Consider the following 1,153,433-nt stretch of genomic DNA (forward strand, 5'->3'; position numbering starts at 1 on the left):
TGTGATCCCTTTTTTCCCACTCTCCATTTCTAAGCTGCTTTGGTGCCCAGTTTCTCTTCCTGTGGCCTATATTCTTAAAGCACTTAAATGAGCTATCTTGTTGTGTAATGGTCATTCCATCCTCTCACTCTGTCCAATTACTACTTTATACAAAATCCCCGCCAGAGGTACTTTGTGTTCATTTTTGCCTCTTTCTACCTGTTAATTTTTTTCAAAAGATTAAGGATTATCAGGTGTCAACATCATTTTCTCTCCTTTGGCAGTTTGTCTGATGTGTTTTTCTGAGCATTTATTGGCTTTTTCTTTTCTAAGTGCATAATTTTCCTCTCTCCTCTCTTACATAGTCATTATTGTTCAAGTTGGTTTAACACACACACAGGCACCAGACAACTCAAAATCAAAATAATTCTAGTGAAGTCAATGCAAATTTTTCTTGAGAAAAGAGAGCAGAATTCAGCCCTAAATATTATCTTTATTCAATTCCACTGCTAGTTTATTTTCCATCCTACTCTGAGTTGTATGTTTCTAACACTTTCACTGAACTGACTGATAATGTAAGATGTTCTCATTCGCTCCCCTTTTCACAGAGCTGTGGTCATTAGGCCTGAATTATTCTACATATGTTAAACTCTTATATCAAAATGTTCTCTTCGTCTTCAATTACAATTGCAGACAGAATGTTCAGGAGGGTTTGAAAATTTTCTCCAGGTTACTTCACTTGGGGAATGTAAACAGAATGTGATCCTACCCTGAACAGCTACTTTCCAAAACTGACATTGGGGGTGGGGGTCCTATATACAGTGTGGTGTTGCTTTACATATCAGATTTATTCTGCTTTAAAAATGAAAAGTTTTCTGTTTAAATCGACAGTCATCAAGTCCTGTATTCACCTTCGCCCCGCATCCCCCACCTCATACAGAAGTAGTGGCTTTGCATGTGAGATTAGACCTTCAACTTCATTGACTGCACCACAATTAAAGGGAGGGCAGAATTTGTCTGGGCTTACTCAAAGAAGGGTAGCTCTGCTTTTGCGGGGGAGGGGGAGGGAGAAGAAGTTCAGAAACTGCTGTAAAAAAGGTGCTCGATGGTCAGCTTTGCAGCAGTGACTCACCCCCCTGCCCCCAGGAATGTGTATAAAGGTGCGGGGGCGGGGGGGAAGGTTTCCTCCCCTTCCTTCCACATTGGGAGGAAGCCAGCAGTAATCAGGATTAAGCAGCATGGCTCTAGAGGCACGGAGAAAGGCGAGCTCAGGAAAACAGGGGGCTGTTCCCCCCCCCCCAGCCCCAGAGGCAGGAAAGGTCAGGCAGAGAAATTTTACAAGTGGGGGGGTGATTTAGCAAGTAGAGCTTGGCTGCTGCAGTCAGGAGACAGCCTGGCTTCAGGCTTTCAGCATGGGAAACAATCAATGTGCATTGGGAAGGGGAGGCAAAGGCAAAGAAATTTATGGGATGACAGTAATGCTGATCCCAGGGCGAGTGTCATCTAAACCACACAGAAGTAGGTTGGGAGTATGGGTGGCAGAGGTGGTATATGGCCTCCCAGCCTAGCAAGGGGTGGCAGTTGCAGAGGCCACAGCGAGGTGCAGGGACAGTGCTCAACCAGTCACTCAGTGAGTTCACCTGAGGGGGCCAGGAGTGAGCCTAGCGGGGTAGTAAATACTCTGGGCCCAGGAGTGGGAGGTCCAGAAGCCTGGGCAGACCTACCTAGGGGTGGCACCTTCAGTGGGAGCACTGATGGTATTACACAGCTGCTGCAAGCTAATTTGCAATTACTGCAGCAGCTTCAGGCAGCTAGCTGTGTGGGGTCTGCACAGGGTGACAGGGTAGGCCCAGCATGGGCTCAAGTTTGGGCAGCAAGACAGGGGCCCCCAGCAAGGGTAGCGAAGCCCGTGTTGTGAACGAACCCCCTGGGGACATGGGGACTCATCGGCCATCAGGGCATGTAACCTCATGGGACAGAGGAGAGACTCCCAGGGGGTCTGTGGGGGAGCAGAGCTCTGCAGAACTCCCTCCATGCAGGCCTGAGTATGGTTATGCCGGGGTGGCTGACCTGATGGGAGTTCACCTACTCAGAACAACTAAATATAAAAATCCTGAGAGGCAAATACGTGGATATATTGTCCCTAGTGCACAGGGAGGTGTTGACAGACAGTAAACATGGGCAAGGCAAGCAAAACAGCGAGCAGCCCAAGAGACTGAGGGTGCCTAGAATATGGGAAAATTGGGATGCTGTCTTCCTCATCTATGCGGGTGTTATAGTACAGGCCTACCCAGAGAGGAGCCCTGCCTTGGTTAAGTATATGGATATAATTAGGCGTGCTCACATTATGTTTGGAGGCATGTCCTCGTTTAATTATGATGAGCAGTTTTGATTAAGGGCAGCAACGCAAACTGGGATAAGGTGAGACATACCTCATCACACACTGTGGTTGCAGTGGATGACACCAAGGGCTCCAGGGGTTTGTTCATACCTCAACAAGCTCGGGAGGGGCCAGGGCATGTAATAGTATTTGCTGGGCATTTAATGATGGTGGTTTTTTTCGCAACCCCTGTAGATACAGGCATGTTTGCGAGATATGTTTTGGGACCCATTCAGCCCGTGGTTGCCAGAGCGGAAAGGGAAGATCTCACAGAGGAAACAGGAATGGGGATGGCACAAGCCTCAACCGCAGGTTTGGCGCGGGTGGAACAGGGTCTGGGACACAGAGCACAAGCCGGGGAGGGGAACAAGTCGGGGTGGTGCAATCAGCACAGGCCCCAACACCAGTTAGGCCGGATGTGTTCTTCTATGGGATTACCTTAACAGGGCAGATGGGGCATATTTGTGGCAGAGGTTTACAGCAGGATTTCGGATCCCTTCTGTGGGAAATAGAATTCATTTGATGTCAAAAAAATTAAAGTCAGTAGCTGGGATGGGACATATTGTTCAAAAAAAAAAAGATTGCACAAGAATTAAAGGAGAGCAGGATAGCTGGGCCATTTAATCTATTGTCTATAGTACATTTCAGAGTTTCTCCCCTGGGGTTGGTCCCCAAGAAGACCCCGGGGACATACCGATTAATTCATTACCTGTCATACCCACAAGGTGGCTCTGTTAATGATGGAATAGACCCGGCACTATGTTCCATACACTATTCTTCCATTGATGAAGCCGTTCATATTGTTAGGGTATGTGTACCCTGGGGCGCTAATGGCTAAATGTGATATCAAGTCTGCTTTCCGACTCCTGACGGTGCACCCATTGGACTTTGACCTGCTGGGTTTCTGTTTTGAGGGGTAATTTTACTTTGACAAGGCTATGACCATGGGCTGTTCAGTCTCCTGTGCAATTTTTGAGAAATTCAGTACAATGTTGCACTGGGCAGTGGTGCGATCAGCGAGACTAAACCACATGGTGCATTACTTGGATGATTTTTTTGTTTGCAGGGCAAGCTGGATCAAATGAGTGTGTTCACCTATTGCACATATTTCAGGCCCTGGCTAAAGAGTTGGGGGTACCCCTAGTGGAGGAGAAAACCGAAGGCCCTTCCACTACATTGACCTACCTGGGCAGTGAGCTGGATACCAGGGACGGTGTATCTCGGCTCCCTCATGATAAGCTTCAGGAGCTATCAAGGTTGCTCCAGAGAGGGCTAAAAAACTCAGGCTGCAGGAACTGCAATCTATTCTAGGGCACCTGAACTTTGCTTGCAGGGTTGTTGTCTTGGGGCAGGCGTTTTGTGCCCGGCTGGCAGCAGCAATGGCTGGCATAGCCAGGCCACATCATTACATACAAGTCACTAGAGAGATGAAGGAAGACTTGGGGGTGTGGGAAAGTTTTCTGAGTCGGTTTAATGCGGTATCATTGTGGAGGGAGGAATGGTTATTACAAAGGGGGATAAAAATCCACTCGGATGCGGCAGGGGGCACATGTTTTGGGGTGTTTTATCAAGGCAAATGGCGTGCACAAAAATGGCCCACTGCCTGGACACAAAACAGGGTTGTGTGTGACATGACGTTCTTGGTATTTTTCCCCATTTTAGTGGTGATTTGGGGATTGGAGCTGGCTGATAAAAGTGTGTGCTTCTGGTGCGACAACATGGCAGTAGTACAGGTTATCAATCTCCAAACTTCCAGATCGCACAGGGCTATGAAAAAAGAAGAACAGGAGTACTTGTGGCACCTTAGAGACTAACAAATTTATTAGAGCATAAGCTTTCGTGGACTACAGCCCACTTCTTCGGATGCATATAGCTATGAAGTTGCTAAGGGTGTTTGTTCTACAATGCTTAACCTTCAACATCTGTTTTTCTTCAAAGCATGTGCCAGGCATGGATAATGGCATAGCAGATACCTTGTCTCGTTTCCGGTTTGACAGATTTTGTAAGCATGCACCAGGGGCTAGCAGTGAACTTGAGCAGATGCTCTCTGGAACCTCGGAATATGATGTGGCGGTGGAAGGGAGATTTTTGGCTCCAGCTTACAAGTTGTTTATTTTACTTTCTTTTAAGAAGGCTTGTCAATTCCAGGATCCAGAGAATGAGTCGCCTATGTGGCCTCCGTGGAGGGCGGTTGTTGCAGTACCGGGTCAAGGACAATGCAGATGTTGGTGCCCCTTGACAAACACACATGGGACAATGGGTTCTTTCTCTCCAGTAGGGCTGCTAGGCAACAGGCCATTTGGAAATGTTTGGGAACCCGGCAGGGTTGTGGGGGACAGCCAAGCAAATAGCTGGTGCCTCCTTGTGGCGGATGTTCAGTGCAGGTACTCCATAGGGAGGGCAGCCAGTGACCAGATAAATGGCCCCTTAAAAGGAGGTACTGGATAAACAAACAGAAGGGGGGAGGGGTTTCGGGGACTCCATTGATTGGTACGGCAGGAAGCCAACCCTCCTCCCTCTCCCATTCTCAGAGCCTTCCTTAACCCTCTTATGAGGCTGGTGGATGGTAAGGTCCAAGCCATGGGTCAGCTGGGGGACCTGGATGGAAACAAAGGGGGACTGGTGGAAGCCCTGGAGAATTGATTTGAATAAGCATGGATTTGCCTGCACTGTACACTTTATCTGCCAGCTAGTCCCAGACATCTATATAATAAAGTTGTGGCCTGATTAAAACCCACAACAAGTCTCCTGTCCTTCTTGCGGTGTACCCAGACAATAGATGAAGTTATGGAGTCACTGGGAATTTTGGCGGTAGCTTCAACTGAGTGAAATTTTCACCAAGTGCCTTTATATAATGTCAGGGGTATTTGTACAAGAGTCATATTCTGAAGACAGTGGTTCTCATTCTCCATTCAGTTTGGGATTGATCTTGCAAGGTGCTGAGCACTCCAGCCCCAATTCAGTTAATCACTTAAGTACACACTCAACTTTGTAAATTGACTTTAATGTTTTATGATTAAATTTATGCATCTGATAAGGTACCTTGATGAATCAGCACCCAAACCCAGTTAAAACCAGTGGAGTTACACTGGTCAATAAAAAAATAAGTGAAAGGAAAATTAGGTTTTATCTGATAGCCTAAACTGGATTACTGAGTCTCTGTTGCAGGAGATAGAGAAACCCAACTTTCAGAAACCAGGGTGAGGGCTGCAGAGCTGGCAGACAGAAGAAACATCTTTTTACATGTGCATTGAGTAAGTGTGATGTAGAAAAAAAGATCACAAGGAATCTAAAACCCGTCAACATCATTTTTACAAAGTCAGATTAAGGTAGACTCATACTTTAAAGCTGATTATTGAAGTAGGTCCTGTGTATTAGGCAGAATTCTCTGGGGCAGCATCTCTTCCAGCTATTAAAATGGATATTCTGTTGAAAAAGGAAAGTGATGTTGCAACAACTGTGAAGGGATTAAAGAATGGTATGACTTTTACACTGTCTTAACATTAAATGGAAAAAGACACTCACTTTGTTTGGATAATTAGTGCAGAGAGACTTTTTTCCTTCCAACAAACAAATAGTCTGTTAATACGAAACCAAGTGTCTGTTTGTACATTTTTCAGCTACTGTACAGCTTTTACATTCAATTTAAATAGAAGTGAAAGGACTTTTTATTTTTTTTTTAGTTTATAGGTTGTGGACTGCGATTTTCTGCATGAACATTGGTTTAAATTCCATTTATGTAGACTTTAAAATTATTAAATATTTGAGCCTTGATTTAAATCTCAAGAATTTAATATTCTAAATGCTTTGGATTTAGAATATATTTTACAGGACAGAGTTTCTATAGACAGGGGGAAAAAATTATCTGAGGCCCTGGTGTCTAATGTAGAGCAAGGTATTTTTGTATCTGAAGAAGTGCTTAACTTTAGTCGTTATTTTATTATTTTGAAAGTAGTCTCATACATTTCCTAAGTTTGCAGCTCTCTTTACGCCCCTTTTATTCTTATGACAAAAAACTGCATTAAGACAGAGTTAAGGTTGCTTGGTGGCATATTCTCCCTTTTGCAGAATTGAGCAAAACTCAGACTTCTGAAAACCAGGAAATACATAGTTAAGGTGGACCATGCAAGTCAAGACTGCCCTTTTTCATATACACCTCATTACACTCATACCTTCTACTCTACCAACCCGAGTTTCTAAAATGCTTTTATAACCCATTCACATTCACCCACAAGATCCCAGATGCACTACCCTGTGGCTATTCTCTGCTCCCCAGGGGCCCGTGGATGAGGCAGAGTACAAGTTAGAGTGGCCTTGAGGCTATTCTCCCCAATACTGGTGTCTGGAGAATTTCCCCCCTCAGTGCTACAGTATGCCCTTCTCCCCACTCAGCTTGGGACACTGACCCTTAGCCTGTGTCTTATAGTAAAGAATTTAATCTCCATCTTCTGGTAGTTCCTCATTTTTGAGAAGGTGAGAGCTTCAATACCAGTCACTTATTTTGTTAATCACAGAGCTCATCAAACCACCTGTTATTCATGGATCAATTCTTTTTTGGTATATAGAATGCAGGGGTGAAAAGAAGTTCTAGTCCTACAGCCACCATCTGTCCTTTAAACCCAGTTTCTCCTGTATGTGTGTGCTCTCTTCCTACTACACCTCCCATAATGATCTGCTTCGTGGACAATTGCAGTGCCGCCCAGAGGATTCAGGGGGCTTGGGGCAAAGCAATTTCGGGCCCCTTCCATACAAAAAAAGTTGCAATACTATAGCATACTATATCTCGTGGGGGCCCCTGCGGGACCCGGGGCCTGGGGCAAATTGCCCCATTTGCCCCCCGTCGGGGCAGTCCTGGACAATTGAGATCATTGGGCCTGCTTGATCTATCCAAAAGTAATTCTAACAGTTGGTTGAAGTCCCCCACTATAATCAAATTTTCCAGGGATGTGTCAATTAATCTAGAAAATAATTGATTGAAAGAGGATTGTAAATACTCATTTTTGCTGAGGGCCTAGAAGTTTACAAGAGTGTATGTAATATATTGATTATATGAACTTTAAGAACTAGCAATCTTCTCTCTGTGTCTTTATCAGTTGACAGAATTTGTGTGTTTGTTTTTTTTATTGAACAGGCTTGACATGCGCTTAGCCTTGCCCAAGTAATTACTAAAATTATCACCAATCCAGCCTTTTTTTAAGCTTTCCAGCCTTAGACTAAATGAGATGGTTTTCCTGTAGAATATTATATCAACTTTCAGCTTAATGGAGATAATTTTTTCCCCATTTTTACAGACTTACCGATTCCTTTTATGTTCCAGAAAACACCTGTACGTACCACAGGCACTCACAAGCTAGACATTCCAACAAGCATCTCATGCCGTGCCTGCTGAGACCCAGGGATATGGGTAGGATGAGGAGCCTACCCTTCGTGCTTCTGGACACCAGACTCTCAGTTTTTCCCTCTGGCCTGCCATGGACCCTGACCTTCTGGTATCTGACCTCACCTGGCCTGACCCGTGCTCTGACCACTAGGTCAGACTGCCCATGTCCTGGTCATAACAATATGGCCCTCTGCCAGCCGGCTGTTTAAAGGCCCATAAGAATTGAAATATTGCCCTGATTCCTGGGTATGTCACCTGGTATTTACTAGCTACAACTGAAACCGAATATATTAAAGTCACTGTAAGTAAGGCAATGAGACAGCAAACCTCCCCCCTCCACCAAACGAATTAATCAAAAATAATACCATAATCATTATTAGAAAGGGATTTAGGAGATCCGGATTAAGAGATGACCAACACCAGTTCATATAGTTTGTTAGGCAAATCAATCACACAACTTGATTGTTGTTCAGGTGAGAGTACAGAATATAGTTACTGTCTTTGCTGAAGCCAGGCTTGTCTGGGTTCTTGATCAGCAGGATGTGGTATGTTGATTTGAGACTGTGAATGTCTAATGATTCCATTTAGCTTTAAATACTTAGCAGGAAAATAAAAAGCAAACACAGTAAACATTGAGAAAAGAAATAATTTTGAAAAAATGGACTTTGATTTCAGAATCCCCAGTGAGCTCACAGCAGGGGTTATAGCTGGGTCATGTTGTGTGCACAGACATGCAAGCTTACATGGGGTCAGCTCATGAACACAGTCATTCCATGTGTGTTCAGCAGCAGTTCTGTCTAGCAGATCCCTAGGGCACCTAAGCAACCTGATATGGCTCCCCCAACAGCAGGAGGACTAAAATGAGTTCTAGTGTCTGCCCTCAAGCTCAAGACGGAGTCTCAACAGAAAAAAATGGGAGTGGGGGAGTATGAGAGAGAACCAAGCTAGACACACCGAGCAAGATGGTGGATATGGAGGGGGGTACGTCTTCAGATTCCTTTACCTCCAGTGACAACAACAACCGAACAATATAATTGTTGGATATAGAGGCGATGTAGTTTTCTGCTTTTCAGGTTTCCAGAAGCTAAGGAGTTGGCCATCCTGCTTGACTGTAAAAATAGCCAGGTAGGCTAGAAAGTAGGTCAGTCCATTCTCCTTGGCCAACTTTCTTGCCATTTTGAACAGGGCTTTTTTTTTTCAGGTACATCCTGACTGTACTTGAGAAATATCAGTATTTTATGCCCATTTCTCCTCAGGTTTCTTTTTTTTTTTTTTTTTTTTTGGTGTGGGCTTTTCAAAGGATTGATTCATTTACATTGTGTTTTAGGAATTTAAATATAAATACCTTGGGCTTGAGCATTATCCGAGGATTTTAAACGAAACTTCTATTGGCCTGCCCTCTTCAACATCCTCAGGAACCTGACCACTCCCAGATTATTTCTTCTAGATGGGCCCTCCAGGTCATTGATTTTATCTTGCAGCTTTTGGATCAGATTACATTGCTGGTCTGTAGTGATCCTAACAGAGCTCACATTGTCATGTAAGGTAGATATTCTAGTTTCTGCCTCCCCAGTCCTGGAAGATAGCTCCTGCAAACTGACCTGGTGTGCTGCAGTCGTGGCTTTAATTGCAGCGATATCTTCTGTTTTCTTAATCAGGATTTGCTCTTGTAGTATCTGTTTTGGCATTTTATAGACTTGCTCCAGACCTATCAAGGTCTCCTCCTTGAGCGGCGCCCTGCATAAGACTGATGGAGAACCTCTACTTCTTCATAGTATGTGGAGAGTCTGGGTAGGAAGGCAGCGTGTGTCCAAAACCGGCTCCATCTGTACTAAGATGTTGAAGAGCAGGATGACACACCCAGAGATAGAAACTATGGTCTTAGTATAGTGGATGTGGATGGATTTTAGTGGGGCTGAGCAGGAGCTCTAAGTCTAGGCAACCATCTACCACTGCTGTCTCCTGGAAGTCCAGAGGGGAGGGTATTTTGAGGATGAGAGTACACTTGGAGAGTGTGACAAGTTGGGAGGCAGGAGAGAGAGATTACTGAGCTGGGGACTGGTCTTAGGAACCACTGGAGGGGAGTGAAGGAGAAGATAGCTGAGGTCTGGCTGGAGGAAGTCAAGGCAATGAATTCCTGGGGAAGGAAATACATGAATTCATCAGGCATCACAGGCAAGGCAGGTGGTCTCATAGCAGGTAGGCTAGGGAAGGCAGTGGTGGGCAGTGCTTAAAGTGGTCTGAAAAAAAGTGTGTGTGCGGTCTCTCATCCTTCCATATCAATTGTTCTCCCAAATTAGATCTGTTGCCTCAGTTTCACCCGCGCTCTGCCTGCAGCTCCTAGGGCTCTTCCCCTGCCACTTCCCTTTCCAGGACTGGGGAAACTGTAGCAGGGTCCCTGCTCCCCCTACCCAGGCTGGGTGTTGCAGAAAGGGAGGAGGAGGAACAGAAGAGTAATCCTGTTGCTCAGGGAGGGGGAGCAGAATATCTCTGAGTTGGTGAACTTTCTCTGCTCCTCCCACTCTTTCTGTGTCGCTCCTTAGCCTGATTGGCTGCTTTCCCCACTTGCCACCTGTGGAAGACCAGCCAATCAAATGGTTCCCCTGTCCCATCCAGGCAGTTCTCAGAATGCAAACTCATCAGCACCTGGACTGCCTCTTGGAAAATTTTATTTCTCAGTTCTGTGACCAGATGCAACCTGGCTCATTTTAAATGGTGCAGATGGGTTTGTTTCTGATGGTGGGGGGGCATCGAAAAAAGAAGTCACTCCTTCCCTTTCCAGCCACAGCTAGTAAGATACACTGCAACTGCTCAGCTTTGATTGGGAAGGCTGATTTTATAGCCCTGAATTGAGAGCTGCTTTTAGCCTTTCAGCTCTCAAGAACATAGGAGAGAAAAGAGCAAGGGTCAGGGGGATGACAGCTTTAAACTGTCAAGGTGAGTGGGGCACATGACTTATGAGGAGAGGCTGAGGGAACTGGGGTTATTTAGTCTGCAGAAGAGAAGAGTAAGGTGGGATTTGATAGCAGCCTGTAGGGGGGTTCCAAAGAGGATAGAGCTTGGCTGTTCTCAGTGATGGCAGATGACAGAACAAGGATCTATGGTCTCAAGTTGCAGTGTGGGAGGTCTAGGTTGGATATTAGGAAACAGTATTTCACTAGGAGGGTGGTGAAGCACTGGAATGGGTTACCTAGGGAGGTGGTGGAATCTCCATTCTTAGAGGTTTTTAAGGCCTGGCTTGACAAAGCCCTGGCTAAGATGATTTAGTTGGTGTTGATTCTGCTTTGAGCAGGGGGACTAGATGACCTCCTGAGGTCTCTTCCAACCCTAATCTTCTATGATTCTATGAAACTGCCTTCCTCATTTTGATTGTGGCCCCTGCCAGCTAGTCCAGTGTCTCAGGTGACAGCAATCTGTGATATAATGCTGAAGTTTCATGATTCAGATCCCACTGATGATTTATGGGGGAGCTGTTGGTTATACATATACCTCTACCCCCATGTAACGCTGTCCTCAGGAGCCAAAAAAAGGTATCGTGTTATAGGTGAAACTTGCTTTGATCCACCAGAGTGTGCACTGCTTTACCATGTTATATCTGAATTCGTGTTATATCGGGTCGCATTATATCGGGGTAGAGGTGTAATAGAATTTTTTTTAAAAAACAAACCAGCCATAACAACCAAGAAACCCTAGGAAATCACCCTCCAATACACACAGACACACATTAAAGGAACAGTACTTAGGATACAAAACGAGAAGTTAGGAAACACAAAAATAAGGTTGCCTTTGCAACCTTAATACAGGCCCTGGCTGTGTATGCCTTATGATCCTGTCTTTAATGGTGTAACAGTATTTTTTCCACAGGATCAGGCACCATTTGGTGCACAGAATGGTTTCACGGGTGGGCAGAATGAAGGTTGTACAGGCAGCTGTAAATCTGTCATTTTCTAACTTTTGAGTGCTTGACTTGGAAGCCCAATAATGCTCTTTTAACATGGAAGTGGGATTTTATGTGTGTATGTGATATGTATAAACAGAAATCTTGACTAGAACTGTGTGAAATATCTCAAATTTAACTAGGGGAGTTCAGTCAGTACCTCTTTATATTTGCTTGGGAGCTGAGGAATTGTGCAAGCTACAAAAGCAGTTAGCAAATCTCACCAACTTCCATGGGACACAGTCCCTTAACAGTCTCTAAGCCCACTAAATTACTGCTTCCTGTTGCAAGTTTTTTGGAAGAAATGAGCTGTTAGGGTTCATACCCCTTCCGTCCTAATGGTTTTGAGGTAAGGCAGAGTGTTTATTTTTCCCAGGTGCCATCTTTTGGCAGTTAGGATGATGAAAAGAGACCCAATGTACCTCCAGAGTAGTGAGCCTTCTTGCCTTTCTGGCTATTCAGCATCATTTGGGAAAGAAACTCCCCTGGCTCCAATTTCTGCTGCTAGACCAAGCCTACTCTCATGAGATCTTGGTATGAGTTGCTCCAGACTGCAGCAAGTGGAACTTAGAGATAACTCAGGGCAATAGTAGCAATGGCATTTTCTCAATTATCTAGCCACTAGAAGGGAGAGATTTAAAATTTGTATTAAAGCTAATGTTAAAAAATTATATAGTACACAGGTTAAGAAAAAAGTATCTGTACATCTGGGTATAGTACTTAGAGTATCCACAAATACAAAAGTTTGTTTTAAATGTAATAAGATACATATAGTGCATAATCAACAATAACCCAAATTTAGGTGAATAAATTTAACAATACAGTTTAGATATTAGAATCCAAATACTTGGGTACATCACTCATGAAAAGTTGTACAGAGAGTTAGTTGTGGAAAGCAAAATATATCAATGAGTGAAGATTGTCCCTCAGTAATTGAGAATTAGGTAGGTTGTCCATTTAGAAAATACAATCCATGAGGAAAGTATTTCAGTTACTCTCCCCACTGTGCTTCTCATCAGCACTCTAACTCATCCCTCCTGGTATTGCCGATGTCCCTCGACCACCTGATGGTGTCCGATACCATGAGTTGCTGGATCAGTCGAACGTAGTGTTGACCAATTCCGTATTCTCTCAACACTTGCTTGTTACTGGGGTCCCATGCGCCCAGGGCTCCAATGATCAGCGCATCTGTCTGAACCTGGTAACCCTTAGCTCTCAAGGTGTTGGCCAAAGGCACATATTTCTCCACCTTTCGAGCTCGGGCACTGCAGAAGGCCGGGGTCCTGTTCTTGAAGGGCACTGTGACGTCCACCATGGTGATCTTCTACACACTAAGTAATTCCAAGTTTCTAGTGATTAAACAACCTAATAAAGTTTTGATCTGGTAGGCACATATCCTATTCCTAATTCATGCATGAAGTCAAGGAGAATTTCATGGAAAAATTGCAGGCAATATATGGTAGAATCATCATCTTACAATTCACAAGTAATCATAGTTTTTAAATATGTCATATATACATAATAGAATAATATATAAAGGCACAAATGTAACTTCAGATAATGAATATATTCAGAGGTAAATCCCTCTATTTCTTTCATTTATAATCTTTTGTCCTATACTAATTATACTGTTTTTCCTGAGTACACATACCTATTATTTCAGATGTATTAGCCTTTGTTTTCTAAATATTCTTTTTTTTTAATCAGCCTTCTTTTGCTACTAGTTTTTTGTCTCGTGAATTTTTGGACCCACCTATTTTTGGTTGATTCTGTCCCTGCCTGTGATTATATTCTTGTTACTTCAAAATCTTACTTCTGTTAAATTCCTTAGCTATTTTTCTCTCTCCCTCTCCCATCCCTCTCCTCTTCCCCCCCCCCCCACCATTCCCTGGGGGGGAAGGGGGATGCTTTCCAATGAACCTCTTAAGTCCCTCCTTAAACGAATTCCTGGCCTGGCAGTTTCTGCTGTCGTACTTATTTATTTTCTTCGCCTCTCATACTTCCTCAAATCTTGACCCATTATACTAATTACTCCTTAATTAGTTCTTGTGATTATTTACTGGTCTTTAACTCTAAAACTTGCTGCACATTTGTTTAGTAGAATGTAGCCAATCTTTCCCATGGCAACTATTCCTTCAGCATAAAGAGTTCAAAACAGATTCCCTACTGAGTGTTATCTTAATCAGGAAGGTAGCACTGCAGGGCTTGCTCTCAGCTAAGAAGTCCCACTGCGCAGCATGTCTCTTTTAGTCTTTGCTGTAAAATTAGGAGTAAAACATTAATCTAAAAGTTGGGAGACTTGCTAATCAATTAAAATGTTAGAAATTTCAGGGTTTAACCATTTTATGGGCATTGCCCTGTACGTATTTTAAATATTGAAAAGTTTCTGCTATTTAACTGCATTCAGGCCTGGAAATTGATTAAGGGCTACTGTTAGCGTTAACAACTGCAAAAACACAATCCAGGTAATATAGGAATGACTACAGGTTTAAGTAGCCAATAGCAATTTGTACTTTCTTGAAATACATAAACAAAAGCTTTCTAAAAAGTGAAAGTAACATGAAAATCCTTTCCATTTAATAGGAGGTAGGAGTGGAAAATATCCATTGACCGTTACGAGAATAAATAGCCCATCTAACTTCCCAATGTTTATCCTGTAGTATTTAATATATGTTTAGAGTAAAGCTAGTCAAAAATGTCCACTGATATTTCCATTGGAAAATGCCATTTCATCAAAAGCATTTTTGATTAAATTGAATTCATTTGACAAATTTCCTGTGAACTTCTTTCAAAATGAAAAAAAAAATTGGGGGGAAAAAAATGAAATTGTGTATAAAAATATTCATTTTTATGACTTCATGGCACATCAGTAATAGTAGCAGTGCTCGATTCATAAAGGAATTTAGGCATGCTGATATTTAGGACTAGTCTACACTACAGAGTCAGGTCAAAGGAACCCACCTTAAGTCGACCTGTTAATGTATGGGGTGTCTACACTACCAAGTCCTTTACATCGACCTAAGTCTTCTCTGATGTCGACTTCTGTAATCCATGTCTGTGAGAGGTGTAGTGCTTAGTTCGATTTTCATGGGCCAACTGAGAGGTAGTGCAGACACAGCATTATGTAATTTGACTTACTTGGACTCCAGGTGACCACTCTGGAGATCATTCTCAACTCTGCTGCACTGCAGCCAGGTACACGGGAAACAGCCCCTCCCCTGCTAAAGCCCGGGGAACTTTTGATTTCCCATTTCCTGTTTGATCAGCATCGAGAGCATGCCAGCTTGAGCACAGCTGATCATGGAGACTACACGCCCCAAATGCGCTCCAGCCTGGTCTGCACAGCAGGTGGTGGATCTCATCGCTGTATGGGGAGAAGAGTCTGTGCAGGTAGAGCTCCGATCCAGCAGAAGAAACACCAACATCTGTGCAAAGATTGCTCGGGGAATGGGGGAGAAGGGTTACACGGGGGACACACAGCAGCACCGTGTGAAAATAAAAGAACTTCGCCAAGCATACCAGAAGGCAAGGGAGGCAAACAGTCGTTCTGGTGCTGAACCCCTACACAGGCTGGTTCTACAATGAGCTGCATGCAATTCTTGGGGGTGATCCTACCAGCACCCCCACAAGCAATGTGAACACCTCACAAGTGTGTGAATCCAGGGACAACAAGGAGGATGATATGGTGGACGAGGAAGAGGAGGAGGAGAATGGGAGACAGGAGAGTGGTGGATCCATTCTCTCCGAGAGCCAGGAAATATTTTTAACCTGGGAACCCTGTGGGTTGCAGGACATCATGGTAGCTGACCATGATGCCGGGGAAGGCACCTCTGGTGGGTATACAATTACAATGAAAGTCCAGTTAAACTTTAGCGGGCACACACATTTGGTGGTATTGCATGTTTACTGTGCAGAAAAAATGAGGTGCTGTGGTTCTATGCTTACAAGAGGCCGCTCCAGCTTAGCAGAGGGTGGCCCCTGGAAAAGACACATTATGTGGACTGGGATAGCCCGGAAATCCTCCATGGATATCTCTAGGAAACTTTCCTGGATGTACTCTGCAATCCTTTGCAAAAGGTTTCTGGGCAGGGCAGTCTTATTTCTTCCACCATGGTAGGACACTTTCCCATGCAACTCCTGAATTAATTCTGCTGGCATCATTGCGGTACACAGCATAGCGGCATAAGGACTGGGTCTATACCCAAACACTTGCAGCATCTCCTTCCTTTCTGTCTGTTACCCTCAGGAGGCTGATATCACATAGGGTGGCCTAGGGGAAATGGGGGAAGCTCTCATTAAAAGTGCTCTTACATGGAAAAAAAGGGCATGTAGACACACACACCCCTGCATTCCGGAACGCTAAACCATGCGGCCACTAATGTGCCTTTATTGTGCTCGGCATGGGTTGGCAAGAAGTTTAAATTGGCTGATAGGAGACTGGGGCCCCACATGAGAGATTTCCTCAATTTTGGAGTGAAAACGTTCCCTCCCCGCCCCGTTCATAGCACCACGGGAAGCTGTTTATGGGGAAGGGTCATTGTTTGACTAGCTACCTCTGTTCCCAACGTGACCCTGCCATAAACTTCATTAAAAATTCAGTCACCCATGGCCCGGGTTGGGGGGGAAACATACTCACCATGGCTGGAGAAGCAAAATGGCACAGTGAACGGTTATGGATTCTGATTATGTTATGGCTTGCACCTAGTGTAATAAGGGTTTTTGTTTATGAAAATGACCTTGTTATGGAAACATTTTATTCATGTACAATGGCTCCTTTATTTTTTCCCCTGACTGACAGCTGGAAATGTGTCCTTCGGCATGTCATCAATACCTGAAAGCAGACTTTCAGTGATTAGAAGGAGGAGAAAGAGAATGCTGCAGTACATGTTCACCGAGATAATGAATGCCTCCAGGACAGCGGACACAGAGCTGAGCGCGTGGAGGATTTCACTGTCCAAGAAGTTAGACATGGACATGGAGAGCAGGAAAGTTTCCAATGAGTGAGAGCGTTCGGCGCAGGATGCGATGCTTTGGATTATGAAGGACCAAGCAGACATGTTGAGGCGTCTGGTTGAACTGCAGGAACAGAAGCAGGAGGATAGAGTCCCTCTGCAGACCCTTGTGGACAGCCAGCCAGCATCACCTGGCACAGAATCACCCTCCCCCAAGCGTTCTATGTGGTATGGGCAAAAAGTCTATTATCCCTTTCACTTAACTCGGGGGAGGGGGTGGGAGGGTACAAGGAACAGAAAGCGCCCATTCACAGACCTTTGATGGTCTGTAATGCGGTGTTATGTTACTCCCGTTCCAACTTTACAACCCCTTACCCCCACGGTTACCTTTTTTTTCTGTTCTCCCTCTTTACTTATGTTTGTTAATAAAGTAAATGGATTTGAGAAATAAATGTTCTTTATTGAGTAGAAGCAGTGGGCTTGGATTGAGGGTTGGTGTAGCAGGGTGGCTTCCCCGCTCCTAAAATCGAAGGGGTTGAAAGCAGCCCTGGAGAGGGCTGTGGCTGGGGACAGCTGATTGGGGAAGCAGCCGCAGCTGGGCCACGCCCCAATCAGGCCACAGCTGGCCTGTATAAAAAGGCTGTGAGCCAGAGACCCAGGAGAAGTCTCTCTCCAGGCTGGGAGAGAGCCGGCCCTGCAGAAAGGGTACTGGGAGTGAAGCAGGGCTGGGGAGAGCCAGAGGAGCCGGGGAGCTCCAGGCTGGCAACTGCCCAGGCTGCTGGGCCTGCTCCATGGCCCATAGAGGTACTGGGAGGCAGAGGAAGGCAGCAGGTCCGAACCCCCTTGCCTATGATGAGTAGGCTGTGTGACAGACCCAGACCAGTGGGGTACAGGAGTCTGGTAGAGGGCAAATATACTGGTCACTGGATGAGTATTTTCTGTTCCCTGAGTGACCAGAGCAGGGGCTGCACTAGTGTAATCAGGAACCTGCTAGAACCAGTTAAGACAGGCAGGATAATTAAGACACCTGGTGCCAATTAAGAAACTGCTAGAATCAATTAGGACAAGCTAGCTAATCAGGGCACCTGGGTTTAAAAAGGACCTCACTTCAGTTTGTGGCGTGCATGCGAGGAGCAGGGAGCAAGAGGCACAAGGAGCTGAGAGTGAGAAGACATATTGCTGGAAGACTGAGGAGTACAAGCATTATCAAACACCAGGAGAAAGGTCCTGTGGTGAGAGTAAAGAAGGTGTTGGGAGGAGGCCATGGGGAAGTAGCCCAGGGAGTTGTAGCTGTCACGCAACTGTACCAGGAGGCACTCTAGACAGCTGCAGTCCACAGGGCCCTGGGCTGGAACCCGAGTAGAGGGCGGCCCCGGGTTCCCCCCAAACCTCCCAACTCCTGATCAGACACAGGAGGAATTGACCTGGACTGTGGCTTCTACCAGAGGGGAAGGTCTCTGAGCTGTTACCTGACCTACATGGTGAATCTGTGAGGCGAGCAAATCCGCCAATAAGCACAGGACCCACCAAGGTAGAGGAGGAACTTTGTCACAGCTTATACTGCAGTCTGCCCCAGGGCGCAGGGGCTAGACAATGACTGGCAGTAGCCTTACACTGAGGTGAGCTGGGGATAGCTAATTCTCTGAGACGACCAGCAGGAGGCACCACAGGGGTGAGTCCCGCACGTTTACAGTTGGCTTTACAGGGACAGTGATACAAGCCAGGTGAAGGTTTCGGAAATCACATTGCAGACAAGCAGCTCACATTATTGTGACTCATTATTGAAACAGCCTTTCGGATACAGAGCGCCCCTTGCTATGCTATTCTTATTGCCCTGGTGTCTGGCTGCTCAAAAATGGCTACCATGTGACCTGTCTCAACTGACCACCCCTGCAGAAAATTTCCCCCCTTTTTTTCACAGATATTATGGAGCACACAGCAGGCAGCTATAACCATGGGGATATTCTCCTCACTAAGGTCCAACCTTGTTAGTAGACTTCTCCAGAGCCCTTTCAAATGACCAAAGGTACATTCAACCATCATTCTGCACTTGCTGAGCCTATAGTTGAACCGTTCCTTACTGCTGTCCAGATGGGTGGTGTATGGCTTCACGAGCCATGGGAGTAAGGGGTAGGCACTTTCACAGACCTTGGGAGGCAGGCCAGTCCTCGCCCACAGACAACCTGCCAACCTTAAGCATATTCTCACCAGCAACCACGCATCGCACCATAACAACTCTAACTCAGGAACCAACCCATGCAACAAACCTCGATGCCAACTCTGCCCACATATCTACACCAGCAACACCATCACTGGACCTAACCAGATCAGCTACAACATCACCGGCTCATTCACCTGCACGTCCACCAATGTTATATATGCCATCATATGCCAGCAATGCCCCTCTGCTATGTACATTGGCCAAACTGGACAGTCACTACGCAAGAGGATAAATGGACACAAGTCAGATATCAGGAATGGCAATATACAAAAACCTGTAGGAGAACACTTCAACCTCCCTGGCCACACAATAGCAGATGTTAAGGTAGCCATCTTACAGCAAAAAAACTTCAGGACCAGACTCCAAAGAGAAACTGCTGAGCTTCAGTTCATCTGCAAATTTGACACCATCAGATCAGGATTAAACAAAGACTGTGAATGGCTATCCAACTACAGAAACAGTTTCTCCTCCCTTGGTGTTCACACCTCAACTGCTAGCAGAGCACCTCACCCTCCCTGATTGAACTAACCTCGTTATCTCCACACTGATATATACCTGCCTCTGGAGATTTCCATTACTTGCATCTGAAGAAGTGAGGTTCTGACCCACGAAAGCTTATGCTCCCAGTACTTCTGTTAGTCTCAAAGGTGCCACAGGACCCTCTGTTGCTTTATGCTTGAAAAGTATCCCTATTGGTTTATGTACTCCTTGGCAAGGTGGTCAGGTGCAAAGATGGGGATATGCGTGCTATCTATTGCCCCCCTGCAATTAGGGAACCTCATCATGGCAAAAACATCCACTATGTCCTGCACATTTCCTAGACTCATACCCTTCGTAGCAGAAGTCGATTAATGGCCCTGCAAGCTTGGAGCAACTCCCACGGTTGATTTACCTACTCCAAATTGATTCCCCACTGACCGGTAACTGTCTGGCGTTGCAAGTTTCCAAATAGCAATCACAGCGTGCTTCTCCACTGTCAGAGCAGCTCTCATTTTTGTGTTGCTGAACTGCAGAGTAGGGGAAAGCTCTGCACAAAGTTCCTAGAAGGTGGCCTTCCACATTTCAAAGTTCTGCAGCCACTGCTCGTCATCCCATACCTGCAAAACGATGCAGTCCCACCAGTCAGTGTTGTTTCAGAGGAAACAGTGCTCTACAGAGTGCAGCTGCTCTGTGACTGCCAGCAGCAACTGTGCATTGTTTTTTTTTTTTCAATGGCTTGCAGCAGGGCTGCTTGCAGGAAATCGGTATGTTCTGCATGGCGAGCCTTACTTCGGCTCTAGAAATACTGCAGGAGAAGGTGTGAGGTGTTTGAGATGCTCACAACAACAGTGCACAACTGAGCAGGCTCCATGCTTCTGGGGTTATGGAGTACGTGCGGCGGTTTTAAGGCGTGAAAACCTCTGGGTTGTTTGGCGTTGATATGAGGGAGGGTGGGAGCACAGTGCATCATGGGATGCCAACGCAATGTTCCCATTCTCCCCTACGACAATGTTTTGGTCCCGTGAAGCATTGCACAAACTTCCCAAAACAAACTGCGGCAAGTTGCACTTTGGGATAGCTACCCACAGTGCACTGCTTTGTACATCAATGCAGGCGCAGCTAGTGAGGACCCACTCCATCGAGACAATGAACATTGTGTGGCCACGCACAATCGACTTCATTAATTCAGGGGCTCAAGGTCAAATTAAAGTCAACTTAATTTTGTAGTGTAAACAAGCCCTGAGTGTCATGCTTAATTTTTAGAAGCCTAGAAATCAGTGGGATTCACAGCCTGAATTCAGTGTCTAGGCCAGTGGTGGGCAACCTGCGTGGCCCATCAGGGTAATCTGCTGGCAGGCTGCCAGACAGTTTGTTTACATTTGCATGGCCCCCCGCTGCTCCCAGTGGCCACGGTTTGCCGTGCCCAGCCAATGGAAGCTGCGGGAAGCAGCGTGGGCAGCAGAGACTTGCTAGCCACCGCTTCCCACAGCTCCCTTTGGCCAGGAACAGCGAACCGCAGCCACTGGGAGCTGCAGGTGGCTGTGCAAATGTAAACAAACTGTCTGGCAGCCTGCCAGCAGATTACGGGCCACATGCAGCTCACGGACTGCAGGTTGCCCACCACTGGCCTAGGCTCCCTATACAATGAAAGGATAGTGTAGTGGGGTAGTAACCCCGCTCCTGCCTGAAGGGGATAAAGCAGCCCTGGAGAGGGCTGCAGAGGGAAAAGCTAGACTGATTGGGAAAGCTGCCACAGCTGTGGTCAGCTTAATCAGGGACCAGCTGTCCCTTATAAGAGGGCTGTGGGCCAGAAGCTGAAAAGAGACACGCTCTCTCTAGCTTTCAGAGAGAGAAGGATCTGGCTACCTGGAAGCTGGGAAGGGTATCTAGGGTGGAGCAGTACTGGGGAAGGGCAGAGGAAGCTGGGGAGCTCCAGCCTAGAAAAGCCCCAGGCTGCGTAAAAGGTCCACAAAAGGGTACTAGGGCTGCAGAGGGGCAGCCCAGGAATAGGCAGAGGCAGCTGGTCCAACCCACCTTGCTGATTATGAGTGGTTCACAGACTTCTGTCTGCATCAGTGAGCAGGAGCTAGATGATGACTGACAGTAGCCAATGAGGCGAAGTGGGGATAGGGAGTTGGGGGTTCCCCTGGGAGGGGAAACCCAGACAGAGGGGGTACTACGGTGGGAAAAACCCCTGGGGGGAAAGGGCACCGGGGTCTGGGAGGGACACGGGGCCAGCGGCAGGAGAGACACCAGCCGGCAGAGGGTGCTCCGGAGCTGGAAAAGAGCTGATTCCCTGGACAACCAGCAGGAGGCACCACATGGGTAAGTCATCTCCCCGCCACAGATAGAGATTAAGCATTGCAGAAGGGGATTCACAAAAGTCATCATGCTAAGTAGCTCCCTGCCCAACTTAGCCAATGGGAGATATTGGAGTGTGTATTAAATTCTTCCCCTCTCAGGGACTGTGACTCTGTAGCCTGGTGGGTAGTGCACTCATCTGCGAGTTGGGAGTCCCAGGATCCTGTGAAATTGTTTTTTTAACATTATTTATCCACTGTGAATCCTAGTGTCTTTTCTACAGTGTCACCACAAGCAAGTTTCTTTGTGAATCTAGTCCTCAGTGTACTATCATATCCTATTATAATACATGAATTGACTGTGATATGACTACTACTGACATGTCATAAAATGTAAAATGAAAATACACAAAATAAATTTTTTAAAACAAAAATTGTTTTTGAAACAAAAGTTTGATTTTTTTTTTTAAATGGAATTGTTCTGAAATTTCATTTTGTGGGAAATTTTGAAAATATTTCTTTTCGTTCTGATTCAGAATAAAAACAAATTTCAAAATGTTGACCTGTCCCACAAAACAAATTCTGAATGTATAAAGCAAGTTACATAAGAATGATGGTTATCAGCAAATTTAAGGAAAAGCATATTGTGATAGAAGAAAAAGCAAATTACATAAATGAAAAACAAAACTGAGGCTTGATTCTGCTCCCATTCAATGCAGCAGAAATTTTGATCTTAACTTTAGTGAAAGCAGGGTCATTGTTTTTATATACATATAATGTAGTGTAATCTTGCTAGCTTATATTAGACCATTTTATAGATGTTTTGATTCTGTTTAAAGCAAAATTATGGATCAGTTGATCTCTTGCACAGGCAAGATAATTTAAGGTAGGAATGTTTTAAAAATTCACAACTATTTAACTTCAAGGCTGAAAGTGATATGTTTCAGTGGAGTCTAGGTCACACCTTGACACGGTGATCTTACAAAATATTTGTCTTTTCAAAAATGAAATTATTTGAATGAAAAAAGGAAGTGATCCAGCCAATTCTTCAGGGGTGTAACCTCATTCATCACTCGCTCTCCCCTTGCATGAGATACTCTGCCCATCCATTCTTAATGTTGCTGCCTTGTTTAATTCTATAGTGGAAATATAAGGCTAGATGAATACTGTCATATTTATATATTCTTTGTTAAAATATGTAGTGAAGACTTCAAAAGGGATGTAGTCCAATGATGCATTAAGTCAATATACCTGTGTACTAGGAAACCTCACAGTGTGAAATGTTGCTGAAATAGAATATTTTTCATGAATAGAATTGGAATACTTAATCTGTGTAGGGTTATGAAATATGTTGCTTATATAGTAGTGAAATGAAGGGAAGATAGCATCAGCTTTAAATATGGAGTGGCTACTACCAGTTCATGATACTGTATCACACTAGCGACCCACTACCCAGTGTTTCAGCCAACATTTCATGACATAAAAGAAAAATGGCAAACTACAATGCCCTATTATTCTTTCTCCCTAGTAGCAAAGTTTGGAGCACAAATGTTTGTTTTCATGCACAAAGAAAACTTAATTATGCAGTACAGGCATTTGGGTTCCAGACGTATACTTAATTGTATGCTTTCCTTAAATAAAGTGTAATTTAATGGCGCCGTTTGTTTAATACTTTGAAAACACATAAAACCTGTTTGGAAAAAAAAGAATCAGCAGTTGGCAAGACCTCTGCCTGAAATGCTATTTATTAAGGAGTGGAAATGAGGACAGAGTCTGTACTGAAATGCAGTTTACCCATGCTGTGATGCTGAAGCTGAATTGCAACAATTTAGTTACTGCAAGCCTTTTGTTCTGTACTTGGGTTGGTTGTTCCCTTAATTCATGAACCAATGTACAGTATTCAGTAATTACAATCTGTGTCTAGTACAATTGCTTCAGGAGCCTGCTGTGATCAATAACTTTCTACCCTGCACCTCTCTAAATAAATATTCCTTTCAACTCTCATAAAAATCATGTAAATAATAGATAGATGATGGAGGGGTTGAAAACCAAAATCAGTACTAAATAAAAATATCAAAACAGAAGGACATTTTGGGTATCAAATCTCATAAATTATCCTGCTTCTATCCCATTTTATAATACATTAGTTTTCTATTTATTTGTTTGAGATTTATAAAAATACCAAAAAGCACACTTAGTCATAAGCTCCATGTGCCCTTAGCACATCACAGATAATACTCCAATTGAACTAGAGTGAAGCAGCACAACTGAGTATAATCCTTCCAGCAGTGTAAAGCTCTAATCCCTTTCACCTCCCATAATTAATGATCCATTAACATAGTATAGTCACCCTGTGTGGATCAAAAAGGATGTTTTTTTTGTCAGTTCACCATTGTAAAGTTGAATATTTTCCACTGTGGGTGACATTTCTATTTCTAAAATTGCAGTGATATAGTGTATGAGGGTCGGTGTCATGATAGATATGCCATTTTGATAATTTTACAATTGATTTTGCTACTGAAAGCCTAGGTCACATTTGCAATAGGGACAAGCACTTAGTTCTTAAGTTTCATTACTTAGGCGCCTAGTGCCTTATTATCTTTTGAAAATGATACTTAGGCTCCTATATCACTTCGGTGCTTTAGAAAATTTTACTCACTATACCTAAAAAAGAAGTAAAGCAGTGGAAATTATGGGGCCAAACTCTGCCTTCATTGATACCCATGTATCCCCACTGAAGTCAGCATACACGCTGACTTCCACTGTTCCCGGTGGGTGCTCGACCCCATCCCTGACCCCATTCTACCCCTTCCCCAAAGTCTCCGCCCCCTTCCTCGCCTCCTCCCCTGAGCACTCCACGTCCCCGCTCCTCCCCTTCCCTCCTGGAAAGTCCTGTTTGGTGGCGGGAAGTGCTGGGAGGTAGGCAGAGGCGCAGGGACACAGCGTGCTCAGTGGGGGCAGGAGGAGGGGTGGAAGGGAAGTTGCAGAGCACCCACTAATTTTTGCCCGTGGGTGTTCCAGCCCCAGAGCACCCACGGAGTTGGTACCTAGGGAACTCAATGAGATTATATGTCTCTAGGTATAAATTTTAGCTATGATATTTAGCTATATACCCAAGAGTAACAATGCATTTACAATTAATTTTGTAGTATTTTAAATGTATTTGCTTTATTTAACAGGACTAAAAAGACTTTTTAAATGTGAAATGGCTCCTTTTGTCACAGCAGATTTGTCTACAATACCATATAAAGACCCAATTCATGAGTAACTTTATGTATGTCTACTCAATGGGATTAGTCACGTGTATAAGGCTACTCATGTGCCTACGCATTTGAAGGATTGGAGTGAGAGTTTTTACACTCTGTTTATTGAAACCATTATTCAATGTTCCAGAGTTAAGCTAGGATTCACTTTGGTAATATTAGCACTTGAACGATGCTTTAAAATTAATAAAAAGGGCTATGTATTAAAATTGTGTAAATCAACTTTCATCTGCCCTCCCAAACCTGAATAAGCTCCTTGTAACCTTAATTTCAGATCTATTACACCTGAAGGGAATATAAAAATTGACCATAACCCAAAACTAGGAATTCCTTAACAAAAAACAAACCTCCCAATCTAACTGTCCACACAATATGATTATTTTAATCCATTTAGTGGCTTACAATGTACAGTACTGCATAGGCTCAACCTATATACAGCTGTTTAACAGCCATATAGTGCCCTTGTTGTACATGTGCCATTTTCTTTGACAGCAGTGTTTGCAGATTAAGGGCAGTATATGGCCCAAAGAACTAATATTAATGCTCTTGGAATAGTCTTTTCTCTTCTGAATTTCTTTAGCTCTAAATTTAATACTTTTCTTTGTTTTGTAACCAAATGTGTAAATAATTTACAGTTTGCCTAAAGTCAGATAATCCTGCCATTATTTAATCTTATTTAGTCTCAGCCAAATATTTAGCTCTTTTGTGATGGAGGAAAAAAGCTGTGTATTCAACAGTGCTAAAAAGCCAAAGAAATATATGTTTTTAGTTACTTCCAGATACATGAAATTAATTATTTTCAGTCCTGCTAAATCAAGCAGAGGAGGAAAGGAGATTTGTCATGAATCAAATCCAATGTATTTTAGGGGGGATAGACATTTTTCTCTAAAATATTGTGCTTGAAGTGAGCTTACACAAACTGAAATAGCAGCAAAGAGTCCTGTGGCACCTTATAGACTAACAGACGTATAGGAGCATGAGCTTTCGTGGGTGAATACCCACTTCTTCGGATGCCCGTCATGACATGCGTCTGAAGAAGTGGGTATTCACCCACGAAAGCTCATGCTCCTATACGTCTGTTAGTCTATAAGGTGCCACAGGACACTTTGCTGCTTTTACAGATCCAGACTAACCTGGCTACCCCTCTGATATTTGACAAACTGAAATGTAACTCTGTAAAATTGGCACCTTCTTACTCAATAGATCTATTTTCTGTGTGTATTTAGCATCTTATCTGCTTATTTTAGTGACATATTTTTATGCTGCTTTCTACTCCATTTCACACTGTAGAGCCAACCCAACTAAGAGAGAGTGAGCTGTGTTCGATTCCCCCTTGTGCATCAGTGCAATTGTTTACTAAGGGATAGATTGTCACAGCCCTTATTTGGCCACACAGGAGAATGTGGAGGAGTAAAACGCCTTAGCCCTCTGCCTGGTGCTACTTAGGTTGTGACTCTGGCCATGGAGAGGAGAGCAGGGGCTCTTTGCTGGATTCTCCCAATTGTGAAGCTGTGGCCAGTGAGAGGGTAAAGAGGGGTGACTGGGGATAATGGAGCCCTGGTTCCCTTCTCCTTTGTTTGATGACTAGAGTAGCTGGCTGGGAGTAAGCTGCTCTGTGGAAAGAAGTGAAGTAACTTACTCCCTCAGCCCCAGAGCATGGGGTGAACAGGTGAAATGTAATCCGATGAGTCACAATTTGTTCTCTGGTCTCCTCCTGAGGAAGTGCAGCTACCCTGCTGCCCCTTTTATTAGGTTGATTATAACTCTACTGTCTAGACCTAAATTGTCAGTTGTCCTTTCATTGATTTCTATAGGGTATAGAGATGTCACTGAGAGCATAGTTTGACAGCAGAACCATTATTACTAATGGTGAAACAAAGAACCCAGCTTGACTCTGAGATTCCAGGTTGAGTTTGCAGGGCTGGCAACAAGAAAAACCCTCTTATTATTTGTAAACTGTGCACATTTAATACAGATTCTCTGGCAAATAATAAACCTGGAACCCCCAATGTTAGATTTACACAGTCACTTTTCAGAGCTGAGGGAGGGGTAATTATCAGTTGCTTGTGTAATAATCATTTTTATACTCTGAATATTTCATTATGATTAGTGGGCAAACACTCATCTTGGAGAAGCCAAGTCTGGGCATTTTCACTGTGTAGATTTGATCCAGTGCTGACAAGCTGGGGCAGGACAAATGTTGTTAATGTGTAATAAAGTGGCTGCTGACAGGGCCGGCTCCAGTGTTTTTGCCGCCCCAAGCAGCGGGTGAAAAATAAAAAAGCCATGATCAGCGGCACTTCGGCGGCAGCTCTACCGCCCCACCATTTCATTCTTCGGCGGCAACCGCTGCCGAATTGCCGCCGAAGAGCCGGACGTGCCATCCCGTCCATTGGCCGCCCCAAGCACCTGCTTGCTGAGCTGGTGCCTGAGCTTTTTCAGAGAATCTTTGGCCCTGTTTATAATTTGAGGTACTTTATGCGTATGAGAAGTCCCATTGAACTACTGGCATTTCAACATTTTTTTTAAAAAAAAAGAACATGGAAATATGTCATGAGAAGGTGTCATAGCACTGGTGATAGTGTTTTATTTCTCTTTTAGAAAGGATGAAAAGCTGAATGTCAGAAGGATTAATAATTTTCAGGAGCAGGGCCTCTGGGTGAAGTCACTGCAGTTGCACTGGTATAAGTGAGAGAGGATTTGGACCTTTATGTATGTAGTTGGACTGAACATTTATGAAGTTACTTGAACAGCAGAGGACAAATAAATCATATTTCTAAAAATCTAAGGTTTCTGCTACTCTTGTTCCAGCTCTACTGGTAACATTCTTAAATCTTAGTAACTATTCTGATAATCTGGTTTCTTTGTTTATGGAAATCATTATCGGGTGTGTTTTTGTTTTGTTTTTGTTTTTTAGCAGATGATCATATCACTGGAAAATTTGTCATAGGCAGCAAGATGTAAGAAAACATTTTTTATTATTAGTGCATTCCATGCTTTCCACCTACTGTTCTCTGGAATCATAGGAAATAGAGCATTGCAGGTATACTGAGCTTCAGGAAAGATCCTACAAAACATGATTCTAAGTTAAGGTCCTGGGGGAGGCAAGTGAAAATGTGTAGTGCAGAAAACCTGCTTCTCAGTTATGTTCTTGTTACAATTTTAATTTGCTGTGCTGTGATTTAACATAAACAATTAACCTGATGGGTGTTTGGATGGTCTGATTTTTTTTAATTGACACTCAGCACCTTTGAAAATCAGGCCCCAGGAATGTCATATTGGCCATTCAGAAATCAGAGCATTCAAAATTAGTGGCCCCTTTTGAAAATGTTGGCCTTAAAATTTTTGATCAGTATCATACTGTTATCTAAGAAATGTGGTACTAGTTCATAGGATAGCTGAGGCCACATCATATTTGGCTCCTCATATAAAAGGCACTGTGTAAGTGCAAAGTATTACTATTACTTAATCTAAAAATATTGGAAAGCTCCAATCCTGTAAAACTGCTACACATAGGCAGATCCTTACACCAGTGCACAGCAGCCTGAAGAATTGAGGCATAAGTTAGGAGTTACAATGATTCTGTCTGTAACCTTTACATGTTTTTGTCAAGTCCATCTAATCATCAGTATACTACCACAACAATAATTAAATAAAGCTCCTGTAGACTATTTTTCAGATTTGATTGTGGGACATCTGTGATCACTAAAATCAATAGTACTGTGATCACAGTGGGCATGAGCTTTATAAAAATTATTTTCAGTAGGAAAGGAATCACATTTTAGGATATTGCAACAATCTGTCAGCAGAAAAATAATTAATGATACAAAAATCCTCCGCAAGATAAAAAGAAATGGAAACACCATATAGCTCAGTAATCACATTGATATTTAGTGCTTCAGACTGGAAAGATTATTTTTAATGTATCATGTTGCTAAAATGCAATGGTAGCTTACGTGTGTGTGTGTGCGTGCGCGCACAGATCTATGCGATATATATAATAAATGACTGATATATTTTTAACTAGCAGTAGGTAAACATAGAACCATTCTTTTCAGGAAATAGGAAGGTAACTTGGTATGTTACCCCAGCAAATTGTTACTTAAAACACTCAGATATTATATCTACTATTTTAATAATAGATCATAATTGATTTTAGAATAGAATATGGTAATTTTAAAATAGTGATTAACATAACTGATTAACATAAGGTCAATTAGTAAAACAGCACATCTTCATAATTTATGTAACTATGTTCCTTTATCTAAACAAATTTAAAATAAAAATAATCTGATGATAAAATTTAATGTGAATAATTAAGGGAGAGAATCCTGCAAGTACTAAAATTATTATTTTTGTCAGAAAATCAGCAGATCACTTCTTTTAGCATACAACTGATTATTAATAAGAAATAAACCAAAAAGAGAAAGCTAAATCTATTATTAATATGTTTTAAGTCAATAGCATATTGAAAATGGATAAGAATTAAACTAAGAGGAGACACTGAAAGCAAGCAAACTAAGATGACCACATTAGCATGCTGCAGGCACCAGTAAACTGGTGGCATTATCTATAAACTCTAAACAGTTGTTAAAGTTGTAGAATGAGATTCTGAAATATAACTCCGCTTTCATAAATTTTTATGGTGTCATGAAACAATGATATCACTATAGCTCAAAACCCTTGCTTTAAAGGGGATATATTTCTGTGGAGAATGGAGATGACCTTGATATTTTCTGCAAGATTTTGTAATGGTTAAACCATTTTTCCTGCCTCCATATGTAATCTTATGGAAAATGACAAAAGTAGAAAACATGAGGTAGCTAAAGACTAAATGAGGCATATTTATAGGACATAGCATGGCCTTTTCCATCAGAAGGTTTTAGATGGATGTAGAAATGTTGTCAGGTTTCCTTGAACAGTTTCTCGGCAATATATAAAAACAGATTATTCATTGTAGTGAAGTTATGTATCTGGACTCCAAGTATCTCAGAGCTGGATTTGCCACTGACTTTTGTAGTAATTTCCCCACGTGCAAAATGGGTGTGAAACACTAGCAAATCAGAATGGTGGCATTGTTCATCTAGTTTGCACAGATATAGATGACTACTCAAGAGGCAAGGAGTAAAGAATCAGGCCTTCTATCTATAGATAACAGAAAAATCCCCCAAATTTTTAACACACATTCAACATAGCTAATGGCATGTCTACACATAGAATTAGTCAGGAATAACTAATCAGACATACACCTCTACCTTGATATAACGCTGTCCTCGGGACCCAAAAAATCTTACCACATTATAGGTGAAACAGCATTATATCGAACTTGCTTTGATCCACCGGAGTGCACAGTCCCGCCCCCCCCCCCCCCCCCCCCCGGAGTACTGCTTTACCGCGGTGTATCAGAATTCGTGTTATATCCGGTCACGTTATATTGGGCTAGAGGTGTAGTTATTCCTGAATAACTGCATGGGAGGACACTCTTAGGGTACGTCTTCACTTACTGGAGGTCTGGCGGCAGGCAATCGATGTTCTGGGATCGATTTATCGCGTCTGGTTTAGACGCGATAAATCGATCCCGGATCGATCCCGGAAGTGCTCGCCGTCGACGCTGGTACTCCAGCTCGGCGAGAGGAGTACGCGGCATCGACGGGGGAGTCTCCCTGCCGTGTCTGGACCCAGGGTAAGTTCGGACTAAGGTACTTCGAATTCAGCTACGTTATTAACTGAAGTTACCCCTGGGCTAAGAAGTGAATCCCATATCCATAGATCCCCCGAATCTTCACAGGATAAATACAAAATTCAGACAATCAATGGGTATATATTAGTTTATTAACAGACCACATGTAGTGTATGCAGGGCCGGCTCCAGGCACCAGCCCCCCAAGCTTGTTCTTGGGGTGGCACCTGGAGGGGGGCGGCACGGCGCAGTGCTCCGGCTCCGGCCGCCAGGGAGAGCGGGGCTGCGACTGGGCTCGCCACCCTCCCTGTGGTGCTCTGGCCGCTGGGGAGAGCGGGGCTGCGACTGGGCTCGCCGCCCTCCCTGCGATGCTCTGGCCGCTGGGGAGAGCGGGGCCGCGACTGGGCTCGCCGCCCTCCCTGCGATGCTCTGGCCGCCAGGGAGAGCGGAGCCCGGCCGGGCTCTCTGCCCTCCTCCCGGGGCTCCAGCCACCAGCGGAGCCGCGGTGGGCTCGCCGCCCTCCCCCCAGCGCTCCGGCCGGTCGGGGAGAGCGTTCCGTGGCCAGGCTTGGCCGCCCTCCCCTGCCGCGCTGGGGTGGGGGCGACGGGAGGCTTTTTTGCCTGGGGCAGCAAAAAAGCCAGAGCCGGCCCTGAGTGTATGCCTTGGATTGCAGTAGAGACAGTCAGCAGTGATGACAGCCTGTCTTTACACAGCAGTAACCAACAACTTATTAGTAAAATACTAGAGCTTCAGGGCTTGTCTACACTTAAAATGCTACAGCAGACAGCTGCACGGTTGCAGCTGTGCTGCTGTAACGCTTCATTGTAGACTACCTACAATGACAGGAGGGGTTCTCCCTCTCCATCTCCCTGAGAGGTGGTAGCTAGATCAATGCAAGAATTCTTTTGTTGACGTAGCTTCGTCTATAAGTCAGCTTAACTATACCGCTCAGCAGTGTGGATTTTTCACTCCCCTGACCGACATAGTTATTTTCTAGTGTAGGCCAGACCTTAGGGACTGCTTTTATTTGTTCTGAAGTTGCAATTATTGGTAGTTTGTATAGTGAATTTCTCTAATTTCAAATTTGGATGCATGTGGGTGAAAATATGCTAGAAAGAATCTTGGTTTTGTTTATCACTAGTTTTGACATTGTTTAGCAAAAGGATACTACAACTGCTGTTGTCTTCAAATTTCCCACAACATATTGCAAATAGATTATTTAAATCCTTTGATCTTAAGTGACTTCCTTTGTTGGAGCAGATATGCTTAAATGTGTCATCAACATTGTCAAATATCAGACTTGGCAGAAAGATGACAAGTTTGCTCTGATACAATAATGTTGTCTCAGTCTCAGTAATATACGATTAAAACATATGATGTTTTTATTCGAAATGTGCCTGCAGGCTAGAAATAGGAACATCTTAAAAATAGAAAGTAAATGAATAAAATGAGTGAATGAATGCTACCCAACATTATCTATTGAAAGGAGAGTAATGCCCACTAAGCATCCATTAACATCTGGGAAGTAAATAATGCCAAATCTTAGTTAAATTGTTTCCTGTTTAACACACACAACTGGACATAAGCATTGAAATACTGTAGTACAGTGATTTGGGTTATATAAGCACCTAGATAAGAAGAAAGATGTGCTGTGAACAAGTACTTATTGGATCAAACAGTACTGCCTAAGTTTTGTTATGTGAAATACAGAGTACTTCATTAATAATCTCTTACATATCACTCTAGAGTACAACACCCCTCATTGGAGCCAGGAGTCTATTTTTCTTGAGTCAATGAGCACCTGATGAATTTGGCTTCTCCTTTCAACCTATTAAATGTGTTTGAAATGCATCCATAACTTTAGTGTCTAGGCACCAACATGTCAGTTTATTAACATTAAGTACATCATTTGGTCTTATCTCTCCATCTTCTCCCCATTCCAGCAGTCTTTGCTTTTCTTTCCCACTTTCTTTTTCCTCTTCTCATTTTAATATCCCTTGTCATCCTTGTCAGATGTTAGTCAGGGCGGTGGTGTTATTGGAGGAAGACTTGTCCCCAGGGCCTGAGAGTCTGAACCTGGATCTCTTCTAGTTGAACAGCCTTTGAGAAGATCAACTACATTGAGGGCTTCAGATCATGACACTGAATCTGAATATTAGGACCCAGCCATCTCATAGACAATGTTCTCTAGTTTAGGACCAGGAATTTTAAATCAATCCAGAAGTGAAACAGGAGCCAGTGGAGTGAGCTGTCTTTGCTGCTTAAGAGAATAACCACTATGTGCAGAATGAGTTATAGTTTCTACATAGTACTCAGATTCACCCCGTACAGAGCTGCAGTAACCTAACCTAGCATTAATGAAGGCATGGATGAGAATTTCTGGCAAGATCCTCATCAAAGAGGGAAGGATGTAATCTCTTGGCCAGCCATTGTGGTAGAATTCAGTGCTTGCAATGTGGCATTCTATATAAAAACTCCACATGTGAAGTGTTTAGCATAATCTTAAGGCTGCTTGCACCTTGACACTGTGAGGCTCTGTGACTTTAACCAGTGGTATTTCAGCTACCTGTCAAGCTCCTCAAAATGTTTCCCTCTACGAAGTTACCACAGTGAGTAACCAATACAAAGTAAGCATTGTTTACAGAGACTAAACAGAGGAAGGGATTTTTGTTTCTCATTTAATACAACATTCTATAGTAACAGGAAGCTTAACAAGGAACAGATTGGAAGGATGGCCACTGTTCTCACCACAGCTGCTGCTACACCATGATGCATATTGCATCTGAAATGAAAATGCAATCAATTTCTGCTGTTCATGTTTGATGAAAGTGTCTCCTTTGATAAATCTGTCAGAGTGCTAGTTTTTGAAAAACTAGAAGTAAAAATGCTAACACTGTTTTCTGAGTCTTCAAGGGACTAAGACAAAGATGGTAGTTGACCTTGTTCTGGAGGTTTTTTGACATTAAACAAATGCCAAACACCCAACAAAACTTTTAAATTGGCAACAGATAACATATCACAGGTAACAACCAGACTTTGTACTAAGAGAACATATTTAAAACATAATTCCCATAAATACCCCTGATGACATACTAAATTTAGCCAATTTTAAGAGTTCATGTTCAGAACAGTGTGTTCTATTTTGTTTATTTAACTTTCATGTTTAAGAAATTACTTTTCTGTCAAGTAATATTTGTAATGGCAACACGGGATATTTGTAATCTAATCCACATATTGGGTGCTGCTCTCACTTGACATTTTTTCCCACTCAGACACTGCCTGCCTGCCTGTGCCTCTACTCACCACGGTCTCCCTTGTTCCTCACAAAACCCTTTTTTAACATTTTTATTTAGAGAGAGAAATCTAAGCCTTGAACATTTACCCTCTATTTGTATTGAACATGCCTCATATGATAGAAGTGCCTCTTACTCTTCTGAGTGGGTCTGCTCTAACAATGCTAGGGTTAGGTTTTTCCATTGCCGTATGTGCTAAAGGATAGAATAGGAAGTAGGGAGGAGTAGAACACTGGTTAGAAAGTTTTCAGAGCTGAATAGCAGCACAAAGTACCACTTTCAACAGTTTAGTTTTAAAAGATTTCAGGCTTTCTGATGCATATTCCTATCCTTTAAAAGAAGCATCAGTTGTAGGAGCTAGACAAGGATTTAGTACTGTGAAGACAGAGAACTGGGCCCTTGGGTCCATTACTTGGTGTTAAACGAATGGTCTTCATGTCTTCCTAACAGAAACTAATTTGATAAATATTTTTATTTTATAATATGGGTGACTGTGACAAGCCAGTCAAAGCAATAATGGATTCTACATGCCTAAACGGAGTTTAAATACCTCTGAGCTACTTTATATGAAAGTTGAAGCATGAAGAATTTCCTACCCCTTTAAGAGAGAGGCTCAAAATAATTGGAATTGTTGATCTTGAAATCATTTACTTAAGTTTTTTCATCACAAAAAGATGCTAATTTTCTAAGCAATATTGACTCCTGGATACATGGACTTGTTTTCCTGTGCACTCACTGTATTTCCTGGACAACAAGAAATGGAGATTTCTGGGAGTTATTTTTTCCCACTCGACTTAATGCAGAAATATATCTAATTCTGCTGGAGCTGTATTGTTTTTCCTGTAAACACAGACTGTAATTGCAATCCCCATAAGTGGACCCTTCTTGTACCTTCCAAGGGAGCTATATGAGTTTGGGTCTTGTTACTACTTTAACTAGGTAGCTATGTGCCCAGATCCATGTAAATATAGAGAAAATTGAATTATTCATCTGAAAATTCCAAGTAACTACATGACAACAGTGAGAAGATAGTTAAAGGTACTCCATTCCCCACACACAAACACAGAGTAACGGGGTCCAATTACAGATGTAAGTACATAGATCAGTTAGTAATTATCCGGGAATAAAGGTTCACTTTAAACATAATTTGGACATGCAGATAAAGATATGAATGTAAGATTCTGTGATAATTCATGAAGCGAATAGTGTAACTTCAGAGCAATTACAATATAGCTACCATGTATTTAATGTACCAGAATTCTAAATATATACATGTGTTAAGTATGAGACTAAGGAATAATTACTAATTCAGGCATTACATTAAGCGTCTAGTTATTTGATTAATGGTAATTACACAAATAAAAAAATAGAATGGCTTTGTAACTATGCTGTAATATATCTGTATTATAGAGAAATGGCAAGCAAAAAATCTAATACAATTAATCCTCCTGAGAAGCTTCACTGAGTGTGAAGTAGGCGAAAGTGGTAAGAACTCAAAAGACAGATCATCTGTCTCACCCACCGACAGATCATGGATAGAAGCACATTGATAATTCTGATTGCAAATCATCATGAGAACGCCTAAGCAAAGAACAGATGCATTTCCTCTCTATGTTTGATCAGTTAACTTCTGTATTTCAGAATCATGAAGCACCAATGTGCATAGTGAATGTTTAATTTGTATTTAAAATACAGGGGGGGGAAATCCAGAGAGAGCCATGCAGCAGTCGAATGCTTGGCAGGCAGCATGTATTTCCTGCAGCTCTCTCAAGCTGGGCTTCTACACAACTCTGTCTCCAGTCTGATCAAACAGATGTAGGATAGACTATTAGTAGCAACAATGTGCCAATTTAAGTTGTTCCAGACATTTCTATCCAATAGGATCACAGCAATTTACATGGATGCCATCCTAATACATGGATAAATACTGAGGTAACTAATCCCTTAGTTACTGGATTAGAGAGGTACTTGGCATAATGTTTTAACAAGCCTCATGGTGATCAGTCTGTTTTCCTTTCTGTGTCATTGCCACTATTCTCTTGAAATGTGTCAAATGGACACTGGAGAAAATTATATTGCATCTAGTTTGTTGGGTTTGCCCAATCAAAGTGTTAGTAGAAAGAGGATATGTTAGAAATTTGGCTCCTAAATCACTCAGCAGTAGTCAAAACCAAGGAAACTCAGTCATGCACCACAAATCAAATGTAGAGCTCTGGCTTTGTTTAATTAAACCCCAATGTATTAATGTTTAGCAGCCTGCTGGTTTATTACAGAATAAAAATTAAAATCCAAACTTTAGTACTTTCCTTCCTAAGCATTTTTTCTTTTTCTTTTCTATAAAATCATCTTAATACAGTTTAAAAAGCAGAAAGAAAATATGCTTGTTTTGTACTGCTGTTCCAGTAGCAATGCATAAATGGGGAAAATTTAACTGAATGCTGTGCTGTATTATTTATTACTATCATTGTAGTAATTGTGACTGCCTGTAGAGAGAACTGCATGGCACCACTTTGTATTCTACTACCTAGTAGTGATTTCTGTGGGCAAATACATCACTATGCGCAGATTGCTATGTTGTTGCAAACTGTCCTATGCAAGGTGGAAAATAAGTGTGTTTAATCTCAATAGAATGCACTGTTGTATAACACTTAAACACAACATCTTTACTGGACTTTAGGGCAACAGAAATTATTTTTTACAAATTGTATATTATTTACTTTTATATAAAAACATTTTTTCCTTTTTTATTCCTTCACTACCAAAAATATCTTCACCACCTGCCCTTACCCTCCGGAAGTTGAGAATTTTATTAATTAAGGGAAAGTTCTTTTAGACTTCAAGAAGAGCAAAATATTCTTCTCGGATCTAGAATGTATCTCAGCTCTGGTATTATTCTGTTACATGCATGTGATCCTTGCTGACAGCAGTTGAAGTTCTGTGTGCGTAAAGAGCATGAGTGTGTTAGAGCAGAGGTCTGCAATATAGATCTATAAAGATTTTTATCTTAGAGAAGGGTGTCATTTATGACTGGGATCTTGGGAAAGATTTTAGATCCGTTTTGCCCTTTCTAAATCAGTCAATTGTCAGTGGGGTGATTCAGCTTCAAAGTTTTGTACCCTTGGCTCTTTTGTAATTTGTCTCGGGCCCTAATCTTGCATTGAGCCCCATGCACACAGCCCCTTATACCTCAGTGAAACCCCATTGAGGACAATGTGATTGCACACAGATGCGGGCATCCACTTGAATGGAGCTCATGGCAGACAGAGCCTTAGAGTTTTATAGTTTATTTTCCCTCCCTAGAATAAAATACCTTTAAAGAAAGTTTGTAGTTTTCTTCAAGCAAATTTAAATTTGACTAAGTTCAAGGTGAACATTCAAGTACAAGCACCACAAGCAATATTTTTGGAGCAGAACTGTGTAGTTACAAGTATGTGTAAGCTATCTGCATTTGTACTGTAGACATCACCAAGAGTGGAGGATAACTTTAAGATATGGGGAGAATGTTATTTATTTTATTAAAACTAGTTTTTGTATTTAATAATATTTAAATTCCAAAACCAGGACGAGTGCAAAATTAAAAAACATAAAATACACCATCCCACGTTTTTGAACTTCAAAGATTAAGCCATGTTTCTTTTTGAGTTTTAACGTGTACTAGCTCACTTTTATCCATACTATCATTTGACGATCCTTATGTAGTAATGTTTTTTTTATAGGGTTTAAAAGTGAAGGAGTTTCAAGTCCTTGGATGTAAGATTATTGCTGATTATGTAACAAGGTGTTTACTCCTCATAAACCAACTTTTATTTTGACATACTGTGCCTGCAATTTGTCAACAAGTGCAATTAAAAAAGAGCTGTCTTAATCAATGAGTTTAAACCTCCCCTAAGACCTTCATATCACCTTAGAACTGTCACACTACTTCTTTTTTCCAGAGCTATGGAATAGCTCTGGGCCATGTTTGAGCTTTGTCAGTAATTTCTGTGCTTTGCAAGTTGGTGCTTTTGATGCAGTCAACACTGAATCTTGCTCTGCTTTCAATGATTCTTGCTAGTGTGTTGATGACATCGAGTCACATCATGTGCTATTTACAATTCTATTGTTAATTTCATAACATTTCTTATGCTGAAGTCCTTGAAATTTTATTCTGGTTTTGTCATGAGTTACTGGAAGGCAGGACAATGACTCAGGAGGGATCCTATTATTCTGAAGGTTCCACAGCTAATATAGCATTTTACCCATAGTGTTAAAATGTTTCTCATTCTGTCAAAAGAATGATAAAAAAATAGACTGGCAGACATTACATTATTTCTACCTAATCATGTATTACAGAAATAAGACACTTCGGGGCCTGAATTGCTGTCCTCTGTTCATATACCTCATGTATAATATGAAGCAAAAGGCCAAAGGCCAAGTGTTTTCATCCATTCAGGAAGTGCAAATTATAGAACAATACTGCTACACTGGAATACATTTTTGCTATGATAGACTTATTCTGTATTGTTTTACAGCAAGTAGAAAATACACTGGCAAAGAATCTTAAAATTTCAAAGTCAGTATTCTGACAGCTGGGGTCATGACGAGGTCATATCTGGGGGATGGCAGTATTGCAATCACACAACTGTGATTTCAGCAAATCAGATTACCTACTTCCTAATTCCACTTTATAGTAAGACTTAATAGTACATCCTCCAAATGAACATCTTGGAGGCATTGTTTTTGTGGCTTCAAACAGCAGAGATGTGTATCAATGAACCAATAAACATGCTTTGGTGATTGTCTGTCTGTTCTCCAATTTTAGTGAACCTAAATGAACATTCTAAACCTGCTTACTTGGGGCTGATTCATTTAGTTTCCCCCTTCAGATAACATCTTTAACAGAAGTAGGATAGAATATTAGAAGTAGCAATGGCCCAGCTTCCGTTTTTCCTTTTTTAAAAAACAAAAACAAAAGCCAACTGGAGACTTTCAAAAACTGTCCAAAATGCTCTGTCCATTTCTGTGTGTGTAATATTATACACTTTGTTGCATGTGGATACTGTGCATATGCATCTGGTACATCTGGATGAGCTACAGACCATCACAAAAAAAGCTTTCTCCAAATCATGAGAGTTAGAGTCCAGAATAAATCCTAAATGTGGATATTTGTTTCTCAGTTTTAAAACTGTCTGTTAAACAAAGCTGGGAATGCCTTGTTTGCCTCTGAAAGAGTTTTTCACTTAAGTACTAACAAATTTTTAGCTTACTTGTGCAAAGCAGTTGCAAACTAAACTGAGTTTCACCATGCATTATTGTAGGGTTACCATACGTCCGGATTTTCCCGGACATGTCCGGCTTTTGGGGGCTCAAATCCCCGTCCGGGGGGAAATCCCCAAAAGCCGGGCATGTCCGGGAAAATCGGGAGGCTCGGCCCGGGCCTCTTTGTCCAGGGCCGGGGGCATGGTGCCGGGCTGGGTGCGGGGCCGGGGTCCGGGCCGGGAGCCGGGCCCGCAGGGCCGGGAGCGTGGTGCCGGTCCGGGCCCGCAGGGCCGGGCCGGGGAGCCGGGCCGGGCCCGCGGAGCCGGGAGCCGGGGGGTGTGCCGGGCCCGCGGGGCTGGGAGCCGGGGTCAGGGAGCCGGGGGGTGCGCCGGGGTCGGGGAGCCGGGGAGTGCGCCGGGAGCCGGGCCCGCGGGGCTGGGAGCCGGGGGGTGCGCCGGGCCCGTGGGGGGTGGTCGGTCGAGGCCGGCACCCCAGGGCCCGAGCCGACCCAGGCTGGAGCCGCCGGGGGGGCCAGCCTGGGCCGCGCCTCCTCCCCCCCCCGCCCCCCTTACCTGCTTCAGGCTTCCCACGAATTAAATGTTCGCGGGAAGCAGGGGAGGGGGCGGAGACTTTGGGAGGGGGCGGAGTTGGGGCGGGGGCATAGGCGGGGCTGGGGCGGGGCCCCGGGGAGTGTCCTCCATTTGGAGGCACAAAATATGGTAACCCTACATTATTGGCAAGACTTTAACACAGTCACAGCACTGAAATTGCTCTGTTCAGGATAAGCTGTGTACAGACCTGCTGTTGACCTGTCTTGTACTCTGGGATACACACATGAAATGGACTGTATACAGTTAAACTGGATTATAACTTTTCAAATCTGCCTAATTGCAGGATGTCTTTTTTGTCTAGTCTAAAATGTCTTTATAGTAGTAGAATTGGAAACAAACAAACAACCCCTCCCCCCAAGTTTTCCAAAGAGGGATCTGTGATTTGGACTTGCTCCAGACTTGGCAAAGATATTTTTGAAATGACAAGCAACAGAGGGTCCTGTGGCACCTTTGAGACTAACAGAAGTACTGGGAGCATAAGCTTTCGTGGGTAAGAACCTCACTTCTTCAGATGCATGACTTGCATCTGAAGAAGTGAGGTTCTTACCCACGAAAGCTTATGCTTGCATCTGAATAAGTGAGGTTCTTACCCACGAAAGCTTATGCTCCCAGTACTTCTGTTAGTCTCAAAGGTGCCACAGGACTCTCTGTTGCTTTTTACAGATTCAGACTAACACGGCTACCCCTCTGATTTTTGAAATGACTTCACTCTGTCATAAATAGAAAAGTAATAAGTGAGGGAACATTACATAAAGATTGTGTCTTTAGTATCCTATTCCTTGTCCTATGACTTATTTATTTAGGGATTTTTTTGTTATAACTACATCTTTTGAGAGGAGAGTAAATGTATGTTTTGTGTGAATACACATCTCTCCCCAGTCAGAAATCCTGGGGTGAATTCTCGGCACCACTGAAGTCAATGGATAACACTTGTTGTATCTGTAATGGGAGCATTTTGCCACCAAATGCAATGCACTACAATTATAGTGCTTCTTTCAGCTACATATGCTCTTTGCAAGCAAGACTACAGTATTGTCATTTTCGGACATGATTAAGGCCCTCTACTCCAGCATTAGACATAGAAGAGGTAAATAACAGTCTTCTAACTTTATCATTCACATTTATAAATATTTTGGTTTCATTGTAGAAAATTCTTAGAAGTCTAAATCTGCGGTGTTTACCACTGACTCCTTATTAGGAGCCTTTGCACCACCACAGGAGAAAGTAAAGATATCCCCCGTTATGTGGGGCATAAGGGCTGGCCACAGTTGCGGCCCTGATTCCCCAAGAAAATGTAAGACCCGCACTCTGGATGTTTCCCTCTGATAACTATTGGATGGGGATAGGGTAAATATCCCATGCCAGACAACTGAGCTGGGTTGCATATTCATGAAGCTGTTCAGGGAAGTATGTTGTACCACATAAAGCGGTGTCACAACCCCCAATCCGTCCACCCAATTCTGAAGCTCAATGCCTCCTGGTCCTTCCTTTACCCCTCTGGCAACATATCTGTGCACCACCCATGTAGCATCCATGCAAATAGCATGATCTTGTCTTAGGATAGATCAAAGAAATACATTTTGTTTACATTTCTACAGATTATAGGGGTCTGATCCTGCAGTTTCTATTTTATCAGAATTCAGTGTGAATTTTCCTTGCATATGGACTGTAGGATCTAGGCCCAAATTATTTAAGGCTTCATTCTGCCAATCTTACCTGCATGGAAAAATACTATATTCCACCAGCAGTCCCAACGGGGCCTTTAGCTGTTTGTACTACACAACAGCTATCTATTTAGTCTTTGTGGTAGTGGCCTCTCTAAACTATGGTTGCATTTTCTGCCATCAGAGTACCTTCCTCATTTTAACTCTTCTAAGGCCTAGTCTTCACTTACAGGCTGGTCCGGAGGCACGCCATCGATGTTCTGGGATCGATTTATCGCGTCTGGTTAAGATGCGATAAATCGATCCCGGATCGATCCCGGAAGTGCTCACAATCGACGCCGGTACTCCAGCTCGCCGAGAGGAGTACGCGGCGTCGACGGGGGGAGACTTCTGGCCGCGTCTGGACCGCGGTAAGTCCGGAGTAAGGTACTTCGAATTCAGCTACGTTATTAACGTAGCTGAATTTGCGTACCTTAGTCCGAAGTCCGGACTAAGTGTAGACCAGCCCTTAGTTATAAAAGTGATCTGTGAGGCACAATAGAAGCTGTACTTATTTTTGTATTTTTTAAATATTTTATCTCACTGCAGCATTAACAGTTTTACTTTATGTGCAGTGCTATCATTCAAGGCACAACTGTTTGAAAATGCTGAACATGATACATTAAAAATTTGTTTTTCTAAAATTCCACTCCATATTGGGAAAAGAATTACTTTGGAAATCATCTTCAGAACTCCTGTTTTTCAGCTATTTTGCATCCTTGCTGTGTAACTATACTTTTTAAATATTTATATGCACTCTTCAGTGGAATCTGACTGGGAAAAGGAGGGAGCTGTAAAGCAGTGGTGAGGATAAGCTATGCTTGTACTTTCATTTGTATATTTTAAAGGAAATAAATAAACTGTGTGAGGCCTATGTTTATATCTTCATTTTGGATGAATAGTAGGATGTTTTTGTATATGAAATTAGCTCACAGGGACACAATTGAAAATGTTGTGCCAGACTTTATTGAAAGGACACTCCTTAGTAGTGTTTATTATTGTCTCTTTAATGTGACTATTCTGATTCACAAATGCTTTTTTGTTAAGATGTGGGTACATCAATGAACACGAAGTGTAGAAAGAATTTGTTGTCTGTCACAGTCAAAGTGCAAATAGCTGATGACCCAAATATCTCTGTTTTGAGATGCAATTTTTAGCCTTGTCTTTATTTGAATTCAATTAATGTTTCTGTGTGAACTTACAATGGGTTCAGCTCCTGTTGCTACAATTTCCAAATCAATATGGTGAAAGTTACCTTTTATGATTCTCTCAGATGGGAGACTCCTAGGAGTACATGAAAAACTAATACACTGACCACAAACACAGTTACAAGTAAACAGTCTTGTTTATATTAAAGTTGTACATTACACTCACCTACAAATCTCCCTTGCTGACAGAGTCCACGCAATAGCCAATACTGTATTCATACTCACTTCCCCAAAGATATTATAGAGTCTGGTGGCTCTTTCAACAGGTAATCATCAATAGTGGGGTGGTTCCTGCTGAGTTCTTTCCACTTTTACCCAACCAGAGAAACTCTTGTATATTGTTGTTCTGACCATGCCTAACACATTATGCACATGCATAAGGATTCCAACCTCTTTTTTCCTAATTTATATTTCCACACCCCATACATTTTGGGGTGGCCCACTTTCTATAGATCATGTTCTCTTAGTCCCCCTTTTCCTTATTAGTATCTTATTAACATTTATTAACAGGTTAACCCTGTGGTCAGAACAGAACCTTCTGTGATGTTACAATCAGGTGTTTTGTGCTCTATTGCCATATTTTTTTTCCATAACATCACCTATTGGCACATCTTTTCAGTAATCTTGTGGTCTTATTGGCATAGAGTCAGTTTTAGGAAACTCACTCATGTCAAATCTCCTTAAGCCTGCAGCCTAGTGTGGTTAATTTAAAATCTTACAGGCCTCAGCTTATAGGCCTTGCTTTACCTTACTTATATCCTTTTATTATAAGAGCATAATTTTCAGTAGGTTTTTTTTTAAATTTCCATAGAAATTATAAAACTATTCTTTCTTGCATTTACTAGAATGGTTTCATGAAACTTACTTCCGTTCATACTCACTCATTTTCCACCTCATATCCTATATGAATTATAAAAGTAAATTTTACTTAAGACAAAGAAACCTAGTGAAATTAGAAACAAGGGATCACATTCTCTTCTGATGTAATTCTATCGAAGCCAGTGTAGTTACTCCAGCAGAGAATTTGGTCCATAGAAACAATAATAAATACGGGCTCCACATTGAAATACAACCTCTTAAATCTCAGAAGAAAAAATACACAATGCATATATTAATGGGCGGAAAAAACCTGGGAAATGATCATAGAAGAGTAATGAACAGCAGTGGGTGACATTGGACAGCAAATATACTCTTTTTTCTAATGAGAGATGGTTGCAAAAACAACCAAGAGCAGGTCCAAGACCAGGAGGATTTGCACACACCAGACAAGGCAGAATTCATACCATTTCTTTATTTACACAAACGACAAAATCTATTACCTACTGCTGATGCTAACATTATTATATAATTAATTTGTTGATTTAAAATAACTAGATCAATACACATAAATTGTAAATATAAAAATGTATAATCATAATTCTTTCATATTTCTTTGCTACTTATTGAGTTTTCTGGTGCATAGGTAAAAGCAATAAAATAATGCCTAATGATGCATTTAAAATTGTTAATGCATTTTTTAATGGACTGCCTAAATACAAATTTATCTGCATAGTAGAGTCATGCTCACTATGCAGGGGCTTGTCTTTAATGAACAAATGTATCTGGATGATGATCTGCAGTGATATGTTTGACTACTCAAGTAACTCTTTCAATGTTTCTTATCAGTTTGCATTTCAAACATTATCAGTTATGAAGCAACCCTGTGCAGCGCCCTGAATCCCTGTACAGTTTTATAGCAACTGGTTGTTACAGGGGAGTAGGATATGTGGCCCTTTGCAGTGCTCCTTTGTTGACCTATCTTGTTAGCAGGAATTAGTGTCCTGCATAAGGCTGTTGAGTAAATTCTGTATTCTCATTGTGGCAAATGTGGCCTGTTAACATCACTATATAAAAGGTAGGTTTGATCCTCTGCTCAGAGAGAACTCTGGGTAGCCAAAGGGAGTCAAACCTCTACAAACAGTCCAATTTGGAGAGAAAGCTTAAACTGAAGATTATCTTCTGTTTGAGTTACTGATACAGCCAAAAGCCAGGAAGGGATAAGTATGACCTTATCTAATTGGCCAGATTACCATTGGCCCTAATTGAGTTGTGTAACAGGGAGTAAGACCCCACCCCAGACCCCTGTGTGGATACATTAGGGATCTCTTACAGCAAAGCACTGAAACAAGGGCTTAACGCTCAATCAGTAATCCCATTGGAGTAAATGGATAACTTATATAGAATCACAGAAATGTAGGGCTGGAAGGGGCCTTGAGAAATCATCTAGTCCATCCTTCTGTGCTGAGGCAGGACCAGCATATACCTATACATACCTGAAATGGAACACCTACTTAAGTTCTTTGCTAGAATAAGACTTAAGGCTCCCTGCAACCCAGATCCTGGTGTGGGAGGGAGAGCAGGCGCTACATGCTTGACACTCCGTGACTTTACCCAGGGTACGATCTGGACTGTTGAACAGCTGTGTCTCCTCAATTCTCTAACCTGGGGTGCCTTTTACACTGCTTTGCTGTGAGAGCTCCACTGCTGGTCCTTTCACACACACAGCCTCCAGCATGTAAATCACTCCCAGCTATACTGTATGAGTGCTATGACCAGCCACTCTTGCATTACACTGGAGAGAAACACCAGCAAATTCCCAGTTAAAGACTTTTCCCCAGACATGAGTCTTGTACTCCCAACCCTTTCCTGGGCAACTCAAGCTCATCTAAAGTCCATGATTTTATTAATAGAAAAGTATATGCAGAAATCCTGTTGTCTCAAATGGAATTTCCCAAACAGTTCAATCCAAGTACACTGGTCTAGATGAAAGAATAAAACAAGTTTATTAACTACAGAAAGATAGATTTCAAGTGATTACAAGTAATGAAGCATAAAAATCAGAATTGTTTACAAAGAAATACAAAGTATAACACAACTAACACCTAACTTAACAAGCTAAGTGAACTCAAAGCAAAAGTCTCTCTCACCACATGTTCTAGTAGTCTTACTGGCTGAATTCCTTTCTGCCAAGATCCCGTCCCAGTCCAATGATGCATCCTTTGTCCTTCAAGTGTTGTCGATGCCATGAATAGAGATGAAGGGAGAGATATCTTGGATCATCTGTTCCCCATTCATATACCTTTTCTTCTTTAGGGTATGTCTACACTGGCAAGTTTCTGTGCAACAAGTTATAGCATTTTTATTAAAATGCTGGAATTAAACTGCTGTTGCGTGTCCACCCTGTGCTCCTTGTGATGGTGGAGCGCATCCAAATTAGCAGTTCTTGCAATGGCAAAGAGAGCAGTGCATTGTGGTAGCTATCCCACTGTGCAACTGGCTGCAGGGTGCTTTGGGAAGGGTTTGCAATGCCTCCTGGGGCAGGCTCAGCGTCACATGATGCAGGTTTCCCAATCCCATTGTTCCATGGGCATCCTACTACATTGCCAGCTGCTTTTCAACTGAAATGTGTGTGTCAGTGGGCAGAGTGTGTGACAGGGAGCGTGTGTGTGTGTGTATCGAGGGGGGGAAGAGAGACAGTGTGTTTTGGGGGACAGAGTGTGTCAGCATGCTGTCTTGTAAGTTCAGACAGCGGCAGGAAGCAATCAGTCCTGAGGCAGGGGGATTTTGAACGGGGAGGGGCACATGTCTCCAGGGCAGCCAAGTTCAAAACAATGAGCAGAGCGGCCACTTGAGGGATTATGAGACACTCCCGGAGGCCAATTGATTGCTTTCTGTGCTGTAATGCGTTTACGCTGACAATACAGCGCTGGACCCTCTACGCTGTAAGGCTTACGATTCCTGTTGAGGTGGGTTTTTTGCAACTCTGCAACTGAGAAGTTTCTGCTCACTAAATGGCTTGGCAGTGTGTACATCTCGGAAGTTACACTGCATACTGCTTTACTGCACAGTCACTTGCCAGTGTAGACAAGGCCTGAGAATCATCTCCAGCTGGGGTACAGGAGACAGAAAGTCTGTGGGGATGGGAACCTCCAGCTGTTTCTTTGGCCAAGATGTAAATTTCTCGCTCACACCCCCTTTCCTGCCAAAGAATGGCCAAAGAGGTGTTGGTCCATTTGATTTCATTAACATTCGGCTGAGGCATCAGTTTGCCTTTTGTTCCTGAGGAATTAGTTTGTGGCTGCTTCCCCAGGTTTGGAATATGTCTTAGTAACATCATACAGTAGAATCTTACATAAGAACATAAGAAAGGCCGTACCGGGTCAGACCAAAGGTCCATCTAGCCCAGTATCCTGTCTACCAACAGTGGCCAATGCCAGGTGCCCCAGAGGGAGTGAACCTAACAGGCAATGATCAAGTGATCTCTCTCCTGCCATCCATCTCCATCCTCTGACAGACAGAGGCTAGGGACACCATTCCTTACCCGTCCTGGCTATTAGCCATTAATGGACTTAACCACCATGAATGTATCCAGTTCTCTTTTAAACTCTGTTATAGTCCTAGCCTTCACAACCTTCTCAGGTAAGGAGTTCCACAAGTTGACTGTGCGCTGCGTAAAGAACTTCCTTTTATTTCTTTTAAACCTGCTGCCTATTAATTTCAATTGATGACCCCTAGTTCTTGTATTATGGGAATAAGTAAATAACTTTTCCTTATCCACTTTCTCCACATCACTCATGATTTTATATACCTCTATCATATCCCCCCTTAGTCTCCTCTTTTCCAAGCTGAAGAGTCCTAGCCTCTTTAATCTCTCCTCATATGGGACCCGTTCCAAATCCCTAATCATTTTAGTTGCCCTTTTCTGAACCTTTTCTAATGCCAGTATATCTTTTTTGAGATGAGGAGACCACATCTGTACGCAGTATTCGAGATGAGGGCGTACCATCGATTTATATAAGAGCAATAATATATTCTCAGTCTTATTCTCTATCCCCTTTTTAATGATTCCTAACATCCTGTTTGCTTTTTTGACCACCTCTGCACACTGTGTGGACATTTTCAGAGAACTATCCACGATGACTCCAAGATCTTTTTCCTGACTTGTTGTAGCTAAATTAGCCCCCATCATATTGTATGTATAGTTGGGGTTATTTTTTCCAATGTGCATTACTTTACATTTATCCACATTAAATTTCATTTGCCATTTTGTTGCCCAATCACTTAGTTTTGTGAGATCTTTTTGAAGTTCTTCACAGTCTGCTTTGGACTTAAATATCTTTAGCAGTTTAGTATCATCTGCAAACTTTGCCACCTCACTGTTTACCCCTTTCTCCAGATCATTTATGAATAAGTTGAATAGGATCGGTCCGAGGACTGACCCTTGGGGAACACCACTAGTTACCCCTCTCCATTCTGAGAATTTACCATTTATTCCTACCCTTTGTTCCCTCTCTTTTAACCAGTTCTCAATCCATGAAAGGACCTTCCCTTTTATCCCATGGCAGCTTAATTTACATAAGAGCCTTTGGTGAGGGACCTTGTCAAAGGCTTTCTGGAAATCTAAGTACACTATGTCCACTGGATCCCCTTTGTCCATATGTTTGTTGACCCCTTTAAAGAATTCTAATAGATTAGTAAGACACGATTTCCCTTTACAGAAACCATGTTGACTATTGCTCAACAGTTTATGTTTTTCTATGTGTCGGACAATTTTATTCTTAACTATTGTTTCGACTAATTTGCCTGGTACAGACGTTAGACTTACTGGTCTGTAATTGCCGGGATCACCTCTAGAGCCCTTTTTAAATATTGGCGTTACATTAGCTAACTTCCAGTCATTGGGTACAGACGCCGATTTAAAGGACAGGTTACAAACCTTAGTTAACAGTTCTGCAACTTCACATTTGAGTTCTTTCAGAACTCTTGGGTGAATGCCATCTGGTCCTGGTGACTTGTTAATATTAAGTTTATCAATTAATTCCAAAACCTCCTCTCGTGACACTTCAATCCGTGACAGTTCCTCAGATTTGTCACCTACAAAAGTCAGCTCAGGTTTGGGAATCTTCCTAACATCCTCAGTCGTGAAGACTAAAGCAAAGAATCCATTTAGTTTCTCCGCAATGACTTTATCGTCTTTAAGCGCTCCTTTTGTATCTCGATCATCAAGGGGCCCCACTGGTTGTTTAGCAGGCTTCCTGCTTCTGATGTACTTAAAAAACATTTTGTTATTACCTTTGGAGTTTTTGGCTAGCCGTTCTTCAAACTCCTCTTTGGCTTTTCTTATTACATTCTTGCACTTAATTTGGCAGCGTTTATGCTCCTTTCTATTTGCCTCACTAGGATTTGACTTCCACTTTTTAAAGGAAGTCTTTTTATCTCTCACTGCTTCTTTTACATGGTTGTTAAGCCACGGTGGCTCTCTTCTAGTTCTTTTACTGTGTTTCTTAATTTGGGGTATACATTGAAGTTGGGCCTCTATTATGGTGTCTTTAAAAAGCGCCCATGCAGCTTGCAGGGATTTCACTTTAGTCACTGTACCTTTTAACTTCTGTTTAACTAACCCCCTCATTTTTGCATAGTTTCCCCCTTTTGAAATTAAATGCCACAGTGCTGGGCTGTTGAGATGTTCTTCCCACCACAGGGATGTTGAATGCTATTGTATTATGGTCACTATTTCCAAGCGGTCCTGCTATAGTTACCTCTTGGACCAGCTCCTGCGCTCCACTCAGGACTAAATCTAGAGTTGCCTCTCCCCTTGTGGGTTCCCGTACCAGCTGCTCCATGAAGCAGTCATTTAAAGTATCGAGAAATTTTATCTCTGCATTTCGTCCTGAAGTGAAGTGTTCCCAGTCAATATGGGGATAATTGAAATCCCCCACTATTATTGAGTTCTTAATTTTGATAGCCTCTCTAATTTCCCTTAGCATTTCATCATCACTATCACCATCCTGGTCAGGTGGTCGATAATAGATCCCTAATGTTATATTCTTATTAGAGCATGAAATTTCTATCCATAGAGATTCTATGGAACATACGGATTTGCTTAAGATTTTTACTTCATTTGATTGTACATTTTCTTTCACATATAGTGCCAACGCCCCCCCCCCCCCCGCACAACCTGTTCTGTCCTTCCGATATATTTTGTACCCCAGAATGATTGTGTCCCATTGATTGCTCTCAGTCCACCAGGTTTCTGTGATGCCTATTATATCAATATCCTCCTTTATCACAAGGCACTCTAGTTCACCCATCTTATTATTTAGACTTCTAGCATTTGTGTACAAGCACTTTAAAAACTTGTCACTGTTTATTTGTCTGCCCTTTTCTGATATATCAGATTCTTTTTTATGTGAATGTTTATCATCTGATCTGGCCCCTACTTTATCCTCTTCCATCCTCGGCTCCTGACTATAACCTGGAGATTCTCTATCATTAGACTCTCCCCTAAGAGAAGTCTCTGTCCGAGCCACATGCTCCTCTGCAGCAGTTGGCTTTCCCCCATCTCCTAGTTTAAAAACTGCTCTACAACCTTTTTAATGTTTAGTGCCAGCAGTCTGGTTCCACTTTGGTTTAAGTGGAGCCCATCCTTTTTGTATAGGCTCCCCCCATTCCAGAAGTTTCCCCAGTTCCTAATGAATGTAAACCCCTCCTCTCTACACCATCTTCTCATCCACGCATTGAGACTCTGAAGCTCTGCCTGCCTACCTGGCCCTGCGCATGGAACTGGGAGCATTTTTGAGAATGTCACCATAGAGGTCCTGGATTTCAGTCTCTTCCTTGCTTCCTAAATTTGGCCTCCAGGACATCTCTCCTACCCTTCCCTATGTCATTGGTACCTACATGTACCACGACCACCGGCTCCTCCCCAGCACTACACATACGTCTGTCTAGATGCCTCGAGAGATCCGCAACCTTCGCACCAGGCAGGCAAGTCACCATACGGTTCTCCTGGTCATCACAAACCCAGCTATCTACGTTTCTAATGATCGAATCTCCCAGTACTAATACCTGCCTTTTCCTAGCAACTGGAGTTCCCTCCCCCGGAGAGGTAACCTCAGTGCGAGAGGCAACCCCAGCACCGTCTGGAAGGAGGGTCCCAACTATGGGAAAGTTTCCCTCTGCTTCTGTAGACTGCTCTGCTTCCCTGGGCCTTTCATCCTCCTCAGCAGCGCAGGGGCTGTCTGACCAGAGGTGGGACAATTCTACAGTGTCCCGGAAAGCCTCATCAACATACCTCTCTGCCTCCCTTAGCTCCTCCAGTTCTGCCACCCTTGCCTCCAGAGTCCGTACATGGTCTCTAAGGGCCAGGAGCTCCTTGCATCGAATGCACACATACGCCACCCTCCCACGGGGCAGGTAATCATACGTGCTACACTCAGTGCAATAAACTGGATAGCCCCCACTCTGCAGCTGGGCTTCTGCCTGCATTTTCTCCTAGTTTATGAAGGGGTTGTTTAAAGCAAGAAGATTTGAATGTAGTTTGGGCTATAGGTTTTAAGGGGAATAAAGGGAAAACAGAACCAGCAAGGGACCCTCGCCCCCTTCCTGCTCCCCTTCCCAACTCCCTTGCGAAACTCCCTGTTAGCAGCCCCTGTTCGCAAAAGCTTATAACTTTACATACAATGTTGCCATACATATTTTACCAGGACAATAAAGATCAGTAAAGTTTTCAGTAAGAGTTTTCAGATGATACCTTACAAGGATAGTTTGTACAACATATATTGTAGTCTTGGAAAAGTGGTGGACATAGGGATACAGATTGTCACACACTCGCCTCCCCTCTTCCCCCCCCCCCACCCCGCTTCATGCTGCAGGTGGGGAATGGGGTGAAAGGAACAAAAAATGCATGATACTTTGTCTTGGATGTGCCCAACATGCTGGCCAGTGAGCTCAGCTGGCACCAGATGGAAGCAAATGTCACCCTTCTCAGTGCTTCAGTAACTTACTTCACACTTAAGCAAGTGGGGATCAGGGAAGGAATTGTGGCTCTGCTGTGTATCACACTTTGCACAGGGCCTTATGGATTGCTCTAATTAAATTTATGTGCTTTATTTGGAGCAGGGTGGGAATGCCACCTTCTTAATGACTTTCAATGGAAAAGTGTACAACTCTGTAAATCATGCTATGCAAGTGATCTAGACACATGATCTTATTTGGCAGTTGTGCTTTAAGAAAAATTAAATACTGTTTTGCTTTCAGTCACTTGTATCCTTTCTTCCCTGACCTTTTAAGGATGTTCTTTTACTTCTCCCACCATAGGATATAATAGGGATGTTCTGTTTGAAGACACTTTTTATTCCATTTCTTAGTAAAAAAATTTTTTTTTCTTTTACTGTGATCAAAATCTCTTTGGCCGTTTGAGATGAATAAGTGTTTGTTTGTTTTTGTTTGTAAAAGTAATATTCAAATTTAAAATATTTCATTTAAAGTCAAGGCTACAGTAAAGACATCTATAGTTTAAAAAAGTGGCATTGGCAGCCCTCATGAAAGTTAATATCCTTGATTGGTTTAAAAAAAATGGTTTTCATTTATATATGTTTATAGCAGTTGAAAAGCTGTATAATGATCAATGGTCTTCCTGTTCATTTCAATTCCACATGAATGAGAAAACTGACTCTTATTTGTTACTTCTATTCATTATTAAGTGTCTGTACTTAAAAAAAAATCCATAAATAATTTGCTATAGTGTGGATGTCTCATGAAGATAGTAATAAGCCAACAACCTTTCAGTTACCGGTGCCTGGCACACCTCCTACCCAGGTCACTAGTGGCTGACATTTGGTAATGCTGATGGCCATTTGACAAGCCATTTGAAGTGAGTTGTTGTTTTGAGCCCAGTTCTGGGTAGACCAGTGAAAAATCTTGCTCATCATATTCATCATTCTTCATGACAATCTGGAAGAAGTTAAGGATGGGCGAGGAATAAGGAACAAACGGTTACCTCTAGAGAGATTGTTTTTGAGGACAGCTGAGTGATATGTATGGCTCAGTCCTGCAAGATGCTGAGCACTCCGGTCCTCATCCCTCAAAGCACTTAGGCAGATACTCAACTTTAAGCACATATATATTCCCACTGAAGTCAAAGTTAAATACCTACTTAAGTTGCTGGTTGGATCAGGGCCAGAGTGTTCCATGCCCTGCAGGATGAATCCGTAGTAATGGAGATAAAGGCTACAATCTAAGAAAAGATTTTCATTGACCTTCTGTATACTTTAAAAAAAAAAAAAAAGTCCATAGGATGCTCCTGGCAGCATTGCAAATAAATTTGGCATGAATTCCCAGTGATGAGTCACTCTGATACAGAAACATGACAAGTATGAAATATTGTTTTGCTCTTAAATAGCCCCTGTCATCCAAGGATCTCAAAGTGTTAAACAAACATTAAGCCTCACAACACTTCATTATCCACATTTTACAGAGGAGGAAACTGAGATGCAGAGGTTAAGTAACTTGTCTAAGTTAGCTGCAGAGGAACAAATCATACAAGTATCCTGATTCCTAGTCCAGTACTTTAACTAGTAGATCACACTCCCTCTTCCTAAAGATAGCCATAGTCATTCTGTGCTTTCCTTATAGACTAAAGACTCCCCGGTCGTATCTATATATTGTTGTCATGTGTTTGGGGTACATTATAAATGTAGATGACTTTAGTACTGATACTGTAGTTGTCAACTGATCATTTTGAATAGATACTTCAAATATGTCTGTATGATTTACTTCTGGTTTTATACATGAAGGACCAACCGATTTTTTTTTTTTTTTAAACCAGTTTTTCCTGCTTTTGCCTTAGGCCATTTTCAAACTGGGTCATTTCAAGAACCTGCTCAGATTCTGAGCCAGGAGACTCCTGTGGGGGAGAGAATGGTTCTCAAAGACTTTGTATATAGTAGCACCCCTGCAGTGATTAATATCTGAAGTTTATAGAAGTATGATTTCAATTTTCCCCTTAAAATGTGGATCGAGCAATTTTGCCAGAATATATTCTTCTTTGTCAAACATTTCACTTATTGTAGGCTTTGGAGACAGCTTGAGAGCTATGTCTATTGCCAGCGTTTTTGCAGCTGTGTGCCTTTGATAATCAAAAAGGGGTTGGATTTGCTCCAGCACAATGCATAGATACTGTGTACTTTACCTGATTAGTAAAAGTATCTAGCGAAGTTAAAAGACACATCCCATGGGACCCAAGGAACAAGAGAGGCAACCATGCTGCCTGTCAGATTCCAAAACTACAGATTAATATAACATCCCTGCAGCCTCTTTTTACATGGCAAGTTCCTCGGTGCCAGATGTACATGTGACAATTTTGGGGGTACCCCATACTGAGAGTCACATTGTTACTCCCCTGACTCCAGAGAGAGAGAGACTTGCTACTGCTTAACTGGGTATCAGTTCCCTGATACCTCCAGTCAGTTAGTCACTCAAAATATCTCCTCTGGATGATGTGAGCCTTTACTTTGACTTGCAGGTTAACAATATTTGCACCCCAGTCCCTGAGGCTTTGAAGCATCCCCTCTGTAATGTTAAGCTCCTTATCCACTGAACCCTCACAGTAATTCCAGGTATCCTGTCTCGAAGAGAACAATGTCCACACCAACTTGAATGATTCAGTTTAGGATCAGCTCATTGTACAGAAACAAGATATATTTATAGTGAAGAAAATCATAAGTTTATTAACAAAGATCAAGATTCAAGAGATAGAGTAAGGATAATGAAACAGAAGGGTTACATATAAAACAAAATTGTTACACACTGTCTAGAGAACAGTTAGCATAGTAAATCACAAAATGTATATTCAATGTATTTAAATTAAAATTTAAAAGAATAAAAAGCACAAGAGGAAGAAAATTCAGAGAACCATCTACCATTTATGTATGTGATAAATGAAGGGGGGCGGAGAAGGGGATGCTCCCTTTTATGGACACCCAGCCAGCCAGTAGCTGTAAAATCCCTCTTAGTAGCTGTTCTCTAAGCACGCTACCTGTAAAGGGTTAAAAAGTCTCACTGCTATTCATAGGTAAAAGGAAGTAAGTGGACACCTGGCCAAAAGAGCCAATGGAAAGGCTAGAACTTATTAAAATAGAGAAAAGACTCTCTTTTTGTCTGTTTGTAGTTGTTCTCCCATGGAGAGGCGGACAGGGCAGCAGCTCTGCTGTAATAAGTTTGGGCCAGGTATGAAAAATCATCAGTATGATACCTAGAAACTACACATTTAAAACCCCAGATATGTAAATAGGTCAGGAAATGTCTAGGAAGACGCAATTAGGTTTATTTCTTTATGACTTGTGGATTCCTCTGTGCTAACCCCACATGCTTTTGTTTTGCTTGTATCCTTTAAGCTGGACCTCAAGAAAGCTATTCTTGGTGCTTAATCCTTGTAGTTGCTCTTTTAAAATCTAGCATTAGCTTGAATTCCCAGATGTATTTTCTTTCTTTTTTTAAAAAATAAAATTTACACTTTTTAAGGACAGGTTTGGATTTTTGTGTCTTAAGAGGTTTGTGCACATGTTGTTTAATTAGCTGGTGGCAACTCTTGATTTCCTTTGTTTTCTTTCTCATCTCTTCCCCTGAGCGGGTGAGGAGATAGGGCTTGAGGGTACCCCACAGGAAGGAATTCCCAAGTGCGCCTTCCTGGGCTCTCAAAGGGGTTCTGCACTTGGGTGGTGGCGGCATCTACCAATGCAAGATCAGAGGAAAGCTGTAACCTTGGGAGTTTAATACAAGCCTGGAGTGGCCAGAATTAATTTTTAGAATGCTTGAGGGCCCCCACCTTCTGCATTCGAAGTGCCAGAGTGGGGAATTAGTCTTGACAATGTAAATTGTCTTGTGCCCCCCCCCCCACAAGTTCACATAGCTCACCACACTGGGGGACTAGGAAGGGAGGTAGAGTTCAAATTCAGCTTGTTGTATTACTCGATGGTGTTTGGAATGATACCTTGGTGATTAGCAACGCAAAAGACTTTGCAGATTGGACTGGAGTGGAGGAGAGGGCGAAGCAGGACTAACTGTACCATTGCTGAGGAACCTGGAAATAACACCAGCAGCATGGTAGGGATTTTTTTTCTCTCTCCAGGAACAGAACAGAAGAAAACTAATCTGCTGTTTGTGAGTGTCAGTAGATGGAAGGAGAGTACACAAAGAACATCGGTTCTTAGAAGTCACTTGACAAAATAACTTTGCACTTGCTTGGGAGAAATATCTGCACAGCTAACAGGCATTAAGCAGTGTACTATGAGGGAGGAAGGAAGGAGGAGGGACTATTCAAGCAATACTGTTAGTAAGTCATAAATAATGAAATATCATAACATCCAATGTTCCTTTGCCACGTTCATCAGTGTTGTGATAGGCAGGGTGGTGAATAGGCAGAGTTCCCTGGTGAACTTACATGCAACTGTTGTAGAAACATTTAAAAGAGCAGCAAAAACAGGAAGAAACACTTCTTTTATAGCTTCTGCTAATTTCTTGAGTGTGATGGTTTCCTGGAACTCATAAAAAATGCACAGCACACTGTCTTTTCTACCAAGGGAGATGCATTGTTTTAAAACCCTTGGTCATGACCGCTTATAGAATGAAACAGATGCATCTTGCCACTTATATATGGACAGATGAATGCATGTACTTTACTGTACATTATCTTGTTTCTATTCAGCTCAGGAAAGGCAATCATTCCTTGCCTATTGATTATATTCTATTAATATTTGTGAAGTGTTCTTAGATTCCAGGTTAGAAGGTGCTATAGAAATGCTAAGTGGTATTATTGGGAAATAATTAGTTCTGCAATTTTTTAAAAAAAACATCCACTCAGCAATGCATTGTGTATTTTGCAGAAGTTTTCTATTTTAAATATATGTCACTTGACATTATTAATTATAGTTAAGGTTCTGTTGGGGCTTTCATTATAACACCATTTTCATATGATCAGAACTTTCTGAAAAAATCTTATATGGGACTGAAACATGATCTCCATCCAGAAGTTTTTTTGTTTTATTTTATTTTATTTTATTTATTTTTGAGTTTTCTTTTTCTTATTTCTTTACAATGTGAGGACACTTCTATCAGTTGTTTGAAAACACACTTTTTCAACACAATGACTTTAATGGCCAATAACAAAAATGGCCAAGCCTTTCCAAACCTTATTGAAGAAATCTTTGCTAGCTTTGGGGGTAGGAAGGGAATTAAAAATCAGAAAGTGTAAGTGATTGCAAAATCCATTTTGAACCCTATTGTATTTCTGCTATTGCATTGTCCAATGTCTCAGTTGCAGATAAGACAAGTTCAATTTGCTCATATCTCATTGAAACACACCTTGTAATTCTCCAAAAACAGCAATCTGTTGTTGCTTCCCTCATCTGTTGCTTTTACAGCAGTACTGTATCCAAGATGTTTTCAGTACAGACTTGAGACCTTTTGAGGAGGGCACAGAACAGAAGTAAGAGGTGGGAGGACACTGGCCTTAGCTAGATTGTACCTCTGATTTTTCTGTCCTGTTTTTATAGGTTAGTTCAGTCACTTGCTTAGATTATTGGAACTGGGTTATTTCAGGAACTTGTTTAGATTTTGAGTAAAAAAACCCACCTAAGTTATACTGGGAAGTGATATGTTCTGCTCCAAGGAGAAATGTAGTGATTGAAAGAGCATTTTGAAGTGAGTCGGTATCCTTGTGGACTGCTTATCTTTTGCAATGCTCTTAACTGTGGAAAATATTTTGGTTTTCAGTGTGTGTGCCCATGCAAATATATAATATGGCAGTTGTTCATACATAATATTTTTAAGCACCTAACTAGCGTGACTGGAAGAGCTTGGGGCCTTCAGATCAAAAGCAGGGTTACCTTATGGGTCCAACACACTGGAGAACAAATTAAGGTGATGATGCTGTACCTCTTAAGAATCATAGTGGTCCTTCTTTGCTGTTTGTTTTTAAATTCTAAATTCAAGGTCACTATGCTTACTTTACTCCCCGTGGGTGCATCCACATTCATATGCAACAGACAGACATTCTTTCAGATAAGGTTGCCAGCTGCATGAGAGATTATTAGTAAGAAGACTGATAATATCCCCATCTAGCAACATCTATTACTGTTATTTATTTTTTATTTGTATAGCTCGAAGCATGCACATATCTTTTCATAGACATAAAAAAACAAAGTAGGTTTATTTTGGTACTAAGGACTATAAGAGACCAAAATGCAGACAGAAAATAAAAACGATTGTCCTCAGCATGCTTCTATTAGTCTGAGTTTGTCATTCAGTTCAATTTGGCTAATTAATCCATTAAAATGAGAGTACCTCAGAAATTATGGTTCACTTATGGAAATTCATTTGTTTTGTTTTTTTAATCCCTCTTTCCTAATTTTTTAACCTTTTTCTTCCTTTTTTCTTTTGTAAACCATCCCATTTGGATTATAATAATTCAGTATAAATTTGATGAGATTTGCCAAGAAATATATGATATAAAGTTAGCAGCTATAAATGGTAGAGGAACAAGGATCTGAATTATCATCCATCTTCTCCTAAATATTACAGTGTCATCATAAGCCTGGATAAATAGATGAGTTTAAAAGGCTTGAACTGAAAGTAACACAGTAAGTAACAAGTCAAAAACTGAATATTGAATGTGCCAGTGACCAATTGCATGTGAACATTTATTACAGGGAAGAAAAAATCCTCTTTACTTTCTCTGTATGGTTTACTTGATGGAAAAATATTAATTCTAGAAGGAGCAGCAGTAACCACTATAATTAAGGTTGGATAAGTGTTTCCAGTCTGACCCTCCATTTCTAGTTACAACTTACCAAAACTTCATGTTTTGAGCTTTGCTTTTTCTTGATACCTACATTTGACTTTTTAAAAAACTTTGAATGGAATAAAATTTACTCACTTTTACATTCAAGGAAATAAAGGCACTTTCCCTCTTTTGGGGGCGAAATTATTTGACTTTTTTGAACCATTCCAGTTCTGAAATATTATGGTAAAAGACTCTCTGTAACATACCCAGTAGCAGCAAGGGAGTCATCTTATCTGTTTTGGTCAACTCAGCAATTGCAGCCTGACATTCTTTGTATTTGGTGATTTCCCCCCTTCACCCCCCCCCCCAGCCCCTTCCCTCTCTCCCATGAATGGAAGTAATTTGCATTTGTCTCCTGCTTAAAGGTAAATCCAGTATTCCATAATGTGGTGTGTATCCATTATTAAGAATCTTATTAAAAGTTCCATCAGTCCTGAGTGCCAGAGCCTGACAGCATTTGGGGGATTGGGTCACTGCTTGACAGTGCAAACAGGCTGCTCAAGGGGTAACAATGTTCTCTGTTTTTGTAGCATTTTGTAAATTTATGTAGCCTGGCTGGCCTCAGCGTAGGTGTGTACCACAATAGTCAGCATAAGTGGGAACAACAGCCTTAGTCTGTCCCTGGGTAAACTGTTGTTGTGGCTTTTTTCCTGACAACTGCAACAAAGAATTGATACAAGCAAATGAATAAAGTAGACTGTCTGTTTTTGGTGATATCTTCAGTGGTCAGCTGGAATTCCCAGCCATGGTGGCTAGGGTTCCTAGAGCTATGGTTAATTTCACAACAACTAGTAGAACATGTGTCTGGCTCTCCTCAGCTCCTCATTGAACATAAGAATGGCCATACTGGTTCAGACCAAAGGTCCATCTAGTCCAGTATCCTGTCTTTGGACAGGGGCCAATGCCACGTGCTTCAGAGGGAAAAATTATGGATCACTCACTGATTTTTCTAATTTTAGCTTGTACCTCTGGAACACCATCACGTTTCCATGACCATCCATGTCCTGGATATCCGATGCTCTGATTAATATCAAGTCTTCCTCTCTTTAATCTGCTTCAGATGGACCAACTGCAGCATCACTGCTCATTCTTCTCAGCTCAGTCCCTGTGTGCCAACGATTCCTCGAGGTCACTCCTAACTCATCCTTTCACACATCTCACCTCCCAAAAAAATGGCTCAAATGTAAGTGGTATATGTGGGGTTTCATAGCCACTCTGGCACAGATATGTGGTGACTTAGAGGCTTAGATGCTAATTGGAGACATGAGGCCAGATTCCTTGATACACCAAAGAAGGGCTCAGAATGCCAGAAGGGGAATGGCTTTATGCCACCAGTCTCTCCCTTGTTCCAGGAGACACTCTGCTGGACCAGATTCCCCAGAACTGCTGATGCTCCATCCTTGTCCCCTCCTCTTGTCTGCCTTGGAACATCCCCTGTGTTGAGGGTTGGGAGAGGAGGGAGAAAGTTGAGTCTTCTTTAAACAAAGGCAATCCTCTGCTCCTGAGTTAAAGCTACTAAATTCCCCTCTGTGCTGAGTGGTTGAGGATCTCGCCCATTCTCAACATGCAGCTGCCAATATAACACTGAGCTTGTATGACCCAAGCTGACCTAATCATGCTCCCTGCAATTCTAAAAATTAGTGATACGAGTTTGCTTCCACAACCATTAACTATTTGCACATTCCAATCCTTCAGGTGCATAAACATTCTGCATGCATCTACCAAACTCCTCTGAAAATCTTGTGTGTGAATATTACCTGCTTTCACTCTGGAAGAATTGCACCCTTAAAATGTTGTGCCTTAGTTTAGTATAAAATTAGTGTACCTTAATTTAGAGAGCAATCTATTAAATAATTTTTAAAAGTTGTTTTGCATAGCTGAGGGAAAAACTTAGGAGATGCTTATGAGGAGATTTTGAGAGTTACTAGACTGACTAAACAACACCCCCGGGTTACGCAAACCCGACTTACACAAATCCACACTTACGGAAAAAATTCCGTAAGCTACAAATAGGAAGTTCCCCCTCCCCACCCCCATAATTGTCGGGTATATGTTTCCGACTTACACAAAATTCGAGTTATGCAAGGCATTCTGGAACAGAACGCTGGCGTAAGTCGGGGAGCATTTGTATAATGCTACTCTAGTTTTATAAATTCTTATTTTAAGACAGATTTATTTATCAATGTATTTGTTAATCCTACTGCCAAGGCCACATAGCCCATAAGCAGCAAACTATTGGTTTTAGAATGTGGTTCATTCAGCCAATACCAATGAGACCACTCTATCCAATTTTACTCCAAATGCTTATGTTTACTCCAAATGCTAAACTTTCAAGGTAATCACATGATGCCTAATTTAGGAATAATGGGCCACACATTACAATAACTCAGTGACATTTGTGCTAGCTGGATTCTAAATTGGGCTAACAGAATCATTTATTTGTATAAAAAATCATAAAGCGAATTTATAATCCTAAAATAAAGGTAGAAAATGTAATATTTGAATTACTTGCCAGTTCCCACAATATGCAGCTGATGTATCTTATTTCTAAGGTTCTAAATCCTATATGCCTTACTCTTTCTTTTAGTGTCATTTTCAAACATAAGACTTAGCTCAGGGCACTCGGTCAGACACTCATTTAATAGAGAGAAGTCTTTTCAGCATCCCCTTATTGATCTAACCATAATTGCAATAAGGATATCCAATAATTCTTAAATAGTTTCCATTGCCACTTGGGAAGGCTTCAAACTTCATTATAAAAATATAGCTTAATTCACATCAATTTTCACTATTTTCTTGAGACCAAAATTGTCAACGTCAGATGGAGTTTTACCTCTGTAATAACTTCAGGATCTGGCCTCAGTTCTAAGTTCAGAACTTCCCCTCCCTTTTATCACAGTCCCTCTTTCCCCCCAGTTATAATGTAATAACACAGAAAGATCCAATTCTCAATTAAACTTTTGAATTACATGGCCAAGCTCCAGAGTGATCCACAAGGCAAGGGTGGATAGACATTTCCCTGCCTATCTTGCCCTCAGGATCCATTCTGGTAGGTGTGCTCAAAGCATGGCCATTGAATCGGGTCCCATTAAAAAAATACAGCTGGAAGAGGTGGTGGTACTTCCCCTATAACTTTTTGCCCAGTGGTTACAACACTTGCCTGCAAAACCTGGGTCCAATTCCCCATTCTGCCTGGAGGGAGAAAGGAATGGTTAAGGCACTCTCCTGAGAGGTGAGAAATCCCTGTTCAAATCCTAAGTCCCTTTGTAGGTCTAGGCCTGAGAGGCAGGTTATTTTTAATGTATCGTTCCATATGCATGGATGGCACTTTACAGAAAAGGGCCCAAATCCTCAGAGGTATTTAGGCACCTAACTCCCATTGATTTCACTGACCTTCAAGGATCTAGACCAGGGGTCGGCAACGTTCGGCATGCGGCTCGCCAGGATAAGCACCCTAGCAGGCCGGGCCAGTTTATTTACCTGCTGACGTGGCAGGTTCGGCCGATCGCGGCCCCCATTGGCCACGGTTCGCCGTCCCGGGCCAAAGGGGGTGGCGGGAAGCTACGGCCAGCACATCCCTCGGCCCACGCCGCTTCCCGCTGCCCCCATTGGCCCGGGATGGTGAACCGCAGCGAGTGGAGGCCGCAATCGGCCAAACCTGCTGCATCAGAGGTAAATAAACTGGCCCGGCCTGCTAGGGTGCTTACCCTGGCGAGCCACGTGCCGAACGTTGCCAACCCCTGATCTAGACCAAGGTCCCTTCCCCAAGAAGATTACATGAAAATTTTAACTGATTACGTCATGACAGGGGTTACCAGATGATGAAGAAAGGATGAAAAGAAAGAACCAAAATAAAGGGAGAGGAAAAAATGCTCTTCGAAAAGATTTATTTATGGCATTCTGATTGTATACATATTTTCCGAGTTCCTGTTATAAGATAGGCATCGTTGATGGTGTGTGTGTGTGCGAATATCATTAGAGTATTAAGATCACTTATTAATCTTAAATATCTTCTAGCTAGCTCTTTCTTGAGTTTTGACTTCTTACTGTGATCTTTTAAGCTAACCAAGCAAAGAAGAAAGGTCAAATCAAGTAGTGAAATACAATTGTATGAAGTTCATACAGTAAAATATAAAACTGTTACTGATACATTTTCTGTTAGAAGTTATACATTTGTACATTTTCTTTTCCATGAGCATATGACAGCAATTCTGAGGGATGGCTGAAGATTGGATTCATTCCTAAGCTAAGAGTTAGTTAGAACCATTGACTGAATTTTTTTTCTAGTTCTCTTTCTTTCAGTGCCATTTTCAAACATACAGCTTAGCTCAGGGCATTCGGTCAGACACTCATTTAGTAGAGCGAAGTCTTTTCAGCATCCCCTTATTGATCTAACCATAATTGCAATAAGAATATCCAATAATTCTTAGATAGTTCCCATTGCCACTTGGGAAGGCTACAAACTTTATTGTAAAAATATAGCTTAATTCACATCAATTTTCACTATTTTCTTGAGACCAAAATTGTTTATGAATCAAACTACATTCAAAGATATGACCTGCCTAAGTACTGTGGTGGAGTTCTTCAGTTTAGCTCTAGAAAATCATAAAGATTTAAATGCTATTTTAAATAATGAAATAAAAAACATGGGTTGTGGAAAATGATTGGCCCTTTAGAGATCCAGATATTAGCGAACTCTTGCTTAGGGATAGTGATGTTTAAATTAAGATCCTAAGATTGCATGACTCCTGCATGTTCTGTGTTGTCTGCTACAAGTAGGACTTTGAAAATAAAATTTGGACTATGATATTTTTTATGCAAGAGGCAATAAGGTCATCTTGACCTGTATTAATGATCCTGTCTTTACTAAATGAAGATAAACAACTACATACTTGCAATTGCTTATGTGTGAAATCCCAATGTTTTTTGATGTTTCTTTGAAAGTCAATAGTTTGTCTTTAATTAAAGTATCATAGATTTTCTTAATTCTCTTGCCAGGAACTACTACACCTCTACCCCAATATAATGCAACCCAATATAACACGAATTCGGATATAACATGGTAAAGCAGTGCTTGGGGGGGAGGGGCAGGGCTGCGCAGTTTCACCTATAACACGGTAAGATTTTTTGGCTCCCGAGGACAGCATTATATCGGGGTAGAGGTGTACTTCCAATGAAAAGGTTTCTTATCTGTTTTAAACATAGTGGTATTCCAAATTGTTGCATTCTTGAAACAAGAAACTTAATGGTGTTGGAGTTGTTCAGTCTCTTAAACTTGATGTGGTTGTTTTCAGCACCTCAGGCAATGAATGAGAAGCTCAATAGAACTTACAAGATTCTAATCAGCTTCATGGGTGCATAGAACAATGAGGCTAAAGCTTACCCTGATAAAACTAACCAAAAACTTTGTAGTTTCACTCTGCTGCTGCCTACAGACACCCACAGGTCACAGAAAGCTTCCTACTGGTCACAGACAAATGCATTTTTTTCAAGCCAGGGGTGGTATTTCTGAAAACTGAAGCTATTCAGTCCACCATTCATTTATCTTTATATTACTTGATTTTGATGCCCTCGTGCTTCTGCTTACTGATAAAGGACCTGACTTTCAGAGTGTTATGAGGTCTACTAGCCTTCTGGGTCCTGTGGAGTAGGAGAGTGACCTAGTCAGAAAACCTTGGAGCTCCAGATTGGATAGGCAAAGGCGAAATTAGAAGAGAAGGAAATAGTTGGAGCCTTTCCTGGAGCACAGAAGAGGGAAGTACAAGCCAATAGTGAGGGGCCAGGGGTGGCTGAGCAGTGGCTAGAATGGAGACGACTTCATCATGGGAGTACTTTTCACCTTATTATAAGCCTGCTTGACTTAGAAACTGTGCTTCTGTTGGACAGTTTAAGGGATTTTCAGTTCCCCCTAAAGGAAGAAAGAGTCCAAAAATCTGTTTTTCAACTTGTTTATGACTTTCTCTTTCCCTGCCTGGGGCAGAAGGAGAAAATCCATTTTACTCAGTACGGCAGTGGAGGCAGTAGACTCACAAAGGCTGGAGAGTCAGTAGAGAAAACCCAGACTGTTAATTTGAAATCAGGACCTGAGCTGGACGTATATGATGGGTTGCCCTTCCCGGTCCCTTGCGTGCTTGCTGTAGAACTATTACAATGGGAGGTTACACAGATGTTCTGAGCACCTCCAGTGCCTACTGACTTCATTTGTGCTCTTCCTCTCCAGTTATCTGTGCCCCTTGTAACTTGCTCATGCTCCACCCTCCTTTCTACATTCCCAGCTTAGCTGGAGACTTGTCTGGGGTAGGGGTTTCTTGTAGCTCCCTTCTTCCTGGTGGCTGCAGTCTAGAAGGGGACCGTCTATTTGTGCTACTAGAAACTCCATAGGCCTAGGCAGAATGAATGGAGCGTTTCTTGTTCGCAGGCATGCTTCTCATTGTGTGGAAGGGGAGCAGTGAGAGCTAATCTTTTTCTACGTCATATTCCTCCTACCCCTCTGTATTGCGATAGCTGACTAGCAGGAGTGCTCCTGACCAATTTCAGCTGGGAAAGAGATGGAACAGCTGCTGGAAAGTGCACTCCTGAATCACACAAGTACTAGCTGCAGACAAAACAGTGAGTGGGGAAGTGATACCTCATGCAGCTTCCTTGAGCAACAGACCTGGCTGGAGGTCTGTTAGACAGACAGTAGCTATTGAGTAGGAGCGCTTGAAACTTTAAACAATGATACAGTGATTACTGGCCCAGTGTGGGGACTTGATCCATGCTTGTGCTCCCAATAATACCAACAAATTGACTAAGAAGAGTAGCTGTGGGATTGAGGCATTCAGGTGCAAGATATAACATGGTAGTATTGAGGTTTTTAATGTGTTTTGTTTTCAGGTATTATTGTGAATGGTACCAGTGTAAGTTGTAAGTGTACATGAGAGAGTGGATATTCTCTTCTGTATAGAAATTTGAGGCACTTACACACACACACACACACACACACACACACACACACACACACACACACACACACACACACACATATATATGCATAAGATTAGTCACGTGATAATGACTTGTGGGCCAGGTATTTCTTGGCTATTTATGACTGGCTGAGTATAGGGCCCTCATTTCAGTCCAGCAAATATCCCATAACATGCCTGACTCTGACCCAAAGAATATTATAGATATTTAATGTGTGACAATATAAAATACAGCAAAACTTGAGCTGCATCATTGCCTTGTATTCAGTGTTTTGTTTATAGGCTTGTTTTTAGTAGTTAGACTACTCAGTAAACCAATGGAAAAGCTGTTCCATTTTACTTATTATTGAACTATGGGGCCTGAGTGGGCTATAAGAAATCAGTAGCCTATTGGGCACATCTTTATTGAAATGATAAAAGAGCACTACGGAGCGCTATCTCACCATTATAAAATTATTTTTTAAAAAATAAAGGGAGACAGTTTTGAATAGACCATGGTGAGCAAGATCTCATTCATCTCCACTACTCCTTAATCCAACAGAAAAATTCATGTTGGTGGCTTGGTTATACTAGTAGCCATATCTATCAGCATCTAGTCAGTCAGTCAGAACAGTGAGAGTTAGACCCCAAGGTTCCAAAGTGTTTAATGTACAGTAACAAGAGAAATGTAGTTGTTTTTCCTGAAGCAAAATCATTGTGGTGTGTTAAACATGCACTCCCCCTAATCTCCACAGAATGCCTTCTAGGCATCAGGAAGATGGAGATGGTATCAAATTGGATGATTTTTGCATGGAATCCTGAAATTATCTAGCTTTTAAAAACCTTACTTGATGGTGGGGTGTCAAATCTGGAGTTACTTGCTCATGACTCATTGCTAAGATGTTTGATATGATAGTATCAAATTTATCATCTTTGACAAGTCTAGAAATCCTTACTCCCACAAATTCCCCTTTGACTTTAGAATATGACTATTCATAACAGAAGTGATTCTATAATTCTCACAAAGAGTTGGATCACTGTTTTTGCTCAAAACACTGTTAAGTCTCCCAGATATTTACAATGTTTTTTACTGGTAATTTATTTTGGAAGGGATAAAAATAAGACACAATTAGACAGCTGTATTTGATGTAAAGTTCAAATGTAAGAGCCATCAGAGTCTGCAGGTTCCCCTTCTCTCAGCCCCCATATTGTACCTGATCTTGCACCCATTGAAGTTGATGCCAAATCTCCATTGATTTTAATAGGTGTATGATTAGAGATTTTAATTCTTCCAGTTTTGTCTCTTCACTTGTGACTTGCTCATCCACTTTCTGTCTTTAGTTCATTTAACACTGGTCTACAGAAGTGTGGTTCTCACTTTTTCTATGTAAAATACTAAGGGCAGTCCTGCAGGCAGTTATTACTAAGCATAGAAACTATTTTTTATGAGCTGTTCCACCTAAATCAATGGGAATAATCACAAAAATAAGCTGTGCTCAGCATTGTGTTTGCAGGACAGTGTCCATGTTTTGTGTATTGTATCTAGGACATTTTTTTCCATGCTGTCTGTGTGGATTAGAGGCACAATTTCAATCAACAATGATGGGAGTTGTCTCTTTTTTTATGTATAAGTAGTTATATATGTTACTGTGTACATTTTCAGTGTCACACAGTAGCAAATACAACCACAGATTTTTTTAAAATACCTTTTAAAGAGGAACTTGAATGCTGACCAGAAAAAAAGATTTGCAAGATACTAACAAAAAATCCACAAGGATTTGGATGGCTGTAACCTTTATTCTTAAATACATATTTTTAGTAGGATTATAGGAGTCAGTGAGAGAGAGAAAGCATAACACAATAAATGATGACAGTACTGCCAGCACTGCATTACCTGAAAATTGTGGTTCACAGTAAAAAATAGCAGAGTATCACACCGAACGTGCTGGCCTGGCAGCCCCTTGACAGGTATGATGTAGGAATATAAGCAGTGCTGAAAGTTCCTGCTTCCAGCTAACAGCAAATCACCATAGCAACTATAGTCCTCAGAATTTTGTAGTAACACTAGCTGTTCAAATTGACTTGCAAGGCATTTTTAAGAGAAATATATCTTATAAACATCCGTTTTTTGTCAGAGCAGGCTGTGTTGGATCTTAATTTATATTTTCCCTTTAGGATATTTAGACAAACTGGTCACCAAAGTGGGAAATATGATTTCATACTACTGCTCTGTATTCTACACATCCGGCATATACTATATTAGTTGATAGCAGTCTGTACTTTGGGTTGACATGGCTATGAGCCTTAGCATCTGCAGTGCACTTGCTGTGCCTATGACTATTAGATGCAGTGGAATAATTTAGTTTCATTGTTTCAACTGGAACATGTGGCCTGTGTTGCATGAAAATGGATCTTAATCATCAATCCCGATTCACGAATATGCAGCTTATCCCACCTTCTGGTGATAATATAACTAATGTATAGCTAAAATGGAATGAAGTAATTGCACTAAAGTTTAAAACACTGTGAAACTGGCAAAGAGGTTCACTGATATCAAAACAACATTTGCTAACATTTCTTTAAAGTATTGGAAGTGTTCTATTGGCAGTGTGGGAGATGAGGTCACTTTCTTTTTATACCAATGGCTTCACTAACACACAGTTGCCCATGAGCAAATGCATTAGCAACATGTGATGTTGAAATTAATGATAGTGTGCAATCACAGAAATGTAGGGTTGGAAAAGATATCAAGGAGTCATGAGGTCTGGCTCCGGACACTGAGGCAGGATAAAGTATACCTAGACCATTCCAGACAAGTGTTTGTCCAACCGGTTCTTAAAAACCTCCAAGGATGGAGATTTCACAACCTCCCTTGGAAAACTATTCGAGAGTTTAACTACCCTCATGGTTATAAAGATTTTCCTAATATCTAGCCTAAATTAGATACTTTGCACCCCTCTCAGCTTGGTGTCATCTGAATATTGTACAAATATACTCCCCACACCATTATCCAAATCATTAATGAAATTATTGAATAATACCAGACCCAGACCATACCTTTGCAGGACCCCACAAAATATGTTCTCCTGGTTTGACAGTGAACTACTGAATAAGTACTCTGAGTATATTTTTTCAACCAGTTTTGCACCTGCTTTATAAGTATTTTTTTCTAGAACACATTTCCTTAGTTTGCTTATGAAAAAGTAATGGGGGACTATGTCAAAAACCTTACTAAAATCAAGATATATCACATCTACAGCTTTCCCTGCTATCTACTAGTCAAATAACCCTGTCAAAGCAGGAATTTAGGTTGGTTTGTCATGATTTGCTCTTGACAAATCCAGGCTGGCTATTCCTTATAACCCTATTATCCTCTAAGTCAGTGGTGGGCAACCTGCGGGCCGCGAGCCGCATGCAGCCCCTCAGGGTAATCTGCTGGTGGGCCGTGAGACAGTGTTTACACTGATTGTCCGCAGGCATGGTTGCCCGCACTCCCAGGGGCCGCGGTTCACCATTCCTGGCTAATGGGAGCTGTGGGAAGCGGCAGCCAGCACGTCCCTGCGGCCCACGCCGATTCTCGCAGCTCCCATTGGCCAGGAATGGTGAACCGTGGCCACTGAAAGCTGTGGGCGCCGTGCCTGTGGACGGTCAATGTGAATACTGTCTCGCGGCCCACTAGTAGATTACCCTGATGGGCCACAGGTTTCCCACCACTGATCTAAAGTGTTGAGACAATCACCCCATTATTTAGTGAGCATAGCTAGTCAGAGAAAAATCTGTGAGATCCGATAGTTATTTTATATGATATGTACACCATATACCAATCTTACTATTGCAATTAACAGCTCAATTTGTTCTCCCATGTACTATATATATAAAGGAGGCAAAGCTTCAAAACAGAACAGATTATCAGAGTTTGCCCTGACTTTCACATTCATCTGTTAGGAGACCTGTTTTATTGAAACAAAGTGTTTTAAAGGAAGTGTGCAGCTTGCGTCTCAACTATGGTGTCAGTGGAACAAATGGAAACTACCAGAACATGTCTAATAGCCCGCTATCAGTTTAGCCCAATATGCAGTAAGGGTTTCAATTTTACTTATTATCTGAATAGTAACAATGCGTGCACAATTTAGGAAGGTGAAAGAAAAATAGTAAAAGAATTATAAGTACTGTGATCCTTTCCTATCCTGACCTGCACAACTGGTATAGTGCAGCAGCAGAGAACAAACTCAGGGAGTTATACTTTATATGAAGATTTTTATATTAAGAATACCCTTCCCCAGACAGCTAGTACTACATGTTCATTATTGCAAGGACATTGTGTGCATTCTCTGCTCGTATTCATTTCAAAACTACAACTGAACTGAAAGCCCTGCCATTTAAACAAGATGTACACTTGAAAACTTCTTTTTAAAATCCACCAAGTTTAATTGCAGGGTTTCTTACAAAAAAAAAAAATCATAAGGGAGCTGCACAATACCCATTGTGACAAGAGGTATAATTACTTCATGCATACCAATTAAATTGTGATTGACAAATGCAGTGATATGAAACATGTTGTAGTTAAATAATGTGCTTTAAAGCTTCCCTTGAAAGAAAGAAAGCTGAAAACAACATATCAAGCAATTGTAACAGTACAATAGTTTTAACAGGTTGAGAAATCTTTCCTGCGGTGCAAATTAGAAATGTGGTTTATTACCTATGGCAGTAGTGCTCAAACTTTTTCTGTTGTGCCCCATGCCCTTCCCAGTAAATGAATCTGTCTGCACCGCCACTCCCCCCCATTACTGCACGGCCAAGGCTTCCTCAGCAGTGGAGCTTGGACTGAAGAAGGAGCTGGGGGTGGAACTGGAGATGGGGGTTGTGACAGGTTGGACCCCTCCTTCCAGGGTGCAACCTGATGGGCTGGGGTCCCACTTAGCCCATCCGTTCCACCAGCCTGGGCTCCCTCACTCTGTCCTGCTGCACACACAGGTAGGGATGCACCTAGCTGTAGAATTACACAGAGTCTGCAATCAGCTCTGTGTGGGAAGACTCAGCTCTGGGAATTGCTCAGCACTCTGGTGCACACACCCTCTGAAGTGTAAACCCAAAATTATATTGTCTTGCATTGTATAGAGATCTATACAGTGTAAACTCATGAAATTTGCCCTCTCCCTCAATGTGGAGTAAGATATTCAGTTTTTTGCCTCCCCCAATTATGAATAGCACAAACTGGGTTTTAAAATAAACAAAAAACAAGTTTATTAACTACAGAAGGTAAAATTTAAGTGATTATAAGGGATAGCAAACAGAACAAAGCAGATTACTGAGCAAATAAAACAAAACACACAAACTAGGCTTAATACATTAAAGAAATTGGCTACAAATAGCAATTTCTCAGCCTAAATGTTGTTTTATGGAGGTTGCAGAGTTTCTTGAAGGTAAACTGCACTGCTTGCAGCTTAAATCTCCAGATATCCCCTTCACAGGCTGACCTTTCTTGCCTGGGCTCAGTCCCTGCTTCCCCCAGCTTAGTTCCTTTGTTTCTTCAGTTGTTTTCAGCAGTCTTCCTTCTTGGGTAGGGAAGCAGTGGAAGAGAGCCAAGATTAACTCACTTCCTAGTCTTAAATAGGATTTGCATAAGGCAGGAATCCTTTGTTTCTCAGTTTGATCCCCAACTTCTTCCCGTGGAAAAGTACCAGCATTTCAAGATGGTGACATGATCACACAACCCTGCAGTGTTAAAGCAGCATCCCAGGAAACTTCTCAGGAAGGAGGGAGATTAGTATCTTCAAAGTCCTATTGTCCTTCCTAATGGCCCATCCACACTGTTTGCATACTGTCTGGTGGGTGTTCCCCAGGTGAAAACACAGTTGTAATTTTTACATAGTCAATATTTCTAACTTCAGATACAGAAAATGATACATGCATACAAATTGGATAATCACATTCAGTAAATCATAACCTTTCCAATGATACCTCACATGACCCATCTTGCATAAAATATATCTTAGTTATGTCATATTCATATCATAACAATTTTTCTATGAAGAATATGGGGCATAATGTCACAGACAGTGGTGCCAGGCATCTGGTTTTAGACTAGGATGCTCAGCCAAAAAGGGACCTTGGCGGCTTCGGCCAAGACCGCCGATGGGGCTGTTAAAAGTCCACTCAGCAGTGCATTGGGGGACTAAGGCAGGCTCCCTGCCTGCCCTGGCTCCGTGCAGTTCCTGGGAGCAGCCGTCAGGTCCCTGCAGCCCCTAGGCACATAGGTGGCCAGGGAGGCTCCACATGCTGCCTGTGCCCTGATTGCCAACTAAGCAGCTCCCATTGGTCAGGAACCGTGACCAATGGGAGCTGTGAGGATGGCATCTGCAGGTGTGAGGGAAGCACGCAGAGACTAACTGGCTGCCCCTGCACTTAGGGGCCACAGGGACCTGGCAGCCGCTTCCTGTGAGCTGCAGAAAGTGCTGCAGGGACCCCCACGCCCACCCGCACCCTAACCCCCTGTCCTAGCCAGTCCCTTCCTGCACCCGAACTCCCACCTGAAGCCCACACCCGGCAATCCCCCTCACTCCCCAACCCATGCCCGAGCCCTCTCCTGCACACCAAACCCCTCATCCCCAGCCCCACCCCAGAGCCCACATCCCCTGCCACAGCCTGGAGCCCTCTCCACCACTGAAAACCCCTCATCCATGGCCTCACCCCAGAGCCCACACCCCCAGCTGGAGCCCTCACCCACCTCCCATACCCCAACTCCCTACCCCAGCCTACTGAAAGTGAGTGAGGGTGGGGCAGAGTGAGCAGTGGAGGGGGGATGGAGCAAGCAGGGGGTGGGGCCTCAGAGAAGGAGCGGGGCGGGAGTGTTCAATTTTGTGCAATTAGAAAGTAGGTAACCCTAGATGGGGCAGGAGCTGGGGCTAGAGGCAGAGCAGGAATGAGGGCAGAGCCCAGCTGGAAGAGGGCCAGAAGGCAGAGTGGAGCAGTGGCTGGGGTTGGAGATGGAGTGAGAGGACAGAGCTGGGTCTGGATATGGAGCAGGACTGGGAGATGAATGGGATTGGAAATGGAGCTGGTCTGGGGGAGAGCAGGGCTAAAAGTGTGGCACTCCCTCCCTGCACCCCAGGGGGGCTGGCCCCAGCCCTGCCATGCACTCCCCCCAAACATTCTTCTGCATCCCTCTAGGGGTTGTGCCCCACAGTTTGAGAACCACTGACCTATGGCAATAAATTGATAACAAAACAAAACCTGCATCTATTTGACTTTCCCACATCTTCCTTTTAAATGTTCAGAAGATATTTGAATCAATAAATAAACCTTAGCAGAAGTCTGTAATTCACCACAATTCCACTGAGATACTGTTCACTAAAAACTGACCCTAATAACTATTAAAGTCCACACTTTTCTCTCCTACCTTCAAACTTCATTTTTTAAGAAACTCACTAGATTTTAAATACCAAGACATCAATTATTGTAACACTATAGAGGATACATTTAGTCAGGTCCAGTAAAATGCACAGCTCCTATTTTGTGTTTAAACACATTTTTTCAAAGAAAATGAAAGATCAGTTTTGTTTTTAAGAGGAGAAAAAAAAATCATTACAGGAAGATCAAAATCAATGCTTCTGTGATAATGGCCCACACTGTACTGGACTAAGCTTAGAGCACCTTTAAGTTTATTAACATTGGAGGTACTATATTACTCGTTATTTACATTTTTGGTAGGTTTCAGAGATATTTATCTTCAGCTGTGGGAAAACAAATGTAGAGAACTTCAGTTACCTTGATGGAGTTGCTTTACCGAGGGCCTGGTGGTTGTCACCTACTTCAAGGGTGCAAAAAGAACCAACCAACATCATCTGTGGGCTGCTACCCATTAGTGGGGCATAATTATAGATCCTGTACCCAAAGCAGAGGGACCTCTCCCTCCTTGTACCCCCTGAGGTGAAAGAGACTCCAACAAAGAGTTTGGAGAGCAACAAAGGTGGCCAGGCATGGATTCCTTCAGGCAGATTTCCCAGATCTCATGATGCAATGTGAATAAACACTGGCCCTCAACACAGAGCTGGGCCTAAAAGATACTATTGAGCTCACATTAAATACAGTTTCTAAAATGTAGATGCTTGTAAAAGATCATTCACCAACACAGTTAGTTGTCATGTCCTTACTGAACTACAGTCTTGAAATCTGGTACACTCATTCATTACTATATTATCTCATAAATGACATCATGTGATTATTATGGGCTGCTAAAAAGGAAACAATTCTCTAATTTGAGTAAGCCATCAAAGTGTCTCCTATTGAAGTTGTTTTACTTTGTGTCAATGATTAAATATTCATTTAGTAGGAAAGAGATAATGACTGTCTAGACCAGTGGTCAGGGCACTCACATGTGCAGTCAGAAATCTTTATTTAAGTCCCTGATCCAAATCAGTCAGGGAGGGATTTGAACCTGCCTTCCACATTTCAGGTAACTATTTGAATATAAAAGAGTGTGGTGTTTGTTGTACTACTATTACCACCACCCCTCCTTGCTAACTTAGGGCTGAGGATTCCACTGGGTGACAGGAAGCTTTAAAGTGAGTCACTGCAATGCCTAAGGGCTAGAGTCACAAAGGGATTTAGTTGCCTAACTACCATTTAGACACCTAAATCCAAGAATCAGGCTCCACTAGTATTCATAAAAACCCCACCCAGCTGCCACTGAACCCTGTAGGCACCTAAACTCACTCAGTTCCTAAGGTTTTGTAGAAAAAGCTCCCTAGACACCCATGTTTCTGATTCAGAACATGCACACTGCTGCCCTCCAGATACCTAAGCCCCAGTGCAATGCGCAAATGGGAGGAAGATAGGTAATTATCCACCTAACTCAGTGGGGCAGAGCCACTAAGCATCTCTGAGCCTGCTTATCAGATTGGGCTCAGCATGTGAGCTCACTAGGAGCAGCAGCAGAAGCTCCCTCATAAATTTTAGCCTGGGTACTCACTTGGGATGTAGGAGAATGAAACAGTCCCTGGGTCAGAGAGAGAGTGAGCATACAGGCATGAGACTGATTCAGTAGCCTGATGGTTAGCACACTGAGGTGGGAGACCCTGGGTTCAGTCTCCCTGCTCTAATTACTCTTTCCTTATTTAGCCAAAGTGGAACAGCTTTAACAGGAGAGATTGAGCAAGCCCCAGCTCAGAATATTCCCTAACTCAGTGGTTTGAGCACACAGGTGATAGGTGGCTGATCCCTGTTCAGATTCCGTCTCCTCCCTCTCTCCCTCATCCCAGGTGAAAGGGAAACTCAAATTGGGGATCTCCCACATCCCAGTAACCTAACCGCGAAGCTAAAAGTTTTGAGGAAGCACCTCCTCCCGTCCACCCCAACAGTGTAGGTACCTAACTCAGAGAGAGAGGCTTTGCTGCTTATGGAGGTGGAGTTATTAACTTGGCGTAGCAGGGCAGCTACATCACAGGGAGTGAAACTTAAGTGTAGACACTCCCATAGTTAGGTCAATGTAAGCTGCCTTCCATTGACCTAACTCTGAGGTGTAAATCACGCCTAAGAATCTCAAGCAGAGGGGGGCACCTACCTCCAGCCTGGCCTTGGTAAACTGAACTCGCTGAGAGTGGTGGGATGTAGGACATACCCCTTGCCTGGGCATCTTCCATTGGCTATGTTAGACAGAGAGCTGCCTAGCAGGCTGACTTTTATGAATCCCACTCTTAGGCCTTGTCTACACTTGTGACAGCATGTAGGGGATGTGTAGCTACACACCACAGTGAAAAGCAGGCTGCATCCACACTCACTGTAGTGTGTAGCTACATGTCTCAGTGAAAGCAGTGTGGAAAGGGTCTGGCAGCAGGACACTATACAGCTAAAAATAGCAATGTAGATATGGGAGGTACTGCATGGGTATATAAAGAGCAATGTAGGATGTGACAGGTTGGATCACAGAACCCACCTTGGGAGCTGCCACCTGATGTGCCAAGACTACTTCTGCCCCTGCTTTCTTGCCCTGTCAGCTTGGGACTTCAGTGCCCTGCCTGGTTTGAGCCAGACTTGCTAGCCTGCTGCAAACCCAGACCCAGGTCTGAATCACGTCCCCTAACAGCTGTAGGCTTACCTGAAAGCAGCTTACAGAAGTGTTCTTATCTTTAACACTCAGATGCCCAACTCCCAGTGGGGTCTAAACCTCAAATAAATCCATTTTACCCTGTATAAAGCTTAAACAGAGTAAACTCATAAATTGTTTGCCCTCTATAACACTGATAGGGAGATATGCACAGCTGTTTGCCCACCCAGGTATTAGCACATACTCTGAGTTAATAAGTAAAAAGCAATTTTATTAAATAGTAAGTAGGATTTAAGTGGTTCCAAGTAGTAACAGATAGAACAAAGTAAGTCACCAAGCGAAATAAAATAAAACATGCAAATCTATGTCTAGTCAAACTGAATACAGATAATATCACCCTTAGAGATGCTTCAGTAATTTTTTTTCCTCAGACTGGACACCTTCAAGGCCTGGGCACAATTCTTTCCCCTGGTACAGCTCTTGTTCCAGCTCAGGTGGTAGCTAGGGGATTCTTCATGATGGCTCTCCCCTTTGTTCTGTTCCACCCATTTATATATCTTTTGCATAAGGCGGGAATCCTTTGTGTCCCTCTCTGGGTTCCCACCCCCTCTTTTTCAATGGAAAGACACCAGGTTAAAGATGGATTCCAGTTCAGGTGACATGATCACATGTCACTGTAAGACTTCAAGCCTTCATTCTTCTCAGCCTGACGCACAGGAAGGCTTGCCTGCAAACAGAGCCATCCACAGTCAATTGTCCTGGTTGATGGGAGCCATCAAGATTCCAAACCACCATTAATGGCCCACACTTTGCATAATTACAATAGGCCCTCAGAGTTATATTTCATATTTCTAGTTTCAGATACAAGAGTGATACATTTATACAAATAGGATGACCACACTCAGTAGATTATAAGCTTTGTAATGATACCTTACAAGAGACCTTTTGCATGAAGCATATTCCAGTTACATTATATTCACTCATTAGCATATATTTATAAAATCATATAGAGTGCAACAGCACATAGGGTAAATGACCTAAGGTTCTGGTATGTCTGTATGCTACTTGCCTAAGCAATGCCTCACACTCTGCTATTTATACTCATACTGGCTGGACATACAATGTGTATGCTTTATATGCTGCCATAAGTGTAGATCTAGCCTTAGGCATCTATCTTCCTCCATTGATTGTATAGGAAACCTGAGCACCTAATGCAGGCTTTGTGAATCCTAGTGATTTTGTAGGAACCTACGTTCCTTTCTGAGCCTAGCTCTAAGTGCCCATCTATCAATACAACAACAAAAAGAATGCACACTTCACAGAGGCACTGGTGCAGGACTTAAAAATGCACAATCAAATAAATATCTGTGCCCCAGGAAATTCACACCTATGCAATCTAGTGATGACTTTTTAATTTAGAAAAATAGTTTGTTCACAGCCTTGTCATGCAATGTATGAAATACGCACAGTAAAAACTAGAGAAGGTAGGAAATGCAACTTGACTACATTCCCAAATATAACAACTCCTAATCCTGTTTTTGTCGTTAAATATATTAGGAGCAGATCTCGCAAGCATATGAGTTACTTTACACACAAGTATATTCATAGATTCCAAGGCCAGAAGGGTCCATTGTGATCAGCTAGTCTGACCTTGTGTATAACACAGGCCATTGAACTTCCCCAGAATCATTCCTAAAGCATATCTTTTAGAAAAGCTTCCATTCTTCATTTCAAAATTGCCAGTTATGTGAATTCACCATGACTCTTGGTAAATTGTTCCAATGGTTAATTACCCTCGGTGTTAAAAATGTATGCCTTATTTCCAGTCTGAAATCATCTAGCTCATTGACTTCAGTGAAACTACTTGCAACAAACTACTCACGTGTTCTAATATTTTCCAGACTAGGCCTATCCTCTTTAGTTTGGAAAATATATTGCATCACGTTTATATGATATGAAATGGGAGTGATACGATACTGAGGAAGGAATCTTAACTTTTCCCCTTTTTGATTTTTAAAAATCTTAATTGTGCAGCTATAAGTATAGCCGTCCTATATTTAAAGGGATGCCTTGCATTTACAAAATCACAGTTCTATTTGAAAGGGTGTTTTTTTAACCAACAAGAAATACGTAAGATTATTGTAGATGAAATAAATAGTATTGCCAACCCCATCAGTATGTCAGCCCCTCCCCCATCATGAAATTAGCTTAGTGTTCAAGTGAGTCATGTTTTCAAGCTTTTTTCCTAGAAACTTATTTTTGTTTTAAATAAAAGCTCACCTAATCTACATGCCTCCAGAAAACAATGCTTTACGAAAAACACCAAATATCACCATGCTCAAGATAAATCATGGGAGTTAGCAATACTGACAAATTAGAGGCAAACAACATCTTGTTGTATTATCATAAGGACCAGGACCCCATGGCACTGTATAAAGACAGAACTAAAAGTCCCTGCTCCAAGGAACTTACAGTCTTAAGTATAAGACAAGAGACAGATGGGGGGAGTACAAGGAAACAAAGAGACAATATTGATCAGCCTGATAGCTTAAATAACTGGAGCGGAATAAGCCTATGTCTGCACTTGGTGCTGGGTATGATTCCCAGCTCAAGTAGCTATACCTGCACTAGCTCTCATTAAGCTAGTGTCCTAAAAATAGTAATGTAGCTGCAGTAGCACAGGCAGTGTGAGCAGCAGTACAGGCTAGCTGCCCTGAGTACAAACACACCTGGACCCCATGGGTATGTACTCAGCACAGCTAGCACGTGCTGCTGCTCACCACTGCCTATGCTACTGTGGCTACACTACTGTTTTTAGCACACTAGCTTGATGAGAGTTAGCGCAACTATATCTGCCTTAGCTGGGAATCACACACCCGGCCCCAAGTGTAGCTTAGCCTTACTATATGCATTTAGGTGCTGTCATAACTATAAAGGGAAGGGTAACAGCTCTCCTGTGTACAGTACTATAAAATCCCTCCTGGCCAGAGACTCCAAAATCCTTTTACCTGTAAAGGGTTAAGAAGCTCGGGTAACCTGGCTGACACCTGACCCAAAGGACCAATAAGGGGACAAGATACTTTCAAATCTTGAGGGGGGAAGGTTTTTGTTTGTGCTCTTTGTTTGGGAGTTGGCTTGCTCTTGGGACTGAGAGGGACCAGACATCAATCCAGGTTCTCCCCATCTTTCTAAACAAGTCTCTCATATTTCAAACTTGTAAGTAAAAAGCCAGGCAAGGCGTCTTAGTTTTACTTTGTTTTTCTCAACTTGTAAATGTACCTTTTACTAGAGTGTTTATCTTTGTTTGCTGTACTTTGAACCTGAGGCTAGAGGGAGGTCCTCTGAGCTCTATAAGTTTGATTACCCTGTAAAGTTATTTTCCATACTGATTTTACAGAGATGATTTTTACCTTTTTCTTTAATTAAAAACCTACTTTTTAAGAACCTGATTGATTTTTCCCTGTTTTAGATCCAAGGGGGTTGGATCTGTATTCACCAGGAGTTGGTGGGAGAAAGAAGGGGGGGATGGTTAATTTCTCCTTGTTTTAAGATCCAAGGGGTTTGGATCTGTATTCACCAGGAAATTGGTGAAAGGTTTCTCAAGGCTTCCCAGGGGGGGAATCCATTGAAAATGGTGGCAGCGAACCAGAGCTAAGCTGGTAGTTAAGCTTAGAAGTCTTCATGCAGGCCCCCACATTTGTACCCTAAAGTTCAAAGTGGGGAAGCTGCCTTGACAGGTGCAAATTGTATATAGTCAGTTTTGCTGTAGTGTTTCTCCTGTGGAATGATCTCCCCCAGTTCTGCAGAGTGATGCCTGCAGCAAGACCCTTTTTCCTGTGTGGAGTTGTATTAATTTAACTGGGATTCTGAATGAATACAAGCTGCCATCTGCAGGCAGCACTCTGCAGTGTGTGGGCCATAGATTCCTATTCTGGAAGCAGTGGCCTATGTGTTGAACTTTATATAAGCGAGTAGTCTCACTGACCTCAATGGATAAAGTGAAAAATGTGTATAAGAGTTTGCAAGGTTAGGACTTTGTTCAATTACCTCTTTGTGGAAGAATGACAGCAAACAGCAATAGTAAAAAGAGAACCATTTAAAAAAACAGGAAAATGTGATTGTAAAACCACAAATATTGTCAGAGAGACTCGGAGCTGGTAAAGTCCCTGAAACTAATACACTTTTTAATTGACTAGATGTCAAGTGGATGGTGTTCCTCCAGTGTATAATGTATGTATATCAGGTATCTATTATATACATTGATTGGTTCAGAGGGCAATAGAAGTAAGATATTACCTGAAGGGAAAAATATTTCTGAGATGTGTGTATATTGCCTGAAGCTGAAGCTTGGGAGCAATATGTATAATCAAAGGAACCAGTTTTACCAGAAGGCATTTTTTGGTTGGTTCACTCCTATCATATTGATGACATCCAGAAATTGCGGGAGGTGGTTAACACCCTTGATTACTGCTTTTGGCATAAGTTGAGCCAATGGAGGGTCATTGGCAGAAGGAGTATTCCTGAAGAAGACTAGGCGTGGAGATTTTTTCCCACATGGCAGAGCTAGTTCTCCTGGATGCAGGGAGATGCACCACAAGGTGTCCCCTTCTTTCCTTCCTCATCTCCCCAGTTCCTGCTCTTTCAACTCCTTGTTATCCCAAGCCTTTCTTCCTACGTCCCTTCTCTGCCGTCTCATTACCTGCAAGAGTAACATATTTTTGTTGCTCTTTAGCCACATGGTACAACTAAGTTATAACAAAAGTAGCTCTTTGCTAAATTGGTTACTTTTCTTTTTCTGGGCTTTTCCTTTTATTTTCTAAAGGAGAAAATAAATTAAAATGCAACACTACATTAAGCTTGCACAGATAAGCACCCAATAGTCTGGCAACCCCAAAATTAAGGTTGAGTACATAGCCTTTTTCAAATGCATTATGATAACCTGTGATCACACAACTAAAGACTATCACAATGTAATACGTGCAAAAGGGCAGAGTTAAGATTGTATGTTCAACTCTGACATTCACATTTCGTGACTTTTCATTGCTTAACTGTACAACCTTGACATTGCATTAGTTTTGGATTTAATACCTTTCAGATTTGGTCTGTTGGACAAGAAGCTGTGTCAAAGCAATTTGGTGGTGCTATGTTTATATATAAATGAGTTGTGTGCCTGATCATGAAAGTGTATAATTATTGTGAATTGTGAATTAAGTAGTTAATGGAATACTAAGTGGATCAGAGTTGTGTTCTGTATATGGCATGTCTCTCAGCTTCAAAGTATGTGTTACTGTTTATAATGGGCATCTCTTACAATGTTTGAGGGCTCCATAAGCACTCCCAAAGTGTGTAGGCTTATTCAAAGCTAATCCAAATCTCTAGAGCCTGCAAATGTCCCAAGAGTAGGCTCTTCCAAGATGTCTGGTACTTATGTTTGGGCCAGAATTAAACAAAAGGGAAAACCTATCACAATCTGGCTATTTCAGTTCAAGCAGAAAAGCTAAAACCACAACATGGGAAAGTTAAAACTACTTGGTTGGGGAAATAGGGAGAAGTTAACCGAACAGGTACAGACAAGGGCTAATAGGATGATCAGGGGTATGGAAATCCTACCTTACCGGAGGAGACTAAAAGAGCTTGGCTTGCTTAGCCTAATAAAATGAAACCTAAGAGGGAGATCAGGTGCTCTACACCTGGGAGGAAGAAGAGCTAATTAAGCTAAAGACAATGTTGGTACAAGCACAAATAGGTATCATCTGGCAATGAATAAAGTTAGACTGGAAATTAGAAAAAGGTTTCTAACTGTCAGTGGAGTGAGGTTGTGGAACAGCCTTCCAGTTAGGAGTAGTCCTGTTGGTATCCAGGAAGTGAGAGGGCAAAGCCCCCCTTCTGCTAAAGGACCTCCTCCCAGCCAAAGGGGAGGATCCACAAGTCCGTGATACCAAATAATTGCAGGGAACAACTAATGAAATAACAGGAACGGGAGTGAGGTCACAGGGCTAAACGAAGGGAACCTGATGGGGACACCGAGCAGAGAACCACGTCCAGTTAGGAGTAAAGGAAGGTAAAAAAACCTAACTAGTTTTAAAATGGAGCCTGATGAGTTTAAGGATGGGTTTGTAGATTGGGGGTGCCTGTGACGTCAGGCAACTGAATTCAGTGACCCAGGAATTTCCTTCCACTCCTGTGTTCCTTTATTGGGGAGCAGGATAGGTTATGGGTGATCTGCTTATTTGAAAGGACGATACAGAAACTGGCTGGGGCAGATATGTGCCGACTGGCCTGTGAAATGCAGCCTCTGAGCATGGTAGTTAAACATCTGAAAGCGAGTTATTAATCATCATTAAGAGTCTTTGTGTCCTTAATGGACCATCTCTTGGAGAAAGCAGCAAGTCCAAATGTAAGGTGTCTGGAGAAAACTGGTTTGGAATGTAAGGTGGAGGCATGTCTGGATATGCAAGCTAACCTTGCTAAGGTGTTTCATAACAGCGAATTCTTGACATGGCAAGGGGTTAGTATCTAATTAGTAAGGGAAGCTGATTGGTCAATCTGTGTGGCCAGAGAGGACATCACTGCTGCAAGATGTAAGATTATTCTCTCTGTGATAAGTTGAGAATGCCTTATCTAGTTTAGTTGTTTACAGTGTTGCTGTAGCCATGCTGGTCCTAGGATATGAGTGAGACAAGATAGGTGAGGTAATGTCTTCTGATGGTGGAAGGGATAAGCTTCCAAGCTTCACAGAGCTCTTTGAGTCCGGAGAAGGTAACCAGAGTGTGTCAGCTAAATTCAAAGTGGGACAGCTTGTTACATATAAGGGGCTCACACATGTTGTAGGAGACCACTTATAATGAAGTGGGCACGGAGCACCTCTGCAGTCATAGGACAAAGATTTTTGCCACTTTTTGAAGTCTTGAAGCTCTCCAGTTTCCCAGTGAAATTGCTAACAGTTTCACTGCAAACCTTGAGACATGTCAAGTTAAACCTGGGCTGCCTGAGATACTGAGAGCAGGAACTCTAATAATTGGTTTGGATAGTGATGTGTGATGGGGAGTGGGAATCACATATTCTGGCATTGCTTGGTATTTTGGGAGGAAAGTCACAGAGTTTATATAGCTGATTTATGAAGTGTCTTTGCAGTACTGCAGCTGCCACAACCTTTGCAGATTCTGAAGCAAGGAAGCAGCTCTAAAGAAGAGGCAACAGCTGTTCTCTAGTGCCCTCCTTCCTGGGCTCCCATTGCTTCAGTGCTAAATTGGCAGACATCGGAGGCCTGATCCAAAGTCCACTGAAGTCAATAGAAAGACTTCAATGGGCTTTGGATCTGGCCCTTGGTTAGCAGAAATAAATTAATTCAACTAACTTGTTACGCTGGTTTAAAACATTTAATAACACTTTTGTTGCAGAACTAAAGAATATTTTTAGATTTAATCATGTGATCTTTTGATTTCTGGCATTTTTTATTATTAACTCGGACTTTGCCTCCCTACTCATTACCACGTCCCTCTGACCAGACAATGCTTTTCATGACATTTACTGTGACAAACCATAGTGCCAAAAACATTAAAAAGCAGCATGGCACAATGGAGCAGGAGCAATAATTCATGAATCTCCCACTGAAATGAATGGGGCATTTGTACCATCTTTGTAGTCTTTGAGCCCCTGACTCTTTCTAGCAGGTGGCAGTGTAAGGGTATATTTGACAGAGTGTAATTAATGCTGTATTGTTCATGTATAAATGTGTAAGTACTGTATTTTATTCCATGCTACCAGTGTGTGATCTATGTACCTGTGTGGGAATATTTTTGTATGTGAATAACAACGATGAGAAAACGGAGTATATTATTTGACTACTGTAATAATAGGAACGTACAGTAATTTAAAAATATTGTACTGTGATTGAAAATGTGGTTAATATTACTTGATTACTGGTGTAAGTGGATAGTAACCATGATAGAATGGTTATGGGTATATAGGGTACCTAGTTACAGAACAACTGACTATGGACATTAGGGTAATTGCAAAATCATGAGGATATACATTCAGAGTGCTTGAGAATCACATATGTACAGATGCAATGGGACTTTCATTCTAAAAGCTGTACACCTAGATACTCTGATCTCAGGTAATTAGTTTAATATGAATATTAGTGAAAGTGCTCTGCAGATTTAGAGATGTAACATCACTATGTACGTCTGCAGTGAATGGTCGGAAAGGGGTTCCTCTCTCCCTTCTCCCAGTGTATACTGGGTTTTGTTTTGTTTTGTTGTTGGCTCCTTCCTCTGAAGCATGAGAGATGGCCAAAGATGGAGATGGGACATTGGATGGATTCTCTCTCTCAAGTGCTTGGCCAGCTGATTTTTGCTGACATGCTCAGGGTCTAAGCAATTACCATATGTGGGTTGAGAAGAAATTACCCCCGGTTAGATTGGCAGTGAGCTTGGGGGGTTTTTTTACCCTTCCTCTGCAGCATGGAGTGTGGTTCACTTAGCAGGATCATCTGGGTATAACTCACTTAATTAATTCCCTGCCACTGCAGGGACCTTGGGCATCGGTGCACCTTGGTCCCCTCCCATTCTATACCTGTGGCACATAATAATTTTGTCACCTGTGGGCTGTTATATTATGGTTTAATTTCAACTGTTGGGTTTAGTGTGCAGATGCTGCATGGTTTTGGTGGCCTGTGGTATACAGGAGGACAGACTAGAGCAGTGGTTCTCAAACAGGGGTTGCCACTTGCATAAGGAAAGCCCCTGGTGGGCCGGGCTGGTTTGTTTACCTGCCCCGTCTGCAGGTCTGGCGATCGCAGCTCCCACTGGCCGCGGTTCGCTGCTCCGGGCCAATGGGAGCTGCTGGAAGCAGCAGCCAGCATATCCCTCATCCCGTGCCGCTTCCAGCAGCTCCCATTGGCCTGGAGCAGCGAACTGCGGCCAGTGGGAGCCACTATAGGCCGGACCTGCGGACAGGGCAGGTAAACAAACCAACCTGGCCCGCCAGGGGCTTTCCCTACACAAGCGGCGACCCCTGTTTGAGAAACCCTGGACTAGATGATCTGGTGTCCTCAAACTCTGTACGTATGTTTGTTAAGACCTTATGTTTCTCTATACACTCTGCTGCTATGTAACATGTAGGAAAACAAATTAGTTTGTTCTGTTATCAAAGATTTCCTGTGTGAAATCATTAAAATAAAAAAACATATTTTGCTATCAGATTTATGCACTGATTTCAGTGGGAATTTCATGTGCTTATCTGACGCAGAATTTGGCCCAGAAGCTTTATGTTTATTAAGCTAGACCTGTTCAGAAGCAGATCTAAATTTCATGCCTATTTGTGTGGAAACTCATGTGTTGGGGGAAGGGTAGGATTTTTGGGGGGAGAGGGGTTGGAAGAGGAGAATTTGAGGAGCTTGCTATCCTGATGTTTTCCTTACTTGTATTTTCTGAGCTGTGTATATCACTCATATCTATTTAATTCTCTGACGTGCAATATTTTTGGAAAGTTAGAAATGTTCACATTTTCAATTAAACTCCGTCAAAACCACACACAAGCCTCTGAAAATCATCTGCATTATGGAAAAGTCTGAGATACATATTGGGTAAATAATAGTAGACTAGGACTTGTTTTGCAAGGGTTTGAAGACCAATATATATATATATTGGAGCCTATTCTAACCTCAGGAACAGACATGCACTTTCTATGGACTCCAATGGGAGTTACACAAGAGCTTCCAAGGACAGAGTTTACCTCATAGCCTCAGTCCGTTAATGGACTAATGTAGTTGCTGGGACTCAAAAACATCTGCTCATTTCATTGGGAACAGGGGAAGAGAAGGAGATGATGCACCAATTATGCAGAATGGAGACCTAATTCTACAATTAGAAATGATGCTATCCCTGAGCTAAAGTCTACCCTGAGATACACGTGTGCTAATCTCAGCCCTCTAGTGTTGAATAAAATGCATGGAGCTTGAGTTTTGGAAATCTCTCTATCTATAAGGTTTTCAATACTAGTCTGAGTTTGTGAAGCTTTTTCTCCTGGGGCCCATTGAAGTTAATGGAAGTTGCATGTGTGCAATTGACAGGATGATCCGGCCCTTGTAAACCTATATCTCTTCCCCCCCTAAGGGGGAATCATTTTTTTTAAAAGCCTTTCTAGCTAAAAGGAAACCTATGCTTACTGTTAGGCATAGAAGTTAGCTATTCCGGCACAAGTGGGATGCTGTATATACAGTAACTATATTACATTCATTTTTAATTAGAAGTTGCATCCTTCTGCTCCTTAAAAAATTATACTTTTTTTTCTTTTCTGACAGCTGCCTGATTCACTTCTTCCCCATTGCCTGTTTTCTTACTTTCTCCTGAACAGAATGTGAACCCCATAACATTAGGAGTATTCCCTCATTTCCTTGTCAGGTCAAAATGTTACCTTTCATGGAGTAGAATATTCTGTAGTTTTTTAAATAGTTAAGAGAGGGATTATGTTTAAAAGCAAAGTCTAAAGCAAGTATAATAAGTACATTTTTATATACTAGCTTATGCTCTCTCTGGGCAGTAAAAGTCAATCCGAGATTTCTTTAGGAAGAACTATAAAAATGTAAATTACTGAGATCTGATTTGCTCTTATTGCCTTAGCTCAGTTCTAACACTTAAACTTAGAATATATAGCTGCTGGAGATAATTAATACTGGGTGATTTACATATTCAGAAGACATCCTATAGTACTCTTTTTCTCCCAACTAATACGAAATAAATGATCAAAAGCTCCTGAAGATACTTAAGTAGGGTTCTGTATTTGAAAATGTTGCCATCATTTAAATCTTCAGAATTCCTCCTAAAAATGGCATAAAATTTAAGTTGTCATATTTCCCTTGTTTTTATAATAGGACATAGGGAGTAAGACACACCATTTTATTTTTATCTCAACAATAAATGTTTATAGAGATATCAATATCTAAAGGAAACTGGAGTAATTAAAACATAATAAAGTTTGATGTAGAGGTTCTACCCTAATAAAATTTGCAATATACAGTTTTATATCAAGAGACAAACATGTACATATGCAAAAATGTCATTCTTCATTATGGGAGGACATTTGCAAAACAGCAAAGAGCAGACTAGAAGCGTAAACTAGTTAAGAAGAAAAAAATATTGTCCATTTTATATTAACTATATTTTATTAGTTACTGATCCAGCAAAGTGCTTAAGCATATGATTAACTTTAAGCACGTGAGTAGTCTCCACTGAAGGAAAATGGGATTACTTGCATGCATAACATTAAGAACATGCTTAGTGCTTTAAGATCTGTCTGCTTTGAATTTTCACATTCATCTTTTGCATGGTGCTGTCATATGGCCCAGTTACAACAGAATATAAATTGTAATGTTTGTTGGCCTATGGAAAATACCGAATAATATTGAAATACTGAGTCTTTATAAGCTGGATGTTGACGTACCGTAATGATTTAATGCAAGTATAAGGGAGATGTTGTTGTACAGCATATAAAATAATGCAGAGAGCTGTCAGGCATTTCTGTTTATCCTTCCTATTTACTGGTGTCAACACTTCAAGAAGGATGTTGATAAACTGGAAAGGGTTAAGAGAAGAGCCACAAGATTGATTAAAGGACTGGAAAACATGTCTTATAGTGATAGGTTCAAGGAACTCAATCTATTTAGAGAAGAATAAGGGAATGACTTGATCACAGTCTATAAGTACCTACATAGGAAACAAATATTTGATGATGGATTCTTCAGTGTAGCAGACAAAGGTATAATAAGATCCAATGGCTGGAAGTTGAAGCTAGACAAATTCAGACTGGAAATAAGGTGTATCAGTCCTTGTTGAACCTCCTCAGGTTTCTTTTGGCCCAATCCTCTAATTTGTCTAGGTCCCTCTGTATCCTATCCCTACCCTCCAGCATATCTACCACTCCTCCCAGACATTTGTATAAATAGCAACTACAGTCAGACTAACTAAGGCAAATTATAAATACTACCAAACATCAGAAACCGATTGCCAGCTGCATTCAGTGGTATAGTTTGGTAATTGTTGAAGATTCATCAAGCATAAATCCACAAGTGATCATTATGATCATCTAGTCTAACTCCTTGCATAGTACAGGCCATATAATTTCACCAAGTCCATAGCTTCTGGCTGAGCTACTGATATCTTTGAGAAAGATATCCAGCCTTGATTTAAAGTGACAGAGAATCCTTTACATCCCTAAGAGAATCCACTGGTTTGCTCCAGATTGGTAATTCCTATTCCATATTTAAACATATTAAAATCTTTTACTTGAATTTTCTCTGATAGGTAAGTAATAGTGATGAGGTAGGTATTTGACATTAAAATATCTCTGGTCTCTTAAATGGCAGATGTCTTTACTATAGTTGCCCTGTTTGTTGAGATCATAGAATCATAGAATATCAGGGTTGGAAGGGACCTCAGAAGGTCATCTAGTCCAACCCCCTGCTCAAAGCAGGACCAATTCCCAACTAAATCATCCCAGCCAGGGCTTTGTCAAGCCTGACCTTAAAAACCTCTAAGGAAGGAGATTCCACCACCTCCCTAGGTAACCCATTCCGGTGCTTCACCACCCTCCTAGTGAAAAAGTTTTTCCTAATATCCAACCTAAACCTCCCCCACTGCAACTTGAGACCATTACTCCTTGTTCTGTCATCTGGTACCACTGAGAACAGTCTAGATCCATCCTCTTTGGAACCCCCTTTCAGGTAGTTGAAAGCAGCTATCAAATCCCCCCTCATTCTTCTCTTCTGCAGACTAAACAATCCCAGTTCTCTCAGCCTCTCCTCATAAGTCGTGTGCTCCAGCCCCCTAATCATTTTTGTTGCCCTCCGCTGGACTCTTTCCAATTTTTCCACATCCTTCTTGTAGTGTGGGGCCCAAAACTGGACACAGTACTCCAGATGAGGCCTCACCAATGTCGAATAGAGGGGAATGATCACGTCCCTCGATCTGCTGGCAATGCCCCTACTTATACAGCCCAAAATGTCATTAGCCTTCTTGGCAACAAGGGCACACTGACTCATATCCAGCTTCTCGTCCACTGTAACCCCTAGGTCCTTTTCTGCAGAACTGCTTCCTAGCCATTCAGTCCCGAGTCTGTAACAGTGAATGGGATTCTTCCGTCCTAAGTGCAGGACTCTGCACTTGTCCTTGTTGAACCTCATCAGGTTTCTTTTGGCCCAATCCTCTAATTTGCCTAGGTCCCTCTGTATCCTATCCCTACCCTCCAGCATATCTACCACTCCTCCCAGTTTAGTGTCCACCCTATGATTAGCTGAGTAGTTTATAGATATCACTTCTGTTTGCATGTAGCTAGATATCAACAAGGTAATTTCTGAAAATACAAGGACATACACCAACTTTTGGTGCTCATCTGATCTCTCTTTTTTTAAAAAAAATATTTTTTCCAAATGTTTGGTAATATCACACTAATTTTTTTTCCACAAGATTCCAAGCTTTTATTTTTAGACAAACCTATCTTTTGCAATATGACACAAATCATGATATGAGTAACATTTGTATACTGTTGTTTATAATAAGTTTATAAGGTCTGCAGAGTTCACAAGCATGATTAAACTACAAATTGTGGTCCAGATCCTGCAATCTCTCTGCATAGTCATTGGAACTTCTGCAAAGCAGGTCCCAGAAAGACTGCAAGGTAGGGCCCCATATATGGAACTGACATTTAAAGTTAGAAGTACATAGACACTGAACAAAATGTAATGTATATAACATTCATATTTGTATGCATAAAAGTGACAGAATAATCTGAGATATGTCATTAACAGAGAGAGAGAGGAATGAAAGTATCCAGAATAAAATACTTTCCTCCTTTACATAAAATCTTAATAATTTTAAAAGGGGATATTATTACATTTCATCATTTTAAAAGTAATCTGAAATAACAAATCATTTTCCTTCTTAGTTCAGATTTATGCTACTTAGTCATTTGCTCATCTCTACTATGCTATAAAGCGGATGGCTATTTGGAAAATTGATATAGGGGGAGAAAAAGAAATAGTGATGATTTAAGTATTTCTGTTATACATAAATACATACATTTCTGTTATATATAAATAGTGATGATTTAAGTATTTCTGTATTCCCACTCCATGGATATGATACATTTCTACAGTTCCATTAGTCAAGGTCAGGCAACATATACTTTGTTATAGTAAGTTACATCAAGGGGGTCTTTTTTAATGGCCTCAAATTTTTGTTTGGGGGAAAAAGTAGCAATCATGGTCTCTGTCAGAAATACAGAAAAAAAATGGGATTCCCATGAGCCACTCTGAAACCTACATATTACTGACAGCAAGATTATTGCAGGTGGTTTAATATGTTCATTTTTATACACAGAAACAAAAGTGTCTGCTTGTCACACAAAGGTCACTTGACTAAAGAAGGTTTTGGCTAAAGGGCCCTTCATTTCCTATTAGAATCTGTGGTAACATGGATATATCTCATTTTGACACTTTAATTAGAAATGTATTCTTAAGAACACATCAACATTATCGCTTCCATTGTGTGATAAATGAGCAAGTAAAGGTGTAGTGCCAGATTTGTACATGTATTTAGGCACCTAAAGATGCAGATACGTGCCCAATGAAGTTTTCAAAAACCCACCTGAAATCAATGGGAGTTAGGCACATAGACACTTTTGAAAATCTCACTGGGTGTCTACCTTTAAAATTCTGGCCTGGTTATGATAATTGGTCCTGCAAATTTACCCTAATTGTGAACACAAACATGAGAAGTGTGTGAAAGTTCATAAAATGTCTCAAAAACTTATATTACAAATGTTGATTGGAAAAGTTGCAAAAAGGAGGAGACAAAGACCAAATTAATATAAAAAGGGTTTTATGGATATTACTCAAGGACTGTGTTACGATTATGACTGGCAAACAAGAGAAGTACAGGACCAGAAATTGATAAACCAAACTTTGGTGTTTCAGAAATTAGGCCTATTGGTAGATAAAATAATGAGAAGATGGACTCTTCTTCTCAACATTCCCTTTTTGGGTTCTTTAAAATAAAACTTTTGGGAAAAATTACCAGAAGCAGCAGGTATCTGCCAATAATCGTTGCTGCATGCTTTATCATCATGGCTATCACTCCCACCATCTCCTAGGACCTTCAACCTTCTTTGTCCTAATCCAGAGAGATGTTTTCACCAAATCAGGCCAGAGAGAGGAACCCAGGTGATGCCAGCACCTCCACCAGCTCTAGCTAAATCCCGGAATCCACCTGATATGTGAGATTTTGTCTCCTCCCCCTTCACCTGTGTGACCTTTTCTTTCCCTAACTTATTTTTCCCCCTCTCTCTCCTTTTGCCTTCTGCTTAATAAAAGTTAGTCTTAGTTAGCAGATACTTTATATTTAGTAACACTGCAGTGAGTCTGTGACCAGAGAGAAAACTAAAATCAGTGCCCTAAAGATCCTGGATGCTGGAACAAGCTGGCCAGGTCCCAGAGTTGCTGATAAGCTGGGCTTGTGTTTTTCCAGCAGTGAGGTTGCAAATGAAAGTCAACACTAGAGTCAACATAAGCTACATTTTCTATCTTTGCTTTTCTTTTTCTCTCCCCTTTTGAGTGTTTGCTTTCTTGGGAAATGTGATTGGACTTTCACAACAGCAATAACTGCAACTCCAGCCCGTGTTGGCTAAGTTCTTCTGTTTTCACCAAAGGGACAGTGTAAGCAGAGTCTGAATGAGCTTTCCCATGACATCTAGTGATGAGCTGTGGAAAATAACTTCAGGAGCTGATCTCGTTTGCATGGGAACACCCACCCTGCCTAGGTGCTCAGCATGATGGGATTGCTTGCCCAAATGGTCACTTTTGGCTGGTGTGGGATCCCCAGTCTCCTTGTTATTGGGGCAGGAGTAATAAACCAGTGTTTCTCAAACTGGGGCTGCCGCTTGTGTAGGGAAAGCCCCTGGCAGGCTGGGCTGGTTTGTTTACCTGCCCCGTCCGCAGGTCCGGCCGATCGCCGCTCCCACTGGCCGCGATTCGCCACTCCAGGCCAATGGGAGCTGCTGGAAGTGGCGGCCAGTATGTCCCTCGGCCCGCGCCACTTCCAGCAGCCCCCATTGGCCTGGAGCGGCGAACTGTGGCCATTGGGAGCCGCGATCTGCCGGACCTGCTGACGGGGCAGGTAAACAAACTGGCCCAGCCCGCCAGGGGCTTTCCCTACACAAGCGGCGGCCACAGTTTGAGAAACATTGTAATAAACCTAAACCTCCCTTGCTTCATTTTAAGCCCATTGCTTCTTGTTCTATCCTCAGAGGTTAAAGAGAACATTTTTTCTCTCTTCTCCTTGTAATAACCTTTTATGTACTTGAAAACTGTTATCATGTCCTTCCTCAGTTTTCTCTTCTCTTCTCCAGACTAAACAAACCCAATTTTTTCAATCTTCCCTCATAGGTCATGTTTTCTAGACCTTTAATCACTATTGTTGCTCCTCTCTGCACTTTCTCCAATTTGTCCACATCTTTCCTGAAATTTGGCATCCAGAACTGGACACAATACTCCAGTTGAGGCCTAATGAGTGTGAAATAGAGCAGAAGAATTACTTCTCATGTCTGGCTTACAACACTCCTGCTACTACATGATGAGGCATTAGGACAAATAACAGAAATATCCAATGCACAAGACCTGGTAGCAAAGGGGGATTTAGCCAGACATCTGTTTGAAAAGTAATATGGAAAAACACAATTTTTCCAATATTTTCTTGGATTATGTTGAGGACATTTTGGAAGTGGAAGAACAGCCATTTTATGGGTTCAGCCACTTTAGACTTGATTCTGACCAACAGGGAGGAATTGGTAGAGAATCTGAAGGTGGAAGGCAATTTGGCCAAAAGTGACAGTGAAATCATATATTTAATTATTTTAAAGAAAGAAAGAATTAAGAACAGCAGAATAAGGACAATGGACATCAAAAAATCAGACTTCAACAAACTAAAAGAACTGGTAGGTAAGGTCCCATGGGAAAAAAATCCAAGGGGGGAAAAAAAGGGGTTCAGGAGACATGGTAGTTTCTCAAGGAGACAGTTTTCAGTTGTGCCTTTAATATTATCCTGATGCAAAGGAAAGATAGGAAGAATAGTAAGAGGCCAATCTGGCGCTCTTTAATGACCTACAAAATGCATAGGCAACAAAGGCAGCTGCGTAGGGCATCTGAAAATTTGGGGCACCACTGGGTCTTAGCGTCCACCTCCTGATTTCCTTTCCCTGTTCTGACCCTTCCTGCAGGCTCCAACAGCTGGCTGCTGCAGCCTGGTGAGTCTTCCTTGGGAGGGAATCTAGTAGTTAAAAGTGAAAAAGCTTCCAGCCTGCCAGACCTATTAGCACAACATTGAAACCTGTTAAAGAGCCATTCAAGGGGTAATGAAGCCATTTAACAGGCATTTGCCAAACCCCAGGTATATATTGAAAGGTTTCAGGGTGGTAGCCTGTTAGTCTGTATCAGCAAAAACATTGAGGAATCCTTGTGGCACCTTAGAGACTAACAAATTTATTTGGGCATAAGCTTTCATGGGCTAGAACCCACTTCATCAGATGCCCACGAAAGCTTATGCCCAAATAAATGTGTTAGTCTCTAAGATGCCACAAGGACTCCTCGTTGTTTTTGCAGGTATATACTGGCCGTTTCTGAATTTACTGACAAAAACAGTGAACTGAGGGGTGAAAACATTATTTACTCATAACATGTCAGTCTACAAGACCTTAGTTTAAAATTTGCTTTAAAAATATTTCATTAGTGAGTTGGTGAAGATTATAAAATCACATCTCTAAAAAAATCCTTGCATAGATTTTTAGACTTTTAGATGCACAATCATTTTTAGCCTTAAATGCTTGGCTCTTCAGACATATATCGTTTTTTAAGTAAATCCTTCAAAAGACCACCCTTATCTAAAATACACAAATTAATTACTATAGTAAAAAAAAAAAACAAAAAAAAAAAACAAAAAAACCTTGCTTCCAAATCTTCCTGTCCGTTCTGTCCATCCCTTTCTCACCCCCTCGCCTTCCACACCCCATTGAAGAGAGCCCTTAAAGGGACAACAGCCCTTCCCTTCCAGATAGTTGGACAAAGAGTTTCCCTTTCTTTACTTCTGACTATCTGATGAACTAGTTTTAAGAGAACTCTCCAGCAAAATCAGTACCTTAGTAAGATATAAAATTCTTTGTTATAGCTAAAATCTTTGGAAACGTATTTTTAAAAGTTGGTGAAATTTCATAAACATGTCTATTGTTATGGAGATCACACAAAGTAAATTAGTGTTCCTTTTTTCTAAAAGCAATGAACATTGTTATGAACACACCAAACTTCTGTGACTGATTAATTTAAAATAATGTCCTTGTTTCAGTGTGTTAAATCTGTAGTAATCTGGAATGATTACTTTAGGAAGGCTTAAGAGTACATTTAAAATATAAATTCAGCTTAGAAATACTGATTAAGAAAATGTAAAACAGAAGAGATGCATCATGTATTCCATTATATTTAATGTTGTATTGAGCATGACAGCTGACTCACCCTTACTACAAAGTTTTTGCAAATAAATCTCTGACAAACTTCAGGGCATATCAAAAAACCTGTGACTGACATTTTTTATTTCCGAGTTTAGTGCTTTTAATTAGGTACCTTCTTCATGTCCATTCTGCATGATGGAGAGGGTATGGGGGTCTCTGCGGGGAACTGTGACTCTCCGCCACCATGAGGCGGGCCGGGCATCTCGTTATCCTTTGCTGTCTCATCCCTCCTCCCCCTGCCCCATTGGGCTGTGAGCTCGAGCTGCTGTCGGGCATAGGGGCACCAGTTTAATAATACTGTGTAGGGCCCCATAAATCCTAAGGATGGCCCTGAGTGGAAACATGGACAAATTGCTAAGGAGGAGTGCAAAAGAATACCACAAGCACATAGGTTCCTTATATACATTAGGAACAAAAGAAAGATGAAGAAAAGCATAGGTCTTTTACTGAGCAGGAAAGGAGAGCTAATAATGGCATCAAGAAAGCCGAGGTGTTTAGTGACTATTATGAGTCAGTCTTCACTAAAAAGGATAATGGTGACCTGATACTCAACATAATTACTATTAACAACAGGGAAGGAATGCAAGCCAAAATAGGGAAAGAACAGGTTAAGAATATTTAGATAAGTTAGATCTATTCAAGTTAGCTGGGCCTGATGAAATTCACCCTAGGGTAATTAAGGGGTTACTATCCTAGTGGATGGGGTGAAGCAGTAGACGTTATATGTCTGGATTTTAGTAAGGCTTTGCATGTAGTTCCACATGACATTGTCATAAGCAAACTAAGGGAATGTGGTCTAGATGAAATTACTATAATGTGGATGCACAATTGGTTCAAAGACTATACTCAAAGAGTATTTATAAATGGTTCACTGTGTAACTGGTAGGGTATATCTAGTAGGGTTCTGCAGGAGTGAGTTCCTGGTCCAGTACTATTCAATATTTTCATTAATGACTTGTATAATGGAATGGAGAGTATGCTTATATAATTTGCAGATGACAGGAAGCTGGGAGGGTTTGCAAGCAATTTGGTGGACAGGATTACAATTCAAAACAACCTTGACAAATTGGTCTGAGTTCAACAAGATGAAATTCAATAAAGATAAGGAAGGAGACATCAAATACACAACTACAAAATGGGGACTTACTGGTTAGGTGGCAGTATTTTAAAAAGGATCTGGGGGTCATAGTGGATCACAAACTGAATATGAGTCAACAATGTGATGCAGTTACAAAAAAGGCTAATATTCTGCGGTATGCTACAGGTGTGTTGTATGTAAGACACGGGAGGTAGTTGTCCCCCTCTACTCAGCATTTCTGAGGCCTCAGCTGGAGTACCAAGTCCAATTCTGGGCCCCACACTTTTGGAAAAACGTGGATAATTTGGAGAGAGTCCAGAAGAGAGCAACAAAAAAGTACAAAAGGTTTAACAAACCTGACCTTTATGGAAAGGTTAAAAAACTGGTCCTGTATAGTCTTGAGAAAAGAAAATCGGGGGAAGGGGACCTGATAACAACTTTAAAATATGGTGACGACTGTTCTCCATGTCCATTGAAGGAAGGACAGTGAGTAATGGGCTTAGTCTGCAGAGTAGAGATTTAGGTATTAGATATTAGAAAAATCTTTCTAATGATAATGGTAGTTAAACTCTAGAATAGGCTTCCAAAGGAAGTTGTGGAATTCCCATCATTAGAGGTTGTTAAGAATAGTTTGGACAAACACCAATCAGATTTTTGGGCTTCCTGAGGTCTCTTCCAGCCCTACATTTCTATAATTCTATGGTATGAAGGTCTGAGGGGAAATATTTGCCAACAACTGCTAGGTGTGTCATCCATTACTTTCATTAGAATCTTCTGCAGCACTGGGGGAAAAGATTAAAAAATTGTGGATCTGTCCGGAGAACTGAGACTGGACAATTCATTAAACAATGTGACTGGCAATCTATCATGTGCAATGCATGAGACAGCCCAGCAGAGATGGAGACTTGCTCTGTCTCCAGGCAGCAGGTGGATAATCCACAAAAGAGGCTGGAATGCATAGTATGCAAGAAAATCTTTCTGGTAAGAAGGATTATAGTTTGGGGCATAGTTGTGCGATGGCCCTTAATTCCTGCCACATGCCTGGTATCTGTTGAACTGGCAGGTGGGGTTGTATAAAAGTGTATAAACAAATTCAGCAAACATTAATAATAAAGCTTCATTGCTTTGTTGTAGGTATTATGGCACAAAAGATTAACACCTCCTGAGTCTACAGAGCAAAAATCATGAGATAAGATGTAACCCGAGAGACAAAACACATTTCAGAACTAGTGAGTTGCTATTAGAGTGTGATGAAATATGGGTATGGATATAGCTAGTATTCTGCTACCTGCCTTTATGTATAAAGTTTATACCACAGGGATTTTGGAAAGATGAATGACAAGAATGTCTGAAGAAAATGTAACTTATTTACATTTGTCCTGGGTTTGCCTCGGCAGCTGCTGTCTGTTGCTTCAGCAGCTTGGTTTCATGTAAGTGACAGGCTGTCAGATATTGAGTTTATTTCTTAGGGATTTTTATTTGTTTGTTCTTTCATTTGTGGCTTATCATTTTAAGGAGAGGAGTACTTATATTTCTTTGCCAGAAGTTATTGTAACAGGGTAGCTGGCCCATTAAATGAAGCTGGGCTCAGCACTCCTGTTCCAATCCAGGTGTTCCCAGTTCCTTCAATAAAGAGGGTGGGGCAGCAGCTGGGAGGCTATAAAAGATCAGGCAGGAGATGTTAATTATCAGAGCTAGAGGGTGGTTCCTAGCAGAAGGTTGAAGTCAGGAGAGAAGAAAGAGGGGTTTGCTGGCTGGCTGGCAGCCTCAAGCCGGAGAGTGAGGGCTGAAGGCGGCAGTGGGAGGTACCTGCTGGTGGTAATCTGAAGAGCCAGAGCCAAGGCCCAGAAACGGCTGAAGGAAGGGGACCAGCAGAAGGGCTTATGCGTTGATGTCTCCTTGCTGAAGAGTTAGAGTGATGCTCCCACCAGAAAGACTGTGGGAGCTCCTGCTCGGAAGAGTGGGGTTGCACCCCAGAAGCATGGGTGGCACACATAAGAGCTTGGGGGAAGGCTAAGCCTCCCCCAAAAAAGGCTGGCCATGCAGGGGGCAAATGTATAAAGTTTATACCACAGGGATTTTGGAAAGATGAATGGCCCGCCGCCTTTGGAGCACTGAACAAAGCTCCCTACAAGTGTATGGGGGCCACCGGCACCTGGACCGTGGCTGTGCCCTGAGGTCCCGCCCCTGCTCAGGTTATCAAGAGGGAAACTAAAGTGACGGCCCACTTGCAGGATTGCCCTGAGGCCATGAGAGGGTGCCTGGGAGGAGGACACTTGTTTACTGTTGTCATTTAAGGGTGGGTTTGTTTGTTTAGGACAAAAGTCTGTCATAAGGTAACAAAATGCTTGGACATCTCTGTTCCTCTTTTTCCCAAGCTACTGCCTTTTGCGGAGGGTTTCTGCCACCATGGACCTCTCTGTAGTACTATAAGGGGAATGTTATTGCTACCTAGTCTCTAAACTCTAGGTTTCACAGCTACTAGGTATCTGGCTGTGAAGTGCCAACAAACATGCTCCCTCTGACTGCTGAAAAGTTGAAACATTGAAAAAAGATGAAAACTGCCTCTGTTCTTCCTTCGCACCTTGGCTGCTCCTAAAGTGGTAGAAATGGGCCTAGGTGTATGGATTTTCCAGACACTGATTATAACAGTCTTTTTAGTGTTATCCATGGATTGCAGGAGTGAGGAGGAAAGTGAGATTTTTTTTTGTGGGGGGGAGGAGAGGGTGGAGTGGGAGGGAATGCTTTGGTATACAGACCCACTTGTTGCGTCTTTTTATCTGACATTAGCACACCCTAGATTGGCATATTTTATATACCTATAGTATAAGTGTATGTACTGTACCATAACTGTGTCCATTGATCAGTCATTACACTGCGTTTAATGTGCAGATGCTGGCTGGTGGTGGTGGCCTGTGACATGCAGGAGGTCAGACTAGATGATCTGGTGGTCCTTTTTGGCCTGGCATTCTATGGCATGCTCAGTATATTGACCTCAGTATATTGACTAATGAAGATGCACCTGGGATTATGCTGTTCCACTTTCTAAAAGGTTTAGTTTTTTAATTAAATGGTTCATTATTAGACAGCAAAGTTCACACAGGCATATAGTGGTTACAAAAAAAAATCCCTATATAAAACTGTCTGAGCTAGATCCTCAGCTGCTGTGAAGTGGTGTACCTCCATTGAAGACAATAAGGCTATAGTGATCTATACCAGATCAGGTTCTGATCCTCTAATATTTAACCTCTATAGATTTAGTTCTTAAATACACAATTTTAGCTACCTGTTTCTGGTTATTTTTTTTTAATTATTCCTCTTCTGCCCCTCACCCCCACAGAGCTGCTGTAATAATGATGCCACTTCATGTAACATGGGTAGGGGCTAGGAAGAATCTTTTGCTTATCTCAGTAAGAGAGTCCTGCTTTCAACCTAGACCGCCCCCAGCTCATGCTTGTCATCTTGCTTTCTCTCCTGCTCCTCAATTCTGGTTCCCTTCCCTTCCCCATATGTATCTCTTTGGCAAGCTGCCTGTGTCCTAGCCTCAAACTCTGGTGCTCACACCCCTCTACTGCTTCTGGGCTCTGTGATATGTCTGCACAGAAGCAGCAATGCAAAGAAGAAATCATTAAGTTCTTGTTTGCTTTAGAGTAGCTCTGCTCTAAATAGCTAAAGTTACATTTTTAATATCCCCCAATGGGAATTGGTCTTCATTGCTGTTGGCCCTAGTTACATCAGTATCAGAGATTGTTAATCATTGCTGGTGATGCAGGGCCAGCTCTAGGCACCAGCAAAACAAGCTCCCCACCAAAAATTTTCACAGCAAGGAGGCTGTCCCTTCTCTTCCTGAGCACAAACCTTCCCATAACAGTGTATGTCTGTCTCCTCCAGACATGACTGCTGCATTTATTCAAACTGAGGAATTTTGTGAAAGTCATGTGGTAATGTCAGCTTGGCCAATACGCAGCAACTTTTCTCCTGTAACAGATGAGATCATATCACAACAGTATTCCACGACCCTTGCTGGCTCCCCCCTGAACTGCAGATCAGCTCTGTGATACTGAACCTCATCTTCAGAGATCAGCTGCTCTTTCCAAACCACACCATAAATCCTATAATTAACAGTGCACAGGATGCAGCTCTTGGGTGCTGGAAATGGTTTTGGGTGGATGACCCATGGTTTGGGCATTTTCCTACCATTGAAGAGCAGAATGAATTTGTATCTTGTCTTCTCATTTGATTCTATCCAGGTTTTTGTAACACACCCATTCCTTCAGCATTTGAATTTATTTTCCAGTTCAAAATCAAGGCATGCATCTAGCTGTGGAAAGGGGTATCTTTCCTTCCTTTAGATATCTTCTACCTGTAATAACACATGGAAATATGACCCAAATGATGGAGGATCAGCTAGTAATCTAACAGCAGTTATATTTATACTCCTTGGAGGAGGGATAGCTCAGTGGTTTGAGCACTGGCCTACTAAACCCAGGGTTATGAGTTCAATCGTTGAGGGGGCCATCTGGGGATTGCTCCTGCTTTGAGCTGGGGGTGTTGGATAGATGACCTCCTGAGGTCCCTTCCAACCCTGACATTCTATGATTTTTTGAATTTGGTTCTTCAATACTCTTGTGACAGGTGCATTAAGACAATGTAGATAGGGAAAGAATGTAATATGAAATGCTACAATGTCACCTTTGCAGACACATTTCCTTGTATAAAAGTGCTTTTATGTTTGGGGATTTTGTGATGTCAGTTATAAACTGAATGAAATTAAACAAAGAAAAAATAGGCTGAATAGTAATACAAAAATCCAAAATGCATTTGGAGCTATTAGATTTTGTAATAGTCTCCCAAAGGGAGGGATGGAAGCTCCATTACTTTAGACACTTAAAAGTAGACATTACAAAATGCTAGAAAATATATTGTAGAAAAGAACCACCTACCTTGGTAAAATAATGGACTACATTACCTGTTAGATCTTTTCCAATTTTTATTGCCTATGATTCACCTCATACAGTCATTTGGCTAAAGGAAATGAGAGTTATGTGAATCTCACAGTAATTAAGTTGTCCTGAACTGGTGAACTAGTGCATCAAGAGATAAAATAACCACAAAATAAAATGCATTCAGCTCTAAAACTACTTTATTTATATTTGTAATGTAGAGCAAGAATTCTGCTAAATTAAAATATTTTCTTGAATAAATTTAATCAGTGTGCACACAGTCTGGTACTGTTCATTTTCAGATCCTTCACCCATTGTTGTGGCCATTCATTTTTTTTTTTTTAAATCTCTTTACTGTCCACTATCATCTCTAACTTCTGGCACTGCATTTATGAAGAATGGCCACTAGAGTGCTGCAGGTATCCACTCAAGTTGAGCTTCTGTACCTTCACAGTCATTTTATCGGCTGTAGATAAGCAGCCATACATTTTACATAGGGAGTTGATTGCCTGCAAACTATATATATGTAAATAGTTTATGGCAGCTGTGTATCTATTAAGCCAGCTAATACCTGAAATCAGTGTGAGTGCAGGAAAAAAAATCTGGTCACTTCATTTACTGGGATGCCTGGAAACTGCACAGTGAATTAGGGGAAGGACAAATACATCATCATCCCAGTGTGCTGAAAAAGATTATGAAGTAAGCATTTTTTAATCTCTGTGAGCGCCCTATCTATAACTCTATTGGTAAAGCTATCAATAATTGATGGTGAGTGTTTTATTAGTTAGCTACCATAGAGGCACGGTAGACATTGTGCAAATAATGGGGCAGCAACACTGAGTCGCCAATCAGAGATGACTCAGGTAATATGCTCCTTGTTTTGAAATGAAATGTAAGGTACTTAGATGCCATGGCTGTAAGCCCAGCATCAATTTCTGAATGAATAAAAATAAAACTACAGAGTAGAACCTGACCGATTCAGTCTGCACACATGAAAATCTGCATTAAGGGCCCAATTTTGCTCCCCCTGAAGGCAGTGATAAAGGTTCCAATGACTTCTGTGGGGCAGGATTTGGCTCGAAAGTCAGATTTCCAGGTGTGTAGTTTAGGGGGAACAGATCCATAATATGATGTGGCTGTGCAATGTGCTGAGCCAGAGGAGGTGATATCCAGGTTCCCAGAGGTAGTCCCAAGTCACCCTATGGCCCCACATGCAACAGTGGCTAACTCTTGAGACAGGATAACTTATGATGTGTCTTCCTTCCCAGTGTTTGTTCCTCTTTCCTTATTAAAAGGACATACCTGGTTTTCAGCTGGAACTGGACACCGAGTTCCTTCCAACTTCAAGGCAGCTTTAGGGGTGTCGTTCGGAGAGCAGTGAGTCTGACTCTGGCTCCCCATCTCATTAACAGTAGGGAGGAGCAGAACTGGTTAGTGATCCTGTGTCAAGACCCAACACATGCTGCGGAGAAGCCCGGACGTGATACTATGCTTCCTCATTCCCCTAGAGAGAGCACATCTCCTGTGCTGGCTCTGTCCCGTTACTCACTACAGTGCAAACCTCTTCAGTAGGGGCAGGCTGAGTCAGAAATGGGTTGTAAGGCAAGTGTGGCAAAGATATTCCTGTTCCCAGTCTGTTGGGTTTGAGTGACTGTAAAAGAGCTATTTAAAAAAATCGTTCTCAAGCTAACTTACTGAGGGGGGTGGAAAGGAGACTGAAGGAAGCTTTGTCAGATAGAAACCATTACCATGGTGAAGAGGAAAAGGTAACTGCTCCAAGCTTGCTCCGGGGATTCTGTCAGTTACAGCACCACAAAAGGAAAGGGCTGTTGGGACAAACAGTCCCTTCACCATCATTGCATTTCTTAATGTAACTCAGTGAGAAGAGCTGGCATTGCAAAGAACCATTGCAAGCGTAAGCTAAGAAATCCTTGTAAACCCCTGGAAGAGGAGGAGACCTGAGGTCACTGTAGCTATGACTAGCAGCAAGATGGACAGAAAAGAGGAATAGCAAAAGAAAACTGAAACAAGAATAATCTCACACATGCACATGCTTTCTGTGCAGCCAGGAAAAAAGGAAAGAGTCGAAAAGGGAGAAATAACAATTTCAGTTTAAGTAGGGAAAGGCTGTAATTCTCTTGCCTTTCTCCTTGGCCTGCTATTAAATTCCTTTTTATTTCATACTCCTGTATCCCACATCAGCAGTGTCAAACTGTGTTGTAAAGTTAATGAAGAATGTGGTTTTAAGGGGTTTGATCTTTAACAATCTTCTAAAGACTTTTATATGCCAGGAATTTCTAATCAAATTGATAAGTCTTTTATCAACCTTCCAATTTTTTTCAACCCTTGCCTCTTTTACGAAGCTGAGTCTGTATGCCAAAATCAAAGACCAGTCTTGGAAAGTTTCAGAAATTCCATAGAGCTATCTCAAATACATGGATTAATACAGGGTTTACCTAATCACCCATCTGGAATTAATCCATGGAAACCTGAGAGAAAATGCTGGCAAACAAAGTAAACCAGAATGCCAAATTCTGCCCTCATGTAGGTGTATATAAACCGATTATCTACATAAATGTCACCATAACAAGTGATTCATAAATATTTATTGTTAGAATTTGGCCACAGTTTTGGATTTTCAACGGTTTCATATTTCTGGGCATTAAAAAAATATTGTTGACAGACAAATCACTTTACATTCCAAAGAACAATCAAAGGCCCTGATCTTGTCATGGAATGTGCACAGGTGGATATCATATGCACACACAGTCACTCTGAAGTCAGTGGGATATCATGTAGGTATAAGGGTCCAGGTCTGTGGATTTCTTTGCAGGGTGAGGGTTTAAATGAGGACCAACTCACTTACTGCTGCATTGAATAAAGTTTTGGGTGTTGTGGCTGATTGAAATTGTATTTAATTTTGCTGATCACTTCCATCCTAGACACTCTAAGCCAGTGTTTCTCAAACTGGGGTCGCTGCTTATGTAGGGAAAGCCCCTGGTGAGCTGGGCCAGTTTGTTTACCTGCACCGTCAGCAGGTCCGGCCAATCGTGGCTCCCACTGGCCGCGGTTCGCCGCTCCAGGCCAATAGGAGCTGCTGGAAGCGGCAGCCAGTACGTCCCTCAGCCCGCGTCACTTCCAGCAGCCCCCATTGGCATGGAGCGGTGAATCCCAGCGAGTGGGAGCCGCAATTGGCCAGACCTGTGCACAGGGCAGGTAAACAAACCGGCTCGGCCCACCAGGGGCTTTCCCTACACAAGCGGCAGCCCCAGTTTGAGAAACACTGCTCTAAGCAAACCTCTCACTGGCAAACCCACTATTAGGCAACCTGAGAATCAGAGCTACTTCACTACGAAGCTTGAAGGTGGTGGAGGGGCATGGATAGAAGTAGCAAGAAAGTTCACAGTAGAATCTCATGTCTTTTTAAAAACTTCAGCCAGGACCAGGCCTCACTGAATTTTTATTCTGATAGCTGGATAAGCGACTGTGGGTTCGACCATGCATGTACAATATTTACTTTTGTGAAATGTCATATTATGAAAATATATGACTTTGCCTGCTATAACTTTAAGTGCCTGGACAATCTACTGTCCTGCAGGATGGAGCAGCATTCAGAGAAATCTATTTGTCATCAGTTAAACATTTCAAGTGTATGTGCTATGCCTGTGTCAGTGGAGTGGGGCAAGCTTATCTTTTGGGCTGTATCTGTTGCTAGAATTGGGATTAGTTTTGATCTGTGTTGTACCTTTTTATAATTAAAGAAGATTGGTGTATAAAGTGAGGGAGGGCTGAAAAGATTAGGGCTTGGGCATAGGAAGGCCTCCTCCATCAGCAATTGAGATTGTAATTTGATGCATGTTTGGAATCAGATGCCTTTAAAATATCTTTCTTCAAAACTTTATTTTCTTCTGTGCATTTGGAAGCTTTTGGAATTTGAAATTCTCAGCCCCCTGAAAAAAACAGAAGCTAGCCCAGATTTGTTACTTCTAAATGCTGTGTGTGTGAGCAAGCTTCTGATTATATGCATTTGGCAAACTAAAGCTAACCCTGAAAAGTAACACACTATGTAGTACGTCTGTTACCGTACACCAAATGGGAGAAAGAACAACTTCCTCAGCAAGGGTGAAATTCTCCCCTGTGCAGAGGACCAATTTGAGGCCTATGCCCTACTTAAGCTCTCAAAATAGGACTAAAGTGGTGCACTGACCTTTTAGTGGCTCTCTACACAGGGGAGAATTTTGCTCTAATCACAGTAGCAAGTAGGAAGTGCACGGGGGAAAACTGTTGCATGAACTGAGAAGGTGCCTTGAGGAAAAGAGAAATACCAAGAGTCAGTTTTGATTTTTGAGATAACTGGAGTTGTTAAGACATCCAAAGGAAAATTGGCAGATGTTAGAAAGATTTAAAATTAAAATGGGACCTTGTGGGGCCACAATTCTATTTGTTTTGTTTTTTCCTGGGGGGAGGGGAAGGGAACTGAAAATCATGTTCAAATTCAACTACCACTTCGGTGCTGATGAGTCACAGATCAGCCTCTCTATTCCAGAACTGTCTTAGATTTCTGTCCAAAGTAAAATCTCAGCCAGTCTCTCTGACATCTCATGGATGTCTAGCCATCAGCTCAAGCTCAACCTGGTTAAAAGACAACTCTTTATCTTTCTCCCAAGCACTCCCCACTCCTCCTTTCTCAATCATGATGGACAACACCACCATCCTGCCTGTCACTCAGGCCTGTAACCTGGGTATCAACTTCAGCATGGACATTTCTCTCTAGGTTTCACATCCAGGCTATATCAGAAATTGCAAGATTCTTTCTACATAACATTTCTAAGGCATGGCCATTCCTATACATCTATACAGCTAACACTCTTGTCCAAGGTCTCCTCATCTTGCGTCTCAATTACTGCAACATCCTTCTCTCTGCCCTCGACAAATAAATTCATGTTCTGCTCATACTCATTCAGAATTCTGCTGCGAAGATAATTTTTGTAGCCCACTGCTTTGACCATGTCTCCACTCTTTTTGCATATCTCCACTGTCTTCCCCTTCCCTACTGCATAAAACATAAACTGCTTGCCTTCACTTTCAAGGTACTTAATGACCTATCCCCACTGTACCTCTCATTCACTGTTGGAATGTCATCTCCTGCCTACAATTGTGATTCCAGCCTCCTTCACCTCTTTGTTAAGTTTCAAACAAACACCTTCATGCTTTTGCCCAAGCTTCCCCTCATGCTTGGGGAGGAGCTCCCTGTAAACATTCACAAAGCTACCATATTATACATCTCCAAATCCCTCCTTAAAACTTTCCTTGCCGTGATGCCTACAAAAACATAATAGTTATACTACTGGTGTGCTGAGACCACTGCTTGTCATGCTGACCAATAATGTCTTCTTGTTTTCCTTGTACAAATAATACAGATATTATGCTTATTATTATTTATGTGCAGATACTCCTATGTTCTCTGAGCAAAGAAATGGTCAGTTCCTAAGACGCAATGTTCGTAGCTAAGCATTTGTGTGGTGAATACAAAACTACACTTGCTTTGAAAAATGTGCATCATTCATCAATGAATAATACCAGCAATACCTTCGGTTTGGCAGAGTTTATGCTTCACCTCTTGTGCTGGTGAGATACATGCAACACAGTCATCTTGGGATGCCAAAAGTGTTGAGTAATTTTTATCAGGGGAATATATTGGGCCTAAACGGAGTGTGTTTTTAAACTAATACGGTTCAACCTTGAGTGGTCCTAAAGATGTAAGTGTGATGATTAGCTTGTACAATGGCAGGTTCATAATTTGTTTTTGTTCTAAACTGTGGAAGGAACAAGAGCCAGGATTCTGTCAAACATCTATAGCTGTGGTACAGTAATTACAGAGAAGGCCTGTTGGAGCATTGACCAGCATCTAACCTGTTAACATCTTGTACAAAAATAATTTATTTGGTCTTGAATTGGCTCCCATTGAAACCAGCTCAGCTTGGGAAGGATTCAGTCTCTTGTTCACAGGTATTTGACTGATGTGGATGGTTGGCAGTGAGCTATTTTATTTATCCATTCTGAAAGAGGCAGATTTGTATGCATTTTTGTTACATTATACACAGATGCCCCAAATGATGAGAGAAATAAATAATTTTCATATTTTTTTAAATATATAAATAAAATGCTGAATGAATAATTAGGACACCATTAGAAGAGAACTTAAAGGGAGATAACAAAATCTAAGCCAGAGGTCAGCAACATTCGGCACGCGGCTCGCCAGGGTAAGCACCCTGGCAGGCCGGGCCAGTTTTATTTACCTGCTGACGCGGCAGGTTCGGCTGATCGCGGCCCCCACTGGCCGCGGTTCGCTGTCCCGGTCCAATGGGGGCGGTGAGAAGCGGCGCGGGTGAGCAACGTGCTAACCGCGGCTTCTCGCCGCCCCCATTGGCCCGAGACGGCGAACCGCGGCCAATGGGGGCCGCAATCGGCCGAACCTGCCACGTCAGCAGGTAAATAAAACTGGCCCGGCCCACCAGGGTGCTTACCCTGGCGAGCCGCATGCCGAACGTTGCCGACCCTTGATCTAAGTCCTCAAAACTTGCAAGTGTTAGAATAGGCTCTTGTGAGAGATGGCCTTTTCTTTTTCTTCAGTTTTCCTATTGTCTTTAATGAGATTTAATTTGAAGACCCAGGCCAAGAGTTTAGGGCAGAGATTTTCCTTCAATCTTAACTTTTTTTGTTTTTTAAAAGGTTGCAAATGAAAACATGATTGTAAACCGGCCAACAAGCTGTATTGAATGTGGATTTCCTGTTTGGAAAGGAACAAGATTGAATCAAACTCTGATCCAATCCTAACCTTTTCCGGCTGCCAGCCAGTCCCTGTCTCATTTTCTATCCCTCTGCTCCTATTAGTGCTTTCTTCTGTACCAACAGGCCCGATATAATTCTTAACTGGTTCAATACCCTCTGCTGATTCCCATGATTTAATTCCTGAACTAATTGTACTCTGTTTGGTTACGCCGGTCTCCCTAATATTCGAGCACCTATACGTCCAGTGAGCCTCACACTCATTGTAGCTCCTGAAATCCTAATTATATTTTCACTTAAACCAGTTTGCATCTGTTTACTTCCATTAGCTTCAGCTGAGTTACTCCAGACTTAAACCAGCCTAAGTGAAGGCAGATTGAAGACTTGGGTCCCTACATCAGAGTGAAATCAAAATTCCATTTCAAATACTAGAGTAAATATGTAGATGCTTATATCAGCATGTCCAGATAACTTGTATCCAAGAGTTTTAAAAGATATGTCTTAGAAGGTCACTGGACCATTTATATTGAGCACTGCAGAAGTTCCAGAAGACTGGGAGAAAGTTAATGTTGTACCAAGTTTTTAAAAAAAGGAATCTGGATGACCCAGGTAATTATAGTCCTTGGCATCGATCCCAGGCAAGATAATTGAGTGGATGATGAAGGACTTGATTAATAAAGAAATAAAGGAGGGTAACGTTAACGCAAATTAACATGAGTTTATTGCTAAATGGATCCTATCAAACTAACTTTATCAACCAGATTTATAATCTTATCAAAAAAGTATAAAGATAAGTGTTGATTAAATATACTTAGACTTCTGTAAGCTTTTTGACTTGGTTCCGCATGATTTTTGGATTAAAAAAACCTAGAATGATATCCCTGAGTTCCCAGTGTGATTCTGTGGCCAAAGGGTACATGGGATCCTGGGTTATATTAACAGGGGAATCTCGAGTAAGAGCAGAGAGGTTATTATCACCTCTGTATTTGGCATTGGTGCGACAGCTGCTGGAATCCTGTGTCCAAATCTGGTGTCCACAATTCAAGAAGGATGTTAATAAACTGGAGCCAAAAGAATGACTGAAAGATTTAAAAACATGCCTTACTGTGATAGACTCAAGGAGTTCTATCTATGTAGCTTAACAAAGAAAAGGTGAAAGGGTGTCTTGATTACAGTCTATAAGTACCTACACAGGACCCAAATATTTAATATTCAATTTAGCAGAGAAAGATGTAACAAGATCCAGTAGCTGGAAGTTGAAGCTAGAGAAATTCAGCCGGGAAATAAGGCATATATTTTAACGGTGAGAGTCATTAGCCATTGGAACAATTTACCAAGGGTTGTGGTAGATTCTCCTTTACTGGCCATTTCAAATTGAACTTTAATGTTTTTGAAAAAGCTATGCTCTAGGAATTACTTTAGGGAAGTTCTGTGGCCTGTGTTATACAGAAGGTCACAGTAGATGAGCACAATGGTCCCTTCTGGCCTTGGAATCTATAAAGTTTTTTGACAATAGTGATGAAAATTGGAACAGGCACGATGCCAACATATTCCTAAATTGCCTTTTCAGCTTCCTGCCTATGAAAGGCAATTGGTGATCCAGGCCTCAAGTCAGTAAAACATTTAATCATCTTCTTAATGCTTAGTTTTAAGCATGTGCTTAAGATCTTTGTGATTCTGGGACCTAAAAGAAAATATATATTGCAAGTAAAATAACTGAAATATTTTCTGTCCTGTTGTTGGATATGTGATTTTTTTCCATTCTGAGGCATTCTAGGAAGCTCTTTGCTCCAAAGGAGAATGGGTTTGATAAGCTCTGCTGACCTAGTGAATAGAAATGAGAGGTTCAGCTACTACCTGCAGAGGCAACAGCATTTTCATAATCTGACAATAACAGTTGATCATGCAGTCACCTCCCCAGGCTGGTGGTTGGTATGCAAGGTCAGAAGAGCTTACTGTTCACAATAAACTCTTTTCCTGACTTTCCTTCTGCCATTCTAGAGAGCTTGAGCCCAATTCAGTGTTGTCATAGCACCCCTTTGCACCAGCCTATTTGGTGCCACAGGGCAGATGGAATCCTCTTCCCCTCAGACATACTCCTGGTAAAGAGAGAACTCTTACAGGCACAGAGCCACGGCTGCCTGCACAGCAGATCCAAGCAAATAAAGTGTTCTGAGGATTAGGCAGGGTAGCGGTGGGCTAGAAGGCTGTTGGAGCCATTCAAATCTCACAGGAACCTCTGAAACAGGTACACCATGGGCCACACGAGCCCCACAGGCCTTGTACAAGGGATGTGTACGCTGCTTTCCTTCTCTTTCTACCTGGTGCCAGAGCAGGAATGAATGTGGCTCTTAGATCATGTCTACACTTGCCTTAAATCAAAGCCATGTGTAGGGTAGGTGAAACTACATGGCACATCAACACTCTCTGCTGTGTGTAGCTACACATGGCAGTGAAAAGCTCCAGCAGTGAGGCGGCAGTAGAGAACGGCTTCAGCAGCACTTCATTGTCACTAGAGAAGGACACCACACTGTTAAAAATAGCAGTGTAGACATGGGAGTTACTGCTTTGGCATGTAGAGAGCTGTGCAGGGTATATATGCATGTAGGGTGCCCTGTTCTACTTGCTTAAGCAGTGCCTCACCATCTACACTGCTATCACTGGTCTACAATTTTTGAGAAGTTGTCTGCTTCAGAGATAAATAGTGCTATTTATTATGTATTTTGATGTGCTGAATTCAAATATGACAATTAAAACAACTGATTGGCTTCTGTTTCTAAGATATTTAAGTTTTTACATTTTATGTCTATGTATATTGTGTAGATAGTAGAGTTTTAATCATAAATTGTAAACCTAGGTCTTTTCATGTGTTTATGGTTGCTTTACATGATAATATTTCACCTGTCCTGTTTATGTAACACTTTAAAAATCAGCAAAAGGGTTATATAAATAATAAATTTTATGAAACAAAAGGCAAAAAACTATTCTGTACATAGTTTAGTCCTATTCAGTATCTACTCGGCGCTTCTTGGCTTGTCTCTTGTATTCATTAAATGGAGCATCTCTTGTCACTGTCCAGCAATAGTCTGCAAACATTGATGGGCTCCATTTGCCCTGATAGCGTTTCTCCATTGTTGCAATATCCTGGTGAAATCGCTCGCCGTGCTCGTCGCTCACTGCTCCGCAGTTCGGTGGGAAAAAAAGCTAGATGAAAGTGCGAAAAATGTATCTTTAGTGACATGTTGCAACCAAGGCTTTTGTATGCCTTGCGGAGGTTTTCCACCAACTACCTGTAGTTGTCTGCCTTGTTGTTTCCAAGAAAATTTATTGCCACTAACTGGAAGGCTTTCCATGCTGTCTTTTCCTTGCCACGCAGTGCATGGTCAAATGCATCATCTCGAAGAAGTTCACAAATCTGAGGACCAACAAAGACACCTTCCTTTATCTTAGCTTCACTTAACCTTGGAAATTTTCCATGGAGGTACTTGAAAGCTGCTTGTGTTTTGTCAATGGCTTTGACAAAGTTCTTCATCAGACCCAGCTTGATGTGTAAGGATGGTAACAAAATCTTCCTTGAATCAACAAGTGGTGGATGCTGAACACTTTTCCCTCCCAGGCTCCAATGACTGTCGGAGTGGCCAATCTTTCTTGATGTAGTGGGAATCTCTTGCACGACTATCCCATTCGCAGAGAAAACAGCAGTACTTTGTGTATCCAGTCTGCAGACCAAGCAAGAGAGCAACAACCTTCAAATCGCCACAAAGCTGCCACTGATGTTGGTCATAGTTTATGCACCTCAAAAGTTGTTTCATGTTGTCATAGGTTTCCTTCAAATGGACTGCATGACCAACTGGAATTGATGGCAAAACATTGCCATTATGCAGTAAAACAGCTTTAAGATTCGTCTTCGATGAATCAATGAACAGTCTCCACTCATCTGGATCGTGAACGATGTGGAGGGCTGCCATCACACCATCGATGTTGTTGCAGGCTACAAGATCACCTTCCATGAAGAAGGATGGGACAAGATCCTTTTGACGGTCACGGAACATGGAAACCCTAACATCACCTGCCAGGTGATTCCACTGCTGTAGTCTGGAGCCCAACAGCTCTGCCTTACTCTTGGGTAGTTCCAAATCCCTGACAAGGTCGTTCAGTTCACCTTGTGTTATGAGGTGTGGTTCAGAGGAGGAGGATGGGAGAAAATACGGGTCCTGTGACATTGATGGTTCAGGACCAGAAGTTTCATCTTCTTCCTCTCCCTCGTCTGACTCAAGTGAGAATGATTCTGGTGCATCAGGAACCGACAGTCCTTCTCCGTGGGGTACTGGGAGTATAGCTGATGGAATGTTTGGATAATGCACAGTCCACTTTTTCTTCTTTGACACACCTTTCCCAACTGGAGGCACCATGCAGAAGTAACAATTGCTGGTATGATCTGTTGGCTCTCTCCAAATCATTGGCACTGCAAAAAGCATAGATTTCCTTTTCCTGTTCAACCACTGGCGAAGATATGTTGCACAAGTGTTGCAGCATATGTGTGGGGCCCACCTCTTGTCCTGATCTCCAATTTTGCAGCCAAAATAAAGGTGATAGGCTTTCTTAACCATAGTGGTTATACTGTGCTTTTGTAATGCAAAAGTCACTTCTCAAACATAGCAGAAGTTATCTGCACTGTTCACACAAGTATGAGGCATCTCTGTTCACTTTGGCTAAACAGAGATGTGTCCCTTTGCAAAATCAAACACTGACAAATAAGAGAGCACGACACTGTATGACTTCTAGAGCTGATAGAGGGCAATTTGTTCAGCAGAGTGATGTAAGCTTCGTTATGATTGCATCATCCATGACTTCTAGGAATAACATGATGCAATTCATATCATGTACGACGCAATACCAGCTTCAGATTGCATCATTCATTGTTTTGCCTAAAAAGCAAGTACTGTCCAAACCCAGTCCTAGATTTATTCATAGATCCAGTCAAAGATGTATTTTAGTCATTTCTGGTTTAAATTTAGATCCCTTCCCTTTATAACTCACTTATCCTCCGCCATTCCAAAGTCAAGGGTCGTATACTGACCCAATAGCATATCTTGAAAACTAGAGCCAATCAACAATTTTAAGCATCATTTTCGTTCTCAGTGACCCAGAATTAGTAAAGTTTGACTACATTTATTTCAGAAGCATTTTGGCTGGGCGTGCAGTGTCTGTATTCCACACGCCACCATAAGTGTAGACCTACCTTTAGTTTTTTTTATTCCATTAGCAATCATGTCATCAGGCTTGGAGATAAAAGAAAACCCCCCAGAGAGTCAAAGGAGAATAAAACAAGCAAACAGCTTGAAAGAGACCTGGACCTGTAAGGAGGGAGATTCTCTGAGACCCCAGCTGGGGAATGTTGCTGCCTCCTGAGCTCTTCCAAGCTAGGGAGAAAGGACTAAGGTAAAAATGGGCCAGTTGGGGTAATTGGTGAACAGTTGAACTGAATTAATGGTCAACAAGAGGAGCTGTGGGTTTGCCGTCCTGAGGAAGAAGAAACCTGTCAGGAAATTCTCTTAGGTAGTACAGCCTGGCTCTGCAGTCATCCACCCACATTTCTCTCAGAGTTCAGAAAACTCCCCTTTAGGTTCAAGGCTCCTGCCAGGCCTTATGACTATTACCTCTAAACATTGCAATCGTTAGTCAGCTGCTTTCTAATAGGTGTTATGGTAGAAGTGGGTCTTCAGAGATTTCAGTGAAGAAAAGGGGAATCAACTGAGTTAATCACTGAGGTAATTGATGTGTCATGCATTTGCTTATGTAACTAAGAATATGTGCATGAAGACTGGCATAAAGAACTCAGCAGTAATAAAACAGGAAGTTTTGTAGCACTAACCTATGGTAACAGAGTACCTTATGCTGGCAATGTTTTGATGGTGATAAAATGCTGATCTGCTGAATAAAAAGAGGGCTAGAAAACAATAAGTTTCTTTGCAGATGTGTCTGACATAAAATGCATTTCACTGAACCGCAAACTTTGCAGCCTGCTTTTATTCAATCTATTCCTGGGGCCACCTGGAGGCAACAAATCTTTGGAGAGTTTTGTAGAACCAGTTATTGCACTTGTAAAAGCCGTCACTGTTTCTACAAGTGATGCCTGTTTATCTGAAACTAGGACCAATCTCCTAACAGGACACTTTTGCAAGTTTATGATGAAATATTTTTAAATAATTTAAAAGATTTCAGAGACTGAAATTTGACAGGGTATTTGACTGTTGACTTCCCTTGGCAGCAGGAGGGAAGGGGAGGGGGACATGACATTCTTGGCAACCCTTCTCCCTCCACTAATGTGAGGAGGGGAGACAACAGCAGTCCCTTAAGGCTATTCTGAGAATACAGGGTCTGCAAAGATGGCTTCAAACTGCTTCTGCTCCCTCCTTTCCGATTCTGTGGGGAAGGATTCAGAATGGGGCGTATTGTTTTTTGGTTACACCTAAAACTTAGGGCCTTAATATTCAGAATTAAATCTATATTTTTGCTCCAAAATCAGTAGCTTGATGGTCTTTCCTCCCTTCCCCCTGGGTGCTTAATCAGCCACAACTCCTGTTGATGTCAATAGTTCCTGTGGTTATGGGTGAAAATCAGGCCATTTACTTAGGCAGCCAAGTTTGAAAATATTGGACTGATCAGATATGTTTAGCTATAAATCTATATGTAGATCTCTATGTATTTCCAAGGTGGAAAATTAACTACAAAATTAGGAAATAACTAAGTTTTTCCTAATGTCCAACCTAAATCACCCTTGATACAATTTAAGCCCATTGCTTCTTGTCCTATCCTCAGAGGTTAAGAAGAACAAATTTTCTCCCTCCTCCTTGTAACAACCTTTTATGTACTTGAAAACTGTTATCATGTCCCCCCTCAGTCTTCTCTTCTCCAGACTAAACAAACCCAATTTTTTCAATCTTCCCTCATCGGTCATGTTTTCTAGACCTTTAATCATTTTTGTTGCTCTTCTCTGGACTTTCTCCAATTGGTCCACATCTTTCCTGAAATGTGGTGCCCAGAAGTGGACATAATACTCCAGTTGGGGCCTAATCAGCACGGAGTAGAGCAGAAGAATTACTTCTCGTATCTTGCTTACAACACTCCTGATAATACATCCCAGAATGATGTTTGCTTTTTTTGCAACAGTTACACTGTTGACTGATATTTAGCTTGTGATCCACCATGACACCCAGATCCCTTTCCGCACTACTCCTTCCTAGGCAGTTATTTCCCATTTTGGATGTGTGCAACTGATTGTTCCTTCCTAAGTGGAGTACTTTGCATTTCTATTAATAAAGTCATTTATTAATAGAAACCGTTAATAAATAAAATATTAAGTATTAATAGATTCATTTATTAATGAATAATTAATAATTGATATTAAATAGTGATCAATAAGGTCATTTTTAATAAAAGTCACTTGGCATTTCTATTAATAAAGTCAAAATGTATTAGTGAGGCTAATATTCTTCCATATTATTATGGTCCCCCTTGAATAGCAATACATTATCATTATGTTTGCCTGAATTTCACTTATAAAAACCTTTTTATGGGGGTCTTTATCTTGGCCACAAAATTTTGCTGTCACTAAAGGAGGGAAGTTTGTTTCCATTAAAAAAATATGTAAATGATAGAAAAACAAATAAAACTTTGTGATGCAAGGGAGTAAGAGGTTTATGGAGTTTGGTTAAGTGCTTGTTTTAGTTCTTCCATGTCATAGTGCCCATGTGGACTCCTTGTCTGACTGAATTGAAGAAGAATTTTTTAAGGGATTTCAAGGGGCTATGGGCCCATCTCCACTTATGACACAATTAGCTTGCCTTCTCAGGTGGGGAGAGTGAGTCACATGACCATCAATCAGGCCTCTACCTTATTTAGCTTAGAGGTCTGGGGAAAAAAGCTGCAGAGTGAAAGCAGAGTCCTGTAGAAGACTTGGAGATAGCAGGAGAAAAAAGGACTCCCACTAAATAGGGCTGGGAGGGTCTTTCCAAGGTAGACGAGAGACTGGAGTCCAGGAAAAGCCCTGATGGTTAGGGAATGGTTAGTTCTCTGGTAAAGAATAAGAAAATCTTTGTATAAGTAGAATGAAGTCCAGGAGGGGTGGAGGACCATTTTGCCTACTTGGACTCCCCAAGGGGAAAAGCCTGGAAAGTAAGCCCTGGAAACAGAGCTGTGGAGTTCCCTTCTTCAAGAGAGAGGTTTTGGGGCCTAAGTGGACACTGAGAACTGTGTGAAAGATTACCCCAGAGGGGGTGAATCTCATTTTTATTACCTTGGACTGTGGAGGTTTTAAGGAGACTAAGAAGGGGAAACTGAGGCAGGGCTGCTGTGAGGGGGGGCACTAGAAACAGTGACTTGTAATAGAGCTTAAGTTCCACTTGTATTGGGTTCCCAGTAAACAAGCAGCAAACAAGGCTCATGCAACCCCTACCTTCATAATACACAAATATATTATTGAAGTAGAGAGAGTCCCGCCTCCCCTTGGCCCCCGGACTCTAACAATGGAAAAGAGCTTCTTACATAATGCCATTTTGGGGAAGAATGGCCACTCTTTTCAAACCACACAATGACAATGAGAGGGTATCACCTTGAGCATTCATTACTACCAAGGAAAAATATTAAATATGTGGTGTTGCTCATGCTAAGCTGAGATAGTGCTATGCTTTTCCCTTCCTTAGGCTGCAGAGGGAGCTACTCCATTCCTGTGGCTGATGGCACTAGGCAGAAAGGAATGCACATGAGGAAAAAGAGGATTATGAAGAATAAGAAGGTGTTTATTTTAGGTACTTTCTATGATGAGGGGAACATATGTTTGACCACCTCACCATCTTCAATGTATTTATCCCCACAACAGCCTTGTGAAGTAGGGAAATACTATTATCTCCATTCCAGGTGCTCAGTCTAGTTATCTTAACAAAGGGAGGGTTAATGGGCAAATTGATCAGAGTTTATAAGCACCTGCAAGGGGAACAAATATGTGATCAGCTTGTCAATCTAGCAAACAAAGGCATGACAAGATCCAATGGCTGGAAGCTGAAGCTAGATGCCTAAACTCACTCAGCACCTATTTTTTCGGAAAAAAGTTCCCTTTGCACCTATGTTTCTGCCTCTGTGCTCATATCCTACTGCCTCCCTCTAGGTGTCCGGACACCTATCTCCCAGGTATGCCCCAATGCATTTCACAAACGAGGCAAAGCTAGGTGTTCAGCCATCTAAGAGGCATGTGGGGCCTGATCTGGTAGGCCTTCTCAGAGGCTGCCTACTGGATTGGGTCATATTAAAAATCTGGTAGGAGGAGGAAGTGGTGCTGTCTTTTATCTTACAGCTCCCAGTGGCTGGAGCACTCACCTGGGCTATGAGAGATCTGGTTTAATTTCCCTTTCCTTCCCTGCCTGAGTAAGGAGAAGGAAGATGCCTGCTTAAATCCTGCCTCTCAGGAAAGCACTCTGACCATGGAGCTATGGGATATTTTATAGGGCTGCCTCAGTCTCTCTCATTATTTATCTAGTGGAACAGCTTCAACAGAAGAGTGGTTGGAGCAGGGGTCTGGACCACCTGAGCGGTAGGTTCCCTAACCACTGGACACATTGCAGTGACTTGCATGCTGGGATAGCTGCTCATAATGCACCGCTCCCAATGCCGCTACAAGTGTCACAAATGTGGCCACGCCCATGCGCTTGAAGCTGTTAGTGTGGACACACTGCAGCGCTTTCCCTACTGCACTCTCCGAAGGCTGGTTTAACTCAAAGAACTCTACATCTGCGAGTGTAGCCGTGCCCTATAGTCTATTTGGCCTTGTACCTGCCCTCTGCCAAGGGGAGAATTTCTTATCTCAAAGCACTGACCCCCTTTCTCTTGTAGCCTGGCTGTATATATCTTAGTTTCATAGAGTTTTCTGTTTTACCTTCTATATTTCAAAGATCTTTCTTCCCTTGCTGGGTAGGGCTGACGATATCTGCCACCTGCTAAGGTTCGTGGAGCTCAGAAGGCTACAAATATATGGTAGTCTAATGACTTGGCCTCTAAGTATTACATATTCTGCAGACAGTGGAAAAGAAGCAAGAGAAAACTTATCTTGCTAACACATTCAGGCTTGCATATCTTGCTTGTAATTCAGACCTCTGAATTCCTGCTAAAACACTCTATACTTGTTTACAGCAGTTTCTGTATGATGCTAGCTAATTGGTACCATCAGTAGGGCATGTAACAATTATTTACGGTTTCTGTCTGTTGATTTCAGTGGAAACAGAAGTTGTTCATGCTGAGGTTTTACTGCTGGCTGTCAAAATATAGTATGATATTAAAAGAGCAAAGGTTAATTATGCATTCTTTTGAATCAGGTGCTCATAGTAGTTAGACATGTAGTTTGCAGACATAGCCCAAGCAAAGTAGTATAATATCACAGTATGAAATCGTCTTGTAAAATTCCATGTTTTTTTTGTTTTTTAAGTAAGTCTGATACCAGTCTAAGAAATTACAGGACCAAAAAATAAAATTATTTAACTTACAGACTTGAAACTGGTTTTCTGCTTCTAACAATTAAATTGAATCTTTTAGGAGAAAAAAACATGAATGGCCATCAGCTCTGTTTTGTGGGGTATATTCATGGCATCCCACCCTGGAACAAGAAAGTAAGATTCTCTCTCTTTACTTTTCTGGTGGAATATCATGTAGATATTGCATTCAATGCTGGGCATTGAAATACCAGAAAGATGTACACCAAATGGCGGAATTTCAAAGACCAACAAAAATTGATGTATGCAGAGAACATTAAAACCCCAGACCCTAAATAAGTCTTGGATAAATTATGATTAATGCTAAAACCCTTGCTTACTTAAAATGTCATGGATTTTGAGTAGCCACTGTGCCAGACTACTGGTCACAAATGAGGAAAACATGAGCCTGATTTTTTTCCAAGTCAGTAAAACATTTCCCCCCCTAAATCTAGCAGAAGTTTGTGGGAAGTGCAATTTCCAGGAACTCTGAAAAGCAGGCTTAAGCCTTTAGTGTTTGAAGGTAGTAAATACTGTGGAATTGTTAATTAAACTGGACCATAACTAGGAGTAATAGGATTAAACTAAGAAAAGGCAAATTTAGCTGGAATGTCAGAAATTAACATCCCAGTTGTGAAATCTGCCTTTAATAATATTCAAGGAATTATTGCTATTCCTTTTCACAGCTTGCCATGTTTTTCACCTGTCTTTAGTCTTTTACTATCTTTTCTAATACTAGATTGGTAAACACTTGAGGACATACTGTAAAGAACAATTCTGAGTTGGCATCAAATGGACAAGATAATCTATAAAGCCCCAATCCTGTAAAATACTCCATGTAATGGACCCCTTCCCTTGTGTGAAGTCCCATTAAAGTCCAGCCATGTACAGGATCAGAGTCTTAATCTGTTCTATGGCTAACTTTGATGGTGCTCTGAATTACAGTTAAAGAGCCTGGGGCTTCATGCTGTGTATTCACAAAACTCTGTGTAGTCCATGTAGACTAGGGATTTAAAATGTTATCAGACTCTTCTCTCAGTTGTTCCTCTGGACAAATTCTCCCTCATCCTGATTGGTGATTTACTTCAACCCACACCTATCACTTCATAAGAGTGAATTATTTCACCTTCATTCCACCTGCCTTCCACACTCCACTCCTTCCTCCTTTTCTCTCCTTGCTTATCTCCCTTGTCTCCCAACCTTCAGTGCTCCTTCACTTCCATTTAGTTAATCCAACAAAGCACTCAAAATTTAAAATAACAACACAAAACACAGCATAACAAAAATATTGTGAGACTGGCATGATATTTGCCACCCATTGCAGTGATTGTTGTGCTTGTATTTTCTATCCCTTTTCCTCTCCACTCTCTTTTTGTCTTTTCTAGTTGGAGTGTAATCTCAGGGAAGGGGCAGTCTCTTGTATGGTGCATAATGGGCTCTGATCTCAAAGCTCCAATGTGCAACAAATAGTTAAGAGCACTAGCGCTATAAAAATCTTGATCTAAATCCATTATAGAAACACAATCATGGGAGTCAGTTTGGCCATGAAGGTAGTCTTAGAAATACAATAAAGTTTTTGGGTAACTATCTAGCACACTTCTAGTGCAACATAAATAACTCTATATGGGGAGACTTTCAAAGGCACAACTGGCAGTTAGCTACCCAAATCCAATTGAAAGTTAATGCTTAAATGTCATTTGTGCCTCTGAAAATCTCTCTCTGAGCTCTCATGTTCTCATGCAATTCTTCTACAATCCAAAATCTACTAATTTTCCCAATTCTGATTATTTCAAGTCAAAAACCAATCACTTATTGTTTGAAACATTTTAAATGGGCTCAGAAGTGATAGTTTATATGGAGACTTCAGTAAAGAATGTTTTGTTTTTTGACTTTCAAAAGTATCATTGTGTAGATGAGTATCTTAATATATTTTTGTTCATATTCCAAAGTAAAGAAGCTGTCTCATATTCCTCCTGGACCATTTTTTAGTTATATGGTTGACATTTCAGCATAAATAAAATATGAAAAGGAACATGAAAGGTGCAAATTAGGATCTATAATAGCGCCAACAAATACATTAATATAATATTCTAACATTATTATTCTATATGAAAATCTCTTGAAGATAAAAAGCGTTCGGTCTATAATATAAAATATAGACATCTTACAATTGCTTAATATAACATGATGCTTAAAATGAGTGCTCTCTATGTGAACGCTTCAAAAGTAACAACTAACTAAGAAATACTTTAAATGCAGAAAATCTAAAAGTTTATTCATTCTATTACAAATCCTCACATGAATAAATCATACAAATAGTTAAACAAAGCAGAAGTGTTTTGAAGTTTAAATGGTCTCAGCTTAAAATTGTAGGTCCCACCTAACTTTTTTCAAGAAGCTCTCAACAATTAAGTGCATTAAGTTTCGTTGTTTGTAGTATTTCTGAGCATGAATTTGTGTAAGGGAAAAGGATGGCTCTTAATGAAATGATTTTCCCACTTTCCCCCCCTGCAGCATCTTATGTCCTAACAGCAGCCCGGGTCACTCATGTATGAAAGGTGACATCCTGGCCCCACTGGAGTCAATGGGAGTGTTGCTATTGGCTTCAATAGGATCAGGATTTCACCTGCAGTGTTTGTTTCATAGAACTGGCTTAAGCAGCAATCGGGTCTGAGAGCCTGTAAGGATTGTTAACAGAGATTTTTCTTGGTGTTTGAGACGCAGGTTTGATAATCTACACATGAATGTTATTTGCTGTCTAATGTCTAAGGCAGGGATCGGCAGTCTTTGGCATGTGGCCTGCCAGGGTAAGCACCATGGCAAGGAATGTGCTGGCCACCGCTTCCTGCCACCCCCATTGGCCTGGGACAGCGAACCGCGGCCAGTGGGAGCTGCGATCGGCTGAACCTGTGGACGTGGCAGGTAAACAAACTGGCCCAGCCCGCCAGGGTGCTTACCCTGGTGAGCCACATGCCAAAGGTTGCTGATCCCTGGTCTAAGGGTATGTCTACATACATAAGGCGCAGCTGCAGGGGTTCTTCCATTGCTGTAGTAAATCCACTTCTCTCAGAGGCAGTACTAAGTCAACAGAAGAATTCTTCTGTCAGCCTAGCAGTGTGTACATTGAGGCTTAGGCCGGCTTAACTACGTCTCTCTCAGGGGAATGAATTGTTCACACCCTGAGTGATGTCATTTGCTTGACCGACCTTTGTAATGTAGACCAGCCTTACATATGCTGTTGGTCTCTGATAGATGGAATGCCACCTTCTGGTGATTGGTCCACAAAAGATATAAACATTATTGCAAGTAACAAAGCTTCCCTGTTAGCTCACCAAATGGAATCAAAGGCCTAGCCTACATTAAAAAGTTAGGTCAACCCAACTATGTCGCTCAGGGGTGTGAAAAATTCACACCCTTGAGCAACATGGTTAAGCTGACCTAACCCCAGCATAGCCACACTAGATCGATAAAATAATTCTATCAACCTTGCGTACACCTCTTGGGAAGTGGAGAACCTACACCAATGGGAGAATCCCTCCCATCACTGTAAGTTCTTTCTATGCTGAAGCCCTACAGTGGCACAGCTGGAGCTGTTCTGCTGTAGCATTTAAAGTGTAGACAAAGTGTTAGGCTTTGTCTACACTGGAACTTCGTTGGCAAATTTTTGTCATTCAGGGATGTTAAAAAAACACCATCCCAAACGACAAAAGTTTTACCAACAAAAAATGCCAGTGTGAACAGTGCTTTGTCGGCAGGAGCGCTCTCTTCTGCTGGCAAACAGCAGCTACACTGCACGCCTTTTAATGGCACAGCTGTAGCGGCACAGCTGTTTTGCTAAAAGGTGGGTAGTGTAGACAAAGCCTTAGTGTCAGTCTATTTGAGCAGCCCTGTAAAAGAGCTCTGTAAATGCAAAACTCCTGGGGGGTTTTTAGAAGCAGCAGGCAGATCAAGTCAAGTCTCTCATTCCTAAAAAAGCTTTCAGGAAATCAAATATTTTTACTTGTATTTGGTTCAATACTAAAACCAGATATACCTTTCTGTTTGATATTAAAAGAATAGAATGTTTCTCATTTCCTTTTCCATTCTGTTAACAACTAACTTCAAAAGTTTCATGTGACTGGGTTTCATATATATGATACTGAATTTGGAGAAGATGGTAATTATTTGATTCATATACTAATTCCGAGCAGGCAGCTCACTATGAAGTTAATCTTCCAAGGTACAGATTAATCCTGTTTTTTGTGACCCACCTGGGAGTATAGTATGACTGCTATCTATATTTCTGCTTGAATTGTAAGAGTATATTCATATTGATTTGCAACAGTCAAAACCATGGTAACATATCAGTGTTCACCCTTTTGTATAAAACAATTACATTTAGAAATAATCTTTTGAGAAAACTGGAAGGCATTCAGGTGAATTCATCTGAGTGTAACGTGCTAATGGAAAAAAGAGCTAGAGTCACAAAGGAACTTCAGTGTGGTGCTGCTGAGCATTGTCACGCCTAACTTTCATGCACCCAGAAAACACTGGGCCTCACAAAGCCTGAATTCGGTGTCTACGCTCCCCATACACTGAATGGAGGGACACAGGTACCTCAAAATGGAATACACAAAAGCCAGCACACTAGGGGGTGCCTCACCTAAGCTAGCCAATGGGCTATATCTAGGAGATGATTTGTCCTAAGACCTGCCCCTCTTAAGTAGTATGATACATCCCTGCAGCCAAGAATCTGCTTGAATTTTCAGCTGCAAACCCTCTCTAGGAGTTAGGTGCCTACATAGAGGTGGTGGGGGGAACTTAACTTTTAGTCCAGTGGTTAGGCTACTCACCTGGGATGTGAGACATCTTCCTTGGTTCAAGCCCTCCCTCTGCCTGAGGGAGAGAAAGGACTGAACATGGGTCTCCTACCTCTCAGGTGAGTGTCCTAACCACTAGGTTATTTATTTCCTGTTGAAGCTGTTCCACTATAAGTTAATGAATCATTGGAATCTTCATTGTCACAAGTAGGTCTTCTGATAAGAAATCTAACAGTCTCCTTTCTTATTGTCCTACTTGTGCTCTCAAACCACAAAAAATGTAGGCAGATACTTGTCAAAAGAATGTTTCTGCCACTGCTGACAAAAAAAACATCATTCTAGGTTTCATTTATGACCTAGAAACTTTTGTGTGTGTGTTACATCATCTTATATTTCATACACAGCATTTCACATAATCTGTGATCTCTCTGAACACATATAAACCTTTACAGTGCTTTAATGCTGTAGGGTTGTCATTCAGCCCCACTTCCACACCGAATGACTGATCAAATGAATGGCATATCGGGAAATACCCACTAGGTTCACAAATACTTAAGATGCCGTTTCCTGTACATACTTAGTGTATTATTGTACACAATTCAGCATAGAACAAGTTATATTGTTATCTCTAAGAAACAAGCACTCAGATCACAGGGAGATTTGATTTACATTCCCAAAGCTACAGCAATTTCTAAAGCTTTTCTCCTAAGAAATGAACATAAATCACTTAGCAAAGAATGTGAACTTTAATAAGTAGCTTTTAAGTCTTTATAAATACCATAACTGAATTTCACAATTGCAAAGATTTGGGTTTTTTCACACAATGTTTATGGTTGCATCCCAATTACTATATCTGAGTGCCTTGCCTTGCAGGAGTATATGGGCTGGGAGTTGAAAATTCTTCTCCTTCTACCGTCTAGATAATATACTCAGTCATTTTATAGTTGTTCTTATAAAGGATCTGTTATTTGTGGCTAATGCTACTCCATTTTGTCAGTAGGTGGTAGTCATGCAGTGACTGTTTGCCTCTAGTCTTCCAAGTTTTCATGGCACTTAAACTTCATTGTTGGGAGCCTCCCCTCCCCCCCCCCGCCAAAAAAAATAAAAATAAGAGAAGGCCAAGGATACTTATCTATTCACATCCCTGTCTGCACTGCTGCCTCAATACCATTAGTTCAGCTTAAAATCTTTACTAGATATTTTTTAATTTGCTTGTACATACTTAAGGAACATCACTATCTATCTAGGTAGATATTGATGTCCCTCAAGTACGAACAGGCAAATTTAAAAAATACACCTCTACCCCAATATAACACGATCCTCAGGAGATAAAAAATCTCACCGCGTTATAGGTCAGACTGCTTTATATCGAACTTGCTTTGGCCACCCCGTTCCTTGTTCCCTGACCACCCCCTCCAGAGACCCCTGTCCCTAATCACCTCCAGGACTCCACCCTATACCCAACCCCCCTGCTCCCTGTCCCCTGACTGCTCCAACCCCTATCCACATCCCCCGTCCTGTGACAGGCACTCACTGGCAGCGGCGGGAAGCAGAGCAACGTGGCTCCAGCCCGCTCCACTCTGCCACCTCCCAGCCGTGGCGCTCCACTTCCCGCCACCGGTGAGTGCAGGGAGATTGGGGAAAGGACGTCCCCCACACTCACCTGTGGCGGGAAGCAGAGCGATGCAGCCCCAACCGGGGGGGGGGGTGCTCGGGAAAGGTTCTGCACTCACCTGTGGAGCGGGAAGCGGAGCGCCGCGGCTTGGAGCTGGCGGAATGGAGCGGGCTGGGGCTGGGCTGCTCAGGTTCCCACTACCAATGAGTGTGGGGAGGTTGAGGAAAGGACGCCCTGTGCACTCATCGGCAGCGGGAAGCAGAGTGATACGGCCCCAGCCCACTCTGCTTTCCTTACCCCAGCCCCAGCCATGTCACTGAGAGGGGTGGGGGTTGGGGGTTGGGGAAAGGTCCTGCATTCACCTGCAGTGGGAAGCAGAGTGCCATGGCTGGAACTGGCGGAGAGGAGCAGGCTGGGGCTGGGCTGCTCCGCTTTTGCCGCTGCTGGTGAGTGGGGGGGATCCCTTCCCCCAAGCTCCCTCCCCCGTGTGACACGACTGGAGCAGGGGTGAGGGAAGCGGAGTGGGCTGCTCCCAGCCCCCCGCTAATCCCCCGGCCACTCTGGGACTGTGGGGCCCCCAAAATTGCCCCCCCCACAGCTCTTGCCTCCTAGACCCTGTGGCAGGAGCCCCTGACCGCCCCTGAGACCCTCTGCCCCTTATCCAACCAGGGGTGGCTCTATGTTTTTTGCTTCCCCAAGTACGGGAGGCAGGCGGCTTTCAGTGGCACGCCTGCGGGCGGTCCGCTGGTCATGCAGATTCGGCGGCATGCCTGCGGGAGGTCTGTCGGTGCCGCACCATCGGCGTCCCCACTGCCGAATTGCCACCGAAGCCACGGGACCGGCGGACGTCCCACAGGCATGCCGCTGAAAGCCGCCTGCCTGCTGCCCTCACAGCGATCGGCAGGCCGCCCCCTGCGGCTTCCCGCCCCAGGTACGTGCTTGCTGCGCTGGTGCCTGGAGCCACCCCTGTATCCAACCCCTTGGCCCCGGCCTGGCCCGGCACCCTTAACATGCTGCTCAGAGCAGCGTGTCAGAGCTTTACCACATTGTATGCGAACCCCTGTTATATCAGGTCGCGTTATATAGGGGTTGAGGTGTATTAAAATATTTAAGCTGACCTAATGATCTAGGTGTACAACCTGTAGGAAGAGGGCCTGAAACATAAGCCCTTGTATCAGAGGTCTGGGCTAAAGTAGTGGTCAAAGCTTTGCCTATATAAGGCAAAGTCAGGCGGTGAGCTAGGCAGGGCCTGCTCACAGAATCTGACAAGAACAGGACTGATATTGCAAAAACACACATTTCTAAGAAGTGCTGAGCACAGGGTATGCACACAAACACATTCCAGAGGCGTGGTACCAGAACACCTTGCTACCAACACATTCCCCAAAAGATAACAAGAGCATGCTGACCCATCTTAAAGATAAGGCAAGGATAACAACATGATGGATAGTGATGTTTTGATTGAACCAACAGATACAAGGTAATGGGTGGTGGTTAGTTACGTCATAGGGTTGCCAGAGTTGCCATCTCTGACTGAAGCTATTCCGGGAGATTTTTTCCCCCCAATATGACATAATGTCATTTTCTTAAAATATCCTATTCAAATCTCCTGGACTGCTTTCAATAGTCACCGGGAGATCAATGATGATTCTGGGAGACTCCAGGCCAAACCTAGAGGGTTGGCAACCCTACTACGTCAGATGGTGGTAATAGGTACATCAGAGGGCAGTAACTAGCCACGTCAAGGGGGCAACACGTAACTTGTTTGTATATGTGTATAAAGATGTATCTCAGAGGGAATGTCTTTGTATGGCCGAGGGGAGAAGGGAAAGTCCTGCCATTCATTGAGCCAGTCCGTTATCACAAGGATACATGTGTTAGTGTACCTGTAACCATGGAGTCAAGGCATTAGCACCATGCTTTGTCAGCAATAAACCTGACCAAGTTCCATGGCTGAAAACTGAGTCTGTGGATTTATTGGGCAGTTCAATCAAAGTCTGCTGTCTCCACTATCTGTGCAGAGTGAGGCAGCATACAGAGCAAACACACACACATGAAGCCAAACATCCATCAACACAACTGTTCATGGATTTTATCCTTTATATATTTTTCATGTAAATTAAATGCATGTGAAAGAGTTAGCTTTAACAGCCCTGGCATCTAAAGTCTCTAGTCACAAACCATGGAAAGCTGTAAAGTGTCTTCCACTGTGCCATCAGAGTGTGCCAGCCATAAAATGGTGCAACTAGCTGCAAGGATAAGCAGTAGTGGTCAATTTCCTTGGTCATTTAGAGACAGATTTTTTTTAAAGATATCTAGGCACCTAAGGATGCAGATGTGCCCCTTGTGAGATTTTCCAAAGCTGTTTTTGAAATCCCACTAGTCACTTAGGGTAAGACTATACTTGCGGTAAGCAATCGATCTTCTGGGATCGATTTATCGTGTCTTGTCTAGACTTGATAAATCGATCCCGGATCAATCCCAGAAGTGCTCGCCATCGACGCCGGTACTCCTGCTCCGCGAGAGGAGTACGCGGAGTCGACGGGGGAGCCTGCCTGCCGCGTGTGGACCCGCGGTAAGTTCGAACTAAGATACTTCGACTTCAGCTACGTTATTCATGTAGCTGAAGTTGCGTATCTTAGTTCGAAGTGGGGGGTTAGTGTGGACCAGCCCTTAGCTGCATCCTTAGATGCCTAAACACCTTTACAAATCTGTTCCTGAATCCTATACCGTTCTACTGTGAAAGTCATATAAGGCAGTGGTTCTCAAAGTTGGGCCGCCGCTTGTGCAGGGAAAGCCCCTGGCAGTCTGGGCTGGTTTGTTTACCTGCTGTGAGAGATGTGCTGGCCACCCTTCTCGCAGCCCCCATTGGCCTGGGACAGCAAACCGTGGCCAGTGGGAGCCACGATCGGCCGAACCTGTGAATGCGTCAGGTAAACAAACTGGCCTGGACCGCCAGGGGCTTTCCCTGAACAAGCGGCGGACCGGCTTTGAGAAGCACTGCTTTAAGGTACCAATTAATGCCTGTTGTATTGTTCTCCAGTGTGGACATCTGTACATTTTAAAGTGAACTGCTTAATAGCAAATTCATTTCACATAGGCTGAAAAACATCTCTAAGAAGATTGAATCTGGTTCAAGTTGCTAACTAGTGAGCAGGAGGCAAAATATTGCACTGCCAATCATCTGGGCCATCCAGTGTCCTGTGGTTTCATTTTCTGATAGTTATTAAAAAAAGAAGGAAAAATGTACATTACCTCTCGTGTAAGTTCACATAGAACTTTGTAAATCTAAAAGAAGTACAAAGTCATCACTTTCCTGTAACACTTCAACCACCATCATGTCTGATCCTTAATGACTGAAGCAGGGTCACATAGACAGGATTGTACTTCTGTTGGCAGCACTCATTGCTGTACAAGTTGAGTTCAAGGGGTTCCAACTACTGAATGAAATTTTATGCAAGAGATCAGTCTAGATGACCATAATGGTCCCTTCTGACTTAATGTGTTAATCAATTTATAATCCTTAAGTGGCATAGTGATATAGCTATAGTGTTGGTCTGAATTTCTATTCTTTAGGACAGTGGTTTTCAGCCTTCTCTATACTGCTCACTTGTCAATACCAGGGCCCCTTGAACTTCCCGCCCAGCTATATGAGATCCAGTTCCCATTCAGCATAGCAGTATGGGATGGGTAATGTGGTCACAACTCCCTGAGACCTGTTTGTGACCCTCATGGTTCTTGTTTTGGAAAAAAAATATTTTCCCTCTTTTTTTCCCCAGATCTATTTAAGATAACATTGTGATATTAATCATTTTGTTCTCCCTCCAAAATCCTCATTTATTTCTGTTTAACGATGAATGACATTAGAAGTACCTCAAAATAAAATAGGACACTTTAAGAAAAAAATCTGAAAGTTTGATTTTAAGTTCCTCATGCTTTATAAAAATCCATCTTAAAGATACATTTTTCTGGCTAAATGATGGCTGATAATTTACATCTAGTTCATGAAGGTAAATGTAGAATCCAGTTCTATAAATCTTTAAATCAAAATAATTGGAAGAAATACAGTAGAGTACATTTCATCTTATTAATGGACAATGATTCTCTTTTATACTAGATCCGAATTTCTTATTAAACAACAAAATAGGAGACTTTCTTCAAAAAACTATGAAATAGAACCTAGTATTTTCCCCCTTTCTGTTGCACTATATCGTGTATATCAAATTTCCAGTTTCACATACTTGTTTTATGCATATGATCTGCAACATTTGCACAAACACTGCTGATATAGTTTTCTATCTACTGAAACTTTTCATAAATTAGGTTAAGTATTTGTAATACTTTCTGTATATTAAATATCTGTGTTATCAGTATTATTTTCCAGAGCTGTTAACATCTTATGGAAGTTACATGAGCTGATGGTCTCTATCACAGGGTGCATTGGCCTTTTCATGGGGTTGGGGCTCATTTTCATCTGTGACAGGTTTATGCTGTCTCCACTGGTCCATGGAATGAGAGAGAACCTGCCTTCAGATGGGTAAGGCTCTGGGGAAAGAGCTGTGTCACAGGGTGAGATAACCCTTTGAGGTCCTAGATTTACTTCACCCATAAGTAGGTTCTTTCTTAGTCCAGGGGTTACATGGAAGAATGTGGTCTGCCTAAGGGGTGTGCATACTTCGTGAGTTTATTCAAGGAAGAGACTCATAGAAGCAGAGGGTGTGTAAGCAGCTCCATACAGAGACGCTCTGTGGTTCCCAGGGAAAGGGCCTGGGGAACACAAGCATGTAGGAAGGAGGGAGGAGTAGGAGACTATTAAAAGGTAAGTCTCATCTGGGACAGGACTAAGAACCCTGCACCAAAGCTGTGAGTCAGCTAGGAGAGAAGCATGGAAGATGTTAATGAACCAAACTACCTAACAGGGAGGGATATAGAGATTCACTGGAGGTGAAGAGGAAAGTGAGAGCCTGAATCAGGCAAAGCCCTGCTACAGTCTGCATCTTCTAAGTGGACACACATCATTAACCACCAACACTGACATCTTTGGTTGTTAATCTCATCAGAGAGACCATAGATTGAAATGGTATTGTCTAGTCTTCTGAACAGTCAGAGACAATTTGTATTCCAGGGCTGGATTATTTTCTCATCAGGGCTCCAATTCAGCAGAACACAGTACTGACATTAATGGACTTGCATCAGTTGAGGATCTCACTTGTTAAAATAATAAAAAAGAATCAAAGGCATGCCAATACCTTCTTAGGTTTTTAATGAACCACAAGGGTTTCAATACACATAGAGCAGGGGTATAGTAAACACTATCAGAGTTAGCAAGTCCTTACAGAATTCTTCTTTTATATTATGTACATAATGCAGAGGCAGTTGTTGTCAGTGTATGACAGGAGAATTTTCCCTCAAGCACTTTGGTCCTCTGATACTTCCACCCCAAAATATCACTCTGTCATTGGTGATAGTTCAGAGAGGATGCTGGGTAATTTATGATGAGATGAGTAAAATCAATTTAAATCTTAAGGGTACAGGTCACAGTTCCTGCTCAGAGGCTAGAATAACATGCTTGACTGCTATAAAAATTTCCATTCCTGAATCATCACTCTTAGCTTGATTGTGTGAGTTATACCTGTTTTTTTCCATTCTTCATTTCCTTACAATCATGAATTTTCTCCAAATTATACATTAACAGGATTGGCTGAGATTACTGTTGTTTCATTGCATTGTGCAGTGAAACATTTGTGGTAAGTTAAAAACCCAGCAAAGTACTGTTATGTCCCAAGGCAAATAAATACTTACAACATTTTATAAAAATGTAGCACTCCTCTCTTGATGCAGAAAGTATTTACATACAAAAGATGTCTGTGTTCTTTTTAATTAACAGATCCTAAATCTTCACAGAGGTCATTGCTGCTCCATTAACTATTCCCTGCCCGAAACACTTCATTGATGCAAAGTTAAGGTTGACTTTGACTGGCACCTTTCCAGAACATTGGGTGGACCTATAATTAAACCTCTGAAAACCAGGAAATGAAGGGGAGCCCCAGACTCTGTACTCTACTTTGGCAGCTAGGGGAGAGGGACGAGGCTTTGCAGTAAAGAAGGGTTTGAAGTAGAGTGAAGTGAAGTAGAGATTTGAAGTGACCCATTCATCTCAAAGGTAGGGTTTCCAAAGACTCAAATATCCCATAAAGATGATGAATATAGCCAGACATAATAGCTGTGAGGAGAGTGAATTGATCCATTCCTCTCGGTGGGTATTTTTCTCCCTATTTTGCAAAGTTTACCTCAGCCCATTGTGGAACACTAATTTTCAAGACAATCTCACTATCTATGTAAGTTTTTAGAGCAAATTGAATATTAAAATCAGCTCCTTGTTTGGGGGCTGTATCTGAAGAATCATTTGGCTATCTGACTCTAAATTACCATCAAGAAATATTCCCATGCACCTGTTGTGGCATACCAGTATTCAAGAGGATCTCACATGAATTTTAAAGCATTTTGAAAATTAAAAGTAGCTCATAATGGGGGCAGGAGACAAAGATCAGAAAGTCCTTAAATAAATGACCCTAAATTTGCAACACAAACTCTACTTTAGCCCCTCTTTTGGCACACCAGTTTCAAGACAATCTCCCTGTGCCTGTTGACTACTAAAATATCTCTTCATTGGAAGGCCTGTGTCAGACAAACCCTTTGACCAAATGGCTACAACTTGCCCCACTAACTTGACCGCTGGCCCTAATGTGGCACAGCATCGTTTTGCTGGGATGGTAGCATCATTACAGTCACAAATGCCCCATGATTCTTATTTAACAGGGGTAAAAAGGTTGACAAATTCTGTCTTTTGTGTTAGAGAATAATTGTTAAATGTTTATAGTAGGGTTATTTTTTTACGGGAATATAATTTGAGGTGTTATGACACTTTAGCAAAGGGTCATGGGATTAATTTGACTAGTGTGATATTTCCATCTGACTCCTTTTTCTAAGGAAGCACAGCACTTTGAGGAGTGACAGGTAAGTAGTCATAGAATAAGAGAGGAGGTCCTCTCATGGATCGGTAATGAGTTAAAAGATAGACAAAGGGTAGGAATAAATGGTAAGTTTTCAGAATGAAGAGCGGTAAATAACTGGGTGCTCCTAGGATCTGTCCTGGGACCAGTGCTGTTGAACATATTAATAAATGATCTGGAAAAGGTAGTATACAGTGAGGTAAAATTTGCAGATAATACAGAATTATGCAAGATAGTTAAGTCCAAAACAGAGTTGCGAAGAGTTACAATATGATTTCTCAAAACTGGGTAACTGGGCAACAAAATGGCAGATAAAATTCAGTGTTGATAAATGCAAAGTAATACATATTAGAAAATATAATCCCAACTATACATAAAAAATGATGGAGTCTAAATTAGTTGTTACCCCTCAAGAAAGAGATGTTGGAGTCATTGTGGCTAGTTCACTGAAAACATCCACAAGAGCAGATAAAAAAACTAACAGAATGTTAGGAACCATTAGGAAATGGATAGATAAGACTGTAAATAGCATAATACTACTGTATTAGCACATGGTACGCTCACACCTTAAATACTGTGTGCAGTCCTGGTCATCCCAGCTCAAAAAAAGATATATTAGAACTGGAAAAGGCACAAAAATTGGAGAATGGCAACAAAAATGATTAGAGGCATGGAACAGCTTCCATGTGAGGAAGCGATACAAAAGACTGGGACTGTTCAGCTTAGAAAAGAGATGATTGGGAGGGGATATGATAGAGATGTATGCAATCATAAATGTTGTGGAGGAAAGGAATAGGGAAGTGTTATTTACCCCTTCACATCACCCAAGAACTAAGGGTTACCCAATGAAATTAATAAGCAGCAGGTTTAAAATAAACATAAGGAAGTACTTCACAGAATGCACAGTCAACCCGTGGAACTCATTGCCAATGGATGTTGTGAAGGCCAAAAGTGTGACTGGGTTCAAAAAAATTAGATAAGTTCATGGAGTATAGGTCCATCAGTGGCCATTAGTCAAGATGGCCAGGGATGCAACCCCATGTTCCAGTTATCCCTAAACCTCAGACTTCCAGAAGTTGGGACTAGATGGCAGGGGATGGATCACTCGATAATAGCAGTGCTCTGTTCAATCACTCTGAAACATCTGGCATTGCCCAGTGTCAAAGACAGGATACTGGGCTAGATGGGCCATTCTTATGATAGATGTGAACCCTTGAGTAGTGTAGGCTGGATAAACTATTGTAGAAAGTTGAAATATGTTTTGTATTAATTCTTCATAATAAACATATTGCTGTTTTGACTGACAACACTATCCTGGCTCTATCTTAGTTAATGTCAACCTTAAGCCAGTCCTCAGAAAAGTGTTCTCTCTGATGGATGCTCAGCACCCTATTGGAGAATGGTAACAATGATGAGAATTGCGACTATTTGCTTTTCCTTGATTATACTCATTCCCAATGTTCAGGAAATGAGTGAGGGACATGCGGCATGATTACATTACACTAATACTGCTGCTTTCTAGAAACTTTCACCTTCCCTCTACTTAATTAACATCATTTTCCTTAACAATATTTCTTAAGTAAAATTGGAGTTAGCATGTGGATTTTAGATTTTAGAAGTATTGGTTCTTAAACAAGAAGCTTTGCTTTCAGGGCAAAATTTCCAAAAGGAGCCCTAGCAGAAGAGCAGCTAATATACATTCACAGAAAGATGCCATGGATTTTTACCCAGAGTAACTTTTGTGATATTGCTTGCCTAAAGGGGCCCTGGGTGCTGGATACTAGCTGAAATCAATCCTGAGCAGGCGATATCAACTCGGCAAAGTTCAAACCCATAGTGTGAGTCCCAGGTGTGTGCAAAAAAAATGTAAGAACAGTAACATTTACTGCTCTTATTTTTTAGGGTTGCCATATCTCAGGTACCCCTAACTCAAGCAATTTCAAATTTACAGCACTAACCCTATTGCAGATCCCGATGAATTAAAGCAAGTTTCAAGATAATCTTAGTAAGCATCTGGATTTTAATTGACATTATACAATTGGCTGTTGAACAGGAAGCTCAAATGTAACTATATTAGTGACACTGTCCCACTATAATGTAATGGCTAAATGTCAAGAAATATCTTCTTAAATCAGACTCCTCTTGTGACATTATAGGCAGAGGTGGCCTCAATGCCAATAGTTAAGGTTGCTTAATATGTTCCATTATAAAACCCTATTTTCAGTTGCTTGTAACTTTGCCAAACAGTTTGGGCTCAAATTATTCATGCTGGGTGTCTGCTTTTTTTTTTTAAAATTCAGGAAAAGCAGTTCAGTCATTGTGTTGCCAATGCTAAGCAATTCTTACAATCATTTCTCTTAAAGATCTAGCACCTCCACACTTTGGAGCATTGACTTGGAATTTGACAGGGGTAGCCTTGACTTCAAGAGCTATTCCTATGAAAATCCACCCATGTGTGACCAGGGTACTAAACCAGTTATAAGGTTTCACAGGCAATCTTAATTCAGAAATGTAATAACTTGATTTTACAACCTTAACAAATTACAGTAATAGAAAGTTATGTAATATAATAAACAAGACTTGCCCAGCATGAACATGAATCCAATTTTTTTTACATCCATCTCATGCTAGTGTTGGCACACAGCATAGAATTTAGTCTTTTCCAGCCCTCTCTGTCATTTGTGGCTGCTTCCATCTGCTGTGTTGAGATCGACTGCTCTGCCCTCCTTACTGATGGTTCTTCATACGGTTTCTCCTAGACACTCTCGTTTCCTCACACTAGCTGACTTCCACTTGAAAGCTTCATGTGGGAGTCTGTGTGTTGGCATATAGAGTACGTGCCCCACATATGTTCAGCACATTCTTCCGAGTCTAATGGAGATGAGTTGCTAGTTGGTGATTTCTTGGATCTCTTTGTTGGTGAGGAAGTATTTCCAACCAATGGATCTTTCATAGGCACTTTATTTTAGAAGGTGTCTAGTTTTCTGTCTAACTTTTTGGTAGCTCTTCAGCTCTTGCAGCCATATTTTAGCACTGAGATTGTTTGAATTGAAAATTTCAGTTTTATTCTGGCACTGTGAATCTTTGATTTCCATGCATTGTTCAATTTAGTGAATACAGTGAATGCCTTTCTTATCCTTTGTCACTTCCTTTTTGAGATCTTCATTTGTCAATATGGTGTGCACTTTTTAGATCAATCTCATCATCTCCTCACACACACCCCACTCTGGGTCAATTCCTTCCATCTATATTCAGTCCAAATTCCTGCTGAAGTCAGTGGGAGCATTGCCTGTGTGAGATTTGAAGGGTGTGGGACATTGTTTATGTTCTGTTTTGTGTTTTACTGTACTGTTTTCACTTATACTACTTAGAGCACATTACTTCAATGATTAAGGGCTCAGTTCACATGGAGCTCATTACAGAATTGGGTCTTTCATGTGTTCCTTATGGCAGGAACCTGTTAATGTTTGTACAACTTTCCCACTGTACAGCCCCAGATACACTTATGTTACTAAAATAATTATAATGGGACAAAGTCTACTCTCAAATTTGGTCATTTTTTCAGTGGAGCCATTCTGGATGAGTGAGATTGAGATAAGAATTTGGCCAAGTTTAACTATTATTTAAAGAAATGTACAACAAACAATACCAATATTTGAAATTTTATAGTAATTTTGAGAATAAAAATATAAGCAGCTAAAATAGCTTCCCTGTTTTTAATTATTCACAGAGCTACAAAATCCAATCACATTTTACTTCTTTTGATCCTTGTCCGACTTTTTGTCTTTCAAAAAAACACAAACTCCACTGACTCCAGTTAGGAGTGAAAAAAGTGGACATCTGTTTAGGGATCAAAGTTCATGTTCATGTTTTTGTTCAGACCTTCTTTTGTTCAGAAGACCTTGGATTTTGAAGTCAATGAGACTACTCATGTAGGCTAAGCAAGTGCTTATGTACATTGCTGAATTAAAGCCTCTAAGGAGGTATAAAATCACAGCTTGCATGATTTCTGAAAAACTGGTGCTAAATTGGTAAACCTCTTGTTTGCATGGGGTCAGAGACTTCTAATTGTTACTGCAAATCAGATGATACATGAACCCAGAATTTCTGTGTGTTTTTTAAATATTTCTGTGCTATGTCCCCAAAGTCGTCTATTTCAATTTTACATTCATTACACACTTTAGAATTGCTGCAGTTAATCTTACCATTTTTTCTAAAATGATTTATAGTGTGCTCCATGCAGAGAAACTAATGTTTTGCTGACTCAGAAGATTCCTACAAAGAGTTTTTTTCTTTATCTTTGGAAGAACAGTGCAAGTCTAACAAAGGCCACAAAAACAACAAGGAGTCTGGTGGCACCTTAAAGACTAACAGATTTATTTGGGCATAAGCTTTCGTGAGTAAAAACCTCACTTCTTCGGATGCATAGAGTGAAAGTTACAGATGCAGGCATTATATACAGACACATGGAGAGCAGGGAGTTACTTCACAAGTGGAGAACCAGTGTTGACAGGGCCAATTCAATCAGGGTGGATGTAGTCCACTCCCAATAATAGATGAGGAGGTGTCAATTCCAGGAGAGGAAAAGCTGCTTCTGTAGTGAGCCAGCCACTCCCAGTCCCTATTCAAGCCCAGATTAATGGTGTTGAATTTGCAAATGAATTTTAGTTCTGCTGTTTCTCTTTGAAGTCTGTTTCTGAAGTTTTTTTGTTCAATGATAGTGACTTTTAAATCTGTAATAGAATGACCAGGGAGATTGAAGTGTTCACTTACTGGCTTATGTATGTTACCATTCCTGATGTCCGATTTGTGTCCATTTATTCTTTTGCGGAGGGACTGTCCCGTTTGGCCAATGTACATGGTAGAGGGGCATTGCTGGCACATGATGGCATATATGACATTAGAGGATGTGCAGGTGAATGAGCCCCTGATGGTGTGGCTGATGTGGTTGGGTCCTCTGATGCTGTTGCCAGAGTAGATATGGGGACAACTCACCAGCAACTACACACCACACCACAGAAACACCAACCCAGGAACCTATCCCTGTAGCAAACCTCGTTGCCTACTCTGTCCCCATATCTACTCTGGCAACAGCATCAGAGGACCCAACCACATCAGCCACACCATCAGGGGCTCATTCACCTGCACATCCTCTAATGTCATATATGCCATCATGTGCCAGCAATGCCCCTCTGCCATGTACATTGGCCAAACGGGACAGTCCCTCCGCAAAAGAATAAATGGACACAAATCGGACATCAGGAATGGTAACATACATAAGCCAGTAAGTGAACACTTCAATCTCCCTGGTCATTCTATTACAGATTTAAAAGTCACTATCATTGAACAAAAAAACTTCAGAAACAGACTTCAAAGAGAAACAGCAGAACTAAAATTCATTTGCAAATTCAACACCATTAATCTGGGCTTGAATAGGGACTGGGAGTGGCTGGCTCACTACAGAAGCAGCTTTTCCTCTCCTGGAATTGACACCTCCTCATCTATTATTGGGAGTGGACTACATCCACCCTGATTGAATTGGCCCTGTCAACACTGGTTCTCCACTTGTGAAGTAACTCCCTGCTCTCCATGTGTCTGTATATAATGCCTGCATCTGTAACTTTCACTCTATGCATCCGAAGAAGTGAGGTTTTTACTCACGAAAGCTTATGCCCAAATAAATCTGTTAGTCTTTAAGGTGCCACCAGACTCCTTGTTGTTTTTGTAGATACAGACTAACACGGCTACCCCCTGATACTTGACACCATGCAAAGTCCACAAGTGTCAATTTAGTCCTGACTTGGTGATACCTAAATGCAATTGCACAACTCAAAGAGGGCAGAAGAACTGAGAACTGGAGCTAATCTGAATAATGTAGTCTCTCTCATCTAAAGAAAGGTTCTTGAAAGTATTTGCATGGGTCATTGGATACACTGTGTTAAAAGAACTTACATTGCTTCTGATTTTACTGTGGCTAGCTTAAAGTCACACAGTTTCAATTCCAAGGTTTCTGGAGATATTCTCTGAATTTGTGCATGCCCCATGGACCAATTCAGTTTTGGTATTATCAGTTGGCTAAAGTTGAGGAGAGTACATGTTTTTATTTCAAAAAAGTGTGTGTGTGCATATATACATACATATGCATTTAGTACATAATTAATACATTACATGAGTATGGTAAAATGTATTTATGGGTTTTGTGAATACCACTTGTGGTGCAAAAATATAAATAACTAGGAAAACATTGTCAGGTTAAAATGATATATCAGAAGCATGCATGACATAACTAAACTCAATAAGGGAATGTATTTGATTGACCCTGCAAAGGAAAAGACTCTGAAATGTATCCTGTCACCAATTAAAGACAAGCTTTCCATTTGTGTTGCCTAGACAGTCTGTCACCATGTTCTAATCAATCTTGGTTAGTCAAAGCATACAACAAAACTATTGATTTGTATTCATTCTGCTACAAATAGTGACTAGATTCCAGCACTAATAGATAGTTCTGTTGTATGCTTTTGAATGATTACTGTGAAAAGTAAGAATATTTAACAGATGTAGAGTATTTTATTGTATCTGCAGTTAACCAGGCATTCAAATAAAATGTTATGGTATAGTGCTTCCTTAATGTGATTATTACATTCTTAGTAATTAGTGTTCACAGTACTTCATTTGAAAGCAATATGCATGGAGAGACTTCTAACACCATTATATGTCAGTGCTAATTTATCTAGAACGATTGAGGGTTTTTTACACTATATTTGATTTAAATAAAACCAATTTCGTTTTCACTAAACCACAGGTTTAAAGAACTTGGAAAACAGAGTAGCTAGATTAGGTGTTTCCCTAGCTAAGCTTTTGCTATAACATCCACCCAATGCATAGCCTTAAAATCAAGGAAAAGCCCAGATTTGGGACACTTCTTAGACATACCAAACACCTACATAGCATGTTTCTACACACAGTGACACGCTTCTATAAGAAACTCCCTTCTGCCTCCTACTCGTAAGGAGAAACATTACATACAACACCCTAATCTCCCTCACTGTATAACCCAAATGTTAACCTTATGGTTGCTTAACCTCAGGAACCCTAGTAAATATTGAATTATGCAAAAAAGGTTGTGTGTGTGGCATACTATGTGTTTGTGAAGGAAGTATGAGGTCAGAATTAAGGTTTTGCATTGCACTGAGAGGAAGGCTAATGTGTTGCATGTACTGTATGGGTTTCAGAACTAAAAACCCACTCTTTCATAGCTATAATAATCCACCTACAGTACTAAAAGTAATTTAGGAGTCTGGAGACAATATTCAGTCTATATAAGCAGTGAATTAGGATAATTACTTCTGATCGGTATAACAGGGCTTCTCAAAGGCAAACAAATGAAGGATCTCATTGCTCATCTATATCAATATATAGCTCTCCTCTTCTGGAAACTGTTGGTTTGATCCCAGGCAACATAGTTGATCTATGAGGCATACATAATCCTAAATAAGAAACAAATAAGAATGTTCAGGACCAATAGCTCTGAACTTTTTCTTCTATAACAACACATTCAAAGCCCACTAGGCATATTCTTCTGTACTTCTTTTGATGTGCTTCTAAATATCCCAAATGTTTAGATTTGCTTCTAAAATAGTCTCTCCCCACACCTTGAAGATGCAAGGTTTCATCTTTAGAAGAATAACATCTTTACCACTTTGGCTTCCTAACTGCAGAAAAATACTGCTAATATGAAAAGAATTAAAAGCACATAGGCATTAGGAGGGTTAACTAATAATTAAATTGAGGGGACAAGCTCTTCATATATGAAATATTTGTACTAAACAAAGTAGGGTTCATTCTTTATTACAATATATACTATTTGTATGGGGTTTACTTCTTAAAGAGACAACATTTAACAGTGGAATACTTTACCAATGATTATATCTGTTGTGCTTCCTTTGACCAATAAGATGTCAGAATAGTGAAAATCCAGGTTTATTAGTGTGCCAGTCATACTTCTATGTGTGATAACACTGTCAATTTCATAGAAGTAATGTCTCAGGTTGAAGCTAGTAATGAAATTTGCCAAAGGGGAAAAAGACGCAGGCCATGCAATCCGTGACAAAGTGCTTGAAAACAGTAGTTGTACCAGCACTCTGATCACTGGATTACCAATTAAATCACCCACAGTAAATTTGAGAGGCAAAGCTGTGCCTAATTGATAGATTGGGGATGGGTGGGAGACAGAAGCCATTAGCCCTGGAAGTAGAAAGGCACAGAAAGGAAGTGCTCAAGGGAAGGAGAGAGATTTGTATGCTATTGAGAGTCAGAGCCTGGAGAGCTCTCTCAGAGGGAAGTTATCTTGGCTGAATGAGCTAAGGAGTGTATGCTGTTGTGTATATATTGAGCTGCACACATTTGCAAAGGTTGTGTGTGTGTGGGGGGGAGGGGGGGGGAAACACAGTAAATAAATTGCATAAGGTGTTTAGCCAAAAAAAAGGTCTCCAGTTTGTGACTAGAAAAGAGATAGGAGCGAGGCAATCCCCTGTCACACAGTTCCTTTCTGCAAGGTTCCGTTCCTATGAGATGCTCAGCACCTTCAACTCCCATTGAGGATTGAAATCAATAGGAGTTGAGGGTGCTCATTACCTTTCAGGAATCACTCAGCACCTTGCATAAGTGGGCCACTACAAAAGACAGTGTTGAAGCTTCTTGCCTGAAACATTCCATAAGAACAGAGTGACTGCCCTTCAAGTAGAATGAAATGAGAAGGGGAAGAATCATCAGATAAATGGGGTGGGACATTAACAACCCACAGAAAGACAGTCTAAGTAATGCTTTCATGAAAACACTACAGACAGTACATTAGGTCTGATTTTTCAAATGTCTTATGGCATGCAAATTCCAATGAGCACATGGTATAATTATCATACACACGTACAAATAAGCTTTTGCAATTCAGAGGATATGTACACGTATCAGAATTCAAGTGTGCATGCACTTTGGCACAATTGAAAATCTGTCAATTTCTGTCCTGCAAGTGTTTCCCAATTTGCCAAGTATACCTGCCAGCGTTAATATTCTATTTGTTTGAATGGATGTTGCGGTCATAGGGCGAGCTGTGGTTTAGACCCCTTTCTGACTCTTGTAAGTCCCCTCACCTTCCTCCCCTTAGATGACAATCCTAGCTTCTTCCATCAATCTCAAGGGAAAAACCACATCTTTCAACCTCTTTGGAATTGCAGCTCTGGGTGGCAGCGCCTCTTTTTCCCAATCATGGCAACATGATAAGGCCCCAATGTTGTTTTGCACCAGTGACAGCAGCTAATTAATAGGTTTCAGAGTAACAGCCGTGTTAGTCTGTATCCGCAAAAAGAAGAACAGGAGTACTTGTGGCACCTTAGAGACTAACAAATTTATTAGAGCATAAGCTTTCGTGGACTACAGCCCACTTCCGAAGAAAGCTTATGCTCTAATAAATTTGTTAGTCTCTAAGGTGCCACAAGTACTCCTGTTCTTCTTTTTGCAGCTAATTAATGTGACTCAAAACAAAGCATTATATATTAATTAATTCTCCCAAAGGTACATAGCAATCTGAGTCAAGGAGAAAAACAATAAAGACCTGTTTGTATATTTTCTTACAAGCTTTGGTAAATTCCATTCAGCGCACTTACCCACATCTCTAGGCTCTGAGAAGCAGACAGTCCTGCTGTATTCTCTTCCTCCTATCATATGTCCTGTCAGCATCTTCACCCTGGACTGCTGCTCACACTCAACCCCCCTTCTTCCTTGGGCCATCATCTTTAAGGTTTTAGTATCTGCTTTGATCCTAGGTTCAGGTCTGGGAAGAATTAAACATAGCTAACATAGCGGGAGCCAGGCAGGGGTTATTTCCTAATTAATAGCTTCCCCATGATTTCCTCAAGGACCCTTGCTATCCCCTGGTCTGTACCTTATCTCTGTCACTGTTTCATTTCCTGTTTGCTTTCCCTGTAACAGCCTCCTTTGATTTAACTCCTTGCAGGCAGGCAGGATTATAGCAAATAAGCAAATTGAAGTTCACCTAATGTAAAAATAATAAACTCCCACTTTCTCCACAGTACCTTAGACACACAAGATTATGGGTAAAATCTTGAGTCCCATTGACTTCAGTAGGGCTAGGATTTCACTCTATGTGCTATGGGGAAGGGTTTAAACACATAAAGTGTATTGACATTCTTATTTAAGATATGGATGAGTTCTTTTTATTTAATATTAGAAGAACCAGAGTGCAGAATAGTCCAACTGACTCAAAGTTCCACTAGTTCTATTAGAGTATAACTTCCACCTGATTACTCCCTCCATTCTTACTCATACGAGTAGTCTCAGGAACATGATTTCCACATTAGAGATCAGGACTGTGATTAACAATCATTAAGTAAAAAAAAAATCACCACTTAAATTACATTTATAGCTAAACACAAATTATACTTTAACTTAGAACATGATAGGTGACAATCTTTTTAGGAATAAGTTAATTACTGAACTAGAGCACAACATTATCAAGGGATACGTTTTTAATTACACAGACATCTATCAAGGGGTTCTTTTAAACAATCTGATTATTAACAGGCCAAGCAAGTGAATATGTATTAACTGTAGCCTTTTTGTGGGTGAAAGAAAAGAAAGTGAAATGGAGAAGTAGATAAAGTTGAGTTTTCTCATAGGACAACAAAATCAGAATTAACAAAAGTATTTTAAATTATTTTCAAGTAAAGTAGAAAAAGAAGGAAAAATAGTTACTTGTAGTTTTCCTGTTAAATTATTGTTTTCAGACATCCACAATCTATGTTCTTTTCCTGTGCATCTGGACCCAATGAAACTCTAAATTTCAAGCAGGGAAAGTACATGAATCAAATCACTTGACCGTCTCCCTGTAGTGTGATTTTCTGCCATTGCAAGTTATTTTGGATGACAGTAAAATCCAAAGGTATCAGGTGAGGTTGAAGGAAGATTGTGGATCTGGTGATGACCAACTAAGAACTTAATTTTTGCTTTCTCTGCAGTGGAAACTCCTCTTCCTAGTCTCACTTTATGGAGGCTGTGAACAGATGGTGTTTTAGGTACGGTAGGACTAAAGACATTTGAATCTAAATATTAAGGGAATGGCCATGTGACCCTTACTCATATGATTAGTCCCATTGAAGTCAATGTAACTGTAATATACACATTTTCTGGGTGTGGTGTTCTGTCCCATCTAGTGGCACCAAGACCACTTAGAGAGAGAGAGTTAAATGAGTCTGCTCTACAGCCTTAGCTAACAGCCAGTTGGCTTTTAACTCATGCGGTAGAGGCTTATGCACTGAGATCCAGGTTCGATCCCGCCCGCTGACAACCGGGGTCTGTCGGTGTTACATAACCACTCACACAAGGAAGAACTCACCAGCATGTATGTATCTCATCCATCCTTCCTTCCCACCAGCACTTTCAGCCCTACGAGGCCCCCACCAGCATGAGTAACAGTTACACAGGTGAACATAATGCTTCAAATATATGTAGAAACAAAACAAGGCTGCAATCCTACAAAGACTTGAGCACATCTTTACTTTGTTATCATAAATAGCAATGGGTCTTCACTTCCAGTTAAACTGCTCATGTGAACAAAATTTATCATGCGCAGTATCAAGGCTTAAATTATACAAAGAGGGAAGACTGACTGGAAATGCTAAAATTTGTCTCGGGCAGTATGAGTCTTCAAGCCCACAGAAATTGTAATAAAACCTTTTGACAATAAGTAGAAGATTTCTTCACTTCTATATTTCCAGACAAGCACTCAGTAAATGGAACCAAATGTTACTACACACCTTTGTAGGATCCCAATGTTTACATCTTTGATTAAAATCGGATCAAGTCTCTGATGTATTGACATTTAGGACACTTCCTTTTGGTCCTTATCTTATCTCACTGCTTCCTGCTTCTTTCAAAAAAGAGTCCAGGGAAAAAGGTTTCCCCCCCCCCAAAAGGTCACTTTCATTTCTAACATGACTATTTTTTTGATGTATGTATCTCATCCATCCCTCCCATCAGCACTTTTAGCCCTATGAGACCCTCTCAGCTTGTTAAATTTCTATTTTAAGAGGATGGGTTTTATTATTTTGTTTGGTATTCCAAGTACTTCAAAGGGGGAGAGAAGACTACATAAGGCTTATAAGATTTTGATTAGTAACATTTTATAAAATACAATATGTAATTATATTACACATTGTCTACATGTCTGCAAAATTGTATTTTTTAAAATGACACCCTTCAGGACAGCAAATGTTATATTCTAAATTAAATATAAATATAAATCAAGTATAATGCAAACCAGTATGGTAAAATCTTCCCTACACAACTTTGTGACTAATGATATTCTAGGCCAGATTCTCAGGTGGTGTTAAATCCATGGGAATATGCTTATTTACACCAGTTGAGGATCTGGCCTCCATTCCTGCAGAAGCTGATTGTATCAATAATTTGTGTGGTGTTTTAGTAAAGTTGACCTCTATCTACCATGAAAAGAATGAAAATTGGCACATTATGTTATGAAGGGAAGTAGTAGATTTGCAACCTCTTGATGTCTTCAGATCAAGACTGGATTCCTTTCTAGTGGATATGCTTCAGTCAAGCACTAGTTACTGGGCTCAGTACAGGGCAGGGATTGGCGAGTTTTGGCACGCGGCCAGCCAAGGTAAGCACCCTGGTGGGCCAGGCCAGTTTGTTTACCTACCGCATCCGCAGGTTCGGCCACTTGCCGCTCCCACTGGCTGCAGTTCACCGGCCCAGGCCAATGGGGACTGCAGGAAGCGGGCCAAGGGATGTACTGGCCGCCACTTCCTGCAGCCCCTATTGGCCTGGGACCCATAATCGGCCGAACCTGCGGATGTGGCAGGTAAACAAACCGGCCTGGCCCACCAAGGTGCTTACCCTGGCAGGCCACGTGCCAAAGCTTGCCAATCTCTGGTATAGGGTAACTGGATGAAATTCTTTGGCCTGCGTTACATAGGAAGGCGATATAATGATTCCTTATGGCCTTAAAATCGGTGACTTTATGAAAATTAGTCTAGCAAAACTGCTCATTCTGTAACTAACTTTTAAAAAGAAATGTATGATATTCCTGCTTTCAGTATCAAATTATTTTTAAACTGTTTATAGTAACTGTTCAAAAAAAGAGGAGGTGAATAATAGAAATACATATACATTGCATTAGTGGACACCCTTCAAAAATACAAATAAGTGACAAGTCATAGTGCTAAGCACTACTAATTTGCCACATATGCTCCACAGGTGGACTTCAATTTACAAGGGGCCAAGGTGATGTAACCTTATGCATCTTGCTATTAAAGATTATAGGACATAGAAGCTTAAAATGTGGAAATTATTTCAGGTCACAACATATTTGGAGCAAATTTAATACATGCAAATTGCTTGAGTATTTGAAAGCTCCCAAATTTTGACCTCAATGGGACTAGATCAATAGTAGTCAAGGGGAGGCCACTACTCTGTTTCCCCTCTGGACCAGATGTTTCATTTTTTGCCAGTCCAGTTTCTGTCAATCCGGACTGGGGTTGGCCTTATTAAAGCCAGCTTGATGAAGGCCTATACAAGAAAAAGTGGTAAGATTACTTAAATATATAGGAAATGTTCTCATGGCCCTTCACAGCTAACTGTGCTTCATCCATAGATGTCTTTTGAATAAATAAATACATACAAAGATCAATGGGATATCAGCAAACTATGCTAGGACTAGCCAGGTAAGCACCAATAACTATTAAAAATGTTATCTGAAACAACTTCCCTGACTTCTTTCTCCAGCCTCAGAAAGAAAAGCTCTTGGGCTTTGTGAATGTTTGATTTTCAAGCACATTCTATGCACTGCAGAGCACCTGCAATTTCCACCAAAGCAATGATAATATAGTACTCAATAAGCTTCAATATTTATTATTTGATTCTCACATGTCTTTTTGTATCTTAAGCATCAAAGAATGGCACAAAGAAGCAAAAGCAATGTCTGTAGATCCTTAAGATGGGGAGGATCACTTAATAGGGATTTTCTATATCCTAGTAAAGAGGAGAGGATAGAAGTTGATAAAGTACAGGTGAGAACTGAGGAGAAACAGAAAAATAAAGAAAATTCCACTCAATTACATCACGTGAAGGCAGACAACTAAATATTGACAAACTTTATAAGTGTTTATATACAAATGCTAGAAGTCTAAATAATAGGATGGGTAAACTTGAGTGCCTGATATTAAATGAAGATATTGATATAATAGCCATCACAAAAACTTGGTGGAACTATGATAATTAGTGGGACATGGTAATACCAGGGTACAAAATATATAGGAATGACAGAGTAGGCCGTGCTGGGGGTTGGGGTTGGGGTTGGGGGAGTGGGGAGAGGAAGTGTCACTATATGTGAAAGAAAGCATAGAGTCCAATATAGTAAAAACTCTTAAAAGAATCAAAGTGTACCATAGAATCTCTGAGATGGGGAGAAATGCTTGAATAATAAGACTATAGCAGTAGGAATATATTACCAACCACCCGACCAGCATGAAATGCTCCAGTAGATAAGAAAGGATATAAAAATAGAAAACTCAATAATATAATGGGGGATTTCAACTATCCCCATATTGACTGGGTACGTGTCACCTCAGGATGGGAGACAGATACAATTTCTAGACACCATTAATGACTGCTTCTTGGGGCAGCTAGTCCTGGAACCCACAAAGGGAGAGACAATTCTTGATTTAGTTGTAAGTGGAGCACAGGAGCTGGTCCAAGAGGTGAATATAGCTGAACTACTCGGTAATAGCAACCATAATGTAATTACATTTAACATCCTTCTGGGGACAAAAATACCAAAGAAAACCACCCCAGTAGCATTTAACTTCAAGAAGGGGAACTACACAAAAATGAGGTTAGTTAAATGGAAATTAAAAGGAACAGTCATAAGAGTCAAATGCCTGCAAGCTGCATGGAAACTTCTTAAAACATCATACTAGAAGCTCAAATTTTAATGTATACCCCAAAATAATAATTAAAAAAAACAGTAGCAGGTCCAAAAAAAAACATAAGTAGGGCTAAACAACAAAGTAAAAGAGGCAGTTAGAAGCAAAAAGATTTGTTTTAAAAACTGAAAGTCAAATCCTATTAAAGAAAATAGAAAGGAACATAAACTCTGGCAAGTCAAATGTAAAGGTACAATTAGGAAGGCCAAAAAAGAATTTGAAGAGGAACTAGCAAAAGACACACATATTCACAGCAAAAAATACTTCAAGTACATCAGAAGCAGGAACTTGCCAAACAATAAGTGGGGCCACTGGATGATCAAGGTGCTAAAAGAGCACTAAAGGATGATAAGGCCATTGCGGAGAAGTTAAATGAAATTCTTTGCATCAGTCTTTACTGCAGAGGACATGAGGGAGATTCACATATCTGAACTATTCTTTTTAGGTGACAAATCTGAGGAACTGTCCCAGATTCAGGTGTCAATAGAGGAGGTTTTGAAACAAATTGATAAATTAAACAATAATAAGTTGCCAGGGCCAGATGACATTCATCCAAGAGTGCTGAAAGAACTCAAATATGAAATTGCAGAACTACTATTTGTGGTGTGTACTGATCACTAAAATCAGCTTCTGTACCAGATTACTGGGGGATAGCTAATGTCATGCCAATTTTAAAAAAGGCTCCAGAAGCGATCCTGGGAATTATACTGGTAAGCCTAACTTCATTAGAGGGCAAATTGATTGAAACAGCAGTAAAGAACAGAATTATAAGACACATAGATGAACACAGTTTGTTGGGAAAAAGTCAACATAGCTTTCATAAAGGAAAATCATGCCTCACCAATCTATTACAAGTCTTTGAGGGGGTCAGCAAACATGTGGACAAGAGTGATCCAGGGGTTATAGTGTACTTGGACTTTCAGAAAGCCTTTCACAAAAGTCTTTCACCAAAGGCTCTTAAGCAAACTAAGCTATCATGGGATAAGAAGGAAGGTCCTCTCATGGATCTCATGTGGTTAAAAGAGAGGAAACAAAGGATAGGAATAAATAGTCAGTTTTCAGAATGGAGAGAGGTATAGTGAGGACCCCCAGGGATTTGTACTGGGACCAGTGCTGTTCAACATATTCATAAATGATCTTGAAAAGGGGGTAAACAGTGAGGTAGCAAAGTTTGCAGAGGATTCAAAATAGTTAAGTTCAAAGCAGACTGCAAAGAGGTACAGAGGGATCTCAGAAAATTGGGTGATTGAACAACAAAACGGCACATAAAATTCAATGTTGATGAATGCAAATTTATGCACATTGGAAAATATAATCCCAACTATACATACAAAATGATGGTGTTTAATTAGCTGTTATGACTCAAGAAAAGGATCTTGGAGTCATGGTGAATAGTTCTTTGAAAACATCTGCTTGATGTGGGGTATGGAATGGCTGCCATATGAGGAGATTAATAAGACTGGGACTATTCATCTTGAAAAAGACATGACTAAGGGGGGATATGATAGAAGTCTATAAAATCATGACTGGTGTGGAGAAAGTAAATAAGGAAGTGTCATTTACTCCTTCTCATAACACAAGAACTAGGGGTCACTAAATTAAATTAATAGGCAGCAGGTTTAAAACAAACAAAAGGAAGTATTTTTTCACACAACACACAGTCAACCTGTGGAACTCCTTGCCAAAGGATGTTGTGAAGGCCAAGACTATATCAGGGTTCAAAAAAGAACTAGGTAAGTTCATGGAGGATAGGTCCATCAATGGCTATTAGCCAGGATGGACAGGGATGGTGTCCCTAGCTTCTGTTTGCCAGAAGCAGGGAATGGGCGACATGGGATGTATCACTTGATAATTACCTGTGCTGTTCATTCCCTCTGGGGCATCTGGCATTGGCCATCATCAGAAGACAGGATACTGGCTAGATGGACCTTTGGTCTGACCCAGTATGGCCATTCTTATGTTCTTATGTGCAGTGGCAGTCAAAAAAGCTAACAGAATGATAGGAACCAGAAGGAAAGGGATAGATAATAAGACTGTAAATACCATGTTGCCACTATAGAAATTCATGTGTGCAGTTCTGGTTACCTCCATCTCAAAAAAATATATTAGAAACAGGGAAACATACAGAGAAGGGCAACAAAAATTATTAGGTGTATGGAACAGCTTCAACATGAGAAAGATATTCAAAAGACTGGAACTGTTCAGCTCGCAAAAGATGACTGGAAGGATATCTGATAGAGATCTATAAAATCATGAATGGTGTGGAGAAAGTGAATAGGAAAGTGTTATTTACCTCTTCACATCACACAAGAACTAAGGGTCTCCCAATTAAATTAACGGGCAATAATAGGAGTTAAAATAAACATAAGGAAGTACGTCACACAATGCACAGTCAAATTGTGGAACTCATTGCCAGGAGATGTTGTGAAGGCCAAAAGTGTAATTGGGATCACAAAGAATTAAATAAGTTGATGGAGGTCTATCAATGGCTATTAGACAAGATGGTCAGTGATGCAACCCCATGCTCCAGGTATCCCTAAACCTCTGAGTGCTGGGACTGCATGATACGGGATGGATCATGCAATAATGGCGGTGCTCTATTCATGCCCTCTGAAATATCTGGCATTGGCCACTGTCAAAGACAGGATACTGAGCTTGATGGACCATTGGTCTGACCAAGTATGACCATTTTTATGTTAAAAATTTGAAGATGTTCATTTTTTAAACCATATTTAATTAATTTATGGTGTGAAGGTTGAGGTAGTTCTAGTGTTACGCACAATACTGGGCATGCTCACCTTCTTCCTGTATAAAAGAGTTTGTGACCATGTGTGATGGCAAGTGCATACCCTGCACTGGACAAGATGGGTGGTGGAAATCCTACCCCTCAGACTGTACTGGGCATGCTCCAACTGCTGCCTCAGTATGACAGGGAGCAGCCTACCTCATTCTAGGCTGACCACCATGGGGAGAAGACACTTGGTGGAGGCTCCAGGCCAGGAGCTGCTTCAGCCACAGACTGCGGGAACCAGAGAATCCGGGGCCCAGACTGGTGAACTGCTATCTCCAGCAGACAGCCAGGAGTTGGACTCCCAGGGAGTTACCCCCTCCAGGGAACCTGGAGACCCCTATGCTGTATGAACTGCTACCTCACGAAATGGATTAGGAAGTGGCCCAGAGAGGCGAAGGGAGTGGTATCTACTACCTGAGCAGGTCAGCGTCTTGCGGTAGGTTTCCCTGCTGACTGGGTGATGACCACTCCCATCACCAATAGGGCCCTGGGCTGGGACCCAGTGGACAGGGAGTGTTGCCTATCAGCTCTGTGTTCTTGTGGAACTGGGGTGCAGTATCCAGCCTGTCTGACTCACGAAGGACACCCCCTACCCCAGCCTCTGCTTGAACCAAAACCAATCAGAAGAAAGACTTACAAAATGTAACGAAAAGGCAGTGGGAGACGCACGTAAACCCCTCTGGACAAGGGTGACAGGATTAAGGCAGTTCCCCTAGCCTCATTTGCATCGAAGATGGTACAAGGAGGCATCTCCATTAGCATACAGAATGGAGAACAAAGATTCCACACTGAACTCTGGGACCAGAAAAGCATGATGGGGGATCTCTGCTCCAGATGTTAATGAACCCATGCCTGCACACACCCAGCTCAGTAGTTATCAGACCAATTCTAGTAATAAATCCTTTATTGGTATCCAAAATACAGAAGTTGCCTAATTGCATTGTAAGCTCCCTCAAAGGAAGGAATGATCAGTTCCTATTGTCTAGCCAGAACAAAACAACTTTGGTATATTCCCTGGAACCATCAGTTTAGCCATAACCAAATCTAGTCTTCTCTCTTGAACCATTTTTGTTTCCCTACCAAAAAACCCTACCCACGCTCAAGTAAGTCTTCTGATGCCTGGATCCAAAATCTGCGTCAGTTCCTTTGGGACTTCATCTTCTCCTGACTGATTGTGCTGGAGGCTCTGCCTGTCTCCAGCACTCCGGACTCTCAACTACCACCACCACCTGGGAACCCTACTGGTTCAAGCTTCACAGAGTGGTGAAACCCAACTCTCTCTCCCTCTCTCTTTCTCACTCTGTTTTTTTTCTACTCTAGGTATAGCTTTCTAACCCTGACTTGTGCGATCAGTTATAGTTATATAGTTAATAGTAGTGTTTGCATAATCCTTCATAACAAAAAAATGTATTATATTTTAAAACCCATTTAAAATCCATCAAACCTTGTATTTTTGTATGTCTGAAAAGCAAATGAAATTATAAACTTTTAATTACAATTAAGTAGATGATGTTAGTGTAGTCTGGAAAATATCATTGCACTGTAGACTTCCCATGCATATATAATCCCTATTTTGCTTCAGTCTTCACTAAAAAGGTAAATTGTGGCTGGATATTTACCACAATTAATATTAACAAGGGAGAAGAAACGCAACGCAAAATAGGGAAAGAACAGTGTAGTGAGTCGGTGTGGCTCCCCTCCTGCCCAGCAGAGGGAGTGCCCTTACAGACACCCAAGTGGGCAGAGCCTCCGCCGCCTGTTCCTGCCCCCCAGAAGTCAAGGGGCGGGACAGGAAGTATAAAAGCTGGCCGCCAGAGCTCAGTGAGGCCCCAGCCACCACAGGGAGCAGACGTGTGGCGGGAAGCTCGCGGCCGGGAGACCTCCGAGGCCCGAGGCCATGGCCCTGACTGGCCGGAGCTGCCCCGAGCCCACTACGAGGAGGAACCACCGGAGCCCGTCCGCTCCCGTCATTGGGAGGAGCTGTTGGAACTCCCCCACACCAACCCCGAAGGCGAGATGCCACCAGGGCCCTTCTGCCCCTGCTGTTACCCAGAGGAGCTGCCTGAGTCCACACCGGACTTCCCCGAGGAGCTGCCAGACCTGCCACCAAGCCCCGGCTGGGAGGAACCCAGGATGATGGACTGGACTGGGCCCGGTGCCACGGACAAGGTAGGCCCTGAGTGGGAACCTCGAAGTAGCCCGGGACTACCCGACCCCGGTCAGGCTGTAGACACATATGAGCCGATGTCAGTGTGTTTCGGTCAGGATACCCCACTGACTCGCAGTGGCAGCAGCCGCTGTTAGGGCCCCGGGCTGGGACGCAGTGGAGTGAGTGGGCCTGCGTCCCCCCCTGCCACCCCGCTCATGGGTGGCAGGCTTCCCCCTCACCCAACGCTCAGGTATAGGGCCTTGGGCCTAGCCTAACTGTTATATTGTTGCTCAGCCCCTGCACCAAAGGGCCTGAGCTTCCCCAAACTGTTATATTGTTGCTCAGCCCCTGCACCAAAGGGCCTGAGCTTCCCCAAACTGTTATATTGTTGCTCAGCCGCTGCACCAAAGGGCCTGAGCCCCCTAACTGTTTGTTTGCTCAGTCCCTGCCTGAGGGCCTGAGCCCTGAACTGACTGTTTGTTTGCTCAGCCCCTGCCTGAGGGCCTGAGACCCCGAACTAACTGTTTGCTTGTTCCACCAGTAGTGAGTCGGTGTGGCTCCCCTCCTGCCCAGGAGGGTCGAGCCCCGGCACGAACCTTCTACAAACAGGTTTAAAGAATATTTAGATGAGCTAGATATATTCAAGCTGGCAGGTCCTGATAAAATTCATCTTCTGTACTTGCGGAACTAGCTGAAGCAATTTCTGAACCATTAGCATTCATCTTTGAGAACTCATGGAGGATAGATGAGGTCCTAAAGGACTGGAGAAAGGCAAACATATTACCTATTTTTAAGAAAAGGGAACAAAGAGGATCTGGGGAATTATAGACCAGTCAGCCTAATTTGATACCTGGAATGATACTTGAACAAATTATTAAACAATCAGTTTGTAAGCACCTAGAGCAGGGGTGGCCAACCTGAGCCTGAGAAGGAGCCAGAATTTACCAATGTATGTTGCCAAAGAGCCACAGTAATACATCAGCAGCCCCCCATCAGTTCCCGCATCTCATTGCCAGCACCTCCTACACACCGGCAGCCCCGCTGATCAGCGCCTTCCCCTCCCTCCCCGCACCTTCCGAACAGCTGTTTTGTGGTGTGCAGAAGGCTCTGTGGGGAGGGTGGAGAGGGAGAAGCACGGCATTGCAGGCTCAGGGGAAGGCACCGGAAGGGGTGGAGTGGGGGCAGGGCCTGTGGCAGAGCCTGGGATTGAGCAATGAGCACCCCCCGGCACATTGGAAAGTTGGCGCCTGTAGCTCCAGCCCCAGAGTCAGTGCCTATACAAGGAGCCGCATATTAACTTTGGCAGAACCACATGTGGCTCCAGAGCCACAGGTTGGCCCCAGAGCCACAGGTTGACCACCCCTGACCTAGAGGATAATAAGGTTATAAGTAACTCCTCACTTAAAGTCGTCCCGGTTAACGTCATTTCGTTGTTACATTGCTGATCAATTAGAGAACATGCTCTCCATAGAGCGGGGGGGTGGAGGGGAGAAACACGACAAGGCTCAGGAGGGAGGGAGCCTGCTGGCAGCAGCTGCTGTCTCAACTTGCTGATCTACTTAAAAAGGCAACCTACTTAGAGTAGGGTCAGCGTACTTAAAGGGGCAGTGCACATCTCTCTCACACACACATAGCGTGTGTGTCTCTGTCTCTGTCTGCCATGCTGTCTCCCCTCCCTCCATTTGTGCTGCCTTGTAGAGTGTGAGGCTACATTAACAATGATGTGTTAACCCTTGAGGGCTCAACTGTTCTAGTTCATCATTTAGCAGTAAGGCATTCCCTGGGAAATATCCCACCCTCTTCCACCCTCTGACTTCACCACCTCAACCAAGCTTCACAATCATCATAGCTGTGTACAGTATTAAATTGTTTGTTTAAAACGTATACTGTGTGTGTGTGTGTGTGTGTGTGTGTGTGTATATATATATATATATAGTCTTTTGTCTGGTGAAAAAAATTTCCCTGGAACCTAACGCCCCCTATTTACATTAATTCTTATGGGGAAATTCGATTTGCTTAGCATCGTTTCCCTTAAAGTTGCATTTTTCAGGAACATAACTACAACATTAAGCGAGAAGTTACTGTAATAGCCAACATGGATTTGACAAGAACAAATCTTGCGAAACCAACTTGACAGGGTAACTGGCATAGAGGATAGAGGGCAGACTGTAGATGTGATATATCTTGATTTTAGTAAGGCTTTTGACATAGTCCCACATTACATTTTTGTAAGCAAACTAGGGAATTGTGGTCTATATGAAATTACTATAGGGTAGGTACAAAACTAGTTGAAAAATTGCTCGTTTTACCATATACTTATAAAATAAATCAATTGGAATATAAATATTATACTTATATTTCAGTGTATAGTATATAAAGCAGTATAAACAAGTCATTGTCTGTATGAAATTTTAGTTTGTACTGACTTCACTAGTGCTTTTTATGTAGTCTATTGTAAAACTAGGCAAATACTAGATGAGTTGTTGTACCCCTTGGAGGACCTCTGTACTCCCAGGGGTATGTGTACCCCTGGTTGAGAACCACTGGTTTTAAATATTATTAAAAAAAACCTTTCTGACTATAAGGATAGTTAAGCACTAAAATAGGTTTCCAAGGGATGCTGTGGAATTGCCATCATTGGAGGTTTTTAAGAACAGGTTGGACAAACACCTGTCAGGGATGGTCTAGATTTATTTGGTCCTATCTCGGCATAGGGCGCTGGACTAGATGATCTCCCAAGGTCTCTTCAAGCCCTATATATCTATGATTCTATGATAAATGTGTGCTAAATTATATAAATACTAATTAGAAATATTTTGTAATTTGTAATTCTGCAATGCTTTTTCTATTTGACATCCACAAAAATTTCCCATTAAATCTGAATTCTGTAAAACTAAGGCCATATTGTGATATCACTACTCTACAAGCAGTTGACCTTAGTGGGACAACTCATTGTGTAAAATACTTTTCAACATGTCAAAATGCCCTACATTTCCACCCTGCCCCCCGCTCAAAATCTGTAAGCATGGAGTTCATAGCACTGTAGAATTATTTCCTATAAACAACAGTAAGATATTGCACTTAACTCCCTAACCAGAAAAAGAATGGCTCAACATCCACTAACTCCATGCAGTTGTTGAAGCTGTAATTCAACACACCTCTCAGAATAAAGCAAATCTATTTGCTGTGATACAAATGAAAAGCCACTAGATGACTTAATTCACAGTGCTGTCAGCTTATTAAAAAAATCTTGTTGTGTTGCTGCCAGACCAAAGATGAAAACCTAATTAATGAACTGCATGGAAGAGGCAACTGAATTGATCCCACCCCCACTATGTCTCTGTTGGGACAGCCTCCTACATCCTGCCAAAATGGAAAACTCTATCTCTATCACCCCAGCTCCTTAGTGAAAAATATTGCAAATATTGTTGTGAGAGTTATATGGGAATGTGACATCAGATAGAAATTACAGACTCATGGAGGACAGGTATTCTTAGCAATAACTAAAAAACAACTGTAGACTTTTTATGTCAGGCCATTCAGCAAAAAATTCTGCAGACAGGAATCCAGTACAGCTTCACAATTAACTTTGCAAAATTGGTTGTTTGCTATGTGATAAAAAACCCTGAAATAGATATTGCAACTGGAATTAATCTAATCTTAAAATAGAACCTCTGGCTTTACTTTTAGATGGTTGTTTTGGATAAAATAGGTGACTAAAACTTGATAATCATGGAAAGTTATATTTCTGAGAGACCTGAGAGACAGGTGCTAAAAATCTCATTCTCACTAGGTGAAAGTGATTATCTTGAATGTAACACACTGCTGCAATCAATATTTTGGGAGTTTAAAAATGCTAACACAATCCCTTTTTCTCCAGCAAATAAGCTTCAGTATTATGAGCAGATTTAACAGCATTTGCTGAGTTTGAAAATGTCTTTATTGCTTTATTTATTGTTGAGGTTGGTCAGAAAATGGAAAAAATATTTTTTCACAAACTTTCTGAAACTTTCGTTTGTCTTTCTTTGAAACATGATTTTCTTTGAAATTTTCCAACCATCTTGGTTTGTTATGCACATCTCTAAGAGGCTTGTCACCATAATACAGTATCTAGGCACCACTGAATATTAAAGAGTTCTCCAGAAACAAATTGCTGAGAACATTTAACAGGGAGGGAGGTGAATGCTCACCAAAAGATTTGACACTACTTTTAATCTGAAGGATGAAAGATTGGGTTCACCCTAACTTCTGGTGGTAGCAAATTTCATAGGTGAGAGTCCTTTCCAGAAAATACTGAGCCAGTTGGCTTCTGATAAATCAGTTTATCAGATAGCTAGGCCCTACCCATTTAGGGCTTTGAAGATAAGGACCAGGACCTTGAACTGAAGCCAGAATTGCGAGTAGTAGCAATTATAAGCACAGAGTATTGGCTTGCTGCATTACTGTCAGTCTACTCCACTTAGTAGGTAGACTGCTGCATGTTAAACCATGTGAAGTTTGTGGGTAGTTGTCTAGGTCAAACCAAGGTATTGCACAATAGTAGTTCAGTACTAGAAAGTATGGATCACTATGGCTAGCTTTATATCTGAGAGGAACTACTTGAGTAAACTGGCCAGTCAAAAGTGAAGAGATGGATTTGTGGCCACTGCTGCTAACTGGGTACCAAAGGAAGATTCCATTAGGACCTTGGACCACATGGCAATCAGAAGGCAATACTACCTCAGTACAGGGTGAAGTCACATTTTTTGCTAGTTCTACCAACTGTTCCCACCCTCTCATTTTTGGGGAAATATGGATCGTTTTGAAAGGGGAGCAAGTGCTCATCACAAGCCTCTGCAATCTGAGATTTCTAAAGGAACAAATTTATCTTAATGAAACTTCATCCCTCTGTTCTAGTTCCCATACCAGGTTCAGCAGCATTTCCTGAGCAATGGAAGACAAGGTTGCCACTAAGGCTAACAGCACTAATATGAATCTGTCCAAAGGTCTGAGGAGTGCCATCTGTGAAACTAGCACTGTTACTATGTCAAATCCAGGTAAGAAGCCATATTGGAAGAAGTCGAAGATATGGCTAGCCGCCACCACCTCAAAGCTCTTACCCAGGAAAGGAAGGTGACAGATTGTGAGTAAAATGTTTTCTTAACCATGGTTTCAAACTATAGAGTAATTCAGGATTGTGTGGAGCTCACATTCTCTGAGGGAAGCATCTGATATCTATCAGTTGCTGCCCTAGGTATTCCCTGACTGGCTTACATTAGCCATGGTGGACAAGCATCCATTTTGTATGTTTTCTTTACTTTCAATTTTTGTTTGCTTTTGAACATTCCTTTGCAATGTTGACAATGCAAGCATTATACTAGTGTAACACCGACAGACCCCGGTCATCATTGACCCTGGGACCTCTGGAGCTTAATGCATGAGCCTCTACAGCATGAGCTAAAAGCCATGTGGCTCTCAGATAAGACTGTAGAGCAAACTCATCTCTCTCTCTCTCTCTCTCTCTGTGTCAGTGGTCTGGGTGTCACTAGATGGGACAGAACAGCACACCCAGGAGGTGTGTGGGTTACACTAGGGCATAAGAGAAGGTTACTCACCTGGTGCAGTAACTGAGGTTCTTCGAGATGTGTGTCCCTGTGGGTGCTCCACTTTAGGTGTTTGTGTGTCCCTGCGCTCGTAGTTGGAGACTTTTAGTAGCAGTGCCCTATTGGGTTGCATATGCGTGGTCCCTGCCTCGTGCTGCTTCAGACAGTTAACCAATGCTGTGTGACCAACCCCCACTCCGTTCCTTCTCTACTGCAGAGACTAATAAGGAAACTCCAAAGTAGAGGGGAGGAGGGAGGGTAGTGGAGCACGCACAGGGACACACATCTCGAACAACCTCCATTTCTGCACAAGGTGAATAACCTCTTCTTCTTCGAGTGCTGTCCCTGTGGGTGCTCCATTTTAGGTTACTTCAGAGCAGTGCCCTCTAATGGAAGGAGGGGCTTCGGAGTTGAAGTCGTGACCTCCAATAGTAGAGAGCATCCGAAGGAGGTGTCCAATGTTGCCTGTTGCTCTAAGGCATAGTGCTGTCTAAAGGTATGGGCTCAGGCCCAGGCAGCAACTATACAAATGTCCACGATAGGTACATTGTGCAGGGAAGCCGTGGAGGCTGATAAGGCTCTAGTTGGATGTGAGTGAATCCCCATGAGGGATTGGCAGTCACACTGATGATAGCAGAGTTTTGTGTGATTATGGATCTACATGGAAAGTCTTTGTTTAGAGATGATGCTCCCTTCGGAGCATTCAGTGATGGATAGAAACAGTCTGGGTGATTTATGGGATGGTTTAGTCCTGTCTGTGTAAGCAGCCCTCTGAACATCAAGATTATGAAATGTTTAATGTGTTCTATCTGTGTGGGGTTTAGGGGTGTTGTCTGAGGGAGGTTTTTTCCTCAAAGAAGACCATGTATGGGGGTTCCGCCATGAAAGCCCACAGTTCTCCCACATGTCTGACAAATGTCATTGCCACAAGAAATGCTACTTTCATAGAACGGTATAGCAGTGATTATGTCATTCTGGGTTCAAACGGGGAAGAGGTGATGATCCGAATGACCAGGTTCAGGTCCCATGGTGTAGTAGGCTCATGTAGTTCAGGGTAGGCATTATTGAATCCTCTAGGGAAACATTAGGTCAGTAGATGGGTAAAGACGGGATGGCAATCCACCTTGAGGTGGAATGTTGTGATGGTAGGTAGATGGACTTTTATTGAGCTCATGGATAGGTCTGACCGTTTGAGTTCTAATAGGTAATGCAGTATAGAAGGTAATGTCACTGGGATGGAAGTCATCCATTTTTGTTGGCACCAGGCCTTAACTCGTCTCCCTTTCAGAGTGTATGGGTGACAGTTCATTTCTGTTCAACTGTGTAACTATATTTTGTACCACATCTGAATAGGTCAGCTCAGATTCCGTGAGCCATGGAGGAGCCAGGCTCTGAGATGGAATTTCTATGGATGCAGGACACGGCCTGAGTCCTGGGACAGTGGGTGAGACAGAGTGGGAGTGTGATTCATGGATGCATGGTTATGCTGAGGGTAAGGATACCATGGTTTGGTGAGACCATGACAGTAAAATTACTGTGGTACATCCAGCCTGATTTTGTGAATCACTCAATTCAAGAGAGGAATAGGAGGGAAGGCATAGAGAAGGGGAGCATTCCACTCAAGGAGGAATGCATCGCCTAATGACTGCACATCGAGACCTGCACTGGAACAAAAATGAGGGTGTTTGGTATTTTCTGCAGTTAATAAAAGATCTACTGTGGGGAAATCCCAGTGTTAAAATACATGCAGGAGTACTGTGTTGTCGAGCTCCCTTCGCGGTCTTGAGAAATTTGTCTACTGAGTGTATCTGCTGTGGTGGTGTGGATATTGTGTCTGATGCACCATCGTCATTGTTTTATGGCTTACACACAGAGGCACTGTGAATGTGCTCCCCCTTGTCTGTATATATAATACATACAAGCAAAGACTTCAAATAGCCTTGTCCTTGATGAGTGGCAGTAACTGGGAGCAAGCGTTGCGGACAGCTTGAAGTTCCAATAGGTTTATATGTCAAAGGGATTCTGCAGGGGACCAGCGGCCCTATATAGAATGTGGGTGCAGGTGTGCGCCACATCCCAGGAGTGAGGCATTTGTGATCTGAATGAAGGGTGCCCCCATGCATACATTGGTCAATTTTCTCACCAGAGAAGTGGGTCCTTTATTTTGCCCGATATCGTGGGGTGCTTGTTTATGTCGTGCCTGTGTGGAACAAAGTTGATATGTAGCCTTCCTTGTAGGCAACGGATGTTTAAACTGGTGTGTCTGACAGCAAATGTTGTGGCTGCCATGTGGTCAAGGAATTGGGGGCAAGTCCTGGCAGATACCTTTGGGCTATTTCATGCTGTGGGTATGAGGCTGGTGAGAGCGAAAGAACATTGTCTCAGTAGTAAGGCGATAGCCTCGATAGAGTTGAGGTGGGCTCCAATGAAGTCCAGCTCTTGCACTGTTGTTGGAGTGAGCTGATTGGTATTTATTAGAAAGCCCAGATTCGTGAAGAGGGTTACCACCTCTTCGGTGGCTTGCAATGCTGTCTGCTGGGTTGATGCTTTTAGCAGGAAGTCGCTTATAGTGTATAGTGACCATCTTGAATCGTTGTGTCTCTGACCAACTTGTTGAATTATTGGAGGTCAAGCATTGGTCTCCATCCACCAGAGTTCTTGTTAGGGGAAGTTGATTATTGGGATGCAGCAACTTGAGAAGTAGATTGTTGTCCCCTCAGGGCCTGTGACTGCGACCCTGTGAATCAAATCACTGCTGTTGTTGTTTGAATACATTGGCCAGTGGTATCATTGGGATGTAAAGTAATTCCTCTGTTTCCTCCTCAGTTTGGGGTTGTAGATTCCCAAGGATCGGAGAATCGCTCATGAGTCCATCAGTGAGTGAGTGGAATGAGTCGTCTGCCTTTTTGGCAAATAATTTGGACTGGCAAGTCTTCCACCGTGGATTGCACTTCTTCGGAGAAGACAGAAAGATAGAGCCTTCTCATTACAACACCCTCGACACAGATGTTGCAGCCCTGTCCTCAGAATCAAGTGCTGCAAATTGTTCTCCCTTGTCCTTGGCAATAAAATTAAACAATTCGGACATTTTTGTGTAGTTTGTATAGTTGTATTTTGTTAGTAATGTCACATAGTTGGCTATGCGGAAGTGAGGGGTAGCCACGGAGTAAGCCTTATTGCCAAAACTGATCAAGTCTTTTCCAGTATCATGAGTTGTGTTTCAGGGCTGTTGTTGCATGCCACGTTGCTGGACTGCATGTATCACTAAGAAATTAGGTGCTGGATGCGAAGTCCATGCCCTTTGTTGGTACACACCTCCTGTCGGATCTCCTGCTGGCTGGAGGGTCAGCCACAGGGGTCCACAGAATGACCGTTACAGGGTCCATCAGTGCCTCATTCATATGAAAGGCAATTTTTTTTTTTAAACGAAGTGGATGTATGCAAAAAGTCCACTAGGCTGTATCATAGGAACCTCCTCAAGGGAGATATCCAGAGACGGCCACCCTCTCAAATAAGCTATATTAGGGGGAGGAGGCATAAAGCTGTCCTCTGTGGACAATGATGGCAAGTGGATGGTTCTTCCTCCTCTTCCCCTGGTACCACTGAGGGTGCTGGTACAGAAGCTGTGGGGAATTACTGTGTGCTGGGTCTGGCTGTTGCCTGCAGTCCCCCCTTGTGTGGGGCATATTACCCATGGAGTCTAGTATGCCCATTGGGATGGGAGCGGCATGGGGGTCCCCATACCACTGTAAGTACCCGGGAACTGGCCGTGGGGAAGTTCAGGCTTGAAATTAGACGAAGGTTTCTGACCGTCAGAGGGGTGAAATATTGGAACGGCCTTCTGAGGGAAACGGTGGGGGCGACGGACCTGTCTGGTTTTAAGATTAAGTTGGATAAGTTTATGGAGGGAATGGTTTAATGGTAAAACATAGTAGCCAAGGAAAACCAAGCAATGGTACGTAAATAGCATAATGGCCAACAAGGGTCAGGCTAGAGACTCTTGCCTACATGCTCGGGGTATTACTGATCACCATATTTGGGGTCAGGGAGGAATTTTCCTCCAGGGTAGATTGGCTGAGCCTCTGGAGGTTTTTCGCCTTCCTCCGCAGCATGGGGCAGGGATCACTAGCAGGAGGGTCTCTGCCGATTGAAGTCACTAAAACACAGGATTGGGGACTTCAACGGCAGAGTCCAGGGAAGGGTCTTGAGGCCTGCAGCATGCAGGGGGTCAGACCAGATGATCATAATGGTCCCTTCTGACCTTAAAGTCTATGAGTCTATGAGTCTATGAACAGCATAATATGCCCCAGGAAAGACTCCTGGATTGACTGACTCCTGATGGATAGGAGCCGATGAGGGAATAGCTCCCTGTTCTTCCTCATCTTCCTCCTTCAAATAAGGAGCGAGACAATGAGTGATGTTGGGGTTCGCAGGGAGACTTGGTGCCGAGGGTATCATTCTTGTATTAGTACCACAAATAGGGGGAGCAGGGGCAGAGCTGAATACCAGATGCCTGCCCGCAGAAGGAACATACATCACAGTGCAGAGGCACAGGGTTTTGATTTCCCCTTAGTGCCTGCATAAGAGCCTGCTCCTGTAGAGTCTCTGGCTCCAGCAGTGCAAGGGTTTTCCACCACCTCAGCTCCCAGCGCTGAGAGCACAGGCGGTGTCGGTACTGGATGCCTGCCGGCGCAGCGGCTGTAGATTGTGGCGTGGAGGCATGGGGCTCCAACCTCCACTCAGTGCTTGCACCAGAGCCATTCCCCGAAGTCTCTGTCTGCAGCTGGTGCTATTATTATCTGCGGGACGGCTGTGGGTTTGGGTTTTTTCCCTGCGGTGGGGACCCAGGTGCTTCCTTGAGTGATGCCCGGCGGGGCACTCCGATGTGGGGTTGGAGAAAGCATTTCTGTCCGAAGCCAAGGCTGGCAAAGTGAAGGGGCTGGAGTCCCGAGTTGTCAGGGAGAGCAGGAGCAGAAGTAGTCTTGACACATCAGGTAGTGGCTCCCAAGGGGGTTTCTGAGATTCAACCTGTGATGTTGTGCAGGCTATATGGTTTTATAAAATCATGATAATAAGTGACTATAATGTAACTGGGATAGTTTTAGAAAAATATGGTAATAAGTGAATATAACGTAACTGGGATATGCTTCATGCAAAAGGTCTCTTGTAAGGTATCATTACAAAGCTTATAATCTACTGAGTATGATCATCTGATTTGTATAAATGCACCACTCTTGTATCTAAAACTAGAAATATAAAATGTAACTCTGAGGGCCTATTGTAATTATGTAAAGTGTGGGCCATTAATGATGGTTTGGAATCTTGATGACTCCCATTAACAAGGACCATTATCCGCAGATGGCTGTGTTTACCTGTGAGTCTTCCTGTATATGTGTGTGCTGGCAGAGTGGGCAAAGAAGTCTTGCAGTGACATGTGATCATGTCACCTGAACTGGAATCCATCTTTAACCTGGTGCTTTTCCAGTGGGGGGAGGGTGGAAACCCAGAGGGACAAAGGGTTCCTGCCTTATGCAAAAGATATATAAAGGGGTGGAACGGAACAAAGGGAGGGAGGAGCCATCATGAAGAATCCCCTAGCTATCACCTGAGCTGGAACAAGAGCTGTACCAGGGGAAAGAATTGTGCCCAGGCCTGGAAGGTGTCCAGTCTGAGAAAAACTTACTGAAGCATCTCTGACGGTGAGATTATCTGTATTTAGTTTGATTAGACATAGATTTGCGCATTTTGTTTTATTTTACTTGGTGACTTACTTTGTTCTGTCTGTTACTGCTTGGAACCACTTATATCCTACTGTCTGTATTTAATAAAATCACTTTTTATTTAGTAATTTACTCAGAGTATGTATTAATACCTGAGGGAGCAAACAACTGTGCATATCTCTCTATCAGTGTTATAGAGGGCGAACAATTTATGAGTTTGCCCTGCATAAGCTTTATGCAGGGTAAAACGGATTTATCTGGGTTTAGACCCCATTGGGAGTTGGGCATCTGAGTGCTAAAGACAAGCACACTTCTGTGAGGTGTTTTCAGGTAAACTTGCAGCTTTGGGACAAGTGATTCAGACCCTGGGTCTGTGTTGGGGCAGACAGGAGTGTCTGGCTCAGCAAGACAGGGTGCTGGAGTCCTGAGCTGGCAGCGAAAACAGGAGCAGGGGTAGTCTTTGCACATCGGGTGGCAGCTCCCAAGGGGGTTTCTGTGATCGAACCCGTCACACAACCCATCACAATTGGATCACAAGTTAGTGTGGGTATCAATGAGATTGAGCCTGAGAACAATCGAATAAGTGCCAAGGACTAGGATCTATGAGATGGGCAAATTGAAAGAGCTGGATATCAGGAAAGAATACAAAAAAGCCATGCAGACAAACATCAGGTCTCTGGTGCAAGAAGAAATTAACAGTGCAGAGATATGGAACAGTGTAAATAATGGGATTACAAAAGCAGCTAACAAGTGTAGGGCTACAAGGCCAAAATGAAGAAACCGAGGTGGATAATGGATGAAATGCTGCACTTGAGTGACAAGTATAGGAAACTGAAGGAAAATAAAAATGAGTACATAAATCTAAGAGCTGAGTACAGAGAGCTAAAAACAAAAAGTGAAGAAAGACAGGAACAATTGAATAAGCAAATAATGTAAAGAAGCAAAAGAATACGTGAAGAGAAGTGTGACACAAAGGTTGTATTTCAAGATACGAGAACTGAGGGGGACATATGAGTTGAAGATGGTCGTGATGAAAGGCAAGTATGAACAAATAATTGAGGATGAACAAGCAATTGAAAGATTTTTTTTTAAACTTTATTAAGGCAAAGTTACATTAAAAATTAACATATTGCATCATACATTACTTATTACTTATTCAGGATCAGATTAGTATTCAAAGAATCTGTCTAAAGATTCTGGCTTGCTGGTTGGCAAGCCTTCCTCCATTTGAGTATGCTAAAAAGGGTGAACAAATTTCTAATTACCTATCCTCTTTTTGGCACTTCTCTGATGTACATACTTGCTGTGAAAGCTTTCCATTGTAAGGACAGTCCATATTTTACTATACTACAACTCCATAGGAGGAGAAGTCATACTTTTCCCCCCAATAATGTGCAATACAATACAGTAGATTCTGAAGAGCTGTACACAGTAGATGAAATAATCCTGGAAAATGAGGGAGAGCAGATGCCAGAATTTTTAGAAGGAGTAGTAAAGATCTTAATAGAAAGCTTGAAAAAGAAAGTCACTGGGAAATGACACCGTAATAACAGAGTTGCTGCAAGCAGGAGAGCGACACACAGTAAAGGTAATGCATAAGCTATTTAATAAGATTCACAAACAAGAACAAGTGCCAAGCAAATGGAGGAAAGTGATAATAGTACCAACCTATAAAAAGGGAGATAAGAGTGAGTCCAAGGACTAGAAAAGAATCAGCTTATTGAATGTGCTAGGAAAAGCATTTACTAAGATGTTGTAGCAGAGGAGAATAAAGAGGTATGTGGAAGTGATGCTTGCAGAGGAACAGGCTGAATTTAGACCAGGATGAAATACAATAGAACAGAATGAAGTACAATAGATCAGTTATTTTGTGATAAGACAGGCATAAGAGAAGTGCATAGAACACAAGTGAACCTGTTACAACACCTTTATAGACTTCAAACAGGCTTTTGATAGCATTTGGCAGAAAGGGTTATGGCAAGTTATGCAAATGTATGGCATGCCTGAAAAACATTTATTAGAAGTTGAGAGTGATGAGAGTAAACAAGAAGCTGATAGAATGGTTCAGGATGACTGTAGCTGTGAGATAAAGTTGCACGCTATCCCCAGATTTGTTCAATGTGGTACTTGAAGCAATAAGTGATGTAGTGCTGATAGATGAAATGGGAGGAGTCAAGTTATCTGGTAAGATAACGCAAACCTTAGATTCATGGATGTTATTGACCAAGGAAGATTGACAAAGAGTAAGTAACAAGGTAGACCAGCTAATAAGCGATGGTCACATAAATACCACCCTATACCGGAAACCTACTGACCGCTACACTTACCTACATGCCTCCAGCTTCCATCCAGGACACACCACACGATCCATTGTCTACAGCCAAGCTCTAAGATATAACCGCATTTGCTCCAATCCCTCAGATAGAGACGAGCACCTACAAGATCTCTATCAAGCATTCTTAAAACTACAATACCCACCTGCTGAAGTGAAAAAACAGATTGACAGAGCCAGACGAGTACCCAGAAGTCACCTCCTACAAGACAGGCCCAACAAAGAAAATAACAGAACACCACTAGCTGTCACCTTCAGCCCCCAACTAAAACCTCTCCAGTGCATCATCAGAGATCTACAACCTATCCTGAAAGATGATCCTTTACTCTCACAGATCTTGGGAGACAGACCTGTCCTCGCTTACAGACACCCCCCCAACCTAAAACAAATACTCACCAGCAACCACACATCACTGAACAAAACCACTGACCCAGGAACCTATCCTTGTAACAAACCCCGATGCCAACTCTGTCCACATATCTATTCAAGTGACATCATCATAGGACCTAATCACATCAGCCATACCATCAAGGGCTCGTTCACCTGCACATCTACCAATGTGATATATGCCATCATGTGCCAGCAATGCCCCTCTGCCATGTACATTGGCCAAACCGGTCAGTCTCTACACAAAAGAATTAATGGACACAAATCTGACATCAGGAATCATAATACTCAAAAACCAGCGGGAGAACACTTTAACCTGTCTGGTCATTCAATGACAGACATGCGGGTGGCTATATTACAACAGAAAAACTTCAAAAACAGACTCCAACGAGAGACTGCTGAGCTGGAATTGATATGCAAACTAGACACAATCAACTCAGGATTAAATAAGGACTGGGAATGGCTGAGCCATTACAAACATTGAATCTATCTCCCCTTGTAAGTATTCTCACACTTCTTATCAAACTGTCTGTACTGGGCTATCTTGATTATCACTTCCAAAGTTTTTTTTCTCTTAATTGGCCTCTCAGAGTTGGTAAGACAACTCCCACCTGTTTATGCTCTCTGTATGTGTGTGTATATATCTCCTCAATATATGTTTCACTCTATATGCATCCGAAGAAGTGGGCTGTAGTCCACGAAAGCTTATGCTCTAATAAATTTGTTAGTCTCTAAGGTGCCACAAGTACTCCTGTTCTTTTTAAGGTAGACCAGGACAGCAAAAAATTAAAATTGAAGATCAGCATGGAGAAGACAACAGTTATGGCAAGGAGAAGACAAGAAAGAGAGGTAAAGATCCAACTCTGAGAGAGAGAACTTGAACAAGTGTAAAATCATGCTGTACCTTGGAGGACTAGTATAGAAGAATGGGAATTGTTAAGATGACAGACAAAGATGAATCAAAGTAGCCGCTACTGCACCCAGAAAACTCTGCAAGATCTGGAAAGCACAAGACATTTTGCTAAAAAGAAAAATCAGCGTATATGAGACGACTGTCATGACACTACTGCTCTATGGGTCAGAATGCTGGAGTATGAGCAAAGATGATGAACAAAAGATTTTGGCTGCAGAAATGAACTGGCAGAGGGGAATACTGAGAGTTTCAAGACTGAGAAAATAAAAAAAATGAAGAGAGAAAACAGCTTACGCAAGAAATAACAAGAAAGATGACTGCAATAGTTTGGACACCTGTGAAGAATGGGTCTGAAAAGGATACCATATATGGGGATACATACCAGAGTGCAAGGAACTAGAAACAAAGGAAGAACAAAGAATGACAAAACAAAAAGTATTGAAGATAAACAAAGCCATGAAGCTGGTACAAGATAGAAGGAAAGTGGTGGAAAGACTTCATGTCCCTTAGTTGCTGATGAGCTGACAGATGGGAATCAAAGACAAGAAGAGAGTGGTGGGTGCAGAGGGCTGGGACTCAGATAACTGAAATTCTACTGTTGTGACTCGACTTCTGTCTTGCTGTTTGGATGCTTTTTCCATCCCTCATTTAGGGATGAGGTTTATTTACCTTGGAATAGTGCTAGTAGATTCCTGGGTAAAAGAAAATAATTAGGAAATATTACTCTTTCCAGACTTCTTCCTTGAACAGAATGCTCGCTCGCCCCCCCTCCCCGCCCCAGTTCCATTATCCTCTGCCTAACCAACCTGATTATTACTACTATTTCCTGCCCATAACTCTTATCTTTCTATTAACTTTAGAGGTGTACTTAAGCCAAATGTTTCATTTCAGACTCTACTAGGATGGCTTGCCCCTTATGGGCTGGAGGCAGGGCCGGCTCCAGGCACCAGCAAACCAAGCACGTGCTTGGGGCAGCACATTTTCAGGGGTGGCATTCTGGCCATCCTTTTTTTTTTCTTTTTTTTTTTTTTGCTTGGGGCGGCAGCGCGTCCTCCATGGGGGGCGCCCTGGAGCCGCTGTGGTTCATGTCGGGGAGCAGCGCCGGCACCGTATGGCCGGGCAGGCTCCGAGCACGGGACACTTGGGCTGGGGGCTGCCCCGCAGGGCACACGGAGCCACCTGCAGGTGCTGCAGGGCAGCTGCCTGCCCCCCAGCGCCGCAGCAGGGGCTGGGCGAAGCGGCTGAGCCACCCAGGGGCTGTGGCAGGGTGGCCAGGAGCAGCAGTGGGGCCGTAGAGGGGACTGGTGCCCGGGGCGCTGTTGTGTGGGGCCCGTGTCCTGCTCTCTGGGGCTCCGCTCCCTCTGGGGCTGCCCTGCCCCGGCTCCTTAGCCCCCTCCCGGGGCAGTCCCCCAGCTCTGTCCTCATGGGTCCAGGCTGGTCCTGGAGGCGGGAGCCCAGGCTGGAGGGACCCTAGGCTGAGGTGCGGCCCGGGACCCCCGCTGCTTTCCCCGACCCTGCCAGCGCCAGACTGGCTGGAGGTGAGGGGGGAGTGGGTGGAGTCAGCACTGGTGTGAGGGAGCCCAGCGCTGGGGCGGCAGGGGGTGGGGTGGAGAGCCCAGGGTTGGGGCGGCAGGGAGTGCAGGTGAGAGTCCAGGGTTGGGGCAGCAATGAGGTGCGGGGGGAGCCCAGGGCTGGGGTGGGGGGCAGCCAAAAATCTTTTTGCTTGGGGCGGCAAAAAACCTAGAGCCGGCCCTGGCTGGAGGGCTGAGACTAGGCAACTCTGTTTTACTTAAGAGGCAAACCTGGGGTGGATCAGAGGATTCCTTTACAAAGAGCAGCAGGAAGCTACAGTGTGTGGCTGACAGGAGAAGAAAATTAGGGCCAGAAGGTTAGCCAGAACCGGCTGTAACTGGTGTCTTTGTGTGAAGCAGATTGGGACAGAGGAAAAGCTTTGTGGCAGAAGAATTAGAGTTGACTGTTGTGTAACAGACTTTATTTTGGGGACTCTGAGGATTGTTTGAACCTTTTCTTTTGTTAAACGAGCTGTAGATGGGCATGCTGTTAGCTGCAAAAAAGATGATGGGGAGTTCTTAAGGGACCTGCAAGAGGAGTCTAACGGGGCAGGGTGCCTGCAAAGTAACCCCTGCCCACGAGGAGGTGCTCACTAAGTGGCCTACACAACACAGACATGCCTGCCAGAAAAGAATCAAGCCCAGGCTTCCAGAGCTATGATGTTGCTCAATTAATAGCAGGAATTAAATAGCCAAAAAACAAACAAACCTGCACACACCAAAAAAACCTCCCACAACTTTTTGTCAGTAAACAGATATGAATACACATAGGAAACAGATCTGCTTACTAAAAAGCCATTTTATATACCTGCCCTGAACAGTTTACAGTTTAAAAATAAACAGTAGATAGGCACATAAAGCATCAGGTATCCAAAAAATGTCACCATGCCACTGTGCTCATAACAGAGGAGTACAGGCTTATATATACAAAGGCCTGGTCTACACTAGGAGGTTATGTCGAATTTAGCAGCGTTAAATCTAATTGACCCTGCACCCATCCACACAACGAAGCTATTTAGTTGGACATAGAGATCTCTTAAATTCGATTTCTGTACTCCTCCCCAACGAGGGGAGTAGCGCGAAATTCAACATGGCCATGTCGAATTAGGGTAGGTGTGGATGGAAATCGATGCTAATAGCTCCGGGAGCTAACCCACAGTGCACCACTCTGTTGACTCTCTGAACAGCAGTCCGAGCTTGGATGCTCTGACCAGCCACACAGGAAAAGCCCCGGGAAAATTTGAATTCCTTTTCCTTTCTGGCCAGTTTGAATCTCATTTCCTGTTTGGACATCGTGGCGAGCTCAGCAGCACTGGCAACTATGCAGAGTTCTCCAGCAGAGGTGACCATGCAATCTCAGCATGGACTGATCGGGAAGTCTTGGATCTGATCGCTGTGTGGGGCAATGAGTCCGTGCTTTCGGAGCTGCGATCAAAAAGACAGAATGCAAAGATCTATGAGAAGATCTCAAAAGCCATGACAGAGAGGATACAGCCGGGATGCAACGCAGTGCCGCGTGAAAATCAAGGAGCTGAGACAAGCGAACCAGAAGACCAAAGAGTCAAACAGACGCTCCGGTTCCCAGCCCCAGACATGCCGTTTCTACGAGGCACCGCATTCCATTCTAGGTGCGGCCGTCACCACTACCCCACCACTGACCGTGGACTCTGAGGATGGGATATTGTTAACGGCCGCTTCCTTGGAGATGTTAGCAGACGGGGAAGATGAGGAAGGTGAGGAGGAGGACGAGGCAGTTGACAGCGCTTACAACACTGATTTCCCAGACAGCCAGGATCTCTTCATCACCCTCACAGAGATCCCCTACCAACCGTCCTCAGGCGTTAACCCGGACCCTGAATCAGGGGAAGGATCAGTCGATAAGTGTTTTAAACATGTAAACATTTATTTTGAACAGAACAGGAATATTAACAATGGGTTTTTCATGATTTGTTTGCCCTAGGCGCTCTACTTTTTAGTTCTTGCCAGTGCAGCTACTGGAAAAGAAGGTCTATATGTCCGGGGATAGAGCTGAAATCCTCGTGGGACATCTCCACGAAGCTCTCCTGGAGGTATTTGGAAAGCTTTTCCATGAGGTTCCTGGGGAGAGCGGCCTTATTGTGTCCTCCGTGGTAGGAAACTTTTCCTCGCCAGGCTATCATCAAGTACTCTGGGATCATTGCCTTGCAGAGCATGGCGGCATACGGCCCTGGTTTTTGCTGACTTTCACACAGCATGCGTTCTTTCTCAGTCTCAGAAATTCTCAGCAGAGTGATGTCGCTCATGGTGACCTGCTTAGAATTAGGGGAATGTTACTATTGGGGCTGCTTGCCTGTTCCTTTACAGAACTGTCACCGGCGGTGTAGAGCCACGCGGTGGAGACGGGAGAGGGGCAGCATACAGGGATCTTTCCTGGGGACAGCCACAAGGGGGTGGGACAGGGGCAGAGTTCATGCTTGCCGGATTGCCGGCAGGAGGAACTGGCCAACAATAGGAGCATTGCTTTGAACGTGAAAGGAGGGCACTTCTATAATTTAAGTTTTAAGCAGCCAAAAGTCTACGGCTTACCATGTCAGCCTGCTACCCGAATTCCGCTGTCGTGCCCCGCTTGTCTGATCTCCACTGCAAGACCCCAGGCACTGAATGCGAAGGCCGAAAATTTGACCTTGTCCTGAGTGCGCATGTGATAGGTGCTGTGCATGGTCTTGTTCACAGAGAGAGACTATGTTCATTGTTCACAAAAAATTATCTTTGGGAGGAATTCACTCCCTTTTCCCCATCCCACAGCTGCGAATGTCTCCCAACCTACCCTGGTATCCCCCTCGCAGAGGCTGGCGCAGATTAGACGGAGAAAGAAAAGGACACGAGATGACATGTTCTCAGAACTTATGGGCTGCTCCCGAGCCGATAGGGCCCAGCAGACCCAGTGGAGGGAAAACATGTTGCAATACCAGCGAGCACACAGCGAACGGGAGGAGAGGTGGCGGCAGGAAGACCAGCAGGCGACTCAAACACTGCTTGGACTAATGAGGGAGCAAACGGACACGCTCCGGTGCCTTGTGGATGTTCTGCAGGACCGGAGGCAGGAGGACAGAGCTCCGCTGCAGTCTATCTCTAACTGCCCTCCCCCACCACAAACTCCCATAACCCCCTCACCCAAAGTCCCAAGAAGGAGGGGCGGCAGGGGCCGTGAAAACTGTCACTCCACCCCTGCAGATTGCTCAAGTACCAGAAGGTTCTCATTCCCAAAAAATTGATAAGTCCTTTCCTTCCTGCTTCACCCAAGCCCCCGTCCCAGTTTCATCCCCTAACTGTGTAGTTGCTAATAAAAGATACGTTTCTGTTAATTACTGTATCCATCATGTTCTTTTAGGGGAGAGTGTGTTTGAAGGTGGGGAAGGGAGTTGGTAATTGGAGAGGACAGTCACCTTTACCAGGGTACAGACACGGGGGCAGGTTCAGCAGAAGGTCACACACACATTGCAGTCACTAGGCACCCTGGTCAGTCTGGGAGGTGGTTTTCATGTTCTGTGGGGGGGGGGGCATGTGACTTTGTGGCGGGGGAGGGTGGATAGAGATCTTTATCCTTTATCCAGCGGTCCTTATCCTGGATCACAGAGCCATGCAGCAGGGGATCTGTAACCGTCCTCCCCCGCCACAAAGTCACATAGCCCCCACACACAGAGTCCCGAAAAGGAGGGGTGGCAGGCTCCATTGAAACAACCAGTCCACCACTGCGGACCGTTCTAGGAGCAGGAGCCTGTCATTCCTTGAGTTTAGAAGCGTTCTTTCCATCACTACGCCCGCTCCCCACCACAGTCTGCATCCTAGTTTCAACACTTTACTGCAAAATCCGTAATAAAGAAAACGGTGTTCATTAACAAAGTTCCATTTATTTTATTTTTAAACGTGTGTTGGAAGGGGGGGACGGGGTGAATGGGGTATGTAGCTGGAGAGGATAGTCAACAGTAAGTGGGTAAAGAAACGGGGGCAGGTTCAGCTTCTCTTTAAACAAACTTAATAGTCACAGGTTACCCTGCTCACTGAGGAACCTAACTTTCAAAGCCTCCCGGATGCACAGCGCATCCCGCTGGGCTCTTCTAATCGCACGGCTGTCTGGCTGGGCGTAATCAGCAGCCAGGCTATTCGCCTCAACCTCCCACCCCGCCATAAAGGTCTCCCCCTTGCTCTCACAGAGATTGTGGAGCACACAGCAAGCTGCAGTAACAATGGGGATATTGGTTTCACTGAGATCAGAGCGAGTCAGTAAGCTTCTCCATCTCCCCTTGAGACGTCCAAAAGCACACTCCACCACCATTCTGCACTTGCTCAGACAGTAGTTGAAGAGTTATTTTTCAGTGTCCAGGGCGCCTGTATAGGGCTTCATGAGCCAGGGCATTAGTGGGTAGGCTGGGTCCTCGAGGATCACTATAGGCATCTCCACATCCCCAACAGTTACTTTCTGGTCCAGGAAGTAAATACCTTCCTGCAGCCATCTAAACAGACCAGAGTTCCTGAAAACACGAGCGTCACGAACCTTGCCTGGCCATCCTACGTTGACGTTTGTAAAACATACCCTACGGTCCACCAGTGCTTGCAGCACCATTGAAAAGTAGCCCTTTCGGTTAATGTACTGGCTGGCCTGGTGGTCCGGTCCCAGGATAGAGATGTGAGTTCCATCTATAGCCCCACCGCAGTTTGGGAATCCCATCGTGGCGAAGCCATCTATGATGACCTGCACGTTTCCAAGGGTCACTACCTTTGACAGCAGTAGCTCAACGATTGCGTTGGCTACTTGCATCACAGCAACCCCCACGGTAGATTTGCCGATACCAAAGTGATTCGCGACTGACCGGTAGCTGTCTGGCGTTGCAAGCTTCCAGAGGGCTATGGCCACTCGCTTCTGGACAGTCAGGGCTGCTCGCATCCGGGTGTCCTTGCGCTTCAGGGCAGGGGACAGGAACTCATAAAGTTCCAGGAAAGTTCCCTTCCGCATCCGAAAGTTTCGCAGCCACTGTGATTCATCCCAGACCTGCAGCACTATGCGGTCCCACCAGTCCGTGCTTGTTTCCCAGGCCCAGAATCGCCATTCCACAGTATCAACATGACCCATTGCCACCATGATGTTCACCGCATGGGGTCCCGTGCTTTGTGAGAGGTCTGTGCCCCTCTCAGACTTCATGTCCTCACCGCGTTGCCGTAGCCTCCTCGCCCGATTTCTCAGCATCTGCCTCTGGAAAAGGTGGATGATAAGGTGCGAGGTGTTGACAACGGCCATAACTGCAGCGATGGTCGCAGCGGGCTCCATGCTCACAGTGCTGTGGCGTCCGCACTGTCACTCACCAGAAAAGTGCGTGAACTGATTGCCCACCGGTGCTTTCAGGGAGGGAGGGTGGGAGTGACGGTTGGATGACAACAGTTACCCAAAACCACCCTTGACACATTTTTTTCCCCAGCAGGCATTGGGGGCTCGACCCAGAATTCCAATGGGCAGCGGGGACTGCGGGAACTGTGGGATAGCTGCCCACAGTGCACCGCTCCCAATGTCGATGCTTGCCCCGTTAGTGTGGACTCACAAAGTCGAATTACTGTCCTTAGTGTGGATACACACGTTCGACTTTGTAATATAGATTCCACATATTCGATTTAAGTAGAATCGAACTACTCTCGTAGTGTAGACATACCAAAAGAGTCATGTGACACCTTAAAGACTAACAGATGTATTGGAGCATAAGGTTTCGTGGGTGACAAAGTGGGCATTCACCCACGAAAGCTTATGCTCCAATACAGCTGTTGGTCTTTAAGGTGCCACAGGACTCTTTGTTGCTTTTTACAGATCCAGACTAACACGGCTAGTCCTCTGATACTTGAGGCTTATATATGTTCAGGTTATTAGATAATAGGACTTAATTGGGATTTTGACTGTCATTATTTATGAAGAATTTGGTGTTGAAGAGGAATTTAACCAGAGAGAGTGGTTTTCACACTGAGATAGAATGCAAATGTAAGCAGCACCTGGAAGAAAGTAGAAAAAAGATATAAAAGCAATCATTGGACATAATGTGTGAAGTGAGTGAGAAGAAAAATGGAAAGACATAAGAGCAGAGATGTGGGCTGGAAAAGAATAGTACAGAACCTTGGAGGTAAGGATGAGAAGAATGAAATTGATGTAGGAATCTAGAAGGAGCCAGTGGAGGTAAAGGTGGAGAGTGTGATATGGTCAAAAGATATACAATGAAGATTCCAATAGCAGCAGTTTGGCAGTTTTCAAGAGATTAGGTGGGAATAAAGGTGGTCAGCAAGAACAAGGTTGTAATAGTTTAGCTGAGAGATGGCAGAGATAGAAAGGAAAATGCAACTTTGAGAATGAACAAGCAAGGAGTAGGATTTGGTGACCGGCTGTTTGTGGTGAGAAATGGAGAGAGTTGTGTCAAAAATTAGATTGTCTTCTCTACAGGCTGACAATGGTGGAATCATCAGTGTGATGGAGGAGGGAGAGAGAGAATAGGCATTCTGGACTGTTATTTTTTTATTTTTCTCTGTGTTTTTAGCCTTTCTAGCTTGCGGTCTAATTAATTTTATTTAATGATTTTCTACCTTTTATTGGTGACTTACTATTTGGCTTTGGGATTTAAAAAATCAAAACTCATTTGGCTTCATTTATGTTATGGATTGTTGCTTTTATGTGCCTTGCAGAGAAGTTGTTTTTCCATTAATTGTGCCTATGATGGGTCATCCATTCAGTTATTTCTTCATTTCAGCATATTAAGCACTATAAATGTTAAATAGATTTGTACTGTAGATAATTTCATTTGATGCATGTTTTTGGTATAGTGGGAACTTGTGACATAGGTCACATGAATTAAGTAACACCATGATCCTGCATTCTGGTACACACCTGGAACTCCCATCAAATTCCACTGGAGTTGTGGGCACATAAGGAATATTCCAAGTGTGACAGGGCACTACTTGTAGCACTCTAGTCACTGAGCTTGGGTCACTGTGAAGAGTGCAGGCTTAAGTGAAGATAATTAATCAACTTCTTCTGGGGATTACTGGGCTAATTTGGTGGAGATTGCTGAGCTAATGGGGCGATTGGCTCTGTGATTGGGAGGATATAAAATGGAGGAACAGCAAAGAGGGGGCAGGCTCAGAGGGTGATCCTAGGCTGAGGAGTGAAGGCTGTGTGGAAGCTGTCAGGGTAGTGACCAAGGTGCCTGGTGACATCAAGGAATATGGCATTAGCTGATGTGGTGAGAATCAGAAAAGTACCTGTGGTGGGGCGGCTGCCCCACGCCCAGAGAGGGCGGGCTGCGGCAGGCCTAGGTGCCTGTGTAGATGTGCAGCCAATCAGAGAAGGGCTTACTGGGAGCCAATCGGAGGGCAGATTGGGGCTAGCCAATCAGGGCCCGGCTTAGCCATATAAAAGGCTGCTCAGAGTGCGAGTAGTCAGTCTGTCCCAGGCCTTCAGAGGGGAAGGTCTGTCTCCAGAGCTGGGAGGCCAGCACCATGGACAGTGCAGAACAGGCAAGCTTGAGAGAGTGGGAGAAAGCCCTACTCCATAGCCTGCCAGGCGGGGGCTGTTGGGGAAGCTGTCCAGAGGAGTAGTCAGAGGAGGAAGGAGAAGGAAGACAGTGAGACTGTTGTCAGAGGGCCTCTGGACCGGGACTCAGAGTAGTGGGTGGGCCTGAGTTTCCCTCCCCCCCTTTTCCCTTTTGTGTTCTGTGGTGCCATACACACAGCCATAGGCTGCAGGGAGCGGCCGGCCGGAATCCTGCCAGATCCGTGACTGCAAGGATCGGGCTTGAAGGTGTGGGGCTGTTGATTACCACCACCCCACCCGGAAGGGGGTGTGAATGGACAAGGGGACACTGTCGGAGGACAGTGTTCCAGAAGAGGATGCTGTATGTTGGGAGCAACGCAAGTCTGCGCACCTAACAAAGGCGAGATGACAGGCGGGACGCCACCCGAAGGGGGCGCTCTACTGGTTCAAACTAATTCCCTGAGATGACCAGGAGGAGGCGCCGCAGGGGTGAGCTACCACCCTGTCACAGTACCAAATAATGATACACTTTTTAATGAGGCTGTTCTATATCTCTGATTTTTCACTGTTTAAGATAGTAAGGAGCAGATCCAAAATCCACTGAAGTCAATTGGTGTCTTTCTATTGAGTTTAATGTGCTTTGAATCGGGCCCTATAAAAACAAAGAGAGCAGCTCCCAGACTGAAGAGATTATATGAGCCACTAGTGAAGAATCAGGTAGGAGGCGGGGGGTGGGGGAGATTGGCAAGGCACCTTGCTCCCACCTGTAGTGCTGCCCCACTCCCCCTTGATCCCAAATCTAGGAACAAAAAATTGAGGCCATGCTTACAGGATGGGAGATTCTACCCTGGGAGGCATTGATTCTGAAAAAAATATAGGGGTCATGATTCACCTACCAAATTCACGGCTATGAAAAACATGTCACGGAGTATAAAGTCTGGTCTCCCCCAGGAAATCTGGTCTTTTGTGTGTGTTTATCCTATACTATACAGATTTCACAGGGGAGACCAGCATTTCTCAAATTGGGGATCCTTCTCCAAAAGGGAGTTGCAGGGGGGTCATGGTATTGCCACCCTTACTTCTGCTCTGCCTTCAGAGCTGGGAAGCTGGAGCGTGGCAGTTGTTGGCTGGGTGCCCAGCTCTGAAGGCAGCATTCCACCAGCAGTGGCACAGAAGTAAGGGTGGCAATACCATACCATGCCACCCTTACTTCTGTGCTGCTACTGGTGGTGGCTCTGCCTTCAGAGCTGGGCTCCCGGCCAGCAGCCCCCCCTCTTCAGCTGCCCAACTCTGAAGGCAGAGCCACCAAAATCAGCAGTGCAGAAGTAAGGGTAGCAGTACCGCAACCCCCCTAAAATAATCGTGTGATCCCTCTACAACTCCTTTTGGGGTCAGGACCAGTACAATTACAACATCATGAAATTTCAGATTTAAATAGCTAAAATCATGAAAATTATTATTTTTAAAATCCTATGACTGTGAAATTGATCAAAATGGACCATGAATTTGGTAGGGTCCTAGTCATGATGAGGAATCAGGTGAATATGAGCTCCCAGTGCAACACTGTGGCCAAAGGAGTTAATGCAATCCTGGGATGCATAAATAGGGGAATTTTGAATATGAGCAGAGAACTTATTTTACCTCTGTATTTGGCACTAGTGTGACTACTGATGGAGTACTGTGTCCAGTTCTGCTGCCCACAATTCAAGAGGGATGTTGATAAACTGGGGAGGGTTCAGAGAAGAGTCACAAGAATGATTAAAGGATTTAGAAAACATGCCTTATAGTGACTAATCAAGATCAATCTGCTTATTTTAAAGAGAAGGTTAAGGGGTGACTTCATCAGTCTATAAGTACCTACATGGAGAACAAATATTTAATAATGGGCTCTTCAGTCTAATAGAGAAAGATATGACATGATCCAATGGCTTTAATGTGACTAAATAACAAATAACTTGTATGCACAACTAGGCCTGTACATTTTCTCAGATACATAAGTAAGTGTACATTTTGGCTCTAAACTTTGACACCCAGAAATGGAGGCCATCGATTAAAAACTCTTTTTTTCCTAATGACAATCTAATTAGGTAGCTAATGCTACTACATATTATTAGTGGAATTGTGGGACTTTAATTATAATTTTTAAAATATTATGTAACCAGAAGCTTTGGAGACATGCAGACATATACATACCTATGCTGCCCTTTGAGTTCAAGAATTGGGGCCCAGAGGCAGGAAACAGTACAGGGGTAGGTGTGCCAAGGATCAATCAGTGTCATCACAGTTTTACTCTGGAATAATGCTACTTGCTAAGAGTAAGTGGATAACGTTTATCTCTAGCTGTAATCGTTCAAATGATTCCCCTTTTATACAGTTTCTTGACATTAAACTGCAAGTAGGTAACCCTTTTTTTCCATATCTAAGAAGAATGTATACTTTTAATACTGACCCCCCCTATAACTCCCTACCTCCCTCCCAAAAACCCCCATGAGGGCAGATGGAAACTTTTTATGATTTAATTAGATTTTTTTTAATGTTTTTGTCATTTATAGGTAATCATAAACCTTTCATCAGTAAGGATGGTGGTTTAACATTCTCTCATCAATACAAGAGTGTAAGGGGGATAGTAAATCCATGCACTGTGTTCAAAGTATTAAACTATTGTTGCTGATCTTTTAGAGCCTCTGCTTCTTTCAGAACTGGTCTATTGTGATCTCTCCTTTATTAGACTTATTAAAAAAAAAACACAAACACTTCACTTAAGCTGAAACATAAAATCAAATAATGTAAAATACATTTTTTATTTTTAGTGGATATAGCGAATATCCAAGCTCCACACTAGCAAAGCAGTCACACCTCATGATTAAAATGTCATCTGAAATCTGTATTTCATGTCTGACAGACTTTTATGAAATATTTTTTTTAAATGAGATTTAAAGTACAATTTTCAGAAGCCTCTAAGTGACTTAGCAATTTTACATATCATTGAAAATTAATGTGACTTAAGCTCTTCTGGTCTCAAGTCACTTTTGAAAATGGGACTGTAGAACATCTTACCCCTGGCCACTTTGAGATATATATATACCTATTCTGTACTCCCTACATGGACACAAGTGTTAATGAATACAATTCTTTCTACTGCACAGGTTCCTTAAACGTGTGTGTGTGTGTGTGTGTGTGTGTGTGTGTAATAAATATATAAATATTTAATTGTATGTAGAGTGGTATAAAAGTTCAAAAGAGTAATCTCATCAAGGCTTTGGGTGCCCTTCCATAAATTACATGGAACAAGTAAAATTGAACAGCCAGCAGAACACAACTCCTCTGCATCACAGATCAAATTCCCAACAAAACTTACCCTCTGCAGCAGCCCACTGCCTATGTCACTCCTGCAGTGTGTCCTGAAGGCTAAAAGACCAGGACTATTTCGGAGTGGGGAGGACATAGGTTAGTGCTGAAGGCCCCCTGCTATCACCCTCTTTCTCTCTCTTGAATCAGGAGAATCCGGCTTGAGCTTTTCCAATGAATGTGAAGGTGGCAGTGGCATGAGGAGAAAGATGGTCTCTCATTAGGATAGGTCTAAGCCAGGGGTTGTCAATTATTTTTTATCAAGGTATAGTCAAAGTCCAGACATTAGAAAAAAGAAAAAAAATAACAATGATAACAATAAATGCAGGATGCAATCAAAAGCATCTGGTGGTATGGATTTGGCCTGTGGCCCACCTATTTATTGACTAGCCCAGTTCTAAGCGATTTAAGGCCTTCTAGCTATACATACTGTGTGACATTCTAAGCCCTCATCTACACTACGAGTTTAGGTTGAATTTAGCAGTGTTAGATCGATTTAACCCTGCACCCGTCCACATGACAAAGCCAATTTTTGTCGACTTAAAGGGCTCTTAAAATTGCCTGAACCAGGTTACTGTGTCACATGCCCTCCGCGCTGTGTCAGTCTTGGGCAGGGGCATGACCGCTTTGTGAGCAGGAAGGCCATAGATATAAACATTGCATTAGGTAGCTTCTGTAGCTAGAGAAAACAGTCCTGTGCATTCAGCTAAGTCTGTGGCAAAAAAGAGAAGCCCCATAGTGTAGTGGTTATCACATTCACCAAACACACAAAAGCCCCATAGTGTAGTAGTTATCATGTTCACCTAACATGTGAAACGTCCCTGGTTTGAAACTGGGTGGAAACAGCTCACTGTTCCTTTTTCTGACTCCCCTCCTACATTTTTAGTCTTAGAACAGACCACCCTGTAAAATTTTACTTTGAATTATATCAATTATGAGTTAAATAATATGGAAGCTCTCTCTAAGTTACAGTCCTGGGTTCCTTACCCTTTCAGCTGCTCTGATAAATTAACAGTTTTGTTAGGGGCGGTGGAAAATGTTCATGAAGCCTTTTATAGGGACTAAATGCTATCTAGGACTCTGAAATAATCTTAACGTGGCCCATAGAGTGCATTCCTTTGTTCTGGATTTGTCATTCCACAAATTGAACTGCCCCTTACTACTGTCCAGGCTTCATGAGCCACGGGAGCAAGGGGCAGGCTGGGGTAGGTGTGACTACATGGTGCTGCCAGCTGGGAGAGCAGCCTGAGGCAGAAGCCTCCAGCTCGCATGATATTCCAGGAAGGACTGAATCTCCATGAGACAAAACTTAAAGAAGAGAAAGAGCTAGAGTCACGCCCATTTGGTGCTCTAAGAGGAGGATAGCTGTGTCTGTCTAGGCACCCCTGATCGACCTCACTGAGGTCTGCCAGCTGAGCGGGGCTGAGCAGGACCCCGGCTGGCAGGAGCCAGCGGATGGAGCCCCAGACCGGCAGCGGGCTGAGCCGCTTAGCCCGCTGCCAGTCTGGGGCTCCGTCCACCAGCCCCTCTCAGCCCGCTGCCTGCGTGGGGTTCCAATCATCCAGGCAGGCAGCGGGCTGAGCGGGTCCGGTGGATGGGACCCCAGAAAAAAGGTGCGAAATGATTGTCTGCCATTGCTTTCATGGAAGGGGAGGGATCTGACATGTACCCCAAACCACTTGTGACAAAGTTTTTGACCCATCAGGTATTGGGAGCTTAACCCAGAATTCCAATTGGCAGCAGAGACTGCGGGAACTGTGGGATAGCTACCCACAGTGCACCGCTCTGTAAGTCGATGCTACCCATGGTAGTGAGGACACACTCCGCCAGCTTAATGCGCTTGGTGTGTACATACACAATAGACTGTATAAAATTGAATTCTAAAAAATCGACTACTATAAAATCAACCTAATTTCATAGTGTAGACATACCCTTAGATAAAGCATTAACCCTGTAATGCTATCTTCCATAAGTCTACTTTTTTGGGTAAATAGTGACTAACAGAAGCAAATGGCTCACAATTTAGTTCTAAGCTGTTGTTGTTATTATTTATTTATTCTTTTTTAAAAAGAGAAGAACTCATTTTCTATTCCCCCTCCTTTTTTTTTCAATATGAAATAGTCTGATTGGATCACTCACCCTGGTTGACACAGTCCTATTATCAGTGAATTACCTGTTTCATAAGTGTTTTGAATCAAACTCTGTGTGGATGGGGGGGGGGAGGAGTCGTGTTCTATAAATGAACATTTTCAAGAAGACTCTCGAAACAATAACGCATGGGCCACAGAGACATTTTGAATATATTCTTGTAAACAGGTGTAATCCCTCAACTATGAACACACAGCAAGGAAGGTGTGGAAACGCCCTTTGCATCTGTCTTCCGGTATAGATGCCATCATAACTCAAGTTTCTCGCTCATGGTGGTTATAATGGCTCCAGGACCCGTTGGGATATGCTAATAGAAGTACAGTCCATACTTTTACATTTGCTTCCTCTTTCTCTCACTCCACAACAGGCTTAGTACATCCAGGCTGTTTGGTCACTTGACTGATATAATTTGAATATTTTAAGTCAAAAGTAGAGAGAGCTACACCTAGAAACTGACCAAAAGGCGACCCAGGAGTGTTGAGAAAATGTCATTTCTTGCAATTTACATTCAAATTGCCCCGGGAATCTTTGTCCATGCGTTAACATGTTTTGATTCTACGATTAATATTTTTGGAGGGGGTGAATAACTATACACTCTAGTCACTGTTTACTTCAAGTTCAGCTCTAATGACAATACATTCCGTTTTATTTACTCTTGCTGCAGCTACTTTATTCGCAGAGCAGCTTTAAGTCTCGGAGGCGAGAGCTTTAGGGGCCGCTGTCAGGGAAGCGTCGCCCTTCCCTTTCCCTGCTCGCCGCGGGGTATCCCCGGAGCTTTGTCCCTCCCGCTGTGCTCACAAGACGCCGCTGGTTTTGCCCTGTTCAAGCAGCCGCGCGCGCCCTGCTCCTGACACGCCGCTCGCAGTCTCGGGGGAGTTGCTCTCGCCCAGGTTACAGCTACCCAAACCGCCTTCTCTTCCCTCGGGGAGGGCGCTGCGCCCTCCCCCTTCCCTGCGCAAGGCTAAGCCCAGCTGGGCCAGGTAAAGCATCCCCTTGGCACCCGCAAAAAGTTCCTGGGAGAAGAGGGCGGCCGGGTTCAGTCAAACTTCCCCGTCCCTCCTGTGACTCTGCGCATCGCCCCGCGCCCGTGCGGGACTAAAGGTCGGGGTAGGGAGCGCTTTTGCTGCTGTAAATCCTCTCGCCGCCCCCGCTTGGCCACCTACCACCCGGGCTCCCCCAGAGGGCAGGGGCGACACGGGGCTTCAGTGGGACAACTGGGAATCGTCCTATGTCGCCCTGCGGGGGTGAGGGAGCCGCAGGAAGCCTCGCTCGCTCCTCGGCCCTGCCCCCCTCCCGCGGCCGCCCCGGCTTCTGGGTGCTGCTGCCCCAGCGCCTGGCCCAGGCTGCTCCGTCCTCCCCGCTGCTTCAGCACCTCGGCCAGCGAGCGTAGCCTGCGCACCCCGCCCGCCGCCCAAGCAGCGGGGGCCGGAGCCAGCAGCAACGCACCGCCGCCTTGCGGGTCTCCGCCCTCCAGCGCGCAGCCACCAATGAGCGGGGTGGGGAGGTGGGGGGCCCCTTCTTCCCGCCTCTCTAGTTAAGGCCGCGGGGACCAGGCTGTAGCTCAGTGGAAGGGGCAGAGGCACGCACGGAGCGAGCGGTGGCTGCGAGGGGCAGCGCAGGGCAGGGCACCCCGCTGGAGTTCAGGCCAGCTCCGTGCCGGCGGAGCGGAGAGACCCCAGGTGTACACAGAGGGGGAGGGAATTAGGCAACAATAAGCAGCCGGCCGGCCAAGCCACCACGCCACTGCATCCGAGCAGCACCTAGGGCAGGCGGACGGTCCCAAGTGCAGAGCAGCAGCAGCGATACTATGGAGCAGGAGAAATATTTGCCCGAGCTGATGGCAGAGAAGGACAGCCTGGACCCGTCCTTTGTTCATGCAATGCGCCTCCTGGCTGAAGGTAAGACTTCGCTCCTCCTGGCGTGTGTCTTGCCTCTTTCACGCTGCCTTGGTGTGTTCTTTGCCAGGGGACGTGTGCTGCCATGTACAAGCAACCGGAATCCTGCGCCTTGCCTTGGACTCAGCCAAGGCATTCCGCGCCCTAGAGCAGGCATGCAGATGACCCCCCCCCCCTTTTTTGGAGGGACCAAACCTCTCAGATGGGCGAGATACCAGCAAAGATTCTTGAGACTTGCTATCGGGACGAGGAATGACTAATCGGCTTAGCCATCGCAGGCAGTGGCATGAGCAAGAAAGTGCAGCGTTCACGGAAATGCCCACTTCTGAAGTGGGTAGATGGGGGAGGGCGCAAAGTAAATTGTGATCAGCACATTGCTAGTGAGAGAGTGTGTGTATAGGAACAATATAGTCTGTATTTCTGCAGCCTTTCTCAAGTGCAGAGTTGCTGTTTAAGCACGTCACTCACAGGTTTCTGTAGAAATATTGAACACAAGAAAGGAAATCAGAATTTCATCGCTGACGATGAAACACTATGGAAGATGTTATTCCCTCTCTTGTGTCTACTGTACATGGAAATAATCAACGATCAGTTGCTTTGCAAAGTATGGATTGTGTTTTATATGTTTGTTGTAGTAAGGCAGAGAACATTTATTATATAGGGAGATGCATATTGTCCCCCAGCTCTATTAGCAATAGTTTTCCAAGCTTGTTCACGAATAGCTCCTGCTAGCCATTGTATGGAGTAATTTATAACATTAATTTAGCAAATATCAGCTTTGAGAATTGTATTTGTATATAGTAAAAATGTATATTTTATTTTTCAGTACTGGAAATGCCTGTCTTGTCATGATTTGTCATTAAAATGATTTATTTAATTGAGAAAATTAAGTATTGCAATTGGGTAGGTTCTTTAGGTAGGGCTTTTATATGGTTCCTGATTTTATTTACACAAAGACAGATGCTAGGTTCTCATTAAACTCATTACATATTGTTTTTCATGTTTAAGTATCATGTTTTGGTTTATATGATAACAGCTAAATCCACTACTATATCTATAATGCAGCATTTTGTCAGTTGACTTTTCTGTTTTGTGTATTCACTGGAAATGGCATATCAATTTCATGACATCATTTCAATAAGGACTTGATGCATTTCTCTTAGGTTTGTACTGTGATCTAAAGAATTGTCTTGTCACAAATTGGTCTTCATTATATCATCAGTGCTTGTGATTTAACTACATTTTGTGCATTTTGAGACAGCTAAATTACTTAATTAGGAAGACTTTAAAAAACTTTATCTTTCTTACTACACTATGTTGTTAGTTATTGACTACAGGCCTTATTGTACAGAACTTCAAGTACAGAAGTAGTACAATCAATTAAAATCTCCTTATGCTTTCTGTTGCTTTTTCTTGTGTATGTTGTTGATTCTTTAAAAGATTGTCTAAATTGGATACAAATGTAAAAGAGAAGTAGTGACAATGAAGCATAAATCAAAATTCTGTATCCAAATCTGAAATGAAACTAAGACAAAGAAACCTGTAATGAGCTCATAAAAATATTACATCACAAATGTAAACTACCCTAAAATCTAGGAAAGTGAATAATTTCCCAAAGTTCCATATGTCTTTAAGCAAATTCATAACCATTTAAAACTTTTTATGCTAGCACTTAAAACAATTCTTAGGTCAGCAGCCTTCATATTGTCTTTCTTAAATACATGGTTTATTGACTGAGAAGAAAGTTACTGAATCTAGATTTTTCAGAGTGCTTCTCTCTGATAATGGGAAGTCCAGCATGAATAATGACACACATTTAATATACTTATAATACCTATCTTGCTGCTGCAGAGATAATCACAATAGTTTTTACATCTGGTATACTAATTTGCAGATGATGAACCTAAATTCCTTATTGCTCAAAGGGGCATATTTCTTGCACCCTGCAATTTGATCTTTTCCCAGCAGGGGGAAGTATCTACTGAAAGAGTGCATTTGAGAGAGAACACATGAAATCAATAATTGAAAGTGTGGAAAGTATAGTCAAATAAAAACTGGATTTGCAGTTTGTGCAAAGGTAGCATTTCAGACAACTTTTGAGATTGAGTAAATTAATACTTTACTGGTTTCTTTTGAGTGTAACTGGCGCTGAGTGTACCTGAATATTTAAAAAGACAACAGTAAGTTGTCTCTGGAAGCTGTAGAGAATACTAATATAGGATTCACACCAGATACCTGATATTAACCTTCAAAACACTATCTGTCAAATTTTCTAGAGATCCATTTTAGATTTTTACATAAAATGAGTATTGAAACAGTTTAATTAAAGTATGAGAGCAACTAGTTAAAGCAACAGGAACAAATGTACTTGTTACTACTGGCTATAAATAACAGTGCCAGAGATTTTTCCTTTAGAAGGGAAGTATGTACAGTAGATATACATCTGGATGCCTCACAGGTAGAACAACACTGGATAACTGTAAAAGGTTTCCTACACCTCTGAGTTTCTATGGGATGTCTATATTAAAGCCATAGACTCAGATTCCAGATTTTGACTGTATGAAAAATAATTTATGAAAATCTTCATAGCAGCCAGCTACTCTTTTTAATTACTGTTTATCATGCCTCTTGATTGTCAATTGATTTCAATTAAATGCACAGTACTGCAATGTTCTCTTTTTTTCTTCTTCAGAGTTGAGAGCCTATTGCATTCACTCTGACTTGAAAGTGCTGTGATTTTTTGATGTCACTTGCTAACACCTGGATGTGAGAGTAGATAATATTATGGAATCCTTAGAAAGGCATACAGGAGATAAACACTCCATAAATACAATTTCAATTTAGGGCACCTTATTGCATTATAAAGATTATTCTGTTTCTTCAACAACTTTAATAAAGAACATTACATATCTTTTTCATTGTGTATAACTTATTTAAAATGTGACTATATATTTTCCCCCAATGTCTTTTTCCATAGGTAGAGAAGGGGTTTGTGCATATGTAGTTAAAGTCTGGGGACTAGATAGTTAGTGCTAAGCACACTCAAACTGCATTTAACTTAGCAAAGATTGAGGGCAATCAGCACCCAACAAAAGTACAGAGCACTATTATTATACTGCTGGAACCCCAACCATTGTGGTAGACACTGAGATAAAAATAGTAAGAGACAATCCCTGCATTAAAGAACTTATATTCTTAACAGACAAAGGAAGTATTTTCTCAATTTTTGAGATGTGGCACAGAGCAATTAAGTGACTTGCCCAAAATCACATAGGATATATGTAGCACAGTCTAGAATAGAACTGAGGTGTCCTAATGCCCAGTCCAGCGCTTTCACCACAATACAGTCCTTCCTCAGTATCATTACCCTGCTCCTGTAGAGATGACCCCTATATCAGACTGGAAATAAGACATACCTTTTTCACAAAAAGAAGAACAGGAGTACTTGTGGCACCTTAGAGACTAACAAGTGGGCTGTAGTCCACGAAAGCTTATGCTCTAATAAATTTGTTAGTCTCTAAGGTGCCACAAGTACTCCTGTTCTTCTTTTTGCGGATACAGACTAACACGGCTGTTACTCTGAAACTTGTCATACCTTTTTCAGTGGGAGTAATTAGCCATACGTACAAGGAGAACAAAAATTTAGTAGTGGGCTCTTCACTCTAGCAGAGAAGAATATAACACATTCCAATGGCTGGAAATTGAAGCTAGACAAATTCAGATTGAAAACCAGGTATAAATTTTCAACAGTGAGAATAATTAACCATCAAAACAATTTTTCAAGGGTCACAGTGGACTTTCCATCACTGTCAACTTTTAAATCAAGATTGGATGTTCGTGTAAAATGTATGCTCTAAGAGTTATTTAGGGGCAGTTCTATGCCCCGTGTGATACAGGAGGTCAAACTAGATGATCACAATTGTCCATTCTGGCCTTGGAATCTATGAATCATGATCACACCATTAGAGATGGGGAAACTATTCACAAATACTTTATTAGAAAAACTTGTGAAATATGAATATTCAGGTCTGTAATAGTTTATTCAATATATTTCCCCCCAAATTCAAATAATTTATTAAAATAATATCATCCAATCAGCTTTAAATATAGTGAAACCTCTGCTAATTGTGGCTGCTTATCCTGGTCTATCAGCCAGTAAAATCCAAGTCCCTGAGAGAAGGTTTCTCTTTATTAATTATACTTGATTATGCAGCCACCTATTAAAAAAGTCAGAATAATAACAAGTTCTTTGATGGCTCGTATTGACAGATTGCACTGTAAATTGGTTGTAGTTTAACTTTTTTTTTTACTGATAAATAAGATACTACTGCGTCTAGTAATATTCCCCATTAGTATATAGGAATAGTTAATACTTGTTCTAAACAAGTAATATCTTACCTATCAATAAAACAGTAAGAAAATGTTTTGAGCTGTACCCTGCACCTTCCATATATAATATTTGTTTGTATGCCAGTAGCACGAGGGCCCCATGTGACAGGTGCTGCACAGAGTCTAGGTGAGCACATGATGTGATTTATGTGGTTTTTTTTAAAAAACTTTTTGCATGAGTCTAAACAAACATGAAGATGATTAAAATATCTATGAATATGTATGAAAACATGCTTGTGTGATTCATGATGTGTAAATGTAGGTGACCTATAGCAACCTACAAGCTACTAAATCATCTTTTGCTTTTTTTAAAACTTCTGTCTTACAACAGTATTATCAATATTTTTAGTAAGAGAGTGTCAGCAACTGGACATTCAGTTAGACCATCATTGTAGAGACAAATAAAAATTGCCTGCAGATAACTCAAATATTGCATGGACTATGCATGTATGATTGTGAAAATATCTTGCAAGATGTGATGTAAAAGACACTTGCATGCTCACCTCTTCTAGCACAAAGAGTACAAAGACCCAAGGGAAGAAAACCCAGTCAAAACCAAAATACCTGCCCCCAATGGAAATTTCTATATAATATATAGAATGATAGTGCTATATTTCATGACAATACAGTTAGCCTCAGATTTTCAAATGATGCCCTGAAGCCAGTGGGGATACAACAATTTTTCATGAGACAAAGATGCTGTCAGCTTGTCCCCTAGGTGCACAATCCTGTGTGTCTCTTTTCAACCCCAGATATATCAACACAATCCTTTGATCTTTATTAATAAACCATAAACCCTCCCGCTGTGTGTTTCTTCCCATAGATTTCATGATCTGTTGTTTATTTTGCCATCTTGTTTAGCTAGTAACTTCATATGCAAATAGCCTTAGATTGTGAGACACACAATACACAATAAGAGATATACACATCTGGTACCCTCCTCCCACCCTGTCTGAACAGAACCTGTCAGAGGCATGTCACTTCCTGGTGACCTGTCTTTAACTTCAAGGATTTAAGAACATCATTTCCAGTATAGATGCATAACTTCTTAAATATTATCTATTCATACATTTTACTATGATTATGATGGCCAGTGGGCTCTTGGCAGAGCCCTTACATGCCACCCTGGCATGAATTATTGTGCATATAGGTGATCCAGGGGATACCTGTAAAACTCTATGCCTCCTGTGCCCTCTGCCAGTTGTCACAAAGAGGTTCCTGGGTTACACTGACCTCCATGTAAGTCTTGATGTAGGCCCCATTTCTGCAAATTGTTCTATGGGGGCAGACCTTGAGTTTGCCCAGAGCCCCATTCAAATAAATTGGGCTCCATATAGGCTCACTCTCATCAAGCTCTTTGGAGGACCAGGGCCATTCATTCAACAGTTATGAAGTCATACGGCCTCCAAATCCCTTTAGCCTTACTGCATTGACACAAGCCTGCAGTAATTGCTCTAGCCAGCATCACAATTATTGGCTCAGTATATTTGCATTTTGCCTCCTACCAGATTAATGTACTGGGTCTACTGTACAACTAACAGTATTTTATTTTTAGACCCCCTGGAATTTAATTTGCTTTTTATATAACAAGGTGGTTTAGGATCATTAATATATATTTCTAATATGAATCTTGGGGCAATAATAAGGGCACTGCATGCAAATTACTTTCCCTTGTAATGTCTATTGATATGAAGATCATATCTTTATCGAAGATGTGAAAGATTATTGGTTAATTCTGTGATTTACTTTAGTTAGGCCTCAGACACTTCTGTAATTTTTATTTAGTAGTATATAATAGGCTATTAGTCAAATGATATCTTCAGTCTTAGCAGCAATGAGAGTTTATTAGTTCACATTGTCTAAATATAGTTTTAACTTAAAATGAGATCAATATAAATGTTAAAGCAAACTCATACGTTAATATAATCTACAGTCAATTTTTCTGCTATTGTGCTCCTTTTTTGTGTTTTGTGGGTTTTGTTTGTGTGTGTGTGTGTGTGTGTGGGTTTTGCTGATGTTTACATCAGGTGAGAGGATATCTGAGTTGACAAAGAAGGAAGATTGTATTAATCATCATGTATTTTGTTGTCCCTGGAAACAGAGTAAATAATTAGAACATTGACTTAAGAAACCATGCAAATTCTCCTTAGCATTTTAAAAGTTTTGTTTCATTGCAAACAATGATTTTAGGTCAGTCTTTAACATTTTGCCTAAGCTCATGATTGATCTACATTTTTGTTTTTATTAAATGAAAAGAAACAAGTAGAGGTAGTGCATGTTAAATACTATCATTATGTATTATTTTCTAAAGTGTACTACTGTGCTAGGCATTATGGGCCTGATCCAAAACCCATTGAAGTCAGTGGGAGTTTTTCCTTCATAGCCTTTAATGGGCTATGAATCAATTGCTATACAAATATCCTATGCTATTGGCTGAGAAAATTAAATATAATGGTTAGAATAATAAACAAGGTAAATGGAAGTACTTTTATACTGTAGCATGGGTTTTTTTAATGGGATAGATCAGTTGGACTACTTAGCTATTCAAAACAGGATGAACATTACCAAACATTATATACTTAGAAGTTTAACAGTTTCAGAAAGTATTTTCGTCTTTTGCTGTATAATGCAAGGAGTGCCCTGAACATACGTCACTTCAGGGAGTACTAAATAGACTACAACCGTTAAAGAATGACACAGGTGAAGCTGCCTCTGAAGCTGTCTCCCTCGGCCCACGCCACTTCCCGCAGCCCCCATTGGCCTGGAGCGGCAAACTGCGGCCAGTGGAAACTGCGATCAGCTGAACCTGCGGACGCGGCAGGTAAACAAACCGGCCCGGCCTGCCAGGGTGCTTACCCTGGCGGGCTGCATGCCAAAGGTTAATAATATAATCAATACATTATAATATATGGAGATATACCTATCTCCTAGAACTGGAAGGGACTCTGCAAGGTCATTGAGTCCAGCCCCCTGCCTTCACTAGCAGGACCAAGTTCTGATTTTGCCCCAGATCCTTAAGTGGCCCCCTCATGGATTGAACTCATAACCGTGGGTTTAACAGGCCAATGCTCAAACCACTGAGTTATCCCTTCCCCTTCAGGTTGTTGATCCCTATTATAATGCATAAATGTGGAAATGTTGGATAATTTCATGACTAATCTTTATTAAAATGCTAACACAGTATATGCAATTTGTGCTCCCAGCAGCAGTACCCTAGGCTGAGCATACTGACTGGGTAAAATACTATTTTTAAAAAATATAACAGCCATTATATTGAAATGAAATGAAATTATCCCAACCGCAGTCCAGAGGAAGGCTAAGTCTTCCGCACAAAGTGAGTGATTTTTAACTGTATTCAATTTCAAAGCTCATTCCCTCTCCCTCAGTTAATGGCACTAATAGGGAGAAGAGTTTAGTGCTTCCCCTAGCCCCTAACCCCCTTCATCTACTCATTCATTTTGTAGAGATATGAAAAGTAAAAACTTTTTTGAAAGAAGGGAAAGGAATGGGAGGGGACTTACTAAAGTGTAGGAGTACTTGTGGCACCTTAGAGACTAACAAATTTATTAGAGCATAAGCTTTCGTGGACTACAGCCCACTTCTTCGGTGTATCATGTAAAATATTTGGCCTAAGGGTGAGGAATATAATGTAGCCACCAGGGAGCAGAACTGATTCTACAATGCATTCCTTAGGAGGCTAAATATATCATGGAGCTTTGTGGTCTGGCCAGACAAACTGGGAGTTTGAGATAAAGTTTGAAGTGCATAGTACAGGGAGGGGCCTGGCCTGGATCCTTCATAATACTAAACAGCTTGATCAAATCCCCTTTAACACTTTTACCATAAGTTCCATACAAAATAATCCTAGATATTACCATGTCCTTTAAATCATAGAACCATAAGACTGGAAAGGATCTTGAGAGGTCTTCTAGTCCAGTCTCCTGCACTCAGTGTACTATTAAGTATTTTCTGGACCATCCCTGACAGGTGTTTGTCTAACCTTCTCTTAAAAATCTCCAATGATGGAAATTCCACAACGTCCCTAGGCAATTTATTCCAGTGTTTAATCACCCTGACAGTTAAGAAGTTTTTCCTAATGTTCAACCTAAACTGTCCTTACTGCAATTTAAGCCCACTGCTTCTTGTCCTATCCTCGGAGGTTAAAGAGAACAATTTTTCTCCCTCCTCCTTTTAAAAATCTTGAATGTACTTGAAACTATTATGTCCCCCCTCAGTCTTCTCTTGTCCAGACTAAACAAACCCAATTTTTTTCAATCTTCCCTCATAGGTCATGTTTTCTAGATATTTAATCATTTTTGTTGCTCTTCTCTGGATTTTCTCCATAGCCACCAACGGCTATTAGCCAAGACAATCAGGTATGCAACCCCATGCTCTGGGTGTCCCTATACCTCTGACTGCCAGATGCTGGGACTGGACCACAGGGGATGGGTCACGTGATAATTGCCCTGTTCTGTTCATTATCTCTGAAGCATTTGGCATTGGCCACTGTCAGAAGACAGGATACTGGGCTAGAAGGACCATTGGTCTGACCCTGTGTGGCTGGGTTCCTATGATGAAATACCAGTACCAAATAGCAGTACCAAATTGTTTTAAATGACTTGCCTTTCTGAATTCCTGAATTTTGACATTGTGGGTGCTAAATAAATTATGATAAAGGTAAGGATAATTTTAACAGGTATTCCTCCATCTCAATCTTCATACAACTTTTCAGCATGAAAGAGAAGAATAATGTTGGATATGTAATATTTATTTTTCTCATATATGTACAGCACAAAAGAACTACCAAGCAATTTAGGCTCCCCAAAAGTGTATGCAATTATCTCCCCAATGTTGGTATTTAAATTATTAGGGGTTATTAAAACGGGAAGGCATATCCCCCTGATGGTTTGTGTCTGGATTTAGGCATATATGTGCAATGTGTGTGCAGATGCTCATGTACCTTTCTGTGTTCAAAGGCTCTTGGCAATTATTCTTGTCCTTCTGTGGTCAGATTTTTTCCCCCCTTCTCTTCCCCACTCTCATTTTCACTGCAATGGTTTGTTTGGTGTTCAGATAGGCTATTACTACTGCAAAGTGACCTCTGTTTTGCATTTTTTTTATTCAGTTTTGTTTTGTGGTGCTTCTTCTGAATTATTGTTAATATTAGTGTTTGGAGTTTTTTGCTTACCTCCATCCAAATTTTGGAGCAATTTGCAGAAACAGCCTGTGAGGAATAAGTTTGTGATCTAGGGTAAAAGAACAAGGAGCACTGAAAGTTACAATGTCAACAAGGAAAGTGAACAAAGAGGCATGCAGGCTATACTTTGAGTTCCTAGTTCCCCTTCTAGAAGAATTAAATTGCCAAGTAGACCATGGTATTGTAGTATGTACACCCAATACCAATCTGTGGCACTACAAACTATCTATGGCACAGTTAAAAACACTGTTGGTGCTTAAAAAGTATGAGTCATCTGAAATAATGTGTCTGGAGTAAAAAAACAGTGACAGCAGAAGAGTGAGGTTCTGGCTGTTTTTTCATTCTTACCGAAGTTATGAGATAGCACATTTCTACAGTTAACCATTTGTACTGTTAACTCAAGTAGAAAGTTTCTGCAGTAAGAGAGGAAAGAGAAATCTAATTAGAGAAAAAGCAGAGAGGAATGAGTTTGAAATACACCCAGGACAATGAGTTTAATGTGATTCTGCAGCTATATCAAACCCAACAAAATCTAGAGCTGGAGATGGAAATTAATTATAAACCAGTAGTAATGCTCCATGGCTTCTTCCTTCTTCTTGATCTATTCCTCTCCCTATTTCTCACAACCTTTAGTTATTTGGAAGATATTTTACTAGGTACCAGTAACAAATATGTTTAAAAGGGAGGTGGGTGGGGAAAGGAACAGAAAAACGAAGGAGAAGGTAGATAAAAAGTGAAGGAGAATGCAAGGGTGAGAGAGGAGGAATTAATATAAAAAAAGAGGATGGAGATAATGACTCAAAGAAGGAGGTGGAGAGAAAGCTAAGGGAGAATTGAATAAGAAGTGCAGGGAATTAGACAAATCCCAATTTAAGAGGTGTAATAGATTCAATCACCCCCACCTCAGGAACTGATGAAAGCCAGAAATTTCCAACCTTTCCATTATTTTAATTTGCAAGTTTAATAGGGAGGTCTGAAAGCTTACAATTAAGTTTTGGTTAATTAAAATGAATAGATAAAAGCAGCTGCTAAGCAATTTATATGAACTGCATTTATTTTAATATAAAATAAGGAAAGAAGGTTCAAAGTCCTATTTTAACCTTCTGCAAACATTCCATGAACAATTATGACTTTGAAGTTAGTGTATTTGGCTGTGGGTTAGGGGACATGTTATAGGTATCTGTACTATGCATGTATATTCTTATGATTACTTATACACACACACACACACACACACACACACACACTTCCAACCATAAAGATGCTGCCAAAGCTGTACAAATTAGCCACAGAAATCTCTCCCTTGTAACAGAAGTTATAAACCTTTTGAAATATTATGGTTAGACAGGTGACAGTCACTATATTTGGGTATTATATTTTAAAAGCTATTACTGAAACACTGATTCACTTTTTATTTAAATTCCTTTAATGTGTAAATTAGAATTCCTTAATCTTCATTGTAGATTTTAGTTACACAGTTTGAGATTGCTTCTTTTTTCTCTTAATGAACCCTTTCAATTTTGCATGAGACTATATCAGTATTATGAACAAAGTGACCTGGGAAGGGCCTTATTTATTTATTTATATCAATAGTCTTCATAACAGAGATCAGAATGCTTGTCTAGGCTCTGATCATCATTTCCTCTTTGTTCCTCCAACTTCTTCCTTCTACACTGCCCTCCTCCAGCTTGTTCAGAACACAGCTGCCAAAATCATCTTCCTAATCAGTCACTAAGACCATATCACTCCCTTCTTTCATTGACTCCCTATGATGGGTTTACAGTACTGGGCTAGGGAGACCTCACCCCTCAGCAGCTGCAAGGTATGATCCTGGTGGAAGGAAAGTTTAAATGGACCCTGGTACCCCAAGGGAAGGATCTACAGATTGAGCCAGGAAGTGAGGCTGATGTCTGAAGCTGTGAGGAGAATGACAGTATCATTGCTAAGGCTACTCTGGAAGCAGTGATACAGAGTCCCCTACCCCGACATATCTTTGGGAGCTGGAAACTCACAAAAGACTGCAAAGAATCAGACACTGTCCTACTGAAAAAGTGGGTATTCCTTAGCCTGTGACCACACCCCAAATAGAGGAGCTGTAGCCCAGTAGGAAGTGACCTAGGGGGGAGTATAATTTGGGGTGGACCCACAAGTAGTCTGGTTAGTGTGACACCTTTCCAGGGCCCTCACTTGGGATGTGATGGAGTGGGAAGGGCTGGGTCTCCCTACCTTCCTCCCCTGTACCTCTACCATGATAGAACCCAAAGGGGTGTGGAAGAAAGACTCAGGAGGAACTGAGGCTTGCCACATATGACTTGGCCAAAGCTCCCTCTGGAATAATCAGGCCAGAAAGAGCTGTGAAGCCACTGACAGGCAGCTGGCTATCAGACTGATCCAGACTCCCCCTTAAGAACTGTATCACATTTTATACTTCTTGTCCTCGCCTTCAAAACTCTTAACTACTCCCCTCTTGAACACAGACCTTTCCTCTCACTGAGTTCCCTTCAACTCTTCTGTTCCACCAAGTATGCAAGTCTTGATGCCTTGTCAGCTTTCTCCTCCCTTTCCTATCTCAAATGTACTTTTCCATGCTACTCTCTCTATATGAAATACCATCCCAGTTTTCTCAAGTCCTTAAAAATATGCTTTTCCCATAAAAGCCTTCAAGTAGTGAGTTTTATCCTCACTTCTGGACTTCCCAGTGTGTCTCATCTTCTAAAGGTCTAAACTAAACTTGTTGGGGAAAGCATTCATTATATTTTATGTATAGCATATTGCCAAGAACACTGTTGTTATATAGGGTTACCATACGTCCTCTTTTTCCCGGACATGTCCGGCTTTTCGGCAGTCAAACCCCCGTCCGGGGGGAATTGCCAAAAAGCAGAACATGTCCGGGAAAATGGCGGCTCTGTTTAAGAGCCCGGCTGCCTGAACGCTACCGGCTTCGGGCAGCCCCGTGCCTGGAGACCCTGCGCCGCTGGAGCCCGGGAGGGGAAGTGCCCGGCTGGGGGCGCAGGGTCTGGAGGCACGGGGCTGCCCGAAGCCGGTAGCGCTCCGGCAGCCTGGCTCTTAAATAGAGCCACGGGGACTGGAGCCTCCAGCCGCCGGGGCTGTGTGTAACTGTCAGTTACACAGAGCCCCAGCCGCTGGAGGCTCTGTTTAAGAGCCGGGCTGCCCGAGCGCTACCGGCTTCGGGCAGCCCCGTGCCTGGAGACCCTGCGCCCCCAGCCGGGCACTTCCCCTCCCGGGCTCCGGCGGCGCAGGGTCTCCAGGCACGGGGCTGCCCGAAGCCGGTAGCGCTCGGGCAGCCCGGCTCTTAAACAGAGCCTCCAGCGGCTGGGGCTCTGTGTAACTGACAGTTACACACAGCCCCGGCGGCTGGAGGCTCCAGTCCCCGCGTCTCTATTTAAGAGCCGGGCTGCCCGAGCGCTACCGGCTTCGGGCAGCCCCGTGCCTCCGGACCCTGCGCCGCCGGAGCCCGGGAGGGGAAGTGCCCGGCTGGGGGCGCAGGGTCTGGAGGCACGGGGCTGCCCGAAGCCGGTAGCGCTTGGGCAGCCCAGCTCTTAAACAGAGCGGGGGCGGCTGGAGCCTCCAGCCCCCGGGGCTGTGTGTAACTGACCCAGTGTCAGTTACACAGAGCCAAAGAGGAGAAAAGCCTCCAGCCCCCGGGGCTCTGTGTAACTGACACAGTGTCAGTTACACAGAGCCCCAGCCGCTGGAGGCTCTGTTTAAGAACCGGGCTGCCCGAGAGCTACCGGCTTCGGGCAGCCCCCTTGCCTCCGGACCCTGCGCCCCCAGCCGGGCACTTCCCCTCCCGGGCTCCGGCGGCGCAGGGTCCGGAGGCACGGGGGCTGCCCAAAGCCGGTAGCGCTGGGGCAGCTCGGCTCTTAAACAGAGCCTAAGAGGAGCAGAGCCTCCAGCTGCGGGGGCTCTGCTCCTCTTCGGCTCTGTGTAACTTATACAGTGTAAGTTACGCAGAGCCGCCGGAGCCCCGGAGGGGAAGTGCCCGGCTGGGGGCACAGGGTCCGGAGGCATGGGGGCTGCCCAAAGCCCGAGCGCTACCGGCCATGGCCCGTGGAGGGTCCTCTTTTTTTATTTATGAGATATGGTAACCCTATGTTATATCAATTAGACCCTACTTTTCAATAACAATAACATTTTATATTATTATTTATTGATTGATTTTATAATATTTGATTTTTGAAAAGCAAACAACATACATTTATTATGCTTGCATACAGGCAAGGTTTATGTGAACAATTGAGTTTTCATTATTAGTAGATTTGAATTGCAGATATGTGATTCATTTGCTGTGGACATTATGAAATTCATCTTAGGTGGTTAGAAGTATTTAAATCACCAGCTTAGAATAGAGTTTCACACTTGTATAGGTCAGTGGTTCCTAAACTGGTTTGTGGACCATTTATGGTCCACGGAATGCTTGATCTCTTCATTTTCTTCAGCTGCATTTATAGATGCCCCGGGTCATTTTTGCAAAGAGGAGGCTGCCTGTGAAAACAGCTAAAAATGAAGAGAAGGAGCTAGCCTAGTTGTTTTTACTGTAAAGGAGGAGAAGGGGGAAAGGAATGGTTCTTGTGGACTGGAACAACTAATGGAAATGGACCTGCCAGCTAGAGCAGGAGAGGAATGTCATGGAGAGCTGCAGAAACAGGAAGAAGTCAGTGGTAGAAGAAGACCAGGTGACTGTGTAGTGTATTCCAAGTGGACAAGGAAACCAGGTGACTGGAAGGAATGTGTAGAGGAGTAGTGTGGGAGGTAGGAACAGAACCTTTGTGAGAGGGAGACAAATGAAAATTAAAATGATGTTGTGATTTCCTTTTTCCAAAAACAGCATAACACTTATTGCATTAAAGACAGTACACAATCCTAAATACTTCCCAATTATTATGTTTTCCATGTAAACAGTTGTTGTATATGCTACATGTGCTGTGTGTTTACAAGAGGTCTGTTCAATGGCAAATGATAAGGTTGGAGATCCTCAAGACAATCTCTCTAATAAGGCATAGTGTACACTATGGAAAAGGTTGTCATCTCTGCAGGCTATCCCTTTTGTCCATACTCATATCCCTAATGTGGGACTGGATGATTTTAGATAACAGAGCTGATACCATATTAAAATAGAATATAAATGGATCCATCCCAAAGCCCTGATTCATTGGCTTGGTTGTACAGTATGGTGTTGAGTATGTGCTCCATCATATCTGACCCCTCATAAGTACTCCGTGAACTTGGCACTTCCTATGTCCATAAGAGTGGGTCTGACCAGGTCTTTGAACATTGTGCCTCTTGATTAAAGGAAAACTTAAAAACATTTTGATCTGTCCTCTGAATTAGAGTTGCTATTATTCTAACTAAAATGGTCAAACTACCATCACAATTGGCACTACCTTTCTGGCAGGGTCAGAGAGCTCAAGGAGTGATTGAGGTTGAAAATTCAACTATTCTATCTCATCTATGATATAAGGGTCATTCCAGAAAAGGAATCAGATATGTTGAGAACATCTTGGAAAGCACGTTCAGTTGTTGTATTTTTTATGGCTAAACAATGAATTACAGTCTCCAGTATTCAATATGGTACATTTCATATATAGCGAACTTTCATATATATTTTTAAAAATAACTTCTATATTATCCACAAATTATATTAGTTTCTAAGCTGCACATTTGCCAAAAGTCCACTTCAAACTGTAAAGGGAAATGAACTAAAAAGAGGTAACAAAATGTCTCTCAATTGAGAATTCTGAGGGGGTAAGACTGGTTTGATTCACTATCAGATCTTGAATCTTATTAGTGACATGCATAGTAAAATATTGATATAACTGAAATGAGCCTGCTAAATGGGGCATTTAAAATTAGAATAAAGATTAGTTTTCTCATTTATTTTATATAATAAATACAGTGATTAAAAAAATATTGTAAAACATTTTAAAGCAAGGTCATCATTTATTTACTTCAGAGATTTTTTGGCCGGTTTGACGATATTTTACCATTTATACTAGTGTCCAGTAAAAGGCAGGACAGGAGAATCAACCTGAATATTGATAGGTAAAGGTATATATTGATCATAGAATCACAGAAATGTAGGTCTGGAAGGCACCTTGAGCAATCATCAAATCCAGCCCCCTGCACCGAGGCAGGACCACTCTGACAGGTGTTTGTCAAACCTGTTCTTAAAAATCTCCAGTGATGTTGGTTCCACAGCCTGCCTTAGAAGTCTGTTCCAGATCTTAACTACCCTTATCATTAGAAAGTATTTCCTAATATCTAAGATAAATCTCTGTTGCTGCAGATTAAGTCCATTACTTCTTTTCTTATTTTTAGTGGACATTGAGAACAATTAGTCACAGTCCTCTTTATAACAGCCCTTAATGTATTTGAAGACTTTTATCACATCCTCCTCAGCCTTCTTTTCTCAGGACTTAACATGCCCAGTTTTATTAGTGTTTACTCAGAGATCAGGGTTTCTGAATTTTGTATAATTTTTGTTGCTCTCCTCTGGACTCTCTCCAATTTGGCCACGTCTTTTCTAACGTGTGGTGCCCAGAACTGGACAGAGTAGTCCAGCTGAGTCCTCCCCAGTGCTGAGTACAGTGTGACAATTACCTGTGTCTTACGTACAATTATCCTAATAATAAATCTCAGCATGATATTAATCTTGTTCACATGAATCACATTGTTGACTCATATTCAATTTGTGATCCACTATAACCCCAGATCCTTTTCAGCCAGTGGTATAGTTTATACAATTTTATAATTGTGCATTTTATTTTTCCTTTCTAAGAGGAGTACTTTTAAATTATCTTTACTGAATTTCATCTTGTTGATTTCAGAGCAATTCTTCAATTTGTCCACATTGCTTTGAATTCTAATCCTGTTTTCCAAAGTGCTTTCAACCCCTACCAGTTTGTCATCTGCAGATTTTATAAGCATACTCTCCACTCCGTTATCCAAGTCATTAATGAAAATATTGAAAATACTGGACTGAGGACTCAGTCCTACAGAATTCTACCAGATAAATCCTCCTAGTTCAATAGCGAACCATTGATAGCTATTCTTTGAGTATGATCTTTGAACCAGTTGCTTCCACCTTATAGTAATTTCATCTAGACCAGTGGTTTTCAAAGCTGGTCCATTGCTTGTTCAGGGAAAGCCGCTGGCGGGCCGGGCCTGTTTGTTTACCTGCCGCATCTGCAGGTTCGGCCGATGGCAGCTCCCACTGTCAGCGGTTCACCACTCCAGGCCAATGGGGGCTGCGGAAAGGGTGGTCAGCACATCCCTCGGCCCGCGCCACTTCCCGCAGGCCCCATTGGTCTGGAGCAGCGAACCGCGACCAGTGAGAGCTGCAATCGGCCGAACCTGAGAATGCGGCAGGTAAACAAACTGGCCCGGCCCACCAGGGGCTTTCCCTGAACAAGTGGTGGGCCGGCGTTGGGAACCACTGATCTAGACCACATTTACCTAGTTTGTTTATGAGAATGTCATGTGGGATTGTGTCAAAAGCCTTACTAAAATCATGATGTATCACAGGGATCGGCAACCTTTGGCACGTGGCCAAACTGGCAGGGGTTGCAAGTCTCCATACAGTTCCCTTTCTAATTCTTGAAAAGATGGTGGATCTGATTCTGAACTTACTCTTGTACAAGCAAGAGCAGAATTTAGCTCCACATTATTTTTAAAACTAAGAACTGTAGATAAAAGGTGAAGTCTGGTTCCATGTTCATATTTAATAGATTCATAGATTCTAGGACTGGAAGGGATCTCGAGAGGTCATCGAGTCCAGTCCCCTGCCCTCATGGCAGGACCAAATACTGTCTAAACCATCCCTGATAGACATTTATCTAACCTACTCTTAAATATCTCCAGAGATGGAGATTCCACAACCTCCCTAGGCAATTTATTCCAGTGTTTAACCACTCTGACAGTTAGGAACTTTTTCCTAATGTCCAACCTAAACCTCCCTGCTGCAGTTTAAGCCCATTGCTTCTTGTTCTATCCTTAGAGGCTAAGGTGAACAAGTTTTCTCCCTCCTCCTTATGACACCCTTTTAGATACCTAAAAACTGCTATCATGTCCCCTCTCAGTCTTTTCCAAACTAAACAAACCCAGTTCTTTCAGCCTTCCTTCATAGGTCATGTTCTCAAGACCTTTAATCATTCTTGTTGCTCTTCTCTGGACCCTCTCCAATTTCTCCACATCTTTCTTGAAATGCGGTGCTGTAGCAGGGTGAACACCCGCTCTGGCCCTAGAGGGGTTGGAAAAGTCCTGCAGAGGGCTGGGGCTGGGCAAGGTAAAACCCTGGCTGATTGGGGGAAGTGGCTGCAGCTGGGCCACGCCCCAATCAGGCCACAGCTGGCCTGTATAAGAAGGCTGGGCGCCAGGAGCCCAAACAATCTCTCTCTGTGTTCAGAGAGAGAAGGGCCTGGCTGCAGCAAGCTAGAGACAGGGTACTTGAGAGGAGCAGGGCTGGGGACAGGCTGGGGAGCTCCAGCCTGGAAAGCCCGAGGCTGCGGCCTAGCGGAAGGCCAAGGGGTACAGCAGGTCCAAACCCAACCTTGCCAATGATGAGTGGCTAGATGGTGACTGGCAGTGCCTTATTCTGAGGTGAGGTAGGGATAGTGGGTGGGGGTTCCCCGGAAAGGGGAGACCCTTGTACTGAGGGGGTACTGCCAGGGGGCAGCATCCCAGTAAGAGGGGCACCAGGTCCTGGGAGGGACACAGGGGCCAGAAGAGGACAGGTGGATCACCGACCTGCAGAGGGTGCTCCGGCGGCTGGCTCGAGCTAATTCCCTGAGAGACCAGCAGGAGGCACCGCAGGGGTGAGTCCGCTCCTCTACAGGTGCCCAGAACTGGACACAGTACTCCAGTTGAGACCTAACCAGGGCAGAGTAGAATGGAAGAATGACTTCTCGTGTCTTGCTCACAACACACCAGTTAATGCATCCCAAATGCATGTTTGCTTTTTTTGAAACAGCATCACACTGTTGACTCATATTTAGCCTGTGGTCCACTATAACCCCTAGATCCCTTTCTGCCATACTCCTTCCTAGAAAGTCTCTTCCCATTCTATATGTGTGAAACTGATTTTTCCTTCCTAAGTGGAGCACTTTGCATTTGTCTTTGTTAAACTTCATCCTGTTTACCTCAGACCATTTCTCCAATTTGTCCAGATCATTTTGAATTACGACCCTGTCCTCCAAAGCAGTTGCAATCCCTCCCAGTTTGGTATCATCTGCACACTTAATAAGCGTACTTTCTATGCCAATATCTAAGTAGTTGATGAAGATATTGAACAGAGCCGGTCCCAAAACAGACCCCTGTGGAACCCCACTTGTTATACCTTTCCAGCAGGTTTGGGAACCATTTGGGAACCAACTCTCTGAGTACAGTTATCCAGCCAGTTATGCACCCACCTTATAGTAGCCCCATCTAAATTGTATTTGCCTAGTTTATCGAGAAGAATATCATGTGAGACCGTATCAAATGCCTTAATAAAGTCTAGGTATACCACATCCACCGCTTCTCCCTTATCCACAAGACACGTTATCCTATCAAAGAAAGCTATCAGATTGGTTTGAGACAATTTGTTCTTTACAAATCCATGCTGGCTATTCCCTATCACCTTACCACCTTCCAAGTGTTTGCAGATGATTTCCTTAATTACTTGCTCCATTATCTTCCCTGGCATAGAAGTTAAACTAACTGGTCCGTAGTTTCCTGCGTTGTTTTTATTTCCCTATGTCCATCTCCACCTCAGTCCAAGTGTGTACATTTTTAATATATAAGGCAACACCTCCTCCCTTTTTCCCCTGTCTATCCTTCCTGAGCAAGCTGTACCCATCCACACCAACATTCCAATCATGTGGGTATTATCCCACCAAGTTTCAGTGATGCCAACAATGTCATAGTTGTATTTATTTATTAGCACTTCCAGTTCTTCCTGCTTATTACCCATACTTCTCGTATTTGTATATAGGTATCTAAGATACTAGTTTGATCTTTCCTCCCAGTTTTGCCCTCACCCACCTTTCTCTCTGCCATTATAGCCCACGCTCCCTCTTGTTTCCGACCCATCTCCCAGGTCTCCATGTTTCCCACTTACCTGTGGGCTTTGCTCACCTGTCCCCGTTGAACCTAATTTAAAGCCCTCCTCACTAGGTTAGCCAGTCTGTGTCCAAATAGGGTCTTTTCCCTCCTCGAAAGGTGAACGCCATCTCTGCCTAGAAGTCCTTCCTCGAATAGCATCCTGTGATTGAGGAAGCCAGAGCTCTCCTGGCGACACCATCTTCGCAGCCAGGCATTCACCTCCATGATGCATCTGTCTCTGCCCAGCCCCCTACCTTTGACAGGAAGAATCAAAGAGAATACCACCTGCGCTCCAAACTCCTTCACCCGTACTCCCACAGCCCTGTAGTCACTCTTGATCCGCTTAGTGTCACACCTCGCAGCATCATTTGTGCCCACACGGATGAGTAGCATGGGGTAGTAGTCAGAGGGCTGGATAATCCTCGACAATGCCTCCGTAACATTTCGGATACGGGCCCCCGGAAGGCAGCATACCTCCCGAGATGAAATGTCAGGGCGACAGATGGGCACCTCCGTGCCCCTCAGCAGAGAGTCTCCGACCACCACTACCCTACGTTTCCTATTCGCAGTGGTGGCAGCAGACCTCCCAGCCTTAGGGGTACGAGGCTTCTCCTCCTTTACTGTAGGGGGTGATTCCTTCTCTCCTGTATCAAGAAGAGCATAATGGTTACCTATTACCACGGCGGGAGGGTTTGGAGCAGGAGTGGAGCACTGCCTGCTGCCAGAAGTAACCAGCTGCCAGTGTCCACCCTGAGCCATCTCCTCCTCCACCAGTGGTGTGTCAGCAGTCCTGTGTACTGGGACAGCTACCTCAGCTGTCTCCACATGGACGCTGTCCAGGAATTGCTCATCGATTCGGATGCTCCTCAACCTAGCCACCTCCTCCTGTAGCTCTCCCACCTGCTGCCTGAGAGATTCCACCAGCAGGCACCTTTCACATTGGATGCCCCCCCCCAAGCCTGGATATCAGTAAGTGGAAATTGCAAGTTACAGTCCCTGCAAAACCACACCAGGATCTGGGTAGAAGCATCCATGCTCAGGCGCTCTGTCTGGCTACGGGCGCAGGTGGAGGAGACAGAAGCAGTGCTGGCACAGGTGTTGCAGGTCTTCCTAACCATCGTAAGCCTCCCTCTGTCAAACTTCCTCTCAAACTCCCCTGTCTGCAGCCCCCTGTCCGCTATTTTAATTTATTTTACTGAAACAGAATTAGCCTACAGATTTTCTGTTTGAATTTACTCATTGTTTTGAGATAAGAACACTCCGTAGCTGCTGTACAGATGGGAATTTACAGAAATATTGCTTGTATAATTTCCCACCCCCCCTCCCAAAAAATAGCAGTTCCATGTTTGACACACACACATACAAAGTAAGACAGTTCCTGCCCACAAAATATTTGCAATGGAGAACTGAAGCACACAGAATTTAAATTAATTTGCCCACAGTCACAGAGGGAGTTTGTGGCAGAGCTGAGAACTGAATCCAGATCTCGTGAGTCCCACTCTAGTACCTTAACTACATGACCATCCTTCCTCTCCATGATGGAGGGTAGCCAATGAATTAACATAGTGAAGGATTTTTCCCTTTTCCCTCATCTCCCCAAAAATCTTGTGTGCTGTTCTGTACCTAGACATTAGTAGAATAGGAACAGTCATCCCCCTACATAAGATCGCACAAACCTGCTTCCTTCTATTTGCACCAGTTCTGATGGGTCAAGCTCTCCATCGGCACATATATATGGACAGGATTTGGTACTGAGTTCAGAACTGCAAAGAATGCTGCTTACTTACACCTCAAACTGTACTGTCCATCTCACTGCTGTCATGGCTTTTATTTTTTGCATTCATATATAGTTTTTTATGCAAAAGGAGGAAATCTTCTGATAACAAATAGCACTAGAAAGCAGGAGAAAAGAATGAAGGAAATGGAGTATGGAATATTTTCTAGGTTTTGATATTTTCTTTGTCAAATATTGAATCTGTGAATTGCAGAAAGAGAGTGAGGCTTATAGTTAAACTATAGTAATTCCACAGTGAAAGCAACAGAGAGTAAAAACTAACTAATAATGCTATGGACCCAAAGCTAATCACAAGGGGAAACATGATGATACTATATACAGCCATTTGAATAATATTGATTGCACTGAAGATGCACTACGCATTATTAAATTTAATTTTGCAATATCTCTCTGATCTTTTATTTTTGAAGGTTAAACGTATTACTCCAATGTTTTGTTTGAACTGCATTATAGCACGGGTTGTCTCCAGATGCTTAAATTCTAAGGAAGGGAATTCAAAAAGAAAACACACTTTGTGACTGAAGAGAGGAAGTGACTGATGCATTTTCCCCAGGGTTTTCCTGTTTGCTATTCATAGGAAAGTGACATGCTTTCTTCAGTTTTTCACCAAAGATACGTTCCTAACTCGATGATTTAATTTCTGTGAAGTGCTTTATGCTAGCCTAGATTCTTAGGCTCTGTCAGCAGGGGGAGACAAACTTTAATTCCCATCTTTCATATTTAAAAATACTTGCCAGAGACCACAGTGAACTCCTTTTTCAGAATGTTTAACTTCCAAATAAATTTTGATATTTATATCAAAGTTCTAATCTAGAAAGCTTCCTAAATGCTTATACATACATATTATACATCATAGAGCTTTTGTTTAGCAGCACACAATGCTACACAGCATCTTAGGACAGGAAATAAAGAATCCTAAACATATAATTGAAATGGTAAAGGGAAGTTAAGTGATCAGACTATTACCAGCAACTACACTCTGGCCAGCATGCTGGAGCTGATACTGAAGAGCCTTGAGAATTTGAATGGCTACCAGTGGGGATATGCGGGGTCTTACATCAAAACGGTGAAATTTCTAGCAGCATTTTCTCCATTAGTTCAGTAGTGACTCATGGGAACTCATCCACTGAGTCCCAACACAACTTCCTATATTATCCTAGTTTTTCTCTGGATAACTAGCCCTGGTCCTACTTAGAACTGATGAGATCATAGATGCATGAGTTTTGCAGGTAATTAATTATCATGACCCCCAAATGTTTTTCAGAATCACTGCTTCCTAGGATAGAGTCTCCCATCTTGTAAAAATGATCTACATTCTTTGATCCTAGATGTATACATTTACATTTAGCTGTATTAAAACACATATTGCTTACCAAGCAATCCAGATTTCTCTGTATCCTCCCTGTGAATGAAGGTTACCAACAACAACAATATGCTTATACAACAAGTCTCTGTAGTGCTGAATGTCCATGGCCACATTGTATGGCTTTATTCTAAAAGCTCCACAGGGTTATTATTGATTTGGTGCAGCCAGGTTAATTGAAGAAGACCAGATGGCTGCTGCCAGTCCCCTTTTGATCTCAAGTCTGATCTTCAGGGCTTGATGTGCAGGGACTTTATTTCTGAGGCTGGCTATATAACCAAAAAGTGCCAGCTGGTGGTGAACAATGAAGACTTAAATCCTCTTGAGGCTAGTTCTCAATAAAACATCATTATTACTGATAAAATCAAACCATCCCAAACCATCCCAAGAATTGCTTCTGGAAACCCATATGTAATGCTTTTACCCGCCTTCTGTCTTGATTAAGCATTATCCATGTTTCGGGTCTGTATAAAAGGATTGGAAGTACACAGGTTTGATAAATCCATACTTTTGTATATTATTTCACCTTCTTTCCACTCCAGATCCTATGCAGGTCCTTCATGGCTGAGGGTGCTAAACCGATTCTCCTTAGGATGTCTTGCTGGCTGAGCCTATTTGATGACAACTTACTACCTAGATAGATGAAATCATCCACTACTTCTATGGTTTGCCCAGCAGCACAAATGTTTTGCATCACATTTTATTTATTAATCAAAAAAGAATAGAATTACTTGGCTAACATCCTAAACAAAAAGTTACCAAATTTCTTCATGTAACTTCCACTTCTTTCTTTCCTTGGAACAAGTTCATTTATAGAGAGAAAATTATCTAAATACATGCAGAGAACTTTCTTTGCTTACATATTTCCCTAATGCACCCCTTGATCTTTCTGATAAAAAGCATTCTGTCAGTTAATCCTTCATTTGAATACTGAGCAGTGTGAATGTCATAACAAGTCCCTGACCTCTGAATACTAAAAACCGCCCTTAGATTGAATTGTTGAAGTTTTGTAACCTAAGGCACATTGAAAAAAACATTTGCTGGTTCAGTGGCTCATCATGGTATTGTCCAGGTAGTGGCCTTATCTTGATATAAGTATTTATCCTCAAAGATGGTTACTGAATTTCTCCCATGAGGATTTCTGTGAGACCATGCCAGTGCATTGGTGATAAATAACCAATATTAGGTGTGGTTGGAGGCTAGAAATGTAAATTACTGAAATAATCTGAGGGGTAGATCCAAAAAGGAACTTACGTGTTGCAATGCCTAACTTTTAGGCATGTTGCCACCCAGTGGAATCCACAGCTTTGAGTTATTTATTAATTATTACTTATAATTTGTATTACCTTTGTACCTAGGAGCGCCAGTTGTGGCCCAGGACCCCATGGTACTAGGTGCTGTACAACCACAGAACAAAAAAGACAGCTCCTGCCCCAAAGAGTTTACAATCTAAGTATATGACAAGAGAAAATGGATGGTTACAGACAGATGGAGGAATAAAAGGAAGCAATGAGACAATACTATCTAATAAGACAAGACAGACATAGAGCAAGGAAAATGGGTATAACACACAAGTAGAGTGAACAATAGTGGTGGCATACACCACTATTTAATTATTCCAGCTAAATGGAAGGGAAAGAGGTGAGGGGGGCAGGGCAGAGGAGGAGAGGGTAAAGTGGTAGGTGTGGAGTGAAGCTGAGGTGAAGAAATTGTGAGGGAAGGGGAGGATTGGAGCAATCAGCACTGGGTAGAGAAAATCAGAGAACATGCAACAGCTTTGACTGGAATGTCAAAAGGTCTCAGCTGCTACTGGTCCTATCTCTGGAGTCTTTCACTGGTGGCTCTCTGAAGTTCTCCCCCAAGGCCATGTGGCAGGAGGAGGGAAAGCACCACCTGAACCTAGTGCCCCCAGAGTGTGTGTGAGTCTCTCCTGCACAGTTCTGGGTGCAGGGAGTGTTGTGGGGAGGGCTCCCTATACTCTGCAACAGGAGAGTTAGGCACCAAAGAATGGCATCCACAAAAGCCAGCACACTGAGAGGGCATCTGCCTAAGCTAACCAGTAGAAAATGCTGAGGAGAGGGGTGTGGAGCTACCCTTCTCAGGGAGTTACACACAAAAGGTCTGGTGTGGAGGGAGGTGCCTCTCTCTGCTTGGGATTCTTAGCTATGAATCCTCTCCTAGAGTTATGCACTTAAGCACTTTTTCTGCCACCTCCCCAACAAATAGACAGGGGAGGCCTCCTTGTTAATCCTTATCCCAGTGGTTAGAGCACTCACCCAGGATGTAGGAGACACCGGTTTATTTCCCTATTTGGCTGATGTGAAGCAGGGATTTGACCCTGCATTTCCCACCTTGGTCTGTAGTGTCATTCTCACTTTTTCTTTGGCCCAATGCATATTTAAATATTTATACCCATTAGAGCCACTTTAATAGGAGAGATAGAGAGAGAACCCCCCTCTATCCCGTTGCCATCAAAATATCCCCAAGCCCAGAAGTTAGCACATTCACTTGAGAGGTGGGCAGCCCAAGTTCAAATCTCTTGTCCCACTTAGGGAAAAGGTGAGCCCAGGGTCTCCCACAGCACAGATGTATCCTTACCACGGAGATACACATTATAAAGGCGGAGGGGGCTGCTGCCTCTCTTTTCCCGTCCCAGCTGTTTTATGTGCCTTTAGGTGCACTCTGAGAAAATCTATTGGATCAGACCTTGAAGGCCAGATAGCCCGGGCAGTGCCTAGTTTGAAGATCCTGCTGGGGCATAGATGTGAGCTGGGCACCTAAACTGAGGCAGCTATGTACATGCTTGCTGTCACAAACTTAGGCATCTATGAATTTTAGGGGCCTCCTGGGCTATGCAGCAGCTGAGTAAGGGTTTTGAGAATCTCAGTTACACCTACATGTTGGGCTTAGGTACCTAAGTTCTTTTGTGGATCTAGCTCTGAGTGCCTTGTTTTATAAACTTGACTGCTGGATTCCTAACTGCATAGGTGTTATAATATTATGTTTTAGGGAGAGAAATCTGAAAATGGGAGAAGAAGCAGGACTTTCTGTATCTGGTTGGATAACTTATAAAGGAATATCTTCCAGTAGTTTTGTGGAGCTTTACTAGCATTCCACCTACACTAGTAGGTGGAATAGATGGATGCTTGTGGTTGAGCAACAAAGAATTAAAATTTATTTTTAAGGATGATTCTTATCCTGTGCCCAAGCAATTTTATACATTAGGTTCAAGTTGATAGCTATATGTGTCTGCAGAAAGAGCATTGTTAATCATTTAGGGCTGTTTCTATTCTATGACAGGTTTGGGGAACATATCCCTGCCCTCTATTTACCCTTTTTTTCCATTTGGAAATTATTACACCACTAGACATATGAAGATCAAATTTGATTCCAGTTGCACACATCTTTTTTCCTGGACTTTAACTTAATCTTTCCTATTAATAGTTCATGGTCACCGCCACACTCGGTACTTCTGTACATCCAGCAGTGGCCTTTTATGCCGTTTGCTGATAGTAAGTCTGTTTTTTGGTTTGGCCATTGTTGAGTTCAAGTCACCTATACAGGTCTTTGTGAGAAAACCAAATATTGCCAGTAATTAGATTGTGCATCTCAGAGTAAGTTCTTAACCTTATCCTCATTATCATTTGCTGTCCCAATGCAATATGGTCCAACCCTGATCATTTTCTTACCATCTCCACTACCAACCTTTGCATCCATATCTCCCATTATCCGAATTATATCATGATTAGGAATTTCATATACAATGCTACCCAGCTGTTCTCTTTTCTTCTGCTGCTTCTGTTGCCATGTAACACCAGATCACAGTTATACATAGCTTATTGTTGGAAGTAGGAATCCTTGCTATGGCAAATTGATCACACACCATCGGTTTCTAGTTGTTCATTGAAATAACTGTTCTCCTTTAACAACGGTGAATCCTTGTGGCACCTTAGAGACTAACAAATTTATTTGGGCATAAGCTTTCGTGGGCTAAAACCCACTTCTTCAGATGCATGGAATGAAAAATACAGTAATCAGTATATATATACAGCACATGAAAAGATGGGACTTGCCTTACCAAGTGGGGGCGTCAGTGCTAACGAGGCAAATTCAATGAAGTTGGTAGTGGCCTATTCTCAACAGTTGCCAAGAAGGGGTGAATATCAAGATAGGGAAAATTATTTTGTAGTGCTAACGAGGCCAATGCAATCAAGATAGATATCGGCCATTTCCAACAATTGACAAGAAGGTGTGAGTATTAGCAGAGGGGAAAATTAATTTTTGTAGTGACCCATCTACTCCCGGTCTATATTCAGGCCTAATTTGATGGTGTCCAGTTTGTAAATTAACTCCAGTTCTGCAGTTTCTCGTTGAAATCTGTTTTTGAAGTTTTTGTTGTTGAAGAATTGCCACTTTTAAGTCTGTTATTGAGTGTCCAGGGAGATTGAAGTGCTCTCCTACTGGTTTTTGAATGTTATAATTCTTGATGTCTGATTTGTGTCCATTTATTCTTTTGCATAGAGACTGTCTGGTTTGTCCAAAGTACATAGCAGAAGGGCATTGCTGGCACATGATGGCATATATCACATTGGTAGATGTGCAGGTGAACGAGCCCCTGATGGTGTGGCTGATGTGGTTATGTCCTATAATGGGTCCCTTGAATAGATATGAGGACATAGTTGGCAACAGGGTTTGTTGCAGGGGTTGGTTCCTGGGTTAATGTTTTTGTTGTGTGGTGTGTAGTTGCTGGTGAGTATTTGCTTCAGGTTTGGGGGCTGTCTGTGAGGACTGACCTGTCTCCCAACATCTGTGAGAGTCAGGGATCATCCTTCAGGATAGGTTGTAGATCGTTTATGATGCACTGGAGAGGTTTTAGTTGGGGGCTGTAGGTGAGTGCTAGTTGCGTTCTGTTACTTTTTTTGTTGGGCCTGTCCTGTAGTAGGTGACTTCTGGGTACCCTTCTGGCTCTGTCAGTCTGTTTCTTCACTTCACCAGGTGGGTATTGTAGTTTTAAGAATGCTTGATAGAGATCCTGTAGGTGTTTGTCTCTGTCTGAGGGATTAGAGCAAGTGCGGTTGTATCTTAGCGCTTGGCTGTAGACAATGGATCATGTGAAAGTTGGAGGCATGTAGGTAAGTATAGCGGTCAGTAGGTTTCCGGTATAGGGTGGTGTTTATATGACCATCGTTATTTGCACTGTAGTGTCCAGGAAGTGGATCTCTTGTGTGGACTGGTCCAGGCTCAGGTTGATGGTGGGGTGGAAATTGTTGAAATCCTGGTGGAATTCCTCAAGGGCCTCCGTCCCATGGGTCCCGATGAAGAAGATGTCATCAATGTAGCACAAGTAGAGTAAGGGCGCTAGGGGATGAGAGCTGAGGAAGCGTTGTTCTAAGTCAGTCATAAAAATGTTGGCATACTGTGGGGGCCATGAGGATACCCATAGTAGTGCCGCTGACTTGAAGGTATAAATTGTCCCCAAATCTGAAATAGTTGTGGGTGAAGAGAAAGTCACAAATTTCAGCCAGCAGGAACAGTATCCCCGATAATGTCACAGCAAACCTCAGCTCTTGTCCCTACTCTACTTGCGCTACATTGATGACATCTTCCTCTCAGGACCCATGGCCTTTGAGGAATCCCACCAGGACACTGCAGAAGACAAACAAATAATAGAATGCTAAAGAAAATAATCCAAACACAACCAAAGTCAGTCCTACCTAGAGGCTGACCACCAACTAGATGGATGGACATTGTATTCAGGACATGACCAGGCGGGACTTACTAGAGGAACAAGCCATGGACAAGAATGAATGGTGATACTGTGCTGTTTCCTGTGTCTGCAAAGATGCTCCAGGATGAATAGAAGACACCACTAGAAGGGGAGGAGGATACAATCTGTACCCCCTTCTGTGCACAGGACCTGTGTTTATGGCTGGCCCTTACATGGGCTCCAGAAAGGGTGAGGTTTTTAAAGGGCCACTTGTATGTACTCCCCAACCCTTTGCTCCTGTGTAAGTCTGAATCTGAGTCTCGCCCTCCATGTAGTGAGAATCTTGTATCTAAAGGCTCATTTTTATGTGTATCAACTCCTTTAATCTTTACTAAGTTTGGTAAGGGATTCTGTATTTTCCGGTTTAGTCTGAAATTTGACCCTTCACTGAGGAATATACTTCCCTGATTGATAGGGCGGTGAACATGAGAGAGGGGAAAGGAATGAGGGGAAAGTAGTTGTCTTTCACTTATGTATTCTGTTATTGTTCAGAAACCTTTAAAAAAAACACTGGGACACATTTTGCCATGACTTGCATCTACATGGACTTCAATAGCTTGCACAGGGTGTAGAGCAGTTACAATCTTTGGAGTTGTGATGGGGTTTACAGACCCCACACTAAACCAGAGCAGGTCCTGGGGCAGTACTGGGCCCTGGAGGCCCTGCCTCTCAGCAGCTTCGGGGCATGCTCCAGGTGGAGGGGCAGTTCAAAGAGTCACTGGTAGGCCAGGGACAGGGTAGAAGGCGTTACAGGAAAGTGAGGCTGATGGAGGAGTGGGAAGAGTGACTATAGCATTAGAAAGGCCACTCTGGAAGCAGCAATCCATATTCTTCCTCTTTTGGAGTTGGAAACCCAAGAGAGTCCCTGAAGGAAGGGAGCTTATACCCTTGGCAGACTATGTTGATACTGCTAACACTGTTACCATACCACAAACAGAGGAGCCACAGAAGGAAATTACCTGGGTGGGAGTGTAACTTGGGATGAACCGCTGAGTGGTCTGGACACTGCAACAACCCTTTGGGACCCTGGGTTGGGACCTCCTGGAGTGAGAGGGCACAGGTCCAATTCCCCTATGTTATGAGAGAACCCCAAAGAGAAAGAGGGACACATGAGAGGGACTGAGGCCTGTTGTATGTGACCTGGCAGGGCCCCCTCCAGGATAAGTAGACTGGGGACAACTGTGGACCCGCTGCCTGAACACTAGGCCAGCTGGCTGTTAGACTGACCCACTACAGGAGTCCTATAAAAAGAAGGGTTCTGTGAGACTGCAAGTATATATGCACTTTACATATAGGATAAAGCTCTTCTCAAAGCTTCTTCTCTGCTTTTGTTTTCAACCATTCACAGAAGAGAAATTCAACTACTGTATAAACTACTGATGTGATGAAGGAGAAATCTACCACACCTGTACTTCTACTAAACCTAGCTTTCCTTCCTAAGGACACAATTTGCAGATTTCATAAAAAGAAAGAAGCCATTCAAAAATATACCCTTGCACTATGAAAGTCTTCAAAATTGGAGGATTCAAATTCCTCCCTAGAGTGTGCTGAACCACAAACTTCTATAACAGAAATAGGTTCCTCAGGGGATGAAGAAGTGCAAAGATGCTGTAGGCTACTTTAATTACGTTTGCCAATTCTTGGGTCAGTGAAAAAGGAAAGTAAAAGTTTAAAGTCTAGTGACTTAAGTTGCTATTAAATCATTCCCATTTAGACAGTACTTTATGATATTTTTAAAACCACGCTATCAGGAAATCGTGTGCAAGCCAATGTTAAAAAAGCTAGTTAAAATTGAATCAAACAAAACATGCTCAAGAAAACCCCTGCCTTTCTGAATGCTATGTATACATTTGAGAGAAATACATTTTAAATTAAAGCAGCTGGAACAGCTGAATTTAAAAACAACTTTGCTATAATCAAAACCATAGGGTTTTTAATTGTCTGGGTTCATTCTGGCAATGAATCCTTTTAAGATCAAAATTCTAAGATCATTTTGCAATTCAGTGGTACAGGTTACCTTGAGCAAGATAACTGGTATGTTTGTTAGACTCTATCTCTTCGGAATAGTCTCTCAGGGAAGTGGTGGCAACCATGTGACTTGGGACATTTAAAACTAGACTTGACAAAATACTAGTAAACATACCTTAGGGAACAACCCTTATGAACAGAGCATAGAGATGGGCTTTTATTCTGGCAAAAACTCCAATGCTCTTTAGATTTCCTAGTACCTTTTTATTTGATGTTCTGGGTTTGTATTCAAATTTCATAGGATATGAAGGATTTCATACTTTCCAGTTTACCCCAGCTGACTTATGATGTTATCAAGGTAAAATCATCTCCTTTCCCCCTTAAATCATCCTTCACCTGCTCCAAAGACTATGAGGAAAATATCTATAGATAACATATTTTAATTCTAAACTCATCCCAACATTGCAAACCTATATACTGTATATGAGTATGTCATTAGCCAGAACCACCCACTACAGCCAAAATATGCATAGAAGCAAAGAGGAAACTAGCCCCACTTTTTCCTAAATGTACATGACAGCATATGTTATAGAGTTTAAGGCCAGATTGTCCTTTCTGATGACCTGCTATAGCATCTGACTTTGGCCACGTCAGAAGACATGACCAAGTGTACCCATTCTTATGTTCTTATGTTAGATGCATATTTTATAACACAGGGATTCTATGTGTAACACCCTTTTGAGATTCTCATATCTTGTTATTTCTACTTGCTCTTTCAGTGGAAAAAGATGAAATGGAGGGGTATTTTCCCTGTGACATTCAATAGTATTGCTGATTTTGCTAAGGTTGTTCTCTAAGAGATGGTGTTGTTTTATCAGAAAATGTCCTGTTGACACTGAAGTTAGGAGCAAGATAGTAGCAACAATATTGCGCCTCTAACTGGAACTTTCGATGGTTTTACAGAGCATGCAGAGAACTGTGGGAATAGGGTCCATATTAGTGTTTGGGAACATTAACTTCTCTCTTGGGATCTTCTTTTGTTATTATGTTTGACATTGAGCTTTCTCCTAGACTTCTACTGTACAATAGTGAAATGAGGAGAGGAGTCTTTCATGAGATATATTGAGAGCACACACACACACATTTTGTGATAAGAATAAGAAAGGCTGAGCCATGTTGGTGATTTGTGATGCAGTAAAATAAAATCCTTTCCCAAAGAGTACAAATGCAATATTGTTTGCTGAGCTATGAGCATCCTTATTTCAGAAACTTCAAGAATAGCCAGTTTCAGGGATCTGAGGAAGTCTTCGGGGGACGAGGAGTGTTTATGGTTGCTGGGGAGGAATAAAGCTCGGCTATCCTATCCTATGCAAATCCTCACCTGCGGCAGAATCTTCCTTCTCCTCCTGACCCTCTTTCTTTCTCTATCTAACCTCCTACTATTGCCAGTCCCTGCTTCACTTAATGAAACAATAGTGAATGGATATCTGAAAGATGAGCCAGTTGCTGCAAACAAAGCAGAAAAGCTATGGAGCCAACAAATAGCTTTGTGCTTAGAGGTCAGCTGGTGGGCAGAGTAGAAGGCCTGATTCAGATCCCACTGACTTCAATGGGAATTGGATCAGACTTCTAAATGACACCCATCATCCCTCTGTGTTTGTACAAATAACACCTAAAAAGCAACATCCGAAGGATAGTATTATACAGGGGCGGTTAGGGAGTAATTAGTTTGATTTACAAAAGTGTAAGGAAAAAGAAATGATGAATTAGTCAGTGTGCACCTGAAAAATGTTATGTTAAGGTTTATTTTTAAATTTTAAATGTTATTATTTAAAGAGAAAAGTTCAAATGAATAGTAATGATCAGACCGATATTAAATAATTACATATCAGTTCAAAATCTTAAAATCTATGTTTCTGATGAAGATTGTATACAATTAATAATTTATTTCAACTTTATAATCCATATCTGATTACATCTGTTTCTAACATGACATAAAATTACTTTGTATTTCACAGAATTTTTCTAAGAAACTCTATTAGATGACAAAATAGCACCTGTAGGCTGGCTTCCATTTATTATTATAAATGATAAGAGTGTGTTTTCTTCCCATTCAATTCCATGCCTCAAGTGCCAGAACAGTATGCCACAGTTAATAAAAAATAATTAAGAACTACCACGGGGAAAAATGGTTTCCTCAATGGCCCTTCTGCGAGACCTTGACTAAATGATTGATCGTTTTAGTAATTTGAAACAATGCCATGATTTCTTTATGGTAGTGTTCTGCATAGCCTTGATGGTAGGATCATATTAAAACCATTTCTTTTCATAAAATAAATGCAGTTCCTCTGAATTTTCTATTTGTGTTTCAAAGAAGCGTTCCTGTTGACAGTCTTTCAGGTTATTATGGGATGGTTACCAGGTCCTTTTTTACATTTCGTGTACAGGGCTGTAAGTTATACAGATGTCCTTCTGATAAACCAATGAGCACTTTCTAGTATTGGTTGTAAGACATGACTAAAGTTTAAAAATGTGTTCTATAAAATCTATACAGATTCATCAAATATATAGTTATCTAAATAAATAAATCCCTAGTGTTAGTTATATATGGTACTGGAATTGATTTGAAGACACAGTTTTTCATATGCACAGATAAAATGCCAAAATGGGAAAACCAGTCTGACTGGTATTTATATATCTATAGTAGCATCTGAGGCAGAAGAATATTTGGAGGAGGATGGAACAAAAGGCACATTTCAAAAATCTTGTAAAAGATTATTTCAAGGCAGTGAGTTGTAAAAGATTTACATGATACGTTATTTTCTCCTGAGTAATTTATATAAAATAGCTAAAATATTAAATCACTTTGAAGAGTAACATCTCAGGACAGAAGAAGGTCATGTGATTTGCAGGGATCAGTGCTTGGTTCTGTCTTGTACAACATTATGAAAGATCTAGAAAGAGAATATTAGTAACATTTGCTGATGATGCTAACTTGGAAGATGTTTTGATACGAGGTAAAATAACTAGCATCTTTAAGGGTCAGGGGAATATTAGAAATATGGACAGGAAACAACAAATTGAGACACATATTTCCTTATTACAGATGGATTTCAAAAGAATTACTTTTGATAGACACTACTAGAGCTGAGGAGAATTTGGCCCATTGTGTCTCAGCCAATACATCATGATGAAAATAATAATAATCGAGATACTCAAAAAGAGAGAGATCCAAAATCCATGCAGATCAGCAAAAAGGCTTCCATAGGCTTTGGATCTGGTATTAAAAGGAAAAGGCTGGAAAGCACAAACGTTGCAATGGAGAGCCAATAGAGGCCAACACATTCGATAAAAATATGCAATATGATATGACAAGAAGGAATAATTAGGGGTCTGGATGAGATAATCATATAATAAAGAATAATTAAGGGGCCTAGTCCAATTAAGGGGCCTAGGATAGTGATGAGTCCAGTCAACTCCTGTTGAGAGTGGTTAGTTGACCTGTTTGAAAGTGTTTACATTTTCAAAACTTTGAATATTTGTTTGCAATTTAAAGATATATAGATAGATGATAATTTGCTCCTTTTCCACTACATGACAATCAGTGGAACATATAGTAATTGAAGTGTGTTAAGAGAAGGTTAATTTTGGGGATGACATATGGGTGTAACTAGAAATAATTGGATAACATTAAGAATGGTAGAAATGCAGGTGAATATCATGAAAAAATTCCTGTCAGCAAAAGTTATCAGATTATGGAATAGCATCCCATGGGATGTGGGGGAAGCTCCAGCACTTAAGGTTTTTACATCAAGAATAGATAAAACTGTAGGGAATAATGTTGTGTTGGTATGGTAAAAGACTAGAAGCAAAATCTTGCTCTCTGTATTTGTGAGTGGTCCCCTGGGAGTTAATGGAGCTATATGCATGAGTATGGCAAGCAGGATAGTGTGTGTGTGTGTGTGTGTGTGTGTGTGTGTGTGTGTGTGTGTGTGTGTGTGTGTGTGTTGGTATAATTTCTATAATTCTGTAACCCACATTTTAGTCCTTGCACCTATCTGTCTAGACTGTAATGTGTTTTCTTCTACAGTAACTCTTCTTTAATATGTTCAGTTGCAGTTTCCACTGGTGACTTTGGTATGTTCTACATGCTAATTACTCTGTGTACTATAAAGTTTCTCCTGAATTCCTTTAACAGCTGGTCTGGTCTTAATTTCAGTATTTCAGTTAGTGCCCTCTTGTTTTTGGATCTTATTCTTTTTTATATCACACAAAATCATATTTTCCTCTGAAGACCTGGGAAGTTTTGCTATTGACTTCAGTGGTGCCAGGATTCCACTCTTGATTTTGTGAAGTGCTGAGTGCCCTCAACTACCACTGACTTTATCTAAATCTTTTATTTCCTAATTAAGATAAATATAAAAGTTTTCCTTTGCCACCCTAGGATAATTATAGTTTGCAGAAAAAAATAACAGGTGTAACAAGTTCTTTTCCATAATTCAATCAGTTTTATTCTGGAATATTAAACTTGCAGTATTTGTTTTCCATTTGTAAAAATAGTTTTCAGAATCTTTGTTTATATCAGAAGTGTAGCTGCTGGCTACCATGCTGTATGTAGACTATTTTATCTGTGATTGAAAACAGGGCTTCAGTGTTCTGTTGCTTCATGATTTCTGGTGGGCACTGGAGTGCCAGTTTCAAAGAACTGAAACTGTGATGGGGGAAGAGAATAAATAGGAAGAGAAAGATAAGTAAGACATCAGCCTTTTGTAATTGAAGGAAAGTAAAGGTTTAGGGCCAGCTTATGTGCAAAAGGGCCACCAATGGATATGCAGAACACAATGGGACACAGTGGTCATAATACGCCATTATTATAGTCTTTTTGAAACCATCTTTCTTTCTTTCTTTCTTTCTTTCTTTCTTTCTTTCTTTCTTTCTTTCTTTCTTTCTTTCTTCAGCTGCAGGAAATAGTAGATAGTAGTGTTTATGCAGAAATGTTGGATAGCTGAGAACCAGCCTATATACTGGCATTAGGAGTTATTATTACTGAAACTTGTTCAACCATATCTAATAGCCTGGAGCTCAGCTGCATTGGAATAGTCTTCATACTTCTCTTCAAAGAGCTCAAAGTAGGAATTTATCCTTAATAACTAGTGTATGTCTCATAAATTTTTTGAACCTTAACTGTTAGCTTTAATTTTTCCTTCCCAGAAGTGTAAGATTGGCAGCAATAGATTAGAAATTGTGAAGCTATTGTTAAACTCTATTAATGTATGTTTTTGATTTCCCACATTGGAAACAATTGTGTTAGAAATCTGTACTATAAAATCTGTTTAAATATCTTACACCTGAACAAACTGTTCATGCTGTCTTCCCTGTACTTTTATTTTTTATTAAATCAGAGCTTAAACATGATACTACATTCTTTCAGTCGTTGTTAAGCAAATTTGCTTTGTTAAATATAGTTTTGGCTTCCGTGTTTTTTTTTTTTCCAGGTTTAGAACTCCTTAATGAATTACTCAAGATGTAAATCAGGAGGGCACACTGGAAGGGAAGAAATTTTATTAAAGTGAATGTTCAGAATTAAATATACATGAGTTAAGAGGGAAGGTACTGTACATCTGGAGTCAGGCTTGGGTTATGAGGGATTACAGGTATCGGTTGCAAGGGTGGAGAGATACAGACATATCACATAACCGGCATAGACCCAGATTGGGGTGCAAGAGTTTTAAAGTGTCAGTGGATAAGTGGGCTCGGGTACGCCACCCATGGAATGAATAAAGAGTCCAAGTCAGTATTGGTGTAGCGGATAAGTACATGGGTGGGGTGCGTCCCTTGGTCCGTCAGGGAAGGAAGTGGGTTATTTCCCTAGTCGGCGGTCTCGGTTACTCAGTGTGGTATTGACGGTGTCCTGTGATGTGTTCCGTATAAATGTCTCTGGACCACCTGATGGTGTCGGACCCCATGAGCTGTCTCATGAGCTGGGCATAGCGTCGACCGACTCCGCACGCTTTCAGAACCAGCTCGTTGTGAGGGTCCCACGAGCCCAGGGCTCCCACGATCAGGGTGTGTATCTGGACCTCGTAGCCCTGGGCTCTCAGGATCTTGGCCAGCAGGGTGTACTTCGACGCCTTCCGTGCTCAGGCCTCGTGGAGGGCCTGTGACCGGTTTTCAAAAGGCACCGTGATATCTACAATGAGGACCTTTTTCTTTTCTGCGTCCATCACAATGATGTCGGGTCGCAGTCTGCTATCTGTCCCGGGGATGGCGGAGTCGAGGGTGATCTTCCCCAGGGACGGCGGGATGGCTTTCACCAGCCAGTTCTGGATGGCGTTGTGGTGGTGCTGCCAGGCTCCAGAATGCTGTTTGCATCCACACAGGACGTGGGGCGGGGTCTCGTTTGCATAGCCGCACTTCCTGCAGCGCTTGTCCCGGTTGCCGTGGCGGATGGCCCCCTTGAGGGGGATGCAGTTGAGTCGGGCCCTGTGGATGAACCACCAGTCGGCGAACCTGGTGAAGCTGCCCCCGGGGAGCTTGCTGGACACCTCGAACACCTTGCCCTGGTCCGGCTTCTGCTTGAGATTCTCGGCATAGTGGCAGCGGATGGTGTCCTTCAGGGTCTTTTCCAGCATAGCTCTGGCGGTCGGGGTGACGATGGTGTTGTCCGGGGTCTTTAAGCATGGTACCAGTACTCCCAGTTCCCAGCACTCCTCGCACTACTTCCAGCAGCAGTCGATCCTCTTACCCAGGCGTCTCGAGGCATTCTGGGCGCGGGACCAGAGAGAGGATAGATCTCCACATTCTCTCCCAAACTCAGCCTCCAGGGAGCCGCTGAGGTAAGTGGCAATGTTCTGCTCGGAGGGGGCCCTGGCGATGTGTTTCCTGACGACGGCCCGTACGGCTTCCTGCGCGATGCTCCTCACCGTCGGGTCTGGGCATGTCAGGAGGCGGAAGGCGTGGGTCATCACCGCCACATCGCACAGGTCACCCATCCGAGGTACGTTGGCGCCGCCCTGCCTGTAGGAAATGTAGATGATGTCCGTGCTGGCCTTCTGGGGAAGGTAGAGCCACTTCTTCACCAGCTGCCTGATGGTGCTGTCGGCCTTGTTCAGGGGCACCGTGGCTACGGCCGATCCCCTGAGGACAAAGGAGATGCAGGGGATCAGGAAGGTGTTGAGGGCGTTGATCTTTTGCCGGGGGGCGAGCAGGGAGGAGTCGATTTGGACCACGTCTCACAGGATCTCCGCGATGGTGTCTTCGGGAGTGTGTCAGACGCGGACTCCTGTGGGTGTGCCGAGGTGTTGGTATACCTCTCCCTCTTCGAGGGAGGCCATGGGCTCGCCCTGGACCAGGAATTGTGATGGCCGGACCAGCGCCCTGGTGCTACTGTCGACATGGAGGGAGGTACAGTTTTTGGGGTTGAAGCGGAGGCCCATCCACTCGGCGGTTTGGCTGGTGACGTCGAGCATTTGCTGGAGGCTTTCCGAGCTGTTGGCGACCAGGGCCAGATCGTCTGCGTAGGCCAGAATGCTGATTTTCTTGCCGTGCAGGTCAAAGCTGGTCGGGCTGCTGGAGATGGCTCAGATGAGCGGTTCCATGGCCAGGTTGAAGATGATGGGGCTGAGGGGGCATCCTTGTTTCACGCCGCGGCAGATGGGGATGGTGTCCGTCTCTCCGTCTGTGGTGCGGATGGTGGTGGTGCAGTCTTTGTAGAGATCCCGGAGAATCTGGATGAAGGTTTCTGGCATCCCGAACTCTCCCAGGGTGGCAAAAATGTGATGGTGGGCTATGGACCTGAAGGCGTTGGTCAGGTCAAGCCATGCTACGGCGCACTGCCTCTTGGGCCTCCTGGCTCCCCGGATGGCCATCTGAAGGAGGAAGTTATGCTCGTAGCATCCCTCGCAGGACATGAAACCCTTCTGTACTGAGCTGATGGCGTTCCCACACACTGACCACTCTGTGATCCTTGCCGCGAGGCAGCTGGCATACAGCTTGTAGATGGTGGAACAGAGTTGCCGGGGTTGTCTCATTCGCCTTTTTGTGGATGAGCACGGTCATGGACTTTTTCCAGGAGTGGGGAATGCGATGAAACTGCTTGCATTTGGTGAAGATGGCAGCGAGCACCAGGCAGCCAGGGTCTCGCTTCTTCAGCAGGTGGTAGTGGATGCCATCTTTTCCAGGGGTGGTGTTTTTGGTCAGTCTCGCCTGCACCTCCTGCAGGGAAAAATCTCACTCCAGGTCCTCCGTGAGTTCGATCCGGGGTAGCGGGAGAAGGCACTCTGGGCATCGCAAGTTGGTCTGGGACTTGTGATCGAACACATCCTTGAAGTAGGAGTAGAGTCTCTCGGGCTGGATGGCACAGTAGGAGGAGGTCCCATCGAGGATCTCCATCATGACTTTCATCCTGTATAGTTCGTCCTGTATAGTTTCTGAATACAGGATGCAGCCACTGGATCATAGCGGCGGCTGACGTCCCCTCTCCTGCCTTCTCTGGCGTTGTTGTTACAGGTCAGCGCAGGGAATCTGCGCGTGGCCTGTGGGGCCTCCTAGGGTTCCGTCCTTCTGGCTGTAATTTCCGCAGACAGTTCTGTGGTCAGTCTGTCCATCAGGGTGTCGAAGGTCTCGAAGTCCTCAGCCTTTGCCAGCTCCTCCATCCAGGCAGATTGCCACGGCGTGGCGACCCTCGCTCGCGGCCGTCGCTCCTCCTGCTGCGTTGTCTCCACGGGTTCAGGTGCTGCGGAGACAGTTTGCAGCCTCGTTGTTCCTCGGACTGGGGAGTGGTGTTCAGGTGGCTCTCGAGGCGGGGGTCCTGGTGCGGTGGGGGGGGGGCAGCTCTCGGTGGCTCTGAGGCAGCGCTGGATCTTCCGAGAGGGAGTGGTGTTCTAGAAGCACTGATGCTGGGCTTTGTGGGGGCATGGTCGTGTTTGGAAGTGCTGAGGATGGTTCTGGTTCTTCTGTGGGCGGTATCTGGCTGGGGAGTCCTCGGTGGGGCATGGGGTTTTTGGCGGTCAGCGACTCGTTGGGTAACCTTAGAGGAGATATTGGGTCTCCCGGGGGTGGGGTCCGGCCGTGGGATCCGGGGGCTGCGGGAGGCTCCTCCGTTGGCTGGGTCTTGCCGTGCAGCCTGGGGGGGAAGTGCTAGTTGCTCCTACAGCATGAGGTGACCTGTGGGGGAGCGCTGCACCATCTCGTATCCGTGTGAGATGGTTTTTATGAGGTCGCTGAGGCGTCTGGTGAGGTTGTTGACCTGGGAGGTGGCGGTGATCCCCCTCACAGCGGGGTCCAGCTTGGGGATTCTGGAGACGGGACTGGTCCTTTTGGTGGCATCGTCAGTCCTCGAGGCGGGGGTCGTGCTTCCCTCAGTTGGTGGTTGGTCCCCCCCTTACCTGCTGTAACTCTGGGGATGCTGGCTGGGGTGCTGAAGCCAGACCATCGGTGCGGGTTGGGGTTGGAACCCATAGGATGTCAGTGGGATTCACCTTCGTGGTTGTGAGGGGTCCCTTGCATGTGGCATGATGGGACTTGCATTTCTTTTGAGTCTCGAATGGTTCATTGCAGCGGCTACACCGGAAAGCAATCCGTTTGTTGTAGGTTTTACGAAAGTGTTTGCTGAGGGCCCCGAGGGTCTGGACTCCATGTACAGGGAGGCAGAAGGGGCAGAGGAGGAGACCTGTAGGGAGCGGGTACTGGAGGTAGATGCAGTTGCCTTCCCCTGCCTCACCCTCTATGGGGCGGACCTCTGTTGTGCCTGCCGACTCACCAGGTGATTCCTCTGGGTCTGGTAGAGAAGCGTGAGGAGGTGAAGTCGCTCCTGGGGGGCTGCTGGACTCACTGGCCACGATGTCTCTTTGCCTGGAAGGACAGCATGCGCATCGAGATCCAGGGCTCTGGAGCGCATTCCCCTTCGAGTGGCCTTCCTCCGGACAGGCGGGTGGTAAGTGGTTTCGGGGTCTGGGGTTGAGGAGACGGTTCCTTCTGGAGTATCCTTCTTGGGAGCAGCAGGGGGGCGGTCAGCAACCTGGTCCCGGGTCATCGGGGGGGGCTCCTCCGGCAGCATCCTTCCCAGCAGGGCAGTGATCAACATCCTGGTCCCGGGTTGTCAGGGGGGCTCCTCCGGTGGCATCCTTCTCAGTGGGGCAGCCATCAGCATCCTGGTCCCGGGTCATCGGGGGGCACCTCTGGTGACATCCTTCTCAGCAGGGCAGCCATCAGTATCCTGGTCCTGGATCGTCGGGGGGGCTCCTCTGGTAACAGCCTTCTCAGGAGTAGCAGAGATTCTCCGGGGGTTCTCCTCCTGAAGAGTTGTTGAGTATTCTTGCTCCTGGATGGGTGGTCCCGAGGAACTGTCTTCTGGTGCTAGTTCTCCCTGCAGAGATATCCACGGGGGTTTTCTTCGGCCAGCTCCTGATTTTTCCATCCTTGCTGGTGGTCTGGGTCTTCCATGAGGCAGCAAGGGTGGTCTTCGGGATACGCTTCCGCTGAGCTTTCTGGGAATTAGAGAACTCAGGAGCATCAGCAGTCGACGAGCGTGTATCTGAAAGCGAGAAAGAGAGAGAATTTTCCTCCAAGGTAGCAGCAGTGGAGTGCATATGCAAATCAGCAGCAGTGGAGTATATCTGTAAAGCAGCATCAATTTTTTCAAAAATGGCTGTAGGAGATTCCATCTTCAGGACGGGTGTTTGCAGATGTCCATCAGAAGAAATTAAACTGATAAGAACAGATAGTAGATAATGTTTTCACCCCTCAGCTCACAGAGAGCCGCAAAGATGTAAATCAGGAGGGCACACTTGAAGGGAAGAAATACTATAAACCATTCTAAGCCAATGTACTAGTAGAACTTCAGGACTCCTTCTGAACCTCACTGAGGGTGACAATCACATATGGGGTAGATGAAGCCAGTTCTAAGACTTTGGCACTGTTTAAGCCTTGTTGTAGGGATTATATAGGCTATTAGTGTACCCCATATGTGCCACTGACAGGATCTTTATGTTGACCCCACACAGAAAGGAAAAGTTCAAACTGTCCACACTTACACAGATCCAGGGGTCCCAACACCAAAGGGTTGTGATTGTTATTCCAGTCCATAGACTGGAACAGCAACTATGCCCTGGAGGTATACACACCAGCCTTCGTTCTCTTGCCCTGTGTTGTGGATTTTGTTTCCTCAACTTTCCTGCACTTTGCTTACATAGAGCCAGATTATTCAGTCTCTAATGTGGTTGAAGTATATATCACCTGAGAGAGTTAACACAATTTTAGTCAAAGCACAATCCTCAAATTCTATCTATCTATCCGGACTGTCAAGAGATTTAAAAATTGCAATTAATCATGTGATTAATAAAATTAATCACAATTAGTCACATGATTAATTGCACTGTTAAACAATAATAGAATACTATTTATTTAAATAATTTTGGATATTTTCTGCATTTTCAAACATATGGATTTCAATTACAAAACAGAATACGAGTTTACAGTGCTCACTTTTCATTTATTTTATTACAAATATTTGCACTGTAAAAATGAAAGAAATAGTATTTTTCAATTCATTTAATACAAGTACTGTAGTGCAATCTCTTTATCATGAAAGTTGAACTTACAAATGTAGAATTATGTACAAAAAAACCTGCATTCAAAAATAAAATGATGTAAAACTACTTCAGAGCCTACAAGTCCACTCAGTCTTATTTCTTGTTCAGCCAATCGCTGAGACAAACAAGTTTGTTTACATTTGCAGGAGATAATGCTGCCTGCTTCTTGTTTACAATATCACCTGAAAGTGAGAATAGGCATTCACATGGCACTGTTGTAGCCAGTGTTGCAAGATATTTGTGTGCCAGATGCACTAAAGATTCATATGTCCCTTCATGCTTCAACCACTGTTCTAGAGGACATGTGTCTATGCTGATAACGGGTTCTGCTCGATAACCATCCAAAGCAGTATGGACTGAAACATGTTCATTTTCATTATCTGAGTTAGATGTCACCAGCAGAAAGGTTGATTTTCTTTTTTGATGGTTCGGGTTCTGTAGTTTCCGAATTGGCGTGTTGCTTTTTAAGCACTTCTGAAAGCATGCTGTACACCTCATCCCTCTCAGATTTTGGAGGGCACTTCAGATTCTTAAACCTTGGATCAAGTTATGTAGCTATCTTTAGAAATCTCAGATTGGTACTTTCTTTGTGTTTTGTCAAATCGGCAGCGAAAGTGTTCTTAAAATGAACAACAAGTGCTGGGTCATCATCCAAGACTGCTATAATATGAAATAAATGGCATAATGCGGGTAAAGCAGAGCAGGGGACATAGAATTCTCCTCCAAGGAATTCAGTCACAAATTTAAATAATGCATTATTTTTTTAACAAGCATCATTAGCGTGGAAGCATGTCCTCTGGAATGGTGGCCGAAGCATGAAGGGGCATATGAATGTTTAGCATACCTGGCATGTAAATACCTTGCAATGCTGGCTACAAAAGTGCCATGCAAACACCTGTTCTCACTTTCAGGTGACATAGCAAATAAGAAGCAGCCAGCATTATCTCCTGTAAATGTAAACAAACTTATTTGTCTTAGCAATTGGCTGAACAAGAAATAGGACTGAGTGGACTTGTAGGCTCTAAACTTTTACATTATTTTGTTTTTGAGAGCAGTTATGTAACACAGGGATTGGCAACCTTTGGCACACAGCCCGTCAGGGAAATTTGCTGGCGGGCTGGGATGGTTTGTTTACCTGCAGCATCTGCAGGTTCGGCCGATCACAACTCCCACTGGCCGCGGTTTGCCGTACCAGGCCAATGGGGGCTGTGGGAAGTGGTGGCCAGCACCTCCCTCGGCTCGCGCCGCTTCCTGCAGCCTTCATTGGCCTGGAACGGTGAACCAAAGCCAGTGGGAGCTGTGATCAGCTGAACCTATGGATGCTGCAGGTAAACAAACTGTCCCAGTCTGCCAGAGGATTTCCCTGACAGGCCGTGTGCCAAAGGTTGCTGATCCGTGATGTAAGGTAAAAGCGGCATTTGTAAGTTTCACTTACGCAATAAAGAGATTACACTACAGTACTTGTATGAAGTGAATTGAAAAATACTATTTCTTTTGTTTGCCATTTTAAAGTGCAAATATTTATAATAAAAATAATAATATAAAGTGAGCACTGTCAACTTTGTATACTGTGTTGTAACTGAAATCAATATATTTAAAAATGTAGAAAAACATTCAAAATATTTAATAAATTTCAATTGGTATTTATTTTTGAACAGTGCAATTAAAACTGTGATTAATCGCAATTCACTGTTTTAATTGCAATTAATTTTTTGAGTTAATCTTGTGAGTTAAATGCCACTATCGACAGCCCTACTATCTATCTATCCTCCTGGGAATAGAGTGGGATGGGAAAAGCTAATACTGTAGCTGCCTGCTGACATGAGCCATGTTGTTTAAGTATATCTCTGCACCACTAGCTCTTTCTCAAGATATAGCAAGGCTAAATATTAACCCAATGTGAATGTTTAAAAATAGCTTCACATTAAAATTAATACAGCTTGGAGCTGTACTAATCTCTAGCAATGATCACATTTGCCAGCTGGGTGCCTGTTCCTGCTTGGCATAAGTGTCCTTCATATTCAGTATGTATTTTCCCCCCCAACAATATCTCTACTCCTGTATGTTGGAGTTCTTTCCTTGCAGGAAAGAGGCCAGCATTTCATCTCTAGAGCTTCATTTGAAAAATGTATTATATCTTTTAAGGCATGATGGGCTGCAGGCAGTGATTAAACTGCCACTCGCCAAGTCACATTTTGCTAATCATTTATACATTTAGGTCAGATCATAAAATTGCTACTGGAACTGCTTGCAGTTGGCAAAGGAAAGAAAATCAAATGCAATTATCTCTGTGACACCAATAAATATGGGCTCATGAACCTGAGCTTTCAAAGCATACCAACCATAAGCCCAAATTCATAGCAGTTGAGAAGATAATTGCATTTGAACAACAGTCAAAATGTCTGTTCTACTGTATTACAACCTGCAGTGCTAAAGATTTGTTTGATCTGCAGTCTTTAAATGGCAAAAGCCGCCATAGAAAAAATCAGCATTAAGGCTTCCAGGTAATGGAAAATTATAATTAGAAGATGAAATTGCAAGGAAACAATATGGAAATATGGTTTTAAAAGTATGGCACTTAAAAAAAATCTTAATAAAAACTGCACTTTTTTTGTAACTTCTTGGGTTCAATTTAAATAAAACATAACTTAAAAAACCCTGTCATTCTTCTAAAAAGTTTTGATAGCTATTACCCGAATGCTGTAGGTACACTTAATTTAATCTTTAGCCCTGTGTATATTCTTGATAGAGTTCTTGTTTTAGCCAAAGTAAGTGGATCACTGGGTCTATACATGCACTGTATAATTTCTGTTTTCTTAGTGTCTTGTACTCAGTTCAATCCTATTACTCCACTTTTAGTTAAACGGATCCATTAATTTTATCAATAGTTAAAAAATAGCCTATACTAATAGATTCAATAGAACAAACATGCCTGGTAACATCTAGTTAGAGAGTCCACTGCATTGATAGTGCATATTAGAACCAAGCCAGTGTCAAATAACTTGTGTATCGTATACTCAGTACAGATGTACATTATTCATCTTAAATGTATATATTATTACAAAAGTTGAATATTGTTCAATGGTATTTGGAGATTTGAAAATGTAAGTTACATTTAAAATGTGTATTGTATGTTATAAAATCATACATTTTAAACAGATTAGCTTGCATATTTGATCTAAGTGAAGGTAAACCATGTAATTTAAATGTAAATAGGCTGAGAAGCTTAATTTTGGTACTGTGTGAAGTTCTGTAATTCTAGCTTTAACTGTGTGTGTCTGTATTATTGACCACAAAGATCAATAAAAATAGATTGAGTTGTTTGAAGAGCCCAGATACAATCTGTGTGCCCATAGTATTCTAGTGCTTAATGGGTAAGAGAAGGCTAATTTTGCAAGAAGGTTCAACGGTCCTACTAGCATGAAGCCAGCATGAGTTAGGGTTGCAGTACCAGGCTTTAAGCATTTAATTGCATTTTTCTCTTGTTCTGGTCATAATAAGACATAAAATCTCCTCTTCCTCACATAACAACATTAAAAGAAATCCAAAATATAATTTCACATAGTAAGAGAAGTGTTCATAAAATTCATGCAAATTTTCAAAACTCCTGCAATCAGATCTGGTGGGTAGATCCCTGCTGATGGGTTTCAACATGGATACAGGGGTCTGCGTGCTTGGATATGAGTTTAGAATCAGGGCATTAGATGTAATACCTAAAAAGTATATTCTGATGTACAGCATATAGAATGCTTCCCCTTGGTATAACAGAATTACACCCTAGTACACGGTTCAGCAACCTTTGGCACGTGGCCCATAAAGGAAATCTGCTGGCGGGCCGGGACAGTTTGTTTACCTGCAATGTCCGCAGGTTTGGCCGAACGCAGCTCCCACTGTCCGTGGTACACCGTTTCAGGCCAATGGGGGCTGCGGGAAGTGGCACAGGCCAAGCAGGGGCGGCTCCAGGCACCAGCGCAGCAAGCGCGTGCCTGGGGCGGCAAGCTGTGGGGGCGGCAGTCAGGCAGCCTTCGGCGGCATGCCTGCGGGAGGTCCGCCGGTCCTGCGGTTTTGGTGGCAATTCTGCGGCAGGTACGCCGAAGCCGCGGGACAGGTAGATCACCCACAGAAACGCCGCCAAATCTGTGTGACCGCGGACCACCCGCAGGCATGCTGCTGAAGGCTGCCTGACTGCCGTGCTTGGGGCGGCAAAAAACATAGAGCCGCCCCTGGGGCCAAGGAATGTGCTGGCCCGCGCTGCTTCCCGCAGCTCCCATTGGCCTGGAACAGCGAACCATGGCCAGTGGGAGCTGCGATCAGTTGAACCTGTGGACGCTGCAGGTAAACAAACCATCCCAACCTGCCAGTGGATTTCCCTGATGAGCCGTGCGCCAAAGGTTGCCGATCCCTGCCCTAGCATAACGTTAAAACAAAAAGAAACAATAAAAATCCTACTAAATTAACTAATTGGATATTTAATTACTTAGGGCCTGATTCAAAGCCCAGGGACATCAGTGGAAAAACCTCCGTGAGATTCAGGGCCTTAGTTTCTGCTACTCTGAGTTTTGGATAGTCCTACTTAGCTAAACATCAGCTTAATACTCAAAGTGTGGCTTGGTTTGTTGCACTAAGAATATAAGAAGTAGCAAAGGAATTGCTAATCAAACAAACCTTGCTACCATACATAGTGAGTAGTCCCAGTGATCTCATTGTTGCATACAAGGGCACATTAATAAATTTTTTATTTTACTGATAATTGTATTCTTTAAGGCACAGTCACTCAGTTATCTTGAAACTTGTTGTTGTTTTTTTAATTGTAAAATGAAAAGTGGCAAAAAACAATCCAGCAAAATATGTTTAAAGCAGTTTAATTTGTTTTGTTTCAGGTGATTTTGCATGCTTGACATTTTTACTTTTCTGTGAAATGCTACAGTTGCTTGAAATGTGAGCATAAAATTTCAAGAAGATGTGGTATAATAGTTAGTTCTCATGTATTTATTTATTTTACAATGAGGTTGAAAGAGAAATCTATTGTTCTGATGAAGCTATTTACCCCCTGTTCCCTGTCCAGGTTGTCTCCTCTAAAGTTGACACAGTGAATGCTCACATTTATATACAGGAACCAGTGATGAGGTCACTGATCCACATGTTTGTTGGTGAGGTGAATTGTCTTATACCATGGAGATCCTCCAGTCAACAAGTGAAGATGACAATAAAAAGTCCAAGCTTTGCATTTAACAATAGTATAGAGTATATATGACTGAATGTAGACAAGACAGACAAAATGCAGAGAGATCACCATAATTTATGAGCAGACAAGTTGTAATGTGGTCCCAAGATCAGTGTTTACATAGAGAAAGTATGATGTGCAACTACAAAAAAACAGCAGGTGTGGACACACTTGTTTCTTTGTTCCTCACTAGGAACCAAAATAACTCAAAGCATTGATGATTAATCAGTTACAGGAGTAGAGATGGTAAGCCATAATATGATAAAAACTTGGGTGATAAGAAAAGAGTTAGAGCCAGGGCCGCCCGGGAAAGGGGGGGGGGTGGCAAGCGGGGCAATTTGCCCCAGGCCCCACAGGGGCCCCCACGAGAATATAGTATTCTACAGTATTGCAACTTTTTTAATGGAAGGGGCCCCTGAAATTGCTTTGCCCCAAGCCCCCTGAATCCTCTGGGCGGCCCTGGACAGATCTTTTGTCCCAGTCCCCCTCCAGGATTCCTTCCTAGTTGTAAATATGTTACCAAAGGGTCTTACCCATATGCTCAGCTGTACATTGAACTAAACACACTAGAGGGCTACCGGTATATAGATTTCACACAGGCATTTGTGGTAACCCCAGATGCAGTTTTTCTCTGCTTAATTGTTAATCCCAAAGTAAAATAATTATTTCCTTTTCCAGTTTAAATAATTTGTGCCCTAGTTCTGGGACTACGTGGGAACTAAAAGAAGGGGAAAAAAATAAAGCAAAGTGTAAAAAAAAAAAAAAGCCAGGCATATGGTATCATAGTCAAACAATCAATAAGTGTGTAAATTATACTAGCCCTCCTGAATACAGTGGAGCAGATGGTGTAAATTGGCATAGCTTCTGCCCAGTATGCATAAATCTAGTTACAGAGGACCCCCCAAAATGTGGAATTGAGTTCTGATAAGCGTCCAAAATATTACATAACTATAAAGGTGCTGCAGTTTTCTATCCCCACACAATCTGTCCCCAACTCTCACACTATCTGTGTTGTTTTCTTAAAGGTTTGACTGTTGGCTTGTTACTTCCTCAAGTGCCTTTGGTGGATTGCAGCTCATTTCCCTCCTGGTGTTTTCAGAGATGGTTGCTAGACCAGGCCAAGCTCCATGATGACTGTCAGTGGAGTCAGTAGACCTACCTCCAACAACATTCTCTGTCTCTTCCCCCTCACCTCCAAACACCATCACTTGTCAGAGAGCATCAGAGACTCCCTGTGACAAAACAAGCCAAAATATTTGTGCTTAGCCAGAGAACCAGAAAAAATATTGTCTGACATCAGCCAGGTGTTTTCCAACATGTAATCAATCCCATAGTTATTAATATTTGAACTGTGCCACTAAAACCTGCCTTTAAATGTAGTGTAAAAATGTTTGCACCTTGCTTTGACTACACATTTTACTGACATGAAAAGTTTCACATGAAACATTGAATGTTCACAAATTATAACAAAGGCACATTTTAAGTGTTTTATTATATTTCAAATACTTCACAAATCTTTAAGATGACAGCTATTTCCTATTTTGGAAAAAGATTTTGGTGGTATATTTATATGTATGAGTAGTTAGGTTTTTAATACTGCCTATTTTATTCTGTTTTACATCCATTCTTTCATGATGCCAAAGTAGAAGTTTCATCCCCAAACCAGTATACCATTTCAAAAAGATATTCCTTTGATGTTTGATGGATGTCCATATCATATACACCTACAAACATCAGATTAAATAAAATATAAACCAAATTAGAACTGGATAGTATTCCTCTAATTATATATATATTAATTATATAATAAATTTCACAAGCCAGGGACCTTGTCTTTTCTGCATTTGTAAAGAACTGTGGATGGGATTCACAAGGGGAATATAGGTACTTCACTGACACTTTAGACATCTAAGTCCAATATTTAGGCGCCATTCTTCTTCTTCCTTGCATTGATCCCATCAAATGGGGACTGCTCTATGAATCCTCTCCCTCTAAAATGTTCTGTTCAGTGCCAAGTCCTCTATCATACCACACGCTAACACAGAATCATGGAATCAGAGGGTTAGAAGGGACTGTAAGGTCATCTACTCTATCCCTCTGCCAAGATGCAGGAGTTCTTGTGTCTAAACAATCCAAGACATGGCTATCCAGCCTCCTTTTGAAAATCTCCAGTGAAGAAGCTTCCACAAACTTACTAGGCAGTATGTTCCATTGTCCTACTGTTCTTACAGGTAGGAAGTTTTTTCCTGAGATTTAATGTAGATCTGCTACGCTGTAGTTTGAACCCCTTGCCTCTTGTCCTGCCCTCTGTGGCAAAAGAGAACAACTTTTCTCCATCTTTTTTGTGTCAGTCTTTCAAGTATCTGAAGATTACTATCATGTCCCCCCTTAATTTCCTCTTTTCCAAACTAAATATACCCAGTTTGTTCAGCCTTTACTCATATGGCTTGTATTCCATCTCTTTGATCATCTTTGTCAGTCACCACTGGATCCTTTCCAGTTTCTCTACATCCTTTCTATACATTGGTGACCAAAATCAGACACAGTACTCCAGCTGAGGCCTAACCAACACTGAGTAGTGTGGTACTATCACCTCTCATGACTTGCATGCTATGCTTCTATTGATGCAACCTAAAATTGCGTTTGCTTTTTTTGTAACATCCATTGCTGACTCCTGTTGAGGCTGCGATCCACCACAACTCCCAGATCCTTCTCAGCAGTGCTGCTGCCAAGCCAGTTTTCCCCCATTCTGTATTTGTGCATTTAGTTTTTCTTCCCTAAGTGTAGCACCTTACATTTGTCTTTGTTTAATTTCATTTTGTTCTCTATAGCTCGTTTCTCCAATTTATCAAGATCCCTCTGAATTTTACCTCTGTCTTCCAAAGTATTGGCATCACTCTCTAGCTTTGTGTCATCTGCAAACTTGATAAGTATGCTGTCTATACCCACATTCAGGTATTTAATAATGATGTTCAACAAGACTGGATCCAAAACAAATCCCTGTGGAACCTCAATTGAGACCTCCCTCCAATCTGACATCATCCCATTAATAGTTATTCTTTGCTTGTGGTTGTTTAACCAATTATCTATCCACTTAATGGTAGTTTTGTCAAGCCTGCATTTCTCCAGCTTACTTATCAGAATGTCATGTGGGACTGGGTCAAAAGCCTTGCTGAAGTCCAGGTATATTATGTCCACCGCATTCCCCCCTACCCACCAAATCAATTATCCTATCGAAGAAGAAAATCAGGCTGGTTTGGCATGAACATATCTTCCTTTATGACATTTGACCATTTTTTCTAGGGACAGCCTCTCTGTCTTTTTCCTTCAGTCTTGATCTGTTGGACTCTTATCCATATAGTTTTCTGGACTGCATTTTACATGACCAACTATCTGAGCCCACACTCTCTGATTCGTTTTGTTTGTTTGTTACTTTGAACATGTGGTCTTCCTTGGTTATACCACTTATCCAGCTCAACATTTGCATTTCTGTGGAACAGATCATTTGCTCAGGTGTCTTCTTTGTTGTCCAATACTCAGTGTCATATATTAAAAATGGACAGAATTATTTTACAGACTTTCCCTTTTAATCTTAGTGGTATCTTCCTGTGACATACTACACTACTTATCTCTCTCCATTTCAGCTAAACATTTATTATTCTAGCTCTAATTTAGTCCTCCATTTTCCTGTATTCTGGACCTCAGATACTTGAAACTGCATTTTTGATATTGTTTGCCTATTTAATTTCAAGGATAAGTCTTCAGTATTCACATCATTGATATTACATAGCATATACTCAGTTTTTCCTCAGCTTATTTTGAGCCCAGGTCTCTCCAACACATCTGTCCATTTATCAAGATCCTCTTCTAGACTATCTTTCTTTTCACTGCAGAGAATTTATGCACTCCTGACATTCACAAAATCCCTGCGCAGCTGCAGCCTAAACCTGTAGGCACCTACAATCCCTAAGGTTTTCTGTACACTGCAATTAAACATGCATGGCTGGCCCATGTCAGTTGACTTGGGCTTATGGGGCTCAGGCTATGGGACTTTTTAATTGCAGTGTAGACGTTTGGGTTCAGGCTAGAGCCGAGGCTCTGTGATCCTGTGAGCAGGGAGGGGATGAAACTGAGTGGTATAGATGCCTAATTCCAGGATGTAAATCTGTGAATCCTAAATGGAGATAGGTGCCTCTCTGTCGCCAGAACTTAGGTGCCTAAATCCCTTTGAGGGATGATGGTTAGGCCACACCACTCACCATTTCTTATTGGCTATCTTAGGTGGTTGCCTGCACAGCGTGCTGGCTTCTGTGAACCCCATTCTTAGATATCTAACTCGGGGTTGTGAAATCCAGTAGGCAGTAGGGCACCTAAAAGTTAGGGCTGCAATAGTGGGCATTATGGAACCTGATTCCCTCTTGTGAATCCCCACCCCCCATGTACCTTTAGAGTATTATGAGAATATTTGAAAGAGTGCAGGGATGTGAACAGGTGAGGCTACACTCTGATCACTCAGATGTTAATTAGTTCCCCTTGAGAAGGCTGACAGGTGTAATTAGACAACCAGGCAGGCTAGCTGGCTGGGATAAGAAGCTAATTGGCCCAAGGCTGATAAAGAGGCAGGAAGGAAGGGCCAGGACTCCACTCCCTATCTAAGCCTCCTTGCCTCTTGTCCCCTGACTGCCCCAACCCTTATCCACACCCCCACCCCCAGACAGACCCCTGGGACTCCCACGCCCCATCCAACCACTCCCCACCCCCTGACAGCCCCCCCCAGAACTCCCAACCCATCTAAACCCCTCTGCTCCCTGTCCCCTGACTGCTCTGATCCCTCTCCCCACTCCTGCCCCCTGACAGCTCCCCCCCAAAACTCCCAGCCCCCCACCCCCCCACTCCTTGTCCCCTGACTGCCCCCTCCTGGGACCCCTGTTCCTAACTGCCCTCCAGAACCCCACCCCCTACCTAAGACTCCCTGTTCCTTGTCCCCTAACTGCCCCCTCCTAAGACCCCCCCCAACTGCCCCCCAGGACCCTACCCCCTACCTGTACCCTGACTGCCCAAAACTTTTTCCACTCCCCCCAAAAAGCCCCCCCCCCGTTTCTTGACTGCCCCCTCCAGAACCTCCCTGGCCCCCTTACCCTGCTGCTCAGAACAGGGTGTTGGGCTCTGTGCCAGCCGGACACATGGCTGAGCTCCCCAGCACAACAAAACCCGATCCCTGGCCCTGCACAGTGCTGCCGGACCGGGCTGCAGGAGGAGGAGCTGCCGGCCGGCTCAGAATGCAGGGAGGAGGAAGCTGCTCCGGAGTCCAGCCCGGGACTTTCCTGCAGCCCTCCCAGCCGCTCGCTCTGCTCTGCCCTGCCGGGGGAGGGGGGAAATCCCGGACATTGTGAGTGCTTTACAAATTCCCCCCCGAACGCTATTTTTAGCACGAAAAGGAGGACATGTCCGGGTAAATCCGGACGAATGGTAACCCTAACTAATGTGGTGACTCTCTAACAAAAGAAGCCAAAGGAAATCCTAGGAATTACAGACCAGGGTGCTTCACTACCATTTCCGGGAAATTGATTGAAACTTTAATTAAGGGCAGAATAGTAGAGCACTTGTATAAATATAATCTAATAGGGTCAAAGCAGCACAGATTCTGTAAGGGAAAATTGTGCCTCTTTAGCCTGCCAGAGTTCTTTGAAAAAAGTTAATAAAAGTAGATAAAGATGACCAGCTGGATATAATGTACTTGGATTTTCATAAAGCTTTTGATAGGCTTCCTTATACTAGACTACAAAGAAAATGAATAACCACAGAATAAGGAGCAAAGTATAGTTATGGGTTACATTGATAGGAAACAGTCACAGTGTATGTCTGCTTCTCTAAGTGGAAAGGGCCAGCACTGGGGCCAGAGTTATTTAACAATAAGGATTCTGAGGAGGAAGTTGGCAATGCTTTGGCAAACTTTTTGATGCTGTAAATTGTAACTATTAAACGCTGTGCAGATTGTGAGAAACGCCAGACAGACTGAAACACATTGTGGGGAAATGGGCTGCACAATGACAGCGTATATTTAATTTGGACAAATAAATATATATTGATGGTTAAGTTCCTTTGAGCAGGGTCTGCCACTTACTATGCCTATCTATGATACAATATCTACCACAAAGAGGACTTAATCTAATCTAGGCTTCTAAGTGCTACCACAAAACAAATAATAATAATTAATAATGTTGATTGGTAAATTAATCAAAATTTGTATATGCCAAATATTACATAACAAGAAATGGGATAACTTTACTGGAACTACTATGTGAACAGTTAGTCACTTCAATGGTATATTGAAGACTTTCATAGATAACTATGGCAGAGCTGACACATAATGAGAATTTGCAAAAACAAGGATTATTTATCTTGGAGAGGAGATTATGGATATGCTCAATTGAGATGTAACAGCTGCCGGATGAACTGCGCTTTAGATCTCTTTTAGTCCCTCTCAAGTGCACCCTTTAGGTGGCCAAACTAGCTTCTGCACCTCACTCGGGGTGCAACCATGTAGGCCAGCCACTCACAGACTAGATCTCTGGACTGCAACTCCCTTGGTTCCCAACCATGTTAAGGACAAAAGCCCAACTCAGATTGGGCACGTGTAAAAATTTCCCATCAGGAGCCTCTGACAGCATATGTTTTTAGTGAGCTAGAAACAGCATCTTGAAGCAAAACATTATTTATTCATTCCTCAAAGGTACAAAGCATATAAAGTAAACAGTAAAATCAGCAAAAGGCTACACTCATGCATATTCCTTATACCTTAGTAAATTCCTTCAGCTCAGCTAACTCCATATCTGGCAGGAAGAAAGCAGACTGATCCTGCTGCACTCTGAGCACTGGATAGGCCTTCCTACCTCACCCAAACCCTTTTCCTTCTCTAGGGTCTTTGAGGTTTTAGATCCCCTTGGATCTCAGTCTTTAAGGTCTGGTCTATACTACCCGCCTGAATCGGCGGGTAGAAATCGACCTCTCGGGGATCGATTTATCGCGTCCCGTCGGGACGCGACAATCGATCCCCAAATCGGCGCTCTAACTCCACCAGCAGAGGTGGTAGTAAGCGCCGCCGACAAAAAGCGGCAGAAGTCGATTTTGCCGCCGTCCTCACAACGGGGTAAGTCGGCTGCAATACGTCGAATTCAGCTACGCTATTCATGTAGCTGAATTTGCGTATCTTAAATCGACTCCCCGCTGTAGTGTAGATGTACCCTTAGACTTGGGAAGAATGAACCATTCTAACCTGGATGGAGCCAAACAGGTTTTTTTTTTTCCATTGATGGCTCAGCCATTGTTATCTAATCTGCTTTGGAGATGTGTACCTGAGGATGTCTTATCTTTGCCATTATTTCATTTCTTATTGGATTTGCCCTTGATAGTCTCTTCCAGTTTAAGCAGGTTAATATCAAACAATCCGAGGGGCATACAATACTTAAAATATACTACACATAACTTCTTAATTCTCTACATGAGGTACTCAGGAAAATTAATGAGTCCACCTCTTTACCTTCTCCCTAATACAAAACCAAGGGGATATTTTTGTAAAATCAAAGCAGAGTGTATTTAAAACCTGTAAAATGAAATACTGCTCTATGAAGTCTATAGTCAACCCAGGGCACTAATTGCTTCTACAGGACATTGAATCAAATACTCAGTCTTGTTTTTTTAATGGGCTGAATACATAGCAATAAATAAATATTAAGAGAGTAGAACAGAGGTCTCAAACTCAATTTGCCGTAGGGTCAGTGCCAGTCCTCAAATCCTCCCAGTGGGTCAATAATGTCACTGAAGATGGTATTCATAAAAGAAAATGTTTATATTGTATTTTTTATTTTGAATTTCTTAGAAATAATAAAGCTATCATACAACTTTATATAATTCTTCGCCTGCCAGAGAGTTTTTAGTGTTTGCCAGACACCTGGCAATGCTTCAGTTCTGTCAGTTTGTTGATGTTTGGCTTCCATGACTGAGCAGTTGAAACCTTCAGGATTGCAGCAAGGTGTGCATTAGATAGTTGTGTTCGGTATTTTGACTTGTTTATATTCATTGTGGAAAAAAGTGATGCTGTCTCCATGGCTGACTCTGCCCAGCAACTATGATGATATCTCTGTCCCTCTCCCCCAGTCAATGGGAGCTATGGGGGGCGGAGCCTACAGCAGACATTGCCAGCAGCGTCTGCCTGCATCTCTCCTCCCGTCTCTCCTCTGTGGGCCGCAGTGGGGAGTTTCTTGGGCTGCAGATGGCCCGCGGGCCGGGAGTTTGAGACCCCTGGATTAGAGGAAGGGCACTTGATTCACCATTGCCCTGCACCTTGTGTGTTCTTTTTAACCTTGTAAAGTGGGCATAAAATGATACCAAATCAGAAAAGTAGCAGTTTACACTAATTTTTCATGTATAAATGTCAACACACAGTGTAGGGCAATGGAGAATCAGGCCTTGGATGCCTATATACTAGTCAAAAGAAGGGAATGGGACACCTTGATTTTTTATTTCCAGCTCTGCTGCTGATCAGTGGCTTTGGTCAAGTTACTTAAGTGCACCTCATGGCCACCCTGGTCTCAACATTTCACTGTCTTTCCCCAGTCACTGTGTGTGCTACACTGAGATGCTTCAGGACCTGTAGCAGAGAGGAGGCTCTGGGCAGTTTGTGCTGCTGTGCCCTCCATCTTCTGACAGTTGGAGGCCACAGACTAGGTTCTAAGCTAGTGGAACCAATGGAATGATTCTCTAGCCCAATGTCTGTAGATATCCATTCTAGCCTAGTCAGTTCTGATATGTTTTAACAAAAAAAAAAAATATTCTTAGCACTTACATAGTATGAATTCCAGGAGTGGTTTTCAATAGAACATCTATTCAGATGAATAAATGCTTAACAGGCAGCATGATTTCTACTAAAGTCAGCTCAGGACTGGGAACCAGAAACTCCTGAATTGTAATCCTGGCTTTACCATGGGCTTGCTGTGTGACCTTGGTCAAGTTACTTAAAACAAAAGTTTTCAAGGTAGGAGGCCTAAAGCCAGAAAATAACATGTTGAAGCAAAACATTATTTATTAATTCCTCAAAGGTACAAAGCATGTAATGCAATAAAAGGACTAGACCAGGAGTCAGCAACGTTCGGCACACGGCTCGCCAGGGTAAGCACCCTAGTGGGCCGGGCCAGTTTATTTACCTGCTGACGCAGCAGGTTCGGCCAATTGCAGCCCCCACTCACTGTGGTTCACCGTCCCGGGCCAATGGGGGTGACGGGAAGCGGAGTGGGCCGAGGGATGTGCTGGCCGCGGCTTCCCACCGCCCCCATTGGCCCAGGACGGCGAACCGCAGCCAGTGGGGGCCGCAATTGGCTGAACCTGCAGCGTCAGCAGGTAAATAAACTGGCCCGGCCCGCTAGGGTGCTTACCCTGGCAAGCCGCATGCCGAACATTGCCGACCCCTGGCCTAGACGCATGGGTATTCCTTATACCTTTGTAAATTTTCAAAATTGACCCCTGAACTCTGGACATCTAATTAAGGTACCTGAATCCATATTTAGGTATCTAGCTTTTTGAAAGATAGGACCTAAAATTCTGAGTCTGAGCTTCCCCTGCCACTAGGTACTACCAACATTTGAAAGATTGAGGCACAAAGATTTATTTTTATATCTTGAAATGGAATTTAGATTTTAAATATCTTGGGGGAAAGTTGAGAGGAGGAGAGCTTGTGTTTGTTTTTTGCACATAGCACTGATGGAAATTCATCACCCCAGCTGTGTTCCCAGTGACCCACCACACAGCTGGTCTCAACTCAGATCTAGTTGTAATATGAAGATGTTATGTGCACAATCCTCTGAGGCCACTGACAGTGCTGTTCTGTAGGTAGGTCTGCAGAAGCTGCTGAAGAGTAATGTAGTCATCACCAGTCCCTGTTATTGTTGTATAAATCCAAGACAGAGAGTGAAGACTGTCCCTGCCATGAGGATCTTGCAAGCTAAAGAATAGACACAGAGAAGACCAGATGAACTAGAAAACCCAGAGGAGAAACAATAGGTTGGGAATGGGGGTGGAGTGAGAGGTAGAGGTGTTGCGTGGTTTATTATTTAAAAAAAAAGGTTTTTACAATTTTAGTTGCCCCTTCTTATGAGCAACAGAGAAGAAATGAGATTTTAGGAAGGTTTTAAATAAAGATAGGGTGTGGCAGTTTGGAGAGAGCATTCCATGTAAGCGGCAGCCTCAAAAAAGTGCAGAGACTGAAGTAGGAGAAAGAGATGAATGGGGCAAAAGGTTGTCATTAGGGGAGTGGAGAGGGATGGGGCTGAGATGAGAGATGAAGTCTGGACCTGTGGAGGGAGTTTAGAGTAAGAACACAAAGTTTTGAAGTTCATGTAGATGTAACCTATATGCATTATACGGCAGCATTTGACTTTGTTTCTCCCAAAGAAAGGAAGAGAGCCAGTGGGGAGGAGAAATGGATTATAGCTGGATACTCTGTGTCTTTGTAAGAGCGGGGCAGCTCAGCTAGAATGGCCCAGAATCATCCAGAAATGGGATGTGGCAGTTACTATACATGTTCAGTAGCTGTTTATGAAGCTGTATAGGAAGTGTTCATTGTGGGCAACCCCCCTATGAGTTATCCCTAGTCACCCTCTGAGAGTTGAGACATGGGAAAGATTATAAATATAGGAGTTAAAGACAGCCCTGTTGGCTAGGGGCTGAATTATGCAGGACCAGGAAACGTGTTTGTTGTGATGGCTGGTTCCCAATCCCTTTACCACTCTGAATACAGGTCAGTGCCATTCTAGCTTTACTTACTTGGGAAGCCCACCATTAGGATAATGTTTGGCCCACCCCAGTGTGTTTGGTGGACCTAAAGAGGGAGAGCTGGATAGAGAGGGGGGAGAGCAATTGTAACTTGCAGGGACTACAGAGCTTATGGAATTTACCTTTAGTTATCAGCTAACTTCTTTAAACTGGGATTCTGCCTCAGTTAAAGAGAGAATGGAGCAGAGCTGAGGGAGATGAGGGTTTCTTCATTCTTAACTGATTTAGTTGAATTTATGGGGAAAGGATAGTGCCTTTTGCAATGAAAGCCTTGTAGAGACCCAGGGAGCAGATATTCAAATGCTGATCCCAACACACCTACCACTTTGGATACAGACTACAGACTTCTGTTTCACCAGTAACTAGGAGACAGTCATCTATTAAGCTGCTATCTGTGGAGATCCTCAGACTGTTCGTTTGCTGACAAGGTTCTGAAGTGTTTGAAAGACTGAGATGCTGCCATTTTCATTGTTCTGAAAAGTCCAGGTGACACACACTGCATATTATAATCTCACCATAAATACTGAGAATTCATCTCTGAGAGAAGATCAGAGGGCAATAAGTTTTAATTTGTGTGCTCTAAAATATAGAGTTGTAGATGTTATGTTGAAACCTTGTAAATAAATGTAATAGCAACAAAGTGGGGTATAAGGAACACCAGTACATTAACTATTTAATAACTTTTGTTTAAAAGATATTTGTAGTATTCCAAATAGTGTTTTCAATGTTTTCTACTATTTACACTGTTTGTTTTCTGTGAGCCTTAAATCTTTGTTTTACTAAGAAAGTGTATGGAATTCTCTCTATGAAATTGACTGGGAAATTATTAACATCCATTTATCAAGGTTTTACCTACAATAGCCCTGAGGTATAGCTCTGAAGAATGCTTTGAGAAAAGTCCTTAAAAGACAGAACTCTGTGATTTGGCAAAGAGTTAAGATAAGGTGCAAGAAGAATGGGAGGCAGGGAGTATAACAGTTACACTTAATATTACCTCAGCATCTTCCTATATAGAGGTCCAGAGGGAAGCGATAGAAAGATTCACATAAGAGGGTGACAAGTTCTAGGAAACACTATGGGCTGTTGGCTGCATCAGTGTCACTTGTAAACCTCCTCACACTGTAGTACTAGCTGTTCTGCCTGGCTGTAGTACTTTAGGACTGGTGCCTTTTCCTTCTCTTTCAGATCCCTGTTTTTAGCTCTCTGTCCATTCCCACACTGCATCATGGAGTGCTCTGTTCAGAGCTTTAAGGAGATCCTCCGTTTACCTGAAGGTTTTTCACCAGTACTTGGTGAATAGCAATTCTGTGCTATTTTCAATGGGTGTAATGATGCCTCATTGTAGGATTTCCAGTTCCTTCTTCAATGTCCCCACCAGAGCTGATGGAACTCTGTCTCATGGGCTGCTGTTGGGGTTCTATTTCCAACTTCAGTTTTCTCTCTCAGTGTCCATTTCCTTGAAACATGTCCTTATAGTCTCTTAGAATGGCGGGCAGGAATGACCGTGACTGTTCTCCTTCATCTCTCATGTTGAGGATATTCTGTGGTTGCAATCAAATCCATGACTTGCACTGCCCTGCTCCCTGGCAGTGAGTGGTACTCCTTTGCATAAACTACTATAACCTCAAATTATAAACATCTCTTGTTTAATGGGTTTCTTATTGACAGCCTTTATTTCTCTACTGACCTGGTTGTATTGTACAGCATTAGCACGTGGACACATTTCTCCAGTCTAATATGGCTGCTTAACAGTGTTGCTGGGATTATATTACGGCTGGTCCACAATCCATCTGGAATTGAATTGTTTTTTGATCTAATACCATAGTTGCAAATATGACAGTAGAATGGCTGGCCCTCTTTTACTATGTATATACCCTTTTGGATGAGCTAAAGTCATGCTGCATATTTTTTTCTCCTCATTTGGAAGTCTCCACATCCTCAATCACTGCATACACTGCTGATCTTTTAATTCCCTGGGGTATCTGCAGCATTGGGACATCCAGTGGTTCTGTTTCCCACAACTCTTACACTGTTGCCCAAAGGCTGGGCATTTTTCTTTCTGCCTTTTATGTTGCTTTCTCCTGTATATACACTGAATCATGATGCATGCATTCTTAGCTTGAATGAGCTTGTGAATTGGAGTATCAGAAATAGGATGAAATTTAATAGTGAAAAGTGTAAGGTGATGCATTTAGGGATGACTAACAACAATTTTAGTTACAAGCTGGGGATGCATTGGTTAGAAGTAACGGAAGAGGAGAAGGACTTAGGGGTTCTTGTAGACCAGAGGATGACTATGAGTCGACAATGTGACGTGGCGGTGAAAAAAGCCAATGCGGTCTTGGGATGCATTAGGCGAGGTATATCTAGTAGGGATAAGGAGGTGCTGCTTCCGTTGTATAAGGCGCTGGTGAGACCTCATTTGGAGTACTGTGTGCAGTTCTGGTCTCCCATGTTTAAAAAAGATGAACTCAAATTGGAACGGGTGCAGAGAAGGGCCACTAGGATGATCAGAGGAATGGAAAGCCTGTCGTATGAAAGGAGACTAGAGGAGCTCGGGTTGTTTAGTCTGACAAAATGAAGGCTGAGGGGGGATATGATTGCTCTCTTTAAATATATCAGAGGGATAAATACCAGGGAGGGAGAGGAATTATTCCAGCTTAGTACTAATGTGGACACGAGAACGAATGGATATAAACTGGCAGTGGGGAAGTTTAGGCTTGAAATTAGACGAAGGTTTCTGACCATCAGAGGGGTGAAATATTGGAACGGCCTTCCGAGGGAAACGGTGGGGGCGAGGGACCTGTCTGGTTTTAAGATTAAATTAGATAAGTTTATGGAGGGAATGGTTTAATGGTGAAACACATTAGCTGAGGAATACCGAGCAATAGCAGGTAAATAGTATAATGGCTAACAAGGGTCAGGCTGGAGACTCTTTCCTACATGCTCGGGGTCTTACTGATCGCCATATTTGGGGTCGGGAAGGAATTTTCCTCCAGGGTAGATTGGCTGAGCCTCTGGAGGTTTTTCGCCTTCCTCCGCAGGATGGGGCAGGGATCGCTAGCAGGAGGGTTCTCTGCCAATTGAAGTCACCAAGACACAGAATTTGGGGACTTCATCAGCAGAGTCAAGGGAAGGGTGGGGACGGTTTTGTGGCCTGCAGCATGCAGGGGGTCAGACCAGATGATCATAATGGTCCCTTCTGACCTTAAAGTCTATGAGTCTATGAGCCAATCTGTTACTGTCCTGATCCTGGATTCCTTTGGCTTGAGACTGTGCACTTATTCTGCAGTAACAATTGTTATTGTTTTGATCCATTTCCTGGACAGGTCATCTGTCCTTGCTGTTTGAAGGCCTTTCTCTAGGGTTAGATGTGTTTCTTTCAACAACCTCTCCTATACACTGGAATCCTTTCTTTAATATGGGAATCTTTAATGTCTCCAGAATTACATGTGGTTGCCAGAGTTCTCAGCTCTGGAAAGTAAGTATCTATTCCCCTTTCTGCTTGGTTTCAGGGGGAAAAAAACAATATCACTCTACAGTCTCATTCTGTCTGGGGTCACAGTACTCATCAAACACCTGGATCTGCTGTTCCAATATTTTAGGCATTATTCATGGCAACCATGTCTGTCGTGTCTGTCTCATTTCTCACCCTTTTTTCCCCAGTGAAATAATGAAAATCTTTACCATCATTTTCTCATCTTTACACAGCTGGCCATGGGGGGAATACAGACTCAATTCTTGCTTCCATGCTTGTTCAAGATGGTTTTACATATATAAATCAGTCTACTTACCTGTATAGAAATCCAGCATTCCTTTCTCCGAATCCCTTCATGCTGTCTGTTTGCTGTGTTTCTTGGTACTACTTTGCTTGTCTGTCAATCACACACAGTCTTCTTTAATATGGGTTTCAGTAGCCTGACAACAACCACCATGTTTCATGTACTTCATTCTGAGTAGTAACTTGAGAGGACTCCATGCTTGTAAAAATAAATTGGCTCTCTAATAAGAGTACTAGTTAAAGAGATCCTGCAACTGCACATAGCATGCTAGCTATGTGTATTTACACTAAGTTCCTGCTACTACCTCCAAATTCTTTCTTTCTGGTCCTCCTTCCAAGTTTCATGCAGGTTGCTGTACAAACAGATCTTTGATTCTTTGTTGCAAAGGGAATAGATAGAAAAAACCTAGGATATCTTGAAGAGCCTAAGAAGCTGAAGCCATAAATAAAATCTTTTCCTCCCTGACAGTACCTGAAAGTCTTAAAAAAAAAAAAAAGAGTACTAAAAATTCCCCAAAGAATCTCAACAAGCAACTGAAAGAACTCTCCAGAATGACCTATATTGCTATGAGACACTGCTGATAAGGAGTGATATAGAAGTGCATTTAGATAAGGTCTAGTAATTGTTTGGTTAATGAAAGTTGTTTTGATCTATTTTACCTGTATAAATAAAGTGTTTTCCTTTGCTTATAGTGTGTATATAGGTCACTCTTGTTTTCATAACCACCCTGGATTTTTTTGTATATATTTAGTTTTTAGTATGTTGCTAGACTTAAGAACAAACTTTTTTTTTTTTGTAACTCTTCTGCACCTTCTCTAAATTAATTTTTAGCACATCGGCATTGAGGGCCAGTGCCAGGTAATTGATTATTAAAGTCAATGGTATTATGCCAGTAAGGAATTTGACACCTTGTGTCTGCTGCTCATGTCTATGAGGAAGATTAATTGAGAGGAGAAGGCTCTCTAATGTTATTACCCTTGATTCTTGCTACCATAATATAGAGAGACATGGATGATAACACTGAGAACTATATACCAGTCAATAGGGATTATTTGGTGGCAGTGTAATTCATTAAAATTTTCAACTAAAAGTAATGCATTAAATTCCCTTGTTTATGGTTGGCTTTGGGGGCAGCAGGAGTCAACAACAACAAACTTGGATATGAGATAAGAAGCACTGCACAGATGTGACTTGATTGCAATGCAGAATTGTGGTTTTCCCAAATACTCAAAGGCTCCAGATAGATTTTCACAGCCTCTCCAACACATTCACATTGATACAACATTTACTTGAAAAGATAGGTATGGTTTGACTTAAAGAGTAATATATGGCTCACTAATAATTATCGTATTATGCTGAAGTTTGTGAAAATGAAGGCCACGTCTTAAGAAAAAGTTACTACTACTGTGAGGTCTAGTAACTGCTGCTTCATAGACTCTACTGATGTGGAAATTCTAGGTTGCTGAGTGAGCATATCTGCACAAACACACAGGCTTACCAGTGTTAAAGTCTGAAAATAAATTTTAGTGATCAAGAGGATCATCTCAAATATGGATACTCCCTGGAGGAGATATCCTCAAATATTTGCATGGAAATCAAATTGGTATCTTGTGAAAGAGACAGTCTCACTCCAATATATTTCATTTGAAATTAAAATACCAGTGATCCTCACATCAACACGCAGACATAGGGTTACCATACGTCCGGTTTTTCCTGGACATGTCCGGCTTTTTGGTAATCAAACCCCCGTCCGGGGAGAATTGCCAAAAAGCCGAACATATCCGGGAAAAATACCGCCGGCCGGGCACTTCCCCTCCCGCGGCTGCTGTGCTCCCTACCTTGACTCTTCGGCTCTGTTTGAGCCGAGCTGCCCGAGCGCTACCGGCTTAGGGCAGCCCCCATGCCTCTGGACACTGAGCCACTGGCCGGGCACTTCCCCTCCCGGGCTCCAGGGGCGCAGGGTCCAGAGGCATGGGGGCTGCCCGAAGCCGGTAGTGCTCGGGCAGCTCGGCGCTTACAGAGCCCAGGAGTTCAGGGAACACAGCAGCTGCCGGAGCCCGGGAGGGGAAGCGCCCGGCTGGGGGCACAGGGTCCGGAGGCATGGGGGCTGCCCAAAACCCGAGCGCTACCGGCTTTACGGTTTGCCGGGCAGCCCCCAGACCCTGCGCCCCCTCCCGGGCTCCAGCTGCGCTGGGGAAGCGCCGGCCGGGGGCGCAGGGTCTGGGGGCTGCCCAGCAAACCGTGAAGCCGGTAGCGCTCCGGCAGCCCTTTTCACGTGGCTGGGAGGGAGGAGGGGGATTTAGGGCAGGGACTTTGGGGAAGGGGCGGGGAATGGGCGGAGTTGGGGCGGGAAGGGGCGGAGTTGGGGCGGGACCGGGGGTGGGAAAGGAGCGGGGCCAGGGGCCCGTGGAGTGTCCTATTTTTTTATTTTTTAAATATGGTAACCCTAGCAGACATCCACTGATAAAAATGACTGTGAACTCCCTCTCAGTTATTGGCAACTCAGTAAAGAGCTAAATGGAGACAGTAATTTGTGGGCAGCCACTAACTACTATGTGCAAGGAGGTGGCAGAATGCATACTCAGAGGCAGAAACATAGGTGCCTACAGAACTTCTACTGCAAAAACTTAGGTGCTGTCATAACTATAAAGGGAAGGGTAACAGCCCTCCTGTGTACCATACTATAATCCCTCCTGGCCAGAGACACCAAAATCCTTTTACCTGTAAAGGGTTAAGAAGCTCAGGTAACCTGGCTGACACCTGACCCAAAGGACCAATAAGGGGACAAGATACTTTCAAATCTTGGGATGGGGGGAAGGCTTTTGTTTGTGCTCTTTGTTTTGGTGGTTGTTCGCTCTTGGGACAGAGAGGGACCAGACATCAATCCAGGCTCTCCAAATCTTTCTGAACAAGTCTCTCATATTTCAAACTTGTAAGTAAACAGCCAGGCAAGGCGTGTTAGTTGTATCTTTGTTTTCTCAACTTGTAAATGTACCTTTTGCTACAGTGTTTATCTCTGCTTGCTGTAATTTTGAACTTAAGGCTAGAGGGGGATCCTCTGGGCTCGTTGAATCTGTTTACCCTGTAAAGTTATTTTCCATCCTGATTTTACAGGTGCTGAGTGAGTTTAGGTGCCTACAGGGTTTCAGCAGGAGATTTGTGCATTCCTCTGGAACCTAAAACTGGGACTTAAGCACCTTTTGTGCATCAGCGCTTTAATGTCTCAATTCCCCATCTGCAAAGTGGGGACGAAAATACACTCTTTCTGTCTTGTCTATTTAGAGTGTAAGCTCTTCAGGATAGTAATTCTTTTACTATGTGTCTGTAGGGCATCTATTACAATGGATCCTACTAGGAGCTACTTTAATATACATAATAAATAATGCTTATATACATTAATAGCATAATTGAAGTAAGATAAATAATATTTGGTCATCTCCCTGCCAGTGAAGATTCATATCGTAAAACTCTTCGCAACTGGCTAGACTGAAATTGTTAACATTAGGGATGTGCTGGTGCTGTTCAGTATTCCAGCAGTGTATTCAATCTGCTCTCAGCTGTTCATTTTTTTTCACCTAATGTTTTTATACCCTCTGCTGTTTATACAGACAATTTACTTGTGAATCTTATTTTGCATCTGAGACTGAATTAATAAATTTGGTTACCAGGTTTTTAAAAGCATTATTTCACTTAAAATCTCCTTGAAGAAATAATGCATGTTTCACAAAATAAAATATTTGAAAATGTAGTGCCATTTTCATATTTAAGAATTTTACGAAGTGTCTATTTTATTCAAAATATAATACTTACCTGCCACGAATATAAAACTTATACATATGGCTATATCTTCACATGGTGTAAATTGGCACAGCTCCATTGACCAGCTGAGGAATTGTCCCATATACATTTCTATAATATGTTTTATACTAAAATACTATTTACGTCTGTTTTTCATTTTTTTTACTGGGAGTGGCTTTAACATAAAATATCAAGTTTTATAACAAAAATCTCTATTTAAAATATATATGTGGCTCACAGATAAGCAAAATTACTACCAAACAGTTTAGTTTAGGAGAGATCAACAAGCTTTATTAACACTAAAGCACAAGAAGCATCTTTCTCATTGTAAAGACCATGATGACTGATTTTGCAATTAGAATAATTGAGATTAACATTTCTGAACCTGATGATTAATTTTGCTTTCTTCTACACTGCTCCATAGACGTGAAATAATCTGTGTGTATTCACCTCATGCATGCTATCAACTGTTCTTTTAAAAACAGTTATAATTTCATTAAGTGGCAATATACTAGTGAACTGTGGAGATAGGCAGGGCCGGTGCAAGGAAGTTTCATGCCCTAGGCAAAACTTCCACCTTGCACCCCCCCCCCGGCCCTGCGGCAGCTCCCCCTGAGGCGGGAGAAATGGAGCAGCGACGGCGTGCTCGGGGTGGGGGCGTAGCAGAAGTGAGCTGGGGTGGGGAGCCCCACGGCAGCTCCCCCACCCCGCCCTGAGGCACCCCAGCGGCAGCTCCCCACCTCCCCGGGCCAGGGAGCCATGTGGCAGCTCCCCACCTCTGCTCCGCCTCCTCCCCGAGCACGCCGCCCCCACTCTAATTCTCCTCCCCTCCCAGGCTTGCAGCACCAAACAGCTGATTGGCGCTGCAAGCCTAGGAGGCGGGAGAAGTGGAGCAGCGACCACGCACTCGGGGAGGGGGTGTAGAAACGCTGTAAAAAAAATTGAGGGCACTGCTTTTTGGCACCCCCAAATCTTGGCTCCCTAGGCAACCACCTAGTTTGCCTTAATGGTAGCACCAGCCCTGGAGATAAGAGCTATTAAATTGCCCTGTTTAAGAAAAAGTTGAACTAATTCTCATTGCACTCTACCTCAACATTGGTTAAAACTTTAGAGTTATCCCATATTTTGTAATGGCACATGGAAAATGAAAATGTAAGCCTGTGATTTGGTTCAGGATGTGCTATTGTGAGAATATGACATCAGTTCAGCTCCATTCATAAATACAACTTTACCAGTCAATCCTGATCATCAACAGAACAATGACTCTTAAACTCTTGTTTTCAGTCACCAATGGTACTCAGACAGACCCTCAGCACAGAGAATTGCTCCTTTTGCAACATACTCAGAAATTTCTTGCACGTAAATAAGTAATAAAATAGTGGTTGGTTTGTTGACATAACATATTAGCAAAATTTCCATGATCATGAAAAGAGGTATGAAAAGTCCACAGAGAATTCTGGTATACCATTGTAGCATGAACCCCATGCTACTCCCTACGTATATGAAAATATTGAATGATATCAATGTGTTTAAAAATAAACATGCGAAAATGTCATCCTTAGCTCAAGCCATTATAACTGCAGGTTCTGCAAAAGTGTGGGGGAAGATGCCTGTTCTTTTTCTAAAACTGCCCTGCCTTACCACCTGCTAGATGGCTGTTTAAAATATTTTGTTGCTATATGAAAAGAAGTCACAGCAATGACCTGCCTTTAGCTACTGGATTCTCTGTACCATTTTCCAAAATTATATGTTCACAGTCCAGATGAAAAATTCTATCCATGGTTAATGGTTGCAATAGCATTAATGATAGAACAAAAGTCTTGGACCCAATAATTCAGCTGCAATGTTGGCTTGAATCTTAAGACTGCCTAGTCAGTAATGTCACTGTTTGTACTTTCAACATCTACCTGATCAGACTATATAAAATGGACAGTTGTATGACAGAAGAGAGGGGCACTATGATTTGTGTAATTAATTAATTATTTCCATAGCACGTTGTGTCTTATTTAAAGTTTTGCGAGGCACTGTCCTTCTCCTGAAGTGTTTTACAATTTAAAGAGATCAAAACCAATATGGGACAGGGTATGGAGAAAGTTTTGGAGACACTGTTGCTAAAACTAGGTAGGAGGATTTTGTGGAAGAAGTGTGTTTGATGAAAGGATCTGACCAGAGGGAATGGAGAGATGGTATGATGGTCACAGAGAAGGGGATGAGTTTTCCCAGGAACAGGTAATCTGCCAAGAACTGCTAGTGAGCTCCAGTAATAAGGAGAGCTCAGTCTGAGGCAGTTACTAACCTTTTTCTTCACCTCCCCCCACCAAACCCCCATTTCCTGGTTAAGGCAGACACACACCACTTTTTTCAGTATGGGTGAAGGCCCTCGAGGGCTACTTCTAGCCAGTGACCTGTGGTGGGTCCTGGGGAACGCTGACAGGGATAGAGACAAGGGGACTATAAACGGGGCTTTGAAAAGACCCGAGACATTACTTGAACGTGTACTGGGACCAATAAGATTGCCCAGGAGTGGGAGCTCCTCTAGGGAGGGGCAAGACTCAAAAATACTCTGGCTCGAGCCCAAGCTAAAGGTTAGCTGACTACAAATGGACATGAAGTGAGAGGTTAACCATGTATCGAATATAGTAGGAGTGAGAGAAGGAGCAGCACAGGGGGAGTGGAACATGGCAAAGAATCTGCCTCATGATCTTCCTAGGTTGTTGGTCTGATCCCATCCTCTCCATCTTTGATGCTTTCCCCAATACTCCTTTTCTTTACCACTTAGGCCCCAATTCAGCAAGTTAATTAAGCATGTTTCTGACTTAAAACTTGGGAGTAGTTCCACCGAAGTCAAGGGAACTGCTTGCATGCTTAAAGTTGTAGGCATGCTTTAAGTCACTCTCTGAGTGGTGCTTTTGATACTTCTTGAAAACCCCATTCTTTCACAATGCCCACAATAAGTGAGTTGTTAATATTCACCATTTTTATTTCTCTTTCTTTAATAAAATAAACAAAACTAACACATTAACTCAGCTAGCAAGATGTGCATACATTGTGCATAGATATGCGGTTATTGTGTTGCTGTAACCCTTATTGCTCCAACCTCATCTCCTCAACAGGGCCGCCCAGAGGGGCCCCTGGAGCGGGGTCCTTCACTCGCTCCGGGAGCCCTGGAAAACTGTCGCGGGGGACCCTGGAGCTTCTTCCGCTCCGGGTCTTTGGTGGCAATTCGGCGGCGGGGGGTCCCTCCGCTCTGGGACCCGCCGCCGAAGTGCCCCGAAGACCCACGGCGGGGGGTCCTTCCGCCCCGGGACCCGCAGTCGAAGTGCCGGTCCGAATCCCAGGCCCCCAGAATCCTCTGGGCGGCCCTACTCCTCAAATATGTGTTATGTCTGAAACTTAGAATTTAATCTCCTTGTGGGGGGAACAGTGTTTTTCATTGTTTTCTGAAAAGCACCCACCATAAAATAATATAATAGTTAATGCACTGGAGCAGCAAAGATCTGTGTCCACCTGGAAAGCTGGCCAGGAAGGGAAACTCTCAGGGTATGTCTACACTATGAAATTAGGTCTATAAGGTGGATAGAAAGCTGGCTAGACCGTCGGGTTCAATGGGTAGTGATCAACGGCTCCATGTCTAGTTGGCAGCTGGTTTCAAGTGGAGTGCCCCAGGGGTCGGTCCTGGGGCTGGTTTTGTTCAATATCTTCATTAATGATCTGGAGGATGGCGTGGACTGCACTCTCAGCAAGTTTGCAGATGACACTAAACTGGGAGGAGTGGTAGATACGCTGGAGGGTAGGGACAGGATACAGAGGGACCTAGACAAATAAGAGGATTGGGCCAAAAGAAACCTGATGAGGTTCAACAAGGACAAGTGCAGAGTCCTGCACTTAGGACGGAAGAATCCCATGCACTGTTACAGACTAGGGACTGAATGGTGGGGTGGGAGGTTGAGGCAAATTGCCTGGCTGCTGATTACGCGCAGCCAGACACCAGGGCGGTTAGAAGAGTACAGCAGGGCGTGGTGCGCATCAGAGAAGCTTTGAAAACCAGTTTTGTGACTGGCCAGCAGGGACGGCTCTAGGCACCAGCAAAGCAAGCACGTGCTTGGGGCAGCCCATTTGCAGGGGCGGCAGGGATCCAGCATGGGAGCTGAGAACCACCAGGGGCCCCTGGGAGCTGTAGTTCCTTGGTTAGCTCCCTGCCTATAGAGCCAGCCCTGGAGCAGGGAAAGAACTGCATTTCCCAGCATTCCCTTGGCCACTACCAACAGGAAAGACGGGGAGGGAGTGAGGAAGCTGAGACCTCACGCTGCAGCCTGCTATGAATGGAGAGTTGCACTGTGAAGGGTAGGGATACCATATTTTAACATTCAAAAAATAGGACACTCCACAGGGAGGGAGGGTAGCCCCACCCTGCCACCATCCACCCCCTCCGACTGCCCCCCACAGAAACCCCAACCCATCCAACCTCCCTGTCCCCTGATCACCCCCTCCTGGGACCCCTGCCCCTAATTGCCCCCCAGGAGCCCATCCCCTATCTAAGCCTCCCTTCTCCTTGTCCCCAATTGCCCCCTCCTGAGACCGCCCCAACTTCCCCCCTAAGACGTCACCCCCTACCTGTCCCCTGACAAATCCCCGGGACTCCCATGCCTATCCATCTGCTGCCTGTCCCCTGACTGCCCCCCAACCCCCTGACCCATCTAACCCCCCCTTCTCCCTGCCCCTGACTGCCCCCCCGAACCTCCGCCCCATCCAACCCCCCAGCCCCCTTACCGTGCCACTCAGACCAGCATGTCTGGCTCCATGCAGCGCCAGACACACTGCTGCATACATGCTGCCATGCTCCCCCGCGGAGCCACAGCCTCCTTGCCCCGCCCAGTCCCCAGCACCTGCCTTCCAGATTTGAACACCTCAAAATTCAGGAGTGCTCAAGCTCAGTTTGGACAGCTGTTACTTCATTTCTCCCAGATCAAATATACTGATCCACTGTAACTTGCTGTAGAAAAAGTAGGATAAAATTGAGCAAGAAATGCTTCCCAGTGGTTATTAGGACTGGAATTGCTATTTTCAACAGCCATTGCCTTTTTGTTTGTTTGTTTGTTTGTTTAAAAGGAAGACAGTGATATTGCATTGGCAAATTCCCCATAGAAAGAAAGAGTGGAAGAAAAGAATAATAAAGGCACCTCAACTTTTCCTCATTTATGTAGGACAGTCTTATCATCCAGATATCCTCCAATCACACAAGCTGAAAATTGTTCCACTTTACTGCAGTTCTGTAACCGTATGGGAACTAATCCTGTCTGTGTTCTGTGCACATCTAAAATTCCTGCTTAATGACCTGCCATGGGAGCGAGTTACCAGTGACCCAGGGCTGCGGTGGAAGGAGGGTGCAGGTGTGGGAGGGGGTGAGAGAGCCCAGGGCTGGGGCGGCAGGAGGTGTGTGTGTGGGGCAATGGTGGGGGAGAATGAGGGAGCCCAGGGCTGGGGCAGCAGGGTGGTGCGGCGAGGAGCCCAGGGCTGGGACGGAGGGCAGCCAAAAATTTTTTCGCTTGGGGCGGCAAAAAACCTAGAGCCGGCCCTGCTGGCCAGGCTACGGTGTGAAACTTCTGTTTGTTTCTCCTTGATGAACCCGCCCCCACCTCCCCGGTTCATTCTACTTCCCTGTAAGCTAACGACCCTCCCCTCCCCCCTTCGAGCACCGCTTGCAGAGGCAATAAAGTTATTGTTACTCCACATTCATGCATTCTTTATTAATTCATCACACAACTAGGGGGATAACTGCCAAGGTAGCCCAGGAGGGGTGGGGGAGAAGTGAAGGACAAGGACACACTGCAGTTTAAAACTTTAAAACTTTAACTCTTATTGAAGGCCAGCCTTATGATGCTTGGGCAACCATCTGGGGTGGAGTGGCTGGGTGGCCGGAGGCCCCCCCACCGCGTTCTTAGACATCTGGGTGAGGAGGCTATGGAACTTGGGGAGGAGGGCTGTTGGTTACAGAGGGGCTGTAGCGGCGGTCTCTGCTCCCACTGCCTTTTTTGCAGCTCAACCATACGCTGGAGCATATCAGTCTGATGCTCCAGCAGCCGGAGCATCGACTCTTGCCTTCTGTCAGCAATCTGATGCCACCTAGCCTCTTCAGTCCGCCACTTGCTCTCTTCAGCCCGCGATTCAGCCCACCATCTTTCCTCTCATTCATATTGTGCTTTTCTGCACTTTGACATTGACTGCCTCCACGCATTCTGTTGTGCTTTGTCAGCGTGGGAGGACATCTGGAGCTCCGAGAACATATCATCCCGAGTCCACTGTTTTCTCCTTCTAATCTTCACTAGCCTCTGCCAAGGAGAAACATTTGCAGCTGGTGGAGGAGAAAGGAGAGGTGGTTAAAAAAGACACATTTTAGAGAACAATGGGTACACTCTTTCACGTTAAATTTTGCTGTTCACATTACACAGCACATGTGCTTTCGTTACAAGGCCGCATTTTTCCTCTTATATTGAGGGCCTGCCAGTTTGGTGTGAGTGATCTCTCACACCAGTGACAGGCAGCAGAATTCGGCTTGCAGGCAGCCATGGTAAGCCACAGTCTTTTGGCTTTTTTAACCTTCATAACATGTGGGAATGATTTCAAACAGTAGTGCCCTCATTTCCCATACCAAGCACCCGTTGGGTTGGCCATTTAAAATGGGTTTGCAATGTAAAAGGAGGAGCTGCGGTTTCCGGGTTAACATGCAGCACAAACCCAACTAATCCCCCCCCCCCCCAATTCTCTGGGATGATCACTTCACCCCTCCCCCCACCGTGTAGCTAACAGTAGGGAATATTTCTGTTCAGCCGAGCAGGAATGGGCACCTCTGAATGTCCCCTTAATAAAATCACCCCATTTCAACCAGGTGACCGTGAATGATATCACTCTCCTGAGGATAACAAAGAGAGATAAGGAATGGATGTTGTCTGCATGCCAGCAAACACCGGGACCATACGCTGCCATGCTTTGTTATGCAATGATTCCAAACTATGTGCTACTGGCCTGGCATGGTAAAGTGTCCTACCATGGCGGACGGGATAAGGCAGCCCTCCCCAGAAACCTTTTGCAAAGGCTTTGGGAGTACATGAAGGAGAGCTTTCTGGAGATGTCCCTGGAGGATTTCCGCTCCATGCCCATACACGTTAACAGACTTTTCCAGTAGCTGTACTGGCCGCGATTGCCAGGGCAAATTTATCATTAATCCATTAAACACGCTTGCTTTTAAATCATGTGTAATATTTACAAAGGTACACTCACCAGAGGTCCCTTGTGCACCCTCAGGGTCTGGGAGCACACCTTGGGTGAGTTCAGGGATTACTGGTTCCAGGTCCTGGGTGATAAACATATCCTGGCTGTTGGGGAAACCGGTTTCTCCGCTTCCTTGCTGTGAGCTATCTTCATTGTCTTCATCATCATCTTCCTCGTACCCCGAACCCGCTTCCCTGTTGCGTGCTTCTCCATTAATGGAGTCAAAGCACACGGTTGGGGTAGTGGTGACTGCACCCCCTAGCATGGCATGCAGTTCTGCGTAGAAGCGGCATGTCTGCGGCTCTGCCCCGGACCTTCTGTTTGCCTCTCTGGCTTTGTGGTAGGCTTGCCTTAGCACCTTAATTTTCACACGGCACTGCTGTGCATCCCTGTTATGGCCTCTGTCCTTCATGGCCTTTGAGACTTTTTCTAATATTTTGCCATTTCGTGTACTGCAACGGAGTTCAGCTAGCACTGATTCGTCTCCCCATATGGCGAGCAGAGCGTACCTCCCGTTCGGTCCATGCTGGAGCTCTTTTGCGATCTGGGACTCCATCATGGTTACCTGCGCTGATGAGCTCTGTGTGGTCACCTGTGCTCTCCACGCTAGGCAAACAGGAAATGAAATTCAAAAGTTCACGGGGCTTTTCCTGTCTACCTGGTCAGTGCATCTGAGTTGAGAGTGCTGTCCAGAGCGGTCACAATGAAGCACTCTGGAATAGCTCCAGAGGCCAATACCGTTGAATTCCGTCCACACTACCCCAAATCTGACCCGGAAAGGCCGATTTCAGCGCTAATCCCCGCATTGGAGGTGGAGTAAAGAAACTGGTTTAAAGGGCCCTTTAAGTCGAAAAAAAGGGCTTCGTCGTGTGGACGTGTCCAGGCTTAATTCGATTTAACCCTGCTAAATTCGACCTAAACTCATAGTGTAGACCAGGCCTCAGAGATGAGAATACCGCCCCGCCCCCTTCTTTGTAGTAGCCAGGATGGTAGGAAGTAGAGAAAGTAGATGTGTCAAATGGAGTTGTAGAGAGGCATAGAACCATCATAGAGCCAGGGTCTGGAATTTGTATCACTGAACTAAAATGTGATATTGTGTTGCGCGGCTGTGATGCATTTGGATGCAGTGTCAGGGCATCATGCCTGTGTATATTTTGTGTCTGACTGCAGCTCCTTGCAGTGACTAATTAGCTCTCCATCAGCTCTCAGGTACTGCTGTTTTCGATGTTTACTAGCTAAGATTTTTAAAAAACTATTTTTATTAATTCTGTCCCCTCAAGAAAGTATAGCACACAGACTTACTGAACTTTTTACTTTTTTATTTTAAAAGCTTAACAAGGAGGTCTTATAGTATTTTAATATATTAATATACAATTTAAATAAAATTATAAGTAGCTTTGGATAAGCCTTATTGAAATTCATAGCAGACCTAATTATTTTTTTAATTAAAAATACATATTGAGATTAAAGTCAAATTTCAACATTCTACATACATTAGAGAGACAAGGTGTGTAAGGTAGTATCTTTTACTGGACCAACTTTTGTTGGTGAGAGACACAAGCTTTCAAGCTCCTCTTCAGGTCTGGAAAAGGTACTAAGAGAACAGTGGTGCCATTGGGTTAGATTTTACACTGTTTGTTTGGGATAATGGAGGGACAGCCAAAACTGGTAGGATTACATCTATTTCTCACCCACAATGGATTTTGCATATTATTTGAACCACAGAAATATCACAATGAAAACATCTATGAGAAGTGGCCTAAGATATCTCCCAACTCTGCTGCTTATGTTGACACTGAAAATCTGCAAACTTACAAGTCTATTGTTACCATGCAAATCAGATTACATAAGGCTGTTTCTCTCTCCTTTTTGCTTGGTGTCAACAAACAGGTCCAAAAGGTGATTGCAGGCTTCTATAACTATCTCAGAACTGGGTAATTCTGCTGCCTCTCAGTATAGCATCATATTCTATTATCATTCAGGACACTACTCTCTGGCACCAACATGCAGTAGTAGTAATAATTAATACAGTGGTTGCCATTACAAAATCAACACTGACTAGAACTTATCACACCGTGGAGTGCGAGATATTGTAGGCTTCTTTCTGTAGTTACAAAAGGAAAAACATTTCAGTATCTAAAATACAACAGTTCATAAATGTAAACTTTTTAATAACCATCACTGTATGTTTACAGCTCTCTATATAGTGTATTGCCCTAAGGATTGCAAAGTTCTTTACAATAATACATTAAATAACAACAATCTGTGGTAAGTCATTTTTTCCCCATTTTATTCAAGAGGAAAATGAATACTTGAATGAATTGCCCATACAGCCAGTTACTGATAATGCTGAGAGAAGAATCCAGATCCTCTGATTCCAAGTCCTGTGCTCTAACCACTAAGCCACACTCCCTAGATCAGGGATAGGCAACCTTTGGCATGAGGCCCGTCAGGGAAATCCACTGGCGGGCCAGGCCGGTTTATTTATCTGCAGTGTCCACAGGTTTGGCCAATCGCAGCTCCCATTGGCCGCGATTCGCTTTTCCAGGCCAATGGGGCCCGCTTCCCTGTACCTCTAAGCAACATCCTTTGCTGGTGAGTAGTCAACAGGTATATCAATCTCTGTGTAATGTAGCATTTCCAAATACATCTTTAAATATACAGTAATTTTTCTTTAGTTTTTATTTAGGCTTCCTTGTCATACCACTGGTAGACTGAAATAGTAGCTCAGATTTACTTTATCTATGAACTGTCACTCATGGCAATGTTACATGTTACATGCTTCAATTAAATCTCTTCTAAATCCTATTAGTGCCAAGAGTAAATGCCTCAGAGCAATCAGGTTTTTTTTTAAGCAAACAAAATGCAAGCATCCTACTCCAGAACAAATTACACTGTGAAGGTTGATCATTGCAAAGATTGATCATGTGAAAGATATAATTTTTCAGAGTTTTATGAGGAGAAGGGAAGAGGGTAATCTTTCAAGTTGTAGCATGAGATTAACCTTTTATTCTCCATCTACATTTTTTTTTAAGAGCCACTGCTTTGGGAGAAATATTAAGGGCTGATCGTTCATCAGAAAAGTTAATAGGAGTTTAAAGAAATAACTAGTTGTCATAGGTTTCAATGGAAGGAGGATTAGCCTTTTATACTACACAGGAAACGTACAAAGTGAACTCTACTCCCTGCCTTGTTGTGCCTTGTTTTATAGAGACAATACATACTATCATCTATATATTTAATTTAACTTCATATTTATCACACATTCATTCTACAAAACATAAACTTTGTCCATTACAGAACCCAGAAGTAGTGTAATATGAACAGAAACATACATGCTGAACTTTTCACTCTGATATTTTCAGTTCCTTTTTCTAATGCACTTAAATTTAGGCATTGAAAGAAATAGCATTCTGGAGGCACATCACGGTATGCTGTTGCTATAGTTCACACAGGACTATGGCATCTAAATTTAGCGCTGCACAATCTTGAGGCTTCCATTTTAGGAGGGCAGCTACAGTAAGAACCTACAGTCCCAAACACTTGATATTTGTATATGGCCTTTTCCTCCCCTTTTCATAGATTTACTGCTTTAAAAGAATTGCCTACACAGTTAAATTAGAGCAGTTTATTTACTTTGTTGTTCAGGCTTTGGCCTTGCATTTTATTCCTTGAGAAGTGTAGTTTTTAGAAGATTATATTATAAAGTCACACTTGTCTGTCATATCTACACTGCATCTCCAAAATTTATAAAATATCATGCATTCAGGGGGTTTACAGCAGTCTCTACACCAAACCTTTGAACTATTGATATTCTACTGCCCTTCAAAACTTGTGGGTGCTCAGATCTGTATGTGAGCCATATTTGGAAGGCAGATCGCAGTAAGGGTATGTGATTAAAAAAAAGGCTTTTTTAGCAAAACAAATACATTTTTCTTATTTTGTTTGCTCATCAGGTTGACTGTGGAAGTAATTTAGGCCCCAATTTGCAAATATTTAGCCACATGCTTAACTTTCTGCCTGGGAGTAATTCTGTTCATTTTACATAGTAAATGTTTTATTCGATTGGAACTATTGGGGCATATACTTACATGCTTTGATGGATTGCTCTACCCAGCTCAGACTTAGCTTTTTAGATCAATAGGCAATGCATCCATAAAGGCTGCACATGATTCTGAGGTGATATTTCCCTGGCAATAGTGAATGTCAAAACTTGTATTACATATCTGCCCAAGCCTGACCCCTTACTAGGAAAAGAGTTACAGTCTCTTGGCATCACAATTGACACATGAGACAGATATTAGTCTGATTTATAGGAAATGAATTGTTGGGTATATCCTAACAAAAGGGAACAGTTAATCCTTGACTGATGGACAATTGGGCAGCCAGGAAAGAAAATCTAAAAATGCCACTTGGCCCTAACAGAAAGTTTCACTGGTTGACAGCTCTTTTATAGAATTCAGTTAAGGAGAGCCACATCAGGCTGCAGATTATTTATGATTAATAATGGTCGGTGCACATTGGTCCACCCTGCAATGGGAGGAACTCACACTTTATGTTGGAGAAGTTATCCCTCTCTTGCCTTTCTCCTCATTCCACTGATGTCAGAAGTCAGTTGCCCCATTCCATTCACTCCTCCATTCCTTTTAATGAAAGATTATATTTTTCAATACAAAAGAGTTGCATGGGCTCATCACGTCCTGACTGTGTGAGGTCCACTTAAGCTGTACAGTAGTGTAAAGGTGGTGGGGAACTGATTTACATGAAGATCCCCTATTCCTGAGTGACTATGGAGCTGCAATGATTTTTTTCCCATTCTCTTGGATAGATCAGTCTCCTATGCAGTCATCTGCAAACTCGGGGGGACTTGGCTGGCACTGAAAGCCATTTTTGTTGTTGTTTTTCTTTTTGTTTTTTTGACTGGCTAGGGGCTTTTTTATATAGAATAACTTTACACTCTTGAGTCTCCTCAGATCTGAGTCCAGTAGGAAGCTGTCTAGGTTTTATACATTTTAACTAAATAATAGATTTAATACTTGGGATTATCATGCAGATGTTTGGCAATCCCTGGAGGTTTTGGGGTCCAGAAATCAATGAATGGAGTGTGATATATGTACTATATTTTTAGCACCTGTGAGCAAATTGAGTATTTCTACTGATAGTGAAAATAGTCGTTTTACTCCATTGTTGCTCAATATTATGCATGAGAGAATGGAAGAGAATGACATATGCTCTTGCAAAATGTGAGAAGAAATTGGAGTATTTTGTGATATGTCAGAAGGATCAAATGTGCTGTATTGCTGGGGTTTTGGTTGTGGTCAAGGCTGACATTCATCGTGACATTTATTGTACCGAGAGACATGCTTTGAAGTATTGCAACCCCGGTGCAAATTGTTGTATTATTGCTAAGATATAGAGATACTATTTGTAGAGATAGATATTGTGATCTTAATGACGCAGATTTAAATATATATTAAATAAACTGTTTGGCTCCTATTGTTGTTTATTCCTCAGATCACACTGATCAATTATGCCAATGGCCTCCTCCATTAAAGAAATCCCAGGGAAGCCCATACTGGAGTGGACAGATGGGCATGTATGGTTGAAATGCATGAAATACAAAACATACATCTGCAAAAATCAGAGGTGTAATTTGTTTTTTTCTGGTGATGAACAGTGAACCAGTGCAATTTGCAAGTGAAGCATACAAATCTTCAAATGGCAGAATTTGTTCCTGAGTTTGTTGCTGGAAATGTTGTAATTTAGTATAAAAATACTATCTCTGTGGGTGAAAAAATGAAACTCAATACAGTTCTTGCTAATTTGCACGTTCCCAAATGAGGGTCTGATGGGCAAGAATAGCTAGCAGAAGCTTTCTATTGCTTGTATGGGTTATTTCAAGTTGTCTGTTATAGTTTTATACCAGTTTTTGTGTGTGTGTGTGTGTGTATTGTGTTGTGTTGTGTTGGATATATTTGTCAAAACTTCAAAATTACTCATGACACGCATCTCTGGGGATACTGTGTAGGGGTTTAATTGTTACAGGGACAGAAGTAGCGTAGATTTTTGTATTGTCATTACATGGAATAAGTTTAAGATTTTTTGTTTCTTACAGAATAAATCTGCTCTGGTGTTCTGTCTGATAGTTTTGAGAGACAGTGAGAAGTAGATTGTTCCTGGAATTTTATGGATTTTTTTTTTTTGGCTGTACCTGAGCAAGACTTTTTTACTCCTTGTTTTGTGTTTCGCCTAGTTTATTTTAAAGAAAAATGCCTATAGAAAAAGTTCCTGCTTGATTAGCATTCAGGAGTCTCAGAAAGGACTTACTGTTTTGGCTTTTTGTCTAAGAATATGTTTCATAGCATACATGAATCTCTAATTGTTTTGAAAACAATGACTGTAGAAATAGTATTATAACATACATATAGGCCAATTTACCCAGTGACAACTAGAAATTAATATGTTTTCCCATATTCTTGGATTAGTAACTGTCATGAATTAATCAACACCAGTTCTTGAAATCTCAGTGCTTAACTGCAAAGTGTAAGTGTGTAGCTCACTGGGGCTTTTAGCAATTTGCACTTAATGGGTGGCTTTTTCTCTTCTGAGAGCACAGGTCACTATCTTCTCCAGGGTGTATAGCTTTAGAAATAGTGACTTCTGGGCATCACTTTATGCTAGTTTTACTTTTGCACTCATAATAGAGTAGTAATCAGAAAAGCTGCTAATGCTAACAAAGCCTGTGGCAAAGCTGCGTCCTAGGTTTTAGTCACAACATTATCAAAGCCTGAAGCACTTATCTGGGCTACCTCTGAATTTATCCAGTACAACCAAATGGAGTAATATGGAGTGATGTTTTCAGTTTTTCCACATATAAGGGAAAATGAGCAAATGTCATTTTTAGAACATTTTTGTTTTCTAAGGAAAACAAGTAGATTAACTAGATTCTAAAATTCACTAGACTCTTATGCTATTTAAAGCTATCAGTCACATTGGACTTTTCATGCTTGCTATTATGTTAATTAGTTTTGGCTAATTAAAATATTTTTGTGAAGAAATAATGTTTCTTCATAGTTCATCACTTCTTGCTATTTGATGTTGTAGCGATGACATAACGCTAAACTTGTCACATCTTAATAATTTCTTTGATGAAGAACTGTGTGATGTTGGAATGTGATTTCAGGAATCAGATTGTTATGAGGTTTCCAAGCTGCTTTTATACATATAGTTTTAATGCAAGTGTCAAAGGTAATTACACTGATTACAATATTAAATGCGCACTTTGGGGGATATGAACTGGGAACTCAAGGCAAAATCTCAAATACTTAAATTTTCAAGAAAACTTCTTTGAAAATTGGTTAACATAGCCTCCCTATGTAATTTTATAAAATCATAATGAGCTTAATAACTGAGATCTTTAATTTGTATACTGTCGTAACAGTCAAAAACTGAAAAGACTTTCAAACTGGAAGAAGGCATGATAATTTTTTAAAGGTTTTAATGCTATTTTGGTCTGGGAATTAGTTTTCTAATCTATCTGATATTTCAGTGCCTCTTATCCAGACTTATAGTAAATGCCAGTCCTTGCTTTCCTTATCTCTTTGATACGAAGTACCAAACAGGGCTGACCTTTTCCCCACTTACTATTTGTTCGGACTCTAGAACTCATCACGGTGATATTTCTGAAGAAATTTAAGAGAGTCTCTTGATCATCATAAAATTTAAGGTGGCTGAAAACATAAACAACATAAGTTAGTAAAACATTATACTTAATCATTCATTGTACAACTCCATTGCTCTTTTCCAAGAATCACATTTGCTTTGACAGTTTTCTAAGCTTTAGAACACAATTTTGGTAATACTGTGGATGTGTCCTCCATCGGATATGAAATTGGGTGATTAACTTTGTTTCCTCACTTTCCGTTTTGGGAAGAAATGCCCAAAGGGCTTACTTGATACTATCTGGGTCTCAAAATCACTTTAAATGGACATACTATAGTATACAGTGTTGTTGTAGCCATGTCAGTTCCAGGATATTAGAGAGACAAGGTGGGTGAGGTAATATCTTTTACTGGACCAACTTTCAAGCTACACAGAGCTGGGCTGACCTGAAGAAGTGCTCTGGGTAGCTGGAAGGCTTGTCTCTCTCACCAAGAGAAGTTGGTCCAGTAGCTGTTACCTAACCCACCTTGTACATATTGTAGTATGTATTTTACAGTTACAAATATGTGTTTATGCTTTACTAATACACTTTTGGAAGCTTGAAATATTTACCAACTTTTACGTTTTTCCAGTTTGGAAGCATGAGCCTTTTCCATGCATATCCTAATGGAGTTTGAAATTAAAATTTTTATGTCATTTCTTATGTGTACACAATTATCATTAAGCCATGATGTTGGCATATCTCTGGGAACAGTATTTGTTAGTTATCTGTTGCTGCTGCAAAACCAGTAGAATGTGCGCAAGACAAAAGTACAGCATATTATATTTGAGTGGGTCTTACATAATCTTTGGCTATTTAAAAATGTCTAATAGCATCAAATTATATGATGGAACTCCCTTGATGGGATTACTCCTATGCTTAAAACTTGATACATTATTCAAGACCATTGATGAATCGTGGACATATTTAGGATTCAGAGAAAACTACATATAACATAATTTACCATAACTTTAAAACAAATCACATTTGGAGCTAAACAAAGTAGCTGTATGTCTTTAAATCCACCTATAATTACATTGTTTTCCTGTTGCTAAGATGAGATCAGACTTGTTTGAAGGCAGATGGTAGGGGTGTTGGATTTCTTGATTGGTTTCTGAAATATTTGATTAAAACAATACTGTTATTACACATTTTAAACCATTTAACATTTTCTTCTTTGTAGTTTTCTGGTGTTTATTTTATGAGATCATATGTATATTAAGAAATTATTAGTTAAATATTTCTCTCTCATAAGTAAACAAACAGTTTGCATGATTTATGTCTATTTTGTGTAAGTGGAGCTGCCTGGCTTCCCAATACTGACTGACTGGCACCTTCCCATCCACCAGTTTCTGCATTCTCATCTGCTGAATATGCAGCTCTTCCTGCTTCTTCCTATCTGCTTCCCTTCTAAGTATCTTGAACCTCCCCACTCCCTTCCACTGACTTATTCCAATCCATTCTGTCCTTGCTCCACTGAATTAGTGGTTCCTTTCTTATCCCACTTATTGCCTCACACACCCTCCCTTTGAGTCAGTGTTTACCATCCCCTTCGCCCACCCTATACTCAGTGGCGTCCAACTGCTTTCCTATGGCTAGAAGGGGGGGCACCTATCCTCTCCTAGCTTGCAGAAGGAAGGGTTAAAGGCTCACTAACCCCACATTATGGAGCAAGGCACCTAATTTTTATGTCATGTCAATACTGAGTTTAGCAGAAAACTGGAAATTAATCGTCATCCAGCACTTGTCAAGTTGACTAAATCTTCCACTCCAGTCATCTGGACTTGAGTTCATATGTTCTTGTAGAGAGGATGCACGTAGTTACACCTTTGTGAGGATGCTACCAAATAATAATGTTTCCTCTTCATATGATACTTCCTCCCCAGTTCCACTTGAATTCCACACCCTTGATTCCCTGCCTGACCCATGCTCCCTCACAGTACAAAGGTGAGCATAGGAACCTGTGATTCTATTCTCCAAAGCCTGCACTAATTAAGGTAGGGTTACCATTCGTCCGGATTTACCGGGACATGTCCTCCTTTTTGTTCTAAAAATAGCGTCCGGGGGGAATTTGTAAAACACTCAAAATGTCCGGGATTCCCCCCCTCCCCCGGCAGAGCAGAGCGAGCAGCTGGGAGGGCTGCAGGAAAGTCCCGGGCTGGACTCTGGAGCAGCTGTAGAGGAGCCGGATCCGCCCTGCATTCTGAGCCGGCAGCTCTCCCCTGCAGCCCGGTCCAGCAGCACTGTGCAGGGCCAGGGACCGGGTTTTGTTGTGCTGGGGAGCGCAGCCATGTGTCCGGCTCGGCTCGCACAGAGCCCAACACCCTGTTCTGAGCAGCAGGGTAAGGGGGCCAGGGAGGTTCTGGAGGGGGCAGTCAAGAAACGGGGGGGGGGGGGCTTTTTGGGGGAGTGGAGAAAGTTTTGGGCAGTCAGGGTACAGGTAGGGGGTAGGGTCCTGGGGGGCAGTTGGGGGGGTCTTAGGAGGGGGCAGTTAGGGGACAAGGAACAGGGAGTCTTAGGTAGGGGGTGGGGTTCTGGAGGGCAGTTAGGAGCAGGGGTCCCAGGAGGGGGCAGTCAGGGGACAAGGAGCGGGAGGGTGGGGAGCTGGGAGTTCGGGGGGGGGGGGGCTGTCAGGGGGCAGGAGTGGGGAGAGGGATCGGAGCAGTCAGGGGACAGGGAGCAGAGGGGTTTAGATGGGTTGGGAGTTCTCGGGGGGGCTGTCAGGGGGCAGGAGTGCGGAGAGGGATCGGAGCAGTCAGGGGACAGGGAGCAGAGGGGTTTAGATGGGTTGGGAGTTCTGGGGGGGTGGGCTGTCAGGGGGTGGGGAGTGGTTGGATGGGGCGTGGGAGTCCCAGGGGTCTGTCTGGGTGTGGAGGTGTGGATAAGGGTTGGGGCAGTCAGGGGACAAGAGGCAGGGAGGCTTAGATAGGGAGTGGAGTCCTGGGGGGCAGTTAGGGGCAGGGGTCCCAGGAGGGGGCAGTCAGGGGACAAGGAACGGGGGGAGGGTTGGGGGGTTCTGGGGGGGCGGGAAGTGGGAGGGGCAGGGGCGGGGCTAGGGCGGGGCTCCTCCCGTCCTCTTTTTTGCTTGCTGAAATATGGTAACCCTAATTAAGGGCTAGCTCAGGTGAAACATTATTCCACTCTTTTGGTGGGATAACTGATGCATACTCCCTGGATGTGAAGTCATTAACCAAATGGCTGGATACACATACTGTCATGCACATATCTGCTAATGAAAATGTCCCATTGCAAACACTGTCAATCAAGAAAATTATGTGGATTTGAGACACCCTTGGGAGAACTTTAATTCCATAAAACAAATTGGTAGTTTGTGATGTATATAATCCTACTCCCATAAGTTTCAAACAAGGGAAACAGTACACATTTTGTTCCAACCAGCATACTGAAATTTCAGTTAATTTTAGCATGAACAAATTCAAATGTGCTGCACATGAAAATTAATTTAAAAGCATCCTTTAAAAACTCTAAAATGAACCAGGTGAGTACAGTCTTATACTAAATTTAATCATCACACAACAAGCTTTGAGATGGAGTTGCAACATTTTGTAGAATGTGGGTGTGACAGCTTAACACGCCTTCTTTGCCCCCTGCTGGAGGCATTGGCACCTTGACACCTCCTGTTCAAGGTAAACCATTCAGAGTGGGCTACTGCAAGACAATCTTCCAGAGGCCTAGAAGGGTCAGGAGGAAACACTGACCATGTGACAGCCAGCAGGCTAGTTAAGAAGGCATATCTGCTTTTTTTTCAGGAGCAGAGTTGGGTAAGACTAGTATGGAGGAGGAGCTACTCCTCAGTGCTAGCCCTCTCAGAGCCCTTGCCTTCTAGCACTCTAGCTAAGTGCTTGTGTTTGAGGTTTTGTTTCTTTATTTAAAGACACTATGACAGGGTGTACAAACCTCACACTGGGCAACAAGGGGTTAAGGGATTATTTTGGGCCCAGCCAGCCCTGCCCTGCCACATCTGGGGCAAATGCTCCATTTGGTGGAGGAATTAAAAGACAGGGAAACAGCTTATTTGGTGGCAGACCTGGAAGAAAACTAAAAAGTCTATGCCAGAGGACCTGTGTCATTGTGATCAGCTCACCACCCCCCTCCTCCTGTTTGCCATTCGGGAAGTCCCACAATTCTCTACTGGCTTCTCCCCGTTTGAGCTCTTATATCATAGAATCATAGAATATCAGAGTTGGAAGGGACCTCAAGAGGTCATCTAGTCCAACCCCCTGCTCAAAGCAGGACCAATTCCCAGCTAAATCATCCCAGCCAGGGCTTTGTCAAGCCGGGCCTTAAAAACCTCCAAGGAAGGAGACTCCACCACCTCCCTAGGTAACGCATTCCAGTGTTTCACCACCCTCCTAGTGAAATAGTTTTTCCTGATATCCAACCTGGACCTCCCCCACTGCAACTTGAGACCATTGCTCCTTGTTCTGTCATCTGCCACCACTGAGAACAGCCGAGCTCCATCCTCTTTGGAACCCCCCTTCAGGTAGTTGAAGGCTGCTATCAAATCCCCCCTCATTCTTCTCTTCTGGAGACTAAACAATCCCAGTTCTCTCAGCCTCTCCTCATAAGTCATGTGCTCCAGACCCCTAATCATTTTTGTTGCCCTCCGCTGGACTCTTTCCAATTTTTCCACATCCTTCTTGTAGTGTGGGGCCCAAAACTGGACACAGTATTCCAGATGAGGCCTCACCAATGTCGAATAAAGGGGAACGATCACGTTCCTCGATCTGCTGGCAATGCCCCTACTTATACAGCCCAAAAAGAGATGATCCCCGGAAATCCTCAACGTGGTCCAGGAGATGTGGGAATGACAAACTCCTAGAACTGAGAGTGTCCTACAATATGTGGTGAGACTCAGGAAGAGACTTGAGACTGGGAACTTTGGCTAAAGAAAACCTCCTCACCATCCAGTAGACTCAGGAACGCTCCTATAACAAGGGGGCACAGGTACGCACTTTTAGGCCAAGCGATCAGGTACTCCTTCTACTCCAGAGTACAGAACCTAAACTACTCGCCAAGTGGCAGTGGCCCAACGAAATTGTGCATCAAGTAGGGTCAGTCAATTATGAGGTTAGAGAGCCCAACAAATGGAAGCCCACCCAGATCTATCACATCAACCTGCTAAAGGGGTGGAAAGAACGAGAGCCTATTCATCACCCCATCTCCCCCTGAACCAGAACTAGGGCCACAAGTGCCTTAGACCCTGTCCCCAGATGCTATACAGGTGATAAGGGCCCTGGTGAGGAGCCTCATGAAAGCCTTCCCAACAGTGTTCTTCTCCCAGCCAGGAAGGACCCATCTCACACACCACAACATCCAGACCGAACCTAGACAGCTCATCTGGGAGAACATCTGACCACTTCCCAGGAAAGCGTGTGAGGCTGTAAAATAGGAAGTCCAGACCACGTTGGAGTTTGGGGGTCACTGAGGAATCCCACAGCGAGTGGTAAAGCCCTGTCATATTAGTCCCAAAGCCAGATGGCACTGTCTGGTTTTGCATCAACTTGAGGAAGTCAATGCAATCTCCAAATTTGACACCTACCCCTGCGTGGATGAACTGCTAGACCAGCTGGGCGAGGCTCAGTATATCACCACATTAGACTTAATGAAGGGGTATTGCCAAATCCCACCCACACCAGACTCGTAAGAAAAAAATGGCTTTGCAACTCCATTCGGTCTCCACCAGTCTTGAACTATGCCCTTTGGGCTCTATGGGGTCCTTATGACATTCAACGCCTTATGGATCAGGTTTTGCAGCCACATAACTCACAAGCCACAGCCTATTTAGATGATGTAGTCATCTACAGCCCAAACTGGGAAGAACATCTGGCACAAGTTGCGGCCATGCTCCAGTCCCTATTCGCAGGCTGGACTAACAGCGAACCCTGCCAAATGTAAAATAGGGAAAGAAGAAACCACCTAGCTGGGATACATTTTGGGAAAAGGACGTATCTGGCCCCTTATAGATAAAGTTCTGGCCCTCTAGGCAACCCCACACACTTCCACCAAGCACAGGTCAGGAGTTTTTGGGACTCGCTGGCTACTACTGCCGGTTTGTACTGAGGTTTTTTGATGATCGCAGCCCCTCTCACAGATCTAATCATGAACAACAGCCCCAAAAAGGTACACTGGTCCGAGGCCTGTGAAAAGTTCTTTCAAAAATTGAAAGAACTCCTATGTAAAGAACCAGTCCTATTCAGTCCACACTTCTCCAAATAATTTATTTTACAGGCGGATGCTTCAGATGTGGAACTGGGTGCTATCTTATCTTAGGAAATAAAGAGGGAGGTTTGGTCCAGGCTCTGTTTGAGCCACAAACTGTTCCCATGAAAATGGGCCTACTCTGTCATAGAAGGAAGGCCTGGAGGTAAAATGGCCTATAGATTTGCTCCAGTATTATCTCTGTATCAGTGGCCTGTCCTCTCCACTACTCAATTTTTGTGTTGTCTGCAAACTTTATCAGTGATGATTCTGTGGTTGCTTCCAGCTCACTGATAAAAATGTTAAATAGCGTGAGGCCAAGAACCGATCACAGCAGGAGCCCACTAGAAACATATCCGTTAGATGATTCCCCATTTACAGTTGCAATTTGAAACCTCTCAGGTACCCATCTTTTAATCTCTTTACTATGTGTCATATTAATTTTATATCATTCTAGTTTTTTAATCAAAATGTCATGCAATATCAGGTCAAAGTATACTACATCAACACTATTATCTTTATCAGCCAAACTGTAATCTTATAAAAAAATATCAGGTTAGGTTGGCAAGATATATTTTCCATAGACTCATGTCTAATGATTTGCATTAATTATATTTCCCTCCTTTCATAAAGAATTAATCAAATCCGGTATCAACTGCTCCATTATCTTGCCAGGATCGATATCAGACTGGCAGTCTTATAATTACATGAATCCTCACATTTACCCTTTGTAAATATTGGCACAATGTTAGCTTTCTTTCAGTCTTCTGGAACTTCCCCAATATCCCAGGACTTATTGGAAATCAACATTAATGGTCCAGTAAGCTCCTTTGCCAGCTCTTTGAAAACTCCTAAATGCAAGTTATCCAGACCTACTAATTTTAAAAATATCTAACTTTAGTAACTGCTATTTTCCATCCTTCTGAGATATTAGTGGAATGATAAGATTGTTATCATATGATATGACTGCATCATCTGTTTTTCCCAAATACAGAACAGAAATATTTATTGAACACTTCTACCTTTTCTGTAGTATTATTGATAATTCTACCATTTCCATCTAGTAAAGGAACAATACCACTGTTAGAGTTATTTTTGTCCCTAATATACTTAAAAACCTCCTTATTGTCCTTAACTCTGCTGGTTATAGAGTTCTCCTTATGACCCTTTGCTTCCCTTATCAATTTTCCACAAGTCCTAGCTTATGATTTATATTGATTCCTATCAACCTCCCCTTTCTTTCATTTGTTACATATATAAATAAAAATATTTGCTGCCTTCACTTTCCCAGTAAACCAGGTCAGGTTTTTCATCAATATAGCCTTCTTCCTCTGTTGTGAGATGGTGTCTTTTTAGATTTATGGTAAAATGCTCTTAAACAATTCCCATCTATCATTCACATTGTCAGGCTTAAATTAAATCCTTCTTCCCAGCTGATTTGGCTCATTATTGTTTTAATCTTTGTGAAATTGTCCATTTTAAAGCACCAAGGAAATACATAAGAATTTACACACGTGTGCGTGTGGGCGCGCGCGCACACACACATACACACTATATCAGTGTTTCTGCCCTTAATTTCATCTATGCCACTCCACTGCTTGTGATAGCAGTCAAGGTGGCATATCCAATGACCACTGAAAAACAGTTATATGACATTCCTTTCCATTTCTTGCCTTACTTGGCATATTCCACAAAATACTCCATATTGTTGAACACATGCCTTTTCATGTCTAGTGACAGTAAATATATCTTAACAGCAAATCAAGCACATGATTCTTCGTCTTTTTGTATTTTTGTGGTTAAGGCACTGTACTGAAATTCTAGTGAGCTGGATTTTGTTTCTGGCTCTGCCACAGACTTCCTCTGTGACCTAAAGAAAGTAATTTAATCTCTCTCTCTCTCTCTCTCTCTGAGTTCCTGTAGTGGGGTGGCTGCCCCACTCCCTGAGAGTATGGGCTGCAGCAGGCCAGTGGGCCTGCGCAGACAGGGAGCCAATGGGAGAAAAGCTTATTGAGAACCAATCGGGGCCCAGATTGGAGGCAGCCAATCAGGGCCCAGCTCAGCCCTATAAGAAGGCTGATCAGGGAGAGGAGAGTCAGTCTGTCCCAGGCCTTTGACAGGGGAAGGTCTGTCTCTAGAGGTGGCAGACTAGCACCGCGGACAGCGCAGTGCAGGCCAGGCTCTGGGAGCAAAAGGGAGCTCTAGCCTGAGGCCATAGATTGCCCACACTGGCCTAGTGCAATGGTCTCTCAATATCTGATGGGGGGCCTCTAGGCACTACTATAATTCAAATGATGATAAATTATTTTTTAGGGGAGGAGGAGAGGGAATGTTGAAGCAATCATTTTGTTATGACTCCAATCTTCCAATACAAACATAATTGATACAATTAGTCATAGCTAGGCCATTATTCAGTATAAATTCAGACTGGAGATTAATTGACAAAATTCTGAAATTGGCAGCTGGAACAAAGAGCACTGCACAAAAACATGCATGCATATGACCAGTGAGCATACAGAAAAACATGCAAGAGCCAGATTGTCACAACTTGCATTAGCACTGATTGCAAGATTTCCACTGCCCAGGTTGACTGTAAAGAAAAATACAGATATTTGGGAGATCTGCTAATGGATCATGTCTTTAGAAAGCAACAAAGAGTCCTGTGGCGCCTTAAAGACTAACAGATGTATTGGAGCATAAGCTTTTGTGGGTGAATACCCACTTCGTCAGATGCATGTAATGGAAATTTCCAGAGGCAGGTATAAATATGCAGGCAAGAATCAGTCTGGAGATAACAAAATTAGTTCAATCTGGGAGGGTGAGGCCCTCTTCTAGCAGTTGAGGTGTTGTGACGTTATTGATATACTCTGGGACCATATAGATCATTGTTGCAACCAAGGTCCTGTAGTGGCACCCAGATCTTGTATAAAGGGGGTCAAATGGGGTGTCTAAGACAAGGTTATGGTTTGCTGGTTATGATTATGCTGTATCAATTTTGTAGTTGAAGTTAGGAATATTGGCTCTATACTGTCTGTATTTCAAACTTAGGCTATGCTGCTGGGTGACATCCCAGACAACATGGTGTTAGCTCTGCCTAGCCTGCTTGATGGCCCATTAAGGACCATCAGCTATACAATGGACCCATTGAGAGAAGGCAGATACGCCTTGTAACTCAGCAAAGTATGCAGGAACTAGCCCATGTGACTCCAGACTCCATTTTGCGGTGATTTTCCATGGTAAGAACAAAGGTGTTCTTACACCTGGAAAGGACTATATAAGGCTGATGCCTCATCTCCATCTGGTCTTCAATCCTGCTTCATACCTCTGGGGGAACTTTGCTACAAACTGAAGCTCTGAACAAAGGACTGAGGACCCATCCCAGCGGGGGATGTATTCCAGAGACTTGATTTGAACCTGCAGTTTATTCCATCGCTGCTGCAAGCCTGAACCAAGAACTTTGCCATTACTGTATGTAATTGATTCCATTTAACCAATTCTAACTCTCATCTCTATCTTTTTCCTTTTATGAATAAACCTTTAGATTTTAGATTCTAAAGGATTGGCAACAGCGTGATTTGTGGGTAAGATCTGATTTGTATATTGACCTGGGTCTGGGGCTTGGTCCTTTGGGATCAGGAGAACCTTTTTCTTTTACTGGGGTATTGGTTTTCATAACCATTTGTCCCCATAACGAATGGCACTGGTGGTAGTACTGGGAAACTGGGGTGTCTAAGGAGATTGCTTGTGAGACTTGCGGTTAGCCAGGGGGTAAAACCGAAGTCCTCCTAGTCTGGCTGGTTTGGTTTGCCTTAGAGGTGAAAAAACCCCAGCCTTGGGCTGTAACTGCCCTGTTTGAGCAATTTGTCCTGAGTTGGCACTCTCAGTTGGGTTCCACCAGAACCGCATTGTTACAGTGGCGTAGTCGTGCTTGGATCCACAGAACCAGGTCAATTAAGCTTTGGGTCAGAACCCCACGCTATCCAAATCTGAATTTTGGGATTGAGAGTTTTGTTGGTTAAAGAGCTGCTGCAATGGCTGAGCAAAGAGCATATGAGGGACTTGGCAAAAAAGCCCTGGAAAATTTGTGTTCAGAAAAGAGGATAAGCTTTAGAAAAAAAGCTACAAATCAAGAACTGAGAAATCTGTTAATAGCCAGTGATCAGGGGGCAAGAGCACAGCCCTTACCTGAGGCTGCAGAAGAGGCAGAAAAAATTAGAATGCAAAGGGTGACAAGTAAACTGCAATTTGAGCTTGAACAGAAGCTAGCAGATCTTCGATTGCTGGAGAAGCAAAAAATAGCAGAATTAGAAAGAGAGAGAGAGAAAGAGGCTGCTGAGAGAGAGAAAGAAGCTGATCAAAGAAAGAAGGAGGCTGATGAGAGAGAAGAGAGAGCTCGTAAGGGACGTCTAGAGCTGCTCGCTGCTGAGCAGGAGACTCACAAGATGGAACAGGAGACGGCCAGACTTCAGCTCCAAGTACTGGAAGAGCGGAGAAAGTCATCCCCACCTGGTACTCCACTTCCCCCACGCCATGAGAAAAACTGGGAAAGGATGTGTCCCATGTACAACGATACTGAGGATATAGAGGAGTTTTTGTCTACCTTTGAACGCCTCTGCAATCTGTACCAGATCCCCGAGGGTCAGCGAATGCCTGTCCTGCTGACCAGACTGACTGGAAAAGCCAGGGAGGTATTTAATGACTTGGGGGAACAAGAAGCCTTGGATTATGGGCAGTTTAAAGATTCTGTGTTAAGGCGATTCAAGGTTACTCCTGAATCTTACAGAGTTAAGTTTAGAGAGTTTAAAATGCCTAAGGATTGTACTTTTGTAGAATGTGCTCATAAGCTGATGGGTTTTGTTAAAAAGTGGGTTGTGGGAGCCAAGGCGCATGGGAGTTTTGAAAAATTGCTGGATTTAATAACTTTGGAGCAATTCTTAGATATTGTGCCTGACCATGTGAGAGCAGCTGTGTGTGACAGGGACCCTGAATCAGTCCTACGGGCAGCAGAGATTGCGGATGCCCATACCCAAAACAGGGCTCGAGAAGGGTGTAAAACCCCGGGGAAAACTAATCACCATTCTCCCCAGTTCAAGAGGAGGGAGGGATTTAAAAGTAAATCTGTCCCTGACTCTTCTAGAGGAGTTCAAGGGGGCCCGGAGGGTAGGAACTCACATCCCAGGACAGAACAGATTACATGCTATCACTGTGGTATGCCGGGCCACATGAGACCAGACTGCCCGACACTGAAGGGCGGCCCAAAGCCAGCAACCCCAAATGCCACGATAAATGCCAACTCCATTACCCTGAGCACTCAGGCTGAACCAAGCCACAACAGCTCCACCTTAAGTTCAGGTGCAAGCACAGCAGTAGCTAATGTTAACCCCATCGTCTCCAGTGGCATGGGAGGAGGTGATAAGCTCACCAGTTATGTCAGGACTGAGGCATGGCAGGGGAGTGAGAGGTTTATCATGGAGGCAAAGGTCAATGATGTTGAATGCACGGGATGGCGAGACACTGGCTCGGATGTAACTATAGTCAAGGGACATCTGGTGAAGCCGGAGGACATGCTGCCGGGGGAGTATGTGACGGTAGTGGCGTTATCCGAGTATTCTGTGAACCTGCCGATGGCTAGAATCCACCTGGAGTGGGATGGCTTTAAAGGGGATGTGAAGGCTGCTGTCCGGGATTTGATTCCGGCTGATGTCTTGGTAGGAAATAACATATTGAGGGCGCCTGACCAAGTGAATGTAGTGACCAGGTCTCAGAAAGAATTTGGGGCTGTGGCAGATACCCTGACTGATGGCAGTGAGGGGGGCAGCAAACAGACAGAGAGTGCCTCTCAAGATGGATCAGGTGAGGGTTTGTCTGAAATATCAGAGATGATTCTGAATCCAAACAAAACCCAGAGTGAATTCATTGTGGCTCAGCAGAGTGATGTATCTCTAGAGAGGGCCAGAAATAATGCTCAGAGTCAGGTCCCAGCCTGTGAAGAGAGAGGCAGGTTTTTTATGCAGGATGGGCTGTTGTATAGGGAACCACCTAGGGGAAGGAAGAATTCCCAAGCAGCAGCTCACAAACAGCTTGTGGTACCTGAGAGTTACCGCAATGATTTGTTGAAGTTGGCTCATGATAGTCCCTTTGCAGGACATCTGGGGATAGGCAAAACGTGTGACAGGCTAGAGCAGAATTTCTACTGGCCTCACCTTTTTGGGTCAGTGAGAGATTACTGCAGGAGCTGTGAGCTGTGCCAGAAGCGTAAGGGGTTAAGGGGGCCTAGCAAGGTGCCCCTCCAGCCTCTGCCCATTATTGGGGAAGCTTTTGCCAGAGTAGCTGTGGATATTGTGGGGCCACTCCCAAAACCTTCCAGAAATGGGAAGAAGTACATCCTGGTGTTGGTAGATTTTGCTACCAGATATCCGGAGGCTGTAGCCTTGGCTAATATCGAGGCAGAGACAGTGGCAGTGGCCTTGTTCTCTATTTTTAGCAGAGTGGGTTTTCCCAAGGAAATATTGTCTGACCGTGGGTCTAACTTTATGTCTGTGGTTTTCAAACAGTTGTGGGAGTTATGTGGGGTGAAGCACCTGAAAGCCGCTCCCTACCACCCCCAGACTAATGGTCTAGTGGAGAGGTTCAATGGAACCCTGAAGTCTATGTTGAAAATGTATGTGGATAAACGCCAGAATGACTGGGATGTTATGCTGCCGTATCTATTGTATGCATACAGGAGTGTGCCCCAAGAGTCTACAGGGTTTGCTCCCTTTGAACTGCTCTATGGGAGGCAGGTCCGGGGGCCCCTAGATTTGGTTCATGACTCGTGGGAAGGTAATGTGGAGGAGGCAGAGCAGCCGGTGGCCGAGTATGTGGCTCAATTCAAGGAGAGTTTGCAGGAGATGATAAAGTTGGTTGAGCAGAATCTGAAAAAGAGCCAGGATACGCAGAAAGCCTGGTATGACAGAGATGCTAAAGAGAGAGCGTTTGAAATAGGGGACATGGTGTTGGTGCTAAATCCTGTCAGGAAGAACAAAATGAAAGATGTTTGGTCTGGACCCATGGAGGTAGTGGAAAGGATTAATGAGGTTACCTATGATGTGAGGAAGCCCCAGGTCCAGGGAAGTGTGCAGACGGTGCATGTGAACAGAATGAAGGCCTACCATGCAAGGGAGGTAAATGTGAACACAATCTGTTATGCTGAGGAAGAGGCAGGATCTGCCCCTTTAATTGACATGGTTGCTGAAAGCCAGGAGGAAACGCCTCTTGAGAGCATTGAGATGGGGGAGGATTTAACCCCCCCTCAAAGAAAGGAACTGCTGATGCTGTTAAGACACCATAAGCGAACATTCTCCAATAGGCCAGGGCTCACTGATAGGATGACACACTCCATTCAGACGGTGGGTCCCCGCCCAGCCCCTAGCAGAGCTTACAGGGCCAAGGGAGAAATGCAAAGACAAATCCAGGAAGAGGTGGAAAGCATGTTGACAATGGGAATAATCACCAGATCCCAGAGCCCCTGGGCCTCTCCCATTGTGATGGTGCCAAAAAAGGATAAGACCATGAGGTTTTGTGTGGATTACAGGAAGCTAAATGCTATCACCCAGCCTGACCCTTACCCCACACCCAAAATAGAGGATCTACTGGATACGCTGGGAGGGGCAAGGTTTATAAGCACCCTGGACCTGACTAAGGGGTACTGGCAAATACCCCTAGATGCCGAGGCACAAGGAAAATCCGCTTTCATAGTGGAATCAGGCCTATATGAGTTCAAAGTGCTGCCCTTTGGGATGCGAAATTCAGGGGCTACGTTCATGAGACTTATAAATGAGGTCCTACGGGGATTAGAATCTTTTGCGAGGGCCTATATAGACGACCTGGCTGTATTCAGCAGTTCGTGGCAAGATCACCTGAACCACATAGGAATTGTGCTGCACCGGCTCAGGGAGGCCAATCTAACGGTTAAGGTTTCTAAATGCAGAATGGGAGCTGCTGAGGTGACCTACCTGGGGCACAGGGTGGGCAATGGGCGACTGCGCCCAGAGCCTGTAAAGGTAGAGGCCATTAAAAACTGGCCAACCCCTAGAACTAAAAAGCAGGTCCAATCCTTCATTGGTCTGGCCAACTATTACAGGAGATTTGTGCAGGGATTCAGCGACATTGTGGCTCCCATCACAGACCTGACGAAAAAGGAAAAACCAGACCGGGTGCTGTGGACGGAGGCCTGTGAGCAGGGTTTTCAAAGCATAAAGAGCGCTTTGGCCAAAGAGCCTGTTTTGGCCAGCCCAGATTTTGAAAAGCCTTTTTTACTATGTACAGATGCTTCCAATATTGGGCTGGGGGCAGTGCTAATGCAAGAGGGGGAAGGAGGGAAGAGACATCCCGTGGCATATCTAAGTAAGAAATTGTCCCTCACTGAGCAAAATTACGCTACCATTGAAAAGGAATGTTATGCCATTGTCTGGGCTGTCAAGCAACTTAAGCCCTATTTGTACAATAAAAAATTCACTGTGTTGAGTGATCATGCCCCTCTGGTCTGGCTGCACAGGGCCAAGGGCAACAACTCCAGGTTGCTGCGTTGGAGTTTAGCCCTTCAGGAGTATGAAATGGATATAGTCCACATAAGGGGAAAGGAAAATATTGTAGCTGACGCATTGTCCAGAGTGGAGAGCTCTTAGGATGCAGTCAGTGATGTTTGTGACATCCCTTCCTGCATCAATTTTGCGTTGGGGGTGTGACGTTATTGATATACTCTGGGACCATATAGATCATTGTTGCAACCAAGGTCCTGTAGTGGCACCCAGATCTTGTATAAAGGGGGTCAAATGGGGTGTCTAAGACAAGGTTATGGTTTGCTGGTTATGATTATGCTGTATCAATTTTGTAGTTGAAGTTAGGAATATTGGCTCTATACTGTCTGTATTTCAAACTTAGGCTATGCTGCTGGGTGACATCCCAGACAACATGGTGTTAGCTCTGCCTAGCCTGCTTGATGGCCCATTAAGGACCATCAGCTATACAATGGACCCATTGAGAGAAGGCAGATACGCCTTGTAACTCAGCAAAGTATGCAGGAACTAGCCCATGTGACTCCAGACTCCATTTTGCGGTGATTTTCCATGGTAAGAACAAAGGTGTTCTTACACCTGGAAAGGACTATATAAGGCTGATGCCTCATCTCCATCTGGTCTTCAATCCTGCTTCATACCTCTGGGGGAACTTTGCTACAAACTGAAGCTCTGAACAAAGGACTGAGGACCCATCCCAGCGGGGGATGTATTCCAGAGACTTGATTTGAACCTGCAGTTTATTCCATCGCTGCTGCAAGCCTGAACCAAGAACTTTGCCATTACTGTATGTAATTGATTCCATTTAACCAATTCTAACTCTCATCTCTATCTTTTTCCTTTTATGAATAAACCTTTAGATTTTAGATTCTAAAGGATTGGCAACAGCGTGATTTGTGGGTAAGATCTGATTTGTATATTGACCTGGGTCTGGGGCTTGGTCCTTTGGGATCAGGAGAACCTTTTTCTTTTACTGGGGTATTGGTTTTCATAACCATTTGTCCCCATAACGAATGGCACTGGTGGTAGTACTGGGAAACTGGGGTGTCTAAGGAAATTGCTTATGAGACTTGCGGTTAGCCAGGGGGTAAAACCGAAGTCCTCCTAGTCTGGCTGGTTTGGTTTGCCTTAGAGGTGAAAAAACCCCAGCCTTGGGCTGTAACTGCCCTGTTTGAGCAATTTGTCCTGAGTTGGCACTCTCAGTTGGGTTCCACCAGAACCGCATTGTTACAGGTGTGAACACCAGGAGAGGAGAAACTGCTTTTGTAGTTGGCTAGCCATTCACAGTCTTTGTTTAATCCTGATTTGATGGTGTCAAATTTGCAAATGAACTGAAGCTCAGCAGTTTCTCTTTGAAGTCTGGTCCTGAAGTTTTTTTGCTGTAAGATGGCTACCTTTACATCTGCTATTGTGTGGCCAGGGAGGTTGAAGTGTTCTCCTACAGGTTTTTGTATATTGCCATTCCTGATATCTGACTTGTGTCCATTTATCCTTTTATGTAGGGACTGTCCAGTTTGGCCGATGTACATAGCAGAGGGGCATTGCTGGCACATGATGGCGTATATAACATTGGTGGACGTGCAGGTGAATGAACCGGTGATGTTGTAGCTGATCTGGTTAGGTCCTGTGATGGTGTTGCTGGTGTAGATATGTGGGCAGAGTTGGCATCAAGGTTTGTTGCATGGATTGGTTCCTGAGTAAGAGTTGTTATGGTGCGGTGTGTGGTTGCTGGTGAGAATATGCTTAAGGTTGGTGGGTTGTCTGTGGGAGAGGACTGGCCTGCCTCCCAAGGTCTGTGAAAGTGAGGGATCATTGTCCAGGATGGGTTGCAGATCACTGATGATGCGTTGGAGAGGTTTAAGCTGAGGACTGTAGGTGATGGCCAGTGGAGTTCTGTTGGTTTCTCTCTTGGGATTGTCTTGTAGCAGGAGGCTTCTGAGTACATGTCTGGCTCTGTTGACTTTGTTTCCTTATTTCCTCGTGCGGGTATCGTAGTTTTGAGAATGCTTGGTGAAGATCTTGTAGGTGTTGGTCTCTGTCTGAGGGGTTGGAGCAAATACGGTTATACCTCAGGGCTTGGCTGTAAAGGATGGGATCATGTGGTGTGTCCAGGGTGGAAGCTGGAGGCATGAAGGTAGACATAGTGGTTGGTGGGTTTTCAGTATAGGGTGGTGTTAATGTGACCATCACTTATTTGTACTGTGGTGTCTAGGAAGCGGACCTCCCGTGTAGATTGGTCCAGGCTGAGGTTGATGGTGGGGTGGAAGCTGTTGAAATCATGGTGGAATTCTTCCAGAGTCTCCTTCCCATGGGTCCAGATGATGAAGATGTTGTCAACGTAGCATAGGTAGAGAAGGGGCGTGAGTGGACGAGAGCTGAGGAAGCGTTGTTCCAGGTCAGACATAAAAATGTTGGCATATTGTGGGGCCATGCGGGTGCCCATGGCGGTGCCACTGGTCTGGAGGTATATATACAAGACTTTCTTGTTTTTTACAGATCCAGACTAACATGGCTACCCCTCTGATACATGTCTTTAGAGTGTCTTAGCCCAAAGGCTCTCAAACTGAGGAGAGGCCCCACTGGGGACAGGGGCATGGAATATATTTTGGGTGTGTGAGAGAAGCTTTAGGGGGGAAACTTACTGCGCACATTTTACCCACAGCAATAAATAACTAGCAAAGCAGATTCCTCTGGACATATCTCTGGTCCTCAGATGCACAGTGCATTTTGACAGATTTCTGTTAAGCTTACATAGCCTTAGACAAAGTTGTTACCATCTGTATGTTAATCCATTTGCTATGACGCGGTGTGCACATTTAATTGTAAGCATCAACCACAATCACAGTTTTGCTTTTGCTCTTATTGCAATGGATTATTGGCTCTGTTTGAATCAGTGCCTTACAGTTTTTAATATTTTTGAGAGCTGCATGTTGTTGTTTTTTTTTAATTGGTATATGTACTTGTGTGTGTGGGGAGGAAACTAAAACACAAAGAAGGGGGGCCCTATCCAATAAACTTGCAAACTAGTGTCTTAGCCCATGAATCAGAATGCCAGAGACATTACAACTCTTTTTCAGTTCAACTGCTGGCTAAAGAATCATGTACTGCATTAGCAGTCTAACAAACCTCCCCCATTTTTGTTTAAATAGTAGAGTTATGTAATATTATGGAGTTGCCAGTCACAACTCTAAGATTAAGGTTACATTGAATTTTGAATGTAAAGCTGGGAATCAACCTCTTTGTGATGTATGGTGAATACAGCGTATCCTCTCCAGTTGCAGCACTTACTCTTTGAACACTGAATGCATTGTCTGAGAATATAAAGTAAAGCAGCTGATTGGTTTCCAATCTAAAATTAATTTTAAATGGAGATATTTGGAAATTTAGCGCTGGAGTTGGAGCCATCCTCCTCCCCCTAAAAGATCTTCATAATGGAATAAAACACTATATATGGTTAAAACTAATTGAAATCTTATGTATAGGCAACCAGTGAAGAAATTATTAACCTAAATTGTTAACAATTGTTGTATACAACTGTTAACAGCCCAAGTCATTCTTCACTAGAACCATTGTAACATGAAATGTAACTCAGACAATTATTAGAATCATAGAAGATTAGTCTCCTTTGACATTCTCACATCCCCACTAACTCGTATGCCCTCCTCACCCATAGCCACTTTCCTTGGTTCCCCACTTTGCTGCTTTCTGAGGGTAGGAAAGTCAGGGTGGGATAGATAGCTCAGTGGTTTGAGTTTTGGCCTGCTAAACCCAGGGTTGTGAGTTCAATCCTTGAGGTGGCCATTTAGGGATCTGGGGCAAAAATCTCTCAGGGATTGGATGACTTTTCAAGGTCCCTTCCAGTTCTGAGATAGGTATATCTCCATTGGTGGGGAGGATTGTAAGGAGAGAGGGGCAGAAGAGAAAGTGGTGACATGATAGGATAAAAGACTATAGGTGTGGGGAAAGCTAGGTCCATAGAAGGGACCAGGTTAGGAAGATTAGTGTTGTGCAAAGGGGTCAAGGGTAGAAGACCAATCCCAGAATGTTGATATCTCTGTGCTTTTTAAGGATTTCCCCTTGTGTTCCTGCCTCAGCTTGCTAGCTTTGCTCTTTCAGTGGCATGGTGAGCTTTCAAGCACTGATGCTTTGTCCAGAGAAATTGGGCTGTCTAACACAGACCCATGCCTGTTGAACAGACCCAGTCTCTCCAGCACAGGAACCCCCAGCACATAACTCTCTTTCCTCTCACGTCGATCCATTTCTATTCACTCATGTTGACCCTCTCACATAACTCCTTTCCCAAGCATCTCAAGCCTATACCACTCAAACAGCACTGCTCTCACTCTTCTCATCCCGTGCCCTGTCTCCCTCCGCTGTCTAGTCTGCCTTCAGGATTTCATAGATGGTTACATTTATCTTGTAGTGACACTATGAGAAGAAGTATGAAAACAAATGTCTTCAAAAATAAATGCAATCTGGGATGACAAATCCTAAAATGCCTTAATCATTAAATCATAATAGCTATTGCATGATATTATTACAGGGCAGAGGCAAGGTTGTATGAGTACCCTAACACTGCATTTCCGTATCTTAGATTAGCCTTCATTCTGAAATTCTAGATTTTGTATGCTTGTTTTGGGGATAATTATAAAATTCTTGCCACTTTTGTTACCGTTAAATTACTGGAAACTGCTAGAAACATATGTGGGACTAACTTCTACTAATTTTCATTATGCTTTATTATATTTACCATTCTTATAAATCAATTATTATTTTGATTGTGGGATTGTCTGCATTTAATTTTATTTATTGTTTGTTCCTCCCTTTTTTTCTTGATGATCATTATTTGTATTACATTATTAATGATATTATAGTTATCCGTTCCCATTATGTTACTTTTACATTTAAATAATATTTTAAAATCCTATATTGTGGGGGCTACATTGTGTCCTCAATTCTCTTCATGTCAGTGGGACCTGCACTTGAATAAATAAAAAGAGAATTTTGTCCATATGGATATTCAATTTGTATGTATTGTGACAGACCCAGACCAGTGGGGTACAGGAGTCTGGTAGAGGGAAAATATACTAGTCACTGGATGAGTAGTTCTCTGTTACGTGAGTGACCAGAGAAGGGGCTGCATTAGAGTAATCAGGAACCTGCTAGAACCAAGGCAGGCAGGCTAATTAGGACACCTGGAGCCAATTAAGAAGCTGCTAGAATCAATTAAGGCAGGCTAATCAGGGCACCTGGGTTTTAAAAGGAGCTCACTTCAGTTTGTGGTGTGAGTGTGAGGAGCTGGGAGCAAGAGGTGCAAGTCGCTGAGAGTGAGAGGGTGTGCTGCTGGAGGACTGAGGAGCACAAGTGTTATCAGACACCAGGTGGAAGGTTCTGTGGTGAGAATAAGGAAGGTGTTTGGAGGAGGCCATGGGGAAGTAGCCCAGGGAGTTGTAGCTGTCATGCAGTTGTTACAGGAGCCACTATAGACAGCTGCAGTCCACAAGGCCCTGGGCTGGAACTTGGAGTAGAGGGCGGGCCCAGGTTCCCCCCAAATCTCCCAATTGACCTGGACTGTGGGTTCTTCCAGAGGGGAAGGTCTCTGGGCGGTTCCCCAACCCACATGGTGAATCTCTGAGGCAAGAAAATCCGCCAATAAGCGCAGGACCCACCAAGATAGAGGAGGAATTTTGTCACAGTATTTTTACAGCCTTACAAAATAATTTGAAATAAGTTAAAAGCAAATATTTTTCTATTTCTTAATGGTATCATTCTTTGTCTGGAAAAATAAGGATAGGATGACCTCAGATGTATAACATACCCAAGATTTAGTACCTTTGGTCTCTGATTTAGCAATTGGTCACATTTGAGAGGGAAGAGATTTCAAAACATATTAATCTATTCAACAATGCATTTATTCATTATGAAAAAATGGCATATTAATGTTTATAAGAAATATTTATAACATTGCACTGTAAAGAATTCATCAGAAGGCAATCAAGACAGATTAGTGGCTCAGAGGTACATTAAAATAGCAATGTAATTTATTTCAGCCTTATCACTAATAAACACGAGTAAATGCATTTTTAATAAAACATAGACCTGCTGCCATTTAGAAAGAGAAAAACATACAGTAGCTAAATTACATTCATTGAAGTTGCTCGATCTGATATTCAGAACTGAGAAGAAAATTAAGAAGCGATCAAAGTTGAAGATTCTAAGTTATGAAGCTTGCACAGACACTTCATTAATGATTTCTGTTTCTTATTATTTTGCAGATGGTACAGTTGAGATGCTTGCAAGATATACATAATTTATAAACTAAGATGAAGTGGGCTTTAAGTCACTGATTTGACATTTCTTGCTAATACTTTGATACTAGGGTTTTTCTTTCTTAAAGAAACTTTTTCATATGAACCAAATGGATTTGTATTAAACACAAGGTCTTTAAAATTTTATTTCATTTTATGAATGTCTAGATTCACAGGAAGACCTCTAACAGTAAGATCACATGGTACCTAAACCACTTAGCTACCCCAATGAGCCTAAAAAATGGCCAGGAGCTGAAGCAGCCTCCTGTATTAGTTAGAGTAGCCTGAGGGCAGGTTCCAACTTGAACCAACCTTTGGGGTCTATTACATTTCCAAGAATCATAGAATATCAGGGTTGGAAAGGACCTCAGGAAGTCATCTAGTCCAACCCCCTGCTCAAAGCAGGACTAATCTCCAGACAGATCTTTGCCCCAGGTCCCTGAATGGCCCCCTCAAGGATTGAACTCACAACCATGGGTTTAGCAGGCCAATGCTCAAACCACTGAGCTATCCCTCCCTGATCAGCTGAGCACACTATATTTCAGCTTTGCCACTAAACACCACTCTTTGGTCCAATGTCCTCCTGCCTCCATGCCTAGAGGGGGTCGGAGGGGAGGTATAACAGTATGTCAGCTGAGATCCCTTCATGAAGAGGAAATCCTCAGACGATTTACACCTGCTGCAAATGGACTCTGGCATGCGCCAGGATCTGGCTCCAGTATTCTGGTAGCAGATATTTGAGGAACTCAGCCCTTTCTGTTTTTTTTGTTTTCTTTATCTGTTTTTGCCTGAAAACAAACTACAGATAAAGATGGTGAATGTAATTGTTGATCAATTTAATAGTCCATTGCTTAAAGGTATCTTAAAGACAGATTCAAATTATTATTTTTTTGAAAGAGAGACTGCCAACGACTTTAAAAATAGTCTATGTGGTGATAGAATCAATACTGAAAAAATAGCAGCATTCAGATTTTGCAGTCATTGTAGATAAATTCAAGTGATATGGCACATGTATTGAATGGATGTGGCCGTACCAGTAACATCATCACAGTACTGCCCTTAGGACTAGTTATGTTGCCAGCTGGTAACTCTGGAAATTGAGGCTTATTCAGTGGAAGGGTCCTGTTTATTTCAACTGCCTTAGTATGTAACAAGGCTACTACAAGGGTAATAATTGACTTAACTCCTTTAAAGATGAATTTGACTTAAGAAAATGTGGTTAACAGTAAAAGCACTTATATGTCCATATACATCCATCAAAGTTTATTTAACATATTCACAGTGGGAAAACCGGATTCGGTATAATATTTGTTTAGCTCAACCGAATGCATAAATGAAGCTGATTGCATGGGATAAATGCATTTCCTGAATGTACTCACAGGAAATACTTTTATCTGGCTGCATCCTCACATTTCATTGATTGGAATGGATGTTCTATTGTAATTATCCTAAAATGTACATTTAAAAGAATAGGAGTTAAAAGTTCATAAAAATAACAGGAATATCTTTAATCTCAAATGAAATTTAAGCATAATGTTCATGAACAATTCATCCACTTTTGAAATTTCATTATGTGCTTATTCAAAAGAAAGCTGCTTTTATTTTGCTATGAACAATCATCAAGAGAGCATTAGGGTTTTGATGTCAAGCATTCAAAGTCAGGGAAACTCCCTCTGCGTCTCTGAAGGCCAGATATTTTATTATATATATTAATAAAATCACAAATCATAGTCCACATCTTTAGCTAGTGTAAATCTAGGGTTACCATACGTCCAGTTTTTCCCATGTCCGGCTTTTTGGTAATCAAACCCCTGTCCAGGGGGAATTGCCAAAAAGCCAAACATGTACAGGAAAAATATCGTGGGCCGGGCACTTCCCCTCCCGGACTCCGGCAGCTGCTGTGCTCCCTATCCTGACTCTTCGGCTCTGCTTAAGAGCCAAGCTGCCCGAGCACTATCAGCTTCGGGCAGCCCCCATGCCTCCGGACCCTGCGCCCCCGGAGACCGGGAGGGGAAGTGCCCGGCCGGCGGCACAGGGTCCGGAGGCATGGGGGCTGCCCGAAGCCAGTAGCGCTCGGGCAGCTCGGCTCTTAAACAGAGCCGAAGAGTCAGGGAGCAGCAGCAGTCGCCGGAGCCCGCTCTAAGGTAAGCCAGGGATGCCGGCAAAGCTGGGAGTACCATGCGCTGCTGATTGCACAGGTAGGGGGCAGCGCTGGGGGAGCTGGTCCAGGGAGTCCCCAAGAAGCACTGACTGTGGTGGGGGAGAAGGGGAGGGCAGTGTAAAAAAGGCAGGAGCATGCAGAGGGATCAGAGCTCTGGCTGCGATGGGCATCGGGCTGCTTTGCCTGCAAGTGGATCGGAGCTCCTGGGGCTGGGGCGTGCTGTATGGCACTCAGCTCCCCATTTGTGATGAGACACAGCAGTGTGGTGGATCACTGCGAAATACCTGCCCAATCAGAGCTGCGGGGGCAGAGCTTGCAGGTGCTGGCTCCAACAGCTCCCATTGGAGCTTTTCCCAGCCATATGGAGCCACTGAGCTTGGCTTGTGGCAGGCCCAGCACATGGAGACCCTGGCTGCCCCTGATCCTAGGAGCAAACACAATGCCAAAACGAAAGTGTAAATTCACTGCAGAACTAAAGACGAAGTTCCCGTGTTTTCGAAGTGGTAGAGACGAATGGGAAGCTGAGTGCATGGTATGTAGACCTGGTACTTACATCTCTGTGGAAAAATAAAGGTGCTAATGATTTACAAACTCATGTGGACTCAGACAAGCACAAAAAAGCAGTTCTAGGAGAGAGCTCATCAACAAAATTGAAAGATTATTTTGTAAAACCAGGCAGCGAATCAGAGGATGCTATTACTGCAGCAGAGGGTGTGTTTGCATTTCACACTCTTAACCATCATAAAACTTTGTCAATGGATTGCACATCTGTCTTGTTGAAGAAGACATTCCCTAATTCTGAAGTGGCACCGAAATTTTCAAGTGCTAGAACCAAGACAGAAGCAATTGTTATCTCTGTGCTTGCACCGCATTCTGTTGATGTTGTTCTGAAAATGTTTGAAGAAAATGACATAGCTTACTGTGGAGTTGCTACAGATGGAAGCAATCATAGTTCAGTGAAAATATTTCCAGTAATTATTCAATACTTCAACTGGAAGAATGGCAGTTTGCAGTCAAAATTGAGGTCCAGAACACACCTAATGAGACTGCTGACACAATTGCTCATTATGTAAAAGAAACGCTTGAAAAAATGCTTTGTTTGAAAAGTGCATTGCATTTACAGGTGACACCTGCAATACAATATTTGGAGGACTCCGGCGTGATGAAGATGGAAAGAACGTGTTTGCAAACTTAAAGAAGTTGTTGCAGAAGATGACATTAATTGGTGTGGGTTGCCCAGCACACATTTTGAACAACTGTGTTCACCCTGCAGCAGAAAGAATGAACATTGACATTGAGACCATTATTTTTAAAATTTACCAGTACTTTCATATCTACATTGTCCGAACTGAGCGGTTGAAGGAGTACTGTGAGTTTGTTGATGTTGAATACAGAAAGCTGCTTTCTCATAGCAAGACATGATGGCTGTCATTATTTCCAGGCATTACAAGGCTGATACAGATGTTTCCGGCCTTGAAGTCATTCTTTCTGTCACAGGACATACCACCCATAGTGCTTAATTCATTTTTTTGAGTATGAATTAAGTGACATTTACCTCTGGCACATGCATTCACTCATGAGTGAATGCATTCCAAACTTACATCCAAGAAATCGAAAGGGAAAGCAATTCTGTCGTGGAAGTGCTGAACAGTTTGAACTTGGTTTAGACTATCCTGCTTGAATGGAAGACTCACAACTTTATGTCCCTGAAAGTTAAGGGACTACTGGCACAAAAGCGCATGGAAGGAATTGATGAAGAATGTGACAAATTCTGTGCTGAAGTAAATAATATGTACAGCAGATGCTTAGAATATTTGGAGATGTGGCTTAGACCCCTGGAAGACTTCTCTTGTTTCGGGTGGATTACCCTGAGTGAGACACCGAATTGGAGTGATGTGGAACCTTGTATCAAGTATCTGATCAATAAGGGGATGCAAATTGATGACATGAAGTGTTTTGATCAGTTCAGCAACCTGAAGAAGTTTACAGAAAGTTGCAACAGTGATGAAGAGTTCAATAATTTGCTAGCACATCAGAAGTGGACCAAATATTTTGAGAAATCCAAAAAATTGAGTGTCATTCAGAACTGTTAAAGATTGCACAGTTCTTCTTTGCTATTCCTTCTCAAAATGCAAATGTAGAGCGAATTTTTTTCACTGATGCAAAGCCAGTGTACCAAGGAAAGGACCAACTTGAATGTTGAGTTGTTGAAAGGAATTCTACTTGTACAGTACAACTTCAGACAAACTTCTTGTAAAGACTTTCATGCCTTCTTAAAGAGCAATCAACCACTACTGAGAAAAATGCGATCTGCAGAGAAGTATGCGTGGGCACATGAGGAGAAAGAAAACTGAAGAACTGGTGAAAGGAAAGGACTCACTACGTATAAAGAATTATATCCGGGAGGAATTTTTAAATAGCTCAAAATGTCCGGGATTTTACCAGGTGGGGAGGAGAACTGGGTGCTCCAAGGCATCTGGGGAGCTGGGAAGCAGAACAGTGTGAGCTGCGTGTCCTGACTGCTCCCGAAAACTGAGCGCCGGGGCAGATCCTCCACTGGTGTAAACTGAACAGCTTCATTAAAGTCATGGGAGTCTACACTAGTGGAGTGCCTGACTCTAGAATTTGTGCAGCTGTTTCGTGTGGCTGAGAGGGAGGAGGGGGAGTTGGAGTGGGGACTTTGGTGAAGGGGTTGGAATGGGAGCAGGGAAGGGGTGGAGTTGAGCGGGGCTAGGGGAAGGGGTGGGGCCGGGGCGGGGAAGGGAAGGGATGGAGTTGGGGCGGGGCCGAGGCCCCATGGAGTGTCCTTTTTTTTTTCAATGTTCAAATATGGTAACCCTATGTAAATCAGTATAGGTCCATTTAAATCAATGCGGTTAACTGAGGATTTTGGCTGAGGATTTTGCCCATTGAGGATTTTCTTTAGCTGAGGATTTTGCCCAGTAAGCCAAAGTTAAACTTTAACAAGAAAAGAGGAATTACAAATATTAGACATGTATGGTGTGGCTGATGTTTTTGCATTTTATTTCCTCTACTTTTTAAGGGGAAGAAAAGAGAGATCACATTATTTAGCTTTTTCAGTTTACAATTCTGTTGGCCTCACCTACAGAGCTTTTTAAAGTCACATGCTATGACACTAATGAGCCAAAATGTTCCTGTAAAGCCCCTTAGTCAAGAGATAAGTGACTTGCTGACTTTGCAAGATCCATCTCTTGCTCTGAAGTTGTTATGCATCCAGAAGTTACACTTGCTGTAAATTCCTGTAACCAAACAGCTGTATAGTTAACCACCTGTGCAGTACATCAGTCTTTAAGTGAGTAGTTAAATATTTCTTTTGCCAATGTTCCATCCAGCATTTTCAAACTCAAAATGACTTAAATATAAAGCCATATTTTCCATTGTCCATAATGCATTATGACCTGTCTACATTTATAATCTAAATGTGAATGTACAAAATTCAACTCTTTTGAGTTTTCATTATAGAAACTGTAGTAAGGTGTTTTTCCTAATGGGGGGGGGGAAGCATTGCTCTTCTAACTCTTGTAATAGGTGAGGAGATTTTGTCAGTCTTTCCAGAATATTTTGTCTTCAGGAAGGAACAAACATGGAAAAGTTCAGCCCTAAAAGATGACTTTCTATACAGTTGTCAGCATGTGAAAAGAGGGTATTAGAATGAAACCTTCTGCAACCTTCACTATAGCGGTTGCAGCTGGTACAACTGATATAACTAGCAGGTTATGAATGCGTGTAAACTTGTCCTAATAAAGGGCCCAATTCTTCTATGAAAGGATGTGACAGGCTTTCATTGACTTATATGGGAATTACTTGTAGCCTGTAGTGGGAGAATATGATCCAAAAAACTAGTTTTTTTTCATGTAAATATTACTGACTAGTGATCAGAATGCTTTTTCTTGTAACATGGTTGCAATAAGGACTAGACATCCTGTGCCAAATGCTATCTTGAAACCAGTGTTTTCAGTACCAGTTGACTTGAACAGGAGTCAGCACATGTGCACCAGAGGATAGAATTTTATGCTTTTATAGCAGTACCTTAAGAAGAGTTGGCTAGCTTGAAGATCAGTGAGTGAAGAGAATTCCAAATTGGTAGCTCAAAAAATGGTTACTCTTCTTAATTGCCCCTTTTGCATATCAATATATATTTCTTGTTTTCAGCTGAAGGTACATAACAAAGACATTTTCATAACCTATTGTGAACTTCAAATTAATAGGCTAAGTATTAGTTGTAGAAAATTAACTTAATTAAAATGGTAAACATTAGCTGATGGTATTGTTTCCCACAAAGAAACAGATCCGTATGAAAAAGTGCTATATTCATTGGAGGGATGTATAGGATAGCAATTGTGCTGACTTCAACGAGCATCACTAAAAGCTAGCACCACCTTAACTGATAAAGCATAAAGTTAAATTAGTGCACTTAGTAGTGAAAAATAAAAAAATACCACATTTCCCTAAAAAACATTCAACCAGTTAACAGTTCTATTACCTTAAGTTCCAATTGCAGTGACAAATTTTGACCCATCTTCTCTATGCAACCCAATCTGCCTTCAGTTACTACACCTATGCAATCCTATTAATAGTCTTCAGTGGGACTCCACACATGTAAGGGCTAGGTCATGCGCTGTATACTGTTAGCAGTACTGGAAGGGATGCACGAGGACATGCAGCACCTGGAGTTCTCTGGAAGAATTCTCGCTGACTCAACCAAAATTTCTCCTAGAGAGTCTCAGACACTGCACATCGATGCTTGCTGCATCACTCTTGAAAAGGTTATATTATACTTTTGACTCATTGCCAAGCTAGGGTAGAAGGTGAAGGTCCCTTCCCTTTAGGTATCTAGTGCCTGAAGATGTAGAAAAAATAGAGGATATGTTCCCTATCATGATTCTAACCAGCTCCCGTGCAGGAGTGCTAGCAGGAGGAACTCTCCTTGCACTTTCTATTCATTTCTGCACCCATGTAGGGGCTTACCAGAATCTGATCCAGAATTTGGCCATGCAATTTGAAATCAATGAACAGTGTGGAAGATTCATACTGTGAGAATCCATTTCACTGTTGCATAACTGCTGTCTGTGCAGTGCCAAGAGGAGAAAAACAAGGGAAAGATCTGGGAGTAAGTTAATACCATTTGTGCAGACCAGTACCGGTTTTTAAAAAGTTTTGGAGGCAAAATAAGAAACCACCAGGACATAAGGTATGACTAAACTTGGAGCTGCAGGTGTGATTCTCAGCTGGAGGAGACATACTCGTACTAGCTCTCATCAAGCTAGCAGGCTAAAAATAGAATATAGCCACGGCAGCGTGATGAGCTACTGCCCAGAGTTTGTGACCATCAGAGACCCTAGGCACTTTTTTGAAGCAACTAGCCCATACTGCCACTCAAACGGCTGCAGCTACATTCTGCTTTTAGTATGCTACCTTGATTAGAGCTAGTATGTGTATGTCTCCTCGAGCAGGAATGTAGGCATACACCTAGGTAGAGCATTGGGTAAAGTGTGAAGCTAAGCTAAAACAAAAATATATTCAGAAGTTTGGTAGGTTATTAAGGGAAAAAACAGATATTACTTTTGTTGAATTTTCATTGGTTGTGATATGATTACCATCTTATTCTATACAAATTATTATTTGGCTCCCATCACTGTGGTATCTGAGTGCATTCTAGAAGTGTAATTTAGTAATGGGACTAGCATCTGTTGTGAAGTTTTTTTTCCTTCTTCCTCCCTTTACTATGACTTCTCAATGATTTTTCCCAAACTTGATGATGACAAACCTAGGCCAGAATAATTCATTGCTGAGTTTGTAAGTCTGACAGCTATAGCAGTCACGTTATTGTCTTTGTAGCTTATTTATTTATCTCTCAATGCTAATGATTAAAATGCTTCCTTCAAGTGGCTCATTTACAAATAAAGCACTGCTAATGTAAATATACTATCAGGCAAAGATTTCTCTGCTGCTACTAGCCCAAGAGCTTATTTTCCATTTGAATCTGCTCCATTCTTTAATTTCCATTCAAGTTTAATATGAACACTTATCATTCATTTTTCTGCTATAGTTCAATATGAACTCATAGCCATTTGTACTCAGTGAGAAAAAGGACTAATTCATATTCATCAACAGTCTTGGAGCAAAAATGCAAATATTTGACAGTGACCCTAGGCCATGGACTTCTCTGATGAAATGGTAAAAACGTATCAGAACATTCATGATCTGTTCAAGAACATTCGCTATTAGTCACAAAGTCAGACATTCCACTGAGCCTTGGTGACCTTTTTGTGTTTAAAATCCCCCAAAACATTCACAGCAGGTAGTGTATGCTGAAGACACATTGGGTTTTGGTCTGCCTCTTTCTCTACTTGTTCCCTGTATGCACATTGTCTTATACACATCCATGATATACAACATAGTTTTCAATATACACCACTACCTCGATATAACATGACCCGCTATAACACAAATTCGGATATAACGTGGTAAAGCAGTGCTCTGGGGGGGGGGGGGGGGGGCGGGGCTGCACCATCCAGTGGATCAATGCAAGTTCAATATAACGTGGTTTCACCTATAATGCGGTAAGATTTTTTTTTGGCTCCCGAAGACAGCATTATATCAAGGTAGAGGTGTATCATGCTTTCAAAGTCGAGGATTCTGTACATTATTGTTAATCATGGTTCAGAGTTACCTTTAGCCAGTATTTTGTCAGATTGAAGAAATCAGGTGTTTGTGGGTGTTTTTTAAATCTTACTTCCTCTGTTTGTCTGCCATAACCACCTTAAAAAAACAAGGTGGGTGAGGTAATATCTCTTATTTACCAACTTCTGTTCGTGAGAGAGACAAGCTTTCGAGCCACAAAGATCTCTTCTTCAGATCTGGAAAAGGTACTTCCAGCATCACAACTAAATGAAAGGTGGAACAGAGAGCACATATTCTAAGGGTATGTCTACACTACGAAATTAGTTCGAATTGATAGAAGCCGGTTTTATAGAAATCGGTTGTATACAGCCGATTGTGTGTGTCCCCACATAAAATGCTCTAAGTGCTCTAGTCGGCGGACCGCGTCCACAGTACCGAGGCTAGCGTCGACTTCCGGATCATTGCACTATGGGTAGCTATCCCACAGCTATCCCACAGTTCCCGCAGTCTCCGCCGCCCATTGGAATTCTGGGTTGAGATCCCAATGCCCGGATGATGCAAAACAGTGTCGCGGGAGGTTCTGGGTACATGTCGTCAGGCCCCTCCCCCTCCGTCACAGCAACGGCAGACAATAGATTCACACCTTTTTCCTGGGTTACCTGTGCAGACAACATACCACGGCAAGCATGGAGCCCGCTCAGCTCAGCTGAGCTCACAGTCACCATATGTCCTCTGGGTGCCGGCAGACGTGGGACTGCATTGCTACACAGCAGCAGTAGCTACCTGCCTTTTGGTGGTAGACGGTGCAGTAGACTGGTAGCCTTCATCGGCGATCTGGGTGCTGGCAGCCGTGGGGCTGCATTGCACCAGCCCCTTGCCTTTTGGCAGTAGATGGTGTATTACAACTGGTAACCGTCCTATTACAAGTTGGATCATCGCACATTAGCAGAATCTTCCCTGAGCAGCAGATTGTGCAATAGGCCTGAAGGCCATCGTAATACACTAACTGCCAAGCGCCCAGTATTTGCTGCCAAGCACCCAGAAAGATGCCGAGGGCTATCAGTCACGCTGCACCATCGTCTTAAGATGTAAAAAATAGATTTGCTCTGTATTCATTTGCTTCCCCCTCCCTCCATCAAATCAACGGCCTGCTAAACCCAGGGTTTTCAGTTTAATCTTTGGGGGGACCATTCTGTGTGACAGTTGTTTGTGTTTCTCCCTGATGCACAGCCACTGTTCTTGATTTTAATTCCCTGTACCTGTACGCCATGTCGTCACTCGGCCCGCCCTCCCTCCTTCCCCTAGTCCGTCAGATACTAGTTTCGCGCCTTTTTTTGGAATTCTGGGTTGAGATCCCAATGCCCGGATGATGCAAAACAGTGTCGCGGGAGGTTCTGGGTACATGTCGTCAGGCCCCTCCCCCTCCGTCACAGCAACGGCAGACAATAGATTCGCGCCTTTTTACCTGGGTTACCTGTGCAGACAACATACCACGGCAAGCATGGAGCCCGCTCAGCTCAGCTGAGCTCACCGTCACCATATGTCCTCTGGGTGCCGGCAGATGTGGGACTGCATTGCTACACAGCAGCAGCAGCTAACTGCCTTTTGGCGGTAGACGGTGTAGCATGACTAATAGCCGTGGGGCTGGCAGCCGTAGGGCTGCATTGCACCAGCCCCTTGCCCTTTGGTAGAAGATGGTATATTACGACTGGTATCCGTCGTCGTCATACTGCAGTGGCTGTCAATCATGCGCACCTGGGCAGACATGCTACTGTCTCGATGATGATGGCTATCAGTCGTAGTATACTATTTTCTGCCAATTGCCCAGTATTGTCTGCTAAGCACCCAGAAGAGGCCGAGGGCGATCTGGGTGCTGGCAGACATGGGGCTGGCAGACGTGGGGCTGCATTGCTACATAGCAGCAGCCCCTTGCCTTTTGGTAGAAGATGGTATATTACGATTGGTATCCGTCGTCATCGTACTGCAGAGGCTATCAGTCATGCTGCACCGTCGGCTGCCAGCTTAAGATGTAAAAAATAGATTTGTTCTGTATTCATTTGCTTCCCCTTCCTCCGTGAAATCAACGGCCTGCTAAGCCCAGGGTTTTCAGTTTAATCTTTGGGGGGACCATTCTGTGTGACAGTTGTTTGTGTTTCTCCCTGATGCACAGCCACCTTTCTTGATTTTAATTCCCTTTTCCTGTACGCCATGTCGTCACTCGGCCCACCCTCCCTCCTTCCCCTAGTCCGTCAGATACTAGTTTCGCGCCTTTTTTCTGACCAGGCGCCATAGCTAGCACTGGGATCATGGAGCCTGCTCAGATCACCGTGGCAATTATGAGCACTATGAACACCACGCGCATTGTCCTGGAGTATATGCAGAGCCAGGACATGCCAAGGCGAAACCCGGATCAGCCGAGGAGGCGATTGCAGCGCGGCGAAGAGAGTGATGAGGAAATTGACATGGACATAGACCTCTCACAAGGCACAGGCCCCAGCAATGTGGAAATCATGGTGTCACTGGGGCAGGTTCATGCTGTGGAACACCGATTCTGGGCCCGGGAAACAAGCACAGACATGTGGGACCGCATCGTGCTGCAGGTGTGGGACGATTCCCAGTGGCTGCGAAACTTTCGCATGCGTAAGGGCACTTTCATGGAACTTTGTGACTTGCTTTCCCTGCCCTGAAATGCCAGGATACCAAGATGAGAGCAGCCCTCACTGTTGAGAAGCGAGTGGCGATAGCCCTGTGGAAGCTTGCAACGCCAGACAGCTACCGGTCAGTCGGGAATCAATTTGGAGTGGGCAAATCTACGGTGGGGGCTGCTGTGATCCAATTTGCCAGGGCAATGAAAGACCTGGTGATATCAAGGGTATTGACTCTGGGCAACGTGCAGGCAATAGTGGATGGTTTTGCTGAAATGGGATTCCCAAACTGTGGTGGGGCCATAGACGGAACCCATATCCCTATCTTGGCACCGGAGCACCAAGCCACCGACTACGTAAACTGCAAGGGGTACTTTTCAATGCTGCTGCAAGCCCTGGTGGATCACAAGGAACGTTTCACCAACATCAACATGGGATGGCTGGGAAAGGTACATGATGCTCGCGTCTTCAGGAACTCTGGTCTGTTTCAAAAGCTGGAGGAAGGGACTTTCTTCCCGGACCAGAAAGTAACCGTTGGGGATGTTGAAATGCCTATCGTGATCCTTGGGGACCCAGCCTACCCCTTAATGCCATGGCTCATGAAGCCGTACACAGGCAGCCTGGACAGTAGTCAGGACCTGTTCAACTATAGGCTGAGCAAGTCCCGAATGGTGGTGGAATGTGCATTTGGACATTTAAAAGCGCGCTGGCGCAGGTTACTGACTCGCTCAGACCTCAGCGAAAAGAATATCCCTATTGTTATTGCTGCTTGCTGTGCGCTCCACAATATCTGTGAGAGTAAGGGGGAGACATTTATGGCGGGGTGGAAGGTTGAGGCAACTCGCCTGGCCGCTGATTACGCGCAGCCAGACACCAGGGCGGTTAGAGGAGCACAGCAGGGCGCGGTGCGCATCAGAGAAGCTTTGAAAACGAGTTTTGTGACTGGCCAGGCTACTGTGTGAAACTTCTGTTTGTTTCTCCTTGATGAACCCTCCAAACCCCCCCCCCGACCCGGTTCACTCTACTTCCCTGTAAACCAACCACCCCACCCCACCCTCCCCTCCCCAATTCGAGCACCGCTTGCAGAGGCAATAAAGTCATTGTTTTTTCACATTCATGCATTCTTTATTAATTCCTCACAGAAGTAGGGGGATAATTGCCAAGGTAGCCTGGGATGGGTGGGGGAGGAGGGATGGAAAAGGACACAGTGCATTTTAAAACTTTAACTCTTATTGAAGGCCAGCCTTCTGATGCTTGAGCGATCATCTGGGGTGGAGTGACTGGGTGGCCGGAGGCCCCCCCACCGTGTTCTTGGGCGTCTGGGTGAGGAGGCTATGGAACTTGGGGAGGAGGGCTGTTGGTTAAACAGGGGCTGTAGCGGCGGTCTCTGCTCCTGCTGCCTTTCCTGCAGCTCAACCATACGCTCGAGCATATCAGTTTGATGCTCCAGCAGATGGAGCATTGACTCTTACCGTCTGTCTGCAAGCTGACGCCACCTATCGTCTTCAGCCCGCCACTTGCTCTTTTCATCCCGCCATTCAGCCCGCCACCTCTCCTCTCGTTCATATTGTGCTTTTCTCATGTCCGACATTGACTGCCTCCACGCATTCTGCTGTGCTCTATCAGCGTGGGAGGACATCTGCAGCTCTGTGAACATATCATCCCGCGTCCTCCGTTTTCTCTTTCTAATGTTCACTAGCCTCTGCGAAGGAGAAACATTTGCAGCTGGTGGAGGAGAAGGGAGAGTTGGTTAAAAAAGACACATTTTAGAGAACAATGGGTACACTCTTTCATTACAAGGTCGCATTTTTCCTCTGCCTGCCGGTTTGGTATGAGAGATCACTCACGCAGTGCCCCAGGCAACATATTTCGGCTTGCAGGCAGCCATGGTAGGCCACAGTCTTTTGGCTTTTTTAACCTTCTTAACATGTGGGAAAGGTTTCAAACAGCAGCGCATTTCCCATGTCAAGGATGAATTGGGTTGGCCATTGAAAATGGGTTTTCAATGTAAAAGGAGGGGCTGCGGTTTCAGGGTTAACATGTGGCACAAACCCAAGTAAACTACCCCCACCACACACACACACGATTCTCTGGGATGATCACTTCACCCCTCCCCCCACCGCGTGGTTAACAGCGGGGAACATTTCTGTTCAGAAGAGCAGGAACGGGCACCTCTGAATGTCCCCTTAATAAAATCACCCCATTTCAACCAGGTGACCGTGAAACATATCACTCTCCTGAGGATAACAAAGAGAGATAAGGAATGGATATTGTCTGCATGCCAGCAAACACCGGGACCATACGCTGCCATGCTTTGTTATGCAATGATTCCAGACTACGTGCTACTGGCCTGGAGTACATGAAGGAGAGCTTTCTGGAGATGTCCCTGGAGGATTTCCGCTCCATCCCCATACACGTTAACAGACTTTTCCAGTAGATGTACTGGCCGCGATTGCTAGGGCAAATTAATCATTAAACACGCTTGCTTTTAAACCATGTGTAATGTTTTCAAATATTTACAAAGGTACACTCACCAGAGGTCTCCTGTGTGCCCCGAGGGTCTTGGGTGAGTTCGGGGGTTACTGGTTCCAGGTCCAGGGTCACAAACATATCCTGGCTGTTGGGGAAACCGGTTTCTCCGCTTCCTTGCTGCTGTGAGCTACCTACAGTACCTCCATCCTCATCTTCCTCGTTCCCCGAACCGTCTTCCCTGTGTGTTTCTCCATTGACGGAGTCATAGCACACGGTTGGGGTAGTGGTGGCTGCACCCCCTAGAATGGCATGCAGCTCCGTGTAGAAGCGACAAGTTTGCGGCTCTGCCCCGGACCTTCCGTTTGCTTCTCTGGCTTTGTGGTAGGCTTGCCGTAGCTCCTTAATTTTCACGCGGCACTGCTGTGTGTCCCTGTTATGGCCTCGGTCCTTCATGGCCTTGGAGACCTTTTCTAATACTTTGCCATTTCTTTTACTGCTACGGAGTTCAGCTAGCACTGATTCATCTCCCCATATGGCGAGCAGATCCCGTACCTCCCGTTCGGTCCATGCTGGAGCTCTTTTGCGATCCTGGGACTCCATCACGGTTACCTGTGCTGATGAGCTCTGCGTGGTCACCTGTGCTCTCCACGCTGAGCAAACAGGAAATGAAATTCAAACGTTCGCGGGTCTTTTCCTGTCTACCTGGTCAGTGCATCTGAGTTGAGAGCGCTATCCAGAGCGGTCACAATGAAGCACTGTGGGATAGCTCCCGGAGGCCAATAACGTCGAATTCCGTCCACACTACCCCAATTCCGACCCACAAAGGCCGATTTTATCGCTAATCCCCTCGTCGAAGGTGGTGTAAAGAAACCGGTTTAAAGGACCCTTTAAGTCGAAAGAAAGGGCTTCGTCGTGTGGACGTGTCCAGGCTTAATTCGATTTAAAGCTGCTAAAGTCGACCTAAACCCGTAGTGTAGACCAGGCCTAAGGGACCATTCAAGGTAGAGTAGCTCATTAACACCTCTGCCTTCATAGGACAAAGGGAGGGGGTTAGTTACAGTTTGTAATAAACTATAAATCCAGTGCCTCTGTTCAGGCCGTGATTTTTAGTGTCTAGCAGAATTATTAATTTAAGCTCCCAGGCTCATCTTTTGAAAGTGTTGTGCAGGTTTCCCTTGAGGTTAAGGTCCGATAAGTCAGATATAGCGTGATCACTTTGGGAAAGGTGTTCACCCACAGGTGATAGGGTGTTTTTTGTCTGTTGTTATTTTCCTGTGTGAGTTCATATTGCATTATGTTAAGGTACAGAGGATATACAAATCTGCTAAAAGAAGGGAAACAAAATTTGAAATAAAATGTGTGAAACATAAACAAAACTGAATAACTGCATTACCTGATTCAACTTGGTTATTTAAAATATTGCTGTCAGAAGGTGTGTTTTGTAGCCATCCATATTTCAGACTTCAATTCAAAGATGGGAGAAAAATGTTGTGCAGCATCATTCTGAATGGAATGTGTGACATTCACTGGTAATGAGTATTGCCGTGCAAGATTAATGTCTATCAGTTGGTAATGGTACCAGGCCCGATCTAGTGTGCATTGAATTCAACGGAGAACCTCCCAGTAATTTTAATGGATTTTTGTATCGGGCCTAGATGCATGTATAGGGTCACTACCTTGATCCCTAATGAATCAGGAGTGAACACTAGCCCAACTTTCCCCTCCCCTAGTAGAGGTGCTCAAGGGAGAGCTTAAGACAGGTCTCTTCCATCCACTCAGACAGCTAAAACTCCTATTCAAATTCTCATCATTTCAAGTCTTGATTACAGCAACATCCTTCTCTCCTATCATTGACAAATACAATCTTGCCCTACTCATATCCACTCAGAATGCTGCTGCAAAGATCATTTTACTAGCCCATCTCTTTGACAATGCTACCCCTCTCTTTGGACCCCTCCACTGTCTGCCCTTCTCTGTTGGATCAAACCTGAGAGGCTTGTCTTCACTTTTAAGGCTCTTTACAACCTATGCCTAAATTGCCCATCTACCTATCATTTCTCATTCACTATTGATATGTTAACTCCTGCCTCTGATAAGCATATGATGCCAGTTCTTTTGCCCACTTGTTAAATTTTCAAACAATTACCATCATGCTTTCTCCCAGGCTGCCCCTCAAACTTGGGAGTAGTTCCCTATTAGTTTTGCAGATGTTAACTCATTGTCCTCCTTAACTCTCATTTGCTTTGATGCCAACAAAAAAATCCTTTGATAAGGATTAGGCTGCTGGTGTGCTGCTGGTGGTTTCCTTATATTTCCCCATCTAAACGTCTTTTCCAACTGTCTATTATTTTATAATTAGATGGTATGCTTTTGGGGAACGGAGCATCTTCTTGTTCTATTTGTACAGAGCATAGCAACTTGGGCTCCTGGTCCACAACTAGGGCTTCTAGGTGCTATAGTAATAAAAATAATAATGAGAGCAACTGCTCTGCAGAAAGCAGGGACAGAAGGAAGAATTTCTTTGAGAGAGTAGGGCTCCATATCCAGGGCCATAGGACTGCACTGAGAACCAGGTTGGAGAGTGTTCTGTTTACTGTTTCTACTTAAGATAGCAAAATAAGTTTAACCTTTTATAAGCTTTATTCCTTAAGGAAGAGACCTCGCTGACAGTGATTGTGTTCTCTGGAACCATTTCATGCAATGCTGATAACAAAAGAATTGTTTAAATACAAAATAATCATCTTTATTTTTCATCTTTGCTAACATTTAAAAACACTGAAACAGAAAATGAAATTAAATTTGATAATTTTTAAATGTCAATTACATTTATAATTCAGAAACAGCACTGGAAAAAGTTGAAATAAAAAAAGTGTGTGTGTGTATCTCTATAGATACACATTTTCAGTATATATCTATATAACATTTCCCACTCAGATGATACACAATAGAATTTTCCCACTGGTGAAGAGTTTTACACCCAGATCTTACATAGTATGCTCATACACCCTTATTCCTGGCTAAATTCCACATGTCAGATCCACAACAAACAAACTTAGGTGTCAAACAAAGGAGAATTCCAAATGAGTATGTAAGATCACAAGGTAATTGGAAGACCCATGTATATCACATAAAGAAATGGAACTTTTATCACATCAATCTATTTTATTATACTAAGCAAAATTAAGAAGTAACTCAAAAGAAATATTTAGTTTTCTTGTAATTGATAAGAGTAGTAACAAATCTTAGTGGATACATGTACATAGTCCAAATATCATTGCTACTGTTGGAATCTTTCTTTGAAGAGAAATCAAGAAACAAGAGCCAGATTTTTTCCATCTTTATTCAAGTCGAGTAATACATTGCTCTTCGAGTAGCCCCATTGATTTCACACTGGCGGATGAAGGTACGGTACGGTACTTCTCATCCTTAATAAGTTTGGTAGAATCTGGTCCTAAATATTCATGGAGAATGACTAACCATTTATCATGGAAATGGGCCTATTTAAGTCCATGTTGAATTGGCACATTGGTAGGGACAGCATGGGGAAGTTTGCATTGCTGATGTTTGTACAGTAGCTGTTCAGTGGACAAAAAACTTCAGTTTCAAGTGCTGTCCATCAAGCACCATTTATAAAGACTAAATTTATTTTTCCATAAACAAGGTAGTTTTAGAATATATCTAACCAATGCTCAGCCAGCAGTAAACCATTTTATATTACTCTCTAATTTAGGACTTCCACAATGGGTGTTATAATAGAAGTCCACATGGCATGATTTGCTATAAGAACTTTTGTCATATCACTATATAATTCTCCCACTGAATGCTTCCTCCTTTACAGTGTCATTTGTTTAACCCATTCTGCATTGCTGATGTTTGAGCGTGTCATTTTAGCATTTTTAGCAACTCGTCATTGTAGCCTCCTCAGACTGTTGATCGATTAATAAAAGCAATAATCTGTGCTGTAGCATTTCTTTTCAGATGCTTAGAAATTGCCTTTATTAAATACTTTCTATGCAGTTCAAGAGACAAAGGATTCATGGAAGACAATACCCAAAGTACAGTATGTATCATAAAGAAATAGCTGTGCAATTTCTGTTACTTGGCAGATGACCTGCATACATTGCACATACAGCCTGTTTTGACACATTGTATTATGCCAAGAGATTCAATTAAATGAATAAATAATTGAGGCATTTTTAGACTGGACATAATGGACATCATATTTATTTTGCAGCAATCAACCTGATCCTCTTTTCTTTGTGTCCTATAGTGTGATGGCTGAAATAAGGGTGCTGGCTCGTAGTGTGCATGTGATGTCTTCTGAGACATGTAGCAATTGAGTGCTCAGTTATCATAGTGCTCACATTAGCCACATCATTTTCTAAGGAAAAAAAATAGAGAACACAATACAAAAAGAATAATAAGTCTGATATCTGATAGGTGGGGGACAAGAGAGGTGGCAAAATTTGGAGATGAGACATAAATGCTTAGATTCGTTGACTCGAGAAGACTGAGAGGAACTTATGGGTTAGATAGTGGCTGGCTTCAACCTGAACATGTAGGGGCCCCCTCTGTTTCCACTTTGTTCAGCTTCCTAGTATCTTGAGCTCAAGAGGAGGGGGGAGAAGGTAGTGGGAGGAGACTGCGAGGAATTTTCAATACCCTAACTCGCTGGTCAGTGGATCTCAACCAGGGCAAGGGGAGTATGTTACACCTGGTAAAGGACTATAGCAAACTGATCTACCCCTCTCAAGAGCAGGGAAGGAACTGTGACACTCTGAATCTCATTCCTCCCCGGACCTCCTCCCAGGATAACTCATCTATGTGTAAAGGCTCAGTATAACCCTAAGAAAACTGACTGTACAACACAGTGGCAGGTGAAATTCAATGCACACTGGTGCAGACTAATGTGCATCTTAACAAACAACTTAATTAAATTCCTCATAAACATGTGGTCAGTTCTAAGTTTGTCCTCTCCCTTTCAATCTTCCTCTCAATCTTCCATCTTTTTCTTTCATGCCAGCGCCTATAACCCAGACATCTATTTTCCACCTTTGACTCACTTCTCAAGTCTACACCCTTTATTACCCACTTTTTACGCAGGATCTTGCTGACTTCTTCAAAGAGAAAGCTGCCACTATCTGACATGACCCTTTCCCCATCACCTCCTTCTCTCTCTCCCCCCAGTTGTTCATCCTTATGTCTCTTGCCCTGCTCTCTGCTTCTAATTCACCCACCCGTCCCTTAACTCCATCTACTTCAAACTTCCAACCTTCCCTGCCCCTACCTTCCAACTTCACTCTGAATCTCATCTCGTCCAGGAACTCCTTAAACTGAAGTGTGTGTGTGTGTGTGTGTGTGTAATAGCCCAAATTTACATCACCTGTAAATAGCTTGCTAGCTGTAAAGGTGCTTCACTTTCCTTTCTATGCTGACATTAAACAAACAAACAAATGAAAAACAGCCTTCACTGCCAAGGAAGAAGGAACATTTAAACTATTGGAGGACTGTGACAAGACAGAAGAAAATAAAAATACACAGAAGATTGCATTCCTCTTGTAAAGTACATGTCCTTTCTTTTCACTAATGCATTGTTCTTTTAATTATTTAGCTATTTTTTACTTACAGCCCTATTCTCACTTTCCACTTGTGGTACTGCATTAACAAAGCTTTACTCCTATCAGGAGTCTCCTTTTAAGTGACTGAAACTGGAATGAACATTAATATTGACCTCAGTCATCAAGATGGGCGGTCTGTAGGACTAACTCTCATAGAGGTGAACGAAAATTCAACTTCTCCAGGACTGAGATTGCTGGCTATTTCCCAGCAAAAGAACAGTTTGGACTTCTATTTTTTAACCCTATAGAAATGAAAAGATGAATCTGCACATTCTGCCAACTGTTGTTGGTGATATGAGTTCATCCAGCCCACACCAAAAGACTTGAGAAAAGTAATGTAATTTTTATTTTCATTTCTAAAATGTCAGTTTATTTATCAAATGTTACTAGGGTATTTTAGGAAAAAAACATATAACTAGTTGAAAGAAATATTCCTAAAATAACAATGACTTTTTTGTTAGTCTAGCATCAGATTAAAGTTCTTGTGTTGACTGGAGCATAAGCAGAACTAGAACTGATTTGACTTGCAACATAGAACTCTCCTGGAAATGTTCTTCTTCTTCTTTAAGAATGAGTCCTTGGCATTCTCTAAGCCCAAGAGGCTATTTCCTGTGCTAATCTACGCATCTGACAAATTCTTCAGTGTGCTTGAATCAATATAGGTTTGCCCAAGTTCCCTTTCTGTTCTGAACGTTCTTAGAAACAGATTGACAGATGTTCCTTTTGACCAGCTGCTAAGATTTGCAGAGACAGATGTGTAAGTAGATGAAAGGCAGTTAGTTTAAGAAATAAAATGCATGCAGTCTGAACAATTTGTTTCAACATTTTCATTGTGGGTTATACATTTTCTTGTATATTAAATATTTCATGACACATACGCTATTACAGTATAAGCCATTTCATCAGGGCATGGTTAACTGGGATGTCTGATTTCAAAGAGGGCATTTCTTAAATCTGGGCAACCTTATATACCATACTGTTGCTTCAGCTGGGATGCTGGAAACAAGGGAGATTTATTTTCAGTCCCATTATTTACCAGTAATGGTCAGGTTACTTACAATGACGAGGTGTGAAAGTGGGGAAGTAGGCTGGGGCAAAAGTTACAGGTGAAGTTCTGAGTGTTAATGGACCTGCATAAAATATAATAGAATTTTCAAGCTAAGGAAAATATCATGTAAGGCAGTAGTTCCTTCTTACATTTAAAATCAACAATTCAACTCCTTATTTAACTGTTGAATACTGGTGGGGTGAAAAAAAAACCAAAAAATGTTTTTATGGCTGAGTATGATGTGTTCCAGTTCTGTGTGGCCAGTTTATGTGCAAATGTGCAATAATAAAAATGATGAGAAAGTACTCCTGTGATATATGAAATTTACTTTTATGTTTGTATTAATTTAAAATACAGAAAATTATTTATTTTCACTGTTTTAAATGGATTCCTGTAACCCATCAGTAGCAGGAATTGAATCAGGGTGTTTAGCTAAATGGGACAGTCTCTTTGTCCTCAATACATTTTAATTAAGTAGCCTGACCTCTGTAATAAAAACAAGTATTCCTAATGTAAGGTGCTCAACTGCAAGATAACAGAGGCCTATGAATGAATATGCATATAGGTCTCCACCAGAAGCTGGTGAACCACTGCTCTAGAGATTTACTTCTGCTCATCATTAGACTGGAGTAGTGAAATCACACTACTCTTGGGCTAGCACAGAGAGGTAACACTATTTCTCCTTGTGAATACAAGTTCTCCCACTTATAATTTACTTATTCAGAGTTTCGGTGTCATCTTTACACTGGTCAGAGAGTTTTTATCCTCAGAATGCTTTGTTTCCAATCAAAACTCAGGGCTCCATTTTTGAACTTCCACTGCATTTTTTGTTTGTAGGTGTCTAATTTAGATTGAGTTTTTGGAATTATTTGTTTATGAACATGGCAGATAATACTGAAGGCCCTGCTCTGGCCAGATGCTGAGCATCTCATGTGCTATATGGAGTGCCCTTTTTCCCCATAATTGAATAGGAGATGAAGACACTGAGTATTACTCAACATATATAAAGCAGAGGTGTGCAAACTACGGCCCGCGGGACCCTCCTGCTTGGCCCCTGAGTTCCTGGCCTGGGAGGCTAGGCCCCAGCCCCATCCCTGCTGTTCCCCCTCCCCTGCAGCCTCAGCTCACTGCGCCGTTGGTGCAATGCTCTGGGCAGCAGGGTGGGGCTGTGAAGTCTTGCTGGGCAGTGCAGCTGCAGAACCGCAGCCTGACCCTGTGCTGTGTGGTGGCGTGGCTGGCTCCAGCCAGGCGGCACGGCTACCTGTCTTGGTGCTCTGAGCCACGCCGCCAGCCACTGGTGCTCCAGGCAGCGCAATAAGAGGGCTGGGAGTGGGGGGAGGGAGCGTGGTTTGGACACAGGGCAGGGGAGTTCGGGGTGGTGGAGGCAGGGGTGTGGAACAGGAGGGTGGAATGGGGGCAAGGATTCTGAGGGGGGGGGCAGTTGGATGGGGTAAGAGTCCTAGGGGGCAGTCAGGAATGAGAGGAGGGGTTGGATGGGGTTGTGGGGGGCAGTCAGGGGCAGGGTGTCTGGGGACGATCAGGGGACAAGGAGGGGTGGATGGGGCAGGAGTCCTGGGGGGGCCGTCAGGGGACAGGGAACGGGAGGGGTGGGGCAGGAATCCCATGGGGGCAGCCAGGGGGTGAGATGTGGGGGGTCAGATAGGGAGTGGGGGCCGGGCCATGTCTGGCTGTTTGGGGAGGCACAGCCTCCCCTAACCGGCCCTCCATACAATTTCGGAAACCTGATGTGGCCCTCAGGCCAAAAAGTTTGCCCACCCCTGTATAAGAGGAATAAAAAACAAGGTATCATGCTTGTAGAACTACCTGTTGCAAATAGTATTTGTTATTAATTTTTGAAATTACTCTGAATTCATACCCACGTAACTAAGAGCAGAAATTGGCTGTAAAGGTCTCAAATGGTTTAATTTACATGAAAAAGGATAAAAAGGAAGCTTGAGTTACTTATATTCTTTAAATTCACTTAGCCCCACACCCACAAAGGGATTAAGGTATCTAAACCCAAGCTTTTAGTACCTGTGTCCCAGTGTTTAGTACCTGTGACCCTGGGCTCCACAAAACGCTTGTGTGGTTGCCCCCGAACTCTGTAGCTGCCTAAATTCACTCTGCCCACATTTCCACAGTAATAGTTTCTTTGGTGCTTATGTTTCTGCCGCTAGATAAGTGCACTGCTGCCTCACTCTAGCTGTCCAGATCCCTATCTCCTGTCTAAGACCCTGCACAGTCCTCAAAAGAGGAGAAGATGAGATCTCTTTCTCCTGTCTTGCTGGCAGGGCTCAAATGAGTACCTTAACCACTGGATCATAGAGGGAATCTCAGAATGTCTCTGGTCTAATTAATATTTAATTTTTCAACATGTGAGACAGAGTGACTCTCATCAAAATATCCTATAGTCCAGTGCACTCACCTGAGAGATAGGCGACCCCTATTCAAATCCGATCAGGTAGAGGGGGGAATTAAACTGGGATTGCCTATATTTTGGATAACTGATCTAACCACAAGGCTAAGCCCTCCACCTCCAGCTGTTTGCATGGAGTTAGCCAGGAGCCTCATTCATTATCACAATAAACAGTTTAGGTGTCTAAAATGCATGATTCTAGCATGCAGGGGTCCCCAGCAATGGATTGCTAGCACAGATAGGTGCCTCCGTGCAGCATGGACTTAGGTGCTGAACTCTGTGAGGGGATGAGGCTTAGGACACACTCATTTCTATTGGCATCTCTCTCTCCCCATTCATTGTATAGGGAGCCTTGGCCTGAGACCTTTTAATTTAGCCCAATGTGTATTCTGTTTACTGTAGTGACAAAAATATGTTTCTATTTCTTTTTACTCCTGTTACCCTTGCAGAGTGAGAGGAGATAGTGAGCTGGGTACTACTACCACTTGTACATCATCAACAGAATTGTAACTGATTGGCACTCAGTACACATTTGTACAAGCTGTTTGAGGGCAATGAGACTGCACAGATGTCAATAAGGCTGTAGTTTACCCTGCACAACTCTTATTACTGGTGATATACCTGAGAAAAGTGGGGTGGGAAGGTTGAGAGGGGATTGGAGTGTTAGACTCTCTGAGTCCAGGCTGAGTTTCTAGGAATGGAAGTTAAGAAAATGTTTTCTCATAACCTGAGCCATTTTTTTAAATAAACTGAGAGAAAATAAATGTATCTCCACAGTGCCATATCTATAGAGTTACTTTTCAATAATGGAAATGAAATTAATGAATGGTCAGGTCTTAAAAATGTTATGGAGAAACAAATGACAAAATGTGGACACAACCTAGACATGAGAAGTGAGGGAGAGGAAGGAATCAAAAATAACTCTCAAGTTCTGAGCTTGAATGAAAGGGAGGTTGGTGCTCTCAAAAGTGGCAAGGCATGCGAGAGGGAGGTGGCTTATGACGGAATTGAGGAGTAAAGGAACGTCAATCTTTCATGTGTGGCCATTGCATTTTTTCCAGTTGTTTCCATCTAAGAATATTGTTTTTACCCTTTAATGTTATTGTAGAGAATTCACATAACTACTCATTGCATGAAGGAAAAGTTTCAAATTACTGTGTCGTCATGATAGTGAAAATCATATGTCTTTATCAGTTTTTGTTCAGTCCCAAAGTAATTCAAGAGTATTTGCGAGTCAAGTTTTCACACTTATTATTTAGCCCTATGACTCTTTCTGCTACGAAGTGTCTACACTGTGATAAAAAAAAAAAAATATAGCACTTAATCTCAGAGCCCAGATCAGCTGACTTGGGCCCTGGTGCTCAGGCTCTGGGGCTCTGGGCTATACAATTGTAATGTAGACGGGGCTCAGGCTGGATGCCAACCGCAGCCTGAACATCTACACTGCAATTTGATAGTGAGGCAGCACAAGTCAGCTGACCCGGGCCAGCCACGGCCCATTTACTGTAGTATAGACATAACCTTAAACCTGGGGTGAGCAAACTACTGCCCATGGGCCGGATCTGGCCCGCAAGCCATTTTAAGCTGGCCTGCGAGCTCCCACTGGGGAGCGGGGTCTAGGGATTGCCCTACTCTGGCGCTCATGCGGGGTGCTGGGTCGGGGACTGCACCATGCGGCTCGGCCCTGCTCTTGCGCTCCGTCCGGGATGCTAGGTTGGGGGCCGCTTCGGCACTCCAGCTGGGGCACTGGCCGCTCCATGCAGTTCCTCAAAGCCATGGCATGGCCTGATCTGGCTCCCAAGTGCTCCTATGGGAGCTGCAGGGGAGGTGCCTGCTGACAGGGCAGCATGCAAAGCTGCCTGGCCGCACCTCCGGGTAGGAACCAGAGAGGGGACATGCCACTACTTCTGGGAGCCACTTGAGATAAGTGCTGCTCAGAGCCTACAACTCCGGCCCCAGCCCTGATCCCCTTCCCGCTCTTCAAACCCCTCAATCCCAGCCCAGACCACCCAAAATCCTCATCCCCAGCCCCACCCCAGAGCCCACAGTCCCAGCCAAGGCCCTCACCCCCTCCCTCATCCGAACCCCAATTTTGTGTGCATTCATGCCCACCATACAATTTCTATTCCCTAATGTGGCCCTCAGGCCAAAAAGTTTGCCCACTCCTGCCTTAGACAGATATAGTCTAAAAGTATTTAAGTGACTTAGGAGGTTAAGTCCCACCCTTAAAATGTATGTAGGTGCTTAGGACTAGACTTTTAAATGTATGTGCCTAACTCCCATTGAAATTAATCGGAGTTAGGCACCTAAATACCTTTGCTTTGGTCTTTGGGATCCTGACTTTCAGTGAGACTTGGGTGCCAAAGTGCTTTAGTGCTATTCTATTCAATAGATTGTGTATAAGATCCATAGTCACCCATTTTATTAGATTTTATTAATGATTGAATATCCTTAATAGACAAGCAAGCAAGCGAGAAGACAAGCAAAATTATGGTTGAATTACCTTTTAAACAAAACAAACAAACAAAAACAAAATATTTTTATATTTTGGTGATCTAATGTCATGTGTCAATATGAGTGCTTATAATGAAGGTGCTAGTAACAAGAGATGAAAGAGTGCATGCATGTCAGGGAAAAATCTGAGTTCCATCATTTTCCATGAAAATCCTACAAAAATGTTCAGTATTCATCACACATTCAAAAAAAAAAGAGAACAGGAGTACTTGTGGCACCTCAGAGACTAACACATTTATTTGAGCATAAGCTTTCGTGGGCTACAGCCCACTTCATCAGATGCATAGAATGGAACATATGGTAGTGTGTGTATATATATACACACTACCATATATATATATATATATATATATATATATATATATATATATATATATATATATATATATACACACACTACCATATGTGTATATATATATATATATATATATATATACACACATACAGAACATGAAAAGGTGGAAGTAGCCATATCAACTCTAAGAGGCTAATTAATTAAGATGAGCTATTATCAGCAGGAGAAAAAAAAAAACCTTTTGTCGTGATAATCAAGATGGCCCATTCCAGACAGTTGGCAAGAAGCTGTGACGATACTTAACATGGGTACATAGGTTCTACAAAAGTCGTTTTTCTCCTGCTGATAATAGCTCATCTTAATTAATTAGCCTCTTAGAGTTTTCTCTTTTCATGTTCTCTCTTGTATAATTATCTTCTTACTATATGTTCCATTCTGTGCATCTGATGAAGTGGGCTGTAGCCTCTAAGAGTATGTCTACACTACGAGAGTAGTTCGATTTTACTTAAATCGAATTTGTGGAACCGATATTACAAAGTCGAACGTGTGTATCCACACTAAGGACAGTAATTCGACTTTGTGAGTACACACTAACGGGGCAAGCGTCGACATTGTAAGTGGTGCACTGTTGGCAGCTATCCCGCAGTCCCCGCTGCCCATTGGAATTCTGGGTCGAGCCCCCAATGCCTGCTGGGGAAAAAATGTGTCGAGGGTGGTTTTGGGTAACTGTCGTCATCCAACCGTCACTCCCGCCCTCCCTCCCTGAAAGCACCGGCGGGAAATCAGTTCATGCACTTTTCTGGTGAGTGACAGCACAGACGCCACAGCACTGCGAGCATTGAGCCCGCTGCGACCATCGCTGCAGTTATGGCCTTTGTCAACACCTCGCACCTTATCATCCATCTTTTCCAGAGGCAGAAATTGGGCGAGGAGGCGGTGAGGACATTAAGTCTGAGAGGTGCACAGACCTCTCACAAAGCACGGGACCCCGCGCCGTGAACATCATGGTGGCAATGGGTCATGTTGATGCTGTGGAACGGCGATTCTGGGCCCAGGAAACAAGCACGGACTGGTGGGACCGCATAGTGCTGCAGGTCTGGGATGAATCACAGTGGCTGCGAAACTTTCGGATGAGGAAGGGAACTTTCCTGGAACTTTGTGAGTTGCTGTCCCCTGCCCTGAAGCGCAAGGACACCCGGATGCAAGCAGCCCTGACTGTCCAGAAGCAAGTGGCCATAGCCCTCTGGAAGCTTGCAACGCCAGACAGCTACCAGTCAGTCACGAACCACTTTGCCGTGGGCAAATCTACCGTGGGGGTTGCTGTTATACAAGTAGCCAACGCAATCGTTGAGCTACTGCTGTCAAAGGCAGTGACCCTTGGAAACGTGCAGGTCATCATAGATGGCTTCGGCGCAATGGGATTCCCAAACTGCAGTGGGGCTATAGATGGAACTCACATCCCTATCCTGGGACCGGACCACCAGGCCAGCCAGTACATTAACAGAAAGGGCTACTTTTCAATGGTGCTGCAAGCACTGGTGGACCATAGGGGACGTTTTACCAACATCAACGTCGGATGGCCAGGCAAGGTTAATGACGCTCGTGTTTTCAGGAACTCTGGTCTGTTTAGACGGCTGCAGGAAGGTATTTACTTCCCGGACCACAAAATAACTGTTGGGGATGTGGAGATGCCTATAGTGATCCTCGAGGACCCAGCCTACCCACTAATGCCCTGGTTCATGAAGTCCTATACAGGCGCCCTGGACACTGAAAAAGAACTCTTCAACTACCATCTGAGCAAGTGCAGAATGGTGGTGGAGTGTGCTTTTGGACATCTCAAGGGGAGATGGAGAAGCTTACTGACTTGCTCTGATCTCAGTGAAACCAATATCCCCATTGTTATTGTAGCTTGCTGTGTGCTCCACAATCTCTGTGAGAGCAAGGGGGAGACCTTTATGGCGGGGTGGAAGGTTGAGGCAAATAGCCTGGCTGCTGATTACGCCCAGCCAGACAGCTGTGCAATTAGAAGAGCACAGCGGGACGCACTGTGCATCCTGGAGTCTTTGAAAGCTAGGTTCCTCAGTGAGCAGGGTAACTTGTGACTATTAAGTTTGTTTAAAGAGAAGCTGAACCTGCCCCTGTTTCTTTACCCAGTTAATGTTGACTATCCTCTCCAGTTACATACCCAGTTCACCCCATTCCCCCCCTTCCAACACACGTTTAAAAATCAAATAAATGGAACTTTGTTAATGAACACCATTTTCTTTATTACTTTTCGGGACTCTGTGTGTGGGGGCTATGTGACTTTGTGGCAGGGGAGGACGGTTACAGATCCCCTGCTGCGTGGCTCTGTGATCCAGGCTAAGGACCGCTGCATAAGATCTCTAACCGCCCGCCCCTGCCACAAAGTCACATAGCCCCCCCCACACACACACACAGAACATGAAAACCACCTCCCAGACTGACCAGGGTGCCTGGTGACTGCAATGGGTGTGTGACCTTCTACTGTACCTGCCCCCGTGTCTGTACCCTGGTAAAGGTGACTGTCCTCTCCAATTACCAACCCCCTTCCCCCTCTTCAAACACACTCTCCTCTAAAAGAACATGACGGAAACAGTAATGAACAGAAACGTATTCTTTATTAGCAACTACACAGGGGATGACACTGGGACGGGGGCTTGGGTGAGGTGCTTTTGGAGTGAAGGAAAGGACTTATCAAAACTTTGGGAATGACAGCCGTCTGGTACTTGAGCAGTCTGCAGGGGTGGAGTGACAGTTTTCACGGCCCCTGCCGCCCCTCCTTCTTGGGACTTTGTGGCAGGGGAGGGCGGTTAGAGATAGACTGCAGCGGGGCTCTGTCCTCCTGCCTCCGGTCCTGCAGAACTTCCACAAGGCGCCGGAGCGTGTCCGTTTGCTTCCTCATTAGTCCAAGCAGTGTTTGAGTCGCCTGCTGGTCTTCCTGCCGCCACCTCTCCTCCCATTCGCTGTGTGCTCGCTGGTATTGCGACATGTTCTCCCTCCACTGGGTCTGCTGGGCCGCCTCAGCTTGGGAGCAGCCCATAAATTCTGAGAACATGTCATCTCGTGTCCTTTTCTTTCTCTGCCTAATCTGCGCCAGCCTCTGGGAGGGGGATGCCGGGGTAGGTCGGGAGACAGTCGCAGCTGTGGGATGGGAAAAAGGAAGTGAATTCCTCACAAAGATAAATTTTTGTGATCAATGAACATAGTCTGTGAACAAGACCATACACAGCACCTATCACATGCACACTCAGGACAATGTTGAATTTTCGGCCTTTGCATTCAGTGCCTGGGGTCTTGCAGTGGAGATTACAGAAACGGGGCAGGACAGCGGAATTCGGGTAGCAGGCTGACATGGTAAGCCGTAGACTTTTGGCTGCTTAAAACTTAAATTATAGAAGTGCCCTCCTTTCACGTTCAAAGCAATGCTCCTAGAATTGGCCAGTTCCTGTTGCCGGTAATCCGGCAAGCATGAACTCTGCCCCTGTCGCACCCCTTCGTGGCTGTCCCTGGGAGCGATCCCTGTATGCTGCCCCTCTCCCGTCTCCATCGCGTGGCTGTAAACCGCCGGTTACAGTTATGTAAAGGAGCAGGCAAGCAGCCCCAATACTAACATTCCCCTAATTCAAAGCAGGTCACCATGAGCGACATCACTCTGCTGAGGATTTCTGAAACAGAGAAAGATCGCATGCTGCGTGAAAGTCAGCAAAAACCAGGGCCGTATGCCGCCATGCTCTGTAAGGCAATGATCCCAGAGTACTTGATGATAGCCTGGCGCGGAAAAGTTTCCTACCACGGAGGACACAATAAGGCTGCTCTCTCCAGGAACCTCATGCAAAGGCTTTCCAATTACCTGCAGGACAGCTTCGTGGAGATGTCCCATGAGGATTTCAGCTCTATCCCCGGACATATAGACCATATTTTCCAGTAGCTGCACTGGCAAGGACTAAAAATTAGAGCGCCTGGGGCAAAGTAATCATGATAAGCCGGACATTGTTAGATTCTTTTGCAGTAGTTGCACTGCCAAGGACTACAACGTTAAGTGCTTAGGGCAAACTAATCATGAAAAACCCATTGTTAATGTTCCTGTTCTGTTCAAAATAAATGTTTACATGTTTAACACACCACTGATCCTTCCCCTGATTCAGGGTCCGGTTAATGCGTGGGGAGGGTTGGTAGGGGATCTCTGTGAGGGTGATGAAGAGATCCTGGCTGTCAGGGAAATCAGTGTTGTAAGCGCAGTCGACTGCCTCGTCCTCCTCATCTCCTTCCTCATCTTCCCTGTCCGCTAACATCTCCGAGGAAGCGGCCATCGACAATATCCCATCCTCAGAGTCCACGGTCAGTGGTGGTGGCCGCACCTAGAATGGAATGCAGTGCCTCATAGAAACGGCATGTCTGGGGCTGGGATCCGGAGCATCCGTTTGACTCTTTGGTCTTCTGGTACCCTTGTCTCAGCTCCTTGATTTTCATACGGCACTGTGTTGCATCCCGGCTGTATCCTCTCTCTGTCATGGCTTTTGAGATCTTCTCGTAGATCTTCGCATTCCGTTTCTTGGAGCATAGCTCCGAAAGCACGGACTCATCGCCCCACACAGTGATCAGATCCAAGACTTCCCAATCAGTCCATGCTGGAGCCCTCTTTCTATTCTGCGATTGCATGGTCACCTCTGCTGGAGAGCTCTGCATCGTTGCCAGTGCTGCTGAGCTCGCCACGATGTCCAAACAGGAAATGAGATTCAAACTGGCCAGACAGGAAAAGGAATTCAAATTTTCCCGGGGCTTTTCCTGGGCTCGGACTGCTGTCCAGAGCGTCAACAGAGTGGTGCACTGTGGGATAGTTCCCGGAGCTATTAGCGTCAAATTCCATCCACTCCTACCCTAATTCGACATGGCCATGTCGAATTTAGTGCTACTCCCCTCGTCGGGGAGGAGTACAGAAATCGAATTTAAGAGACCTCTATGTCGAACTAAATCGCTTCGTTGTGTGGACGGGTGCAGGGTTAGTTTGATTTAATGCTGCTAAATTCGACATAACCTCCTTGTGTAGACCAGGCCTAAGGTGCCACAAGTAATCCTGTTCTTTTTGCGGATACAGACTAACACGGCTGCTACTCTGAAACATTCAAAAAAGAAAAAAACAACCCAAAAAACTCCAAACAAACCTGGACTTATGTAGCCAGTTAAACAAAATATCTTGTTTTATTGAAATTTTCACACCATTTGGCAAGCAGTACAGGAAGCTAAGTGACTTCCAAATGTGCACCATGGATCCGATCCTGCAAGAGTCCTCCTGCATGCTCATTAGGACTGGGGTTTTTGTGTGGTGTTCAGTGGAGTTTATAGACCTTAAGGTCTTTCTAATGTAAAATGTTTATTTACTCCTTAAATTAAAAGTTTAATTTACCCAGAGGGAATTATCTGAGTCCTCACATTCTAAGTAGTGTTTAAATGTTTTAAAAACTGGGTAAATTAAAACAAATAAAAACTATAAATCCTCCTATAAACAAGTTAATAGTCTTTCTTTATAATGAAAAATTGTGTAATCTTTTGGATGAATAATGAATTCCTAGAAATGTGTACTTATTCAATGACCCTCTTCAAACTGTGAGACCTGAATTTTACCATAATAAAGCCTAATGTGCATGTTGGTGATATATGTATTAATAACGAGTGGAGTGATTAATGCTGAGGAATCAAAGCTGCTTAGAATGCTTACTAAACAATAAATCACTGTCTTACTAGTTTGGAAGAACTTATTCAATGAAACAGTGAGAGGAGATGGGACACACTGAATGCAATAAACAATGACATTTTTTGAGAGATATTGGCACAATTTTGGGTGTTGGGTTGAATTAATAACATTTCACCTTTTTCAGTTCAGTGGAATTGATTCTTAACTATAAAAAGTACGCAAAATGTGATTTGATTTCTGAGATTCTTGGAAATAAATTAAAACAACTTCGAATGCACCTGGAAGCAGAATTTCAATAAGGATAGCTCTTTAGTCAGTGTGAATAAACAATGACTGTTTATCAGGTGACTTCAGAGGAAATCTTCTCATGGAATTATATAAAGTGATATTGTAGCACTATGGTTATCATAATGTTGCTTCTTCAAATTGAATTATTGTTTATTGCACTTTGTTCAACTAAAAGATAATTTGTTTATGCAATTTATTGGAGTATTATGTCAGCCTTATTCTTCCGCTTACCTGTGGACTGGTAGAAATTTACTTTAATGTGAGACAAATTTATATTAGTGTTAGCTACTTGAATTACCACTTAATCAGAAACTTTCTCTGAGAACTCTTAAACCGTCCACCATTAAAAATTTACAAGAACGGTTTTTATATGGCAGCTTGGAGGGGCTCCATGCAGTATGGGGAATGGAATGGGATACCTGAGAAAAGGCTGTAGTTGGATTAAACCACACTGTAATGGAAGATAATCTGTAACAGAATGATTTAATGAGAGCTGAGTTACATACTGATACTTGCATCTGAAAAAGTGAGGTTCTTACCCACGAAAGCTTATGCTCCCAATACTTCTGTTAGTCTTAAAGGTGCCACAGGACCCTCTGTTGCTTTTTATAGATTCAGACTAACACGGCTACCCGTCTGATACTGTACAATTTGCTTTTCTTCCTCTTTTGAAGATTGCTCCCTAGTCATTATAAATAGTTTACAAACTACATAGTAAATTCCTGTCCCTATGTTGCTCAGCACTGAAATTACATAAGTGTTAGGAAACATATGTTAGAAACAAAGGTCCTAATCCTGAGAAGTTCTGGATATCCTCAACTCTCAGTGATTCCCCACAGTTGTTTGCTGGTATGGATGGGATGCGATCTATCAGCTCTTTCCTACTGAGCTGCACCTTGCAATCACTTTTTCACATATGACATACGTTTTGAGCCCAGGAACTGAAAAGAACTTGAGAGACCACATTTTAAGTATTTGTAGACTCCACTCATAGACTTTGAGGATGGATTTTTGGTCAGAAACCTGTAACTTTCTTATATGCTGGCTAACTAGAAAACCAAAGAACCTGCAATCCAAGCAAGAATTCAAAATCATTCTGAATCTCAGCATCTCATCTTAGGCTTCAGTAACGTGCATAGCTTCAATTTCTGATGTCATTTTCATTCCGTAACTTCTAAGCAAATCTGTGAGTAGCAGAGGGAGATAATGAATTATTCATAATGAAGAAGGACCATAAAAAATGCTGGATAACAGCATCAAAGTCCATCTCCACCCACTCTGTTGATCCCTAAGGTGTAGAATAGCAGACATCTTTGAATCAGCCAAAAAGTTTTAGGCATGGGAAAGAGTGAGCAGCTGCAAGGGGACTGTAAGGATTCACGTATTATTAGGGTACTGTAACCTTAAATTTGTGTTCCCAATTAGTAATTTTTTAAAAAGGAATAAAACCAAACTAAATTTGATCCTCCAGGACAATCATAGATCACTTAATTTAATGGAGGACTGTGAATGACATAATAAATGAAAAAAATTAAAAACTTTACTTAATGTAAAATAGTTGGTTAAGCAAACAGGCATTACAGGATAACCATAGACTGCATTTATACTGATACACCAAGTGAAATGATGCATTTAGGGATGATCAGTCCCTAAATGAGGAGAATTGGTATAATCCATTCTCCAGCAGTGCCTTGATGGTGGATGGGAGCACCTAATCTAAATTTAGCATGCTACTCTTTATAATCAATTATAATAATTCCCTTAATTAATTTACATTAAATCCACCTTTTTACCATTATTACATATTTTCTATGTTGGCTATTTAACATTAAAAATTAATTAGCATCCTTGTCAATACCATACCAATAACTATCAAAATATTAAAATTATATCTAAAACACTTGTAAAAACCGGTTAGGACCAAAATATGCTTACAACATAATCTGTGTTTATGCCCTAATTTATCTCCAACTTGCTCCTGAATGGTCTCACTTTACTTTACAGTACTACAATAGTACATAAATATTTGCAGTTTTAATACATCAGGTTCTTAAAATACTTAAACTTAATTCAATAAGATTTGTCAAGCCTATTTTTAGGAAATAGATTTTTGGACCTTCTTACATTTCAACACATTTCTATATAAACATAAGTAAGCATAATCTCTATAGGCTTTAGTACATAAGAACGGCCATACCATGTCAGACCAATGGTCTATGTAGCCCAATATCCTGTCTTCCGACAGTCACCAATGCAAGGGGCTTCAGAGGGAATGAACAGAACAGGTAATCATCAAGTGATCCATCTCCTGTAATCCATGCACAGCATCTGGCAATAGAGTGACCAGATGTCCCAATTTTATAGGGACAGTCCCAATTTTTGGTCTTATTCTTATATAGGCTTCTATTACTCCCCACCTCCTGTTCCGATTTTTCACATTTGATATTTGGTCACCCTATCTGGCAAACAGAGGCTAGGGAACTTCTGAGCATGGTTTCGTATCTCTGCCCATCCTAGCTAATAGCCATTGATGGACCTATCCTTCATGAACTTATCTAGTTCTTTTTTTTAACCCTGTTATAGTGTTGGCCTTCACAATATGCTCTGGCAAGGAGTTCCACAGTTTGACTTTGCATTATGTGAAGAAATACTTCCTTTTGTTTGTTTTAAACCTGTTGCCTATTAATTTCTTTTGGTGCCCCTAGTTCTTGTCTTATGAGAAGGAGTAAATAACACTTCCTTGTTTATTGTCTCCACACCAGTCATGATTTTATAGACCTCTATCATAGCTCCCTTAGTCCTCTCTTTTCCAAGCTGAAAAGTTCCAGTATTATTAATCTCTCCTAATAAGGAAGCTGTTCCGTGCCCCTAATAATTTTTGTTGCCCTTTTCTGTATCTTTTCAAATTCGAGAATGTATTTTTTTTAGATGGGGTGATGAGATCTGCATGCAGTATTCAAGATATGGGTGCACCATGGATTTATATAGAGGCAATATGATATTTTTTGTCTTATTATCTATCACTTTCCTAATGATTTCCAACATTCTGTTAGCTTTTTTGACTGCCGCTTTTTAAAGGATGCCTTTTTGCCTCAAACTGCTTCCTTTACTTTGTTGCTTAGCCATGGTGGCACTTTTTGGTCCTCTTTCCGTGTTTTTTTTTTTTTAATTTGGCATATACATTTAAGTTGAGCCTCTATTACGGTGCCTTTAAAAAGTTTCCATTCAGCTTGCAGGGATCTCACTTTTGGCACCGTGCCTTTTAATTTCTGTTTAACTAACTCACTAATTTTTGTGTAGTTCCCCTTTCTGAAATTAAATGCTACTGTGGTGGACTGCTTTGGTCCCGTCCCCTCCCTCCCCGGATGTTAAATTTTATTATGTTATGGTCACTATTACCAAGCGGCTCATCTTGGACCAGATCCAGTGCTACACTTAGAACTAAATCAAGAATTGCCTTGTGGGTTCCAGGACTAGCTGCTCCAAGAAACAGTCATTTAAGGTATGTTTATTTAAGGTAAATAAGAAATGAATTGAATGAGACTCTTTTTCATTTGACTTTTTCTCATCAGATCCTACCAGTATTTTATCATCTTCCATCCTCTCCTCCTTACTAGGATATAGAGAATCTCCATTAATAGATCCTCCCCTAACGGCTGTCTCTGTCTGAACCACGTGCTCCTCCATACCTGCCAGCTTTCCCCCTTAGTTTAAAAACTGCTCTATGACCTTTTAAATGTTATGTGCCAGCAATCCAGTTCCATTTTGGTTTGGTTCTTTCCTGTATAGACTCCCCCTTTCCCAAAAGATTCCTCAGTCCCTAATAAATCTAAACCCTCCTCCCTACATCATCATCTCATCCACACACTGAGACCCTGCAGTTCTGCCTGTCTATCTGGCCCTGCAGGTGGAACTGGAAGCATTTCAGAGAATTCTATCATGGAGGTCCTGGACTTCAATCTCTTATCTAGCTGCCTAAATTTGGCCTCCAGGACTTCTCTCCTATCCTTCTCTATGTTGTTGGCATCTATGTGTACCACGACCACCAGTTTCTGCCTAGCACTACTGTCATAGGTTTCACCCCTACTCTGAACTGTAGGGTACAGATGTGGGGAACTGCATGAGAACTCCTAAGCTTAATTATCAGCTTAGTATGCTGCCACCACCAAATCATTTATGAGTCATTTGGAAACTCTGTCTTCCCCCACCAAATATCTCCCTCCCAAGTACTATAACCCTTCCCTGGGTAGCCTTGAGAGACTCCACCAATTTCCTGGTGAACACCGATCCAAACCCTTGGATCTTAAAACAAGGAGAAATTAATCATCCCCCCCCCTTTCCTGGCAGGATTTGAGTTTAATTTCCCTTTCCCCCACCAATTCCTGGTGAGTCCAGATCCAACCCCCTTGGATCTTAAAACAAGGAAAAATCAAACAGGTTCTTAAAAGAAGACTTTTAATTAAAGAAAAAGGGTGAAAGAAAAACCTCTGGGAGATTAGCATGCATGCTATTCTCACAGACAACAGATTCAAAACACAGAGGAGTCCCCCCTGGGCAAAACCTTAAAGTTACACAAACGAAAAACCTAATTTAAATCTCTCTCTTATGAAAAAAGAGAAGTCACAAAAGAAAACAAACAAGCTAATTCATTCCTTCTCTAATACTCACTACACTGATGGGAGGCTGATTCCTGGATCTTTTCTCTCCAGCACAAAACTTAATGAACTGACTGAACAAATTTCAGAGTAGCAGCCGTGTTAGTCTGTATCCGCAAAAAGAACAGGAGTACTTGTGGCACCTTAGAGACTAACAAATTTATTAGAGCATAAGCTTTCGTGGGCTACTGCCCACTTCTTCGGATGCATATAGAGTGGAACCTATATTGAGGAGATATATATTGCTGGCACATGATGGCATATATCACTTTGGTAGATGTGCAGGTGAATGAACCCCTGATGTGATTAGGTCCTATGATGTCACTTGAATAGATATGTGGACAGAGTTGGTATCGCCATCATGTGCCAGCAATGCCCCTCTGCCATGTACATTGGCCAAACCAGACAGTCTCTACGCAAAAGAATTAATGGACACAAATCTGACATCAGGAATCATAATACTCAAAAACCAGTGGGAGAACACTTTAACCTGTCTGGCCATTCAATGACAGACCTGCGGGTGGCTATCTTACAACAGAAAAACTTCAAAAACAGACTCCAACGAGAGACTGCTGAGCTGGAATTGATATGCAAACTAGATACAATCAACTCAGGATTGATTAAGGACTGGGAATGGCTGAGCCATTACAAACATTGAATCTATCTCCCCTGGTAAGTATTCTCACACTTCTTATCAAACTGTCTGTACTGAGCTATCTTGATTATCACTTCAGAAGTTTTTTTTCTCTTACTTAATTGGCCTCTCAGAGTTGGTAAGACAACTCCCACCTGTTCATGCTCTCTGTATGTGTGTATATATATCTCCTCAATATATGTTCTACTCTATATGCATCCAAAGAAGTGGGTTGTAGCCCACGAAAGCTTATGCTCTAATAAATTCGTTAGTCTCTAAGGTGCCACAAGAACTCCTGTTCTTTTTGACTGAACAAAGGACTCTTCCCTCCTTCCTGGTTGAAAAATCTTGTCGCCCCATTGGTTCTTCTGGTCAGGTGTCAGCTAGGCTAGGTGAATGTCTTAACCCTTTACCAGTAAAAGAGGCTTTAACCCTTAACTGTCTGTTTATGACAACTACACATAAGCCTGTCTAGCTGTCTTGAGGAATTCACAACTATCACACCTGGCAGGCAAATCACCATGCCAAGTCTGCCACTCCATGCAGATGGCAATTTCCTGCTGTATCCTGGACAAACTTTATTGAATTAAGTTTAAGTATTTTAGGAGCCCAAATTATTAAAAATGCAAATGTTTATGTGCTAATGTGGGACTGAATGGAACTTCTTTAGGACGAAGACTGGAATCTCTAGGAAGCATTATAAACTTCAGATACTGTTTAGGACAATGAATGAAACATGAGTTTCTAGAAAGTACTCAGGAGGAAGAAAATGCAAATTCTCATCTATGAAGCCAGCCTTTTAAAGCTATGTCGTGGACAGAGAAAATGATTACTTGCTCCTGGAAACTCCAGTTCAAAGACCTCTGAACTATATCGAGGCTGGTCCACTAAATTTTCATGTAGGCTTATTCTGAGCTGAGGCTGTTATGGACTTGTGATCACAGAAGAGACCCCTTTAAGGGGTTTAAAGGATTAATCACCCTACCCAAGCTCATGCTGTTGTTAGGGTGATCTCTGATAAGCTTATTATGAACATTTGTGTAGATTCTTGTATTGTTTTAATGTTTTCTCTTTATTACTTTTACCTTAAGAATAAAATGGACTTGCTTAGAAGGAGTTGTGTGGTAACTTATGACTGCAGCAATTACATGGTATACCATATCTGAGGAGAGAAGTGAAGCAGGTCTGCTTAGGCAGACTGCCATTTTTGCTGGGAGTGACATGGTGAAGGAAGGGAACTGGTCAGCCTATCAAGAGGGAGAGAGACACAGGTGTCCATCCAAGAAAGGCAATGTCTGGGGAGCCAGAAGCCTGACAGTGGGTGCCTTTGCTGGACAATAGATGGGGAACTTGCCTTGAACTGTGGCACATATGAGCTAGATGCCAAAAGAGGCAGCCCTCTAGCAGAGTCTAGAGAGAGCACCCTGTTGAGAATCTCAGCACTCTCCTCCACTTTCCAGAATCTGGGAAAGAGTACTGGGCATCTCATCAGGGCACTACCTATGGGCTTTATTGGTGTCACCCTCTCAATCCCTGATCTTTCATACCTACCAATGAAATGGCTAGTAGGTGTATGCCTCTGGCAAGGAGAGGTCTAGTAAATTTTGCAAGCCCTGTACAGGTATTTCTATTTCTTTATACATGCAGATGCAAAACATCCCCCAGAACATTTTTTCTGCAAATCCCTTTGTGCCAGAAGTATACCAAACATACCAAAATCCAGATAGAACTAAACAGAACAGAAAGTATTATGTCCTGTAAAGTAGATCTTATAAATCATAAAGTATAAGATATGCATCATTAGTATTTTCACTACAGCCTAATACAGCCAGGCACTTAAACTTGTGTTTAAGTGCCTTGCTGGATAGACCTTACGGTGGTGGATGTTAGAGAAATCCCAGTTGATAATTAACTCTTTTCTCTCAATCATCAGAATCAGAGTTCTCCAAGGCTAGAGAAAACTGGGGAGACAGTTCTACAAAAGAAATGCACTTTAAAATGGCTTACTGTTTTTGTGTGGTTTTCCTTTCTTTTTGTTCTGGACTCAATCAGTAAATCTCTATATCCGACAACTCACTTTTCCCTGACTGATTTTTTCAGATAAAAGAAACGTTGAATCAAATATAATAAATATTAGCAGCTTTCAAACTTGCCTTTCTTCTAACTGGCAGCATATTCATAAGGCTTTCTAAGATGCTCTAGGGGGTTTGTTCATTGAAGTCCAACTGGCTAGCAAACAGCACACTACAGTTCTGCCAATACAACAGTTGTGACATCAAGCCTTCATTGTGGTCCATGCAGACTGTCTCCCCAGTGAGGGATACATATGACTTCAAAGACACTTTACAAGAATGTCAGTCTCTAAAATTTTACCTGTGGCTTTCTTTCTCCCTTTGGAAGAATTTCACGACAGGCATATTTAATGTATGATATAACTTCTCGACTTTTTAATAGCAATATTCTCCCAAAAGCAATGAAGATTTTTAATATCTTTTAGCTAGCATTACTTTGAATCCTTGACTAAATCAAGGTGCTGTATTTTACTGGGTCACCACTCCCACTTGCCATCAATTCCAAATCTTTTCTATATATTTCACACTCTAGTGCTGGCATCAAATAACTGTTCTCATTCTTAACTAGGAGACAAAGGCCCCATCAACAGCTTTCACTTATCCTTTGGCTGGCTCACTTAATCATAAACTGCCCGTATTTCATGTGGTCATATTTAGTATAGACCTATTATTGCATGGAGTATTTTATTATGAAACTTATTGGCAAATTTATCCCCAGGAATCGTATTCTCTGAGCTGGTGCTAATATTCTTAAATGTAGCAAGAATAGACCTTTCTACTTGCAACCCTCAACAGCTATTTAAAACTATTATTATCTCTAGATCCTGTTTAATCTACCACTGATCTAACTATGAATTGACATTACAGACTCACAGCTCCAGTAATATTATAATTTGAAGGTAATATAGCTTCTTGGTCCCAACACCAAGGGAATCTATTGATGTTAACACTGTAACATTCAATTCTTATTAGAATGATTTTTTTGGTAAAAATTTAAATATTAACGTGTTGATGCATGTCCATGTTGTGCATGCCCAATTCTGATTCATGATGCTGAGGAATGGAGTGATTTATCCCCTGCTTTCTCTTATTTTCTTCCTCTGATAGAGCTACTTTGCTTCCTTAATAAGCCTTTCCAGCATTTACTGAATCTGGTATCCAAATGTCCTTCAGGGTGTTTGTATCTTCCCTATTTTTGTTGCTGCTTTCTTTTTATTTTAATTATATTTTAATTTAATTTTATTTTAAAGAGCTTGGATTTGGAGCTCTTTAAATAATGTATTGAATTTTGTTTGATTTCCAAACAATGGCAAAAACATTGTCCTTATGGTTATGCAATATTGCTATGGGTGGTAATTGAATGAAGTTTGAAATTCCTCAAGTGAACCATACACTATTTATTCAGAGATTCTAGCCAGTCTTTCCTTTTTGCTGTTTCCTAGAGAACAGATTTTATTTCCATTAGGAGGCTAATTGATTTTAAGGACAGTCTTGTCAGGGCCATTTGCCTTTATCCTATATGACTCAGCATAAATTTTTAATTTTTTTCAGTGTGAAAGGATCAGCTAATATATAGTTCTCACCACAATAAGTATATCCAGTAACCAAGCAATGAAACCCAACCTGTGTTTTTCCCTATTTGCATCCTTTTTGTGCAGCTGGAGTGAAATCCGGGATTTTCCATGCGTCTTACAGGTTTATGGTCTAGGATGAGGCTAGCTTACACAAATGTGACTCTTGGGCAGCAGGCTCTGTTTTGAACTTGAAAGGTCGTATATATTTTTTACTGACAAGCTAAGGGCCAGATTACACCACCCTTAGTCATGTTTAATCAGTAGAGCCACTTGTAGTGTAAGTCACTACTCAGTGTGAGTCTGGCAAAGTCCATCCATTAGTCTTTTTCTTCTGAAGTTAATGTCTAATATTGCGCCTTACAATGTGCTGTTAAATTGTAACAGTCACCCTAAGGAACACTTTTCTTACACTGACTCATTTGGTTTTTCTGATTATTTTCTAATCTGTGTCAAATACAAAGCTATTTGGTTTGTTTTTTCAGTTTTACTATTGTGTATTTTATAATAGATTTTATACTCTAGTCTTATAATATCAAGCAAATGTTAGTTCTTGTCTTGGAACTGGAATGTTGGAATTGTTTACAACTTTTCTACCTCTATGTGAATAAACGTGTATTCTAAATTTCTCTACAGATACAAAAATTATGTTACATCGTGTTCCTTTTTATTGTACACTGTGTATCCTTGTATGCTTGAAAAAGCAACATGCAGTGATGAATGACTCGTTTATAATTATTTAACTTATTAGAACATTGATTAATTAAAAAAAAAACTTATTTTGTATGAAATGAAGGATCCTGGAATTATTTGGAATAGTCTGCATGTTTTAATAATCATCACTATGGATATGTGGAAATGTCCTTATGCAGTATTAATTATTATTTTTAATATTTATTTATCATTATTATATTATTGCTGACAGTGCCCCCAATTTTGCAATTGAATCTGCATGGACAGACCCCTGTGCCTCCACAGAGCTCCACTGGTCAGTGAGCTAGTACATTGGCACATGGGACTACTTGCATAGAGTCAGTTGCAGAATTTGGGCCAATGTACTCAGCACTGTTCAAGATAAAAAGATAAAATCAGTCTCTGGTGTTAAGAGATTACAGTGTAAAAGATGGACAGGATGCACCAGACTTCAGAAAACAAACAAACAGAAAACCCCATCAGAATTCAGCACTCATGTATTTCCACATGGGAGCTTTTGGATGCAGAGTTCTTTTTAAAATCTACCTCTAAAAAGATACGATATAATAACTTGGATGTTTTTATATATTTTAATGGATTATAATCATTATGAATTCTGTTTTTGCACAAATGAGATATAGTTTCATCACAAATAGTTGCCATAGGCACTTACTATTTTTTTTAATCAGAGCCTTCAATTTCAGTCTTAGTGAAGTCTTTTTGCGTATCATCTCTTTAAAAGCTATGTGGCAAATTTAATCTGTGTTTTCCTGGACGCTGTGATCTTTCAGTTTCGATGGCACTGAACCAGAATTATGCATACCTTTTGCTTACTCCAGATTGGATTGTTGTGATGTACTCTCTATGGAGTTACACTTGAAGATCACTACTGAGAAACTGCATCTAGTGTAGAATGCAGTGGAACAGCTGCTTGCAGGAGTCCATTTGCAGAGAGCACACAAAACCTCTGCTTCACAGTTTGCACTGGTTTCCAGCTCATTTCTGGGTGTAACTCCAGGTGTTGCTTTTCACTTCTAAAGATTCAATATGGCTTGGGACTTGGCTGCACGAGAAATTACATCTATCTTCAGGTTATACTGTGATAGTTGAAACCTGTGGAGTTGCTCAAGCTAGTAGTTTTTTCCGTCATGGTCCCTTTACTCTTGATCTTACTTCCCCACATTTAAGATCCCAGATCTATCAAGTTTCAGAGTAGCAGCTGTGTTAGTCTGTATCCGCAAAAAGAACAGGAGTACTTGTGGCACCTTAGAGACTAACAAATTTATTAGAGCATAAGCTTTCGTGGGCTACTGCCCACTTCTGCATCCGAAGAAGTGGGCAGTAGCCCACGAAAGCTTATGCTCTAATAAATTTGTTAGTCTCTAAGGTGCCACAAGTACTCCTGTTCTTTTTACAGATCTATCAACTTACTGAATATCCTGAAAGACCTACCTATATATTAAGTAGGGCTGTCAAGCGATTAAAAAAAAATAATTGTGATTAATTACACAATTAATTGCACTGTTAAAGAATAACGGAATACCATGTATTTAAATATTTTGGATGTTTTCTACATTTTCAAATATATTGATTTTAATTACCACTCAGAATTCAAAATGTACAGTGCTCACTTTATATTATTTTTGATTACAAATATTTGCACAATAAAAAACAAAAGAAATAGTATTTTTCAATTTACCTAATACAAATAATGTACTGCAATCTTTTTATCGTGAAAGTTGAACTTACAAATGTAGAATTAGGTACAAAAAAAACTGCATTCAAAAATAAAATAATGTAAAACTTTAGAGTCTACAACTCCACTCCATCCTACTTCTTGTTCAGCCAGGCAGTGGGGGAAGGAACAGCTGAACTGCCGGCAATTGATATAGTGCTGGCCGGCTGCTGCACAGGGAACATAGAGGAGCGGGGAGCTGAGAGCAGGGCTGCCGGTCCACCCTTGTTCCAAGCCCCCACCAGCTAGCTCCAATGGGCTGCTCTTCCTGCAAGTAGTGGACAAAGCTGGCGGCTGCCAAACAACATTATAAGGGAGCACTGGGCAACTTTAAACGAGCATGTTCCCTAATTGAGCAGCAACATAACAACGAAACAACATTAACCTTGACGACTTTAAGTGAGGAGTTACTGCATCACCTGAAAGTGAGAACAGGCATTTACATGGCATTGTTGTAGCCGGCGTTGCAAGATATTTATGTGCCAGATGTGTTACCTGGGGTTCTTTCAACCCAAAGCTCTTGGTAACTTTTATTCCGTGCGAGGTGGTGTCAGGAAATAAATCAGGGGAGACACGGCCGTCCGACCGATAGATGGCTGGCACAAACAGGACAACACAATAGTGCTTTCACTTAAAGCTAAACTTTACTTAGTCTCAAGCACTTACACACAGCCGCAACAGGTTAGTAAAACACCCCCAACTCTCAATAATTACCGAAGCTGAGTATGGCTCTCGAGTGGCACAGCGGAAGCCCGTCTGCCAGTGGGGAACACAAGATGCAATCGGAGGAAGAGACCAGTCCCGAAGAGTCCCACACCCTCAAACTTTTCTCCCTTATTTTATACATTAGTAACACAATGACATGTTCCTTAAAGAAAACTTGTTAAGCAAACAGTTTCAATGGTCAAGCAAGAGGTTTCCTTCTGATTACTGATTAACCAGGTGTGGATTTTCCCCAGAGTTTGCAGCTTTGAGGCCCCAATAGACATTCCTGAGGGCACATCCTGCTCTTCTAAAATGCATGTATCAGCAACTTCAACGCAATTCTTATTAGTAAGGACGCGGGGTCAAGCTACCCTTTCTGTGGCACCCAAAACCCCCTCCCCTCCTGCCTTGGTCAAGCAGAGGCTGCTGCATGGCCACTTTATGGCCTGCTGACTTGGCTGCTTTTAGCAATAAGCCATAGTGGTTTCAGGCACTTTACTGGTTTGCCAAAATCTCCCCGTACAGATGCACTAAAGATTCATATGTCCCTTCATACTTCAACCACCGTTCTAGAGAACATGTGTCTATGCCGATAACAGGTTCTGCTCAATAACCATCCAAAGCAGTGTGGACCGATACATATTCATTTTCATCATCTGATGCCACCGGCAGAAGGTTAATTTTCTTTTTTGGTGGTTTAGTTCTATAGTTTCCTCATCAGAGTGTTGCTCTTTTAAGACTTCTGAAAGCATGCTCCACACTTTGTCCCTCTCAGATTTTGGAAGGCACTTCAGATTCTGAAACCTTGGGTCAAATGCTGTAGTTATCTTTAGAAATCTCACAGTCGTACCTTCTTTTGTCAGATCTGAAGTGAAAGTGTTCTTAAAATGAATGTGTGCTGAATGATCATCCGAGACTTCTATAATATGAAATATATGGCAGATTTCGAGTAAAACAAAGCAGGAGACATACAATTCTCCCCCAAGGAGATCAGTCTCAAATTTAATTAACAATTATTTTTTTAATGAGCGTCACCAGCATGGAAGCATGTCCTCTGGAATGGTGGCTGAAGCATGAAGGGCCATACAAATGTTTAGCATATCTGGCACGTAAATACCATGCAACAGCAGCTACAAAAGTGCCATGCAAACACCTGTTCTCACTTTCGGGTGACATTGTAAATAAGAAACGGGCAGCATTATGTCCTGTAAATGTAAACAAACTTGTTTGTCTTAGTGATTGGCTGAATAAGAAGTAGGACTGAGTGGACTTGTAGGCTCTAAAGTTTTATACTGTTTTGGTTTTGAGTGCAGTTATATAACAAAAAAAATCTACATTTGTAAGTTGCACTTTCACGATAAAGAGATTGCACTTCAGTATCTGTATGAGGTGAATTAAAAATACTGTTTCTTTGTTTATCATTTTTACAGTGCAAATAATTGTAATCAAAATAATAATATAAAGTGAGCACTGTACCCTTTGTATTGTGTTGTAATTGAAATCAGTATATTTGAAAATGTAGAAAAACATCCATAAATATTTAATAAATTACAGTGGGTATTTTATTAACATTGCAATTAAAAGTGAGATTAATTGTGATTAATTTTTAATTGCGGTTAATTTTTTAAAATTAATCGCATGAGTTAACTGTGATTGATCAACAGGCCTAGTTTTAAGGCTTTCTTCCTGAAGGATTAGTGTCAGGTGCTTTGTTGTTATTGGGTTTTTGTTTCGTTTTTCCCTTTAAGAGCACAGAGTTGGATTCTTCTGTAGACTTTGAGTCAATTTGTAAACAATTATTGGTTTTAATTACTGCACATGCACTAAGAATATATATAGATTCAAGCACTTTACAGCTCTTCATACCTATCCATCACTGCTCTCCCCCACAATACTGTACCCTTGTTCCAAATTGTCATTTGAGTTGATTATGGCATTGACATACCTCCTTCAAATATGTGTGAGATTTTACCTGTCTCGGAATACTGTTTAATTTTGAATCCCGCAGACCAGGTCTTTCTCACCTTGGAACCCGCTCATGCATGAAGAGTGTAGTGCAAATAGTATTAGCTGTTTTGGTGTCATCTTCCCCTTTGGAGTGAAGCAGATCCTGGAGTTGCTCAAACTCTGGTCCTCTGCCCTGACCACTTGTATATGGCCTAGCAGGTAAGACTGGTAGTCAGACTTCTAATTCAGTTGTATCCCTCTGGTCACAGAGTTTCATCTCCTTTCCTCTTTGTTCTCATTGCCCGGACTCACTGTCAGGTGTACTCTCTCTCTTGCTTGCTCTCTCTTTATCTCATGATTCCAGCTTGTGGCAGGGTGTGTGGGTAGCAGATGCAGGTCACTGTTGGGTTGGTGGATCCAGCCATTGACAGATTTTCCTGGGACTGTGGCTGGTTGTCCTGGCCCAGTAACTCCTTCTAACTCCCACTGGCTGTCCAGATTTGATTATTTGGGTTAGTCCATCATATGGGGTCCTATTGGTCCTTTTTTCTCTCTTGATAGGTTCCCTATTCAGGGATTCCAGGCAATCAGTTTACTTTCATTTACCCAGTTGTTGCTATTGGAGCTATTTAGTGTTTGCTTTCAACCCACAGAATTATTGGGAGATACATTTACAATTTAAACTGTAAAGACTTTGGGGCAGGAAATCCACCTTTATCTATTATGCACACTGTTGGTGCTATATATAAAATAGTAATAATAACGTCATTAATAAAATAGAATCTTCAGTGATATGGCAAAGTCATTACACAAAAGTACTTATAAACATCATACATTCACTCTCTTCTCATTCAAATACTTTCACCCAAACACTTCCACTCACCTAGAAGTTATGTATGTAGAGCACCAAACATATGTCTCCTAACACTAGATACACATTGCTATTTGTATTATTAGGTACATGCAAGAGCTGGGGGATATAATTCACAGATGAAATGAAAATTTCTCCCAGTTGGAAATAGACCATTCTTGAAAATAGTCTCATTGAGCAAATTGTGTTTTTTTTAATGAAGAAATGCTGCCACTTGCAATGCCATATAATAAACTGAAAAGCTAGCTCCGCAAGAAGAAGCTAGGTAAGTGCTGGCATAATTCCTCTAAATGGGAAGCAAATGGTGACAGATTAAGGAGGTGTTTGTAGATTCCATTTTATGGTAGGTTGGACAGGCTGACAAGAAGAACATTATTTTTTGATGAGTTTTGACATGACTCTACATATAGCAAGGGGATGTTTTTACTATGGGATGCCTATTTTTAATAGAAAAACTATATTCATGACACAAGTTTTGTAATAGATGTCAAGTACAGTGAAGTGAACTATAATTAACATAATTTTATTCGCATTGTAAAAGTAAAGCAGATAGTTTGTAAAGAATAAGAGCAACTCTCTCTTTCTGGTGTGTTTTTTCCCCACCTTGTAATAGATCAGGCAGATAAAGGATAAAGGTAATTTCCTCCCCTGTGAAATTCATAGGGAACACTGGGGCACTATAGAATATTATATCTTCATGCTTTCTCAGATATACATTATAATATGTAATATATGTATAACATTATAGATATAGATATAGATAGTTCTCTTACACTTTCCTTCTGTACAATATAATACATATTCATGTTATCTCTCTTAATTGGAAGAGAGCATACACACCACAGTCACACCTGGGGTCAGGTCAAAACCAAAGAAGAGTTGTTCGATTAGAGAAATCCCTTACATTTTAGGAGACATATTTTTGACCAAAGATAAATTATTTTTTATATAAATTATATATAAATAATTTCTCTTTGGGGAAAAATATGTCTTCTAAAATGTAAGGGATTTCTCTAACCCAGCAACTCTTCTTTGGTTTTGACCTGACCCCTGGTGTGACTGTGATGTGTGTGCTCTCTTCCAATTAAGAGAGATAAGATGACTGTATATTGTACAGAAGGAAAGTGTAAGAGAACTATATGTGTTGCTGATGAAAGGCAAGAATGAAGTGTGCTTGAGGATTGACAGGTACTGTAGGAGGTAATTGAATGGCTATCTGTCTTCTTGCTTTAATTCAGTTAACTTGGAGGAAAAGTGGGTGGAAAATGTGTGAAGTTTTCCTCAAGAGCTGCTTTCTTTCCTCTTTTTCCTTTTCTTGTAGGATCAGTGTTGGTGAAAACATTCCACTTGATTTCCTGTTTTTCTTCTTGTTGGATCAATGTTGATGCTCATTGACCTGCTCTCTTAACTCTTCTCAAATCTCATAGTATCTCTGGCCTTTAGCAAAAACAAAACATCTAATAGTTGTATTGATAAAAATAAAAGAAATACGGTTTTAAAAACTAAAGTTGTTGAGTGTATTTTCATAATGTATGTTGCAACGAGGGTGGGTTTTCTGTTGTTGATGGGGTTAGATAGGGAATGTGTATTATGTTTTTTTTTAAAGTGAGTGAGCAGATAGGTTTGTGCTGCTCACTTCCCCCATATTTACATTATATCTTAGTTTCATCATGAATGTATTGTATTTCCTCTGAGAACTGGCACATCTTCCCCTTCCTTGTTCTAATTCCAGAACTCTTTAGACGTTTTAGTAGCCCTCCTGTGTCAAGCAGTTGCTCATAAAAGGTCTGATCCAAAGCCAGTTGAAATCAATGGGAGTCTCTCCATTGACTTCAGCAGTTATTTGATCTTGTCTAAGGGCCTATGCATCATCTAAATCCTACTTAAACCATAAGTGGTGCATAGGCTTTATGCTGGCCATTTGTTCATGGCTAAATTTCATTATAAGGGAAGGAGGTTTCATAGCCAGGCCCGAGGTCTAGTATCAGGGACTTGCCTGCCATGAAGAATTCAGGACCCAAACCTAATCACTGAAACAGCAGCATGATCAGCCCTGTAGTGATGGGGCAGAGTGTAAGTGCATCCCTCTGAGCTCTATGGCTGGTTCAAGGAAAAGCATAATAAGCACCAGTGGGAGCTCATGCCTGTCAATGATGTGGGCCCTTTGAAGGTGTGGTGGAATAAAAAGAACTGTGGAATTTTACAAGATGTTCTGATAAACCCCTAAGATAAGGATGTGGGTATGGAGAGAAAATTTCTTCTTTAAGTAATTGTTCAAATTTGCACACTACTGAAATACAGTGCACAGAAAAAAGTCCTTTCTATACCAAATGGTGTGTATGGTTTTCTGTGGAAGAGCCATATACTGTAAACCAAAATATATCAGAATTCACTGAATACCAGCCCAATGGAAAAAGGAAAGCCATATCTATAACTGTTAAGTTAAGAAAAAAACAACCTCTTATATTTTACCTTTTTTACTTTTTACAGACCTGGGGCTGAAATCCAGGTTCCATTGAAGTGAATGTGAGTTTTGCCGTTAGCTTCAGTAGGACCAGGATTTCACCCTGATGCTGATCAGTGCAATAAAGCAAAGACACATTATAAGTGATCAAGGAAATAGCTAATTTTTGCTAATTCAGTGCGTTCTGAAGGTCCTAATGATGACAAGAATTTTTCAACCATGTCCATGTGGCAGGAAGTGTATCAGAAAATGAAGGTCAAATTTTTCATTCACTTTTATCTCTGTAAATCTGGATTGATGACTCCTGGGAAGTTAATATGAGGGTGCAAGGAGTCCAGGAGAGCTGGCTGTATTTTAAAGAAGCCTTATTGAGGGTGCAGGAACAAACCATCCCGAAGTGCAGAAAGAATAGCAAATATGGCAGGCAACCAGCTTGGCTTAACAGTGAAATCTTCAGTGAGCTTAAACTCAAAAAGGAAGCTTACAAGAAGTGGAAATTTGGACAGATGACTAGGGAGGAATATAAAAATATTGCTTGAGCATGCAGGGATGTAATCAGGAAGGCCAAGGCACAATTGGAGTTGCAGCTAGCAAGGGATGTGAAGGGTAACAAGAAAGGTTTCTACAGGTGTGTTAGCAACAAGAAGGTGGTCAGGGAAAGTGTGGGACCCTTACTGAATGGTGGAGGCAACATAGTGACAGATGATGTGGAAAAAGCTGAAGTACTCAATGCTTTTTTTGCCTCGGTCTTTACAGAGAAGGTCAGCTCCCAGACTGCTGCACTGGGCAACACAGTATGGGGAGGAGGTGAGCAACCCTTAGTGGTGAAAGAACAGGTTAAGGATTATTTAGAAAAGCTGGATGTGCACAAGCCCATGGGTCCAGATCTAATGCATCCAAGGGTGCTGAGGGAGTTGGCTGATGTGATTGCAGAGCCATTGGCCATTATCGTTGAAAATTTGTGGCAATGGGGAAAGGTCCCGGATGATTGGAAAAAAGCAAATATAGTGCCCATATTTTAAAAAGGGAAGACAGAGAACCCAGGGAACTACATACCTCACTTCAGTCCCCGGCAAAATCCTCAAGGAATCCATTCTGAAGCACTTGGAGGAAAGGAAGGTGATCAGGAACAGTCAACATGGATTCACCAAGTGCAAGTCATGCCTGACCAACCTGATTGCCTTCTATGATGAAATAACTGGCTCTGTGGATATAGGGAAAGCAGTGGATGTGATATATCTTCACTTTAGCAAAGCTTTTGATACAGTCTCCCACAGTATTCTTGCCAGCAAGTTAAAAAAGTATGGATTGGATGAATGGGCTATAAGGTGGATAGAAAGCTGGCTAGATTGTCGGGCTCAATGGGTAGTGATCAATGGCTCCACGTCTAGTTAGCAGCCGGTATCAAGCAGAGTGCCCCAGGGATCGGTCCTGGGGATGGTTTTGTTCAACATCTTTATTAATGATCTGGATGATGGGATTAATTGCACCCTCAGCAAGTCCGCAGATGACACTAAACTGGGGGGAGAGGTAGATATGCTAGTGGGTAGGGATAGAGTCCAGAGGGGCCTAGACAAATTGGAGGATTGGGCCAAAAGAAATCTGATGAGGTACAACAAGGACAAGTGCAGAGTCCTGCACTTAGGAAGGAAGAATCCCATGCACTGCTTCAGGCTCGGGACCGACTAGCTAAGCAGCAGTTCTGCAGAAAAGGACCTGGGGATTACAGTGGATGAGAAGCTGGAAACGAGTCAGCAGTGTGCCTTAGTTGCCAAGAAGGCGAATGGCACATTGGGCTATATTAGTAGGAGCATTGCCAGCAGATCGAGGGAAGTGATTATTTCCCTCTATTCGGCATTGGTGAGGCCACACCTGGAGTACTGCATCCAGTTTTGGTACCCCCACTGCAGAAGGGATGCGAACAAATTGGAGAGAGTTCAGCGGAGGGCAACGAAAATGATTAGGGGGCTGGGGCACATGACTTACGAGGAGAGGCTGGGGGAACTGGGGTTATTTAGTCTACAGAAGAGAAGAGTGAGGGGGGATTTGATAGCAGCCTTCAACTACCCAAAGGGGGGTTCCAAAGAGGATGGAGTTAGGCTGTTCTCAGTGGTGGTAGATGACAGAACAAGAAGCAATGGTCTCAAGTAGCAGTTGGGGAGGTCTAGGTTGGATATTAGGAAACACTATTTCACTAGGAGGGTGGTGAAGCACTGGAATGGGTTACCTGGGGGAGGGCGCAGAATCTCCATCCTTAGAGTTTTTTAAGGCCCGGCTTGACAAAGCCCTGGCTGGGATGATTTAGTTTGGTTGCTTTGAGCAGGGGATTGGACTAGATGACCACCTGAGGTCTCTTCCAACCCTAATATTCTATGATTTAAATTGCAAGAGTCACTTATGATTTTCACTGGTGTACTGTCACAGAGATCAGATTTTTGGGAAGTTTTCTGATGAAAATTGGCATTATTGATCCTATTATTGGTAGCAACAATTTTGATGTAAAACAATATCATTTTTACACTAGTGGTAGGCAATACAGTTCAATAAATGGTGTATCTACTCTTGCACTGGTTTAACAGTCAGTATCTGCACTTTAATAATGTTTAATGTTGGTCCAAAGAAATAAATCTAACTGGTTAACCTATATTTCAGCAAGATTGCAATTGGTTTAACTATACAACCACTGAGTAAAATGTCCACTGCCAGCAGTAGGGGACAAAATAAACTTGTTCAGTTAAACTGATTATTTTCAAAAACATTTTGTAGTTCATAGAGGGTGAGAAATGTTTCTCAGTATGTGAATGTTCAGACTTATGCAGTGAAGAAAATGGGTGCAGCAATTTAAAAAAAAACATATTCTAAAAGAGAGACTACTTGCTATGATTATAGTGAGGAGATTTCGGAGAAAACAGGGGGTTAATGGGACTTATCGATATTTATCTCCTCTGAAAATCATGTAGCTCAGGGATCGGCAACCTTAGGCACGTGGCACACCAGGGTAAGGACCCTGGCGGGCCGGGCCGGTTTGTTTACCTGCTGCGTCCGCAGGTTCGGCCAATTGCAGCTCCCACTGGCTGCGATTCCCCGCTCCAGACCAATGAGGGCTGCGGGAAGCAGCGCGGGCCGCAGGATGTGCTGGCCACTGCTTCCTGCAGCCCTCATTGGCCTGGAGCGGCAAACCACGGCCAGTGGGAGCCATGATCGGCCGAACCTGCAAACGCGGCAGGTAAACAAACCAGCCCGGCCCACCAGGGTCCTTACCCTGGTGGGCTGCGTGCCAAAAGTTGCCGATCCCTGAGGTAACTTATTTGAGTGCCTAAATATAAACACTTGGATTTAAAAATATTGCCCCATGTGACTTGCCAAAGGCTACATTTTACTGTTTATGAAATAATAATTTTCCTTTAATTACCACACGGGGATATTATGAGAATAACATAACGTTAAAGCCTCAGTTCAGGTAATCATCCCTATTCAAGACAGCCCTTAGCTTTTGCTTAAGTCCCATTAAAATCAAAATTAAAGTTAAGTACATGCTTAAGTGCCTTCCTAAATTGGGATCTATAAAAGTACTTTGAAGACGAAAAGTGCCACTGTAAACTATAGATTCATTGATTTTTAGCGATGGGCTAGACATGTCAGTCCATCTCCCCTGCTGGTTCAAAATTACCCATGTTGTACATTTACATTTGCTTTGCCCAGTCTCATTTGTATATCCATAGTGACCAGCCTTTCCCCACTTTCCTTAGAAATATTTCATAGTCTAATCGTTCTCCCTGCCAGGAAGTATCTCCAGGTTCACAGTCTAAATAGTCCCTTTCTTAATTTGATCCCATTACTCCTATTTATGATTCTGTGCACCACTCTAAATAATACATCTCCCTTCTTGCAGTTTGGTCATCTTAATCAACTTTCAAACAAGCTATGTTTTCTTAACCCCCTCAGGAGTTTGTCCATTGTTCTGATCATGAAAATCCACAAATTGAATATTCCCTGTATGGCTGCATTAGAACTATGTATGAGAATACCTATTTACCAACCCACTGTAGAATGCACTGGCTATTTTTGCCGCCATACATTGCTGTGTAAACTCATGCCTAATTAACTGTCCACTATCACTCATACTGTTTCAGCCATGCTGCTTTCCTGAATTCTCCTTCACATTGAATATTGTGTATCACATTTGTTTTCCCCAAGTATATTAGACTGCATTTTTCCAAACTGGAATTCATTTTTGGAAATAATTTTATTTCTTTTAGTATTGATGAGTCAATTTCCTTGTCTTGAATAATATTTTTGTCTCTCTTTCAAATTAGTATCATCTGAAAAATTTAATTACTCATCGTTTCCTCCCTATTTGAGATCCATTCTATGTCTGTGTATGTCTATCACTGTGACATTTAAGTGCTGATCAATAATGAAGGTTTTAAGTAAGGCTGGACCTAGAGTAGTAAATGTTAAAAGATCAACATTTATCCACAGATACTGGAGATGGTGGTAGCTTTGTCAGCACCAGGACAGAGGTGTGTCTGAGTAATTGCATATACGTTGCTAATTATTGTTCCCCTTCCACTCATCTCTGGTTATCTGCCTCTGCTTTGTGATTGCAAGTGCCTCAGGAATGCCCCTTCTGGAATGTTTGTTTGGAAAGCAGCTATAATATCCTGGGCGCGACACTTAATAAAGAGAAATAATGATATTGCTAGAAATATTGAATTTGTAATCATGCCCTCTGATATCACTAAGCTCTTTCACTAGACCTATCTCCTCAAAGTGATATGTTGCTGTTTATCATTAGTCTTTGCTGACAGTGTTACTACCAGTTGTCAATGTATGTGACATTGTTCATAACTAAGTGAATTTGAATACATTTTTAGGGTGATTTTGTGAGACTGTTAAGTGCTTTTAAGTATCATTATTCCTGTGTATATTGAACTATGTCACCTAACAGCCCTGATCTTAGTTCAGAAAAGATATTATGTAGTGTAACAGTTGAATTTGTCACTTGATTTAATTTTACATATCAAGTAAATAAAGGGGGCAAATTAGTTAATACTTACTTTAAAATAGTTTAAGAAAAGAATTGCTGGTCCTGAACTGCTAACTGCTAACTACTAACTACAGTACAATAAGTAGCTCATTAATCCCAATTTTTCATAAGATCTAAATTAAAAAGTCAACTGGATATTTTATTATTGCATGATCAGCAGATTAAAACTGTTTGTTTTAACAGTAGCCACTCTAAAAAATACACACAGATGTGTGCGTGCACACACACACACACATACACGCACACATAAGAAAGTGATCTTATTTGGAAAAGTGACCTGAACATCATTTATGACTTCTATGAAAATCACACTTGAATGGAAAATGTCAGTAGAGTAATGACAAGATGATTCTTTCATTCTTGAATGCTTTCACTGTAAGCTAAACAATTACAAGCCGAATCTTACTGACTGTGGCAGGTCTCATTTACAGAGGTCCATCAAGCATAGCCAAAATGCTTCTTTTCTCAGATTTGGTTAACTAAATGGAATCTTTGGTAAAGGTTTAAAGGGGAGGTTTTCAAAAATGTTCAGCATTGGTCTATTTCTTCCCCCCATTGAAATCAGTAGGGTTCTACCATCAACATCAGCAGAAGCAGAATTAAACAATGCTGAGTGCTTTAAACCTCCCTCCCTAAAAACCACTCTTTGTATCAAATCCTAGTTTCACTGGAATTAATGGTGCAGGATTATAAAAATATGATGTAATTGGACAAAAAAACAAGCAGTTGTAAATTGACTTAAGTAAGACCAGACAACACAAAATTTACAACTGGTTGGTTTTTTTGTCCAATTACATCATGTTTTTTATAAATAGAAAAAAAAAAAAGGCATATTAAGTCTAGTAGAATTTCTGAGGATGACATATATCATCTCACTGATTGCTTTCTTTTTGTTAAATTTTTCAGAAATTGAAAAATTTCAGGGTTCTGATGGGAAAAAGGAAGATGAAGAAAAGAAATACCTTGATGTCATCAGCAACAAAAACATAAAGCTGTCAGAAAGAGTACTGATCCCTGTCAAACAGTATCCCAAGGTACTGTAACTATAATTTAATATACTGTTAGTGTTTCACAGCAGAGAAGTGGAAAAATCATATGCTTAATTATTTTGTTTCTTGACTTTAGAAACACTATGCAGGGCTTCAGGATATTTAAAAGTTAGGATGACAGTTTCATTCTTAGATTTTGCTGTAATTAGATAGTCTGATCCAAACTGTAACTTGTGGCCTTATTCAAAAGCCATTGAAGTCAATGGAAGTCTTTACATTTGGATCAGGTCCTTAATCAGGCAAAAGTTTCATTGATTTGACATAGGAGTTTCTTCTTAATAAAGACTGCAGTATTTGTCCTTGTCGTTGTATAAACTTAATGACCACATTTAGAACAGAATATAATTTCACAGCAAGAACATAAAGGCAAGTCCAATAATTGTGAAAAGTCAGCTCAAATGTGCTGCAGCGTCTTCACATTTGTTATACTAATTTAACGGAATAGTCGTTGGATAACTATGAGCAGTGACTAACAATATACATGCCTTCCTGCAAAATTCACTCAGCTTTGGCCACAGTTTCTTCTAATTTAGTAGTTTGGTCTCTTTCGCATTATATGTCATGATAAATGAAAATTATCATTAGCCCACAATTATCAGACGTGTAGGTTCTTAAGCTGAAAATGCCTCTCCATAGCTCTGTATAATAAAGAGCCAAGACATGTTGTAGTATTTTTACATAAAAGAAGAGAATGCGATTCTCTTTGTACAGCCTTGTATTTTACATAAACAGTTGTTGTAACAGTTTTCAACCTGAAATAGTAAACCTCTCAATTTGTCTCTAAAGCATTTTTTCTTGCTAATTTATTATCACATGGTATTTGGTTCACCATTAGCCTTGATTATACTCTCAGTTTTTTAGTTTTATACTTTCATCAGTAATAGCAATAAATTACAATGGGTAAAAAGCCTATCAACCAAAATGAAAGGTGTAAAAAATTGAGATTCAGTGATTCAAGATGACATTTACCTCCTGAATAGTGAATATAAAACTGACATAATGTAATCATCCAAATGGTAAAGACCTTAGAAATGCACACAGTGATATAAAGAATTACTTTCTTGCTTCATAGCCTGAGGTACTTTGCCTAGATTTGTAAAATTTTGTATAAATGCTGTAGTGACCTGAAATTCTTAATAAGAATACAGTAATACTATATCTTTATAAAAGCTATTTCTGATATTCTAATTATTCAGAATACTGTTTAATGAGGATAGAAGAATGAAAGACAAACTATTTAATAGATAAATGCAATAATCTATTCAAATACCTGTGTATGATTAAATTAACCTTCATTTGCTTTAATTAGCTTGTTATGTTAATGAGAAATGTAAGTTATAAAATATTTCTGGATGTTTTGAGCAGTCAAATAAATTATCTGTACTGTAGGTAAGGAATTTTTTTCATTAATATAAAATAGACTCAGAAAATTTCTGTTATTGATTTCCTGCCAACATTGTCTTCAGACTGTATAGTTCTCAAATCTTCATGTATTTTGCTTCTATCTGTTATCTTCAAACATAGGATTTACCATTTTGGATCAGACTATTGGTCAGTTTGATCCAGCGCTCTTTCTTTGGTGGTAAGCATCATCAATTACATTTGGGGAAAGTGAAAATCTTCCAAATCATTGCTAGCCAGTTCTGTAGTGCTGTACATGGAGATTGGTGGATATTTCTTCCTGACACACAAACTAGAGCTCAGTCTACAAACAGAAACATTAGAATTGATTGCTTAGCAAGAATTTAGAATGTAATCTACAGCAGAAGCCAGGAAGTTTCAAGATTTGGGAAGAATCAAGGATTCATTAAATAGGTCAAATATGTAAGAATAAAGTATTAATGAGTTATCATCAAACCAGAGCTAAGTTTGGCAGCCCAGGATTACCTTTTATAAATGTCTGTACTGCTTAGATAGTATGTTAACTCATCAGAGATTCCAACACTATGTTATTCTAGAAAACATACAATGTGTAAATTGGGCAACAAGGGCATAATTTCGTGCATTTATCAGATCATGGCAATAGGAGCCCTTCATTAGAGTGAAACCTACATTTCTGGAAAGATAGGAAAAGGATATGCCATAAAAAATGTAAACCAAATGGTATATTATTTGGCCAGATAGACCTGCTTCTTCTATGTGCTGTATTCTACGAGAAAATTATTTTAGTGATCAGCAATCACTGATAAACTATTACAAAATTAAAATTCCTAATGAGCACTGTTGGAGGGAATCTGAAAAGAAGGGGAAGAGCTATACATGTCTGCTGGGTGTGCCCGGGAGCACAAATCTTTGGATCAAAACACCTGACCAGATTGGGGGAAGAAAATACATTGCATGTTGCCTAAAGATTCCCCAGATATTTAATTAGGGCTGCCAATCAACAAATAAGCTTTCTGGATGCAATTTGCCCCTGTCAAGGCTTCTGCACGTCTGAATTTTATACTGAGTAAGGGATTATAAAGTGCTACAACCCAGCTCTAGATACACAGGTTGAGGATCACTATCCAGAGTATAACAGGAATAGACTAGCTAAAGTCAGTTTCAGAAGCAGATGGCTAGACCTGATTAAAATTAACCTGAACACACAACAGGCTTCTAGTATCTAAACAGCTCTTCAAGCTGCAGAATGAGTGTTTTAAATTTATCTGCACTCATGTGTCTATCATTTGATTCCTGAAGTTGCTGCTTGGAGGCAGCAGAAAAAACATCAGAGATCATGATTAGTGATGATTATCTAATATTATGTCAGGTAAAGGCAAAAACCTATTTTCCTTTAAGCAAGGAAGGATCCTTGAGCCTAAAGTTTCCAACTTAGACAAATCGGCTGAAATACTAAGGTGATAGTACTGGGTTTTGAACTTGCAACTTTGTTTAACTCTGCAACTTAAAAAAAATGTGTCAAAATGCAAAGAGGTGTGTTTACAAAGATTTTATATTATATTTCAAGTAACATTACATTCTGGAAAGATTTAACTCTTTCACTCTTTCCAAGGAGAAGATGTCAAAATGCCTCTGCTGATAAAGAGTGTTGGTCTAAATCAGAAGTGATGTGTTGGGTAGTATCTTGCACTCATTCACTCATAGATCTGATATGTAAGGGAATCTAATTTACTGTAAGGACTTGAAACCAAAATAACTAAATTGGTTTAATTCAGAACATCAGTTATTTTGTTGCAAGTCTGTGTTTGTTGATGCTCTCATTCCAGAATAAAAGTGTTCTATTTATGTGTAACTCACAGCACATTGGAATAGAACACTTTTATTTTAAAAGCAAAGTATCAACACACAGACTTTCACCAAAATAATTGAAGGTGTGAATTACACCCAGTTTGATTATTTCAATCTCTGTGTAGAGAAACCCTAATTTACACCTTCTCACAACTGTTTCCTGGCTAAGTTTAAACAGAAGTCTTTAATTTACATGTTCTTATGCCTAGGGTTACCATATTTCAACAAGCAAAAAAGAGGACGGGAGGAGCCCCGCCCTAGCTCCGCCCCTGCCCCTCCCACTTCCCGCCCCCCCAGAACCTCCAACCCTCCCCCCGTTCCTTGTCCCCTGACTGCCCCCTCCTGGGACCCCTGCCCCTAACTGCCCCCCAGGACTCCACTCCCTATCTAAGCCTCCTTGCCTCTTGTCCCCTGACTGCCCCAACCCTTATCCACACCCCCACCCCCAGACAGACCCCTGGGACTCCCACGCCCCATCCAACCACTCCCCACCTCCTGACAGCCCCCCCCAGAACTCCCAACCCATCTAAACCCCTCTGCTCCCTGTCCCCTGACTGCTCCGATCCCTCTCCCCACCCCTGCCCCCTGACAGCCCCCCCCAGAACGCCCAACCCATCTAAACCCCTCTGCTCCCTGTCCCCTGACTGCTCCGATCCCTCTCCCCACTCCTGCCCCCTGACAGCCCCCCCCAGAACTCCCAGCCCCCTACCCCCCGCTCCTTGTCCCCTGACTGCCCCCTCCTGGGACCCCTGCTCCTAACTGCCCTCCAGAACCCCACCCCCTACCTAAGACTCCCTGTTCCTTGTCCCCTAACTGCCCCCTCCTAAGACCCCCCCCCAACTGCCCCCCAGGACCCTACCCCCTACCTGTACCCTGACTGCCCAAAACTTTCTCCACTCCCCTCCAAAAGCCCCCCCCCCCGTTTCTTGACTGCCCCCTCCAGAACCTTCCTGTCCCTTCTCCTGCCCCCCCTTACCCTGCTGCTCAGAACAGGGTGTTGGGCTCTGTGCCAGCCGGACACATGGCTGAGCTCCCCAGCACAACACAAAACCCGGTCCCTGGCCCTGCACAGGGCTGCCGGAGCGGGCTGCAGGAGGAGGAGCTGCCGGCCGGCTCAGAATGCAGGGAGGGGGGGGTGGGAGGAGGAAGCTGCTCCGGAGTCCAGCCCGGGACTTTCCTGCAGCCCTCCCAGCCGCTCGCTCTGCTCTGCCAGGGGAGGGGGAAATCCCAGACATTGTGAGTGCTTTACAAATTCCCCCTGGATGCTATTTTTAGCACACAAAAGGAGGACATGTCCGGGTAAATCCGGATGAATGGTAACCCTACTTATGCCCCCCTGTTAGCTGCTTTTTCTGCACTACTCTTTTCTTCTAGTCCACAGGCATGGAAGTTAGTATAACTCACAACTCCCTTAGTCTTTTGGGCTTGTCTACACTTCAAAGGCTGCAGTGGTGTAGTTGCACTGATTAAGCTGTGCCAATGTAGCACTTTAGTGAAGATGCTATGTATGCCGACAGGAGGGCTTCTCCAATCAGTGTGGGTACTCCACCTCCCCGAGAGATAATAGCTATGTCAATGGGAGAAGCTCTCCCGTTAACCTAGCATTGACTACACTGGGATTAAGGTTGGTTTAACTGCATTGCTCAGGGATACAGAAAATCTACACTCCTGAGCAATGTAGTTATACCAACATAAATTGCTAGTGTAGGCCAAGCCTTAGTTTGATTCAGTGTGACAAACTTGGAGCTGATATGTAAGGGAGGAATGTAAATTACATATTATATGAGTTTGAGTTGTAAAGAGCCTAAGTCCAGCTGTAGTCTATATTAGGATAATTCCAGCCAGACCTCAAACATCTACACCTCAGTTTTAAAACCCTGCAGCCTGAGTCAACTGTGTGTGTTTAATTGCTGTACAGACATACGCTTAGAATATGTATATATAGGAAAGAGCAAAGAGGGATGTTGGGCAACCGAAAGGAATGTAATTGCAGGAGACAATGAAGAATAAGAGGAAAACACATGTTTCTTTGCAAAGAAAAAGAAAAGAGAGGCAAGAAAAAGACATAAAATAATAATTTAAAACAATTGATAAGAATGAGAAAAGAAAAAAGTGGCATGACAATAATAGAGAGACAGCCAAGAGTCATGGGAAAATTGAAGGGAAAACAGACAACTTTTAAACTTGTGACTTTCTTACTGAAGTCCTTATATTTTATTGGCAGCTTCCTTGTACCTCAGAAAGTTTCTGGGTTAGAGATGGGATGTCTATTTTGAGCATGTATGTTCTAGGAGTGTTGTTAGCTGCCTATCTACTCTGGATACTATAAGTGAATAGCATGCTGTTCATTTGGTTGCTAGTTACTTTTCGCTGGATTTTATAGTTAAATATGGATTGTTATCTAACTTTTGTGTGCAGCGGTCTCTTGTATCATCACTCACTTTCCCCTTCAAGATATGCCTTCACTTACTGAGGTAATACCTGGGCCCTAGGTATAGGCTAGTACTGGAGTTAACTTAGTCAAAACCTTGTATAAACAGTATGCAATAGATAAATAGAGAGGGTTTTTTTGAAGCCAGCATATAACTTGGTTCATCCAAGGATTTTTGGCCATGTTTAAATATGGCCCTGCTTCAGGTGGCTGCACTATTAGTGTAGGAAGAACTATAGATGATCTGCTCACTTTCCTGAAGTCCAGCTTTGTTCTGCAAATCAGATATACCTCTTATGGGGGACAGATTTTTAGTTTAAAATTTTATATACTACAAGAGGGCTCAAAATGAGGTAGGAATTTTGGCAATGCCCCTGATGACATCTCAGGCAATCCCTGCCTGTAATGGAGCAAGTGTTCTCTCTGACTCATTCCCTTTCTATCTATGTGTACTTCAGTCATTCCTTTCCAGATATATCTTATTTCTGGGGCTCATAAAAATATTTCTGAATGGCACATTTTACCTCTTGTGGAGGGCAGCACATTGCACACAATGGCAAGTATTTTTTTTTTAATGGCTAAGGGGAGATTATCCTAAAGTCCCCTAACAAGGTTTTCATACCCTTCTTCAAATCACAGAAATGATTGCAGTCCTTTACTATTGATATACCTAGCTGACTTATATGGAACACTTTTTTAACCATTTCAAATAAAGTGCACAGCCTATAATCTTTTTGCCAAGTAATAGTGTTTCCCTTCTTGAGTGTGTTTAATTCAACTGAAATAGCGAGTAATACTATAGATTCCTCAGTCCCTTACTCTTCCCATCTGCAGGCACACACACAGCTCCCTCTCCTCCTATTGAATGGCTAAGGGGAAGATGCCGTTGGAACCCTTTGTTGTAGCTGTCTATGCTTTTATAAGGTGTGGTAGTTCAGCACCTTCCACATTTTATTGTTAAAACAGTGGCAGAAGATCAGCAAAATACACAAGTCTTTATGTGTAATACATTGTGGCAAGGTGCCCCTTTTCTCTTGTCAGACTTAGTGCTTCTCCCTCTGGTGATGGTGGGCCTGGGGTAATCAGCCCCACTCAGGCAGGGTTTGCCTTCCCCCTTCTGTGCTCCCTTGGTCGTATTTTCATGGTAGGCCTGAGGGTCAACCTAAGGGGTGATCCTCCACCAAACAAAAAGAAACAGTCTCAAACAAAAACCCAGGGGGGTACCTTTCGCTGCCCCCCTAACTGGGGCAAGGTGTTGCCCGGCTGGTTGCCCTGGGGTGTCAGTCCTTCCCCTTACAGACACTGGAGAGGGCTGTGGCTGGGGAAGCAGCCGCAGCTGGGCCACGCCCCAATCAGGCCACAGCTGGCCTGTATAAAAAGGCTGTGAGCCAGAGAGCTGGGCCTGGCTGCCTGCAGAAAGGGTACTGGGAGTGAAGTAGGGCTGGGGAGAGCCAGGGGAGTTCCAGGCTGGCAACTCCCCAGGCTGCAGGGCCTGGTCCAAGGCCCATAGAGGTACTGGGAAGCAGAGGAAGGCAGCGGGTCTGAATCCCTTTGCCTATGATAAGTGGCTTTTACACTGCCGTCTGCCCCAGGGAGTGGGGGTTCAGTGATGAATGGCAGTAGCCGAGACTGAGGCCAGATGGGGATTAGAAGGTTGGGGTCTTCCCAGAAAGGGGAGACCCATAGAGACTGGTGGGGGTTTTGCCAGGCGGCAGCCCCTGGGTAAAGGGGCACTGGGATCCTGAGAGGGACATAGGGGGGCAGCGGGACACCGGCCTGCAGAGGGCGTGCCGAGGGCTGGAGAGCTAATTCCTTGAGACGACCAGCAGGAGGTGCTGCAGGGGTGAGTCCCACACAAGTTCTCAAACTATTTTGTAGTGTAGAACACATTTTATTACAGACTTTATCCCTATGGCAATATGTGTAAGGAGAACAAGGGATTAGAGTAGAGATGGACCATTAAGATCTAAGAATGTTTTTCCCTAACTTCCGTATGTATGCATTTTCTTCAAATACATCAAAAATCCATTTGCCCATCCATAATCACGCCTTACTTTTTATGCTTTATTTTGAAGAAAGACAAAAACTTCCTTTTGAAATAACATTAAGTTCATCCTAGTATGCAATTTTTCTAATTAGTATATTGCTGCATCCACTTCGTTAAATGAAGTGCGTCACATAAATCTGCTCTGTCCATAATGTAGATGTTTTTCCATTTAGTAGCAGTTAATTTTTGTTATGTCAATTCCTATTCTCATTTTACTGTAGCATACATATAAAAAGTATAGCATTTAAGCCTTGCTTTGTCAATTTGCTCCTTTGTACCATAAAAGGTTTGCAAATTTGGACATGTGTATAATGCACAATATCAACCACAAGATTGTTTAATTTGGGGGAAGCCCTGACCCCATTCAAGTGAGTGGAAGTTTTTCCTTTGATTTCAATAAAGCCAAGATTTCACCATTGTGTGAAAACTGGATTTGTTCATTGTTTCTGCTTTGTGTAAGCAGTAATTTATAAAATGCATGAACAACCTAGGGAATAATATACGCTAAGTATAAATAATTTGTTTTCTTTAATATTACATTTATTCTATAAAATTTTGTCACTGTATTGAATAATGTTTGTATCTTCTCAGATTTCATAAACTTTCATGGTCACTCATCAGAGCCACAGAATTTATTCTGAAGGCTAGGGTTTCCTGCCCTTCTTCTGTCACAGAAGCACAACTCCGCTAGAGAAGGTGGTGATTTTATTTTCTTAGCCTCCTCTTCCTTTTATATGTTACTCCCCTGGGAGCCTGACAGCTATCTCTCCAGCTTTCACAGCAACTCCTGCTATGTCAAGCATCTCCAGGTGATTTGTGTGTTTGGAACCCTTTTTAAGTAAGTGAGTGGAAGGAGCAATAGGCAGTGATTGGTTAGTGTGAAAGGATATTAGAATTGCAGAGGAAACAGAGTATGAACTGGCAGTATTGCTGTAACCAGAAATGAAGAGGCCCTTGTTGACATGTATGGAAGCAGGAGAGTTTGATATGTCACTCAAGCAAGGAAAAGTTCCCGGGGATTGGATGAAGGTTGATATTCCTTATAAAGGAAACAGAAGCTAAAAGGCTAATTATAGATTGGGGACTTCAACTTTTACCTTCCGAGAAGTGAAAAGACTACATACTTGGCAAAATATTGGAAACTAAGTTATCAACAACGTGGATCGGAAGAATAGGTCTTGTCTAGCTAAGCTGATGGAATTTTTTAGAAGAGTAGCTCAAAATGAAAGAGGGGGCAATGATGTATTTGGTTCCATTGTGCTACATTATAAAGGGGGTACTGACTTAGGCCTTGGCTACACTTACCAGGTAGTTCGACGGCTGGAAATCGAAGTTCTGGGTTCGACTTATCGCGTCTAGTCTGGACGCGATAAGTCGAACCCGGAAGTGCTCGCCGTCGACTGCGGTACTCCAGCTCGGCGAGAGGAGTACCGCGGAGTCGACGGGGGAGCCTGCCTGCCGCGTGTGGACCAAGGTAAGTTCGAACTAAGGTACTTCGACTTCAGCTACGTTATTCACGTAGCTGAAGTTGCGTACCTTAGTTCGAATTGGGGGGGGTAGTGTAGACCAAGCCTTAATTATTTAAGTAAAAGGTTCTTTATCGTACACCCAAAAAGTTTGCACTCTACCAGCAATTGATAGGTAGCAGAGTCACTGAACTGACAACTTTTTCACACAGGTCTCATTTTTAGTTTAGTTTTAGTTTAGATTTATAAACTGATACCAAGTTTCTTTATCGGTCAGGAAATAGCCCCTCCACCACGTTTAATATTTACCCAGAACCGTTGGCACAAGTCACAGCATAAATATTAGAAAAAGCAGTGTTGCCAACTCTTTCAATTTTATGAGTTTCATGATAGCTGATGCTTTTCTTAAAGCCCCAAATCCTGAATTCTTGTGATTACATGAGAATTTCAGCTTTTATTTTAAAAAATGCCCCCCATGATTGCAAGGAAAAGCCTGATAATATGACCCCTAATGGCTATTATATCATTGGACAATTGAGAAGATGCATATGGTATTTTTAAAAAGAAGAACAGGAGTACTTGTGGCACCTTAGAGACTAACAAATTTATTAGAGCATAAGCTTTCGTGGACTACAGCCCACTTCTTCGGATGCATATATGCATCCGAAGAAGTGGGCTGTAGTCCACGAAAGCTTATGCTCTAATAAATTTGTTAGTCTCTAAGGTGCCACAAGTACTCCTGTTCTTCTTTTTGCGGATACAGACTAACACGGCTGTTACTCTGAAACTTGTCATGGTATTTTTAAAAGCTCATGATTGGAAGGGCTGGACTCATGATTGTTGAATGCTTGAGGTTGGAATTCTATCCCAGGAGGACGTAATGTTTAATACAGGAGCTCTTAGGAAGAATTTGGGGTGGGGGAGGGAAGAAGGGGAGACAGTTGAGTTAAATAACAGGGAGGATGTTGCCTTACAACTTTTCCCTCTCTTCAGTGTACTGAGACACTTGATTTTGCTTTTTAAAGTTACTTGGACACCATGAATTATGGGAAAATACTTTTAAAGGAGATATCTGGTTACTGAAATAACCAATGGAAAAAAGAGTCCACAATTCAGAGAAAACACAAGCAGAGAATCCAGAAGTCTGCCAATTTTAAAAAAATCTAAGCTGGTCAGAAAATGCAGATGAATGTTGTATTTCAGTAAAAATAGAAATGAAACGTTACTTTAATTGTAACTATATTATTAATTATTAGTATTTTTACTTATTTTATTTTCTTAACAGCTCTGTTAGGACCTCATCTTTGACCACTGACATTAATGTTAGCTCTAAAAGTGGTAGTGCACCATCAGGAGTCCAAATGTTAAGACCCAAGATTATGAAATGGCTGGCATGGAACAACTACCTTAGCTCCTTCCTTTCCATGATCAGCTGCAGGCTGAGGGAATTTTGCTCAGTGCCTGGAGAATTTAATTTGGCCATAATGGTTTTAATATTTTAACAGCATTTCTATTAAAATCCACTCCCATTGTACTAGCTAACTTCTATGGGGTACTAAAGTATTTTACTCTTTGCAGGTTCCTTTTAGAGAGACACTCTCATCAAATTGTTCCTTATTGCAAAGAATGACAACGTCTTCCAGATGAACTTTTAGATCCTTGATTCCCTTTGTTTCATTTTACTATCCAGGGCTATATAAATCTTCAACAGCATAATTAAAAAGACAGACACGTAATTAAAAGCCAGTAGCACAAAAGCAGGCCCATAATTAGAGATTTTTTTTCCTTGACAACAAAATCATGTAAAAATTCTTTTTACAATAGTATAGATTTCTTTTCTTTTATATCCCTCCACCTCCAACTTTTATATCCTGTCCCTTGAACTCATCCTCCTTACAATTACAAACTGGGGAGCTAAATTACAGTCATTTGATTTACATTGACTTTCTCCTTTTATGAATTCAGTATTGTCCACAACATTTCAAGACACACTTTAAGAACAATTACTGTCATTTAACATTTATGTTGCATCAGCACCCAAAGGCCCCAAAAAAGTTGGGCCCTGTTGCACTAGGCGCTGTACAAAGATACAATAAATAAAAGCCTCTGCTCTGAAATAAACATAATTGGTGAATGACACAAATAAGAAGGTTGCATGGGGGAGAGTGGATAGCAAATATAATAGGATATGCATAATTCTAGCTATTATCAGGTTTCCTGTTTGAATTACAGCCAAGTTATGTTTTGAGGAAGGGCTTGAAGGTGATGGCTTTTTCCGCTTAATGGAAATTAAAACAGCAGTATCAAAAAAATTTGCTATTTCCCTAATGAAAATGAAATTATCAGGGAAATAGTGGATCTTTTTGATACTTCTGTGTTAATTCAGCTACCTTTGTTGCAAAAAAGGCTGCATTTCTGTTCTTCATAAGCAAAATATTTCTAGGTACATTTTAAAATATTGCACTTGGTTTTATAGATATGATTTCATCAGAGATCCAAGTTAAAGTTTCTGCAGTGCTTTATAAATGTAGGCCTTCGTTTTATCTCAGTCTAATAACGTGAATGTGGGTTTTGCTGTGTTTATCATAACGATTGTTATATATTCTAATGCACACTCTCACACACAAACTCATAATACAGGATCAAAATTTTGTTTGGAAAGGGAGAACAGGCCTCCAAATATAGGAAAACCTTGACAAGCATTTTTCACCTTTACCCTTGCTTTTTGATGAAATGTGAGTTTGTTTTGCATAAAGACAAAAAGTAAAATATTTATCGATGGAGGTGTCATACAGTTGAAGTAGGCTTTTCCATTTGAAACACTGCCAACATACAGAATAAGAGATCTGTTCTTTCTTTTAAGTGTGGGGGAGTTGCATTTATAACTTCCATTAATAATAATGTATTCAAATTGGGAAGTTTGAAATGGCACAGAAGCATCAGACAATAATATAAATGTTTTATTCCAATTATTTCATAATGGAATCAATTTTCCTCTACAACATCCAACCCTCATATTTGGGGGTTTAGCAGAATACTAAAGAACATTATACTAATCTTCCCATGAAGTTATGTGGTTATATTCTATGCCTCATTATGAGAAACTATATGGAACAGATATCCCATCAGCTTATGGGGATCTAGAATTTTTAGTAGCCATTTTATAATTTATATTTAATGCCCAGATCTTAGTAATTGTAAAGCAAGGCAGGTAAATGTGGCATCTTTTCCTAAATCATTAAGGTTTATTTGTAATCCATATAAAACATGTTAAAGTAAGGATGTGGTACGGGACTATGTGTTTGGAAGTAGGATTTAAGAATTAAATGTTCAGGAAAAAGATCAGATTAAATGGTGTGGAGGGGTAGGGCTAAATGTTCCAACATTGTGGGTTATATTGTGTACTGCAATTGATTTCATGAGGCAATGAATATTTGTGTACTTAACTCACAGCCTGAAGAAGTCAATTGGATTGCTCAGAGTGTACATCATCAGAAAATTTGTTCCAGTGTCTTTTAATCCTAGACTCATTGTAAGCAAAATCAAAATATGCACTTTAACTGTTACTGCAACCTATAATTGGTCCGAATTTTTTCTTATTCCTATGCTGTTCTAGTCTAGACTGGTCAGATGTACTACTAATTCAGAATCTGCAAAAGCTAATCAGTTCCTGACTGCGATCTGGATATTGTACTTGCCACAAAACCATATTAAAATTTTGTCAATGTAGAAGGTCTTTTTCCTCCTTTGACATCTCAGAACAAAATCTGATATTCTGTTGTATGTGAGTCTGAAATGGACTACAAAATAGTCATCTATGTTAATTTTTGTATCCAGCTTTGGCAAAGAGTTATTATAAATTCTGAAAGTCAGTCATCAAGTAAAACATTAACACACTAGCTGTGCACCAGGAGTCTAATCAAACTCAAAGTTTTTCGTAGGCCTCAGAGCAAATTAGATTTTTAAGGAGGGATTTGGAGGAGGAGGAGGAGTTAGTTTTGCAGAGGTTTACATAGAGCTTCTTTCATACTGAATGAAAGATGATTGATGTAGGGTAGGGATAGGTTGGGCAGGTCCTTGCAGGTGAAGACAAAGTAGCTTATGTTTGATACAATAAAGGGGGAGCCAGTAAAGAGGTGCAGAGAAAGATTTGACGTGGTCAAAGCACCTAAGGCTAGGAAAATTATCTTTTTAGCAGCATTTTGATTGGATATCACAAAACTGCATTTATCAAGGACAGTTGTAATCAAAATGTGAGATGATGAGAGACTGCATGAGAGTTTTAGCTGTGTGGATGAATAGAAATGGCCATATCTTAGCGATGTCATGCAGAAAGAATCTGCAAGACTTAGGCATACTCTGGATGTGAAGACCTAGAGAGAAATCCATAATGAGTATGATGCCCAGGTTACAGGTCTAAGTCATGGGCAGGATGGTGGTGTAGTCCACAGTGATCAAGAAAGAAGTTACCTCAGAGGGTGTGGGGAGAAGATTAAGAGTTCTGTTTCAGCCATGTAGATCCTGGTCTGGCAGCTAGACATCTATGAGGTGATGTCAGAGAAACAGACTGAGATTTTTGTTTGGGCAGAAGCAAACCGGTCTGGAGTAGAGAGGTAGATCTGTGAATCCGCGACAGAGATGGTAGTTGAATTTGTGTTTATGGATTAGATTACCCAGTGATAAGGTGTAGAGGGAGAAGAAAAGAGAACCAAGTTCAGATACTTGTGGAACCCCCACAGAAAGCCGGAGGGAAGAGAGGAAGCATCCTCCCAAGGACACGCTGAAGGAGTAATTAGAGAGGTAGGAGGAGAATCAGGAGAGGGCAGAATTGCAGAAGCCAAGGGAGGACAAGATTTTTAAAAAGAGCATGGTTGGCTGTGTGGAAAGCAGCTAACAGGTCAAGGAGGATGAGGATGTAGTATGGTTCTGAGATTTGGCTACGAAGAAGTCATTAGAGACTTTGGCAAAAGCAGTTCCAGTAGAGTAGAAGGGGCAGAAGCCAGAATGGAGAAAATCTAGGATGGAATTGGAGGAGAGGAACTGCAGGCAATTGTAAATAGTGTATTCAATAACCTTAGAGATGAAAGGAGGATGGGGAGACAGACAGACAAGTGGGGTCAAGGTTTGTTTGTTTTTTTTAAATGGGAGACACTAAACCATTTTTGGCAGAAGTGAGTGAGAGGTTAAGGAGATGAGTAAGAGGAGGAGATCACTGTGGGTGCAAGGGAGATCAGCAGTTTGGAGGGGATGGGGTCACTGGGGCAAATGGAGAAGCTAGAGAAGGAGAGCAGATGAGAAACTTCTGTATCTATGACCAGAGGAAAGATGGAAAGAGTCAAAACAGGGCAGGGGAACCAAGTGGAGGCAGCATGTCATATTACATTTTGTATTTTGTCATTTTTCAGTGTCCCTTCTCTTTAAGAGCCTGATTGGAGGAGGTAGATGCTGACAGGAACTGAGGATGTTCAGTGCTTCTAAGGAGTGGATCTTCAAAGATTCAAGCCTTTAGTATCTTCCCAAACCCCTTTGAAGAAAAATAGTATGAATAGATTATATTACCATTTTGTATAATGTGGAAACCAGCTGTCTGTTTAGTCTGAGAAGGCCTCCTTTGTTACACTGGAGTAAATCACTGTGTTCAGTGACATTATACTGGTGTGAATATGATAAGAGTCTGGGCCAGGCTGCATACACATAAATGCTTTCATTTTGAATAGCAGTGTGAAAGACAGAACAATCTGAAGTTTCCTTCCATAAGGTCTTTTCCATTCCAGTCTTTAAAGTTTTATAATCTAATCCACCTTTAAGCCATCATCATGCCTTGATTACATTATGATTGTAAATAGGTTTCTCCTCCGAAAATGGGTAACAAATTACTTTCTTTTTAGTGGAACAGAAACAAGGGGTCATATACTGTCCTTGATCTACAATAGAATTTCTATTGAGCATGTTGGGGAAGAGCCAAAGTAGTAGTAGGATTTGATCAGAGAGCAGAGAGTATGGATGTCAGCAATAGGTGGGGGATTTGATAATCCAGGGGGCAGACAAAGTGGAGGTTAAAATAGGAGCAAAATAAAACAAACAATTTGATCACTCTGGAGCAGGGAAGTAGGAAATTGGGTCCATTCTAGAATTATTGTAACTCCAGAGTCTGGCATTAGGATGCAAGAAGAAGAAGATATGCTATAAATCAAGAGTAGAATTTGAACTAAATTTTCCAATTCAACACTAGCTATTTAATTAGATCAAATATATCTATGGATTATTAAGATTACCAATCACATATAGAAAAAACATAAAGCTGGTTTCTTGGTATCTTTTTTTACTGGACATGAGGTCTCAGAGGTGTTCCAACAAAACAGATTTAAAAACTGATTAAATACATGACAAGAAATAGATTCCAAGCTATCCGTTTTAGTTCATTGGTGGCCTTATTATCTAGGTCCTTATGAAATGGCATCAAGACAAATACTAGTATTTAATAAGAATTACTCTAAGATAGGAAATGGTATGTACAGAATGGCATAAATGTCATGACCACACACCATTTGCTTAATAATCATAGGCTTCCTGTACTGTGCATTGAAATATATTAAATTTTCAATTATGTAAACTCAAGAAGAGAGCATTAAACCTTTCTTTAGCCATTATTTTAAATAGAGGATTTTTTTTTTAAATGGAGCAACTATAGGATTTATATTACCCTGCCAGCTTCTCTGGATCTTTAGCTGTACCCATACATTTATGCTATTAGATATTTTTCATAGACCCCTGCTAGAATGTTAAAAGAAAAATGAGAGTTGAGACAAACGTCTAAATCCTGGAAATTACACAAATTTGGTTCAGGGCAAGAGACTTTTTTCAATGTCTTGTTGAGAGGGCAGAGCATAGTTGTGGTGCACCAGAAGAAGCCCCAGAGAGGACTCACCCCTTGCTGAGGGGGCAGAACCAAGGCTTATCTCTTCCTCACCCACCTTCTCATGAGGAGTACTGGGGATGCAGCATCTGCTCTCCCTATGTACCCAAAGTATCCCAAATATGATCACACAGGGGTGAGGTCAGACTTAACTCTGCTTTCCTGCACAGCTGTATTAGAGATGAGCCCAATATGCCTCTTAATATCAGCACATATCAAGCCTGCTGAAGAGAATGTGGAGGTGTAAAAGATTTTTACTCATTTCTGATGGTGCTATCCTAAAATTGACCCAACCTGGAATGGTATCAGGGAAATGATTCATGAAGTGACTAATACAGAGCTTCTTATGTTCATATCTCTGTAGTTTTTAGACTGATGCAGTTTGTTTTCTTTGGCTAGTGGGAGAGTATACTCTACAGGCAGTAGGAATCACTTCAGACCTCTTGCAGGAAATGCATACCACACTTCTCCAATCTTGCCATGATGGCATGGTGTGATCTTAGGGGATTGCAGTGCTTAAAGGTTGGATGGTCAAAGCAAACTAGCTGTCTGGCCCATAATGGTTTGGAGGATGGGTGGTGTGTGGTCTCTGATCCACATGCAACAAGTACAATGCAAGACATCACTGGATAATAAGATAGTTGGTGTGGAGAAAAGTAGAGTAATAGGAACAGGAATTTTTATGCCTGGTCCTACACGTGAGCCATCTAGTCCAGTATCCTGTCTCCTACACTGGCCAGTACCAGATGCTTCAGAAAAAGGGACAAGAAATCCTACAGATTATGCCAAATCTGTCCTCCTCTGTTAAGGTTTCATCTTAATCCCTAATAAATCTCTGGTCCTGTCATAGTTACGCAGCTAGTGATCTTAATGGATTGTAAGTTACTAGGTGAACTGCACCCCTGACTCCTGCTGGTCTCAATGAATACATGTCCTTCCAGGTCTCAGGCATCAAGCCATCACTGGGCTCCAGGTGAAATCATGCAATTCTCCCATTCTGACCAGGCCTTGTCTGCAGTCCCCAGTATAGCCTTTTAAAAATATTAAATTGAATTTAGTAATTTTGTATTTAACTTCCATGCGTTCAGCTTCTGTTGCTCCAGTTTCAAATTCAACAGAGTGAAAATCACCTTTCTCAGATTTGGAGACTCTAGGAATGCATGAAGGCCAAGGATAGTGATCAGTCACAATCAGAAGTACAAAATCTTATCTGTACTACAAGTTTTATTAAAGCAATAAGTAAAGTTACAATTACCAATGCATATGTAAATCCTATAAAAACCCATGCAATGACTAAGACTGTGGTCATCCTCACATCCTCAAAGATATTTTATGGTCTGATGGATCTCATGACAGACAATCGATAGAGGGGTGGTTCCTGTTGGGGTTCCCCATGGGGTTGTTCCCTGGGGTCTTCCCACTTCTACCAAACCAGGGAACCTCTTTTATATTGTTGTTCTGACCATACAAAACACCTTATGAATACACATGCGGGTTTTCCTTATTTGTACTTCCACACCACATGAATATTGGGGTGCCCCATTTTTCATTGTTTGTGGTTCCTCTTATTCTCATGAGCATCTACGTACAACACATAACCTGTGGTCAGGCCAGGACATTCCATGCTGTTACACTCAGGTGTCTCCTGATCTTACACAATACGTTGAGGTCCACTGCAATCTAGTTTTCCTTAAAATCACTTATTGGTACATCTTTTACAGTAATCTTATGACCTCACTGGCATGGAGTTATTCCTAGATCACCCATTTATGTCAAGTGTCCTTAAACCTATGGCCTTTTGACGGGGTGGACTAGATCCAGAGGTCCCCTGCTGGAGGCCTTGTGGCCCTGCCTCATCCTGCCCCAGAAAAGAGAGAGAAGTCCTCTAGGTGGCCTAGAGTGGCTGCAGGGTAAGCATATAAAAAGAAGCAGCAGAGACTGAGCAGTCAGTTGCTGCCTGGAGCTGGAAGAGAGAGAACCAGGTTCCTCACTGGCTAGAAGAGCAGCAGAACCACAGACAACTCAGTGTGGGCAGGTCTGAGCCCAGGGAGGGCTGCCAAAGACCTAGGGAGCTAAGAATGAGCTCCTGGCTGGCTGAGGGGACTGAGCAATGTCTGAGCCCAGCCAGACCAAGTGAGGGTACTGCAATGGGTCCTGTTGGTGTGGTTAAAGACCAAGCCCAGGAGCAGGGCTCCTGAAAAGGACACACCAATGGAGGATACCACAATGGACCCTGTTGGACTGGTATAGAGGCTAGTGTCTCCAGGGAGGAAGCCTTGATGGAAGTTAAAAACTGTACACCCTAGAAGGGGGTTATTTCTGTTCCACCTACAGACAGCGTGTCTGACTCAACCGGAGTCCCTAAAGAAGAAATCATCAATCAAGAAGGAGGTGCTCATGAGAGGTGGGTCTCACCCCATTCAAAAAACTAAGAAACAGAAATCTCATATCCGACCAGCAGTGGGTGTTCACAAGAGGTGGGTGCTGACCCCATTACAGGCCTATTACAGCTAAGCTAAAATCTTAGACCTCAGCCTCTAGGCCTTGCACTCCAGCCATGTTTTACTTATATACCTAATATACACTCATTATTCCTAAATCCTTGTTATACTTCTGTAATCCTACAACTTAAATGGCATATGAATTGACCATAACACCAAATAACACAATGATAAATGGATGATAAAATGATCTAATTAGCTACACCTGGTACTAATAGTGATCTCCTCAGCATGTGTGACTTAGGCTCAGATCCTGCAGTTGTGTTCCCATTGGGGCAATGATGGTGGTGGTCAGTGACCAAACAGCCTCCTTAAAACAACGTATCACTTACTTAGATCAAAAGCTTTTAAGAGAAAACATATCTTAAAAACAATAAAACAGTCTATACTCATGCCTGCTTACCAGGAATGTAGCCATCTTCCACATGGGGGGCCCTTGAAGGAATAGCTCCCTAGAGACTCTTTCTCAGAGCTTCCCTCTCTGTCACCTTGACTCCTTGTCAGAGCTCACTGACGCTTCCTGGGACATCTCTGGCAAATCACCCCCTTCATAAGAACCAAGATACTTTTTAACTGTTGATAGCCCTTTGATTTGATAATTTCCAGCTCTGGCAAAACAGGGTTTACAACAGGCTGGAGATGGGATCTTTGAAAGCAGCAGCTTACCCCATTGCCTTTCAAGTGTCTACCTAGATTTTCTTCTCTGGGAAGCCATAGTGTTGCTTTCCTCAGATCTCTCTTGCTAGATCAATGCATTCACAAGGCAAATCCTATAACCCAAATATGCAGCAATTTTTCCTTGCTACTCAGGACACATATAGACTTCTTGGGATTGGTTACTACAGATTATTAAATAGCAGTTCCAATTCTGGCCTAATGGCTGTCTCCCTCTGGTGGGTGAGGGTGCTGAGTATGTGAGACCCCCTCACATCCCCTTTTATTCATCTAACATACAATCTTAGAATTCAAGCACATAAATCACATTTGGACACTTGTCTACACTGCAAAAAAAACCATCCACGGCTGTAAGTCTCAGAGCCAAGGTCTACAGACTCAGACTCACAGGGCTCACACTACAGCAGTAGATAGAGCCTTGTAAACATTCCTTATTAGGCTCTGAAACCCAGGGAGGAGGGATATGTCTATACTGCATTGTAAATCTAGGTCTGTGGGACCCAGGCATGTGAACTTGCTGTTTTCAAGCCCTCACTTGAGTGTCCATGTCTTGCAATTGCTGAACTCAGGTCTCACAGGTATGCTACTGCATTATACAGATCTTCTGACTCAGGTCTGCAGCTTGAGCCGTGTCCCCACAGGAGTTGTAACCAAGTCACAGCAGGTCACAGGCTCTGACACATCCAGTTATGCCCCATATTCTTCATCAAAATATGCTTATGATATGAATACAGCATAACTAAGATGTATTTTCTGCAAGCTGGGTCATGTGAGACATCATTGGAAAGGTTATGATTTACTGAATATGATTAATTTGTATGTATCATTTCTGGATCTGAAGTTAGGAATATTGATGATATAACAGTTACAATTGTTTTTTCACCTTGAGAACGCCCACCAGACAGTATGCAAACAGTCTGGATGGGCCTTTAGTAGGAACAATAGGTCTTTGAAGATGCTAATCTCCCTCCTTCCTGAGAAATTTACTGGGATGCTGCTTTGACACTGCAGGTCAGGTGATCATGTCACCTGGTACTGGACATCATCTTGGACTTCTAGTGTCTTTCTATTAAGAGGGGGTGGGGGTCAAATTGGGAAACAAAGGATTCCCACCATATGCAAATCATATTTAAGGTTGGGGACTGAGTTAATCTTGGTTCGTTCTTCACTGAATCCCCACCCAAGATGACTGCTGGAGACATCAAAGAAACAAAGACAAAAGGGAAGGGGGGCAGGGAAAGTACTGAACCTGGGCCGGGAATGGTGTTTGGCCTGTGAAGGATATACTTTGGAGTTTTAAGCTGCAAGCAAGAGCTGTCTGTCCACAAAGAAATTCTGAAATCTGCTTAAAACAACATTTAGGGTGAGAAATTACTATTTGTAGCCATTTGTATTTTTTTAGTGTATTGAGCTTAGTTTGTGTGTGTTATTTGCTCAGTAATCTGCTTTGATCTGTTTGCTAACCCTTATAATCACTTAAAATCTACCTTTTGTAGTTAATAAACTTGTTTTTTGTTTATTCCAAAACCAGTTTGTGTAATTCATAACTGGGAGGAGAGGGCAAAAAGCTGTGCATATCTTCCTCCACATTGAGGGAGGGAGCGAATTTCATATCCAGCGCAAGACAATATAATTTTGGGTTTGTACCCCAAAGGAGATGTGCACTTCATTGCTGGGCAATCCCGAGCTGAGTCTTCCCACACAAAGCTGATCTCTGTGTCTGTGTGCCTTTGCAGCTCGATGTGACCATACCTATGTGTGTGCTAGAGGCGGCTTGAGGGGCTTGCACAATAGGATAGGGAGAAGGAGCCCAGGTTGGTGAAATAGGCAGGCTCAGTGCTACCCCAGTACATCAGGTGGCACCCCAGAACAGAGGGCAACCCGTCACAGTGCTTGCTATTTTGAGTCGGATCAATTTGTGTCTAATGGAAGGAGGGGGCGGCTTTTGCTCAGACCTCGATAAGAACCTAGTCTTAGTGTGAAGTGTAGACATACCTTTATGGTTCTATCTCATCATAGATTCCTATAGGATGTCTACACAGGGATAAAAGTTGACTTGAGCCATCAAGGCTTGGTTTTGAAAAATTGCTGTGTAGACCTTCGGGCTTGGGCTCCAGACCAAGCCTAAAGTCTAGACAGCAATTTTTAGCCCTGTAGCCCAAGCCTGGCAAGCCCAAGTCAGCTGACTCAGGCCAGCCACAGCCGTGACATGGGTCTTTTATCCCTGTGTAGACATAACTTTTGACTTTATTCCTAAGACCCACAAAAGACTAGAACACATAACAGAGCAAGCTACAAAATTTCAAACTAAGTCAAGCCATTTTTAGAAAAAAAAGCAAATGAAATCATTAATTACTGTGTTGTGCACTCCCATAAAAATAGCCAAACTATGTAGAATAGAGTTATAAAACCCTGAAATTAGGGCCTCATAATGTAAATGATGACAGAAACAGAATTCTAGAGACATGGAGGGTGTCACTATAATTAAGTTAGAGCTAGTACAGATCGTGTTTTAGTATTCTCTTAGCTTCTGCAAGAGGAGATGGTTTATTTCTTTCAGGCATAATTACATGTGCCACGTTTTTTGAGATTGCAAGAATCATAGTAGCATAAAAAGGCAAGATGACTTCCAGAGCACTTAACGTCACTCTTTTCATAATATCATTAGAGAGAAGAGATTACTGAGGTAAAGTGGAAAACACTGCTTTTACTTTTCAAATATTTTTTTCCGGCCTTCCTTATAAAGATAATTATTTTTTACAAAAGATCATAGAATCATAGGGGGGAGATCTCCTCCAGTGAAAATACCTGCAGGATGGGACATGGAGAGTAGGAAAGCTCTGTGAGGTTTCCCTCATGGCATTTCTCTGAGAGTATTCCCTCAAGGAAGAAGGGACTTGCCCCAGTGTGGAACAGAGAGTTTGGCTCACAGAATCTACAGATTTTCTGCAAACAGGACTATCTGCATGCTGGCTCTGTGCTGGTGCACTGACTCTTGGGCTCCCTGCTGCACTTTCACCATTCTGGCATCACTAGAACCATCTGCCTTGGCTTTCCTCCCTGTACCTACCTGGAATTCCCCTTTAGGGGGCATTCTACAGTCCATGGGGGCTCCACACAAAACTTAATGTGACCTAGTGTTGCATGTCGCATTCACTTTTTCACACTTTGTCTGCGGTCTGCCAAGGAGGAGGATGTATCCAGCTCTCCCCTTGTTTGCAGGATCCAGAATGTAGGAATTAGGGAAGGAATTCTGCTGAAGAGATGGGTGATCACCCCACTGCCTCACTGTACAGTAAGGAGAAGGTTCCTAGGTGGAGGATCTTCCACATATGCGTATGTTGGTAGATTGCTCTTCCTCATTGAGATTTAGCGATGAGTGACAAACTGCTGCAATCATTTTGGAAGCAAAATAAACTCTCCCTGACTTCAGTACGAATTTTGCTTAGTAAAGGACTGTGGAATTTGGCATAGAAAGACCTATTAATGTCAACTTGTCCATCCCCTGCCTATTCCCAATTATTACCTATATTATATATTCAGAGCTCTGAATAGTCCTTTTTAAATGATAGGTGGTGGGGCTTCTTTGTTACTTTCTTTTTGAGGATAAGTCCATAGACTTATAGGTCTCTGAAGGATATATTTTATTTTGGACAATGACAGTATAAATTATTAGAAACATAAGTGTGATGTGGTATATTATATTAATCAATAAGCCCACAGTTTATTGAATTTGAAATATCATTTTTACAGTTCATTACACACTGTGTCTCTGGCTTCTTTACGATATTCATAAACAAGAAAGAAAAATAAATAATGATTGGAAAGTGTTGTCAAGTTGCTATATTTCATTTTATAGTATTTTATAAAATATTTCAAAGATATGTAACAATTTATTCCTTGATGGGGACTAACTACAGAAGTCTATATTTCAGCAGAAATTCCCACATCAGTAACATTTGAAAGTCTTCCAAATGGACCTGCACTATTTCAAGAACATGAGCACCTTTTAGAAAAATATCCTTATTGATTTTTTTAAACAATAAGAATATGGACAAATGACAAGCACAACCAAATCCATCCCAACCAAAGCAAATTTAATTTATACTCTAATAGAAGTGACTGATAAAAATAAAACATAACTAAACATAGCACAGAAACACAGACTCAATAATAATAATGATAAAGCTATTTTTGTAACATTTTGACCCTTTCAAATAACCAAACTTTTTGCTAGTTCCCCTACCTCTTTTCAATACTCACTCTATTAGGGACTGATCCAAAGCCCCACTGGAAAAAAATCTCCCACTGACTTTAATGGGCTTCGCATCAGGCATTTAATTATTGTAAAATTAAAGTAACACTCTCCTGAAGCAGAATTAGTCTGTAAATAGTGTGAACCTAACTTTTGGTAAATATTTCATTGACAGAGGCTTGGTTACTTTCACACTACAGCTGGCAAGAGAAACTCCAAACAAATCACCTTTCATAGCACATATTCACTGCAAAGAGGTAACAAGAATATGTTTAAATAATATATGACATTTTTATGTTACTGCTTGTATCATGAGTACTGCAACCTCAAAATACCTATTTAGTCAAATGAGAAAATGAATACTAATAACATGAAGTGTGTATGTGAGGCTTACTATCATAAATAGGATTATTGGGGATACATTAATTTGAGCTCTTAGGTGAAGGAGGAGATTCTAAAGTTATTCTGGTGATATCAGTTTGACTTTGAATTTATCACTGAACAAAGTGATCAATCATTATAGCACTCAGAAAACTATAAAAGATTCTGAAAACCTATTGGCTATTAACACTTGTCAAATTTAGCTATGTGTAATGAGAGTATAACAGATTCCCCTCTGCACACATTCCTTCACTGCTGACAGACTGTATAAAATGTGGTGTGTAGTCCGAAAATAGGACTGTATTTATGTATGTATGATCTATAATCATTAAAACAGCAGTGAACACAAAGCAAGAAGGGATGAAGAACTTGAATCACAAGTCTAATGTGACACCTGATAAAATCAGTATATGCCATATAGTTTAGTTATTTTAGAGACTAAAGACTCATTTATGCCATAAAGGCACAGCTCTGACTAAGGATGAAGGCAGGAGTCATGATGGTATAGAAGGGCTTGTGCCTTAAGTGAAGTGGTGCTTCCTGGTATACAAGGGCAGTACATATGCCTAAATAGAATATTCCTCTCACTGACTAGAGAGTAAGTGTGGTTCTAATCAAGGAGTTAGGAGACTTGGGTTCAATTCCCTGTTTCAAAGACCCCCCCCCCCTTTTTTTTTTTTTTTTTTGGTGACTTTAGGAAAAACATGTAGGCCCCAAACCTCAAAGGTATGTAGATGTCAAACTACCCATATCAACTGGAGATGAGTGCTTAAATACCTTTAAGGATCTGGACCTTAGTTTCTTCATTCCTTAGTACACCATCTGTAAAAGCACTTAATAGCACTTCCCTACTTTATTGGGGTGTTCTGAGGATACAGTAAAGACTGGGAGGTGCTCAGATACTACAATGGAAGCCATATAAATGCCTTAGATAGGACTCAATCAAAAGCACAATACAACAAAGGGAAAAACTTCTGTGGCTCTGCTGGATTTCCTGAAGGTACTGGCACTATTGGTCATAGCCCTACTCTTTCCCTTTTAGGCTATGTCTACACTTGGAGCTCACAACCAGAGGTAGTGGTGTGATTCCCAGCTTGAGGAGATATATTTGCGCTAGTTCTTGTCAAGCTAGTACTTTATAAATAGAATTCAGCCATGTTAGTATGGGCAGTGGTGAGTAGCCGCATGGGCTAGCTGCCTTGCTTAAGTACCCATGGATTCTAGGTGGGTTTGTGTGCGGAGCAACTAACCCATGCCACCACTCACTGCTGCCTGTGCTACTATGGCTATACTATATTTCTGTTAGTCTCAAAGGTGCCACAGGACCCTCTGTTGCTTTTTATGGCTATACTGCTATTTTTAGGATGCTAGCTTGATGATAGCTAGTGCAAATCTCTCTCTTTGAGCTGCGAATCACATCACTAGTTTGGTTGTACCTGTAGCCTTAGAGGAGCAGAGGGACTCCGCTACCACTACCCTTGCACACCTTCTCAAGGGACAGTCCTAAAAGTGCAGCTTTCTTTCCAGATTTCTATAAGATTTAAGGAAGCTACATATGTAATATTGTATCATTGCATTTTTGCATTTTCACTATGGATTTATTATTCATCCCAGAAAACAGATGCTGACAGAGACCAGAGTATCTTCTTTGAGTGCTAGTCAATATTCATATTCCACAGTTGGTGGATGCAGATTCAGTGTGCACACATCAGAGAATTTTCTAGTCAGCAATATCTAGTGGGGCAGCACAATGCGCCCTCCCTTTCCTCATGCACTTTGCAAGGGTATAAAGCATGGAGCCGCACCTAGTTTTTTCTCTATTTCTTGGGGCAACTCTCTTCAGAATTTACCTCCAATTTAGCAATTAGTTAGCAGTTCAGTTTAGCTAGTTAATTAGGCCTATTGGGCACTCTGGGGGAAAAGGGTTCTCTCCCCTCAGTTACTTGCAATACTGGCTGCTATGGCTGATCACCACAGATCCCTGAGTTTTAAAAACTGCTAATATTGAAAGGCAGTCATGCCTCTGAATGATGGGCACATGAGGTGTGTTCTTGTTCTGGCAGCAACTCCAGCATGTGTCAGCCAACTTCAGCAAAGTAGAGATGAACAGCTGAAGGATCAGACTGGCAGACACTGACTCAACTCAGCCAAAGAGATTGGGTCAAAGGAGTCAACGTCCAAAAAACCTACTACCATATTGTCAGGCCCAAAATGATCTTCACATCACTAATGGCCTGCTTCTGAAAGGACAGTGCATTCTCATTCCTGTGCTACTTCAGAAAGAGATATTCTCCAAACTCCATGAAGAACACCAAGGCATAAACAAGTGCAGGGCATGGACATCTCAGACCTGGCCACCATATGGACTGTTAAGTCAAATTCAGACCTTAGTAGAGAGCTGCAAAATATGTAACAAAGGGGGAAAATAACTTCCAGAACCATTACTCTGTACAAAGCTACCTGATAGGCCTTGGCAGCAGGTAGTCACAGATTTGTTTTTCTGGAAAGGAGACACATACATTATCGTAGTCAGTTACTTTTCCAGATATATTGCATTGGCTATATCTACACAGACTTCATCGGCAGAACTCATCCAGAAACTAAAGTCAATACTTGCAAGACATGTTTCATAATGCTAAGAACTGATAATGGGCCTCAGTTTAACTCTGAAAAATTCCTAGCATTGGCACAGGACTTTGATTTTGAACATCATTGTAGTAGTCCACGTTAACACCAGAGTAATGGGAAGGTGGAAAGAGCAGTGCAAACTTTAAAAAGATTTATGCAAAAATCATATAAGGCACTCCTGGTACATTGGTCAGCACCACTTTCATCTGGACTATCTCAGGAGAATGTCTGATGGGAAGACGACTAAGGATGCCTTTACCTGTGGCACCGATACAGCTTAAATTTAAGAGGTCTGACTGGAAGGAATTTCACAAACAGGATACTGAAATAAAAATTTGGCAACAACAAAACTTCAAAGTTCAGCACAGAACAAAAGCACTACCTGAACTGAGACTAGAGAGCAAAATTTGGCTCAAACACTCCCAGACAATTGGCACTGTTTGAAACTTGGCAGAAACTCCAAATCCTATCTAATGCAGACTCTGAAAGGACTTTTCTGGAGGAATTGGCTTCAATCTAACGCCACACACAAACTCAGCAGAAGTGAGAACATGGTATGGAAACTGATCAGAGAACCTCAAAAACCTTATCTTTAGAATACTGCACAGGATTATTTAAATGCAACTAATAAGGAGACAGAGTAGTGTAAATAGTTTTAAGGAATTTGAAGTATATTTTGAACTGTTGTCTGTACATACATTGGTTTATAATTTAAGGTTTAATCCTTTATAAAATGGGATATGTGAAATAATGAGTTTCTGGACTCCACACTTACCAGAGATGACCTATTGCAGCAGGGATCTTAATAAATGGTGGAACTTCCTTGTTAGGCAGTTCTCTAGTAGCTGCTTACAGCATGGCTTATTGTGTTTATGCCCTCATATTACAGTCCATTCTGTATCAGTGAAGGCTATGTCCCAGAGTGCTGCAAAATCTGCAGGTCCTTCTCATAGCGGACCCAGCACTCAAGATAGTCACTCCTGAGGGCCTTACTTATGGAGCAGGCAATGAGGCCAGTCTCTGGATCCTTGGAAGACTGGATGCTATTGAAATCTGCCCCAGCTTCGACACTGACCATGTCTGAAGGGTCCTTCAGGCCAGCAGTTTCCTCATCTGGGAAGCACAGAGACAGATCAGAGTTAGTGTGCAAGACTACGAAGGAGAAGAGGCAAAAATCACCCTCTCCAGATCAAACTTTGAAGCCACATAAGACTACTTGACTGTTAGATATTGCCTCAAAATTTAGGAAAAGTTCCCTGAGCACTGGAGCCAATACCAACCAAGTGGACCCGGCATCATCCGAGTCAATCCGGCCATATTGGAAGACCTGCTATACTTCTCCATGGCCTTTTTAGCATCCTTGGTACCATGGCAACTGGAGAGATTGCTGGCTAGAATGATACTGGGCAGAAGTCTGACTCCAGGACTGGCCATGCTTTTGCCTCTTGCACTGACTCCAGCATGATCACCTCTGAATTGATCTGCAGGTGCTCCTCCACCCTGGGCCACATCACCCCTACTGCTACGGGAGCTGCATTCACCCCTTATGCCATCCAAGTCCTGGACCTGGCTATTTTTTTGTTAACACCATCTGGCCAGGTTCCCCCTACACCCAGAGGGTGAGTACCACCCTTCCCAAAGGACTGTTCCCTCTCATCTTCTGACTTGCAGGAAAGTCCTCGGCCATCTCTGGCCTAGTTTCAGGACTTGTTGGCATTGATCTCAGCCAAGGGGATAAGAATCACATACCCATGGCCAATGGTGGAGTGCGGAACTGACCCAACCTGGTATTGGGACCATTGGGATAAAACACCAGGTGGTCACAGTATGTGGAACATGTGGGCCCCCTGAGAACTCCACTACTGTCAGGGATTAGCCTCTCCACAATACTTGTTGTGCAGACAGTCCCCCATGCCAGTGTTTGGAGCTGTCTGTGCCAGGAGTGGGCTGCTCTGATGCAGCTGATACAGGGTGAGCTCCAGATAGCACTGGCTACAACTTCATCACTTCCAGATGATACCATGGCTCCAAATCAGTCTTATGCCATTCCTGAGGACTAGAAGATATTTCAAGACCTCATGAGATGAGTAGCAGCAGCCTTAGAGATACCTACTGAGGATGTGTGGGAAATGCCACACAAACTCCTTGATATTCTAGGATGCTTAGAGATCCCAATCAACAAGGGGTTAGTGGAGATGGCAAAACCCTCGTGGTTGACTTCAGCATCACTGACACCGATGTCCAAATGGTCCTTCCATGACTGCCGGAAGGACCTGGGCAATGTTTGCAAAGGGGTCCCATACAGTCCCAGTTTGCTCTCAAGAACCATGATCATCAGCCCTCCATGTTTGGATAACAGCCTCACATGGGTGATCTCACAGCTCAGGGCATGTGATCCATTACAGACAGGGCTTTACACATCAGATTTCTAGAACTCAGGGCCATATACTGGACATATGTAACCTTCTTTCTGGATATTCACAGCCAGGCAGTCTTGGTGATATCAGGCACTCTATCAGCAGTTTTCTACCTAAACACAGGTGTGGAGGGACAGGTTGTAGGTGTTGTGCCTGGAAGCCATCCAGCTCTGTGATTTTGCCATAAGGCACAACATTACCTTTTCAGTGGTCCATTTCCCTGGGGTGAACAATGTGAAGACTGATGGCCTGAGCAGGCACATCTGTGACAATCATGAGTAGTTGCTTCACATGAAAATCCATCAGGACATCTTCCATCAGTGGGAAGATCCCCACACAGAACTTTCGTGATAGCAATGAACAACATATGTCCAACATATTTAACTTCTGTTCATGGGGAGGCCACAGTCCTGGCTCTCTTAAATGCATTCTCCTCCGAGGGATGGTTGGACTGTTTTGTGCATTTCATCCATCCCTCTTGCTGCCCAAGATGCTGTGAAAGATCAAGCAGGAGAAAGTCAGAAAGCCAGGTATGGCAAGCATGGTTCAGGAATCTCCATGACCTCTCTCTAGTACCGCCAATCTCTCTACTCTGGATCCTTGACATTCTAGTCTCTAATGGTTGATTGCTGTTACACCTAAGCTTGAATTCCCCCCACCTTCTGGCGTGGATGCTTGCTGGTTGACACCAGTAGAGTTGGTCTGCTTATGAAATGTTCAGCACATTCTTATTAGTAGCAGGAAAAATTCTAGGTTTCCAAAAAGGGCACAACAGCACTGGATTTCCTCCATGCATTTAGGAATTCAGGAGGTCCTGGAGTACCTACTGCACCAGAAGCACTCTGGTCTCTCACTGAGCTTACTTTGGGTTCACCTGGCAGCCATTTCTATGATCCACCCACCAATTGGCCAATCCTTGATCTTCTCCTACTCCATGACAACGAGGTTCTTGGCAGACCTCTTCAGATTTTACCTGTTGATCAAAGATCTGGCCCCAATAGGATCTTAATCTGGTCCTTTGAAAACTGATAGATGCCCCCTTTGCAACTATGGCTCTTTGCCTTACCTGTGGACATTAGCAAAATCATATTGTTCTACCTGAATAGGACAAGACCCTTTCAGAAATGTCCCAGGCTGTTTCTGGCAAATCGAAGGACAAGCTGTGTCTATGCAAAGAATATCAAATTGGATTTCCCAATTCATCAGGTCATGTTACAGGCTACTGGACAGGCAACCACCCAGCAGAGTATATGCCCCCTCCACCAAGGCACAGCCCACCTTGTTGGCTTCTGTAGTGAACCTGCCAATCCAGGATATTTGCAGAGCAGCAACCTGGTTGTCCGTGCACACACACATTCACAAAGCATTACCAGCCAATGCAAGTCACCAGGGTCGATACAAAATTTGGATGATCTGGGTTAAAATTCATATTTACACAGACTCTTTGTACCCGCCCTGAGTGGGGACTACTGCTTGGGAGTCACCAGCTGTGCAATATGTACACAGACTATTACTCAAAGAAGAAAAAAGAGGTTACATTGGTTATGTTTCTGTATGGTAATGGATGATCTTTGAAATGTGTAGTCAGTATACATATTCCACAACCCACCAACGTTCCCTGCTGCTTTAGAGTCCTGATGTTATGGGCTGTCATGGAGGTAAAGCTGTGGTGAAGCTTTTATGCCCTGGCGAAGTGCACAAGGAAAGGAAGGGCATGTACCCCACTCCAGTAGATGCTGCTGACTAGAACATTTTCCAATGCATGCTCACTGGACATGCACTTACCCACTGTGAAAAATGTAAATGGAATACATATCTCAAAGAATATTATTCACCTTTATAGGTGAGAAACTTCTTTCTAAAAAAGAGCAAAAGTTTAACACTATCCCCAGCTTGAGATGGATTTCTTTCAAATGACTTGTCTTTATATCACCTTCCCTGCTCCAGTATTCAATAAAATCAACAATTCTCATGAGCTTTAGGATAGGGCCCTCAACTGATTAGCACTGTAGAAATTCTCTGCTTTTTCATGAAGCAACTGAGCAGTCTGTCATGTCTTAGATTCCCCACTCCCAGACTGTACACAGTCTCAGCATGTAACTACAATAATTGATTTACATCCTTATTACAGTATTTGTTCTTAAAACTTGCCAATTTTGCTATAGACAAATGTATAACATAGCCACAATATTTGGTGTATTCCTAATGTAGGACATTCTTAGGGATTACTGCAAACAATTAGGTAACTGTATCTGTTTGTCAAATGCTACTGACATCTCAAGGGTCAAATTCAAAATGTAATACCAATGAAGAGATAACACAATAAAATATTATTAACAAATATTTTAATTTCAAAATCATTCTAACAATAATGAAACATTTGTAATGAAACTCTGGTATTCCTCTGTACCCTAATTATCAAAATGTATTAGGGTAATTTGTAAGCTACAATTATACTTTGCTTGCAAAACAAAAAATGCATTTTTAAAAAAAACCTGATCATTTTTAAACAATTTTGATTACCTTACCCTTTGTTTTCATGATGCCCTGTTCCTCTCTGTTCTGTTCCTCTTGTTTCCTTTCTGGTTCATCCAAAACAAGACTGGTTTAAAAAAAATTTTTTTTTGATGTTATACTAACAAATATATATTGTTAGTATAACATCAAAATGCATACTAGAATCTTACCTGAAGTACTCAGCCTTTCCGTCTGCAAAATTAGGCTGGAAAACATTCAAGAAGACATGCCCTAACGAGAGTTCCCATACTTCAAGCTGGAGGTACTCTGAGAATAGACTCTCCTGCTGTGTTTTGGCTCTTTCACTTCTGGTTGGAAGGCAGAGAGTTGTAAAAATTAAAGAATTTGTCAAAGAGTTGAACATTCCCATTTTAAATATTTGTTCATTTCAGTTCTCTTGAGTTTATTCTTCTTTTTGCCAGACTAATATGCATCTTTAATACTGGGCACTTGAAACAACAGGGTTTTTTTTTGTTTGTTTCATTTGTTTGTCTTTTTCTCTACCGAAAACAACACGAGATCTAGTAAGAGCATCTGGCTTCTTCTCAGTTACCTTACATTGAAACAGTGGAGTTTTGAGATGGTGGTCTAGATATAGAGACTCTGAAGTTGGAGTATGCATGATTAAGACTACAGTTTTGTCACGGAGGTCACGGAATCCATGACTTCCGAAGATCTCCATGACTTCAGCCCTGGCAGCTGGGAGCTTCAGGGTCCCCCCTCCTCCCACAGTGGCAGGTTAGCTGTAAGGTACCCCTGCTGCTTGAGGCAGTGGCCCCCAAGCTCTCAGCCACCATGGGCAGTGGAGGTACTCTGCAGCTCCCAGCTGCTGCAGGCAGGGGGGTACCCTGCAGCTTCCCGCCACTGGTGAGAGGGTAGGGGGAACCTGCAGCTCCCCTCCACCACTGGTGGCAGGGGGACCCTGCAGCTCTGAGCCCCCACAGGTGGTGGGAGCCCCAGAGCTCCCAGCCACCCTGCAGCTGCCCAGTCCCTTCCCATTTTATCATGGATATTTTTAGTAAATCAGGGACAGGTCACAGGCTTCAGTGAATTTTTCTTTATTGTCCATGACTTTCACTAAAAATATACATGACAAAATCTTAGCCTTATGAATGACTCCCCTTCTTCACTCCCTCCTACCTCTTCCTCATACTATGATGCATTGAAAACTTCAATATATGCAGGGTTGGATTAATAGATTCTAAGGCCAGAAGGGAGCATTGGGTCATCTACTCTGACCTCCTGGATAACTGAGGTCAAATAATTTCACCCAGTTATCCATGTATTAAGTCTAACAATTTGTGTTTGACTAAAGCATATCTTCCAAAAAGGCATCCAGTCTTGATCTGAAGACAAGAAGAACTGGAGAGTCCACTACTTATTTTGGCAGTTTGTTCCAATGGTTATTCATCTTCACTGTTAATTTTCCCCTTCTCCCCCATATTTCTAAGTTGAATTTGTCAGGTTTTAACTTCCAGCCACTTGTTCTTGTTATGCTTTTCTCCACTAGATTAAAGCCTTTTAGTATCCAGTATTTTCTCCTCATGAAGGTACTCACCCACCCTAATCAAGTCACAGTTGAAATTTCATCTTGATAAACTAAATAGATTGAGCTCTTTAAGTCTCACTGTAAGGCAGTCTGCAGTGGTGACCGTTGAAATCCCAAGGCCCAATTCCTGCAAGATGCCAAGACTCCGCAACTCCCCGAGTTTAAATTATTGGCAGTTGAGAGTACTCAGCAATTTACAGGATACACATAGGATCAGGCCCTGTTCTCCAAAGATCCATAGGAAAAAGATCTGCAGATCGCTGAATGAGCCCCAACACCATATTAAATACACAGAATTATTCAGGGCTCCAAAGATTGCACACATAGAACTTAGCAGGAGAAAAGTGGAAGCTCTTTAATGACATCTATTATTGCCTTGCATCCATTAAGAATTCAAATCAGAAACTATATCATATTAGGCTCTTCTGTAGTAAAGAAGCATTGTTCATTGTAAAATCATTTTTAAACATAAAGGATTTGATTGTAACTCTCCAATCCCTCCAGACAAAGGGGCAGTGCTGGCACCAGACTGAAACTCTGAAAGTTACAATCTCCTTCCTGCTTCCCTCTTGCTGCAGAGGTAAAGTAAACTGTACTAGCTCTTTTGCTGACATGAGCTACTTCCCCCTCTGTGGCGACACTCGTGCATTGGGAATTGGAGTCAAGGCTTTCCTCAGGGGAGTGACAGCTCATCGACAGCTACTCTCCTATCCACATTGATTTCAGTGATGCAGGTGGCCTATGACAAGAGGTTCTTTACTCCCATTTACTCTTTTGTTTAGGTGCACTTTTTTTTACCCAGCGGTTGCCTCCAATGTGCTGTGTGCTCTGCTACATGAAACACTTGTTTTGATTCTGTGCAGGAAAGACAGACCCCCACTGTCTAGAATGGCCATACTGGGTCAGATCAACGGTCCATCTAGATCAGTATCCTGTCTCTCACAGTGTCCAGTGCCAGATGCTTCAGAGGGAATTAACAGAACAGGTCAATTTTGAGTGGTTCAGATCACCATCCAGTCCCAACTTCTGGTAGTTGGAGGTGTAGGGACACCCAGTGCATGGGGTTGTGTCCCTCACCATCTTGGCTCATAACCATTTATGGACCTATCCTCTATGAACTCATCTAATTCTTTTTTGAACCCAGTTATACTTTTATCCTTCACAACATCCCCTGCCAACTAATTCCACAGGTTGGCTATGTAGTATGTGAAGAAGTACTTCCTTATATTTGTTTTACACCTGCTGCCTATTAATTGTATTTGATCCCCAGTTTTTGTGTTGTGTGAAGAGGTAAATAACACTTCCCTATTCACTTTCTGCACACCATTCATTATTTTAGAGACCTCTGCCATATACCCCCCTTAGTCATTTCTTTTCTAAGCTGAACACTCTGTCTTTTGACACTCTGTTCATATGGAACTATATATATTGAATGTATAGTTGGAATTATTTTTTCCAATGTGCATTACTTTGCACTTATTATGATTGAATTTTGTCTGCCATTTTGGTGCCCCATCACCCAGTGTAGTGAGGTCCCTTTGTATCTCTTCGCAGTCAGCTGTGGATTTAACTATTTTGAGTAATTTTGTATTACCTGAAAAATTTGCCACCTCACTATTGACCCCGTTTTCCAGATCATTTATGAATATGTTGAACAGCACTCGTCCCTGTACAGATCCTTGGGGGACCTGGCTATTTACCTCTCTCCATTTATTCCAACTCTTTGTTTCCTATCTTATAAACAGTTACTGTTTTTATTATGATGATGGTGATTATAATTATTATTAATAATTATTTGGGATACATATTTAGTTTGAGCCTTTATTATGGTGTTTTTAAATAGTCTCCATCCATTTTGCAGACATTTCACCATTCTGATTGTTCCTTGTAATGTCTGCTTAAGTAGCATCTTCATTTTTGTTTAGTTCCCCCTTTTGAGGTTAAACGCCACTGTGGGTTTCTGCGGCATTTTTGGCCCTGCAAGGATGCTAAATTTAGTTACATTATGGTTGCTATGATGGAGTATTTCAGTATTAGATTAAAACCTGTGTTCCACGTAGGACTAAATCAAGAATTGCCTCCCGCCCTTGTGGGTTCCAGAACAAGCTGCTCCAAGAAGCTGTCATTTAAGTTGTGTAGAAATTTTATCTCTGCATCCTGTCCTGAGGAGATGTGTATCCAATCAAAATGGGGATACTTCTAAATCTCCATTTTTACTGGGTTTTGTTTCTGTAGCCTCTTGTTTCAGCCTGAGCATTCCACAATCACTGTGACCAACCTTGTCAGGTGGTCGGTAGTATACTCCTGCTGCTATATTCTTTTTGTTCAAGCATGGAATTTCTATTCATAGGGATTCCATGGTAGAGTTTGATACATTTAAGACTTTTACTATATTTGACTCTGATTTTTTCACATATAGTGACATTCCCTCACCAGCATGATCAACTCTGTCATTCCTACTTATTTTGTACCCTGATATTATCATACCCATTGATTACCCTTATTCCACCAAGTTTCTGCAATGCATATTCCATCCATATCCTCATTCAATACCAGGGACATTAGTTCACCCATCTTAATATTTAAACTTCTAGCATCTGTATATAAGCACTTTTACATTTTGTCAGTAATCAGTTCCTTACCTTCATGTGTTATATTTCAATGGGGCTGATTTATGTTTGACTGTTCCTCATTAGCATAAGAACTTAAGAACGGCCATACTGGGTCAGACCAAAGGTCCCTCTAGCGCAGTATCCTGTCTTCTGATAGTGGCCAATGCCAGGTGCCCCAGAATGAACAGAACAGGTAATCATCATGTGATACATCCCCTGTCGCCCATTCCCAGCTTCTGGCAAACAGAGGCTTGGGACATCATTCCTGCCCATCCTGGCTAATAGCCATTGATGGACTTATCCTCCATGAACTTATCTAGTTCTTTTTTTAATCCTGTTATAGTCTTGGCCTTCACAACATCCTTTGACAAGGTGTTCCACAGGTTGACTGTGCGTTGTGTGAAAAAATAATTAATTTTGTTTCTTTTAAACCTGCTGCGTATTAATTTCATTTGGTGAATGAAATTAATAAGCAGTTATACTACTTATACTTCACCAACTTCTATTCTCTCCTCTTTACTAAGATATAGAGAGCCCCCTTTAATAAATTCATCCCTAAGGGATGTCTCTGCCCAAACCATGTGATCCTCCGCACCTCTTGGCTTTCCCCCAGCTCTTAGTTTAAAACATCCTCTACAACCGTTTAAATTTTACATGGCAGTAATCTGGTTCCATTTTGGTTTAGGCAGAGTCCATCCTTACTATATAGGCTCTTCCTTTCCCAAAAGGATCCCCAATTCCTATAAACCTAAAACCACTTTCCTTTGCACCTATCAGGCAATTCACCATGGGGTTCTCCCAGTCATCACAAACACAACTAACCATATTTCTAATAATTGAATCTCCCATTACTATTATCTGTGTCTTCCTAGTAACTGGGGTTCTGTCCCCAGGAGAGGTATCCTCAGTATGAGAGGATACCATGACATCATCTGGAAGCAGGGTTCCAATTTTGGGATTATTCTCCTTCACTCCAGCTTGATGCTCTCCTTCCCCAAGACTTTCATTCTCCTTAATAGCACAGAGGCTGTCAGAATGGGTATGGGATTGCTCTACTAATCTACTGTGACCCTGAAATTCTCCTCTGTGTCTCCCTTTTCTCCTCCAGTTCAGCCACTCTGGCCTCAAAAGCTCAGACTATATCACTGTGGCCCACGAGCTGTTTGTACCCACAGGCACGCATATGCCATCTGCCCACAGGCAGGTAATCTTACATGCTGCATTCAATGCAATAAACTGTATAGCCTCCTCTTTGCTGCTGGACTTCTTCCTGTATTGTTTTTACTTTTGCAGGTTGTTTGGTTTGGTTTGATTTGTTTTGTTTTTTTATGGGGGTTATTGGCCAAAATTTAGAGCATGTTTGTTAGGTGCATCTGCCTCTCACACTTCCTCTGTAAACTCCTTCACAAAACTCCCTTGTTTGCTGTCCTTTGTGAGCTTAGGAGCTGGCTTTTTAAACCCCTGTTCTCACCGAGTTAGCCCCACCCCCTTGTCCCTATAGGGGTTAGGGATCAAAGGATAGTAGGCTAGAGCCTCAGTAGTAAGCTCTCACTAGCCTACCAGGCCACTTGGTTTAGCATAGAGTAGGGTTACCATACGTCCGGATTTTCCCGGACATGTCCGGCTTTTGGGGGCTCAAATCCCCGTCCGGGGGGAAATCCCCAAAAGCCGGGCATGTCCGGGAAAATCAGGAGGGAGGGAGGGCTCGGCCGGGGCCTCTTTGGCCGGGCCGGTGCGGGGCCGGGCCGGGGTCGCGGGGTCGGGCGGGGAGCAGGGGGCGCGGTGCCAGGGGCCGGGCCGCCGGGGGGTGCGCCGGGCTGCGGAGCTGGTCCGGGGTCGCGCCGGGCCGCGGAGCCGGGCCGGGCCGCGGGGGTGCGCCGGGCCGCGGAGCCGGTCCAGGGTCGCGCCGGGCCGCGGAGCCGGGCCGCTGGGGGGTGCGCCGGGCCGGGCCGCTGGGGGGTGCGCCGGGCCGGGGGGGTGCGCCGGGCCGGGAGCCGCGGGGTGCGCTGAGCCGGGGGCCGGTCCGGGGTCGCGGGGCCTGGGGGTGCGCTGAGCCGGGGGGCCGGTCCGGGGCCGCGGGGGTGCGCCGAGCCGCGGGGTGCGCTGAGCCGGGGGGCCGGTCCGGGAGCCGGTCCGGGGTCGCCGGGCTGCGGAGCTGCGGGGGTGCGCCGAGCCGCGGGGGTGCGCTGAGCCTGGGGGCCGGTTCGGGAGCCGGTCCGGGGTTGCGGGGCCGGGGGGTGCGCCGGGCTGCGGGGGTGCGCCGAGCCGCGGAGCCGCGCCGAGCAGTGGGGCCGGTTCGGGAGCCGGTCCGGGGTCGCGGGGCCGGGGGGTGCACCGGGCCGCCAGGGGCCGGCCGGCAGTGCTGGGCGGGCCGGGTGTGGTCGGCCGGGGCCGGCCGGCACCCCAGGGCCCGAGCCGACCCAGGCTGGAGCCGCGGGGGGGCCAACCTAGGCCGCACCTCCTCCCCCCCCCCATTTACCTGCTTCAGGCTTCCCGCGAATTAAATGTTCGCGGGAAGCAGGGGAGGGGGCGGAGACTTTGGGGAGGGGGCAGAGTTGGGGCGGGGGCATGGGCGGGGCTGGGGCCGGGGCCGGGGTCCCCTGGAGTGTCCTCCATTTGGAGGCACAAAATATGGTAACCCTAATGGCATAGAGCCCCCAAAACAGTCAATGCTATAATCTTCAAGCAAGAACATGGCAAGCACAGAACAAACAAACTAAAAGACAAATTTACCCGGAGGATCACATAGTCTCTCCTCCTTCACCTGGAGAACTCTCTACCAAAGCTCCCCTGTTTGCTGCTCCTGTTCACTAAAACATAAAACACAGAGAGAAGAATTTACAAGAACAGCTTAAAACAAATAACTAGGAAAAGGCAACAAAACAGTTCTATGTACTTGCTGTTTCTCAGTTTCAGTTCAGAACAATACAGTTCTATGATGGGAATAAAAAAAATCATCAAGCCCAGTCTTGCGCTTATTGGAGTCAATTTGAATTTTTTTCCCATTGATTTCACTGGGAGCAGGATCAAACCCATGATACAATAAGGACTCAACAGAGCAAAGCTCTTAAACGTGTATTTAAATTAAGCACATGAGTAATCCCATCTCTAATCAGTAAAGCCCTTAAGCATCTAGGTAAGGGATTTGCTTAACTGAGGCCAAATAGTTTAATATATTTCAAAAAACTTTGCATGCAAAATGTTAAAGAGAACAGAGCCAAAACAGCTCTACTTCCTGCGTGCATATATCTGTAGATTTTCATCATTTTTATCATAATTAAACTGTCATTGGATTTGGTTTGAAATTGTTTAATACCCCAAAGGTTCTCATAAAAGCAAAACTCTCATACAACTGAAAATCGGGTATAATAGAATTCTAGATAAGATACTCCCGTAGAGCCCATTGTTTCTCCCTGGTGTCAAGTTAATAACTTTATTTCATATTGTATGCTATTCCATATCTGGAATGTCTTGTGTAATCAACTGGAATTTTAAATGCAAAGTGGTAACAAGATTATGTTCACAAATAAGCAGTTGCAAGAAGAGATATTTAAAAATTCCAAATGACGCATGCAACTTCCCAAAAGCAACACACGTTTGTTACTGTTGGGCCATTTTGCTTCTCTCACGTCCAAACCTCCCAGGCAGAGAATTTTTACCCTGAAAGGTTATGTCCTGCTCCTGGCTGCCAGCTACTTTTGGGAGTTCTCTCAAATCCATCTCATTATAACACATGTGCAGTTCCTCTCTAACATTATCTTCAAAGTCCTAAAAACGGAGCCATGAACTATAAATCCTGCAAGGGAACAGAGTTTGGCTGCTACTTAGCAGCTCTGTGAATGCTCTGGGGGTAGTGGGAGAAGGGACAGCTTTTCCTGAAGAAGCTCTTTTAGGATTCTGTTGCTATGGAGCATAGTAAGGTACTGCATCGATGTGTTAGGGTCAAAATGCATCCTACGATTTTATGGCAGATTACTAGATCTGGCACTATTTATTTATATTTGTATTGATATTTACTCGGTATAATTAACCTAAAGAAAAATGACATATTATTTTCAGTTATCAAATATTACATTTAGATTATATAGAGAAATAGTGACAATATACATTTTTAAAATATATCATGTTCAGATGAAAAATACCTTTGTGTCATTATATGAAGACAAAAAATCAAATCACCGAGAAAATAATTTATCGTAGTAAAATCTGAGTTGTCACCAAAATAAGATCTCTAAATCTCTTGGGAAAAGAGAAAAGGACAGGACTATAGATGATCATTTAAAATTAATGGTTCACTTATAAACATGGCCTAAAAGCTATGCTGAAAAGTTAGACCCTACGCCTGCAAAAGACATGCACGCATGCTTACGTTTACATGCTGGGAGCAGTGTCACTGAAGCCAGTGGCACTATACACATTGCATAAAGTTTAGCATGTGCATACATCTTTACATGTAACTACCTTGGGGTTTAGAGAACATGGCCCCTTTAAAACTTTACCCTGAGAGCGGGCAAGGAAGTGATGATTGTTCCATGAAGAGGAAGTGCTGTTTGGGGGCTGGGAGTGTGGCGAGAGAGAGAGCTCCAGAAGAGAAGGGCTATAGCAAGCAGCCCCTCACAGAGTGAAAGAAGCAGTGGAGAACCTGCCCAAAGCCTGGGATTGGGGATGCCCCAGGACAGGAACCAGGAGGAGCACTGTGCCAGGGAGGAATCACTGGAACTGGACAAAGTGGAGCTGGGCGCAGTATCACTGTTGCCCAGAGCTGCATGGGGCTGTGAGTACTAGGGCTTGCGATTTTGCACTGGGAATAAGGAGGGAGGTTGTTAGCTAGTTAAGTCGGGAGGTTGTTGCTCTGTATGGTTTGCAAAGAGCATGGCAGAAGAGGGCACCGGAGGGGTTTGTTGGGGAAAGTTTACTGGCGCCGAAGATAACCAGAAGCACCCAAGACTCACTCCCAGACTGGAACTTTGCCCATGACTCCTGAACTCTGATTGCAGATGCATTGCTCAGTGTCTGCCCTTTCATACTGTGTATCACTGACTGAGCCTGTGGGACCTCGTATTGAATGTAATCCTGTTTTACTGCTCCCCCTATCTTCCGCTCTGTGGTCTTTCTCCATTCGTCCCTCTGTGAATAAATATTTCCCTTTCCTATATTAATTGTATTATTCTGGTGTACTTGTGTTTACTCCGGGGGTTTGGAACAGGTGTCCCCGGCGGTAGAAGGGGGTTTCCTTGCTGCGATCCTGCACATTCCTTTTCTTTGCCAGAGCTGCTTGCGGAGCAGACTCCATCTTGGCCACGAGGGTGCTAAAGTGATATACTGAATAGGGACCTTAATTGATAACCAACTGTTTTCCAAAATCTGGTACTAAACCTTCTGATATTCCTGTTTCAGAACCATCATCAGAACAGGCTTACTTTTGGTAAGTCAGAGAACATTAAAATATTTTCCAATCACCCCAGATTTTGATCTATAGTTAACTTCAATTTTGCACAGAGAACTGCAGCAGATCTAAATAGCAAGAGCATATCTTGCATAACTTTTGAAATATATGTTCTCTAATATAACACAAACTGTGTATCTCTTTATTCTGCCACACAGTGCATGATTCTTTCTTGACTACAAGAAGAAGCAAATACAGTCATCACTGTGCAAGGACAAAGATTTAGTTTAAATAATAAACAAATTGTAGACCCATTGCTGGGAATTCTAAAATCTTTGATATTTGAAAAGAGAGCAAAATAATTCAGCAAGTCTAACAAAGAATTCAATTGAAAGGTCTCCCCCTTCAGGTGTTGAAGGTATGTTCAGTATCCAGACAGAACTTTTGGCACTATTTTCTAACATTTCCAGTTTTCTATGCAAAAATGTAATTATCTTTGATTAAAACAGGCAGAAGCACTTTGATGTGTTGTTTTTTCAGTTTCTAAAATGACTCTCAGCCCCATCTCTTTCAAAATAAAATCACTGTTGACTCATTGTGACTGTTTAGCAGACATTGGGTCTAGTTTTCCTTCAGAACTATCAAACCTTCCATGCAGGCCCTCTATGGCAGAAATATATGGGTCCTGATTCACCACTGCAATACTCTGGTTTTACGCTCAATGATAACCATTGATTTCATGGCCCCTGGTTCAAACAATACTTTTGGTGTCACAGCACAAGTAGATTTAGAGAATGCTATGGATTCATCAGCCAGTCTATTAGCTTTGAATGCAATTAGGGATTGAGTGAGAAACTGTGAATCAATTCATAATCTCTTTGCACTTGTTAACTGTGCCTTTGGTTTTGTGAGAAGTTTTTCAGCTGAGCATTTTTCTACCAGTGCTCCCTACTTATTCTTTTCTTGCCTCTTTTATGAAGACATTACGGCCAACATTTTCAAAAGTGGTCTCTGCTTTTGGGAGATATTTTTTAAACAAAATGACCTAATTTAAAGAATCACTCACTGACCCAGAAAAATATTTTAGAAATTTCCGAAGAGGAACATATTGTCTCTAAAAGCCACATTAAGTCAGCATTAATATAAATTTCCTCACAATTATCACACAAGAGACAGAAATACAGTATGTCTTAAAAAGAAGCATTTTACAGGCCTTAAAATAAACCAAATGTAAATAGGAGAGAAAGTATACCCAGAAAGCAGAAAAGCATCATACAGCAGCAGCAGTATGCAGTCCCAGGAGTCACTTCCTATGGGCGGGACCTAAGATGTTAGCCTGGATCACAGGAATGCCAACATTTATAATTCTGAAGCTTCAAGGATTTATATTTTCAGGAGTATGGTTTGGAAACTGTAGAAGATTTTACATGAATCATTTATAATGGATTATTCTGGGAGCCACTTTGTTTGGCAATTTTTAAATGAAATTTCCAACACAGAAAGTTTAAGGTCATCATTTGACATACATTCTCTTGTAATCCATAAAACAGTGAAATGTGGTTGTTGTTATATCCATCTGTAGCAATGTAGAGCAATTTTACCAAGCTTTGGAATAAATACATTTAAGATGATACACATTTTTCAGTCGAGTCTGACATCTAACTTCATGAATAAAAAAGACCCTATTAATCATGGGTGATAGAGTCAAATACATTGTGTTTATCATTCTTGTAAGAGAATAAGTTGTCTCCTGTTAATGTTTTGAGGTACAGCATAGTAATTACACAGTACAAATAAGTCAAAGCAATAATGCACTGTGTTGTATGTAGTCACCTAGTGTACACACTTCAAAAATTGTTTCTATTTTTATATTGATCTTTTTACATTGGGTGGTGCATAGGTGGTAAAGGTCAGGTTGTTAGTGTATATGCAAATACAATCCACTGTGTAGTATATAAACAAACCAAACAAACAGATCTTTAATACTTGCTGGCCCGCCCTGTGCATAATCCTTCACATGATTTACAAAACACAACGAATGCAAGGTTTATGTGGCAAGGACATAGAAACAGTCTTTTTTTCATTACACTTAAAAACTGTAAACCAGTCATCAACAATTCACTTACAGTATTGTATTATTTATGCCAGAAGAAACAGTTAATAGTAATTTGGCATATATAGCTGCCTGCATTTCATGTGAAGGGGTTTATTTTCACTTAGTTGATAGTACAGTATTAAGGGTATTTGATTATTGAAATGTTCAAGTATGGCAGAGACTAGATGTTTTAAAGGGGACTACAGAACCTTTCACTTCCAGGTCACAGGTTTGAAAACGTACCTAGCAAAAAGGCAATTGAAAGTCGTTACCACCTGGCAGCTGTTCAGTGGCCTATGTGAAATGATTTGATAGTTTGAGTCCATTTCCTAATGGGAAAATGACTTTATCCCAAAAACCAATGGATTAGAAACAACAAGCGTAATAAAATCCTTGGGAAGTGAATGAAATATTGTGCATGAGAATATATTAGGTAAAGATTTTGCAAATGAACATCAGATAAAATGAAGGGTCACTTTTTAAAGGTCTAAGTGTTCAGTGGGCTTAGCTTTTAAAAGCTAAGTCCCATGTCTGTCTTACTATAGGATACCTGTCTTACTTTTATTATTATAAAATGGTGTTGGTCTCAAAAGTTCAATCAAATGGTGGTGGTGGTGGTTGTTCTCCTTTTCCTCCTCCTCCTTCTCTTCCAATATTAATTGTATTAATTGTGCTTTGGTTTGCTATCTCATAACTAGACTCTGCACTCCACACAAGTCATATTTTTGCAGGAGTATGTACATATACGTATATAATCTGGAAACTTTGGACACTTAAGCTAACTCTTCATATCTTCTTTCCCTTTCTTCCAGGCAGACAGGATTAATTCATATCCTGACAATTATGCAGCAGCTCTATAGTTAAACCTAATTTCCCTCCTTCCCCACCCCATTTTCCCTCAAAAACAGTGAGCCCCTGAAATGTCACAAGGCACATCTCAGCTCTGGGGGGGAAAATTCTGGGAAATTTGGAATCAATTATAAAATGTATTTTAAAATTATGGTCACAGATCTTCTGCCATGCTGTGGCCCCTTTGCACTATGCTTCCAGTTCAAAGTGGCTTTAATGCTACCAGAGGTACCCACAGTGGGGCATACAAGGCAGGGCAAGGCTATCCATACATTGTGCTTATCCTTAGCTCAATATAAGCCTCTGAGCTACATTGGCAATTGAAGCAAGTTAGAAGAACCCTCAAGCTTCTCTAACTTACCTATGTTGACTAATTGACTGCACAGCCTACTTAGGATAAGGGGTTCAGAAAAATGGCTTAGTTAAGCACATGCAGCCTCATGAACTGTGTTGTGCTTGTTTAAAAAACACTCTCATTGATTTCAATGGGCTTTAGATCAGGCCCTAAGAATCTAGTTCAACAAAAGTATTTAAGCACATGCTTAAATCCGTCCCATGCTTAAGCCCATCAGCAAAGCATTTAACTATGTACTTATGCATATTAAAATTAGACACTTGTATAAGTGTTTTACTGAATAGGGATAGACTGCTAAATGAGGGCCTACGGCCACTCTCTCTTAGGTTGCACCTACACTACAAGCTGGAGGGTGGTGATTCCCAGCTAGCTTAGATGTATTGGTGCAAGCTCTCATCAAGCTAGCATGCTAAAAATAGTGTTGCAGCAGTGGTAGAATGGACAGCAGCAGTGGCAGCATGGGGTAGTTGTCCTGAGTACAAATTTGCCTGAATCTTGCGGGTATGTGTTCAAGATGGCTAGCTTGTGCTGCTGCTGCAGCTGCCCATGTCACTGTGGCTACACTTCTATGCTAGATCAAAGAAAACAGGTTTGAGTACATCTGTGAGAGCTGTGAATTAGACCCCTAGCTCATAGTGTAGATGTAGCCTTAGAAGAATGCTGTTCCATTTACTGGGTTATCCTGTTCTTCTGTAAGTTTTTGTGGTAGTTGGTTGGTTGGCTGGTGTTTTTGGCAGTAAACAAAGTATTTGCCAAAAAGGACAATTTGAAAGTGAACCACTCTTTTTTTCTAATGCTACAGTTGATCAATGATTAACTTGGATTTGTAAAAGCCACCTGACACTATCACTCTAGCAACCTCATGTTGTGCTGGGTTAGGTCTTCTGGAAAACACTTCCTCTCAATAAGTGATAGGGAATCCTATATCCAGGACAAGATGAAAGAAGAAGCATAGACTAGTATTGACTGGATTAAAATTACGGGGGGAAAAAGTTTAGAAGGTCTAAACTTCCATCTGTTTAGGGTAACAGGGTGGGGAAATTGCTACTCCAGTCAAATTGATATAGTTGATGGATTGAAGCTCTCCATCTGCCCTCAAGGTGTCCCCTGTAAAATTAATGCCCATGTTATTGTGCTCTGAAGAACAGCGGTTATACTTTAATTCCACTGCATGTTCTTTTTCTGGGTCCTTAAAGCACCCAAGCATGTCGGTGTCTTTTCCTTTTCTCTCAGATTTGTAACAGGGCCTTCTTTAAAGCTGCAGCCTATAAAAACAGTGCTTTAAACTTTCTGGATGAGAAGATATGCAAATATCAAAAGCTTCTGCTGTTTCCATGGTCATTATTTTAAACTAACTGTAAGGAAGACTTAGTAAGCAATGGGTTATGGAAACAGCCCCAGCTTTACATCACTGTACACTACAAGCTGCAGCAATCAATATGCATGGCAGGATGGCAGCTTTTAACATACAGAACTGAAAACAGTTAAACCTTGAAATATATTAAAAATATTTAGAAAGAAATGGATAGATAAATTGTGACTCTTGAGCCACTGCCCATAGTACAGGGATGCTTGTACCACTTTCTTCGTCATAGTCCTTATCTATACTCTTCCTAAATCTTGCTAAGATTTGTATCATGATTTTGCACAATCTATTTTTTTTCCTATTACCTCTTGCTCAACAAAGAGTTTGGAATTAGAATCTGGAAAAATCACTGCCTGCCACTTCTCCACCCCCACCACAGCCAGATGAACAACTGAGATGGGGACTGGCATAAACTATCATCTCTTTTCACAAAGAGGAAGTAGCCTCAACATATTACATATCATGCAGTAACACCTCTGCATCTCCATGGAAACAGTGGCACCTGCACATCTTCAGATGTCCATTGTTAAACAGGGCCATTGTATTCTTTAAACACAAAATAATGAATTACAATAAAAATGAGGGCCATAAGCTAGAATTTTTTATTCATATTGAGAGACACATTAGGAGTTTTCTTTTGGGCACCCATTGTAAGCTGAGCTGGTTTGCAACATACTCAGACCTTCAAAACACACACAGAGGTGTACTGCTTTATATTTAACTTTCATACAGAGTAAATCCGCATTAACAGAAGCAGGTTTAGCAATTTCTCGCATGTCCGTCCTGTTGCCTAGGACCTCAAACACAAGTTTATTCTGTCCTTTGTAATGTTATTGTTGTCCTCATTAGGTGTCAATATCATCTATGGGCCAGATTTTTAAAGGTATTAAGGCACCTAAAGATTTCTAAAGCCTAGTGGGATTTCTAAAGCCACCTGAGTAGAATAGGCACCTAACTCACTTAGGCAGATCTGAAAATCAAATTAGATGTGTAACTTGGTACTCTGCCACTTATCTGTATCTTTAGGCACCTAAATAACTTTGGAAATTGTCCCTCTACTTTTAAACCTGCACCTTATATATGAGGGGGCAGATCCTCAGGTGGTGTTAATTGGCATAGCTCTACTAAAGTCAGAGGCGTCTTTTCTTTTGCACACCAGAACATTTCACCTTCTTATCCCATTGCTAGTTATAAAGCTTTATAGAAGCAAACCTGCATAACTGATGTTGTCTTCGTCCTTTCTGTATACACTGAATAGCCTTTACTGTGTCATGTATACATTCTCTCTGTCTATTGGTTGGCTGCCCATAGCACATTCTTATTCCCCTCTTTAGTGTCAAATGTGATGGTTTTCAGCTAGACCAGTTTGTATTTGCTTATATGCCCTACTTTGCCATTATGCTTATTTCTTTAACTGTGAATGGTATGGATTCGTGTCCATGTGGTATGCATCTTTGGAATCCAGGCCTTCCATGAATGTATATACATACAGATACGCATGCTGGACCTAACCATGATTCAGGTGTAATCTACTTTCAGCCTTTCTAGTTCCACTTTTCTCACTTGCACATGTTTTCCTCAACAAATGTGGAAGAATCTGGGTCCTCATTTTTATTTTTCAAGACTATATTTTAAAGGAAGAGGGATTTGGATATTTTGCATGTAACTAAGTTATGATATCTAGACCCAATCTTGCAGCTTTCTGCATGTGGGTTCACAGATCTGTTCTCATGTAACATGTTGAAGGCTCAAGACATTCATTTGATTAACATATCTGTGTAGGTTTATATATATACACTAGTACTCATACAACATAAATCTCTTTTTTCTTATTCAGCTAAGTTCAGGGTTTTTTATTACATTCATATTTGATACATTCTCTGTTGGGGAACTATATCCTGCATTTTCAGTGGGCCGCTCTATTTGGCCCCAGTCCTTCAAACTCATATATATATAGTGGACCCCTGCACCTTCCCAGAGCCAATCCCTCCCATATCGGTGAGGCTCTGTACTAGTGCAGTGGTCTGCCCATACTCATGAACTTGGCAAGTTTAAGGCCTGTGTTGTTACAGCTTTTTTCACCTCTAATTTCTCTGAACTCTTTCCCATTTCTTCACATAAATATCTGTCATCTCTGAATTATTCAAAACCTTACCTTTTACTCAGTTACAAAGTAAATTGTGTAAATGTGAAATGAAAGTTAAGTATTCACTGTCAAAATGTCATTTTGTTTGAGAGATTATTTTTATTAAAGTTTAATTTTTTAAAAATATGAACATAATTTAGTAAATTTAACCCTTGGGAAGCTGGCATTTTGTAGTCTTCCAGCCAAATGAATGATTAGGTGGATATAATTAGATGGTAGCTCTAGCTAGTAGTGAGTGCTGTTGTTATGGTTGCCATTTTATCTGTATTGTAGGCTGGTTTTCACCCAATCACTTTCTGTGCTTGGAAACTGGTATTTTCTTCTCCAGATTTCCAACTATCTCTTTGGCCCCTCTCCAAGGTGCATCGGAAGAGGGCACAAAAGCCTTATGATTCTTTTACCAAAGTGGAGAAATCATACCAGACTGACCTCTTCAGGCATTGGTACATTTCTTGTAAACAATGACCCAGTGCCCCTGTTAAATGTATATTACCTAAAGTGTATATATATCAGTGGTGGGCAACCTGTGACCCATGGGCTGCACATGGCCCGTCAGGTAATCCCTGGCGGGCCAACAGACAGGTTTTTTTTGACATTTGCACGGCTGTCCGCAGCTCCCATTGGCCAGGAATGGCAAACCATGGCCACTGGGACCTGCGGGCAGCAGTGCAAATGTAAACAAACTGTCTGGCTGCCAGCCAGTGGATTACTCTGATGGGCCGCAGGTTGCCCACCACTGGTATATATATACTAATGATACAGTTAAAATAATGCATACTTCATAGAGGCCCTAGATAGGAGCTACAAGAAAACATACTTGTGCTTTCCAGAGTGACCATTCATTCATTCATTCTTTCCTTCATTCATTCACACAAAACCTTGGAAATTAACTAACATGGCTCCTATCCTGCAAAGACTTATGCCTGTGCTTAACTTTATGAATGTGAGTAGTCTCATTGCATAAGATTTCTTGGGATCAAAGACCATATTAATGTAATGTTCTAGTTGCACAGTTAATATCACAAAAGTGTTGAAATGCAAAAGATCATGTGTCTCCTGGACATGTGAGTCAAGCATACAAGCCTACAAGAAGATATTTACTATTTTCTTCCTATTTTATATGTAATGTCTTTTTAAATATGTTGCATAATGCTCATTATTTGTGGTGTTATATGCCAGACACACACAAAAAGACACGGCCCAAAAAAACAACCCCTCTACTCCCTTATCCCCCAAGATGATATACAGAATGAATGAATTAATATTGTGGTGGTCATTTATCTTTTGCATTTCCCTACTTTTGGTTATTGTTATCTTTAATGTTGCAGTCACATAGGTAGCTATGCACACACATTGTGTTTGGGTTTCTGTGCATCTCTCTCTCTCTCTAATATTCTTATAATCTCCAAAAATAATTAAAAATGTCAGGTTGCAGAACAATATTCTGTTGCTGTTTCTTCTTATGTTGTGTATAGAGAGGTTTATTCTGCTCTCCATATGGTACATAATTGCTATCAGTGTCTATATGTGTTTGGCACACAAAGGACGAGAGAACTAGATCTCTATGCTGTTATAATACAATGACCCTTGTTCAGTCTGGTTGCTGAACAGGAATTGTTATTTTGAAACTTGAGTAAATTCCATTAAAATAATTTGCCTACGGAGATCTGTAAAAAAAAAGGATATGTTTTAGAAAATTAGACAGTGCTCGTAGTATTGTAACAAAAGAAACAGGGGAGAGCAGAAACTGGGAAACAAAAACATGCTCCTGAAGGAAGGATTGCTATAGTTGCTCACTCTAATTTATTTTTCCACTACTTAATCAGTGTGGATTTACTGTTTTTTTCCTACATAACTCCATGATGATAAAAAAAAATTGTGTTGTTTGTCAGAAATACTACACTCTCTAAGGACAAAGAATCAACTTCTGTTTGCTTGTCTATAAGGGATTATGCAGGGGGAAAAAGCCTTGGAGCTAATTTATAAGATTTGCATATAGTTTATTTGTTCCTAAGTTTATTATAGTTCTTGGGAAGGGAAAATGTTATGCTACTTGAGCAGGAGGTAATTTGTGGGGAGATATTAGGACAATTAGATGTACATTTTAATTCTATCAAATCTTATGGATTTATATACAAGCTGCATATATTCAAACTTTTAAAAGGTAAGTGACAGATTTTCAAAACTTATAACTACAACAAGATTTGTTACTACAATTTGAGTGGACATAATAACGATCATATGCCACTCTGCCACACCTGCAGCTCACACCAATGTCTGCACAGGATGTGCCTGAATGGATTGAGTATATATGGTCCCCCGGGGCTGTCGTCAACCAAAAATCACCAGCCCATTTTGCTGGCCCACGGAGGCACCACAGTTTTGGAGCTTTGCCTTTTCTGAGCTGAGCTGTTCCAGAGGGAAGGGGAAGATTTGGCTATAGAGATATATTATATGAGTAGAGAGGAGCTCATTTACATGAATTCCGCATCCTCTGAACAGATCCACAACTCCCGATCATGGATCTTTTTATTTATTTATAGTAGGCCTGAGGAAGGAAGAAAGGCTTGTTTGTTTGTTTGTTTTGAGTTGTTATTCTGGATAGATTAGTCTACTGGGCTGCTACTGGCCAGCCATTGACCTTCAAAACCATATGAGGTGTTGTCTTTCTAGAGATCTCTGTTAGTTTAACCTATTTTGTGTTCCTTTCTTGGTGAAATCACAGAAAATATAAATAGTATTTTATTTTGAAAAAAAAAATGTAATCTTTCACCTTTAATCTTCAGTGCTAATCTGATGCACAATAGAAATATTTATTGTAGCAGTAACAGACTCTCTTTGTTTAATTTTGAATCTGGCACAAGATCATTTTGATTTATTTGCCAATTATTCCTTTGTAGACAGTGTGTAGACAGGCTGTTGTTCCTTGGGAAATTTCACCATGTATATTATTTGTTAATAAAGGATAACAAACACAGCAGCAGCAGGACAGTTCTATGCAATACTTAGAGTGTATACATTTCCAGTGTCTTTTTAACTTAGATTATTTCCACCTTTTTTCCTATTCCATTTGAATTCCACATATCTGCCTTGCCTTCTGTGAGAGGGATTTCTATTTCAGTGGATATTGTAATTGAGAGAAACTAAATGAACCCCCACTATCCCCATTTGTCTTTAAGGCAAGATAACCACTTACGCAAGTTTCACTCCAATTTTGGTCACTGAAGCATTTTACTGGTTCTGATTAGTCCCATAGAGTGGGAGAATCATCATCTTGTCAGTGCAGAAGAGTCATTAAAACTTGTGTAAGCTGTGATGATGCATGAGCTAGGGATATGTAAATTCCCTGTTAGTGAGTGCATTCTTCATCCTGTCAATTTTTTGCTACCTGCTGTTAACACTGCAGCTGATGAAGAGAAAATATATAAAACAGACTGCTTATAAAGGAGTACTACAGGTGAGCCTTAAACATTTACAATTAGGCTTCTTTATAAGACCTGATGTAAAACTGATTTTTCACATTATTTGGGGAGAACAATGATAGAACGTAACTATCAAATTTATATAAAACAGGCTTTCTCTATCCTGGAATGTTCAGCGGGCAAAGGAGTCAAAAGCAGAGGTATGCACACAATGATCAAGGTACACCAATTCCTTAATAGGTGAATAGTCAGGTTTCCAAGTAATACCACTTCTTCTGTATTGCTTTTGTTTGTGCAGCTGGCATTCACTGCAAGCGGTCCCTAATCCAAGGTCACACTGGCCTGCACAATATTAGAGGGATGACTTTCACATGTATTTGAACTATTCTTGAACAATAAATCCAGTGTAACTGGTACAAGCAAACTGGTATTACTTCTACTACGAGCTGTTTTTTTCTTTGAACAAACATATTTACTGTGGTAAATGCAGGACAACACTATTCTTCATTTACATTTACTTTCAGTTCCCCAAGGACCTTCTGTCAATATTCAAGGAAATGATACGCTACCCTAAAACTCAGCACTGCAGCAAAGGTTGGTTAAGTGTAAAAGTGTCTGACCAGACTGACCCTCTAACCTTGATGCAATGAGTCTTATCAGAAGAGCCTATTATATTTACATTTACCAGCAATTAGCTCAGCCAGTGGTCAGTGATTAGTTGTGTGATGGTGCAGTCCAAATCACTTTTTCTACATTGACTTATTTAACATGCCTATCATCTTGCACATGAACTTGTTCATTGTTTATATAATGGAGAGAGTAACTGACATTGTAGCATTTTTGCAATATTATTTAAACTGTGAAATACCCTCACTACAGCCTTCTAACTCTGCCTGGTAAGAGTTAAGTCCCTTTGGTTATACTGTGTATCTCAGTGTGACGATGCGGTTCTGGCAGGACCCAATTGAGAGTGCCAATTCAGGACAAATTGCTAAAACAGGGCAGTCACAGCCCAAGGCTGGGGTTTCTCCACCTCTAAGGCAAACCAAACCAGCCAGACAAAGAGGACTTTGGTTTCACACCACTGGCTAACCACAAGTCACACAAACAATTCTCTTAGACACTCCAGTTTCCCAGTATCACCACCAGTGCCACTCGTTATGGGGACAAATGGTTATGAAAACCAATAGCCCAATATACACAAAAAAGGTTCTCTCGATCCCAAAGGACCAAGCCCCAGACCCAGGTTAATATACAACTCAGATCTTTCCCACAAATCATGCTGTTGCCAATCCTTTAGAATCTAAAATCTAAAGGTTTATTCATAAAAGGAAAAAGATAGAGATGAGAGTTAGAATTGGTTAAATGGAATCAATTACATACAATAACGGCAAAGTTCTTGGTTCAGGCTTGTAGCCGTGATGGAATAAACTGCAGGTTCAAATCAAGTCTCTGGAATACATCCCCAGCTGGGATTGGTCCTCAGTCCTTTGTTCAGAGCTTCAGTTTGTAGCAAAGTCCCTCCAAAGGTAAGAAACAGGGTTGAAGACAAGATGGAGATGTGGCATCAGCCTTTTTATAGTTTTTCCAAGTGTAAGAACACCTCTTTGTTCTTACTATGGAAAATTACAGCAGAATGGAGTCTGGAGTCACATGAGCAAGTTCCTGCATACTTTGCTGAGTTACAAGGCGTCTCTCCATGGGTCAACTGTATAACTGATGGTCCTTAATGGGCCATCAAGCAGGCTAGACAGAGCAAACACCCACATGTCTGGGAGGTTTCCCAGAAGCACAGCATAAGTTTGAAATACAGACAGTACAGAGCCAATATTTATAACTTCAACTACAAAAATGATACACATATCTAGGCAGCATAATCATAACCAGCAAACTATACCCTTGTCTTAGACACCTCATTTGACCCCCCTTTATACAAGATTTGGTGCCACTACAGGACTTTGGTTGCAACCATGTTCTATATGGTTCCAGATTATATCAATAACGTCACACTCAGCTCACTAAAAATTGCCTCTTTCACTGATGTCTTTGAAGTTAGCATGCACATTCCCTGTCTGTGTGGACACTGGTCTCAGATTCAGGGCAGTCTACCAGGAAGGAAAAGTCCTCGTAGCTCAACCAATAACACTGCAACTTTCAGTACATCAGGCCCTGAGGTTTCAATTCATTCGCAGTCCCTCTCATCCTCAGTCACAAGCAGGCCTCAGTTTAGCAGCAGTATGTTTTTCCTGCTCTTGGAGCTCACTCCACCAGGAAGACTTCACAGAGTTTTAGAAACAGCTTGTTTTCTGCTGCAGGCAGAATGCTGCAGTTCTAAACCAGTGGAAACTAAGCACAGTGGACTGTCCAATATCAATAATAAAACCAAGCATCTTATACACAAAAAGACACATGTAATATGTGTATTGAATTAACCTCTTTGCACCGGAATTAAATTCAATACTATAAGAACCCATTGGAAACCTACCACTATCACATCTGCTCTAGAGTTCCTCCTGCAGTTATGAAACCAGCTTTGAAGAAGCAAATAGATTGTGTGTGATACTAGATTAAACTAAATGAAAAATCTCATGGTTATGGCAATGATTTTAGGATTATTACCATCAAAACTAGGTTTTATTATCTTATTGTTTTACTACAGTTGGGATAGTCTGTCTGCTAGCAGACTGAGACAAAACCCTCTGAATGTTCAGCAATGACATTTCCCAAAAAAAGTGGAGTTTGCAACCCTCTGTATTCTGATGTCTCAGTTGGTGTTGACTCCCATATGTGGAAATAGATTACCATTTGAACTGGGATTCTATGAATGTTACAGGTTCTTTATGAGAATAAGAAAGCTAGTTTCCCTCCCAAGTTTTCTAACAAGTGCTAAGTACTTGATCAATCGTCCCCAAACTCTAATATGTTTATGAGTACTGGGTATTTCAGAATTTTGGGAATGGCACATGAGGCTACTTTTCTTTATCTCAGGGCTCAGTCTTTCTGCCTTTGTGATCATTGAGAGTTTTTCAACTTAATACAGTCTTTAGTAATGGAGCAGGTCTTTAATAATGAACCTCTAGGTAGGACCATGGTGCTCTGCAGAAGCTCATTTCCCCCAAGAATAGCCTTTGAAGAACCCAGGATGCATTTCAGGTTGAAGCATACACCAGACATTGGACACTGCTGGCATGCCCAGGGAATTCAATTTGTTAAGCTAGTGTAGTACCCGACTGGTTGGGAAACATTGTATAATATATTGTATCCTAGTTCACTTTTCAACTCTTGCTTTGTTGTTAGTCTCTGAACAGCAGTGCTGTATCCTTGGTTTTGGCATCTATTGGACACTCTGAACCTATGAGTACAGTCTGAGATTCCTGGCAATAGTAGACACCTCTAGTAAGGTCCCAAGCTGAGATTTAGGGCTGGTCTACACTACCGCGGTAAATTGATCTAAGTTATGCAACTTCAGTTACGTGAATAATGTGACTGAAGTCGAAGTAGTTAGATCCACTTATTTCGGTAGCTACACTGCACTGTGTCAATGGCAGAGCGTCTCCTGTCAACTTCTCTTATGTTTCTCGGAGAGGTGGAGTACACAAATCGATGGGAGAGTGCTCTCCAATAGATTTAGCAAGTCTTCACCAGACCCGCTAAATCGACACTCACTGCATTGATTGCAGCAGTGCTGATCTACGGGTAAGTGTAGACATGCCCTTACTGAAGTATTACTTTAGCCTCTGGCTGCCACAGAGATTTGAAAGACTCTTGAAAATAGTCAAGATCAGAGGTGGGCAAACTACAGCCCGCGGGCCACATCTGGCTGGCGGGACCATCCTGCCCGGCCCCTGAGCTCCCGGCCAGGGAGGCTAGCCCCCGGCCCCTCCCCCACTGTCCTCCCTCCTCTGAAGCTGTAGTGCGCTGCGCCACCAGCACTCTGGCCCGACACTCCTGCTGGGCAGTACAGGCAGTGTGGCTGGCCCCGGCCGGGCGGCAGGGCTCCGAGCTCCTGCTGCTCTGAGCAGCATGGTTGGGGGGGGGGCATCAGGGTCCCGGGGGACAGTCAGGGGACAGTGAGCAGGGGGCAGTTGATGGGGCAGAGGTTCTGAGGGGGGGCAATCAGGGGATGGGGAATGGGGGGTTGGATAGGTGTGGGAATCCCGGGGGGGCTGTCAGGGGACAGGGACGTCAGGAGACAGGGAGCAGGGGGGGTTGGATGGGGGTGGGTCCCAGGGGGCAGTTAGGGGCAGAGGGTCCCGGGAGTGGTCAGGGGACAAGGAGCAGGGGGGGTTGGATGGGTCAGGAGTTCTGAGGGGGGCAGTCAGGGGGTGGTAAGTGGGAAGGGATGGATAGGGGGCTGGGGCCAGACTGTTTGGGGAGGCACTGCCTTCCCTACCTGGCCCTCCATACAGTTTTGCAATGCCGATGTGGCCCTCGGGCCAAAAGGTTTGCCCACCCCTTCTTTAGATCATAATGTTCTCCCATTGAAAGGCTGAATGCTGGCCCAATTTACATTTTAAACTCTATATTTCATAATTAGGCTCAAATCATCAAGTGTAGATACCTGGAAATATGTTCCTAAGTGTTATGCCATCCCAGAAAGTACACCTTCATTAAAGCCAGTTTACACTGACATTGTCTCATTGCATTCAAAATCAGAGGGACTTCCCAAACTATTTTTCAGAAAAGAATAGGCTTCCAGAGTTCTTACATTGCTTTCATTGCTTCCCTCCAAGAGAAGCAGTTCAGGGTAAATTAAGCACTCAGACCCCTGAGTTGAGTGCTGACACAGTGCTTATGACCCACGTAAATCCCACTTCAACCCAACGTAGGCCTTGTGCTAGCCCTCTACACCAACACTATTCTCCCTTAGCTTGATGGAAGAGGATGCTGGGTACATAGGCCATTTAGTGTGTGGTTACCAAAAAAAATGTATTGATCTGAAGAGAACCCGTGAGTCCCCACTTCAAAATGAAATCCTCAGCCCTGTGGCCTCAGAAGTTATTTTTTCTGTTTCTTTAATGTCTCTGTCATTTGCTCCTATCAAAAGTGTGTATTCTTTTATGGCTACGTAGATCCAAAACAAAATATTCTACTACTGCAATCAGGATATGAGAATGATAAGGGTGAATTTCTTGCTTATTAATTTGGCCTATTCATCTGGTTTCTCTGAATTTTTTTCATGTCTAGAAATCAACTCAAAAGAGGCACTTAATGCTGTTAGTTTGGGGACTCTTATGGGTTTTTCAGTTTGTTTATTATTATACTGAAGATTTTCAAGTGAAGATACTGAACTAAATAGCTTTCTGTGTATGAAGAGCTCATATACAAATTCTGTTTCCTGTCTTTGTTGTTTATCACTAAGAATCTGTATCAAAATACTTAACTGTCAGTAATGAAACTAGAATAAGCCAAATGGTGTTGAAAGTTAGAAATGCACATTTTTTACTGTAATACATTAAGGCACAAACAAATTATAAATTATAATTATTCCATATGTTTTTGTTTAAAGATTATTTCTTTTGAAAATATTAATTAAAATTATAGGATAGTCTTCCCATTTAGTCTTTTATGTTAAATTATCTTTCAGTACTCTAGTTGCATAAAGCTATTGCCATTGTAACTGTAGTGACCTGCTATACAAGTAATTTGTTTTCTGGGAATATAAAAATTGGTTTTCCTCTCATGCAAAATGATCCCCATATGCACAAGTGTACAGTATTACCACTGGCAGAGGCTGGGCAATCAACAGCTTTTTGAGTATCAGCATAATGCGATTGTGTCGAGGTACTTCACCTGTCATTATAACACCCTTTATTTTCTGTGTAATACTCTGATGGAGGTAGTCTTTTTGTCCCTGAGTGCTAATAATTCAGTTGCCCTTTATTTGTTGCAGTTTCCTCATGTTGTTAAACAAAAATAAATGAGTAATCATATGTACCTTGGAAGTCTTTTTATAAAGAGATTATAGTTTTAATACTACATAAATGCTGCAAAATACAGCATATAAGTCATGTTGATAACTGTCTTCCTAGTAGTGTTTAATATTGTTCAGTTCAAGGAGATCCTCTGCAAAATAATAAGCACAGGCATGATGAGAATATATAAAAGGTAATTTTAATCACAAATATGTTCTGTGGGGTTTTGCCTCAACTTGAATACTAATTTAAACATATCTTAAGTGTTTAATTTCCTTTTGTTTCCCTTAAAGATACCATTATATCATGTCATGTTATTTCACTGAATGATTCATTTATTGCAGTCAGTCAGTATATTCTTCACCATGTAGAGGAAAGCATAATCCCTGCTCAAAGCACTTATATTCTAAGGCCTTGATCCTGCAGTCTAACCCATGCTGGGACATGTCTGCATATATACAGAACTCCACTGACTCTAGTGTGACTACACATAAGGTTAAGGGTCTAGCCCTGTGTATATCAGATTGCAGGATCAGGAGCTAAATCAGATACATTAAATACAATTCAGAAACATAATACATTGTTCATTCTAACCTTTAAAAAACAATAGCAGTCTTATGTCAAGGACAGAGTTAACAATCAAACAATAAAACACACAGAAAATGGTCATCTGCTATATACCTTCCCATTCTCCCTCTGGCCCAATCCCCCAACCAGAAAGAGAGGGAAAAAATAGGGAAATTTCATGAATTATAACAACAGGAATTATAGATAGACCCGGTTGATAAACCCATAGCTTGGGTTGCCTAACACTTTACAATAAGAGAAGCTGTTTTCAGTTGTGCATAATTTTGCCAAAGTTTAACCTCTGAAGCTGAATTTTTCCATTTCCCTATCTTCCTTAGGCTGAATTGGTTTGAATGTTTCAGCTAAAAGCGTGCAGCTATTTCCAACATGAAACTAGGGAAAAATACATTGGTTTGTTCATGTTAAAAAAAATTCACAGATATTTCATTGAGAAGCCCTAATATTGCCATTCATTTTGGAGAAAATTAAAATTGAAATTAGGCAGGGGGGTCTTTTTGCCCACCCAAATTTGGCCAAATTATAAGCCTCTGAAAATTTCAGTTTGCACATGCTAATAGAGGCTTCTTAAAGGCTGACAGCATTATTCTCTGCAGATTCCATCTACAATGAGCATCTCCTCACAGCTGCTACATGTTAGCTAAACTGAGCATGCTCCATTCCAGTGATGCTGGGGCTGAGCAGGACATTCCCTGCATTTGAATTTTCTTATAACCAGGGGCAGCTGTGTTGTGAGGTACTGGAACGGCAAGATAGAAGTCTGTCTCTCCTGTAGTCTCAATGACCCCAGCTCTGGCATCCAGGCAACATGTAAGAGTTAGTTTAACTTGAATGCAGAGGGTTATTGGGGCTAGGTTAGGAACACAGGAAGTGGAGAGAGGCACAGTGCAGGGAAGAGTAGATAGGCCCAGGAGACAGAAACAACCTGTGTGGGCTGGGGCAGAAGGATTTATAACCAAACCACTACAAAACTTAGCTTTCCAGAACCTAGATATTTCTTGGCTGTCTTAGCAAATAGCTGTCAAACCCACTGGCAATATATGTGTCTCTATGCCCTTCAGGTTGCTGGTACACATATAGTATAACAGTTTGCTACTGCTGTTACACTGTTAGCTCTAATGGAGGAGGTCTGTGGAGTGGATAAGAAAAAGTCTTGAGGGTCATTGTTCATAATCAGCTGCATCTGAGCTCCCAGTGCAACACTGTGGCCAAAAGGACTAATGTGATCATTGGATGTATAAACGGCAATCTTAGGTAGGAGGAGGAAAGTTATATTACCTCTGTATATGGCACTGGTGTGAAACTACTGGAATATTGTATCCATTTCTGATGTTCACACTTCAAAAAGGATGTTGATAAATTGGACAGAGTGATTAAAGGATTGGAAATTATGCCTTATAGTGATAGAATCGTAGGACTGGAAGGGACCTTAAGAAGTCATCTATTCCTGTCCCCTGCACTCGTGGTAGGACTAAGTATTATCTAGACCATACCTGACATGTGTTTATCAAACCTGCTCTCAAAAATATCCAATGATGGAGATTCCATAACCTCCCTAGGCAACTTATTCCAGTGTTTAACTACCCTGACAGGAAGTTTTTCCTAATGTCCAACCTAAACCGCATTTTCTGCAATTTAAGCCCATTGCTTCTTGTCCTATCCTCAGAAGTTAAGGAGAACATTTTTTCACCCTCCTCCTTGTAACAACTTTTTGTACTTGAAAACTGTTATCAGGCCCTGAATCTTCTTTTCTCCAGACTAAGCAAACCCAATTTTTTCAGTCTTCATGTTTGTAGGTCATGTTTTCTAGACTTTTAATCATTTGTGTTGCCCTTTTCTGGACTTTCTTCAATTTGTCCACATCCTTCCTGAAATATGACTCCCAGAACTGGAGATAATACACCAGTTGAGGCCTAATCAGCATGGAGTAGAGCAGAAGAATTACTTCTCTTGTCTTGTTTACAACACTCCAGCAGTTACATCCCAGAATTATGTTACACTGTTGACTCATATTTAGCTTGTGATTCACTATAACCTCGAGATCCCTTTCTGCCATATTCCTTCCATTTTTTTATGTGTGCAGCTGATTGTTCCATCCTAAGTAGAGTACTTTGCATTTGTTCTTATTGAATTTCATCCTATTTATTTCAGACCATTTCTTCAGTTTGTCCAGATCATTTTGAATTTTAATACTATCCCTCAAAGCATTTGCGACTGATCCCAGCTTGGTATTGTCTGCAAACTTTATAAGTGTACTCTCTATGCCATTATCTAAGTAATTGATGAAGATATTGAACAGAACCGGACACAGAACTGATCCCTGCAGAACCCCACTTGATATGCCCTTCCAGCTTGACTGTGAACTACTACTCTCTGGGAATGGTTTTACAACTAGCTATGCACCCACCTTATGGTAGCTCCCTCTAGGTTGTATTTCCCTAGTTCATTTATGAGATGGTCATGCATGACAGTATCAAAATCCTTACCAAAGTCAAGATATACCACATCTTCTGCTCCCCCACCCATCTACCCTTTATTCTCTAGCTAATTGAATCTCATTTTGTGCCATGGCCTTTCTTGTTTTGCACCTACATGCTTGTGTTATTTGTAATTTGACCTAGTTTCCACTTTTTGAAGGATTCTTTTTTGAATTTCAGATCATTAAAGATCTCCTGGTCAAGCTAGGGTGGTCTCTTACCATACATCCTATCTTTCCTACACAGATAGACTCAAGGAGCTCAATCTATTTAAGTTTAACAAAGAAGGTTAAGGGGTGAATTGATTACATTCTACAAGTATCTACATGGAAATAAATAATTGATAATGGGCTCTTCAAGTTAGCAGACCAAAGTATAACAAGATTCAATTGCTGGAAGTTGAAGTTAGAGAAATTCAGACTGGAAATAAGGTGTAAATATTTAACAGGGAGGGTAATTTAACTTTGGAATAATTTACCAAAGGTTGTGGTAGATTCTACATGGCAATTTTTAAATCAAGATTGGATATTTTTCTAAAAGCTGTGCTCTAGTTCAAACAGGAATTATTTTGGGGAAGTCATATGGCCATGCTGGAGGTTAGACTAGATGATCACAGTGATTCCTTCTGGCCTTAGAATCTATGACTCTAGAGGTCCCAATTATCCTGGTAACTCATGTGGGGCAGGGAGATGGTGTCAGCCTGAGTCAGACCTGATTTCATATCCCTCTACCTGATTTGGATTCATTAGACCAGAAAGAGAGAGATTGGCTCTACAGTCCAGGTACTCACTTGAGATGTGGGGGAGTCAGGTTTTGCCTTCTTAAGACAGTCTTTAATTATGTGATCACATAATTTCTACAGAGTCTCTCATTCAGTGCACAGGATGAAGGGTGTTCATCCAATGGGTAGTTATTAAATATTTCTTTTTATCCTTATCATTCAGTAGGGACAGGACAGGGGAAGAATGAGGGGCAGCGTGACTGCATCTATAACAGCTCACCCGCCTGTCCTTGTCTTTCTGCCTAGTGATGCAGGATGTGTTGGAGCTACTGCAGCCTTAGGGATGTAGTAACTGCTGTGGAACAGTCATTCTACTACTTTCTGACCTCCAAGGAGGAATTTTTCCTCACCCATAATCTCCATGCCCCATCCGATCTTCACACCCAGGGTCCAATCTAGTTGCTTTGTTTGTAGGCAGATGTTTGCAAATTTCCTCATTTTTTTATGTAGTAACTTACTAGCTGCAAAGGTAGTTACAAACAGTGCCTCAGGTGCCCTCCTTCATGTCTTCTTACTACTCAGTAAGGTAACTGAATTAGGAGAATCAGAGGACTCCCATTTTGCTTAAAGTCCAGTATGAAACACAATATGGAATCCTCCTTTTGGCCCAAATGCCTTCCTCAACTATAAAAGTATGGGAAAGTGCTGGGGAGAGGGGAAGAGTGACCATGGCTGATAGGTTGAATAGGCAGGAGGAAAGCAGCAGCTCTCATTCATTTGGTTTCTGATTAACAGCAAATTGTCCTTTAGCAATTTTACAGCCCAGTTTGTTTGCTTTCTGTGTATTTTATTCTCTCATATGAAATTTGGAGTGTTTCCACTGTAGTGTGCACAAGGCTGGCACGCTGTATAACTGTGAACCAATCTGAACAGAGTAGAGCAGCCTCTGCAAAATGATTTACATATTTGCTCCACACTCCTGGAGAAATAACCATACAGTGGTTGTGCAAATTATTCTGCTGTGATTGGTTAACAGCCATTATTAGCCAATCATAGTTAAGGGATTTGCACACAATAGTTATCGATAAAGATGTGTAAAAGATTATGCAGATCAGATCTTCTCAGCCACTTAGTGCAAGGATTTTTGCATACATGGGGGAAAAATTAGTTATACATAAATTACTGTACAGTGTCTCTGTGACCTTATTGGCTGAGACAATTCAATTTTACTATAACCAGAAACAAGAGTTTATAATATAAATGTCAAAACTGCCTCAACAGTTCTATAGTACCACTATAATTAAACTGAAAACCTGCTCCCACTGCATGGAAACAGTTCTCTCCTTTACTCGATTTCTATGAATGAATAAACACATTATTTTTTTCCAAAAAGATAGGGAACTATAAAATCATTCTCCCATAAAACCTGAAACATGGTATTATCTGAAGAGGTGCTAAGAATAGCAAGCTTTATTTCACGATTTTACAACAACAATGGGATATATGATTATTTTAATATAGACACCATGGTAATCATTCAGTAAATATCTAGACTACTCTTTAGGTCAGCAAAAAGCAGTTAAAAGGAGGCTGCAGTATTCCACTGTACAGTATAGCCTACTTAACTTTATTTTTAAAGAATTAATCATATAGCTGTAAATATGGGTTAATTATAGCACTGAATTAATTTTCATATGGTTATGTCTCAGTATGTTATAGAAACAAAAAATCTAAATATTGTATGACTCTAAAAATCCAAAATCTTTTACATGACCTTGGATATTTAAAGCTAGTTTCATCTAATGGTACACTAAAACTTTTAGTTCTTCTGAGATGGCAGCACAAGTAATCACTGTCTGTTGACATTGCTGAGCAGAGTTTGAAGACATAGGCTTTTTAGACCCTACTGATACCAATTGCATCAAGGAAGAAACAGACATTTTGATAGCTAACAAACTATGCTTTCTACTGAAAAATACTCCGTAAAAAGGAGTAGAGCAGTCCAGAGTGTGTTTCTGGGAGGAAAGGCTATAAATAGAATAACATTGGATTGTAGGGGGAGAAGGTGAGAGCAATGGCTTAAAGTAGCTGACGGCCTAATGTAATTAATATTTCCATAGATGAGGCTATGGACCTTAGTGAAGTGCTTCACTGATGAGTGAAGCTAAATACAGTTTAAAATTGTGATTCCATTTCTTTAACACAAAACAGAAATGATAGAAGTGCCCTGTTAATTTTTGTTTGCTTTTATTGCAAATAAAAATACAGCATGCAAGATCCCACTCATGAAATATCTGTATTGCTTGAAGGCGGCCTAAACTACAAGGTTTATTTTATTAAACAAATTGTTTCCCCCCACTTAAGGCCAAAATTCTGCATCAGGATACATCATCACGTACCCCACTGAGAAATCCATACTAGCAGACTAGAGCCTAAACATCTGGGAGAGAGAGACAAAAAGAACAAATACATTTTGTGAAATTATTTAAGTTGATTATTAAATAGTAGGAGACAGGCAGTTTATTGGATTGACCACCATAAATACACATAGTTAAAAACTCAGACGATATTAGCCAGTATTGTAAGATATTCATTGTTTCAGTGAAAATTTCCCAGAGGGACAAAGTGCTGGATTCTTCTCCCTTCTATAGAATAAACATGCAGAATCTAGTGAATATTTTATTTATTTTGGGGTCTTTTTATGAGCTCATTTTGATTTGGTTTGCCTCATTTCCTACCTGAGTTGCAATACCAATATTGACCTCTAATAAATATGAATAACCAGCCATCAAATTTTAAAAATAGAGAGGTACTTGAACTAACCCTGAAAGAACATTTGTGTCTGCTGTTTATTAGGAAAAAAATCTGGTGGATTGTAAAGTACTCTTTTTTATTCTTGAGAATATGACTTATTATTATGAGCTTCCTTCAAAGAACAAACAAGCTAGCAATTAGGCAGCCTTAATTAAAAGTAAAGTGTGAACACTGGGATTGGATTAATTAAGAAAAAAATGTAATCTACCATCTCAGCAGAAACAAAATATATACTTTCTGAAATAGCTGTCTTCAAGATTTGAGTGGAACTAGTAGCATATTTCACTAAATTACAGTGTTTTATGATGAAATACCTTCTTTTTTAACTAATCTTTGCCTCACGGGAACGTGATATCAACTAACAAAAAATTAATATTTACATAACGAGTGCCTCAGGAAAATGCGTAGGCATAGCCAAAGCAGATGCTTGAGCTATTCTTAGCTAATGTAATGACCCCAGGGCGAACCGGTACAAGTGGCACATTTAGACCCAGCTGTAAGGCAGTTCTGAATTTTGCTGAGGGCAAGACATGTACCAACCAGGGACAGAATATGGGGGCACAAGGCTGCCTCAGAGATATTTTTACCCTCCCACATTGTGTCCGCATCAAGCTCAGAAACAGAGAATATCCTGCCTCTTTTATGATTGTGATAGCTTGTCCTTAGTCTTACAAATAGAGGATCATGCACCAACGCCATGACTCTGAATTGGTCATGAAGTCTGCAGAATGTCTTAAGAGCCTAATAATCCACCCTTGTGTTGTGTAGTACTTTACTCCTGAATTGTCCCTTAGTGGACATATCAGGAACATCATATACCACTGGTGGTGGTGGTTGGTTTTTTCCTGGATGTCCCTTTAATAAATCTCTGTTATAGAAAGCTTTAGTATCTGTGTCTTGAGCATTCTTAAATAATTGCTTGGTAAGTTGCTGAACACCTCAAACAAGTTACTGACTACCTTCAACTTTCATTAGGAGCTGACAACTGTTACTGAGCTGAGGGAGCTAGGAAATTTGAAAGTTCAGACTCTAGCAGATCGCCTGGAACAGTAAAGGCATCTAAAGCCATCAAACACTTTCTTATAGTTATCTGGTATCCCTTCCATTTTTATATCACCAGTTTAAAGCACATGTAGCTCTGTAGCTGATTTTAAAATGTAATAAAATATACCGGAACTTCATTACTGAATGAGACAACTCTTGGTATTAAGAGAAAATGATTGTTACAGTAAAGAAAAAAATATAATAAAGAGGGAGTTTGAAGTACTTTACATTCTTCTCTGATCCCCTTTCCATGGTTCTCAAAATGAATGAATACCATGGAACAAACAAAAAGAAGAGTGACCATTCAGACTTTTTGTAATATATTGTGTGTATAGGTGGTGGTGGTGAATAGAATTTTGAATGATCTAACCTAGAGATGACAATCTCCTGGAGGAGATGGTTTAGCAAATCTTTCTAATTTTTTTGTGGTGGGAGGGCAAAACTTGTTCAGGCTCACAATTTTCCCCCTGTAACTGAATCTTTTTTTTTTAAACTATTCATTTTAGAAACAGTGGGACAGATTCTCAGCTGTGCCAACTCTGCTGGCCACAGGTGGGGGACGGGAAGGTTCAAATCAGTTCAGTTGCAGTTCCCTGTTCCTGGACTTGTTTCTACATCAGCCTGGCCACAGTGAGCTTTGGAGCATCCTAAAGGCTAATCTAAAATAACTGGTAACAGCCTCACAGAGCCCATGTGACACCTGAGGATTTCCAGATTATAATGTGCTTCAACTATGCTCAGTTTCTCCTCCTCCTCACACCACATGCTAAGTTCCCTGTAAGCTGCATGGCCGTGTGGCCACGCAGCAACCTATTAAGCCATGTAGGTGCTCAGGGAACCCACCTGCCCCCAACCCAGCTCAGGGAACCCACCCGCCCGCAACCCAGCCCCAGACCTGCCGTGGACTGTGGAGAGGCGCCCATATCCCAGCACGAACCCAGCCCCGGCCCGGACCTACCTTGGCTGGGGGAGGGGCACCTATCCTGCGGCCCCAGCTCCGGAGCTGCTGCAGTGGGGAGAGGCACCTCTCTCCCCCCCTCCAGCTTAGGTGCTGCTATGGGGAGAGAGAGCTGGGGGGAGTCCTCTCTCCCCGCCGTAGCACCAGGGCAGCCTGCAGCCCAAACCCCTCATTTCCAGCCCCACCCCAAAACCCGCATGCCCAGCTGGAGCCCTGACCCTCCACCCCAAACCTCTGCTCCAGCCCGGAGCCCCCTCCCAGACACCAAACCCCTCAGCCCCACCCCCACCACATGAGTTTTGTTATGTGCACCAATATGAAAGTGATGTGTCACACGTCACCTCCATATTGGTGCACATAACAAAATTCATTCCACACATGTGTGAGAAAAATTAGAGGGAACACTATCCACATGTCCCCTTTTGGGGGAGTTGCAAATGAGATATTGGCTTTTATGTCCATTTTTAAAAATCAGCAGTTTCTCCAGAAAATTAAATTAATGTACACAAGGTTTGCGAGAAGGATGTTACAAATGTTCTTCAAAGGTTTATTTTTTTTATTATTTTATTTATTTATTTTATATATTTTTGATTGTGTTGTGTCAAATCTTATAGGAACCATCATTATTTAACAATCAAAAGCATTAATTTATTATCCAAGATGCAGCGAATAAACGACAACTTTTGATTTTAGAACCATTCACTTTAAGACATATCAAATAGGAGAATTCATATAGTAGGCCAGGGGTCGGCAATGTTTGGCACACGGCTCGCCAGGGTAAGCACCCTGGCGGGCCGGGCCAGTTTATTTACCTGCTGACGTGGCAGGTTCGGCCAATCGTGGCCCCCGCTCGCCGCGGTTCGCCGTCCCGGGCCAATGGGGGCGGCGAGAAGCGGCACAGGCGAGTGATGTGCTGGCCGCGGCTTCCCGCCGCCCCCATTGGCCCGGGACGGCAAATCATGGCCAGTGGGGGCTGCGATCGGCCGAACCTGCCACATCAACAGGTAAATAAACTGGCCCGGCCCGCCAGAGTGCTTACCCTGGCGAGCCGTGTGCCAAACGTTGCCAACCCCTGTACTAGGTATAAATAAGTCAGGACAATATTCACCTGAAATGGAAGTCATCTATCAGATATAAACTCTGTCTTCTTTTGACATAACCACATGTAACGCCGACAGACCCCAGTCGTCGGCTGGCAGGATTGAACCTGTGGCCTCTGGAGCTAAATGCATGAGCCTCTACCGCATGAGCTAAAAGCCAGCTGGCTGTTACCTTAGGCTATAGAGCACACTCATGTTATCTCTCTCTTTAAGTGGTCTCAGTGCCACTAGATGGGACAGAACACCACATCCAGAAGGTGTGGGTTACACATGCAAATACAATAAGACTGATTAGCTTTTACCAGTATTAAAATAAAAGAGACTTATCATCTAGTCTCAATTTATCTAAATGATAAAGCTGATTATTCACTACAAAAAAAAATGTTAGTGTTTCCAAAGGGTTTGTACAGTTTAGAGCATTGTCTCGTGTAACAACATTTTCATTTTCCCTTATTTTTTTAATGTCTTAAACAGCAAGACTTAAAACAAGGTTCATCCCAACAGCTATTTGCCTCCAAGTTATGAATAGTTTTATTACATTACGTGGATATAAGGCATTTCATTTCTATCTTGTACGTTTCATAATAGTGATATACTATGCTAAGAAAACACTGGATGAAATGTGTGCTTTCAATTCAGTTCAATAGCCATTTTGTACTCAGGTCATCTCTGCCTTGTATTTTTCTGATGTTACAGTTATTCTTGAGAACAGCTAGAAAAAGACAAAATGCAGGTAGAAAAATTGAACGGAAAGTTTATATAGTGTTATATACATGTACTGGGATAAACAGTGGGTTTAAGAAACTGCACACAAAGGAATGTGCTTTACCCACAATTAAGCCTGAGGCAGGCACCATGCCTCTGGAACCACTAGAGAGAATGGCTCTGCTGCTACCTTTTTAATCCACTCCTCACTTGACCTCACTCCTACCCTCATCACAACCTCCAAGAGAACAAGCAGTAATATAGATGTCAACCTTCCCTGTTGCTAGCCTTTGTATATGGGCACAATTGACAGTGCAGGTTTCTTCTACCCTTTCATCTTCTTGAGCAGTTGTGCAGAGCTACTAACAACTTAACTCTCTGACAGCCATATTAACATAAAACACTTATCTTCAATTTTAAGCCCCTTCATGACCTATCCCAATCCTACTTATCTTTCATTGAGTACAGAAAGTTGACTCCCACCTCTGATGGGCCCAGGATGTCAGCCTCCATCACCCACTGGTTACATTTTCAAACAAAGACCTTTGGGCTGTCTGTCATGCTGCCTCTCATGCTTGGGAGTAACTCCCCACCAACTAACTCATTGTCTTCTTTCAAATCGCTCCTTAAAACTCTCCTTTGTCATGATGCCTACAAAACACTTGACAAAGGTTAGGCTGCTAGTGTGTTGAGACCATTGTCTCTCATACTGACCAATACTATCTGATTGTTTCCTTGTACTCTCCAGTCTGTGTGTCTATATCCATCTGTTATCTCTTGTGTCTTGTCTTATACTTAGATTGTAAGCTATTTGGGGCAGTGACCAGGGACAGTTGCAGACTAAGAGCCCAGTGCTGTTAAAAATATTGAGTTCCTACAACATAGATTGTCTTCATTTGGACTTTAGGGCACTCAGCACCTTGAAGGAGGATCATACTAGCAGGTTTTTTTGTTTTGTTTTTTGTTTTGTTTTTTCCCCCTTTCATAATGCCACTTGTTTAGCAGCTGACAAGCCTTCACTGTAATTTATTAACTGTAATTTATTAACTTCTTTCCCTGTGAGATTCCTTTGACTTCGTCTGAGATACCAGAGAAACTCTTTTCTTCCCCCATTTTACATGTACTACTACTGAGGCTGTCCTTTGAACTCTCTAATCATTTATTTGTGAAAATCAAGATGAAAATATCCTTCAGAAGCTGTTAATGCTTCTCCTTAATTAGCTGAGAGATCACTGAGCACACTGGCTTCCTAGCACTACTAATTCTTTTTGGATTAGGGATTGGGAATGGGAATTTAACCGTAGTCTCCAGTACAGAAGTAAAGAGCACAATTAATAAGCAACAGGGATGTACTACTTCTTAATAGATTACTTGATTTCCTAACCATTAGCTGTTTGTCTGGGTGCTGGACATTACTTACTATTTAGTTGTGGGTTTTTTTTTCCTCTACCTTCATTAATATATGTGGAGTGGAAGCTTTTTTTTTTTTCTTTTTTTCAAATGCAGTGAACCACCTACCTTTATTAGAAAGGAAAGGCAAACATTTATAATAATTTCATTTGTCATTAAGACTATGTTTCTACAATAGATTAAATTTAATGAGGTATTTAATGTGATATGCTCTATTTGAAATAGACAAGACATATTCTGATAAGTTTAAGATATCATGGTTCTAAATCCGCACACTTCTCCATTAAGACTGTTTACTAAAATAAAATTTCATTCTTAAAAACTACACTAACATTGTAAGAAAGTCTCACAATATATATGCTTTTATTGCACTGTCTCCATCCCTGTGATGATGTTAATTTAAAATACTAAAATGAATAGTGCAGCTAAAACTGCAATTGCTAATAGCAGACATGCCTATTTTTTAGTAAAATATGTGATATTGCAGATTTTTTTAGAATAAAATGATATGGTGAATGTATAATAGCCATTACAAATCCTGGCTAATATTATGGTTGGAAAAGTAATGCCTGCTATAGTTAAGCTTGCAAAATAGTTTCAATTGCAGGCCCTCATAACTTTGCAAAACATTCACAGTTAGGTTTGAAATTTTCCACACTTGGTTTCTGTCAAAAGATAATGTTTTCTCTCTGACATGCGACAGGGCTCAATTTTGCAAAATAATGAACACTTCCTGAGAGGTGCTATAAGTGGCTTAGCTTTAGTGTACTTCTCAGAAGGCTCAGCACATTGCAGAATCAAGCCTTTAGATTCATCATTGTATATAAGTCATTTATATAATTCCTTCTGCTGTGGGGTATCTTGCAGTTGTCTATGCTGGATTCCATTTGCCATTGTATTACTCATTTGTGTTAGGTGTGTAACTTGTCAAAATTGCCCTTCATCTTGATTAACTAAATAATTTTGTGTAAACTGCATATTTTTGCATCCTCGCTGTTCACTCCATCTTCCCAGTAAAGCATTATATTGTGTTTTTAAGGCTGAGCCTGCATTAGCAGAAGGTCCTCATAGCTATGGGAGTCCCCAGAGGCATCCTGACCTATTCATCCAAAATACCTCTGTGGTCCCTTTGAAATCAAGGCTACAGTGAAAAAGGTGCCCTGTTTTGGAAGGATGCAATGTGCACTACCAGTGCACATTTGTTCCCTCCCTTCTTAATAAGAGTGTGCAAAGACTTTATGTGTAAGAATGCAAAGAGTAACAGAAGGGAGAATGTTCCTTGTCTAGCTATTGAACACCTCGGTATTGACTTTTCTGCATGCTGAATTGTGACCATTCATCTCTTCCTAGCTCTTGACCTCTTTTCAGTCAATGATGGGAAATTTTACCTCACATCCTGTGGTTACCAAGTTTCCTTAATAGCCTCTTGAGAGAGGCTTTACCAAACACATTGAAAAAGATTGTTAATTATCCCTTCCTTGACTCTTTCATTTAATCCAATGGATTTAAGAAAGACATGATTTTCCTTCACAAAATCACGTTGGTTTGTTCCTATCATATATCATCCAGTTACTGTGTAATGCTATTCAAAAATGTTCTCAAACTTCATAGAGTTAACATTTACTGGTCCATGTAATTTCTGGGATTTACCTTAGCTTGTGTTGTTTTTTAATAGATGTAACACTGTCTATTTTGCATTCTTCTGGTATAGTAGCTGTTTTTAAAAACAAATTATATATTTTTGTTAGCATTCATTCATCAGTTCAGAAGGAATGAACTTGGATGAAATACCTCTGGGTTTAGTGATTTATTGCAATTTAATTTCTCGGGTTGCTCCTAGCTATGGCACCTGCTGTTTGTATTTGTTTTTGATATCATATTGGAGGCATTGATTTGGGAGGAAGGATGGATGGAGTGGAAGAGGAAGTCTAAATTATTTCCTTCTCCATCCAAATTATTTCAAATATCTTTATTTAAAATAGTTTCCCTCCCATTTTACAGTTTTATGAAAGTGCTTAAGGATTGGCAAAAATCCTTTTTCTCTCTTTTATAAAGTGTGTATAGCATTAACGCATCCTGTGAAGGAATTAGGGGGGAAGAGAAAAAAGTGAAATCTCTTCTTTAGATATCAAATATATTTTAAAACTATGTTTTGCCTATTAATGCAAATTCCTCATAGAGCTTTCAGATAATCACAATCAATCTCATCAAAATGAAACTAATTAAAATCACAGACCATATGCACATCTTGTTCTTGGGTTTCGAAAGCAACCAAAGAGCGTGTGAATACCTGGTCTGTAAAAACCAAGGAGTTCCCCAGGTAAGCATCTTTGTGCACCATTGACTAGGCTTCAGCAGCTGACTTCTAGAACTGAGATAATTTCAGGAATCCAACAGAGATCAGTGAGACCCCTTAGGAATAGGAGTGATCAGAAATTCTTGAAAGTTGCCATATAGTACTAAAATTTACCAACATGTTTTCCATTTTCCGACCATCTCTGTTAAGAAACCACCAGTCACAACAAGACCTATGTATTGGTAGCATACAGCTTTCTACTTGCTCTATGAGGCACAGAAGAGGAGGATATTAATTTGCTGCTGGCTTATGCTGGCAAAAATTGATATCCCTTGTGCCAGGTCAGATATTCTGTATAGTTCATTGTGAGGGTGAAGGCTATGCTGCACCCACTTGCTTCAAGGTGGGGAGTTGAGTCACACATTTTGAAACTCTTTGCAGGTGTAAAAGACCTATTAGGTTTTCTGGCTTATCCCCTGCCATTGCAAGATGTCCCCGACAAGGCATTTACTAGTATTTTGTCCAGTCTAATATTGAATGGTCCCAATTATGGGTCTACCCAATCTAATAGGCCTCACTGTTAAGAAATTTTAGCTACTCTTGTACTTTGTAGCTTCCTAATAACATAGCTATTGAGGTTGATTTAACTTGTGTTTGCATGTATTTAAGCAAAAATTGATAATTTTACAAACCAAAAATATTCTGGAGTTATTAAAGGGTCTGTATTCCCCATGCTATCCTTATGCAATGTTCTATTTTAATATTTTTAGTATTTAAATTATATTTTTCTATTTTGGTTCTTTATCTTTGCTTGCTTTCTGCCTTACTTTATTTGTACCTCCTCTTCTCCTTTGCTCTGTTTATTTGATTGTTTTGTTTTTTTCTCAAAACATGATTTGGTTCATTTTAGTTCAAGTGCTAGGGACATCTGCTTGGTTACCATCTGTTTGTAGTTCAATGGAAAACTGTATCAGGGGCCCAGGGAGTTCTCAGAGTTCGGGGATCCTGGAAAGGCGAGAGCTCTTCAGGGATGTCCTTGCATCTTGCTGTAGCTTTGCTACTTCTTTCAAGCCTTTACACTTGGAAGCTGCAATTAAAAGCTTTGCCTGTCTCTCCTAAGCCTGATATAATTTGTGCACAAAAGGGGAGCATTGATTTTGACAATCAGCATTTGGAGAGGGGAACAGTATACTGTAATTAACATTACATTTGATTTTAGAAATGGTTACCATTCCCTATACTGGGATTTTGCTTATATTATTTTCCTTTATTTGCCTCTTCCTTCCTTCCCCTCCCCTCAATTCATTTTATGTTTCCTTTAAAAGAAAACTGTGCATATTGTGCTCATCCCGGAAACCTGGAAGAATCAAAGATAATAATCCTTTATCACAATTAAAATGATTAATTATACGGTGAAATGTGTTTTAAGTCCTGGTATTTTAAAAATGTGAGGTAAATTTTGCTCTCACTTATACTGTTGTGACTTTTGAATAACTGCACTGAAATTGACAGAGTTACATTGAATTGATGCTAGCATAACTAAGAGTTTTATTTGGCTCCACATTTATTTGTAAAATTAAAATGAGCTATTCTGTGCCAGGTGATGGGGCAGATACATGGGGTATCTGCAGAGTTTGGGGCTGGTCCCTGAACCATTTTGCAAGGATCAAATCCCATTCTTTTGGCAGAACAATTGTAGAGAAATCTCTGCCAAAGAACTTCATGGAGATTTCTGCCTCAACCCTACATCCTGTTCCAGAGTACATGGTGTGCTAGGAGTGTGGCAGAGTGCAGCTCATACTCCACTGGGGTAATATAATTTGAAAACTTTATACTGGTGGCATAATACAAAGCTCCTCCTCATGCCAAGACCAGGTGACACAGGATCAGAGAACTGGCTGTGGCTCCCTAATGCACATCCCACCCTCAACCTCCTCGTCTTCAGGCTGTGTTCAGCTGCAGCTGAAATCCAACTTATATAGCCTACTCTGAAAAGGTTCAGCTTCTTGACTTATTGATGAGCTGTAACTCCCTTTGCTCATCTTTAGACAAGCATGTAAAAAGGGGATACCTGCCAATTATCTCTTCAGTTCTGTCCCCAGAGACCCACATGACACTGCCTGGATCTGGATTAGGGTCACCAGGAAGACTTCAAATTCTTTGGGAGCTCTCCTTGGTTTCCTGGGTCTCCATTATTGGCCTGTATTTTGCATGCCATATGTTGGTTAAATCTGGTATAGAAATCGGTGCAGGATGCTCCCATTAATGTAGATAAGGATTTTCAGTTCTAAAAAACAAAGCCACAAATGTTATTTAGTTACAGAAATTTTGAGACACCACAGCCCTGGTAAGTGAAAAAATGTCATCTTTGGTTGGAACTTGGATCTTCTACGTAACAGCTGGTCCAGGAGCAATTTTTTTTCATACATAATGGGATTATATTTTCAGTTATAACTATAGGAAACTGATCTGATTAGCTGAGCGCGCTCATTTTAAAAACAAGTGGGTGCTCAGAGTAATTGCCTCATTGTGCTAAAATTGCTAATGATACAGCATAAGATTAAAAAGCTGATAAAGTGGACCCTGCTTTTAAGAGAAAAGAACTCAACATATTTTCCTTAGTGAAATACCATAAGGCTTTTCTGGCTTATATTTTCCAGCACTACAGAGAAATTTGAGTTACAGGGAACCATTTTATGTACAGTAGACAGATATTTATGGTTCATAATAAACTGTCATTGCTGCTTAGACCCTGATTTGTTTTCAGATATGCTGTACTAAATTTTACTAGGAGACACTGGCACATTGATTACCTTTAGTTTGCAGGTCAACTGGGACTGTGTTCTGCTTATAGAGAAATAAGACATTACAGTAAAGGTTTCTTAGATGGAGATCATTTTAAAATACAAGAGACTTATTTATCTATGTGCAAATCTACCAACAATGACACACAAGCATGTTCCCATTTAGTAGCAAATGAAAAAAATATTGATTGTCTCTGAAGTATGTCATTTGGCATTTTGCATCAGAGCACTTAAAAACCTTTTACATGAACAGAAGTAGCAACACAGAGTGCATTAAATGAATTTTTCTTCTTTAATGGCATATATTCTTCCAGAACATTAGAGTATACAGTGGGCTAAGATTATGCAAATTAAGAGTAATTATGTCATTTAACACACTTTCTCGCCATTTTTCTTGCATACCTGTTGTAAATCCCCTGCTATAAACAATTTTGAACCAGTTATTATCTTTTTGTTGCAACTGTTCATTTTCCCCTCTCCTGTTATATTATGTAAGAACAAATTAGTCTGCTTTTGTATTGGTAATAATCAGTTATTCATCACAGTATAGCAACCTTCCAGAAAAATTATCACTTACGAATTTTCCAGCTAGCTGAAGCTGAAGGCTTATGATTATGTCTCAGAAGTTTATAATGATAAGGTAAATAACAAGATGTATATTAAATAGATAAAAATGCAAAAACTTACATCCACCTTCCCAACCCCTCCACCCAGTTATGTTGAATGGGTTTTGTCCTAAATACACATAATGCTTCTTAATGGGAAAGTAATAATGAAACATGGGAAATAGTATTACTAGCTAAAAAAAAAGCCATTTTGGTAATGAATCATTGATTTCAATTCAGTTATGGATTGTATATGCTGGGCAGGAATGTAAGGAACTTGGAGACTACTGAGTTTACCTCAATTACTATTCTTGAAAATCATATTTAGAAAGAAAAATAAAAGTAGTAACTTGATAATTTTTTAGATAATGTTTATCAGATATGCATAAAATATTTTTTACCTTTGGATTTCTAATGAGCAAACCAAGAAGAAATTTTGAGCTCAGATACTCTTGTTTCTATCACCAAAATAGAATAATGTTTGTTTGTAAGTTGAATAGTGCCTGAGTGCAGAACGATAGGTCTGGAAGAGCATTACACCCCAAAAATGTGTTAGAACAACTGCCTCGGCATGTCTGCATAATGATCTGCAAAATGGGTCAGGGCTTGACCAAAAGTGGGATAGTATTATTCATTTATCCTACTAGCTAAAAGAAGCATGTGAGGGAAACATTTGTTCATTGTATTCTATATGCATGGTGAAACAAACAATACCCATTAACTTCCTCCACTGCCTATACACAGTAAATGTGATTACATCCATCTTTCAGGTCTGGTAATCTGGATTTAAATAAAAAAAAATCTCATGCAATTACTGTCAGAGATGGGAAAAGGTGCACATATGGAAAGTCTAATCTTTTATGGACTCATCCCCCAAAACCAAACAATATCATGTCTTTAAAGATTCATATTTGAATCTCTGAATATAATCTAAGCACATTCCTGAAATATTTTTTCATTGTATCTCTTTCAGATCACTATGCCTGAGAAAAAGCATCAGAATGGAAATTGTTTATGCCTAAAATGAAAGGGCTGCAGCATTTTATGTCATAACTCAAAGTGAAGTGTGACTGTTTGTCTATTTGACTCTGACACGTAATTACTGGCTGTAACATGAGTTGCATCTCATTGATAATCATGCTACACACCACTGGATGTTGTAAAATTAAATGCTTTTTCAGACATTCTTGATTTCAGTAAGCATGATGACCAGAGGGTTGGGTTTTAGGTGAGTAGAGGGAAGTACTTTGTTAAACCAACTCTGTTTGAACTGCCAATCTAAATAAAAATATTGCAAATATACTCATCAGACTATAACATCACAATATCATGAAGCTGTATCACACTAGGAGAATTTTATATCACAACATGATGCAGTTTGTGACACATCATCATTATGTCACAATGCCCAACAAAAAATCCCTGCCCATCCTTAGAACATAAGCTAGCAGGCTGCTTCCCACTTGGGGAAAAAATGATAATGAATGGAACAAGGTAATACAATGGCACAGAGCATATAGGAATGACAGAGTAGCCTGTGCTGGTGGGAGAGTGGCACTATATGTGAAAGAAAGAATAGTGTTAAATATAGTAAAAATCTTAAATGAACCAAACTGTACCATGGAATCCCTATAGATAGAAATGCCATGCCAGAATAATAGGAGTATAGCAGTAGGAATGTACTACTGATTACCTGACCAGGATGGTGACAGTGATTGTGAAATGCTCAAGGAGATTAAAGAGGCTACAAAAAGAGAAAACCCAATAATAATGGGGGATTTCAACTATCCCCATGTTGACTGGATACACGTCACTGAAGCATGGGATGCAGAGAGAAAATTTCTAGACACCATTAATGGCTGCTTCCAGGAGCAGCTAGTCCTGGAACCCACAAGGGCAGAGAACTTGATTTATTCCTAAGTGTGCACAAGATCTGGTCCAAGTGGTAACTATAGCTGAACCACTCAGTCATGTCAACCATAATGTAATTAAATTTAACATCCTTGTAGGGGCAAAATTACTAAAGAAAACCACCACAGTAGCATTTAATGTCTAAAAGGAGAACTACACAACAATGAGGACTTTAGATAAAGGGAAATTAAAAGGAACAGTCACAAGAGTGAAATGCCTGCAAGCTGCATAGATTTAAAAAAAAAACACTATAATAGAGGTTCAAACTAAATGTACACGCCAAATACAAAAAAAAAGTAAGAGGACTGAAAAATCCCACCATGGTGAAACAGCAGAGTAAAAGAGGCAGTGGGAGACAAAAAGACATTTTTAAAAAGGGGAAGTCAAACCCTACCAAGGAAACTAGAAAGGAGCATAAACTCTGGCATGTCAAGTGTAAAAGTGTAATTAGGCTGGGCAAAACAGAATTACTTAAGGACACAAAAACTAACAGCAAAAAATATTTTAAGTCCATCAGAAGGTGGAAGCCTACCAAACAATCAGTGAGGCCAGTGGATGATCAAGGTGCTAAAAAAAACACCCAAGGAAGACAAGGCTGTTGTAGAGAAGCTAAATGAATTCTTTGCATTTCACTGCAGGGGATGTGAGGGAAATTCCCACACCTGAATCATTCTTTTTATGTGACAACTCTGGGGAACTGCTCCAGATTGAGATGTCGATATAGGAGGTTTTGGAACAAATTGATAAATTAAACAGTAATAGGTCACCAGAACCAGATAGTATTCACCTAAGAGCTCTGAAGGAACTCAAATATGAAATTGCAGAATTGTGTGTGATGGGTTGGATCACAGAAAACCCCTTGGGAACTGCCAATTGCTGTGCTGAGACTACTTCTAACCCATTTTCCCTGCCAGCTTGGGACTCCAGAACCTTGCCTTATTTGAGCCAGACAGGCTTGCCTGCTGCAAACACAGACCCAGGTCTGACCCATGTCCCTTAAATGCTGCAGGCTGAACTGAAAATAGCTTAAGAAGTGTTCCTGTCTCCAACATTCATTGAGGTCCAAACCCCCAAATAAATCCGTTTTACCCTGTATAAAGCACATACAGGGTAAACTCATAAATGTTCATCCTCTATAATACTGATAGAGAGATATACACAGCTGTTTGGCCCCTCCCTCCCCCCGGTATTAATACATACTCTGGGTGAATTAATAAGTAAAAAGTGATTTTATTAAATACAAAAAAGTAGGATTTAAGTGGTTCCAAATAATAACAGACAGAACAAAGTGAATTACCAAGCAAAATAAAATAAAACATTCAAGTCTAAACCTAATACAGTAAGAAAGTGAATACTGATGAAATCTCACCCTCAGAGATGTTCCAGTAAGTTTCTTTTATAGACTAGCCTCCTCCTAGTCTGGTTCCAGCAATCACTCACACCCCCGTGGTTACTGTTCTTTGTTCCAGTTTTTTCAGGTATCCTTTGGGGTGGAGAGGCTATCTCTTGAGCCAGCTGAAGACAAAATGGAGGGGTCTTCCAGAGGCTTAAATAGACTTTCTTTTGTGGGTGGAGACCCCCTCCACTCCCCTATGCAAAATCCAGCTCTGAGATGGAGTTTTGGAGTCACATGGGCAAGTCACATGTCCATGCATGACTCTGTTTTTACAGGCAGCAGCCACTGCCTACATGCTATCTTGAATGTCTCCAGGAAGACTTCTTATGTGGATTGGAGTCTTCCAAGATCCATTGTCAGTTAAGTAAGTGTTTCTTGATTGGGCACTTAATTTGCACATTCCTTTCTCAAGAAGCTGACCAAATGCTTTACTAAGGCAACTTAAACTCAAACAAGTACACAGCCAATATTCATAACTTAGAATACAAAAATGACACATGCATACAAATAGGATGAATATATTCAGGAGAACATAACCTTTGCAGAGATATGTTATGGCATATGTAGCATAAAACATATTCCAATTATGTCACATATACATCCATAAGCATATTCCCATAAAGCATTATGGGGTGCAATGTCACACTGTGGTATTTAACCTATAGTTTAAATCAGCCTCTCCACCAGATGACTAGAGGATAGATAATATGGCACCAATTTTTTAAAAAGGCTCCAGAAGCAATCCTGGCAATTATAGGTTGGTAAACCTAACTTCAGTACTAGGCAAATTGGTTGCAACTATAATAAAGACCAGACTTATCAGACACATAGATGAACACATTACATTGGAGAAGAGTCAACATGGCTTTTGTAAAGGGAAATCATGGCTCACCAATCTATTAGACTTCTTTGAGGGTGTCAACAAAATGACTTGGTTTTCAGATTTATTTGGGAATAAGCATCTGAAGAAGTGAGGATTTTTACCCATGAAAGCTTATGCCCAAATAAATGTGTTAGTCTAAACCCTGATACTTGGGTTTTCAGAATGCTTTTGACAAGGTCCCTCACTAAAGACTCTGAAGCAAATTAAACAGTCATGGGATAAGAGTGAAGGTTCTCTCATGGATCAGTAACTGGTTAAAAGATAGGAAACAAAGGGTAATAAATGGTTAATTTTCACAGTGGAGAGAGGTAAATAGCAGGATCCCCCAAGGATCGGTACTGAGACAGCATTATTTAACATATTCTTAAGTGATCTGGGAAAGGGGATAAACAGTGAGGTGTCAAAGTGTCCAGTCAATTCAAATTTACTCAAGATAGTTAAGACCAAATGCTGACTGCAAAGAGTTACGAAGGGATCTCACAAACTGGGTGACTGGACATCAAAATAGCAGATGAAATTCAGTGTTGATAAATGCAAAGTAATGCACATTAGATAACATAATCCCAACTGTACATACAAAATGATGGGGTCTAAATCAGCTGTTACTATTCAAGAAAGAGATCTTGGAATCATTGTGGATAATTCTCTGAAAACATTTGTTCAATCTGCAGTGGCAATCAAAAAAGCTAAGAAAAAGATAGGAACATTAGGAAAGGGATAGATAATGAGGCAGTAAATATCATAATGCCACTATATGAATCTGTGGTATGCCCACACCTTGAATACTGCATGCATTTCTGTTCAACCCATTTCAAAAAAGATATATTAGAATTGGAAAAAGTAAAGAGAAGAGCAACAAAAATGATGTGATATGGAACAGCTTCCATATGAAGATAAGTAAAAAAAGACTGGGACTGTTCAGCTTGAAAAAGAGAGGACTAAGGGGAGGGAGAATTTGATTGAGGTTTATAAAATCATGAATAGTGTGGGGAAAATGAATAAGGAAGTGTTATTTACCCCTTCACATAGCAGAAGAACCAGGGGTCTCCCAATGAAATTAATAGTTAGTGTAAAACAACACAAGCAAGTACCTCTTCATACAGCACAGTCAACCTGTGGAACTCATTGCCAGTGGATGTTTTTCTGTTCATTCTCTCTGAAACATCTGCCACTCACCACTGTTGAAAAACAGGATACTGAGCTAGGTGGACCATTAGTTTGACCAGGTATGATCATTCTTGCATTTTTATATAGCTAGTACTTTCATCTCCACTCTAGTGATGGGCTTCTTCGGTAATTCTGTGGTGACATTGCTTACTTGTCAGCTTGGGATCCTAGAGCAGAGGATTCTTTGTTATTTGGTACTATTTTTGCCATTAAGTAGGTCTTCTTCTTCATAATATGTTGGCATTTACACTGCAGTGTTACAATGTTTTCAGATTGTAATAATGTTCTAGATTCATTAGACTTTGCAGATAAATAGCAAGCCTGAATCTCTTGGGATTTGCTTATCACTAATTTACAGATGATCTGTTTAAAAGTTATATAATATTTAAAGTTACATATTGATATGTATGATATATTTGGTTTATTTTGTCTTGAGACATCTATGATGGGATAATATACCAGAGTATTTATTGCCACTTTGTCCCTTAAAAATTTAGTTTGTGTGTCAGATAATGTTGTCCCTCATAGTTGAGACTGTTTGAATGTAACACAGAGACCCACTGGGGTCAATGGCCAAAGGGTTCACTATTCTTTACAAGAATTCCTGTCTTGACTTGACCCAGTATACCTAATACACCACTGTCATGGTATTGATCCATGAAGGATAGCATGTATTGAAAGCTTGTAGTTTCTTGATACTCATCATCTCTGGAAGATGAGATTACAGGTAATATTTTAGAACTAAAGTAACTGTATTGAAAACTATGCCTTATGGTCTTGGAATGAAAGCGAGTCACCAGAGAATCATATATCTCGATGACAGGCCATTCAAATGGAGGTGGTTGACACTCCTCCCCAGCTAGCCAATTGTGTAATGTATTACACAGTCCATCGTTGCAACAACACAGAAAACATAAGAACATAAGGACGGCCATACTGGGTCAGACCAAAGGTCCATCAAGCCCAGTATCCTGTCCTCTGACAGTGGCCAATGGCAGGTACCCCAACGGGAATGAACAGACAGGTTATCATCAAGTGATCCATGCCCTGTCACCCCATCCCAGCTTCTGGCAAACAGAGGCTAGGGACACCATTCCTGCCCATCATGGCTAATAAGCATTGATGGACCTATCTTCCCTGAAAATATCTAGCTCCCTTTTGAACCCCTTTATAGTATTGGCCTTCACAACACCATCTGGTAAGGAGTTCCAGAGGTTGACAGTGTGTTGCCTGAAAAAATACTTTCTTGTGTTTGTTTTAAACCTGCTACCTATTAATTTCATTTGGTGGCCCCTTATTCTTGTATTATGAGAAGGAATAAATAACACCTCCTTATTTACTTTCTCTATACCACTCATGATTTTATAGACTTCTATCATATCCCTCCTTAGTCACCTCTTTTCCAAGCTGAAAAGTCCCAGTCTTATTAATCTCTCTTCATATGGAAGCCGTTCTATACCCCTAATCATTTTTGTTGCCCTTTTCTAATTCCAATATATCTTTTTTGAGATGGGATGACCACATCTGCACTCAGTACTCAAGGTGTGGGCATACCATGGATTTATATAGAGGCAATATGATAGTTTCTTTTTTATTATCTATCCCTTTGTTGATGATTCCCAACATTCTGTTCACTTTTTTGACTGCCGCTGCACATTGTGTGGATGATTTCAGAGAACTATCCACAATGACTCCAAGATCTCTTTCTTGAGTGGTAACAGCTAATTTAGACACCATCATTGTATATGTATCATTGGGATTATGTTTCCCAATGTGCATTACTTTGAATTTATCAACATTACATTTCATCTGCCATTTTGTTGCCCCATCACTCAGTTTTGTGAGATCCTTTTGTAGCTCTTTGCAGTCTGCCTGGGACTTAACTATCTTGAGTAGTTTTGTATCATCTGCAAATTTTGCCACCTCACTGTTTACCCTTGAAAAGTCAATGGAAAACCATCAAATATAACCTATAAAAATCAAAACAACTTGGAGGTTACATAATGTTATATTATAAGAGCTAGGGGATTGCCTTGTCTGGAAATGAAGATAAAAAACGGATTCATCATATCACATGGTAGAGAAAGACCCTCGGCATCCATTCACTGAGGAGACATCTTGTTGAGCAGGGGTGTTTCATGAAAGATTGGTTCCTGGCTCCTGAGAAGCCAACCAGCTCTGCAAAAGACTGAACTTTGAGTGGGGGGAATCCACTTTATTAGATAGGAAAGGTAACTATTAATAAATGTAGTCCCTAGTTCTGATTTTATGAGCTTGTTTTGTATTGTAACCATCTGTTTCCATGACTCTCTCTTGTTTCTAGTCGAATCTCTATTCTTTCTTATAACAAACCTTCTTTTGTTTCCTTATAAGTGCTCACAAGCACTGTGTGTTTATCGAAGAGTGGTGATATAAGGTAAAACTGGCATACTGTGGTGCATTGTTCCTTTGGGAGCAGAGGATCTGGGATTCCTGTAAGTAGCCAGTGTCTTCATGTCAGGGTTCCTTCCCCACTCTGAACTCTAGGGTACAGATGTGGGGACCTGCATGAAAGCCCCCTAAGCTTATTTCTACCAGCTTAGGTTAAAACCTGGTACGCTGCCATCACCAAGTGATTTAACAAGAAACAGGGAAAGGACCACTTGGAGTTCCTCTTCCCCCAAAATATCCCCCTAAGCCCTTACATCCCCTTTCCTGGGGAGGCTTGAGAATAATATCCTAACCAATTGGTTACAAAGTGATCAAAGACCCAAACCCCTGGGTCTTTGGACAATGAAAAAAATCAGTCAGGTTCTTAAAAGAAGGATTTTATTAAAAAGAAAAGGTAAAAATCATCTCTGTAAAATTAGGATGGAAAATAATTTTACAGGGTAATCAGATTCAAAGAGACCAGAGGAACCCCCTCTAGCCTTAGTTTCAAAGTTACAACAAAACAGGGACACCACTCCCTCTAGCAAAGGGAACATTCACAAGTTGGGAAAACAAAGATAAACTAATACGCCTTGCCTGGCTGTTACTTACAAGTTTGAAATATGAGAGACTTGTTCAGAAAGATTTGGAGAACATGGATTGATGTCCGGTCCCTCTTAGTCCCAAGGGCGAACACCACCAAAACAAAGAGCACAAACGAAAGCCTTCCCCCACCCCAAGATTTGAAAGTATCTTATCCCCTTATTGGTCCGTTGGTGTCAGCAATGTTACCTGAGCTTCTTAACCCTTTACAGGTAAAAGGATTTTGGTGCCTCTGGCCAGGAGGGATTTTATAATACTGTATACAGGAAGGTTGTTACCCTTCCCTTTATATTTATGACACTTCTTATCACAGGCGAATGCTTCAAGGGGACTTGGGGGCTGGAGCACACCTATTATTAACTTGCAAAGCAAAGAAAGGGGTGGCATAGCCCAGAGCTGAGTGCTTGATTGGCTGAAACACTGGTGGTGTTAAGGAGCTGATGTCCGGCCACATGAGCAAGACTCCATCTTGCTACATGTAGGGGGTAACAAGGTAACTCACCGCCATGGCTATCCCGAGATCCGTCACAGTGAGTAAGGACTAATAGAGGAGTTTGCATAACCTGGCACATAGTTCACTTGAGTCAGTGGAATTTATCTGTTTTAGATTTGCCAAAGGGATACAATCAGACTAACAAGCAGGTTATGCTTCCTTTAATCTGAAAACTTTTCTAAACTTGAAATAGGCATAAATGTAAGAATGGGAATGGGCAGAATTCAAACTCTGCATCTACAACCATTTAACAAGTCAAGTGGAAATTATACTTGCATATACCAGTTCCCTGACATAAGCACAAATATTGGCAAAGTATGGGATGTTAGTATGTTTTATAAGAAAAGACATGAAGAAGAAGATTAAAGTTATTATCTGAAGCAAATATCTGTGACTCCAGATGCTTCAAATGAAGATTAAAGAGATTTATGTTGTGCAATATTTAAGTAAAATAATCTACTTTAACAAGGCAGTTTTTCATCTGACTCTAATGATGAAAATACATTATGGTTCTGATGGTGATTTTTTGGAAGGAGATTAAATAGAAGAATATAGAAATACATTTGACATGGAATAGTCATTGTGGGGAATTTTGAATGGGGAAGCCACAGCTATGACAGTGTAAATCAGTGTTATTTACTGAATGCAATTTTGTTGCAGGTTAGAGCATTGTATATTCTCACCTCAATGCCAGGTCATTTGTTATATACCCATATATTTTTAAAGTGCTAACTTTGCTAAATACTATACATGTTAAAAATACCTTGTTTTTCATCTTGGACATAAGTAACAGAGTATTCTGTCTTGTTTTGGTCATTGTGCTGTAATTTAATCTACCTAGTTAAAAATCAAGACACTTTTTATTGAAAGTAAACTATTAGAAACATTCTGGTGAGCTTGCAAAGGGTATTGGCTGCTTCAGAGTGAGCTCTCACTTTGCGCCCCAATTTCATTAAAAAGAGATAAATTTTGCCAATCACTTTGAACATTTTTTAAAAGGCAGGTTCTTTTAACATTTGTTGCAATGGCCAAAAAATCTGTAGATGGACAAATAAATGCAAGGCTTGAGAGCCATCTGAGCTCCAGCCAGAGCCAGAGCATGCACACTGCTGTTTTTAGCATACTAGCTTTAGCCTCGCTAGCATACATCTAACCGTATGCTTACACAACTGGGTCATAGATTTAGAAGGTAGAGCACATTGCAATATTTTGCTTATAATGGGCTATTCAGGAGAAATAGTTACTGTAAATGCTAAGAATGTTTGTGTGCGTGTTTATATCAATGAGTTCATTGTAGAATATTACCCTCAGAGGTTATTTCCCCCCTTGCAATATATGAGGAAAACTGGTGAAGAACATTTTGAGCTACAAGGTATTAATCATTTATCCTGAGTATGGAGCCTCTCAAGCCTGGGCCACACTTATAAGTTTTCCCAGCATAGCCATATTGGTTAGGAGTGTGAAAAAATCTTTCTTGTTTTCTGGGAGATTCCAGCTGTTATTACCCAAGTCTTTCCTCCCCTACTGAGTGATTGGCCTCTACCAATTTAATTACTTTTATCCTAAGGACAAAACCAATCATTCCTGGATGGAACATGTGTCATCCCTCACAGCATCCCTACAATGAGAGAATATACCTCATGACTGGTCTCGTGTTTAAGGAAACAATTCTAAGTTATAATTTTCTTATATAATCTTTTTGCTGAACACGTGCAATTTCTGTTTAAACCAATGGGAACTGTGAGCTCTCATTAGCTCTAAAAATTACACCTTTAATGTATTGTCCGTCCAGTGCAGGCAGGACCCCTTCACACTCTGTTACTGGGTTGCTTTCTGTACATAAAACTGCTGAATGCAGTGTTCTCAACATGAAGTAAATATTAAGTTAAAAATAGGATTGTTATTAAATGTAATTGAGGCATTCAGTAATGTCATTCTAGAGATAAACTCTATAATCCTATTATACAATGAGAGCCAAATCCTGTTCTTTGAAAGGAAGAGTTGCAAGTGAAAAATGCTATGGCGTCATTGCACATTATTAGAGCAGCAGCCTTTTTTCTTCACTTTATGGCTATTATTGATGTTTATATGGCAAGTCTTCTTTCCTGCACAATGTTTTCATCTCATTCTATAGAGTATCTAGCCATTTTGGCTCCATCTCATGTTCTCCCACTCATTTGTCATGTACAATATGCTTTGTTCTTCCTTCCAAATATTGACCTAGAATCATTGTTTTATCTGCCTCATCGAAGGCTTAACTAAAGCACAGTTATGTCATTTCTAGAAAGCATGCCACCAGCCACCAAACTGCAACCCACCCTGTTTTTCAAATCCTTTTGCACTCAAATGGGGTAAAAAAAATATTTTCTGCTTTGGTAATCCAAGTGGGAAGTTAATCCAAATGGCAATTAGTGCATAATTTTAAGCAATCAACTTGCCAAATTAAAAAAAAATTGTTGCAGGGCAGGTATACCCCATTACCCATTGGGGTGTTATCATCCTATGGCCAAGTCCAAATAACCACTCTTCTCACCAGGATGGTATGAACTAATGGTCAGAGAGGCTGTCCTTAGATTCAGGGCAGCGTGGCCTAACAGCCAGTGTTAATAGGATGGCTCTTCCATGCAGGACAGTAAGGCCTAGCGTCCAAAGCCAGTAGGACTGCCCTTCCGCGCAATGAAGTATGGCTGGTAGCCTACCTTTGTTCTGAGGCCCTGTAGCTCAGGACAGTATGACACAATGGCTAAAGTTGGGAGGATCGCCCTTCTGTGCAGGGCAGTATGGCCTAGCAGCCAGAGTTAGTAGGACCATCTTTGAGTGGCAGTATGGCCTAGTGGCCAAAGGGGGTGAAGGGTGAGCCACCACCCAGGAGTGGTGGATAAGAGAGGGGGACCAGGGCACTCCCTAATCCACTGGGTCCTAACCCAGGGCCCTATCAGCTGTGAGCGTATCTGCCACTGGGTCAGCAGGGATACTTTTGAAACATGCTACCTCTGTCCCCAGTACCACAACTGGACAACTGGATCAGTGTCTGTCTTCCTGCTCCGTAGCCCACAAGTCCTCTGTTCCCTGAGACAGTCGACAGGTGAAGTTCACAACAACTTCTTCCCATCGTGGACTTCCACAGACAATGGGGTATTCGCCTGGGTCTCAGCAGGCCTGGCCTCCATTGTCTGGGGCTCTGACAGCTCCCAGGCAGGAGCCTGCAATGTGTGTCCACCCTACTTTCTGGTCGGGGCAGACTGAGCTGAGCTGCTCCCTTTTATACTGTGGTTCCAGTTGCAGCATGCTGAGCCGTGTAAAGGGGGCATGGCTTCCTCACTCCATAATATGGGATTAACCCCTTCTGGCCCAGTGTGGGGCAGGTATACCTGGTCACAACAATGGAAAAAACATGTTCCTTGTATGTGCATTTTCAAATAATGATTGATTCTTCACAGAAATCATATATTTCCACATCAAGTGACATAACATATTCAGAATATAGCTAGATATTCAGTTATACTAATATCAAGTGAGATGTTAACTCCCCTATTGAAGTAAATAACGGGATGTAAGGAACCCCTTCATCTCCTGCACTGGTACTGCAATTGTAGGGTGTGGGGCGAGTAGCCTGCATGGGTCCACCACTTCCCATCCTACACAAGTGGGCCATGAGTAGTCAGGAAGGGAGTGGAGTGGCAGTCTCCACCCATGCCATATGCTGTCCAGCATAGCTGAGCCAGCAAACTGGTGGAAACAATCTTTTCAAGATGTAGGGTTGGTGCCCCTTCCCCAGAGCAAGTGGGGGAACTAGGGACTAGACTGAGTCACAATCTAGTTCTGCATCTGCTCCTGGGGCAGTGCAAATATGAGCTGTCCCTTAGCTGGGGCCTATGGCCAGGGCTGGTTCTAGGGGTGAGCGAAAAGATGGATTCAGCCTGGGTGCCAGCTTCCAAGGGGCACCATGCTGCTGTTTCACTCCGCCACTTCAGGGCAAGGGGGGGAGGGCAAAAACATTTTCTATCCTGGCTGGCAAAATGTCTAGGGTTATTCCTGCTTATGGCAATATAGCAAAGCCACATTTCACCTCATAGACAATAGCAATAGATCCACTATGAAATTTTCCTACTTTCTCTTATTTTGTACTGCACTCTACTGTATGTTATTTGCTGGATGTCTGAAGTTTAATGTTCAGTTTTTTCTTATTTATATTCTTACTTTATAGATTTCGCACATATATGAAATATATTTTTTTTTAAATTCTGTTAAAGCAATCTTGACTTTGCTGGTCAAATCTTGTGCCCTTACTCAGGCAAAATTCCTATTTGAATTCAGTGGCAGTTGCAAGTGCTCAGCACCAGTCAGAATTTGTAACCCAGTAGAATTTCACTGTATGGTTATGTGTTTTGATGTTCAGGGTTTGATCCTGTGAGATGCTAGGGGAGGTGTGTGAGTTCAGGATGCACAGAGCCTCATAAGAAATACTAAGGCCTTACTGAAGAGTTTGTCATTAAAGAGCAGTCAGTGCATCATGAAAAATTGTGAAAACTATAGATTTTGTTATTGCAATTGTTGAAGTAGTACAGGAAACTGAGATCTAAAGAAACAAGATCAAAGTTTCATGCATATGTCCTCAGTAATACAAAACTGGCAGGAAGTATACAGAAAATGCATTATATAAAGTATAAGTAGAATTGGTTCTAAATAAAGTGTTTTGAAAGGTTCCTCCAAGCTGGTAGCATAGAGCTATATTAATGAGTTTGCATATGCCAGTCAAATTAAAATAATGCTTTGCTTTATGTACATGACCTGAATAATAAAATAAAAATGTTTGTACAGTGCTCTGAACATGCAGATTTCTGCATAAGTTCTGTTGCAAGTATAATGATTAATAATAATGAAATGCAAAAAACAGTGCACTGCAATAGTCTTTAATTAAATTATCATATATATTTAATTAAATTATCATATACATTATCAAATAATACAGTGTTTCCAGCAAAGTTAGATACAGTCAGGGCCGGCTCCAGGCACCAGCCTGGCAAGCAGGTGCTTGGGGCGGCTGATCTGGAAAGGGGCGGCACGTCCAGCTATTCGGCGGCAATTCGGCAGACAGTCCCTCACTCCCGCTGGGAGCAAAGGACCTCCTGCCGAATTGCCGCCGCAGAGCGCGATCGCGGCTTTTTATTTTATTTTATTTTTTTTTTTGGCTGCTTGGGGCGGCCAAAACCCTGGAGCCGGCCCTGGATACAGTACCATCCATCTATGTATCTAAGATAAAATTTGATTATGAAATCAAGCATATTAGATCAAATGTCAAACCTCAGCTATCTTTTACTCCAATACTAATAAAAAGACACCTAGAGACAGAGACCAAGCCTGGCAAATTTCATCCCCAAAAAGTTTCTGAAAGTGGCAAATTTCATCCCAAAAAAGTTCTGAAAGTGAAAAATGGGATTGTGATGATAAATCCCAGATATAGCTGTTATTTGCATGGATGTACAAGGTTGTACAGGAGACTTCTGCCCTTGAATGTCCATGTATAGGGGCCAGCCACAACTGCAGACTCTGTACTGAAATGGGTAAAAAGGAAGCTGAGCCATTCATCCCTGCCTCCTAACCTCCTGCACTGGCAGGCTGAGCTGGCCAAACATGGTGGGGGTTAAGAGCCACAACACACTGCATGTTGGACAGCTCCAGGAAGCATTATTTAATTTCCCCCACCACTGAAATAAAGCCATCTCTGTGGTCAAACACGGCAACGGTTTAATAATGTACAGAAACATTACAAGAAAAAGCATGTATAAAACATCCTTGATAGAAAAATCAGAATCCCCATCCCTCCTTCTTATTACACAGGCAGATAAGCCAATTTCTCATTTTAAAAACATGCTGTACAGAGTCCTGTTGATTTTAATCACAGTATTCAACAAGTAGTTACACAATGTGAATAAGAATGGCAGAATCTGGCCCCCAACATGCAGAATCACATCTATTAATATATAGGATAGAGCAGGGGTTCTCAAACTGTGGTTGGGACTCCAAAGTCGATCGGGACTGGGTTTTAATGGGGTCACTAGGGCTGGTGTTAGACTTGATGGGGCCCGGGGCCCAAGCCCCCCCGCCCAGGGTCAAGGCTAAAGCCCTGGGTGGCGGGGCTCAGGCTTGAGCCCTGGGCAGTGGGGCTCAGCTTACAGGCCCCCTTCCAGGGCTGAAGCCCTTGGGCTTTAGCTCCTCTGCTCAGGGTGGTGGGGCTCAAGCTTTGGCTTTGGTCCCTCACCTGGTGTGGCAGGAGTCAGGTGGTCTCAGGCTTTGTCCCCACCCCCACCCCTGCTCCTCGGGTTGTGTAGTAATTTTAGTTGTCAGAAGGGGGTCATGGTGCAATGAAGTTTGAGAACTGCTGGAGCTAGAGAAATAGCTATTGGAATGTACCTTGGGATAGACTTGATTAAATTTACCTAAATAAAGATACATCAGAGACTCACAATTATTTGTAACCTGAAAATTTATTTTAATGCTAAGACTCATTTATATTCATTTATTTAAATGGCACAACTTGTTACCAAATTCTGACAGAAAATAGCTAAAATGAAAACTGAGGGAATAGTATGTTATATCCGTATGGACTTGTACTCTGGAAGATGTTTGTCTAGAGTCACTGACCATCTGTTTCATGGAGTTATGCCAAAAATGTATTTTCACTGTAGATTTAGGTGTTTGATGCGAGCTAATAAATAACCAGGCAATTATTGCACCATCCTCTTCAAGTACACTGTAAATATGAGCTTCCCAGCATTTCTGAAGATAAAAAATGCATAATAAAATGTTTGCCATAAGTAAATCTTTTAGAGATACTGCAGTTTTAATGCCTCTTGTTTTGGTTGCTTGTACCTAATTTTTCTCTGACGTAGTTGACTTAATAGAATTGCACCAGGTATAAATTTGGCCCTAGGTCTCCTTGGAGTATTTCAGTTGAAGTCTATTTTCCTTTTCATGGGCTAACGCCTGGTCACTGTTCAAAGCCCAAATGAAGAGATCCCAGGCAGGAGAGCGCTATGGGAGATTGCATTCTTCTTCACAGCATGGTATTCTCATAACAAAATAAGAACATAATGGCCATACTGGATCAGACCAATGGACCAGTATCCTGTTTTCCGACACTGGCCAATGCCAGGTGCTTCAGAGTAATGAACAGAACAGGGTTATTATTGCATGATCCATCCCCTGTCATCCACTCCCATGATCTGGCAGTCAGCAGCTTAGCGATATACAGAGCATGGGTTTGCATCCCTTGGCCAGTCTTTTTTGAACCCAGTTATACTTTTGGTCTTCACAACATCCCCGGCAATGAATTCAACAGGTTGATTGTGTGTTGTGTGAGGAAGTACTTCCTTTTGTTTGTTTTAAATCTGCTGCCTATTAATTTCATTGGGTGACCCCTGGTTCTTATGCTATGTGAAGGGGTAAATAACACTCCCTTATTATCTTTCTTCACGCCATTCATGGTTTTATAGATCTCTATCATATCCCCCCTTAGTCCTCTCTGTACAATCCCAGTTCTTTTTAATCTTTCCTCATATGGAAGTTGTTCCATACTCCTAATCATTTTTGTTGCCCTTCTCTGTACCTTTTCCAATTCTAATATATCTTTTCTGAGATGGGGTAACCAAAACTGCACACAGTATTTAAGATGTGGGCAGACAATGGCTTTATATAGCGGCATTATGATATTTTCTGTCTTATTATCTATTTGTTTTCTAATGGTACCTAACATTCTGTTAGCTTTTTGAACTGCTGCAAAAAAACTGAAAACAGTGTAATAGAATTTCTGGTATGGTACTTTGACTATTTGGGAATTTGTGGCAAAGGAACACACATTTAATACAATTAAGTTATTTAACTGTAAATGTTGCTTACTGTATAATGCGTGTTTCAAGAGAGTGTCTAAGACATGGATTAAGTCTGCCTGCATGGTACCATATAGTCGATGGAATTAAACATGCCCTAATACTTATTCACAGTGTAATGCTAGTCTTTAAAATCCACTATGTACATATTTTATGCAGCCTACAACTCACCTCTGCAGGATCAGTCCCTTAGGCTATAACAGTTCCAGGTAATTATTAGACAATTTATAACATGTATAAATATAAATGGTCAGCATCTATAGGCTTTTTCTCAACAGTTCCTTTCTATTCAGACAACAAAGAGGGCCAAATTTTGTCTGACCTGCATGAGTGCCCTTCCCCTACTTGTGCACCAGTTTAAGGGCAGCCATTATACCACATACTGAATTCCCTGAGCACCAGTAGACACCCTGAAAGGGGAGAAATAGTGCATAGTCACACCTTATCTTTCTGCAATGCCTTGTGAGATGCAACTATTAAAGGAGAAATTCATGTTGCGCTCACAAAGGCTGTATAGTAACCTCTTCTAAGTGCCCACTGTTACACGATCATAGCCATCCTGCCTGCCATTGTGCTTAGCAGATAGGATAGCTACAGGGACTGGAGCTTGTGTGCTTTCACTTCGCACACAGCATAAGAAGGGCTGTGTGTTGGAAAGCCACAATACAAACCTGTCTATTTCCTGAATGCATATTTACACAGAAATGGAGTTGATTTAGTCTGATGGATAAATATTGTTTAACAATATCTCTAAACTTCAGTGTTAGGTTTGAAACCGTGTCCTTACTATTCCTTCTTCCTTATGTCACCAATATTTGTTTTATTTTCATTTATTTCAACATGAAAAATAATAAAAGAACACCTAACCCAGGCCCAACGCCCCTTAATAAAGAAATAGAAAAGGAACTCAAAGGCACAAATGGCAGCAAGCCAACAATCTTCACAAAGAAAGCAAGTCCCTAAAACTGAAATTTCCTTATCTAAACACCCCAAAAAACCTCACACTCCCACCAGAGCCTCAGACCTCCCCAGATACCTGCCCAAATAGTTGGACTTTTCAGTATACTCTAAAGGTCAACAACCAATTAGGGCTGTTTCAGACCAATCAGAAGAGTGAATTCCATAGTTAAGATCCCTCATTAAGGGTATCAGTTCTCTCTTCCATATCCCATGGGAGTACCAGCTTGAGCACCTCTCAACTGTTGAACAAACTCTTGAGAAGAGAGACAGTCTGTCAGGTTTGCTAAGTGATGTGGTTTGCTGGCAGTGTAGCGGAATGTTACTTTACGAAACCTGGTATTGGCACATTCCAGGCACATTGTCATATTACTTTGGGATTGTACCTCTGTGTCCAATATTACATTACAATCAGAGGGTTTTAGACTAGTGAATGGACTTCCAAAACAAATGAAGGGTATAGCTTTTCTGTCAGTTCTCTGAGCTCTCTTTGTGGGGAAATTCAATGTATGTGTTTCCTGTGACTAATGTTAGGGGCCAAACTCTACTTCCAGTAAAGCCCGTGAACCCTACTGAAATCAGCTACACAGATTTAGCTGACAACAGAGTTTGTCCATAAGTGTTTAATTTGGCTGGTGATTATGTATTAAGGGGAAACACCTCCCTTTTATATTTTTTGATAAAGAAATTCATCTATAGTGTTGATTTACACAAGTACCTCTTATGTGTCCAGCACTTGGATATTTAGAGGAACTATCAGTGATCTATAGTAAAAAGTACAATACTGAGAGTCAGGCTACCTGGGTTCTATACTTGGGTTGGCTACAGACTGTTTGTGATGTAGAGCAAGCCACTTAATCTGTGCATCATTTTTCTCTTGTGTAAAATAAAGACAAGAATACTCCCTATCTCCTCGGTATTTTGTGAGGCTAAATTCTGTTGTGCTCTGAGATCTTGAGGATACATCATATGGTGAGGTGTTTACATTGTCTTGTTAGTCATCTGAGGGGTCATTTGAACCACCTCAGCATATGCTAAGTTGCTCAGTCCTTCCAACACTGCCCGTTCTACCACTTCATTCTTTAAGTGGAATTACTATAAATTCCTTTTGCTCTATGGAAGAATACCAGAGTGATACAAGTCAGGCTGCCTTGTCATTTGCATATTTTTGTCTGACCAGCTTACAACCAGCTATTAACATGTCACTGGCTGAGGCACTCTGCCATTTGCCCACTGAATTTAACACAAAACACACATTAAGGAAAAGTTATACACAGGGTACTGTACACTAACTTCAAGAAATTGCCCACACATACATTACTGTGTTTCTGGGGCCAATTTTGTCCCCTTAGTGAGCACCCCAAACAGGACAAAAATAGAGAACTGCAGGTTCAGCAGGTGCAGTTCTACTGTATGGAATGGGCAGGCTCAAGTCCACATCACCAACTTGCAGGAGAGAAGAGATCCACAGGTTTCCCTGTGCCCAAACAGCCGTGGAGTTTGGGAGATGGGGAAGGGGAGTAATAGGAGTGAATCCAATATACCAGTGATTACAATGAGCCTCTGGTTGTTCTCACCTACAAACAGCAGGAACACAGGAATCATGAATACTTCTACTGCCTTTAGGCCTAGAGAGGAGGATACCTAAGTTCTCCCACAGACCCCATGAATCTCCTTGGTCCACAGCCTGTTTATACTCAGGACTTAATCCCTAGAACTAAATCATATCATTTTTTAAAAGAAAGGAAAATTATCCTTTTAGGAACATATGTTTACTGAAGCCAATATGTTATCCTTTCCTTCTCCAGTAACTTGCTTACCAATATTTATTGCACTTTCTGAACACCGTCTCTTTAGTTCATCTTTATCTAAAAACAGATATTTTATTCACTTTCTAGTTCAATTTTGTTGGGAAATTGCTTGGACCAAGAGGCAACTCCTTGAAGAGGTTACAGGAGGAGACAGGTGCAAAAATGTCTATCCTGGGCAAAGGTTCCATGAGGGATAAAGCTAAGGTATTGTACATGAATTCTGATCTTAAATAATGTTAAGTGTACATAAAGTTATATATAGTGGACTATTCTTAAAAGGTTAATTTACATTAAAAATTTACTAATTAAATTGTAGTAAAAAACTATTCTCATGTCTATCTTCTTCCGGCTATGGTTTGTTTGTGAAGCTTACTACTATAATTTGGACATGCGTAAATGTGCTTTGTGTAGTTTTATTCTTGTCCTCCATGCTGTTTAATATTTGTCTGGGGATGTTGCACTTTTCCCCTTTGAATATTTATTAGATAAGACATATTTGAAACAAAGAGTTTCAACAGCCTGGAAGAAAAAATTTAAATAGCACTGAAAGGAACACACCATATGGCACATGTTTCATCCTTGCTGTTTGGAATGTCCACTTGGTCACGTCACTCCTCTGGAAGATGACTGTTTATAAAACTAAAGCAACTTTATTTAACTCTGAATGAAAGAATGTGACTGTATACTGTAGTGTACCGTATCAGACAATCTGATCTCGCTTCAACAGCAAATAGTATCTGTTCATTCCACTGATCTAAATTTTACATTGACATATCTTTTAGTGGCTCTGTCTGTCACCAGTGCTATTTGTTTCAGCAGTTAAAATGGCAGGGCCAGGATAAAATAAAACCTAACCAGCATTCTACTATTTTTATGAGTGACATTATTTGGTTTTGGTGACTTCATTTCTTTCCACATCACTGGTCACATTGGTATTATCAGACCATTGGCAAAATTAAACAAATGAACAAACAAAGAGATGAACCATCCAATACGATGTTATTGATATGAATAATATTATCCCTAGAATTTAAAGCCAAATTTCCCACATAAAATGTATTTCAATTTGCCACAGATTTCTTTAAGATATCAGTCACAGAAGGACTTTAATTATCTATTTCACAATCTCATTTTTATGACTTTATTTTTTTTATGGCTTGATTACATCAAAGAGTTTATTTTCAGTCATTGACAAGTAGAATATTTTATAATCCTTGAACCTGCTTCTGGTACTGTAAAAATACTGCTCTCCAGATCAGTAAATGCATATGCTGCTGAACTGACAATAATGTACATGTATATTGTGTCTGCCAGCTCCTTTCCCAGCTACCCATTCAGATTATTATTGCCAAAAGCAGGAATGACCTGAACAGGGTTGTGTGAAAGGCCTGTTAGATCAGGAAGTGTTTGGACATAAACAGGCAGACTAAATCCTCGGATTCTTAGACCAGCCTATTCACCTATCATGTCTCATGAATCTGATCTGACAATCCAAGATTTACTAGACATTACTACTTACTGCATGAGACAACACAAAGGGGTGGATTCTATGAGCTCCTGAGCACCGCAGCAAAATCAGAATTCAAGGTACCCTTCCTCCTTGGAAAACAAGACAGAATCCTTAGATGATCTGGAATTGAGAATGGACATCATGAAAACTCAGTTCCATGAGACTGATGTATGCTATGTTGTTTCAAAGTATGGCAGTGATGAAAATCGTAAGTGACTGTCCATTTAATCTTGTCATAATGACTGAAAAGAAAACAAAACCCCCAAGTAATTAGAATGAACAATAAAAAAAATTACCTGAAACACATGAATCATTGTTACCAGGATCCAATGAGAGGAAATTGGGGACAACTAATGGTGAATGTATAGCCAAAGTAGTTCTCTCAGACAGGATGTGCCAGGGACAGATCCTGGAAAAATTTGGTGGTGGGGTGGAGAGGACTTTATTATGAACAGAAACAATAGCCTAAGCCTTGCTACACAGAAAAGGAGGGGAGGGAATTGCCATTTTCAAACAAGCTTTCTTGTAGGAAAACATCCACTGGCCTCCTTTATGCAGTGAAACATAGAACTTTTACTGAGCTTAAATATTTATCGTTAGATTCGGCTCTGGCTTTTTGCACCATTCTGGATATAGTTGCCGAGAACAAGGCTTAAAAAACTCCCCAAGGATTCTCCAGGCTGGGGGAATCACCCAACAGCTCCTATGTGATCTCTCTCTCTCTCTCTCAGTCCCTAGCAGTAGATGGCACAGCCTGGGTACCACCACTGCTGCCTGATCTCTGGCTGTTAAAATAGTCAATTGGGTGTGTGGGCAGCTGTGCATAGGGTAGAGCAGCTGGCTAGATTAAAGCCACCTTTGTCCTCGTCTTCTCCAGTCCTGTGCTGGCTGCAGCTGGACTGAATCAGAGAACTGGGAACACAATTTTTGTGATATAACTGTTGGAAAAGATGAAAAATGTGCTCTGAAGTCCTTAGGCACATATTTTAAAGAGGTCTTATCTGCTGATTTGCCCTTTCCAAATCGCCGAGCGTCTATGACAAACAAATATTGAAATGATGGAGTTGTCAGAGAATTTATGGATATCGCATGGAGGAGGAATGAGAAATTGGAGGATTTGACAATGGGGAGATTTATGCAAATGAATTAATGAATAAGAAGCAGGAAAACATACAAAGAAGGTTGGGAATAACATTTGGAAATTGATTATGAACATAGGCTACAAACAAAGGACCATAGTGTGCCTGGCCCTAAGTAACAAGGCTCTTCCTTTCTATCCCAGCCCTTTTGTACAGTTACAGCCCATGAACTCAGAGAGCACAAGAACTATAACAAGGCTAGTGCCCAGAATGGTGCTATCTAAAGTAAATGGGACTGGGAAGGGCCATCATCATCATTGTTGCAAATCCCAGAGGGAGTAGCTTCCTTGCAGATTGAGCACCACCTAGATCAATCTCTAGCTAGGTTCTTAAGAAGCTTTGGCTGGATGTTCTGTCTGTGTTTGTCATTGGTGGTCTTATCATGCCACAGAAACCTTTTGCAACCATGTGATCACCTACCATGTAGCAAGAACTGGAAAGGGTGGGTAGGGAGAAATCCTGCTCCTTCATCAGCCTGTGGGTGTTGCTCTGTCCTTAGGGGTGTTTGTGCACAAATACTGCACTATGTAATAGAGTATTGTGGCCGTGCGCAACCCCAGTGCATCAGAAAGCATTGTGCCTCAACTGGGCACATTGCCTCAAAGGGTATCCCCTGCCCCACACAATGTATGTGTGACTCCTCATGCAGGACAAATCATTTAAAGTAGGCAATAAGACAAACTCAAAATGAAGAATGTGAGCAGCTTCAAATGTACACTGTGTACCGTAGAAATTATGCACCTGCCAAAGGAAGTTGTGCTGGGAACTGTGGGATAAGCACCCAGAGGGCAATGCTACGGCAAATGTATAGCAGAGCATTAATGGGCAACAGTCCTTTATCCAGTCAGCATGTCAAGAGTGGATGCCCTGCACTTTTGTGATTAAACTGATACCACTGGCTTAATTAGCAACAGTTCAATTTTCTGTGATAGATGCAGCCTAAGGCGACAGAGTAACATAGTTTTGGACTAAAATAGCTCCAGTTAACACAAGAAGTTGCAATTACGATTGGAAGCACAGGGGATAAGGTTGTCTTTTAGATGCACTTTTCTCTTAGACTGCTTACCCAGAACTCTGGTTTTAATGTTGACTCTAATCTAAATCACTGAATATCAAAATATTTAATATCTAAATAACAGAGTATATTTTTAAATTGACTACAGAATGTGTTACCTAACCAGGGCTGCCCAGAGGATTCAGGGGGCCTGGCGCAAAGCAATTTCGGGGGCCCCTTCCATAAAAAAAAAGTTGCAACACTATAGAATACTATATTCTCGGGGTGCCCCTGCGGGGCCCGAAGCCTGGGGCAAATTGCCCCACTTGCCCCCCCCCGGGCGGCCCTGTACCTAACACAATGGATGATCAGTGTGAATTGTGTCCATCGTAAGAGAACACCCAGTTTCCAATGAGATCTTATGACAAGTTGAAATAACAGACTCTCCATCCTGAGAACTCTCATTATTTTGCTGACTCATATGATGCCATTATAGCTTGTTACTCCTGTAGTGGTATAGAATTATACACATGCAAATTCATTCATTAGAACTGATAGTGATCAGATGAAACATAGTCATACTAAATTGCCCATCTTTTTGTTCCCCCCCCCTTCTAATTCATGGAAGACAGTTGTGAAAGAAAACAAAAATCAGTAGATAAGAGGAAATTGATTATGAGTAAAATCAATTGAGGGACATCAATCCACATAAAGTTTGTGCGTAGTTTACAATGATATCCAAGTTAATAATTGCTTGAAACATTATTTTTAGGAGCTAAATCTGCAAAGAATACATGTTAAGCAAGCAATTATGTGCTATTAAGCATACACTTGTACATGGAAATAAAGTTATTTTCATGTGTTCAATAAGTGAGGACCCTCTTTTCTACACACTGCAACCCCTGTACTGAATCCAGTCTTTTCTACCAAATTGCAGATGTGTCCCCTGTGGGTTGGAATAACTATTCTATGTGAAGATAGGACAGGTTTCCTCCAGAGGATTCAGGGGGACCTTTGGCCACTGCCAGGTCATTTACTTTTTTGGGTTAGTCTAGTGAGGGTATCCTTTCCCCCATTTGATGGTGTTGCAGAAGGGAAGGGGAAGAGAAATGGAGTGCAATCTTTGGGCTGGACTGACCCTTCCATGTTTCCCTGGTTTCATTTTCATGTATAGAGCAACAGCCTTTAATAATAATAATCTTGTATAAACAATAAGTATTCTTCATATTGTTTAACTGTTTCAGAACAGCATGTGTGAGAGAACAGAATGGATATGAATGATGCCAGATGTGAATGGATGGCATAGGAAGCTATAGGGTCTTCCTTGATACAGTACTGACCAATGTTGTCTACATTCCTCTCAGGGAGGACAAGTAGCAAACAATGCTTAAACATGTGATAGTCTGGCCAGTATTCAAGAGACAATCATTTGGTAAAAATTACTTGATGACCATCCCATCTTCCATCTCTCCCTTCTTGGGTAAAATGATTGAAAAGGTGGTTGGGAGCCAACTCCACCAAAATCTAACATTTCCTCAGTCAGGTTTCCTGTCTGATATGGTATGGAGACAGCACTGGTTCTGTAGCTGGACAATTTCTTTAGGGCCAGAGACAACACTAAAATGTCCATGCTAACATTAGAACTTTCACTGAGTGCTTTATTACATAACTTTTAATTTTGAATATGATGATGAGTATACTTGAAATTGTAAGCTCCCTGGAGTAAGGACTGCATTTATTTGTGTCTTGTAGTCGGGAGCACATCATTGGTGCTTAACAAATAAATAATGATAATGATAAGAGGAGTACAAATAAACTCACGATAATAAACACAGTCCAGTACCCAAGTTACATGATATTTGGCCACATCAAAATCCCTTTTATTTTTAATAAATGTTGTCTGGGATGAGCTTTCATGGGAATATGTGAGATTATCCTTGGGAAGCATGGTCTTTACCCAGAAATATAACTATACTTTGGATAATACTATTTATAGTGATGGACACGATTGGTGAGAGGGGACAGGTAAGGCTTTGATCCCAGGTTAACAACAAAAGGGATGAATAAGACAAAATGAAAATAGAAAAAGTATAGGGGCAAGGAAGAAAGAGTGAGTATAAATGTGGTCATAGAGTTTAAAACGAGAAGGAATCACCAGATTATCTGTTCTGACCTCCTGTATATCACAGGTCACCAACACCACCCAGCACCCACATGCAGTTGGTGGCAAGTTTTCATGGGCAACAGAGCAGAAGGACAAAGTTATTTTATAACCATAGTCTCTTTTACTGTGTGTTTAAATATATGTCAACGGTGTTCAGGGCTCTGGGTAGGCATTGTTTGGTGAAGAATTTTAAATCTAAATAAATAAATATCCAAAATACAGATGGCAGACAAATTAAATTACAAAACAGCTCCCAGCACCTTAGTAGTATTCACAGATATTCCAAAACCTTTCACTTAAACCATGATTTTTACTTCAGAAAGATAGGATTTGGAAGTAAATCTGTAATTACTTAGATATAACAGAACTTGTCACGCAGGCCAGTGAGCTTTCATTCATAGATATTAGTTTAAAATTTAAATGATAATTACAGTACTTGAGTTAAATCCTCTGGATATCATTGGGTTAATTGCCCCCTCAATATAAATTACTTTTTATTTAGACAAACTCTGTTGGCTCTAATTTGTATTTTGTACACTTTATTTTTTTTAATTCATTTCACCCAGTGTTTAAATATTCATGTATTTTTTCTTCAAGCTGTTTGGAAGGTGCTCACCCCTTCCTGGTACTATTTCCTTAAACTGGAGAATAAGCAGGCAGTGCAGCATAGAATTTCACCATGGAAGCTACTTGCTTATCTGTGAAGTCTTTGTCAGTTATTGAATTAACTTTTAATTGCTTTCCTATTCAACTTTCAGGTACCGTTTAAATAATGTATTACAAATGGGGGCTTTTCATTAGAGAAGAGGCAAACTGAGGAAAAATATTTCATTGCACCTAATGAATCAAATACTTCCCACTCCACCAAGGATAGAGATGACCCTACACACAGAAGATCCACTAGCAGAGCAGTAGAGTGGCAGTGCAGCTGCTAGGCACCAAGCTATCAGATTGAACATAGAATCACAGAAATGTAGAGCTGGCAGGGGCCTTGAGAGGTCATCTAGCCCAGGCCCCCATCCTCAGGCAGGACCAACTAAACCTAGACCATCCCTGACAGGTGTTTGTCCAACCTGTTCTTTAAAACCTCCTTATATGGGGATTCTACAACCTTGCTTGGATACCTATGCCAAAGCTTATCTACCCTTATAGTTAGAAAGATTTTTCCTAATATCTAACCTAAATCTGCTGCAGATTAAGTCCATTACTTCTTGGTCTACCTTCAGTGGACATGGAGAACAATTGATCACCATCCTCTTTATAAACAGCCCTAATCATATTTGTATTTCTTCACACAACACATAGTCAACCTGTGGAACTCCTTGCCGGAGGATGTTGTGAAGGCCAAGACCATAACAGGGTTCAAAAAAGAACTAGATAAATTCATGGAGGATAGGTCCATCAATGGCTATTAGCCAGGATGGCCAGGAATAGTGTCCCTAGCCTCTGTTTGCCAGAAACTGGGAATGAGCAACAGGGGATGGATCACTTGATGATTACCTGTTCTGTTCATTCCCTCTGGAGCACCTGGCACTGGCCACTGTCGGAAGACAGGATACTGAGATAGATGGACCTTTGGTCTGACCCAGTAGGGCCATTCTTACGTTATGTTCTCAATATTATCAGGTCCCCTGTCTGAAGGCTAACCACGCTCACTTTTTTTAACCTTTCCATGTGAAGCAGAAAGGACTTTTTTGTGTGTGTCTTGACTCCTGTTCTCTGTAATACAACTGTTCAAATTGAGTGACTGTTCCACCATTGATGCTCTATCTTTTTTCTTTGCCACTTCTATTGTGTGTTTTCCATATGCCATGTTGACCTGTACTGGCTTTACTACAGTGCTGATCACCATAGTATGTGTTTAGCTCACAAAACTCCTGAAGTACAAATGTATGATTATCCCAATTTTATAGCTGGGCCTCTGAGCCTTAGAGGGCTATTTTCTACAAGAGGTTCTGGTCCTAATCCAGCAAAACTCTTAAGCATGTGCTTAAAGTTAAGCATATACTTAAGTGCTTTGCTGGATTAAGATTGAATCCAAAGAGATAAATTGACTAACACACAGGAAATCTGTAGTGGAGTTCGGAACAGGACTCAGGACTCTTGTGTCTCCACCCAGTGCCTTTAGCACAAGACCATCCTTTCTCTTTCTTTGGAACAGCAGATGGTTATAACTTTACACAAGACCATCAGCAGAGTGCCATAATGCCTGAGCAGTAAATTCTCTCAGAGTATTCTGGAACCCCACAGTTTTCTGGGAAGACCACATAAAAGAGTTGCCCTGCCCAACAGGAGAGAAGAAAGCCTAGAAGTGCAGTCCAAAGAAGATGATGATCTGAGTATAACACTATGTCCTATTCCCAGGTTTTATTGAAAAATTAGATCCAGACTGGGCATGCTGGCATGAGTTGAGGCAGAAACTATATGGTTAAAAAGGCCTTGATTCTCCACTGCTTTGCACTTTCTGTAGTCATTTACACCAGTGTAAGGTGAGTGTGAAATGGGTGTGTAACTACCAAATCAGAACAGTAGCATTTTACACCCACTTTGAACAGGTGTAAGTGACAACACAAAGTGCAAGGTAGTGGCGTATCAGATACATTGGGCCAGATTCTCTTCTCATACCAGTTTTAAACCTGTTTAACTTCATTCACTTCAATGGAGTTACTTAGAATTTATACATAAGTGAGAGGTTCAGTCATTCCCATGAGAAGGTTTCTACTCTTATATTTGTAAATATAAGTTTGGATTTTTTTTTTAAATTAGTTCTAAAAACGCAGACCCCCGACCCCTTTATTTTTAACCCTCTTGGAGATGTGATCTGGAATGAATTCAATTATCCCTGAAATATTTTTTCCCTCAAGTAAGACATTTTTGCTCCACTGAAATACATTCTCCGTCATCTTCAATTGTAAAGTTACTAAGAGAAAGGAAAACTGTGTGAATTACTGGATATAGAGAACTGGCTCACATCCAGAGGCTTGAATAGGTAATTTTGGAACACTAAATGTTGTTCACCTTTTCAAATTTTCTGTTGGTTTTCCCTACAGATTTGATTTCTATGGCATATGTAAAGGTAATATTGACTTGGCTATTATTACCTCAACAGACATGCTCCCTTTGAGTTTGCAGCCACTGTATCCCAAGAGCAGTCTTAGCTTCAGGAGCAGGATTAAGCCCTTCCTATGTCTTCTAACTATGAGTTGATTGAACAGTAATGCCCCAACCCAATTAGGCACATTCTTCCCTGCTTAAATATGGCCATAAGTTCTGGGTCACTTCTGTGAGGTCCTCCAAATCACCAAAAAAAAATCCACTGTCCCTATCCACCAAAATTTAGGATCCCATACAGTGACCATCAAATGAAACTCCAGTGATTCATTCTCATTTCAATGAGATGAAAAAGGACTGTTAGCACCCCCCCGCCTTCCCAAATGTTATCTGTCAAGGAAACAAAACACATTCCATAGACAAAATGACACTTCCAATTTTTTTCATCTAGACAACCAAAATTGTTACTCTTTTGCTCTCTGTCAATCTTTCTGGCTCCTGTTCTGACTTTGGGTTAAGCACCATCTGAATGATCATTTTTTTAAAACGTTAAAATAATCTTTCAAAGGTTATACTTCACGTGTAAAAACTAATGATCTTACAGCCATTTGAACCTCTTCAGCCAAATTTTCAGAACTGTTTTCTGTTTATGAGTGTGAAACTTTGCCTGTGGAATCTTTTGTGTTTCTCATGTTTTCCACACATTCACTTTTGCAACAAATATCACAATGTACATGTTTAAATTCCATATTAAACACATGGATTTTTCACATATTCACTCAGATTCCCAGCTGCACCCAATATCCAGTGTTGCTTCTGAAGGGGGATTAAGGTGGGACTGCAAAAGAACTGTTTATTGCTTCTTAATATTGGGTCTTGTTTTCCATTGGCCCAGTCCCTGGCCTCATTTAGAGTGGCTAACCAGCTATTGCAAATTATGTAGATTGGGCATTCCCTGTAGGAATCAGCAAACTAATTGGGAATTGCCAGAGCAAAGCAGACCACTGCCCATGCTTACTTCTCCCCACCCCTCCAGCTATATCCCCAATTTTTCCCTATGCTTCTCAGTGCAAAGGAGATGGAGGAGAAGGTGTCTATGCTGGTTTTATGCCAGCTGAGGACTCGCCATGACAGGAAAATCTTCAACTGAGCAAATCCAAGAGCCTTATGGCTCCTTTGTGCTGGTGGATCAGTTCACAGAGGCTATATTTTGGGGGGGGTGGGGGGAGGGGGGAGGAAATCTGGCCAATTTAATGCTATAATTTACATATGCATGATAGCAATGCATATGCAATTTTTGATGGGTTGGTTTGTTTTACAAAGAGATCTAGCATTAATTATCAAACGGTCATCATCATAGAAAACCAGTACATATGCCGATAAGATAGTACAAATGAATTATCTGCTGAAATACGAAAACTGAAAAAAAGTGGACATTATCCTTTCTTTCATAAAACCTGACCCTGTTTTTCATAAGTTCCAAGAAAAGTGATAATAGCAAGAGCTGTTTCATACATGTATGCTTCATACATACTTTTAAGAACCTTGAATGTTTGTGGCTTTTTTGAGTTGTGAAGTTTGTGTAGTTATTAGTCCTCTCCTTTGACTAGTAAGGGAATCTTTTCTAATAGAAGCTCTCCGAGGCATAGGAGCTCAAGCTTGCTCCCCCTGCGCTCAGCAGCAGTTTTGCACATACCACAGGAACAAGGGGTCATCCAATGAAACAAACAGGCAGCAGGTTTAAAACAAATAAAATCAAGTACTTCTTCACACAATGCAGTCAGCTCATGGAACTCTTTGCCAGGGGATGTTGTGAAGGCCAAAATTATAACTGATTCAAAAAAGATTTAGATACGATCATGAAGGATAGGTCCATCAGTGAAGATTAGCCAAGATGGTCAGGGATGCAACCCCATGCTCTGGGTGTCTCTAAGCCTCTGACTGACAAATGCAAGGACTGGCCAACAGGCGATGGATCACTTAATAATTGCCCTGTTCTGTTCACCGCCTTTGAAGCACGTGGAATCGGCCACTGTCCGAAGACAGAATGCTGTGCTTGATGGACCATTGGTCTGACGCAGTATAGCCATTCTTATGGTTGCTTGTGATTACCATTGTGTTCAGTGGACACAAAATTCCACCCATAATATTTTACTGTGTGGGAGGATGAAATTCAGAAGAAAATGTAGATTTTTGCCTATTAATTCTGAGATAGTAAGGTATTATCATTGTTATTTATTATCTGTATTACCATAGTGTCTAGGAGCCCCTAGTCATGGACCAGGGCTATATTATGCTAAGTGCTGTACAAACACAGAACAAAAAGACAGTTTCTGCCCCAAAGAATTTACAGTCTAAGTACAAGACAAGAGCTAATAGATGGATACTAACAGACAGAGGACTACAAGAAAACAAAGACACTTTATTGGCAAGCACAATAGGCAGTGGTATGAGCACACCAGCAGACTAACCATTATGAAGTGTTTTGTAAGCATCATGGCAAACCAGTTTTGAGGAGGGTTTTGAAGGAGGATGCTGAGTTCGTTTTGTAAATGTTTACAGGGAGCTCTTCCCTATCTGGAGGGACAGCAAGGGAGAAAATTTAATAAGTAGGCTATTGAGGCTGGCATCATAGGCACAATTGGAGGTGAGGGTCAACATCTCAATAAGTAAATGAGAGATGATAGGATGGGGCTAGTTAACGAAGGGCCTAGAAAATGAAGATAAGCAGCTTATCTGTGTGTTAGAGAAGGGGGGGCAGTGGAGAGATGCAAAGAGAGGGATGACGTGATCAAAGCAACAGCTAGGAAAATGATCACTGCAGCAGCATTCTGAATGGATGTGAGCAGGGCTAGGTTTCCTTTGTCAAGGCCAGAAACAAAGATGGTGCAATAATCAAAATGTGAGATGAGAGTGTAGATGAGTGTGTGTGAATGGATAGAAAGGCCATATCTTAGAGATGCCATGCAGAAAAAATCAGCACGATTTAAACAAACTGGCTGTGACGTTTCTAGAGAGAGACCTGATGATGCCCAGGTTTAGGGCCTGAGTGACAGGCAAGAATGATAATGTTGTCCACAGTGATCAAGAAAGGAGGTAGCAAGGAGTACTTGGGGGAGAGAGGAGAAGTGATTAGGAACTCTGTTTTAGCTATGTTGAGCTTCAGCTGACAACTAAACATCCATAAGGAGATGTCAGAAAGACAAGTTGAGACAATTTAGCTTGGACACAAGGAGACCAGTCTGGTTTAGGTGCAGAAGTTCAAGCACTGATGGACTGGAAGTCACAGAAAGTCTGAGTGATAGACGGTGGAGGTGGACTGATGGGTGGTGCTGAAAGACACAAAGTAACAGTCAGAGAGGGGGAACTCAACAACAGAGATATCAGAGAAAGAGAGAGATAGAGCAGTGCTAGACACTAGATGTGTCATAGGGATTAAGCCATCTGCACCACTTTAAATATTTTCCGCTAAATTGATTCATGAACTAATATATTATTTCCATGTTATTAATGGTGACATTTTCAAAACTGAATAACAAAGAGGGCAACTGAACCTTCTCTAAAGAATTACATACTCTAGGGCTGGTACTTTAGAAAATTACATTGTTCTAAGGGGACACTCTTCAAAGAATTATATCAGACATTGAACAGATGCTGAAAGATCCCTATTTTATTACTGGTGCAACACAGTGGTGATATTAAAAGTCTTCATCTCCACCCTCGCATCTGATGTTAGAACAGACTCTCATATTTCACAGCTCTGTCAGTATAGTTGTGAGACTCATATTGCTGTTTCCAAAAAAGGTTGGCTACTTCTTCTTGTTGTTGTTTTTTTTTTTATACTGATCAATTAAACTACTTCCATGGGGCCAAGTCCCAAGGTGGTTCTTCAGGGTTTTTTTTCTGTTCCAAGTAAAAACTGATGAAAGACCTCAAGATTGGCCTTTTATGGTTTTCCTGGAACTCTATGGAGTTTCCAGTGTGAGAAATAGAATGCATAGATTCTAAGGCCGGAAGGGACCATTGTGATCATCTAGTCTGACTCCTGTATAACACAGGCCACAGAACTTCCACAAAATGATTCCTAGAATGTAGCTTTTAGGAAAAAACATTCAATCTTGATTTAAAAATTGTGAATGGTGGAGAATCAACTAAGACTCTTTGTAAATTGTTCCAATGGTTAATTACTCTCACTATTAAAAATGTACGTCTTATTTCCAGTCTGAATTTGTCTAACTTCAATATCCAGCCATCGGATTATGTTATGCCTTTTTCTGTTAGACTGAAGATCCCATTATTAAATATTTGTTCCCCATGTAGCTAGTTCTAGCCTGTAATCAAGTTACCCCTTAACTTTCTCTTTGTTCAGCTAAATAGATTGAACTCCTTGAGTTTATCACAATAAGGCATGAGTACCTTACTGCTCTATCTTATTTTCTTCTTTTTTTTCTTTCCCCTCAGTGCACATATTTATTTCTCTGCTATTAAAACCCTTTGTGTCTCCACAACCATTCCCTTTCTTGTTATCATAGTGGTACTGAGTGCAGATGAGGCAATATTTGATAAAGCTCAGGTCAGTCACATTCAGATAATAAGATTCAATAATGTTATATATCCCTGGCCCAGTGAACAAGAGTTAGGAATTCATGCTTCAGTAGAAATCTGTTCCATGAGAGACTAGACTTCTTAAAAAGAGGAAATAAAAGGAAAACATATTGAGTCAACCAACAACTGGCATAAGTGTGGTGCAACTCTTTACTAACATGACTTTACTAACACAATGTCCTGCTAGGTTCAAAGAATGGTATGTGCTTATAAAGACACTGTTTCTAAAGGAGCATCAAAGAAGGCATTTTGCGTGGCAAAAGGAGGTTCTCAAAGAAGTGTCAGGATGCTCTTTTGAGAGAGAAAGTGATAGTTGCTTTCTAGAGAGTAAAATGCCCTTTATTTTTTGTTTTGCCTATTCGTAACAATTCCATCTCAGTAAGACATTGGCCTGAAAAGAGCTTAATGAAATACATGGCTATGTTTACAGTCATGCTTTTCTGTTGTATGTTGTAAACCTTGTTTGACAGCACCAGCTATATAAATAAAGCACCATGTGTCTGATATACAGTGACATATATGTTCTAAATTGGAGATGAGCCCCCGCATAAACCAGATCCAACTTTCCTCTAGTTTGCTCCACTGTGGGGCGAATTAAAATGCCAGATTCAGACTCTCCTGAATTTTGAGCTTTGAAATCCAGATCTGTGATAAACTCTTTCAAATTTCAGACCACTTGGAACTGATGGGCCAGAATCTCAGCTGGTGTAAACTAGCATAGTATCATTGGCTTTAATGTCTACCGTGGTCAATCTGTTACCTCCCACCATCATTAAATTCTTACCTCTATTCAATCCACTGGTGACTTTTCCCACTGACTTGAACAGGAGCAGGATCTAGCCCTAAGGGTCTAATCAATGTGAGTTTTTGGAGCAGATCATAAGTTCTGTTATATTTTTTAAAAAAGCCTGAAACAGTATCAGAGAGAGAGAGAGAGAAAACAGAGACAGAGAAAGCATAGGTATCTGAACTTGATGACTTAGAGCAGTTTTGGGGACTGTAGATCTTTCTTGCTGATGGCTTTTCCCATCTGTACTTCTGCAGACTAGTAATTTATATTCCAAAATATTTTATTTATCTGCACGGGGCTCCATAAAGACTAGTTTTGATCTTGCTGGGTTTTGTTTTATGATTATTGTTCTTGCTGTTTTACATATAGATAAACACAGAAACGACTGTTTTGAATTATTTGCAGCAATTATGTTAAATCCCAGTTTTCCATGCATAATGTTATCTGTACTCCTGAGGACCATGATAAATACTTTTAATATTCTTTAATGGGTTACTGTTACAAGAAATTTTGCACTGCCACAATAGAGACAGCATTACATTAAATTAAATTACAGTGCACACAATTAAATAGAATAATGAAAAAAATCAGACTTGAAACAACAGCTCTTTGGAGCCCTCTGAAATCCGATTCCTTGATAAACATAATAGGAGAAGCTAGTGAGTGGAATTTAGATAGCTAAGGTAGATATTATTGTGTTTGTAATATCTCCATCGGGGATTAATGTTCTCTTATTCAGGGACATTGATTAGCCTCTAGATTATTTTTCTGATTGATTACTGTTGTACTATAGTGTCCCTTCTTCATATATCTAACCAGAATCAATATAACTTATAGCTATAACTTCATCTTGGCACAGTTATGGTGCAATCTGCAGTAATTTGTGGTTTCTCAATAACAGTTTTAAAGAAAATGTGCACAGTCTGTTACTACTGCTTGTAGCCATACATTACTAGAAAAAAAATAACTTCCTTGCATCTTCCCTGAAGAAGAGAAATATTAATTTTACATACATTGTGACATGAGAATCTTTTCAAGGAAATTGGAGCATGAGCTTTAATTTTATTTTCTAGAAAGTAGTTAGAAAAGTGTAGCTTTGGACAGTCATTCTTTTGAATGACTATAGCAAAAAAAAAAAAAAAAAAAAAGAAAAGAAAAAAAGCAATATATTTTTTCACTGATCAGACAATATTTGAAAATACGTTTTTTTTTCTTTTCAATTATTTTTACTGGAGATAGGCTTGAATTGAATCCCTAGATTGGGTATAAATTCGGAAATAGGAGTCAGTCAAAACCCAAGTTCTAGTCCTGGTCATGCTGGTGACTTCCCTTATGGCTTTGGGAAAGTGACTTCATTTCCCTGGGCCTTAGATTCCCCATTGTTAAAATGGTTATAAGAATACTGACCTGCTACCTTGGAGGGTGTTGTGAGCATTAATTAGTTAATACCTACAAAGTGCTTTACAAAAGCTACATATTAGAACTACTCTTAAGTCACCATTTTTGTGAAGCTCAGATCAAGTGGATTGTTGTGACTGGCCCTGTTCTTCATAAATTGCTGATCAAAGCTCTGGACCTCAACACCCCTGACCTTTAACAAAATGTACATCTAGTGCCAAGTGTTGAGACTTAGGCCCATGTTTATTTTTTATTCTACATTTATCAGGTTTTTTTCCAAACCTTCTTTTTTTATTGGCATGGTATTTTATCCACACATAAAGCTAGTTTCTCAGCTGGTGTAAATCCACTGTTTTTATTTACAATTTGGAAAAGATGCATGTGAGCAAGAAGGTCAAAGCTGCATGCCAAAGACATCCTACCATGGGGCAGTGCATTGTCTATTAAATACTTCTGTCTTAGAGCATTCTGTCTTCCTAGAGCAGGGGCTCTCAGGATAAATTATCCGGTGACTTCAGTGTGCAGCCACCAACTCTTGCTGTTTGCGCCAGTACACTTTTCCCTAAAATACTTAATAAACTATAGGAAAAGAAAATAAATATTCACATATACACATTCAAATAATTTAATTTATTTATTGCTAGCTAGTAAGTCTGTTGTGAAAAGTGATGTTAACAGACATACAGGTATCACTTTTTACAGTTGACTTACTCAGTCCTGGCAAGCCTGGGGACAAATTTAGCCATGGATGGTGGTGGGAAGGTCCAGGGGAGGCAGCAGGAGGCTGGAGCCTGAAGCCCTGAAGTTGGGGGACGGAGCCCGAAGCCATATGGCTGAAGCCTGGGGCCTGCCGCCACGTAGCCAGAGCCAAGATCTGGAACCCAAAGCCCTGCGGCCAGAGCCTGCCTCCCTGCCACCCAAAAGCCCGAGCCCCGCTGCCCCCGGGAAGGTGGGGAACTCACCGGTTGCCTGCTCCTCCAGTGTTGTGCCCCACGTGACCCCTCCTGGCGGCCCCGGCAATCAACACCAAGGTGGTGCATCCAGGAGCACCAGGGACAGGGTGCTGCCCCCCTCCTCCGCCCTCCCCCAGGCACAGGCCAGGAGGCTGTGGCTGCAAGAAAAGCCCCTGATGGCCACATGCGGCCACAGTGGTCACATTTGAGAAATACTATCCTAGAGTGACTGTACAGCTGATGTCCATGTAATCCCATTTCCTGGGAGCATAGTTGGTATTGCCTTTAAAGTTGTTTTTTTTTCCTGATCTGGTGCCACTCCCCTCCTATTCCCACTATCCCTCCCACACCTGCCAAAAAAACCCTACTAGAAACAATCCTATTTAAATAGTTGAGATTGTTTGGGTTTAAGGCTCTTAATTTCCCCCCAACACCTAGACCCTGATCTCACAAAGCAACTACATGAAACTTAAGCATGTCCTTAACTTTAAACATGTGCCTCACTGAATTTTGGCCTTAATGGGAAGTTACTATGCTTGTTATGATGTGCAACTGCCACCAGAGTGCCTCTCATGTTGGAGTGTGGAGTTCTATCACTCTACTGCCCCCTTGTTCATCCTGATTCCACAATGGTTTGCTGCTTCTGTGGCCTCCAGACAGATCACATCTCAGTCCATTCCTTTCCCTTTCCAGGGTTAAAAAGTCCAAAATAAAAGAACACAAAGTATAGTGGCCACCAAGCTGGTCCTTGGCCGCTGTCTGGAACACATAGCTCTTGGCCTCTTTCACTCTAGACACCTGTACCTTCCCTCTTGATCTGGGAAGAGGTAGGGAAACCTAGGCCTATCCTCTTCTCTGGGTTCCAGCCCTGGGGCCCTCTTTTAAGCAGCTGAGGATTTTTCTTCAATCCAGAGGTGGTAGAAGCTCACCTTTATAGATTCCCAAGGCCAGAAGAGACCATTGTGATCATCTAGTCTGACGTCCTGCATAAGACAGGCCTAGAACTTCCCCAAAATAACTCCTAGAGCATATCATTTAGAAAACATCCAATGTTGATTTTAAAATTACCAGTGATGGAGAATACATCACAACCCTTGGTAAGTTATTTTACTGGTCAATTATTTTCACTGTTAAAAATGTATGCCTTTTTTGTAGTCCGAATTTGTCTAGCTTCAACTTCCAGCCATCGGATCTTGTTCTAACTTTCTCTACTGGACTGAAGAGCCCCTTATCAAATACTTGTTCCCCGTGTAAGTACTGCAACTGTAATCAAATCATGCCTCCCCCTTCTTTTTGTTAAGCGAAATAGATTGAGCTCCATGATTCTATTACAATAAGCATGCGAGGCGCATACCCTAGGCTGTAAGAAGCTGTGTCTCCCCAAACAGCCCAGTGTGGCCCTGCCCACACTCCACTCGGAAGGTCCCCTCCTGATTGCCGTTCCCCCTTCGCCCCAGCCCAGGTAGGCTGGCTGTTCCTCTTCAGAGAAGCGTGCTGGGGCCAGAACCGGGGCTAGGTCTAGGGTGGCCACAGCCGGCCTGTGGCCAGGACTTGGGATGGCTGGGGCCACCCAGTGGTGGGAGGCCCCATGCACTGGATCCACACCGCACAGCGGAGGAAGGGGAGCTGCCAGCACTGGAGCTGCTTGCCCTGTGCTTGAGAGGAGGCTTGGGGTGCCACACAACACCCACCCGGACCTCGGCAGCAGGGCTGGTGGCCGTGGGGCTAGAGGCAGGCTCTGGACTCTGGCTGGAGAAGGAGGGAGGGAGGGGCAGGGCCAGTCATAGACTCAGAGACTCATAGACTTTAAGGTCAGAAGGGACCATTATGATCATCAAGTCTGACCTCCTGCATGATGCAGGCCACAAAAGCTGACCCACCCCCTTTCCCTTAACTCAGCTGTTGAAGTCCCCAAATCCTGTGATTTAAAGACTTCAAGTCACAGAGAATCCTCCAGCTAGTGACCCCTGCCCGATGCTGTGGAGGAAGGCGAAAAACCTCCAGGGCCTCTGCCAATCTACCCTGGAGGAAAATTCCTTCCCGACCCCAAATATGGCGATTAGTAGAACCCCGAGCATGCAGGCAAGATCCTCCAGCCAGACCCTCATTGACCATTGATACTATTTACCAGCGATGGCACGTTGTTGACCAATTGACTAAAATCACGTTATCCCATCAAACCATTCCCTCCATAAACTTATCTAGCTTAATCTTAAAGCCAGAGAGGTCTTTCGCCCCCACTGTTTCCCTCGGAAGGCTGTTCCAAAATGTCACTCCTCTGATGGTTAGAAACCTTCGTCTAATTTCAAGCCTAAACTTCCCCACGGCCAGTTTATATCCATTCGTTCTCGTGTCCACATTAGTACTGAGCGGAAATAATTCCTCTCCCTCCCTGGTATTTATCCCTCTGATATATTTAAAGAGAGCAATCATATCCCCCCTCAGCCTTCTTTTGGTTAGGGTAAACAAACCAAGCTCCTCTAGTCTCCTTTCATACAACAGGTTTTCCATTCCTCTGATCATCCTAGTGGCCCTTCTCTGTACCCGTTCCAGTTTGAGTTCATCCTTTTTAAACATGGGAGACCAGAACTGCACACAGTACTCCAAATGAGGTCTCACCAGTGCCTTGTATAACGGAAACAGCACCTCCTTATCCCTACTAGATATACCTCGCCTAATGCATCCCAAGACCGCATTAGCTTTTTTCATGGCCACGTCACATTGCCGACTCATAGTCATCCTGCGGTCAACCAGGACTCCGAGGTCCTTCTCCTCCTCAGTTACTTCCAACCGATGTGTCCCCAGCTTATAACTAAAATTCTTGTTAGTCATCCCTAAATGCATCACCTTACACTTTTCACTATTAAATTTCATCCTATTACTATTACTCCAATTTACAAGGTTATCCAAGTCTCCCTGCAGGATATCCCGATCCTTCTCCGAATTGGCAATACCTCCCCAACTTTGTGTCATCCGCAAACTTTATCAGCCCACTTCTACATTTGGTTCCGAGGTCAGTAATAAATAGATTAAATAAAATTGGACCCAAAACCGAACCTTGAGGAACTCCACTGGTGACCTCCCTCCAACCTGACAGTTCACCTTTCAGTACGACCCGCTGCAGGCTCCCCTTTAACCAGTTCTTTATCCACCTCTGGATTTTCATATCGATCCCCATCTTTTCCAATTTAACCAATAATTCCTCGTGCGGTACCGTATCAAACGCTTTACTGAAATCGAGGTATATTAGATCCACCACATTTCCCTTATCTAAAAAGTGTGTTACTTTCTCAAAGAAGGAGATCAGGTTGGTTTGGCATGATCTGCCTTTTGTAAAACCATGTTGTTATTTGTCGCAATTGCCATTGACCTCAAGGTTCTTAACTACTTTCTCCTTCAAAATTTTTTCCAAGACCTTGCATACTACAGATGTTAAACTAACAGGCCTGTAGTTACCCAGGTCACTTTTTTCCCCTTTCTTGAAAATAGGAACCACATTAGCTATTCTCCAGTCCAACGGTACCACCCCTGAGTTTATAGATTCATTAAAAATGATCACTAACGGGCTTGCAATTTCTCATGCCAGTTCCTTCAATATTCTCAGATGAAGATCATCTGGTCCGCCCGATTTAGTCCCGTTAAGCTGTTCAAGATTGGCTTCTACCTCGGATACGGTAATGTCAATCCCCTCTCCTTTATTCCCCTCTGTCACGCTGCCACTATTCCTAAGCCTCATTAAAGACCGATGCAAAATATTTGTTTAGATATTGTGCCATGCCTAGATTATCCTTAATCACCACTCCATCTACTGTCTTCAGCGGTCCCACTTCTTCTTTCTTTGTTTTCTTCCTATTTATATGGCTATAAAACCTCTTACTATTGGTTTTAATTCCCCCCACAAGGTCCAACTCTACACGGCTTTTGGCCTTTCTCACTCCATCTCTACATGCTCTGACCTCAATAAGGTAGGTTTCCTTGCTGATCCCTCCCCTCTTCAACTCTTTGTACGGTTTCTGTTTTTTCTTAAACAGTCAGGGGCTAGCCTCCCTGAGTCAGCGGGTCACCCAGCCCCCATGACTAAAAGGCAGGTTTTCTATTCCTTTAATCATTCTTGTGGCTCTTCTCTGAGCCCTCACCAATTTATCCACATCCTCCTTGAATTATGGGCAATAGAACTGGACCCAGTATTCCAGCTGCGGTCGCACCAGTGCCAAATAAAGTAACTTCTCTGCTCCGACTGGAGATTCCCCTGTTTGTTTCTCCAAGGTTTGCCCTGAACATGGGCCTGAGGTTTGAGGGTAGGTGTGTGTGCCAAAGTGCCAGTGGCACAGGGGGAGCTTGAGCATCATCAGGGGTTGAGGAGGGTGGGGGGCAGACATAGATCAGTCCCCATAATATTTCCATTGTGCATGCCCGAGCTCCCTCTGTCCCCCTGGTTCTGCTGTCCCAGCCTCAATCTCTTTACAACTCTCCTGGGCTGCTTCTATCTTTGCCCTGCTTCTCAGTGTCTTCACTAGCCTGCAGACTCCTGCACCCCCACTGTCATGGGGTATGGTCACAACTTAGGGGGAATAGCTCCACTCATGTCTGACACCCCCTTCTCCCACTCATTCGTACGCCTTCCCTTCCTGGGTATCAAAGTCCTATTGGATGACCATCCTAGGCAGTCTTCTCCCCAATCTGGTCTGTGCCACTTCCCCAGTGGTTGGCAAGGGAACCCAGGCCCACCCATTACCCCAGGTTTTGACTGAGGGACCCTAGAACCAGCAGACAAGGTCTGCACAGTTCCAAAACTAGATACTGTTGCCCTAGGCTGCTCCTACTTCACATCTGTGAGGCTCTTTCTCCACCATTTTCTCGGTATGCCCTTCATGCCAGCCCAGGACACCAGAGCTTCTATTCTTCCCCTGGTTTCCTCCTTTTCTGCTCTATAGCTAGAAAATGAGTGTAGGACACCCATACCACACTCCCTCCTTCCACTGCCAACTTCCTCACTTTATCATAGCCACACCATTTCCTTCTTAGCTGGGCTCTATTTCCAATCAGTGGTTGCTTATCCAGCCCAATTCCATTCTGGTGTGGCCTATCAAGTTATTTGGACCCCTTCTCCATCTCATTTACCCTTCTGAGGCTGGTGTAGGGTGAACATCCCATCACAGCCACCTTGAACTTGTGCTTCCTCATGGCTTCTTCTTAGCCAGTTACTCAGGTGCTTCCTTGAAACTGCTTCCAGGCTCTCTGGTGGCATCAGGGGTGGATTTTGAACAGTCCCTTTGTCTCTTGCCTTAGATCAGGGGTGGGCAAACTTTTTGGACCAAGGGCCACATCAGCGTTGTGAAACTGTATGGAGGGCTGGGTAGGAAAGGCTGTGCCACCCCAAACAGCCTGGCCCCCGTCCCCTATCCACCCCCTCCCACTTCCCACCCCCTGGCTGCCCCCCTCAGAACCCCAGACCCATTCAACTCCCCCTGTTCCTTATCCCGTGACCACCCCCTCCTGCGACCCCCCACACCTAACTGCACCCTGGGACCCCTCCTGCTTCCTGTCCCCTGATTGCCCTGATCCCTATCCACCCCCCCACCCCAACTGACCCCTGGGACCACGCCCCCTATCCAACCCCCCCGTGCTCCCTGTCCCCTGACTGTTTCACTCCCTATCCAGACCCCCGCCCCCTGACAGACCTCCCCCCCCGGGATTCCCACACCTATCCAACCCCCCCATTCTCCATCTTCTGACCGCCCCACCCCATAACCTTTGCCCCATCCAACCGCCCCTTGCTCCCTGTCCCCTGAATGTCCCCCAGGACCCAGCCCCCCATACCATGCTGCTCAGAGCAGCGGAGCTCACAGCCCTGCCACCCGGCCGGAGCCAGCCACGCTGCCCACACTGCCTGGCAGGAGCAGCGGGCCTAGGGTGACCAGATGTCTTGATTTTTTAGGGACAGTCCTGATTTTTGGTTCTTTTTCTTATATAGGCTCCTATTACACCCCACCCTGATCCCAATTTTTCACATTTGCTGTCTGGTCAATCTAGGTGGGCCAGAGCGCTGGCAGTGCAGTGCGGCTGTGGGGGAGCGGGGACAGCGTGGAAGGGCCGGGGGTTAGCCTCCCTGGCCGGGAACTCAGGGGCTGGGCAGGATGGTCCCGTGGGCCGGATGTGGCCTGTGGGCAGAAGTTTGCCCACCTCTGCCTTAGAGCAATCAGTATTCTCTCTTTCAGACAGGAATGCCCCCAGCATTCCTCCTTGGAGCTAAGGTTTACTTTATTAAGGTATATCTGGTCTGTTGCTGTCAGTAATTTGGTTCTTGGATTATTTATATTGTTTGAATTTGCATTTCACTGTAAGGTTTTTGTTTCTGTTTTTTATTTTCATCCCCCTGGTAAGCTCTTTTACATTATAAAAGGAAGTCAGTGCAGTTTCTCACATTTTTTGGAAGCTTCTTCTTTCCATACCACAACCCTTATACTGCCTACAATATGGGCCCATTCTCCAGTGGCTAAGGATCAGGGTCTGTGGTAGTAGACCTGAATACCTCTTACTACAAACCCCATTATCATTGTCCTGATCCCTTGCCACAAGACAGTGCTGAAAGTGAAGAGCAAGTGATGTGAGGTGCTTCTATTTACTCAGACTGGATGAATGGGAACAATTTTCAATTTTGCTTAAGTTTTGTGGTTGTTATCAAGATTTCCAGTATTACCTTTTATCCTCTTAATATCTTGCCTAATTTATTCATGAATATACTGGCATGATATCCAGGTGTTTGTCTTGGGCTGTATTTTGACAGCCCAAGTCAGAGTCACTACGTATACAAAGGAGTGAGCTTTTTTCATGAGGAAAAAAGGGGGAGAGTTAAATAGGAGGAAAAATCATTCATTTGCAATATATGGTAGCTAGATATGAGAAAGTGTTTTATAAGGAAATGAGTCACCAAAATGAATAATAAATGATAGGTTGTAAAAATTGTTTCATAATTATAATTTTCAGACAGTTCTTCTAAAAATTTAGTAAGCAAATGGCTTAACTGTACTTAATATTTAAGTTCATGTACAAAAGAGAACTACAGTACCTAGTGACACTCATTATTATTTTTTGCCCATATTCCTAATTGCTCTATGTCCCTTTCTATTAGTTCTCTGTTCCTCCAAAGCAGTATGAATTTGAATATCATATTTAAAGAATAATATAGAGGCGTGTTATTTTTAGACTGCTTCACCTGAATGTTGCTGGCAGAATATCAGTTCAGGCAAACATAATTTAAATACTGTACTCTCAATAGCTTAGGCTTGACACAGATAACTAGAGATGTTTGCCATGTCTTTCTGAACAATGACAGTGCCAAGGAATTTTGAACAAGGTGGGGCAACGCTGAAAAACAAATTGAGAGAGACACCTTTCTGTAGAATATACAGACTGTAGGATAGTGTAAGATACTCAGGATAAGTCTATGAAGGATAGTTTACTTTTTTGTGGATTTTCATATAAATTATGAAATGTAAATTGTTCTTTAGCAAATATATAATCAGCCTCTTAATAAACTAATGGTGACATAAAGACAACTTTATAAAGTAGCATTGTTACTGACAGCAGATTTAGCAATAATAAAATAAACAATGAGCAAATCTGCCTGATTAACAAAAGGTCCAACTCTATCACTGACATATTTGCAATATATAACCGATGTTAGAAAAGAATGAAAATTTGAATTTCTTCTTCTTCTAATGTATTACCAGCTCCTGTTTCTGGCTGTGTTCCATAACATGGGTAGTAGAAACATGTGCTGTCTACAGACTGATTAGGCCCATGATGTTTGGAACTGAATCCAAACTTCCCAAAGTCCAAGTGAATTCTGATTAAAAGTTTTGCTTCAGACTCTTTTTTCCTACCTCTAAACCAGTATTTATGGTGTCTAGTGACTAAACTAAGTTTTTGGCCACCTCAGCTAAGTCTGGCAACTTGATTTTGCTATATGTGTTTGGGAAAATGCAGCAATCCACTGGTATAGACTGATATGGATAAATGGGCTTCTCCAATCTGGGTGCTTTTCAACTGTCATGAGTGCACATGCCTGTGGTTTTGGTGTGGGTAAAGCAATCAGTCAGCAGTGAGGATGCTTAGACTGCTATACAATTTCTCCTATTTTTCATTGCTCACCAGCATAATATTTTGTAATAGAGAAACATGTATTTCTTTATCTCAATAGACTTGCTGGACATATTTCAATCTCTGCAAGCCTGTTGTTTCCTGCTTCAGAAGAGGCTCGGAAATCAAAATAACCTGGAGTTGTTACAGCCTTAACTTATGCTGGGACCTTTTAGTATTAATGACCACTGTAGTTCCTTGCAGAGTTTACAGTTCATATGGATTGTTGCATGTCCTTTCGTCAGTGTGGCTTGAATATCCCATTCTGTAGTGTTCCCCAGTCTTTTCAGTCTGTTGATTTTTTTTGTTTTGTTTTGCTTTTCTTAACATGTTGTTTACCAGCGTTTTGAGCATGAGTAAATATTTTGCCAAATATTCAGTGGTTTTCAGTTAGGAGCTCTTGTGTGTCTACAGCATACATATTGGCTATCAATTGGTATGATGTCTTGAGACTGAAACCCCTTTGCTGTTCTCTTATCACTTGGCGCTAGCAGCCTAGTTCGTTAAAAAAAAAAGCATTGTGCCAAGTTCTTATAAGCTGTCAGTGTTCATTTCCAGAATAAGACTGATAAAGTGGGCAATATAGATCATACGACCAGTGTTCAGAAACACTTTTTTCATGCCCATGGTAGTCTTGTTAGCAAGACCCAATAAAATTAAGTGCCATGTCAATTAAAGCTGGCACAGCAGTTATTCAGGATTCGTAGCAGTCACTGAGTCATTCTTCTGTGAACTCCTTGTCACAATCACAGGATAAGCTGTCTGCCAAAGGTTGTGCTAGAAGAGACAGCCCAATTTAATTCACACAGCTTGTAGTTTCATTGAAGAAGTTGAAATATTGCCATTTAAAATGACGTTGCATATTGGGACATAATGATTCCTTCAAGCATTTCATGTTTAAAATATAGAGATACACAGTTGCATTATCTGGTTTGGTCAAGAGGGCATTGCTTCTCAATTGCTATACTTGCACTAATATTTTTGAAAAGACTCATGAACAATCAGGGCTTTTTAAGAAAGATTATAACATTCCATAAAAACCATCACATTGGTAAATGTTGAAAATGCTGGAGAAGAAGAGGATGGTGCTGCAGATGATCAGAAGTCATGCTTTCTGCTGGATTAAGCGCAGAGAGTTTAAGTGACTACCAAAACAATACAGCAAGGTAGTTCCAGAAGCAGTGTGAGAAGCCATATCTTCTGATTCCACCTGTGCCTACTCTGCTGGGCAACACTGACCCCAGGTAAGGCACTTATGTACTTGAAGACTCAATGTTCTTATAGGTAGGATGGGAGACAATGATTTTTATTATACGTACAATCTGAATATATACAGGATTTGAGATGTCCTCAGCCATATGTATTAGCCTCATTTCATGGAATAGAAAACTGAGGTTCAGAAACATTAAGCAACTTGCTTGTGAGCCCATAGTGGTGGTGCAAAGGAGTGGGCCTAGGCATGGGAACCAGCAGCAGCTTGAGGTTCAAATTCTAATACTAATTTGCTTAGTGATTTGGTACAGCTAATGTCTCTTTGCATCACATTCATTACAAAATAATATTGGTTAAGTGCTGTAAAAATGCTACATATATTATGGCCAATCTGTGACAAAGGTAAGAAGAGAATTCATGACTTCCTGCTCCCAGCCCTGTCATTTGGACACCAAACCATCAGCCTCCTTTCGCAGATTTTACATTTTTGTTTTAAACAAACTATTTCATTATATGAATATTTTGCCCAGCTTTAATCATGGAAAAAACAATAGCCAGCAATCACAGAAGCATTCAGGCACAGCACCATCTACTCAGTTCTGAGTACAGAACATTCAATTTTCTTGAAAACTCAAAATAATAATAATAAAAAAAACAAATATTAAAAAGAAAAAAAAACTGACCTGCTTTACTTCTGAACAATTCTCCTCTTTAAGTTTGGGTAGAAAAGTACACACGTTCATACATGCAATCCAGCTGAGGAAACAGAATAGGAATAGATATATTCTATATACTATTATGCCAGATCTTTTACCTGTGTACCCATTCATACCAATGTCTCTCCCTCCCTCTCAAAAGAGATGGAGAGAGAAGTTAATTTGTGTGGATAAGTCTTGGACTTCTTTGCTGTTTGTGAAAAAGTATCATGCCAAGATATCCTGTAATTATGTTACACTCCATATCATAGTCACTCTTAATTAACCAAGGTGTCAAAGCCTTAAGAAATCCTCCTTGAGGCATCAAGATTACATAACACTAGGGTTACCATATTTCAGCAAGCAAAAAAGAGGACGGGAGGAGCCCCGCCCTAGCCCCGCCCCTGCCCCTCCCACTTCCCGCCCCCCCAGAACCCCCAACCCTCCCCCCGTTCCTTGTCCCCTGACTGCCCCCTCCTGGGACCCCTGCCCCTAACTGCCCCCCAGGACTCCACTCCCTATCTAAGCCTCCCTGCCTCTTGTCCCCTGACTGCCCCAACCCTTATCCACACCCCCACCCCCAGACAGACCCCTGGGACTCCCACGCCCCATCCAACCACTCCCCACCCCCTGACAGCCCCCCCCCGAACTCCCAACCCATCTAAACCTCTCTGCTCCCTGTCCCCTGACTGCTCCGATCCCTCTCCCCACTCCTGCCCCCTTGACATCCCCCCCCAGAACTCCCAACCCATCTAAACCTCTCTGCTCCCTGTCCCCTGACTGCTCCGATCCCTCTCCCCACTCCTGCCCCCTGACAGCCCCCCCCCCAGAACTCCCAGCTCCCCACCCCCCTGCTCCTTGTCCCCTGACTGACCCTTCCTGGGACCCCTGCTCCTAACTGCCCTCCAGAACCCCACCCCTAAGCCTCCCTGTTCCTTGTCCCCTAACTGCCCCCTCCTAAGACCCCCCCCAACTGCCCCCTAGGACCCTATCCCCTACCTGTACCCTGACTGCCCAAAACTTTCTCCACCCCCCCCAAAAGCCCCCCCCCCCGTTTCTTGACTGCCCCCTCCAGAACCTTCCTGCCCCCGGTCCCCCTTACCCTGCTGCTCAGAACAGGGTGTTGGGCTCTGTGCGAGCCGAGCCGGACACATGGCTGCGCTTCCCAGCACAACAAAACCCGGTCCCTGGCCCTGCACAACAAAACCGGGTCCCTGGCCCTGCACAGTGCTGCCGGACCGGGTTGCAGGAGAGGCCAACTCAGAATGCAGGGCGACTCCGGCTCCTCTACAGCTGCTCAGGAGTCCAGCCCGGGATTTTTCTGCAGCCCTCCCAGCCCCTCGCTCTGCCGGGGGAGGGGGAAATCCCGGACATTGTGAGTGCTTTACAAATTCCCCCCGGACGCTATTTTTAGCGCGAAAAGGAGGACATGTCCGGGTAAATCCGGACGAATGGTAACCCTACATAACACCATCATAATGCAGCAAGAGGCTGCCACAATAAGTCATGATGATAGGATTTAGCAGATCTGGTACAAAGACCCTTCACACATTTACATGATTCTACAATCCCACAATGACATTCGTGTCCTAAAAAGAATCAAACACAAAATCACAGTAGCATGGGGGAGTTGTCACTGGTGTTAAGTCACTGGTGAAGATTATAACTATAATTTAAACTATATAAATCATTTTTAAAATGAAATAAAGATTTCACTGCATCCTTCCCCCCCCCCCCGAAATGAATAGAGGGAACACAGTTTTAGTGTTCCAGTGAATGTGCTTTGAATCTCCCTGATTTAAATGAAAACTACAATTTGATTAGCCATTGAAGATTCCAGTCTCCATGGTTCTCTCTTAAATAAGATATACATTAAGAGTGTGAACCAAATTCTGGCACATCACATAAAAGTCCCCAAAAATGTTGTACACATGAATAATCTGTTGGGTATTATAGTTACTGAGTATGATGATGCACATGTATTCTGGCCAGGGCCGGCTCTAACTTTTTTGCCACCCCAAGCAGCAAAAAAAAGCACTGCCCCGCCGAAACACCCCCCCACCGAGAGCTGTGCCATCAAACCCCCCCCGCCGAGCATCATGCCGCTGAACAACCGCTGCCCCCCGCCGCACTGCTGAACACCTCCGCCCCCCGCCGCGCTGCTGAACCCCCCCCCACGTGGAGTGCCGCCGAACATCCCCCGCTGAGCGGAGCGCTGCTGAACACCCCCCGCCGAGTGCCGCGCCACCGAAACCCCCACCGCATGCCATGCCTCCACACAGCTCCCGCCCCCCTGCCGCACTGCCGAACACCCCCCACCCCCGCCAAGCTGCCGAACATCCCCGCCCCCCATGGAGTGCCGCGCCGCCGAAACCACTGCTGAGCACCGCGACACCGAACACCTCCGCCCCCCGCGGAGCGCTGCACTGCTGAAGCCCCCCGCGCGAGCACTGCCAAACACCCCCCGCTGAGCGCCGCTCCGCCGAACACCCCCCGCCCCCCGTGGAGCACCATGCCGCCAAACACCCCCCACCAAGCGCCGCGCTGCCGAACCCCTCCCCGCGGAGCGCCGCGCCGCCGAACACCCTCCGCGACCGCTGCACCGCGCTGCCCCCCCCACCCCAAGATTGGCCGCCCCTTACCAAGTGCTGCCCCAAGCACATGCTTGGTTGCCTGGTGCCTGGAGCCGGCCCTGATTCTGGCCATGCACTCTTGGCCCTATTCTTCTGTGCTTCTCTAAGATTGCTCTTATGGGGAGCTTGCTGAGCAACCTCCCCGTAGATTTTAGGCAGAGACAAATTTGGGGCAGAAGATATTCACTCCATGCTTTCCTCTCTGTCCATGCATTTTCTTGACTGTGGTTATGCACACCTATCAGCTAAAGTGTAGTCTCACTACATAAAGTCATTTCACTATTTACATAAATACTCCACTTATTTTACCATTTAGATTTTCTCATATTCATGTTTCCCCCCCACACTTTGGGAGTCACGACTTTACATCACCTGGCCATTGCAAAAGAACAGAAGAGAAACATAGAATCTCTGGATTGGTGCATTCACAGGCCCATAAATTAACATACACAACCTATTTTAATATTATAAAAATAGAAATGCACGTTATAATCTTTTAAAAGTGGCACCTGTTTTAAAATTGTACATACATGCATTTCATATCTTCTCTTTTGTAAAAAATAATCATTTGGGAGCACACCACACCTTCCTATAGTAAGATTAGCAGCAGCAGGACACAGGGGTAAGGAAACGCTGAGGTTTGCCTTACAGAGTTTCTGACTCATGCCTCCCTTGGAGGAGGGTAAGGCTTTAGGGAGCTGCATAGGAGGCGGAGGGTGAAGATAGCATTGAATATCTCAAAAGTTAATGGGGAAGAGGCAAAAAATGAATGAATTTCCATGCTGTATCATGCCCCTTCTGTGTTAGCTTGCCAGTAATATTTGAGCAATCAACTTTTACTAGCAAAAATATTTACAGAATACAAATTTAAGTCACATCCAGCAATATTCACAGACACCCACTTTTAAGTTTCCCCATGCATGTGACAAAAATGTTTATGTGCTCATCCATTTAGGGAACAGTAACAATACCATGTGGCCAATCACAACTAGATCAATAAATGCTAAGGCCAGAAGAGACCATTCTGATCATGTGGTCTGACCTTCCATATAGCATAGGCCAATGAAATTCCCCCAAAATAATTCTTTTAGAAGACATCCAATCTTGATTTTAAAATTGTGAGTGATGGAGAATAAATTGTTCCAGTGGTTAATTATTCCTTGCAGAATTCTTCGCCTCTGCGCATGTGCATAATTTATGTCCCCTGCAGATTTCTTTGCTTTCCCACTGAAAAATGACTTTCTTACAGGGATGCAAAAGAAAACCACAAGAATGGTCATGTGACCCTCCCCAGCAGTATGTTTCGGGGGCCCAGGGCAACCAGCAGAGAGGTAGATCACTGTGGGGCAGGACTAGGGAAGACCTGGCTGGTGGCTCCTACCCTGAGCCAGGCTCAGCTGCTAGTCCCAGCTCGGCTGGGGAAGACGGGACTTCCTCTTCCCATGCATGGCATCCAGGGATGGGTCATCCCCATCCCTAGATTTCTCCCTCAGCTGCAGGAAGCTCTGCAAACTCCCCTCACCCACTTGCTGCACCCATCACTCCTCATCTGCAGGGGGAGGGATCTCTGTACAGGGAGCTGCTCCCCCATCTGCCCAATCCCTGTGCATCCAGACCCCCCTCATACTCAGACTCTCCCACCAAACCTTACTCCCCCGCACTCAGAATCCCCCACCCCAAGGAGCCCCAATTGCCCTACACCTGAACCACCCTGATGAGCCACATGCACCCGGATCCCCTCCCCATCAAGCCCCAACCAGCTGCACCTGGATTCCCACTCCACTGAGTCTCACTCCCCCAGGATATTGACCCCCCACTAAGCCCCCCCCACACCCAATCCCCCCTTGCCGAGCTCTATCCCCCCCACACCCAGACCCCCCCCCACACACACACACGCTGAGTCCCAACCACCTTCACCTGGACCATCCTGCAGAGTCCCATTACCATTGCAACCAGAATCCCCCAACAAGCCCCTGTACATCTAGATTCCCCCCACCCCATCCAGATCCTTTACTGAACCACCCGCCCACAGATTGTCCCACACAGAATCCTCTCAACCCACACCTGGATCCCCCTCCCCCCAATAAGCCTCTCCACACTTGGATCTTGCCTTGCTGAGCCTGCCTGGTGCACCTGGCATGGAGGGGCAGGGCCCTAGGGTGTTTCTGTGGCAGGCCCGGACTCTGCACTGTGTCATGTTTGGGTGCAGGCTCACTGCTGAGTTCGTGTCCGGGAGGGCGGGGCTGAGCTGCACAGTGATCTCCCACCTCTGTGCAACCAGTGGCCTGGGCTCCCCAGTGCCATGCTGGAGCTGCCACATTTATTTGACAAAATTTGCAGAATTTTAAAATATTGTTTGCAGAATTTTTACTTTTTTGGCACAGAATGCCCTCCGGAGTAGTTAATTACTCTCAGCATTAAAAATGTGTACCTTGTTTCTAGTCTGAATTCGTCTAGCTTCAACTTCCAGTCATTGGATCTTGTTATATCTTTCTCTGCTAGACTAAAGAGACCATTATTAAATATTTGTTCCCTGTGCAGGTACTTATAGACTGCAATTAAGTCACCTCTTAACCTTCTCTTTGTTAAGCAAAATAGATTGAGCTCCTGGAGACTATCACTATAAGGCATATTTTCTAATCCCTTCACCATTCTCATGACTCTTTTGTGAATCCTCTCCATTTTATCAACATCCTCTTTGAATTGTGGGCACTGGAACTGGACACAGTATTGCAGCAGAAGTTGCACCAGTGCCAAATACAGAGGTAGAATCTATTCATAACCAAGATTTACCTGTTAATGCATCTCAGGATTGATTGGCCACAGCATCACATTGGGAGGAGCTCATGTTCAGCTGATTATTCACCACAATCCCCAAATCTTTATTCAGAGTCAGTTTCCCAGGATGAAGTCCTCCATCCCATAAGCATGGCCTACATTCTTTGTTCTTAGATGGATACATTTAGCCATATTAAAATGAATATTGTTTGCTTGAACCCAGTTTACAAAACAATTCAGATGGTTCTGAATCAGTGACCCATCCTCTTCATTATTTATCATACCCCCAGTTTTTGTGTCATCTGCAAACTTTATCAGTGATTATTTGATGTTTTCTTTCAGATCACTGATAAAAATTTTAAATAGCATGGGGCCAAGAACCAATCACTGCAGGAGCCCACTGGAAACAGGCCAGCTTGATGATGATTCCCTGTTTAGAGTAACATTTTGAGAACTATCCATTAGCCAGTTTTCAATCCATTTAATGTGTGCCATGTTAATGTTATATCTTTCAAGTTTTTAATCAAAATGTTGTGCAGCACCTAGTCAAACACCTTACAAAAATCTAAGTGCATTACGTCAACACTATTACCTTTATCAACCAAACTTGTAATCTCATCAAATAATAGATCAAGTTACTTTGACAGGATCTATTTTCCATAAACCTATATTAATTTGTATTAATTATATTACCATCTTAGTTCTTTATTAATTGAGTCTTGTATCAGCCACTCCATTTTCTTGGCTGGGGTCTATCTCGGGCTGACATGCCTATATTTAATCTGGTTATCCCATTCCCCTTTTTTAAAAATAGGCACAATATTAGCCATCTTCCAATCTTCTGGAACTTCCCCCGTCCTCCAAGACTTTCTCAGCAAGTTATCTGGACCTGCTCATTTAAAAAAAAAGTTTGACTTTAAAAACTTATGTTTAACATCATCCAGTGATACTTGTGGGATGGAAAAAGTGTTTTCATCACCATATGATGAGACTGTATCATGTGTTTTTCCTCAAAATATAGAACAGAAATATTTATTGAAAATGTCTGTGTTTTCTACGTTGTTATTGATAATTCTACAATTTCCACCTAGTAATGGACTAATACCATTGCCAAGATTCTTTTTGTTCCTAATATATTTTAAAAACTCGTTCTTATTGTCTTTAACTCTGCTAGCCATATTTTTTTCCTTGTGTCCCTTGGCTTTTCTTATCAATTTTCTACAATTCCTAACTTCTGATTTATATTCATTCCTATCAAGTTCCCCTTTCTCCCATTTATTGTATATGTATATATTTTACACCTCTAAACAAGGTTGTTGTTTTTTTATCCAGCACAGCTTTCTTCCTCAGTTGTAGGATTGTGGGTTTTTGGGCATCTAGTAAGGTTTTCTTAAATGGTTCCCAATGATCGTTTGCATTTTTTTGATTAAATTCTTCCTCCCGACTGATTTGGCTCAGTTGGTTTTAGCTTTGTGAAACTGGCCCTAGTAAAGCACCAAGTATATATTTCTGGTCTGGACTTTATTCTGCTTTCTCATTCTAAATGTGATCATGTTAGGATCACGTTTACCTAAGCTACCATTAGTTTTTAGTTCGCTGATACCTTCCTCTTTATCTGTTAGGGCAAATTCTAACATGGAATTCCCCCATGTTGGCTGCAACTTTTTGAGTTAGGAAATTGTCATCTATAAGGTGTAGAAATTCCAAGGATGTTTTAGTACTGGTAGCATGAGACCTCCAGTATATGTTACTCAAACTGAAGTTCCCCATGATCACACACTATTTGCCTACTGAGCCACAGACTAAATAAGAGATTGCAAAAGGACAAAAGAGGAAGTCTACAGGATGAAACAAACAGCAGGGGGTGTCCTGCTTATGAATAAAGACTGGTGGGACTGGTAAATCTTAGGGAACAAAGAAACACACCGAATCCTTTACCTAGGGTTACCATACGTCCTCTTTTTCCCGGACATGTCCGGCTTTTCGGCAGTCAAACCCCTGTCCTGGGGGAATTGCCAAAAAGCCGAACATGTCCGGAAAAATGGCGGCTCTGCTCCTCCCCTGACTCTTCGGCTCTGTTTAAGAGCCGAGCTGCCTGAGCGCTATGGGCTTCAGGCAGCCCCCTTGCCTCCGGACCCCAGCCGCCGGCCGGGCACTTCGCCTCCCGGGCTCCGGCGGTGCAGGGTCCGGAGGCACGGGGGCCGAAGAGTCGGGGAGGAGCAGAGCCGCCGCGGCTGGAGGCTCTGCTCCTCTTCGGCTCTGTTTAAGAGCCGGGCTGCCCGAGTGCTACCAGCTTCGGGCAGCTCCCGTGCCTCCAGACCCTGCGCCCTCGGCTGGGCGCTTCCCCTCCCGGGCTCCAGCTGCTCTGGGGAAGCGCTGGCCGGGGGCGCAGGGTCTGGGGGCTGCCCGGCAAACCGTGAAGCCGGTAGCGCTGGGGCAGCTCTTTCCCCGTGGCTGGGAGTGGGAGGGAGGAGGGGGCGGAGTTAAGTGGGGAAGGGGCGGAGTTGGGGCGGGGCTAATGGGGTGGGGAAATGGGCGGGGCCAGGGCCCGTGGAGGGTCCTCTTTTTTTATTCATTAGATATGGTAACCCTACCTTTACCTAGAAGGCAAACTGGCAGAATGTGTGTCTATGAAAGGAGAGTCACAGCTAGCTGGGCTGTAAAATGCTGCAAGGATTTTGGGTGAGCAATATTCTACAAAGACATGAGAGTATCTTGTTAATTAAGTGTAAGATCTAGAATGTGTGTTATGATTTTGAGCAATACTGCTCAAATGTTACCTATTTGCCATCAGTCCACAAAATAAAATATGAAATGATATTAATTATAGCAGGGACATTATTTGCCTGGCTTTCTCTTGTTGCAAGAGGTGTTTCTTCAGCACCATCCATCTGCCCATTCTCTTCAGGGCCTCTTAGGAGTGCAGTATATGTAGTTTTTTCTCAGGATAATCATCAGCCCTTCCTTGAAACTGGGTCAGTAGCCCAAAGTAATTCAAGATAGTCCTCAGTCTTCCAAACACAAGGCCCAACATAGCAACCCCACAGTTCATACCGATCTCCAATGCTCTTACTGACCACAGAGCCTTTATTCTGCCCAGCAGATGCCTAGCCTACCAGTTCTGCCTTCCTTCTTCTATCAGCACGCACCCTGTTTTGCTAGGGAAGGCAGCATATATACTCCTCTTCATCTGAGACCTCTGCCTGGTTGGCTAAGAGAGAAGGGAGCCCTGCCCCCTCCACACACTACAGAGCTCCTGATCCCAGGTCCTTAAAGTAACAATGTCCTGGAGTCGTCACATCCCACTGCTTAATCCCCAGGACCACCACCTCTTTTATGGTTTCAGCTCATTCCTAACCTCAGCTCACACCAACTTCTCTGGGAGGGAGACTTGTGCCTCCCCCACAGGTTTAGGCTGTTATATTAATCTAACAAATATGAATAATAACAAAGAAATCACAATCTACTCCAAGCTATCCCGGGAGCAGAAAAAAAGCCTAACCTCAGTGAATTAATTACTCATTACAAATTATTCCAGCTCTACTTAAATGTAATAGCTAACGGAATATCTATGGACCAAAAGTCTGGGGCTAAATGGTATTTGTTGTAGATTATTGGTGCTTTTCTGTCACATGGATGTCAGTAATGTCATGCTAGGGGAAAGATAAATTTACTTTTATTTTATTTGAAAAAATACTACTCTCTCCCCCTTGAGAATACTGAAGACAGTTTTTCTTTTGTTTTAGGTGCTCACAATGAACACAGGCATATAATAACCTGCAGAAAGGAGCTGCATGTCATGTGGTGTTGTGTTGCTTAATTATTGTTTAGGCAGCTTAATTTATTGTTTCCTTTTTTCTTCCACATTGACTGATCAAATCCCTTTTAGGCAATTTAAGAAACCATTTATGTTATTAAGGGCTTCTCACTGGTGAATGTGCTGGACTTTTCCAAGTGCTTAGAAAATACTTACATTTTTAATATACATATTTTATAGGGCTGTTGATTAATCGCAGTTAACTCACACGATTAACTCAAAAAATTAATCATGATTAATCACACTGTTAAACAATAGAATATTTAATAAATTTCAATTGATATTTTTGGATTTTTTTTACATTTTCAAATATATTGATTTATAATACAACATAGAATACAAAGTGTACAGTGCTCACTATTATTATTTTTATTAGAAATATTTGCACTGTAAAAATGATAAACAAAAGAAATACAAAGTGTACAGTGCTCACTATTATTATTTTTATTAGAAATATTTGCACTGTAAAAATGATAAACAAAAGATTTTTCAAATCACCTCATACAAGTACCGTAGTGCAATCTCTTTATCATGGACGGGTAACTTACAAATGTAGATTTTTTGGTTACATAACTGAACTCAAAAACAAAAAGAAAAGTAAATCTTTAGAGCCTACAAGTCCACTCAGTCCTGCTTCTTGATCAGCCAATCTCTAAGACAAACAAGTTTGTTTACATATATGGAAGATACTTCTGCCTGTTTCTTATTTACAATGTCACCTGAAAGTGAGAACAGGCATTCACATGGCACTTTTATAGCTGGTGTTGCAAGGTATTTGTGTGCCAGATATGCTAAACATTCATATCTCACTTCATGCTTCGGCCACCATTCCAGAGGACATGCTTCCATGCTGATGATGCTTGTTAAAAAAATAATGTGTTAATTAAATTTGTGACTGAATTCCTTGGGGGAGAAGTATGTCTCCTTCTCTGTTTTACCCACATTCTGCCATATATTTCATGTTATAGCAGTCTCAGATGATGACCCAGCACACGTTCATTTTAAAAACACATTCACAGCAGATTTTATACAAAACGCAAAGAAGGTACCAATGTGAGATTTCTAAAAATAGCTGCAGCACTCGACCCAAGGTTTAAGAATCTGAAGTGCCTTCCAAAATCTGAGAGTAATGAGGTGTGGAACATGCTTTCAGAAGTTTTAAAAGAGCGGTAACTACAGAACCCGAACCAACAAAAAACAATATCAACCTTCTGCTGGTGGCATCTGACTCAGATGATGAAAATGAACATGCATCAGTCTGCTCTGCTTCGGATCATTACCGAGCAGAACCCATCATCAGCCTGGATGCATGTCCTCTGGAATGAGGCTGAAGTATGAAGGGACATATGAATCTTTAGTGCATCTGGCATGTAACTATCATGCGATGCCGGCTACAACAGTGCTATGCGGACGCCTGTTCTCACTTTCAGGTGACATTGTAAAAAAGAAGCGGGCAGCATTATCTCCTGCAAATTGTAACCAAACTTGTCTGTCTGAGTGATTGGCTGACTAAGAAGTAGGACTGAATGGACTTGTAGGCTCTAAAGTTTTACATTGTTTTATTTTTGAATGCAGGTTTTTTTGGTACATAATTCTACATTTGTAAGTTCAACATTCATGATAAAGAGATTGCATTATAGTAGTTGTATTAGGTGAATTGAAAAATACTATTTCTTTTGTTTTTTACAGTGCAAATATTTGTAATAAAAATAAATATGAAGTGAGCACTGTACACTTTGTATTCTGTGTTGTAATAGAAATCAATACATTTGAAAATGTAGAAAACATCCAAAAATATTTAACTAAATGTTATTTTATTGTTGTTTAACAGCACAATTAATTTTTTTTAATTGTGCGGTTAATAGCGATTAATTTTTTCAATTGCTTGATAGCCCTAATATTTAAAATATAATATTTTCAAATTGCTCTCTCTCTCAAATACTAGTGGAGTCACTTTTTTAGAAAGCCAAAGGAATATTTTAACCATGGGCAGGGCCGGCTCTAGGATTTTTGCCACCCCAAGCAAAAACAATTTTGGCAGCCCCCCCGTTTTTTTCTTACTCCACTCCCGGCCCCGCCTCAACTCCGCCCCTTCCCCAAATCCACAGCCCTACCTCCTCCTCCCAGGCTCTCAAGCTTAGGAGGGAGGGAGGGAGGGAGGGGGAGAAGCGGCGCGCGCGCCGCGGCCACTCAGAGTCCCCTCCTCCCTCCCAGGTTCTCAAACCTGGGAGGGAGGGTGAGCAGCAGCGTGTAATCAGCTGTTTCGTGCGCTGTGGCCGCTCGGGATCTCCCCCTCCCTCCCAGGTTTGAAAGCCTGGGAGGGAGGGCGAGCGGCGGCGCGTGACTCAGCTGTGTCGCGCGCCGCGGCCGCTCGGGATCTTCCCCTCCCTCCCAGGTTTGAGAGCCTGGGAGGGAGGGCGAGTAGCGGCGCGCGAGCGGCAGCAGCGGAGGTGAGCTAGGGCGGCAGGGGCACATTTTTAGGGGCGGCAGGGGCGGCATTCTGGCGCTGCCCCTGCCGCCCCTAAAAATGTGCCACGCCAAGCACCAGCTTGTTTTGCTGGTGCCTAGAGCCGGCCCTGACCATGAGACTTTGAAACTTCATACATACACAGAGAAGCCAGAAAATAACCAGTTTATAAATGGCTTAAGCCTGTTTGCTTCCCTCCACCTACACACTCTGTAGGAGAGTTGACAGTTTGGGGCAGGTGTTGGGGAGAAAAAATGGTTATGTGGGGGGCTTCTGGTTTGGGAGTTGTATTAATTTCATTTTTCAGGTTTTATTTTTTGTAATTTTTGAGTTTTATGGAGATGTCCAAAAATCTACAGTTTTCAAGGCTTTTTCTTCACATATATTGTAATGAGTATTGTATGTTTATATATGTTACTCTTTATAGTAGTATATACCATAATGAATAATCTCTTTGTAATGTACCCCAGTGTGCTTTAATGAAGTACTGTTTCAAACAGCACTGCAATAAAGTGCACTAATTAATGAGCAACACATTAGTGTACTTCAGAAATCTTACCCCAGTAGTTTGCATTACTGCTCCTGTGGACAAGCCCTCAGATGCAAGTAACAATTTCTGGTATTTTTCCAATGTTTATTGGATAAACACCAATTTCCTTTTTTTTTTTTTTGTATTGGGGTATTTTATTGATGTTTATTGGTTAAAACTGAGAATCAGAACCACTAGCTATGTGGTATGTTTGCCTTCTCTCCACACAGCAACTTTTCTGCGGTTGCTACTGCATTAGAACTCAGTTGCACTCAGATTAACATGTGTTACATGAAGTCCATTGAGATCAGTGCTTAAATTGTGTCTGCTAATTCCTAGTTGCTGCTGGTACCCATGTCTAACCCCCTGCCCAGCTTTGCACTCAGGAGGTGGCCTTCACACCCAAGATCTGACTGCTGTTTTTATGTCATATTACAAGGTTTGGAGCTAGGAGAGATACAGTGTTAGAGGCCTGTATAGGAATGGTTAATGATCTGTGGGTTTGTCAACTGTAGATTCTGACTTCTGCAAATATCGCTGGTTCTTCCCCCTAGCAGATCTGCTTTACTGCAGGAACTGTCCCACAGAATTATGATATGTCAATCCAGGTATGTCTATACTGCAATAAAAAAAAAAAAACCCATGGCACTGAGTCTCAGAGCCTGTGTCAGCTGACTCAGGCTCATAGGGCTCAGGCTGCAAAACAAAACAAAAAAAATCAGTATAGACATTCAGGCTTGGGCTAGAGCCCAGATTCTGAGACTCTCCACTTCATGAGGTCTCAGAGTCCGGGCTCCATCCCGAGCCTGAACATCTTCACTTACATTTTATAACCCCGCAGCACAAACCCCACAAGCTCAAGTCAGCTGACGTGGACAAGCCATGGCCATGCCACAGATTTTTTATCCCAGTGCAGACATATATGGCTTCCAGAATCTGAGTCAAAGTGTCAGATATGATCACTCCAGAGGATGCAGGGATGCTCTGTTGTTACTTTATCATCATATTTTTGAATCCTAAATGAAGGTGCGGTATAATTATTGCTTAATCCTACAAGAAGGTGGATTCAGTTATTTCTAACTCAATTATAAAAAGGTTTGGAGCCTCACTCAGGGGCAAAGGGAACTGTCATTCCTGGGGAGAAAGTTTGGGCTTAAATGTGTTTATACAGTGTATCTTTTCATAGAATATATACTTCTTTCTAAGCCGACTGGGAACTCCACTTGCATATATGTATTTATTAGTCAGACCTGAGAAAGTAATTACACAATGGAACTCATAATTAATTTGTTATTAGTATTAATAACAAAAGTATTCAGAATTGTGCCTTTTTATTAATGTTCAGTGCAGAGATATGTTTTTATGTTAATTTGAGGATCCAGAGTTTATCTTTCTAACAAGATTAATCATGTCCTTTGGTTTGAACCTGTTTTTTTTTTTTTCTAATTATTGCTGAAATAGAAATGGCTTGTCTAGCCAAACCACATTCACACATTTCATTATTATTTTGTAGGTTGTATGCTTTCATTTTGTAGCTCTTTATAGCTAATTAGGAAAAGGATTAACTTTACAGTTATTAAAGAATGTTTATATATTTTCAGTGTCAAGATTTTTTGTAAGAGATAAACTGTTTTTTACAACACAAATAACATAAATTGTTGTAAAAATCGTGAGTTTCACCTATTGGTGACATTGAGAATTGCAATTTATTTTTTGCTAATTTGCTAATCCAGAATAATGGAATGAGCAAATTACTAGTTACTTTATTTTTCTTTTATTGTTTAAAGATGAAATATGTTTAAGCATGTGAGGTCATGCAAGGCCTTTTTATGCACTATATGGATATAAACTTCAGTGCTGATCCCTCGGTGAGAAGCACGGGAATAGAAATTTGATTGTAAGAGGCAGTAAACCAAGGTTCAATCAAAGAATATTGTGTCTATAGGCTCCTTCATTTTTGAGGAAAATTTAGTTAGTAATATATTGTATTTATAGTGATGCTGGTCCTATCACTCTTGAGGAACTTGTGGAATGAAACAACATTTTGGGTTGCTAAAAAGTTTTGTTGTTGTTTTGTTTTTGGTTTGTTTGTTTTGGGTTGGGGTTTTTTTTTGTTTCTGTTCTTATTTGGACTCTTTTCATCAACTGGAATTTGTACTTAAAGGTTCAATGTCAGGTTGAATATACATTAAACACGATAGAATCTAATGTATTCCTTATTTGCTCTCAAATTTTAGAGAGATTAGACAAGTCAGTTTCACTTTTGTTTGTGGTTAGTCTTCAGGCAGTTTTACTTTCAGGCTCTCATGAATTAGCACAATGTTGCAATGATTATACCTATATTTGTAACTTGTGCATAGGTCTATATAGACTTTCTACATGCTTTGGTATAATACCACATTAGAAAATTAACTTTAAATAAAAGAAAAGGCTGCACTATATAACAAGGGAAGAACTCTACAATATAGATGCTGCTTTGTCTTTATTTTGGGGATTTGTTCTTTTGATGGGTAACTATGGAATACTGATTATGGAGGCACTAGGTAGCAATTTCATCCATAGTTAGGTTTTTGATCTTAAAAGAGTTTAAAATGAGGCATTCATTCATGGGGGGGTTTCCTCTAAAACTAGGTGGCCAATTAGATTACATTTCACACAGTTTGTTCTGGTGCTTTTTGAATTTTCACTGTAGTTTTTATTTGGTTTCTCTTCATACGTTTATAATAGGAAGTCATTGGATTTGGATTTAGGCTCTGGTTGAAATTTTTCCTTGGCAGTCCTACTTTCATTGTTAATGAATATCTCTTTAAAAACATTGTATGTCTGCACAAAACTTGGTAGAGAGGTGGATTCTAAATAGATCTCATGCAACGGCTTTTGTTTGTTTGTTTGTTTGTTTAAGGTTGGATTTAGCCACCATTTTAAACCATTTTTAACATTATAACTGAAAGTTTATGTGCAAAGCACATAAACTTGATTCATGGGGGCAGGGCACATGGAAGCTACATTGGTTGAAGGGGGCCAGTTGAACATAAAATATTCTATCTCAGGACCTATATTCTTCTGCCAGATATTATTCTGCAATACAGACGGGCTAACGTGCACCTGCTGTCACATGAGGGTTTCCTCTGTGTGTTGAATAAAATGTTCTCTGCCAGCAGCTGTGCTCCTTCCAAACAGATCCACTTGCAGCCCACCAATGCAACCCCCAACAATGTGTTAAAACAGAAATGTTGTTATGAAGGTGGCTACACACACATACAACACACCTGACACAAAGGCAAGGAAATAAAATCAGTGCATGTACTCTGCTCCTCCCCACATCCCTACAAGCACAAACCATGCCATTACCACAGTAAGCATATATCAAAGACCACATAATGCAACGTTTTCCCTCTCCTAGGGATGCCAGCCTTCCATCAGCTCCTTTAAGTACCCTTCTGCACACAATCCTTTACGTACCTATCCTGTCCCAATAATAACATTACCCCAAACATTCACAATCACTAGTGATGGGGAAAAATCATGTGGGAATGGGCTGTGCAGAAAAGGGTGAAAAGAGCAGAGTTAAGGTTGTGGTGCATGCTCTATTGTCTGGCTTGATTCTCTTTCTTCTGTGATTTGGTACTTTTTCTCAGTTTTCTGATAACAAGGTAGTGAAGAAGTATAAAATGTGTGTTATGCTTAGTTTATTTGTTTGTTTTTGCATAAGCTCTTTTTTTATGTATGGCCCTGATCCTGCAAAGGTTTACAGGCAGATTTTACTTTGCACATGAGTAGTCTCCCTGAATTCAAAAGTACTCCTCACATGATAAAAGTTAATCATTAAAATAAGCTTTTTGCAGGATCCGGACTTGTGTTTGTACAGCACAATAGATCCTGATAACAAATTCATATATTACCATAATACAAATAAAATAATAAATAATTAATACTTCCATTTATGTGGCCTTTTTCTTTCATGTTATAAAAATAAATGAAAAAAGCAATGTCTATGATTAGGATTAAAATTATTTCATATAAGAATGGCATTGGTGGATGTTGTCTAGACAGCATTACAGTTGCATTATAAAAGTTTTGCAACATTGTATATCACTATATTTGTTTTATTGTGTATTGTACCAATTTATGCCTTGATGCAATGAAACTGTTAATTGTTCAGTACATTAACATTTTGTACAGTGACATGTAAACTCACAATCTACTCTAAGTAATGTTGAGGTGGATCAAGAATTGCTAATTCTTGTTTTAATATTTCCACTAATTTTAACAAGTATTTAACTTTGAAAATTAAAAAAGAAAACATTCAGGTTTTCCTTTCCTACCGGTCTGTGGCATATAAAAGTTATTAACAGTTGCATCAGTTATTCTGGTTCAAAGTCTTTGAGATTCCTTGCTGCTTCTTCTCATTAGGTATGTGGGTTTAGCTAGGCTAACTCCACTGAGAATTCAGAAATATTAGACTACTGCCTTTTGGATCTTGGTTTTCATATGTTGAAATTCAATTAATTAACCATATTCACAAGGGAGAGTGGAGATGGATGTTGAAAGTGTCACTCTCAACTAAAATGTAATATTTTCCCTGGACAGTTTCCAGGTTGCTATTGTTCTAGAGAGTCAGACAGTCATTGTTCTTCAATTCCAAGTTGAAGCAACCCCTTGTTATAAACTTTGGTGTATACTTTTGGAAGTATAAAAGGCCAATTAGATCTGCCTGTTGTAGTGCAGGCTTGGAAAAAAAACAAAAAAACATTTGATCCAATTTAAGTGATCCATAGACCTTTCCTTTGTTTATAATTTCCTGATGCTGTTAGAAAACCAGTAACAGTACAAGTACAAGCATTCCCTAAACTATGTTAGAAGCCTTGAAATGGCGACTGTAAAGGAAACTTTGTTTTCTCACATAATACTTAAGTACTGTTCTTCTTTCAAGTGTACATAGATATTAACATTTTTCCTCATACCCCCACTGTAAAACATTATCCTCATGCTGTGATGAGATTGATAAGAGATAACTAAGGGAAAATGGTTAAAATTATATTGTGATTTGGACTACAATGCTCATGCAGGGGAGTAAGAACTGTCCTGATACCCCTGCAGGGTCTACCTGGAAACAACGGGTGCTGTGCACCTGCTTACTTCCACCTTGAGTGGGGAGGTTCTACTTCTCCAACATGCTGGCTAGCACAGTCAGACAGGGACTGTCACAGCAGCTGGAATAGGACAGAATTAAATTACTTTCTCCCTGGAGCAAAGTGAAGGAAGGGAAGGTAGGGGAAGGAATGGTGCCTCAAAAGGTGTCTCCGAGCTACAGGACTCCTTGGGGCTACGCCAGCAGTGGAGCAGCTTATAAACTACCCATTGTTCAGGGCTGTGCCTAAAGCCATGATCCGTTGCTAAGGCCTGGATCCACCAAGGGACTGAGGCATTATGATGCTCAGTTCTGCAACATCTAACTTCTATTAGACACCTAGAAAATCACAGGAACAACAATGCAACCCACAAAGCCTGAGTTAGATGCCTAGTTTCTCCATACAGTGAATGGAGAGAAATAAGTGCCTAAAACTGTAATCCACAAAGTCAGGATACTAGGCAGGGAGCCACCTAATCTAGCTACTGGGAGATGCGAGTGAGAGAGGGGTGTTCTAAGTCCCTCTCTCTCACATAGATGGTGTGGTTAGATGTTTGGCTGTGTGTGTATGTTCTCCTTGTGTGCTGTCCCAGATCTGCGCAGATAGTTGGCACTGTAGACCTCAAACGAACTGCCCAATGGCCACAAGAACTGTTAAGGTACAAAGGCACCGGGCCAGGTTTATTGTCAACGAAGCATGGTACTAGTGTCCCGCAGACTCTACCAGACCCTAATACATGTATGTCCGTAACAATGGACCAGCTCAGTGAAGGCGGGACTTTCCCTTTCTCCTTAAGTTAGACAGAGACACTCCCTTTGAGGCTCCATTTTATATATCGATACAAACAAGTTACGAACTTCCCCTCTGACACAGTTAGTTGACACATTCTGATGTAACCGGTTACCACCCATCACCTTGTATATCTCTATCCATTACACTGTCATCCTGACCTTATATTTAGGATAGGTCAGCGTGTTCCTGTTATCTTTAGGGAATGTGTTGGTATTAAGGTGTTCCGGTACCACCCTTCTGGAAAGTGTTTGCATGAGTGCTCTGTGCCTAGTGCCTCTTAGGAATGTGTGCTGTTTTTGCAATATCAGCCCTGTTCTTGCCAGATTCTGTGAGCAGGGCCTGCCTCTAGCTCACAGCCTGATTTTGCTTTATATCAGCAAAATGTTGACCACTATTTTATCCCAGGCCTCAGGCCTCTGATACAAGGGCTTATGTTTCAGGTTCTCTTCCTACTATAGATGGTGCCTACGTCCAGGCTGAAGGGAGGCACCTATTTGTAGACGCAATCCACAGCTTTCCAGGACAGACACCTCAGTTGTTTCTTGTGAGAATGAGTTAGGTGCCTCATGCCACACAAATGGCAGGAGGAGAAGGAGGTGGTGGCATCTGCCACCATTAGCATGTGACTTTTAGTCCAGTGGTTAGAACACTCAACAGGGATGTGGGAGACCCAGGTTCAATTACCCCCTCTGACTGAGGGGGAGAAAGGATTTGAACAGGGGTCCCTCACCACTCAGGAGAGTGTTTGAATCATTGAGGCATGGGATAGTCTGATGAGCTATCCTATATGAGGCTAATAATAAACCCAGTCACGGGACTGTATAGTGGGAGAAAGCACTGGGTTGGGTTTCACAGAATCTTGATCCTATAAACTCTCATGAGTGAGTTTTGTGGGACTGCACACATGAGGAAAGACTACTAACATGAGAAAGAGCCAGGACCGGCTCCAGGCACCAGTGCAGCAAGCAGGACCTGGGGCGGCTAACAGAAAGGGGCAGCATGTACAGCTCTTCGGCGGCAAGTCAGCGGTGGGTCCCTCAGTCCCTTCGGAGGAAAGGACCTGCCGCCGAATTGCCGGCGAAGAATGAAGCGGTGTGTTAGAGCCGCCGCCAAAGTACCGCCGATTGCGGCTTTTGTTTTGTTTTGTATTGTTTTTTGGCCGCTTGGGGCGGCAAAAACGCTGGAGCCAGCCCTGGAAAGAGCTAAGTCCATAATTAGTAAACTCACCTATACTATTACATACTAATGCACTATACCTTGTAATGCATAATAATTGAGTTTTATGTTCATGTGGAAAGCATATAAAACTGAAACTAATATGTCATCTGTAATCTGCTAATTAAAATGTTTGTTTTGCTTTAATTGAGGCAAACCATGAACTTTATCCTGATAGATATGACAACTCAGGATAAATGTTTGGAAACCCAAAAAAAGCAAAATACTTGGCACAGTTCAGCAAAGTTCCCCTAAGCATGTTCTCAAGTCCCACTGAAGTCAATGCAACTTATGAATTTTCTTACAATTAAGCATGTTTAAAGTATTTTGCCAAATTGGGGACAGAAAGTCTAGCTTCTGATCATTAAGCAGTCTGAATAAATAGTAGTCATCAACAACTGAAAAAAATGTGACTTACTTAATTGAAGGAAAGTTGGGTACAAAAAGTACATACAAGAAACTGCAATATACATAATTAAGGGCAAGAAAAGATATTTAATACATGTATTGTAGATACTTTAGGCATGAATTATAGCACCATGGTAGAGTTTTGGTCTCTGTTTTTTCTCCATTTGTTCATTTTAATAAAATTATGGTAATATCATTCATTTATATTTTCTTTTTCAGTGGACAGTAAGTTACATGGTAAATACTTTTTAAAAAAAGAAATGTTCCTGATTTTGGAGGAGAAAAGGCAAATAAAATATATGAATTGGCAGCACTGGCTTTCAGTAAAAGTTTAAGGAGTGTACGTTAATAAAATATTAAATATCAGAGGGGTAGCTTTGTTAGTCTGTATCCACAAAAGCAAGGAGTAGTCTGGTGGCACCTTAAAGACTAACAGATTTATTTGGGCATAAGCTTTTTTGGTTAAAAAAAAACACTTCTTCCGATGCATGGAGTGAAAATTACAGATGCAGGCATAAATATCGAGTTTTTTCATGAAGCTGATGAATTTCCACTTCATGCAGCTAAATCCAGTGCCTTTCATGGTGCCAAGTATCAGAGGGGTAGCTGTGTTAGTCTTTTTGTGTGTTTGCGGGGGAGAATATAGACTAACACGGCTACCCCTCTGATACTTGGCACCATGGAAATCCATCAACTTCATGAAAAAACTTGATATTTATGCCTGCATCTGTAATTTTCACTCCATGCATCTGAAGAAGTGGGTTTTTTTACCCACGAAAGCTTATGCCCAAATAAATCTGTTAGTCTTTAAGGTGCCACCAGACTCCTCATTGTTTTTAAAATATTAAAGTTATTTACCAACAATATATGGCCCCTCCCCCCCTTCTCCCCTCCTCTCCCCTCCCCCTCTGCCTTCCTCTCTCGTTTCCTGACAAAATGGAGTCAGTGCTTAACTTTCCTAGATTTGCAGCTGAGAATACCAAGCAGTCAGAGATACCTCAGTGTTGCCATGCCAAAGTGCCTTTATGAATCTAGCCTTTAGATCTTGTGGCAATAAAAACTACCACGGATCATGAAAATTAATAATAAGGTATAAGTTTGCTGTTCAACACAGTATAGAGCAGTATTCCAAAATCAAGAATAAAAGTTGAAACGATTAATTTTAAAGAGATAACTGTTCTGTGCTGAGCCTCATTAGTTCTAAGTCACAAAAATATGAATTTGATATCCCTAATAAAGCATTATAAATTTTTTCCAGACTTCAGTCCTGAGGGTCTGATTTTACTATAAATTATCAAAAGTCAGACCCGACAAACTTCCATAGGCAGTTTGTGCTTGCTATTTTACACCTCCAAAGCCCCTGCTTCAGACTTCTTTTACAGGTGCCTTTTCAGAGATATTTTGCCTATTACATGGAAAAGAGTGATGGGCGGGGGAGTTAATTCCTGTCTTATTTATATATGCTTGATAAAAAAATCTGAAGCTGGTGAGTACATAGAGGGTACTTTCAATAAAGCACAGGGAAGCTGTTAGTTATATCTTTTGGCACTGTGATAGGATATTATAGCAGAGCAATAGCTCTGCTATATTTCAGACCCACTTGCTGCTTGAAGCTCAACTTTTCAAAGTGTTGTAAAATCTGCACAGTTAATTGGATTGCCTTAAAATTTGGTGTGCCTCATGGGAGCATGGGGTACAGTCAGTGATCCAAATTTGGGGTATTTGAGAAAGGGGCTACCAAGATACAGTCCTTGGGAAGATGACTTCCTTTTTTTTTTTTTTTTGCTCAGCGATAGAGGTCAAAGCAGGGCTCAGGTCATTGCACCAGGATCTCCAATGCTTGAGGGTTTCACCAACAGAATGAATAGCACCCACCAGCCCTTTTGGGGAAATCAACTTAAAGTGTTATTTGAAAATACCCCAGGGGTATGTGAGGCCCACTCTCTGCCCCACAGTGTGTGTGCCAGGATCTAAGGGCCCCCGCCTATCTATGGAGGTCTGACGACCCCACCTGGCCCCTCCATGACAGCCAGTTCTGAGGGAGTTTGCCTTTCGGGGGGGGGGGGGGGGGGGGTCCTGAGCCCCTCTTCTCATCCCCTCTCATGTGAGCTGGGATAAGGGGGCCTTGCCTCTTTGTGGGTGTCCAAGCCCCACTCCCTTCCCTGTGTGTGTGTGTGTGCCAGGATCTGGGCATTCCTGCCCATCTATGGGGTCTGACACCCATCATGTGGCCCCTCTTGTCAACCAGGTTCTTGGAGGCTTTCCTTTCTGGATGGGGGGCAGGGTTTGAGCTCCTCTCCCTAGCCCCCCCCCCCATGAGAGGGATCTCTGTCCCCCGGAGGTGTCTAAACCATGTACCCTACCCTCCTGTTTGTGTGCCAAAGTCTGGTGGGCCCCTACCCATTTATGGGAGTCTGACCCCACCTTTCCTACAATCCCTGTGTGAGCCAGATTCTGGGGGAGCATTCTTTAAGGCGGGAACTTAATCACAATCCCTCCACCATGTAAGCTGTGATAATAGGAGGCCTTGTGCCTTATGGAGGTGCAGTGATTGGTCAGTGACCCCAATTTGAGGCAGTTTCAGCAAGGGTTCCTGAGATACAGCCCCTTTGGAAAAAAAACAGATTTTTTTTTTTAAATTGGCACATTCTGGCAACTTATTTTGCAGACATATAGAAATCAAACCAGGGCTGAGATCATCGCACCACAGTCTCCAAAGCTTGAGGGTTACCCCACCAGCGTTCATGCCATCCACTAGCCCTTTGGGGGAAATCAAATCACAATGATATTAGAAAAAGTGTTTATGCTTCTCCAGTCAGGCTGTGAATTTCCCACAGGAATAAAGATGTTTATGTGGACATTTCAAATGAGATGCAGATGCTGGGGTATAACGGGGATGAGTTCCAATGCTGAACAAAATGGAGAGAACTGCAGAAGTTTTACTAAGAGGCAAAGATGGGCAACAACAAAAATCTGATGCTGTCCACCAGAGAGCTCCACATAATAGCTGCAGCTATGATATTCTGAGTGGGGATCCCAACACCATCTGCCAGTGACAGTGGATACCTCACAATGTTTGGAAAAAAGGTGCCCTAGTACTGAACACTAATGAGGAGCTCATTGAGGAAGGGGACATGGATGATTCAGGTCCGATGGCCAGCCCAGACCTCTTTGAGACCCATCTGAACCCAGAGAGGGAACTCACCAAGGAAGGGGAAAGGGACTCGAGTAGGGGTAATTTACTATCTCCATTACTGCATGCCCCCTTCTTAAAAAAATTTCTCCATGACTCCTGAAAATTCACCTCCTCCCTCAAAATGGCAGCCAAACACACATAAGCAGGGAACAAACAAATTCTGTTTTAAAGTAGCCAGTTTATTTTAAGATCATGCCCTGGCAGTACTAAGCAAAACCAACAGAAACAGGAAAGAATCCAAAAGCATTCCCAAACACATATTGTTGCAAATACCTTTCATGCATTCAAAATACATATTTTCTGCATGAAAAAAGTAAAATAAAATTTAAAAAATCAAAGGTAACTCACCACATTGAAAATAGAAAACTCTCATTGAAACATGCAACCCCTTAAGCCTATATTTGTAAAACTATTACTGGAATATTATGTCCAGTTCTGGTGTCCACGCTCGTAAAAGGATGTGAAAATACTGGAGAGAGTTCACAAATGATCCCTGGGCTAAAAAACAAGGTTTATGATGTGAGGCATAAGCAATTCAATCAGCTTATGGAAGAGAAGGCTGGGAGGTGACTTGATCTCCGTGTATAGGGCCTTACACCTGGAAAAGGAGATTTGATGGGGAAGCAGAGGACGAGGAGTTTTTCACCTGTGCTGACGAAGGCATAACAATATCCAGTGGCTGGTAGTTGAAGTGAAACAAATTCAACCTTGAAATAAGATGCAGTTTCCCAGCAGTGAGCGTAACAGCTTCCCGGGGAGGTGGTGGTTTCACCATCACTTGGAGACTTTAAAACAAGGTTAGATATCTTCCTAAAACATTTGCGTTAATCCAGGAGAAATCCTACTGCTGGGGGTGGGCGGGGGAGGGATTGGTCTGCATGGTGGTTCCTCCTGCCTTGTAGTCCATGAATCTATGAATCCCTTCCTTTCTCTTCCATGGGGAGGACAGGATTGCCTACATTGTCCGTAATATGCTCCTAACACTTGCAGTTCTGCATTAAGACAATGACTTTAGCCAGTCACCTGCAGGGGGCAGGAGGGAATTTTCCCCCTAATGCACAATTGGTTAGATGTATTTTGGTATCCATCTGATGGAGGGGTGGGGTAAGCTCAGCACATGGGTCCAGGAATGTAGGTTTCCACATCCAAAAATTCTGAAGCAACTGCTGGGTCATCCCAGGTTCACACCACAATGTGAACCCTCCACTTGATGCTCAGTTCATGGGCCCAGAACTCCATAGTGTGCAGCTGTTTATAGAATACCTGCAGCAGCTAGCCAGTTTCATGCACAGTCTGCATCATCCACCCGTCTGCCATATTCTCAGTTTCCCTGCTGCTGTGGTAGTTGTCGTAGTTCTGTAGATACAAAAGAATCAGGTGCCCTGTCTCTGAAACAGACGAAAGTTGCACTGATCTATTCAGCATCCATGCTTCTGACAGTGAGCTGAGCCAAGAGACTGAAAAAAGTAGCTGATATTAGGGACCAGAGGGAACAGTGGGAATTTTAAAAGGCAGCACAAAAAAGAGTACATTATGGGATGGAACAGAGGTAACTGTTAGAACTTGACCCCAACATTGCAAATTTTTCCCATGAGGTAGTGCACTGGATGGTGGCATGGGAGACACTGGGATGCCTATTCATAGTCCCACACTTCTTTTGCTGCTACAGCGTGGCACTGTAAGGATGCAACCAAACAGAAGCAGCAAACAGGAGAGTTTTGTGAGGGAGATCTCCAGGTGAATGATGAGTGACTACATGACCCTTGGGGTGAGTTTGTTGTCTGTTAGTTTGTTTGTTCTGTGCTTGCTTGCTTGCCATGTTCCTGCTTGCTTGACATTTGTTTTGGGGGCTGTGTGCTGAGCCAATCAGCTGGGTAGGCTGAGATGCTCTAGTCTGCTATCCTTTGATCCCTAATACTTTTAGGATCTCTTGACAAGAGGCAGGGCTAACTCAGGGAGAACAGGAGTTTAAGAAACCAGCTCCTAAACAACTGAAGAGCAGCAAATGAGAGGTTTGCGAGGGAGTGCTAGAAGCAGATCAACCTAACAAACATATTCTAAACTTTGGCCAGTAACCAAACAAAACAACAAACAAACAAAAACCTCTGCAAGAGTGAAAATGATGGAAGCAGAAATTCAGCAGCAGTCTGGAGACTGTCCAGTTTATTGCACTGAATACAGCATGTACAATTACCTGCCATGTGGGCAGGTGGCATATGTGTGCATTCAGTGCAAGGAGCTCCTGGCCCTCAGAGACAAAGTATGGGCTCTTGAGACCAGAGTGGCTGAACTGGAGGAGTTCAGGGAGACAAAGAGGTACATAGAAAAGACTTTCAGGGACACAGTAGAGTGTTCCCACCCCTAGTCTGACAGCCTACGTCTGTTAAAAAGGATGAAAATCATGGGGAAGTACATAAAGCTGGAGCAGAGGAAAATGATCTCATAGTTGGAACACTCCTTCCAGATGATGTCAGAGTATTCTCTCTCCCAGCTATTAGGAAGAGACAGGTAACAGTAATGGAGGATTCAATTATTAGAAATATAGGAAGTTGGATTTGTGATGATGGAAAGAACTGATGGTGAATTGCCTGCCAGGTGCAAAGGTTGTGTACCTCTGGAGATGTCTAGATAGACTTATGTGCAGTGCTGGAGAGGAGCCACTGATCATGTCACATGTAGATACCAGTACCATAGGGATAGGTAGGAGAGAGGAATTGTAGACCAAATATAGGCTGCTAGGTAACACAGATTAAAGTCCAGGACCTCTATAGTAATATTCTCTGAAATGCTTCTTGTTCCATGCGCAGGGCCAGTTAGACAGTCAAAACTACAGGGTCTCAATGTGTTGATGAGACAATGGTGTTGGGAAGAGGCATTTAGGTTTATTAGGAACCGGGGAACCTTTTGGAAAAAGAGGAGCCTATTCAGGAAGGATAGGCTACACCTAAATCAAAACAGAACCAGACTGCTGGCATGTAATATTAAAAAGGTTGTAGAGGAGTTTTTAAACTAAGGATGGAGGGAAAGCTGACAGATGTGGAGGAGCACATGGTTCAGACAGACATATTCCCTAGGGGAGGAATAATTCATGGGGATACTTAATAGTCTAGTAAAGAGGACAGGATAGAAGTTGATAAAGTACAGGTAGGAACTGAAGACAAACAGTTAAACAAAGAGGAGTCCCATTCAATTGCATCACCAGAAGGCACAAAACTAAATACTGATACATTTTATAAGTGCTTATATATAAACAATACTAGAAGTCTAAATACTCAGATCAGTGAACTTGAGTGCCTCATATTAAATGAGGATATTGATATAACAGGCATCACAGAATCTTGGTGGAATTATGATAATAGGACACAGTAATATCAGGGTACAAAATATATAGGAATGACTGAGTAGGTTGTGCTGGTGGGGGAGTGGCACTATATGTGAAAGAAAGCATAGAGTCAAATATAGTAAAAATCTTAAATGAATTGATCTGTACCATAGAATTTCAATGGATAGAAATTCCATGCTTGAATAATAAGAGTATAGTAGTAGGAATGTACTGCAGACCACCTGACCAGGAGGATGGCAGTGACTGTGAAATGCTCAGGGAAATTACAGAGGTTACAAAAACAGAAAAGCTAATAATAATGTGGGTTTTCAACTATCCCCTGTGATGGGTTATACAAACCCCACATTGGCCCCGAAGAGGTTAAAGGGCAGTATTGGGCCCAGCTCAGCCCACCCCTCCTGCCCTACAGAACATGCTTCAGATGGAGACACAGTTGAAAAAGGAGCAAGAATTTGAAGAGCAACTAGCAAATGGCACAAAAAACTAACAGCAATTTTTTTTTTAGTACATCAGAAATAGAAAGCATGCCAGACAGTCAGTGGGGCCACTGGGCATTCAAGGTGCTAAAGGAGCACTCAAAGAAAATAAGGCCATTGCAGAGAAGTTAAATTAATTCTGTGCATCAGTCTTCACTGCAGAGAATGTCATGGAGATTCCCAAACCTTAGCCATTCTTTTTAGGTAACAAATCTGAGAACTGTCCCAGATTGGGATGTCAACAGAGGAAGTTTTGGAACAAATTGATAAATTAATCAGTAATAAGTACCAAGGGTTCTAAAGAAATTTATGAAATTACAGAAATACTAACTGTGGTATGCAAATTATCACTTAAAGCAGCCTCTGTACCAATTGACTGGAGGATTGCTAATGTAATGCCAATTTTTAAAAATGGTTCCAAAGGCAATCCTGGGAATTACAGTACCAGGCAAATTGGTTGAAACTATAGTAAAAAAACAGAATTATCAGACATGTAGATGAACACGATATGTCAAGGAAGCATCAACGTGGCTTTTGTAAAGGGAAATCATGCCTAATCTGTCTATTAGAATTTTTTGAAGGGGCTATTAAGCAGGTGGAAAAGGATGATCAGTTGATATGGCGTACTTGGGCTTTCAGAAAGCCTTTGAGAAAGTCCCTCACCAAAGGCTCTTAAGAAAACTAAGTAGTCAGTGGATAAGATGGAAGGTCCTCTCATAGTTCAGTAGCTGGATAAAAGGTAGGAAACAAAGTGTAGGAATAAATGGTCAGGTTTCATAATGGAAAGTGGTAAATAGTGGGGTCCCCCAAGGATCTGTACCGAGACCAGTGTTGTTCAACATATTCATAAATAATCTGGAAAAAAAGAGTAAAAAGTGACATGACGAAGTTTGCAGACGATATAAAAATAATGATTGTTAAGTCCAAAGCTGATTGCAAAGAGTTACAAAAAGATCTCACAAAACTGGGTGGCTGGACAACAAAATGGCAGATGAAATTCAATGTTGATGAGTGCAAAGTAATGCACATTGGAGAACATAATCCCAACTATTCTTGCAAAAGGATGGGATCTAAATTAGCCGTTACCACTCAAGGAAGAGATCATTGTGGATAGTTCTCTGAAAATATCTGCTCAATGTGAAGAGGCAGTCAAAAAAGCAAACTGAATGTCAGGAACCTGTCAGGGGCCAGCTTGCTTCAAAGCCAGTTTCCTGGCAACCCAATGAGTGCAGCTGACCCTGATAGAAACTGTTTGATTGACTGCACCACCTGATTGGCTGCAGAAGTCAATAGGCTGATATGTAAGCTCAGTAGCAGTAGCAGCAGTCTGCTGGCTGTTCAATGTGCTCCTTGCCTGCAGCTGTTTTTGATCCTGTTCCTGTCTCCAGCCCTAGCTTGCCCCTGCCCACTGGCTGTCCTGTCTTATGACTCTGGGCTCTGACCCTTTGCTATGCCTCCTGAGTGTGACTGGCTAATCCTTTGTCTTTGGTGTCTGACTCCTGGTTCCAACTCTTGGCTATACCTTCTGATTATGACTCTGGGCTCTGACCTTTGCCTTTGCTCCAGGACACCATCCTGGCTGGATTCAGCTCTAACTAGTAGGCAAGACTGTTGCTCAACCATTAGGCAAGGCTGCCCATGACTCAGTCTCTGGCAAATGCAACCTCATACTCTTGGTGTCTTGAAACCTCTCACTTCCAGAAGTTTAGACTAGACAATAATTGCCCTGTTCTGTTCATTCCCATTGAAGTATCTGGCACTGGCCACTGTCAGACAGGATACAGGGTAAGATGGTCTATTGCTGTCATCCCATATAGCTATTCTTATGATGCATTGCAAAGGCAGCCAAATGTGAATGTACTCTGCTGAAATAGCTGTTGGCAACTCTATAACAGCAGGACTTTTGCCAGTAAGTCTTTGTAGTGTAGCAAGGCCGATGGCAGAATCAGATTCAGGGAGCTATTGTGAAATGCAACATGATAATGGCATGCACAGCTAACTAAAATCTAGTATTGGAAAGAACTTTACACCAAATGTGTTGCTTATACTGCACATCTTATGCAAAAAAAAAAAAAAAGAAAGAAAGAGAGAGAGAGCGGATATTGTTCTGTTTCATTTCTTTCTATCTCCTCCAAGTAATAGGATGTAGATGATACCACAGGTCACTGGGAACTTTAATTAAGGGGACTGATTCTTACATAGCAACGTCAAATCATCTCTGTAGAGTATTTTTGTTTTTTGTTTGGAAACTTGATCTTTGCTATAACATCTGTAACTTATGTAAAAAAGCAAGTGTAAGCAGATGTAGAGTCTCATAGACTCATAGACATTAAGGTCAGAAGGGACCATTATGATCATCTGGTCTGACCCCCTGCATGCTGCAGGCCACAAGACCCTTCCCTGGACTCTACCGTTGAAGTCCCCAATCCTGTGTTTTAGTGACTTCAATCGGCTGAGACCCTCCTGCTAGTGATCCCTGCCCCATGCTGCGGAGGAAGGCGAAAAACCTCCAGAGGCTCAGCCAATCTACCCTGGAGGAAAATTCCTTCCCGACATATCCCTGTTAAATCATATAAGAACCTGTCATCCAACATTGGCTTTGAAATCACTAACTGCTTCTGAGTGTAATAAAAGTTGAGGTTGCTTTGCATGGCAGAAAAGCATATCTTAAACTGGTAATAGCACCATCTCAACAGTATGTCTGATTGCTTAGTTTTTCTTCTCATTGTCTCCTGACTGTGGCACCAACAGTGTAACATATCATAAAACGGTTCAATTTCCATGAAGATTGCTGAGATAAAAGCAGTTAACACAAATAAGTATTTGAAGGACAAAACTGATATATACTATGTATCAGATTCATGCCAGTGCTATTGCCTTTATTCATAATGGTTAAGGTAATAGTTATAATCCTTTATACAATTTCAGAAATGGTGTTTAGGCAGTCTTTTGATTTGCCAAGTATGGCTCCAATGGTTCCAATTTTTTCTCAGTGTTAGGATTTCTGAATAAAAATGTTCCAGTTGTATTAGGTTTTAAAAGCATTACACAACCAGTTCTTGTTCTTGTAGGTAATGTGTTTATTAAATGATATATACAATCATTATCTCACCTGGAAAAATCACTTGGTCATTTTTACTTCATGCAGTTATTGTGTCCTGCCTAGCAAATAGGCAAACCTCAGTTCAGTTTTGGATTTGAAAACAACCAGTCACAAATGTTTGAAGCATGAGCAACATCAAGTGCATGCCAAACATAGAGGTACCTGATTGAGGTCAAAATGAGTGAGAAGTATGAAACATTGAATGATCTGTTTCATTATTTTGATGGATAGCAAAATCTGTATGTATTTTTTTAGCAACTTAGCATGTTTGTATAATTTCAGTGGACATGATCATGCCAACACTTACTGCCTTAAAGTCACTGGGACTGCTCATTTGTCCATGGAATGCATCTCAGTCTCACAATATAAGTGACAATGAGAATTATCCTTTTAGTTTTAAATTTTGGTATTAGAAATGTATGCTCCTTTTGTCTTATTCATTATTGATGTAATTGTGTCTGCTAAAGGCTTAAACCCTTAATTCCTTGAATACAGAGAATGAGAGTGTGATTGGGTGGACTAGGCCCAGATGCCCTCTGCTGGAGGCCCAAGGTCCTGCCACACCTTTCCCAGGAGAGAAGCAGTGGAGCTAATTCCATCAAACTGCCTAGAGAGACTGCACAGGGAGCAGCCAATCAGGAGGGGAGACTGCAAGGGGCTAGCCCAGGGGTCGGCAACCTTCTGCACACAGACAATCAGGATAATCCACTGGCGGGCCACGAGACGTTTTGTTTACATTGACTGTCTGCAGGCACAGCCCCCCGCAGCTCCCAGTGGCTGCGGTTCACCATTTCCAGCCAATGGGAGCTGCGGTAAGTGGCGCGGGCCGCACGGACATGCTGGCTGCCACTTCCCGCAGCTCCCATTGGTAGGGAACAGTGAACTGCGGTCACTGGGAGCTGCAGGGGACCATGCCTGCGGACGATCAATATAAACAAAACGTCTCATGGCGCGCCAGTGGATTATCCTGACGGGCTGCATGCCGAAGGTTAGCGACCCCTGAGCTAGCCAATCAGAGGGTTGCAGTCTAGTATAAAAGGAGTTGTAGCACAGTCCACTGTCAGGTCCTTGCAAGAGCTAGAGGAGTGCAGGTGGTGCTCCTGCCAAATTAAAGGGAACTTCAGCACCACTGACCGCAGGGGTGAGGAAGACCTCCTGGCTGGTCGCCTGGCCTGAACATTAATGAGCCCTAAGGTGAGGGTGAGGCTTTGGTGAAGGCTGGGGCTATGGGGAAGTGGTCCAGAGAACTGAAAGCAGTTAAAGGGAGACTGTGGTGCTTGGCTGCTATTCTTAGGGTCCCAGGGCTCGGTCCTCCCATAGACCATTGGGGAAGTGGCCTACAATTGGACAACCATAACCCCCCAGAAGGGGATTTGATTTACTTAGTTGCCCAGCTGGACAGCTGGGGCCAGAAGGACCCAGAGAGGGTGAAGCCATTGCCTCCAAGTGGAAACCAAGGGGGTATGGCCTGATACCAGGACCAGGATTGTTTAGACTGTAGATGCACTCGACCAAAGGGATGCGTGTGAAACATGGGTCCCATGCTGTTACAGGGAAGGATTTAAAGATTTGGGGTAAAAATTTCAAAAGGTGCTCCTGAGTCATTTTAGGATGCCTGCATCTCAGTGGAACTTAGGCTGCTAACTGATTTATGGTTTGTTTGGTTGGTTGGTTGGTTGGTTTTTTGAGGGGGAGGAATGGGGGACTCAGTACTTAATATCAATTAATACATTTCAGGATTTCTGGACACCAAAAGAAACAAAAAATCTTCTTGCCTTGTGGTCCTAAGCAATATAGAAAGTCTAACATAGAAAGGGCTGCTATTCAGCTTTGTTTTATGTTCGTTTGTACTGGTCCTGAAAGTAAGAAACAAGGGATACCATAGGTATTAAAGCCCTAACCATTTAGAAAACAAATACATCATTTCCTTTTCAGCTGGAGGCAGGTCAGAATGTTTACTGGGAAAATCATTTCAATGGAAGAAACATTTGTGACAGACTGATGGTAACATTATGAGGCCTTCACTTTAATTGACTTAATCTGCATATTTTATGATTGTCTGAGATTTGGCTACTGTATAATGAAAGTTTTGCAATTCTCAGAGTCTGTGCACAAGGTTATGTCTTTTTGCATATATCTAGGAGCATAAAGGGAATTGGAAGAGTGCTTTTAATTGCCAAGGATGCTTTGGATGATAACTCTTAAGTACAAATTGAATATTAATTCTTAGTGCAGTAAAATTAGCTGATTCTTTGAAGATTGCTGATACTTATCCTTTCTGGGAGAATACTGTTCCATGTTTTGAACTGATCAAATTATTTTAATGTCATAATTTAAAATTTTCTGTGACTGTCTGTTACAGTCCAGCCAATGGGTTTCTCCCTTTCCTCTGGAGCTGAGAGGTAACATAAAGAACCAATCAGATGAAGGATTTTGGTGTTTTCCAGGCATGACTCCTCTTCATTTCCCCCAATCTAACTTTGATTCCTTCCTATTAAGGAGTCTTCAGAAGAAAAGTGACCTGCAACCAGCAAGAATGTACTGGCTGGCAGCATGAACACAACAGACCATGGAAAAAGGCCTTATAAGCTTTTTCTCAAAGGAAAATCCCTAGCTTTCATGTTTCCTATACCAGTTGTTTGCACGCTGCTACTCAGTACATTCTTTGCTGTGAATTCTCCCTGCTTCCATTGTTGGACCAGATGGTGGGTGGGTCCAACGAAGCCAGAGTTGGACTAGTTCTCAGTACATGTTGGGATTTTGTGCATCTTGCCAAAAACCCAATCATCTGTCTTTGGGCAAAGTTGCTTGACATTTCTTAGATCTTATCAGTGAAATACTTTGCCTAAAAATTTGGGGTGAGGGTGTTTGAGATTCCTCTTCAGCATCACGGACCACCCAATCCTACCCACAACCCTACACCACACACTTTCTCCCCACCTCTCTTAGATAAAATAGACTGGGTGGAACTAATCTAGCCTCTTCCTGCCTTTCCCCTCAATATCATCTGTCCCCCATACCAGTCCTCGCTCTTGTGCCCCGCCCCCTTGTAGCACCCACCCCTTTAAGGTGGGGATGTGGAAAGAACTGCTGTTGTGACCCAGATGCCTTTAGGGAACTACTCAGGAGCCACGACGACAGCCTCCAGAAAATGCTGCAGGACTACAGAATGTCTCCTAAAAACTGGAGGCTCTCAAATCAAAGTTTCCTGAAGAGCAGCTCAGGTAAACAGCTCGTACTCAGCCAGCAACACAAGGAGTGCAGAGAGAAAGGCTGCTGAGCGCTGTTTCCCAAGCTGCCTCAAACTTTATTTTTCTCTCTTTCCCCTCCTGTCCGCAGCCAGTCAAAAGTTAAGGAGGAGAAAAAGAGATTATCTTCCCCCTCCCCCGCCCTTCTAGGGTAAAAGTTGGGAGGCAGTATTTCCCTATAATTACACCTGGATCATTTTGTGCTAAATGCTATATTAGAAGATATTGAGAGACATACCTTGCATGGCTCAGAGCTCAGGCTTCATTCACATAAGAAAATAGAAGTATGCATATTTACCTGAATTGTCCATAACATCTGGTCCTTGGACATAGAATCATAGGACTGGAAGAGATCTCGAGACGTCATCTAGTCCAGTCCCCTGAATTCATGGCAGGACTAGGTATTATTTAGACCATCCCTGACAAGTGGTTGGGGATCTTTAAGACCAGGTTAGACAATGATGGAGATTTCACAACCTCCCTAGGCAATTTATTCCTGTGCTTAACTACCCTGACAGTTAGGAAGTTTTTCCTAATATCCAACCTAAATCTCCCTTGCTGCAATTTAAGCCTATTGCTTCTTGATCTATCCTCAGTGGTTAAGAAGCACAACTTTTCTCCCTCCTCCTTGAAACAACCTTTTAAATACTTGAAAACTGTTATCATGCCCCCTCTCAGTCTTCTCTTTTCCAAACTAAACAAACCCAGGTTTTTTTTTTCAATTTTCCCTCATAGGTCATGTTTTCTAGACCTTTAATCATTTTTGTTGCTCTTCTCTGGACTTTCTCCAATTGGTCCACATCTTTCCTGAAATGTGGTGCCCAGAACTGGACACAATACTCCAGTTGAGGCCTAATCAGTGCAGAGTAGAGCAGAAGAATTACTTTTCCTGTTTTGTTTACAACACTCCTGCTAATAGATCCCAGAATGATGTTCGCATTTTCTGCAACAGTGTTATGCTGTTGATTAATATTTAACTTGTGATCCACTATGACCCCCAGATCCCTTTCCACAGTATTCCTTCCTAGGCAGTCATTTCCCATTTTGTATTTGTGCAATTGATTGTTCCTTCCTACGTGGAGTACTTTGCATTTGTCCTTATTGAATTTCATCCTATTTACTTCAGACCATTTCTCCAGTTTGCCCAGATCATTTTGTACTATAATCCTATCCTCAAAGCACTTGCAACCCTCCAACCTTGTTATCTCTTATAAGTGTACTCTTTATGCCATTATTTAAATCATTGATGAAGATATTGAACAGAACCAGACCCAGAACTGATCCCTGAAGGGCCCCACTTCATATGCCCTTCCAGCATGACTGTGAACCACTGATAACTACTTTCTGGGAACAGTTTTCAAATGAGTCCCGAGTGTGATGGGATCCCCTGGGTGCAGCCTGGGTCGGTGGGACTATTGTGCCCCCTTAAACTCTCCAGCCTGGGCTGTCTCTCACAATGCTTTGCTAGTGACAAGCAACAAGCCCCTCCAGGTGCTGTTATCATTCAGCACAACTGCATGCGGTGCCCCATACCCAGCTAGATTGCATGAATGCTCCCAGAGCCACTCCTGAATCTCAGAGAAAGGCACTAGCCAAATCCCCCAAGCTCCCAACCTTGTACCTCAGAAGTATATGATCTTGCACTGCTCATCTTGAGCAGTGCACATTTATTAATTGGTTCACCACTTCATCAATGGGAAGTGGATATACATCAGCCTTTGTAAACCTGAGCAAACACCCTTACCAAACACTTGAAGCAAACTCACTGGTAAAGATAAACAGTTAAACAAATGTATTGACTACAAAAGATAGATTTTAAGTGGTAGGCAAAAGTCAGAGTGGTTACCAAACTAAAATAAAATATAGCATACAGTCTAAACTCTCAACCCTATTAGACTGGGTAACATCTAGATTAATCAGTTTTCCTCACCCCACGGGATATTGCCGGTCATAGTACACAGGTTTCACCCTTGAAACCTGGGCCAGTATCCTCTGTTCAAGTTTCCAATCTTCTGAATGTCCTTGTTTCTAGTTGCAGCATAGATGGGGGAGGGAGAAAGGCCCCGCATGGGGCCCCTGTACTCTGTTTTATACCCTTAGTTCCATGTGCTTGGAGAACACAAGTCCAGGCATGTCTGGTGGGCACTGAAGAGTCACAAGGTGAAGCAATACTCCCCATGTGTCTCCTGTAAGTGAGTCATGGAATTGTAACTCCTCTGCTGGACAATGCCTGGTAATGTCTGTTCAGCACCCACCTGGGCATTGTTTACCTCCCTTGTCATTGTCTCTGGAGATCTAGTATCTGGGCGCTTCCCAAATCCTCAGCATATTTTAGTGACAACCATACAACACAATTCTCATAACTTCATATGCATTAATGATATACATATTTAGATAGAACAGCTACTTTCAGCAGCTCATAACCTTTCCCCGATACCTCACACAGCTTGCTTTATATGCAATATCACAATTATATATAAATCAGGAATATGGGGATTACAAGATGCTCCCCCAAGGTATAGAATGTCACACTGAGAATGGTATAGTCATCACTCATTAGAAATTTCATAAGCATACTACAGAGTTTGCATTCAGACTCAGTTCACTATGATCTGTAAATATGAACACATTGCAAAATTTGTCCCTGATAAGAAAGTGAGCTACCACTTTTATTTGAGATCTTTGACAAATCTGTTTTTTTTTTAAACAATTTTATTCACATTTGGTAACTGGAAGTCAGATATAAAATTACACAGTAACTTAAACTCATTTTACAACATATTTGTCTGATAAATCCATACTGCATACTGACAACTTATGAAGATACAGCCAAGAACTGGCACTGATATCTGAATTTATTCAGTAAATAAGCATAAAAGTAGGCAGTTAGATTTTCTGGGAAGGGACTTAGAGAAAATTCACACCTTTCCACGGGTATGTGATATTGCACTCTTCATAAATAGTATGCAGAACCTAGCTGAATGGAAAAAAATGTGTCTGACTATTGCTCATAAAATACTGTTTGTGAGATAGTAAAACCCCCTACATCCCAGAAGGAGGAACTGTTTATAAGACGAGTTCCCTCCATCAGTAGCTACTTGAGGAATTTGACTCATCTCTAACTATTTAAAATAACATTTTCCTTCACATATTCAGGAGATAATATGAGATTTCTTTGCAGTACTTCAATTTGCCATTATTTCCTGTATTCTAGTAGTCAAGGAGATAGTGTATCACCATTATTTGTTTACTGAATCAGGTAATGAGTACTGACAGCTGCTTAAGGCTTGGGTCAATCCAAGTTTAAGAGCTGATATTTTGATCAGTTACATGTAAATGAATCAGCATTCACAAAGACATGAAAGCCTTGGCTTTGACACCGTAGGAAGACAAGACATCAGGAATGTGGTTTAACTAGGCTGCAACTTTAAGTAGCACATTTGGGAGCTATCTGACAATGTCCAGTGCAGGTCATCCTTCCTTTGCAATCTATTCCACCTGGTGGAGGACTACTGTCAGTCCTTTTCCTCATGAACATGGTCTCAGAAATGTTGTAGGGATCCCATTACCCTCCCGTCATCTGAAGATTAATGGGCTGGGGGGAAAGGCACTGGATCCTTACTGTACCATTCATTAGGAGCCTCAATTCCATTTCCCAGCTTCTTTAGCGGATGCCTTCTCCTGATCTGTTTCCCATTCAGATTTCTGATGGAACCAGACCCCTTGTTGAATGTACTAGGCACCTGCTAAGTTGTGACAATGAAATTTACAACCTAACCTACTCACTGTGTCCCTGGGTGCTGAGAGGAAAGCCCACAAGGAAAAAAATATTTCCTGGCCCCAAAAGGGACTATGAGGATGTCTACAGCAAAGCCCCAAAGACCTAGTCCTACTCTAATACCAAGGTGGGGAAAAGGGGAAGGTATTCTCCCAATGCAGAAGGTGCCCTAGGGCAGAGGAAAGGATTTATAAGCCCTCCCTTTGGGTATGTGGGAGCAAACAGACTTACATTGCCCACTTCTGTCCAACCAAACAGCCACAGACAAACCGCCCCTTCTCAAGCATGAGGAGGCTGAGTGCCCCCCAAGAGGGTGGGCGTGGGCAATCCTTAAAGGGGCAATTGTGTTCTTTCTCCTGCTGGCCCAGACAAAGCCTCCTTACTCTGTGGCTACAAGGCAGGATGGAGGGAATCTGATCACAGAAGGATGGATCCATTGCAAAGTAATTGAGTTAAACAGGATGATCAGTTCCAGACTTTGCATCTTGTTCCAGTCCTGGATACTTGATTGAAGGCCTTGCAACTTTCACATGGCTCATCAGAAACACAACAATGTTGTTGTTCAGTCACGCATGAAGGACAGAAGAACCACTGGCACAGAAGGATATAAAACAGCAAACACAGGCATAGGCTATATTTCTCCCTTGGGCCTCTCCATATTTTGCAGCCGATGTGACTCCTGATCTCATGATTGGAAACATAAGCCTTTGGAGAAATTATTTCATGCATTGCCTCCACACTGATCCAGGAATATAATGAGCAAAGTGGCTGAAGTGTTGCACTTCTTGCTAGATGAGCCACTTATAGATGCTACATACAGCTCATTTCAATACTAATCAGTAAAAGTACCTTTAAACAAATGTGTAGCATAGCAGGCAAGAATATTGGAAATGAACTCTATATTTGAAAGATAGCTGCTTTAACTTTATGTGGTTATATTATGACTGCTGTTCTGTAATAAAAGTACTAGTAATGAATTAGCAGATAACTGAAAATACTGTTACCCCTTTTGATCTGAGCAGCTAGCCAAAAATTGAGGTCTTACAGGTTGTTCCAGTCAGCAGGAGAAATTGATTATGGAGTCAGGGACCTTTGTGCAATCTTTTTTATTTACAAGGAATGTACAAAGTCCTGCTGAACGCAAGAGAAATGAAACAACAGGAGGCAGTTTCTCTGCTCACAACCTCCAAGCCTCATGCTTGGCTAGGGCTATGTGTGTAGCTTCCTTCTGTTTGTGTGCTTCTCCCAGCTTGCCTCCTCATACCTACACCCCCGCTTCCCCAAAACAATACCAGAGAAGCCCCTGAATGACCTTTGTTTTGGTTTGGAGCCATTATTATTTCATAAATCAGCTAAACTGTATCTGTTATCTTAAATCAGTGGTGGGCAAACTTTTTGGCTTGAGGGCCACATCGGGGTTGCAAAACTGTATGGAGGGCCAGATAGGAAAGGCTGTGCCTCCCCAAACAGCCTGGCCGCTGCCCCCTATCCGACCCCCTCCCACTTCCCGTCCCCTGACTGCCCCCCTCAGAACCCATGACCCATCCAACCCCCCCCCATTCCTTGTCCCCTGACCACCCCTTCCCGAGACCCCCCCACCCTAACTACCCCCCTAGGATCTCACCCCCTATCCAACACCACCTTCTCCCTGTCCCTTGAGTGTCCCAACCCCTATCCACACCCCCAACCCCTGATAGGCCCCCTGGGACTCCCACACCTATCCAATCCCCCCCGTTCCCCGTCCCCTGACCGCCCCCCCCAGAACCTCCACCCTATCCAACCTCCCCCTGCTCCCCATTCCCCTGTCTGCCCCCTGGGATCTCCTGCTCCTTATCCAACCTCCTGGCCCCAACCCCCTTACCATGCCGCTCAGAGCGGCCTGTCTCGCAGCTGCTCTGCCCAGCTGGAGACAGCCACGCCACCCAGAGCCCTGCCCGCATGGCAGCGTGGCTGCGGGGGATGAGGAACAGTGGGGGAGGGGCTGGGGGTAGCCTCCCTGGCCAGGAGCTCATGGGCCGGGCAGGACAGTCCTGCGGGCAGGATGTGGCTCGCAGGCTGTAATTTGCCCACCTCTGTCTTAAATGAAGGATGGCAGTTACACCCACCAGCTTCAACAAGATTTAACTCAACTTATAACAATATTAAAGGTTTCTTTAGGGAAAAAAACATTCTGTAGTGCTAGATATTCCAACAGGTTTACACCACTGAGTCTCCAGCAAGCTGGATGCACTTTGTGTAGAGTAATGTGGTTCTCTGGATTCAATTTTTAGAATGGATTGTTTCAAACTTTCCAGTTTCCTGAGCTGAAAATACTGACTGTCTTAGACGGTCAACTATTTTTATTTTAATGCTTAAATAGTTGTAATTAACCAGCAAGTGAGACAAATTAGGAAAGGTGTCTCTTTCTTTGTTGCTCCTTCAGAGCAATGATCTCTTCCTTTAAACAGAGGCTTCTAATATCAAAATTCAGCCTTTTTTCAATGAGTACAAGAAGTTTGGTGTTTAATGATTCCTCATCTATTTTCATGAGCCCTGGACCTTCATAAGTCTATTATACTTTGTGTACGTGATGGGTATATGAGGTCCTTTGAGGTGAGGTCCCCTGCTGGAGGTCTTGCAGTCCTACTACACCCCACCCCAGGAAAGGAGCAGTGAACGTGGGTCCTGCAGGCCTGCTCGGAAAGTCTGCAGGGAAGCACCCAATCACAGCACAGCAGACTCAGATAACAGAAGCTGCAGGGCCTGAGCAGCTTGGTTCTTGGCTGGGGTCAGAGGGGTAGGAAAGGGTGTACCACTCTGGCCAAAGGGAGCTTGATGGGCTGCATTAGCTAAACCTAAACTACAGGAGGACGTGAGAACTCTAGCCATCAGGTACTGGACAAAGGTGAAGAGAACCAGAGAAGGTAGTAGTCATCAAATAAAGGAAGCAACTCGTGGCTGCTATTTGTAGGGTCCCTGGGTTGGGAGTAGTGGGTGGGTCTGTGTCGTCCCCACCCCCAGGGGAAGTAGACTAAGCCCCAGGAAGGGGATATGGCTTGTTTCGAAGGCCAAGCAAAGGACTGGAATGCAAAGGGCTTACGGATGGTGCTGAAGACCCAATAAGGGCAGATAGACTGTCTGAACTATTGGTTACCACCCTTCTACCCCCCCAAAAGGGGACTGGATTTGAGAGATGATCTGGCTGGAGAGCTAGAGCAGTGAGAACCATTCAGGACAAAGTGTCTCGAAGGAGAAAGCACTGCCCCCAGGGCAATAACAGGGCAGGGAAGGACTTAGAGTTAGCCCAGAAGAGGCTGAGAACTGAGCCCAGTGCCAGGGCCGAAGACACTAACAAGGGCACAACAATAGTCCTTGATGAACCTTTGTTACCCTGGAAGAGGTTCATCCATTCATCTGTTAACTGTGTGACTTAGTCAGAGGGCTGAGCCACTGAAGACCCACCTGATGAGGTGGATAACCTAAAGAGAGGTGCCAGGAGAAAAAGCAGATTGCAGCACCACACCCAGCCAGCAGAAGGCACTTGAGAGAGGTGAGTGCACCCCATCACAGTTAAATAAAAAGATTACTGAAAGTCTAGTATTGAATATTAAGGATATCATCCCCGATTGATCTCCTAGAAGACTAAAATCTGATTCAACAAATGGAGTAGAATTAATAATTTTCTGTAAATAATGTCTCAGATGTATCTTTATGTGCTTTCTAAGCCCTTCCTGTGTGCTGGAGGGCTGATTCAGCAAAACACTTAGACCCAGATCCACAAAAGGAATTTGCCACCTAACTTCCAAATGTAGGTGCCTCAGAACTACTGCTCAGATGCCACCTAACTCTAGAGATGGCTCAAATCCCTTAGCTCCTAAACTTTTGCTGTACAAGTTCTCTAGGCGCTTAAGTTTCTACTGCTGGGCATGCTTGCAAAGCTTCAGTGTAGGCATCCAGGTGCCTAAATCATGCATGAACCCCAGCAGGGTCCTCCAGCCAGGTGCAAATAGGCTTTGCCTTACCCCACTCACCTTTGGGTGCCAGTCTGGTGATTGCCCTATCTGTTAGACTCTGAGAGATTCTGATGTGGGTCGCTCTCATTCTCCTGTCAAAGGTGTGTATAAATAATTATATTTGCATTGGGCCAGAGAGACTCTCTAGTCCAGTAGTTAGGGTATGCACTTGAGAGACAGAAACCCCTGTTCAAATTCCATATCTTCATCAGCCAGAGAAAGGAATCAAACTGGGGTCTCACTTATCCTGGGGGAGTTCCCTAACCACTGGGCTAAAGATTGTAATGGAGGCCTCCCTCATTGACCATTGAGGAGTTAAGTGTTAACTGTTGCCATTCTTACAAGAAATAGCTCAGGCACATAACTCCAGGACAGGGTTCACAGTTGTGTATCCAAAGCAGAGGTGCCTTCTTGCAGTCCAGAGTTATGTGCCTAACTCTGAGAGGGGCAGGCCTTAGAGAACACTTTTCTTGGCATCTGCTGTTGGCTGGTTTATGTGGTTCCCTGCCTAGCATGCTCAGATGCCTCTCTCACTCTAGGCTTTGTATAGTGAACATAGCTGCCTAACTCAGGTTTTATAGATTCCACTGAGTGGCTAGGCACCAGGGCCGGCTCCAGGCACCAGCTTGTCAAGCAGGTGCTTGGGGCAGCCACTCCGGAGAGGGGCCGCATGTCCAGCTATTTGGCGGCAATTCGGCGGACGGTCCCTCACTCCAGATGGGAGCGAAGGACCTCCCGCCGAATTGCTGCCGCAGATCGCGATAGCGGCTTTTTTTTTTTTTTTTTTTTTTTTGGCTGCTTGGGGCGGCCTATAAGTTAGGTGCTGCAAAGCGTAGTGTTGCAACACCTAAATCCCTTTGATTTGGGCCTTAGACCCTTATTCAGGAGAGCATCCTTAAAAAGGAGGGGTGGCTAAGCATTCACTTAATTTTAAGAGCATGTTTAAATCTTTCTCCATATTTAGGCATGTGGATAATTGCTTTCCTGAATCAGAACCTCAAGCTGGTTAAGTCTGTAGTTAAGCATGAGCTTAATCAACTTGCTGAATTGGGCTCTGGGAGCATAATCCACCCAATTGGAGCAGGGATCATGCTGCTTATGCATTTGCCCTTGTGCATAGGGAAGCCTGGACGGGAACTGTTCCTTCTGCAATTCCCTCAGAAGTGGTGCAGCTTCCACACTGTTTGCAATGCATGACTGTGGTTTAATGCCGCAGGTCTTCCCTTTTTAAAATATGGGACTGCTGTACATTACACCTTGGAACATATCTCACCTTTTGGCAACAAAAAGTTCACAGAGGGCATCCATTCCGACCTGTGAATGAGAGTTTCAAAATGTTTTCTTTCAGGTAAGTCAACATACTTCTAGTCATGATGCCCATTGTTAATCTCATACAATTTCTGGATATGGGAATATAGTAAAACCTGAGTGTTGCATGTTCACAATTCCTTCTGGAAAGAATTGTATCATTTTCATAGTACCAGTAGTTTATAGAGAGGAATTATGGATATTGGAATATTGATAAGGTCTATTTACATTTTTCTTTGGATGTTTTAAATGCCAAACGTAAATTGTGTGTTGTGATTACTTCAACATATGCATTTTGCAAAAGTTGTTTTGTATTTCAAGTAATTCAGATCTATTGTTTTTGGGTAGTATGTACTGATTCTTAAAGAAGACAAATTATAGTTATTGTGACCCACAAACCCCTCAGTACCAACTGGTAAGGGGGTTGAAGAATATCCTTATTCTGGTATTTACATTCTGGTACATCAATGAATCTTATGTGAGGTCTTAAATGAAAGCCAAGGTTACACTGCTCATTAATATTGTTGGAAAATATATGTATAGCTACTACGTAAGGAGTTATGTGTGTGTTTGTGTGTATACATATACATAGATAGATATAGATAAAATACTGAAAATATGCTCCTGGATTCTGTTTCTCCACCTCTGCTGTGATACAGGTTTCCTGTCAGACAAAAGACACTTGTATCTGGCTCTGTCAGTATGTAAATTAAGCACTGTACGCTAACACATTTGGGACACATTTACATATGAAGTCAACAGATATGAAGCCAACAATGAAGTGCACACAGCAGGGGCAGAGAACCTTATCTTGCAAAAATCTTCAAAGGCTTTCTGGACTATATTTGGGGAACTGAGAAGACGTCCTGTCATCTTGCACCTAGGAAGTAAACAGGCAGTGTATTTATGTGTATGAAAATGAATCTGAACCAGCCTTGGTGAAATAAAACTTCTTTAGACAAGAGGTTAATCTATAAAATGTAGTCTGGAGAAGGAGTATTATGACTTTGTTTTATATGTTACCTTTTTTGTTTCAATTATCTTTATTCATTATTTCTTGAGTCTTGAATCTTTGATAATAGACTTATTCTGGTTTTCCCTCTAAATATATCTGTGTTGTGGTATTAAGCAAGAAACCAACTTGTATGATTGAACTGGGATGGATGTATTCACTGTTCCTTTGGGACAGCAGACCTGGTATTTCTGTGACTGTTCAGTGGATAAGAGGCTGAACACGATAGGGGAACACTTCAAAGGGGTTTGGGATCTGGGGTACACCTATTGTTAACTTGAAAGGCAAAGTAAGGGCAGACATAGCCTAGAGGAGAGTGCATGGGTGGCTAACAGGCTGGTGGTGTCAGTGAGCTGCCACCCAGTTAAGCACATGTAAGTCTTCTTCATGCTGGAGGCAGGGGGTAACAAGATGACTCAGTCCTGAGTACTCAAGAGCCATCACAATTACGTTTGACAACAATAAAAGATTATTATTATTTTTTTAATCTACAGGGTCTCCTAATATGTCTAATGTAGAATGCTGTCTGCTTATTACTACTGATTTTCAAGATGAATTCTCATCATAAATAATTGGCAATTTCATCAATTGCTTTAGGACTGTTATCTAGCTTATTAGCAGTAACTTCTAGCCTTCTATGGCACAGTTTGTGGTCCTAATGAAGCAGGAGCAGGGCTGGCTCTAGGCACCAGCGTTCCAAGCATGTGCTTTGGGCGGCTCTTTTCAAGGGGCGGCTTTTTTTTTTTTTTTTTGCTTGGGCGGCAAAAAACCTGGAGCCGGTCTTGAGCAGGAGAGTAGCTTTTAAACATCTGAAAAAAGTATTAACAAGTTTGTTAAAGACAAGAGAACTTGTCTATTCTTGATATAAGTAAATATAGCTGGAGAGAGATGGGTACATTTAATACAAGTTTGAAATTAGGTTGCATAGTAATAGATGTGATAATGCTTGAATGATGCTATGGATCAAACTCTTCTTAGAAATGTGATTACAGGTTGCATGATTGGAATATTTGTTCTGTGAGGAAAATGCCTATTCTCCCAGAAATTTGCTTTAATTAAGCTACCTCATCCATTGTTTTTCTGACAAATTTTCATAGAAACTTAAACACTTGAAGTCACCGTCAGTCTTTCAATTTTGTGTTTATATATATTTCAGTATTTCTGGAAAAATAATATATTCCATTTGTTACCACATAATGCTATAATTACTACATTTGAAGGTATGGTACTACAAGCAAAACACTTTTTCACAATTTATACTTACTACAATTAAATAATATTTTAATATATTTGTATTGACTATTTAAACAATATGTGGTCTGATTCAAAGCCAGTTGAAGTCAATGTGAATTTAGTGGTCAGATTCTAAGAGAAGTAGAACAAATTGTTAACATGTTCCTAACATTTAATGTTACCTGAATCTGTGCTAGTGAAAGCATAAGTTAGTTCTTTTTAACTCTCTAGTCTAGCACCCTTAACTTTCCAAAGAAGGACACTTACGTATATTGTTGTGGGGTTTTTTTAATAATTTAATTTCTTAAATTTGTCCTTTCATAGCTTTTCATAGATTATTGTTCGTTTCTGTTTTGGGCTGGTGAATGATATGAATGTGGAGATAACAATTAACTCTGGACCTTGCATTCTGTATTGTCTCGTAATCACTTTGCCTTCATTGTAGACCAAATGAACCAGCATACATTCCGTAATGGGAAGTTTGTCTTTCTTTTTTTTTTTTTGGTATTATGGGCCTCATTTGCACCAATAAAATGTGAGATGATTTCACATGCAAAATTAGTAGATCCATGATTTTTAATGTCTGGAATGTCTCTTCCCTTGCCACATGTTATTTTTCCTGTAGGGAGCGATGGGCTGCAGAGTGAGCATATGACACCCCAATCATAGGGCAGTCAAGGCCCTAATTCAAACTCTTCTCCAGCCAGGCCATGGAGCCGTGACTCATGGGCCATGGGCCCTACTGGGCCACCTGGCTGGTAAGTGCCTGACCGGGTCCCACAGCATCTGCTGGTGTTGGGGCAGCAAGCAGAGCATGCTCCCTCCCACCCCGAGTAGGCCCCGGAGCCCCCACCCTGGCCTCATGTCCTCCCCACCCACCGTCCTTGGGTCCAGACCCTGGAGAGCTCTCCAGTCTTTCTCCACCCCAACCTGTCTGGCTCTACTCACCCGCTTCTGCCACATCCCGGTAGGGGTGCCATTTAGGAAGGTGGTGGGGAGGCACCTGCCCCCTCCCTGAGTTTTGTACCACCTGCAGAGAGTGACCACCCATGCTCACCCATTGCTCGCTCCTCTTTCCTCTCCCCTCACTGACCAGGAGTTGCCCCCTCCCGATACCAAAATCTGAAATGGTGGCCTTGCATCGCGGCCTTCCCCTACCTCCCCAGGGCTGTTCTTTGCAGTCAACTTGGTCCCTCCTGCTAGCTGGAGCCTCCTTCCTGCCCCTTTGCTATTCTGGCATGCCCCACTAGCTGGCTCATAGTCAATAGCTTCATCACCTTGCTCCGAGCCCCAAAGTACACACCCTATTTTGCGGCCCAGATCCCAGCCCATACCCATTCCTCTTTCCCCCTCCCCCTCTCCCTCCCCACCCCCACCCATCTCTGTGACTTGGCTCAATTGTGGGAAACAGAGAAATGTTTGTGGGGGATGAGCAGCGACACCAGGTGGCTCAGGCCAGCCCTGCATGTCCCGTTTTCAGTTTAGGGAAATATGGTCACCCTAGTTATGGCTCCCTGGTTCCCTACTTCAGCCTAATTTAGCCTAGGCTGCATTAACTTGCACCAATTTTCTAGCCTGCATGAGATCATATGTTAGCTGGCAAGTGCAGCACACATCAGCCACTCTCCCTCCCACCCCTGATTGAACCTGGTTTTAAAAGGGGAAAATGTTTCAACATTTTTTGTGAACATTTTTTCATCACACATTTTCCAATTTTGAACACTTTCAACTAGTTTTATAAATTCCTTTGGGACTTGATGAAACTCCAAAATGTTGAAATTTCCATGGTGCATGTAAGGTCCCTATCACATTACTCCTATGCTCTACGTTTGTTCCATATCTGAAGTTTCTCGCTACAGAATCCCTCTGAATCTTATTTGTCTCCACATGACAAACTTCAGGCAGAAAGAGGCTTTAAAAAAAAAAAAAAAAAAAGTTGGAGTAGGATTGGTATTCGGTTTAGTTAATATTACTTACTGTAGCAATTGTATAGTCCTTTTCATCTTCAAAGCACTTTGCAAGTCATTAATTAGATAATGTTTTTAACCTTAACTGTGGAGTGGCTTCTGCAGCACCATAAATTGAAGCCAGAAAAGATTCAAATTGGAAATAAGGTGCAAATTCCTAGCAGTGAAAGTAATTAATCATTGCAAGAGCTTACCAAGGGAAATGATAGTCATTGTCACTTGAAGTCTTTAAATTGACATTGGACACCTTTTCAAAAGATAACTTGTGACTGAACTAGAGTTTATTATGCTCAACAGCATACATTTAAATAGTGAAGAATAATTCCCTCCACTACAGTAATTCCTGGGTGAAATACTATGGTCTATATCATGAAGGCTATCAGACAAGTTTATCTTAGTGGTTCCTTACAGCCTTAAAATCTATAATCTTAATGAATTTTTTGGGCTGGAAATTTCCTTACTCTATTTAAAAGTAAAAATAGTAGTACTAGTTTTCATGCTTGCTGAATTAAAAACTGGGAAAATGGATTTTTCTTGTCTTTAGTGAGACTTGGTGAACACTTTAGTGTATTGCATCAGTTTTGAGACCTATGCTGTATGAGCGTGACTTCCATGAAGTATCAAAAGTGTAGGGGGTATCATCATCTGTGATTATAAGATCATTTCCAGCAGAAGCAGAATCATATCTGAGACCTCAAAGAAGTTAAAAACTTTACCAAAATAGCATGCAGAGCTTGTAACTGCTGCATGTTTATACATTTAAAGTAATGATCCCATTGCCATTTAATGTGAGGCTTATGGTAGTTAGTGTCTCTTGGCATACTACTTGATGAAGTTATAAACTTCAGGCAGAAAGAAGACTTTACAAAGTGTCAGGAAATATTTTGCCCAGTTCAGAGTTCCTAGGCCTTCAGTGTAATCTACCAAATATGTCTCTAGTTGACTCTTTGCATTACCCCATGTGCAATATTCAGAAAAGCAGACACTATGAAAGTGGGAAGTCAAACCTGACAGCTATATATTACGGCGACTATGGGGAGAAAAAAGTACCTCCAATCGAAACTTTGCGGTTAATAATTTGCCATTAATTGTTTAGTGTGATCCATTTTAAACACATTTTGAAGCTAAGTACATACTCTAGATCTTTAAGTTCATACATGATTAGACAGACCTAGCAAAAAATATTCAACAACCTCTGTCCCAGCTGGGCTTTGTGATGCTGCTGTTCTTGGCATCTCTTATGTCGTATGTATGGATATGCGAAATCCTGAATCACTTAGTCTTGAGCAATGAATTTGGAAGCAAGGTTGCCGTTGTGCTCGCAGAAGTTGTGATTTCTTAATCTGCCATGTTTTTCCCTGAGCTGTATGTCTTCCTCTCCTTTTATTTCTCCTCCCATGGCCAAAGAAGTATAATCTTCTGCCATGCATCCCTGATGTGGGATTGGATGTGCATTTGAAAATTCAGCCACTTCCCCTCTCCCCAAACCCAGGAAACTGGCCTGCATGCCCCTGCAAGAAATATTGATGATGATACCACTGGAGGAGATGCACAGCACTATCTTCTCCCTGATGTTCCTGAGAATTCACTATTGAGAAAAGGCTGCTGCTGGGAGGAGGCTCTCAGCCTGGCAGTGAGTTTTGAATTTATGGGAAGGAGTCTGAAATAAAGAGTTCAAATAGATTTTTTTTTTTTTTTAGTTTATCCCATTGTTTCATCCTTCTCAGCACATAATGTTACCATGCTACAACACATATTAAATTTGCTGAGCAAGGTATGCAACAGTAAATCATTATTAATATATTAGTCCATTCTATTTTTTACCTGTGCAAAGCTATCATAAACTTAGTGATCCAGACACATTTTTCCCCCTTACTTCATTAGAAAACAATCCAGTTCATTTTTAAAACTTCAAAGAGTGTTCGTAACTTTCCCTAAAAGAGTCTGGGAACTTAATTTTTGTGTTTCTCTTTGTTGTGAATCAAAGAGAAATAGGACTGAAATTAGCAACAATTACTGCATTGTTTCATAATGTTTTGTTATAGCAACATCTAATTCTGTTGAAATGCTTCATATGTAATTATTCCAATGGGTGAAATTCATTGTAACTTCTCGTAACAGGTTGTCTCATATACTCTCCATGACTGTACTTTTTCATGGGATCTCACTGGTAAAGTTGTAATGTCATTGACACTAAAATTCTGATATAGTGTGAGAGAATTTCTATCACATAATGGACTCTCACATATCTTTCGGTAAGACTTTGTTCACTTTTAATAATATTCAAATAAAGAAGAGCTTCACCTTAAAAATTAAAACATGCCATATAATCTTCACCTACCAAAACACCAGTATGAGAGCAATGGTTGACGACTTGATTTTGTTTTTATTTCTTTAACAGTGATTGAACAAACTCCCTCTACTTCGACTAAATACTACTGAGTTGATATTAATGTTCATGAACTGAGCTTGCAGATCTATGCTCAGGCTTCAAAGACAAAAGTTTTGCAGTGTGATTTCTAAAACATACATGTCAATATTAACATTTTAAATCAAGTGAAGCACACTTTCCTCAGCCCATGTGCTACCATGACTTAATGTGTGACTTTGGGGAAATTACTTAATTTCTCTTTCTATCATTGTTTCCCCATCTGTAAAAGGGGATGTAATTGTCTAGCACAGAGGTAGTAGGATTTTGTCTAAAAATATATTTAAAAGTTGAGCTTTCAACCTTAACCCTTAATTTTCTTTCTTCTGAGTCCCTGCTTTCACAACTTTAATACTGCTTATCAGAAGATTTGTTTAGAGTGCATTATGTATAGTAGTGACAAAGTTGTCCATTATGTTGTCATAATAAGCGGTAACCTTACCACAAATTTCCCATTAATTTGCATATTTTCAGTGAATTATATATCGTGTATTGTAGAGATATTTGCTCTTGTATTACACTCTCTAGCTAAGGACCTCAAAGCACTTCGCAAACATTACTGAATTATGCCTCATGACACTGCTCTGATGTAGGAAAGAATTATTATCCCCATGTTACAGATGGAGAAAATGAGGCACAGACAGGTTAAGCGACTTGCCCAGAGCTACACAGGATGTCTATGGGAGAGCTGGGAACTAAACCCTAATCTCCTGACTTCAACTCTAGAGCTTTAACAATTTAAGCATCCTTCTCCTGAATAATACCATGCAATTTTCAGAAAAGTTATAGCACTGTTTTGATGAGAACTCAGTAAATTACTCAAATCTCCATATCTTAAAATATTCTGGGCCATAGTAAAAGTATGTGTGTCTGAAAAGCCTTTCTACAGTGAAGGTTCACACAGCTTGTCTGTCTCCCTAATGCAGCTTCTGCATTAGAGTTAATGATATTTCAATATTTCTGAAGTATTTAGCATTTTTCACTGTACTGATTACAATCTGTTGTAGATGATAATTATGCTGCTTTTATCACTCAAACACTCAAGTGATTTTTAAATCTTCAAGTGGCTCATGCCAGATTTTTATTTCTCAAAGGGTTTGAAAGTCTGCTTAGATTATGCCCTTCTGTCACATTAGCTGTAAATGCTAAATCAATGCAAAATGAATAGATTCTTATTTCTAAAAATAACCTTTTTCACAGGAAGAAGAACTAAGGAAAAGTGGGGAAGCCAAATATTCACACTTGAGCGACGAGCTTCATGTTCTAATTGAAGTGTTTGCTCCACCTGGGGAAGCTTATTCACGTATGAGTCATGCCTTGGAAGAGATTAAAAAATTCCTTGTTCCAGTAAGTGGCTCATAACATTTTTTTTCTAATTGTCTCTAGTTCTGCTACATTGAACTCACTCATTCTTTAAAATCCTACCTGGTTCAGGAAACAATTTGATCTGCAGAAGATTCATCTTATGCCCAACAATACATTAATTGTTCCTTAAGTATCTTCTGCGTGGGATTTTTTTATGATCATAAGTCATGGACATCAGTGTAGAAATATGCTTCTAAGATCCTTGAGTACTGTATATTTGTACTGGCACTGTTCGCATGTGCTACATTTTATATAAATATCTTTCTATAAAATATTCTGAATTTACATGCAAAACTAAAAATACAATAATAACATCTTATTCGGCAGAGTTTACACTAATAATTCTGATCAGTTCCAATATTACTGCAATTCAGAAGACTAATCCTGACTCAGGCTTGAATTTCAAAAAACATCACTATTCAGGAAAGCACTTCAGTATGTGTTTAAGTGCTTTCTGAAATGGGGGCCTGAAACTCAGGAATACTAGGTAGTGGGAGAAATAAGAGATGGAGGAAACTCCCTTTCATTTATATTTGTATTATATAGAACACTTCAGCTAACCCAAACTCCTTGTAATCTGAACCATAATTATGTTCCATTTTGCCTATTAATTTCTTTGCAAATTCCTTCAACTATTTGAAATTTCAGTTGTCCAAATTTATTCACTGTACCCCATGACATTTTGATCTTCAAGGTTTTACTTTATATATAATCTGCATTAATGATGACTTTGCAACAGTGTTTGTGGCATGAGCTACATACCAAAAAAAGCTGTGGTTTTGTCTAGTCTGATCTGCGGACATAGATACCGTTGAATACAATGAATACAGAATAAGAGTTGATTCAAATTTTTCAATAAACAAAAAAAGCAATAAAAATGTATACTAATTCAAAGGTCTGTCTTCCAACAAGAATGCAACAATGCATTTACTATACTTTGTACCCATATAATACACATCAAAATAAAAAAAAACATTCAAATACTCAAATTGATTATAGCATAGGCTAATCATTTAGAGGCTTTCTTTTCTTGATTCCTTTTTGTTTGTTTGTTTTGTTTTAAATTGTTCTTTTTTGGATACAGTATTTAAAAACTTATATTTTACAACCACTGAACATGGTGGGTTCTTTTAAATGATTAACTTGAAAATGGCTACATGCAAACTGTGAGATATTTTGCTTTAAATAATCAAAATTCACGCTAAGTGTGACAACAAAATATACCATGCTTGAAACAGGCCATTAAGTTGTCACTTTTCATCCCACTACTATATTTCCAGTTTGTAAATATAAATGATGAAATCAATTGATCTTTTAAATGCTCTTATACTGGAAGAAATTAATGAGAATTGAAAACAGTTTACGAACATAAATTTTGTTTCCAGATTGATCATGCAATAAAAGGGACAGAATAAGAATATAAGTATGGCCATACTGGGTCAGACCAATGGTCCATCTAGCCCAGTATCCTGTCTTCTGACAGTAGCTAGCTCTAGTTGCTTCAGATGGAATGAACAGAACAGAGCATTGTTTGATCCATCCCCTATTGTCCAGTCCCATCTTCTGGTAGTCATCAGTTAAGGGAGACTCAAAGCAGGGGGTTGTGTCCCTGACCATCTTGGCTAATAGCCATTAATGGACCTGTCCTCCATAAACTTATTTAATTTTTTTAACACAGTTGTACTTTTGGCCTTTACAACATCCCCTGGCAATGAGTTCCACAGGTTGACTGTATGTTGTGTGAAGAAGTGTTAATTTTAAACCTGTTGCCTATCAACTTCATTGGGTGACCCTTGGTTCTTGTGATTATGTGAAGGGGTAAATAACACTTTCTTGACACCACTCAAGGTTTTATAGACCTCTATCATATCTGCCCCTAGTCATCTCTTTTCTAAACTGAACAGTTCCAGTCTTTTTTAATCTCGTCTCATATGGAAGCTGTTCCATACCCTTAATCACTTTTGTTGCCTTTCTCTGTCTTTTCCGAGTCTAATGCATCTTTTTTTGAGATGGGATGACCAGAACTGCATGCAATATTCAAGGTATGAGTGTACTATGGATTTACATAGTACCATTATATTTTTTGTCTTATTACTTATCCCTTTCCTAATGGTTCCTAACATTCTGTTAGCTTTTTTGACTGCCTCTGCTCATTGAGTGCATGTGTTCAGAGAACTGTGCACAGTGACTTCAATATCTTTCTTGAGTGGTAACAGCTAATTTAGACCCCATCATTTTGTATGTATAGCTGGGATTGTGTTCTCCAATGTGCATTACTTTGCAGTTATCAATGCTGAATTTTGTCTGCCATTTTATTGCCCGGTCACCCAGTTTAGTAAGATCACTGTGTAACTCTTCAGTCAGCTTTGGTCTTAACTATCTTGAGTAACTTTGTATAATCTGCACATTTTGCTAGCTCACTGTTTACCCCTGTTTCCAGATAATTCTATGACGATGTTGAACAGCGGTACAGTACAGTACAGATTGATGGGGAAACCTTGCTATTTACCTCTCCATTCTGAAAACTGAACATTTATTCCTACACTTAGTAACTAGTTAAAAGATAGGACACAAATCCATGAAAAGATGTTCCCTCAAACCCATGACTGCTTACTTTTGCTTAAGGGCTTTTGGTGCAGGACCTTGTCAGTCTGTCTGAGTGCTCTATCTACTGGATCACCCTTGTCCACACACTTGTTGACACTATCAAATAATTTTAATAGATTGGTGAGTCATGATTTCCTTTTGCAAAAACCATGTTGACTCTTCCCCAAGATATCATGTTCATCTGTGTCTGATAATTCTAGTCTTTACTATAGTTTCAACCAATTTGCCTGTTGGCAATTGGGTCATGATAAAATATTGCAGGGCAAATCAATGCAGCAACAAAAAATTGACAATGTACCTTGGAATGACAATTTTGCTGCCGCTAAATTATGTAGATGTGCCAAACTTCAGAGAATGAATTTTTATAGTTAAAATAATTCCTGGTTTGGAAGAGTTTGTAAGTTAGGTGGGGTTGATAGCACTGCCTACTATTAAGGTTTCTTGAAACTTCCTGTTGCAAGACTTTATTTTCAGTTGCTTATAATTTTGCGAAACTAAAACCATTTGGACTGAATTTTTCCATGCTGGGTGTCTGTCTCAGGCTGATTTTGTATGTTTGTATGTTTGTTTGTTTGTAATTTTAACCAAAACAGGCCAACCATTTCTGAGAACAAGGCTCCAGGGCATCATTGAAATGCCTTTATCCATGAGACCGTCCTTTCTCATTCTACAATCTCTTGCCTCATTCATTACACACCTTCCAACTTCTGCAACCAATTAGGCAGGGGTCCTATAGACAATAGCCTCCTCTACCACACAATCCTGATTCATCCCTTAAACATGTCTATTCTGTGCACTGAATGGCTAGGCCTACACGATGAGCAAGGGTCGTGATTTCCAGCTCACGTACATGGATTTATGCTAGCTCCATTACAGCTAGTGAGATTATAAATAGTAGCATAGTTGCAATTAGCACAGTCAGAGGCCACACAGCTTAGCTTTGCTGAGTACAACCTGCCTGAACCCCATGAGTGTGTATTCAGCATGGCTAAATTGTGGTGCTCCTGCTGCTGCCCATGCTACTGTGGGCACACTATTATACAAACTCATGCTGTCATGAAGCTAGCACAGGAATATGTGCCTGAGCTGGGAATCACACCACCAGCTCATAGTATAGACCTAGCCGATGAGACAGATGTACTGTGGAAAAACTAGTATGTGATCTTGTAATTAGAAACAGTATCATAATGCGCAAGCAACCGGAATTCTGGCATTTCCAATTTCAGTGCTTGACTTTGCAACCTTAATGTTTGTTTAACATAATGAGGTTATGTGGGGTGGGGGCAGAGAAAGAGAAATTTACTGTGCAGAAGGGAAATACTAATACTTCCTTAACTGTGGGCCAGATTCTGCAGCCCCAGTGTACGGTGAGTAGTATCTATTCTGTGAGTGGTCTTATTGAGACAATACAAATAAGCAGCAGAGAATCTACTGCAATGAGCCTTATTTAGCTTGCTTATTTTTCTTGTATACACCACTTTCAAAAGTAACTACCATCTTAATCTTAAATTATAGTGATGATTTACACACCTCTATTTCAATCACCCATCCTATGTTCTACCTCCATGCAAATTATCCCTGTCCTAGGAGAACTAAGAGGGTGGTAGAGTAGTGTGGTCAGGATAACATAAAACTTCGGTGAAACTCGGTCTTAAATATTCAGATTCTGCACAACTTAACATTGTGTGCTGCACTTATTTATTTATAAAAAATGTGATGCATTTCTGAGCACTACTAGAAGCTGTATTGGAGGAGATATAAAAAACAGATTTGTCAGAAGGTTTGGAACTTGGTTTACAGTAGCAATAATCACACCAACAAGTAATGACTATACTTTCTCACTTGGTTATTAGTTTTAGCCTTGTCTCTGCTTCCTTTCAGATTTATAATAACCAACAAAGCAATTATTAACTGGTTAGTTACAACCTATGTGCCCAGAAAGATTGCACTAGATAATTTCCTCTTTGTTCCGTGTTTACTGTATATCTTTAATTTAAACTTTAATCAAATGATACTGTGTTTATAAAATATAATTAATTGTGGCAACAAATAGCTATTATTCCATTACAGGATTTAAAGAAGAATCTTACCCATTTATTTATAGTGACTCAGTGACCTGATAAAGAATACAAATGAACTTTCATCTTACTTATGGCATTTTTTTTTTACTTTAAATTTAAGTGAAATATTGTCCTCAGAATGATTGACTGTTTGCATCAGTAACATGGAAAGATGTTTTGGTAATTTATCATAAGCTTTTAATAAGACTTCAGATTTACATATGTGCAGAAAAAAATAGAGAAAGCAAAACAGTACAGACTGGATGTGGGGATAATAGAGAGAGCATTAAAATTATCTATATATTACTTAATTCAAAATTAACAAACAAGTGTGTTTTTCCTTTATTGGCACTTTATTTTCATCTTCAATCTTGTCCAATTATAGTATTAAAACTTTTGCTAGCCAAGATTTCACACCACACTCGAAGACAGAAAATGAGTATTGGTATTGGATATTGCAAAAACAAGTTCCCGTTGAAGTCAACAAGCAGGTGGTGTTTTGGGACTCCATCCAATAGGAATTTTAAATGAATCATTGTACCATAAAGGTTTGCAACCTTCACTAGTTTACTCATTGACAAGGTTTTAAAACTATGGACCTGATTCAAGGACCATATATTACATTTATTTTACAATGAATTGAGGACAGCATACGGCTCTGCAAACCCTCATTTGGGTGTCCTGGTCTGGCCCTATTTAAACCTTGAATAACAGGTAGATAAGGCTTATTTTGCAGTTGATCTCACAGGACCATGTTCTCTCTGCTTTTGCACAGAACTCCCACCTGCCTCCACAAGTCCTCTGTGCAATTACTGAGGGGAGAATATGTTCCATTATGTATTGATTTGTACACTCTGTGATAAGATATAGATATAATGGAAACAGGAGAGGTCAGATGAGCCATGATCAGTTGTGGAACTGACAATTTGAAATATCTGTCTATGTACACCTCATTAACTCTTTGATGTTGGGGGCTCTTTATATGTATCTGTCAGACTGCAAACTCCATTTTTGAATGTGAGGGTTGTTTACCTTCTCTGTCCTTTTACCTCCATATTGGACTGTAATCCCTTGGGATACAGAGTGAACTAGGACTAACAATAATGGATTGTTAACTTAAATGTTCTTCAATAAAACGGAATGGCACTTAACAATAGGTTGACTCCTACCCAGGAGGATTGGTTTATCAGGGGAGAATTCACCTGACAATAAAATCACCTGGAAGGGGTCTGAGCTCACCTGCTGAGGCTAATCAGGAGGTCATATGAGCGAGGAGATTGGAAGGTTATAATAGGGCAGGAGCAGCTCTACACCGTGTTTTTTTTTTTTTTTTTGGCGTGGGGGCGTTTTCACCAGCTCATACTGAGGGAAGCTGCTTCTGGAGCCTGATGGGGCAGAGGGAACCCCTCTTGCCCCAAGGACTCCCAAAGGAAGGGTGAGTTAGAGTGAGGGGCATTGTGTTCAGGATGATGTGTTGTGTTTCTAAAAGGTCTATTAAGTATAAAGGAGTTGAGTCAAAACCCTTTTGCTCAGCCTGTGTCTATTGGCTTCTGCAATCATGTGTCTCTAAAGAAGTAAATTGTAAACCAGGCTCTCACCTTTGTAGGGATTCTGGGGAATGCTTAAGAGCTGCTGGAGAGGTTAGGGGGAGATAGCACTTTGTTACAAGGCCTGGATAACTGGACCACAGGGGTACCCGCTGCCAAAAGTGTGTCAGACATGAGGGCTGCACCTAGAGCCAGGAACTGCTCTGCCCCAACAATTTAAGGGCATGTGGAATTCAGTGTTTGGATCCCTCACAGTAGTCTGGTAGGTTTCTAGCGGGGGAGCTTGACCAGATCAGTGACAGGGACCAGTACTTCAGTATTGAAATGTGACTAGTATAACTGGGCTTTTAGGTGCCTGGTGAAAACATGCACGCAGTTTTAAGCTAACAGCCAAATTCAGGGTTGACATAAATGGTGGTATAAGGTATCCATCCATAAATGGGTATAAATCACACACTGGGGGGCCTGAAGGTCTCTGATACAACCTCTTGTGTTTGCTTCTACTTCTACAGACTTGCCCTGCACCAGGTAAGTTACACTTACATACATACAACTTAACTTCACTACCATTTATGTCATCTGTGAATTTGGCCCTAAGAATTCCGAAGGTTTTCTTCACCTTTCCTTCTCATTGAAGAGTTAACCAAAACCACATCTCTGTGCAGCCAGTGTTTGCTTGGGGCTGGCAATTCTGATCTTACAGACTAATTTAAAACTTTTTTTGGAGCCTGAATCATAACATTGATGGAAAAAATCAAATGAAACTTTTAAAAAATATATATTTTTGGTTTTTATCTTACTCCTAGTTTTTGACCCCTTCTGGGGGTCACACTTTCAATTTTTTTCTCCAAGACGATGAGAGCTGGAAACTTTCTTTACAAGAGAATTTTAACTTTCATTTATCACATGGCTCCGGGAGTTGTGGCTTTAAGAAAAACACCAACCACTTTGAGACCTAAGATGAAATTGTGGGGGTTGGCAATATTGAAAAATAACTTTTTTTATCTAGTGTTTCCTCCTGCCTACAAGGAGAGAATGATCCTAGCTTCATCTGAGTACACTTGCATCATTGTAGCACTTCATTGTGGACACTCACTACCATGATGGGAGAGGTTTTCCCATAGCTACAGTTAATCCACCTCCCTGAGAGGCAGTGGCTAGGTTGACAGAATTCTTCCATCAACATAGCACTGCTTACACCAGGGGTTAGGTCAACATAGCTTTGTGTCTCAGGGGTGTGAATTTTTCACATCCCTGAGAGACATGGCTATGCCAATTTAAGGTTTCAGTATATACCCGGCCACACTTTTCCTCAGTAAAATGGAAATAGCAATGCTTTCTTCCCCTGGAAGGGTGTTGTGAGGCTTAATTCAGTCATAGAGATAAATTCAACACAATTTGGATTTGGATTCCAAAGGCCTCAACAGTTGTGGACATTTGAATCTGAGATACTGGTTCTGCCCATCATAAATATAAAATATATCAGTAAAATGTAGATCTGTCTTTACCTTTCAAGCCCCCCTGCCAAAAAATGGGAGTAGTTCAGATACTGAATTTTGGTTTAGTCTAAACTGTATAAATTAACAGTTCTATGGTGCTTTAAGGGCCTCACATAGAATCATAGAATATCAGGGACCTCAGGAGGTCATCTAGTCCAACCCCCTGCTCAAAGCAGGACCAGTTCCCAACTAAATCATCCCAGCCAGGGTTTTGTCAAACCTGACCTTAAAAACCTCTAAGGAAGGAGATTCCATCACCTCCCTAGGTAACCCATTCCAGTGCTTCACCACCCTCCTAGTGAAAAAGTTTTTCCTAATATCCAACCTAAACCTCCCCCACTGCAACTTGAGACCCTTACTCCTTGTTCTGTCATCTGCTACCACTGAGAACAGTCTAGATCCATCCTCTTTGGAACCCCCTTTCAGGTAGTTGAAAGCAGCTATCAAATCCCCCCTCATTCTTCTCTTCTGCAGACTAAACAATCCCAGTTCCCTCAGCCTCTCCTCATAAGTCATGTGCTCCAGCCCCCTAATCATTTTTGTTGCCCTCCGCTGGACTCTTTCCAATTTTTCCACATCCTTCTTGTAGTGTGGGGCCCAAAACTTGACACCGTTCTCCAGATGAGGCCTCACCAATGTCGAATAGAGGGGAATGATCACGTCCCTCGATTTGCTGGCAATGCCCCTACTTATACAGCCCAAAATGCCGTTAGCCTTCTTGGCAACAAAGGGCACACTGTTGACTCATATCGAGAAAAAAATATATGTAATATGGAGCTATACCTATCTCATAGAACTGGAAGGTCATTGACTCCAGTCTCCTGCCTTCACTAACAGGACCAAGTACTGTCCCTGACAGACTGCCCCTGGTGTGATCCCTAAATGGCCCCCTTAAGGATTGAACTCACATCCCTGGGTTTAGCAGGACAATGCTCAAACCACTGAGCTATCCCTCCCCCCTCAACATATGGGATGTTATGTTATGTTATATATATTTATATAGTATAACACATTTAAATAAAATGGAGGGGAGGTTCTCTAAAAATGAATAAAACTGAAATACAGTAGTTTATTGCAACAAACCTGTGAAAACAGGGACATTTCCACAGTGGTGGAACTGAACTGGGTAGTGTAAGGGGAGGGCGGGGAACACATTTGGAATCTGTTTATATCCCTTATCAGAGGGGAGGATTCATGTTCATGAGGGTAAGTGTACAACAATTTGTATGTAAACGGCAGAGGTCTAGAAGGTTTCTGATATAGACGAAATGCCTTTGTTTCTAACAATGGAGGGAGGTAATATTCAGTAAGAAGGTAAGAAATAGACAGCCTACATGAAATTTAGTGTCTGTGATATACCAGATAGACTAGATGATCTAATGGTCCCTTTTGGTTTTAAAATCTATGAATCTGACACTGTATAGACTGTCTGCCTATTTCTTGGATTTGTGATATAGTTCAAACCACCATGACACAGTTGCCCAGGAGTTTTAGATAAATAAGCACAGTACTCGGGTTTGACTATTTTCATGGTGGAGAATTTGCACTAGCACACATACACCTGAAGTCAACTTTCATTTCACAAATAAAGTCCTGGGACAAAAGTGAGTGATACAAGAGGTGTCAAGAGGGAACTCTTTACTCACTCTCTGGTGGCTGGAGAAGAGCAGGTTTCCTGGTCTGTATAATGCTTCCTTCTTCTATAGAAATAGCAAGAAACACTGTAGAGAACACTTTGTTGCTAGCACTGTTGGCTGGGGGAGAGCTGGAAGCTGATGATATCTTTGATTCATGATTTGGCCATGGTTGGAGACCCTTGTGACAAAGGAAGGAAGAGAATTAAAACCATGTAACTTGGTGTGGGAAGATAGGAATGAGGGGATAGAATTATAGTGATAAATGAAGAAGAGAACAAGTTGATAAAGAGAGGCGTGGGAAGACAACACAGAGGAATGGTAGGGGAATCAACCCACATTTGAGAGGAGAGGGAAACTGAAGGGAACAAATAAATGACTGGGAAGGAAATACTTTATAGAAAGAGTAGGAACAAATGTAGCAGTAGGCCAGGAAATAAACTGATTGTGAGAGGGTAAGTTCCAGAACAGGAGGTCAGAGACTCCCCCACCCCCGCTTTAGTAGGGGAGAGACATACCATTGATAGACCAAGTGCCAGCTCCCTGCGCCCCCCAGCCCTCACCCCAGTCTGTTAGTCACCCTAGACAAACCTCTCAGGACTCTGCCAGGCCTTACTGGTTGCAGATTAACACTTGGTGTACCTCCGTTTCCAAACTTTCCAATGTCCAGCCCCTGTCACTGAACACTCAGACTATTTACCAAGAGTGGTGACTCCAAAGAGGCAATATATGCACAGCAACTTGATTGATTGAATTAAGAAGGCGCACGCTACTTACTATCACATCACTGAGATGAATTTCAAGTAAGAAGAGAATAAGTTTATTAACAAAGAGCAGAGAATCACAGATTCAAGTGAGGGGGCTTTTAAGGTCACAGGTAGGTAGTAAAAAAAAAGATGGAAGACAATTCATACACTGGGAGAAAAGTGGGGACTGCACCTTTCATTGGAGGTCTCAGCTGGATCTTGCAGTTTCTGCTAGTTTCTGCCACATCTGGGAAAGTGAAAAGCTTCAGATTTCCCTTTTGAATGACTCCAGCACTATTACCACTTGCATCACTCCTTCACAGTTTCTCTCTCTTTCGCTCTCTGCAACTTGAAAAATAATTGAAACATTAAATGTTTGGTATCTTAAATCATATATATCCTCTCTGTAAGATAGTACAGACAACAGTGTGGACTGTTCTTTGGGCATGCCTGGACAAGACCCATCTCTATTGCTCCATAATGCTATTTCAGCATTGTAATGGCTGCAAAACTTGTGGATATCCTATCCATACCACTACTGTCATGGTATCATCAAAAGTCCTGAGATTTTGGTGACAGAACTAAGAGCTTTATAAATTCTTGAGATAAGGCAGGTATGGTCTCTGCCCAACCATTATCCTCAAAATGATCTGTTAAGATCAGTGAAAGGAACCAAACTTAGAAAAAAAGTTTTTTTAATCTGATTTTAATTGAGATTTGTGCTGTGTCTTAAATTGGTTCTTTTTTTTTAATTATTGAAGTTTACACCCTATATACACATGAGAGACAGAGAGCACTAGTGTGTTGGATCGTCTACACTCCTCTTCATACCTTGTTTTGAAAGGCAGTTAATAACTTTATGCCATTCCATAGAGCAAACTGGATCCCAGGTGACAGCTTGTGTGCTGAGATACAATTGAAGCCAGGTATACTTAAAACAGTGGCAATATAAACCTCTGAAAATTGTTTTGTACAATGGGAAGCTTGACAGACTGCTTTGCTACAGTATTTTGAATGTGTTGCTATGATGCACATTATTAAACTGTATGAGTCCCTGTCATGCTGTTGCCTGCCTACATGAGAGCCTGGCTTAACCATCTCCATCTGTGTCTCAATCACTATGGATATGTTACAGTTTGCTTAAAGAGATCTTTGTTTTCACTTGGTTAATCAGTCATCCCAAGGAGCTCATCTCTTCCCATGGTCAGACATCTTATTTCTACTAGAACACTGAGGCTTATGTTATTCGATGGCACAGACTGTTATATACCAACATCAATTTTTTAAAAAAAGTTACTTCATGTGTCAAATGGAAAATGTCTCTGAATCATGTCCAGATTAAAAAAAGAAACAATTGAATGGATTCTCTTTTCTACCATGCCCCTGAAATCGAGGCATCGTTGGATCATAGCAAAAGGCTATATAAAAATCCTCTAAATATAACATGAATGAGATCCTTGCCCCCTCTCCAGACCTTGTATGCTGGGTAAGAGGGCTGGAGCAACATAAAGAGTCCCTAAGAAAGCCCCAGGGTGAATTCTTAGCCCAATTGAAGTCAATGTTAAAACTCCCATTGACTTTAATGGGACCAGGACGTCACCCCAGGGTGAAGGGACCAGGATTCCACAGGCCTCGGAAATGAGGCAGACAGCTGTAAGGCTGTCTTCTGAGGTCTCCTCACCAAATCCTTCAGTAGGGGATGTGACTGGAGGGTAGACGGGGTGTATTACGGGTGGGGCTGCAGTATGAAGTGCTGCGTAGATTCCAGGCTGCACTGCCACCTGTGGGGAAGCCTGGGGAGGATGCTATGAACTGGACAGACCATGCTCCCTTCCTAGAGCTGTCTAAATTATTATGAGGGCTGCTCCAACCCCCACACTGAAACCCAGAAATAGGAGAGTGCAAAGATGGCTTAAAGACACCATTGCTCCCTTTCACCCTGTCTACAAATTAAGAGGCACAACACAGGCCCTTTATATCCCTTAAGTATAAAGGACCTGATTCGACTTCCATTTAAATCAATTGTGTTGGATCAGGCCCAAAATAATATTTATTGTCCTTTTATTTTTTTTCTGCCAATGTAATGTCCTTATGCACATGAATGTAGCCAAAGCTCAGGTTTCATTTTGAAATCACACATTTAAACATACTCCCACGAGCCTCATACTGTCCTCCTGGTACATCGACTTTCCTTGCAGTGAGAAGAAAAAAATGACAGATCTCTTCCAAAACTGGTATTTATGCCACTATCATAATGTTAAGAAAGGGAAAGATTAGCACAACATAAGTTTAGTTTAGCATTTGTTTAGTAATATTTGGGTATAGGGAAGGAAGGGGGGGATCTAGCAGCTGAGCTTTTGTTGGCTGTGCCCAAAGTGAGAGCAGAGACACTTGCTGAATTTGAAGGCGTTTTATGCACCTGGCCATTTGCATTAAACACTGTAGTATATGGGAAACATTTGTGGTTCTACTGAGGATTGTTACAATGCTAAAAGGCAAAGGGAAAGACGAGTGTTTGAGAAAGTTCAATCTATGCTTAGACATTTAAGCCACTGTGCCATCTTGTATCCTAGCTGTTGGTGGTCCTCACCCCCAGGCATTTTCAAATGATGAGTAAGCCCACCGTGAATTTTTGTAGATATCAGAGTACAGAAATCCTTATTGACAACACATATATTTTGGTTAGAAAATAACACAAGATGTAACTTTTGAAAGTTGCAGATCTCTGCCTTGTAAGAGTGCTGATATACACAACAAACTCTTTCTGACATACCTCATCTTTGCATTCTTCGTCAGAGAACAGGATCCATTCAGCTACTTATGTCCCCAGAGGCAAAATGAACTATTTATAGTAGTCCTTGAATGGGATGGAAAGTAGATTGGAAGCAATGGATTTCAAGGTAATTAATCTGGATGGAGTTCGTGAATCAGTCCTGAGATAAAGGAGGAGAGAATATGAAAGACTAGAAAAAAGTGACTGAGCTAAGCAAATTAGATAAATAATAGATGGCCAGAGAATTTGGAGATTCAAATGAAGCCTAAAATTATCAGAATGTTGGGTGTTCTTTCTGGGAAAGAAATACCAGATCCAATAGCATTGATTTTTTTTTTTTTATGTATCCCAAAACTGGCTAATTGTAGCATAAACTGTATCAGTATAGAAAATTGCTGCTGTAGCTGTACGCACAAGGCTGTCAACCAGGAAGAATTGAGCAGCTCATTGATTGTGACCGTATCTGATTAAAGACAGAGCAGGTATCTAAGGCAGCAAGGCAAGCTAAGGATCTCAAATATGAGGCTATATTTTTCCCCCATGTTGAAGCCCAGTAACACAGCAGAAAACAGCCTCTGTGTGATTAAAGTGACTGTTACTAATGAAAACATATTGTGTAACTTCTCTATCTGCTACCGTAAGTAGTGAGCCAACAAAGGCAATTATTTTGTTTTCTAGGCTACTGTGACTAACATGATACTTGTAAAAATGTAGCTTTATAACACACTGAACCTACTGGAAACAGGTAATAGACATTGACTAGTATAGAATCCCTGTTTCCTGACTCTTGAGAATTGTTTTGTTTTATCTGTAGGCCTTGAGTGCTTGAGGTGGGGCTGCTTAAATTTAAACTGGCTTTACTGATTAATTTTTGGTTCAAATTTAACCAAGAGATGTCTTGATTCCTGTATTGGATTAAATGAATCCTATGCATAATCTAAGAATCAGTCTGAAAAACATTTTGAGTTCTTTTTGCTTGAAAGGTGCAATGTAAATTGTGACCCATTATTAATTTGCATACTGAAATCTTATCAGTTAATGGTATGAAAGTTGCCTTGGGATTTTTGAGATTTCAAAATTAAATGAACGACACTTCCTATGGACAAAAAAGCCATAAGAAATTTCCTTATGGCTTTTCCCTCCACCCACGTATCTCTCTCTGTCTCTCTCTCTCTCCCTTCACTTGTTACTATCCATTAAAATGTCTGGGCCTTGAAATGGCTGGGACAACTCTAGAGTGCCCAGTGTCCATTATGGGTTGATTCCATAACTGGACATATACCTGGGGAAAGATGGAAGTATAACATACTGATGTTGCCTTCCTTCTAGAGCCAGCAATCTGGTTTGGAGATCTGTGTCTCACTATGTTCTCTGAGCTGTGGATGCAGATAGCCTCTTCCTGAGACCAGCACTCTGCGTGTGGGCTTTGAGAGCCCAGTTATTTCTCACCAATAGCTTTTTGCTGATGGTCTTTGCTCATTTCAACTATCTGTGTTGAATATCAATGCTAATGTGGTCTATATTGTTGATGCACACATCTTTTTGCATATGTACATATTATTGCCCTTCGCTCATTGACTTATTTGAAAATATGTTTTGGAACTATTATACGCAATGGATATATATATATATATATATAATATATATGAAATAGATAATGAAAATGATGCAGAACAGCTTTTACAGTACATCATTATCTCTTACTCAGACTTATTATGTATTGTGTATATGTGTACAAAATCTATTAACCATCCATGGCCAGTTAATAGATTGCATTTCTTTGTGTAAACCTTGGCTCTAGTTAGGTCATTCTTACACTTATATCGCTATGTTCTCAGTCTTACCAAGTTTTACTGTCAACCTGATGAAAACATGAATGTCTCTGGAAATGTTAACTTCTGGAGCAATATCAGATAACTTAACAACTTGAATGCCACAGTGCATGAATGCATAGTACGTTGCTTTTTCCAGGGAGATTCTGCTGTAATTTATAATGAATATTTGGCTTCAGTGATTGAGTTGCCACCTGTTAAGTAGATTCTGGGAGAAGGAGGAACCTAAAGAAACTAAAATCTATTTAAATAGTAGACTTGCCTACAGGAAGAAATTGCATGTAACTAAAACTGTATCTCCCCACTAATAGCTAGCCATACCAGCGTAAGTGCAGGAAGTGATAAAAGGGGAGCCTTTATTGTTGATAATGTTAATATGATGAAGATCTGCCTAGAAGATCAAATCAGATTCAAGGACCCCTTGTAATATGGTATAATAACAATATTGAAGCTAGAAGCAAATGATGATGTCACTTCCCCTTTTTCTAGCTTCCAGCTTGCTGGAAAGATCCTTTACTATGATGTGAGTTAAACGGCCTCCATTGTGTATGTGCTACCTCTGAGAGGTTTCCATAGTATACAGTCAGGGCCGGCTCCAGGCACCAGCTTACCAAGCAGGTGCTTGTGGCGGCCACTTCGGAGAGGGGCGGCAGATCCAGCTGTTCGGTGGCAATTCGGCAGACGGTCCCTCACTCCTGCTCGGAGCGAAGGACCTCCCGCCGAATTGCCGCCGCAGATCGCGATCGCGGCTTTTTTTTGTTTGTTTGGCTGCTGGGGGCGGCCAAAACCCTGGAACCGGCCCTGTATACAGTTCCTGGGGTAATCCTTGTGAGTGTGTGTATTCCCCTTAATTAGCCATCCCCAGTTTCTGGCTGCCCCATTTTTGTATCCGAAAGACTGGTTGTGGGGGTTTCCAACCTCACAACGTATTTCAGTAACACACATAGCATAACTTCACATACAATGATAGCACACACAACTTAACAAGATATTAATGTTCAACAGATCAACACTTTTAGAATGATGCATCAGAAGACATAATTTATACAAAAGATCATAATTATATCACCATGATAAGTATGGGGTGCCAGGTGTTACACCCATTTCCCCCATGTCCCCCAAAAGTCTCCGCCTTGATTTGCCCATTATACTTCATAGCACCTGGTTTTCAAGTCTATCTTCCCCTGCCTTAGCTAAAGAACTACTCTTCCTTCTATATGGGCCTTCCTTCATTCGAGTTTTTTTCCCTTGATTGCCTATAAAGTCAGGGTACCTAGCACATTGGTAAAAGCTATTGTGAACACTCCTCACTCTTTTGTAGCCTGAACCATACAGGAGAGGATCATCCAGACTATTCCTTACAAATATGTTAAGAATTTTGAGTTAATTGTCAATTAATTCCAGATAAATATATAGTATTGGTATTGATAATTTGGGCCAGGAGTGTGATCAAGTGCTTAAATATAGCCACTAGTGTTCATGCAGATATGGTATGCAAAGTATAATTAGTGACCAGAATTTGGTCCAAGAAGCAATTTTACACCAGGAAAGAATAGCACTGAGCTCTGGTGATTGGGAGGCGGTGTAACAGTCACCTTTCTTTGGAGCATACCATGGGTCTCCCTCTGTTAGGATCCAAATTACAGCAAAGCCCACAAAACCAGAAGATAAACAAGGTGAAGGAAGTGACAGGATGAAAAGAATAAATAGATAGATGCCTCTTCTGCACAGAGGAAATTGACCAACGTAGCTATTCTGGAATAACTATTCCACTATAGCTATTCTGCTATAGTTTCGCTATTCAAGAATAATAACCTCAAGTTTATTTTGGAGAAAAGCCTCCACATCCGCAGCCATTCCAGAATAGATGTAGTGGAATAGTTGTGTATCCTGTCCACCCAACTTTTGTCCTGCTCCTCAAAATTAACATAACTTAGCATACTAATCTTTGTAGTTTCATGTTCAGTAGCATATGCAGTGGGAACCTTGGACCAAATTTTTAAAGGTAGTTAGGCAGCTTAAGGGATAAACAGGTGTCTAGTGGGATTTTCAAAAGTGCCTTGGCTCCTACCTCCCATTGAAATTAAAGCCTGGCCCACACTTTAGGTTGACACATCTACAGCATCCAGGGTTGTGGAAATTCCACACTCTTGAGCTATGCTGCCCTAAGCCCAGGTGTAGATGCAGCCAGGTCAATGGAGTAATGCTTCTGTCGACATAGCTACCGGCATTTGAGAAGGTGCTGTTCCTACCACAATAGAAACATTCCTTCTGTAGCTATGCTGCTATAATACCTGCAGTGTAGACACGGCCCAAAAATCTGGCTCCTCCCTGGAAAGCCCATTCAAATTTAACTATCCCATCTTTTAATACAAAAGCTCAAGTTACATGCTAATGTTACATGTACTTTTGAAGGAAGCTACTTTAATACAATGGCCATTATGTAAATAACATTATTGGTTTAATATCTGCTGCCACTTTTGTTAGTATACATTTTTGAGAGGCAGTATTAAAATAATTCCTAAAAGTTCCAGACGTTGAATTTAGGCTCAAATTGAATCTGGTTCTAGTATGCATCACATTCCTGAATACCAAATTGCTACCATTTTTAAAAAGATACTTTTATTCTCCATCTGATATCCTTACTCATGATGAATAGCACCCATGTGAGTGGGACTGATGATGGAGTAATTATTCAGTGTGAGTAAAGGACTCAGTAGCTGGTCCTTTGACTTTAGTGTTAGCTGAGCATCTGCTCGGGCCCTTCTGCCATAATATTAATTACATTCAAATGTAAAGGAATTATTTTGGACTGCATGTTGTTGAATGCAATTCAATTCTTTTTCCTTAGTTCAATAAATGCATATGTCATCCTATTAAATTGGGAAACAATTGGTGAATGGTTTGTCATTTCTCCTTATACCTTTCCATTAGAAGTGGTAGAACACACATGACAGGAATATATAGACCTCTTACAATAGCTTGATTGGCTTGTCAATACTTGATTGGCTGCATTTTTTGTTTTGATTAAGTATCCATTAATGAGTAATAAACAAGACTAATAATAATAATAATACTTAATCTTTTTTTTTTTTTGGTAGGTGGGCCGCAATACTTTCTCTGAATTAGGATTTTTATCATCCCAAGTAAAGATTTCCATTAAAGGAATTTTGTACCCGAACTGGTTCTCACAGCTTATCAGATTTCTTTCCTTTATTAACATCAAATCTGATGGCTCAGTAAAGAATTAAAAGTAAAACAGTTCTGCCACTAACAGGAGACTAATGGTAACATTATCTCACTGTGAGATGAAGAATACTGGGTTAGAAAAATCCAGCATCACCTAGTTTCTGAAAAGTCATATGATGTTGGTAATTTGAAGAGAGTTAACTTTTAAACATTGTTTAATGCCAAGATGTGGAATTAAAGCAGTTTAGTTTACTGAACTCGCACTGGCACAACTTTTTTTTGAGGAGAGAAAAGGACATATTAGGGTCAGAGCATCATTGACCACTTTAGCTGCTTGTGTGTGGGCATAATACCCAATTAAGTGGAATTATCATCCCAATTAACCATTGTCCTTTGCCAGTTAAATCTCATTTGGTTTAATTCTGCTCCCTAGGACACATCCCAATTAACCAAATTTCCTAATTAGCCATGTCCTGATTAAGTGAGGTGCACTGATACTATTTGCTTTAACAGAGAAAACTATTTTCATAAGACTTGTTTTTTTGTTTAAATACCTTTCAAAAGACTTGGTTTCTGTTTACTGATCTCAGCAAATAAATGGATCGCAATTTGGCTTGTTTTTTTAAAATGAGTACTTACACCGAACAGTCGGATTATTCACATGAGTAACTCAAGCAGGATTTGCCCAAGAGTTATCATTAGTAGATTATTTGCATCAAAGGAGTTTCCATTCTACCTGTTTTGCAGATTGAAAGTTAAAGGTTTTTCAAATGTAATGCAAAGACAAGACTAGAGCTGCAGTTGATGTAAATCATTGTAGTGTCTTGATTTAAATTGAGCTATGCAGCTGCACGCACCTAATACCTTTGAAAATCTGGCTCCTGTTCTACAGTGTTAAGTGAAATACAATTGGAACATATTCAGTACAGAGATTGCCTTCCATCATTGTGCTGATTTAGGAAGGTATGATTTAGCTTATTGACAAAGCACTACTGAGATGTTTCCCTATCTGAAGCCTGTGAATGAACAGGCAGCTGTGATGTCGAGTGTTGTTTGACCCTAATGGTTCACATCACATAAAGAACACAAGAAAATAAAATTTGTTGTTTGGAGAAAAAAGACAGAGGTGAAGAGATGTGTGATACAGCAGTATGGTATAGCATTCACTGTGTGTTACTACTGATTACCCTAATTGCCCTTTTATAGTGCTTTTCATTAGATGATCTCAAAGTGCTTACAGTACCAATCATATCTGACCAAATCCTGAGCATGGAGAGCTTCATGCTTAGAGCTGGCTGATGCTTCACAAGCAAGATTGATACTCAGTCATTGGCCCTTGAATAAAAGTTTGAGGAGAAAATCCCTTGGAAGTAACTGCAGAGCCTGAGACTATGCCTCTGACAGTCTTGTGCTACCACAAAATGATGTCAGAGAGTGGAGGGGAAAGGCCCTCCCCAGCTTCTGTGGTCCCTCTGTAAGGGAAAACTAAGGTATTGGTTGCAAGGAGGAATAATCTGGGGGGACAGGATGAGGCATTCATTTCAGTTCAGATTGAGAGCCTATACTATGTTCCAGGCACTCTTTCAAATGTGAAGGCAACATTCAAAACAACACTAAATGACAACTCCACATGTATACAGTGTTGCCGTAACCACATTGGTCCCAGGAGGTTAGAGACACAAGGTTGGTGAGGTAATATCTTTGACTGGACCAACTTCTGTTGGTGAGAGAGACAAGCTTTGGAGCTTACATAGAGCTCTGAAGAAGAGCTGTGCTCCAGTCATGACAACTATTCCACCATGTTTCTATTATCCCTATAAGATCTGGGGTTGGCAGGGAGCAGGAAGAACTTTCCCCCCAATGCCCAATTGGCTAGATGTATTTTGAGTTTATCTCCACCTTCCTCTGAAGCATCAAAGATTGGCCACAGCTGAGCTGGGAACTGTGCTCTGAGGTGGTACAGAGAATTTTCTTCCTTAGATGCTTGGCTGGTATATCTTGCTCACAAGCTCAAGGCCAAACTTATACCCAGATTTGGGATGTTGGGGGGGGGGGGGAACTATCACACTCAGAGATGCGACACTCAGGTTTATTAATTCAGACCTTTATTTGAACCAAAAGCATACCTTGTGATTACAATTACTATTAAAGCAATTGTAGATATACAAAAAAGATAATGGTCATGATGGATTTCTCCTATGGTGATCCAACTAACTTCTTCCACTGTGGCATATGTATACCCATCCAATAATATAACCATAACTTTCCTCTTTAAGCATTATATCTTATACAACTTCGACAATATGTATGCACAAGCTTCTCTTTTATATAACTTTTGCTGTCCACTTTATTTCAATGTAGTTATCTATTTTCTAATTGGTTTATTACCATTGATTGTGCATGCTGACCAGGCCACCTACCACTTACTCATTGTTAGCAGATTTCCTGTTTTCCTTACTCTCCTTTTGACAGTGTATTTTGAATGTTTGTTGTACTGATAACTTTCTCTTATCTATGTAGTATCATCCAACTTGGATTCATGCTATGTTCAAAACATCACCTTTGTCCTACACAACAGCTATAAACATTATTAAGCAAATTCCCCTAAGGACAAATTAGCAAGGCAACATGTCAAGTAAAAACTAGGCCACAGACAACTCGTTTAGCATAAGCAATATCCTGGCCTGTCCAAACTTATTCACTATATATGACCCATGCTTGTGACATTTCCAACAGTGATCAGGCAGGAATTTTCCTCTAAGGCAGATCAGCAGGGACTATATCTTCTTGTGCATGGATCACCTGGTCATATTTCACCTAATCAATTTCCTGGTATTGCAGGGGCCTTGCATGTTGGACTTTTTCCTGGTCTCTGTCCACGGCACACAATAGTTAAGTCTCATGAGGACTGAAATACTTTAGTCCAACTAAAGTCGTTCAGCTGAATGCAGAGGTTTCTGGGTGAAACTGGATGGCCTGTGAAATATAGGAGGTCAGACAAGATGAACTAATGTCTTTCCTTAAACTCTGTGAAACTATGAAAAATGGGCCTTGTAGCATGCACTGGTTAACAAATCCAAGCTCTAGGGGACATTCAAGATCAGTCAGGCAAGCATGATGAGACTTGATTTGCAGGAAAAAAAGGCCTGCACATCTGCACATGCCTTTACTCCCAGAATCAAGATTTGGCCTGTCAATCTTAAAATTTTACACTTTTAAAACTTAGCAAAGGGAAGGCTATTATGTAAATCTGGTAGTCAACAACTCTCAACCATAACAGAAGCAAGAAAGATAACAGAAGCAGGACAGAATAATAGCTTATTCTGGCTTTTCTGGGTGGCTTATGTATCTATATTTAGGCTTTTAATCAGATAACAAAACAGTTGTGGAAGAGGAAGGAGAATGTCATTGGCATGATTACTTTCATAATTTTTACTGTGGGAGATATTAAAACATTAACAATAGATTGTATCATACAAAGCTTCTGATAACATTATAATTATCTCCAACCAGCTGGGAAATGAAAAAGGTTGAACGTGTTTCCCTACTGAAAAATTCCTCTGTCAGAATGAAATTTGGTTTTATGTCTCTTATGCTGTGAGTTCCGTGTCAGATTCACTTGGAGTTCACTGGGCAAGGCAATGTTTTAAAAAACGTATATGAAGAATCCTTTAGCACCACAAGATAACTTTAGATCTGCATAAACCTTGATGGTTTCAGTTTGTACAGGTCTTGATTAAACTCTTTCATTGATTTTTGGTTTCACACCTTTGAAGTTTTACTTAGTTTCAAGTTAATTAGGTTTCAGTCACAAAGTGTAAAGCTGAATACAATTTAAGTTGAATTAGCAAAACTATTAAACCCTTTGGCCTTCTCAGTCTATGCTTCCAGCCTAACTCCCTGCAATTCCCTGTTCCATTTGTGTCCCATCAACAGCAGACACTCTATGGAATATTGGTCCTTTGGCTCCAGTTCCACTGACCTTGATACATATTAAATTCCAAAATGGCAGGGACAAACCTCTGTGAAGAACCAGCAAAGTCTTATTAAGGAGTTTTTATTGCTTATGTGTTGGTTGGTTTAGACAGAAATTGCAAGTGAGAATCTTTGTGTAAGCAGTATCCTAATAAGCAGATAAAAGATTTTGCTTCAACTTTTGTCCTGTCTAGATTTATGTTAAAACTTTACATCGATTATGAAAAATAACTTTTTTCATTTTCATGTTACATTTTTCGTACAAAAAGCAAAGGAAATTGTAGAGAAAATATACCATATTGTAGTATACAGCAGTTTTCATTGAGAAGCTGCTAACTTTTTTTTGCAACAGTAGCAAACTTCCCTAAGATAAATGCATGATTTTGCCTGGTGGTTGGAATTTTATTCAATCACAATAAATCCTGCATTCACAGAGGAAATGACAACGTTTTGTGTTCGATCGGTTTGGTGACTACTCATAGAAACCTAACTTATTCCATACAAATACTCATGAAGTGAAAACTGGTACTTTTGCACTGTTGCAGTCCTGACCTTGGGAATCAGTAAAGGTACATCATATTCAGAATGTAGGTATTATGGGGAAAGGATATATTGCAAATAGAACTAATCAGTAAATGGAAGGGAAAAATTATAACATTTGTTTCTCATTGAAATGTAATTGCATTGAAATGTTCTGATTAGCACTAGCAAATAAGAGGGAGCAAGGTTTTATAAATGTACTATAAGGGCTAGATTCTGTTACTTTTACTAATGCTAAGAAATACCTTACTCCACAAATAGTTCCACTGATATCAGTGGGACTACCCACAGAGTAAGATACTATAATACTCAATGTTAGAAAGGGTGGTGGAATCTGGCCCTTAGTCTTAAACTTTTGAGGTCAGATAATGTCTTTTACTAAGGAACTGGTGACAGGGCCCCTGAGATTAACAAGAAAATTCCCCTTGACTTTAGTGGACTCTGGTTCAGGCCCCTGTATGTTTGTACAGGACCTAGCACAATTTAGGCCTGATCGGGCTAGGGTCTCTGGTTGATACTTATTTTCATTATGTTATTTGACTCTCCACTGTAAATAATAAATCAGTTCCATATTTATTCCCTTTCAACATATCAAACTTGTTAAATTTACAAGACAAAAGCATTTTTTTAAACTGCCAGTTCTGCAAAATCTAAGTGGGAACAGAAAATCAAGCTGTATTTGTACATCTTGCACCACTCCCAGCAATATAGATTCTGCATTTAGAACTTGGCTGACAATTTTGTTAGTGATTCATGAGGCAAAACAGAATTTAATTAATTCTCCCATAGCTATGTTTGTTCGGGCGCATTAATGATTGTAACAACTGGTGTTTGAAGTACCAGAAGATATGAAACGGTAAACAACCGGAGCCAAATTTTCAAAAATAATTTACACAAATTGCACATACATCCCTTTACTTGTGGATTTTTTAGTTTTTGTGCATGTAAATAGGCATTTCAACATTGAAATTAGGTATGCAAATACCTTAGCACACAAATGAAAAAGTTACCCTTTCAAACGGACGCATGTGTGACTTGCTGTAGAAAGAGCAATTGAAAATGTGTGCCATTGTTAGCAGATATATTGGGTAAGGAGGTGCTACTTTTTCAGACATATTTCATATAAATTGGCTTTCTTCACTGCTTTCCTGGAAGCTAGAGAACATCACTGGAAGATGCGTTCAGAGGTCTGGCTCCTGTGAGTGTTCTACCTGCCAAGTTCTGTGATAATTACAAACACTTGAGGGAAATAGCAGAAAATCCCTTTGAAGGATAAAATATAATAGCCCAAATGGGAAGTTATGAATGCAGGTTACAGGAGTTCAAACATCCAAGGAGAGCCTGGAAGAAACCTAGAGTTGTTCCTGATTTGGATTAAATTAGATTGTTGGTTTTTTACTAATATGACTGATAAAAAAATGCTCAGCATGAAAGCGAACACAAACTATAACTTCATGGGATTAGAGATGGAAAAGACGCTAGTGGTAATCGCCACTCCCTCTGTCAGTGCTGGATTGTTCCTGTGAAATAGATCTGTGTGCCTTTACAAGAGACAATTAGAAAAATCATTTGTAGGAAGAGCAGAGGTGGAGTACTGGAACCTGGCAGTAGTCTATGATGTCATAATTCATTAAAAGCAGCATAAAAATATTGTTACTGTATTTTATTTCAGTTTTAAGCATTATTATTTTGAGTGATCATAACTAGTCGGTGTAAAACCATTCAGATTTCAACAAGGATTTATTTATGATTCCAAATGATGACAGTCGCTCTTGGGGGGAGCAGAGATACTCCCTTCTCCCTGCTCTGGTCCCTGTATACCACATGGAAACATCAGTGGAGGAGCCATCAAAGCCCCATTTACAGCTGGAGTTGAATTCTCTCAGCACAAGCACTGTGGAAGACAGCTGTAAGACTGCCTTCCAAGAGCCTAGCTGTAAGCTCTGACACAGGGACATGGGGCAAGACTGAAACATGCAATGCTGCAGAGATTCCAGTCATAGGGCAGTGCTAGGAGGATGCTGAAACTTACAGGCCCCCAAGAATATTTTATCCTCATTGTTCAATGTGTGGCCCTGTCCCTTATTTACTACATATCATTCAAACCCTTCTCTGAGTACAGAATGATTAATTTACTCATGGGCTTTCCTATAGGGGTTTCATCACTGAAGCATATAAACATTAATTAATTAATCTTCACAACTCCCTTTGAGTTTACATGGTATTTTCTCCACTTCATTGAGTGGGAACTGAGACACAGAGATTAAGGTCAAAAGTGTTAACTAATTTTGGGGGCCCAATTTTACCTATGTCCTTATTCTTCAGAGAATTTACCATTTATAGCACTTTGTTTGCTCAGAGCACAGCTCCCATTGACTTCAGTGTGCAATTGTGAGTTCTCAGCACTTCTGCAAATCAAATCCTAGATATCTTAAGTTGGGAACACAGCAAATGAGCTGCATACAGTTAGTGGCCATTATTTAAAAGTTTTGCTTAGGTGATTTTGCACAGCATCACATGGGGACTCAGTGGTAGAGGCAGGGATATAATCCAGTTCTCTAGGCAGGCATTCAGCTGCCTAAACTACAAGACTATTCTTTCTCTTCCTGGAATCCTCTGCCTCATTCACAATACATTTCCAACTTCAGCAACAAATGATGTAGGAAGCTTACAGACAATAGAGTCTTTAACTACACAACTCTGATTAATTTCCTGAGCACCATCCATCATCTGCACTGAATTAGGCAGGGGTCTTGTGGAAAGAGTATTGCATGAGCATGTAGTTAGTGTATCACTGTACATTTGCGCTAAGCAACCATATTAAGGTTGTATGGGCATCTTAATTCTGACTTTTGTGAGTGCTTTACTTGCCACATTAATATTCTTTCAGTATAGATTTTTTTTTTATATTCAATTTCCTAAGTTATGAAAAATGCTAACTGAAATATTAGAAATTCTATCATGTGGAACCATACTGACTCTCACATAGTTCATTAACAGGGTTGGAACCTTTAGATCCACCACATGGACTTCTGCCACTTGAGCTCATGGAGTAACTGATAGCAGTAATAAGTTATCCTCTGTGTGGGGAGGCATTAATTTTGCTCTGCTATTTGCTGACAGCAGAGGAAGGCAGCCCTCAGTGGTGAAAGAACAGGTTAAGGACTACTTAGGAAAGCTGGATATGCACAAGTCCATGGATCCAGATCTAATGCATCCGTGGATGCTGAGGGAATTAGCTGATGTGATTGCAGAGCCATTGGCCATTACCTTTGAAAACTCGTAGCAATCGGGGGAGGTCCCAGATGATTGGAAAAAGGCAAATATAGTGCCCATCTTTAAAAAGGGGAAGAAGGGGGACCCGGGGAACTAGAGACCGGTCAGCCTCACCTCAGTCCCTGAAAAATCATGGATCAGGTCCTCAAGGAAACCATTTTGAAGCACTTGAAGAAGAAGAAGGCGATCAGGAACAGTCAATATGGATTCACCCAGGGCAAGTCGTGCCTGTCCAACCTGATTGCCTTCTATGATGAGATAACTGGCTCTGTGGATATGGAGAAAACAGTGGACGTGATATATCTTGACTTCAGCAAAGCTTTTGATACGGTCTCCCACAGTATTCTTGCCAAGTTAAAAAAGTATGGATCGGATGAATGGACTATAAGGTGGATAGAAAGCTGGCTAGATTGTCGGGCTCAATGGGTAGTGGTCAACGGCTCGATGTTTAGTTGGCAGCCGGTACCAAGCGCAGTGCCCCAGGGCCCTGGGGCCAGTTTTGTTCAACATCTTCCTTAATGATCTGGATGATGGGATAGATTGCACCCTCAGCAAGTTCGTGGATGTCACTAAACTGGAGGGAGAGGTAGATAAGCTGGACAGTAGGGATAGGGTCCAGAGTGACCTAGACAAATTGGAGGATTGGGCCAAAAGAAATCTGATGAGGTTCAACAAGGACAAGTGCAGAGTCCTGCACTTAGGAAGGAAGAATCCCAGGCATCGCTACAGGCTGGGGACCGACTGGCTAAGCAGCAGGTCTGCAGAAAAGGACTTGGGGATTATAGTGGATGAGAAGCTGGATATGAGTCAGCAGTGTGTCTTTGTTGCCAAGAAGGCTAACAGCATATTGGGCTGCATTAGTAGGAGCATTGCCAGCAGATTGAGGGAAGTGATTATTTCCTTCCATTCAGCACTGGTGAGGTCACATCTGGAGTATTGCATCCAGTTTGGGGCCTCCCACTACAAAAAGGATGTGGACAAATTGGAGTCCAGTAGCGGGAAACAAAAATGGTCGGGGGCTGGGGCACATGACTTATGAGGAGAGGCTGAGGGAACTGGGTTTTTATTTCTGGAGAAGAGAAGAGTGAAGGGGGATTTGATCGCATCCTTCAACTACCTGAAGGGGGGCGGGTCCAAAAGAGGATGGAGTTCGGCTGTTCAAAGTGATGGCAGATGACAGAGCAAGGAGCAATGGTCTCAAGTTGCAGTGGGGGAGGTCTAGGTTGGATATTAAGAAAGACTATTTCACTAAGAGTGTGGTGAAGCACTGGAATGGGTTACCTAGGGAGGTAGTGGAATCTCCACCCTTAGAGGTTTTTAAGGCCTGGCTTGACAAAGGCCCTGGCTGGGATGATTTAGTTGGGCTTGGTCCTGCTTTGAGCAGGGGATTGGACTAGAGGTCTCTTCCAACTCTAATCTTATATGATTCTATGAAATGGTTAAAGACATGTCATCCATCATTTAATGTTTGACTGAAAAATTATTGGAAAATAAACTGTAGGAAACAACCCTTCACTGACAGGGCAGACTAGGTACCCTTATAGCTCATTCCTATAATTTAATTTCTATGATTCAATTTCTCACTGAAATGTTCTGACAGCTATCAGCAACATTTTGAGAGGTACATAAATAGAAATTCATGGGGAAATTTCTGAGAACTTATAAGCCTTGCAGTCATTTTAAAGGGGAGACTCCAACATTTTCATAAACGTCTAAACATGTACAAAAATGTGTACATTAAGTAAAGTATTGGTATATGTTCTTGTATTTCTTGCAAAATTCCTCAGTGGAACACCTTTTTAATAGTCTCAACATATGGGTTTAGAAGACTGTCATAGAAGGTGTTGGCTATCAAGACCTACTAAACCAAACTGTAATTAATGTGGTCTGAACAAAATCTTTGGGAAAATGGACCAAAACATTCCAATTATCTTTAGAGAGTAATAACTTATACAATGGGAAAACTTTAGCCCACCAAAACTTGGAAATTAGTCCAATGATAATATAGCTGGCATTGTGTCCAAAAGTGCAAGATGTTAGTCTAGATACTGTTTCTGAATAGTATCAGAAAGTAGTGGATTAAATCTATTTCCGAACTACTTAACAGTTAAAACAAACTGTTGAAGATATTCACAATAGATTTCAAATATTTTTTGCATCTGTCATTAAATATCTTTCTAACTATGAGGGTTTACGCCCCTCATTACAGGGCAGCACGGCCTAGTGGCCAGAGTCCATAGAATTGCCCCTGGTTGCAGGGCAGCACGGCCTAATGGCCAGAGTCCATAGAACCGCCCCTGGTTACAGGGCCGTTGGACCTTACTACTGGCTCAGCGGGAGGGTCCTACCGAAACACGCTGAGGCTTACCGGGGGGAAGGTACCAGTCCGTCACCTCCCCCGGGTTGCTTCCCACCAGGTTGGGAGTTGGGGTCTCCCACGAATCCCAGGGTTCTCCGCGGGTCTCCGGGTCCATCGCCTCCCCTGGTTCCTCCCGTAGTAGGGGTTCGTGCAGGTCTGTAGAAGCCTCTGTTCCTGGCGGCTTCAAGAGCGTCGGCTGGTCCTCTGCAGGAGCTTCCCAGTTAGGTCCTTCCCCTGCGGCCACCAGCCCAGACTGAGCTGAATCCCCTCCCTTTATACTCCCTGAGCACTTGGAGCATGCCCAGTATGCACGGGGAGGGACTTCCTCCATCAGGGCTACTGGTCTGACTTCGCTGGGTCCAGTGCGGGGCGGGGCTGCCCCGTCACACTAGCATACATGGTAGAGGTAGCGCTGCCATCCTAGACCCTCTCCAATGTGGCTTTTGATTCTTACATTCAACTGAAGTACTCTTGCAAAAGTCTCCAATGACTTCCTCCTAGCCAAATCTCAGCTAAAACTCCTACCTGGGCTCTCAACATCTCACATTTTGATTGCATCTTTTACTTTGCCCTTGACAAATGTAATTTTGCCCTTCTGATAACCATTCTGAATGCTGCTGAAAAGTTCATTTTCCTAGTCCATTGCTTTGGCCATGTCACCCCTCTTTGCACCAATCCATTGGCTTCCTCTCCTCTCTCATATCAAACATAAGCTACTTGTCTTCACCTTCAAGGCCCTTTCTAAGCCAGCCCTATCATTTCATTCATACACTCATCTTCATCAGAACCTCACATGGGAATTGTCATTACCTCCTACATAAATGGAAGATGAAGGACAGTCCAACATGCTAATGTGGAGAAGGCATCCAAACCATGGAACATCTAGTGAACTGTTGCTACTTATCTCCTCCAAATGCTTTAAAATGGTTTCCTTGAGGACCTGTTCCATGATTTTTCCAGGGACTGAGGTGAGGCTGACCAGTCTGTAGTTCCCTGGATTCTCCTTCTTCCCTTTTTAAAAGTTGGGCACTATATTTGCCTTTTTCCAATCATCGATTTCCATAATCATTGGACTGTTTAGAAAATGTTCTGTCTGGACTGAATTGTCTTTTGTTTACTTTCATCACATTTTTCTTAATACCCACTTTTACCACCACCCTACCCCAACAAATATAAAAAATATGTGTATGCCCCATATGCTTCTGGACAAATTTTGAATTTGGGGCACCCAGAAATGATCAACACCTCTGATCAACAGACCATTCAGTTTAAAGCTGTCCAGGATCTTATCACACCTTTTGCCATGATGAGCACCAGATGTATGTGCCCAATTTTAGACAATGAACTTTTAAAATTTTGACTAGAGCTCTTTGCTTGATTTTTCAAGAATGTTAGATAATAGAAAGGCAGATTTCTTATGTTTAACACTTATTTTATAATGTTATAAAGAAACTGTAGATATTACATTATAAAAGCCTATGCAACCTAAACAATCATATTAATGTTTCCAATTTCCATGTAGAAATAATGTCTACCAATATTTTAATTTCATTTGGGCAGGAAAGAAAGAGATCTCAACAGATGGCTGTCATAAACGCCATATTGCATTTTCAGAATTAGTTTATAAAGCTATGCAGCTTTGCACAGATTACACAGTGTAATTTTTTTTCTCCATGTTCATGCCAAAAGAAATCTGGCGCAGAAAGTATTTTCAGGTTTTATTAACTAACATCAGACCTGGTTAACCTGTGGGTAGGCTTGTACATAAATCTGTATGTTCAGAGTTTTATGAGAAGACCAGTCAGATGGCATACAGTAATGACCTACTTGGTAACCTGATTAGAAATAGTGTTAGACTGCCTTGCTACTCTCTTCTATTACTATGATGATGATGGGCCTCATACTGAAATGATCACATGCAAATTGAGCTTCCCCAAAAGGGGACAACATCAGAAGATAGATGGATAAAGGCACAATTACAATATAATTACATCTCATGATATTTAAAACAAGGCCATGATTATTTTTGGTCTTACTTGTGATTTTGAAGTTTGGGATTGGCAATGCTAGATATAGTGCACTTTGAGGAGGCAGGAAGAAAGTATAAATTACACTAATTGGATTAACTTGAATTTCCTTCTATATGTACCTAACTGGTTGCAGTTAGTTTAATTTCTTTCACCAGAGTGCACATTCCTATTCTGCGGTCTCTTTTGCCACTAGTCACCAGCAGAACGGAGCTCTCACCCTTCCAAGGTCCACTACATTCACTCACTGAAAATAAAATATGCATAATACCTTAACAGGTACACCTCTCCCCGATATAACGCGACCTGATATAACACGAATTTGGATATAACGCGGTAAAGCAGTGCTCCAGGGGGTTGGGGCTGTGCGCTCCAGCGGATCAAAGCAAGTTCAAAATAACGCTGTTTCACTTATAACGCGGTAAGATTTTTTGGCTCCCGAGGACAGCGTTATATCGGGGTAGAGGTGTAGTTTTATTTCATGCAATGTTTGAAATAATTAATATGCAAATAGATGCAGTCCCTTGTGGAAGATCCTGAGAACATAATATCCTCAGAAAGATTTTCTGTAAATCCATCCCATTTGATGTAATTAGTACATTCTGTAGCCATCAACATAGTCTCTTCGATGTATTTTTGAGCTAAGGATAAAAGTTACTTCTGTCAGAGATTAAGCAGTAGTAACCACCGAAGAGGGATGAAGTCCAGGAACCTTCTTGCCAACCTCATTTTATCCTCCAACGTATCCTCTAATTGCACAAAAAGTATGGATAATATGAGAATTTTTATTAGGAACAACAATCATAAATATAACCTGGTGTCTTGTTCTGAACACTAATTTTGCAAATATAAAATTACTACAGATTTGTCTGCATTACTAAAATGTCATTGCATCACATGGAGTCAGTTCCATTTGATACTTCAGCACAAGAGAGACTCATGAGCTATTGCCTCTGTCTCTGACAATGCATCAAAGATGGCTAGTGACAATGAAGCTTGGTGTTGGTTTATTTACTATGGCTGATGTTAAACAGGCTCAGTGCTGAGGCTTCATTTGCAGTTGCTTTGAGGAGCTCACAAACCTCATTGGTGATTGGCCAGTGGCAGCTGGTACTGTCACATTGATGTGCGATAAGTGCTGGGGTGCTTGGTGTGGCTACATGCTCATTCACCAGATGTGGGTGGTTCTGGGGCTCCTACAAGGTAAATATCAATAGACCAATGCCATCGAACACTTGCACACCTAGAAGACCTGCGTTGATGCACTGCTGACAGTTGGTGTTGGGTTTCTAGAACTATAGCACTGATCCGCAGAAATGTCTGGCCACCTCTGCACTCTCTCCTCTGACCAGTTTGAATGGAGTGAAGGTCATTGTCTTTGGGAACTCACTCCACACAGGGAATTTCCCATGTGCCTCAAAGACATTACTGTTTTCAGCAACTTGTTTCCACTTTTCATGGTCTGATTAGAGAGAAACTGCTCCCAATAATGGTTGTCCAGTCTTTAAAAAGTTGAGAATGATTTCCTGTCACCAGTGTGATTGTCCTCTCCTGCCCCTTAGAGCTATATTCTGAGAAGGTATTCTGCTGCCTGATTTAATTCCTACTAAGTTGGGAATGCCTGCCACTTCCAACTTTTTTCTCCTACCTCCAGAAATATCTTAGTTTAGTCTTAAAGAATCAGCTCTGTCAACTTCAGGTATGACTAAACTGGAGTTGGGCGGTGTAATTTCCAGTTTGAGGAGGCATACCCATACTAGCTCTGATTAGCATAGCATGCTAAAATGAGAAGTGTAGCTGTGCCAGCACAAGCAGTGGAATGGGCTAGCTGTCCAGAGCATGATCCCATCTGGAACCCTAGGCATGATTATGGAAAGTTAGCCCTGACCACTGCCTGCACCACTACTGCTACACTTCTGTTTTTAGTGCACTAGGTTGATCAGAATTAGCATGGGTATATCTCATCAAGCTGGAAATTACATCTCCAGTTCTAGTGTAGACATACCCTTAATGCTTTGCTTTATGAGCTGGTATCAGCACTGCTGGTTTTCACCAGTCATTTGGTAAGAAGTTGCGGCCTATTTACATAGTCTGGGTGTAAGTTTGTTCCCTTATCTGAGTGTTCAGTTAATGAAGGACACTGCTGTGAAAGGTGTCTAAAAACAAATGTGAGAAACTTGCCAAACAGTGGAATCACTAGGATTCAAACTAAACTGCTCAGATTCCAGCTGATCTCCAACCTGAGGATTGGAACACATAGGAGCCTTGTTTACCATGGCTAATCTCAGTCTGCACACCTTGTGAAGGATTCTGGGACACAACCAAACTGGCAAAAAGAATTTGACAGTCATCAGATGTCAATTTTTGAACCCCGCATGGAATAGTGACCCCCTGGTGACCGTGAATTCTCGTGGCTTGTCTCCATGAGACAATATCAGTAGATTCTGAATTCCCACTTGAAATAATCATTACATATCATCTCACATTATATGGTAGTGACAGATAACCACAGGGTTCTCTGACTCAGAACAGTCCTGTATTGACTCAGATGGGATCTCCCCATCCTTCCAATTTTGTTTACTTAAACAAGTGAAGCCTGGAGCACTTCGAAGCCAGGAGCACTTGATGTCTCCTCAAACAACTCAACAATTGTTGAGGAAATCCAGAATCTACTATGCATCAAGGACCTTCACAAAGGTCCAAATCAGAGGTGTTGATTCAAGTGGTCATTCACATCATTTCTTTATTAGCAATAAAGAGAAAATTGCATTAGTGAAAGTTGCCTTTTCCATCCACTAGGATTCTGTGTTTCAGACTTGATCACAAAGAGACATGCTCCCTGCAGTCCCCTACTGATCCCATTGGGAGATCATGTACAACCCCACCAGACTGAATTATCTGGTCATGAATAATCACTTAGATCTAAGGTCCTGCATTCCTTTCTAATCAATATCCCACTCTCTAGTTACATGATGGGCAGACCTCTTGAGTGTTAGTGTCACAGTTACAATTTTCTCAGGTCATCCTGGCTTTCACAAAAATGGGACTTAAACTCCTAAGTCACATAGGTATTTTTTGAAATTTTTACCTTTACACCTAAAAAATAAGTAAAAAAGCATCTCTTGAAGCTATTGGAGCCTGGCCCTTCACACTGCTTGTCTTCCTGCTTTTCTCATTTCTGTGTCTGGTTTTAAAACAAATCCCATCCGCATTCATTTGGCAGCATTTTTCAATATGAAATAGCTGCAGGTGGTCGATTGGCCCCACAACCTCTTGTTGTCAGATTCCTGCTGTGTTTGAGAGATATGAACTTCCTCTATGCCCCAGGGGCCTATGTGTTTATCATGATGCTTTGAGAGTTCCCTTTGAGCCACTGGTCTCTGGTGATTTCAGGGGTTTTGCACAAAAAGTCACATTTCAGTGTTTGTGAAAAGCAAGCATCAGGTTTTCCTAACTGAAGCTATCTGGTGCCAATTTTTTCCTGCTGATACTTCAAGGGTCATAGATTCCTTCCTTACACACACAGAATTCATGTTTAAATAAGCTACTCAGCCTGACTACATGGCCCCACACCACTAGAGCTAGACTTGTTAGATGCTGCTTCACATCTTTCCACAAAAATGATAGTCAGACTTTTAAAATCTGGGATTATCAGGAATCCACCCAACAGTCTGGTTTCTGTTAATTAGACAATTGACTCATCAGCTATCAAAATAACTGTTTTCATAACTGTCTGAATGCATCTCTTCGTATGATGTGCTGTTACCTGTAAGGAGAAATATATTTAAAATAACTGGTTAACAGTTGTTCCATAGAAGGCAGAGGTGTTTTTTTTTTTTTTTTTTTTTAAGTTATAATCAAGTCTGTGTAGTCCCTGGCATTGGTAAGACAATTTGTATTCTTTCTGCATATTTTACGTGGTAGTATAGCTTGTATTAAAATTCTAGAAGGAGACCCTTATCATAGTCGTAATACAGTAGTTATTGTTTCACAATGGAAGAGACCCAAATTCTCCCACAAGCTGGAATCTTATTCCATTAGTGTGACCTAATGTTGAAACCTATATGGTTATGTAAGAACCAAAATCTGTGATGTGCAGTCATTTTAGGATTTTGCCACTGATTTCACTTGTTACCTGTATTTTATGGCGGCATCCCTCCAATAGTCAGGATCCTGTGTTTATGGTATGTCTTTAAAGATGGGAAAATTACTTACCTTGAAATTGTGCTTTTCTTGAATACAAGTTTATAATTCCCGCAGCTACCTCCTCTCTGAGTTTAGAGCAGTGGTGGGCAACCTGCAGCCTGCGGGCTGCACACAGCCCATCAGGGTAATCTGCTGGCAGGCCACCAGACAGTTTGTTTACAGTTTCACTGTGGCCCACGTTGCTTCCCGCAGCTCCCATTGACCGAGAACAGCAAACCACAGCCACTGGGAGCTGTAGGTGGCCGTGCACCTGTAAACAAACTGTCTGGCGGCCCACCAGCGGATTACCCTGATGGGTCACATATGGGCCATAGGCCGCAGGTTGCCCACCACTGGTTTAGAGGTATCTCTGAGGTGGGGTGATTGGAGACTATCCACTGAGTATCAATTTTACAGTTTTTCATTCCTTCTAAGAATGGTTGCTTCAACAAAACTGTGGGAAAGAAGATGGTCATTTTTTGATGAAAAATGTATTGACATCTCTGTACTTTAATGAGCTGGTGTTAGAGAAGCTTCCACTCTTAAAAGAAAATGTCTGACATTCTGACACCAGTCTGAGGCATGTGAGGATGAAACATGATGAGTGGGGCCCTTGAGTAAGCTTCTAGATATTCCAGAGTGTAAAAAAAAAAAAAACCTAGGGAATGTTCTCTACATTACTTGCATTTGACGGCATAAAGCTACAAAACCCTAGTGTGAAAATTTTATGTGATGACATCTATGACTGTTAAGGCTGTATCCCCACTTTGAACTTTAGGGTACAAATGTAGGGGCCTGCATGAAAACTTTTAAGCTTAACTACCAGCTTAGCTCTGGTCCGCTGCCACCATCCCAAGGCTAGTTCCCTTCCCTGGGAAGTCTTGAGAGACCTTCACCAATTCCATGGTGAATACAGATCCAAACCCCTTGGATCTAAAACAAGGAGAAATTAACCATTCCCCCTCCTTTCTTTCACCAACTCCTGGTGAATCAAGATCCAAACCCCTTGGATCTTAAAACAAGGAGAAATTAACCATTCCCCCTCCTTCCTTTCACCGACTCCTGGTGAATACAGATCCAACCCTCTTGGATCTAAAAACAAGGAAAAATCAATCAGGTTCTTAAAAAGAAGGTTTTTAATTAAAGAAAAAGGTAAAAATCATCTCTGTAAAATCAGTATGGAAAATAACTTTACGGGGTAATCAAACTTAAAGAGCTCAGAGGACTCCCCTCTAGTCTTAGGTTCAAAGTACAGCAAACACAGATAAACACTCTAGTAAACGGTACATTTACAAGTTGAGAAAACAAAGGAAAACTAAGACACCTTGCCTGGCTATTTACTTACAAATTTGCAATATGAGAGACTTGTTTAGAAAGATGGGGAGAACCTGGATTGATGTCTGGTCCCTCTCAGTCCCAAGAGTGAACGCACTCCCAAACAAAGAGCACAAACAAAAGCCTCCCCCCCCCAAGATTTGAAAGTATCTTGTCCCCTTATTGGTCCTTTGGGTCAGATGCCAGCCAGGTTACCTGAGCTTCTTAACCCTTTACAGGGAAAAGGATTTTGGAGTCTCTGGCCAGGAGGGATTTTATAGTACTGTACACAGGACAGCTGTTACCCTTCCCTTTATAGTTATGACAATGACTATCCTGGAAAGCAGTGACTTTGAAAAAGATTTAGGAGTTCTGGTGTATAATCAGATAAATATGAGCTCTCAGTGTAATGGTGAGGCCAAAAAGGCTGATGTGATCCTTGAATGCGTAAACCGGGCAATCTCAAGTAGGAGTAAAGAGTTTATTATACTTTGTATTTGGCGTTGGTTGGTTGGTTGATGAAATACTGTGTCCAGTTCTGGTATCCACAAATCAGGAAGGATGTTGATGAACTAGAAAGAGTTCAGAGAAGAGCCACAAAAATGATTAAAGGATACTTTATAGCTACAGACTCATGGATCTTAATCTGTTTATATTAACAAACACCAGGTTATAATGGATGGCTTACTTGACCAGAGTCTGTAAGTTCCTACATGGAGAACAAATATTTGATAGTGGGCTCTTCAATCAAAAGACAAAGATATAACATATTTTTTTTAATAGTGAGGGTAATTAATCATTGGAACAATTTACCCAGGGTTATGGTAGATTCTCTATCACTGACAATTTAAATACAAGACTGGATTTTTTTGTTTTTGTTTTAAAGATATGCTCTAGTTCCAAAGAAATTACTTTGTGGAGTTCTATGGCCTGTGTTATACCGGAGTTTAGATTAGACAATCACAATGGTCCCTTTTGGCCTTAGCTTCTATGAATCATCAAAGAAGCAGAAATCCAAGATAGCAATATTTCCTTTTCAAATGGATTCAGATGGTACCTTGTTAGAGCTATAAAATCTATATTTTTAAAGGTTGAATAAAGAAGGGCAAAACTTAAGATCATTTAGAAATATTCTTTGCTGGGGACTAGGAGATGTAAATAGACAACATCATAAGCAGTGTGGTTTAAATCCTGCTCTTTACATCATGAATCATATTCACGCTTACAGTAACTCCATTGTTTTCACTGAAATTACCCAGGGATAACTTTGACTCCATATTCTTCAAGGGAAAATCATGCACGAATACATTCAAGGGTTCTAGTCTGCTCCAACTCTTTCAGGATGTTGTTTTATGCAACATGTGTAAAAATTGCAAAAATTGTCATTTTGTTTTGGATTATATTAATAAAATATCATTTCCATTTAGGATTACTTGGTATTTATAATAAATAATGTAATATATTTGATCATTCTTTTTTTATTTATGTATGTTTTAGCCCTCTCCCTCACCTTTTCATTCATAGATTGTGAGCTTTTAGGGGCAGGGACTATGTCTTCCTTTGTGAGTCCAGATTGCAGAGTCCATGGTGCATGCTATCAAAATATAATTAGCTATCCAATAATAATGGAAAAAATCAAGCTATTTACTTGTACTGGGGAGATGGTATTGTGACTAGAGCACAGGAGTAGGCGTTAGGATAGGAATTTGTGAGTTCTAATACAATCTCTGCCATTGATTCAGGGTATGAACTTAATCAAACTATATATCCTTGATGCAACTAATTCCATGTATCAGCAGACTTTAGTAAGAAGGTCCTATGTCCATATAGCTCTGCAAATGATGATAGTAATGATGAAACAAGCCAGTCTGGGCAAAAAATGTAAGAAAAGAGTAAGAACTATGAAGAATGACAAATGCATGGCTATATTAAGCAGAACAGACTTCTTAAAATGTGTTTGTAACTCAAAGGCATAGAATTTGCTACATATGGAATATTGGCAGGTCATTTATCCAGTGTATGGGGAAAACAGTTGTTGGTTAGTGAACTGAAGAAAGTACTGGACAGAAACTGAATACATTATCCTGTTACAATACAGTGTTCTGAGGACACCGAAAGAAAAGGGATGACTGTAGTATTTGCAAAGTGGAGGAGGGGATAAGTGACTCTCTAAAAATACTAGACACAATACTGTAGCAAGTGATTAAAATAATATTAATCACATGCTCAGGGTCTAATGGGTTGCTATAAGTGGGGTCAGGAAGGAATTTCCCCCAAAATTAGATTGGCAGTGACCTGTTTTTGTTTGTTTGTCATCTTCCTTTGCAGCATATGGGTGTAGGTCACTAGTCAGGATTAATGGGTATATCTCACGTAATCATTTCCATGCCGTTGCAGGGGCCTCAAGCACTGATGCACCTCAGTCCCTCTTATTCTCTGACTGCAGCACATAATTGTCTAGTCCCCCTGGGCTATAATATCTTGGTCTAATTTTGTTTGCTGGGTTTAGTGTGCAGATGTTGGGTAGTAAGTGTGGCCTGTGTTATACAGAAGGGCAGAAAGATGATCTGGTGGTCCTTTCTGGCCTTAAACTCTATGAATCTAAATATGAATTGTTGAATGAAGGGCTCCTAAGGTTGGCCTGGTCATGTGTATTGCTTTATTTGGTCTCATGGCTGACCTAGGACTAGTTTCCACTGGCTACCCTTAAAATATCCAGACCCTGGGATGCTTTCCTTCAAAGCTTTCTGCCCTGCCATGGGTGCTCTGAGCAGGAGAGGAAGTTTAATGCTCCTTTTCCCAATCTCCTCCCCTGGTCTGCAGAGGAACCAATGGAGCTTGGAAAGAGGAGGCAACAGTGATGAGGGATTGAAATCATGGAGGGATGGAGTAGAAGGGAGGTATTAGACCAAGGTGGAGGTGGAATTAGAATGAATGGAAGGATGAGGGAATGGAGATAGATCAGAAAGAAAGGAATGACATGGAGAAGAGATAAGCAGGGAATAACACAGTGGTGAAAATGACTGAGGGGAATGAGGAGAAGATGTGTGAAGAAAAAGGGAATGTGTGAGACTGGGAGACAAAGGAATGGAAGGAAGAGGAGGAAGAGGTTTAACAAATGAGAGAGGTTGAACAAAAGGAAGAGAGGAAAGTAAGAATGAAGAGTTAAATAATGTAAAAAGTAATACTGGATGAGAGGCAGGGACCACACATTTTATTTGGGTAAAAATAGAAAAGTGGGGGAAAAGATAGGAGGGAACAATCCAGAAAAAAAGATGTCCTATAGCCAGAGTGATGAAAAGCTTTACATACATAAATGAACACATAGTTTTCATTGGGGGGAGGAGAGATAGCTCAGTGGTTTGAGCATTGGCTTGCTAAACCCAGGGTTGTGAGTTCAATCCCTTGAGGGGGCCACTTGGGGATCTGGGACAAAATCAGTACTTGGTCCTGCTGGTGAAGGCAGGGGACTGGACTCAACTCAATGACCTTTCAAGGTCCCTTCCAGTTCTAGGAGATAGAATATCTCCATTTATTATATTTCATGGGAGCACACGGAATCTGCAAAAAAAAAAAAAAAAAAAAACAAGCCAAGATATAAAGAAAAGGCAGAGCATGCATAGAGAAATGGGCAAGGAGAAAAGGGACCAAAAAAACTCAAGGTAGACAGGTTCCCCCTCCCCAGTAGTTTATTAGGTGTTAGATGCTATAATTCTATTTTTACTGAATTGTGATGTCCAGTGGCAATGACTACATGGGGGTTCTGGACCTCCACTATTCTCTGCTCTCATCTGCAATCAGATGAAAATTCAGCAGTTATATAGCCCTACTGCAACTGGCTATGAAATACTCTCCTCCCTGACCCCAAGTTGTGTGAAGCATGGACATTTGCTTGTGGGCCTGCAGATCTGATTTCATACAGAACCCCACAAAACCTAAAGACAGACGATGGTGGTGACAAGAAATAGCTGCTGGAGAGAGTGCAGATAGCTTGGCAGGTGGTGTTGGAGTCATTATAAAACAATGACATCCTAACAAAGCGTGTTTCTCGATAATATGCCTGGTGGCAATCTAAGATGCCTGTGGAGTCTGAGTCTGCCAGAGTATATCTTTGTTACTCTTGATACTTATTTGACAGTTTTTGATTTTGTAGCAACTTGTTCTTTATGTCTTGCTTATTCACTTGTGATATTTTGAACACCATCTGTTTCTTCTCTCTCTGCTTTTTCTTTTGTTCATATACTCTTCTTAAGTCTTGTTGAACTTAAAAGGATTTTCTCTTCACCCTAAATTTTAATTAGATTTTTGAGTTTTGATTCATTATTGTTAAGGCTTAAGCTTTGCCCTTCCTCTCTCCTTCAGACAAAGGACCAAATTTCCCTCTGACTTACACCATTGCAAATCCAAAGTAACTCTGTTGACTAATGTAATTATTCTGCATATGCATTGGTGTAAGTGACTATAATTTAGCCCAGTGATACTGAGACCTATGATTCAGGAGCCAAATTAGCAATCAACATTACCCAAAAGAGCCACAGTAGTGTGAATTCATTGTTTTATTTACTATAGTATTATATATAATAATAAATTAATAACTCAATGCAAGTTGATAACTTAATTCGTTAACGACATAGTAAAATCATCCTGATTGGTTAATAATTAAATCAGACAGCGTTTTAATATTATGTGCTACAAAGAGCTGCAGAAGACACATTAAAGAGCCACTTGCGGCTCGTGAACCTCAGTCTGAGGATCACTGATTTAGCTGGATCCAGCATTGCTCTACAGGGACAGAACTCTCTTTGACCTCAGTACACATAAAAAAACATAAATCCCCTTAGACTATGTCACACTCCAACTAGGAGTGAGCCTCCCAGCCCGAGGAGACAGACGTGCACTAGCGAGGCTTGAGATAGCACACTACAAATAGCAGTGTGGTTGTTGTGGCATGGGTTGGAGCTCAGGCTCTCAAGCCAACCCACCCACCTAGGCTTGAGAACAGCAGTATTTTGACTGACCAAGAACTTCAAGATCAGAACCTCTTAATTTTGTTACAGCTTTTAAGAGTGCAACATGCTGGACTGTTCTTTATGTCCTCTAAATAGTCACAGGGTCATGACAGACATGTCTTTAAAAGCAACATCAGCAAGTTGTTTCTGTTATTGCACCATGCCTGGGTCATATGCTTTTTTCTCTTTGTTAATAGAAATTATGGGTTCTGTGGAAAAGAAAAAGAACATCAGACCTTTACAAGCATTTTGCTGAGATGAGTATTTAATAAATAGCTTGCTCTTTAAGATATCATACATGCTGAAGGACATCAGTGTCACTGGACAAAAAAACAAACTATTTCAGAGGCTCAGCAACTGTAGCAGCATAGTCTTTCTTTTGAAATGAGTTGGTACATTATCGGGCTTTGTCACAGCACTAGACTAAGGAAGCATTTGGGGAAATTCTGGAAAATAAATTGGTCATTTTCGGCTTGATTCTATTCATGTTGAAGCCCATGGATATTTTGCCCCGGACTAAAATGGGCGTAGCCTTTTAAGGTGTTAGGTGTTTGTTTGTTTTTAATTTGGTTTTGGTTTTTTGGTTTTGCATTTAGACATTTCTCTTTGCCAAACATTGGTAATAAGGAGGGAGAGAGATGACAGCAATTACAATTGAACATCTCTAAGGTCAGTGACAAGTTAAATAACAAGAATTTTGCTATTTAATGTAATGCACACATTTGATTATTTCAATACATTTCAAAACAACCATTCTGATGAACTACCAGAAGAAGAGTGAGGTTTTTTTAAGTTATAAAATTCCTTAGCAACACAAATTCAGAGAGGATTCAAATAAACATGTATTAAACATGTCTATTGACATCAAAACATGCCCATCAACCCAATCAATAGATGAACTAATTAAGCAGCACAGATACTTATGATCTGCTACTTTTTTGTAGGTGGTCAATAAAAGGAAGGATACATTTTTTTTCACAAAAAATATTGTGAAAGGCGTGTCCCTTTTCTCAAAAATTTCAAAATTCAAAATGTTTTGACCAGCTATAGTCATGATTAGACTCAAAATATTGTGTGTGTACACCTGAATGCATGTACACACACATGCTTTCTGGCCACAGAGATCACCGTGGTTGCCAATGACCTGCCAGGTAAAATGTGAAAAAAGGAGACTAGAGTGCAAATGGCACAAGACTCACTGCAAGTTCAATCATCAAAGACAAAAAGAATCTGTATAAATTCTTATACACTGTGTGAATGCATTGAGGTCACAAAGGTTGCACAGGTGCAAAATGAGAAGAGGATTTAGCACAGTTGCTATTTACACTACTAGTACCTCAATGTACTCTAACTACTGGATGAATCATATAGTTTTTCTGTATTTGTTGCCCTCTTGTTGCAAATACACTACTAATTTTGGCAATACAAGAGGCCTCCTCAAGTCTTACGCTGTATGAGGAGGCTCTGCATGTAGAAACAGTGGAATCTTTGATGTGGATGACTGTTAGGTCTGTGCTATACAATACATACAAGGCAAACATCATCTCAACATCTTTTATATTACTCTGAATATTCCAGTGGGACCCATGGAGTAAAACAAATAAACCCCCCAAATTGTGATAAATTCCTGAGGCTTTTTTAAAAGATAAACTGGGCAACAGACAATGTTGTAGCATCCTAGGACATACTGTACAGTCCTATCCTTACAATACAAATAAATATATTTTTTCCTGTAACATGCCACCCACTGTAGTATTCTCACTGGGACATCGACGGGATAATATGGAATCTTTATGGTAAGCTATTTTGTCAATTGAACATGGTACATGGGTGGTTGTAGAGCTAATGTTTTTGCATCACTGTAGCTAACCTATTTGAACTATAATAACAGTAATTATAGAACCTTTGTGATGCTTTTGTGAACTTTACTGACTAGGTGCCAAAAACTCAAGAAAGAGAGTGGTTACTTGTGCAGAAGCTGATGTGATAACTACCTTTTTGTTTGCTTCATGTTAAATTGTGCATTTTAAACGTGACTGTAACTAGCTCTGCCAAGGTCACTTTGTGGCCAATGCCCAGTAGATATGTATATCACGTAAAAGTGTTCAGTAATTTACACTGTACTGAATTTTAGTAATTCTGCCTTTGAAAACCTTAAAGTACGTTTCCTGTCAGGCTAACACATTTAAAAGATTGGATGAATGAGCAATCAAGTCATGTTAGAGAGCCAGGATTTTGTACAACAGTAGCCCTGACCATAATATCACAGAATAAACCAGTCACTTTTACTATGTTAAAAAAAGATTGCTAATGTACTACTAAATACTAAAAATATTAACCTGATTTACATAGGACTGTAATATTCTAGGGAGCAAGACAATTATTAGAAGCTAAAGGTGAATAAGACCTATTACAGTAGGGCATGTAATCCATCTCTCTGACAACGTGTGGTTACTCCCTATAGTATATCCTCCAGGTCAGCCTAAATTATTCTAGTAAGTTTCCCCCCAGTCTCATTGAAATTTCCTTAGAATTTAATTGTAATGAAACATATAGATGCTATGCAGATTATTTTTTAGAGTCCATTGAATTGAATAGTTTGATCTTCAGTGTAAATGGTTTTGAACTAGCCTATAGAAGTATTGGGGTTATAATTCTTCCTTCAGTTCTATAGGATAGTAGAGTTAACATTTTGTGTTAAATTCTTTGTCTCCTGTCCTGTCCATATCCCCATCCCCTAGGGATATGTGCTAGCTGTGTTGTTAATCATGTTTATTATGGTAGTGCCTAAGAGCCAATCAAGAATGGGGCCCCATTGTGCTAGGCAATAAACAAACACAGAGTAGTAGATGGTCCTTCTTCTGAAGAGCTGACATTTTAATTAAGCAAGACAGCCACAGGATGGGGGAAGGGATCTAACATCCAATCACAATGAATGATGTGATGTGAGCAAATGTCATGTTAGTTTTTCCATGGGTGGGATAAGCCAAAGAGAGGGGAGGGTAGGAGGACAAGGCAGGGGAGGATATGATACGGGGGCAGGTGTTGAGTGAACTTGTTGTGATGAAACTGTGAGGATGGGGAACAGGGAGAGTTGGAGGAAACAGTCAGTCAGAACAAGGCAGAGAAAGTCTAATTAAAAGTCCAAAGTCCCTGTTTGATTGCTACTGCCCCTGCTCTCACTGGCAGGAGTCTCTCACTGACTCCTCTCTGCAGTTTTTTCCCAAGGTCATATGGCAGTGGGAGGGGAGGCATCACCTGAGGCCTAGCACGCCCAGAATGTGGAGGAAACTCCCCTGTGCTGGTCTGGTCCAGAAGAGTTCTGGGGGAGGGGTAGCCCCAGCAGGGCTCCATTTTACCCTTTCCTGCCAATAGCTGCTTGTAATATGCTTGGTCTTCTATAAGATGTTTGGACTTGATACCACATACTATACAATTTACATGGCACACATTAAATGGATTAAAAACTGGCCTATTGATAGGTCTCAAAATGTAATTGTAAACAAGGAATCATCATTGAGTGTGTGTGTGTGCCCAATGGGGTCCACAGGGATCAGTTTTGGCCCAACATTATTTAACATTTTTATCAATGACCTGGAAGAACCTGTAAAAGCATCACTGCAGATGAGACAAAGATTTGTGGAGTGGTAAATAATGAAGAGGACAGTTCACTTGTACAGGGTGATTAGATTGCTTGGTAAATTGGGCACAAGCAAACCATATGTGTTTTAATATGACCAAATGTCAAGTTATAAATCTAGGAACAAAGAATTCAAGCCATGCTTACAGGAAGGGAAACTCTATCCTGGCAAGCAGTAATTCTGAAAAAGGCTTGGAAGTAATCATGAATAATCAGCTGAACATGAGCTCTCAGTGCAACATTTTGGCCAAAAAGGCTCAGTCAGTCCTTGAATGCAAAAGAAGAGGAATCTCAGGTAGGAGTAGAGAGGTTATATTACCTCTGTATTTGGCACTGGTGTGACCTCTGCTGGAATACTTCTTCCAGTTCTCAAGTCCACAAGAAAAAGGATGTTGAGAAACTGGAGCAGGTCCAGAGAATAGCCATGAGAATGATGGAAGGATTGGAAAAAAAACATGCCTTATACGGTTAGACTCAAAAAGCTTAATCTATATATTTTAACAAAGAGAAGGTTAAGGGGTTATGTTATCACAGTCTATAAATAACTGGACTGAGAACAAATATTTGATAATGGGCTCTTTAATCTAGAAGCAAGGGTATAACAAGAAACAGTGGCTGGAATTTGAAGCTAGACAAATTCATACAGGAAATACCTTTTTATATTTACAGTAAGGCTCATTAACAATTGGAACAGCTCACCAAGTGTTGTGGTGGATTCTCCATCACTTACAAGATGTAGTGTTCTCATAAAGATATGTCCTAGGAATTATTTTAAGGGAAGTTCTATGGGCTGTGTAATACAGGAGGTCAGATTAGATGATCACGGTTGTACCTTCTGGCTTTAGAATCTAAATGAATTTGTTTCTGTTCCTAATGGCTGGAGTCTCTGGCTGGCTCCTCTGTTCAGTTTTTCCCACTTATCTCACATGCCTTCTTCCCAGTTCTTCCACTCCTTCTCTGTCTACATTCTATGCTGGTATGTTCGATTCGTTCCTGGGAGTTCAACTGTCACTTTCCTGTCCATAATTCCAAAAGTCATCTGACATTCTCCATTCTCACATCTCTGCCTATCACTATTTCTTCCTGGGTTTCCTGCTGCCACCAAGTGGACCAGATCCTCAGTTGGTGTAAATCAATATAATTCCATGACTGCAGTGGAGCAAAACCTATATAACACCAGTTGAGGATCTGGTTCAATATGTCTAAATCTGAATTTACTATCTTTGCTCCTGAACCCTTTCCTCTCCCTCCATTTTCTATCCCTGACAACAACAATATGTTTTCTATCACTCAGGCTTGCAGTCTTGGTATCATCTTTGAATTCTTTATTATTTAAGTATCTATTATTAATGTATTATTATGTACTGAGCATCTATTAAATACCTCCAAGAAAGAACTACAGTTAGCTCCCTGACTAGAAGAACATATTGTCTAAAACTGACATGACAGAAATGAGTGTCATAAACAGACAAATGTAGGGGACAAAATGGGGATACACAGTGACTGTGATAAGTTCCTATGGTTACTCAGGCCACTATCATCTGGACCCCCCTATTACCCTTTAAATATTTCCTCCCCTCACTTCTTGTAGTCATGATGGCATCATTCCAACACTGGGTATTGATTATGCACCAGTAGGATTGCCAACTCCAATCTCACAAAACTGAACACCCTAGCCCTGCCCCTTCCCGAGGCCCTGCCCCCCACTCACTACATTCCCCCTCCCTCTGTGGCTCACTCTCCCCCACCCTCACTCACTTTCACTGGGCTGGGGTAGGGGGTTGAGGGCTGTAACTGGGGGTGCGAGCCCTGGGTTGGGGCCAGAAATGAGGTGTTCAAGGTGCAGGAGGGAGCTCCAGGCTGAAGGTGTGGGCTTTGGGGTGGGGCCAGGGATGAAGGGTTTGGGATGCATGAGGGAGCTCCAGGCTGGGGAGTGGGGCAGAGGGGTTCAGAGTGTGGGTAGCCCTGGAACATCCGCCCTATTTCCCAGCACAATTATGCATCCATTTCAAAATAAAAAACAATTCTATGGCTATTTTATAGCCCCTGCATATACTGTAATATTTTATGAATATTGTAACTTGCAAAAATTATAAATTATCTATTCAGGTAGAGCTGCACATCACATGCTGCAGTTTTCAATCTCACAGTTAATTTTCCAGGATGTCTGCATGCAGACTTCAGAGTAGCACCATTGTTAGTCTGTATCTGCGAAAAGAACAGGAGTACTTGTGGCACCTTGGAAACTAACAAATTTATTTGAGCATAAGCTTTCGTGGGCTACAGCCCACTTCTTCCGATGCATAGAATGGAACATATAGTAAGGAGATATATATGCATACAGAACATGAAAAGGTGGACGTTGCCATATCAACTCTAAGAGGCTAATTAATTAAGATGAGCTGTTATCAGCAGGAGAAAAAAAACTTTTGTAATGATAATCAAGATGGCCCATTTCAGACCGTTGACAAGAGGTGTGAGGATCAGGGCCGGCTCCAGGCACCAGCCTTGCAAGCAGGTGCTTGGGGGGGCCACTCCACAGAGGGGCGGCATGTCCAGCTATTCAGAGGCAATTCAGCGGACGGTCCCTCACTCCCATTTTTTTTTTTGGAGGATACTTAACGTGGGGAAATAGATTTAATCTGTGTAATGACTCAGCCATTCTCGGTCTCTATTCAAGCTTAAATTAATGGTATCTAGTTTGCATATTAATTCAAGTTCAGCAGTTTTTCCTTGGAGTCTGTTTCTGAAGCTTTTCTATTGCAAAATTGCCATCTTTAAGTCTGTTACTGAGTGACCAGAGAGGTTGAAGTGTTCTCCTACTGGTTTTTGAATGTTATGATTCCTGATGTCAGATTTGTGTCCATTAATTCTTTTGCGTAGAGACTGTCCAGTTTGGCCAATGTACATGGCAGAGGGGCATTGCTGGCACATGATGGCATATATATTACATTGGTAGATGTGCAGGTGAATGAGCCCCTGATGACGTGGCTGATGTGATTAGGTTCTATGATGGTGTCACTTGAATAGATTTGTGGACAGAGTGGGCATTGGGCTTTGTTGCAAGGATAGGTTCCTGGGTTAGTGTTTTTGTTGTGTGGTGTGTGGTTGCTCGTGAGTATTTGCTTCAGGTTGGGGGGCTGTCTGTAAGCGAGGACTGGTATGTCTCCCAAGATCTGTGAGAGTGAGGGATCATCTTTCAGGATAGGTTGTAGATCTTTGATGATGCGTTAGAGAGGTTTTAGTTGGGGTCTGAAGGTGACAGCTAGTGGTGGTCTGTTATTTTCTTTGTTGGGCTTAAGAAAGGTTTTTTTTTCCTGCAGATAATAGCTCATCTTAATTGCCGGATATACTCGATCATAAGCCAGTTCATTTATAAACTGACCCCCCCAAGGATGGATAAGTAAAAATGGAAAATTTTTATAACCTGTTCATAAGCCAACTCTATAATTCAGGGGTCAGCAAACTTTGGCTCCCGGGCCATCAGGATAAGCCGCTGGTGGGCCAAGATGGTTTGTTTACCTCGAGCGTCCACAGGCACGGAGGTAAACCTAAGTAAACAAAGTGTCCTGGCGCACCAGCTGCTTATCCTCATGTGCCGGAACAGCAACTGGTGGGGAAATTTTTTGAGGGGGAGAAGCTGGGAGTCAGGGGAGTAACCCCTGTGACCACCCCCCACATGACCCCACCCCAGCCTGGGACCCCCACATTCTCCCCATCCTGTCCCTTCCCACCTTATCTGGGGAGGGCCAGGGGAGGATGTCTCTGACCTGGCTGGAGCTGCTCTGGCAGGCTGGGCAGCACGGCCACAGCCTACTCCGACAGGCCAGACCGGGCGGCGCGGCTGCAGCATGTTCCAGCAGGCTGGGCCAGGTGGCACGGCCACAGCGTGCTCCGGCGGTGTGGACACAGCCTGCTCTGGGGGGCGGGGCCGAGCAGCACAGCTGCAGCCTGCCAGCCCCGGAGCTGCAGCTGCTTCGGAGGCTGGGGGGAGAGCAGCGTGGCCAGAAGCGGAGAGACTCTGGCCCCGCTTCTTCCCTTCTGGCTTTGCTGCCTCTGCTTGCTCCCTCTGTTGGGGGGAGGGGCTGTTTCCCACCTCTTCCTCTCTATACCCATTCGTAAGCCGACCCCCTTCTCTGGTGCTTCCCTTTTTTACTAAAAAAAATTTGGCTTATGAATGAGTATATACAGTAATTAGCCTCTTAGAGTTGATATGGCTACTTCCACCTTTTCATGTTCTGTATGTATATATATTTCCTCACTATATGTTCCATTCTATGCATCTGAAGAAGTGGGCTGTAGTCCACAAAAGCTTATGCTCAAATAAATTTGTTAGTCTCTAAGGTGCCACAAGTACTCCTGTTCTTTTTGTATGCAGACTGTTTCTTTCACAAAAAGTGAAGCTGAATGTTGTTTAAGTTGAACAAGTGAAACTGTTAAATCCTGTGGACTGCTCTGTCCATGTGTCTGAGTTGTTTTCAGTTGTTTTCAGCCTAGCTCCCTGTGTTCCCTTTTCCACTGGTGTCTTGTCAATAACAGTCCCTCCAGGGAACATTAGCCCTCTGACTCTAGTTTCAGTAATCATGATACATTTCCCCTATTTTACAAACATTTCAGTATACATATTAAAAACAAATAATTGACACGCAGACCCCCCGACACACACACCCTTTGTAGCTTCGGCTAGAGGTTGCTAGCACATAGCCAATTTGGAGTTTCATCTTTACCACACAGACTCAGCAGGTTACATAGTCTTTGAGATAGTCTCAACAGGCAACCACACCAGGAGTGACCTATCTCTGTCTTCCTGTCACCTGTTTCTGAATCTAGCAAACTCCTCCTTGTAGGAATGGCCTCCAGATGGTTCTCTGTTTCTCCATTCTATGATGATCTCTGTATCTCTGTAGGCTCTGGGTGTTGCCTGCTGCCTCGTAAGTGCCTCCTGTTCCTTCAGATCATTTGACCCTCTTGGGTAATCATCTCATATGGGTACCACTGTACCCCTCATGACTCCTTTAGTCCACTCCTGGTGTTTCTCTAATGCTTAGCTCCTCCTACGAGGCCTATCTCCAGGGCTAATAGGATCTTGGCTGACCTGTTGTACTCCAGTGCTTGCTTTCTCCAATTGTTGGCCATCTCCTTTTGGCAGGATCTCCATCTTCTGGTTGCATCTGGTCTCTCCTCATTAGTAGTTGGATTTTGGTCCTTCATCTCATCAATGCCTGCACTGGACTGTTTTGGCCATGCTGCTCATCCAGGCTGTACTGGCCTCTACAGGTGCTATGAGAACCCAGACTTGCAAGCTACTTGCACAGTGGATTATGTAATGCTACGGGAATATTCCTTCATAGTGAGCACACAGGTTCCACTGTGGGGCCTACATCCAGTTGCAGCTTTCCTTTGAGGAACCCATTGCCTTTGAAAACATCCCTATATGCTTGGAGAATTGTGTTCACTGTTCCTGGGAAACCAGGTGCTATACAAGTTATTTTAAAAATCTACTGATAATTAATAGTTCTTTCATTCCAATAAAACTAGAGAAACCTATTCCATATCACTTCATGCCTGATCATGACAACATCCAATGGTTGGTGCTATCTTTTATTGCAATGCATTGCTTTGTGTGCACTCATGCCTTTTGGAGGTAAAATGTTTAAGGGAGAGATTTTGTTCTTTGTTTAGCACCTTTACCTACTGTAAAGCATCATGTACACTATTTTGCTATTGTATATTAAAATTAATCAATACCAACTCATGGAGGGCTTTTCCTGGCAGTTAATGTTTGTCTGAAGGAGCAACGCGTCCACATCTTTGCCTCAGGACCTAAATGCAACCAGCTGCTAGGAAATGTCAAATTCAAAGGTGAAGATATTTTTAAAAAACTAAATAGAAATAAAGTATTCATCTTACTATATGCTGAAATACTTCAAGTTGGATTGTTTGTTACCATAGATATATATTTTTTTCTGTTTACATAACTTGTCTTTTCCTTGTAGTTAAAGGCAAAGAAACCACTGGGAAAACAGAACTCCATTCTCTATGTGCTAATATGTTTGAGAAATAAAATAATATAATGATTAGAAATGTTTTCTTACTAACCAACCTAAGTGATTGTTTTCTCAGTTTTAAACTCTTAATGCTAATTATGTCCCCTTGTCTGACTATAAATGATTTCTTGTTCCTCATTTCTAATTACATTCTTCATATATAGTAGTCACTATAACAAGGGTAGCATTTAAGAAAAGCTGCCATATCATGATACACGGGAAGCTGTATGTGAGATAGTAGGTATATGGGATCTCTTGGTGTGGTAGGAATGCTAAATTCCTATACTTGTAAACAGTTGTTCCAATCATCAAACCAACCAATACATAATTGGTTATTTTAATGTTTTCTTGTCAGTTATTGCTTCCATTTTCTTTTCAGTTTTATATTTTGTTTGTTATTCTTCTTTTAATTCTTTCCAATTAGTCTAATGGGGTACCCAGAACTAAATATAGTATTCTATGTGTGATCTCATTATAGCTGAATGAAGAAGGTGTTATTACTGGAAATCCAGTTTACTTACTGATTCCATGACCCATAATGTAATCCCACTACTTAGACAACTCAAAATTTATAAGGGCAGGCAGCACTGCCTATTAAAGTTGCCCAACACTTCCTATTATAACACCTTGTTTTAAGTTGCTTATATCTTTGCCAAAACTTAACCGTTCAGGCTGACATTTTCCATGTTGGGTGCCTTCTTCAGGATGACCTTTTTCTTTCTTTCTTTTTTTTTTTCCATTTCAGCCAAAACACTGAGAAAGTGACTAGGGGAAAATACATTATTTTGCCCATCCCATGTTAAAAAATTCTGGCAACCTTTTCTTTGAAATGTCTAGCTTTTCTTTGACAAGTCATGCTTCATAGCAGGGACTTGAAATTTGGCAGGGATTGGCCTTTATGTCAGGAATGTGCTTTTGCTATCCCTTTGAAAAACTGCCCAAACTTGGCCAAGTTAAACACCATTTTCAAAAGTCAGAGTTCACACATGCTCAGTAGAGATATTTTAGATTTTAACAGCTAAATTCCTGGAGATGCTGTTCACACTAGGCCTTCTCCAGAATGGGGCTGAAAAGGACTTTCCAACCAATTGCAGCTCTGGGTTGCAGTGCGCCATGCCAGATCTGGGTCCAGGTTTGGGCAACTGACTAGAGAGCAGGGAGATTGTCTCTCTTCTTCTCTCAATGCCAACCTTCCCACTCACATACCCATCCTGTCACCCTCCCTTTGGCCCTGATTCAAATACAGAGGGGACAATAGCTGGATCTTGGAAGCGGGTGACTGGTCTTAGAACTGGAAGCTGGCAGAGGATGGAGCGGAAACTGGGAGTTAGAGCATGGGGATACTGGACAAACATCCTTGAGGGGGAAACACAAAGACACAGAAATTGAATCAGGAGCTTCAGGATGGAGACTGGGACTGGGAGCCACTAGTTATGGGAAATGTTAGTTGAGGCAAGATGGCTGGAGACTAAGGAGAAGAGAGACGGATTAGATAAAGAAATAGAAAAGGAGCAAGGCTGGGACTGGCTGTGCAAGGAAACACAGTACAAGGAACTGGAGGGTTGGAGGGTAAATTGGGAATGACTGGGCAAGGAACATGGGACTGGGATGGGTATTCTGGAAGAGTGAGATTAGGACGTACTGGGCAAGGAGACTGGAGTTGTGATGAGAAACCTGTGGAGTAGAGATTGGGACTGGCTAAGGGAAGAGAATGGGACTAGGATGAGAAGCCAGGGTTGGGAAGAGACAAGGCAGGCTGGAAGGAATGAGACAGAAGGGGTCACGCTTGCAGGGAATGTGCAGAAGAATCTGTGCCCACCAGTGCATGCATGGCTTCAGATCCTGGAATGGAACCTAAGGCTCCTGAATCTCACCTTTCTTCTGCTGTCAGCAAATGACTGTGAAACCCACTGGCAAAGTGTGTGTCTCATCTCACTCTGGTGCTGGTCCACTTAAGGGATGATCACCTACTACTGCTATCAGTTACACTCCTCTGCTGTTTGAGCTAATGGTTCCATCCTGAGAATTGAGTGGGTGTATTTCTAATGGGGTCCCCCAGGGATCATTTCTTGGCCCTATTCTAGCTAACGTTTTTATTAGCGACCTGGAATAAAACATATAGTCACCACAAATATAGGAGAAGTGATCAATAATAAAGAGGATTAGGTTACTGATACAAAGCAAGGTGGCTTGCTTGGTAAGCTGGGCAGAAGCAAACATCATGTGTTTCAATACATCCAAATGTAAGGATGAAAGAATACATGTAGAATGAAAGAATGTCAGCCATGCTTGCGGCATGGGAGGACTCTATCCTGGGAAGTAGTTATTTTGAAAAAGACTTGAGGGTCATGGTGGATAATCAGCTGAATATGAGTTTGCAGTGTGATGTGATCCTTGAAAGAAAAGTTTGAAAGGTAACTTGATCACAATCTATAGGGAGATGCATAGAGTTTAAGGACAGACGGGATCACTGGATCATTGGAGCAGAACTTCTGTATACCCAAGGCCATTACATTTCATCTGGTTACCCCTTTATTGATCCCAGTAATTTGTAACTGTATGGGTAACCGAAATTTAATAACAAAGGACTCCTCAATCCAGCTGACAATTGTGTAACAAGATCCAGGCTAGAAATAAGGTGCAAATTAACAGTGAGGATAAGTAACCACTGGAACAATTTATGAAAGGTTGTAGTGGTTTCTCCATCAATGCAAATTTTTAAATCATCATATGTTTTTCTACAAGGTATGTTCTAGGTCAACTACAGTTATTGGACATGAAGCAAGCATTAATTCAGAGAAGTCCAGTTGCCATGACCCTTGCTGATGACTCATGTGGGTGTCACATGATGAAATTTCCAGGTTATTTTTTATCAGTTTACCCATTTTTAAAATTAAAAAAACCCTTTTTTGAGGCAAAGTTACAATAAAATGGTAACATACTACATTATCGCACATTACTTAATCGGGGTCAAGTTAATATTCAAGGAACTGAGCTAAAAATTCTGGCCTAGGAGACTACACACAGAAATCTGTGTTGAAAGAACATTAATTATGTTTCAAACACTCAGAAGTTAGGAAATGCCAGGATGAAGGTTGCCTGTGCAACCTTAATTTGGCTTCCTTTGTGCATTATGATAGTCTTCAATTGCATGATCACATACGACTTTTTCGACCTGCCTCATTCAATGCATGGGATGATCCTTCTCTGAGTATTTAATTGGTTTGTGTAGTGAAAGAGACTTGTCTGTAGGATCTCTGTCTCATCTGTGGCCAAATTTGGAAATAATGTAGGGAGTGAGGCAAGGGATTGCAGGAAAAGAAAGGATGGTCCCATGGTTAAGGGAGCTGAATGCTGCCTTAGAGAACTGAATTCTGTTGTTGCTTCTGCCAGAGTTCCTGTGTGAAGCTAAACAAATCACTTAAACCTTGTCATTTAATCCACTTAATTTTGTCACAGGTGGTCACTATTGTGTGTTCCTTACTTTCTGGGTGACTGTCTTGAGACTCTGGGACTTGATTTTCAGAAGTTTAGAGCACTCACGGCTGCAACTGAAGTCAATCACGAATGCAACTCGCATCTTTTCATATGCTGTCTATTTATAACTCCCTACTATATGTTCCACTCTATGCATCTGATGAAGTGGGTTTTAGCCCATGAAAGCTTATGCCCAAATAAATTTGTCAGTCTCTAAAGTGCCACAAAGACTCCTAGTTGTTTTTGCTGATACAGACTAACATGCCTACCACTCTGAAACATGTCTAAATGAGGTGGGGGCCCCGTGGAAAAAATAATGAGATCATGTTATTAAAGATTGTATCTTTAATTGCATACGCACAAAGAGGTTGAATTAAGGTTGCATGAGCACCTTCATTCTAGTATTTCCTAACTTCTGAATGCTTGACTTTGCAACCTTAATCATGTTCCTTTAATGTAATTTTGTAATGTAATATTGTGGAAAACAAGCTTTTTTGTTTCCATCTTGACCGAGATGTACTGAACACTTAAAAACATCATAATTTCAACATGCTGCAATCAGTTACATGTAGTTTAATGTCTGTAAAAACAGTAATCCTTTTCTTGTTCTAAGTATTTAGAAAAGTAAATACACAATACTCTAATCCTGCACAAGAAAATATCTAGGCATATATAAATTGTAACCCTGGTACTTTAATAAATAAGAGCGCAGGTACATCTCAGAAATGATCTAGCATTCAAATTTCCCTCCTGCCATAATAAAATTAAAGGCAAATGTAGCTTAGAACCCTCAGAGGACATTTCATCTTACACAATCCATGACTTTTAAAGAATGAATTCTGCATGAGTGAAACTACATATACTTCAGCTAGCAATTAGCCAACCAAATGGGATAAAATAGGACTTTCACCTTTATCCAAAACACAAATGCAACCTAAATGATACCGTATTTGAGGTTCAAATATATGTAAATAACTTTTCTTTCATCACCCTAATTTTCAGTTTTCAAGTGCTCCTGTACTTTCGGTTTCAGTCTGGGCAAGTGGTAGATGTGTAGTAGTAATACCACTAGTGAGTTGTAGTAATAATGATTCATGCTTTACAAAGATAACCCCAAGCAGTAGTTGCCATAGTATTTCCAGACCAAAAAGTAGGAAGAACAGTAGCAAAAATTGAGAGAATCTATTCTTACAAGATTTCCCACTCAGTATTGCATACCCAATAAATTAAGGTGCTTTAGGTAAGCATGTGCATTATTTTGAATGTTATCTGGACTGGACCTTTGATCCTGTCAAGATTTGCTTGAAGGTTCCTTTATTTGACAACCAAATTAAAAGTAGTGGTTCAAGTTCACCATAGTATGTAACTGAAGCATCTGAACCTGCTAGGTTACAGTGGAGTACTTTAAAGGAAACCTATCAACATTTAATGAGAGAAAATACAGAACTTGTTTATTCCTCAAGGTAAAAAATCCTCACTTCACATATGGGGCTACAGGACATAGGTAATCATACCTAGCTCTTATATAGCACTTTTCATAAATAGATCTCAAAGCACTTGACTAAGGAGGACAGCATTATTATCCCCATTTTACAGCTGGGGAAACTGAGCGGTGAAGTAATTTGCCCTAGGTCACCCAGCAGGCTAGTGGCAGAGCTGAGAATAGAATCTATGGCTCTACCCACTAGTCAGAACCTCTCCAAACCAATTAGCTTTTGTAAATTACAACTGTCAAAAAGATATCTTACTGGTCTATGGCAGGTGAACATGGAGGATATTAGTTATATTTTTATATCAGGCTTTTATTTGCATTAAATTATGAAGCACTGGTATTGTCTGATTATTTAAATCTTCATCCTTGGTTTTAAAAGGCTGTTTTAGTCACATTGGTGTCTTAAATAGAGAAATGTCTTTCTGCTAGTTTTGAGACTGGTATATTAACTTTCAGTAAGTGTTTCAGTACTTTATCCTAATCCAGGAAATTCATTATCCAACATCTGTTTTAGAAGGCAGCTTGCAATATCAGTGGTGATGACTCTACCATAGTTTCCGCCAGAGTAATATATTGAATTTTCCACATCAGCACTCCTTGTTAAATAGCAAGCGATTCAAATCATGGAGCTATACACTATCCAGAGAGGGGGAATTATAATGTGACAAAGCAGCAGTTTCGCACATAGAGCAGTTAAGCTAGCATATCAGTTATCAGCAATGCAACTATCCTCCTTTATGAAAAAAAGAGAGCCTTTTCCTAATTATTTTTGTAGGTTACTATGAAAACCAGATTATATCATTAGACTTCTAAACAGGCTTCATGTTCCTGGTATTATACTAACCTAGGGGATCTGCTTTGTTAACTTTATACTTAGATAGCAAGTTACCTGTTGAATTTTGCATAGAGGACTTCTGGCAGAACATATTATGTATTGAAAATATTTACAATTAGAGCTGATTGAAATTTTATTGTCAGAATGATTTTCCGACAGAAAGTCCTTTTAAAAAAACTGAAGTTTTCTGTGGGAAAATTTCCATTTTGCCAGAAAATTTTGATTTTTCCCCAAGAGGAGAATCGAAATGACAGTTCCCCCGCTGTCTGATAGGCTCTTGTCAGTTTCACTTTCTGCAAGTGAAATTGTCAAAAGTTTTCCAGGATGGCTGCTGAGACTGAGGACCCTGACTCTCTACCTTCCAATCTGCTTTTGTCCCCTCAGCCCCAAGGTTTTTTGTTTGTGTTTTTTTTTCAAAATATTCAGAGAAAAACTGTTTTGCTCAGAACAACACACTAACCAACTTCTTTGTTTTTTGATGTGTACCCACCAATTTTGTACCTGCATTTGAACTGCATAAATAGCTTTGCATGTCTCTCCTTTCATGCAGTTTAGGTAACCAGAAAGAACATTAAAATAAATCAAAATTCTGTACTTTGTTTAAATGTGCCTGGGTGTGTATTTGTATAAACTTGTAACTGAAAAAAATCACTTTTCATTTATTTGCATTAGAAACTAGTGCAAAGAAAATGGTATAGCATGTAGAGAAAAGATTAGAAATAAAACAGATTTTCAAAGGGGGAGGGGAATAATAGGCATACCGAAACGTCTGCATTTGCCAATATAAAAAGAGTAATTTCATTCAGAGATGCACAATTGCACATAAAATTACCAGTCTTATAAGTGCAAACTTCTCTGCAAATGTATGTGTGTGTGTGCGTGTGTGTTCAGATTTTTGTGGCCACACACTTATGGAGGCCCATTTGCTGTAGTCTGCTTTGGAAACATGGCTGTAAATATGTGTAGTCTTTTCTATTAAAAAGCAGGACAGAGTCAAAAACCAAACTATCTTTAGTGTAGTGTGTTTTACTGTCTGACTCTGAAATGTAACTTTTCATGGCAAAAAAATATTAAATCAGAAAGAAGCATGAGTAATATAAAGATTAAATTTAAGGTTAAGGAGGTGGATATGATGGTGTAGATAAGTATTAATTTACATATGCAGGGGTGTGTGATGATAGTTCCACAGATCCTGTTGTATGGATCAATTGACTTCATCCCATATTTTGGCAGAGTTTAATTCATCACAAGGGATGAATCATTTCAATTTCAGGCTTTTATATTGATTATCCGTATGGCCCAAAATTTGTTTTTAATGTTGTAAAACTTAAGGTTTCCTTTAACACTGCAGGAAATGGGTTTCAATTGTAGTGATATCATTCATTAGTTTAAATAAGATTTCAGCATAAATTCTGGCCGCTTTTTTGAAACAAGATCATACTAATGTGATTTCAAGTCAACTTCTATCCACTAACAAATCACTGCATTTGGTAATTGTACCATAAATATCTGTGAGGCAGCAATGGCTTGCTGGAACATTGCCCCTTGAGTCAAGTACTCTGTCTGCCTCATTACATACATTTGCTCTTTTTCTAGAACACAGTAACAAGTAGAGCTGTATCCAGGCTACAAAATTAGGTTTTGCACCTGTAACCCTTCTATCAGATGCCAGTAGCAAGAACAAGGTGTGGGTTCAGTCTGTCTAGCGGTCCTTCTAAAAAAATAAATAAGAAGATGACTTAAGCTCCCACCCAAAGCCTTATTCCTATTTCTGGGAAATTAAAATATAACCGTGCTGGTCACCTTTCTAGGTTGTTCGTCTCCACTCACAAGCACTGAGGAGTCCTTGGGAGCATGGAGCCCATAGTACCTTTTTATTTGGGGTTCAAGGGAAAGAAACCAAACAAAAGAAACACAATACATGTATTGTTATGCTGGGGTTAGGGTGAAACCTAGGTGAAGCTGGTGGTCGTAACTTCTGTTTTTAATCCAGGTTAAACAATTAAGATCCTTTATGGAATAGATAGCTGAACTATTGGAACTACTGCCCAAAGACAGGCCAAGTGAAAGGCTGAAGTAGGAGCTGACCCTGCATTCTGAAGGTCTTTTTCTGGGGTGTGAATGAGAATGTAAGCGGCTGGATATTGTTTGATAGAGCTGCATGTTAGAGAGAAGCAGCAGAACCACTACAGAAGCACACACAGAATGCAGCAAGGAAGCCCCAGAGACAGCCACAGAAACACTTGTAGTGTGGCCCTTCAAAAAAACAAGGAGAAAATGATCTTTTGGCTTTATAAAGACTTGGAACTATGAGCAAATTAACTATCTCTTGCTGTTTGATTCTTACTGTGTTCATGGAAACAGACATTTATGTACATTCTGTGTAAATAAAACAAGATTGCATCAAAGAAATACCTGACTCATCATCAGTTTCTGCTTCTAATGGAAACAGCCTGCAAGATGCCAAATATTTGCTAACCTCACCAGTCAAAAGAGGTAACTATAGATGTGCGTGTACACAAGAAAATGAGCAAAAGCCAAGCAGTACTGGGAGTATGTTAAACAGTACTATTCCAAGTATTAATTCAGTATGTTGAGGTTCAGAACTTAGCCACACAACAATCCCCACTCACCTAAAACTTAGATCTAGTTACAGTGGTAGTTTGGAGAATCAAGGAGTGCTTTTTTACACCTGTCTGCACTAGTCCAGAGAAGTCTAAACATCCAAGTCCCGTTATTATATGCAGCTACCTGAGCCAATTCTGTGACTTCAGCTATGCAGTTGCTGATCTGGTCTGTCCTTGATGTGAAGTCAGCTCTGTCACTGCCAGTCCCCTCCTGGCTCAGTCCAGCCCCACAAAATCACTTCACACAGGGTTTAGAATCTCCATCTGGAGAATTGAGAGCAAAACAGGATCCTTGAACAGAGTCTTTCTTCTCTGGGACATAGCCTCTATCTCTTGTTCAACTTGAATCCCACAAAGTCCACTACCTGTAAACTCCGTGTTGGCCCACTGATTCCAGGGCATATCTTGTGTAGTGTAATGTCCTTTCCTGAGTATAGTTACAGAAACAATCTATTACCATTCATACAATGAGGCCATAAAGAAATTCCAAATAAAGCAACAAAACACAGTATGCAGAACTCTGGGTAAGAAACATTGTAATTCCAATAAATTAGGCTGGCCAGAGCTGGCTTTTTCCCTGGAAAAGAGTTGGCTCAAAATGTTCTATCGCTTTAAGTGTTCTGGGTCTGAGGCTTGCATATCAGTGAAATTCTAGACGTTTGCTGATAGGTATTGTACGTAAGATTTGTTGACGCCAATAGAAATTGATAGCGCTTGTTAGAGAGCTTATTCCTTCATTCTCCCACTTCCCTGGTCCTTCTTGCATGAACAGAGAGCAACAATACCGAAGGTGCAAACGATTCGATGTTTATTGGGGTGAACTTCCAGCAAGCTTAAATCCAAGTTCCTTTTTCCTTATTTTAGAATCCCAACTGACTTCCTCTTTGCCCCTAATTTATATAGCAATATTCACAGCTATGCCTTAACCAATCATCCTACTGAAATTTACCTAACCAATCCTAACATATTATATCCCACCACCTTAATTAGTTTACACCCAGCAAAATGAATTACAGCAGACAGAAACAATCACAGAACCAGACAGAGACCATGCAAATAAACATACAAAACAATACAGAAGTGAGGATTTCACAACTACATCTATACAGACATAAGGGTTTCCCAGCTGTGTCTATTGATAAGTGAGTTCTTACCAGACAGAAAACTATTGAACTAAATTTCCTTTTACATCTTCTAGGCTCTTCCCTTTCTCTGGAGGTGATAGATTGGATCACCTTCCTTATTTCAATATGGACTGTCATAGTGAGAGAAGGGCCTTACACAGATTCTTTCTTTTATATCTCTATAACTAGCTAAATAATAAACATATACCTAAATTCTTAAAGTATAAGCCTTTGCAGACAGGCTTGACTATCTATATCCTAACAGCGCACAGCAACTTACAGGTGCTATAAATTCTTCAACAAATTTTCATCTCATATCTCTCTATTATCATTCATCTTTGCTAAATTCTTTATTATAAATAATAAATACTTTTTAGCTTTGCTCAGTAAACGGAATTTAAATGCACAATGTAATGTTGATAACATATAGCTATCCTGATTTTGTTGTATAATATGGTCTATAGACAGCATCACTCTATATTGCCATTAAAATAATTGAATTAAAATACAGAAAAGGAAAACAACTTAATCTGTCAAATTCTACTTAAAGAACTTTTCATTTGTGTAGGAGAACTAAGAACATTACTGTTGCTTCTTGGTGTGTAATTAAATTTTCTGTTATGATTGTAAAATATAAATTTCAAGATTTGAAGAGCTGAGCAATACCAAACTTTGCCTTTAAAGTCTAGAGATGAAGAGTTAGAGAAATCAGCATCTATTTTTAAAATTAAATTTAGAGGTAAATTATTTGAATTAATTGGAGAAATGGGAAGAATCTCCAACAATACTGACTCACCTGATTCAAGAAATCAATAGGCTAAACATTAGATAAATTAGAGTTAATTACTAGCTTGTAATAATTAAGGATTTGTCACATTTGTGTTTCTTGTATTGGAACATTTTATATTACAAGGCTAAAATACATTATTCTTGGAAATCATAAAGTTTAAAGTGGTTACTATATACTTCACATTGACATTTAGGAGTTTCATGATCAGGCTTTATAGAAGGTTAGAATAAAATTGTAGTATCTAGAGGACAAAGTCATTATCAGGAAGAAGTGTTGTGGATCACTAATGAAAACAAAGACTAAGTGACGTAGAACATCTGCAAGTTTCCATCAAAGAAGTTGCAGATAAACATGTAGAAAAAAAGTTAATCGCTAACAAAAACCCATAAGCAACGGATGAAATCATTGCTCTGATGTTATGAAAGAAGGAAAATTTGTCAATAGGAAAAAAAAGGAACACTAAAGACTAAATAAAATGGTAAAGAATGAATGCAGATTACTAAAGTCTGAATGGCTGAATGAGAAATGCAAAGAAACTGAGTTGGATAAAGAGGAAAAACAAAATGAGATATATCAAAAAAATAAGAGCCTTACAGAGGAAAGGTGACTAATACCACCGTTAAGGATAAAAATAGACAATATATGATGGACCTAAAGACAATAATGAGAACTGTCAAGAATACATCAAGGAGCTATAGGGTGGTTATAGGCCTGAAAAACCTCAACTAGAGATCAATCAAGAAAGCCTACCAATAATGAATGAAGAAAATCATGTCAGTAATAAAAAGACTTCCAAATGGAAAAACATTGGTTATGAGGGAATACTGGCAGAATTGTTAAAAAGCATAGGGGATGAAGGCTTGAAAGTTCTGCCAGAGGTAATAAAGAATATATTTGAGGCAGGAGAATTGTTGGAAGACTTTTCAACCTCGCAGTGTATACAAATCTCCCTCCTCCCAAAGCCCCCGCTCACACTATGGATAGTAAAGATTGCAGAACAATCAGCATTTTATCACATGCCTCTAAGATACCTTTGCAAGTTGTGATTAGAAGTGAAAATTGATAAGGAAATAAGTGAACAACAATACTGCTTCTAATGTGGAAATGGCATTATAAACACCATTATGAACTTGCAGCTCATATTAGAAAGATCAACTGAAATGGGGAAAACAGTATACTTGTGTTTTATTGACTTCCAGAAAGACTTTGACAGAATCTGCCACTACAGATTGCTCAACTTATTATGTTCTGTAGGGATTGATGAATACAAACTCTGTGTAATAAAACAATTATACTGGAATCAGAAGGTAATTATTATGGGATATGAAAAGTAAAATCTAATAGAAATCCAGATAGGAGTGAGACAAAGTTGTACAATGTCACCGACTTTATTTAACGTTTATAGTGAGTGTTTGATGAAATTAATGGAAGAAACACAAGATATTAAAATGAATGGAAAATGGATGAATAATATTGGCTATGGCGATGACACTGTGCTGTTAGCTGATTCAGAAGAAGGTCTGATGAAGTTAGTGGAGATTATATATGTATATGGAAAAAAATATGTTCTAGAGTTGAATGTGGACAAGATAGTAATTGTGTTGGTATGTAAGGATCCTAGGAAAACAAGCCAGATTCCAATGAATGATACAGCCTTCCAGCAAGTGGGAAATTATTGTTCTTTAGGAAGCATCGTTATACAAGATGGAAAATCAGATGCAGATGCAGATGTCAGCACCAGAATATCAAGAGCAAAAGAGATATTGATGCAGAAATTCAACATCGCCTGAACTGTGCCAGAATAGCTTTTTCTTGTTTACACCACAGGGTCTTTGAAGATCATGACATTCAAACAGACACCAAGGTTCTTGTTTATTAAGCTGTTATTCTCCCAACACTGTTGTATGGGACTGAAACTTGGACAACTTATAGACACCACTTGAAAGTCCTTGAGAGGCATCATCAACGCTGCCTTCATAAGATTCTGAAGTTCAAATGGGAAGACAGGTGCACGAATATTAGTGTTCTGGAAGAGGCAAAGACTACCAGTATTGAGGAATGATCATCCGTCAGCAATTCCACTGGACGGGTCATGTTGTCCTGTTCTCTCAGCTGAAAGAAAAGTACCGTAATGTGGGTGGACAACGGAAGTGTTATAAGGACTTGCTGAAGGACAACCAAAAAAATTTAATACTGACATTGATACCTGGGAGACATTTGCCCAGGATCGCTTAAAATGGAATGAAGTCCATGTGATGGTCCTCTGCATTTTGAACTTGCTTGCCAACAAGCCAAAGAGGACAAGAGGCGCAGGAGGAAAGAGAGACTGGTCTACAGTCATGGTCAACAGCCTTCTGCTGAGCCTGAAAACATCTGCCCTCATTGTAATAGAACTTGTGGTTCAAAGATTGGCCTTATTAGCCACCTGAGGACCCATAATTCCCATGGAAGATGATCATACTCAGTAATAAGTGATCGCCCATGATCATCATCATCATCATCATTCATTGGCACCTAATCATCAATGCAGTCCTGAATTCCTTATTCAGGGAAAACTATTGAACTCAATGGATGTGTTCTCTGAGAAGTTACTAAAGGGCTAGCTGCAAATGTTGATAGGCACTCTAGTACAAAATTGTCACTGGGGCCACAATACAGCTGTGTCCTTAAGCATGTAACCAAGTTTATGCATGGAGGAGTCCTGAGTACTCACGTGCTAAAATTCCTTGTGACTCAAACTAGAAAAGGAGTGAACAGTCTATTTTCTAAGACTCATTGTTGGTTTGTTTTCTACATTCTGAGCATTCTTTCTTTTCTAATAATTCTATGGATTTGAAGAAGGAAAGCAGAGGCCAGAGTAGCATTAATTTTGTTCTTAAGTTTTATTCAAAATAATAATCTACATAATTGTGTTTTGATGTGAACTGTGTATACTAAGAATACCTAAGTGTATCTTCCTTTCAGGCAGATATATTTGTTTTTAATTAAAGTGAACAATTTACAAGAGAGAGGGATTTTTCTTTTATAATATACAAACTGCCAAGTGATTTAGAAACTAATTACAATCAGTGCAGAAGGGAACAGGAAATAAATCTGTGCCCCAGAAACAGAGCTATTATTGTTACTTTTTTGTGGTGTCACATAAGCTTTGTCTACTTTGCTGCCAGAAAAAAGAAAAATAAAATTCATATTTGTATGTACCAAGTAATCATCTGTCTCAAAAAATAATCTGTTGAAATGTATATATTACAATAGTTGAGTAACCAGGCAGAGTTATAAATTACCGATACCATAGTAGTAAAACCATAGTAGTTAAACCTTCCACGTATAATGTGTTCTTGTTTAATATGTATTTTGTAAGTAGAATTGTGACCTTCAGATTTTCTATCTTAAGTACTTATATGGTCCCACTTACCCTAGCTTCTGAGTGCTCCACAATCTTCAATGTATTTATCCTCTCAAACCCCCTGTGAGGTAGGGAAGAGCTATTATTCTCATTTTACAGATGGGGAATCAAGGTACAGAAAGATGCTAAGGGTCTTGCCCAAGATCATACGGGAAATCTGTGGAGGATCAGGTTTCCATGAAGCCCCAGGCTAGCACTCCAACCAATGGACCATCCTTCCTCTCTTTTCTAAGAGCTGGGTCCTTGCAGTTGCTAGAGTATGTATATAACTCCTAAAGCATGTTGCTCAGAAGCTATTGCAAAGCACTGAATAATATTTATATTCCTTTTACGCAGGGGAAACCTGTTTATCTACTTTCAAAATAGAAACTTTAATATTCAATGCTGAAATCATCATGATTTTTTTTCACTTTTGTTTATATTCTATCATACTGCTTATATAAAAATACCAGGCAATGGATAATTAACACCCTTCTTAAGAAAATAAACTGGAGGTCTGAGGAGACAAGAATGAATTTAAAGGAAAATGTATGCTGCTGAGTCAGACACATCCTGAGTAAACCAGAGAGTCAGCGGTGACTAGAGCTACTTGTTTCAGTCTGCATCTTTCCAAGAGCTGCAGTTGTTCCTCAAGGAAGCAAACCTTGCTACTGTGAACCATGCTTCTGTCAACCTGTAGACTGTAGTATTGTCCCATGTACCATATGTGGAGTTATACCTTAAGACCGTGGGGCTTAACCTTATTACACAGGAGGGCCACATAAACCTAAGCACAAACTTGTGTGCGCCAAACAGATTCTACATATTGTAATAAGATTTAAAGTCACCTGTATTGATTTATATTTTAAGTTCAGCTTGTTTCATGTGTATTTAGAGAGACAATACTGTACCTAGAAACAACCTATTTACACACTTGAGTAAATTAAAAAGATGTAAACATGACAAAATGCTAATGAATCAGCTGTTAGTATATTGTGTTTAAACTGGCCGCAGGCCTTATGAAATGCTCTGGTGGGCCGTGTACAGCCTGCGGGCTGTAGGTTGGGTAACTCTGCCTTAAGTTAAACTGGAAGCTCAATCTAGTGTAGAATGCTGTGGTTCACTTATTAAGGGAGTTTCTGAATACAAACATGTAACTTAAGTGTTCCACACTCAGAACAGGATGCTTTTTGGTTTCTGGAATTTTGGTGTTGACCCATAAAGCTCTTAATTGATTGACACCCGAGAGTCTACCCCTCTCCCCAAGCTATAATACCACTCTAGGGATCAGCAGGGGTGCTCGAACTGGTCCTCCATTAGAGAGTCTCTAAAGGGCTTCTCAATTTAGGAATTTACTTCACTTTTGCCTTTTGATGTTAAATCCTTGGAATTTTTTGACCCCAAAGACATCTTGTAAAGTCAATCTGAGCAGGCATTTGGAGAAACTGAAGCAACTGGATAGGGTTTTGTGGTACCATAAGGGGGTTGAGAGATTTTGATATGTAAGATGTTTTGCTGATGGTTAGTTGATATGTTGATGATAGGCAGGGAATGTGCTGGGGTTCTGTTTTGTAATAACTTTTAAAATTGTTTTTTTTTATTAATTGCAAGAGTGCCTAAAACCTACACAACACATTCTTTTATGCTACTTTATTTTAAACCAAATAAACAAACACTCAGAATGGAAGAGAAAAAAGAAAGAGGAAACATGATAGAGAAGGTTAGCTGGGCCTCTTATTTATAATGCTTTCACATTGTACCAGAATAAAGAGTATTTGATTCTTGATCCGGTCCTTCCTGCATTAAAACTGCTCCCACGCCTCGCTCGGACGCATCTGTGGTTACTTGGAACGGTTTGTCAAAGTCTGGGGCCCTTAGCACAGGGTCAGACATGAGTGTTGCCTTAAGCTGGTTAAAGGCCTTTTGACACTCATCAGTCCACTGAACTGCATTTGGCTGTTTCTTTCTGGTTAGGTCTGTCAGCGGGGCGGCGATTTGGCTGTAGTGGGGTACAAATCGCCTATAATATCCAGCCAAGCCTAAGAAGGATTGGACCTGTTTCTTAGACTTTGGAACCGGCCACTTTTGGATAGCATCCACTTTGGCCTGTAGGGGATTTATAGTTCCTTGACCCACCTGGTGCCGCAGGTAAGTCACTCTGTTTTGGCCTATTTGACACTTTTTAGCCTTAACAGTTAGTCCTGCCTGCTGGATGCGCTCGAAAACTTTTTCCAGGTGCTCCATGTGCTCTGCCCATGAATCAGAAAAAATGGCCACATCATCAAGGTAGGCAACTGCAGATTCTCCCAATCCCGCTAGGAGACCATCTACAAGTCTTTGGAAGGTGGCGGGTGCATTTCGCAACCCGAAAGGGAGTACATTGAATTCATACACCCCTGCCTGGGTGACGAAGGCTGACCTTTCCTTAGCGGGTTCATCTAGTGGTACTTGCCAGTACCCCTTGGTTAAGTCTAAAGTAGAGATGAATTGGGCATGTCCCAATTTCTCCAATAGCTCATCTGTGCGTGGCATTGGATAGTTGTCAGGACGAGTTACAGCATTTAGCTTACGGTAGTCCACGCAAAAGCGTATTTCCCCATCTGGTTTGGGAACTAGAACCACTGGAGATGCCCATGCACTCTTAGAGGGGCGGATTATACCCATCTGTAGCATGTCCTGGATCTCCCTTTGTATAGCAGTTTTGGCATGAGGTGACTCCCGGTAGGGTGGGGTTCTAATAGGGTGAGCATTACCTGTGTCAATGGAGTGGTATGCCCGTTCAGTCCATCCTGGAGTGGCTGAGAAAATTGGTGCCAAGCTTGTGCACAGCTCCTTGATCTGCTGTCGCTGCAGACGTCCAAGGGTCATGGAGAGGTTCACCTCTTCCACGCCACCATCCTTTTTTCCTTCGTAGTAGACACCTTCAGGCCACTCCGCGTCATCTGTTTCCTGGGCTGTAAACTGGCAAACGTTTAATTCTCTGGAATAAAAGGGCTTAAGAGAATTAACATGGTATACCTTAGGCTTTATGTTGGAGGTGGGGGAGGCTATGAGATAGTTAACAGTTCCTAGGCGCTCCTGGACCGTGAATGGTCCTTCCCACGATGCTTCCATTTTATGGGTCTGGAGCGCCTTTAAGACCATGACTTGGTCTCCTACTTTGAAGGACCGTTCTCTGGAATGTTTATCATACCAGGCCTTTTGCTCTTCCTGAGCATCCTTTAGGTTTTCCTTAGCAAGGGCTAAAGAATGTCGGAGGGTGTTTTGTAGGTTGCTTACAAAGTCTAGAATGTTAGTTCCTGGAGAAGGTGTAAACCCCTCCCATTGCTGTTTCACCAACTGTAATGGCCCCTTAACCTCGCGGCCATACACAAGTTCAAATGGTGAAAACCCTAAACTGGGATGTGGTACAGCCCTGTAGGCAAAAAGCAACTGCTGCAACACTAGGTCCCAATCATTGGAGTGTTCATTTACAAATTTACATATCATGGCCCCCAAAGTTCCATTAAACCTCTCCACCACGCCATTGGTTTCATGGTGGTAAGGGGTGGCAACCAAGTGATTCACCCCATGAGCTTCCCACAGGTTTTCCATGGTTCCTGCCAGGAAGTTAGTTCCCGAATCTGTAAGGATGTCGGAGGGCCAACCTACCCTGGCAAAAATGTCTGTTAATGCCTGGCACACACTTTTAGCCCTGGTGTTGCTTAAGGGTACTGCTTCCGGCCATCGGGTAGCAAAATCCATGAAAGTCAGTATGTACTGCTTTCCTCTGGGTGTCTTCTTTGGGAAAGGACCCCGAATATCCACAGCTACGCGCTGAAATGAGACCTCAATTATGGGTAGTGGCTGGAGAGGGGCTTTAACCTGGTCTTGGGGCTTTCCCACTCGTTGGCACACCTCACAAGACCGGACATAATTAGCAACGTCCTTGCCCATTCCCTCCCAGTGGAAGGACTTCCCCAACCGGTCCTTGGTTCTGTTCACCCCAGAATGGCCACTGGGATGATCATGGGCTAAGCTCAAGAGCTTTACCCGATACTTAGTGGGAACTACCAACTGTCTTTGAGGATGCCAGTCTTCCTGGTGCCCACCAGAAAGAGTCTCCTTGTATAAAAGTCCTTGTTCTACAACAAACCGGGATCGGTTAGAAGAGCTGAGAGGCGGTGGGGTGCTCCGCGCCGCCGCCCAAGCTTTCTGAAGGCTGTCATCTGCTTCCTGCTCGGCCTGGAACTGTTCCCTTGATGCTGGAGACATCAGTTCCTCCTTGGACTGTGGACTGGGGCTTGGTCCCTCTGGAAGCGATGCAGGTGCTGGGGCTGTTTCCATTGACTGTGAACTGCTGTCCGCTGGTGCACTATGTGGTATTTCAGGCTCTGGCTGAGCCTCTTGGGTAGGGTTATCTGCTGCTTCTGCCAGGTCAGGCTCGCTGGTGCCCTCTGGCGTTGGAGTTGTAGACGGGTTTGCAAGCGCTGGACTCAGGGTTGGCAATGGTTCTGGTGCTGGTTGCGTTGCCAGTTCCGGTTCTGGGACTGGCTTTGGCTGGGTCTCTGGGATTGGATCCACTACGGCTGTTGCAGTCGTTGGCAGGGGATCCAGTTCCACCACCTTTGTCTGGGTCTCCGGTAACACAGACGGGGCCCTGATGGACGGCTCAGGAACAGGGATGGGGGTGAAAGCTTGCTTAGCCTGGCTGCGGGTGACTATTCCCACCCTCTTGGCTAGCTTCACATGGTTGGCCAAATCTTCCCCCAGCAGCATGGGAATGGGATAATTGTCATAGACTGCAAAAGTCCACATTCCTGACTAGCCCTTGTACTGGACATGCAACGTGGCTGTAGGCAAGGTTACAGACTGTGACACGAAGGGTTGAATTGTCACTGTAGCCTCCGGGTTGATGAGTTTGGGGTCCACTAGGGATTGGTGGATAGTTGACACTTGAGCCCCAGTGTCCCTCCAAGCGGTAACCTTCTTTCCGCCCACTCTCAAGGTTTCCCTTCGCTCCGAGGGTATGAGAGAGGCATCTGGGTTTGGGGATCTTTGGTGTGATTGGGGTGTAATGAACTGTAATCGGTTGGGGTTCTTGGGGCAGTGAGCCTTTATATGTCCCAGTTCATTACATTTAAAACATCGCCCTGCTAAGGTATCACCAGGACGATGTTGGTTGGTGGAGACTGGTGTGGTGGGGTGAGAAGGCATCTGGGGTTTCCCTTGGGATGTGGGTGGGGCCTTGGGTTGTCCCCGGTGGTAAGGTTTTGTTTCGGCTTGCCCCTTCTGATATTCACTCCAACTGCTACTAGTTTTTTTCTTTTCTGCCACCTCCACCCATTGGGCTCCAATCTCCCCCGCCTCAGTTACAGTTTTGGGCTTCCTATCTAGGATGTACCTTTCTATTTCCTCAGGAATACCCTCTAAAAACTGCTCCATTTTTACTAGGGAAAGCAGATCTTCCAGAGATTGAACATTTGCTCCTGATACCCAGGCATCACAATTTTTGTCAATGTGGTAGGCATGACGGGTAAATGACACATCGGGTTTCCACTTTAGGGCTCTGAACCGCCGACGGGCATGCTCGGGTGTTAGCCCCATTCTGAGTCTGGCCTTGTTTTTAAAAAGTTCATAACTGTTCATGTGTTCCTTAGGCATTTCAGCCGCCACCTCTGCTAAGGGTCCACTGAGCTGCGGCCTCAGCTCTACCATGTACTGGTCTGCAGCGATGCTGTATCCAAGGCAGGCCCTTTCAAAAATTTCTAAGAAGGCCTCAGTATCATCGCCTGCCTTGTAGGTGGGGAATTTTCTGGGATGGGAAGTGGTACCTGGAGGGGGGTTGTTAGCATTGGCTGGTGCATCCTGCTTAGCCTTTGCTACTTCCAGTTCATGCTTCCTTTCTTTTTCTCTCTCCTCCATCTCTTTTTCTTTCAGCTCCATAGCTCTTGTGAGCCTCCTCTTTGGCTTTTTCCAGCTCCATCTCTCTTTTATGGGCCTCCTTTTTGGCCTTTTCTTCTCTTTCTCTCTGCTCTGTCTCGAGTTTTGTTAATTGAAGCAGTCTCTGATGTTTTCTTTCATTTTCTTCTGCTTCTAGTTTGGCCAGTTCTATTTGTTTAGCTACTTCTTTGGTAGTCATTTTCCTGTTTTCTTGTGCTGGGTCACCAAGTTGACTGAAACTGGGAAGCTCTCAGCTCTGGCTGCTGCTGAGTTAACAGAGACTTTCTAACTAGCTACTCCCGAGGATGTAAAAAGAAAAAAAAAAAACAATTCAGCTTGTAAAGTCCTTTTACCAGTCAAGTTTGCTAATTGAACCCTTCTCTTAACAAAGGACCTGTTAAAAAAACTTAACACCTCTGCCTTCAGGCAAGGAGAGATAAGATATGCATCTATCTACTTCCAGCTCAGCTTTCCAAGCAGCTAGAAGGAAAAAAAAATCTCACTGGCTTTTGGGTTTAAAATGATCCCACCGCTATCCACCATGTCAAGGCTGGATCCCCACTTTGAACTTTAGGGTACAAATGTAGGGGCCTGCATGAAAAACTTCTAAGCTTAACTACCAGCTTAGCTCTGGTTCGGCTGCCACCATTTCAATGGATTCCCTTCCTGGGAAACCTTGAAAAACCTTCACCAAATCCCTGGTGAAAACAAATCCAAACCCCTTGGATCTTAAACAAGGAGAAATTAACCATTCCCCTCCTTCCTTCCACCAACTCCTGGTGAATCAGTTCCAACCCCCCCTGGGATCTACAACAGGGAGAAATTAACCATCCCCCCTCCTTCCTCCCACCAACTCCTGGTAAATCAAGATCCAAAACCCTTGGATCTTAAAACAAGGAAAAATCAATCAGGTTCTTAAAAAGAAGACTTTTAATTAAAGAAAAAGGTAAAAATCATCTCTGTAAAATCAGTATGGAAATTAACCTTACAGGGTAATCAAACTTAAAGAGCTCAGAGGACTCCCCTCTAGTCTCAGGTTCAAAGTACAGCAAACAAAGATAAACACTCTGGTAAAAGGTACATTTACAAGTTGAGAAAAACAAAGGAAAACTAACACGCCTTGCCTGGCTATTTACTTACAAGTTTGAAATAGGAGAGACTTGCTTAGAAAGATGTGGAGAACCTGGATTGATGTCTGGTCCCTCTCAGTCCGGAGAACGAACACGCTCCCAAACAAAGAACACAAACAACAGCCTTCCCCCCCCCAAGATTTGAAAGTATCTTGTCCCCTTATTGGTCCTTTAGGTCAGATGCCAGCCAGGTTACCTGAGCTTCTTAACCCTTTACAGGGAAAAGGATTTTGGAGTCTCTGGCCAGGAGGGGTTTTATAGTACTGTACACAGGACAGCTATTACCCTTCCCTTTATAGTTATGACAAAAGAGTATTTGAAAGTAAATAGCAACAAATTTACAGCTGATGGTAAACAATTAATCTGTGAGCCTCACAGCTGCAGAATATTTTAAAGCATATTTTAGTAAGTCCCTATATTTTCAATTTTTTGCATCTTGCAGATTTTTTTATTAACCATTCATATCTTTTCTATGAAAATTGTCAGGGAAAAGCTGAAGTTGGGGCTTTTTGCACATGGGAGTGCCTGAGACAAAGTTTAGGATTGTGAGATAAGCATGTTAGCTGATTTTTTATGACAAAATGATCAACACTGAAATAATTAAGCATGATGACATTTAAATTGTCATCTTTAGGTTCTTGCAGTGTAGCTGAAAGTTTGTCTCTTCACTAACAGAAGATGGTTCAATAAAAATATTACCTCACCTACCTTGTATCTTTATGTTTCAGCATTAACACCCAATTGAAATAAATAGGAGCATTTTCCACCGTTCAAAGCTGTTGTTTCTGTCTATCTGCAGACTCAAAGAGTCATCACTGTATCAGTGTAATCATAGTTCACATTTTCAAAGTTATCTTCACCACCATGAATGGAAGTTTAGATATTATGGAGCAAAATTTGCTGCAAAGGACTGGGTTCCACAGTAAATTCCTTGGCTATGGAATTGTGGGACATAAGGGGACTTGATTATACTTCCACATACATTCCTATAGAACTACATTGGTTTGTTGCATTTTTGATTTTACTGGAATTAATTCTGAGTGTAGTTGACCCAACTGCTTTTAAATACTTTTAACTTTTCCGGTGTAGATTACATGTGTATTCTTATGGCAGGTGTCACCAGCTGGCATTGTTACACATAGTCTTCCAGGTCCTCTTTCTTAGCATGCAAATATGTTTTGACTCTTGGGAAGATGAGACTGTTGCTGTTAGTTTCAGTTACTGTTCTGTGTCCAGGAAATATGCCGTCTGGCTTGGTCTCTGATTAGAGTGAACTCTTCAGACAGTTGTTCCCTGGGAACCAAGGCACTGGTGTTGGGCTGAGATTCTTTGAAGAAGGGGTTGTCCTGCAAGCTGTTTGACCATCTTGATTCAGACCTGGTGTATGGGTAAATAAAACAAATTACACTTAGAATACACCAGACTCTATGTCTCTGATTTTTCCTCTGCTGGGAAGCAGACTGCAAGTCTCCGACATCTGCTACTGCTTAGCAATGGTCCTTGAAGAAAGGATAACATAGTGCTGGAAGAAGGAGTAAAAGTCTTTAAATGCCAGCTATTTTTTCTTTATCTCAGCTTTCATTTCTACAAATCTACTCTGATAAATCCAGAACTCTATTACTGCAATAGGACCCAATCCTGCGAATTCCATATTTGGCGGAAGAGCCCCCATTGCCCTTTATAAAAACAGTGACTAGCATTTTATACCCAGAGCCGGCTCCAGGGTTTTGGCTGCCCAAAGCAGCCAAAAAAAAAAAAAAAAAGCCACAATCGCGATCTGCGGCGGTAATTCAGCGGGAGGTCCTTCGCTCCAAGCAGGAGTGAGGGACCGTCCGCCGAATTGCCGCCGAATAGCTGGACATGCCGCCCCCCTCCAGAGTGGCCGCCCCATGCACCTGCTTGCCAGGCTGGTGCCTGGAGCCGGCCCTGTTTGTACCTAATTAGATGATCATTACATCTAAGATAGTCTCCAACTTTGGTTTTATTGATCAGACCTGGATTATTTCTGAATTTCACTATGTATGATTATTAACACCATTAGTATAACTGTTACAATTGTGTCTGTAATGGACTCGGCGCTCTATAAGGTAGCCCTTGCACAAGAAGCTTACTGTCTAAATGATCCAGAATAGCCTTTGACTTGGCTGTCTCAAAGTGCAAGAATTCAACCCTGCACTACTTCTGAGCACAGGTGACTGCTCTAAAACATATACCCCATGTAAAGTAGTTCAGACTTCCTGCATGGGGTTTGTTCATTTGTTTGTTGGAAAAGACTATAAGAAAACATAAAGTCCAGTCTAAGTTTTCTCCTCGGGTTTAGCATCTCAGTCCATCACCAGGTCGTTTCTGCCTCAAAGCTAAAACCCTCCATCAAGGCATCAGAAGACCACTTGCTCCTTTTCTGTGCTTTCCTAGAGAAACCTCCCAGGTTTGATATTACTGCCAGGTTTTGTGGAGATGGGATGGTCTCAGTCCTTTCCAAGGAGAGACTATTAACCCCTTCTTATTAACTAGCTACGTATGGCGTTAGTACAGCCTATCACAGCTTTCTTCCTTAGTTTTCCCAGTCAGTGTGTAGATAGCTGAAATAATCTGAATTGTGTCATTCACCTTTCTAACAGGTACTATCTGTGGGGAGGGAAAATAAATCTTTGACTGACTTCTCATACTGTATGTGTGGTGTATTTCAATATGCAAAAATCACTTTTCTCTTATTAAATTGTTTACTTCAGTCCAAATAATCTTTGCTGCATCAGCCAGAACCAATATTTCTGTTTGTTGACGCTGCTTTTTCTTACTCATCCTCAATTCCTGATTGGTTATTTCCCTCTCTTTTGTAAACTCTGCACCTCTACTTAATTAATTTAAAGTGTGTATGTGTGTATGTGAGAGAGAGAGAGAGAGAGAGAGAGAAAGCGTACTGAACAAAGAAGGGATATAGAATTACTGTGAGAAATGCTCTGGAAATAGTAGCTCAGAGTACAATAAAAAACACTGCAGTAAAATTGGCAGACAAGATACTAGGGGTAACATTTTCAAAAGCACCTAAGTGACTTAGGACTATATTTTAAAAGATATTTAAACACATAAAGATGCAATTAGATTCCTAGTGGGATTTACAAAAGTGCCAAAGTGAGTGAGGCACCTAAGTCCCATTAAAAGAAAGAAAGAAAGAAAGAAAGAAAGAAAGAAAGAAAGAAAGAAAGAAAGAAAGAAAGAAAGAAAGAAAGAAAGGAGAATAATACACAATAAAGAAAAGAAGGTGCATAGGTGTTGTATATCAGTTGCTCTTGCTCCATGTCTGCTGTTGGGTTTGGAATTTATATTTTACATACTTAAAATAATTCAGTTCCTGTCATAATTGGGTTATCATGAAAAAACTTCACAGAAGTGTGTCTAATGGAGGTATGTGAATAAAGAAATGGACTTCTGTGTGAGGAGTCAAAAATGAAAGATGGAGAGTAGGAGTACAACAAGAAAGAGTTGGTTGAAGCCAGCTGGTCTGCACTGATATTAAAAAAAAATGAAATAACATGCTCTGGAAACAAATCACAAACACTTGTACAGTCAGTTGACTACACACAGACGAACTAGCATACATCAGATTTGTAAGTTCTCACAAAACTAAGTGATTGGGCAACAAAATGGCAAATGAAATTTAATATGGATAAATGTAAAGTAATGCACATTGGAAAAAATAACCCCAAGTATAAATACAATATGATGGGGGCTAATTTAGCTACAACAAGTCAGGAAAAAGATCTTGGAGTCATCATGGATAGTTCTCTGAAAATGTCCATGCAGTGTGCAGAGGCGGTCAAAAAAGCAAACAGGATGTTAGGAATCATTAAAAAGGGGATAGAGAATAAGACTGAGAATATATTATTGCCCTTATATAAATCAATGGTACGCCCTCATCTTGAATACTGCGTACAGATGTGGTCTCCTCATCTCAAAAAAGATATACTGGCACTAGAAAAGCTTCAGAAAAGGGCAACTAAAATGATTAAGGGTTTGTAACGGGTCCCATATGAGGAGAGATTAAAGAGGCTAGGACTGTTCAGCTTGGAAAAGAGGAAACTAAGGGAGGATATGATAGAGGTATATAAAATCATGAGTGATGTGGAGAAAGTGGATAAGGAAAAGTTATTTACTTATTCCCATAATATAAGAACTAGGGGTCATCAAATAAAATTAATAGGCAGCAGGTTTAAAACAAATAAAAGGAAGTTCTTCTTCACGCAGCGCACAGTCAACTTGTGGAACTCCTTACCTGAGGAGGTTGTGAAGGCTAGGACTATAAGAGAGTTTAAAAGAGAACTGGATAAATTCATGGTGGTTAAGTCCATTAATGGCTATTAGCCAGTACGGGTAAGGAATGGGGTCCTTAGCCTCTGTCAGAGGGTGGAGATGGATGGCAGGAGAGAAATCACTTTATCATTGCCTATTAGGTTCACTCCCTCCGGGGCACCTGGCATTGGCCACTGTCAGTAGACAGGATACTGGGCTAGATGGACCTTTGGTCTGACCCGGTATGGCCTTTCTTATGTTCTTACGTTCTAAGTTGTGAGGTGCTGTCATTATCTCACTGCTCCTCTAGCCAAAGCTCTGCTCATTTTACATCCCTTATTTTGGTGTCCCAGTTTCCTTGCTTACCCTGGTATTTTCCATAGGCTAAATCTTTAAGGTCTCCACTCTCAGAGATCTTGCAGTTTCAGTCACAAGTTGTTCGGATCAAGGAAGAAATTACTGAGTGAAATTCAGTGGTGTATTATGCAGGAGGCCATACTAGGAAATCACAGTGATCATTTATGAAATCACAGTGTCCTAACATTTATGAATTTCTTTCTCCTCCTCTTCCTATTTTCATTGTCTTCCAAATGACATTTTTGTCTCTTATCTCTTTAAGTTGAAATCAGGAAAATTCAGACTAGAAATAAGGTACACATTTGATAATTAACCATTGGAATAGATTACCAATGATATGATATTTTTTCCATTACTTGTAGTCTTTAAAATGAGACTGGATGTCATTCTGAAACATGCACTGTAGTTCAACAAGAGGTTACAGGCTTGATTCAGGAATTAGTTAGTAAGGTTCTGGCGCCTCTGTTATGCAGGAAGTCAGACTAGATGACCACTTATGGCCTCGAAGTCTATTGATCTAACAGTAGTTGCAGCATCTGGGACCTCCCTTCTCATCAGCCATCTGAAGAGCAACAGTGGTAGCCACACATCCCTCCCTAGCCATCTGTGGTGCAGAAGCATGTTGGGCCCACTCAATGGCCACAGGAAGATGAATAATAGGGCCTCTTATCTCCAGGTTTGGATATCTGAGCACCTGTGTGTGTGTAGGGGGGAGCTCTTTGAAAACCCCTTTAGGAACAGATGGCCTCATCATCCTGCAAGCTGTCTGCTCCATACTCTGTATTAATATCATTGATGCCCTTACATGATCCCACAGCTGGCAGAGCTAAGCATGGGCCTTTTGTTCCTAATGGTTAATCCTGAACCAGCTATATGACTGGGGAGGCTGACTGACTTAGATGGCACAATATAACCTTTAGCAGGAGGAGCTGAAGACCACTGTATCACAGCTTCAGAAGTCAGCTCTAAGGCAATGTGTGTCTTTGGACTTGTGGGTAAGTGGAGAGGGCAAAGGTGAAAAATGGAGCAAAGCTGAGCGGAACCTCTGAAATTTGATCTAGATTGCTGAAAGGTTTTCAAATGTAATATGAGATTAAACTAGAAAGAGACATAAAGGGTAACATGAAAACATTCTACAAATACAGTAGAAGCAAGAGGAAGACCAAGGCCCATTACTCAATGAGGGGGGAAAGACAATAACAGAAAATGTGGAAATGGTGGAAGTGCTAAATGACTTTTTTGTTTCAGTTCTCACCAAAAAGGTTAGTAGGGATCAGACATCTAACATAGTGAATGCAGTGAAAATGAGGTCGTATCTGAGACTAAAACTGGAAAGAGGAAGTTAAAAAATACTTAGCCAAGTTAGAGGTCTTCAAGTCAGCAAGGTCTGATCAAATATATCCTAGAATACTCAAGGACCACACGGAAGAGATGTCTCAGCCATTGGCAATTATCTTTGAAAACTCATGGAAGGCAGGAGAGATTCCAGAGGAACGGAAGAGGGCAAATATAGTGTCACTCTATAAAAAGGGGAATAGCAATCAATTTGCAACCACCTAGATGATGATAAGGTGATAAGTAAGAGTCAACATGCATGTCAAGAACAAATCATGTCAGATCAACCTAATAGCTTTCTTTGACAGAGTAACAAACTTTGTGGATAGTGGAGCAGCAATAGATGTGGTATATTTTGACTTTAGTAAGGCTTTTAATAGGCTTGCATGACTTTCTCATAAGCTGGGGGAATATAGCTTAGATGGAGCTACTATAAGGTGGGTGCATAACTAGTTGGAAAACTGTTCCCAGAGAGTAGTTATCAGTAGTTCACAGTCAAGCTAGAGGGGCATATTGATTGGAGTCCCACAGGGTTCAGTTCTGGGTCCGGTTTGGTTCAATATCTTCATCTATGATTTAAATAATGGCATATAGAGAGAACACTTATAAAATTTGTGGACAATACCAAGTTGGGAGGGATTGCAAGTGCTTTGGAGGATAGGATTAAAATTCAAAATGTTCTGGACAAACTAAAGAAATTGTCTGAAATAAATAAGATGAAAAACGATAAGGACAATTGCAAAGTACTCTATTTAGGAAGGAAAAATCGATTGCACACATACACAATGGTAAAAGGATCTAGGAGTTCTAGTGGATCACAAGCTAAATATGAGTCTACGGTGAAACACTGTTGCAAAAAAAGCGAACATCATTCTGGGAAGTATCAGCAGGAGAGTTGTAAGACACGAGAAGTAATTCTTCCATTCTACTTCACACTTATAAGACCTCAACTGGAGTATCATGTCCAGTTCTGTGTGCCACATTTTAGGAAGGGTGTGGACAAATTGGAGAAAGTCCAGTGGAAAGCAACAAAAATGATTAAAGATCTAGAAAACATGACCTATGAGGAAAGATTGTACAACGTGGGTTAGTTTGGTCTGGAGAAGAGAAGACTGAGAAGGGACATGATAACAGTTTTCAAGTATATAAAAGGTTGTTACAAGGAGGAGGATGAAAAATTGTTCTCCTTAACCTCTGAGGATAGCACAAGAAGCAATGGGCTTTAATTGCAGCAAGAGAGGTTTAGGTTGGACATTAGGAAAAAACTTTCTGACTGTAATAATCTTCTGAGCAGATATTTAAATGAATTATTTAGTATAAAAATTAATCATTTTGAATATCAACACTCCTTGAGGCTCCTTTAGCTCTGTTGTAGCAATAACTAATCTCATATCACTGGACCAAATTTCATGCAAATACCCACACAGAACTTGCATTCATGACATTGGCAACTTCCCTCTCACTGCTGAGAAGCAAGATGTCACCTCTCCCTTCCTTGGTGCTTGTAAACTATGGTGTCCTGAGTTGACGATGCCAGGCATATTTAATTGTGCATGCTTAAAGAGAAAAAGAACATCCACACTAGAGTTAGTGCAGTCTGTGGCAAGCTGACAAATCTCCCAGCTGTCAAAACGAAGCATACATGATTCTGGCTTACATCTGGTTGCATTCTGCCGATAGGCATTTACAGGCACAAACTCATATTGGTCAAAACACGTTCTGATGGAGACTGAGAAGTGTATAGTCTGTTTTATGTGGTTTTGATCTTTAATGTTATCCAACCCAAGCTTATTTATAGACAGACAGTAATCAGGTAGACACTAACTATTTTTTGTTTGTGTTGTGTGTGAAGTGGCACAATATTTATTAGTGTGGGTTATGCCTAGGGCCCTATCAAATACATGGCCGTGAAAAACACATCAATGACCATGAAATCTGGTCTCTCTCATGAAATCTGGTGTTTTATGTACTTTTACCCTAAAGCAGCATTTCTCAAACTGGGGTTCCTGACCCAAAAGGGGGTCACAAGGCTATTGTAGGATGGTTGTGGTATTGCCACCCTTACTTCTGCACTGCCTTCAGAATTGGATAGCCGGAGGTATGGGGAGATTGTTACTTTTGGGGAGGGGGTCATAATTGGGTTTACATGTTTATATTTTGTTGTTTTAAAATGCATATTCATATTTTGTTATAACACTGTGAAATTTAAAATGTAAATATCTGAAAGCTTGAAATTCAATATTTTTTAAAATGTCATGATCATGACATTTACAAAAAAATGGACTGTGATTTTGGTAGGACCCTTTCACTTAGTTGTTGAAATGCACAGTTTTTGTCCTGATCTCAGATGGCTTATATTCACGATTTTGAAGTTGAAGTATTTGTCTGCATGTACAGCAACTGTTTTTACATAAGTGCTGACATATATGGTCAACTGTACAGAGTCATATGGTACTAATGTGATATGACAGTCAGAGAGGAGGACATTTGGCAGAAGAATCATCATTTATGGTGCTTTGCAGGCTGTCCATCTAAATCCATCATTACCTGGCACCTATGTTCTAGCAAAATAATTGGACCAATCTGGGAATGGGCATAATGCCATCCTAACAGATGGACATGAGTGTAGGTAACCAAAAGACGAGGCATACACATTAAATATGCCTTCAGAGAGCATGAGTCTTATCTAGGGACATCAAACAGCTTACTTTGAGCCTCTCTGTGTGTGTTAAGAGCATATGCTACCACTATTGGATATCCATGCAACTTGGCCTAAAACCAGCTCCCACAGTTCTGGTGAATTTTGTATTAATTTTTTGGCTGGATGAGATATCTCAACCATAGAGGTATCTGATATTATATCTTGAGCCTTCAATTATTATTAAAGACATGGCGTGTAAAGTTGTATTGCACAATTGCAGCTGTGCTGATTCCAAGTGATGTAATTGATCTCTATTGCAAAAGAAACACGTGCAAATTTGTATGTGGAAAAATCAAGTATAGAGGTGATTCATTCTTATAAAGCCTTTATTACATTTTCTACTCTGATTTCTTTCTGTTTGCTGTGTGAAAATGAAATCCTGTTCTGTCAAAACATTTATTCTTTATAACATGAAAAGTCCATTAATCTCATGCTTTAGGTGAAGATGGGGTTGAATTTAACATTGCTAGTTTGTCAATGGTGTACCCTTAAAATGTTAACATGTACTAAAAAAGCTGGTGCAGACAATTTTTTTGTAATATATTACCTTCCAAAGGTTCAGAAATGTAGTAAACACCTGTACCTCCCAAATTTGGGACTTTGGGCTGCAAATGCCATAAGAATCAGCTTCTATGGTTGTGGGGTCCCCCGCTGGGGCACTTGGGGCACTTATGCACTATAGAAAATAAGAAAATGCAATCAAAGTAAAATAAATTTACTTTCACCACCAATTCTAAGTCATCATTGCAGTTAATTGAACAGTACAGTGCTTTCATGTGACAAAGGATACATGAGGTGGCAGCTACTCCAGCATTCCAAGTTTTGTAGCTCTTATCTACAGGAGGCTTCAAGGCCACAGCTGGAGTTAAAGGGAATATTCTTAGTGAAGCTGCATGTACAGATTAATTGAAAGGCTTATCCTTCAAAAAATTGCCCATGACGTCTGATCACTGCACATCTGAAGTGAATGACATTTACCCAAAGATGGTGGGCCAGGCAGAACTGATATACTGAATTGATGATATCCTGAGAGTAGAACAAGCAGGTTTTAGATCATAATACCTGTGATAAGTTCTGGCACTCACCACCTACATCAAGAATGGCTTCCAGACTAGCCAGAGATAGATGCCGAAATCCTAGATTTTACTGCTGCGTATGACACAATCTGGCCTACTATACAAAGTGTCATTAGTCCACAGCCATGACAATCCACTTTGTTAGGAGCTATTGCTGAAAAGCCATCAACTCCATATTTTGTTTGTTTGTTTTTGTCTTCCAAATAAATAGCACCTGGAAGTCCAAGAACAATGGTCTGCCTGAGGGCTCAGTTCTAGCACTGACACTTTTCAAACCCTTTACAAGTGGCCTTCCCTACACCACTGTAAGGAGTTTTATTTACACAGACATCTGTTTGACAGGACAAGAGCAGGATTTCACTCATGTAGAAGAAGTCCTGATGCTAACATGAAGATGGCCCATTATTGTAAAAGATGGAGACTTAGACCTAATACCAAAAAGACAGTTTCCAGTTGCTTCCATCTATACCACATAAAGGCCTACAAACATCTTAACATCTTTCTGAATCGACACAGCAGGACCATGACCAAATACCTGTGTATCTATTTGTTAAACTGGACTGTACCCTGACTTTCAAGGAACACCTTACTAAAACCTCACTGAAAATAAAGACAAAAAACAATCTGATCAGCAAACTAGCCAGTTCTACATGAGGAGCCAATGTGCAGAGTCTAAGACATTCTGGGCTTACCTTATGCAATTATTTGGTATTGTGCTCCTCCAGTGTGGCACAGCTCTCTTCACCTCGGACTAGTAGACACGCAGCCTAGTGACACCACGTGTATAACAGGTACCATGAGACATGCCAACCTGGCGTGGCTGCTGGTTCTGTCCAACATCAACTCCCCGTGCTTTACCACCATTGGGGGGGCTCTTGCCCCCCTGAGTTTCGTACCAGAGGTCTGCTCACCGTGCACACCCTAGCCCCAGATGGAGCTCTTAACTGCAACACAGCTTGAGTGTGATATGTGATGAGTTCTTTACTCCCAGCTTCTGCCCTTGGGGCAGGGAGTTTGTTTATAAGGGTGATTAAGCTAACAAAAGGCTTGTCATTAAATTAAAGATCCTTAGATGATCCTGAAATCATTGCCAAGCACTCCGGTTAAAGGATCGGAAACAAAGGGGAGGAAAAAATGGTCAGTTTTCACAATGGAGAGAGGTAAATAGTGGAGTCCCCCAGGGGTCAGTACTAGGACAAGTGCTTTTCAACATATTCATAAATGATCTGGAAAAAGAGGTAAACAGTGAGGTGGCAAAATTTGCAGATGATTCAAAATTACTCAAGATAGTTAAGTCTAAAGCTGACTGCAAAGAGTTACAAAGGCATCTCATAAAACCGGTGACTGGACAACAAAATGGCAGAAGAAATTCAATGTTGATAAATGCAAAAGTAATGAACATGGCAAAATATAATCCAAACTATACATACAAAATGATGGGATCTAAATTGTCTGTTACCCGCCAAGAAAGAGATCTTGGAGTCATTGTAGATAGTTCTCTGAAAACATCCATCAATGTGCAGTGGCAATCAAAAAAGGTAACAAAATATTGGGAATCATTAGGAAAGGGGTAGATAATAAGACAGAAAATATCATATTGCCTCTGTATAAATCCATGGTACGCCGACATGTTGAATACTGCATGCAGATCTGGTCACCCCATCTCTAAAAATCTATATTGGATTTGGAAAAGATACAGAGAAGGGCAACAGAAATGATTAGGGATATGAAATAGCTTCCATATGAGGAGAGATTAAAAAGACTGGGACTTTTCAGCTTGGAAAACAGATGACTAAGGGAGGATATGATCGAGGTCTATAAAATCATGAATGGTGTGGAAAAATTGAAAAAGGAAATGTTATTTAATCCTTCACATAACACAAGAACTAGGATAACCCAATGAAATGAATAGGCAGCAGATTCAAAACAAAAGAAAGTTTTTCTTCACAGCCAACCTGTGAAATTATTTGCCAGGGGGTGCTGTGAAGGCCTAAATTATAACAGGGTTCAAAAAAGAACTAGATAAGTTCATGGAAGATAGGTCCAATGGCTTTTAGCCAGGAATGCAACACCAGGCTCTGGGTATCCCTAGCCTCTGATTGCCAGAAGCTGGGACTGGATGATGGGATGGATCACTCGATGATCCCCTGTTCTGTTCATTCCCACTGAAGTCCCTGGCATTGGCCACACTGTTGGAAGACAGGATACTGGGCCAGATGGACCATTGGTCTTACTCAGTATTGCCATTCTGATGTTCTTATATATAACCCAAATGTATCTTCCCCCGCTGTAACAAACTAGACCCCACTCCCCTCCCTGAGCTGGGATAGATCAGGGTCTCTCTCTCCACAGAGTTAGTAACAAAGTAAGAATATACATTAAAATTTTAAATCTAACCAGTGATTTGACAACAGATGTCAGAATGTGTTAGTATTAGAGCTAAGTGAGTCTAATATTTATTTAATTTTCTTTCTTTTATATAGGAATTAGATACAGTGCTCCTGTCAGCTAATTTGTAAGTTATTATCTGCAGAATTTTCTCCCTAAAGCAAGACATGCCACATCTATCTCTGTTTAAAGATGTGTTTAATCCACTGAGCCACAATCTTTGCTCAAGACACCCTGTTTGGACAACTCCCCCAGTGGTTCTCAACCTTTCCAGATGACTGTACCCCTTTCAGGAGTCTAATTTGTCTTGCGTGCCCCGAGTTTCTTCTCACTTAAAAACTACTTGCATACAAAATCAGACCCAAAAAATTACAAAAGTGTCACAGCATTCTATTACTGAAATACTGCTTACTTTCTCATTTTTACCATATGATTATAAAATAAGTCAATTGGATTATAAATATTGTACTTACATTTCAGTTTATAGTATATAGAGCAGCATAAACAAGTCATTGTCTCTATGAAATTTCCGTTTGTACTGACTTCGCTAGAGGTTTTTATGCAGCCTGTTGTAAAACTAGACAAATATCTAGATGAATTGATGTACCCTCTGGAAGACTTCTGTGTACATGTACCCCTGATTGAGAACCTCTGCACTGAGTAACCACAAAATCTCCACTGGGTGGCCTAATTGATGTCAAGAACAAGTTTCAAACATAGCCAATGCCTATCTTGTGACAGCCCCCTGGTTTTACCTTCCACACCATCTTTACGTAAAGCTCAATCACTTCAGATGTGCAGTGATCAGATGTGCTGCTAATGACTATATGTGGTGCCTTTGTGACTCCCTGCTTTGCTGTTGTGGCCATTTAGAAGATGTAGTAGGCCATACATGTAGGCTGTACCTATTGGCAAGGGCGGGCCGGTTCCCTCTTCCCTCAGCTAATGAATGGTTAAGACACTCAGACAGTTGAATGGAATATCCAGTGGATATCCTGAAGCTGTTATTCTGGAAGCAGGCAGGCCCCAGTCATAACCTAGGAATATAGGAAGTGCAAATCCATCTTTCCCTTTTTCTCCAATTTCTCTGCTGAGCACAAGAATAGAATAACACAGAATTGAGCACTAAATGTGTATGTAAACATGTTGCTCTCTATTGGCTGTATAAAGCTGCAAATGAATATTTTGTAGCTGAGAGGGGTTTTTGTATTGGTTTGTGCAATAGGGGTCTGTGTTTTTGGAGATGTAAGCCCAGATTTCTATTCCTGGCTCTGCAGGTGTTTGTGGAGAAGTGACAGCCTCTTCACATTTAAGTCTGACTTTGTGATTTTGCTCCCCTTATACCTAATACACTAGATTGTGATACTTCTCTTTCAGATTGTTTAAAACTGCCATACTTAGGTCAGCTGTAAAATGAGGCTACTGATGCTTACTTTTGTAAAGCTCTTTGAGATCTAAAGATGAAATAGCTCTGTACGAGGCATTATTTCTCTTTTTAAAATATAGTCTAAGGCTAAGAGAGGTCAAGTGACTTGGCTGCTAGGTACTAGTAGATAGGTGTTTGCAGAATCAAGAGCTCTGAGTGCTAGTCTAGCTTTACCAATATTTATAGTGAAAGGGAGGCTGGACTGCACATGCATGCATAGCTAACTTAGCTGTGTAGTGAATGTGAGTGTATCTTATTAGGTGCAGAATGAATAAAAGAGAGGTTCAGGGAATCTCTCAGTGTGCATGTTTCAAGATCTAAAAAATCTGCAAAGAGGTTTGGGTTGAGTTTCAGGTACACGCTTTGGTTGGTTCTTATTTAATTTAAATGGGTTCACACATCCTTAGCTGTGATGTGATTATCAAATAAATTATTTTGATAGTTTTAGACAACTGTGTTCATACACTTCATGAGTGAGTGATTGCTAAAGTCAGTGATCAAAAATCCATATATTTTGCCTAATAATCCATACATAGACATTTGTGGCCCGATTTACAGAAATACTGAGTTCTTTTGAATGGACTGGGATTTTCAGCACCTTTGAAAATCAAGGTACCTGTGTAGAAGCCTAAGTATTCAGATGTCTAGTGTTTAAACAAATGTCCATAATTTCTAGCATAAAGCAGATGGTACTCTTATTATTATTCTTAGCGACACAGACTGACTGGACATCAGTAATATTTTAAGGATATAAACAACATGGATCTATCAGGAAAAGATATAGATTAAATTAGAGAATCAGAGATGAGGTTTCATAATTAGTGAAAAAAAGACTAGTACTGGACAAAACACCTACCACTCAGGAGTCTATTTTAATGTGGGGGTGAGGGTTTTCTAAAATGCTATATAAAGTATGTAAATACCTCATTATTCTTTGTTCAGAACAGGTATGTTTTATGTGCAACATCTTGTGTTCACTCATGTATAGTCACTTGGGATTAGGTGTATCTGAATTACCAGCAGCATAATTTTTCTTCAAATGCTAGGCACTGAACTCAGCTACAATTAAATATTCAGCAGATACTCTATTGCTAGCTAGACTCATGTAGTACTTATGAAAGATTAATTCAGTGCTAAATTCCTATTTAATGAGGGAGTTGAAGTAAGCATCACAGTCTAAAATTTCAGACTTCAGGTTTAGAAGATTACATTTTTATTAGGCTTTGTAAAGGGCACATATGATAAATGATTTCTGTAGAATTTATAACTTTTAAAATCAGTCTCTTTCAGGATATCTTTCCAAATACATTAGCTACAGGTTTTGATACCAGTTGAGTTGAGGAGCTTCTTTCTGCACAGCTATGTCTCTAGGGAGGGATACTTGTAAGCGGTATCCCAGAATGTGTCAGCCTCCCTTCCACACTGTCTTTTGCATCCCTTCCATCCCAACTTGCCTTTCATTTTGGAGAAGGTTAATTTATGTTTGTGTTTGAGACCCCTCAGCATTTCTCTGGGAATTCAGGAGCAAACCAAATTCTCTAGGTTGATGTCTTAATGTTGAAATAAATTGTCATCATCACAAGTGGTTAGCATAACATTACTCAATGGGCAGTGGAAGATGTCTGGTTATATCTGTAAATGTTACCTGTTGGATGCTATGTGTAGTTTTCCTACCATTTTTACACAGCAGGTTGATCTAGCAGGATGCTTTGGTGCAATACTACATAATGAAGGAACACTGTGCAATAAGATTTGGGGCTTGGTGTGACTTGTCAACCATTATTTGGGTTTGATTTTAATAATAAGAGCAAAAGGGTGTTTTCCTTTAAAGTTAGAATTCCACTAATATGTTTTATTATAGCGCCACTCACTGGAACTTTAGTGTTAGATTGTGTTCTGGGGTACAATCTCATTCAAGGAAGTAAGAATCCCCCTTATGTCCCTATGCAGACTACCTAGATCTTGGATCCAAACTCTCAGGAATAGAGGGGGGGCTACAGGATGGCTTACTCCTTCCTTGGCAAGGCTAATGTGGGGAAGGGCAGGGTAGGAGCAGAGTCCTGGTTCCATGTGTCTATCAGCTGGCTTGTGGAGCTCAGTCAGTGAAGGGAGTACTAATTATGAACACAAATCACTACTCGGATTTTTTTTTAAACTCTGCTAAAAAGAAGTGCCACTTGTGGTATACTCCAGGCAATGTTTTCTGATCCTCATATACCAGTCAATGCTGTTGTTCGTCAGATCAGTTGCTTCCTCAAGGATGGAAAAACTGGAGGGCTGAAATTCAATAATCTTTTCTGGTTTGAAATACTAATTAGCTGTTGCACACTGTATTGTCAGAAAGCCAGCAACTGCATTAGAGTTTTATACCCTTAGCAGCAGGCACAAGAGTTAGCTACAAAAGCAAGGGGATTAGAGAAAAAAGGAATTCTGCTTGAGAAAATAAAAACCGTGGACTAAATATAAAATGTCTATGATGGACATGTTATATAATATTGTATCAGTAAAAACTGAAATTCATTTGATCTGCTTACTGATCCAGAAAAAGCTGTGGAGTTGGTTCCCTAAGATCTCAGCTAAGTGGGTCTTCCTTGTATCATGAGATACCTGTTTATTACTTAGCAGTGCCATTTCTGAGCTCTAAAGAGAGCTCAATTTAGTTCTCCTGCTAAGAAGATATATGGAGTAACATAAAGTCTGTTTTTACTCAGGAGAAAAATTAAGTAAAGATGTATGGACGTGGAGGTTCAATTTAAGACTCCCACATCCACTGGTAGGCACGATTAAATTATCCAGTCAGGTTGATCCAATTTAATTTGCCAGGGAATAATGTCAAAATGGCATCTGTATTTTGGAATAGATAGTAGAAGACAGGGATTTTTAAAAATAAACAATTAATAAATACCCCAGAAATTATGTATATTACTAGATTTTTATGCCATTGCACTATTTGAGATCAGCACCATTGTATGTGAATACCCTTTTACACTTTGTCCTTCATATGAAGTAGCTCTCAACAGACAGATTTATAAACCGTGATAAGTAATGTGTAAGTAACTTTGTGAACACATTTACATCCATGCTCCCAAGTATTAGAAGCTACATGCACAGTCCCCATGTATATACGCAAAGCAGGGACAAGTAGTTGCTGCTCATAGAATTTCTATCATTTCAGCACACGTGGTAGTGCAAGAAAACTGCAACAAAAGTGATTTGCATGTGCAAAGATGTATGTGACCACACAGAGTTTGGGTTTAGGATGGTTTGACAGGAAAGCCAAATCTAGACACCAAAACCTCAGACAGTTCTGTCTTCTATCTTTCAGGACTACAATGATGAAATCCGTCAGGAGCAGTTGAGAGAATTGTCATACTTGAATGGTTCTGAAGATTCAGCACGTGGACGGGGCATTCGTGGAAGAGGAATCCGGGTAACACCTGCAGCTCCATCAAGGTACTTTGTTTTCTTATGGAGCCATACTTTGAAAGCATAGCCTGTTGAAACACGTATGATCTTTATAATCTGATTATTAACATGGTCAGTAAGCCAAAATATATTTCTCCTCAACATTGGTACAGTGGTCTATGACCCACAATTCACAGAAGGTAGGGCCATAATGCTGCCAGAGACTTGCTGTGCCAGTGTATCTGACTGTGGAAGAATCATCCGAGGTAAGGGATTTCTCCAATGACAAAGTCAGTTTCACCATTACAGGCAGCATGGCTGGAGCTAAATTAAGTCCTATTGAGTCCCAACTAACAGATAATCATCTTGGGGTACTTGACAACAGGTGTAACCTTACTAGAGTATGCAGCCTGTTCCAGATTGAGGAAACTGAAAGACTCTCTTTGCGCATGCGCGCACACACACACACACACACGCACACACACCGCCACTCTGCAGTGTGAGCTGTTTATCTGGATTGGAAGGTCGGAGTCATTATCACTGCAAATTCACTAATGGACTAAATGAATGCATTCTGTGCTATAGGCATTGTTAATTCCATAAAAACAAATAACATGTTATTTGTTGTACACCTCTACCTCGGTATAACGCTGTCCTCGGGAGCCAAAAAATCTTACTGCGTTATAGGTGAAACCGTGTTATATGGAACTTGCTTTGATCCACCGGAGTGCACAGCACTACCCCCCATTCCCCGGAGCACTGCTTTATATCCGAATTCGTGTTATATCAGGTCGCGTTATGTCAGGGTAGAGGTGAATATAGTATCAGTTCTAATTGGAGTAGTTAGAATTTGTGTCCTAAACACTGGCTTGCACAATCCTTCTAAGTATTACCTGATTCTCTATGATATTTTCATATTTTTACTGAATCTATGTATCACACTGACTTTGCTCACTATATGCTTTAACTTGTATTGCTCCTTAAGACCCACTTCCACTGTTAAGCCCACCAGAAATTAGCCATCTAAGGCAATAATTTAACCCAGATTGACCCTGTGCCAACATAAATTCATTTCTGGATGGAGCTTAGTATAGGTCTGTTTTTAATTAAAAAACAAGCAAGCAAGCAAAGAAACTTCAACCTCCGTCATCCACCAGGTTGTGGACTAATCTTCATTAACCCATTAATTTGATTCACGTTGTCTATGTCCTTTGTTCTCCAAAGATCCCCATACTGTTTGTTACTCTCCCTTCAGTTCATTAAGGGGAGGGATCACATTTAATTATCTATATTGTGAGGCATTTAGCACAATCTTACACGTGATAAAATACTAAATAATATTGATTTTTTTCTCAAAGTGTTGTATTTGTTAAGGTCTGCCTCCTCCAGCTCATATTATTGTTGTTGGGATACTGTAACATTAGAGCAGACCTCTTCCTGGACTGTTCCAATATCCCTTCTCTGTCCTGCGTTATATGGAAACAACACCATCATTTTTTCTGCAGATTTTTGCCCCTGCCGAAAATGTGGAATCAGCATATTACAATCTTGCTTGTCATAGTATTCCTTTGATTTGACTAAGAGGCAGTGAAAAGGACATGAATTTTCAGTTATTTTAAAGGATATTGTTAAATGGTTTAACTTGCAAAATTCTCCTTTCCCCACTACTGCAATCTGGTGAGGGGTATTTTTCCAGGCTTTAAATATAGCTTAAAAGCTGACCAGCCTGTCAATAAATTTTCGGAAATACAATAGTTACTGTCTATGCAAGACTTTTTACACTGTTACTGCAATGTCACACAAAGGAAACCAAAAGTTAACTACCAAACCCCATTTCTCAGGGCAGTGTTACCATAATTGATTCTGTTGATTCACAAACAAGGAAGTAAATAGAGCAGACCCATATTGGCTTTTACTTTATAAAATATGGAGGGGGGGAAATCAATGTCTGATAAATCAAAAAGGACTCTAGCAGAAAGGGTAAGAACATTTTTAAACTTCTTTTTTGCCCGCACCATGTCCTGTTTGTCGGTGTTGGCAACGCGTGTTCTTTGTCTTCCAAGCACACAGCCATAAGAAGATAAGAATGGCAATGGTCCATTTAGCCCAGCATCCTGTCTTCTGACAGTGAACTTGTTCATATCCTCCTTCAGTGTCTCAAACCACCTTTTTTCTGGTCTTCCTCATAGTTGTCATCCATGATTACTAGATTTTGTACTCTGACCAACATATCCCATGTCTCATCATCTCACATGGCCCAGCCATCTCAGGTGATACTCCCACAGCTTTTCCATTAAGATCTCATTTCAACGGTGTTCAGTAATTGTTCTTCTCTATTCCTCTATTCCTCCTTGGCCAGAATTCCAGTCCATTCATCATAGATGGCTATGGCTTCAAACTATGAAGAAAATATTGAAAACAATGAATTAAAATAAAAACATGAAAAACATTATAACATTTTGGGCAATATCCCTTCAGCAATAGAATCTAAAATACACAAATGGCAAATTTGAAATGTGGGGCCAGATCCTCAACTGCTAAGAATTAGTATCGTTCTATTGACTTCAGTGATATGCCCCATGACTTCCTTTAACTAATTTACATCCTACAAATGTCTCTTGTATTTTGTAAGGTAGTTTTTTCAATGAATAACTCTAAAAATGTTGCAAATGAAATAGTTGGACTTCAAGTCATTTGGCAAAACACAGTAGACTAGAAAATGTAAAATCATTGCATAAAGGTCACTCCTATTCAGAGTCTATAGTATCAGCAGCAGCAACTTGTAGAAAAACAGGCTCACATGAGATGTAGACTTTTAGGATCACACATTCTTCATCTACAGTTACACAGGGATTAAAGACAAAATTTTCAAATGTATATGTCTAGAGTTAGACACGTAAATCCATTACGTCATTGGAGCTGGGTCAGGCCTGTAGACACCTAAATAGTAATGGCCTAATTTTTAGAGGTGCTGAGCACCTCCCCCCATTATTTTTCAAGTGTAGTCCTAACTATTATAATAATGATACTTAGCATTTGCAAAGAGCATTTCATTGTTGAATGCATTAATTAACCGTATAAGAAGATCAAGAACAAATTGTGTCAAACCAACCTAATAGCTTTCTAGAGAAATGGTCTGAAGTAAAAAGGATGAAATTCAATAAGGACAAATGCAAAGTGCTCCACTTAGGATGGAGCAATCAGTAACACACATACAAAATGGGAAATGACTGCCTAGAAAGGAGTACTGCGGAAAGAGATCTGGGGGTCATGCTGGATCACCAGCTAAATATGAGTCAACATTGTAACACCATTGCAAAAAAAGCAAACACAGAGGGTGACCAGACAGCAAGCATGAAAAATCGAGACAGGGGGTGGGGGGTCATAGGAGCCTATATAAGAAAAAGACCCCAAAATCGGGACATCTGGTCACCCTACAAACACATTCTGGGATGCATTAGGAGTGTTATCAGCAAGACCCGAGACATAAATCTTTCACTCTACTCCATGCTGACAAGGCCTCAACTTAATTATTGTGTCCAGTTCTGGGTGCCACATTTCAGGAAACGTGGACAAACTGAAAGAAAGTCCAGAGGAGAGCAACAAAAAGGACTGAAGGTCATGACCTGTGAGAGAAGTGACCTGTGAGAGAAGTTTGAAAATTGGGTTTGTTTAATCTGAAGAAGAGAAGACTGAGAAGGCAAGTTTGGTGGAGAGTCGAGGTTTCCCACACTCAACCACAAGCACAGGGCTAAAGCAGCCACATTTCAGGAGGACACTAGGAAGTCGGGGATATGGTTGGTTGGACTCAGGTATGCATGCTGCAGTGTTGACGCTGGAGCCCTGGGTTTGGGCCCAGGTTAGAAAATTGGTAACCCTAGGGTTGGCAACCAGTGCAGATGCTCAAGCCCCGGGTTCTCTAACCCAGGGTCGACTGACTTGAGTCCCTCTAACTGAAATGAAATTGAAATGTAGACATACCCAATGTGGGTTAAACCTGTTTGCCAAGTTTCCCAGCAGTAAAATGAGCATCATAATTATGGCCCACCACCGTAAAGTGCTTTGAGATCTGCAAGTGAAAGGCCTCATTCTTCCCTCACGCTATTTTTACATCACTGCAACTCTACTATGGAATAAAAACAACAAGGAGTCTGGTGGCACCTTAAAGACTGACAGATTTATTTGAGCATAAGCTTTTGTGAATAAAAACCTCCCTTCTTCGGATGCGTAGCACTATGGAATGAAATTACTTCTGATTTGCACCAGAGTATGCAAGAAGGGAATCAGGTTCAAAAGTTGTTAGGTCTGTGCAACCTATTACCTTTTCATGAAACCTACTGACATATTCCTATTTGCGCCATTTTCAAATGTATCCTAAAAGCTCTTAGTAGTGTAACTCTCAGGTGTTGCTAAAAACTTGAGGTATGTTAAACTGTGATAAGAGAATAAGAGCCTTTAAAATTGGATAACAATTATGTCCTCACCTCAAGTACATATCTTTGTTTCTCTTAGAGGACGTGGGGGTGCGATTCCTCCTCCCCCACCTGGGCGAGGTGCCCAAACACCTAGAGGGACACCAGTGACACGTGGAGCACTCCCAGTTCCTCCTATAGCTAGGGGCGTTCCGACCCCTCGAACAAGGGGAACTCCAGCAGTTCCAGGCTACAGACCACCCCCTCCTCCAGCACATGAGGCCTATGAAGAATATGTAAGTAACTATATGTTTTGATAATTGATATGAGCCAAACTGCTTTGGCAACTTGCAGGTACCTCTATATTTGAGGACACTGGGTAGGTCCAATAAATGCCTACTCTGTACCACATACCCTTCACTGGTAGTTATACACTATGCATGAAAAACTGTGATTTAAGTGACTGGAATCATTTGATGGTATCTTTTAATTTTACAAGTATCAGCTATGGGTAGGAATAGGCTGAGTTATCCCAATTACCTTTATATTTTCATGTGCGTATGTCTTTGCAAAAGTTTAATATAAATAAATGGAGATGGGGAAAAGCACACAAAGTTATTTCATCACTATTTTCTAAAAGACTGGCCTCGTGTTGTGAAGACTGATATTCAGTGTTGTCTAAGCATTTAATTTGTGCTATGAGAAACATGCATTCACTTGTCTAGTTAAGCTGCTTCTACCCCCTTATAGGATGTTACGTATATAAAACACTTAGGAATTCTTGACAAAAGGTGTTTTTAAAATGTGTGGTGATTGTTATAGCATGCATAAAGCACTCTAAATATGTGTGCTGATTTCCAGAAATATAAAAAAGAAATCCAGTTGAAAACATATCTGGTCTAGTTTTTATAATTCTAAAAAATCCTAAACTTTCAAAGAGGGCTTTTGAAATAACACAAGAAAGGTAGGTGCCTAAGAAAAGAGCAATATATTTATTCAAAAAAGCATATAAAAGAGAATACTTATTGTAGGTTAGTTCTTAAAAAATAGAAGACTGTGCCTTTGTGGAAAAAAATAGCAAATTTTGTGTATACTTTTTATGCTTTGGATTACTGTTATTTCGTGTTATAGTTTATTGTTTTCTCTATTTGTATTCAAAATTAAGAGTGTCATGGGTACAAGAAGGACAAATGCAAATTCAAACAATCATCAGGAAAACTGAGGCAATAAAACATATTTAATAAGGTATTGAAAATAATTATGTCGTAAACATAAGGTCTTTCAAATGATCCTTGTTAATGTTACCTCCTGAAGCTATCACCATAACAACAAACATTCAAATAGAGGGAAAGTATTATTAAATATAATGTCTGACTTTTTTAAACTCCAGTAATTAAAAATGTAATATGAACATTCCGTCCCCATCCAGTAGTCATGATATAGAATTATCAGTAGGTGAATCAATGAGAAAATAGTTTATATACAATTTAGAAATTAGAAAATCTCTGAAATCAGAGGATGGAAATGTGGTAAAAGATATTCAGTGACAAAACAGTTTACCAGTATCTCATGCATTTTTAGAGTCCAGATAAGCCACAGCCCCTTCAGTCAAGGTGGAAGACTATGATTCTGATTACAAGTGAGAAATGAGGATCAGTTCTTTGTGTGATAGTAAATATACATATTCCACAGTTGGTGAGAGAACATCCAGTGCACATATTGGAGAATTTTCTAGTCTGCAGTATCTAATAGGGCAGTGCATGTGCCCATCTTCTTCTTGTGCATTCCGGTTGAGGATATAAAGGGCAGCATATGGGGTCTACAAAGAGAGGTAGTACCAAGTCAGAACAATTGCACTCTTTGAGTAGTACTTTCACTGGTCCTCCCTTTCCATCCAGCTCTCACTTCTGGCTCCAAGTAGCTGCTTATTTGTGTCAGCAGCCACACCTCAGGACACCGCTTTGACTGGTGGGCTAACCAGTTAGAAGGTAACCATGAGGGGAAATGTCTTTCCCCAGCATACTAAGTGTACTTTGGCCAACAGGGTGATAGAGACCTCTAGGTTGAAGGGCAGGAAAGGCACTGCAACAACATATTGTGAAATGCGTACGGCTTGGCAAGGCACAGCAGACATCAAAGGCTATCCACTGCAGCTAATGAAGTTGCCAATTTTTGCAACCTTTTTTGCCACTGGTCTTCAACTGCAGCAACTGGGAGTGTGAAATTGCATCTGAGCAATGGTCTTTGCATTTAAAAATCTTCACAGGCAGGCATTCATGCATCATTAAATAAGAAAGTCCTGTTACAATGGGCAAATGGTGAAGTGACAGTGTAGCCTGTGTGACATCTGTTCATGACCTTTCTCCTCGCAGATCAGACTATACAGCCACAAGAATACAGGAGATGCCATGATGTCATTGTTGGATATGACAGATAGCCATGCCCTCAGATGCAAGCACAATTCTGACTCGTGACACTGGGTCTTATGGCAGCTTGCAAGTTCTTCAGCCCACAGGCAAGGCTCCACTTCCAGCAGCTTCAGGTCTGTCTGTCGTTGGTCTACTCCCCAGGCAAACACCACCTGGATAAGATGGTGCGTCTCCTTCTGGAAGTCTTCCAGTCACTGGACTGGTGGAAGGACCAAAGCAATGTGTGCAAAAAAAGACCCACACAGTTCCAATTCATCCTCAAGGACCATAATCACAGAGGCCTCCACCTTCAGGTGGGTGGCCAATATAAGCAATCTCATAGAGCAAGTCTTAGGGTCTATAATTCAGATGGCTTTGAAAACCAATGTTCTAGAACTCAGGGTTGTACACAAGGTATGTGTGGCCTTTCTTCTGGACATTTGCAGTCAGACAATCCTGGCCACATCAGACAATATGGTGGCAGTCTTCTACCTGAACAGCCAAGGGGGGAGGGGGCTAGAGGTGAGGACAGATTGCTATCATTGTGTCAAGAGGTCATCTAGCTATGGTACTTTGCCATAGAACACAGCATTATCCTGACAGAGGTCTTCCATCTTCAATCTATCAGTTTGTCATAGTTCCCATATTCAGGTATGCATGGGGCAATTCATTTAAGTTGCCGTGATCAGAGTGCCAGATCAGCTGCTGTTGTCCAGCACTCTGTCCCAACCTCTTACAACATTTCTCTTAGTGTGACCCTGTAGGAGATGGCAAAATAAAATGAGCTCTTAGAGTACTTCAGTTGTTCAGCATCACCTTTACTGATGAAGCCTGTGAGAGAGGATTGTATTCCTGTCATTTTTTCATTAAGACAGTTAAGATTGCTTGGTTGAAACTTCAGTTTTTATCATTTGCCTGAAATATAGTGGTAAAATTAATAATCTTACAATATTTAAAAACTAAGGTGAGACTTTTGGAGGCTACTCATAGTTGGCTTCAGGTCACATTGTGAAAGGCATTTGGCTGTGGAGCTGCCTTTTACCTCCCCTGACTCAGAAGCCATGTAGGAGCTGTGGTCTTAGTTGTCCTTCTCTCAGCAGATGCTGGTTGTTCTTCCTTTCGTTTTGTGAAGAGCTATGATCAATTTCTGACTGAAATCTAGAATGAGATTAGACCTGCTTCATTACTCCTTCCTCCCCCCCCTTCCCCCCCCCCCAAAGCCAGCAGCATTGGCCAATTTCAGTTTCAAAGCTAAATAAATCCACGGCTTAAATTTATCTTAATATATCCAAGTTTGATTCGAATTTCCACTCTTGGACTAAACAGGGAGGAGTCCGCAATATGTCGGAGCAGATCCAGTGCCCATTGAAGCCAGTGGAAATCTTTCCACTAACTTCAGTGTATGTTGGATCATGTCCTTAATGCACCATTTCAGCTGAAATGAAAGCACAAAATTAATTTACTCTACCAAGTTTCCACTCTAATTAAAGATTAGATGGTAGCACATCAGACTCCCCTGTAAAATGTTCTCTTGTCCAAATAATAAATATGTCTCGTGTAAGGCTCTTTCCGCACACCCAACAAATGGTTGAAAGCAATTTATTCTTTAGCATGATCTCCTAGTTGAACTTCATCTGGTGCAGACATGTCCTAGGTGTCAATATTTTTTCTTTCCTTTTATCTTTAGAACTAAGTAAATATATCTCTTGATAACTACAAAAGATATAGCTTGTTTATCTTTTGGAATGAGTGCAAAACAATGCTTTTCAGAAAGTCCCTAAAAAGAACCACAGAGAATGAGATAGATTGTGCTTTTAATGTCATGCTGTTCTTCCACTGTGATGCACATTTCAAGCTATTTAAAATGAAAGAAAGCAAATGTCACATTCAACTGTTTACTCTAGGCTTTAATGGTTAATTATGTATTTCAATAGTTTTCAAACAAACTGGAACAAATATACTACTGTTTATTCACTAGCAGCACAAGCAATGAATAGCCTAACAATAGGAGACACATTGTCACCTTTTAACTTTATTTGAAAAGAACAGCTAATATTCTTATGTGACTATGATTCCCAAACTTTGCTTGTGGAGGCTTTTGCTTAATATTTAAACTAAAGCCTTTATGGTTTTGAAATCATTGTATTTGCCACAACCTAGAGTGTGGATAGAAACTGAGTGTAAAGACCTTTACTTCATTAAATATTTGTATCCAACTCAGTGCCTTAACTGATGCATTAAATGGAGATATTGATGCCTGATCTTGCCTACTTTTGAAGTAAATTGCAACATTCCCTATGGATTTTGATGGGAAGTGGGGTCAGTTGAGGAGAAATATTTTTCAAGTCAAATATATTTAAAAGAATGAAAAAGATTGAACACAATGATATACAAATCTGAATTAATTTTACAAATTGTAGACTATCATTTTCATAGTCCATTTGTTTCTGTGTCCATTCTGGCTGTTAAAAATGATGAAAAATTTACTGAGACCAAAGATTACCTGAATAAACTGAAATTTTAGACAAGGGAATCTGCATGACTGACTACCATATTGATTAAATATGATTGATTAGCTATTATGCCAAAGCACTTACAGAGCTAAGCTATGTTCGACTAATATCTGCTGTGACTTAAAAAATCAAATTGTATTTTTACTGTAATAGCAATAAATAGTGTGATGATTATATTATCAGGAAGAGTATATGTTGGACTTTAGAAGAACATTATGAATGATAGTTTCATGGAGGTAAAGAGATCAAGCTAAATTCTTTTGTTAGTTATATTCACACCAGTGTCACCGAAAGAAGAATTTGGCTAACAGATGTAACAGATAGATTTACTTCAAACAAACAAACACATAAAAATAGAATTAAGAAAAAAAGGAAATGTACAGCTCAGCAGTGAGCCATCAATGTCTAAGTACCTGCAGTATTAGAGGTTTCATGCTGAACTGTGTAATGTCCTGGTTTGGGTTGAGATTCCAAATTCCTTATCACACAGAATAATGCCTGTTAGGAGCTTTCCCTTTGCCCCTCCTGTGGTTCTTCTCATGCAGACAGAAAGCAGAAGACCAGAAGTCCAAAGTACAGGCAATGCAATGTTTATTGGGGTTAGTTTCAAGCAAGCCATAGCTCTGACACCACAGAGCCTTTTCCCAGTGATCCCATTCTCTATACCCCCCTCCTTCTTAGTGCGCCCAAGTATACCTACAATGCATGTCCCTGGTTACTTACAACTTATGGTCATATTTTGTTTTGGAGGGTCATCAGTCTGAGGTCTTGGTACCACCTCTTTTGTGGGGAGGGGTAAAGAGTGATGTTGTGTTCTGGCCAAGGCCAGAGTTTTCTTTGGCTTTTCGTGTTCCATATACCTTCCTCTCCATCTCCCCTTGCCCCTCCTAACTGGTTGCTTGACCTGGGTTTGAGAGAGGAGTCAGGCAGCCTTCCAGCTAAAGTGTTACTGGGTATACTCCCACCATACCCAGTAACACTTTAGCTCTATTCCTTGTCTCATTTCACCCCACCTGCTTGTGGGCAAATGTAATACACTGTGTCTGTGATCTTTGTTCACACATAATAAGGATAATAGAGTATCAAAAGTCAAACCCAAAATTCTGTCCTAGGCTAACAAGCAAGCCCATATACTAACAATACAAGTCCATGGGACTGCTCATGGAATAAGGTGTCAATTAATTTGAGTACAGATACCTGAATCTTCACCTTCATGAATTTGTCATAGCCTTAACATCCTTTTTAAAATAGACCTTGTTCAGTGAACTTCTTCGTTTGAGACTAATGATTATTTGTACTTCAGTCACAAAATTATATAATAGTCGTATGTCTACATCCCTGCCACAAGAACTCAAAAATATTTTTAAAAGTGAAATCCTAACTATTTCCATCCATATTTTTCAAAATGAATACCCTTCCTGACTGAGACATTAGATGCAAAATTTCTAGCTCAAGGATTTCATTTTTTCCCCTGCCAGACATAATTTAAAAGAAAATGCTGATACAGCCTTATAGGGCTAATAATGCTAATACAGCAACAGCCTAATAAATATTCATATTCTTGTATATAGATCTATATGAAGGGCAGCTCTGAATAGAATATTTGGCCTTCACTTAGTCCTCTATAAAAACACACATACTATACATCTATATAACATAATATACCATTTGTTGACCAAACACAATCCAGCTAGCTAATAAGAGTGTTATGAACAAAAATAGTTTTCCAATATCCATTAGTTGTCAAACAACTGATCACTTAGCAATTTGCCAGATAGTAAATAGTCTGTATACAAAGCTATTTTTTGGCACTAATTGGCAAAACACTATCACGGCTTTGTCTCAAGCCAGTTTTCTGCTTTTTATGATAGGGTTACTTGCAAAAGCTTGGATGGTCCAGAAATGAGGATGTTCATTTCAAACTTTATCTGAACTTTATTCAAGAAATAAAATTGTAAGGCTATTGTGAACAGGCTTTCTTTGGAAAGTTCCATTTGTACGTGATTTCAGTAGGGATGAAAAAATCACACAAATAGTGTTTCTTACAACATTTTGAAATTTTTCATCTGGTTCTAGATCATGCAGAGGCACTAAAAAATGTTAACATAATTTTGGACTATAAGAATTTAAGGGTTATCCAGGTTAATGAGACCAAAAAGGACACAGACACACACAGTAGAACCTCATTAATCTGCAATAATGAAGGAACCCCAGTGTAGATTGCTGATGCTTGCAGACTATGGATGCTCACAGATTAGTGAGTACCAGCATCATCAGACAGTTAGGCAACCCCAGGTCATTATAGAGAGCCAGGGAAGCGACTAGGCCCATCATTAAAGCTTGACATCACCCACCCCAATCCTGATACCACCACATCAACAGAATCTTACTGGTGTGTGCTTCAGTGAACTGCAAACCAAATGTCCATGTTCAGGGGCAGGTTTGCAGTTCATTAAATTGCAGTTTAAGGGAGATTCTAGTATATAATACAACCATATTGCTGATTATATAAGCACACACAGTTCTTCCTTACACATATAGTTAATGGGGTCTTACTGCTCTGTGTGTTATGTTTACTTATGAATAATATTTACTGCAGATTAACACTACACTAATACAACATAAATTATAGTTCAGGAAACCTATTGAATTAGAGCATTTATGGACTGTTGTTACGTATGGACTATGTAAGAAGTGGAGGTTTTAAACATAGAAGGTTGTTTCCTTTTACAGAATGTCTTTATCATTTATGGATCATATATGTTTGGCACTGAATTTTGTTCATGATTTGTTGTCATCTAGCAACTTTGGAAAAGCTTCTTATGGAACAAACCCCATTTTAACCAATTACCAGTATATATTGAAGGCAAAGGTGTTACAGAATGCACATTTACTTCATTGTTTGATGAAAGAAAGTGCTGACAGGCCTTTTAGCCAATTGCCTCTAAAAATGAACGTAATGATCACTCAGGCTAATCACAAGAGAGGAAAGAATATTTGGTCCAATAAAAGGCCTGATAAGTATAGCATTTTTTCTGTAGTCACTTTTCTCCCTGAGTGTATGTAATTCATTTGCAGCTGTGGGTTTCAGTTGCATTTAAAAGATAGCCTTGCACTTAGAAAGATGGGTATAGTATGTTACTACTATGGGTGCAGAAATCCCATTCTCTGTGCTTACAGTATGCTAAAAAATTTTCTGGCGTACAAAACAAGCTGAAAAATCTAATATTGTCTGAATTTTCACCCCCACACACCACCTCTCCCCCAAACACACACATACATAACAATGCTTACGTGGGTCAAGATTTCAGAATACATCCATATATATTGACATAGATGTACGCACACCTGTCTGTCTTATCTATGTCATATGTATGCTCTGATCCTGCCAGCTAATCCATTTGGGAAGACCCTTATGCCTGCTGGAACCCCACTGAAGTTAATGAGGTATTATATGGGCACGGGGGTATGCTTGCAGGTTCAGGGCTATAGTGTCTGTCTGTCTCTGTATGGAAAAAATGTAGAAATGTAAAGTGTTGGAGACAAAATGTTTTTAAAGGAATAAAAGGGTTCATCAAGACAACATTATTGGCTCTCCTTTTCAGCTTTTTGGCAGTTATTTATATTTTCTGTGTATCATCCTTGTACCAATGATATTGATGCATGTTGTCATTTTCTGAGGATACTGAAAGTGCTTAGTCCTTTACAAATAGAGAGAAAGAACAACTGCTTGATTAAACTAGGTTAGATAATCTCGATTATGCATGTCCCATATGCTCAGGTACGGAGGGAGTTAAGAGTTCTTGCTGTTCTTTAATCTTAAATGGTTAAGCTGCCCTGCCATTCCCCTGTGATTAGGCTTGATGGTTTGAAACAGATTATTTTAATTTCAAGCCCCACCTGCCTTTTTAATTGAAACGTAGGCCTGTGATTCAGCACACTGTTAAACTGAGCATAGCTGCAGGTGGATACAAAAAAAATCTGTTTTTCAAACGGAACCATTCAATGGTAGTTGACAGAGGCCCTGTGAAGGGTGAGAATCTTGCTAAATGATTAATGAGCTCAGCTCCTAATATTTTGCATGTATCCCAAGTTACCAACACTTTAGAAAGCTACCTACTTTTGCTGGTACTATCTAATTTTACTCAATTGTATAGAGTAGCACTAGTATTGCATATTTTAGACAGGAGCAATGGGATGAAATTCAGACTGAGAATTTAGGATAAATATAATGATAACTTTGAAAGAGAATGGTAGAAGTCCCATCACTTGGGGCTTTTAAAACTAGACTGCAAACCACTAGAAAAATGTTCAGGAGAGAACAATTCTGCATTTGCAGGGAGAAGGATTGGATGATGTGGTGGGTCTTTTTAAGCTTTAACTTCCGTAGTTCTATCAATCTTTGTTGCTTGTGTTAAAGTATTTGTGTCATTCCGGGAAATGTTATAAACCCACTGCCAGATAACTAGTTTCATATGGTTCTCAAGTATATTCATTTCTAAAATAATCTGAGCTGTTATATTTTACAAGGGCTGCAGATTTAGTGTATCTTTTAGAATTGCAGTAAAAATGTTGTGAAAATTGATCTTGTTATAAAACTTAGCACCTCAGATTTGACCTGAAGGCCTCTTAGCGACATGAGTAATCAGTAAAAGAGGAAGATTCAGGGTAATGGCTCTGAGGCAATAAAGAGGAAGATTGAAGAGGAAAAATTCCTCCACACAGAATTTCTTTCACCTGATGAGAAGATGGTTGTCCAGTATTTCAGTAGATTCTACCATCACTTTGGCTGCTATTGCTGAGACATGGCTAATATTTAAAATACATAACATTTTGATGATAATTCTGTTACTTTTGTAAGTGAATGTAGTCAGATGAATAGTGCCATACTGACCTCCCTGGAAAACAGTTTTCTCTATATCCCCCAGAAGAGCTACAGCAAAAATAATTTCATTTCATTATTACTAATGTCTGGGCCCAATCCCGCAAAGTACTGAACGCTGAAATAAATAAGAGGTGAGGACATTCATCAGTCATAGCATTGGACCTATTTTCCCAATAATGTTCTTCAGTGGCAATCTTTAATCTTTGCATTCATTCAGTCCTTGAACTCTTCTAGAATGGCCAATAAGGGTCTGTGATGAGAACATTTGTCCATTAGGAAATCAGCTAATTCTCACCAAATGACTGTCAAATGTTAATGATTTGACCATAGGCGACTGAGAACACAGCTGCCTTGAAGTGGAAGGTTCCATATCAAATTATCACTCCTCTAAACTCTCTAGTCTCTGATCCTTGTGTTTTAGGACTTGCCTACACAGGGACATCCAGTAAAATTAATCTGAATTTACTAAAGGTGTGAATTTGAAGTGGAGTAATTAAACTGCATTAAGTCTCTGTGTAGATACTGTAATTCATACTTAAAGTGGATTTAATTTGGTTTATCTTAATTTACTTTGGAAGTGAATTAAACTAAACTGAATTAAAGCCACTTTAATTCTGAATGAATACATCCTCTTCTACTTCAGGGCCTCCTGCTTGCTGTACAGGGGGTGGGGGAAAGAGGTATACTGAAGACATTTTTCTTAGAGATCAACTATGGGACCATTATTTTTGGTAAATATATACATTTATTCACTTATGTAGACATTTATAAATCAGAATTGTGATAACGTTATAAGTAATTAAGAAACTTACTTAATGGATGACTGCGTTTTTTCTAAAAAAACAATTCTTTTAAACTTTTATTTAATTTGTTCCTTATGGTCTTCAGTTTAATGTGGCTCTGCCTAGTTTTCTTCCTTGTATTTTTGGAAACATCACTGAACACCTATAAGAATAGGGTATTATACTTCTGAAGCTTATGTCTCTGTAAAAGAGACAAATATATTTTTGATCATATAAGTCAACTGCATATATTGAAAATAAATTGTTAGAGCCCAGTCCTGTGCTGTGTGGGCACAGTTGGATTGCTACACATACATAAAGCCCCATTGACTTCACTGGGACTCCATGAGGGTGCAGCTGCCCACTCAAATGCTAGATAATGTAGGACTGGGGCTGTGATGGGAGAATGATGGATTTAAAGAAAAGGAAAATATTTAGAAATCAAAGTCATCTTCTCTTTTGTACCAATTGTGTTACAATATGTTGGTATTAATTAACATCTGGTCAAATCTGCTGCCCACATATATGATAATAATATATACTCAATATAAAACATTCTCAAAATGATGCATTTTTGTTAATTGCATATGTAGGTGGTTAAAATTATTTGCAGACCCCAATATATTTGCAAAGTTTTAAGTGTCTATAAAAGTTTATAATGTTGTTTTGATTTAGTATGGTGACTAGAGAAAACTGGAAAATAAAGACTCTAAAATGGAATATTAATATGGTAGTCCGAAAAACAATATTTCTGAGTACATGTAATAAGATTACATACAACTAATCACATAACAATACAGCTGTAATATGGCAGAGTCTGCCTGTCTGATTAGAAGACAGCCACTGGTAGTTTATCAGAAAGCTAGACTTTAGGAAGATAATAATGATAGTAACCCAATAATTTACCTCCTGTATATAGTTCAAATGTATCTAGGTTCTTTGAAATCAGAAGTCCTAATGTAAGGCAAAAGGATGCCCACCTGAAATTATTATTGTGTGGTCTAGACAAAGTATGGGAGACTAAAGGGCCCAGGCTTCAATGCAGGTTAAACCACCAAAATCACAGCCTCAGATTATTTATGTGGAAAAAATAATTAAAACAAAGTGTCTGAAAATCTGATGCTGCATCTCAATCTACCAATCCTGGGGAGGGAGGATTACAGACCGCAACCATTTCACAGTTAGTCTATTTCTGCTCAACAGTCTTTTGCACTTTCTTCTATACCACCTTCTGCACACGTAACACCTTCCCAGAATTGGTCTGTAAAACCACTACTGGTTCCCCATTCAGATTCCTCTTGAATCATTTCTATTGTGGTGCCTATAAGAAATTAGCCAACTGGAAAATGTTTGCGAGAGGGTCAATAAGGGATCAAGTGTGTGTGTCTGTGTGTGTGTGCGCGCGCGCATGCACACAATATATTTATATGTACATACACAATAAAACAGTAAAATATGTATCTAACTATGCCAATTGTCTTAGATTATGGTAATATCAGAGGTAATGAAACCAATCACCACCTTCAATCTACAGTTTATTTGCGTGCAAAAATTTCATTGGACGTAATGACTCAGTGATATGAGGGCATATGCACAGATGGCAGATTACTTGGCCCAGCTGCCACAGTTCTTCAAAGGTTGATTCAATACATATAATTAAATACAAACTCCCCAAGAACAACCCACACACAAATCAAGACAACCAGCACACACAGTAACCCCAAATATACAATAATCCTCACCACAGCATACATGTCTTATTCACACCCACACAAATCAACACAAATCTCGCAGTCCAACACACACACCCCCAACCATCCCTCATACTTGTCATAAAACCATAAATTAGTATTTAATACAAAACAGAGCAAACAGCCAGCATGCAATATTTTGCTTTTTTGTTTTATATATCCCCCCTGCACCCTTTGTATATATCTCTGTTTTCTAAAAAAAAAATTAAGAGCCTTGGCACAAACAATTTTATCTTTTTATGTGTCTGTACAGCACCTGGCTTATTTTGGATATAGGTATATGTGTTCAAAGAAACATGGTGGTCTATATTCATCTCACTTCACATTCAATTAAATGGAGTCGTACCAGGCAGGAATTGGCCAAATGTCAAGGATTTTAAATTGCCATTACAAATAATTGGTGTGTGTCTTGTGAATAAAGTTCAAATTAATTATTTCCTTTCTATCTAAAGCACGTTTACAAATTGTAAGCTATGGGAGTGTGGCTAAAATCATCCCTTAGAAACAGCATTTTATGTAAAATCTTGTTAATGTAGATCTTAAACATAAAATGTATTAAATTTTCATATATTTCATACAATGAATGTAATTAATAAAATGGATTACAAAAGCAACACAAATCCCAGTTTAAGTAAAACATAATCAGTCATTACATGATTCCTAAAGATCTGGATCCAGTCACAGTGAGCCATTTGTAGGAAACAGACAGATAATGTCAGACTGAGTTGAAGGAGCTAATCCAGGAGATCCAGTTTACATTGTGGATGTAAAACAAATACATCATCAAAATCTTTACTAATAAAGGACAGCATAGTTCTAGGCTACAGTTGAATATATAGAAAGTCAACTGAAATCCACAAAGTAAGTATTCTACTCTCCAGAGGAAAAGTGATCCAGACCTAGAGTAAAATTTTCAAAAGCACCTAAGTAATTTAGGCTCCTAAATCCCAATTTAAAAGTGACTTGGGGACTTAGAAGGCCAAATTCCGTTGACTTTCAGTGAGACATAGGCTCCTAATTCCCCGAGTCAGTACTGGACATGGGACTTAGGATCTTTGTACATCTAAATATAAAATTTTTGTCACAAAACTTTCTATAAAAATAGAGGTAAATTTTTTGGGGGAAAATCTATGTAATTTAGGAGCTTAAGGCTGTGTCTACACTGCCCAGCAGTTCAAACTATGAGGGTGTGAATAGCAGGGTACATTAAAATGCTGTGCTGTAAATCCTGTGTGGACACTGCAGGTGCAAACTGAAAGGTTCCTAGTTCATATTAATGTAGTCTTGTTTGAAGAGGTTTACATTAATTCAAACTAGGAACCTTTTAATTTGCAACCTCAGAGTCCACACTGGGCACAAAAGTGACTTGGGCATTTAAGAGACTATGTCTCACTGAATCTCAAAGGAATCTAGTCTTCTAAGTGCCCAAGTCAGTATTGAACATGGGACGTAGGACATATGTACTTCATTTCGGGCTATGTGGGTGTGAACAGCAGTGTGCACCAACGTGCTGGACTGTAACTCCTGCATGTGGATCCTGTGGGCACAAATTAAAAGGTTCCTAGTTCGTGTTAATGTACTCCTCTTCAAACAAGACTACATTAATGTGAACTTGGAACCTTTTGGTCCGCACCTGCAGCATCCACACATGGGAGTTAAAGTTCAGCACTTTGATGTTCACTGCTATGTACACCCCCATGCTCAAAACTGTTGGGCAATATAGGTAGGCATAGCCTTGTGCTCCAAAGTTACATAGTTTTTTTTTCCTCCAAATTTTACCCCTGTTTTAATAGAAAATGTTGTGACAAAAATTCTAAATCTAGATATAAAAGAAGATTCTATCTACTTGGAAAAGCCTACCACAGTCTTAGGAGGAAAGCTCATAAAAATTCCCAAGTAGGAAGTACCGTCATAACTATTTCTGATCAGAGGGATTGAGACAAAATACTGCTTAGAAATAAATAGATTTTAAAGGTATCAAGCTGCTGTTTCTCCCAAATCTCAGCCCAGCCACAGAGGTGAGCAATTAATCTGTGGTGTTCTGAAAAAAAAATATTGTGGCTAAGGAACTGAAGCCTCCATTTCCTAATTATCAAAATTCATTCTTTTTTTATCATAACTCATATATATTCCGGCATCAGAGATAAGCAGCCAGAATACTTAACACTATCCCAGTAACTGCTTAACGTAAATTCTGTGGAATAAAAGTAACTAACAAGGACTAAAATGAGTCATTGTGTGTAATAACTTCCCTACTTTGTTGACATGTTCCTTAACTCCTTCCTCTAGCGGGGGAAGGTCTTGATGTGTGTATTTGGTAACATGATGTTCTTTCACACAATGTGTCCTTGTTACCACTGTGAGAGTGGATGAATGCTTTATATTAAATCAATTAGATGTTAAGTGGGTGTAGTTAGAAACCCGAAAATTATCTTTGGCAGGAGCATAGCTTTAATTCTTGCTCAAGTATTTTCCTTCTCTTCAAAATGATGCATTCTGACATATAATTATTTTGTTTTTTGGTGAATGGTCTTGATTTACTAAAAGTTCTGGTTAAACTTAATGTTAGATTGAAAGCGTTGCTACAGGAATTTTTCTTTTCTTCTTGTATTATACTGACTTATTTGTCCTTCTAAAATGAGAATGAAAAAATTGTGGATATCTTTGTTAACCAAGTGTCTTCTCTATTATGCTTACTATATTTTAGGATGCCTGATACAAGCACAGAATTACATGACTTCTTCATGATTTTCATACTCAAAAAGGTTTCAGAGGGGTAGCTGTGTTAGTCTGTATCAGCAAAAACAACAAGGAGTCCTTATGGCACCTTAGAGACTAACAAATTTATTTGAGCATAAGCTTTCATGGGCTAAAACCCACTTCATCAGATGCATGGAGTGAAAAATACCCAAAATGGATTTTCAAGATAACATCAAATGCATTAGCAAATAACAGGGCAGTAGCTTCAGTAATCAAAAACTTTGGGTAAGGAAAGAAAGCATAGAAGAGACAAATAAAATTTAGAAAAATATTTAAAAACTGCTGAAATCTCACAGGACACATAAGATCAGACAATGTATAAGTTGCCCACCACTCATTATCCCTGTAGGGCTGTATGTTCAGATACAGAAATAATATAGAGGTATAGACCTAAATATTCAACACATTATGTGTTTACAGTTGGTATGTTGCTTGTGTCTATATTCCATCGTCTGAGCAGGGATTTAGAGGTACAAGCAATTTAATGAGGTGAAAATCCATGAACACAGTGTTGTAGAGCTAGAGCAGCACTTTGAAAAATGAGGCGGAGACCTGAGTGTGAACAGCTACACTTCTAGGTAAGCAAATTACATTTTCAAAGAAAATTACTCTGCTGGGCTGGGTCAAGCCTGGGCTCCAGACATGCCCTTTGGTTGGGCCTCTCGCAACACAGCCCAAAACATAATGTAGTCTCTGAGTCCTTCCTACAAAAGACTCAAAATCCTTTGGCAGCTGAGAATGGTGGGGCAGATTCCAAGCCCTCGATGAAAAATGAAAAGTGAATACAACAGATTGTGTATATTTATGAAAGAATCAGGAGAACCATGGATTGAGATTTCCTCTTAGATATGGCTATGCCCACGTCCATGGTCTGGAAACTAGCACTCTGTCTTTACTCCTGCCTACAGCTCCTCTCTCAGCTTCCGGAACCACAGTATCCTCTTTGCAACTCAGCCCTCTGGCTAGGTCATTATCTGTGTCTTCGGGGGAGGGGTGTGTGTGTGGAGGTAATCTCTGTCCAACAGTCCAGACACTTCCCCAGTGGCAAGTGGGGGGACCCAGGCCCACCCACCACTCCAGGCCCCACCAGCCCGGGACCCTTTAAATAGCGGCCTCCTGCTGCTCCTCTGTAATCTCCTTCAATGCTGCTATATTTCTCTGGGCCACTTCCTCATGGCCCTAGCACCTTCTTCACCCTTACCTCAAAGTACTCAGCTGCTCAGTCTGAGCTGCCAGCCAGGAGCTCCCTCTCACTCCCCTGATCCCTGCTAGCAGCTGCTCTGTTCAAGGTGCTTAGTTCTCTCAGCCTTCTAATGGCGCAGTCCTTACCCACTGGGCTCCCAGCAGCAACTGCCCCTACTCGACCTCTACCGTCAGCTCCCTTTTATCTGAGCCTGCAAGGCCTGAATTGGTTGCTTCCTGCAACCCCTCCCTGATTGGCTGTGCTTCATGCTGCCTTTCTGACCTGCTTGGCCATTGCTCCTTCTGGGGCAGGGCATGATTAACCCCTTCTATTCCTGTGTGGGTTAGGTACCACATCACAGTGCCCTTTCCAAATATATGATAGAGACCTAGGGGGCCAATGTGCAGCAGCTTGTTCTGTGCACAGAGGGTACATCTCCACTGGAATAAAAGATCTGCAGCATGGTTGTAGCTAGCCCTGTTCAGCTGAGTCAGGCTTGCGGGGCTTGAGCTGTGAGGCTAAAAATTGCTGTGCAGATGTTTCGGCTCGGTCTGTGTCACAACCCAATGGCCTCCTCCATCAGGGGTCCCCTGGGGAGGCAGATCGGCATTGTATGTTGCTAACGCTGTTGTAGGCATTGCAAGGCATTTTGGGAAGGGTTAAAGGTGTGAGTGTGGAGTGAAATATTCCTTTGCAGGTTGTGAGAGGCCGAACGGGGAGGAAGAGGGAGACAGGAATGGGTTAACTCGACGCTCCAGCTAGGTCCAGCAGAAATAAGACACTGACTCCAGCCCAAGGCCACAGCACAAAACTGAGTCTCAGCTGCCTGCCAAGACAGAAGGGGGCCTGGATTCCAACCCCAACCAGCCGTGAGAAAGGAGGCTTCAGCTGAACAGACCTACAGGAGCTGCGAAAACTAGGGAGACAGTGAAGGCCAGCAAGGGGGAAAACAACGGTTTTTGCATCCCAAACAACCGTTTTCACGTCCCTGAAGCTGGTGTGTTTTGGGAAAGCTGAGGAAGCCACAGAAGGCCAGTTTGGACTGGTACAAAGAAAATGGGGGACAGAGGTCTGTGAACGAGATGCCCCCAAGAGACCGCAGGACTTAAAACCCTCCTGGGAGCTAAAGCAACTTGGAGATCAACAGCAGACCCTGGACCACCTGTGCACAGGATAGAACTCTCGTCCACCCTTCCCCCTCTTCTTCTTAAGTTACACCCAAGCTTGGCCAGCCTTGGGTTTTGCGTGTGTGAGTATGAAAGTGGGTTAGGGAACGGTCACTAACGCTTCCTTCCTTCCTTTGAGTGACATGGGGAGCCCCCGCACTCACCACTGTCATTTTATTAATAAAGCTTTAAAACTTAGACCCTTGGTGTGCTCCTTCATCTCCTCCCCTAACGATCCTGCAGTCTCAGCCTGATCACCTGATGCCTCAGGCAGATTGGTAACAGAAATCTGTCACAGCTGGAGCCTGGGCTCTGGGACCCTGCCCCCTCACAGAATCCCAAATTTCAGGCCCAAGCCTGAGCCCAACCATCTACACAGCAATTTTACAGCCTCACAGCCCAAGCCCTGCATGCTCGAGTCAGCTGACCTGGGCCAGTTGCGGGTGTTTAATTGCTGTTTAGATGTACCCAAAATGTCTCTGGAACATAAGATGTAAACTTCACACTAATTTTTCAACCTGTCCCAGAGAGAGTTCCCCCCAGGATCCAGGTACTTCCTTAACTTGCAAGTTTGGCCCTATTATCTGAAGTGATCTTGTTAGTGTGGGCAAGTGCCCTTCCAGTGAGACAAATGAGACAACTGATATCTGCTACTGAGAAATATTTTATTGCCTATATATTAATGCAATGCAGCTGTAATTGATCTATACTAATTGATATAATGTTTCTAGGGTTTAAATTAACAAGAGAAATACGTCTAAAGCAAGCCAAAGTTCAAACTAACTCATAAGATTACAACTGTTTATCCTTTACAGTCCTTGAAGAGGTTCAATTGTAAATAAATGTAAACACCAAGACTTGTGGAACCAGCTTGAAGAGGTCAAACACTCAGGAGTTATATTCATTACGGGGAGAAGAAGGGGAAATCACATCATACAGCTTTCAGGAAAGAGGCTTGTTGATCAGAACGTGAATGTAGAGATTATTTCAAAGCATGTCATTCACCATATAAATTGCCCTTGTGCTTTACTTATGCAGAAGCATGTGCTGCATTAATGTAATGACATAATATTCTATCAATTCTAGAAGTTATAAAGTGAACCTATATAGCTAACTGACTCAGCCTTACAATGATGATCATGTCTGGATGTGACAATAATTTCTTGGCTCAATAATAAGATGATGTGATTTCACATGTCATGCTTTGTGTGTATGAGTAATAATCCAATATATTGTAAGAATTAACCTGTTTCTGTGTAATATATAGGAGCTCTTTGAAGGTTGACCACACTGAAAGTAAATGGGACTGTGCTCCTAAAACATTTAGACACTTTTCAGCATCCTACCCAAATCATCATTTACCCAGGGAAGACCAAAAGAGCTTTCTTCCTCTTCAGTGATTACACTGTGAACTATTATTATTATTATTATTATTACCATAGCACCTAGAAACCCTAGTCATAGACCAGGATCCCATTGTGCTAGGTGCTGTACAAACACAGAATAAAAAGACTCCCCCATCCTAAAGAGTTTACAATCTAAGTAACAGCCTATCTTATCTCTATTCTGCTGTATAGAGATTCTTATAATGCCATCATCCCTGTAGTATCTGAGCTCCTTCCTGTAATACTTTAAACAATTAGACTAACATCTGTCACATGTGGTCCATTCTTTCTGTTATCCTTTCCCCAGAGGGAAAATTGTATGGTCTGTGTGGTGTTTTGTTTGTATAGGTTTTATTCTTAATTCCTATACACTGCTATATGTTCATATTAGAGAAAGAAAGGATGAAGAAGTGCACTTTCAATTTAGGTAGAATATGGTGAGGTTTGTGATGGTTTCCTGTGGCAGCTTATTCTACAATCTGGGACTGGCTCCCAGTTGTCTCCTGCACAGACAAGCTTTACTCTTATGATAGAAAGTTCCACTGTGCCTAAGAAATGAAGTTGTTACTACTGTTCTCATCTGAGAACTTCAGGTGATCTTTTAGGCCATTGAGTACCTTGAAGATAAGGACCAAGACCTTGAAGCCAGTCTAGAGAGAGAAGGACAGATTTGGTGAGCTCACAATGGTCTGTATTGCTGAGGAGGTATGTTCCGCACTAGTTGGAGTTTTCTAAGATTTGATGAATTAGTGCCCAGGTATATTGCTTTGTTGCAGTCCAGCTGAGAGACGACAGAGATTGAACTGAGTCTAGCATATTTGTTTTGGTTTGATGTGACTATAGTTGGCCACTGACTAGGCTATCTGTAAGCTTGCTCGGGTACTGAAGGTTTGATATTGGGTGGTATTTGGCTAGAACTAATATATCCAAGGTAGGTTTCTTCAGTGCTATTTAAATTATTATGTCTTTGAAGGAGGAAGGAAATATTCCTTCAATGAATAAGGCATTGGTTATTTTAGTAATGAGTGGCACTAGTTGTTCATGACTCTTTCATCTGCCAGGAAACGCAGCAGTCAGATTCACAGATCTTGGATTGAATATACTTCATGGTGTCCAGTATTTCTTGGGAATTAAATGTACTTAATTCTAGGGATGCAGGCTGGATAGTTTGTTGGCAAGTATAAGTGGAACAGGTCCATGACATTTTAGAAGCCTTTGCAGTTAAATAGGATGGTAGATATTCATAGACTGCGATCTGCTATGAACTGGGAAATCATGGTTAATGAAGCAGTTTACCACCATGGGATAACTCCTTCGGGTGGGATTTAGCTTCTTCTGTGGAGGCTCAGAGGAAGCTTCTCTTTGCCTATAATACAGCCTTAACGTAGCCTTGGGGAAATTCTTTGAGTTTCAATCTGTCTGTTTCAACCTTTGTTTTCTGGTATTGGCACTTGAGTTTCTGTATTGCATGTGGTGCAGAGTGTCACAAAACCAAGGAGATCAGGAGTTTTGGAGACGGGAAGGGAGGGGCTGCTTGTGGACCAGTGTGTCAATGACTGAGGCATAGAGTACAATAGTAATAAGTCACCAGGTTCTTGACGACTCAGACTGTGAGTGGAGTGCCACTGTCCTTTAGCACGTTCCATATTCAACTAGGTTATTCTCTGTCTTTTAAAATAATGGTGGCTGCTGTTAAAATTGGTAGAGGTTAATAATCTAGAAATAAGAGCAGACTTTTCATTAGTCTTTCAGTGAATTATATTGTGAATTAACTACTTTTTTATTAGACTGTTGATCCATTTGTATTATATACTGTGACCTATTGAGGGTATGTCAGTGTCAAATTGTGAACTCCATTTTGTTTTCTGAATACCGTTTCTTTTCAAGGGCTCCACTTTGTATTGTAACCTTCCTGCTATATATTCTACATCACAATAGAGGTTGCAATACATTTTATAGTGGGACTTGACACATAATTGAAACACGTGTCTGAAAAGCTTTTATAGAATAGTCCATGGCCATAAACAAATGTCTCTCAATCTCTGACCGACCCATCTCTATATGGAAGTTGGACTGGGGGGAAGGGACTGGAATTTTTCAGTCTGGATACAGGGGAAAAGAGGGTCAGAGACTGTATTGGGGGGGGGGGGGGACTCTGCAAAAGAAGGGCAAGCATCCCCACATGCAAGAAGACCCAGCTAAAGAGTCTTGAAGGGATGTCCATTCAGGACTGTCTTTTATTTTTCAAAGATCTGTATTGTTCTAGTGCTGTTAAAGAGTAAAGGGCCTGTGGTTAAAAATTCCCTTGTTAAGCCTGTATTCTTTGTTTGCCTGGCACATTGCCCCAAAGGGGTAAATTAAGAAGCTAAGAGTGCCCTCAGCAAGGTGGAACTCCCAGGAAGCATACCTGAGAAACTTGGGAGGACTGAGGCACTGGTTTTGGTCCAACTGTCCAAGAAGAAGGTCAGACATGATGTCTGTATCTGGCAATGTGCCTGGGAGACCCAAAGCTAGGAACAGTGATCAACCACTACCCAGATCCAGGGGGCCTAGAAGCATGTGGGCTCTACTGACTGAGTCCACTCCCAACAGACTCAGAGTTCATCCGGGGTGGGACCGGGGGCAGGTTGTAACATATATTATTCAGCTTTTGTGTAGTACTCCTCAGCGAAATCACAAATAATTTTACAATAGGAAAAATATCTCATTGAACTAGATAATCTAATAGGCCATTGTCACTGAATATTTTAGTCTATTATTTCATTGCCAAATAGGTAATACGATATATAACCAGTTGTGTGTGCAATAAATGCATATCCAGGTCTCTCTACTCACAAATTTCCTCAAAGCTTTCTACAGTCACTCAAGTACTTCTGCATGCCAGTGCTTCTTCTGAAGGCTATCTAAGAAAACCCTGTTGATTATGTTTTATAGTGTATTTAGACTAAGTGCACAGACTTACCTTGTTGGGTAAATAACCCCAAATATGGATAATGAGCAGCATGTATTTATGATCCATATAGAGAAAATGCACAAGAGAAACCAAAGAAGCATGTTTGGCATATTTAAAGCCAGGTTTCCAATGTGAAACTAAAATGGAGAGAAGAGTCACTAATGCCACAGGACTATTTATTCACTAAAACGTTCTGGCAGTAAAAATAAAAGTGTAAGCTTTGGTTCTCTCAACACCCATTAAATCCAGAAGTCACTTACTGTATAAACGCTGCTGATTCACTCAACTTTCTGTCTTCTCTGGGGTGCTGATGATCTTGAGATACTTGACCTGGATTTATGTTCAGTATTGTTGACTATACTGAAAAGCCATTTGTTTATTAGTAAGAAGAATTTTGTCATGCCAGGATACTACATTCTCCATCTCACTGACCTTTTGTTTCACCTCATCTGTCCTCCTCCCTTAGAATTTTTCACCTGTCATCCTAATTAGAGTTAGGGTACATCTATACTTACTTCCTGGTCCAGATGTAAGCGATCGATCTTCTGGGATCGATTTATCACATCTTGTCTAGACGCGATAAATCGATCCCGGATCGATCCCGGAAGTGCTTGCCGTCGACGCCGGTACTCCAGCTCAGTGAGAGGAGTACGTGGCATCGACAGGGGAGCCTGCCTGCCGCGTCTGGACCCGCGGTAAGTTCGGACTAAGGTACTTCGAATTCAGCTACGTTAATAACGTAACGTTTGTTTGTATTTTGTATATGGTTTGCGTACCTTAGTCCGAAGTGGGGGGTTAGTGTGGACCAGGCCTTAGTGACTTTTGTAGCTCATTTAGTCTTGATGCATTATATCTAAGCTTTGAGAGATGAAATCTTTTGGATACAGGAGTCGCTTGTGAATCCCAGTGCAATGTACATAGGTTGTGGTTTGAAGGCATCTTTGACACTGAATGAGAGTAGAATAAGAAAGATACTTCTGCTCTTTTCAGCATAACACATAGGAGAGACTCTTTTCGGCATAATATATAGGAGAAACTACAGAAACTGCTTGCAAGGAATTTAAACTGAAAGAGAAAAAAATACCAAAGAATCTTCATCTTCCTTTCTGTTGCCCACCTATGAAACCCACTAGGAGCTATATTAATGTTATAATATGTTATTTATGTAGCACCTAGTGTGTTTTACAGACAAATTTGAAGACAAGATCTGTGCCCTGAAAAAGTATATTTTAAATGGACAACATAGAGGCTGCTGATTGAGGATGGGATGCAAAAAAGAACAAATGAAAGATCAATGCCATTTCATATGTATTTTGTATATGGTTTGTTTTTGTTTTTCAGTGTAGTCAACACAAAGGGAGCCAAGAGGCTATGAGCCTCATCAAGGCAATATATACATCCAATTTGTTTGCATAGTTTTATTTGAAGTTTAAATGAGGGTTTCTGGCATTAATTAAATTCAAATAATACATGGCATTTCAGAGAGTGACTTCTTCAAGAAACAATAGAGGGTTTAATAGTCCCAAAGGCATTTTATGTACATATTTTTGACATATCTTTGGTCTGCAGTAAGGATGGGCATATCAGTTCTGTTCCTTTTTCTTTGAACCTTCATTTGCTCTTAAACAGTCGCATCCTAATAGAGAAGTAAGTTTATCTTTAATCTGTACAACAGATTCATTTTTAGATGGTTTTAAACTGTCAATTTCTGGAAGATATATGTTAATGTGGAGATCAAATGAAAGTGGGTAAAAAGATTAAAATGATCCCCAAAATATTAAGCAACGGATTTAAAAACTGCTAGGTTCTAGTCTTTGGGGTGTCTTCTGCTGACTCCCATTTTGTGTGAAAACATTTAGTATGTTAAGGTGATCAATTCACAGACATCAGTATCACTGCCAAATGCCTTATCCTGCTCATATTGCAGTCAATAGCAAAACCGGTCCCTAAATGAGTCCCTATAATAAGAGAAAAGGAGCAAAAGTATAAAAGATGGATAAACTCCTATCTGAGTACTGAAGTCTTTATGTGCTGAAGACAAAGAATAAAGGTCTTTTGTCTGAGCAACCCTTGCTCCCAAATATACTTTGGCATTCTATACAGACCTATGATGCATATCCTGTTCAACCACCTAAACTACTTCTGCAGTGTAATCAGTCTGAAAAACTACAGATGCTGTACATTAGATTATCTACAGGAGGACAGAATGGAGTCTTACAGGTGATGACATGCTGGAAAATCATACTGTTTCAGCTTTTTGAGACAATATTGATTTTTCTGAGGTAAATGGTTAGTTATTACTAAAGCTGTAGATGTCAAATGTACAGAGAGAAAATTTACAATAAAAATTCAGAACCCAGAGTTTTTGCATCCCTAGAAATTATGCACTCATTGATAATTAGTATATTTTGGGAAGAAAAATGAAAAGAATCAATACAAAATTACAGATGGTACTGTTTTCTGAAACCTAAAGACAAATTAAAAGAATATATATCAGGACAGCCACTGGGACATCTTTCTTCCCAGAACCGACTTGTTCTCATGTGCTCAGTCAGATTTAGAAATAGTAATAACTTGGTGCTATTGGGGGTGGGGGAAAGAAATAATATTAGGGGAACAAAGAATGTTGGAGAAGATGAAAGTGTGCAAGGGAAGGAGAAGGTTGACTGAGACATTTTGAGAGGGATTGCTAAGAGAGAGGAGGAAGCAAATGGGCAAAAGTAAAGGAAGAGGGGAGCCACACAGATGTGGAGAAATTCAAGGAGAAATGCAATTGCAGGGCAGGGATGTTATTTGAAAGCCCATGTGTGATGATATGGGGAATTTGTCTGTGTACAACTTATCAATTCTGGATGATGTTACAAAATTGTTATTGTGATATTGTTGTATCAGGGAATGCCTACATGTGGATGTGAAATTCACCATTTGCTAACAGTGGCTGTAGCACATCTCTGCCAGAGCAGGAACAATATTTGGTAATTAAACTTAGATGGTCACTTAATCAGTGAACACCTAGGATAAAATGGGTTGGCTGAAGTTGGAGAATTTAGTCCCTCCAATTTCTCTGCAGGGAGGTGGAGCAGAAAATCCGTATCAACAGAACAAAGAAACCAGGTGTTGGTAGAGGGACATATAAACTCATGGAATCACAGAATCACACAGGAAGAATTAAATGTAATTCTGAAGAATTAAACTGTAACCCCAGAGTGCTATGCCACTGGAGTTCTAAGAAGGGCTGGACTTAAGCTACGGGGAAGCCTCATGGGTAGTTCCAAGGACCAGGCAGTTGGATTGAAGAACTTCAAACACAATAGCCTGGGGAGTGTCCAGTCAGACGGCAAGCTCTAGCAAGGGTGAAGGTGCATAACACCAGATGAGAGAATGTGGAAGAATAATGGTGCAAAGAGAGAAGAAACAAGATAATGGTGGGGGGAGAGAGAAACAAGAGAGGAATACAAAAGCAAGGTAGCAGTGAACAGAAAGAATGTGCCTAATCCTAGAAAGTATTGACTACAGTCAACTCCCTGTGATTTCAAAGGGAGCTGAAAGCACTCAGCATGACACAGCATTAGGCTCTAAGGGAGACGTATTCATCATTCTGACTATACTAAAAAGATATGTGCCTTCAGTTCCTCTTTTTTTATACCTTTGAAGACAGCACTGTCCTTTCCCAACAAAACCTACTGGTCACTTTGTTTGCATAAATAAGTTTTTAGGTGTCATCAGCATAATTGGTGACCTCTAGAATCCCTCATTCTGTATATAGAATCAAGAAGGTCATCTAGTCCAACCCCCTGCTCAAAGCAGGATCAATCCCCAACTAATTCATCCCAGCCAGGGCTTTGTCAAGCCTGGCCTTAAAAACCTGCAAGGAAGGAGATTCCACCACCTCCCTAGGTAACCCATTCCAGTGCTTCGCCATCCTCCTAGTGAAAATGTTTTTCCTAATATCCAACCTAAACCTCCCCCACTACAACTTGAGACCCTTACTCCTTGTTCTTTCATCTGGTCCCACTGAGAACTGTCTAGCTCCATCCTCTTTAGAACCCTCTTTCAAGTAGTTGAAAGCAGCTATCAAATCCCCCCTCGTTCTTCTCTTATGTAGACTAAATAATACCATTTCCTTCAGCTTCTCCTCATAAGTCATGTGCTCCAACCCCCTAGTCATTTTTGTTGCCCTCCGCTGGACTCTTTCCAATTTTTCCACATCCTTCTTGTAGTGTGGGGCCCAAAACTGGACACACTAGTCCAGATGAGGCCTCACCAATGCTGAATAGAGGGGAATGATCACATCTCTTGATCTGCTGGCAATGCTCCTACTTATACAGGCCCAAATGCCATTAGCCTTCTTGGCAATGAGGGCACACTGTTGACTCATATCCAACTTCTCGCCTACTTAACCCCCTAGGTCCTTTTCTGCAGAACTGCTGCCTAGCCACTCAGTCCCTAGTCTGCAGCAGTGCATGGGATTCTTCCATCCTAAGTGCAGGACTCTGCACTTATCCTTGTTGAACCTCATCAGATTTCTTTTGGCCCAATCCTCTAATTTGTCTAGGTCCCTCTGTATCCCTACCCTCCAGTGTATCTACCACTCCTCCCAGTTTAGTGTCATCTGCAAACTTGCTGAGGGTGCAGACCACACCATCCTCCAGATCATTAATGAAGATATTGAGATATTGAAGATACCTCCGTTCTATATTCTGAAGTATATGCCCCAATATGGTGATGTGTACTTAAACTCAATGCCAGTTAGGGCACACTGTACTTTGCGGGGTCAGGACACTGTACTTTGCGGGGTCAGGTCTTATATGAACAAGTACACCATGCAGCTGCCCATTTCCTTCTTCTTCATCTTTGCTTTAACAGCATTAAAAAAATAGACCAAAGCTGAAAATTGTTCTTTGACAAGATAAAAATCTCAGAGCAGGACAGTATACAGGATATTTAATATTTAAAAATGCCCTGAAACACGGGCAAAATTTGGCCCAAGTTCGGTAGGTTACACAGGTCTGACTGAGGGCAGAGTTTGACCAGCAATCTATAAAAGCAGATTATTTGAAAATGAAATAGTTATAGATTTGTCTGCCAGTACCGGTCTAGGACAGAATTTCACAAATGCAGGAACATTTCCTGTAGTCTTTTAATAGGCTTTGTAATAAATAAATGGAGATATCCTATCTCCTAGAACTGGAAGGGACCTTGAAAGGTCATTGAGTCCAGCCCCCTGCCTTCACTAGCAGGACCAAGTACTGATTTTGCCCCAGATCCCTAGGTGGCCCCCTCAAGGATTGAATTCTCAACCCTGGGTTTAGCAGGCCAATGCTCAAACCACTGAGCTATCCCTCCCCAATACAGTATTTTGACAAATGCTAACATTGTGTTATTAGCTTGAATAAAATGTCCATTTGTCATTGTCTAGGAAAATGTTAAACTGTTTAGATGAAAAGGTTCAATAAAAAAATTCAGTCAAATACTTAAGATCCAGTTTATGATACGTTGGAACTAGAAAGTTTTCTTAAGGATTCTATAGGAAGCAAATAATGAATCTGCTTATTGTAGCATGTGATTCATATTCACCATATTTGTTTGGCTTATAATCCTGAAGAAATTCTAAATATATATATATATATATATATATATATTGTATAATCATGGATGGTTATTATTGGTTTATCATGGAATTTAATAAGCTTGTGTGCATGCTTGGTTTTCCATTCATTAAGAATAGCATCCTCTCCCTTCCAACTCTGGCAATTGTGAAATAAAATATTTTTTGCCTTGTTCTTCAGACCAACGCATAAGATTAACTTTTGGCTCTATGGCATGGGAGGCAACTCCCAGAAACTCAATGGATTTCAAGACAATTATTTGTTTTTAAAGAAATGATACATCTGTACTATTCAGGCAGCTCCAGTGTCAGGTAGGGAGCAATGCTGACACAAAAACACAACCAGGGGATCTGCATGATGAAACTAACCTGATTTGGCAAGTGTCTGAACATGTTCGGAAAGGCTGCAAAAATCTCTCTCTCCTCCTGAGACTGTTACTAATTTTAGCAGTAATGAACGCAAAAAATCTCTTTAAACATTTTTGGACAGTTGACAATCATATTTACTCTCTAATCTTTCAGTTGCATAACAGTTTTCTGTAGTTTCCATTTTGATTTTGCCACTGCAGCATTATTTATTCATAAAATATTTGTCTCCTATTAATGTCTACTCGTTTTCAGTCATTAAGACAAACCAGCAACTAACAACACATATAAGGGAGTAGCTGTAGTTCTGGAGCAGGGGTGGGCAGCTCCCCTGCTGTTTGTTGCAATCAATTATGATGCTAAATCACAAGATACATATTTCAGTGCTATACTGTAAATTATATAAAGTTGACCACACCAAAAAAAGCTATATGAATCCCAAATGTAGTTATACATTACACTGCTCTACAGCCAAAATGCTTCTGAAATAAATGTAGTCAAACTTTACTAATTCTGGGTCACTGAGAACGAAAATGATGCTTAAAATTGTTGATTGGCTCTAGTTTTCAAGATATGCTATTGGGTCAGGTATATACGACCCTTGACTTGGGAATGGCGGAGGATAAGTGAGTTATAAAGGGAAGGGATCTCAATTTAAACCAGAAATGACTAAAATACATCTTTGACTGGATCTATGAATAAATCTAGGACTGGGTTTGGACAGTACTTGCTTTTTAGGCAAAACAATGAATGATGCAATCTGAAGCTGGTATTGCGTCATACATGATATGAATTGCCTCATGTTATTCTAGAAGTCATGGATGATGTAATCATAACGAAGCTTACATCACTCTGCTGAACAAATTGCCCTATATCAGCTCTAGAAATCATAGAGTGTCGTGCTCTCTTATTTGTCAGTGTTTGATTTTGCAAAGGGACACATTTCTGTTTAGCCAAAGTGAGCAGAGATGCCTCGTACTTGTGTGAACAGTGCAGATAACTTCTGCTATGTTTGTGGTGAAGTGACTTTTGCATCACAAAAGCGCAGAATAACCACTATGGTTAAGAAAGCCTATCACCTATATTTTGGCTGCAAAATTGGAGATCAGGACAAGAGATGGGCCCCACACATATGCTGCAACACTTGTGCAACAAATCTTGACCAGTGGTTGAACAGGAAAAGGAAATCTATGCCTTTTGCAGTGCCAATGATTTGGAGAGAGCCAACAGATCATACCAGCAATTGTTACTTCTGCATGGTGCCTCCAGTTGGGAAAGGTGTGTCAAAGAAGAAAAAGTGGACTGTGCATTATCCAAACATTCCATCAGCTATATGCCCAGTACCCCACGGAGAAGGACTGCCGGTTCCTGATGCACCAGAATCATTCTCACTTGAGTCAGACGAGGAAGAGGAAGAGGATGAAACTTTTGATCCTGAACCATCAATGTCACAGGACCCACATTTTCTCCCATGCTCCTCCTCTGAACCACACCTCATAACACAAGGTGAACTGAACGACCTTGTCAGGGATTTGGAACTACCCAAGGGTAAGGCAGAGCTGTTGGGCTCCAGACTACAGCAGTGGAATCTCCTGGCAGGTGATGTTAGGGTTTCCATGTTCCGTGACCGTCAAAAGGACCTTGTCCCATTCTTCTTCATGGAAGGTGATCTTGTAGCCTGCAACAACATCGATGGTGTGATGGCAGCCCTCAACATTGTTCACGATCCAGATGAGTGGAGACTGTTCATTGATTCATCGAAGACGAGTCTTAAAGCTGTTTTACTGCATAATGGCAATGTTTTGCCATCAATTCCAGTTGGTCATGCAGTCCATATGAAGGAAACCTATGACAACATGAAACAACTTTTGAGGTGCATAAACTATGACCAACATCAGTGGCAGCTTTGTGGTGATTTGAAGGTTGTTGCTCTCTTGCTTGGTCTGCAGACTGGATACACAAAGTACTGCTGTTTTCTCTGTGAATGGGATAGTCGTGCAAGAGATTCCCACTACATCAAGAAAGCTTGGCCACTCCAACAGTCATTGGAGCCTGGGAGGAAAAGTGTTCAGCATCCACCACTTGTTGAATCAAGGAAGATTTTGTTACCACCCTTACACATCAAGCAGGGTCTGATGAAGAACTTTGTCAAGGCCATTGACAAAACACAAGCAGCTTTTAAGTACCTCCGTGGAAAATTTCCAAGGTTAAGTGAAGCTAAGATAAAGGAAGGTGTCTTTGTTGGTCCTCAGATTCGTGAACTTCTTCGAGATGATGCATTTGACCATGCACTGAGTGGCAAGGAAAAGGCAGCATGGAAAGCCTTCCAGTTAGTGGCAATCAATTTTCTCGGAAACAACAAGGCAGACAACTACAGGTTGTTGGTGGAAAACCTCCTCAAGGCATACAAAAGCCTTGGTTGCAACATGTCACTAAAGATACATTTTTTGCACTCTCATCTAGATTTTTTTCCACCAAACTGTGGAGCAGTGAGCGACGAGCACGGCGAGCGATTTCACCAGGACATTGCACCAATGGAGAAACGCTATCAGGGCAAATGGAGCCCATCAATGCTTGCAGACTATTGCTGGACAGTGACAAGAGATGCTCCATTTAATGAATACAAGAGACAAGCCAAGAAGCGCCGAGTAGACACTGAATAGGACTAAACTATGTACAGAATAGTTTTTTGCCTTTTGTTTCATAATAAATTTTATTTATATAACCCTTTTGCTGATTTTTAAAGTGTTACATAAACAGGACAGGTGAAATATTATCACGTAAAGCAACCATAAACACATGAAAAGACCTAGGTTTACAATTTATGATTAAAACTCTACTATCTACACAATATACATAGACATAAAATGTAAAAACTTAAATATCTTAGAAACAGTAGCCAATCAGTTGTTTTAATTGTCATATTTGAATTCAGCACATCAAAATTCATAATAAATAGCACATTTTATCTCTGAAGCAGACGACTTCTCAAAAATTGTAGACCAGTGTTATTTACAGCATGCTATGGTATGCTATTTGTTTGATATTATTATAAACGTAATATAGAATCTAATAAAGCATTCAGAATAAGTGAAATGTGAAGAGCCCTAAAATTTGCAGTCACAAAATATGTAAGGGGTAAAATCCACACCAGTGCAAAGGGTCTATACAAGACCTTAAGCACTATTTGGTCCCCGTGAAATTCTTGACAAGGGGCCTAATGCGGCACCCAGGGACTTATATAGGCCATTTGCACTGGGCTGATTCCTCTCCTCCTCCTCCCCTCCCTTTCCCCCCGGGTACAGGTTGAGTAGGCTGCTTTTAGATAAGAGCAGTGTGGAGCCTCAAAATATTGTAGTTTATGTCTGCTGTTCTGCTTGTAGTGCCAGCCTTCATCTCCTCCCACTACCTGGAGGTGTAGTCAGAGGAGAGGAAAAGAAAAGGAACTCAACAGCCACATTATTCCCTGCACAGGCTGCTGCTGCCATATTCCTAGGCCATATTGACATATTGGAAATCTATAGGAGTGAGGTTCTGGAAACTAAATTTAGATTTTTTGGGGGGAAGAATTGTTTATTATGCATTGGAAAGCTTTCTGCAGAAGGGAGAGTCTATATAGAAGTGGTGTGTTCAACCTATGACTAGCATGAAAATTTGACAATATTTAAGGCAATTATTTAAAGTTAAAATTTTATTTAAATCTCAGGGAAAGGAGACAGATTTTGAAGGAAACATTTGATAGGGAGGTCGGTAATACAAAGATATCGACTGGGAAAGCATGGGACCTGAATAGAGACAGGATAAGGTCAGAATTGTGGATTTCAGAAAAGTTACAGGGATGCAACATAAAGGGGTTAAGTAAGAATGGGGACATGCTCAATAATAATTTAAAAAGATCAATGTGAAAAAGCTTTAAAGCAAAAATAGGTGAACTAGCATGCACAGCAATGGAAGAGGAACTCAATGGGAATAGTGATTACTGAAACATGGTGTATAACAAAAATCATTGGGATACTGCATTTTCTCAAAAGTAAACTATACATGAAGGACACATTAGGCTGTAGAGATGGGGGAGTAGTACTACTGAGCAGGTTAATCACTTTACTCCCATTGACTTCACAATGGGAATTAGGAGCTTAACCTCTTTAGGCACTTTTGTCAATCCCACTAAGCACCTATCTGATTTTTATGTACCTGAATAGCTTTATAAATCTGGCCCAATGTCACTAATTTTTTGAGAAAAGGTAATTTTTTTAATGAAAAAATATCAGCTCCGTTATTAATAGTGCCACAATAGAAAAATGTTCTGCATTCTATAGGAGAAAAATCATTGAAAAACTAACACTGTGATACTAAATTTTAGAAAAGTATATTTTTGTCTTTAATGAAGAAGCTAGTCCAAAAGACTCTGTAGTCAAAAGTGAGAGAATTAAAATGTTTAGACTGGACGGGGAGGCTACTTAAGTTGGTTTATGCTCCCAGCGAATAAGGGTGCATATCATTTATAAATCTTTTCTATCTAATGTAACTGTGGATGTTCGTGTTATCCATAACTATTCCTTTTTTTTCTCTTTTTTGCTAGCAAGCTATCGGTTATGTGAAAAAAAAATCCTTTAAAAATCAATTTAATTGCATTTTCTTTTCTTACAAGGATTGAGCACCTGATTTACCTTCTCTGTACCACTCCTTACTTTTATAATTAATTACATTGGGTTTTTTGCATCTCCCTCTAAAGCATCTGGTTCTTGCCACTTTCAGAGAAGAAGCTACCAGACTTTTGATCTGTCTAGTCTGGCAATATCTCCGTCCCTGACACATAATGGTATGGAATATAGGTTTCATCAGCATGAGTTTGGGTTGGCCGTCCTACTTTTCAGTGACAAAGTATGTCATCCAAAGCAAGGGTATATGAAGTCATTTTTAGGATAACTTTAATATATGAAAAATATTTTTAATATTAAGTATGAACCTTAGTTGTGGATTGAATGAAATGTTGGTTGATACATAAGATGCTTTCATGGTTAAAATTCTAGGAATCAGAATATTTTGCTGTTGATCTTTCTGTTGAGTAAGATTTGTTATTCATATTTCATGGAATACTTGTTGGTGATTTTCTTTAATATTTACTTGTAAGAACAGTAGGATGCATTTGTGGTAGATACCTATTTTTTCTCAAGTATGTACATCCCTTAGTGAATTTTCCATTTGTTTTCAATGGAAAACATTTTCAACAGTAGTTTATATTTTGTAAGAACTGTTGAAAATATCATGTGTGTGTGAAAATTGTGAAAAAAGCCACTGAGTTCAGTGGAACAGGACTTAGACAGTAATTTTTATTAAGAGTTCCTTCTATAGAAAGATATCAAATAGTGTTTTCTTTAAGTAGGTTGATTGTTCTCTTTTTATATTGCTACAGCTAATGCATTTGTTTAGAAAAAGTTTTATGCACATTTTACAGTGAGATTTAAAAACCTCAAAATAAATCTCTTCTTCCTAGATGCAATGTCATCCCACATGAGTTATCATTAAATTAAATACATTTTCTTGTCAGAAAAAGTTGTCTTTTTCAGCGGTATGCAAAAATGAATCTAAATTCAGGCTTTCAGCATATATTAAGTTAAAGTCAATTTAAGTGAAAATTTCTAAGTTTGATTGATTCAAATTATTTACTATCCCTCTGTGTCTTATCTCAATGATAGGCTAGATTTACAGCCTGTTTTTTTTCCCCTTAGCCAGAACATTTGTATTCTTTCCTTATATTCTGTAAGTTAAATACAGAATTTCCAGACAAAGTTTAAATTGCATTTGCAATCAATTTATCTTAGCATTTAGTTTTTCAACTCCAGTTCCTAAATTGTATACCAGGTGTTTGCAAATGCACAAAATATGGAGAAAACTCCCCTTGCTAAAAGCATCATAGTTTACCCTGCTTAGACACCATCAAAGCTATGAAACAGGTGTGAGTTGATAGAGGATTTTGAATGTATTAGCATACAAGTCAACATACTAAGCATACCACAGTGTTTCAGATCCTAAAGGCTTTGAAAGTCAGAACTTTAGGAAGCTTGTCACATTTTTAGCCTGCAGATCATTATTCTGTTTTTCAAAAGTGGTTAGTATGATATGCACTATCCATCAGAGGTCTGTAATACCCCTGAGTAGCTGGGTATTGGATCCACATGTGCACTCTCAGTGTAAAGTTGGAGTATGGGTTACATGCAGCTAAGCACCATAACAATCCATTACATGATACAGAGAAACAAAGTTTTGAGTTGGAATCACTGACCTCCAAGGCACAATCACCCAGGGGCCTCCATAGATCCAGATGGGCAGTACTCCCCATTACATGGTACAGAGGCACACAGATATCTAAATACCTAATTTATGGTGAAGTTAAAAAAAATCATCAGACCAAAGAGTCATTCAGTGACATGAAACAAAGGATAATGCATTTTCCTTTGTTAAAATTCATAAATGTTAAGTCCAGAAGGGACAATTATGACCATCTTTCCTGACCTACTGTACAATACAGGCCATTTTTCAACATCCTTTTTGAAGTGGGCACCAGAACTGGACATAGTATTGCAGTAATGGTCTCACTAATGCCATTGACAGTCAGAATGCTATCATACTTCCCTTCTCCTACTCAATATTCTTATCTGCTTAGTCATTCAAGGATCACATAATCTTCCCTAGCCACAGCATCACACTGGCAGCTCATGTTCCATTGGTTTTCCACAGTGACCCTTAAGTCCTTTTCTGCTTCTCAGGATACAGTCTGCCATCCTATGTTCTTTTTCTCCTTGATGTATTATCTAGCATTTGGCTCTATTAAAACATATGTTGTTCAGATGAGCCCAGTGTAATGAGCAATACAGTTCTGTATAACTTATCATAACATTTTACAGTAACTAAAACTGTATGTGTGTATGAGCATACAGAACACATTACACAAAGGTGTCTATATATGCAAATTGTGTTTCTGCGGTTAACTTTTTTTTTTTCATGCAATATGCCTGTTTGTGTGTATAGTAGATGCACATTTGTGGTTTTACAGCTGTGGCTTTGGTGCATACCTTTGGTAACATGATCCTATATTTTTAACATACAGCAGTATAGCACAGAAAGTTTGGGAAGTTTTTCTTGTTGCATGTTGCCCTTTTGTTAGAATGAAGTCCACCTTTATTTAAAATGACACCAATTTTCGGGACAATCCTCTGAGGCAGTGTTTCTGCAGAGAAAGCCACTGGCGGGCCGGGCCGGTTTGTTGACCTGCGTCCACAGGTCCAGCCAATCGTGGCTCCCACTGGCCGCGGTTCACTGCTCCAGGCCAATGGGAGCTGTTGGAAGCGGCACGGCCCAAGAGTGGTACTGGCGCTGCTTCCAGCAGCTCCCATTGGCCTGGAGCAGCGAACCATAGACAGTGGGAGCCACGATCGGCCAGACCTGCGGACGATAAACAAACCGGCCTGGCCCACCAGGGGCTTTCCCTGCACAAGCGGTGTCCCAAGTTTGGGAAACACTGTCCTACTACACCAGAGACAAAGTTGATACCAAAACAGCAATTTTGGAGATAAAGGTGAAGTAGGCATAAGGCATATAAAGTATATTGTTTTATATACAAGTAAGTATTTTGAATAGCCTCGGTTTATGATTTAGTCATCTATAACACTGATTGCCATTATACAAGTTTTTGCTGTGAATACAAAAGCAACAAATGAAGTTACAGTGTCTATCATCTAATATATTTATATTTTAAATAATAAATGAAAACTACAGATGAGTTTTCACTTTGTTTACTCTAAAATTAAATATATTGTACACAAGTATAGCCTTTTTAGTCATGTCATCTCTGATTGATTTCTTGAATAGTAGCTATTTGTATATGGTCACCAGAAAGAATCAGCTAAAATTGCAGCTGTGGTAACACAAGGCCCTATATCTGCTGACTTAGAAATTACTATATTGAAGTCTGCCAAACATAACCTCTCTTCCCTCCCCCCGTCCCCCAACAGAGTTCCAATCTTAAAAAGACTCTATGTCGACATAAGGATCAGGCAGCACAGATTCCTGTGCAGGCTTGGGGCCAAAAAGAATAAGAATGATAAAAGACATATTTAAGTCACCTATAATCTGAAATTTTCCCAGGAGAAGGCAACAGACTATTAGCTTGCATGAATGCCAGAGAAATGTTCAAATACTCTATTAGAATAACTAGGGTTTTAATTTCTTATTGATTGCAGGGCTAAACTGAACAATTGTCCTTTTCGAACACTATAATGGTGCTGTAACCAGAAACCTTGAACCCAGTAGCTTTTCTCTTGGTCACCAATGTAGAGTTATTTCCTTTAGATTCACATAAAAACTGCAGTATATCCATCCACTGCCAGATTTTTGAAAATGAAGATATTCTGCGACAGTCTGATAGCTTGATAATCACATAGCTAAAGATTACTAATGTTTCTGTTAGCATTCTAGATTCAAACAATAAGATTTTCTCTGTGGAGTAATTTTGTAGTGAACATTTGAATAGGGAGCTGGTTCAAGAAAGTAAAGAAAAGTGTTTGAATCAGAGAAACTACATTGTACTGTGCTATGATTAATTTTAATTATAAACTACTTAATTATAAATTCTATGAATAAACATACTGAAATTCTGCAAGATTAATAATGGATCCTGAGTTAGCTTAATCAAATAGTTATCAATTTGTATGTTAGGTATCTAATACCCACTGGATAATCAAGATCTGGGTGAAAGTGGTTAAAAAAGATTTTAAAAGAGCCATAACTAAACTAAATTATGCTTAGTATAAAGAAGCACATCTCTAATAAAATTAGTGAAATTACAGAGAAACTCAGTTTTGGCTTTTCTCTTCTACTGTATTTGAATACATAGGGTCATATTCAGAAATGTCCCAAAATTTTAAATCCAGACCCCCAAAATTTCTGCAAAATAACCAAAGTAGAAAAAAACTATATTAACTGAAAAGGTTAATGCAGCGCTGTTTGGAAACCTGAGCTGAAATGATAATTTTTGATGTTTTACATTTGTATAATATGAAAGTATAAGTAAATAAATGACATATTTAACAGGTTCATCTCTGAATCATCCATGATTTCCAGAGCTACTATTCAGGGAAAATAAGCAAAGGTAATATGCAGACTCTCATTTTTTTTAAACACATTTTGAATATGGATTCGTGTGCTTTATTGTATACTGAAAATATGCCTCACACAGCTAGGATCCTGGGTCCTATCAGAAAACCAGCAGTAACCAATTTACTTTTCAGCATGTGTATTATTGGGACACTGCATAAGTAATATTTATTGCATATTGACCTTGTTTAGTAATAGGTGGCAGTATAGCTTGTCATAGCAGCTTTGGGAGAAGGTAGCAAGGTGAACAATGCTTTAGGTTAAATTCAACAGGAAAGTAATAAGAAAGCAATTTCAGATGTCATAGAAACAAAGAACACACAAGATGAGGTACATTTTCTTTACATAGCTAAGAATACAAAGGACAGACATTCTTCCTCAGTCATAGAGCTGAGAAAGAAACTGCAATGGTTCAGTATTGTTTAACACTCATAAACTGCAACCATAAATCAGCAAATTAGCTAATGATTGCCTCTGGGTAGTGATACATGATGAAAAACAAATGAGGAAAGGTACTCATGCATTGCACTTTGTAGCTACTGGAAAAATTAAAGTTCCATCTTCATAAAAAAACTGTTAAAGGGATGTTATACAGGGTTGTGCCCTGGTAGCAGAACAATTACTGCTCCAAATGAGCATGTTTTAGAATAAATGCCACTATACTAAGTCTGCATTTCATTGCTAATGGTTGTAAATGATTCATGATGTAACTGGGAAAATGTAACTGCAATGGAAACTGAATACTGCATTTACTTGTCATTTTGAAATAATTCCAACCTTGAAAACTAAAAGCAGACACTACTAACTGATTCTAATCACACAGCAATATCAGATCTTTTTATTTTTTTTTTTAAATATTGAATTCAAGAAATGCAATCAAGCAATAACAAGTGTCAGGATTATGATGAAAATCAGTTTAGTAACTATGAGAAGTAAAACCTTAATTTATATATCTTGATAACTAAACTCTTGAATCCCAATATAAGCATATTAAAGCTTATCACCGCTATTATTTATTATTATTATTGTGGTCCTGGCTTGAGGCCCCAGCTCTATTTCACTAGGCCAGAGATAGACAACCTGCGGCCCGCGGGCCACATGCGGCCCATCAGGGTAATCCACTGGCGGGCCGCGGTACGGTATTTACATTGACCATCCGCAGGTATGGCTACCCGCAGCTCCGAATGGCCGTGGTTTGCTGTTCCTGGCCAATGGAAGCTGCGGGAAGTGGCGGCCAGCATGTCTCTGTGGACCGCGATACTTCCTGCAGGGAACCACTGGGAGTAGCGGGCAGCCATGCCTGTGGATGGTCAATGTAAACACTGTCTCGCGGCCTGCCAGCAGATTACCTTGACTGGCTGTGTACGGCCTGCAGACGGCAGGTTGCCCACCACTGCACTAGGCACTGTGGTAACATTTTCAAAAGCGCGTAAGTGACTTTGGTCCCAAATTCCCTGGGAATGCCCATGAAGCTATAAGAGCCTACATTCCATTTTCAAAAGACCCTAAGTCACTTAGGAAAGCTGATGGGATTACATCCCCTAAGTGATTTAGGTGTCCTTGAGAATTGGATTTTGGCACCGAAATAACTTAGGTCCTTCTGAAAACTTTATCCTGTATAAATATACAGCAGACCCTACCTTAAAGAACTTACCATGTAACTTCTCTATTATTGTAACAATGAGTTATTTCTAAATGTCTGCTTGTCACTATGGCCTGATCTACACTAGAGAAAAGACCCATTGCTAACAATAAAAAGAAGAACAGGAGTACTTGTGGCACCTTAGAGACTAACAAATTTATTAGAGCATAAGCTTTCGTGGACTACAGCCCACTTCTTCGGATGCATATAGAATGGAACATATAATGAGGAGATATATATACACACATACAGAGAGCATAAACAGGTGGGAGTTGTCTTACTAACTCTGAGAGGCCAATTAATTAAGAGAAAAAAAAAAAAAAAACCTTTTGAAGTGATAATCAAGCTAGCCGAGTACAGACAGTGTGATAAGAAGTGTGAGAGTACTTACAAGGGGAGATAGTCAACGTTTGTAATGGCTCAGCCATTCCCAGTCCTTATTCAAACCGGAGTTGATTGTGTCTAGTTTGCATATCAATTCTAGCTCTGCAGTCTCTCTTTGGAGTCTGTTTTTGAAGTTTTTCTGTTGTAATATAGCCACCCGCAGGTCTGTCACTGAATGACCAGACAGGTTAAAGTGTTCTCCCACTGGTTTTTGAGTATTTTGATTCCTGATGTCAGATTTGTGTCCATTAATTCTTTTGCGTAGAGACTGTCCGGTTTGGCCAATGTACATGGCAGAGGGGCATTGCTGGCACATGATGGCATAGATCACATTGGTAGATGTGCAGGTGAACGAGCCCCTGATGGTATGGCTGATGTGATTAGGTCCTATGATGATGTCACTTGAATAGATATGTGGACAGAGTTGGCATCGGGGTTTGTTACAAGGATAGGTTCCTGGGTTAGTGGTTTTGTTCAGTGATGTGTGGTTGCTGGTGAGTATTTGCTTTAGGTTGGGGGGTTGTCTGTAAGCGAGGACAGGTCTGTCTCCCAAGATCTGTGAGAGTAAAGGATCATCTTTCAGGATAGGTTGTAGATCTCTGATGATGCGCTGGAGAGGTTTTAGTTGGGGGCTGAAGGTGACAGCTAGTGGTGTTCTGTTATTTTCTTTGTTGGGCCTGTCTTGTAGGAGGTGACTTCTGGGTACCCGTCTGGCTCTGTCAATCTGTTTTTTCACTTCAGCAGGTGGGTATTGTAGTTTTAAGAATGCTTGATAGAGATCTTGTAGGTGCTTGTCTCTATCCGAGGGATTGGAGCAAATGCGGTTATATCTTAGAGCTTGGCTGTAGACAATGGATCGTGTGGTGTGTCCTGGATGGAAGCTGGAGGCATGTAGGTAAGTGTAGCGGTCAGTAGGTTTCCGGTATAGGGTGGTATTGATGTGACCATCGCTTATTAGCACAGTAGTGTCCAGGAAATGGACCGCTTGTGTGGATTGATCTAGGCTGAGGTTGATGGTGGGATGGAAATTATTGAAATCATGGTGAAATTCCTCAAGGGCTTCTTTTCCATGGGTCCAGATGATGAAGATGTCATCAATGTAGCGCAAGTAGAGTAGGGGCGTTAGGGGACGAGAGCTAAGGAAGCGTTGTTCTAAGTCAGCCATAAAAATGTTGGCATATTGTGGGGCCATGCGGGTACCCATAGCAGTGCCGCTGACTTGAAGGTATATATTGTCCCCAAATGTGAAATAGTTGTGGGTGAGGACAAAATCACAAAGTTCAGCCACCAGGTTAGCTGTGACATTATCAGGGATACTGTTCCTGATAGCTTGTAGTCCATCTTTGTGTGGAATATTGGTGTAGAGGGCTTCTACGTCCATAGTGGCCAGGATGGTGTTTTCTGGAAGATCACCGATGGATTGTAGTTTCCTCAGGAAGTCAGTGGTGTCTCGAAGATAGCTGGGAGTGCTGGTAGCGTAGGGTCTGAGGAGAGAGTCCACATAACCAGACAAGCCTGATGTTAGGGTGCCAATGCCTGAGATGATGGGGCGTCCAGGATATCCAGGTTTATGGATCTTGGGTAGCAAATAGAATACCCCTGGTCGGGGTTCTAGGCATGTGTCTGTACATACCAGGGGTATTCTATTTGCTACCCAAGATCCATAAACCTGGATATCCTGGACGCCCCATCATCTCAGGCATTGGCACCCTAACATCAGGCTTGTCTGGTTATGTAGACTCTGTCCTAAGACCCTACGCTACCAGCACTCCCAGCTATCTTCGAGACACCACTGACTTCCTGAGGAAACTACAATCCATCGGTGATCTTCCAGAAAACACCATCCTGGCCACTATGGACGTAGAAGCCCTCTACACCAATATTCCACACAAAGATGGACTACAAGCTATCAGGAACAGTATCCCTGATAATGTCACAGCTAACCTGGTGGCTGAACTTTGTGATTTTGTCCTCACCCACAACTATTTCACATTTGGGGACAATATATACCTTCAAGTCAGCGGCACTGCTATGGGTACCCGCATGGCCCCACAATATGCCAACATTTTTATGGCTGACTTAGAACAACGCTTCCTTAGCTCTCGTCCCCTAACGCCCCTACTCTACTTGCGCTACATTGATGACATCTTCATCATCTGGACCCATGGAAAAGAAGCCCTTGAGGAATTTCACCATGATTTCAATAATTTCCATCCCACCATCAACCTCAGCCTAGATCAATCCATACAAGCGGTCCATTTCCTGGACACTACTGTGCTAATAAGCGATGGTCACATCAATACCACCCTATACCGGAAACCTACTGACCGCTACACTTACCTACATGCCTCCAGCTTCCATCCAGGACACACCACACGATCCATTGTCTACAGCCAAGCTCTAAGATATAACCGCATTTGCTCCAATCCCTCGGATAGAGACAAGCACCTACAAGATCTCTATCAAGCATTCTTAAAACTACAATACCCACCTGCTGAAGTGAAAAAACAGATTGACAGAGCCAGACGGGTACCCAGAAGTCACCTCCTACAAGACAGGCCCAACAAAGAAAATAACAGAACACCACTAGCTGTCACCTTCAGCCCCCAACTAAAACCTCTCCAGCGCATCATCAGAGATCTACAACCTATCCTGAAAGATGATCCTTTACTCTCACAGATCTTGGGAGACAGACCTGTCCTCGCTTACAGACAACCCCCCAACCTAAAGCAAATACTCACCAGCAACCACACATCACTGAACAAAACCACTAACCCAGGAACCTATCCTTGTAACAAACCCCGATGCCAACTCTGTCCACATATCTATTCAAGTGACATCATCATAGGACCTAATCACATCAGCCATACCATCAGGGGCTCGTTCACCTGCACATCTACCAATGTGATCTATGCCATCATGTGCCAGCAATGCCCCTCTGCCATGTACATTGGCCAAACCGGACAGTCTCTACGCAAAAGAATTAATGGACACAAATCTGACATCAGGAATCAAAATACTCAAAAACCAGTGGGAGAACACTTTAACCTGTCTGGTCATTCAGTGACAGACCTGCGGGTGGCTATATTACAACAGAAAAACTTCAAAAACAGACTCCAAAGAGAGACTGCAGAGCTAGAATTGATATGCAAACTAGACACAATCAACTCCGGTTTGAATAAGGACTGGGAATGGCTGAGCCATTACAAACGTTGACTATCTCCCCTTGTAAGTACTCTCACACTTCTTATCACACTGTCTGTACTCGGCTAGCTTGATTATCACTTCAAAAGGTTTTTTTTTTTTTTTCTCTTAATTAATTGGCCTCTCAGAGTTAGTAAGACAACTCCCACCTGTTTATGCTCTCTGTATGTGTGTATATATATCTCCTCAATATATGTTCCATTCTATATGCATCCGAAGAAGTGGGCTGTAGTCCACGAAAGCTTATGCTCTAATAAATTTGTTAGTCTCTAAGGTGCCACAAGTACTCCTGTTCTTCTTTTTGCGGATACAGACTAACACGGCTGTTACTCTGAAACATTGCTAACAATGAGTGTTAGCAACTGGTGCCGCTGAACATGAGTGAACATGAGTGAGCTAGAAGGGTAGATGAAGGCAAACCATGTTTAGCACCATGTTCCAAAAACTATGTTAAAACTTGGCCTTGGTCTTAAGAGTGCACACAACAGAAAAATCTGTTGAAGAGAGCCTGGAAAAGAAAGAAAAAACCCTACATGCTAGGGAATGGGAAGTTCACATAGGTGGAGATTTGCCAGATATGATGTGGGACCCTATATCCCCACCAGTTTATAGCAGAAGCCACTCAGGGCTCTATGACCAAAGTGAGGAAACTCCTTGTCCACCATTACAATTGGTTATAGGGAGTGGCAAGTTGGAGGGAATCTGATGCACCCTTTTCTCTAGGATTCACAACTCTGTAATCAAATTAATAATCAGGGTATCTCCAGCTTTGTGTCCCACAGCCATTTTACATTTTCTTTCATGGCTGACATCAATCTGGCATTCACCACAATTGTTAGCATGAGCCACGCTGTCATAAAGTTTCATTATTAATTTAATTGTACTAGAGTAGTATCTAAGGGCCCCAATCTCTCTGGAGATCTATAATACTCAACTGTATATAGATATACATATACACCGTAAAAGACAATCTGCCACGAAGTGTTTATAAATTTAAAGACTACCCACACAAACAAATGAGGTTGTGGAAAGGGAGGAAAGAGTAATGCTAACACTAACTTATTTTGCATAGACTAGTTTTGTTAACAGTTCATAGGAGCACTAAGCCAATCTGTATTGGTGACCTCAGCTCAGTACGTATAGTGACCTGAGTCACTATCAGAGAGCAGTGTACTGAAGCCAGAATATTTGAGGTGAGACTAAAAAAGGAATTTTAAGAAGGCTGATATGGTGGATTAATGGTTTTGATTGGGAGTTTTCCCGCATCAAATCAATGGCTTCTGGGTTGACTGGAGTCCATGGGCCTGATTCTGCTATCACTATTGTAAATCTGGAGTTAACTACACTGAAGTCACCTGCTTATCAAGGTAGAAATGGTACAAAAGAAAGATGAGCCTAAAGACGGAATTACTTGGGCAGTTGCAGAATGCTGACAGGAGAGTACAGATCCTATAAAACAATAAAACATGCATGTCCCTTTCTACCTCACTTTTCCCTTTGACAACTTTTCCCTTAGGGATCATCGTTGTCCAGGAAGGCAAACAGGTATGGTGTCTCCTCCTCATGCAGACTTTTGAATGTGGGCTGGTCTCTTTCCCTCATGGAGCTCCTTATCCAGCTTTGACCTGCCCTGCACATATTCTTCCTTTCTGGCCCTTGTTTCTATGTGTTTCTTTATTTTAAACCCCTCCTGGTCACCTGGCCTCTTTTGTTTTCTTTCTCTCATAACTTTCCACGGCTCCTACCTTCCCTCCCCCACGTCACAGGAATCAGTTAAACAGTTTTTTTCTAAGGACACAGCTGTTTGTTCGTTTTTTTTAACCATAACCTGTTGTGAGGTTTAAGTACCATTCTCAACTCTAAGTGTTTCCCATTGTCCCTGTCTGGTGCATATCTGCTACAGGCCCGTCAGCAATGATGGATCTACATACAAATAGGCATTCATCATCCAGCAGTTTTTCGTTATACAACTTCACATTATCCATCAGAATTCAAAATTTGAACAAATATTGTCCCAGTTCATCACAGGTATACAGAAGTTATTTTGTGTCTGTATTTGGCACTGGTGCAACCACTATTGCACGGATCGGCAACCTTTGGCACGTGGCCCAACAGGGTAAGCACCCGTGAAGCGGCCTGGGCAGAGGGATGTGTTGGCCGCCTCTTCCCACTGCCCCCATTGGCCTGGAGCGGTGAACCGTGGCCAATGGGAGCCACGATTGGCCGAACCTGCGGATGAGGCAGGTCAACAAACTGGCCCGGCCCGCCAGGGTGCTTACCCTGTTGGGCCATGTGCCAAAGGTTGCCGATCCCTGCACTACTGCAATACTATGTCTAGTTCTGGTGTCCACAACTGAAGAATGATAAATTGGAAGGGATTCAGAGAAGAGCCACAAGAATGATTAAAAGATTAGAAAACATGCCTTACAGTGCTAGACTCAAGGAGCTCAATTTAGGTAGCTTAACAAAAAGAAGGTTAAAGGGTTTCTTGATCACAGTCTATAAGTAATTACATGGAGAACAGATATTGGATAGTGACACTTCAATCCAGCAGACGAAAGTATAATAAGATCCTATGGCTGGAAGCTGAAGATAAACGCAGTCAAACTGGAAATAAGTCACAAATTTTGAACAGTGAGGATAATTAACCATTGAAACAACTTACCGAGACATGTGGTGAATTCTCCACTGGCAATTTTAAAATCAATATTAGATGTATTTTTAAAATATATGCTCTAGTGCAAACAGGAATTATTTTGGGGAAGTTCAATGGCTTGTGTTATACAAGAGGTCAAACTAGATTTTAACAGTGGTCTCTCCTGACCTTAGAATGTAGGAATACAGAAATTGACCTGTGGCTTGCCCCATGAGACAAAGAAATAGCCACTGCATAGTCCAGGAAAACTGTTGAGCTTCTATAGCCAAGTAGCCACAGAATCTGTTTTAGGCTGGACAAACCACATTGTCCTTAAGCCTTGAAGTAAAGAGCTTTAAACTTTGGATTTTATTAGATTCTTAATGCAAGGCCACAGCTGGGAGAAGAGTGCTATCAAAGAACTGTTAAATTGTGTTTTCCCCCCAGAATTAATACATTTTCTACAGAGATCACTTTTTGACCATATATACAATGTGTTTTATGGTTAAAAGAGAAATTGCTGATATTTTAACATTTTAATAAAACACAACCCCAAAGCTGTCAACTGAGGTAATGTGCAGTATGATATAGTAGTGTCTTGGGAAATATGCTCTGAGATGTTGTCAATAATGAAACTAAATCACTGTTTTATATTAGTTTGTTTTACAAGATGAAGAGTCACTGTATTTAACTATGTAAAAAATAAGAACCCATGCAAAAAGACACGGATCAAATAATACCAGTTACAAATCAAATCAAGAGTATAGACACAGGCAAACAGTCAATGTATTGATATTTATATATTAACAGCTAATGCCCTTCTGAGATATTAATATCAACTGCAATCTTTGCTAAACTCTCTTCATCTTTAATCTGAAGCTACTCACAACAAAATCTGTAAATCTCAGTGAGATTTGGACAGTTACGGCACTGTTTGCAGTCATGTGTATCCTCTCACTCCATTGCCTTTTGCCCCATTGCCCATTAACGGTGTTGTATAAATTTTAATCCTGTGTTGCATTGGTTCATGGATATAATTTAGTGCAAATCTGTTGAGAATTACCTATAAACATCACTTTCAACCAGTTGTATCACAAATATGATTGATTATTACTGAATCTGATGTAAAATACAAAGAAAAAGTAATAAATTACTATGTATAAAGCCTGATTATGGGCTTACTTACGTGGGTATACATTAGGAATAACTCCATTGAAATCAGTGGCATTCTAGCACTGTAAAACTTCCTTAAACAAAACTGTAGTCAATCCCAGAGAGCACATAAATGTTTTCAAAATACTCTACAGATATTAACTGATTAATCCTTCCATCCCACCTGTGAGCTGGAAATAAACCTGCAGTTTTATAGTGTTTTATATTTTCCAAGCACGTTACAACTGTAATTGATTTAAGTGAGTGAGGAAGGTAAACGAGTGCTATTATCCTAATTTAGCAAATGGGAAACCCAAGATTCATGAAAAGGATTTGACTACAAAGTGATTTGACTACACAGGGAATCAAGCATCAACATTTTCTTTTGGCCCAAGTTTTGTCAGGGGAAGGGAGTTCAGCCACAGGGGCATCCTTTCCCTTCCTCAGGCTTTTCTGAAAGCCCTGTACCCAGACAGAAGTGTGTAAATATTGACCGAAAGGTGAGAGGGCATGGCCAGTCTGTTATGCTCTAACAAGCATTAATCCCTTCCAAACCTACTGAGATTTGCTTTCATAACTGAAATCTGACGCTGAAAGCATTAATTTAGGTGGCTGCTTTTGCCATGCCAAATTCCTTGTGGGAAGCAATGGGGGGAAAAGGGGTCTAGGCAAAGGCAGGGAAGCCATGACTGCATGATTCCTGAGGGATGCAGAATCCAAGGATAAGATATAGAAATGTGGAGCTCAAAGGGACCTCAAGAAGTCACGAAATCCAGCCCCCTGCACTGTGGCAGGGCCAAGTAAATCTAGATCATCCCTGATAGATGTTTGCCCAACCAATTTTAAGAAGCCTCCAATGATGGAGATTCCACAACCTGCCTTGGCAGCCTATTCCAGAGCTTAACTATTCTTGTAGTTAGAATTTTTTTTCCTAATAGCTAACCTAAATCTCGACTGCTGGTGATTGAGCCCATTGCTTCTTGTCCTACTTTCAGTGGACATGGAGAACACATAATCACAGTCCTCTTTATAACAGCCCTTATCACATTCCACTCTCTCTTATTTTCTCAAGACTAAACATGGCCAGTTTTTTTAACCTTTCTTCATAGGTCAGGCTTTCTAAGCCTTTTATCATTTTTATTGCTCTCCTCTTGACTATCTGCAATTTGCCCACATCTTTCCTAAAGTGTTGGGTGCCCAGAACTGGACACAGTAGTCCAACTGTGGCTTCACCAGTACCGAGTAGAGTGGGATAATTACCTCCCATGTCTTACATACAACATTACTGTTAATACACCCCAGAATAATATTCACCTTTTTTGCAGCTGAATCACTGTGTTGACTCATATTCAATTTGTGAACCACTATAACCTCCAGATCTTTTCCCACAGCACTATCCCCCACTAAGTTATGGGGGATAACTTATTCAGTTATCCCCCATTTTGTAGTTGTGCATTTGATTTTTTCCTTTCTAAGTGAAGTTCTGTGCACTTGTCTTTATTGAACTTCACCTTGTTGAATTCAGACCAGTTCTCCAATTTGTCAAGGTCCTTTTGAATTCTAATCCTGTCCTCCAAAGTGCTTGCAACCCCTCCCAGCTTGATGTCATCCACAAATTTTATAAGCACATTCCCAACTTCATTATACAAGTCATTAATGAAAATATTGAGTCCCAGGACTGACCCCTGGGGGCCCCAGTAGATACACCCTCCCAGTTTGACTGCAAACCATCAATAACTACTCTTTGAGTATGGTCTTTGAACCAGTTGTGTAGCCACCTTATAGTAATTTAATTTAGACAACATTTCCCTAGTATGCCTATCAGAATGTTATGGGCCTGTGTCAAAAGCCTTACTAAAATCAAGTTGTACCATATTTACTGCTTCCCTCTACCCTCTAGGCCAGTGACCTTGTCAAAGAAGGAAATTAGCCTGACATACTGGGAAAGACCCAAGTTGCAGTTCAGGCCCTTCCCAGTTGAAGGAAGTTGAAATTTCCTGGCGCATCTACAATGCCATGAGACCTGCAGGATTCCCTTCTCCCACAAGATCTGCAGGATTTTCCTTATAGATGTCAGAACATCCTTGAGTTGGGAGGGCTATTCCTGCTTATCTACAGTTGGCCAACCCATCCCTGACACTGGCCTAAAATATTTTTCAATTTAAAGCCTAAACTTTTTTCCCTCCATGTGAATATACATTGTTTTTGCCTCTCAGATCCCCTAGTGATCTTTTGATTAGGAAAAAAAATTCACATAATGATTTTTTAAAGAATTGCATGTATTTTTGCAAATAGATACCACATTTTGGTTTACTGACATGGCATGACTGATTCTTTCTTAAATTCTGCTTAAATTTTACTCCAGACACCTCTGTAAGACAATAGAGTGGAGACCATTTGAAGATTTTTTTTTTCTTCATTCAGATGCATGCTTCACAACAGATGGGTATCACCCTATGTAAGATTCCCCAACTGCCTCTTTATGGTAGCTTTAAATCCCCAGTGTGCTGATGGAGTGGTGTAAAGGGGATCTGTATTCACTGTAAGCTACTGTAAGACAGGAGGGGACCATGTTTATATATAAACTATACAAATGAGGAAAATGTTCACATTGTTGTGCTTTTCATTTTCACAATCTATGGGTCAGTGATAAAAACAATTAATGCTCATTAAAAAATAATTCCAAAGTCTTGTACAGGTACATACAAATTACCCATAAGCTTTAGAGTACTGGGTGATTAGGCTGTCACACACTGCGCCCCTTAAACTCGGACAGAAATTGATCCTCCATAAACCTCTAAAGCCTTCAGCTTTTCATGACTCCAAAAGCATGGTAAAGATTCCACCCACCCTCAGGTGTGTTTTTCCACAGACCTCTTATTTTGAGTTTTCTTTCTGTGTTGTTGGTGCTAGTGGTATTAAAAAGAAAAAAAATGTTCATTTTGACTTCTTTATAGTTTATGGAATAATAAACCAAATGTTTACAAAATCAAAAACACAAAATCGGTAGGGGGGAAATAAACTTCCATGTGGATATTAAAAAATTAAAATTTATGAGACGTTGGTTCTTTGTTTTTAAGTAAACATCTCATCATCTGATGTATTTATTAGTGGTTAAAAGGAGTTCCGAGTACACACTGCATATGCATATTAATTTTAATATCATTTACGTACTAAGGAATGTAGTTCAGTTTACTAATAAGTAGAGATATGCTGAATATCTGTTTTAAGTATTGTAGACAACTGGAAAGTGCATTTGCATCATTATTTTCTGTGGACAGCAGGGCCTCATTCACAGTTTGATTAGTTGTAGTTGGGCATCTCTTGTAGAAATCCCTAGTGGTGAGAAAAACAGATCAGTATTAAATATTGAAATATATTTGGACTGCCACTTTAAAAAACAAAAGAAGAAAAGGACTGTCTTTTGGGGAAGTCTATTATCCACAATTACCCTGGATTAATTTAAAGATTTTTACCAAATGCCCAACCTTCTTTATTTCAAATCTCTTTTTAAAATGTATTTCACGAAACCTGCCTTCCTTTATTAAACTCCTCACTAGCAGTCTGTCCACTCCTTGCGTTTTCACTGTTGTCACATATATCCTATATGTCTGACATTGATGTAAGGACCTCCTTTTTATGTATTCTGTAAAACATCATTTATGTTCTTAGCACTCTATACACGGAAAAGTAATATCTTTTAAATCTGCACCATCTCATGGGTTTTAGTTTTTAGGTGGAGCACTAATATAGTGAGACAGTTTGTATTAATACCTGGATGTTGCCATTTGTTGCATTCTGTCATGATGGTAGTAGCCTTTTCATTAAGAGAACCTGGAAGGTTATAGAAGAAGACAGCACCACTGTAAACAGAAGACAACTAATGCTGAAGCAGTTATTTTCAGCGTGCATATTTCTCTTAACAAAACAAACACAAAAGGAGCCAACTGTAGTCTGGAATTGCTAGTCAAAGATAAATGCAAGTGGCATGAAGCCAAGTTGCATATCCCAATTAAGAGGATAAGTAGAAGAATATAATTTGTGTCTCTGCTATATCTATCTTATTTATGGTTAGTAATACAAGTGCCTGATTTGGACCACCAGAATCTGTTTGATTTAATAATTATACATTTATTAGCACTGTAAATAATTATTATGAAACAGATTTTCTCCTTCATTGCTAATCTCCCTTTATGTTTTACAGTACTAACATAAAATTTTGGATTGAAATCAAAGTATAGAATTATTTTCTTAAAGTCAGGAAGAAAAGCATTCTACCTACATTTATCATTAACTGAAAAATTAACATAGGGAATTTATTTTGTGTGGTAAACAAAGACAGAAATTCTGCAGTGGTAGGATAGTAAAATCACAAGGTTTGTTTGTTTGTTTTTTAATTATTGGTAACGTCATGATTATGGTCCAGATGCTGACATCCTTACATCAAATTTTACTCCATGAATGACCCCATCGGAGCTCATAGGTGTAATCAGAGATATTAGTAAGGTATTAGGTATTGGGTAAGGAACATAGGTAACTGATTACCCTGCTGGAATTTATTTACGCTTTGTGAGTAAGGGTGTCAGAATCTGGCCCTATGACATTATCACTGTAGGTTCCTTTGTTTATTCCCAACTTTGTGACTCATGGTTCTAGAATTTAAGATGCCGTGAAACAGCTGATTGGCGGTAGGCACTGGGAGGGAGGGGGAGGCACTGATCGGCGGGGCCTGCCAGCGGGCAGGAGGCAATGGGGGAGGGGGATGTTGGTAGGGGGGCGCCTCCTTGCCCGCCTCCCACCTCACCTCCCCGCCTGCCTCCTCATGAAGCGCGGGCCCCCCCAAAGCATGGGGCCCAGGGTGGTCGCCCTGATTCGCCTTACCTTAGGGAAGGCTCTGGCTGTAGTTGTCACACTGATATTGGGAAGCATTATATCAGACAAGGTCTCTGTTAAAATACAGTCCACATTTTACGAACAAGTTTAAGAACCCTTGCCACTCCCAGTTGAAACTGAAGGGGAATTTGTTTAGGTGATATTTAGGTAATTTATAATACAGTTGCGATTTTGTTCAGACACCAGGATTAACAACCCTAGATTTGCAGAAAATGCAGGAGCTTTTTAATAATGAAACACCAGATTTTTAAAGGATTTCAGGTGTCTGAAGATACAGATAGGTGCCTAGTGGGACTTAGGTGCCTATCTGTATCTTTAGGCACCTAAATACCTTTACAAATCAGGGCCCCAAAGTCTGTCTAACAGAAGGGACCAGTAGCAGTACAATGCTCCCTACGACTATTCTGGGACATTGCTTCACTTTTGACTTAAAATATCCCATTCCCTGAATCATCATCATCATTTTCTTAATCATACCTAAATTTTCCTAAAGTTTACCCCTGCAAGTCCTGCCTCAGTGCTATTTAGTTTCTGAGATTGATAGTATTCTGCATCAAAAGGTTGTCAAGGTTTCAGGATGATAGACAGCAAGGCCTAGTTTGATTACAGGGTGAAGAAACATCTTGAGATTTTGTTGAAAGCAAGCGCAAAGACATTAGTGTGGAGGCAGCTTTAGGACTTTTATGCCTTTTGAATAGCAGGGACTGGGAGAGTTGTAGAGATGAGAATCTGTGCCTGATTCTAATTTCAGACTTACACCAGTGAGAATCAGGAGTAACTCCATCAGAATCAGACCTTCTGTCTTCAAGAGAAGTGGGATAATGTTACATTGTGTGGCAGGTTCAGTAGCTTACTGTGTGCATGAACTGCTGTGGATAAAGAAGAAATACTGAGGTAAAAAAAGCCCTTGGGGGTGAGGGAGTGTATGTGTATATGTACACTTTATCTGGATTAGGTACAGGGAAGAGAATTAATTCTTGCATACCAGGGGTAGGGTCATTCTCACTTCCCCTCTTCAAAAAATGTATACAATTCTCATGGAAATTACGTCGATGGTGCATGCAGTTGCATAAGGAAGAGTGTTTGCTGAGATTATCAAAGTGTTCAAAAGCAAAACAGGATATTTTCTACCAGGAATATAGTGCAATTTTCATACCAAAATGCCTGGTGCTGTGTTTGTCCTTGTACCGACTTTTTGTATTCTTAATAGCTGTCTTGTCCAAGAACCTTAAATGATTAATGAAAGCAGAGTATGTGCTGGGGTCTAGTTGAATTTGTATTTGGGTGGTATGTTGCCTTCTGACCAAATGTCAGACAAATTAGCATGTAATTGATTGATGTGCATGTCATTAGACTGAAAGATTTCTGAATAAGGGGATATATGATAAAAATGGAACATATAGTATTAAAAATAGTCTTCCAAAATTCAGGGATGAAGTAACATCTTCAAACCTATTTCTAATATATTAAAATGTGGAGATTGCAGCACTTGCCCATTTTAGAATTTAATCAGAAGCCAAAACTTTCAAAAGACTCCAGAATGAAGAATATGGATAATGGAAAAGTGTCACTCAGGCCAGCAAGCAGTGCTAACAGATTGTCATGTCTTTGTCGAATAGTGATCACTCATTCTGGAGTCAAGTAAAGACCATACAAATTGTAATTTTATAGATCTTGAAAGATGCCTAATCCAAGCAATCTTCCTTGCTATTTTATTACATAAAGGTCTAACAAACTCAGTAAAATGTTGAAAAAACTGTACAAGTTCATAGTAAAGCCTAAGTAATAAAGCACTGTAAAATGGGATTACTGATATAAAACTGTGGATTAGCATAAATCCTATTTACCCCTTCTTAATAAGGTATTATAAAGCAAGCAGGTTTATGTAATAGAATTTGATCTTATTTAATTTTCTTTTTTAAGCAAGGGTCTGTTGACCCTAAAATATGTCATACAAAAGCCAATTTGTGAAATACACTTCACTACAGATTCTAAAAGATCTCTTGTGATCAATACTAATACACAAACTCAACATAATTGTATGCTGAATGTAATTTAGACTTTAGATCCCAAAACTGTCACTTTAAGAGCCTTATACTGTTGTTATCATGCAGGCAAACCTACCACTAAAATCAGTAGGAATCATTCCCATGTATCAGCATTGAAATTGGGATCAAAGTGTACATTTCTGTAATATTTTACATAGAAGTATTTTGAATGATTTGCATATTTAATATTGTCCTCTTTTTTATTACATTTCCCTGGAAATGCAAATTTGCTCTATGTGGCACAGTCTGCTAATAAATTGGCTTAGTGTAATTATTTGTTATTCCTAATTGTATTATCAGTACTGCCACTCAGTTTAGAAAGATCAGGGTTCTGCTTCTGAAATGTTATGGTAAACATTATAAAATTAGATTACTTCACATGTTGTGCCATTCTTGCATATGATAAATGAAATTATCTAACTGTTCATTTCTAACTTCTACAGTTTTCTATACTGAATACAATACATGAAAATACAATACAGAAATTAGTTGTAATCATGAATGATCATCTTTAATATGCTCATTTCTATGTAAAGTATAGTCTTATTAGCTACATTATTACAAATGTCTTTGTGAAGTCATTTTGCTGATTAATGAAAATGGACTTGTTTCCATTTGAGTTACACTTCTGCCTCATGATAAAGGTTAATTATGAAGTTTAGGATAAGTAGAATTGGAAAATGGGTTTATTTATGAAAAGATAGTATTCCTTTTCCAGGCTGCTTATCAGATGCTTAACTTTAATTTTTATACCATGTTTGCTCTTAATGTACATTTCACAGAGACAATGTTGAAAACCATTTAACTAATAAAATTACTACCATGATAATGTTGATAGCCAGACATTAGTCAAAAAATAAATACTTGTAATCAAACTAAGTTTAAGGTTTAAAATATATATATATATTTTTAACATTGTCTTCTTGTGTTGCTCAGATATAATGTCCACATTATTTTTAAGAGCATTTAAGAAGCCTACAATCTGATGTAAAATCTCAGATAACATTTCCCTGAAAGTTTTATCATGTGAACTGCCTCTGATTCCACTTATATTTCCTTGAACTCTGCATGGCCATATGAATGATTTTCAGACTTTAAATCTGGAGTGATACAGTCTAAACTCAAATTATCAGCTTTATTGAAAGGAAGATTTAATCTGATTGTATAAAATTTTCTTTATTACCCCCAGTGCACATAAGTTATTTGTCTCGATAAGGTTTTTTTTAAATGAATGGTTGAGTTGGAGAGGAATTTTTTAAAAAAATTCTGCCTATGATAATGCAGTATTAATCTTGCTCATCAGCCCACTGAGGTGAAGGCCCGCCATGCATGCATCTGAGGACAGATGTGGCTGTTTGTGCAAATAAATCCTCTCTGTCATTAGGGGTACATGCTGCCCTGACTGAAGGAGTGGAGCTGCTAGCACATGCATATTCTACAGAAGGATCAGTCAACTCAAGCAAGATTCATCATGGCAATGTTGGGAGACACCAAGAGAGATTTTCAAAAGTACTCAGGACCATGGCAGCTCCCATTGTAATGCAATATCGTCAGATTTTCCTTTTCTTTGGAAAAACTGTTCAACCCTACAATGCACTCTGTCTCAACTTCTATGCAGTAGCAAAGTTCACACTTTTTGCAGACTAGCAGTTGTTGCTAATTGCAGCATTCCCACTAACCTGCTTGCAAGCTAGATACATCCTATAACTTGTAGATTTCGGGGTATATGTGGGCCTAAATTCTGTGATGATGCCTGATTTCTGTGACATTCTGGTGCAGTAGACTGGAAATTCTGTAATGCCTTCAATTACATTTTAAAACAGAGATAGTAAATGAAGTACATATGAAATTGTAATAGACAATCAATACATTACCTCTAGTGATTACTTATTTTGATAGAAAATTCCATTTACTTTACTCTGTCTCCACATTTGCAATTTTCTATATGCCAAAGATTTTTGGATGGATAATGTATAGGTACACAGAGAAAGTTATAAAAACCTTTTCTAGAAATTTTGGCAGGTTCTAGGCCAAATTATTTCATTTTAAAATTTCTATCACAGCTTTTTAAAAAGCAGAAAATTTCAAAAAGCAACATGCTTTTGTGAATCATTTGTTTCTTTCAAAATGGCCACACTTTCATGGAAATGTTTTATATTTGAAAAAAATTGACCAGCTCTACTGAATATGAAATGTTCATTTAAAAACTCCATGATAGGCAATCATTACATGAAATAATTACATAATAAACAATTATTTCTTCAAGAGCATTTTTATGGACTCTTGTGTCAATAGTGTTCACACTGAGAAGTCAAGACTCTGCTGAATAGAGTACTGCAAATAGTGCACATCCTGATGTCACTGCTGAGAAAAGGTCTGTCAGAAATTCAGTAATTAAATTTTAAACATTTTGTATATTACTGTAATAATACACAGAAAGGGAAAAGAACACTTCATTAAAAAAAAATAATTAGCTTAAAACCCAGAAAGGAAATGACACTCCAAGTTAAGACTGAGAGCCAAATTCCAAGGCCCAGATCCACAAAATGACTTAAGCCCCTAATTCTAAAATGAGAGTCTCAAAACCCCTGCTCATCTAACTTTAGAAGTGCCTAAAGTCCCTCGGCACCTACATTTTTGCTGTAAAAATCCCCTAGCTGCCTAAGTTTCTGCCACTGGGCCTGCACATAATGCCTCAATGCAGGTGCTCTTAATCCCAGAGTGCTCCTCCAACCAGGTGAAGATAAGCATTGCCCTGCCTATCTCACAATTCATAAAGCTCACCTAATGCTATACAAAAAAGCCCAGGGGTGGTCTCCATTATAACCTTCAACTCGGTGATTAGAAAACTCACCGAGCATGTGGGAGTCCATGGTTCAATCCTCCCATGCACACAAATACGCCTTGTCTGATGAAGAGAAGAGGTTTAAACCTGGGTTTCCCACCTGTCAGGCAAGACCACTGAACTATAGATTCATTCCTACTCATCCTCTGGCCCAATACATATTGGAATTCCAATTTCAGTGGAACAACTTCAGCAGAGGAAATTGAGAGTCACTCAAAATATCCTGTAGTCCAAGGGGTAGGTCAGCTTGTGGATTTGGGCCTAATAGATTTCTCCTCGTGTCCCTTTTTCTTATTGATTTTCTATACTACCTTCTATTATATGTTCATTACTATCCAGTTCCTCTTTCTTCTATTTGTTTTTTTTTATATATATAAAAAATGCATTTATTTATTTATTTTTATAGCAGCCTTCACTTCCCCATCTAAACCAGGTTTGTTTGTTTTTTAACCAATATGGCCTTCTTTCTCAATTGTGGCATTTGGGGCATCTAGTAAAGTGTTCTTAAACAATTCCAAGTTATCATTCAGCTTTAATGGCTTGCAATCTCAGACTCTGACCATGAGGGGAGAGTGTGATGAAACTGCTTTCTCATTCTGGCATTCCAATACACCGCCTCAGAAGTCCTATACATAAAATAGTTTGGGGTATAGATCCACATTGACCAGCAGGCACCCCTGCATCTATATCAATGAGTTTTAATAGCCCTTCCACAACATTTTATTACCATTAATTATGAGAACTTGTGATAATCCTAACATTCATATACATTTCCAATCCCTTTGTGAACCTTGTTAAGTTCTTGGCCTCAATTCCTTCCTGTGGCAATAGATTCCATTGTTTAATTACATGTTGTGCAAAAAGTATTTCCTTTTATAGGTTTTGACTTTCCCACATTTTAATTTCATTGATTGTCACCTGGTTCTTGTGTTGTGAACATTTGGAAGTACAGTCTGGAGTTGGTGTTTTATCACTTTTTAAATTACCAATGTGTTCCATCACCTCTTCTTCTCATACTTCCGTCTCAGAAAGTACCTCATCTTTTTACTAAAAAAAAACAGGTCTGGGGTTGGTATCTCCAACATTCTTGATGATAAATATTGATATAAAGAAGTCATTTAGCTTCTCAAAAATGTTCTTTTCTTCCTTAATTGTTCCTTTTTATAACTGGATCTAGGGATTCTTTCGCAGACTTCTTGCTTCTGATAACCATACTGGTTTACTCCTTGCCTTCCTGGTTCTCTTTTAGTTGAGTGGTACACATCCACTGATAGTACATTGTTTTCTTAAGTAGCATCCATGTCACCTCTGAAGATTTTATTTCCTTAACTTTTAACTTTCGGACCTTTTTGATTATATTTCTCATTTTATTGAAATCTCCCTTTCTAAAGTTTAGTGTCACTCTGACACTTTTTGGAACCCTATTTGCCGCTGGGATGTTGAACCTAATTATGTTGTGGCCATTATTACTTAGGAGTTCAGCTATTTTCACATCTTGAATTAGTGTGTGTGTGTAATTTAAAATTAAGTCAAGAATTTATTCAATTATTGTGTGCCCTAAAACTTGCTGTTCCAATAAGTCATCACTTGAAATGTCAAGAAATTCTCTCTAAATTTTCTCCGATGCTGTTTGTGCCATTAGATTAGTTTATATGTGAGTAGTTGAAGACCCACATTATTATTACACCTCTACCCCGATATAACGCTGTCCTTGGGAGCCAAAAAATCTTACTGTGTTATAGGTGAAACCGCGTTATATTGAACTTGCTTTGATCCGCCAGAGTGCGCAGTCCCGCCCCCTCGGAGCACTGCTTTACCGCGTTATATCCAGATTCGTGTTATATCGGGTTGTGTTATATCGGGGTAGAGGTGTATTTTGCTAGATTTTGTGTCTGATCTCTCAGTGTTGCACATTCAATTTCTTTTTCTTGATCAGGAGGCAGGTATTATAGTCGTATCATTTACGTTCTTACAGTTTGGAATTTATATCCTTATAAATTCAATCTGTGAACTTCTCCACTCAGAATTTTTTTCTTGATAGATTGTATGGAATTCCTAATACAAAGAGCTACTGCTTTTACATTTTTGGTCTACTCTCTCTTTCATACATATTTTGTAACTTGGTACTACAGTATCCTATTTTTGTCATTCTATCATGTTTCTGTAATTTCTATTATATTAAGATCTATGTCCACTGAAAAGCTTTCTAATTTCCCTATTTTTAAATTTTGTGCATTTGCATGTAGACATGTATAGTTTTTATTCTCAACTAGATGCCTCTTTATACTTAATTCCTTTATCTGACACCCTGTTGATTTTACAAACTATACCTCTGTGTTCTTCTCCTGTGTCTCTTCTAGTTCAGTTGCAATTTACGTCCTACCTGTTGTAGATACACAAATACTATTGTATTACCAACATCTTTAACAGCTGTATCTGTTCTTGCTATCGGGTCCTCAGCTTCTATTGGCTTTCTCCCAGCTTTTAGTTTAATCACTCCCCCAAGGCAGGGAAAGGAGGTGTGAGGATTTAAAAAATAAAGCTAATACCAGTTATGTAATATCGTGATGACTGAATCTTACAAATTCTGATCATGTGCTCAACAGAGAATGAGGTAGGCTAAGAGGTGAGGAATAGACTATACAGAAGCAAAGGACAATGGTAAAAATCTTGGTGGAAGTGTTTTTTTAGGAGTGATTTAAAGGTGACCTAGAAATGAGGCCACTTGAAAATGAACTTAATTCCAGGTGTAAAGAACAATAACAAATAAGGCATAAGTGTGGAGGAAGAGACAAGGCAAGCAGCAAGTTGTCAAGAGAGGCTAGAGCATCAGTTGTGAGGTTCATAGCAATGGAACATGAAGGGATTAAAGTAGAAGCACAGCTGTCTAGAGTAAAAAGTGAGGATGAGGCATTTTGACTCTATGTGGAACTATGCAGGGAGATAGTGAAGGGATTCAGGGACTGGGATACTGCTCAACATGATGGAATATTTAGTAATAGGATTAACTCACTAAATCCAATTTATATGTATGATATATTGCCAAGATGAATTAATTAAACCCATGTAGCAAAAATCTATTACCCATAATGTGTGATGCAGAAAATGATAAATCCATTCCATATTTAGTATACTAGCAGAGGAAGTTAATTTTAATCAACAATGAAAAAGCCTCTAGTTTTCATCTTGTAAATTTACATTAGGCCCAATTTTGGCACCTTATTCGTGTTTTTTGGGGTGGCTCAGAAAATCCCCATCAAAACTTTCTTTTTAATAGAAAATGACCTCGCTTTCAAAATGACAATTTTGTTTTAACACTGAATTCTATAAAAGGCCATCTCCAGACCATCCTAGAGGAGTCTTCCCTCAAAAAGTACATCCTAGCAATGTGAGAGAGGTGCAAGAAGAAATGACTGCTCATGAAGGATTCACATTCTGAGAAATCATTAGAGCATAGGTGGTAGAAAGAGGCCAGATATATGAAAACATTTGGTTGTGTACAACTGCAGGAGGTATAGCTGATGGCACACCTGGAGAATGGTTCTCTCAACATTGTTAAGTAAAGGGAGTCTGATCCACAAAGTTTGGATCTAGATCTGAAGTCCCCCCAAACTTCGGGGTGTTTTGGATCTTCATTTATGGTTCAGACATACCTCTAGTGTCCATTACTGGGTTCTACCTACATTACCTTACACTTTTTATTTTTATGTTGCAAGAGAGCAAAGAGACTGGGGTAAAAAGATAGCAAAACCCCCTTAACCTTATCAACAAAATAAACTTACAACCACCACAATCCTTACAGAATGACAAAAGGGGAAAAAAGAGATGAAGAGCTCTTCTTGGGGTCATGTTAATGAATTTAGCGAAGTGAAGAGACAGGGATGGAAACATGAGATAAGAAAAATGTGAAGGGATGAGAAAAACTGGAAGAAAAGATGATAAAAGAAGAGTTTATGTATTTAATACTTATTTTTATCATTCTAAAAGTTCAATATCTGATCTCTTCTGAACTTTGCCGTATATAGCACAACCTGAATTAGAGCATGAATTTCTTCCTGACACATGAGAATGGCATTGTAATGGGAATATTTTGTAAAAAAATTAAAGCAGGCAAAGTGTAGGCTTAACAACAGATAATATTTCCTATGAGCAAGGGCTATTAGGCAATAGGTTGCTGTATTTAGGAAAATAAATGAGATACATCATGTAGATGATTATAAGGGATGATCGGCTACAACACTTCAGGTATTAATGTAAAGAAAAATCCTGCTCCAAATGGGGAGCTGTTAACTAGATGACCCCAAAAAACCTTTGCAGTAAAATATATTAGGAACAAAAAAAGAATCCTAACAGATTGGTCTATTACTAAATGAAGGAGGTAAAATGATCAATAATAATGCAGAAAAAGCAGTAGTGTTCAATAAATATTTCTGTTCTGTATTTGGGGCAAAAACAGATGATGTTATCATAGCATATGGTAATACCTTTCCACTCCACTAGTATCCCAGGAGAATGTTAAACAGCAGCTACTAAAGTTAGACATTTTGAAATGATCAGGTATGCATTCAAGAGTTTTAAAAGAGCAACGCAATAAGCTCGCTGGACCAGTAATGTTGATATTCAATAAATCTTGCAACATTAGGGAACTTCCAGAAGACTGTAAGAAAGCTAATTTAATGCCAATATTTATAGGATGACCCAGGCAATGATAGGCCTGACATCAATCCTGGGCAAAATAATGGAGCAGCTGATATGAGAGTTGATGGATAAAGAATTAAAAGAGGGTAATATAATTAATGCAAATAAACATGGATCCATGGAAACTAGATCTTATCAACCTCACTTGATATCTTTTTGTTTTACGAGATTATGAGTTTGGTTGATAACAGTAATAGTATTGATGTAATATGCTTAGACCTCTGTAAAGCATTTGAGTTGGTACCACATGGCACCTAGATTAAAAAATATAGAGATATAATATTAACATAGCATACATTAAACAGATTAAAAGCTGGCGAACTGATAGGTCCCAAAATATAATTGTGAACAGGGAATCATCATCAAGCAGGTGTGTTTCTAGTGGGGTCCCATCCTTGGCCCTATGCTATTTAACATTTTTATTAATGATCTGGAAGAAAACAAAAAAATATGACTGATAAAGTTTGCATATGACAAAATAATTGTGGGAATGGTAAATAATGAAGAGGACAGGTTACTGGTACAGAGCTATCTGGCTTGTTTGGTAAGCTGGACACACGCGAACAATACACATTTTAATAAGACTAAATGTAAATGTGAATGTAGGCCATACTTACATGATCAGGGACTCTATCCTAGGAAGCAATGACTCTGAAAAAGATTTGGGGGTGATGATGAATAATCAGCTGAACATGATCTCCTGGTGCAATGCAGTGGCAAAAAGGGCTAATGAGATCCTTGGATGCAGAAACAGGATAATCTCAAGTAGGAGTTGAGAGGTTATTTTATCTCTGGTTTTGGTACTGGCACAACTGCTGCTGGAGTTCTGTATCCAGTTCTTGAATCCTACAATTCAAGAAGGATATTGATAAATTGGAGAAGGCTCAGAGAAGAGCCACAAGAATGATTAAAGGATTAGACATCATGCATTATGGGTAGGATAGACTCAAGGAGTTCAATCTTAACAAATAGAAAGTTATGGCGTGACTTGATTACAGTCTGTAAGTATCTATATGAGGAACAAATATTTAATAATGGCCTATTTAATCTAACAGAAAAAGGTATAACAAGAGCCAATGGTTGGACATTGAAGCTAGATAAATTCAGAGTGAGATGACTGATCATTGGAAAAACTTACCAAGAGTCACAGTGGATTCTCCATCACTGACATTTTTATATCAAGATTGGATAGGTTTTTTTCCCTAAAAGATTGGCTCTATGAATTATTTTAGAAAAGTTCTGTGGCCTCTGTTATACCAGAGATCAGACTAGTCACAGTGGTCCCTTCTGGGCTTGGGATTGATGAAAACATCTGATTGCTAGCCAATTGAGCAACCACCATGGGCCATCATCTTAGATGGCTTGGCTGGTCAATTGGGAATAACCAGGCTGTGGTAAAAAGAAGACTTTACACCTAGGACCTGTACAGGCATTTAAGGAGTATGGAAATTAATCTCAGGTATACATAGAAAGGGACGTTTCCCTGCAAAGGGGGAGCAGACTAGGAAACTGTCTCTGAAAGATAAACTGACCCCAGGCTGGGCCCCAAGAACTCCAGAGCTTGGTAAAAGAAAATAAATTGGGTCTGTTCTGTTCCTGTAACTCAAGAGAAAAGCCAGATCTACTCTACAAACTTTTGCTGGTATAGCTAATTAGGTCAGGGATGTGAAGCCAACATAAGAGTACCAACAAATGCTTCCAATGTAGACACGGTTATATCAGCCAAACTGCACTTTGCCGACATAGCTTATTTCTCTCAGAAATGAGGGGTAGTGGGGTGTGGGTCCTAATTTCTTCTGCTACTTTTCTGAGTACAGTGCTACTATTGTAGACTTGTCCTAAATTTGTTTTTAGTAAAGAATAAGATTAGATAAATCTAAACATGCACGCAGGCTTTTGTTGTTTTAAAATAATTTTCTCTAATGCTTTGTTGCATATGGTCAATAAACCTACTTTTTTTAAGAAGGCTGTTTGTCACTATCCAGCACTGGTAACAAGCTCCCATAGGACAGAAATGCAGGTGTTCAGTCAGACTTGCAGGGCAATAAGCTGTTGGCATAGATACAGTGTTGTACCTAGATCCTGGGCTGAGAGACTGAGAATTGTAAAATCCCACCTCAGGACAAAGAAGGGCATGAATCCTAAACCTGAGGGAATGCACTAGAGGACACATGGAAGGGGAGGAGTAGCAAGAAGCCCCGTAACAGTGAAACTCATGCTCCAGGACTTAAGTCAGTCTCTAACTATTAGAGAGCAGGATGAGACCTAATTTTGGGGGCAAATCATCCCACAGCTGTCTGTTGCAGGGTTTTTACATCTTACTCTGAAGCATTTGGTACTAGCCACTGTCAGAGACAGCATGATGGACTGGATTGACCTTGGGGCTGATCCAGTGTGACAATGCCTATGTTCTTATGTACTACTACTTTTGTGTGTTATCTCATTTTTCCGTATTTGACTAAGTGTAGATTGTAAATTCTTTAGGGCAGGGACCATGTCTTTTTTTTTAATCCCTTTAAAGCACTAGGCTAAGTTGCTGTGCTATATAAATATGTATAAGTAATAATAACTACAGACACCATTTAAGGCATGCTTTCCATTGCAAGCATGATTTGGTCCTCTACTTTGCAAACACCAAATAAAAGGTTTTCAGATTCTCATTATATGTGTGGTCTGTGGCCTGAAAGATTTTATTTTCAAAACAGATTTGGGGTTATTCCGATAAGATGCTTTTAGGTAGGGGACAGGAAAAAAAAGTGTTAATCATTGTTTTAAAAAAAATTCTTTTTGCAACATCCCACCTTCAAAACAACAGGGTGGGAGCAGGGAGAAGCTCTGCTTTACTGATCTTCAGCTGGCATAAGTTAGAGCTACCCCATGCCTGCTCTGAATATAGTAAGAAAAATTAAGTTTCTAGCCCTCATAATCAGTGGTGGATTAGCCACTGGGCCAACGGGCCCCATGCCCAAGGGCCCCAGGCAATTGAGGGAGGGGACTGGAAAAATGGGCATCCCCACACCCTGACTCGCTCCGCCTGCCCAGCGTTCCTGCCGGGGAGTGGGACAAGGGTATGGGGGCTTGCCCTGCTCTGCCTGCCCGGCACTCCTGCCGGGCAGCAGGGGAAGCCCCCACACTCCAACCTGCTCCCTGGCAGGAGCACTGGAGGAGCTGCAGGCTGAAGGGGTGGAGTCACCACTTGCTCTGTCCCAGGACCCCGCAAACCCCTAATCCACCACTGCTTATGATTGCAAATAAAACCTTGAGAACGGAAACCCAAGTCTAAGTGATGCAGTGGTATTTGCCGTGTCTGCGTAGAGCCTGAAACAATGGCTCTGAGCAGTATAACCTGCTCCAGGACTCTCACTGAGATGTTGAGACCCACTGCTCTCCAGCAGAGAACTGTGTTTGTGACAGAATAAGAGTGTAGAGAGCCTTACCCGCACACCCAAGCAGATTCCCCTTTCCACTGGGGTGAGCACTGAAAGGGCCTTTCTCCTACTATCCCTGCCTCTCTAAAAGGGGAAGGTATCCCCTACTTCTGCCCTTGCTGTTCCTGAGAGGGGTTCTGCTGCCAGTCCTCAGGATGGAATAAGAGGAGAAGGGTTCCCCATGCCATTGCTCCTGCCTCAGGGAAGAGAGGGAGACCATTCTGCTACCACCTCTCCCAGTGAGGTTGAGACACAAGGACAGAGCTATGAGATGCCCCATATCATGATGTGCCCTGGTTTCCTTTAATCTTCCTTCAGCAATATAAACCAGCCATAATGCCAGTTTAATTGGTTGGAGCCTAGTGTGAGGAAATCCCTAGAGGTTGTGAACACATCATAGCTGTTCCTAAAAATCCCAAATTTCAACCCATAGTGTAGGATTAATGGTCAGGGGGTAAAGATATATATAAACACTTACTACCAAGCGTAGTTCCCACTACTGTGTATAGACAGCAGTCTATTTCTTACACTTAGCTCTATGCCCAGCCATGTCTGCAAGATTGGACGCTGCATATGTAATGAATATCATCCATAATAAATAGTTCAGCTGGCTCTTATGAAATTTAATTCACTCCAAATTTAAGCTCTAATACTTGAAATATTCAGTGCAGGTACTATATCATTATTACAAGAGAAATTTAAATTTGTACTGTTCTCTAGAACCCAGCTTCTGGGTCCAGTGGCCTCTGACTGGGAATGTATTAACACAAAAAAACTTTATTCCCTCCAGTTAAGGTTTCCAGCTAGTGTTAAAGTTGAAACATATGTATACCAAGAAACACTGGTGTGGACATGGAAGCAGTGAGAGGCAGACATAGTAGTATGGTTAAGTGCAGAGACGCAGCTTTATTTGAAATTTACCTACCTGGGGTAACCATCCCCAAGCTATCTGGCAGGGTTGCTTCAGTGCAGATCTCAACTGTGCACCAATCACCCTGCTCTACATAAATCTGAGATTAAGTGTGAAGCTTCCTCTGCACCCTCAAGCCTGCCAAGAAACCTTGACTTGGAAGTTTGCCAATTTTTCATATGGGGAAAAATCCCTTCCAGATCCCCAAACTGACGATCAGCATAGCACCCAGTATCACCAGAGATCTAGTAATTAGATTAAAGCTGGGCAGGGTGGGGCTGAAATAGGGTAGGGTTACCATATTCAAACATTTAAAAAAGAGGACACTCCACGGGGCCCCAGTCCCGACCCCGGACCTGCCTGAACTCTGCCCCTTCCCTGCCCCCAGCCCCGCCCCAACCCCACCCCTTCTCTGCCCCCATTCCAACCCCTTCCCCAAAGTCCCTGCCCCAACTCTGCCCCCTCCTCTGAGCACCCCACATTCCCCCTCCTCCCTCCCACTCTGATCTTGGTTGGGGGTTGCTAAGTGCTTCCCTGCTCCCCACTCACCCCGCAGCCCCTGCAGCCTCTATGCCCCTGCCTGCCCTGCTCCTCTTCGCCCTGCAGCCTCTGCACCCCCCCACCCTGCAGCCTCTGTGCCCCCTGCTCCCCACTCGCCCTGCAGCCTCTGCGCCCCCTGCCTGTCCTGCCCCTGCAGCCTCTGTGCCCCCTGCTCCCCACTTGCCCTGCAGCCTCTACACACCCCCTCGCCGCCGCCTGCCCTGCTCCCCCCACTCACCCGGCAGAGGGAGAAATGCAGGCTCCACATGGACTCAAACACTTCCGCGCTGCTCTGTGGGGGAGGAGGGAGCGGGGGAGGGGGAGGGACTCTGGCTGCTAGAGGCCCTAGTGGCTGCGAGCGGCTTTCAATCAGGCCAGGCGTCCAATCAGCCGCGCCGCACTCCGCAGGAGGGGAAGGGGGAAATCCCGGACATTTCTACTTCATTAGAAATCCCCCCCGGACGGCCATTTAAGGCTGAAAAAGCCGGACATGTCCGGGGAAACCCAGACGGATGGTAACCCTAAAATAGGGAGCCCACACTGGCCACCCTGCCTAGGCAGCAAACTATATCAACCCCCCCACACACTCCTCCGCCACCATATGGGAGCCAAACACCAACCCCAGCACTACTCTCTCCCCACCCATGGCAGCATGGGTGGGCAAGGTCCTGGAGCCTAGGCCCCAGTTGCAGCATGTGAAATTCTCCCTTCCCATGCATGTCCATGAGGAAGGAAGGAAGCGGGAGGGGAAAAGAGAAGAAGCAACCCACATACACTGAAAGCAAAGCAGGGAGGCAGAGTGAGAGAGAAAGGAAAAGAAGAGAAAGGAAAAGACAGGGCATGTGGAGTGTTGCCTCAGCTGCTCCCAGTTATGATCTCTCCCCTGTGTGGTGTCTCCCTGAGAGATTTATAGGGTAAAAAACATTCGTCATAATTGACTAACATATAGCTAATCTTTCAAAATCAAACACTAGAAGACTGAGCTGTCCTTCAGATAGAGAACACAGGTCAGAAGATCAAGGTAGTACTCTGATATTAGAAGGTGACATCTTCTATTTGAGGATCTCAAAGTGTGTTACAATCACAAGGCCATACAGTGACCCTATGCAGTAGGTATTATGGTACTATTACAGTATGTGCATTTTATAGGATGGTAAACTGAAGCACAAAGGAGTTCACAGTTTTGCTTAAAGCAGTAGCAGAAAAATTTAGGACCTAACTCTCACTCTCAGCCTTGAACGACGAACTGTTTTTAAGGGTGCATTGAAACAATTGAATCTGGTTTTGCAGTGCAACAAAGTGGAGAAATCCAATTCTGTATTCCCATTTCAACTTTCTGTCAGTGAGGATAGCAATGGGCTTTGGGCTTTTGGGCAATAACACATATAAAATATCTGAAATATGAAAAAAATGAAAAGTGTTGAACATTCTAGCTGAATTTGAGTCCCAAGGGTGGGAAAAAACTTGCATAATTGCAATATGTAATAGCAATCCGTCATAACGAACACATTGTAACATCTGACATAATACATTATGCCAATTTCTTTGAAAACACTGCATTGATGATTAATGAACCTGTTAATGTTTCTTGAGGAAATGTACGATGAATCCCACCTAACAGACTGTATGTATCCAGTAAAATGTTTAGATGGAATATAATTCAAAACCAAGGAGCTACTTCAGTTTTTCAGATTAAAAACTGATATTGTACTTCTTCTAAATCGCCAAGAAGTGAACAAAAAAATCAGAAGATAAATTTAGTATGGGATTTTTGATGGATTTGAACCTGAGTAACAGGGGGAACATAACAAATACTGCTTTGGACAGTAGAAGTTGTCAGTCTATAATACTGAGCACCACATAATCAGCCCTGGGCACATCAGTACTCTAATTACAGGAAGTCTGGCTCTTCACCAATGATTTAACACTTGATTTATTTCCTGTTCAGGTTGTTCAATAGAGCCAGAGTTAATTGGTTTTCCAAAGGAGTGTTAAAAAATATAAAGATCTAGCTTCATTAAGTGGAGGCTGTACTTATTATGCACCACTGAGTTGTAAGTCCATGTAAAGGTTAGCGGGGTGAGATTTCAGGGCTCTGCGTACAAAACCATAGCCTTGACTTGGTCTCTTTTGCTGACAAATAATAGCTAATAGCTGATAATTGCCCCCAGTTGCTTTTTTTTTCTGTGTGAAAGAGGAAGTTGTGTGAGATGAAAAAATATCTCCAACCCAAATATATTTAAATATTATAATTAGTCATAAGCATGTCTGTGCTGCTCATCACCTATTATCTGAGCCCTTCTAAAAGAATTACTATTTCTCTGTTCAGTTCCAATTTATTTTCTTTTATTTATGAAGTAGGGCAAAGGTTTTATTTAGAGCTTTCCTTCAGCTTAAAAAATTCTGTCCAGGTTCCTGCAATATTTTTGCAAGCTAGTAGTATATCATATTTATTTTTTTTCCATAATGAGCATTCTGTTGCTGTTCAGTAATATGTTTAATGTGATGTTTGACATAGTAAATTACAAATCAGAAAACAAAGAAAGTTGACAAGAATTGAGATGCTTATGAATTTCTACACAGGTAGCAAAGAATAGTCAGGAATGACTTCCATGCTATTTACTACTTTTCTGGAACAGCTAGTGTTTTGTTGTTGTTGTTTATTTGTAATCCTGAAAGGCATCATCTGCAGTAGTTTTTAATATTTTTTAATAAAACAAAAGAAGAGACCCATAAGAAACTTGCAAATTTAAACAGTGGGAATTCATCCTTCTGGTAATTTCACTGAAGCAATTTGAAGTTACCTCAGAGATGAATTTGGCCCATGATTTAGAAGATATCTGAACATGGAGTTTACATTTTATAAATCTTCTTGAAAACTGTTAAGAGTAAGCAATACTTCAAGTTCCACTTACTTTCCAAGACTCTAATATTAAATTCTCATGGCAAAATAATGATTCATTTGGTTTTCAGTTCTCACTATGTTTTGGGAAAAGTCAAATTCTCAAGCTAATTGTTATCTGCCAAAGAAAATTGTCTCATTATTGTTATGAAATACCTTCATAAGCTGTTCACAGAAATAATTATTTTGTATGGGTATTTAGATGAACAATGAAAACACAGATGCATAAAATCAAATATAACTGCATTGAACTAATATTCAGCTGTAATAGACTCAACATTTTTGGATGAATCAGCTAATATCTTTTCAAAAAGACTTCCTAATACAGAACAAGACTGATTTATGCAGCAGTGGTATATTGTAGAAGCCATTAAAAAGTTGGTATTTTCCAAATGTTACCAAATAGTCAATACCATGGTTTAATGTGGGCCAGCTTGTGGGCTTGTCTTCACTTCAGGGATAAGTCGACCTAAGTTATGCTACTCCAGGTACATAAATAATGTAGCTGGAGTTGACATAGCTTAGGTTGACTTACTCCAGTGTCTTCACTGTGTTGTGTCAATGGGAGACGCTCTCTGGTCGATTTCCCTTACTCTTCTTGGAGAGCTGGAGTACCGGAGTCGAACAGAGAGCGCTCTGCTGTCGATTTAGCATGACTTCACTAGACCCACTAAATCAACCCCTGCTGCATTGATTGCAGCAGCATCAATCTCCCCGTAGTGAAGAACAGCCCATAGTGAGCACAGTTTTGAGGTTTCATTCCTGTGCTCTCTCAACTTTCATTTTAAAAATAAGTCTGTGCTCCTTATGGTTGCAAAGAAAACCTTGAAAATGTGAACTGAGTGTAAATGGATGTAGTGATGCTTGCCTCAGTTTGCAAATTGCCTGAAATGTAATTCTCGGAAGTATGAACTACTCTTATTTTTCTTAGTGGGGTGTTGATTCAAGTGGTCAATGATAATTTAAATGTCAGCATTATTAACTATTTCACTGCTGATCAGAGTACATGAGAAGGAAGAGGGACAATTGTACTATGGAGATCTGCATAAATTTATTGTTAGTGGCTTCTCATGGTGATGTCACAAATGGATGTCCCTTGGAAGAATACAACCATTCATTTTCTCCCAATCTGACCTGTGAAGTCATCCAAACAAATGTGGGGTGGGGGGAAGAGATCGCTGAGGCATCCAACTCCCACTATAGGAGCTGATCCCAGAGACCCTAATAGGACATCAAGGTTGCACCCAGAGGTGTTCAACAGAGCCTAATCTAAGCCACACAGATAGAGAGCCAAGCCCAGTGAAGCTCACCCAGAATATGCATTAAAGTATTTGAACACAAGTACAATCTGTTGTGAATGGCACCTCAAGTGGAGCTTGGTTTGTGGGTGCAGCTTTGGAAAAGTGGAAAAATTACACTGCTTTTTCTTTTAATTCCAGTTCTACCCTTTGTGATTGTCACAGTTTCAAGGCAACTGCACCTGTATTCTCCCCTCGTGGTCTCTTAAATACACCCACTCTAGACTTCTGGCTCCCAGCCTTCATCTGTCTTGGGCAGAGACTTTTACCTCACTCTCTTCTGAGGGGAATCTTTAAGACTCCACAGTTCCCTACCTACACAGTGGTACCCCAGCAAGCCATACCGCCTAAAAGGCCAGTGTCAGTACTTTCTCTCCTGTGTATTGCCCATAGTTCTTTCTAAGCAAGCACATTTGTTCTTTAGGTGGAAGCAATATAGAGAAAATATATTAAAAAAACAATAAAAGAACCTACACCCATGGTAGAATGCTCACCCCAACTCTAGCCTCGGGCTCTGGTAAATGTCAGTCCTTCAAAGCCCACAGCTGGGTTTTCCCCATGTTTACAAATTCATAACTGTTTAAGATTCAGAAGCAGAACTTTGTCTGGGCACTTCAGCCATTTCTTTAAACAGCTCAGGTCTTTGGTTTCCAGTTTCTGAGAACCGGTAATCAGCAAACAATGACAAGCTCCTCAGGACATAGCTTCAACAGCTGGGTTTTTGAATAACTGGAGGTGGGGAGTTTGCATTAACCTCTGCATGGGTTTTCCCCAGGAAATCCACCTCACACATTGTCCCAAATGTCCATTCTTGTCTGGCACATTTTCAGTACAACCCTTTGAAACTCCCAGGCCTCACATCACATTTCCCCTTTACAGAGGTTACATACAGTCCTGACCCATAATAATACATAGACTTTGCATTTAATACAATGGATTCCCTACAGATACTTGAATTTAATTCAATAAGGTCTCCCAAGGATATGCCAGGAAATTGCCATATCTGTCGCAGTGATCACAAATACTTCCTATTCTCAGTATAAGGGGAAAATGTGGTAATCCCAGATGGTACTTTGTTGAAACTATGGCCAAATGGTGACCTTTGTATGTACAATCGAATGTATGAATCTCTTTGATTTTTGCTTTCATTGAATTAATCTCCAATTTGTTTCTAGAGACCAGTGACCTTGTTTCATAGGTATTATGTCCCGCTTGTTGTTCACCAAACCTACCACGGATGTGTAACCCCCATCTTTCATTGTTTCTAAATATATATTTTGAGATTCATCATTACTTATCAGTAGAGCAAATAGTTTAGGGAGGTCTCCACTTCTCTTGTTTAAGGTAGCAGGGATATTTATCATTTTTGTGATTTTAGTGAGATCTACAGAAAGATAATTTTACCAGCAGGGTTCAAGGTGCTTCCAAAACATGTGCACGGTAGTGTCCCATGATTCAAAGCTTGCCTGTAGTAATGTAAATTGCTTCTTAGTAGTATAACTGAAGTATCCTCCTTTATACTACAATATCTGCAAAAGTTTGTGAGCACAGTTTTTTACTATGCCAGAGGCTGACAGTACCAGCTGTACTGGTTTCTTTTGGTGTCAAATATCACCTCCAGCTTTTCTACCTTTCTCTATGACATCCTGAACATGATGATAATGGATGCATGGAAAAAAATGTTTCCTTTTAGTTGTTCATCTACTTAACTTTTATTTTCCCTTAATCCAAGACATAGTGGTACAGGTTTGGAGTTGGATTGGTTCAGAGTCAGGAAAAATAAACATTTGCAGGAATGGTGTCCCTAGCCTCTGCTTGTCAGAGGGTGGAGATGGATGGTAGGAGAGAGATCACTTGATCATTATCTGTTAGATTCACTCCCTCTGGGGCACCTGGCATTGACCACTTTCGGCAGAATATGGGGCTGGATGGACCTTTGGTCTGACCCAGTATGGCCATTCTTATGTTCTTATGCAGTGTTTCTCCCTTTTATTAAATATATTCCTAATTCTTTATAGGCCTGATGCCACACCATTGAAATCAATGAGAGTTTTGCTATTAACTTCCATCATCATAGGATTAAACCCTATATAGAAAGTGATTTTTCGTTACTCTCTCATGTTGCTTTTCTCTCTTGATATAATATATTCTACCAAAATAACGAATTTTGGCTCTATTGAGGCATGTTGGTGTCAATAAGAAGGACAATGTATTCGGTGACATAAGACTCCAAGGGGATATATTGACTTATATAACACAAAATCATAAAGCTTCTTCTCTCTCTACATGTGTGTAACTACCATTGATTTTAGTAGTACTTAAATAAACCTACAGGGAGAACAGACTCTTAAGTGAAACTTACAGTGAAATCTTTTTGTGCAAACAAGGCAGGGCCGGCTCCAGGCACCAGCTTAACAAGCAGGTGCTTGGGGTGGCCAAGGGAGAGGGGCGGCACCTGCGGCAATTCGGGGGTGGCAGGTCACTCACTCCCTCTGGAAGCGAAGGACCTGCCGCTGAACTTCCGCCACCAATCGCGTTTTTTTTTTCCAATTGCTGCCGCCGATCGTGAGCGCAGCTTCTTTTTTTTTTTGCTTGGGGCGGCAGAAATGCTGGAGCCGGCCCTGAAACAAGGGACCATGCAAATTAATTTATTGTTATGCCATGGTAGTGTTTGCAATGTGCTGTCTATGGGCTTCTCTCTAGATGAACAGTTAGTGTGTGGAAAATTAGGGTGTAAAGCTATAGCTCATTAGTGTTCTGCACTCTAACTGTTTGTGTGGATCCTGGTACTATGCACTAAAAGTTCTCTAATGTTAGACTGATGGGAAAAATTCACATGAGCTAGGAATGAGAGGCCAATGACATTTTACCAATGACATTTTGGACTATAAGTTGGATAGAAAGCTGTAGATCATCAGGCTCAATGGGTAGTGATCAATGGCTCCATGTCTAGTTGGCAGCCAGTATCAAATGGAGTGCCCCAAGGGTCAGTCCTGGGGCCGGTTTTGTTCAATATTTCATTAATGATCTGGAGGATGGCGTGGATTGCACCCTCAACAAGTTTGCAGATGACACTAAACTGGGAGGAGTGGTAGATATGCTGGAGGGTAGGGATAGGGTCCAGAGTGACCTAGACAAATTAGAGGATTGGGCCAAGAGACATCTGATGAGGTTCAACAAGGACAAGTGCAGAGTTCTGCACTTAGGATGGAAGAATCCCATGCACTGCTACAGTCTAGGGACCGAATAGCTAAGCAGCAGATCTGCAGAAAAGGACCTAGGAGTTACAGTGGACGAGAAGCTGGATATGAATCAACAGTGTGCCCTTGTTGCCAAGAAGGCTAATTGCATTTTGGGCTGTATTAGTAGGGGCATTGCCAGCAGATCGAGAGACGTGATCATTCCCCTCTATTCAACATTGGTGAGGCATCATCTGGAGTACTGTGTCCAGTTTTGGGCCCCACACTACAAGAAGGATGTGGAAAAATTGGAAAGAGTCCAGCGGAGGGCAACAAAAATGATTAGGGGGCTGGAGCACATGACTTATGAGGAGAGGCTGAGGGAACTGGGATTGTTTAGTCTGCAGAAGAGAAGAATGAGGGGGGATTTGATAGCTGCTTTCAACTACCTGAATGGGGTTCCAAGGAGGATGGATCTAGACTGTTCTCAGTGGTACCAGATGACAGAACAAGAAGTAATGGTCTCAAGTTGCAGTGGGGGAGGTTTAGGTTGGATATTAGGAAAAAGCTTTTTCACTAGGAGGGTGGTGAAGCACTGGAATGGGTTACCTAGGGAGGTGGTGGAATCTCCTTCCTTAGAGGTTTTTAAGGTCAGGCTTGACAAAGCCCTGGCTGGGATGATTTAGTTGGGGATTGGTCCTGCTTGGAGCATGGGGTTGGACTAGATGACCTCATGAGGTCCCTTCCAATCCTGATATTCTGTGATTCTATGATTTTATATACTTCCAGAGTAAATCTTCATCAGGCTATGAATAATAACATTACCACAATGACATGTTTTCTTTCATATTATTTCATGAACATGTTCTTGGACACATGCATTACAGAGGAAAAATCCCCAAATGTGCAGTGCATGACTCAATCACCCTTTTTCTATTACATGTAATTCTAAGCCAAGTTATGGGATGCTGATAGCCTGTTATATTTACTCCCAACCTTTAAATGATTGAGGAGACGTTGGGTGTCATAAGAGATTCTTGAGTGTGGTATGTCAGATAAGCTTCATCAAATTTTGTCAGCCAATTTTTAGAGACTGACATTTGCTCAGCATACCACTTGAACTTGACGTTGGTTTGCAAGGGATAATGAAAGGATTTATCAAAATGCATTAGTTTAAGTATCAATAAAACATTGGGGTTGGACTTTGTTATTGATTAGCTCTAGACATGTCCAAAACAAAGCTATATTTTGAAGGTCATTTTTATCTTAAAAACACAGCAAATATTTTAAGATTGTTGTCATGGCTTAGTAGTGTCCTCACCTTGTGAGATTTGTTTTGTTAAATTCTGTCACATGAAAACTTATTCTAGCTTTTGGCTAACTAAATGTCAAAGTATACACCTGGGTAGCAAACTAATTGTGATAGCACATCTCATTAAGAATGCTGGATTCAGTAATAGCTTTTCTTCAATTGCTACTGCATTTAATGAGAAGCAGCACAACACAAGCCACATTACTGGCCTGACAATTTGTTCTATTGATTTATTATGCCTGCTTTACGGCTGCCTACATGAAAGGACTGCAAAACATTTGTCAGGTATTAGTGCTTTTTGACTTCTTATCTCCCTGAAGGTAGCAATAAGAGGCTCACTTACAACATGACTTGGTATTGCCCTTTACTCAGTCTTTCTTTTTCCCTCCAAAGGCTAACTGAAAGAAAAATTGTGAATTATTGAGAAAATGTTTAGTCATAAACAGATGTCAGTAGTGGAGTAAAAGGGGGCTAGTTTCATTTTATACATGATCACCCTGCCCAATATGTTATGATATTGTAGAAGATGTTAAGTTATTGCACACATTTGTTCTATGTTTATAATAATTTCCACAGCACTGTGCATGTGCTGTATATGCAGTAAGAACGAATGGAGGAAACATTTTGAAAATTTGGCCCTAGATATTTATAATTTTTGCCTGGAAGAGGTGTAAAATATACAGCTATATCTTGAAAGCTTTGAGCCATCAAATTGGGGCCTGGCATATGCTATGAAAGGTTTCAAGTACTTTTAGTAGCAACAGCTCATTTGTAAAAGAAGTGCCTTCAGAAGTTGCTAGAGTGAAATGAAAGCACCACAAATTGCATCTGGCAGAAGCATCTGGATGAGAGCAGCAGTGAAGGCAATGTATCTGCAATTAAATTTCAAAGGAATTTAGGTGCAATTGGTAACTGGAGCACCAAGAATTTGTGCCAGTAATTGTTCTTTATGTGTACACACAAGGCCCCTGATCCCAAATCCCACTGAAATCAACAGAAAAAGTTCCCATTGGCTTCTCTGGGCTCTGGATCAGACCCAATGGGAGCATCCCACACCAGCTGCTATATATATCATTGCCCCATCAGTTTATCAAAGAGCAGCCGCAAACCAGACTTTCACTTTGCAGCATGATTTTGACCAGTTTATTTATAAGCAATATGATTCCTGTGCACATTTAGGCCAAATTCTGGATGAGAGAAAGATGAACCAGGGTGGAGGCGACCCATAGATTCTGGATGGCAGAGCCCAGCCATAGCTCCAGAACAGGATGTATAGGTCAGTAGTCAAGCATTTAAATGTATAGATATGATACACGAATTGTACTGAGTCTCTGAGGAATTACATGACATCTGGGGAGTCAGACATGGTACAGTTGTGTTGTACCTTTGATGACTTATGTGACACCACCATTAGGCTCCTGGCAGCAAGAGTTTTTCAGAAAACCATTGGGAAGACCACAGCTATCAGTCAGTCAGCCATCTCTGCCTACTTAAAGGACTTTCTGGGATTAACAGCAAATCATGAGAATTCTCTAACATAGCAGAATCCTGGATACTATCATGTTTCTTCTCAGAATTCCATCAGGAAATGAGGCAGCCATCAGGGCACACAAGGGGTCCTTTCCCCCAATGCATCAGTCATCTGTGATACAAAACAGCTCCTGGTTGTCTTGGAACAGTATCTAGGCACCTGACGTGACTCTTGTGTTCTTAGGAAGTCTGGCTTTGCAGTGGAGTTTGAGATTAAGAGTTGAATGGTAGCCAGTCACTGGGAAAGCAGGACCTTTCAGTTTCATTATTACTGATAATAATACAGTGGACCTCAGTGTTGCCATAGAAAATTATTTCTATGTTGCTTATTCATTTAAGTGCTTACTGCTTAAAGTTGTAGCAGAAAACTCTTGTTCCAAACCTCTACACTATCTCAAAGAGTATAGACAGCCTTCCTTCCTCCTTCCCCTCCCCCGCAGGTGGATGTAACCTATCTCTCACACCTATGCTGAATTAAATACAACTTGCTAGAATTATGTCACATACTTTGGGAGGATGGGGAGAGGTTGTAAAATAGTGTGCCTCCAGATATCTGAATTCAAGATGCCATCATAGAAATAATTTTGACATCTAGAAATTAGATCTCTGGAGGCACACTACTTTACATCTACCCACACACAAAAAAAGTGTGTGACGTAATTCTAGCTGGTTGTATTTCATTCAGCATAGCCATGAGAGAGAGGTTACATCCACCTGCGGGAGAGAGGGGAGGCTGGAGATGGAGGTGAGACCCAGAGGACTGCAGTGATCATGATTCTGAACGGCACTTTCCAGATTACTTTAATGCCTCAGGTTTGCATGCTGGAAATACCAGGAATAGACTAGTTAAGCACAATTGCTGAAGTGTGAGTAGTGCCAAAACCTTTGCATTTCTGACAGTTTCTAAATTCTGGCTCATAAGGGAGAAAAAGAGGGGCAGTAAAGGACCCCAAATAGCTGTCACAATTAATGTCTGTATTTGAAAGGACATTATAGTGTGTCTGCCACAGTGGTAAAAAGTCATTGGCTGCTGTGTAGACCTCAAAATTAATATAAAGCTGCAGTGCAGTAGCAGAATCAAAATGCTTCAGGTAAAAGCAGCACCAACAGTCATTCCAAGTATTAATAACACATTCCAAAATGTAACACCAAAAAGTTAGCTGAGCAAGGAATAAAATGCCTGGTAAAGCCACTCAGGGTCTCACAAATTCCAAATAAAAGAAAAAAAATCAATCATTTTAATTTCCCTCTCTTCTTTCCCTGAGTTTGGCTACTAGCACTAACATCTCCCAATCCCCTCCTCTTGTGACAAAGCAATAATTAGTTTTGGCATCCCCTGGGATATCTAGTTAGGATTCCAGGAGAGTGATGGGCTGTACAAGACATACATTTCCAGGGGGAAATCCAGGACTGGGAGTGTATTGTGGTCACCCTGTAGTATAACCCAGACTGGTGAGACCAAGAGTGTAACCCAGGTGTGACTGGCAGGCTGCAGTTACACAGAGACACTCAGGGTGTGACTTGCATGCTGGAAGGCTGTTTGTGAGTGGTCCACGTGGGAGCTAATACCAGCACGGTATTGCAGGGCAACCAAGATTGCAGGATGGGGATGACACAGCCCCGCATTGGTCTGGATTGCACCCTGATATGTCCCAAGTGACAAGTTATAGTGGCTTTTGCATATATACCACAGTGCCGAATTTCAGCTCCATGCATTCCCAAGTCTGAAATGTGAGCTATTGACTCTGCCTTTTCTCAAACAGCTCTGCAATCCCTGAAATGGCGTGTCCAATATAAACCTGCTTCTGTCAAAAAGGCGGGGCTGTGTCCTTCAATCCCTTAATTCTGAGCATTTCTTGCTCCTCAGAATCTTTCTGTAATATGGGTGATCTATTGAGGGACATTATCCTGACCTTCCATGTCACATCATTGCTCAGATACTTGTGGTGGTGTGTAAATACCTCATAATCATCACTGGTTGGATATGGAGTGGTTGCTCACTTTCTGCCATCTCATCTGGCCAGATAATCTAATAATCTCCCCCAGGGGCTCTCTATTTACATCAGTCAACCATGGGAGCAACAGCCATTTGATACTTCAAGGGTCAAGGCTCCAATATGTACATATGATACACAGATAAAGGTCTTTTAAGAACCCACAGTGCTTTTGCTGGTTATCAGAGAAGGGTAGATTAAGGTGCTTTGTTGGATTAGGAGTAATGACACTAATAGCTACTAACTATAACCACACTGTCCTGCTCCCAATCAACACAGCAATGCTATTTGCTGACAAATCCCTGATTGTACCAGTGCCAGGAATATAAGTGGATTTACCAAATATTTGTTTGCACACTGCAGTGGTGTTTAGATCAGAAACCATTCTCTTGAGTACTATCTGAGTTCTGGCGGAGGAAGATAATGAAGGAATTAGACAATGTACCCAAATTGCCTAAATCTGTAAAGAATGCATCATCACCAACTGAAACTGAATAAGCCCTTAGCTCCTGCATTAATCAACAATGCAAATCAGAGCATGCTTTGCACTGCCCCCCCCCCCCCCCCCCCAACTGATATGCAAACTTGCAGGTAGAATATTTGATCTTTCTGTGCTGAAAAGAAACAAGTGATATATCAGAGTGATAAAGGGGAGAGCATTAATTAAACTGTGGGTATTTTCCTAGTGTAGGCCCAAGAGCCTGCAGTTCTCTCAGATGGGTAAGGGATATCTATTAGCTGCAATAACTGAAACTGTCAGTTGATTTTCCAAATTGAATCCAAATTGATCCTGCAGCTAATACCATTTCATAGATGTCAATTGCTATTTTTGTTGTTGAGTGAATGCCTGGGGTCCTTTCAGGATCTTTTAGTAATAATATTTTCATTTAAAGGATTGTGGTACATTATAACTGTTAATTATCTATATAATAAGATTCCAGGGCTGTCCCTGTCCCTGTCACTCTGAAGCCTAGAATGTCTGTTGAGTCTGTGTGAAGAGATCAAAACTGCTACAAGCTGTTCCGAGTATCAGGTTCAGTCATCACTAGATTACTGTCCAATTAAGTTCTCAGCCATTTTGACTTTACAAATCAGAAGGGACGCAACCAATCACTACCCTTACAGATTATTTGCATGCAAAGTTTCAATGGCTATCTGAGGGAGATTGCACAGATGGTAGATTACTTGGCCCAACTATCACACTCATTCTACAGCACGGGCTTTTAACTACAAGTTATAATATTATTATGTGGTCCAAATCAGGATGTGGGCCCAATAAAATACAAAACTATTATGGATCATGCCTAGAGTGATAAAAGGAGATAGTCAAATCTATACAATTTTTATATACATTTCCTTTATATTACAAATACATAAATGAGTAAATATCAACTTTCTTCAACTGCCAGGGATGTGGGGGCTAACTTCTTGTAGGCTTTGTGGCAGAAGTATACAATCTGAGATTCAATCCTGATCTATACTTTCATATGCGTCTCACATAGCATGCACATGAAATTTATTTGTTCATATATTCACACCACACTGTCAAGCAAACTATAGAATAGAAACTGCTGGTGTCAGACATAACAATTCATTTGCAGCTTCCATGGGCAGTGTGCTATGATAGGGTTTTACAAGTTCAAAGAAACAAATTTGGATTTCTTAAATTATTTCAGAAAGTAATTAACATTTGATTGTTTTCTATCCTTGTTAACTCAGTGTCTGGCACTTTTTTCTGACTATCTCCCTCCTGTTAGCAGCGAGAGGGAGATGTTTTTTGGGCAGAAGTAACTTATTTTCACCCATAGGACAGTGGGGAACTTCCTCAGATTTGACCTTCCTTTCCCTAATTCTATCTGCATGCAACATCTATTGAGTTTGCATTCTTCACCTTCAATTGTGCAGAATGAAAGTGAATGAAAAGATTGGGACATATCTTCATGCAAAATATATTGCACCCCGCTCCCATTTCAATCACCCCCCGCAATTGTGACTCTTCCTGCATTTATTGGCTTCCACAGTTGGCTTTTTTGCAAATATTTGACATCTGCATTTGTCCCTCTGGAAGTTATCATCGCTGTGTCTGCATTACGTATATGCTTGAAGCCACATGAAAAACGTTGCCTTTTTGAAAATTTGGCCCAAAATGTGAAAATGATTGAGTCTTAGAAACTTATTTATTATAATATTAATTACTAGCTATAGATTTAATGAAAAATGGTCAAAAACAAAATGATATGTAATTAGATGACTGAGGAAGTCACCAAGAATATGTTCTTGGTTTGACCATTTTGCTGCTAGTTACATTTAATCAGAACATATTACAAATATTTGACCTGCAAAATTACTCCTTTGCCAGTATTTATTTAGTGCTATGTTTGACAGCAAATGTATCATGTCATAAAGAAAAATCTCACTTGCTCTTGGTCAGTAATGTTTCTGTAGCTTAAAGTTGTGATGCAGTTTCATAGTTATTAAACTGACTCTGCTACAGAATTGAGATTGAGTTTGACTGCTAGGAATTTTCTAATATATTAATGTGTACTGTACCGGGGCTTCCTGTTTGTGATGATAGGTCTCAATTCTATATCGTTTATTATATTTTTAAGCAATTCTCTATGCTGGAAGACACACTAATATATAACAGGAAGTGGAACCCCTGCCAGCTGCATAAATAGCACGTGAAAAAATATTAGATATTTAAGAAAAACTGAAACTAATTTTTTGTGTAACCTATTTTCTCCCCTATTTTTTACATAAAAATAAAATAAAGGCAATTTTTCAGCAACAAAAAGCTCAAAAGATTTCAACCCACTCTACTGTTCATATTTAACATTTTTCATTAGTGTTAACGTACTCAGCGATTCAGAACACAGAGTAAACAGCATGATAGTTTAGGATTCAAGCTTGTACCCATTGAACTTAATGGCAGTATCTGGCTGTAGATTTGCAAGTGATATTAAAGTGGGATAGTATAGAAATAGCATGTAAGGCCTAGAGAGAACATTTGTCAGAAAATACTAAAAGGAGATGGACCTTGGAAAAATGCAAGTTGGCCTGTTCTGGGAAAAGGTCTTAAACATATGTAATCTGTGGTGTGTAAAGACCTGTAGTGTGGGAAGGACTGGCTTGAAATGCACTGATGCCAAAAGAGACCAATAGGAAATAGTGGGCTACAAATTAGCATTTGTAATGTGATATGGCAGTAAAATAGGTTATTGCAATTTTGAACTGCATGCACCATCATGTAACAAAATAGGGAAGAAGTAGGTTACACCTTCAAATATTATGACAGCTGCTGGACACCATATTACAAGAAATGTACTGATAAATTGGATGGAGTTCAGAGAAGAGAGCAGCAAAATTTCATAGTAGGTGAAAGAAATTAATTTGAGGAAATATTTAAGAAGGTAAACATTTATGGCTTGTTTAAGAGATGAATCAAGAAAGTGCATGGTTGCCCGAACAAACAAGTTTACATGCATTCCACATACTTCTTATGAGACCCTTTAAAGTAATTCCAATACATATCTGTTCATTCACTTCCTGAACTACACATTATGGATGAAATTCACCCATGTGCAGAGGGCCAGCAGAAAGTTTATGTACTACTAAAGTCCCACTTAACCCCTCAAAATGGACCTTAAGTAGGACTTCAGTGGCACATTAACTGGGACTATTAGTAAGTGCAGGGCTGGCCTTGCAAGTGGGTGACATACCATGGTCAGGGGGGAAGGCCTCCTTGGCCAAAAGGCTGCAGAAGGGCCGTGCCCACCTGGGAGATGGAGGGAGGGGATAAAGTTAGCTGTGGGGTGGGAGACAGGCACTCACATGTGTCCCCTCTCCGCCCTCCAAGCAACATGACAGCTGCTGTGCCAACACCACCTGTTGCTGCTCTGCTTGCTGAGTGGCCACCCACTGCTTGGGAGCAGTACTTAAAGGGCGCAAAAGAAAATTAATCCAGGGCACCATTTTCCCTAAGGCCAGCCCTGAGTAAGTGGAGACTGAACCCAGAATTTACACAGGGCAGCTCGGAGTCTAGTAACTCATTACATAAGATGTTTTTCTTGTCTTCCATTTACCTTCCTCCTGCCAACCAGGGTGTAAATACAGCAGCGTGCGGCCCCTAGTTCCACCATGCAGATTGATCAGATCATTGTGTAGCTGGATAATTTGGTAGTAAGGAGATACCATATCCTTAACTATCACATAACCTAGAGCCAGGATTTAGGCCTAAATAATTTGTCTTGTTAATTTCTAATTTAAAATACTTTCTGAAATGTAAGATTACTGAATTCTTGGGAAAAGCTGCTGAATATATATTTAATTATTAACAAATGCAATTTATTAAGTCTACACCGACTATATATACTTCTATTTTCTAGAGCTTCTAACAGCTCTGCACCCAACAACATATGTCCCCCTAGACTTGTGTGTATATATGTACACACACACACTTTCCTACATCTCCTGCATCCAGTCATTTATTAGTACTGGATAAATCCTTAAATTAGGTCATGATGAATCTCATCTCTGATATTCTGCTCCCCTAGCTGTGCAGAGCTCCCATTGATATCAGTGGGAGTTCTGCATATTGAGGGAAAGCAGACTATCAGATCTGAGATCAATCAGACAGATCTGAGAGAAACGATTTTCCCTCTGTATGGAAAAGAATGTATATTATTGCATGTTGGGGGCTGTTTTGCTTATACATTATAGATGACCTATATTCTAATAGTTAAATTTTCATCCCAAAATTCAGACGCAGCACTATGCACATTTATATTTTCAGTTCTAAATTAAGTTTTCCACTTGCTTCTTTCCCTCCGTCTAACAGTATTATTTGTACACTATCATTTTTTGCCTCAGGTTTGTAGGAGAAAAAAAGAATCAGTGAAAAACTACATTATAGGAGACAAAAGTCTCTTTGAATAGGACACCTGCTGAGTTGATGAGATGCCTGTTGTGGGATATTTAGCATTGATTCAGAATCATGCAGCATCCTAGAGCTGCTGTAATAATAGGAAAAACAACTAATCCTGTCAAGTAGACTTGCTACAATTTCTGTGGAACCGAGATCTGATTTTTGTGAGTTGAGATTAAAATATGAATTCTCCCCATATTCCTAAGAACTAAATTCTGCCCTTAGGTGCCAATAGGTGGCTCCCATCAAAGTCAATTAGTGGCTATGTATGCCTGAAGAATTTGGTACCAAAGCCCAATCATGATAACATTAGAATGTAAACTTAACTTTCTGGTACCAAAACTTTGTAAAAGGAAGAGGCTGGTAGCAGAAGAGTGGCAGCAAACAGAAAGATCAAGGGAAGAGGAGAGAAATGGAAGTTAAAAAAAAATTAAAGGGAAAAAACTGAGGTCACAGCACTATGAAGTATATTATAATCATGTGTACTTTATTTATCTTATTTATTTCTTCAGTCCCAGTTGCCAAGACGGCTACTCATTCCAGTTGCAGAGGTCAAAACACAAAATGGCAGGAACAAATTGTAAAAACAAAATCTATCAGTCACTCAAATGGTAAACAAAATAAGTGAGTCGTATATAGTGTCCTTAAAGGTCACTAGACTTGGGCTGCCAAGTGGAGTGAATTCAAAAGATGAGGGCTGTCAGCTGAGAAAGCTCTGCTTTGTTGCCTTAAACAGCTAAAACGTAGAAAGCTACAGCAAGAGTCTCCCAGAAAGTCTTACCCATCATGACAGCATAGAGGGCATTAGCATGTCATTCATATAGAATTCCTATTAAATACGTAGGTCACAGATCATTCATGTTGCCCTGAAAAACTCAGAAAATAGGGGGCTTCCGCGTGGTCCTTATGGGTAGTTCTAGGCAGAGTAGTAATTGGGCATGGAGATGACAGAGACACATATGACTACTGCATGATCCACATAGGAACAACAGAATTCTCTTGGTGATCCATAGATGATAACAGGCACTACTGACCACTGTTATCTGAGAATCCACGAGGAAAGAAAGTTTGAGGCTGCATTTCAGTAAGGGGTATGTGTATGGTTCAGACACTGCACCCACCATTCTTCTAATTCCCTCCCCTTACCATCAAGCACCATTTCTGTCTCATCAACCAGTTTATTCTCAGCTGGATCCCTGTCTTTATGAGACACTTAGAGACATGTTGAGATTTTAGAATTGGGAGCCAATTTAAAAAAGACAGAGCTGAGTATCATCAGCACATTGATGACATCATCTATCTGTGGTATTTTTAAAGTGACTATCACCATGATATTTAAGTGCCATACAGAAGCTAAAGATAAAACTGACATTCTTAAATGGCAGTATCCTCACAGCCTCCCTTGTTTCTGGTCAGTGCTGTCTCGAAGTCTTGCAATCTTTTCTAGTGGTTTTGAATACATATTGAACAGAAGGGGAGTCCAGATGTGCAAGGAACTTCAGAAAGTAGGAGTGAATACACAGCACTATCCTGTGCAACCTTTTGGAGAGGAGGAGAAATGCCACTGAGTTATCATTCCAGCCATTCCACCAATGAGCCCACAAACAATTTATCAGTCAGAGGTACTGAAAGCTACTGGTCGAATAGGTACAAAACAGACACTTTACCCTTGTCCATCACTGGAAGGAGATTGTTGGACACTGACAGCCCATTCTCCTTTCCTACTACTATATTTAGACGTGAATCTAGATTCATAGAGGTCAAATATTGTTGAATCTACCCGTGGCTGGAGCAGGCCCATTAACACCTTTGGCAAAAATGGGAGGCTTGTGACAAGGTGGGGACTGATACAGTTGTTAATAGACAAGTATAGTTTGCAGAGCAAAGACCTAACTACTACTTCCGTGAGCATGACTTCTAGCTTGCCTTCCCAGAGACAGGCATTGACAGCCCTCCCCAATAACTGAAGGAAGGTCTCTCTGCTGACTGGACTCAGCAATGAAGTAGACAGATTCTTTCCACAAGTGACTGATCACAACTCCCCAAGGACACCCAAAACCTAAATAAGCAAAATTAGGTGAAAACCAAGCAATAGTGATGATTTATTTCTCCTTTCTGCCTCAATAATATTTCCATAGAGCTGTTGTAATAAGTTTTTTTGGTCTGAATTAGTAAGTTTTTATCTTAGAAATAAGTTATATTTTCATGCATTGAGGAACACCTGAATCATGCTGAGCCAGAACGATTAATTAGAATTCCTGGAGCTCAGAACAATTCCACTGGTCTATGTTTTGCAGATGCTATTACTGAGCAGATGTAAAATTTCTTGGCCTTGACTCACAGCCACTACATAGGAATGGTAATATTCTGTATGATGCAATCCATCAAACACACAGCAAGTGTTCTGCCAGTGGCACTCCAGCTTTCTGTACATAGTGCACAGAAGAGTATTGTGTCTTAGAGTTCTGATCATATTGCAAACCACTTTCTGGGCCTGATGCTCTACTGTGCTGCACAAGTTTTATGCCAACACAGCAAAGCAGAGAAACAGATAAAAGAACTTTCAGCTTGGAACTTTTATTGGTAGTAAATCAACAGAATTGCATCTAGAGCTGGGGGACACTATAAAAAATGTCATGAATGTTTAAACTTTTTAAACAAATTCCCTTCAACAGTGTTTAGCCCCATTTTGTTCTTGTTTCCTACAAAGACTCCAGCAAGTTTACTAGCAGTTTACTAGCAGGAATAGTAAAAAAACAAACAAATAAACAAAAAACAACAGTACATTTTAAGCAAATATTGGAGAGTGGTCACTGAAAATGAATTTGGAATTTGTAACTGTACTTATTTTTTAAAAGTTACTCACAGAGTTAGGGAATGGAAACATACCATGTTTCCAGGCAAAAGAGTTTGAAATGTAAATATCAAATACTTACATAGAACTTCTTGCAACAGCCCAAGCATTAAATGCAGACAATATTCTGCTAATACAAATTGAATAAAAATGAGATAAATAAATCATTCTTTAAAAATTAGAGCATTCTCCTGGTTATAATTAGAGCTTTAGGAGTCTTCCTACTATAGACAGTCTTTTAAAGGTTTACTAACAGCAGTTGGGAATTATTTTCCTCCTGAAGAGTGCTGAGGAGCTAACATAGTAGTCATTCATATTAAAAATTGAAATATATATTTGCAGTCTGGTTGTGGGAGGATTGAGGATGCTGATGGAGACCTCCAGATTTCAATGTGTGGCCCCAATCAATAGAACCACTTTTATTTAAAAGTCTATAGGGACCTCACTAGCCTTGATTCTCAGATTTGCTTGTACAGATTTGCTTGCTGCTGTGATTTGAGAGATGAGATGCAAGGTGATGAATAGAGCTGTGCAGAGGACAGAAGTTCCATTTCACAAAGGAATTTGAGATTTCAAATTATGGCTTTGTTCTGAATCTGAACAAAACCCAAAAAATTTTCAAGGTTCTCCACAAAGGAAAATTCCAATATATAATTGTTTCAGATTGGTTAAAACATGTTATTTTGACAAACTTTATTTCATTTTGTTTCAGTTTTTACTTTCTTATGTTGTTTTATATTATAGTGTATCTGACAATACAAAATAAAGAACATTTCCAAATAAGAAGTCATTCTGAAACAAAAAGTCGAAAGGTTATATTCCAAAAAATGCCATAACAAGACATTTCTACAGTATTGGATTTTTTTCCCCATTTTTTTCTGAAATGAATTTTCAGGGATCAACCAGATTTTGCAGAGCATTTAGATTTTGACAGAATTGCATATTCCAATGGAATATAGCTCCATCAAAAGTTTCTCTGACCAGCTCTAATGATGAGACTGTTCATGGCCTCAAAAAATAAATAATAATATATGATGAGGTAGTGTACAAGCATGCTTTAAATTAATATTCAAAATACTGACTTCAACTTTGTGTTGGGAGAAGGTGTGTGTATGTGTTGTGTCGAGGGTTCTCTGCTAGTATGCACCCTTTCGTCCTTTTACTGCTCTTGTAGCGGCAACATAAACACAGGTCATGGTGGGTGTATAGAGGTAGATCCAAAGCCCTGTTTCTTGCAGGGTATCATGTGAAATTATAACTGTATTGCCAGACTATTCAATGGAAGTGGCATGTAACCAGGTTACTACTGCTGATATGCTCTGTTTGTCATATAGTAGGATCAGGCCCACCGGATGTAGGTTTAGATGCACATAATTTTTTATGTTCCCTTCTGGACGTAAAAAGCTCAGCTGAACTGCCTTAATCATAAGCATAATAGAAATTTATTCAAGACTAACAAGAAATCAAATATTTTTGTGTGCATTTGTGTGCATTGTCCCATGATGTGACAAATATATTAACAGTCAGTGAAAAAAAATCCTTTAGCCATCTTTTTTATGCAAAAAAATCTGTCTAATGTGTGGCCTTTCATGGGTATTTCCACTTCAGTAATCTTCCTTTTGTGATTTTATAAGGTTTAGTGTTGCTTGCTTTCATAGGGGAATTGTATGATTGTATGTATTGATTTTTAATGCCTTGGAAAATTACATTACATAATCAAAATAATCGCAGAAAATCTATAAAACATCACCTAGTAAAATAAAAAGTCAATTAATTGTGGTGCAGATTGACTATGATGGATAAAAATAGAGCTTAACAAGTACCCTGATTCCAGGATGTTACACACAGATGTCATTGCTGCATTCCAGTAAAGCAATGTATTTTTCACTCTTGCCTAAATATGTTGACTTTTTTGTGCATGTGTACACAAGCAAGGGAAGATAGGAGTGCTGGGTGGCCCCTTCAGAAGAAGACTACAAACCTTTTGAAAAGATGAATTATCTCAGGTCCTGTAGTAAGAGATCATAATAAATTTCATTCTGAAGAAAGACATGAGCGTAGCTGGTAATAAAAATATCAGTGTGGGGACAAAACAAAGGTAGTGGTCAGGACCTCAGTAACCATTTCATTATAGTGTATCTGACACCAAAAGCAGAGTGTTTCCTAACGCTATGATATTGGACATGGCTCCATTTAGTTCAGCTTTACCTAATGAATCACCAACATACATTTCTGCAGTGCATGGGTTTTTCCCTAAGAGGGACATATATTGATGTATTGATATGTGTATTGATTTGCCCTGACCATTTTTAGTTTATTATTTCTGAGATGGTTGTAGCCACAGGTGGTATGGCTTTAGCTTTCAGTTCAGTCTTGCATCACTGGCAAGGACAGAGCTGACTTATCAAATGATATCAAGCTTGCTTGTTAAGAACAACTCCAATATTAGTAAAAAGTTGGGAAGAAATATAGGAAACATGGACTCCCATGGGTACAAAAAATAGGGTTGAAAATACCTGATATTTAGCTTTCCATGAATCCCTCAAAAATGAGATAGTTAATGGATTTGAGCAGGGATACTAAGGTTTCGGGGTATTTTTCCCCGCACAGCTGTACTATAGCTGGGTAGGCTAATTAGAAGAGCTGTGAGCATGTTAGATTGAAATAACCTTTAAAAAACTCTACTGTTTAATGACTGGAACTAGCTGAGGAGTTTTAAGAGGAATTCTTCTGTACTCTCACAAAGCTGATTAATGCTGCTTGCTTGAATATATGAGCATGATATATCAGGAGAAGGCGAGATTTTGTTTGAGCCAGCACAATAGTATATAACACATTTTGCTGTACAGTATATCTAGTTTCCTACCATATGTGGAGGGCAGTGGGAGGATAAGAGAAGGTGTTAGTGGCAGATTTGTTGGAAGATGATTTCCATACATTTCCTCTGCCTTATTGTTTCGTCTACTTCTCTCGTCTAGAAACTTTTGCTCCCTTGTTTTGGCACGTTTACAGCGATAATAGGTATTTAATCTTAGCTCTTGTGCCCTATAAAGAAAGCCTCAAGGCTCTTAGACAAAGAGGATGCAGCAGCTTTTCCTTTTTCCTATTTCTGCTTTGTAAGTTTCAACCATCTCTGTATTACTAATTTCCCTGTAGTGTTCATCTATTTTTGTTTTGACTCATTCCCAGAATTGGAGAAAATATTGATTTGTTTGACAACAATCTGTAGGGTTTTTTTTTTTATTTTAAAAAAAGAAACAAAAAACATTTATCAGAGACACAAAAGCTGACTTGCGATCAATGGGAAATACACTAATGGGGTGTTCTCTCATTAACTTTTAATGTAATTTAAACATCAAAAGCCACTACATGAATCAGACTGCTGGGAGGCCAGAGAGGTAGAGACAAGGACCTACTTCCTCCTTCTGCCTTCCTACTCCTAGAGAATCCACCACTTGGGCTGCTGGGAGCTCAGAGAGGCAGACGGGGCCTTGCTTTCTTTTTCTGTCCCTTCTCCCAGAGGATCCACCATCAGGGCTGTTGGGAGCCCAGAGAGGCAGAGACAAGGGTCTGCTCCCTGTTTGCCACCATCTTCCCACTTTTCCTGGAAATCTACTAGCACATTTTTTGGCCTTTATACGCAAAGGTAAGCAGAACTTAAATGTTATTATTGGGCAGTAGCACTACACGCTTTGATAGGTTGATGTAATGGTGATTACAATATACACTATATGCAGATGCAACAGGAAGATTTCACTACCCCCTTAGAGGTAACAGTTTTCTAATCAAAACCTCTAAGATCTTCTTTTAACGAATCCCATCAGGCAGTTTCCCTTATTTTAAACACATGGGGCAAAGCATTAAGCGACAGGAACTACTTCTTCTGTTTTACAACAATTAGATATAATCCAAACTTCTCTCCAGGAGACACTGATCATTTTCAGGCTCAGTCCTGCAAGGCACAGAATGCCAACAACTCCCACTGACTTCACTAGGACTCCATGTGGGAAGAAGTCAGTACTTTGCTAGATCAGGCCCTTTTTCTGACTAATCACAATGCCCATTTTCAAATGCAAGAGTGTAAATTTCTCAGTTGCCATTTTTCTGCCAGGACTAATCTTTTTTTTCTTTAAATACTTCCCTGCTTTTCTCAGAAATATTGATGCTTGGAGTCTGCTATGGGAGTACACACATTCAACTTCCCCTACCCTGGCACTCATTGCAGGGTCAGATACCTCTGGGTAAATTTGTCCCGAACGTAATTTAGTGACTTTGGTTGCAGAAAGCTTGTTGTAGTTGAAAATTCCTTCCACCAGAAAGAGCATATTAGAGTGAGGAAGAAACTTGTGTTGGTAGATGGATTGTAAAATTGTCTGATTTTATTTTACAAGAGCATTTGACATAATTAGATCTCAGGCTGTCTATCTTTGAGAACAAGAAGACATTAAATTTGCATAAAATATGCAAGATGCAGTTGCAGAAACAAGATAGGGATATTTTTTGACATAATACATAAATATCTCACAATTAGACATCAGCTATATACAAACAAACATGCACATGAATAGGTTTCTTATGCTTTAAGGAAATATTGGGGTCTTTGCTGAATGGTATTCATATGCACAAAGATACCATTAACATAGAATAAACTTAGAGTGTTCTAGCTTTAAATGACAATAAACAGGAAATTGTGAGTTAAGGCTGAAGTGCCATCCTTCAGTGACTTTCTTGTGTTTGAAAAAGGGGCGTAGCACTTTGTTTCCTACAAAACAAGGGTTTATCAGAAAATGCTGATTCATCACACCCAAAATGTTACATGGAATGTACCAGGTTCGACCAACTTCCCACAAAACTCATACAAGATTCTGATGGAAAGCAGTCTGTCAAAGCAGGGTTGCATTGGACAGCTATCTGATTTCCTGTCAGGGCGCCTGGTGGGCTGCTAGGAAGCATGGTCATCCAGACTCCACAGCCTCCATGTGGACTCCATGGATTCTGAAGCCAGGATTCTCAGGGTTTCCAGCTGGGAACCAGGCACCCTGGAAGCCCTGAGAGTCTCAACTTGACACACAGCTTTCAGTGCTCCTGAGCTCCTTGCTCCCAGCTGGAGCTCAGACTCTCAGAGTAGGGAGCTGATTCTGTGGGCCATATCAGGCTGCTCCTAACTCTACAGGCATGCCCCATAGTCTGAAGCAGTCCAAGGAGTCCCTAGGGGGTTGGGAAGCCAACTGCTTGATTCATTTTGGTAAAATTCAACTTCAACAGCTTGATTTTTCCTACATGAAAGTTTTCAAAGTTTCCATTCCACAGAAATTTCAAAATGTCTGGTTTTCATTTTGAAATGGAATGAAAACGTTCTGAAAATGTCAGAATTTCCTATAGAATGAAGATTCTGAGTTTCGATCAGCTCTGCTGTGACATCAAAGCCAGATTCTCCAGCACTAGCTACTGACAGCAGTCAGGATTGTCTGTAACAGACACATTCCACTGGCTCACTATGGAGAGGCGCAAGGGTGGAAACACACTGGGGACTGGGCCAGATCTTCATCTGGTGTAAATCATTGTAACTCCATGAAGTCAATGGAGCTAACTTACACCTACTGAGGATCTGTCCCACCAGGGCATCTCTAGCCCCTCAGAGAAGATTTATATCATTTCTTTTGGGGTCAGTCCCAGGAGGCATACAAGCCCCACAATTCATACAGTTTTTTTTTCTGGGAGGTAGAAAAGGGGGTTGCAGATGAAAAAGAGTATTGCACCCAAACTGAAACTGGCAACATGCAAAAATTTGCTTCTTTTACTGTTGGTGCAAACATTTTTTCAACATACCTGTCTGGTACTAGTATGTATTTAGGCAGCTACAAATGCATATTATACATGAATCCATAGAGGACCCAAAATTGATATCTTATTTTCACTTTTAATAATATATTGTGATGGGATGTATAGACCCCACATTGATAAGGAAGGTGCCAGAGAAGCCATGGGGGCAGAGCTAGCCCCACCCATCCAGCCTTGTCCATCATGTATGATAGGCAAGAGACCTTTAAAAGGAAGTCAACCAGAGTCAGCCGGGGTGGAGAAGGAAGAGTGGGAGTCTGCGGGAGTGACTCCTTGAGCCACAGGGGTTACTCCCATCCAGGAGATCTTCATCCTGTCCCTACAGGGATTGCAGTGAGTTCCCAGGGAGAGACTTAAGAAGGCCCTCAAGGGGCAGTGTCCCCATGTATGAAGTAAGGAATGGCCTGTGCTGGAGCCACCCAGTTCAAGTAATTGGGTTTGGTCAGGTTCTCCCATCATCTGGAAGAAACATCTCAGGGCACATTTGACCACCCAGAGGTTCCTGGATTGGAACAAAAAAATTCCTCTTGCACCAGCCACCTGACACACAACTTTAGAACAGGAAGTTTGTTATGTCACAGTGGTAACAATGGGAGTTCTCCTATCACCCATCTAACCTTTCTGGACACTGTGGATTAACAAGGTCATGATCCCACCCTCCCAAATTCCTGGTCAGGATGGGGACAGGGATGGTGTCTGTACTGGGACAGGCACAGAATGTGATTCTGCTCCCTAAACACATTGTGGCTGAGCCCTGAGCATGGGCAAAATTGTCTCTCCAACATCTTAACCATTGTAAACAGAAGTTGAATTGTAGGTAGAGAGGCAACACAAAATACTGTTAAGATGCTTACTTGCATAGTTCAACAGGGTTACACAGCACTTTAGAAATCCATACCTCATAAGCGAGGTGTAGTAAGCTGCTGATGGTGAAGTGCAAGAGCTTAAACAGACAACATATTTTCTGTACATTACCCTAGGATTTTTTTTTTCTTTTTCCCTTCTCAGTTGTCTGTCATCTGCTGGATTTATGCAAATATGTGGCTGAAAGTTAAATGCTAGCATTCCAGTGTGCCAAGGGGCGATGTTTTTGACTTGAGGTGATGTTCTACAATCTGTTCAGGTTTCAAAGTAAAATTCAGAAGTGAACTGAATTTTTTTTTTTTAAATCTGCAATACATTATATAATGTGAGTCAGTATTATTGATTAGTTTAGGTTCTTATTTAATTTATCTGCTTGGATGGACTCAGAGCTCAAAAGCAAGTTGTCCATCTAGAATAGAATTATTCTAGTGCACGTAGTCAGCTGATCTGGAGAAAACAGGAAACCAGTTCTTGCACCAATCTTTGGGAATTCTCTTATCTTGCCATACAGCTTTAAACGTGCTGCTCATCCATTTTATGCCTCTCTCACCCAAAATTTTCACTAGGACGCTGTCGCTTCATCAGGTCCCACTGCCTTACTGTTCTTCATTTTCTGGATGGCATTTTTTTCACCTGTTCCTTCATTATTTCAGACTTAGACACCACATTAGGCTCGTATGTGGACAACTCCATCAAAAGGTGTTTAGCTCATTTAAGAGACTTTCAGCATACTGTTTGCACCTCTCCTTCACTTGTTCAGGTGTTACTGGCAATCTTTCCTGGTCATCGTCTACAAATAATGTTGCAATATCATCCTTCTTCCCTTTGCATCCCATTTTTGCAGTTCTATAGATCATTTTTCCCAGCCAGCTGTGGGTAGTTTGCAAGTTCAGTATTGTGATAAATGAAGGGGGCAGGGAGGAGCTCCCTTTTATGGACACCCAGCCAGCCAGTAGCTATAAAATCCCTCTTAATAGCTGTTTTCTATTGCTCTACCTGTAAAGGGTTAAAAAGTCTCACTGCTATGCATAGGTAAAAGGAAGTGAGTGGACACCTGAAAATTTAAAATTGAAAAACAACTCCCCTTTTGTCTGTCTGTGGTTGTTCTCCCGGAGAGAGGGGACAGGACAGAGTAGTTATGTTGTAAGAAGCTTGGGCCAGGTATGAAAACCCACCAGTATCATACCTAGAAACTACTTTTTTGAAACCCCAGATATGTAAGTAGATCAGGAAATGTCTAGGAAGATGTGATTAGGTTTATCTCTTTTATTTCTTTATGGCTTGTGGATTCCTCTGTGCTAATCCCAGGTACTTTTGTTTTGCTTGTAACCTTTAAGATGGACCTCAAGAAGCTATTCTTGGTGCTTAATATTTTATTTGCTCTTTTTAAAATCTAGCAATAGCCTAAGTTCCCAGATGTACTTTCTTTCTTTTTAATTTTATTAATAAACTTTACCTTTTTTAAGAACAGAATTGGATTTTTGTGTCTTAAGAGGTTTTTGAATGTTTTTTTAATTAGCTGGTGGCAAAAGCTGATTTCTTTTTTCCCCTTTCTCAGCTCTTCCCCAGAGGAAGTGTGTAAAAGGGCTTGAGGGTACCCCATGGGAAGGAATTAGCAAGTGAGCCTTCCTCGTCTCTCAAAGGAGTTCTGCACTTGGGTGGTGAGAACATCTACCAATCCACGGTCAGAGAAAAGCTGTAATGTTGGGAGTTTAATATAAGCCTGAAGTGGCAAGTATTAATTAATGGGACATGTACTATGTTAACAATGTATTAAATTGTCTAAAAGTTACAAACTAGACTTCCTCTATCTCTCTTAAAGGGACACAAACTTGACATCTAGCCAGTTTCCAAATATAATCTGAAAATCAGCTTCAGGAACTACACTTGACCCTCAGTCCACTTGCCATTTTTTGTGCCTTTACAGTCACTATTTTTTCTGATTTTTTTTTTATTCGCTTTCTCCTATTTTGCAGTGTCAAAAATCCACACAACCAAATGGGTAAAATGACTACACAGGCAAACCAGGAGACTGGGATTACACAAACATCTGCCAGATGTACAAGTAAATAAATGAGGGGAGGGGGGAATTCTGTAATCTCCTTCAATTATAATAATCTTAATGTGTTACTTGTACCAGTAGTAGGTAACATTTTGAGTCGGGAATCAGATTTGTAAGTTGCTGTCCTTTTTAACATTCTAAGGAGAGCATAACCAATATTGATAATAATTTTAAAGAAATGGTAATATAAAAGGAAGTACAAATTAGATAGATTTGTGATCAGACCGTGCTATGAAATTTCTGGTTGCCAAGAATCAGACTGTCCTTTCTTAAATTAAAAATTATTCGTCTGTCTTTAAAGCTTATTAAATTTGAGGTCTTCTTTTTGAGTTCTAGAATTCTTAAGTTTTATACAATGTAAAGGAAACAAGACTGAAGACAAAGATTTTGCTATTTTACAGGGAAACTGATTAAAATTGGAACTACTTTTCCCATAAGTGTACCTGCTAGCTTATATGTTGTACCTGAAGTCAGGAAATATGTCTTTGCTGATTTCAATGGAGCAAGTAATTTCTTCTCCTGCAGCATAAAAATACTTAAGATAACTTCGAATGGATTGAAATTTTAGGCCAATTTTAATATAGGCCATTTGCAGATGTTTGTACTCATTTTATGGCTTAATTTATGATTTTCTGCAATTGAAGATTTATTGTCAGTAATTAACTTATATAGTCTTTTTTTCCTTTTTTTTCTTGCAACAAATAATTGTGCTTCACTTTAGCGTCCTTCTTTCCTTACTTTTTGTTCATAATTTTATGTTTCGCCATCACAGAAGAGGGGAGGTCTATATGTGAAGATTCCTTCCAGTAGCTAGAATACACATATTCAATAGAACACTCACATTCAATAGAAAATGGCAAGTTATTGGTCCTTTAGTACATAAATAGGATTAGAAGATTATGTTGATATTTGTTTTCATGTGCAGGGTGAAACTGACTGCTAAATTTGTTATCAGGAAGGAATTTTTCCCCAGACTTTATTAGAAGGAATTTTGGGGTGTAGGTTTTTATTATTATTTTGCTTTCCTCTGAATCAAATGAAAGGTGGTCATCTGTTAAAATCAGGTGACTATATCCTCAATAAAACATGTCCTGAGATTACAGAGGGTGAGTATGGGTGAGACCACTGGCCTGCCCATCACCATCTTCTATCAGAGCATATGGGAAGAGAGCAAGGATGAATGCTCTGTGTCAAAGATGTGATGGTAATTGTACAAAAGCATTCAGAGTAACGTAAGTAAAATTTATCTTACACAAACTGCCTAATTTCTAGTTGCCTTCCTGGAGTGCTGATTTAAATTATGTATAACAGGAAAACGATTATTTTCATAACAAGAAAAGACAAACCATGGAGCGATTAAGGATAATGCAACATACTAAAGTACCTACTTATATCCAGGGTCTATTTTGAAACACCCATGCCTTCCAACATTTAAAAAAAAAATCCTTAGAAAGTTAAATGCCAGCATATTCTCTGTTATATAAACTAATATAGATAAACGAGCATGACAACAAGGTATAATGCACCATTAGGCTAGTGCATCATGATGGAGCAGTTTAAAAAAGTCTGATTAGACTTAAAAAAAATCTGAGAGTGTTTTTGTTAGGATGTCTTAATTAAATGAATCTTAGTATCACAGTAGTTAGAGTTAGAAAAGCTTATTATGGCAATCTTTCTTCTTGTGCATAATTGTTTTTTCTTTGTTCAGTAGGGCACTAAATATCCCAACACTGGTTTCTCCGCACTTCCTTTGGAAAAATCATTCTGCTGTATAATAAATTTCACTATTAAGAAGTTTCTCTTAATATTTAACATTAAATTAACCTTAACTGAATTTTATCCAACCATTCTTTGTTATTATAATCTCTAGTATCACCCTAAACAAGTCTTCCTTGTTCATTGAAATGCTTGTGGTCATTTGTCACACACCTACTCTACTGATGAATTAATTGGTGTCTCAAATTTGGTGTTCCAAAGGCTCTTCCTTGTATTTTATTACATTTCAGCAAGATGCACTGCTACAAAGACATGTTCTAGTAAACATTTTCACTACATGCTGCCTGTGGGTGTGACAAAAAATGACAGTTGGCATCAAAATATAAATGTATACAGTTCATCTGACAGCTACAACATATTATCAACACTTTGGCTTTTACATAATAGCATAGGGATTCTGAAAGAATACCAATCATAGGTGGTTGCTATGCTTCTGTCGAAATTTAACATATTTTTTTTAGATTTATATCACCAGAAAACATAGATACCTTGTGTAATGCACTCCTTTTCTGCTTCACACCAATCTCTAGGATGCTTTTACTGTCATAGAACTTTACAATACTGTATCACTATGTTCTTTTCCAAATGAGAGCATAATTATCAGGCACTGGTCTTTTGTTGTCTTCCCAATTTTTCTTGACATTCTCTATTTCATTTTTCATTTGCATTTCCATTATTATTTTCCTTATAGTTTATAGATTCCAATATTTTCATCTCAGATACATTTTCCACACCATGACTTGACAAACCTGAAGTGCTGGATTCCAAATAATTCCTTTCCTCGAGACTCTGTTATTTCAGACTCCCTTCCTAAATTCTACAGCAAGAAATTGGAATTAATTTATGACACCTTTGAGCAGTATGCCCAATGTGGAAAATCCCAATTTGAAGTTGCACTGAAAATGGAAAGTACCAGATTGCAGATTGTATACACAGACTCTGCAGTCACTAAGGAGCATACCATCTCCCAGATTAATAATTGAGAACAACAAATGCCTCACGGACCAGCTTGGCACCAAATACAAAGATTTGAGAAGGGGAAGAAATCTAAATTGATCGAAAGTATATAAAAAAGAAATTGGATTTAATGACCTACTAACCCACATAATTAACACATTGAGACTGATTTTGACAGCCCTTATAACTAGAATGGGAGTTGTATTTCTATAAGGAAGATAGTAGCAGGACCATTGTCTTGGTTCTACAGTGACATTGGTACCCCCCCCCCACACACACACATTTCACTGTATCACTTGCATGACTAATTGATTGCTTGGTGTTTCTGTTGAAACCCCCATTGTAGCAATGGCAGTTCAATCTGAATACATTTCTGTTTGTTCTAATCTTTATTATACAGAATCAAACATCTGTTTTCCATGCCTTCTTGCTATAAATATACATATATTTAGTATTGACTATGAAGATATATTTTAAATTATTATTCTGAAGAAAATTCTGTAAACAGAGTGTTTCTTTACAATTAGTAAAAGTATTCATTTATTGTTTATTGATTATAATATTACATGAATTTCTAAAGGACTCATGACCAAAGTGAGGTCTTTTAACATTCCCTGAAGGTGGCAAGACCTGAGATCAGCCTGAAATCCAACAAAAGCAAATTCCACAGCATGAGGGCCATCTACAATGGATGCCTTGCCCTTGGCTCCCATGAGGTCCATGCTGGAGATGGACTGCTGGAATTGTCTTTGGACCTCTCGAGTCCAGTCCCCTGCACTCCTTGCAGAATTAAGTCATATCTAGACCATCCCAGGTGTTTGTATAACCTGCTCTTAAAATCCTCCAATGATGAACATTCCACAACCTTTCTAAACTATTTATTCCAGTGCTTAACTACCCTGAGAGTTAGGAAGTTTTTCCTAATGTCCAACCTAAAGTACCCTTGATGCCCATTGCTTCTTGTCCTACCCTCAGAGGTTAACAAGAACAAATTTTCTCCTTCCTCGTAATAATCTTTTATGGACTTGAAAACTAATTATGTCACCCCTCAGTCTTCTCTTCTCCAAACTAAACAAACCCAGTTTTTTCAGTCTTTCTTCATAGGCCATGTTTTTTAGACCTTTAATAATTTTTGTTGCTCTTCTTTGGACTTTCTCCAAATCTTTCCTGAAATGTGGGGCCCAGAACTGGACACAACACTCCAGTTGAGGCCTAATCAGTGTGGAGTAGAACAGAAGAATTACTTCTCATGTTTTGCTTACAACACTCTGCTAATACATCCCAGAATAATGTTCACTTTTTTTTTGCAATGGAGTTACACTGTTGACTCATATTTAGCTTGTGATCCACTATAGCCCCCAGATCCTTTTCCGCAGTACTCCTTCTTAGGTAGTCATTTCCCATTTTGTATGTGTGCAACTGATTGTTCCAACCTTAGTGGAGTACTTTGCATTTGTCCTTATTGAATTTCATCCTCTTTACTTCAGACCATTTCTCCAGTTTGTCCAGATCATTTTGAATATTAATCCTATCATCCAAAGCACTTGCAGCCCTTCCCTGCTTGGCATCATCTGCAAATGTTATCAGTGCACTCTCTCTGCCATTATCTAAATCATTTATGAAGATATTGAAGAGAACAGGACCCAGAACTGACCCTGTGGGACTCCACTCAATATGCCCTTCCAGCTATGAACCACTGATAACTAGTCTCTGGGAATAGTTTTCCAACTAGTTATGCACCCACCTTAAAGGACCTCCATCCCCCTTCCATTAGGCTTGTTACCCTATCAAAGAAATCTACTGGGTTCGTTGGTCTTACAAAATTCTTCTTGACAAATCCATGCTGACTGTTACTTATCACCTCATTATCTTCTAGATGTTTTCAGATTGATTGCTTGATTATTTGCTCCATTATCTTTTCAGGTACTGAAATTACATTGACAGGTCTGTAATTCCGTGGGTTCTCCTTATTCCCCTTTTTATAGATTGGCACTATAGTTGCACTTTTCCAGTCTTCTGGAATTTCTCCCATCTTCCATGACTTTTCAAAGATACTCACTGATGGCTCAGATATCTCTTCAGTCAGTTCCTTAAATATTCTAGGATGTATTTCATCAGGCCCTGCCGAGTTGAAGACATCTAGCTTGCCTAATAATTTTTAACTAGTTCTTTCCCTATTTTCCTACCTCATTTTCACTGGCATTCATTCTGTTAGATGCAGTCACTACTTCAACTTTTTGGTGAAAAATGAAACAAAAAAATTATTTTTAGCACTTTTGCCATTTCCATGTTTTCTGTTATTGTTTTTCACCTCTCACTAAGAAACAGGCCTACCTTGTCCTTGGTCTCTCTCTTGCTTATAATGCATTTGTAGATGTTTTCTTGTTACCCTTTATGTCTCCAAATAGTTTAATACCATTTTGTGTCTTGGATTTTCTAATATTGTCCCTCCATGTTTGTTTTGTTTTTTATATTCATCCTTTGTAATTTGACCTAGTTTCCACTTTTTGTCGGACTCTTTTTTGAGTTTCAGATCATTGAAGATCTGTTAAGTCACTTGCTATACTCCCTATCTTCCCTACACAGTGGGATAATGTGCTCTTGTTCCTTTTGACAAACTGCCAACTCTCTTGAACTGTTTTTCCCCTTAGATTTGCTTCCCATGGTATCTTACCTACCAGTTCCCTGAGTTTGCTAACATCTGTCTTCTTCAAATCCATTATCTTTAATGTACTCTTTTCCCTCCTACCATTCCTTAGAATCATGAACTGTATCATCTCATGACCACTTTCATCCAAGTTACCTTCCACTTTCAAATTCTCAACCAGTTTGTCCCTATTTGTCAAAATCCATCTAGAACAGTCTCTCCCCTAATAGCTTTCTCCACCTTCTGGGGGAAAAAAATGTCTTCAATACATTCCATAAACTTGCTAGATAACCTATGCTCTGCTGTGTTATTTTCCAAACAGAAAAGTCCCCCATCACCACCGACTCCTGTGCTTTTGATGATTTCATTAGCTTAAATAAGCTTCATCCACCTCTTCTTCCTGGTTAGGTCATCTGTAGTACACTCCTTACCATGACATCACCTTTGTTTCTTTACCCCTTTTACCCTTACCCCTAGATTTTCAACAAGTCTGTCTCCTATTTCCATCTCAACCTCTAGCCCAAGTGTATATATCTTTGATATACAAGGCAACACCTCCTCGCTTTTTTCCCTGCCTATCCTTCCTGAGCAAGCTGTACCCTTCAATAGCAATAATCCAGTCATGAGTATTATCCCACCAAGTCTCTGATACCAACTGTGATGTTGCACTCCATAATGTTTTATGGAAATATGCTTATGAGTGTGAATATGATGCAACTAGAATATGCTTTATGCAAAAGGTCTCTTGTAAGCTATCATTACAAAGCTTATGACCTACTGAATATATTCATCCTATTTGTATGCATGTATCATCCTTGTATCTGAAGGTAGAAACATGAAGTATAACTCTGAGGTCCTATTGTAACTATGCAAAGTGTGGGCAATTAATGGTGGGCTTAGAATCTTGATGGCTCCCATTGACTAGGACAATTGGATGTAAACAGTTTATTTACCTGCAAGCCTTCCTGTGTTCATGTGATTCAGGAAGAATGAAGGCTGGGATTTCACAGGGCATGTGAACATGTCACCTGATACTGGAATCCATCTTAAAGCTGGTGCTTTTCCATTTGGAAGGAGACATTTAGACCCAGAGAGACAAAAGATTTCTGCCTTGTGCCAAAGCTATAGAAAGGGGTGAAACAGAACAAAGGGGGTGGTCAGTCATGAGAACACCCCTGCTTTCCAGCTAAGATGTTTGCTGGAACTAACAAGGACTGTACCAGGGTAAAAGATTGGGCCCAGACTAGGAAGGAGTCTAGTATGTGAAAGAAGCTTATTGGACCATCTCTGAGGGCAAGATTTTACCTGTAATCAGTTTCTTAATGTATTAGGCTTAGACTTGCGTGTTTTTGCTTTATTTTGCTTGGTGACTTACTTTGTTCTGTCTGTTATTACTTGAAACCACTTAAATCCTACTTTTTATACTTAATAAAATCTCTTTTGTTTATTAGTAAACCCAGAGTAAGTGATTAATACCTGGGGGAGCAAACAGCTGAGCATAGCTCTCTATCAGTGTTATAGAGGGCAGACAATTTATGAGTTTACCCTGTATAAGCTTTATACAGAGTAAAATGGATTTATTTGGGAGCTAGGTGTCTGGGTGCTGGAGGCAAGTAACCTGCCAAGCAGTTTTTAGTTAAACTCTGCAGCTTTGGGGACCAGACCTGGGTCTGTGTTGCAGCAGGCTAGCATGTCTGGCTCAACAAGGCAGGGTTCTGAAGTCCCAAGCTGGCAGAGGTAGCTTCAGCACATCAGGTGACAGTCCCAAGGGGGTCTCTGTGACCAAACACATCACACCAACTATGTCTTAATTTTGTTCATTCACTAGCATTTCTAGTTCTTCCTGTTTATTCCCCATACTTCTCGCACTAGTGTATAGCCATCTAAGATATGGATTTGTTTTCTCCTCGTCTCTCTCATGTCCCTGCTATAATGGCCCATGTTCCTACAAATTCTGACCCTTCTCCCAGGTTTCCATGTTTTTCACTTACCTGTGCGTTTTTGTCTCTGTCCCCGTTGAACTTAGTTTAAAGCCCTCCTCACTAAATTAACCAGACTGTATCCAAAGATACTCTTCCCCTTCCTTGATAGGTGGACCCCATCTCTGCTTAGAAGTCCTTCTTTTCAGAACAGCATTGTGTTGTCAGTGAAGCCAAAACCCTCCTGGCATCCAGGCATCCACCTCCAGGATGCATCTGTCTCTGCCTGGGACCCTACCATTGACCAGAAAGATTGAAGAGAACACCACCTGTTCCCCAACTCCTTCACCCTTACTCCCAGAACCCTGTAGTCATTTTTGATCTACTCAGGGTCATACCTCACAGTATCGTTAGTGCCCACATGGATGAGTAGCATAGGGTAGTAGTCAGAGGGCTGGATGATCCTCGACAGTACCTCCATAACATCTTGGATATGGGCCCTTGGCAGGCAGCACTACCTCCTGGGATGCCATGTCAGGTTGACTATGGGTGCCTCCATCCCCCTCACATGGGAGTCACGGAACATCACCACCCTACATTTCTTCCTGGAGGGGTGGCCACGATTTTCCCAGTCTTGGAAGTACAGAGCTTCTTCTCCATCTTTGGGGTGATTCCTCATCCCTCGTTGCCAGGGCAGCATATTGGCTCTTCATCACTATGGTCAGTTGGGAGTAGGGATGGAACACTGCCTGCTGCCAGAAGTAACCAGCAACCAGTGTCCTCCCAGTGACAGAACCGTATCCTCCTCTGCTGGTGGTGTGACAGCAGTTTTTCCTAGCTGGATAGCTTCCTCAGACCTGAAGTTTCCATATGAAAAGAGGTCTTAGTCAGAGCCAGGCATCCCCTTTTTTAGACTTTGAAGATAAGGATAAGGATCTTGAATTATGTCTTTAATTTAACTGGCAGCCAATGTAGGGTAGAAAACACTAGTAAGAAGTGTTCTCATAAGTTTGCCCCAGTATAATGGGGTTGGCACGCACTTCTTGTGAGCACCCCCTCTCGTTGGGTGTGTCCACAGTCTATAAACCCGTTCCAGCCCTGTTATGGGGCCATATCCTGGGCTTCCTCCCTGGAGACACTATTCCTGTGACTCTCCCCAGCTCAGTCCCTTCTCAGGATCAGCAGCAAGCCAGGAGCTCCTTCATTGCTCCCCCAGTTCCTGCTAGCAAACGGTCTTTGGCGCAGTACTAGCAATCAGCCAGGAGCCTCTCACTCTCTTGGTCTCTGCCTCCACTTAGCTGTACATTGTGCTGTAGTTCTCTCAGCCAGCCAGGCATGCAGTCCTGTCTTCTCCAGCTCCAAGCAGCAACTGCCCTGTCTCTGACTCTGTAGCTCCTTTTTATAGGGCCCTCCTGGCCCCGGATTGGCTGCTTCCCCTTCAGCCACTCTCACCTGCATGGAGGACCTCTCCACTGCTCCTTACCTGGGATGGGTGTGGCAGGACCCTGAGGCCTCCAGCCGGGGGACTCTGACCCTAGTCCACCCCATCACACTCCTCCCCTCCCCGACAGGATTGGGGTGGTAGTTCTATAGAGGGCACCCCCAGTTTTACCCTGTTTTGCCCCACATAAGCAGGATCTTCCCCCTCTCAGACTTCTCTGTCCGGAGAGCTATTAGTTATAGTCTCCCGGTGCCCTGATCTAGCAGGTTCCTTTTCACTTTGCCCTGTTCACCTTGAGAGTCTGTATTAGTCCTCATCCCTTTCAATCAGGGCTCCCTCCCCAGGCCTTACTGTCTGGAGAGCTTCTGGCCAGGCTTTGCCCTGGTGTCCAGAGTCTACTCTCCCAGGTCTTTCTTGCCTGGAGAGTGTGTTCATGGTCCTTTGGCTCACTTTCACCTCCTGGACTTTGGGGTCTCTATACACCGAACCTCTAACTGTGTCTCATAATTGTACACCATGTAGCACTCTTTTTCCTCCGTGGTGAACTAGAGCTCTTAGGTCAGCTGCTCATTCTTGAACATGAGATCCTCCAGTTTCTATTCTGCTGCTTCCAGTTGTTTTGCCAGGTCATCCTCACCAACTATACATACAATATAATGGGGGCTAATTTAGCTACAACTAATCAGGAAAGAGATCTTGGAGTCATCGTGGATAGTTCTCCGAAGATGTCCACACAGTGTGCAGTGACAGTCAAAAAAGCAAACATGATGTTAGGAATCATTTAAAAAGGGACAGAGAATAAGACGGAGAATATCTTATTGCCCTTATATAAATCCATGGTATGCCCACATCTTGAATATTGCGTACAGATGTGGTCTCCTCATCTCAAAAAAGATATACTGGCATTAGAAAAGGTTCAGAGAAGGGGAACTAAAATGATTAGGGGTTTGGAACGGGTCCCATATGAGGAGAGATTAAAAAGACTATGACTTTTCAGTTTGGAAAAGACTAAGGGGGAATATGATAGAGGTATATAAAATCATGAGTGGTGTGGAGAAAGTGAATAAAGAAAAGTTATTTACTTGTTCCCATCATATAAGAACTAGGGGCCACCAAATGAAATTAATGGGCAGCAGGTTTAAAACAAATAAAAGGAAGTTCTTCTTCAACAGTGCACAGTCAACCTGTGGAACTCCTTGGTTGAGGAGGTTGTGAAGGCTAGGACTATAACAGCATTTAAAAGAGAACTGGATAAATTCATGGAGGTTAAGTCCATTAATGGCTATTATCTAGGTTGGGTAAGGAATGGTGTCCCTAGCCTCTGTCAGAGGGTGGAGATGGATGGCAGGAGAGAGATCACTTGATCATTACCTGTTAAGTTCACTCCCTCTGGGGCACCTGGCATTGGCCACTGTTGGTAGACAGTATGCTGGGCTGGATGGACCTTTGGTCTGACCCAGTACAGCCGTTCTTATGTTCTTAACTGTCTTTGGCTCAGCCCTAGCAGCTAGCCAGAAGCCTCTTGCTCCCCCCAGGGTCCCTGCCCACACTTCGCTGTCCGTTGTGCTGAAGTTCCTTCCACCAGCCAGGCATGCAGTCCTTTCTCCTCCAGCTCTAAGCAGCAACTGCCCTGTCTCTGGCTCTGTAGCTCCTTTTTATAGGGCCCTCCTGGCCCCTGATTGGCTGCTTCTCCTGCAGCCATTCTCGCCTGCTTGGAGGACCTGCTCCTTACCTGAGATGGGTGTGGCAGGACCCTGAGGCCTCCAGCAGGGGGTCTCTGGCCCTAGTCCACCCCATCATACCCATTTAGAAAACAGGCTAGACAAAAGTAGCAATTTCTTTGTTGCCTGCAGGTACAAACCCATTTAAAAACACACTGCAGTAATCTAACTTGGAGGTGAGAAACACATTGCTTATTGTAGGTAAGTCCTCATCCAAATGGAGAGGATTCACTTTTAGCCAGCAAAAAAGGGGAGAGAGCATTTTTAGTTAAAACTTCTTTCTGAAATTCCAGAAGCAAAGATGAGGACAGGACTGAGATTTTTGACTAGCTTGACAATGTGAGTGTGGATGCCCTAAAGGGTAAAGTCACAGCTCCTGACAGTTCCTCAAAGTGCTTCCTTATGCTAGTCATCATCCTCTCTCTTGGTGCGATTGAGCTTTAGCCAGCTGCTTTTCACAGAAGTCCCTATTTCCTAAGAATAGCAGGGAGATCACATAATCAGTCCTAGGCAAGAAGGAGAAAGCTGGGTAATGTTATCGTAAGGATAATATCTGATAGTGACCTGGCACAAAACTTGCACAAGAGACAAAATTGAATCCTGTGGAACTCTATAACTGAGGTATCTTTAAGAAGAGGAGCAGTTACTCATCATCACTTTCTGGGATCTTTCAAAGAGGAAAAACTCTTCCCCCTAACAGATTGTGTGACCCAGTCAGTTCCTAATCTATAAAGGTTCAACTCAGTGAAATAGATCTGTCTAGCATCCATGATACCGCACAAGCTGACTGCATTATTTTTAACATTGTTGGGTTTGAAGGAAATCCCACTTACCAACCTAGGTGATTTTGAAAAATGAAGCATTTCTGAACTCAGGGATATATTTTCCTCTTGATCTTCAGAGATTTAGTTGGGATAACATTAACATTGATAAGGATTATGTGCATATAATCCTTGAGTTTTGAGAGGATTCTAGTCCCCAATATACGTCAAAGAGACAAGGTTTATATTGGATTTAACAGTTTTTGTTGGTTCCATACTATGTACTGTCAAAGATGTTTTCATTTTACATAATGTCAAAGACAAAAGAGATTGAACATTGGATTGTTCCTTACAAAATAGGTATACATTTCCTAAAATCCTGAGAAATAAATAAATTGGACTAATTCATCTCTAATATATCAATTCCAACTGACTGCAGATGTCATTTAAATATCTTCTATTCCTTAATGTTGAAAAATCACGTATAGTTTTAAAATATTTGGATCAGATTCCTACTTCCCAGGTATGTTGTGAGAATTCAAAATAGCATACAAACATTAACGGGTGAAGTCAGAAGCCACCATAGGCCCGATCCAAAACCATTGAACTCAGTGGGAGACTTTTCCATTACTTCAGTGGTCTTTGGATCAGGACTGATGTAAGTACTTACAATTATTACCATTACCATACATATTGTTATGTGAAATCTCCTACATGGATTTCCACTAAAAACTCAACTTTTATAAACAATAGCAATCCCCATACCACAGTCTCTGAGATATCTGTCTCACAATGAAACACTGACATATCTAAGGTACCACATTGTGGAAGGTGTAAGTGCTGATAGTTTTTATTTGTTTACAGTTTATTTATTTAGGAAGTATGAACACAGTTTACAAATCCTTGCCAGGTAAATGTCAGAAACAAAATAATCATTACAATAGTGAGTGTTTGATTAAAGAGACCATTATACCAGAACAGAATCATCAGATCTCTCTATTTAATGGGGTGTTATATTACAGAGTGACCATCATTACAACACCTATGACATGTTGGTTTTAGCAGTTTTATTAAATTGAATGAAATCTCTGATTGCATACATTTAATAGATACGCATGTCTATCAAATGTTAATAGTCAACAAAAATTAGACATGTGTCCTGGTTTTCTTGCAAGTGAATGTACTTTTGACTATTGAATAAAAAGGCAACAAAGTGTCTTTGTCCTCTGTCTATTTTGCTGGGTATGTAATTGGCTCCTTTTTTTTTTTTTAACAGTCCTCTGTGGTTGGACCAGTATTCTTTTTTCCAATGAGAGCTATAAGCAACCAAGCAGCTAATATTTTTTATGGCAAGTGCTTAAAAGTGATATTTGTTGTAAAGTAACATGGGTTTGTTATCCTGTGTAATTTAAAACAAACAGACATTTTAGGAAATTTCTTTAGACCCTCTTTTTCTAATCTACGTGTTAAGTGAATTCCCCATTTATAAACTCTACTTTCTTTTCTGGGCTACCATATCCAGTTTTACATAGTTGATCTGAACTGAACTGAATTCACATTGCATCCTGAATGTACTTAGATTACCTAACCAGTCTAGATTCTTTTGAATGTAATTTCATTGTCCCTCATTACCGAAAGAGACACAACAGCTCTTCTAAAACTAGACTGTTCCATTCATATTGCCTTTGATTTTACAAATGAGATTCCATGGGTAGTAATAAGTAAGTGAAGTTCTGAGAATACTTCAAAAGCTTTTCCTTGCTCCAATTTTAAAAGTAATCTGCATTCCTTGAGTTAGTTTTATGATAGCTCATGAAAAGTTAATTTTGACCAGCATTAAAGCTGGCCAAACTTTTCCTGTCATAATTTTCCACAGAAAACTGATTTTGATTAAACTTCTCTATATTCTGACTGGAAAATGCTAAATGAAAAATTTCATTTTGAATCACCATATCTAAACTAAATGAAATTTTTTGTTCTGTCTCACCTTAAAATGCCATTTTGTTTCAGTTTTTCAAAACCAAAAATTTCAGTTTTTCATTTTAGGCTTGGGGATTTTTGTGGTTTTGTTCTCCCTTTCCCTTTGCTAGTTTGACCCCGATTTTTCACTGAAAAATCTTGGAAGTGTTTTGAAAGTGGGGAAACCCTGCTTTTATACTCTTCCTTACTATTTTCCAAGTTAAAGTAGGTAGAGGGGAAAGCAGCCCCTTAATCCAGAAAAAATGGGGGAGGGGGAAATCTGAAAACCAAAGTGAAATGACAGTTTAAATTGAAGTGAAACCATCATTTTAATTTTAAAATACTTTTATTGAAATGAAATGGTGATTGTCATTTTGTTTCATTTTGTATACTTGCACTGGAAACCTGACATTTGGAGAATAAACATTTTTTTAAAGGGGATTTATTTTTTAATATAAAAAATTTGTGGGAGGGAAATTGCATTTTCCAGCCAGCTCTAACTGATATATATATTCAAAGAAAATGAATTGTAAAGACATATATGCAAATATTCCTGTCTGAAGTACATGTTCACTCATCCAGAATAGAACATGTGACCTGTCTGACTAATTACAATTAAATAATACAGATGAAACAGTGAATACTGAAGACTCTCAGAGAACTGTTCAAAATCAATCCATATGGCTGAAATAATTTTAAAAATGTTGCAACTATTTTCATATACTGAGCATAACAATAATTTCTTTCGAGATCTCCAAACTATTCCCTCTAAAGTCTTTTCTCAAGACCCCTTGTCCTTTCCCATGATACTTGCTCTTGTTACAATGTGTTATTTATAGTTTGCAAACTTCTAATAAACATAGCAAATGAGCTTGGACTTCCAGTTATCACTAAGGCTGTCAAGTGATTAAAAAATTTAATCACGATTAATTACACTGTTAAACAATAATAAAATACCGTTTATTTAAATATTTTTGGATGTTTTCTACATTTTCAAATATATTGATTTCAATTACAACACAGAACACAAAGAGTACAGTGCTCACTTTATAGTTATTTTTATTACAAATATTAGTGCTATAAAAAACAAAATAAATAGTATTTTTCAATTCACCTAATACAAGTACTGTAGTGCAATCTCTTTATCATGAACATTGAACTTACAAATGTAGAATTATTTACAAAAAATAACTGCATTCAAAAATAAAGCAATATAAAACTTTAGAGCCTACAAGTCCACTCAGTCCTACTTCTTGTTCAGCCAGTCAGACAAACAAGTCTGTTTACTTTTACAGGACATAATGCTGCCAGCTTCTTATTTACAATGTCACCCAAAAGCAAGAACAAGTGTTCACATGGCACTGTTGTAGCTGGCGTCACAAGATATTTATTTGTCAGGTCCATTAAAAATTCATATATCCCTTCATGCTTCAAATACCATTCTAGAGGACGTGTTCATGCTAATGAAGGGTTCTGCTTGATAACTATCCAAAGCAGTGCAGACCGAAGCATGTTCACTTTCATCATCTGAGTCAGATGCAACCAACAGAAGGTTGATTTTCTTTTTTGGTGTTCATGTTCTGTAGTTTCCACATCAGAGTGTTGCTCTTTTAAGACTTCAGAAAGCATGCTCCACACCTTGTCCCTCTCGGATTTTAGGAGACACTTCAGATTCTTAAACCGTGGGTTGAGTGGTGTAGCTATCTTTAGAAATCTCACATTGGTACCTTCTTTGTGTTTTGTCAAATCTGCAGTGAAAGTGTTCTTAACATGAACAACATGTGCTGGAATACCATCCGAGACTGCTATAACATGAAATATATGGCAGAGTGCATGTAAAACAGAGCAGGAGACATACTATTCTCCCCCAAGGAGTTCAGTCACAAATTTAATTAACACATTTTTAAACGAACGTCATCAGCATGGAAGCATGTCCTCTGGAATGGTGGCCAAAGCATGAAGGGGCATATAAATGTTTAGCATATCTGGCACATAAATACCTTGCAATGAAAGCTATAAAAGTGCCATGTGAACGCCTGTTATCACTTTCTGGTAATATTGTAAATAAGAAGCTGGCAGCATTACGTCCTGTAAAAGTAAACAAACTTGTTTGTCTTATTGAGTGGCTGAACAAGAAGTAGGGCTGAGTGGACTTGTAGGCTCTAAAGTTTTACGTTGTTTTGTTTTTGAGTGCAGTTATGTAACAAAAAAAAATCGACATTTGTAAATTTCCTTTCACGATAAAGAGATGCACTACAGTACTTGAATGAGGTGAATTGAAAACTACTATTTCTTTTGTTTATCATTTTTCAGTGCAAATATTTGTAATGAAATATTATAAAGTGAGCACTGTACACTTTGAATTCTGTGTTGTAATTGAAATCAATGTACTGGAAAATGTAGAAAAACATCCAAAATATTTAATACATTTCAATTGGTATTCTATTATTTAACAGTGTGATTAAAACGGCGATTAATCACGATTAATTTTTTTGAGTTAATTGTGATTAATCGACAGCTCTAGTTATCACCTCAGCTGTCTTCAGTGAAACCCAATGGCAGATGGCGAGGGGTTTCAGGGATTCACTGTTTGGGAGATTGCTTCCAAGGAAAGACATAGAGATAAGATAAACTGTGCCATGTAGGAGCCACACCATCACAAAAAGAGCTTGGGATTATACAGTCTGCAGCAAGTGTGCCTGGCCTGCTTATTGGCGGACCTGGGATTTCCTCCCCTCTACACACCCATATAAGGGAGCAGGAGCTTTCTGCTTGCAAGAGGTGCAGGTAAAGAATGTTTCAGAACTTGGGGCGCTAGCCTGGGACTTGGGAGAGGTGGGTTCAGTTCCCTGCTCTGCCTCAGACTTTCTCTGTGACCTCAGGCAAATTATTCAGTGTCTGTGCTTCAATTCGTCACAAGGAACTTCACCTCTTTGTGCTTCACATTCCCCCTCTGTAAAATGGGGATAATGATACTCATCTCCTTTATAAAATACTCTGAGACATATTGATTAAAAGTACTATGTAAGAGCTAGGTATTATTATTATCTGTAAAATGGAGATAATAGTACATCCCTACCTCACATGAGGAGTGTTGTGAGGGTGAATACATTAAAGACCGTAAGGTGCTCAGTTACTACACTAATGGGGGTCATGTAATTACTTAAGATAGAGAAACAAATCTTCTTGAAAGGAGATAAACAGGTCACCATTGCAGTTTGAATCAGTAGCGCTACAGAAAGCAACTCCTTCCTCAGACATAGACTAGGGTACACATCCTCCGCTGATGTACATCAATGTAGCTCCACAGACTACAGTTTATACTAGCTGAGGATCTGGCACAACATCTCCACTCATCTTTTGTTTTCCTTATCCCTGAACTAGTCCACTCTAGAGTCACCTGCTAGAAAGAAAGTCCTGGATCAGTAACATGGCTTCAACAGCACTGAGGGAAAGAGTACCAGGTGATGAATATGGTACTGAATTTAGTCCTGTTCCTAGGAGAAAATTGGGTTTCTTGTGCCATTTGACATGATTTTGGCATATGTGTGGGTCTCTTCTTGATTAAACCATCAGCTTGCCATCCAGCAGGTAAATTTTATGTTGCGCGCCCTAATATCCAAAGTGTGTGCTTTGGGTCTCCACATCCCAGTATGTAGGGAGACCTTTGATCCTCTCAGTTCTAAGACTCTCTGGATCTGTGATGGTCAAGGCAGGGAGGGACAATAATGAGTTTAATTGCTGCAGCGATTTTTTCAGTCTGCATTGTCTGTCTGCTCTGATTTTAAACTGTGATTATAAATGCACTCATCACTTCTACATTCAGTTCAGAATGAAATGGTACCACGGTGGAGAAAAAGCACTGTCCAATTGGCAAATGTGACCACACTTTAAAAGTCAACTGTTCGGCTTTTGTTGCCACTGATGCAAAACATGATGTTTATTCTAACACTAATAATTAATTAGTCACATTAGCATTAATTTGGTGACGTCTGTACAGTACTTTGCAATATAAAGTGCTACAGATGGGCTTATTACTTATTATAATTCTTAGCAAGATTCTAGTCTTTCAGAATGTTCAGTTTGATTCTGAGGAGTTTAATAATAATATCTACCTTTTACCTAGCACTTTTCGTTCAGAGATCTCAAAGCACTTTACTAAGGAAGGAAGTATTGTTATCCCCATTCACCACTTAAGCCCAAATTCCCAAAGGTATTTAGACACCCAACTTCCATTGAAACCAAGGGGAATTAGGCATCTAGATACCATTGAAGATCAGAGCATTAGTACCTATTTAATGTTAATGGTATACATGCAGCTCAATATGCATGCAACATGTTAAAAAACTTCCTTGATCATTAGTTTCTGGGTAAGGAAGTGAATCTAGAAATCTGGGAACTATAGACAGAATCTTAACCCTGCCATCTTTAATGGGAAAGGGAAACATGAGAAATGTGTACTGTTGGCCATTATCATCACAGTTAAACATTCTTCCTTTCCCTCCTTGGATGCATTAACAGATCAAGATTTTGCAAATAAAGATACAACAGCCCCTTTGTAGGACAATAGACTCAGCTTGATAGGAGCTGAATGGTGACAAATGATATCATGAGCCCGGTAGGATTCGATTTCTCTTAAACTTACGTAAAATTTTAAAACAGAGACTCACTAGCCTCAAGGCTGCTTTAGTTGGAATAAATTAAACCATTGATTGCCTTTCAGCTCTCATCCCAGTAAGTAGCCTGGGTTTTGGAGACAGCCAGTATATTTTCATATGCAAGTTTCCTTCTGCCTATCTTTATCATTTTTGGTACTGAATTTACAAAACAATGCAGTTTTCAGATTTTAGGACTGATCTGCTACCTGCTGAAATAAATAGAAAGACTCCCACTGAGTCCCTCTAAGAGCTTGATTCTACTATAAGCTGCCAGTATCTCTGTGTCTTGTAAAATTCATTGGTTGCTATTTCTAGGAAGTTGGCAATAAAGAACTACCTCTTTTAAAAGTGTTCACTTTGGAACCTTTAAAAATGCTAGTGGTGTCCTTAACCTCTGCCACTCAAGCTAGCATGGGTCATCTTTAGTTCCTCCCTTCACATCCAGTCAGTCAGAGGTAATGCATGGCGAGGGGCATGCGGGGTCATGTTGTTCCCTCCCAGATTTGCTCTTTGGCTTGTACTGAGCATGCTCACTTCCCCCCCCCCACCTCCATTGGCAGGCACTGGTCAGCTCTTAAGACAGTGTTCAAATGCTCACTGAACTTTCCTCTCTGTGTTGATGGCTAAAATGTGTGTAAATACCCATATCTCCCATCTTGATGTTTGCAACTTCTTCCTCTCCTGCCCCCTTCACATAAACATCACCCCAAATCATACATAGTATCTTCTTTGTGCTTGACTTGAAGGGCCTGATCCAAAACCCATTGAAATCAATGGAAAAACTCCCATTGATTTCAATGGGCTTTGAAGGAGGCCAGGTCTGAAGGGTAGGCACTATTTATATTTTTATGTCTTGCACAGTGCTAAGCACATTGTTGGAGCTAAACAAATAGTAACCAGCAATGATAATGTAAAGTACACAAATGTAAAATGTTGAAATAGGGTTTAGAAAAAAAATAATCATCAGCAAACCACTTCTGTTCTTTCAGCTCCATTAGCTTTGTTTCCTTAAGTGGATTTAGCTGAAACATATTGCTGCCTTGTGTAAAAATAGCCCCCTGTACAAAGGGAGGGCTGAAAATTGCATCAACCAAAAATAACCAAAGTTTTCATGGTATACAAAGAAAAATAATAACCGAAAGTACCAGGGGGTACACCCTGGATGATAAAGTAGAAGACTTCTTATGAAAGAATATTTTTCCCAACTAGCTAAGAGAGACAACAGAAATGTGTTGTGTCTAGGAATTTATGATGTTACAAGTTTCTGCTCGTGTGTGTGCGCATGCATGTTTTTCCCTTGAACGATTAATGGGGATTGACTTACCATGCATGCTTCACATACTGAAGACTGAAATCACATAAAATCATTTTCAATGTCAAGAATACAGCTAAAAGGGCTCTGGGATTAGTGAGAAGGTCTGAGGAATGACAGCAAAACTCATTCAAATAAAAACAAGACATTGCAAATGCATCAGTAAAAGAATGATCTCTGCAGTCTAAATTATGCTTCAGCATCCATCGCTGAAGAACAATCTTTTTGAACATAATTTCCGTTTAGAAGGTAGTCAGGCTGTCACATTTGACACAGTTTATCTAATATGGTTGTTAAAAAGAAGAGCTTGAAAAAATGTCTTACCAGAGATTTGAATTATGATGAACATCACTTTCTGGCTTCCACCCTTTGTAGAGTTCATTGTCATTAACAACAGCTTCAAAACCCTCTGCACACATACTGTAAGTAAGCTACGGGGATAAAAGCTTTGCAATTACAAAAGAGCAAGTTATGAAGGTGTTAAAAACATATATTAATCTACTACATACAATGCAAGAAAGTCAGAAACTTGTTTCTTATAAGAATTTGATTAATTTTCTACAGTGTAAGCCATGCTTTCATATAAATCGGCTGTATGATTACTATGATAGGCAGAGCTGTGCTTAGATTTGTTATATTTCAATACAGTTCTCTATCCTATCCTGCTGATTTAAATGGATACTTGTTCTATAGCATTAATGAGTATAAGATAAAGTGAGCAAGCTGGTATGACTATATTATCTATGGATTGGTGGGTCTCAAAATATTCTTATATACAGTATTTAGGTAATTTCTAAGAGGTAAATATGCCAAAATAAATAGAAGAATTAGGAAGAAGTCAATCAGAAGCAGATCCTCATAATTATTTGACTTGTTATTTTGCAATAAAGTATTTAATTAGAGTTGAGTGAAAAAAAATGATTTTTTTTTTTTTTTGATTTGCTGGGAGTTCTGAAAAAAAAAATCAGATTGGCTCAAACTGAAACATAAGAATTCCAAAAAATGTTGATGAATCAAATAATCCAATGACTAATGTTTGATACAAAGTGGAAGAGTTTCCACAGTAGAGATTGAGGGAGCCCTGCCTTCAAATGTCCCATAGCCCAGTGTTTTGGGTGCTTCATGAAATGTGGGAGATGCAAGTTCAAATCCCTTCACAGCATCAACCAGCAGGAGGAAATGAGCCCAGGTATCCCATATCCCAGGTGAGTGTCTTCATCCAGTGGGTGGCAGCTCGTCCTCCAGTTGTCTTATGCATGGCACCTAAGTCCTCCGCCCCATCCCCCCCAAAAAAAGTTTGGTTGAAACTATTCAGGGAATTTGTCTTGAATTGATGAATAGTTTTGGGTCAAATAAACTGCATTTTTCAACAAATAAGCTATTCGTCTGAAAAAATTCCTCAGCTCTATATATTTAACACATCTATGTTCTTGTACAATATGTGACATAATAAACATCTACAGAACGCTGCTGTGCATTATTGGCAAATTATGTAAGTAACCCTTGACCCGGACAATCTGGTTAATAACTGACAAGCATCTATCTCCTCTTCCACATTTGATCAATGCTACAGAGGAGGATACAGCAAAAGACCTCTCTGAGTCCGTAGCTTCCCCATATCTCCTTAAACCTTGTCAATCTGGTTACAGGACAGGTGGCGTTGGTAGAAGATCTCCTTCTGGTGATGGATAAAGATCAGGCTTCCATGCTGATATTATTAGACTAATTTGCATCCTTCATTGCCACTGATCATTAGCTGATGTTAACTTCCTTGCAGACTGTGGAAAGGAAAGGACAGCACTACTGTTCACAGAATCAGGGTTGGAAGGAATCTCAGGAGGTCATCTAGTCCAACCTCCTGCTCAAAGCAGGACCAATCCCCAACTAAATCATCCCAGCCAGAGCTTTGTCAAGACTGACCTTAAAAACTTCTAAGGAAGGAGATTCCACCACCTCCCTAGGTAACCCATTCCAGTGTTTCACCACTCCTCCTAGTGAAAACGTTTTTCCTAATATCCAACCTAAACCTCCCCCACTGCAACATGAGACCATTACTCCTTGTTCTGTCATCTGGTACCACTGAGAACAGTCTAGATCCATCCTCTTTGGAACCCCCTTTCAGGTAGTTGAAAGCAACTATCAAATCCCCCCTCATTCTTCTCTTCTGCAGACTAAACAATCCCAGTTCCCCCAGCCTCTCCTCATAAGTCATGTGCTCCAGCCCCCTAATCATTTTTGTTGCCCTCCGCTGGACTCTTTCCAATTTTTCCACATCCTTCTTGTAGTGTGGGGCCCAAAACTGGACACAATACTCCAGATGAGGCCTCACCAATGTTGAATAAAGGGGAATGATCACGTTCCTCGATCTGCTGGCAATGCCTCTACTTATACAGCCCCAAATGCCATTAGCCTTCTTGGCAACAAGGGCACACTGTCGACTCATATCCAGCTTCTCATCCACTGAAACCCCTAGTCCTTTTCTTCAGAACTGCTGCCTAGCCATTCAGTCCCTAGTCTGTAGCAGTGCATGGGATTCTTCCGTCCTCAGCGCAGGACTCTGCACTTGTCCTTGTTGAACCTCATTAGATTTCTTTTGGCCCAATCCTCTAATTTGTCTAGGTTCCTCTGTATCCTATCCCTGCCTTCCAGTGTATCTACCACTCATCCCAGATTAGTGTCATCTGCAAACTTGCTGAGGGTGCAGACCACGCCATTCTCCAGATCATTAAGGGAGACATTGAACAAAACCGGCCCCAGGACCGACCCTTGGGGCACTCCGCTTGATACCGGCTGCCAACTAGACATGGAGCCATTGATCACTACCCGTTGAGCCCAACGATCTAGCCAGCTTTCTATCCACCTTATAGTCCATTCATCCAGCCCATATTTCTTTCATTTGCCGGCAAGAATACTGTGGGAGACAGTATCAAAAGCTTTGTTAAAGTCAAGGAATAACATGTCCACTGCTTTCCCCTCATCCACAGAGCCAGTTATCTCATCATAGAAGGCAATTAGGTTAGTCAGGCATGACTTGCCCTTGGTGAATCCATGCTGACTGTTCCTGATCACTTTCCTCTCCTCTAAGTGCTTCAGAATTGATTCCTTGAGGACCCGCTCCATGATTTTTCAGGGACTGAGGTGAGGCTGACTGGCCTGTAGTTCCTCTGATCCTCCTTCTTCTCTTTTTTAAAGATGGGCACTACATTAGCCTTTTTCCAGTCATCCGGAACGTCCCCCGATCGCCATGAGTTTTCAAAGATAATGGCCAATGGCTCTGCAATCACATCTGCCAACTTCTTTAGTACCCTCGGATGCAGAGCATCCGGCCCCATGGACTTGTGCTCATCCAGCTTTTCTAAATAGTCCTGAACCACTTCTTTCTCCACAGAGGGCTGGTCACCTCTTCCCCATGCTGTGCTGCCCAGTGCAGCAGTCTAGAAGCTGACCTTGTTCATGAAGACAGAGGCAAAAAAATCATCGAGCACATTAGCTTTTTCCACATCCTCTGTCACTAGGTTGCCTCCCTCATTCAGTAAGGGGCCCACACTTTCCTTGACCTTCTTGTTGCTAACATACCTAAAGAAACCCTTCTTGTTACTCTTAACATCTCTTGCTAGCTGCAACTCCAAGTGTGATTTGGCCTTCCTGATTTCACTCCTGCATGCCTAAGCAATATTTTTATACTCCTCCCTGGTCATTTGTCCAATCTTCCACTTCTTGTAAGCTTCTTTTTTTGTGTTTAAGATCAACAAGGATTTCACTGATAAGCCAAGCTGGTCACCTGCCATATTTACTATTCTTTCTACACATTGGGATGGTTTGTTCCTGAAACCTCAATAAGGATTCTTTAAAATACAGCCAGTTCTCCTGGACTTGTTTCCCCCTCATGTTATTCTCCCAGGGGATCCTGCCCATCAGGACTGTTGGGTGGATCCATTCTCTCCTGGCTAAACATTCCAAGAATGTGGTATGGGGCACTTGTTTATATTCCCTTAGGGGTACTCTCCAGTGGTGGTCTGAAAAGTTTCATCTTTTCCCCCTTCCTGCTCATTAGAAGGCATTAGGAGAGTTAATATGGAAGCATGGCCCACAGTATTTTCACACAATTCCATACTTCTATTGCACTTAACTCAGCTAATGCAGCTGAACACTTGGTCCAGTGTCTGGTAGATTTTGGGGAATAGATAAGAGCTAACTAGGGCTGAAGCTAAATCTAGATAAAACCGAGGTGATGTTGGTCAGCTGTGAAAGCAAGGGGAAGATATAGCAAGGATGATTTCTCCACCTTTATTTGAATGTTTGCATCTCCCATTTGTGGCTTGTCACAATCTGGGGAAGGGGTAGTCAATTATTTTTTGTCAAGGTCCAAATGTCCTGGTCAAGGTATAGTCAAGATCCAGACTCTAGAGAAGAAAATAATAATAAAAAACCCCAATGATGTTGATAATAAGTAAATAGATTTTGGGTCCATTCAGAAGTGTCAGGCCATCCAAATTTGGCCCACGGTCCGCCTATTGACTACCTCTGGGGGTTATGAAGGATTCTCCACTGCTGCTAGATCATGAAAATTTAGTACCATCCACTCCCAGTTATAAGATTATGATGTTTTCTTCTGAATGCCGAACTGCCTGCTGTGAGCCATAACTTTGTCACCTTGAGGCAGCACCTTAAAGACATTCAAAAATTAAATCTTATGCAGACTTCAGTGGTTCACTTTGTAAGCAAAGTATCTTGCCAACATCACATGAAACCCTCTGTGATCTGTACAGGCTTTCTGGTGCTTTCCAAGTGGAGTTTAATGTGTTGGTTGTGACCAATAAAGCTCTAAAAGGCACTTTAAATCTTTCTCCTTCCTCATGTCATACCTCAGCGGAAGCAGTTGTGCTGGATCTCCCTTGATTTAAGGGTCCAGGAGTAGTGTTGCCCCAACTCAGTCCAAAATAGCTTGTGGTTAATAACCTTCAGAGCATGATGCCAGGTTCATCTGTTAACTCACCATGATGAAAAGGGAGGGATTTGACCAGGTTCAGTCTGTGTAGAAGTGAGGAGTATTATGAGACTTCTGTAGAGGGTTGAAATTTTTTGGCTGTTATGAGGTTAGCTGCTTCTTAATATTTTTGTTTGTGCCCAGGTTGCTGAGGGTTTTGGATAGGTGCCTCATTTTAATATTTTTGTAAATCTAAATGAATAAATAATAAGTATTGGAAAGGTGTAAACACCAAGGAAGTAAAGGCCTGAGGGTGACACAAAGGGACATATTTAGCAGTAGAGGGTGAAATTAAGAAAGGTATCCTGACAGCAAGCTCTATTAGACTGTTGAATAGTGATATGGTATAATCCCTACTGCTTGAAATATTTAAAACTAGGTTAGACAAAGCCCTGGAAAATAAGCTAGAAGAAACAATCTTACCCTGCAAAGGATTGGAATATGCAATCTAATTGTCTTCCATCTCTAATATCTGTGATTGTATGCTCTAAATACAAAATTTATAGGCAATAATATCAATTTCAAGGCTATCTATCATGACTTTCAATAAGTAAAATTCCATTATTTTCACTATTTTGCTTGTCATTCCATTACAATCATAATTTCAAATAGTTTATTTTTAATTAGATCTGACCTTTAAGCAGTTATTCTTCTAAAAGAATGAAAATAATCTTTTTTGTTAAGTTAAATCCTTTCACATAGCTTTTAAAACTAAGAAGAAATTTCTACACTGGATCTAATGCTTGAGTACAGAAAAAGAGAACATCATACTAGAAATATCTTTTCTAATAATCTATTGTCTTTGTCCATTGGAATGTAATATATGGGTGCTTTCTTCTTTATTCCTGTACAGTAGATAGTGCCATTTGTAATTTTGTGGTTCCTCTTTACTCAACTGTGATTAGTAGCAAACAACAATGTGCTATATACTGAATCAGTGTCGTGGAAGAAAACACTAGTTGGATTACCGCTTAAGCACTACATTGGTAGTTATTATAAAATATGATTGATGTCAAATAACTTAATAAACAACTAATATATGAGATATATAATAGGAATATTTGTTTACTATTTTGGAGCTTGCTAAGAAAATCACTTGGACCTCATTTGGTCTGATTTCCTTACACAGGGTTTGAAAATATCTCTTCGGCCCAAATCCTGCAATTGGATCCACCTGGGCAGAGTCCTGCACCCATTCATAGCTCAACTCATTTCAATGGGACCTCACATGGGTTAAGATGGGGGCCTTACTTTGGAGATGTTTTGGAAGAGACATTTCAAGATAAAAAATGAAAGCTTAGGAAAATAAGAACTAGGATTTAATGGCAATAGCACTGTGTTAGTGCACAAATCTTTCATCTTCAGAGATCTGCCTTATGGTTCAGCCAGGTACCTAGGCACCATGAGTAACTTTAAACATCTGAGTAGTCCAGTGGGCTTCAATGGAACAACTTACATGTTTAAAGTTATTCACGTACTTAAGTATTTGGCTGAATCAGGGCCTAATATCCAGTTTATGTTCTGAGTGAAAATGTTTAATCATCTCATGATAGTCTCCATTTTTCACTTTGCAAAAACAGCCATACATTTTGCCATAATTCAGCCTGCTTGATAATTTCTGCTCAACTTTGACCTAGAGCTGGACGGGCTGAAGTGAGGAAGCCGGCTGAACTGGGTGTGATAGACTGCACATCACCAGCACACACAGTGTGCCAATGCCATTAGTTCAAGAACACTACATTCATTCACAGCTTTGACAGAAGAAACCCTTACATTTGCACGTGTTTTCTTGGTAGATTTTCAAATTTAACCTCTCATAACATGGTTCTGGCTAAAGCACAGTTTTTATATGGTTTCATCTGTTACACATACATTGTTTCAATAAACTGCTCCTATTGCATGTATTTGAAAATAACACGAAAGAGACTACATATCTGCTGATCCAGGAACAGTAGTAAAGCAAGAAACTTCTCTTTTTGCAAATCTTCTTCTAAAAAGTGCTTTGAAACCTCTTCAAAAGAAAAAAAAAATCAGCCTTAAGATTTAAGAGATTAGATTTTACATAAGGAATGTTGGTATGTTGTATAAGCAGGTGTATGAACAGTAAGCAACATCTTGGTATCTCAACAGTCAAGTAATTCATAGCTGGATATCATTTGCATATCAACAGCAATAACACTGATATTTCAATATAATTACAGATATAAAGATTCTGCCCAAAGCAGAGAACATAAAGGAGAGATGCTCAAGAATGTCAATGACCATTTAAAAAACTTTTTTTCACGTACTTAATTGGCCTCTCAGAGTTGGTAAGACAACTCCCACCTGTTCATGCTCTCTTTATGTGTGTGTATATATATCTCCTCAATATATGTTCCATTCTATATGCATCCGAAGAAGTGGGCTGTAGCCCACGAAAGCTTATGCTCTAATAAATTTGTTAGTCTCTAAGGTGCCACAAGTACTCCTGTTCTTTTTGCGGATACAGACTAACATGGCTGCTACTCTGAAACCTGTCATTATGCAATGGCCGTTGAGTTATACAGTATTGAGTGGTCCAACAACACTAACAATGATAAAAAATATCAATAATTGGAGTTAGACTTATGTACTTTCAATAATGTAGGCTCCATTCTGAAAACTTGATTGAAAGTTTTCACTTAAAGACAAAGCAAGTGTGCATGATGCTATCACATTTTGAGCACTTTTTGTTCCGTTTGATTAAAAAAGAGCATAAAAACTAGATGAAAATTTGAAAGAAAAGTTGGTACTAGATTTGTTTTTTCACTATTTGTAGGAGGATAGCTTACTGACACTAACTTGCTGGTAGAATTATATTCTTCACCCACTTGCCAGACCATTTCACTCTTCAAATCCTGTCCATTAGTGATACATTTCCCATAGGATCAAATTTAAACTTCTCATTCATGTCCTCAAGGACATGTAAGGCTCCTTACACACAGCCTACATATTCCATTTTATGTCTTACGGTGTTTATCCAGATTCCCCCCTTCACCAACTAGTTTGTATGTTCCACCAATGACGGCAAATACATCGTCCTGTTCATTTCTTCTCCCACTTCATCTCTGTGCCTTCTTCCTTACTGCTCTTATTCATGGATTGGCTTCCCCACCTGCATTGTGCCATCTCATCCTCCTAAATCCCTGCTAAAGATTCACCTCTTCAGCAGGCAATCAATTGCCTTATCTGCCTCAACATTATTAAGAGGATGCAGTAAAGAAAGTCAGAGGAAGAAAATATTCTAAATTATCTCTTGATAGACTTATGAGAGCCATGGATAACTGGGAAGAGGCCTGCCCATGTATAGCAGCAATTAAAAAGGCTATGGTTAAAATATATGTAACTGGAGATTAAACCAATAGCAAATATTAAAGATTACATATAATTATTATATTATATTATATTATATTATATTATATTATATTATATTATATTATATTATATTATAGACTAGTGGTACAGTTTCACCTATGTACTGTTTTGGTTGCCTCAGCTAGAAAAAAAAGTCACCCAAAATTGTGTGTGATAGATTGTGTGCACTCACACACACAACTCAAAGATTATAAAAGTTCATAGAAAGACATAGCAGGAGTTTACATTTTAAAAAGAGAGATTGACATTTTAGACTGGAAATGAGAGTTGTAGGAAGGGACTTGTTAAAAGTGCTTAAAATGCTATAAGATACAGCAGAAATAGCTGATTCTTTTTTAATCTGGAAGCATGGCTGGGTATGTCAACACTACAAAATTAGTTTGATTTCTATAAATCGATTTTATACAATCGATTGCGTATGTCCACACTAAGCGCATTAAGTCAGCGGAGTGTGTCCTCACTACCGTGGCTAGCATCGACTTACGGAGAGGTGCACTGTGGGTACCTATCCCACAGTTCCCGCAGTCGCCGCCACCCATTGGAATTCTGGGTAAGCTCCCAATGCCTGATAGGGCAAAAACATTGTTGTGGGTGGTTTGGGGTATATGTCGTCAGTCGCCCCTCCCTCCATGAAAACAACGGCAGATAATCGTTTTGTGCCTTTTTTCCTGGATTACCCATGCAGACGTCAGGGCAAGCATGGAGCCCGCTCAGCTCACCATCACTGCTGCTGTTGCATCAGAGAGGCTTTGAAAACCAGTTTCATGACTGGCCAGGCTTCGGTGTGACAATTGTGTGTGTTTCTCCTTGATGCAAACCCACCCCCTTTGTTGATTTTAATTCCCTGTAAACCAGACACCCTCTCCCCTTCGAAATAAAGTAACTATTGTTTTGAAACCATGCATTCTTTATTTATTAATTTAAAAAAATGAGATAACGGACAAAGTAGGGGTGGGGGAGAAGGGAAGGACAAGGCCACATTGCTTATTGTAGCCACACTAAAAATCAAACTGTTTGAATGACAGCCTTCTGTTCCTTAGGCCATCCTCTACAGTGGAGTGGCTGGGTGTCCAGAGCCTCCCCTCCCGCATTCTTGAGCGTCTGGGTGAGGAAGCTATGGAACATGGGGAGGATGGTAGGCGGTTATACAGTGGATGCAGCGAGGGTCTGTGCTCTTGTTGGCTTTCCTGCAGCTCCAACAGACACTTGATCATGTCCGTTTGCTCCCCCATTAGCCTCAGCATCGCGTCCTGCTTCTGCCCTTCATGCTCACGTAATTCTTTCCTGGCCTCTGCCACTGAATTAAGCTGTGCTCTATCAGTGTGGGAGGACTGCATGAGCTCGGAAAACATGTCATCACGAGTGCATTTTTTTCACCTTTTAATCTGCAATAACCTCAGGGACGGAGATGATGGGGGAGTGTAGAAACATTCTAAGCTCTACGATTCTGCGGGGACTGTATGGTCACCTGTGCTGCTGAGTTCGCCACACTGACCAAACAGGAAATGAAATTCAAAAGTTCCCGGGGCTTTTTCTGTGTACCTGTCTAGTGCATCGGAGTTCAAAGTGCTGTCCAGAGTGGTCACAATGGAGCACTCTGGGATAGCTCCCGGAGGCCAATACCATTGATTTGCATCTACACTACCCCAAATTCGACCCAGCAAAGTTGATTTTAGTGCTATTCCCCTTGCCAGGGAGGAGTACAGAAGTCGATTTTAAGAGCCCTTTAGGTCGACAGAACGGGGTTGGTTGTGTGAACGCATTCATTTTTAAATCGACCTAACGCGGCTAAATTTGATCTAACCCTATAGTGTAGACCAGGCCTAAGAGTTCAAGTTTTCTAAATTGTCTTTCCATACCCTTCACATACCGTTCTTTTAAAAACAGCATGCAAACCTCTTCTTACTCGTGAATGACAACAGCTTCCCCTTGCCAGAGTGTTGAATCCAAAATTTATTGAGAGTTCTTACATTCTTCCAAAGATGTCTCGTCATTCATCTCCCCTTTTTATATTTTAGCTCAGTACACACACACACACACACAAGTATTTTATAGAAAATTACATTCTGGTACACCACTTTGCAATTTCAATGTTAGCCTTTTTGAGGTTTTGTTTTCTCCCAGTATTTGGACATATTCTTCTCAGTGGTATGGTATATCATGGATCAACTAAAACCTAGTACAATGAAGATTCTGTTAATAGGACAAAATGTCTTTGGGAGGTAGCCCTTACTTATGGTATGTATTTCTAAGTCACCTACCACCTTGTTATCTAAGTGCCCCAGACTCCAACTCTTAGAATTATTCTTTAAAGGTGATATGAAGGCCACAACTTATTACTCTGATTTTGCAATTCTTACATGATCTTCCCATTTTTATGTGTATCCATATTTTATGCTTATTATCTTTATTGTTTTTAAAGTACTTATGGGTATAGATCCAATATACTTAGTTAAATTTGATTATTCCCAGTTACTAAATTCATGTGTTCTATTGAGAATCTTCAAAGACATTTGTGTGTGTGTTTGGAGATGGGGAAAGGTTTGGTAAGTAAAATGTTATAACTCTGTTTCTTTAGATTCATCTGCATTTTCTCCTCCTTAGAATTCACTAAATGCAACAGTTTTCTGTTTAAATCTCTGAATTATATCAACTCATGATCCACTTCCTCTTCAAAGTCATTAATAACTACAAATAACATTGCTAGTCCCAATACAATCCCAGAAGTGTATTTCTGTTCTCATCTTTGCATATGTATCCATATCTGTCTATATATTCCTGTTCACTGTAGTGTCAGAGCACATCCTAATACAGATCTGTCGCATCTTACGCGCATTTAACATGCGCGAATTCAGCTTTACGCGGTTGGCAAAAACAAAACAAAAAAAAACAAAAAGAGAAAAATAACAATTTAAATACTGTTCCTGTAGTGCGGGTGATTCCACCGCCATTACACTCAATGTAATTTTGACTATATGCGGTTTTCGCTTTACGCGCTGACCGCGGAACGTAATCCCAGCATAAGATGAGACAGATCTGTACTTTAACAAATGAAAATGTTCTCTCTTCCCTGTCTCCAAAAAGCAAGTTTAGACTTAATGAGTGAATCTGTGAGAATGAGGGTACTATTGTAGGGAAACCAGGGCGAAGAGGTGGCTATTACAGTTTGTTCTGAATACGGTGAAGTTGTGGTCATGTTTATTCCTTAGCCGTGGTCCAGTTCATGTGAAAGTTATTTTTCCCACAGTCACAAGCCTACCCCTACCAGATGATAGCATCATCTTTCCAGTGGAATAAGAGAGCCTGATCATGGAGGGAGGGAAGGATGGTTTCTCAGGCAACCAGAACTAGTCCTATGGAGATCCTTGAAAATCAAATCTAATTAAAAGCCTTTTGGAATTCTAAGAAAACTATATCTATTGGATCCTCCTTATCAGCAATTTCATTAACATTTTCAAAGAATTCTAATGGTTTAGGGAAGGACTTTTTTGCTTTACAGAAGCCATGCAGTTTGACCCTATCAGTTTATAGATACCATGCAGGTGTTTTAATACTTTGTGATTATACCAGAGGATAAATGTTCAGCTAGTATAAATTGACTTACCCCTGATCTGGCTCAGTGTCTTCTTGTATGGGAAGTATTCCACCTGACAATCACACACATCAATTAAAATCATTTGTGAGAACTTATATAGGCAACAGAAGTGTGAAAGGTATTTTCTGAAAGAAATGTTGGTTAAATTAATAGCAATATATATATATATTATAGATAAAACAAATTAAATATCTGATCCAAATTCCACTGAAATCTGTTTCATGTACCATGTACTGGATAATCACATGAAAGGACTCCATGCTTGTAAAACTAAACTAGCTCTTTATTAAGAGAACTATTTACAGAGATGTTGCAAGTGCAGCTAACATACCAACCAGGTGCATCCACACTGGCTCTCTGGTGCCTTCTTCAAACTGTTCCCTCCTGCAACCTGTGTTCCTGCCTATAAGATATATGCAGGTTGCTACAAAATCAAAGAGAATCTTTCTGCTGACTTCAATGGGCTTTGGAAATCCCCTAAGTCATTTATTCTATTGCCCTAATAATGCAGGCTCATGTTTTACAGTATATATATCTCATGGTGCTTTGTCCTGTTTAGTTTAATGTATCTTTGAGTTCTAGAAACTAGAAATTATTACATTATACTTAATTATTTGAAATGGTGCTAATAATGTGTTACACGTGTGTTAATAAGTGAGAATTCACTTCCAAAAAATAGCATGATATAGAGAGAGAATCTTGAACCAGAAATATTATTTTTGAATTGTTTGAGCTTTACACGTTTTATTTTCCAGTTGTTCTATTTGAACAATCTGCACCATGTTGATATACTCTGAGCCTTTAGGGAGACTGTTCAAATCTGTAACTTGAACTTACAGAAGTGTCAAGTATTAACAACTGTTCTTTGTTCTACTGGTGCTGAGCATTGATCCACCTGAGGCATTAGTGTAAGATAATTTGTTCCCTTACCTTTCCTCTAATACAGTGGGCAAGTGCACTGAGATGCTTTCCTTTCTCTATTCTATTTTATATAGGTTCTTATACTGCCCTCATCACTGTAGTATCTCAGTGTCTTCTGTAATGCATTAAGCAATGTGACTAATGTCTGTCACGTGTGGTTCATTCTTTCTCTCATCCTCTTCTCAGCGGGAGAATTGTGGGTACAATGTAATGTTTTGTTTTGAACGGTTTTCATATTATTTATTTATTTATTTATTTTGCAGGGGGCATTTAAATGTACATGTTGCTCTGTGTTTATATTAGAAAAGGCGGGTTGAAAAAAAGTGTGCCTTGCACTTAAAGTGCAAGGTGGTGAGGTTTGTTATAGTATCTAATTGCTGTCAGTTTGTTCCATAGTCTTGTATCTTCCCCTGAGAAAATTCAATATCCTGAACAGACAAGCTTCACCCTTACTGTAGAAACTTCTAAGTAGAGTTGTTGCCAGAGTCTTCAATCTCAGAGTTTTAGGTGATCTTTTAGATATGCTTGTCCAGACCACTGGGCATCTAAAGGTGAGAGGACCAAGACCTTGAACTGGACTCAATATTCTATGGGAAGACAGAGTGGAGAGCAGAGGACAGGTTTGATTTGCTTGTTGTAGTCTGTTATGCTGAAAAGACACTTTGCAGCTTCTTCCTTCAAATTGATTAATTGAAATCAAGAGGATAACTAATAAGGTTCCAATATAAAATAATCTTCCCCTAGTTAATCCAGTCCTTTCTTTTCATGTCTAGCTGTGGGTGTAGGAACTTTTTCTCTATGCCTAGAAAAAGTTTCTTGTTTTTTTAACCAAAAATCTCCAGTTATTTTGTTATAGTTTAGACATTTTAGGTAAAGATTGAAAGCTTTTAGGTAGGTACAGGAATTTTAAATTCTTTCTATGCTGTTTAGGTTCCCACATTTTCTCTAGTTAAGTTCCAGGCCATCATAACTACTCCAAATGGCCAGACTTCATTAGCGTGTTTCATATCTTTTCCATATTCCTGGAGTTGGCTGAAGATGTGTGCTACCTTGAGGAACACCGTTACCTAGGAATCACTGTTCATGCTTGGTTTCTAGCCTTCTTCATGACTAAGGTCCTATAAGTCAGCACCTCAGAATCATCTCCTGGTCAGACCCCCATATCTGTCCAAGGACAGATTAGGCTTTCATTTGTTTCAAAGCCCTTACAAATGAGGAAACAGCAGCTTTCATTGCCAGGAGCAGCCTTTTCATCTGCCTCCAAGTTGGCGGAACATTTTGATTCTGATTCCTGGGCTGCACCTTCTCGACCCCTTCTAGCAAGGGCCACAGCCTGGCAGGTATCTGGACCTGAGCTCCACTCTGCTCCCCCAAGCCTGCCCAGCACTGCTCTGTCCAAGGTGCTGCTCCTTAGCTCAGGAGCCAGTCCTTAACCCTCTCTAGTCAGGGAGTGACCGACTTCGCTGCTAGGCAGCCTTTATACAGGACCTACCCCGGCCCTGATTGGCTGCCTCTTTCCCTGCCCTGATTGGCTCTCCCCAGGCCTTCTCTGATTGGCTGCTGGTCTGCACAGCCTCTCAGGCCTGGTTCAGCCCTTTTTCTCAGGAGGTGGGGCACTGCCCCACCACAGTACCGATTGTTCAACAGAGGGATCCAATTAAGGTCTCCTTCTGGTCTAGAAGATGTATCTGAGTCATCTGATGCTGTGTTCTGGGGATGCCTGGTTCAGCATCACGACCACCAAGACAGATCAGAAGTTTACCTAGATAGTTCACAGGACTAGGGAACTGCATCTTTGGCGGTTCACATTCTTCACTAGAAGCCAATGCTTAGTTTTTGAGCTCTCTGGGGTAATTTTATGTAGTTGGTGTTAATTAATTGACCATTAATGCCCCAGGTTTCATTCCAAAACTTCATTCTTACCTTAGGAAATTTAGTTCTATAACCTGGATATTAGGAAAGTGCAGAGTTCTCTTTTTATTTGAATAATACTAAGATATTTAGGAAGTCACCAAAACTTTTTGTATCTATTAGAGATCAGAGTAAATGAAATACTATTTCCATGCAGAGCCATTCAAAATGAATTGTACATACTGAAACACATTACACTTTGGCTAGCCTATTCATACTGGAAGATCTTAGGGCTCATTCTACTAAAACTATGGTGTCTTTGATGGTTTATCCCCAGTAAGGCTGCCATTATAGAAATCTGCATGGTTACTATCTAGTGCTCTATATACACCTTCATCAGGGCTCAGCCTCTCTTTACTTGATATCTACATCTGCCAATCAATTTGAGAGTGCAGTTCTAAATTAATTATAACTCATCAGCCCACATTCCTGGAGTCAAGGTGTTGTACTGATAGCTAGAATCCCACATAATAAAAAGAATATGCAGTCAATTCCTAGTAAATGTAGTTGTTTGAAAGTGTTGGTTCCATATATTCACAATACCTTTCCATCTTCCTATCTCTCCTTTGGAATTCTACTCTTATAGGATTCTAGGCTTTAGCAGAAGGAACTGAGATGTTTGGGGACCACACAGCCTATTAGAAACTTGGTTCTGAACATTTGGTGCTTTGTGGGGGTGAAGCTTGTGCAGTTCCAAGGTGCACTGTTTTTCTGGAAGGTTTCTGAAGCCCAATAGCTCCTGTGGGTGCTTCCCATAAGGGTGAATGTTATTGCTAAGTAATCTTTCTTTCTTTCTTTCTTTCTTTCTTTCTTTCTTTCTTTCTTTCTTTCTCTGATCACTGAAATCACTTTAGTAATTGAACTTGTAATAGAAAATCATATTGTTAACACTGTGAAAAAGCCTGGAATGCTCAATAAAGCTAAAGGTGTTTGTTGTAAAGATTATTTAGAATGATCATTATCGTGGCTTCTTTCCCAGACCTAGACAATTTTTTTAAAGGACCAAATGCTATGGTTTTATACTCAATAACAACATTCTTAACAGTGTTCTAAGATCAATATATTTTTTTCACCATTTGTTCATTTCAGTGGTTATTATTCACCCATAAATACTTACAAAAACTTTTGTAATATCGAATTCCTGAGAAAACAATTGTCTTCATTAGCATCTGTCAGTGTTCTAAATGAACCTGGTTGAGAAGCTGTTCCTTCAGCAGTGCACTGCATTATATCAATGGATAAACTAAGTTCTCAAATTAATAATTTATTTCTTTACTCTTTCATCATATTGTTAGCACATTTAGGTGTATAATTCTGGTCTAAGAGACTGCATAATAATGTAAAAAATCCTGTGTGCAAATATAGCATCTATACATTAATACATAATTTATGCAGCCTAATATACTTCCTTATTTATCAATCTTCTAAATAGGGTGTATTATTTTTCCCATAGGGATATGATGATGGATATGGGGGTGAATATGATGACCCAAGCTATGAGGCATATGATAACAGTTATGCCACCCAAACACAGAGGTAAGCAATTGTAATTATAAATTGTTTATTCAAATGAACTACTAGACCTCGCCTTTGTTCTCCTATTCATTTTGTAAAATGTGAATTTTAAATCTTACTTTCTGACAGCAAACAATTCTTCAAAACATCCAAATAATTTTTGAAATACTTTTAATCAAATGTAATAAAAAAGACTACCAGAGTTAACATACAAGATTACCAGAATTAATGAAAGAATGCAGAAAAAAATATATTTCTAGAATCATTTCAAATTTTAGCCTAAATTTAAAAAGAAATCCAAGTGATTATCCCTTTCCTCTACCTTGTGTCTCTCTGAGTTTTTCTTTCTAGAGTGTAAAGTCTTCAAGGCAGATATCATACTTTCCTTCCTGTTTGTACAGCTCATAGCACATCATGAGCTCTACCAGAAACAAGTAATAAATAACAATGATGGTGGTAAACACTTGTGATTAGTCAACATACACTAACAAAGGCAACTGCAGGACATTATATCTGTAACCTTAGGTTTGGGGGCAAACAACCTATCTGCTTTTAAGACAGTTTGATAAATTTATTAACAGGATTATATTATGCGGTTGGTTGTGATTGACTCAGTGACCCAGCAGGTCTTTTCCCTTCCTCTATCCCAGGGGTTCCCAAACTTGGTTCATGGCTTGTTCAGGTTAAGCCCCTGGAGGGCCGCGAGATGCTTTGTTTACCTGAGCGTCCGCAGGTATGGCCGTGCAGCTCCTAGTGGCCATAGTTCGCCATTCCCAGCCAATGGGAGCTGCAGGAAGCGGCGCGGGCCGGGCCACCACTTTCCACATCTCCCATTGGCCAGGAACGGCAAACCTAATCCAAATTTGATTGAGAAGTTTATTCAAAAAGATTATTTAACTTTAAACAACTGTTCTGTGGTCTGGGAACACGCTTAGCTTTGGTGGTCCTTTAATAAAAGGTTGTATTTTGATAGCCAGGGACGATTTATAGCAGTAAAACGAGCCACTGTTACTTTATTGAACCATTCTCCAGTTGAAGGAAGGGGGAAAAAAACGAAACCACACACCAGTCTGTCAGTTATTTCAGTAATTCTAATTCACATCAGACTACCTCATAGTGAATCAGTTATCCAATTAATTGAGTAAATCCAAAGATATGGAAATGGTGTGCCTGAGGAACCACTGAAACTAACTTGTTTTGTGCTAGCTACTGTCTCAACAACATTCCGAAGCAATACTTTAGCACAGTGTTCCCCAACTTTTCATGTCATGGCCCCTCTCGCCCCTCTCTGTGTTCCCTGCCCCAAGCTGCGGTCAGGATCCAGAGCCGTGAGCAAGGCTCAGCTCCTGCGGGGTGGGGGCTGGGGCCCAAGCCATGGCCAGACCAGGAGCCGGGGGCTGAGAGTGGGGCCATGCCTGGAGTTGGGGTCGTGGCCAGGAGCTGTAGCTGAGAGCAGGGGCCATGGCTGGGTGAGGGTCCAGAGTGGGACTGGGTGGTGCTCCCTCTCCACCCCCTGTGGGGCTTGGCCCAGCCCTGCCTCACCCCCAGAACACTCCTCTATGCCCCCCTAGGGGGGTGCACTCCACAGTTTGGGGACCATTGCTTTAGCATAAAGGACAATTAAGGCACCCAAGTTTGAAAACGTTGGTTATGTCTTTACTCTGTGAGGATAATGACAATAATCTTCATGGGCTAGTGGTGAAATCATCTTTTATTACTAATGTAGCTAATAAAGGGCAACTGTTTACCATTTAATTGCAGATACATTCCTAATCCTCCATGTGGTTTCAGGCATATTCTGTGAATACAGCTTGTCATCTTATTTTCACTTAAACTGCATGTCAAAAACTATTCTTGAATTGGCCATTCAGAGGACACCATCAGTGGCAGTGAAGGAAAGAGGTCAGATTACAGAATGACAAATGAAGGTGTAAAAAGGGAAAGATAAAATCTCGTACTGAATTAGTAGGGTTCCCAGCAAACAAACAAGCAAAGAAACACATTTTCCCGTAGAGTGTTATGCACTTCAGAGATTTCAGGTCCTAAAATTAACATGTTCACTGCTGAGTACTTCACTGATGAAGATACCCATCAGAACCATCTTCAGCTCTAGAACTGCTGTAGTGGTAAGTGAGATGAATAAGAAAGCAATGCCTTTGGTAAGTATTTGTTGTAGAACCAGTGAAGATGTTAAAAGGGCTTTGTAACATGTGACTGCTTTCAGTATACTTTAACCACACTTCAGAAGTAGTGGTATATTAGTTGCTGCATATTCATAGGCAAATACACCCCCCCAGGCCCACTGACATGGGCGGGGGAGGGGACAATTTCCCAGGGGTCCAGGCAATTTAAAAGGGCGGCCGCGAACCCCAGGCCCTTTTAAATCTCACGGATGAGCAGCAGGGCTCCTAGGCATGCTCTGGGGGACCCCACGGGCCATCACAATTGGCCAGCGTGGTCGGTCCCGGAAGTGATGGATTCATCACTTCTGCCACAGGCTCTGCACCTCTCTAAGGACAGCCCAGGGGCCCGGAATTGCTGTCAGCGGGCCTGACACCTCCTTGTCTCAAATGTACTCCAACTTTTTTGAAAAGTCCATCTCTAGCTACAGTAGCTCATTGTCACAGGAGAAATGGTCTTTGGTTTGGAAATAATAATTAGTTAAAAATCACTATGCTGAGATAATTTTCTATATCATGGCATTAATTTGTAGTTCCTTTGTATATCATATTCCTAAGCAATTAAACAGCATGTCCATTAAACTAATGAGAAAAGACGCATTATATTCAAGCTACAACTGCTAGAGATGTTTTATATCCAAAAGAAGACTTAAAAAGGAACCAAAATAACTATGTTAACTAAACTAATATTTATTAACATAAGTTTAGCAGACATTTTTCACAAATGTGAACTAGCAGCAAAGGATACAAAATACATATTATGTTCCTAAGCAATAAATAAATTGTTTGTTTGTTTCTGTTTTGTATGTAATATATGGCCACATGTAGCCATCCTTACCTCTCACAGTCACCACTTGAAAAATCGTAAGCCAAGAGGCTGCCCTGAAGAGCTAAAGGTGTCAGGAATCCAAGTTCCCTGTATGCCACATATAGTCCCACTGACTTCAGTGGGACCACTAGCAGTGTGAGGCACTACTCAGTGTAAGGGTGGCAAAAATTAATCCATAACTTAAAGGATGATGATGTGAAAGTGCCTGAAATTAATTGTAAATTTTTTGAGAGATCTGATAACCTACATAAATTCCAGTAGGGTTATTGTTAATATGAATGTATCTATGAAAAGTATAGTATCAGAGAACTTCAGAGTGACAGCTGTAGTTTTCATCTAACTGAATTCTGCCTAATATCAGCAGTTTCATTATCAGTAGTCTCATGTGACTAGTCACATTGGCTTCTGTAGAGCAATACTCATAACAAAAACATAACGCAGAAATTGATGTGTTTTCAGCAATTATATATCCATGTCTGTTCTCCTGCAGTGGCATTATGTATACTGTCATGAAGATGCAAGTGTGTTCTAGTTACACACTAATATTATAATAATACAATATTAATAACTATATTAATAGCTTGCACTATTCATTCAAGCAGCAATAGGTTCTGCAAAACTGACTCATATTCATTTAATTACTCAGGCCTATTTTAAATCTAAAACCACAGAGATTAAATTTACAACATTATTGAATTTGAGGGGGGATTTTTTCCTGGTTATTCTTTTCATGTAATTATGTTCATGACACCTATCCATATGTACTGCGTGTGGTCACACAGAAAGAGCATTTTTAGATGTATCCATTAGAACAGAAATCTGTCTCTTACTCAGTAGTCTACACATGTAGGGCCCAAACTTGCTGAAGTGAAGTCATAGCAAAACTCTCATTGATTTAAATTATGTAGAATTGGATCTTCACTGTTTTTTTTGGGGGGGGGTCCCTTACATTCTAGTTCCAGTCCTCCAGCCTTGACTTCAGTGTGACTATTCATACGAGAACTGCAGAATGTGGCTGCATAGGCTGGTAGCATAGATATAGATTAACTATAACCCCTCCATGGAAAAATGGGGCACTTAGATGGGGCACTAGATACAAATATGATTCTATACTCCAGCAGTCACTTACTAATTTTTAGTAAGGAAGGCTTGAAGGGTCATGACCATGCACCACAGCTGAGCAGAGGGGGCATCACATGCGTCAGCTGTACTACCTGTGCACCTGTTGAGAGCTACCACACACCAAGGAGTTCTCTGCTGGGCAAATCCAGCTGCTTTCCACCTTTTTGCACCACTCAGCCCCATTGACTTTTGAGGAATTACCCCAATTAACGCTGGTTTAAGTGGGAGAAGAATCTGGCGCAATATCTGTTTTGTGCTGGAGTAGTTTTCAAAGAAATTTTAAAGAAATATTAAATTAAAAAAATACTGGGTCAGATTCTTCAGCCTGCTTCAACAGTTTTAAGTGGCTAGAAACTAGTTACATCTTCCCAGTGGGTGTAGAGCTAGTGTACCAGGCTGCTATTTCACATCCTGCTCTCCTTGCTCCTGATTAGGAACATTTACAAGTGAATCTGACATTTCCAGAACTAGAACAGTGAATGTTCTTGAATGTATCATTAATGGGCTGAGCAGCTGGTTTGCATATATTTTGCATATTGTGATCAAATCATATTAAGTGATCCAAGTGTCTACCTTCAGGACAGTTTATAATAGAGATGATATCAACTCCTATTCTTTCAGATATTTTAATACAGGCACCGAAATGTGTGCATATCCTTCAGATTATAATTCTACACAATACTGCAAAAAATTAACTTTTTCTTATAGCTCTCTTCTCATGTATGTAGCAATGAGGCAGAATTAGCTAAAAATACTAATAACATTTCTAATAAAAAATTAGAAACCAAATATTTAACAGAGGGTCTAGAGAGCAAAGACACAATTACACATGTCCACTTATTCTACTAATCATTAAAAAACAGGAAGAAACATAGCAATCGCCACATCACAGGGGACTTAGACTATGGTCTAGCTACACAGCAGCTTCTTAAAGAAATACGCTCATCAATATTGCTTTATTTTTAGGCTAGGTCTACACTGGGGGGGGGTCGACCTAAGATATGCAACTTCAGCTACGCGAATAGCTGTCAGCGTATCTTAGGTCGATTTACCTGGCCATGAGGACGGCGGCGACTTGACCGCTACTGCTCCCCCGTCGACTCTGCTTCCACCTCTTGCCTCAGTAGAGTTCCGGAGTCGACGGCAGAGCAATCGGGCATCGATTTTAAGATGCGATAAATCGATCCCCAATAGATCGAACACTACCCATCAATCCGGCAGGTAGTGTAGAAGTACCCTTAGTCTTAAACAATATCCTGGGACCCACATTGTAATATCTGAGTGCATATTAAAAAAATTAATATGAAAACTGTTGTCAGTCTTGCCTCTGGCATCCATATTCATGGATGAAGTAGGTACTCCCCTACCTACAGGCCAAAATGACAAAAAGGACAGAGTGAACAAAATGTGTCTTGCATCACATCACTAAGCCAAAGCTCTGGCAGACTGCAAGAGGGCATGAATGTCAGAAGCAAGAGTGCCCCAGTCAGAATCCCCTCCTGTTCTTCCTCAGGAGTTGAATCCCATGGAGCAGCTGATCACAACTTCCACAACACTAGGGAAAATCTATGTGATTAAATACCCAGGTCACAGGCCATCCATGTCTTTGTAGATGATTACAGCAGTGTTACCATAATGGCTAGGAACCCTAGTCATGGATCAGGACCCCACTGTGCTAGGTGCTGTACACGTAGAACAAAAAGACAGTCCCTGCTCCCAAAAATTTACAATCCAAACATCTAAAAATGTATTTGGAGCCAGTGCAGACCACAGGGCACAGTAGTAGCTGAGATATCTCAGTATTTCCCTATGTAAAGTACAGTACAGGTATCATTGGGAGGTAACTATTGGCAAATTTTGACTTTTTAATGATGTTCCCCATAGCGGGGAAATCTTCGCATAGCTCATCACTAATCCATCAGTTCCCCTGGCCCTGATATTTTAACAGAAAACCATCACCTGACTCCCTATTTACCTACTTACGTGGTCTTGTGGGGGAAGCCTGGCAGGCTGCTACATATTCTGGTGTTGCAGTGTCCTCTTCGGGTATGACCAGATGTTTACTCTCTTGGCCAAACATCCTTTTCCACTCCATGACCAAATATCCTCTTCCTTTTCCACTCCAATCCTCAGATGCAATACTCTGAGGGCAACCTCCACACAGCAGAACTGAGAAACTCCATCACTGGATCCCCCTCCCACTTAAGGAGTGAAATCTCTCTTCATTTAAGACAAGTAACCAGCAGTTTTACCTGTACTGGACACAATGACCACAAAAGAAAAACTTGGGCTTGGTTTAGTTTCTGTACAAGTTTTTTATTCTTAAAGCGGAAAACATGCTAAGTATAGAAATGAAGTAGAGCACAAACTGATTTAATTTCCTACCAAATTATTGATGAGCAAATATTTTCAAAAGACATAAAAGACAAAGATACAGAGTTGTTGTCAAAACACTTTCAGTATTATTTGCATGTGCTAACGCTCCCATACATACTGTAGAGCCTCAGTAAATTGCATTCAGATATATATGTCCTGATTGCATTCAGCAGTAAACTGTATAGATAGGTATAGATATAATCTTACCTGAATGTAAAATAAGTTGAAATAAATCCATAATGCCAAAATCTGATACCCTTACTTATGTGGAATAGTGCCTTACTCTGTAATTAGCCCCAGTGTTTTCAGTGTGACTAGCTGCCTGGTATAAAATACTATTTCATACTAGTTGTAGATTAAGGTACCCATGAGTAAAGGTATCAATTCTGGTCCATAGTACTTTGAATAACCTCTAATTTCTGCAACAGAGTCCTTCTTTCTTGTATCCCCTGCTGACACATAGATTGCCTATCACTTTTGTCTCACCGTCTCTGAATATTACAATATAAGAAAATATATAGTTAGCTCTAATCCAGGCAACAGCTGGGAGAGTGGCTGCATGGTTCTTGGTAAAATATCATATACTGTATAATTTTTCTCTCTTGTACCCTCTCCCCATTTTAACCAGCCTGCATTGTATTTATACTATGCTGTATTTCATTTTGGTTTTGTGCTTATATCTACCTGTTCATAAATAAAGATTTCCCTGCATTTTATTTTCAAACCATTGAAATCAATCAAGGCAGCAAGCCTAAAAGATGACATTTTATGTATCTTCACTGCAATCCACTTACAGCATTCATCATTAGAAACTGTTTTCAAATGCCACTTCTCATTTATTTGATTCAATGAGCAAAACTGAATCAAATCGAGTTGCTCTGAAGTAGAGAAAAGTTTGTCTTCTAAATCACTTGTATCCTCTAAAATTCTTGGAAGATTTTTTTCTTCATAGATCTCCACTCTTATGTTTGATGTCCCACTAATAACATTTTTGGAGTAGATTGTACAGTTCTAGAAATTCTCTCTCTCTCTCGTCTGTATCATTGAATAGGGATCATGGCAAATCGTGTCTTTAGAATCCATCATTTTCTACAAAACTCCAAAGAACTTGATGATAATTTTCTCTCATGTTTTGTGTGTGTGCATGTGAGAAAGAGCATATTTGGGGGATGCAGCAGTTATTAGTGTGTCAGTGGTCATAGCAGATAAATGGGAGACAGGTTTCTATTCCAGACTATGCCACTGATTCATTGTGTTACCTTGGGACCTAATTCTGTAGCTCATCCACTTGTACACTGGTGTAATTCCATTAAGTCCACTGAGTTGCTGCTGATTTATGTTAGTGTAAGATCAGAGTTTAATAGATTTGAGGGCCAGAATGGACCACTGTGATTATCTTCTGTACTCTTCAGGCATACTACTGGTATAGAATTTTACTCACTGATTTCTACAGTGGAGAGAATTATTTCTCCCTGTTACACTTGTGAACACTATCAAACTGAAGCTCTCAGAATCAGATCCTCCGTTTTCCTTTCTATAAAATTTTCTTGAATATTGTTTGTATGTTCTGAGGCCATGGTCATTTTGTGTTCATTTTCTGGGAATAGTCAGGAACCAAGTTTTATTAGATACCAAACGTTAGATTCATGTACACTCATCCAGTCAGTGAACAGAATGATATGACGGCCCACATCCTGCAAACACGTATGCACGTGCTTAACTTTAAACATGTGAGTAATTCATTGAAATTTTGTTATATTGAGACTACTCACATGTTTAACTTTAAGCAAGTTTGCAGGGTTGGAGCTAAGTGATTAATCAGAACACCCACAATTAAGCAATACATCTCAAATTATTAATATTCAATACTGCACTCACTGCTCAAACTGAAACATTTTCAATCAATTTATAGTATAAAAACATAGTGCATTACCTGGCACCTTGGGGCCCTGATCCTGATTTGAACCTTTAGTTGGAACTGCAAAACAAATGATTAATAATAAAATACATTTGAATAACAAATATATTCAAAGAAATAATCCATGGGGAGATACTCCAGGAGCAGAAAAAGAGGTTAGATTTGTCAAGTAAATTATTCCTTTTGCTCTAGCAATAATCCTACTCTGATGATACTTTCAATCAAGAATTACTCCTGAATCTCATGCCTCCAGCCTGAGTCCTATTGGAAACTCTCCTATATTTTAAGATATTTATATCCTTATGCACCTGTAAGCTGACTCAAGATCTCTGCCCCACTAAGCATGCTCTAATTAATGTACATCAGTGGCCCCAGCATATTCTCTGAGATCTCTTGAAATTTTCAGATGAAAACTTTTTATTGAAGTTTTCACAAAAATACTTTCAAATATTATTTTGCAAAAAAATTGAAAATTAATTTAGTTTATTGGCTTTCAAATTTTTCCTTCTCTCCTTACTTCTTTGTTTTACCTTTTTGCACTCTTTTCAGTGGCAAAATGGAAAAATGAAAAAAAAGAGAAAAGGAGGGAAAGGAGAATGGAACAACAACCCCCCAAAAAATTTCTAAAGCAAACATTTTTAAAAAATATATCTTCATGAAAATTTGCTCATTCTCAAAACTTGTAGAAAGCACTTTTTTTTGTGCAAAAAATCATTATCATTTTCAACAAGCTCTGTTCTCCAACTAGTTCTTATAATCGCAGAAAGCAGGACCTCCCCATGCTTCTTATTATATAGATATATAAAAATTCTCTTTTCTCCCTCACTAAATGTAAAAGAAGGTCAGCTGTCCCAGAAAAGAGAGTGGACAATGGAGAAACAAGACTCCAAAAGGTAGATTCAGAATTTATCACCTCTTCATTTTTATCCCAAAATCATATTTATCACCAACGCTGAGCTGAGGTTGGTGGGTGGAGATGAAAGTCCTACATAACGATATTTATATAAAAGTAGAATTATAAAGGAACTTCAAATCTTGCTAATGAAGAGTAAAGAGTTCAAGAGATGTCCCAATAGACAGTGTAATAACAAACATCATTCCCTAAGTGCTGATGATTCGAGTCTTAGGAAGCAAAGGGTAGACTACAGACACCAAACAATTCGGTGAGCATCTTTACGCTAAATGTGAAGGAGTACAGGGAGCATTTCCATACAGCAAATGTTCTACCAGCACTAACGTGTCAAGCTGAGGGTTTGTTTCTTTGTGTCAATGTGCAAATCTTTGGGATTCCCAGGAAAGACTCCCAGGTGCTAAACTGCTGATACATTCAATGTGTCATTACACTGAGCCTCAATAAGAGGGTAAAGCCTCAAGAGCCACTGGGATTTAACCCCCTTTACTGACTAGCTAGAAGCACTGATATGCCAAGCCTCTTGATGGTACTGGAATGGTGGCAATGAGCCATAGGAGATGCCAATGCAGTTATACCAAAGGTTCTTGCCTAGCCATACCAGGAAGCAGGAAGAATCCAAGTGTGTCTCAGTATTAGTTAACTGATGCAGGCCATGGACTCTTCCTTTTTTGCTGGGAATCCAGATTGTGTCGGAGGCTGGCAAACAGAAAATTGATGCTGTCTTATCTCTGTAAACGAAACAACCTGTGGAAAGCCAGAAACAAATAATAATAATTTTAAGAGACATGCAGAAATTAAGACATTAAGCATTTTGAGTTTAGGAAATCAAAAGAGAAGTCAGGGGACATTAATAAAAACGGTACGTCTACACTGCAGTCAGGAAAGTAATTTACCGCTCAGGTAGGCATACTTGCACTAGCTTTTATCAAGCTAGCATGCTAAAAATAGCAGTGGGGCCACAGATATATGGGCTAGCTGCCCAAATTCAATCCTATCTAACCCCGTGGATATATACTAGGACAGTAGGCCCATGCCACCACCTGTGCAGCCATGTCTACACTGCTAGCTTTAGCAGACCAACTCAATCAAATCTAGCATGGATACATCTACCTGAGCTGGAAATTGTCCCCCCGCAGCTGCAGTGTACACATACCCCTAATAATACCCAATCCCCAATAGAGACAGTAGCATTAAAAGCTGAAGCTGCTTGAATTGGAGCCATTGGACAGCTCCTTCACTGATCATGGTTGCAAAGGAAATGAATAGATTGTTCTGGGCCACTGGGTTACCTGATGTTGGAACAAGCTCAGTAGGATAGTACCCTCAAGTTTGCCTACAAGTGCTTCATTAGTTCAAAAACCTTAAGAGCTGGGAGAGTTTGCTGCACAACTCACAAGTGACATGAAAACCAGAAGCAAGAATTTGGCAATATCTTCAAAGAAACAGAATTATTATGTATTTTTCCCTTACCCACCTTTTGAAGTCCACTTATGGAAGATGCTAGGCAAGTGAAAGTACTATTGTACAGTATGGACCAGATCCTCAACTTGTTTAAATGGTTGTAGCTCAGTTGAAGTCATTGGAGCCAAGTTTCTGCCCCATGTTACGTCTCCAGAAAAAAAGTCATATTATGTTTTTATATTCTCAGCAGAATGTTGAAGAATTACTTTGAAATGCACTCAGCTATCTTTCATTTTCTATGTTAAAACATCGTGCCATATGGCTATTAATGATTACCCATGGTCACTCTTACATATTACTATTTAATTTAAAGTTTAATTATAAGTTTTATGAATTCACAATTAAGCATTTAAATTACACATGGAAAACTTTTAAAAGTATCTGCCTGTGACATGTCTCTCTGTCTCTCATTGGCCTGAACTCAATCTATATCTGGACTTCATCAATCCATGGAAGGTACCCACCCATTGATAGCAAACTGGAAGTGAAGAATATCGTATTCCACTGAAACTATACCTAAGATAATTTAATCAAAATGATAAGCAAGGGGAGATTTACTTTGTTATTTCTGAGAGAAGAAGTGAAGAAATTCCATAACAGGCTCTGAACTTCAGGGCCTTTATTAAAACTATTAAAAAAACAAAAATAAAATCAAGAAACATGTCACCAAAGCTAAGCTATCATTAATACTCTTAAACTAAACTTAGACTAAATCAATCAATCATTCAGTCATCATTAATTCTCCTTCTTATGGAACATAAAGTGCATGTTTCTTATCACCCATTCCCAGATAGCCCAGTCTCCTGCCAATGTTGTGGCTTGCTCTATATTAAACCTGGGGCAGGCAAGGTCAGAAGCTTTGACATCCTTCCAGGATGTGCTAGGCTGTCTGTGAGGTCTTCTCCATCCAGATTTTGTTGGGTTGAAGACATAAAGCTGGTGGGGTGGTATGGACTCCCGCATACAGAGCAGATGATAAAGCCACCTGAGCTGGTGTTGAGTCACTTCAGAAGATATTGGAGGCTGGTTGGTCTGACGCCTGACATCCTTATTCGTAACACGATGAAACTACCATATGCCTTAAATAGATTGTTGCTGTTTCATGTTGAAAGCATCCATCTGGTGCATTTGCACCTCTATGGTAGCCCAGATTTCAGAACCACTCCTATAACATTGCTGATTCAAGGTGGCTTATCTGTTTGGAACATACCCTGAAAACCATTGGATCTCCTACCACTTTGTCATTTGAATTGAAGCAATACAACATTTCATGATTGGACTCTGCAAGACCCATTGAAGTGGCAGGGATGAGCCTATTATTGGCTATCATTTTCCTATGGTCAGGCCCCAATGAGGAGGGTAGTGGTCACATTTGCCTTGGTGATGTTGCCTTGGCCTTGTCAAGGAACATTTGTAAAGCCCTCAAAAGCTTCACTCCCATCTCCAGATGTATTGTGGTGGCAAGACTTTCTCATTAGACATCGCAACATCATCATCATCATCACTGCTTATGCACTGATTAATCTTACCAATGAGGAGGACAAGGAATAATATGCATGAGCCATGTATGACATCATCAGCAGAGACTCTACTCATGACATTATTGTTGTTATCCAATGCCAGTGCCACACTGGGATGCTCAAACAGCTTGGCTGGAAAGTGTTGGGCATTTTTTATGGATGCGACCACAAACAATATTTGTGAGCAACTGCTCAAGCTTTGTGCTGCAACCAGACTCCATGTTTCTGACACTGGTTTCAAAGGAAGAACATACATGCATGGACTTGATATGGGAATGATGGGTGAACAAAACACTAGAAAGTGGTAGCATGCTAAACACCAAGGCAGGGTGTCAGAGAAGATGGAAAGAACACTTTCAGGACCTTCTTAACTGCAGCACCTGGAGGATGCAAAGAGTCCAGTGAACACACCTCCATATAATGTAGAGGATGTCACTGTGGAGGAGGTACAAAGTGCAGCCTGTAAGCTAAACAGTGGCCATTCTGCTTAGCTGATCGAGCATGGCATGGACTCTGTCTTAGAGTGGCTGACCCATATTATCAATAAAGTATGGATGCATGAGAAACTAAACAATACAGCCATCAAATTAAGAGCAACAGAGTCAAAGCAACAAGTTAGTCTAAGCGCTGGAATAAATGACCAATTTAGTTAAAACATCAGATTAATACAAGAAATAATCAACCTGTTATTAAATGTTAAAAATGGATCTAAAGAGGTGCCTGTCTGTTTGGTTATAAATCCCAACTCAAGATTTTCCAAGTCAATCAAAACTATAACTTGGAACTGGTTTAATGTATTGTTACTGAAACAAGATTATTATTTAATGTCTGAACCACAACCTCAGAGCCAATTAAAAGCTTCCTCCTTAGATTTCAGTTCTTGAGTTGTGGCTAACCCTTTACTTTCCGACTCCCAGCAAAGATATTATAATGCAAGCCTTAATAGAACACTCTGATATGCAGAAGTTGGATAACTCTCATTTAGCAGTTTAGGTCTTCAGACAAATCAAATGTGAGGTTTACCTTGGAGCCATGCAACTTGATTCAATCAGGTTAGGATTAAATCATCTTTAGCTCAAATTTACTTGGAAAAGGCCGACTTATCTCAGAAACTTAAAAAAAATCAGTGTTTGCATACCACAGAGACTGTAAGTTTATGATCCCCCAAAATATCAAAAATACAGAACATGAAGCCAGTTTTAAGGAAGGTGACACAGCTTTACTTTAGTGAAAAGGTCTTGAGGTGACATTATGTCATCAGTTTAAAGAAAGTTTGACCCTATAAAAATAACTACTTGAAAAGATTTAGCGACAGCCAGACCCTCAATATTCATCCATCAGCAAAATTAAAAATAAACGTAAACATCTTATGATCAGATGTCAACATACTTCTTACAAACAAGACAATTCAGGCATTTTTAAATTTAGGAACTAGGCCATAAGTCAAAAAGCTTATCTTTGAAAGTTTTCATCTTGATAGAGAAAAATTACTTTAAAACCTCCTAAGATGAGAACCCATTTAAGAAATAAAAATAATGAAACCTTCATGAAGGTCTGTATCCCCTTATATGCTACTTCTCTCACAAGTAGGACCATTGATATTAACATCTAAGGGTTGGAAACTCAAGCCCATTGTGATTTGGAAGCCCTGTGGCTAAAATACTGTGCAGTGGTTAAAAATGTAGGAGTTTGATGTGAAAGATTGGTAATGAGTTAATATATTTTCTAAAACAGATATGATTACTTCCTGCTTTCAGGTAGGTGCATGTACTTAAGAAAATTACACCTTGTGTTGCTTGAAGAGTAATGAATGCTAATCACAGATAATGGTGTGTTGTTTCCAATTAACACCACCAAGAAAATGTGGTGTTTCTAGAACTCATGAGCACTGTAGTTTCTAAATTATGGGATGTCATGGAACTCTAAAATTAAATAACCAAGTTTTGTTTATGCTGAATTCATTTGCTGATTATTTACTGAGATCTGCTACCGATCAACGTAATATGGTTGGATTATATTTATCTGTAGTGTGATAGTGTCTTTTAAAAGCCCTAAATATATATATAAGCCAGTTTTTTTACAGTCCAGGTTTTTTCAATATTGTTACTAGAGAATGACTTTTTACAAATATATGTTGTAGCCTGATCAATTATTAGAATTATATTTTTTTATTGAGCTGCACCATGCACTTGTCACAAATACAAGGTCATTCCTCAGGTGACTAGTTGGAGTTAATCAAGATGATAAAATTGGTGAAGCACACACACAAACTTCATAAGCTTTTATTAATTCAAACAAATATAATTGAAATAATTGAAAAATCAATATACATAAGTACAAGAATAAGATAAATACAGTAGAGTGGTTTCCTGTACTGTTCATACTTGCAGTCTTACATTGTGCATACTTACAATCTTATGGAGACAATTAGAAACAAGGGGAGAAGAAAGAGTAAGTGGAGCACATCAGGAGACTGGTCCCAGGTCAGGCAACGTGCTGTTCTAGAAATGGACATATCCAAGAAAGCAAGGAAAGTTCCAAATCATGTATAAGCATAGTTATACAGTTATATTCAGTCCACATGGACACAGGCAACATCAGCTCACCTTTTCCATATGTGTCGGCAATATCAGCCCATCTTATTACATACAAGTCTTTCTAGCTAACTATATTTATGCTTCCAATACCTAAGTAATTTGCATCAATGTGGTCTGCCTTGTAACAAAAGTTCCAAAGTGTATGGATTAGAGTCACTTGTTTTATACAGTGAATTGGGGGGAAGTGATTTATTTCAAGTGGCTGGAGATTGCAAAAGGTGATTTTTTTGTTTTTGTTTGTTTTGTTTTTTCCTAACTCTGCTATTCCATCACCATTCCCATCCTCTTCCCCAGAAATGCAGTCAATAGGTCAAAATTATGCTGTTTTAAATCACATTACATGCGATTTTTCATACTATTTGTCATATCTGTCAGGTCAGCTCTATGTTTTGAGCATATTTTAGGTCTAAACTGTAGGAAGTTTGAATATGATAAGACTGATTATTTAACCCTTGCTTTACTGCACTCGTTTTGCTCTCATGATTCCATTTAACTTTCCAATGAAATCACTAGAAACGTATAGCATGGCTAGTATGTTCAATAGAATATTAGATATATTGTGCCTGGTCAGCTGTAGAATATTTAGCATCAGTCCTAAGTGCTTACATGGTCATGTCAATGCGGTATTTGAGCACTTGAAAAACTGCTTGCTGAAACAGTGACTTTTTAGGAAATATTACAGAATATTTATAGAAAATGTACTTTTAATTAAAAAACATCATTAGTATTTGCATTGGAAACCTGATTATAAAATTTTTTTACCTAGCCAGTCAGGGAACAAACATGTTTGTTTGAAACAGATTCAATGTCAAATATCAAATACTTGCAATGAATGTTCTCAAGAGAGCTATAGTACATGAATTTTTCTTAGGAATTATTCCAGGAAGAATTATGAATAAGAATTGCATTCAAGAAATTCAAAATCCAATATTTGTCTACAGCCATGGTAAAATTGTGTCTAAGCAAATAATTGTTACAAATTATTTGCCCAACTCTATTATCTTTATAAGATTTTTTTCTGCAGTGTTAAATATGTCTCTGCTTCAAATGTAAACCAATACTTTTTTTAAATCTCCTGGAAAATAGCCAAAGTAATAACGCAATGTTGAGGTGACCATGGAAATTTTGGTATCTTTGTGAGAGCCCGTCAGATGGAGCCTTTAGTTAAAAAGGTCAAATAGAACAAACAAACCAAAAAATTAACAGGAAACATATTATATTTTTTATTTAGTTCACTGAGGGTGGGGGAAATACAATTCAGTAATATAGATAAATTGTAAGCTTTCCTTGGCAGTGCCTGGCTGCCTTTTATTATTATATTTTTGCAGTGCCTAGCAAACTGGGAATTTGATCCTGATTTTGGGGCACGTAGGGTGTTACTGGAAAACAAATTATAAATAATAATAATAGTAAAGCTAAAATGTGACTAATTCAATCTCCATGTTAACATGGCTCACCATCTTTGCTTCACAGATATGCTGGTACCCATTACAGACAATAGCTGCAGATCATTAATTAGCAGCATGCAACAATAATCTAAAATGGCCTCTTCATTTTTTGATAACCTATTGTTATGACTATACATGATCACTGTTGATCAATAAACAAATAACTGGCAAGCAGTAGTTTTGAAACTAGCTCTGATTTTCCACTTCCTTGCACCTTGTATATTAATTTACATCTGTGCAAACTAGGTAAAAAAAATTTCTACTATTAATTTATTAACATTTTACACTTATTTCGCACTGGTACAAATCACTGCCTAACATTAAGGCTATGTTTTAGTTATGGGTATTTTTAGTAAAAGTCATGGACAGGTCACGGGCAGTAAACAATAAGTCACAGCCCTGTGACCTGTCCATGACTTTTCCTAAAAATACCTGTGACTAAATCTTACCTGCTGGGAGGGGGATGCTCCTGAAGACTGCTGCTGGGGAGGGCAGCACGGGGCAACACTTCTGCTGGGAGGGGAGTGGCCTGGGGTCACTGACGTGTGCGGGTGGGCGGCCTGCTGGGGGGGGCAGCGGTCTGCTGGGGGGGGGCAGCCCATGGCCCCGCCGCTGCTCTGGTGGGGGCAGTCCGGGCCCCTCCCACTGCCACCGCAGGTCCAGGCAGGAGGTGACCTGGGGCCTTGTTGCCGCCGCTGCTGATCCAGGCAGGGCCCCACTGCCACTGCTGCTAGTCCCGGACCGCTGCTCCAGGGCAGCGCCGGGGACCAGTTGCCTGGGGCTGCCAGAGCAGTGGCCAGTGTGACTGGTCCCGGGTCTTCCCCAGCTGCTGGGGTGGTCCTGGGGTCAGCCACACCAGGGCTGCAAAATTCACGAAGGTCACGGAAAGTTGTAGGAACCCATAAGGCTGTGGATAATCAGCCCTTCACTTTGTAAGGAATGTAGGCAGACCAGCCTTGCAGGAAGTGTAATTGAAAAATGGAATAAACTGCCAAAGTCCTCAGTAACACAAGCATCTTCAGGTTCAGTACAAAAGGCTGCGACAGACTGATAATATCCTATAATATCCTGAACAAACCTTATAGAATTAAGATAAGCTTTATTGGGTTAAGTTAAACCTTACTGAATTAGGTTAACACCTTTTAGGTACAGTGTTTTAAAAATGCAGTTGTGCATGTGGTGTTGTGGCATTGTATGTACTTCTCTGATAAGGAGGGGGGATGCTAATAAACTTCCTCAGTTATTAGCCTTGGGGAAACATGCATATACTAGTTCAAACTGGATTCTCCAGGGGACAAAGAAAAGACTTTTTGATTAAAAATCCTGAGTTTATTCTAACCTAAGGCTCCTTTTTTGATCTAGCAAACAAACAGGACTCCTGGTCAATGGAGGGCCTCAATCTTTAGGGAAGGATTAAAAGGACAAGGCCTACTGAAATCTCAGAGGACTGTGTACTTGTTCTGAGATGAAGCTCTGATGAACTTGTAACCACAAGGAAACCCTAGGGCAGGATATTATAAGACTGCACCTTGTTCTTGTGAATTGAATTTCTATCCCTAACCTTCTGCCACGTCTTTGAAAAATAATTCCTATGTTTACACATTTTTTGAATGATCTTATTTTAAAATTAGTAGATAATAAATGAAAATAAAAAATATAATATGTCCTCTCTATCTTATATTTGCACTGATTCTAGTGTCATTTGACTTTGTTATGTTTACATATAAAGGTAATAACATTTTAACTTTTGTTTACTATCTAAGCTTTTGTGTTGATTCCTTCTGATTATAGTAACATCTCTTGCTGTCTGAATCTATTGCAGTGTGCCTGAATATTATGATTATGGTCATGGAACAAGTGAAGATGCTTATGACAGCTACGGTAAGGCCTGTTCTATCTTTAGTAAAAGTGTGAAATCAAAAAACCAATCAGTCACTGACAGCTCCAAAATTACTTCTACCTTCTTTTTTGCTCTGCTTTTACAGAAGCCCAGACTAAATTGATTTGTGTAATTCTAGGGTGAGATTTGACTTATGGAACTAGGACCAGAAAATTGGACAGATCAATTTTGATCAAAATTTCAAAGGCAATTAATCACATAGATCAGTTTTAACAGCGACAGTGAGCATGCTGATTAGCGCCTGAGTATATTTCACAGTGTCAGTTGTCAGTCTTATTGATGTGACAACAATACTGTCTCTCTCCTGCTGTCATATCCATTATTTCAAGCAACAAGTATAACGTAGTCAAAAAGATTTTTTTATTCTTGGAATGATAGTACCAACAACTCCAATTAAAATCCAGAGTTCTAAAATACTTTATTGCAAAATGCCATGTAATTTTTAACTTTCTATAGATCAAATCTTGCTCCAAACTTCACAGTCATAGAATACCTGAACACACTGGAACTGGTTCCACTGCATGGGGGAAGAGGATGGGAGGAGAAAGGACAGCTTTGCTCCAAAAGGGTTCCCTCTTCCCCAGTGCACCTGGAAAGTTTGTGGTAGTTCTCATGGCTCCATGACTGCACAAATAATGAGAAAAGCTCCCTGTCAGGGTTCCCCCACACACCCTGAACTCTGAGGTACAGATGTGGGGACCCGCATGAAAGACCCTTTAAGCTTATATTCTACCAGCTTAGGTTAAAAACTTCCCCAAGGCACAAATTCCTTTCCTTGTCCTTGGACAGTATTGCTGCCACCACCAAGTGATTTACACAAAAATTCAGGGGAGGATCACTTGGAATCCTTATCCCCCCAAAATATCCTCCCCTTTCCTGGGGAGGCCTGAGAATAATATACCAACCAATCAGTTAGCAATGTGAGTACAGACCAGACCCTTTATCTTCAGGACACTAATATCAATCAGGTTCTTAAAAGAAGAACTTTATTATAAAGAAAAAAGTAAAAGAATCACACCTGCAAAATCAGGATGGAAGGTAAAAGATTTAAAACACAGAGGATTCCCCATTGGGCTCAGCTTCACAGTTACAAAAACAGGAATAAAACAACCTTTGTAGCATAGGAAAATTCACAAGCCAAAACAAAAGATAACCTAATGTGTTTCCTTGCCTTACTTACAATTTCTGTAATTTTAAATGGATCATTCCACGTATGTTTTCAGGAGATGTTGGTCTTGGTCTCTCCCTCGGTCCAGAGAGGGAACAAACAAAGAGAGCCACAAACAAATCCTCTCCCCCCCCCCAATTTGAAAGTATCTTCTTTCCCTATTAGTCCTTCTGGTCAGGTGCCAACTAAGTGATTTGAGCTACTTAACCCCTTACAGGTAAAGCGATTCAGTACAGCTGCCAAGGAGGGATTTTATGCTACCCTTTTCTTTATATTTATGACACTTCCCAGAGAGATGGACAGGGGACAGCCACAGGGCTTGCTACATCCCCTCTCAGACTACAGTAGCAGTGCCACAGCAGCTTTGCTGTAGGATTGTGACCTAGAAGAAGGATTCATTCCCACTTTGCCCACTGAACTCCACAGTGCATGGCCCATTTACCTGGGCTGTGTTTCTGGTCCAGAATCAGGCATTAAAATATTACTTTAGATGGTGCATTGAAATCCATTCCTTCTATTTCTCTGGAATGTTTTGCAGTAGTTTTTTACACTCAGTTGGAAGATCTGAGCCTGATCTCAGATGGTATATATCAGCATAATTTGAGTTAAGTCAACAGAGCCATGCTGATTCTCACCAATTGAGGATGTAGCCCAATATGTTCACAGTATAACATTTGATGTATTATTAGTTATTAACTATCATAATGTATATGGTGTTTTCCAAAACACACAACAAGACAAGAGAATGATGCTGGAAATGAAAATTCCAAGCGCATGATAATTTTATTCATGCAACTGTGAAGCAAATTTTAGGGCAATGCAAAGTTGCAGTTTCCTTTGTATTTGTACTGAAATCATGGTTTCTTAAGGGACATTGTCAAAATAATTGCATTGCATAATCAGAAATAACTTATTTTTGTATGTAATCAGTATTCGTGATACATGTGCTTTATACAATGTGCAGTCAAGTACATTTTCAGTGCTAAACAAGTAATAATATTAGCGTATTCATATGTATGTGTGCGCTTCAGTTACCCTTGGTTTTGTTTCTTTTGTGTATTTATTTGCTGTTATCATCCTGAGTAAAAAGAATACAATCTCTTCCAAAAATGCTGCAAAAGCAGTGGTCCCCTAACTATGGGGGGCAGGAGGAATGTTCAGGAGGGTGTGTAGCCAGGCTAGACCCCATGGCGGGCAGGGAAGAAGTGCCACCCAACCCCACTCTGCCCCCAGCCCAGCTCCAGCCCCAGCTACAGCTCTGCTCTGCCTCCTGCTTCACCCTCAGCCCAGCTCTGGCCCCAGCCTCAGCCCCACTCCGCTCCCTGCTTTGCTCCCAGCCCAGTTCTGCCCTCATTCCCTCTCTGTCCCCAGGCCAGCTCTGCCTCTAGTCCCAGCTCCTCCTCACTCCCCAGTTTTGCCCCCAACTCCACATTCAGCCCAAGCTCTCCTGCTGAGCCAACTGTGCAGTAATGGAGTGGTGTGTGGACACATTCCATTACTGGTAAGGAGAGGGCACAACAGGAAAAGTTTGGGTACCACTGTGCTAAAGGGTTGAGTTACCCAGAGAAGCATGATGTGAGCCCAGGATTGAGAGCCAGCTACTCCTGAGTTCTTAACCTGTTCCTGAAACTGACTCTCTCTGTAGATTTGGGAAAGTGATTTACACCACTCTACTGCCATTCCTTGGTCTGTAAAATGAGGATGATAGTACTTATTCTCCTATACAGGGTGTTGAAAAGGCTAATTAGTTAAGCTTTATAACTTGCTCATATAAGATCACTATTGTAAGATTATGAGTCACTCCTGTGCTAGGCTCCAGCCAACCCACAAGCCAGGAGCAAGTTGTGTGACTCCCAGACCACGTATATAAGCCCCACAGGAGGAAGAGCTGCTCAGTGTGCTCAATGTCACTCCAGGACTTTGTTAGTCTCTAAGGTGCCACAAGTACTCCTGTTCTTTTTACTCCAGGACTTGGAACTCTCTCCTGCCAAATGCTGGCAATAGACTCCTCACGCCTTAGCCTGCTCCAGCCCTGTTCCTAGCCCTGCCCCAGCCTTGTTCCTGCTCCAGCCCTGTTCCTAGTCGGGATCCAGCCCTGCTCTCACTGCTGCCCTGCTCCTAATCCTGCTCCAGTCTCTTTTACTTGTTATACCTGTTTTACTAACAACATGCTAGAAACTTAAAACAGAGAAATCATTTTCCAATTTTTCAACTTTTTCCCCCTAAAAATGGGGAGCATTTTAATCTATATCCTGGTTCCTGCTGGTTCACATGCACTAGCATGTTCATAATATTACTCATATACCACTCTGTTAACCTATGTGTGCACTCTTTTTTCTTCTTCTTAAAGAAACAAATATTTAAATTGATTGTGTTAATCTCAGTGTATGTGTATTCTGCATTTATCTTTTTTTATTATTGTTCTCTGGTGCACACGCTATATCTCTTCTCCTAACCCAATTATTTCAAACACTTTCCACCCCATCCACAAGCAGTGAGGCTCCACCTCATTCTCTATCCTTACATAACTTCTACCTTCATTGTCCAGTAAATCTCAATTCTCTATCCCTGTTTGTGTAAACTTCCTAATCCCCAATACTGTGTGAATTCAGCCTCCCCTGTATTTCCAGCACCTCACACAGGTCAAGACTATTTTTCTCTCTCTCTCTCACCCCAGCTCAGCAACTAGTAATAGTTTCATGTCTTCTTGTGCCTCCAAAAATATATCTATTCCATTCCCTACTAGCCCTCTAGCCCACTCCTCTGTAACACTAAATTTCCCCCCCTACCATGATTAAGACCACCACATAGACCAATCGTGATCACCAGCCATAATGCCTAATTCCTTTTCTCCCTTCAAAACCCCTAGAAAAATCTCCATTTCCTTGCCCCTTCACAGCCCATCCCACTTTCCTTGTCATCCCTTGTAAACATCATCAAGACATGTCTTTTCCCCTGGATTACCCATCCCTATCCATGTGATTTCTGATTTCTTAAGTTTTCCCTATCAGCCTCTATACCTTTCCTCCACTCTATACTTCCTCCCACATAGCATTTTACAATCTCATTTCCTAGTCAATTTTCCAGGGGATGGCTGTTGAGCCTTCCAATGAGAATCCTCTCTTTCTTCAGTCTCACTATGTAAATTCCAGCAAATAATAACAATATTACTATATAGCACTTATATGTAATATGAGGCTCTTATATGTAGTATAGGGACTCTAGATTTTCAAAGTACTGTAAAAACATTAGAGCACCACTTTGTCTCCCTGATAAGAGCTCTTAGCACTGAATTCTTAACTTTCTAGCTGAGCTCCTGGACAGCAGGACCCTTTCCATCCTCCTGGAGTAGGCTAATATAGGTTCTCCTCTGCCCTCTAGAAGAGCCTGGATTTGGAGGCTGGATGTTGCTCCTTCTTTCAATTTATTCAGCACTCCCTGTTTCAGTTGCAAGCATTAAGGGAGCATGTTTAAGCAAAATACTGAAATAGAAAAGAGTATGTGCCTGCATGGAAAAGTCCTGTGGAACTGAGCAGGAATAGAACAATCAAGTTTTACAGAAATCACTTTAAACTATATACTTGAATAGATGATGATAGTCTTAGTTTAGGTTGTTGGGGTTTTTTTACCGTTCGCTGTAAAGTGATAGCAGGGATATATTATCCCATTAAATTCCAAAGGTGATGTAAGAAGAACTTTTTCCCACTGTCAGTCTCTCTCTCTCTAGGGAGCTTCCCTTCCTCTTATTTGGATTGACTGTGGAGTTGATGCTGATGAAATCCTTTCACTTAAATATATTGGGCCTTTTCATAAAAGTAACAAGCAAAGATTTGGGGGGAAACTAAGGGCTCAGTCCCTCAAATGACTGAATGCATTTCACAAGATGCTGAGTGCTTTCATCTCCCACTAACTTCCATAAGTGTTTAAGGCACTCATTACCCAGTTGGAAGTGTTCAGCACTTGCAGGATTGGATCCTAAATTTGGGAAAATAAACCAGGGTGACAGAGTCTTTTTAACTTTATACAGATGCTCATATTTTATAATGAACTTCATGCAAGTGGATTAATTTATGAATAAATGTTATTTCCATGTGTACCCATTGTTTTCCATAATTACATAATTTTGCATTTTCCCCTCTAGTGCTGTTGCCCTTCAGGAAGGTGTCTGGCAAAGACATGAAGTTAATGTCTTGTTTTATTATAAGCATAGTAAAGTAAAATGTATGGTTTAAAATGAAGTAGCATAATCAGAATAACTATAGCAGAGACAGTCATGATGTCCTGGGAAAAGCCACTACTGCAGCCTGTGCTCCTCCTTTCTCTCCCTTTGTGATTCTTGTTATTTTGCCCTAAAGGGTAGCCACTAAATCAATCAAAGCACTGAGACATGATATGGAGATGCATCCTATACCTGTGAACCTTACTGATCATGTCCAAACTGCATAAGCACTGACTTATAGCCCAGAATCCTGTCCCTCTAGCTGGATTAATCAGAAAACCTGAGGTGCATTTTCTGGGGGTAGTTTCATCTTTAATTGTTTGACAGTCCTGGATAGGAATCTGGAAAGTCCCCAGGACATTATAATAGTGATTGCCCTCTTTGTAGGAGTACTGGGGAGTAAGGGAGAAGTGTGTTGCCTCCCCATCCACACTGTTACACATCTGCATGGAGCTTCTCACCACCTAGCCCTTAACATCTTTGTCACATGGGCTCACATTCATTTTGGACCAAGTATCAGAGACACTTTCTTGGTATAGTAACACATTAGAGTAAATGAAAACTACTTCGGTATTCATTACAATAAAATTATTCAGGCTAGTTGTATTTTTGTGTGTGCACATTTGCTCAATTCTATAATTCTGCTTTGTTTCCACTGCAATTTAGCTTTAAGTGTTCATGTGTAAAGAATTGGTTGTTTAATTTTAGGATTATTCCATTTTTAATTAAACAATGAGAATGTAAATGCTTAATATAATTCTTTTGGATGTAAGACATCAAAGTTCCAGAATACTGCCAAGATGATTTGACTGTCTATTTTTGTAAAGATTACCCAGCCAATAATTCATTAAGAGAGCTTTAAAGTGTGATTAGTTTGGCTACGTGAAGTTCTGTAGAGGCAACACTGTGTAACCAAATGTTTGTATGGCTGACAGCTAAAATGGACAGCAATATTCTATTCCCGTGCAAACTCATTGTTTATATACCAAATCAGCACTTGCAGGATACAGGAACAGTTAATTACATGTTCATTCTTTATTTGAAGTAAAGGAGACAGCTTGTACTGAACAAGGAAGAGTAAAAAATGAATATATAGATCTGAAATATGAGATGAAAAGAAAATATGTATGGGATAAGGAAAAATATGAATACTGTACTTTAAATCAGGCTATTTGGATATCTCACTTCAACTCCATTAGAGAACATGAGCATTACCATTTGCATTGAGATGCTTGAGTGATTACTATCCCAGTGTGAAAATAAAGCCCGCAATTGATTAATCTATTGCATTATCAAAAGAAAATGAAGCCACAAAGAAATCATACTGACCTCATGTTTCACGGCACAGAGACAAATATTTTGTAAATTTTGAAAGAAAATATCAATTGTTAGCATTTGTTAGCATTTGTTTTGAAAAGATGATGAGTTTGTTCTAATAATCATAGTCAAGTCCAACAATAATGCAGATACTGTCATTCATTGATCCTGAAATTCAATTAGCTTGTGTTGCAGAGAGTTTTGCCACTGTGTTTTTCCAGTCTATCTTCATTTAAGTGTTCAAAGGCAGGAAATCAAGTGAACTAATGTGAAAAAATTTTTTTAGAAAATTGCAGGTATGATAATGCAAGTAGTTGGATCACAGGGATCTTACCCTTCATTGCTGTAACTTTGATGGTGACTAAAAGCAAGATACTCAGCTGATGTAATTCAGTGTAGCTCTCTTGGAGTCAATAGAGCTGTGCTGATTGTCACTAGTATCTTGCCCTAATTATTTAGAATACTGTCTAGTTTAAAAACTGAACATCACTTAAGTAATTTATTATCTTTGGAATGGCAAACAGCCGTATATCAAAGAAAACATTTTCATTTGATTTTGAGTTCTTGGGACACTCATGGTTAACTGGGCATATTTAAAACAGACCCTGTATGCCAGCCAGACTCTGCCTACACTTACACAAGCCAGTATAGGATCACAATTAAATCTTAATTTACAGTGCTTTGTTCTTACATGGTGATGTTCAGCCCAGTAGGGAGGGTCCTGCCATGCCCATGCATCCCACCTTGAAAATATGTGGGCAATGTGCAAGTCGTGTGACCAGATAGCAAGTGTGGAAAATCGGGACAGGGGATGCTAGTAATTGGCACCTATATAAGAAAAAGCCCCACATATCGGGACTGTCCCTATAAAATTGGGACATCTGGTCACCCTATGTGCAAGCCCTCTGCTCTAGGGGGAAATTTGCACATTGAAAAGCCATTTTTTGTATCAGTTGTTGCTTCTTTCTATGGGATTTCTTTATCTGGGGCATACTATGGTTAAGAAACCCTGATATCACAAGAACTCCCCTGTTTGCAATTTCCTATACACTTGTAAGTCAATATTTTTGAATATGCTACAGAATGTTAATTAACCGCCACTTCTGCTGATAGATTTAGTGTTCAGTACCTAATTCCCACTCAAGGCATGTCTATAGGACAAGTTAGTGTGCAGCAAGCTGGGGCATAAATCTACAGAGCTTCAGCGTGCGGCGCACTTGCTGTCCATGTGGCCCCTAAGGCTGTGTGCTAAAGATTCTCCAGTGCCCTTTTACATACTGATCTTTGAAACAGCTGTACAGAAAGTGCACTAGTGAACTTTTAGTGCACAGCAGCACAGTCCACACAGCCATTTAGTGTGCTTCATGCCGGAGCACTGTAGATTTACGTCCCCACCTTGCCACACACTCATTTGTCATATAGACAAGCCTTAAGACTCCTGGATGCCCTGTTTCTTGGACTCCCTTGAGGCTGTCTAGAAACTGAGGAAGAGAGGTTAAATGACATGTGTAAGATGACAGACTGTGTCAGTATTAAAGTTAGGATGAGAATGCAGGATTTCCTGGCGCCTGTGCTTAGAAAGGAGATGAATAAGAGGGGACATCATAAAAGAACACAAAATAATGAATGATTTAGAGAAGGCAGGTCAGCAACTTCTGTTTTCTCTGTCTCATAACATGAGATATTCAATGGGATTTAAAGGTAGAAAATTCAAAAACAATAAGAAGAAATATTTTTTCAACAGCATGTAAGTAGAGTGTGGGGGAGTCATTGTCACAGGAAGTCATTGAGGCCAAGGACTTGGCAAGATCCAAAACGTGATTGAACATTGATATGAAAATCAAGAATATCCAGAATTATAATTAATGATAAATGTTTTCAAATGGATATTTAAACTGCATGCCTCAGGCTTAAACCAGTATTTAAATATTAGAGACCAGGATGAGACATAATGTCAAGTTATCCAACATATCTCTACTTATACCTTCCTCTGAAGCTTATGGTAATGGCCCCTGGCAGAGAGAGGATATCAGATTAGATGGATCTTGACTCCACTCCACTATGGCTGTTTTCATGTCTCTCCCTCAAGTTCAGTATAGCATTTTTTCTAGATTTATGTTGCATATGTATAGCGGAGGTAGCAAACAAAAGTTACTTTCCTCTATTCTTTTCTACTCTGTTCAGGTTTTTATACTCTACCAATCACCATAATATCTTCTCTCCTATGTATTATAAAACCCATTATGTACAATACAGTGTACTGTAATGAAAATTTCCTTGATTTTCTGCAGCTTTCCCTCAAATCTTTTCATTTGTGGCGTCACCTTAACTGTCTCCAATGCAAATATACCTTCCGGACGAGATTTATCATATCTTATAAGGTTATGATTTTTAAACTGTGTAAGAAATGTGAGAGCATTTTAAATTCAGATATGATGGCTACTGCGGGGATGACATTAAAGTTAGTGTCATTTTGTCAAATCCCTGTTTTAATTAAGTTATAATTCTTTGGAAAGTTCTGTGTTTAAACCTGTCATATTCTTTGAACTTAGTGTATATCCAAAACCACTTGCACTTACATATATTATGCTAGTACAGCATAAAAATATGTATCACAAAAAAAGAAAATATTTTTTATTTATAGAGGCTCTTTCCGTTTCTCCTATTATTCCTGAATTATACATCATTTTTATATGACAGTATAAGCATAAGTTAATCATGCCAACTATTCTTATCATATGTAGTATTTCACACCAAGTATTTTACTGCCTTTCATTCTAGGAATTATATATTTTGAGAAACTAAGAAAAAATATCCCTGCAATATGGTGGTGTATATAGTGATAACACATCTGCATTATTTCAGGCATGACAACAGTGTCACTGAACATATCACATTGTACCAGCTCACATTAAGAGAAAGCTCATTTCTTCTGGAAATAAGGTGAAGAGAAAATCACTCCCATGCTGTTGTGTCCATACTTATCTCAAAATAACACAGCTAATGGCGTGTCTTATCATTGTGGCATACTGTAGGAAAATTATGATTATTGCAATTAAACTATGGTAACAAGATGCTACAATTAAATCTCAGCTCAACACATTTTAGTTTAGTTTAACAGATGTGTCACATTGTTAATGACAGATTTCCTGCTATTTATAAAGGTCTGTAACCTTTACAAGTTATATATGACAAACTAATCTAAGTTTATGTTTTAATAAACCATACTTATGTAACAGCATCTGTATAGTTACTATAGAAGTTTTAACACAACAAAGAAAGTTCTATCACTTATGGATAAAAACTGGAGCCTCAATGCATATAACATCACCCAAATCCAGCCTTTTCTCAGTATTTTCACTGTTCCATACTGGAACTGGGTGACATATTTGCAGAGACTAATTTATTTGATGTATTTCACCCTTTTCTCTGTTTGCAAGTTATCCACAGACAAACTTTGATTTTGACAAAAATATTTCTTGTTTCAAGTTGTTTGACTAGGATTGTCAAAAATGGTGATGAATAATGTTTCCTACTATGAGGTACACCACATGTTATGATAGGCATGTGTAGGACCCTTGGATCTTGAAAGGTGTGTTATGGGGGTGTTCATCATTGTAGCAGTGGAGATATGTCTGCAAGGTTTGCATCTGTTGTTCTGGCAGAGTCTGGGGCCGCTTTGAGTTGGTGTGTCCTGGTCTGTGGGGATCTTGCTTCTGATGATGAAGTTGGAGAGATTGGAGGGTTGTTGGAAGGCCAGAAGATGGGGTTCAGGAAAGATTTCTTTCATGATGGGATCCCCATTGAGTTTGAGTTGTAGTTGTTTCATGATGCCCCATATGGGTTCAAATGTGGGGTGAGAGGGAACAGCTAGGAGTGTTCAGTCAGAATGGGTGTTATTTCTGTATTGAAGCAGATTTTCTTGGGGTATTTGGATGGAGCTCTGTGTAAGATCAAAAGCTTGTCTCTCTCATCAACAGAAGTTGATCCAATAAAAGATATGATCTCACCTGCTATGTCATTCTAATATCCTGGGATCAACATGGCTACAACAATATTACATGCAATCAAATTAAACCATGATCTTAATCACTATCATATACTTTTTAACTGTCTAAACACCAGAGCTCAATTTTATCTCTTCCAGGCCACCTGTCTTGCAGAAATTGATCCTGGAAGAATAAAACAGTATAGAAAACTGTGCAAGCAATATTGACAAGTTAAATAAATTGCCAGCTCATGTCTCCATTATTGCTGGTAATTAGCAATGAATAGAATTGTAATTTGAATTAGAAAATAGCATCTTCATATGCAAATTAGATGCAATTAATACATGTTTCTTTTATTGTAACACAGTTTTGCTCTGTGTCTTAAAACAATCTGCCTTTGAATCACTTATATTTGTTGACGGTTTGCATTTGCTGAAGGGTTAGCCATGATGCTGGAAAATTCCATTACAAAGTTTTGAAATGCTGAGTGAAAAGCAGAAAAGAACATCTCCAACATGTACAGTAGTAGAGACTTAAAACAACAGATATCTAAGACCCTGAACCTTCTGGATCCTGGACTAGATGGACCACATACCTGATTTAGTATGGCAAGTCCTATGCGCCTAAGCTTGCTTTGGTACTAAATAGCAAAATAAAAACAACAATTTTATTTAAATAATTTTCCCTTTGCTGTGGGAGTACATACTTAGCCTGAGATCCTCAGGGTACATCCAGACTACCTGCCAGATCGGTGGGTAGCGATCGATCTATCGGGGATTGTTATATCGTGTCTCATCTAGACGTGATATATTGATCCCCAAACGCGCTCCTGTCGACTCCGTAACTCCACCAGGGCGAGTGGCGGTAGCAGAGTCGACAGGGGAGCTGCAGCCGTCGATCCCACGTGATCCCCGTGAGGATGGGAGGTAAGTCGAAATAAGATACGTCGACTTCAGCTACGCTATTCCTGTAGCTGAAGTTGCGTATCTTACATCGCCCCCCTCTCCCCCCGAGGTACTTAGGCACATAGATACATTTGAGGATTGCATCTTAGCAGCTAATAATAGGAGCTTGAGTCATAAAATCCTAAGGGTTAATTTAATGAAACTAAGGCTTATTTTCAGGTATACTGTCCAGCAAGACTAAAATCAAATTTCTGAATATAAGTCATGCAATGAAACAATAGATCTAAAATATACCTCTCCTGCCTAGTATACTAGCAACTAACCACAAAATCATCCCTAACCATGTGTCTGAGCCGATATATAGATAAAGCAATGTCTCTAGCAGATACAGGAAGTTTATTCAAAAAGCAATGAACATAATGGGTAAGAGGCAATGTGAATTTTCACTAACAATACTGAAATACTAATACTTAATTGCCAATTGATCACAAACCGAGGATGCTGGCAGCTAGTGATAATGACAATTAACTTGAGTTTCCCATTTAATAGTGGGTTCCAAATATTGTTTCACACTAAACTTACAGCAAACTGAAAGAAGTATCCAGTTTAATTTAAAGGGCTCTGCTCATGAATTCATACACATTCCCACAGGAAAACATCATTAACTCATTCATATAATTGATCAAATGCAGTTCCCATCAGTGTAATCACTAAAAATCGAGAAAATCATTAGTTAAGACAACATTAATAGTCACACCCAATGCAATACACATGCCTTATGCCAAAATACACTCAGACTCCTCAGCACTATAGCAAATTCTCTTACATTTCTATCCTGCTACCCACAGTATGCATATTCAGTTTCGGAAAACCACACACAATCAGATACACAACATTAAATTCTCACCTCAGATTTTCCTCTAGGTAGTAATGACCTGTTATAGACGTGAAGTGCAAAGGGGATTGTGTAGGGGTGAGGATCTTGTTGTATATTGGGATATGTGGTTGGTAATGTATGTGAGTTGAGAGGTGTGATTATTAAGATAATCTCATCTGGTGACTTTTAGTCATTGTGTTAATAAGAAATTCCTTCAACAACCTCAGTGCTCAGTTAACAAAGTTGTATGTGGGGGAATTTCCTTATTTTTTTCATAATCAATAAAATGAAATTTATTTCCCTCTTAGCCCTGCAGCATGTACCCCTCCCCCCCAATTCTGAAATCCTGCTCATCTTCTGTAGCCCACAGTCTTATCCCCTAAATCCTGCATTCTCCTCTATGCTTCCTCCTTTCACCCTTTCCAAACCTCCTCAAGCTCCCATCTCATTCTTTTGTTGCCCTTGTGGTCTCCATTCCCTCTGTCTTCTGTAACCCCTCTTCCATGCCCCTTCCCCCTGGACCTATCAATGTCTTCCATTTATGCTCTCTGCCTCCTTTCCTCCATTCAACTTTTAAACACTGACTTTTAGTAGCATTGATAATATTACAGCTGGAAATTAGAACAGAATGGGGATTTGGGGACAAGGAGGGAGGAATTGACTTGAGTGGTGGGACTGAGGAGAAAGGCTGGGCAATGGTGCAGGAAGTTATGGAATCAGGATGGGCAGGAGTTACCAGCAACCAAGGGGAACAAGGGCTGCCCAGGTCTCCCTGCTAATAGTCTGGCCACACTGTTCAGCTCTTCAGCCTGTGCGTGTCCCTAGCCTTGCTCTCCTGCCTGCCTTTTTGGTTCTCTGGTATAGCTCTTGCCGCCCCTCATCCTTTCTCTGTGTTTCCTTTTATCCATGCTCTTCCCTCTGCCCCAGCCTCCCTTGGACATCCAAACCTGTAGCAGCAGAAGTTCCTCTTTGATTGAACTTTTATGATCTGTTGGACCAAGGCTCCCCTCTGGGGAACCTTGAAGTTCCTCAAATGAAGAAGATGCCCTTGTAGCTTAGCGACAAGCTTCCCTTGTCAGGAAATATTGCCTGGAAGGCTTCCCTGTTTCTCCACTCTCTCAGCCTTTCCCAGCCCTTCACCTGGGCAGGGAATAGAGAAGGGTTCCGGGCAAAATCACCTGAAAAATGAATCTTGTTACTCTGCTCTCCAGACCAATTCTCCTTCAATCCACCAGGCGGGAGGCCTAGTCCAATAAATCTTACCAGGTCCATCAGACTAGGACTCACACTGCTGTAGCTTAATTTGTCTCAGGAAGGCTGGAGTGGTGAGCCATGGAGAAGTCAAGGCCAGAGGTAGTTAAGGATGGGGGCTAGCAGGCTATAGCTAGGTAACCAAGGAGGCAGACAGAGCATGGGGATTAGTATGTCTGTGCAAAGGGAAGCTAGGCTGGGCACAGGATACGGAGGGAGCAGCATCAGACAATGGAAGCAGTTTGATAATCTTGTGTGCCTCAGCCTCAGTTCATTTAGACTATCACACTTAAGTTATGTTCTAGAGACCAAAAGAAACACTAGATTTAAAAAATGATGGACTTTAAATATTCTGAATGGGCAGATTCTTCCTCCACACTGCATGAAACATTTATCACAAATTCCCTTATAATCTCTTTTGTACGGGTGTTAACGTTGGAAAATTCACTGCAGAGTAGCAAATGAAAATTCTGCTTTAGCTGCAAATCTCTAAGCAACCTTAACTGTAGAGTTACAACTGACACCTCCATCTTAATCACAAGAGACATGTGCTACATTTGGAAAGTAATAATATCTTGCCATGGAAACTCTCTGTGTTTTTAGGCAGTTTGTTGATGTGCAAACCTCAAAAAAATTAGAGCACCCACGTGTAAGGATCACATGAGCACTCAGAAGTTTGGATACATCTCCATAGTTTATCTGTACTGTAGAACGATTTCAGGCTCACTCTTCTCTTCTCCTGTCCCTTCCCTCCCACTGCAACGTCTCTGACTAGCTCTATTCTTCTGTTCCATAACCTCGACTCTGTAAGTTTTCTGTTCACCCCCTCCAGTATATACTTCCACACTGTCCTTCAATAGCATCTCCCTTCTTGTGATCCTCAAAACATGTCCCCAAGTTTTCTGCCTCTCCTGTCTCACATTCCCTTTTCAGACCCCTATCTTTGTGATTCTGTCATGGAGATCATGCTAGCCTCTCTGCTGAGTGCTATATGGCCTTCAAGCCAAATTACCCTCACTCTGGAATTTACTGTATACCAGAAAACATGTGAAAGGGCCGGAATCAAAACCCTCAATTCCAGTAGATCTGGCTTCAAATCCAAATTTCATGTTCTGTGGTGGTAACTGCAGCTTGTTCCTTCTCAGAAGTAGCAGCATTTGTGGGCTCCCATGGAAAAGAAGCTATTAAAAAGAGAACAGATCAGGGTTGCAGCTAGGTAGGTGAGTATGTGAAAGCTGTGGGAGAAATAAGTCACTTCAGTATTCTGCTTCTGACCTCCCTGTTCGATAAAGTATTGTTTTTAGCATTCTTTTTTAATAAATCCGAACATAAAATTAACTAGATAAAGCCATTATTGTTAGAAAATGCCTTTTTATTACAGTAAGGAAATCACAAAAAGTGTCTCATTTTCAGTTGTACTACCATGCAATTGTAATAATAAAAACTGACCTTTATGAATCAGAATGGTCCATTCAGGAGGTCTCCACATTGGGGCTAGGTGCACCCTGGCCCTTGTGCAGATGCACAGAGTTGGCAAGAATGCAAAAGCATTTCCCTCAAATGCATCCAATCATGCCAATACCAGGGACAATCACAATCCCTATGCCCCAGAGAATGTAGGAATTGATGCCTTAGTGCCTGATCTACCCTAAATGAGACCATGGCAATGCTATGGTCAGCAGAGCTAGTTAGGGTGCACAGAGTTGGCTGCACCATCCAGAGAGACATTGTGCATTCTCCCCCAGCAGACTGTGTCTTTTGAGGCACAATCCCTACCTGAGCTACCCAACACCAGGCTGTTGTCAGTTACAGAATCTATCTGTTGGGGTTCAGGAAGCTGTGCAGTTCTGTGCAGTAGGTGATGTAGTATCATGTACATAAAACAACAATGGTTGGTGTGGAGCCCATCAGAAGAAAATCTTTGACCCTTGCTGTGTCTGAATGAATCAATGTAATCAAAGTAGAATAGTTTACCAAGATTGCTCAAATATTTCAAGCTACTGGTACATGGAAATATGCAGATTTTTCTGGCATTTCACAGGCATTATTTTTATTTTTGATAGTGAAATCAATAATTTAAATTTGAGGTTCCTTGAAAAATGGCAACATGGTGGGTCAGCTTGTTTTTCTTAATACTCAGAAATATTTGGTTGCTTTAAAATCTATCATATCATAAAGGAGGGTGGATGAGAATTGCTCCATCATACAGAATTGCTCTATAGTACCTTGACCAGAGCAGCTCCACACTCCTCAAAACATAGCTATAACTGTAATGTGAACCTTGGTTGTTAATAACTTCCCTGTATATGGATTTAAAGGATAAACTACAGTACAAATCAAATGAAAACTGTTAGTACTGCAGAGACCCGAGCTGAAAGGAAGAGGCCCCCATCTAATTTGAGAGCAGTGGCTTCTTAGCCAGAAGGAAGGTCATGGAAATGTAGGACATTGAGTATAGAGTTGAGCGTAAACCAGAAGGGAAAGAAAGGCAAAACTTACAGTATGCAACTGGTGAAATAATATGAACTCAGCCTAAGTGAAATGCTGTATGAAGCTTAATGTAGATAGAAGATAACTGATCTACTTTGTGTGCTCTTACCTTTATATGTGACCTGCGCAGTATGCTGTGCTTTTCATACAGAACATACCATGTTTGTTATTTTGCCACTGATCCACATGAAAGAGCACTGCACACTTGCTTGTTGACTAACTGGTGTTTCCACCTTTGGCTAGTTGCCAGTTTCTTGGAGCAGGCACTGAAATTAGATCACTGGTTTGATTCATTTGAGACTGAGCTAGTACCTTTGTACCATTGCTCTGTCATAATTGTGTGTGTGTTTCACATCCTTAGATTGCTGATCACAATCTATTTTACTGACACAAGATCTTATGCCTATTGCCTTCTCAGATGGCAAACACAAAGCTATTGACTTGCTAGCCATTAAATGAGACAGTCACAGTGACCTATGATAAAAAAATCTCATTGCGTTAACTCTGATGCTGAAACACATTTAATGCTCATGTAGGTGTAATATTAAAGTGTATTCAGCATTTAGTACAACACTTGGGCGACATTGCAAGAGGAAATATCGTCTAGTGAAATGAGCTCAGAACTAGGAGTCAGGAATGAGTGAGTCTTAATGCTAAATCTCCTTCTAACTCACTGTTTGATTTACAGCAAGGCATATCACCTCTGTTTCCTATTCCCGATCTGTAAACTGGAGATAATGCATATCTCATGGGGTGTTAGGTGGATTAACTTGATTGAGAGAAAAGGTGCTGCTCTCCCTGCAGTGGGATTTACCTGAGGTGTCTCTGAAGGACAGAAAAAAGAAAGGATTGGAGTAAAGGGAGGGGAGAGAGGAAAAAAACCCTAGAATGAAGTATGGAGGGGAAGGACACATGTTCATATAGAGCAGTGGTGGGCAACCTCTGACCCATGGGCCGCATGTGGCCCATCAGGGTAATCCGCTGGCGGGTCGCGAGACAGTGAGAGAGAGAATGGTGAACAGAGAGAACAGTGAACCGTGGCCACAGGGAGCTGCGAGCGGCCATGCCTGCGGACAGTCAATGTAAACAAACTGTGTCGCGGCCCGACAGCAGATTATCCGACAGGCCCCGTGCGGCCCGTGGGTCACAGGTTGCCCACTTCTGATATAGAGGAACCAAACACTTAGGGTGGTTCTCCCTGATTGTGAAAATAAATACATAAATGGCTGATACACAGGAATCTGTTTTGGTTCCATCTTAGGGATATTACCACACATAGTGCTTTCTAGTGTGAGTAGTCCTGTTGAAAGTAAAAAAGGGTAAAGCTTGGAATTATGGATGAAATTAACAAAGGGAAAAATTAGGCAGCACATTGGGAAACTCTTCCTGATCCTCAGATGTAGGCCCCTGCAAAATAATCTCCCAATGCACAAAACACTGGTAAATTTATTTCATTTTTATTATAATAGCGCACAGAGGCCAACCAGAGAGGAGCTCCATTATGCCATGTGCTGCACAACTATATGGAAAATGATGGTCCTTGCCTCACAGACCTTACAATCTACAACAGAGAACAGTGCTGCACTGGCAAGACTATTGATTAGATGATTTGCCTGTTCTCCCCCTCTAGGTTTCCAGGTCCAGAGTTAAACTGAGAGGTTCATTCCTTTGTTTGTCTCCAAGATGGCTGCTGGTATTGCTGCTGAAGCTCTACTAGTGGCTGAGAATGTCATTTTGAAATGTATGGGCATAATGTGGATCAGTAAGTGTGTGTAATGTCGCCCCCTAGTGTCTGGCTCTTTCCACAGGAAAGAAACTACTAACAGCTAGTGGAGCTCAAGTGGTTTCCAAGGTGAAGGTTTAGGCTTCTACTTCCAGTTCCCTTGTGTGATTTGCATAGAAATGTTGTCTGTAGCATCAGGAATGGCTAAAATCTGACCCTCTAGGTACAACTAGGAAGCCTCTGGTGGCATATACATACAACTCTGAGCCTGCTACTTGGTATTGCTGTCAATAGGGTACAACTAAGATGCGCTCAGCACATTTCATTATTTTGGTCTAGCAAACAAGAAAAACAGGCATCATTCGTTTTAAAGATATACACGCCCTAGTTGAACTCCTTCTCTGTCTTAGGGGAAGGATGACTTCCCCCTCTACGTGGGCTGGTAAAAATCAGCTATATTCCCTTAAGGAGGTAGAAGGCAAGGAACTAACTTTTGATTTCCATGAGAAGATGTGACCTGGGATGGAGCAGGGAGCCATGGGCTGCAAATTAGGACTTTCCTCTTTTCCCAAAATCAGATGTGGATACAGAAAGCAGCAGAGAGTTACTCTAGGAACAATGTTTGCCATTAAAAATAAGCTAGTCATCTGGGGGATGCAATGTCATTTTTATACTCTGTGAACTCTGGCTGAAGGACTGTAGATTTCTCTTCTATATGAGGGTATTGGAGGGAGCCTGAGGTGGGTGAATGTTATTATTTTGTCTTTGTGTTGTGCACCTACTGTGCCTGTTGTTATTTTAGTCATTTTTATTTATATAAATAAATTGCTTCTCCTTTTTTTCATCTAAATCTTACATCTCCCCAAGGCTTCCCTGGAAATGCACTCACACTTCAGCAAAGGGTAATTGAAGCCACAGCACATTTAGAGCAAAATACCATTTTCAAAGGGTATAATGAAACAAACTGTAGAGTCTGTACTTTTAAATTCAGCATATGGGAAACTATTCCCCTTTGGGTGTAAGAGACCTGAGGATTTAGGTTTATATCATATTGTCTGCCACTTCTTCAGCCCTCCAGGTGATAGCTTTCCACAGTAAACTTTGGTTTTGTGTGACCATAAAAACCTTGATAATCCACAAAAGAACATTCTGAACATCTCAGGGGGAGGAAGGGATGGGAAGTGCAACAGAAGTCTAAGTCATTCCTTCTCAAAGAATAGTAGACTATGCAATATACTTTAGTACTGTATTTCTTTTTATATTTCTTTTTTATAAGTAGGCATCTTTTATATCTCACTTTTGTTTCCATACCTTTTGTGTTTCCTTATTCAGAAAATATATTTTCGTTACAAATTCTGTTGCCTACATATTTACTCTAAAGCTATCCAATTATTCACTTACTAACCACAGACATCAATGATGTTTTAAAAATAAAAACATGATCGCTTAGTTAGGACAAGCTAAAGAGTTTTACATATTGTTGCTCCTTCTGGGTACTTTGAAATATAATTTACCTTTGTGATTGCAGTATCTCTGCCATGATTAGATGTTGCAATTAATCATCTGTGAAAATGATAAGTAACCTGACTTTTTATGCAAGACTGGATTCATGTTTCAGAAATGCTTGTGGTCCCTAGCAAAATAAAAGCACAATAATAGTTTTCACATGTGGAATATTTTATGAAATATCATTTTCATATTTTTGGAATTTTAAAAAGATACAAAGTGATCTCCACAATAGGCTCTGCATGCCAAACTTCAAAGACAGATGACTAGAAAGCATTCGTTTCTGAACTTCAGGAATTGTTTTTCCTTTTAAAACAGAAGTTAGGACAATTTATAGTCTAGAAGATATGTAGTAGTTCATTTACATTAGTATTAGATCATGTACATTTCCTAAAGCTGATCTTTTTTTGATACAAGGTGATCTTTAAAACAGGAATAAATTTCCTCATCCAGAGGGCTGTAAGCCGCCCTTGCAGAGCAATGAAGTTGAAAATCTATTAGATTTTTCCACATCTACAGTCTATTATTGCAGGGCCAAAATCATCCCTGGTGAAAGTGGGACTATCCACTTGACTTCAATGGAGTTGCCCTCTTTAGAGAGTTGCATTTGACATTACATGAATAAGCAGTTAATATGTTGACTTGTTAATATTGAAAATATCAAACACTTAACATAAGTAATTATCATTCTTCCCTTTTATAATGTCATCCCATATGTGTTCTTGTTAATAAAGAAACTTTGTATTACACTTTACTTATTACACTTTCCTAATTTTCTATAGCTGATATAGTTTTCAGGCAGAATAAACTTGTAGGTCTTGATTCTGCTCTCATCCACATACAAAGTGGGACAATGTGGGGCCAAATCATGCAAGTATATCTGTTGATTTCAGACACATTTTAAAATCATATGAACTAGACTGTGACTTCCAGCACCAACCCAGGAGTAGTCCCGGGAGGCATTTTGATTCATACACACCCCTTTGAGGCACAATTCCTTCTGTGCTTCCTCCTTTTTCCAGTAGGGTGGTAATTTGCTGCTGGCCTGCCCAACAGTAGAGTTGGTTGAATGTTATTCTGTCAGAAAACGCTCTCGCATCAAAATCAAAACTTTCCACATCAACTTGTCAATTTCAATAAAATTTCATTTTCAAAAGCAAATTGAAGTGAAGCATTCCATAAAATGTTTTGTTTTGACTTTATCAGAATGCAATGTTTCAATTTTGGGTTCTAAATGGCATTTTAGAATTTTATTGTGTTTTATCTTAAAATTGAAACTGGAACAAAGTGTTTCAATTTTATTAGAACAAAGTATTTTGATTCATTTCGCAGGCAGTTTCAAAATTCTATGTTTTTGTTCCAGTTCAAAATGAAAACATATTTCAAAATTGCAGAATTTCCTGCAAAATGGTCCTTCTGATTCCTGCACAGCTCTAATCAGCAGTAAATTGCAATGCCCACAGCTTTGGCCAATTAGTTAGGAGGATGAAGCCAAGATTCTGCCCCTTCCCATTGACTACAGAGTAAGTAGGCGTGCACCATCCCTCTTGTCCTGCACACCCATGCCCAAGGACCAGGTATAACCCATCTAGAGATGTAAAATGGGCCCTTATTTACCTGTGTAGGAGTGGTGGCCAACTCACAATTTAGCAACACAAACACACATATCATATGTATGTTTTTTAATAATAATAAATGGAGATATCCCATCTCCTAGAACTGGAAGGGACCTTGTGAGGTCATTGAGTCCAGCCCCCTGCCTTCACTAGAAGGACCAAGTACTGATTTTGCCTCAGATCCCCAAGTGGCCCCCTCAAGGATTGAACTCACAATCCTGGATTTAGCAGGCCAATGCTCAAACCACTGAGCTATCCCTCCCCCCGATTTCTAAACTTTTGACTAAGCTTTTTGTACCACAGAGTTTCAGTTCAAAATTACTTATTTCTCACACCTTTCTCGCTGTGATTACTGTGCCACGCTATGTTATGCAATGTAAGGAAATGACTAGGAAGTATATTATGGATTCAGCAGACAGAAGGAGGTACTGTTCTGTGAAGAGTAGATCTAATCCTGTATAGGGTTTTATGGATGGTTGAAACACTGACCATATCCGCTGAAAGCACCTATTTGTACCTTGGACTGACCAGATGTGCAAAAAAGATTTTTTTTTAAAAAAGAGCATTTTACAATGTAAATGTTGCTGGCCTGGGAGCAGGCAAAGATACAACTACTTTTCCCAATTATTTGTTTTTTACTGATGCAGGGATTTTTTAAGACATAGGGCAGAATGGAACTCTCCATACATATTAGTTTCACTCGATTCTTTGTCACTTTATCTCCTTCATAAATAAAGTGCATAAATAAACTATCAAAGGAAAGAATGGTGGAGACAGTTTCAGCAAGTATTCTGAAGCCAGTTGAAATATGGAACCATTAGCTCAACTCTCTGACTGTTCTAGAAGGTGCTTTCCCTTCCACTCTAACCAGCCTGGTTTAAAAAAAGAAAAATTGTGACATTTCTAAATGGAGATGAAGATTTTAAAGTTTTACTTTATATTTAATTCAAGAGTATCATTCCATAAATCAAACAGCAGGCTCAATTTCAGGCAACATGGCTATCTTTCTGAAAAATTATTATTAATATCCTCTTGATTTTTTAATTTTCCTTTATAATGTTTGTACGTATCTTCCTTTCTATAGAAAGTTTTAGTCTCATGTTTTGGTGATTTTAAAAAAAAATGAAACAAAATGACTACATATTCTTTAATGCTCCGGGTGGGCTTAAGGCACAAAGAATACATGCACAACAGGGCAACTCATACTTTGGTGAGTCCTGTGGCCAGGCACTGACTTGACATCTCATATCCCGATCTCCCCCTTCTAGAAGTGGAGGAAAGGGGTCAAAAAAGAAATGGTTAGATTCCCCTCACCGCTGCATCTTGGGTCCCACAAAGCTTGAGAATGGAGCCACTGAGCTTATTAGGAATTAAATTAGAATATTGCACAACAGAGTACAATTATGTACATATCGTCCTTGAACAAGTAGGGTTTCCACCCTGATCCAAAACAGCTATGTCGGAGAATAACCCTTCCTGTCAGTTCTTTTTCTGCTTCCACAGCTAACAAATGTATGTTGCTTCACAACTCACCCCCTTCTTGGTGGAGCTTTTTTTAACAAGTTAACAGAATAAAGGAAACACCAGCCCACGTCTTCCCTCCAGGCTTTGCTGGTGCTAGGGTCCCCTTCTGAGGATTGCTCAACACCACACACTAGCTATGTGTGCCTAAAGGGGCCATGCCCACCTCACTTATATCCTGGGAACGTGAGCATCACCTGCCACACTGAGTCTGGAGAACTCGGCAGTGCTCTACATGTCTCCAATTCCACCTAACAGGACAGGTCAACAGAAGAATCAGGGAATCATCCTATTACTTTGTGCACTGTCAGTCTTGACCTGGGAAATCCATTTTAAATGGCTGCCTTCTTAGGGAGACACATTTTGCATAATACTAAATACATGAAAAATAAAGCATGTACATTTGTAAAGATGGAAGTAGTTAAATTTTAAATCTAAGCAGATGAAATAATTTTCAGGTCCCTGTCAAAATTTATGAAATTGAATAGTCCAATTTGTATCATTACATTGCCCGTCTTGTAAGTGGAGAAAGATACTCTCACTTTAGGCTAGGGTAAATTGAGATACCACTCAATTAATTATTTTAAGACAACTATACCAGACTCTTTGCAATTTACCGTTTCCCCCTGCTTTTTATTGTGCGCTCAAAGCTTTTTCTTGATTATGTCAACCCATCTTTTCCTTTGGCTTCCTTTCAGCCACTGTAGACTCTCCTTTCAAACTTCTTTCCAGCCTTTTCTTTCCAGGTGTCCATTTTCTTATGCAAGTTAAAATATGCAAATTTCCCCTCAAAACAAACACAAGAATTCCTAGCACTTATAATAGTACAAATATTAATCTTCACGATGTACATGTAATATCAGCACAATGATCATAAGTAAAAAGTCTACATTGGCCACCCTGTGGTTTCAAGGATACTGCTATATTTCCTTATAGGCCACAACTGTAGTATCTCAGAAGCACAGTGTTGTAAATGTTAAGGTTTTAAAGCTGCTGGAACCCTTTGTCCAGCTTGACAGAAAAGGGGAGTTGCAAGAGTGGCGTGGCCAGCAGATTAGAAGAAAAGGGGTTGTTGCTTCCTTTAAAGCCCCTTCCGCCCCAGAGAGGGAATTTGCTTCAAGGAAGAGGCAGGAAGCAGTTCAGCCAAACTCGGTTGGAGGGAGGACTTTATCCCCTCTGCCACAGGTAACGGGAAGAGCAGGGTGGGTATTTATACCTAAGGCTGTGCCAGCAAAAAGCCCTCTTTTGACCAGCTGTATCGGAAAAAATACAGGAGGCACTGGATGTGGTTTTAAGAAGGCCACAACGTCATCCTTAAATATCTGGGAATACCCGGCAGACAAAATGTTACAGTTCAGGTAATTCCGTCATCATTTCCATATATTCAAGGGTTCTGTCAACCCTCCTCCTTTCCCATTCAGGTCCCAGCCAATCCACTGCTCGTACCTCAACACGTCCCCTGTTTGCAGGCTAAGGGGGAGCTATACTGGAGGAAGGTTGACCAGTCGTGGGAGCCCTGAACCCCCTTTCTCCACTCCTTAAAAGAATGCCATCTTTAAATCATTTGCCAATCCATTTTATCTGGCCACCTTACCCATTCCCTATGGAGTACCTGCACTTGACATTCACCACAAGGAGGCGCCAGCATTTAGCTTGACTGAATTGCTGAATGTGAGATTTGGGATTAGAGCTCCTGGTTTTGAGTCCTAGTTAGTTCTTTAATCATTGGAACACACCTCTTTTCTATCCTCTTGGGCTTTCATTTTCATGTCTGCTGCCTTAGGAGAGCTAACTTTCATACACATCTGATTTATAATAATAGACCAACACAATCCATGTACCAGTCTGCCAGTGTTAAGCATATTAACTTAGTTCTTTCTGAGTACTTCACTGTCATGAAAACAAAACTCATTCAGAAGTTGATGGGAATGCTGCCACCCACAGTAATAGCTAGGATGTAGAACTTCTTCACTTAATGCACTTGCCTCATTTCCGGGTATTGTTCCTTCCATTATTTCATTTCCCTCTTTTTGGTCCAAAATGGAAGTGGAAAATCAAATGTATTTCAATTATGATTCAACTCCTAATCTTATTAACATATCAGTGGCATAAAATATTATTCCCTTTGGTGCTTTAGCTTAGGATGTTAGAAGCTCTGTATAGAATACTTTCTGAGCTGGTACACTAATGCTGTGTTTTTTCCAGAGCTGACTGCATTACCAGTAAACTGGATATTCACGCTCTGCTGAAAGAGAAGAATGAGATATGCTAATCTTTACTGCAAATTCTATAAGCGGACAGTCAAACCTTCTTAAGATTTTAGGACGGACAAAGCAATGGATGATAAAGCCACCCTCAGTTTGTGTTTGTTAAACACACAACCAGGATCCTTGGGATCTTTGACAGTCACTGTCACTGATATCTTTTTGCTCTTTCAGATTTAGTCTTTTACAAAAACTGTTCTCTTCTTCTGTTTTTAGCACAAGAAGAATGGGCCACAACCCGTTCCAGCCTAAAGGCACCACCTCCAAGGTCAGCCCGAGGGGGTTACAGGGAACACCCCTATGGTAGATATTGAAGGTCCTCCTCATCTGTGACCTCAACTCAAAGACAATTAATAGCCTGTGGTCTCCACATAAACAGCAACAAGACAAGTAATAGTCCATTTCTTTTCTATCCTAGGGATTACTGCTCATGATTACCCTGTGTACTACTTGTATTTCCTATAACATTGGAGTGACATTGGCATTAGTATTATTTTATAACACGGACTTAAAAAAAATAACTTTGGCAAGCATTGTCTATAAACCATTTGAAGGATGATGTTCTCTTGGTTGTTATTCATTGTTGTGTGTAACTTAAAAAAAAAGAAAGCATGATGCTGTTACAGATCTTGAGTCTCTCTACATACTAGCTAAGGCTGAGTTTTTGTTTAGGGTTGCTAGAAGACTGTAATATGATTTTTTTTATTTTGAACCAGACAGTAATCAAGATGTAGATAAGATGTTTTAACCTGTCTTTTTTAATATATGTTAGTTAGATTAAGATGTTCGATATTAAGTTTGTAAATTTAATTTTAAATGCTGTTTTAATGGGGTTGAAAACAAGCAGCTACTGTATGTATGTAGCTAACTGAATTTGTTCAGTGTTTTAACCTGTATTTGTTAAAAAAAATCACATAAAGTTCCATGTGTAAGCTTCTCTAAATAGGAAACCATAATTCTGTCAAATATGTTTGCCATAATTTGTCAATAAAGCTGAAACCTTTTGTAACAAACTAAATTTGGAATTACTTGTTTTCTAGCTTTAAATGCCTGCTTTATTTCTTTTTCAAGAGATGCCTAAAATGTTTTATATATAAAAATTACAAAAATGAACCCAAGCTTGTTTTAAGAATTTTGTGTAAGACTTTAAAAGTTGTATTAATAACTTATGGTTGTTAAATAATTTAAAAGTTAACAAACTAAACTGTTACATGAATCATGGTTAGTAAACACTAATGTATAACATGTTAATGGAAAAAATTGCTTTAGAACAATAAATGGATTTTAAACTATCCTCTAAGCTTGATCTTGCTAAACACAAACTCTGATTGACTTGTTTGTATTAGCATGTCTCTCGTGAGAATGTAATGGAGTTTAAAGAGGTAAGATTACCACTTACCACTGTTAGACTGTCTAAATGCTAGTTCTTCAACCTTTGAATTTCCCCGCACATTAAATATCCCATTCAACATGTAAGCATTGCATAGATTCACATACTTGTTTTCACTCAGAGGAGTGCGTTGACTGCATTTGCATAGTATATAACAATCTGTCTTGACAAACAAATCATCAGTGTCACTGCCCAGTTATTGCTATTCAACTTCAAAAACTTTATTTGTAATTTTCAGTGCTAAATATCACCGCCCTTGAAGGCAGTTTAGAGGGCTGATATTTCTTTTGAGACTATCAGACTTGATGGCTGATGATTATTAAGGAAATATGTCGCAGGACTCAAAGGATGACTAAACGTTAAACAGGTAACACTAATAGTAACTCTGTAATTTTGAGTATGCAACAGTAATGTTAAATATTCTCAGTTATTAAGTTACTGATAGTTAAAAAAGTAAACCTACCAAACCATAACAAATAGGTATATAGGCTATTAAAACAACTAATTAACATTAACTAGTGGCAACAAAATTATTTTACAAGATATAACCCTGAAGGTAATAAACAGAACTAAAATTAACAATAATAGTAATGCAACTCTTGCTAACAACAAATATATAACCTAAATTTTGATGAAAAAAAACCTGAAGACTTGATGGTAGGGATTCCAAAACTGTTAATCCTTTAAATACAGTTTTTTTGTTTACAGTGGCTTTTTGTCAATGTGATTGGTTTACTTTTTTGATGAGAACAAAGACAGGCCTATTGCTGTTCGGTTTGTGAACAAAATCTCTTGCAGCTGGAGTTGCATGCTAACTTTTTTGAATAGTTCGTGAAGCATATGTCCTGTCATTTGAATCTGAAATGTTGTTAAAGTGGATTCAGTAGGTTACCTATTGATTACATTGAGTTTGTTCTGTCTCGCTATTTCAGGGACACACAGGCAATGGACAGCTAAGCAGCAGATGAACTGAGAAGTGTTCAGGTAAGCTATGCCATACCTGATCATTTTTAATTGAGTCTCTTTTCCTCTGTGACAATAATTTGATATATTTTTCTGTATTTCTTTTCATTAACATTTTAAAGACTTAACATAAATAATTCTTTCCAACTGTGTTCACTTAAATAAAAGGCTGGTGATGGTATAATTTCAACCAAAGAATTTGCTGTTGTTTTGTGTGATACTTTTCTGTATGATGAGAGAATTATTTGATTGCTGAAAAAATGAGTGGCAGCATATGGGATATCTGCAAAAGTCATTTCCATAACCTAATGTTTTTAAAATAAACATGATACACTTTGTGATTTATTCTTTTAAAGACAGGAGCTCATCTTTATGAAAAACATATGTAAATTTTGGAAGTAAACAAGTCATCTGGTCTGCAATACCTTGTGAAAAGATACGGTCCTGGCTTACAAATTGCTTTTCAAAATATGCACAGTTATCCTCTAGGATAAAGTAGGAAGTGTGCAGAAAGATATGAAGTTTGTTTATTAGTTCTTTTACTTAGGAACTATTTAACTGTCATGCTTTATAATGGCTGATGTTAGTAACTTGAAATGGCATTCATCAATTTCCCTGTTATGCCTGGTTTTCTCTGTTTTTCTGCTCAATATGTTTTTAAAGGCAAATAAGTATTTTTGGTAATATTGTTAGATGGGCTTCACTTTTTTTTTTTTAGTGTTTAGGCTTAAAGAAAAATATCTCTGTGTTGGAGACATCAGATAAATTCTGCATCAGGTCTGATTTTGTCAAACTACCTGGTACTTTCAACCTCATCACACACAAAATACAGAAAAATAGGTGCCCATCAAACAGCTTTGAACATAATATGTGTAATAGTGGTGAACTTTTGTCTAAACTGGTTTGTAAAATGGTTCTGCACTTAGGACTAAGTCCTTCTCACTTTAACCCACATGAGTTGTCTCATTGATTTCAATATATTTAGTTTTCAGAGTAGCAGCCGTGTTAGTTTGTATCCGCAAAAAGAACAGGAGAACTTGTGGCACCTTAGAGACTAACAAATTTATTAGAGCATCTAATGCTCTCATATATTCAGTGTATTCAATATTTATGCAAGTAAATCAATCAAGATTTGGCCTTTTTTTACCAGATTATACATCACATGGGTTGTTTTCTATAATAATAAATAAAGTGTCTCATTCTTATATACATTTATTTACCTTTAGAAGTTGGCATGAAATACAGTTACATCCATTTAAGGCCTCTTTATGGTGTCAGAGTGGTGTAACACAACCTTAGGGCCTGTCTATACACAAAAGTTGTATTGCTGTAATTATCTGTTATAGTTAAAGTAATACAAACCCCTTGGTGTGTAGGGAGATATACTGGTATAAAGGTGCTTATACCAGTTTAGCTTATTCTCTTACCAGAAGGGGAATTAGCTATATTGGTATACAGCATCTTTATACTGGTACAACTGCATGTATACTGTGCATGTACCACATAACTTTTATGGTAAAGAAATCAAACTCCTCACCAAAATAATTATACTGCTACAAAAACTGTGTGTAGATCAGGCCTTAATGACTGTGTATAAATTGTGTATAGATTCAGGCCCAAATAGTGTAAATTAAATTTCTCAGCAATGAGTCAGATCCTTATATGGGGCATATTGGAGGAGCTCCTTTGAGTATGTGGCCCAATACATACTCATAGTGTCATCTAAGACTGCTGTCTCGGGGACCAATTTTGCAATCATTATTTGTGTTGAGTAAAAGAGTTGCAGAATCGAGCCCTTAGGACAATACTCTGTTGTAAAATATTCTACTTGCTTAAAAAAAATCACTGTATTACTTGGAAGGAAATAGCATAAGTCAGTGTGCGTAAATATTTATGCAAATAGTTGTTTATTTCTTTAAAAGAAAATATGAAAAAGTACCTGGAGATCAAAAGGTTTACATACCATTCTTACTCATCGTTATCACAGACTGTTTCTTCTCACATTCCTAATGTGTTTTACAGCCAGCAAACTTTATCTTTTTAATACGGAATCCATCCAATAACTAATTTATGAAACCACTACATGGGGCTATGTTCAGTCTAATTGTAATCCATCTTGAAAGCTTATGTGACAAGCTACTCTGTATTCCATATTAAACATCCAGTGTACATTAGGGTCAGCCATGATTCTACAGCTCTGAAATCAACAGCCATCATCACAAAATATGTAGATGCTTTGCTGTTCAATTTTATCGATTGCAAAGTGCTTGTCAGCAAACAGGCAAGTTTTAGTTAGCAGGATTCAAACCCTGATTAATTTTCTTCATAATATCAAAAAAGCTAGTTTTGCTAATCTAAGCTAAGCTTGTTTAATACACAGGAAGACAAGCAAGAGCTGAAAATTGGAATTTCCATTAAAATCATTAAAAGGCTATTTGTCAAAGCTGACTTATTGTGCAAAATTGTTTCATCTTTAAAAGACATTACTGCATTTTTATTCTGACTAGTTAAAAGAAAAATGTCTTGTCACTCTAGACTGTTATTTTACAAATTATGCAAAAATATTCCCAAAATGAAATAAAGTTGAATATTGTTTTTTTATGGCTTTCTCTTTTAATGTAGAGTTGGTTTCTTTGTAAAAAATGCTCTTCTTTCATGATTTGCAATAGCCAGTACATGTTCTCCTGGTTAAAAACCTTTGTTGCATTGATTACGGATAGGGTGACTAGACAGCAAGTGTGAAAAATTGGGACAGACGGTGGGAGGTAATAGGAGCCTATATAAGAAAAATCCCCAAATATCGGGACTGTCTGGTCACCCTAATTAGGGACTCCTTGGGTAGACTATCGTAATGTAAACATAAGCAAGATGTATTTCAAATATTAATTGCTTTGAACAGATTCAGTGGGATTGGTGTAAAACTGTGATTACTGGAAGTGTTACACACAGAATTTTAAAGACTACAATGGGAGAAGAATCACTGCTACTGGTGCAGTTTGCACACCTTATGCATTCAGAAGCAGATGACCTTGAGGAGTGAATTATTCCAAAGGTGGGAGGCAGCTTTAAAAATCAGTCCAGGGCACTGTCTGATCACTGCCAGCAAAAGCTCTCTGGGATGAATCAGAGTATCTTCTGGCTTGCCAAGGCAGGACCTACCCACTTTCAGGGTTGCACCACCATCTACAGGTTTCTGGCAGAGTGAAGGTTGCAGGAAGGTTGCACTCCTGTGCCCTCCTTTTTGGACTTTCTGTGGCCCGGCATTCAAGATCCTGGGTTCTGCAGACTTGTGCTGTTGGAGCTGAAGGGATAAATTGGGCCATGTCCCTAGAATAGCAACAGTTTTAACGTGAAAAATCAGCAAGGCTCATGTAATAATAGCTTTTCCATCAGAGGTCATCTTGCATCATTATATTCTGAAATAGAATGAGAAAATTTTAGATCTTCATATTAATATATTCAGAAATTCAGGAAATATGGTATATAGGGCCTGAACCTTCAAGAAGCTCAGTGCCTCCTGCTAGTTTCTGAGGGCTCCCAGGCTTCACTGAAAACAATATTACAGTATATCCATAATGCTATCAGCAGGTCTTTCATTTACACTATCAGATATTTCTCAATTTCATTCCATAATGTGGGGACAATTACCCCTATATACTTGAATATAAGCTAATACAGCAATGTTGAAACTAGCAAAAATGAGTGATTTGCATATAAAATGAACTCCTCATACCAAGTCCACCCACAGATCTTGCCCAAACCACTTCACCTTATCTCTTGAGTACAAATACCCCGCCTCCCCCTCACCCCCCAAAAAAACCAATGCAGTGTGTGTCCTGGCAATGGGACAAGTTTGTATCCATCAAGTTGAAGGTGATAGGACCAGGGGTCAACACAGTGGGTTCATGCCCCATGTGAGACAAAGCACTGTGCTCCATAGCATCTGAAGTAGGATTGGACTTGTGAATTTGCTACTGTGCAAATTTTCTATCTGCAGAGGAGCCATGTCAGAGTCATGGTGACTGTTGCAGCCTTGAAACTGCAGTAGCTACTACATAGTGACTTGGCAACATGGGCCGAAAGATTCCTTCCCTTCCAAAAGCCATCCAGCAACCCAAAGCCCAGCCAGCCAGTACCTAGGCTGGGCACGGGGCTGAGGATCTGGGATTTAATACAGCAACTTAGTTACCGTAACTGAAGATCAAGACTAGTACACTTTTATGGCTCTATCCAATAAGAAGACTTGCTATTTTATCATAAGCACATTAACTAACTTTCAGAATTATAGTCCAAATAAATGTTAAGGTTAAGAACAATTAAAGAAGTGTTTTGTTTTATTCAGTGAAAAAAAAAATTTGGGCCATGTGAGCGAAGTTTGCTTCTAGGGATCAATGATGTACAATAATAGAATTGTTTTCTTTTGCATGTTGTCTTGCTAATAGACAGTATTCAAAAGGCTTGGAAGAGCTAACTAATACAATTGCAAAGTTAAAAAATAAAGGCAGGGTAAGAGACTGAAATTTAGAGGTAAAAGCACGGGAGAGAAAACATTTTGTTGAGACCTGAAAAGGGAATGTAAAATGTAAAAGGGATGGAAAATGTTATGCTTATAAAAAGCACATGGAATCTTTTCAGGGGGAAACGCAATACGCCGCGTTTATTGAAAATATAACAGTTAGCATATGCATTCAATCACATACACACACACACAGGTCCTGCAGATTACCTTATAGTTACCAGTCTGTCGTAGCTCGAGTCAATCTAATGGCCAGTTAGATTGGGCACGGGTGAGGAGCTGGGTTCTGTTGGTTGCGATCTGATGCTCCAAGGCTTTGCAGGACTGAACCCAGAGTTCTATGGCAAAACACCTTGTAATACTGGTAAATTTCCACTTTAGTGTATGGATTTTGCAATGTTATTCTGTAATCGTTAGTCCTTAAATGGTGTTAATCTTGGGGTTTTCCGCTATCTCTTATTTGTTGTCTCACCTTCAGGGGTGTTTGCCTCACCACTTAGGTTGTCAATGCTGCTAACTCACTTAGCATCAGATACAATGGATGTTTTCTGATTGTTTCCTGCTGTCTTTTCAAGTCTCTCACTTCTTGACTATTTGGACATTTGTGATGGCTTTCACACTCATCCTTAACCATGCACACATTCTTTACTCACACCAAACAATTTTACAGAGAATTGCGGACAGGATTACATTTTAGAAAGGGTTATATGGTTACTAAAGGGATTACAAAAGAACCTTACACAACTTGGTTTGCAATGCAGACAAGAAACAGGGCCTTATAGCAAATACTGTAATGAAAACTTATCCTAAAACAAAAGGTGACCATAATCAGCCATAAGGACTGTTCTGGTCAGTTCCTGCCTTAACATCAGTTCAGACACAGGCAGCCTGTCTGATGCGTTTTTACCAATGGCCCCTTGGGCCATTCCTTGCTGCTATTCAGAAAGGGTGGCTGGCAGGATATGGTCAAATCATACATCAATACATTTAATACATGCTACATTATTATATCCTTTATTCTAAATTATCCAAAATACAAACATAAAATCCTACTACTACAGAATCAATAGGGCACAGAAGTTCTGGAAGGTATTTCCATCTGGATTTTGCTGCAGAGGAAAAAATGTATGTATCAGTAAAGTCACAATTATGTGAAATATAAACACGGATTCCAGGGCTAGGCTTTTTGTGCAATGCACTGCCTGCCAGCATCACTACTGTTCTGGAAAAATCCCATAAAAAGTGTAAGAAGGATAAAGGCATCAGAGTTCTATAGAAGTTTAACCACCCTATAGAGTTTAATAGATAATTATATTCTTTCTAGAGTACTTTTAAACCATTCCATGGAATGGAACAGAGAATTATATCCCTTCTCTGTTATTCAATAATTCTATAAAAGGGTAGTAAGGTCTATAAGACTTTTTCATACATATCACCTGATTTCTTTAAAGAGGATGTAGAGATACAATTGTGGATTCCAGATAGGAATAGGTTGAAATGATTTGGACAAATTCTGAGATAGGGTTTGGTAAATTCATCTTATGGTGGGTAATAAGATGGTGGGTGGCAGGTCAGTAATTTTTAGTAGTATCTTTTTCATGATATCAAAACATAAATCTGGAGTTTCTTGATGTACAAATATTTGTTTTTGGGAGAGGGCACAATGTTTGTTAATTTGTTGTAGTGCCCAGTGCCATAGCAACTAGGTACACTTACTACAAAAATTAGAAACATATAAATTACATATACCATAAAAGCTGTCATAAAAACAAAGATCCACATTACCAAAACTGTCACCAGCAACATTAGACAAAGTACATATCAGCCCCCTGTAACAAGCCAAACCAAAATAAAACCAGAAGACAATCGCCTGAATGCTAAATAGAAAGATGAGATTGACATTGTGTTCTGAAGTTTGCTCTGCTCATTGAAAATCCGAGAATGCCCTGCAATTTGCCATAGGAAATTAGAAACTAAGAACTGTGAGCAAGAGCATCCCAGCCAATCTTAATAGTTTGGGCTATGGATTTAGAAAAGTTGCTCAGGTAACTATCTCAGACCAGTTAGGGCTTTACAGATAAGCAGCAAAACTACCATTCACTGATTTATTATTTCATTTCATTCTTAGAACCACTGTTGTTGTTATTAATTATGGACCTGATCCAAAGCCTCTTGAAATCAATGGAAGTCTTTCCATTTTCTTCTATAGGTTGATCTGGCCCTGTATGTTAAATGCCAATGTTTTGCTTGGCACCACAAAAGAAATTAAACAAGTCAGGGTTCCTGTCCAGAAGAAATTACAGTAATGATTAGAAGTACTTTGCATAGTTTGGTTTTGAATGTATTTATATTTTGTAATGATGACCTACTCTGTAGAGTAACTGGTTGCTCAAGGCAGGAATGAATAGATGAACTGAGGAAATCCATAGTGATATAGTTACAATTTTATTAATTTTTCTAAACCCTAGATGATCCCTATCTGCCTAACTGATTTACTATAATTTTATTAAAAGTTTTCAAAGCAAGGAAATATGTGTCTTGTATTACCCTAAATCTATTAAAAACATCTATGTGGTAGAACAAAGGGCACTTTCTGAAATATAAAGAGACTATGTGAATTTTAAATTGAGAAGCAATAATTATTTTAACCTCCACTTAGAACATATCACTATTTAAAGGACCATTTTGATTATATAAATATTAGTAAATGGGTATACTCAGTACTTTCCAAAAAGCATGACTGCTTCCTTTTCTAGAATGACTGAATCACCTTTCGAATATAAATTTGATTGTATCAAAGAAAATCAACATTCTTAAGATTCAATAAGCATGAAAGCAATTTCAGGCTTTCATATTTCACTCTGTAAATCAGAACTCACGTTTATAGAACAAAGGTTAATTTCAGACTCAAGCTATCTTCGGATGAGGCAGGTATTCATGTGTTAACAGGAAAAAATGGAGGTAAAGGCTCTGCGAAAGGTGATTGAACAAACGAAGTCTTGTTTATTCATGAAGTGTTTGCCAAGACGCTGTATAGGCACTGTCAGAATGTTTTGATTTCCTTTAGAAATATTTAAATTTACAATGCTGCACATAAAATCTCCAAAGTGTTTTAACATCTTGATGAGAGCAAATTTTATTTTAAAATTAGTGCTATAATTATTATTCTATTACCATTATACAGTTCTCCTACCTTAATCAAAGTACATTGTTATTATTAAGGACAAATAATGGAGACAACCTACAAGAATGAGTTTACTTGACTGTACCATATCTGGCATGCTGTTCTGAATGTGTTAGCTGATGATAGATGGCTTATTTACTGGAGAACAGTGGCTACATTTGTTACTCTGCTTTACATTTTGGGGATTTCACATTGTGTCTCAACAGCAATCAGAGACTCTGAAAGCAAAACAGCTGAGCTGTGCATTTTGGTTTTCTTAGTATTCTGGGATTTTCCCTTTATTTCTGCAGAGTAAACAGGCCAAAATGTAAAGACAAAACAGTTTGTATCAGAGTTCACTGGATTCACTTACTATTTTGTATTGAATGCCCAACCAGTAATTCATTATATTTCTCCTAACAATTTTGTACTGCCACCAGTCAAATCCAGTTGAAAGGTCTGTCACATGCAGACCTATCTCTGTTGTGCTTTCCAAAGGAACATATTCCTTTGTATACCTACAGCAGCTACAAAAGATAATCAAAAATATTCTCATTCAAATGAAGTGCTGATAAAATATAGACCTAGACAGAGTATGGTAATAGTGTTTTAGATGGATAGCTTATTGCTTATTCTGTATGGCATTTTGAACATTACACATCTTTTTTATGTCTGTGTTAGAGTGCATGATGTAAAGCTAGAAACAAGCGAGAAGAATGCTCCCTCACAGGGTTTCTCAAACTGGGAGTCCTGACCCAAAAGGGGTCACCAGGCTGTAACAGTGGGATCACAGTATTGCCATCCTTACTTCTGCGCTGCCTAGGGTGACCAGACAGCAAGTGTGAAAAATCAGGACAGGGGGTGGGGGGTAATAGGTGCCTATGTAAGACAAAGCCCCAAATATCGGGACTGTCCCTATAAAGTCAGGACATCTGGTCACCCTAGCACTGACTTCAGAGCTGGGCAGCTGGAGAGCAGCAGCTGCTGGCCAGGCACCCAACTCTGAAGGTAGCGCCGCCACTGCCCCCAGCAGCAGCCAGAAGTAAGGGTGGCATGGTATGTGGGGGGGGGTCATCACTTTTTGGGGGGGGTCATCACAGCCTGAAATATTTTCAAGGGGGGGCCCATCAAAAAAAAGTTTGAGAACCCCTGCTCTATCAGCTTGGATTCCATTTAGTAAAAGTTACCCTGTTGATGGAGGGTCAAATGCTGACATCTTTATTCAGTCACTGACTTCAGTGAAAGTTTTGCCTGAGTGACAAAGGAGTAAGGAGTTCAGAATTTAGCCCAAAATATTATTTTGGACTAGATTGTGGCATTTTCACCTCAGCCCTGTGTCATGGGCAGTATGGAGCAGCACTGCCCAGGAGGGGTACTGGGGGAGCTTGCATTCTTGCCTGGAGTTGCACATGGGAAGTGTGCACTCAGAGCCATCCATTAAGATGAGGCAGGTTACTCCCCTAGTGTGCCAACTCCAATCCACAGTTCAGTGTGTGTGTGGAGAGGGATGACAACTATGACTGCAGCTTGCCCCAATCATCCCTGTTGTCTTTCAGGTGTTTTTAGTCTCTGGCTGGGAAGCAATTCTTGTGCTCCCCAATCAAAGTCTGCTCTTGTGGGTAGTCCCTGAGAGTCCATGCAAGTAGATGAGTTGTCTTACATTCCTAGATTCCCAAGGTCAGAAAGGATCATCAAGTCAGATCTTCTGAATAGCACAAGACATAGAAGTTCCCCGGAGTAAGTATGTCTTACGTTCCCTGTCCCCAACTTTCCTCAGTTTTGCAACAGCCATCAGATTTGTACCCCAGATAAGTTATGCTGTTGTCCAGAAAAGGGAAATGACACAATACTGTCTTATGTGATGCTTTTTCTTCTTACCTTGTAAAAAGCACATTCAGATACACAAGAAATATTAAATATGGGTGATATTTACCCACGTGTGTAAGGCCTACCTGAAGGGTAATGGCCCCAAAACCCTGCCTATGGGGTGCAGATGGGCAGACGCCACTATTCTACCTGTAACAGAAGCTATGGAGGGGATGTACAGCAGCCCTGATCCCCAGCATGGCCATTCTGTCCCCTCCCCAAACCCTATGTTTTCAGCATTGTCCAAGAACAGGTGAATTTTACTTTTTTATAAGAGTAACATTGGGATTATTTAAAACTATATAAGGATTTCATTTACTGGTATAGAATTTGGGCTAATAAGATGGGACAGCATTTCTTCAGACATTTCTCTTTAGTTAATAAAGTCACTGTCCAAATTATATTGGGACAAATAGATGAATCCAGATGTGGACGTCATCATTGCACACAACACAGGGAGCAATATTTCTGAACGCACCTGCTGGTTTGTGTCATGAAAGAGGTGAAGTGCTAGATTAAGAAAGCTTCTAAAAGATGTGTACATAAGGGAGTTTGTCAGCACTTGGAATGTGAGCAAGAGTGGTACAATAACAACAATAATACAGCAACATTTAGTTCTTACAAAGCTCTTTTCATCCATAGATCTCAAAGTCTTTTTCAAAGGAGGTAAGTATTAGAATCCTCATCTTAGAGATGGGGAATCTTAGATGGCTACACTGGCACCGTACAGCGCTGCAGCTTGCTGCGCTCAGAGGTGTAAAAACGCCCCCCACCCCCGAGTGCAGTGAGTGAATCGCTGTAAAGCCCCAGTGTAATCAGGGCCTGCAGCGCTGCACGCTCACTTGCCGCGCTGCAAGCTATTCCCCTTGGAGAGGTGGAGTACATACAGCGCTGCGAGAGAGCTCTCACAGCGCTGGCGGCGCAACTACACTTGTGCTTCACAGCGGCAGCGCTGTGAATTCTCAAGTATAGCAAAGGCCTTAGGAGCATAAAAATTAAATGACTTACCCAAGCCCACTGACCAGGTCAATTGCATGTAATGGAATGTAATTAGCTGCATTGCAGCAAGTGCGGGTCAGGCTGAGAAGCTGTTTTAGAAAATGAAACACTGAATGAACTTTGAAGTGCCATTGACTGTGGCAGCTAAGGCCTGTTCTACAAAGGGAGGTGTGCTGTACCCACCCGGACCCCAGAGACTTCAGTGGAGTTGCACATATGCACAGGGATATGTCTGGGCAGAGCAGCTTGCAGCACTGGGGCTTAAATGTACACTTTGAACTCTTACACATGAATATAATTATATCAAAAAGTTTTTTTACTGATATTTTTTCTATTCTATTTTAATTAGGCTTTTATACTGCTGATCTCCTGGTATGTGTCTGCTGCTTTATGACCCTAGAAGGCAAGAAATGGGAGTGCCACACCATTGGAAAGGACAGGTGTCTCCTGCTTTCCCAACAGTACCTAGCACTTATTTCCCAATGGGTTCTGACCCTGGAAAGTCTCAAAATATGAGACATTTTAGATCTAGCAATGTTATTTTTAGGGGTACTTTTAAATGTATTAGTTATTTTTCATTTCCTTCAGAGACCTGTAAAGTTGAATTTATGGTAACTGAGGCACCTTGCTTTACAACAGATAATTTTTACAAAAAATAGTCCCAATACCTTTAAAATGAGTAAAGTAGTTTTATGTAGTGTAGTGCCTGCATAAAGATTTCATGAGCAATTGTTTGAGGTGACCCACTGCTGGCTTGGCCCATTTTGAATATAGCTCCCATCCAAAACTCTTGCAGACAAATTTATACTGCCATGCTCTATCATATGTTCTCTTCTCTCACTCTTGCTGTAAATAAATTATTGGCGGGGCTGGTCACACTGCCTGTTATTCAGGATGTCTGATACTTTGTGGACCTTTTAACCATTTGGGCTGAAATTTTCCATGCCAAGTGTCTGCCTCAGACTGATATTTTGGGGCGGGGGGGGGGGGGGGGGAATTTCAGCCAAGTGGTTTCTTTGTTTCTGAGAACAAGGATGGGGAGGGAGGGGGAGTTTAATTCCATCCCACTGAGCATGCTCAAGCCTCTCACAGCTCCTAGTGCGGACTAGATTGTACACGTGCTGTCCCTACAGAGTAACAGAGCATGCTCCAACCCAGGACTGCAGGGGCTCAGAGTTAGTTTCCCTAAAGTTGCTGCTCCAGGCTGATGGGGGGAAGTGGGGAGCAGGATGGGCATGGCATTGGAACTGAGAGCAGGGAGCCTGTGTCTCCTGTGCTGTCAATGATCACCTCCACCCCCACTTTCACCCAGGCAGCATGGAAGAAGAAGCCATCTAATTTGAATGCAGAGGAGACAAAAAACAGACTGGGGGAAGGAAAGGAGCAGACTGAGACAAGGAATCGAGTGAGACTGGGACTTGAATGAGGGGGGTGAAACTGCGACTGGGAGTTGGAGGGAGGAAACTGGGACTGGTTTGGCAAGGAGACTGAGACAGGGAGCCATAGGGGGACACTGGGCTCGGATAAGGAGCTGGTGGGGGCTGCCTGAACAAAGAGACTGAGACTAGGAAATAGTGGAAGGAAGGTGGGTAAAAGAGACAGACATGACAAGGAGCCTGGGTGCAGGGGGAGAAATGGGACTGTCTGGGCAAAGAGATTGAGACAAAGACCCAGTAAGCAGGAGGGAGAGGCAAAACACATGAGGAGCCAGACATGTGACCTGGGACTGGCTGGGCAATGAGACTGGAGTTAAAGAGTTAGGGAAAAGCGGGGACTGAAACTGGCTGAGCAAGGAGGATGGAGCTGGGATGAGAAGCCTGAGGAGTGGAGACTGGGACTGGGTCAGCAAGGAGAATGGGACTGGCAAAAAGGACCCACGGGTGAGAAGACATAAGACTGGGCCCAAGACACTTTGGAAGGGATGGGACAGAAAGGGTCAAGCTCGAGGAAAACAGGTGGAGTCTGTGCCCACTAGAGAATACTCTCCTCTAGATCATGGAATGGAACCCAAGATTCTTGAGACTCACCATTCTTCTGCTGTCAGCAAATATCTATGAAGCCAGTCTGATAATGACTGGTGAACATAGAGCTGACAACCTACTACTGTTATCAGTTACTCCATTAACTCAAGTGGCAGAGGTCTGTGCTATAGATCTAAAGGTTCCAACCCTGCTGACGACCCATGCAGGTGTCAACATTATACCAAGTGAAAGACTCTGTTTTTTCAGTTGGATTTTTTAAAAATCTAGAAAATTATACACCCCAAAACTGTTTAAAAGCACATTATTAAGGTTGCAAAGTCAAGCACTCAAAAGTTAGTGGCAGAAGTTGGAATCTTCAGAAATTGTAGATGTTAAAATCAAAGTATCCACTGATTGCGACCTGCAATTCTTCAAAGACTTATAATGCTCAAATTTGGGCAGTTTTCCAGGGGATGAAAGCAGATGTAGTGAAGGAGGTAAGGGGTTGCAGGAAGAGAAAGGACTGTCCCCAGTTAAGGCAGTTGACAGCTGCCCTGACAAATTGGAGTTTATTCTTGCTTCTGCCACCGAGTTCTAACCCAGTCACTTAAATCAGACTTTTCATTGGCGGTCACTAATAGTATGTTTCTCATTTTCTGGATGCCTAACATGAGATCCCAATGTGCAGAAGTGCTGAGCATTCACAATGGCAACTGAAGTCAGCAGGAGCTGTATAAAGTGCTATACATATTATACAGAGTGCTCTATAATGCTAAATAGTCTGAAAAACAGTTGTCTCAAATTGAGTACCCAAAATTAGTGCATATTTTGACCTCAATTTCTCTGTGCCTCAGCTCCTCATCTGCAAAACGGGGCTACCACCACCCCCTCACCTCTGAGGGGTTTCATAAAGATAAATGAATTAATGTTTGTGAAGCACTCAGATCCTCTCGTGAGTGAGCTTCATAGAAAACCCCATGAGGACAATAATAATTATGTCTTCAGAGTGGGGTTTGAATAGTATGCAGTAAATAAAGCCTACTGCCACACATTGAACAATAAGAATAAAACAAAACATTGAATAGCTGCTGAGTAACCGAGACCTGCTCATCCTGTGCATTGAATGAGGCAAGGCTCCTGTGGAAAAAATAGTCTGGGATCACGTAATTAAAGAAATTATAGGTTAAAAAATTAAGGTTGTATGGGCAACCTTAATTGTGGCATATCCTAACTTGTGAGTGCTTGACTTTGCAAGCTTCATAATGTTCTTGTAACTTAGTTTTGTGTGTGTGATATTTATATTTAGTTTGCCTAACACAATCCATTATAAAAGTTTTCCAACCATTTTTTAAGCAAATCTTTAACACCTCTCTGGTTTGCAGCAGAAACTTTCAGTTTTTCAGGGTGATGTCCCTGGTGTCACAGATGTGCCCTTCACATTTTTCATGAAACTCTATTTAGGTTTGGGCAAATTATGAGCTGTCAAAACTCACCATTACCATTAGTAGCTCACTGCTAAAATGCCTCAATATGTCATCAATACTGTCTAGACATCTACTTCTCTTCTGCTTCCCTCTTTGCCACCCTCCCCCACCTCTGAATACCACACACATCAATAAAAATGCCATTTGATCTATGGAAAGGAGCACTAGGTTAGGATCCAGGAGACCATGAGTTCGCATCTCACTACTTGTACTGACGGGTATAAATAAGAGTGAGCCCTTCACATCCCTTACTATTGTTAAAGGCATCACATCATACTGAGAGGTTAGACAAGTTGAGACTACAACCCAATCTTTAACTCAACCACTTAACCATACTGTCTTCAGAGTAAATCTGCTAAATGTAAGTACTGAGCTGCCCTGTCTATAAACTGAGGATACTCGTGGTTACGTAACTCACTGTTTCAGTGTGATGCATCCTGCTCAACTGGGTATTCCACAGAAGATATTGCCTACTCCTCCTGCTAGCTATTACACTGAATACTTTATCTCAAACAGTAGAGGTCTGTGTGCAGTGTTAAAGGCCTAAAATCTTGCCTGATTGTGGATGGAGGGGAAGGTATTAAAGTATCACATAATAGACTGTGCTGGTTTTTTAAACCTAAGAAATTACATTAAAATGCTGTGCTAAAAGAATATTACTGAGGTTGCTAAGTCAGACACCCGAAATCAGGAAATACCAAAATTAAAATTGTTTGTGTAACCCTAATTTTGCTCTCTCGTACATGTTCATTTTGATACCGACTTTAATTACATGATCACTTACCATTTTTCCACAGAACCACTATATCATTCAGTGCACGGGATGCCTAGTGCACAGGGAATGAGGCAGAGTTGTGTAGTAATTAGGTTGTAGTCCGTGGTTCCTTACCTCATTTGTTACTGAATTTGGAAGGTGTGTAGAGGATAAATCAAGGAACTGCAGGAAGAAAAAGGGTGGTCTTATGATTTATACAGTTGTATTCCCCCCAAAAGAGAACTGAGTTCTAGCCCTGTCTCTATCATAAGCTTTGAAGTGATGCTGGATGAGTCATTTAAGCCAAAATGTTCACATGGGGCCATTAATTGTGTGGTCATTTGCTTCGGGCCCAACTTGAAACACTTGTGCCCTGATTTTCAGAATTCTTGAGTGCTCGCTTCTGCAACTGAAGTGTAAACTGTGAATGATCAGCACCTTTGGAAGTAAGGCAGTGTGGTCTGGAGGAATGACCTCAGGGTTGGGACTTGAAAAGTTTTAATCTTGGATGTACCATTGACTCACTGTGTGGTCTTGGACAAGTTATTTATCTTTCAGTTTCTGCAGTCAGTGGAGATAATAATATTCACCACTCATAGAAGTGTGGTGAAAATTAATTACATAGCATCTATACAGTGTTTTGAATACACAAGGTGCTATTCAAAATGCTGGGTACTCAAAAACCAGGCCCCCGTTGAGGGATATCACTCTGAGATATCCAAAATTAGGGGAGAAGTTTGCAAACGTTGATTGTAATCTCATAAGAAGTCTTTTGACAGCATACACAGAGACAGTCTTTGGAAAATTATGGCATACTATGAAATATCAGCAAAAATAGTTAGAATCACCAAGGATCTGTATCATAATACCAAAAGTGCAGTCAGAGATGATGACATTAGCCAATTTGCAGTAAAAATTGGAGTAAGGCAAGGGTGTATTATGTCCCCACTATTGTTTGCACAGGTCATCGAGTATGTCATGAGGAAGGTAATCACAGAAGGCAACAAAGGAATTTTATGGTTACATGATAAAGCATAATTGGATGACCTTGTTTTTGCTGATGACATTGTCCTGTTCAATATATCACTTAATGAAAGAAAAGACCCAACTTTTGGCAGATACAACAAAACAAAGCTGGTTTGTTCATCCACAAGGGGAAGAAAAAAATATGTCTGTCACTGTCCCAAAAGTAACCATTAGACTGGATGAAGAAACACAAGAAGAAGTAAGTCATTTTATTGATCTAGGGAGTGAGATGTGCAATGGTGGTGACACCATGTTAGATGTCAAACAATGAATACCAAAAGCAGCAAACAAATTTAAAATTGATAAGATTTGGAAAAGTAGCATGATTGGCACTGCCACAAAAATACAAATTTTCCACACCAGCATCACTTCTGTCCTTTATGGAGCAGAGTCATGGAAATCTACAGCAGAAAATGATAAGAAGATCAGTTTATTCCAAAGTAAATGCCTGCAGAAGATCTTCAGAGGTCACTAGAAAAAGATTCTTGCAGCATCAAAAATTCTAAATAGAGCAACCCAATCTAAAGTATCAAATATGATAAGAAGATGACAAATGGCGTATTTAGGACACACATTAAGGATGCTACCAACATGACTTCCATGCCACGTGATAACATGGATACCATCTGCAAAGAGAAAAAAAGGGCACCCTAGACAAACGTTATGTAGAACAGTAGAGAAAGAAGCCGGATCCACTAATATGACACACAGAAACCTGAACAGACCAGCACAAGACCAAAATAAATGACAAACTGGTGCCCTATCCACCTGATGGTGCAGGAGGATAAAGAAGTAAAAAGAAGACTCCAGTTCCTCATCTGTAAAAACAAAAAAACAAAAAACAACTTCTTACTTCACCAGCGTATCGTGAAAATATATTTATTAACATCTGTGAGGTCTGCTACTACAGCAATGGACCATAGAAAAACACAAGAGGAGGTGAATAATTCCATATTCCAGAGGCACTGACTCTATGGGTGCTTCAGGGCTGGACCACCCAAGGAAAAATATTAGCTGATGCTTAGCACCCACCAGCAGCCAAGCTCCCTCCCACCCCCCAGCACCTCCCACCCACCGCTCAACTCTTCCCCCTCCCTCCAAGTGCCTCCCGCCCATGCTGGGAGGGAGTGGGAGGAGCGGGGATGGGGTGCATTCAGGGGAGGGGGCAGAAAGAGGTGGAGAAGAGACAGAGTGGGGGGCGGAAAAGGACAGGGCAGGGGTGGGGCCTTGGGGAAAGGGGTGGAGGGGGGCAGGGCATGGGGCTGAGCGGGGGTTGAGCATCCCTTGGGAAAAGAGGAAGCTGGCATCTGTGCCATAATCTGTACAGGGTTTACGTGGAATACAATAAATAAGACTTGGAGTCACACATTGAATGATGGGGACAAAGAGCAATATTGAACCTCTAACTCATTCAGGTAGTTGGATGAGTTGGATCTTGTGGAAAAAATAAGTGATCCTGTAACTAAAGAGTGTATCATAATGCATACACACAAGGGGACACACTCAAAGTTGTACTGGCAACCTTCAATCTAGTATTTCCTAACTTCCCAGTGTTTGACCTTTCAGCTTGTAGATCTTTTCTATGTAATATGCATATCTACCATCATATGTGGTATAAAGATGTAGGTGCTAAGGTTTTCATAGAATCATTAAAATGTAGGGCTGGAAGGGACATTGAGACCTGAGTTTGTAATCATTTAGGACCAACCCTCAGAGGAAACAGACTGTGCACTCAGGGAACTGCATTTGGAGCCATTTTCAACTTCAACTGACAGCAACTAGCATGTAGCAACCCTTCAGCTTCTGTTGCTGGACAAAGATGGAAGTAACACAAATACCCTTATGTGCTTCTGTACATGGAGTTGTTGCCCATACCCTCTCCACTCCCCTAGTCTAACCACAAATCTTTCCCTTGTGTCCCTAGGATACAGGAATGTGCAGAGTCCCTCTCCATGGGCTTTCTGTATCTTGGCCCTCATGTACAGTGTAAACACTGTGTTGCCACTGTGTTTCTGGGTTTGTTCTCTGCAGTTGGGGAATAATGATCTGGCCTTTAGTTTTCTAACATTTGGGCCAAATTCTACATTCAGAGTCAAGTGGCCTATACAAGGGCAGATTTTGAAGAAAGTTATTTTTACTTCCATTTACCTTTGCATTTCCTGTCTTTACCCAGGACTCAAAGCTGCTCTTCTTTTTTATCTCCACACTACCCAGGAGAAGGAAATAGAGTGGTTCCCTATATTTAGGATAAGTGAAATACCTTTGATAACTACTTGTAAATGTTGACTCTTTGAAGGTAGCCTTTATACCACAAATCTCCCCAACTATTTTTTGGAGATGCTTGAGGTCCAGATAGCATAGAGAAGCCCTCAGATCTATTGAGACTTATCACATCTCCAAAACTGGGAAAACTCAGAATGAGTTTTGCAAAATTCCCTCTTCCAGTAGAGGCAGAAAATCTGCAAGTCTTTTGAGTGATTTACCCATATTGTAACAAATTATGTTACTGTTACAAACAAACTCTTAATAATATGGAGCTCTACTATATTATATTTTCAACATACTCACCAAATTGCTTTTCTAAGAAAGCTAAATATTATTATTCCCATTTTACAGATGGGAAATTGAGGAAGAAAGGTAAAGTGATTTACCCCAAATCATACAAGAGGTCATTGACAGAGCAGGGAATAGAATCCAGATCTGCTCACTCCCAGTCCAGTGTCCTATCTATTATGCTTCTTAAAATGACCTAACAATAAGGTTATATTGTAGGTTAAAGGGAATTAGCCCGCTCCTGTTGGTTATTGAGCATTTGGGTTTCTTTTAGCATGATAGAGATGTGGAAGTTTTTAAATGGGAAAATAAAATAGTTTTTACAATTTAATGGAGAAAAAGACCAGTACAGAAAATATGTTTTAAGAAATTCTTAATAAATTTGAGAGAAAATATTTTTGCCTTTGTTACATGGCAGTAAGGGTAAGGTCATTTGTACAATGCACCACATTGGACCTGTTATGTGGTAACATCCCAGGATTTATGGAAAGATTCCCCAGTGACTACACTGGTCTTTGGATCTGGCACCCAGCCCTCTGGAATTAGCCCTTCATAGACTACCCTAACAACTTAAAACACAAACACATGCAGTCTGTTGCCAGAAGTCCACACAGAAACCTTCTCCTCTCATCAGAGCAATGCAATTGTGGCAACTCCAGCATCTCCTGAGTCAGACATGGGTGTAGGAAGGCATGGGAAAGAGAATCCAACCAGAGATAACTTCAACTGGAGCAGCGAGGAGGTGTACAGAGATACTTGCCAAGCACTAATAGGCTCCACCATGTAGAGGTTGTTTTGCACTCCACAGGGTATGCATCTCTCCAATGGTGATGGTCTAAATGACCCCAGATGATGAATCAGCCTGCTGTGGCTCCACTCTGTTTCTTAAGGAACAAGGAACAGAGTCTCTCCTGTGAACCTGAAGAGCTCCATAGCTGGTTCTTCACAACTATAATTCCATCACAAAAGGAACTGTGCAACAAGGCTCTCAGCCTACTTTGTTGCTTTCATATTCTTTGGTCTTCTCAGCCACTGCCAGGTCCCCTGTCCACTGCTGCAGCAAACCTCCAGCCTCCTGAACTACCATTAATTTAGTACAAAAAAGAATTCATTTGGTAACTTTACAAAAGAAGAACTATGAGGTAAGTTGGCTGTAACTCAGCCAAGGAATAACCCTCTAATGCTGGGGATGCTCTCTCTCTCTCTCTCTCTCCAATTGTAATCCCCAGCACCCCACTTGCCTTCTATGGCAATCCACAGGGCTGAGTCATTCCTGACTCCTGGGGTAGAATTGAGCAGCCATGTAGGAGCTGAATGATCACAAAGCACAAGCAACCCACCCACCTCCTCTAGGCTTTCTGCCACAGGCATACTTTGGGCCAAGATTAGGCCCATTATAAACATTTTCATTTCTATCAAAACTAGTTTTGTAATTACGAGCTAGGATGCGATACGCTTACTTACAGTGAATACTTACACCATAAGTGGGCCCACTGAAATCAATGGCACAATCTATCAGGTAAAATACTAAATGTGCGTAAGGGTATCATAATCTAGCCCTTAATTTTTGCTATGGCGTTCAGCCAAACGTAGAACAGAGATAAATAGCCCAAACCTGCAATTTTTGCTCACACAGGTACTCCTTATTGTTGCAAGTGAGCTCTTTCAGTTCAGTCAGACTAGTCTTGTGATGCATTATCATTTGGGGAAATCAGCATATGGTTGAGAGTCAGGAGGTCATGAGTTCCAATTCTGCCTCTCCAACTAGCTGTGTGTCTTTGCGCAAGTCATTTTGCCTTTCTGTTTTAATTTCTCCATCAGTAAAATGGGGATGATACTACTGACCTACCTACCTCTTGGGTGCATTGTGAGTCAATATATGTACAGTGATTTGAACATATCAAGTTCTCTAAAAAGGCAATGTACTGTTCTATGGGGTGGGGTTTGCAGGATCTAGCCCCATAGTACCTAGTTAAAACATGTACATTATGTTACAATACAGAACTTGCCAATATAGACATTTCTTTCTAACCAGCTTTCCAGAAAACTTTTTCTAACCCAGAGCTAGTTTCTCTGTGATTTTCTGCCATTGTTAGATAATGTTGCTAAGCACTGCCACACAGCGGGACAATTTACTACTGCTTCAAGGCAGACCTGGCATTATTTTCTGAAGTTGCAAAGGCACATTTTTCTTGTTGTTTTAGTACATATTTCCTAAAAGCTCTGGTGGCAAAATAAATAAATACAATTTGGTTGTAAAGTGCTGGAGTTGAGTGTTCAGAACCTCAGTCACTGGGCAGTTTGTGACCAGAATTTTCAGTTAATAGAATTTCAAATTATGTTGCTTGAAAATAGTGAAATTAAAAATAATCTACCTGATAAAATCTAAAGCATATACATGTTTAGAGTTCTTTACTTGGTCAGAAATGTAGGATTCCAGTCTGCAAGGAGATGAGTGCTTTACTCTTACTGGAGGAACTACTATGATTATTGCAAATACTGAGGTTAATTAACTGCAGATACTTATTTAGGGCCCAGGTCATTGTCCAGCCTATGCTGCTGTGCAGGAGCAGGTGGGGGACTTAAGACCTGAAATGGAGGCTCTTGTGTTCACCCCAGACCTTGGATTCAGGCATATTGGGGTAATCAGGTGTTGCATGCCTTGTGTTCCACTCCTGGAGCCAGTTGTTAAAGATTGGACATAGAGGGGTGTGTAGTTGGTAGAACCTGACTCCATTCCCCAGTATACTCTCCATCACCCACAGCCAACGTAGAGGACAAATTACTAACCCTTCAGGAGCAAAGTGGGCATAAGGATGGAATTGTGACTTTTTGACAGAAGCTGCGCTCCACCCCATACAAAGGACAGATTATACATGCACATGCTGGTGCCTAGTTACCTAAAACAGTTGGCAGTTTTTAAGGTTCACTGCCATAGCACAGCATGTCTCTACTGCAAACTATAGATAAACAAATGAAAGGGTAGCAATTACTATCACTATTTTAGTGAAATTACTATCACTATTACTATTGACCTGTGACTGGGACCATTACATGTGTCAGGTGCTGTACAAATACATAGGAAGATGCAGTCTCTAGCCTGAAGAACTTATCATCTACAAGCTTCATCCGTGCCACTCAAAAAATTATACTGGAATTATAAAAGTTTTCCATATGCACATTTGTTCATATTAAACAATCATATTGCTGTTTGTCTCCCCCTTCCTCTGATATTCTTTTTAGAAAGAAAGGAAGAAATTTTATTGAGTATATCCAAAATTTTCCAAAATATGGTGTCTGAAATTAGATTCCTGGGTCATATATAGGCATTTAAATAAGTGGCTTGATTTTCAAAAGTGCTCAGCAACCAGCAGCTTCTACTGAGTTCAGCTGGGTCCTCAGCACTTTTGAAAATCTGGCCACTTATTTAGGTGCCTGAGAGCCTAACTTCAGGCACTTATTTTTGAAATTCCTCTCCCATGTAATTATATTTCCCTACCTCACAGAGGTGTTGCGATAAATCTATTAAAGATTGTGAGGCACTCAGATGCCGCGGTAGTGGGGGCCAGTTAAGTGCCTAAGATATATAGAAGTACCTAAAATATTTCATTAATGTTTTTAATTACAGCTAAAATGAACTTTCTTGATTTCTCTAAATCTACTGGTATGTGCTTCTGCTGTCATGTACAAGATGATGGTGGCCATGGAAGCAGACAGACAGATAGATGTAAAACAATGAGAGAAATATCTTCACATCAGTCATTACATAGAATTCCCCGTGTATAGGGCCCTACCAAATTCACGGTCCATTTTGGTCAATTTCACTGCCAGGATTTTTTTTTTAATTAGCAAAAACATCTGAAATTTCATGGTGGTGTAACTATGGGGGTCCCAACCCAAAAAACAGTCAGAATGAGAGAGTTGCAAGACTATTGTGGGGGGGGGGGAGTTGTGGAATTGCCACCCTTACTTCTGCCCTGCTGCTGGCAGAGGTGCTGCCTTCAGAGCTGGGAAGTTGGAGAGGAAGGCCTCTAGCCAGGTGCCCAGCTCTAAAGCCAGCACCACCATCAGCAGCAATGCAGCAGTAGTCTTCTGTCTGAGTGGGGGGCTGACAGCTGGAGCTGCAGCTTCCCCCTGTGGGGAGTTAACAGCTGGAGCTGCGGAGCTTCCTGCACCTAGGGGAGATCCCAGAGGTGGGTCTGACCCAACCCAGGAGCAGCACCTGCAGGGGAAGAGAGAGTCTCATCTCCCCCATCCCCAAACATGATTAGCAGCTGGAACCCTGTGCAGTGTAGGAGCCTCTGACGGAGCACCAGACTTCACGGTCCATGACATGTTTTTCACAGCCGTGAATTTGGTAAGGCTCTACCCATGTATCTCAGTAGGGGGTTCTGTATGCAGCTCAGTAACATCATGTAGATTTGGAGGTTTAGAGTATTAATGTAAGTGTAGTAAAGGTCATATTTGGCCTTTGGACTGTGTACTAAACTCTCATTCAGGTCAGAGTCCTGAATGTGCATGTTCGCACTATGCAATTTTTAACCTTTATAGAGAGAGTGCATCACTTTTATAAGCAGTGTGACACCACCCAAAATTTATTTCTGATTAAGTGCAATTCCTCTCAACTATCTCTAAACTGACCAATCAAAGAAAATTGTGGCCCAAAGACATGAAATGTCTTTTTACCACTGAAGCCTGCAATGCAGATCAATGGAGGCTATATTTTTAAATAAGAAGACACAAAACTGAGAGGATGTCAAAAGATAAAAGTTCATCGGGCTTCCCTGAGTATTTGAATTTGTTCTTGCAAAGTCAGATGGTATTGAAATAGTAATGCAGTGCTTCTTGCAGCCCCCTGGGGTGGCTGCACTTTTACAGGGCAAGTTGTTGAAAGAATCAGTCACAAAGTCTACACGATACAATTTAATACAGGAGTTTTCCATTAAAGAACTTGGCTACTAAGCTTACCATGAACTTTCTTCCTAGCAATGAGGTCAACTCACCTGTCAAGGTCACGACATTGTACCCTTAGGTGGATCTATTGCTTACTGCTTAGTCCTCACAGCAGAGCAGAGATGAACCAGAATATAAATACATATATAGTTACACACAACAACTGTGCAAGTAAAATACAAGCAACATTGTTAAAATATATCAGTATTGTTTTTTAAAAGTGTCAAGCAATAATACGTGAGAAATAAAAACAAGTCTGTCACCCTCCTAAAATGTTTCTTGATGTGCAGTAACACCATAAAAGCTGCCTTTATTTATTACAAATAGTAAAACTGTAGTGTTAAACTAATCAGATTCAAATCAGATCAACTGCATAATTTTTGGTGAAGAGGTGCTTATGAAACGGAAAATGAACTCCAAACTGGAAGGCTCATTGCTTCTTAATCAAAAGCCGTGAACTTTAAACATCAGCCAGTCAGGTGATAAGTTTGTCATTTCTCAGCTGTGTTCCTGGTGGGAAGTTGTCAAGAAGGCTTGACAGCCTTTAAACTTGCATTTTCCCTGTTTATGAACCTCATGTTGCTCTACTAAAACTACTGGGAGGTTGGGAGGGGAGCCACAATAACAGCAGTTCTATTAAAATAGATTTTTAGCAGTGGATGTCGAGCAATGTTTATGGTGTGAAAATATGTGTGATTTCTGAAAAGAAATTTTCACCACCCCTCAAATCTGTTCTTTCTTGTCTAATTGTGTCCAGCTACTGTGGGGGACTGAGAAATATTAATGATTAATTACCTAGGTGTCAGAGAAGTACAGGCTTGTAATACATCATTAGAAGCCAGAGATCAGGGAGCCTGAATTAAAATGGGAAGCGCTGAATGAATATATTACTGCTCTATACAATTAACAGTGCAAGCCAGAAATCATTTACTTTCATAATTTAGAACAATGGCAGCTCTCCAGTGAAAACATATTTACGGTAATTTTACACTGCTCTCTACAGGCTTTGTACAAAAGGGAGAGAGCTGAATTAATATGCACCAAAGCAGCAGGATAGAAACCCGTCATTGAACTGTTCTTTTCTTTTTAATCAATCCAGCTTCTTGTACAAAGGAGGCAGAGTTCTGAATAGGTGGAGAGCATCCAGATTATAGAGGGCAAATCAGCTTTAGGGGATTAGCCTCTGCAATGTGATGAACTGAGGCTGACCTTTATCTGACCAGGTCTTCTCCATTTTAGCCCAGGTCAGATCAGCAATTTCAAGCTAACCAAACTGAAGTTACACAGACCTTCTGTCTCTACAGTGCTGATTTCCTTTCCCTATCACAATTAATCCTGCTGTCCTTGAAAAGATGTCTAATGCTGATAAATGTCTTCCATTTCACATCTGCAAGTGTGGGATTGTATAGGAATTTGTAGTAATTTTTAATATTGGTTGGGGTCCCATTAAGCTTCAGAGGTTCTTAAATTGCTTCTTGGAGTTTATTTGTCAGATAACTCAGGGTATAAAAGTAGCACCATAAACATTAATTGAACAGCCATTAAGCAGTATGACTGTTTGTTTTTGGTTGATAGAGGACATAAAGCTTCACATCCTGTGGTGGAAACAATTAGACCCAATGATGAACATGCTATCAAATATACTATTACTAGATTTAACTTCACCAAATAGCAACCAGCTGTAGTCAAAAGCATATGCAAGTGTTAGAAAGTCATATTTTTACTGTCATGTCATAGCCTGTTATAAATTTCGTAGAGTTCCTCATGCTTTATGCTAATGGCAAAGACTAATGGTAGTCATTATCTCCATTCATTCTCATAAAAAACTTCCTCAAGAGAGGCTGATCATAACTAGAATGCTGTTTAAAATTAAACTGTTTTTCTAAAACACAGAATATAAAAAACACTTAACTACAAGAGGTTGGCTGGTTAATTTATTTTGTTTTGAGTATGTTTGACAACTACACTGTTGTTAACTTTGCCATGCGTTGAATTGATATCCTTTTCAGCAATGTCTTTGGCATGCCATGATTCGAAAAGCTCTATGCGGGGCAGAGGGGAGGTGGTGGGTAGGTAAACCTCATAATAGGAAACCAATGGCTGGAATAAATCTGACATTGTCCCTTTGGAGGCTTAATATTTTTTAACAAGGACACTGAATTTCCTCATCCATTTCTTATTTCAGTTATGAATTCTGCTTACTTGACAGGTACAGAGCACTTCATTATGTGCACGAACAGAAATGCTTAAACAGATGAAGCAGCTATTTGCATCTGATAGGAACTAAGTGGGACATTAAATTAATGCCAAACAAGTGAGTGCTCATTTTAGTTTTGTTATAAATGGCTGCAGTATAGCAATAATGTGTTGACTCTCATGTGCTGACAACTTCTATATTTCTTCTAAACTTGCCTTATATTTAGTGATGGGACAAATTCCTACTCTGCATGATAAAATTAGCAGCAGATACATTAATAATTGAGTTTCAGAGTAACAGCCGTGTTAGTCTGTATCCGCAAAAAGAAGAACAGGAGTACTTGTGGCACCTTAGAGACTAACAAATTTATTAGAGCATAAGCTTTCGTGGACTACAGCCCACTAAGTGGGCTGTAGTCCACGAAAGCTTATGCTCTAATGAATTTGTTAGTCTCTAAGGTGCCACAAGTACTCCTGTTCTTCTTTTTATTAATAATTGAGGAAGCAACTCCTAAGAAATGCCATAGTCCACCAGGAATGTTAGTGACTGACTGGTTTTAAGGAAGGCTGCTGTCATACATATGTATTTACTGAAACCTCAAGTTAAGAGCCACTGTTTATAGCCTGTGTGGTATCAAATCAACATCTTGCTTTTAGAGGATGTCAAGTCGCTTGCATAGTTGCATTTTCCCATTCCATAACCAGAGTGCCTATACGCATTTTGGCATTGTGCTAGGTTGCCAGAACCCTTGTGTGACTGTGTCTTCTAGTCTATAACCAAATTAAACACAATAGCACACTATATCTAAATCATGAGTGGAATATGATTGAATAAAAGAGCTGTTCATTGTATAACACGATCGCTTACAGTATGCCTCAGGTCTGCAGTTTATATGGGGTGAGATCATTCCCTCCCTTATATAAATAATGGGCATTAAACATATGATTTTTACTGTTGACCCAATCTTGCCAACTTCTTACTCATACATTAAATTTGATGGGACTTCCAGTGGACTAAAATACTACTCAATGGGCCAAATCCCCTACTGATATAAATTGGCACTATAGCATTAATGTCAATGGAACAGCACCAATTTCAATCAGCAGAGAATTCAGTCCAAACTGAGTTAGGGCAGCAGAAACAGGCACTAGACTGACTGGACATATATGTCACCTCTGTTAAATATTCATGCAGACTATAGACTCTGATTTGGCATTGCACAAATGGACTCGATCTATGTTGTTGTTTTGTAAATAATTGTCATCTTATTTTATAAATAAGTTGCTAAATTGCAGAGAATTTTAGCATGAGAATCTGTCTCAGGGTATTCTCCCACACGTCGTATGCGATTTGTCATCAGCTAAAAAAGAAGATAGTTCCAACCTGAGTTTTCGAATATATTAATGTCATCTTGTAACATTGTGAATAAGTTGTGATAAGATTTGATAAAGTGGCACTGTCTTTAAGACAATACACAGCACCATAAATGTAATTTCTTCCTTTTATGTATGTTACTGTTGTTTTTCACCAATATTATACCATACTAATGTGGTAGCTCTATGCACAGTTTGGTATTAATCTTACTCTGTTTAAAATACTTGATCTGAAATCTTTTTAGTATAAGAAACACTTGAACAGTTTTTGTTGTCACTCGAAGTAGGAGATAAGTCTCAGAGATTCATATTCATATAATGAAGTAATGTCTCTATCTATTAGACATCCTCAAGACATCCTGAAAATGTCTCAGCTGAGGAAATAACAGTAATTTTTTTTTTCTTTGTGGTATCAGAACATGCAGATGTTGGAGATCAGTGAATATCAGATGAAGGACTAAACGTACTAAAATATATATTCATGTACAAGTATTTCAAAATAACTTGTGCAGTAAAACTTAACATTATGCTGCATTAATTAAAACATGGAAAGTAAACTAATTTTATTATTATTAATCTTCAATGAATGGAGACAATATTTCATGAGTGTATTTTCCACTCTTTGGACACCACACTATACCTTCCCTAAATGTTAATGGTAATGATGCAAGACAAATCTACGCCCCTATAATTATCTGACTTTTTAATGAACCGACTAGATAAAAGAATAAGATTGTGCACTGCTGGATGATTTTACTGCTAACCACAGAGATAAATATTTCTAAATATACACATGAGAAAGAGGGAGGGGAAACTGTATAAAATATTCACATGCCATTTACCAAGGCTTTATGCTTCACACCGCGATACAGTGGACTTAATCTCATTCAGAAAGGAAATTACTCCCCCGTTTTTCTCAGTTGCTCCCCATTCTCTGTATTCTTCCAGTGGAATTTACGTTCCAGGGTCCGTTCTGGTTATACAGTGAATATGATACAGCCTGGTAACTTTTGCATATTTGTAAGTGTGTGCCAGGCACTTAAGAGGCATCATCTTGAGTATTGTTTGTCCTCTATGTCTGAAATAATCATCAGATTTGTTATCTCCAGGCAGTTATCGCTCCTGCAGAAGCAAACACAGATGTTTATAAGCCTTCTAGTGAATGAACAGTGGCATTTATCCAAGCTTTGTAGGTCACTGGATGTTCAAAGCAACAAAACAAACAAACAAAAACCCTTCTCTTGCTATCATAATAGTTAAGGATAAATAATCCTGTATTTGTATATTCGAGGACTTCCTAATATACAAAACTACTAAGATATACAATGATTTCCTCCCACATGGTGGTGTTATAAAGTAGCAATATGTTCTATTTAAGTACAGTTCTATTGTGAAAAGTGACTCTAAAAGAGGCATCAGGTTTATTGTCTCTCAGAGTCTCCAAATCATATTTAATCCATATAGAAATGAAAAGCTGGTTTTCTAATTGCCAGCCCTGTAACCTCTACCTGAAATCTGAAAATCAAACTGTGTTCTTTGTGGCTTTGATGCTTCTGCAGGACAGCAAATACTTTCCCTTACACTTGTGCAATCCCATCCCCTTCATATTTTACCCTCTGTTACACCTACGCCTTTGATTAGACCTCTTCAGTAAATTGCACTGGTCCTCTGATGGCAGAATTTGGACGTGCAACTAGTATGGAGTTGAAACTTCTATTTATGATCTATGTATCTCAGTGTATTGGGTTTTACATAGTACCTCCAGGAATGGATTATGACTTACTCCTCTGCACAGGCATGTAGTCTAGTACTTGGTCTGAACTACAAAGTTAGGTCAGTTTACCTACATCACTCAGGGCTGTGAAAAAAATCATGCCCTGTGTGAAGTAATTAAGCTAACCTAAGCCCCATTTTAGACACCGCTAGGTCAATGGAAGAATTCTTCTGTCTACCTAGCTACTGCCTCTTGGAAAGGTGGATTTACTAGAGTGACAGGAGAACCCTTTCTGTCTCTGTAATGAGTATCTAAAGCTCTACAGCCGTAGTGTTTCTAGTGTAGATATACCCTTAAAGGGAGAAAGGGAACCAACTCCTTGCACCCCTACCAGTTTACCTAGACCTTGTTGTATAGGGGCATGGAGGAGTTACTGGGTGCTGCACTCCTGCTTGCTTCTCCTGTGGCGCAAGTGGGAAGATTAAGTAAGGGAACGGCCAGCAGCACTGAACCACAGCAGGATGGTGAAGGATAATAATTTGCTGCTGCTATAAACCCACAGCAAAATACTACCCACGGAACAAAGAAGGAATCACAATTCTTTCCCTGGGATGCTACTGGATGACAGCTACTCCCCACCCCTTATTCTGAGTTGTGTCTTTGACCTGGTCTACACCTAACACTTAGGTCAATCTAGTTATGTCACTCAGGGTGTGAAAAGTTCACACCCCTGAGAAACCTAGCTAAACTGACCTAAACCCCAGTATAGACACCACTAGGTCAACAGATGAATTCTTATGTTTACCTAGCTACTGCCTCATGATGGGGTGGATTACCAACAGCAACGAAAAACCCCTTCCCTTGCTGTAGAATGTGTAAACTACAGTGGTACAGCAGCATAATTGCAATGCTGCAGCTGTGCTGCTGTAGTACTTGTAGTGTAGCTATAGTCTGAGAGGTGGAACCTAGCCCATAGGATCCAAGTGCATACATCGGCATAGTGAGCTCTACAATGGTCTTCCAGGAATATTCTGCCCTTTGCTTTTCCCCAAGTCAGCCAAAATAGAATCCAGCTTGCTGTCTCTTGGCTGTGATGGCTGAGTAGTGCAAGGGGTGGAGTGTTGTAGGAGCAGCAGTGATCTGTATGCTATATATAACCTGTATGCTCAAAAGGTCTGTTGCACCTCTCCTCCCCCCTCCGTTTTGTCTCCTCTCCCTCTTTGAATACCTGTGAAGTGGCTCCCTTCCTCTCCCTCCTGGAATGCTAGTGGGATGAATGAGCTGCTTGAGAAGCTGGAAGATCAGAAGAGCTCCCAGGTAGACAAGGTGACTGGCACTCTGATTAGGCAGCGATCACACGCCCAATGCATGGACACTGCCTGAGGTGGAGTGTGACCAACCAGATGTGGCCAAGTCATCTCTAGTCACAGACCATGAGGAGCAGGTCCTTAAAAGGGGAAGGGGCCATGTGCTCAAGAGGGCACTCACAAGATTGTACCTCCAGTGAAGGCCCTTTGCCCGGACCGCCTGGCCAGTGGTTCACCGCGTTGCATTCCATTGTGCCTTGGGAAGACTTACCTGCATCGCACCATCACCATCACTGTGCTGTGGGAGACTTACCTTGAAGGATCCTGACATCTCCAGTGCTGTGCCTGTCCTGGGAGCATGAGTATGTGAGTGTGAGTGTGATCCCCCCCCCTTCTTTTGAGCATAGCTATCAGTATAATAAACATGTTGCTTTCTGCCAAACTCTGGTGGGTCATTAGTCCTCCCTAAGCTTACTAGCTGGCCCAATTTCAGGTAACATTACTCTATCAGGAACACAAAGCAATACAACTAAGAGAGAGTGAGTTTGATTCAATTCTGATTCACTTGAGGAAGAGCAAAGGGCAGAATGGTCCCCAAAATCCACTGTGGATCTCACTAATATTTAAAAAATCAAATATGATGGTAAATACACAGAGGGAATAGAACTTTTGAGTAAGATGATGAATTTTTATATAACCCCTTTTCTAAATATAGCTGCAATTTAAGTGTTTCAGCAGGGGAATCTTACACTAAAAAATTCACTATTACATCCAAAAGGGCTTTTCTTAGATTAAAAGAGCCTTCATGGCTGATGGCCTGCAGAAACTCCACGGCCTGCAGAAACTTCAGCTACACAACTGAAGGGGCTACATCATGTTATTAGTGGATACTACTTGCAAAAGCATGACACCAATACTAACTCCTCCATCCCAGCTGCCAGTTGAGAATAACATCAGGACACATGCTGAACATGATCCCCACATCCCCTAATTCTTACATACTATTATTTATTATTATTTCCTGTTGTACTGACCATTGTCATATAGAATATAAATCATAAGAACAGCCATACTGGGTCAGACCAAAGGTCCATCTAGCCCAGTATTCTGTCTTTGGACAGTGGCACCAGAGGGAATGAACAGAACAGGTAATCATAGAATATCAGGGTTGGAAGGGACTTCAGGAGGTTATCTAGTCTAACCCCCTGCTTAAAACAGGACCAATCCCCAGACATATTTTTGCCCCAGATCTCTAGATGGCCCCCTTAAGGATTGAACTCACAACCCTGGGTTTAGGAGGCTAATGCTCAACCCACTGAGCTATCCCTCCCCTGTTGCCCATTCCTGGCTTCTGGCAAACAGAGGCTAGTGACACCATCGCTTCCCATCCTGGCTAATAGTCGTCGATGGACCTATCCTCCATGGTCCATGCTATCTCATATGAAATAGGCAATACAGTACAGATATATTATACACTTGATGGCAAGATGAAGGTTCTGTTGTATACCAACCTCAAGGAATACTATGGGGGTGGGTTCTTCCCTATTGTTATCTGTGTAATTTGAAAAGGCCTCAAAGGCCAAAGAATTTATCTCTGTCTTACAGCTCAGAAACAACAGAATCCATCAGGAATATGCAGAGGGGCTATGCAGCTACGATTTCTATTCACACCCTCTCTCTTCAAATATTATTAACCAGGTTAGGAAGAGGGGACACTTCCTTTCATGGGGTTCCCTATCATAATCCTTCAGTGAGAGAGATCTCAAACCAACTAAGGAAGTCTCAATGTCAGCAGACACAGCTGCACTAGAATGCCAAGGTGAGGCAAGGCTTTCCCTTTCACGTATACCCTCCCATCCTGACTCCTATGAAATTAGAGAGCCAGCATCCTCCTCACTGAGCAGGAGAGTTATATCTACCTTTGGGCTGTGCTCTACTGCGCCAGATAGAAGCAGAGGACAGGACTTGAGAAGAATATTGTGATGTATAAGGGGCATTAAAATGTGAGCTGTCCTCTCTCTCGAGGAGGTTGTGCAAATCTCTGCTGTGGACCTTTTGCTTTTCCTCTTTGACCTTGTAATGGTGGTTGGCTGTTCTCCTGGATAGGCCGGGCTCCTACATAGACAGTCTGTGCAGCCTGCTGATACTTTCAGGTACATATGTCTAATGTTTAGGTAAAGTCCAACATATTACAGATCTGAATGATGTGTAAGGGGACTGTTGGCCATTTAATGAAACTTGGTGAGTTTTTTGGTTGCCCCCCTCCCAATACCAGGAGAAAGAGGAAGGTCAAAGAGGAGTCAGGGTCCTGAGACTGACAATCTCCAGGGCCAGTGGAGAGAGGCCAGCACTCCAAGTCAGACAGATGGACTGGGCAGGCAAGCCAATGCGGGAGTCAAGAGCCCAATGAGGGAGTCACTGTCCTCCATGTGAGCTGGAGCTGCCAAGGCCGAGTAAGGGAGAGCCAGAGCAGCAGCCCAGAGCCAGAGCAGCAGAAACCAGCCACGCAAACGGTGAGCCGGGGCTGAGCTACAGTGGGGAGCCGGGGAGCCAGAGCTGGCATAGCGGAAACTTGCCATGCTGCAAGTAATACTGGAACTGAGTACAGTGAGCGGCAGGGTAGAGTGAGGGGGAGACATTGACAGACAGGGCCTTTGAAGGCTGGACTCAAGGTGGGGGTATAAACCCAGTGGGGGAGGGGGCTGATACTAGGGAGAAGGGTCCTGTCACCTAGAGCCTGGGGGCATGTAGCCAGGACCAGAACAGGGGTCTTACCCATGGTATCACTACAGCACAGCCAGGGCCTGGGAGGGAAGCCAGGGAGGTTAAGAAATAGACTGAAGGTTTCTTAAGTTCCTGAGACTATTGTGTATGGTGTCCCTGTGTCCTTAGGGCAGGGTTCTGGATCTTTTAACCTCTTCCATTTTTCCCTTATGTCATTACCATTGCTGTTTAATAAATTAAGTTTGGTTTAAACTCAATGTAGAGATCACTGGGTCAGGGAAATGACCAGTGAGGAAACTGTACCCCAGAGTGGGGACACCCTAGCCTCTGTACTGAGCAACCCGTGCCGAGACAGGGGGTTAAGAGGAATCCTGGGCCCAGCCTTATCAGGGTTACAAGGAGTCTGCTGGATGGGAAAGTGGAAGAGGAGTCATTGAAGTCAGACGGGCATCTGGGTAAAGTTAGTTGGAGCGAGGACTCAGATCCTTTTGCTATCCAATTCCACTGGGGTAATATTGAAGTCAGGAAGTTCCCCACTTACAGATAGAAAATTTTAATTATACTGAAGCTGTGAATAAGGAGAGTATTACAATGAACTGTGAAAACTGCACCTTTGTCAGTAGCAGTTAATAGGCTGAGAGGAATTCAATGGCCTTGAGATGCTTCTTTGAGTGGATCAGGAGAAGGGTGTGCTCAGGAGCTGTAGGATGTTACCAAAGTGGATAAATAATGAGAGCGTGAGAAGCACTAATGGGGATGCCTGGAGGAATCTTTCAGTAACCTCTGAGGGAGGGTAGGAGGGAATGGCTGCATGAATATCAGACTCCTTGCTGGTGGTGATGGGAGCAGCAATGTACAGAGGCACTCTATTAATGCCATGATGCAGTCAAACAACTTGACACTGTTTGCAAGCAACCTCCCAATCCTGCAGCCTCTCTCTCCCCAGCCATTAGAAAAGTGTCATGTATACCTTCCCCACTGTTCCATTTGTGGCTCACTATCAAGAGGTGTCTATCTTCATCAGCTCTTCCTTTCTACTTCCCAGTTCAGCTGAGTCCATCCCATTTTTGGGAGGGTGCCTGGCCCTCCAGCAGTCCTTTTCACTCTTTTGTCCCCTTGCTTCTGAGGTTCCCGTCCCTCTCTTGTCCATCATCGTTAGCAGACCCTACTCCACTGTGTGCTGAATCTCTGTTTTGAGCTGTACTATGCACTGACACTGCATCTGTGAAAAAATTGTACACATAAGGACCAGAGAGGAACATGGGCAGTGCTGATAAACCAATGGGACCATTTGAAAACAGAGGAAAAAGAGGACTCCATTACTGCTTCTAGAAACCATCTACCTGCATAAACTTCTTGAAGTATTACGTGTCCTCTGAAAGTCATTGAGCTCCATCAGTCATGTTCAAAAAGCTCAAGATATCAACATTTCATAAAGGGAGGCTTGTGAAATTATACTTTTTTCTGGGGATGATGGCCAGAGTGTAGGAGCTGGCCAGTGGAGAAATGGGCACAGCATTTGGTATTTCCTCACAGAAGGGTTTAACTTTATGTGAATGGGCCACCCACAATTAAAATTGTCACCTTTCCTCCATCTTAGAAGGGCCTTTTCCATTTTCCATGTGTCTTTCCTTTCACCCATCTGAACAGCCATCCTTTACCACACAATGTCTGCCCAGGCCCCACTTGGAACTCTCAGTTATACAGTCTTTGGGCAGCTTATCTGCACCACCCACATTCCCTAGGGGTTCTATCCTGCAAATCTTACTGCCAGTTCCAAATGAGCAATGACTAGGAGGAGAGGGGATCAAGGAGGAATGGGCAGCTGCAGTGCCTCTGGATAGCTAGAGGGAAGCAATACAGGAGACAGCAACTTCAGCTCAGTATTTGGAAGCTGACTTTGACTTTCCCAGATGCTGTGGCAGCCACTCTCACATAATCCCTCAGATAGCGGCTGTAGGACTAACAGTTATCTCACAGTGAAGATCTTGGAATATTTGATGAGTTGAAACCTGGGCAGACTCTTAGCCTTTAAGACCAGATGAACCTCTTGCAAAAACTAGCAGCCATGGGTCAGCCTTAACATTGTATTGAGATAGGAATCACCCAGGAGAAAATGCTATCAAATCAGGAACCTCTATTGATGCTAGATCAGACCAGAGCATGACAGTGAAATAGTGACATTTTCCTATTGTTCCTGAGAATGTCAATATCAGGACCTAATCAGGAAATAAGGATGGACAAGTAAACAACACACATCACTCTGGAACAGCAGAACTTGCATATCTATTTAAAGACTCTGCATATGTCAAAGAGTTTTCCAAATCCTAAGATTGGAAGGCATTTTAAGAGAAAAAGTAAAGACAGTGGCAGATAAGGCTATTTTTAATGAATACTACTTGCAGATAAGTCATAAAGGCACTAGGTGCCAATTTAAAATATGTTCCCACTTTATATTATGTACACCTATGGAGAATCAGGTGCTAGGGCCTCTGAACATGGCCTAGTTGGAGAAGTTAAAACCAACCAATATCCAAATCTTTCTCCAGAAAGAGAACAAATTGGTTAACCATAGTAACCCCTTATGCAGATGAGAAATGTAAAGCATACCTCAGTACTGCAATCATGAAGGGTTAATGGACAAAACTAACATCTAACTAACAACATCGGCTCTGTTCAATATCTTCATCAACGACTTAGATATTGGCATAGAAAGTACGCTTATTAAGTTTGCGGATGATACCAAACTGGGAGGGATTGCAACTGCTTTGGAGGACAGGGTCATAATTCAAAATGATCTGGACAAATTGGAGAAATGGTCTGAGTTAAACAGGATGAAGTTTAACAAAGACAAATGCAAAGTGCTCCACTTAGGAAGGAAAAATCAATTTCACACATACAGAATGGGAAAAGACTGTCTAGGAAGGAGTACGGCAGAAAGGGATCTAGGGGTTATAGTGGACCACAAGCTAAATATGAGTCAACAGTGTGATGCTGTTGCAAAAAAAGCAAACATGATTCTGGGATGCATTAACAGGTGTGTTGTGAGCAAGACACGAGAAGTCATTCTTCCGCTCTACTCTGCTCTGATTAGGCCTCAGCTGGAGTATTGTGTCCAGTTCTGGGCGCCGCATTTTAAAAAAGATGTGGAGAAATTGGAAAGGGTCCAAAGAAGAGCAACAAGAATGATTAAAGGTCTTGAGAACATGACCTATGAAGGAAGTCTGAAAGAACTGGGTTTGTTTAGTTTGGAAAAGAGAAGACTGAGAGGGGACATGATAGCAGTTTTCAGGTATCTAAAAGGGTGTCATAAGGAGGAGGGAGAGAACTTGTTCACCTTAGCCTCTAAGGATAGAACCAGAAACAATGGGTTTAAACTGCAGCAAGGGAGGTCTAGGTTGGACATTAGGAAAAAGTTCCTAACTGTCAGGGTGGTTAAACACTGGAACAAATTGCCTAGGGAGGTTGTGGAATCTCCGTCTCTGGAGATATTTAAGAGTAGGTTAGATAAATGTCTATCAGGGATGGTCTAGACAGTATTTGGTCCTGCCATGCGGGCAGGGGACTGGACTCGATGACCTCTCGAGGTCCCTTCCAGTCCTATAATCTATGAATCTATGAATAAAACATAACAAGCCCATCCAAAGGTAGTGGTGGGAGGATTACACTCCCTGAATGGAGTACAGCTTCATGCCCTGAGTACAAGAACTGTCAGGGTAGTGGAGTATGATGAATTCTATAATTCCCCAGAATACGCGATAGGGTGTCCCAGACAGTGGGATTCTATTATATTTATGATTTTTGTTGTCTGTCACAGACTACTTTCTACTTTTGCTATGTCTGTTTTGAGATGAGAAGTAGGCTTTTCAAAAGCTCTCAGCAATGATATAACTGCCTCCTTAGAGGTCAGTGGAAGTTTTTACAGATACTGCTAACAAGCTGAGGGCAGACCATTGATCAATAAAATAGAAAATAATGAGAATATTATCATACTATATTTACTTAATATTTTGTTTGTGTCTTGAACCTCTGTTGTGCATTGAGCAGATGTTTCCATTCGTTATTCACAATGATCTCCCTGTCTCCCTTAAGTACTTGCCATGAGAGGTTACAGTGAATTTAGAACCCAGTATTGTACATGAATATTAATCCTATCAATGTGCATTATTCGCTATTTGTCAAAACAGAGTTTCAGCTACCATTGTACTGCATAGTTGCCTATTTCAGTAAGGACAGAGGATAGCAAATTGTTTCATAGGTGACTGGCTGTTTAACCACTAGCTGAATGTTTAACCACTAGGTACCATGCAAAGTTCACTTTTCAAGTCAGATGCTGATTACCCACAGAGATCAGGAAGCAATCCTTCCTCCTACACATGGTTATCCCACTTCCCCACACAGCTCTGCACAATTGGCTGGGAGCATTATAGGAGTTTTCAGCTTCCTTGAAAGCATCAGATAATGACCATTCGAGAGACAAGATCCTGGACTAGCTGGATAAATGGTATGTCACATCCTTTGTGCCTATGCTCTTGGTCTTTTCCACAGTTTTTGTCCCTCTCTGCCACAGAAATGATTTATGTTTTAAAATGTCGCTTACATTTGCAGCATTCCCATCGATCTGGAACCCCAAACTTTTGGGCAGAATGTAATCATGTGTCACCCAGCTCTAGTGTGACAGTGCTGGAGTGAATGGTGCACTCTATAGAAGATCAGGCACCATTTCAGGAGGTGCAGATGCATAGAGAGGAGAACACATGCTAAGATAGGGTTGCGTGCTCAGAATGCAGCTGTAGTATACTTCCGTACATATTCATTGAAGTCTCCAAGGATCCTCACTGAAGTCAGTGAAGATTAAACATGATACATGTAATAAACAAGGGAACCCATCCAAATAAAAAATGAACTGATTTAAACAATGTATTGAAACAAAAAAGGCTCAATTTATCCTTAAGCCTCAGTGGATGTCATTGAATTGTAAGTATTTACTAACAGTTATTTCACATGGTATCTCAGATGCCTCATAGTTCCCTATACTGAGAGGAATAACTGTAGGACTTAGGAGGCCCCTGTCAGTACTTGCTTGTACATGCTGATTTGTTAAAGGTGGCCACACAACATTACCAGGTAGAGTAGCGGAATTCCCTCTGATGAGCTTCAGAAAGTCTTATGGGCAGAACAAGAGATGACTTGAGGTTGAATCTTGCTCCATTCAAATATCAGAGACAGAACAATCATTGTAGAATGAGACCTTGAAAACCCTGCTGACAGTGATGCAGAATGCCACAAGTGAACTCACGGCTATGTACATAATATGCTCCTGTCAACTAGTTTTTCTAGTCCTTCTACAACTTGTCTGACCAGCTGTATTACAAATATCATTACGGCACCATCCTGTACTGAAGAGTACTTTTCCTTCTGGGAACACTACAAAAAAAAATTACACTACTTCTCCACTAAAAAATCTTGGTCACTCTTATTTTTGTTGAGTCTTCCCAGGAAGATTGAATTGGTCAAGAGGCTTGCAGACAACACACCCTCTCTGTTTGGAAACAGTGACAACAAGAAATGTTTTAAAAATGCAGAAAGAAATGCCAATGTTCAATTTACTGCAAGGGACTAATATTTTCTAGATAGCATATCAACATCTCTACTGCCTCAACTAATACTGGCAGCCTTACTGTTCCCAGAGGCAGGCAGTCACCCTGGCCACCAATTTCTGGGGGATGCAAAATCATTGTCGGGAGGTAGGGCACATCTCTCAGCCACTCAGTTGTGTTTTGTTGTGTCTTTTTGGTCAGCCATTTGTGGAGATTTGGGGGGTGGGGCGTGAGCCCTGGGCAGCAAAACACCTAGGGCTAGCCCTGACTATTCCTTTATAGTCTCACAACAGCTGGTACAAGAACCTTCTCCTGTACAATTTCTGCCACCTCAATGAGTCTTTCTGATACTGTTTATGGGTGGCACAATGTACAGTAAGAGCTCAGTTATGCAAACCCAGAGGAGTGGAAGCTTGTCTTTGGAAAAGGACAGATTCCCGACCCCGACATAATAATGGCATGAAAAAATGAAGTATGAGAAATCCTTTGAAAAAAAATATGACAAGGAGCCTTGTATCAGGATCAAGTACATTTTACAATGTATGGTTACCATTCTTGGAATTTGAACAAAATAAAAATCACAGATAATAAGAGGCTGATGAAACACAACAGGGTCCTTAAAGGTAACAAATACAGATTATGATAAGATTTGCTTATACTTGTTTTGAAAGTTCATATATGTGAATGATAAAATAAAGTAACAGAGGGTCCTGTGGCACCTTTAAGACTAACAGAAGTATTGGGAGCATAAGCTTTCGTGGGTAAGAACCTCACTTCTTCAGATGCAAGCTCTGATGACTTGCATCTGAAGAAGTGAGGTTCTTACCCACGAAAGCTTATGCTCCCAATACTTCTGTTAGTCTTAAAGGTGCCACAGGACCCTCTGTTGCTTTTTACAGATTCAGACTAACACAGCTACCCCTCTGATACTGGATAAAATAAAGTGTGTTTTTAAAAAATTAGGCAGACCTTTCCTCACCTGACTACTGCTTCAATGGGACTGCTCGCAGCAGCAAGGATTGTAAAATTGGTCTCTAAAATTCCATTGTGTTAAACATAAAAACAGAGAATATTGATGGACTGTTGATCTGAGCCCATATGGCCTTGTTATGTTCATAGTTTCTCAGTTGTGACATTATTTGCAGGGCTCATGTTCTTTATACTGTACTGAAAGTCAATGCTGCTATTCACAAGAGTCAGTACTATGCCTGGTAGTTTGCAGATTCAGGACCCCAGAGCCTGATCCAGAGCTCATTGAAGTCAATGGAAAGATTGCTATAGATGTCAAAGGGTTTGAGATCAGGCTCTAAGGTCCTGAATCTGCAAACTACCAGGCATAGTATTTTGGGAATAGTTGCATGTGAATAGCTATCAAATAGCATGCAGTAAAGATGCAGGTGAGAGACGAATAAATCATTAATTAGCAAAAATTAAGAAGTACCATAGTATTTTCCATAAATAAAAGGGTTTTTCTTTTTAAAATATATAGATCGCCCAGATCCAGTCAAGTGCTTAAGCACATGCATAACTATGAGTAGTCTCAGTAAAGTCAATGGGACTACTCACATACATAAAGTGACAAACAGGCTTTAATACTTTGCTATATCTTTTTTTCCCACAGACTTGGAATTACTGTCTTTCAAACTCACAGCTGCTGTTAGACATGATACCATACACTAGTTATGTAGTATAAATCTATCAGTCCATGCATTCTGGTGCTATAAGCTACTTACATTCTATTCTAATACAGTGCATGTGCCCAGGACAAAACATAGGTTTCTGTTGGGTTGCATGGGTATAAGCAAGGGGAGGATTTGTCCACATGCAGCAAATTAACCCTAAAAATCAAGTTTCAAAATGGAAAAAAAATTAAAATAAAAAAATTGAAATAAAAATCAAGCAGTGCAAACATGAACACTGATGTGCTAATTGTGTGCATAAACCCTGTTCACACTTCCATTTCCATGTTCTGTCAATTCATAAGCACAACTAGAGTCCTGGAACCATTCTGGTTGTCCTGTTGAAAGGAAGGGTCATTTAAAAAGTAATTCATTGTTATTCAGTGGAGTACACATACCAAGATGGGGGGAATGTTAAGTCTCTAGAACTGTTTAGTAGGACAGTCACGTTGTTCCCAAATTATAACAGTGATTACATTTGGCCTGTGCAAAAATCTATATAGTTTTGGCCCTTTTCTTTTCTGTTCCTGGCCAAGAAATCTGAAATCCTAGACAGCATGAAAAATACCTTCTATCCTAGCATTAAAAGTCACCAATTTCCATTTTCAAAATTCAGTGCAATTTTATGTGACATCCATTTAACCCAGCAATAAAGTGAAATGGCTATTGCTATTGTTAAATAATGAGCTGTGTAAATTTCATCTGTTCAGCATGTATGTGGTGCTTTCAACACTGAAAAAAGCTATTTCCAGTGGTTATGATTTTTGATGTTTATAATTTGAAGTAATCCATACACTATTATCATTCAGGAGAAATTCAGGGTATTTTTGTGCACCTTCATTCAAACCTATAAGATTTTAGGAAATAATAACAAAACATATTTCATCATGAATCAAACCTTGAGGCTAGAACTGACTTGGTTCACTGCTTTTGTATTTATAGTTTCTACCGTAGTACATTTTGACCCTCAATTATATGATTACACTTCCAAATATTTTGTGTGAGGCCTGATTTTTGTCATGGCGAGTTACTTTGTCCCCACTGCATGAAAAAATAAAAAAAGCTGAACTTCTTAAAATGTATCTCTGAAAATGATGTAAAAATAGATGGCAGTGTGTGTATATACGCATCACTACACATTGAATTGTGTTGTGGCAAATGGAAACGGAATACATTTTTGCATGACAACGTTTTCCTTTTCAATGCATTTTAGAGATGAATTTTCAGAGTAACAGCCGTGTTAGTCTGTATCCGCAAAAAGAAGAACAGGAGTACTTGTGGCACCTTAGAGACTAACAAATTTATTAGAGCATAAGCTTTCTTCGGCATCCGAAGAAGTGGGCTGTAGTCCACGAAAGCTTATGCTCTAATAAATTTGTTAGTCTCTAAGGTGCCACAAGTACTCCTGTTCTTCTTTTTAGAGATGAAGTCTTTAATCTTAGCAAAGGTCATTCATTAAATACTGTGATATAAGTTGAAATTATTTTTCCATATATTTAGGTCCTGATTTTCAGAGTTGGTGAGCTTCCACAACTGCCCTTGACTGCAGGTGTATCAGCATTTCTGAAAATAAAGCCTGTAAGTGACTGTCTGTAGTGTGTGTTTGTTTGTGTTTGAGGGTTACTTGCTGTGTGCTGAGCTTGTGTTTGTCAGTCTGTTTGTTTGTTTTGGTTGTTTGAAGGACCGTGTGCTGTGGCTGGCAGTTGGAAGCTGTGAGCTTCAAAGGAAGGTTTGAAAGCTAGAAGCCTCTGGTAAGCGGGTGAGCCTTAATCAGTGGGCGGGGCATTCATACAGGCCAGGGCTTTATAAAGCAGCGCACAAGCGACCAGGGAGCTTTGCGACCAGGGGCTGCTAACAGGGAGTTTCGCAAGGGAGTTTGGAAGGGAGCAGGAAGGGGGCGAGGGTCCCTTGCCAGTTCCATCTGTTTTCTCTTGATTCCCCTTAATACCTATAAAGCAACTACATTCTAACTGTTTGCTTAAACAACCCTTTCAGCTGACAGGGGGCTGCAGACGGGAGTTTGACAGAGGGAGGCTTACGATGGTTAGGAAGACCCGCAACACCTGTGCCAGCACTGCTACTGTCTCCTCCACCTGTGCCTGTAGCCAGACAGAGTGCCTAAGCATGGATGCCTCTACCCAGATCCTGGTGTGGTTTTGCAAAGACTGTACCTTGCAATTTCCACTTACTGATATCCAGGCTGGGGGGACCATCCAATGTGAAAGGTGCCTGCTGGTGGAATCTCTCAGGCAGCAGGTGGGAGAGCTACAGGAGGAGGTGGCTAGGTTGAGGAGCATCCGTATCCACGAGCAATTCCTCGACAGTGTCCATGTGGAGACAGCTGAGGTAGCTGTCCCAGTACACAGGACTTCTGATACACCACTGGTGGAGGAGGAGATGGCTCAGGGTGGACGCTGGCAGCTGGTTACTTCTGGCAGCAGGCAGTGCTCCACCCTTGCTCCGAACCCTCCTGCCGTGGTTATAGGTAACCGTTATGCTCTTCTTGATACAGGAAAGAAGGAATCACTCCCTACAGTAAAGGAGGAGAAGCCTCATACCCCTAAGGCTGGAGAGTCTGCTGCCACCACTGCGAATAGGAAATGTAGGGTAGGATGTGCTGGCTGCCGCTTCCCGCAGCCCCCATTGGCCTGGAACGGCAAACCGCGGCCAGTGGGAGCTGCGTTCGGCTGAACCTGCAGATGCTGCAGGAAACAAACCGTCCCGATCTATCAGAGGATTTCCCTGATGAGCCACTTGCCAAAGGTTGCCGATCCCTGTTCTACACATATACCCACATTCTTAACTATAACATGAATCCATATCTCCTAATGACCTCAAGTTCAGACCATTACAAGTTTTCATTAAAGACCTTATTGACATATTTATACACAATAACATTGTATACAGCCGATTCAGTTGCTTATTCTTTGGGATTTAGACCTCATTTTCTCCACTTGGGGTGTCTGGACCCTGATGTTCTGCCTGGATTTTTTTAATAAGAAATGAGTATTCAACCCAGTCAACTATTTTGTATATTTATCTTACATAGAAGACATAGATCTCAGCAACAAATACCTCAATATGTTCAGCCATCAACCTTGAAGACTGGAAAAGGGCAAATATAGTGCCCATCTATAAAAAGGGAAATAAAAACAACCCAGGTAACTACAGACCAGTTAGTTTAACTTCTGTGCCAGGGAAGATAATGGAGCAAGTAATTAAGGAAATCATCTGCCAACACTTGGAAGGTGGTAAGGTGATAGGGAATAGCCAGCATGGATTTGTGAAGAACAAATCATGTCAAACCAATCTGATAGCTTTCTTTGATAGGATAACGAGCCTTGTGGATAAGGGTGAAGCGGTGGATGTGGTATACCTAGACTTTAGTAAGGCATTTGATACGGTCTCGCATGATATTCTTATCGATAAACTAGGCAAATACAAATTAGATGGGGCTACTATAAGGTGGGTGCATAACTGGCTGGATAATCGTACTCAGAGAGTTGTTATTAATGGTTCCCAATCCTGCTGGAAAGGCGTAACGAGTGGGGTACCGCAGGGGTCTGTTTTGGGACCGGCTCTGTTCAATATCTTCATCAACGACTTAGATATTGGCATAGAAAGTACGCTTATTAAGTTTGCGGATGATACCAAACTGGGAGGGATTGCAACTACTTTGGAGGACAGGGTCATAATTCAAAATGATCTGGACAAATTGGAGAAATGGTCTGAGTTAAACAGGATGAAGTTTAACAAAGACAAATGCAAAGTGCTCCACTTAGGAAGGAAAAATCAATTTCACACATACAGAATGGGAAAAGACGGTCTAGGAAGGAGTACGGCAGAAAGGGATCTAGGGGTTATAGTGGACCACAAGCTAAATATGAGTCAACAGTGTGATGCTGTTGCAAAAAAAGCAAACATGATTCTGGGATGCAACAACAGGTGTGTTGTGAGCAAGACACGAGAAGTCATTCTTCCGCTCTACTCTGCTCTGGTTAGGCCTCAGCTGGAGTATTGTGTCCAGTTCTGGGCGCCGCATTTTAAAAAAGATGTGGAGAAACTGGAAAGGGTCCAAAGAAGAGCAACAAGAATGATTAAAGGTCTTGAGAACATGACCTATGAAGGAAGGCTGAAAGAATTGGGTTTGTTTAGTTTGGAAAAGAGAAGACTGAGAGGGGACATGATAGCAGTTTTCAGGTATCTAAAAGGGTGTCATAAGGAGGAGGGAGAGAACTTGTTCACCTTAGCCTCTAAGGATAGAACCAGAAACAATGGGTTTAAACTGCAGCAAGGGAGGTCTAGATTGGACATTAGGAAAAAGTTCCTAACTGTCAGGGTGGTTAAACACTGGAACAAATTGCCTAGGGAGGTTGTGGAATCTCCGTCTCTGGAGATATTTAAGAGTAGGTTAGATAAATGTCTATTAGGGATGGTCTAGGCAGTATTTGGTCCTGCCATGCGGGCAGGGGACTGGACTCGATGACCTCTCGAGGTCCCTTCCAGTCCTATAATCTAACATAGATTCATAGATCTATGAATCTATGAATCTATGTTTTTGCATAGTTATCAGGGCCAAATTAAGGCAAGCCAGGGCTCTACATGCATCATAACAAAGGGTCCCTCATGGCTCTGCCACTGTGGCCCTACCCTAGGGCCAAAGGCTCATCTGCATTTCGAATGATAGTAGCAGGATTCCCTATCCCCTGAAGAGCATCAGTGGTGGAGCAGGGATCCCTGCTTCCCTTACTCTGGAGAAGCAGAGACGGCCCCATCATTGACTTAGCAGAGAGGGTTTATCTGCATGTGAGTAAGCAAGGCCTGCAGCTCTTTTTTCCTCCTCACATACAGAATCCTTGTTCATTTCCTAGGGCAGAATTGACAGGGCTCCCCTTAGCAGCATATCTTGGGGTTAACACCTCATTTAGCTTCATGGGGTAGTTTGTCTGTCTCTGAGCTATTGTTTCAGGCTTTCTGCAGACTCAGACAGACTTCACTGCATGAGTTACCCTACCCCCATGAGTTACCCTACCTCCAAGCTCTTTATCACCATTGTGAGGGCTTACCATTTTTGTTTTTTAATGAAAGCAGAAATTTTTGCATAATTACCTGACTCCAGCCACCGTGGTCCTAGACACAGGTCAATTGTGTCCATGAATGATTAGTATAGTCCTTATTATTTGGATGTGGCATATTAAGAGTTAACAAAATGACATGATGACACAGATGGAGAAACTATTGAAGTCCTAGGGCAAGTGATTTCATAATTTAGAAAATTCACTAATGATCCTATCTGACAGAATATAGCCACAAGGTGGTGTTGTGTTGTTCAGGTGAGGAGGACAGCAACTGTAAATGAGCCTATGCTTGAGTACTCCCATTTCCATGGACCATCCAGTCTCTGCAGCTTAGCTGCACAGCCACAGGAGTTACTCCCTCCCTTACGCTGGAGTTCATCACTTGCCTTTAGGTGCAGAGCATGGTTACCATGGGCTCCAGTCTCATAACCAGGAAGAAATATGTTAAAAACATATCTAGGAATGGGCAGGAGGAAAGAGCTCCTGATTTTAACTCTCCACCCTCATCCCCAACCCTGATGAGTGCTAGAGACAAGTTTCTTCCCTTCCTGGAGGTTCTAGTGGGCCACTAGGTGATGTTTTGGTATCAGCCAGACCAGTCAGGGGTTCTGTCACTGTAACTTTGGGTACAATGCTATGCTCCTGAATGGCACATATAATAGATTGGGGAAGGTTGTGCCTCCCCAAAGAGCCCTGTGTGGCCCCACCCACCCTCCGCCCCAGGCCCCCTCCTGCTGCTAGTTGGCCCTAGCCCAGGCAGGCTGCTCTTCTTCCAAGAAGGGAAGCCGGCTGGGGCTAGGGCAGCTAGGGCCACCCAGCACTGAGCGGGCTTCCGGCACTGGGGCCACATTACCCAGCGCTCCAGGGTTGGGGGAGGTGGGGACCATGCACCACCACTATGGGCTGGAGGCGCTTGGGAGACCTAGGGCTGGTGGCTGTGTGTGTGTGTGTAGGGGGGGACTCTGGGCTTCGGAGGGCAAGGGGAGCAGGAGGGGCAGGGCCTCAGTTGGAAGAGGTGGGTCTGGCCGGGGGCTAGTCTCCCTGAGCCCGTGGTTCACCCATGCCCATGGCTATGCTGCTATGGCTCTGACAGCTGTAGCCAGCTTACAAGCATAAAGGTCTCAACCCTGGCTTCCATATACCAGGTTACTCCTTGCAGGTTCACCCCACTAGCCATTCTGGTCCAAGTCCCCCCAAATCCATCTCCCTGAGTTCTTAACTACCAGCCACGTGGACTTTTCCCTTCTGGTTTGTCACACTTCAAGGAGTAAACCTGCCCCCAATTATCAGTTTCCTTTGTGACATACACTTCACACAGTTTGCACAACAGAGACCTGCATAGGGTAAAAATAAACAACGTTTATTTAATAGGAAAATGATAGATTCACAGATGAAATAGTAAGGAAAACCAAACACATACAAGTTACACAGAAAATAAATACAAAGATGTAATCTAAGGCTTTACATTTCCATATTAGCTAAATTTCCATATCTAATACAAATTACCTATTGTCTCTGCATAGTTTCCCAGCATGTCCTGTGTCCTAGAGGGGATCCAGTGTTTCACAGACAGCACCCTGCTTAGATGCTGGCCCTCAATTTCAGGACAACCTTCACTTCACCTTTTCCCTTTTAACAGACTTTAGAGGTGCTTTTTCCCTGTCTCTCAGACTATGGTTATTCATGATTACACAGAGCAGGGGAAACTCCCTCCTTCCTTAGTTTTCTCAAGACTGGGGTTTTCTTTTCAGTTTCAATGTCTTTCCATTAACTTTAATGGTCCACCATTGTCTTTCCCTAGATTTTACAATGTTAGGTGCTTGCAATTAATTTTGTGTAAACAACTAGCTGGAGCGGTGTCTCGCCTTGCCTGATTACTTCACCCCCTATTGCGAGGTGATGCTGCAGTTGCATCCTAGTTACAATTACAATGTTCTACACCAGGGATCAGCAACCTTTGGCATGGGGCCGATCAGGGAAATCCACTGTCGGGCTGGGATGGTTTGTTTACCTGCAGCATCCGCAGGTTCAGCCGATCACAGCTCCCACTGGCTGCAGTTTGCCATGCCAGGCCAATGGGGGCTGCGGGAAGCGGCGTGGGCCGAAGGATGTGCTGGCTGCCGCTTCCCGCAGCCCCCATTGGCCTGGAACGGCAAACCGCGGCCAGTGGGAGCTGCGTTCGGCTGAACCTGCAGATGCTGCAGGAAACAAACCGTCCCGATCTATCAGAGGATTTCCCTGATGAGCCACTTGCCAAAGGTTGCCGATCCCTGTTCTACACATATACCCACATTCTTAACTATAACATGAATCCATATCTCCTAATGACCTCAAGTTCAGACCATTACAAGTTTTCATTAAAGACCTTATTGACATATTTATACACAATAACATTGTATACAGCCGATTCAGTTGCTTATTCTTTGGGATTTAGACCTCATTTTCTCCACTTGGGGTGTCTGGACCCTGATGTTCTGCCTGGATTTTTTTAATAAGAAATGAGTATTCAACCCAGTCAACTATTTTGTATATTTATCTTACATAGAAGACGTAGATCTCAGCAACAAATACCTCAATATGTTCAGCCATCAACCTTGCTGACTGACATTCCATAAATTATGTAAGACCCCATTCCCACATTAAGATGAAGAGAGATTTCTTAAGCACAGGGCCATCCAGAGGGGGGGCAAGTGGGGCAATTTGCCCCAGGCCCTGGGCCCCACAGGGGCCCCCACGAGAATATAGTATTCTATGGTATTGCAACTTTTTTTTTATGGAAGGGACCCCCGAAATTGCTTTGCCCCAGGCCCCCTGAATCCTCTGGGTGGCCCTGCTTAAGCATGTTCCAAGAGTCTTGCAGTCTGAATGGCAAGAGCTCAGTTATTGTAAGTGGTGAGTGGGGTAAGTGAAAATAAACACTGGAATAGAGGTTGTCACAGAATAACAACTGAATTAGGCTTCATAGCCATGTGTCTGTAGATGCAAGAGCAAAGACTGTTCACAAACCTGTGTTTGGTTGTATATAGTAAAATAACAGTGTTTTCTTTTTTCCATAGAACTTTCTATTCTTTTGAAATCCAAGCAATGGATAATCCCAGCCACTGTTGTTGTTAAGATAAACTGTGGAAGTCTTTTAGGGATTGTCAGCTTTCCTTTTTACTTATTGCAAATTGTGATTATTAAATGAAGATTGCATCTATTAAAGGAAAGAGACACAGAGTAAAGAGTTTGATTAGATTCATTAATCTACTTCAGATATTTAAAGTCATCCAGGTTTACCTAGTCGTTGTACAATTCATCTGTTTGAAAATACATACAGACTACTTTGATGGATGTAAGTAGGTTAAACAATAACCTGCAGGGATTGAAAGGCGCTCGCTCTCTCGCTTGCTCTCTCTCTCTCTCTCTCTTTTTTTAATGCATTGCACTGGAATTGCGCTACTTTATTGCTTACCAAAAAATAAAAGAAGAGGAAATTTGCATGGAATAAAACTATCCACTAGACTTCAGTGACTAGTAAAAAATAATTTTTTTGATGACAAGCATTAAGCTGTATTTAGAACAATCACTTCTGAAGAAACCTCCTTGACATTTATCATCCAATCCCAAAAAGCTGGTATGGGAAAGACCTGTTGGGTCACACATTTTAGTCCCTTGCAATGTAGAATCATTCCCTATAGTACATATTCTCAAATGCTTTGCCCAGACTCATTTTAAATATTTCAAGGGAAGGGGATTTGTGTGTGTGTGTGTGTGTGTACACGTATATAGAGGATCTAAATAGAAAACAGGTTTTACATGCTCAATATTATATATATACTACCCTTCCTGTTTCAACATTTAAATCAGCATCACTGGCCTCACAACTGTTGCTGATACGTTGAAATGGACAAACTGAGTGCAGTTTGGGGTTTTGTGAATTGCTCAAAATATTTTGGCATTCACAAAACTAATTAAAATTAACAAACTTTTTTTCTAGTCATTTAAATCCATGTTCTTTTTCAAGGGACATAGAAGAAAATTGTTTTTCTAGCTCACAGAAAACTTGCACTATGTTTTAGGGGCAGACTATCAATTCAAAAAAGGTAAACTGGCATTAATGAGTGCCAGGTAACTAGTGTTCATATACTGTTCATATTATTTTGTATTAGATTTTATTCTGCCTCATCTTTCATTTTTGAATCAGTCTGTTTTTCTCCCTGCACACAGTCCCTGCTAAATAGAACATAAAACTAATAATTCTGAAGTTTGAGTGGGTTTGAAATTAGGCAAAATGATTTACCCAGCCCTGTTGTTAATAGAATTTGTGCACGTAATTCCCCATATAGCACTTTGAAGTTGTACTAAGTGACAGCAATCTCATTCCTATCAGAAGAAGAGCCATATGGCTCCATTATGTGACTGGCTGGTTTTTATGGTAGCCCAGAACAAAACATTTGTGATCTTTAAGTCTGTGCAAATTAGTTATGTAGATGGGCAAAAATAGCAGTACAGACACATATGGCTTCATAGTTTCAATCTTTTCCACTTAATCTTCTTATAGGAGACACATAAGGAGGATTCCAATTGATCAAGGTGAAAAGAGAGGAAAGACATCAGCTGTTTTTTTTCATACAAGGAATTTATATGGACAGTGCTGGTTACACCAGGAGAGTTTCACTATTCAGTCTGAAGAACAAAATGAGGTAAGACTTTAGATCATGTCTGTAGAGTTCTTAGACTTCCCACCACCCAAGACATAGCATTAGGGCTGAAGCTACACTAGGAGCAGGAGCTACATGTGTACATCTAGAGAAGAATGTATCTGAGAGGGACTCTGCATAAAACATGTAGTCATTGATTTTCATGATGATCCTAATACTTTGTCTAAAGATGAATCCAAGAGTCCTTGCCTATCACTCCGTTCCTGTGTTCATCTTTTGCTACTTGTGGATATGATGCAAATCACATGAAAGAAATTAATTGCCTCTTTCATTGTCCACAGTTGTTTTGTAGACCGTGTTATGTCAATATACTATTTCCTTTACGTTTGATAAGAGGTAATAAAAAAGATTCTTACTGTGTCCTTTTAAAACAGTTCGAGCTAGATTCACAAAGGAACTTAGGTGTTGTGACACTCAGCATCGCCACACCTAACTTTTAGGCACTTGGAAAATCACTGGTATTCACCAGGGCTCCTTATATGGAATGGAGGGAGATAGGTGCCTCAGAACTCTAGGTGGTACGTCAGATAATCTAACCAATTGGAGATGCTGAGCTGAGGGGTGTGTGCTAAGCCCTTCCCTCTCTTGGAAATAGGAGCCTCCCTCTGTTCAGGAGTTTCAGCTGCAAACCCACCTTTGGCATTAGGTGCTTATTCCATTTTGGCAGGGGCTGGGGGCTCCCTCAGAACTTTTAGTCCAGTGGTTAGGATACTCACTTGCAACCTGGGAGACCCCCAGTTCAAGTCATCCGCACCCCTTCCAGCTGAAAGGGGAGAAAGGATTTTAACTGGAATCTGTCACTCTCAGGTGAGTGCTCTAACCATCGGGCTTCTCAGTCTCTCCTGTTGCTTCAACAGGCGAAATTGAGGAGGCCCCGCATCAGAAAATCTCTTAGCCCAATAGTTAAGAGTATTCTCATGAGCAGTGTCTTAGCCCGGATCAAAATCCCTCCTTCCCCCGCTGGTGGACTGAGGGTGTTGTCCACATCCCAGGTGAGTACCCTAACCTGTGGGCTAAAAATTTTGAGCAACATCATCCTCTGGCTGTATTGTGTAAGTTCACCTATGGGGGGGGGCAGTCTGGAAGGCAAGGTGTGAGCATGGTTACTGGATTGGGCCCCGTAGGTGAGTTAGGCAGAAGAATTCCAATTTCCCCTTGTTCATACATCTATCTGGGGCTTAGGCATCTGGGCACTGGGCATGGGGCTGCAGTGTGCATGCCCAGAGACAGAAACACAGGCACCAAGGGAAGTTTTACCCCCCAATTTAGACCTGATTTAGATGCCAAAAGTGACAGTTAGGCACCTTAGTCCTTTTGTGAATTAAGCCTTACTGACCTACAAAACTGTGACTGGTAGTAAATCATATATGAGAGAAAGTGTTAATGCTAGGTCTTGGAATGTTGACTGATGGCCTGTTATCTTTGTTGCTGCAGAATCAGTAAAAATGTATTTCCACCAATAAGTAAAAATCATGAGAATTTTTAAATGGACATTTTGACATTCAAACTACATTTTCCAAAGGTAGGAAGTATTCAAATAACTCTGTAACTTGAAATAACATATGAATTTCAATAATTCACACATTAGATATTTCATGCTTCTTTGTTTTCAGTGTTAATTTTTCATTGTACTGGTGAATGTAACCTTTCAAAACAATTGTAAACTAAAAGTTCCACAACAAATTGGCCCAATAGTCACCACAAGCTCTGAGCAATCATCCTTAAAATTGAGACGGATGTAGGTTTTGCTCACAAGAGGACCATTGCTGAACTGGGCATTGTGTTATTGAATTGACATTTAATTGTATATTATCAGTCCCAGAGATGGTGGGTTTTGTAGGGCAGAGATTACTTGAAAGCATATTTTGCTACTATGCTTGCAATCCAATAAAAAGGATGAGCACTTCAACTTAAAGTGTTTAGTTTTCCCATCTGTTAGGAAACTTACACATATTCACAGATTGCAAGACAAAGCAGCTAAGGCAAACAAGCAAGACATATTGAAAGTTACAAGCTGTTTATCTAAGGTAGATAATATTGTCCTCATAAAAGTTTTTATCATGGTGTAATTTTAATTGGTATCACACTGACATTGGGAAGAATGCTGACATTTTTATTTATACTAAGAAAGTCTCAGGTGAGGTGAAAGCATTATAAAAAGTGCCAAATTCTGCCACTTTATTCATGTTGAGTAGTATCTTACTTTGTGAGTAGCCCCACTTTCTTCAATGGTATCCTAGAAACCAGTGACTCTGAAAAGGACTTAGGGATCATGGTAGATAACAAATTGAACATGTGGTCCAAGTGCAATGCTTTAGCTAAGAGGGTAAATGTAATTCTTGGAAATGTAAGCAGGGGAATATCAAGTAGGAATAGGGAGATGGTATTCCATATATGGCAATAGTAAGACCATTACTGAATACAATCTCCAGTTCTGGTACCCACAATTCAAACAGGATGTAGAAAAATTGGAGAGGCTTCAGAAAAGAGCTACATGGAAAACATGCCTTATCGGGAGAGACTAAAGAAGCTCAGTCTATTTAGTGTATCCAAGAGAAGGCTGAGAGCTTGATCACAGTCTGGAAGTACCTACATGCATAGGCGCCAACTTCCCCTCTTTCCCCGGGTGCTCAACCCCTGCTCTGCCCCTAGCCCTGACCCTGCCCTGCCTCTTCCCACCCCTACCCCACCCCTATTCCAACCCCTTTCACAAAGTCCCTGCCCCAACTCCGCCCCCTCCCTGCCCCTTTTCCAACTCCTTCCCCAAATCCCCACCCCAACCCTGCCTCTTCCCTGCCTCCTCCCCTGAGTGCGCCACATTCCTGCTCCTCTCTCTCCCTCCTGGAGCATGCTACTGCCCCCAAACAGCTATTTGGCAGTGGCCAGGCGGGATGCGCTGAGAAGTAGGTGGAGGAGCAGAGATGCGGTGCGCTCAGGGGAGGGGGAAGAGGAGGTGGCCCGGGGGGTGAGGGGAGCTTGGCTGCCAGTCTGTGCAGAGCACCCACTAATTTTTCCCCGTGGGTGCTCCAGCCCCGGAGTACCCATGGAGTCGGCGCCCATGCCTACATGTGGAAGATATTTGTGATAGTAGACAACTCTGTAATCCAACAGAAAAGGGTATAATGAGAACCAATGGTGAGAAGCTGAAGCTAGACAAATTCAGACTAGACCTAAGCACAAAAAGGGCTCTTAACCATTAACAATTCAATCTCTCTGTCACTTGTGGGCTGTAAGTCAAGATTTCTAAAAGATATGCCATAGCTCAAATACAAGTTATGGGCTCGATGCAGAAATTATCAAGAAGTCCTTTAGTTTATGTTATGCAGGAGGTCAGACTGATGATAATTAATGGCCACTTCTGTTCTTAAAATCTATGAATCTAAGAATTTGTCTACACTTAAAACGCAGCTCATCTGGGCCACTGCAGTTGGGTTGCTGTTGCACTTCCGTGTAGACACTACCTACATAGATGGGAGGGATTCTACCATCAGCATAAGTAATCTACCTCCCCGAGAGGTGGTAGATAGGTCAACAGAAGACCTAGCACTGTCTATCTGCGGATTTACTCTGGTTTAACAATACCGCTCAAGTGTGGATTTTTCACACCCCTGATTGATGTAGTTAAACAGACCTAATTTTCTAGTGTAGACTGTCTAAGAATCTATGAAGTTTTGTAAGGCTTATAGAATTTGACCCTCAGTCATATACGCTATAACTTTTATTGAAATATCTATTTTGGGGATTGTGATATAGTGCTTTAATTCCTCCTTTTCTAAAATATTTCTAAAGACACTGGAAATATGTAGCCTTTCAGATTCCAGTAGCTACACCTTCAGGCAGATACAAGCTCCCAAAATATGCAGATTACAGTCTCTGAATTGTCATGATGATGAGTTAAATATGTACCACTTCAGCATTCTTGTTAGGTTTTGATGCAATAATGATGAAATACCAAAAATATTAATATATGCTATGTTCTTTGAACTACACAAGTGTGTTGTACTACTTTGATCTTCCTCAGTATTCTGTATCTTAACTGCCTCTCATTCCATTCTCTTTTCACAGGTTAATAAGACTGTAAAGTTGCAAGAAATGTGTGACAAGCAAATCAAAACACAGCATTTTGAAAGGTCAAAATGGGACATTATATCCTTATTATCCCAAGAATACAAGAGTGTAATACCCTGGCACTATTTGAAAAAAGATTTTAATCAAGAGCTGAAAATGGAACAACTTTATTTCTTTCTTTGACAAAGTTTATAACAAGGCTGTGAAATAAATCTCTTCCTGTTGTAATCTTCCAAGTGTGGATCCTACTTGTATGTCAAAGACCTAAACTATATGAAAGAGTCCATACTCATATTATGCATTTCATCAGTATCTATAACTATATACAGTGGATATCTTTTAGAATCCAACATTTGCCTTCTGAAATCACACATGCCCATTTTAGCTGACGCATTGCGTATCTGTTTTACATTGGCTCCTTCCTCAAGATATGGAGACATTTTAAGGCAAAGGAATTTACAGTGCAGCCAGTGGCTTAGTAGCAAACTACTAAACATATGAAACTGTCATGATCTGATCTAGCGAGTTTAGTCATTACACACGTGAAGACTCTTCCTCTAGGACTACAGGTCTGAGGAAACAAAAGCTAAGCTATAAGAACTTGAAGTGTTACATTTTTCAACACCTAAACATATCTTTAAGGCTCCTGTGCCCAAGACTATTTTTAATTATTGAGCAAATGATGTAATTCAAATTAAAGGTGGACATGTGAAAAGCAGCATTCTTGTTGGCTAGCCAAAAAACCCTCTGCTTATCCAGCTTGATATTTGAGGAGTTTGATACAATGTGTAGAATTACAGTTTAGGTGTTAGTAATGTTAAAAGCTGTTATGCAAAAACATTAAATTCTTTCAAACCATAACCAGCTTTTAAATATTGTTAATGCTATTGGTATGGGTGGATCCTGCTCAAGATGTGTCAGGTAGAAATTAAGAGAAGACAAAGTGATGTTCGTATATGTATTTTCCAGGGAAATATGCCTGAAGAAATTCCATCTTCATGATACTTTTAAATCAGCATCTTGTGAGGAAAACCATTTAGCTTTGTTGGCTTGGACATGACAGCACCAGGAGATTTTTGGTTTCCCATGTTTTGGTTTTAAGTGAACAACCGCTCTCTGGTACTTGAGCTTCACCCTAGTCATGCACATTACTTTGTCCTCTCTGATTGCCCTGCCATAGTTCAGTGATAAGGAAGGGGGGAGATCAGGTGACTTTATCCAAAACATTTTTTCCAGGCCTTGAGTAGAAAAAGTGTTTTTTTCCCCCTTTCCTTGTCGATTTCCTTTTCCACTAGAGACTGCAAATGCATATGTCATCCTTTGTTTTCAGCTATAGGGTAGAATAGTTTTTCCAATGTACTCACAATCCGCAACATATTTTGAAACTTCAAAGATTTTGCAAAACTACACATAAAAAATCCTTGATGGTTGTTCATTTCATAAGTACCTATAGAAATTAATGTTTTCTTAGTGTCTAGAAAAATTCCGCAAACTGCAGTTTAACGCATTATATCTGGTTCTTTGTAACTTAATTTGTTAATTATGAAACTAAAATTGCTGTACTGAATTCTCCTCTGTTAATATGAGGATGCAGGTATACAGACAATACAAAACAGTAAACGGTATGACACCTTGTTTGTGAAGTTATTAAATCTTTATAACACAAATCCATTAACATCCTCCTTGCATTTGAAATTTGTACTAATATATCTGATTGCATATAAATATGCTGCTAAGAAATCATCACAGATTTCATTGTATACCAGGGATTGGTAACCTTTGGCATGCGGCTCGCCAGGGTAAGCACCCTGGTGGGCCAGGCCGGTTTGTTTACGTGCCACGTCCGATCGCGGCTTCCACTGGCCACAGTTCGCCATCCCAGGCCAATGGGGGCTGCGGGAAGCGGCGAGGGCCTGCCAGGCCGCATGCCAAAGGTGGCCGATCCCTGTTGTATACCTTTTTTCCTAGATATGGATAAAACAACATTAACACATATGATTAGATCAAGAATTTCAGCTGTCAATAGGACACGGTGCGTACACTTTTCATACTATGCATTTTAAAAATTATGTATCTGTATAGTCACACGGTAGACTGCAATATTTATAATGAAACCAGAACAGAACAGCAAGTAACTCTTTTGGTGGTTGTTATACTCTTTTCAGTTTTGCCTTTGTGATTAGGTTGTTACTGTTGTCATTTGTAACATTATCCAAAGTTCCCTATGCTTAGCACAGGAAATTCCTAGGAAATACTGTGACTGCCAGAGGCATCATTGTTTAGTTACCTCGTGCAAATTAGAAGTTATAAAGGGTAATTTATGTTTGAAAGCACTCAGAATAGTCACATGTACACCATAGATGCAAATCCCAAGGAACAGGATCATATGATTTCCTATGAGCAGAACTCCTTACTTATACATAGATGAAAAGAGATGGGGGGTGGGGAAGAGTCTCTTGTTAAAATAGGAGCAAGACTGAGGTAGAGGAGAAGAAAGAGGATGTCTGAGTGGAGGGTATTTGGTAAGGGAGCAGAAAAGGATAAGGTCCATGATGGAGCAAGCCCATTGAGCTTTTTAAAAACAAGGAGGGTTTCTTTTTAAATGGATTCTGAAATAAATGGACCAATTTACAATAGACTGTTTTTCAAACTCACAGAAGTGGAGGCTACATATTGGGCCTCACTGAAAATGTAAAAAGCAACAGAGGGTCCTGTGACACCTTTAAGACTAACAGAAGTATTGGGAGCATAAGCTTTCGTGGGTAAGAACCTCACTTCTTCAGATGCAAGTACTGAAAATGTACTCCTTTGTGTGCACAAATGTGGATTTGCATGTGCAGTTGGGTTCATGGCAAGTTTGGTAGGTTCAACAGGCCATAGGGGCACGTAGTTGAAGTCTGACAAAGTGGGTGCTCCCACAATGTGTATATAACAAAAATAAAAAACAAATGCAAGTACCTCCAGGGAATAGTGCCGACAGCTCAAAATCTAGCTTTGGATGTACATGCATTTGTTTTGTATTTTTGTCTCACACAACCCATTAGTTAGTATTTTATGTATAAATAAACTATAAACTGGAAAATACACTAACAACCCATGAAAGGAAAGCAGTTGCATTATTAAAGAGAGGTAAACATAATTTGACATGAAAGGCATTTTTAGTGACAGTAGATTCTGTCTGATTTACCAGTGTGCACACAGCAGTTAATATATCTTTCACCATTACTACCACCTGACAGCTGTTCAGCATCCTATGGGAAATACAATGGTGATCACAGTCCAGTTCACAGTGGACAGGTGTCAACATCACAGAAGTCACCAACCCGACTGGTACTAACTGGCACATTTGTTGACATTCTCGGCAGAGAGGCCAGTGATTGAATGAGCATGGAGACTGAATTGCAAGCTCCACTGAAGAGAGAGAATCTGGGCTCAATCCTTCTCACTGAGTGGCAGTTCAGCAATATATTTCAACCGATATAGGATTGGTCCCACTGTCTTTTTACTTGCCTTGTATGTCACATCACAGTTTAGGCACCTTCTTGGGACACTATAGCTTACCTGCCAACACTGGTCAACAAAAAGCCAGTAGATTTAAATTTGCATAAATGAATGATGGGTGAATTAGAACACATGGTGACAGTGCAGGGCTTCCAGTTCCTCTCCCTTGGCGTGGGCAATGTTGTGCAGAGTGCATGCCACCCTCTCCCACTGCTCTCATCATTGGGATGCCTGGAAAAAAGCCCAGCACTGTCACCAATTACTCTAACTCTGATCTGTGGAAATAGGATGGGGTTGTTAGTTCCTCTGCCATCAGATGAGCTGGAGGGGTACTCTCTCCCTTCATATTCTCACCCCCTTTCAAGTCTCTTTGGCCTGAAGGTTTTCTTCCCAAGTCCCCAGGCAAAGCCTGGAAGGGGAAACCAACAGCTGGAGTTGCAGACTCAGTTCCTAGCTCTACACTTGCAGGGGGGAATGAGAATGGCCTGATGCACATGCTGAGGAACTAAGCTGGCCCTAACCACATTACAGCAGCTCTGATTGGCTGCCTTCCCCAGGAGGCTGGATATTATGGAAGACAGCCAATAAGAGTGGTTTTCTTTCACAAATAGGTCTGAAAAGACATAGTCCAACCTGTGGATTTGACAGGTCCGATGTAAGACAGTTCACACTGTGACTGTCCGTGTTATACCTGCATAGAAAATTTCAGTCTCCAGGTCTAACAATCCATCACCTTTCATGAGCACTACATTCATTCAGAAAATCATTTAGCCAAAAAAGGTCAAGCCAATAGCTTCTCTTTTCACTGAGCTGCATGGTACCCTACACATCACTATTCTGCACACCAATAAATTCAGGTTAGATGGACATGTCTTGTAGATTTAAACCATAACGCAACTGAAGCTGTGCAAGCACAAGATATAAATAAAATCCACAATGCTATATAGTTGCTGTCATTCATTTGTTCCCGAAGAACATGAGCACAGGTTTAGCTATTAAAAGAGAGGATTTCTTTAAACAACATTATGTGTAAAGTGGTAATGGGGGTACACAGCAACTTCTTATGCAGGCAAGGAAAAACTCCATTTTAAACCAATTCTCTATAGGGTTATTATCTATGAGTTGCTCAGTTTTTCTTTCAAACTGTAGGTATGTCTGCACTTATGCTGTTATGTAGAGTACAGAGCCTGCCCAGCTAACATGTGTTTAACTAGCAGTGTAGATGGTGAGGCACTGCTAAGGTGAGCAGAGTACAGCCATGCCAGAATCTTAGACTATACATCCTACACAGCACGCTATACACCCAGGCGGTGTCTCTCACATCTACACTGCTATTTTTAGTATTATAGTGTCCCGCTACTGGAGTCTTTCACTGATACATGTCACTATACACCACAGTGAGTGTGGATGCAGCCTGCTTTTCCCTGTGGCACCTAGCTACACATGCCCTACATGCCATTGCAAGTGTAAACAAGGCCTATTTGTCAATAGAGTGGATGTTTTCTAGTGGTTAGAGAAGAGAAGTCAAGAGTTCTGTGTTCCTGCCTCAACTCGCCTCCTGATGTGGGTGGGTGGCTTTTAGCAAGCAAACGTTTACAAACTGCCATACCGGGTCAGACCAATGTATCTAGACCAGTATCCTGGCACTAATAGTAGCCAGTACCAGAGCTTCAGGGGAGAGTTTATGGCACATGGCAGGTGGCGTGATCCACCCACTCTTCTTCTCCTGGCTTCTGGCAGTCAGAGCTTTAGGTTGCCTTGTGCATGGGGCTGCATCCCTGACAATCTTAGCTAATAGCTACTGCTGGACCTATCCGCCATGAATTTATCTAGTTCTTTTTTAAAACCCAGTTATACTTTTGGCCATTATAACATCCCATAGCAATAAGTTCCACAGTTTAACTGTGCATTGTGTGAACAAATACTTCTGCCTATTAAACCTGCTGCCTATTAATTTCATCAGGTCATACACACACACCCACACCAGTTTTTGTATTGGAGAAAAGGGTAAATCACACTTATTAACTTTTCCACCCCATTCATGATTTTATAGCCCTCTCTCATATCCACCCTAGTCATCTCTTTTCTAAACTGACCAGCCCTAAGCTTTATAGTCTGTCTTCATATGGAAGCCATGTCATACCCTTGATTTTTGTTGTCCCTCTCTGAATCTTTACCAGTTCCACTATAGCCTTTTTGAGATAAGATTACCAGAACTGCACACAGTGTTCATGGAGTGGGCAGACCATGGCTTTATATAGTGGCATTATATTTTTTGTATTGTTTTCTATCCCTTTCCTAATATTCTCTTAGCCTTTTTGATGCTGCTTAAATTTTCAGAGAACTATCCATGCTGATGCCAAGATCTCTTTCATGAGAGGTAACAGCTAATTTAGAACCCATCATTCTATATGTGCAGTCAGGATTATTTTTTTCCAGTGTGCATTATTTTGTACTTATCAATGTTGAACTTCATCTTCCATTTTGTTGCCCCGTCACGCAGTTTTGTGAGAGTCCTTTGTAATACTTCACAGTCAGGTTTGGACTTAACTACCTTGAATAATTTTTGTATTATCTGCAAACTTTGCCACTTCACCTTTCACACCCTTTTCCAGCTCGTTCATGAGTATGTTGGCATGCTATTTCATTATCTCTCCATTGTGAAAACTGACCATTTATTCCTACCCCATTGTTTCCTGTCTTTTAAACAGTTACTGATTCATGAGAGGACCTTTCCTGTAACCCCCATGACTACTTAGTTTCCTTAAGAGCCTTTGGTGAAGAGCCTTCTCAAAGGCTTTCTAAGAGTCCAAGTACACTGTAGCCACTGCATCAGCCTTGTCCAGAGATTGGTGAGGCATGATTTCCCTTTACAAAACTGTGTTGACACTTCCCCCAACAAACTATGTATATCTATGGAACTGATAACTGTTGTTTACTATAATTTCTACCAATTTTCCCACTACTGAAGTTAATTACATTAGCTAACTTCCAGTTGTTAGTCTCTAAGGTGCCACAAGTACTCCTGTTCTTCTTTTTTGGTACAGAAGTGTGTGTCAGTGATAGATTGTATACTACAACTAGTATTTCTTCAGTTTCATATCTAAGTTCGTTCTTGGGTGAAGTCCACCTGGTCCTGGTGACTTATTACTGTTTATCGATTTGTTCTAAAACCTCTTCTATACACACATCAGCATGGGACAGTACTTCAGATTTTTTTCTCACCCACAAGGGTAGCTGTGAAATGGATAGCTCCCTCACATCCTCTGCAGTGACGATGGATGCAAAGAATTCATTTAGCTTTTCTGTAGTGGCCTTGTCTTCCTTGAATGTTCCTTGACACCTTTCTTGTCCAGTGGCCCCACTGCCTGTTTGTTTCCCATGTACTTAAAAAAATTCTGTTAGTTCTCAAATTATTTCTTGGCTTGGCTTTTTACACTTAACCTGCTGGAGTTTATGCACCTTCGTATTATTCTCATTGGGATTTGACTTTCAATTTTTAAAAAATACCCTTTTGCCTCTAATGGCCTTCATTACTGTGCTGTTTAGCCATAGTGGCATTTTTTGTCCTCTTATTGTCTTTTCTTACTTGCCATATACATTTGGTCTGATTTTTTAAATAATCCCTGTGCTACTTTCAGGCACGTGACCCTTGTGCAGCTCCTTTTAATTGCTAACAAGTGTCATCATTCTTGTATATTTCCCCCTTTTAAATTTAAATGTTACTGTCATGTGTTGTTGGTTTTTTTGTTATTATCCCCTCCCCACCCCCTCAAGGATGTTAAATTTAATTACAGTATGGTCACTATTACCCCACGGTTCAGCTATAGTTACCTTTTGGACTGGGTCCTGTGTGCCACTTAGGACTAAATCAGGAATTGTCTCTCCCCTTGTGGGTTCTAGGACTAGCTGCTCCAAGAAGTAGTTATTAATGCTGTCTAGAAATTCTCTCTCTGTATCACAACCTGGGATTACATTTATCCAGTCAATGTAGAGTAGTTTAAATCACCCATTGATTTTCTACTTTTGTAGCCTCTCTAACCTCCCTTAGCATTTCACAACCACTGTCACCATCCTGGTCAGGTTAGTAGTATATCCCTACTGCTATACTCTTTAATCAAGCATAGAAATTCTAGCCATAGAGATTCGATGGTACAGTTTGTTTCATGTCAGATATTTTACCTTATTTGACTCCATGCTTTCTTTAACATATAATTGCTATATAATTTGTCTAACTCAGATTCATTGTGAGAATGATTTCATACTGCTTTAAAATCCTTTGATGGACGCAACATGAATGTTCAAAGGACTGTATTGTTACAATATATGAAACTGCTGGTTTCTTAGTTAGGTGAACTTAAACTCACTGTCAAGTGCTTCCTACTAATACACTTTTAGGCAGTAACTGTTTTACCTGTCTCTATTTTAGTTTAATTAGCAAACATATTTTACCCATTTTCCCATTTCTATACAACCTCAGATAGTCCAAATCAGTGTTTAAAATTAATTTTCCTTTGGAATACAGAAATCTAGACTGCTCTTATTCTAATGATCATTTAACTTTTAAAGATATCTAGACCTACAGATAAACACAACACAGATCAGCCAGGTCTGACTTCAGGATTTAAAAAAAAATAATAAAAGGAACTAAAATAGGTGTTAAATTTGAGTGCAATTATCCTCAGCAGCTAGAGCACAGAGAGGTTACTGATGCTTGTTATTTCTACATTCAGGGGAGTTCTGCTTCTCTGTGCTGAAGGCCAAAACTTCTGAACTTGAAGAACATGATGATGTTTGTATACAAGAAAGTGAGAAAAGTAAGTTTAAAAAATAGACAGAAAAGTGTGTTGAAAGGGCAACTATAAATCATAAAGGGCTGAAAAATTCTAATGAGTCTGATGATTATGTGCTTCCAGCATTATACCTGAAGCCCACCCCTCATTAGAGATCATGAGATTACATGTACAATTACAAAGGCTTGAAAAATAAATGGGGCTGGATTCTGATCCACTTCCATCAGTTTTATACCAATGTAACACCAATGACTTGAACTGATTTTTTTTTAATTTACTCTGTACATGTAAATTGAGATCAGCCTATACTCTTTTTCTACCTTCAGTGTTAATAAAAAGCAACAGCTGATATACTGTGTTCCCCAAGCCATCCTGGAAAAAGAATTGTTAGCCTAATGGGGGGAGAGGTGGCAGGGAGAGAGGAGAGCAGGAGATTGTTAAATGTTTTCTCTCTAGTCTAATTGAGAGAGAGAGCGCACATGTGTGTATGAGAGAGAAATATACACTGAGCTAATTTCTTCTAGCCTTTAACTAAAAGAAACTTCTCATTAAGTAGAGCTGAAAGAGACAGGGAGATATAACAGTATAAAGGATCAATTTTGCTCCCACTGAAATGAGTGACAGTACCTCCACTGACTGCAGCAGCATTGTTGGGTATAGGGGTGGAGTGGCTGAGAAAGCAGACTGAGAAAGCACATGCTTCCCAAGCAGTGTTTAGTAAATAAATAAACTGGATGTCTCTAGAGAAACCCTTTTAAAATCAAAATCAAGAGTTGTCTGCTATATGAGAGCTCTGTTCTGCCTTCTTAACTCACTTCCTTATAATACCCTACTTCATGAGTATGTGTGTAGTAAGTGTTGTGACAATTTAGGCCTTGTTAAGTAAAAGCCAGTGCAATTAAGTGGGTAGAAGGTGACAAAAGACCTCCTGAAATGTTACCTAAAACTGTTGATAAGATAAGCAAAATGTGAAGATGAAAAGATTGGTACAAAGGGGATGGGTCTGAATTGAAAAAACAGATTAGGGATTGTCAAGGCACTTGCAAAAACAATGAGGAGTCCTTGTGGCACCTTAGAGACTAACAAATTTATTTGGGCATAAGCTTTCGTGGGCTAGAACCCACTTCATCAGATGCTTGGAGTGGAAAATAAAGGAGCAGGTATAAATACATGAAAGGATGGGAGTTGCCTTACCAAGTGTGAGGTCAGGCTAACAAGACAATTCAATTAACAGCAAGATACCAAGGGAGGAAAAATAACTTTTGAAGTAGTAATGAGAGTGGCCCATTTCAGACAGTTGACAAGGTGGTGTGATACAGACTAGCATGGCTACCCCTCTGAAACCTGTCAAAGCACTTGGTAAGTTTCACCAAGCAATGTAACAACATGTGAAGATGAAAGGAAGTGTTCATATATGAAATCACCAGATACACATTTTGATTGGTTAATTATGATTAGATGAGGTCATCACTCCTTTGGGGTATTGTTTTTTGGAGGGATCATGGGACAAATTGTTAGAAAGTTATGAGGCGAGAGAGGAAAATTTTTACTTCCTACCAACAGCTACACCCCCATGTCTGCCTCCACCTGCTAGGACCCCAGGATTTACCATCACACTGTTACCATGACCCTCCTAAAAATGTCTTCACCTGATCAAGTGAGCAGAGGAAGCCACATGACATCACTATATCCATTGAGTTGGTTGAATCCTGAACTGAACGATACCTGAGATGTGAAGTGGAGGGGTCTACTCTAGCCTCCTGCCTAGAGTTTTTATTTCCTCCCCTCCCCTCCTTGTTTACCTCTTCCCAGTCTTTTATTTATCTTATTTATTTATTGGCCCTCTGTCTAAAAGAAAAAAGAAGTCATCCAGCTTAGACAGCTACAACAAATCTAAACTTCCAACACTGCTAGGAAAAACAAGCTAAGAGCAATGAGTTAGTCTGATTCTGGTAAAGGTTTGCCTGGGCTTAGAGTGGCTAATAAGGGCATGTCCCATGTGCTACACCTGTGACTTTTTTCAGCAGCTAGACTGCAAGTGAGAAAGCTTCAGCGAGAGAAGTGCATTTGCTGTTCTTTCTTCCTGTGTGTACGTCTTATGAAACAGAATTAGACTGAAGAGCTATCACCTGAAATGGCTCTTATTCCTCCCAACAAAGGCATTCTCAGTACCATTGGAAATACCATCTAAAAGGCCATCAGGAAAGAATTTAACAGACTTTGTAGGCTAAAAGGAATAAAGGAACTGCTAACAAACTTTTACTTTTTAAATTTCAAATGCTTTAACTATTTTTTCTTCTTTTATGAGTGTTAAACAATTAAAATATATTTTTGGTGGCTGTTTGTAAGAAGGGGGCAGGGATAGCACAGTGGTTTGAGCATTGGCCTGCTAAACCCAGGGTTAAGTATCAGAGGGGTAGCCGTGTTAGTCTGAAATCTGTAAAAAGCAACAGAGGGTCCTGTGGCACCTTTAAGACTAACAGAAGTATTGGGAGCATAAGCTTTCGTGGGTAAGAACCTCACTTCTTCAGATGCAAGTAATGGAAATTTCCAGAGGCAGGTATAAATCAGTATGGAGATAACGAGGTTAGTTCAATCAGGGAGGGTGAGGTGCTCTGCTAGCAGTTGAGGTGTGAAGACCAAGGGAGGAGAAACTACTTCTGTAGTTGGCTAGCCATTCACAGTCTTTGTTTAATCCTGATCTGATGGTGTCAAATTTGCAAATGAACTGGAGCTCAGCAGTTTCTCTTTGGAGTCTGGTCCTGAAGTTTTTTTGCTGTAAGATGGCTACCTTTACATCTGCTGTTGTGTGGCCAGGGAGGTTGAAGTGTTCTCCTACAGGTTTTTGTATATTGCTATTTCTGATATCTGACTTGTGTCCATTTATCCTCTTGCCTAGTGAACCCAGGGTTGTAAATTCAATCCTTGAGGGGGCCATTTAGGGATCTGGGGCAAAATCAGTACTTGGTCCGGCTAGTGAAGGCAGGGGGCTGGACTCAATGACCTTTTAAGGTCCCTTCCAGTTCTAGGAGATAGGTATATCTCCATATATTAATGGGAGTAAACCAAACAATTTCGTGGAAGCCACAGACTACATGTCACTGTTAACTATTGTAACAGTAAGATAAGGGCTTTGTGACCACCTTCAACTTTTGAGCCAGACACAGTCACTGAATAATACATCAAAATGTACTACACTGTATTGTCAAAAGAAGAACAGGAGTACTTGTGGCACCTTAGAGACTAACAAATTTATTAGAGCATAAGCTTTCGTGGACTACAGCCCACTTCTTCGGATGCATATAGAATGGAACATATAATGAGGAGATATATATACACACATACAGAGAGCATAAACAGGTGGGAGTTGTCTTACTAACTCTGAGAGGCCAATTAATTAAGAGAAAAAAAAAAAAAAACTTTTGAAGTGATAATCAAGCTAGCCGAGTACAGACAGTGTGATAAGAAGTGTGAGAGTACTTACAAGGGGAGATAGTCAACGTTTGTAATGGCTCAGCCATTCCCAGTCCTTATTCAAACCGGAGTTGATTGTGTCTAGTTTGCATATCAATTCTAGCTCTGCAGTCTCTCTTTGGAGTCTGTTTTTGAAGTTTTTCTGTTGTAATATAGCCACCCGCAGGTCTGTCACTGAATGACCAGACAGGTTAAAGTGTTCTCCCACTGGTTTTTGAGGAGGCTGCTAGACAGCTCTCTAACACCACATTCTACAGGCCATTATCCTCTGATCCCACTGAGGATTACCTAAAGAAACTACACCATCTGCTAAAAAAACTCCCTGCCCTGACAAAGCACAGGAACAAATCCTTACAGACACATGCCTAGAACCCCGACCAGGGGTATTCTATTTGCTACCCAAGATCCATAAACCTGGATATCCTGGACGCCCCATCATCTCAGGCATTGGCACCCTAACATCAGGCTTGTCTGGTTATGTAGACTCTGTCCTAAGACCCTACGCTACCAGCACTCCCAGCTATCTTCGAGACACCACTGACTTCCTGAGGAAACTACAATCCATCGGTGATCTTCCAGAAAACACCATCCTGGCCACTATGGACGTAGAAGCCCTCTACACCAATATTCCACACAAAGATGGACTACAAGCTATCAGGAACAGTATCCCTGATAATGTCACAGCTAACCTGGTGGCTGAACTTTGTGATTTTGTCCTCACCCACAACTATTTCACATTTGGGGACAATATATACCTTCAAGTCAGCGGCACTGCTATGGGTACCCGCATGGCCCCACAATATGCCAACATTTTTATGGCTGACTTAGAACAACGCTTCCTTAGCTCTCGTCCCCTAATGCCCCTACTCTACTTGCGCTACATTGATGACATCTTCATCATCTGGACCCATGGAAAAGAAGCCCTTGAGGAATTTCACCATGATTTCAATAATTTCCATCCCACCATCAACCTCAGCCTAGATCAATCCACACAAGCGGTCCATTTCCTGGACACTACTGTGCTAATAAGCGATGGTCACATCAATACCACCCTATACCGGAAACCTACTGACCGCTACACTTACCTACATGCCTCCAGCTTCCATCCAGGACACACCACACGATCCATTGTCTACAGCCAAGCTCTAAGATATAACCGCATTTGCTCCAATCCCTCGGATAGAGACAAGCACCTACAAGATCTCTATCAAGCATTCTTAAAACTACAATACCCACCTGCTGAAGTGAAAAAACAGATTGACAGAGCCAGACGGGTACCCAGAAGTCACCTCCTACAAGACAGGCCCAACAAAGAAAATAACAGAACACCACTAGCTGTCACCTTCAGCCCCCAACTAAAACCTCTCCAGCGCATCATCAGAGATCTACAACCTATCCTGAAAGATGATCCTTTACTCTCACAGATCTTGGGAGACAGACCTGTCCTCGCTTACAGACAACCCCCCAACCTAAAGCAAATACTCACCAGCAACCACACATCACTGAACAAAACCACTAACCCAGGAACCTATCCTTGTAACAAACCCCGATGCCAACTCTGTCCACATATCTATTCAAGTGACATCATCATAGGACCTAATCACATCAGCCATACCATCAGGGGCTCGTTCACCTGCACATCTACCAATGTGATCTATGCCATCATGTGCCAGCAATGCCCCTCTGCCATGTACATTGGCCAAACCGGACAGTCTCTACGCAAAAGAATTAATGGACACAAATCTGACATCAGGAATCAAAATACTCAAAAACCAGTGGGAGAACACTTTAACCTGTCTGGTCATTCAGTGACAGACCTGCGGGTGGCTATATTACAACAGAAAAACTTCAAAAACAGACTCCAAAGAGAGACTGCAGAGCTAGAATTGATATGCAAACTAGACACAATCAACTCCGGTTTGAATAAGGACTGGGAATGGCTGAGCCATTACAAACGTTGACTATCTCCCCTTGTAAGTATTCTCACACTTCTTATCACACTGTCTGTACTCGGCTAGCTTGATTATCACTTCAAAAGTTTTTTTTTTTTTTTTTCTCTTAATTAATTGGCCTCTCAGAGTTAGTAAGACAACTCCCACCTGTTTATGCTCTCTGTATGTGTGTACATATATCTCCTCATTATATGTTCCATTCTATATGCATCCGAAGAAGTGGGCTGTAGTCCACGAAAGCTTATGCTCTAATAAATTTGTTAGTCTCTAAGGTGCCACAAGTACTCCTGTTCTTCTTTTTGCGGATACAGACTAACACGGCTGTTACTCTGAAACTTTACACTGTATTGTGTGAAGGATGACAGAATTGGGACATGAACAAATAATATAAGGTGCATTAACACTTCACTAATCATATTTACCTAATTATTATGTATTGTACTTTCAATTAAGGCAATATTTTCTAAAGTGCTTAAGTGTCAATGGGACTTAGGCATTTTTGAAATTTTCATTCTGAATCTTCATTTCTTGCTCTCCATAATAAAATGAGAGGGTGGGGTGGAAGGGATAAATGAATTGATGTTCAGCCTGAACAGTTCCCTATACTCAGCTTCCATGATGCATATTTGCAAACACCTCTTGCAAGGTGTAAATGACACTTTTGGTGAAATTTTCCTTTCTGGTCCATGTTGATTAATTTTCTCTAATTAACTTCTACATCTGTAAAAATGGGGATAATTATACTTACCTACATTACAGAACTGTTGTGAAGAAAAATTCATTAATGAATAAAAGATACCATGGCAATGGAGGGAAACATAGGAACCTAGCTAAATAGAAGTGATGCATCAAGTTTCAGCCAAATAGTTTCTTCTAATGTTAATAGCTAGTTGATGTGATGTTTGTTTGCTTTTGGGGAGCGGGGGAGAATGAGGATATGTTCTTGGGCAAAAGGGGGGCTGAGAGACTTTTGTAGTTTTGTTGTTTCACCTGTCTGACTGATGTGAAATATCTCCATTTGATGTATTTAGTGCTGTTGCTTTGTTACCATTGTTACTGTAAGTTTTATTTGTTAGGTTAGTTATTCAGCAGTTCTAAATGGATATTTATTTATTACTAAAGCTAAATAAGCAAACTAATAATGGGCATACTATGGTAAAAGCACCACTTAACACTTTGAAAATATGAGTTACTGTTTCTTAAAGATAGGGGTTGTTCATAATTGACTTTTTTCTTATTGTATATTTATTACCATTGTTAAATTTAAGAGGCTAGAATAACTTTTTACTGGGACTATCACACCAAAACAGCTACCAAGCTGGGGTGGGATTTACAAGGGGGATTGCAGCTAATCATTGCAGCAATTCACTTTTAGACACCCTGCTGCCAAGTGCAATTCACAACCCTGGTTAGGTGCCCAGGCTTTCTATACAATGCATGGGGGGAAGAGAGCTGCTAAAAAAGGGATTGACAGAAGGCAGCACACTGAGCTGGGAGCCACCTAAGCTAGGTAATAGGAAATGCTGAGGAGAGGAGTGTGGCCTATGCCCCACCACACAAAGAGAATCCTGGGGCACCTTTGAGACTAACAGAAGTATTGGGAGCATAAGCTTTCATGGGTAAGAACCTCATTTCTTCAGATGCAAGCCTTGCTTTCGTGGGTAAGAACCTCACTTCTTCAGATGCAAGGCTTGCATCTGAAGAAGTGAGGTTCTTACCCACGAAAGCTTATGCTCCCAATACTTCTGTTAGTCTCAAAGGTGCCACAGGACCCTCTGTTGCTTTTTACAGGCTACCCCTGTAACACAGCTACCCCTCTGATACTTCACACAAAGAGAGTTAGGGACCTAACTCTGGGCCTGAGACACCCATTTCCCACCCTATCCCTCCATTCTGTGAGCCACAGCTGTGAACCTTCTTCTGGAGTTAGAGGCCTAAGGCAGGTCAGCTGTTTTTCAAGAAAAAACATGGAGGTGGTACCCTCCTTCCCCCCCCCCCCCCAGTGCTTCATTGTCCTTGAAGTCCTTGGAAAGGAACTGCAGATTGAGCATCAAGACAGAATATATCCATCACCCGCACAGTAGGGCAATGAGTATGCCCATCACTGATGGGTATGGCACATCATATGGGAGGCAGATTTTGAATCCCAGTAACTTAAGACTCCATCATTTTAGGTGTGAACAGGGATATATGCTTGTACAAAGGAAGGACATGCAGGGAGTATATGCCCCTTGTACAGGGAGGTCTAGAAGACAAGAAATACCCTGAAGAAAGCAGCAACCTTATCACTATTCTTAAGTGAATTAACAGTAATAATAAAGAAAACTTATCAAAACACTAGCTATAATAAACGTTTAAATTGTGAAAAGGTAGCTAGAAAGTTGCTAATAAGGAATGTGGACACCATGAGTTCCATACCGCATAACAGAATAGAATGTGGTTGTATCCTATCAGGTATCGACCCTGCCCCTTATATCATCCCTGATTGTAAACAAGAGGGTGTGAGGGGTGTAGGTGCAGATTCAAGAGACTCTTGTGTGCATGAGCTCTAAGAGTGGAATCTGTGTGGACAGTCTCTCAAAGACAAAGTGGCATTTAGTCCCACTTTTGGATCCCATCCCATGTCTCCAGACTAATGCAGTTTTCTGTTGAATAAGAAATAATTGCTGTGTCCCAGCTAATGCTGTGTGGTAATTTTTGACTTTTTAAATAATTGTCATGACCACTGTATGCTGAAAAAACAGCCTGTATATGAGTCATTGTTTTCAGTTCTCATATAGAGAAACTTTAATGCCACAAGCTTTGAAATAGACACATTACCTCAGCTGTTTATGAGGACTGGGTACTAAACTCACTTTGATTTAACCACCAAGTTAGCCACTCTGGAAGATATAATTGCCTGGTGAATGTACCTGTGTGAAGTATTTGCTTACAAACATCTTGTAAAATGTCATGGTTAAGAAATTCAGTTCTTGTTAATTCTGATCCCATGGGTACCAATGAACAGACAGACTCAGTATTCAACCAGCCAAAATTGTACACAATGAAAGTTGAGGACAGTTTGCATGCAAAGAAGGCTTGAAAGCTCAATGCCCTGTGCCCCAATTTAGCACCTGGGACTGATTTCACACCAGTTGCTAATGGTTTAAAGGGGTGGAAAATAGAGCCCAGGATTGATGTGGTGTAGAGGTATCCTGCATACTCCCCTTGTATTGTGGTCATTTTTCCTTTTCCCTGCTATGCCTTGTCCCCCGCAAAGTCTGCTTTGCACTACTCTGGGACTGGGGACATGACTGAGGAAAAAGGAGTATGGCTAGACCTCTTGCATTCCAGTGATCCCCAGGTGTTGAAACAGCTCCTGGAAAGTGTTACACTCAGCACAATTTAGACCAGCCCTCCAGTTAATATTGGGCAGGATCAAGCCTATATTAAAATGATGCTTGTATATGAGTCAATAATATTGTTAGCTCCTAAAATGGAGACAGCTTTTTGTCTTCATAACATATTACTCACTGTCAGTTATTCATTCTCTATGAAAATGACACTTAGAATTTGAGCATCTCACCCAGGAAATTACCCTTACCCACAAAGAGAATCACTAACAGAGAAATATTAGAATCTGAGAGTTCCTGTCTGCCATGAGGGTGCTCAGAGCTCTGTGCTGCTTTTAAATTTCCTGTATTTAGAGATGGCTGACATTTGACAGAAAGCTTTTCCTGCTGAAAAATGGGAATCCTAAAAAGGATTTTTTAAAAAATTAATTAATTTCTGGGGGGGGGGGGAGGGGAGGGAAGGGGGAAGATGTCAAAATGTCATTTTCAATCATTTTTTTCCTGTAGAAAATTTCTAAATGAAACAAAATGGAAGTTTGCATTTTGTATTAAATTGAATTTTTTGTTTTGTTGTTTCAAATACATAAATAATTCAGAAATGTAAAAAACCCACCATGTTTTAGTTTTTCTACCACTTTTGCTCTTTTGGGGGTCGGGTGGGTGACTGAATGAATGATGCTCACTTTCATTTTTCCACTTTTCCTTTTTCCACTCTGACTTCTCAAAACTTTTCTAACATTAGCAACACTACAGAGAGACTAAAGGGAAAGTGAAACAGCAATTCGCACTCTGTACATTTGAAAAAATACTGAGCATCAGAATTATTGAGTTCCATGTTTCCTTTTGCAACTCTTTTCCCAAAAGGAAAAAAAATGAAAACACTGAAGCCATCATTCTATTGAGTTTATGGACAGAAAAGGAAAAAGGGGGACAGAGGAAAAACAAAATTCAAAACTATGAAATTTCAAAAAAACTCCAATTGTGGTTGAATTAAAACATATCTTTGAACAAAGGCATCAACTATTGATTTAAAGATTCTGAAGCCAATCATCAGCTGGTGTAAATTGTCCAGTGGATCTATGACACCGTCCATCAACTGAGGATCTGCCCCTAAGAGCAATGAGGAACTTACCACTTCCCTGGCTGAGCTCTTGCAGTGGTTAATTATTATTAATGTTAAAAAGGTGTCTTATTTCTAACTTGACTTTTACTGACTTCAACTTCCAGCAACTGATTTTTAATGCATAGAATGTGATTGTATTTCTTTCAGTTAAACAAACTGGAAACGTGTCTGTGCAAAGCCTTATACACACCTGTCATCAGTTAAAAATACAATCGTAATCAATAAAACCATTACAAAAAAGCAACCCATTAGGAAGTCATCCTTAGTTGTTATAAGTTGGTACTTCAGTGACATCCATTTCCTAGCATGTTTCCAACAGACAGTCTCAATACTCTGAAATTATATTTAAAACATTGCAGGGTTGTTAGCCAATCAGCTGTAGTAATCAAGTGTCCTTGAAATAATTATGGAGGGTGGAGATTGCTAGTCTCCCATTCTTTAGTCTACTGTATCAATTGCTTTTAACCTCCTAGTCTTTTTTTTTAAACCATTTCTATTTACTTATTTGGATATATACACAACAATACAAAGAGCACTAGCCATGGTTCCAAGTGTTCCCACCACAAGTTACAAGAATGAAAATAAAATTAAATTGCAACTTACCATTGGCAGCCTATAGAACTCACCTCCAATAAAATACAAATGCCCCTCACTCATGCAGTTCTAACCTCTGTTAAACCTCACATCCGCAGCAGTCAGGGTAAACAGAGGGGCCTTGCAGCATACTCTGAAGGCCAACAAAGCAGGGCTTTTATGGACGGCTTGTGGAGCTTGTTCCAGAATGGAGGGCCCCTGACAGGGCATGCTCTGCTTCCAGCCCCTTTTCAATCTGGCACTCAGAGAGGTGATCTCTCAAGCAGAAAAGTCCCAAGCCATTGGTTTTTATTAAGGTCTTATCTGCGCTCAGCTTTTATAGCACAGGTGTTTTCCTTCTGCTCTTAATCCCAAGCATTTGAAGGTCCCATTTTTTGTGGCATTTCTTTAGATTTTCACATGTGGGCTGGGCTAGTAACTCTGGTTTTAAGAATTCACCATTAACATTTTCTTGAGACCATTATCTAAAGCTCTATCTACACTAGAGAGCTTACAGTGCACAGCTATACTGATGTAGCTGTGCTACGGTACGATCTCTTGTGTAGCTGCTCTATTCCCACAGGTGAGGGCTCTCCCATTGACATAATTAAACCACCCCCAACGAGCAGGGGTAGCTATGTCATTGGAAGAAGTTCTCTCGCCAACATAGCACTGTGAACATTACCACATATACCAGCAAAATATATGTTACTCAGAGGTGTGTGGTTTTTTTCCCTAAGTGACGTAGTTTTGCTGACATAAGTGGTAATATAGACATGGCCTAAGTGTTTTCATTTTTCAGCGTAAACATTGGAAAACTTTGCTGTTGGGGTTGGAGGTGGTGGCTGAGTGAACTCCAGACCATCACACTCGACACAATTCAATGGGCCTCTGCACACATTCCTCAGTGGCATTCTAAACAGCACCTTGTAGTATCACAGGGGTCAGCAACCTTTAAAAAGTGGTGTGCCAAGTCTTCATTAATTTAAGGTTTCGCATGCCAAACTGGCAGCGGAGGCGGAACCCCAGACCAGCAGCGGGCTGAGTCACTCATCCCGCTGCTGGTCTGGGATTCCGTCTGCTGGCCCCTGCCAGCCAGGGTCCCGGTCGCTGGCCCCGCTCAGACTGCTGCCGGCCCGGGTTCTGTCCATCAAGGCCAGCAGCGGGGCTGAGTGGGGCCGGCAACCAGGACCCCGGCTGGCAAGGGACTGGCGACCGGAACTCCAGACCGGCAGCGGGCTGAGCGGCTCATCCCGCTGCTGGTCTGGGGTTCCGTAATCCAGGACAGCAGCGGGCTGAGCGGGGCCAGTGGCCAGGACCCCGGCTGGCAGCAGCGTGCCACTAAAAATCAGCCCACATGCCGCCTTTGGCACACGTGCCGCAGGTTGCCAACCCCTGTGGTATGAAATAGAATTACAAATTTGTTTAATCTTAGCTGTGAATCCAGGTAAAACACATGACTAATGCTGTGTTCAGCAGAATCCATATTCTCCAAAGTTTGATTTTTCATGGATCACTAAATTCTATTAGAACACTCCAAAAATATGGCTAAATTTACTTTCATTATATTAACAAAAGAAAAGTCACTAAGGCTATCTGGTGATCTTGAACTTTAAACAAAACAATTTCTTTTTAAGTATTAAATAGCAAGCTGCTTACCACATGGTTTATGTAATCCTCTTCTGACTAAAGCATCTCAGTGAAAGATGCTAGACATGTCAATCAACACAGACAGTAAAGTATTATTTGAAATGGAATTTATTTTTCTAAAACATGGAGTCTAACCTGCCTAATGTCATTATTTACTCTGATAGCTGCTGCATTCTACCTTAGTAAAAAGCAGCAAGAAATTGTTCCAGATACCCTTCCACAGTATAACCACGCTCCCCACTGCACCACTCTGTCAGGGTGATGCAGGGGGGGAGGGGAGGGAGTGTTCCCCTCTGGAAGATGGAAGATCCATAATTCACTGCAACCACTAAGAATGTTGAAGGAATCATACCAAGAGGTACCACATCTCCCTGCATGTTGAGAAACCAGACAAGACAGCATAGCAGCCCACTCCATGCATAATGGTATTGAGGTGAGTAGATTTTTGATTTGCATGTGGCCCTGGAGGGGCCATAGTCTGTAGTAACAGTGAACCTGCTGTGCTGCTCACCATCCCCTAGCTCTGGTTCAAGGGAAGGACTCCACCCATGTTGGTCCCTCATGCAGTAGGTCTGTTTTGGTTTCATGTGAGGGACCAGAATTTCCCCCAATATACAAAACAAAGACTTCAGCCTCATGTAATTAAGCATCCGTATTGCAGTGCAAACATAAGTAGTTTCTACACAGATCTCCAATTTGTTTCTCTATCTTGTTAGCTGTCAGTCCCAGACACATTGACTGTCCACTGCTCTTCATTCCACACTATCATCTCCTTGTGACGTTCTATTTTTAATACTTACACAGCCCCCATTACTGGAGTATATGAATGCCTTGCAATCTTTAACATTTATCTTCACATCACTCCTGTCTTCATCTTCTAGCTTTAGTCCTATCTATTTGGGGTCGGCTCTTCAAGTCCTTCTCCATTCCAACTGGTCTTGAAGTAGTTCCTTGTAAACTTCACAAGTAATCAAATCCTTTGTATAACATCAACCCATCTAGTTTTGAGTCTTCCAACCATTCTATTGATATTAGAAGTGGAGGTAACACCCTGTTTCCCTTATATTCTTCCAACCTTTTTTCACATACCCAAACCATCTAAGCTTTTCTATAATAGGTATCACCTTCACACTTCCCCTAATTAATTCATTCTGAACATCATCCATCCTCGTAATTCTAAGCATCAGTCTTAACATTTTTATTTCTACTGTCTTCAAGATCGGCTCCTGACTCTTAGTCAGTGCCCAGCATTTGAAGCCATACGAAAGTATAGGCCTAATTGCCTATCAAACTGAAAAGAAAAATCAGTAAGATGGTATTCTCCTGTGATGTCTTTCCTGTTCTGCTTATAAGTTCATCACTGAGTTTGCAACTATCCTGTACTATCCTACGTAGGTACTTGCACCTTTTGTAGTGGTTGCCCTCCCTCCCAGATCTTCAGTCTTGTGTTCCTGCAAGGTATCCTCGATTCTACAGACCATATAGACAGTTTCATTACTGATTTTCATGCATTTCTTTCAAGTGTGCACCACTGTCTTTAAATCTTCCTCCACTTCCTCTTTGCTCTCCCCCATGAGCAGTACATTATCTGCAAAAAGCATGCATCACAATGCCACTCTAGACGTCTTCTGTATATGCACCAAAGTGAACAGAAAGCCTTGATGTGCTCCAACCCCCCTGTGATATAGCATTACTGCTACTTTCCTTACTAATACTCTGGGTTTTTTATAGCTATTTTTTTTCATAATGTCTGTCACAGATTGGATTCTTACCCAGCTGATTGCTCTCATATCTCTGCATGTGAACTCAGACATGCATAGTTCTATGGCTCATTTTGGCTTCCGCTCTTTCTCAATGAGTGTTCACATTTCTAGTCGTTACAGGAACAGTTAGAAGTGTGCAGATGTCAAAAGATGGTGTTACACAGAAATCAAAGCTTCAAAGATTTTAAAATGGAAAAACACCAGTTTGTTCACTTATTGCATTCTGACAGTACAGGATTGTTCCATACAGTATCTTGGAGTTTGTTTGATCCAGATGAATTTAAAATATGAGTGATCATGGCTTAAGCATTTCCCTTTAGAAGATACCTCACTCTGATTGAAAGGGAACCTGCTTTTTAAGGTCTTCTACTGCCTTCCAAATGGTTCTCCATAAAACAGTGACTTTCCCTGGTTTGGAATAGCACACAATTAAAAAACCATCAGGAATTCTGTACTATGTTCCCAGACCTGTTATTTAAACTACAAAAGAAAATACAATCCAGTAATTTTAGGGGTTTGACAAATATACAAAAGACAGGATTGTCACAATTATAGCAATCCAACTTAATCACACTGTGTCTAGGGTAGGTAATGCACCATACACAATACAGAATGGAGTCACTGAGAGACTCCATGCAGTATACCTCACACCTTGTGTCATACATACTCCTCTACCTCAATATAACGCTGTCCTCGGGAGCCAAAAAGTCTTACCGCGTTATAGGTGAAACTGTTATATCGAACTTGCTTTGAACTGCCGGAGTGCGCAGCCCCCCCCCCCCCCCCCCGGAGTGCTGCTTTACCGCATTATTTCAGAATTCGTGTTATATCGGGTCACGTTATATCGGGGTAGAGGTGTATTCATTTGAAGTTATTTTCCCATTGGAAAAAAATGAACAAGTGTCTTCCCATTCAGAACTTGAATGGTGTGTGCTTAAAAACAGCTATGCTTTACTTTAGTTTATATATATATTTTGATTCCAGCATGCTGCTCTGGTGCCCATGTTCCAATTCTCTACTATAGGCCACCTCCCTGAGCCAATTACATTTCCCATGATGCACCACAGTCTCCCTTCTTGGGTAGGGGAGGTGGTGCATAGTAGGAGTTACATGGCCACAATGCATCATGGGAGATTGAATGGGGCTCTCCAGGCAGACAAAGAGAATGGTGACATGAGGCAACTGAACTATAGTTCCCATGAGACAACATGGCAGCATATCCAAATCAATATATTTTGGTTTTTAAGATTTTTTTTTTTTTTTGGTTGAAAGAGTAAGAAAAAGAAAGTTTCCTCGAGAAAACAAACTCTTTTCATAAAAAGTGTTGTTTAATTGAAAAACTAATTTTTCATCAAAAACAGTTTAGAATATTTACAACCACCCCTTGATATCATGGAATTATTTACACCTTCTTGCTTTCCCTAGTGATAATGCACAGGACTGGGAGCCAGGACATTTAGTTTCTATTCCTGGCTCTGCAACAAATGTTTATGAAAAAGTCATTACATTCATTGTGTCCTAGTTTCCTCGCCCATATTATGATTCCTGAACAATCACAACTCCCACATAAATTATTGGAAGGTACTGCATCTCAGCAGCTTTGAAAATCTGACCACTTAAGTGGACTTGAATATCTAAATTTAGGTACATAAAGTATCTGAAATTGGTGAACCTTTGTTTTTTTCTACATTAAAATACTGAATTGATTTTTAAAAAAAAAATACTTTTAGATTGAGAATTATCTTTGCTAAGTTTTACCTCATTAGGTCATCTAATAACCCCTAGAAAATAAACTGGAAATACTTACTGACACAGCTTAAGGAAGAGGATATATAAAAAAAATGTATTAAAAAATCCAATCCACAATAACATTTGCAGACTTACATGATGTAAGTCTTTGTGTCTGTAATGAACCTTCCTGACCCCAGCTCTTCAGCTGAGTCACTAGTTCAATTAAACCCCCTTCTGGGGTTAACACAGTTCAATTAAACCTCTTCAGGGTCTTCTTCCCCCTTCTCTGGGGTTGGTTAAGCTCCCTTCTCTGGGCTTAGACCTTTCCACCTGTGGCAGGGAACCTGTGGCAGCTGCTTCCCTTTAACTACTTGCTTCTGCATTTCCCTGGGCCACTTCCCTTATTGGCTCCAGAACTTTTAGCTTCACGCTTACGTCAGGGCTGAAGTCTTGCTTGAGTCCCAGTCATCAGCCAGGAGTACCATCCTTGCCCCTCCAGCCAGTAACTGGTCTGCTTTGTCCAGCAGCTCCTTTTATATGAGCCTGCTGGGCTCTGATTGGCTGCTTCTCTGCAGCCTCTCTAGACAGCCTGGAGGACCCACCTCTACTGCCCTTTCTTGAGGCAGAGTTATGGTAGGATCGCGAGGTCTACAACAGGGGCCTCAAAGGGCTTGATAACCACATCACATAGGGACTGTCTTTTTGTTCTATGTTTGTACAACACCAAGCACAATGAAGTCCTGAGCCTTGACTAGGGCCCCTATGCACTAGAGTAATACAAATAATAACAATAATAATACCTAATAACAGATAACACTAAGATTTTGTTCCTGCTCCTGAGTAACAGTGATCTCTTTGAGCTTTCATTGAAGCCAAGATCAGGCATTTTGCTGCCATTAATGTACATTACTATGTGGAGAATCTGAAATAGCGTATTCCTTTCATACTTCTATCCCTGAAATTGTGAAACCCTGTTCAAGTGTTAAGGATAAGAAGCATATCATTTCCTGTTTGCCTCTCTACAACTAGTGCATGAAGTAATTCATACACTTTTGTCTTCTATTCCTTCTTTTTTTCTCCTCTGTTTGTATTTGGACCCTTGTAAAAACATAATATAGGAGAGTGGGTGGAGCAGTTTAAGTTAAAAATATACTGAACTATCTAGAGAGACAATGTGGGTGAGGTAATATCTTTTATTGGACAAACTTTGGTTGGTGAAAGAGACAAGCTTGTAAGCTCCACAGAACTCTTCTTCAGGTCACTCTGTGAAGCTTGAAAGCTTGACTCTTTTACCAACCGAAGTTAGTCCAATAAAATAAATTACCTCACCTACCTCGTTTCTCTCATATCCTGGAACCAACACAGCTACAACAACACAGAACGGTCTAAACAGTTATTTCCAAAGTGCCTTCTGGAAGCATTACGATTTTATTGTCACACAGATGCATTCTCAGCCATATGTGAGCAGAGCAATAGTGACATTCAATTGTCAGGATAATCAGAGAAGTGCACAGCACTCCATATAGCTAACGTACTGTATCTCGGGGTGATTTTCTTTTCCAGCTTGATCCTTTAAATGTGTCAGTCTGAATTCATATCGGATATAAACTACTTTACTTACTGTGCTTAGTAGAATTTAAATGTGATGTGACATTAATAAAGCATAAAGGAAAAATGCTAATACCATAAGACTTTCATGTTGTATCAGCACTGGGTAACTATTCTTTGTTATGGATCATTTTTAACAATGCTTGCAATCTTTTCATAGTCCATCTTTTTTTCTCCTGTGCATATGTGTTTCTAGTATACTAAGGTTAGACCAGCCTGAATCCTAGTGTATCCGATCCTTGGATACTGAGCTATCTTGGTGACTCAGAAGTGAAATGTGCAGACTTTCAAGCACACAGTGAAACAATGCATTATTTCCTATTTGTGCGTGCAGTCTGGGAACCTTTCTCTAAGACTAGGACCATGTCTGCTGCTTCCCAGTATGCTGATGGCATTACTTTTTGAGTCAGATTTAGTTTTTTAAAAAGTGTCACAAAAATAAAGGGTCTCTAAAATCTCATTATTGCACCAAGAGATTTTAGAACCTTGAAAAATTGTGTGTTATAATAGGGCATTTATCATTCGTTTCAGTTGAAGGGCTGGTTGAATTGACAGCAAAAGCATACAAATCTTGAATGACAGGGCACTTTCGTTAAAGACTGCATTAAAAAAAGCATACATGCCTTGGAAGGGCTATATGAAAACAGGGGGAACAATCAATATTTTTCAATCAATATTTGTTATTCCTTAGTAAAATTACATACTCTACTGTACTTTATTTAGGGCCTGATTCTGCCACCGTATCCACCTTGGGCTAGACTGTGGGTATGTCTGCACTTCAAGCTAGATGTGTGATTTCCAGCTCTGGTAGACATACCCACACTAGCTCTGCTTGTGCTAGAGTGCTAAAAATATAAGTATCACTGTGACTGTGCAAGTGGCAGGAGTGTCTACCCGGCTGAGTGTGATCCCGTCTAGGACCCCAGGTACATACTTGAATGGCTAGCCTGACTGGTCACTTGCAGCTACATTTCTCTTTTTAGTGTGTTAGCCAGTGCACATAGCTCAACATGTAGCTGTACCCTGTGTCACAAGAACACAGCTCATAGCAAACGGAAGCACACTGCTGTATTGTTCCAGGAGCATGCAGAGAAAGAATTGTGCCCCAAGGAACTACAACTCCATCTCTGTTCCCCACCTTGCTCTAGGAGAGTAATAATTTATTGCTGATCTAAACCAGTTGCCAACTATTACACTCCTCACCCCCATTCCCTGACCATCCCTACGCACCCTCTCCAGGGGACAGCAAGCAGGTGCACACCCCCTATTAAGCTTTGTACATCTAAAGTAAAGGTGTGTGTACCCCATAGAGGGGTTCTTACTGCCCCTTATGCCCCTGTGCAGGTCCGAGTCAGAATCAAAGTCTACCTCTCGAATAGTATATTTGTACACCAGCTATCCTCTTGAATGGAATGACTCATTCTGGGTCTAGACTTTGCCACAAGGAAACAGGCTATATTAATGAATGATGTGTAGCTGTGTTGCAGCAGGAGTATCTCAGAGAAAGAACTGTAGCTAAGGAAACCAATTCATTTCCTTATTTCCCTCCCCCACAGACACACACTTTTTCTAGTGGGCAGTAATTTGCTTCAGTAACTTCCCCTCAGTTCTGCCAGCAGGCACTTTGTGGGCAGAGCCACAATTCCATTCACTCCCTGACCACCTGCTCCAGGGCAGGGGAGCAGTGATTGCTCAGTGCCTGCTAAGATTGAAGTAACCCATATTTTGCCTGGAGGTTCATACTTCCCCCTATGCCCTCGTATACCTGGGAAGTCCAGGCACAATCAATCCGTTGGTGGTATGAAGAGTGTTAACCAATCATAGATACTGATGCTGATATCACTCTTTCTTCGGTCACCTCACTGTGCTGCTGTAGCACTTAAGAGCTCAATCCAGAGAATTGCTCAACTCCCAATATATTGAGGACATTCAGGGAAAATTTTCAAAAGCACCAACTAACTGAGGCTATTAGATCACATTGAAAGTCAATGAGATTTAGGCACCTAAGTCGCTTAGTCCCCGATCTTCACCAGTATTTAGATGTACTACATACCTTTAAGGATCTGAGATTTAGGTACTATTAAATGTTATACCCTCATGGGAGGCAGTCAGCTGGACTGGGTCCCAGAGCCAGATACCTAAAGTGCTAAGTATGAGCAGCTCCCATTGTCCAGTGGTTGCTGAGTAGTTTTGAGAAACTGGCTGTGTAATATCTTTGTTGTCTCAAAAGATATACATAGCCATGTCCCAGTTCGGTTCAAATCAAGTGTAACCACAAATGATTGCATGTACAATTAATCGTGAAATAGAACAAATGGAATCATTTGTATTGGGTGTTTCGGAAATCTACGTGGACAAGAAGTCATGTAAAATATTGCCTTCCCTTAGCATTCAATTATATTATGACTGACACAAAACTACTTTTGAAATACTCCTCAAAGCCAACAGGCTGCTTTTTTATCTTTGTGCCTAAATTAAGAGGAAAAATGGCAGAATATGGCAAGAGGTCTGACAGGGTGTCAGCATGGCAGCCCTGCTTAGTGAAATTGCTTCAGAAACAAACCCCTCTGTGATCTGGAGAGCAAGGGTCAACCTTTCCATCAATATGTTAAGTCCCTTTTATCCTCCTGTGTCTATCTTTTGAAAGATCTGTGCTACATAATTTCAGCAGAAAAGGTACCTCAAAGTCATCTCTGTTAAGGAAGACACAGCTTTAATGGGATGAAGTTTGACAATCCCCGTTGCAAATATTCCAGCCATATTTGATGTTCTGCATACAGCTCTTTCAGCCATGCCCTGTCAGGGCATATAAATTCAACAGGCTTGGTAAACAAGTGACCCAAAGGGAGCTGCTACCAGCAGCATAGTAAATATTCAAGACTCAAGTCAGCCGTAAAGTGATTATTCCCTTAGCATGTTTTTAATATTTTCCCCTTCTCCCAGTCTGTACATTTGGTTAAAATTCCTTCTTTTAAGCAAAAGCCAACATATACATTGACATTCCTCTGTGGTTTTGTGTGCACATGCACATAAGCATGTAGATCTGCTTTCTGTGCAGTAGCAATATACCAGTATCCTATACATGGATGAAAGAGCTGTACGCAGAACATCAAATATGGCTGGAATATTTGCAACGGGGATTGTCAAACTTCATCCCATTAAAGCTGTGTCTTCCTTAACAGAGATGACTTTGAGGTACCTTTTCTGCTGAAATTATGTAGCACAGATCTTTCAAAAGATAGACACAGGAGGATAAAAGGGACAGCATGAATTGGGGGGTGGGGGAATCATCCATTTTCTCTTTTTCCTGATGAGAACAGAAGATTTTGATTATCCTTCATGTTTCTTCTGAAAAGAAAAAACACAATTTATGTGGTCTGTGCCTCCAAATCTTTTGCCCCTCTGCTTCTCTGCTTGGATATAAAAATTTTAAACGTGAAAATGTGTAACTTACTGCCACATTCCTATTAGTGGTACAAGAGCATCACTGCTTCTGTATACCCAGGCATTCTGTGTATAACCCATGCTTCTTGCATCAGAAGCAATTCTTGGAGCTAGACAATCTAAAGTGATGGGATTTGTCCATTGCAAAATATATTTTATTTTTAAATGTGCAAAATAAAATATAAAGTTTTTAAAACAATTAATAAGCAATAAATATGCAGCGCAATAATGATCATGTAAACCATACACAGGCAAAGGTGAGAAGGGGCTAATGAAATAAAGTAAGAAATAACCTGTGCGATGAGTGATTTCTGGTATTCGGTATTTGAAGGAAAGTACCAGGCACCTTGGATTTGCAGGAACATTTCTGGGTTTAAAGAGATCAGGCTGAGGTTGATTGCTGAAGCATTCTCATGTTTATTACTCAATAGTCCCTCCAAATCACCACCACTCCTACACACTGTAACCTTTTGCTTGATGTGAAACCTACATCAAATGTAGGCCAGGTGGAGAAGGCTATCAATTGCATTAGTCAGCATGAAGGGACAGAACACAGTCAGCATCAGCACTACCGTATTTTAACACCCTGTGCATCACAGCTCAAAGGTATGGTTGCAGAGCTGCTATGGATGCCTCTTCAGAAGACATGAATAAGAGAGAAAGGATGGTCCAGTATGTAGGGCACTAGTCTAGGAGTTGAAACACAGAAGTTCAATTTCCTGATTTACCACACTTCCTTTGTGGCTGTGGCAAGTCACTTAGTGCCTCAGTTCCCCATCTGTAAAATGGGGATACTAGTATTTTCTATCTACAGTAGTCTTGTGGAGTGCTCAGACACTATGGTAATTGCGGGGGACCAGCAAAATAGCTGAGATCGATTTTAATTCACATTTTTTAAAATATATTTGCAAAATAATAATGGGACTAATCTTGAGAGCACATGTCCCAGAGAGTAGAAAAAAGTGTTTTTATTCTTGACTTCTGAAACTCAGGGCATGTCTACATTGCCCTGCAGTTTGGACTACAAAAGAAGAGCAGTGTGTATCACTGTACTGTGCTGTATCTTTCCCCCCTCCCCCGCCCTCATCCTCCCTGTGGATGTTTACAGGCAAACACAAAGGTTCTTAGTTTTCATTAATGTAGTTTTCATAGATTCATAGATTCATAGATTATAGGACTGGAAGGGACCTCGAGAGGTTATCGAGTCCAGGCCCTGCCCGCATGGCAGGACCAAATACTGTCTAGACCATCCCTGATAGACATTTATCTAACCTACTCTTAAATATCTCCAGAGACGGAGATTCCACAACCTCCCTAGGCAATTTGTTCCAGTGTTTAACCACCCTGACAGTTAGGAACTTTTTCCTAATGTCCAACCTAGACCTCCCTTGCTGCAGTTTAAACCCATTGTTTCTGGTTCTATCCTTAGAGGCTAAGGTGAACACGTTCTCTCCCTCCTCCTTATGACACCCTTTTAGATACCTGAAAACTGCTATCATGTCCCCTCTCAGTCTTCTCTTTTCCAAACTAAACAAACCCAATTCTTTCAGTCTTCCTTCATAGGTCATGTTCTCAAGACCTTTAATCATTCTTGTTGCTCTTCTTTGGACCCTTTCCAATTTCTCCACATCTTTTTTAAAATGCGGCGCCCAGAACTGGACACAATACTCCAGCTGAGGCCTAATCAGAGCAGAGTAGAGCGGAAGAATGACTTCTCGTGTCTTGCTCACAACACACCTGTTAATGCATCCCAGAATCATGTTTGCTTTTTTTGCAACAGCATCACACTGTTGACTCATATTTAGCTTGTGGTCCACTATAACCCCTAGATCCCTTTCTGCCGTACTCCTTCCTAGACAGTCTTTTCCCATTCTGTATGTGTGAAATTGATTTTTCCTTCCTAAGTGGAGCACTTTGCATTTGTCTTTGTTAAACTTCATCCTGTTTAACTCAGACCATTTCTCCAATTTGTCCAGATCATTTTGAATTATGACCCTGTCCTCCAAAGTAGTTGCAATCCCTCCCAGTTTGGTATCATCCGCAAACTTAATAAGCGTACTTTCTATGCCAATATCTAAGTCGTTGATGAAGATATTGAACAGAGCCGGTCCCAAAACAGACCCCTGCGGTACCCCACTCGTTACGCCTTTCCAGCAGGATTGGGAACCATTAATAACAACTCTCTGAGTACGATTATCCAGCTTGAAGATGACTACATTAATGCATTCCAGGAACCTTTTTATTTCACCCCTGCAGTATCCATATAGCGGAGTTCCAGCACAGCAGTTTGGTGTGCACTGCTATTCACACCCTTGCTGTCCAAACTTCAGGGCAGAGTGGATAAGCCTTAAGTTTTCTCTTGAGCATAAAAGTCTCTTCTTGATTTTCCAAGTCATTTGTGCTCTCTCTCTGTGTTCACTTAATCATTGTGTGTGTGAGGCATGTGAATATTCACTTAACCATTGAGCACACACACACAAACTTTCCCCTCTACCTTACCCTGTGGAGAGCAAATCAGTCCCGGGTGTTTTGAATGCAGAAGGTCAGTAAGATACTACCATTGCATCTTTTAACTGTTGTAATATTGATGATATCATCTTCAAATCCTTTTCTCCTACAACCTTCTTCCTGTCAATCCTTTGATTGATAAAATGATGAAGTCAATCACTCTATAATGCCCTTCAGTGCAATTCTCCCAGAGCACTTTAAATAATTTATTGTTGCAAACTCTTAAATCATTCCTAATTTAGAAAAGATTCTAGTGTATATACAATGTTTTTTTTTTCAAAAACTTGATTTCTAAATCAAACAATCAATAAATCTAGCAGAAGATAACAAAATCAAGTCGATCAGTTTAAAAAAAGTCCACAGTTGATTATAACAGATTAGCCTTAATGCTATAAACATAATTTTGATGCTGCATAAAATCTAGTGTTAACTAGAGATACAACCAAAAAGAAATTTTGGTTTTAGATCTAAATTTCCTCATAGTTCAGGTATCTTCATATCAAGGTTTTGGTTCTGGACCATCTCTATTACCAGACAGTCTCAGAAGATCTATAGGATCATGTGGATATTAAAATTCAGCCCACAAATTTAGAAAATATTAAGTTACCTTAACTTAACATGACATTATCTGAAGTAGTTTTGTTTTATTCAAAATTCACCATGGAAAGTAAATATTTAATAGGTGCCTCAAGTGATTATGAAAGAAAATAAAAAGGACAGATTGAAGGTATGAGAGGGATTAATGAAGGATATTGTTGAATACATGATTTGAGCTAACGTGAACAAAGAGGTTTTCATTTCAAAATGAAACTTTTGTAGTTAAAGAAAAATGTTGGAAAAAGGAAGTTCTCTGTTAGCACAGAACCAAGGAATAACTTGGATTGAAAGGAGCATCTAACTAGTCGTCTGGTCCATCATGCTGTATCAAGACAAGTGGGATTTCCTTATCCCTAAATGATCCCATTCCCTGCTTTGAATTTGCTAAAACAAACAAAAGCCTGGTGGCCATTCTCAGAGCCCGGATCAACTGACTTGGGCTTGCAGGACTCAGGCTAGGTGGTTAAAAACAGCAGTGTAGACATCCCTGCTTAGGCTGGAGCCTGGGTCTCAGAGCCCAGAATTCCAGCCCTAGCAGGACCATCTACACTGCTATTTAGTGTGAGCCCCAAGAGCCTGAGTCAGTTGACCCAGCCTCTGAGACTCTCTGCCACCGGAGGTCTTATTGCAGTGTAGATGTTCCCTCAGTCTTTTACATTATATCCTACTTTACAAAACAGTGATTTCACATTGGTGACATGATGATGTGGAATGAACCATTACCATGTCGCTGCACCTAAATAGGGACCTAATCCATTGGAGGAGAAAAAGGATCTCACTCAGGCTCTGATCATGCAATTAGAAGAATGCCAGGGGATCCCAGTGCCTATGTGGTTCTCTTTGCAAGAGCAGGACCTTACATCTTAGAGTCCTTATACCTGTAATACTCCTCTGTGTCCAACCCGGTCTATTTTCCATGCCTTTTTTGCATATTTGGAATCTACTATAATTCAAGATCCTTCTCTCTCAAACTACTGCCTATCCAGTGAGCCCTCCTCAGATGACCCGGTCGGGGCATCATTATTTATTCACTCTCCTCACTGAAGCTCATTTTAATTATTTCAGCTTCATTTCTCCAAGTTGATACTGTATGTCAATCCTACCCTTTAAAGTGTTTGTGAGCCATCCCTGATTTACAGCATCTTTTGATTAGCATAATAATATTAGCCATGTAAGGACAGATTCTCACCTGGTTTGAATCAGAACAAATCCATTGTCATTGTGACTGTGGTGAGCAGGACAACAATGCAAGACCCACAGGCATACTGACTGAGTCATTCATAATTACTCCAGGAAAGATGTTCTTATGGGGTGAAAAGTGTTCAGAGTGGCACAGAAAAAATCATTTTCTGTGTCCAACTACCTGTTTTAGTGTTCCTACAGAGCCCAGGAATTATACTACATAGTCTTGAGCACTATCTACTGGCACTTTATCTAATAACTATTTACATCTATGCAGAGATAAAGCACTCTTGTAACATCTCTCATCATGGAAACAGAATAACTTCAATTAACTACACAGTCCTTCAAATGACCAGGTAACTTCACAGCTCTTCCACTTCATGTGGTTCCACTTTGAGTCTCTTCCTCCTACTCTCTTTTGGTCTCAGGAGATATCAGTGCTAGTCAATTTTCTGACATTGATTTTACGGACCCCTGAGGGTCACCACTTGGTGAAATCCCCCTCACAGTCACCACTCATCTCCCTGCATCTACAGCCACATGGGAGGCCTTCACCTGGATCATCCCTTGAGGACAATTGTTTCTTTGCTGCTCTTAGAAATTGATGGCAGAGTTGTCCTTAAATGTCTATCATGTCTGAGTTTAGTTCTTCTCTGTGCCTACATGTTCCTGCTATCCCTGTTTTGTCTCTATTGTTAGATGCTGGTTCTACTGTTACTGGTTCTCCTATCTGGGGTTTATGGAGCTTTTTATTACCTCTGTCACAGTGGTATTTGGCTTGCTGTCACTGATGTTTAATTTGTTCTGTATCTTTCCCTCTACAACTGACTTCATTATCTTTGGTGTCTAAAACTAGGTGATCTCTAATAAGTTAGTCAGTAAGTGTGCCAAATTGCATGATGATGCTAACTGGTACAGCCTGGTTGCATAATGGTCTATAGTTTGTTTTAGTTTGCTCTGACGTTGAAAATCTCTCCCATATATTACATTTCTTTTACGCATAAAGTAGTTTTATAAAGCATCTAAGATTTTAGTTACATCTTGCCTTTATTAGCTGTAAATGCTAAGAAATGCAAATGCATGGGGATATACGTGAAAACTGGAGTTTCTTCAGGACATCATGGATAAACTATCAGCTGGTTGTAAGACTGGACAAAGAAAGCATAGCAATCTGAGTGGCTATACTGAATACTACACTGCGTAAGGCCGGTTCGTGGCCAGTACTGAAGTGACTCAGTACATATGGTCAGCCAAAATGAAAAATTGCTGTAGTAAAAATAGTTTACTTCTGACACCATGATAAAAGCTGTGGTAAAAGACTGCACAAAGGAATCCATTTGTCATGCACAACTACAAGTTTTACTGGTCCTGTAAATCCCAGGAATTATGCTATATATTCTTGAGCACTATCTACTTGCACCTCATCTAACTATTTCCATATATACAGACTAGAGCTGGTCAAAAGACTGGAAAACACTGATTTGTCAAAATTGAAAGGTTCTGTGGGAACATGGCCACTTCAACACAATTCCAACAGAAATTAGCCAGGATGGGCAGGGATGGTGTCCCTAGCCTCTGTTAGCCAAAAGCTGGGAATGGGAGACAGGGGATGGATCACTTAATGATTACCTGTTCACTCCCTCTGGGGCACCTGGCATTGGCCACTGTTGGAAGACAGGATACTGGGCCAGATGGACCTTTGGTCTGACCCAGTATGGTCGTTCTTATGTTTCCTGCCAGCTTTTCTGCCCAGCTCTATGGCAGCTCTGGCAGGCTCCTGGGGAGGCAAGATCCTGAATGTTTTGGGAGCTGAAGCTCACAGCTCTTTGGCAGCCTGACCTCCTAGGGCTTCCAAGGTCTCAGCTTCTTGAAAGCCCACAATCCCTGAGAGCCCAGGCTCCCTGCCTGGCAGGCTGCTGAGGTTCTGGGTATCACTGCGAACTTTGTCAATGTTTTGAAAAGGTCAAAACAAAATGTCGTGTCAACTTTTTAAAACAAAACTTTGGCATTTCCATTCCATGGGGATGTGTCATTTTTACATTCCCTTTTGGGACAATTTTTTTTGTAATTTTGTAATTTCTCATGGAACAAGAATTCCAGTTGATGTCCCACTCTAATGCAGACATAGAGCATGCAATAGCATGCTGTCATGCTATCTGGAGTGACTCACGACAGAGAGTGCCAACTTCAGAGCAGACTGTCAAGAAGTAGAGCAGAGACTAGGGTTGCCCTCCTTGTTTCGCTGGGATGCTCCTGGAATCAGGCCCTATCTCCCGGAGGCTACTGACACCAAACCTGGGAGATTTTAGGTGCTAAAAGTCCAGCGGCGCAGGGGGGATAAGACAGGCTCCCTGCCTGCCCTGGCCCCGGGCTGCTCTCAGAAGCAGCCAGCACGTCCTTGTGGCCCCTGTGGGGGAGCCGGGGGTCTCTGTGTGCTGCCCTCACACCCAGCGCCAGCTCTGCAGCTCCCATTGGCGAGGAGCTGCAGCCAGTGAGAGCTACGGGGGCGGTGCCGGCGGGCAGGGGCAGCTCTCAGAGACCCCTGCCAAGAGCCACTGCTAGAGGGATGTGCCGGTCACTTTTGGGAGCTGCCTGACGTAAGCACCACTCAGCCTTTCCCGCACCCCAACCCCTGCCCCAGCCCTGAGCCCACACCTGCACTCAAACTCCCTCCCAGAGCCTGCACCCCCTCCTGGACCCCAACCCTCTACCTCAGGTTCAGCCCAGAGCCCTATCCCACACTCTGAACTCCTCTGCCCCACCCCCCAGCCCCGAACATGCACTACCTCCTGCACCCCAACTCCCTGCCCCAGCCTAGAGCCCACACCCCGTGCCCAAACTCCCTCCCAGAGCCCACACCCCCTCATGCACCCCAACCCCCTGCCCCAGGCTCAGTCCAGAGCCCCCTCCCACACTCCAAACCTCTCAGCCCCACCCCCCAAGCCCATAGCCTGCACCCCCTCCCACACCCCAATCCCCTGCCCCAGGGGAAAGGGGTCACCAGTAAAAAAGTTTGAGAAACACTGAGGCCTTGGCTACACTTGCAGATGTACACCGCTGTGAGTTAAACCTGACTTCGTGCAGCTGAGTAGGGAAAGCGCTGCAGTCTGTCCACACTGACAGCTGCCCAGCGCACTGTCGTGGCCACATTTGCGGCAATTGCAGCGCTATTGGGAGCGGTGCATTATGGGCAGCTATCCCACAGAGCACCTCTTCCCATTCTGGCGCCGTGGGCTGTGGGAAGGGGGCATGGGTGCAGGGCATTCTGGGTCCTGTCCCAGCACCCCGTGATGCATCGCTTTGCATCCCAGAAATCCCTTTGTTTCCATCCACCTTTGGTACCATCTTTCAATGGTTTCTGTGCAGCGCGATCTGTCTGCAGGAAATGGAGCCCGAACTACTGAGGTATATGCTGACTTATCTCACCAGCACGTCACGTTTGGCTGTCGAACTATTCCTTAAGATCCAAAGTGACAGTGAGAGTGAGGAGTCCGACGATGCTATCGAGCCACGTAACGCATATGACACGAAATTGCTTGTGGCATTCACGGACATGCTCAGCACCGTGGAACGCCACTTTTGGGCTCGGGAAACAAGCACTGAGTGGTGGGATCACATCATCATGGAAGTCTGGGATGACGAGCAGTGGCTGCAGAACTTTCAGATGAGAAAAGCCACTTTCATGGGACTGTGTGAGGAGCTTGCCCCCACTCTGCGGCGCAAGGACACAAGATTGAGAGCTGCTCTGCCAGTGGAGAAGTGGGTGGCTATTGCAATCTGGAAGCTGGCAACTTCAGACAGCTACCAGTCAGTCGTAAACCAGTTTGGAGTGGGAAAGTCGACCGTTGGAATCGTGTTGATGTAAGTTTGCAAGGCCATTAATCGCATCCTACTCAGAAGAACCGCGTGACGTGCAGGAAATAGTGGATGGCTTTGCACAAATGGGGTTCCCTAACTGTGGAGGGGCGATAGATGGAACGCACATTCCTATTCTGGCACCACCCCATGTAGGATCCGAGTATGTTAATCGGAAGGGGTATTTCTCTATGGTTCTCCAGGCGCTTGTGGATCACCGTGGGTGTTTCATTGACATTAACACAGGCTGGCCCGGAAAGGTGCATGATGCACGCATCTTTCGGAACACTTGGCTGTTCAGGAAGATGCAGGCTGGGACTTTTTTCCCAGAGCAGAAGATCACAGTAGGGGAAGTCGAAATGCCCATTGTGATCCTTGGAGATCCTGCTTACCCATTAATGCCGTGGCTCATGAAACCCTACACAGGAGCCTGGACAGCAGCAAGGAACGGTTCAACTACAGGCTGAGCCGGTGCTGAATGACTGTGGAGTGTGCCTTTGGCCGTTTAAAGGCCCGCTGGCGATCTCTGTATGGGAAGCTGGACTTGGCCAAAAACAGCATCCCTGCGGTTATATCCGCGTGCTGTGCCCTCCATAATATTTGTGAAGGGAAGGGTGAAAGCTTCACTCAGGCATGGACCTCCGAGATTCAACACCTGGAGGCTGAATTTGCACAGCCACAGAGCAGGGCTATTACAGGGGCCCAGTGTGGGGCTGCAAGGATTAGGGATGCCTTGAGGGAGCAATATGAGACTAAAAACCAGCAGTGATATCTAGTTCCCTGCACGGGAGTGAAGTGCAGTAGTTCCAATCTTTAGGAATCAGTGTTTGTTAAGCAGACAAGCAGACTTGCAGTGCCTGTTTATTTCTTGGGCTAAGGAGTCTTTTACTTTATGCAATAATAAAGAAAGTTTTCGAAGCCAAAAAATCCATTTATTGAAAAGAAAAAAAAATATTGATTGAAAAGAAACCAGGGGATGGAGTGGGGAACGGTACAATCACAGATTTGTGTATGTCCTGTCTGGTGTGCTGTGCAGTGAGTGCTGCACTTCAGGATAGCTATACTGCATGGTGATTGGAGTTGAGTGCAGAGGGTAAGGATCATGGTTTTCAGGGCTGGGTGGTGAAGATACTGGTGTTGGAGGCAGCGGGTGGCATGAAGAACACGGAAGTTGGGGAAAGTGGGTTGGAGGTGACAATGGGGCACAACGGAAAGAGTTTTGGGACAAGGGCTGTACGGGGGGGTGGCATTTGCGGTACTGCTCCTCTTTCTGCATGGCTACGAGCTCCTGGATAGGTCTGCTTGGTGCTCCAGGATGCTTATGAGCCAATAAGTGCTTTGTTGCCGATGCTCTGTGCTTTGCCGCCAGTGCACTGCGTTTTCCTGGCGGATCCTGCTTTCTCTCTCCCTCCAGTTCTGTGCTTTCTCATTCTCTTTAATAAATTGCCGCATCACTTCTTGCAGCATGTCTTCTTTGTTTTTTCATCGTCTCTTCCTGAGTCTTTGCAGTCTCTGAGCAGGCGATAAGAGGGACGGCTGAGGTCTCAAGGTTGATGCTGCTGTATAGGCAAAATGCAACATTTAACAGAGGCAGCGTTGTTTTTACCAGACAGAGTAATGTTTCCCCCCACACTTAAGGAGTAGAAAACACACAGGGTCTACACAATAGCATAATTTTCCCGTCCAAAACAGAGCACACATATCCCCCGGGAGCCTCAAAATGGTGAGTAAGGGGGACTGATTGTTTCAGGGCTGCACTGTCCTCTGGGTTTCTGTGCCTTGGGGAGAGCCAACAGCTTCAGTCGGACCAAATGGTTAGAGCTGGAGGCTGGTCCAGTGGTTAGAACTGGGGCCTGTTCTAGTGGGTAAAGTCAGGAATGGGAACCAGGCATCAGAGGCAAGGGCCGGAGCCAGGAATTGGGAGTCAGAGCCAAGGTTCAGAGACAGAGTCAGGAACCAAACACAGGCACAGGGCTGGAGCAGACTAGAACTGGATAGGACCAAGGCTGCCTATAGCAGCAATAGGCACAGAGCTGATTACAGCTGGGGACATAAGGTTTAGTAGCCAGCAACCTGGTGCTGCTACTGAGCTTAGATGCATACCTGAGGCTCCTTGCAGTCAGTCCGATGGGTCAGCCAATCAGGTTCTGCTGCAGCCCAGCTGGGTTCATTAACTGGCCTGAGGGTTGAGTTGGCAAGCCTCAGACTCAACTGAGGGAATTCAGGCCCATAGTTCCTGACACCTCCAGCCTTCCTAGCACCAAAAGAGGCTAATGCCACCTACAGTGCTATCTTACAAAAGCCCTTGAACTCCAGGTGCACAGAGACTTTGATTGTCTCTACCCCTATGCTGAGCAGAGTGGTGGAAGGAAGGTGGGCTACGCATTTGCCCCAGCTCCACTCCAGCCCTTCTAGTTTAGGCAGCCCATCATACTGTCTGATAGAACTGTAAAAAGACATGAAATGAGCTCAGTACAGGAATTCAACTAATCTAATCTAAAGTGTCTACCTCATTTTCATCCCTTTCACCTAACATTATGCATTAGAAATCTGACAGAGGGCTCTGTCGAATTGAACTATTGAACTCAGAGTGGCAAAAGTCCCTTCCCAGGCTAGAGATTTAAATCATTTTCAAAGTTAATTTCCGGCTCCCAGATGGAGAACAAATCTAATCGAGTTTACTTCATTCTTCTGACGAACAGGATAATGTTGTTTGCATACTCAAAAAGGGAACATATCCTAGAAGGCAGCATGGAGACTCACATTACAGCAGACAACAAAGATAATCCTGAAATGTAACATATGTGGATCTGAATGTGAATAGGAATTTGGGTTTAACCTGTTAGATCTTTTAGGTCTCCCGGTAAACCCTTTCTAAAATGAAATTATGCATTGTTTACAAGTGAATAGAGCTCACCATATACTGAAAATATTCCTTAAAAGAAAAAAATCCTTCCTGGATCAGAGAAAACCGACTATGTTGTCAGCGTGAAATCCTGGCCGTCTTCAAGTAAATGGGAGTTCTGCCATAATTTCACCCTGAGGATCAAATCCTCTTTAGTGACAACAATCCCATTGACTTCAATACGAACTGAATCAGGCTTTTAGAGTAATTAACTTCATTCGTACAAGGTATAACAGAAGTGTTATTAGCAAGATATAGCTTAAAATAAAACTGGCTAAAATAACATTTGAGTCATTGAATTACAGCACTATCAAAGATCGGAAATAACCAGTGTTAATTTTCTTAATTTAAGAGCTGGGACATTCTATTTAAATCTGTGTTCCTGCGATCTCATTGAAAAAAATCTCACAACTGCTGTCAGTTAGACATGAGTTCCTAAGTCTCTCAATTGTGTCCTTTGTCAGTAACACAAGTGTTCCCAGTGAAACAGCAGATGTATCATTAGGTCTGTTTGAGGTAGTTTAACAATTACTGCATTTTTCCCTGTTTCAGACTATCACATGTGACTTTGCGTGGTTCTCTTGGACAAGCTGATATTATAGTTTAAAACTGCTGAAAATACCTAAGTAGCCAAGTTACCTCAGCTGTAATAGGCAAACCATCATTAAAGTCCATGCATAAACCAACTGTTTATTTCCTAATTTGTATTTAACGTTTATTTCTATACTGTTTATTTGTGTTTTATAAGTAAGCAAATAGGCAAATTACACAAGTGGTTATGGAATTTTTAGGCATAGTGTTTGATATCCCAGACAAAAAGCTTCAGCTAGATGGATTTAATGCTGAAAGAATATACCGGTAACTGAAGGGTAAAAGTCCTTGCCCAAAAATTCTAGATATAAAAAAATCACCTTACAAAGTCAAAAGTTGGAGCCTTACAAGAAATTTGAACGTTTCCAAGTTTGGTAGTTTGCAGTTAATGTACCCAGAACAAAACTACCTTAACTCTGCCCCATCAGTGCTCCCATCCTTACTCCTTTGTCTCCCTGGTACGTCCACTTGAAAGGTTTGAGGGACATTTTGGGGAGCTACAAAAGCTACAGTTCCTGGTCAGCCTGAGCACAGAAATCTCTCCTGTGTAGCTTCCCCAACCTCAAACCAAGCCTTAGGGAGGGAGGCTCATTGGGGAACCAAGCAGCCTTAATGATACCCTTAGTCTAAGTAGGGTCCCCAGCCCTAAATAAGCCTACATAAACTCCTGGATCCCTAAAGGACCACACTGGCTCCTTGGCCACCAATGACCCAGAATTGGTTCTTCACAATCCTTGCAATTCCAAATAGGCTAGTCAGCATTGGATACATCAGCACAAAGTCACCAGGGCTAGCAAGCCTGATAAAGTTCAAGGTTTGCCTCAATGAACCTTGTAAAATTCAGAGGTGATTATTTCCTCTTGACCCAAGGCTAACGGATAGTGGAGAGAACCCACACATTTGTGGATTTTCCCTTCTGTTGTCCTCCAGGGGCTCACAGTAAGAGAGGGACCCCTGCCCCTTGATTCTTTCCCTCGGATCTTGTTCTCTCCTCTCCCTCAAGGCCTGCAGATGTGCAGTAGTTGATTTTTCTTCCTTAGGACATGTCCTGGAATGTGTATAGGTGCAGTGAATTGGGAAACACTCTACTGTCCTCCTCAGACCTAAGGAGGGAACTACTTCTCCCACGGCTGGTTTCTTCTGTTTCCCAGCCGTAACTCTACAGCTGCCAACAACCCAAATTGAGCTTACTGACTCCCCATGACCCATGCTGACATTGCTATTTACAATGATAATGACTTTTTAAAATAAAAATCCAATTATATACTCTTGGGTTCTGTTAATTACTTCTAAACTAGCTGAATCTAGGGAACAGCATTGCCAGATAAGGACACAGCTACATGTTGAAGTAGTATTCTTTATAAGAATATACACAGATAAACATAAAGCTGGGCCTTTACGCTATGGATGCCATGGCAAAGGGGACTGAAATTTCCACTGGAGTTCATTGGGTCTTCTGCAAGTGCATCAACAAAAGTAATTTCATCTAAGCCTCTTTAGTGGTATGTGGTGCAGGAATGTTAAACATAAGTATATACACAGGTATTAGATATACTGTGTATTGTGGTGTAGTGTGGATTGGCAGGTCCACAAGTAGTTAGTGTACAGCTTTTATTCACAAGGGTATACATGAATATTTTCTGCAGCTGTTATATGGTGTTAAGTATGCAGTGTTATTTACTCAGTATGTAAAGGAGACTGAAGTCTTTCTGCATCTAGTACTATCTAATTTTAGCTTGAGGTCATTGTCTGTCTTTTTTTCTATTCATTATTAGTATTTCACTACCTCAGACTGGTTTGAGGAATAATTGATACAACCTGATATCTAATCAATATATTGCAACAATAGATTCAGAGGATCCAAGACCAAAGGGAACAGTCTGATCATCTAGTCTGACCTCCTGTGTAACAAAGGCCAGAGAACTTCTCCAAAGGTCATATCTTTTAGAAAATCATCGTAGGATTTAAAAATTGTTAATGATGGAGAATCCACCACATCTCTTCATAAGTTATTCCAATGGTTAATTATTCTCACTGTTAAAAATGTACACCTTGTTTCCAGTCTGATTTACTTTGGTGTTGAAAAGGAACTTCTAGATTAACAGTCAGCTTTTTCTCCATTTTTTCAAAAACAAATCTCATCAGGAAGTCTTGCCTTGGTCCAGTCTGCTCTCTACCATGAGTTAGTTGAAACTTATGCATTTCATTGCCTACAGTTACAGTGTTTTGCACAATCAGAAGCAAATCGTCCATATCTGATTGAGTTCCAAGAGTAATATAGTGTGATCAATTAATCCTCTTTCCCTAAGAAACCCTGGTGACTCTGATTCTAGACAGACCATTTGTTTAGTGGCAATAGTGGAATGGATGGGAACAGGTCTCATAATGCTGCTGCCGCTACTGGGCTTGGATAACCAGATGATAGTATTACTGAGTTTCTTCAGCCAGCTTTATAAACAGTCTTCTCCTAAGAAAGATATTTCAAAATGGAAATCAGAACATAAAAAGAAAATTTTACTAGCTGCTAGGTATACTAGGTATTTTGGAAGGAGCCAATAGTGTTCTAAGTGCAAGAAAAATTGGATTGGCTTAAAAGGTTACATGAATGAGAATGCACTATTATGATTTGTAAGAAACATTATGTTCTTCAAACCACATGGTTCATTGCCTCTTCCACTTCATTATTTTGCATTTCTAGGAAACAGAAAAATTTGCTGCAGACATAGATGCTGGAACCCCCTGGCTTGAAGTGGTTTCCATCATATACAGGGTTTACAGTTTGGTTCAGTGGCTCTCAGCACCACCACTACACAAATTGTTCCAGAACCCCTGGCTGCAGATATCTGAATGTCATTTGAAAGATGAAATTCCATACTATGATTTCTCAGCATGCAACAGGAGAGATGGAACCTCATTGCTTTGACTAGGATGCTCCTTCCAGGCAGATGGTGTCCACTCACCTTCCAAAAGCAAATTGAGATGATTATTTTTGCAAAAATGCAGGCAAGACTAATATGTAATATTTATCAGTACGCAGAAATTAGGCTTTGAGCTTAGAAAGGAATAGTACAAAGAGTGTTATAATGTATTCCCTTGAACGAAGGGGCTAGATCAGGGATCGGCAATCTTTGGCACGTGGCCTGCCAGGGTAAGCACCCTGGTGGGCCGGACCGGTTTGTTTACCTGTCGTGTCCGCAGAATCGGCCGATCGCGGCTTCCACTGGCCGTGGTTCGCCGCTCCCCACATTGGCCTGGAGTGGGCCACATGCCAAAGGTTGCTGATCCCTAGGCTAGATGAATGGGGAGAAGAGCACAGCTCCTCCTCCTCCTCTGCTAGAAACAATGGGTGGGCAGCTCCTCTTCCTGGCTTAGGTAAGCAGCCCTCCCCTGCAGTTCCCCTCCTTCCTCCTGGGCTTGTTCAGAGAGAACTTCCTATCCTGTTTCAATCTACTTCAATAACTGCTTATATGCTAGCAGCAAAGTACTGGATCCTCAAGTGGTTATCAGTAAAACTACTTCACTCCTAAAGGACCTGCACCTACTCCCATTAAAATCAATGAGAAAACTACCATTGACTTCAACAGTGTAGAATTACCCCCAACATAAGCCTGGTAACAGTTACAAGGATACATCTGTGCAATTCCCCCTACTAAGTACAATAAATGCTGTACTGCAGATAGCATGGTAACATTTAGCCTCAAAAACACAATTGCGTAGTTTTCAGGGTGACTGCAGAGAGTCATGAAATACATGGACATGGTGATGAGCTTTTTTTTTAAAGGAAAATATTATCACTCTGGGGGAGAACCAGCCTCTGTCAGTTAAAAAAAGGAATCCTTTCTATTAATTGTCAGAACAACATTGCAACATGTTAGTAAAGGGGGGAGGGGAAATGAGGTTACTGGAAACAAATTTAATATCAATTGACCTTCCAGTCTTTAAGGGAAAAAAATCTTTTTTTTCATGTCAGTCCTGTTTTCTGTTACTGCAATGACTGGCTTAATCAATAGTACAACCAAAGATGTACAAGATCTACAAGATGTACAATTTTTCCCCACTGCCACCACTTCCTCCCAAGAGAGACACTAATTAGACAGAATAGTGAAATTTTCAAGGATCATTAAACACACTGTGCAGTGCTGCAGAAAGTTGGTATTAAAATGAGTGCCACAGGCAAAATGCCTGTGGCCTTTGTTAAGATGCATTTACCTCTGCATTCAGAGCCTGTTGGGAATCTATCCTCCAGAAAACAGTAAAACAAATAAAAAAAGCAGGTCCTAATGAAAAAATGCACATTATTTTATTAAAAGGAAAAGGCAACTATTTTAGGTCAGCAGGCATTCTGTGTAAAACAAACAAAAACAACCCAGAAAGAATGTTATGTTGACTTTTCAGTACATTTGTAATAAAGAGTCAGGAGCAGGTATCCTTGAATGAAAGTTAAGTCAGTTCAATTCACCTTCCTGAATTTAATACTTCCCATCACAATTCTTCCTTACCAATGTGCTCTTTTGAAACCTGTGAAAGTAACAGTGTATGGATATGGAGCTGACTTATATTTAAAGCCCTTGATAGCTGAATTTATTGTAGAATCTGCTGAGCTAGCAGGATGAAGAACAGTGGACAGTTTCCTAGACAGCTGGGACCAAGGAAGAGAGGAGACACACCTCATACACAAGCTTTTCTACTATAGTGAAAGTATGGGAAAGATTTAAGAAAAGAGATTGATGGAAGAGAGATTAGGTGGCTGAAGACCTCAAAAATAAATTCACAAGGAGCCTCAAATATTCTAATATGATTACTGTTCTATTCACACCCCATGCAGGATAAGTAAGTTCTGTGGACTTTATCGCCTCTTAATTTATCTGTCACTAGTGCTTGTTTGAAAAGCTTCAGAGTAGCAGCCGTGTTAGTCTGTATCCGCAAAAAGAACAGGAGTACTTGTGGCACCTTAGAGACTAACAAATTTATTAGAGCATAAGCTTTCATGGACTACAGCCCACTTCTTCGGATGCATATAGAGTGGAATAATTTTTTTTTTCTCTTACTTAATTGGCCTCTCAGAGTTGGTAAGACAACTCCCACCTGTTCATGCTCTCTGTATGTGTATATATATCGCCTCAATATTTATTCCACTCTATATGCATCCAAAGAAGTGGGCTGTAGTCCACGAAAGCTTATGCTCTAATAAATTTGTTAGTCTCTAATGTGCCACAAGTACTCCTGTTCTTTTTGTTTGAAAAGCTGTGTATTCCATTTGATATAGTTTTAGCCACCAACACCCCTCCTTTTGATGGCAGATCAGTGAAATGCCCCATTGTATGCTAGATTGCACAAGGTGCTAAGGGCAGATTTTTAAAATGTATTTAGGTTCCTAAGGATGCAGATAAGTACCTACTGGGATTTCCATAGGCATCTAGGCCCAGGTCCTCAAATGTATTTAGGCACCTAGCTCCCATTGATTTCAATAGGAGTTTGAAACCTAGGTACTTTTGAAAATCCCACTCCACTAGGCACATACATATTTTAAAAAATCAGGCCCTTAAGGCTTAGTGAGATGTTGAGCACCTTTACTTCCCAGTGGAATTCAGGGCACTCAGCACCTTGCAGGATCAGGCTTTTCCAACATGGTTGACAACATGGTAATAGGTTTGCTGGTCCTGCTAATGCAGAGGCACAGCAAAAAGGAGAGATTGCACCACTTTTCCTAAATGAAAAGACACTGAGAAAGGTCCATTCCACCGCATAGGAAATGGACCCAGATTCCTCTAGTTGGTAAAACCTTATGAAGTCTGACTCCCCTATAGAAAGAGATAATCGAAGCGTCCTGAAGAGACGCCAAGCTAGCAGCAACCCCCAATGTTATCTTGCATGTCTCTGAGGAAAACTGACACTCCCTTCAGCTACCTCCCGCAGCTGAGTTGCTCCATACTCACAGTTCATCAAGTGGCGGCTCTTCCCACCTCCGGGACAGTCTTCTTCTGTGTCTGTCTGTCTGTCTGTCCAGGTTCTTATATTGGTGCCCATCATTGTCATATCTACATGCCTTAGGGACAATAGCTCCCCAAATCTCTGAGAAACTTTCACAGGAGGAAGCTGCCTGACTTGCTTCCAGCTCCTAGAACTGCATAAGTGGGGAAAATACCCATACTATTACTGGAAAAGGCTCTTACTCGAAAGCAGGAGTATAAATTTTTTCACAGTAGCTAGTAGCAACGATATACAGTACTAGGGGCTATGGGGCATCCCACCTAATATGTAGTCAGGCTGCCAGGAGACAACCAAAATGAAGTATGGAGTGTTCAGGCAGCAGGAGTATGTGGCTGGGTGGAGGGTGATGGGATTCCACTTGCTCCACATGCTCCAGCAGACAAATTCATGTCTGGTCACGTAACCCATACAACCTAAACCCTAGAGGTACTGTTTAGCTGTAGCCATGCCCCTTTCTTTTATTTTTCTTGTTAAAGACCCACATTAAAAAGACAATTTATAGCTCACTGATTTCATCTCCTGGGTGTATTAAGGAGCATATTAGTGTTTCTTTGCCCTTTGTTAAATGTGTAAAACCCTTTCTCATTCCCCCTTCCCCTTTGACTACCATTAACTCATTCTGATTTTCTGCTGATGTTATCTTCTCCCTGAAAGTCATAACTAACTCCCTTTCTTGGTTGGTCCCCTCCCTTATTTCCAGAACAGGTTCCCAGACACACAAAGCATTCCTTTGATGTCACATTGACCAACTTTTCTTTAGACCCTTCTTTTGCAGAAGAATGTTAACTCTTGTGTCCTAATTCTGTTGTGTTGGAGGATGCCACAGCTTGCTTCCAAATTCATGGGTTTTATGACGTCCTTCCAGTTCATCATGCACAGTTAAATTTCTTAGTTTTCCCCAGATTTAGTCATCTGAAACAAGTCATCAGCTGTGATAGGGGGCCCTGTGAAGAAACATACTATTATATAGGGTAATGCTATTTCCAAACAGCATTAGAGATTGATAGTGAAGCAAGAGACACTAGAAATGAATGAACAAAGTACCAGTGAATTACAAGTACAGCGCCTTCATGTGGCTTGTGTAGTCACAGCAGAGAGCTGGGAGAGAGCCACCTCCACCTCCCAGCGCTGGTGCACTGTCTACACTGGTGCTTTACAGTGCTGAAACTTGCGGAGCTCAGGGGGGTGTTTTTTCACACCCTTGAGCGAGAAAGTTGCAGCACTGTAAAGTGCCAGTGTAGACAAGCCCTCAATGACCATCATGTTTTCAGATTATCTGTTTAGCTGCCTGGCACCACTGACTAGCATCAGTGACTGGTGGCCTTTGGCCATGTCTTTGAGGAATTTGATTGTGCCAACACTTATTCCTGAAAGGAAGGAAATGAGAAGCAAAACAGCAAGTAGAGTCCCAGGACCCTGTGAAAAGCAATAGCTCTGGAAACATGGGCAGTTTATTTTTATTTAGTTATTTATGCATTTATTTCACTTTTAATTTAACTTGCAGGGATAACCTGGTGAGATACACTTCTTGTTTCTGGGAGGGTTTTGTCAATAAAGTTTGGGAGCAAAGAATGCTCTGTGTACACATCTAGCAGACATATTTATAATCTTTATGGTAAATGGAAATGTCAGGGGACATTGAGTATAAATTGGCAAGCTGCTAAAAGAAGCTTGAGAAAATGTTGGCCAAAATCTCCATCACAAGTTTTAAGTCGAGGATCCCAGAACTATGTTGAGAGAACATTGCTCAAAATTCCATCTTGCAAAAAACAAAACCCATAAGTCACACCGGAGAAATTGGATAACTCACAAGTGGCTAAATCTGGGATCTTTACTTTCACAATGAAATTATCATTAAAATGGCCTGGGGAAATGCATCTGTCAAAGTGACAGTTGCATATGGTCTCTGAATCATATAGTTGTTCCATATACTATATAATAGTGTTTTCCCATTTTAATCTTTCAGTCAAAGACTGTGATGCAATGAAACTCATTCATATTTTAATTTATCTAAAGAGAATATAAACTTATTTTAATTGAAAACTTTCTGTATTGTTGTTTCATACATTTAAAACAGCGGTTACATAATTTATAACTTGATAGGACATATTTCCAAAGCAACCTGCTGTCAGTAATGAAAGTAAGTTCCATAGTTCAGCCACTGAATATCAAATGCAGCCACGGGAACAGATTTCTAAATCACTGCATGCATAATGATGGTATGGTGGAGTTACGGCTGGAGTAATACTGGAGTATTGCTGAATTACTGCATCTGCAGAACTTGGCGGGGATGGACAAAAAAAATCACTCTAAAATGGTCAAATTGTCATTTTCTCTCAGAGAACTTGAAGACAGTGATTTTGAACAGTTGTCCTCTGTCTAAAGGGTTCTGGAAAGTTCTCACCTAACATCCCTTCTGTTCACAGTATATGCAAGGATGATGGGTGGGGATGGGAAGAGATGAGATGTACTGAATTGCAGTGTCAAAAATATACTGAAGAGACTCATCCCTATGTCACCCTGTCCTCAATCCACAGTGGAGCCATGTATTTACTTTCAGGACAAAGAAAAGGGCTTTGAGAGGAACAAACTGACTGAAACTGAATCTAAATCTGATGGAAGTGATGATGGGAGATTGGGGAGGAAATATCCAGGGAACATCACAGCAATTATATTTTCCCTTGTTTGAGAGGGGCATGCCCATCTTTTGTTCATGATGTTTGCACATAGGAGAATCCCCTTTCTGATCTTCAGCTGCTCCTAGATTCCCAGGTGTAGTACCCAAGACTGTTTTGTGGCATTATCTGTGCAGGTGCCTTGAAAAATGACTGAAGATACTTTTTTTTTAAACACAGAACAAATACAAACCTTTAAATCTACCCCCAGATACAGGAAAAGTTGTTGGCTGAACATTCTGGTCCATATTCTCTCCAGCTTCCCAGTTTTGTAGGTTACAGCAGAAATTTATTCCCTTTGAAGCATCTGGCATTGGCCACTGTCAAAATATAGGCTATTTGGCTTGCTGGACCACTGGTCTGAATGGCTATTCTTAGTCTGTCAGGGACTAGCTAGGTTTCCCTGATTCTGTGCATGGCCCTGGCCCTGGCCCTGGTGCTCATCCTGGGTGCAAATTAGAACACTGCTCTGAGATGTGTCTGCCAGAAACAGTCTCAACAGCTCCATCTGCCAACTGAATATAATAGGAGCACAGCAGACTTGGATCATATCTGCTTCCCTCCTCCCCACATGTTCAAAATGCCCTTCATATCCAAAAACACACCTCCCATCTTTGATAAGCCTGCCCTGTGCTGAGGAGTGAAGGGACAGTGAGGTAGGAGCTGGCTCTATGTCTTCCCACACTTGGGGAAGCCAAAGCTAAAATGCCATGGCTAACGTCATCACCCTTGCACCAACTGTGTGCCAGGTTGGGTGTGTGGTCCTGAAGTTTATATCTATTATTCCCTCCAATAGCCAGAGCCACAGAATGACAGTATATTTGTACAAAGTTATGATTTAGTAGAAGTCTCATCAATTCGTGGGAGCGGATTAAGGGTGATTTGAGGGTGATTTTTTTGAACAAACTTTGTTAGACATTGTATAAAGAAGGCTACCACTGTATGTGAGACAGGATTTAAGTAATTATCTAATATAATTGAGGATGATCAGTGCAAATTTGAAAATGGCACCATTCAAATATTATTAAACTATTAGCTACAGTAGTGACTAGAGCCGATTGGAAAATTTTACAGGAAAACTTTTTTTTTTCCCCCTCACAAAATGCCAATTTGTTGAAACTGCAACAGTTCCCAGGAAAGGGTTGTTGCCAGCAAATTTCCAAAGAAAAATTGGAAAAAGAAAGTTTTGAAATTGATGAAACTGCGAGATTTGACATTTTCTGAATGAAAAATTTCCATTTTTCAAGACAAAATGACTTTTCACTTAGAAATGTAAGGTAATTTATAGTAAAAAAAAATAGTTAAAAATTAGAAAGGTCAAAATCAGAATAAACCATTTCAAAATTATCAAAACAAAATGTTTTATTCTCCCAATTTGATTTCTTTTTTCAGGGGGGATTTTCAATGTGCAATTTTTTTTCAAGATTTTGACTCTTTGTCCTGATTTGGGATGGGAAAATTTTTCAAAATCTCAAAAATGGATTTCCAGTTCAGCTGTAGTAGTTACCATGGAAAAATCAACAATTTCCACAGCTACCACAGTGATATCTGCATTGCCCAGAGTTTTCTGTATACTAAGAATAATATATTTTTATCGTAAGCATGTGTCAATGATTAGAAAATGAAACTGATTTTGTAATGCAAACATGCACTAAGGCCTGGTCTATACTATGACTTTAATTTGGATTTAGTAGCGTTAAATCGAATTAACTCAGCACCCGTCCACACAACGAAGCCATTTATTTCAAAATAAAGGGCTCTTAAAATCAATTTCTGTACTCCACCCCGACGAGCGCCAAAATCGATATTGTCATTTCAAATTAGGGTTAGTGTGGCCGCAATTCGATGGCCTTGGCCTCCGGGAGCTATCCCACAGTGCACCATTGTGACCACTCTGGACAGCAATCTGAACTCAGATGCACTGGCCAGGTAGACAGGAAAAGCCCCTCACCCACAACTATTTCACATTTGGGGACAATATATACCTTCAAGTCAGCGGCACTGCTATGGGTACCCACATGGCCCCACAATATGCCAACATTTTTGTGGCTGACTTAGAACAACGCTTCCTTAGCTCTCGTCCCCTAACGCCCCTACTCTACTTGTGCTACATTGATGACATCTTCATCATCTGGACCCATGGAAAAGAAGCCCTTGAGGAATTTCACCATGATTTCAATAATTTCCATCCCACCATCAACCTCAGCCTAGATCAATCTACACAAGCGGTCCATTTCCTGGACACTACTGTGCTAATAAGCGATGGTCACATAAATACCACCCTATACCGGAAACCTACTGACCGCTACACTTACCTACATGCCTCCAGCTTCCATCCAGGATACACCACACGATCCATTGTCTACAGCCACGCTCTAAGATATAACCGCATTTGCTCCAATCCCTCGGATAGAGACAAGCACCTACAAGATCTCTATCAAGCATTCTTAAAACTACAATATCCACCTGCTGAAGTGAAAAAACAGATTGACAGAGCCAGACGAGTACCCAGAAGTCACCTCCTACAAGACAGGCCCAACAAAGAAAATAACAGAACACCACTAGCTGTCACCTTCAGCCCCCAACTAAAACCTCTCCAGCGCATCATCAGAGATCTACAACCTATCCTGAAAGATGATCCTTTACTCTCACAGATCTTGGGAGACAGACCTGTCCTCGCTTACAGACAACCCCCCAACCTAAAGCAAATACTCACCAGCAACCACACATCACTGAACAAAACCACTAACCCAGGAACCTATCCTTGTAACAAACCCCGATGCCAACTCTGTCCACATATCTATTCAAGTGACATCATAGGACCTAATCACATCAGCCATACCATCAGGGGCTCGTTCACCTGCACATCTACCAATGTGATATATGCCATCATGTGCCAGCAATGCCCCTCTGCCATGTACATTGGCCAAACCGGACAGTCTCTACGCAAAAGAATTAATGGACACAAATCTGACATCAGGAATCAAAATACTCAAAAACCAGTGGGAGAACACTTTAACCTGTCTGGTCATTCAGTGACAGACCTGCGGGTGGCTATATTACAACAGAAAAACTTCAAAAACAGACTCCAACGAGAGACTGCTGAGCTGGAATTGATATGCAAACTAGACACAATCAACTCCGGTTTGAATAAAGACTGGGAATGGCTGAGCCATTACAAACATTGAATCTATCTCCCCTTGTAAGTATGCTCACACTTCTTATCAAACTGTCTGTATTGGGCTATCTTGATTATTACTTCAAAAGTTTTTTTTCTCTTAATTAATTAATTGGCCTCTCAGAGTTGGTAAGACAACTCCCACCTGTTTATGCTCTCTGTATGTGTGTATATATATCTCCTCAATATATGTTCCATTCTATATGCATCCGAAGAAGTGGGCTGTAGTCCACGAAAGCTTATGCTCTAATAAATTTGTTAGTCTCTAAGGTGCCACAAGTAATCCTGTTCTTCTTTTTGAGGAAAAGCCCTGCGAACATTTGAATTTTATTTCCTGTTTGCCCAGCATGGAGAGCACAGGTGACCACAGATAGCTCATCAGCACAGGGAACCATGCAGGCCGATAATTGAAAAAGAGCACCAGCATGGACCTTACAGGAGGTACTGGATCTGATCGCTGTATGGGGAGAGGATTCAGTGCTAGCAGAACTTCGTTCGAAAAGACGAAATGCCAAAACTTTTGAAAAAATCTCCAAGGGCATGATGGAGAGAGGCCACAATAGGGACTCAGATCAGTGCCACGCGAAATTCAAGGAGCTCAGACAAGCCTATCAAAAAACAAAGGAGGCAAATGATCGCTCCGGGTCAGAGCTGCGGACATGCCGCTTCTACACCGAGCTGCATTGAATTCTAGAGGGGGGCCGCCACCACTACCCCACCTCTGACTGTGGATTCCGAGGCGGGGGTAATCTCACCAGCTACACCTGAGGATTCTGCAGACAGGGAAGAGGAGGAGGAGGAGGAGGAGGAGGAGGAGGAGCTTGCGGAGAGCACACAGCACTCCGTTCTCCCCAACAGCCGGGATCTTTTTCTCAGCCTGACTGAAGTACCCTCCCAAGCCAGTATCCAAGACCATGGCCCAATGGAAGGGACCTCAGGTGAGTTTACCTTTTAAAATATAAAACTTGTTTTAAAAGCAAGCGTTTTTTAATGATTACTTTTCCCTGAGGACTTGGGATGCATTCGCAGCCAGTACAGCCACTGGAAAAGTCTGTTAACGTGTCTGGGATGGAGCGGAAATCCTCCAGGGACATCTCCATGAAGGTCTCCGGGAGGTACTCCAAAAGCTTGCCACAAGGTTTCTGGGCAGTGCAGCCTTATTCCGTCCTCCATGGTAGGGCACTTGACCACGCCATGCTAGTAGCAAGTAATCTGGTATCATTGCATGACAAAGCCTGGCAGCGTATGGTCCCGGTGTTTGCTGGCATTCAAGCAACATCCGTTCTTTATCTCGCTGTGTAATCCTCAGGAGAGTGATATCGCTCCCTGTAACCTGGTTGAAATACGGGAATTTAATTAAGAGGACAGAGGTGGCCGTTCCTACTGGGCTGTTTAACTGTGGCTGAAAAGAAATCCTTCCCTGCAGTTAGCCAAGCGCAGGGGAGTGGGGGGGGGGAATTGGCCCTGAGCTTTTTGCGTTTGGCTAGCAGGGATCTTCCCTGATACCAGCCATGTGGTGGGGGGAAGAATAAAGCCATCATCCCAGAGAATTCATGGCGGGGGGGGGGGGGTGTTAATTTGGTTCCTGCAGGGATCTTCCCTGATACCAGCCACATGGTGCGGGGGAGGGATAAAGCGATCATCCAGAGAATTGGATGGGGGGGCGGTTAGCTTGTTTTCTGCTGCTGAAGGTTAACAGGAAAACCGCAGCACTCAACGGGCTTTGCTTGGTATGTGGGAAAGGAGGGCGCAGAAGCCGAAAGACAATGGCTTACCATGGCCGCATGCAAGCCGAATTCTGTTGCCCGGACCTGCATCTGTGATCTCTAGCAGCAAAGCCACAGGCACTCAATATTAAGAGGCAAAATGCGACCTTGCACAGAAATCACATGTGCTATGTAATGTGAATAGTGTTGGTCACCGTGAAAGAGTATAAGCATTGTTCTGTAAAATGTATCTTTTTAAAAAATTCTCTCCTTTTTTCCCTCCCTCCAGCAGCTGCAAATTTTTCAAGCTTCCCTCCTCCGTTCCGAAGGCTATCTCAGATAAGGCGTCGGAAAAAGAAGACGCGAGACGAGATGTTCGCGGAAATCATGGAATCCACCTGCAGTGAAAGAGCTCATCTGAATGAGTGGAAGGACACGGTTTCAAAGTATAGGAAAGATGCCAGTAAACATGAGGACAGGAGGGACCAACGTGAGGAGAGGAGGGACCAACTTGAGGAGAGGAGAGACGCTCGAGATGAGAGGTGGCAGCAGGAAGATCAGAGGAGGCAGGATGCAATGCTGGGGCTGCTGCATGAGCAATCAGACATGTTCTGGCATCTGGTGGAACTTCAGGAACGGCAGCAGGATAACAGGGTGCCGCTACAGCCCCCGTATAACCCCCTCCTCCTTCACCATGTTCCATAGCCTCCTCACCCAGACGTGTAAGAACATGAGCGGGGAGGCTCCGTGCACCCTCCCATTCCACCCCAGTGGACAGCCCAACCAAAAGGCTGTCATTTTTTTAACCTTTTTTTAGTGGCCTTTTCCTTCCTGCTGATCCTCCTCCCAAACCCCACCCGGGTTCTCTCCCTCTTTTTATAATCAATTAATAAAGAATAAATGATTTTTAAACGATAATGACTTTATTTCTTTTGAAAGCAAGCTGTGATCGAAGGGGGAGAGTGGATTCCTTACAGAGAATGAGTCAATAAAGGGGGCGAGTTTTCATGAAGGAGAAACAAACAGAAATTTCACACTGTAGCCTGGCCAGTCATGAAACTGGTTTTCAAAGCTTCTCTGATGCGCAGCACTTCCTGGTGTGCTCTTCTAATCGCCCTGGTGTCTGGCTGCGCGTAATCAGCAGCCAGGTGATTTGCCTCAGCCTCCTACCCCGCCATAAAGGTCTCCCCTTTACTTTCACAGAGAATGTGGAGCACACAGCAAGCAGCAATAACAATGGGGATATTGGTTTGGCTGAGGTCTGAGTGAGTCAGTAACGATTGCCAGCGACCTTTTAAACATCCAAATGCACATTCTACCACCATTCTGCACTTGCTCAGCCTGTAGTTGAACAGCTCCTGACTCCTGTCCAGGCTGCCTGTGTATGGCTTCATGAGCCATGGCATTAAGGGGTAGGCTGGGTCCCCAAGAATAACTATTGGCATTTTAACATCCCCAACGGTTATTTTCTGGTCCGGGAAGTAAGTCCCTTGCTGCAGCCGCTTAAATAGAGTAGTGTTCCTGAAGACGCGAGCATCATGAACCCTTCCCGGCCAGCCCACGTTGATGTTGGTGAAACATCCCTTGTGATCCACCAGTGCTTGCAGCACCATTGAAAAGTACTCCTTGCGGTTTATGTACTGGATACCCTGGTGCTCTGGTGCCAAGATAGGGATATGGGTTCCATCTATCGCCCCACCACAGTTAGGGAATCCCATTGCAGCAAAGCCATCCACTATGAGCTGCACATTTCCTAGAGTCACTACCTTTCGTAGCAGCACCTCAGTGATTGCTTTGGCTACTTGCATCACAGCAGCCCCCACAGTAGACTTGCCCACTCCAAATTGATTCCCGACTGACCGGTAGCTGTCTGGCATTGCAAGCTTCCACAGGGCTATCGCCACTCGCTTCTCAACTGTGAGGGCGGCTCTCATCTTGGTATTCTGGCGCTTCAGGGCAGGGGACAGCAAGTCACAAAGTTCCATGAAAGTGCCCTTATGCATGTGAAAGTTTTACAGCCACTGGGAATCGTCCCAGACCTGCAACACTATGCGGTCCCACCAGTCTATGCTTGTTTCCCAGGCCCAGAATCGGCGTTCCACGGATAGAACCTGCCCCATTAACAACATGATCTCCAAAGCACTGGGGCCCGCGGTTTGAGAGAATTCTGTGTCCATGTCCATATCACTCTTGTCGCTGCCCTGCCGTCGCCGCCTCCTCCTCGCCTTGTTTTTCTGGTCCTGGTTCAGCATAAACTGCACGAGAATGCGCGAGGTATTTACAATGGTCATGACTGCTGTCTTGAGCTGAGCAGGCTCCATGCTTGCCGTGGTATGGAGTCCGCAGTGTTCACCCAGGAAAAAGGGTGCGAAACAGTTGTCTGCCATTGCTTTCATGGAGGGAGGGGTGAGGCTGTACCCAGAACCACCTGCGACAATGTTTTTTGCCCCATCAGGCACTGGGATCTCAACCCAGAATTCCAATGGGTGGGGGAGACTGCGGGAATTATGGGATAACTATGGGATAACTACCACAGTGCAACGCTCCGGAAATCGATGCTAGCCCCGGTACATGGATGCACGGCATCGAATTAATGTGCTTAGTGTGGCCGCATACATTCGACTTTATACACTCTGTTTCCAAAATTCTAATTCTGTAAATTCAGATTAATCCCGTAGTGTAGACATACCCTTAGTATATCATCCCTGCCTTCTTTACATTGACCTCCTGTGAACTGGCAGATTTACGCTAAGTTGCTTCTCAGTGTTTGGAACAAGAGGAGTAGTAGTCATTTCCCCTCATTAAATGGTTGCATTTCTTTTCTTATAGGGAGAGTTAGACTGTGGCTTTTAAGAGATAAACTAGTATATGGGATGGTGTGGAGCATATGCCCAGTATTAGCACTGGGGCTAATAGAAATGTGGAGAAATGTGTCTTGGAGAAGAGGTATATTTACCATTGATGCTGCTTCTTGCACAAAGGGGCCCTGATCCATTAAGTAAATGGAAATCAGATTGCTCCCCTTGGTGCACCAGCGCCACTCCACAGCTGGTATAGAGAGCAGAGGTGGGGATGAGGCTATAGATGAACAAAATGTAGGTTCTCTTCTTTTTTTTTAATCCAAAAGGTGTGGGGAACAAGGCACTCAACTATATCACTGGCATCTGCCAGTGTTCCCATTCACTTAAGTACATTTATACTAGTATACAAGCATTTTAAATCATTCTACATACCGATACTTAAGTCCTTTAAATATTATGTACTTCGCACTTATATTTAAGTATATTTTAAAGATACTAAAAGTATATGTATTGCTTTTTATCTGCAAGTACTTTTTCAAAATAGTTTTTTGAAACAACCACATCCCTCCCATCTGTCCCAGATTTTGGCTGGCCCCAGAACCCACTGTCCCAGCTTGGGAGCTTCAAACCCTCAGTTCTGGCTGCCAAGGATTTTTTCTTTTGGCCCTGCTGTTGCCCCATTAAGGGAGGAAGGTGACACCATCCCCTTCGCTTCTGATTGGTCACTGCAAACAGGGGCGGCTCCAGGTACCAATGCCCCAAGCACATGCCTGGGGCGGCAAGCTGCGGGGGGCGGCCTGCCAGTTGCCGTGAGGGTGGCAGTCAGGCTGCCTTCAGCGGCATGCCTGTGAGAGGTCCGACGGTCCCGCGGTTTCGGCGGCAATTCGGTGGCAGGTACGCTGAAGCTGCGGACCGGCGGACCTCCCGCAGGCATGCCGCCGAATACGCGTTACGAGTGGACCTCTCGCAGGCATGCCACCGAAAGCCGCCTGACTGCCATGCTTGGGGTGGCAAAATACATAGAGCCGCCCCTGACTGCAAACAGCCCTGGAGAGGCTCGCTCCCGAGCCCAGCAGCAGCTGGGAGCCTCTGCCAAGAAGAAACAATCTTCAGGATGATACAGTGAAGATGATGCTGTTATTAAAATAAATGCCCATCTCATGGAATGATATGCTGTCTGTACGTAATATTGTTTTACATATATAATGGAAATAAAATGTATAAATTTATTTATATTTATAAGAGGATTTTATGGTTATTTGTGTATATGAATATAATGTCATTGTTGCTCTTTTTCTTTCTCTTCCCCTATATGCTTATGGTATATTGTTTAGTTAGTTGTCCGTATATTGACTAAACAACTGCAAGGAAAAGGGAGTTGAAAGTACTGTACTTCCACTTGCACTTTTACTTATAAATACATAAGTACAATTTCTACAACATAGTTATAGTTTTGCTTATATAAGCAGTCCTGTTTTGGTGTACTTACCACTTACACTTAAATCTTTTTTATCAGTACTTATGGCAACACTGGTGTCTACATGGGTATGCATCTGTGTGTATGTGTACATGGCGATGCCAATTCTTGCACTCGTGTATGTAGCATTCCATGTGTCCCACTGTTCTTTGGCTCCCTATTGTCCATGTGCTCTGTCATCCCCTTGCACTGTGTTCCCTCTCAGATCACTGTGTCTCCCATTATCCCCATGCTATCTTTCTTCTCACACTTTGGGTCCAGTCTTCCCAAGAAGAGGTATCTGTCCCTCTCCCAACAGTACCTACCTCTGGGAAAGCAGAACTAATAGATTTCCTCTCTCACACAACCCTCTTCAAAGCTCCCCTCCAGTCATGTCAAAGCCATTCCCCAACACAGACTATTGCCAAGTGAAAGCCAAAAAGATGTCATCCATTAGAATGCTGGGCAGTCACAAGGACACCAGGAATCTTTTACTTGCACAGATCCAATATTTGGTATGTGACATGACATATGGAGCCTGGGCAAGTTGAGGGCGGAGACATGGACAAATGATCTTCTCTAAAAACAGTCCCTGTAGTAGCAACTCTATGAGAGGTTCACACAATCCCTGCACTTCCCAGAACATAGAGAGAGCTGACACTGCTTTTGGGTGCATCCCTTGCACAAGCTTACAAGTGGGGGGGGAGGCAGCAGGGAAACTTCTTGCTTACCCCTCTGCACGGTGACAGACAACTTGCCCCTCTGAACAGGGCTCAGGTCTTGATTGCGCCCTGCAAGATTATTTCAGGAGCTGAAATGGAGAGCACCAAGCACATTAAACATCTAACTATTTATGTAGACCTAGGCTGTATTGCACACTAGGGATCGGGCCTCTTAACACTACTATAATACAAAGAGTAAACAACTGTGTGCAGATACATGTGTTATACTCTACATGTTCAAACAGCCAGAAGATTAACACAGGACCCTTGGCTTCCAAACTAAAGCACATTTCACTGTTGTGCAATAAGGACATGATACAACTGGCCTGTATTTTTTTTTTTTTTTTTTTTTTTTTTTAGGTTCTTATTTTGGCTCCTGTAGTGTATAGGAATTGAGTAATATCCTTTTAAATAGTTAGGGAGCCTTCTATTGGTCCTTCCTGTCTTCTTTTGCAGAAGCCACCAGACCCTAACGGAGCAGTGATGTATATATGCTTTAAGGCCTTGTATGTCCTTATATTGTTAGTAAACACGGTTATTTGGAACTCACCTGTATCTATGTGTAGTTTCTTCACATTCTTAGTAAAGAGAGCAAAGACAGAACAGCTCAAATCCATCACCATGCTATTGAAGCACCTTGAAGTCAGGACAGCTCCAGGCCTGCATTAACAACTTTGGCTCTGCTCCTACGGTGTTTACTCAGGCAAAACGTCCACTGGCTTCAGTGGGAGATTTTCCTTAAAAAGAATACAGGACCAAACACCTTGGGAGCAAATAGGAATTGCCACATGTCCACTGAAGCGTCTCTTTAGAAAGAAATAACTCTTCAACTCCGAGTGATACGAAGAAAACACAGAAAACAGTTTGTCCACATCAGGAACTAAGGATCTCATTATTTTTATTTTAGAGGGGCTCGGATACCACAGTGATTGGCACAATAGAACACACACCAAAGCATCAGAGAATTCCAGCCTCTCTCACTATGACAGCTACATTATGAATACTACAAAAAAAAGGTTGATGTAAGGAAATGGATGAAGATGGTTTTATGATCATATTTTAAAATGTTTTGTTTGGGTGTTTGTCTATACTGCCAGCTTTCACCCACAGAAAACTATTAACTGTAGGCAAAAGAATAGCTGTGGCCTTGTCGTTGCACCATTATGGAAAGCTTTAACAGTCTTTCAAGGACAGAATCCAAGTAGCTGCTCTGTAATGGCAGGAGTCTGATCTCAGGTCCAGTGGTGTAAATCCAAATAATCTATCTGTGAAATGTACTTTAGTATGAAAGCTAAAGGTCCTCCTGTGCTAACCATCTTGTTCCCAGTGCAGTTACACCAGTGTAACTGAGATCAGAATGTGGCCCATTTTCCCTCTTACTATTCTTAAAAATGCCATTACTTTTAATCCTCAATTTTATCAGTCCCTCCACATGCCAGCCTGACGTTTGCTGACCAAGATGTATCTTTATTTTTAGTCAAGGTTCTCCTTTAAAACACCTTGCTAGTGTAATGTGTATCTGTGTTTGATTATCTAATCTATGAGCAGATCAGTTCTCTCAGGAAAGAATGTTAACTTGCTCCCAAGAGAGCAGAGTGGTTGTTACACAGACGTGTATCTGCATCCATCTCTCTCTTGCATCTTCGTGATTCTGCTAAAACAGATTAGGTAGATAGCAGCAGATAGCAGTGCAAAATACTATCACAGCTTTCATCTGTGGATCTCAAAGCACTCTTCAAACATTAACTAATTAAGCAAAATAAGTCTGCAAGGTAAATACCACTATCAACACTTTACAAATGGGAAAACTGAAGCACAGGAAGGTTAAATGACTGGCCCAAGGTCATACAGCAAGAAACAGCAGACCCACAAATAAAACTCAGATCTCCTAACTGCCCATCCTGTACTTTAACTACAAGACCAGGGATAGACAACCTTTGGCACACAGCCCATCAGGGAAATCCGCTGGCAGGCAGGGACAGGTTTACCTGCAGCATCCGCAGGTTCAGCGATCGCAGCTCCCACTGGCTGCGGTTCGCCATTCCAGGCCAATGGTATCTGCAGAATGTGGCACAGGCCGAGGGATGTGCTGGCCGCCGCTTCCCGCAGCCCCCATTGGCCTGGAGCGTCGAACCGCAGCCAGTAGGAGCCACGATTGGCCAAACTTGCAGACACTGCAGGCAAACAAACTGTCCCGGCCCGTCAGTGGATTTCCCTGATGGGCTGCATGACAAAGGTTGTCTATCCCTGTACTAAACCCTTCTTTCTTCCAAGGTCTAACTAATCTGATTGACTGACCGGAAAGCTTGCCAGACCTTCCAAAAATTTCCTTACAATTCATTTTTATTGTTAAGAATATTTTAATAATTAACTGGAAGATCTTGATTTAACCCTTTAAACACTTGAAAATCTACATATAGTACCTGTGGGAACAACAGAACATTTCACAATGCTGCGTGATGCTCAGAGAGAATAGTCTCAAAGTATGTGTGCTTAGTGTAAAGAAACCCCAATGCACTTGCCTCTGTATTTATGAGAAAACTCATCCTATAGCAGCTAGATAGAGAATTCAGCGCTGAAAGCTCCTAAGAACTCCAACTATCTAAACTGTATTCCATGATGGATTATTAAAACACTAGGTGAGGCTTAAAATGTAATCTAATCTACATTAATCACATCACTATTTACTCTTTAATTCAATCAAGAAAGGCTACATGTGAATCAAGCAGTATCTGTACTTGATGTACAGAGAAAATCTCAGACTTGAATCAATCTACTGTCTGTTGTGATAAGCACAACTTTCAGATTATAGAAGTAAAAATTGCTTTCTCTGTTTGGCTGACTGAGTTCATGAACTAGCCTGTCCACTGATTAGAAACCAGATCATGCTTTCCTTGGCATTTATCCAGTGGCTGTCTGGTATGAAAGGGTAAAAAAAGCACATATACCCTACCTCTGCAAAAGTAGAAAGGCCAGTGAGTCACATATCTTGAGTGCCTGAGGCACAAAAAATGCTGTTCTCTTCTTCTTCTGGTTACTTTCCATCTATACTCTTCAGTGTGAATGCTGAACTTAAGGTACCAACCTGTATTAGTGAGGGGGTAGACTGACAGTTTTATTCATTGTAAGATGCTTAAGTGCAGTATTGCAGACAGCATATGAAGACAGAAGTCTCTGAATCCTTTTTTTATTACTTCTCACCTACTGTGCACACCAGAAGTGCCACCTGGAAGACTAGGACCCAGTACCAGCTGACTTGCATAAATATGAAAAGGAGCGTGGGCTGAGACGAGGACTTGGATTCAAATAAAGCTGTTAAAGGGGACAATTGTTTAGGCTAGTGGTTTTCCAATAATGCCATCCATTCTTTTGCCACATATTGATCTTGAATGTTCTGATTTACAGGAAATTCCATCATTAAACAGCACAATAAGCACCTAACAAATGTGCTGAAAACAGTATTGCTCAATTAGCAATAGGTTTCTGTTAGTGTCCTTATTTTATTTTTATCACACTCTACACAAATCTCCTATTATAATTGTGGGGGGAGGTGAATCTCAAAAAGCTCAAAGGATGGGTTTGATCCAAATAAGCACCAGAAAGTTTGTATAGAACTTTATCCAAACATAGAGCCTGCCTAGTCATCCTTATACAACCAAAGCTCCCACTGACTTCAACAGGTCTTGCATAAGGACTGCAGGATGTGGTGCATATTGTGACCAGATCCTCATTTAACCCAGACTAGTCTAGCTTCCTGAGATTACAGAATGAGAAGCGGATTGTGACTGAACTTTGTGGAGGTGCTGGGGGAGGGGATTTTTCTCCCCTTTGTGGCCCCAGTCACAGTCTATATTCCCGCATGCCATCTGTGCCCCCTCTCCCAATTTGGGGCTGCTCCCTCCTAGCCCCCTCAGGGGTGCTTTGTACTTTAAATAAAGAGAAGGCGCTAAGGAAGGAGTAGGGACATAGGCCCACATCCTCTTCAGAGTGGTCTAGCAGTGGCCTCTGAGAGAAGACTCTGCTGCACCATCCTAAGGGATGGTCTAGCTCATGTCATTTGCTCTCTTTATAGCTCTGGGAGGGATTGGGCAACCCCTTTCATTTACAGAGGTTCTTCACCATCCCCAATCATGTCCTGTGCCTCCAATGCATAATCTAATCTTTACGCTGGAAATTGATTGACCATCTTTTGGAACTGTTTTTTATAGAATGTTTGGGAGCTCCCTGATTACATCTTATTTCAAGCTCAGCTACAAGTAGCCTTTTGCACAGAATTACAGCAATCCCAGTTTTATCCAGAAGCATGAAGAGGAGAATTGTCACGAAAATGAAAAATACATTTTCAAAATAAAGGTTTCAAAACTTTTGCAAATCTAAAACTTTGGGTAACGTTTTGGGTTGGTTCTTATTTTAGCCAAACCAATTCACCCATCTTTTGTTTCAATCTGATTGGTTGTGATGTGTCCAGCAGTTCTCCTTAATCCCAGTAAGAAACCATTTGAGAAGAGATGCTGCAAGCCTCACTTTCATTTGTATATTTGCAAATCTCTGATTTATAACATTAAAGGCATCAGCCATTTATTTCCATAAATTCTTGTGTAACCCTTCTGCCTATCTAAGTTGACAGCAACAAGGGCCGGGTTCTGTATCTAGGAGTTCCGTTTCAATAACACAATGCAAAACAGTCTCAAGCCCCTACCCAGTGACCTCGGACAGGGCCGGCGTTAGCAAGAGCGGGGCCCGATTCCTGGGGGCGGGGCTTGCTGCAAGCCCCACCCCCAGGAATCGAGCCGCGCTCCGGCCGGGGTTGCCGGGCTTGGATCCGACCCGGAGCCGCGCCGCGGGGGCCGCACCGGGGGGGGGGGGGGACACACGACCCGAGCCGCGCCGCAGGGGCCGCTCCGGGGGGGGGTGACACGATCCGAGCCGCGCTGCGGGGGCCGTGCCGGGGGGGGGACACGACCGGAGCTGTGCGTGCCACGCCGAGGGGGGACACACGACCCGAGCCGCGCCGCGGGGGCCGCGCCGGGGGGGGGACGATACAACCCGAGCCGCGCCGGCCGCACCAGGAGTGGGGGGAGACAAGCCGCGGGGGCCGCGCGGGGGGGGGAGGGACGAGCCACTCCGCGGGGGCCACGCCGGGGGGGGGGATGAGCCGCGCCGCGGGGGCCGCACTGGGGGGGACGACCTGCTACTTAGGTAATGGTGAAGGACTCACTCAGTCCTTTTGTCATACAACAGTTCCACTGGCCTTGATTCACAGAATCAGGGTAACAAAACTTCATTCTTCCTGCCCCAATAACAGAGAAACTGGGGATCCCACACCAGTCAAAGTAACCACTTTCAGTTGCTGTTGTTTCATGCCAGGCGGGTGGGTGTGCCTATGCAAACAAGATCAGCTCCTGGAGTTCTTTTCCACACTTGCCATAATTCACCACCAGATGTCAGGGTAGAGCTCATCCTGACTCTGCTTACACTTGCATTTTAAGACTAGAAGGGACCATTGTGTTCATCTAATCCAGTGGTGCCCAAACTTTGTCAGTGCCCCCCCTTACTCCCCTTACCTGGTCCACACCCCCACGGGCACCATGGTCAGGGGCGTGACAGGGAGCAGGACCGTGGTTGGGCTGGGGGCAGGGCCAGAGTGGAGCTGGGGTCAGAGCAGGTCTGGGTGGTGCTGCCTACCCGCATTCTGTAGGGGCTGGCCTGTGCCCTGCCAGACACCCCACCTCCCCCATGTTCCTTTGTGACCTCCGAAGGGGGCCACTCCATAGTTTAGGGTCGACTGATCTAATCTGATCTCCTGCATATCACAGGCCAGAGAATGTCACCCACTTGTTCCCGCACCTAGCTCAATAACTTGTGGTGGAACTAGGGCATATATATTAGAAAAACACCCAGATTTCATTGAAAGACTCCAATTTCTAGAGAATTTACCACACCCCTTCATGAACTACCCTAATGGTTAATTACTTTCACAGTTACAAATGTACAACTTGACATCTAAACAGTACCAACCCTTTTGATAGTCTTTTGAAATGGACAGATGTTTTACTTTTTCAAATCACAATAAGTTGCAGCTGTTAAGAGAACCTGGCAATTGTCCTGATGGCACTCAAAGGCATGACCATGAAGCAGGTCTTCACTTATGGCCTACTGCATTATTTTTTCACACATCACACCACAGGGTCCATGCTCAATCCTTAGTCTCTCTTTATTTAGCCAGAAATCTCACTGAAGTGATTGGATTTTTCTTCAGTAAAAACTGAGTTTAAGTCTCATGACTTACTGAGAGATTATCCAAAGTAAGGGTTGTGAGAAAATACCTCAAGTCTTCAGGATGTGGCCCAGGATGAGCAAGTTTGCTATAAAACTACACACTGTACAGTCTCCAAACTTATCCCACTACTGTGAAAAAGATTTTTTTTACTGCCCTTAACATTAGATACATGTGAGTAAGAGTTCCTACATTCAGTATTGTCTATTTTATACACAGTTGGCATGAGTCCAATATTTTGATATTTGTAAAGACATTAGAAATACACGATTTTTCAATAGATGTGAAAACAACAACATACGGATTTAATACACAATGAACAAGATAAACCAAATTATCCCCTTTCTTCCGCAGCCCTCATGGAAACCTGCACGTTGCAAGGGATGTAAATCCGAGCAGAATGTGGCTCACTAGGATCAGTCCAGGCAGCCAAAATATATGGTGACCACAATAATGAATGTATCATTCTATAATTGTCTTTAGCTTAGAAGTTGTAAAGTCATTGGTCACTTAGTGGGTACAATTTCCAGGTGCACTGAGATCATAGTTAGATCAGAAATGAGAAGGCAACTGTAGTTTGAAGCCACCTATATTCCCTTTGGGGCCCTTCATGCAAATTATTAAAACCTGCCCATTTCACCAGCCAGGGATCATGTTCTGGCCTCATCCCCTCTGATCTCCATTATATTCCACTCCTAGAAATCCCCTTTCCTGTCAGACCCAACCTGCCTTCTATGCTGAGAGTTAGTTGGCTTAAAGCCAACTCTCCAAATTCCCCTGCACTGGGCAATTCCATATCAGCCTTTTGGAGCTGATTTCAGGTCCCCAATCTTAGTAACAGGATTTGGTCCAAAGTGCTTTTTTAACAGTATGTATGCCTAACAGTGTCTTCCCAATGCAACTCTCAATTTTTTCCCCATTTCTCATGGCATACCCATAATTCACCCAAACACAGGCTTGACAAATCCAGTTGCTTAGTTTGGACTCATCAGTCAAGAACAGTGATGATAGTGAGAAGGCTAAATGTGAAGAACATAACAAAGGTAATGCGCACTCATGAGACAAAAGACTGATTAAATGAAAAGATAACAGCATTGCAGTTAATATATTATAACCTGTGCAAAGAAAGAACGCTGCCTCTTCCAGCCTTAACTCTCTCACTACCTCAACAGCAGATAATGATTTTTCAGAACAAAATTGAGAAGTGTGCGGTCACTGCAGTAACTCACCATAATAAGAGCTTGATTTCTTTATCCCATGGGCACGACAAAGAAACCTAATGCATTTTCCAGGATGACCTTAGAATATTTTCCTTGTCACTTTAACTTGGCTTCAAATATGATAAAGCAATTTTCATGGAGAAAAGAAAAGACTAAAAGCCATGTAATTCAGCTAGCAATGGATTTTACGGGCCTCAATGGAATTAATTACTGAAAACTTGCACATGTAGTAATTAATTTCATGCAATTCAGCACCATCTCCAGATGCATTATTTTCTTTCAAAGCTACTATAATTGATGTAAAACTGAAATTGTTAGGAGTTTTTTAGAGAGCAAAAGCTTCTGCATTTTGTTTATGCCAAAACAATTAGATAAGGAAATTAAATATTATTTGAAAAAAATAAACTTTTTTTTTCTGAATAGAAAATGGCTTCCAATTGTTGGTAAGGAAATTGCCTGAAAACAGCACAGAAATATGATGGATTCTAAACCTCTATATGACTTTAAAAAACTGTTTTCTGTTTTTAGAAATGATTATGACTTTTTGGAAGAAGTTATTTGTCAATCACAGGTTTAGTGTTGTTCATTAGATCATCACTCACTATACCAGCTCCAAACAAAAGGTATTTATTGTATATACAGTGGGTAAAATCCTGGCCCTCTTGAAGTCAGTGGCAAAAATACAGTAATTCCTCAGTTAAGTTCGTCCCGGTTAATGTTGTTTTGTTGTTACGTTGCTGATCAATTAGAGAACATGCTCGTTTAAAGTTGCGCAGCGCTCCCTTATAACAGTTGTTTGGCAGCCGCCTGCTTTGTCCACTCCTTGCAGGAAGAGCAGCCTGTTGCAGCTAGCTGGTGGGGGCTTGGAACCACGGTGGACTGGCAACCCCCAATCAGCTCCCCGCTCCCCTAAGTTCCCTGTGCAGCAGCTGGTCAGCAGGTTACCAATTGCCGGCAGTTCAGCTGTCCCTCCCCCCACTGCCATGTGCTGCTCCTGCCCTCTGCTTGGAGCTGCTCCTGGGAGCCTCCTGCTTGCTGTGCAGGGGAGGGGGGAAGAAGGAGGCTAATGTCAGGGTGCAGGGCTGCCCCATCAGAGGCTCCCCCACCCCCCGCCTCCACCTTCCCCCATCACCCATCCCCACAGCCTTTCCTCAATTAGGGCCCTAGAGTCCAAGTGCTGTGGAGCAAGAAGTACTCTATGTTTGTGCAGCACCTAATGCAATGGAGCACTACCAGGAAGCAGTGCTTGTTTTCAGGAGAGCACTTGTCAATTATTTGTATAACACTGGTATTGATAAGCTCCAACAGACAAAGGATAGGAGAAGCACAGGCACTACAGCTGGCGACTATCTGGGGTACAAGGGCTCTCAGACTCAATGGACCCTCCTCCTAATTGTGCAACTATGCAATGGACATTTGCCACAGTCTAGTCTATACTTTTCATCTTATACCAAATATCCACTTAACTCTCTAGGCTAATAGCGAAGAGAGAGAAAATAGCTCAAAAACTATGTTGGGAGCTAAAGACAACATAGTCTTGACATCCCTTTCAGGATTTTCTCATTTTAGAATGCTATAGAACAGCCCAGATGAGTTTTTTGAAATATAATAGTTTATCAAAACCAAGGTGGGAAGAATGCAAACACAGTAACAAAGACAACAAGTACCGCTATCACTCCAGGAGCAACTACTTTTAAACAAACCAAACAAGAATATGTTTAGCAAAAAACCTGTAAAATATTACAGAATTCTAGCAAATACTGAACAATAGGCACCGACTCCATGGGTGGTCCAGTGCTGGAGCACCCACAGAAAAAAAAATAGTAGGTGCTCAGCACCCACCAGCCACCAGCCAACCAGCCATTCAGCAGTGGTTAGGAGGCACTGGAGAGAGGGGCGGAGCAGGGATGGGAAGAGGTGGAATGATGGGGAGGGCTCTGGGGAGGGGGCAGAGCAGGAGCGAGAAGAGTTAGAGATAGGGTGAGGCCTTGGGGGAAGGGCCGGAGTGGCATGGAGCACCCACCTGGAAAAATGAAAGGGGGCACCTGTAATCCCTATCCTCACAGAGTAGTGCAGCAGGAAACTGCTTCTTGTATGAAAATATGCATGAAAGAAGCTATGCATGATATATTTAACATTTCCAGTTCACTGGTGAGGCCAAGAAATGTTGGAATTAGATTGAAAGTTTGAAAGTATTGAGTATTGAGTATGAATAGGGCAATAAGGCTTCCAAAAAGGGGCATGAAATTATACTCCTAAAAATGTTACTAGAATTGGCTATTTTTGTACTATTTCCCACTATCCTTACAGTCACTGACAAGAAAAGATATAAATGGTCTAGGGGTGGATGGGGAGAGGGAAAGGTATTTACTCATTTTGAAATCCTGAGATCTTCATGGGTCTGGATTGAGTGACATTTTCCTGTTCCTGCTGCAAGCTTTATCACAATAGGTTATCACCACATTTTCATATGCAATATATTCTCACTGAATATTCTCACTGTCCTTATTGTGACAAAGGCACAGAGTCAACAAATGAAAGCAGAAAGTAACATGAATTAATGCAGAATCATAAAAATAGCTTCAAGCTATGACAACAAAATTGCTCAGGATGAATCCTATATGATGATTAGATCAGGAATTGGTAAAACAAGCAAACAACAAACTCCACACAAATCATTGTTTCTCCAGACAGATTATGATCTTTCGATCCTCCTTGGAGCTGCTGTACATGTACAAGCAACTCAGCCTCATTAAAGTTTTAATTTAAAGGGCTGTAGTTCAATTTTGCTCACCTTTTAAAAAAAAAGAAAAGAAGACAAAGCTCAGTAGTTTGAATATTTTTTATTTTCTGTGGATTAACTTGGGCAAACAATTCAAACTTGCAGCTGTCTAATGTAAGTTGTATTTTGATTAAATACATTTAATATACAGTAGATTGCTTTGAATTTAGCTCTTCAGAGACACTGTTGGCACAATATTGTGAGTTACCCATTTCAGATGTTACATAACTGTGTTCCTGACTTTTAAATCAAAGAACATTTCAGGTTACAAAATCTGAGGTTTCATAATCACATATACTGTAGCATGCTGACCTGGATCCTGTGCCACTAGAGACAATATGCTGCAAGCCTGGTTCTGGATGGTGGGTTTGAGTCCATTATCACATATCACTCATGCTTGTGAATCAGTACAAGTTTGTCTGAGTAAGGAATGGATAAAACTTGAGTAAACACTGTGTGAGGGTCTTGGGATTTGTCCCTGTTTGTGGTGGTACAGTAGGTAGTAGTATTATAAACAAGGTGATCAAGTCTTTTGAGATTCAGAGACTGAAGACTATTTCTGAGTCTCACTACATATTGAATCTGTCATAAATTGCTAATACAAGCAGTCCAGAGTTTCTATTTATTATATCTTTTAAAAAGAATAAAAAAACATTGTCAGAGGTAGAAATCAGAAAATAGAAGGTTTTATAAGTCTAATAAAATATGAAACCATATAAAAATAAAGAACTGAACATACACTACCTCATGTACATGAAAAATCCTGGGATTATAGAAGGGGATGTGAGTGCATTAACACTTTTATGCGATTGCACTTAGCACTTTTATATGGTCCTTTAAAATGTACCCCATATGGTCTCATTTTGCTTTGAAAGTTCCAGACCTTCGAGCATCTGCAACATATCTGCAAGGGGGTTCTTTCATATCTTCCAAGCAAACAGATGCCAATGAGGGTATAGACCAAGTAGATTTGGCTAAATTACACCTGCCACCTTCTTCTGCCTCTTCTGCTTTTCTCCATTTAGAATTCTACTACCCCACCTCCAATTGGAATACATTCACAGTTCAGCACAAGATCGTATCACCAGCCTCGTGTAATTGCAAACCAAACCTGGTGTAATTGCTACCAGGTAACTTGAATATAAATATGCACACATGGCAATAGAATCTGTGTTCTCCTCTGGAATAAATTCCTACTGTGCATTAAATATCTTTTTTCACCAAGTTTTTGAAGCATCAAATTTTAGAGATGAGAGTTTTCTTCAAACAATATGTGAGAGCCACACATGAGAATACAAAAAATAACTGCTTATCCAAAAAGTGACTTAGGGAGGAGGAGTTGTAGGCAACATCGTGGGCTATGTGGCTCAGATGACAGTGGACTGAAAAGCATTTTATAGCTCTGTTTTAGGCCTGGCATATGCCACAAACTAGCAGAGTCATGGTACCGTTTTTTAGTACAAACACACCAGGCATTTTCCTAACACAAAGAAAGAGCATACAAATCCCTGTCCCAAAGAGCATACAATCTAAATTGACAAATTCTGGAAGGAACCCGAGTAAGGTTTAACAGAAGGTTTAAATATAGCCCTAGTTTGAACCATGAATGGGTGTTTCTGATATGTGGTTTAGAAAACAATTCTCCAGGCCAGATCCCCACACTGGAGGGGGGTGGAGGGGATGTGTCTTTGTGGAAGGAAAAATAGTGGTAAAAGCAAAGCTTCCATAATTACAGATACAGATCTATAGCCAACCACAAACGTGAGGAACTCTAGGATGGAACAATTTCCCATATAGTGTTTAGTTTGTTGCATTAAGATTAAACACTATATGCTCCCATTCAAGTAGCATATATAAGCCAAAAACAACCACAAAAGGCCAGAGAGAATTTCCCCAAGACACAGAAGCATAGGGCTAATGATTTAAGCACTCTGTACTGCACTCTCCTGACAGGTCCTCTCATAGGTGTTATGCCAAAGGTGGTGGCCGAAAGGAGAAGACTGCAGTTGTCAGTCCTATGATGATACTGGACTGTAGAGCAGTCCACAGCTACCAAGGTAAATCTGCAGTAAGTTAGAGCAGCCTCAGCGACTGTGCCAACTTATACTCAGAGCAATTTTGATCCCTGCAACAGCCGAGGATCTGGGTGGCACAAAGGTGGTGTAACGCCACTTTTGCCCTTAGCCATCATCTTAGGCTACACTCTCTGGTCTATATCTCTCCGAAGATGCAGTACAGAATTTAGCCATTCCTTTATAGCATCAGGAACATATCTTAATTCTTCCCCCTTATTTAAAATCCACAATACAAAATTAATTCAATTAAACCTCAATTTAGATGTCACATAGAATCATAGGACTGGAAGGGACCTTGTAAGGTCATCTAGTTCAGTCCTCTGCACTCATGGAAGGACTAAGTATTATCTAGACCATTCCTGACAGGAGCTTGTCTAACCCAATCTTAAAAATCTCCAATGATGGAGAATTCACAACCTCCTGAGGCAATTTATTCCAGTGCTTAACTACTCTGACAGTTAGGAAGTTTTTCCTAACGTCCAACCTACGCCTCCCTTGCTGCAATTTAAGCCTATTACTTCTTGTCCTATCCTCAGAGGTTAAGAAGAACAATTCTTCTCCCTCCTCCTTGTAGCAACCTTTTATGTACTTGAAAACTGTTATCATGTCCCCTCTCAGTCTTCTCTTTTCCAAACTAAACAAACCAATTTTTTCCCTCATAGGTCATGTTTTCTAGATCTTTAATCATTTTTGTTGTTCTCCTCTTGACTTTCTCCAGTTTGTCCACATCTTTCCTGAAATGTGGTACCCAGAACTGGACACAATACTCCAGTTGAGGCCTAATCAGCGTGGAGTAGACCAGAAGAATTACTTCTCGTGTCTTGCTTACAACACTCCTGCTAATACATCCCAGAATTATGTTCACTTTTTTTTGCAACAGTGTTACACTGTTGACTCATATTTAGCTTGTGGTCCACTATGATCCCCAGATTCCTTTCCTCAGTACTCCTTCCTAGGCAGTCATTTCCCATTTTGTATGTGCGCAACTGATTGTTCCTTCCTAAATGGAGTACTTTTCATTTGTCCTTATTGAATTTCATCCTATTTACTTCAGACCATTTCTCCAGTTTGTCCAGATCATTTTGAATTTTAATCCTATCCTTCAAAGCACTTGCAATGCCTCCCAGCTTGGTATCATCTACAAACTTTATAAGTGTACTCTCTATGCCATTATCTAAATCATTGGTAAGATATTGAACAAAACCGGACTCAGAACCGGTCCCTGTGGCACCCCACTCATTATGCCCTTCCAGCATGACTGTGAACCACTGATAACTACTCTCTGGGAATGGTTTTCCAAGCAGTTTTGCACCCACCTTATAGTAGCTCCATCTAGGTTGCATTTCCCTAGTTTGTTTATTTCAAACGATCTTGCATTTTACCTCCAAGCTAACTTACCTCTCCTCTCAGGGAGAAATCAAGTAAAAATGAAGCTATGACTGCATAATGCAAGTGTCTGGGAATAAAACCTTATGAGGATCACCTTCATGGAATTGCAAGGCATAAGCAATAGAGTCTGAAATTGCTCCACACTCTTTCTCATATTGCAGCATAATGCACTTTCATCCAAGCTGTTAGGTTGGCTACAAATCCACTACATATGGTGTAACATTTCCTAAAACTCCATTCACACATTTTTATAGAACTCCAAGTGAAGAGCCAAAAATGTCTAAGATATCAACGGAAAGGGATTGCGCTATTCACAGTGTGGCTTTTGGGTGTTGCAATGCAGATTGTTTTGTCAAAAGATCAAGCCAACTAAGATGAAACTTGAACTCACAGGGCTCAACTATGATGTAATTCCACGGGACCCAACTGTGCCATTTAAGCCCTGTGATTAGTATTGATTAGGAGCTGCATCACCCAGAGATACAATGGACTGTATGCACAATCCCTTTCCAAGTAGTCTAAATCAAAGAGAAGGAGGCAGAATGCACTACCCTCTTGTAGCCTGCTCTCCCACTCCATTATGCATGCCCTGCTTTGCAGCTGATATGGAAGTGGGGGTCAGGGGCAGGGCCACAGCCTGACCAACTACCCATTCCCTTTCAGTAAATGTGTACCCTCTGGGGCACAAGGAGGCTGTAGCCCTTGTACTCCCCTAAAATTAGGGACCATGATTGTGCCTAGTCTGTAGAGCATAAGGTAGGCAGAATGTCTCCAGGTACACTGGGCGAGTGAGCTCAAAGGTAGCTCCTACACCACCTTTTGGAAGCATAGCACATACTTCCTCTGTGCCAGCTGCAGTCTGCCAACTAGTGCAGAAGGGCAGTGACCCCAACTGTACCTCACCCTGTACTAGTATCCCTAACCTAGCACTCTTCCAGTCCCAGCATTCAGGGAGCTGACCCCCCAACATACACATCTGCATGTGTCTATGGCCACACACAATCAGGCCCTGTAACGTTAAAAGAATACACATGAGAAATAGAAGATTCTAAACCTACCTCTTTATGATAGAGTATGAATAAATAAGAGTGAGTGATTTATATTGCATTAACCACAGGAGAATTCAACAACTATAAACATCATGTACACTTGAAATTATAGTGACAATTTAAAGGTAATTGAAGGATTCTGTGTGTAAATGTGTCTATATATAACAGAAGGTGCATTTACCAAAAATTGAAGGGAATAAATAATGTGAGACACAATTTCTTTTATACCAAAATGACACTCCAGAGAGAAAGGGAAAGTAGAAGCAGGATAATGTGACAGAAAAAGGCAGACAAAGGGCAGTGCAAAAATGCATTCAGAGGGGGAGGGATAGCAAGAAAAAAAAAGACAATGTACTGAGGAAAAAACCCTAGGCTGCAGTAAGGAGAAATAAAGGTTGGATGACATGATATTGGTAAAACAAAGAGATTAAGTGAAAGGGATAGGTGTAATGGGGGAAGAAAAAAGTAAGAGACTGAGACAGAGAAGAACAAAGTTGAAGGATAAAGTATAAAGGAAGATAATTAATATGATGGAGATAGATATAAAGGTAGTTCAGTGCTAAAGGGAGAGAAGGAGGGAGTGAAAGACAGGACATTTCCACACGGAGACAAAGAGATTTATGTGATTAAGGCATGAGAGAAAGGAAGAGAATGAAATGCATTGGGTAGGTTACACAACATAATAGAAAGAAGTAGGTCAAGGAGCTGTTATGGAGTCACAGCTAGCTACAACACTGACAAAGGGGAAAGTGGTCAGCAATGAAGCAGGAAAGGATAGTGCGCCAAAAGAATGGCAAATTGCTGGGGATCTGGCATTCCTGTGAGTGGCTGAATTTTAAAAAAGATCTTGAACAAGGAAAACATGATGCACTGTCTGAAAAAGTGAAACAGAAGGTAAAGTGGAGAAGGAGAGAGAAATATTTCAAGGATATGCTAGAAGATATTCCAATAAAACATTTATAACTGTCTCCTCCATAGTTCCCTGTCACTATGGTATTACTGGACCCAAAGCCAGCATGGAGACCTTGTGCTGATCTCATGGACTGGGGAGTTGAAAGCTTGTTCTCTAGCCTGTTCCACAGAGGGGCACATGGAATGATTTGAGGAGAACTCTCCATCTGTGGAGATCTTGTCCCTCTTTAGCTTCCTTACATGAGTTTTTCCTCAGGGGGAGCTGATCTGGCCCTATGTCTTGAATACAAACAGCTGATTTTTCACATTGTTATGACTTTGATAATTTGTTTAGCTCTGCTTTTTTGGCCATGTGACGTATTTTGGATCATACTAAAAATTGCAAGGTTTATTTAGAATTTCCCCAGGATTTTGTTATTCCTCCGAGACTAGCTTAAGTAAAATCAGATATTTGGTATCAGATTTACAGAGATTATGGAAAATATTTTCACCACATATAAAGCTCTTGGAGTGTTACAGTCAGTGGCAACACATAAACCCTATATGAGAAACTCTGTTTGGCTTTTAACTTTTCAACAGTCCACTGGAGTTTGTTTTAATTGGCATACATTTTTAACACTTCAGATCTGGTGAACAATATTGGTGAAAGAGCCCTTTTAAATGTGAAAATAGAAGTTTATGGCACTTTCTGGATTGCACAATATCTTGTATGTAATAGACCACATACATTTTTGAGACAGTAGTAATCTACTTACAGATTTTTTCAACATTTTCAAAATAATTCCTCTTTACTCCAGGCACATTTTGAATAAAACTGGCAAAGCAGAAAATAGTTTTTAAAATAGCTCATCACTAATGATTCCTAGCATCCATTTTTTCCAGAACTAGCTCCAATAACAACAAAGGGCAGGTTTCATAATCATACAATAGACTACATAGCTCCCAGTTAACAAACGGAAGGTGGAGTAGACTATAGGGCCAAATTCTGAAACCCTTATTCATTCTGAGTACTGCCTTACTCCACAAGCAGTCCTTTTACTTCTACAAGCAGGGACTACTCACTGAGTGAACTACTACTCAGCATGAGTAAGGATTTCAGAGTCTGGCTCATACTTATAACTTAGCTATTTTGTATGGCAATTAGTCAGGCTTCTGCTTTACTTGTAAGTTATCAAGTCTGAACCCCAGCTGCAATCCTTTAATTGGTCCTTCTTACATTGTTAATGAAATTTTATCATCTATATATATATGGATGAGTAGAACTCAGTATATGTAGCTCCCATTTATTTCACTGGAAATTTTAGGTGTGCAGAGAATGCTGCATCAGGTCCTTAATATATAGATTAAAGCCCTTGTACTGCAACTGGTTCTACATAGAAAGAACTCTACATTTTCACAGTACTGCATGGACTTCAATGGGTTTGTGAGCCAGGGCCGGCTCCAGGCACCAGCTTCTCAAGCAGGTGCTTGGGGCGGCTGCTCCGGAGAGGGGTGGCAGGTCCAGGTATTCGGCAGCAATTCGGCGGACAGTCCCTCACTCCGCCTGGGAGCGAAGGACCTCCCACCGAATTGCCGCCGCAGATCGCGATCGCGGCTTTTTTTTTTTTTTTTTTTGGCTGCTTGGGGCGGCCAAAACCCTGGAGCTGGCCCTGATGTGAGCACAGCCATTTGCAGGACTAGGGCCTTATTTTCCTGAAAAAGGTGCTTTGCCAAAGACACTCTTAGTGCATGCCCTATGTGGAATCGAAAACCTGTATTTGAAACTCGTGAAGCAAACACTTCAGGCTTGAATTTCTAAACTAATTCTATGAGCCATCTGTACCAATCAGTGTCTGTTCAAGATAGGAAAAAGTTTCATTTCTACGCACGCTAAACATGGCTATGCAAGCAGCTGAGTTTCATGTAATCAGACAACTAACGGAGGAAATAAAAATAGAAAGTCAACAAAAGACTTCACCATGTTCAGCATGTACATTTCTCAAGGCACATTAGTGGCCACAAAAAAAGACTAGATGGCCCCTTTAAGGCCTGCGCTTTGAAACAGTTAGGCATTTATTTTCTGTGAAAAATGTACAACTTCAGTCTAGCTGGTGATAATGGCAATAAAATAGGAGCACTGATAACATTGTTTCCCTCCTTCTTCACTTTTGAAAGATCTTCTCAAGAGATGGCTCTGGTGAAGTAGCCAAATAAACTAGCTGCTCCAGTAACACAATTTGCTAGGTGGTCTCATATTTAAAAAACAAAAAATCAGATAAGACAGCGTTAAATGTTTTGAAATTTCAATAAAGTTTTGTATTGACATTTTGACTTTTATTTAAAAAAAATGAGGGATTTTTTCATTAAAAGTTCATCCCCCCCCTTTATTTATTTTACTTTGATTTCTCCTCTTCAAGGAGGATTTTACAACCTGTAAACACAAAGAGAACTATGGGCATGCAGATTGAACTCCATGGAGAAACAGGAGGGTGACTATTCCTGAGACACCAAGAAGGCTTAAATAGAACCAAAGGGAAAGACAGCAGAAGGAAAGGAGAATTATAGACTATCACAACATGGATTATTTTAGCATATATTACAGATCAGAATCTAGTCAGTGCTCAATAAACTCATTACTGGATAAGAAACTACATCCAGTCAAAGTTCTTATAGTTTCCAAGAGTTACATACTGCTTTTTCAAGTGAAAAAATGTCTTTGAGACTTCTAATGCTTTTGTCTTTTTGTACAGGGAATTCTACTCTCGAGTTTATTGATTGCCAAAAAGCAAATAAAGTTATTTGTACAAAAGTCCCTTTATATTTGTCTAGTCTGGTACTTTCATTTATGTGAACAAAAACTGGAACATAAAGGAATTTTCACATTAGCTATTCTACTTGTGGTATGAATCACTTGAGACAAATACATTCAGAGTTTAGGAAAAGTTCAAAACATGCATGGAGTCACCTTGTTTTTTTTTTTTGTTTTTTTTTTTAACATTTTGGACAATCAAAAAAAGACTAACCTTAACTAAACAAAGTTAACCCTCTGGGGACTAGATACATATGGTGGCGAGTATTTTACTATAGCAATCTATATTTAACATTGCTTGATACTTCAAAATATACTTCCACTCTTCAGTCCTTTTCTCACCAAACTTCTCCAAATTTAGATCTATTTCCAAGTCTTGTTTAAGTTTTATTAAAGGTTCACAAGCTGATTCTATCAAAATTATATTATATTTGGAAAGTGGTTTTCCATCAGTAGTTCACCGCACCCTTCCTCCCTGAGTTCTTGTATGTGGGAGGAACTGTCCCTTCAGGGGGCACATCATTTTTAATTTCCATACCTAGCCAGGCCCCACCTTCTCCCTGCCTCTTCCTGCCCCCTTTGGGGTGTCCTGTACCATATACAGAAATAATATTCCCTGAATTCTAGGATACTTGTTTGCATAGGTGTAGTTTGACTTCTATATTGTAGGGGGCAGCTCCAGTCTGGCCAATGGGGCTGCGCATGGGGAGGGACACAAATTCCGCGCCATTTCATATTGAGGGGGGCACAACTTTAACCATGATTCCAGGGGCTACTTAGGCAACTGAAAACTCTAATGTTTTTGCAGGTAACTTAGAAATGTCTGACAGGAGCACTGTATCTAATGCCTATATCAAGAAAGAAAATTAAATAAATATAATGAGTTACCATGAGTTATATTAAGAGTTACCATCTTATGTCAAGACACAAGAAAGGTAGGAGACAGTCGGGGGCCAGGAACAAGGGCAGAATGATGAAGTGACAGTGAACCAAGCACATGCAGTATAGTAGTCATGCATCGCTAGGCTAGCCATGATACCGGAAGAGGTACAGGAGGATTAACTTTGTGAGAGCTCCAGCCACTGCATAGCATGAGGAAGGAATCCAAAGATGTTTGAGAAGATGGAAGCATAGGGAGTGGGTCACTGGATCTGCACTAATATGGAATTCTCACCAGAAATCAGGCCTGTGCTGGCTGCTGCTGCAACAGGTGCTACATATTCCTTTATCTTGGCACAAGTGGGAAAGTTATCAGTCCCACTGAAATATCAGAGACTTCAAAGCATGATGAAGACTGAAGATCTATCTTGTCCAATGGGCGGCCCTAGCCTAAGTTGGAGAACAGGGGGCAAATTGGCCCCTGTCAGCCTGAAACAGGGTAGGAACATTGTTTCCCCCTTAGTTCCTACACCATGCACAGCATAGGTTCAGGAAAGAGTTCAGGTTTATGAATGAAGGTGATCACGGAAGGCCCACAGGAATGTAGTGAATCACCTGCATAAGCCAAAGTACTCCAGTGCATACAGGAACAGAGATGTGGGCATGTGTGACACAGCTTCATAGACATCCACAAACTCTACTTTCACAAGACAACTATAGTCAGCATTTGCTTTACTGCCAGTGGCACAGCTGTCACCCAGAAGCCCCGCTTGACATTCCACATGCCCAATATTCCTAAACCTGACACACATCACTCCTAAACTCGTTTCTCACTTTCCCATGCTGCTTCTAAATTGGTATTTTGCTCCTCTTTTATTACTTACACATCCTTCTATATCCTGAGTATAAAGGAAATGGAATGAACACCACTTCTTAAAATGCAGTTTGATTGAAAGCCCAGACCCTGTGGTTGGCCAGATGAAGAGAAATGTCACAGATACAGTTGTGCTAAAAAGACTGATGGCTAATCTGAAAAATATCTGCAGACTCCAAGCTCCCAGTTGTATTTCTTTGGAAAGTGTTTGACTTTTTTTTATTTATGTGTGTAGTATCTTGTATTTTTGCTCCATATGCTCCTTATTTTTTGTGTTCGTTTTACAGTCTGTTTTTGCAGGTAGTGGTGTAGAGCTTGACTCTTTCAGCTGAGTTATAGTGTTTTCTTTGAAAGGCATCCTGAAAATATTTTGTCTTGACTGACTGAGGGAGTATGACATTGTTCAGAGCCTCAAATTCAGCAGGAGATTGTGTGCAAAATGAAACAGTGGGAGAATGCCTGAGTAGAAACGGGAGAAGAGCCTCAGGCCAGATCTACACTACAAACTTACATTGGTATAACTACAGTGCTCAGGAGATCCACACCCCTTGCCCCAGCCCAATGAAAGTGAATGAGGGTGGGGGAGAGTGAGCCACCGAGAGAGGGGGAATGTAGTAAGTGGCGGGCAAGGCCTCGGGGAGAGGGCAGGGTTAGGGTATTCAGTTTTGTGTGATTAGAAAGTTGGCAACCCTATCTAAAACCACTGGTAGATTTGCCTGAGTAAAGACAGACTAAGGACCTCATGATTTGCCCCAGAATTATTCTTCTATATAAATCTTGTTCTATCATAGAAGTAACCAAGACTATGGAAAAGCAGGAGCTCTCCCTACAGTCGGATTACTTCAGCACAACAACTGTACATAAAGCTACTGGTGACAGTCCAGTCATCATGAAGGTTAACTCCTCAAGGCCACAAGTAAAGATGAATAATAGTCACCCTGAACTGTTGCTAGGAAGCACCTTATACTACAAAAGAAATAGTGACTTGCTGGCAATTATTTTACCATTGCTTTATTTAAAGTCGCAATGTAAAGCAGCATACATGAAGAATTTTCAAAGGGGGTTCTGGAATGCACAGTAGGATGCTCAAACTCTCATTATTTGGTGCTCTTGAAAATTTTGGAATTTTCAAAGCTGAGGATGATTAGTAACAGAAGTTTGAATATTCAGCTGTCTTTCTGGGTAGTCAGGCTGCCTTGGGCTTTAGTTCCAGCAGCGAGCTTAGCCACTGGGACTTTCAGAAGCCACCTGTCACATGTGCTCAAGTGACCTCAGTACACTGCTCCAGGTTCACAACACTCAGTAAGAACCCAAACTGGTTGAAAGCAATAGCCAGATAAAATGCTCAAATGGGTGTGGAAAAACCCCTTCTCCATGCTTAATATCCCTTAAGCAGGACTCAGGAGAATTGTTGCAGAAAAGGAATGTACTCCAGACAAAGGGCTACCTTGGCAGTCTTTTGTGACAAACCAAACAGCACATCACAAAGGCTCATGGAGAGGGCTATGAGCACTTCTGAAAGTCTCAGTTGAGCAGCCAGCACAATCTGAAATGTCCCACGTTCATTATAGTCACAGAAATGTCAAAAAAAGAGGTATCCTCTCACTTTAATAGCTGAAAAAATGTTTAAATTACAAATAGAGAATCATGAAATTGAATTGCAGCACAGAACTTCAGGCTTCCGGTCTGCCTACTTTCTGAGGTCAGCATCATGCACTGCATCCCACATTTGGATTGCAGCAAGTGGACCATCAACAAAACATAAAAATGACCATATTGGTTCAGACCAATGGTCCATCTAGCCCAGTATCCTGTCTTCCAACAATGGCCAATGCCAGATGCTTCAGAGGGAATGAATAGAACAGGGCAACTATCAAGGGATCCATCCCTGTCATCCAGTCCCAGCATCTGGCAGTCAGAGGCTTAGAGACACCCAGAGCATGGGGTTGTGTCCCCAGGCTGGCTCCAGCTACCAGCTTACCAAGCAGGTGCTTGGAGTGGCCACTTCGGAGAGGGGCAGCACATCCAGCTGTTCAGCGGCAATTTGGCGGACGGTCCCTCACTCCTACTCAGAGCAAAGGACCTCCCGCCGAATTGCTGCTGCAGATCGCGATCGCGGCTTTTTTTGTTTGTTTGTTTTGTTTGGCTGCTTGGGGTGGCCAAAACCCTGGAGCCAGCCCTGTGTGTCCCTGACCATTTTGACTAATAGCCACTGGTTGACCTATCCTCCGTGAACTTATCTCATGGAGAGGCTTGGCATTCAAATCCTTAAATGTGTGCTGGAACTGTCCACTTGCTACACGTATTCCCCTAGAGCACACAGCAGGGCTTGGGTGTGACTAACAAACTTGTATGGAAATGCCCTGAACACTCACACATGTGCATGTGAGCTCCCTCACTCGCATACAAGATTTAAAAACCCCAGCACCACTCATGGTCCCATGATCTCTGGCCCAACAACATGGGGTGTCAGTCTGGTTGAGTTTAATATTGTGATTGTTTCCTAACTATTCAGTTTCCAACTGTCTTCTTCTACCAGTAGAAATCGAAAAGGTTAAAGCCTCTGGTAACTATTACCATAAGAAATGAAGAATGACCTTTTCTTTTACTGGTCTCAAGGCATTTGACCATAACCTGCAAACAGCTAAACTGACAAAGTAAAACAAGGTTAGCAAAGAATAGCAATAGGTGGATATTGTTAGTTATCTCATCCTCCTTGTACATTTCTCTCCAGTTCTAGTCATGTATTTGTGTTACACTAGTCAGTTGTGACCACGTTCTATTACTTATGTATTTTTTTTAAAAAGTCTTGTGCTCTTTTTCCGTTTCACTGTTATAGACAGTAGTAATTTTTATCCTAGATTAATTTGTTTCATTTCACCTCTGTGTTTATGGCTCTCTTTCTTCAGATGATGTGTATTTCCTCTGTTTCTCATGTTAGTTTGTTGCGGCAGCTGTCCACAGGGAATTAACTATTTCTGGAATTCATTCAATAACATGGTTCAACTAGGCCTTTGTACATTGGACAAAGACAGTGTCTCCCATGACAGCTATTTATACTACTCTGGGAAAAGACTTATTGGTGACAGGGAGACCACAGTTATAGGTGTCACAAAGGTATAAACATAGTGCCAGTCATAGATTCCAGCTGTGTTTTCTTATTCATCTGGAAAGGAAGTATTACAAGATAATTCTTCTTTGAGGTTTTCATATTTGTAATTAGATTGACAAAGAAGAGAAAAATAAATTATACAGTTCATACAATACACTTACACACAGATTTCTGCTCTGTAAGGCAAAGATAACATGATAATACTGTGTACTGTTGATGAATAATGAATGAAATGAAATTAATAGCAGCAAATTTAAAACAAACAAAAGGATGTATTTTTTCACACAACATATAGAACCTGTGGAACTCTTTACCAGAGGATGTTGTGAAGGCCAAGATTATAACAGGGTTAAAAAAAAAAACCTAGATAAATTCATGGAGGCTAAGTCCATCAAGGGCTATTAGCCAGGATGGGCAGGGATGGTGTCCCTAGCCTCTATTTGCCAGAAGCTGGGAATGGGCGACAGGGGATGGATCACTTGATGATTACCTGTTCTGCTCATTCCCTCTGGGGCACCTGGCATTGGCCAATGTTGGAAGACAGGATACTGGGCTAGATGGACCTTTGGTCTGACCCAGTATGGCCATCTTTATGTTCTTATGTTCTTATGAATAATAGCTATATGAGCACAGAAACACTTTATAAATCACACCCTCCATTTGAATATCACTATAATAATATGCTTATCCATTAACCTAATTGTTCACACTTGGGTGGAAAATATTGCTGCACAACACAAATACAAAGCTAGAATTTCACATTGGAGATGTTCACCAAGATTTGTTAATGCATTTGTCCCTTTACTAAGAGGATTCAATAGTAACTGAATACCATGGTAAGCAACATGCCCTTAAAATGGTTTGTCCAAATGGAAATGTGTCTACACAAGCTCATCCATAATTGTTGGGCATCTGATAAATATGTAATAAATGCATGATTGAACTTTTAGATGTTGCTTTATTAGTGTGCCAGTATGTTTTCATCCAGCTAATCTAAAGAATTTTTTATATAGCTAAAGAAGGAATTAAACCAATAAAAAATGCTGTCCATTGCATATTGTGGTTAAAATGATTGCTTCCTTAGACTTTAAGGCCATGAGTTTTCTTAAGATCACAGAAGGATATTAGTCAGCCTGTGAGAGCTTCATTCAAGAGATCAGTTTCTGGAGGGTATTTGCAGAAAAACATGGTTAGTGTACTGACTTTCATTCTCAGTATCAACAGTGAGTAATGTGTGCCTTGGATAAAATGGCTGTTAAATCTACGAGCTATAGACTTTCTCATTATGCCTGTAAATATGGTCCTGTACGAGAGAAGTGGGAAGTCTCTAGTCCTATTCTACTCTGTTACAGAGATTATACAACAAGCAAAGCCCCATGGAACAAACAATTAAACTACAGAGAAAACAAGTGGCCCTGGGCTGACAGTTTGTGCTATGGGAGAGAAACTTGAGTGATTGAATATTCCCAAGGCTTGGCACTAGAGGCTTAAAGGATAGGCTGGTTAAATGTCCACTCTTCTCTCAGCCAGAAGGCATCATGGAAAATATAGTCTGGGGTAGCTGGAATTGGTGGTTCTTCACAACAAGGCATACTGGGAAGGATGCAAGCAGCCTCCTCCCTCATAACAGAGGGGACTGTGGAGGGAGTCAGAGTTGCTGGGAGAACTCTGCCTGGTTACTTTAGCTACCAGGCCTCTGGGGAATGTCTGGGACCCCAGCAGAAACACCTGGGAGGAGAACCCTGGGAGGGTTTCTTTTGAGCTTTATTACTAGCCTTGTTCAGCTAGTTTGGACTTTTCCATCAGACCTCTGAAATGAGTCAGGTTCTCTGTAGAAAAAACATATAGAGAAGTTATACTGTTTGTTCTGTAGGAATTTAACGGACATGGTCTTCTGTGAGTACCGGTCTTCTCCACTGCCTTAATGAGAAATTTCCACAGAGTATCTTTTTCTCCATATACACATTAACTGCAATGCCATGAGTAGAATAACTCTTTTGTTCAGCAGGTTTCCAAGATCATTAGGATTCATTCGTATTGTAACACCAAGGATTTTGTACCATACTGGAAACTAGCCACACATGCACAAAATCAGAGATTAGTTTGGTCCTTACAAAAGTCCTGTTTATTTGATGCTTTTGAAGTGCCTATAATAATGCCTTTTTAGCTTAACAACAAGGGGCATGGATCGGTGTTCATGTTGCAGTCCCCGTCAGTACTCAGCCCAGGCCCGGGAAGCTAATGATCCAACCAGTGGACCAAATTCAGTGATGAATTCTGGTCATGTGCCACCCGAGGCACACTGCACCTATGCTAAGAAGAAGCTTAACAACAGACTTCTCTATCATGTGCTCTGATAGGTGGAACAGTAATTAAAATTAGACCGATAAAAGATGCAGCCTACACTAGAAAATTGTACCACTTTAACTACACTATTATAGTTAAAGCAGTACACCACCCCCTTCTGTTGCCAGAGTTATATTAGTATAAAGGGGCTTTATACTGGAATAGCTGTTCCCATATGAGAAGAAGAATGAGCTGTACTGGTATAAGGCACTTTATAGTAGTATAATTGTGACCATCCTAGGACTTGTACTGGTACAGCCATATCAATAAATGAAAAAAAGAAAAAGAAAAATCACACCAGTAACGGACATAATTATAGTGGTACAAAAACTATTGATTGTATGTAGAGTACACCTAAGGTGACTAGGCAAAGAGACATTGGCCTCTCTAAGGCCTGATCTACATAGGAATTTACTGGTATGGCTACATCTCTCAGAGGTGTGCAAAATCCACACCTCTCAGTGATCTAATTATACCAACCCAACCCCTAGTGTAGACATTGCTATGATGGCAGGAGAAGTTCTCCATCTGCATAGCTACCACCTCTCATGAAGATGGATTAACTATGCCAATGGGAGAAGTTTTCCCATTGGCGTGGAAGCGTCTTTACTTAAGCGCTACAGCAGCACAGTTGCACCGATGCAGCTTTTTAAGTGTAGACCTGCCTTAAGACTAGGAAAATAAGGTGTGTTTAGTAAATGTGTTGGTTGACACATGTTAATTACATGTTTTTACCACGACTTATCGCCTAGTAAAGACAAAGCTAGTGGTGTTAATGTTTTACCTGATCCCAGTCAAACTTACTAGAGTCATGGTTTTAAATACCACTGTCTTTATCTACACTATACATTAAATGGTGTTTAAAATGTGCTAAGTAGCACATTAGCTAACACATTTGATAAGCATACCTCATTTAAACTAGTTCTGTTAGGACAACTACTCACCTAATCAAATCCCCACAAATTGCTACAGAATTATTTTATTAAAAGTGCACAGATGCATAATTAAGTGAGTAAACTCCATCTACCCTGGTATCATCTCAATCTTACTTAAAAATTTTCAAAAAAAAAAAAAAAGGTCTTTCTATGACGAACATATATGACCAGATTCATAGATTTTCATAAATCCATATAAAGTTTAAGGCCAGAAAAGACCATTGTGATCATCAAGTTGACCCACTGCATAACACAGACCGTAGAACCTAACTTTGTAATTTCTACCTCAAGCTAATAGAATCATAAAAGTATAGGACTGGATGGGTCCTCAGCAGGTCATCTAGTCCAGTCCCCTACACTCAAGGCTGGACTAAGTAATAACTAAACCATTCCAGACAGGTGTTTGTCTAACCTTAAAAACCTCCACTGACAGAGATTCAACAATGTCCCTAGGCAATTGGTTTGAGTGCATAACTACCCTGACAGGAAGCCTTTCCTAATGTCCAACTTAAATCTTTCTTGCCGCAATTTAAGCCCATTGTTTTTTGACCCATTCTCAGAGGTTAATAAGAACAAATTTTCTCCTCAATCTTCATGTCCCCCCTCAGTCTTCTCTTCCCAAGACTAAACAAATCCAGTTTTTGCAATCTTTCCTCTTAGGTCATGCTTTCTAGATCTTTAATCATTTTTGTTGTTCTCCTCTCGACTTTCTCCAGTTTGTCCACATCTTTCCTGAAATGTGGCACCCAGATCTGGACACAGTACTTCAGTTGAGGCCTTATCAGCACAAAGTAGAGTCAAAAAATTACTTCTCATGTCTTGCTTATAATACTCCTGCTGATGCAAAAAAAAAAATCATTCTGGGATGTTTGTGTTACACTGTTGACTCATATTCAGCTTATGATCCATTATAACCCCTAGATCCCTTTCCTCAGTACTCTTTCCTAGGCAGTCATTTCCCATTTTATATGTGCGCAACTGATTGTTCCTTCCTAAATTGAGTGCTTCGCATTGTCCTTATTGAATTTCATCCTATTTACTTCAGACCCTTTCTCCAGTTTGTCCAGATCATTTTGAATTTTAATCCTATCCTCCAAAGCACTTGCAATGCCTTCCAGCTTGGTATCGTCTGCAAACGTTATAAGTGTACTCTCTATGCCATTATCTAAATCACTGATGAAGATACTGAACAGAACCAGACCCAGAACTGATCCTTGTGGGACCCCACTCATTACGTCCTTCCAACATGACTGTGAACCACTGATAACTACTCTCCTGGAATGATTTTCCAACCAATTATGAACCCACCTTATAGTAGCTCCCTAGTTTGCATTTCCCTAGTTTGTTTACGAGAAGGTCATGCGAGACAGTATCAAAACCCTTCCTAAAATCAATATATACCACAGCTACCACTTCCCCCCATTCACAAAGCTTGTTATCCTGCCAAAGAAAGCTATTAGATTGTCTTGACATGCTTTGTTCTTGACAAATCCATATTGACTGTTACTTATCATCTTATATCAACACAACTTCTGTTTGAGCAGTAGCATAACTGCTGCTTGAAATTTAAAACCCATATGCACTTACTTGCACAGGTCCCCTGCATGGTCCATTTCCTACACAAGCATAATTTGTTAACCTATGGACATTCTGTATTTTAAAATATTACACATAAAATATGTATAGCATATTTACTGCCCTGTGTTATAGCAAACACTGATATTACAGTATTCAGAAGCATAGTACATTTAAGTTACACCTAATAAATATACATTTTATAAGCATCAAATGCACATATTAAGTAATTAAATCTGTCTTGCTTTATCACATCACCTACATCCCAAGTGTCAACTTACTTTAAAAAGGCTTAGCTATGATTTCTTTGAAAGGGGACATAATAAAACACACATTAGGAGTACTACAGATTGCATATTTTTTTGAATCTATATTATATGTTCTAAGACACCAAAGAAGAGAGAGAAAGTCTCTGAGGCTTGCTATGAAAGTTGTAAACAAAGCAGTTAACTACTGTACATCACATGGAGCCAATCTGTTTACAAGGACAAAATAACTTAAAACTGGTATGTTGAAACAGAGGATTTGTAATATTGTATGTCTTTTGCTACATTTTAAGAACATAAATCAACTATAAGGAGATGCCATTATCCTGGGAAGACACTTGGGTCCATCCTGTAAAAAATATAATATTAGAAAATAATGACCTAAAAATGGTTTATTTCAGTATTTTGAACATTTACAGAAAAATACTGTAATTTTTTATGAGGGATACCATCAGTATAACTTCTATGAATGTCAGTGGCACTGCACGTGCATAATGACAGGAGAGTAATACACTTTGGGCTTGTCTACGCAATGCGCTATTCCACACTAGAGAAGTGTACATTCTAGTGCACACTAGATTGTTGCGCACTAACTGGTCCATGTAGATCCTGCTGAAACAGAATAAAAGTCCCCCAGTATGTGTTAGTGCACTCCCATTTCAAACAGTATTACACTAATGAGCACTAGGGAACATTTAGTGCATGCCATCAGAATTCATACAGGCCAGTTAATGCACAACACTCTAGTGTGCCCTAGAATTTACATTCCTCTATTGTGAACTAATGCACCATGTAGACAAGCCTCTTGTGGTGACATACAGGGCCAGATTTCAAAAGCAGTCTCTGTGCTCAGGAGTTTTTCCATGTGTAAAACTTGACATTTCTGTGTACCAAATCAATATTTGGGCACTAAGTTTCTCACTTTTCACATACAATGCTGTGTGCATATGAAAATGCCCACATTCAAGTGTGCAAAAACACTCATATGAAAAATAATTGGGGGTTCAAATTTAGAGGCCAGGTCAAGATCCCTGAAAATATTTGGCCCACAATGTGCTATTCAAAAGTCCCTAGTATAAATCAACTCATGGAGTCAGCAGAAATGGCTTGCAGCTGCTCCTACACATTATACAATTGTGCTTAAGACATCCTAAAGCATAATACCTGGCAAGCTCCATTCTCTTAACAGAGAATAACAGAAATGAGGGCTCCACATTTCTGTAGCTTTATACCTGTGACAAAGGCAATACCTGTGACATCAGACACTAGACTGGTGCTGGAGTCAGAAGATATTTTCAAAGGGGAAGTAAAAGTGGGTGTAACAATGGGGTGCGGCCTCCCCAGAGACTGACAGCGAGGGAGAGCCAGATGCCCCCTGGTATGTGGAACCTGGAAGGCCTAGGAAGTAACAGGAAGTATAAGAGGCAGGCCCTGCAGCTCAGTTAGACAGGAGCCACTGAGGGAGGCAGACGCTTCCAGCCTGCTGCTGGAACTTGCAGAAGACTTCTGCTGTCCTGAGGACACCTCCCAGGTGCCAGGACTACCAGATACACTCAATGCAGAGCTGCTGCTGGGATTGCCACTGGCAATATATGCCGGGGAGATGGAGGATGACCCCGGGATTCAGGCCACACTGAGGGGAGGGGAGGAAGGAGCCCAGGGATAGCAGCCTGTAGTCTGGCTGCAGTGTCACCCAAAACACAGTCAGTGTGTTGCAGCTGAATTCCCCACTGACCCAGTGGCAGCCCACTCTGCCACTGTTAGGGCCTTGGGCTGGGACGCAGTGGAATCGGGTGGGGCTGCATCCCCCTACTGATGCCACTTCACCCCTGGGGTGACAGTACACCCCTTCTTAAGCCAAGAGGCTTGTGTTTGTCTGTGGCCCACCAGAGCCAGGATGACTGCTTGCTGGGTGCCTAACCCCTACCGATGTCCCATAGTCTGTTTGGTGCCCTACCCTGGCTGAGGGCCTGGGCCCCTGAACTATTTGCGGCTCTAACCTACCTAAGAGTTGGGGCCAGAGACCGCTAATTTCCCCCTTTACTTAGACTGTTGTTTCAGGAGCATTGCAGCAAAGGGGCTTGGCCTCCCTCAGAGACTGACAGCGAGGGAGAGCCACACCCACCTATACGCTTAGAATGGGTATGAATACTGACCCAAATCCTAGCCCTCAGCTTCATCCTCTTGCATCACTCGAGCAGTCCACACATACAGATAACAGGATTCCATTGATGTAGAGCTTGGGTTCCCAAACTTGGTTCAGGGCTTGTTCAGTGTAAGCCGCTGGTGGGCCGGGAGACGCTTTGTTTACCTGAGTGTTCACAAGTACGGCCGCTCGCAGCTCCCAGTGGCCGGGAATGGCGAACAGTGGCCACTGGGAGCTGTAAGCAGCTATACTTGTGGATGCTCAGGTAAACAACGTGTCTCACGGCCCACGAGGCGCTTACTCTGCAGAAGCCGCAAACCAAGTTTGGGAACCCCTGATGCGAAGGAATCCCCATGTGAATGAAAGGTAGTATAGACATCTCTATGCCACCTGTTCTTCCTCTCTCCAGTATGTGGGGGCTGGGAGCAGAAGTGGCCTGGCCAGAGTGCACTGCACACTAGTAATCTCTGGCTAGTGGAGATGCCCCTAAATGTGGCTGTTCTGGTTGGTGTAATTTAGAGAAGCCCCTAAAATGCTTACAATTATGCTTTGGGCTGAATGGGTTTCCAGATCCAGGGAAACAATTGTTTGAATGTAAAAATCTGAGTGTAAAGCTAAAGGCACACAGACTGTTTCTAAATACACCTCTACCTCGATATAACACTGTCCTCAGGAGCCAAAAAAATCTTACCGCATTATAGGTGAAACCGTGTTATATCGAACTTGCTTTGATCCACCAGAGTGCCCCCACTGGAGCACTGCTTTACGGCATTATATCCGAATTCGTGTTATACCGGGTTGCGTTATAGCGGGGTAGAGGTGTAGTGTTGTCATGACATTCTTAAATAAAAATCTGGGTGGGAATATGTCAATATTTAATCAAATTTGTATAAAGTTTTGTTTCCAAAATCTAATTTAATAGTGAACATTCATAATCGTTCATATTTACTCCAAAATGTTACTCATTTATTGTACAGTTGAAAAGCATTCAAATACATGTACTATGCAGAAAGTCTTTTTTCTTTAAGTCACATAGGCTTGCTTTTTTAACAAAGTAAAAATTCCATTCAGAAGCATATGGAATCATCACTTTCTTAAAGTATTATTGCCAATCATATAACATGAAATTTTTAAAAACTCATTTGCATCTTTTCAGCTAAATGGCTTGGATTAAGAGATTTTGCTACTAAGCAAATAGCATTTTATATACATTTGTGGTGGGGGGAATGGGTAGAATTATTAGCTGATTAGATGAAATACTAATATAATATGGGTATCCTGATCTGCAGCCTTATCTTGTATTTAAGAATAATAATCTAACTTGAATTTAGACTTTAGCAAGGTGTCAGCTACAATGTCATTTCCATAAGTAGTATTAGAAAAGGAATTTCTTGAGATACTGTGTACCGTTAGGCTTATGTAGTTACAAACAAGACAGATATACAGAGTAACCAAAAACAAGATGCAGCAGAATGTCAAACTATTATTGATTCCTTGTTCTAATGCTCTTTCTGTCAGTGTCATTTCTGGTTCTTTTGGTCCATAGTTGTTCCTAAAAGCATATTTAAAAATATTTGATATACTTTTTCATTCATAAAGTTTTAACAAAGCTTTATTTTAAATAAATAATTTCAACAAATTCTACTGATCGTTCACAGCTTCTTTATAATCTCTGTAAAACTGGTACTGTGTTAATAGAACCCTTTGTATGCACATGCAAACTATGAACTGGGTAGGGGGGTTTACTTACATACATATCATTATTCACATGGAAGTTTGTAGGTATGGGGCCTTATATCGCCCTCATCACACTAAAATCTATGAGACTGGAAGGCTGGGATTCCTCTACAGAGTGCGCAAAGCTGATCAAATGTTCCCTTCACCTTTGTTACAACTGAACATGGAAATAACTTGTGTACAATCAAGGAAGTAGTTTAACAATGTAGTAGGCTCAATGCTAATAGCCTCTATTTTTAATTGGGCAAAGCCTGTAATATCTGTTCTGAAGTGCTGATTATACTTCACAAGTGTCTTAGATAGGTGGAAACACTGCAACCAAGGGAAGTGTTACTCTGTAAATAGAAGATAAACATTAAGGTCATTAATTTGGTTTAAGGGGGAGAGAAAGGAAACATTGTGGACACAGCTGGCTTTCAACATTTCCTTGTCTGTAGAACAAATTTGCCCTCTCAGAGATTACAGTAAACTGGAAGGAGTATGAGATGTCAAGGAACAGCAAGAAATCCTTTATAAAACTAGACAGGAAGACAGTGAGGACTGGCAAGAAGTCAAGACAGCTAAAGTGATGAGGATGTTTCTAAGAGGTCTCCCCGCTCTCACAGTGTCTCTTGTGGTTATGGAGCTTGGCTGGATAATGAGTAACGCTCTGATTGCAAATTTCCAAACCTGATCAGAGCAGGTCAATGCTGTTTCAAATGACTATTGTTTTATCTGTCCAATTGAACGCCTTTGTTTATCTCATTGAATGCAGCTTGTACATAATGGAATTCCCTGTGGCCCCAGCTTCTATCAACAATCATGTTCTGCTGCTGCATTAAAGCATTTCACAAAGCATGTTAAACAGGTTTCTTTCCGTTCTCTCTGACAGCGAAAGTAATGACTATGTTTAAGGGACATTTTTTCCCCATTTATTACTGCATTACAAGTACAGACTGTGAAGCATTTCTTCTGACAAATATATTCACATCCTGTTACATAATATGCAGCCTGTTCTTATTTTCTTTTATAAGGAGCTGTTACATTCAGAAACATTCACTCACGCTTCATTTTCCGGTCAGTCCACTTTAGCTTTATATAGGATTCACACCTTACAATAAGAACAATGTCGGTCTCATTTCATGCCAGGGTACCACCAACACTAATTCCATATCTGGGTGCTCAGATTATCACTTAAGTACTCTTGTACTCAATTTAGGCTCCCAAAGTCTAGTGGCCTTCTGACTCATAAATATGGCAATGACTGCCCAACTTTAGGAACTTCAAAAGGGACAATGTAGCACTTATGTCTGAAAACTAGCTCATCCCTCTTCCATAGGCTCTGATTTCTGCTTCCGCTGGTGGGTGCTCGATTCTCCTCTGCCCCTGGCCCCGCCCCAACTCTACCCCTTCCACAAAGCCCTGCCGCTGCCCCGCCCCCTCCCACCCCTGCTCCAAAGTCCCCGCCCCAACTCCGCCCCTCCCTGCCCCTATTCCAACTCCTTCCCCAAATCCCCGTCCTGGCCCCGCCTCTTCCCCGCCTCCTCTCCCCTCCCTCCTGGAGCTTGCTACAGCTGTTTGGCAGCAGCAAGTGCTGGGAGGTAGGTGGAGGAGCGGGGATGTGGCGCGCTCGGGGGCGGGAGGAGGAGGTGGGGCAGGAGGGAGGGGAGCTTGGCTGCCAGTGGATGCAGAGCACCCACTAATTTTTCCCCGTGGGTGCTCCAGTCCTGGAGCACCGATGGAGTCAGCGCCTATGCCCTCTTCTGAAGATAACAAAAGTCTTTGGAGCCTCACATGCTGCAGTTTGACTGTACCTCTGATGCTCTGGGTGTCTTCTGTTTTTTTTTTTTGCTGTGTCATAGCATTGCCATTTGCTGCTTCTGGGCCAGCTAGGACTCCTCCTCACCTTCTTCTGGCCAGCCACCCAACATGATTTGTGGCTCCTCTCCCACAACAGTCACCATGCAGAGCAGAACTCTGCTGAGTGGCTCACCAAGGAAACAAGAGGCAGCTGCAAGCCTCCCATCCATCCCCTCTAAGAGAGAGAGCCTTGGAGGACTATTTCCCCGAGGCTTCTCTTGACGTGGCTTTTTGGTATCACAGACTATATCCTGTAGCCTGAGTCTGGGTTTCCTTATGGTCTCTTGGCTGCCTTTCAGTTTTCTTTATCCATCTCTTTAGTCCACTCTCTCTAAATGTACAAAGTATGAATTCAAAGGGTCCCTGTATGAACTCCTCTTCAATGTATCTACCAATGAGTCATATAGAAGCAGCATCTACATAAGCACTAAGACATATACAGGCATCTGATGAACACGTTGAATAAAATTTCAAAAGCACCTACACTACTTAGAAGCCTCAGTCCTATTGACTTTCAATTAGACTTAGACCATAATCCTCAACGGTCTTTAGGCATCTAACCCCCATTGAAATCAATCAGAGTTAAGTGCCTAAATACCTTTGAGGATCTGGATCACCATGCCCAAGTCATTCTTGAAAATGGGACTTAGATAATGGGTAGAATTTTCAGAAGTGCCTCAGGAAGAAGCATTGAATCAGAGAACACAAGAAGAGAGAACATGGGCAAAATCTCCTCTCATTTACACCAGTGCAACCTGAATGAAGTCAAAGACTTGGATTGATACATATAAGTGCAGAATTTGGCCATATTTCCTAATAAATATGAAAAGATGAAAGTCTCCAAATGTTTGGTACAACTTTCAATTATAGTATATATATTCTCCTCGTTAGACATTTAAGTTTCTCTCACCGAAATCAGCTAGTATGATGTGTAAACTTCAGTTTGATGATGGACACAGTAATTACTTTTTTCTCTATAATTTTGTTGATCAATTTAGAATTCATGAAAGTAAGGCGCTAATTGCACTGGTTAACACCAAAGACTGTGACCCTAAAATATCCAAAATATGTACTTAGTGTTTTATTAAGTACCACACAATAAGTTAAATTATTGTTAGAGTTTAAACAATTGCATCTGAGTTAACAGACTACCAGACCCCTACTGTGACCCATTCTCCCTATTTTTTCCTGGTGGTTCTACATGAATCTAACATGATGTTATAATAGGTAGCATCAATAGGACTGAGTGAACACTGAAGACCTTGGGCTATTCATGCTTGATTTCTCTCCAACTTTCCATTGATTCAAGTTGATATTCAGATTCTGAGGCTAAGAATAGAGCAAGAACAGAACACCGATTTCTACAATAAAATTTCACTGCATGTGAATCAGCAACAATGCAAAGTGACACATGGAGTCCTGGCTACTGGATAGTTTTATGAACAATTAGGACAAAGGGAAAAATAAACCAGCTACTGCAGTTTCCTTTGCCCTTTTGATAGATACACCCTTTCAAAATTCCATCGCAGGTTGGCTTTACGATTACACCTTCTGGAGGGAGCAAACATGTGAAAACCTTCATGATCCCCGTGGATACTACCTGTCAGTGGTTGAGTTTAAGACAGCTGTAAGTGCCTCCCTTGAGCATTAGCAGAAGAACTACTTGATTTATGTATTTTCCCTGGATGTAAATGTCAGCCTTATCACTGAGGACGACATATGGCAGCAAGTTCTGGAAAGAGAAATCTATTTCATAATGAATTCAAATCTCCTGCTGAGATTAGAACTCAGAGCACCACAAGGCAGAGGTCAGCACGCAGAGCAGAGTATGTCAATGCACCTGCCAATTGCTGTCCCCTCCTGACAAAATCAGTTTCTTAAACTTTCCTTTAAATTGCTGTTACAGAAATGTCCTGTCACAGCTTTTTCATTTTGCACCATGGACTTTCATGTTTTCTAAATATAGTTTTCAATATTATTTTGATTATTTTCATCCTTTTAGTTGACTGTTTTTTTTGTGGGGGGAGGGTTGGTCCTGTATACCAATAAGAAACATTATTAGCATCAATAAACATGAAGATTTCTTTAAAGGAGATTTTTCTTAACAATAAAGCTAGTGTAGTTTCTCCTTCAGATTAAGATGACCAGAATGAAGCATTAAAGTAAATCTTTTTAACTAAAAACCTCTTATTGAGTCTTCAGCTGCAAGAAAAAATTATGCAGATATTTGCAGCTACTTGAAAATACAGAAATATCAAATTTAGCATTCAGGCCTATATTGTTGATAGCATAATAATGCAGTCAAACCTCTCCTCCAGGGAAATAAATAATCCCCAGAAACACTTACATCTTTGCAACTAAACACCCACACTATACAGTTGTTTACTGTAGTGTGAGCTACTCTGAAATCTGATTGGTAGATAACCTCTGGGAATTTTCTAATGCAAACACTCTACCAATGTCATTTGAATAAATTAAAATATATGATTCCAAATAACAACAACTCTTTCAAAAATCAATTCCATTTTGAAGTAAAATGAATTACCTGCATAACAGCCAATGTAATTAACCATTCTCTTAATAATCTGCTGATTTGCCAAAGTGACACACTGAAATATCCAGAATGCAAAGCAAAACAAATAGAATAAAAGCAATGCGTCTCCTAAGCTTTCTATTTGGAGTGTGACTGATATTTTAGTAGGGAAAACATATATCCTACAACTTTCCAAACAATGTATGTTAATAGCCATGTACAATACAGTATGTTAATAGCCATGTATAATAATACTGCAATTGGGTATGAAAATTATTACTTTTTTTCCTTCTTCCTATAATTTCTGGAAGAATGGTAGGGCTTGAGTCTCTCTTCATTTACACTAGTTTTACACTCGTGTATCTGCCCTCCATGTACGCCACTGGAATTACTCTTGATTTACAGTGGTGTGAGTGAAAGAAGGATCAGACCCATGTATCCTAAACCAATAGATGGAGTCATCCACACAATCTGGAGTTATGCAGGTAACTGAAAAGCTATTAACTGATATTTTACACAGATGAGAACACCGTATGTCAAAATGTTGTTTATCTTGTTCTAAACCATGCTAGATGAGATCCACTAAATTGGAAAAGCTTAAGGTCAGATTCTCAGATGGTATAAATTGGCATAGCCAGTTTGAAATCAATGTCCACTGAGCCCCCAGCTACCCTTCATAAAAGTGAAACCCTCACCACTAACAATCTCTAATATACAAGCCCAGTTTCCCTTATAATTTTGTTCAATTATTTATTAAAGGCCGCTGCTAACAGATGATTTTACTGTTGGTTTCTTGGGTGATTGCATAGAATAACGCTGCTCAGAGAACAGAAAAGAATGCCATGAACATTTTCCAAAAAATGTGTTTCTATTTCTTTTTTTTTTTTTCAGAAAAAAATTCATTATAATGTTCTGACAGGTTTATTTAGAATAGTTTTCACTGTATTTACCCTCCCAATAGGCACTCTGCACTACTGCAGACTAACATATATTTACCTCATTATTGCAAGTATTGCTCTATAAGACACAGGGCTAAATTCTGCTCTCAGCTGCATAAATCAGTATACTCCATTCATTTCAGTTACTCCAGATTTATACCAGTACTGAAAAAAGAATCTGTCCCAGTACTCCCATGAATGATATCACAATATCAGCTGATCAACATACCTGCTGCTGTGATGTACTTGCAACAAGTCTCACTTGTGGATAGTATCAAAAAGTTAGCATTCATTGTTCCTGACTCGGCTGGATGGGGAAAATATTCAGCTGGCCCACAGACCTCTAAACATTTCAGGGTTAATTACCAATTTTCAGATAAGTATATTTTAATTTTGGACTGAGAAGTTGTCTTTATTTTTATAGTTGTTGATAAAACAAGGGAAGCAACACATACTGCAGGCGACTAGCATAGATCCTAGACCTCATATCATCTCCTTGTTGAGAATAGCCAAAGGGCAAGTTCTGGGGTGGGCGGAGGTGGTCAGGCATTTTCCATCAGAAGAATTTTTCAGCAGAAAATGCAGTTTCTGCAAAAATCAAAGTTTTCCACTGGAAAACTCAGTTTTGCCAGAATTTTTTAATTTTCCATCCGGAAAACCAAAATGAAATATTTCATTCTGGGTCACTTTGACCCAAATCATAACATTTCAGTTTGCTAAACTCATCCAAAATGTTTTGGTTCAAGTCAGTTCAATATTAGGCAGCATTTCCCTAAGATGCTGCACTGATTCATAGCATCAGTGACTGGGACATGGCTGGATCCTGACTGAAAGAAGTTCAGCCAGTAGGACTGCTGAAACATGTGGTGAGAGAGACCTTGCTTTGAATTCATATCCTACAATACAACTTTGTTAAGTTATGCATTAGTTGTGTTTTACTTTTGTTTTTCTTGTAACCAATGCTGACTTTTATGCCTCATTACTTATATTCACTTAAAACCTATCCTTTTGTAGTTCATAAACTTGTATTGTTTTATCGAAACCAGTGTGTTTGAACTGAAATATTTGGGAAATTCCATTTGGAATAACAGGATTTGTGTAAATCATTTTCCGTTAATAAAATGACAGACTTTATATGAGCTTGTATTATCCAGGAGAGAGCTGGGCAGTACAAGATGTAAATTTCTGGGGAAAGTCTGGGACTGGGAGTTTGCTGGTGTTGCTCTGTAGTGCAATTAAAGAGTGGCTGGCTGCAGCATTCACGCAATATAACTGAGAGTTATATTATTACATACTGGGTGCTGTCTGAGAGCAGACCAGGAGTGGTAGCTCTCACAGCAAAGCAGTGTCAAAGGCACCCCAGGTTAGAGAGCTGACAACTGTTCATCAGTCCAAATTGTACCCTGGGTATTTCACAGCCATTTGGTACATTGTGCTTGCAAGTGCATCATGGGAGATGTAGTCTGGCCAGACAATTCAGTTATTAGGGGAGAATGGAGACATGAGGCACCCAGACTACATCTCCCTCAAGGCCATATAGCACCATAAGGAAATGCAGTTAGACATGAGGGAAAACTAGAATTTCCATAGTGCTGAAATACCTGATTTTTCAACAGTGTTTTTGGCCTAAATCAGGCCAACAAACTGAAACACTAAAATATTTTGTAGAATGAAATTTTGAAGTAAAATATAGATTTTGAAATGCTGAAATATTTTGTTTTGGCATTTTGATCAAAACAAAACATCTTCATATTCATGAATAAAATGTTTCATTTCAATTTGTTGATCTGACACAAAAGAAAAAGTTTAATCATTTTAACTGAAAAATATAGATTTTTTTTTTTGCGGCACAAAAAATGATGACATTTCAACCTTTTGTCCTGATTCTGGTCAAAAAACAAACAAACAAACATAAGAGTTGAAAAATCAGATTCCCATGGTACAGAAATTCCAGTTTTTGCTTAGCTCTAGCAGATGCTAACCAGAGGCTCCAGGGTTTTGGCCGCCCCAAGCAGCCAAACAAACAAACAAACAAACAAACAAAAAAAGCCGCGATCGCAATCACGATCTGTGGCAGCAATTCGGCGGGAGGTCCTTCGCTCCGAGCGGGAGTGAGGGACCATCCACCGAATTGCCGCCGAACAGCTGGACGTGCCGCCCCTCTCTGAAGTGGCCGCCCCAAGCACCTGCTTGGTAAGCTGGTGCCTGGAGCCGGCCTTGATGCTAACTTCCCATTTTCCTGTTATACTACAGCTAGATTGCTGAATGTCATTGGTACTGAAAGGAACCCTTTGCTCTGCACATACAAACTAAAGCCCAATCTACTTGCTGCCACAAACAAGTAATGAACAGAAATGCAGTCAGGATTCTGAATAGATTTTGAATAGTCATATGTGTATTGTGCACTCAAGTTTTTGACATAGTAGATGGCATATGCAATAATTGAAAGTGATTGCGTCTCATTCTGTAACGTCTTGACAGTATCACTTTACCATGCTAAGAGAGCAAGCTTATGCCCATGTTGTAATTCTTATCTTGAAACTCCCCTTAATGGGATCTCTGTTTCCATGGTCTGTTTCTTCATGTAAAACAATCTGTTTAGTACCCCTGGACTCCTGAGACCCTGTAAACCATGGATGGAATTTTCTTTTCCTGTATTGCATTTCTGCCCTTTCAATTTATGTTCCTCTAAGAAGTGCAGCTAAAGCTACATGTGTAGAGATTAAAGGCAGGTCTACTGTGGTTTACAGACATCAAAAGCCATGAGCAGTACGCGACTGGAGTAAATTGCATGGTACTGGCTTTTGTTAGGCTACAAAAGCTCCTCATTATCATTCCTGTTGTGAGTGCTCTCTGCTGCTTTCCTAGTGATTGTAGATGCCCATCAGAGGTGATAAATACTATCTCCCAAGAGAATACAAGTGCTTTAATCCACACATGGGGGAGGAGAGGGTTCGATAGGTGGATGTATTGAACTGTGAAAGCTATTGTTCGTGAAAGGTCACATGTCTCTTTTCCTGGTTAATTTTGATTTGCAGAAACAATTTTGCATGCCATTCAAAAAACTGATTATAAACACAATCTACATTTGGTGGCAAAGTCAGTTTTCAAAATGTACCAACTGAAGCTGTTTGTGAAGGAAGGAGTTTGTGTCATTGTTTCAGAGACCTAATCAGTGCTAAGAAGCAGCTGGATTAGTACAATTCCTTCATCTGTTTATGTGTATGTGTTACATATGGTATTTATAAGCTGCAGGAAAAGAACTCTACTTCCAGTTGTCGGGTTTTTAAGAAGCACCAAAGAATCTGCTGACAGCCTAACAAAAATATTCCTAGAGTTTGTCTACATGGGACTTTTCAGCCCTTCTCCCACCATTGATCTAGCACTGCTGCAGAATGACTGGGTGATAGCACTATTGTGTACGTGGCATGGACATTTTTACTAACATGTCAGCTGAAACTTGAGCAGGCCAAAGAGTGTTAAAATGTGATGCTCAGTCTCTAAGCTAGCACAAGTGCTCCTGTTCTTTCAGTCTACAATAGCACTTTCTCCATTCCTACAACTGTTGAAGCTGTGTTTGTATTAGACCAATGGTTTGCAAACTGCTAGTTTGTAAAATTCTCTCAAACATTAATGCTTATATATTATGATGATGGATGCCCTTCAGAGAAAGAGAGAGATTTCTTAGTTAAGGAAGTTCTCAAGTTAAAATGTTGTTAGTTTGCTAATTCTTACTGATAAAATCTTGTAACTGTACTTATATATGCAACAGCCTGTTTCAAAATAACTATTTACCTTGTCTAAAGCTTTGTCTACACTAGAAAGTTGTACTTATAGTTAAAGTGGGATATCCTCCCTAGTCTGGAAGCAGTTATAATGGTATGAAGGTGCTTTATTCTGGTATAATTATCCCCATAAGGAAGTCATTTTTATACTAGTATAACTGCATCCAGACTATGGCTTCTTTGTTTAACAGTATCAGTAAAAAAATAATAATAATAATCACACTTCTAACTAACAGTTATACTGGTATAACTTTCAAGTGTAGACCAAGCCTAAATGTTTTTTATTTATCTCCATTCCCCACCACTCTTTAGCAGCTTTTGATCTATCTCCAGGACCAATTCAAAGCTGTCCTACTGGTTTTCAGAATTTTCTATGGTTTCTCTCCAGTCACCTCAGATCCATCTAATATCCCAATTACTTCAGTCTGATTCGTTTCTGTCCACTCCCCACAATTCACAAAGGGATTGTGCTTTTGTTTGTTCTGTCCCATCTATTTCATTTTCCCCACTCCTATTTAAATCACATCTTAAACCTTCCTTCCTTTATCTCTAGTTGATGGGTGACCTTGTCTATAAAGCCTCTTATTTTACTATGTAAACAATCTTTTTTTCATATGACAAATAATGATTTTTTTTCCTTTCATAGTTTTCGTGGTTAGCTGAATCATTTTGGCAGCTCTCAGCTAAAAAGAGAATAAGAAGTCACTTCATATGTTTCTACATCTAAAATGGATTATAAATAAGTAAAATAATGAATTACCCAAATGTAATCACTAGGGCTGTCAAGCAATTAAAAAATTAACTGTGATTAATTGTGTGATTAAAAAATTAATTGTGATTAATTATTCGATTAATCGCACTGTTAAACAATAATAGAATACCATTTATTTAAATTTTTGGATGTTTTCTACATTTTCAAATACATTGATTTCAATTACTACACAGAATACAAAGTGTAAAGTGCTCACTTCATATTTATTTTTGATTACAAGTATTTGCACTGTAAAAAAAAAAATTTTTTTCAATTCACCTAATACAAGTAGTGTAGTACAATCTCTTTATCATGAAAGTTGAACTTACAAATGTAGAATTATGTACAAAAAATAGCTGCATTCAAAAATAAAGCAATGTAAAACTTTAGAGCCTGCAAATCCACTCAGTCCTACTCCTTGTTCAGCCAATCACTCAAAAAAGTATGTTTACATTTGCAGGAGATAATGCTGCCCGCTTCTTGTTTATAGTGTTATCTGAAAGTGAGAACAGGCATTCTCATGGCAATGTTGTAGCCAGCATCCCAAGATATTTACGTGCCAGATGCGGTAAAGATACATACGTCCTTTCATGCTTCAACCACCACTCCAGGGGCCATGCATCCATGATGATGACGGGTTCTGCTCAATAACAATCCAAAACAGTCCAGACCAATGCATGTTCATTTTCATTATCTGAGTCAGCAGAAGGTTGATTTTCTTTTTTGGTGTTTTGGGCTCTGTAATTTCCACATTGGAGTATTTCTCTTTTAAGACTTCTGAAAGCAGGAGCCACACCTCATCTCTCTCAGATTTTGGAAGGCACTTCAAATTCTTAAACCTTGGGTTGAGCACTGTAGCAATCTTTAGAAATATCACATTGGTACCTTCTTTGCGTTTTGTCAAATCTGCATTGAAAGTGTTATTAACATGAACAACATGTGCTGGGTCATCATCTGAGACTGCTATAACATGAAATATATGGCAGAGTGCAGGTAAAAGAGAGCATGAAGGGGCATATGAATGTTTATCATATCTGGCACGTAAATACCTTACAATGCTGGCTACAAAACTGCCATGCAAATGGCTGTTCTCTCTTTCTTGTGAAATTATAAATAAGAAGAGTGCAGTATTATCTCCTGTAAATGCAAACACACTTGTTTGTCTTAGTGATTGGCTGAACAAGAAATAGGACTGAGTGGACTTGTAGGCTCTAAAGTTTTACATTGTTTTGTTTTTGAATGCAGTTATGTAACAAAAAAAATTACATTTGTAAGTTGCATTTTCACAATAAAGAGATTGCACTACTGTACTTGTATTAGGGTAATTGAAAAATACTATTTCTTTTGTTTTTCATTTTTACAGTATAAATATTTGTAGTAAAAATAATATACACTTTGATTTTAATTACAACACAGAATACTAGAAATACATATAGCACAGCTCTGCCCCAGCCATTTAAATATATATATATATGAAAATGTAGGAAAATATCCAAATTATTTAATACATTTCAATTCATATTCTATTGTTTAACAATGTGATTAAAAGTGTGATTAACTGTGATTAATTCTTTTAAATCGTAATTAATTTTTTGAGTTAATCACGTGAGTTAACTGCGATTAATCAACAGCTGTAGTATGTAGTAATGAAACATTGCAGGCAGAAAGTTTAGCATCTACTAATTAGCTCACATTGTTAATCTTCTAACAAAATATAGGTAAACACAGACAAACACAATTAGTATTTATGTCTAATTCTTTAACAGTACAGAACTCTCATCCATTTAACATGGCTTTGATAACTATCTACAAGGAATGGCCCTGATTATCATTTCAATACTTTTCTAATATGTCCTTAAAGGTTGATTTTGGGTCACTTAGCCTGCTGGTTGTTTAACCCTCGCTGGCTCAGTGTCACAGCCTCATTCTGCAGGTCCCTATGGACCAGCCTCCCCAGGCAGATTACTGATATCCGCACCTGACATTTAGAGCAGTAGAGGTTCATCTTGTATACCAGTCTTTATACCAGTGAGGATTGCTAGAGTGCAGCACAAACTCCAAACTCTTTTATGCCCTGGCATCTCTCTCCTCCCTCCAACCCCCCCCCCCCCCACCCCATACCATGCAGGGTCAGGACAGGGTGGGTCAATCTAATTACACTGGCATTACACAACTCAGGAATTCCCTAACACTGGAAGAATTTTCAGGTGCCCACACAGGGCATTTTTAAGTCCCTTTTGCTCTGCCAGAGTAACACAAAGTATGCAACTGGGCTGAATGATTTAAACAGAAGCTACACAAGAATCAGTCTATTCTAATAATCCCAACACCAGCTCTGGAAATCTCTCTGCCTGGCTCTGAACTAGCTCTTTCATTTAAATCTCATGTGGTCTGGCTTCATATCTCCTTCTGCACCAAATTCAGATGCCAGTTTTTATTATCAAAGCTTTACAGCTCTGCCCTAGCCTACAAAAGCACCAAGCACTTTGTTGGTGCTATATAAATAATAAATATTAACACAAATCTTGGCTCTCATCGCCTTCCAATACCCCAATGTTATCCCAGTTGGGCCGTGCATACTTTCAATTTTGTTTCCCTTTACACTGTCTTTGGATCTTCCTCCCATCACCACGATTTTCTCCCCTATGCCTGGAATGAATTCTCTGGTCCTCTATACCAATTAATCTTTCTCCTCCTTGAGTTAATTAAATGGGACTTAGATCAAGGGACCAATCCACTGTGATATGAGCTCTGATATTAACTCTTTCTGTTCAGGTCCTGGAACTCTTGACTTTAGGAAGTCCTACCCTTTGGACTACACTAATAATGGCTACCAAAGCCCTCTGATACAATTTTACCTGCATGCTTGGAGTCATGGGTGGTGGCAGAATGGACTAGAAACTCCTGCTGAGCCCAATAGGGAGGCTTCTGCATGGACAAGCAGTTTGCTGAACCGGTCATGAGCTAGGGGTGCTGAGTTCCTCAGTGGGATGGGCCAGCCTGACTAAGAGACTAGTTTCAGTTTTGAGCTTTGAGTTGGGACTCACTGGGAAGGAAGTAGAACAGTTCAGGGTGTCTCTGATGAACTCTTCCTCCCCACATAAGGAGTCTTTGCATTGCTGTGGAATCTAGTGCATGGGTCAGGCAGTTCCAAGCCTGCAGCGATCAGCATTCAGGGTGGCAGAGATCAGATGTAGCACCATCTACTGAGAGCCAGCCTAGACTTTCACAGGACTCTGAACTAGCTAGACAGGAGAAGACCTTCCACCACACAAGGAGGAAGATGTTGTCAGGGGACCTGTTGTTGCTATTGTTTAAGCCAGCCAGCATTCACAGTGCTGCAGCATGCATTTCTAGACTCATCCTCTGTGCACCGTTGGCCTGGGAAGGTGCCAGGGAGGGAGCTGGAGGTTGGGAGAATGAATGTTGGGAGGAAGGAAATTTGATTTGTTAATTTTTAGTACTTATTAGTTAATCACCCTTTCCTTCTCTGGATCCTATTTTCCTGCTCCCAATAAAGTCCCACTTTGTTATATTGGGGTGTGTCATTTCTTTGATGGGGTTTGTGTTGATGTACTTTTTTTCTTGTGCACTGGGTTTTATACTCCTGCCAGCAGTGGTAGCATCATTCACTTTCCCAAGGGGCAGCACCCTTTGTACCTTGAGCACAGTGAGGAGTGGAGGCACCAAGTGTCACAAAAAAGAACCCAGGCTCCAAGCCATGTGAGGGGAGGAGCGAAACCATTCCAAGTCACAAACCCCAGGGAGGAGGCTTGAGCCACTATCAGAAAAGGGACTACGCTCAAATCATTTAACCTTTCCATCTTAGTTTCCACAGGGTTACGTGTTTGAAAACTGTTACAATTCACCAGCATCCACAAAAGCTTGTGGAGCCTCCAGCTTACCTGGACAATTGCTCCTTCCTAGTACCAGTAGCTGGGCAGCAGTTTTAGTTAGAATCATCTTACTAACCCTCCCCAAAATGTGCAGGCTGACACTGTGCATCTAGTATAATCAAAGTGGACATGAGTTATGGTTGGCTGGGTGTTAAAAAATTGTTTCTCAGATACACTGGAAAATACAGGGGGGAGGGATAGCTCAGTGGTTTGAGCATTGGCCTGCTAAACCCAGGGTTGTGAGTTCAGCCCTTGAGGGGGCCACTTAGGGATCTGGGGCAAAATAAGTACTTGGTCCTGCTAGTGAAGGCAGGGGGCTGGACTTGATGACCTTTCAAGGTCCCTTTCAGTTCTAGGAGATACAATATCTCCATTCATTTCATTTCTTACTATGACTGAACCAATTTTCTTCAGACTTATCCAGCTCTTCCCTGTATTGGTATGTCCCACTTCTCACAGTGCATCCAGAATCATATCATTAGTAAACTTACCCTACAGTCTGCAATAATTCTTGGGGGGTTGGGGAAGACAGTAATGTAGGGAGAGTAGTAAAACTTTTTTTTTTTTCGGCTCCAGTTCAGCAAATTCTTCTATGAGAGTACCCCCTTGTGAGTGCCTGGGAGGAACAATAGAACTGGGGCCTTTGTGATTCTCCAAGTCAAACCCAAACATTATTATTAAATATTAAAACACAATATAAAATTAAAAATAGGGTAAATTTCAATTTTAAAACAGTAAAAGCTACTTGCATTTACTATTTGACTAAACCTTAACTTTAAGAAAAATCATTTCAGGATGTTAAATAAGGAGAGTTAGAGCTAGGTCTTGAGTAGAATTTCGGTTGACTAATACAATAATTATCCATGTTAAGATAAAGTCACCATTTTGGGATTAGTCACTTGTCTTTGAAAGTTTTCTAAAAAAGTAGTAATTACAACATAAATATTCTCTTTTTTTACTTTTACATTTATTTCACATACACATGTGAGATTCACTGCTGAAGGTTTTTGATCTTTTATTTGATTCTTGAATAGCTATTTTCTGGAGCCAAAGCCTTGGGGTTGGTCAATCTAAAAATGTAGGTATCCTAATTTAACAAGTACATTTCTGGGCCTAAAGATGCTTTCAGGTGATAAAATGAAGAAAAGCTCTTATCACAGTGAATAGCTGCATGCTCATTTTATAAGCTTATCTATGGGAGACATGGAGTACAAAGAAATGTAACAGCTTCTAAAGGAGTCTGATTCTGCTGAAACCATAAATGTCTCAAGCTATTTTTAAAAAGCAGACTCCTGGTATTTGGAAACCAGCTATACAAGTCCACATTCAAAAAAGATTGCACAGTTTTATGGAGGCATTTAACTGAGAGATTTAATCCACCTGGACTCTTTTTGCCCAATAAATCATTTTGTTAAAGTTTAATCTTGGACTTTATTGCAGCCTCACCTAATTCTACCCTTAAAGATATAGCAGATGAAGTTGGGTGTGCTGGGCAGAGAAATAAAATATTTTTTATTAAACATTTCTCTTGCCTCTCCCAGCAAAGGCTTTTGACCTCTCCAAATCATGGTATTAGAAAGTTTCATTTTTGAGTTTAGTTTCAAAAATTTGTTTTGATTATTTAAAAAGAAATACAAACCAGCATCATATACAGAATTTAGCATCCTGAAGGATGATCAGTCAGCCTTGAACTCCTGCTAATCTATTAAGAATTTAAGATTGTCATTTCAAAAGTAAATGTCCCCTAGGTTTCCAATAGAATCTTGAAATTTACCATGTATGTTGATATTCTGAGGTACTAATGATCTCAGGGTAGATAATATACAAGCAAAAAAGTATGGTTTTTAATATGTGCTAGAATTTTCTTATTTCACAAGGAGAAACTTGATTAGTAGAATTAATTTTCAAAAAATTTAATTTACTCACTGAATGTCCTGATTCTCCACTCTGAGGTTTTACAACAGTATAAACCCGGGGTTTTACACCAGTCAATTGACTTTAACGGAGCTATTTCTGATTTACAGTATTGTAAGCAAGAAGAAAATCAGGCCCAATGTATCTATTCTTACCCTGGGTAATTTTGCCAACATTTGTAGCACAAGCAGGCAATAAAAGCACATTTCAAGCCCTTTGCTGACAATTACTACCATGAATTGCTCCAGTTTATATTTGATTAGCGCTGAGCTGGGAGCTAAGAATGCCCAATGTCTACAAAAATCAGGCCATATGTATGAGTTAGGTGTCAGGCACCCAAATTTTATTTCTCATTGGAAAAGTTCATGGTCACAGACATAGAATACACTTACAACAGGAGATCCCCCTCTATGTCCACTCTAAAGAGGACGGATCCAACCCTGTCCAAGTCAGACAGGCCTTTGCCTGTCTGACTTGGACAGGGTTGGATCCGTCCTCTTTAGAGTGGACATAGAGGGGGATCTCCTGTTGTAAGTGCATTCTATGTCAGCTCCCAAAGACAGATTGTCCTAAGTCCCCAGGCCATGATAAAAAGGCTAACAAGAGCAGAGCTCCATTAGTATCAGACTCCACACCAATATTATCATCACCAGCAATACTACCCAGGTCGAAAGACCGAGAACTGTGAATACAAAGAATACCAATCAGGTTAAATTTTAAGTATTTCCTAGTTCCAAAAAAGAAGGGAGGGTAGAGACCCATTCTTGATCTGTGTCAACTTTGTGTTTTTATTCACAAATTCCATATGGTTACATTGGTTTTGATAATACCTTCCATGGAAAAGAACACATGGTTCACAGCTCTTGATATGAATGATGCATACTTTCATGTGGACATTCACTCCTTCCACAAAATATTCCTCGGGTTTATGGTGGATCTTGACCACTATCAAAGGGTGCTTCCATTTGGTCTAGCTACCCCACCCAAGTTCTTCTCACAAGTGTTTCTAATAATAGCAGCATAGTTCAGATGAAGCAGCTACATTATCTTCCTGTATTTAGATGACTGGCTTCTCATTGGCAGGACACATCTAGAAGCCCTTGCATCAACCTCTTTGCTGCTTCAGCTTCCATCATCCCAAAGCGTCTTTGTGAATTTGGAAAAGTCTATCCTGCAGAATACAGAATTTATAGGAGCAACCTTAGACTCAGTCAGGGAGTGGGATAATGTTCCAATGGACAGATGACCTGCAATGAGCATTATCATTCTACCTGCAGAGAATGAAATAGATCAGAAAGTCACCTAGACTGTTCATTGCAATAACTTGACCTTAGATTTGTTCTGATGTGTCTTCTCAGTGGATCTCTGCTGTATCCTACCCTACCAGTTGGCAAAGGTCCCTCCCCTGCACAGGGTAAGGGTTCTCTCTACAAGGGCACAAAGGGCTACAGTGGCATCACTTGAAAAGGTACCCTTGTTTGACATTTGCAGGGCAGCTAGATGGAGTTCCATTCATGAGAACTCCTCTACTGGCACACGCTTTGGGGCAATGGTTCCAATAAGCAGTTATCATACCTGCTTCTTCATATCCTCCTCCTCTCTCAGTACCACTTGTCAGGCACTCACTGTGGAATACACATAGGGACCAGCACTTGAAGAAGAAAAGGAAAGTTACTTACCTTGTTGTAACTGGACTTCTTTGAGGTGTGTGCTCCCTATGTGTATTCCACTATCCACTCTCCTTCCCCTCTGCTTTGAATCATGACTGTATTCATGGTAAAGAAGAAACTGGAGAGGCAATCAGTCCACTTCACCTCTTATAACCTCAGTACAGAGCACAAGGAAAGCAGAGGCATAAGCATGTATCAATAGACACTGCTTGCAAGAATTCATTGGACTCATGTACATGAGGCACATGCATGAAATCCAGATAGGGACCACACATATTGAAGGACTCCATTTACCATAAGGTAAATTACTTCCCTTTTCTTTACCTTGGCTCTCTTATCCCATTTCTAATTCACAACAGAACTTTTCCTCCTACCCTACTAGAATTTAATTACTCTAAAAACCTCCCGTGAGGGACTTCCTCAAAGACTTTTTGAAGTTCTTAGATATGAAAGTGCAAAGGAACTGAAAATTAGATTGATTATATGTCTATTAGTTCTCTTTTTTCCACTATTTTTTGACTACCTCAAACAATTCTAAGAGAAGTTCTAAATCTGGTTTAAGGCCCAGTTCTGCCAATCTTCCCTACACAGAGTGGTGTCTTACTCTATGAGTAACCCCATTGAATGAATCAATCCCTTGGTGATCTACTAAGTCAAATATGCCTACTTAAAAAGAAGTTGCAGTCAACATCCTCAGCTTACACTTCAGGTTGATGATCAGTTCAAACACATGCACAACCATGCCCACATGAGGATGAGGCAACTGCTTTAGTGCCTTTGTAATGCACTGTTGAGTATGTCCCAGCTCCTCCCACTGAGCCCAATCCACAGAGTATGAGTCTATAACAGCCCCACCTACAGAGTCTTAGCTGTTTCAGTCAAGCTGTAGCAACTCATCCCTTTACCTCTGGAGGTCCTCAGTTCAGTGCCTTGTAGGGTGACCAGATGTTCCGATTTTGTAGGGACAGTCCCAATTTTTGGGTCTTTTTCTTATATAGGCTCCTATCACCCCCCGCCCCCACTCCCCTGTTCCGATTTTTCACATTTGCTGTCTGGTCACCCTAGTGCCTTGTGTTGATCAAGACGGTGGCTTTCACACCACCTTCTGCACATGGTAGATAAATTGTGTGGTTCAGACTATGCTTCTAAACCATCACAGAAAGAATAGGTTACTTTTGCCAAAATTTCTTCAATTTAGAATTTTGCTTTAAGTAGAGGCTGCTAGGGAAAATCCACACCAAAACATTATTGTGGAAGTACATATTTAAAGTTCTGTTATCTATTGGGGGGAGGGGGTTGTAAATGATGGCTGTACTTGGTAAATATTTGTGCTACAGAATTGTTTCTCCTCCTCTCCCCTCCTCCCTCCCCCCAAATAGTTTAGGAATAAAAACCCATCTGTGTTCTTATTTGTGTTTAGTCAGTGCCTAAGACCTAATGTGGGGGTCATATTTAGAATAAATCAGATCAAAGGCTTTAACTGAATAATAATATTTTTCCTGGTGATTTTTTGTTTTTTCAATATCTGACCCTCTGATGGGATTTTATTTTCAAGGCCTCACTATGCCAAGCTGACAAAAAACATTCGGGATTGCTTCCAAATAAATCCAAAGGCACTATGCTTGCCTATGCCTCTCTATGCTTGAGAGACCAAGAGACGGAGAGAGAGAGAGAGAGAGAGAGAGAACGGCATACAAGCCAAGTTGCAAAGTGCAAAATCCAACTTCATATTAAATGTGGTGGAACGCTGGAAGCCATTCTCACTTACTGTTTAAGTTACTATTAGGCATCCAGTCCGTTCTGCCAAAAGAAAGACAGGAAGAAAATCTACTGCACGTACTATTGTATGAACATTTCAACAGTATCTTGTCATTTTTATTTTAATAAAACTGGCAAGTGCTCTGATTTAGATTAAGCCAGTCCAGTTTTAGGTAACTATTCCAGTATTCCACTCTGTAGTGGATAGGGTCTCTCCCAGGTCATTTACTTTTTGACAACTGCAGCCACAGGCACCTCTACTGCCCATTCTACCTGACTTGAAATTGCAGAAAGGAAATAGGACAAAGAGTAAGACGCCATAGACCACTTCTGCCCCTACCCCAAGAATGAATTATAGTGAGGAGGGAAGAAAATCTGAAATTGTGGCATCTGGTGACATATGTAAGTTTCTTGCGGAAGCATAGGAAGTGCTAGCTCCTCCCTTGGGGTATTTATAGTTCTCTGGAGCAGGAAAAATGAGGGCTCCTACCTCTGACCCGAAAAAGCCCTTGCTTTCTGGGCCACTTGGAAATAGACTGTCTCATTGAGAATCTTGGACTGTGGGAACCAGAATCTACAAGAGATGCATTTGCCTAAGTTGTTATTCATATGTAACTCAGGTCTTTTCCTTTGAAGTGCATCTATATTATAATACTATAAACTAATAAATATTCATAATGGTGATGAAGACATACAAAGACTTCATCTTAGACCATGAGACACCAGTTCTAATGAGTATATGATAGAAGAAAAAAGGCTTGTGAGATGGAAGTGAGATGAAGTCAGTCACTCTGTCACAATGATCACCCACTCAAAATCTTTTGCCAACTGCATAACTCTTCTCATTTCTGAAAGTAAATTTCTGAATAGACCTCTGTGCCTCAACATGATCATAGCCTTAATTAAGGTCCTTATATTCTAAGAATTTGATTGCACCTTTCTATACATAAGAAGAAATTAGTCAATGTTCCTTAACTTTGACCCAGGACTTAGGCAAGTGTAGAGTGTGTAGCTAAAAAGGGCCACACACTTGGAAGGCCATGCACTCTAGAAGATCATCTCTTGGGTCAGATAAGAGGTAGAGATGGAACCAGTCTTTGTCACCTGGTTGGTTCAAAACTGTTCTGATTTTCTCTTGTCCCCATTCCCCCAGACACACAGGCACAGCTGTGCCCCCTCACCTAGCATGATTCCAGTTTGGCTCACTCAGGACAGGTAGCAGAGTTCTGTTTGTAAGTGCTTCCCCCAGTCTGAGTGTACTACAGAAAGTTTCTACCTGTGAAAGACACCCTACTCCTTCTGCCTGGGGACAAACCACTTATCACCGGGAGGAGTGATTCCTGCTCAGAGAGTTAGAGCCCAGACTGGGGGGCATGTCTACACATACAGCACTCCAGCAGCACTGCTGCATCAAGGCAGCTACACTGCTGCAGCACAACTGATGAAGTCACTCTATGCTGATGGGAGAGAGCTCTCCCATCAGCATAATAAAACCACCACCGTGAGCAGCAGAAGCTATGCCGGCGGTAGAAGCTCGCCTGCAGACATAGCACTGTCTACACCAGTGCTTATGTCAGGGTAACTTATGTCATTCTGGGGGTGGTTCATTTACACCCCTGAGCAACATAAGTTCACATAAGCTGTAGTGTAGACATAGCCTAAATCTACTAGGCTATCCACCAGGGCCTTCTGGAGTCATGGGGAGATACCACACAAGCAGTTCTGAGGGCAGTGAAGGAACGAGAAAAGTAATGTGGGAAATGTGAGTCCCCACTGAGAAAGTATAAATGTGATGCTTATTTACCCAGCCAGCAGTAAAACTCTTCTCTAGAAGAGCAGGGTCCAGAAATCTGCCTGAGGCCCCACACATATGACTTCACAAAGGGCTTTGCAGATCCTAGGGCCAGCCCTGTCCTTCTGCAAGTTCAAGAGTTAAAGATGTGTTGAATGTGCAGTGTCTTTCTTCCTCCCACCCCTTTGATAAATTTGATCTAAATAGTTTTTGAAGGCTTATAGGAGAAGTCAGAGACAAGAAAAACCAGGTGCTTGATCTCTGCCTCAGGACTAGTGAAGCAGAGATAACCAGAGGACAGCCATTAATTATCAGCAAATTACAAAGCAATCACCATGCCAAGTCAAAGGTAAAATCAATTACAGTGACAATTAAAGTACTCAGACATCAGACTTGAAAGCCTTGCAAGTTAATAGATGCTCTAATACAAGTTAGCAGAGACTCCAAGCTCCAAAATATTCAACTACCAAACTAGATTTTCACTAGAAAGAATACAGCTAATAGTTAATAGCAATTATTTGTATAACAAGCTAAACACAAAAGTACACAGAGAAATTTACCTAATGATCTGACCTCTTCCCTGTAGAGATGAATGTTTATGTTAGTGTCTCAGTTCTCAGGCTTCAGAGTAACAGCCGTGTTAGTCTGTATCCGCAAAAAGAAGAACAGGAGTACTTGTGGCACCTTAGAGACTAACAAATTTATTAGAGCATAAGCTTTCGTGGACTACAGCCCAGTTCTCAGGCTGCTGACAAGCACCTCCTACTTGAAGGACTCTGAAAAATCCTTAGGACCCCCCATGTGCCTCTAGGTAGGAGGCCCTATGGTATATATTGTGTTAAATAGTCCTTTTGTGTTGATGGGGATGGGGACTCTTGTTTCTACAGTAGAAAGGAAGAGATATAGGCAAGCACCATGCTTGTGGGACTGCATCTCCTGAGCACCTATTGTCTGTATCTCTTCCTTTCCACTCTCCAAGGATGCGTTCCTAAAACAGAGAGCAATTATTGGCGGCATCTCTATCCACTCATGCTCTCTCAGAATGCAGAGCTCTTCTGTTCAGGCACTATGATAACTCACTGCAGCTTTGTCCATAGCCAGGAACAGAACTCAGATTTTCTGACCCCTATTTCTGTACATTAGCCACAAGACTATTCTTTGCCCCACAGAGCCATGAAAACTGACCTACCTCCTATTTCAGCAAATACAGAGTAACACAGAAGTATAACTTGCACTGTATGAAAAAAAATAACCCCAGAAGAACACTCTATTAGACCACTGTACTGGACATATATGATCATTCCTCTACCATAGAGGGATTATTCATGTTCTAGTTCTTCTCTCCTCCCTTGTGACCTGTTGCCCTCACAATCACTCATAACCATGGCTGACACTGCCGGTGTTATAGACCTGAAAATGCACTGTGGTTTTGTCCTATATTTGAATCCCCTACAGGAACACTTAGAACCAGACAGCAGATGGCCAGTGCATTCAAACAGAAGAAATTAATGCATGGAATCAGTGTTCTAGTATATTAAATAGTTCAATACTTGCCCTTTGATTTTTAAAAATAATTAACGATTAAAGAGCTGAATATGAATATGCAGATGTTTTAAGTAAAACAAAACCCAATAATCAAATTTGGATCTAACAAGTAGAGGAAGTGAAAACACAAGGTTACAGAATCTTCTCTCACACTAAATGTTAAATGTCATGAAATCTACACAACTAGGTCCATGTGTTCCAAACCTCTGCAGATCTCCCATGAAAGGAGTCGACTCCTGTACTCCACTGCCACAAGAGGCGCAGGCAGAGCCGATGGGGGAGCAGTCGACTCACTGCAGTGACACTGAGGTGAGTAGATCTAAGTACGTTATTCACGTAGCTGAAGTTGCGTAACTTAGATCGATCCCCCCCAGTGTAGGCCAAGCCTGAAATACTCAATTTGGTGATTATCTGAAATTATTTATGATTGTTATCAATAAGTTAGAAATAATAATAATGCTCTGAACTTCAATAACATCGTTCATCTCAAAATGCTCACAAGATATATTAAGGAATTGCTAAAAAATTATCACTGTATAGAAAGGTAAATATTTCTTTATAAGTGCTTATGTTCTTCGTGACATTTTCTGTTTCATAATGAACATTTATTTCAATAGTTAACCTATTCAAAGCTTTTATTTCTGGGTTATCTGCTGTGTTACCATCATTAATTTTCCTAACTTTTTCCATTATGTAACCGACATACTCCTGGGGGGCGGGAATCCATTTATCATAACAATACACAATGTGTCTCCAAGACATATAGAGAAGATGGAAAATCTTGGTTAAGGCACTGGATTGGGACTTGAGAAAACTGGGTTCACTTCTTTACTCAGCCACAGACTTCCTATGTGACTTTGGGCAACTCACTTAATCTCACTGTGGCTCCAGATCCCACTCTGTGAAATGGTAATAATAATACCTCCTCTCTTATACTATGTATACTACTATGTTTAGTGCCTAACACAATGGAGCTTTGATCTCAGTTGTGGCCCGTAGGTGTTATTCTAATATAAATAATAATACTTCTGTTACTGTTCGTTATGGCATTTTTACAGCATAGCTAGAATATTAGACAGCTCACAAAGCATATTTTTAAGGCATACTAGGAATGTGCAACAACAACCAAAGGTTGTTACAATTATTAATCATGTTTATTATGATAGTGCTTACAGGCCAACCAAGAATGGTGCTGTGATGTTCTCACAGGTTGCCCAGTATTGTGCATCACCTTGTTATCCGCCTGCCTCCAGCAAAAGGAAGATTTGCTTGTGCTTAGAGTGTGATCCTTAGCTAACCAGAAAACTATCTTTAAACCCTATTATGACTACACCACTATGATGCTTTCTTAGGGTGCCCAGGACTGTGAGTCCCCGGTAAAGGGTGGAAAAAGCCAGATGGGTCTGAAGCAACTGCTGGGGAAAGCATAAATATTAAGGAAGGGAAAAGATGCACCTTAATCTATGGTTTTAGAGTGGCCATCTGAGATGTAATTAAACCTGAGGAGGATGGGAGAAGGAAACACATCTCACCTCTCCCCTGAGGGGTGGGGGGCATGAGCATAGGGAACTAACCTATGACATTCTCATGAAACTGTATTTTGATATGATCATTGGAATTGTTTACTGACTGAAAGAATGTACGCCGTTCAGAATAATAGCTGATTCCCTGTCCAGACAGAGGAACCTTAAACTGATGCCTGCAGAGTAGCCAGTGGCTAATCCTACTGTCAGAGTCATGGGGAAGGTGTGACACCAAGGTCCATTGGTGCTAGCTGGCAAAAAGTTCACTACTCTGTACCAGGAACACCTGACAGCCCTGACAAACTCACTACACTTAGCACCCCATTTTCATAGTATTTATCCATAAATGATGTCATGCATGGTCTCTAATAAAAGCTTATATCATCGGACTCTCAATCATTGCAAGACATATGTACAGATGATATTTAAGGAGTTGTGTGGATGTACTAAAAATAGATTTTAGAGACTACGTTTCCAGCAGAGTTGACAAACAGGTGTTGCCAGACAAAGGGATGTATATTCACTGGTCTCGGTCCATCATGTAAATCAAGATGTAAGCCAACACAATGGAATCCCCATTTATACATGGAGTCAACAGAAAAGGAGAATAGGGGAAGCAGGGAGCCCTGAGGGTTAGCCGGGCTGTATACAAAGAAAATGACTTTGGGGAATACAAGAAGGCAACAAGTCACCTCTTCATCCTTCACTAAAGGAGCAAAAGGGACAGTGTTTTTTGCATTCATGAAAGGGGGATCCCAGCCATGCTGACTGGAGATGCGGGGAGATTGTGATGAACTACTATAGACAAGGATTTTACCCTGTTAAAGTTAAGTTTAGACTCTAGGAAGTACAGCGGACCCTCGCTAGAACACGTCTATATAGTGCAAATTTGCTTATAGTACGGGACCGCGCATGGATCCCAAATTTCATTACCTTCATTGGAATCCATGGTAACGCGGTCCCCGCTATAATACAGTCCCCGCGTTAACGCAGGACCGTGCATAGATCCAAAACCCCACGTTCTAGCAAGGGTCCGGTGTATGTTATTCTTTACTAGGTAACCATTTCTGTTTCCATTTGTTATCCTTACTCGTCATCTCTCAAATCTAGACCTGTGATAATAAACTTATTATTGAGATATATTTACAGTGAAAAAAGTTCTGTGATGTTTTGCAGCTGCTAGATACTTGGTGCACTGTTCCTGTAGGGACAGTTTGCCTGGTAATTTCTGTGAATGTTCAGTGGCTAAGGACTGGACACTGCAGGGAAACTAGTTAAGCGGTTTAGAGATTAGGGTGCACCTAACATTAACCTGCAAAGTAAGGGCTCTCGGATCCCTGAAAAGAACTAAAATTATGATAAACTAGGAAGTCTACACAGAGTAAATCTGCACATTTTGCCCTCATGACTCAATATTTGAGAAATTAGACTTCTTTTTAAGGAAAAACACAACAGAACCGCTAGTTTCTGTATTCTTAGATCCATACCCTATGCAATAGTGCTGTCAATTTAATCTGCTTCAATTTATATATGGTGGGTCAGTGCACTTGCTAAGGGACAGCATTGAGCCACCTTCTTGGCAGATTTCTGTACTGTTTCTTGATGTCTTTTGTTTCTCAAATCTGAAGAAATCTGCTTCACTTTTAGGCCCCATTATATCTATATTTTAGTGAGTTTAAACACTTTATTGAGTTGCTATCAAACTTTACTTCAATTGACTTTAAGAACGTTGCTATGCTTTATCTTAAATAGACCTTTATAAAATCCCACCTTAACTATATTATTTTCCTTATTAGTGGGAAATCTATTCTATTAAAGTAAAAAATTGACTTATCTAGTGCAGGTCAATTTTGACATTCAGTGAAATCCTCTATTGCAGCTAAAATTGGCAAATATGTCTTAAGTCTTTGTCCAAGACTACTGTTCATGAAACTGCCTGCACAGCAAAGCTTATATTGATAACAACTAAATAGAAGAAAGGACTGAAATGAATTTCACCCACTATCCTCAAAGTTTTTGGGGGATAGTTCAGTTAATTGATTATGTCAGAATTGACATGCCCTAAATGTCCTATTTTCTCTCTCTACTATTATTTCCCTCCTTATCTGTCCACTTTTCTCTTCCCTAGACATCTTAATTTTCCTTTTTTCCTCCTGTTACCTATTTTTCTTCTTTCTCCCCTTTAAATTACCCCATCTTTCCCATTCTTCTTCTTTGCTTCCCTTTCTTTTGCTTTTATCTGAAAATGCTCTGCAAGGATCACTTTTCTAGCCTATTTCTTTAACCATGTCACCCCTTTCTTTGCACCCTTCCCCTGACCCCCTTTTCTTCACTGTATCAAATACAAACTACTTGTCTTTGCTTTCAATACCCTTCACAACCTAGCTCCACCCTACCCATCATCTCTCATATCCTATGGAGATGTCTATTCCAACTTCCACTCTGCCAGTGACATTAGCCTCCATCACCCACCTGTACATATTTTAACAAGCACCTTTGTGTTTTCTCCTAAACTACACCTCACACATGGCAGGAGCTCCCCATCCACAAAACGTCCTCATTTTCCTCCTTCAAATCCTTCCTTGAAATTCCTTTTTCCTATGATACCTACAAGAAATTTGCCAAGGGTGAGGCAGCTGGTGTGCTGAGACCACATCCTATTGCACTGACCAATTTTGCATAATTGTTTTCATGTGTTCTCTCTCTTTTCCCTGTTTTCTTACACTAGCATTGAAAGCTTTCTGGAACAGGGACCACAATTTTGTTTTGTGTTTGTACAGCACCTAAAACAATGGGGTCCTGATTCCTGATTGAGGTTCCTAGGCACTGCTGCAATCCAAATAAGAAATAATATTTCCACTTTTGTTCTGCCTCCAGCCTCATTCCTGTTAGAGGCTGGGACATGGTGGTCATGCACAGTGATTAGAGCAGGAGTTGGTAGCCAGGAAGAGGAGCCCAGAGTGAGAAACCAGAGCCAAAGGTCAGAGCCAAAGTCAGAATTGGAGCCGAGGGTCAGAGTCTGGTTAGCTAGATTGAGGCAAGGCAGGGGCAAGACTAGGTCCAGGGAAGGAGCAGGACTGGGACAAGGCAGGAGAAGGACTAGGAACAAACAGGCCCCAGAACTAACACAGCAGTTGGCAACAGCTTTAAGCAGCCACTTCATACTTTTCTCTCTCTCTCTTTATGGCCAAGCACTCTTGACTGAATAGATTATAGCCAACATCAGCTATATTTACTCAATACTTAGTGGTTCATATTCTCTCGCTCTGCCCTGTGTCTTTCAGGTAATGTAACGATGCCTTTTTAATTATACTACATTTCCTCAATGTTTTCACTAAATAACAGAATGTATTTTTTTTTAATCTCAGAACATTTGAATTCCTCAGAAAGCTTTTCCCTTTCTTTATCACAGCCCTTACATACCCATAAAGGGTGATCAATTATTTCTTCCACCTTACAGAGCACACATAGGCCATCTTGGTATCTATTTATTCAAAAAAAGATTTTTGTTGAAGCCATAATGGCCAGTTAGTACTCTAAAAAAGCACTTCATTAGTCCTATCCATGCCCTGAACTATGTAATTATCCTCAACTCTAGGGCACAATTCAGAAAAATCTTCTTTGTCTTTTTTTCAATAATCCAGGGGTTTTTTTTTGCCATTCCCCTTTTAAATTTTTCTATACTAGGCTTTTGAATTCCTGTTTGTTAAAGGGTATTTCTATGTCAATCCTCCATTTCTTGCAGCATTTTTAGCTGTTTTGTCCACCATTTCATTCCCTGTTATCCCAAAACACACTGACATCCAAATTAATACTGCGTGTATCCCCATCTGTACTATCCATGTTATTTAGAAATATAATTTTGTTGATTAAATCACTTCTACACACAGAAACACCCTTTTTTATAAGGCTTGAGATTGAATAAAAAAAAAATGACCACTGCTGCTGGGCATACATCCCAGATCCAATTTAATACTAGCATTATTGCTACTAGTTCAGCTGTCATGACAGCTATATTCTTTTAGATGTATTAATTCCCAAATTTGGTATGCAATATACCATCCCTACTCTTCCTGTTTCAACTCCTGAATCCATACTTTAACTCAAATGGCATGTGGAGTTCTAACATTGTGTGCTATATTTCACCTGTCAAATTCCCAACAATCCTCATGTATTTGTTTGGCTCAGAAAGTTAGGTCCCGTAGTTTCATTAGTGTACCTGGCATTTTTACTGGAAGCTATCTGTAGCATGCATAGAGGTGTTGTAATGCACCACACGCAATTTGTAGTGCCTCGGCTTGCATAAAGTCTAGACGTTTACGTTCTGATTTTGATGTTGATCAAAAGCTTGGTGGCCATAGTCAATCAGTGGTCTGATTAAGACTCTGTATGCCATTAGCAATGTTTTCTTACCTGCCCCACAATTAATCGCAGTACATTTATCTTTAACATAGTTTATATGATCTTTCCAAAGTAATTTAATATCAAATATTACCCCTAAGAATTTGAACCTTTTAACTATATCTATTTGTTCTCCACCCAGATATAATTTACATTCCTTTGTAACTTTCATTTTTGTAAAGATCAAACCTGTGGTTTTAGCAATGGAGAACTTGAAACCCCATGCACTTCCCCAGTCAGAGGTCTCTCATAATACTTTGTTGATTCTCTCTTCTGCCCTCACAATATTCCTGCAACTATCTGTGAATAGAGTTGTGCTTATTTGTTTTGGGAATCATTTATCATAATATGAAATAAGGTGATACAGCACAGGGAAGTGTTATCATTTTTTTATATTTTATATATTCAACATAACTTTCCCAACTCTGACTTGGCTGGTCCTTTTACTCAAAAATTCTCTAGTCCATCTTGTACATTCTTCCCTTTGTCCCTACTGCATCTATTTTGTACAACAAGCATTCCATTCATAGTGATCATGTGTCTTTTTAGTGTCTAGAAAGAACGCTATCATCAAACTCTTGTGCTTCATTCTTTTTTGTATTTCAGTTTCTAATTAAACAATGTGATCAATGGTATATCTTCCTCTCCTAAAACCACTCCGTGCCTTTTCTATAATGTGATTGTTTTCCAAATAGAAAACCAATCTTTTCTTCGCCATTCTCTCTATAATTTTACCCATACAGGATGTAAGGGCAATTGGCATATCGGCATTCACTTTTAGGATAGTTTGCCTGGTTTTTGTATTGGAATTACTACTGCATGTTTCAACCCTACCGGTATTACTCCTTTTCCCCATATAGTGTTATATAATTCCAAGAAAACCCTCAGACTGCTTTCAGAGAGATTTTTAAACATGTTACATATATTATCTTTACCTGGGGATGTATTCTTGCCGATTTCAATAGCTTTCTCAAGTTCCAACATATAAAACCATTCATTCAAAATAGTATCTTAACGTGTTCCCTCAACTAGATAATAGATAAAGACTCTTTTCAATTAATTGTCTTTTAATCTGGTGGAAAACTTCACTTTCAGTTTAATCATTACTCACCCCTCGGAAACTTTCTGCTAATACTTATGTTGTCTCATTATCAGAATTTTTATGTTGTCAGTCGCAGTAATACCTGGGATGTGACTATTCCTACTCTGAATTCCATTCATTCTTCTAATTTGCCTGCATATTTCTGATTCTTTGGGATCTCTATTTATCAGCCCATACTACTTCCTCCAACTCTCTTTCTTTGATTTTTATTTATAATTATTTGTGCCATTTTGCACTCCTCATTCCACCATGTAAATGAGTTTTTAGTTTTGGGTCACTTCAATATCCTATGTATGGCTACAGTAGCTGCTGTTTTAATCCCTTTATTGCATTATCATTGAAATTCTCTGTCATCACTCACGCATGATTATTTGCAAATTTACTTGTAAAAAGCTCTCAGTTATCTTTCTTAAAATGCCAGGTGGGTAATTTTCCACTACCTAACCCTAACCCTTACCATGCCCTTAAAAAGTAATAAGTATACGGAAATGATCACTCCCTATTCCTTCTTCCTTATATATTTCTCAGTTGCATTTACTTGCAATGTCTGCTATTATAATTCCAACATCTAAGCAGGAAAAACTACCATCTGCTGCATTAAATCTAGGCGGGGTGCTATCATTTAAAACCTCTAGATTATTCATCAATGAACTTTTTTAAGCATACACCATTTTTATCAATTGTTTTACTTCCCCAAAATTTATTATGACTATTTAGGCCACAGCACATAAGATATGGTCTTTTAGCATTCTTCATTATTTCTTATAATCCTGAACTTTTAATTTCCCAGATGGGTTATAGATATTATAAAGCCTTAAAGAAATATGTCTCTTCTCCATTGGGATCACAACAGCATTGGCTTACTTCTTTGTTCTCTACTGCTATGTAGTTTAATCTTTCCCTTATGAAAGTATAGTCACCTCCTCCTCTTCCTAAAGGCAATGTACCCTGGAATTTTAAAAGCAAGCTTTTCAACCAACCATATTTTCTGGATACATATAAGAGCCGGTTTAGCTTTCATTTCTAAGATATTTAGTTTTAGTTCTTGACCATGTGCTATCAGACTGTGCACATTCCAACAAAAGATTGAGACACCCCCCCCCAGTCATATTTCACCATTTACCTCATTCAAAATTGCATCAATAGAATCCATTGACAGATTGCTAACATACAAGTATTTTTCTGCTGTCCTTGCTATAATTTTCATTTTTTCTGATTTTTCCACAGTTTGTGATGCACAATTTATCATTTCTATCATAGAAATATTCTATGATTCTATGAAATCCAATAAGCTTGTTTTCACTACTAGCACATCATCGCCTATTCCTTCCACAGTGTTTATCATATTCTTTCTAGAATAAGGCTGTGTTTGGAGTTCCCCTTTTCATAGAATATCAGGGTTGGAAGGGACCTCAGGAGGTCATCTAGTCCAACCCCCTGCTCAAAGCAGGACCAATCCCCAACTAAATCATCCCAGCCACGGCTTTGTCAAGCCTGATCTTAAAACCTCTAAGGAAGAAGAGTCCACCACCTCTTAGTGAAAAAGTTTTTCCTAATATCCAACCTAAACCTCCCCCACTGCAACTTGAGACCATTACTCCTTGTTCTGTCATCTGCTACCACTAAGAACAGTCTAGATCCATCCTCTTTGGAACCCCCTTTCAGGTAGTTGAAAGCAGCTATCAAATCCCCCTCATTTTTCTCTTCTGCACACTAAATAATCCCAGTTCCCTCAGCCTCTTCTTATAAGTCATGTGCTCCAGCCCCATAATCATTTTTGTTGCCCTCCGCTGGACTCTTTACAATTTTTCCATATCCTTCTTGTAGTGTGGGGCCCAAAACTGGACACCATATTCCAGATGAGGCCTCACCAATGTCAAATAGAAGGGAATGATCACGTCTCTCGATCTGCTGGCAATGCTCCTACTTATACAGCCCAAAATGCTATTAGCCTTCTTGACAACAAAGGCACACTGTTCACGCATATCCAGCTTCTCATCCACTGTAACCGCTAGGTCCTTTTCTGCAGAACTGCTGCCTAGCCACTTGGCCCCTAATCTGTAGCAGTGCATGGGATTCTTCCGTCCTAAGTGCAGGACTCTGCACTTGTACTTGTTGAACCTCATCAGGTTTCTTTTGGCCCAATCCTCTAATTTGTCTAGGTCCCTCTGTGTCCTATCCCTACCCTCCAGCATATCTACCACTCCTCACAGTTTAGTGTCATCTGCTAACTTGCTGAGGGTGCAGTCCACGCCATCCTCCAGATCATTAATGTAGACATTGAACAAAACTATGTGTGTGTGCTTGTCTCTTCCTTCTCCTCCTGATGCTTTGAGAGTCTCCTTACAGCTTCCTCATAAGATATATTAATTAACCCGTTTTGTCTTTTGTATCTCTTTAGCTTGTCTTGCCAAAATACACCCTCTATATGCTGGACTGTGATTACCACCGCAGTTACTACTTTTGACCTCTGTCAATTTTCATTTTCATTTCAATTTTCATAGGAATGCTCTTCCCCACATATACCACTTATTTCCCTTTACAAATTGTTGCTACATGTCCATGCCTCTGGCCCTTATAACACCTTAGGGGAGGGGGGATATATGGCTTAGTTCTGAATATCTAAAACCCTGTGTTACTTTCTCAGGCAGAGTCCCTCCCTTATATATAATCAGTACAACTATTGATCTCTTGCTTTCTCCTCTTCGTTTACTAATTAGCCACTTACTTATGAATACTTTATCTTCTCTTATGCTTTTGGTTATCTCATCATTGGTTAGCTGTAATGGCACTCCATACATTATCCCCTTCATTTCAGTCAAATACTTTGGTAGCTGGCAACTTATTTTGACTTTCCCTAGCATTTTAGTTTTTAGCAGTTTATCAGCTCACTCTTTGTTTTTACATTCCACTAAAAGATCACCATCTCACAGCCTATTGGATCTTACAATATCCCCTATGCTTTTTTTAATCCAGCAAGCTACTTTCACAAGGTTATCGTCACCTAATCTTATATCTTTGGCTAGGGATCATACAATTATAACATTTTGATTTATTTTCTTCTTCAATTTTGCTTTTTTGCTGATATCATTATCATCTGCTTCTACTCTTGTCTTTTTTTCCTACTTTATATTCATTCTCCCTCTCTAACAGACTCTTTTTCAGTTTCCAAAGTGACTTCATCTGGGGTCAGAAAATCCTCCAACTCCCTCCAGCCCAGCCACCCCTCCCCCCTAGTCCAGTCCAGTCCAGTCTGGGCCAGCCCAGTCCAGTCCAGTCAGCCAGGCAATGAATTATTGCTGCAGGTGTGTTAAGAACCAGTCTTTTGATTCTTCCCACCAATCAGGCAGCATAGCCAATCAGGCAGGCTACTATAGGCCAGCCGTGCTCATTAGGTTGCCCAGACATTGGCTCTGCTGCAGGTCTTGCTTCCAGATTGGCTCTGCTGCAGGCCCTGGTTCCTGACAATTCTCCCCCCCCCCCCCCCCAAAAAGTCAAAATGAAAAGACTTCCCATGTAATGCAGGCTGTTATTATTGCCCTTTACTTTCTCTAAGGGCCAAATCGTACCTGAATTTAACAGAGCTACTCAGAAGAGAAATTCCAGTGTTCCTACTGAAGCTGCATCCCACAATTAGTTAAGCAAACATTGTTTCCAGTACATCAGGAGACTGGTAGACAGAGGCAGGAAGCAATAGATCAGTGATGGAGTAAACATAAAGGTAGTATAGAAAAGGCAAACCCACAAAAAATCATACAGCAACATACCTGCAATGAAACTGCTCCTCTACCTCAGTAATTAACTGCCTCACAACAGACACATAATACAAATAATAAATAATAACCTGCAATTCCCCAGGACAACTTATCCCCAAATACTTGGGAGAAAAGCTGATGACAGCTACGGCAGTATAACACAGGGAGAGAGGCAGTCTCTCAGTTGAATTAGTTCCAAACCATTTAGAGCTTTAAAAATTGAAACCAGCATCATGAAGTCCACTAAACAACCCACTGACAGACAGTATAGCCCTCAGAGCACTGGTGTTCTGTACTCTCAGTCCAATAAATAAGCTGCTGCTTCTGCACTAGCTTCATTTTTTTTAATGGTCTTGAGATGGAGTCCCAAATACAGTGTATTGCAGTGATCAGGCCTGTAGGTGATAAAGACATGGATAAATATAGCAAGGAGCACACATGAAATAAAAAGTGCAATTACCGTACCAGTCACAGAGGGAACAATGTTTTATGAGCCAAGTCTGCTCTATGAGCTTCCAACAGAATCATCATTTGATAAAACACTCCATTCTTTGTATGTGTTCCCAATGGGGGTTACATTCCCTCCACCAAAGGAATGTGTGTAGTTGCCCTCTCCAATCAAAACATCTCCATTTTATCTGGACTAAGTCTCAGCCAGCTAGCTCTCAACTAAGTCCCCACTCTTGCAGTTACTGGTTTATCCAATTCATTGCATCAGCTGATCAGCTGTAAGACTCTGTATTTCACATACCCAAAACTATGTTAAAAGAATATTATTAATGTTGCAAAGTCAAACACTCAAAGTTAGGAAATTCCAGAATTAAGGTTGTCTGTGCAAATGGTCTTTTAGTGTAGTTTTTTAAAAAAACAAACCAACCCCTCCCCCCCCCCCAGGAATTCCATCATGTGGCATCATATTGACATCCACATGGATCATCAGGGTAACTGATAGCAATAGTAGATGGTCCATATCTAGGATGACAATCACTAAAGAGGGATGTGACACATTGCTTTGGGGTTTCACAAATATCTGCTGACAGCAGAGGAATGGTGGAACTCAAGAATCTTGGGTTCCATTCTAATCTCTGGAGGGCACAGACTCTTCTGCCCATTTCCCTCTAGCTTGACCCCTTCTTCTCCATCACCTCCAACATGTCCCTCAGCCAGTTCTATCTCTCCCCCACCACTGGTTCCTCATCCTAGTCTCATTCTTATCACCAACAGTACCAATCTCCACTCCTCAGGCATCTCAACCCAGTTGCAGTAGCCACTCAGGTTTGTCATCCTAGTCACAGGTTCTTTTCCCAGCTGTTCCCAGCTGTTCCCAGCTCTCCCACCACTCCCCTAGCTCCTTGTCCCTACCAGTCCATTTCCCAGCCAGTCCCAGTTCCCCCTGCCCAGCTCCTCATCTAATCTATCTCCCTTCCCTACCTGGTCTACAGTCTCTCACACACCAAACACATTTCCCATTACCACTAGCTTCCAGTACCAATCTTCCTCCCTGCGTTCCTTATCCAATTTCAGTGTGTACCGCCACCCCCAGCACTTTGTCCCCGTCTTCTGGCCTACCCAATCCCAGTCTCCTCCCTCAGCACTTTATCTGATCTCAGTGTAGCCCCTATCTATAGGTACAAATCCTCCCATTCCCAACTCCCAGTCCCCTTGCCCAACAGTTCCTGTCTTCCCCAGCTCCCAATCCCATTCTCTGCCCCAGCCCCCAGTTTCCTTGCTCAGCCCAGCCTCCCAACAATCTCAATACCTAGTCTCAGTTTCTCTCTCCCTTACCTTCCAGCCTCAAAACCCAGTTTCTTCCACCACACCCAATAAAATTTGATAATGGGTTCTTTTCTCTAGCAGACAAAAGGTATAACAAGATCCAGTCACTAGAAGCTAAAGCTAGACAAATTCAGACTAGAAATAATGTGCAAAATTTTAACAGTGAGGATAATTAACCATTGGAACAACTTACCAAGGGCTGTGGTGGATTCTCCACCACTGAAAACTTTTAATCAGGATTGGATGTTTTTCTAAAAGATTTGCTGCAGTTCAAACAGAATTAATTCAAGTCCTATGGCTGGTGTATTACAGGAGGTCATACCAGATGATCCCAATAGTCCCTTCTGGCCTAATAATCTATGAATTTATGAACTACTAGTTCTCTCAGCTGCCTGGACTAGGCCTCTATAGAAAAGCATCCCAGTTCTCCCTCTGCACACACACACCGCCCCCCATTGGCATACTGGAAGGCACTACATTTTCCTGGTCTGGACATAAGAGAAGTAAAATGTGTTGGGGGAGAAGAAATGGGGAATCCTGTTTGCTGGAGGAGTCCTAAGTCAGAAATCAGGAAATGGTATCTGAGAGGGATGGGAGGTAAATATAGGAACATGTTGGGGTTGGAGTCTTGCCAACTACCACCACATGTCAAACCTTCCATTACCGAGCAATCACATAGAGAAGCTAGCCAAAGGCCAACTTCAAACTAAACTAATATCCTAGACCCAGCACAATCTGAATTCAGTCTTGGTCACTGGCACTGATGAATGAGCTCTTGCTGTCAATATATAGAGAGAAGACATCCATTCTCATCCTTCTGGACCTCTCTGTAGCATTTGACACCACCATCTATAAGATACTGCTGACTCATCTGAGAGAGATAGCAGGAGTTCAGGGTAATGAGCTAAAATGGTTTGAATTGTTCCTATAGGGACGCATCCAATGAGTAGTGATTGAAAACTGGACCTACACTTCTAGATTCCTCACTTGTGGAGTCTCACAATGATAAATTCTCTCTGAGGTCCTATTCAACATGTGCATGCAGCCACAGGTTTGACTAGGTGGACTGGTCAAACAACATGGACTGAAGTCACAGCAGTACCTGCCAGCTGTCCCTATTCTTCACCACATAAGACCATACCTTTAACTCCAACATGGCCCACTTTTTGGATGAAATCAGCTGAGGGATGGCAGAAGCTGAACCAGAGCAAGAGAGAGGCTGCTGGTGGGCAAATGAAAGCATTTTGAAAAGTCTGCAGCCATGGCGCAGTCTCCGTTGGTTGAAGGTAAACACCCAAAATTGGTCAGTTCAGTTCATCATTTAGGAGTTCCTCACTGACACGAGACTCTCACATAGTGAACTGGTAATACTTTCTATAATTTCCGGTTGGCTAAGGCTTAGTCTACACTATGGGCGGGGTGGGGGCGGTCGACCTAAGATCACGTAGCTGAAGTTGCGTATCTTAGGTCGATTTACCTGGCTGCGAGGACAGCAGCGAGTCGACCGCTGCCGCACTGCCGTTGACTCTGCTTCCACCTCTTGCCACGGTGGATTTCCGGAGTCGATGGCAGAGCCATCGGGTATCGATTTTATCGCATCTTCACTGGACGCGATAAGTCGATCCCCAATAGATCGATTGCTACCCACCAATCCGGCAGGTAGTGAAGTTGTGCCCTAAGAGACTGTATCCAATCCTGGTGAATGATGAGTTGGTCTCAATTATTCACACCTTTGTCACCTCTTGGCTGGACTACATCAATGTGATATACTTGGGCATGAAGCCTTCAGTGCTTTGGAAAGTGCTACAGAATGTTGCAGCACATCTCATCAGCAACACAATCTGCCATGAACACATCAAACGTTTCCTCTGCTTTCTATATCAGTTTCCCATATATTATTGAATCAAAGTTCAAGGTCTCAATCCTTATCTTCAAAGCGCTCGATGTGCTGGACCCAGAATATCTAAAAGATCACCTAAAGCTCCAGGATGAAGACTGCTCAACAACTTCCCTCTTCTGGCACAATGGAAGTCTCTATAATAAGGGTAATGCTTGTCTGTGCAGGAGATGGGTTTGGCGCAATGCTGGAATGAAGTCCCCACAGCAATTAACCTCATCACATTCTGCTCTAAGGGTAAAGTGCATTTCTTTGACCTTGCCTTACCTAACAAACATACAGCAGTGTGTGCATGCACACATACAGTATATAAAAAATAATTCCAAAACCAAACATTCTGCTGCACACACTTCTCACCCTTGGGAGAGGATGGGAGAACAAACACATGACAGAGGTTAGTCAAATCACTTAATGCACTACTGGAAGACACTCAGCTACTACAGTGATGAGCACTAGGAAGCAGGAGAAGCACTAGACTAGACTAGAGGGAGTAGGGCATAGATGTGTTTAAAGGTTAAGATTTAATGTAAGGCTCCACAAATATTTAAAAGCAGTTCTGCCCCTGAATCACTGGCTTTTCTGTTGAACTGCTAACAAGTGTACCAAGTATAGAGGCAGATTTTTGTGATACATGACCTCCAAAAGCCCAGTTCTTCCCGTGCAGGATTCAAATAACTCCCATTGACTTAAATGGGAGCAACTTACTTCTTTCTTCATGAGAATGCAGCCTTAAATCATTTCACACAGATAATCAAGCAGTGACAACTTTTATGACTTGCAACCTGGATTCAAACTAGCAACATACACATGAAAGGCTGGATGTCATTTAACCAATCCTGGGACAGCCAGTTCCCTGGCAGGTGGGTGAATTTTGTTTTCTTAATGAAAATGTGAAACTCTCTCGTGTTTTATCTTTCCTTCCTTCTTTCTTTCAATATTTTAGAGGTAAATTCCCACTGAGATAAAACATCTTATTTCCAAGGGTGTTCCAGAACACAAGACAGATGCAGAATGCACAACACATTGATATCACAACTTCAGAAAACAATAATATTTAAAACATTCAGACACAGTTTGCAGCTCTATACTACAGTAGACTGAATCTTTTGAACAGGCATTCCAAATACCACAGTGATGGGCATGCTATAAAGCCCAGAATAGAATAGTTAGTTACCTATATATCTGAAAATGGCGGAGAGCATGAAACTGATGCAGGTCTGTAAGTAAATGACAAGGAACCACACTGAATTTGGGCCTAAAAAAATGTAAAGCCACTGATACTATCAAATCTCAGTTTATTATTTTTAATTAATTGAATTTGCTGGAGTAAAGTTTATAGAAATATAAAGAGAGGATTATTTTAGCTAGAAAGTGGAAAATCCTATTATACTGTCAAGTCTGTCCCCCTTCAAAGGAAGGATACATTCCTCTGACAGAGGAGATATCTGATTATTAAACTAATGACTTGATCTTAGCCAAAAGGAAGAGAGGAAATATACATTTGCATTAAACTTTGCCTGTTGGAGCAATTTCTATCCAGCTACAAGAGAACAAAACAGAGCTTTCAACTGCATGTTCTTTTTGGCGCAAGTTGTTTTTCTTTTTATTATTATTAATGAACACATTCCCAATGTTATCTGGCCAGACCTTTTTCACCCTGCATCCTTGCACATTCTCTCTTTGGAACTCCACCCAAAAGGATTTTGACTATAAAAACATGTTTGTAAAATCTCATCATTGAGCTGATACTGCCTCCATGTAGCTGGGAACCTACATAAAGCAACTTGGATGACTGCACAAAGATATATGTACTCATAGACCTTGTCCAGTTGCTTTTTTATTATGTGAATATCCATATACATTTTCACCAGCCTTTCAGAGCATTAAGTTGGTGTGGGTATGATTTGTCTTTCTCTTCCCTTTTTCCTCCAGACCTCTGATTCTCTCTTCCTGCTCTCTGAAACCCAATTTCTCCTCCTTTCTCTGAAGGTCTTCCATCATTTCTCCCTAAATATTTGCCCCTCCATGGTGCCCCTGCTCACCTTTGTCTCTTCTAATAGATTTTTGTACCTAAGGTGTCTTAGAAACTGAAACCCATAACAACCCCCTTCACTCTGACCTCCAATGACACCACTTATAAAGCTGTCTCCAACTCAAGGTCCTCCATCCTCCCTCTTCCCCTCTGCCTCTCATAGAAACCCCTTCACCTCTATCCTGCTTCACATCTTCACCCTTCTTCTCTCTCCTCCTCTCCTACATCCCCATCCCCCAATTCCTTTCTCTGTCTCTCCAAGGTTCCCAGATCCCCCTATACCTCTCCAAAATAGTTCTATCCTTATCTCTTCCCTGCTCCTACCTTCTCTGTCTGAAAGGTTCTCCCACCTGTGCTCCATCCAGGTTTTTCCCCCTCCAAGTTACTTGCTTTCCTCCTTCACCAAGCTATACTTCTGACTCCCAAACTCACCCTGGACTTGTAGCAGTGTTCAATAAAAAAGCATGACATTGGAATAAAAATCCAAATGAGATTTTATAAAATAACATGTATGTTGGCGGGCAGTTATTTGCTTCTGGTGGTTGAGCTATCACAATTTCCAGCTTTTCTGCACAACCACAAAGCTAAACATTTTTTCCAGTTGAGATTTTTTCAGATAATCACATAAATCCAGACTCTGGGGTTTTAAGGGGAAAAACCATTATTATGAGAGCTGGCAACTGTTGTAGACAAGTCCCCCATCCCTGCCCAAAACCCCACGTGGTACTCTCCCAGATTTCCCCCCTGCTCCTGCTACCCAATTCCACCTGTTTTTCCCCCATCTCCACACCATTTTGCCTCTATTCTTCCTCCAGGTTCCCCTTTCCAGCACGATTATTCCCTGCTTCTTACAAGGTTCTAATCTCCCCTGTCAACCCCAAAGCTCCTTTTCCCTCCTCACTCCACCAAGGCTCCTTTCCACCTTGTCTCCCACAAAGGTTCCTCCCCCAGATACACGTGTCGTCTAGGCAGGACCGGCTCTAGGCACCAGCAAAGCAAACACGTGCTTGGGGTGGCACAATTCCAGGGGCGGCATTCCGTGCACCCCCTTTTTTTTTTTTTTTGCTTGGGCAGTTGTGCTCTCAGAGTTTGGGGCAGCAAATTTTTTGCTTGGGGCGGCAAAAAACCTACAGCCGGCCCTGCTTCTAGGGGGAAAAGCTCCAGCTACTGCTACTGCTGGTTCGGAGGACCATGACTGTGACTCTTCCTCAGCTCCCTTCCTGCTCAGCCAGCCACCTGCCTCTCTCCCACTGATTCCAAATGAAATATTTTTTTCAATTGCACTTTACCGATAATCCTTTACCAGTGCAAGTTGTGTGTGTGGACAGGCCCTGAATTAGGAGGAAGCAGAATGGGAATAGGCAGGGAGCTGAAAAATATGTGCAGAGGCTAACTACAGTGGACACAATAGTCTGTCAGGAAACTGCAGTGAGTGAGATTGCTGCTCAGTCCAGCACCTAAACAGCTGCTGGTTTAATCGGAGGTTTGGTCGACCCTGCAGCTTTATCCTCCAGACCGAATGGGTGGGGTGTAGAAATAGACTTTTTGTTGGCTTATGCCTTAACTTCAGACAGCAGTAATGTTCCATTCATGTCTGAGTTCATCTAATGCAACTTCTTCCTTGTAAATTATTCAGGATTCAGTTATATTCCTGACTTCACTGAGTCAGGCACTGAATTTCAGACTTTGTTCCCACTAGTTTGACTAGTTAGTGAGCATTCACTATCCCATAGGTCTAGTAATTACATATTCATCACTCTTTAAAATGACTCCTACTCAGATTTATTTTTATCTGGTCATAAATTGATCTCCTTTCAGGTCCTAATGATAGTCCCCAGTGCACCCATTCTTATTATTAGCTGATGAAACTTGAGTATTTTTGTGAATGCTTTTACCTGGTGATTTCACCTCAACGCCTTTCCATTGCTAACAATGGCAAGAGCAGGATCTGATTGGTGCAATGCCATCCTTTCAACTCCTTTAGACAGCAATTCCAATTCTGAGAATAAGATTGTTAAAGCCTTTGTTCTTTCAGCTTGGTTTTCATCTGAGCTCCCAGGATCTAAACAGAAAGATAATCTATTTCTCTGAATAGAAAAAGCAAAAAGTCCAGACCGGGATCGCTTAGCATTATGATTGACATAAAGAACAACTGATTATGGTGACCATGAGGATAGATATTTCATACTCAGGAGGAAGCTGTTCTTCAGGAATAATAATTGAGTCTGAAGTTATATTCAGCAGTCCAGCCCCTTCTTGCTTCTCACTTCATATTTATAGTCTCTTGTGTTATTGGACAGCTGAGACCAAGGGAGAGGATTTCACTTAGCATACAAAATACATTATTTTTTAGAAATTAGGTTTCTTGATTCTTTCTCTTCCTTTGCTACTGACAAACATTAGATCACTGATCAACATTTGGATACTGATTCAGTACAATACTTGTTATTGCTTTATAATTTATCAATAGCAATTCTTTTTTAACTCTAATACAGTCCAAAACATTGTTTTCTAATTAACTCTTCCCTCAAGAAAGTTAGAGCTACTTGCCTATGTAATTCAGTTTTTAAATTTTTCATATGTCACTATCAATTTGTGCATGTCCTTAGTCAGGATATAAAATCCACTTAAGGAAGAGTAAGGAGAGGTTTTTTATTGCATTGTAAGCATTCTAACCCTTGTAAAAATCAGACATTCTTTTCAGTACATACAGGTACTTCAACAAAGGACCCAACCGTCAAATGTCAACTTGCTATTAATCGTTATAAATATAGACTAGACTAATCAGTTTAGATTGTAAAATTCAAGGAGAGCTTGTTTTCCCTAATTATCTGAGAGAAAATGGATTTATTGCCAATATGTATGCCCATTGTTTACTCCTAGAAAAATTGACATTGAGAACATTTTTCATGTGTCTCAGGTTCAGCATATATCTTTTTTGTACATATGTGGTGTATTTACAACTTCTCCTCCATAAAAGAAAAGAAATTGGGCACAGGTTAAAGTACTCAGTGGGAGATATTCATCCCTATAATGAGGTGCAAGACCGAATGGGATGCATTTTAGCAGTTAGGCATTTAGACAAATCATTTGGGTTATTTCCATTGATAACTGCACACTTAATTCCAGACAAACAACATGAAGAATGATACTTGATACATGAAGAATGTACTTCAGTGCAGATTGTCAACTGGGAAACAAAAAAATATTCAGAAACAACAAGGAGTCTGGTGGCACCTTAAAGGCTAACAGATTTATTTGGGCATAAGCTTTCGTGGGTAAAAACCTCACTTCTTCAGATGCATAGAGTGACTGCTTATGCCCAAATAAATCTGTTAGTCTTTAAGGTGCCACCAGACTCCTTGTTGTTTTTGTAGATACAGACTAACACGGCTACCCCATGATACTTAAAAAATATTCAATTGTTCAGAATCAGGACTGATAAAACAGAACTCCAAATTAAATTATAGAAAAAGTTCCTTTCTAGAAAGTTCACGTGTTAGCCTAGAATTCTATTTTCTATCTTTAACATATGGGATAGCCAGGCATTGTTCCAGTGGTCTGATAGTAGCATTAGAAGTTCTCATGACACAGATCCATAAACAAGTTTCTGACAAGGTTTTTAGAAGCTGGCATCATTGTAGAGGTAGCGCATGCTCTTTTTCATGGTGACAAGTGTATCTGTTAAATCACTGCTCTGAGTGGTGGCTACAACCAACCATTATATTTATTGGTAGGGGGTCACCAAATCACAAGACTCATTTAGGAATAATTTATATGAGTGAATAGCATACTTCTTTCCCAATAAACCTCAGATAACTGTTAAATTTTGTAGCATCCATCAAACCAGGCTCTTTCCAACTATGGAGCCTGTGCAATGTCTAGGTGGGACCTGAAACTGTGTGTGTGTGTATACATATATATATATCTATATATATATAAAATGAAATAAGAAAATGCAAATAGGTGCATAGGATTATCTATTAGATGCCCAGTTCCAACTCTAACTACACAATCTCTCATGCATTCAGCAGCGATTCAGGGCTGAACATGTTTTTTTCTGCAACTCTTTTCAGCCATCCAGGAACTACAGTGGCATCAGAACTGAGGGCAGTGAGGTTGTCTCTCTTTTTCTGCCCTTAAACCCCCCATAACCTGCCCACCCTGCGAGCGCGTGCGCACACACACACACACACACACACACACACACACTTACAAGTTCCCCAGTAGCCACAGAAAGAAGGAAGGAATAGGTGTAACAACCAGTCTCCCCACCACTGCTATGGCAATGCACTGGGATGTGGAGACATGGGCCTGCCTAGGAACCAAATGAGCTTGATTTGAAAAGAGTAAAAACAGTAACTTAGCTGATATCTTTCCTTACCTTTGATAGTAACATTTTTTACATTGCAGTATCAATTAATGTCAGAGGCAAATGCAATTTTTATGTTAACTGTGAACTTAAATTTATTTGATCTCATGCCTACATCCCTCCCTCACTGTTTTTGTTGGAGGAAAATATGTAATCTGAAATAAACCTTTTTTCTTAAAAACAAAACAAAACAAAAAAACAGCTCAGGAGTTCATTGTATCCTTTCCACGATAGCACACCCAGGTAGACATAGAAATAATTTAGACCTTAAAATTCCTGGTCTTTCCTCCAAAACCCTTTCCATTCCTTCCATTCTCTGCTACCATTGAATAACCCTTCCCCCTACTGAACAGGCCTGTAACCAAGATATCTTCAACTCCTTCTGCTCCCTTCCTCATCAAAAGAGTTATTCCACAAAGCCCCTGAGATACCTTCTGTTAAACAAAGTCTGCATTCCCACCACTTCACTCTCCTCATGTCTTCCAGAATAAAGGTGTGTACTATTGAGATTAATTACCTGTTAGATCAAGGCAGAGATTGCCTCTGCACTTAGTCTGCATTGTGATTCAAAAATAAAATTAATGTTTTCCACTCATCTATGTGCATTTATCTGTGGTCAAGCATATATTTTATTTGTGAACAATGAACAAACAATAGCATTAGCAAAGAGAGTATCCTATTATGGAAATAATCTGAGGCAGCCTTCAGAAATGTGTGTTAAAATCTTCTAACCAACGTTTGCCTGTTGTATACATAAATTGTGGTTTCTTTTTTGGAGAGAATTTTTGGCAAATGTTTTATGTGGCTTTAACATAAATTCATTCCTATAACTATGTGGCTTTTAAATCCGTAAATAACCATCAGTGGTACAATGTTTGAGGTATTATATTGGTTCCTTGCTGTTTCCAAAATTTTCCAAGCATTCTGATCACATTCCTCGATAACATAGGATATTCTAGGCAATGAAACTCTTTCGAAACTGAAAAATAGTGTTGACGTTTCTCGTATTAAAGTATAGCAAGGTCTTCTATATACTGTTCAGTGGCCCCATCTACAGATTTGGGAAAGGGACATTTTTGAGAAATGGTTTCATTATTGAAACCGCAAATCGGAACCTTAAAATAATTATATTTGATTTTATAAAATTCAGGAGTACAAAGTAGCATTCTGCAATTTGAAAAGCACAGTGTCTCAATTTGCAATAGCTCTGCCCAATTCATTCTGCCTTTTTGGCAGATGGGACAGTCTCCAAGAGTAGGTTAATTCCTCTGTGACAACCCACTGACTCAGGATATAATTTTCTAGTCCATTTTTACTTACAGTATGTACATAACTTTTGCTATTACTTTGGACAAAGACAGATGAAATCAACAAAATCAGCAGCAAATGCTTTCAAAAATGTAGAAAGAAGAACAGGAGTACTTGTGGCACCTTAGAGACTAACAAATTTATTAGAGCATAAGCTTTCGTGGACTACAGCCCACATAGAATGGAACATATATGCATCGGAAGAAGTGGGCTGTAGTCCACGAAAGCTTATGCTCTAATAAATTTGTTAGTCTCTAAGGTGCCACAAGTACTCCTGTTCTTCTTTTTGCGGTTACAGACTAACACGGCTGCTATTCTGAAACCTGTCAAAAATGTAGCACTACTTTCAGAACTTCGGCAAAACAGCTCTGTCCTCAAGTTAACTGCCAGACTGCATTTTTCTGTGTTTCTTAACTCCTCCCCAAAAACATTGAAATGCTTTTGTAAGAATATCTGCATAGGCTACTAATCAAAATCCCAACCAGGCAAGCCATGTGATACTGTACATGTAATTAGGTTCAGAAGGATTAGATTTTTACTGGTAAATGTCAATAAACATCACTTTCACTGCACACACACAAATTGATGAAAAAAATATTTCCAGAGATTATCAAAATTTCCCTCTAGGCAAAGTAGGAAAAAAATCTTCTTGAGAACTTATTGGAGTTTGATTTAAGGCTATTAACTTTGTATATTTTGACTATTGGTGTTGTAACAGTTATAAAGCTTTAACTTTTTGAACCTGAAAGTCTACTGTCATTAAATAATTACAAACACTAAAAAATGCAACAGTAAAAAACATATTAACATATCATCTACACCAGTGGTTCTCAAACTTTTGTACTGGGGAACCTTTTCACAGAGCAAGCATCTGAGTACAACTCTCCTTATAAATTAAAAACACTTTTTTATATATTTAACACCATTTTAAATGCTGGAGGCAAAGCAGGATTTAGGGTGGAGGCTGACAGCTCGCAACCCCTCATGTAATAACCTCGTGACCCCCTGAGGGGTCCCAACCCCAGTTTGAGAACCCCAATCTACATTCAATTCTAAGAACAATGTTTTGCATTGTAAAATCATTCCGCCACCAGAGATATCATTGCACTAAATTTTGTACCTGTATCCTTTCCCCCCCTGCATACCCTAAAGTAATTAGCAAAGATTGACCCCCCACAACTTTTCAATTCACAGCACAGACTGCTTCCACATATAACTTTGTTTGGGTAGGGAGAACATATTCTGTTCTCCTTTGTGCAGATCAGCCCGTTCAGGGAGACACAATACACACTGTCAGGGAGCCACTTCCCCTAGCAACATTCCAATCCCCCATTGCTTGGTTATCAGCTAGTAAATTTTGGGGCTCACACAAAAGGGTTCCATGACCCATCAATATCTTCATGAAACAGAATGTGAGAATCACTGCAACTGACACATAAGGTACAGTACTGAACAACACTGTCAGAAATTTACCCTATTACCTATGCTTCCCCAGTTGGGTGAGGTAATATTTTTTATTGGACCAACTTCTGTTGGCAAGAGAGAAAAAATGTTGAGCCACACAGCTCTTCTTCATCAACAGAATAAAAGATATCCATGCGGCGGCGAACAGCAGAGGCTAACAGAGGGAGTTTGCCTGGGAGCTGTCCGAGAGGAGGTACGCTAAGTGCTGCATTAGGGGGGCTGTGTTGGTGAGTATCTGAGTGTCTGTTGCTGGGACAGTTTGTCAGTTTGACCGTGTGCTTGATTGCTTGCTTGTTTGTTTGAAAAGTGTGAATTGGGAGTGCTTTGTTCCAGGTGGGCCTTGAGTGGGCCTGACTGGTATATAAGGGCAGTCAGCAGCGAACCTGCTGAGCGGCGAACAGCAGAGGCTAACAGATGGAGTTTGCCTGGGGAGAGCGCACTGAGGCTTTCAACTGTGGGTTTCTCTGACTAGTTACTGCATCAGCTGAGGAAGCCCTTAAGAGGAAGGTGATATGGAAGGTGAGCGATCAGCTGTTGTAAGCTGCACAGGTTGTGCCATGTTTGTCTTTCTTCCACAGGACAGAAGCAACTTTGTCTGTACAAAGTGCAAGCTGGTCTCCATATTGGAAGAGAAGGTTCGAGGTCTGGAGAAACGAGTATCGACTCTGCGTTGCATAAGGGAAAATGAAGATTTCCTGGACAGACGTCAGGAGATGCTTCTACGGCCACAATGTTCTGAAGATTCAGAGCAGGCGCAGCAGGGACAGAAGGATGGTGAAGAAGTTGGCAGCATGTGACCTGCAGAAGGAGAAAGAGGAGCATCCATGCACCAGCAATGGAGATACAGGTGAGCAATCGTTTCCATGTTCTCTCTACAGGTACTAATGCGGAGAGTGGACTAGATGACACATCTGAAGGAAGGGAGCAGAAGGAGACTCCACCGATTGGAAGGCAAAAGATGCACTGTCCTAGGGATGAGGGTTCCACAACCACTACTCCCAAGAGGAGGAGGAGGGTGGTGGTGGTCGGGGACTCCCTCCTCAGGGGGACTGAGTCATCTATCTGCCGCCCTGACCGGGAAAACCGAGACGTCCGCTGCTTGCCAGGAGCTAGGATACATGATGTAATGGAGAGACTGCCAAGACTCATCATGTCCTCGGATCGCTACCCCTTCCTGCTTCTCCACATGGGAACCAATGATACTGCCAAGACTGACCTTGAGTGGATCACTGCAGACTACGTGGCTCTGGGAAGAAGGATAAAGGAGTTTGAGGCGCAAGTGGTGTTCTCGTCCATCCTCCCTGTGCAAGGAAAAGGCCTGGGTAGAGACCGTCGAATCGTGGAAGTCAACGAATGGCTACACAGGTGGTGTTGGAGAGCAGGCTTTGGATTCTTCGACCATGGGATGGTGTTCCAAGAAGGAGGAGTGCTAGGCAAAGACAGGCTCCACCTAACAAAGAGAGGGAAAAGCATCTTCGCAAGCAGGCTGGCTAATCTAGTGAGGAGGGCTTTAAACTAGGTTCACCGGGGGAAGGAGACCAAAGCCCTGAGGTAAGTGGGAAAATGGGATCCTGGGAGGAAGCAAGAGCAGGAGAGCGCAAGAGGGGAGGACTCCTGTCTCATACTGAGAAAGAGGGACGATCGATGAGTTATCTTAAGTGCCTATACACAAATGCAAGAAGCCTGGGAAACAAGCAGGGAGAACTGGAAGTTCTGGCACAGTGAGGGAACTATGATGCGATTGGAATAACAGAGACTTGGTGGGATAACTCAAATGACTGGAGTACTGTCATGGATGGATATAAACTGTTCAGGAAGGACAGGCAGGGCAGAAAAGGTTGGGGAGTTGCATTGTATGTAAGAGAGGAGTATGACTGCTCAGAGCTCTGGTATGAAACTGCAGAAAAACCTGAGAGTCTCTGGATAAAGTTGAGAAGTGTGAGCAACAAGGGTGATGTCGTGGTTGGAGTCTGCTATAGACCACAAGACCGGGGGATGAGATGGACGAGGCATTCTTCCAGCAACTAACAGAAGTTGCTAGCTTGCAGGCCCTGGTTCTCATGGGAGACTTTAATCACCCTGATATCTGCTGGGAGAGCAATACAGCAGTGCACAGAAAATCCAGGAAGTTTTTTGAAAGTGTAGGGTACAATTTCCTGGTGCAAGTGCTGGAGGAACTAACTAGGGGCAGAGCTTTTCTTGACCTGCTGCTCACAAACATGGAAGAATTAGTAGGGGAAGCAAAAGTGGATGGGAACCTGGGAGGCAGTGACCATGAGCTGGTCGAGTTCAGGATCCTGACACAAGGAAGAAAGGAGAGCAGCAGAATACGGACCCTGGACTTCAGAAAAGCAGACTTTGATTCCCTCAGGGAACAGATGGGCAGGATCCCCTGGGAGAATAACATGAAGGGCAAAGGGGTCCAGGAGAGCTGGCTGTATTTTAAAGAATCCTTATTGTAGTTGCAGGAACAAACCATCCCAACGTGTAGAAAGAATAGTAAATATGGCAGGCGACCAGCTTGGCTTAACAGTGAAATCCTTAAAAAGAAGAAAAGGAGTACTTGTGGCACCTTAGAGACTAACAAATTTATTAGAGCATAAGCTTTCGTGGACTACAGCCCACTTCTTCGGATGAAATCCTTGCTGACCTTAAACGCAAAAAAGAAGCTTACAAGAAGTGGAAGATTGGACAAATGACCAGGGAGGAGTATAAAAATATTGCTCAGGCATGCAAGAGTGAAATCAGGAAGGCCAAATCACACTTGGAGTTGCAGCTAGCAAGAGATGTTAAGAGTAACAAGAAGGGTTTCTTCAGGTATGTGAGCAACAAGAAGAAAGTCAAGGAAAGTGTGGGCCCCTTACTGAATGAGGGAGGCAACCTAGTGACAGAGGATGTGGAAAAAGCTAATGTACTCAATGCTTTTTTTACCTCTGTCTTCACAAACAAGGTCAGCTCCCAGACTGCTGGACTGGGCAGCACAGTATGGGGAGGAGGTGACCAGCCCTCCGTGGAGAAAGAAGTGGTTCGGGACTATTTAGAAAAACTGGATGAGCACAAATCCATGGGGCCGGATGCGCTGCATCCGAGGGTGCTAAAGGAGTTGGCGGATGTGATTGCGGAGCCATTGGCCATCCTCTTTGAAAACTCATGGTGATCGGGGGAGGTCCCGGATGACTGGAAAAAGGCTAATGTAGTGCCCATCTTTAAAAAAGGGAAGAAGGAGGATCCGGAGAACTACAGGCCAGTCAGCCTCACCTCAGTCCCTGGAAAAATCATGGAGCAGGTCCTCAAGGAATCAATTATGAAACACTTAGAGGAGAGGAAAGTGATCAGGATCAGTCAGCATGGATTCACCAAGGGGAAGTCGTGCCTGACTAACCTAATTGCCTTCTATGAGGAGATAACTGGCTCTGTGGATGAGGGGAAAGCAGTGGATGTGTTATTCCTTGACTTTAGCAAAGCTTTTGATACGGTCTCCCACAGTATTCTTGCCGCCAAGTTAAAGAAGTATGGGCTGGATGAATGGACTGTAAGGTGGATAGAAAGCTGGCTAGATCGTCGGGCTCAACGGGTAGTGATCAATGGCTCCATGTCTAGTTGGCAGCCGGTTTCAAGCAGAGAGCCCCAAGGGTTGGTCCTGGGGCCGGTTTTGTTTAATATCTTTATTAATAATCTGGAGGATGGTGTGGACTGCACTCTCAGCAAGTTTGCAGATGACACTAAACTGGGAGGCGTGGTAGATACACTAGAGGGTAGGGATCGGATACAGAGGGACCTAGACAAATTGGAGGATTGGGCCAAAAGAAACCTGATGAGGTTCAACAAGGACAAGTGCAGAGTCCTGCACTTAGGACGGAAGAATCCTATGCGCTGCTACAGACTAGGGACCGAATGGCTAGGTAGCAGTTCTGCAGAAAAGGACCTAGGGGTCACAGTGGACGAGAAGCTGGATATGAGTCAACAGTGTGCTCTTGTTGCCAAGAAGGCTAATGGCATTTTGAGCTGTATAAGTAGGGGCATTGCCAGCAGATCGAGGGATGTGATCGTTCCCCTTTATGCAACATTGGTGAGGCCTCATCTGGAGTAGTGTGTCCAGTTTTGGGCCCCACACTACAAGAAGGATGTGGAAATATTGGCAAGAGTCCAGCGGAGGGCAACAAAAATTATTAGGGGTCTAGAGCACATGACTTATGAGGAGAGGCTGAGGGAACTGGGATTGTTTAGTCTCCAGAAGAGAAGAATGAGGGGGGATTTGATAGCTGTTTTCAACTACCTGAGCTGTTCTCAATGGTGGCAGATGACAGAATAAGGAGCAATGGTCTCAAGTTGCAGTGGAGGAGATCTAGGTTGGATATTAGGAAACACTATTTCACTAGGAGGATGGTGAAGCACTGGAATGCTTTACCTAGGGAGGTGGTGGAATCTCCTTCCTTGGAGGTTTTTAAGGCCTGGCTTGACAAAGCCCTGGCTGGGATGATTTAGTTGGGAATTGGTCCTGCTTTGAGCAGAAGGTTGGACAAGATGACCTCCTGAGGTCCCTTCCATCCCTGATATTCTATGATTCTATATTACCTCACCCACCTTGTCTCTCTAATATCCTGGGATCAACATGGCTACAACTACACTGCGTAGAATTTTATGGGGACAGACATATTACAATATCAACAATATTTACCCATGAAATATGGTTTTAAATTCTTAGTGGTAATTTAGTCTTCCTTCTGGAAGACCAAGCTATTGTAGTCATTACAGCGTACCATGGGTTCCATGATTCCTGCTTAACTATTATATTTTCAAATGGCACATGGGATTACAATTGTTTGACTCCCTTTAAAGTTGACAGGAGAGGCACTGATGCTCACATACTGTTTCAAGGGAAAAAACTAAATGAAATGCCTACATCTAATCCAATATAATAACGTTTTCTAAATGTGGATTCCTCGGTGGATGAGTTTTCATCCTAATTTAGGAAAATTCACAATTAGCTGAAGATGCCATCTTTTTTGAAGTAATAGTGTAGTACTGTACCACCAGAATCAATATAAGTGGTAGTGAAGGAAAGGAATCAAATTTCAAGAGAAAGACAAAAATCTATGATATTCTGAATTGCACATTGAAAATCTAATTTGTGTGTTCACATTTGAAATGTGCATAGAAGTACATTTTCAGTAAATTGCATGGGATTTAGCTACATAAAAATCATTTATCATAATAGAAGTCATACATCTAACTCTTCACTTAACATGCTGAAAATGAACCTTATAAATATAGCTATTGTACTTGGCAATACTGTGGAGTGCATTTTCATAGCATTCTGCTGGGCCTTTAACCATATGACGATTCCCACACAACACAATGACAACGTCTCTCTAAATGATTTGGTAATTATCTCAAGTCATTCTTTTAATTCTGGGGTGCATTACTATAACCTTCTTTACTTCAAATTTGTTAACTGAATGTTCTGCTAATGATTTAGAGAGTGATTAATTGGTTTTATTAAGTTTTATAACTATAGCACCACCCTCAGCAGGTTAGTTGTCTTTAGAACAAATTAGGCCATAATCCATCAAATCAGGGTCAAAACCTGCAAATATATAAGCGTATAGGTACTCTGAGAAATTCATTATGTCAAAATCATATGATCAATGGTATGAGAATATTGTTCCTTTAGGCAGCAAGTAGACCTGGAAGGTCAGATTTTTCTGAACAGTAGACCAGTAACTGCATTTCACCAAACTTTATTGAATTTGGGAGATAATAACTAACTGTCATCCAGAAATGGTACGCTGTTGGCCATAAAAGTGCAGTGCATTTACTAGCAGTGATAAGATCACAATCTACCTAAGAAAAAGAAGGAAAAGAAATTACATAAGGAATCGAGATGCTTTGGCCAGAGGTGAAATACAGACAAGATTCTGTCATATATATTTTTTTTAAATAGAGAAAGAGGATTGAATTTCAACTTTTATCTGAAGAAGTGAACACGAGCTCAGGGACTATAAAGGTTATGGGAGGGAATTAATAGAAACAGTTGGGATTATGTGAAGGACTGATCACAGTTCATGCTTACAATACAGTTTGGAAGCTTGTTTTTTTCAACAGCACTCTAATAAACTTCTCCAACTGAATAGTAATGAAAACTCTTGACGAGAAAATGATACTATCAATAATGAATTTTATCAAGTGGGACTCTTTTCCTCCATTTCCTTATTGTTTGGAAATTATTTTATGTGGTTAACTTGGTTTAAGCTGAGTTGTTTATAAGTCTGTTTGATTTTTTTTAAAAAAATCTAGTTATCCTAGGGTGTGCCTATATGTGTGCATTTGAGTATTAATAAATAGGTAATGTATATATTATATGGTCATTAGAACTGTTTCTCTGTCAGAAATTTGTGTCTTTGTACTTTTTTTTTTTTTTTTTTGCAATTGTCCAAGATGGCAACAATTTTGTCACTAATTACTGTCAAGAAAGGGTAAATATTACTGAGGTTTTATAACATGCATATAAACAACTAAACTAAAAGTGGATAGGAAACCAAAGTGTTCTGTGACTCCTCTAGAGAGATGTTATAGAGGCATGATATATATTTGCATATTACTCCTCTAATATACACAAGGAATCACTGAGCTGAAATAAGATTAGTCCCACCATTATATAGTGAATGATTCAGATGTTCTGTACAGTTTAGATCAATACCCAAATGTTATGGATGCTCCTCTACATTTATCTTAATGTCTTTGACCTGTAAATCATAGTATTTCAGCTGCTGTGGTACTTAATTTCTGTTTCTGGACCCAGATTAAATCAGGAAATGCACAGCTGTGCACAACATTTTTAAAGGCAAAACTAAAAAATTAACGGCTTCATTCTGGAGATGTTTCCTGAATAGTAAGGGCAATAGGATGAGGCCATGACCAGACCTTTTCAGAGCTCAAATATGGTTCTAGTCCAGGCCTTAATTATCCAGAGCCTCTTCCTATACCTTCATGGGGGTTCACTTTACTCAGAAAAGTTCATTTTACCAGAAGCTCACTTAAAGTCCCCTTTATGGTAATGAGCAGAAAGCAGACACAGCAAGCCCAGCCACCAGTTTGAGACTCCACAAACTGCATGATCTAGCTCCTGGAAATCAGTCAGCAAACTTAACAGATAACAAGGGAGGGCCCAGTTCTAATGTACAGTTCCAGAAGGAGAAGAAAATGGAAGCTACACAAACAGTAACCTCCAGTTAAGAGAAGCTTCTAACTCCTGCTTAGACCTTTAGGTCCACTTGATAGAGCTCCTATGTACACACCACTAAAGGTATGGTTCAGATCCTAGTTGAAGTAATGTGTAGTGCACACAGTGATTATGTGAATCCTTTGTGCTGGAACTAAAGTAAGACTATCTGGCCATCAGTTATCCCAATAAGCTCTGAAAGTTACAAGTTTCTTGCATTAAGGAGAGTCGATAGCCTATATCTAGTTTCAAGCAATTTGTCTCTAATAATATCCAACTTACCATTTCCTTTCAGAAGTCATAAAAATTCTAAAATGAAGAACATGCCTGAATATCTACTATACACAATAGCTTATTCCTTCAGTATTTCTGTGTACAATAAAATCTCAGATATTTGAACTGCTTGGGCGACAGCAAATGGTTTTCAGTAAAATCAGGAATCAGCAAGCCAGGCACACTGGAAGGTCATAAGAAAGGGCGATTCACATAGTTGGCCTGGGACTTGGATAATTGTATTTGGCTGTAATTTAAATTTATATTGTAGCTGAGATGTGAACAATTCCGACAGACTAACAACTATTTTTAGCGTAATGGTTAACAGCTTTAATGTCACCTATGGATGTTTTCTTCCAGTGAATTAGGTTTAAGTTAATGGGAGACATTAAATCCATTTTAGATTAATCTAGTAACTGGGTTTCTTTAACTTGTTTCTTTCTCAGATGCCTTTTGAGATAGTTTGTTTGTTCCATCAGAGTCACTTTGAATTAAAACCCCTGTATTACCCCCTGAAATGCATGATAAAAAGCACCTCACAATTTCAAGAGGTTAAGTGGCTATGATCTGTGAGCTGTCCGTGCTGCATCCTGACAAGAAGATGCAGTTTGACACCATGTCTAATCTTCTGTGACATTCAGGTTTTAAGTGATGTTCAAGGAGATGAAAGGGCTGGCTCTGAACATACCCCAACGTGCACTGGTCTTCTGTCTGTTAATTTGCTAATGAACCATGATTGAGTAAAGTAATGAAGAGTTTACAAAGAGCCCCAGGAAACCAATTTCCAATTTTGCAACCAGCAGGCTTTAACTTCACTGCAGCCTTTGTTAATTTTATCTGGAAGGGGATTTGGATACTAAATGCCATTTCTTCTTTGTGAGTCAGACAGACTTTTCCATTTCCCATATACTTACTTGCTAATGAATGTCTCTTCTTCAGATCCATTTTATTTCCATCCATAGTTGTTATAAATAGGCTGGAGTGGCTAAAAAAGTGATTACTGTGAGAAATGAAATTATAATCACTTTGAGAATCGTGAGTATTGAAAGGCTTCTAGATTTTAATCTTCAGCCTGACCATAGGTGAACCATAGAGACAGAAATGTGTCAGGTTAATTTTTATGAGACATTAAATAAGGATGAGCAAACTATTTATACATTACTTATTTATGTGAATTTAAGGAAACATACTTTTCCCCCCCTCCATTGTCCACTGTACTAAAAAGTGTTTCAAATTTATTTATTTCTCTGCACCTGTAAGCCTCAAGCTGTGTCACCTAAAAAAAAACCCCAACTGTACACACACACACACACCACAACAACAACAGAGTAAAATCAAAGAAGCCACACATAAAAAGAAAATATGGATTCCTGAAGTTATAAATCAGAGATGCTCAACACAGATATCCCCACTGACCACTGGTGTTTTTGATACTCATGCCTTCACTAAATCACAGATATCACACTTTATTTCTTTCCTTTATTCTCAGAATCACACTATCTAGAAATTGGGATTTCCAAAAGAAACAGTCCCCAGTACAACATCTCAACAAGTATGCTGGTCTTCTTAGGCACAAGTATCTGGGAATAACAAATGAACACACCTATCATAGTTATATAAGATTAGCAAAAACCAAAAAAGTTAATGTATCCATATTACAACCCAGTTTTTATTTCAAATGGTGTCAATCATATAGCGTACAATCTGGAGCCTTAAAATTCCCCCTTTCTTGCTGAAGGGATCCCACACGCACACACCATAGCAGCTTCAGTGGTTTCGTCACCCAAGGTAGGACATTTTAACTACAGAATTTTAACAATGGACTCAGTCTTGCAACCTTTTCAACATGACTTCAGGAGCTGGACCAGTCATGTGAGTAAAGAGCGTAAGGTGAAACTTCAGGACTGTAGCGTATTTGGAGGGTGGCATTGAGGTGACGACAAAGAGGAATTTTGTATAATGATACATACAGGATTAGTAGCAAATCAATAATGGAGTCAAGAAAAGAAAGCTAAAATGTAAAAGTGGTCAATAACCACATGTTGTAGACAAAAACAAAAGCCACTTTTAGGAAAAGAAGTAAGATCCTTAAAAACAGGAAGCAGAGTTGAGAAACCTGGGTGTTTTCTATGCTTTCTGTCTCTTACAGGCATTTGTGTATCATTATGAGTGTTCCACAGCCTCTTCTGGTAAAATATTGAGCTAAATGGAAGACTGTGATGGGATAAAATGTGCTTCACCATTACCAAGAGAAAAGAGGCTTTTTACTTTTTATTTTAGGGGCAGAGAAAGCAAAAAGCATCATCCAGGTGAAGCTCACTCTAGATGTTCTGACTCTAATGCTGTTTTCTAAGTCACCCTTTCCCTTGTTTCAGCTGAGTGAAGAAGGGTGGGGGAAGAGGGGAACTGAAAGGCTTGAACAGCAAGGAAAGGCCAAAATGCCCATCCGCACAGGCAAAGACGGATATCTCATTGCATTTGGCTCATTGGTTTGAATATTGTTTTATTTTCAAATGAAATATCCTTTGATTTAAAGAAGGTTGCAAAACCGAGGTTTATAAAAACCCTGTATTTCTCCTTCAAATCTGTTGCATGGTTTAACCCCATTCTCTTGACTCATTCTGCATATCCAGAGCCTAGTTTCTTAAAGTTGGAAGTAGGACAGGATGCATAGAGCACATCTCACGTTGGTATTGCAAACCCAACCCAAAGCACTATTTGTTAACATCATTATGCTCGTATCCATTTTTCATTGTTCTTTAATTGGCTAGACTGAAGTCTAGTAAAAAAAACCCATTGCCCTAGCTAGTCTCAAGAGAGAGAAACCAGAATCCTGTATTAGTATCTCTAATGACTGAACACAGCATAACTGTACCTTAATTGGTGCTATGACAGGATGGACAGTGTCACAGAGTTAGAGGGACTGTGCTACGCCTTGGCCTTTAGATAGCTTTTCCAGGATCATCCCTTTTTTGAGGCAGCTGTCCCAGGAAATCTGTACGTCTTCCCAGGACATCAAAATTCCCAGTTTTTGTCAGTTCCATAATCAGCTTGTTGCTTGTGATCACTCAGGGCAGGCATCCCTTGTGGATCTTTTTCACTCTTCCTGGCCCCAGCTCAGAACTCTCATGTCCCTCTCTCTGAGCCAGCCCCTCCCCATGTGGTCACCTGTGCTGTTTGTGTGTATGTCTGGGTCCCCCACATCATTCCACCACCATTGCTGCTGTATGAGGCTCTCCATGCTCTGCTGCCCCCACCGGGGACCTGCCAGGCCTTTAACAACATGGATGGAGAGGAGGGGGCTGAACTGCCACAGCGGCAGCCAGGTTCCTCTGTGCCCCTGCTCTGCCAAGGCATTCCCAGCACAGTCCACTGCTAGAGCCAGGTAAGCAGAGCCATCAGAGAAAAAGGGACAGGGGACTTCCAGGTTGGGGCACAATTGGTGCCTCAGGGGTGCAGGAGAGGGGAATCTGCTGCAGAGTGGGAGGAGGGAGGGGACCTGTTGCTGTGGGGTCTTTTCTGTCCAAAACTCCTCCCCCATTTCTGGCTTGACAGTCTTGCAACTGCCATGCAACTTCTTCCTGCGTGACACCCAGCCAGACCTCCACGTAGGGGGGATGAGCAGCTCCTTCTAGCAATGTCTGAGGCCACAACCTGGTGGAGATGAGGAGGATAAAGTGGGAAGGTGGCAGCTTCCAGACCCAGCATAATGCCCAGGGGCAACAGATGCTGCCTCACCTCATTTATTGTTTCTTACTTTGCATGAAATGGTCCAGATGCCCTCATAGGTGGCACCCCTACCTGGAAGTAACCCGGTTAGTGTGTCAAGCTCCAAAGGTCCACACTTTTTCTGAGGTGGGTCACACAAGCCCACAACTCTGAGACTGAGACTTTGAGCTCCAGCACCCCTATTTCTCACCAGGGCTTTGTGCAGCAATTCCAACTGAATTCAGACTCCTGAGAGAGACCTGACCTTCCAGTAAGTATTTTCAGTAATACTGGACAGCCTTTTCAAAACAAGGCATTGCTTGGTCACAGCATGAGAAAGTCCTTAGGTTAGCATGGTAAACCTCGCTCAAGTCAGAGTCCATATTGGAAGGAGCCATGGCCCCAAGATGCCACGCTCTTCCAAGATCCATCTTGGCTCCCAATCTGTGTCTGTCTGTGTGTGAGAGAGAGAGACTCCTGTGTTCTCAGCGTCAGCCTTCAAAAAACAGTTTGTTCACACATCTTTTTGTCTCCTGCTGTAACCATGTGTTGTGTTCACATATTCGGTCTGCTTTGGCTTCCCAGTTGTTAAGAGTTATTATTCAGTCTCTGGGGCTCCCATTGGGGCCTGTTTATTAGATGTACTTAGATGGAATATAGGGACCCAAAGGGTCAAAAATATCAATTTGACCCAGTCACTGTACAAAGTTTAAACACTGTTAAACAAGGTTCAGGGTTTGGTATGCAGAGACCTCAGCCTGCTTAGTACCATGGCAAATACCATTAAATACCTTTTAACCTTTTATTAAAGATACAGAGAAAAAAGAAAACAGTTAAAGCATTTGAAATATAAGATATTAAGTACTGAAACTTTCATTTTAACAACATCCCTTGCTCCCTTTCTCTTTACCCGGAGAGAGTTTTTAGAAAGAAGCCCTGCATTCATCACAGACAATTCCTAGTTCAAATCCATTTATAAATATGAAAGGATCATTTGTTTTTGGTGATGCTCAGCATGATTGCATTGGCTGTACATTGTGGGAAGGGTTTGAGGTTTGTAAAGTACCTAAGTCGACAACATTTCTTCATCAGGACAGGTTCCTGCAAGGTTGGGTTATTAAGTTTCATTAATTTTTTTTAACACGTATTTAACATACATTCCAGCTCAACTTCAAATGTTCCTGTAACAATGATTCACACAAAGTTGTTAATTTTACAAGTCAAATAGTTGCTATCCCATCTGAAAACATACAATAATTAATTCTTTCTATGAATAGTATTACTGTAGTGCCTAGAGGCCTTAGCCAAGATCAGGATTCTGTTGTGATAGACATGGCACAAAAATACAAGAAAGACATAACTTGTTGCCCAAGGAGTTTAAAATCTAAGGGCTTATCTACAAAGGGATGTTACTGCATGGCAAGACAGGGTGTGAATCTACAGCACACTAGCTTGCTGTGCAGTAACATCCCAAGTGAACATTGCTACAGCACACTGAAAGTCACAGAGTGCACTTTGGCTAACGGTACTCATAAAAGTGTACAATCTAAGAAGAGAATATAATGAACAGTAACAAGGATCCATGAGTCTCATCAACTGCTGCCTCAGATAAAAGCTACATCTTATTTATTTTATGTTTTATTAAAGAGTGCCCATCATTAAATCCCTGGGCACATCTACAACACACAAAATGAAACTTGAGGTACTGAGAGATGTTAACCAGAACATTTTGCCCATAGCACAGCCTCAGTAAATCCTTTTCAATCGCCCCTGAGGCAAAATCCTTAGTGAAAAAGTCAGCCTTACATTGTGGCCTGACGATCCTCAAATGTAGGCCCTGTCAAACCAATAGACGTGAGATCTAGAGCCAAGGACCCTTCACTGATTACACCCTGTCTACAACCTCCAGAGTTCAATTTTAGGGAATGTTATCAGAAGGTCTCAATTGCCATGAGACTACACAAGGAAAGAGGTGTTATACAAGGTATCAAGAACTGGGAAGCAGTGACTGCAAAAGACTTGGCGGTCATGGTGGATATCCAGTTAAAGATGAACTTCTAGCGCAATGCTAAAAAGCCTTAATGAAATCCTTGGATGTGTAAACAGGGGAATATCAAGTAGTAAGTTTATATTACCTTTGTATTTGGCATTGGTGCACCTGCTACTGGAATACCATGTTCCATTCCGTAAATTTCAAGAAGGATGTTGATAAATTGAAGAGAATTCAGAGAAAAACCACGAGAATGATTAAGAGATTTTAAAAAACTTGCCTTACAATGAATGAATTGACCACAAGGAGGTCAATCTCTTTAGCTTGTCAAAGGGAAGGTTGAGGGTGACTTGATCAGTCTATAAGTACCTACACAGGAAACATAAATTTGATAATAGGGGGCCCTTCAATCTAGCAGAAAAGGGTATAACAAGATCAAATGGCTGGAAGTTGAAGCTAGACAAATTCAGAGTGCAAAATTTTAACAGTGAAGTAATTAACTATTGGACCAATTTACCAAGGTTTGTGATGGATTCTCCATCACTGGCAATTTTAAAATCAAAATTGAATATTTTTTTTGAAAGATATGTTCTAGTTCAAACATAAATGAACTCAATTGCCTATGTTATGCCTGAAGATCATGCTAGAAGATTACAATGGTATTTTCTGGCCTTAGAAATCTATGAATCCCTGTAAGAGAGTAGAGATGAATTCTAGTATACTTACCTATGACTTCTGAGAAATGCATTAATATGCACCACAAAGCTAGCACAGCCAAGGAAGTGAACAGCCACTTTCTGTAATAACTGCTGCTTTGAATTGGCCCATGTAGAAAAATTTGCTGTACTTGAATGATTGCAAAGACATGGATAACTGTGGCAACACAAGCATCTAAGAGGAAATTTCCTCAAATTACTGGTTAAAAGCTGAAGGAAAAGGTTGCTTAAAATCAACACCAGCATTGAAGGCACTCAGATATTGTGGTGAAGAGGGTGGTATAAAAACCCATATAAAATAGATTAGACTAGCGAATAAGCAAAGTTGGGGATTGATTCGTACTCCTTATCTAAGGCCTGTGGGTGGGAAAGCCCCCAATCTTATCTGTGTAAGGGTGTGTCTACACTTCAAGCTGGAAGTGTACATTCCTGCTCAAGAAGATATAGTCATGCTAGCTCTGATGAAGCTAGCACACTAAAAATAGAGAATAGCCATGGTGGTGTGAGCAGTGGGAGGTACTAGCTGCCCTGAGTACATACCCTTCAAGACATTATATACATACTCAGGGAAGCTAGTCCCTCCTGTCACTCATGCCGTCTTGTCTACACTCCATTTTTAGCATGCTAACTTGCTCAGAGCTAGTGCAGGTACGTCTCCTCAAGCTGGAATTTACACCTCCAGCTCAAAGTGTAGACATGAGGGTGGGAAAATCCCTCAATACCAAAAGAGTTGGAAAATCCCTCAATACCAAAGGCAAAGCCATTCCCAGGTGCTTCCTTCTACCCACCAGCATCATCAAAGGCTCATCTGGACATAGCTTCAGTCAACCTTGTTCTATACTTTCCCCCTGAAACTGTGATACTGGCCACTGTTGGAGATAGGATACTGAGCTAGATGTCTGACCCAGTATGGCCGTTATGTTCTAACTGACTCTCATCCACAGCTCAAGCCCAGCCAGGCAATGGAACACAGACAGACTATACCAAGAGCTAAATGAAATCAGCATAATGATGGCATTGCAGCCCAAAGTGTTTCACTTACTGGCTTCATATGTAGTTACACATTAAACAGGAGAGTCTCAGTGGTAGTCGTGTTAGTCTGGTTCTGTAAAAAGCGACAGAGTCCTGTGGCACCTTTTAGACTAACAGACATATTGGAGCATAAGCTTTTGTGAGGGAATACCCACTTCGTCAGATGCATTAAATAGGAGAATGGCAGACTGAAGCATAGCTATACTCTTCTCTCGAGAGCTCTTTCAATGAATGAGCAAATGCCTAAAACCATCTTCTGGGACTTCTTCAACAGAAAGCAACAGAGTGATGAAAGCACAATCCCAACTATTGCAGTGTATAGATGGGTCACCAATCTCTAATGGCCAACCAGATTGAAGGCTGCTGACAGGGCTAAAAGAATCAGCCTAGATACCTGGCCCATTTCTGTCACCCATAAGAGGTAATAAAATAATGAAACAAGTGCAGTCTCTGTGCTATCACCAGGCCAAAATCCATATCGAAAACAGTAAAGAAACAGGATTCCAGAGAGCACCAAAGACTCCTTGTCCCAATTTTTTCAGTTGCCTTTTTGAATTAACTTGGAGACTGTAATAGTTGGCAAGACTGTGTGACAACATCAAGAGAGGGTTTCCTAAGCAAGGATCTAAGATCTAATTTGAGGGAAATTGCCACTTTGCCTTTGCATCAGAAGGTGATCGTATCTGCCAGTGATGAGCCCAATACAGCCTTGCTCATTAAAAAAAAAAATCGTATACAGCCATGAAGCTTGGACTCACCAGTTGTAGACTGCAGTTCACTCAAAAAGCAAAACTGGATGAAACTGGATCAGAAACGACCTGAGGTGTGCTTTCTCACCCTGCCGGCTCTAGGAGCTCACTGTTTCCTACTCTTTTCCAGTTACAAAATTGGTGGCAACAGGGAAAAAGCAATATCAATTGCAGGAAGTATGAGAAACTTGCTCGTGGTGTTTCTGTGATTAGGACCATTTCTCTTCCACTCACAAGGTGGGGGAAAGGGAAGAACAACAGCTCCAATATCCCCATGTCTTTTCACTCCCTATAGTAAGTAGGGGCTGCAATGTCTGATACAAAGCAAGGAGGGATTTCTTTGAACATCTTTCAGTTGACTCTACCTGAAAGCAGAGGTAGCCAGGAGAGCGTGAGCAGTACATTTATATCACTGACCTAGTGACCCAAGAGTTACTACCTCAAAATTATGGAATATGTACTGCTAGCCTGCAGTAAAAAAAGTGGAAAATCATAAGACCTTTGGGGGAAAGATAGTCTTTTTGTGATGGATTTGTACAAAGCCTAGCATACCAGGTTCCTGATCTCTGGTTGGGGCCCCAGAGACCACCAATATACAAATAAATACAAATAGATGACTTGGAGACCAGAAGGCTGGAGCAGGCATACAAAAATTGAATCCTACAATGTATGTCTAGGGAGAAGCTTACCATAGTTGTCTCAGAAGAGCAAAATTAATCTATTGTTTTAACAGCTTGAAGACCACAAACCCTTAGAAGAATAGATCTCTTCGGTAAACTGACTTCTGCAATCATTTTCTTTGATGAAATTAAATGGATCTAAATTATTAATAGTTGTATAATGAAAGGTTCACTATTTCTTCTTGGGATGCACTGCTCTCTACATGATGATTAAAAAAAAAAAGAAAGTGAATCTATATTGTATACAATTCCAAAGTCACTAATTGAAAATGTATTATGAAAGGGAATGCATGGCTGAGACGCTTTATTCAGTTCCAGTAACAGATTCAATGACATTTTCAGCAATAGCTCTCCATTATCCACATTATATTACTTGGTAAATTTAGCAGAAAGAAGGGGATGGGAAAATATGAAAACAAGAAATATGAAAATAATGAAACTTTAATGTAGCACAAAAAGTGTGACAGATGTAATACCACAAAGAGTCATTAAATACTTCCCAGTCCATCTCTTTATCTCTCTCATTCCGTCACTAACAATTATTCCTAATGTTTCTCCCTTTTCCTGCTAGACCTAAGGACGTTAAATTAATTTGGGTTGTTTGCTTGTTATCTCTCCATCCAAACTGGCTACTGGCATTTCAAAACCCTGTGCTAAAAAATCTCTCTTAGTGGAGAAAATTATAGTAATTCTACCAAATACGCCATTAGTCATTTTAGTATTTGTTTGTTTGTTTCTTGCTGATGCTTTTTTTTTTACAAAAAGTTTAAACAATAACAATGGCTACAGTTCCCAGCTACCCTACTTTTCTTAAATTTGCTCATTGTTTTTCAGATCCACAACAGAAGTTGTATTAGTCTTTTTAGCATGGATCAATGCAGATGAAAGAGTGCCATGAGCAGAGCTCATTTGTCCTTGTCAACTGTGGATAACTGCCTAAATGCACTTAAAATAAAATTACACTGGAAATAGCCTGATCCTATCAGCTTTATTTAAAGTAATAAGCACTATTAGGTCTTTAAGACCTAATTTAAAGTTGTGATAGCTTACAAAGATGTAGTGAATTCACCTACAGCAATATTTAAAATGGTCAGCTGATATATTATAGTACATATAATGAAGCATAGAGCACCAGAAGGCTTTCCACACAAGCTATGCTAAGAATAGAGTTGATCCCAGCACAGAACTTCAAATTACAGGGCTAAGGTTAACTATTTCTCAATTCTAGTAACTGTTCCCAGTTCAAAAATATTTCCCAATCCATAAAATTCATGTAAAAATTTAGTAATTAATAAAATATATTAACAGAATAATCTTAATTGTAGAGGTACAATCTGTCCAGACCAAGCCATTTGAATGTTTAGAGAAGTGTGTTTATGTATCAGTGCCAGCACAGCATTGTTTATAATTATGTCTTGATTTTTCAGTTAGACTTGGTGAGCTAATCCTTATATCACTGCAGATCCATTTGCAGGAATGGGGCCTTGTTTGTATTTCAGAAGTAAATATTAAGCTTAACAATTAAAGATGGAGAAATCCATAAATTGTAGCACCCAAAACTGGATAGAAACTACCTGAAACTCTTGTGTCTGAAAAACTGGATCTGAAATCTTTCCTTCAAACTAGCCATTCTCACAGCACTGTGGCATTTCTGCTTCTAATCCTGACAATAACCAGGAAATTCAAAGGCATTTTCAAAATGAAAAATTAATGGGAGGAAAATTATCAGAAACTTTTTGAACTCCAGATATTTGTTATCCTTTCGGTTCATATTTTGGGTGAAGATTCTGGCCAGCTCCTTTTATTTAACCTAATATTTAATAATCAATTACAATAATTAGTTGTATTTGTTTTATATAAAGTAAATATTTAAAGATACCACTCCTTATACATGAAACATGATTGTCCAAATTCCATTGTGGTCCCAATTCCGTAAAGTACTTAAGTACATAGAATCATAGAGCATATGGCTAGAAGTGACCACAAAATATCTACTCTGACCTCCTGTATATCACAAGCACCAACACCACCCTGCACCTGCACACTAAACCTAACAACGGAAATGAGACCAAAGTATTACAGCCCACAGAAGACTACACCATTATGTGCCACAGGCAGAGAACAGGAAGGGCCAAAGTACACCAGTTCTTGAGGCCCCCCACATGGCAGAGAAACGATTAAGTAAGAAATACCCAGATAATCCTGGGAAGTGACCACCTGAGAGAGAGAGCATGCTTAGTGCCACCTCAGAGCCTTGGCCCACCCTCCCAGTTTCCCATCTCTAGCCATGGCCATTCTACAGAGCAGTGGTTTTCAAATTTTTTAGGCTGTGTATCCCTTTCCAAATAATCTAGTCTACTGCATATCCCATCTGAGATAAGTATATTGTGAGCTTAGGATTACATTGCCAAGTCTTACCAAATAAAATGTTTTGCCCACCATTACAGGATTTTATTCACGTTCCCCCTGATGAGAGCTCGTATCCCCCTAGGTGTACATGTAGGATGACCACCTTTTCAAAAGGCACAAGCAGGACACATGCAGGAGCCCCACACTCTCTGTGACCCTGACCCTGCCTCTCTTCTTCCCCCGAGGCCCCAACCCCGGGCCAGGACAGAAGCCAGAACCAGCTCATGGTAAGAGTCACCCAGGAATCCCGGGCCACTGGGGGATCCCAGGACACTCTGGGCAGGTGCCCAAGAGTGGCCCCCAGCTCATGTCCTCACCCCTGGGGCTCACTGCCCAGGGCAGGTGGAGGATTCTGAGCTCCCCACAGAGGCCAGGGCTCCCTAGGTGGCTCTTACCACAGCCCTGCTGCAGCTTCTGGCCTGGCCAGGGGGCAGGGGCTTGGAAGAGAAAAGGAGGACCAGGGATGGAGCCTCATAATGAGAGGGAGCTAAGGCCCACCTCAACCATCCCTGCTGGGAAGAGGCTTGTGCTGCCCCTGAGCTTCAGGCAGATGCAGAGCAGCACTGCAGGGAAGCCAAGACAAATACTGTCCTTCAGTCATTCAACCCGGAACTGGGACTTGAACTATGCATTTCAGGACTGTCCTACCCAATTTGGCACAGGTGGTCACCCTACGTACATTTATCCCAGTTTGAAAACCACTGCTTCAGAGAAAGGAAATAAAATAACTTCCCACAATATACTTGGCTAGAATTCATGTTACCTTTGAAATTAATGGGACTATCTACATGTTTAAACCTTGCTGAACTAAGACCTACTACAGTACATTTAAAGAGTAAGAAATTATACTTCCAAGAAATCTGCTTCATTTGTTGACATACTTGAGATAAACAGGAAATCAATAATGATAACTTCATATTTATACAGGTATGTTCATCCTGAAGGATGTCAAAGAGCTTTTCAGTCCATATAAGGATCCATCACTTAAATCCATTTCTTGCTGGGATGAAACATGGCATCCATTTTCACTAGCAATTGCACAAACAGTTTAGAGCAGAAAACAATAATAAACTTCTCCACTTGAAACTAGAGAAGGATTCCTAAGCAGACTGAACGTAATTACCCAAGTTGGAATCCTACCACAAAACAAGTCTAACATCACGTTTCTTGAAAATATTTTCCGGGGAACTTTAATGATCACAAATGATAAGGGTCTCTGTTTAACATACTATGCAAACTGAAATTTACTAGGGTATTGATTCAATGCTGTGGCACTGATGAGACAGATAATCTGGGAACCACGCTGGCGCATTGATTCGGTGCTGTCTCAACACAGATGTGAGTGCTGTGAAAAGTGAGGAGAAGGACAGGAAGTGCAGAGTTATCTGATCCTGTATTAATACGATTGCTGTTGCATGGATCCCAAATTATCTCTGCCTAGTAACAGGAGTAAAGCCTAAAAGAGGAGGGCATAGGCAAGCAGCTTGCTCACATGATGTTCTTTATCAGGGTGCTTTTCACATAAGATCCCTTTTTTTGAAAATGATGTGATGCTCCAGGACTGTAGTATAACAAAATTAGTATTCATCTAGGTGATTCTAGGTGAGTTACTCATCACTCAGCCTGGAGACTCATATAATACAGGAAATAGGTTTATTCCATCCAGACACTGACTTTAGCAGAGTAAATATTATGACAAGGATTACCTGTTCTTGAACCATATGACAAGCTTTTTAATATTTACTGTGAGCACTTTTTGCACACCTAACTATGAAAATAGGAGAGATGATAAAGAACAAGTTTCACTGAATGATTTCATAACATTCTCCATGAAATAATGTTGATGGTTGTCAAGTGCCTGGATCCCAGGCAATCCCAGTAGTTTTGCTTTAGGATAGATCTTTCAACAAGAACAAGAGAGGGTAATTATGACAACAGTACATTCTTCAACAATTCAACCTGTCCTTTTTTTAAACATAATTGGTTTTTAATCAGATATCTGTAACCAAGAATATGGCTAAAACAAAGAACTTTCAAACTCATGTCATACTGGAAGTGGGGAATAAAACCAATCACAGTCATGTTTATGCGTGTTATGGAGAACATACTTACCAGTCATAACATATTGCAAGGTGCCATCACACACACACACACACACACACACACACACACACACACACATTTATATTAGAGAAGACAAGGTGAAAGAAATGCACCTTGTACTTGCAATGGAAGGTGATGACGTTTGTGATGGTCCGTAGTTCCTGAGGGTGTTCATTACAGAATCTTGGGCCAGCCCCTGAGAAAGTTTTGTCTCATACACACAAAAACTTTACCCTTATTGTAGAAGACTCCATTTTCCCAGAGGAACAAAGCTGTCAACAACCCTCATTGCAAGAGACTGGGGAACTAGAACCTGGGACTTGGGAGCTCTGTGCTGCCAACACACTCACATCACCATTGAAAACTTAGGCTGGGTTTCTGCTGGAGGATTCAGATTCAGGACAAACTGCTGAGAAATAGGGTAGGCTCACCCCACAACTGGTGGTTATTCTATTATTAGATATACAAAGTGAGAAACAAAGGTCAGCTTCTCTCTTACCATACTGGTTAACAAGAAGTCTAAACTGCAGTCTCCTTAGGCATCCTAACCCTTGTTTCATCACCCAGACACTAGACTTTATGATGAATGGCTATTTAAAACCAGTTTAATCAAACAAAGGGTCCTCCTAATCCCAAGAGATCAGCCACATAGCCAGGTCAATATATAACTTAAATCTTACCCAACAATTATGCTGTTGCCAATCCTTTAATATCTAATATCTAGTATCTATTTATAAGAGAAAAGAATAAGGAGAGAGTTAAAATGGTTAAGGAAATAATATACTCACTGCAAAGTTCTTGTATCAGGTTTGTAGCTGTGATGGAATAAACTGCTGGCTTGTAAAGTCTCTGGTAACTTCCAAAATATTGGAAAGTCCTCAGTCCATTGGTTGGAATGCTCTTTTTAGAGTAAGTCCAAAGTCCGGACATCAGAGCAGGAAAGAGGCAAAATGGAGATGCATCCAGGGTCTTTTATACATTTTCCTATGTGGAGGGACTGCTTTCAGTCTTGGTGGAAAATTACAGGCACAAGATGGAGTCCAGGGTCACATGAGGAAGTGACATGCATGCTTTGCTGACTCATAGGAGCAGCCATTACCCATATTTTGGCTAAAGCATCAACAGGAAGGCTCACCAGTCAGGGACAAACTTCTTTTACGGCCTATTATATAATTTAATGGGCCATCAACTTGAATGGTCCATTCACAATGGACTGGCTAGTCTGAATGTAAATTACCTTATGGGTGTTACCCCAGGAGAAACACATTTGAAATACCGGTACATAGACAATATTCACAACGTTAGACGCAAAGATGATACTTGCATACAAACAGAATAATCATATTCGATAGATTGTAACTTTTCCATTGATATCTTACATGACATACTTCGTAAGAGATTTGTTGCAACTGTCTAACAGTGGCAATATTAATGATATAAATGGTCATATTTCAATCATACAGCATCACAGCTGCACAGAATTAAAACCAATTACTTCAATATCTTGTCGGGAGCCTCGGGGTATGACAAGGACACTCACACTGAGGACAAAGTAAAGCCTTATAGATCTTCATTAAAATAATGAATAAAGCCAGAAAAGCTGCAAGCCACATGAAAAGCTAGGAATAATACAGAATTGGGGATATCTGTGGTGGCATTCTTTGCATAAGCTCTTAGATTTGCATACTAACACCCTTCCTTGAGGACCTGGTAGTAAGAAATAAAGGACTGCCCTGCCTCTGGCAGGCCAGTGGGCCTGATGGTCCAGGTTCCTCAATGTCCATGAATGATAGTAGAGCTGAAGAGTCAAATGATTGAGAAAGCATAGCTTAGCTCCACATGGTGGTTTGCCCTATTATAAAGCCTGGGCACCGTAAAGAATATTCATGCTAATGCTCCATGCCCAAATCTAACTTCCTCATTCACATAATATTGAGGTGTATTTATTCTATAGGTTAACATATTAATACATATCAATGCAATTTAGCTTATTATCATACCTATTATTATATTGCTTAAGCCTATTTATAGTTAACTTCCATGTTCTTGCGGTGTTCCTGTTTTTACTGTTTACATTTACTGTTAAATTCCAACTCCTACCATTGAGCAAGCTCATCCGAGTTCCCCAAAATCTGAGGCAACATCAGACCATTTATCTATGCCAAAGTCACGGGCCTATACTTGACTATACTTATACGAACTTATGCTAAGTTGCTTAAGCTAATGTCTAACAGAATACAGGCCTGCAGGTTCCTTGCATTACAACTGAATATAATAAAGGCTAAGCTAGCCCTATGGCATCACTTCTATTTTGTTCCACCAGCTCTTCTTCATTCATCAGCATAGGCGTGTACATGGAGTGTGCCGGGTGTGCCCGGGCACACCCTAATGCCCATGGGCCTGATCCGGATCTGGCCCCTCAGGGCTTTGGATCCGGCCCGCGGAATTTGCCCCCCATGGCGCTGCAGGCCCCGTGCTGTTTTCAGAAGCAGCCATCAGGGCACCATGTCTCTGGGGCCCGGGGGTTGCTCCAGGCACCGCCTCCCGAAGCTCCCATTGTCCGGGAACGGGGAACTGCAGCCAATGGGAGCTTCAGAGGAGGTACCTGGAGGTGTGGCAAGGGCAGCGTGCAGAGCCCTGTGCCGTCCCTCCCCTCATTCGAGGCTGCACGGGGATGTGGTGAGTGGCGCAGCATGGGGCCCTGGCAGGCAGGGAGCGCACCACTGTAGGTAAGCGGCGCTGGAACGGGCCGGAGCCTGAACCCCTCCTGCACCCCCACCCCCGCCCTGAGCCCCCTGCCTGCACCCTGTTGAGCCAGGCTTCCCTTCCCCAGGGCCAGGCTGGCTGCTTTAACAGCCCCATGTGCTCCCTGGCAGCCTCCCACCCAGCAGCACCAACACAGCTGTTTAAGGTGGCCTGCGAGGTTCGCAGGAGTGGTGCCACAGCCTCCTCCCACCCCCCCAAGGCAGTTGCCTCCCTCCAGCGCCCAGGGCCCCAAACCCGCCTGCGCCTCCCCGCGCTGGCCGGGGGCCCGGGCACCACCCAAGGGGGTCAGGCCGCCCTTGAGTCCAGCCCACCTTAAGTGGGGTCCGGGAGCCAGCAGGCCCGGGACAGGGGACGAGCCTGGCCCACAGACCCCCCCGCAGCCCGGCTGCGAGCTCAGCTCCCCGGCGCTGTTCGGGGGCTCCAGCCCGGCTCCCTCGGCCTTGAGTCCAGCCCTGGGAGCAGCCCGGCCCCTCTGCGATCCACCCCGGCTGCCTCTGCCCGGCCTCGCCCCAAGTGCCCAGCCCGGCCCCCTCTGCCCGGCCCCCGAGCCTGCCTGCCGGGACAGGGGAGCCCTGATCCCCAGCCCCGGGCCTGCCTGCACCCCAACTCCCTGTCCTGAGCCTCCTGCCTGCACCTCTCACCCCAACTCCCTGCCCTGAGCCTGCTTCCTGCCCCCCAACTCCCTGCCCTGAGTCCCCTGCCTGCACCTCTCACCCCAACCCCCTGCCCTGAGCCCCCTGCCCCCCAACTCCCTGCCCTGAGCCCCCTGCCTGCACCTCGTACCGCAACCCCCTGCCCCCCAACTCCCTGCCCTGAGCCCCCTGCCTGCACCTCTCACCCCAACCCCCTGCCCCACAACTCCCTGCCCTGAGCCCCCTGCCTGCACCCTGGACCTCTCCTGCACCCCAGTCCCCTGCCCTGAGCCCCCTCCTGCACTTTGCACCCCTCCTGCACCCCAACCCCCTTCCCTGAGCCCCCTCATACACCCCACACCCCTCCTCTGCCCCAATCCCTTGCCCTGAGCCCCTTCCTGCACACTGCACCCCTTCTGAACCGCAGCCCCCTGCCCTGAGCCCCCTGCCCCCCTCCTGCACCCCAATCCCCTTCCCTGAGCCCCCTCATATACCCCACACCCCTCCTCTGCCCCAATCCCTTGCCCTGAGCCCCTTCCTGCACATAGCACCCCCTCCCACACCCCGCCCTTTATGATGTTTGCCTTTAAAAAAAAAATTCCCTGGGTGCACACCCTAATGAAATGTGCTGTGCATGCCTATGTTCATCAGCTGTTTTCATCCAAGTACCAGGTCATCTTGATGGTAGTAGCATGTGGTGAAGGATAGATAGAGCTGTGTTTTATCTGCGTGTTGCTGGCATGGACTTGAGTCCATGGCATCTGACCAGTCGACATAGTGGCTGCATGGGTTGAATAGTACCTTAGAGAGAACTGAGTCCTGTGGGACTCCACAAATTGGATTTAAACCACTTAGGCACTCCCCCAATATTCATATTGGTCAAGGAATGGTCTGGTTCCCAAAATAAGTTAGAGCTGGTTTGCTCGAACTTTTGCACCATTGCATTCACCCTAAAAGGTTGTCCCAGCAGCTGGGATTTGCCACAGTGTAGATCTTCCCAACTACATCGCCTTTTGCTTGGCCATACCCACTGTGCTGGGTACAAGTAGTGGTTGTATGCCACCATCTCCAACAGCCCTATATTATGTGACGATTCCTCCACAGCAAGGGAATCTTCCACCAGCCCTCTAAAATAGCATTATGGATGTTTTATGCCACAAAGCAATGCAGCGCAATCATAGCAAGGTTCAGGATCTTGCTTTTTATTTGTTACTGCTTAAGCAGAGGCATTTTAAAATGAAATAAGAGGTGCTAAAAATAGTTTTAATTCCAATTCTACATAGACAACGGAAGAACTCAGATGACACACATATTGGCTTCATCTTAGGTTGCAGATTGTCTCTGAAGAAGATCAGAGGAGGAATAAGGTATTTGTGTGAGATGCTGAAATCAAGAAGGACAAATATTTTGCTGGAGGCTCTTTAGCTGTTGTGTTCTTGTTATAATTTATACTTTTATCCCAGGAATCTGAATATATAGGCAGCAAGAAGAGTTTCCGTGGGTCCTTGCAGACAGCTTAACTACCTATAGATTTTGTTTAAAATGTGTCTAAGAATGTTTAAAATGCTGAGATAATTGCAAAAAAAACCAGGAGTACTTGTGGCACCTTAGAGACTAACAAATTTATTTGAGCATAAGCTTTCGTGGGCTACAGCCCACTTCAGCAGATCAGATAATTGTGTCTTTCTGTGTATTTATTTATATACCAAAACTCTCTTTGAAGGTGACTAGGAACTAGTGATATAATTTAAAGTTCAGCATCTAAATGCTATAGCCCTGGGTGGGACCCTTTTGTAATGTCTTGAAATGACATTAGAGGTCTGGTGAATGCTGCAGCAAAGCAGTAGCCTGAGCTGCAAGAAGAGGCGTGTAGCAGTCATACATCATTTCCCCTAACTATCCCATCTGCGTCAGCAAAACTGATTAAAGGAAATAAAGCAGAGAGTTAGCATTTAGAAGTGAAGGAGAGCCAAATTAGAATAAGAAACTTCAGAGTCGCAAGATTACTGGCAGGAGCTGAATAAAAGTTCTTTTATTGAGAATTGCCTCTCTAATGCTCTTTAAGTTAGCGTGGAAAAGGGACGTGGAATAAGGGTTCTGAATTCATCCTAATAAACAAAAGCCTGGATGAAACCCAGACATATAATCATACGTGGGGGAGCGATTTATGTCATTTAGACATTTAAATATCAGATTCACCTGCATATCTGGTAATATTAAGGTGATATGAATGGCACTGGAAAATAACTACAATGCAGGAATGACGGCTGATCTGAAAATGAGACCAAAGGAGAGAATTTTGTGGGATAAAAGAAAATGAGAATAATTATATAAAGATAAGAGTCTCTCTCTTCCCCCGTATTAGTGGCTATGCATGAAAATGGCAAGCATTTGCCTCTGTATAAAGGGAATTTGTTCATGTGGGAGTTTTTCTTGGAAGAAACTTGATGGAAGAGCTTCTATTAAGAAGACTGTCAGGTGCAAGAAACTTGTAAACACGTGGCCTCCTCTTTGGCACCCACTGGTAGCCACTGCAAGTTTCTCTCAATTCCTCAGATAAGCTCAGTACAGCCTTCAGAATACATAAATAGCCCTGTTTACAGGCTTAATTTATTACCAAAGAATGTCCCACTGCCATAAACTAGAATCGCCCCAGCACAGTCCCAGCAGTCTAATACGAAGTCTTTCATTGCAGTGTAGACCTACCTAGAGACATTAAGGGTATGTCTAGACTACAATCACTGGGTGTGACTGCAGCTTGAACCAACATGCCAGGGCCAGTTTTAATCTTGGTAGCTCAGGTCCTTGATCAGTGAAGCTGCAGCAGCGCAAGCTTCATCACAGGCTGTACCAAACCACTTGGAACCCTAGATAATTACTGGTGGAGCTAACTCACACTTCTGTGGTTTTACTGTTCCAGGACCTGAGGTAGCTAGATTAAAGCTAGCTCAGGTATGGAGGCTTGAGCTGCAACCAGTGACTGCCCTCCACACATAACCGAATTTACCATTTCTCAACCTTTTTGATACCAGGGACCAGCTTCCTGCCTTCCTAAACTGTCTCAAGCACTGGTGCCAGTCCACAGACTGGTCATTGAGAAACACTGCCCTAAGTGACTTGGCCAAGGGCATACAGCACACCTGTGGAGGAGTATGAAATGCAATCTAGATCTCCCAAGTTAGGGTCTAGACAATTCTCCCTCTCATTGAACTATTGTAAATAGATCATAAACTCTTTGGGGAAGACACTTTTTTTCAATATGTGTGTGTATGGTGCCTAGCACAATGAGGTTCCAATCCCTGACTAAGGCCTCTAGACACTACAGCAATATAAATACATAACCATTAGTAAAAGTACCATTATTCAAAAACCTGCAGCATTATCTTATTCTCTTCAAGTGAAACTCACTTCTGTGCAGAAAGCCCACACAGCGGCTGCTCATCGCCTAAGTCCCACTTACACCCTATTTGAAGGGCTCAAGTAGGATTTGAGTAGTATATGGGCCTTGTTCTGAGTCTATGAACTTGACTCTCAGAGAGAACCCACTACTGTGTACCTCCATTCTCTCAGATATTTACAGCAAAATTTTGATGTTCCTGCGGGGAAATTGCATGTGGGTTAAACACTCTGGAAAAAAAAATAGATCCTGAAACCTTCACCCTTTTACAGAAGCAAACTCAACCAAAACCAAATACAAAACTGGCATAATGTGTTGCAATTCCCCTTGGAATCAATGCCTGTTTGCACAGGGGCTCAATAAGACCAAAACTCTAAAATATTCCAACAGATAGTTCCCCTCTCCTATCCCCACAGCTTTACGTTTAACAATACTTTCATAGCTCTTATCTAGTGCTTTTCATCAGTAGATCTCAAAGCATTTTACAAATGGGGAAACTGAGGCATGGAGTGGTGAAGTGATTTGCCCAAGGTCACTCAATAGGTCAACAGAACCCCAGGCAGTACTCTGTCCTCTGGGCCGCACTGCTTCTAGGTTCCATCCCACACTGTGGATCTGAACTGACGCCAAACTTGGAATCTTTTATGGATTGGCTTTTACTGGTAAGAATAACAAAAGATACAACTCTCCAGGATTCATTAATAAAACAAGATTTTTGCCCTCATTCATTTGGGCATGTGCATTTGATGGAATGTTTAGCAGGTGGAGGGAATTATTTGACAAGCACGGAAAATAGGGAAAGCTGCCAGACAATCTTGTGTTAGATACAAACTGACAGCATCTCTCAGTTGATAGGTTTGAATTAACCTTTAGACTCTTATAAAAATACATTCATAGTTGCTCTCTGATGTTTAAAAACAGCAGTTTATAGTTGTTTTAGTTCACTGAATAATAATCAGCCACATTCAAAATAATAGGGTAGAAAATAACGTGAGTTTTGGATATAATTCAAGACTGGAAACTATCATCCTTGAACCAGTTTTGTTTTTTGTCACATGGTTTTTCATTGTTCATAGCAAATTAACAGTTCACCAGCTGTCAAGTACATTCTCAAATGATGCAGGGCTGAGATGGAGACATTGTTGTGCAGAAAACTATGGTAGGCATCTTCAGAATGATACAAAATAAATTATTCCAGTGTTAACAACTGTGTTTTACTTCTGTGCCCTCATTACTGTCAATGATTTTTGTTACATTCTGAGTCCCTAAAATTATACCGTCTTTCAATATCAGTGTTTGTTGCTAAGGTAAGATAATTTTGTGGCAAATATTATTATATGCTGTAGCATAAATATGACAGCAATTCTTTGTGCCTGGATAATCTGATGCAGGCTTTATAACTGCAGAGAATGTGAAACCATTTTACCTGCCTTTGTGTTTATCTATATAACGCCCATTGTTCCCAATAAAACCATATCTATACCAGATGAAAATAAAACTGGACTTCTAGCCATAGAAGTATTTCCAGCTTTTTGTTCAAAATATCTCCAGGTTCAATCATGAGTGGGATTGGCAGTCTGTTACAATGTAATTTGTAAATTCTCAACCAGTTTGAATTACACCCATGTGATATGTCTCTTTGCCATGCCAAGAGTCCTAGAGACGTAGACGATTATAATATCAGAGGTAACTCAACCAGTCACCACTCTCAATCTACTAGGGTTACCATATTTCCACAATCAAAAAAGAGGACACAGGGGGGGAGAAGCTCCGCCCCAGCCCCGCCCCCATCCACTCCCTCCCACTTCCCACCCCCTGACTGCCCCCCTCAGAACCCCAACCCCCCCTGCTTCTTGTCCCCTGACTGCCCCCTGCTGAAAACCCCCTACCCCTAGGACCCTACCTGTCCCCTGACTGCCCCAACCCTTATCCACTCGCATGGGTGGCAGGGTTGTAGAAATTTTGGTGGTGCCCAGAACCCACCTCCCCACACCTGCCTAAGACTCTGGGAGGGGGGTTGGGTGGGGGAGAAGTTCTGGGGTGCAGGTCCTGGGCTGGGGATTAGGGTGCAGGCTCTGGGCTGGGGCAGGGGGTGGGTGTGCAGGAGTGGGTGAGGGGTGCAGGCTCTGGGATGGAGTTTGGGGGTGGAAGGCAGTGCAAAGGGAGGGGGTGCAGGCTTTGGGAGGGAGTTTGAGGGCAGAAGGGGGTGTGTGGGAAGGGAGAGGGGGTTTGGGAGGGAGTTTGGGGATAGGAGGGGATGCAGGGATGAGGGCTGTGGGTCTGAGGATGAGGAGTTCATGTTGCAGGAGGGGGCTCAGGGATGGAGCAGAGGATTAGGGTGTGGGGGGATGAGGGCTGGGGCTGAGGGGTTTGGGGCATTGGAGAGGCTCAGGGCTAGGGTGGAAGGGCAGGGTAAGGGCAGCCTGCCTTGCCATTAGTGGATGGGGACGCTAGGACCCAGGGGCAGCAGACAGCAGTTGCTGCTGGCTCTGGCAGTACAAGCAGACAAGAGAAAGGCAGGTGGGGGGAGCACATGGCGGGGGACGCGTGGAGGGGGGGTGGCAGGTGGAGGCCAGGGACCCATCCAACACTCCCCCGCTCCCTGACTGCCCCCCCCACAGACTCCCCTTACCATTCTGGCTCCACGTGTTTGCAAAACACGCTGCCCGGTGGGTCGGTTTGTGTGTTACACAGGGCTGCAGACAGAGGGAGGGGGGAGCAGGGGAGGGCTCTAGCTGCTGGAGGCCAATGGGAGCAGCTCAATTGGCCCAGCTGTCCAATCAGCAGCTGCACTCTGCATGGAAGGGAGGGCGGGAGGTGAGGGAGAAAAAAACCCCGGACATTTTAATCTTGTTACCAATTCCTCCCGGACGGCTATTTAGCAAAAGCTGGACATGTCCGGGGAAATACGGACGGATGGGAACCCTAAATCTACAGCTAATTAGCATGCAACAATATCATTGGTTGTCTGAGGGAGACTGCAGAGATAATGGATTACTGAACCTAACTGCCACAATTCTTCAGAACCATCCACACAACATCAGAAACAGCACACACAAAGAGCACACTCTACCCAAGTAGGAGTAGAGAGGTTATTTTACCTCTTATTTGGCACTAGTGAGACCATGTACTGTGTCCAATTCTGGTATCCACAGTTCAAGAAGGTGTTGATAATTGGACAGGATTCAGACAAGAGCCATGAGAATGATTAAATGATTAGACAACATGTCTTACAGTGATAGACTCAAAGAGCTCAATCTAGTTAGCTTCACAAAGAGAAAGTTAAGGGATGACTTGATTATAATTTATAAGTACCTACATGGAGAAAGAAATATTTAATAGGCTCTTCAGTCTAGCAGTGAAAGGCATAACAAGATCCAATGGCTGGAAGTTGAAGCTAGACCAATTCAGAAGTAAATAAAGCATATATTTTTAACATTGAGAGTAATTAACAATTGGAACAACTTATTAAGAGTCTTGGTAGATTCTCCATCACTGACAATTTTTAAATCAAGACTGGATGTTTATTCTAAAAGATATGCTGTAGGCATTATTTTGGGGGAAGTTCTATGTCCTGTGTTATACAGGAGGTCAGCCTAGATGATCATAATGGTCCCTTCTGGTCTTGGAATCTATGAATAACACCAAATACATAGACCCCCTCACTGCAGTACACACCCTTCATTTGCCACCCTCACAATTCAGTACAAATCTCCCAGAACAATACACATACAATAGGATATCCCCAAGCATAACTCCTCTCACACAAATCAGCACATCCACCCCTCATTCATCGTCCATTCAAATCAACACAAAATATCCCACAGGGCTAAGCCACTGAAGACCCACCTAGTGAGGTCATCAAAGTACAGGGGGTATCAGGAGTGGGGGATAAGAGACTGCAACATCAGACCCAGCTGACAGGAGGCACTCATGAGGTGAGTGTCCCCTCCCCGTCACAAGCTCCCTCAAATTTCTCTTTTTTCCCTTGTGGTCTTCAAACTTTTCCAGTGCTTTGGGTCTGCTGCAGCCACTGCCTCAATTACCAAATAATATGGTCCATTCATTCAGCTGAGAATCAGCATTGGATTTAGGCATAAACATTCACTTTTGCGTTCACTCAGAGCTGAAAGAGCCTTTCACTCTTCTTGGTGTAGACTGCAATGTCTTAATAAACTAATGTTCTATTAGAAAATAGAGAGAAAATTAATTTAAATAAAAAATTATACCAAAAAACATATCTAGGTCTAAGTCTCCCTAACCTTATCAAATTACAATCAAACTCTTCAATTTACAGACAAGACAAAATAGAAAACAAATGGCCCCATCTGAGGCATTCTCTTTGCATTTCCTAGTTCCACCTTCTTGGTATCAATCTCTCCCACAGATTCCTCCTGGTATTGTCTCCTTGCCTCTCCTGAAGTGGAAATGAAGCTTGTCATATATGCCCTTCACTCCACTGTAATGTGGTGAAAAAATGAACTGGCAATACTAACTGAATAGCCATGGAGTCCTAGATTGAATTCTGCTTAGTGAGATCCGGTGGTTGGTAAGTGCAACAGAGCAAGATCCTGAGTTGGTGTATATCAAATATAAGACCTCTGAAGTGGATTGAATTATGTATTTTTCACCAGCTGAGAGTCTGGCCCATATTGTCTTTCCATTTCTCTGGTGCAATTTTAATACCAGGGCTCCTTTGAAGTCACATAACTAATTAGTTACCTTTCCCTAACAAAGATTTTCTCTCTTCCTGATGTTAGTTCATTAATATATAGTTAGCTCTTTTTTGTCTTGGCCTAAACTACCATTATTCCACCTTTCTCTAGGGCATCTCTGTGTTCCCTTGCTTAATTGTTACACAGTTAGCCAGTTGCATCCAGTCATACCCTTAAAGATCTCATTAGTAATAGTAGGGGGGAAAGAATGGAACACTAAGATTATGTCTGTATCCTAAGGAGCTTAATAAATATCTCAAAGGGGAACAAACTTTCAAAGACATTTTGGGGGGATATGACTTGTGCAAAGTATTTTACTACTATAGATGCATTGTCTGATTCTGGCAGATTCCCTTAGATGAGAGGAGCTCCAAATTATGTACTTTTGTTATACCATATGGAAGATATTGCTTTCTCAGGTTACTGTTTGGTCTAAAATCTGCTCCAGAAGTCTTTTGTAGCAAATATTATGCAGCAAATATTTGTAGGAACCAAAGGCACAGAAGTATATATAGATGCCATTCTCAGCTGGGGCAGCACAACAGAGGAACATAATTACAGGTTAAAGAGAGCATTGAACTGGGCTAGAGAAATAGGCCTGAAGCTAAATCGACAACAATGTAAATTCAGACTCAGAGACATTAACACCTTAGGAGAAAGGTTAACTGAACATGGCGTATGTATTGATCCTAGCAGAACACAAGCTATAGCAAATTTGCCACACCCAGAAAATAAGGAGGGAGTACAGAGGGTCATAGCAATAGTTAATTTTGTTGGTAAATTTATACCTAATTTGATTGCAAAACCATGCATTCGTATAAAAGAATAGTCAATGGACATGTGATGCAAACCTGGACAAAGAGTTTGGTATTTTAAAACAATTGATTCAGAAAGTTCCTGTCCTAATGTATTTTGACAACAGGAGAAAGACCACGTTTTCCATTGATGCCTCCAAAGAAGGCATAGGGGCAAAAATCAGTGGTGTACACATCCAGGGTTTTTATAAAAATAGAATGCCACTATTCCCAATTAGAAAAGGAAGCTTTAGCTCTTGTGTGTAGTTGTAAAAAATTACATATTCATTTATGGAAGACCAATTGTTGCAGAAACAGACCATAAGCCCCTGATATCAATTGCAAAGAAGGGGAAAGTTGACACTCCACCCAGACTATAACAACTATTTTTCAGCTCCAGTTGAATGATCTAATAATAGTACATACACCAGGAAAAGAGTTAATGGTGGCGGACACATTGTCTAGAGCATATGATAAAACTGTAATAGAAACAGAGGTGAAGTAAGACATAGTGCATGCCAACCTGATAATTGTCCTGTCTCAAAAAGGAAGTGGAATGAATTTTCTGAGATTACATCTAATGAGACTGTACTTAGGGTAATTTCTGCTATTAGCACCAGGTGGCCAGGACATTACATACCCTGTCCATATTTACAGTTCAAAACAGAACTATCTGTTATTGATGGTGTACTGTTTAGAGCAGGAACCGGCAACCTTTGGTACACAGATCGCCAGGATAAGCACCCTGGCAGGCCGGGCCAGTTTGTTTACCTGCCGCGTCCGCAGGTTCAGCCAATCTTGGCTCCCACTGGCCGCAGTTCGCCGCACCAGTGGGCCGCTGCTTCCCGCAGCCCCCATTGGCCTGAAGCAGCGAGCCGCGGCCAGTGGGAGCCGCGATTGGCCGAACCTGCGGACGCAGCAGGTAAACAAACCGGCCCAGCCCGCCAGGGTGCTTACCCTGGTGAGCTGCATGCCAAAGGTTGCCGATCCCTGGTTTAGAGGAAATGGAAGAGTAGTGCCTAAGATGTTACAAGACGACACGCTCACAAGGATACACGAAGGATACTTGGGCATGGAGAAATGTAAATGAAGAGCCAGAGAGACACTGTATTGGCCACAAATGAATAATGAGATATAGAAAACTGTTAAAATGTGTGAAGGGTGTCAAAAATACCAACCTAAACAGAAAAAAAAGCTTATGTTGATAAACAAAGAACAGTTAAGGTCATGGTCTAAAGTTGGTGTGGATTTATTTATATATGCAGAAAAAGACTGCTTTGATTTGGGAGTGTTATTATTATCCAAAGGTTGTTTTATTAGAATATACCATATCAAAACATAGTATCAGCGGGGTAGCCGTGTTAGTCTGAATCTGTAAAAAGCAACAGAGGGTCCTGTGGCACCTTTGAGACTAACAGAAGTATTGGGAGCATAAGCTTTCGTGGGTAAGAACCTCACTTCTTCAGATGGAAGTGAAGGTCTTGCATCTGAAGAAGTGAGGTTCTTACCCACGAAAGCTTATGCTCCCAATACTTCTGTTAGTCTCAAAGGTGCCACAGGACCCTCTGTTGCTTCATATAAAAACATATAATAAGGCACATGAAATCCATATTTTCCAGACATGGAATTCCTAAAGCTCATGTCTGATTACTGATGAGGAAGCATGTACCTCGCCAGCTCCAGCCGAGGAGCAGCTTGGATCCCGGACCATGGAAGCAGGAAATACCGAGGCCCAGGTAGGTGCCCAGGTATCTGCGGACACCCAAAGGAGCTTGCAGTCATCGCCCAAGGAGCCCAGAGACTTTGAAGACACCCTGCCTTCAACTGCAGGAGTCACGGTAGGAAGTAGTCCAGGGAGGGACTAGCCAGTGTCCCTGCAGCAAGTCTGTGTGTTGCAGGCAGTTTCCCTGCCAACTTAGTGATGAATCCACTTGCCACTACCAGGACCCTGGGCTTGGACCCGGTGAGCAGGAGGAGCCTGGGTCTTCTTACCTCAGCTGCCCCCTTTGGGGGGCAGCCCATCAAACCCCCTCCTATTGACTCTGGCCATTAGGCCACTCTTCTCTGCAGCCAAGGGGAGTTGTATTGATGCCAGCCCTTGGGCCATGTAGCGCTGAGGCTGACTTTAACAACAAGGCTACCATGCCCTTGCCCCACCCCCGGGGTGACGGGGTGTACTTGCTCCGCAATACTGCCCTCCCTCCTAGTAAGACATGCTGGAATAGGCTGGGTGTTTGCTTCAATAAAGAATCCGCTTTCCCATATACTGTCTGTGGACTTCTTCATCAGAACACAATATGGTACCAGAAGTGGTTGGATCATGTGAAGTGAAAACTGAGAGGAAGAAAGTGGAGCAACTAAGGGTTCCAGTGGAGCAGAAACGCTCCAGTCATGCAGTGGACAACTGGAGGAGATTTAAGCAGCAGTTCAGCATTTTATATGGGAGTTAATAGAGCCACTGAGAAGCCCAGTGAGGAAAAGGTAGCTATCTTTCTAAATATAGCAAGGGCTGAGTCTCTGGATGGCTATAAAAGTCTGCAGTTGAGCAAAGCAGAGCAGACTGATTATGAGACAGCGATTTGAAAGTTTGAGTGCTGCACTCCAATAAAAAATTAGACTTTTCACAGATAACAGTTTCATATGAGGTCACAAAAAGAGGGAGAATCATTTGATGAATTGATCTCAGACTGATTCAGTCCTGTAATTTCAGAGGATCCACAGACTCCCTAATTAGAGACTAGGTAGTGATGGGGATCAGATAATCACAGCTCAGAAAAAGATTGCTGGAGGATCCTGATCTCAAGCTAGAGAAAGCAATCAACATCTGCCAAGCAACAGAGACTACCCAGGCCAGGCTGAAGCTTATGGAGGGAAAGCAAGATGATGAAATTGTGGACAGGATAATAAATCTTCAGAGAAAAAAGCAGAGACAGAACAGAAATCTCCATGAGACGTCTGAGAAATACAATCCAAAAGAGTCTGCAGAAGACAGCACAAAAACTGCTGTGCACACTACAGTACAAGACATAGACCACAGCAGTGTCCTGCCTTTGGCTAACGTCCCAACAGGTGCAAGAAGCTAAATCAGTATGCAAGAGTTTGCAAACAGAAGCATGGGCCCAGAAAGAAAAAGTGTAGTACATTTTCTGCACAGAGAGGATGATCACAACAGTGCAAGCAACAGTGAAGAACTTTTCATAAAAATTTTGCAAGGAGTAACAGCCTCAAATTATTTGACCGTTACTCTGTATACAGGAGTTGGCCGGGGCTCGACCCGCTCTGGGGCGGTGGGGAGCCACACCGACTCACTATCTGCTGGGGCTTGAGTGCTTTGTCTGGCTGCAGGGTCTCGCCAGGCAGCCCTTGCAGTCTTGAAAGATACAGGAAGCCCGACCCCGGCTCAGGGTGGGTACCAGCGTTAGGTCAGGGCTCAGACCCTTAGTCAGGGTTGAGCAACAGTAAACAAAGTATTTAGCCCAGGCCCTAGGTCAGAGCCGGGCAACAAACGCTGAGGCAAAGCTCAGGCCCTCAGGCAGGGCTGAGCCACAGTAATAGGCCTGAGCCTTGACAGGCCTGGGAGAGGGGGAGACTGCCACCCACAGGTTAGGTGGCAGGGGGGACGCAGGCCCTCCCACTCCACTGCGTTCCAGCCCGGGGCCCTAGCAGCGGCAGAAGACCCGTTGCTTCGTCAGTGGGAATCCTGGCTGCAACACACTGACATCGGCTCTGGCAGTGCTGCAGCCAGACTGGGGTCAGCTGCCCCCGGGCTACTTCCAGACTCCCCCTCTGGGCCTAACTGGTTGCTAGCGTCGGCCTCGGGAGGATCCTGGACCATGGGTTCATCCGGCCAGGGATCGTTTGGCAAGTCCGGGAGTTCCTCCGGATAGGAGCCGCCGTGCAGGCTCAGCAGTTCCTCTGGGTAGCGGGCGCAGGGCTGGCCCGGCGGCTCCTCAGGGTAGCGGGCACAGGGCAGGCCCGGCAGCTCCTGGCGGTCACTCTGCTCCATGGAGGTTTCCCAACCCCGAGTTAGGCTGGAGACATCTGGTCTCTCCAGCTGCTGGGGCCAGACTGAGTTCTAAGGGCCCGGCTTTATACTTCCGGGTCACCGCCCGACCCTTTGAGGGGCGGGCTCAGAACTCCCTAGCTCCGCCCACTCCGGCCTCCGGATGGGCTCTTCCCCTTCCGGGGCGACGGGAAGCCACACCGACTCACTACACTCTGGAAACAAATATAACACCTTTGACTTTTAAATTGGACCCTGTGCATAAGTCAATGTTATACCAGACTTTATTATAAAAGACTTGGGCCATATCTACACTACAGAGTTAAGTCAACTTATGTTATGTTGACAATCAGAAACTGCTGTAATTACATCACTTGTGCATGTTCACATAACACTCCTTGTCTCAGCAGAGCGTGTCCACTATTAGTGTTCTAGCACCAATAGAGAGAGCTGTGCACCATGAATAGCTATCCCACTGTGCAAATCACCACCTTCTCCCACTAAAAGTTCTGGGAGTCAATCGCAGTGCATCATGGGGGCGAGTTCACTACCCCATGATGCAGTTTTCTTTGCACCATAATTCCAAATGCTTCTGACTATGTTTTGCGCTGTTTTTCAACTGCCCCTGTAAATTTTACACCCACCATCTTTGCCTGAAATCATGGATCCTGCACTGCTTACCCGTCTTGTCACAGTATTTTGAATACAACATGGCTGATCCTGCAGTATTTCATGAGCTGAAAATCTGAACAGGAATCCGTGCTGCCTGCCCTGCTCACTTTCATATGCACAAAGCAACCTTCCTTGACCTGTGTATGGAGCTTTCCCCTGCCTGCAGCATAAGGACACCAAAATGAGAGCTGCCCTAATGGTGGAGTAGCACGTGGCGATTGCTGTGTGGAAGCTGGTAACTCCAGACTGCTACCGGTCAGTCGCAAATCAGTTTGGAGTTGGGAAGTCCACCATGGCGGGTGTGGTGATACAAGTGTGCAAGGCCATTAATCCCCTCCTGATATGAAGGACTGTGACTCTGGGCAATGTGTAGGAAATAGTGGATGGCTTTGTGGCAATGGGATTCCCTAACTGCAACAGGGCAATAGATGGCACACATATCCCAATTTTGGCCCCAGACCATCTTGTGATGGAGTAAATCAATAGAAAAGGTTACATCTCTATGGTATTTCAGGCACTGGTGGATCATCGGGGTTGTTTCACTGACATCAACGCAGGGTGGTCAGGGAAGGTGCATGACACATACATCTTCAGGAACACTGGCCTGTATAGAAAGCTGCATGCAGGGACTTTCTTTGCAGACCAAAAGATTCCAATAGGGGATGTGGAAATGCCCATAGTGATCCTGGGAGACCCAGCCTACCCCTTACTCCCAAGGATCATGAAGCCTTACATCAGAAACCTTGATAACAGCAAGGAGCACTTCAACAATAGGCTCATCAGGTCCATAATGACCACAGAATATGTGTGTGGCAGATTAAAGGATTGTTGGCACTGTCTTTGTGGCAGGTTAGTCCCCAATGAGTAAAATATTCCCATGGTCATAGCACACTGCTGTACTCTGCATAACATCTGTGAAGCCAAGGGGGAAACATTTCCCCAGGGATGGAGCACTGAGATGGCAGCTGATTTTGAGCAGCCAGACACCAAGGCTATTAGAGTGGCTCAACAGGGAGCTATTCAAACCAGAGAGGCTTTGAAGCATCATTTTGACAATGAGCCCCAGTAATGTGTCTTACTGTAATGCATTCAGCCAGGCATTGTTTACTTGCCACCTTGAATGACTCTTGTAGTGATCCCTGCCTGAGATTTAATTATAGTCTTCAAATGTGCTGATTGCCATTGTGTATAAAGTTCTGCTGCAACCACCATACATCAGAAATAAAGAATCATTGTCTTTGTCAGACTAAATGTATATTAAACAGCAATACACAGATTAACATTTCTTACAAGGGACATGTCAGTGAGCAGGACTTTGTGAAATGAGGATCTCACAGCTGTGTGTAAGTCTAGCTGTTGTTATGGAAAATATCCCTAGGGTCAAGTGCAAGGGATACTGCAACAGGAATGTGTCTGGGGAGTTTGGGGAGGGAATGGAAGGCAGTTCTATATGGGCTACTGGGGGAGGAACCTGAGCATCTCTGATTGGTCCTCCATGAGTTTGTCATCCCCTTCTAACCCTCTATTATCCACTCCTACACCTGTCTCCTCCCCTGGCTATCCATTTCTAGTTTTTTGTTTATTGCCTCTCTCTATGCTCACTGTCACCCTGATCTGATGATTGCAGCACTTTGCAAAACATGTCCTCCTCACTCCTCCTCGTTTGTCTCCTTATCTGATAGAGGTACTCCGCCAGTGTGTAGGGGCTGGCCCTCAAGGGCCAGTCTGCAGAAGCAAAAGAAACACTGCACAGAGTCGGTATTGTGTGTGATCACAGTCTTGAATCATAAAAGTTATATACACCTCTTTCTAACTTTCCCTTGGCAAGCACGCAGCATGACCAGAGCACTAAACACAGTGAGTTCGGCCGAGGGTCGGGGGGAAGATGGGACAAAGGGTCTGGGTCATAGAATCATAGAATATCAGGGTTGGAAGGGACCTCAGGAGGTCATCTAGTCCAAACCCCTGCTCAAAGCAGGACCAATTCCCAACTAAATCATCCCAGCCAGGGCTTTGTCAAGCCTGACCTTAAAAACCTCTAAGGAAGGAGATTCCACCACCTCCCTAGGTAATCCATTCCAGTGCTTCACCACCCTCCTAGTGAAAAAGTTTTTTCTAATATCCAACCTAAACCTCCTCAACTGCAACTTGAGACCTTGTTCTGTCATCAGGTATCACTGAGAATAGTTTAGATCCATCCTCTTTGGAACCCCCTTTCAGGTAGTTGAAAGCAGCTATCAAATCCCCCCTCATTCTTCTCTTCTGGAGACTATACAATCCTAGTTCCCTCCACCTCGCCACATAAGTCATGTGCTCCAGCCCCCTAATCAGTTTTGTTGCCCTCTGCTGGACTCTCTCCAATTTTTCCACATCCTTCTTGTAGTGTGGGGCCCAAAACTGGACACAGTACTCCAGATGAGGCCTCATCAGTGTCGAGTAGAGGGGAACGATCACGTCCCTTGATCTGCTGGCAATGCCCCTACTTATACAGCCCAGAATGCTGTTAGCCTTCTTGGCAACAAGGGTACACTGATGACTCATATCCAGCTTCTCGTCCACTGTAACCCCTAGGTCCTTTTCTGCAGAACTGCTTCCTAGCCATTCGGTCCCTAGTCTGTAACAGTGCATGGGATTCTTCCGTCCTAGGTGCAGGACTCTGCACTTGTCCTTGTTGAACCTCTCAGGTTTCTTTTGGCCCAATCCTCTAATTTGTCTAGGTCCCTCTGTATCCTGTCCCTACCCTCCAGCATATCTATCACTCCTCCCATTTAAGAAGGAGATCAGTACAAGTGCCTAGGGACACTATTCAGAATATTGGCACTGTTTTGCACAGGCGATGGTGATCGAAGCTGAACTCACACTACTGAGGGTATCCAAAGATGCAAGGGTGCATATCCTGCATGTGTATGGCTTCAGACTGGGTCCCTATGCTGCTTGACTGTGTGCTGCTTTGGTTGCTGCAGAAGTAATTGCTGATTGGAATAGCAAAGTTTCCTACAGTAGGGGGTGGGGTAGGGGAGGGAGAAATCAAAGCAGCTCTGCCAAGGAAACTTCGGCAGAGGATTGCAGAGTATCTTCAGGAAAGTTTCCTAGAGATCTCTATGGAGGGCTCCTGGGAGATCTTGGTGTGCATTAACAAATTTTTCCACAGGGCTCCCAGTGCCTAGTAGCACAGGGGAATGAGAAGCAGATGCAAACAGTACCTGGTGTTGTTCATTTCAATCCCTTCTCCCACATGCACCATGTAACAAAATAAAGGACACCTTTATCTCATGTAACCGTGCAGTATCAAAGCAAAAGGAGTACATACCAGACCTCCCCTCTTCTGCTTCAGGCACACTAGAGCCAGACAGCTGGGACTAGTTAGACCCCTCTGGAGTCAAAAATAGGTCCTGACTTGCCATGCCACCAGACGCATCTGTCACCTGCCCCATATCCTCCTCCATCTCAACCACCTCATCCACCACTTCATCCTCAGTGTTGACATCACTGGCCGCTGCCTCTAGTCCCCCCAAAGTATCCATTGGGCTCTTGGCGGTGGAGGTAGGTTTGCTGCTGAAGATGGCATGCAGCTTCTTGTAAAAGTGACATGTTTTCGGCGCAGCATCAGAGCGATGGTTGGCCTCCATTGCTTCTGATACGCCTGCCTCAGCTCCTTGATCTTAGCTTGGCACTGCTGTGTGTCCCTTTTATGCCCCTTCTCACCCATGCCATGAGCAATCGTAGGTTCAAAGTTCCTACGGCTGGATTCTAGCTGCGACTGCACAACCCTCTCTCTCCATAGACTCACCAGATCCTAGCAACTGCAGTGTACTCCATGTGGGAGCGCAGGCCAGCATGGTCAGCTGGGAAGATGTGATATGAGCTGTCCAGGCTGAGCAAACAGGAAGTGGAATTTCAAAATTTCCCGGTGCTTTAAAGGGGGAGGGGTGAATGCCTGTGAACCTGGCAGCAAGGCAGTAGAGTAGAAACTGCTTACCAGAGCGATTATGCTGCGCATTATGGGACACCTCCTGGAGGCCACATAGGGCAATATAAGCGAGCACACTGTCTACACTGACATTGCATCACTCTAACTTTGTCACAAAAAGCTCTATGCCACTCATCGAGGTGGTTTTATTATGTCGGCATAGCAGGAGAATTAAATCAGTTGTGTGTACACCTCCACTATTTTGTCAATGAAAACTGACTTTTAGTGTAGTGTAGACAAGGCCTTGGGAAAGAGGGGGAAAAACCCACTCACAGCAAGCAGATTAAACTTAGAGTTTACAGTGGGGAGCTAATTCCTACTGTTGGTGAATGTGAGCTGGAGGTAAAGGTAAAAAATTACAGTGAAAAGTTTAATTTTGTGATAGTTCCAAGGCTATGTGTATCTATCGTAGGGTTAAAGATGTGTCAGGCATTAGGTCTTGTTCAGAGAGTATATGCTGTACAGAGCCAGGAGCAAATAAAAATTAAAGATAAATTTTAGGATGTCTTTGAGGGGCTTGGGAAAGTGATCACAGAGTATAAAATCGAGCTGTCAGAGCCCAATAGTCCGATGATACATGCTCCTAGGAATGTTTCACTGGTTCCAAGAAAAAAAAATTAAAGAGGAATTAGATAATTTGGTTGCTAGAGGCATTATTAAGAGAATGGAGGAACTCAGAGAGTGGGTCCTTTCTCCTATGTGTAGACCCAAAGGAACTCAATAAATATATCAAAAGGAAACATTTTCTCACAAAGGAGGACATTTTTTGAGAAATGGCACAGACTAGATGTTAGATGCTTCAGCTGGGTGTTTTCAGGTTCCACTAGAGAAAACTAGCACATGTTTGTGCATGTTTAACACCATATGTGAGATTCTACTTTCACAGATTGCCTTTTGGATTGAGTTCACCACAAGAAATATTTCAAAGAATGGTACAACAAATATTTGATAGCATTGAAGGCATCAAATCAAAATATGTATTGATGATGTTTAAATATGGGGATGTACAAGGGAGGAACATGACCAGAGACTACAGAGAGCTCTAGAAAGGGCTTGCTGAGGGGATTAAAATTACATAAACACAAGTGTAAATTCAAAGTTAGAGAAATAACATTTTGATGAAAAATTAACGGTGCAAGGGGTACAGATAGATCACAGCAGTGTACAAGAAGTTACAATACGCCATCTCCCACAGATAAAGTTGTACAAATGATCATGGGCATGATAAACTCTGTGGGTAAGTTTGTACCAAATTTGACTTCTAAAGCCAGCAACCTAAGAACATGACTGCACAAAAATAATCAATGGACATTGGTGGCACATCACAAGAAGTTGAGAAACTAAAATAGTTAATACAAGGGACTCCAGCACTTAAATTCTATGACAGCAAAAATCAGACCAAACTGTCAACAAATGCCTCTAAAAAGGGCCATGGGGTAGCATTTCTTCAAAAATATGATGAGCACTAGTGGCCTGTGGCATGTGCTTCCAGAGTTTTAACTAAAACTGAATGTCAGTATGCACAAGTTTAAAAAGAGGCTTTGGTTCTAGTGCATGGATGCAAGAAGTTCCAAGTTTTCCTATATGGGAGACCAGTGTTAGCAGAAATAGATCATAAGCCACTGGTGCCAATAGCAAAAAAAAAAAAAAAAAAAAAAAAGAATTAGCTGACACTCCTCCTAGATTAGAGATTATTCTTTCAGTTGCAGCTGTATGATGTAAAATTAGAATAAAAAACCTAGGAAAAATTTAATGGTGGTGGCTAGTCTGTCAAGAGCTTATGATAGACTAGTAATAGAATCAAGCCCAGAGTCAAACACTGTGAATGTGAACCTGTTAAAGAAAATGTGTGCCCAGTTTCAGATAAAATGTGGACTGTAATTGCTGACATCACAGCACAAGATGAAATTTTACAAAAAGTAATACAAGTAATTATAATTAATGCAGGATGGCCTATAAAGTATACGCCCATTCCTCATCACCAGTTTGAAGGAGAGTTGTTAGTAATGGAGTAATTTTGTTTGGGGGCACCAGACTTGTAGTTCCCAAAATGGTACATCAGGATATGTTACATATGGTACATGGGTACTGAAAAATGCAAAAGGGCTAGAAATATTCTGTACTGGCCACAAATTAATACAGTTATAAAAAAACTATTAATGCTTGTGAAACATGCCAAAAATACAGAGATCTCCAAACAAAATGGCTTATAATGGTAAATGAAGAAATTTTGTCACCCTGGTCCAAAGAAGGCATGGATTGGTTTACTTATGATGGTAAGAATTATATATTGGTTCTGAATTATTCTCACTTTCCAGAATAACAAGACTTCAGAACACTACTGCAAAACATGTTATAGTGAGTATCAAATCTGTCTTCACCAGGCATGGCATACCAGATGTGGTCATATCAGACAACAGACCACAATTTCATTGTTATGAGTTCCAATGTTTTGCAAGAGAATATGAGTTTAAGCATATTACATCTAGTCTAAGATATCCACAGTCTAATGGACTTGTGGAAAATGATGTTAAGATAATAAAAAGACTACTAATACGGCATAGGAGTCTAACATAGACCCTTATCTGGAGTAACTAAATTATAGGACAGCTCATTTGAAACATGGGTTTTCACCAGCGGAGCTTTTATTTAACAGGAAGCTCAAAACAAGATTATCTAATTTTGTAGCAACTGATGATAAATATAATAGAGATGTGAATACTTAAAGCAGTGGTTCTCAACCAGGGGTAGGTGTACCCCTGGCAGAACACAGAGGTCTCCTGGGGGTACCATCAGCTCATCTAGATATTTGCCTAGTTTTACAACAGGCTATAGAAAAAGTACTGGCGAAGTCAGTACAAACTAAAATTTCATACAAGGACTTGTTTCTACTGCTCTATGTATTATACCAACCTGTGCCCTGCAATCAGCTTACGCTGATGGGCCGTAGATTGCCCACCACTGTATTATACACTGAAACGTAAGTACAATTTTATGGTAAAAATGAGAAAGTAAGCAATTTTTCAGCAGTATTGTTCTGTGACGTTTTTGTATATTTATGTCTGATTTTGTAAGCAAGTAGTTTTTAAGTGAGGTATAACTTGGGGGTACAAAAGACAAATCAGACTCCTGAAAGGGGTACATAATCTGGAAAGGTTGAAAGCCACTGATTTAAAGGGTAAATAACAAATAGAAACAGAAACTTTACACTGGTCTACAATTTTTGAGAAGTCTTCTGCTTCAGAGATAAAATGTGCTATTTATTATGTATTTTGATGTGCTGAATTCAAAAATGACAATTAAAACAACTGATTGGCTACTGTTTCTAAGATATTTAAGTTTTTACATTTTATGTCTCTGTATATTGTGTAGATAGTAGAGTTTTAATCATAAATTGTAAACCTAGGTCTTTTCATGTGTTTATGGTTGCTTTACATGATAATATTTCACCTGTCCTGTTTATGTAACACTTTAAAAATCAGCAGAAGGGTTAGATAAATAAAATTTATTATGAAACAAAAGGCAAAAAACTATTACGTACATAGTTTAGTCCTATTCAGTGTCTACTCGGTGCTTCTTGGCTTGTCTCTTGTATTCATTAAATGGAGCACCTCTTGTCACTGTCCAGCAATAGTCCGCAAGCACTGATGGGCTCCATTTGCCCTGATAGCATTTCTCCATTGTTGCAATGTCCTGGTGAAATCGCTCACCGTGCTCGACACTCACTGCTCCGCAGTTCGGTGGGAAAAAATCTAGATGAGAGTGCAAAAAATGTATCTTTAGTGACATGTTGCAACCAAGGCTTTTGTATGCCTGGAGGAGGTTTTCCACCAACAACCTGTAGTTGTCTGCCTTGTTGGTTCCGAGAAAATGTATTGCCACTAACTGGAAGGCTTTCCATGCCGTCTTTTCCTTGCCGCGCAGTGCATGGTCAAAGGCATCATCTCAAAGAAGTTCACGAATCTGAGGACCAACAAAGACACCTTCCTTTATCTTAGCTTCACTTAACCTTGGAAATTTTCCATGGAGGTACTTGAAAGCTGCTTGTGTTTTGTCAATGGTCTTGACAAAATTCTTCATCAGACCCAGCTTGATGTGTAAGGGTGGGAACAAAATCTTCCTTGATTCAACAAGTGGTGGATGCTGAACACTTTTCCTCCAAGGCTCCAATGACTGTCAGAGTGGCCAATCTTTCTTGATGTAGTGGGAATCTCTTGCACGACTATCCCATTTGCAAAGAAAACAGCAGTACTTTGTGTATCCAGTCTGCAGACCAAACAAGAGAGCAACAACCTTCAAATCACCACAAAGCTGCCACTGATGTTGGTCATAGTTTATGCACCTCAAAAGTTGTTTCATGTTGTCATAGGTTTCCTTCATATGGACTGCATGACCAACTGGAATTGATGGCAAAAGATTGCCATTATGCAGTAAAACAGCTTTAAGACTCATCTTCGATGAATCAATGAACAGTCTCCATTCATCTGGATCGTGAACGATATTGAGGGCTGCCATCACACCATCGATGTTGTTGCAGGCTACAAGATCACCTTCCATCAAGAAGAATGGGACAAGATCCTTTTACGGTCACGGGACATGGAAACCCTAACATCACCTGCCAGGAGATTCCACTGCTGTAGTCTGGAGCCCAACATTTCTGCCTTACTCTTGGGTAGTTCCAAATCCCTGACAAGGTCGTTCAGTTCACCTTGTGTTATGAGGTGTGGTTCAGAGGAGGAGGATGGGAGAAAATGTGGGTCCTGTGACATTGATGGTTCAGGGCCAGAAGTTTCATCCTCTTCCTCTTCCTCGTCTGACTGAAGTGAGAATGATTCTGGTGCATCAGGAACCGGCAGTCCTTCTCCGTGGGGTACTGGGCATATAGCTGATGGAATGTTTGGATAATGCACAGTCCACTTTTTCTTCTTTGACACACCTTTCCCAGCTGGAGGCACCATGCAGAAGTAACAATTGCTGGTATGATCTGTTGGCTCTCTCCAAATCATTGGCACTGCAAAAGGCATAGATTTCCTTTTCCTGTTCAACCACTGGCGAAGATTTGTTGCACAAGTGTTGCAGCATATGTGTGGGGCCCACATCTTGTCCTGATCTCCAATTTTGCAGCCAAAATAAAGGTGATAGGCTTTCTTAACCATAGTGGTTATACTGCGCTTTTGTGATGCAAAAGTCACTTCACCACAAACATAGCAGAAGTTATCTGCACTGTTCACACAAGTACGAGGCATCTCTGCTCACTTTGGCTACACAGAAATGTGTCCCTTTGCAAAATCAAACACTGACAAATAAGAGAGCAAGACACTGTATGATTTCTAGAGCTGATATAGGTCAATTTGTTCAGCAGAGTGATGTAAGCTTCGTTATGATTGCATCATCCATGACTTCTAGGAATAACATGATGTAATTCATATCATGTATGATGCAATACCAGCTTCAGATTGCATCATTCATTGTTTTGCCTAAAAAGCAAGTACTGCCCAAACCCAGTCATAGATTTATTCATAGATCCAGTCAAAGATATATTTTAGTCATTTCTGGTTTAAATTGAGATCCCTTCCCTTTATAACTCACTTATCCTCCGCCATTCCCAAGTCAAGGGTCGTATATACTGACCCAATAGCATATCTTGAAAACTAGAGCCAATCAAAAATTTTAAACATCGTTTTCGTTCTCAGTGACACAGAATTAGAAAAGTTTGACTACATTTATTTCAGAAGCATTTTGGCTGTAGAGCAGTGTTATTATGATAAGGGGTCATGGGAACTAGAGCCTTTGCTACACATGAGAGGATATGTTTATGTGATGGTAAAACTTGGATGCAAATAGCAGTGGTCTCTTGTGAGGTAGCTCCTAAGTCACATGAAGTTGTTATAATAAAATGTCAGATTTACAGATCGAATAGGAGCATTTCAGTGCATCACAGAAGAAAAGGAGGACAAGGAGACAGTGTTCAATTCTACAATATCTGAACGGGAGGAGGATACGGAAGAAACAAAACAATGCAGATACTAATGTTATGTCTCACAGATCTGCAAGATGTTGGAGGGCACCGAAAAGACTTATTGAAAATTGTTAGTTGGCGGAGCTTCTCTGTTCTGTTACTGGTTGTTAATTGTGGTTCATGTCATTATTGACTGTCATTACTTGAGAAGGGGAGATGTTAGGATCATGTCTCTTTAGGAGTTAGCCTGTGACTCAGCTCTCTTTCTCACCTTAGCAGCTCTAAGAAGTTGATACATTTACCTTGAGAGGTTACAGTTTTGTTTTTAGCAGCCCTCCCTTCTAATTAGACATGCTGTAACAGGCACCGTGTTTTACTTGAATAAAGAATCATCTTTCTCACACACTGGCTTTGGACTTCTTCATCAGAACACTAAAGAGAACACAACGGTTTGGTTATGGGTTCTCGGTGTCGGTTGGAGGCTGAATCCATGTTGGCCAATACTGGAGAATTCATGAGCAAGTCTGGGTGGAAGGGGGGATGAAAATCATAGTTTCCAAAAGAATGGGCTATGTTGGATCAAGGCATGGATTTAATTGTTATATGCAAATTTGGCATAGCACAGCAGGTGAAGCCAGTAGTGCCCGGTGGTAATTCAAAAACCAGCAAAGATACTGCTCCAATGTTTGATTGATCAACTCTGCCCATTAATCTTTATCTGATAGGAAGACAAGGTGAGGGACTTGATGCCAAGGAGTCTGAGAAATTCATTTGGGAGATGAACTGGAAACCCCTGTTCAATAGCGTGCCCCTTGGTAATGTGTGGTAGGCAGAGGACATTTTCTGTGAAGAGCCAAGCCATCTCCTGTACAGTAGGAACAGTTCTGCATGGGATGAAGTATGCCATATTTGCTAGGAGGTTGACAACAACCTGAATTACCAAGTGTCCCTGGGAGCATGGCAATTATACAATAAAGCTCATTAATATAGTAGACCAAGGCTGCAAAGTCATGGGTAGAGGCTAGAGGAGACCTCAGGGTCTTGATTATGGGTTCTTGGTATGGGTTCAGAAGTCATAGGACTTTATATAATTCTTGATGTAAACTCATAGGACTGGCCACCAGAAGCTCCCAGAGACCAGCCAGGCCAAAATAGTCCACAAGCAGCAAATTATGGCATAGTTTCAATATCTGAAGCCTAGGTTGTCCTTCCAGCACATAAATACAACCCGTGTGATAGAGGACGTCATTTTGTACTTGGAACTTAGAGTCATGTCAGGTACCCACATTGTTCAGAGTCTGGTGCATCAGGAAGCAGATGGAGGATGTCAGCCTTCTGTCAATCATCCTGTTGACAAAGCTGGACATATTGAGCATGATGGCAGAGAGCTCTTCTCCAGGTTTGAGATAACAAGGGTCAGGCTGGAGACTCTTGCCTACATGCTCGGGGTCTTACTGATCGCCATATTTGGGGTCGGGAAGGAATTTTCCTCCAGGGTAGATTGGCTGAGGCCCTGGAGGTTTTTCGCCTTCCTCCGTAGCATGGGGCAGGGATCGCTAGCAGGAGGGTTCTCTGCCAATTGAAATCACTAAAACACAGGATTTGGAGACTTCATCAGCAGAGTCAAGGGAAGGGAAGGGACGGTTTTGTGGCCTGCAGTATGCAGGGGGTCAGACCCGATGATCATAATGGTACCTTCTGACCTTAAAGTCTATGAGTCTATGAGTCATCTTTGTGGGATAGGATATCTGCCTTCCCATTTCTTGACCCAGGTGAGAGGCTACAAGAAAGCCAAAGCAAGCAAAAAAGAGAGATGAGTAGATCTGGCATTGGTTATGGTGTCTAGCACTCCATACATACTCCAGGTTCTTGTGGTCCATCAAGACTTGGAAAGGAACCAGGATCCTTCTAGGAAGTGGTGACACTTAAATAGCCAGTAACTCTTTGTCCCAAATATCACAATATTTTTCCTGCTAGTTAGCTTCCAAGAATAAAAGACATGGGGCAGAGTTGGCTGTAGGGGCCTGCATATTGAAATACTGCACCTATGGCAAAGTTCCAAGTGTTGGCCTTAATTGAAAATGGTTTAGTAAGATCTGGATGCATCAGGACAGGTGCAGAGGTGAATGTCCTCTTCAGTCAGTCAAAGGCTGACTGAGCCTCCATGGACCAGGTAAACCAGGCTCCCTTTTGCAGGAGTGCCATTATGGGTGCAACCAAGCTAAAGAATCCTTTAATAAATTGCCCGCAGAAATTGGCAAAGCCCAGAAATGCTGCACCCCACATACATCCTTGAGTGTGACCCAATCAGATTGACACCACCTTTAGGGCAAGATGATATGTTCAAAAATTCCACCGTGTCCTTATCAAACTTGCATTTTTCCAGCTTTGCATAAAGATGGTTCTGGCAGAAGTGTCTCCACAACAGTGTGCATGTGATGACATGCTTGTTGACAGCCTCAAAGAATTCTAAGAGATTGGTGAGGCATAACTTCCCCTTACAAAAGCTGTGTTGACTCTTCCCCAACATATCAAGTTCATTTATGTGTCTGATTATTCTGTACTCTACTACAGTTTTTACCAATTTGCTTGGTACTGAAGTTAGACTCACCAACCTGTAATTGCAAGGATTGCCTCTGGAGCCTTTTTTAAAAATGAGCATTGCATTAGTTACCTTCCAGTCATCTGGTATGGAGGCTTGTTTCAAAGCTAGCTTACATACTACAGTTAGTAGTTCATATTTAAGTTGCTTCAGGACTCTCGGGTGAATGCCATGTGATTCTGGTCACTTATTACTATTCAATTTATTAATTTGTTCTAAAACCTCTTATAATGACACATCAATGTGGGACAGTACTTCAAATCTATCACCCAAAAAAGATAGGTCTGATGTGAGTATCTGGCCCACATCCTCTGCAATGAAGACTAATACAAAGAATTCATTCAGTTTCTCTGCAATGGCCTTGTCTTCCTTGGATGCTCCTTTAACACCTTGGGCGCCTAGTGACCCAACTGCTTCTTTGGCAGACTTCCTGTTTCTGATGTACATCTTTTAAAATTCTCACTGTTAGTTTTTGTGTCCTCAGCAAGTTGCTTCTCAACTGCTTTCTTGGCATGCCTTATTATGCTTTTTATAGTTAACCTGCCAGAGTTTGTGCACCTTCCTATTATCCTCACTAGACTTCTAAATTTTAAAGGATGCCTCCATTATTCTGCTGTTTAGCCATGATGGCATTCTTTGGGTCCCATTATTGTCTATTATGATTTGGAGTATACATTTAGTCTGAGCCTCTCTTATAGTGTTTTTAAATAGTCCCCATGCTACTTACAGGCATTTAACCCTTGTGACGGCTCCTTTTAATTTTCCTCTAACAAGCGTGCTCATTCTAGTATAGTTCCCCTTTTTAAAATTAAATGTTAGTGTGGTGTGTGGGGGGGGGAGGGGGATATGGTGAGACAGAAGGACCTACCAAGACTAGCCAGATGACATTCCAGATGATTGAAACAAGCCCAGCATCCACAGCAACAGCTCTTGAGGTCAACCTACCAGCCCAGAGTTTCTGTCTGTAACTGGCCAGTCACCTCAAGTCCTAAAAACTTCAACAAAAAGCCACATTTCCTCCACCTTTTACTAGTGCATCTCTCCCCCATCCTTTAGTGTCTGTTGGTTTTGTCAAAAGCAAGAGTAAATACAAAACTCACAGCTGAGTTAAAGATCCAACAAAAGAACTGAGCCTTTCTTCCCCACTAAGGACTGTATGATAAAACAAGAGACTCTAACCAATATCCTTCCTCTCAAAAGAGGAACTTTTTTTGTACAACCACTCCGTTTCCATTTCAAAATGTTTTGTTTTGCATTCTTCTTCATCTGTATAGCCTAGGCAATGAACGTCCAAATTCTGGCATACATTTTCTAGCATGTTTGCCATGGAACTAAGCAGGCCAAGGTCTCTGTACTCAAAACCCTGAGCTGTCCTTAGCTGTTTAATGGTGTGCAGTAACATGGCCATGTTAATACCTTTGATTCTCTGGGCCCACTTGTTACATCAAAATTAACACAACAAACGCTATGTCAAATTTCTGACTAATACTTTGACTCAAAAATTTGGCCATCTAAGTATCAGCTGTATCCAAGGGTTTCAGTTGCCTCTTTGGGAGTTTTTTCCCCTCAGCTCTGCTGCTCTCTCTGAGGTGCTGTGGTGACCAATGCTGCCAGGATTGGACAGGCCAGCTTTAATGAGCAAGATACAGGTCACCATTTCAGCAGCCAAGTCTGGGCAGGGGTCCTTGGTCCCCCTACTCTGAGCAGAAGTGGAGGAAGACAGGATTGGAAAAAACAGTTCCTGTGGTAACTGGCCCCTCACCCTCATTCTCCACAACAGGAGTGATGGCAGAAAGGCAGCAATAATGAAATGTCACACCTAAGTCCTCAGTGCTCACAATAGATTACAGAGCTCAACCAATTCCTCCTCCCTCTATTCCTGATCTTGGGACACATCTAGGCTTCAGACACAACATAGACTGTGCGGATACCAAGTACAGTAAAGGGCTCCAGGCATTAGTTTGTCTCTCATTCCCCTCCCCTCTCTGGCAGTCAGCTTCAGAGAAGGCCTCTCAGGAGTTCCCAGCTGTTTGGCCCATATGAACTGTGTGTGATAGAAACGGATAGAGCTATAGCCTCTCCTGATCTGGGTAAGCCAGTCCAGGACATCTGACTTCTAGAATGTCTATTTTCAAATCTCAGCCCACTCTTTGAGAGACCCCACTGAGAGACAGCAAGCCCAGCCTTTCTGAGGGCAGGGAGAGTCCTGATCCCTTGAAATATTTTCAGAGTGGTCCTTGAGCCCATTATTACTTCTTTCCCTGAAGCAGAACTATAGGACCAGATGCCCAAAGGGGAGAGAAATAAGGGAACTCTTCCTCCTTAGGGGAGGAGGGACAACTGTCAATCGGTTAGATGATCAAAAATAGTTTTTAAAAAGTATAAATCCTGTCTACACTCAGAGTTAAACTGGCAACTGAAATTCCAGTGTTTACAAGACCCTAGTTTTGAAATACTGTAAAGGACATTTAAAGCAGATGGGAAAATGAAGCAGATCCCAATGACTGGATATATTGGATCACACTTATCCATCACAGACACAGAATATTTTCAAACTATTTGTCATCTGGGGGAAGAGTTCAGGAAATATCTTATTGAATTTTAAAATATATATTAATATATATATTATATATATGCCTGCACACATATATATACAAACACACGCTGTACACCCATATACAATAGCTTTGGAATCAGTGCTGAGAAAGCAGAATAAGATTATTCTTATGGTAAGTAAATATGTGCATTATTCAGGTATAATTTGAAGACTACTCTGTATTGACTATTAAATATAATTGCTTTGCTCTTTCTTATGAAAAGCCATGCATCTGAAAGTGTCATGTTGACTTTTAAATTAATTTTGAAGTTCTGCATGTGTGTTTATACTGTAGGATTTGAGTCTTAAGAATTTGGTAAGAAAATGCACAGCCAGAACCCTCCCTAATACGGAGGGGCATACAGCCTCCCTTTAATTAATTTCAAAGTCATTTGTGTATAGCCATTCCTTTTTCTCTCAATCAGGTTGTCTTAATCCAACACTGATTTTCTCAGCACTAGAGATAATAGATGAGGTCAAAGTCTTTCTGCTGAGCTAAGGTTACCAATAGAGAAATCTCTCAAGCTGACAGCTTGAACAACTTGAACATGAAAGGAAAGAAACATACTTTATTTCATCCAGGCTAATACAGACCTATTTTGGAGTCAGAGGCAAAACCAGCAAAGCTGCTGTCAGAAAGGCCAGAGAGATTAGCTAGCTATAGCCTTTTCTTCACAATAGATGTCATTGTAGCCTGGTATGAAATATTCCAAAGGGGATGAAATGGGGGGTGAAATAAATGTTAGTTGTGCACTATATTGAAAGTAATGTCATTATGCATGGATTCAGCAGAAGTAATGTAATCATGGCCTATGCAATGACATGATTCAATTACAAGCATTCATCTCTCACAAACATCTGGAACACAAACAGTACAGTCATTTGCACACCTTTTAATGGATAAATTAAATCTTTACATTGATGTCTCAAGAAGACCTTAATTCTTGAAGGGCATAAAATGTTTTTGAAAGGATAAAACTGAAACAGACCAGAACTGCATAGGTAACTATTTTTGTACTTAAACTATTCCCATAACTGTCCGCGATGTATTCCAAGTAATTCACAACTCAGTATTTGTTTTTTCCTTTGGCAGAAGAGCCTAAATTGTGACAATTACAAAAAATCAAACATTTGGGGCAAAACTTTTGTTGATATAAATCAAAAGAAATGTAAAATAAATAAAATCCTCTACTTTAATCCAGTTTGTGTATCTGGAGAAGTGACACAGATGAAGGTTCAACTCACCTGCAAAGCAGAAATGTTTCTTCAAGTCCTCGTTCACCCAGGTAGTTTTTTACTCACGGATCACTAAAGGAAACATGGTCAGGCCAAAAATAGGCATTATTTGTTAGTGAAATACTTCCAAAAGGTTGGTTCATTTCAGATCAGCTGTTACAAATTTAGATGCTTATTCAGAGTATCCAAATTTTTTGGAACTGCAAAACTAGGTGAAATGCTGACCAAGCTCTCCCATGTAAGTAAACACTTTGTGGTTTTGATTGGGTCACCAATATCACAAGAATAACTGATGGTGGACACAAACATGCAGGAGAATGGAAACAATTAAAATAATATGTAAAACAAATTAACTGAGCTATTTCAGCTCTGAATCAGGTTTGCATAGAGTTTTGAGTGAAGGTCTAAGGCAGGAGGGGGCAATTGTTACTTTATCTGAACCAAAACACAAATCTTTAGGTTTTACCCCAATGCACCCCTATTTCAGGAGCTTTCTTTGCTGAATGCCTGTTCAAGCACAAAAGATATTCATTCCAGAAATGGAATACCTGATATGCAACCGCTTCTATTGATAAAGAGCCCTTAGAGGGATGGATGGTTATACGTATCCTAATACATATAAATACTAATATTAAGAGGCCAAGGCAAACAACTGCCCAGAACCTCTACAGAACAGAATCTGGAGGAATGAATCACAAGGAATGTACAAAATCACATTTATATTAAAGTTATAAACTGTCCACATACATTCTGCTCAGGGTACACAGGTATACCACATACCCAGATACATGCCCAAGGTATCATTGGAAGCCTGGCTGTAAGTACTGCTTTCTGATACACCAGCATGCTTGACTACTATTATGTTAACAAACATATAACAATTTACAGTTGAAGAGGCAACCCCATCCAGCCTCTCACAGGCACAAAGCCTAGTGTTGCCTATGCTTCATAGCTACTAACGGCAGCAGCAATCCACTCCAGCCTGCAATACTATCTTTGCCTACCTTGCTTTCTGCTGTAATAGGCAATTCCTCAACCAAGCCATAACCAGATCTACCCATCATATCTGTGGCTATTCATATCACCAATAAATAAAATAATGGCAGGAGAGAGAGGGAGATAATTATAGGAGGGTCTCCGACCATCTTTGCTGGAGGTCTGTTGTAATGAGAAGTGATCATGGGAATGCCCAAATGTGGAGGGAAACTGAGGAAACTAAGAAAAGAGATCTGTTTTCATCAGCAGCCAAAACATAGAGCATTATATCAGCATCATATACCAAATCTACGCTCAGACATAGAACTAATTATTGGTTTTCATTGACCCTATCTTTATGATGAGAAGAACTTCAAATCCCTCTCCTCCCCATCCCCATCCCCACCCCTTCACAGCCCTATTTGCTTGACAGATAGGGATTCAAAGGGATGTCTACTGTCCTATCCATATGCAGGGATCGACACACAAATGGGGCTTTGCCCACACAAGGTGCTGACAAGAGTATTTTGCCCATTAGCTTTTCCTCATTCCCAGCAGCTATTGGGTGAAAGTGGTAAAATAGCCAATATCATGGCACCTTGAGTTATAATTTGTGTAGTTGATTACCAGAGGTGGAGTAAAATTCCTGTTGCTAAGAAAGTCTTTACTAAGCAAATCTCAAATAGCTACTAAACATGTACAAAATGAAGGGATTTTGGCAGCTCATGCATCTTTTTAGGCACCATGTGGTCAAAAAATATTATTGTGCACTTCCTTGTTGACACATTATGTTTCCAGGAAGTATTCCAAGTTTAAATTGTGACAATGCCAAAGTGAGAGTATGTATTGCTTTTGAAATTACATTTTGCAATGCTAATACAATGTTATGAAGAAACAGCTTTTTGAGCTAAACAACAGATAATGAAATTACAACCCCTTAATTTATAAATTCCTAGCAAACAGACTTGATATTTCCATGAAACAAGCAATATTTAATTTGTAACCCCCTTAGTAAGACACAAAGAGGGCTTTTAAATAGGAGAAAAACATGGCTGTGAGAGTACAGTGATAGGAAAAACCAACTAGGCTCACTAACTGTAAGATAGGGATTTTGATTTATGAAAGTAAAAGAGTGAAACAGACAGAGAAAATGAAAGTAAAAGATTACAAAAGGGGGAAAATAAAGGTTAATGGGGAGTGAGGAAGAGAGCATGTGGAATGGACAACGGAGAGCCAGCTGAAAATAACCCTTACATGTCACACTAGGAGGGATGGAATTAATGGCTGCAAACTCAGCTGAATGTCTGAATGCACAAAATCAGACACTGTACCTCAGAGCTGAAAATGTGCAGCATATACTAGGCTCTCTCTTCAATGGGAAAATGTCCAAGGAAGACTTCAGTAAAACAAGCCAACAGCCACAGGGTTTTGTTTTTTTCTTTAGCCTTGTGGCACTAAAAGTACCTAACAAAGGAGGGAGAACAGATGAAAGGTAATCAAATTCTCAGGAAAGCATACTGGAGAAAAGCAGATATCCCATGCAGAGGAATTAAAATCCCAGGCAGTACAAATCCTACAGTATCAGATTCTCCTAGCTTCTATGCTGTTCTTAACAAACTTCCAGCACTATTTTTTTTTCTTTTTGGCTGCAGTGTAGTTTAATTTTTCAATTTGAAGAGCTATTGGTATAAAGCATGCCTCATTAGCTTGTGGGAGGTAGCCGGTCTTCATTAATTCAGTTCTCACTTCATTTGCTTTGCACACAGTCATAATTAGCTTCAAAATAACTTAGGTAACTTCGATAGATTTATTGCTACAATTTTACTCTGAAGTCATGTTTTTTCTCCTGTTGTTCCAGTGTGTTGCAGAAGTTAAAAAACAAAACAAAAAGGCAGATTGCTTTAGGGAGCAATTTCATGTTGCAATTTTTTTAGGGTGACAATGTCCCTATACCCTTCTGGTATTCAGTTGTATGAACAGTTAATGCACCGAACTTTAAGCCATCTCAATGGCATGATGAATTTTTCTTCATTTTCTATATGGACATGCCACATATCCTGTTCCATATTGCATCGGTTCACTGGTACAGAAGCATCTTTCAGGGCACTTCCACAGCAACAGAGAAACTTACCCTCCTATGCACTTGAGAGCTAGAAGAGGGGTCCAGTTAACAATCTTAACAATGCTCTGCAGCCCAATAAGGATGTGATCTCCTGATCTGGGGATTTAGTCATGCTTTCAGACCCCTTGTAGGTATGTATTCAAGGTGTATGTACATTGTTCCTTTTAGTCTAAACTGTGGCACAAAGACACAGCCCCATGCTGGAGCCACTGAGCACTACTTCAGCCATTGAGTTGAAGAGACAGCCAAGAAGACTTCAAAAGCTTATCTCAGACTTGGTGGGAGGAAGGTTCCTTCTCCCTGTGGATCAGCCCACTACCTAGCCCGGCTGGGTGTTGAGGTGAGGATCCAGCCATTCGTGATTGTGGTGTTTAGATGCTGCTTGTATTATTAGAACTGGGAGCACTGGCTGTTGGGAGTCTGAAAGGACAGGAAACAGGAAGGAGGGGGGAGGAGTTGAGGAGGCTGGGAGAGTTATAGAGTGTGCAGCTACAGCTTGGAGAAGAGACTTGCACTGTAAATAAAGTTCTGTTGAAGTTGTTAATACTTTGCCTGGTGGATACAACATTCTGGCGACGAGGATGGATCGTCTGAACCCACCTGCACCCTTTCTGCAAAGCCCAAGTGAGCCTCCAATTCAGGGCCGGCTCTAACTTTTTTGCTGCCACAAGCAGCAAAAAAAAGCGCCGCCCCGCCGAGCCCCCTCCCCCCCCGCCGAGCACCGCGCTGCCGGAACCCGCCCCCGAGCGCCGTGCCCCGCGCTGCCCCCCGCCACCCCAAGATTGGCCGTCCCTAGCATGTGCTTGGTTGCCTGGTGCCTGGAGCCGGCCCTGCTCCAATTGCTTTTACTGCCTGGATTCGTATGTTTGAGACTTATCTGCTTGCAATCAGTGCTACAGAGATTTCTGAAGTAAGAAACCGTGCTCTGCTAATCCACTGCCTTGGAGCAGAAGGGCAGCGTATATTCTACACTTTTCCCCTTGCAGATGATAAATATGAGACTGCACTCACTGCATTAAAGAACTTTTTTGTGCCAAAAGTGAATGTAGTAGCTAATCGCTACAGATTTCGCCAGTGTGAGCAGAAACCAGGGGAGACTATAATGCAGTATATTGCCTCCCTGAGGAGTCTGATTGTAACTTGTGACTTTGGGAATATGGCAGATGAGATGATTAGAGACCAGCTCATTGAGAAAACAACCATGTTTCGCATAACAGAACGCTTACTTCTAGAACCACAACTTACACTAGAAAAAGCAATAACCATTGCTACTCAGATTGAATCTGCTACAGCTGAAGCCAAAATAATGAGCCAGGGTACAGGAGGCCCAGTCCAGGCTGTGACTCCTTTGCAGAAAAGTTCACTATCACTGCAGACAAACAATTGCAAAAGGAAAACTAATGAAAAGCCACTGAATCAGCAAATGCAAAATACAGTAAAAGCATGCTTTCGCTGTGGATCCCCACAACAGCTTGCAAGCTACACAGGATGTCCAGCAAAAGTAGCTCAGTGCAATCATTGCAAAAAGATTGGGCATTTCGCTAAAGTATGTCGCAGTAGCCAGTTCAATCAACAGGTGCATGCAGTTACAATACCAGATGTTACTGTGCTGAGTGTAGACAAAATCACTACTGCACATATTCCAGAACAGATAAAGTGCACTGTAAATGTTTCTGCCATACCCTCAGGCAAATCACACTCTATTCAGCTAATGTTGGACACTGGCTCAGCAGTATCTATACTACCTGATTCCATCTATTTGCATTACTTTAAAGATGTGCCTCTTACTGAACCCAAACTTCACTTGGTATGCTATTTGAAAAAACATATTCCAGTACATGGCTGCTTGCCAGCAATAGTTACTTTTGGTGATTGCTGTGTAACTGTGGAGTTCTACATTGTCCAATAAGGCACTGCTATCCTTGGCAGAGATTTATTAGCAGCTTTAAATCTCAGGGTAGTTAATGGACGAATTGATCTTCCTCAGCAAAGCACTCTTGCGGTACACACACCAGTTTCAGCTGGGACCCAACTCCAGGTTGAGGAGAAACTCGGCTGTGCTTATGGGTTTCTGCATAAAGTTAAAATGCGGAATAATGTGATGCCTGTACGACAGAAATTACGGCGCTTACCATTTTCAGTCAGGGAAGCTGTTTCAGAGGAACTTAGAAAACTTGTTCAAAAGGACATTATTGAAGAGATTAACTCCTCGGAATGGGTTTCACCTATAGTAGTGATGCAGAAGAAGGGTGGAGACATTCGTCTTTGTGTGGACTTAAGGGAGCCAAATAAAGTTATTGTGATTGACAGCCATCCTCTTCCTCACAGAGGAAGTATTTGCAGAACTCCGTGGAGCAAAGTTGTTTTCTACTCTTGATTTGGAGAGCGCATGCCACCAGGTTATGTTGCATGAAGATAGCAGAGACCTCACAGCATTTATTACACATGAGGGACTATTTCATTTTAAACATGTTCCATACAGTCTCGCATCAGCCCCAAGTGCCTTTCAAAAAATGATGTAATTGATTCTGAAGGATCAACATGGAATTCAGTGCTATTTGGATGATATTATTGTGTTTGGAAATACTACTGAGGAGCATGACAATAACCTGCAGTCTGTACTAAACTGCATCAGCAAAGCAGGCCTCAAGCTCAATAGGTCCAAACGCAAATTTAGACAAACTGAACTCTCCTTTCTGGGGCATACAATTTCACAGGTTGGACTAAAACCTGATGCCCCAAACAGGGATGATGTGAGACAGACAGTTGAACAGAACCAAGCAAATTCTAAGGCTTTCACAGACAAATGGTGGGGTGCTAAGGAACCAAAGTTTGAGTATGGTTCCTTTGTTAGCATACGAAAACCTGGAATCTTACGCAAAGGGGACCATAAATTCACAGCTCCTCTTAAAATCATAGAGAAAAAGGGACCTTACACCTATCGACTTTCTGATGGGCGAGTATGGAATGCTTCTTATCTTGCACCTGCCTATGCACCAAGAGGAGATTATGCCAACACCCAGTCTGCATTGGATGACTTCACTGTAGAACCAACACAACAAGACATTGAACTGGAACCGGGGCTTGAGAGACGGCCTGTCAGACTCAGACGACCACCTGCCTGAACTAAAGACTATGTTATGTAGTATCTACAGTGTTTTCAGTGTACTATTCCTGCCAACAGTATAGTGTCTTGTTTCATATTTGTTCCTGGGGTTAGAACAACAATGTTTATTTTAATTTGGAAAGTTTCTTAAGAGAGGAGGGAATGTGGTGTTTAGATGCTGCTTGTATTATTAGAACTGGGAGCACTGGCTGTTGGGAGTGTGAAAGGACAGGAAACAGGAAGGAGGGGGAGGAGTTGAGGAGGCTGGGAGAGTTACAGAGTGTGCAGCTACAGGTTGGAGAAGAGACTTGCTCTGTAAATAAAGTTCTGTTGAAGTTGTTAATACTTTGCCTGGTGGATACAACAGTGATGCAATGTCACAATGTGAAGATATAACCTGCATGCTTTATACTGCAGCATTTGAATGTTTTAAGTCCAAACAAAGGGAGAGAAGCAGTGGGGACAAGACATGTTTTTTCTTTGAATCATCTATGTATTTGCAGACATGCAGAGTGCAGGGCAGACCAACTCAGCTAGAAGGACTCAAAAACATCCAGAAGTAGGGTGTGGCAGATACTAGACATGCTCAATAGCTGTTTCTGAAGTTCTGTAGAAAATGTCCATTAAGGGCAAGCAGATTTACAGCCCCACACATATTCACCATTTGAGAGCAGAGCCAATCAGAGCTCAGGGAGGAAGAGGTTATAAATATAGGAGTTAAATATATCCCTGTGGACTCAGCAGTTGATCAACACAGGACCAAGAGAGGTGCCTGCTGTGAGAGCTAGATCCTAATACCTGTACATTTTGGATACAGGTAAGTGATATCTCAAATATACTCGTCATGGAAGCCCTCAGTTACACTAATGTATGGTCCACTATGATGTGTTTTATGGATCAAGAGGGTGAACTGGGAGGGAAAGGTTTATCACGCTTAGAGGCTATAGAGCCTTTAGAAATGACATTTAACTACTAGTAAGTGCTTTAAATTGGGATTCTGTCTCAGAGAGAACAGGGGCAGAGCTCAATGAGGTGAGATTTTGTAAATCATTAACTGACTTGACTGGGCTTGCAGGCAGGGGATGGGGAGGGGGAGAGACAAAACCCAAGAGAGAACCAGGGAATGGATCTTTTATATGCTGGTCCCAATGTCTGTACCACTTTATATGTGCCTACTAAAGTGTAGAAGTGTCTATGTTATGCTGAAAACTTATACTGAAATATATGTATATGTAAAGATACATCTACATTTGAGCTGGGAAGTGTGATTCCCAGCTTATGTAGATGTACACGCGCTAGCTCAAGCAGAGCTATCATGGTAAGAATGGCAGTGAAACTGGGGTAGCATAAACAGTGGTTCTACCTAACCACCCAAGCGTGTACCTGCGCAGACCCGCTGGGTATGTACTCAGATGGTTAGCTCAAGCCATCACCCATGTTACCCCAGTTACACTGCTATTTTTAGCATGCTAGCTCAGTAATAGCTAGTACAGGTCCATCTATTTGATCTGGGAATCACACCCCCAGCTCCAAGTGTAAATGGATCTAAGAGCAGCAAAGTGGTAAGTCTACATAAAGAACACCGACAGGTTTAATGCCGAATAGTTTATGTTTAAAAGTTACTCATAAGTACTCCAAATCCTATTTATACAATGTTTTGTATTAAATGCTTGTTTACTAAGGGGGTACTCTCATTTTGAGGCTGACATGGAGCTATTACTAAGGGATTATCTACACAGAGAAATTGACTAGACGAGCTATTGCAGAATAAGCCCTACCTTATTCCGGAATAACATCCCCACATAGATATATCCTAACACCTACATTCAAAGCTTTACATACACTAGCCCTGGGATTTAACTCTGTGTAATGCTTTCTGAAAAGTCCTGGAAAGCTAGAATTCTGGTCTATGTTTCAGCAAAAAGGTAAGATGAAATGCTGAAAAAGAGAGAGTAGAAGAGTTGCACATAATTTACCCGCCTGCACCCAATACACAAAATGGCACCCAAACAGAGCATCACCTACAGCCAAAACACAATGCCAGAAACAGTTTGGGAATCCTCAATTCTTGGGCTTGCAGGAGGCAGGACAAAACTTTGAGAACTGGGACCATTTGACAAGTTTCGGGATAGTTGGAGACCTGCCCTGTCTATTTGGAGCATCGTCCAAAAATATGGGGGAGGGATGTTTAAGTTATGGAAATTACATATAACTAAAGCTCCCCATGCCTCAGTCTGGTTCAGAATTTACTGCTGTAATCACTAAAATAGATCATTACAGATCTGTCAGTATATGGGGACCAAATGCTGATAGAATCCATATTTTAAAACATTGGAAAAGATTGCAAGCCTTTGTTAATAATTTGAAAATCTTATTTGAATTGCTCTAACATAGCAGTACTTTCTCTGTCTCCATGTGATGCAGCCAGACCACAGGGAGGAGGTGTGAAGAGTGATCAGCAAATGTTCTCAACTGATTTTTCTTCATATCTCTTTTTCATAATTGTTCATCTTTATAGAATTCAGAATGGAGACTTAAAAGTTTGATAATTAGATAAGGATTGGTGAGACAGAACTAAGGCTCACCAGTAAAAGGCTGATAATAAGCTACTTTCAAAGATGTAAGAAATTGTTCCTACCTTTTATATAAAAAAAGTTTACCAGCAGTGATGTGTAAGTTCCAATATCTGAAATGGATTTGGGTTGTTGGCTGCCCCCACGGCTTTCTAATTATATTTAACATCTTTACAGCAGGAAACAGGATTTATCAGCACAAAACTCCATGCTGCAATCAAATGTGAGCAGTGAATGCCGGCACCAAGAGGTTAAAGATGAATTGAAAAGTTATAATGGAGTACACAACTGAAGACATTTATCTGTGATTCTGTCCCAGTCTGAGCCAAGCATTTGTCTGAGATCATTAGAAGAAGGTCTATTAGCTCTTCATAGTCTAGACTGAAGGCACATAATTTCTAACTTAGGACTGACATTGATGCATGATTTATGATGAAGAGCAATGTTGGCTAAGTACATTTAAATCCTGTCATTATACTGTCATTATTCTCACCTTTGGAACACCTTTGGCTTGATTCTCTGTTCCAGGTGAGCTATGCACAACATAGGAACAGGATTAGAGGGGAGATTGTTTTTACCCTGTTCTTGTGTCACACTCCAGCATAAACTAGAGCAGCTGCAGACAGCAACTTGTTTCCTGATCCCTATAGCAACAAAAGGCCATTGGCAGCCAGGAATAGCTAAAGCATTGCTTAGAGAAGATCCAGCCATGCCCTCTTATAGACTTCTCTCAGGTTCTGGGATGCAATTCAGACCAGTGAGAGGTTGTGACACCACCTACTCTGTAACCCTAGGCGCCTGAAATGCCTTGCAACTGTAGCTCACAACCTGGACACCAGCAGCCAACAGACAAGCAGGTCTCACCCTGAGTATCTATGTGCTGTACATCCCTGGATCAGCAACTCTTGACTCCAGCACAACAGCCTCACCCTGGCTTCCACCAGCCTTGGTTTCTACTTGCCTGGTGATCCCAACACATCCCTAGTCCTGAGTTTTCTCAATGCCCTGTTCCCTGAAATGTCCAGCCCTCTCCTGGACTACTTGGAGAAATAATAGGTTTGTTTGCTCCTATACAGAGACAAAAGCACATTACAGCTTATTAACTTAACTGGGGTAAATATACCCTTCCCTTCAACCACAGCACTGAGTTGGTTGAGTAAATATAAAACAACTTTATTAAAAACAGGACATAGGTTAATTGATGCCAAGTAAAAGAAATAAAAATAGACATGGTTACAAGCAAATAAAAATGAAAACACACCTCTAAAAGTCTAAAACTTAATCTAACAAGTGCAGGGTTTGTTCAAGATTTTTTTTCTAACCAATCTTCCCTTTTCCCAGCCATGGCTGACATTCCCTCAGTCAGGATCTTCCTCAGAAGTACAAGGTGCTGGCTTACCTTGACTTACAGGTGAAAGATCTACATGTAGGTGAGTTTCTCACCTATATTCAGTCCCTTCCTTGGTTGAAAGACCCATCCTTCTTAGCTTGCAGGAGCTCCAGCTTCTTGTATCAGTCTAGTGATAGATGCCAAAATGGCTTTCTGCCTCTGTTTATATCTGTCAAAATTCAATGACCTGGTTTCAAGAGACAGGATGACCTCATGCTGTTCTTCCCTTACTGTGGGCTTCCCATCTGCCTGCTCATTTGAAGGTAAATGGAGTTTCCATGTGGTGAGGCATACTATTAATGAAAATTCCTTATGTAGTGTTAATACATTCAGTTCACAATATTAATCATCAGTGTGTCATAAGCTTTAGTAAAACCTCACTTTTTATACTTCTAAAATACAGTAATACTGTATAAAATCAGTTCATTCAATTGCTTGTCACATGAGGGTAAGACTCCCCCTGTCTTTATAGTCCAGATAAAGTCTATCTTCCCTGCTGTGGTGTAGACAAGCTGCCTCTGCCCCCACTTGTTAGCTTGATGGCTTTGTTTACCTAATATGTAAATGGCCCTTTATTGTCTCTGCCAGATGACTCATAGACTCGTAGACTTTAAGGTCAGAAGGGACCATTATGATCATCTAGTCTGACCGCCGCATGATGCAGGCCACAAAGCCATCCCAACCCTTTCCCTTGACTCTGCTGTTGAAGTCCCCAAATCCTGTGGTTTAGAGACTTCAAGTAGCAGAGAATCCTCCAGCTAGTGACCCCTGCCCCATGCTGTGGAGGAAGGCGAAAAACCTCCAGGGCCTCTGCCAATCTACCCTGGAGGAAAATTCCTTCCCGACCCCAAATATGGCGATCAGTAGAACCCCGAGCATGTAGGCAAGATTCTCCAGCCAGACCCTCATTGGCCATTGATACTATTTACCAGCGATGGCACACTGTTCATTTGACTAAAATCATGTTATCCCATTAAACCATTCCCTCCATAAACTTATCTAGTTTAATCTTAAAACCAGACAGGTCCTTCGCCCCCACTGTTTCCCTCGGAAGGCTGTTCCAATATTTCACCCCTCTGATGGTCAGAAAGCTTCGTCTAATTTCAAGCCTAAACTTCCCCACGGACAGTTTATATCCATTTGTTCTCGTGTCCACATTAGTACTGAGCTGAAATAATTCCTCTCTCTCCCTGGTATTTATTCCTCTAATATATTTAATGAGAGCAATCATATCCCCCCTCAGCCTTCGTTTGGTTAGGGTAAACAACCCGAGCTCCTCGAGTCTCCTTTCATACGACAGGTTTTCCATTACTCTGATCATCCTAGTGGCCCTTCTCTGTACCCGTTCAAGTTTGAGTTCATCTTTTATAAACATTGGAGACCAGAACTGCACACAGTACTCCAAATGAGGTCTCACCAGTGCCTTGTACAACGGAAGCAGCACCTCCTTATCCCTACTAGATATACCTCGCCTAATGCATCCCAAGACCACATTGGCTTTTTTCACCGCCACGTCACATTGTCGACTCAGAGTCATCCTGCGGTCTACCAGGACTCCAAGGTCTTTCTCCTCCTCCGTTACTTCTAACTGATACGTCCCCAGCTTGTAACTAAAATTGTTGTTAGTCATCCCTAAGTGCATCACCTTACACTTTTCACTATTAAATTTCATCCTATTTCTGTTACTCCAATTTACAAGGTCATTCAAGTCTCCCTGCAGAATATCCCGATCCTCCTCCGAATTGTCAATACCTCCCAACTTTGTGTCATCCGCAAACTTTATCAGCCCACTCCTACAATTGGTTCCGAGGTCAGTAATAAATAGATTAAATAAAATCGGTCCCAAAACCGAACCTTGAGGAACTCCACTGGTGACCTCCCTCCAACCTGACAGTTCACCTTTCAGTATGACCCGCTGCAGTCTCCCCATTAACCAGTTCCTTATCCACCTCTGGATTTTCATATCGATCCCCATCTTTTCCAATTTACCCAATAATTGCTCGTGTGGTACAGTATCAAACGCTTTACTGAAATCAAGGTATATTAGGTCCACCGCATTTACCTTATCTAATAAGTCTGTTACTTTCTCAAAGAAGGAGATTAGATTGGTTTGGCACGATCTGCCCTTAGTAAAACCATGTTGTAATTTGTCGCAATTGCCATTGACCTCAAGGTCCTTAACTACTTTCTCCTTCAGAATTTTCTCCAGGACCTTGCACACTACAGATGTTAAACTGACAGGCCTATAGTTACCCGGGTCGCTTTTTTTCCCTTTCTTGAAAATAGGAACCACATTAGCTATTCTCCAGTCCAACGGTACCACCCCCGAGTTTAAAGATTCATTAATAATTATCGCTAAGGGGCCTGCTATTTCTCGCGCCATTTCCTTCAATATTCTTGGATGAAGATCATCCGGTCCGCCCGATTTAGTCCTGTTAAGGTGTTCAAGTTTGGTTTCTACCTCGGATATGGTAATCCCCCCTCCTGTATCCCCCTCTGTCACGCTGCCAATATTCCTAATCCCTTCATTGGCCTCATTGAACACCGATGCAAAATATTTGTTTAGATATTGTGCCATGCCTAGATTATCCTTAATCTCCACTCCAGCTATAGTCTTCAGCGGTCCCACTTCTTCTTTCTTTGCTTTCTTCCTATTTATATGGCTATAAAACCTCTTACTATTGCTTTTAATTCCCCTCGCAAGGTCCAACTCTACACGGCTTTTGGCCTTTCTCACTCCATCTCTACATGCTCTGACCTCAATAAGGTAAGTTTCCTTACTGATCCCTCCCCTCTTCCACTCTTTGTACGCTTTCTGTTTTTTCCTAATCGCCCCTTTGAGACGGTCGCTCATCCAGCTCGGTCTAAATCTCTTGCTTACTAACAGTTTTCCCTTTTTTGGGATACAGGCCTCCGACAGCTCCTGCAGCTTTAACTTAAAATAATCCCAGGCATCTTCTGCCTTTAGATCCATTAATATGTTTGCCCAATCCACTTCCCTTACCAGTCCTCTTAATTTATTAAAATTAGCCTTTTTAAAATTGTAAACCCTAGTCTTTGATTTAATTCTGTTAATCCTTCCATTTAGTTTAAACCAAATTAGCTCATGATCACTGGAGCCAAGGTTGTCCCCTACAACCATTTCCTCAACGAGGTCCTCACTACTCACCAAAACCAAATCCAAAATGGCCTCCCCCCTCGTCGGTTCAGCTACTACTTGATGAAGGAATTGATCAGCAAGCACATCTAGGAACATCTGAGCCCTATTATTGCTGCTAGCATTTGTTCCCCAATCTATATCTGGGAAGTTAAAGTCCCCCATAATTACATAGTTCCTATTAGTATTTACTTCCCTAAATACATTAAATAGTTCTTTATCCATATTCTGGGTAGATCCCGGCGGTCTATAGCACACCCCAAGCACTATCCCAGGGGAGGCTCTAGTAGTTCTTTTACCCAGTGTGAATATCGCCCAGACGGACTCCGTCTTAACCATTCCATCAGTTATTATTTGTTTACAGCTTACCTCATTATTGACATACAATGCCACCCCCCCACCTTTACCTTTGTTCCGGTCGTTCCTAAACAGCACATACCCTTCCATACCTGTACTCCAGTCATGACTGCCGTTCCACCACGTTTCAGTTATTCCTACGATATCCGGTTTCATTTCTTGGACCAGGAGCTTCAATTCCTCCATTTTGTTACCTAGGCTTCTCGCATTGGTGTATAAACATCCTAATGTATGCCATTTAGCCTGTCTCCCATTATGCAATTTGTTACGGACCCCTTACTGATCATCCCCCCTCTCGTTCTTATGTCCAATCCCATCCCCCCGGCTATATCTCTTCCTATCTCATCACTCACCTTTTCAATGTTGGAATCTGGCGTGGAGATTAACTGTACATCTCCCAACCGTCTCCCCCAACTTCCTAGTTTAAAGCTCTTTTGATGAGATGAGCCAGCCTCCCTCCCAGAAGTCTATTTCCTTCCCTACTCAGGTGAAGTCCATCCCGTGAGAACAGCTGTCTGTCCCAGAAAGCCTCCCAGTGGCCATACATCCCAAAGCCCTCCTTATAGCACCACTCCCTTAGCCAACTATTTATTCTCACAATCCTATCAGCCCTTTGCTGCCCTTCTCTAGGAACAGGCAGAATTCCACTAAAGATGATCTGAGCCTCGATTTCCTTGAGAGTCTTCCCCAGCCTGGCATAATCTCCCTTCATTCTCTCTAATGAGAACCTAGCCGTGTCATTCGTTCCTACATGAAGGATTATCAAGGGGTTCTTACCTGCTCCTTTTAGTATCCTTTTCAACCGCAGGTCCACATCCCGTATCTTTGCGCCCGGTAGACAGCACACCCTTCTGTTCTCTGGGTCCGCCCTGGTCACAGGCCTATCCAACCTCCTCAGTAAGGAGTCCCCAATCACATAAACCTGCCGTCGCCTGGCGACAGTGCGATCTACCAATCTACCTTCTGTTCCTTCTAGTCGAAACCTGTGTCCGTTCCTATTTTCCCTCATACTCCCCCTTGTGCCATCCTGTATCCTCCCAGGGCCCAGATTTGGTGCTGTCTCCATCAACTCCTCCCCTCTCTCTATTGGACTAGCTGCTCTTCTCTTCTTCCTAACCCTCTCACCTTCAGTTACCACCTGCTGCCCCTCCTCCTCGTTATCCAAACACCCAAACCTGTTCCTGAGCTCTATTTCCCCTTCACTAGCCCTCCTTTTCCTTGGCCTGCTTCTCACGGTCACATGCTTCCACTGCCCTTGTTCTTCCCCTAGAATCCCCCCCTCACAGTCCTCAGCCTCTGCTTCCACTTGCACCCCTGAGCATTCCCCTTCTGCCCCTCCTTGCCTTTCCTCCATCAGCTGCTCGAACCCCCTTCTAAACTCCACCAGGGTATCTACCTGCATCTCCAACCCCTTAATCTTTTCATCCAGTAACTGTATTAGGCGGCACTTCATGCACACATACCTCTGTTCAGGCTCACCCGCTAGAACCATATACATACCGCAGCTTCCACATGCAATCATCTGCATTCTGTCCACTGCTGCCTGGCTCATGGCTGCAGCGGTCTCTGCCCTCAGCACCTGGGGACACAGAGCACACAACACACCGCGCCCTCCTGCCTCCCCTTCCAGCTCCCCCTGCAAACTCCCACTCAAACTCCCCTGTTAGCAGCCCTGTTTGCTGCCTCCTGTGCCGCTGGTCAGAGAAGCACACACATTCTTTTGCCTAGGGCAGACCTGTTTACCAACTCCCTTTGACATGCCTGGTTTAAACACACTTTAGTCATAATTTCAGCATAGAACCATATATAGTTAATACAAAATGTATACATACATCATACAAGAATATTAATGATCAGTGAGTTATTTTTTCCAATGACATATGACATAACATCTTTTAGGTACAGATTATAACCATAGTGAGACCACACTGAATTGGTCAGGCCAGCTGAAACTCCTTACCTGGTACCAGCAAGCCCCTTGCCCTCTCGCACTGGGATGCTCTTACATTCCTGCTTACAAAGCTGCAGGAAGGTTAACCATTGGCTGTCCTGGAGGCAGCAGGTCAGAGCTCCCTTTCCTGGACAAGGCAGCTGCCACCATATTTTCTTTCCCCTTCATACAGATGAAACCTAATTTGTCATCTTCGTCTCTTTACAATCACCCACAGCGACCAATTTCACCTACAGCGTTATTACAAACATTTCTCAGTGACATTAATGAGCAGTGTGTTGTTAGGTTTCAACCAATATATTGCATTTCACCTTTTAAATATATATCATGACACCAGTGTGTGAGATATAATGAATGTCAGGCCTGATAAATTGCTGACAAGTGAACCACCAATGGGCCTCTGCATCACAACCTCCTACACCAAGAGCTGGAAGGTGTGAATGGTGAACAGCTTTTATACCATCTCTACACCCCTCAGGATGTTCTGTGTACTGAGAGACTTCTCTGGTGGCCATATCCTCTTGGTTTACAGCCTCTTTTGCTGGCATAAAGGGTCTGTAATACAATAGAGAATCTGGCCTCTGGTATTTTTTGTTTTACTGGGATGCACCTTTCAATTCAAGACATTAAGCTTATTTTCTTTTTTGCAAGCTACCTATTAAAATAAAACACATATTCAGGTCTCCATGTCGTTGATGAAGAGGTCTTTTAAATGGAAGGAAAGCTGAAGTGAACATATTTGACTTTCATATTTGTGGTGCTGCCAATTGCATGTGTAAATTTATCTCTTAGCTGAAAAAATTCTACCAATTCTACCCAATTTTGCTTGGGTACCAGAATGAATTGACTCAGTGGAAATGGCAGATACTCAGTACTGATCATCACCTCAGATGAGTAGGGGCAGCTCATCAGGGATTATCTGAGTATTTTTCAAAAGCTCTTCCATTTCAGGACTTTTATTAAATGCCACTGGCTGCCCTGTTTGTAATATAAGGAATCAGGCAAGTTGAATGATCATCTAGGAAACGAGTCCATAACAGCTTGATTTTGAAGTTGATACAGTGTTAATAAATCTCCACCCAATCCACACTCTACCCTCATGCAAGGAATGTCCAGCTATACTGTGTGTATAAGAGGAAATGGCAAAATTGAATCATGATGATATTGCTTATTTTACATGCAATTGGCTGCCCCTCCAAACTTTTGCACTCCAGCCGCTTCTGCTAAGCTTTGAAAACAAATACAGAAACAGATTAATCTATGCAGCAATTCACTAAAAAAATCAGAGCCATTTCCCCTTAGAGCATGTCATGTGAGACAGCTACTACCCAATTCTCAGAGATGAATTAATGCAGGATTCAAGGATCTATGGAGAAGGGGCACATGGTCTCTAAGGGATTGTGGATCCAATGATCTTCATGTGGGACTCCTCACCAGATAATGATGGAAGTCCTCCATGGGAAATGGTTATCAGGAGGTAGCACTGTCATAGCAATGGCCAAGAAGTTAATTACTCACCATAACCCACTGTTCAGTTTCTTTTCCCAGCTGACCAGGGCCGGTGCAAGGAAGTTTCGCACCCTAGGTGAAACTTCCACCTTGCGCCGCCCCCCCCAGTCCTGTGGCAGCTCCCCGCCCCCCCCCCACCCTGAGGTGCCCCCCCGGTGCGGCAGCTCCCCATCCCAGCTCACCTCTGCTCCGCCTCCTCCCCGAGCACGCCGCCCCCATTCTAATTCTCCTCCCCTCCCAGGTTTGTGGCGACAAACAGCTGATTGGTGCTGCAAGCCTGGGAGGCGGGAGAAGTGGAGTGGCGACCACATGCTCGGGGAAGGGGCATAGGAACGCTGTAAAAAAAATTGGGGGCACCGCTTTTTGGCGCCTCCAAACCTTGGCGCCCTAGGCAACCACCTAGTTTGCCTTAATGGTAGCACCAGCCCTGCAACTGACTTTGTCTCCATCTGCTCCGAAGCCAGTCAGCAGCAGTTTCTCTGTGAGTTGGCATATAGAAGAGGGAGTAACTACACTATTCCCACTATCTCCATTCCTACTCTAGCCCAAAAGAACTTCCCATTCAGATCTGTTGGCCAGTCATGCTAGATAAGGACCTCCTGACTTCATCTAACTGTTTGTGTCCCATTCAGGTGAGGCTGAGAACAAATTTCTTAGTGACCCAGGTGGCTTGTGGGAAGCGGAGATGCATTAGGAAGCAGTCAGCCAGCACTAGCACTAGATACTTAAGCACAATTGGAAGCTGCTACCTGGTAGGGCAGACTCCCTCAAAGTTGTTCTTGCTTGTCAGAATGGCGTGGCCAGGCTGGAGCTGCACTGGGGTGGCATCTCTGGCCCTGACCACCTCTGCTACCAGGGCCGGCTCCAGGCACCAGCCCACCAAGCTTGTGCTTGGGGCGGCACCTGGAGGGGGGCGGCGCGGTGCTCCGGCTCCGGCCGCCGGGGAGAGCGGAGCCCCGGCTGGGCTCTCCGGCCTCCCCCCGGCACTCTGGCCGCCGGGGAGAGCGGAGCCCCGGCCGGCACTCCGCCCTCCCCCCAGCGCTCTGGCCGCCGGGGAGAGCGGAGCCGCGGCGGGCTCTCCGCCCTCCACCCGGCGCTCTGGCCGCCACTCCACCCTTCCCCCAGTGCTCTGGCCACCGGGGAGAGTGGAGCCGCGACGGGCTCGCCGCCCTCCCTCCGGCACTCTGGCCGCCAGGGAGAGCGGAGTCGCGGCGGGCTTGCCGCCCTCTTCCCGGCGCTCTGGCCACCGGGGAGAGCGGAGCCCCGGCCGGGCTCTCTGCCCTCCTCCCGGGGCTCTGGCCGCCGGGGAGAGCAGAGCCGCGGTGGGCTCACCGCCCTCTTCCCAGCACTCTGGCCGCCGGGGAGAGCGGAGTCCCGGCCGGGCACTCCGCCCTCCCCCCAGCGCTCTGGCCGCCGGGGAGAGCGGAGCCGCGGCGGGCTCTCCGCCCTCCACCCGGCGCTCTGGCCGCCACTCCACCCTTCCCCCAGTGCTCTGGCCACCGGGGAGAGTGGAGCCGCGGCGGGCTCGCCGCCCTCCCTCCGGCACTCTGGCCGCCGGGGAGAGCGGAGTCGCGGCGGGCTCGCCGCCCTCTTCCCGGCGCTCTGGCCACCAGGGAGAGCGGAGCCCCGGCCGGGCTCTCCGCCCTCCTCCCGGGGCTCTGGCCGCCGGGGAGAGCAGAGCCGCGGTGGGCTCACCGCCTCTTCCTAGCACTCTGGCCGCCGGGGAGAGCAGAGTCCCGGCCGGGCACTCCGCCCTCCTCCCAGGGCTCCGGCCGCTAGCAGAGCTGCGGCAGGCTCGCCGCCCTCCCCTCGGCTCTCTGGCCGGTCGGGGAGAGTGGCCTGCGGCCGGGCTCGGTGCCCTCCGCTGCCATGCTGGGGGGTGGGGGGCGGGGTGTGGCGGGAGGCTTTTTTGCCTGGGGCGGCAAAAAAGCCAGAGCCGGCCCTGTCTGCTACACTACTCACATCAGCATGCTGGGGAGTGGGGGACAAGGGAGATGGTAAGGGTGCAAGCCAGCTGGACATTAACCATCCCAAGACATTAGGTGCCCATAGCTGCAGCCTATGTAGCTTTCCCCTAACCTCAGTTTTGCAGCTTGCCCAGCATATCTATTGCAGATAGGGGTATGTCTGTCGCAGCATGTGTAGGAGCTGCTGTCCCTCCTTTCTACCACCATGACAAACCTCTGCCAGGCTCCCAACCATATGAAGCAGAGGGCCATCACCATCCCACAGCAGCAAAAAGAGTAAGGCTATAAAAAGGGGGCACAGGCCAACATGGGAGAGGTAGAATTAGAGAAGTAATGGCCCTTGCTGCTCAAGGAGCACAGGTGAAGTGGAGGAGCAGGGAATGTCCTCAGAACTTGGTGTGGTTACAAGACAGACAGGAGAAAAAGAAGGATGCTACGCATTTGTGTTGGGGCAGTGGAAAAGAAGAAAGGGCCCTGCTGATTTAACTCATAGCTCTCTACCTCAGCTGAAAGACGGAGCTGATGATACTGCTGCAACAAGACAAGATTTTAATAGTATTCACCTTCACAGTCAGTTCTATAGGCTAGTCAGTGTGTGCACGTTCAATAACAAGTGCAGCCCCCTTCTGGGGCACCCGATCCCTAAAGATCATGGAGGCCCTGGTTCCTCCTTCCTCAGGTACTATTTGACCTCTCCATGCTTTGGGACCAATAGGCTCCTGACAACCAGTGCCTCCACCTATTAGCTGAGTGTACAGATGACCCTGTACAATCCCTATAACCACTAGGATAAATTAACTAATAAGTACTGCCCAGACCAGCAGGGTCTACACACACTTATATTAATACAAACATTTTTAAACCCTCTCTTCCCAGTTACCTGAGAGAAGACAAGCAATGTCTATACTAGGGGCTTCAGCTGGCACAATTGTATTGGTCAGGGATCAGACCTCATCACACCCCTGACCAATATAGCTATGCCGGCAGAAGTCTGTAGTGTAGACATGGCCAGAAACACAATGTACAGAAAGGCCTGTTTTTGTTTTTATTTTCCCTAGAAAAACTACAATAGGATAAATATGGAAAAATCTTCTCATACAGTGACAGGTGAAGATGAACAAATAATTTACAATGAATAGTTTATTCCACAAATGTATTTTCTGGTTTCAGTTTAGTCATGAGCTGATCTCAACATTTTTTTTTGTTATTGAATTTTTTTTATGGTGAATTTCTACAGTTAGAAAAGAACATATTAGAAATCAACAGGAATGGCCTGATTCTCCAGTGAGCTATCACCAAACAACCTGGCAGAATAGAGGGGCCATAAACTGAAAAGTCAGGACTGAACAGCACAGGTTCACTGCATGGGTGGTCTGTCAGTGTCTGGTATGTCTTTTCACAGGTTTGAGACCAGCGAACTTTCCTGGGACTGTTATGCTGAATCAGGTCCGGGGGGGGAGGGGGGAGTGCTATCATAGAAAATGCAGGCACGAAACACCGATAACCTGTGAGCCCCAAGAACCTCCAGGCCTGTGTTTTGTTAGTGGGGTAGGGCAGCCTTTTTTAGGGCCTGGGAGTTTGTGTCCGGGGGCTGAAGCCGGCCCCTCCCCAAAGTCTATACCGCCAAGTGGTCTATTCCTTTCCTATTTGACATTTCGCCCGATTTGTGGTTAGGCCAGCCTCGTGAAGGGACCGAAGGGCTATGGTGATCTGTTCCACTTGGGCCTCCCACTCCTGATTGTAGATGGCCACATCATCTAAATATACTGCAGCATATGAGCCTTGTGGTCATAAATCTTGGTCTATGAGCCAGTAGTACACCATGGTACATTATGGAGACCAAAGGGCACAGTCCTAAAATAGTATAAGCTGAACAGAGTGGCAAAGGCAGTTTTCTTGCATGATTCTAGCATCAGCGAGATCTGCCAGTATCCCTTTGTAAGGTCTAATTGTAAGGACTCTCACCCAGTCAGTCAAGTATTTCATCAACTCAGAGCATGGGCTAAACATCAAATTTAGAGACAGAATTAGCCATTCTTACAGTTACACAGAACCAGATAGTGTCATTCAGTTTAGGAACCAATACAACTGGGCTTTGCCTGGTGTTGAGAAGGCATTTGCTATTTGTTTTACTGGGCCACATTTTTTGGGCAGAGGTTTTTCCCATCTGTACAGAATCAGTCCGGGAAGATGGATACTTGGGGTTTCAGTTATGGTTTGGGTGGATAAGGAACAATAAACAAGCCTTCCCAGCTCTTCCAGGGTTTCAGGAGGTTAGTATGATAGACCTGCATTATCTGCCTCTTGTTGGGTTGTCTGATTTCATAATTAATGGATCCCACTTGATGTAATATTTTGTATGGTCCTGTGATGGGGCGGCTTCCCCTCACTGGCAGAAAAGGGATTAAAAGCAGCCCTAGGGAGGCTGCACAGGAGGCAGCCAATTAGAAAGGGGCTGAGAGGAGTAGCCAATCATGGCCTGGCAGGTTCATATAAGAATCGCTGCAAGGCAGAGCAGAGTTTGGTAGCTGACTGGAACTTGAGGAGAGAAGACCAGGCTCCTAGCAGGGGGGGGAAAGCCCCAGCACCTGGGACAATTCAGTGCCTCAAGCACTGAGATATGCACAGCTGTTTGCCTCCTCCTCCCCCCACTAAAAAGTGATTTTATTCAATACAAAAAGTAGGCTTTAAGTGGTTCCAAGTAATAGCAGACAGAACAAAATGAATTACCAAGTAAAATAAAATAAAACCCCCAAATCTAAGCTTAATACAGTAATAAAACTGAATACAGATACAACCTCTCTTTAGAGGAATTCCAATAAGCTTCCTTTTACAGACTAGTCTCCAGCTAGTCTGGGTCCAGCAATCACTCACACCCCCTGTAGTTACTCCTTTGTTTCAGTTTCTTTCAGGTATCCTTGGGAGCGGAGAGGCTATCCCTTTAGCCAGCTGAAAACAAAATGGAGGGGTGTCCCACATGTTTAAATAGACTTTCTCTTGTGGGTGGAGACCCCCTCCTCTTTCCTATGCAAAGTCCAGCTCCAAGATGGAGTTTTGGATTCACATGGGCAAGTCATATGTCCATGCACGACTCAGTTTTTACAGGCAGCAGCCATGGCTTACCTGCTACCTTGAACGTCCTCATATAGACTTCTTATGTGGATTGGAGCCTCCCAAGATCCATTGTCCCTTAAGTGCTTCTTGATTGGGCATTTAATTTGCACATTCCTTTCTCAAGAAGCTAACCAAATGCTTTACAAAGGCTACTTAAAAATCAAGCCAGTGCCCAGCCAATATTCATAACTTCGAATACAAAAATGATACATACATACAAATAGGATTAATAGATTCAGTAGCTCATAACCTTTACAGAGATATGTTACATGGCATATATAGCATAAAACATATTCCAGTTATATTATATATACATTCTTAAGCATATTCCCATGAAGCCTTATGGGGTACACTGTCACACTGTGATCGAATTTCATCTCTCTGTCGCTCTTTTGCCTGCCACTACGGTTGCTCTGCCCTTAGCTCAAATCAAGCATACTGTTTTGCTTGATGTGCATGTATCACCACTCCGTTGACCACTGAAAGTTGGTCATAGACCCAGCTCAGGGTTTCATCCTCCCTCTGAGCTCTGCAAAGTTGGTCCCTCTAGTTAGGATGTCTGCTTCCTGAAGGAGTGCCAGCATCATTTCATCATTAGGTGGAACTTCTGGGGGATCTTCGCCTTGGCCAGACTCTCCCTTTCCAGAGTCCAGCTCCTTATTCACACCTGTCAGTGGCCAGGGGTTTGAGCCCTACCTCCCATGGACTCCTAAGTTAGCCCTTCTGGAGGCTCTTGGACTATTTTAATTCCATCAAGTACCCCATAAAAATATACCTAATCCTGGGCCATTATAATAAAGTAGGCCAGGGTTGAGGTCAGACCCAAGGGCCTCATGTGTTCCCCTACAGTCAATTGCACCTGCACTCTTGGGTAGGGTTTAATGTCCCTGGGAAAGTATTGTAAGAAAATAATTTCCTCACACCCAGAATCCACCAGGCCTGTCACCTCTGTCCCATCTATCCATATGCGGACAGTTGGTTTAGCCTGGGTTATCTTATGGGGTTGGCTTTCTGCGGTCTACATCTGTCCATAACTACATTCCATACTGAGGCATTCCAGATACAGATGTCCTGGGTACCACATGAAAAGCAACTCCCCCTATTTGCTGGGTGGGCTCTGGCCCTGGGCCTAATGTTCAAAGTAGCCTCTCCCTGTATGGCCCACTCCCTGGTTTTTCTGGTAAGAAGACTGCAGGGTCCAGAGTCCTTTGTCCAGGCCTGGACCTAAGGCATCTGGGGTTTCCAGTGGGGACCAGCCTGGGGCCCTGTGGATTGCTAGCACCCATAGAAGCTGGTGCCTCTGGGCCTGAAATCAGGCCATCAGGGCACTGATCCTCCCAGCTAGGTTCTCTTTCAACTCAAGGGATCCCCTTTGCCACAGGTCGTCCTCTCATGCAATGTCGTCAAAGCCATTTCAGAAGCCAGATAGTTCTCCATAAGTCAGAATACATCATCTCGGGTCTCTGCCCCACGTTTGAGCACACCATCCCTTCCCCCCTCTGGGAGTAGGTGGGCAAACTGCTCCACCAAGACAAGTTCAGCAACCTGAACTCCAGGCTGAGCCCCTGGCTTAAGCCTTCATCAACAAAAGCTCCTCAGTTCCTAGGCCATTGTGTAGGGCTAGACTCCCTGGGGGTATTTCTCCTGAAGGAACCACTGGCAAAAAGTCTTCTCCATGATATCAAGGTAGTCCATTATAGCCACTTTCACCTAGGCTGCAGTTGCATCCAGCCCTTGGTATGCTGGCCCAGTCAGGTGAGATGCTAACAAAAAGGCCCACTGCTCAGCTGACCATGAGGCTGCCATTGCCACTCTCTCAAACATAACAAAGAAAGCCTCCAGGTCATCCACAGAGCCCATTTTTGCGAGTCTCATTGGCCTGGCCACAGTCACCACAGCTGTGGTGAAACCACCTCTGGGTGAAATGCCCATCGTGTCCCTGAGGCTGCATCAAGACCACTGTTGGCCCAGCTGTGCCCCCTAAATCCTGGACCAGCTGTTACTGCTAGCAGCCATCTGCTGCAGAAGCTGCAACTGGTTCTTTGATCATCCATTTTAGAAGACATTCCAGATCCACCCTGTCTCCATCTTACCAACCCATGTCCTTTAGCCAAGGGTGTTTGACAGTCTTGGTCACTCTAGCCTTCCCCTTCTCCAGATGTGGAAGATCATGACCACATACTCCACCACATTGTCATTGAGTTCCTTCTTCGTGGTACCCCCCAGGCTCTGGGCTGGGTCTCTGCTCTTTGCTGTCCAGTGGTTACACCTGGGCAGCCCAGTTATAAGAACTCAGCCCTCTGGCTAAGCCCCAGACACTCCACGCCTTGTGGGGTTGTTGACAAACACAAACACAAATGAATTGTCCCAGGAGTGTGTTACAGTTCTGTCTTCAGAGAACTCCCTGTTAAGCTCTGGCCTCCAATGAGGCTCACAGGCTAATATGGAGAAATAGTCAGCTCAAAAGGTAGATCATCATCAGCCCCCACTCTCCCTTCAGGGAGGAGTTGTCTGGCAGTGGTCATCCAAGGAGCTCTTGGCCTTCAGTCAGCCCTCTCGCCGGGTGCTGAAGACTGAAGGACTGCTCTCCTCTCTGGGCTGCCACCAACTGTGCTGGCTTTCCCCCTTTTAAGCTCTTCCCTCCAAGTCTGACATCTCTCACAAATGCTGCATGGTGGGGCCAGCTGAACCCACACTAGCTCATTAACCCTGTGTTGCCCACTGTAGGGTTTGTATAACCCAGCATACTATTTGTGCAGGGGAAGCAAGGCCCTGTAATAACACTGGCGGACTATTAATGTACCATTTTGCTTTACAATCTAAAACAAAACCTTTGTTATTTTTAATAGCCGCAACATGCATTTTATTTTTGACTAGACTTAAAGTCAACCCTAATCCCACAAAGAGACATCTGAAATAATATCACATACTGGTTGTTTCACAAAAAGCAGCTGACCACATACTGTAGCTACTGAAGTGCTCCAGGGACCAGAGCACCTAGTCTCATTCAGCTTTGTATGTGGTGTACCAGTGCTGCCTGGAGTACCTTGATTTTTGGAAAGCACTTATTGCCAGCTAAATGTTAGGAGGTGGGTCAAACATTTATAAACGTAAAAAAATTCTCACCACTTCCAAGAATGTGAAAGTCTACCAAGAAAGTAACTGAATGCAGCTTGAATTTAAAAAGCTGCAGGTTTCACGCTCTTCAAGAATTTAGCCTTATGAATGTTTTATCAGCCCTCCTAACAATAAGAAACAACTGTGTGACCTGCTTTGCTTGTTTCTCAAACTAAATTGTTGGTATTACCGTGTAATGACAGTCACATTCTGCAGGAGAATTTTGCTGTAAAAGCAATTTCTTTCATTTGCAATGTAAAAAACTGCAAAGTAATTAACTTCCCAGCAGTTCCATTATGCAAAGTAACACAGTATATAGAATGAAATATTCATTAATAATTGAATCTATGAAAACTGTAGTTAAACTATGTTGAGCTAATTTAATAGCTAGCAGCTATAAGAATGTAGAGTGTATGGCTCTTTGCATGAACAAAAATAATTCAAGCTGCTAGAGTTTGAGACTGATTTAGTGATGAAATACTACAGTAAAATTGTAATGGGTCCACTACAATGGAGGATTGTTGGGGAACGATGGAAACAGAATATTATGTACAGATTTTTGTTCTACAGTATTGAATACTTCTGAGGATAAGGATAATTGATCAAATTCTCCAAATCCAAGTAATTTATTTTCTCTAAAGATGTACATGGGACAGTCAATGCTTTATTTTCAGTGAGGACTCATAAACTGCAACAGAAAAGAAACACACTGTAAATAACAAAAATTGATAGCAACATATGATGGAATATCCAATTAAGCCAGTGAGACCTGTGCAACTAATCAAGCCTCTGTTTTCATGTTACAGCTCCAGTCTTATCCCTTTACAGTGTCTCTCCACAGTGCTGTTTAATTGAATTTACTATTCCTTAATGGGAAACAAAATTTAGTGCTATTTACCATGACTGTCTGTGGTTACCTTTTTTCTTCTTTGCATGTAACAAAAACTGCTAAGTGATTTTGGCTGAAAGCAAGGTTGAAGCTCAAAGGAGCAGCTCCTGTCTCACATTTCAGCTTTCATCTACAAAATGTCTGCATATCCTTTTATGCAAAAAAGAAAACAAAAGGAAAGGGGACTGTTTCTTCCTAACTGATTTTTTTCCACCATGTGCCTCAGCTTTGATTATTGTGCCCATGTGATCTGACTTCTCTTATCACAAAGGCAGAAGCTAAACAATAAGAAACACTTTTAATGAAATTTTATGAATCAATATCTGAAACCTTTTAATGGAATAAATGGGTCAAAATGATCCCTGGTATAACTCCACTGAAATCAATGGAATGACCCCCAGGATGTATTTGGTACATAAGAATAATAATTTAAAAAACTGCTTCTTAGGATTGTCACCTATTCCCTCCTAAATGGTCAGATGGACTCAGATGACAAACATTGAACCCAGAGGTGAACTTTCTCAAAACTCAAGTGTGTTCAGAAATGTGGTTCTGATTCAAAGCTTAACAGAAATAGGAGCAAGTGTTCATGTCTGACTCCGGAACCCAGCTGACACAAAATTCAAAGGTGTTGGGGTCTAGGATTCTGGTTTCAGGCCCATACCTATATGTTTTCAAATTGCCAAAATACACTGTCCAGGATCTGGAATGGACAAGAGCATCTCCCCCATAGAGTTTTCCTCTATATTTTGCATGTGTGTGGATTTGTATGGGGACTGAAAAAGAAAGTTTAAAAAAAACAGTAATAGGACCAAAAAAATGCTGCCACGCCTTAACAGCAGAGTAATGGAGTCCATTAGAGGCAAAAAGACATTCTTTCAAAATTGGAAGTCAAATCCTAGTGAGTAAAATAGATAGGAGCATCAGCTCTGGCAAGTCAAGTGTGCAAGGATAATAAGGCAGGCCCAGAAAGAATCTGAAGAGCAACTAGCTAAGAACAAGTTGTTTTCAACAACAACAAAAACAAAATTAAGTACTTCACATATGGGAAGCTTATGAAACAGACAGTGGGGCCACTGGACAATTGAGGTGTTAAAGGAACACTTAAGGAAGACAAGGCCATTGTGTTGAAGCTAAGGGAATTCTTTGCATCAATCTTCATTGCAGAGGATGTGAGGGAGATCCCCACACCTGAGCCATTGTTTTTAGGAGACAAATCTGAAAACTATCCTAGACCACGGTGTCAACAAAGGAGCAAATTGATAATTTAAACAGTAATATGTCACCAGTAGCAGATGGTATTCACCTTAGAGTTCTGATAGAATTGAAATATGAAACTGCAGAACTACTAACTGTTGTATATAACCTATTGCTAAAATCAGCCTCTGTAACAGATGTCTGGAAGGTAGCTAATGTAATGCCGGGGCTTTTTTTTTTTTTTTTTTTTTTTTTAAGGTTCTAGCAGTGACCTGGCAATTACAGACCAGTAAACCTAACTTCAGTTCCAGGTAAACTGGTTGAAACTATAGCAAAGAACAGAAGTATCAGACACATAGATGAACATGAGGAAGAGTCAACATTGGGGAAGAGTCAACATGGCTTTTGTAATGGGAAATCATGGCTCACCAATCTATTCAAATTCTTTGAAGTTGTTGACAAGCCTGTGGAAAGAGGTGATCCAGTGGATATAGTGTACTTGGGCTTTCAGAAAGTCTTGGACAAGGTCCCACAACAAAGGCTCTTAAGCAAAGTAGGTAGTCATGGGATAAGAGGTAAGGTCCTCTCATGAATAAGTAACTGGTTAAATTATTGGAAACAAAGGGTAGGAATAAATGGTAACTTTTCACAACGGAAAGCGGTAAACATAAGGGTCCTCCAAGGATCTGTACTGGGACCTGTGCCGTTCCAAATGTTCATCAATGAGCTGGAAGAAGAGGGTGAATAACGAGGTGACAAAATTTTCAGATGACACAAAATTACTTAAAATTGTTAAACTAGGCAACAAAATGGCAGATGAAATTCAATGTTGATACGTGAAAAGTAATGCACATTGGAAAAAATAATCCAAACTATACATACACAATGAAGGAGTCTAAATTAACTGTTATCACTCAAGAAAAAGATCTTGCAGTCATTGTAAATAGTTCTCTGAAAACATCTGCTCAATGTGCAGTAGTAGTCAAAAAAGCTAACAATGTTAGGAATTGTTAGAAAGGGGATAGATTATTCCTTCCTAAGAGTAGTACTTTACATTTGTCCTTATTGAATTTCATTTTATTTATTTCAGACCACTTCTCCATTTTTTCAAGATAATTTTGAATTCTAATCCTGTCCTCCAAAGCAATTGAAACCCCTCCCAGCTTGGTATCATCCACAAACTTTAAAAGTGTACTCTCTATGCCAGGGGTCGGCAACCTCTGGCATGCGGCTTGCCAGGGTAAGCACCCTTATGTTCTTATGTACTGTTGAACAGTGCACAATACTTTACAACATAATAGCAAGTGAAAAATAGTCTACTAAAATACAGGAGGAATGCTAGATACAATAGGAAAAATGTGGTTACCTAGTTCAGAGAGCACACATGGATTAGTCAGACTCCCTACTCTTGAGAAAACTATCTGAAATCAATGAGATTAACCTTCCCAGATAAAGGAGAAAGTTCCCACCTCTTTCTTTAGCCCACAACTTTAAAGAGAGGAAACTGCCAATCAGCAAAGTTCCTACAATGTTATAACAATGAGGAGTCCTTTAGGTTTCCAGGAAGTGGCTCTCTTGTGTGGACTGGTCCAGGCTGAGGTTGATGGTGGGGTGGCAATTGTTGAAATCCAGGTGGAATTCCTCAAGGGCCCATCCCATGGGTCCAGATGATGAAGATGTCATCAATGTAGTCCACGCAAGAGATCCACTTCCTGGACACTACAGTACAAATAATCAATGGTCACATAAACCTCACACTATACCAGAAACCTACTGACTGCTATACTTACTTACATGCCTCCAGCTTTCATCCAGACCACATCACACGATCCATTGTCTACAGCCAAGCCCTCAGATACAACCGCATTAATCCAATCCCTCAGACAGAGACAAACACCTACAGGATCTCTATCAGGCATTCTTAAAACTAAAGTACCCACCTGGGGAAGTGAAGAAACAGATTGACAGAGCCAGAAGGGTACCCAGAAGTCACCTATTACAGGACGGGCCCAACAAAGGAAGTAACAGAATGCCACTAGCCATCACCTACAGCCCCTAACTAAAACCTCTCCAGCGCATCATCAAGGATCTACAACCTATCCTGAAGGATGATCCCTTACTCTCACAGACCTTGGGAGACAGGCCAGTACTCGCTTACAGACAGCCCTCCAACCTGAAGCAAATACTCCCCAGCAACTACACACCATACAACAGAAACACTAACCCAGGAACCAGCCCCTGCAACAAACCCTGTTGTCCACTCTGTCCGCATATCTATTCAAGGGACGCCATCATAGGACCCAGCCACATCAGCCACACCATCAAGGGCTCATTCACCTGCACATCTACCAATGTGATATATGCCATCACATGCCAGCAATGCCCCTCTGCCATGTACATTGACCAAACCAAACAGTCTCCATGCAAAAGAATAAATGGACGCAAATCAGACATCAAGAATTGTAACATTCAAAAACCAGTAGGAGAGCACTTCAATCTCCCTGGACACTCAATAACAGACTTAAAAGTCACCATTCTTCAACAGAAAACTTCAAAAACAGACTTCAATGAGAAACTGCAGAACTAGAATTAGGCCTGAATAAAGACTGGGAGTGGCTGGGTCACTACAAAAAATAATTTTCTCTCTGTTGATACTCAAACCTTCTTGTCAACTTCTGGGAATGGGCCACATCCACTTTGATTGAATTGACCTCATTAGCACTACAAAAGGTAATTTTCCCTCTGTTGATATTCACTCTTTCTTGTCAACTGTTGGGAATGGGCCACTTCCACCCTAATTGAATTGGCCTCGTTAGCACTACCTGGTAAGGCAACTCCCATCTTTTCATGTGCTGTATATTTATACCTGCATACTGTATTTTCCACTCCATGCATTTGATGAAGTGGGTTATATCCCATGAAAGCTTATGCCCAAATAAATTTTTTAGTCTCTAAGGTGCCACAAGGACTCCTCATTGTTTTTACTGATACAGACTAACACGGTTACCCGTCTGAAACCTGTCACAATGTTGTCGTTCATGGTCAGTGGCGAGCCAATGCTATGCCACTAGAGGATCCCCTGGATCACTGGGATGATCTTCCCATGGTAATTTGGACCCTAGATGCAGAGCAAAGCAGCTGCATCGCAGTGGAGACTTTGAGCCATGACATTGTAGACAGTGACTTACACTTGAACTTCACTAGGAATTTAATCCAGCGGAACAGAGAGAAGCACGGATATGATGCACTCTCACAAGACAGGCCATGCTGCTCGAGACAGAATTTCAGAGTGGATTTCACATTTAGTCCAGGGCAAGCCTGTTTTGATAGTCATGCCTAGTGGTAACAAAGGTGTGAATGAACATGGCAAGCTTCATATCTGAGAGGTACATGCAGAGACAATGCTCATTTGGAGCTCTGCTAGAAATCAATAGCTGGAAGGAGGCAGGGCTATGAAGCTGCTGCTCTACATCAGAACAGAATTTCCTAATGCTGAGAGGAGATGGTGAGTCAAATTTAAATTTGACCTTGTTGCAAGAGTAACCTTTTCTAATGAAATCATGCAAAAAGGAGATTTAGGATTATTTCCTTATCAACATGTTGCCTGACCTTCCCTTTGGCTGGCTTCACTGTGTTCGTGCTCAAAAGCCTAATTTCACTCTAAATCTATTAAAAGCCGGCAATTTATTGGCTCATTAACAAAAGGGGAAAAAACACCTTCCAGCTAAGGCAAGCAACCTTTTTTTAATATCTTTCCAAGTTTCCAAAATGAAATCATGAACCATTTAAGCAAATAAGTGGACCAAGAGATTTCCGGTTTAGAAATTTAATAGGCCAGCATAGATCTGACATCTAGAAAGATCCCTGTATGCAAGGATTTTCTGCAATATTTCAAAGACTTCAGTGAAATTTTATGTTCCAAGACTCCTTTTGTAGAGTTTGATTCTGCAGTCTTAAAACAGGTAAAATTCCCACTGGCTTCAAGGGGAGGAAAGATGCATTTGTGGTTAAAGTGTGAATAGAAGTCATGAGATATAATGGGAGTCTGCATGTACTCTGAAAATTAAACCACTTATTTGTGGGCCTACATATGGATTTAGGTGCCGTTCTTTAAATGGTGGCCTTAGCCTCTCTGAGTTTGTTTCCCCATCTGTAAATAATTGATTGTAAAGCACATTATGATCTTTGGATTAAGGTGCTGTATATGTGCAAATTATTATGTTGCCTACAGGGGAACTTGAGCACTTGGTCTTTAATAGTTTGGCTGTCCTGAATTCATATTTTCAAGATATTTCTCATACAAGGTTGGCTTCCTTAACAGCCAATTAGGTTGGTTTTGACCTGTATTTTATTTTATGCTGTTTGACTTTATCAAAGCTCAGATGATAGAATCTTTCCTGCTGGTACCTTTCTTTTTTAAACAAGATAACTCCCATTCCTACACCTATTAAATAGAATTCAGAAAGCCTTTTAATAGTTCTAAATTCTGCATGGAATACTATGGAATTTTAGCTTGTCACTCAAAATGACTCAGAACACAGATCATCTGCTACTATATATTACTACATATATGTATTGAAGTAGCACAAAGGGACTCCAATATAGATCAGAGTCCTATTCCGTTAGTTGTACAAACACATACAAAGGCACAGCAGTCCCTGCTCTGTACAATCTAAGGCCTCAATTTCGGAAAGCATCACTCTTCAGAAAAGTACATGGAAGAGCTTTCCTGAATCAGAAAAGCATATGACAATTTAAGTTCTTACATGCTTTCCCAAACCAGGATGTAAGAAAAATGTGACACAGGGTAGGGAAGTGAGATGTGGTCAAATATATGCAATGTAATATAATTTAGAGAGAGAGATTGGCTTTTTGCTATTCAGACAGCACCATGAGTCCCCAACATTGCCATCATTAAGTGATTACTCTTATTTGTATTAAAATAAGGTAATGTTGACACTGCCCTGTGAAGTTATGAAGTGCTATGTAATTGTAAGTATCTTGTAAGTACCAACTTAATACTTTAAAGTACTCTTATTGTTTGTTGACAGCTGACTATTAAGATACATAAAGCACCAGAGATTAAATCCACTGCTGCACCACTTATGTACCTTTAAACCATGAAAATAGGATGTAAGTGCTGGATACCCTTATGCTGGTCCTCTGCACAGGGGTAAATTTGAGTAACCAGGTGTTTGATTCCTCCTACCTGAAGGGAGGGTTCCAAAGAGGATGGAGCTAAGTTATTCTCAGTGGTGGCAGATGACAGAACAAGGTGTAATGGTATCAAGTTGCAGTGGGGGAGGTCTAGGTTGGAGATTAGGAAAAACTATTTCACTAGGAGGGTGGTGAAGCACTGGAATGGGTTACCTAGGGAGGTGGTGGAATCTACATCCTTAGAGTTTTTTAAGGCCTGGTTTGACAAAACCCAGGCTGGGATGATTTAGTTGGGGTTGGTCCTGCTTTAAACGGGGGTTGGACTAGATGACCTCCGGAGGTCTCTTCTAACCCTAATCTTCTATGATTCTATGATCAGTGCACAGTTGTGTTTGTTTGCTTTTATAAATCAAGCTCAGCACTTCCTTGGGCTTCATGGTTCTGCAAAAGAAGCATATTCTGAGAAGGGATTTAAAAAACAAGATGGTGAATACTCACTGTATTGTATATGAACAGGGTGGGAGTTCCTGGAATAAGAGACAATGGAACAAGGTGTGGAAGAATGAAGTGTGAGAAAGTTAAACATCATTCTCTGCTTATCCCTGAACCTAATCTTAATGGGGCAGGCTGGAGCAGTTAAAATGTACAACTACCTAATATGTATCTTCAGCATACGTTATACTGTCCCTTTCATTTTAGATCTCTTCAAGTACAAGAATAGTTATACAAGACAGATTTCCAGGGGGGAAAAGCTAAGGAAAGTACATTAAAATAAGCCATTGCTCACCAAACAGTATAGTGGTGGTAACTGTTAAAGCTATTAAACTGCTCAGCTGTGTGTCAAAGCTAAAGCAAGAAGATCAGAGTTTTAACCCCACTGCAGCTGTGAAATTCTGTGTTGACATGGGGTGTGGCATAGTGTCAGGTCAAGGGTAAAAGGTTTGGATGGCCTCAGATCTAGTATAAAATTGGGATGAGAAATGCTCCTCTGCCCAATGTGCAGGGGTGTTTGAAATACTGTTTCAAATAGCTGTTGCTTGCTGCAGCTTGCCTGTATTTAATACCCAAGTGCTGGCAGTGTCAACATTTACCTAATGTTTTTAAGAAGTGAAAAAGAAAACATATTTAAAAACCCTTTTCATGTGGATGGTTGCTGGGAACAGATGTAGACGCCCAGTGCTCAGGCAGGAGGGAGAAATGACAGAGCCCAGGATGCTGATTTGCTTCTCTCACAGCCACCTTTTCTGGCTGATTTATGGCAATGCAGTGGAAATGCCTTTGTGAAAAGTCTACTCACCTTACCAACTAAAAGTCACTACTCTGGCACTTGATAAAATGAGAGACAGCAGGGGAGAGAGAGCATCTAAAGTAAAAGAAAAAGCTAAATGAAGATGGCTAAATTTATTTATTTATTTACCCCCCATACTCCAAACCCCCTCACCTCCCCACCCCACATTCTAGTTTATGTTTTATTAAGGTAACAGTATTTAAAAGCATGTGGTTGTGGATACATTTCATTGCAGAAATCCTGTAGCTAAATTTTGCGCTGACTTACAGCCCATGCAATTGTAACAACAGTGAGGCCTAGTGATTCACATGATATAACTAACCATAATACTTTGACACCATGAAATGTTTTTATTCTTTCAGATGGATTTATCAGGCAGCAACTGATTTTTTTGGTCAGAGAACTTTGGCAGAGAGAATCGCCTTTACTAGTGATATGCGCAGCTTCTAAAAAGAATTACACAAGCAACAATAAGCATTTTTTCCAATTAACTGTCTTATTTATAAAGTTCAACAGAACTTGTTTCACTAACAGTAACAGCAGCATCTGGAGATTAAACAAGACTACTAATAATGAACTGAAGTGAAATCTTCCATGGAAAATTTATGGGAGAAAGGATCTGGTTTAGAAGAGAGTTTTGTCCAGTTGATTCACCTGTACTATGAAATTCCAAAGAGACAGCACTCTCATTCAGTAGGTTTAGGACTTGTCTGAACAGAATAACCTCCCTTCATTAAGGCTGTGGTATGAATAGTAGCAGCACATAACAATTCACCAAGGTTTGGAACCACCTTGAAAATACCACCTGTTTCTTCTGTACCTTCATAAGTCTTAAACATGGATGATTTGGGGATGCAATTACATTCAGTGACAACAGCTGGTGCTGAATGATATATTTCTTTGTCCAGTTTCATCAGGACTGAATCTTCTAGTTTAAGCTTCAAGGTACATTCCAAGAAGACAGGCATAAGATCACTTAGATTTTGTATTTTGCAACCTCATTTCATTAGGTCACAAGGATCATTGGGGATGAAGTTTTACCAGTAGAGTTATTGGTACTGGTGGCTATTGTGATCAGTTCATAATTCTGTGGTAAGGCTGCCAGGCTAATAAAAATATCACCCATGAATGCTACAATACCAAACTGTCATTCTGCAGAATCGGGATGCTCAGTAGGGCTCCTTGATTATAATAATGAAAATAATCATAACAAGCTCTTTTACAGGACTTTTCATCAGCAAATCTCAAAGCACTTCATAAAGGAGTCAGCATCATTATCTCCATTTTACAGATGGGGAAATGGAGACACAGAGAGGTGAAGTGACTTGAGCAAGGTCAACCTGTTACCCAGGGTTCTTTCAACCCAAAGCTCTTGGTAACTTTTACTCTATGCAAGGTGGTGTCAGGAAATGAATCAGGGGAGGCATGGCCATCCGACCGATAGATGGCTGGCACAAACAGGACAACACAAGAGTGCTTTCACTTAAAGCTAAACTTTACTTAGTCTCAAGCACTTACACACATCCACAACAGGTTAGTAAAACACCTCCAGCCCTTGATAATTACCAAAGTTGAGTGTGGCTCTCGAGACGCACAGCGGCAGCCCATCTGCCGGTGGGGAACACAAGATGCATCCAGAGGGAGAGTCTTCCCCCTTATTTTACACATTAGTAACACAATGACATGTCCCTTAAAGAAAACTTGCTAAGCAAGCAGTTCCAATGGTCAAGCAAGAGGTTTCCTTGATTATTGATTAACCAGGTGTGGGGTTTTCCCTGAGCTTGCAGCCTTGGGACCCTGTTAGACACATTCCTGCTCTTCTAAAATGCATGTATCAACAACTTCAACACAGTTCTGATCAGGAAGGACGTGGGGTCAAGCTGCTCTTTCTGTGGCACTCAAAACTCCCTCCCCTCCTGCCTTGGTCAAGCTAAGGCTGCTACATGGCCACTTTATGGCCTCCTGACTTGGCTGCTTTTAGCAATAAGCCATAGTGGTTTCAAGCACTTTACTGGTTTGCCAAAATTCCCCGTACAAGCCCACAGGCCAATCTGAGTCCCAGTTCAGTGCTCTATCCACTAGGCCACATGGCATAATCACCAGGCACTTTCTTGGTGCATATTGTGCAATAAATGCAAGCCTCATCAAATGCATGAGAGTTCTGCATCCAAAGAACACTTTGTCTGGATCTTTAATGTTTACTAATGGGACAAGCGATTTGCAGTCTGTCACTAACTTGAAATGAAAAGATGCTGCAAATACCTGGTGCACTTCTTGGAAGCCCATACCCTGGCCAAGCATGTTTCCTGTCCCTTCTTTCAATAGAATCTGCACTGGTTCTGCTTTATCAGGTCATTTTTGCTGACCACCATCCCGACTTCCTCTATGCATTTTATGTCACTCTCCTTCTCCCCCATTTTTTTGGAGTCATGTCACTCTCATTACCTACATTTGCTCAGGTAGAATGGGATACATGAAACAAGAATCATGAATAGTTCTGCTCAAAGGAGCTAATTTATATGGGTTCCTTGCATCCCATGTAGTTCTATGGATTTCTGCAACATCAATATGTTTTGGTTCCTTGTTAATCAGGGGAGGCAACTCGTCCCTTGAATCAGTTGGCCAGGTGCACACCCAGTTTATGCAGCTTTCTGGGAGTTTATGCAACCCAGAAAGCTACATAAATGATCTGCTTATTAGGAACCTGAAAACCCTCTCTGTCTCTTCTGGAAAAGATACTGGCTTTAAGAGCTTTAAGGAAAAGCTGGTAGTGATATCTCAATGAAAGATTGCTTTCTCCAAAATGAAGTGCTCACAAGTCCTCTTTTGGCACGGTTAACATTTAGGTCCTAGTAGTAATTTTAATATAATCTTAATTCTTCCATCTGCGTGCATATCCTGTAGTGTGAGCCTGGGGAGGATCAAGAGGAACTGGGTCCTTGTCAGAGTAGAATGGATGCATCTGTTAGTGAGAAAAGGAAAAACAACAGCTTTTCTACATCCCTTGAGTTTCAAAATAATTGGATTTCCTCATTCATCTGTGATTGAGGAGTCATTACTTAACACCATGAGGCTTCTAATGTATTTGGACAAAAAACAACCTATTCTCCTTCCCCAACTAGCAGGGCCAGCTCCAGGCACCAGCCCAGCAAGCAGGTGCTTGGGGCGGCACGTCTGGCTCTTCAGGGGCAATTCGGCGGCAGGTCCCTCAGTCCCTCTCAGAGCGAAGGACCAGTTGCCGAAGACTGAAGCAGCGGCGGTAGAGCTGCCGCCGAAGTGCCACAGATCATGATCGCAGCTTTTTTTTTTTTTTTTCTGCTTGGGGCGGCAAAAACCCTGGAGCCGGCCCTGCCATCTAGTTCAGAAGAGAGCAAACACCATAAAAGGCCATTAAGAAGATTACCAAATTTAAGTATATGGTTTTTTCATGTTGCCAGAAAGTTAACATGGACATTTCTTGTGATCAAGTCCATGTCATAGTTAAAGTATAGGCTTATGATTGTGCAGCTCTGGACATAGCCAGAGAGATGAGATGTTACCTAGTGAGGTGGTGGAATCTCCTTCCTTAGAGGTTTTTAAGGTCAGGCTTGACAAAGCCCTGGCTGGGATGATTTAGTTGGGAATTGGTCCTGATTTGAGCACGGGGTTGGACTAGATGACCTCTTGAGGTCCCTTCCAACCCTGATATTCTATGATTTTATGTGACCAGGTTCATTTAACAATAAATACACATTACAGTATATAGGAGAACTAAAGTGACCACCATGTTACCTCTATGGCCAATAACAAGGTTTGTTTAATTTTGTTGATGGTAAATAGGACTTAGTACTCCTCTGATGTGCACAGATGTTATAATTTGGAGGATAATATTTTGCAAACCTCAGTAGCTGTGTGTTCCCTTTGAGATATTCCAGACAAATTAATGTTTTCATTTCAGATTTTCATTTTGCTCTGCACTTTTCATTGCTATGAGGGTTTGATGGTGATCACAAAATACCTGCCAAAGCAAAATAAAATTCAACTAATGTAACCAGGATTCTACTGTATTAAGGTTTGAAAATTTATGTTATTCTGTGTTGTATTTTTGGATTAATGAAATGCAAATGTGTAAACCAGTCTATACTTCTTGCCCTTTCATTTCAGTTAAGTCCACACTATCAATAATAAGACACAAGTGACAACCTGAAATCTAGAAATAGCAGCCATCTTCCAGCTGCTCATTTTTGGTACTGTACTCAGAATAAGCATTTTACTTTCACTAACCAGTCCAAGTAATAGAAATGCCCATTTTTTTAAGCCAAGCTCTGTATTATATAACTCCTCTACAGAAAATTTTGTGCCTCATTGTTCTCTACTACACATATAAACTGTTGGTCTCTAACTTCAAAACAGAGCACTAAATTCAGCTAAATGCTAAATTGTACATCTAGGAACAAGGAATGCAGGCCATATCTACAGAATGCACAGTATTGTCAAAAGCGGGGACTCAAAAGGTGGAATGCTGCCAGATTAGATCTCTAAAGAAGCACACTGTGTTGTCTCAAATTATAAGATGTTCTATAATTTTAGAAGATGCCTTAAATATCTCTTTGTATCATATCACATAAAACACCCAAGGACTTTTCAATGTTTCAGCTTCTGTATAGCCTAGCAAATGCAATGTACAAGGGAGAATAGTAGATTTAATGTAGTTTATTCCTATCCAATTTTTGGGTCATTACTGGAAGATGGAAAGAAAATCTGGAATATAGCGCTATCTGATTTGAGTAAACCTGCATCAGCAGGAATTACCTAAGAAGTATAAGTGATCCAGGAATGGGGTTTTCTGTTTTAAAGATCTCAAGCTAGCATATTTAAAGCTAATTCAGTGGGTACCTCACTGAAAATATTATTTTTATCTTTAAACAGCTACAGTCCCATAATGTCTGTACTGTGTGCCCTTCGTTATTGGCAGGGTTCATAAATGTCACTTTCAGCTGACCCACGAGGCAGAGCAGAGACCCCCAGCACTTTCAGTTGGGAAGCGAGTGGGTCCATGACAGTGGGGTTGCAGCAGGCTCCTTTGCTGCTGCAGGCTGGTGACGTCCCTGCAGGAATAAATGGCATGGGAGGAGGAGGAGAAGAGCCCAGCCTCAGAGAAGTCCAACCGACTGCTGAATGGCTCCTTCTCTGGGCGGGAGCCTTTTGGCAATGGAGTGTCTTTCCCCATGGCCTGGACTCTGACTCCTCCTCATGGCCCAGGCCGAGTCTTTGCTCTGCCCCAGCAGGACCACAGCCTTCTCCATACCTGGCACTTTCAAGGATCAGGTGTCACCGGTGCTGCAGCAGCACAGGCAGCCCTCTCTGGCTCCACCATCAGGGCCTATCCCATTCATTCATCAGCCAGGAGGGTGGGAGCCGTCCCTGGGCAGCAACTATGTAGCAGCTCTCTGCAGCTGGGGGCTGGTCCTCCTCCTTGCAACCTGGCTGGGGAATCTCTGCTCTGCTGGGCCAGGACAGCAGCTTCCCTTTCATTTTGCACAAGGGTCTCTTGGGTCCCTGCAACCTCCCCGTAAGTCCTGGGAGCTCCCGGCAGCCCCCACTGTCAACACTGCCCTTGTCATAACTATAAAGGGAAGGGTAACATCCCTCCTGTGTGCAGTACTATAAAATCCCTCCTGGCCAGAGACTCCAAAATCCTTTTACCTGTAAAGGGTTAAGAAGCTCAGGTAACATGGCTGACACCTGACCCAAAGGACCAATAAGGGGACAAGATACTTTCAAATCTTGGTGGGGGGAAGGCTTTTGTTTGTGCTCTTTGTTTTGGGGGTTGTTCGCTCTTGGGGCTGAGAGGGACCAGACATCAATCCAGGTTCTCCAAATCTTTCTGAACAAGTCTCTCATATTTCCAACTTGTAAGTAAACAGCCAGGCAAGGCGTGTTAGTTTTTATCTTTGTTTTCTCAACTTGTAAATGAACCTTTTTGCTAGAGTGTTTATCTCTGTTTGCTGTAACTTTGAACCTAAGGCTAGAGGGGATTCCTCTGGGCTCTTTAAGTTTGATTACCCTGTAAAGTTAGTTTCCATCCTGATTTTACAGAGATGATTTTTACCTTTTTCTTTAATTAAAAGCCTTCTTTTTAAGAACCTGATTGATTTTTCCTTGTTTTTAGATCCAAGGAAGTTGGATCTTGATCCACCAGGAGTTGGTGGGAGAAAGGAGGGGGGATGGTTAACTTCTCCTTGTTTTAAGATCCAAGGGGTTTGGATCAGTATTCACCAGGGAATTGGTGAAGAGTCTCTCAAGGCTACCCAGGGAAGGGAATTAGCACTTTGGGAGTGGTGGCAGCGGACCAGATCTAAGCTGGTAGTTAAGCTTAGAAGTTTCATGCAGGCCCCCACATTTGTACCCTAAAGTTCAGAGTGGGGAAGCAGCCTTGACAGCCCTAATCCCAACCTCCTGCCAGCCTTAATTTCTAGCAACTGTAAAAATAAAAATAGTTAAAAATCACAAAAAGCTGATAAAAATAGGGGGGAAATCCTTACAAATAAAAATGTATATTGATTGTCAAAATTAGGAAAAATATAAATCAAATTCTGCCAAGCCTAGTTATTCCCAATAATCCATTAAGCATTAAATCACTTATTGGGCATTCAGGCAGTACACATTCACCCGATAGATCTGACATCTGGAAATTGTGCAACACTTTGTTTTGCATTCAGAACCTCTTTAAAAAGGAAAGTCCTTGCTCAGAATGATACAGAAAAAAATAGACATAAAAATAAATCTCCACACCGTGGTTCTCATTTTAAAAAAAGATGATACATAATGCATCTTGAAAAGATTATTTCTCCATACTACCTTACATGTTGCAGTGATAATACTCTTTTAGTTATGAAGTATATAATGTGCACTTTCACATATCATTTGCTGTGGTAGCATTTGAAGTGATGACCTAATTGACCTTAGTTTTGGTTTACTCTGAGCTAATATTTCAAAGCACCTTTGAGATTGAGGGCAGCACATCATCACCTAATAGCATTTTAAAATGTCTAATTACGTATACCGGATCCTTCCAGGTACATAAACTCCTCTTGTCGATGGGAATACTGCTGTTTTTCCTACTGTCATTCAAATTGCTAGGGGCATGGATTTATAGACCGTGAAAGTCATATGCCAAACAATCCTGAACGATTTGGGGTTTTATTTTGCCAGTTGGCACAATTGATAATTGTAATCATGCAGAAGTTTTCAAAAAATCTCCCATGTTTCTCTTGCTCTTTAACAAGAGAAATGAGGTTTGAGTCTTGATAATGTACTTGGCTTCTTTTCCTGATCTCTTTTCCTTTAGCGTTCACAAGTGCTGACATTGCTACATATGAAATAAAAGCGAGAGAATTAAAAACTGACAGTAGTAGCTGCAGAGGGGAAAAAAACTCATTTCCCTCTCATGAGCTTCCTGGAGACTTTGGAGAATTCACATAGCAGGTCACGGTTGTTTAACTCCTATCTTTTCCATGAGTGCATTTGAGGAGACTGCAAGAACTATGTCAAGGTCATGTTTACCTAATTCTAATGAAGCAAAGCATAAATCACAAATTGTTAACCGTCCACTGGGACTAAAAGTGTAATTTTTTTAAACAGCTAAGTAATTAAAAAGGCAAATGTGTTCTGTGGTAAAAGAATGTTATGATATTAGATAAGGGAACAGTCCATGACTATGTGACACTATTAATGTGACCAGAAATGATCTGGTCTCTTAAATTACTTTATTTCCCTTAGCAGAATATTAATTTCAGGTGAGTAATTTAAATTTAGTATCATGTTCTTCTGTACTAGATATGGACTGGCTACAGAGCTTGCTTCTGATGAGTGCATAAGATCTTTTAATACACTGCCAGGTATGGTTGAGGTTTATTTAAATAAGGTATTTTACACACAGTGCCACCTAGTGGTTGAACAATATAATTACAGTTTAGCATTCCATTACATTTTCTTTAAGTCCTACATTCCTGCCATTTATAATACTTACATTATCACATTGTCTTTGAAGTTCAGTATGTCTGTTGAGTGTCTCTGAATCAAACTGGTTTTCTAGTTACATGATATGAACGCCCAACAACTTGATCCTCTGCTGCATAGATGCTGACTGCATGGGTGCTTTAGAAAAAAAGTGGGTGCTCAGCACCCACTAGCAGCCCCCTAATCATCTCCTTCCCCTCCCCCCAGCACCTCCCGCCTGCTGGTGATCAGCTGTTCAGCAGCATTCAGGAGACACTGGGGGGAACAGGAGGGGGAGGAGTAAGGACAGGAAGAGGTGGAGTGAGGGTGGGGCATGTTTGAGGAAGGGGGGCAGAATGGGGTGGAAAGAGGTGGGGTGGTGGCAGGGCCGGGGTAAGAAGAGGTGGGGCAGGATGGGGCCTTAGAGGAAGGGGTGGAGTTGGGACTTGGCCTGGGATGGAATGGGGGTACCCCCGGGGAAAGCAGAAAGTCAGTGCCTCTGTCTGTCTGTCCATAGTTGCAATGACTAGCTGTCAGTTTGAAATCCATGAGTCTTTTTTTCTTGTTCTGCATCTGCCACCTATAGAGTTTGCTCTGTTGATTTTTCTTTCTGAGGAACAAACTGTAGATGTTGCTGATTTCTGTTGAACTTTCCAATGTCCATCTCAATCACATATGCTCTGGGTGCTGAATTCTTTTTCTTTACAACAGCTAGAATTGTCCTTTCTTTTTCTCCATCCAATTTGACATGAACATGGTCACCAGGTTCTAGACCGGCAGTTCTCTGAGTGACATCTGTTGTAAAAGTTTTCATAATTCTTTTACCCAATTTGGCTATTTTCTTCATGCCTGGCCACTTTAGAGTTAGTTTCTTTTCCCAAAGTTGGAACAGTAGTTCTGAGTTGTTTTCCCATCAATAGTTATGCTGGACTGTATCCAATGCCTTCTATTGGTGTTGATCTGTAATTCAGAAGAGCAAGGAATGGATCTTCCTACTGTAGGATTTTCTTGGCTGTCTGTTCAGCTCTCTCAGCCTCCCCATTTGCTTGTGGGTAATTTGGGCTGCTAGTAATATGATAAAAATCATATTTCACTTGGAACTACTTTAAATTCTGCTGCAGTGAATTGTGGTCTATTGTTCATCATTAGTTGTTTTGGAATACCAAAGTGAGCAAAAGTGCACTTCAGTTTCACAATAACATTGCAACATTGTCTTTCGAGTACATTATTTCTATATACCTGGAAAAATAGTCCACGATGAACAGGTAATGATGTCCTCTGAATCTGCATAAACCTGTAGGTAGTCTCTTCCAAGTTCCCTCTGATAGAGGTGTTTGTACACTGTATAGTTCAGCATTGGCTCTTAAGTTGATTAGTAGTAGATGTCTTCAAAAGTCCAATATCATCAAATCCTCCATCCAATTCTTACACCTTTCTCACAAGGCCCATCATGCTGAAAACATTGTTCGTCTTTGATCACATGCACTCTAAATCCATAGCTCTTGCCTTTGTAAGCTGTTTCTACGATGAACTGACCCATGCTGTTCAGAATACCTCCAGGACAAGTCAGATCCGTATCAGGTGACTTCATCTCTGGGAGGGGTTGAAGGTTACTGTAAATCCCTTCTGAGGTGACTATGACATCAGCTCCTGAGTCAATTTTAAAGTCAATAATCTTACCATGAATATTCAGTTTCACTCTCCAAATAGACTCTATGCCATCACAAGTGATAGATATCAGGCACTTGATTGTCTATAATATGAGTCAACTCCCTGACTGCTTTGGTAAGGCAAACAGCTGCAAAAAGCCCATATTTCATGCAATCATTCTACTGTGCACCTCTGGCTTGACATGCCTCATCTCTTGGGACATAACGTTTTCCACACCTTGTGCATGTAGCTGGAATTTGTCCCTCTTAGCCTGGGAGTTCTCTCTGCTTGCCTCTGGGGTTTTATGGTAATGACTTTTTAACACTCAAGTGTCTGTTCATAGCTTCTAAGCTCATTTCTGGTTTTGTAAGTTGCTCCTGCCTTTTGTTCTGTTTTGACTAATTCTGACTAGTTTACTATGTGTATACCTGTAGCCATAGGCACCGACTCTGTGGGCAGAGCACCCCAGGGGCCCAGAGGAAGCTGATGCCTGTGCCTGGGGCTAGAATTAACTCTTCAATTGTAGCTGTTATGAGTTTTTTGTCTGTTAACCCAATATCAGAGACAGGCTGATTATTTTCAGATTTTGCATTCCCCCCAAAAATCAGAGTTTTCAGACAAAGTATGCAGAGCTGTCATAAAACAGTTCACATTTTGCACTGGTTTTTGAATTCTCTGGCGAAAACATGCTCTTTCATAAAACACATTTATCTGATGCATCAAACATAGTAAGAACCCTTTTATAGTCATCTTTGTGACTGCCTTCAGTAAAGTCAAAGGATTAAAATATATGCTCTGCTTTCTTCCCCACATTTTAAATTAAAGACTCTACTGGCATATCTACAATTTCTTTGTACTGCTTCGTAGCAATAAGAAATCTTGCAAAATATTGTTTCCAGTCTGTCCATTCTGAAGATTTGTCAAAGCTGAAGTTCTCTGGGGCATTGAAGAGTGGCATGTCAAGATTCTGCAACCTTTGTTGCTTTGTTCCTTCTGTTTGAAACTTTTGTTGCTGTTTTCCTTCTGCTTCTGTTCTTAATCCCATTGTTGACACCATGTCATGTTCTTCAGTACAAGATATGGACTGGCTACAGAGGTTGCTCCTACACTAAAAGTATTTATCGTTAGATCCTTTAATATTCTGCCAGCTAGGGCTGAAGTTTATTTAAATAAGGTATTTTATACATAGTTCCACCTAGTGGATAAACAGGATAATTGTTTAGCATTCCATTACAATTAGCAACCAGATTCTTAAAATTTTATTTAATTATTTATTTTATTAATGGAGATATCCCATCTCCAAGACCTGGAAGGGACCTTGAAAGGTCATCAAGTCCAGCCCATTGCCTTCACTAGCAGGACCATGTTAGAGGTTGCTAAAATGCTGTATTAATTTCTCCTCCCCTTTATTCACAGTATTCTGTTTATATTAAATTGGTTGTTCTGTCTGCCAGATTGTGCATTGGTACTCCCACGGTATTTTTAAAAAATAAACAGCTCATTGCAAACCTGCTGTTTTATTTGAAGACTAAATGTAAATAAATCCCAAAGATAATTCAAAAATCACCCTCTCTTGAATGGAGAATAGCTCCCTGAAAGATGTAAAATTAACTAATAGTTTCATAAGCTAAATGATTTTATGGCAGTTCTGTCACCCTTAACTAACATTGAGTAGTGCCTTACTCTGTGGGCAGTGCCACTGAAATCAGTATATGGGTGGCATAATCTGGCCCTCTGAAGTCATCCATTGTACACAGGGGATGGGATGTAGGATGGCTACTTTCTCACCACCAATTTGGAGATACATCAAAGACAGTATTAATGGAAAATATGTGTATCTGTTACTGTTAAAATTTTTGTTTGTACTAGAGCTCACATTTCTCACTTATACTACCACATTGTGGTGTTTCCTTGGCAACTGAAGAAAACACCACAAACTTCATTGAATACACGGGCAATATGTGCCAATTTCTTTACAGTGAGCTCCATTGAAAAGTCAATGCTTACCAATAGTTATCACACAATGTTAGCTGAGACGCCACATTATTTCCTAATCAAATGAGAGATGTTCATCTTCTGGTATGAGAAGGAGGCAGACACTATTTTGTTGAAACTTGGCAAATATTAACTATTTAATAGGAAAAGTTTTGCTATCATGAGGCTAGAACAACAGGAGTGATTAGAGTTACAAGACATTGTTTTCAGTGTTGTTGTAGCTGTGTTGGTCTCTAGATATTAGAGAGACAAAGTGGGTGAGGTTATAAAAGATACGACCTCATCCACCCTGTCTCTAGAATTCCCAGCAGGCTGAGCTAGAGGGGGGAAAGCTCCACTATCTCAAGACAAAGAGATTACTTTATTCCTTACCCACCACAGTATAATAAGGTGTTTACAGGGCAGCCATTAGAGGTGTCTGTATAGAAAGTGTCAAATGTTATTGTAATGTATCTTCCCAGCTGATAAGAGGTGGCATTCAGCTTCCATACTGTCACACTGACAGCGCAGTTAACTAGATGCCATCAGCTTGCATAAAAATATGGAAACCAAAAGGGTTAACATTCACTATACCAGTCACTTGTTTTCTTTGTAGTGCTCCCCCAGGCACACCCCTCAAATTGTCTTAACAATCAGAACAAGTCAAAGGCCAGCTTGAACAAAGGTGTCTACATCTTCCAAAGCATAGAATTCCCCTGGAAAAGAGACCAATATCAAGCCAATGGGTATTTGCCTGAGTAAAGATGGAGTAAAAACTCACTTGGACAACAGGATTTGAGCATATAATTATAAATTTACCTTTTATGATTTACGAGGGATGATAATGATAAAATGTTGCACACACTGTCTCTGTTGATCAGGCCTTGATATTGCCTAGCATGAAGAATCAAGATATGAAAATGCAGGAGCTAAATCAGTCCCAAGATGCAGAAAATATATGTTTCTCTTCCAGGAAGAATAAAAGCCACTCTGTGATTAAACATTTATATTGTACCCATGAGGGAATCCAGGCCAAGAGCTATACAAAGTTTTTTTCAGTCTAAACTCAAAAGCTCTGACTATTTTGTTTTTAAGAATAAAACCTAAGAACTTTGAAAATATAATAAAACTGAAATCTAAGACTCTTGCAAGATAATACTCTGGTAAGAACTATTCATCAATACTTACTTCATGCAGTGGACTTATGCTGCAAGGTTCAAAAAGCTTTGTTGCAATTTATTATTTCACAATCCAAATACCCTGTGTACAGTTGAGTACCTGAATTCAATAGCTATCCAGAGAATTAGATAAGTCATTTTATAACACCACTAGCTAAAACAGCCAATGGTAATTAGAACATAAGTTACTAGATTTTATTGTAGAGGCCTTGCTGATATAGGGCTTCTTTTTCATAGAAGCCAAGATGTTGTACAAAAGAGATTTGTGTTACTTTCTTCAGGGGTTGAATGAACATCAATAAACCAGGCACACATACAACTTTTCCAGTTAAATCACATTCTCAGGGCCCCTCCACACTACAGCATTACCAACAACCTTATTAATGAACAATTCCACAGAATGTTGTATTGCCTTTACTGGCAGGTAGTGACATAGATAACAAATTGCCCATCTAGTCTTCAGATGGGAGGGCACAGATGAAACTGACTCTCCCTGTGGCTAGCATGGCAGTATGTGTGTCACAGAAGAGAGCAGTTCTGGTTTCACTTCTGAGAGCTGTGTGTTCTGATGAAAAGAAGATGGTGTAAAAAGTTAGATAACTGGGATTCCTTAAATGACAGATTTCTTACCCTGATCTTGTCTTGATTAAATATTGGTATCAGAAATAAACAAAATTCCCTTCTTTTAGAAAGATTGTAATTGGCTATGCTGCAGATCTCACAGAATCTTGAACTACTTCTTGCGAATGAGTTACCACCTATGTCTATTTAACATGCTCATATGGTGAAGCCAAATGTTCCTAACAACTCTTAATGCTCTATTCATTTGAAGGAACATATCGCTTATTATTAGAACATGTGCTTCTTCCAGCGGCAACAAGGGGTTAAGTCATGGTACACAGAACTACAGAACAAACTACCAAAAAGTTTCTCTACACTAAAACTTCACATTTTGGCAAATTTTTAATCATATGAACAGGAATACATTTCCTTTGCAACCAAGTGCCTGAGGAAGCTACAATACCTGATACGTTAAACTAATGTATATTCTATGTGCTGTTAAAAATCAAGAAATAACTGCTCTAATACCAAAGGCATTATTCAGGGGAGGGGAGGGTAATTTTGAATGCTTTGTTGTTATTTACAAATATCAACTAACCAAGAGACAAAAACATGTTGGCGTATAAAAGAAATTTTCTGAATTATCAGATCTTGGTGACATGTGAAGCAATTTTTGGTCCCAAACACACCACTTATGCTAACAATCGATGGAGTTATCATGTGCGTGCCTTTTTTACTGCTTGAAAATGATCCAGTATGACCCCTTTGAAGTCCAAGTGATTGCATCTGTTTATGGCCTGTGGTGAGGTTGATCCTGTGACCTTAAGGTTCACATGGAATAGATAGTTTCTGGTGGGGTATTTTTGACAGTCTTTAAGTGAGTGCATGTGTTTGTCAATACAGTACTATCAAGAACCAGTGGATAGCAGGGGCAGACTGGCATTACACACAATTCTTACCTTATTATGGTGATTCAGTGATGAGTTATTGACTGGTTGGTTCCTGTGGTTTAAGAAACAGAATTCACAGACTAGCTTGCCCCTCCCTGAAATAGTTTTCAGTAAGTAACTATGTCATCCAAATACAGCAAGGCCACAGAATATGCCATAGATTCTAAAGAGTGAAAAGTGCGATAGGCCAGCTCTTCCCAACAGCTGACATTGAGAGTCTTGTTAACATATTTTATTTGTTTCAATTTTATAGTACCTATTTTGAATTCTAAGTTCCACACAAAATTAAAATGTCCATGTCAAGTTCAAAATCACGTACAAAACTGCCCCTGAAACAGTGCTGAACAAGCTCATTAAATCATAATAATAGAATAATGACAGTAACCCTGGATCAAACCAACTATATCTCCCATCTCTCTCTGCCCCTTCCTACGGGCATTAGTTTGAACTGGGTGCTCACCTTTCTTGCAGTAAACAGAGGCTCTTTCATTACTAACCATACATTTCTTTTTGTGAATGCGCTATTCTGGTGAAATCTGAAAACTAGTGGGGGAAATTTAGAAAGACAAATGTGTCTTTCAAAAAAAACCATTTTTTTTCAGTAAATTATTTCTCCACGTATTTTGTGTAATTGAGACTGAAGATATAAGTACATTCTAACAAACTGATAACTACCTTGGAAAACTGATCAATATGAATCTAAATCCTTCCTGTGCCATCACATGTCACTTAGGGATGAACAAGGCTCTGCCATCCCCGTCAATCATGCCGTTTGCCAAAATGGCTACATCTTGTTGTGTTTCTACAATTTAACATTTTACAAGGATAGGTTGTTAGCCTCTCACTCAGTCTCCAGCCTGGAGGATCAGTGAACTGCTTTTCTTCCTATGCTTTGACCTTGCAGCTTGAGTGACCCACCAGGAGATAAAACACTCACTGGCATAGCGCTCAGAGAAATTGGAACACACAGCTTCCCACCAGGGGAAGGTGGAGTCCCCAGGAAAGGTGGAAAAACTGATGCTTTCATGTCATATTGCCAGGTTTTATTACCACCATTATTCTTGTCCTAATTACCAAATGTACAAACATGAGACACTGCAGACCCGCTGAGGTACTTTGCAGTGCCTGTAGGCTGTACTGTAAGGGTAGCACAACACATTTGTACAATACACACACATGCTCTTTTATCACTCCTCTGGTAATGAAAAATCAGTAGTAAATCAATTAAAAGTGTTAAAGCTATTGGCAGGCTAAGAAGTAAATACTGACAGCATGGCAAATTGAAAGGCTAATTTTGGGGATGAGAAGGATGGCATAAAGTAGGTTTAGCAGGAGGTTGAAAGCTTCCATTAAAGTAGCCAAGGATAAAGCCACCGCATGTGTGCAACTTAATGAATGCTAATTGAGAGCTGTGAGAACATACACAGGGAAGGACACAGAGCATGTGTTGGGGGGTTTGTTCATGAAGGAACAGTATAAATGCTGAATTACTGAATATGAAATAAAGGCAAGGTAAATTATGTATCTAAGCTCCATTTTTTTGGTAAAGACAGATTAGTATGTCTATATGAGAGCATATACCATGTCTCTTTTTTCTCAATCATTTTTTAAAGACTTGTAGTCTCTGGAAAACCTTTCAAGCAGCGAACTGTGTTTTGTGTTTGTTTGTGTGTTTCCATCCCATGTTCTAGCTAGTTAAAATGGGACAATATAAACCTGTGGATGGATTGTTATTCCTTTTCTCTGGCTGACACAAAGCATTTCCAGTAGGAAGGAAATTGTGCTGTGACTCACGTAACATCAAATGGCCCTGAAATACAATAGGTTCCAAATATCTCAGGGAATGAGAGATTGGCAAAATTTATAACAAATACATTTAATGGCATTATCAGTTTATCATAAAAATGTTATGTCTCCAAATTGGTTTCATTTTTATTTCCAAATCATAATCCCCTTCTCTCAGACTCTGTTCAGTTTCATCTCATTTCTCCATTGGTAGCAGAATCAAGTGGTACTTATTACCATGATATTTCCTTTAAATAAAACAACGTAGCTTTGTTATCAGAGAGATTCAGAAACGTTATTTCAATCCATAATTGAATAAAAACCTATTGTCACATTTTATATTGAATAATTTCTCTTATCCAGTACAGTAAGAAGTACATTGAGCACTTATACTACTTTAATGTATTGTTGACATTTAAGAAATTAAGAGCAGTTCCTTCTTAGCCTGGCGCTTCACATGAAGGCACATCAAGCATTATGTTAGGTGTACCTTGCTTCTGGAAGCCAATGAGAGATGTTTGCCACAAGTCAGTGCAAATCCATCAGTGTGATCACTTTTTTGAAGGAATTTTAAAATTGGGACTCCTTTCGGAAGCATCTGATCTCAAATTAATCATAGCCACTGTGGTACAAAGACCAAGATGTGTTAAAATGAGGTCACTAACATTAGGGATGGCTGGAATTCAAAATATGCAGAGGTTCACATTAGATGCTTATCCAAACCGCTGGAGTCTACAAAGTTGGGATGGAAAGCTCGTGGGAACAGGTTTTCCTGGGACACTTCTGGCTTCCAGTGATGTCCAGAGCACCACCCCTTGTTCAGTACTTCTGCATCTAGCTTAAATAAGAATGTGCAGAGGCAGAAAAAAAGGAAACATTTTTTTAAAAATACAGGTTTAACAACTTAATTACATAACATTTAACTTAATTACAAATGCATTATAAGTATCCATCCTTCTCCCCCACATCCTTATGCTGTCTCTATCACTGTGATATCTAAACACCTTTATTAAAGGGGAAGTACCATTTTGTATCACATACCTAGAGTACCATTTGGTTTCTCATATGGAACATATATATGATCATATGTTGACTTAGATACAAACTCAGATTTAAATGACCATTTTCATTTAAATGACCATATCTGTTTATGCATATAAACAAAATATATAGCATAATCACTACTAATCAAATTGTGAAGATCCCACCCAGGCACAGAAAACTAACCCCATAATCCCATCCTACACTGAGAAATCGTGAGGCACTCAGATGCCATGGTGATGGGCAGGGTCAGTGAATCTAACAAGAGAGAACAGTTTCCTGGGGCAGGAGAAAGGAAACTCTGAAAGGATCCCTTCACAGAATTTCCTACAAATTCTTCCATTGGCATCTATAATTTACTACCACCGCCAAAGAATAAGGGTTCCCAAACCTAGGGGGAACCCACCAGAGATCACAGACATATCTGCAATGGCCTTGTGCCTCTATACTGCCTCCTGCCCCTTTGGAGACATGCCGATTTAACTCTTGAGCAGATTCCCTGGAGAATGTGTGGTGAGGAGGGACAATGTGCATCCTCCCCAACCCACTCCCTCCTCTCCACATGGAGAGCCCCCATAAAGTCTAACAAAGGAGGGATGGTGCTACACAGGTCCCTCAGTTCTTGCATTGCCAGGAATAAATCCATGAGCAAGGGGTTCCCTTAATACATGGCTCCAGAGGAATGACTGGTCCTCCATCCTTACTCAGGATACTTTCAGTGAACACCAGTGGAAGTTTGACTGAGTAAGCATCACATAGAGACTGCAGGGTATCGCCCCATGGATGTAAAACACATGGAAATTTGGATGCCCTTTCCTCAGGGGACATTAACCAAACTTTCTTTAAATTGGCTTTTGTTTTGTGTGGCAGTTTGAGCACAAGTCAATAGATCACATTTTATCCTCACCAATTTTCTGATTTCCATATGGCACATTTTCCACTGTTCCAGAACGATTCAGAAAACAGTGATTACAGAGAAAACACTATTCATTTCAGTTCCTTCACTTGACTCCAGCCCAATGAGTTTGCCTACACAATATTTTAAACAAATAAATTTTAAATAATTAAACAACCAACAAAAAGGCACGTGGTGAAATGGTAGGACACCATTTACCTTACCCTACCATTGGTCTTTTCTTTGGATGGCAATCACACAGATGACCAGATGCGGAAGAGACTTTCCTCATGGCACACACATCTTAATGAGCTTTGCGGGCACTTGTGGGAGTGGATGCTTTATTATTGTTTAATCTGCTGTTAGTAGCCTGACAGGGCTACCTTGTCCTTCTGGAAAGGGATTCCTATTATTTTGTGCCAGCCTTGATTTGTAGAACTATGTGAATTTCCTCCATTTATCAGTAAAGCTCTGTTCAGGGTTCACTCACCTCTCACTACATCTCTGCTAAGGCTAATTTCCTTTTACTGTAGATCAAAGGAAAGGATTTTGTTTTTTTCCCTCGCTGCACATGCCAGTAAGTTACCTAAGTAAATCTGTCTGCTGGCTTTAGGTAGCCACCTTTCATTCCCTTCCCCCCTGAATTCCAGAGTCTCTTCCTTCACCAAGGCAATAGGATTTGATCTTACTATACTGAGTAGCTCCTGAGAAGTGACAAGCAACCTCAACCCCATTAAAGACAAAGCAGGACTTGCATGGTTTGGGCATTTGTCAGTTTTCATTGTGGTTTTGGAAAGGCAAGCAATTAGGATTGTGTATGGAGGAGCTATCTTATCTTAAATAAGTAGGGATTTTTCCCCCTAGGGTTTGGTAGCTTTATATGGCAATTGATTCTTACCACCCTTTGAATATTCTGTCTCTAGTTTAGTTTGGTGCCACACTCCAGTGATTCAGGGTCAAATCATTTCAAAACATAAAAAGTAAATTATGAATAATCTGCTATCCTAAATATCACTATGACAAATGAAGCTACACTAAGGTATAAATTAGTGCTCAGAACAGAGTCCTTTAGTTTCCAAACACATTCTGAATTGCATGTAATGTTTTCCAAACCTCAGTTTCAGGCCATATGATTTATTCACACACCAATGTAAATCGGTGCTTTCTCAACATGTACAATTCAGTAAACTAGTGTTAATGTCAAGTTTATATTGATATTAACCAAAATGTTAAATGGCATACATGATTTAATTTCTTGCTGTACATATTTGCATAGTGTTCACAGATTAATACATTATTAGATGTAAATCATATGTAAAACAATAGCTTCCATTTACAGTGTAAACTTCATTAGTCATGTTCTTACAATTTGTTGAGTAAAACATTAAGCATATAAAAAATCTTGTCTGGACTGCTATGAAGTGTAAAGCAGAATGGTCTAGTGGATTGAGCATGGGGCTGGGAGACTAGAGCTCCTGAAGTCTAATTCTGTCACTGAGTCACTGGGTAGTCTTGGGGACTCATTGAACTTCTGTCATTCTCAGTTCCCACTCTGTAAAATGAATATAGTAATATTTGTGTCCTTCAGGGGTATTTTGGGCATTAACTGCTTAACATTTACAAATGGCTGTGTAAGCACCAAGGATTCTTATTATGACATGATTTTTTTATAAAAAAATATTGGTGTGATTAAATTAAGTTATTCAGCAACCTTGTAGATTCATATAGGGAGACCATTTACATTTCAAAGAAATAAATGATTATGCATGAAACACACAGGACAAAGGTTGTTTATAAGGCACACCTCCTGACAGTGCAGTACAAAACAGTATGTTTGTATTGCAGGATAGGATCCTTTGTATGATTACTATCACAGACAAAGTTGTCAGATTCTGAGTCTCACCCTACTCCCTTTGTTCAGAAACCTGTAACCACCCTGATGGGGATTTCTGCAGTGTGGGAAAATCTTCAGCAGCAGTAGAGCCAATGGAACCAGTTCTTACACCTCCCTCCCCACAAATGGGGTATACTGGGGACAGGTTAGAGTGAGAATGGGATAGGTTGGAACACGATGCAGTTCAAAAAAACCCAGCTGGGGAATGGTCCCTTGGGGAATTTTTGTTTTAAAAGCTATAATGATATAAAATCAACATGGCACACATTAAGTGGATTAAAAGCCAGGGCCGCCCGGGAGGGTGGGGGGCAAGTGGGGCAATTTGCCCCAGGCCCTGGGCCCCGCAGGGGCCCCCACAAGAATATAGTATTCTATAGTACTGCAACTTTTTTTTATGGAAGGGGTCCCTGAAATTGCTTTGCCCCAGGCCCCCTGAATCCTCTGGGCATCCCTGTTAAAAGCTGGTTAACTGATAGGTCTCAAAATGTAATTGTAAATGGAAAGTCATCATTGAGTGGCTGTTTCTCTAATGGGGTCTTGCAGGGATCAATTCTTGGCCCCTCACTATTTAACATTTTTATAAATAACCTGGAAGAAACCATAGAATCATCACTTATAAAGTCTGCGAATGACACAAAAATTGGGGAACTGGTAAATAATGAAGAGAACAGGTCATTGATTTAGAATGATCTGTGTCACTTAGTAAGCTGGACCAACCAAACAATATGCATTTTAATATGACTAAATGTAAATGTATACATATAGGTACAATGGAGGGGGCTGCACTTACAGGATATGGGGGGGTGCTATCCTGGGAAGCACTTACTCTGAAAAAGATTTGGGGGGTCATGGTAGATAACCAGCTGAACATGAGCTCCTAGAGAGACATTGCAGCCAAAAGGGCGAATGCAATCTTTGGATGCATAAACAGGGAAATCATAAAGAGGAGTACAGAAGTTATTGTAACTCGATTTTTGGCACGGGTCTGACTGCCACTAAAATACTGTGTCCATTTCTGGTGTCCACAAGTCTAAAAGGATGTGCTAAATTGTAGAGCGTTCAGAGAATGATTAAAGGATTAGAAAACATGCCGTATAGTGATAGACTCAAGGAGCTCAATCTAGTTAGTGTAACAAAAAAATTTAAAGTAAAAAATTACAATCTATTAAGTACCTACATGGAAAACAAATATTTGATAATGGGCTCTTCCATTTAGCAGAGAAAGGTTTAATACAATCCAATGGCTGGAAGTTGAAGCTAGACAAATTCAAACTGGAAATAAGGAATACATTTTTAACTCTGAGGCTAATTAACCACTGAAACAATTTACAAAGGATCATGATGGATTCTCCCTCACTGACAATATTTACATTAAGATTGGAAGTTTTTCTAAAAGGTATTATTTTGAGGAAGTTCTATGGGGAAGTCGGACGTAACTAGTCATCAGGCGACATGATCACAATGGTTCCTTGCAGCCTTGAACTCTATCAATCTACCTCTATATTTGGCTGCTCTAACCTATGCCTTTTGTGGGGGCTAGGCAGAGAATCAGGAATCCATAACTGTCTCCCTGAAAGCTCCCTTCACTCCTGCACTCACCAGAGTTAACTCATATGGCCCCATATGAGTTATCTAATACGATGTTTCTTAAGGCATGTCTACACATACATTTGGTGAAGACGCTCCATGCCAACAAGAGAGAGCTTTCTTATCAGCATAATAAAACCACCACCACGAGCAGGAGAAGCTATGTTGGCGGGAACGCCAACACCAGCACTTATGTTGGTATAATTCATGTCGCTCAGGGGGGTGGTTTATTCACACCCCTGAGTGACATAAGTTCTGCCAACATAAGCTATCGTGTAGCCTTAGTAGCTCCTCACTGAAAATGCATCATGGGATATTAGGAGCTGAACAAAGAATTAGAGCAGGGATCGGCAACCGTTGGCACGCAGCTCACCAGGGTAAGCACCCTGGCGGGCCAGGCCGGGCTGGTTTATTCACCTGCCGTGTCCACAGGTTCGGCTGATCGCGGCTCCCACTGGCCACGGTTCACCGTCCCAGGTCAATGGGTGCTGCAGGAAGCAGCACGGGCCTGGACAGTGAACCGCACCCAGTGGGAGCCGCGATCGGTCGAATCTGTGGACGTGGCAGGTAAGGAAACCGGCCCAGTCCGCCAGGGGGCTTACCCTGGTGAGCCACATGCCAAAGGTTGCCCATCCCTGGATTAGAGGATGTCTCAAAATAGAGGACAGGTTCTTTCCATGGGCAGCCGGAGCCCCGGGCCCTTTAAATTGCCAGCTGAGCCCTGCTGCCGCAGCCACAGGGTAACGGCGGCAGGGCTCCAGTGCTGATTTATAGGGCCCAGGGCTCCCCGCAGCAGCCAGAGCCCCGGGACCTTTAAAGCACCGCCCGAGCCCTGCTGCCGGAGCCCCGGGGTTACCATGCTATATGCGAACCCGTGTTATATCGGGTCGCGTTATATCGGGGTAGAGGTGTATAACCCCTTGTGCAGACACTCTTATTCGAGGATAAGAGTATCCTCACAAGGAGTTATACCAGTTTAAGTATAGTGGTTTATCTATACAGCATAATTATATCAGTATAATTTCTATGCAGACAAATCCTAAATTTGAAAATGAACTGTGGTAAATAAGGGCCAATCCAGAGAGGTAATGAAGATCCTGAAATCCCATGGAAGTTAATAGAATTTAAGGGCACTCAGCAACTTGCTTGAGTCACTCATCACCAAGCAGGACCAGGCTTTAGCAGATTATATTGGATTCAGTATGCGTGTTGCATATTTTAACCGGTTATTGGAATTGCCTCTGGCTTCACAGTATGCTGCACAACAGAAACAGCAGCTATGTCTATGTTACCTCTAGAGGGAATCACTTAACTTTAAAATCAGCAGCCAGAAAACATGAATGGGCTACCGGCAGGATTGGATACTCCACCCAGAGGAGTGCAGTGGGAGCTCTGACTGCCCCAGGCCTAGAGTAGGCAGTCAGTGATATGAATTTATGAAGGTAAAATGTGTCAAAAACAAAAAAAATCTTATCGTGCCCTGCCCAGTCCCTTAAACTCTGGCACACTGCAGCAAGCCTAATCCTTTTTAGCCACCGGCACTATAGGTGCTTTAAAAAGAAAAAGAAAATAAATCCATAAGGGAAAAAAGTGCACATAAAAGTGTGGTTTAATTTTTGTTTTAGCTTACAAAAGCCTTTTGTTCACCCTGACTGATCTTAGCCTGATCAAATGGAAAACAAATCTCCACAGAAATAATATGGCTATCTTGTCAGGCTCTCAGATCCTTTTGGGGCAGGAGGGCACACAAAACTTTAAAAGTACTGGTCTCTAGTTCTCCCCTCCCTCCCACTCAGTATCCCGAAAAGTGGAAGGAGGGGTCTGGGAGACAAGCATTTAAAACTAGAGCACAACCTCTAGGTTCCTCAGAGAAACTGGAAAGTTAAAAGAAGGTTAAAGAATTATGGTAGAAATGTTAACATGGAGATTCATACCTGGAATTTTGGAAAATGGCTTGGAAATAAACCCAGTTCTAATTTTCAGTTGGGGGCGAAAACATGATTCTGAGTGGGTTGGAACAGGAGAATTCAGAGGCCAAGCCTCATTATTCACCCAGAACAACAACAGGGAAGAAAAACTAAAGGAGCGGGGGGAAGGGCAGGCCAGCAGCCATGAGCATTTACAACTACATAAATGTAGGAGATTGAGCCACGGAGAGGAAACAGACCTGCAAGGCTTGCCCTGCTTGATCTTATCACATTTGTCACACAGCAAGAATGAAAACTACAGAAGCAAATGGAAAATCTTCCCTTCCGGGGAAGTAGCAGACTGAGCATTGATGGAAACCTGACTGTCAGAGAGGACAAAGGAGCTAGAAAACCCGTCACTCCTACAGGGGGCAAGGGGGACAGCAGAGCTGCTCTGCCAGAACAAAAGCACAATTATTACTTAAGAAACTGAAGGAATAAAAGAAATGTTAACCCCTTATGTGAGAGTTTATTAGAGTTCTTTGAAGGGGTCAACAAACATGTGGACAAGGGGGATCCAGTGGACATAGTGTACTTAGATTTCCACAAAGCCTTTGACAAGGTCCCTCACCAAAGGCTCTTAAGTAAAGTAAGTTGTCATGGGATAAAAGGGAAGGTCCTTTCATGGATTGAGAACTGGTTAAAAACCCAGGAACAAAGGGTAGGAATTAATGATAAATTCTCAGAATGGAGAAGGGTAACTAGTGGTGTTCCCCAAGGGTCAGTCCACGGACCAATCCTATTCAACTTATTTATAAATGATCTGGAGAAAGGAGTAAATAGTGACGTGGCAAAGTTTGCAGATGATACTAAACTGCTCAAGATAGTAAAGACCAAAGCAGACTGTGATGAACTTCAAAAAAATGTCACAAAACTAAGTGATTGGGCAACAAAATGGCAAATGAAATTTAATGTGGATAAATGTAAAGTAATGCACATTGGAAAAAATAACACCAACTGTACGTACAATACGATGGGGGCTAATTTAGCTACAACAAGTCAGGAAAAAGATCTTGGAGTCATCGTGGATAATTCTCTGAAGATGTCCACGCAGTGTGCAGAGGCGGTCAAAAAAGCAAACAGGATGTTAGAGATCATTAAAAAGGGGATAGAGAATAAGACTGAGAATATATTATTGCCCTTATATAAATAAATGGTATGCCCACATCTCGAATACTGCGTACAGATGTGGTTTCTTCATCTCAAAAAAGATATACTGGTACTAGAAAAGGTTCAGAAAAGGGCAACTAAAATTATTAGGGGTCCCATATGAGGAGAGATTAAAGAGGCTAGGACTTTTCAGCTTGGAAAAGAGGAGACTAAGGCAGGATATGATAGAGGTATATAAAATCATGAGTGATGTGGAGAAAGTGTATAAGGAAAAGTTATTTACTTATTCCAATAATACAAGAACTAGGGGTCACCAAATGAAGTTAATAGGCATCAGGTTTAAAACAAATACAAGGAAGTTCTTCTTCACGCAGTGCACAGTCAACTTGCGGAACTCCTTACCTGAGGAGGTTGTGAAGGCTAGGATTATAACAGCATTTAAAAGAGAACTGAATAAATTCATGGTTCTTAAGTCCATTAATAGCTATTAGTCAGGATGGGTAAGGAATGGTGTCCCTAGCCTCTGTTTGTCAGAGGACAGAGATGGATGTCAGGAGAGAGATCACTTGATCATTGCCTGTTGGTCCACTCCCTCTGGGGCACCTGGCATTGGCCACTGTCAGTAGACAGGATACTGGGCTAGATGGACCTTTGGTCTGACCCGGTACGGCCGTTCTTATGCCTTCACACACACACTCACAGATAATTGAACAGTAAGCTGACCAGCAGCTGCTCAAATAAAACACTAGGATGGTGACCAAGATAGACAGATTATAGACAGACAGGCAGGAATCTAGCATAAGATTCTCTTTTAACTGAGGTGTCAGACTTCCAGGGGAAAAATTATTGTTGTTTTTTTCTGGATTTTTAATAGGTATTTTTATTATTATTGTTTTTCAGCAACAACTAAAACCACTGGAAAAACTATGCTGAACAGCAAACTAAAGCACGGCTAGGGCACAAGACAAGTTTTAAAACTTCAATCTCTCTAGTGCAGGGGTTCTCAAACTTCACTGCACTGCTACCCCTTCTGACAACAAAAATTACTACAGACCCCAGAAGCAGGGACTGAAGCCTGAGCCCACCCGCCCAAGCCCCACCGCCCTGGCGAGGGGTCCAAACCCAAAAGTCAAGGACTTCAGCCCCAAGTGGGAGAGCCTGTAACCTGAGCCCTACAACCTTTGGCCACGGGCAGTGGGTCTTGGGCTTTGGGTTTGGCCCCAGACCCCAGCAAGTCTAATGCCAGCCCTGGTGACCCCATTAAAACAGGGTCACAACCCACTTTGGGGTCCCGACCCACAGTTTGAAAACTGCTGCTCTAGTGTCCATCTCTTTGAATAATGTCACCGTGTCACTGCCCTTCCTGCATTATGACATATTCTTCCCCCACTTTTATATTGCTGTTGTTTTATCTACTTGATTAATTATCTGTATTACATTGTTGAAAAAATATTCCCTCTAGCTCTACGGATGAGATAACTTTATTTTAAGTTTCTAAGAGAAGGAGACTTTTCAAACTTCCAGCTCTGTTTGAGCTGTTCTCTGGATCACAGGCTGTGCTATAACCAGCCAATCACAATGCTCTGCAGTGTGTGGCATCAAGAAGAAGCAATGCCTTTCAGCATGGCTGAAGAGTAATGGTAATAATAGCACTCAAGCTATGTGACCAGACCAGACAGTTGTGAGAAGGGGTCTTGTAGCTCAGAGCTAGAGTGTGAAAGAGAAAGAGCAAGCCAAAGGGGCAGAAAGGAACCAGCTGACTAGAAGGTGAAGATATTCACTTAATAAAAACCTGGGTTTGCTGTCACAAAGCTCTGCCTTTCTTCTTCTTTCTCCATAGCTTCCTAAATGATATGTGGTAGTTCAACCCAAAGTTACTGAGCTTGATAACCATTCAGTTTTGTTGCAATTACTGGATGATGTTCTATGGCCCGTGTTATGCAGAAAGTCAGACTAGATGATCTAATGTCCTTTCTGGCCTTAAAATCTCTCAGTATTCCTTTTTTTTCTTTCTGTCTTGTTCCTCCAGGATGGGAAGTGCTCCTAATTTTCTATGTGTTTGTAGAGCACAACAGGGCCCCCAACCTGCCTGGCCTCTAGGTGCTACCACAATATAAACTCACTGCAGGGCCATGATCAGTGTTTAGAATTTTTTATTTTAGTTTTTAAACATCTGTAGTTTTAGGGCTGCATTGAAGTGGACCTGCCCAAAGAGTTACTGATCGGCAGCTTGAGATAGTCCTTTTCTTTTCTCTCCTCCCCGACTCCCATCATGGGTAATGCCTTCATCTTAGCATGCCCAGTTGAATTCTTCTGTCATTACAGTGGACCGAACGTCTTATGTGGGCACGGGAAGGGAGTACCTTGGCCTCAGCTTTGGCAGAAATCTGATGTTGAGAACCTAAGAGTCTCTGTTCTATAGGACCAATGCAGTGACACTTTCGTGCCCAGAGTTCTGTTTAGTAGCTCCTGGGGCTGGGGAAAGGAGACCCTGTAAACATTTTTGGCAAACAAAAAAAGTCATTCTGGGAAAATGCATTTCATGAACTGAGCTGAGCTTCAAATAAATTTATACCTAATATATGTGTGTTCTGCTACCGTGAAAGTCTTTATATGACTAATCAGTCCTTGAGGAGCCATAAGCTAACTCTGCTCTGTAGGCTGATCACAGTATGAAACCTCCTCCTTTTCCTTTTTTCACAATTGTTTATTTTAGACCAATTTATTAATTGGTTTTTAATACTTGCTAATCCGTCATGTTCTAAAATGAATATTTGTTTAGAATAAGAAAATGTCTTCACAGCTATATCTGTGTTTAATTAAAATGTGAAACAATTTGCAAACAATCTCCAAAATTCAACTCAGATCACTGACTTTTTTTTTTAATGCTTTCCTGCCTGAGCCTTCACATTTCCAGGGAGGCAATTCATCAAGGACTACATTGGCCTTACCTACGAGGAACAGTCCACATGGAGAATAGAAACTCTAGGAGCTTCCCCTTAATTACAGACAGCCCCCCAATCTAAAGCAAATACTCACCAGCAACTACACACCACACAACAAAAACACTAACCCAGGAACCAATCCCTGTAATAAACCCTGTTACCAACTCTGTCCGCATATCTATTCAAGGGACACCATCATAGGATCTAACCACATCAGCCACACCATCAGGGGCTTGTTCACCTGCACATCTACCGATGTGATCTATGCCATCATGTGCCATCAATATCCCTCTGCCATGTACATTGGCCAAACCAGACAGTCTCTACACAAAAGAATAAATGGACATAAATCAGACATCAAGAATTATAACATTCAAAAACCAGTAGGAGAACACTGCAGTCTCCCTGGACACTCACTAACAGACTTAAAAATGCCAATTCTTCAATGAAAAAAACTTCAAAAACAGACTCCAACGAGAAACTGCAGAACAGGAATTAATTTGCTGGACACCATCAAATTATGCCTGAATAAAGACAGGAAGTTCATGGGTCACTACAAAAACTAATTTCCCCCTGTTGATACTCACACCTTCTTGTCAACTGGTTGAAATGGGCCACCTTGATTACATTGGCCTCATTAGCACTACAAAAGTGATTTTTTTCCTCCCGTGGTATTCACCCCTTCTTGTCAACTGTTGAGAATTGCTCACTTCAATCTAAATTGAATTGGCTTGTTAGCACTGACCCGCCACTTGGTCAGGCAACTCCCATCTTTTCTTGTGCTGTGTATTTATACCTGCCTTCTGTATTTTCCACTCCATGCATCTGATGAAGTGGGTTTTAGCCCACGAAAGCTTATGCCCAAATAAATTTGTTAGTCTCTAAGGTGCCACAAGGACTCATCGTTGTTCTTCCCCTTACTAAGATACCCTGGGAGCATTAACTTGGAGTGGGGGAGCATGACTGGTCCTGTGCTTTGGATCAAGCATGCACACCATATGGCATGTGCTAATGTGCTAAGATCAAGCCTTATCTTCCAGCTGTGTCTTAGCCTCATATTTTGATGTACCTGTAGATGCTTAGGGCTAGTGGCCTTCCCTTCCCCTGCTCTTTTCATTCCCCCTCAAAAAGTGGCTTCAGCCCCATCCCCCAGCACAGATCACCTGAGTTCCACATTGATTTGGGGGATTCCACAAAGGCCGTGTTCATAGGCGCTGACTCCATGTGTGTTCCTGAGCTCAAGCACCCACAGAAAAAAAATAGGGGGTGCTTAGCACCGAGAAGCCAAGGCTTCAGTTTAGAATGTGATAAGTTCTGTGCTCCTCCCAGCTTCTGCCCTTGAGGCAGGGAATTTGTTTATAAACAGAGGCATGGTGATTAAGATAACACTGCTCTACAGCCAAAATGCTTCTGAAATAAATGTAGTCAAACTTTACTAATTCTGGGTCACTGACTACAAAAATGATGCTTAAAATTGTTGATTGGCTCTGGTTTTCAAGATATACTATTGGGTCAGTATATACAACCCTTGACTTGGGAATGGCGGAGGATAAGTGAGTTATAAAGGGAAGGGATCTCAATTTAAACCAGAAATGACTAAAATACATCTTTAACTGAATCTATGAATAAATCTAGGACTGGGTTTGGACAGTACTTGTTTTTTAGGCAAAACAATGAATGATGCAATCTGAAGCTGGTATTGCATCATACACGATATGAATTGCATCATGTTATTCCTAGAAGTCATGGATGACGCAATCATAACGAAGCTTACATCACTCTGCTGAAAAAATTGCCCTTTATCAGCTCTAGAAATCATACAGTGTCATGCTGTCTTATTTGTCAGTGTTTGATTTTGCAAAGGGACACATTTCTGTTTAGCCAAAGTGAGCAGAGATGCCTCATACTTGTGTGAACAGTGCAGATAACTTCTGTTATGTTTGTGGTGAAGTGACTTTTGCATCACAAAAGAGCAGTATAACCACTATGGTTAAGAAAGCCTATCACCTTTATTTTGGCTGCAAAATTGGAGATCAGGACAAGAGGTGGGCCCCACACATATGCTGCAACACTTGTGCCACAAATCTTCGCCAGTGGTTGAACAGGAAAAGGAAATCTATGCCTTTTGCAGTGCCAATGATTTGGAGAGAGCCAACAGATCATACCAGCAATTGTTACTTCTGCATGGTTCCTCCAGTTGGGAAAGGTGTGTCAAAGAAGAAAAAGTGAACTGTGCATTATCCAAACATTCCATCAGCTATATGCCCAGTACCCCACGGAGAAGGACTGCCGGTTCCTGATGCACCAGAATCATTCTCACTTGAGTCCGAAGAGGAAGAGGATGAAACTTCTGGTCCTGAACCATCAATGTCACAGGACCCACATTTTCCTCCTCCTCTGAACCACACCTCATAACACAAAGTGAACTGAATGACCTTGTCAAGGATTTGGAACTACCCAAGAGTAAGGCAGAGCTGTTGGGCTCCAGACTACAGTAGTGGAATCTCCTGGCAGGTGATGTTAGGGTTTCCATGTTCCGTGACCGTCAAAAGTATCTTGTCCCATTCTTCTTCATGGAAGGTGATCTTGTAGCCTGCAACAACATCGATGGTGTGATGGCAGCCCTCAACATCGTTCACGATCCAGATGAGTGGAGACTGTTCATTGATTCATCGAAGACGAGTCGTAAAGCTGTTTTACTGCATAATGGCAATGTTTTGCCATCAATTCCAGTTGGTCATGCAGTCCATATGAAGGAAACCTATGACAACATGAAACAACTTTTGAGGTGCATAAACTATGACCAACATCAGTGGCAGCTTGGTAGCGATTGTTGCTCTCTTGCTTGGTCTGCAGACTGGATACACAAAGTACTGCTGTTTTCTCGGCAAATGGGATAGTCGTGCAAGAGATTCCGACTACATCAAGAAAGATTGGCCACTCCGACAGTCATTGGAGCCTGGGAGGAAAAGTGTTCAGCATCCACCATTTGTTGAATCAAGGAAGATTTTGTTACCACCCTTACACATCAAGCTGGGTCTGATGAAGAAATTTGTCCAGGCCCTTGACAAAACACAAGCAGCTTTCAAGTACCTCCGTGGAAAATTTCCAAGGTTAAGTGAAGCTAAGATAAAGGAAGGTGTCTTTGTTGGGCCTCAGATTCGTGAACTTCTTCAAGATGATGCATTTGACCATGCACTGCATGACAAGGAAAAGACTGTATGGAAAGCCTTCCAGTTAGTGGCAATCAATTTTCTCGGAAACAACAAGGCAGACAACTACAGGTTGTTGGTGGAAAACCCCCTCAAGGCATACAAAAGCCTTTGTTGCAACATGTCACTAAAGATACATTTTTTGCACTCTCATCTAGATTTTTTTCCACCGAACTGCGGAGCAGTGAGCGACGAGCACGGCGAGCGATTTCACCAGGACATTGCAACAATGGAGAAACGCTATCAGGGCAAATGGAGCCCATCAATGCTTGCAGAGTATTGCTGGACAGTGACAAGAGATGCTCCATTTAATGAATACAAGAGACAAGCCAAGAAGTGCCGAGTAGACAATGAATAGGACTAAACTATGTACATAATAGTTTTTTGCCTTTTGTTTCATAATAAATTTTATTTATCTAACACTTCTGCTGATTTTTAAAGTGTTACATAAACAGGACAGGTGAAATATTATCATGTAAACCATAAACACATGATTAAACTCTACTATCTACACAACATACAGAGACATAAAATGTAAAAACTTAAATATCTTAGAAACAGTAGCCAATCAGTTGTTTTAATTGTCATATTTGAATTCAGCACATCAAAATACATAATAAATAGCACATTTTATCTCTGAAGCAGACGACTTCTCAAAAATTGTAGACCAGTGTAACAAAAGGCTTGTCATTAAGTTAAATTAAGGATTGTTATATGATCCTGAAAGCATTGCCAGGCACTCCAGTTAAAAGATAGGAAACAAAGGGTAGGAATAAATGGTCCATTTTCAGAATGGAGAGAAGTAAATAGTGGTGTCCCCCAGAGGTCTGTACTGGGACCTGTGCTGTTCAACATATTCATAAATGATCTGCAAAAAGGGGTAGACAGTGAGGTGGCAAAATTTGAAGATGATACAAAATTACTCAAGATAGTTAAGTCCAAAGCAGATTGTGAAGAGTTACAATTGATGTCACAAAACTAGGTGACTGGGCAACAGAATGGCAGATGAAATTCAATGTTAAATGCAAATTAATGCACATGGCAAAATATAACTCCAACTATACATACAAAATTATAGGGCCTAAATTAGCCGTTATGTGTCAAGAAAGAGAGTACTACAAATTTATAAGAATCCTTTTCAATGTGCCTGTGTCATCCTGAACAGCAGAATGCTCATTCTCCAACTTCGGAAGACTTAAAAATTATCTCCCAGTCATCAATGGGACAGAAGCAACTGAATAAGGTAACTGTCCTTAACATACATCTATTCTAGACCATACCAGGGAACTAGATGTAAATAAGATTACTGACAGTATCATCCAGAATGCTACAGTGAGACATAATATCTTTAAACTAGGACATTACTGAAGATAGCTTGTAGGTGATTGCAATGATTTTAATATACTATAGTTCATGATAATGTAATTATGTAGTTCATAACAATTTAATCATTATTAAAATGATGGTAAAGATACCAATGATAGACACATTCAATAACTAGAATATGAAAGAAGTGTATAAATATTCTGAAACTAGCCTCCCCCCATCCCCAAACTGGCAGAGCCATCTCCCTCCTGCCCCCCAAACACACACACCTCTTTAAAAGCATCCACCGGGAAAAACAAAAAGTCAGCGCCTACGGCTTTATATCCCTTGCAGCTCTCTCAGGCTCCCTGTAAACATGGTCATACTAGGGCTGTGCTGCAAAGAACTTCCCCTCCTCCAGCCATGGCCTATTGGAAGCAGCGTTAAATCAGGTGGCTATAGGCGCTGACACTTTTCTGATTTTCTACAGTCTCTTAGCATGAAAAATATTACATCATTTAAAGTGTTGATTTTGATTTTGAAAGCCCTAAGGGCCAGATTTTTAAAAGGCATTTAGGCACCTAGTGGGATTTTCAAAAGCATCCGGATGTCTAACTTACTTTAAAACCAATGAGCTTTAGGTACCTAAATGCATTTGAAAATCCCACTATGCGCCTAAATACCTTTAAAAATCTGGCCCTAAATGGTTTAGGACTCATGTACCCAAGAGACCATTGTGACGTTGTGCAGTCTATATGGTTTTATAAAAACTTGATAATAAGTCAATATAATGTAACTGAGCTGGTTTTAGAGAAAATACGGTAATAAGTGAATGTAACGTAACTGGGATATGCTTCATGCAAAAGGTCTCTTGTAAGGTATCATTACAAAGCTTATAATCTACTAAGTATGATCATCTGATTTGTATAAATGTACCACTCTTGTATCTAAAACTCAGTAGATCTGATTTGTATAAATGTACCACTCTTGTATCTAAAACTAGAAATATAAAATGTAACTCTGAGGGCCTATTGTAATTGTGTAAAGTGTGGACCATTAATGATGGTTTGGAATCTTGATGACTCCCATTGTCTGCAGATGGCTGTATTTACCTGTGAGTCTTCCTGTATATGTGTGTGCTGGCAAGTGAGTAATGAAGTCTTGCAGTGACATGTGATCATGTCACCTGAACTGGAATCCATCTTTAACCTGGTGCTTTTCCAGTGAGGGGGGGTGGAAACCCAGAGAGACAAAGAGTTCCCACCTTATGCAAAAGATATATAAAGGGGGGAAGAGAAGAGAGAGGGAGAGAAGCCATCATGAAGAATCTCCTAGCTACCACCTGAGCTGCAACAAGAGCTGTACCAGGGGAAAGAATTGTGCCCAGGCCTGGAAGGTGTCCAGTCTGAGAAAAACTTACTGAAACATCTCTGAGGGTGAGATTATCTGTATTTAGTTTGATTAGACATAGATTTGCGCATTTTATTTTATTTTGCTTGGTGACTTACTTTGTTCTGTCTGTTACTACTTTGAACCACTTAAATCCTACTGTCTGTATTTAATAAAATCACTTTTTATTTAGTAATTTACTCAGAGTATGTATTAATGCCTGGGGGAGCAAACAACTGTGAATATCTCTCTATCAGTGTTATAGAGGGCGAACAATCTATGAGTTTGCCCTGCATAAGCTTTATGCAGGGTAAAACGGATTTATCTGGGTTTAGACCCCATTGGGAGTTGGGCATCTGGGTGCTAAAGACAAGCGCACTACTGTGAGCTGTTTTCGGGTAAACTTGCAGCTTTGGGACAAGTGATTCAGACCCTGGGTCTGTGTCTGGAGCCAGACGGGAGTGTCTGGCTCAGCAAGACAGGGTGCTGGAGTCCTGAGCTGGCAGGGAAAACAGAAGCAGGGGTAGTCTTTGCACATCTGGTGGCAGCTCCCAAGGGGGTTTCTGTGATCCAACCCGTCACAAACATCTCTCTCCTTGTACCATATTTGCCACAGCTGAAATCAACAGAGGCCCTCAGGTCGGAACCCTATTGGTATAAATGAGACAGGGCTGCCAGCAGCACACTTTTGGTGAGAACTCGATGGCTTTAGAATTCACTCCCCCACTTTAGTCTGATGACCCTCAGAACACAGTCCATGGCTCAGTTTTTTCCCAGGCATTTGAAACAGGAGGAGTGGGGATTGGAAATGTAAGGCTGGGTAAGGAGTAGGAAGCATTATGGGGGTTTATCTTCCATTGCTGCATTTAGGGAGTATTTTTGTGTTATAGTCTAGGTGAATGAAAGCCCTTTTTAGCATTTCCATAAATCAAAATAAATAAATTCAGACAGTATATCCATCAAAATATATATCTGTTTTACTCCACTTAAAGTATAAGAATTTTACTTGTTTTCCAGATATTGACTGCCTGGCTTAAATCATAATTTTTAGATGATATAGTTCTCATATGCAAGAACATAAAAAAATCAACATATCGTGCTATGAGGATTTGTGTTAAAAAGCCACATCAACTTTGTAGGAAATGTCATCTTCAATAAACAAAGAAGACAAAAAACAGGTTCATCGGCTGGCCACTTTTCTATAGTCTGTTTTCTGAACAGTTTCTTTGCCAAAAGAAATTAGTGGCATTAAATTTTATGAATTTCTTGAGGATCTTTAACATATAGTTTCAATTATTACAGGTTGCTTTATCTTTTAAAGGGCCCAATATAGCATTCAAGTGAATGGAGCAGTCCTGGAAGAAGCTAAGGTATGACTATATTCAGTAACTGCATCTCTCCCCTTTCAATGCTATATTCAGCAGCTACACATGTTCTCTTTTATTGCATAATAAGGTAATAAACCACTAGTCCTCAGTTTGGTCTGTATTGGCTGAAATGATCAAGTTTTGAGTTAAAGTAATTTTTCTGGTGAAATAGCTCAACTGACTTAAAACACACATAGTATATAAACCAAGGTTAATTGGGCACATAATGGTTCTTGAGCCATAAGGTGAAGTATCAAAAAATACAAACATAAACAAATCCCATACACCAGACTATAGTGCCTGCGATATTGTAATTGATGTAACACACTGCTCAACATTTCTTTATATGAAAGCCATGCTGGGAAGTGAAGTAGAGCAAATAACGCAATATGCTAAATGAAACGATAGTTGGTGTGTTAATTGGATAAAGTGCAGTTTAACAGCAGCCACTCCAATCCAGTTAGGAATTAGTTTAGGACTGTTTCATAGTTAAAAACCTTTGTATTTAGCTCTGAAAAAAAGAGCACAAACTATATTAAAACTGATCACAAGCTCTGCAGAGATACCACCCTTTATGAGTATTATACAGTATATAGAAACATTTCCTGCAATGCCAGTTTCCAATCTGATTTTTACTAGAGACTACTAGCTATGCCACTAGTGGGGTGATCTTCCCACAGCCAACTACTGCTGCTTTAGGGCCATAATCCATAAGTGGTTCTGTATCACTAGTGGACGAGAGCCTTACAGTTTTTATTTTTGTCTGTCAACATTTCTTCGTTTACTTTTAATTCTTCATATATATTTTGGGCAGTGAAATTAGTCTGATCTGTTTAGTCGGTTTCTATTTGTTGCTATAATGTAAGTAAATCTTTAAATAAAGTTAGATGTTTCACTGTTTTGTTTTTTAATGTATTAAAACCATTGTATTCATAGATGTTATAAAAGATGGTGTCGGGTATGGGTATGTGTATACGTGTACGGTATGTAAGGTTCTATATATATATGAAACTGAGGAATCACGGGATAAATTAATTTATAATCTCCCTTTCACTGTCTCACCTAATGCATCTTCCACTAAACTTATTCTGACACTTTAAACGCCCGAGCAGGTTCTTAACAGCCCTTATCTATTTCAAATAACATCCAAAAAACTTTGTTGAAAGAATGTTAAGGTTGCAAAATCAATCACTCACAAATTTGGAAATGCCAGAATTTAGGTAGCCCATGCAAACTTAATTCAGCCCTCTGTGTGTATGCATTCCGATAGTCTTTAATTACATGATCATATACTATTTTTTCCAGAGTGAATGAGTGAGTAGAAGTTCAATAGTTCTTTTTTATCCTCCTCATTCAGTGTGTTGTCCCAGGCCTTTTTTAAACGCACATCATCCAAAGCCTGCATTGAATTCAAAACTGATTTCCCCCTGGCCATTTCTATGGTATTCATTACCATTTCTCAGAGTAACAGCCGTGTTAGTCTGTATCCGCAAAAAGAAGAACAGGAGTACTTGTGGCACCTTAGAGACTAACAAATTTATTAGAGCATAAGCTTTCGTGGACTACAGCCCACTTCTTCGGATGCTGTAGTCCACGAAAGCTTATGCTCTAATAAATTTGTTAGTCTCTAAAGTGCCACAAGTACTCCTGTTCTTCTTACTACCATTTCTGACACCACAGATTTCCTGAGAAAACTACAATGCATTGGTGACCTCCCAGAAAACACCATCCTAGCCACCATAGATGTAGAGGCTCTCTACACAAACATCCCACACACAGATGGAATACAAGCTGTCAGGAACAGTATCCCTGATGATGACACAGCACAACTTGTTGTTGAGCTCTGTGACTTTATCCTCACGCACAATTATTTCAAATTTGGTGACAATATATACCTCCAGACCAGAGGCACCGCTATGGGCACCCGCATGGCCCCACAATATGCCAACATTTTTATGGCTGACCTGGAACAACGCTTCCTCAGCTCTCGTCCACTCACGCCCCTTCTCTACCTATGCTACATTGATGACATCTTCATCATCTGGACCCATGGGAAGGAGACCCTGGAAGAATTCCACCATGATTTCAACAGCTTCCTCCCCACCATCAACCTCAGCCTGGACCAATCTACATGGGAGGTCCACTTCCTAGACACCACAGTACAAATAAGTGATGGCCATGTTAACACCACCCTATACCGAAAACCCACCGACTGCTACGCCTACCTTAATGCCTCCAGCTTCCACCCCAGACAGACCACACGATCCATTGTCTACAGCCAAGCGCTGAGGTACAACCGCATCTGCTCCAACCCCTCACACAGAGACCAACACCTACAAGATCTTCACCAAGCATTCTCAAAACTACGATACCCACACAAGGAAATAAAGAAACAAATCAACAGAGCCAGACGTGTACCCAGAAGCCTCCTGCTACAAGACAGGCCCAAAAAAGAAACCAACAGAACTCCACTGGCCATCACCTACAGTCCTCAGCTTAAACCTCTCCAACGCATCATCAGTGATCTACAACCCATCCTGGACAATGATCCCTCACTTTCACAGACCTTGGGAGGCAGGCCAGTCCTCGCCCACAGACAACCCGCCAACCTTAAGCATATTCTCACCAGCAACCACGCACCGCACCATAACAACTCTAACTCAGGAACCAACCCATGCAACAAACCTCGATGCCAACTCTGTCCACATATCTACACCAGCAACACCATCACAGGACCTAACCAGATCAGCTACAACATCCCCGGCTCATTCACCTGCACGTCCACCAATGTTATATATGCCATCATGTGCCAGCAATGCCCCTCTGCTATGTACATTGGCCAAACTGGACAGTCACTACGCAAGAGGATAAATGGACACAAGTCAGATATCAGGAATGGCAATATACAAAAACCTGTAGGAGAACACTTCAGCCTCCCTGGCCACACAATAGCAGATGTAAAGGTAGCCATCTTACAGCAAAAAAACTTCAGGACCAGACTCCAAAGAGAAACTGCTGAGCTCCAGTTCATTTGCAAATTTGACACCATCAGATCAGGATTAAACAAAGACTGTGAATGGCTATCCAACTACAGAAGCAGTTTCTCCTCCCTTGGTGTTCACACCTCAACTGCTAGCAGAGCACCTCACCCTCCCTCATTGAACTAACCTCGTTATCTCCATACTGATTTATACCTGCCTCTGGAGATTTCCATTACTTGCATCTGAAGAAGTGAGGTTCTTACCCACAAAAGCTTATGCTCCCAATACTTCTGTTAGTCTTAAAGGTGCCACAGGACCCTCTGTTGCTTTTTACAGATTCAGATTAACACGGCTACCCCTCTGATACTCGATACCATTTCTGAGTGTTTCACAAACACTAATGAATTTATCTTCACAAGCCTCCTGTGAGATGAGGTGACTAATATGCGCCTTTTACATCTGAGGAACAGAGGCACAGAGAGATTAAGGCCAAAAATGTCAAATGACCAGTGACTTCAGTTGCCCAACTGGGGCCTGTTTTTCAGAGTATTTAGCATTTTTATAGCACAGAATATGTTCAAAGCATAGCTGTCACAAACTTCAGCTGCAGATGTGAGCACCCAACACATCTGCAGATCTGGTCCCAGGTATCTCATGCTGGGAACACATAATTCATGATTAACCGTGAACATTTCATAAGTGACCTGCCCAGCATCACCTAAAAATTCTGAGTGCTACAGCTTTGGAACGGTGTCTAGGAGGAACCTCTGCAGCAGTGGTGGGCAACTTGCAGCCCGGAGCTGTGAGAAGCGGCGAGGGTTGCAGGGATGTGCTGGCCACCTCTTCCTGCAGCTCCCATTGGTCAGGAACAATAAACCACAGCCACTGGGAGCTGCGGGCAGCCAGGCCTGCGGATGGTCAATGTAAACAAACTGTCTCGTGGCCCACCAACAGATTACCCTGATGGGCCGCAGGTTGCCCACCACTGCTCTGCAGTGTGCCAGACCCTGTAGGAGTCTCACTGTTTCTCCAGGGTAAGGCTTACAGCACCTCCACCTCCTTAGAATGGAGCTTTGGACCTGCAGCACTCCTGCTTCACACCATGAGCTCCGTTCAGCAAGTGCAACTGAGACAGACCCCTGATGTTGACTCGTACACTCCTCAGGGATTAATGTACCGCGCCCAGCATTTGCAGCAACACTTGCATGGCATTGTCAAAACAGTAGGGTTTATTCATTAACTGGAACACAGCATAGGAAATCCCTTAGGCTAGTATAGAGAACTTAGGCTAAAGCGTAGTCCATTCTGATTACCCCAGAGCCCAGCCAATCTGTAGTGAACCCCTGGTTCAAGCTCTGTCAGTCCATCCATCTGATCTCCTTCGTAAGACTCCAGGTGAGAGCCCTGACTGCCTTCCAGCAGAGAACACTTATCCCCCCACCTGACACCTCTCCAGTCCTTTGATCTCAACTTGAGGGAATGTTGCTCTGCCCCCCTGATGAGAGGTGGGGAATCTATAGCCCTCTAGGTCATCAGTTGCTAGGTATCAATGTCCAGTCAATTGGATTTGTCATTGTCTTCTCAGGGCCTCCATTGATATGGGGACCACAACTCAAACAGCTGGGCACCCCCCCCCATATCTATGTTTCTTCACCTGCCCCAAGAGCAAAACAGCACTTTTCCACCCTCTAGGTAACAATGCAGCATACAGGGAAATCTGAGGCACAAACAGAACTAGAAATATTACAAAAAAATTCCCATTCCATCACATCTCTTCCCTGTTTGAGATCAAATTGAGCAGGATCACTTTTAACCAGGAACCTGGGGAAGTTTGAATCCACAAGTGTTATTTACAGATGCCCCAGCATCTTTCCCATCACCTTGGTATCTGTCCTACCTGGCAGTCGCAAGATTCTTATAGCACAGTTGCTCATCAAGCAAACTTACAGTTTCCAATGCACAGTTCACAGCAGTTTCACATCCTCCCTTAGGTCTGGTCTGTTACATGACAATAGCAGGGAGCACATAAGGAGTCTTCATGTGGCCCGGTGCCCTTTTGCCACCCAAAACCTCTGGGTTTGAAACTGGGATGGGGTCTTGCCGCTACCCCATCCCCCTCATCTTCAAGGGAGTGAGAAGGGTTGTGAACCCACATTCCTCCAAGTTGTCTTGGATCACCTGACCCCTAAGTGAGGGTAGGAAGTGAACCCTTGAGCATTTGATCTTAGCCCAGCCATATCTCTGGGGCTCTGGTGTAGCAGGGTCTGGTGTAGTCCCAGGGTCTGGTGAAGCAGGGATGCAAGGTACTCCTGCACATTGGCAGGCCCCCTCTGGAGTTGTGTCCCAATCCCAGGACTATGCATATGCAAGGATCCTATATCCCCTTTTGGAGTTAATCTGTTGCCCTCACCCCCAGGACAGAGTCCTCTCTTGGCCCACCCTCCCTGTGATTCAGGGTCTTTTAGTTAAGAGAACACACCATGGCCAGGTGTGTCTGTTACCAGCACCAGCCATCCAGTTGCTTTACCCTTCACTGGTTCTTCTCTTACCCCTGGACAGGTCAGTCATTTTTGATAGTCCTCCTTCCTTGCCTGTGTCTTCCCACGCCCAGCGGGGATTTCAGTTACTGCAGGGCTCAGCTCTGCCTCTACTTTCCCAGTGAGGGTAGGCTGTGAGTTTGCTCCCTTAGTCTCAGCATCTGAGCCAGTGTGGATCACATCTCCCTTGTGAGGATGGATGGGGTTCATTCCTTTGCCTCAGTCAGATACAGGTGTCTGTTACAGACAGAAAGGTGTCCTGAGCTTAACAGCCTTTCCTTTGTGTTGCAAGCAAGGAGGGAAAACCCCTCCTTCACCCTGCCAGCCAACCTATTTGCACTTTCACTGACACCTCCAGTCTGAGCCTTCTGGCTCGCCTAGTTCAAATCCTTGGCTGGTGCAGAAACAGAGACTCATTTTTGTCTTAAGGTGATACAGTCATTCCCCAAAAGGCGGTCAAAGCTGGTAACCTGGAGAACCCCAACTCCCAGCCACTCTGATCCTTCCGGTGTCTGCACAGGGATCTGAGCAATAGGTAGAGCAAATGACTCCATATTTGTAACCTTAACCAGGTTACACAGCCCTTCAGCATTTGATGGGGTTGTACCACACATGGTTTCACAAAGGTTCTCATCCCAGAATCTCTCTACCCCATGAATGTCTTCTCATTTACTACCACCCTCCACTCCCACTGGGGATCAGATGAAACTGAGCTCAGGAGAGTACAATAGGACATGTATATTGGTGCCTGGAGTGGGAGCTTGTCTGTCACCACCCCCTGTGCTCCCAAGGAGCTGGCTGTGTGACTGCTTTCCTCTGAAAGTCCAGGCACATAGTTCATTCTCTGATCCTGGGCTACGGGCTGCCTTCTTGGTTGGACAGAGTATGACATAGCTTCTCTGTCCCAGGCAAACCTTGTTTCATCAAACCTTGGGCATTTTGACCCCATATACCCTGTCTGCCTGCAGATATTAACTCTCATGTCTCTGCGATCCCTTGGAGGAGGTCAACCTGTATCAGCTGCTTCCCCCACTTTGGGTTTACCCAAATCCCACTTCTGGGGTGTCTCCATTGGTTCCCTTTTCCAGGACCCATGCTTAGGCCACTCCACTTTGGGTCTCTTCATTCCCAGACTTAGTGTCCACAAACTCAGCTGCCAACTGGCCTGCACTCTGCAGATCCTTAGTCTTCCTGGCCACTACCAGGGTATGTGATCAGCCTAAAAAAAGGTTACTGAGGCTGATATGTGCATAATCTCTGTGCTGATCATAGATATAATCTGAAACAAACAAACAAAAAATTACACTGTAAATCTAAGGCAATGCATCACTTGGGAGAAGAGAGCTGCTAAGCAACATGATTTCTCATGACACCACTGTTTCAATATGTAGCCTGGTTTTCCTACTTTCCACACCACACACAAAATCCTTTAGGAAAATAGCAGGCACTCCTCACAACATGACGTCAGGGCTTGCTTGTTAGTTCTGGGTTACACTATGTACCTGTGACAATGCTAGTGGTTCGGATATGGCTTCACTATAGTGATGCCCCAAATAGCTGTCAGCCAAGTGAGGTAGAATGACTATCTGCAAATAAGTCATCATTAGGGGATAGCAACATTGAGAACAGCAGTTAACCAACAGCTCCACCAACTGTAGTAAGAAAACAGCAGAAATTTCAAACTGAGCTGGCCATCACATTGCTCTCCAGGCTCATTTTGATATCTGACATGCTTTGCAGCTTCTCAGCACTGGCAAGTTAAGGGGGGGTTGTTTGTTTGTTTGCTTGGTTGAAACAAAAGGTGTTAGGAATGTACTCGCAAAAATGCATAATGATACCTGCATTGAGTATGAATAAGACAAAACAATTCCTACCACACTGTTTTCAAACCATCATTTGCAATAAATCATATATAAGTAAACAAAAAATATCATTAGGAACTAATTAAGGTTGAAAGTGTATATCAATGGGGTCTACCGAACAGCCAGCAACTATGAATGGACAGGAGAATAAACCTACCTCAACAATGTGAAGGGTGGAAATGAAAAGTTAAGAGATGCAGCCAGTTCATATATTTTGTCTTTATTTAACCTTCATCCCAGCCCCCTATATCCAGTTCCATGCCCCTCCTGGTCCCCTCGCCCCTTTCTATGCTCTCAATTCACTCCCTTTCCCAGAGCCCCGATTGCCACATTTCACTCTGGTTTCTCACCTTTAGCCTCCTCCACACACCATATCGCCACTATAGCCACCAGCTGGAGAAAAACAGCAGTTGATATTTAGTAACATTTATCCCTTCTCAGCAATTGGCCCAAACCTGTGGCACTGGCTTCCAGAAGAGAAGATCTTTCAGTTAGAGCTGAGCAAAATATTTAGACAAAAACGTTTTTTTTCTTTTTTTGGAGCCATAAAATAGAGATTTAGGTCGATAAAATAATTTTGCATATTCATGTTATGAACCATTTTCCCCTCAAGAAAAATTCTGAAAAAGTCAAAACCATTTTGTTTTGACATTATCAAAACTCAACATTTCAACTTGTCGATTTGAAATGACTTTTTGTTTCAAAATTTACATCAGTTTTACTTTTTAAAATAAACAGTTCCACCAGGAGTTTCTAAACACAGCTCAAATATGAAACTAAATATTTTGTTTCTGATTGAGTAAAATATTTCATTTCACCCAAAATGATTTTTTTTTTCATTTTTTCAGTATGGCCCATAAATTAAGAAATCGGGTATTCTCACATCTTTCCATTCAACCTCAGTACCTCACCGTCCCACAGAATCCCATCAAAACAACATACCACCACCACTCAGCAAAATTATGTTGCCGAATGATGAAAGAGTGAGAGTAATTCATTTAACACAGTGGCCATGGCTACACTTGCAGATGTACACCGCTGTGAGTTAAACCTGACTTCGTGCAGCCGAGTAGGGAAAGCGCTGCAGTCTGTCCACACTGACAGCTGCCCAGCACACTGTCGTGGCCACATTTGCAGCAATTGCAGCGCTATTGGGAGCGGTGCATTATGGGCAGCTATCCCACAGAGCACCTTTTCCCATTCTGGTGCCGTGGGTTGTGGGAAGGGGGCGTGGGAAGGGGGATTCTGGGTCCTGTCCCAATGCCCCGTGATGCATCGCTTCGCATCCCAGAAATCCCTTTGTTTCCATCCACCTTTGGCACCATCTTTCAACGGTTTCTGTGCAGCGCGATCTGTCTGTGAGAAATGGAGTCCGAACTGCTGAGGTGTATGCTGACAAGTCTCGCCAGCACATCACGTTTGGCTGTCGAACTATTCCTTAAGATCCAAAGTGACAGGGAGGGTGAGGAGTCCGACGATGCTATCGAGCCGCGTAACACGTACGACACGAAATTGCTTGTGGCATTCATGGACATGCTCAGCACCGTGGAACGCTGCTTTTGGGCTCAGGAAACAAGCACCGAGTGGTGGGATCACATCGTCATGGAAGTCTGGGATGACGAACAGTGGCTGCAGAACTTTCGGATGAGAAAAGCCACTTTCACGGGACTGTGTGAGGAGCTTGCCCCCACCCTGCCGCGCAAGGACACGAGATTGAGAGCTGCTCTGCCAGTGGAGAAGCGGGTGGCTATTGCAATCTGGAAGCTGGCAACTCCAGACAGCTACCAGTCTGTCGCAAACCAGTTTGGAGTGGGAAAGTCGACCGTTGGAATCGTGTTGATGTAAGTTTGCAAGGCCATTAATCGCATCCTACTCAGAAGAACTGTGACTCTGGGTAACATGCAGGAAATAGTGGATGGCTTTGCACAAATGGGGTTCCCTAACTGTGGAGGGGCGATAGCTGGGACGCACATTCCTATTCTGGCACCACCCCACCTAGGATCCGAGTACGTTAATCAGAAGGGGTATTTCTCTATGGTTCTCCAGGTGCTTGTGGATCACCGTGGGCATTTCATTGACATTAACACAGGCTGGCCCGGAAAAGTGCATGACGCACGCATCTTTCGGAACACTTGGCTGTTCAGGAAGATGCAGGCCAGGACTTTTTTCTAAGAGTGGAAGATCACAGTAGGGGAAGTTGAAATGCCCATTGTGATCCTTGGAGATCCCGCTTACCCGTTAATGCCGTGGCTCATGAAACCCTACACAGCAACAAGGAACGGTTCAACTACAGGCTGAGCCGGTGCCGAATGACTGTGGAGTGTGCCTTTGGCCGTTTAAAGGCCCACTGGCTATCTCTGTATGGGAAGCTGGACTTGGCCGAAAACAGCATCCCTGCGGTTATATCCGCGTGCTGTGCCCTCCATAATATTTGTGAAGGGAAGGGTGAAAGCTTCACTCAGGCATGGACCTCCGAGGTTCAACATCTGGAGGCTGAATTTGCACAGCCAGAGAGCAGGGCTATTACAGGAGCCCAGCGCGGGGCTGCAAGGATTAGGGATGCCTTGAAGGAGCAATTTGAAGCTGAAAACCAGCAGTGATATCTGGTGCACTGCACGGGAGTGAAGTGCAGTAGTTCCAATCTTTAGGAATCAGTGTTTGCTAAGCAGACAAGCAGACTTGCAGTGCCTGTTTATTTCCTGGGCTAAGGAGTCTTTTACTTTATGCAATAATAAAGAATGTTTTCAAAGCCAAAGAATCCATTTATTGAAAAGAAAAAAAAAATATTTATTGAAAAGAAACAAGGGGGTGGAGTGGGGAACGGTACAATCACAGATTCGCGTATGTCCTGTCTGGTGTGCTGTGCAGTGAGTGCTGCACTTCAGGATAGCTATACTGCATGGTGATGGGGGTTGAGTGCAGAGGGTAAGAGTCGTGGTTTTCAGGGCTGGGTGGTGAAGATACTGGTGTTGGAGGCAGTGGGTGGCATGAAGAACACGGAAGTTGGGGAAAGTGGGTTGGAGGTGACAGTGGGGCACAACGGAAAGAGTTTTGGGACAAGGGCTGTAGGGAGGGTGGCGTTTGCGTTTGCAGTACTGCTCCTCTTTCTGCATGGCTACCAGCTCCTGGATAGCATCTGCTTGGCGCTCCAGGATGCTTATGAGCCTATCAGTGCTTTGTTGCCGGTGCGCAGTGCTTTGCCGCCAGTGCGCTGCGTTTTCCTGGCAGATCCTGCTTTCTCTCTCTCCCTCCAGTTCTGTGCTTTCTCATTCTCTTTAATAGATTGCCGCACCACTTCTTGCAGCATGTCTTCTTTGCTTTTTCGCGGTCTCTTCCTGAGTCTTTGCAGTCTCTGAGTAGGCGATAAGAGGGACGGCTGAGGTCTCAAGGTTGATGCAGCTGTATAGGCAAAATGCAACATTTAACAGAGGCAGCATTGTTTATACCAGACAGAGTAATGATTCCTCCCGCACTTGAGTAGAAAACACATAGGGTCTACACAATAGCATAATTTTCCCGTCCAAAACAGAGCACACATATCCCACAGGAGCCTCAAAATGGTGAGTAAGGGGGACTGATTGTTTCAGGGCTGCACTGTCCTCTGGGTTTCTGTGCCTTTGGGAGAGCCAACAGCTTCAGGGGGCACCTACACTGAACACTGTCCCAACATTTTCCACAGGAGTTCGTCCTGAACAATATCTTGCTGCTGAGGGTGACCTGGGAAGCAAGGGAGGGTCTTCTACTGCAATGCGGCTTCTGCCCTGGCCCATATGCAGCTTGTCTGTGTGCAGCAATGGTCCTCCCGCACCTCGCGGCACAGTGGCGTGGACACGTTAGCCTGCCTGGGACAAGGACCATGGTGGCTCTCCCAATAAACCTGCGCAAGCGCATTGCAGACGTTCTGGATGAGACATTCGAGGAGATTACCAAGGCCGATTACTGCGATGTGATAAACCAATCAATGCACTATTCCGCATCTAGGCATGCATGCCTAACCCTCCTCTCCCAAAGAGCCCACACCGAAAAAATTCCTTCCCGAAAAAAAAACCCGCTTACCGGGAACCTGCTCTTCTGTTTGTCCTCCACCAAGTACCGGCCACTGCGACTGGCTACCTTCCTCCTGGCTCGAGAAAAGCTCCTGGCTGCATGGCTCCAGGGATTCCGGGGTGTCTCCATCCGGCCCACCACTATCACTCCCGTTTTCCTCCTCCTCCTCCTCCTCTTCCTTCCCCCCCTCACCCCACTGGCTCTGAAGTGTCCAGGGTGGTGCTCGGAGTGGAGGTGGGGTTAACCCCAAGTATCGCATCCAGCTCTTTGTAGAATCGGCAGGTCACGGAGGCAGCACCCGACTGACTGTTTGCGTTGCGGGCTTTGCGGTAGGCACTCCGCAGCTCCTTCACTTTAATCCTGCACTGCAGGGCGTCCTGGTCATGGCCCCTTTCCATCATGTCCTTTGATACCTTCCGAAGGTATCGTAATTCCTACGGCTGGAGCGCAGCTGGGACTGTACAGCTTCCTCCCCCCAAACACTGATGAGGTCCAGCAAGTCGCCATTTCTCCATGCTGGGGCTCGCTTGGCACATGGAGGCATGGTCACCTGGAAAGATTCGCTGATAGCACTCCACACCACGCCTGGCTGAGCAAACAGGAAGGGGATTTTTAAAATTCCCAGGGAATGTAAAGGGTGGGTCACATGGTTGGTTACCTGAGGCCAGGGCAGTAGAGTTTGAACTGATGACCAGAGTGGCTAGAACAGGCATTGTGGGATACTGCCAAATAATTCTGGAGGCCATTCACAGCGCATTGGGCGGCCACACTGGCGCCGCACTGCTGCAGCGGCAGCGCAATACTCACTATTTCTCTCGGAGAGATGGAGTACATGCAGCGCTGCAACCACAGAGATACAGCGCTGCAAATGCCTTGCCAGTGTGGACGGGGAGTGAGTTACAGCACTGGAGGAGCCTTTACGGTGCTGTAACTCGCAAGTGTAGCCAAGGCCAGTCTGAGGAGTCCAGATATCACAGTGATGAGAGAGAGAGAGTGAGTGCCTGTCTGCACATATTTTCATGAAAGTAAATGCAATCACTCTGTGTGGATAGATGCTTTGTTTAAACTATATGTGGGTGATACTTGCTTAGACCTTTGCTTTGTTTGGCATTGTCATTTAAAGGTTTATTCTTCCTGCAATGTGTGCAAGTTATTTCCATTGTTTTTCACTCTGGATGTACCTTGTACACTGGGCTGATTGCAGCTTTTTCTGTCACCAAGAGGGCAATTCTAACAACACGCTAGTTACAACTAACAAAGGAATGGCAACGCTTCTAAAAATATAGTGCTAGGTGTGTTGGAATATACCCACTTATTATGGTGTTAATAATAGAACTGTACATGTGAAGCTGTCATGAGAGAACAGGATACTACAGGATCTAATTCATGATCAATACTCAACTACTTTTCATCACCCAGTTTACCTGCTAAAACAGTAGCTCAGCAGTGAGATAACCTGGCACATGTATAGTGTGGAAGTAAATGAAGTTCTTGAAGTAAATGAAGGGTCATATAATACCCCTTTAAAAAGCAACAGGTTTTAGCTAAAAGGTCAGCGGATCTGTGCTTGAAGGCAGCCAAAAGTCTGCTAGATTATCCCCTTCCACCCATGTAGATTTCACTGTCAAGAGCTGGCTGACAGACTGGTTTGGAACTCCATGCTTCAGAAACACATGGTCAGTGTGTAGCTAATACAGGACCATATCTTTGGGTTAAGATTTTTCAAATACAAGATACTTTGTTGTCTGGCCTTAAAAGCACACTGCAGGCTCCTTAGTAATTCTGTTACCTGAAAGACTGCTTATCTTCCTTTCAGGAAATATCATTATCTGAAACATACTTATGATTGTGCTAAAAGAGCAGAGTCTCCATGTATAAATTGAAAGTATTTCACAATGGATCATCTCCATTTAGTAAAAAGGCCTCATCTCATATATAGAAGTAAGTCTAAGTAGCATAATATTGGAGTAATCACAGTGTTTTGTATCTACATCTGTAAAAGGATTGCATGATCTTTTGCCACACCAGCAGTGTAATAATTAGACTACTTCCAAACACTGAGTTCTATAGCCTCACAAAACACTGTATATAACTGTTATGCACTGCAAGTTTATGCAATATAGAGGTTGCAGGATTTTAATTTCAGTAGGCTTCATATGCTCATGGTGTCAATTGTCATAGCTTCATTGACTTCAAGCTGAGAATCTGTCTCATGAATTTGGTTGTGTTAGGTTACTTAGGCTCTGTCACAAAACAAGTAATCTAAGACATGACACAACGCTGGTATGCACCCTCAAAAAATTCTTGTGTGTGACATGGTGTCTGATAAATCCTGCAATCCCATTTTGAATAAACAACTTTCATTATTACAGAGACAAAGTGGGTGAAGTGATATCTTCAGCTTTGTGTAAGCTTGAAAGCTTGTCCCTCTCACCAATAGAAGTTGGCCCAATAAAATATGTTACCTCATCCACCTTGTCTCGTTAATATCCCGGGACCAACATTGTAGACAACTTTCATTATTGTGTATTCAATCATACACAGTGCTGCAAAATAAAACCAGCAGTAAATATGAGGTTGCAAGTTTAAAAGATGATGCCACATTAATTGTCATCTATTCATGCTTAGAAATGCTTCTGTTTCTTTGGACATTTCAAAATGCTGATCTAGAGCAAATGAGGACAATTTGCTTTTACCTAAAAAACAATACTGGAGCAAGGTTACATCTGCTAAAGAAGACATATTTTTGTCTTCACGCAATTCATTCATTGTTTTACAAAGCCATAATCGTCCAGATAGTGCCACAAATCCACCCAGATGTGCCTGGGTGCTGTTTTTCATATGGATCTCTGATTTAGCTGACAGGTATGTAAAAAAGCCACATATAGCAACACAATTCCACCGTGACCACACATGTGCAGAGGCGGGGGAACACATGTTATTCCAGCTAAGAACAGTGTACGTTAAAGCTCAAAAGGTTTCCCCCGGCCTTGCCACTGTCCAAGGTTATTCCATGCCTCAGAGTTGTATTTTTAGGATTCCACCTCTTTACTGGGCTTTCATAAACACCAGCTTCAAAACACAAATTTCAAGCACAGCACGGTTAAAGTCTCACAAGGATCGTCCCCTGCCGCAAAACATTACACCTGCTATGGACGATGCTAAGCAATAGGCAGCTACGTGTCCACTTGGGCAACAAAGTCAGTTCACCCTAGTTCCTCAACAACTGACTGCCACAAGGCTCAGTACTCGCACCGCTTTTCAATGTTTACACGAGTGGCATGTCTCCAATGAAGTTGTGCAAATTTGCATGTGCGGATGATCTTGCCCTGGCAATCCAAGCAGCCACCTTCAGTGACATTAAGTCCACTTTGAACAAGAACCTAAACACCATGGAGGAATCTTTCCAGAAATGGAGGCTCAAGCCAAATCCAAATTATAATGTTATAGAAGAATTCTAAAAAAATCATGGCACGCACATAACCAATGAAAAAGTATTGGAGATGATTGGAACTCAGCAAACACTAGTCAGAGATCTTACACAAAGGAAGAGTTGATTTGCAGGGCACATTTTAAGAGGTTCAGTGGACAATGTTGTTTATAGGTCTTGGAAGGGAAAATAGATGGCATAAGAACACAAGGCAGAAAAAGATCTTGGATGGACAATTTGGTATGCTGGTGATAGTCATCCACAAAGAGATTAGCAGAGGATCATATAGAGTGGGCTACCCTGGTGGGAAATCCCCAATAATGAAGATGCCGCATAAGATGATGATGTCTGGATCCCCAAGTATTCTTGCGTTTGGCTGGCTAGTTGTGCAATTTTCTGCAACTATTCCACCTGCTCCTGCAAAAATGCAACTTTACTGATATAGACACAGAAAGACCAGGAGCATGATGTGGCAAACACTTACTACAGGGCATGGTGTTTACTACTGTAAATAATCCCATCAAAACTATGACAGTAAGCACATGCCCAGCAGTAAGCATTTACAGGGTTGGGCCCCAGGTCATTCTCTGTCTTCATCGGTAAAGTTGTATGTCACGAATAGCTGTCTCATATGATAGGCAGAGCTACTTTCACCCTAGTTTCTGGTTCATCTGTCAAAACACATAGACTTCACATTCTCTGTTGTGTTTAGGGATAAAGTCCAGAAGGTAGGCAGGGCATCAAATCTTAACCTAGCACATTTTTGTTGTCCCTCACCACAGATCTGAAAAATGTCATGAAATGTATTATCTGTGCAAAGACAAGATTTGCAGTAGTAAGAGCCACTCAAACATAAGCCACTTACTACACAATCTACCTATTAATTTATTGAGAAAAGCATTGCTTATGACAACTGGCAGCAGCATTACTTTTTGACCTTAAGTACTGCATAAGGCCATTTGCAGGCTCTCTGTGGAGGTAAATTTCACTCTATGTGTCAGTTTCTATGGACATGTTGTTCTGAGGCCTGGGAAGCAGCAAGGTCTGAAGGAAGGAATACAGGTTTGGGAGTCAGAGAGTCCTGTACTGATTCATTGTGTGGTCTTAGGTAAATCCCTTAATTTCTCTGCCTTAATTTCCCCATCTGTGAAGTAAGAACAATAATATTCACTGACTTCATAGGGATGCTGTGAGAATGAATGGTTGTGGTGATGCAAGTTGCTAATAGAGCCTTATGCCAGGGGTCCTTAGCCAATTAGTGCAGACAACAAAAACCATTAATACTCCTACAACAGCAGTTCTCAAACTGTGGGTCGGGACCCTGACGTGGGTCGCGACCTTATTTTAATGGGGTCGCCAGGGCTGGCTCAGACTTGTTGGCGCCTGGGGCCGGGGCCAAAGCCAAAGCCTGAGTCCCACTATCTGGGACTAAAGCGAAAGCCCAAGGGCCTCAGCCCTGGGTGGCAGGGCTCAGGTTACAGGCTGCCTGCCTGGGGCTGAAGCCCTTGGGCTTCAGCTTTGCCCCCACCCCTGCCCAGGATGGTGGGGCTCAGGCTTTGGCCCTGCCACCCGGAGTAGCTGGGCTCAGGCTTCGGTTCCCCCTCCTGGGGTCATGTAATATTTTTTGCTGTCAGAAGGGGGTCACGGTGCAATGAAGTTTGAGAACCTCTGTCCTAGAACAGACCCAGTGGGGAACAACAACAAAACTGAGTTTAGAAAAGTATCAAATTAGAAGGTAGAAAGCTGTGACTTCAATGATATTGCTTTAAAATAAGGCATCAATTTCTTTTGGCCCCAGTGAAACTGTTCTGGAGGAACTCAATGCATTACATCTCTTGAACTTTCTTTAAAAGTTTTGGTGAAATCCGTGTTAATCATTTACCTGAGACAGTGCTTCATTTGTGCCAGGGTTTGCCAGGGCTGAGCCCCGGCACCTCTGGGCTTGCTGCATCAGTTATGAATGTAAAAAAAATTTCTTGAGCCCCAGCACCTCTTTCATTACAAATTAAGCACTGACCTGAGGCCAGATTTTTCAAAGGCATTCACAGTGATTTTGATTCTGAAAGGATACTCAAAGAAATCAAAAGAGGGACTTGTTTGTGCAGGACATTTGAACCAACATTATCAAATCCATCCACAATATAATTTTTCTGTTTCTGTCATGTTTCTCTTACACCTTACACTTACTATCACCAAGCAGCCTTCATTTTTACAGAGAAGTACCAAATGTGATAGATATTATCAAGAAGAAAAAAAAACAAGAACAATTGAGGCACTCTATCAAAGCCTGTCATATTTTAGCTGAGTTTCAGCAGAAATAACAACAACAACAAAATGTGCCAACGCCAGCAACTGAAGCAAGATGTATTTACAAGATAAAACTTAGCCTTCTCCATGCTAAAGCACCCACTTGAACAGATGAAGAGTATACGTGATTATTGCTTAGAGCATGTGGCTGATGAGAAGATATTACTAGAGTCTCAACATTGGGCGGTAATTGAAAATGTCTGTCTCATTCTCAGTCCCTTTGAGACAGGCCAGCTGTGAAGTGTCTTCTGACTCTGCCATTCTGGGCCAAGTCATTCTCCCCATTAGCTTCCTTGAATACCACTTGTCCATGTTTAGGAATTATTCTGAAGTAAACAAAAAAACAGTACCACACTGCTCTCTTGTTAAACGTGTAGATACAAACTTTACTGAGTATGAGAAATTTAGCAGCAGGCTTTGCAGCCTGAGCATTATCCTATATAATGGCCATTCTCCTGTCTTTAATACTTGCTTCCTGATTTTGCAAAACTATAAATTATTAGATCACATTTTTTTCCTGTTGCTGAATGTATTATTGCTGTAATGCATTGTTGTAAAGTATTACTACTATATACTATTCCATGACACAGTTAATACAGTGACATTGTTTCATCATAGGGGGAATTTTCAGACTGTTAATGGGAGTTGCTCGTTTAATTTGCCAACCTGAAAACCTACCCTGTGATGTTTCTTCTTTCTTACCCTCTTCTATACAGAAGAAATATTTGACACATTCAAAAATAAACAGCTGGAGGGATGAAGAGGAGGGTTGTGCAGGGATTACTCATTACAGGAGCAGCAATTTAAAACCTAAATAACTAAATAAAAATCAGTCATTGAGCAATTAGCTCAAAGCCAAGGGGCAATGAGAGGGGAGGAGGGAGTTGGGGCTTTATTAAAAATATGCCAACAGCAGCTGGCTAGTATTAGAAAGTTAGTTTCTAATACACCAGTTACAATTGGCTAGATTTTGGACTGGGGCCATAGCCAGGAACAGCATATATCTGTGCAGCTCCAGGAACACCCCAGGGTAGGATTCCCAGAAAGGGAATTCACCACTTGAGTATACTAACTGTAAAGTACTACATACCCCTTCCCAGGCTGGCCAGCATGTACTGGGGAAAGAGCCATGATTGTGTTCACTCCTCACCACATGCCCACCTGCTCTCCAGGAAGAAATAAGTCCCACTTACCCCTGCACAGCCAGCTAGAGTTTTCCAAGTAGCCCATGTAGAGTTGCAAGGTTTTCTTACTCCCATTTATTCCTTTGCAATGGGCAGGTAGTCCAAGTCCCAATTGAGCACTATAAGAATACCTGATTTTTACTGTAGTCCTATACTGTCTCATATACTGTCTCATATGCAAGGAGCATTAAGGATAAAAACCCTTTGAATTGTGTTGTTTTTTATGCATCCCTTTACACCAATCTTTTGGGTATTTCTGGAAAATCGACATTTGTCAAGGTGTCTAACTGAGCTGCTGGATTAGCATGTCTGAAAGAGAAGCAGATGAAACCCAGCTGGCACTTTAAAATCCAAAATTAAAATGCTAAGATATTTGTCATCCTCATGAAAATCCAAAAGTCCATGTAAGCATATATATCTGACGACATCTTAACAACATCATAAGTTCTCCATCTTAATGGTTACAAAGGGAACAGCATGAAAGTCTCTGTGGATACAAGAGATCCATAACTGTGACTTTTTTTTTTTTGCCTTGCGTTACAGATGTACAGAGATAACTATACGAACCAAGCATTCAGCTGAATGAGCTGAGATCTCCAGGGGAAAGAAAACAAAAAAAGAGTTGTTTTCATTTAAAAAAAATTCTTTTAGTTCCTCTTCATGCTAGAACTATTTCTTTTCCCCCTCATTAGCCAGCCTCCAGATGAGGGGTGGATTTCAGGAACCAAAGCCAGTGGAGGTGTATGAACAAGGAGACCCAAGTACTCTCCTGCAGAGTAGAAAAACAGAGAGGTAGAAATTAAAAGGAGTAAGGTAGAGGCTGGAAAGGAAGCTGTGAGTTGAGAAGACAGAGCACATCTGGACAGGGGGATATTTAGCAGCCTTTGAGCCATCCAAAAAATCCAACTACTAGTTTGCTAGACTCTTGTGTAGAGTTATGTGCATAAATATCATATGTTAGCTATGGGGTATTTTGGTATTAGGCCTTCTAAAAATGAATACAAAATAATAAATTTACTAGACCTCCATTCTTTTGATTTTTTCCTTATATTTTATATCCCCTTGGTCCACATGCTTGAATCAATGAACATGAATCAATTTACCAGCACGTAGTTAATAATTGTGGGAATTCCAGACATGAATTAGAAAGCAACATGCTGCTACATATTTTACAGCAATAGGTTAATAGAATTAATGTGTATAAAAACTATCTGTAAAACTTTCTTCCTGTAGAGAAAAACAGGTATCTTTCTACCGCCTGCAATATTCCCATCAGCTGATAGAAATGCAAAGTTAAACAACAGAACCTCCTTTAATTTCACAGTCTGTGATTCCTTCATAAAACTTCTAAAGATCAATTATGTCCTATCAATGTTAAATCCAAGCTGAACTAAGTGATTTATGCATAAATAGCCTCATACACTGAACAACTGCAGCTCAAGTAACTTATCTATATTAAATATGAACTCAAAGGATTGTTATTTTGGCATTATTTTAAAATCAGCCATTATGTTTATCATTTGGATACTTTACATTTTCTGTTCTAGAGGTATCCCATTATATGTTGCAGAAGTATAGCTTTGTGTGGTTTTCAGAGGACTGCGTAGCTAAAATAAGCACAGAGGTATGGTTTCTAGATAGGTCTGTGTGACAAAGTGTATGAAGTGAAATAAGCAGAACACATTTTCAAAGCTACCCTCAATAGCTAAGGATTATCTCACAGTGTCAGTTGGGTTTGATGAGAAGGAAAGGTACGTTTATTTCCATTTACAAAATAGATAAGGCACTTGCACTACACCGATACTGTAAGCATACAATCGAGTGTATCCAGCAATATTTGCACAATAAAGCTCTCAAAATAGCCATCCCATCCATTCCTTTTATGGAAAACCCAGTAGAATGGATAGATGGAAAAACAATGAGAGAAGAAATTTTAGGACATTGCTTTTCCAAAATGCTGCTTAGAAGCTTTGACATGTAAAGTACAATATTCAAATCTGGCCAGCTTATTAGTACGCCAAATGTACAATTCGCGTGCACGGAATTACAGGTGTATGAAACTACAAATTGTGGACGACAAACTCCCGCATGTTGGGAGAACTTCCTGGTTCCTGCCAGGAATTATCCTCTTCCCTCCTAGCAGGAAGGAAGTTTCAGCATTGAAGCTAGGAGCATAAGGCAACCAGAGGAGGCTGCTGGACTGTAATCTTGTTTGATGTTTCCTTACAGAATAAAAAATTGTTCCTGGTGGTTTGGCTGAGTGGGTCTGGTCTGAAGTGAATAAAAACTGGCACCCAACACAGAGCATATTGAGAAATCTCAGGCTCAAGCCCCCGAAGTTAGGTAATTCTGCCTTGCGGCTTTTTACACATCTTCAATGGCCCCCATACTGAGATGGTGAACAGGAGTGAGGTTACATAGTAAGGAGATCATGCTGGGATTTTTTTTCCCCCCAGTGCATTAGTACAAATGCAGATTCATAGATAAACTCTTAACAGATGAATGAGAACTATGCCAATAGAGGCTATTTAATTAGGTAGTAGAATGAGGATGTATTTAGGTTCTGCTGTAAACCAGACTCAAATGAGCACACAATTAAAAATGCTGACATAATATAGAGAAATTGTATTAAAGCAAAGACAGATCAAGGAAATATCTAGTCAGCCAACATCTGGCATTGTACAGCATCTACATTCCTAAATCCTTGTCATACTCTTAGCGCTACTGTCATCCAGCAGAATAAATGAATTGAAGTATATCTCTAAAATACTCCTGTCAAGACAATCAGATTACTGGAAGTGTACTACTGGAGCACACAGCAGCAATAAGAAGCTTACTGTGCATTTACACCTATTATCTGCAATTACAAGGAGAAGCAGTAGCAGCACAGTTTCATCCTATAACGCCACTGTGGAAAAAGAGAGTGGATATGCTACCAGCCTTTGGATGAGTGTTTGTGTAAGAGAGAGAGAAACTAGTGAATATGTTCACTGGCACCTAAATTATTATTATTTGTATTACAGTAGCATGGCTGGAGCCCTGCTTGGGTAGTTTACTATACAGACACATAGAAAGCCCTGAAAAGGTTGCAATCTAAGGCCCCAATCCTACATACAAGCACCTGCTTGACTTTAAGCATAAGGATAGTCTTACTGAAGCAAAGAGGATTACTCACATGCTTGAAGTGACGTGTACACATGAGTGTTTGCGAGATCAGTGTGTAATTGAAGACAAGATGTGAGTGTAACAGGAGGGAAGGGTGGACAAGGGTACTGAGAGGCTCTAAAGAACATATGTTTAGCATAGGCTATACATGTTCAAATGATTTAAAAGTTCTTTTAAACTCAACAGGTCTCTGGGCAGGTGCAGAGTAAGCTATTGGGGCACGGATCATCTCTTTGTTATGTTTGTACAGTGCCTCGCACAATGGTGAAATGCATAGGAGTACATGCAACATAGAATATGTACAACTAAAATAAATGAGCAATTATATTCATTCTATTCTTATACCTTGAGGCTGTTCTACATTATGCCAGGGGAGGGGATCATCATGCAGTTGGCCCCAGGGCATAAGGCCACCTTTGCACCACTCCTCTCTTAGCTGTGTTGTGTGCTGCCAGATCTCAGGATCTGGCCATTTGGGTTTACTGCAAGAAGTTGTGATATTTTACTATGCTTAGAATGTAATACCATGGTAAGTTATTTAAAAACCCTACGAAGGGAGTGGTTAAATTTTTTCTGTGCAAAACCCTTTTCAGCAGACAATTATAACTCCAAGTTACTGAAATTTCCGTGGAAAGTGTCTGCTTTCCTTGAAAAATTTCAGAGACACTGAAAACCCCCAAATTCCCATGGAAAATTAAGAAAATGAAAAAAAAAATCATTTTCATCAAAATTTTTCCCATGGGATCAAAAACACCATTTCCCAACCTGCTTTAGCCATAAGAGTAATCTTTCCTTTATAATATCAACTCTTCTATCATGGAAAGTCATTATTAGTTACATGACATAGCAAAGCTACTATACTTCATTCCATCTTAGCTACATGCATTACTGAAAGAAGCAGATGTTTTGTTCCTGTTTAATTTGTGATTAAATCACACTGTGTGTAGCTCAGTTTTTAATCAGTGAGACTATGAACAATGTATTCTTTGCAAAACCCACAAAGTAAGAACAAGCTGCATAGCCACCTACAGTGTTTTTCAGACACTTCCTCAGCTATGTAACTAAATTCTTTGTGAACACAATTCTTATATAATTTCATATTTTATTGATCATTCCAAACCTAATTTTGTGAGTGGATATTACCAATTGATAATTACCTATTGATATGGTAGTTTCTAGATGCTGATCTAAAAACACCGTGTTCAAATACACATATAGTTCATAGGACTATACACTTCTGTACATTTTTACACAGCTTTTGGAGAATTATCACAGAAGTGTCAAACTGGAAGGGACCTCAGTAGATCATCTAGTCCAGTCCCCTGCACGCAAAGCAGGCCTAAGTAATAACTAGAATAGAATCATAGAATATCAGGGTTGGAAGGGACCTCAGGAAGTCATCTAGTCCAACCCCCTGCTCAAAGCAGGACCAATCCCCAACTAAATCATCCCAGCCAGGGCTTTGTCAAGCCTGACCTTAAAAACCTCTAAGGAAGGAGATTCCACCACCTTCCTAAGTAACCCATTCTAACCCTAGGTAACTAAACTATTCCTGACAAGTATTGGTATAACTTGTTTTTAAAAATCTCCAATGACAGAGATTCCACAACCTCCCTAGGTAATTTGTTCCAGTGCTTAACTACCTTGACAGTTAGGAAGTTTTTCCTAATGTCCAACCTAAACCTCCCTTGCTGCAATTTAAGCCCATTGCATCTTAGCCTATCCTCAGAGGTGAAGGAGAACAATTTTTCATCCTCCTCCTTGTAATAACCTTTTATGTACTTGAAAACTATTATGTCCCCCCTCAATCTTCTCTTCTCCAGACAAAACAAAACACAATTTTTTCAATCTTTCCTCATAGGTCATGTTTTCTAGACCTTTAATCATTTTTGTTTTTCTCCTCTCAACTCTCTCCAATTTGTCCACATCTTTCCTGAAATGTGGCACCCAGACCTGGATATGATACTCCAATTAAGGCCTTCTGAGGGCTCAGTAGAGTGGAAGAGTTACTAGTCATGTTTTGCTTACAACACTCCTGCTAATACATCCCAGAATGATGTTTCCTTTTTTTGCAACAATGTGACACAGTTGACTCATATTTAGCTTGTGATCCACTATGACCCCCAGATCCCTTTCCGCACTACTCCTTCCTAGGCAGTCATTTTCCATTTTGAATGTGTGCAACTGATTGCTCCTTCCTAAGTGGAGTACTTCACATTTGTCCTTATTGAATTTTATCCTATTTATTTCAGACCATTTCTCCAGTTTGTCCAGATCATTTTGAATTTTAACCCTACCCTCCAAAGCACTTGAAATGCCTCCCAGCTTGTTATCAGCCACAAAATTTATAAATGTACTCTGTGCCATTATCTAAATAATTGATGACGATATTGAACAGAACTGGACCCAGAACTGATCAATGCCAGACCCCATTTGATATGCCCTTCCAGTTTGACTGTAAACCACTGATAATTATTCTCTGGGAATGGTTTTCCAACCAATTATGTACCAACCTTAGAGTAGCTCCATCTAGGTTGTATTTAGCTAGTTTGTTTATGAGAAGGTCATGCGAGACAGTATCAGAAGCCTTCCTAAAGTCAAGATATATCACAGCTACTGCTTCCCCACTATCCACAAGGCTTGTTACCCTGTCAAAGAAAGCTATTAGGTTGGTTTGACATGATTTGTTCTTGACAAATCCATTCTGACTGTTACTTATCAGCGTATTATCTTCTAGATGTTTGCAAATTGATTGCTTAATTATTTGCTGCATTATCTTTCTAGGTACTGAAGTTAAGCTGATTTGTCTGTAATTCGCCATGTTGTTTTTAAATTGTCCTTTTTATAGATGGGCATTATATTTGCCCTTTTCTAGTCTTTTGGAATCTCTCTCCCATATTCCATGAGTTTTTGAAGATAATCACTAATGGCTCAGATATCTCCTCGGTCAGCTCCTTGAGTGTTCTAGGATGTATTTAATCAGGCTCTGCCAACTTGCAAAGTGGGAATCTTTTAGTTCTTTCCGAGAGTTCACACTGGGGAGTTACAGTGCAGCACTTTGGTATGCACTGCTACTCATGCCCCCATAGTCCAAACTGAGGGGCAGTGTAGACATGCTCCAGTAACAATGCTGCCTTTGGTGGGACACTTCTGAGAGTACCAATTCAGGACAAATTGCTTAGAGTAGGGTAGTTACAGCCCAAGGCTGGGATTCCTTTGCACACCAAGGCAAACCAAACCAGCCAAACAAAGAAGACTTACGTTTTACCCCACTGGCTAACCATAAGTCACACAAGCAATTCCCTTAGACGCTCCAGTTTCCCAGTATCGCCACCAGTGCCACTCATTATGGGGATGAATGGTTATGAAAACCAATACCGCGTAAAAGGAGAAAGGTTCTCCTGATCCCAAAGAACCAGGCCCCAGACCCAGGTCAATATACAAATCAGATCTTACCCACAAATCATGCTGTTGCCAATCCTTTAGAATCTAAAAACTAAAGGTTTATTCATAAAAAGAAAGAAATATAGATGAGAGCTAGAATTGGTTAAATGGAATCAATTACATACTGTAATGGCAAAGTTCTTGGTTCAGGCTTGGAGCAGTAGTGGAATAAACTGCAGGTTCAAATCAAGTTTCTGGAGTACATCCACAGCTGGGACGAGTCATTCAGTCCTTTGTTCAGAGCTTCAGTTTGTAGCCAATCCCCTCCAGGAGTAAGAAGCAGGATTGAAGACAAGATGGAGGAGCTGCAGCAGCCTTTTATAGTCTCTTGTCATGTGGCCTCTCTTTCTTTGTTCCAAAGACAAGCATTCCAGCATATGACATGAAAAAACCTTAAGAGTTCTGTCCATAGGCATGTCCCTGCATGCATTACTGAGTCACAAGGTGTATGTGCCTTCTTTCAATGGGTTAATTGTATAGACGATGGTCCTTAATGGGCCATCAAGCAGGCTAGGCAGTGCTGATGCCAAACTTTCTGGTGTGTCACCCAGAAGCATAGCACAAGTTTGAAATACAGATAGTATAGAGCCAATTCTTATAACTTTAAATACAAAAATGATACATACATACAGATGGCATAATCATAACCAACAAACTATAACATTTCCATAGATACCTTACATGACAAGCTTTGTACAATATTTGCTGCAAATATATGACAGTGGTTGCAACAGTGATCTATACAGTTACAGATTATGTTAATAACATCACAGCTCCAAACAAGAGAAATTGAAGAAATGTTAAGGGGAGCATGACAGTTTCTTTGCTGCCTTCATAGCACCAGGGACTGCGTCCCACTCCTAGGTAATTTTCCAGAACATTTCCCAGCAATTGCAATAACTATTCCTTAGTGCAGGAATTGTAACAATTTTAACTTAATTGCATATTTCCATATATGGTAATTTCTTAACAGTCTTAAATGCTACATGGGAAAAATGTTTTAAACTACATAACCCCTATTTTCTTTTCATTATTTTGTTTCAATTGGCTATGTTCTTTTCATCATTTATATAGTTTGTTTTCATTTTGCATTTCATTCAGCTAGGACAAAAAAAAAAAACTAGACCAGACTTTTTTTTCCCCTAGTTATTTTTTTATCCTGGTACTGGTAGACTAGTATAATCATGTAGTATTTGAGGTGAAAAATGCTGCAGGGGAATGAATAAATCCAAATCACATTCTTCGTTTGTTTGTTTGTTTTTTTCAAGAAAATATTTCTGTCCATATTAGATTTTGTAAAACGGTTTTTAACCTGAAATATTCTGCCTAAGCTCTCTGACACTATCAGTTTACACAGAGTAGAAATGTATCCCCAGAGGGGCCAGAGAAATAACTGATAACACAAAGTGCAGCATTGTGCATTTTAATGTTACCTTGACTTTCCCTACAGCCTTCTGTGTGGTTTTGTCCATTAGATATATAAGATCTTTGGGGTAGTGACTATTCCTTTCATTATATGTGCATGCAGTGCCTAGTACAATGAAGCCTTATGTCTGAACAGGGCCTCAGGCACTACTGCAATGCAAGTACTAATGTTAATGATTCCAGTATGTCTGTTATCAGCTGCTATTAATTTTCTAAGACCATCCTTGAGGCTACCCCTGGGAGTGGAAAAAGAATGGTTACACACCCTACAATAGTGGTGGAACTTCAAGATGTATTGTTCACACGCATCTCACATCTGGGCTCATGCAGCCCATCTGAACAAGATCAGATTATTTTGGCCAGCTGTGTCCACTGGGGCTGTGCCTAGCCTCTGGATGCTCTCGTACCACTCCCTGTCCCTCTGTTCTTTTCCCAATACAGAATCCAAATGCTATCAGACTCTATTGTAGTGGGAAAGGAGGGTGGGTCATAGAATCCATGCAGAGAACACATCTCAGAGAACCACAGTTACTATAAGGTAAGTAACCTTCAATACATCGTCCACGTGGACTCCACTTCCGGTGACTAGCAAGCAGTAATTTCATAGTCAGAAGGTGACTATTCAAGTAATGATTACAGGACAGCTCTACCAAAGCAGGCACCGGAAGGGACCTCGAGAGGTCATCTAGTCCAGTCTCCTGCACTCAAGGCAGGGCTAATTATTATCTAGACCATCCTTGACAGCTATTTGTATAACCTGCTCTTAAAAATCTCCAATGATGGAGATTCCACAACCTCCCTAGGCAATTTGTTCAAGTGCTTAATTACCCTGACAGTAGGAAGCTTTTCCTAATGTCCTACCTAATCCCCCTTGCTGTATTTAAGTCCATCTTGGTATCATCCACAAACTTTATAAGTGTACTCTTTATGCCATTATCTAAATCAGAGATAGAGATATTGAACAGAACCAGACCCAGACCTGATCCCTGCAGGACCCTGCTTGAGATGCCCTTCCAGCTTGACTGTGAGCCACTGATAACTACTTTCTGGGAACGCTTTTCCAACCAGTTATGCACCCACCTTATAGTAGCACCATCTAGGTTGTATTTTCCTAGTTTGTTTATGAGGCGATCAAGCGAGACGGTATCAAAAGCAGCTTCTCATTGTCAATGTAACTTAAGTCAACTTAACTCTGTAGTGTAGATACGGCCTTAGTAATAGTGCTGGGTGAAAATGTCAGCTGATCCCCATGTAGCAGCACTGCAAATTTCAGAAATAGGGATTGTCACGGATCCACAGGATCTGTACTATGTCTTAATTTTTAAAATAGTCTTTGGGAGGTATCACTTCAGTGTGTCAGACCCCCAAGGGGTCTCACTTTTCCACAAGGATAGGCCACTGGCTTCAATGCCTCCAACACTGAGCTTCTGGCTCCAGGACTCCTGTTTCACATCATGAGCTCTGCCCAGTGAATCCAACTGTGGTAGACCCCTGACCAGAGACTCCCCCCCCTTCAGGGATCAATGCACCTCAGCTAGTATTTGCAGTGACACCAGGCTTCTTCTTCAAAACAAAGTAGGGTTTATTAGTTAACTGGAATACAGAATTGGGAAGTCCCTAGGTTAGCACAGAGAAGCGAAGTTTAAGACATAGTTCATACTATGGATCCCTTAAGCTATTCTGCTGTAGGAACCATCATCATTTTTCTCTCTGTGTCCCTTTGTCGTAGTTCCTGGAAAGGGAACTGTGTCTCTCTCTGAACCCAGTTCTTCTTAATGCCTCCTGCTACCTCCCCTTATTGTTTTCCTTCTGTGTTGTGCTCCACATAGCCAAGTTGGGAGCCTCCCATTAATAGGTGTCAATTATTAAGTCGGGAGGGTTTCTATTGTCCCTGTAGGATCTTTCATTGATAAGGATTGGCCCCAGCAAGTCCTTAACCGCCTATTCATATCACCTGAGACAGTTAAATGACAAAAATGCCTCAGGTCTCCTGTTCTTTACATTCAGTGCATAGCAAACCAAGCACATAGCCAAACTGAGGTACACATTGGAATCATAAAAATATTATCAACATTCCCACATTCTCAAAGAAGCTGCCTGAGCCCTGGTAGAAAGAATAGATTCATCCATGCAGGTGAATGCCCAAAGTCACAGCATGATTAAATACTATTAGATGGTTACTTAGGGCTAGTTTACATTGGCAATGCTAAAGTGCTGCCGAAGCAGCGCTTTAACGTGGCTTGTGTAGTCACAGCAGAGCGCTGGGAGAGAGCTCTCCCAGAGCTCTAAAAAAAAAAAAAAACCCACCTCTACGAGGGGCATGGCTGTTTACACTGGTGCTTTACAGTGCTGAAACTTGCTGCGCTCAGGGGGGTGTTTTTTCACACCCCTGAGTGAGAAAGTTGCAGCGCTGTAAATTGCCAGTATAGACAAGCCCTATGTCTTCAGAGCTATATTGCCTGAACTTTAACCCTATCTGCAAATTACAAACAGCCTGGGACAGCTCCTGAAGGGTCTTGTTCTGTCCAGGTAATATGAGAGAGCCCTAAAATCAGATCAGAGATGTGCAGTTTGACTTCCTCTTGGATTGAGCGGGGCTTGGGAAAGAAAAGCAGCAAGTGAGTAATCTAATTTAAATGAAAATTGGAAACAATTTTTGGTAAAATCTTAGGGTGGGTCCTAAGAGACACTTTGTCTTTATGAAGGACAGCACAATGTAGGTCAGGCATAAGGGTCTGAATTTCCCCATATGAGGGCAAAAGTTCTTGAAATATTTTTTAGTTATCCAGCTGACTAGGAGCAGAGGTCGCTACTGCTTTGGCTTGTGAGGAAGAGCTCATTGCTGGTATCATTTGCTCTTCCATCACCTGTAGGTGTTCCTCACTTTCCTGTTCTTCATAGCACACAGTATGAGACTGTAACGGACACCCTCCTTGAGCTTCTTATGGCAGAGAATTCAAACTCGGTGGGGAGGGTCAGTAGAGCTAGACTTCCTAGTCAGATGAATATCCAAAGAGACCTAATAAGGCCAGGGACGCATACTGTAAAGGGTAAGGGGCTAGGGCCTATGGGTGGATACCATGGTGAGTGCTTTCTCCAAGTTCCCCTGGGTTTACATTTATAGTAGCAGCTCCTAGATTCCCTGTCAGACCAGTGGTGGTCACATGAGTGGGAGTGAGGTGAGTAGGATACCTCCCTACTGTGCTCTGAAGAGGAGGAAGAAAATGAGTACTCCTCCTACAATGGTGGGGCTAGTCTGTCTGAAGTTCTAGGGTGAACTTGAGTTCCACAACCACTGGAACTGGTGTCATAGCAGTACTGGTGGCCAGTATCAAAGTACAGGGCACTCTAATGAGGACAGTAATGGTGAAAGTTTCAAATGGGTCTCCCGTGCTTTGTGTCCTCGTGGAGAATGAGTAACAGATCCCCATTAATTATGGATGTGCCCCTCTTGGAGGCAAAAACGGCCCCTTGAGGGCTCATCATTAAGTGGAATAATCACATCAGAGGATAAAAGTTTGGAACGTTGGGGACTTTGTTTCAGCCACAGCAGCTAAATCCCAGTACTGGCCACATCACCAACACTAATTTAAAGGGGTTTTTTTCTGTTTTTTTTTTTTTTTTTTTTTTTTTTAAGGCCAACAGTGACAAAAAGGAGAAAAACTATACTAACTGTACTAATTATACTAACTCTCTCTATAGAGATATCTCCAAGAGTAGCAAAGTCACACATTATGCAGGGAATTGAATTATGCAGTGATTCCATTTCACTGCCACAGGCAGAAAAACAGCTGGGCCCACTCCACCCTTTATGCTCTTAGGGCAGGGTTATCCAGGCCACAGTCTCAGCCCCAACAGACATTGCTAGCTAGAAGAATCTGATCTTGCACACACGGGGCCCATGCACACCCAAAGTGGAATCCATATGGACAATCAAAGAAGAATAACCCTTAAGAGGCCTGACTGCTCCCTCCAGAAGCAAAACCCAAGAGATGTTGTTCAATGGGGAGGAAGGCTCTGGGAAGCCACCATTATAGAGTTCTTCCATGAAACCCCCTCATATGAACAGGGGATTCTGCCTCTAAACTCTGAAATTCAGGGGTATCCACAGTGAATCCATTTGCCTGTATACTGGCTCCCAATCCTATCTTTGACTCCACCGGAGTTGGGCAGCCACAGCTCCCTCCATTACCAGCTATCTTTGGACAAGTTTCAAGTAAGGGGATCCTTGAGAGCAAAAGGGGTTGCAGAAAAGGTCATGCAGCTTCAGTCTTCCTTTAGGATCTGAGTCAGGGGAATGGTGCTGTGGAGGCAGCTGATGCCCTCTGAGGAGCAAAGGGTAAGAGCCATGTGTGAAGGGTCCCATCTGGCACAAATCTCCTGGGAAGGTTGGATCTATGGTTAGCACAATAGACTGCTATGCATCTGTCCTCATTTTTCTGCAGTGCATTCTACCTGAACTTGCCACTGAAGGATTTGTACCTCCCTGTGTTTCTACAGTTTTGCTTCTCTTTGTAAAGCAGAAGAACATTAGGATCTCCCGTGGATTAGAAAGAACTGTAAAAAACCCCAATTTGAAAGGACCTCTGGGCCTGTTGCCTGGCTGCCTCAGGCAGCAAAAGACTTGAATTCTATTGAATTACAATCTATTGTGGCTGAAGGAAGCATCAAGGAAGTGCCAGACTTGGTAGCTGATAGCACAGCTGCTGAAGCATCCTTTTACGGATTATAAACATCAGCTCTCTGCCCTTTGGTAGTGCTGTTGTATGAACAAAACATGCAATGGCTTAGCTTTCAAATTGGCATCCAGACACTAGAGGTGATTTATCACAATGCATGCACTCTTAAACTCTCTCATAGCACCATTCTGTGTACATACACACACACACACACACACACACACGTAGGCATTATGGAATTGTGTATGTGTGTGTACACACACACACACACAGTGTTATGTTATCTATATTATATAGCTATACATGTATCACAATGCATGCGCTCCTAAATTCCCATTTAGCCATTCTATTTCAATCACATATGCACACACGTACATCATAGAATATACATATACCTATACAAATTAAATAAAAATCTTCATAATTATATGTATAATTATATTAATCTGACTATTTCTGTATATTTGTATATCCAATCTGTATGCATATTTAATTTTCTAATGTATATGTATGTATATCATTGACAAAATGGTTTCCTAGGTGTTTAGAGCAACAGAGGGTCCTGTGGCACCTTTGAGACTAACAGAAAGGTGTTTAGGACTGTGATACATGCATGTAAAAAATGTGTGTGTGTATGTGTGTGTGCACGCACACACAGACTGAGTGACTGAGGTACGAAGGAATAATATGATCTCTGTAATAAGTGAAACCAGAATGTGCACGTCACTCTGTAAAGTGACATCTTTTATCTAGTTTCTTTATTTATAACATTTAGAAAGGCTTTGTGAAGCGAATTCTCAATCCTTACTTGCCATTTTACAAGCATGTTCAGCATCTGCAGTGTCAGGTAAATGTGTAGCTATTTACTCTTCTCTAGAGATGGTGTTGATTACATGAAAGAAACAGGTGTATTTCTTGTGTAATACTCTTCAATGTGGCGGGAACAGAAATATTTTGTCCCCTGTGGGAAATACAATACATTGAGTTATGTAGTATAACACAGTGTGTTATAGATACAGTGGTTGCTAATAAAATCTTTACATGTTTTTCTTTTAAGTAGATAACAATATACTTAATACTGCTGGAGTATTCCTTAGAATACTTGTAAACATTGTAATGAAATCCATTGTGTGAACAAAACATTTTCCATAATTATATCCCTCCCAACTGGCCAATAGCTAGTGATTAAGAGCACCTGGTTAGATTACTGCAATGCACTATACTCCACCTGGGATTAATGGGAAGGCCAAGCAGCAACCCATATCTTGGGCAAGAAAAATTGAAAAAACCTCTTAACTTCTGTACTCTGCTCTCTACTCTAGGATCCTTATAGAATTCTTACTCCAATTCAAAGTCACAATCCTCAGATGTAAAGCCCTACTGGGCTAGGAGCTAGACATTTTACACACTTCCTTAGTCTTCATGATTCACCGCACTTGTTGCAATCTATATGGATGCTGAGAGCCTCGAGTGAAACTTTCTAAGGCTAGTTGTAGGGTGTTTTCAGCAAAAGGCTGGACCAACTTCCCACCAGATATCAGAATTGCCTAGTACACCTTCATATTGCAATGTAAGGACCCATCTTTTGCATAAGCCTCCCTAATGGCAATGGCAGAAGAATGAAGAACAACCAGGTTATGCTTACTGTAATAGGGTGCACTCACCTCTCATGAGCACCCCCCTGGCTGAGTGTGTGTGCCTGCATACGCTCTCTCTCTCTGTTTGTGGTGGGTCTTCAATGACTCAGTCCTCCGGCCGAGTCACACCATCTTTATGTGAAATAAAAACAAAGCAAACCTTTCTGGGGTACAAGTCCGACAGGGGCCTCTCTCAGTCCCCTCTAACGTTTCTCTCAAGCTGTCCTGACTCCAGTATAGAGCGGTGCCCCAGGGCTCCTGCTCTAGAGGCAATGTCTTCACTCTGTCAGGGCCTTTCTGGCCACAGCTCTCCAGCTGGGCCACTACAGTCCAGTTCCCCTTCTGGGGTGCCTCAAAGTCCAGGCCACTTTCCTAGTGGCTGGTGGGGGGCATCCAGTCCCAGCCCAGGGACTCGATAGATAGCAGCTGTGCCGTGTCTCTTTATCTAAGCCGCACTACTGCTCTAATTCCATGGGCCACTTCCCTGTGGCTCCAGCACATTCTTCACCCTTACCTCAGGGCATTGCCCTGGTGGAGTCCCAGCAGCCAGCCCGGAGCTCCTTCATGTTTCCCTCAGCCTCTGCCAGCACCACTATGTCCAAGGTCCTATAGCTCCATCAGCCAGCCACGCACACCTTCCACTTTCTTCCAGGTCTAGCAAGGAACTGATCTCACTCTGGCCCTGCAGCTCTTCCTATACTAGCATGCTGGGCCCTGATTGGCTGCTTCCCATACAACAGCTCTAGGCAGCTTGAGGACCTCTCTACTGCCCTCTAGCAGGTGGCCTCTGGACCTAGTCCACCCCATCCACTCACCATAATAAATAAATAAATTAATTAATTAATGGAGATATCCCATCTCCTAGAACTGGAAGGAACCTTGAAAGGTCATCGAGTCCAGCCCCCTGCCTTCACTAGCAGGACCAAGTACTGATTTTGCCCCAGATCCCTAAGTGGCCCCCTCAAGGATTGAACTCACAACCCTGGGTTTAGCAGGCCAATGCTCAAACCACTGAGCTATCCCTCCCCCCCGAACGGGCAAAGACTGTGTAACAGCATCAATCCCCACAATTATTGAATTCCTCTCATGTTTACCAAGCGATAAGCCACTGCTATCTATTCCCGTTCTCTCTGAATGTCTGGCCTTTCACCCATACTACTACTAGTCTCGTGCAGTCCTTAAAATACTACAACCTTTGCAAAGACCTCATTTCCAGTGAAAATCGAGTGTTTTCTTGGAGGAGTATTTGACCAAGTCCATTCCCTCCCAGTCTGTATCGCTGCAACAACCCTGGCCCATAGCTCACCTCTAAAAAACCTCCCTCTAAATAACAGAAGTAACATCAGTCAGAACTACGGAGAGAAATATGTTTTCTGTAGGTATCTTTGTGGATTGTCTGTGCTTACACTGTAAATGGCACCCAGGCAAAGACAGACAGACCAGATAGCTGAGAGAGAACTCTGCATGGGATAATTAACATTCTGTATTTAAGGCATTTAAATTCATTCCACATACAGTTGAGCATTTGGGTGGGGAAGAGAGGCAGATCCTGAGTCTGCAGAAGGATGGAAGAGGGAACTGAGTCTGAGTTGAGAGTGAGGAAAGGACACCAAAACTAGGACAGGGAAGAGAAAAGTTGATAAATATGGGACTGTCCATTATATTAACGTAGTAACAAGACCACACACACACCCTTCCTGCTAATTAATACACTGTGTGTCAGCTAACGTTGGTCTATGCATAACATTCCTAACACAAGGAAAAAACCCAAGGAAATGGAAAATTATGGTATCCAACAGTACATAGCTTCTGCTCCTCCATGCAGAGATACCTCACCACTAGCACAAACACCATACACACGGCAGAAAACGCACCACAGCCATAACTCTGGCTCACAAGAGATGCAAGCCTTCCAGCCCACCCCCTTCCCAAAATCCACCAATCCCATCACTACAGCCAGACCAGACCTTCCCACCCCATCCCTTCTTTGCAGTCCCATGAAACTACATAACCACACTACCCACAATAAAGGGCCCATAAAGCAACTTCTGATGTTCTCTAAGGAAATCAGAGCATTTTAATTGCTTCAGAATGGCCTTCAGGTGTCCTTCCACGGACAGACAAAAAGATTCACCAGCATTAGCTATTTATCCCAAAATGACCTGGCACTGCAAAACTTTAAGGGATCTCTGAGAGTACCCACATGCAGTACAGTATATTTATTAGTTAGGAAACTGAGAAATATTGATACAATGTAGTGCTTTGTTGCTTTTCCTTTGTGTCCAAACATAGCACCTCTAAGTAAAATCAAACTCATCCTGCTCTTTGAATAACCTTACTTACAGATTACATATTAAGTAATCCAGCTGTATTTTGGTTTTACTATGATACCGGCAGAACATAGTCAATGTACAGCAATTGGCAAACAACCCAACATACAAAATATTGACCTAGTAACTGTCTAATACTTGTACAATGTCTTCTTCATGTGCTACTTTTGAGTGTACTTTAATTAAGGGCTTTATATTAGCCCAGCAGGGTTGGTTGATATATCGTGACATGCTACTCAAATGGTGTTGACTCCAATAATGAATAATACCTCTCAATGGACTTTATGAGTCAGCCACTCAAAACATCCTGTGCCTGCCTCAGTCATTACAGCAAAGGAAATAAACTGGGTGCATATCCCCACAGGGTAATACAACATCCTCAGCAAGACCTGCAACAGTACATTGAAATACGCAGTGTAGATATATAATACTATAAACTATACTATGATGCATCATCCAATATCACAGTGCAGCATCCTCACTTTGGAAGAAACAAAGGCTTACAAATATCTGTGCCCATGGCTACACTGTACTGTGTGCAAAGTACTCCCGGCTCATGATCCTGCAAAGATTTTTTTTATTAGACATAGTGTACAATGGAAGATGATCCTGCTGTTAGAGAGCAGTGCTGTGCTGAAACTCCACAGATTGCAAGAGGCCATCTGCTCTTTCTGGGTGGTGAACCCCGCATGTAGAGTTTTATGACCTGTTTTGTCTGTGGCTTTATGGAGTGATGCACAGGTTGACTGCAAGATACAATGATGCTATTGAGGTATGAATGTTGTTTCATCACTGAAAAATTACATCCAAAACCCTGTCTCCTGTGCCATTTAATTCAATCTTTCTCTTGTGTTTCTTTCCTGACATTTCTAATCATGGGGCAGTTTCTGTAATGGCAGGAGGGGTATGGTGGTCTGACCTGGACTGTCCTCAATCCTTATCTAATATAATGAGCTATGGCACCATACGTCCTTTTTGGAATTTTTTTTCTTACAGTTCCTTCCATATTTCAATCACATGCACAATCTATGCAGTATATTCAGAGATGTGGCCTCTGAGGAAATTATATAGATGAGCACAAACCTTGTAGGAGGTCAGCTCATCATTCCTTCTCTAATGGCATTGATTTTCCTTTTCATTCCTGCAGATGAAAAGAAAGGAAGAATTGTAAATAAGAGAGTAATACCACCAACATACTGTAATAAACAGCACAACATAGCATGAATGAAAAACACAGAAAAAGTTGGTTTTACAAAACTACTGTCTCCAGCACCATACCTGGTGCATTTATGGAGTTTTATCTTTTCTGGCTCATCAGGTAAAGGACAGGCAATGTGTACTTCACAGTGGGAGTCATCCTGTTAATAGAGGTTCAAGATCCCACCCTTACCCTGTTCCAGGTTCAGGCCAAACTCTATGCATTCAGAGACTTGGACAGGGGGCTGACGGGAGATGTAGCCTAGCAAGGCATATTGGGAAAGGCAGGGATATAAAAATCATCCCTTTTCCTCGAAAGAGAGAGAGAGGCCTGAAGAGAAAAGCACTTACTAGAAAGGTCTTACCGGTGTGATGTCAAGAGACTTAGAGTGTGTAAGGCTGGAAGTAGGATTACAAGTAGGAAACTAGGAAAAGGAAATGTAGAGCCAGGCTGCTGAATCAAGCCTGAAAAAGAAGGCTTGGAAAATCTGTGATAGACTGGCCCAGTGAGGTTTGAGAAAAACCAAGCCTGAAGGAAGGCTCAGAATGAGAGGGTTTGCTATATAACTGTTTGGAGACTCAGGAGGCGTGACGCTATTTGAGCTATTAAAACCAAACCCCTTCTAGGAGAGAGACTTTGTTTTTAAACTTAGTTTGCACTAGTGAGGGAAGAGGTTTTTATTATAGCCAAAGGGATAAACTAACTTACACAAAAGAGGGGAACTGAGGCAGTGATCACACCTGATGCCAGAAGGATAAGCTACTGAACTATGTGACAGAACCCCAGAGCAGGATATGGGGGATCTGCCAAAGACTTCAGCACAGACTGTCATTCTGAGGGGTTTTGGCCTTTTTCCTCTCATCTAGCAATTTAATGCTAACATTTTAATTAATCTTAGTCTTAATCCTTTTAAATCCTTCATTGAGAGCAGACCTTTCTGGAACAGCCCCGTGTACTGTGAGGTCCCTTGCAGTATTTCTCTCTCCTGAGACTGTGTGGGAAACCAATCAGAGCATCAATATCCTTTCGCACACTCATACAGAAAGCATAAAGAGTTGAGTTTCGCGACTGCAGAGCGTTGCCTTCTAGACCTATATACAGACTGAGGACTTATGAAAGAGAACCACACCTAAGACAACACCATGGATTAATCTATGAAGAACACTTGCCCAATAAACTCTGGATCACTTTGTTAGCAAGACTTCATCTGCAACCAACTTTATAATATTAGCCATCTGGAAGATGTGTTAAAGGAAGTGTTGATGCCATCCTGAGAAAAACCTACATACACAAAACCCAGAAGTGTTTTAAAGAGAACCTGAAAAAAATCAGGAACTATAGTACAAAACAGTCATTTCGATGGTGTCCAGAAGTTAGGTGTACCAAGAAAGTCAAACCTTCCATATTAGCTTCAAAAGTTTCATTCTTTTAATGTTTACAACAGTTTTGTGCACTTTCATAAATGTTTCCAAGCACCCACAGCAGACAAGGAGCAAAGAATCATGTCTTCTGACTTGCTTACATGGTATATTTTTCACATATGCTATATAGCTTGGGTGGGGAAATGCAACCCAGGAGCATCCCTGGTCGAGAGGAACTTCAGCCAGAAGAGGTTCTCTGCGTGTGGGGGAATAAAACAACAAAATTAGATGGATTGGTAAAGGACAATTGAACAGTATACATGAAAAGGAAAAACACTGAAAAGAAAGGGAAATTATTTACCTGCTCAACAAGAGTCAGAACTGGCTCATCTATATATAACTCCAACTGCTGTAATGGCAGGCCAGCACTGGGAGCTTGGGGTCACCTTTTTCACCCTTAGCATCATGTAAATGGTAGCAAGGTGGCCCCTCTCTTGCTAGTCAAAGTACACTGAAACAAAGGGTACCTGCAACTTTTTTGTAACTTACTACTGAGGAGAGAAAAGGGACATTGGAAGATGAGGAGAGTAGTAGATGAGTAGTAGGAGAAAGGTTAGAGCTGGAGGTGCAACTCCTGCTACAGCTGGTTGCCAGCGGAGAGAGGTCTGATTCTATAGAGGTTTTTTCCAGGTGGGTGGAAGAGTTCAGTTAAAACACTGCCTCTTTACCATACCAAATGAAATGGGTTCAAATGACTCATCCAATGAGACACAGGAGAAATACCATGTGACTGCCACCATGCAACCTTTCCCTGTCAACATGGTTTGAAAAGCACCACTGAACAGAACTCCCAGTTCTTTGCAGTTCTAACACTAATACTTTTTATATGTTCAGAGTCCCTTGAAAACAGAAGAAGGGCTAGAATCCAGCTCTCCGAATTCTATGCTCCTACGAGCAAAATGTTTGTAGCCAATTGCAGCAAACTTTTCCCAGACATACATAAATAAACTGAATACTTCTGGTTTGTGATTGCAAATCAAACTCAAACCCTAGGTAACTTCAAGAATGGTCAGATGTTTCTCACCGCTTCTAATCAAGAAGAGTACATGAGCACCACCTACTGGTAGCTGTCAATTCCACAAATTAATGGATTCAAGAACAAGAAGAAAGAGAGACTCTCAGATCTCTGCAAGAAAAAAAAAACAATCATGTCAGTGCTTAATTTGTGCCAGGGCTTGTCAGGGCTGAGCCCTGGCATCTCCAGGCTTGGCAGTTCATAGCCCCAGAACCTATGGGCTTGCCGTGTCAGTTATGAAAGTAAAAAAGTTGCTTGAGCCCAGTACCTAATTGCTTAAGCCCCAGCACCTCTTTCATTACAAATTAAGCACTGAGTCACTCCATAAAATCTTTTATATTGAACATTTCCAGTTTCTATTGTATCCTATAGAAATAAGGAGATCTAGAAAATATTACCTGGTCCAAGATGCTATAATAGTCCTGTAAATGAAGACATTCCCTGCTTTATGCTTCCTATTTGATGTCAGTTATATGCTCAGAGGTGGATGCGAGTGTGTCCTGAATGAGTGCAGGGTGTCATGTGGTGGGGCAGGAAGAAACAAAGAGCATGCAGACAGAGGCACACACATCTACAACAGGTATAAGCGGCTTTAACCAAGCTAACTCTGAAGCACCCCACATAACACATCCTGATCCTCTCTAAGAACTGGAGGATCAGGCACTCTATGATTTTCACTTAACTCTCACACAGGAGGCTTGAAGGATGTTCCTGCCCCAAGTATATGGTATGGACAGTGAAAAAGTCGAAGTATTGTTTATGGCCTTTGCCAGTCTACCCATTCCCCTAATCACAGTAGTGGCACTGCTGGTGTGACTTGGCCTACTTGTAAAAGCCAAAAAAAATGTAATTCTAAGTTTGTCTGGAGCAAATGGAAAAAGTAATTAACAAACCAATGCTGTCAGTTTCCTTCAGGAGGTGCAAATCCTCACATGTGAGCCACATGGGCCTGCAAAGTGCAGCAAGTTGATTATCTGCAGTACTGAGAGATCCAGAACAGCTTTCCAGCCATTTCTTAGCTATTTAACAATGCAATAGTGAGCTTGGGTGGGCAATGGTGGAGCAAAGTGCTCCCTGACATATGAAACTTTCGTTGAACAAAAGTACAGGAAAATCATGCAATACCAAGCAGAAATATATTTTTGCCACTTTTGCTTGGTGTGAAATTATTTATACAGATCTACAATACCCAGGAGAAAGGTGAATTGGCAATGAAACCTATTATTGAAGGAAATATTGGAGCCTTGAAACACTGGTAAAATGAAACTCTCATATTTAATTAAGACTGAGAAGAAAGTTTGAGAATCTTTACTTCCATGTCTCAGAAGGAGGCTTCTATCTTCAGAACTTCAGGAAAACAGAATAATGAGCCCTCAGTCTGCACAGAAGGTGGGTTTTTTTTTTAAGCCTGGAAGAAAATTTCTCTCCCATGAGTTTCTGTGAAGAGAGTCTTAAGAATCCTCTTCTCTTCCTGGCAGAGTGAAAAACTAAGAGATTGTAAAAACTTAAGGCCAAATTCAATTTAAAAATATAGGTCAATGGAAAAATCTATTTGAGAGCATTTCCAAGGCTTGCACAAATTCCTCTGATAAAGAAGCCAGACATTTATTCTTTTGTACTGAATTGATTTGTTAGTTATTTTTAAAGGTTATTTAAAAGGTAACTTTTCTAAACTGTTCATTCACTATAAAATGCTGCTTTTATTTGCCTTAAAGTGAATTTTCTGCATGTGGAAGGGACAGGGTTACATTTTGAGGACTAAGCTTCTCTCTTTAATACACAGTAGAGGAACTGCCTAGGTAACCGCAGTGCAAGCTTTCTCGAATGCTCCACTGATGTGCCTGACCTTACAATGGAGGAGTTTAAATCTATGATACTTGGATGGATAGAAACGATGTCCCTGTCCTCAGATTAAATCTCTCTTATCTTGAGTATGGGGTAGTTGTTCCCAAAACATCCACCTCGGGAGGTGAAAGGAGGAGGAATACTTAATTGGCAGACTGATTTTAAAATAAATGGCTGCTATCTGTAATTACTCAGGAGTCTGAAATCCCAGGGCAAAGGGATTAGTAGATGGGCAAAGGTGCGTGCTAAATTCATATTTTACATATCTCATCATCACCATCACAAATGTGATATATATTTTATTTCCCCAAAAATTACAAATACCTAGGCAAGATTCAGTTCTCCTGATCAGGGACAGGTTTAAGATCTGATATCTTGCACCTCTAAAGGGCTTGAAAAGGGAGTTTTATATGACTGGAAAGGTGCTATGAAGTAGCTCTCAATTAGACACATGACTTAATTCTATCCCTGTGCTGTGCTGTAATGGTTGTTTAGGATCTTGTTTGAAATGACCTGTTCAACTCAGATGCACAAAGAAAGCAGCCATCTTATGCCAGGCCACGGAAGCCTTAATTCTATGCTGAATTCTTCTCTTTATAGATATACCTATAAATAGATACATATTTGTGTTTTAATATTATGGTGCTGAGGACCATATAAGTAGGCTGATAGATAATTGTTTTCAGCTGTTTTAAAATAGCCTGAAATAAAAAGAGAGTTAATTTATTTTCTAAAGGAGCAGCAGCAAAAATTTTTTACTGTTAAATAGCATAATAAGCTGGAAATTTACCTGGTGAAAACAGAGATGAACAGAAGCACAGCTCCATGAGCAAGCCAGAGGAACAAGTCTTGCACTGCAGCTGCTGCATAAGAAGGACAACTTCTCACTAAATAAGGGACTGGTGTGATCTAAACATTCATTTCCTGTATTTTAGAAAGAAAGAAAGAAAGAAAGAAAGAAAGAAAGAAAGAAAGAAAGAAAGAGGCTCTGAATGGGAAAAGTTTGGATTACTAAAATGTGTTCATGTTTGTGATTGGAATAACTCAAAGTTGAAATTTTAATTAAAAGTGTTTTACAAATTACATTTGTTACAAGTGTTTGCAGTGATGTATTTCTTTGTTCTCTAGAGCTATCTGTTTTCTTTGTTCTTTTCCCCCCACATAATAAATTATACTCATTTACACAAAATGTTAATGCCTAACTCTTTATTAATAGGCTAAAGATGGCTTCAGTAACAAATGATAGACTGTGAGTGTTAAAGGACTTGACCCTTCTCAGTTAAATTTCTCTATTCTCCTGATGGCTTGGCAGGTCTTTTGCGTGGAGCAGCACAAGAGACATTAGAAGCAAAGTTTTCAGAAATGTCTGCTATCTTTGGGTGCTTGTCCAATTTGAGATACCTAATGCCTGACTTTTAGAGCTGCTGAGAGCCCACAGTTCCTACTGACTTCATGTGAAGTTTGGATGATCTCTGGAAAAATCAGGGACTGTTATATTTATTTTATATTCTGTTTAGGTTCTTGCACAGTGCCTATCACTATGGGATCTGAGCACCCTAGTGTCCAACCTGAGACATCTCAAAAAGTGACGCACCCAAAATTAGTAGGCCTTTTTTGTAAATTTTGGCTGAAGTGTCCAACTCCCTAGCCCACCAGAAGGCCACACACTGTCTACAGATTTCCTCTGGGATGGGGGCAAAATCTGCAGTCTCCAGGATCACCTCCAATTGGCCAATTTATGGAACTTCAGTAGCACCACACTCACAGTCAGGAAAAGAGCAGTGATTATGGCAGAGCTGGTGCTCCCAATTTGACCAGGAAGAAGACTCTTTGACCACTACCACATTCCCTTTCAGAACCTGGAATGTAACCCAAGATTCTCAAGACTCACCATTCCTCTACAGTTCGCAAATATCAGTGAAGCTACTAGTAAAGTATATTTCTCATCCCTCTCTAGTGCTGTTCAATGTCGAGGAAGATAACCTATTACTACTATCAATTACTCTGCTAGCTCAAGAAGCAGAGATGTGTGCAGTGGATTTAAAGGTTCCAGTCCTGCTTATGAACCATGTGGATATCAATATGCTGAACATAAAGAATATTAAGGTTGCAAAATCAAGCACTCAGATTAGGAAATACCAGAATTAAGGTTGTATAGGCACCTTTGATTTTGTCCTCTTTACATGCAAATACATTATGATACAGTCTTTGATTAGATGATCACATACTATTTGTTTTTCCACAGGACCCCTGTCTCATTCAATGTACAGGATGGATGGTGCTCAATTAAAAAGCAGTTATTCAATAGTATGTGTAGTGAGGCGGCCTGGGCCCCGACGGCCCCTGAGGGAGAGGAGCCTGAATTGGCACCCAAGTGGGCGGAGCCACCGCCACCTGTTCCCGCCCCCCGGAAGTCAAGGGGCGGGACAGGAAGTATAAGAGCCAGGCCCCAGCCCTCAGTTAGAGCCCAGCAGCCGGAGAGGCCAGACGTGCCAGTGCGAGCTCCGGCGAGACCAAGGCTTCCCAGAGCCAGGTACCCGGACACGGACGGACCGAGCTGCCCCAGAGCCAGATACCCGGACACCGACCGACCGGACCTCCCCAGAGCCAGGTACCCGGACACGGACGGACCGAGCTGCCCCAGAGCCAGATACCCGGACACCGACCGACCGGACCTCCCCAGAGCCAGGTACCCCGACGCGGATTGGCCAAGCCTTCCCCAAGCAAGGTACCCCGAGGTAGACTGGCCACCCTTGCCCCAAGCACGGTACCCCGAGGAGGGGCCCGAGCGCCCCCCTGACCGGAGACCGGAGGAGCAACCCGACCCGGACGACCCTCTGCGAAGTGAGGAACCCATGGTGTGGGACCCCGTTGCCGAGCCCAGCGGGGAGCAGGTACAAATGGAGGAGGAAATGGAAATCAGCCCGGGGGTAGCTGACCCCAGTCTAGCTACAACAGAGAGCGAACCCATGTTGGTGTGTTGCGGTCAGGACCCCACCAACACAGCGGCAGACTGACTGCCGCTCTTAGGGCCCCGGGCTGGGACACAGTGGAGTGGGTGGGCCTGTGTCCCCCCTGCCACCCCACTTAACGGGTGGCAGTCTCCCCCTCCAGCCAGCGCTCTGGCACCGCCACTGAGCTATTGCTTGCTGCCCTGAACGAGTGCTTGTTGCCCCACCCTGACTGAGGGTCTGGGGCGTCCCGAGTTTGTCCGTGCTCAGCTCCTGATACCCAGACCTGAACCCGAACCCCTGAACTTTTGTTTGTTGCCCCGCCCTGACTGAGGGCCTGGGCCTACTAACTTTGTCTGGGCTCAGCCTGAAGGAAGGTCCTGAGCCCCTGAACTATTGTTTGTTGCCCCGCCCTGACTGAGGGCCTGGGGCTACTAACCCTGCCTGGGCTCAGCCTGAAGGAAGGTCCTGAGCCCCCTGGACTATTGTGTGCTGCCCCGCCCTGATTGAGGGCCGGGCCTGAACCCCTGACTTTACTGCTCAGCCTGAAGGAAGGTTCTGAGCCCCCTGGACTATTGTGTGCTGCCCCGCCCTGATTGAGGGCCGGGCCTGAACTCCTGACTTTACTGCTCAGCCTGAAGGAAGGTTCTGAGCGCCCTGGACTATTGGGGGTTGCCCTCCCCTGAATAAGGGCCTGGGACGTCCTGAGTTTGTCAGGGCGCAGCTCCGGATCCACGGAGCTGAGCGCCCGAACTACTGTTTATTGCCCCGCCCTGAGCTAGCGCGGGGGCTTGACTGACTTTGTAATCCCCAGCTCCGGCAGTGAGGACCGGAGCCCGGGCCTGAGTTACTGCCGGACCCTGACGGAGAGCAGGAGCTCATTGCAGAGGCCGTGTACCTTTGGCCTAGTCCCTGCCAGAGGGGCGGAACCCTGAGACCGATCCAGGCCGTGTAGTGAGGCGGCCTGGCCCCCGACGGCCCCTGAGAGGGCCCGACCCCCGCACCGGACGTTTACAGTATGTTTTATCCTTGTTGTTTAATGTGTGGCCCTAGGCCTTATTTCAAACACTGCTCTAGAGACATAATTATTAATTTCCTCCTGTGCTTTTCTATGACAATAATATCTGAGAGCTTCACAAACAATTTATTATTTACAACACCCCAGTGAGGTGAAGGAAGTATTATTTCAATTTTACAGATAGGGAACTGAGGCACAAAGAGATTAAGGGGAAAAAGTTTCCACTAATTTTGAATGTCCAATGTGAGACACTGAGGACCTTATTTTCAGAATACGTAGCCTTATAGAGCTCTTTATATGTTCAAAGCACAGTTCTCATTGACTTCTGATGCAGCTATGATTGCTCAGGACTTCTGCAAATCAGAACCCAGGGATTTCAGGTTGGGTACTCAGAAAATGAGAAGCACACAATTAATAACCACCTGGGGAAAATGACCTAGAATTGTATGGAAACTCTGAACAGGGCAGGGATAGAATTCAATTAGCATCATTCAACTGCCTTAAGTCATGAGGCAATCCTTTCTTCATCTTGCAGTCCCCTGTAACCTTAATTCTGGCATTTCCTAGCTAATGAGTGCTCAACTTTACAATCTTAATGCTCCTTTAATATAGTTTTGTATGTGTAATTCACTATGTATAACAGCACCCCGCCTATCCCAGTTCCTCTGTCTGGCTGCCTAATTCAGTCCCTAACTCTTAACCCTTGCAGTCCCCATCAAATTCTTCAACAAAAGTGTGGGGAGGGTGTGTGGGGGGGGTGTCGTGGTATAATGTTAATTTTAATTCCCCAACCAAATCCCCCAAATTACCATGCCCTGGGATTTTCTGTAGGTAAAAGGCTTGTGCAAGACTAAATATGTGACTTCTTAAGATTCTGATCACCCTGATGCCCAAAAACAGTTAAAAATATCTCAAATATTCAAAAAAGTGATTCACAAATGTGTAATGTGTAAAGAAAACTCTAAAGAGTGCAAGAAGTGCCTGAACAATTAAAGTGAGTCTTCCTGCTTGAAAAAAAATCCATGAGGGAAATTCTGGCTCCACTGAAATCAAAGGGACCATACATTTCAATGGAGCCAAGATTGCATCCTATGTCTGGGAATGTATGTATACTACCACATTTAATCAAGGGAATTTAACTGTTAAGTAGAAAACTCATTGTAACCTTAAATATAGAGCTGGTGAACTCCTTCTTGGTATTTGTTGACATTTCTTGATAATTTTTTTGATATAGTGTTTAGCCAAAAAAGGAATATTTGGCAGTATAGTCCAGCTAACCTGTATAGCACTATTGTGGGTACAAGATTTGCAAATGTCTTAGGGGGCTGGAAACTTGTGACTGCCCTGCCTCAATACTCCAGCTCAACACTGTAATTTCTCATTATCTCATTTGCTGGTCTTTTGCATCGATATCACTTCCCTCTCTCATATGCTAAATAATTCAGGACTCCTATTTTCTGATTGCAAAGACTAAGGCGAGTTTGTGTGGTAGATCACTTTTGTGACAGCATTTTGTTCTTGCTGTGAGAGTGCTTTACACTGGAGCCTATTTATATTTTATTGACTAAGACAGTGTGAATTCCAAAAATAAAAATGTTTCTTTTATGGGAAAAACAGTAGATGTCAAATGTACATATTTGTTTATGAGAACATGGGTAAGTTAGCGGCATGTCTAACCTATTACTGAAGCAGGATGCCTGAATAATTAAAAAAGAAAGCATGTTAGAATTTGACTCAATCAGAAAGGAGGAAGGCATCATTTCTCTCTCTCACTCACACACAAAATATTCCCAGCTTGTAGCCACAAGAAGTGGACTTCTCTTTTCTTATGAAGGTCTTTATTTTGGCATGTTTTACCTCTGTTTCCTCTTTGAACCTATCAGATTAATCATTCTAGGTCCCTCCCCAAAAGACAGGATTGTTTTGTTTAGTTACTTTGGTTGGTTGGGTTTTTTTCCTTCCAATATTGCTTTGTTTGAAAGTACCAATAATTAAAGGCCTGGCTAGAACCAGCCAGCATTGTGCATGCTTTCTGAAAGAGTTCAGTGTCACTTCAAAATCCTGTTTAGTGACTCCACATATGGCCCATTCTTCAGGAGAGACTATCATTCATGCCAAGCCTGGGGTAGTTTTGTGAGATGAACTAATATATAATAGGAACTAAGACCAAACAATTCATATTAATGTGTGTTCTAAGCAAGTATTTGACAAGGCAACAAAAATCATAAGCATAAAAGCTAAGTTTCTAAACAGCACAATATGCCAACAAAAATAAATCTAGCATTTAATTTTAAAAAGAAATACATTGTCATTTTGGAATGTAGAAAATATAGGCGGAAAGCCTTATTTCGAGCAGTTTTATAGGATTAATTTTTGCTAACACCAATAGTGTTAAGATCTAGAACATAATATTTGTTACAGTGCTCAGAGGCTATGTTAAGGTTGTGCACAGGAGACAACATTGCTTGGAGACATGCTAAGGCTTTTCTGCCTTTGGCAGTTTTATGGTCTTGTTATCAACATGTTCATCTTCTCATGGGGCTTTAGCATTCAGAATGCTCCTGCTACTGACTCTTCAAATCAAAATAATGTGACACAAACAGGCGCTATCTTACATATGTCATTCTCTATAACTGACAGGGGCTGCTTACTAGCAGACATACTTGGCTATAACCCAGGTAAAAAGTGTAAACCCTATGTTGAACCATAATTCTAAAATGAGAACCATTATAGTCCTTTTACTAATAATGGTAATACTCAGCACTTGCGTATAGTAGTGCCTTTCATCAGAGGATCTCAAAAGTGCATTACAAACATTAAGTAAACCACACAACACACCTCTGTAGTTCATAAGGATTACGACCTCCTCATTTTAAGAGGAATTTCAGGACTATTTATTTTTAGAGAGTGTTTTATAGCATCCATTACTGTAGTATCGCTGTTTCCAGGGGAAAATCAGAGCTACTTAGTTGGGTTCTGAGTAGACTTCATAAAGTCTTCTCTGCTTACTCACAGATTTTGGCTACAGACTCTGTATTAGAGCTGGAAGGTGCAATTCCCAGCTCACCTAGACATACCAGTGCTAGCTCTGCTCAAGTTTGTGTCTAAGAATATGGGGGGCAGGGGTCACATGACCTGTGCATGCCTGCCTGACTTCTAGTCTCCTCAACTCCCTGCACTAATCCTCATCAATTAAGGTATCTAAAACATAACTTTCTGTCAGATATTTACTAATTAGATGAGGGGGACCCTTTTTGTTGTGTTATTATGGATCCTGCTGGAAAAGATAGAAACACCAAATGGTCCAAGCTTGAGTCTCCAAAGAAAGGTAAGGCCAAGGAAACTCAGTCTCTTTCAGGACTTTGCAGCTATGGAAGATTTTCTAACTACCAGATTTAATCTTTTAGCTCAAGATATACATGAGCTCTTTAAAGATTTGGAAAAAGTCAGAAGCTTGTTTGACCTATTTAAATAATGAACTAAGAAAAACTGTCATAGAACTGAAGGAGATTAAAACAGAGAGAGAATGTTTCCTTGTGGGAAAGACTAACCAGTCTTGAAGAGAAAAAAGAAGAATTTGAAAAACAGATCATACAGGAATACTTTGTGATTATTGAGAGTCCCTGGAGGGCTGGAAGAAAAATACATGATTAGCTGGAGGCCAAATTTAAGCTGCTAGGAAAGAGACTGAAATCCAGGACCTTTATGGTAGCATTCTCAGAAATGCTTCCAGTTCCACACGCAGGGCCAGGTAGGGAGGCAGAGCTTCAGAGTCTCAATGCATGGATGAGACAATGGTGTAGAGAGGAGGGGTTTGGATTTAGCAGGAACTGGGGAAACTTTTGGGATGGGGGAGCCTATACAGGAAGGATGGTCTCCACATAAACCAAAGTGGATCCAGACTGCTAATGTTAACTGCTTAACATTAAAAAGGTTGCAGAGCAGTTTTTAAACTAAGAGATGGGGAAAGCCGATTGCTGCAGAGGAGCACGTGGATCGGACAGAGACTTCTCTTAGAGGAGAGTCTATTGATAGAGATTCTCTAAGTTTTAGTCAGGAGGAGAGGATGGAAGAGGATAAAGTATGGGCCAGATCAGACGAGAAACATTCACATAAAAAAGAATCGGACACATCAGAAAAGGGCAGACAAATAAAGTGACAAATTTTTAAAGTGCTTGTACACAAATGCTAGAAGTCTAAATAATAAGATGGGTGAACTAGAGTGCCTTGTGATAAAGGAGGATATTGATATAATAATAGGCATCACAGAAACCTGGTGGAGTGGGGACAATCAATGGGACACACTCATTCTGAGGTACAAAATATATCAGAAGGACAGAACAGGTCATGTGGGGGGCAGGATTGGCACTATATGTGAAAGAAAATGTAGAATCAAATGAAGTATGAATCTTAAGTGAATCCATGTGTTCCATAGAATCTCTATGGATAGTAATTTCATGCTCTAATAAGAATATAATAGTAGGGATCTATTATCGATCACCTGATCAGGACAGTGATAGTGACGATGAAATGCTAAGGGAAATTAGAGTGTCTATCAAAATAAAGAACTCAATACTAGTAGGGGATTTCAATTATCCCGATACTGACTGGGTACATGTCACCTCAGGACGAAATGCAGAGACAAAATTTCTCGATACTTTAAATGGCTGCTTCATGGAGCAGCTGGTACAGGAATCCACAAGGGGAGAGTCGATTCTCGATTTAATCCTGTGTGGAGCGCAGGATCTGGTCCAATAGGTAATTATAACAGGACTGCTTGGAAATAGTGACCATAATATAATAACATTTAACATTCCTGTGGTGGAAAGAACACCTCAACAGCCCAACACTGTGGCATTTAATTTCAGAAAGGGGAACTATGGGGGGGGGGAAAAAGTGGTTAGTTAAACAGAAATTAAAAGGTACAGTGACTAGAGTGAAATCCCTGCAAGCTGCATGGACTCTTTTCAAAGACACCATAATAGAGGCCCAACTTAAATGTATACCCCAAATTAAAAAACACAGTAAAAGAACTAAAAAAGAGCCACCGTGGCTTAACAACCATGTAAAAGAAGAAGTGAGAGATAAAAAGGCGTCTTTTAAAAAGTGACTCTGTTGCTTTTTACAGATTCAGACTAACACGGCTACCCCTCTGATACTTTTAAAAAGTGGAAGTCAAATCCTAGTGAGGTAAATAGAAAGGAGCATAAACACTGCCAAATTAAGTGTAAAAATGTAATAAGAAAAGCCAGAAAGGAGTTTGAACAACACCAACCAAAAACTCAAAAGGTAATAACAAAATGTTTTTTAAGTACATCAGAAGCAGGACGCCTGCTAAACAACCAGTGAGGCCCTTGGATGATCGAAATACGAAAGGAGCACTTAAAGACAATAAAGTCATTGTGGAGAAACTAAATTAATTCTTTGCTTCAGTCTTCACAGCTGAGGATGTTAGGGAGATTTCCAAACCTGAGCCGTCCTTTGTAGGTGACATATCTGAGGAATTGTCACAGATTGAAGTGTCACTAGAAGAGGTGTTGGAATAAATTGATAAACTTAACAAGTTACCGGGACCAGATGGCATTCACCCAAGAGTTCTGAAAGAACTCAAATGTGAAATTGTGGAACTATTAACTATGGTTTGTAACCTGTCCTTTAAATCAGCTTCTGTACCCAGTGATTGGAAGATAGCTAATGTAATGCAATATTTAAAAAGGGCTCTAGAGGTGATCCTGGCAATTACAGACGAGTAAATCTAATGTCAGTACCGGGCAAATTAGTTGAAACAATAGTAAAGAATAAAATTGTCAGACATCTTGAAGAACATAAATTGTTGGGCAAAAGTCAACATGGTTTCTGTAAAGGGAAATCATGTCTTGATAATCTATTAGAGTTCTTTGAAGGGGTCAAACAAACATGTGGACAAGGGGGATCCAGTGGACATAATGTACTTAGATTTCCACAAAGGCTTTGACAAGGTCCCTCACCAAGGCTCTTATGTAAATTAAGTTGTCATGGGATAATAGGGAAGATCCTTTCATGGGGTGAGAACTGGTTAAAAGACAGGGAACAAAGGGTAGGAATAAATGGTAAATTTTCAGAATGGAGAGGCGTAACTAGTGGTGTTACCCAAAGGTCAGTCCTAGGACCAATCCTATTCAACTTATTCAAAAATGATCTGGAGAAAGGGGTAAACAGTGAGGTGGCAAAGTTTGCAGATGATACTAAACTGCTCAAGATAGTTAAGACCAAAGCAGACTGTGAAGAACTTCAAAAAGTTCTCACAAAACGAAGTGATTCGGCAACAAAATGGCAAATGAAATTTGAAGTGGATAAATGTAAAGTAATGCACATTGGAAAAAATAACCCCAACTATACATACAATATGATGGGGGCTAATTCAGCTACAACTAATCAGGAAAGAGATCTTGGAGTCACCGTGGATAGTTCTCTGAAGACGTCCACACAGTGTGCAGCGGCAGTCAGAAAAGCAAACAAGATATTAGGAATCATTAAAAAAGGGATAGAGAATAAGATGGAGAATATCTTATTGCCCTTATATAAATCCATAGTATGCTCACATCTTGAATACTGCATACAGATGGGGTCTCCTCATCTCAAAAAAGATATACTGGCATTAGAAAAGGTTCAGAGAAGAGCAACTAAAATGATTAGGGGTTTGGAACGGGTCCCATATGAGGAGAGATTAAAGATGCTAGGACTTTTCATCTTGGAAAAGAGGAGACTAAGGGGGGATATGATAGAGGTATATAAAATCATGAGTAGCGTGGAGAAAGTGAATAAGGAAAAGTTATTCACATGTTCACATAATATAAGAACTATAGGCCACCAAATGAAATTAATGGGCAGCAGGTTTAAAACAAATAAAAGGAAGTTCTTCACACAGCGCACAGTCAACCTGTGGAACTCCTTGCTTGAGGAGGTTGTGAAGGCTAGGACTATAACAGGGTTTAAAAGAGAACTAGATAAATTCATGGAGGTTAAGTCTATTAATGGCAATTAGCCAGGATGGGTAAGGAATGGTGCCCCTAGCCTCTGTTTGTCAGAGGATGGAGATGGATGGCAGGAGAGATCACTTGATCATTACCTGTTAGGTTCACTCCCTCTGGGGCACCTGGCATTGGCCACTGTCGGTAAACAGGATACTGGGCTGGATGGACCTTTGGTCTGACCCAAAGACCTTTGATCTTATGTTCTTTCTCCAGAACACACTGAGGTACTGGGATTGGATCTCACTTTGCCTCCATTGGAGACTGAAAGGGCTCATTGAATCGCAAGGGCCAGAAGAAAAGAAAACAGTAACAACCCCAGACCCATCATCTTGCTAAAATTTAATGACAAAATTAGGCTAATGTCTCTGCTGCTAGGGAAAAAGAAACTCTGAAGTATAAGATTTTAAATTTTCTTTGTAACCAGACTTCTCTGTAAATTTAAGCAAGAGAGCAGCATTTAATGGCATCAAACAAGCTCTCAGGGGACCAGATTTAAATTTTTTATTAAAGTGAATGTTTAAAATGAAATATACACTTGTTAAGAGGAAAGGTACTGTACATCTGGGGTCAGGCTTCTTTTACGGGGGGGGTTACAGGTATCGTTTGCAAGGATGAAAAGATGCATACATATCGCATAACCTACATAGACCCAGATTGGGGTGCAAGGGTTTTTAAAGTATCAGTGGATAAGTGGGCTCGGGTACGCCCCATGGAATGAATAAGGCGTCCAAGTCAGTATCAGTGTAGTGGATAAGTACATGGGTGGGGTGCATCCCTTGGTCCATCAGGGAAGGAAATAGGTTATTTCTCTGGTCGGCAGTCTCAGTTATTCAGTGTGGTATTGACGGTGTCCTGTGATGTGTTCCATATAAATGTCTCTGGACCACCTGACGGTGTCTGACACCATGAGCTGTCTCATGAGCCGGGGGTAGCGTCCAACCAACTCGTTGTGGGGGTCCCACGAGCCCAGGGCTCCCACGATCAGGGTGTGTATCTGGACCTCGTAGCCCTGGGCTCTTAAGGTCTTGGCCAGCGGGGTGTACTTTGATGCCTTCCGTGCTCGGGCCTCACTGAGGGCCAGTGACTGGTTTTCAAAAGGCACCGTGACATCTACAATGAGGCCCGCCTTCTTTTCTGCATCCGTCATGACGATGTCAGGTCACAGTCTGCTGTCTGTCCCGGGGATGGTGGAGTTGAGGGTGATCTTCCAGGACAGCAGAATGGCTTTCACCAGCCGGTTTTGGATGGCGTTGTGGCAGTGCCGCCAGGGGGGTGCTGTTTGCATCCATGCAGGACGTGGGGCAGTCTCATTTGTGTAGCCGCACTTCCTTCAGCGCTTGTCCCGGTTGCCATGGCGGATGGCTCCGTTGAGGGGAAAGCAGTTGAGTCGGGCCCTGTGGACTAACCGCCAGTCGGCTAACCTGGTAAAGCTGCTCCTGGGAGGAAGTGGTTGCTGGCGTCCCACTTGCTGGACACCTCGAACACCTTGCCCTAGTCTGGCTTCCGCTTGAGGTTCTTGGCATAGTGGCAGCAGATGGCATCTTTCAGAGACCATTCCAGCAAAGCTCTGGCAATCGGGGTGACGATGGTGTGGTCCAGGGTCTTTACGCATGGCACCAGTATTCTCAGCTCCCGGCGCTCCTCGCACCACTTCCAGCAGTAGCCAATCCTCTTACCCAGGCGTCTCAAGGAGTTGCGGGCGCGGGACCAGAGAGAGGACAGGTCTCCCCCCTCTCTTCCAAACTCAGCCTCCAGGGAGCCGCTGAGGTAAGTGGCAATGTCCTGCTCGGAGGGGGCCCTGGCAATGTGTTTCCTGACCACGCCCCATATGGCCTGCTGCGCAATGCTCCTCACTGTCGGGTCCGGGCATGTCAGGAGGTGGAAGGAATGGGTCATCACTGCCATGTCGCACAGGTCACCCATCTGAGATACATTTCCCACAGGCAGGGCAGCGCCAACGTAGATGATGTTCATGCTGGCCCTCTGGGGAAGGTGGAGCCACTTTTTCACCAGCTCTCTGATAGTGCTGTCGGCCTTGTTCAGGGGCACCTTGTCTATAGCCAATCCCCTGAGGACAAAGGAGATGCAGGGGATCAGCCTCAAATACAGTGTGATCTTCATAAAGAGGCTGACAAACTCAGTCAAATATTTCAATACCCCATCAGATGCTTGGCAGGCACTACACTACAGGAATTGAGACCTGATCTCTCTAAGGGTAACATCAAGATCCTCTCATAAGGAAAAGTAAAGGGAGAGTATAAGTCCTGAAGAAAAGGAATTGTGATTGGGAAAACTAGGCAACTCATCTACATATATCTGATATAATGAATAGTGTTAGAAGGTATAATTAGTAATGTTAGACAAGATCTGTTGTACAGCTTGATCATCAATATTTTCAATATATTGATAAGCCAACAAAAGAATATCTGTATAGTTGTAATAACTAAATACTCATCTCCTTGTATCTATTTCTAATTATAAGTATTTATATGTTTATAATATATATGATGCTAATATATTCAAAAATATTTACTTGTGTCTTCTTTGTGATTACCTGTATGACAGACACTTGTTTATTTTTTTTTACATTTCTACTATACATTTATAGTATGTATGGTAATAATATATTCATATTTATTTATCTGCACACATCATTTATGTAACTTCATTTTTACCTTTTTCATTAGTTTATTGTTATAAATATTTATATACCATATGTATATTAGCATTTATATACTATATTTTATTACTTATGCATTCATATCTGTGAAGCAATAGGTTTCATTCATTTATATACTTTGGCATATGTGGGTATTTTGGTAAACATAGGTATATTTCTGGCAGATTCCTAATTAATTCATAATGTGGGTGGAGAGAAGGAGGGTAGGTGCAGGCATATGCCATCTGAGATCTGAATGTGCCCATACTGGAAGTCTGGCATGGTAAGGTGGGTGGTGTCTGGGGGGAGGAGTTGATTTTTATTTGCTTATTTTGGGGGGTTGCATGGAGAGCCACTGTGAAGCTGTCAATCTATTGTGCATTAATTAGCAGCTAAACAATCACTGATTTTTCATTAATTAAGTCCCCATACATTCCAAGAACAAAACTTAATAAAGAACCTTCCAAGAGAATCAAAACTTTGAGGAACTTAAAATCAAATGGATGATATATAGCTTTCTTTCAGACAGAATTAAAAAACTATCGATGGGACATGAATATAACTCTTCTTTCAATTGGGATTTTCAATAATAAGAGATTAATTTTGAGGCATGTACATAATCCATAAGGGTGGGAATATACTCTTTATCAGAGAAATAACTGACATTATTTCCAATAGAGTTGATGTCCCAGTTGTACTAGGAGGAGATTGGATCACTGTCATACAAATCATCCATTATCCCTATGGAAGGATAATGGACTAGTGGATATTTGGAGACTGACACATCCTACAAAGCGTGACTACACACATTTCTCCATGGTTCATGCCTGCTATTCCAGATTAGATTTTTTTGTTATATTAAAGGTGCTAGCTCCTACATGTCTGGAGGCAGAGGTCGGTAACATTGTCACCTTTGTTTATGCTCCATCTTCTCTTCACATAGATACTGGTTGTAGAGCTAGAAGATCTTCAGGATAAAAGTTAAAAACTCAAATCTACTTAGAGATCCTAAATTTCTTCACACGATTGAAACATCCATTCCTGACTTCTTGAAGAAAAATATAAATATGATCTCCTCTACTACAACTTTACAGGAAGCACTGAAGGCTTAAGGGGAGAACGCATACAATTTTCACCTGAACAGAAGAAAGGAATCAATTACTTAATTGTGTGGCAGAGATGGTTGCTAAGTTTGGAAAAATTATATACAGAAAAAGCAAGCCCATTACCCCTTTTAATTTCACCGACTCTTTCTATGCCAATCTGGAATAAACCCTGATTTAAATTTGCTGATAACCCAAAACTCAAATCCACTTGGCTAACCAAGGGCATATTAACCAGAAGAGATATTATTGAACTGACAACTTTAGCCTCCTTCACATGGCTTGATGATAAATACCAGCTAGCAATAGAACAATGTCCTTTCTACAATAAGTTTCAACTCAAAATTATGTAAGAACTGGGGAAATGTTGGCAGGCCACAAATAACACTTCACTTGAAGTGCACCTTAAAAAGTATGTTGGCCAAAAACATTTTGTGGGCAACACAGACAATGGCTGAACTCCTTGATTTGTCCTACTGAATATATCATAAAAGAAAAATGGGCTAAAGAGCTAAACATCTCCATTTCTTCTGACAGGTGGGATAATATATGGCATATTGTGCCCAGAATATATCCAGTTCTCTGTTTTTGTGTTTCTTTCAGAACAAAATTATAAACAGATATCGGACTCCTGAGCAATTGCATAAAGGATCAGAGTAACAGCCGTGTTAGTCTGTATCCGCAAAAAGAAGAACAGGAGTACTTGTGGCACCTTAGAGACTAACAAATTTACTAGAGCATAAGTGGGCTGTAGTCCACGAAAGCTTATGCTCTAATAAATTTGTTAGTCTCTAAGGTGTCACAAGTACTCCTGTTCTTCTTTTTGCATAAAGGATGTTATCACTGCTGCATTATATATCATCATACACAATTATCCACAAAAATGGCTTCACATAAGTTCCTCAAGAGCTTTTGTCTTTGCAGGACACCTTTGGAGACTGAAGAGTTTTCCATCAGTTCTGTACCTTAAATTGGTGCCCTTTAGTAGTTGTTCATTGCATAATTCAGAATGGCTGCAAAGAGGAGGCCAAAAGCGGTTCAGTGTCATCACACAGCCTTGTCTCAAGCCCATTAGATATGAGAAATGGTTTAGAAAGGACACCATGTGAGTGTATTTGACCAGTCACGTCTTCATGGAACTGATGTATGATAACAAATTTGGTGGAGCAGCCAAACTTTTCTAGAATTTGCCAGAGGCCATTTCTGCTCACATAGTGTCAAAGATTTTTTAAGACCCAGGAAACACGCAGTTCCATGTTTTGTTCAGTATATTTTGCCTGAGTCTGTCTCACAACAAAAATCATGTCTGTGGTGCTCCAATCTGATATAAATTCACATTGGGTCTCTAGTAGACACTTCTGATACAGTATTGACAAGCTGATTGAGCAAAATATGCTTCAAGGATAGTCAATTCCAAACATACACTAGTGGCTAAAACTCTGAAATCCAGTGTTTGCTACAATTTGGGTAGTATGAAATTTGATATTTTGCTGTCCAGTATGAATTGTCTTTATTGTAGTAAGTTTAATACTTAGTGTTCAATAATCAGATATTACATGCAATTTTAAGGGATGCTTTGTAACAATTAGTCTGTGTCAGGGGTGCTCTCTCTGTATGGTAAAGATCAACTCTTTCAAGAGATATGAAGGAAACCATACTAATGAGGACCTCTTTTTTTTTTTTTTTTTTCTCTTCACTATTTTAAACATACCACACAAAACAGTGTGGAAGAGACAAAGCAAATATAGCACTACACTGAGTATATGCATAAATTTAACAGAGACGAATAAAATCAGAAAAAATGCTAAGACAAAACAGAAGATTTGCTGATATACCAGGAGAATATTTTACATATAACATAAAGTGAAACATTTCTATTTATGGAGTCTCCCAGATGTTGAAGACTTACTCTGTTTACATTCCAAGAAAAGGAGCCAAACATATAGAAATCCCTAGGCCCTGTATTATTATACATGAGTTTGTGCATTACAATTTAATCCCAGACCTTTCTGACTCAAGCACTTCTACCTGAGTGTTTTTTACCTACTGTAGAACAGGATCTGATCCAACACCATTGATGTCAGTGGAAAGACTCCCATCAACTTCAGTGGTCTTCAGATTGGGCCCCCTAAAAAGTATTTCACTGTAATCAGGCGATGAGACGATCCTGATGTTTTTAATTAGGTAAACACTTGCATTGGGATAGCCTTAGAATACTATTAAAGGGTGTAGAGGAAGTCTGCATCCAGGTAATTTAAAAATAAAACATAGGAAACAACCAAAATGGTTCTTCTTTTGGACATTCCCACCAGATGTGGAAAAAAGTATTTTATTCCTCACATCCTCCCCAAACAATTAACTTTGAAATGTTATTTGAATGAGAGTTGTAGAGGTACCACTGAAATATCACTTTGTATGGTTTTATTTCATAGAAACATATTGAAGAAGCAGCTGTTCTTTTATGCTTAACACGAGGGTCACACTTAGGGAGTACACAGAAAGAAAACCTTTTATTAAATGCAAATCAGTGTTCAAGTAAACACTGAAACAGGAAAAGAATCAGAAGCCGATGTATAATATGAGATACTCATTACATCAACGGCTGAAAACTTCATTGTCCAACAGAAATAAAACAGGTTACGTTATAATTAGAGTTGGCAAAATCCTTTTTGTTTAATAATTTTGACATACAATATGTTTATTTTAAGCATTTTTTAGATTATTGATTTAAATTTTCAGTTGTGTGAAATTATGGGAAGAGGTCAGACAATTATTTAATGGCAGTAGTCAATGAGATTCCAAAAGTGAAAGCTTTATAACCATTTAAACACAAATTGTCAACATCACATGTCAAAATGTACAAAATAAACAGCTTTAAATCAAACTCGAGGTTCTCAAGCAGTATTTTTCTTAGTTTGCCTTTGTAAATTTCAAGTATTATTGATGGAAATATGTTTTTCAATGGTTTGTGTATGTACTGTGAAATCGACATTTACTGACATTTACCAAAAAAATCGAATCCTTCCTAGTCTGGTAATAAAGTGTTGATAATAACATAATTTTTTTCATTACCACTAGAGGTGATTGGGGGGAAAAAAGGAACATTTGTCACAAAAATCTTCATGTAAAGTGGATCCCTATTTTTTCTTGCAAAAATTCAGAATTTTGCAACCACCTCTAATTCCATATAAGAAGAGTGAAAACTAAGCAGTGTACCACATGAAACCCCCAGTGATACACACCTTCCAGGGCAATGTCCCAGGCAGATTTCCAGAGCAAAATGATGGAACTTTAGCAGACAGTCTGTTAAGCTTAGACAGAGGGAGAGACAGATCTTTGTAATATCCAAGCTCTTTGATCACTTAGTGTCCTATGGAACTAAAATCTAGATAGTGATTAGTCAATGAGCATTTATATTCAGCTTAGCACTTTTGCCCTCTTTTTCTTTTTTGTCTGTGTGTGTGTCATTTTCTCATTACATGCTAAATATATTTTGCTTTACTTTATGATAACTGGAACTGGATGTTGTGATTGTTAACTCTTCCACAGCTGTGGAGCACTTCTTCTGACAGCTGACCTTAGGAGATACTATCTTCTGACCTTTGTGGAGATGGAACTGACCTCTCAACTCAAAGGAGGTGGAAGCAGGAGTTAAGTAACACACTGGACTCCAACACAAATAAGGCTGCAAGAAAACTGGAATTAGCTAGTCTAGGCAAAGAAATTGCTGAGCAACATAGGGTGCCAGTCTTGGTTCAGGTACATTTTCAGCTATCCTGAACTAATGACTTCTCTACATGGAAAATTCAATTTTTTCTGTTGATATATTTTAATTTAAAATGTTATTGCTATCCCATACACAAGAAGTATTGCTTTTCATCCTGCTTGGGAATGTGTCTGCACAAACAGAAAAATGCTCATAGTACAAGATACATGCATTATTATCCCCAACACACACACACACACACACAGATAGCTTCTTGTACACAGAATATGTACAAGACATTTTCATTGACTTATCACTGAATGCTCCCATGAGTCCAATGAAAGCATGGAAAATGTGACCAGATGTTTCAGTTTTGCCCTTGGTTGGGTAGCTGCTGACACCTTCTCTGCCCAAGATTCAGGTTTCTTTAGCACGTTTTATGTCTCAGAGACATAAGTTATTTTAAAGTAATTGACTGAGATGGTGTTTCTGGAATTAATAGGTGTGATTTGCATACACATCTGTTTCGCCATGAAGTACTGCAAAGTAAATATAATATCTAAACTTTAGCTGTTTACATCATGCTCTATGTTATATTTAATATGCTTCTAAATTAATACATTTTTGAAGCTAATAGATAAGAAAATAACTTAAGTGCCACTTACAAAAATTAACCTGCTAATTATCTGCATGATTTGGCTCTTCAGTTCCTGAATCAAAGACAGAAAGACACTAGCAAACCTACAACAATGGTGTCACGTTTTTCAGGCTTGTGAAGCACCTCGCCACCACCTCCCCTTAGCATGAGGAAGCCTTCTCTATGCCTACTGTGGGTCAGTTACCCAATACCACCACCCTCTGTCAACACAAACATTACTCCCAGGCCTCCACAAGCCCTGCACTCTCTTTACAGGTTAATGCTAGGCACCCTCCAACTCCCAAGCACTTGGAGCATCCAGCCCCTGTCCCACTGAACACTCACAGAATTCTCTCATCCACTACTCCCAAAGGAATAGTACACAGTAGCTTACCAGTGATACCTCAAGATCCCCGCCCCACTCAACTCACAGCGCTTAAATTTGTTTACAGTGAAAGCCAGTAAACATTTATTTAACAAAGATTCGAGAAGAAGCAAGTAGAATTAATAGAAACAAATGGTTAACTATCTAGGGTGACCATATTTCTCAAAGGTAAAATGGGATACTGTGAGGCTGAGTCCTCCCGCCCCACCCCAGCCATGCCCTCCCTCACCCATGGGGCTGACCCCAGCCACTCGTCTGTGCCCCTCCTCCCCACAGAACTGGCCTCAGCCACCCTCCTGAACCCTTCTGGCTCCGGCGCCAAGCTGTCGCTGGTAGCTCGAACTCTGCCGTCCCTCCATGTGCTGGAAATCTTCCCTCCACCCACGCGGGGCTGGCATCTCTGCTCACCCCCACACGTTTCTCCTACCACACTGCACCCCACAGTGCAGTCAGGACAGCTGGGACAGGGCTTAGAAAAGGGACTCTCCCAGCCAGAATGGTATGTATACCTATCAGATACAATCTTAACGTGCTCTCTAGAGCCTAAACTTATTTAGCCAGTTATTGTCATGTCACATAGAGCAAAAGCATCTTACAGCCAGACTTGGCTGTGATTGTCCATTCATGTCCTCTTGCCTCTTCAGTAGAAAAATCCCCGGTGTCTCTTTGCAATCCCAGATACAGCAAAACAGTCCTTTGATCTTATTCATAAGCAGGACATCCCCTAGCCGATTGTTGTTCCCTATTGCCCCCCTCTCATTTGTTGACCTTGCAATCTTTTAATTAGCACCTAGCTCTGCATGCAGATAGGTGTGCATTGTGAGATACCCAATGCACAGTACATAATAATTATTTTTATAATTAATGGAGATATCCCATCTCTTAGAACTGGAAGGGATCTTGAAAGGTCATTGAGTCCAGCCCCCTGTCTTCACTAGCAGGACCAAGTACTGATTTTGCCCCAGATCCCCAAGTGGCCCCCTCAAGGATTGAACTCACAACCCTGGGTTTAGCAGGCCAATGCTCAAACCACTGAGCTATCCCCCCCCCCCATACATATTTGACCAGACTAAGAGAGACAAGGATCTCTTATACCCTGCCTGAACAAAAATTTGTCCAAGGCTGATCTTGATGACCTGCTTTTAACTTCAAGGCTTTAAGAACATAATTTCCAATATAAATACTGGAAATTTACTTATTAAGTATTATCCATACATACATTTTGCCATGACTAAGATGATGAATGCATTTGTGGCTGTTGGTACAGACCTCACATCCCACCCTTTGGCACACTATTATGTAGACATCAGACCCAGGGGATCCCTATAAACCCTTATGCCCTTTCCCATGCACTCTGCCAGTTGGCACTAAGAGGTTCTTCAGTCACAAAGGGTATAAACTGATTCTTTTCTATCCTGAAATGCTTAACACATCCCTGGTGGAACTGAGGATGATTCATCTGCATGGCTCTATATAGCCTTAGCAGGCCAAATGGGCACTACTACCAAAAATCTCCAATCAAAGGTATATTGGGCACATGAGCACGTGAATTTCTGAAGTGCACCCATATGGATGTTAAGAACATAGAAGCATAAGAATGGCCATACTGGGTCAGACCAATGGTCCATCTAGCCCAATGTCCTGTCTTACGACAGTAGCCAATGCCAGCTGCTTCAAGGGGCATGAACAGAACAGGGCAATTACTGAATGATCTATCCCTCATCATCCAGTTCCAGCTTCT

The 1,153,433-nt window shown here is 41.5% G+C and overlaps 1 protein-coding gene across 8 annotated transcripts; it reads left to right on the top strand.

Annotated features, from left to right (window-relative positions):
* Positions 1 to 181,650: 181,650 nt before the first annotated feature.
* Positions 181,651 to 831,976, top strand: KHDRBS2 (KH RNA binding domain containing, signal transduction associated 2). 8 transcript variants are annotated; one of them, XR_008444592.1, is made up of 16 exons: positions 181,651 to 181,979; positions 338,953 to 339,080; positions 433,381 to 433,497; positions 510,002 to 510,148; positions 598,106 to 598,233; positions 602,698 to 602,893; positions 732,064 to 732,146; positions 750,312 to 750,370; positions 775,452 to 775,625; positions 777,558 to 777,609; positions 803,073 to 803,177; positions 814,479 to 814,682; positions 818,958 to 819,035; positions 827,079 to 827,220; positions 828,673 to 828,760; positions 831,304 to 831,976. XR_008444592.1 is itself a non-coding variant. In XM_054024593.1 (9 exons), the coding sequence occupies exons 1-9, from the start codon at positions 181,889 to 181,891 to the stop codon at positions 775,547 to 775,549; spliced, it is 1,047 nt and encodes a 348-aa protein (XP_053880568.1). In that variant the 5' UTR covers positions 181,651 to 181,888; the 3' UTR covers positions 775,550 to 776,323. The 8 variants fall into 8 exon arrangements, 1 of the variants encoding a protein (XP_053880568.1); XR_008444587.1 differs by lacking the exon at positions 828,673 to 828,760; XR_008444588.1 differs by lacking the exon at positions 828,673 to 828,760 and having other exon boundaries at positions 814,580 to 814,682.
* Positions 831,977 to 1,153,433: the final 321,457 nt, after the last annotated feature.

The sequence above is a fragment of the Malaclemys terrapin genome, chromosome 3, assembly GCF_027887155.1.
Source record: "Malaclemys terrapin pileata isolate rMalTer1 chromosome 3, rMalTer1.hap1, whole genome shotgun sequence".
NCBI lineage: Eukaryota > Metazoa > Chordata > Testudines > Emydidae > Malaclemys > Malaclemys terrapin.

Bases quoted from the DNA above. Each gene is read 5' to 3' on its own strand.
- KHDRBS2 (XM_054024593.1), top strand. From the start codon at position 181,889: ATGGAGCAGGAGAAATATTTGCCCGAGCTGATGGCAGAGAAGGACAGC. The intron at 602,894-732,063 runs GTAAGTAACTAT...TTTTTCCCATAG, and splicing joins ATGAGGCCTATGAAGAATAT to GGATATGATGATGGATATGG. The intron at 732,147-750,311 runs GTAAGCAATTGT...AATCTATTGCAG, and splicing joins TATGCCACCCAAACACAGAG to TGTGCCTGAATATTATGATT.